Below are 936,250 nucleotides of genomic sequence, written 5' to 3'. Positions count from 1 at the left end.
AGTCAGAGACAATGATGACCAAGACCATCCGATGTCAGCTGTGGAGAGACTGACAATAGCTTGGGAAGAGGGAGGAAGGGGCCTGACAGACCTCATCAAGCAACAGAAAACAGTAATAGCTAACCTGAAGGATTACTTCCAGAAAAATGTAGCAGCATTCTACCAGGACATAAGGAATACAGACAAGCAGTATACCCCACTCAACCTAAGTGAGGTGTCCCCTCCTGCCAAGATGGCTAGACAGGCCAACAAGATACTCCATGGCAGACACTACAATGACCTCCATCAAGACCACATAAATAAAATTGCTTCCAATGCATGGCTCATGAGTAGGATGTTCTCCCCTGAGACTGAAGGATTCATGCTCACCATCCAAGATCAGAAATAAACACCAGAAACTACAGAAAATACACCGCCAAAGAGCCCGTGCATCAGATGACACATTCAACAATGCCACCTGACCTCAGAAATGATTCACACATCACTGCGGGATGCAAGGTGATCACTCAGACTGAGTACACTCTTAGACATGACCAGGTAGCCAGGATAATACGTCAGAAGCTACCGAGGAAATACCAGTTGATTACAGAAAGTGGGCCATTCTACAAGTACAAACCCCCAGGCAGTACTATAGACCCCAACCCACAAGCTGTACTGGGACTGTGCCATAATAACAGACAAGACAATCCCACACAACAGACCGGATATGGCCCTTGTTGACAAGAAGGAAAAGACTACCTGTCTGATTGACATAGCGGTGCCCAACACTGGCAACCTCCAAAAAGCCTGTGAGGAGAAAATTAGGAAGTACACAAACCTAAGACTGGAGATCAAAGAGATGTGGCATATGCAACGAGTAACGACCATCCCAATCATATATCAACTACTAGTATGGTGCCAAAAACCCTACATAACAGCCTAGCAGCATTATGTCTCCCAGAGAACACCTACAAGGAACTCCAGAAAGTTGCAATCCTGAACACCTGTAGGATAATCAGTTCCTCGACCAACAATAACAACCACCCTGTGTGTGCTTGGTAACAATACCCATCAAGGGATAGAACCCCCCCCTTACAATTAGGGAGAAATAATATAAGAGCAAAAATAACAATAATAATTGGAGCGCGATTGCCCAGTGGTTACGACACTAGACTACCAGCCTGATGGACCCGGGTTCAAGTATCACCTTGGCGGAAGTGAACGCGGCTCCATCATGCTGGGAGACTGGTATAATAATAGTAATAAATTAGAATAATAATAATAATAATAAAAATAAATAAATTAATAGTAATGAAAATTAATAAATAAATAAGCATCGTGAAAGTTGCTCCAAGGAACCTATCACCCTCAAGGTCGGAGTGATAGCTAAGGCAGATTGTGGCACCATCTGGCATCACTCCCGAGAACCACCACAGGATATAAGCCAAAGCTAAACAGGTCCACCTCCATAGATGGATGATGTCGCAGATAAATATTAATCATACTGCATCGAGTGTGGCGCATGATAAAGTCACTCACATTCAGGCCTCAGGCAGAGGGGTCGGTTCAAAAAATCAGACTCCTGAGGAAGACAGTGTAGCAAGTAGCGCCATCCCCCATATGGCTACCACAAGAGAAGGGAAAGACCATCCAGTCCCACCAACTGGAAGTGCTTCTTGTGCAAGTGACTATACCCAGGAAAGGAGAAAATGCCAATGCATGAAATGGAGCATCAAAATGAATTACGTACATCAATCATGGAAGCATACTACGAAATAATGAAGCTGGAGACTGATATGACAACTTATAAATAAATAAATTAATAAATAAATAAGCATCGTGAATAAATTAATAAATAAATAATAAATTAATAAATAAATAAGCATCGTGAATAAATTAATAAATAAATAAGCATACGATTCCCGGATATTCAGGTCACCGAACAGCGAATAGAGGACCAGAGAAGTACCTTCATCATCACGAAGAACCTGATAGCTCCTGCAATCTTGGAAAAAATCAAGCAGGATATGAGCAATCAACTAAAAAGGATAAAGAATATGGAACCAGAGGAGGAAGAACATACCACCAACGAACCAGAGGAGGAAGAGCAAGAGGAAATACAATCCACAGCAGCTGAAGTAGAAAATGACGAGGCAATGATATCCAGAATAGAGGATGACCAATTTTAGAAGGAGCTAACAGAATTTGAAGGAATGGATCCCACAAAGACTCACATGATACCGAAGCAGAGGCCGAATAAAACCTTGTGGAGAGAAACAGACCACCTCAATCGGCACATAATACCGCATTACCTCGACAGCAATGGTGCAACACTGGAGGCCATCCACACAGCCCTGTATTGTGCTGCGGTAGCAGCCACAAGGATTAAGAAGAGAAAAGCAAGAGACCAGCAGCAGAAGTACCAAAAACAGAAGGAACCATCAGCCTTGGAAAGAAGACTTCAGCAGAAGATAGAAGAATTAAGAGTCAGATAGTCCAACTGACCCGGTACCAATGGGGCAATAGGAGTAAGAAATTAATTGGAAAAGTGAAGAGCATCCTCAAGAGAGATAGCATCCACAGTAAACATGAGACAAAAAATCAGAGAATAGAAGAGTACTTGGACACAGCTGAGCCCCCTGAACAGAACTAGAACACAAGAAAACCAAGGATGTACAAGAAATGAGAGGGTGGGAGATTCATGAAGAAGTAAAACAGACAATCAAGAACTCTCACAACTGGCGAACTCCAGGAATAGATAATGTCCGCAACTACTGGTACAAGAAGCTCACTTGCACACAGAAACAAGCACCTGGCAGAGCAGTTCACCTGAATGATAAGGCACCCAGAGACAATCCTGAAGTTTCTCACTGAAGCCTAAAGATGAAGATACAAGAAACCTGGCGAAATATAGGACAGTCGCCTGCCTCCCAACAATGTACAAGATCCTGACCAGCTGCATAACCAGGAAGATATCAGACCACTTGGAGAGCCAGAACATAATGGCCGAACAGCAGAAAGGATGCAAGGAGCAATTAACCATAGATGCCGCGGTTATGGAGCAAGCCTACAAGAAGCGCCGCAACACATACACAGCCTACATCGATTACCACAAGGCATTTGACTCCGTTTGTCATAGCTGGCTAATAGAGGCGCTGAACATCTACAAAGTCACTCCGATAGTGACAAACTTCCTAGGAGAAACGATGGAAAAATGGAGTACCATCATTAAGGTCGAAAACATCACAACCACACCAATCCCCATCAGTAGAGGAATCTTTCAGGGAGATGGTCTGAGCCTATTGTGGTTCTGTCTAACACTTAACCCGCTATCCACCATGCTCAAGAGTAGCAAGTATGGATATAACCTCAAAGAAGGAAGGAAGAACCTGTACACTCTCACCCACCTGATATTCATAAATGACATCAAGCTCTACGCTGGAACCAAGAAGCACCTTCAGCAACTACTCCAAATGACCGAAGAATTTAGCAATGATATTAGGATGGCATTTGGTCTAGACAAATGCAAGACCCACAGATTGCACCAGGGAAAGTTAGTCAACTGAAACTACCAGCTGCAGACTGGTAAAGAGATCGAAGCCATTCCAGAGGGAAAGGCCTACAAATACTTGTGGATGATGCAGGCTCAGCAGTTACAGTACAAGGAAATTAAGGCCTGCCTGACCAAAAAATACCATCAGAGACTCAGAAGCCTGCTGAAAGCAAAGCTGAACGGAGAAAGCACAGTTAAAGCCATAAACACCTATGCAGTCCCAGTGCTAACATACTCCTTTGGGGTCATAGATAGGACTAACACCGAGCTGGAGGATATCATGGGAAAGACAAGGACGATGATGACCAAGAGCCACCAACACCACCCGAAATCTGCTGTGGAGATACTGACAATTGCCCGGAATTTGAGGAGGAAGGGGCCTGATAGACCTCATTGAGCAACAGAAGACAGCGATAGTTAACCTGAAGGATTACTTTCAGAAACACACAGCAGCACTCCAGCAGGCCATAAGGAACATAGACAAGCATTATACCCCACTCAACCTAAGCAAGGAGTCACCCCAATGAGGAGGCACAAAGGAAGCTAGAAAGATGGGCAGAGAAGACACTCCATAGTAGATACTACAGTGATCTCCATCAAGATCACATAGATAAAATCCTACTCATGAGCCAATGCATGGCTCATGAGTGGGACGCTCTTCCCTGAGACTGAAGGATTCATTCTCGCCATGCAAGACCAGGCAATCAACACCAGGAACTATAGAAAATACGTAGCCATGGAGCCCAGAGTGTTCGGTGACACATTTTGATGATGCCACCTGGCCTCAGAAATGATCCAACACATCACCGCAGGATACAAGGTGATCACCCAGACTGAGTACACTCATAGACGTAGCCAGGACGATACATCATAAACTAGAAAGGAAATACCAGTTGATCGAAGAAAGTGTACCGTACTAAGTACGAACCCAAGGCAGTACTAGAGACCCCAACCTACAAGCTGTACTGGGATCGCGCCATAATAACGGATAGGACAATCCCACACAACAGACCGGACATAACCCTTGTGAATAAGAAGGAAAAGGTTACTTATCTGATTGACACAGTGGTACCCAACACTGGTAACCTGCAGAAAACCCATCGGGAAAAAATTCATCGTGTCAACCACAGGTATGGTGCCAAAGACTCTACATAACAGCCTAGCAGCAATAGGTTTCCCAGCGAACACCTACAAGGAACTCCAGAAAGTCGCAATCCTGAACACCTCTGGGATAGTCAGAGAGTTCCTCGACCAACAGTAACACCAGACATAACAAAAACTACCCTGTGTACTTGGTAGCAATACCCATCACGAGGTGGAACCCTCAATCAGGGAGAAATAATATAAGAACAATAATAATAATAATATTATTATTATATAACTATGGCCTCCACACAGTATACGGCTGAGTGGAGGCCATCCACATAGCTGTATTACTAACAGCCACTAGAATTAATGGAACAGAAACGGACCAGCAGCAGAAGAACGAAAAAAAGAAGGAATTGCCAGCATGAAAAAAAGAATTAAGAGAGGCAAGATAGGCCAATTGACCCCATACCAATGGGTAATAGGAGTAAGAAATTGATTGGAAAAGTGAAGAACATCCTCAACAAACGAAACCAAAACAAAAATTACTTAAAAACTTAAACCAAAAAAAATTAGTGAATAGGACAATACTTGGACACACACACTGAAGCAGAATCTCCTTGCACTCAGCAAGAGACTATGCCAATACAAAGAGCGCTCCCAGAGGAAAATAAACAACCGAATGTTCAATGAGGAACAAAGAGTTTTCTACAGGAGTCTCAGAGAAGATGAAAACAGACCACCCAAGCTGAAGACGATCGAGCAGTTCTGGGGCAGCATATGGAGCAGTGAAGTAAGACATAACAGCCAAGCCCCCTAGATAGAACTAGAACAGAAGAAAACCAAGGACATATAAGAGACGAGAGAGTGGGAGTTTTGGGAGGAAGTAAAACAGTTGAACAAGAACTCCCACAACACTTGCACAAGAAGCTCACAGAGCAGATCACTAAAATGATAAGGCACCTAGAGACAATCTCGAATTTCTCACTCAAGGAATCACATATCTGAAACCTAAAGACCAAGGTAAAAGAAACCCAGCGAAATACAGGCCAATCACCTGTCTCCCAAAGATACAAGATTCTGAGCAGCTGCATAACTAAGAAGATGCCAGAAAATAAGAAAGAGTGCTCTAGTCGCAGAAGAGAACAGTCGGCAGATTTTTGGCTGCTGTAAAGGGATAAGTATTTTTAATTTTTACCATATTCTTTGTTAATTAATGTACTACATTGTGTTTTACAGAGATATTAAATAGGTTTAATAGCATTCATTAGCTTCTTATTTTGAATTTAACTAGCGATTTTTGGAAGTTATGACTCCCGGTGTTGGCACCAATATTGTTGAACTAGCCACCATATTGTAGTCAATATGAAATAGCGTAACTTATATATATCTCGAACTGATAGCTTAGAGTATAAAGTAAAACTAGATGGCGTAATACGAAGCACTCAATTAGGAATCTCTTAGCTTGTTATAGTATTATCAGTTAATCAAAAATATTAATTTTATTAAATTTCAATGTTAATTAAATTGTATTTAAATGGAAATCATGACCTAGACTAGAGCTGTGAAACAAAGATCACAGACTAGCGAGAGTGCTGTGACTCAGGGGAGAAACTAAGGGGCGATTCTCTCACAGTCTCAAAATATGTGCAAAGTGTTTGCTGAACTTACTAAAACAGGACATGATCTAACCAAGAAGGACGTCTTTGTTTGTGCTGGATGCCTAGAGTGTCATGAAATTAGGCGCCAATTCAGCATTCTGATGGGCATCTATGAGAGCTTGAGGTGTAGGGTAAATGCCCTTGAAAAAATTAATATTAGGGGCCCATCAAGCTCTTAGCTGCCCAGCTCAACGGCAGAGCTGACTCCTGTGCATCAGGCACCACAGTGGCAATCTCCAAGGCAGAAAGCACTGCTCGCAAAGGAACTAGTTATTATTGGTGACTCTATTGTCAGGGAGACGGGGAATATAGTATGCAAGAAAGATAGGTCGAACAGGATCAGGGCATGTCTGCCAGGGGCAAAAGTTGATGACGTTGTAGAGATATCATCTTTTAAGGGCACAAAAGGTGATACACATTGGAACTAATGACATTAAGAGTAAGAGATCTGCAGATTTACTCAATAAGTACAGGTCAATGCTGAAATAAAGTCGCGAGTTAGGGTTGAATGTGAAAGAGTCTGCAATTCTGCTCAGACACGATAGGAGGGAGTATATGATGAGGGCCTTGTTGATCAGTTCGGCCCTGGAGAGATTGTGCAAGGCTCAAAGGGTAGAATTTTTTTCAGCCTGGTCTGTGCTTGTTGACAGGAGAGACTGCTTCTACAGGGATGGGGTACACTTAAAATAGAAAGCGTGCAAGAATATTTGCTGATGCTATCGAGGCAGTGTTAGGTGGGTCAGAAAACTTCTAGCTTGGGGGTATACAGACTAAAAGGTTAATTAACAGTGGCAGCAGGCAAAGGCAAAATTATTCTTCCACTGCTTATATTACAATAAGCAGTAGCCCGGAAAGCAAGGCAATGAAGATTTCCAGGACTGCTGGGAGTCATAGTGGGACAAATAAATACATTGGCTGTGTTAGGTTAACTAACAGTAGAAAAAGTTGCATGTACACCAATGCTAGGAGTATAATTAATAAATTTGATTAACTTGAAGTACTAGTCAAGACGTCAAAGGCAGAGAATGTTGGGATATCAGAGACGTGGTGTCACACAGACATAAGCAGTGCAGAATTTGAATTTGGGGAGTACAATGTGTACAGAAATTATAGACAGGACATGAAGAGAGGAGGGGTTATGCTGTTAGTTAAGAAACAGATAAAATCTAAGGAAGTGTATCCAATTGATGTTGGTGAACAATGCAATGTTGAGGCTGTTTGGTGTGACATAAGCACTGGGAAAGGAAAAATGAGAGTAGATGTGTGTTATAGGCCTAATGAATCTGATGAGAATAATGAGAAATTGTGCAGAGAAATAGTGGGCAAGTAAATCAGAATGTCTTATAATGGGGGATTTTAACTTTCCAGATATTGACTGAAACTTATGGTTTGGTCACTCACACACTAGCAAGACTTGTGGATTTATTGGATGACTGTTTTCTATAGCAACATGTTCGAGAGGCAACTAGAGGGAGTCATACTCTTGATCTGGTTATCAGCAGTGATTATTCATGCATTAAGAATTTGCAGATAAAAGAACCATTGTGTGACAGTGTTCACAATGTACTGATGTGGGAATTACTTAAAGATGTAACTACCATCAAGGTGAAAGGGAATGGCTTTTGTAAAGGTGACTACAGGGGTCTCAGACAGTTTTTAAATTCTGTACAGTGGGATCAACTGATGATGCTACCAACTTTGAATTCTATATGGGAAGCCTTCAGGGACTTAATTTTGGAGGCTACTAGGCTTTTCATTCCAACTAAGAAATACTGTTTAAGGTTTAGGCCTAAATGGATGTCAGATGAACCAATGAGGCTTGTGGCAGAAAAGAAAAATGCATGGGATGCATATAAAGTATCAGGTGACACAGAAGCCTGTGGTAAATATAAACTAGTCTGTAATCAACTCACAAAGGAGGTTAGGCAGGCAAAGGCAGATTACGAGAAATCCTTGGCAAAGGATGCAAAAAAAAACAGCAAAGAGTTCTTATGTAAACTCTAGAAGGAAAGGGATGAATCGGATTGGACCACTTAACATAAATGGTTTGACTATTAATGATCATGCTCAGGTAGCTGATAAACTGAATGAGTATTTTGCATCAACATACACACATGAGGAGTTATTCAATGAGGGGAGTGCCAGAAGTTTATCAAAATCTAACAGGGAGCTAAGTGATTTTATAACAACTGAGAGCAAAGTGGAGGAGAAATTGTTCAAGATAAACATAAGAAAGGCACATGGCATGGATGGAATCTATCCAGTTATATTAAAAGAGGCAGCAAAGGAAGTAACCAAACCCTAAGCCATAATTTTGAGAGCTTCCTTGGACTCAGGGAGGTCACCATGGACTGGAAGTGTGCAAATGTATCACCAAATTCACAAAGGGGGTTCAAAAGGCGACACAGGTAACTATAGACCTGTTAGTTTAACTTGTGTTCCATGGAAAAGAATGGAATCACTGATTAAAGAAGATTGCAGGATCATCTAGACAAGTTCGCAGTAATAGTTAAGATGCAGTATGGGTTTGTTAAAGGGAGGTCTTGTCTGACCAATTTTATTGGATACTATGATGTAGTCACAAAGGAACTGAATGCCTAAAATAATTTTGATATCATATACTTGGATTTCAGGAAAGCTTTTGATACTGTTGCACATGGAAGACTGCTGTACAAATTGGAGAGGTATGGCATTAAGGGTAAGTTGCTACAATGGATAAAGGGATGGATGAGTGGGAGATGACAGAGAGAGTGGTAATCAATGGACAGTTTTCTTCATGGACAAATGTTATTAGTGGAATTCCCCATGGTTCGGTGTGGGCTCATTGTTGTTTTGTATATTTATCAATGATATTGATGACGGTATATCAGGTTTAATGTCCAAGTTCACAGATGATATAAAGGTTGGCAGGGTTGTTAACGACAGTAAAGACAGTATGCTTCTCCAACTGGATCTAGATAAGTTGGGGAAATGGGCTGAAAAGTGGCAACTGATGTTTAACATTGACAAATGCAAAGCACTACATATGGGTAGCAATAACCGAAGAAAAACGGACCAACTGTGTGGTACTACACTGAAGGAAGTGGAAAGTGAAAAGACTTGGAGGTAATTGTGCAGTCAAATATGAAATTCGATGAGCAGTGCAGATGATCTGCCAGGGCAGGTAATGGAGTCTTGTCAATGATATATAGGAATTTTGCTAACAGGGACAGGGAGGTGATTATCCCGTTCAATGCAATGGTCAGGCCACACCCTGAGTACTGTGTACAGGTCTGGAGGCCTCATTTTAGGAAGGATGTAGAGTTGCTAGAACAGGTTCAAAGAAGGGCAACAAGATTGGTGAGGGGAACAAAGTGGTGCTCTTACCAAGAAAGGCTTAAGTTCTGCAAATTGCAGCACCTAGAGAGTAGGCATCTGCGAGGTGATATGATTGAGGTGTATAAAGCCTTGAATGGGTTGAGCAAGTTGAATGCTGATGGGATCCTTCCTCATGCTCAGATTAAGAACCTGAGGGGGGGTACAGATTCAAATTGAAGAAACACAGTTGTAGAATAGATGTGTGGAACTTTGCCTTTAGCCAGTGGGTAGTTGATTGGTGGAACAGACCTCCATCTTTTATTGTGGAAGTTGATAGCCTAAATAAATTTAAGATGAAAGGGACAGGCATTTGGAACAAATGGGAGGGTTTTTTTTTTTGGCTGATGCTGCATAAGCTTGCTTTCTTGTATCGTATGCCTCTACTAGTGCTAATGCTAATACAGGCCCATGACCTGTATCCCAACAGTGTACAAGATCCTGACCAGCTGCATACTAAGAAGATGCCAGAACATAATGGCAGAATAGCAGAAAGGATGCAAGGGGCAATTAACCATAGATGCTACAGTTATAGAGCAAGCCTACAAGAAGTGCAGCAACCTGTACATGGCCTACGTTGATTACCGCAAGGTCTTTGATTCCATGCCTCATAGCTGGTTAATAGAGACACTGAATATCTATAAAGTCAATTCGACAGTGACAAACTTCCAAGAAGCAACGAAGACGAAATGGAGTACCACCATTAAAGCCGATAACATCAAAACCAGACCGATCGCCATCAGGAGAGGAATCTTTCACAGAAATGCCCTGAGCCCACTGTGGTTCTGTCTAGCACTCAACCTGCTATCCACCATGCTCAACCCTCAGCAAATATAGATATAACCTCTAAGAAGGCAGGGAAAAATCTGTACATCCTCACCCACCTGATGCACATGGATGACGTAAAGTTCTAAGCAGCAACTCCAGATCACAGAAGAATTCAGCAATGATATCAGGATGGAATTTTTTGTCTAGACAAATGCAAGACCCAATGATTGCATCAGGGGAAATATTCAGCTGAAGACTGGTAAAGAGATCGAAGCCATGACAGAGGGAGAGACCTACAAATATCTGGGAATAATGCAGGCTTAGCAGTTACAGCACAAGGAAATCAAGGTTTGCCTGAGTGAAAAATCAGAGACTCAGAAGCCTGCTGAAAGCAAAGCTGAATGGAGGGAACACAGATAAAGCTATACCTATGCAGTCCCAGTGGTATCATACTCCTTCGGAATCATAGATTGGACTAATGGCAAGATGGAGGATATTAGCAACTAAAATATGGAGCACTAGCTCCATACTTTAGTTGCTATGCACTGCTGCTCCTGCCCACTTGGTTACGGAGGCACCTCAGGATAGTTAAATATCATTCACAATTGAATCATTGGTTTTTTGAAGTTGAAAGGCAGCAAGAGCAAGGATCCTCTTCAATGGACAAGTAGCCCTCTTAAATCTTGCAAAACACTGAAAAGGCTCTGAATGCACATGGCTTCTTTCTCCTAAATCTGTTTTTAAGATTTTGTGTGTTTCTGTTGCACTTTCCCCTATTTTGAAACAAAATTTGATGCAAATTTGCTAATCAGTAAAATCACTCATTTAAAAAAAAATAAAAAATGTTCTTGTTTATACTCTGGCACGACCACCAGGTCAGTGGAGTTTACAATAAATCATTGATACAAATGTTAATCGTATTTAGCAGTCATGGGCCTGAACCCCGCTCCACTCATTCTTTTGACCAGTCTGCTACATCAGGCCTAAAAATGTTCTTGTTTATACTTCGGCACGACCACCAGGTCAGTGGAGTTTACAATAAATCAATCAATACAAATGTTACTCGTATTTAGCACTCACGGGCTTAAACCCAGGTCCACTCAAAATGCATGTGCTACTGCACTTGCGCTCCTGACCACTCAGATACATACAGTGAAACCCATAAAAATGTCAAAGGTACCTCCAGGAAATGGTTTGAAAGAATCTCTTTGGGAAGATTTTTTTTTTTTTTTGGGGTCCACCTATTGACTTTGAATTTTAGTCTCCCTAATTCTGTTCCTGGGTCTACAGGCCTCATTTCAGAGGAAAATCTACTTGCTTGAAAGGTTACTAAGAAGGATAACAAGATTTGCTAATGGATGCAAAGGGATACTCAGCTCCACAAATATGCTTAGTTTCCAAAATTTGCAGCTCTGTATGCTGAAAATTATGGAAGCTAAGCAGATATTTGGAGATCTCATTGAGGCCATAGAAAGGTTAAACAAAATTTATAGAGTTGCACATATCAAGCTTCAAGCTGTCTGGCTTTCTAAAAGTAATCCTTCAGATTTCAGTTATCTGGCTTTCCAAGTTAATACAATATAAAATAAACAAATTCAAGTGAACAAGTGTTTATGGCAGCTTTATAAGAATTCTCTAATTAGGTTCATTCTAAGTGCATTTATTATAAAATTTGTCCTCATCCAATTTCATTTGGAATACACACCAACTACCAATTCATGGTTGCACATACACAGTTTTTTCTTATTTCTGTGGGAACCATGGAAACTGCTACACTTGACATTGTTACATGTCAAGTGGATCAACAAGTTAGGTTTACAGTGGTGGTTCATTTAACTGTTACGTATAAAGTGTTTTATTATTTATTATGCATCCACAATTAAAATGCAAAAAAAAAAAAAAATTACATCATATAATGGTGGGAAAAAGAATTCTCTTCCATAAGCAAGAATAGTGAAAGTCAACATTATACATATTGTTTATTCTGTGATACTGAAATATCAAATAAAGAAAACGGTGACATTATCAAACACACTATAATTAAAAATTATAGTGTGTTTGAAAATGTAAAAAAAAAAAAAAGTATCAAGTTCACATGATACAGATTATTATTTTAGCATTGGCATTAGCATTAGTAAAGGCATATGATGCAAGAAAGCAAGTTTACAGCATCAGCCAAAAAAAAATAAAAAACTTCCCATTTTACCCACACGTTCACTCCAAAAGTTTTCCCAGTTCTTCCTTAAATTTATTTAAGTTATGAACTTCCACAACGACAGATGGAAGATTGTGTATTTTTCTTTCCTCAACTTGAATTTATGCCCCCTCAGGTGGGTAATCAGGGCTCATATATGGTGAGTATGGGGTTGGCACACCCAGGTCCTGAGCTGGATATCATCCTTCCTCTCTTTCTTGGTGATTCCTTTCTACTTATCTCTCTCTCTCTCTCTCTCTCTCTCTCTTAGGGTAACTCGGGGAATTTTTTTTGGCTTGTGCAGCATAAGCCCCAGGCTTCCTTGTGCCATATGGCTAATAATAATAATATGGAAGGATGAAAGAAAACGCCAACGCATGAAGTGGAGCATCAAAATGAATATGTACATCATGCAAGTATACTACGAAATAACGAAGCAGGAGACTGATATGACAGCTTACACGGTGAGATTACATACCAAGTGGCTGGAACCATTCCCGGATATTCAAGTCACCGAACAGCGAATAGCAGACCAGAGAAGGACCATCGTCACGAAGAACCTGATAGCTCCTGCAATCTTGGAAAAAATCAAGCAGGACATGAGCGATCAACTACAAAGGTTAAAGAATATGGAACCAGAGGAGGAAGAACACACCACCACCGAACCAGAGAAGAGAGAGCAAGAAGAAATACAACCCCCGGCAGCTGAAGTGGAACAAGAAGAGGTCATGATATCCAGAATAGAGGACGAGTGGAAGAAGGCCCCAACCGAATTCGAAGGAATGGACCCCACAAAGACTCGCATGATACCGAAGCAGAGGCCAAATAGAACCTTGTGAAGAGTTACAGACCACCTGAATTGGCACATAATACTGCATTACCTCGACAGCAATGGTGCAACACTGGATGCCATCCACACAGCCGTGTATTGTGCTGCAGTAGCAGCCACGAGAATTAATGGGAGAGAAGCGAGAGACCAGCAGCAGAAGAACCAAAAACAGAAGGAACCATTAGCCTGGGAAAAGAAGACTTCAGTAGAAGATAGAAGGATTAAGAGTCAAGATAGGCCAATTGACCCAGTAATTAATTAGAAAAGTGAAGAGCATCTTCAAGAGTGAGACAGCATCCACAGCAAACACGAGAGAAAAAAATCAGATAATAGGAGAGTACTTGGACACATTGAAGCAGAACCTCCTTGCACTCAGCAAGATACTAAGCTGATAAAAAGAGAGCTCCCAGAGGAAAATAAACAATCGAATCTTCGATGAGGACCAAAGAGGCTTCTACACGAATCTTGGAAGACAGGAAAGAAGGGAATGGACCACCTGAGAAGAAGACGATGGAGGCTTTCTGGGGGAACATATGGAGCAGGGAAGTAAGACATAACAGCCGAGTGCCCTGGATAGAACTAGAACGCAAGAAAATCAAGGTCGCACAAGAAATGAGAGGGTGGGAGATTTGGGAAGAAGAAGTAAAACAGACGATCAAGAACTCTCACAACTAGTGAACTCCAGGAATAGATAACGTCCACAACTACTGGTACAAGAAGCTCACTTGCACACACAAGCACCTGGCAGAGCACTTCACCCGAATGATAAGGCACCCAGAGACAATCCCGTAGTTTCTCACTCAAGGAATCACATCTGAAGCCTAAAATGAAGATACAAGAAACCCGGCGAAATATAGGCCAATCACCTCCCAATAATGTACAAGATCCTGACCAGCTGCATAACCAGGGAGACATCAGCCCACTTGGAGAGCCAGAACATAATGGCCGAACAGAAGAAAGGATGCAGGCAGCTGATCAAAGGATGCAAGGAGCAATTAACCATAGATGCCGCTGTTATGGAGCAAGCCTACAAGAAGTGCCGCAATATGTACACAGCCTACATCGATTACCGCAAAGCCTTCAACTCAATGCCTCATAGCTGGCTAATAGAGGCGCTGAACATTTAAAAAGTCATTCCAATGGTGACAAACTTCCTAGGAGAAACAATGGCGAAATAGAGTACCACCGTTAAGGTCGAAAACATCACAACCACACCAATCCCCATCAGGAGAGGAATCTTTCAGGGAGATGGTCTGAGCCTATTGTGGTTCTGTCTAACACTTAACTCGCTATCCACCATGCTCAACAGTAGCAAGTATGGATATAATCTCAAGGAAGGAAGAATCTGTACACCCTCACCCACCGGATGTACATGGATGACATCAAGCTCTATGCAGGCTGAGAAGCACCTCCAGATCACTGATGAATTCAGGAATGATATTAGGATGGAATTTTGTCTAGACAAATGCAAGACCTACGGATTGCACCAGGGAAAATTAGTCAACCGAAACTACCAGCTGCAGACTGGTAAAGAGATCAAAGCCATGGCAGAGGGAGAGGCCAACAAATACTTGGGTACTTGGGGATGATGCAGGCTCAGCAGTTACAGGGAAATTAAGGCCTGCCTGACCAAAAAATACCATCAGAAGCTCAGAAACCTGCTGAAAGCAAAACTGAATGGAGGGAACAATTAAAGCCATAAACACCTATGCAGTCCCAGTGCTAACATACTCCTTCAGGGTCATAGATTGGACTAACACCGAGCTGGAAGATATCATAAGAAAGACAAGGACGATGATGACCAAGAGCCGCCAACACCACCTGAGATCTGCCATGGAGAGACTGACAATTACCTGGAAAGAAGGAGGAAGGGGCCTGATAGATGTCATTGAGCAACAGAAGACAGCGATAGTTAACCTGAAGGATTACTTTCAGAAACACATAGCAGCACTCCACCAGGCCATAAGGAAGATAGACAAGCGGTATACTCCACTCAACCTAAGCAAGGAGTGCCCCCAAACCATGAGGTACGAACAAAGCTAGAAAGATCGGTAAAGAAGACACTCCGTAGCAGACACTACAATGATCTCCATCAAGATCACATAGATAAAACTGCTTCCAATGCATGGCTCACGAGCAGGACGCTCTTCCCCGAGACTGAAAGATTCGTGCTTGCCATTCAAGACCAGGTAATCAACACCAGGAACTATAGAAAATACATTGCCAAAGAGCAGGGAGTGTCCGATTACACATGTCGACGATGTCACCTGGCCTCAGAAACGATCCAGCACATCACTGCGGGAGGCAAGGTGATCACCCAGACTGAGTACACTCATAGACACGACCAGTAGCCAGGATAATACATCAGAAGCTAACAAGGAAATACCAGTTGGTCGAAGAAAGTGCACCGTACTACAAGCATGAACCCCAGCAGTACTAGAGACTCCAACCCACAAGGTGTACTGGGACCGCACCATAATAACGGATAGGACAATCCCGCACAACAGACCGGACATAACCCTTGTGGACAAGAAGGAAAAGGCTACCTATCTGATTGACATAGCAGTACCGAACACTTGCAACCTGCAGAAAACCCATGGGGAAAAAAATCAGGAAGTACACAAACCTAAAGCAGGAGATCAAAGAGATGTGGGATATGCAACAGGTAACGACCATCACGATCATCGTGTCAACCACAGGTATTGTGCCAAAGATCCTACCTAACAGCCTAGCAGCAATAGGTTTCCCAGCGAATACCTACAAGGAACTCCAGAAAGTTGCAATCCTGTCCTGAACACATGTAGGATAGTTAGAGAGTTCCTTGACTAACAGTAACACCAGACATTACAACAACCACCCTGTGTACTTGGTAGCAATACCCGTCACGAGGTGGAACCCCCAATCAGGGAGAAATAATATAAGAGCAACAATAATGATAATAACACACCTCAATCAGATCACCTTGCAGGTGTCTAGTTCTACATATGCTCCAATTTGCAGAACTTAAGCCTTTCTTTGTAAGAGCAACACTTTGTTCCCCCTCATCAATCACCATTGCTCTTCTCTGTACCTCGTTCCAGCAGCTCTACATGATTCCTAAAATGAAGCCTCCAAACTTGTATGCAGTACTCAAGGTGTGGCCTGATCATTGCTTTATATAAAGGGATAATCACTCCTTATCCCTACTAGCAAAATTCCTGTATATCGTTCACAAGACTCCATGTACTTCTCTGGCTGCTTGTCTGCACTACTAAGAAAACTTAATATCTAACTGCACAATTACCCCCAGGTCATTTTAATTCTCCACTGCCCTTATGTAGTATCACACAGTTGGTATGTTACTCCTTATGCATTACTTTTATTTGTGAATGTTAAACTTCAGTTTCCACCTCTCAGCCCAACTTTTCTAGATCCTGTTGCAGTAGTGTACTGTCATTAAAAACCCTGCCATCCTTCATATCATCAGCCAAAATATAGTACCACACAGTTGTTACTTTACTCTGGGATAACTGCCCCCCTCCTCCCAATATGCAGTATCTTGCATTTGTCAATGTTAAACTTCAATTGCCATTTCTCAGACCATCTGCCTAATTTTTCTAAGTATTATTGTAGCAGAATACCTTCATCACTGTCATTAACCACCCTGCCAAATTTTTTACATCTGGAAACTTGGACCTTTAGCCTAATATACCCTAATCAGTATCATTAATAAATATAGAAAACAACAATGGGCCCAACACCAAACCCTGGGGAACTCTACTAATAACATTAGTCCATGAAGAAAAATGTCTATTGATTACCACTCTCTGTCTTCTCCCACTCAACCATCCCTTTATCCACTGTAGCAACTTGCCCTTAATGCCATACTGCTCCAATTTGTACAGTCGTCTTCCGTAGTATATAACAGAGCTATGGTGCTCAGTTTACCTCGATATGATACATAGAACACTTCCATATGATACTCTCCAGAAATTAAAGTGAATAAAAGATTAAAGCAAAATGATTACAGTAAAAAATCAATTGAACACAATTCAAAAATTAACTAAAATTTTAAAAAAAATTAATTAAAAATCAATTAAAGTTAAATGTAAATCTCTTATCCTTCTACAAATATTGATATCAACGTAGAGTGTATTGAGCACCATAGTTCTGTTATATACTATCAAATTCATATTTTAAATTCTTGACTGTTTTATTCACTTCCTTTCTCTCCAGGCTTAACCTATCAAGACACACAATTATGGGAGGAAGAAAAATCCTTTTTCAAATTTACGTTTAACTTTAATTGATTTTTAATTAATTTTTTAAATTGTCTTTTGAATTTTAGTTAATTTTTGAATTGTGTTCAATTGATTTTTTACTGTAATCATTTTGCGTTAATCTTTTTTTTATTCACTTTAATTTCTGGAGAGTGTCATATGGAAGTTTTCTACGTATCATATTGAGGTAAATTTCTCTTATCCTTCTACAGAGTAGTCTTCCATGTGCAACAGTATCAAAATCTTTCCTGAAATCCAAGTATATGGTATCAAAATTATTTCTTTGTGACCATATTATAATATCCAATCAAATTAGTCAGACAAGACTTTCCCCTAACAAACTCATGCTGTGTCTGAATTATTACTGCAGTCTTCTCTAGATGATCCTGCAATACTTCTTCAACCAGGGACTCCATTATCTTTCCCAGAACAGAAGTTAAAGTAACAGGTCTATAATTAATCGTGTCACCCTTTGTGAATTGGGGATACATTTGCACATCTCAGTCGATGGGGGTCTCCCGTGAGTCCAAGGTGCTCTCATAATTATGGCTAAGGGTTTGCTTGCTTCCTTTGCGGCCTACTTTAATGTAACTGGATAGATCCCATGTTTAACTTCGACAATTTCTCCTCCACTTTGCTCTCAGCTATTACAAAATTATTTAGCACCCTGTTAGAGTTCAATAAACTTCTGGTTCTCCAATATAAATTAGGTTTAACTTAATTCTTGAATTTTTCCAAATTATTAGAAAAATTCAAATATTGCACTTTTAATATAACTCTCAATTGTTTGGATGTGAAAGATGTGTCTTTACAAAAGAAATGATAAAAGCTAGATGATCAAATTTAAATTATAAGTTGTAAATTATTATTTTGAATAAAGTTTTATTTTAGTTCCATTATATTTTAGATTAGTATTTCTTATTATAACTTTTCTAATGAGAACTTTTTCTTTATGCCAATCTTTCCTTGTGGCTGTCTAGTATTTTTGTATGAATTCATCTAGCAAGCCTATCTGCAACAAGCAGCAGCATGTTTAGCAGGGCAGAGCATATCCACAGTGACTGACAAATCACAGTTATACTGCAAGATTCGTTCAAAACAAAGTAAAGGCAATGAAAAGTTGTTCTTTCCTTTCGAATTTTGCTCACTGAGAGTGAACTAGAACATTAATTCTTTGTTTTGAATAGTCATTATGACTTCATTAAAAAACAAAAACAGAATTTTGCACAGCTAAAAGGGAGAAATGGTATCTGAATAATGTGAACGTGAAGGAAAAAAAGGAAGTCTTTTAATAAATACCATTGACAGAAGAATTTCAGCGTTAACTGGAATATCAGGGCAAACAGCTTACTGAAATAAAAAGGCAAAAGGAGAAGAAGAAGACCGGCAGAATTACTTAACAAGTACAGGTCACTTTTGAAAAAAAGCTGTGAATTAGGTTTGAATTTGAAGGGTGTGTGCAATTCTGCCCAGACATGATAGGAGGGAGTATATGACGAGAGCCTTGTCTATCAATTCGGCCCTGGAAAGATTGTGCAAGGTTCAAGGGGGTAGAATTTTTTTCAGCCTGGACTGTACTTGTTAACAGAAGAGACTGCTTCTACAGGGATGGGATACACTTAAATAGAAAGGGTGCAAGAATATTTGCTGATGCTATCGAGGCGGTGTTAGGTGGGTCGGAAAACTGCTAGCTTGTGGGGAGACAAAGAATACAGATTAACAGTAGCCACTGGCAGAGGTAGTAGTAGTAGTAGTAGTGCCATGTGATGCAAGAAAGCAAGTGTATGAGCTTATGCAGCATCAGCCAAAAAAAAAAAAAAAAAAAATCACACCATTCCCTTCAAATGCCTGTCCAGTTCCTCCTTAAATTTATTCAACCTATCAACTTCCACAACGACAGATGGAAGTTTGTTCCAGCAATTAACCATCCGCTGGATAAAGGCAAATTTCCACACATCTATTCTACACTTGTCTTTTCTTAATTTGAATTTATGCCCCTTAGGTTAGTAATCTGAACAATTGGAAGGACACCATCAGAATTCAGCGTGCTCAACCCATTCAAGGCCTTATATACCTCAGATCACCACGCAGGTGCCTAGTCTCCAGCCACTACAATTTGCAGAACTTAAGCCTCTCCTGGTAAGAGGATCCCTTCATTCCCCTCACCAATCTTGTTGCCCTTCTCTGTACACGCTCAAGTAAATCTACATCCTTCCTAAAATGAGGCCCCCAGACTGTACACAGTACTCAAGGCGTGGCCTGACCATTGCCTTATACAGAGGGATAGTCACCTCCTTTTCCCTGCTAGCAAAATCCCTATATATCATTGACAAAACCCCATGACCTGCCCTGGCAGCCTGTCTGCATGGCTCAGAAAACTTCATATCTGACTGCACAATTACTCCCAGGTCTTTTTCATTTTCTACCACCTTAGGTGAAAGTGATTCTTGCACTGCTTCTATCGGAATGAGCAGCAGCGTGGAAAACAAGATGCAGGATATTTCAGAAACTGCTGGGAGTCATTACGGTACAAGTAAACACATGGGTTGTGTTAGGGTAGCTAAGAATAGAAACAGGTGCATGTATACTTGCGTGTACACCAATGCTCTAAAAGTTTAGTAAATAAATTTGATGAATTTGAGGTATTGCTTAAAACATCAAAGGCAGATATTGTTGGGATATCAGAGATGTGGTGTCACACAGATATAAGGAATGCAGAACTGGAATTTGGGTAGTACAACGTCTACAGAAAGGATAGGAAGGGAGGAGGGGTTATGCTATTAGTTAAGAAACACATAAAATCCAAGGAAGTGAAGCCAGTCGACATCACTGGACAGTGCAGTGTCGAGTCAGTTTGGTGTGACATAAGCATTGGGAGATCAAAATTGAGAGTAGGAGTGTGCTATAGGCCTAATGACTCTGAGGAGTATAATAAGAAACTGTACAGGGAAATAGAGTGGGCCAGTAAATCAGAGTGTCTTATAATGGAAGATTTTAATTTCCCAGATATTGACTGGAATTTGGGGGCTGGTCACTCGCACACTAGCAAGGCTTTTGTGGATTTATTGGATGATTGTTTTTTACATCATGTTCGGGAGGCAACTAGAGGGAGTAATACTCTTGATTTGATTATCAGTAGTGATTCTTCATGCATTAAGAATCTGCAGATAAATGAACCACTAGGTGGCAGTGATCATAGTGTGCTGAAGTGGGATTTACTCAAAGAGGTAATTACCATTAGGGGTAGAACGAAGGGTTATTGCTTTCATAAAGGCGACTACGATGGACTGAGACAGTATTTAAATTCTATACAGTGGGACCAACTGATGATGTTACCAACAGCAAATTCAAAATGGGAAGCATTCAAAGAACTTATCTTGGAAGCTACTAGGCTTTACATACCAACTAAGAAATATTGTTCAAGGTTTAGGCCTAAATGGATGTCAGATGAACTAATGAGACATATGGCAGAGAAGAAAAATGCATGGGATACATACAAATTAACACGTGACACAGAAGCCTATGATAGATACAAGTTGATCTGTAACCAAGTTACAAAGGAGGTTAGGCAGGCGAAAGCAGATTACGAGAAATCTTTGGCAAGGGATGCAAAGAAAAACAGCAAAGAGTTCTTTACTTATGTAAACTCTAGAAGGAAGGGGATGAATCAGATTGGTCCCCTTGATATTGATGGGCCAACTGTTGATGATCCTGCTCAGGTAGCTAACAAACTAAATCAATATTTTGCATTGACATTCACACATGAGGAGTTATTCAGCGAGGGGAATGCCAGAAGTGTATTCAACTCTGGCAGTAAGCTAGAGAATCTTGTAATAACTGAGAGTAAAGTGGAGGAGAAATTGTTGAAAATAAACACTAGAAAGGCACGTGGAGTGAATGGAATCTATTCATTTATATTAACGGAGGCAGCAAAGGAATTAAGCAAACCCTTAGCCATAATTATGAGAGCGTCCTTGGACCCAGGGGAGGTACCTACAGACTGGAGATGTGCAAATGTAACCCCAATTCACAAAGGAGGATCAAAGGCTGACACAAGTAATTATAGACCTGTGAGTTTAACTTCTGTTCCAGGAAAATTAATGGAGGCACTGGTTAAAGAAGCACTGCAGGATCATCTAGACAAGACTTCAGTTATAGCTCGGACACAGCATGGTTTTGTTAAGGGGAAGTCTTGCCTGACCAATTTGATTGGATACTATGATGCAGTCACAAAAGAACTGGATGCAGGGAATAACTTTGATATTATATACTTGGATCGTAGAAAGGCTTTTGATACTGTTGCACATGGAAGACTGCTGCACAAATTGGAGCAGTATGGCATTGGAGGCAAATTGCTGCTATGGATAAAGAGGTGGTTGAGAGGGAGAAGAGAGAGAGTGGTAATCAATGGACACTGCTCATCGTGGACTAATGTTATTAGTGGAGTCCCTCAGGGTTCAGTGTTGGGTCCATTATTGTTTTCTGTATTTATAAATGATATTGATGATGGTATATCAAGCTTAATATCCAAGTTTGCAGACGATACGAAGGTTGGCAGGGTTGTCAAGGACACTACTGATACTATGCTGCTGCACCAGGATCTGGAAAGGTTGAGCAGATGGGCTGAGAAGTGGCGAATGAAGTTTAGTATTGACAAATGTAAAGTACTACAAATGGAAAACAGCAACCCCAGAGCAACATATCAACTCTGTGGTACTACACTGACAGTGGTAGACATCGAAAGGGACCTGGGCTTGGTTGTGCAGGCAGATATGAAGTTCTCTGAGCAGTGCAGAGGGCTGCAAGAGTAGCTCATGGTGTATTGTCAATGTTATATAGGAATTTTTCTAGCAGGGATAAGGAGGTGATTATTCCCTTGTATAAGGCAATGGTCAGACCACACCTAGAGTACTGTATACAGGTCTGGAGTCCTCATTTCAAGAAGGATGTAGAGCTGCTGGAATTAGTACAGAGAAGGGCAACAAGATTAGTGAATGGAACAAAGGGGTGCTCTTATGAAGAAAGGCTTAAGTTTTGCAAATTACAGTGTCTGGAGACTAGGCACCAGCGAGGTGATCTGATAGAGGTGTATAAAGCCTTGAATGGTTGGAGAATGCTCAATGCTGATGGGATTCTTCCTCTTGCTCAGAATAATCACCTGAGAGGGCATAAATTCAAATTGAGGAAAGATAGATGTAGGATAGACGTGTGGAAATTTGCCTTTAGCCAGCGGGTGATTGGTTGGTGGAACAGACTTCCATCCCTTGTCGTAGAAGTTGATAGCCTAAATAAGTTTAAGGCTCAGCTGGACTGGTATTTCGAATGAACAGAGGGGTGAAGTGGAAGTGGTTTTTTTTTTGGCTGATGCTGCATAAGCTTGCTTTCTTGCATCATATGCCTCTACTAATGCTAAGAAGTTAAAGGCAATTTGTTGAAATCACCAAATAAACATTTCCATCTGCATTCCAAAAGTTCATATTAATGATTACAACAGATGTATAATACGAAGAGTCTTCAATGAGTTTTATGCTGTAAAAAGCAAAGTTTCTATGATAAAGAAAATTCTCAGCAAATGAAAAGAAGATATAAGACGTGAATGTCGAAAAACTGTATGGGGAATAATGAAACATTTAGGATTTCAATAGAAGGAATGCACAACACATAGAAACCTTTTGAAAAAACAGTCATCTGTTATTTCAACTGCCATATCTGATATTTAATGGCCATAAAACATTTTAAAGAAGAAGGACATCAAAAGAATGTCACCACCTCCCCAGTGATGAGCTGCCAAAATCTTAATAACCAATTAAGATTTTGGCACCCTATAAAAAGTTCTGATTTAAGTGATATAACACAGTATTTTTTGTTTCTTTCTCATAAGAAGTGGCAATGCATTAGAATCGTACTTAGCAATAATAATATAAAAAAATATATTTTTACATGTTTCTTACAATATAAAAAAAATTTATATTTTTTTATATTGTAACAACCAGTTTGCATGAATCAGTGTGAACCGACTGACTCCAGCTCATCACTGCACATACCTAATAGTACGTATGACCTCCTCTAGCCACTAGTACCACCACATAGTGAGGTACAAATTCTATAAGGCCTCTGAAAATTTGCGGGAGGTATGTTGTACCATATCAGGACTGCACCCACAGTTCTGTAATAATCCAAACACCAGATCTGTAGATCCACATAGTCCCAGAGATGTTTTATGCCATTCATATCCGGAAAATTTGTTGGCCAATATAACACCTGGAAGTCACTTTGGTGTTCAATGAATCGCTGTTGAACATCACCGGTAACATGACAGGGCACATAATTCTGCTGGAACACACCTGTGCCATCCAGCAAGACAGTCACTGCAAAGGGGTGTACCTGTTCAGCCACAGTAGGTAGGTAGTTTTTTCACATTCAGAGTGTGATCCTGGAATATGAGGGCTCCAAGAGATTCCCAAGAAAACAGCCCTCATACCAAAACACTAGATGCCTCCATAGCCAGGTGTAGTAGTGTGTAGCACACGCTTCTTGATTAGACCGAGGTTCGAGCCCGTGATCACCAAATACGGAGGATGCAGAAAGGTCAGGGAATGACCACCACATATCCCTGGAACAATATGGCCTTAGTTGCTAATGCTCCTAAAAACCAAATAACAAACAACAACAACCAAAACACTGCCGCCACCTGCCTGTTCCTGTTGTACCAGGCCATCGGGGTTATTCCTCTCTGCCAGGGATGGGCTGCCCTGAGGGTGCTGGGGGCACTGCACCCATAGACCAATGTTCAAGGGGTGCCTGAAAACCTGAAACTTACACACGTGTATGAAGAAAATTTTAAAAACATCTTACTGAGCTTTTGTTGATGTGTGCATAATGCTTGTCTACTATAAAATTTACGATATAAATTAACCTTCAATACTCGCGTGAGGTCCAGGTGGACTCCACCTGTTTTTTTACATGGCTGTACTTGCTTGGTCAAAAAATTTCCAGAAACACTGTTCACAGTACTTTTCTAGGAAATTGTGCAGGATTTTTTTAGCATTGTCTATGAAATTTATTTTCTTTTTTCAGCATTGACATATCGTTGGAGTGTCTTAAAATCTCAACTTCCAACAATAAATTTGAATTTATTGTTTAATAAATTTCACTATTAATAAACTGTGAAATTAATAATTTTACAATAAATTATGAAACACAATGAGAATGTAGAATTGGTGCCAAAAAAGTCCTTCAATTCAATCTTGATAAAATATATGATGCTCTATACAATATCTATACAGATATTTCCTGTGATAATGATTCTAGAAATGTAGTTAAATCGTTAATAACAAAAATCAGATCTAGATCGTATGTATAGCTTAGCTTAAATTTTACATAGCTTAAAATCAACTTTTACTTAGCTTAAATACCTTAGCTTAAAATCAAGAGTCAAAAATCAGATCTTATATATTTATTTGTTCTCTTGTAATATGGTATTATATATTAACACAAATCAATGTTGTTAGCAAATGGATGCAAAATTTCAACATGTCAGTACCAACAATCATAAAAATATTACATGAATTAAGTGAGTATTTTAAAGAATCTAGAACAGATGATGGTTTTCAAAATATGTTAAATGAAGCAACATCTACTGCTAATGAAATAGACTGCGAAACTCGTAGATTTACTAGTCTCAATTATACAACCACGAAAAAGAAAAGAATGTTTCTTTATGAAAGTAATTATGAAACTATAAATTCGCCTGGAGCTTCATGCAAAATAAATTTTTATTGTCCTACTAGATTTTACAAATAGAAGAAAGATTCAAACAATTGAAGGTAATAATAATAATAGTTTGAATTTTTTATTGTACCTTTATTCGTTTCCATCGCTAAATAAAGAAACCAAAATTAAACATTGTGTGGACTTACAAACTAGTTTGTTGGATCCTTCTTTAAAGATTGTTTCCAGTTTCAATATTTCTGAAATTGTCAATGATTTTTCAATAAGAAAATCAAGAAGAATAAATATTACTTAGTTATTTACTATGATATTGTATTCTTCTTTGTTATATGATTTATATGTATAAACATAATACTTTTGTATGTATAACCTTTACTTCATTGTTTCTTTTCTAATTAATTTTTAATTTATACTAGTTGTGATTAAGTAAATTTTGTTGTCAATAATTATAATTTTATTACTTTGTTATTAATTATCATTATATGAATAAAATTACAACAAAATATATAAATATTTTTGAGGGGGGGGTGCCAAATTGCGATTGGCACCTGAGAACCACATCTCCTAGGAATGCCCCTGCTCTCTGCAGTTATGACAATACCCTCCACACAGCATAGCAGGAAACATGATCCATCAGAAAAGCGCCGACCGACCTAGCCGAATGGGTAAAGTGCCTGCCTGGCAACCCAAAGGTCGCGAGTTCGAATCCCACCTCGGGCTTGGATCAGAGTACTGCAAAAATCTTGGGAGGTGCATTATGGCCACAGAAGCCGATGCACCAACAACTAACAAAAAAAAAAATCAGAAAAGGTAACATTTTTCCAGTCGTCAGTGGTCCAGAAAGGCATACAGTATATTGAACAACAGCTTTTTATTGTTAAAAGGATAGAAAATTTTGCTGTAGCAGTTAGAAATAAGTAAAAAGGAATCCTCACTTGATGAAGTAGCAGCAAGTGGGGATGAAACTCATTTACAGGCAGCAAGAAATTTTGATTAAGTTAGCTTTAAAAATAACTTAAAAGGTATTATGTCAGTAGGAAAAGGTAAGTATTTTGCAATTAATGGTATATAAAATATGTATTTTATTGATTTTGATTTCTTTTAATAAAATAATTGGAATTGATTAATTTTCAAGATAACATGTTTTCCTGAAAGAAATTAATATTTGTATTTTTATATTTTACTAAATGTTTTGTGTTGTTTTGAAATTATAAAAAAATGTATCTTTTTTTTTTTTTGTTTGTTTATTATTTCAAATGGCACATATTAAAATTTACAGGCAGGCACACAAAAAACTTAGGATGGGCCAACAACAATAAAAACAGAACTCATTCCGTGCTTTTGTAGTTCGCTCCCTACATTGAACATTTGGACTTGCTTTGTGGCAACGTTTGTTGCATGCAGTTTAAGCCAAGCATGATGCCACATGGTAAAAGTAAATGACATGAATGTCAAAATCAGAAGTCGCGGAATATTTTCTATGCAACCGGTTTTTTTTTAGGTCACCTGGCAACCCTAAAAGCACTTTATCACCTAGCCGTGTAGAAAGAGGGATGTTATAAATACTTGGAAGAAGCAGATAAAATATGAAACGGGAAAATTTTTATTTTCTTACATTTATCAAAATATTTTTATTATTTTGACGGAAGATTCTACATAAGTTTTGTTTCTTTGCATTGGTCTACTGATGCTGAATAGCCTTCGCTATAAACACTATTATTACTGTGATGGCAAATTTTTGATCGCAAGGGAAGACACGAAGTTTTGAGGGAAAACATTTAAAAGATATTGCATTAGTGTGGTACCTGCAGTCCAGCGTTCAAACGCATTGATTTTAATCGAGATACGTGAAACCGTAAAATTAAATGCATAATTGTTTTCCGTATCGGGTTAAGTTTAAGTATCCGTATTTGAACTTTGTATTTCAGTGTGAACTCTATTTCAAATTATGGGCAGAGGCGTTTTCCTCGGAAATGGGTCACATGATTTACAAATTTCAATAACTGCTTTTGTACATAGTCCGCATTCATAGCTACGAAAATGCTGCAGCATACCTGCAAGCCACTAATGCTGCTGACAGTCTATGAAACACAACGCTACTCAAAATTTTGCATTATCTCACGCAGAAAAAACAAGTTTTCGAAGAAATTTAAGTAATAGAATTATTTTACCACCAAAATTAATTTCTGAAAATCCCCCACTGGTGCATCATAGAATTAATTTTATTTGATTATTATTGATTTTGTTTAGCTCGCTGTACCCCTAAAATACATGTTTAATCTAAGCTCTCAAATAAATAATATAAACTTGGCTATCCCTACTAAACCACTTTCGATTAATTGTTATTTATTTTTTCCTTCTTTCGCTTTATCGTTGTAGAAGCGATAATGTAGCACTACTATATTATTTCAGTTTGGACAATCCGCGTCCATGTCTTGAACTGATGATTAACATCGAATTTAAAAATATATATATATGTTTAAATCAGTTAGAAAATGCATTTCAGTAAGTGTTTGCAAATGCATAAATTATTAACTAACGTAGCCGCAAGCAACCTAGATAGAGTTGAAGTTTATTTAACAAATAAGTTTGCCACTATTAAATGATGGACAAGCCGTACATGAAGGGTCAGAAATACTGTGGCTAGTTGCCTTGTATGCAGTATTGATTAGAAATGAACATGTGATACTAGTGCAGAACAATTGCCCCACCTAGCGATTGGAGAATATTGCGAATAAATTCTTTCCGAATTACAAATCGTTGCGCACTCTTGGAATTCCTTCGTTATTTATGCCTTTGGTCCCGTTGACTTTTTATAAGTCTTTTTGAGCTTTTTATAAAAGCTTAATAGTTGGGAACTTTCAATGGCTTTGCCGCGATGTTTCTTCGATATGACTGCTGATGGCGAGCCTGTTGGCCGCATTGTGTTTGAGGTAGGTATTCTGCAGGTAATTTTTTATTCTTTTTATAATAACTAGACTTACCCCCAAATATATGTGTTTCGTGAAACTTTTTCGCTAATATATACAGTAAATTTATGCATTTCCATAACAGACCGCACAACATGACAGAAATCAGTTATAATTTCAAGTAATGCTTTTTCTATTTGAATTAACAATTCTCATTACACATTCGCTTTTTAATTAAGAATAGGACAGTGATTTTCGTGATATTTATTATTGTGCACATAAACCTGGACTGTCCATGCTACAATCGCTTAGTAGCAGGGACAGTTCCAGGATTTTCTGTATGTGTGTGGGTGGGTGGGGGGGGGCAAGCTAAAGCAGTGTTCCAGGAAATCATTAAACTTTAATCATCATACAGCATTATTTTGACCATAAGGAGACTTTAGCCCCTACCTGGGAAACAAAAAACAACACCATGAGAGAAAGAATGATGAATTATTGGCTACCTGCCCTTTGGTGTGGGGTCCAGACTAAAAATTGGTAAACTTGACTATCAAGCAGCTGGCCAGGAGGAAGTTTGATACAGAGTAAAGGCCTTGGAGGAGGGTTGTCCACAGTGGCAGATTTAGCACTTGAGAGACCCCAGGTCTCTCAAGTGCTAAATTTTCAATTCAATTTTGAGGCCCACCCTCTAAATATTTTCGGTACCACTACAGTGTGCATTCTATGCGCACATTTTTACTATAGCACGCGCTCTAGATTTGGTGTTGCGATTTTAATCATTTTGGTTGTGCAATTCTTTCATACATATTTTAACTGATGTTTAAATGAAAAAATGACACAACTACCATCCCTCCCAAATCTAACATTAATACATAAAATCTAGCATTAATGATAATATGTATTCTACTTCAGATTCACTTAATTCCAATAGATATTTCATATAATATGTGGGGATATTCGCATAAGAGTTTACTAACTTCTCATATTAAATTATAGTTTTATTCAGTAACGGTAATAAAGATGAGTGTAAAAATTTAAAACGAAACAATTTTATTATTTTTTTTTGTTTTGAGACCTGAGATTTGAGGCCCCCTCGATTTAAGAGGTGCCTGTGCAGAAATCCACCACTGGTTGTCCAGGCTACATGTAGTGTGATTTCTGTTGGGCGGGGGATACAGTTAGTGGAGGACATTTGTATGTATAGTTTTGTGGCTGTGGTATGAAAGGTGGGCTGGAGCAGAGTGTTGAGGATTTTTTGGGAGGGTAGCATTCATAGGCAATGGGGGAAAGAAGGGGCAATATTTCTAGTGTAAGATTGATTGTGGTATTTTAACAAATGTAGGGTAAGCCTATATGGCTATGCAGTTGATCAAAGGAGGGAGAGGGTGCTCAGGAGGGTAAGTAAAGTGAGGATGGTATTATGGTAGGCATTTGCATAGAGGAAAGGGGAGGTATTTGTGAGAGTTGCGGAGGCATAGATGCATAGTGGATATATTTTGGTATCAGGTGTACCTTTGAGAGAGAGTACTTAGGGTTATGTTGTGACTAGAGTTTGGTGGGGAAGTGATATTGGGAACCAGGTAGGCAGGTTTTGATCTCGTGGCAAAAATCAGGCCAGTCAAAAGTTGGGGGGGGGGAGTTTGGATATAGAGAAAAAGAAGAGGAAAAAGCAAGGGAGTTTCTGGCTGTGGCTGCATGTTGGCATGTGCTAGGCAGGAATGCTTGTTATTCATGGGTATTGCCGTAAGGCAATGGAGATGCACTCATGCCTAATAGTTAGTGTATTAGTTAACTATGAATAATTGCAGTTATTGGTATAGGTGTTCCAAGTTATGTGTAGCTAACCAGGCAGGATGACTGTGCCTTTGGTGGAGATCCAAATCCACCACATCTACTTGATGGGGGAGGGGGGAGAGAATCATGCCTTAGTTTCCTTTCTGACTATATATGAAATGTTGGCTGTGTATTGTCGGACAGCTTATTTCTTACTCAGTCTTGTGATTTTCAGGGAAATGGCTAGTCTATTGATTGTTCCCAACATGCAGAAGTAACAAAAACTTAAAACAAAATTTAATCTCTCCTCCCCAATCCTACACATAAAAAAAAAAAAAATGTGCTCCACAAACTGGATTGCAGTTTGCGGTCTACAAACTGGTGTGGTAAATATTACAAAGGGCAAATGCCCCAAATTAGGATAAAAGGATGCATCCAACATAAAAATTGTGTAAATATTCTATGCCCACAATTTGACTTGATAATTGGGCAAATCAACAGGTCCTTCAATTAGGAAACAAATGGTACCCCATTGCAACCGGAACAGAATGAAAGCTCACAGTCAGAGAAGAGAATGTGTCACATGATCGTCCTTGACAGTGCTCTTTAGAGCTTGTAGTAATGAGAGAACCAATTACCCCTAAACAGTTTACAGCAATTGAATCAGAAGGCATGATCTCCAACCTCCAGTCCTCTTTGTTCTGGGTCAGTATCATCCTTATTCCTTTGCACTTTATAGTCATTTTGTGTTGCAGTAAAATGGGAGCATTGGAATATGATTTTTGATGCTTAATTAATTAACTTTTAGTGATTTAAATTTTTAATCAGATCAAGAAGCCAAAATCTACCAGAACATATAGAATAGTTTAATGTAGTGCTTTCCAAACTGTTTTGATGCTGACAGACTATATACCTGCCAAAAAATAATCTACCACCCTAACCAGAATTTTGTAATAGGTGTTGGCTGTGTATTGTCGGACAGCTTATTTCTTACTCAGTCTTGTGATTTTACTGATTACTTCATTGAGTAATCAGGGAAATGGCTAGTCTATTGATTGTTCCCAACATGCAGAAGTAACAAAAACTTAAAACAAATATTTAATCTCTCCTCCCCAATCCTACACATAAAAAAAAAAGTGCTCCACAAACTGGATTGCAGTTTGCAGTCTACAAACTGGTGTGGTAAATATTACAAAGGGCAAATGCCCCAAATTAGGATAAAAGGATGCATCCCACTCTTTTTGTTTCTTATGTTTTTAAAGTTGATGGTAAATGCAGTTACACAACTTCCTTTGTTTTGAGTCAGAAAAGAAATGTTAATAAGAAATGTTGAATGCTTCCCAACAGAAATGTTGGGAAGCATTCAAAGAACTTATCTTGGAAGCTACTAGGCTTTACATACCAACTAAGAAATATTGTTCAAGGTTTAGGCCTAAATGGATCTCAGATGAACTAATGACACATATGACAGAGAAGAAAAATGCATGGGATACATATAAATTAACGTGACACAGAAGCCTACGATAGATACAAGTTGATCTGTAACCAAGTTACAAAGGAGGTTAGGCAGGCAAAGGCAGATTACGAGAAATCTTTGGCAAGGGATGCAAAAAAAACAGCAAAGAGTTCTTTGTTTATATAAAGGAACACCGAATTGGAGTTTTGACAACAAGTACATCCATGCTACAATTTTTATTGCTTCATCACTGACCTTTAGGCATATTCATAATAAGAGTGTATGAACTTGTGCTCAATAATAAAAGAAATAGATGGGCCAAAACAAAATTAATAACAACAAACCAGTTTTTAAAAGCCAGAAAAAAAATTCAAATTTTATGCCATTGTCAAAAGATAAAGAATATCATTGTAATCATAAATTATCAGCAACCTAAAGAAGTGACAACTTAATAAACCCAATCTGAAGATTTAAAAAGGATGGAGTAAACAGATTAATTCAGCAATAAAACATTGTTTAAAAAAATGCAATATACTCTATACAGTATATTGCATTGTCTATTGCAATACAGTATATTGCATGGTCCTTGAGGTTGTCACAGACATTCTCTCAGATATGCCAGACAAGCTGTTCTTGCTACCTGGGAGTCTAAAACGCTGATGGAACTGATATTCAGGTGACACTCAAGTCAAAGTGAACCCAATTTCGGCGAAGTCCGGACGGTCTATGACAGCCAAATCCTCTGCTTGCACCTTCATGATGGTGGGACTGTTAGTAATCCTGGGTATAACCTTCATGCACAAGTACATGGTCGGTGACCACCCAGGTGCGAACCAACGTAAGCAGGGGTCGAGGTGTGGCGCCCACACCACATGGAGGAAGGCCGCCCCTCTGTCACCAAGCAGTGCTAGGTGGTAGATGACTCTCATCAACCGGTGAAATACCACCACTTTGCTTATTGTGGAGGCTTGAAGTGGTGGAACCCATGTTTAGTCTCTAGAGCTAAGTTCCGGCCAACCCTTCCCTATCTCTTCCATCATGCAATATGATTGATGATTTTTGAGGTTATGATGAATGTCGTGGCGAGATCCAATATTCCTTACATTTCGAGGGTACAGCTCTAAAACGGTGTTCGCAGGCCGGCCGCTAATTAGTACACCGGACTGAACTTATTGGTAACTCTCTAGGAAGCTTCCGGATCAGCTAGTGTATAATCTTGCTACCTCTACTCTGCCAGATAGTGACTGGAGGAAGTCCGAGTAGTGTGTATGCGGGGAGCATTGTCGAGGCCACGTTATGTCAAGGATCTGGGTATATTCTTACCACATGTACGCCATATCCAAAAATTTCATTACTTCATACAGCATGTCCCACCCACTTTTTCTTACTATTGAATACACCATGAATTGTCAAAATAATAGTGCGAGCTTATCTGCGAAAAGATCTAAACCTCTCAAGGACTTCCTAATTCATTTCACAAATATACGTGGTCTCAATTCTAATCTCAACGATGTCCATTTCCACTTGCAGTCTTCCAAACCCCATGCACTTTTTCTGACTGAATCTCAGTTATCATTTGATTCAACTACTGCTCATCTCAGATGTCCAAATTATTTGCTGTATGATTCCTTTCGCCTCAAAGGTGGTACTTGTGCATATGTCCGTTCAGATATTCCCTGTCAGAGACTTGGCAATTTGGAATCTCCTCTCTTTGATCTTCTCTGGCTTAAAATCTCTCTACCTCATTGTGTCAAATTCATCTGTTGTCTCTACCGTTCTCCCAACTCCACTAATCACTTGGAACTCTTTGACTTCCTCTCTTTGCAACTTGACTTTCTCCAGTCCAACTTTCCTAACTGTGAGGTAATTTTCCTTGGTGATTTTAATGTTCACAACTCCAGCTGGCTTCCGTTTTCTAGTCACACCGACCCAGCTGGTCGAGATGCTGAGGCTTTTGCAATTACTAATGACCTAGCACAGATTGTTCATTTGCCTACAAGAATACCTGACAATCCTAATCATACAGCCAATACGCTTGATCTTTTTCTCACAAACAACCCTTCTAAGTACAAGGTTGAAGTGAGAGGTCCTTTAGGCACTTCAGATCACAACTTGGTGATTGTCTCTTCTCCAATTGAACCTTTATCTCATGCCTATTCCCAACCTCGTATTGTTTGGCATTACAAGAATGCAAAATGGGATGACCTGCGAGACTTCTTTTCTTCTTTTCCTTGGTCTGATTACTGTTTCAAAACTTCTGATGTCAACGATTGCTCAGATCATGTCAGTGAAATTATTCTTGCAGGAATGGAATCCTTTATCCCATACTCCACTTTAAAATCTCGTCCTTTATCTAAACCTTGGTTTTCCAATCAATGTGCAAAGGCTGTCCAAGAGAAGAATGTTGCATATCGTAATTGGCTTGTTTCTAATTCTTCAGTTTCATTTTCTGCCTACACCAAAGCTCGCAACAATTGTAAAGCAGTTATTAATCAGTCCAAACTAGAGTTTGAACAGGCTAAGAGTAGAAAACTTGCTTCTTGCCCTAATGGTAGCCGAGCATTCTGGTCTCTTGCCAAAGCTATTGGCCGCAACTTTTGTCCATCTCTGCTCCCACCTCTGCCCAAACCAGATGGTTCTGTTGTCACTTCAGCCAAGGATAAAGCTGACCTGCTAGCATCCCATTTTTCTTCCAACTCATGTATTAATGATCTCGGTAAAACACCTCCCACCATTCCCAACACACTCCATTCAATGCCTCCTGTGGTCTTCCGTCGAAAGGATATCAGAAGGATTTTGATGAATCTTGATGCTAAGAAAGCTCCAGGTCCTGATGGTATTTCTCCACTTGTTCTCAAAACCTGTGCTCCTGAACTTACTCCTATTCTTTGCCGCCTTTTTTCACTTTCCTATTCCAAAGGTGTTTTTCCTTCTGCTTGGAAATTTGCTCATATCCAGCCAGTTCCTAAAAAGGGTGACAAATCCCTCCCATCCAATTATCGTCCCATTGCAATTACTTCTACTCTTTCTAAAGTAATGGAGAAATCAATTAACCGCCAACTCTTAAACTACCTAGAAACCTTCCGTCTGATCAACGATCGCCAGTATGGATTCCATCAGTGTCGATCCACTGGTGATATTCTGGCTTATGTTACCCATTTATGGACTAATTCAATGGAAAGGTTCGGTGAAACACAAGTAGTTGCTCTTGACATCTCAAAGGCTTTTGATCGTGTTTGGCATAAAGGTCTTCTAAACAAGATTCCATCTTATGGTTTGCCAACTGTTTTTAGTAATTGGTTATCCAGTTTTCTCTCTGATCGCTCACTGAGGGTGATGGTAGATGGCTCTCTGTCTTCTAACTTCTCCACTAATGCCGGTGTCCCCCAAGGTTCAGTTCTTTCCCCCACTCTTTTCCTCTTGTATATATCAATGACCTTCTTCCATTGACTGGAAATCCTATCCATAGTTTTGCCGATGATAGCACATTGCATTCAACTTTCCATTTTGAGAAACCTTGTCCAGCTCAATCAGCTTCAAGTTCTCGAAAATCTGCTGCCAATTCCTTAAATGCCGATCTTCAGGTAATTCTCCAGTGGGGCAAAGACAACTTAGTTGATTTCAACCCTTCTAAAACTCAGTCCTCTTATATCTTGCAAAAAGGATTCTTCTGCTCCTATGCTTATCTTTAGTGACACTCCGATTTCTAGGCAAAATGATATATCTCTTTTGGGGATTACCCTGACTTCTAATCTCTCTCGGCACAAGCACATTACAAATATTGCTTCCTCTGCATCTAAAAAACTTGGTTTTCTCTTTCGCTCTCGGCGTTACTTTTCTCCCAAACAGCTGATCACTCTGTATAAATCGCAAATCCGCCCTGCCATGGAATATTGTTCCCACATCTGGGGTGGTGCACCCAAAATCTCTCTCAGGCTTCTTGATTCCATTCAGAAGAGGGCAGTTAGGTTAATTAATGATTCATCTCTAACAGAGTCTCTCCACTCGCTTTCTCATAGACGCACTGTTTCTGCTGCATGCCTCTTCTACAGATACTTACATGGGCCGTGTTCTTCTGAATTGGCTTCTATAATTCCCGCTCTCTCTTTCAAAACAGTCCGAACACGTGCCGCCACCAGCCAACATCCATTTACTGTCCAACTTCAAACCCACAGAACCAACTTTTCATCTTCCTCATTTATTCATTCAACTGCCGTTTTCTGGACCAATCTTCCTTCATACGTATTTCCTGAAAATTACACTCTACAGAAGTTCAAGTCCAATATCAACAAATATCTTCTTTCGTCTTCTCAACCTCCAATCCAAGCACGGTACTAAGTACTATAGGTTATAATACCTCTCGTGTTTGGGGTTCTTATAAAAAAAAAAAAAAAAAAAATACAGCAATCACAGAATGGATTTGTTAATGGAAGATCTTGTCTGACCAACCAAAAAGAAAAAAAAAAAATTTTTTTTTTTTTTTTTGAAATCATATTCTTAGGTGGCACTGTCCCTCATAAAATACTGCTGTACAAATTGGAGCAGTGTAACATTAACATTAGGGGAAAGTTAATGCTTAAGATAAAGGAAACGAGTAGCAGAAGATGGTATTAATAAGCATTACTATTCTTGGTCTAACTAATGTTATTAGTGAAGCCCATTGGGGTTCAGTGCTGGAGCTTCCTACTTAATGCATACGAGCTTGAATTTGTTAATGTTAACCTTCAGTTGCCATTCTCAGCTCATCTGCCTAATTTTTTTAGATCTTGTTACAGTAACTTACCTTGATCACTGTTATTAATCACTTGCCAACCTTTGTATCATCTATGAACTTAGACATTAAATTGATATACCTTGATCAATATCATTAATAAATAGAAAACAACAGTGGGCCCAGCACTGAACCCTGGAGGGAAAAAACACTAATAACAGTAGTCCACAAAGAGTATGTCCATTGATAATGACTCTTTCATCTCCCACTCAACATCCATAGTAGTAACTTGCCCTTAATGCTACACTGCTCCAATATACCTCATAGTCTTTAATGTGCAACAGTATCAATAGCTTTTCTGAAATACAAGTTTATGATATCAAATTATTTGTGCATCCAGTTGCTCTGTTGCTGAATCAGTGACCAATTGGATTGGTCACACAAGATTGCCCCTTAACAAATCCATGCTGTTATGACTGCAGTATAATTGCATTACTTCAGTGATGCCATTGTTTTCCCTTCAACAGAAGTTAACCTAACAGGTCTTTAATTACTCATATCACATTTTGAATCCCTTCATGAACTGAGGATACATTTACACATCTTCAGCCCATAGGAACTCTCCCTTAATCCAACGATGCTCTCATAATTATGGCTAAGAGTTTGCTTACCTCCTTTGCTGCTTCCCTTAATATAACTGCATAGATCCATTCCACACCAGGCTCCTTTTTTATGTTTAGTTTCAACAATTTCTCTTCTACTTTCCTCTCACTTACCACAACATCATTTAGCCCACTGTTAGAGTTTGATAAATTTCTGGCATCCTCTTCCCTAAAGAATTTCTCATGTGTGAATGTAGATGCAAAATACCTAATCAATTACTCAGCAACCTGAAAATGATCATCAACAGTTAAACCATCCACATTAAGTGGACCAATGTGATTCAATCTCCTTCCTTCTACTGTTAATATAAGTAAAGAAGTCTTTGCTACTTTTCTTTGCCAGAGACCTCGTAATATGCCTTAACTTGCCTGACCTCCTTTAATAAGTTTCTGTATCACTTGATAATTTGTATTCATACAATGCATTTTTCTTCTCTGCCACAAGTCTCATCAGTTTAGGTCTCTAAGCCTTGCACAGTACAGGTAATTCTCGACTTTACGAGTTAATTCATTCCTAGCGTGTGCTCGTAAAGTGAAAACTCGTAAAGCAGGAATTTATTTCCCATAGACATTAGGTTAAAAATAGGGGTTACGTTATCAACAATGAAATTAGTTAGCTAATTAGTTTGTTTAAACAATGATTAATTTATCGAAGAAATGAAAACGTAGTCTGTAAAATCAAACAAATTATAATAGAGAAATTATTTACGACTTACAAATGTTAAAGAATGTTTATTCTTCATCATCATCGACTAAATACACACTCCTTGATCACTTGTTATTGGCTCGGCACTTGTTGGTTTGTTGCACAAGGAGTCGTCTTCTTCAGAAATGTTTCAAGAGGCATTTGTTTCCAAGATAATCTTCTCTTTTAATTATAAATTTCATGATTGCATGCATAAGCATTTTTTAATGGCACACACATATTGCAACTAACACGATTCGCGTGGAGTAACAAGTTTACAAAGCTTAAAAAAAAAAAAGCAATGAAGAGAAGATTCTGAAAATTTGGTTTTTATACAATTGAAGATTTCAGGAAACACATTTCACCATAATAACGTAAAAAACCACACAATTCCAGCTATCGGTATTATTGCAAATGCAAGCAGATCGAGTTTACTACCCGTTTATAATTGCTTGCAGCAACAGAAAAGCCGAATAAACCGGAAAGTGCAAATATTTTATTGTTTTATGGTCGTGACCAGAAATGTGCTTTAGAAAAATATCACAAAGGCGTAATTGATTCTTATAATGGAACATATGATAACGATGAAAGTGTAGTGCATTTTAATAATTTGAATTGGTAACTAATACAATTTACAAACCATGCTCACGACCTTTTATATGGCCTTAAGGTCACTCTCATGACCTTAAAAATGACATTTTAAATAACTTAGTTATACGGTGAAAATTTGAACTTTCGAGATCTTGAAACGAATTACCAAAAAAAAAAATTATTGGGTTCACATTACAATATTTTCACAATACGATGCTGTCTCTGGAACTGATTAATATCGTAAAGTGGGGTACACTGTATTGTATAGCTACACACGTGGTTTGGAATGCGGTATTTATAAATGTTTAACATTCATTTTTTGCAATTAATGTTCATATTTTCAATTTTGTTGATACTTGGGGGGGAAAAACTCGTAAAGGGAGAACTGCCTGTATTTCTCCATTGCTAAGAAAAGACTAATAGTTTCTCTGATTACTTCCCTAAATGCTTCCCATTTAAAATATGCAAATTTATAGACTCTCTGAGACCACTGTAGTTTCCTGACAAAAGCAAAAGTCCTCTTTACTCTCAACAGTGCTTTGTCTTTAAGTAAATCCCACATCTGTATACCCTGTTCACTGCCACCTAGTGGGTCAATTACCTGCTGCATATTTCTAATGCTGGAAGAATTGCTGCTGACAATCAGGTCAAGAATATTGCTTCCTCTTGTTGCCTCTCTAACATGTTGCTGTAGAAAAGTCATCCAATAAATCCACAAAAGCTTTGTTGACAAACCCACAAGTTCCAGTCAATATCTGGAAGGTTAAAATCTGCCAGTATGAGACATTCTGATTTTATTAGCCCTCATTTTTCTGTCTAGTTGTTTGTTATACTCCTCATCTCATTAAGATTGTAATGCACTCCTACTTTCATTTTCCCACTGCTTATCTCACATCAAACTGACTCAACATTGCACTGGCCACCTTTGTCAACTGGATACACCGCCTTAGATTTAATATGCTTTTAACTAAGAGTATATCCCACATCATCTTCTTCTGTACTCCCCATATTCAAATTCTGCATCCCTTATATATGAGTCATGTCTTTACTACCCCCCCCCTCCCACAGTGTCTACATTTGATAACTTAATCAATACTTCAAATTCATAAAATTTACTTATATTCCTCCTAGCATTAGTATACCTGCACTCGTTCTTACTCTTAATTACTGTAACACAGCCCATGTATTTATCTGTTCCATGATGACCTACAGCAGGACCTGAAATCCCTAACTGCTTGCTTTCCAGGCTGCTGCATGTTGCAATAGAAGCCTTCCAAGAATCACTTTTATCTTTGCCTGCAGCTGTAGTTAATCTATTAGCATCCCTCCCCCCCTCAAATTAGCAACTTTCTAACCTCCCTAACACTGCCTTGACAGCATCAACAAATATCCTTGCACCCCATTCTATTTAAGTGTATTCTGTCCTTGTAAAAACACCCTCTCCCTTAACAAGCACAGACCACACTGAGCAAAAGTCTATTCTGTGAGCCTTGCACAGTTTCACCCTGGCCAAATTGATTAGCATTAGTAAAGGCATATGATGCAAGAAAGCAAGTTTATACAGCATCAGCCAAAAAAAAAAAAAAAAACCTTCTCATTTCACCCATCCACTCGCTTCAAATGTTTGTCTAGTTCTGCCTTGAATCTATTTAAGCTATCAACTTCTACGACAGATGGAAGTTTGTTCCAGCAATCAACCACCCACTGGCTAAAGGCAAACTTCCACACATCTATCCTGCAACTGTCTTTCTTTCCTCAATTGGTAATTATTCTGAGCAAGAAGAAGAATCCCATCAGCATTGAACATGCTCAAACCATTCAAGACCTTATACACTTCAATCAGATCACCTCGCAGCTTTACATCCTTCTTAAAATGAGGCCTCCGGACCTGTATACAGTACTCAAGGTGTGGCCTGACCATTGCCTTATACAAGGGGATAATCGCCTCCATATCCCTGCTAGAAAAATTCCAGTATATTATTGACAAGACACAGTGAGCTACTCTTGCAAACTGTCTGTGCTGCTCAGAAAATTTCATATCTGACTGCACAATTACCCCCAAGGCCTTTTCATTCTCTACCACTCTCAGTGTAGTATCACACAGTTGATACTTTACTCTGGGGTTACTGCTGCCCATATACAGCAGTTTGTCAATGTTAAACTTCAGTTACCACCTCTCAGCCCATCTGCTCAACTTTTCTATATCCTGTTGCAGTAGCATACTGTCATTAATGTCATTAACAACCCTGCTGACCTTCATATTGTCTGCAAACTTAGACATTAAGCCTGATATACCATTATCAGTATCATTAATAAATACAGAAAACAACAATGGACCCAACACTGAACCCTGGGGAACTCCACTAATAACATTAATCCATGAAGAGCAGTGTCCATTGATTACCACTCTGTCTTCTCCCACTCAACTATCCCTTTATCCATAGCAGCAATTTGCCTCCAGTGCCACACTGCTCCAGTTTGTGCAACAGTATCAAAAGTCTTTCTAAGATCCAAATATATGATATCAAAATTATTCTTTGCATCCAGTTCCTTTGTGACCACATCATAGTATCCAATCAAATTGGTCAGACAAGACTTCTCCTTAACAAACCCATGCTGTATCCGAGCTATGCCGACCGGGCTAGTAAGGTGGGTAAAGTGCCTGCCTGCTACAACCCAAAGTTTGCAGGTTCGAATCCTGCCTCGAGATTGGATCACAGGAAAATGCAAAAACTTTGGGAGGTGCATTATGGCCACAGAAGACGATGCGCCAACAACTAACAAAAAAAAAAATCTGAGCTATAACTGAAGTCTTGTCTAGATGATCCTGCAGTGCTTCTTTAACTAGTGCCTCCATTACTTTCCCTGGAACAGAAGGCAAACTAACAGGTCTGTAATTACTTTTGTTGCCCTTTGATCCTCCTTTGTGAATTGGGGTCACATTTGCACATCTTCAGTCCATGGGGGGAGGACTTGTAGGGAACAGGCATTCTGTATGTTATCAAACACTCAGTCTAAAACACTGATGGATCCAATACCTTTCTATTTCGGAAGATTTAGGAGAAATCTGGTTGGCCTGCCTCCCTAAAATCCACTCATGCACACCTTGATGGTAAGCCTTATTACGTCTCTTAGGTGGCAAATGAACATGTAGAGTAGTTCTCTTCAAGACGCCTGGTCAGCACAAAGAGGAAAAGACCAAACCCTCCAGCACATGACAGCACGACGAAACAAATGGCCCTCAGTCCCCAGCAGATTTCACTCCCACTCTCATGGCAGCGAGAGGATCAGAGTGGAAGCTGAGGGTGCTAAGAATCTCTGGGTACAACCAGGCTGCCATGTACGGAAACTGAACTTGGCCTGTTACAACGTAAGATCACTCATCAGTGAAGATAGGATATTAGAGCTGGAAAAGAAATTAGAAAAAAATGTGAATTGGAATATCATCGGTCTGGCTGAAACATCAAGAAGAAATGAATCGCATAAGTTTATCAAGTGGAAATCTGCTGTACACTAATGGAAACAGTGGAAGGAGCTAAGGTGGAAGTGGCTTTCTGGTCCATAAAGATATAAAACACAACATTTTGGAATTCAAAACTACATCACCAAGGGTGTCAAGACTACTACTCAGGATTTCTAAGAGGTACAAGATAAAGGTTATAATGATTTATGCACCAACGTCGAGCCATGTTGTTAAATAGGTTGAAGAAATATACACCGAAATTGAGTCTTCTAGATGAGCAGAAAATCCACTACACTATCATTATGGGGGACTTCAATGCTAAGGTTGGAAAGAAACAAAACAGCGCAGAAAGGGGAACTATAGGAGATTTTGGAATTGGTGAAAGACTTGTGGAATTTGCAGAATCTCGAGGAATGTCAGTAATGAACATTTTTTTTCAAGAAAAGGGTGAACAGAAAGTGGACATGGAAGAGCCCAAATGGATTAACAACTGATAAAATCTATGTCATCCTCACTAACAAAAGATGTATCGTGAATGATATTACTGTCCTGAATAAGGTAAATGTTGGAAGTGATCACAGAATGGTAAGATGCACACGATATAGATGTAAGAAAAGAACTTAGGAAAAAAACTGACTAGAGTAAATAATACAAAGGTCTTTGAGATAACAGAAGAGGAGAAAAAGCAGTATGTACTGAAACTTAAGAACAAGTTTGAGCTTCTGCAGAATGTTCAGGACCAAGATATCATGAGGAATATTACAACTTTCTGAAAATGATAACGCCCAAGAAACCTATAGGTAAAAAGAAATCCAAAGAAGAAAAAATTAGTCAAGAAACACTGTCATGATGAACTGAAGATGACAAATGAAGAGTAAGATAAATTATGATAAGGACAAAATCGAGTATACTGAGTTATGCAGAGCCATTAGAAAGAGACTCAGAAAGGACATAAGAAGATATAACACAAGAAAAGTAGAACAAGCATTAAAGGAAAACAAAGGATTTAAATCAGCAGCCATGAGCAGTAATACAGAAAAACAAATGATACTGAAACTGAAGAGTAGTGAGGGTGTACTTATAAATAACAGAGATGGCATAATTCAAATACCAGAACACTACTATAGAGAATTATACAAGGGACGAGGGAATGATGCCAGCAGTGGGAAAGATGGATCACAAATTACTAATGCATACGCCATATCCAATATCATTACTGATGAGATAGAGCAAGCGTTGAAGAAAATGAAGAATCAGAAAACCTGGAGGAAAGATGAAGTTACTGTAAAGTTGTTAAAATTGAACGAAAAGACATGACAAAGAAACTGGCAAGACGCTTCACAATTAGAAAAGGTGTGATGCCTAAGGAGTGGAATAATGCAATCAGAGTTTTGCTGCATAAGAAAGGAGATAAATCAGAAATTGGAAATTATAGACCAATTAGCTTGTTATCCCACATCTACAAGTTGTTCACAAGGGTCATTACTAACAGATTGGAAAGAATAATTGATGAGCATCAACGAAAAGAGCAAGCTGGCTTTAGGACACGATTCTCAACTATGGATCACCTTTATGTAATATCACAGCTAATGGAGAAAGCAAATGAATATAACACCATTATGCCTGGCATTTGTGGATTATGAAAAGGCATTTGACGCTATACGGCATAAACCAATGTTTTGGGCACTGGAAAGACAAGGTATAGATACCCCATATATTATGATTTTGAAGAAAATATATGAGAGTGCTACCTCCTTTATTAGACTAGACAAAGACAGTAGCAAATTTAAAATTGAGAGAGCAGTTCGATGAGGAGACAATATCTCCTAAGTTGTTTACTGCTGCCCTTGAGGAAGGTTTCAGAAGATTAGACTGGTCGCAGAAAGGAAGCAATGTGCATGGAGAGTACCTAAACCATCTACGATTTGCGGATGACATTGTGATCATAAGCCATGATTCCAAAATCTTAATCAGTTATGCAGAGTTACAAGGATTTTGGACTAAAGATGAATATGGCTAAAACAAAAGTAATGATGAACAAGTATACCACAGAAAGGGATATAATCAATGAACGAGCATTAATTGAAAAGATTGATTTGTATACTTATCTGGGACAAGTCATTAGCTGTAATAATGATAAATGGCTGGAAGTCAAGAGAAGAATAAATTTTGTATGGATAGCATTCAGGATATATAGTCATATACTGAGGAGCAATATCCCAATTTGTCTGAAACGTAAAATAATGAACCAATGTATACTCTCCACCATTACTTATGGGAGTGAAACTTGGGCATTCACTAAAAGAATGGAAGAGAAGGTGAAATTACACAGCGAAGAATGGAATGAATTATATTAGGAATCAGACAGTTAGATAAGAAGAGAAACCATGGATTAGGCACCAAACTCAAGTAAAGGATGTTATGAAAACTAAAGAACTAAAATGGTCTTGGGCAGGACACATAGCTTGAAGACATGATGACAGATGGACTAAGAAAATAACAGAATGGTGCCCAAGAGGAGCTAGAAGAAAACCTGGAAGATGACAACGGAGATGGACAGATGAAATTCACAAGTTCATGGATAGTGAAATGGATGGCCATTGCACAAAACAGAAAGAACTGGAAAGTTGCTGGAGAGGCCTTCATCCTGCAGTGGATTGAGAATGGCTTATGATGATGATGAATCCATGGGTATCTCCCCTGAGTCCAAGGAAGTTCTCATAATTATGGCTAAGTATTTGCTTACTTCCTTTGCTACCTCCTTTAATATAACTGGATAGATCCCATCCACCCCAGGTGACTTTCTTATGTTTATCTTCAACAATTTCTTCTCCACTTTTCTCTCAGTTATTACAGAATCATCTAGCTCACTGCCAGAGTTTAATACATCTCTGGCATTCCCTTCCCTGAATAACTCCTCATGTGTGAATTAGCATTAGCAGAGGCATATGATGCAAGAAAGCAAGCTTATTCAGCATCAGCCAAAAAAAAAAAAAAAAAAAACCCACTCCCATTTCACCCCTCCGTTCGTTCGAAATACCTGTCCAGCTGAGCTTTAAATTTGTTTAGGCTATCAACTTCAACAACAAGTGATGGAAGTCGGTTCCACCAACCAACCACCCGCTGGCCAAAGGCAAATTTCCGCACATCTATCCGACATCCGTCCTTCCTCAATTTGAATTTATGCCCTCTGAGGTGATTATTCTGAGAAAGATGAAGAATCCCATTGGCATTGAGCATGCTCAAACCATTCAAAGCCTTATACACCTCTATCAGATCACCTCGCCGGTGCCTAGTCTCCAGACTCTGTAATTTGCAAAACTTCAGCCTTTCTTCGTAAGAGCAACCCTTTGTTCCATTTACTAATCTTGTTGCCCTTCTCTGTACCCGTTCCAGCAGCTGTACATCCTTCTTGAAATGAGGCCTCCAGACCTGTATACGGTACTCAAGATGTGGCCTTACCATTGCCTTATACAAGGGAATAATCACCTCCTTATCCCTGCTAGAAAAATTCCTGTATATCATTGACAAGATACCATGAGCTACTCTTGCAGCTCGTCTGCACTGCTCAGAGAACTTCATATCTGCCTGCACAATTACCCCCAGGTCCTTTTCATTCTCCACCACTGTCAGTGTAGTACCGCAGAGTTGATACGTTGCTCTGGGGTTACTGTTTCCCATATGCAGCACTTTACATTTGTCGATGTTAAACCTCATTTGCCACCTCTCAGCCCATCTGTTCAACCTTTCCAGATCCTGTTGCAGCAGCATAGCGTCAGTATTGTCCTTAACGACCCCCTGCCAACCTTTGTATCATCTGCAAACTTGGACATTAAACTTGATATCCCATCATCAATATCATTCATAAACACCGAAAACAACAACGGACCCAACACTGAACCTTGAGGAACTCCACTAATAACATTAGTCCACGTTGAGCAGTGTCCATTGATTACCACTCTCTGTCTTCTGCCACTCAACTCCCCTTATCCATAGCAGCAATTTGCCTCCAATGCCACACTGCTCCAATTTGTGCAGCAGTCTACCATGTGCAACAGTATCAAAAGCCTTTCTAAGATCCAAATATATAATATCAAAGTTATTCCCTGCATCCAGTTCTTTTGTGACTACATCATAGTATCCAATCAAATTGGTCAGGCAAGACCTGCCCTTAACAAAACCATGCTGCGTCTGAGCTATAACTGAATTCTTGTCTAGATGATCCTGCAGTGTTTCTTTAACCAGTGCCTCCATTAATTTACCTGGAACAGAAGTTAAACTAACAGGTCTATAATTACTTGTGTCAGCCTTTGATCCTCCTTTGTGAATTGGGGTTACATTTGCACATCTCCAGTCTATGGGTACCTCCCCTGAGTCCAAAGAAGCTCTCATAATTATGGCTAGGGGTTTGCATACTTCCTTTGCTGCCTCCTTTAATATAACTGGATAGATCCCATCCACCCCAGGTGCCTTTTTTATGTTTATCCTCAACAATCTCTCCTCCACTTTCCTCTCAGTTATTACAAAATCATCCAGCTCACTGCCAATGTTTACTTTACCTACATCATTCTCCTTCATGAATAACTCCTCATGCGTGAATGTAGATGCAAAATACTCGTTTAGATTGTTAGCCACCTGAGCAGGATCCTCAACTGTTGAACCATCAATATCCAGTGGACCAATCTGATTCATCCCTTTCCTTTTCGAGTTCAAGTATGTAAAGAACTCTTTTCTGTTTTTCTTTGCATCCTTTGCCAAGGATTTTTCATAGTCTGCCTTTGCCTGCCTAATCTCCTTTGTGACTTGGTTACAGACCAACTTATATCTATCATAGGCTTCCATGTCACCCATTAATTTGTATGTATCCCATGCATTTTTCTTCTCTGCCACGTGTCTCATTAGTTCATCTGACAACCATTTAGGCCTAAACCTTGAACAATATTTCTTAGTTGGTATGTAAAGCCTGGTAGCCTCCAAGATTAGTTCCTTGAATGCTTCCCATTTTGAGTTTGCTGTTGGTAACATCATCAGTTGGTCCCACTGTATAGAATTTAAATACTGTCTCAGACCATCATAGTCGCCTTTACGAAAACAAAAACCCTTCCCTTTACCTCTGATGGTAGTTACCTCCTTGAGTAAATCCCACTTCAACACACTGTGATCACTGCCACCTAGTGGTTCATTTATCTACAGGTTCTTAATGCATGAAGAATCACTACTGATAATCAGATCAAGAGTATTGCTCCCTCTTGTTGCCTCACGAACATGCTGATGTAGAAAACAATCATGCAATAAATCCACAAAAGCCTTGCTAGTGTGCGAGTGACCAACCCACAAATTCCAGTCAATATCTGGGAAATTAAAGTCCCCCATTATAAGACTCTCTGATTTACTGGCCCACTCTATTTCCCTGTACAATATCTTATTATACTCATCAGAGTCATTAGGCCTATAGCACACTCCTACTCTCAATTTTGATTTCCCTATGCTTATGTCACACCAAACTGACTCGACGCTGCCCTGTCCATCGATGTCGACTGGCTTCACTTCCTTGGACTTTATGTGTTTCTTAATTAATAGCATAACCCCTCCTCCCCTCCTGTCCTGTCTATCCTTTCTATACACATTGTATTCCCCAAATTCCAGTTCCGCATTACTTATATCTGTGTGACACCACGTCTCTGATATCCCAACAATATCTGCCTTTGATGTTTTGAGCAATACCTCAAATTCATCAAATTTATTTACCAAACTCCTAGCATTGGTGTACACGCAGGTATACATGCACCTGTTTCTATTCTTAGCTACCCTAACACAACCCATGTGTTTACTTGTACCGCAATGACTACCAGCAGTCTCTGAAATATCCTGCATCTTGTTTTTCAGACTTCTGCTCATTTCAATAGAAGCAGTGCAAGAATCACTTCCACCTCTGCCACTGGCTACTGTTAATCTATTAGTCCTTGTATCCCCCCCAATTAGCAGTTTTCCGACCCACCTAACACTGCCTCGACAGCATCAGCAAAAATTCTTGCACCCTTTCTATTTAAGTGTATCCCATCCCTGTAGAAGCAATCTCTCCTGTTAACAAGTACAGTCCAGGCTGAAAAAAATTCTACCCCTTGAGCCTTGCACAATCCCTCCAGGGCCGAATTGATCGACAAGGCTCTCATCATATACTCCCTCCTATCGTGTCTGGGCAGAATTGCAGACACTTTCAAGTTCAACCCTAATTCACGGCTTTTTTTCAACAGTGACCTGTACTTGCTAAGTAATTCCGCCGGTCTCTTACTCTTAATATCATTAGTGCCAACGTGTACAACTATATCACCTTTTGTGCCCTTAAAAGATGATATCCTCTCTACAACGTCATCAACCTTTGCCCCTGGCAGACATACCCTGGTCCTATTCCACCTATCCTTTTTACAAAGGATGTTCCCCGTTTCCCTGACAATAGAGTCACCAACAACTACTAGTTCCTGTGGGACCAGCGCATTCTGCCTAGGGGGCTGCTTCTGTGTTGCCTGATGACCAAGTGCAAGCTCTGGCGTTGATGTGGGCAGCTGAGAGCTTGATGGGCCCCTCAATTTATTTCCTTCGAGGGCATCCACCCTGTCCTTCAAGCTCTCATAAAGGCCCATAACAACGCTGAGTTGTCGCCTGATTTCCTTACACTCCTTACATCGTGCACACACAAAGACATCCCCCTTGGCAGTATCATGTCCCGTACCTGACTGCTCCGCAAACATCAAGCAAACAGTGCATTTTAAAAGACTGTGATTCAGAGGGCAACTGCCCCCCTCAGTTCTCCCCTGAACCACAGCACTCCCATTAGCTTGAGCCTTTTGCTTTGCTGCTCTGGTCAGAGTCATGATTCCGATTTAATTCAATAAAATTCAAAACAAAAATTAAATCCTTAAGTTATATCCCAAAACAGTTATGTTATATATATATTTTTTTCGGTATCTAGTGTTTTCTACGAGTTCCCTTTATACAACTTCCGTATCACGTGTACCACTATAGTTATGTATTAATTATTTGTTAGATTAAGTCGTTTTATATATATATATATATATATATATATATATATATATATAGAGTTAAAAATACAATTTAATTGACAATAAAGTTTATCAAGATTAATAGATTTACTGATTAATTGACAATATTATATTAAGCACTATACGACACTAAGCTTATGCTATCGTGTAAAAATGGCGGGAATTCACGAACGGTATTTCTACGGACTCGTAAGTATTGATTAGCTTCCAAATCTCGCTATCTCAATTTAGAATAAACTATGGATCCTGACTAGGTCTATAATCTACTTATAGAAGATAATTTGATATAACAGTTGGTTAATAAATCGACTAAATTTGGTTAAAAAAAAATTTGGTTTGTGACACGTGGATTTGATACCGTTACCGATACTAAGTAATATCTACAAAATCTCTGTCTAAGTTAAACTTTAAACTAAGTATCGTAACTAGGAATATAAAGCTACTCTAGAAAATAAGTTAATATGACAATTTAAACTAATAAAGCAGAAAATAAATCAGGAAAAACTTCTCTGTTTGAAGAGCTTTAAGGAGCAATGGCCGCACAGGCTAACCTCGCACCCAGACTCCAATAATGTAGATGCAAAATACTTATTTAGTTTGTTAGCTCCCTGAGCAGGATCATCAACAGTTGAACCATAGATATCAAGTTGCCCAATCTCATTCATCCCCTTCCTTCTAGAGTTTACATAAGTAAAGAACTCTTTGCTGTTTTTCTTGGCATCATTTGCCAAAGATTTCTCGTAATCTGTTTTTGCCTGCCAAACCTCTTTGTGACTTTGTTACACAGACCAGCTTATATCTATCATAGGCTTCCGTATCACCTGCTGGCACCTCCATAGCCAGGTGGGCAGGAGCAGCAGTGTGTAGCACACGCTTCTTGATTAGACTGGGGTTCGAGCCCGTGACCACCAAATGTAGAGGATGCTGAAAGGTCAGGGAATGACCACCGCATATCTCCAGAGCAATATGGCCTTAGTTGCTAATGCTCCTAAAAAAAAAAAAAAAAAAAAAAAAAAACCAAATAAGTGTCACCTGTTAATATATATGTATCCCATGCTTTTTCTTCTCTGCCACATTTCTCATTAGTTCATCTGACATTCTTTTAGGCATAAACTTTGAACAATATTCCTTAGTTGGTATGAAAAGCCTAGTAGCCTCCAAGATTAATTCTTTGCATGCTTCCTATTTTGAATTTTCTGTTGGTAACATCATCAATTGGTCCCACCATATAAAATTTAAAAACTGTCTCAGACCACCTCTACAAAAGCAAAAACCCTTCCATTTATCCCTGATGGTAGTTACTCTTTGAGTAAGTCCTACTTCAGCACACTGTGATCACTGCCACTTAGTGGTTCCTTTATATGCAGATTCTTAATGCATGAAGAATCACTACTGATAATCAGATCATGAGTATTACTCCCTCTAGTTGTGTCCGGGACATGCTGCTGTAGAAAACAATTATCCAATAAATCCACAAAAGCTTCGCTAGTGTGTGAGTGACCAACTTTCAAATTCAGGTCAATATCTGGGAAATAAAAATCCCCCATTATAAGACACTCTGATTAACTGGCCCACTCTATTTCTCTGTACAGTTTGTTTATTATTCTCATCAGAGTCATTAGGCTTATAACACACTTCTCCTCTCAATTTTGCTTTCCCAGTGCTTATGTCACGGCGCCTCCGTAGCCAGGTGGGAAGGAGCAGCAGTGCGTAGCACACGCTTCTTGATTAGACCGGGGTTCGAGCCCGTCACCAACAAATACGGAGGATGCGGAAAGGTCAGGGAATGACCACCGCATATCCCCGGAGCAATATGGCCTTAGTTGCTAATGCTCCTAAAAACCAAAATAACTAACAAACAAACTAACAAATAACAAGCTTATGTCACACCAAACTGACTTGACACTGCTCCGTCCACCCATGTCAACTGGCTGTACTTCCTTGGATTCTGTGTTTCTTAACTAATAGCATAACCCCTCCTCCCTTCCTATCCTGTTTATCCTTTCTGTTCACATTGTACTCCCCAAATTCCATTTCTGCATTCCTTATATCTGTTCAATAATCCAAACAATATCTGCCTTTGATGTTTTGACCAACACCTCAAATTCATCAAATTTATTTACCGAACTCCTAGCACTGGTGTACACAAATATATACGCACCCATTCCTATTATTAGCTACACCAACACAGCCCATTATTTACTTGTTCTGCAATTACTCCCAGCAGTCTCTGAAATCCCCTGCTCCTTGTTTTTCCAGCTGCTGCTCATTCCCATAGAAGCAGTGCAAGAATCACTTTCACCTCTGCTAGTGGCTACTGTTAATCTATTAGTCTGAAGATCTCCCCAAGCTAGCAATTTTCCAACCCTACTAACGCTGCCTCGATAACATCAACAAATATTCTTGCACCTTTTCTATTTAAGTGTAAATAGAAGCACAGACCAGGTTGAGAAAAATTCTACCCCTTGAGCCTTCCACAATCTCTCCAGGGCCGAATTGATCAACAAGGCTCTCATCATATACTCCCTCATATCCTGTCTGGGCTTCTGCCCAGACACGATATGAGGGATACAGACACTTTCAAATTCAACCCTAACTTACAGCTTTTTTTGAATATTGACTTGTACTCGTTAAGTAATTCCGCTGGTCTCCTAGTCTTAATATCATTAGTGCCGATATGTACAACAATATCACCTTTTGTGCCCTTAAAAGATGATATCTGCTCTACAACGTCAACCTTTGCTCCTGGCAGACACTGCCAGCTCACCCTGGTCCTGTTCCACCTATCCTTTTTGCACAATATATTCCCCATTTCCCTCACAATAGTCACCGACAACAACTAGTACCTGTGGCACCAGCGCATTCTGCCTTGGGGGTTGCCACTGTGTTTCATGATGTTTAAGTGCAAGCTCTGGCATTGACGTGGGCAGCTGAGAGCCTGATGGGCCCCCCCAATTTAAATCCTTCAAGGGCATCTACCCTGTCCTTCAAGCTCTCATATAGGCCCATAACAACACTGTGTTGGTGCCTGATTTGCTCACACTCCTTATATCGTGCACACACAAAGTCATTCCCCTTGGCAATATTTGTCCCATTCCTGATTGTCCACAAACATCAAACAATCAGTACATTTCAACAGGCTGTAATTCAAAGCACAACCTCTCATCCCTCCCCCCCCAGTTCTCCTCTGATCCACAGCACTCCCATTAGCTTGAGCCTTTTGCTTTGCTGCTCTAGTCTGTGTCATGATTTGGATTCAACTAAAATTTCAATTTCAATACAAAAATATAACACTAAACTTATATCCCAATGCAGTTATAGCACTATATATATTTCAGTATTGAGTATTATCTCCAACTGAGTTATGTTATATGAATTTTGTATATGCTATCAAGTATATATATTCAATACATATATATATTAATTTATAAAAGTCATATGTATTTAGTATTATGTATACGTATTGATTGTATATTATGTATATGCATTGATTGTATATTATGTATATGTATTGATTGGCAAAACTCGCACTATGTATTTCTTCTTGTTGGGTCTCAGCAAAATGGCAGACACTTTCAATTTTTAATCCTAACTCATGACTTGTTCCCTATTGCGCTGTACTTGGTATTAGCATTACTAGAGGCATGGGATGCAAGAAAGCATGCTTATACAACATCAACCAAAAAAAAAAAATAAAATAAAAAATCTTCCCATTTCACCCATCCATTCAATCAAAAGTTTGTCTAGTTCTGCATTGAATTTAATTAAGCTGTAAACTTCCACAATGATAGATGGAAGTTTGTTGCAGCAATCAACCACCCTATGGATAAAGGCAAATTTTCGCACACCTATTCTACAACTGTCTTTCCTCAGTTTGAATTTTTGGCCACTCAGGTGCGTAATCTGAGAAAGAAGAAGAATCTCATTAGCTTGGAGCGTGCTCAAACCATTCAATGCCTTGTACACCTCAATCAGATCATCTCCCAGGCGCATAGTCTCCAGACACTGCAGTTTGCAGAACTTAAGCGTTTCTTCATAAGAGCAATCCTTTGTTCCGCTCGCGCCTCCATAGCCAGGTGGGAAGCAGCAGTGCATAGTACACGTTTCTTGATTAGACCGGAGTTCCAGCCCATCACCACCAAATACGGAGGATGCGGAAAGGTCAGGGAATGACCACCGCATATCCCGGAGCAATATGGCCTTAGTTGCTAATGCTCCTAATAACAACAACATATTTATGTATTAAATATGTATCATCGAGAACACTTGTTCCACTCACCAATCTTGTTGCCCTTCTTTGTACTTGTTCAAGCAGCTCTACATCCCTCCCAAAAAGGGGCCTCCAGACCTGTGTGCAGGATTCAAAGTGTGGCCTGACCATTGCTTTATACTAAAGGATAATCACTTCCTTATCCCTGCTAGCAAAATTCCTGTATATCGTTGACAAGACCCCCTGACCTGCTCTTGCAGCCTGCCTGCACTACTCAGAAAACTTCATATCTGACTGCACAATTTCCCCTAGGTTTTTTTTTTTTTTTTTTTCATTCTCCACTACCCTGAACATATTACACCCCCCCCCCCCCCCCCAGTTGATATGTTACTCTGGGATTACTGCTACCCATATGCAGTATTTGCATTTGTCAATGTTAAACTTCAATCACTACCTCTCAACCCATCTGCTCAACTTTTCTAGATCCTGTTGCAGTAGCATACTCTCATTAAAAACCCTGCCAACCTTTGTATTGTCTTCAAACTTGGACATTAAGCATAATATACCTTCATCAGTATCATTAATAAATACAAAAAAAAAAAAAAAAAAAACAATGGACCCAACACAAACCCCTGGGGAAATCCACTAATAACATTAATCCACAAAGAGCAGTGTCCATTGATTACCACTCTATCTTCTCCAACCCAACCAGCCCTTTATCCATAACAGCAACTTGCCCTAAATGTCATACTGTTCCAATTTGTACAGTAGTCCTTCCATATACAACGGTAGCAAAAGCTTTCCTAAAATCCAAGTGCTGTATATGATATCAAATTATTTTTTGCATCCAGTTCCTTTGTGACTGCATCATAGTATCCAATCAAATTGGTCAGGCAAGACTTCCCCTTAAGAAACTTATGCTGTGTCTGAACTTTAACTGCAGTCTTGTCCAGATGCTACTGCACTGCTTCTTTAAAGTGACTTCCATTATTTTCCCCGGAACAAAAGTTAAACCAACAGGTCTATAATTATTCATGTCACCCTTTTTGAATTGGAGATACATTTGCACATCTCTAGTGTGTAGCGACCTCCCCTAAGTCCAAGGTGCTCTCATAATCATGGCTAAGGGTTTGCTTACTTCCTTTGCTCCTTCCTTCAGCATAACTTGATAGATCCCATCCAACCCTGGATGGGATCTATCTTATGTTTAACTTCAACAATTTCTCCTCCACTTTTCTCTCAGTTGTTACAAAATCATTTAGCTCCCTGTTAGAATTTCATAAGCTTCTGGTCTCTACTCCCTACAGAATTCATGTCTGAATGTAAATGCAAAATACTCATTCAGTTTGTCAGTTACCTGAGCAGAATCATTGACAGTCAAACTATCGATATCAAGTAGACCAATCTGATTCATCCTCTTCTGGAGTTTACGTAAGTAAAGAACCCTTTGCTGTTTTTCTTTGCATCCTTTTTCAAAGATTTCTCATCTGCCTTAGCTCGCCTAACCTCCTTTGTGACTTGATTACAGACTAGCTTGTATCTACTGTAGGTTTCTGTGTCTCCAGATAATTTATATGCATCCCATGCATTTTTCTTCTCTGCCAAGAGTCTCATTAATCATGTGACATCCATTTAGGCTTAAACTTTGAACAGTATTTCTTAGTTGGTATAAAAAGCTTAGTAGCTTTCAAGGTTAATTTTTTCCTTGAATATTTCGTATTTAGAATTTTCTGTTGGTAACATCATCAGTTGGTCTCACTGTATAGAAAAATAAAAACTGTCTTGGAACACTGTACTCACTTTTACAAAAGCAAACCCCTTCCCTTTACCCCTGATGTTAGTTACATCTTTGAGTAAATCCCACATCAGTGCACTGTGACTTCTCAGATCTATTCTTAATATTATTGGTTTAAATGTGTAAAACAGTATCTCCCTTAATCTCCCTAGAACAGAGTTTCCCAAACTGGGGTCTGTGGACACCTGGGGGGGGGTTGACCAGTTCCAGGGGGTCTGCAAAATGGACCCTCTGGAACTGGTCAAATTATTTTTCTATGCATAGCAAATTGATGATAAATAAAGTTATTATTATATATTTATGTAAAAATAAGAATAAAGTTGTTTTAAACAAAACTTTGCATTTTCTTTTCAGAAAACCCAGTGTATGCACACACCCACACACACATACATACAGAGAAACATGCATTTATATATATATAGGGGTCAGCAAACTTTTCTGATTTCTGAAGGGATCTGTGAACTTTTTTTGATTTTTGAAAGTGTCTGTAGATCTCAGTTTGGGAACCACCGCACTAGAACATAATCTTCTTTTGCCTCTGGCAGATACACACCTTAGTTTTATTCCATTTATCCTTTTTGTACAATATATTTTCACTATCTTCTGTGAGAGCAGCACTTTTTGCCTTGGCAATTACTGCTGTGTTGTCTGATGCATTAGTGTAAGCTCTGTCATTGAATTTGGCAGATGAGAGCTTGATGGTCCCCCATTTCAATTCCTTTGAAAGAAGGCATGTTGCATTACCAGGGGACCTACCCACCCACCAATGATGAAGCCATCTAGCTTCGAAACAATCGTCTGGCTGGTGGTATCCACTGAAAATAAATAACAGTAGTCTTCTCTACCAGAGAAGCATTATTTATTCGAAGTAGTGCTAATAACAGCTATCTCATTGTGAAGGCAACCACAATATGAGATACAATTAAAACAATGCTTTTACACTACATACGTAGTTCAAATTTATGGGTAAACTATGGTGTATCTACGCCAATACTATATATTATAATTTTCAGGAAATACATGAGGGTAGATTATTCGAGAAAACAGAATTGAAGGGATAAATGATTACTAGGTGAGCCCAGGGACTTACATCTAGTGAGTATGGGCTTGGCACATCCAGGGTCCTGAGCTGGATATCATCTTTCTTGATGATATAATGGGTAACTCAGGAATTTTTTTTTGGCTGGTGCAGCATAAGCCTCAGGCTTCCTTGCACCATATGGCTAATAATAATGATTCTCATTAACTAGTACAGTACTAACACTTTGCTTATTGGAGACTTGAAGTGGTGAAACTGTGTTTAGTCTCCAGGGCAACCCTCCCCCTCATCTCTTCCATCAGAAGAGATGGGGGGAGGGTTATACAATCAATGTCTTTTGAGGTTATGATGGGCATCATGGAAAGATCCAGTCTTCCTTACATTTCGAAGCTACAGCTCTAAAATGATGTTCGCAAGCCAGCTGCTACATAGTCCACCAGATTGAACCTATTGGCAACTGTGTAGGAGGCATCCAGATTGGCTAGTGTGCTGATCCAGATGCCTCTTATAATCTCGCTGCCTCTACTCTGCCAGACAGTGACTGAAAGGAGTCCAAGTAGTGTCTATGCAGAGGGCACTGACAAGGCCACATTATGTCAAAGAGCTGGTTATGTTCTTGCAGTATGTGTGCCATATCCAAAATTTATTTTTTCATACATGCCCTCCCCACTTTTTCCTACTATTGAATACATTGTGAATAGTCAAATTAATCAAACAAACTTATCTTCAAAAAGAACTAAATCTCCCAAAAACTTTCTCATTCATTACACAAATATATGTGATTTCAGTTCCAATCTCAATGCTGTCCATTTTTAGTCTGATAAGCTCCACTTATTTTTCTGAGTCCAAATATCAGTTTATTCAACCACTGCATGTCTCAGTTGCCTTAATTATTCACTGTACCATTCCTTTCACTTCAAAGGTGGTACTTGTGCACATTTTAATTTAGAATCTCCTTTTTTTGATCTTCTCTGGCTTAAAATATCTCTACCCCATTCTGTCAAATTCATCTGTTGCCTCTACCGTTCTCCCAACTGCACTTATCATTTGGAACCCTCTGACTTCCTTTCTTTGAAACTTTACTTTCTCCATTACAACATTCCTAAAAATGAGGTAATTTTTCTTGATGTTCACAACTCCAGCTGACTTCTGTTCTTTAGTCACATTGACCCAGCTAGTTTGTGCTGAAGTTTTTGCATTTACTAATGACCTTCATACAGGTTGTTCATTTACTTACAAAAATACCAGACAGTTTTAACTACACAGCCAACACTTGAACTTTTTCTCACAAACACCCTTTACAAGTATGTGATAAAGGTGAGTAGTCCTCTAGGCACTACACATCTCAACTTGGTGATGGTCTCTTCTCCAATGGAGTCTTACTTTTGTGGCCATTCTTAACCTTGTGTTGTTTGGCATTACAAAAATTCAAAATGGAATGATCAGTGATATTTCTATTCTCCTTTTCTTTGGTTGGATTGCTATTTTAAATCTGATGTCAATGTTTGCTCAGATTGTATCAGTGAAATTCTTCCCTACAAGAATGGGGATTTCATCTTTATTCTTGTAGGGATGAAATGCTTTATTCCACACTCCACCTTAAAACCTTGTCCTTCATCTAAACCTAGGTTTTCCAATAAATGCACTAAGGCTTTTCAAGATAACAACGTTGCATATTGCGGTTAGTTTGCATCCAAATCTCCAGGGTGATTTTCTGCCTACACCAAGGCCCACAAGAATTGTGAAGCAGTTATTAATCAGTCAAAACTACATTTTGAACAGGCCAAAAGTTAAACTTGCTTCTTGCCCAAATGGTAGACGAGCATTCTAGTCTCTTGCCAAAACTGTTGCTGCAACCTTTGCCCATCTCCACTCCCCCTCCTTGTTAAAACCTGATGGTTCTATTGTCACCTCAGCTAAAAATAAAGCCAACCTGCTAGCATTCTACTTTTTTTTTTTTTTTCAATTCTTGCATTGGTGATCATGGTAAACCACCTTCTGCCATTCCCACTACATTCTATTCAATGCCTCCTGCGGTCTTCCATCAAAAGGAAGTCAGAATAATCTTGAACAGTTTTGATGCAAAGAAACTCCAGGTACTGATAGCATTTTTTTTTTTTTTTGAACTTTTTCTTAAAACCTTTGCTCCTGTTCTTTGTTGCCTTTTTACACTTTCCTATTCCACATTGTGCTTACTCACTCTAATTACTCCTTCCAATCTAATGGAGAAATCCTTTAAACTCCCAACTCCTGAACTATCTTGAAACCTTTCATCTGATCAATGATTGCCAGTATGGATTCCGTAAGTTTTGATCCACTGGTGATATACTGGCTTATGTTACCCATATACTGACAAATTCAATGGAAAGTAAAAACTGACAAATTCAATGGAAAGTAAAAAAGTGAAACTGAAGCAGTTGCTCTTGACAATTCGAAGGCTTCCGTCTTATGGCTTGCCAACGGGTTTTTTTTTTTTTTTTCATAAACGAGTGTCCAGTTTTCTCTCTCTCTCTCTCTCTCTCTCTCTCTCTCTCTCTCTCACCACTCATTACAGGTGATGGTAGATGGCTGCCTGTCTTGTAACTTCTCCACTAATGCGAGTGTTCACCAATGTTCAGCACTTTCTTCCACTCTTTTCCTCTGGTGTATTAATGACATTCTTCTGTTGATTGGAAGTACTATCCATAGTTTTGCTGATGATAGTGCATTGCATTCCACCTTCCAATTTGAGAAACTTTTCCTGCACTAATAGCTTAAACTTCTCAAATATACACTAACCTTTCCTTAAATGCTGATCTCCAGGTAATTCTCCATTGGGGCAAAGATAACTTAATTTCAATCCTGTCTTATATATCACAAAAATAGTCTCCTGTTTATCTTTGGTGGCACTTGGGTCTCTAGACAAGATCACACATCTCTGTTACGGATTACTGTCTTCTAATCTCTCTTGGTGGAAACACATAAATTTTGTTTCCTTTGCATCTAAAAAAAACTATTTTCTTTTTCACCATTACTTTTCTTCTAAACAGTACTCACTCTGTACAAATCTCATATCCATGGAATATTGTTACCACATTTGGGGGCCCCCGTAACCTCTCTCAGGCTTCTAGACTCCATTCAAAAAAGGCAGTTAGGTTAATTAATGATCTTTTACAAAGTCTCTCCACTCTCTTTCTCGTACACTTTCTTCTTCTATTGTATGCATTTCCTTTAAATACTTCCACAGACACTCTCTCTTCTGAACTGGCTTCTGTAATCTTCCCCCCTCCAAACCAGTCTGAACACATGCCGCAACCAGTCCTCATCCTTTTACTGTCAGGTTTCAAACTCAGAGCCAACTTTTCTTCTTCCTCATTTATCCCTTCAACTTCCAATTTCTGTAACAATCTCCCATCATATGTATTTCCTGAAAATTACAATCTACAGAAATTCAAGTCTAATGTTGATTATTATCTTATTTCATCTTATCTTTCAACTCACACATGGCACTAGGTACAGTACGTTATAATACTTTGTTTGGGGTTTTAAACGAGAAAAGTTGGTTTTGTGGGTATGAAGTTGAACAGCAAATGGATTCTGACTGGTTATGGCATGTATTTACTGGTTTGGAAGAGAGGGAGAATTATAGATACCATTTTAGAGGAACAGTGCCCATGGAAATATCAATAGAAAAGATATGTCAGAAACACAACTATGAGTCTCTAAAACAAAACTAAAACAGAAATGCAACTAAAAGTCTCTCCCACTTTCTGTCTCATTGACAGAGAGTGGGCATGACTTTATAAGAGATATGTCATTCATTAACCTGATTGCTCTCTCCTGATTGGAGTCTAGAAGCCTGGAGAAGTTTTGAGTGCATCATCCTAGATGTGGGAACAATATTCCATTGTAGGGCAAATATTAAAATTTTCCAGAATGAGTAGTTGTTTAGAAGAAAACAAGAATTGTTTTTTTAAAAAGGATAGTGTTGGATGTGTGGTTATTATTATCTGGTATTGTGACAGATAAATGGGTATGTGCTAGGCCAGGGATCACCAACCGCATACCTGCCGGCACCAAGGTGCCCATTGAAGAGTTTTCATGTGCCTGCATGAAAAATCAGACTTGATATTGCACACCGAAGTACGATGGTTAAGTAGAGGGAAGATTCTGGAAAGATTTTGCGAGTTACTTCCCGAAGATTCAAGTATTTCTCAAATCCAGAAATGAGGAATATCATCTGAAAGATATGTATCTGAAACTGTATTATATCTTGAGCTTCAGGGAAAAGATAGGAATATTGCTGAAATTATTAGTTTAATCAGTGCATTCAAAGGTAAACTAAACTTGTGGGAATCTGACATAAGAAAATGTCATTATTACACTTCCCTTATTTGAAAAAGTTTATTATCAAAACTGCCACTGAAAAGAGTTTTAATATTCAGCCTTTTGTGGAATGCCTTGAAGAGCTAAAGCAAAAATTCAGATGGCGTTTCCAGGATTTCAAGATAATTGAACCAGTTGTGAAATATGTTCTTACTCCCTTCAATAATTTAGATATTTCTGAGCTTTCAGTATTAATTGGAAACTTATTTAAAACAGACATTGCAGAAACTGAACTAGAAATTGTTAACCTTCAAATTGACATTGTTTTATAATCTTATAAAAAAGATAATGATTTTTTGAATCAGGTGGACAAGAATAAGTATCCTTAGTTAAAAAAATGTAATGCTAATGGTGACCTTTTTGCTTTGGTTCAACATACCTCTGTAAGTCATTATTTTCTAACAAAGATCATAAAGTCAAAGAATAGATCAAGACTTACAGTGCACATCTAATTGATTGTTTGCAAGCTGGGTGTTCATCTTATACTCCAGATTTTCGTTCAATAACTGAACGAAAATCTGGAGTATAAGAAATGCAATCACAAGTTTCATATTAATTTTAATTAAATTTTATTTTATTATTTAAAAAAGTAAAACCATAAAATAGTATTATACATGACATAGTATGTAATGTACATGTTAATTTTCTAGTTTATATCATTCAGTGTAAAACCCTTAATAAATACATTATTCTTTGGTGCCCGCAACCATTTAATTAATATCAAAAGTAGCCCGCCACCATGAAAATTTTGGCGACCCCTGTACTAGGCCATTAGTAATTGCAAAAGCCTCGGCATCTCGTCTAGCTGAGTCCTTGTGACTAGAAAATTGAAGCCAGCTGGAGTTGTGAACATTAAAATAACCAAGGAAAATTAACTCATTGTTAGGAAAGTTGTAATGGAGAACATAGACTTTGAGAGAAAAGTAGTTAAGTCAAAGAGTTCAAAGTGATTTATTTTTGGATTAATCATTTCAAATTAATTGTGAATTTGTATTAGTTCATGATTAGTACTAGAGGTTGGAGAACACCATCAGGAAAATATGAGAGAATGGGGTAGAAATCTCTTAATTAAGAAGCATATAAAAGCTAAGGCGGTGCATCCAGTTGACATGGGTAAACAGTGCAATACTGAGTGAGTTTGGTGTCACATAAGCACTGGGAAAGCAAAAATGAGAATGAGTGCATTATAGACCTGTAATGCATTTTTGATTTTTTAGGACAAGCTTCTATCTTGTGATTTGAAAGTGGGTATCTCTGAATAAATTCAAGGAAGAACTGGATAAACTATTAAAGGGGATGGACAGGTCATGTGTGAAGTGTTTATTTATTATTATTATTTTTTTTATTTTGCTGATGCTTTCTAAGTTTCCTTTCAACAAATATTCTAGTTTTGAAAATGCTTTATTGAATTATTACATTATCCCTTTTAAAAATATGAATTAGTTGAATAATACGGTAGAACCAGGATAAGAAATTCCCACATAAGAAGCTTTCCCCCTGTACTAGGTTTAGTTTCTTAAGTCCCAATTTCAACTCAATACAGGGTGTTTCAAAAGCAATGGTCAATAATTTAAAGGTGAACTGTACAGACTACAATATGCAAAAAAAGTCTAGTAAACATGGGTCCTTAAGTGAATTGTTTTTGAGATATTGCACATATCTATTTGGGATCCACCACTGATTTGTTTGTTTAGGTTAGGTTATGCTCATTCTCTCTGTTTCCCCCTCTCTCAATGCTCTGAGATGTAGCAGGCATACTAGTACTTGTTAAAGGATAGTCAACATGGAAAGAGGTTACAGCAACAAAGAGTATGCGGACATGCACAGGAGAGACTGCTTCTACAGGGATGGGATACACTTAATAGAAAGGGTGCAAGAATGTTTGCTGATGCTATCGAAGCAGTGTAAGGTGGGTCGGAAAACTGCTAGATTGGGGGGGATACAAGGACTAATAGATTAACAGTAGCCACTGGCAGAGGTGAAAGTGATTCTTGCACTGCTTCTATTGGAATGAGCCACAGCCTGAAAAATAAGATGCAGGATATTTCAGAGACTGCTGGGAATCATTGGGCTACAAATAAACACATAGGTTGTGTTAGGGTAGCTAAGAAAAAGAACAGGTGCATGTATACTTGTGTGTACACCAATGCTAGGAGTTTAGTAAATAAATTTGATGAATTTGAGGTATTGCTCAAAACATCAAAGGCAGATATTGTGGCGATTTCAGAGACGTGGTGTCACAAAGATATAAGGAATGCAGAACTGGAATTTGGGGAGTACAATGTCTACAGAAAGGATAGACAGGATAGGAAGGGAGGAGGGGTTATGCTATTAGTTAAGAAATACATAAAATCCAAGGAAATGTAGCCAGTCGACATTGCTAGACAGTGCAGTGTCGAGTCAGTTTGGTGTGACATAAGCATTGGGAGATCAAAATTGAGAGTAGGAGTGTGCTATAGGCCTAATGACTCTGATGAGTATAATAAGAAACTGTACGGGGAAATAGAGTGGGCCAGTAAATCAGAGAGTCTTACAATGGAGGATTTTAATTTCCCAGATATTGACTGGAATTTGGGGGCTGGTCACTCACACACTAGCAAGGCTTTTGTGGATTTATTGGATGACTGTTTTCTACATCAGCATGTTCGGGAGGCAACTGGAGGGAGTAATACTCTTGATTTGATTATCAGTAGTGATTCTTCATGCATTAAGAATCTGCAGGTAAATGAACCACTAGGTGGCAGTGATCACAGTGTGCTAAAGTGGGATTTACTCAAAGAGGTAACTACCATTAGGGGTAAAGGGAAGGGTTATTGCTTTCGTAAAGGCGACTACGATAGACTGAGACAGTATTTAAATTCTATACAGTGGGACCAACTGATGATGTTACCAACAGCAAATTCAAAATGGGAAGCATTCAAAGAACTTATCTTGGAAGCTACTAGGCTTTACATACCAACTAAGAAATATTGTTCAGGGTTTAGGCCTAAGTGGATGTCAGATGAACTAATGAGACATATGGCAGAGAAGAAAAATGCATGGGATACATACAAATTAACACATGACACAGAAGCCTATGATAGATACAAATTGATCTGTAACCAAGTTACAAAGGAGGTTAGGCAGGTGAAGGCAGATTACGAGAAATCTTTGGCAAGGGATGCAAAGAAAAACAGCAAAGAGTTCTTTACTTATGTAAACTCTAGAAGGAAGGGGATGAATCAGATTGGTCCACTTGATATCAATGGGTCAACTGTTGGTGATCCTGCTCAGGTAGCTAACAAACTGAATGAATATTTTGCATCGACATTCACACATGAGGAGTTATTCAGCGAGGGGAATGCCAGAGGTGTATTCAACTCTGGCAGTAAGCTAGAGAATCTTGTAATAACTGAGAGTAAAGTGGAGGACAAATTGTTCGAGATAAATACAAGAAAGGCACCTGGGGTGGATGGGATCTATCCAGTTATATTAAAGGAGGCAGCAAAGGAAGTAAGCAAACCCTTAGCCATAATTATGAGATCTTCCTTGGACTCAGGGGAAGTACCCATGGACTGGAGATGTGCAAATGTGACCCCAATTCACAAAGGAGGATCAAAGGGCGACACAAGTAATTAGACCTGTTAGTTTAACTTCTGTTCCTGGAAAATTAATGGAAGCACCGGTTAAAGAAGCACTGCAGGATCATCTAGACAAAAACTTCAGTTATAGCTCAGACACAGCATGGTTTTGTTAAGGGGAAGTCTTGCCTGACCAATTTGATTGGATACTATGATGCAGTCACAAAAGAACTGGATGCAGGGAATAACTTTGATATTATATACTTGGATCTTAGAAAGGCTTTTGATACTGTTGCACATGGAAGACTGCTGCACAAATTGGAGCAGTATGGCATTGGAGGCAAATTGCTGCTATGGATAAAGGGGTGGTTGAGGGGGAGAAGACAGAGAGTGGTAATCAATGGACACTGCTCATCGTGGACTAATGTTATTAGTGGAGTCCCTCAGGGTTCAGTAATGGGTCCATTATTGTTTTCTGTATTTATAAATGAAATTAATGATGGTATATCAAGCTTAATGTCCAAGTTTGCAGACGATACGAAGGTTGGCAGGGTTGTCAAGGACACTACTGACACTATGCTACTGTAACAGGATCTGGAAAGGTTGAGCAAATTCGCTGAGAGGTGGCAAATGAAGTTTAACATTGACAAAAGTAAAGTACTACGTATGGGGAAACAGCAACCCCAGAGCAACGTATCAACTCTGTGGTATTACACTGACAGTGGTAGAGAATGAAAGGGACCTGGGAGTGGTTGTGCAGGCAGATATGAAGTTTTCTGAGCAGTGCAGACGGGCTGCAAGAGTAGCTCATGGTGTATTGTCGATGATATATAGGAATTTTTCTAGCAGGGATAAGGAGGTGATTATTCCCTTGTATAAGGCAATGGTCAGGCCACACCTAGAGTACTGTATACAGGTCTGGAGGCCTCATTTCAAGAAGGATGTAGAGATGCTGGAACGAGTACAGAGAAGGGCAACAAGATTAGTGAATGGAACAAAGGGGGTGCTCTTACGGAGAAAGGCTTAAGTTTTGCAAATTACAGTGTCTGGGATCTAGGCACCAGCGAGGTGATCTGATAGAGGTGTATAAAACCTTGAATGGTTTGAGCATGCTCAATGCTGATGGGATTCTTCCTCTTGCTCAGAATAATCACCTGAGAGGGCATAAATTCAAATTGAGAAAAGACAGGTGTAGGATAGACGTGAGGAAATTTGCCTTTAGCCAGTAGGTGGTTGGTTGGTGGAATAGACTTCCATCCCTTGTTGTGGAAGTTGATAGCCTAAATAAGTTTAAGGCTCAGCTGGACAGGTATTTCGAACGAACAGAGGGGTGAAGTCGAAGTGGTTATTTTTTATTTATTTATTTATTTATTATTATTATTATTTTATTTTATTTTTTTGGCTGATGCTGCATAAGCTTACTTTCTTGCATCAAATGCCTCTACTAATGCTAATGCACTTCATGTATGATAAAGCCAATGGCAGTGTACTCGAGGCTGCACGTTTGTACCAAGAAGCACTTCCCCACTGAAGGCAGCCCAACAGGTGGACATTCATCAGGGTACATCAATGCCTTAGAGAACGTAGGCACTTTGTACATGGAGTACCTGATGTTGAAGAAAGGGTGTTAGAAAGAACGTCCTGTAACATGTAACATCTGTAAAATCCTGTGATGTTGAAACCAAAAATTAAAATTGTATTATGTTATGCTTAATAAAACCACCCTTAGTAAAGGATTCACAGCTTTTTGCTAAACTAGTGCTTCCATAGTCAGTGGTGGATCTTAACAGAAAATGTGCATTATCTTGAAAACAGTTCATTTGTGGCTTGATGTTCACTGGGATTTTTTGCTTATTTTAGTTTGTATTTTTCACCTTTAAATTATTGACCATCATTTTTGAAACTCCCTGTATATTGTAATGTATTATTTTCTCAGGTAAAAAGCTTTCCCACATAAAAAGTTTGTGATAAAGAATAACAGTGTATTATTATAATGACATTTTCCCATGTAATACATTTTCTAAATTTAGAAATTCTTTATTTTTGTACTAAAAAAATATTAAACAATATAAACATTTTTGTAATCAAACAAGTTAGTGCATAGCATCACTTTATCTTGTAGTAATAGTAGTAAGTGAAATGGCATAATTTTTTACATCTCATATTGTGAATGCCTTTACAGGTTACCCCAATATTGCACTACCTCCAATAAGCAACAGTTTTCCTCTAGAGAAGAGTAATGTTACTTATTCTCAGTGGATACCACCCCTGGGTGGCAGTATCCACTGTTGAGGGTAGTTCAATATCAGGCCAACTCATTGTTACCGATATTCACAATATGATATACTGTATACCAAAAATGCCATTTAACCTACTTCAGTGATTTACTATGAACTAAATGATGTTATGTACTAACTTGTTCTATTAGTGAATTCTCCGTTGTCAGAGGCTTTCAGTGCTTAAAACCTTTTTAGTATAAACATTTTGATATATTGGATGTGACATATTGCAATTGTTTTTATCGATATCCATAATTGGATAAGTTGACCATGTTAAGTTCTGATGGTTGTGAACAGCTCTGAATTACTTAGTGGATTTTTGCTCTGTCTTATTGTAATTGTGACTCTTAAGGTATGTTGAAACTCCAAAGGATTTTTCCAACTTGATAATGAGTTTAATGAACAGAATGTTAAGCAATTAAAAATCCTCAGTTTAAAAAATGTTTCCCATAGGTATAGTAAAATATTTATAAAGTCTGAAATAGGTACTTAAAAATGATCTTTATCTTGTGTGTGTTTTAATTTGTGTAGTTAATATTTCATACCCTTAAGGTCATTTTCCCGTCTAAGAAGTTTTTCCTTGTAAGAAGTTCTAAACCTCCACTCCCTTGGAAAACTTCTTATCCTGGTTCTGCTGTATATATCTTTATATGGCAGAAAAAGAAATTGCAACAAAAATAACTTCAGTTTAGATTGTTAACTAAAGTTTTGACAATTTCATTTAACTTTAGATTAAAACATTTCATGACTGAAAAAATTAGATATACTGTATCTCATTTTTTCAGTCATGAAATCTGTTCCTTTAGAGAATAACATTTAGAGTTTATCATTCATACTGAGGGGTTTGTTGCACCATGCCTTTGTTTTAAGGCAAGCCACCCTTTGGCAAGATATAGACTGCAAATCATAAAACAAAACTCACTGTTCAGGTTATAGCTGCTAGATTGGCATGTAAACTAATTGTAGTGCAGTTACCACAGAAACTTGGCCTGGATTTGTTAAACCTTATACTGCACATAAAGTTATAGTTTGTGGCATGATCTAATATGTTTAGTAGAGCTAAACATATTAGTGAACTGCCAAAAAACAATGAAATGAACTAGAACATTTTTTATATTTAGTAGCTTTATAATTGTTTTAATATAAAATTTCTCCCCCACCTGCAACTTGGATTTTGAACATGTATCCCCTTCAGTCTTCCCTATATCATCATCATCAGCCATTTTCAATCCACTGCAGGATGGAGGCCTCTTCAGCAACTTTCCAGTTCCTTCTGTTTTGAGCACTGGCCATCCATTTACTACCCAAAAACTCATGAATTTCATCTATCCATCTCCGCCTTTGTCTTCCAGGTTTTCTTCTAGCTCCTCTTGGGTACCATTCTGTTATTTTCTTAGTCCATCTGTCATCATGTCTTTGAGCTATGTGTCCTGCCCAAGACCATTTTAGTTCTTTAGTTTTGATAAGAATGTCCTTTACTTCAGTTTGCTGCCTAATCCATGTGTTTCTCTTCTTATCTAACAGTCTAATTCCCAATATAATTTGTTCCATTCTTCGCTGTGTAGTTCTCAGCTTCTCTTCCATTCTTTTGGTGAGTGCCCAGTTTTCACTTCCATAAGTCATGGTGGGGAGTATACATTGGTTCATTATTTTACATTTCAGACAAACTGGGATATTGCTCTTCAGTATGTGACTATATTTCCTGAATGCTATCCGTGCAAAATTTATTTTTCTCTTGACTTCCAGCCATTTATCATTATTACAGTTAATAACTTGTCCCAGATAAGTATATGACTCCACCTTTTCAATTATTGCTCCTTCAATCATTATTTCCCTTTCTGTAGCATACTTGTTCATCATTACTTTTGTTTTAGCCATATTCATCTTTAGTCCAAAATCCTTACTAACTGTGCATAACTGATTAAGATTTTCCTCTAATTCTTTGGGATCGTGGCTTATGACCACAATGTCATCTGCAAATTGTAAATGGCTTAGGTACTCTCCGTTCACATTGACTCCTTTCTGTAACCAGTCTAATCTTCTGAAAGCTTCCTTAAGGGCAGCAGTAAACAGCTTCGGAGATATTGTGTCTCCTTGTCGAACTCCTTTCTCGATTTTAAATTTGCTACTGTCTTTGTCTAGTCTAATAAAGGAGGAAGCACTCTCATATATTTTCTTCAAAATCATAATATATGGGGTATCTATGCCTTGTCTTTCCAGTGGCCGAAACATTACCTTATGCTGTATGGAGTCAAATGCCTTTTCATAATCCACAAATGCCAGGCATAATGATGTTTTATATTCATTTGCTTTCTCCATTAGCTGTGATATTACGTGAAGGTGATCCATAGCTTCCCTATATACTGTTTATTAATATTCTCTAATATGTACAAGGCACAATCAAAAAGTTCAGGGACTGACTTTATATTGAAACTGCATCATGTTGGCAAGTTTCAATTTGTCTCATTATGTTCAGCGACTTATCTCTTCATAAATCATCCATTTATCTGCAGTCTGAATTAGCACATATAGGTGCTTCATGATTTTTGTTGAATTTTAAAATGTGTGATTTTTTACCAAGCATTGAATTTGCATTGTTTCAAATCAAAGAAAAGTGCAACAGAGATTCAAAATGTTGAAAAAGCTTTCAAAGAATCTTTTTCATTCAAAGACTTTTCAGTGGTTCACACAAGGTTCCTGATTTGTTCACAGTCATTTGTGATCTGATCAGGAGTGAATGACATCTCAATTTTAACACGGTATGGGAATGCAATGGTTTTCAGCGAAGTTTGCCTTGCATCACTGATCACGGAGAATGACAAGTTCTCACATCAGGATCTTCATCAACATACTACTTGCCGACCCACACTTAGTTTCTTCTATTGTTACTGGCAAAGTGTGTGGTCTATGGCTATGACTTAGGAACAAAGGCACAAGCTTCTCAGTGGAAAGCTCCATCTTCTCCAAGGTACAAAAAAGCAAGGCAATCTCAATCAAATGTGAATCGTGTTTTTTTTTACTCACAGTGCATTATTCATTATGAATTTGTTCTGCATAGTCAAACAGTGAACTAGCAATGCTACTAAACAGCAGTTGTATGATGCTTTCAGCAAAAATGGCCAAGAAAGTGAGCTTCAAGAAATCAGCACTTGCATAAAGATGATCTCTCTATACAGTCAACTCTTTCCATTCAAGAATTTCTCGTGAAACTCTTTCCACTGCTATGGTCTCACATTTGCCATAATTAGCAGATTTAGCTCCATATGATTTTCCTAAGCTTAAACCTCCCTTACCCTATCCTTGAAAGGTCACAGATTGGCAATGACAGGAAGTTTATTCAGAATGTCATGGTGGAACTGTTAGCATTTCCAAAAGAAGGCTATAGGAGGCTTGAAGTGGTGGAACCTATGTTTAGTCTCTAGAGCTAAGTTCTGGTCAACCCTTCCCTATCTCTTCCATTATGCATTATGATTAATGACTTTTGAGGTTATGATGAACATCATGGCGAGATCCAACATTCCTTACATTTCGAGGGTACAGCTCTAAAATGGTGTTCGCAGGCCGGCCGCTAGTTAGTACACCGGACTGAACCTATTGGTAACTCTCTAGGAGGCTTCCGGATCAGCTAGCGTATAATCTTGCTACCTCTACTCTACTCTGCCAGATAGTGACTGGAGGGAGTCCGAGTAGTGTGTATGCGGGGAGCATTGTCGAGGCCACGTTATGTCAAGGATCTGGGTATATTCTTACCATGTGTGTATGCCGTATCCAAATATTTCATTACTTCATACAGCATGTTCCGCCCACTTTTTCACCCTCATGTGACTTACATCTGCATGAATGGAATAAATCTACTTTGCATAGAGAAAACATCTCACAACTATACCATGCAGTAGTGGACCAGTTTCCCAGCTTTTCCATAGTACATACTGATGGATCAAAGAATGATGTCCACGTTGGAATCGCCGCAGTTTTTCCAAACATCACATTAGCTTATCAGTTATCACCTGAGTTCGGTATATTTTCCGCCGAACTAATAGCAATTCAGGTTGCACTGAATCATATTGAGTCCTCTGATATTAACAACAGTATAATTTTCACAGATTCTTTAAGTGCACTTCAAGCACTAAAAAGCACCATGAACATCACCCACCCAGTCGTGAAAAGAATAGTCAGCTCTTTACATAGCTTATCAGAACTTGGAAAAAACATACATTTCTGCTGGGTCCCAGGACATATGGGAATTCCTGGAAATGAACTAGCGGACAATGCTGCCAAATCAGCTCACCTACCACCCGAGAAAAAGTGGAAAGTGCCTCATCAAGACTATCGACCAATAATCCAGGAAAAATGCATGTGCCAATGGCAGTTATCATGGGAAAATCAACCTAATAATAAACTTCGAAGTATAAAGCCAAACCTTGAGCGATGGCCTTCCAGCTTTAGTTCAATCCGACATCAAGAGGTAATATTGGCCCGTCTGCGAATAGGTCACACAAATATCACTCATGGTTATCTTTTAAGAGAAGAAATACCCCCTCAATGTCATTACTGTAATACAGTGCTCTCAGTGAAACACATTCTGGTTGAATGCACAAAATATACAAGAGAACGCCACATTCTTTGCACTTCAGCCACAACAAAAGATCCTACACTTACCTCACTTTTAAACAATGAAACAAATGTCTCAAGAATATATAACTTTCTCAAGGTGATTAAAGTATATCACCTCCTTTAGTTAGTTAAAAAAAAAATTACTTTCTGCTTTCTTTTTTCCATTTTCTGTAATTGAGAAGAAATGGCATGCATAATTATCATATGTATGGCGCACAATGCTCATAGTTGCCGATGCGCCCAATAAATCCCGAAACAAACAAGCAGCCCACTTTTTCTTACTATTGAATACACCATGAATTGTCAAACTAATAGAGCAAGCTTATCTGCAAAAAGATCTAAACCTCCCAAACACTTCCTAATTCATTTCACAAATATACGTTGTCTCAATTCTAATCTCAACGATGTCCATTTCCACTTGCAGTCTGCCAAACCCCATGTACTTTTTCTGACAGAATCTCAGTTATCGGTTGATTCAACTACTGCTCATCTCAGATGCCAAAATTATTCACTGTATGATTCCTTTCGCCTCAAAGGTGGTATTTGTGCATATGTCCCTTCTCATATATTCCCTGTCAGAGACTGGGCAATTAGGAATCTCCTCTCTTTGATATTCTCTGGCTTAAAATCTCTCTACCTCATTGTGTCAAATTCATCCGTTGTCTCTACCATTCTCCCAACTCCACTAATCACTTGGAGCACTTTGACTTCCTCACTTTGCAACTTGACTTTCTCCAGTCCAACTTTCCCAACAGTGAGGTAATTTTCCTTGGTGATTTTAATGTTCACAACTCCAGCTGGCTTCCGTTTTCTAGTCACACCGACCCAGCTGGTCGAGATGCTGAGGCTTTTGCAATTACTAATGATCTTGCACAGTTGTTCATTTACCTACAAGAATACCGGAAAATCCTAATCATACAGCCAATACACTTGATCTTTTTCTCACAAACAACCCTTCTAAGTACACGGTCGAAGGGAGAGGTCCTTTAGGCACTTCATATCACAACCTGGTGATTGTCTCTTCTCCAATGGAACCTTTATCTCATGGCTATTCCCAACCTCGTGTTGTTTGGCATTACAAGAATGCAAAATGGGATGACCTACGAGACTTCTTTTCTTCTTTTTCTTGGTCAGATTACTGTTTCAGAACTTCTGATGTCAACGTTTGCTCAAATCGGGTCAGTGAAATTATTCTTGCAGGAATGGAATCCTTTATCCCACACTCCACTTTAAAATCTCGTCCTTTATCTAAACCTTGGTTTTCCAATAAATGTGCTAAGGCTGTTCAAGAGAAGAATGTTGCATATCGTAATTGGCATGTTTATAATTCTTCAGTTTCATTTTCTGCCTACACCAAAGCTCGCAACAATTGGAAAGCAGTTATTAATCAGTCCTGAACAGGCTAAGAGTAGAAAACTTGCTTCTTGCCCTAATGGTAGCCGAGCATTCTGGTCTCTTGCCAAAGCTATTGCCCGCAACTTTTGCCCATCTCTGCTCCCACCTCTGTCCAAACCAGATGGTTCTGTTGTCACTTCAGCCAAGGATAAAGCTGACCTGCTAGCATCCCATTTTTCTTCCAGCTCATGTATTAATGATCTTGGTAAAACACCTCCCACCATTCCCAACACGCTCCATTCAATGCCTCCTGTGGTCTTCCGTCAAAAGGATATCAAAAGGATTTTGATGAATCTTGATGCTAAGAAAGCTCCAAGTCCCGATGGTGTTTCTCCACTTGTTCTCAAAACCTGTGCTCCTGAACTTACTCCTATTCTTTGCCGCTTTTTTTCACTTTCTTATTCCAAAGGTGTTTTTCTTTCTGCTTGGAAATTTGCTCATATCCAGCCAGTTCTTAAAAAGGGTGACAAATCTCTCCCATCCAATTATCATCCCATTGCAATTACTTCTACTCTTTCTAAAGTAATGGAGAAATCAATTAACCGCCAACTCTTAAACTACCTAGAAACCTTCTGTCTGATCAACGATCACCAGTATGAATTCCGTCAGTGTCGATCCACTGGTGATATTCTGGCTTATGTTACCCATTTATGGACTAATTCAATGGAAAGGTTTGGTGAAACACAAGTAGTTGCTCTTGACATCTCAAAGGCTTTTGATCGTGTTTGGCATAAAGGTCTTCTAAACAAGCTTCCGTCTTATGGTTTGCCAACTGTTTTTAGTAATTGGTTATCCAGTTTTCTCTCTGATCGCTCACTGAGGGTGATGGCAGATGGCTCTCTGTCTTCTAACTTCTCCACTAATGCCGATGTCCCCCAAGGTTCAGTTCTTTCTCCCATTCTTTTCTTCTTGTATAGTAATGACCTTCTTCCATTGACTGGAAATCCTATCCATAGTTTTGCCGATGATAGCACATTGCATTCCACTATCCATTTTGAGAAACCTTGTCCTGCTCAATCAGCTTCAACTTCTCGAAAATCTGTTACCAATTCCTTAAATGCCGATCTTCAGGTAATTCTCCAGTGGGGCAAAGACAACTTAGTTGATTTCAACCCTTCTAAAACTCAGTCTTGTCTTATATCTCGCAAAAAGGATTCTTCTGCTCCTATGCTTATCTTTAGTGACACTCCGATTTCTAGGCAAAAGGATATATCTCTTTTGGGGATTACCCTGACTTCTAATCTCTCTTGGCACAAGCACATTACAAATACTGCTTCCTCTGCATCTAAAAAACTTGGTTTTCTCTTTCGCTCTCGGCATTACTTTTCTTCCAAACAGCCGCTCACTCTGTATAAATTGCAAATCTGCTCTGCCATGGAATATTGTTCCCACATCTGGGGTAGTGCCCCCAAAACCTCTCTCGGGCTTCTTGATTCCATTCAGAAGAGGGCAGTTAGGTTAATTAATGATTCGTCTTTAACAAAGTCTCTCCACTCGCTGTCTCATAGATGTACTGTTTCTGCTGCATGCCTCTTCTACAGATACTTCCATGGGCACTGTTCTTCTGACTTGGCTTCTATAATTCCTGCTCTCTCTTTCAAAACAGTCCGAACACTTGCCGCCACGAGCCAACATCCATTTACTGTCCAACTTCAAACTCGCAGAACCAACTTTTCATCTTTCTCATTTATTCATTCAACTGCCGTTTTCTGGAACAACCTTCCTTCATACGTATTTCCTGAAATTACAGTCTACAGAAGTTAAAGTCCAATGTCAACAAAAATATCTTCTTTCGTCTTCTCAACCTCCAACCCAAGCATGGTACTAAGTACTATAGGTTCTAATACCTCTCCTGTTTGGGGTGTACATAAAAAAAAAAGTGTTTCCAAAAGTTACAGGCACGTTGGAATTTGTGTATACAGTATCGAGACTACGTTGAAGACAACCCATCAGAATAACCAGTAAGCTTCATTTTCCAAATATTATTTCAGTCCCTGAACTTTGATCACACCTCATATGTTATGAGCGTTTTTAACATTTTAGTCTTTTTGATTTGTCTACACGTAAAACGTTTTTGTATGGACACAATTAGAATTTCATTATTTTGTCATTTTATCTTTTATACTGTAATCTACTCTTAATTTGACATATTTTTAATGTGAAAACATTTTTATATTTCAGCTTCGTGCAGACATGGTGCCAAGAACTGCAGGTATGTTCTAAGTAATACTTGTGATACTTGTTAAATTTTATGCTGATTTTTTTTTTTTTTAATCGTACATGATGATATGCTTTACATAGACTGTTTTTTAGTGCTCAAACTTGTTCTTTCTATGCTAAGCAGTTTACCAGCTACCTTAAAATTTGAATAACTTTATACGCTCGCTATACAGATTTATTTCCAAGGGCTGTTCAATAAGGAATTATCATAAATTTTCATGAGAGAAGATTGTTGATAACAGCAACTGGCAGAGATGTTAAGAATATCAGTAGGAAGCACACACAGTATTCTCCATGTCATTTGCATATGACATGTGTTTGTGCATTGCTGGGTTCCAAGACTACTCACACCTGAGCAACAGCAACTCTTGTGGGAAAAAAGGTCTTCTGGAAAGGCTGCTGCACAGTAAACTGTGTGACTAGAAAACTGAAACTAGATAGAGTTGTGAACATTAATATCACCAACAAAAATTACCTCACTGTTAAGAAAGTTGGAATGGAGAAAGTCAAGCTTCAAAGAGGAAGTCAGAGTTCCAAATAATTAGTGGAATTGGGAAGGCTGCTGCACAGTTTACTATGCAGCAGCCTTTCCAGAAGACGTGTTTTAGTATGCACCTCCTCCAATTGACCACTAACTGTTGATAGTGCCATGTTGATCCTGAACAAATTTTTTGAAACTTGGAATGCACATATACTGGAGTTGAAAACGTGGTAGTGCACTCATTGGAGGAATGAATAGGAAATTCAGCAGATGCATAAAAAATAAAAATTCTTTCCTTTAAGCACTATGCATTAAAATACTTGTCTTTAAGCACTATGCATTAACTTGCTTTTTTTTAAAGCTTTTTTTTTTTTTTTTTAAATCAGTTTAAAGTGCCAAGCCCTACTTTCTTTTTCTGAAAGAATCACAATGATTCGACCACTACTCATCTGTTTTAATAATTATTCGCTATATCATTCCTTTTGCTTCAAAAGTGGTACTTGTGCACATGTTCGCTCTGATGTTTTCCATCAGAGACTTTGTAATTTGGAATCTCCTCTTTTCAACCTTCTCTGACTAAAAAAAAAATAATCTTTCTATCCCATCTCACAAATCTGTTACCTCTGTGATCTCCCAATTCCACTAATTATTTGGAACTCTTTGACGTCCTCTCTTTGAAGCTTGACTTTCTCCATTCCAACTTTCTTAAGTGAGGTAATTTTTCTTGATGATATTAATGTTCACAACTATATCTAGTTTCAGTTTTCTAGTCACACAGATCCAGCTATCTTCAGTTTTCTAGTCATGTGGATCCAGATAGTTGAAATTAGCATTAGTAGAGCCATTTGATGCAAGAAAGCAAGCTTATGCAGCATCAGCCAAAAAAAAAAAAATAATAAATAAATAAAAGATAACCACTTCCACTTCACCCCTCTGTTCGTTCGAAATACCTGTCCAGCTGAGCCTTAAACTTATTTAGGCTATCAACTTCCACGACAAGGGATGGAAGTCTATTCCACCAACCAACCACACGCTGGCTAAAGGCAAATTTCCTCACTTCTATCCTACATCTGTCCTTTCTCAATTTGAATTTATGCCCTCTCAGGTGATTATTCTGAGCAAGAGGAAGAATCCCATCAGCATTGAGCATGCTCAAACCATTCAAGGCTTTATACACCTCTCTCAGATCACCTCGCCGGTGCCTAGTCTCCAGACACTGTAATTTGTTCCGTTCACTAATCTTGTACTCGTTCCAGCATCTCTACATCCTTCTTGAAATGAGGCCTCCAGACTTGTATACAGTACTCTAGGTGTGGTCTGACCATTGCCTTATACAAGGGAATAATCACCTCCTTATCCCTGCTAGAAAAATTCCTATATATCATCGACAATACACCATGAGCTACCCTTGCAGCCCATCTGCACTGCTCAGAAAACTTCATATCTGCCTGCACAACCACCCCCAGGTCCCTTTCATTCTCTACCACTGTCAGTGTAGTACCACAGAGTTGATACGTTGATCTGGGGTTTCTGTTTCCCATATGTAGCACTTTACATTTGTCATTGTTAAACTTCATTTGCCACCTCTCAGCCCATCTGCTCAACCTTTCCAGATCCTGTTGCAGTAGCATAGTGTCAGTAGTGTCCTAGACAACCCTGCCAACCTTCGTATCGTCTGCAAACTTGGACATTAAGCTTGATATACCATCATCAATATCATTTATAAATACAGAAAACAATAATGGACCCAATACTGAACCCTGAGGGACTCCACTAATAACATTAGTCCACGATGAGCAGTGTCCATTGATTACCACTCTCTGTCTTCTCCCCCTCAACCACCCCTTTATCCATAGCAGCAATTTGCCTCCAGTGCCACACTGCTACAATTTGTGCAGCAGCCTTCCATGTGCAACAGTATCAAAAGCCTTTCTAAGATCCAAGTATATAATATCAAAGTTATTCCCTGCATCCAGTTCTTTTGTGACTGCATCATAGTATCCAATCAAATTGGTCAGGCAAGACTTCCCCTTAACAAAATCATGCTGTGTCTGAGCTATAACTGAAGTCTTGTCTAGATGATCCTGCAGTGCTTCTTTAACCAGTGCCTCCATTAATTTTCCAGGAACAGAAGTTAAACTAACAGGTCTATAATTACTTGTGTCGCCCTTTGATCCTCCTTTGTGAATTGGGGTCACATTTGCACATCTCTAGTCCATGGGTACTTCCCCTGAGTCCAAGGAAGCTCTCATAATTATGGCTAAGGGTTTGCTTACTTCCTTTGCTGCCCGGAGCAATATGTCCTTAGTTGCTAATGCTCCTAAAAACCAAAATAACAACATCCTTTGCTGCCTCCTTTAATATAACTGGATAGATCCGATCCACCCCAGGTGCCTTTCTTGTATTTATCTTCAACAATTTCTCCTCCACTTTACTCTCAGTTATTACAAGATTCTCTAGCTTACTGCCAGAGTTGAATACACCTCTGGCATTCCCCTCGCTGAATAACTCCTCATGTGTGAATGTCGATGCAAAATATTCATTCAGTTTGTTAGCTACCTGAGCAGGATCATCAACAGTTGACCCATTGATATCAAGTGGACCAATCTGATTCATCCCCTTCCTTCTAGAGTTTACATAAGTAAAGAACTCTTTGCTGTTTTTCTTTGCATCCCTTGCCAAAGATTTCTCGTAATCTGCCTTCGCCTGCCTAACCTCCTTTGTAACTTGGTTACAGATCAACTTGTATCTATCATAGGCTTCTGTCACGTGTTAATTTGTATGTATCCCATGCATTTTTCTTCTCTGCCATATGTCTCATTAGTTCATCTTGACATCCACTTAGGCCTAATCCTTGAACAATATTTCTTAGTTGGTATGTAAAGCCTAGTAGCTTCCAAGATAAGTTCTTTGAATGCTTCCCATTTTGAATTTGCTGTTGGTAACATCATCAGTTGGTCCCACTGTATAGAATTTAAATACTGTCTCAGTCCATCGTAGTTGCCTTTACGAAAGCAATAACCCTTCCCTTTACCCCTAATGGTAGTTACCTCTTTGAGTAAATCCCACTTAAGCACAACTGTGATCACTGCCACCTAGTGGTTCATTTACCTGCAGATTCTTAATGCATGAAGAATCACTACTGATAATCAAATCAAGAGTATTACTCCCTCTAGTTGAGCCGATCAGGCTAGCCGAGTGGGTAAAGTACCTGCCCGGCAACCCAAAGGTCACGGGTTCGATTCCCGCCTCGGGCTTGGATCAAAGTACTGCAAAAACCTTGGGAGGGGCAATATGGCCACAGAAGCCAATTCGCCAACAACTACCAAATCAAAAAAAAAAAATCAAAAACCCTGTAGTTGCCTCCCGAACATCTGATGTAGAATGATATCTACATCACTTGATATCTAGTTGCCTCCCGAAATGCTGAAGCTTTTGCAATTACTAATGACCTCACATAGATTGTTCATTTACTAACAGAATACTAGACAATCCTAGCCACATAGCCAACACCTCTTGATCTTTTCCTCATGAACAACCCTGCCAAGTACATGGTCAAGGTGAGTGGTCTTCTAGGCACCTCAGATCACAACTTGCTGATGATCTATTTTCTAATGGAGTATTTCTCTTGTAGCCATTCTCAGCCTTGTGTACTTTGACATTACATGAATGCAGATTGGGATGATCTGCAAGATTTAGATTCTACTTTTCCTTGGTTGGATTACTGTTTTAAATCTTCTGATATTAATGTTTTCTCACATTGTGTAGTGAAGTTATTATTGTAGGGATGAAATCCTTTATTCCCCACTCCACCTTAAAAACAAACTATCTTTATCTAAACTTTGGTTTAGATAAATGTGCTTAAGCTGTTCAAGATAAGAATGTTGCATATTGCAATACAACATAGCTCACAATAATTGCAAACAGTTAATCATCAGTCCAAACTAGATTCTAGGCAAGAAGTAGAAAACATGCTCTTTATCCAAATGGTAGCCAAGCATCTGGTCTTTTTCAAAACTATTAGCTGCAACTTCCCATCTCTACTGCATCTGTTAAAACTTGATGGTTCTATTGCTGCGACAGCTGAAAATAAAACCAATCTGCTAGCATCCTTCCTTTCTTCTAACTCCTGTATTGATGATCTTGGTAAACCACCTCCTACTATTCTGAGTACACTCCATTCAATGTCTAATGTGATCTTCTGTCAAAAGGATATCAGAAGAATTTCAAACAATCTTGATGTCAAAGCGCTACATTGGGATGGTATTTTTCCACATGTTATCAAAACGTAGCTTATTCTTGTTCTGTGTCACCTCTTTACATTTTTTTATTCCACTGCTATTTTTCCTTCTGCTTGGAAATTTGCTTGTATCCAGCCAGTTCCTAAAAACGGTTACAAATTGCTTCCATCCAATTATTGTCCCATGGCATTTACTTCTACTCTTTCTAAAGTAATGGAGAAAATTATTAACTTCCAACTCTTTACTATCTTGAAACCTTCCATCTGATCAATAATTGCCAATATGGATTCTGTCAGTGTCGATCCACTGATGATATACTGGCTTATAATATATATCTATGGACAAATTCAGTGGAACGTTTGGTGAAACTCAAGCAGTTGCTCTTGACATATGAAAGGATTTTGATCATGTTTGGCATAAAGGTCTTCTAAACGAGCTTCCATCTTTTGGTTTGCCAACTGTTTTTGTAATTGGGATTGCAGTTTTCTCTCCAACCAATCACTGCGGGTGATGGTAGATGCCTCTATCTTCTAAATTCTTCACTAATGCAGGTGAATGGGAAAAAGGACTAAGGTTTAGTCCTTTTTCCCATTCTTTTCCTCTTGTATATTAATGACCTTCTTCCATTGACTGGAAATCCTATCCATAGTTTTGCTGACGATAGCACATTGCATTCCACCTTTCAGTTTGAGAAGCCTTTCTCTGCATAAACAGCTTCAACTTATTATTTATTTATTCAATTGTGATTGCTAGTTACAATCGCCCCTTGTGCAGCATGCAACTAGAGGGAATAAAGATTTTAAGAGGAGATAAAAAAAAATTACAACTCAGAGAATAAATTTACAAAAAATTGAGTTTAAAAATACAAATGGTCCTTTGTGCTGAGTGTCTCAAAAAGGAGTATTCACAACATGTAAAGCTTACTAAACTTTGTGCACGAACTGCTTGATGCCAGCATAACACTGAGAAGCAGGTGCCTCAGTAGCCAGGTGGGAAGGAGCAGCAGTGCATAGCACACGCTTCTTGATTAGACCGGGGTTCGAGCCCATCACCACCAAATACGGAGGATGCGGAAGTCAAGGAATGACCACCGCATATCCCGGAGCAATATGGCCTTAGTTGCTAATGCTCCAAAATAACAACAACAACAACTGAGAAGCAAAAAGATTGTGTTGCTATGCCAGGGTTTCCCAGACTGTTCCATGAAAAATCATAATTAATAATTAAAAAATATATAATAAAATAAATAAATTTTGCATATCTCTAGCGTACAGTATTTTTGTATCGTTATAATTTTGAACATAATTTTTTTTGGTTATTAATATACTGGGATAGACTAATTTATCAAATAGACTGTGGAACACTTTATTTTGGTGGGCTTTTGCATAGAGAAGTATGCATAGAGGTAATGACATCTACGAAAAAGCAGCAATGTAGTGATCTAATATGCTATTCGTATGCGATTTAGCCTGGAGTACAAGGTTGAAGGAGGGGGGAAGCGAACTGATATCATAACTAAATTCACTTCCTTGCATACATTTTTTTTTATAATTATCAGTATTTCGAAATATTATTATTAAAATAAATGACCATGGATTTATGGATGAAAACGAACACAATATTATCGCACTTCAAAGTGAGGATGAACAATCGCAGCCTTTTGTTCCCCAAAAATCTGAAGTGAAAAAACAGGAACCAACTAATAAAAGACCAAAATGAAAATATGATGATAGTTATTTGTATTTTGGCTTTACATGTGTTGGGAATAAAGATGGTCCTGATGCATAGTGCGTCGTATGTAATAAAATATTAGCAAACAGTTCTTTGGTTCCCACTAAATTTGTGTTTCGTAAGTGTTCTGTAATTATATTATGAGATGAAAAGTGTTCTGTGACTAAAAAAGTTTGAGAAATGCTGTGCCAGGCAGTCAACCACAAAACAACATCAGAAACCACGGCAGAGATTTTAAAGAGAACTGCACATTGGGACTGACTTTAACGGCAGGCAGGCTTGCCAACTCAATTTTTACTTGTACCGCATGCAAGAGACTATGGGTTCTAGTTAGCACTATTGTGACTCAGTTGTTTGTTGGAAGATAGTTGTTCTGTAGGTCTTACTAGAGCATAATATTTCACAGTTTACTTGAAACTGGTTCAGGATTTCCATTGTATTAAGCAGGAACATCCTGTTAAAGCTTTTCAAGGAGATTAGGTTCTTAAGGATTAAAAATCTGCAGATGAAAGAACCACTTCATGGCACTGATCTCACACCAAATACTTGTGATCACGGCGGCACTGATCACAAGTATTTGATGTGAGATTTACTTAAACATGTAACTACTATCAAGGGAAGGGAAGAGCTTTTGCTTTCATAAAGGTGACTACGGTGGTCTCAGGTAGTTTATAAATTCTATAGAGTGGGACTAACTAATGTTATCAACAGCAAATTCTCAATGGGAAGCATTCAGCAAAATAGTCATAGAAGCAACTAGGCTTTTTGTATCAACTAAGAAATACTCATCAAGGATTAGACCCTAAATTTATGTTAGATGGACAAAAAAAAAAAAGAAAAGAAAAGAAAAAATACATGTGATGCACACAAATTATCAGGGGATACAAATAACTTCAGCAGGTGTAAACTAGTTTACAGTTAAGTTACTGGGGGAGGGGAGTTAGGCAAGCTAAGACATTACAAAAACTATGGTAAAGAAAGTAGTCAAGACATATGAATGGTATAACTTTTGATCCTACTCAAGTTGCACAAACTGAATAAATAATTTACATCTGGCAATTTATATGCAAGGAAAAGTATTACTAATATAAAAAACTAAAGGACTCAAGCTATCTAAAACAGTATTTCAATTTTAGTAAAGCAGCAAAGAACCTTTCTGTTAAGCATTACAGTAGAATTGATGTTAACTTATATGAAGATAAACTGTTAACTTTATGAAGGCGGTTTCTTTGAACATTACCTTTTGCTAGGTTTAAATTTCTCAAAGAAGCAAGTTAAGTAAAGAGCCAGCAGCCTAGAGAGAAATTTGCTGGAGATTTCAAGAGCTGCTGGGAGTCATCATGGAACAAGCAAATACATGGGCTGTGTTAGGGTAATTAAGAGTAAGAACAAGTGCATGTATACTTGCATGTACACTAATGCTAGAAGTATAGTAAATAAAATTGATGAATTTGAAGTGCTGATCAAGACATCAAAGGCAGATATTGTTGGGATATCAGACACATGGTGTCACACAGATATAAGCAGTGCAAAATTGGAATTTGGGGATTAAAATGTGTACAGAAAGGACAGACAGGGTAGGAAGGGAGTAGGGGTTATGCTGTTAGTTAAGAAAACACATAAAATCTAAAGAAGTGCATCTAGTTGACATGGGTGGACAGTGCAATGTTGAGTCTGTTTGGTGTGACATAAACACTGGGAAAGGGAAAATAGGAGTGGGAGTATGTTATAGACCTAATGATGTTGATGAGTACAATGAACAGTTGTACAGAGAAATAGAATGGGCCAACAAATCAGAATGTCTTGTAATGGGGGATTTTAACTTTCCAGATATTGATGGAAACTTATGGGTTGGTCACTTGCATGCTAGCAAGACTTTTGCGGGTTTATTGGAGGATTGTTTTCTACAGCAACATGTTTGAGGGGCAACCAGAGGGAGTAATACCCTTGATCTGATTATCAGCAGTGATGACGCGTGCATTAGGAATTTGCAGATAAAGGAACTACTAGGTGACAGTGATCACAGTGTACTGATGTGGGATTTACTTGACGATGTAACTACGATTAAAGGTAAAGGGAAGGGTTTTCGTTTTCATAAAGGTGACTATAGAGGTCTTGGACAGTTTCTAAATTCTGTAGAGTGGGATCAACTGATGATGTTACCAATGGTGAATTCTAAATGGGAAGCCTTCAGGAACTTAATCTTGGATGCTACTAGGCTTTTCATACCAACTAAAAAATACTGTTCAAGGTTCAGGCCTAAATGGATGTCGGATGAATTAATCAGGCTCTTGACAGAGAAGAAAAATGCATGGGATGCATATAAATTATCAGGCAACACAGAAGCCTATGACAAATATAAGCTAGTCTGTAATCAAGTCAAAAAGGGGTTAGACAGGTGAAGGCAGATTACGAGAAATCTTTTGCAAAGGTTGCAAAGAAAAACAGCAGAGAGTTCTTTACTTATGTAAACTTTAGAAGGAAGGGGATGAATCAGATTGGTCCACTTAACATAGATGGTTCGACTATTGATGATCCTGCTCAAGTAGCTGATAAACTGAATGAGTATTTTGCATCTACATTCACACATGAGGAGTTATTCAAGGAGGGGAATGCCAGATGTTTTTCAAACTCTAACAGGGAGCTAAGTGATTTTGTGATAACTGAGAGCAAAGTGGAGAAGTTGTTGAAGTTAAACATAAAAAGGGCACTTGGGGCAGATGGAACCTATCCAGTTATAATGAAGGAGGCAGCAAAGGAAGTAAGCAAACCCTTAGCCATAATTACGAGAACATAATTCTGGATGCAAAAAATAATTTTGATATCATATATTTGGATTTCAGGAAACCTTTTGACACTGTTGCACATGAAAGACTATTGTACAAATTGGAGAAGACTGGTATTAAGGGTAAGTTGCTACAATGGATAAAAGGATGGTTAAGTGGGAGAAGACAGAGAGTGGTAATCAATGGGTGATGCGCTTCGTGGACTAATGTTATTAGTGGAGTCCCACAGGGTTCAGTGTTGGGTCCACTGTTGTTTTGTATATTTATCAATGATATTGATGAAGGTATATCAGGCTTAACGTCGAAGTTTGCAGATGATACAAAGGTTGGCAGGGTTGTTAATGACAGTAATGGCAGTGAGCTACTGCAACAGGATCTAATGGGCAGATGGGCTAAGAAGTGACAACTGAAGTTTAACCTTGACAAATGCAAAGTACTGCATATGGGTAGAAGTAACCCCAGAGAAATGTACCAACTGTGTGGTGGTACTACACTTAAGGTGGTAGAAAATGAAAAAGACCTGGGAGTAATTGTTCAGGCAGATATGAAGTTTTCTGAGCAATGCAGACAGGCTGCCAGGGCAGGTCATGGGATTTTGTCAATGATATATAGGAATTTTGCTAGCAGGGAAAAGGTGATTATCCCTCTGTATAAGGCAATGGTCAGGTAACGCCTTGAGTACTGCGTACAGGTCTAGAGGCCTCATTTTAGGAAGGATGTAGATTTACTTGAGCATGTACAGAGAAGGGCAACAAGATTGGTAAGGGGAATGAAGGGATCCTCTTACCAAGAGAGGCTTAAGTTCTGCAAATTGCATTGGTTGGAGACTAGGCACCTGCGCGGTGATCTGATTGAGGTGTATAAGGCCTTGAATGGGTTGAGCGAGCACGCTGAATTCTGATCCTTCCACTTGTTCAGATTACGAACCTAAGGGGGCATAAATTCAAATTAAGAAAACACAGATGTAGAATAGATGTGCGGAAATTTGCCTTTAGCCAGCGGGTGGTTAATTGTTGGAACAAACTTCCATCTGTCGTTGTGGAAGTTGATAGGTTGAATAAATTTAAGGAGGAACTGGACATGCATTTGGACGGAATGGTGTGATTGTTTTTTTGGCTGATGCTGCATAAGCTCATACACATGCTTTCTTGCATCACATGCCACTACTACTACATCCTTAGAGTCAGGGGAGGTCCCCATGCACTGGAGATGTGCAAATGTATCCCAATTCACAAAGGGGGTTCAAAAGGTGATACAAATAATTATAGACCTGTTAGTTTAACTTCTGTTTCGGGGAAAATAATGGAGTCACTGGTTAAAGAGGTGATACAGGATCACCTAGACAAGACAGCAATAATAGTTCAGACACAGCATGGGTTTGTTAAGGGGAAGTCTTGTCTGACCAATTTCATTGGATAGTATGATGTAGTCACAAAGGAACTGGATGCTAAATATAATTTCGATATCATATACTTGGATTTCAGGAAAACTTGTGATACTGTTGCACATGGAAGACTGCTGTACAAATTGGAGCGGTATGGCATTAAGGGATGTTTGAGTGGAAGATGGCAGAGAGTGGTAATAAACGAACACTGCTCTATGTGGACTAATGTTATTAGCAGAGTTCCCCAGGGTTCAATGCTGGGCCCATTGTTGTTTTGTGTATTTATCAGTGATATGTAAATGACAGTTCGTTATTAGACAGTATACTACTGCAACAGGATCTAGAAAAGTTAGGCAGATGGGCTGAGAAGTGGCAACTGAAGTTTAACATTTACAAGTGCAAAGTCCTGCATATGGTTATCAGTAACCCAAGAGAAACATACCAATTCTGTGGTACTACATTCAAGGAGGTGGAGAATGAAAAAGACTTGGGGGGTAACTGTGCAGTCAGATATGAAGTTCTCTGAACAGTGCAGACGGGCTGCCAGAGCAAGTCATGGAGTTTTGTCAGTGTTATATGGGAGAGACAAGGAGGTAATTGTTCTTTTGTATAAGACAATGGTCAGGCCACACCATGAGTACAGGTCTGGAGGCCTCATTTTAGGAAAGATGTAGAATTGCTAGAACGAATAGAGAGAAGGGCAACAAGATCAGCGAGAAGAATGAAGGTATCCTCTTACAAAGAAAGGTTTAAGTTCTCCAAGTTGTAGATTGAGGTGCATAAGGCCTTGAATGGTTTGAACAGGCTCAATGCTGATGGGATACTTCCACTTGCTCAAACTAAGATCCTGAGCAAGCATAGATTCAAATTGAGGAAAGACAGTTGTAGAATAAATGTGCGGAAGTTTTTTCTTTAGCCAGCGGGTAGTTGATTGCTGGAACAGACTTCCATCTGTTTTTGTGGAAGTTGATAGCTTAAATAAATTTAAGGCTGAACTAGACAAACATTTGGAATGACTGGATGGGTGAAGTGGTAAGTTATTTGGATTTTTTTTGGTTGATGCTGTATGAGTTTGCTTTCTTGCATCATATGCCTCAACTAATGATAATGCTAAAATAGCAGAAATACATAGACTGGTAAGTAGCAAAGTTAATCGCAAATACTGTACTGTGAGTGAACAGTGTATCTTAATTTACAGCACTGGTTACAGCTATTAATCATGCTTGTAGTCACTGTATTTGAGGAGTATGTTATCTTGAGGCTTCCTAGAATATAGTATTTTCAGAAAGAATTAACTATGGAATAACTGTACTTGATATTATGAATGGAAAATGCAGCAGTCTGGAAAACAAGGTGTTAGGGATTTAATGCCTTGCTCAGGGTATTTGTGGAACAAGTGAATACACGGGCTGTGTAAGGGTAACTAAGAGTAAGAACATGTGCATGTACACTAATGCCAGGAGCCTTGTAAATAAACTGTTATGATTTTGAAGTACTGATTAAGTCATCAAATGCAGACACTGTAGGAACAGCAGAAAACTTAGACATAGTGATGTTGAATTTGAATATGGGGAGTACAGTGTATACAGCAAGGACAAACAAGGCAGGGGGAATGGAGGGGGTTATGCTCTTAGTTAAGAAGCATATTAAAGCCAAGGCAGTGCATCCAGTTGATATGGGTGACAAGTGCAATGTTGAGTCAGTTTGGTGCAATATAAGCACTAGAAAAGCAAAAATTAGAGTAGGAGTGTGTTGTTGGCCTAATGACTGTGATGAGTACAAAGAACAAACAAGACTTTTACTGGTGCACTTTAAGCTGTTTCAACCCAAACTGAGGTATCAATTCCACCCAATACATCCATTACTATTCCCCTGTACAGGGCAGTAGTGCGCCAGTAAAAGTCTTATAATGGGACTTTAACTTTCCAAATGTTGACTGGAATTTGTGGCTTTGTCACTCACACACTAGCAAGACTCTTAGATTTCTTGGATGACTGTTTTCTGCAGAAGCATAAATAGAGCTCTAGGCAACAAGAGCAAGCAATACTGTTGATCTTGTTATCAGCAGTGATTCTTCATGCATTAAGAATCTGCAGGTAAAAGACCCACTGGGTGGCAACAATCACAGTGTAACAATATGAAATTTAATTAAAGATAACTACTATCAAGGGTAAATACTAGCCTTTTCATAGCAACAAAGAAATATTGTTCAAGACTCTGTTGGGGGGGGGGGGGGAATTGAATTGCTATAAGATCACGGCAACAGATTGTGGGGGGGAGTGAATTGTTAGAATATTCTATAATTGTTATAAAGGCTGTCATTAAGAGGTGTTTGCATGATTAAATTTTCTCCTTAATCAGTAAACTTCCCCCCAACATAGTTATGGCTTAATCTGTGTGTCTGGTGGCTTTGTTTAGGACCAGATTTCGTATATCCTAATACATAATAGATGAAATGAATAATCTATTTCCTCTACTATGCATGCGATTTGAATCTGTTTCTTGCGTTGTGTAACTAAGAAAGAATTTAATTAATAATTTAATTAATTATATATATATATATATATATATATACATATATATTTCCTTCCTAGCGCAATATTTTTAATTGAACTTAATCAACCCCAGGTGAATACTGATGTGATCTGAAGTCAGCAACGAGGCAGTATTTGTAACAAAACAATCATTTAATAGAATATATATAAAACACATTACAAAAAGAAAATACACATATATATATATAACTCATTCACACTTTTATAACATTTCATCCTCTTATTAAAGATTAGGAAATTATTATCATTTGATTTAAACCGTTTTAGATTATACCATGATTCCTTATAATTATATTTCTCTTACAAGAGCCATACCATTAATACAACAATTTATACGATCCATAAACATATATATATATTTATATTTCTATTGACCTTTGTTGAATATCAACTGGGTACCATCGTCTTTTCTCCCCTTTCTCTTCTGTTTAATATTTAAGACCTTTAGTATTTGTGAACGTTTCAACATTTAAAACATTTATTATTTTAAGTACATACATTAGGATATCAGATCTTTATGTTAACCAGTTAATATTCATGGTACCTAACTGTTGTACCGCGGCATGTATATATTTCATGAGTAACATATATAAAACATAGAAAGAAATCAATTTAGAAAGGAATCATCTTTTAAAAGCTGCGTCACCGTAATATTCCATTTAAACTATCTCTCGTTCTCACACATACATGATGAAACATTTTAGCTTACCGTTTTTCTGTATCTTCCCTCTTTCGATTGAGATTTCCTCCTTCTCAGGATGTTTCCCTCTGCTTGATTCTGCCGCTGGAAAATTGCTTGACTTTTCAACGATGACTTTCACGCACAATTCTGCTAGGTAAGGTTTACACGACAGACAAAAGAGTCGCGACGGTTTGAATCTTCTAAGATGAACTATTTTCTAATTCTTCTCACTAATACTATACTATCTGTTTCTCTTTCACGCACTTCTTCTCTCACCCGCTCTATTTTCTCTCCTTTGATTTTATATTGAGGGTCACATCCTTTGGGTATCTTTCCATCGCTCTCATTGGATGGTCTAATTCCAAGGCCAGAATTTTAGGTAATCTCAGTTGCTATGTCATGGTCAAAGCATCTGTTGACTCTTCTTCTAGACCACTTAAACAAGCAGCCAACCTAAGCACGTCATGGCTACTTACGCTGGTGTTACTTTTCTGACCATTTTTGGACAAGCGAGATGTTATTCAATATCACCATCATTCGGAAAGAACTCAAGGTATTTTGTTGTTTATGCTGGGAGGAACTGTCCTTCCCCTGTTATAGCATCTTCCCATCGTTGTAGAATGCTCATGTGTTTATAGGAGAAGACACTTTTCCCTTGACATCTTGACCCTCCAACGGAAGTTTATACAGCCGAAACTGTACTGTATATACTTTTTCCAAAGCAAGGTTACGAGTGGGCTGGGCCTTTAGAGGATGTTTAATATTCTATTTCTAATTTCGAATAATGTTTACTTGACTTTACTGATTTCCGTCCTTGCTGATGGTATTACAATTTCTATGAATTTCAACACAATTCAAATATACATCAGCAACCAGGGAAATCAGACTTAATAATTACTTCATCCTTCACCGAATATTTAATTTATTCGAAAGAGAAAGGTGGGATTCATACCGCTCGTAACAACTCAGAGAAGAAAAGTGCATGAGATGCATATAAATTAGTCTAATCAAGCCACAAAAGAGGTTAGGCAAGCTAAGGCAGATTATGAGAAGTTTCTGGAAAAAATGCAAAGAAAAGCAGCAAGACTTCTATGCTTATATTAACAGTAGAAGGAAGGGACTGAATGATGCTGGGCTGCTTGATGTCAATGGGTTAACTGTTGATGATCCTGTTCAGGTTGCTGAAAAATTATATTTTGCATCTACATCACTCATGAGGAATTCTTTAGGGAAGAGGATGCCAGAAATTTATCAAACTTCAATGGGCAGTTAAATGACCCATAACTAAAAGGAAAGTTGAAGAATTGTTGAAGCTAAACATGAAAAAGGCACCTAAGTAACTTATCAACTGTGTAGTACTACACTCAGGGCAATAGAAAATGAAAAAGATCTGGGGATAGATATAAAATTCCCTGAGCAGTGCAGTCATTTTTCCAGAACAGCTCACAGGGTTTTATCAATGATATACAGCTTTGCTAGCAGGGATAAGGAAGTGATATCCCTTTGTACAAGGCCATGGTGTCCAGAGGCCTCACTTTAGGAAGAATGTAGATCACTGGAATGGGTGCACAGAAGGGCAACCAAATTGGTGAAAGAGTGCTCTTAGCTAGAAAGGCTTCAGTTCTGCAAATTGCAGCTTATGGAGACTAGGCATCTGTGGGGTGATCTGACTGAGGTGTTTAAGGCTTTGAATGGATTGAGTAAGCTGAATGTGAATGACATTCTTCCTCTTGCTGGGACTCCACACATGAGGGAGCATAAACTTAAGTTTAGGAAGGATGATTGCAGGATATGTGTGTGGAAGTTTGTCTTCAGACAACTGGTGGTTGATTGTTGGAATATGCTTCCATCTGTTATTGTAGAAGTGGATGGTTTGAATAAATTCAAGGAAGAACTAGACAAATTCTTGGAGGTTATTAATGGGAGAAGTTTTTTGTTTATTTTTTGGCTGATGCTATATAAGCTGGCTTTCTTGTTATCATTTGCCCCTACTACTACTAATAGAGACAATTAAACAATTGGCCACTTTCAAGAAGTCTCTGTTTCTTGTTATTTGACCTGCAGAGTGGATCAGAATAAGAGCCAGAGCTTCTAAGTTAATTAAAGGGAATATCATTCTAATTTTAAAAGTAATATTAATATGACTAAATTAGTGAAATGATTAGGTTACTCTTCTGGTGGATGGAGGAGAGGGGGAAATAAGGGTTGACAAAGGAGTTAATAAAGTTAGAATGCTGTCTGAATTAAGTTAAAATACTAGTAATTATGCAGTGTCTACCTGTTGTTGTAGAAGGTGGATAGCTTGAACAAATTCAAGGAACAGCTAGACAAATGATTGGAAGGGATGGATAGGTGAAATTAAAGTGGGTTTTTTTTTTTTTTTTTGCTGATGCTACATAAGCTTGCTTTTTTTTTTTTTTTTTTTTTTTTGCATCATTTGCCAATACTAATACTTGGAAAGTAAATGGCAGTTTACAGTGCTGGACAGAACCATTAATTACATCATTAGAACAGTGCAATAATTGTGAAGATAATGTAGTTAATGAAAATCAGAAATGCATGTAGGCTTACTTGTTGGAGCGGCTCCTGGATTGAAGTGGCTTGAACTACCAGAATTTGAGAAAATTTTTTAACTTCATGGAAACTTGCATCTTTTCAAGATTTGTGATTTCCATCAAATTCTTCCAAGCTTGTCCAATAATTTCAAAACAATTAAAATTATTAAATCTGCTCCAAAAATCTTCCACTTTAATTTCATTGGTTGTGCTTTCATAGTTGTATTTTCATAGTTTTGGAAATTAATTTCCTAAACGTGAGGTGTAATAATATGCCTTCAAAACATGTAACCCCCTGGTCCATTGGTTGCATCACGGATGTCATATGTGGCAGTAAAAACATTACCTTAACATTAGGACACAAGCTGACAGAGTCGTGGGCATGAGCAGCAGCAGCATTGTCTAAAATAAGAAGAATCTTGATATCCAGATTTTCATGTTCACAGTATTATATTTCCTTACTTCAGGTACAAAAAACTCACTAAAGCAGACATGAAAGTTTTGTTATCTAAGCTTTATGCTGATTTCCATATTATTTTAGGTTTCTTCTTCAAAGTTCTAAGATTTTCATTCCATAAACTATGTATGGTGTGGAGACAGCACCAAGAATGTCAGTTCAGCCCTGCCATGTATAATTTGTGATGCTACAAAATTCTGTAAAACAGGCCAAATGTGAATTGTGTGTGTGTCCTGTTATGTTGTTTTGCTTCTTAGCCACCAGGAAAGCCACTTCCCAGTGCCTGTCCATGGCATGAGGAGCTGTGTCATCTCTTAACTCATACAGCCCATAGACAGGCCAAAATCCTGCACCCACTGGAGGAAGTGCTATACCAGTGGGTGACAACTCCTGTGAACTAAAAAAGACCATTTTTTTTATCACCATCTGCATTGCCATTAACAAGCAGAGTGAGCTGATTTCTTAAATCAGGTACAGCTTTTCTTTCTTTTATAGGTGCATTCTTTGATGGCATTTGTTTCCAGTATAGCCTAGTTTCATCAACACTGAAAATTTGTTTTGGGCTGTATCCACCTCCCTCAATATATTTTTTTAATTCAGTAGGATATCATTCAATTGATTTTACATATGCACTAGGAGCTTCCCCCTTGAATCTTAGGGTGTGAAGGATTGTCACATCCTTATTTTTAGGATGTGAAGATTCAAGGGCAAGCTACTGTAAGCCATTTTTGAAACCATGCCACCTTTGTGTTCTTAATTTTGTACCCCCCCATACCCACCTCCAATTCCTTCCAAATATATTTTTGTAAGATCAAAGCTTTCTCTTGGATGAGGGTCAAGCTTAAGGGTATATGTTGCTGATAAGGATCCTCTATCCATATTTTTAATAGTATTTCCATGATCTCTGTTACGTCATTCCTACATGTCAGTTTAGCATCAAGTGTCTTCCCATTGTTATAGTCCTGTTTTCTAATCCTTCTGCACTCTTAAGTATAGTATGAATGGTTATTTGTGGTATGTTGAGTATGCGATGTCAATTGCTTCTTTAACAATTTTTTTACAGTGAGTAAAAAAAAATTAAAAACTTTTAATTTCATATCAAATCCATAGATAAAACAGTGCTTTTCTACTATCATTTTGCTTTGAACTCATGATTATAAAAAAATTCACAAAAAAAAAAAAAAAATTATTATTATTATTAAATAATAACCACCAGAAAACAGTGGATACACTCAGCATTGCTGCCACTTAGTGAGAGACTAATAATGGCAGGAGACAGCTGGCATGCAACAAGCCACTGATCAATTGCATGAAAATGAATGCACCAGAAAAATCTGTTCAACAGAAATTAATCATGCTTCACAACTGCAAGGATTCAAATAATGAGAATGGTGGCATCAAGGCATTTGCCAAGATCTTAATAGAGAAAGCACAAGTGGAAAGCTGAACATGCCAGGGTGGAAGTTGTTGCCTTGTTGATTGGGCAGCAGCATTGTTACCTAATCACCAAGCCACTTTTTCAGTTTCCCATCATGTCTCAAAAACTGATGTCCACATGGGTTTGTTGGACAGGGATTTCAATTTAAAAGCATACTGCAAGGACAACTGCTTATGTTGAAGCAAGAGAGGTGGTTCATTTGCTTCATTGTAAAGGCTTTGGACAGGATATTTGCAAAGTTCTCCAGTGGCATTCCAGATGGTCTGGTGGTGGACTGTATTGAACCACCAAAGTACACTATCTCTAGCAGAAGAATATATCCGAGAACCACAATTGACTTAGAGCAGACAAGAGCTTGGTAGAGACAAAGAAGGCTACAGTAATCTACATCTCACAAAGTTGATGAAAAGGAGTGTAGAATATTAAGTCCCTTAGCACACCTTGCCCTTAGATGATGAATATGTTGCAGAAAAGTTAGCTTCTTGTCAAAAATAAGGCTTAGGAATTTAACTTCTGCCACCACTGGAATGATGTTTGCTTTGCTCAAACCTTAATTATGAGTCAGTTTGAATATTCCATTTGTGAGACAGAAGTGTACACAGATGATCTTCTGTGATGAAAGTCTGAACACATTAGCCAGTAATGCAAGATGATCAACGGTATTTTGCAGTTGCTTTTCAGTGACTCTCATTGTATGAATGGCAATATGGTGATATCACTGTAGAGAGCATTGTTTATAGTTGTTGGAAGTTGTTCTGTGATAGTTTATTTTAATAGCAAAAAGCATGACACCTAGAATGGATCCTTATGGAACTCCTTGTTGGCAAAACACTCAAGAGATTGAGGCTCCTATATGAGCTTGAAACTGCCAATTAAGTAAAGTTTTTAATAAAAACAGGAAGGTGACCCCTAAGACCAAAGTTATGGAGGTCTTGTAATATGTCATATCTAATGAATAAATCTTTATTCTCATCACAGCAAGTTGCCAGGAGTTTACAAAGTAAATGGATGCTACAAAGAAAAAAAATGTTACCTGTAAAAAATAGTATATAAGGTAAACAAAAACATACACAATAAAATATCCTGTAATGACAGAAAGGTACAATATAATGAATTTACATGCAGGGAAAGACTTCATGGTCCTCTGAAGGATTCCATACACAGCTGGAGGTGCTGAAGCCAGATGCATAGCAGTAAGTATTGAATGGCTCAATCCACACAGTTATGATGATGAGTCAGCTGGGGAGCTTGCAATGAGAAGCACATGACATCTATAAGCTGTTTTGGTGGCAAGTCGATGGAGGTCAGCATAGAGACCTTGGATTCTGTCAGGCATCTGATTTGGTAGGAAATTATCTGATAAGGCAAGCCTGTTGCACAGCTAAAGTTGGTGATGATCTTAGACGTCAGGAGGGTGAATGTACATCTCTTACTTTTCTGTTTTAGGACTGAGAACTCTGGAGAGAATGATGTTAGTGAAGAAATTTTTGAAAATGTTTTCCTTAGAGTATATGCAGCTGCAGTGGGATCTGCAATTCTTAATCCATTGTGCTCTAGTATCACAGAAGGACATGATGGATATTTTTCCTTCATTTTCCAGATCTTATCCCAAACTGCTTTTGAGCTTGCAGCCTGGGTGATGGAGTAGGTAGAGTGAATCCAAGATTTCTTTTGGCTTTTATGCTGGATGTAACACACTTTGGCACATGCACATTTAAAGGATATTAAATTTTTTGTGTATATTGTCTGAATATCCCCCCCCCACACCTTGTTTCGAGCTTTCCTTGCTGTTGTGCACTCAGAGTTCCACCAAGGTTTGAGAAATAGTGAAATCATGTAGTTGTTTTTGGAATTGCAACTGTTGCTGTATAGACAATAGCTGCTGTAATGTACACCACTGCATCATCAACGGGCTCCTTGCTAACTTATGATGTCAAAGTGTGCTGGCTGTTCAAAAAATGTTACAGTTAATCTTATTAAACTTTCATCAACACTCCCATAGTAATTTTCTTCAACTCCCCATGTAAACAAAGCAGGGTGTGTGTGTGTGTGAGAGAGAGAGAGAGAGAGAGAGAGAGAGAGAGAGAGAGAGAGAGAGAGAGAGAGAGAAGACTGAGAGATCAATGGCATTAAATATATGGATCGGCATGTGAAAAGTGTTTTTCCCAAATTTCATTAGGAGAACTCATTATTTTCGAGCATGCACTCTTATTTCCCAGCCCTTATATTAGTATCTGCACTACCCCACAGGGTGTTATGTCCATTAAGATCTCCTGAGCAGAAAGTTGTGCAGTGATATTATCAAGGTCTGTCTGGGAGATGCGATGCCTTGTGGTAAATATACTGAACAAATCATGACAACAAACCCTACAAAGAAGTAAATGGCAGTCACCTCTACGGTGATGATAGTGATTACCTGGAAAGGAGTATGGTTCCACTAAGATGGTGATGCCATCATGAGCAGGTCCATATCCCATTCTGTCTTTGAGTGTCATGTTAATATTACATAAGATAAGATCCTCATCTGCCTTATCTAAGTCTCCTGCAAACAAAGTCACACTGACTCATGCCTATGGAGGAAGACCTTGACGCCATCAACATTCTGTTGGAATCCATAGCAATTCCATTGTTTGAGGAAAACGGCAATTCCATTTTATGAATTTGGCCACCATTTTGATGTTTACAAATTGTACCCTTTTGGGCAAAGAGCAAAACACATCATCATCATCAGCCATTTTCAATCCACTGCAGGATGAAGGCCTCTCCAGGAACTTGCCAGTTCCTTCTGTTTTGAGCACTGGCCATCCATTTACTACCCAAAAACTCATGAATTTCATCTATCCATCTCCACCTTTTCTTCCAAGTTTTCTTCTAGCTCCTCTTGGGTACCATTCTGTTATTTTCTTAGTCCATCTGTCATCATGTCTTCGAGATATGTGTCCTGCCCGAGACCATTTTAGTTCTTTAGTTTTGATAAGAATGTCCTCTACTTGAGTTTGCTGCCTAATCCATGTGTTTCTCTTCTTATCTAACAGTCTGATTCCCAATATAATTCGTTCCATTCTTCGCTGTGTAGTTCTCAGCTTCTCTTCCATTCTATTGGTGAGTGCCCAATTTTCACTTCCATAAGTCATGGTGGGGAGTATACATTGATTCATTATTTTACGTTTCAGACAAACTGAGATATTGCTCTTCAGTATGTGACTATATTTCCTGAATGCTATCCATCCAAAATTTATTCTTCTCTTGACTTCCAGCCATTTATCATTATTACAGTTAATAACTTGTCCCAGATAAGTATATGACTCCATCTTTTCAATTAATGCTCCTTCAATCATTATTTCCCTTTCTGTAGCATACTTGTTCATCATTACTTTTGTTTTAGCCATATTCATCTTTAGTCCAAAATCCTTACTAACTGTGCATAACTGATTAAGATTTTCCTCTAATTCTTTGGGATCGTGGCTTATAACCACAATGTCATCTGCAAATCATAAATGGTTTAGGTACTCTCCGTTCACATTGACTCCTTTCTGCAACCAGTCTAATCTTCTGAAAGCTTCCTCAAGGGCAGCAGTAAACAGCTTCGGAGATATTGTGTCTCCTTGTCGAACTCCTTTCTCGATTTTAAATTTGCTACTGTCTTTGTCTAGTCTAATAAAGGAGGTAGCACTCTCGTATATTTTCTTCAAAATCATAATATATGGGGTATCTATGCCTTGTCTTTCCAGTGCCCGAAACATTGCCTTATGCTGTATGGAGTCAAATGCCTTTTTATAATCCACAAATGCCAGGCATAATGGTGTTTTATATTCATTTGCTTTCTCCATTAGCTGTGATATTACGTGAAGGTGATCCATAGTTGAGAATCCTGTCCTAAAGCCAGCTTGCTCTTTCGGTTGATTCTCATCAAGTATTCTTTCTAATCTGTTAGTAATGACCCTTGTGAACAACTTGTAGATGTGGGATAACAAGCTAATTGGTCTATAATTTCCAATTTCTGATTTATCTCCTTTCTTATGCAGCAAAACTATGATTGCATTATTCCACTGCTTAGGTGTCACACCTTTTCTAATGCACTTTGTGAAGAGCCTTGCCAGTTTTTGTTTTATGTCTCTTCCTCTCAATTTTAACAACTCTACAGTAACTTCATCTTCCTCCGGGGCTTTCCGATTCTTCATTTTCTTCAATGCATGTTCTACCTCATCAGGAAGAATATCGGGCATGTCGTATGTGTTGCTACTTTGCAATCCATCTTCCCCACTGCTGGTATCATTCCCTCGCTCCTTGTATAATTCTCTATAGTAGTCTTCTGCTATTTGAATTATGCCTTATCTGCTGTTTATAAGTACACCATCGCTACAGTTTCAGTATCATTTGTCTTTCTGTATTACTGCTCATGGCTGCTGATTTAAATCCTTTGTTTTCCCTTAATGCTTGTTCTACTTTTCTTGTGTTACATCTTATTTCCTCTCTGTCTCTCTTTCTAATGGCTTTGCATAACTCAGTATACTGAATTTTCTCCCTGTCAGTGTTTTTCTTGCTCTTCATTTGTCGTCTTCAGTTCATCAAGACAAGTGTTTCTTGACTAATTTTTTCTTCTTTGGATTTCTGTTTCCCTATAGGTTTCTTGGGCTTTATCAATTTAAAAAAGTTGTAATATTCCTCGTCGATATCTTGGTCCTGAGCAGTCTGCAGAAGCTCAAACTTGTTCTTAAGTTCCAGTACATACTGCTTTTTCTCCTCCCCTGTTATCTCAAAGACCTTTGTATTATTTACTCACGTCAGTTTTTTCCTTTCCTTTCCTACATCTATATCAAGTGTACATCTTACCATTCTGTGATCACTTCCAACATTTACCTTATTCAGGACGGTAACATCATTCACAATATATCTTCTGTTAGTGAGGATGAAGTCGATTTCATTAGTTGTTAATCCATTTGGACTCTTCCATGTCCACTTTCTGTTCGCCCTTTTCTTGAAAAAAGTATTCATTACTGACAGTCCTTGAGATTCTGCAAATTCCACAAGTCTTTCATCTCTTTTATTTCTTTCACCAATTCCAAAATTTCCTATAGTTCCTCTTTCTGCACTGTTTTGCCTTTTTCCAACCTTAGCATTGAAGTCCCCCATAATAATAGTGTAGTGGGTTTTCTGCTCATCTAGAAGACTCAATTTCGGTGTACATTTCTTCAACCTCTTCATCATCATGGCTCGATGTTGGTGCATAAATCATAATCTTTAGCTTGTACCTCTTAGAAATCTTGAGTATTAGTCTTGAGACCCTTGGTGATGTACTTTTGAATTCCAAAATGTTGTTTTTAAAATCTTTATGGACCAGAAACCCAACTTCACCTTCACTCCTTTCACTGTTTCCATTGGTGTACAGCAGATTTCCACTTGATAAACTTATAAGTGATTCATTTCTTCTTCTTGTTTCAGCCAAACCGATGATATTCCAATTCACATTTTCTAATTCCTTTTCCAGCTCTAATATTCTGTCTTCACCGATGAGTGATCGTACGTTATAACAGGCCAAGTTCAGTTTCTGTGCATGGCAGCCTGGTCGTACCCAGAGATTCTTAGCACCCTCTGCTTCCACTCTGATCCTCTCGCTGCCGTAAGAGGGAGAGTGAAAGCTGCTGGTGACTGAGGGCCATTTGTATTGTTGTGCTCTCATATGCTGGAGGATTTGGTCTTTTCCTCTTCACGCTGACCCGGCATCTTGAAGAGAACTACTCTACACGTTCGTTGCCACCTAAGTGACATAACGGGGCTTACCATCGAGAAGGTGTGCATGAGTGGATTTTAGGGAGGCAGGCCAACCGGACTTCTCCTAAATCTTCTGTAATAGAGAGATATTGGATCCATCAGTGTTTTAGGCTGAGTGTCTGATAACACACAGGATACCTGTTCCCCTCTAAGCCCCGAGCAAAACACAGCAAAGTACAATTCCACAGAAATATTCTCTAACTGTTGACTGTTGAAGCTGCAGCAAAGACTTGTGCTTTTGGGCTTTGTGGATCTGTCAGATGGTGTACAAAGTGCTAATGACTTGCTCTCCTCAGCCTTGGATTTATCTTTTTTTTTAGGAAGTATGGACACTGTCCTGTGTCCATTTTCCCTCTGAAAAGAGTTCCAAGACCAAATTGTCTGGTAATTTTACCTCAATATATGTGTGTTCTTGAGTTACAAAGACTACTTCAGATTTTTTTCTAACACTTGTTACTGGTGGAGCATTTAGACGGTACATAATAGAAGTGGCAGCTGCTTGGTCCTTTTGTGCTGGTTTTTGCAAGCTTAGTAACTAGTGTGTGATGAGAGTAAATGACTTTTTGGTAGGACAGCTATTTCAGTTTGAGTTTTTATGGAAAATCCCCCTGCTACCATTATGAGCATATAATTGTTTAGTGGTATTTAGAGGTTTCACCACTTTTTTTGCCTCCTGGTATGATGTGTTTAGCTCTGCCTTAAGTCTTTCTATTTCCTTCTTTTCCTCCTGCCTCTGGCATGTTCAAGAATGTGCAGCGCAATCGCCTTGGCAGTTAATACAAGTAGGTTTCGAGGCTCAACATACTGTAATTTTGTGGTCCTTTGCACCACATTGAACATATATATGCAAAGGCACCACAACAGCCCATTTGTAAATCTCTATATTTCTGACACTTAAAACAGTATGGTAGGTTAGGTATGTATGGCACTTGCAGTACAAGTACCCAGCTGTAATTTAATTCAGAGATGTCAGTGAGTTGAATGTAAGGATGATATTTCTTGTAAGAAGGTTCCGATTCCTACACATGAATATTCATTTAGCAGCTGTCACTCAAGAAGAGCCCATTCAGAGGTCATGCTATGGAAATAATTTATGGGATTTTAGTGAATGACACTGCCCCACTGTCGATCACTAACCCCTTATAAGGAGGCGGCTTTGGAGGAGCTGTTCTGAGTTTGGAGGAACAGTTCATGGAAAACACACCAGGTTCCTATTATGGTAGTCTGTGGGGATTGGATCCCAATGATGTCAAGCTGTAGAACCAGCAAATCACTGGGAAGTGTCTCCTCAATGTACAGGTGGCCATGCCAATTGGCAGGTATTTTGTATAACACTACATTATGTTCGTGTGATAAATATCTCAGTGCAGACATTTCACTAATGTGAATAAGAAGGTACCCTTCAATTATGTGTGCCGACCGGGCTAGCCGGGTGGGTAAAGCGCCTGCCTAGCAACCCAAAGGTCGCGGGTTCGAATCCCGCCTCGGGCTTGGATCAAAGTACTACAAAAACCTTGGGAGGTGCACTATGGCCACAGAAGCCGATGCGCCAATAACTACCAAAAAAAAAAAATTCAATTATGTGTAGAACAGCTTAGATGGGTCTGAGAAGATCCCAGATAATAACTGGCTACAACAGCCAGGAAAAAACAGGACTCCCAAGTTCCCCTCCCTGAGAATTTTGTCTCTGGTATTCCTCATATTTCAGAAACCATCTCATACCAGCTGCAGACTTAATGTATGTCTGTATTGTACCAGTATCCTTTGATCTTTCTCCACATTGTGTATGACATGAAGACTTTGATTGGTACAATTTTCCTCCATGCTTGTGTCCACCAGCTCACTGGATAGTTCAGAAACTGTTTCACTGTGTCTTTGTTATACCACATGATTTTTATAGTGTTACATAAATGTTTAACGATATTTTTCTCACTGGCGAGGTATGGATTTTAGTATAAAAAAACATTTATGTTGCACTTTACTCTTATGGATTATCTTCATGTGTATGTCAGTTATTAGTTATACAAAGGGTACTAGGAAAGTTTTGCAATATGACGCAACAATGAATCACAGGAAGCTGCTTGTTGCTGCATGTTGAGACATGTTCATACGTGCATAGTAGCCGCCGCGCCAAGTCGATGGGCTCAGTTATTCATTAGTAGTGAGAGTGTAAAGTGCTTGCGATGGCATCGTGGTCACGAAATGAGATAAGGACAGTTTTGCGGTAAAATTTCGTGCGTGGTTTAACCATAGACCAGTGCTTAGAAGAAATGACTCTTGCACTAGATGATGATTGTCCACATCGTACAACGATATTCAGGTGGTATAGAGAATTCCAAAGGGGAAATTTCACTCTGGAGGATTCTGAGAGGCCGGGAAGGCCACGAACGTCAGTTACGGAGGAAAACGTTACTGCTGTGAGAAAAATGCTTGACGAAAACAGGCGAGTGACCTACCAACAGATAGAGGATACTTTGGGTCTAAATGCACCAGCAATTCGTTTGATTCTGCAAGATCATTTGCACGTGAAGAAACTTTGTTCTCTCTGGGTGCCGCATCAACTGACTGAAGAGCAGATGACACGACGTGTGACTTGGTGCCGGAAGATGTTAAAAAAGTTTGATAAGGGACAACCTCAATATGTGAACAACATCATGACAGGTGACGAGACTTTGGCTGTACTATTACGATCTGCCGACCAAGGCTCAAAACAAAGTTTGGGTCTCTTTGATGATGACGACACGCCCGTAATTTTCAGAAAATCCCGATCTGTAAAGAAGAATTTTGGACACTCAGAAGACAGTCACAGCTAAGTGGTATACTGAACAATGCCTGCCTAAAGTCATTGGATTTATGAAGAACCTGCGGCCAAAGTCAAGAATTGACACCTGGTACCTCCATCACGATAATGCTCCAGCTCACCGCGCCAAAGCCTGCACCGAATATTTGACCACGACAGGACTGAAACTTCTCGAGCACCCTCCCTACAGTCCAGACCTTGCTCCCTGCGACTTTGCACTGTTCCCGCATGTGAAAATGAAGCTAAAAGGGAGGCGGTTTTCCAGTGATGAGGACCTTCTACGGGCTTGGGACAACGAGTGTGCTTTACTCCCTAGTGAAACTTGGCAGAACTGGTTTAAAGATTGGTTTCGGAGGATGGAGAGGTGTATTGAATGTAGAGGAAATTACTTTGAAAAAATTAAATAAACAAATCTGTATTGCAAAACTTTCCTAGTACCCTTTGTATTATGTGAACTTGTCTTATATTACAGATGAATAAAATTGTTTCCTCCACACATAGCTACAGAGCACCTTATTTCTCATCTAGAAATTTTCTTTATAATGCTTTTTTAAATCATATGTTAGACATTTAAGTGTTTTCTAGGATGGAGACTATAGGCCATGGTTGGTTTGTAATCGTTCATGGGAGCTAAGTCTGCGTACTTCCCCACTCCCGGACACCTGAAAAAGAGATTGAGGAAAGTCGTGCATAGTAAAACAGATATTGCAGCCTATCGACAAATGGAAAACGCACTGTGTCTATATAACATTGTCAGTTGTGGGTGTACAACTCATGAAACATTAAATTTATTAAAGTTTATCCTAATGCTGAATTAAGAAACTGTTAATCCATTCATCAATTAACAATATCAGTTCTAACAGAGAACTAAGATTTGCACTTATTTTTACACTACTAATAATTGAATTTCAACTGCAGACAATAATATATCAACTAAATATCAATTGGTAATCAAGAATAAGAAATGTACCTGAGTTACTTGTGGAAGTTAAATGAAGTATATCATGTAACTGTGTGAAAATTACTTTATTTTCAGAAAACTTTAGAGCATTATGTACTGGTGAAAAAGGTTTTGGCTATCAAGGCAGTACATTCCACAGAGTAATTCCAAATTTTATGTGCCAGGGAGGAGATTTTACAAATCACAATGGTACAGGAGGAAAGTCTATTTATGGAAGCAAATTTGAAGATGAAAACTTCACTCTGAGACACACAGGACCAGGTCTGTAATAGTGTAAACTTTTGTTAATGAAATTTAAGATATAGAGGCTGCTTTAATATGAGTTTAATATTGTCTTTCTTTGAATATGTGGGTAATGATAGCATTAAAATATTAATATGAGATAATTTCTCATTCATAACAAAACTTTGGATTTCTTGTGAATGTGCAAATGTTATTTGCATATACAGATTGGTGGTCCATAAGTAAGGAAAAATGTTTGATTGTAAATAACAATTATTTTAAATATATATATATATATAAAAATTAGAATAATAAAGCAGTTAAGAAAAATAGTAAAAAAAATTTATATATATACATATATATAATACGAAAATTAAGAAAATAAATATAACGCTATCATTAGAGGCAGCAAAATGCACATTCCTCCACATGATGCCCAATGTATAACTGTTGAGCGAAAATAATAAATTAAACATAACGATTAGTAAACAAGGAGGGAGAAGAATAGGTAACAAGACTAAAAATTGTAGCAGAAAATCTCCAAATAATTTAGAAAATCCAACTAAAAATAATAAATCAATTTTAAAATTTAGAGCCAATTATATAAGAATTTAACGGCGCCCCCCCTCGTAAGGTGCCAGTTCCAAATTACTTGAAATATCACAAATAGAGAGAATAAACTAACTACAATAAAATAAAACCAAAATAACAAAAATAGACTGACCATTATGCCCCATATTTAACAGAGGACCACAAGACCAATAATGGTCAGGGAATCACTGCATTTCAATCGTTAGACAAATCGTCGCAAAGGCAAATCGATCAAAGGATCAGTCCGCCATCCGATCCCCTGATCGAACCGCCAATGCAGAGGATTTGGATAACGGTGGTCTTTATGCAGCAAAAAATAAAAATATAGAACAGACAGACTAGCACTCTAGAGCAAAGCCACACCACTGACACAATATAAGCTTAACCAGCTTATATAGACGAATAAATAAAATAATATAGATGGCCGTATGGGCACAGCATTAGACATCAAACCCACTACTACAATTTGATTTACATAAATTAGAATAATGAAGCAGTTAAGAAAAATAGTTAAAAAAAAAAAAAAAATATATATATATATATATATATATATATATATATATATATAATGTGAAAATTAAGAAAATAAAGTAAATAAATATAAAGCTATCATTAGAGGCAGCAAAATGCACATTCCTCCACATGATGCCCATGTATAACTGATATTAAATCAAAAGTAATGCCAGTAGCGTGGCAAAACTGTTGAGCGAAAATAATAAATTAAACATAACGATTAATAAACAGGGAGGGAGAAGAATAGCTGCACTCCCCCTCGTAAGGTGCCAGTTCCAAATTAGGCTGACAGGGCTAGCCGGGTGGGTAAAGTGCTTGCCTGGCAACCCAAGGTCGCGGGTTCGATTCCCGCCTTGGGCTTAAATCAAAGTACTGCAAAAACCTTGGGAGGTGCATTATGGCCACAGAAGCCTTATGCGCCAACAACTTAAAAAAAAAAAAAAAAAAAAGTTCCAAATTATGTGAAATATCACATTAACGATTAATAAACAGATAAACAGTGAGGGAGAAGAATAGCGGTCCTCTCCCCTCCCCTCATAAGGTGCCAGTTCCAAATTATGTGAAATATCACAAATAGAGAAACTAAACTACCTACAATAAAATAAAACCAAAATAACAAAAATAGACTGAGCATTATGCCCCATATCAACAGAAGACCACAAGGCCAATAATGGTCAGGGAATCACTGCAATAACAAACGAATAAATAAAATTATATAGATGGCGGTATGGGCTGTGCCCATACCGCCATCTATATTATTTTATTTATTCGTTTGTTATTTTGGTTTTATTTTATTGTAGTTAGTTTAGTCTCTCTATTTGTGATATTTCACGTAATTTCAAACTGGTACCTTATGAGGGGGACACTGTTAAATTCTTATATAATTGGCTCTAAATTTTAAAATTGATTTATTATTTTTAGTTGGATTTTCTAAATTATTTGGAGATTTTCTGCTACAATTTTTAGTCTTTTTACCTATTCTTCTCCCTCCCTGTTTACTAATCGTTATGTTTAATTTATTATTTTTGCTCAACAGTTTTGCCATGCTACTGGCATTAGTTTTGATTTAATATCAGCTATATATTGGGCTTCATGTGGAGGAATGTGCATTTTGCTGCCTCTAATAATAGCTTTATATTTATTTTCTTAATTTTCTATTATATATATATATATATACAGTGAAACTTCTCCTAACGGACATCTCTCTACAACGGACATTTTCAAATTCCCCAACTCACCTCCATTGGTTTTAACGTGTTTTCAGCTTCTGTCTAGCGGACATTCTCTGTAACGGACGCGGACAGGCAATCTGCACTGTTTCGTTTAGATTAGCACTTAATTTGATCTCCCCATAACGGACAGTGGGCGAGCTCACAGCCCTTTTTCTAGGAACGTTTCTTCCACGTATTGCCTCAATCGTGTGTTTATTTTCTATTTCCGATTCTCTGAATTTTATCAAGGTTTATGTCGCGGTTCTAAACCCTTTTTCAAGAATTTTAAGGCACGTGCAAAACTTCTGATGAATTCGGTGTGTGCAGGGGGGGGGGTGAATATGGTCGGCCTTTCGTCTTTTCAGTTTCAGTGTTCAGTTTTGTTCGGTGTCGTGTGAAGTGCACAATGTCTTCTCGTAAACATTTAACTTTAAAAGATAAAGTCGAACTCATTAATGCGTATGATCGGCAAAAAAATAGTGTTCGCACTCTCGCTGCAAAATTCAAAATCGGGAAGACGCAGGTAAGCGACATCCTAAAGAAAAAAAAATGAACTGCTCAAACAATTTTGGCAACGCGGAAATGATCAGGTTCAAAAATCATTCCCGAAAACTGTTGGACTTCAGATTGACAATGTTACGTATGAGTGGTTTTGTCGCGCATGTGCTAAAAAAATTCCCATTAATGGGCCTATTATTAGGAAAAAGGCTTTGGAGGTTGCGAAATCTATGGGAGTAAATGAGTTCGAAGCTTCTGTGGGATGGATAGACAAGTTCAAAACTCGGCATAAAATTTCTTGGAAAACCGTAAGTGGTGAAGGTGGATCTGTTGATACTGGGGTTGTAACAGAGTGGACCGTCAAATTGGAAGAGTTATGTCGTGATTTTGAAGCTAAGGATATTTACAACTGTGACGATATCATAGGGTTGTTTTTTAAAGCTCTTCCTGAAAAAACAATGAGTCTAAAAAACGAAAAGTGCCAGGGCGGAAAAATTTCTAAGGAACGCTTGACTGTACTATTGTGTACAAATATGCTGAGAGACTTTGAGCAACCTCTTGTTATAGGAAAACCACAAAATCCTCGTTGTTTCAAGGGCATAAAGTTGAATCTTTTGAATGTTGACTGGAAGTCTAATAAAAAAGCGTGGATGACACGAGATATCATGAGCGAATGGATAAGTCACTTTAACCAAAACATGATTCATCAAAACAGAAAAATTATTCTTTTCATGGATAATGCTGCATCTTACCCGCACATTGAATTGTCCAACATTCAAATCGTTTTTCTGCCACCAAACACATCTGCAGAGTGTCAGCCCTTGGATCAAGGGATAATAAAAAATTTTAAACTTCACTACAGAAAACGTGTTTTAAGACATCTCATTGCAAACATGAACGATGTAACATGTGCGAGTGACCTTGCAAAGAAAATCAGCATCCTAGATGCGATTCAATGGATTTCCTCTTCAGTAAACACAATTAGAAAACAAACTGTCGTGAACTGTTTTGTAGTCTGGCTTCTCAAACGCAAAAATTGAAGTTGTGAACAGCAATGTGGAGCACCAAGAAGAACAAGAATTTCAACATCTATTGATAATGTACGATACTTCAGCTACAAGTGACCCTGCCTACAAAGATATAGACTTGAACCTCACTACTTAAGATGGTGCTCTAGATATCATCGATATTTTTCAAGAAGTTCCTCATGAGGATGAAGAAATGGAAGGAGGTCATTCTGTCGAAGAACATATTAACGACCAACCACCGATGAAAACAGAAGAAGCGCTCATACAAATCAATCGTTTAAAAATGTTTTTCGCCGCTGAAGAAGATACTGAAGGACTTTCGATGGTTTCTTCACTCCAAACAAATGTTGAAAACAAAATTATCAGCCGGAAGAAGGTGCAGAAGAAAATAAGTGATTACTGTGTATGTATTTTTCTTAAGATAAAGTCATAATATGCATAGCACAATTGTATGTATATTATTTACAAAAATATTGTGCAAAATCTGTATATAATTTAATTTAATTTTACATTAAACGTTTAACGATTTTTCTTTATCTCTTGTGTATGTAATTGTATATTATTTACAAAAATATTGTTCAAAATCTGTATATATTTTAATTTAATTTTACAGTAAACGTTTAATGATTTTTCTTTCTTTCTTTTTTTTTTTCTCCCTCAGACTTCTTGTTAGCGGACACTTCTCTCTAACGGACACATTTTCGTTCCCCATGGCTGTCCGTTAAAGGGAAGTTTCAATGTATATATATTTTTTACCATTTTTCTTAACTGCTTCATTATTCTAATTTATATAAATCAAATGGTAGGAGTGGGTTTGATGTGCTAATGCTGCACCCATACAGCCATCTATATTTTATTTATTGGTCTAATAAGCTGGTTAATAAGTTTACATTGTGTCAGTGGTGTGGCTCTGCTCTGGAGTGCTAGTCTGTCTGGTCTATATTTTTATTTTTCGCTCCGTAAGGACCACCATTATTCAAATCCTCTGCATTGGCGGTTCGATCGGGGATCAGATGGCAGACTGATCCTTAGATTGATTTGCCTTTGCAGTGATTTGTCTAACGATTGAAATGCAGTGATGATTCCCTGACCATTATTGGACTTATGGTCCTCCGTTGATATGAGGCATAATGGTCAGTCTATTTTTGTTATTTTGGTTTTATTTTATTGTAGTTAGTTTATTCTCTCTATTTGTGATATTTCACATAATTTTGAACTGGCACCTTACGAGGGGGCGGGGGTACGGTTAAATTCTTAGATAATTGGCTCTAAATTTTAAAATTGATTTATTATTTTTAATTGGATTTTCTAAATTATTTGGAGATTTTCTGCTACAATTTTTAGTCTTGTTACATATTCTTCTCCCTCTCTGTTTATTAATTGTTATGTTTAATTTATTATTTTCGCTCAACATTTTTGCCATGCTACTTGCAGCATTAGTTCTGATTTAATATCAGTTATATATATACAGGGCCCGTTCTGTTAGGTGTACAGTGTGTGCGTGCGTGCATGCATGCATGCACGCAAGCGGCCAAATCCTTAGGGCGGCCGATAGTGCACTTTAAAGAATAAAATATAAAATATAATTTAATATAGTGGTCGGCGATGAAATAGCGAACGTGCCATTGTTAATAAATAATATTGTATTCTCTAAATTATGTTTAATTTTCATTGTGAATGAAAATTAAACATAAAAATAATAAACGCTACCGTAAAATTAAGAAGTCATACCAACATTCACAATGGGAACATAAAAATGACCGTAAACATATTTGGTAACCATGGAAACACAACATGCTCTTCTTTCATACTTCAAAAAATTGATGTTTGCAAGATGACGGATGATATAGCTGTGCAGTTTATGGTTATAAATAATGCCAAAGCATACATGTTAGGTGTTTTGCATCAGAAAACGTAGAAGTGCAAGCACAGGCAATGGTGGGTTCATCAGTTGAACCAGAGAAGGATTCAGCAATGGGACTTCCATAACCTCTACGATTGTTTCTTGTTTTAAACCACATAAACAAAAGCATAAAAGCTTGGAGTTTGCAAACTTTCATGTTAACGTCTTATGATTAAGTTGAAGTTACACTTACGTAATTTATTGTGAATGGTTTCATTAAATAACCTAAGTACAAGTTTTTATGTTATGTTTAATTTTCATTGTGAATGGGCCTTTATTCCCATACCGTTAATCTTAAAGCGATACTTAAATCATTGTTTTAATTGTTGATGGAACCGAAAGAAAATTTAAATGAAGAGAGAAATGCGCATGAACGTTATTAATTTAAATATTCACCCAACAATCATTTCTCTTGTCGGCCGTTTTCAACATTTTCACAGCAAAAAATTTGTTACTACCGAGTGAGCAGTGAGGTGAGAAGTATGTGGATGGACAACGGGTGCATAAATCATAAATGTAATCTAAGAAACTGTCGTTGGAGATTAGAGCTTTGCTGATAAAGAATAAACATAACAGGTACGCATTTTCATTTTGTGCTTATTTGTTTTAATTTAGTGTAAGTAAACCTTCAATACCCGCACAGAAAGGTTTAAGTCAGGTTTGGGTCATTATAAAGTTTTTATACATTCGAAAAGAGAAAAAATAGTTTGTGCCCTGTAAGCAAAGAATTATTGTTATTATAGGTTCAGATATGTCAGATAGGAAAACAAAACGTCAGTCTACTGCTTTTTATCGCAAGCAGAAGAATGAAAGTGATAAGGAAAAGAAAAAATTACAAGGATCCATGCTGAAATTCGTAAAGATGGACGAGGGTGACCCGACAGCATCAACGTCAGTCGCTTCGGAATTCATTTCAGACAGTAAGGACGAAATGGAAAGTGAAAAATCAAACGACAAGTTTGAAGTTCGGTTGAAATTGTGCCAAGAAATATCAGTGCCTGAATCAAGCTGTGGTGAGGATAATTTAAAAAATAATAATTGTGTTGAATTGACGGCCAAATATGATATAGGGGATTTTTATTGATATTTTAGCTGGCCACCAATTATTATTAATCAGTTATTAGAACTCATAATTCAGAAGGGACCTGTAATACCTTAAAAAAATATATGAAATTTCCTAAAGATAACAATGAAAGATCATTTTCTGCATCACAATATATGAGACTTTCACCTAACGGTGAAAAAGTTCAAAGAACTTGGTTATCTATTCTACAAAATTGAGTAGTGTGTTTTGCTTTTGTTGCAAGTTGTTTGCTTTAAAGCAAAACAAAAATTCAGAGGTTTTCAAATTGGCGACATTTAGCTACTCATTTATCACGGCATGAAACAAGCGTTAGAACATATGCAAAATTGTAAAAAGTGGTATGAATTAAAAACACCTTGACAACAATTGTACAATTGACAAAGAACAACAACGGCACTTTGAATCTGAAAAAATACTATGGCGAGCCATTATTGAAAGAATCATTGCAATTGTCCAGTTTTTTGCAGGGCAGTGTTTATCATTCAGAGGTAAAAATGATAAATTTTATGAAACAAATAATGGAAATTTTTTAAAGATTATAGAAATGTTGGCAAAATTTGACCCCATTATCTCACAGCATGTCAATAACATAACACAATCTCAACCTGCAGAAATGGATTAAGGTCGGTTGAGGCCCCGGGCGCAGAAGAAAATATTGGGTCCCTTAAAAAAAGAGAGAGAGACAGGGAAAATAAAAATACATGTTAACCATTTTTTAAAATAAATAAAAAATATTATGTACTATTAATGTTTTATTTCCAATAAAATTTGAATATAATATATGTATTATATTCGCGTCTTTTTTTTAATTTGTCTTTTTTCAGCCCCTGATAAATGTCGTTTCATTTTTCTAGCTACCATTGGTAGCCTACCAATGAAAAGAAAAATATAAAATTTAATAGTCTGAATGATTAGAATACTAGAGAAGAGATTTTTCGTTATAGTGCAATAAATTAATGATTAATTAAAATTCAAAAATTATTCACAAACTACGAAAATCCAGGCGCTGATGTAACAACAGGAATTAATTTTATCTTAATATAATTTCAACAACAATATACGATATACACGTATTTGCGTATATCATAAGTCTGCACTGCAGGAGAACCTTTGTAAGTACAAAGTAGCAAATACGATTCTGTTGCTCCGATGAGCGGTAGCGCACAGCCGCGCAGGGCCTATACAGCATGTAGTATGTGTATAGTATGCAGCATAGTGATGAAATAAAGAAAATAAGCGAATATAAACATACTATCAGGTTTTACCGCCGATTGTAAACTTGTATGTAATTAAAATTGCACATGTGAAACCAAATTTGGTGTCATTAGAAAAAAGTGTAAAGTTGGGGTTTTGAGGGCCCTTCAGTGGTCGGGGCCCCAGGGCACGTGCCCGCCGTTAAATCCGCCTCTGTCAACCTGCTAAAAGTCATATACCTCATTACTTAGGCCATGCTTTTCAAAATGAAATCATATCTGTTTCAGCAAGTGGCATAAAATTAAAAAATCAAGGAATTTGTAAAGAAAGCAAAATATTTTTCGATAATTCTCGACTGCCAGATGCCAGTCACACTTGAACAGATAGCATTTGTAGTAACAATTGTAAATATTGACACTTCTGATGTTGCAGTTTGAGAATTATTTCTTGGGTTTTATCCAGTATCAGACACTACAGGGGAAGGTTTATGTAATTATCGTTTAAGTTGAACTCTTAATAGATTATGAATTAGATATTCAAGATATACGTGGACAAGGGAATAATAACGGGGCAAATATGCATGGTAAGTATAGCGGCTTGCAGAACAAAATTAGAAATATAAATCCTAGTGCCTTTTTTGTACCTTGTGCATCTCATTCATTGAATTTAGTTGTAAATGATGCTGCCAAAGTAACATTTGAAACAATTCATTTTTTTAACATTGTTCAAGAATTGTACATGTTTTTTCTGCATCCCCTTACAGATGAGATATACTAAATCATAATATCACTAGATTAACATTGAAATCTGTAAGTGATACAAGATGGGAGAGTAGAATAAAAGCAGTGCGACCTCTCAGATTGCAATTAAGTGAAGTCTTAAAGTTTAAATGACATAATAGATAATAATTTGGCGCCTCCGTAGCCAAGTGGGAAGGAGCAGCAGTGCGTAGCACACGCTTCTTGATTAGACCAGGGTTAGAGTCCATCACCACCAAATACGGAGGATGCGGAACGGTCAGGGAATGACCACCGCATATTTCAGAGCAATATGGCCTTAGTTGCTAATGCTCCTAAAAACCAAAAAAAACAGCTTCATCAGTCCACAACTGGTAGGACTGATGTTGCAAATACCAGTCTTCTATATAGGTTATCCTTGTGTAACATTGTGGGCTGATAAACTTTGTATTTAAGTTCCTTTATGATTCTATTTAAGTTTTTTTTAATTATTTTTAAGTTGTGCAAAAAAAAATGTTTTCAGCATTTTTTTCACTGTCTTCTCTTAACTACCAGGTTTTTAGACCATGCATTGTTCTCACTTCAGACTGCTTCAAAATTTGCTTTATGATCTTTATTGTGGCGGCTTATGTACAGAAAAACTCTTGAACTGACATGCAACCTCTTCAGCATTTCATATTTTGAATGCCACTATTGTACTTTTCCTATGTTCAAATTATTCGGAAACTATGAGAAGGGGGAAAAAAAAAAAAAAAAAAGATTATATGAAAACTATATTTACATCAGTAGCTATCCAAAATGGGAATTGCAGGCAACTGACATAAACATTCAGCATAAAAGCCTGAATTTTGTATATATAAAATACACAGACATACATAAACAACTTTGTGGTTGATTAAGTCATCTTTATTTTATTTTAAAATTTGATAGTATGAACCAGAGCTATAATCGTTTTAATATAAAAAATCGTTTTGCAATTTTTTTCGTTAAATTAATTTTTGACTTCATTTTTAATTGTGTTCATTTGATTTTTAAATATTGTTAATTATTTCTTACTGTAATGCAACATTTTCGATTTTTTAATTGTTTTCGTTTTAATTTCTGGAGAGTATCATAAGGAAGTGTTCTACGTATCATATCGACGTAAACTTCTTTTATTCTTTTACAAATATTTATTTTAAAATATAATTGTTGCAAAAAAGATCGTGATTGGATAATTTAAGATAACCACTGCTACACACAATAAAAATTAAGATGGTAGAGGCAAGAAGAAATGTTTAGAGTAAAAATTTTTGATGCTTAAAGTCAACTGCTCAAATTATATTGAGAAATGTGGTGGCTTATTTCATAAAAGAAAGAGAAAAAAATACGGAGCACCTCTACTAAACATCACATCTGTTTATGAAAGAGCAGCACAGCTGCAAGGAATTTCTCGTGCAAGCACTGTAAAATTTGCAGCAACTGAACAATAGCCATCAATGCCAGGGCAAAAGATAAGCAAGTGTTACTGGAATGGATGATTTCAGTAAAGATTGTTTACAATATTTGATTTTTAACAAAAATGCTAATAATCATAATACACCCATGAGCCAAAACATTATGACCAGCGAGTCGTTATGCAAACCGAAGCAACTGCAGGTGAACTACGGCGCAGGTCGGGACACGGTATAAAAAACACCTGATACTGAGCTCCATTAATCAGTGTTACTCTTATTCTTCAGATGGTAAAGGCAGCAGACTTAAGAGAGTCTGACAAAGGCCAAATTGTAATGGCCAGACGACTGGGTCAGAGCATATCTGAAACTGTACAACTGGTGGGGTGCTCACAGTCAGCAGTGGTTAGTATACCTACTGAAAGTGATCCAAGGAGGGAAAACCCACAAACCGCCAACAAGGTGTTGGACGACCACGGCTCATCGATGCTCGAGGTGAGCAAAGGCTCTCCCGGATGGTACTTGGCGACTAGCTGGTAATTGGAATGCCGGTGACAGGAGTAATGTGTCATAACACAGTACATCAAACCCTGCTTAAATTAGGGCTGCGTAGCTGCTCCGACTGCTCATGCTAACCATGGTTCACCGGCAACAGCACCTACAATGGGCACGTGAGCATTGAAACTGGACCTTGACCAATTGGAAGGTCATCTGGTCCAATAAATCATGTTTCCTGTTGCACCATGTGGGCGGTGGTGTCATGCTTTGGGCGATGTTCTGCTGGGATACCCTGAGTCCAGTCATCCATGTGCCGGGCACTCTTGATGTCTACTACCTACCTAAACATCATTGCTGACCAGGTACACCCTTTCCTGGCAACGGTCTTCCCCTCTGGGGGTGCAGTCTTTCAGCAGGATAATGCGCCATGCCACACCGTCCGGATTGTTCGAGACTGGTTCGCGGAACATGACGAAGACTTCCAGGTATTGCCCTGGCTTCCAAATTCCCCAGATATCAATCACTCCCATCGAGCATCTGTGGTTTGTGTTGGAACAGCAACTCCAATCTGTGGCATCTCAACCACGGACCTTACAGGAGTTAAAGGATCTGCTGGTTACGTGTTGGTACCAGATACCACAAGACATTTAGAAATCTTGTAGCATCCATGCCTCACCGGGTATGAGCTGTTTTGGTTGCATATGGAGGACCAACATCATATTAGATAGGTGGTCATAATGTTTTGGCTCATTGGTGTATATCATTAGACAAATTTATTGCAATTCATTAAAAAAAAGAGATTGAATTTTTTTTGGTTGTCAGGTGTTACACCTGACATTACACCATGTTACAAAAGATTTTGGATTTGGGTGACAGAAGCACGATAATCATAAAGTTTTAACTGAATGTGCAGATATAGCGGTTGCCAGGAGAAGATATCTGCAATAAATGAAACATGTTTCATCACAAAAATCCTCATCCAGTTATTTGCTTAGATAAAATATGGATATTTATGCATACAAAACCAAGGAAGGGTTGGAAAGATGAATCCAAGTGCTGTCTCAAAAGGTGCAATTAGCAGTGTTGAGGTATGGTTTGTTTTTCTGCATTGCTGGTAATGAAAATGATTTGATGCCAGGTGCAGGTCTGCTATTTCATTCAAAAACAAAAATGGGTTGTCATGATTCAATGAATGAGAATTTTCAGCAGTTGGTTACAAACTAGTTATTGCTCAGAAGCCTAAATCATCTTCTTTGACAATGCACCCTATCATTTGCAGCAAAGAAACAGGGTTCTAACAAATGCTTGGATAAAGTACAATATTGAATTATGGTTGCAACAAAATAACATTTCTTATCCCACTGGACGCATTGAAAACAGAAGTGTTGTCTCACGCGTGAAAATAAATGTGCAACAAAACTTTATGGTATCAATGTTCTTTTAGAAGAGCATCACCATATAGTTTTAAGGTTAGTGCCATACCACTGTGGCCTCAATCCTATTGAATGCTGGGCTCAGGCAAAATCATTATGAAAAAAAAAATAGATGAATGGAGTTGGCAGTGAATCAAACATAAGTGCTGTATGCCAAGAAGCATTAAATCATGTCACACCATACACATCAAGATGAGCTTGATGTGTATGGCATGCAAGCAATTTTGAAAATAATTATTGGAATGGTGAAAGCACTTATTTTCTATAAGTGGCACTGAAAATGAAACTGACAATGAATGTGGCAATCAAAATTTTAATAGCAATTTTTAACTAAATTCTGTAAAAACAAATGCATTTTAAATACTCTTTTTCTCTTTTCAAAATAGACACCTACAAATTATTCGAAAAACAATTTCAGGGTCAACAAATTTTGGTGAGGAATAACCATTTGCCTATAAATAACTTGTAAACTAGTCATTCATAGCAAACATTACTCATAATGGCTGCCCATCCTCATATTGTATATTCTCCTTTGCATATTGTATGCAAACGATTTTGAAAATAATTATTGGAAGGGTGAAAGCACTTATTTTCTATAAGTGGCAGTGAAAAATGTTCAGGTTACCTGAACAATGTACAGGGTGGTCATAAAATACAAGGTGTGGCAATAAAGTTCCTGGACTGGTGTAATAAAAAGAACACAAAGTGAAGGCAATCAAAAATGCCTTTATTTTTAATCAGAGTAATCATCACAACCTGATTGAATGCAATTATTACACCACTATTAAAGTTTCTGTAAAGAGTCGAACAAGTGTGAAGATATGGACTTCTGGAGCTGCTGCAAATGGATGTTTTCTTTGAAACTTTATAGTATTTTTGATTAGTTTACGTATTAATTTGTGTTTTACAAATAGATTAAATAGGCTTAGTGGCATTTGTTAGCTTAATTTTTAAATTTAGCTACTGTTTTTGTAAGTTACGACTCACTACTTATACCGCTATCGTATCAGTGTTTTGGCAGGAATATCTTAGCATAACTAGTAGTGCAGAAGAATAGTAGTGTTTTAATTGTAATAAATAAGTATTTTGAAGGTTTTAATCACTTTCTGGTCATATATCTTTTATATTTAGCTGAGAATACAACTAATTTAACATCAGTATAGTATAACTTGATAGTGTATATAACTTGATAGCTCTTGATAGCTAAGTATAACTTAAAACTATACTGCGGAATACATATTACTGCATTAGCTTAGTATAGTATTGTATAGTCAAGTATAGCAAATTAATCAATTAAATTTATTAACTTTATTAATTTTCATTGTAAATTAATTACATTGTATTTAAATGGCAGTCAGCCCCAGACTAGAGCAGCAAAGCAACATGCACAAAGTAGTGGGAGTGCTGTGTCTCGTGGGAGAACTGGAGGGGGCAATTCTCCAACACATCAAAGCCTAAAAAAGTGAAGCTTTGAAATGCTTGTGGAACTTTCTGGAACAGGACATGATCTAGCCAAAGAGGATGTCTTTGTGTGTGCTAGGAACACAGTGTCAAGAAATTAGGCGCCAACTCAGCATTCTGATTGGCATCTATGAGAGTTTGAAGTAGGGTAGATGCTCTTGAAGTAATTGAAATGGGTGGCTCATAAAACTGTCAGCTGCCCAACTCGACACCAGAGTTCACTCATGTGCATCAGGAAACACAGTGGCAACATTCAGGGCAGAATGCGCTGGTTCCACAGGAGCTGGTTATTGTCAGGGAGACAGGGAATATATTGTGCAAAAATGGTAGATGGAATAGGACTGGGGTATGTCTGTCAGGGGCAAAAGTTGATGACATTGTAGAGCAGATATCTTTTAAGGGCACAAAGGGTGATATTGTTGTATACGTTGGCACTAATGACATTAAGAGTAGATCTGCAGACTTAACAAGTACAGGTCAATGTTGAAAAAGTCACAAGTTAGAGTTAAATTTGAAAGTGTCTGCATTCTGCCCAGACACTATAGGAGAGAGTATGTGATGAGATCCTTAGTCAATCAATTCGGCCCTGGAGAGATTGTGCAAGGTTCATGGAGCAGAATTTTTCTCAGTGTGGAGAAAGAAGTGCATCCAGTTGACATGGGTGGACACTGCAGTGTTGAGTCAGTTAGGTGTGACATAAGCACTGGGAAAAACCAATTTGAGAGTAGGAGTGTGCTATAGGACTAATGAGTGATGAGCACAACAAACAACTGCACAGAGAAAGAGTGGGCCAGTAAATCAGATATAATGGGTAAATCAGTTTTATAATGGGAGATATAGACTGGAACTTGAGGGTTGGTCACTCATACACTAGCAAGACTTGTGGATTTATTGGATGATTGTTTTCTACAGCAGCAGCATGTTCAAGAGGCAACCAGAGGGAGTAACAGTTTGATCTAATTATCTGCAGTGATTCTTCATGCATTAAGAATCTGCAGATAAAGGAACCACTAGGTGGCAGTGACCACAGTGTACTGATGTGGGATTTACTTAAAGACGTAACTACCTAAGGAGTAAAGAGAAGGGTTTTTGCTTTCGTAAAGGTGACTACAGGGGTCTCAGAGATTTTTAATGTGTAAACATCTTTGGCGGCACATACTAAATTTTGGACAGTAGTAAAATCAATTTGTCACAACTTTGCGATGCGGAAATGACCTCATTTCCATTTCATAACAAAGAAACACAGAGTCGGGAGAGGAGAGCGCCCAAAGGATAGTGGGAGGTGATCTTGCAGATCACTTCAAAATTTCAGACGATAGTAAAATCAGTTTGTCACGACTTTTTTGACGCGTAAATGATGTCATTTCCATTTCATTAAAAAAAATGGAGTTGGGAGAGGAGATCGTGCAAAGGATAATGGGAGGTGATCTTGGATGTGCTCAGAGCTGGCATAAACCAGTTTGGGTGCAGAAAAACATTTATGATTCAGGGCATACCACTTAGGTGGCTTTGGGCTAACCATTGCCACCTGTGGCAGAAACATTTTGGTAACCAGAGAAATGGATATCTTGAAAAATTTAAAGTAAAGCAATTAAAGCAAAGGATCATGGGAGGTGATCTTGGATGTGCTCAGAGCTGGCATAAACTAGTTTGGGTGCAGAAAAACATTTATGATTTGTGGCATACCACTTAGGTGGCTTTGGGCTAACCATTGCCACCTGTGACAGAAACCTTTTGGTAACCGGAGAAACAGATATCTTGCAAAATTTAAAGTAAAGTTAAGCATTTAAAGCAAAGGATCATGGGAGGTGATCTTGGATGTGTTCAGAGCTGGCATGAACCAGCTGGCTGTGGAAAAAATGTGGGAAAGGCAAAAAGAATGGAGTCGGGAGAGCAGATCGTGAAAGAACCATGGGAGATGAGCTGGCATAAACCAGCTGGCTGCGGAAAAACGTTTATGATTCGGGGCATACCACTTAGGTGGCTTTGGGCTAACCATTTCCACCTGTTGCAGAAACCTTTTGGTAACCAGAGAAATGGATATCTTCAGGGCAGTGACCTTGGATGTGCTTCAGCCTTACCAGTTGAAGCACATGTAATGTAGGCATTACTACCCGTCTGTATTACTGAAGCGGTTGTATATTTCCATCGAGGCGAATCAAACATTTTTTTTTGCAGCAAACGGCTGAGCCATACCAAGAATATTTGAATCAGTTTGTGATTGGAAGATAACAGACTCCAAATTACATGTATGAGTAGAATCTTTTGCTTGTCATTGGCCATTCTCATTAAGTTGCGGAAGTCCTCGTTGGTCAACAGGTTTTTGTGTTTCTTTGCAATTGCACTGAGTCAGTTAAGCGTGGCAAACTTTAGATCCTCTTTCATATTGCTGTTTGGATGATTGTAAAAATTTCAAAAGGTGTTTTTCACAGTCACGTTACAAGACTATGCAGGTCATTACCACATGCTTCATCATGGTCAACATCATCGTTGTCTTGACATGTCGTCATACATATTTCAGTTGTTTTGCGAATGTCCAAGTCTGATTCTATTGCCCCCCAGGGGCTCACACCTGGTGAGTATGGGCTTGGCACACCCAGGGTCCTGAGCTGGATATAATCATTCTTCTCTTTCTTGGTGATTCCGCCTCTCTCTCTCGGGGTAATTCTTAATTTTTTTTTTTTTTTTCCCGCTGGTGCAGCATAAGCCTCAGACTTCCTTGCACCATATGGCTAATAATAATAATTTATGATCTAGTATGAGCTCTTCATTGTCATCGTAAATCTTGACATATTTCATCTCTATCAGTATCTCTGTTTCCTCATTGCAAAATGGAATATATACTCGTTGTACTCGTTGAGATCCTGAGCCAAGTTAGGAATTTTGATAGCGTATTATGCATGGTTGTTTCTTGCAAATCTCGTAGTGATGCATGTGTAATTAGGCTATTGGCCTAACCTCTTCCAAACAGTTATCACTAACATTGATTCAGTAGAGTAAGTAGCAGGCGCGAGCATAAATTACATCATTCATGATTTCGTTTCTAGCTGTTTGAAATTTAGTAGGTGTTGTCAAAGATGGTTACGCATAAAACATCTTAAATGCGTACAGCGTACACACAATTTTTTAAAATTCTGTTACAGTGGGACCAACTGATGTTACCAAGAGCAAATTCTAAATGAGAAGCATGCAAGGAATTAATCTTGGAAGCTACTAAGCTTTTCATACCAACCCTGGGGGCCCACATCTGGTGAGTATGGGCTTGGCACACCCAGGGTCCTGAGCTGGATATAATCATTCTTCTCTTTCTTGGTGATTCCGCCCCTCTCTCTCGGGGTAATTCTTAATTTTTTTTTTTTTTTTTCCCCGCTGGTGCAGCATAAGCCTCAGACTTCCTTGCACCATATGGCTAATAATAATAATTTATGATCTAGTATGAGCTCTTCATTGTCATCGTAAATCTTGACATATTTCATCTCTATCAGTATCTCTGTTTCCTCATTGCAAAATGGAATATATACTCGTTGTACTCGTTGAGATCCTGAGCCAAGTTAGGAATTTTGATAGCGTATTATGCATGGTTGTTTCTTGCAAATCTCGTAGTGATGCATGTGTAATTAGGCTATTGGCCTAACCTCTTCCAAACAGTTATCACTAACATTGATTCAGTAGAGTAAGTAGCAGGCGCGAGCATAAATTACATCATTCATGATTTCGTTTCTAGCTGTTTGAAATTTAGTAGGTGTTGTCAAAGATGGTTACGCATAAAACATCTTAAATGCGTACAGCGTACACACAATTTTTTAAAATTCTGTTACAGTGGGACCAACTGATGTTACCAAGAGCAAATTCTAAATGAGAAGCATGCAAGGAATTAATCTTGGAAGCTACTAAGCTTTTCATACCAACCCTGGGGGCCCACATCTGGTGAGTATGGGCTTGGCACACCCAGGGTCCTGAGCTGGATATCATCATTCTTCTCTTTCTTGGTGATTCCCTTTTGACTCTCTCTCTCTCTCTCTCTCTCTCTCTCTCTCTCTCTCTCTCTCTCTCTCTCTCTCTCTCTCTCTCTCTCTCTCTCTGGGTAACTTGGTAATTTTTTTTTTTTTTTTGGCTGGTGCTGCATAAGCCTCAGGCTTCCTTGCACCATATAGCTAATAATAATAATAAAACTAAGAAATACTGTTCAAGGTTTAGGCCTAAATGGATGTCAGATGAACTAATGAGACTCTTGGCAGAGAAGAAAAATGCATGGGACGCATATAAATTACCAGGAGACACAAATGTCTATGATAGATTTAAGATAGTCTGTAATCAAGTCACAAAGGAGGTTAGGCAAGCAAAGGCAGATTACAAGAAATCTTTGGCAAAGGATGCAAAGGTTGGTTGGTCCACTTGACATCGACGGTTCAATTTTTGATGAACCTGCTAAGGTAGCTGACAAACTGAATGAGTATTCTGCATCTACATTTAAACGTGGAGTCCAGAAGCTTATCAAACTCTGGCAGCAAGCTAAATGATTTTGTAATAACTAGGGTTCGGATTTTTGTGACCTTAAAAATGTCAAAACATGATGAAAATATGTCATTAAATTTAACCAAATATGACTAAATAATTTACCTTTACATACCATATAAATGATATTTACTTTTTTTATTCTTTTAAAGTTGTACGACTTGTTATTCAAATTTCTAACAAGTAATATAATGAAAATATCACAATTTGCAAGTTTGTTTTTTTTTTTTTGAAATATAAACATTAAAATTTTTTTTAAACGTACAAAAACCAAAATGTATAGGCTAAGGTACTAGGCTACTAACACTTAAGTTGCTAAGTACTTTCCATTGCATTGCGATACCTGTATCCACTCAAAATGTTTTGGAGTTAATCTCTTATCATCTGCTAATATTCGCTTGTTAGCAGAGAAGGACCTCTCAACATCACAAGATGTGATCGGGGCAAAATTAAACGCCTTAATGACATCGGGAGCTAGAGGAAGTCCTTCAACGGCCGTATCCTCTAAAACTTGGGAAATTTTGCATATGCGAAAAGCATACCACAGGAACCTTGTGAGGTACAGAAATGATGAAGGAAACAACACCGATACAACAACGGAAACAAAACGGTACAGAGCGACTTTATTCAAAAATGCCAACATAGCACTTTCTGCCATGATATAGATGCATCACTGCAAAAGGTGAATCTAGCAACAGTTGCATGATTAGTTTTATCCAGAACCTTTGATGCAAGGAGATACGATTTAGATGGTTCATCTTAATCAAGCTTTCCAACAATAAAATTAGCTATATTCTTCACAATCCGTGGTTTCATCAACTGAACCCCACACACAGCTGCTTCCAATATCTTCGCAAATATTGTTTAGACACTGCAAGTAATAAGTAAATAAATAAATTAATTAATTAAAATATAGCCTACACAGCATTCAGTCTTTTGGATTTTATTAAATAATAAATTATTTAATAAAATCAATGAGAGCATACCGATTTATAGCAGTCCTCAAGGTAATTTTTCCATAACGTTGATTCATCAGGAATTTTTTGGGAGCAGTATTTTTCCAAGAAGCTATTAAAGACCAGATTGTTCACTTTGTTCCAAGGAATGTTTGTGGTAACCATTGCTTGGCATAAATCGGCAAAGAATGGATCTGGTGTTTTTTGGTTTTCTGCAGTAAGCAGCTGCTGTGTAGTACGCATCCCTGAAATTCTCCATCTCCTTACGTTCACTTCATGCAAAGCAGTAACGTTATGCTGTTGTAATTGTTATGCTGATAGTTTTGCGCACGGAACCTTAAAAATGTATTTATATATTTATTTAAGATTATTTATAAAAATTATTATTATTTTCCGATTTATATGAAAAAACTAAATATGCATGAGCATTAAATTTGGAATGTTCATATATCGAAAAATAAAAATAATATTTTTATTTTTATAATCAATCATAAAAATAAAAATTATGATAGATCTATTACCAGGTAATTAATTAATTTACTTAAATAAACTAAATGCAACAAGGCATAATATTTAAGAGTTTAAGATTTTATATAATATTGGTGTAGATACACCATAGATAACTCTTAAAGAACAATTACAATAGTAGTGTGAAAGGCATCATTTCATCTGTATCTCATATTATGCTCTTCCTTCAAAACGAGTTGCCTATGTATTGCACCGCCTCGAATAAGTAATGCTTCACTAATAGAAAAGACTGTTGTTACTTGTCTTACCACCACCCACTGATGAAAAGCCAACTAGCTTTGAAATGGTGCCCTCTGGGTGATGGTACTCACTGAGAATAAGTAACAGTAGTCTTCTCTATTAGTGAAGCATTACTTATTCAAGGTAGTGCAATACATGGGCAACTCGTTGTGAAGTAAGAGCAAAATATGAGATACAGACAAAATGATGCCTTTCACGCTACTATCGTAGTTGTTTTTTCAGAGTTATGTGTATCTACACCGATATTATATATATTAATTAATTTCTGTACCTCTTTATTGCATGCGTTGCAATATATTATTTTTCCATCCGTTTGGTATGTATCTTTAGACTCTTCTACAAAAGAAATCCATTTTCTAAAAAGCTCGATTTTGGCTTCATTTCACCAACAACTGAAGTTTCTACTGTATAAAATAAGTTTATAATTATTATTATTAGCCATATAGTGCAAGGAAGCCTGAGGCTTTCGAGTTACCCTGAGAGAGAGAAGTAGAAGGGAATCACCAAGAAAGAGAAGAATGGTGATATCCAGCTCAGGACCCTGGGTATGCCAAGCCCATACTCACCAATTTGAACTTAATCTGAATGAATAATTCATTGAACTCAGTATAAGGCGAAATTACTGTAAAGTTTTAAATTATAGCTAAAATTACACTACGGTGTCGTTGTGAGTGACTAAAGAGCCAATCAAAATAACTTTGGGATTTAGCGCTCATGCCTGCCCATGCTGGAATGTGAAACGATTAAATGTAAATTCCCACGTTTTTTTAGAAATATATTTTAAATCAATATGATAAATAATTTGTCGACTATCGTAAGACGAAAAATATATTTTTGAAATTATGACCTAATGTGTAAAATATTATGAAATATTAAATTATAAACACGCTTCTTTACGTTCCTCAGACCATGTAACGTGGACACACTAAGTTTCATGCCTTTATGTAAACGAAAAATGATAATACATAAAAATCCGAACTCTAGTAATAACCAAGAAAAAGTGGAGGAGAAATTTTTGAAATTGAACATAAGAAAGACACCTGGGGTGGATGGGATCTATCCAGTTATATTAAAGGAAGTAAACAAACCCTTAGTCATAATTACAAAACTTCCATGGACTGGAGATGTGCGAATGTGTCTCCAACTCACAAAGAGTGACACAAGTAATTATAGACCTGTTAGTTTAACTTTTCCAGGGAAAATAATGGAGTCACTAATTAAAGAAGCAATGCAGGATCTTCTAGACAAGACTACAGTTATAGTTCAGACACAGCGTGAGTTTGTTTAGGAGAAGTCTTGTCTGACAAATTTGATTGGATATTATGATGTGGTCACAAAAGAACTGGATGAAAAAAATAATTTTGATATATACTTGGATTTTAGGAAAGCTTTTGATACTGTTGCACATGGAAGACTACTGTATAAATTGGAGCAGTATGGCATTATTAAGGGCAAGTTGCTACAATGGATAAAAGGATGGGTGAGTGGGGGAAGACAGAGTGGTAATCAATGGACACTGTTCTTTGTGGACTAATGTTATTAATGGAATCCCCCAGGGCTTGGTGTTGGGCTCATTGTTATTTTCTGTATTTATTAATGATATTAATGAAGGTATATCAAGGTTAATGTCTAAGTTTGCAGATGACAGGAAGGTTGACAGGGTTGTAAATGATAGTACACTACTGCAACAGGATCTGGTAAAGTTGGGCAGACAGGTGGAAACTGAAATTTAACATTGACAAATATAAAGTACTGCATATGGGTAGCAGTAACTCCAGAGTAACATACCAACTCAGTGATACTACACTTAGGGTTGGGGAGAATGAAAAGGACCTGGGGATAATTGTGCAGTGTAGACAGGCTGCAAGAGTAACTCATTGTGTCTTGTCAGTGATACACAGGAATTTTGATAAGAAGGTGATTGTCCCCTTGTATAAGGCAATGGTTAGCCCACAACTTCAGTATTGCATACAGGTCTGGAGGCCTCATTTTAGGAAGGATGTAGAGCTGTTGGAAGAAGTACAAAGAAGGGCAACGAGATTGGAATAAAGGGTTGCTGTTACCAAGAAAGGCCTAAGTTCTGCAAATTACAGTGCCTGGAGACTAGGCACCTTGGAAGTGATCTGATTGAGGTGTATAAGGCCTTGAGTGGTGTGAGCAAACTCAGTGCTAATGGGATTCTTCCTCTTGCTCAGATTACTCACCTGAGGGGACATAAATTCAAATTGAGAAAGACAATTGCTTAATAGATGTGTGGAAATTTTCCTTTAGCCAGATGGTGGTTGATAGTTGGAACAAACTTCTATCTGATGTAGTGGAAGTCAACAACTTAAATAAATTCAAGGCAGTACTAGACAAACCTTTGGAGTGAATGGATGGGTGAAATGGGAAGGGTTTTTTTGGCTGATACTGTCTTGCTTGCTTTCTTGCATCATATGCCTCTACTAATGCTAAAGGAGTCTAAAGAGAATGTTCAGTTTCATGGTTACGATTTTCTTTGTCCTCAACATCTTGAAATCTCCTCTTAGGGCAGTTTTCACCTTGGGAAAGAAGTCTGCTGGTGTTAAATGGGAGATTAGGTTGGATGGTGATCTGTACAAAGCCCTGTTTCATCAGAAATGTCTTCACAGCAAGTGCAGAATGAGCAGGGTCTTTGTCATGCAACAAGAACCAGCTGCCTTTCTCTCAAAATTACTGCCTCACCCAAGAAATGTGTTTCAATAGTCTTTGAAGCACCTGTATGTAGAATGCAACACTGACATTTTTTCCCTTCAGGTACAAATTCCTTGTGAATTGCACCCTGTTTGCCCAAAAACATGCTTAGATTGTCTTGAACATGGACATCTGTAAACAAAACATTTTGGGCCTTGATAATGATTTTGAAGTGTACTGTATGCTCTAATGCTTCCTCTCTTGGTCATACTGAAACACCTAATACTCATCTCCAGTGACAATACAGTCGAGGAAATTAGGGTTGTCTGGACAAGTCTAGATCCGGGGATTCTCAACGTAGGCTAAAATTGGTTTTTGGGGGCAAAAAAAAAAATCATGGGTATTACAATGGTTAGTGGTCCTCAAGTTATTATTATTAGTTATATGGTGCAAGGAAGCCTGAGGCTTATGCTGCACCAGCCAAAAAAAAAAAAAAAAATATTCCCCAAGTTACCCTGAGAGAGAGAGAGAGAGAGAGAGAGAGAGAGAGAGAGAGAGAGAGAGAGAGAGAGAGAGAGAGAGAGAGAAAAGTAGAAGGGAATCACCAAGAAAGAGAAGAATAATGATATCCAGCTCAGGACCCTGGGTGTGCCAAGCCCATACTCACCAGATGTGAGCCCCCGGGATTATTCTACCCTACCTGACGACATCTTATTCCTTAATAATTAATTTGTCTCATTGGGTTTTCTTTTCCCCTGAGACAACTGATTTTTAACATATAGATATATTCTATTAGGAATGAGTGAGAAATTTTGATAAAAGGAAGGTGGTAGGAGTGTTTTCTATATTTATTAATGATGAATGTATATCAGGCTTAATGTCTAAGTTTTCAGATGATACAAAGGTCGGTAGGGTGGTTAATGACAGAATTGAGGTGACAGTAATCAGGGCGAGCTGCTACAACAAAAAATTAGGCAGATGGGCTCAGAAATGTCAGTTGAAGTTTAACAATGAAAAATACAAGGTACTGCATTATGGGTAGCAGTAAATGCAGATTAACATACCAATTATGTATACTCAAGGTAGTGGAAAATGAAAAAGACCTGGGAGTAATTGTGTAGTCGGGCAGTCAGAGCAATGCAGATTGGCTTCCAGGACAGTTCATGGAGTTTTGTCTATGATATATAGGAACTTTGCCAGCAGGGATAAGGAAGTGATTATCCCATTATATAAGGCAATGCTTAGGCCAGATCTTGAGTACTGCATACAGGTCTGGTGGCCTCTGTTTTGGAAGGCAACAAGATTGGTGAAGGGAACGAAAGGGTGGTCTTACCAAGGTAAGTGTCAGTTCTGCAAATGATATGATTGAGGTGTTTAAGGCTTTGGATGGGTTGAGCAAGCGCAATGGTGATGGCATTCTTCCTCTTGCTCAGACTATACATAAGGGGACATAAATTCAAATTGAGAAAGGATGATTATAGGATAGATGTGTGAGGGTTGCCTTCAGCCAGCAGGTGGATGATTGTTGGAACCAAGTTTCATCTGTTGTTGGGGAAGTGGGAAGTTTGAAAAAAATTCAAGGAAGAACTAGATAAATTATTGGGATTGACAGGTAATGTGGGAGTGTTTTTTTTTTTTTTTTTCTGGTGCTATATATGCTTTGCACTCTTGCATCACTACTACTGTTAAGTACTATAGGTTCTAATACCTTTTGGGTTTTCATTAAAGGGGGGGGGGGGAGAACAGAACCTCACTTAATCCTGTGTCAGTCTTGGACGGTCAATTTGATCCTGATAATATAGATCATGGATTTTTCACAATTGTAGTAGCAGTAATGGCAAATGATGCAAGAAAGCAAGCTTATATAGCCAAAAAAAATCAGCCAAAAAAAAAAAAAAAAAAAGTACCATGTATTTGCCTTGTTTTTCCTTAAATTTGTTTATTCAACCCATTCACTTCACACAACAGATGGACGCATGTTCCAAAAATTGTGTTGAGAAATAATATAAAATATAGGTGGCATCAAAGAAAGTAAAAATTGGAATTAATTTTTACTGATTTTTTTTTTCAAATTTTCTGCTGACTTCTGATGGGTTAAAAAAAGAGGGGGGCAATTAATGATACCAATACCAGATGGATTATGGATAGCTCTATTAGTGTTGTATGATATACAGCAATACCCCAAATAGCACTGATAATTGGTACTGAAACTATTCCGTGTTAAACTGTGCTGATTGAGGTATAATTATAATGGGTTTTAAGTGATGTGTACCAGAGAAACAGTCTACAAACAAATTATAATTAATCTATAAACAATTTGAACTGATAGCCAATTAAAAGGATTTGAAATTTAAAAAAATATTGCAAAAATTTTATTAATGAAAAGGTAACATCATGAGAGATGTGAAAAAAAGCTTTAAAAAAGCGGTTGTTTATTTAGGTATTTCAATAATGAAGTCTGGTGAAGCCATCTCTTCTTTTTCTCGGCATACAAGTCTTTGTAACATCAAATCCCATGTTGTAAAATTTGCCGTATCTTGATGCTACATTCAACATTCGGATCTCCATTCTTAATCGCCTCACAGGCCATGTCAACCCCCCAAAAAGCTTTCTCCAGTTCTGTTGAAAATTGTTTGGGTGGCACTTCAGAATTGTTTTCCTCTTCTGCATATGCAGTTTGCTCATCAGTTTCAAGGAAAGTTGCATCACGTGAGTCAATGCAGTCACGTACATTGGCAGCATCCAAAGTTTCAAATCCAAAGTCTTTTCCAACCTTCACAATGTCTTCGGAAATTATCTGAACTTGCGATTCAAAACCAGTGAAATCGTTTACCAAATGGGGAAAAACATGCTGCCAAACAGAATGCATGTTGTTGGCAGTGATTTCTAGCCAAGATGCAGATAAATTTTCGATCATATTTAAAGGGGTAAAAAATAAATTTTGAAATGAAAAGTTTGAAAAAACTATCATGTCGTCTCGTCAGGATTGAATTAAGAATACCGAACACTGTTGCATGTTGCAGTACAGACTGCAACATGCAACAGACGGCTTTAATTAATTGCAGTCTGTACTGCAATTAAGTTTAAATCGAAAATTTACTGTACATATTAAAACTCATTCAATAGCCTAGACGGGTACTATACACATATGCTGCGTTGTCGTAGCTGGGTACTATACAGGTACAATGTCGTATGTATTGTACCTGTATAGTACCTGTCTAGGCTATTGAATGCCCCTCGACGTGGGCACCTGTACGTGGTGAGGGGACCTCCCAGTGATGCTGCTGGTTTACCAGATTAGCATCACTGGGATCTAACGCCCATACCTTGGTTTCAGGGGTACATCTTTGGAATCCGGCGTGTGCAGCCGTGCGCCGCGACCCGTGGAAGCGGAAAGGGGGATCCTGGTGGTTGAGGGGCCCAGCCTTAATACACCACTTTGGCCCCTGCTTCGACAAGACGGGCGGTCCCGGACCGGCTCGACTGGGATCAATCGGCGGGTGGTTTTATACTGCTAGGGTCAACTGCGTTCCAATAAGTCTCCCTCCCTTTGGTCCTGGGACGGGATAAAGACTTATTGGTAACGTGGGTATGGTGTTCTAAGCGAACTCGGCGTCCCATTCGTGTACGCAGTACCTGCTAGTTCACGAGTGGGCGCCCCCTCGTAGGGCTCCGTGGTGGGTGAGGTACTTAGGCATCAGACATTTTTTCTTTACTCCTATGAGTAATTTAAATTCTTCTTCTGGGGCCCCAACAAGGCCCCTACCTAATCGATCGTCGGAAGAAAGTGAGAGCAATTCTGCTAAAAGAGCCAGAACTGAGGAGAAAACACCATCTGTGACACCGCTTTTCCTCATTCTCCATTCCACCGGAGAGCAGTCAATAGGGAAAATGTCACCTTTCTTTATCCAGAAAGGATTAGAAGGGATGGCAGGTTCACCCAAATCCGTAAAACGGCTGCGTTCTGGAGATATTCTTATTGAAGCATCGAATATAAATCAAGCAGAAAAAATTTTGAAAGCCACATCTATAGGGGGAATACCCATTATTGTAACCCCTCACAAAACTTTGAACTCTTCACGAGGTGTCATATCAGAGTGGGATCTCCTTCATGTTTCTGAAGAAGAGATCTGCTCTGAATTAAAAGAACAAGGAGTAACAGCTGTCAAGCGAATATCCATGCGTAAGGATGGGAATCTTGTCCCTACCCGAGTTCTCATCCTAACATTCAACACCCCAAGGCCTCCAAGTTCCATCAAGGCAGGGTACTTAAACTGCCCAGTGAGGATTTATGTTCCAAACCCACTGAGGTGTTTTAAATGTCAAAAGTACGGCCACTCACAAACAGCTTGTCGTGGTAACCCTGCCTGTGCTCGATGTGGTGCTAAAGATCACGAGAGCAAGGAATGTATAGCTCCTAAGCCTAACTGTATTAACTGCCAAGGAGAGCACCCTGCATACTCTCGAGCATGCCAGCGGTGGAAGGACGAAAAGGAGATACAAAAGTTAAAAACGGAGCTTAACATCTCCTACCCAGAGGCTAGAAAACGCATACAACCAATAAATAGCGGGAAGCCTTCATATGCTCAGAAGGTTTCTGCGAAGTGCACTATCGGTACACAAACAGATATGACTATACCACCAAGAGAGTCATTCACGCCGATTGCCCGCTATTTATTGAGTTCACAAAAGCCCACCACAAAAACACAATCAGCTGCTACTCCAATATCCGTACCTCCTAGTGCCCCACCACTAACAAAACCAAGTGGTAAAAAAGAGCAACCAAAATTAACAGAATCAATGGATGTAGAGGACAAGGAGGTACCGGACGATTCAGTCTTGCAACTCTTCGTGGAGGAAGAAATGGACACCGGACAGCGTCCATTCTTCCCCAAAAAAGATAAAGCCAAGACTGATAAAAGTAAGCCCTCAGCACCTCGGAAGCCGCCTGATGGACCCACCAAGCCAAAATAATGGCTAAATTCCTACAATGGAATTGTCGTGGATTCCGGCGAAATACAGATGACATCAAGGCCCTCCTGCAAAAGCACGAGCCAGTTTGCTTTTGCTTGCAGGAGACTTATCTAAAGGCAAATGATGATCCCACCATGCATAACATCACAATCTTTCGTAAGGATAGAACTGCGGATGGTCCTGCTCATGGAGGAGTGGCTATCCTTGTGAATAATCAGACTCCAGTTCAGCCCTTGCTAATTACAACCAGCATAGAGGCTGTTGCAATTCGCCTTACAGTGGGATTTCTATTAACGGTCTGCTCTATTTATTTGCCACCTGGGACTGATATCTCCCAGGAAGACCTTGATGATCTTCTAACGCAGTTGCCTCCCCCTTTCTTACTTCTCGGGGATTTTAATGGACACAATACCCTGTGGGGTAGTGCTAACATCAACGGAAGGGGACGAGTCATAGAGCGTATGCTCAATGACAATGACCTTTCCCTTCTAAATACTGGAACAAACACCTTCTTCCACATGCCTACCCGTACTTTTTCTGCCATTGATCTCTCTATCTGCTCCCCTTCTCTACTCCCTTCACTCACTTGGGAAGTGGAGGAGAATCCATACGGAAGTGATCACTTCCCTGTGATAACCTTGTTACACAGTGGGAGACCATGTCTTCCCTTCAGGTTACCACGGTGGAAGATTGATCAGGCTGACTGGACTGCCTTCCAACATCAGGCAAATTTTGATCGTAGCACAGTCAGTCAGGAGCCTATCAATGATGCAGTTAAGTACATCACAGAAAATATTGTCCAAGCAGCTGCGAATGCTGTTCCAAAAACATCTGCCCGGTTTCCACCATTTCCCAAACCATGGTGGAATTCACAATGCACAGCAGCCAAAAAGGCTCAAAACAAAGCGTGGGGGATATTCCGTCGATATCCTACCACGACCAACCTTATAGCCTTTAAACGTGCACGAGCCAAAGCACGCTACATCCGTCGTCAGAGTCAAAAGGAATCGTGGATCCGTTTTACATCATCTATTAACCAGTCTACCAACTCTAAGGTAGTCTGGGAAAAAATCCGGAAAATGAAGGGTAAATACACAGCACACCCCTCATCGGTCCTTGAATATAATGGATGTACTATTGCAGACTCTACTGCAATAGCCAATGCTCTTGGGGAAACATTTTCTAAGATCTCTGCAACGTCATCTTACTCCCCAGAGTTTCTGGTCTTAAAGTGCAAGACTGAAAATCAGGCCCTTAAATTCACATCGAAGGGTTCCCACCCATATAATGGGCCATTTACTATCCACGAGCTAAAAACAGCACTTGCCCATACAAAGGCTACCGCTGTTGGACCAGACAACATCCATTATGAAATGATCAAACATCTTTCACCAGAATCCATGGACTGTTTGCTTTTCATGTATAACAGAATCTTCCTTGAAGAGCACTTTCCGGATACCTGGCACAAGGCAACTATACTTGCTTTTGCTAAGCCGGGAAAGGATCCTAAATGTCCAAAAAACTATCGTCCTATTGCTCTGACCAGCTGTCTGTGCAAAATATTGGAGAGAATGGTCAATGCTCGTCTCTTATGGTATTTAGAATCGAACGACCTTCTCTCCCTCTTTCAGTGCGGCTTCCGAAGAAACAGGTCCACACTGGACCACTTAATTAGACTGGAAACATCAATCCGTGATGCTTTCCTAAAAAGAGAACACTTGGTGTCCATCTTCTTTGACATGGAAAAAGCGTACGACACAACTTGGAGATTTGGTATTTTAAAAGACCTTTACAATCTCGGTCTGAGAGGCCACCTTCCCATTTTTATTAAAAACTTTTTATCCTGCCGTTATTTCCAAGTTCGTGTAGGATCCTCCCTTTCACGGCCTTTTTACCAAGAGGAGGGGGTACCGCAAGGATCTGTCTTAAGTGTTACGCTTTTTGCCATTAAAATAAATTCTATTTCTGAACAACTTCCTCCAACTATAAACAGTGCACTCTATGTCGATGACTTCAGCATATTCTCTCAATCATGCAATATGAGGGTTATTGAGAGACAACTGCAACAAGCTATTGACTGCGTTAACACCTGGGCCACGGCCAATGGATTCAGGTTCTCACCGGAGAAGACCGTTTGCGTCCATTTTTGTCGCAAACGTAACCTCCACCCTGAGCCTGAATTACGACTTGGACAAAGCACCATTCCAGTTGTATCAGAGGCGAAATTCCTGGGACTCATTTTTGACAAAAAGTTGACATTTGTTCAACACATTCGTCAGCTACGTACGAAGTGTACGAGAGGGCTTAACATCCTCCGCTCTCTCTCTTCTACCTCTTGGGGTGCAGACCGATGCACTCTTCTACGTCTGTACCGTGCACTTGTACGTTCAAAATTGGACTATGGGTCTCAGGTATATGCATCTGCCAGAAATAGCGCTGTTCGTTGGCTTGACCCCGTCCATCATCAAGCGCATTGCTACTGGTGCTTTTAGAACTTCGCCTGTCCAAAGTCTGTACGCCGAAGCAAATGAACCATCTTTGTCGCTTCGGCGAATGCAGTTGTCTCTGCAATATGCCTTCAAGCTGAAGTCCCTGCCGGACCGCCCCACGTGGACATCCGTTTTCGAGCCACGATGGGAAAATCTTTATAACACACGACGCAATGCCAATCGGCCATTCGGCATTCGTGTTCAAGAGCTACTCAATGAGCTTAACATCTCGGTAGACAAGGTTGCTCGATCATCACAGGATCCCCTTCCACCCTGGCATGCACAAACACCAGCATGTGACTTCTCGCTCAAACTTGCGACGAAGTCTAATACTCCGCCCTCTGTCTACTTTCAGCTCTATTCACAACACCGTGCAGAACATTCTGACTTCTTGCCAGTTTACACAGACGGCTCGAAGTCGGAATCATATGTAGGATCTGCTGCTGTTTTTCCAGATAAAACCATATCAGAGCAGATACCTGTTAACTGCAGCATTTACACTGCAGAGCTGCATGCCATAGAGTTAGCTCTAGATCACATAAGAAAACACCGTTACCAACGGTGTATTATATATGCCGATTCAATGAGTGCACTACAGGCTTTATCAGCGATGTCACACACCAATCATCCAACCCTGTCCCGAATTCAGCAGATAATATACAGCCTCGATGCAAGCGGATTCGATATCCGCTTCTGCTGGATCCCCAGTCACATCGGGATTAGAGGAAATGATTTGGCTGACACTGCAGCCAAATCGACAGCCCTGACGGATAATCTTGACCTGTTAGTCCCCTATACAGACTACAGGCAAGTGATCCGTAGTAACCTGCAATCTCAGTGGCAAGATTCGTGGCATCGACTGATTACTACAAACAAACTATGTCGAATTAAGCCTGTGATCCATCCTTGGCGGTCCAGCTTTCGCAGGGATCGCAAAGAGGAAGTTGTTCTTGCTCGGCTCCGCATAGGACACTGTTATTTGACACACTCCTTTTTGCTGAGGGCTGATGACCCTCCTATGTGTGAGCAATGCGACACCGTTTTAACCGTCGAACACATTTTATGTGATTGTTCTAGTTTTATAAATGCTCGTTTTACTGCTTTTACCCATCTGACTGATCCGTATACACTCAGTCAGATTTTAAATGACAACGACAATGTGTCAGCAGTTTTTAAATTTTTAAAGTCGATCAATTTGTATACAGTCATATGAAATAAACAATTTGCTTTTGTCATTGTACTGATTTTATGACTGTATGCACCTTAAGACGAAGTAGCTTTTTACAAGTTACCAGTCTTACCTTTTTATATTTTAACTTTTTCCTGGCGCACTATAACCCTGCTGTTTTTGCACCACAAAAAATCAAAATCAAATCAAATCAAATCAAATCTAGGCTATTGAATGAGTTTTAATATGTACAGTAAATTTGACTTAAACTTAATTGAAAACTGTGTTATAGTGAAACCCATGCTGTTTTAAGCCGTGCTAAGCGAGGTATTGCTGTACAGTGCTTTGATTTAAGCATCATAAACACTTTGTGCCATCTAAGCAATCGTAATAGTTTTCTTCTGGACAGTTGTTTCTTAGAGTATAATTATAACTTCATGATTTATGTGCAAAATATGAGATATTGTAGTATTTATTGATTCAAGTGATAATATCTGTATAGAGTAAAAAAATTATTTGGTAGATGCAAATCAAATATTGCTAGGTTTTAAAAATTTATTAAATTATTTACTTTTTCTAAAATTTTCATTAAATAATTTAACAAATACTACATTTAATTTATTATTTAATCAGTACAATGAAGTGTATAAATTATTATATTTAAATTAGTTTACATATATACTTCGTCAACAATAGGCTTTCTTTTTTTCTGAATTTGTATAAATATATTTAGGTACTTTGTCAATGGCCAATGCAGGACCAAACACAAATGGCTCTCAGTTCTTTATCACAACTGTGAAAACAAGCTGGTGAGTTTTAACATATATTTCTAATATAAATTTTTAAATGGACAATCCATTGTTTTTAACTTAGTAGGATCCTTCTGTCTCCCTGTCATAGTGATGGCAGAGGTTTTTTTTTGCTGAATTTCTGCTTATTTTCATTAATGGACTGGCAGGTGAGTTATGATAGTCTATGTTGCAGAATTAATGCTATTATCTATTATTTTCAGTCATTTCGTAGTAACTGTGCAGTGCAAAGCTAATTAGTGTCTTTCAGTAAAATGTCAAAGAAATACGAGGGGTGATCACTTAATTCACGGACTGGAGCAAGATTTTATCTTAATTGTCATCTGAATCTTCTGTGGATTTCTCCTCCTTGAAATACTCTCCCTTGAACTTTACACACTTTCGTCTTCGTTGTACCCACTCATTAAATCCTTTTTGCAAGTCATTTTTTGAAGGACTGTGAAGTGCTTCCATTGTGGCTCTGCAAGCTTTGTTGTCAGACATGAAACATTTGCCTTTCAGAGCTTTCTTCAGACGTAGAAACAGAAAGAAATCACACAAGGCTAAGTCCGGTGAATAAGGGGAATATGGCAGAACCTTGGAACCTATTGGCAGTGATCACTAGCTGCTCAATATTAGCCGTATGGGGGCCTGGCATTGTCTTGATGGAGAAAACACTCCACACTAGAAAGTTCTTGACGTTTCTCATGAATGGTGCAGCAAAGTTTGATTCAGAGAACCTCAAAGTATACTTCCTTATTCATAGTTCCACGAGGCACAAAATGTGTAAAAAGAATGCCTTTTATGTCAAAAAACATAAGCTGAACGAGAAGCTCGAAATTTCTTAGGTCTTGGTGAATCAAAATGCATCTACTCACTCAACTCTTGTTTTGTGTCTGGATTATAGTGAAAAATTTATGTTTCATCACAACTCGCTATTCAATTCAACAAGTTTTGACCCTGTTTCAAACCAATCAAGCATTTCTTTGCACAAGTCTAATCTTTACTGTTTTCGTTCTGGAGTCAAATTGTGTGGAATACAGCAGTCACAGATGATTCGCAACATTTTCAGGTGATCTTTCATAATATTGTCAGCACTATCATATGACATGGACTTCTAATAGCCAATTCATGAAGTATAATTTGCCTGTCTTCATCCAAGATTTGCAATTTGCTCAGGAGTTGTTGAGGAAGGCTGACCAGGTCTTGGGTCATCTGCAACAGACTCGTGGGCTTCACTGAATCACTTGTGCCATTTAAATATGGCCGTCGTCCTACCAAGACTCTCAGTACCATATGCTTCATTCATCTGACTGTTTCTGACACATTTAAGCCCCATCTCGCACCCAGGGTCCTGAGCTGGATATCATCATTCTTCTCTTTCTTGGTGATTCCATTTTATTTCTCTCTCTCTCTCTCTCTCTCTCTCTCTCTCTCTCTCTCTCTCTCTCTCTCTCTCTCTCTCTCTCTCTCTCTCTCTCTTGTTGTCTGGTACAGCATAAGCCTCAGGCTTCCTTGTACTATATGGCTGATAATAATAATAACGAATCACCTATTGCTGTTCAATCTGTATGTCCGACATGATGTTTGCTTCAAAACAATCGTCAGTTTCATATGGCTAAAAAAAAACTCTTCACTCAACACTAACTCAACAATACTGGCATGCACACACAGTCTGCTCAGTAACAATCAGGAGGAGCCCCTCTAGCAGCAATTAAGGAAAGTTCACGCCATAAACAATGTAAAATTTTAAGATATACACAAGATTTCCAGTGTTATTCAGAAATTTTTCCCAATAGTGAAATAGCAAAAAAAAAAAAAAAAAACCAGTTCAGAAGAACAAAAACATTAGGCATTTTTTGTGAAATTACACAGATAAGGGAAGAAGAGGTAGTGATGGCTCTGAAAATGGACTATTTCAATTGCTAGAGATGGCAGTAAACGAAGTGATTCCAGGCTATGTCCCATTGTGGTGATTTTTTATAATAAAAAAAAAAAAAGAGAGAGTGAAGAATTGACAACAAATTACAAATGGAAAAAACAAATGGAAAGCAACATGCTCTCAGTGGCCAGAATTGGAAAGTGACTCCACAAGGTACATCTGACACCTTCTTCTGAACAAGATGAAAGCATGTGGGGTTCCTTCAAAAAACTGTCTAAACCTGTTGAGCCTAAAAACTGGAGTTGCAAGGGCACATATTAAAGGAGCAGATTGAGCACTTGGTGGGAATATACTGTTTTTGACATCTTATTAATTTGCATGCTGAAATGGGAACTGCATGCATTCTTGAAAGTGGATGAATACTTGGTAGAAAATTTTTTTACTGTCTAGAAAGAAGGGCTAAAAGGAAAGACAAATTGAAAAAATTGCACTGATGCCTGCCATTGATAAGAAAAAAAAAAAAAAAATTGAAGCATGTCTACATGTTGGCTGTCTTTGAGTTACCATTGAAAAGTACAAGCAACCAGTATGAGTAGCATGACTCGTTTAAATTCAGTTCATGATTCAAAATCTTTGAAAGAAGACAAATTGTTGAACTCAAGAACACTTGTAAATTGCAAACTTCTACTAAAAGCAGTCATAAGCATGTCAAACAAGCTAATAATTCTATGTAGGTTAAACTCACTTGTGCAGAGAGTCTGTTCATATTCCTCTCTTCTGGTTTGAATAAAGCAGTTTGCTTGTTTCTGTTATGCCAAACTTAGCTCTGCAATACAATTTACTTCACATCCACGTACTGAGATCATTTTCCCTAGATAGTTTGTGAATTTCTGTGAAAATTCACTTTACTAACAGTTTTCAAGTCTTCCACTTCTATTTTGAAAATTGATCACCATAGCTGACTAAATCAGAAGGATGATTCTGACATTCATAAGCATTTCTCTATTGCCAAGGTTGTGGAGAATCTAAAACAAGAGGAGTTGAAAAATGTTCTTATAAATGCCAAAGTATCACAAATTTCATTGATTGGCAATGCATCATTTAAAATTTTGAAATTTTTTGTAGGCAAATTTCCAGTACTTCTTGATACTATTAGAGATAAATAAATAGATGTTTTTCAACATCAGGTCTGTCAGCTTCAGTGTGAGAACTTCCCAGACTATTATGAAAGAATTAATGAGGAATGGAACTGACAAAGAGTGCAGGTTAGAAAAACAAAACTGGGTTTAGATCTCTTTTTGGTGAAGCTGTGAAAATGCTACAAGGCCATTGTTACGAACAAAACTTTCATTCAACATTTCTGAAGAAACCAGTCTACAACACTTTTCTGAAGCATTTAATTTGATGCCTAATAGAATATCTAAGCAGAAATCCACAGACAGAAAAATGTTTAAAAGCGTGGTGTACTTGTGTGAACAAGTGCCTCTGTAGCCAGGTGGGCAGGAGCAGCAGTGCGTAGCACACGCTTCTTGATTAGACCGGGGTTCGAGCCTGTGACCACCAAATACGGAGGATGCAGAAAGGTCAGGGAATGACCACCGTATATCCCTGGAGCAATATGGCCTTAGTTGCTAATGCTCCTAAAAACCAAATAAAAAAAAAAAAAAAACTTGTGTGAACAATCTTATGGCTATGTTTTAATATAAATGTTTTCCCAGTAAAATTTAATTTCTACAGCAGTGACCTCTAAAAAAAAACTCTTGCTTTTTTTGCAAAAAAAAAAAATGTTTTCTTCCTGCTTAACCTGATCTGTAGTTTTTTGATAGCAGCTTATCACCATGTTGACTGAAACCGAACCAAAGATTAATATTGCATTCGTGAGCATAATATATTCACATTGTATATTTTTCCTTCTGCTGTAAATTTTATAAAATTTTGATTATGTAGAATAAGATTTATAATTGGGAAATTAATCTGTGGAATTTTTTTAAAGGCATCATACTGTCAAATTGGCTTCAGCTGCCTAGTGTTATAAGCATTCATAGCAACTTTGAATTGATTTGCTGTTATGTGGTTTATTTTAAGGAGAAAAACAATTGGCAGCTCGGTGGTACTCGCTCACTGTGAGAGAATGAACTGGGCAGATTTAGTAAATGACCTTGCACCATATCCTCTTTACTAGAGCTTTAAAAAATTACATATATTACATAATACAGGCTAGTCTCGATTAATTCGTCCCGCGAGCACATCGCCCAAAACGGAAACGCGTTAATCAAATATAATAGTCAATAGGAAAAATTATAATTGGTCCTTGACCTTCTGGAATGTCTATAAAGAATTTTTTAAAAATACCTTTTTAAATAATTTTTTAACTGTATACAATGTAAAATATAATGAAAATGTTTATTGCATAAAACAGCGGTTCCCAAACTGTGCGCCGCGGAATATTTTAAATGTTTGAGTGAAACACAGCAATACTCGACATCTGTCGGACACTGCATGAACTACTAGCTGGAGGTAGTTCACAGTTTCAACATTTCTTAAGTTGTTTGGACCTAACTACTAAACGGAACTGTTAGGTATTTCTTTTGGTCTGGGTATGCCGTGAAAAAATTACTGAGACACTAAGGGTGCTGTAATCCAAGAAAGTTTGAGAACCTCTGACATAAAATACACAATGAAGAAATTTGGTTTTTTTTTGTTTTTTCTTTTAGGAGCATTAGCAACTAAGGCCATATTGCTCTGGGGATATGCGGTGGTCATTCCCTGACCTTTCCGCATCCTCCATATTTGGTGGCTCACGGGGTCGAACCCTGGTCTAATCAAGAAGCATATGCTACGCACTGCTGCTCCTGCCTACAGAGGCGCCTAATGAAGAAATGACCATTGCGGAAATATTTGAACAGCCTTGACTTTCTCTTTTCATCAATCAATTTCCGATAGCCGACAACTATCTTCTCTGGGCCCTGGCGAAATAAATATCGCAGAGAACCTCAAACCTTTTGTTTGGGGTTCTCTGCGATACGAAAGATTTCACCAAGTTCTTTTACCGTTATCTCCTTCGCGGTAACATTTTCATCTGGCTCATTTAAAAATTTGAATTTTTAAATGCAAGTCTGCATTGACTTTATTAGCGGGAGACAAACGAATAACACGTCTTCTTCCGATGGTTGATGGAACACGCCGAGGCAGGCAGCAGGCAAATGTTTGTTTATTGCCCGTCCGACGCGCGGTAAGCTTAATGCACAGTTCAAATATTTTTCAACTATCGCATAAAAAAAAAAAAGATCGCGCTAACTGGAAATTTGTAAAGTGAAAAGTGGTATAATTTTTTCAAATAGCGGTAACTGAAACACACGTTAATCGAACTCGCGTTATGCGAGGCCTGGCTGTATATGTAATTACATAAATTATTTTTGTTTCATGTTGTTATGGTTGGTTTTCACCACCAATTTATAGTGACATTTCACATAATTTGGACTTGGTACTACGAAGAGAGTGCCACTCAATTTGGATTAAGTCAAATCAAATTTTACTCAGTTTGAATTTTTCTAAATTATTTTAGAAGTGCATTCCTTCTGCAGCACCCTTTATTTAAAAATAAATTTATTTTTGCCACTTTCTGTATGCCACTTGGTGCTTGCCATACAACTGGCATATTCTTTCTTTATATTCAGATTTTATATATATAAACAATTATTTGATATTATGAGATTACACGAGAATGTGTAATAATAATAATCATAATAAATGGAATATTGTTCCCATATCTGGGGCAGTGTCCCCATAACCTCAGGCTTCTTGACCCCCATTCAAAAGAGGGCAGTTAGTTAATTAATGACTCATCTCTTACAAAGTCTCTCTCTCTCTCTCTCTCTCTCTCTCTCTCTCTCTCTCTCTCTCTCTGTGTCTCATAGATGTACAATTCTGCTGCACGTCTTTTCTATAAATACTTCTAATTCTTCTGAATTAACTTTTGTAATTCCCCCTCAATCTTCCAAACCAGTCTGAATACATGCCACAACCAGTCAGCATCCTTTTACTGTCCAACTTCAAACTCACACAACTTTTCTTCTTCCTCATTTATTTCTTCAACTTTTGTTTTCTGGATCTCCCTTCACACTTTTCCTGAAAATTACAATCTACAGAAATGCAAGTCTAATATCAACAAGTATCTTTTGTCTTTTCAACCTGGCACCTCCGTAGCCAGGTGGACAGGAGCAGCAGTGCGTAGCACACTCTTTTTGATTAGACCGGGGTTCAAGCCCATGACCACCAAATACAGAGGATGTGGAAAGGTCAGGGAATGACCACTGCATATCCCCCCAGAGCAATATGGCCTTAGTTGCTAATGCTCCTAAAAACCAAAAAAAAAAATCTTCTCAACCTTCAAACCATGCACAGTACTAAGTACTATAGGGTCTGATACCTTTTGTTTTTGGGGTTTTCATAAAAAAACAAATTCATATTAAAATTGGCCATAGCTTTCTCTTTAGTTTTTGCTTTTTTTTGATTATTAGGGTTTGGTGGATTTATAGGTTTCAGTACATTGTGGAACCAGTGCACCTGCTTCAATGTAAGGAATTTGGTTAGAAATTGCCAGCAAACCTGCTTGGATATTTTTAGCATTTCATTATTACTATATTATGTTAGAATAAAATGTATCAGTACTTCATACTCAGAGCAGCCATAGCCAAGATGAGTGTCCATATGTATTTTATATATTGCTCTGACTAATATGGAATGATAGTGCATTTTTTAAAATTTATTTATTTATTGTGGAATGCAGTCCAAACCAAACTATGGCAACCCTGCAGTGTATAATGTCTAGTTATCGTATAGATAAAGGCCAATCAGTGTAGTGGTGTTCATGTATCATACTGTAATGTCATGATATATTGTTCATGTCGTGTTACTGGCCACTTAGCCTAGCTGGCAGACAGCAAGCTGCCACCAACTAGTTACCATCCCTGGCACATAGAGCCAGGCCAGGGACTACCATCTAGCAAACACATAAGAGGTACTCGATCAGCATCACTGCATTCAACCATTAAGGTCATGAAGTCCATCAGTCATGCCAAGTAGTTAGAAATGAAGAAATGCTAACTCTGCTATTGAAGTGCCTATTCCACAGGAGTTGTAATGGTCATGAACAACAGTCTCTGTTACCTGCAAAGTGCCCATCCAGGTGGCAGTAGTTCTCCAGTTCATATATGCCAACCGGGCTAGCCGAGTGGGTAAAGTACCTGCCTGGCAACCCAAAGGTCGCGGGTTCGATTCCCGCCTCGGGCTTGGATCAAAGTACTGCAAAAACCTTGGGAGGTGCAATATGGCCACAGAAGCCGATGCGCCAACAACTACCAAATCAAAAAAAAAAAAAAAAAAAAAAAACAGTTCATATATCACTTAACAGTTAGAACTCCATATAAGATTCTCACAGAGATCCCTCCAAAAGATTGATAAGATCAGAGAGCTATCAAGAAGTTCCACTGAAGATGTAATTCTCAGTGAGATGAGTCACTATTGCTTGCAGAAAAAAAACTAGAATGGTCCTGGTTCCCATGAAAAAGAAGAGAAAGTACTAATCATAAGAAAGTAAGAATTGAGACCCATGAGCCAAAGCAGTATGATCTTCAATATGCATAATGCAACACTCACTAGTTCATATATAGAACCTAGCTCTTAGAACTCCATACAAGTTTCTCACAAAGAACCATCCAAAGTTATATTTATTTGGGCCATTAACATCACTAGTAGCGAGCCATCCTGAATGTAAATAGCGACCTGAGATGAACCATCCAGTATGAAATCATCTCTGCAAGTACACACAGTTTGCAGGTCAAAAACCTCATTTAGAAGTCAAATTAAAGTGAATCAATCACATAGCCCTTACATGCAGGCAATCCTTATAGACTGCTGTAGATAAATGTAGCATATTCATAGGAAGTAGAAACAAATTATATGGCCTTCCTAGAGATGAACATTTACCTCAAAGTTAAAGCAGAATCCATGTTATGAAAAGAAAGTTCATGCCGTCACAAACAGATTATTATCTATAATTAAAAACTCGTCATTTTCAAAGTATGGTGATTACCTTATGGTAGTGCAATGAAAAGACAGAAAGAGAAAAGAAATTTAATAAAATTATACAAAAATATCAAGAAGTTATCACAGTATAAACTAGTCATGATAAGATAAGACAGTATTTCTGTGGTTTATGATATTTTTATTTTATTTTTTCTCATTATATATGTGTATATATACACCAATGGGCCAAAACATTATGACCACCTACCTAATATGATGTTGGTCCTCCGCGTGCAGCCAAAACAGCTCTTACCCAGCGATGCATAGACGCTACAAGATTTCTAAATGTGTCTTGTGGTATCTGGTAGCAACGCGTAACCAGCAGATCCTTTAACTCCTGTAAGGTCCATGGTTGAGATGCCACAGATCGGAGTTGCTGTTCCAACACAACCACAGATGCTCGATGGGATTGATGTCTGGGAAATTTGGAGCCAAGAAAATACCTGGAAGTCGTCTTCATATTCTGTAAACCAGTCTCGAACAATCCGGACGGTGTCGCATGGCACATTATCCTGCTGAAAGACAGCACTGCCAGAGGGGAAGACCGTTGCCATGAAAGGGGTGTACCTAGTCAGCAATGATGTTTAGGTAGGTGGTAGACATCAGAGTGCTCGGCACATGGATGACTGGACTCAGGGTATACCAGCAGAACATCACCCAAAGCATGACACCGCCGCCACTGGCTTGTTTTCGTCCCATGGTGCATTCAGGTGCCATCACTTCCCCAAGTGAACGATGCACATGTACCCGGCCATCCACATGGTGCAACAGGAAACGTGATTCATCGGACCAGATGACCTTCTTCCAATTGGTCAAGGTCCAGTTTCGATGCTCGCGTGCCCATTGTAGGTGCTGTCACTTGTGAACTGTGGTTAGCATGGGCACTCGGAACGGCCTGTGGCTAAGCAGCCCCATTTTCAGCAGGGTTCGATGTACTGTGTTGTGACACATTACTCCCATCACCCGCATTCCAGTTACCGGCAGGTTGTGCCACAGTCAACCTTCTGTTGCCACGTACCATCCCGGAGAGACTTTGCTCACCTCGAGCATCGATGAGCCGTGGTTGTCCAACACCTCACTGGACGTTCGTGGGTTTTCCCTCCTCAGACCACTTTCGATAGGTACTAACCACGGCTGACTGTGAACACCCCACCAGCTGTGCCGTTTTGGATATGCTCTGACCCAGTCGTCTGGCCATTACAATTTGGCCTTTGTCAGACTCGCTTAAGTCCGCTGCCTTTCACATCTGAAGAACAAGAGTAACACTGATTAATGGAGCTCAGTATCAGGTGTTTTTTATACTGTATCTCGACCCTGCTCACATGCCGTATCACCTGCAGTTGCTTCGATTTTTATAATGACTCGAAGATCATAATGTTTTGGCTCATTTATGTATATATACAGTGGTACCTTGGATTACGAGTAACTTGGTATGCGAGTGTTTTGCAAGACGAGCAAAAATTTTTAATAAATTTTAACTTGATAAACGAGCGAGGTCTTGCAATACGAGTACAGTCAGTCCTCGTATAACACGTGTTTACACTACACGAATTCGATCATACACGATTTATAAATAGGGGAACGATATCTTATATAACACGAACCGAATTTGCTTATGCACGAAGCGCCTTTGTGTTTACAAGAAATGGCAGTCGAACGCAGAATCACCCCAACCGAACGCAACCCGATAGGAATGAAGAGAAGATTTTGAAAATGTATTTATGGTTTTTTATATCAGTGAAGGGGAAACACATTTCACCATAATAACGTAAAAACCAACACAATTCCAGCTATCGGTATAATCGCAAATGCAATTAGATCGAGTTTACTACCAGTTTATAACAGATTGCACTCGCAAGAAACTAGAAATTGTTTTTATTGTTTTATGGTAGTAACCCCTAGAAATGTGCTTTAGTAAAATGTGAGGTGTTAATAGAGTTGTCTCTGCCTTTACGGTGTTGTTTATTCAGTTGCTACACGCGCAGCTTTGTTTATGTGTATCAAGCGTGCCTCCTCGTTTTGTAATTGTGCTTTATTCCCTAAAAATGAGTAAAATAATTAAAAGGTGTGAAAAGGAAGCATCCTGGCGAAGACACTGCAGATTCAGAGAGAAAAAAAAAAACAATATCGATAAACAGAGGCGGACTGGGTCAAAAATTCTTACCCGGGAAAATTTATAGTGGCCTCATACTACGGTTTATGGCCAAAATCACACCGGCCTCCAGCCCACCGGGCTACACGCGTGCAGCTTTGTTTATGTGTATCAAGCGTGCCTCGTCGTTTTGTAATAGTGCGAGCGATGAATCTGATTTCCGTGAAATCCTGAAAAGGAGGCAAAAGCAAGTGTCATTGGAAAGATTCCTTGTTAAAGTCGCACAAAAAGAAAAAATCAACAGATAGCAGTGATTCCGTTAGAGACAGTGAAAGTCGTCCTACCCAATAATTAATAAATTCGATTGCTTTATGTATATTAAATTTAAATATTAAAAATATAAAAAGGTATGTATTTTGTATTAATCATTTTACAGTATATGAATATTTTTGAGTTTTGGAACAAATCATCTGGGTTTCCATTATTTCTTATGGGGAAATTTGCTTTGATATACGAGTGCTTTGGATTACGAGCACGTTTCCGGAACGAATTATGCTCGCAAACCAAGGTACCACTGTATATATATATATAAGTACACACAGGGTGTCCATAAATTGACCACATTACAAATTATTATATACCAGGAACTACAAGAAATATTAGCAAACAGTTTTTTTTTTTTTTTTCAGTAGAAAGGAAATCAAAAAGTTAATAAGTTTCCACATGGGCACCATGTAGGATATCTAAATAGTTTACAATTTTGCATCAAGTGTTTTCTATCATTTCAGGTGTTAAGGAAGCAATTTCATCCATATTTGCATATGATATGCCCAATCCTTCACATTGAAAAAAAAAAATTCTAGTGGGGTTATATCCAGGGAATTGGACCTCCCATCGGCCTGGAATATGCTCACTGAGAAATTGTCACACAGTTGAAACCCAATGAGGAGGAATGCCATCTTGTTGAAACAATGTTCAGTTGATGTTCTGCTATCTGCAGAATCGCAAAATGCTCTAGCATGTCCAAATAATTGTTACTATTAACTCAGTAACTGATGGTCACTTCCAACATTAAAATGGTTCAAGACTGGGCAGTTAGTGAATATCGTTTTAATGTTTGTCAGTATGAAGTCAATTTCAGTAGCATTAGCAAAGGCACACTACGCAAGAAAGCAAGGCGCCTCCGTAGCCGGGTGGGCAGGAGCAGCAGTGCATAGCACACGCTTCTTGATTAGACCGGAGTTCGAGCCCGTCACCACCAAATACGGAGGATGCGGAAAGGTCAGGGAATGACCACCGCATATCCCGGAGCAATATGGCCTTAATTGCTAATGCTCCTAAAAACAAAATAACAAACAAACAAACAAGCAAGAAAGCAAGTTTATATAGCATCAGCTAAAAAAAAAAAAAAAACCCCTTATTTCACCCATCCACTCACTCCAAATGTTTGTCAGTTCTGCTTGAATCTATTTAAGCTATCAACTTCTACGACAGATGGAAGTTTGTTCCGGCAATCAACCACCTGCTGGCTCAAGGCACAGTTCTGCACATCTATCCTACAACCGTCTTTCCTCGATTTGAATTTATGCCCTCTTAGGTGATCATTCTGAACAAGAGGAAGAATCCCATCAGCATTGAGCATGCTCAAACCATTCAATGCTTTATACACTTCAATCAGATCACGTCACAGGTGCCTAATCTGCAGATACTGTAATTTGAAAAATTTAAGCCTTTCTTCCTAACAGCAACCCTTTGTTCCATTCACTAATCTTGTTGCTCTTCTCTGTACTCGTTCCAAGAGCTCTACATCCTTCTTAAAATGAGTCTTCCAGACCTGCACACAATACTCAAGGTGTGGCCTGACCATTGCCTTATACAAGGGGATAATCACCTCCTTATCCCTGCTAGAAAAATTCCTGAATATCATTGACAAGACACCATGAGCTACTCTTGCAGACTGCCTGCACTGCTCAGAAAACTTCATATCTGCCTACACAATTAGCCCCAGGTCCTTTTAATTCTCTACCACTGTCAGTATAGTACCACAGAGTTGATACGTTACTCTGGGGTTACTGCTTCCCATATATAGTACTTTACATTTGTCAGTGTTAAACTTCATTTGCCACCTCTCAGCCCATCTGCTCAACTTTTCTAGATCCTGTTACAGCAGCGTACTGTCATTAGTCATTAACAATCCTGCCAACCTTCTTCGTATCCATAGCAGCAATTTGCCTCCAATGCCATACTGCTCCAATTTGTGCAGCAGTCTTCCATGTGCAACAGTATCAAAGTAATATTGATATATCAAAGTAATATATCAATATTACTTCCTTTGCCACCTCCTTTAATATAACTGGATAGATTCCATCCACCCCAGGTGCCTTTCTTATGTTTATCTTCAACAATTTCTCCTCCACTCTACTCTCAGTTATTATAAGAATATCTAGCTTACTGCCAGAGTTTAATACACCTCTGGAATTCCCCTCCCTGAATAACTCCTCATGTGTGAATGCAGATGCAAAATATTCATTTAGTTTGTTAGCTACCTGAACAGGATCATCAACAGTTGAACCATCGATATCAAGTGGACCAATTTAATTCATCCCCTTCCTTCTAGAACAGGCCCGGGTAAAACTATGGCCGCATGCGGACCGCCGCACATTTTTGTGCGGCCCGCGAGCTTTAATTGTATTTTCGAAAAAAGTTTACTTATTTTATGCCTTTTTGAAAAATAAATTTGTATATGTAATACATTATAGAATTTGTCGACTTGTAAATTGTTTTATCATCTCTGTATTGTTCAAATTGAGATAGAATTTGAAATTGTGCGTGAACCAAAGCGAGCCAACGGGCACTTTTATAATTTGTGATTATAACGGTATAATATGCGATTATAAACTAGCCGTGCGAAACTTATTCAGGGAGGGGAATGCCAGAGGTGTATTAAACTAAGTGGTAACAAACAACCGGTGATGACGAAACGGCTTTACTGCGGTGGTTGAGTAATAGGATAGGACTGCTGACCGGCCCGCAGTTCCAATCTGTTTCCTCTGACAGTCATCCCTCAGTTTTTTTGCGTTAGCATCTTGGTGCCAGTAGCAATAAAAATAATATTTATGCCCTTTTAAAAATGAATAAAAAATGAAAAATTCAACAAGAGCATCATGTCTTCAATGAAGAGTGGAACGCAAAATACTAACATAAATAACAAGACTGTTTGTCTCATCTGCCAGGAGAGTGTCTCAGTGTTGAAAGAGTACAATATTAAAAGACATTTCACTCTTAAACATTCCGAATATGGTGCCAATTTAACTCTGGAAACGAGAAAGAAAACTGCTGATGGATTGATTCAAAATTTATCTAGACAAAAAATGTGTTTACGTGGCTAACTAAGGAACAAGAAGCTACTGTACAGGCAAGTTTTGTTATTTCTCATATAATTGTAAAAAGCAACAAGCCTTTTTCTGATGGAGACTATATTAAAGAATGTATGACTGAAGCTTGCGGAATTATATGTCCTGACATTAAACACAAATTTGAGAATATAAGTTTATCTTGGCGAACCGTAGTAAGAAGAATTGAATGTATCGATACAAATTTGAATGAGCAATTATTATCAGTATTAGAATCCATAACATGGTACTCGATAGCTCTCGACAAAAGTAACAACCAAAAGAATACTGCACAGTTATTAATTTTCATACATGGATGTACCTCTAATTTTTCTTCTCTTCAAATTATTGAAGAGCTTCTTTCAATGGAATCTCTTAAAGACCAAACAATGGGAGCTGATATAGTTGAAAAATGTTTAACAAGAAGATATAATTTACAATGGAACAAAATGGTAAGCGTAACAACTGACAGAGCACCAAGTTTGACAAGTAAAAATGTTGGAGCGTTAAAGAAAATTCAGGATAAAATTTGCGAAAATTATCCTGATTATAATTTAATTACAATTCATTGTATTATGCATCAACAAGTATTATGTAAAAATGTGTTAAAAGTTGAACATGTCACATCTTTTATATTAAACTAGTAAATTTATTATGATCGAGGTGACCTGAAACAAAGACAATTCATTAATTTTCTTCACGATATTCAATCCGAGTACACAGATATTCCTTATCATAGCCAAATTCGATGGCTTAGCTTAGGAAAAGTTCTTCAGCGAGTATGGGATCTTAAAGATTACATCGTTCTATTTTTAAAGCTGAAAAATATTATGGACTTTCCCAAATTAACTGATAATAACTGGATTTGTGATTTTGCATTTACCCTGGACATTGTGACGCAATTAAATACTTTCAAAAAGTGTTACAAGGGAAAAATTTATACGCACATAATATGGTAAAAAGTTTGAATGGATTTCAATTAAAACTCCAGTTGTTCCTTCGACATTTATTGATTAACAACATAAGCCACTTTCCAACCATGAAGTTGATGAAGATTCCAGAAAATAAATTTGAAAAATATTGTGAGATTATCAACGCTTTGAATGACGACTTTTCGTGAAGATTTGGCAACTTCCGAAAAATTAAGACAAGTTTGGCAATAGCGCACGACCCATTTTCAATAGAAATTGATAGTGCACCGAGTGAATTACAGCTTCAGATTATAGATCTGCAGTGTGATACTGATTTAAGGGAATTGCACCGTCGTGAAGAAATCTGTAAATTTTACAGTACTCTTAATTCGGACAAATTCGACAAATTTGACGAACTTATAAAGATTTTGCCCGAAAAATGTTGGTTATTTTTGGATCAACCTACATATGTGAACAAACATTTTCCATCATGAATCTAAATAAAAATTCTTTATGATCAAGCATCACTGATGAACATTTACAAGCAGTTTTAAGAATCTCAACTAAAAAATTAACGCCCGAAATTTAAAAAAAATGTTGAAGATGTAAAACAGTTCCATTCCTCTCATTAAATTCTAGGTTGTTAGAGAATCATTTTTTTATGGTATATTTCTTCTCCATGATAACAAATAATATATATCTAAAAATAGTATTTTATGTGCGGCCCGCCTTCTTATTGAATTCTTAATGTGGCCCTTCAGCCAAAAAGTTTGCCCAGGTCTGTTCTAGAGTTTACATAAGTAAAAAACTCTTTGCTGTTTTTCTTTGCATCCTTTGCTAAAGATTTCTCGTAATCTGCCTGCGTTCTTTGTGACTTGGTTACAGACCAGCTTATATCTATCATGGGCTTCTGTGTCACCTGTTATTTTATATGTATCCCATGCATTTCTCTTTACCCTTAATGGTAGTTACCTCTTTGAGTAAATCCCACTTAAGCACACTGTGATCACTGCTACCTAGTGGTTCCTTTATCTGCAGATTCTTAATGCATGAAGAATCACTACTGATAATCAGATCAAGAGTATTACTTCCTCTATTTCCAAGAGGGCTCTTCTACGTCAGTTTTCATTGTCTCTTTTCCTTGAAGAATGAGTTCGGGATGAACAAATTTGTTCTTCTGCATATTCAATTATAGACTGCCTCTATCATCTCTTTTTCCAGTTCCATATAGGCCGACAGATCTTTCCCCATTTTGGATCTTACCAATTCCGCATTATAATTTTAGTAATGGGAGATTATTCCATATTAGTTAGCACTATATATATATATAAAACAAGATCTATTAAGATAACAGATAACTGATATTAAAAGAAATTTTGTTTGTTTTTCTTTCATACCTGGTCCTTGAGATTGTCATAGACATTCTCACAGATATGCCAGACAAGCTGTACTTGTTACCTGGGAGTCTAAAATGCTGATGGAACTGATATTCGGGTGACACTCAAGTCAAGTGGACGCAATTTCGGCGAAGTCCGGACGTTCTGTGACAGCCAGATCCTCTGCTTGCACCTTCACGATGGTGGGACTATTAATAATCCTGGGTATAACCTCCATGCCCAAGTACTTGGTGGGTGACCACCCAGGTGAGAACCAATGTAAGCAGAGGTCGAGGTGTGGCGCCCACACCACATGGAGGAACGCCACCCCTTTATGTTACCAGGCAGTACTAGGTGGTATATGATTCTCATAAACCGGTGAAATACCACTTTGCTTATTGGAGGCTTGAAGTGGTGGAACCCATGTTTAGTCTCTAGAGCTAAGTTCCGGTCAACCCTTTCCTATCTCTTCCATCATGCAGTATGATTGATGACTTTTGAGGTTATGATGAACGTCGTGGCGAGATCCAATATTCCTTACATTTCGAGGGTACAGCTCTAAAATGGTGTTCGCAGGCCGGCCGCTAGTTAGTACACCGGACCGAACCTATTGGTAACTCTGTAGGAGGCTTCCGGATCAGCTAGTGTATAATCTTGCTACCTCTACTCTGCCAGATAGTGACTGGAGGGAGTCCGAGTAGTGTGTATGCGGGAAGCATTGTTGAGGCCACGTAATGTCAAGGATCTGGGTATATTCTTACCATGTGTATGCCATATCCAAAAATTTCATTACTTCATACAGCATGTCCCACCCACTTTTTCTTACTGTTGAATACACCACGAATTGTCAAACTAATAGAGCAAGCTTATCTGTGAAAAGATCTAAACCTCCCAAGTACTTCCTAATTCATTTCACAAATATACGTGGTCTCAATTCTAATCTCAAAGATGTCCATTTCCACTTGCAGTCTGCCAAACCCCATGTACTTTTTCTGACAGAATCTCAGTTATCGGTTGATTCAACTACTGCTCATCTCAGATGCCCAAATTATTCGCTCTGTATGATTCCTTTCGCCTCAAAGGTGGTATTTGTGCATATGTCCGTTCTGATATTCCCTGTCAGAGACTTGGCAATTTGGAATCTCCTCTCTTTGATCTTCTCTGGCTTAAAATCTCTCTACCTCATTGTGTCAAATTCATCTGTTGTCTCTACCGTTCTCCCAACTCCACTAATCACTTGGAGCTCTTTGACTTTCTCCAGTCCAACTTTCCTAACAGTGAGGTAATTTTCCTTGTGATTTTAATGTTCACAACTCCAGCTGGCTTCCGTTTTCTAGTCACACCGACCCAGCAGGTCGAGATGCTGAGACTTTTGCAATTACTAATGACCTATCGCAGATTATTCATTTACCTACAAGAATACCGGACAATCCTAATCATACAGCCAATATGCTTGATCTTTTTCTCACAAACAACCCTTCTAAGTACACGGCTGAAGTGGGAGGTCCTTTAGGCACTTCAGATCACAACTTGGTGATTTACTCTTCTCCAATGGAACCTTTATCTCATGGCTATTCCCAACCTTGTGTTGTTTGGCATTACAAGAATGCAAAATGGGATGACCTGCGAGACTTCTTTTCCTTGGTCAGATTACAGTTTCAAAACTTCTGATGTCAACATTTGCTCAGATCATGTCAGTGAAATTATTCTTGCAGTAATGGAATCCTTTATCCCACACTCCACTTTAAAATCTCGTCCTTTATCTAAACCTTGGTTTTCCAATAAATGTGCTAAGGCTGTTCAAGAGAAGAACGTTGCATATCGTAATTGGCTTGTTTCTAATTCTTCAGTTTCATTTTCTGCTTACACTGAAGCCCACAACAATTGTAAAGCAGTTATTAATCAGTCCAAACTAGAGTTTGAACAGGCTAACAATAGAAAACTTGCTTCGTGCCCTAATGGTAGCCGAGCATTCTGGTCTCTTGCCAAAGCTATTGGCCGCAACTTTTGCCCATCCCTGCTCCCACCTCTGTCCAACCAGATGGTTCTGTTGTCACTTCAGCCAAGGATAAAGCTGACCTGCTATCATCCCATTTTTCTTCCAGCTCATGCATTAATAATCTTGGTAAAAACACCTTCCACCATTCCCAACACGCTGCATTCAATGCCTCCTGTGGTCTTCCGTCAAAAGGATATCAAAAGGATTTTGATGAATCTTGATGTTAAGAAAGTCCAGGTCCTGATGGTATTTCTCCACTTGGTCTCAAAATCTGTGCTCCTGAACTTACTCCTGTTCTTTGCTGCCTTTTTTCACTTTCTTATTCCAAAGGTGTTTTTCCTTTTGCTTGGAAATTTGCTCATATCCAGCCAGTTCCTAAAAAGGGTGACAAATCACTCCCATCCAATTATCGTCCCATTGCAATTACTTCTACTCTTTCTAAAGTAATGGAGAAATCAATTAACAGCCAACTCTTAAACTACCTTGACACCTTCCGTCTGATCAACGATCGCCAGTATGGATTCCATCAGTGTCGATCCACTGGTGATATTCTGGCTTATGTTACCCATTTATGGACGAATTCAATGGAAAGGTTCGGTGAAACACACGTAATTGCTCTTGACATCTCAAAGGCTTTTGATCGTGTTTGGCATAAAGGTCTTCTAAACAAGCTTCCATCTTATTGTTTGCCAACTGTTTTTAGTAATTGGTTATCTAGTTTTCTCTCTGATCGCTCACTGAGGGTGATGGTAGATGGCTCTCTGTCTTCTAACTTCTCCACTAATGCCGGTGTCCCCCAAGGTTCAGTTCTTTCCTCCACTCTTTTCCTCTTGTATATCAATGACCTTCTTTCATTGACTGGAAATCCTATCCATAGTTTTGCCGATGATAGCACGTTGCATTCCACTTTCCATTTTTAGAAACCTTGTCTTGCTCAATCAGCTTCAACTTTTCTAAAATCTGCTACGAATTCCTTAAATGCCGATCTTCAGGTAATTCTCCAGTGGGGCAAAGACAACTTAGTTGATTTCAACCCTTCTAAAACTCAGTCTTGTCTTATATCTCGCAAAAAGGATTCTTCTGCTCCTATGCTTATCTTTAGTGACTCCGATTTCTAGGCAAAATGATATATCTCTTTTTGGGATTACCTTGACTTCTAATCTCTCTTGGCACAAGCACATTACAAATATTGCTTCCTCTGCATCTAAAAAACTTGGTTTTCTCTTTCGCTTTCGGCATTACTTTTCTTCCAAACAGCTTCTCACTCTGTATAAATCGCAAATCCGCCCTGCCATGGAATGTTGTTCCCACATCTGGGGTGGTGCCCCCAAAACCTCTCTCAGGCTTCTTGATTCCATTCAGAAGAGGGCATTTAGGTTAATTAATGATTCATCTCTAACAGTGTCTCTCCACTTGCTTTCTCATAGACGTACTGTTTCTGCTGCATGCCTCTTCTACAGATACTTCCATGGGCACTGTTCTTCTGAATTGGCTTCTGTAATTCCCACTCTCTCTTTCAAAACAGTCTGAACAAGTGCGGCCACCAGCCAACATCCATTTACTGTCCAACTTCAAACCCACAGAACCAACTTTTCATCTTCCTCATTTATTCATTCAACTGCTGTTTTCTGGAACAACCTTCCTTCATACATATTTCCTGAAAATTACAATTTACAGAAGTTCAAGTCCAATGTCAACAAATATCTTCTTTCGTCTTCTCATCCTCCGACCCAAGCACGGTACTAGTACTATAGGTTCTAATACCTCTCGTGTTTGGGATTCACATAAAAAAAAAAAAAATACTAAATAACTAACTTTAGCCATCGGGTGGTTGGTTGGTGGAACAAACTTCCAACCTTTGTTGTGGAAGTTGATAGCCTAAATAAATTTAAGGCTGAGCTGGACAGGTACTTGGAACGAATGGAGGGGTGTAATGGGAGCGTGTTTTTTTTTTTTTTTTTTTGGCTGATGCTGCCAAAAGCATGTTTTCATGCATCATATGCCTCTACTAATGCTACTAACTTAGGGTGAATTTCTAATCAATAACTGGGTCTGATAAGCTTGGAGAGGAATTAAATCCTCCAGTGACTAAAAGAGCATAAAAATTATTATTATTATTTTTATTTTTTATTTTTTTGTTGACGTTATTTGGTTTACATCTTCATTTAAAAATTGATTTTATGCTAGTGTCCTTGCAATTCTTTTAGTATTACTTACAGATAGTTTCTTTTTTAGAAATTAGTTTCAGTGAAAAATTGTACACTAAAATAAGATTTCATTGCTCTCTGTCTCCTCATGAGCAGCCATAACTAACATTTGGCAAAAGCAATAACAGGGACTTTTTTTGCTATCAGAAGAAGCCTGTTTAGTTACATATAAGATGATTGGTTGAAGAGTTGCCTTCACATGGCATTTTTTTAAACACAGAGACCTGGCCTTTGCCAATCAATTTGGAGAGGTCTGGGTTCAAATCCTGTCAATGCCTGGAGAAATTTCTAAAGTTCCCTTCAGTTGGGGCTGCATTTAAAAAAATAATAACGTTCTCTTATTTAATGCTCAGATATTTTTAACAGCTTCAGTTCCAGAACATTTTGATCCTACCTTGAATATGGTGGAAATTCAGGTTCAGAAAAATCCTTATTTAAGTGTAAAAATGCAAAAATGTATACTGAACCACTGTCATTCCCATTTAATCAAAAACAAACAAAATACTGATGTGGGCATTTTAATAAAAATTTCTTGTAATGACTTGACTCTTGGATCCTCATAATCGTAATCTAGATTGCAATCAAAGGTTAGCAAACCATTTACCTCAAAGGAAAGAAATTTTGATGATAGATTTGTTAATTTCATAAGGGCAGTTATTAAAAAAAAAAAAAAACAGCTGTTATTAAACTTTAACCAAAACAGGACTTAAAGGCAGTTCAAGATGTCCAAACAAGTATGAATGCATGGGTGAGGTTATTTTTAAATTAATGTACAATATTTCATTAATAGCAAGTGACTTTTTTCCCTTTAAGGATTGGCTATTTTTTATATTTATCCTGTGGTCTATCATGTATACTGTAATGGCGCAATAAAACCATTCATCCTGTATTTAAATTTTTTTTTATTTATTTTATTTTTTTATTTGTAGGCTGGATGGAAAACATGTTGTATTTGGTGAAGTTGTTGAAGGTTTAGATGTTGTTACAGAAATAGAAAAACTTGGAACCCAGAATGGGAAAACAACCAAGAAGATCATTGTTGCTAATTGTGGCCAACTTTGAAGCTTATGGATTTAAAAAGAAAACACTATTTATTATTATTTATTTTTATTTTTTTTTGTTGAAGTATTTGGTTTACATCTTTATTTAAAAATTGATTTTATGCTAGTATCCTTGCAATTCTTTTAGTATTACTTACAGATATTTTCTTTTTTAGAAATTAGTTTCAGTGAAAAATTGTACTCTAAAATAAGATTTCAGAGCTCTCCTCATGAGCAGCCATAATTAACATTTGGCAAAAGCAATAACAGGGACTTTTTTTTGCTATCAGAAGAAGCCTGTTTAGTTACACATAACCTGATTGTTGAAGAGTGGTCATACTTCACATGGCACTTTTTTAAACACAGTAACCTAACTAAAGCTTGCCTTACATTAAAAGTTAAGTTACTTTAAATAATTATACAATTTGAGGACAAGGTGGGGTAACCAGGCCTAATGAAAAGTTCAGTGAAGCGGAGGGAGAGAAAGAGAATACCTGCTTATACAACCCTAGAGTTTCTCTGGTAATATGTATTTTATGTTCATGCTGAAAATGGGAAATATGATGTGAATGATTTGTTGTCTCTTCAGTCAGAATAGTGGCAGTGGACAATTAGACTGCTCCTGATAGCATAGGAGTCCCTTACTGTACATCTGGCCAATTTTCCTTATCAACTGTATACTATATATATATTTGCAGTTTGTAAAAAGTTATGTAAATCTTAGCAAATTTAAGAAGAAATAACGTAAAATATTTATGTACTTATTTATGGTCTTGTGATTTCAGATTATTAAATTGTTTTATTATAACATATACATTTTTAAAAGTATTTTGAAATAGAACTTTTGGCACATAACAGTTCTTCAAAGCAACAATTTAAGATTATGCCAGAATTATTGGTGTTTTTTCAAACAAACTAGTTCGGGCAGCATTTTATAACAGTCATAAGAAATTACTCTTTACCTTACTTCCTAAATGTATAGAAAAAATAATTATTCAGTAACAATCTTGGTAACAGGCAAATAGGTTGTTTCAGTGATGTGCACATTTACTTTTAAAGATATAATTTTAATAAGTGATTCACAATTAGAGCTTCTGGTTAATTCAATCTGTATAAGAGAGAGAGATGTCTGTATGAAAAAAAAAATTTTCTTAATCCAACTAATATGCCAACATGGTCATTTCTGCTAACTTTGAATTGAACAAGCTTTCCTTGTGATGTAATAATAGAACATTCAACTCATATACACTAACTTAAACCTCTAGTGAGTGCATAAAAAAAAAAAAAAAAATCCAAAGAAGGGTACACTGTGTAGTTTACTTTTATCCACTAAAAAAAAAGTTAGTGGTGTACTTTGTACACCACTAACTTTTTTTTAGTGGATAAAAGGGAAGAAATAATTGAAAATAATGCACTTTATTCTGATACTACATTGGATAATATATAAGAAAAAATATTTAAAAAAAGAATTCCCAATATGAAGCAAGCAAAATCAATGAGTCAAAACTTAAAGCCATACAGAAAATCAATATAGGAGCAGACAAATGTACACATTTTTACAAAATCTGGAATTAAAAATTTTTTTGCATCTATACTTCTCTACTTAATGCAGGTTGAAAGTGAATGCTATACTTTAGGAATACGAAAATTTGCCTTGACATAAATTTAAACATCTACAGGTGGTTCCTGACTTTACGAGTTAATTCGTTCCTAGTCCGCGTTCGTAAAGCGGGAATTTATTTCCTATAGACATAATGTTAAAAATAGGGGTTACGTTATCAACAATGAAATTAGTTAGCTAATTAGTTTGTTTAAACAATGATTGATTTATCCAAAGAAATGAAAACGTAGCCTGTAAAATCAAGCAAATTATAATAATAGAGAAATTATTTGATTTACAAATGTTAAACAATGTTTATTCTTCACCATCATCATCATCGACTAAATGCACACTAGTTGATCACTCATTATTCGCTCGGCACTCATTGGTTTGTTGCACAAGGAGGCATTTATTTCCAAGGTAATAAATGCCTCCTTCTCTTTTCTTTTTAAATTTCAGTAGCATGCATAAGCATTTTTTAACGCAGTGCATAAATTGCAACTAGCATGATTTGCATGGAGTAACAAGTTTATGAAGCTTAAAAAAAAAAAGGAATGAAGAAAAGATTCTGAAATTTATTTGTTTTTTATTTATACAATTGAAAATTTCAGTAAAGAGAAAACACATTTCACCATAATAACATAAAAAAACCGCACAATTTCAGCTATCGGTATTTTCACAAATGCAATAACATCAAGTTTACTACCCATTTATAATTGATTGCACTAACAGAAAAGCCCAAGAAACCGGAAAGTGCAAATTGTTTTTATTGTTTTAGGGTCGTGACCTCCAGAAATGTGCTTCAGAAAAATATCACAAAGCCATTCAAAATTGGTTCTTATAACAGAACATATGATAACGATGAAAATGTAGTGCATTTTAATAATTTGAACTGGTAACTAATACAATTCTATAATAATTAATGATAAACACCAGCCAAGAAATTAAACTGAAAATTTACTATACAATGAAATAATATACAATGAAATGTGATGCAAATAAAAATAAAAACACTGATTAAATTATAGTTACAATATAATTTAAAATTTAAAATATAGTTAAAAGCAATAAAATTAATTAAAATAAACTAGGTTAAAAGCGATAAAACAATGAAACCTGGAGCTTTCGGAGAACTGCCGTCTCCTCCTTCAACAGCATACTACTAGTGCTAAGACACATCCTTAAGTAGCTGGTCCATGGCACTCATGCACGTGATCATCAGACACACGATCTACATTCTCCATGTGCGTATCGGAAGTGGCTCGGGAGCGTGTCAAACAGACACGGTCATCCCTTCTGAGGACAACTGCCTCAAACAGGGGGTGTAAACGGATCCCCCTGTCCCTATTAATAGTATTGTGACTGGATGAACCGATTCGCAAGCTCTCGAGCCACTTGCGTTCCCAAAATCCATGGGCGCGGTCAGTAATGACCGCGTCTTCAGGGGAGATCCGATGCTGCTTTTCCCAGAAATGCTCTGCCACAGCAGACCTCGCATAGTTAGCAGTCTTGATAGCGGTCATGTGTTCCCCCATACGGTCCTTTAAACGTCGCCCCGTTTCCCCCACATAACACTCCTCACAATCCGGGCACTTAATCTCGTAGACCACATTGCTAGTATGGTCCTGGGCTACGGGATCTTTAACTTCGGATATCACTGTGTGCAACCTCCGACCCGGAAGTTGCACACAGCGAGTCTGGCACTCCCGCAATGCCCGTACAATACGTTCTGAAAGGCCCGGATAGTAAGGAATGTATGCAGTAGCCACTGGGGCAGGCCACTCCCTACGATTTTCCACTCCCATTGCAGAGATAGCTATGGGAGTGGAAAAAGCCATCAACAGGTTACCTGTTACCCAAGCTGATGAGATATGGGTTAGGGTTGCGGCTATTTTGAGTCAGACCAGGACAGCACATTCTAATCTCAGTCATAAACATGAAAGAGCATTAAGACAACTCAGAAAAGATGAGGATATCATGTTACCTGCCGACAAAGGCAGATCCACAGTGGTACTGAATAAGGATGATTATTGTGCAAAAGCTCTGGATCTTTTACAGGACAGCAACATATATAAAGTTACCCATCGAAATCCGTTAGCTGGTTTGGAGAGACAAATCAACAACATTATACAGGGATGGCATAAGGCTGGTAAAATAACCAAAGAAGTTTATTGGTCTGTTCATGCCTCAGGTTGTCGATTACCTCGGTTTTATGGCCTCCCAAAGACGCACAAGGTGGGCATTCCGTTGAGACCTATAGTATCATTTGTGGGTAGTCCCACTTATGCTTTATCTGGATTTTTAGCTGGAGTCATCTCTCCTATAGTGGGACGCTCCAGTTTAGCAATCAGGAACAGCAAGGAATTTGTGAACTTTATAAGAAGCCAATCTATAGGTGAAGACGAACTCATGATTTCGTTTGATGTGGTATTCTTGTTCACATGTATCCCCATTGAACATGGGGTGCATTGTGTAAGATCGGCTTTGGAACGGGATGATTGCTTTAGTGCTAGATCTTTACTAAGCATTGATGATATTAGCCGACCGGGCTAGCCGAGTGGGTAAAGTACCTACCCGGCAACCCAAAGGTCGCGGGTTCGATTCCCGCCTCGGGCTTGAATCAAAGTACTGCAAAAACCTTGGGAGGTGCAATATGGCCACAGAAGCCGATGCGCCAACAACTATCAAAAAAAAAAAAAAAATTGATGATATTTGTAAAGGTGTTGAATTTTGCCTCGCAAGCACTACCATGGTGTTTCAAAATGTTATGTATAAGCAGGTCCATGGCACGGCCATGGGTTCCCCCATCAGTGCCATTGTGGCCAATTTGGCAATGGAGGAACTGGAAACTAGGGTTTTTCATCAGTTGAATTTCCCCATGCACGAGTGGAGGAGATATGTGGACGATACCTTCACTATTTTAAAAAAGGGAAAGGAAGATGAGGTGCTCAATTTGCTCAACAGCTTTTCCACATTTATACAGTTTACCTCGGAGGTGGAAGAAGCTGGGTCCCTCCCGTTTCTGGATGTCTTGGTGAGCAGAGATGGATCTAGATTAAAAACAACGATCTATAGAAAGCCTATGTGCCATGGCCAATTTGTTCATTATAGCTCAGCACAGGCTTGTCATCATAAGAACAGTGTAGCCAGGGCATTGTTGAATAGGGTGGGGACCCACTGTAGTACCCCTGAAGAAAAGGAAATAGAAATCTGCAAAGTCACGGCAGACCTCAGGAAATGTGGATACCCCCAGAGGGTCTTGGACAAATATATTCATAGGGTTGAGTCCAATCGTAGAGAGTGGCCTGCCCCTGTGGCTACTGCATACATTCCTTACTATCCGGGCCTTTCAGAACGTATTGTACGGGCATTGCGCGAGTGCCAGACTCGCTGTGTGCAACTTCCGGGTCGGAGGTTGCACACAGTGATATCCGAAGTTAAAGATCCCGTAGCCCAGGACCATACTAGCAATGTGGTCTACGAGATTAAGTGCCCGGATTGTGAGGAGTGTTATGTGGGGGAAACGGGGCGACGTTTAAAGGACCGTCTGGGGGAACACACGACCGCTATCAAGACTGCTAACTATGCGAGGTCTGCTGTGGCAGAGCATTTCTGGGAAAAGCAGCATCGGATCTCCCCTGAAGACGCGGTCATTACTGACCGCGCCCATGGATTTTGGGAACGCAAGTGGCTCGAGAGCTTGCGAATCGGTTCATCCAGTCACAATACTATTAATAGGGACAGGGGGATCCGTTTACACCCCCTGTTTTAGGCAGTTGTCCTCAGAAGGGATGACCGTTTCTGTTTGACATGCTCCCGAGCCACTTCCATTTCCGATACGCACATGGAGAATGTAGATCGTGTGTCTGATGATCACGTGCATGAGTGCCATGGACTGGCTACTTAAGGATGTGTCTTAGCACTAGTAGTATGCTGTTGAAGAAGGAGACGGCAGTTCTCCGAAAGCTCCAGGTTTCATTGTTTTATCGCTTTTAACCTAGTTTATTTTAATTAATTTTATTGCTTTTAACTATATTTTAAATTTTAAATTATATTGTAACTATAATTTAATCAGTGTTTTTATTTTTATTTGCATCACATTTCATTGTATATTATTTCATTGTATAGTAAATTTTCAGTTTAATTTCTTGGCTGGTGTTTATCATTAATTATTATAGTATGGAAATTCCCAGCCCCATAGGCCTGTTTAAAGATAACTAATACAATTTACACTATAAAAACAACCTTTTAGAGCGTTATAGCGAAAATTTCAATTTTCGAGGCAGTGGAACTAATTTACAAAAAAACAATGTGTTATTGGGTTCACATTACGATAGTTTCACGATACGATGGTGTCTCTGGAATGGATTAATATCGTAAAGCGGGGTACAACACTGTATTATATAGCTACATGCGTGGTTTGAAATGCAATATTTATGAATGTTTAACATTCATATTTTCAATTTTGTTGATACTTGATACTTGGAAAAGAAAAAAAAAAAAAAAATCGTAAAACAAGAACTACTTGTATTTAGAATTAGTGTTTCTGATTTTGGTTTACAAACTGCTCTGTGCATGCACACCAGAGGGATTAAGATTGCTTTCTCTGGATTTCCTTTGAAGTCATATTTAAAAAGTTTGTTATTAGTAATCTGCTTAATGCAAACGTGCACACCAAAAAAAAAAATCGTCAATTGTGAGTAGGCTGTTGATTTTGCATGGCCCTTTATATATCTGGATAACAGCAAAAAATGGTTTAAACTTGCATTTTTTTAATTAAAACTAGTCTTTATTTTGACATGATATTGAACACAAGAATTAAAAAAAAAAAAAAAACATTTAGGAACAGCAGTCCTCTTAACTAATTACCTAACTTCTAACAGGGGTGTTACAAAACAAAAAAACAAAATTTTAAGTGAATAATAAAGGATGCCACACTCCACAAATGAGTAGAGTGACATCCTTCTGCAGGCTATATTTCATGCAACAACACAAGCATATGTGTGTTTGTTTTTTTCCACTCTAATGACCCTGCTTCTCCAATTCTAAAATAATCAGTGATGCAGATAGAAAGACAGCACCATAGCAAAGGAATACTAATGTTCACACTGACATGATTCTAGCAGATATTTAATTTTGAAATTTATTTTTTATTATTTTTTTTATTGCACTAGTACAAGGGCATTCAACCTACAACCCATGGGACTGGATGTGGCCTGTAGCCATGTAAGCAGCCACAGATGTTATAGGTGCCATTGTGAGTTAAGAACTGGTGTACCACAAATTATACTTTTACACTGACTTTCAAAAATATCTGTTTTTAGTATATTCAGTTTTTCTATATTATGTACTTATGGTTTATGTTCAGTGCCTTCCTCAATATTTAACAATATTATTATAACTATATAATAAGAATATTATTAGTGTTATGTAATAATAGTTCGATTTTCATATTTAATTGATAAATTAGAAAAAATTAAAGATGAAAAATGCTAAAAACCATGGTCTTCGGCATTTTATCTGTTTCGGTCCCTAGCCAAAAAAGGTTGGATGTCCTTACATTAAGACAGTTAGCATACTTGCTGCATGATTAATAGATTGTCAATACATCAAAAGAAATTCCTTTGAATTCAAAGTTGTAGATGTTCATTAACATGCATCATTAGCAAAGGACTGTGAATGTATTTCAGCTTGTTTACATGTACTTCTATACTATATTCATTGTAATATTTAAATAGCATTGTTACTGTGTTTTTTCTCTGACCTTTTCCTTCTGTTTCTAAAGTGTAAAATAATAATAATAATGAACTATTGGTTTTATTCCTATTTAAAAAAAAAAAAATCCTTTAAGCAGAGTTTCATTTCTAACCCATTTAGCAACTTCTAACTGGAATAACTGTTAAAATTAAAACTGAATTACAAAACAGCTAGAACATTTCTTACACCTATTTAGTAGTAATGTCATAAATGTGATTAATTATTAGTGAATTTTTTATTCTCTATAAATGTGAAAATACTGAATTATAAATAACTATTCTGTTATAGTTAGGCCTTGCTTTGATTATGAAAACTTCTTCAATGTAAAATGCATGTTGAATTCTATTTAACTTGCTGTACTGCTGATTAATACATGTATGACATTCTTCCCTTTGTAGTTAATTTAGAATAAACTAAATTAATGAATATAAATCTAAAAGCAATGTTATGATTAACTTAAATCATGTTCAGTGCCTCCTTTGTTTTAATAGTTAATATACTCTGAACTCTCAAAAGTAATTGGACACTGCTTTCAATGAAATGAAAGATTATTCAGAAAATTAGTTTAAAATGCAAAGGCTGAAGGAAATTTATGAATGCAGAGTGAGAATTGTGGAAATGACAACACTGCACTGGATTGGATTTGCATAATTTAGATATGTAATTAGTATTAGCAATGGCCACATGGTGCAAGGAAGCCTATGGTTTATGCTACACCAGCATAAAAATAAATAAATAATAAAATAAAATAATAATAATAAGAGAATTTATTCCAGTTACTTAACTCACTGGCTAAAATAAAACTTCCTGCAATTCGGTCTAAACATCCCCCCCCCATAACTCGAAATTATGGACCCTTATTCTAGAATTATTTATAACCGTGAATTTTGTCCTTATTCATTTTGCGTAAGCCTCTCAGAGCCTTAAACACCTCAAGTTTCCTCTAAGGTGCCTAGTTTCCAAGCTCTGCAACCCACATATTCAAAGTCTTTCCTCATATGGTTGCTCTTTTGCCAATCTCACCAGGCAAGTTACCCGTCTTTGGACCCTTTGAAGAAGCACAATGTCTTTCTTTAGGCGTGGTCTAACAATAGCCTTATATAATGGGATTATGACGTCCTTATCTCTACTCACAATTGTGCGATAAATCATCAACAGGACAATTTCCTTGCAACCAGTCTACAGTGCTCAGAAAACTTCATGTCTAACCTTATCGTAATACCAAAGTCCCTTTCCTCCACTACTGGCTTTAGTTCAACTCCGCCAAGTGTATAAGTTATTTTGGGGATTACTGTTCCCCAGGTGCTGCAATACCTTACACTTTGCTGGATTAAAACATAGCTGCCATTCCTGAAGTCTATCTAGGTCACTCTGCAGAAGTTCTGCTTGGCAGTGATCATTAACCACTCTACCAATCTTTTCATAATCTGCAAATTTAGACATGACGCCCTCTATCCCTTCATCGATGTCATTTATGAAAATCAAAAACAACAGTGGTCCTAATTCTAATCCTTGGGGAACCCCACTTCTTACATCAACCCAATCTGAGGAATAACCATTTATCACAACCTTCTCCCTCCTGCCCTGAAGCCATTCAGCTATCCATCTAAGAATTTTCCCTGTGATACCAACCTGTTCCAAATTATAAAGTAACCGCTCATGTGGGACTGAGTCAAATGCTTTGCTGAAATCCAAATAAACAATGTCAAAATTATTTCCTAAGTCCAGCTCTTGAGTGACCATGTCAAAATAGTTAACCAGATTAGTTAAACATGATTTTCGCTTTACAAAACCATGCTGAGTATCCTGAATTCCATTTCTATCTAAATGAACCTGAATTCCACCCTTGATCATTGTCTCCATGATTTTCCCTACTACTGAAGTTAGACTAACCAGCCAGTAATTTCCCAATTCACTCTTAGAACCGTCCTTATGTATTGGAGATACATTGGCACTTTTCCAGTCCAACTAAATCACTCCCGAGTCCAGTGATGCTCTCATAATTAGCCTCAATGGTTCAATGCATGCACTTGCCGCCTCCTTTAATATTATAGAATACATGCCATCAACCCCAGGAGCCTTACCGGCTTGTAGGCTCGAAAGTTTTTTCATTAAATAAACATGCGAAATTTCAACATCATTAATTACATTTTTTTTTTCAACTTCACTCCCATAATTTCTCACTGACATAAAGGGTTTTGCTTCTGTAAATATCGATGCACATTAACTGTTGAGTTCATCTCCAACTTCAGCTTGGGTATCTAATACTATCCCACATCCCTTACATAAGGGTCCAATCTGGTTTGTCATCTTCTTTGCATTTATATATGTGAAGAACTCCTTATCCTCACTCTTTGCTAGTGATTTCTCATAATCTGCCATTGCCAGCCTAACCTTTCCTGTGGCACTATTACAGACCAATTTGTAGCTGTAATAGGCTTCAGTACTTTTTATTGCTCTAACTTTTCCATGCTGTCTTTTTCTGCTCAAGTAATCTAGTAACTTCATTATTCATCTAACTTGGAATCCTCTTCATGGAGTATTTTTTTTTAATGGTATATAAGCATTCAAGGTTTCTGTGATTAATGTTTTAAAGGTATATCATAATTCAATTGTATTCACTCTGTGAAATATCTATCCAGTTAATAGAGGCCATGTAGCATCTTAAGCTATCGTAATTTTCCTTTCCTGAAATTATAACCCATTCCTTTGCCTTTAACTACTGCTAACTCTCTCTCTTCATCATCCACCATAGAACTCAGTGATCACGTCCCGTACTGTCAGCCCTATTATGTCATCTGATTCATGGGTAATGATGAGGTCTAGAGTATTCTTTTCCCTGATACATTGATACAAATAGCAGTCATCTAGTTGATTTAAAAATTTTGTTCCCATGTCGAGTTTCCTTCCCATTTGCTCCAATCAATTAGAGGCAAATTAAAATCACCCATAATAAGACGTTCACACTTACTTGCCTATCTATTTTCATGTAGAGGCTCTCATCATAATCTTCACAATCACTTGGCCTGTAGATTACTTCCATTCTCATTATACCTTTGCTTCCAACAATCACACACCATACAGATTCTATACTAGTGTGTGAAACGTCTGAATCTGAGAAAGCTTTCATCGCACTCAGGCTGCTTTTGATAAGAAGCATGACCCCATCACCCCTTCTATCTTCTCTATCCTTTCTAAATACATTATACATACTGTACTGAAACTCATCATCCCCTATCTCCAGGTGGTACCACATTTCTGTAAGCCCTATTATGGCGTTACTTGTCCTAACCAGCAGTTCAAATTCACTCATTTTATTGATTACACTTCTGACATTACTGTATAAACAATTAAGACTTAGTGTCCTTGTATAGTTAACTACCCTGACACACCCCTTAAAGTTATTTAAGCTAGCTTCCCTGGCATTAGCTACCCGCTCATTTGAAACGTTTCTGCTCTCAGAATATCTTGCCAATATGTTTTGTTGCAGTAACAAACAAGAACTCTTGAGGTATGTGCAAGTGTTACTTTGACCAATATTATCAGATAAATGCATATCTATATTACCCCCCCCCAAACTACCAGTTCCCCTGAACCTTTAATTGTATCCTCCATAATACTGGCAAAAACTCTTGCACCACCTTTGTTTAGGTGTATCCCGTCTCTACAAAACAGATTCCTTCTACCTACAAGGGTGGGCCAAGCTAATAGAAATTTCCCCTCAAAAGCCTTGCAGTTAAAGATAATAACCAAAAACATAATTACCTTACATGGCTCCTTCTGAGGTAAACATATCAGTACATAACAAAAATTAAATTACCATTTAGGCCTACTATATTTTTGAATACAGTCAGGAATACAATGGACTCACATCAAGTGGAGAGATTCACGGAGCATAGTACCTTAGGAATTTTCCAGGGTTTTCTATTTGTTGATGCTTACCTCAGAAGGAAAAGCCACGTAGCTCCAAAACAAGATAGTTTTATGTATTTTAGTAAATTGAGCAGTGCAGTGTTTGTCATTGCAAAAAAAATAATAATAATAATTTGACCTTAGTGACAGTGATTCTTTTAAGGATACTTTCAATTATTTTAAGATAGTAGGCAGCTGATATTCTCCTCCACTGCTACAAGGCAGTCATGAACCCCACACAGTCAGCCAGGAGCATGCTGGCTTTACATTAATTTGGTTCCCTAACTCAATTCAGAGTGTTCCACGGGATTAAAGTTAAGACTCTGGATCTGCCAGGCACTGCCATTCTCAAACCAAATAGCTATGAACTTGGTTTTGTAACTAACCACACTATCATGCAGTTTCATGTCCATCAAAATGACATAACCTGGGTAAAAAGTGACTATTCTAAATGTTAATGTAGTATATGGCAATGAGGATTCTAGGCATTGGCTAACAGGCAAAGCCAAAACACAAAAAAGTCTAGTCTACATTGTGACACCTCTTTTTCAAAACTTCACTGTTGGATGATAGCAAAGTACCACTCTTCAAATCCACACCCAACAAAATCAACAATCTGGCCTGAACTGTATAGCACAACTCTTCACTCTGTTAAGTCCTCTCATTGCAGAATCCAAAAAATTTGGGCAGCACATCACTGGAACGTTGGGCTTGTGAGCTAAAGCATTACAATGGCAACAAAGTCTTCCCTGTGGATAATGAAAATGTAGCTGTTCCTAATTTCCTGGAAATAATTATGACCTTGTTATTTTCAGACAGTTGTTAGGATTACATAACTGTTTGGTTTAGGGATCTATCTTTCTTTCTTTCTTTTTTTTTTTTTTTTTTTGCCCCACACAGCTGATGTGGAACAAAATAATAGTAAATAACTGATATGGCTTGCAAAAAAAGGTGATTTATTGTTTTAATAATGGCACAATATGCCATTGTTAATACAATGTTTTTATTTCAAAAACAGTTAGAGCCCTTCAGTATAATCTCCCTATTTGTCAATTATTGCTTTTCAACCACATGGAAGGTTTTGAATGTTGGTTAATAAGTCATTTTGATTGTGCTGTTGGATCCATCAGGTCACAGGTTCTGAAAGGTTCATGAGAGACTAAACCTAAATTTGCTGACCGGGCTAGCCGGGTGGGTAAAATGACTGCCTGGCAACACAAAGGTTGCTGGTTCGAATCCCACCTCGGGCTTGGATTAAAGTACTGCAAAAACCTTGGGAGATGCATTATGGCCACAGAAACAGATGTGCCAACAGCTACCCAAAAAAAAAAAAAAAAACCTAAATTCAACAGAGTAGTTCTTTTTTTTAACTTCTTTCTAGAGTTTATATACATAAAGACTTTACATATATAACCTCTAGAAGAAAAGGCATGAATCAGATTGGTCCACTTGATATCGATGGTTTGACTGTTGATAATCTTGCTCAGATAGCTGACAAACAGAATGAGTATTTTGCATCTACATTCAAACATGAGAAATTCTGTAGAGAAGTGGAAAACATAAGCTTATTAAACTCTAATAGGGAGCTAAATGATTTTATAATAACTGAGCGCAAACTGGAGGAGAAAATTGTAGAAGTTCAACATAAGAAAAGCACCTGGGATGGATGGGAACTATCCAGTTATATTAAAGGAGTCAGCAAAGGAAATAAGCAAACCATTAGTCATAATCATGTGAGAGCTTCATTGGACTCAGGGGAAGTCCCTACAGACTGCAAATATGTAAATCTATCTCCAATTCACAAAGGGAGATCAAACGGTGACATGAATAATTACAGACCTCTTAGTTTAACTTCTGTGCTAGGGAAAATAATGGTGTCACTGGTTAAAAAAAGCACTGCAGCATCATCTAGCCAAGACTGCGGTAATAATTCAGACAGCATGGATTTGTTAAGGGAAAGCCTTGTCTGACCAATTTCATTGGATACTATGATGTGCTCACAAAGAAATTGGATGCAAAAAATAATTTTGATATCATATACTTGGATTTCAGGAAAACTTTTGATACTGTTGCACATGGAAGACTACTGTACAAATTGGAGCAGTATGGCATTGAGGGCAAGTTACAGCTATGGATAAAGAGATCGTTGAGTGGGAGAAGACAGAGTGGTAATCAGTGGACACTGCTCTTAGTGGAGGCCCCCAGGGTTTGGTGTTGGGCCAATCATTGTTTTGTATATTTATCAGTGATACTAATGAAGATATATCAGGCCTAATGTTGAAGTTTGCAAATGATACAAAGGTTAGCAAGGTTGTTAATGACATTTGAAGTGAATGAATGGGCAAAATAGTTATTTACAAAAGATGTGTAAATGCTACCATTTTTAAAGATATATATATGAAGAATGTTGACAACTAATTTTCCTGTTTAACCTTACGTCTTTATATACAGTTTCTCTCAATTTCGTGGATCTCTATTTTCAGACAGCATGGATTTGTTAAGATTTTCCGGACAAAATTCTGGATAATCGAAATTCCACTATACCACCATTTTCTGGAGACTGACATCAGCCAGTTAGCGTGCACAGCGGCAGTATTGTTTTTGTTGTGCCTGACCATGACCGTGAGAACAGTGCACTTTGTATCAACATTTATCCATTGTTAATATTATTTCAAATCATTTTTGTGACCAGAAATGGCTTCAAAACAAACAAGTGTTAAAAGAAAGAATGTACATTGAAGTGTCGGTCAAAAGCTTGAGCTGATTAAGAAGTTTGAGAGCAGTGTTTCCATGGCCAGTGTTTATGAGCAGTATGGAGTCAAAAAGGAAACTGTTTCTGATAATTGCAAAGTCTAAGGAAAGCTCCAAAGATTTGCATTAATATTATATTGAAAGTATGGGTTCTGTGAGTGACAGAAAGCACATGATAGTAAGCAAAGATAAAGATCTTGAAGAAGCTGTTTACAAATGTTATTTGCAGGAGCAATCATTAGGAGTGAATGTTACTTGTGTTATCTTATGCATTGCAGCTGAGAAAGTGGCTAAACATATGGCCATTAACAATTTCAAAGCTGGTGCTGTGGCATTTTAGAAATTGCCATGGCATGTGTAACAGGAAAGAAACTGGGTCTGCTGCAGCACATTCAGTTGAGCCTTTCAGACTCTGCCTGAATAAATTGATGAAGGAGGGCCTGCTCTTATTATTATTAGCCATATTGCACAAGGAAGCCTGAGGCTTATGCTGCACCATCCAAAAAAAAAATTTTCTAAATTACCCCGAGAGAGAGAGAGAGAAAGAAAGAAAGGGAATCGCCAAGAAAAAGAAGAATGATGATATCCAGCTCAGGACCCTGGGTGTGCCAAGCCCATACTCACCAAATGTGAGCCCCTGGGTTTATTCCAGGCATATAATAGAAACTAGACTGGGTCAGGAGCAGCAGTGTGTAGCACATGCTTCTTGATTAGACCGGGGTTCAAGCCCATGACCACCAAATATGGAGGTTGCAGAAAGGTCAGGGAATGACCATTGCATATCCCTGGAACAATATAGCCTTAGTTGTTAATGCTCCTAAAAACCAAATAAAAACAACAACCCTATAACCACAGGGGCTCACATCTGGTGAGTATGGGCTTGGAACACCCAGGGTCCTGAGCTGGATATCATCATTCTTCTCTTTTTTGGTGATTCCCTCCTACTTCTCTCTCTCAGGGTACTCTTTTTTTTTTTTTTTTTTGGCTGGTGCAGCATAAGCCTTAGGCTTCCTTGCACCATATGGCTAATAATAATTTTAAAAAAAAACGTAACTAGCTGGCTAGAGGAAAGTGACATAGATCCACTAGACGAGATTGTTGATGAAGTGAGAGCAGGGGACATTGAGGGGGTGTCCAGTAATGAAGAAGAGGAAGAAATTATTAACAAATCAAAAAGGACAGCAGTATGAGAGGCACTTGATCTTTTCATTCAGTATGTCAGCCTCTCAGACAACAGTGAAATCCAGTCCCACTACCACCATTTACGTATGTTAAAAGAGGCTATCTAAGGGAGCAGTACAAGGGAGGTAAACAGATGAAGCTGGGCACATTCTTCAAACCTGTTGCTGCTCCTGCCCCATCTTTGTCCCAGCTTGCCTCATCATTATCCCAGGCCACTTCAGTGGAGCTCCCTAGCCTCACTGACACACAATAAATTATTCTGAGTCCCACTATACAATCATGCCACAACAAACTCAGTTCTATATTCATCAAGGTAAGAAAATTGTTTTTTTTTTGTTACATTATTTATTTATTCTAGTATATTTATTTTTACATATTGTACTACTTACATTGATTATAATTAATGTATGTGCATTGTGTCTACACTACCTATTATATTAATCATGTTTACTATGGGTATTACACAGTTAAATGTTTTGTTAAATATTCATTTGGACTCCCAGGGTTTTTTGGACAACCCTTCCCCCATTAGTCCATTAAATCGAGGGTCATCTGTACTTGGACTACAATTAAGTCCAGCTACTATGCCCAGCCAACACCAAATTCCTATGTGATCTTATTTTTATAATTTAAAATTAATTTGAATGCAATTTTATACTAAAGTTAAAACATATTAATAAATGAATATTATACTTAGTGCCAAGTTGGGAGTCACCTAGATCTTGTAGGTGTCCTCTGATATTTGCCGCCATTTTACCATCAAAGTAACAACCAGTTCATGAAAAACAGCCCAGATTATCATGCTGTCTCCACCAACCTTCATTGTCGGACAATACAGTCCGGCAAGTAGCTTTCATTGGGCATTCGTCAGACTGGTAGACAATGTACTATATCTCATTTCTCCAAAGCACAGCTTGGCGAACCTTACACCAAGCTAAATGGCATTTGAATGTTGGCAAATGTTGACCAGGTTTATTAGGAGCTACAGTGGCAAGATGGTTAAAAACAAGCTAAGTCATAAACATTTCAAGCATGTTCGATTTCTTAAATAAATTGAATTTTTTCTTTTTTCTATTAGTAGAAGGAAAAGTAATTACCTTGTTACCAATTATTAACTAATAATATATAAAAGTAACTTTCATTTCACTGCACATACTTGACGACCTAATATTCACTCACAATGCCTGAAGTACAACGTATAATACGCTCTGTGATGAAACTAATTAAACAAATAGTAACTTTACCTAGTAATGTTGACATGATTTTGTTTCTGCTGTGATTTAAATATAATATGCAAATGCAGCCAAAACTCCTTATAATAACCCCTCAGAGAAACAAGAAAAAAGATGGTCGTAACATCTACAGTTCCTAAGATCAGTTGAAGAATATAGAAATAACTGTACATATAATTTAATTCTACTAATACAATATGATATAATCTAATTCCACATTCAACATTAAATAAAAAGGAATACTGTACATTTTGCATGGATTGTAATGTATACAGGGTGGGTGGGTGGGTGCGAAGTCACTCCTTATTTTTAAATTGTTATATCCAGTAAAGTAATGCATGTATTGGAATTAACTGTACGTTGTTTTATTGTGTCTTGTATGCCATTACTTATGCTGTTTTAATTGTTTCATTGATGACTGGTAGTGTAGTGGACTGCAAGAGATCCAGTAGGCCTTCGACGTCAAGGTGTCTGAGCAAAATGTGAATCAACTGAGATTTTCGATTGAAGCCCTTTGAAATCCACACGGCAGGCCTCAAGAGAGAGTTGTTGAACGCATCATGTTGTTCTCCATAAAGACTTACAATATCAACCATGGAAAACACATTATGTGCAGCAATTGTTCCCAGAAGATTAGGACAGGCATGCTGAATTTTGTGAAATGATGCTCGAATGGGAGGAAGATTTTCCGGACCTGTTCAAAAATATTCTTTGGAGACACAAGGCTGTGTTTCATGTGGGGGGTGCTTTAATCAACATAACAGTCATTACGCCGACCGGGCTAGCCGAGTGGGTAAAGTACCTGCCCGGCAACCTAAAGGTCGCGGGTTCGATTCCCGTCTCAGGCTTGGATCAAAGTACTGCAAAAACCTTGGGAGGTGCAATATGGCCACAGAAGCTGATGCGCCAACAACTACCAAATCAAAAAAAAAATAAAATAAAAAAATAACAGTCATTACTGGGCAGATAAAGATCCCCATGAGATGGTTTAAAGAATGCAAAATAAGCCAAAAGTGACAGTATAGTGCAGTATAACTTCTTGTATCATTGGACCATATCTGATACGAGAAACCATGAATGGTGAACGATACTTAGAAATGTTCCAAAATTTTGTAGCCTATAATTTCTGCATGGGGAAAACGCTCAAGAGTTGATATTTATGCAAGACTGTGCTCCCTGCATTTTGCCTTGACTGTTAGGGAGTGGCTCAATGAGCATTTTCCAGGATGCTGGATAGGCCACTGGCGACCCACAGAATGGCCAGCACGAAGTCCAGACCCAACCCCATGTGATTACTTTTTATGGGAATGGGCCAAGGAAGAAGTATATAAGAGTAAACCTAAGAATATTGATGAACTTGAAAACAAGATCCGTCAGGTCATCTCCGGTGTTGTTTTCCAATTCTTAAGTTATTACCAAATAAAATTTTATCTGGTAGCAACTTAAAAAAGAAAAGACAAGTTTCATCAACATTGAAAACATTGAAAAAAAAAAAAATTTTTTGAATGATTCTGCTTCCAATTCCTTCGTAGTTTCAGTGTCAACAGCTTCTTGAAAATACAGCTACCAAACTGTGCTTTCACTATATTGCTCATTCATTTTCTCCACAGCAACAAACAGTATCCAGGGCTTCAGTTATAGTACGGTATATGGATTGCCTATGTGATATTTAAGAAGAAAAAAACAAGAAATAATTGGATTTCTATTTGTCTGATTTTAATGAAATCAAGATGACCTAACAAATCCTTCTAAATAGCTAAATCAAAAATATATACTGTACATGTATATATAAAATTCCATTAAGTGCTTCAGCTACTATATATGATATTTGGATAGTATTAGTATTAGTAACGGCCGCATGGTGCAAGAAAGCCTATGGCTTATGCTGCACTAGCCAAAAAAAAAAAAAAAAATCCGAATAAAACAATGATAAAAAAAAAAAAAAAAAAAATAGCCTAACATTTTGCCGATCTCACCAGGTAACTCACCTGGCAAGATCAGCAAATGGGCATCCATATGAGGAAAGACTTCGAATATGGAAGTTTCACAGCTTGGAAACTAGGCACCTTAAAGGAGACTTTGTTCAGGTGTTTAAGGCTCTGAGATGCAAAAGTAAAATGAATAAGGTTGAAATTTTGACACTTATAAATGATTCTAGAACTAGGGGCCATAAATTCAAGTTATGGGGAGGGGGGTTGCGGCTGACAGTTTGGGGAAATTCCAAAGTCAGCTGGATAGTTACCTATGGGAGGAGGGAAATTCGTAGGTTGACTATTTCCTTTTATTATTATTTTACTTTTTTTTTTTTTTTTTAGCTAGAGTAGCATAAGCCTTGGGCTTCCTTGCACCATATGGCCATTTCTAATACTATTGAAATGTATGAAAGAAAAAATATATACACTGGACTCCCGCTAGTCCGAACTAATTGGGACCGAGCCCTGTTCGGATTAGCCGAATAACGTACCCCAGATTTTAAAATGAATAAGGAGTGAGTGACGTTGATAGCTTGAAGTAATGCTTCAGGAAATCCCAAGCTACCTTTAATGATGATCATTAAATCAGCGAAGCCGAGAGCGCTTTTAAAAATATGAACATTAACAATCTTCCAGTTCATTACAAATGTCAAAAAAAAAAGCTTGGATGAACGGACTTTTCATTGAGTTTTTTTTTTTTTTTTTTTTTTTATGAGCCCCCCAAACACGAGAGGTATTAGAACCTATAGTACTTAGTACCGTGCTTGGGTTGGAGGTTGAGAAGACAGGTGGTTTCATAATCAATTTGTCTCAGCAGTGAAATGTTTCAGCAATGAAAATGATTTGTCACCTCGCGCCATTCTCCTCATAGACAATGCTCCATCCCACCCAGACGTTTCCGAGTTTACATCAGAGGATATAAAGGCAGCTTTCTTACCGCCTAATGTAACACCGTTATTACAGCCCATGGACCAGGGGGTGTTGCAGTCTATCAAGCTTGCATACAGAAAGAAATATCTGAGCTCTTTGATAGAAGATAACACCAATTCACTTTCTTTACATGAGAAAATGAAACAAGTGAACTTAAAAGATGTTGTATATTGGGTTGCTGAGCTGTGGGAGAGTGTAACCGGTGGCAAAACATAGCATCTAATCGATTTTCATCGTTACGTCAAAAGAAATTAACAGAGTTTGTTACTTCTGAAAAATGGCTTTTGTTCCTGTTTTGGTGTATAAGTATTGATCTGTAGTTTTAATAGGCCATGTCAAACACTGATTTATTAATTTTGTATTAGTACAGTACTACAATAAAATACAATTTTTTGTGGAATTCTAAATGTCTTTGTACCATTAATACCATTTCCTCTCCGCTGACCGAAACGTGTTCGGATTAGGCGGACGTTCGGATTACCGGGGTTCGGATTAGCGGGAGTGCACTGTATATAAAATAAAAACTGCGAGATTTCCATTTGCCCAATTTTAATAAAATTAGGCTGGTTTGGCAAATCTTTTGAATTGATCCAAATACAATATTTCATGAAAATCCATACAATAGCTGTCTATTACAAGGTGACAAACATGGGAAGACAACTAATAAAATGTATTTTATTAATATTTCTTATACACGGCCAGACGATGCTGCATTAACAATTCTTAGTTGCATTAACTTTGAACTATTTTGCATGCAAACTAACACATTATCCAGGAATGTACATTTAAACTGTTCATGGATGTTTTGGTGTTTCTTAAAACTTGCTTCTCCAGCTGTGTATTACACGATGAACGATTTGATGGTGTCAACGATTCTGTGAGTCGGTTTTGCTTTGCTTTTCGTTTATGATTGGACTTCAAGGACTCATCATTTTTATTTGCAGTATAGTATCAACTTCCATTACTCCTTCCAAATTCACTTATAACATTTCTGCGGAGATATAAGGCTCTGAAGACGTAGATGGACCTCTGAGTTTTGTTCAACCCCATCGCACGCTGTAATTTCTTCTGCTGTTGAACCAGCTCCCCTCTCTCCTTTGTACTCAATGGAGGTGGTTGCACTGCACGTATACGTGCTCTATACAATGCTCACTTTGTCTTCAACATGAATTATAATTTTTTTCCATCAATTTTTTATTAAATATGGTGGAGAATGAAAAAAAAAATAGCACGATGCGCTCAGTAGGGGTACTGGTCGCTTGTGCATGGTACAGATTTGTACAATGGTGGTGAGGGATGAATCATTTCGTGTTGCATTTTCTTGGCAATTTTTGTCAATCCACAGATGCATTGCATGGCATAACAAAATGCCATTCGCTATACGATATGTAGTAAGTGCCAGTCGTGATCAGGTTTTTACAAATTGAATTTTAATTCTATTAACGGTGATTCTAATAAGTGAAAATAGAAGGAATACAATCCACAGGCTATCTTTGCTTTTATAGATTTACATTTTGCTGCCTTACCAATTAACAAAATTATATTATGATACGTGGAAATTGGAAGAATATTTTCTACAAGTTAAAAAAAAGAAAACAAAAGGCAATGACACCGGGTTTTCCCAGGTGGTCACCCTCCCAATTACTAACCAGGCCTAATGCTGCTTAACTTTGCATGATCATATGAAAATCAAGGCTACTAGGCTAATTGCCCTGATTCTCATGTAGCCTAGAACTACTAGGTTAAATGCCTACTTATTGGCATTGTTATAATTACATAATTTTATACACTATCTGTTTAACTAATTTACAGTCTTTGAGCTTCGGCGTAGGCTCAGTATCAGTGAACTTTGACATTTTTCTTCCTAGGATCCTTTCACGTATGTCTAATCAGCTGGCATCAGTTTTGTATGGTTTTTCTGCAGTTTTGGCTCTGTTGATGAGCGACTTCATGTGGATGTTGAGTAAACCAAGGCCTCCGGCCTCGACATATTGTGGATCGGTTCATAGAATGATCCCCATATAAATGTGGAACATTCTCTGTGGATTTTATCAGCCACATGCCCGTTGTACAGGATGTGACTGACAACATAACAGTTTAGAGAGGAGATATTGGTTGCAGAGTCGAGATTTTCCTCTTAGGGCCAGTCTTCCCTTCCACATCGATATTTTTTGCGTATATCATTTCCCATTGAGGCTGTGGAGATTTAGAAGGGGTCGGACGCTCACCCTTACGAAAGAACATTAATGGATGATTGGACGGTGGCTTTTTTCTTTTCTTCGTAGCAAGGAAGCATATCATTCACCCCTCTGTTAACTTTTAAGAATCGTTTGCTGCCAGGATCCATCTCAAACCTCTCCTTTGCCGATGCAATTTCACGAAATGCCATTGCCATCTCTCTGGTGATGAAGCGTCTCAACTCATTTGGTTCATCTTGAGCGTCATTAGTATTTTCTTCTTTCACTATTGCTGCCTGCAAGTCAATAACTTCTTTGTTAGATAATTCCTTCTCTTCCTCTATTAATTCCATGTCTTTGGCATCAACCTCCAATTGAAGTAACCCTGCACCTTTACAATCTTATCTGTAACCTCTTCATATGATTCGTCTTTTTCAAACCCTTTTACATGCCAGGGGCATATTTTCTTCCATGCGCCATTAAAATAATTTTTAGTAATTTCTGCCCAGGCCTTATTAATGTTTAAGATGGCATGGTAAATATTGTAAGATTTCCAAAAGTCTCTTAACGTAAAATTTTTCTCTCAGTCTCTACTGCAGACAATGCCTGAGTAAATGTGTGTAAATAGTATGCTTTAAATATGATATAACACTTTGATCCATAGGTTCAATGAGTGAAGTCGTGTTTGGCGGTAAAAATATGACTCTCGTTCGAAATGAAATCATCTAGATGCATAGGATGTCCAGGAGCATTATCTAAAAGAAGCGAAATCTTGAAAGGAACATCGCCTTTACAATATTTTTCAACCTCGGGAATGAAGCAGCATTTAAACCAATCCTCAAAGAGAGATATTGTTATCCATGCTCTCTGGTTCGATCGGAAATGCATGGGTAGAGTGGCTTTATTGATGACCTTAAATGCACGAGGATTTCCAGAATGGTACACATGCAGTGGTTTTAATCTGTAATCTTCTGCTGCATTAGCCGCAAGCAAGACCACCACCCTGCCCTATCTTTTGACACCTTGAAATCTGGCATTGTATTTTCCTCTTTGGCAATGTATGTTCCATCCGGCATTTTTTTCCAATACAGAGCAGTCTCGTCAACGTTAAAAATTTGCTGTATTAAATAGCTGCCTTCATCAATAACTTTTTCCAACACATCACAAAATTTCTCTGCAGCTGCAGAATCGGCACTGGCGACTTCACCGCATACTTTAAAATTGAAACCAGCGCGGTGCTTGAACCTATTAAACCACCCGTTGCTTGCCGCAAATTGGCGCAAATGTTTGAGTTTCTTGGTCGATCTCCTCGTGTTCGAGAAAATTCATATCGCCTACAGCGATTATGGTGCTTTTAACCTGAAGACAACCAACTTCCCAATACCTACTCACCTGAGGACTGCGTAAATAAAATAACTAAGATTATAAGGAGAGCCTCTGATGTATTGATTCCCTGAAGGAAGCCATATCGATATGCTGTCCCTTGGTGGAATGCAGATCTCCATGACCTGAGGAAAAGAGTCCGCCTTGCCTGGAAGACATCCCAGCACGCCTGCACTCATCACCCTCCTCGAGAAGTTGAAGCTGCATGAGAGGCCTACAGAGTGGTGTGCAATAACTAATCTCAGGAAATACGAAAGAGCAAGAAAGCATCATGGCAGGCTTTGGTGACCACCACCGGAAACAGTGACCCTTGGGGAATTGTCTTCCATATTGTAACAAACAAATTATCCAGAGGAGAAGTCGAATGCAACCCTCAAACCCGATGGGACCTCCACCTACTCCTGGATGGACTTACTGAACTGGACTCTATCTACTCAACTGTCGACACGCAACTATATCCAGAACAACAGATCATAGCCACCAATGCAACCTATACTCCAGGAACAGATGAACTACCTTTCACAACCATAGAATTGAACATGTCCTTGGCCAAGATAAAAGAAGGGAAGATTCCTGGATGTGATATCTTGGAGGTAGATGTTATCAAGAAATTTGCTGACCACTACCCCACCACCCTGCTAAGTCTTTTCAATAGATGTCCAGCCAATGGAACCTTCCCTGCTTCTTCGAAAATAGCCATACTCAAACTTATCCTCAAAAATCCGGAAAAACCACCACAGCTTCCTGTGTCTTATAAACCAATAGCAAACTACTCTGTCCTAGCAAAACTCCAGGAAAGGCTCCTACTCTATCGACTTGCCAACTGATATACCGAGCAGCAACTCGTATCCACACCAATTTGGCTTCAAAATTGGATGTAGCACTGAAGACGCCATCCACAGACTAATTACTCACGCCACACAAACGGAAAAGACCACAGAGATTCCAGAAATTACCGTCCTATTTCTCTAACCAGTTATCTGGGGAAAAAAATTTAAAATATAATTAACGCTAAACTGACATGGTTTCTAGAAACAGAAAACATTTCAAGTCCAAACCAGCATGGTTTCTGGAGAAGAAGATCTACGCTTGATCTCATTATCAAAGCAGAAACAAATATCCAGAACGCTTTCCTCAGAAATGAGCATCTAGTCATGATATGCATTGACATCGAGAAAGCCTTTGACGCAACTTGGCGATATGGGATTCTGCAAGACTTGCATAAATCTGGACTTCAGAGTCATCTGCCGAAGTTCATTAAGAACTTTCTATGAAACAGATCATTTCAGGTCCGATTCCATTCTTCATTGTCTCGAACATATGTAAAAGAAGAGGGAGTTCTCCAAGGTTGTGTTGAGCGCCACACTCTGCCATTAGGTTTGATGCCATAACCAAGTGTAAACCTAATACAGTTGACGCATACCTATATGCTGACGATCTTGCCATCTCATGTCATTCTCAAGATATGTGACTAATTGAAAGACAACTATAAGGCACCATTAACAAAATAGTCTCTTGGGCCAAAAACAATGGACATCGACTTTCTAATCCAAAAACAACTGCCGTACACTTTTGTCGCAAACGTTCTTTACATCTTGATCCAGACCTTCAGTTAGATTCTCATTGTATTACTTTCCAGCATAGTATTAGATTCCTTGGTGTAATACTTGATAAAAAATTAAACTTCCTGGAACATAAATAAAACATATTCGTACAAGTTGTCTTAGAAAACTAAATTTCAGAGTAATTTCTTCGATGGCATGGGGTACAGATCGTTATGTGTCGCTACATTTATGCCTCTCGCTGATTAGATCCCAGTTAGACTATGGGTCTCCTGCATATGACTCGGCCAGACCAAGTGCACACAAATGGCTAGATACCGTACATCATAGTGCACTACGAGTGGCACTTGGGGCCTTTCGCACATCACCAATTTTAAGTCTCTATGCGGAAGCCTATATAAAAATGCTTTCATTTTTACCTCTTGGCCTGCCTTTGAGAGGCAGTTTCCGCTCCGAGTCACCCTGTATTTTTGCCACTACTGTATTTAAAGACTAATAACCACTCCTTGCAGAAAGCTATTTTTATCCGCACAAACATGTGCCCCTTTGACGCCACGCTCAGAAAAGCAGCAATCGAGTCACTGTGCCACCGTTGTGAGTTCAGCTGGTTCACAGCAAGAGATCGTCACTCGATCGGGTCTCACAAACTTCATGGATATAAATTTAATGAAAACGCTGGGAAAGTCTGGGATTCTCGGCAGAGAAATCAGAGTAAGGCTAGTTAAGAAACCTACTTTTGGGGGTGATAGCTACGGGGTGATTGTTGTCTGGAAATTGGTAGGGATGAACACACTTTAGATCTAATGATTACCGATAGACATTCTGGAGATGCTACCCCCTGTAGATTCGAAGTTCCTCTTTCTCCTCCATTCCAATTGTGTCAGGTTTTGAGGACAATAGACCCTGGAATTTTCTTTTCCCCACAAAATTCGCCTTTTGACCAATGCGAGGATTCTAAACTTAAAATGGAGGATATATATTTGGAGTGGGGGAGAAGGAAGAGGCAGAGAGAGAGAGAGAGAGAGAGAGGGGGTTGTTCGTTGCGGTTGCTGATACTAGAGGGTCGTGGGTAAAAACGGAGAAAAACAAGAGGAAAGAGACGCATAGAAACCGTTCCCGATGGACTTCTACTGCAAGTCTTAAACCCAAGAACTACCTAAGAGTTTTCCTTGGTAAGTTAGCCACGTGTTTGTGATAGCGAATTGATTGGAACTATCCGACAATTAGACCCCTCCCTCTACATTGTTGTCATTTACTTACATCTCTCCTCCTAGATATACATGCTGATAAGTGTCCATTTTACTGTGCTTAGACTCTAGAATGTATTACCAATACTACTCACCATTAAACATAGTACTATAAGTTATTGTCAAACTTACGTGTCAACTTTACACAGGTATCTAAATACTCGGACGGAGGGAAGCCTGTCGGTTCCTCCGAGTACAAGCAATAGCTGTCCACCAAAGACCTCACGAAGAACATAAACCACCCAATAGCATATATGTAACATGAACACTGTAATCGATAGCCATATGGTAGAAGAATAGTGAATTCATCCCTTTTTTTTATTATTGAAGTGATCAATCCGAATTACCCTGTAAAATATATACAATAAACTTTGTTTTGTTTGTTCATTCTTGCTTCATGACCATTCTCTTGCTATACACCACCCATAGCACAAATGACAGAGAAAGAACCATAATTTGCAGCGCTTTGGAGTCTAACCATCTAGGACGAGTCCAGAGTGAAAATCATAATGCGATCTTGTTGTTGCGAATCTATTCACTACATCCCTGAATGGGACTTGAGAACACGAGATTTTGTCCTTAAACTAAACCACTAGCCGATCATATAAAACCCAGGTTTCCTGGAATACCAATATTGGTGTTTAAACTTGCCCAGAGACCTTATTGTACACATTGGGGGTTCAGTAAGTGTATGAGTTGATTATCTTGGTCGTTACACGAATGAAGGTTGTCCAGCAAGCACACTACAACGGGTAAGCCTGTGGAACACCTATGAACCGGCGCACATCTTCGACAAGTTCTGCTACTAAATTACGCAGCCAAAATCAGCAGTCTCCCACACAATCCCATGTGGCAATATCTCTTTACGCCTAAATGGAGTGACCTCTATGAAAGTAAATCATCTGGCATTAGGCTTCAAACTCTTATCACAAGCTGGGACCTGAATTTTACTAACATACTTCAGGATACTAGCATCGAAACCCAGCCAGGGCAAACACCCTCGATACATATTGATAGACACTTTCAGCAATGGGAAAAGAATAACCTTACAGATTCCAACATTAGACAAATTCGTATGACCCACTCCTCTGAGTTTAGAATTTCCATTCAAATATATACAGATGGATTCAAGACTGGTAGTAAAGTTGGTGCTGCTGTAGTATTACCAAATGTCACCATCTCCAGGCAGCTCCCGTCAGAATGCAGTACTTATACCTCAGAATTATATGGTATTGTTCTAGCCCTAGAGAATATAAAAGAAGACTCGTTTACCAAATCCATCATATATGTACAGACTCGTAAGTACTGTTAATGCTCTACAGTGTACATTCTTCCCTAGTCATCCTCTGGTACAGAAAATTTGGGCACAGTTACTAGAACTTCGTGGAAATGGACAGCTAGTAATATTTTGTTGGATCCCTGGACATGTGAGAATTCCAGGAAATGAGAAGGCAGATTTAGTTGCTAAATGTGATACCACCTAATTTCAGGACTCCTTATGTTGACCATAAATCCATTATCAAACAGACATATAAAGAACAGTGGACACGCATGGGGCAAGATCGAGCAAATAATAAACTTCTTGAAATCAAGAGAAAACCCAAACAGTGGCAATCGAGTCTGAGTCGAAACAGAAAGGAAGAAACCATCCTAGCCAGATTATGCATTGGTCATACATTCCTCACTCATAAACAAACTAACTAACAAACGATGATCCTTCACAATGCAGTAACTGCTTATGCTCATTAACAGTATAACATATCATCATAGAATGTCCGCTATATCTGAAAGAACGGGAAACTGCTTTCTTCTCTCATTTTCATAACTGCAACCAGTTATCATTACAATGTGTGTTCTAGGAGATCGCGAGGACGTGGATGACATTTTTCTCTTTTTAAAATTGATAAATAAATATCACAATATATGAACCATATCACTTGTAAGACAAACGAAGAAGATATTACACAATAATTAGTGCATTATAGCCTAAGTCCTGATGCACCAACAAATCTAACAACAACAACACACAACAACACACAAACGGAAGCAAAATACTCCTTGGCTATTATGGTTGACTTTGCTGGTCCTTCGATCGACTGAGGTGGCCCAGTGTCATTCGAAGACAGGTAGGGCATCTCCAGCAACCTCTACAACAGTTTAAAATCATACCTTGAAGACAGAAGAGTGCAGATTGTCACTAAATTTCAAACAGTCACAAGAAGTGTCTTCTGGGATTGTCCTCAAGGCTCTGTTCTGGGACCATTTCTATGGTCCTTTGTCTTGGATGAGTTCCTGGGAATGGACTTTAGTGGGGTTGTTCCCTTAGCCTACGCTGACGATCTTCTTGTCATTCAGTCCGACACTAGAGCTGCCTTGGAGGTTAAGGCCAACATGAATTTGGGACGCATCTAGAGTGCGTCCCAAATTCATGCCACTAGTAGTAGTGGCATATGATGCAAGAAAGAAAGTGTATGAGCTTATGCAGCATCAGCCAAAAAAAAAAAAAAAAATTACACCATTCCCTCCAAATGCCTGTCCAGTTCCTCCTTAAATTTATTTAACCAATTAACTTCCACAACAACAGATGGAAGTTTGTTCCAGCAATTAACCACCCGCTGGCTAAGGGCAAATTTCTGCATGTCTATTCTACATCTGTCTTTTCTTAATTTGAATTTATGCCCCCTTAGGTTCGTAATCTGAACAAGTGGAAGGATCCCATCAGAATTCAGCGTACTCAACCCATTCAAGGCCTTATACACCTCAATCAGATCAATGCGCAAGCGCCTAGTCTCCAGCCACTGCAATTTGCAGATCTTAAGCCTCTCTTGATAAGAGGATCCCTTTCATTCCCCTCACCAATCTTGTTGCCCTTCTCTATACACGCTCAAGCAAATCTACATCCATCCTAAAATGAAGCCTCCAGACCTGCACGCAGTACTCAAGGCGTGGCCTGACCATTGCCTTATACAGAGGGACAATCACCTCCTTTTCCCTGCTAGCAAAATTCCTGTATATCATTAACAACACCCCATGACCTGCCCTGGCAGCCTGTCTGCATTGCTCAGGAAGCTTTATATCTGACTGCACAATTACTCCGAGGTCTTTTTCATTTTTTTAGTGCAGTACTACACAGTTGGTACGTTTTTCTCTGGGGTTACTTCTACCCATATTCAGTACTTTGCATTTGTCAAGGTTAAACTTCAGTTGCCACTTCTTACCCCATATGCCCAAATTTTCTAGATCCTGTTGCAGTAGCACACTGCCATTAACAACCCTGCCAACCTTTGTATTATCTGCAAACTTCGATACTAAGCTTGATATACCTTCATCAATATCATTGATACATATACAAAACAGTATATATATCCTGTTTTACATATACCGAACCCAACACCGAACACTGTGGGACTCCACTAATAACATTAGTCCACGAAGAGCAGCACCCATTGATTACCACCCTCTGTCTTCTCCCATTCAACCATCCTTTTATTCATTGTTGCAACTTACCCTTAATACCATTCTGCCCCAATTTGTACAATAGTTTTCTATGCGCAACAGTGTCAAAAGCTTTCCTGAAATCCAAATATATGATATAAAAATTATTTTGTGCATCCAATTCCTTTGTAACCACATCATAATATCCTATCAAATTTGTCAGACAAGACTTTCCCTTAACAAACCCATGCTGTCTGAATTATTGCTGAAGTCTTGTCGAGATGATCCTGCAATGTATCTTTAACTAGTGACTCCATTTTTTTCCCATAACAGAAGTTAAACTAACTGGTCTGTAATTACTCGTGTCGCCCTTCGATCCCCCTTTGAGAATTGGGGATACATTTGAACATCTCCAGTCCGTGGGGATTTCCCCTGAGTCCAAGGATGCTCTCATAATTATGGCTAAGGGTTTGACTAGTTGCTTTGCCACCTCCTTTAATATAACTGGATAGATCCCATCCATTCCAGGTACCTTTCTTATGTTTTACTTCAACAATTTCTCCTCCACTTTGCTCTCAGTTATTACAAAATCATTAAGCACCCTGCTGCAATTTGATAACCTTCTGCCATTTTCAAACCTTAATATCTCCTCATGTGTGAATGTAGATGCAAAATACTCATTCAGTTTGTTTGCTATCTGAGCAGGATCAACAGTAGAACCATCGATATCAAGTGGGCCAATCAGATTCACCCCCTTCCTTTTAGAATTTTTAACTTTTAACTTTTTTTTAACTCCCTGAATTCAGGAGCAAGATCTACTAAATTACGGAGATAAATATATTGCGTTCACTCGATTTGCTCAGGCTGTCTTTACCACAAGGTGCGCCAAGCTCAACGCTACTAGGACAGTCCAGAATACTCCCCACCAACCCCCTTCGGGGATAGGATAATTGTAAATCTGTGCTGCAGAAACAATACTGTAAATCCTTTATGGGTACGATTCATGCTGGCAATTTAGGGTACGAGATCACTGCTAGCACTCAACTGGGTGCTAGATCAATACACAGGGGCTTATGCAACTCTTAATCCCCTTCCCTACCCCGCCTAAATCCATGGTGGAATGTTTTCACTATTAGTCCAACGTTCTTTCACCCCACAACCTTCAACTCTCTTCAACAATTTTTTTTTGTGGCCTCTGTCAGGAAGCTCAAAAGACCCTGGCAGAGGCCAGCCGAGTATGGGCAACTAGCTCACCTCCCAATGGTGGTGGCGGGCAACGTAGGATCCCATTAGGGGCCTTGCAGCCAAGAAGCCAGAGAAACTACAGAACCCAACGCAATACTATACACATACCATACACATTTCTGGCATTTACTGAGTCCTGTATACTTCACAAGAGTACAGATGGTGCAGTTATGGGAGACCATAGGTGACGCCTTACCCTAAACACTATGCCACACCTTTAAGTATATATACTATTTAAGATTACTTGGCATAACTAACCTGTCATGTTACCACAACATTTTGCTTACAGTCAGACAGAGAAACAAACAAAAAACAGACAAACAGAATTAAAAACGTCTCATAAAAGTTTCAATTTCAGGCACATCAATATCTCACTTTGCGTGCCTTGTTCTTTGCAAATTTTGTCACCCATTCAACCAGATCAAGTGCGGATGCCTGGGCATGTTCAATTGATATTTTTGCCAAGCGAACTAGTCTCTTTTAGGACATTGTAATTGTAGAGCGTATGTAAGTTTTTATAAGTTTGAGCTTTAAGAAACTACATTCACTACTTGCCACTGAAAGTGTGAGCAGAATACCTAGAGCAACAGAAACATTAGGCAAATTATCCAGAAGTTTTTGTTGTAGTATGAAGAGAAGTATTTCTTGTGGTGGCATAGATTTTGGAAGTCTTCAAACTACTGCTATAAGTTCGCAACACAGATCTTCAGCATCAATATCTTTATTTCCATTATGCATTAATGATTTTTTCCAAATTCTTGCAGTCCTTAAGTACATCTTCAGTAGATTTTTTTCTTTATACTGTATATACCATACCTGAAGCCAAATAGGGAACTATATTGTTATAGCTGTTGGAATCTCTTCAATTGATTGTATGGTGATGTCTAAAACGGCATAGTAGAAACCTACTTTGAATTCTGCTTTGGATCTTGTGGTGCCTCTTCTTGAGCCTCATACTCAAACTGCCGTTTCTTTTTCCTGTTTCTAACTTGTTCTGCCTCAACGTTTGGTAGTATCTCTAGTTCCTTTGCAATGTCAGTAGCATCTGTCAAAACTTGTTGAAAACCCTCATCACACCTGCAGTCCACAGGGTAATTCTTAGTCACTTGCAATTGTCTTACAGCTGAATTTAAATCATCTTCCTTATTTTGTAGTGGCTTGCTTGTAAGTAGTTTGCTTGACTTCAAAAAAGGATGTTGTACCATGTAACAAGGATACCACAAACTTGAACTTACTAATGTGCACCAGCAATGGCTTTAGCTTCAATTCGCGAAGTATTTCCAGATGAAACTGTTAGGCTTGTATCATCAAAGATCTCTATTAAAGCATCATATATATTACCAAGATCATATCTCAGTGGCTTTTCCTCCCATTATTCAACCGAGTACTAATTCCCATAAATTGTACCTCATTACCCTTCCTTAAAATGGTACATACTGTATATCCTCTGTATAAAATATATAAATCTAGGGGTAAAGCTACTGCTATTACTTGCAGGGCATATGTATATAGTTATACTATAGTTATTCCTAAAAGCATGGCACGCTGAAATGAATATCATTTGTTCTTAATGTTAATTGTGTTTATACTCTTATACCAAGTTCACGCTCCATACGAAACAATAGGTAGGAATACAGCTTTATAATACAAACTTAGAATTTTCTTTTTCAGACCCCACTCTGATCTAGTCATTCTTATAATAGTTGCACTGAATGATTATTAAACCTAGATATTTTAAACTTTTGACATACTCTATTTGTTTTCCATATATTTTTATAGTAGGGGACGATCGTAATTAAAGGAATTCCTGAAAAACATAATTTTAGTCTTCCTTACAGATACAGTCAATTTATTTTCTGATGTCCATTAAAGTAAATCCTCCAACATTACGTTTGCTCTGTCTTCCAACATCACTCTAGAAATGCCCGCTATACAAATGGACAGATCGTCCACATATGCGACCAAAGTTGCGACATATGCAGTGTTCAAAGCTGCGAGAGAGGCATTGATCTAAAACTAGGTTCCAGCAAATAGGGCCTAATATTCAACCGAATACTCTGTCAGCAAATTCTAAAAATTCCAGATTCATAGCTACGATGTGCTTTTAACAGCCGCCTTCCTATCTGAAAAGTAGCATAAAACTTTATACAGTTGTTTACAATTCATTTTGACAAAACAATTGAGGACATTTCCCCACCATAATATATCAAAGGCACCCTTTAAGTCTATGAACGCTACCAACACATGTTTTGAAGGAGGGGTATTACAGAAAGTTATCAGGTTTTCTATTGCATCCTCTGCTGAATTACCAGCCCAAAATTCGAATTGATTAGTTTCACCCATATTGCTGTTAGCTATTAAATGTTTAATTCTTCCGGATAATAATCTCTCATATATTTTTTCAAGCTTCGCTAATAAAGATATTGGTCTATAAGCCTTAGACTCTCGAAGGTTTTCCAGGTTTAGCAATTAGTTTTAAAATTGCATACTTCCAAATGTTAGGAAATGTGCATTCAATTAAACATTTATTATACATATTTAATAACATGTAGTGGTACTTTTTGTACATTTAACTAGTGCCTTATTCTCAATAATGTCCCATCCAGGACACCTCTTATCATTTAATGTATCTATTACTGATTTTAATTCTAACACATTAAAAAGATCAGTTTCTACTAACTGGTCATAACTACAATTCTCTTCTCTAATCTTAATTTGTTGTTCAGACTCCTCATCTGTAAGATCAGTTTTCTATATGCCAGTAATGGCAAACAAGTCGATCGCGGCTTTAATTTCGGTCGTTTCAAAAAATAGATTAGTCAAAATCTAAATATTATTATTATACGCCCCCACTGCATATGCTTATTACAAATCCGTTGAACCACGTGACGACTCTTGTCGCCGCGCAGCCGCCAGGCTTGTCTAGTGAAAATTCACGCAATTACGTTGTGGAGAGCATAGTGTATGTGTCGAATTCTTATTTAGCTTACTTAATATTAATAACTGGACAGCGCTTATACCTTAATTTAATACCCTTTGATTTAAAATGAATACTACGAAAAAGAGTAAACCGTATCATTTTCAAGAGGGGGAACTAGAAATTATTTTTTTGTAATGATAAAAGAAACATGTTTGATTTGCAATGCTTCCGTGGCTATACCCAAAAAAGGAAATTTAGAAAGGCATTTCAACGCACTCCATGGTAAATACCAATCGGATTTTCGGCCTAATGGTGACCTTAGAAAAAATAAATTAAAAGAACTTAAATCCAAATTATTCGCACTACAAAATTTCTTCGTGACACCTAACTTACAATCAACAGCAGTAACTATAGCAAAACTGGAGCAGCATTTAAAGTGAGTCATCATCTCTCAAAAAAATGCAAACCATTTTCTGATGGTCAATTCATCAAAAAAATTGTTTTTTTGATAAAAAAAAATAACAGATTCTCTTTTTGAAAATTTTAAGAACAAAAATGAAATAAAAGTGCTCTTCAAGATCTGCAATTATCTTGAAATACTATCATGCGACGCATCGAAAAAATTGGTAAAAATGTGAGCGAATAATTGCGTGCTCATATTGCTAATTGTGTGTTCTCTTCTTTACAACTGGATGAATCTACAGACGTCAATGATATAGCTCAATTGCTCGTTTTTGATGATTTTTCCACTATAGAAAGAAAGCTCGTACCAATAACAACAGATGGAGCTAAAGCAATGACAGGGCATCTTAACGGATTCATCGCATTGTGCCAAAAGGATGATGAATTCCCAGATTTTTTGAGTTACCACAGTACCATCCACTAACAAGTGTTAGCCAGAAAAAGATTAAATACTAAAAGTGTTATGGACATAGCTTTCAAAATCGTGAATTCCATCAGAGGACAATCTCTTCAAAGGAGACTTTTCAAATTGCATCTCGATGAAAATGAATAAGATATGATATTACACACACACATGTGAGGTGGCTGAGTCGGAGTACGTTTCTACAAAGATTTCTAAATTTGCTGAATGAAATTAAAAAATTTGTTAATCAAAGGGGAAATGATTATCAGTAGCTATAAGATACGGAGTGGTTGTGTGATCTGGCATTTTTCGCAGATTTTACCAGTAAATTAAGTGGTGACATGATTATTAGTAGTATTTCTGCATATAAATATAAATTTTCGGCAATGGTTAAAGATCTCAAAGAAGAAAAAAATTCGATCATTTTGCAAATATGAAAGATCATTTGCAAAAATATCCTGTTTTTGAATTTTAATAGTGAGAAATATGTTTCTGAAATTGAGAAAGTTGTGGATGATTTTGAAACAATTGAAAACATTTTTCAATATATTTCTTATCCATTAAGATTCTTAGCAAAGCTTTATCTTAGTACTCACCTCCTTAGTACTCAGAGGTGAGTACTAAGATAATAAGATTTGCTAAGAATCTTAATAGATAATCAACAGTACTTCAAGCTTTCAGCTGTAAAATTAGTCATTTCTTATCCATTTAATGTCGACTTAGATACGAAACAAATTGCGAAAAAATTGGAGAATTTAATAAATATATAGCAATTTATTAAATATACCGGTCATTTTACATATTCTCCAGCGCTTGCTGGTGTTTAGTGCAACTTACAACAAACATCAGCATTTAGTTAGTGCAGCGTTGTTGGGCTGAACAAGAACAACCACTGAGTCTGCATTCTTACCGTTTACTGCAACGTTATACTTATAAAGTTAAACGTATTTAGTTTATGTCCATAGGTAAGTTTTCTTTGAAAAACAATTAGAAATGAACATGTAATGAATATTTTTGTAGTTTGCCAAAGTGTAACGGTTATGGATACCATTGAAAGAATGAAAGAAAGTTTTACTGCAAATTTAACGAAAGTAATAGAAACAAAATGCAGTAACAAAGGTTTTATAAGGAAAGAAAAATATATACAGCTGATAAATGACATTTTTGCACTAAAATTGAAAACCACAGGGAAAACTCCAGCAGATTACCAAAGACTCAAGCGCTATGATATAATTAAAGTAGGTGATTGTAATAAATTGATTTACCCTGTTCAAGAAAATAACCAAAGCATAAAATATTATGTCTGCACTGAGGAAATTTTTGATACAATACATAATATTCATATAGCTATTGGCCATGGGGGAAGAAATCGGATGATGAACGAAATTCAAAAAAAGTATAAAAATATAACCGCTGAGTCTGTAATGGTATATTTAAACTTATGTGAGCCTTGTCAGAAGATAAGTAAAGTTCCTAAAAAAGGCTTAGTGGTTAAGCCAATGGTGTTTAACGAAATGAATAGTAGGTGTCAGGCAGACCTGATTGACATGCAAAGTCAGCAAGACAAGGGATACAAATTTATTCTTGTATATCAAGACCACCTAATAAAATTTGTACAATTGCGTCCCTTAAAAAACAAACGTGCTGAAGAAGTTGCTTATGTACTGTAGATTTTAGTGTTTTGCACCAACCTTACGTAAAAATAAAAACACAAAAGAAAACTGGACTTTTGATAACTGTGTTTATAATAAATTATAATAACCTGTATTTACAATAAATTTAACTTTACGATAAACTATACATATAAAATATTAAAATCTGCTACATTAAGAACAATAAAATGCATTAAAATATACTAAGTTAAAAGCGATAAAAAACCATAGCTTTCAAAGGCTCCATCCAGCCTTCTTCTTCAGCGGTATTTTCTTATTCTGCAGTACATCTTTAAATATCAGCAGGTTCATGGTACTCATCACGTGTTTCATTCTCACGCGTTCCGTTCTCTTGCGTTGTGGAACCGGAAGTGGCTCGAGCGGGAGTCATACGGAACCGTTCATCCCTTCTGAGGATAGTGGCCTCAAAGAGGGGATGAATCCGCGTACCTCTATCTCTATTAATGTTGATTGTAGAACAGATCCGCAAACTCTCGAGCCACTTACGGTCCCAGAACTTATGCGCCCGATCGGTGATGATAGCATCGATGATAGCAACCTTTCTGGTTTCCTAGCCAAATTATTATCTCCATTAGTGGAACTTTCTGAAGTAAAGTATTAAAGATAGTAAAGATTTTGTGCATTTTATTAGAAGCCAACGCATAGAAGAGAATGAAATCATGATATCTTTCGACGTGAAATCGCTATTTACATGTATTCCGATTGACCATGGGGTGTGGTGTGCACACATGGCATTACGGAGGGACACCACCCTAAATACTAGAACACAACTAGAGCTAGAGGATATTGGGAAAGGAATAGAGTTATGCCTCTCAAGCACCACTATGGTGTTTGACAATACTATGTATAAGCAGGTTAATGGTACAGCCATGGGCTCCCCCATTAGCGCAATTGTAGCTAATTTAGCTATGGAGGAGCTCGAGGCCAGAATATTTAATGGTAGTGTTCTCCCTATGCGCCCCTGGAAAAGGTACGTAGATGATATGTTTTCTATCATTCGGAAGGGGAGTGAAGATCAGGTGTTGAACGTCTTAAATGGCTTCTCCCCATTCATACAATTTACATCGGAGGCAGAAGAAGGAGGAGTTTTGCCGTTCCTAGATGTGTTGGTCTGTAGGGAAGACCGACAGCTAAAGACTAAGGTATACAGGAAATCCATGTGTAAAGGACAGTATTCGCACTACAGTTCAGCTCAGACCAACCATCATAGGAACAGTGTGATAAGAACATTAGTTGATAGAGCAAAATCACATTGCAGTACCTCCGATGATAGGAAGTTAGAGTATGAACGGGTCACGACGGATCTTGCAAAATGTGGTTACCCCCAGAGGATTATAGATAAATATGTTAAAGGAAATCAGAGGAGAGGCGAGTCTTTTACACCGACATCCACTGCATACATTCCCTATTATCCGGGTCTGACTGATCATATAGCTAGAATACTAAGAAAGTACCAGACACGTTGTGTGCAGCTTCCGGGGAGGAGGCTGCACACAATCGTGTCTCAGGTTAAGGACCCCATTCAAAAAGAGAACACAAGTGGGGTCGTATATAGCATTAGATGCCCGGATTGTGGGGAATGTTATGTAGGGGAAACAAAACGCCGTCTCAAAGATCGTCTGGGGGAACACACTAAGGCAATAAGAAATGCGGAGTATGGCAAATCCGCCGTGGCCGAACATTTTTGGGAGAAGCAGCACCAGATCTCCCCGGACGATGCTATCATCACCGATCGGGCGCATAAGTTCTGGGACCGTAAGTGGCTCGAGAGTTTGCGGATCTGTTCTACAATCAACATTAATAGAGATAGAGGTACGCGGATTCATCCCCTCTTTGAGGCCACTATCCTCAGAAGGGATGAACGGTTCCGTATGACTCCCGCTCGAGCCACTTCCGGTTCCACAACGCAAGAGAACGGAACGCGTGAGAATGAAACACGTGATGAGTACCATGAACCTGCTGATATTTAAAGATGTACTGCAGAATAAGAAAATACCGCTGAAGAAGAAGGCTGGAGCCTTTGAAAGCTATGGTTTTTTATCGCTTTTAACTTAGTATATTTTAATGCATTTTATTGTTCTTAATGTAGCAGATTTTAATATTTTATATGTATAGTTTATCGTAAAGTTAAATTTATTGTAAATACAGGTTATTATAATTTATTATAAACACAGTTATCAAAAGTCCAGTTTTCTTTTGTGTTTTTATTTTTACGTAAGGTTGGTGCAAAACACTAAAATCTACAGTATGAATATACCCAACCTCAGAGGCCTATTTGAAGAGTTGCTTATGTTTTATTGGATATATTTACTTTTTTGGAGCTCCTTCTATCCTTCAAAGCGATAACAGTCGCGAATAAAGTTATCGAAGAATTATGTTCTTCTTGGGAAGAACTCAAAATCGTACATGGTAAACCTCGGCACAGCCAGAGTCAAGGTTCTGTCGAACGTGCAAACCAGGACATAGAGAATATATTGAGTACGTGGCTAGAAACTAATGAAACACGCAACTGGAGTGAAGGATTACGATTTGTTCAATTAATGAAAAATAGAGCATATCACCAAGGAATTAAATGCAGTCCCTATGAAGCTATGTTTGGTTCTCCCATTAAAATTGGCCTCAAAACCTCATGGCTTCCCAAAGAAGTTGTTAATTTAAAAGAAGAGGAAGAACTAGAAAACATAATGAAGCAATTTAAAAATGATCATATGATAGAGAAGGAATCAAATATTTATGATTCTGGAGATATTGCAGGAGACATAGGCATAAAGAGTATTGAAATTGAAAATGACAATATAATGGAGAACGTTGAAGAGAATATGGAGAAAGTTGAGGAGAATAAGGAGAATATTAAAGAGAATAACAAGGACTTGGATAATATTGTTGCGAATAGGAAAGCACAAATATATAGAAAACGTAAAATAGTAAAAGAAAATCTTAAAATACAAGCTAAAAAAATGATAAACGTGTCTAACAAAAAGTTTCCTACTGGAAAAGTAGGTGATACGGTACGTATACGAATTCCTGATGTTGACAGAGCCAGAAGCGACCCAAGAAATTGCTTGCAGTTATTATGGATATTGATAATAGTGGACTATATAAATTGGGTACAAAGAAAGGGAAATTGGCCAACGTTTAGACCAGAAATGAGTTTTCTATATGCCAGGAAAAATTTATAAGTGTCGAAGTTCCAGACTCAGAATTATCTTTGCGGGAGTGTGTTAAGAAGTTTTCCATATTTGATGGTCAAGGTTACAAAAAATGTAATTGTAAAGGAAAATGCAACAGTAATAAATGTAGTTGTAGAAATAGTAACAAACTGTGCAATTCAAAATGTCATCAATAGTTTATCTTGTAATAATAAATAACATTAAACTTTGATTTTTTTTTTTTTTGTATTCTGTTGGCATCTAATTTCAATTAATCAATATTACCAGTAAGCATTGGAGATTATTCATAATATCCGGTATGTTTGATAAATTAAGCATATTCTCCAATATTATTGGGAATTATACATAATAGCCGGTTTTTTTTTTTTTTTTTTTTTGGTAGTTGTTGGTGCATCGGCTTCTATGGCCATAATGCACCTCTCAAGGGTTTTTTTTTTTTTTTTTTTTGCATTACTTTGATCCAAGCCCGAGGCGGGAATCGAACCCGCGAACTTTGGGTTGCCAGGCAGGCAGGCAGGCACTTTACCCACCCGGATGCAGGTCGGCTTGCCCGTAAAATATTGTAGGCTAATATTATCTATTCTAATATTCTACCCATATTATCCACCACTCCGTAGCCGAGTGGTCAGGAGCGGAATTGCACTCGCTCTTTGAGTAGACCGGGGTTCAAACCCCTGACAGCCAAATACGGTCGATCTACCAATCCGCACTAGACCAGCGTGGCAGATATGGTCCATTTCCCTCAATATGAATCGCTGAGGAGGCTTCCATCCTGCAGTGGGTTGATAATGGCTTTATCAACTTTGCAAACTTTGCTTTGCAAAGGTAAAGGTTAACCTTTTCCTTTTTATGTACCACATACTAGATTTAGCATTTGCATCTAGTGCAATTATAACTTTAGATGCTCCTATTACATTCATACCTACTTCTATATAATTCACTGCATCTTCAAAAGGAGAAGAATATATTTAAATCAAATGAAATCTGCCCTGCAGAAATCATCACACAAGTACTGTTTCGTGAACTTAATCCATTCATCTCTGCAACATCTGGGTTTAAAATTGCTATAGAAGATTTAGGCTGATTGTTAGTAATATGTGTTCAAAAAAAATTATGATATTAGGGTCCCCTGTAAATGATTACATCTACCCATATATTTATTTCGTCTGTAAATTGCTTGTGTTCTCTGGTCGATTTGCCTGTTTGCTAGACGAAAAAAACCCCAGTTTCTGGGGGGGAGAAAACCTTCTATCTACGCCAGAGACCGACTAACTCACCCACAGAGAGTAAAACGAATAAAAAAAAAAACCAAAAAAAAAAAAACCTATTATATTAAGCCGCCGAATATTTAAATTCATCTGCCGTGTTGTATGTCTTATCTGTTAATTGCGTGTGTTCTATGGTCTATTTGTCTGTTTTGATGGATGAAAAACCCCAGTTTCTGGGGAAGAAACCTTGCTATCTACGCCTGAGACCGACTAACTCAGCCACGGAGTGAAGAAAGCCCACTAAAGTTCCTCGCGTCATCGACGGGATTCGAACCCAGGCCTTTTCCACCCGGTGTGGGGAGGACGGTAACGATACCACTGTGCTACACACGCAGACAGTAATATGTATTAGTCTAGTCTTAACTGGACGTTTGCCAAAAGTGTGTGGAGATGTGTTTTCGTAAAGGGCGGCTCCTGGAACGGCAGTTCAACTCCGCCTCGCATCTCTGTGAAGAACAGTGACACTGCTAAAAGGCCAGATATGTGGTTAATGTAAGTTTGTGTGTATTATATGCATGTTCTGTTGTGTTGTTCTGGCCACTTGACTACTCAGCAGCATCAATCACCTGGAGAGATGATTCTGGGTACTCGTCCCCACCAGTACCAATAGAGCTCATACCATCTCAATTCAAGAGTCTGACCCACCTGATGTTGCCAAAAGATGGGCCAGATTTCTCTAGGAGTCCACTCCAGAGGAGGGTAAAAAGTTACTGTGGTGTTAAAAAAAATTATACTTTATATTCATAGATCATATAACATTAACATCCTTTTCGACAGACAACGCCTTAAGCAAAATAGACTTAATACAAATAAAACAGATGGCTTAAGTTATACTGCACCATATAAATATCCTAAGCTTGTAAAATACAATGTTCTATATCAGCGTTTCTTAACCGGTGGTAGTGGTACGCGTACCACTGGTGGTATATGAAAAAATATTTGGTGGCACGTGAATAACGGACGATTGAATTTTTTAAATTTATGAAAAATAAAACGTTAAGAATTTCTCCCTTTAAAGGTAAATAATTACATGTTTTACCTATCCTTTTTCAGTCTAACAGGAGTTCACAAATCATGCGTTGATTTTCAAATCTTTTGTTTGTTTAACCTCCGAGCGGATATACACTGAGTGATCACTGAATTATGACCACCCCTACGAAAACTGAATGCAACCCGCTAACCACATGAGGTACGAGAGTGCGCAGTTAGTCGACTAAGGTGTCGGTGGTTCAATAGGCAGTAAAATTTCGAGCGTAATGGGTAAAAGGAAGGATTTATCGGACTTTGATAAAGGACAGATTGTGCGTGCTCGACGAGCTGGTGCCTCGATTTCCCAAACGGCTCAACTGGTGGGGTGTTCGAGAGCCGCCGTATTTAAAGTGTACCAGGACTACCGCAAAATGGTCAAACAACGACCCGATGGTAAAACTGCAAAGGTCAGCGAAAGGTGAGCGGCGAGTCCGACGACTCATACAGGCGAACAAGCGCAGTACTGTTCAAGAGTTGACTACCCAATACAACGTGGGCCAAGCGGGAACAATATCTGGCATGACCATGCGTCGCACGCTGCACGTATGAGCTATGCCAACAGACGACCCTTATGGCATTCTCTCCTAACCAAGGTTCATCGGCGTAAAAGACTCGTCTGGTCCAAAGAGCATGCAAGTTGAACGTTAGAAGACTGGAAGAAGGTGTGCTGGTCGGATGAGTCACGTTATTTACTCCACACCGTGGATGGTTGTGTACGGATTTGGCGTCAACAACAGGAGGCTCTTGATCCATCATGCATGGTATCAAAAGTTCAGGCCGGTTGAGGCAGTTGTATGTGGACAACGTATCACTGGTCTCCGCTATCGTCAATTGCTTGCTGACTGTGTATACCCCGCTATGTTACACGTTTTCCCGAATGGCGATGGTGTCTTCCAAGATAACAATGCGCCGAGCCATCGGGCACTTGTTGTGCAGGAATGGTTTGAGGAACACAGTTCTGACTTCCAACATATCGATTTGCCTCCAAATTCCATAGCGCACTTGTGGGACACTATGGAAAGGCATATCAAACCGCATTACAAACAGCTTGGTTGGCCATTCCTCCCGAACGCTTGCGACATCTTGTTGAATCAATGCACGTCGGATAGCTGCTGTACTGAGGGCAAAAGGAGGACCTACGAAGTATTAGGTAGGTGATCGTAAATCGGTGATCACTCAGTGTATATCTCTCGGAAAGCTTAAAATCGCGACCAAGTCTTATCTCGCGTTGTTTTCTATTCCTTCCTGGAAAACTCTTACACGGCAGTGTTGCTGTCAGTACGCATTGTTGCTTTAGTAAGTTACTGTGCATCGTTGAGGATTTGTAAAACTGCAAATGAAATACTGTATTTAAAAAATTGGACAATTTTATGACGGAACACAATATTCTTTGGAGGAACTGCATTGGCGTGATGGAGCGCGGGCTTTAACAGGAAAGCATAGCGGTATTGTAGCTACAATAAAGAAAGTCGCTATTGAAGCTAAGTTCACTCACTGCAGTATTCACTGTGAAGCCTTGGTCGCAAAAGCAATACCAGAAGAACTGAAAACTGTTTTAGATCAGTCGGTTAAGAGTGTCAATTTTATTAAATCCCGTGCACTAAATTTGCGAATGTTCAAAATTTTATGCCAAGAGATGGGGAGTGACCATGAAAAACTACACTGGTGTGCAAAACTTAAGGACAACAACACTATTTCTAAAAGTTACAACCACAAAATCTTTATTTAAGATACGCTTTACTGATGAGAGTAGATTCAGTCTCAGCAGCGATTCTAGGCGTCAGCTAATCTGGCGACAAGTTGGCACACGGTATCACCCCGCAAACATCGCTGAAAGGGATCGATATGGCGGTCGAGGTGTTCTCGTCTGGGGAGGCGTTATCTTGGATAGATGTACACAACTGCAGATACTGGAAGGCGGTACTGTAACCGGTGCACGCTACTGTACTGAGGAAATCCTTCCACATGTGCGTGGAAGGATTTCCTCAGTACAGTAGGGGCCATTGTAGGGGCCATTGTACAGTAGGGGCCCTCAGTACAGTAGGGGCCATTGGCCCCGAGTTCGTGTTTATGGATGATAACGCCACATCCCACCCTATTCTACATAGCTCTCAATGAATTCCAGGGAAGGCGTTCTACTCACCCGAGTCACACGTTACCAATTCCAGGACAATCAAACTGACAACACTAACTCCTCTTACTTGTCTTCGCACCTGAATACCCTTGGGTTGGTCGGGTGTTGCTATGGGATTCCACCATGGCGCTCTCCTTTGCAGACCTCCCTTATTCTGCAATTGTCTTCCTTTCCCTGCCAATGGGTGGGCTTCCAATGCCAGGTGTGTGGTGATTCCCACTTCTCCCCTCCTTTTTGCTCCGCCAGAGGATGCCTTCTTTCCTCATTCTCATTCCCACTTTGATTCCACTCCTCGTACTACTTCCCCACTCAATCTCACTTTTTTTTTTTTTTTTTTTTTGTTAGGCTACCTCTGATGGAGAGCAGCCAGAGTACTGTGGACAGCCTGACTCTCCTGCCAGTGTTGGTGGCGGGCAGCCCGGCGTCCCACTAGGGGGCCCTGCGGCGAAGAAGCCAGAACATAACAACAGAACCAAACATAACACTTTTCACATACAACACTTTTTCTGCTGTGGGGCAACGTTGGGCCTCAGTACGGTCCAGCGGCTAAATGATCAGATGAACAACGGTCCATACATTTTTGAATCTGGCATTTCCAGCAAACTGGCACACCCATCACAATGCATGCAACGCGGAGATGGGGGGGGGGGACCCCTAGTGCCGCTTGACACTAAACACACTTTACACTTTTTCTGGCTTTTACAGAGGTTCTGTATACACCACAGGAGTGCTATAGCGCAGATGTGGGGAACCGCCTGTGGCGCCTTACCCAAACACTGTGCCACGACGTTAGTAACAAAGTAAATGTAACAATAAAAAAAAAACTTGAGTTAATCATCAAAGATTTGGATAAAAAGGTCTCGAGTTTCCTACCAACTTTAGAAAATTTTCTTAGAGAAAATAATTTAACATTGAGACATTAATTAGATTGTTTTCAGCTAATACATAATTTCAAATTGCATTTCCAAGAAGATTATGAAAAAGAAAACTGGATTAGGAATCCATTTTCTTCAGGTTAAGTACCAGAATATCTTTCTTCTGAAGTAAAAGAGCAACTTTTAGAAATTTCTTGTGACAGAAATTTAATGGATGGTTTCAAAAGCAACACTTTAATCAACTTTTGGATTAAGCATAAAAAAACATTTTAAAAAATTTCAGAAAGGGCAATAAAATTTAATGCCATTTTGTTCGACATATTTATGTGAAACAGGATTTTCTTTTATGCTGTATTTAAAAAATAAATATAGAACAAGATTCACTTTAGAGCCAAATTTACGTTTGAAATTAAGTAAAATAGAACCAGATATAAAAACTAATTACTGTCATACAAGCTTAAGTGTCACATTAAGTCATTTATTTTTATTAAATATTTGTTCAAGTTGTCCCGATTTATAACTAATTCTTCTTCTAATTCCTCTCATATAACTCAATCATTAAACTAATTCTTCTTCTTGTAAAAACATCAGATGCAACCTGCTGAAGAGCAACATCAGAATTCTTGTCTCCCACCAACAAAGTTTCATGCCCATGAGATAATGTAGACATTGTCAAAAGAAGAACATCTCTAATGTCACTATATAGCAGACAATCAAATAAAACGCGGCTCCAATTTTCATTTTCTGTGCATTGACAAGCTTCCGCTCTAGAAAGACGAAAACTGCATCCATGCCCGGTTAAAAGGAAGGATGTATATAAGTCCAAAGAGAACCAAACAGGTTTCTGCTTTACGCAAAAGGTAAAAGTTGGAAAGTCCTAGTAACAGATCTTCAACTGTTACTAGGACTTTCCAACTACAGATCCGACATATGGCGTGTCCCAGCGGGTCTGCCACTGATTTATTATTTCATTCCACAAATGATTACGTTCTTCCTTAACATCCTAGTGAATATTCAGAACCAAACCAATAAATTCAGTTGATATTTGGTTTTTTAAACTATAACAAAGGACTCTATAAGCTACATTAAGGTCCAAAGGCAATAACACCTTCAAGAACTTGCAGTGTAGAAGATGAAACAATACGACAAAATCTTATCATATATTTTACGTTGCACAGTAGTCAACTTCAAACTAAATTTAACAGTTCCAACCCTGTGAAACCATACACCTACAGCAAAAATGGCCATAGAAAGGAATACAGCATTATAAGATTCTCGTGGTACGTCAAGAAAGACCCCAGTCTCAACGAGAAATTTTCAAAATAGTACCAGTGAATCATCTGATCTTTGTTGTTACATTATTTAAATGAGAAACAAAATTAAGCTTTGAGTCTATTATAATTCCAAATAATTTATTTCAGAGACAAGTGGAATCCTGTTATTATTAATCTTCACTAAAGGGAGTCATAGAGGGTTAATGAAGGCGGCTCAACATAGCAAATTTTTAAAGTTAACGAGACTGCTCTGTATTGGAAAAAAATGCCGGATCGAACATACATTGCCAAAGTGCCAAAGAGGAAAATACAATGCCAGGATCGCCATGCTCTTGCTTGTGTACCATTCTGGAAATCCTCGTGCATTTAAGGGCATCAATAAAGCCACCCTACCCGTGCATTTCCAATCGAACCAGAGAGCATGGATAACAATATCTCTCTTTGAGGATTAGTTTAAATTCTGCTTCTTTCCCGAGGTTGAAAACTATTGTAAACACAACGACGTTCCTTTCAAGATTTCGCTTCTATTAGATAATGCTCCTCGACATCCTACGCATCTAGATGATTTCAATTCGAACGTGAGAGTCATATTTCTAACCGCCAAACACGACTTCACTCATCCAACCTATGGATCAGGGTGTTATTTCGAATTTAAAAGCATACTATTTACGCACAATATTTGCTCAGGCATTGTCTGCAGTAGACGATGAGAAACATTTTACGTTAAGAGACTTTTGGAAATCTTACAATATTTACCACGCCATCTTAAACATTAATAAGGCCTGGGTGGAAATTACTAAAAGTTGTTTAAATGCCGCATGGAAGAAAATATGCCCCCGGCACGTAAAAGACTTCGAAGGATTTTAAAAAGACGAATCATATGAAGAGGTTACAGATAAGATTGTAAAGGTTGCAGAGCTACTTCAGTTGGAGATTGATGCCAAACACGTGGAGGATAGAGGAAGAAGAGAAAGAATTATCTAACAAAGAAGTTATTGACTTGCAGGCAGCAATAGTGAAAGAAGAAAATGCTGACGAAGCTCAAAATGAACCAAATGATGAGCCGAGACGCTTCATCACCAGAGAGATGGCAATGGCATTTCGTGAAACTGCATCGGCAATGGCGAGGTTTGAGAAGATGGATCCTGAGAGCGAACGATTCTTAAAAGTTAACAGAGGGGTTGCTACAAAGAAATCTACGATGAAAAGAAAAAAGCCACTATCCAGTCATTCATTAATATATTCTTTCGTAAGGTTGAGCGGCCGACCCCTTTTAAATCTCCACAGCCCCCAACCTCCGCAGCGGCGTACTTATCAGCTGAAGACGTCGATTCGGGCAACGATGCTCGAGACGTAAAACTTACTGACGTTATGCCTGTCTCCTCTCTTTTTTTGTAATTTTATAATTTTTAATTTTTTTTAAATTTCACGCTTTTGTAATTTTTCCTGCACATGAGATAAAAATAAATGAATAAATACAATAAATCATTCTATTTACATATTCGTCGAACATTTCTTTTTTGATTCAATCAATTCAGCTAGCACAGTTGCGAGTGCTGCAAAAAGCATGGGGGGAAATTCCGACTTACGTACCGTTCCGTGGAACGCAATCCTTACGTAAGTCGGGGAATTCCTATACTGAAATAGCCCATGAACAAGTGGTATAGTTGCTAAGAGCGTCCAGGTGATCGTAACCGTTCCCTAGAAATCAACAAAGAGAGCTAACGTGTACTTTGATGTTGACCTCTCAATGCTGCGAAGCAATTCAAAAGTGCGTCCTCACAGGGCTTTCCTGCACAAAAACCATATTGATTAGAAGACACCATATTTTTCGACTGAAAAAGTTCAGTAACACACAGGGTCCTTAGACGCTCTAGCAACTTCCCAAGATTTGGCAAAATTGCGATAGACCTATAAGATCTAGGATTTAATTTCGGTTTATCTGGTTTTTAATTAGTTTTAAAGGTGTAACTTTCTACATATCAGGAAAGAGACCTTCTCGGAGACATTTATTAAAAAGCAAAAGCAGAACTTGTGGACGCAATTTTAATAATCGCAAAATAAATATATTTTCAACCAGGCCTATCCCTGGACATTTCTTAACATTAATCTTTTAAGCAACAAGAATTTTAAGGCAAATTCTTCTATCTGGAAACTGGTAGTATTAAGTGAGAATTTGCAACTCGCATATTTGAATGTACAATAGAATCAGCAGTTCGATTATCCACCGGGAATAGTCTGTCAAGGTAGCATTAACTGTATTCATCCAATGAATCAATAGTCTCCAGAATATCTTACTTCACAGTTCCGTATACATCTAAAGAGAATCTTATTACGAGCTATCTTATAAATAATACCCGAAGGATTATCATTACCTGCACTGTTAACAAACTCCTTCCATGTTTCCCGCTTACGTGTGGCAATAGCCTTGACGTAACGTGAAAAAATAAGGTTCTAAATAAGGGGCCCCAAGACGGAGCCTTGAGGACATCCTCTCACAACCTGTTTTCGTAGCTCAAAGTGCTTGGACTTTACTAGCACATGTCCATTCGAAAAGTAACTGTTGAAAAGCATATATACACTGTGCTGCCACATTATTAGGTACACATACCTAGTAGCGTGTTGAGCCTCCTTTAGCCTTCAAAACAGCCTGAATCTGTCTAGGCACGGATTGAACAAGATACTGAAAACGTTGTGCAGGAATGGAGTACTATGCAGACATGAGTTTGTCACGCAGTTCCTTGAGATTCGACGGAGGTGTAGGCCTGCAGCGAACAGACCTTTCCAGCTTATCCCAAAGATGTTCAATAGGATTGAGATCTGTGGACTGAGCGAGCCACTGCAGCAAAGAAAAGTCTGTCTTGTTCCTGGAACCATTCCATAGTGATTCGAGCTTTATGCACCGGCTCATTATCCTACGGGAGGAAACCATCTGACTGAGGATAAACTGTCAACATGAACGGATGTACTTGGTCAGCAACGATGTGGCATTCAGACGTGAATCTATGGGTATCAATGGACCCAACGTGTGCCAAGAAAACATTCCCCACACCGTAACACTGCCCCCACAACCTTGCACAGTAGTTGTCAAACATGACGGGTCCATGGATTCATGTTGTTCTCTCCAAATTCTGAGCCTTCCATCAACATGATGCACCAGTAACTTCGACTCGTCAGACCAAGCAACTGTTTTCCAATCCTTGCTAGTCCAGTGCTGGTGTTGCTGTGCCCACAGGCGGCATGCTCTCTTGTTGTTCGTTGATAACAAAGGTACGCGATGTGGCCGTCGGCTGTTGTAGCCCATTCGCGACAAAGTGCGACTTGTAGTCTGTTGCGATATTATGTTCTGCGTACCAGAGTTGTATTCTGACGTGATGTGCGACATTGTGGCCCGTCTGTTTGCTTGCACAATTCTAGCCATCTTCGTCCGACCTCTCTCATCAACAGGCGATTTCTTCCACAGGAGTGCCGCTGAGAGTATGTTTTCTGTTCGTTGCACCATTCTCGATACACTCTTGAAACTGCGGTGTGTGAAAAGTTCAGAACTTCCGTTTCAGAGATACTTTGTCCATCACATCTTGCACCTACTGCCGTGCCACGTTCGAAGTCCGTTAGATCACTTCTTTTCCCAATTCTTGCTACGATTTGTACGCTTAACTGATACTAGAAATGTTTTTCTGCTGCATTTATATCCACAACTGTGGTCGTGTGACTTGCAACGTTGTAGGACAAACCATTTGTGTGCACAGCAGGGGTGTACCTAATAAAGTGGCAGCACAGTGTAATTCCTTGGAACAATCAGCATTTCGCTGAGCCATCGCTGCCTCCCACAAAACTAGTATCAAATGCCCCTTAGAAATCAACGTAGATTGCTAACTCATAATTGGATGTAGAATTCTCAATATGCGTTTGAAACGCCAATAAACAATCTTCACATGATTTCCCAGGAGTCAACCCATATTGCTGAGGCGATATCATATCCTGCTGCACTAGCAGGTCGGATATACAATGCCATTAATCTTTCAAGGATTTTATAAAGGTTTGCCAAAAGAGCGATCGGACAATATGATTTAGGTTCAGATAGTGGCTTCCCAGGTTTTCTAACTCCAATAACGCAATCTTCCACTGCGTTGGAAACAGCCCTTCTGATAGACATTTGTTATACAATAATAAGAATATATTAGGTAACGACTTGTATAACCTTTTTATAAATCTATTCTCAACTAATTCAATTCCAGGACATTTTGTGAAACTGAGCTTCTTCGAAACTCCTCTAAATTCATCCATAGTAAGCTCCGCAGTATGTTCTCGATCTACATAGAACCGATTATCTCTACGTATACCAGCTTGATAATTAATATTTTCCTAAGGATCGTCAATTGGAAATGGCTTACTCAAAATTATCTCAACGGACTCCTTCCAACCGATACTCTCACTGATATCCGTGGTTACAGTATTAAACACTCCTTATACCTGAATTTGCCACGTGGTAGTTTATAAAGTAAACCCCACAGGTTAGAATTTCCCGATTCTTTCACAAAAAGCCGCCAAGTCACCCGTTTTTGATCAACTATCGAATATCCTACTATTCTACTAAAATTAAAATTACAGTTGCTCAGAGCAACTGTAATTTTAATTTTAATTTTAGTAGAATGAATCCGGAGCGCATAGGCCTCTTAATCATATCCTACTATTCTACTATAAATGTTTTTTTAAGGACAAATAGCCCTCGTGCAACCTTGTAACCGCGGAGGTGGGGGGGGCACCAATGTCTATGGCGTTGATATTGTCTTCTAACCCTGTTTACTGTTCGCCTTAATAGGGTTCACTCTGAAGTCCACCAAGGACAGGATTTCGATCTAACAACTTTCTTCCTACCAGACTTGTACGCTGCTCTTATACTTGAATCCTGTTAAACATAGCAAGAGAGTCAGCCGAATACTCTATTAACTGACGTTGCCTTATCAAGAGAAGTCCTTATGAATTGATGCATCGAACACAGACCAATCAATTGTCTTCAATGAGAACCAAACCAACTCTGGCACTCTACGGAAGGAGGCATTTCTACGGAATTTTAGGGAATCACTTTTAATTCTCAAGCTGATCCCAAAACTGAACGAACCCGATGCTGGAATTTATTACTCAACATTTGGCAGAACAGATGAAATTCTACAGAAAAAGGAGCCATTACAAAAAAATTCGTTCCTGACGTAACTACACTACTTTCATCATCCAACAGAAAATAGTTTTCACCCTCACTGTTAACCTCCTACATACTAACTGGACATGATTCGTTTAACGCAAAACTTTGCCAATTTAGACTTTCTAATACTGCCTCCTGTCGATGTGGGCTACCGGAAGACTCTTCTCACGTCCGTTTTGAATGGTCTATTTTACAAGGGCCTAAGATCGGCTCTTAAGGCAAAAGTGTCAAAATTGTCTCCTGGATATAAGGAGCTACTCATATCTATCAATAATTTCCTTGCAATGTTACTTTTAATAGTAGGAAGACTTTCTACCTCAATGTCAATGCAAGCAATCAAATTGAAAATACAACCTGTTGCTTCGTCTATCGTCCTGGTGACGTTATGTACAAAACTTTGCTAGTTTTTCAAGAACACGCGAAGAAAGTTTTAACAGATGTTGAATTTTTCTGGCTAATCCTTTATTAAGACTCTCCGAAACTCAATCCTTCATTTGCACACTAATACCGTCATCAACCAGTGACTTCTGATACCACTCCAGAACATCTAGAACTTGTTTTGTTTTTGGATAGCTATACTTATGCTCTTTGACCGAAGACTTTTTCGCTTTTTGGACAGCATTGGATTAAGACATGGTCGAGCAGTATCATGTCATACTATACTTTTTTTCTTTTTTTTTTATTTATGCTATTTTCTTCTTTATTTCTTCGTCTTCTGCTGTCCTGTCTCTTCGGCGAAAAGGAAAGGTATTTACAAGACTTTCCAGGTGATCGCCTTCCTAGTGACAAAATGACCAGAAACAACACACACGGCACAACATAACACTTACACACATTTCTGGCTTTTTACAGAGTACCAAGTGTACCAAGGCCGAGTTGAACCGACGTTGAAGTGCCATCCTACATAAGATACTATACATGTAAAAAATTATCAAATTTTTGATAATTTGATAATTTTAGCCCGTCGCAGTGACACTTTGGCGAAGGGAGCCGAGGAAAAGGTTGTTGTAATTACTTCGATATTAATCTTTACTTCTTTTTTGAAATGGTTTTGTAAAAATATTCGCCACGGATATTCTACTTGATTGATAATTTACGTGAATCACGATCTGTGATCTAAAATTACGATGTTTGTGCAATGTTTTTTTCCACTCGAAGGGGAAAATAAAAGCTATATTTTAAGAGTACTATGTACAAAAAGTTGCAATATATCTATGCAATTATAGATCCAAAATGCGAAACATTCCAAGATCCGGCAAGTAGGTCTCTATTATCACCATTACCGTGTGTGCGTGTGCGTGCGCGCGCGCGCGCGCTTAGAAAGCATAACAGCTTGTTTTTTCATTAATTTCGTGTACATGAGCCATCAGGAAACAACTGGTAAAGTTGATAAACTTGAAGGGTTTTAATCACTAACCAATGGCATGATGACAAGTAGGAAACTCTGTCGGCTGGTGATATTAATCATTTGAATAACGTGGGAAGAAATACTACTGTTATATTAAACGAGACATTAGTGAAGTAGAGTGTGGGATTGAAAAATATGCTGGCAATGTTGAAATAATTAAATGTGCACAGTCGTATAAATACAGATTTTATTTGTACTAATTAGTATTTATGTACATTAGTAATCAAATAAAATACAGATTTTATTTGATTACTAATTAGTATTTATGTACATCCTTCCCTCTGTAATTAAAAGTATGTACTATTTCTAATTAAAGATAATACCTAGTAAAACAGATAATTTAACACATCAGTAAATATTTCAAACAAATTTTTGCCAACTAAATTGAATCAAATGCATATAGTGTAATTGCTTATCTATCAATTATCCATGACACCAGGAATCCATCCTATGCTTCTTTCCGGATTAAGATTAAAAGTATCTAAACACATCTATCTCGCCCGCAGGTCTCCTGGTAATGCCATCGTTCGGCGACCACAATGAGCAACCAGCGGTACATGCGATCTCGAGATCAGAGGTGTGCAGTGTGCCTCTCTCTGCGTAGCTAGGCAGCAAACCAGACTGTCCCTTTCAACCTGATGAAAGAAGAAGTCTGCGCGCGTAGCACAGTGGTATCGTCACCGTCCTCCCAACACCGGGTGAAAAGGCCCGGGTTCGAAACCCGTCGATGACGCGAGGAACTTTAATGGACTTTTTTCACTCCGTGGGCATACTCTGGTAACGATTTTGAGGTTGTTCTGGGCTGCTATCTAGTCGGTGGAATCCAGTTGTTAGTATGCACAGTTTATCCCACCCGTTGCAGAGCAATGTATTACTAATTTTCTGCCTGGCTCCTGACCTCTATCAAGTGCAACCAGAGAGTGATTATTTTCGGGGACTTCAACCTGCACTGCCTGCTGCATCGAAGCTCCCTGATCAGTTAATTTCGGATCTGTCGAATCTCAACATCCATTGCATCTCTCTCTCTCTCTCTCTCTCTCTTGAAGAAGCCAGGTTACAGGGAACTTTTCCAGCCATAGCAGTGTTGCAGCGGTAATCAGTTCTAATTCGGCCTTTCCCTCCAATCAAAGGCCAATTGAAGCTTCTCTTATCCTCTTGGCATAGGAATGCTATAACCAACAGAACCAATCCAAACCAACTGAAAAGATCAGGAAGGCTGTCTATGATCCAAAATACTTAAAAATTGAAACGACAATGGATCTCTTTAGGCTCTACCCCCTGGCGAACTCTCAGTGAAATCGATATAGAGGAAGCTGCGTTTTGGCTTTAGAGATGGTTGTCTTTCATTGCTAGAGCAGCCATGTCAAGGGTATGCGCCATCTGCTCACATTCTGCCATACTGGTCCAGCATTCTAAGGCACCAATTTAAGGAAAAACAACGACTATATGCTCAATTCATGAGATTACCCTCAAAAAGATCATACTCAGCGTACTCAATAGCCAGGAGCACCTTCCAGAAATCCAAGAAGCAGGCTTTCAACTCTTTCATTGAGAAGGGGGTAGCCTGTGGCCACCGATCCTGGTCGGCCGATCACATCCGGTCAACAGAATCGTTAGATCTAGCCAAATGGTGTGATCATGTAACCCGGTTTTTAAAAACAGACGGTGGCGCTGCAGTCTTCCCCTGGAACAGTGCCCACTTATTAACTAATTTCGTGACGCTTGATGAAGAGGAGCTAATCAAGACCATAAACGCCTTGTCCGATAAGAAAACGATGGGAAGTGACTCTATTCCCACCTTTTGCCTTAAAGTCGCCTCCTATTTCATCAGCGATCAGCTGACGAAGTTGTAAAATAATTTTACGACAGGGAGTCGTCCCAGTTCCAAAGGTGCAAAATCCGACAACTGCTGACTACAGGCCTATTTTAATCTCCTCCCCTTTTCCCAAATGCCTAGAGAAGTGCATTACACACTCACAAAGATCAACAATAACATGCATACAGGCTCTGAATTTGAAAACCCTTCAAGCCTGGGAGCAAGGCTTGTCCTTCATGCTGTTTTTCTGGATCTAAAAGCGGCCTTTGACACAGTGCAAATTAAGCCTCTTATGTACCTCCTGAAGAACTACTGCAGTTTCACAGGTAATGCCTCGAAGCTCTTCAAAAATCTACTAACCAAGAGGTTCCTTACCTTCTAGCAAGGGAATAACTGCATCACAAAATAGGTGGAAGTCGGTATACCCCCAAGGCGGATCATTGTCAGCACTGCTATTTTCAGCGATATTTATTCCGCTGATGAATGAGATACCTACGTTTATGGCCTATGCCGACGATATTGTATGTCACCTCTTAAGCCCTGCGATCAACCCCGCAAATGTTTTTTATTTTTTATTTTTTTATAGGTCCTAGCCAGTGAAATCTCAGGAAACTAGGTGGCAGGACCTGCCAGAGTAAACTACAACTACTGGGTACCTAGGCTGCCTCCACGGGGCGAAGTGTGGGCAACGTCGCCCTCAGGGGTCTGCGGCTAAATGGCCAGAAGAACAACGGTACAGGACATCACACACCTCAATATCCATATACTTTTAAATCTCTGGCCTTTACAGTGAACTGTATCACACTACAATGTAAACTACGCGGAGATGGGGGAAACCCCTGGTGCCGTTCGACCCTAAACACACTTTACCTCCAGACCAGGCAAAGGAATTATCGAAGTCTGTTATCCTGAACAAATATCTGTTCTCTTTCTGTGGATATGTCGCCTATTTTGGGCCTAAACTTAACCCTGAAAAATCTAAATATATCACCTTCTCACCTAGAGCACAAGCAGACCTCAATCCAGCAGCCACTCTGCAGCTCTCCATTGCTGGACATGTTCTCGTCGCCACTCATTCCGTAAAATTCTTAGGGACGATAAAATTCTAATGGACGAAAAGCTCGATGTATAAGTAACAAATCCAGCAACTGCGTTCAAGGGCATTACGGGTTTTCTTTGGTATGAAACTCTATCTCTGTAGAGCGCACAAGGAAACAGTCAGAAAATTTCTCCTCTACTACTTTAGTTCTATCATCAGTTATGGTATTGAAGCTTGGCCTGCTGCTCCCATGTCCAGTCTGAAGACGCTCTGGGGTCTAGATTCTGGGTCCTAAACTGAACGAACAATTGGGCTCGCCTAACCTATACTAGCCGAGTGGGCAGGAGCGGGAGTGCAGTAGCACACGCTCTTTGAGTAGACCGCGGTTCAAGCCCCTGACTGCTGAATACGGTCTATCTGCCAACCCGCACTGGACCAGCGTGGCAGATTATGGTCAGTTTCCCTCAGCATGAATTCTTGAGGAGGCTTCCATCCTGCAGTGGGGTGATAATGGCTGCACTTTACTTTTACTTTTTACCTACACAACATCAAAATCACAGCTCTGCATAAATGTCAGATACACCCCAGCCCAGCACTTGGTATATGCGAGGAAGCTCACAATGGCACTTACTCTGTGCTACGCTGTTTTCGACTTCATCAATATCTGGGAAATCGTAGGCTGGAAAATCCCGAGTACAGCCTTCAGAAACCCTCCAGTACTCTCTGTTCTAATCTAGAGAAGCTCTCGACCTTCAAGCGGCACTTTCCGAATAGCATCATCGGCACGCTGAACTCCGCCAACATTGATTTGGATCTGTGGTCAAGAGATTCGGCCTAAGAGGATAAAAGCGCAAATCCATATTCCCGTGCCATCAACATTCCTGCAATTGTCAGCGGAACTAGTAATAACTCCCAATGAAAGATTTTCAGATTGTCTCAATGTGTTGTATCATGTTATTTAATAACTATATAATACAATATAAGCCCTGTATAATCGCTATTTCAGAAGAACCAGCTCAAATTGTAAATTAGCTTTAATTCAAATCTGATTATGTTAGTTTTATGTTGGTGAAAAAGAGCTATTAGCTCTTTCTATGTATTTGCTATGTGCCCACGTAGCTTTGCATGTACTTAATGTAAAATGTTAGTTAATTATTAGATTCCTCTGGTTGCCTCTATCGGGAATCATGTCCCTGTACATTATTAATAAAGAATTTTATTATTATTATTACGCCTAATTGAAAAATCGCCATACATCAGCTAATACAAATTGTGAGCTGACGTTCGCGATGCCTCTTGTTTGTTTGTTTGTTTGTTTGTTACAGTAATATTATTATCAGAATGGCAAATGATGCAAGAAAGCAAGCTTATAAAGCATCAGCCAAAAAAAAAAAAATAATAAATAATAAAAAATACACACTTCGCTCATCCATACCCTTGAAGAATTTGTCTAGCTCTTCCTTGAATTTATTCAAACCACCGAATTCCACAGCAGATGGGAGTTTGTTCAAACAACCAACCATCCACTAGCTGAAGGCAAACTTCCGCATATCTATCCTGCAACCATCCTACCTCAACTGGAATTTATGCCTCCCTTCTATGCGGTCTCAGCAAGAAGAAGAAGAAGAATGCCATTAACAATGCAACATCATCAATCCATTCAAGGCCTTAAACACCTCAATCAGATTCCCCGCAGATGTCTGGGCTCCAGCCGCTGAAATTTGCAGAACCGAAGCCTTTCTGGGCAAGGGCACCCTTTTGTTCCCGTCACAAATCCAGTTGCCCTTATGTGCACCTATTCTAGCAGATCTACATCCTTCCTAAAGTGAGACCTCCAGACCTATATACAGCACTCAAGTTGCCGAGTTGTTTGTTGGAGTAGGATTTATTGACGCAACAAGTTGCCGAGTAACCATGGCATTATACAAAGGGATAATTACATCTTTATCCCTGCTAGCAAAGTTTCTGTACAGCACCGACAAAACTCCAAGACCTGTCCTAGCAGCCTCTCTGCACCGTTCAGAGCAGACTGTCTGCCTGTCTGCACCGCTTTTTCCTTTTCCCACTACACTGAATGTATTACCACACAGTTGGTATGTTAACCTACGATTACCGTTACCCATAAGCAGTAGCTTGATTTATCAATGTTAAATTTCAACTGACATTTCTCAGCCCATCGATCCTGATTACTAATAACCACCCTGCCAACATTTGTGTCAACTTAGTCATTAAGCTGATGTACGTTCATTAATATCAATAATTATTGAAAGCAGCAATGGGCACAACAATGAACCCTGGGGGACCTCCACTAACAACATCAGTCCACGAAGAGCAGCACCCATTGGTAACCACTCTTTGTCTCTTCTCCGACTCAACAATCCCTTTACCCATAGCAGTAACATGCCTTTAATACCACACTGCTCAAGTTTGTATAGCAGTGGTTCATGTATAACAGTATCAAAAGCCTTCATGAAATCCAAGTATATGATATCGAAATTATATTTTGCATCCAGTTCCTTGGTCACTGCATCATAGTATTCAATCGGATTGATCAGACAATACCGCCCCTTAAAAAATTCATGCTGTGACTGTAATATAATTGCATTCCTGTATGACTGATATTATTGGATATATATATACGATTGGATTCCTGTTGATGGTCCTACATTATTTCTTTAACTAGTAACTCCAATGTTTTCCCTGGAACAGAGACGTCAAGTATTACTCATATCACTTTTTGATCTTCCTTTGTAAACTGGTGATACAATCCCACATCTCCCGTCCATAATGACCTCCCCTGAACCCAAGTATTTTCTCCTAATTATGGCTAAAGGTTTGCTGAGCTCCTTTGCTGCCTCCCTTAATATAACTGAATAGGTTCCATCCACCCCATGCGCTTTTTTATGTTTAGCTTCAATAATTTCTCTTCCAATTTTCCTCAGTTACGAGTATCACAAAATTATTTGGCTCCCTGTTAGAGGTTGATAAACTTCTGACATTCCACCCCCTAAAGAATTTCTCATGTGTGAACGTAGATGCAAAATACCTATGAAGTTTCTCAGCAACCTGAGCAGGAAAATAAACAGTTAAACCATCCACATCAAATGGACCAATGTGATTCAACCCCCTTCCTTCTACTGTTAATATAAGGAAAGAAGTCTTTGCTGCTTTTCTTTGCCAGATAATTCTTATTATCCGCCTTAGCTTGCCTAAGTGATTACAAACTAGTTTATATCTACCATAGGCTTCTGTATCACCTAATAATTTGTATTCGTCCCATGCATTTTTTTTTCTTTGCCACAAATCTCATCAATTCATCTAAATCCATTTAGGTCTAACCCTTGAATAGTACTTCCAGGTTGGTATGAAAAACCTAGTAGCTACGATGATTACTTACCTGAATGCTTTCCATTTAGAATTTGCTGTTGGCTGATAACATCATCAGTTGGTCCCACTACATGGAATTTAAAAACTGTCTGAAACCACAATAGTCACCCTTACAAATGCAAAAGCCCTTCCCTTTACTGTTGAAATTAATTATGTCTTTAATTTAATTTCACATCAGTACACTGTGATCACTGCTACCCAGTGAGTCTTTTACCTGCAGATTCTTAGTGCATGAAGAATCACTGCTGATAACCAGATCTACCGCTTGCTCTTGCAGCCTCTCTAACATGCTGCTGTAGAAAACAGTCATGCAAGAAATCTACAAAGGTATTGCTAATGTGTGAATTACCAACCCAAAAATTCCGGTCAACATCTGGAAAGTAATATTCCCCCATGAAAAGACATTCTGATTTACTGGTTCACTCTATTTCTCTGTATAGCTGTTTGTTATACACTTCACATATGTCATTAGGCCTATAACACATTCCTACTCCAAGTTTTTTTTTTTTTTTCCTCAGTGCTTATATCACACCAAACTGACTCAACGTTACACTGGTGGTCACCCATGTCGACTGAATGACCTTAGATTTATATACTTCTTAACTAAGATCATAACGCCTACACCCCTCCTATCCTTCCTGTATACACTGTACTCTCCATATTCAAATTCAGCATTGCCTGTATCTAAAAGTAACACCATGGCTCCGTTATTCCTACAATGTCTGCATTTGATGACTTAATCAGTATCAAATTCATCAAATTTATTTTCCTACCCTATGAGCCTTGCACATTCTCTTCAGGGCCGATTTGATTGCCACGGCTCTTAACATGTATTCCCTCCTATCGTGTCTGGGTAGAATTGCAGACATTTTGTAATTCAATCTTAACTGGCGACTTTTTCCCTGTACCTTTTAAGTAAGTCCTCCCTCGGATCTCATACTATTAATATAATTAGTGCCAATGTGTACAACAATATCACGTTTTGTCCCTGGCAGACATACCCTTATGTTATTCCACCTATCATTCTTTCCCGTTTCCCTGACAATAGAGTCACTGACAATAACTACCTCCTGTGGAATCAGCGCATTCTGCCTTGGGGATTGCTGCTGTGTTGCGTGATGAACAAGTGTTAGTTCTGGCGTTGAGTTTGGCAGCTGAGAGCTTGTTGGGCGCCCCATTTTAATTCTTTTGAGGGCAATCAACCTAATCTTCAAACTCTCATAAACGTCCATCATAACGCTGAGTTGGTGTCTAATTTCTTCACACTCACTGCACCAAACACATCCCCCTTCGCTGCATCATGTCCTGTTTCACTTCAATTATATTGATCCACTCTAGAATCGATATAATTGATTAATTGACAATGCTACATTATGATAATGGATTCCTAAATGCGATAATAATATATTACGCTATCAAGTTTATGTTATACCTTATGCTTTCAAGTTCATGTTATACGTTACACTATGCCGTTCGGAGAGTTTTAAATTAGTGATATCCTTATTAAAAGTAAAATTTCTTAGCTAAAAATATGCTAAATTCGGTGATTAGAATCCCCTACAATTCCAATGCACTATTAGTTACTTGCTACGGTACTCGCACCATTGGTACTTCAGCGATTTAGGCCATATTGTGCCTTATGTTTTATACAGGAAATTGCGTGTGTTCTGTGGTCGATTTGCCTGTTTTCTGGAAGAAAAAACATTCTATACTTGCTTGAGACCGACTAACTCAGCCACGTTGTGAAAAAGGCCCATAAAAATTCCATCCGTCATCGACGGGATTTGAACTCGGGCCCTTTAATGCCTCAACTGTTACTGACTTGAAACACTGATTATTAACACTTATTCTATCGATATTAACGGCCTCCGTAGCCGAGTGGTCAGGAGCGGGAGTGCAGTAGCACACGCTCTTTGAGCGTGTGCTACTGACTGCTGAATACGGTCGATTTGCCAACCCGCACTGGACCAGCGTGGCAGATTATGATCCATTTCCCTCAGCATGAATTGAATTGTTGAGGAGGCTTCCATCCTGCAGTGAGTTGATAATGGCTGCACTTTACTTTTTTTTTTTACTATCGATATTTTTTATAGAGAAATTAAATATTCACTGAACTTTTTTTTTTTTTTTTTTTGAGAATTCTGTATTATACGCCATATACCCGTATATCTAATATTTTTGCGTGTGTTCTTCCACGCTGGTCCAATGCGGGTTGGCAGATCGATTTGAATAAAGCAGGATATAGTATTCAGTCATTATTGAAGGCCGCTTTTCAATTTTAATGTAATTTTATTTTATTTCTTTTTCCTTTTTATTCTTTTATTTCTATTTATTTCATAAATAAATAAAATTTTATACGAAAAAGAACCAGCTATTTTAACCCTTGTTTTCCGGGGATGTCCTTTCATTCCAGATCAATATTATAAACCACTCATATCCTTCTTAATCTTTTATAGATTTTGAAGTAATTTGAATATTTAAACAATGAAGGACTACTGAATATACGTCATATTATACCACTGAATGTATCCTACACACCTTTTATGCTTGACTGTGGCTCTTTTTTTATTTCAGTTGTTTGTTTCATATAAATTTTATGCTTGGATCCAAAAATTTCAAAATTTGGATTCATCCGTCCATGGTATGCTTTTCCACTGTTGGTGGCCCAACGTTGGTGGCCCAAGCCAACCGTTTCTTTCGATTTTCCGGTTTTAATAAGGGTTTTCAGACCACTACACAACCATGAAAACCTGCCTGTTTAAGACGAAGATACTGGAGTTTCTTTATTCCTATTTGAACTCATCTCGAATTGCAGGTGCAGTAAGTCGTCGACTGCGTTTAGAAATCAGTGTTATGATCTTCTCTTGTGCATCCGTTTTATGCGCAGTAGACCTGATCGTGGTTTGTACTTTAAACTGCCAATCTGCTTGAATCGTCAAATGGTAGCTTGTACACCTTTAAATAAAACGCTTCGTTTTTTGCCAATATTTCTCATGGAATAACTTTCTTTTACAACAAGACAGAATTATAATAGCACCCAGTTCCTTATTTCTTGCCATGTTTTTTTTTTTTTTTTTTCTGTTTATACTCCGGCACCACAACTAAGTCAGTAGAGTTTACAATAAATCGTCAATAAAAATATTTATCATATTTAGTAGTCACGGGCTTGAACCCCCGTCCACTCAAGGAACGCGTGCCATGCACTCTCGTTCCTGACCACTCGGCTACCTCAGGCCTCACAAAGCCAACAAAACTTACATCAAATACGCTTTCTGAATTATGGGTGTTCTATTTTATAAGTTACAGCTCTTATTACTCTTCAATTTATACTATTGCAAATCACTCTAGAATCATTGACAGTCTTCTATAATATTATTACATATTCCCAGTCTCTAGAATATTCTACAATCATCTACAATGTTCAGGAATCTTCCACAATGTTTTACCACATTCAAGAGTCTTCTATACCTTTCTGAAATGTTCTTGAATATTCTAGAAATGTCTTAAATATTATTTAAGTTTTTTCATTTTTATATATAATTGAAAAAATTTCAATAAAAATTGGTTAACAAGTTGGTCCTATTTTAACAAAAAATTAAAATTAAGAAAAATGAAACGTGATTCATTTTCAGAATCACGGGAATATGCATAAAGCAGTTAAAACGATTTTGTAATTACACTGATGAGAACAAACCAATTTTTTTTTTAAAATTAATAAATTGATTTGAATTTTAATTGATTTTAAAGTGATTTTAATAAATTGACTAATTAATAAATTGATAAATTTGTCCATAGCTTCTTCTTATTGTAGAAATATGTGCTAGAAAGGTTTAAAATTACTCCATTTAAGCAGTTCATGACAGCTCCAAACTATACTGACGACTTCTACGCATGGTGGTATATCTACGATCCATATAATTTTATGCTATCAACAAAATGATAGCCAGTGAAACCAATATGTTAACATACAGCCATTTTGGTCCAGTGGGTTGTGAATTTGCCTCAGAAATATTGGGCGCGGGTTCGAATGCTCCTCCGGTAAGCGTATTTGGATTGCCTTTTTCTTTAATGCGAGGTATAAAATAGTGCAATATGATTTCAGAAATCAAATGGCCTTAAAACAGAATGCATACTACTGCACTGTGAACTAGTACTTGTGAGTGTCTTGCATAATGAATGATTTTATACGTTGAAAATATAGAATAATGACATGTAGAACAGTGGATTTTATCAAAGGAACATACATAAATTTCCCACCTGCACTGCTTTTTTAAAGTCTGGCTAGCCTATTTTCCCTCTGCCATTTACGGTCGACAACCCTCGGAAAAATATTCACAAAGTTCATGATTTTGAAAATTCCGGATTTAAGGTTACATACATACATACATACATTTATGATAAAATAATAAAATAAAAAGTAATAGAAATATTTGGAATCATTACAAGAATAAAAAGATTTGGTACAATTGTGAATTTAAACATTAGATTTCAAAACAAAACAATGCAAGAATTTCAATATACAGAAGAATATAGGTTAATCTAGAAAAAAGGCTAGGTAGGTACAATTTTAATCAACATGAAAATGCTTCATAGATAGGTTCTATGAACAATAAAAAATTATTAAAAAACTGTATTAGTATTAGCAGTGGAAATGATGCAAGAAAGCAAGCTTATACAGCATCATCCAAAAAAAAAAAAAAAAAAGACACCCCCCCCATTTCACCTATTCATTCCCTCCAATAGTTTGTATAGTTCTTCCTTGAATTTATTTAAACTATCAACTTCCACAACAACGGATGGAAGTTTGTTCCAACAATCAACCAACCGTTGGCTAAGCGCAAACTTCCGCATATCTATTGTGCAACCGTACTTTCCTCAATTTGAAACTGTGCATCCTCGTATGTGGTCTGAGCAAGAGGAAGAATCCCATCAGCATTGATGCTTACTCAATCTATTCAAAGCCTTAAACATCTCAATCAGGTCACCTCTCAGGTGCCTAGTCTCCAGACGCTGCAATTTACAAAACTGAAGCCTTTCTTGGTAAGAGCACCAAGAAAACTTCAGCTCACCAATCGCGCTGCCCTTCTCTGTACTCATTCCAGCAGCTCCAGATCCTCCATAAAAAGGAGGCTCCCAAACCTGTATAAGCAGCATTCTCAAAGCTTTTATTACGAGTGCAGCGCTGGCCCAAGTACAAGTTTCAATATGATGCGGGTTAACCACCTGTTTAGAGCTGGCCATGTGTGTTCATGTGCCTATTCTCCTGTTGATGATTTGCGACAAGAAAAAGCCGATTCAGAATCAACAACAATATGCAAACTGTGGAAATGATTATCGACAAGGCTATAGTCGTTACAAGAAAATAGAGGATAAAACATAATGTTAAATACTCATGGCAACAGTGATTAATCAAGAGCTGAGGATATACGCTATTTGCTTGGAGAAAGTAAAAAAAAAATAATAATAAATAAAATAATAAATAAAAATACAAGATATGCAAGTATACTACGGTATATCTTCCATTACTGCCCTGATCAGCGACCATGATAGCTACACTTTTCTTTTTTTTCTTTTTTTTTTACCCTGCAGTCCAAAAAAATATTTTTTTGCAGTTCAAAACGATTTTATTTGAACACGCACAAAAAAAAAAAAATAAAATAAATAAAATAAGAGCAGTGTTTCGAACAATTCCTCAAAAATACTTTTAGATTATTCACGTTGTTTTAAAATTTCTTGGTCCGACTATGCATCAATTAATATGGATTTTAAACGATAACTATGGGACACAAATTTTTGAATTAATTTATATTAAAATTAAAATACAATTATAAGCTAATTTGTAAAAGTTGGAAAAACTTGTCAAAACAGTTTGTAATATCAAAGGTCGATATTGAAATACTTAAATATTCCTTTAATCTTTTATGATTTTTTTTAAGAATCAAGATTGTTTAAAAGAACGGATAACAATGTACATGTTAATTAGTCTGTACTTTCACATTTAGTTATTTTATTATTATTATTTTTTATTTATTTATTATTATGTTTTTTTGACCCTGAAATTTCTGATAGTAGTTGGCGTTTGCTTTATCAGGATTACGCAGTCCGCTTTACTGCTCCTGTTTGTGTACTTAAAAGATATGTACACACATACTGGTTCTGTCACGCATGCGTTTAACTACGGCAGGATGTCGCTACTGACATAAAAGGAGCACTTCTCGACAGACTACTTAGATTAACTTCATAGCGTAGAAGGAACCAGAAGAGTAAAATAGTCAGAGCAGGCGTGCAAATCTATTCCCCAAAATGGGGTGGAAAGAACTTTTTTTTATTTGGGGGATGTTTTTGAGTCCTCCTGAGATCGTTAACAGTCAGTCTGCCACTAGCAGACCCTGCTTTCAGTCTCAGTTTAGTGAGGAGTCAATATATAACTACACGGTTCCAGATCTATTAGAAACTAAGAACGTCAGTCTTTCTCGCTACCAAGGCAAGGTAGTCCTGATCGTGAATGTGGCCACCTACTGAGGGTTCACATGGCACTATCACCAACTGAATGCACTGCAAGATGCTTATGGGGAGTTTGTTATTCTAGGATTCCCTTGCAACCACTTCTCCATGGTAAGCTAACATTATATATACATTTTTTTTTTTTTTTTTAACTTTTGATTCTCCCCGAGTGGAACCATAATATTCGTACTATTATGAGAGTAAGTTCATCACGAAATGGGGTAAAAAAAATTCTAAATGATCATTAAAGATGCTTTCCAAAACTGGAATGTATTTTGCCAATTTAATTGAATTCAATTGCTTTCAAAAACGTCCATTATTTATTTATTTATTATTATTTTTTTATTTAACCAAAATTCAAAGTAAGAAATGTGCGTGTATTGCTTAATGGCGTATGCAAGTATACCGTTTATGCTACTAAAATGTCTACTGTAACTGAAAAATTCCCAGTGCCTTTCTAGAGTTTCATTCTGCCTTTAGCACTTTACAGGTAACTACCCATTTACAATACTAATAAAAAAAAAAAAAAATATATATATATATATATATATAACAGACTAAAATCCGGCTGTCTGAGAGGCGCCGAATTTTTGAGGTGTGCCTAGTGTCGAATAGTTTTGGAAAAGCATATTTAAAATGAATATCCAGCATTGACAACTGACTCTATTTACATCTGTAAGCGTTTATATTGCCCGAAAGGTAGTCGTTAAAATTTATTAACTATCTGTCTAATATCAACAAATAACAATAAAGCACAATTAAATATTATCAAATTATCAATGGATGTGCTTCAGAGAAAAAATATACTTTTTCAATGAAGAATAAGAAAAAAATAACTATTTTCTTCAGGAATAATTATTGTGCATTACATTTTGCTTTTAATAATGTACTGTGGTGAAACTAACTGAATTACTCAATTTTTCGCACGTAATTACAAAGAAATATCACTTTCTTCGTTATTACGTGCATTTCGTTTTTGTCGCAATTAACACTATAGTTGAAAGAAAAACAAGGCGCTCAAGGTCAATCATTAGGCATTCTCTACCGTAGTGCTGGTATGGTGTGGAAAGCCTAGTGAGTGACTCTGAGCCGCCCATTGTTTTTCTCCCTGCTTTATCGCACTTGATGATTTGTACTGGTTAGTTATAATGGCATAAAAAAAAATAAATAATTGGTTGTGGGGAATTAAGTCTACTGTTCGTGCGCGTCAGTAAGTCGCTATTTATGAAAGAAATTAACCTTTGGTTTAGTTAAGCATATATTTTTCCCAACTGTACACCACTGGATACTTTTAATCTCTCTTGCTCTCAGCTGTCCTAAAGTTACGTTAAAGTCATCTGGTCAAGCATAACACTAAAAATGAGAAATTCCAAGTTATAATACAGCTAAAGTTATGTGGCTTTAGAGAAATAAGATGTTTGTAGGCCTATCATGCCTTCACCTGATTTTCCCGCCAATAGGAGTTAAACTGCATTGATAATGAAACGGTCTTAATTTTCACAGCAGAACAAACTTGCCTTTATAAGGAGTGTCCTGGTATTGCACTACTTTCAAACAGCTGGCCACACCAAAAGTTAAATTGACATGTTTAAAAAATGAGGCTGCTATATGTTTAGGATTAACTGGTTCTTCGTCAGATAGCTGGTTTCTAGTGATAACACTCAGCCAATGGAGATAATTTTTTGCTATATTATAACTTTGAAAACTTCATTTCTTTTACTACATAGCCATTCAAATTGAAGAACTTCTTTACAATTGTTTTGTTCTACGTCTTTCCATATTGACAGACAGATCATCTATCTGATGACGTGTCAGCTGGTTCTGAAACACGCTGTCATAGCAGTCTCATCTTTTAAATAAATGGTCGATTAGCCTTTTAGCGACACATCTGTTTGAAAGTAGTGCAATTCGTTGCAAGGGCAGGATTATTATATTGTGAGAATTAATAGTCATACTTCTCACAATATTGCACTATTTATGCGAATAGCAAGATTTACAGAACAACAGCACTGCAAACATCTTATAAAAAAATATTCACCCTTTTTTTACATGAATTCTTAAACACAAATGCGATCTCGATACGAGTGCCTGATGCTTTCCTACTATTTCCAGATTTTAAAATGTTGATTTTTTTTGTAAAATGTACTGAATTTTACAGAGTTCACTATATATATATATATATATATATATATATATATATAGTAAACTGTAAAATTCAAGGAAAAAGCTTCAATCAATAAACAAAGAATGTTTCAAAAATACTAGGCCTAAAACTGGATGAAAAGCAACTTTACATAAACGGCCGCTGTAGCCGAGTGGGCAGACTTTAGTGGGTTTTTGTGTACATATACCTACTGACGAACTACAGTGCCAGTTCTTATATTCTCTCTCTCTCTCTGTCTTGTGAATTCCTCTGCGTGCATGGTAGACCCGGAGTTCATACTCTGGGTCGACCACCAAACATTTATTTTTTTAATTTTCTTATTAAAATATCTTTATAGGTAAAGAAAAAAAATCTAATACAGAAGTACCTAAAATTTACTGATTAAATAAAGCGAATATAATAAAGAATAATTAAAAGTAACTTAATCATTCAGGACCTACGAGAATATTTTTTGTCATTCAAATAGAGGGGAAAAGCTCAGAAAGGATCTGACTAATAATGATTGATTAAGTGGAGCCTGAGGTAAAATGGGCTCTTTTCCCATATTAGTCCGGTATGTTATTTCAAATCTGGACGGGTTTCGAGTTTTCGTGACAGTCACTTTTAATTTAATATTAGATAATACCGAGTCGTTTAAACATTGACTACGATTGATTAACCTGTAGTGTAATTTTAACCTCTATTTCCTAATGATCAGTAACAATTTCACTACATTAGCTATTTTCCCTCATTAGTAATGGTTAAACTCGACGTTATCGGTTTAATCTCATGGAAAAATTAAACATTGCAAGATTAATTATAATTATGCTTCTACGAATACTGACCAATATGCTGGTTGAAAAACCCATTATAAACAGGAGGAGAGGGGACCTGCTCCCACTGCGCGCCGAGGATGCACATTTTTCTTCTTTTTTTTATGAGAGGCGTTTTGTTTTTCAGAGGTACTTTCATAAGAACAACACGCCTTCGGTCTTTGATATTAAATATATATTAATTTATAAAAGTATGTACACTCATAGCTTAATTAGGCTTAATTATGTTAAATCTGTTTATTTGCGCTTGTTCTGGAAGATGGTGTGGGTGTAATTTGTAAAATATTTTAGAAGGAGGTCAAGGTATAAAATTTTAGAAACCTTCAATATAGGCTAATTGCAATCTCCATTGAAGAAGCATTTAAGAATTCTTCCAATCTCCGACGGGATTCGAACCTAGTGACAATGACAAACCCGGCATGCTGCCACTAAGGGTACATTATAGATGATATTACTACAAGAACTTTCAAAATGTAAACTTTGAAATTTACTTTGTTGTTGCCATTTCTTCTTTGGCTATAATGATGTGATGGCAACTGAACGCAGAGTCAAGGATAAGAGAAATATAATATTTTCCTTAAATGCAATTTCAAGGAAAATTAGCTATTGTTCTTCCTTCCAAAGAAATTTCGTCTCAGTTGAAATCGTAATTTCAAGGAAATTTTGACGTTCTTCTTAGGGCGTTTCACTCGGAGCTGCAATCCCCTAGAAAAAGTTCAGTTTTCGTATTTTTCCTTTTCCATCACTGTTTAATGTTCCTATTATACTTCTTTATTTTCTTTCCGATTTATCTGTTTGCTTTTCTTCTCTCTGGGAGTACTCATTTATCTTCCACGCCCTCTGTTCCATTTACATTGGAATCATACATCCAGTGATTCTCCCCCAAGTACTTCGGCATCATGTTTGTTGTAATACTTAAATGAATTACTTAATTTCGTGGATGGACATGCTCCTGATTACATTTAGTACGATTAAGAAATATGAAAATAAAGTGCAGGCCTGTAAAGGTGATCTATTGCGGCGGTTAGCTCAATCATTTCACACGAAAAGATGAAACACACATATGAGGGGGAATGGTTCTGTGTCATGTAGGAAAAATCCCTGTCTCATGAATTAAACATTCCCAATTTAACAAGTTGCAACATGGTGAAGAAATGGAGATCTAACTGATACTAAACCCAAAAAAGAGTGGAGGTTCTCCTTGGTTTTCACTCCACTTTAAAGGAGGATCGGAATAAATACCACTAGCTTTCTGCCAGAAATTAGTAGAACGTCTACACACTGAAAACAGTCGTTACGATTAAAGGTGACCAACGTGTAATTTAATTTCTTTGAATAAATATATGTTTTGATCATAACTACGTGTGCTATAACTTTTGGTACGGCAGTGTAAACAATAGGTTAAACATATTAAAATACAACTATATGAAACAGATACAATACGGTATATTCTAATAAAAAGTCACAGTGGTGCAGATTGCGAAAAACTAATATAATAATAAATTTTTAATAATTAAGAGATAAACGGCTGAGTCAAAAAGAAAATATAGCTGAAACAGCTGCACAACGGACATGAGTCTCATTTTACAAATTCATGTTCTCACACATACACCTAAAATAATATCAGAACAAATTTGATGTTACCACAAACATTCACCCTTACAAGTAGCAGCAGTATCAATTCACAAAAAAAAAAAAAAAAAAGCTGAGAGAGAGGCAGTAACGACAAGTTACTTCTGTGAACATGCATGTGTTCCAACAGTCGGCGTAACTACAGAGGAGTTATGTTGGTGGGATGGTAATTCCTTTTAATTTGAGGACGTTTCGCCGGTAATTTTGTTTTCAGCAAATTGAAAAAAAAAAAAAAAAAAATCTGAATCCATTTATTTTTGCTTCACTGCTGACAATTGTTCAAATGAGAGAAAACAGTTTTTTAGCGAGATTAGTCCCTTGTTGACGTGCCCTAAGAGAGTCGTTCTGGAATTCTCCACGCACAGATTTCCAAAAAATATTACGCTGCTGGAAACGACACCTGAGAGCATCTTGATAAAGGTTACAATCATTAATTTTTTTTTTTTTTTTTTTTCAAGCAACTGTTTGGCTTTGAGCAATTATTGCCTCCACACGCAATTTACCGACATTTTATATGGCACAATTTGACCTAAGTTGCTGATGTGCCTAAAACCCTACAACAACAACAACCAATCATGTTCCAGACCTACCCACCAGAAATCAAGGGACCAAATAGATAAGAGAAACGCGTGCGCATCGAAATATAAGTGATGAACAGTTGTCATAACAACTGGAAAGACGTAAACTTACTTGGTTTTGCATTAGCAACATACCCTTGTGTAGGAATGGACGGGTCGGTGATATTCGTGAAGGCTCCAAATCCGGAACAGTCGATATAACATTGTAGTTCGCACACGTGGCAATCAGCTTTTGAGTGTCTTCAAGGAAAAATAGGTCAGCGTAGAGGTCTCTCAAACTTTGAAAGTGAATGATTGTGGGGAGCAAGACATGCAGGTGCCAATATCTTGCCAACAGTTAATATTGTTAAGTGCATCTGTTCTGTGGTATCACGAATCTATCGTGACTGACTCAACAGCAGTCCAACAACCATCCAACGGTCACATGCGGCACAACCACGTGTGATCGACGCCCGTGGTAAGCGTTGGATCTTTTGTCTCGTAGCATAGCAGCAATGCAGCACGGTGGCCCAGCTAACCACCCAGTACGACATAGCAACAGCAAGACCAATATCCGTTTGTACTACTGAACTGGACATTAGCTCGTACATGCTATGGCAGTTGAGCGGCCACGGGTACCCATGCTCACACAAGAAACTGCATCTTGTATGGACACGTCAGCACCAATACTGGACCACCGACAAATGGAAATCTGTCGCCTGGTCTAATGAATCCCATTTCCAACTCTATCATGCTGATGGGCCTATCAGCATTTGGAAAAATGCAACCCAAGGCCATGGCACTTGGATGCATTGCTGGCGTTCGGTCAGACTGGAGGAGAATGGTGTTATGGTTTGGGGACTGTTTTTGTGGCATGCCCTGGGTCCACTGATCACCGTTATTCAAGGGCCCGACGGGGAAGCCTAGCTTTCTATCGTCGCCGACAAAGTACACCTGATGACAGTGTATCTAGAAAATTCTGGCATCTATCAACGAGATAACGCGCCATTACACAAAGCCTGGCAGATTGCTAACTAGCTTCAGAAACATGATAATGAATTATCCGTCCTCCCATGGCCGTCCAGCTCACCAGTTGTCAACCCAAATAAGCAAGTTTGGGTTCCTGGAAAAGGACTTTCGAGGCTACAACCATCTATTTGACAATGTGCGGGCATTACTGGACACATTGTGTGACATACGGATAGCACTACCACAGGACATTGTGCGACACCCTGTGGAGTCCATGCCAAGATGCAGACTATATTACAGGCAAAACGTGGCCCACATACCGGGTAAGTATCGCTAATGTAACGCAAGCTTAGTATAAATAATACAAGGAATCACGACATCGCACAACATTACAATTCCTGATGTTCATTTTATATCTTTGTTGAATATAAGAAGTCACGCCTCTGCTACCGATCACATCCCAAACAGAACTCTGACTTAGTAAAACCACCGATTGCCATTCTTCATTCCAGCTGGTTTGCACCACTGAGGTACATATGATGTGTTTTGGGAGAGGGGAATGACGAAATGCACAGGATAATTGCAATTTTGCTTTTTCGATCGTATACTAATGGTGTTCCTTGATACTGGTATTCTTAAGGTGAATGAACACCTTTTCTAATACTGTTTCAGAGAAGCAAATCTGTCAGCAGCAGTTAACCAATGAATCCGGCTCTCATTCTCTGATGTTTGTTCGTCTGCTTTGGAACACAGAAGTTGACACCAGCGCGTGTTCTGCTATCCGTTGGTAGCAACTACGCTATATATATCACCAACTATTATATTAGGCCACCCGAATATTTAAATTCATATGCCGTGCTGTGTGTGTCTTATGTCTGTTAATTACCTGATCACTCCAATAGTTCCATATTCTGCTTAGCCTGTTTGATATTGAGCCTTGGGCCCCGCACAGGGTAAGCTCTCGCCTATAATTAGAATGGTATCACACATCCTGCACATACCCTGGTGAAATATTGAAATCCGTTTTAATGATCAGCCAACCTGGTTGTTCTCCAGTCAACCACAAGACCTCATAACCTTGCTCCTCGATTTGTAACCAATTTAACAGTCTTCAAAATACCTGGACGGCGAATTCTTGAAAAGATTTGAAATCCGCCTACAAAAAAAAAAAAAAAAAAAAATGCCCAGTCCACTCTTACCGCTCTGTTTGTATATTGGCTGCCACATAACAGTTACAATGAAGGTGTAAACTCCTCCAGCTAGTGTTAGGTTGTATCGGAATATACAGTACTCATAAAAAGAAACTTTGTACTTAAATTATCAACAGGACTCGCACTTTAAGGATTATACTGATCCAACTGGGGGCATTGTCATATATAATAATTCAGTTGCATGTAGTAACAATATCGGACAAAGCATTTAAAAATTATTAACAAAAATATCTGGACATTAAGGACATCGAAATGTCTAGATATATAACTTATAAATTGCAGACCACGTATACATAAACAGAAATCATAATGGAATCTTTTCAGATAACAGGGTTGGGAGTTTATGAAGGAAGTGAAGCAAATCTACGAGACCTACACGCTCCGCTTGCTGATTTTAAAGCACTGTTGGAATTGTTTTGAACCTGACGTTTAGTTCTTTCAAAACCTATCAAATGTTTTTAAAAATGCAGGTTCTAAAACAGTTATTTGAACACCTTGTCCAGTTCTAAAAATCCCCTAAAAGCATTCCAGACAGCTTCTTAAAACTTGCTTTAGAAAGTCCCGAGTCCCATTAAAGATTGAATAGTTGCTTCAACGAGATAATATGCCATCGCATTCTTCGCTACTTGTACACAGTTTTTGTGGCCAAAAATGAATCGTGTGACTTCGTTACCTAATGGGGCAAAAGTGCACCATTAAGTAATGAAGCTGAAAAAACAAAAACAAAAACAAACAAAAAAAAAACCTGGACGGATACAGATTTGATTACGTGCAAACAAAGAGAATACGACAGATCAGTTCTCGCGATTTCGAAATCAGCATTTCCAGAAATGCTTCCAAGAGTAGGAAATTCGTTAGGCTAAGTGAGTTGGCTCAAAAGGACACTATTTCGAAAGGAATTATATTGTCCACTCCGCCCTTCCCATAAGTATTTCTTTTATGCTTATTTTCAAGTGCTCTTTGAACAGATCGTAAGTTTTTCTATAAATCTGTGTTGCATTATCGTTTTTCTGTCTGTTTCGGCAGTTACCCAAATCATGGCATAATTTAGGGCTGGAATTTAATTCACAATAAATAAATTATTCCAATACGGTCCGGTCCTTAAGGACAAAATTTAGTAAAGATATCCGGAAAATTTTATAAACGATCAAATAAAATCCAAAATAACCTTACAAAAACCTTAAAAGTCACTAACTGCACGCTCAAAGTCATAATTTTTTTATGGTCTCAAACAAGCACAAGTTCAATAGCACAGAAATTCCCAACAAAATAAAATACGGGGATTTTCCTTTTTTTTTTTTTTTTTTTTTTGCAAAACGACTAGTGGTCAACAGCGGGTATTCACAAAAAAGAATGGAAATATTGAAAAATTAGATCCAACATAATCACAGGATTTTCCCCGCACAAAAGCTCAAAAACACCGTGTTATGCGAGGTTTTTGCCGCATTTCTCTAACCGTGTTCAAGCGAAATCGTTTTGTATAAGTACCGTGTTGTACTAGGATTGCCGCAATTTATCAATCGTGTTAGAGCGAAACCGTGTTTTACGGGGGTTGCCTGTACATGATTGGTGACACTCAATTTGGCTTCCGCAACGGCTTTGGAACTAGAGGCACACTTTTCTGCACGCAACTGTTTCTACAGTGATGCAGGGACTCAGGACAAGACGTGTATATATGTTTCAATGATTTTCAAAAAGCTTTTGACCGTGTACAACATGACAGCCTCATCAATATGCTACAACAGATTGGACTTTGGGGTTTTGTCAATGATATACAGGAATTTTGCTAGCAGGGGAAAGGAGATGACTATCCCTTGATGGTAAAGACACACGTACATTCCGAATATATTTTCAGGGAAGCTATGGGAGCTGTGGAAAAAGGCATAAAAGTAAACGGCCACATAACATTCGTTATGCTGACGACACAGCATTAATAGCGGGCAACAACAAAGAAGTGCAAGAAATGTTAGGATGAGTAAATAAAGCTTGTGAAGATCAGGGCTTGTGTATCACCACACAAAAAACAAAATTAATGATCGTCAGTAAGACTGGTGTCGATGGGACAAATCTTGTTTTAAATGGCAAGAGTATTGAAAGAGTAAAAAGATTCAAATACCTTGGCTGCTGGCTAAATGAGAATTTAGACTATGACGAAGAAATTAAGGTCGGAATTGAGATCGCGAGATCCGGATCCATGAAATACAAATCACTGGTTTCGGAACACACCTTGCACTGGCAACACGCATGAAGTTTGTAAGGTGCTATGTGTGGCCACTACTTCTATATGGAGTTGAAACTTGGACATTCAGGGCTTCAGCGGTGAAGAGGATGGAGTCCTTCGAAATTGGGTGTATAGAAGAATGCCGAGGATCCCTTGGACGAAACAGATGACAAATGAACAAGTGTGACAAACTGTAAGACATAATCGGCAAATGATGAACATCGTGAAAAGACGGAAGGTAAAATACTTGGGACACATCATGAAAGGAAGTACGAGTTGTTGCAGGTGGTCCTGCAGGGAAGGATGGAGGGGAAGAGAGGAGTTGATCGACGAAAAACCTCGTGAATGGATAACATCAAGAGATGGGCAGGACTAGGATTCGAAGAACTTGTCAGACGGGCTGAAGACAGAAAAAAAGTGATCGCCGACCTCTGAACTCAGAGATGGCACTGAAAGAAGAACTCTTATCACCCATTTTTATTTTTTTTCGGTGAATCCTGAGTGTTTGACCAGTTATCGTTGAACTTTCTGATTCGATATGGACTTTTAATGCTTACGATATGGGAAAGTTGTTAATGTACACAAATGCCATTACCACTCATTTTTACGTAGTCCGAAAGATAAAAATCTGGCGATTGGATGTTCAGTCAATAACATGTGCTCTAAGGGAGTAATAATAATAATACTGTACATCCAGTGGATCAGTAACTATATTTTTAATAAGTTAAGATAATACAAGAAGCTTTCGGGATAACGAACCCCTTCACCACCAAGTGAAAATAAACGCATACAGAATACTAACAAAATATAGACGTTAGAGATAGAATAAAATAAATACTAAATGAGCTATGCGTGCTCAGATGACTTTGAGAGTGCGCACATGACCGCCAGATTGTGCAAACATTTATTCACTAGATCGGCGTTCATTGTTGGTGCACAGACGTGTATGGGATAGCTGCCAGCGTTTGCCAGTTTCAAAACTGTTGATTCAAAGATGGGATGTAGCCTTGTACCCTTGTAGAGATTTAAGTCTTTTGGACACCCTATCATAGAATCAACAGTTTTGAAACTCGACAAACGCTGGCAGCAATCAAATACACGTCTGTGCACCAACAATGAGCGCCGATCTAGTGAATGAATGTTTGCACAATCTCGCGGTCATGTTCGCATTCTCAAAGTCATCTCAGCACGCACAGCTCATTTAATATTTATTTTATTTTATCTCTAACGTCTATATTTTGTTAGTATTCTGTATGCCTTTATTTTCACTTGCTGATGAAGAGGTTCGTTATCCTGAAAGCTACTTGTATTATCTTAACATATTAAAAATCTAGTTACTGATCCACTGGATGTATAATATTATTATTATTACTCCTTTATATCACGGAATCCAGTACCATAGGCCCATTCTCCTTTAAACATGTGCTCTGCCCAGGAAAATGACACTCTGCCTTCTCTGTAAACAAAGCACTACTGGTTAGTGACTGAAAGCTTATAACAAAACACATCGGGGATAACCAGTACAGTACTGCTACTGAAGGTCATAATCAAAGTCTATCACGTTGTCACTGCTCACATCTGGTGAGTATGGGCTTGGCACACCCAGGTCCTGAGCTGGATATCATCATTCTTCTCTTTCTTGGTGATTCCGCTCTCTCTCTCTCTCTCTCTCTCTCTCTGTAACTTGGAAATTTTTTTTGGCTGGTGCAGCATAAGCCTCATGCTTCCTTGCACCATATGGCTAATAATAATAATAATAAATTAATACTTACAATTCGCATGAATTTTTGGTGCAAGGTCGAACACAAAAGAGCACTAATTACTGTACCAGCAAGGAAGGGAACAAACAATAAATGAGTTTATGAATTTATTCTTACATATTATTATTATTGCTCTTATATTATTTCTCCCTGATTGGGGTTTCTACCTCGTGACAGGTACACAGGGTGGTTGTTGTTATGTCTGGTGTTACTGTTGGTCGAGGAACTCTCTGACTATCCTACAGGTTCAGGATTGTGACTTTCTGGAGTTCCTTGTAGGTGGCCTGGGAGACCTATTGCTGCTAGGCTGTTATGTAGGGTCTTTGGCACCATACTTGTGGTTGACACGATGATCGGGATGGTGATAACTTGTTGCATATTGTTATTATATTAGCCATATGGTGCAAGGAAGCCTGAGGCTTTTGCTGCACCAGCCAAAAAAAATTCTGAGTTACCTCTTGAGAGAGAGAGAGAGAGAGAGAGAGAGAGAGAGAGAGAGAGAGAGAGAGAGAGAGAGAAGTAGAAAAGAATCGCCAAGAAAGAGAAGAATGATGTTGTTGTTGTTGTTTTGGTTTTTAGGAGCATTAGCAACTAAGGCCATATTGCTCCGGGATATGCGGTGGTCAGTCCCTGACCTTTCCGCATCCTCCGTATTTGGTGGTGACGGGCTCGAACCCCGGTCTAATCAAGAAGCGTGTGCTGCATACTGCTGCTCCTTCCCACCTGGCTACGGAGGCGCCAGAAGAATGATGATATCCAGCTCAGGACCCTGGGTGTGCCAAGCCCATACTCACCAGATGCGAGCCCCTGATTAGTATCGGAATGACTAAATGACGCAAGGAAGCGGAGTTTTTCTGCATAGGCCAAAAAATATATATATAAATAAATGAATAAAATAAAACAATCTATACTTTCACCATCTCCAAAAAATGTAATAATCAAAAAGACTGCACTCATACACTGATCAAGCGTACTTCATTTTACAATTCTGCCTTTGACAAAAATCTTTGTAAGCAACGAAACGTGCGTTAAGCAATTTGGATACTTTGATGGCGGAAGGCGTTACCCTGTGTGATTCAAAGTCACGAACGCTCATACATCTCTATAGTTTAAGGAAGTACCTAGTAATTACTGTATCCACATATACCACATGAACCGGTTTTCCACTGTGCACCTTTGTTTTTCCGAAGATTAAACTGAGAACGGCTCAGCAGATACAAATACATGCGTGTGTGGTGAGACAGACATGACAGAAGAGCCAGGAAATGAAAAATGAAATTAAAAGGAGATTTTTAGGTTTAAAGAATATTTATTCTCCATAACTTTTAAACTAATTTTAATTAAAATTATGAAGAAATGCATTTGGTTCCAATTTGACTAAGAAATGAAAGGCTTTTTTCTTTTTATACTTTTAGTTAATTATTATAATCACCTTAGGTAATTATTAATAAGCTAAAAATTATTATTAACAAGTTCTAGGAGAATAAATGTCATTTTGACTTACTGGTGTTCAAATTAAGTCGTAAAGAAGTTTAACTTCTTCACAGTTGTGAGTGGGCAAGGCCTACAGATGTCACCTTGAAATGGCATATTATTATCTCCATTTATGTAAAAGAGCAGTTAATAAAAGAATGGGCTACTTAAAAAAGCTCTCGTTTTTCCGAAAAAAAAAAACCAAAATGGCGCGCAATCATCGGTAAACTAAACAGCTACATATGACCTACATTGTTCGTTATATAACAGCAGAATTTAAGCAAGAAAAATTTATACAAACTGGATTTATATTTATGATGTCATTGAAATGTAGAACAAAGTTCTACATTTTAATGAATTGTATCTTTTATTAGCGTTGAGATGCTTATTCCATATTTTAAACTACTGAGTTTTCTCTCCGGTGGCATCTTTTTGTATTAGGGCGGAGCCACGCCACTGGTGTATTGTGTTAATTTCTTTTCGCATTTTCGCATGTATTGTTCCATTTGGTTTAATTAAAAATGTTTAGTCCTAACGATGTAACTTTTCCTAAGTCTATACGGAAAGGAGCTTTTGATATGCAGTAGTAAAACCACAAACTCTTGCCCCCCCACAGCAGATCCCTCCCCCCCGGAATGATTGCCTCCTGTGCTCTTCAGAGCACGGGGAGCAATCATACCAAACATAAAATTATACGAAATCGAATAATCAAAGTTGAATATTCTTTCGAGACTTGCTAAACGATACCAATATTTGTATATTTGCCATACACCATCGTCTGGCACCGTGCTTATTGAAATAGTGCATTCCCCCCCCCCCCCACAGGACCGTGCAAAGGTGGGGAGGTGAAGTAGAGATCCGGAGCACGCGGTTTTTCGACGTAGGGGAACCCTTTTAAGCAACAGTGAAATAACAATCCTGTTGAAAACTTCAAAATATACGAAAATGTTCCAGAATACTGGCTTTCCATGCAAAGATAGGAACTTCGAGGTCTGGGGTTCCGCATGGAATATTCAGACTTCCTTTTGAATAAAGTCTTCTTTTGGTAGAAAAAAGGCGCGCGCGCAGTGCAAGTTTGTAGTATGATAATGTAGATTTCACAAGAGTGGAAAGAAAATCCCAATGAAAGTAAAAGTTGAATGCCCCAAAAGTAAAATATGTAAAAAATTCTACACGAAAGCTTTAAACAATGAATTGCAAAACAGCGAAACCTACAAAATGGCATACCAAGTCCAATATAGTAGCTAAAAAGAAAAATGTCTATTAAGAAAAAGATAAATATTAAAAACGAAAGTAAAAAATTCCCATGTATATTTAGTTGATGCCAAAATTTCATAAAACATCCACGGGGTGCAGATTTATTACAGCATTTACTGGGTGTTCTTACGTATCCTCATGCAAGGATACGGTAAATGCCTTAAATCGAAACTAAGGCTAATTGCAGAAAATATTACGAATGCCAAGTTCATTAGCAATAACTGTAATAGAACAGATTAAAAACTACGAGGAAAAATATGTATAATATAAGGCGAGCTGCTTCAATTTAGATTACTGCAAGGCGGTTCTTTGTGCCGCGGACTACAGCTGTGTGATGTGGTTCCTGGTATTGTAGGCACAAGCTTTGGCAGCTGCTAGACAATCACTAATGATTCAAGAGTATTAGTACAAGAGGCCAGTTTGTTTATCCATAGTTAGCTCACATTTCATTACTGAGTGCTCTTTCAAGGCAGAGTATTCGAGGACAGGTGCTTCCCTGAGTGGTCTTTCAAGTCTCAATACTCGACGAGGATAGGTGCTTCAGGTTGTGCCTTTCATTACTGATAGGTCTTTTTAAGTCTATGTACTCGACGAGTCCATTGGAAATGTCAACGTCTAACTGAGCATATTTCAACGCTTATGAAGATGACGCACTTGCAACAGATCTGTGTTCATCTTCTGACTACAATTTACTGACAGGAATACTTCCATGGTCTGACTGCAATTTACTTTTTAGAATACTTCCAAGGTGTGGAATTCAGCTTTCCGATATATATTTAATTTATTAAGAAGACTTTTTTTTTCTCAGACTGGACATTACATTGAAATTGTATGCACTGATTGCAATTTCTCATTAGCTAGTTTTCGTCGCAGGGATTCCAAATTCATTTTATATGAACTGCAGCGCTTCAATGTCTTATAATTGTGCGGTTACATGAAACGCAGAATATCAATATCTTACAATGGAGCGGGAATTAGTGCTGTAAATCTGCAATTATCTGTACAGTGTTGTGATTAGTGGCAGGGATGTCAAGAAAGCTGGCTGAGACCGTCTAGTACAATACATAAATTAAAAAAAAAAAAAAAAAAAAAAACATTCGATTTCAAAAACCTTTTCACCAGCATATCGTATGATAACTTAAAATTCGCCCTAAATTGCTATTATGACCTGTGCGATAACAACCTAGGTCGTAGCAAAGGGATTTACAAAAGGACTAATTTCACTATGTATTAGTAATAACTATATTAAATTTGGAGATAACATCTATACACAATGCAGAGGAACAGCAATGGGTGCTAGTAGTTCGTGTAATCTGGAAAATTTGTAACTACATTAGAAATCTAGACCAGAGGATTGAAGTATTTCGATTTATAGACAAACCTACAATTACAATAAATATGAAGAACTTAATAACGGAATGTACCCTAGCGATCTGAAATTTGTACGTACCAATAGCAGTACGAGAGGAATATACCTCGATTTGGAAATAAGCCTAATTAACAGCATAATGCACACTAAATAAAGATCTAAATTATTCGACAAACGAGATGAATTCAGTTTTAGTACTAATAAGCCTTACAAACTGGAACTCTAATATTTCAAAAAAGGTGCATGCTAATGTAATAAGAACGCAAACATGTAGGAGAATAAGCGAAAGTAGCAACGACATAGACTTAATTAATGGCTTGATCTAAGTTTTTATGCTGCTTTGGTACCATATTTTGTTAAACCCCTAGCATTGTTGCTGTTATGGGTATTGCATCAGGCATCAATGTTAAACTATTCGCTGATTGCAATAAAGATATTCCAATATTGATCAAATTTGGAACTAACAAGCAGTTTACTTCTTTACGCTCATCACATAGGGCTCTATGTCTGACAGTACTTGAACATCAACTGCATTAGAAAATTGCTACCAACATTAATTAGAAAAAAATATATATATTCCGCATGAAATTTGCAAACAGTAAATTAATAAATAAATTAAATATAATACAGGAACTCCCCGACTTACGTATTACTCGACTTACGCAAATTCGACTTTACGTAGTTTGAGCGTGCAAACTTAAAAAAATCGTGGAAACGTATTTTGCATCCCGTAGGAATAAATGGAGGTATCGTGAAAATATCGTAATGTGAACCCAATAACACATTGTTGGTTTTTTTTTTTGTTTTTTTTTTTGTTTTTTTTTTTTTTTTTTTGATAATTCCTTCCAAGACCTTGGAAGTTGAAATTTTCGCTATATAACTAAGCTATTTATCTCTCTAAAATTTTGGTCATTTTTATAATGGAAATTGCACTACACTTTCATCGTTATCATATGTTCCGTTATAAGAATCAATTTTGAACGCCTTTTGTGATATTTTTCAAAAACACATTTCTGGAGATCAATACCATAAAATAATAGAAACAATTTGCACTTTCCGGTTTATTGGTCTTTTCTGTTAGTGTAATCAATTATAAACGGTTGTAGTAAATTCGATCTTATTGCATTTGCAATAATCCCGATAACTGGAATTCTTTGGGATTTTACGTTATTATGGTGAAATGTGTTCCCCCTTCACTGAAATCTTCAATCATATAAAAAACATAAATAAATTTTCAGAATCTTCTATTCATTCCTATTTACGTATTACAATGATGAAGGGAAACCGACCAACGAAAAGTGCAAGTGCTGGCAGTGCTAGGAAACGAAACAAAATTGATTTAGAAATGAAGATGATTAATTAAGAAGTACGAAGCATGACAAAGTTTGTCATCTATTGCACGGAATTAGGTCTCGCTGCTTCAACAGTGAATACTATTTTAAGGAACAGTGCGCGTATAAATGTTAAAGAATCAACATATTTCACACCGGGGCCAGTCTGCCCCAACAGTGATCACAAACCAGCGTTCAGGTGCCATATCGAAGATGGAAAAACTATTAATAAACTGGATGGAAAATCAGATTCAGAAGCGAGTGTCCCTGAGTTTTAATGATATTCAAGCAAAAGCAAGAAGTATTGGATAAGAACAGCGAACCCCATGCCAAGTTCGTGGCAAGCAATGGGTGGTTTAATACGTTCAAACATCGTGCTGGTTTCCAAGACATTAACGTCGCCAATGCCGATTCTGCAGCTGCAGAGAAATTTTGTGATGTGTTGGAAAAAACCTCTTCTAAATCTCCACAGCCCTCAACTTCTGCAGCGGCGTGCTTATCAGCTGGAGAGTTAATTCTGGCAACGATGCTCGAAAAGTAAAACTTGCTGATGTTATGCCTGTCTCCTCTCTCTTTTTATAATTTTGAAATTTTTGTAATTTTGTACACTTTTGTAATTTTTCCTGCACATGAGATAAAAAAAAAATGAATAATTCGTATTAGAAAAATTGTGAGATTTTTTTTTATTTTTTATTTTTTGGCTGATGCTACATAATCTTATACGCTTGCTTTCTTGCATCACATGTTTCTTTTTTGCTTCTATCAAATTCAGTGCGTATAGTTGCGAGTGCGGAATTTCCCTAAATGCTTATTTAAGGAAATTCCGACTTACGTAGCGTTCCGCGGAACGCAACCCTTACGTAAGTCGGGGAGTTGTTGTACATATCAAAAACTATAGCAGCTGCAGTAGATAACTTCCAATATTAATATCAGTTGATTTGCATGAGTTTAAAAGTAAAAATGTACATTTTTACAACAGTCCAAGCGGTCTGGCTATTGTGCCAGACCGCTTAGACTGTTACGCTGTGGAAAGGTTTTACCAGACCAGTTGGAATAATAGCATTGATTTTAAATGCATTTTAAGTTTTAGTTTTTCCATATATTAAATGCATCAATTATTTTGTACTTCACTTTGCATTTCGCTTACAAAATTGCAACATTAAGCTTGGATAAAATATACATTTGTGGTCTAATGTATACAGAAAGGACAAAATTCATAGGATACCTGGTTCCTGGGCAACGCGACGATGCTGTCACTGCTTGGCAAGTTGGCAAGTATATAAGGTACACTGCATCCACATAGACGGTAATTCCATGTTAGTGTGGTAGTGAGTTAAAAGACTTTGAAAGAGGGATGATAGTGGGTGCCCAACGCATGGATCACTGTCGCGGAGGTGATACAGGAATTGCACCATCCCCGTTCCACAGTATCAAGAGTATCGGGAATACGCCATTTCCAGAATAACATCTCATCGTGGACAGCGCTGTGCAGTGGAGCGCTGCTGTACTTTTTCGGTCGACAGTGTTGACTTGACCAGCATCTTGACTACTCTCCAGTATCGCTACCCTAAGGATTGTACAGGAAAGCACTGCAATTTGAACAACACGATCCAGAAGCCCAAATACATGAGGGCCACCATGTTTTTAGCACTGACTACAGATTCAAGGAAATTTGTGCGGGGAGAGTATAGTGATGTTTGTGTGCGCTGGGATGGGAGTCACTTGTTGTAATCTACTGGAACATTTAGATCAAAGTTAAAAAAGATATATAAAACTGCATTGTAAGTAGACCACGAAATTTTCGTTGTTATAATGTGTGTAAACGTTTTTGAAGGGCGCACCTGAATTAGAAATTTTCGACTTAGATTTCTCTTCTGAAATCATCTACAAATGTAGTATTTTTATTTTATTTTATTTATTTATTTTATTTTTTTTTTTTTTTTGTTTTCAGAATCATCAATCACTTCCGAAATCAAATATTGAACTGACTTGATCCAGTTGCTTAGAATTTACACCAAGATAATGAGCCGTCAGTATATTGTGCCTGGTAAACTGTGTGTATCCTATGGTCTGTTTGCTTGTTTTGCAGAATGAAAAAATAAATAAACAAAATAAAACGGTTTCCGGGAGAAAAAAAACACGCAACCCTCGCACAAGATCGACCAACGCGGTCATAAAAGCCGTTAAGGGTTACTCCCGACCGGACGAGACGTTGAACAGATACATGAGGTAGGCAGGGCCAGCTCAAAAGGTATACGTAGCCCCTAGACCACATTGACTGATGGCGCCCTTCCCCCTCCTGCCAATGCGAAGATTTTCATTTTTAGAATGATTAATTTTACATTTTATTTACTTATAAAAATGAAATTATACGCAATATAATTATGTGAATTATATTATTTAAATTAGTAATTTCAATATTTAAAAAAGGAAATAGAAATGATACAAATAATTATAGAGGGATTAGCATACTAAATACAGTATATAAAATGTGTAGCAAAATAATAAATAATAGAATTAAAATTATCTCTGATGAAATATTAATAGAAGAACAGGCAGGATTCAGAAAAGGAAGATCATGTACAGATAATATATTTATATTAAAACAAATAATAGAAAAACGAAAAGAGTTTAATTTAGAAAGCATTTAGCATTTATAGGTTATGAAAAAGCATCTGATCGAGTAAACAGACGAAAACTATGGGACATATTGAGTAATAAAGGATACCCAAAGCATCTTACAAAAATAATACAGAGTTCATATCAAGGAACAAAAATAGTAATAGATACAGGTAATAAATCAACAGAAGAAGTATAATAAATCAAAGAGTTAGACAAAGATGTAGCTTGTCACCAACGCTGTTTAACATATATATCGAGGATATGATATGTAAATGGCAAGAAGAAATTAATACAGGTATATATTTAAATACAAAGAATAGGATTAATACACTGTTATTTGCAGATGATCGAGTAATTATTCAAGATAGTGAAGATAATTTACAAAGAGCAGTATTTAAATTAAACCGAATACAGAACAATAGGTGGGTCGGAAAACTGCTAGCTTGAGGGGATTCACAGACTAAAAGGTTAAAAGTAACCGCAGGCAGAAGTGAAGGTGATTCTTGCACAACTTCTATTAGAATAAGTAGCGATCTGGAGCGAGGGGTGCTGGGGTTTCAGGGACTAATGGCAGTCATCGTGAAACAGGTGGGTATATGGGATGTGTCAGGGTAACTAGGAATAGGTGCATTTATGCTTGCATGTATACCAACGCCAGAAGTACAAAGGGTACTAGGAAAGTTTTGCAATACAGCTTTGTTTATATATTTTTTTCAAAGTAATTTCCTCTACATTCAATACACCTCTCCATCCTCCGAAATCAATCTTTAAACCAGTTCTGCCAAGTTTCACTAGGGAGTAAAGCACACTCGTTGTCCCAAGCCCGTAGAAGGTCCTCATCACTGGAAAACCGCCTCCCTTTTAGCTTCATTTTCACATGCGGGAACAGTGCAAAGTCGCAGGGAGCAAGGTCTAGACTGTAGGGAGGGTGCTCGAGAAGTTTCAGTCCTGTCGTGGTCAAATATTCGGTGCAGGCTTTGGTGCGGTGAGCTGGAGCATTTTCGTGATGGAGGTACCAGGTATCCATTCTTGACTTTGGCCGCAGGTTCTTCATAGATCCAATGACTTTAGGCAGGCATTGTTCAGTATACCACTTAGCTGTGACTGTCTTCTGCGTGTCCAAAACGACACGTTCCACAATTCCACTCAATTTGAAAAATACAGCTATCATTTTCTTCTTTACAGATCGGGATTTTCTGACAATTACGGGTGTGTCGTCATCATCAAAGACCCAAACTTTGTTTTGAGCCTTGGTCGGCAGATCGTAATAGTACAGCCAAGTCTCGTCACCTGTCACGATGTTGTTCACATACCGAGATTGTCCCTTATCAAACTTTTTTAACATCTCCCGGCACCAAGTCACACGTCGTGTCATCTGCTCTTCGGTCAGTTGATGCGGCACCCAGAGAGAACAAAGTTTCTTCACGTGCAAATGATCTTGCAGAATCGAACGAATTGCTGGTGCATTTAGGCCCAAAGTATCCTCTATCTGTTGGTAGGTCACTCGCCTGTTTTCGTCAAGCATTTTCCTCACAGCAGTAACGTTTTCCTCCGTAAGTGACGTTCATGGCCTTCCCGGCCTCTCAGAAATTACCCCAGAGTGAAATTTCCCCTTTGGAATTCTCTATACCACCTGAATATCGTTGTACGATGTGGACAATCATCATCTAGTGCAAGAGTCATTTCTTCTAAGCACTGGTCTATGGTTAAACCACGCACGAAATTATACCGCAAAACTGTCCTTATCTCATTTCGTGACCACGATGCCATCGCAAGCACTTTACACTCTCACTACTAATGAATAACTGAGCCCATCGACTTCGCGCGGCGGCTACTATGCACGTATGAACATGTCTCAACATGCAGCAACAAGCAGCTTCCTGTGATTCATTGTTGCGTCATATTGCAAAACTTTCCTAGTACCCTTTGTATAGTAAATAAATTTGATGAATTTGAAGTGTTGGTCAAGACATCAAAGGCGGATATTGTTGGGATATCAGACACGTGGTGTCACACTGATATTAGGAATGCACAATTGGAATTTGGGGAGTACAATGTGTACAGAAAGGATAGACAGGATAGGAAGGGAGGAGGTGTCATGCTGTTAATTAAGAAAAACATAAAATCAAAAGAAGTGCATCCAGTTGATATAGCTGAACAATGCACTGTTGAGTCAGTTTGGTGGGACATAAGCACTGCGAAAGAAAAATAAGAGTAGGAGTATGTTATAGGCCTAATGACTCGAATGAGTACAATGAACAATAGTACAGAGAAATAGAGCGGGCTAGTAAATCAGAATGTCTTATAATGGGGGATTTTAACTTCCCAGATATTGACTGGAACTTGTGGGTTGGTCACTCACACACTAGTAATACTTTTGCGGATTTATTGGATGATTGTTTTCTGCAGCAGCATGGTCGAGTGGCAACCAGAGAGGATAATACTCTTGATCTGGTTATCAGCAGTGGTCATTCGTGTATTAAGAATTTGCAGATAAAGGAACTACTAGGTGGCAGTGATCACAGTGTACTGATGTGGGATTTACTTAAAGATATAATTACCATCAGGGGTAAAGGAAAGGGTTTTTGCTTCCCTAAAGGTGAGTACAGTGGTCTCAGACAGTTTTTAAATTCTGTACAGTGCGATCAACTGACGATGTTACCAACAGTAAATTTTAAGTGGGAAGAATTCAAGGAATTAATCGTGGAAGATACTAAAAGTTTCATACCTATTAAGAAATATTGTTCAAGGTTTTGGCCTAAATGGTTATCAAATGAACTAATGAGACGTGACAGAGAAGAAAAATGCATGGGATGCATATAAATTATCAAGCGACTCAGAAGCCTATGGCAGATATAAGCTAGTCTGTAATCAGGTCACAAAGGAGGTTAGGCAGTCGAAAGCAGATTACGAGAAATCTTTGGCAAAGGATGCTAAGAAAAACAGCAAGGATTTCTTTACTTATATAAACTCTAAAAGGAAGGGGATGAATCTGATTGGTCCACTTGATATCGATGGTTCGACTTTTGATGATCCTGCTCAGATAGCAAACAAACTGAATGAGTATTTTGCATCTATATTCACACATGAGGAGTTATTAAGGTTTGAAAATGCCAGAAGGTTATCAAATTGTAGCAGGATGCTTAATGAGTTTGTAATAACTGAGATTAAAGTGGAGGAGAAATTGTTGAAGTTAAACATAAGAAAGGCACATGGGGCGGATGGGATCTTTCCAGTTATAAGATCTTTCCAGTCAGCAACTGGGCAAACCCTTAGCCATAATTATGAGAGCATCCTTGGACTCAGGGGAGGTCCCCACGGACTGGGGATGTGCAAATATATCCCCAATTCACAAAGGGGGAACGAAAGGTCACACGAGTAATTAACACAGACCAGTTAGTTTAACTTCTGTTCCGGGTAAAATAATTGAGTCACTGGTTAAAGATGCATTGCAAGATCATCTAGACAAGACTGCAGCAATAATTCAGAAACATGGGTTTGTTAAAGGAAAGTCTTGTCTGACAAATTTGATAGGATATTATGATGTGGTTACAAAGGAACTGGATGCAAAAAATAATTTTGATATCATATACTTGGATTTCAGGAAAGCTTTTGACACATGGAAGACTATTGTACAAATTGGAGCAGAATGGTATTAAGTGTAAGTTGCTACAATGGATAAAAGGATGGTTGAGTGGGAGAAGACAGAGGGTGGTAATCAATGGGTGCTGCTCTTCGTGGGGTCCCACGTGGGGTCTAATGTTATTAGTGGGGTCCCACAGGGTTCGGTGTTGTGTCCACTGTTGTTTTGTATATTTATCAATGATATTGATGAAGGTATATCAGGCTTAGTGTCGAAGTTTGCAGATGATACAAAGGTTCGCAGGGTTGTTAATGACAGTAATGGCAGTGTGCTACTGCAACAGGATCTAGAAAATTTGGGCAGATGGGCTAAGAAGTGGCAACTGAAGTTTAACCTTGACAAATGCAAAGTACTGTACTGAATATGGGTAGAAGTAATCCCAGAGAAACGTACCAACTGTGTGGTACTACACTTAAGGTGGTAGAAAATGAAAAAGACCTGGGAGTAATTGTGCAGTCAGATATGAAGTTTTCTAAGCAATGCAAACAGGCTGCCAGGGCAGGTCGTGGGGTTTTGTCAATGATATATAGGAGTTTTGCTAGCAGGGAAAAGGAGGTGACTGTCCCTCTGTATAAGGGAATGGTCAGACCACGCCTTGAGTACTGCGTACAGGTCTGGAGGCCTCATTTTAGAAAGGATGTAGATTTGCTTGAGCGTGTACAGAGAAGGGCACCAAGATTGGTGAGGGGAATGAAGGGATCCTTTTTTATCAAGAGAGGCTTAAGTTCTGCAAATTGCAGTGGCTGGAGACTAGACACCTGCGCGGTGATCTGATTGAGGTGTATAAGGCCTTTAATGGGTTGAGCACGCTGAATTCTGATGGGATCCTTCCACTTGTTCAGATTACGAACCTAAGGGGGCATAAATTCAAATTAAGAAAAGACAGATGTAGAATATATGTGCGGAAATTTGCCTTTAGCCAGCGGGTGGTTAATTGCTGGAACAAACTTACATCTGTCGTTGTGGAAGTTGATATGTTAAATAAATTTAAGGAGGAACTGAACAGGCATTTTGGAGGGAATGGTGTGATTTTTTTGATTTTTTTAAATTTTTGGCTGATGCTGCAAAGCTCATACACTTGCTTTCTTGCATCACATGCCACTACTACTACTAAAGTTAAAATATCAACGATGAAAACCAGAACAATGGCTTTTAAAGGGAAAAATACGGTGAGAACAAAAATAGTTATAGACATTAAAATATTAGAACAAGTAAAACATTTTAAATATCTAAGATGTGATATAACATATGATGTCGAAGAAGATATGAATCAGATATTGGCGAAATTTCAAAATATATGTGGAACAATAAACAGAACTCTGGCTAAGAAAACAAGGAAAGAAACAAAATTGAAATTTTACAAAGTAATGGCAATACCAACACTTCTTTATGGTTCTCAAACATGGATACCGAAACAAAGAGACTTTAATAGAATACAAGCTGCAGAAATGAAATTTTTAAGATATGTTAAAGGATGTACAAAATTAGATAAAATACCAAACGTAAATATTAGAAAGGAATTAAAGATTTACTCAATTAACGGAAAAATTATAGAATATAGATAAAGATGGAAAGAACATGTAGAAAGAATGGAAGATAATAGACTCCCTAAAGTAGCTTATACATATAGAGCAAAAGGAAAAAGAGACAGAGGAAGACCAAAGAAAAGATGGGCAGACCTCTTCGAGAACGGAACAGGCGGATCGCCTAATCCATGAAGGAAGATAAGATAAAAATTAGTAATTACAAATTATAATTATGTAAATTAGTAAATTATGAATTTAATATTGTTTGTTTTTAATCTGTTAACACATAAAATACACAATTTTTCTTGGGGGGTTTTGTTTTTGGCAGGAGAAGGGCGGCGTTGGCGCCCCTAGACCAGTGCCTACTCAGCCCTACCCTAAAGCCGGCCTTGGAGGTAGGATTATGTCCTCATATGCGAAAAGGAATTCAAACTTATGAATTCCTTCTAACATACTACATTAAATTATAATATACTGTAATGCTATTCAACATAACCCATAAGCAGACCCGGACCAAGGCATTTTCGCGCCACGGGTAGTAGTATATATAATCCTGTGGGCAGTAGTATTTATAATCCTGTCGACGGTGGAACGCAGACCTATCTCCACTTGTATCCGATTTCCGCGCCCTGGGCAGAAATATTTTTCGGTGCCCCTTTACTAAGGATATATATATATATATATATATATATATCTTATTACCATAACTAACATTTTAATGGTATTTTTATTTTTATATATGTTTATAATTTATGGCTTATGTCATGGCATAGATTGATTTTTTCCAGGTCACGTTGGGTACCCGCCATGGTTTATGGTTTACCTGATAAGCTAGTATATCATATTTTACCTTTAAAAAAACTCTTACCATTATTAACTTAACTCATATATATATATATATATATATATATATATATCCTTAGTAAAGGGGCACCGAAAAATATTTTAAAAAGAATGGCGCCCCGGGCAAGGGCCCCTGCTAGCTCGTACCTTAATCCCACACTGTCCATAAGAACACTGAAATCACGACTGAGAAACCAAAGTTCTGATTATAACTTCGGAATGAAATGAATGAATGAATGTAAAACTTCGGATGAAACTTTTTTTTTTTTTTTTGCATGCTTCTTTGAATCTTAATTGGGGAATAGGGACGAAAAAAAAAAGTGGAACAGAGAATAATTAGTTTATTCAGTGTACAGAAAGAAAACTCACTGAAAATTCGAATGAAATACTCATTTTCATTTAGCTTTTTCCCCCGGCTTCACTTAGAAAACGAACAACCCTAGTCTACTTACTGTAAACTTGCTGCATTAATCATCGTTCCTGCTTAACAAGTTTATGAGTACCACAGTGGTTACGTGTCTGGCATAGTAGTCAGCAAAGTACAGTTCTCCTACCCAAAGGAATATGAGGTGTTTCAAGCGGATTCGCTAAGAAAATGGATAGGTAGAGAGAGAAAAAAAAAAAAAAAGTCTGGTTCGTTCAACTCTGAACGACGCCTTGTGATCGCTGAGGACTAAATGACCACGTCATGAACCTGAAGATTCACATAGTACCGCCCACAATGTGAACTCGAAGTCACTCAATCGCTAACCTCTGCAAGAATTGCAGAGATTAGCGATAATAAGAATTATTGTACTGTATAAAGAATTTCTTATTTTTATCTCTTCAGGAATAGATAAAAATTTAAAAAAAAAAGTAAGGATATACTTACTGTACAGTGGGAGTGGTAAAAAAAGGACCGAGCACAGTTAGGATGAAAGAAGATGAAACAAAAAATTAATTTAACAGTTAAAAACGGAAATGCCAGCACATAGTGGACCCACATGTAAATAACGGAAAGCCTGGGTCATAATATTACCTGATGAATTATTTACAGTGAATACAGTAAACATTTTAATGCGAGTTAATTGTCTGCAGTGCCCAACAGCTTATATAAATAGGAGCTAGGAGCTCCTATTTATATAAGCAATATTACTGCAGAAAATAAAACATTATATACTGTATAAAGAATAAAAAATGCCGGTTTTTCCTATTCTAAGGAAATGAAATAAGATAATTAATACAATAATCTCTGCATGTAGTTGACGTCTGATTTAAGTGATGCAGTTCATCTGGTTCGTGTACTATTCACCTATTACTGTATTTGTTTGACTTCCGCTCAATGAAGCCCTGGCTGATGCACTGTATACGTTTGTTTATGTAAGCTACGTCATATGCTGCTGCCACCACAGCCTCTATTGCCTGGAAGTCAAGGAAGCCAGGAGTTCGAGAGTATCTGCCACTGCTCACCTCTGATTAGCATTTTATTGCTCATTCTCAGATGAAGTATTTATGGGAATAAATTTAGTACTGCAGTGCATTATCGACATAACGCGTCTGTTCATACCGCGGCTACGATCATGTCTCCCCAAACGAATTATGAAAAAAAGCAGTGCGTCAAAGAACTAGCAATTACATATTGGAAACCGGAAAAAGTGAATACTATATATACTCGTATCTACTGTACACCCTACTACCGTATTTCCAATGACGGGAATTAGCTAAAAATTGGCTAAAAATATACATGAAGTGAAAAGTGATTTATGGGAAAATCGTGTTGCTTCACATCGGCACTATGATAGACCGGGCAGTTTGGTTTTGATTTAGTTTTCTCAAAACACGATAAATTCTAGGACAGCAGAAATAAGTATACACGGCAAAATTAGTAAATCAGTAGGATTCAAGTAATGACCACCAAAATAAAAAAATTATATAGTTGAAGAAAAGCTAAAGATTATCGAAAGAGTTAAGAGTGGCGAAACAAAATTAAGTATATTTCGTGAGCGTGGAATTCCAGGAGGAATGATCCGCGGTTCGATGAAAGGGGAAGAAAAAATTGCGTTCATTCGTAGACTCCGTAGAAGATGAAATAGGCTTCCAAAGAAAGAAAACTAGACTTACACAAGTGGTTTCTACAAGAAGCGTAGTGAAGGAGTACCGATAAATGAGGTTACTTTAAAAACACAAGACGCTTAAATTTCATAAGCTACTTGGTAGGGATGATGATGATGACACATTTAAATTTTCTGAAGAGTGGTTTTGGAAATGGAAGGCTCGTCATCGGATATCCCAGATTAGTATAGTAAGTGAATCTGCATTTGGGGACATTACAGTATCAGGAGCGTTGGCTGAATTTCTGCGTAATGTGGTTCAAAATTGTGAATTCGTAGATGGACAGTTGTACAGCTGTGACGAAACAGCGCTGTGCTATAAACTTCCCCCAGACAAGTCACTGGCTATTAAGAAGGCACTCCAAAATGGGAGAATTACTGTGTAAAAAAAAAAAAAAAAAAGGTAAACTGCAGCCAGTATCAAATCCACTGCAGGATGGAAGCCTTCTCAAAGATTCATTTGACGGGAAAATGGACAATCTGTCACGTTGGTCCAGTGCGAGTATGTGCTACTGCACTTCCGCTCCTGACCAGTCGGCTACGGAGGCCACTCTATGCGGAAACAAGACTGGAAATCACAAGCTAAAGCCAATGTGCCTCGGTAAAAGCCGATGTTACCTGTTTTTTAAGCACGTCAACATGAAATCTTCACGTGTGATTTATAAAAATAGCTCCAACGCTGGATGACGAGTGATGTTTTTGCTTCACGGCTTGAAAGTGAGTTAGTACCATCGGTGAGACGCCACTGCTTTCCAAAAAACTTGAGGAAAAGGCTCTGTTACTGTTGGATCACTGCCCAGCTCACCTTTCGGCTGATGTCCTGAAATCGAAAGATGGCAAAATCAGTCACGTTTCTGCCAAGGAACACAATTGCACTAATTCAACCCCCCATGGATCAGGGTATTATTCGAACCTTCAACGCCTACAATCGTGGTGAGGTACTTGCTGGTGTTGTGAACTCAGAAATTCAAGTTCTAGAATTTCTAAAAACTAACACTGAAAGACGTTACATACAATATTGGATTAGCGTGGGGTTAAAATGTATTAGAAAAGACGATGCCAATAATAATAACCCTGAATTAGCAGCATTTTTAGAATAAGAAGCAAAGGCTGCTTGTAACGTGATTGGTGACAGTCTTGGAGCAAATGACATGGCTGCTTGGATTGAGGTGGATGTTGTCGCTACAGTTGCACATTACCTGAACGAGGACGAAGTCGCAGCCTATGTGAAAAGTGGGAAGACAATCGACAAACAGAAGGCCAGTGACACAGGGAGTGTTAGAAGATAATGTGAATGACTAGTATAAGGAAAAAGAACCAGAAATTAACAAAGTTCTTGAAAACATTAATGAGGTGATGGCGTGGTTAGAACGTCAGATTATAGTGAACATCTTCATTTATTTATTGCATCTAACCACTATTAAGAATTATATCACTGAAAAAACGCTGTCATCAGTGGCGGACTAAATTACATGACTATTTCAGAACGGATGCATAAAATATACCGGTAAGTCCATAACAGCAGCATTTGGTATTGTTTTTTTTTTTTTTTTTTTTTATGTGAACCCCAAACACGAGAGGTATTAGAACCTATAGTACTTGGTACCGTGCTTGGGTTGGAGGTTGAGAAGACGAAAGAAGATGTTTGTTGACATTGGACTTGAACTTCTGTAGATCGTAATTTTCAGGAAATATGTATGAAGGAAGGTTGTTCCAGAAAACGGCAGTTGAATGAATAAATGAGGAAGATGAAAAGTTGGTTCTGTGGGTTTGAAGTTCGACAGTAAATGGATGTTGGCTAGTGGCGGCACGTGTTCGGACTGTTTTGAAAGAGAGAGCGGGAATTATAGAAGCCAATTCAGAAGAACAGTGCCCATGGAAGTATCTGTAGAAGAGGCATGCAGCAGAAACAGTACGTCTATGAGAAAGCGAGCGGAGAGACTCTGTTAGAGATGAATCATTAATTAACCTAACTGCCCTCTTCTGAATGGAATCAAGAAGCCTGAGAGAGGTTTTGGGGCACCACCCCAGATGTGGGAACAATATTCCATGGCAGGGCGGATTTGCAATTTATACAGAGTGAGCAGCTGTCTGGAAGAAAAGTAACGCCGAGAGCGAAAGAGAAAACCAAGTTTTTTAGATGCAGAGGAAGCAATATTTGTAATGTGCTTGTGCCAAGAGAGATTAGAAGTCAGGGTAATCCCCAAAACAGATATATCATTTTGCCTAGAAATCGGAGTGTCACTAAAGATAAGCATAGGAGCAGAAGAATCCTTTTTGCGAGATATAAGACAAGACTGAGTTTTAGAAGGGTTGAAATCAACTAAATTGTCTTTGCCCCACTGGAGAATTACCTGAAGATCGGCATTTAAGGAATTGGTAGCAGATTTTCAAGAAGTTGAAGCTGATTGAGCAGGACAAGGTTTCTCAAAATGGAAAGTGGAATGTAATGTGCTATCATCGGCAAAACTATGGATAGGATTTCCAGTCAATGGAAGTAGGTCATTAATATATAAGAGGAAAAGAGTGGGGGAAAGAACTGAACCTTGGGGGACACTGGCATTAGTGGAGAAGTTAGAAGACAGAGAGCCATCTCCCATCACCCTCAGTGAGCGATCAGAGAGAAAACTGGATAACCAATTACTAAAAACAATTGGCAAACCATAAGATGGAAGCTTGTTTAGAAGACCTTTATGCCAAACACGATCAAAAGCCTTTGAGATGTCAAGAGCAACTACTTGTGTTTCACCGAACCTTTCCAATGAATTAGTCCATAAATGGGTAACATAAGCCAGAATATCACCAGTAGATCGACACTGACGGAATCCATACTGGCGATCGTTGACCAGGCGGAAGGTTCTAGGTAGTTTAAGAGTTGGCGGTTAATTGATTTCTCCATTACTTTTGAAAGAGTAGAAGTAATTGCAATGGGACGATAATTGGATGGGAGGGATGTCACCCTTTTTTAGTTTAGTACAATGTAAAGGGAATGATATAACCTTTAATACTTTGTCTTTTAGTCTGTATACTCATAAAACATCAGTAAATAAAGAATTTATTTTTTAATGTTTTCTCAGTATACCGACTAAAAAATAAAGTAAATAAAAAAAGTATTTATTTACTAAGTAAAGTGTATTTATGTAAAAAAAAACTGGGAAAAAATAGTAAAATTTGTTCGGCTATAACGTGCTTCGCTTATAATGCAGGGATTAAAGTTGTCGCCACACCCGCATTATATCGAGGTTGCATTGTATTTATTCCGATCACGTATTAATAATCATTAACCAAATACGTAATTTACACAAACATCTACAGATTGCATTCGGCGCTAATCTATACAAGTGTACAGAGTATTTCTGGTATATTGTATATGTGTTTGCATCTTTCGATTTGTTTATAATGGTGTTAATATTTTTAATATTTCTAATAACTAGAAAAGTAATATTTTGTGAATTGTGAATAAACTTTCTGCGTTTATAATTAAATTTTTTTTTTTAAAAAATAAAAGGAGAAAATGGTATTTATTGCACATTGTCACTGTTTAGTTTCAATAGCTTGATCAAAATTATAATCATACGTAATGCTTTATACTTATTGCAGAACATAACTGGGTCTTAAAATTCCAGTTATCTAATATTTAGTTCTACTAAAATTAAAATTCCAGTTATCTAATATTTAGTTCTATTAAAATTAAAATTCCAGTTATCTAATATTTAGTTCTATTAAAATTAAAATTACAGTTATCTAATGTTTAGTTCTTCCATTACAGCAAGAGCCTGGTGGAAATGGCACAGAAATTTTGAATGGTATTCGTCATGTCCGTCCAGGTAATGGTTTTGAGCCGAATTTTGATCTTTTCAAGAAGATCGACGTTAATGGTGAAAATGAGCATCCTCTTTACACCTACCTGAAAGTAAGTTATTATATATGTGTTTGCATTTATTTATAACGGGGTTAATATTTTTAATATTTCTAATAACTAGAAAAGTAATATTTTGTGAACTGTGAATAAACTTTCTGCATTTATAATTAAATTATTATTTTTTAAATAAAAGGAGAAAATCGTATTTATTGCACATTGTCACTTTAGTTTTCTCACTTTTCAGGCTAAAGAGAATTTCGGTAGATAAATATTCTGTACTCCTAAATACTCCAGGACGACAACATAAGGTCAGATTTCACATGATGCAGATAATACAAGGATAATCACCGTATTTAGATGAAAGCATTAGAAGAATCTTAAGAATCTTGTGTCTATTAGCAAATATAGAAACAACATTCTTAAGCAAAATAATACGGTAATTAGTACTTTCAAATATCAGAAATGTGCAGCAGAATTTGAAGTAAAAAAAAAAAAGAAAGAAGAAGGGAAAAAAGTGGTTCTTCTTTCTTCCGAAATAATTTTATTTGATTCATTACAACGAAATGATTCTTACATCACCGAGAAGTTCATCGTAAAGGGATTTTACTGTATTCGCGTGTACTAGTGATGAAACTTTGCTTGCTGCCTATAGTGGCGCTCAAAATGCCATGCCTGTTTCAATTGGAAATGTATTTTAAAATTTTGACTGAAAAGGTTAAATCCTCGTATTTGAAACTTTTGGAAAACCATTTCAGGGGAAAAGCCCCATGCAACGTTTATGTTATATAAGCATAAAACCATACAAAGTATTTTAAACAATTAAATATATTATTACAAACACATCACGATAATTTCAAATAATTTTAAAATAAAAATATAAACCTAATTTCAAAGTGCATTTACACTGAACAGTGATTTCACTAATTTAAAAAAAAAAATTATTGTTCAGTAATAGATAAGCATCCAACAGTCTTGAAATTTTGTGAATGACTTTGTAAGAAATGTAAGGAAGCAGCTCCTTACTTTAAATGGAATTAATTTAAAATTTATACATTAATTTTAAGCCCATAATAATAATTCTCTCTTCTAAAGTATTCACGATTTAGTTCATATAATTAATTATATTAATTAAATCTTCTATTGTACAATTTATAAAACTATCCCTTTAAAATGCTTCGACTAACTACTGGACATATCCGGATATTGTTTTTTTTTTTTTTTTTTTGCGCCGTAACACTGTTAAACGTACACCGCAAAGCAAATAGGTACATATGCTGTCAATGTGAAATTCAAATTTAACTGAAATAAAACAAATTAGTTAATGTACGCATTGCGTTACATTTCAGACGCGTTAGCAAATAGTAATAATTCATGATTTATAGCAAAAAAACAAAACAAAACTGTATTATGCATGAAACCGAGAAGTTCGTTTCCGCACATCCGTCATATTATCCAATTCTGAAATCAGCGCATGACAACAAACACAATATCCAGTGCTTCAGCTATGTATAGTACAGTATATGGACAGCCTATGTAATTCGGATATATATATATATATATATATATATATATATATATATATATATATATATATAAAGAGACAGAAAATAATTGTTGAATTTCTATTAATCCGATTGTAATGAAATGTGAGAAGTTCAACCACTCGGAGTCGAGTTATTACATATTCGAGGACGGACTGACATGAAGCCATTGTATTTACAACTCCACATGTTGTACTGATGTGGTATGCTATTATCCAACTGCGTGGTTTGTTTTCTCTGCCTTTTCACGATGTTATCTTGCGATTTCCTGCTCGACTGTCATCCTGTCAATGTCGTTCATCTCATGAATCTTACTGAGAAGCAAGCCCACGAATTAGTGGAACAAGAGTAGGATTCAGAAGAACTCGTCCGATGTCTTCCTGTAAAAGGTACTGTAAAGGCTCGCCCTGTGTCACGTCCCGACTCCGTACTTATTTCAATATCTACCATTGTGTCTTGTTGTCGGTCTCGACCCAGCTGCCTCAAACTGCATCCGTTCACGATGTGACGTTACAATCGACTGCAGCGACTTTCTTGAACCTATGCATGTTAAGTGAGAATATCAATAGCTTGAAACTCCTATTTTTTTCCATCTTCCATATCTGTTGCCTTACCGAAACTCGGCTGAGTAAGGATACTTAAGACATTAGTGGGGGAAAATGATGTAGGTTATAAATTCTATGCGAATAACAGAGCAGTTGAAAAAGAGGCTAGAGTGAAGTGAGCTGGAGTTATAACTCCATCCTCTATTTTTAAAGGATGGAGTTAAGAGTGCTTTGCTGTTTCAGTTGTTGTTGTTGTTGTTTGGATTTTAGGAGCATTAGCAACTAAGGCCATATTGCTAAGGGGATATGCGGTGGTTCTTCCCTGACCTTTCCGCATCTTCCGTATTTGGTGGTGACGGGCTCGAACACCGGTCTAATCAAGAAGCGTGTGCTACGCACTGCTGCTGCTGCTGCCCACCTGGCTACGGAAGCGCCTGCTGTTTCAGAATTTCTTTACAAATAATGATGCAAAAGAACATTTCTTTATGAATTTGACTCCTTCAACGTCTCAATTTAAAAATTAGCACTATTATTTTCGGTTATTTTAATCTTTCCCTGCCTTCCTATTATGATTTATATCCACATTTTCTTTAATATTTTAGCCCTCTTAATTTAGTCTTATTAACTTTAATGTCAGAGCGGAGAAGACTTGATATTGAAATCAAGAATAACGATCCCTCCCCCCGTAGAAAAACACTCTCTGAAATTGCGAATATTTCTGGTATCACTAGAACTGCTTAATCTTTTCCCTTGGCATATGCTCTTCTTGCTATCGCCACTTGGCATTTGCTCTACTTTCGAAATGGTTGGCCTGCATTGAAACATCCACTGCCACAAAGGTAACCCACATCATAATTTCGATGTGGATTACCTTTCTGGTAACCGAAATGCTAGTTGGACGAAGAACCTAGTACTCTATTTTATTATAAGCAGAAGTGCTTTAGAGCAAGACAAAAAGCTCCACTGACCATAACTGTAATCTGTGTACTCATGGCCGTGCAATTTTTATCTCTCTTAAAACAAAAAATTTCCAAATTCTTGGAGTTCCGAATTCTCTCCTATAAAAGATTTTTTGTCGACAATGCGCCATGCCATGTTGCCAGAATTGTCCATGGGTGGTTTGAGAAGCATGACGAAGACTTCAAACTACTCCCTTGGCCACCGAATTCCGCGGATCTTAACACAATTGAAAATCTATGGGTCCACCTCGATTGACACATCAGACAGATGGATCCTCCACCAAGGAACCTACAGGAACTCCGGGGTGCACTGCAGTCTGCATGATATCCGTAGCAACCTTCCGCGGACTTACTGAGTCCCTCCGACGGCGGCTGGCTGCGGTGCATGCTGCGAAAGGCGCATATTCTGGATACTAGGTAGGTGGTCATAATAATGTGACTGGACCCTGTATATTATAATTGTTAAAAAATGAAAAACTTCAGCTTAAATTTGACTGCGTGTATTAGGCTTTGCCAGACAGTTGAAAGCGCTAAAACATAAACGTCGTTCATGAATAAAATTTTTATGGCCAGTAAACATGTGCTTGATGCTTAAAATGGTTTCAGTGCTCACACATAGGAGGATCATCAGCCCTCAGCAGAAAATGTGTGTAAGATGGCTGTTTTCTATGCTGAGCTAGAACAACTTCCTCTTTACGATTTCTGCACAAAGAGGAAGACCTCATATAATTTATTTGCGGTCCGCTCATGCCATGAATGTTGCCACTGAGAAACCAGTTTATTTCGTATCATTTGCCTAGTCTGTATAAGGGTCTAACTGATGATTACTCAGGGTCATTGCTGATTTGGCCTCAATATTAACCCAAATCATTTCCCTGATCCCAATGTGGTTGGGGATCTAGCAGAAGCGAATATTAAATTCAGATTCAAAAAGGGTAATATAGGCTCTGCTGTACCCGGGACAGGACTATACGAGGATTATAACTCATCTAACTGAACTGCAATGAACTGAGAGACTCGGTATACACAATAAAATTTTGGTGGTGGGGTTTATGTATATGATCCAACCGGCCACCTCCATTGAGTGCACTTCAGCAGTAAATATGCCACTTAGGGAAAATCTGCTCAGAGATCGTTGTGTCTGGAAAGACAGCAGCAGATTCCACGGCGGGCAGTTCAGACTTCGAACCATCTATGTAGATTGTCAGAATGTTCATCTCGGTGCTTACAGCAGAGCTGCAGATAGACAGCAGATGAAGAGTCGACGTTCACCCAGATGTTAAGAGAAAGTTGCCTTGGTGATGCAGCAACTTTCTCTTCCGTGATATGTAAATTTCCGAGTAGCTCTTGGATACGATTACCAAATAAATGATTGGCAGTTTGACGTGCGTTATAAAGATTTTCCCAACATCACTCAAAAACGGAAGTCCACATATAGTGGTCTGCAAGGATTCCAAGATTAAAAGCAATATGAGTAAGGCGAAGAATACAGAAGTAGATGAAAGAATTAGACATCTACCAGGCGAAGAGGAGTATTTGTGTATATTGGGTAGTTCTTTAGGCGTCACTTCACAGAAAACAACCAAGCACGACTCCGCGTGGTGTCCCAGTGGAGATACAGCACTCCGTAAGAGAGTAGTAGAGTTTAAGAAGCATCAGCGACTATGGCCATATTGCTCCGTATATACTGTCTGTAAATGGCATGTTCTGTGGTCGATTTTCTGTTTGCTGGACTAAAAACCCGAGTTTCCTGGAGAAAAAACATGCTACCCTTGCCTGAGACATACTTAGACAAGTCGAGTGTCCAATAAACGTTTATAATGATGTGATGCTACTTTTCTGAAAGAACGGTGGTAAAGAGCAAGTATACTGAAGTAACTAAAATGTTGAAAGAGGTGCCCCACAAGGTTCAATATTGGGACCGTTGATGTGGACGTTTATATTGGATGAAATTTTTAATCAAGAATGGAATGAAATGGACATAGTAGCACACGTAGATGATGTTGTCTTGTTGATATATGAAGATTCTAGATTGGTAGTTGAAAGGCAAGCTGAAATGTCTTAATAAAAATTTCAGACGTGGGCTGACGGGTATAAATTATGCATATCGCCCACAAAGACGAAATGTTTGATGCTAAAAGGGAAGCTTAGTGGGAGAAGGAATCCCACTGTGGGGACGAGAAGGTCTACAGTGAGTTATGAAACTCAAGTAAGGCATTTAGGGATCATACTGGATGAGAAGTTGAGCTTCATGCCTCATATGAAAAATGTGAGGGATAAGGTGGTTGCGATATACACTGAGTGGACAGAAATCATGGGATACCTACTTAGTAATGGGTAGGCCCACCTTTCGGTCGGATAAGAGCAGTCACATGGCAAGGCATTGAGTCCACTAGTTCACGAAAGCGTTACACAGATATTTCCATCCATGCTTGCTGCACCGCTGTCCATAATTCCGTCGCATTCGTGGGTGGAGGATCTAAAGCTCGAACTGACCTTTCCACAGCATCCCAAATATGCTCCACAGGATTCATGTCCGATGAACGGGGAGGCCATTCCATGGTGGTAAAATCTGCGGAATGCTCTTCGAACCAAGTTCTAATCACCACGACTCTGTGGGAAGGTGCATTCTCCTGCTTGAAGAGTCCATTGTCCTGTGGGTGCATGATGACCATGGAGCAATGCAGGTGGTCTGTAAGAATGGACACGTAACTTGAACTGTTCGGAGATGCGTCTAGACGTAACAGAGGTCCCAACGTGTGCCAGTTGAACAAGCCCCAGGCCATTACCGACCGTCCACCTTCCTGAACAATTCCTTGTTGACACGACGGGTGCATAGATTCGTGCGGTTTCCGCCAGATAGCACCCTCTTGTCCGCTCGAAATAACTGGAAACGGGAATTATAGGACCAGGAGACCTGTCTCCAATCATCCACGGTCTAGTGCTGCTGTTCTTTCACCCAGTTGAGGCGTAGATGCCTGTGTCGTGGCATTAGCAATGTGACTGTGATGGGTCGGCGGCTCCCATAACCCATTGCAGCTAATGATCGCCTGATGGTCTTCGTGAAGTTGTTTATGGCACCTCCCTCATTGAATTCGGCGGTGATTTGTTGCCTGAAACAATGCGACACAGACGTCGACGGCCACGTTCATCCACCACCTTTCTCCGACCACCGCGCTGTTCACGATGAGATGTTATTCCGAAAATGGCGTATTCACGATACACTCTTGATACTGTTGAACGGAGATAGTGCAATTTCTGTACCACCTCTGCGATAGAGTGACCCATGCGTAGGGTACCCACTATTATCCCTCTTTCAAAGTCGGTTAACTCAAGACATTTATCCATACTGACATCGAATTACTGTCGGCGTAAATGCAGTGATGCAGTGTACCTATATACCTGCCAAGCGGTGGGTTCGGCTACTAGCGAGAGGGTTGACAACGTCGCGTTGCCCAGGAACCAGGTATCCCATGAATTCTGTGCTTTCAGTGTACATAAGTTTAATAAGGTTTGGATTTGTGAGAGTGGTTTCGTTGTGTAGATTATCCTAAAACAGTACTTACCAACATGTGGCTAAGGTTAAATCTCAAAAAAAAAAAAAAAAAAAAAAAGTATTAAGTTAGACTTAAGTTAAACTAGATTGGAATTACGTTAAGTTAAATTTAAATAAGTTAAAAAATGATGAATGAAACGCGGGACGATAGTATGAATAGTGCGGGGGCACAGATGAAGAGTAAAACGAGGCAAAAGTAGAAGTGTAAGATGGGAACGGAAAGGAGATTATAGTCGGTCCATAGGTACGTCTTCTTGGTGAGGTATCTCCAAATCATTGCTAGCGGTGTTGGTTATGCTCCTCTAGTTTTAAATTACTACGTTTGTTCTCTTTTATATGTGACCACGGCCAATCCATATCTCGGATTGGCCATGGTCCTCTTGGGTGGGAATAAAGTAAAGTCACATCAGGACCACTCGAGAACCAACTCACCTGCCCATCGTATAATACGTGCATTATTTCGCGCATGTATTTTCTGGTCGGTTTGCTTGTTTTGCTAGAAGAAAAACCTTGCTAAACATGTAAGAAACTCAGCCACGGAGTGAAAAAAAAAAAAAAAGGCCATAAATGTTCCTGACGTTATTGACGGGATTTGGACCCAAGGCCTTTTCCATGCGGTGTGGGAAGGACAGTGATTATAACCACTGTACTACTACAATGACTCTTGGGTAAGACTGGGGAACAAGGGGTTCTAGGGGTAGGTGGAAAAATATTTAATTAAGAGTAACGGCGTCAGAACGCCCTGTGTCGCCGCTTTGGCTGTATCCCGCTCGGGTCATATACATGTACTGCTGTAACCGATAAGTGCAGATTTTGATCTCAGTCCAGGTGGCCACCCGCCTTGAATACAGGGTATAAACTCTTCTCGACTGCTTTCAACTTATAAATACAGACTTCTGTTTGGGATATGTTGACTGGCATATCCTCCGACGAGTACTTGGCAGAAGTCGTCATTAAGTATGCCCCTAGGAGTGCAGTTTAAACTATTCATATATAGCTTATTTTTCTTACCAAGCAAAACAACAAAATATATAATATCAAACAATGGTGTTTCATTTTATTATTCGCTATTCTCCGTGTTGGCAAAACAGAAATTATGAAACCAGGCCTCGTTAGACGAAAATAGAATAAATGCTAGAAAAACGTTTCATACCAGGTCCTCTGCGTTGTAGAATACACTATGTAGGGAGATTCCTGAAAGCCACTCCAATTCCTCGGGTTCTTTGTCTTATATAAGTTGAGAAAGTAAGTTTACATACTTGCCACATACTGTATAAAATTTCACGCGCATATCTAAATTGAACTGTTTATCGAAATTTTTAATTTTTAGGTACTTGAAGAGTCCATTGTCCTGTAGGTATCGAGTATCTCATTATGCAAGAGAAATAACTAGATTCCTTTTCACTCTTCCCTCCCTTTCCTTTCATTCTTGTAACACACTACTGTACTAAATTAATTTTCTAATAAAATAAATTTTCGGCAGTGATTGTTAAATTACTTAGCTTGAAATATAAAGTGACAGAAAGTCGCAAAATTGAGTTTTTAAAGGGGTTGTACATTCTCGATAGCAACGCATCAAATTCGTATTAACTGACCTGAGCAATATACTTCAGATACATGCATTTAAGCATCGACCTAAAGGTTATCAGTAGTTTCCCGGAACTACATGGACTAGATATCAGCAGAACCCACTTCACCTAATTCAAGGAATGGAATAAACAAATAATCTTTTCATCGTATGAACTCTGAGTGTTTGCGCTATCACGAAAGTATTTCGCAGTAGCATGTGGAACTTGCTTTTTCTTAACACGGTTTAAAGGTCACAAAACTGAAATTTCACAGATTCATCCTTTGGTGTACAGGGTAATTACACGGAAAGTTCGGCATTTTGAAGTTGAATACCTCACTAATACACGAAATTTCGCAGGTTACTGAGAACATATCCATAATGATTCTATGGATACACATTTTGACAGTGGGAGAAGCATAATTATGCAAAATGGCATTGCTATTTCTCACATGATCTTCGCCTCCCAATTAGGGTATACATAAGATAACTACTCTTTCACGCCAGAAATAGCCCTGGCTTGTAACAGTGAATGGTGTGTACGGCGTGTGGCTTGTGTATACAATAAATAATTCTTTTTCTTCTGATATAAGGAAAGCGAAGACCTGAGTCATTGAAATTATTATACCCAGGGAAAGGGAAGCTGTCATCATTAAAGTACCAGTGCCCGTTGTTGTTATTTAAGAGCAGTAGCAACTAAGGCCATATTTCTCCGGGGATATGCGGTGGTCATTCGCTGACCTTTCCGCATCCTCCGTATTTGGTAGTCACGGGCTCGAACCCCGGTCTAATCAAGAAGTGTGTACTACGCACTGCTGCTCCTGCCCACCTGGCTACGGAGACGCCACCAGTGCCTGCACGAAGCCGTCACGTTCAAACCAAGCTCTACATCACGGCTTAACCGTTTTCTAATCTTGCTCATTCAAAAAGTGAAAATAAAAATCGCATGGTCGGAAAATTCATTTGTGAAAATGACTTTTTTAGGATATGACCCATTACCGCCATCAATAACAAAATTTTGCGATATGACTTCACCTGTGTAGCGTTTAAAATCTTTTTTGCTAACAGAGAGTCTAAAAATCATTATTTTTAAGTTTCGTTACTTCCTTTTTCCCCCCTCAGAGTAACTTAGTAATTTCTCGAAAATGAACTAAGTTTAGTTAAATTTTTTTTTTGTCTCCCCCTCCAAGGAACTTTCGGACAAAATCCTCATGATACGCGTTTCACATTAGTAAAGGCACATGATGCAAGAAAGCAAGCTTATATAGCATCAGCCAAAAAAAAAGAAAAAAAAACTAATTTCACCCATCAACTCGCTCCAAATGTTTGTCTAGTTCTGCCTTGAATCTGTTTAAGTTATCAACTTTTACGACATATGGAAGTTTGTGCCAGCAATCAACCACCCGCCGGCTAAAAGCAAACTTCCACACATCTATCCTACAACTGTCTTTTCTCAATCTGAATTTATGCCCTCTCGGGCGATTATTCTGAGCAAGAGGAAGAATCCCATCAGCAATGAGCATGCTCAAACCATTCAAGGCTTTATACACCTCAATCAGATCATCTCGCAGGTGCCTAGTCTCCAGGCGCTGTAATTTGCAAAACTTAAAATGGGGAATGGCATGCATTTCAAACAAGTAGCAATAGGTACTTGAAAAAAAAAAAATCTTTGTATGTGTCCACTAATTGTTTATTTTCAGAAAAATTAATTAAATAAATAAAGGAGAATATTAGATAGAAAATACAGAATCAAATTATTTGGAAGAAGTAGTGTCTAACCACACTGTCCTTGCTCTACTGAAAACTGCAATTAAAAATCAGTCTTTCCATGGACAAACCCATGGAAAGCATCTTATACAACTGAGTAATTCGGCCAGAGTGCGATGAATTTTATAAAACTCCTCTCGTTCCCAATTATTTCCACGTATACTTTGGGAAATAATTATTGTCCACTTCTGACCGGGCAGAAATCGAAGCTAGACCTTTACTACATCGTGTGGCCGAACACAGAAGTTCCTCCGCTATATTACTGGAGATGGTATTTTGATGAGCATCTGTACATAGATTTTCAGTATGGAATAAAACCGTTGTGATTTTTATGGATAATCATAGAATTTTGTATCTTGTGTACACTGAATCGTACATGTACTGAAATGTATTTTTTGTCTAAGTTGTCCTTAGGCAAAAACAATGTCGTCCCTACGAAAGGAAATAAAGCAAGATTTAATCTTTTGCATATTATATTTATTTATTTCATTTGTGTTTTATTTTAATTATCAGATATCGAACTGACCCAGAAAAATAAATGCTTGACAGGCATTCCAGAATTTTCCGTGGGTGCATACAACTGACAAAATGTCAAGAAATGGAGCACCAGGCCTATGCTGGCCGTTTATCAAAGCGGGATTCAAACCAGTTGCCTGGATGTGGAGAAAAGCAAATCGGCGAAAGGCATGGCTGTAAATCTTGGTGTTCTCCCGTCCCGCATCCGCGTGTGTTAATTATTATTATTATTTTATTTATTTATTTTTTTTTTTTTTTTGCCATCATTCTACTCATTAGGCAATTCTGAGTTACCCAACTACTTAGCGACGTCGTTATGTACAATATTTGTTGTATTATTTGTGCATGCTTGAATACTTCTGTGCACTAATTTTACGTTTTCTTTTCTCCCTTAGCGTTTTTGTCCACCAACAAGGGATTACTTTTCCGATTCCTCCAAACTATTTTATAGTCCAATGAAGACCAATGACATACGCTGGAACTTCGAGAAATTTCTCATTGACAGAACAGGAAAGCCGGTTCTACGTTACGACCCAGGTACGCAGCCCATGAATATTGCCCGTGATATCGAGTATCTCATTATGCAAGGGAAATAACTAGATTCCTTTTCACTCTTCTCCCCCTTTCCTTTCATTCTTGTAACACACTACTGTACTAAATTAATTTTCTAATAAAATAAATTTCTGGCAGAGATTGTTAAACATCCAGTTTACATTCTAAAAACGATACAGGTGGATTATCAGGTCTGTAATTGTCGAGCTATTACAGGAACTGTGGATATTGTGATTGGAATTTCTTCGATGTACTTATTGAATGCATTCTTACTCAGACGAAAGATTCCACTCTCTGGATCGCAAATGAAAGACAGGCCAGAAACTACCAGTAGTAGGTGGCTTGTCTGGAAATGCTACAACTTTTAGTTTGATGTTTAGTGCATTCCATCATTCTGGAATATAGCAAAAGATCTTTGACAGTGATTGAATCTAAACTGAATTAAGAATGCATCATATTAATTGGAATCAACCCAGGATATTCTTGTATTTTAATACTGATTTCTTGTAAAAATAAAATTTCTTCTTTAAGATGTTGTTATTTTTTTTTATTCCTTGTGAAATTATTCTTGTTTGAAGAAGAGTAAAAAAAAAAAAAAAAAAAAAAGAGAGAGAAACAAGAGTTTCAACTGCTGTTCAAGTTCAAATTTGAAATCCAAACACCTGGTTACTGACTTGGAAGCACATGAATGGATTAACAAGAGATCCCATTGTGCTTATCGATTATCCACTGTAAGTTCGAAATTGCGCAAGGAAAATACTGTAAAGTAAACTGTCAGCAGAAATTACTTCTTAATTCACTTAAAAATTTAGAGGACACATAACAGGTGGGTATATTAGCTAAAAGTAGGATATAAAAAGGTAGGTACACTCAATGACTGATAGAGGGAACAAAGTGGGGGAAAAAAATCTTAACCAGCCCTTTATTTCCCGCAAGTGAGTTGTCCCAATACATGTTGCAGGGAAAACGAGTGTAAGTGTTATGCACTCACACTGCTCTACCATTAATATCCGGACAATTACATATCTACAAATAACTTTTATATACAGGAAAACGAATAACGAGGCCTGAAACCTTTGTCCTTCATAACAGCCTCTAGTCTCCGTAGAATACTCCAGTCTTTTCTAAATGTCCTCCGACATTTTTCGCCATTCGGCCTTCAAAGCGGCAACCAGTTCACCTTTGTTTTTTGGACAGTCACTCCTCACACGCACCCGATGATCTAATTCATCCCAGAGGTTCCTACATGATTAGGTAACGGCTACGGGTTAGCCAGTTTAACCTATAGACGCTCATGACCTCAAAACACTGTCCAACGCGAGCTGTACGACATAGAGCGCTGTCGTGCTGATACAGGTATAGGGCATTCTCCGCGTGCTGACACAACGTACGTAATGCATTATTGTCCGGGACATCTAAATAGACCTCAACATTCATATTTTATCCATAACAACCAGTGGCCCCAAGCCAAACCACAGAACTCCAGGGCCGACCGGGCTAGCCGGGTGGGTAAAGTGCCTGCCTAGCAACCTAAAGGTCGCGGGTTCGAATCCCGCCTCGAGCTTGGATCAAAGTACTGCAAAAACCTTGGGAGGTGCATTATAGCCACAGAAGCTGATGCGCCAACAACTACCAAAAAAAAAAAAAAGAACTCCGGGCCATCACGCTGCCTCTGCCAAAGTTCACTGTCGGTACGATACAGTCCAGCAGGTGGACTATCTCCGGTCACGACTGTCAGAGTGGTAGACCACGTATAGTGACTGTGACTCGTCACTCCAAAGCACAGCTTTCCATTAGTCTACGATCCAAGAACGACAGTCCTTACACCAAGCTAGACAGCCTCTGGCATTAGTCAGATGATTAGTGGCTTGTGGGCGACTGCACGAAACTGGTAACCCATACCATGCAGCATCCTGTGCATTGTACTGGTGGCGGCATGTGTCCCAATCGTCTCACCATGTCACCTGTGTGTCTGCCGCACCAACGTCGACGCGTTCCGAGAGGACGATTCTTATAGTGCTTTCCAGTCACGTTTCGCTAGCTTCGGAGTTTTTCCGGGTATTTTGTGACGGTTTGAGCACCATTCCGCTTCCATTTGCAGCTTACATCACCAATTGTCAACACGGAGATCTTTCACTGCTATTGAAATATCATGTACAGACGGATTGCTTACACCATATTATCATTCTGCGCTGCAATTCTGTTAACTTCGTCGATCACAACATCTTCCATTCACAATTATAGTATTTGTATCCTCGAAGGCCTACGAGCACATTCATAGTTGTCTCACACGTGGTGCTTTGGTAGGACATGACCAGCTACCAACAGAGGGGTGTCTGGATATTAATGGTAGGACAGTATGTATATCGAGTGGCCAGTTTAATAGGTACACTGCCAGATATAATTGATCACTCCATCAGAGACAGTGTTATGTTTCATGCAAGCTTTATATGTTGTTATATAAAGCAGATGCCAAGGACTGTATTTGTGTCTGTATGTGTAGAACAGCGCGAGTTCAACGACCATGATCATAGTGGACAGTGGCCGCCACAAGTGCCGATGCAAGTATTATGGACACTGTTGTCTAGCTGTGATGTTGACATAAGGTCTATGCTATGGTATACTACTAATGGTCCAACAATCAGAAAATGCCCATGCAACCCAACAGCTTTACTGTGGCTGGTTTTTTTTGTTTGTCGTTTGGTTTTTAGGAGCATTTAGCAACTAAGGCCATATTTCTCCGGGGATATGCGGTGGTCATTCCCTGACCTTTCCGCATCCTCCGTATTTGGGGACACGGGCTCGAATCCCGTTCTAATCAAGAAGCGTGTGTTACGCACTGCTGCTCCAGCCCATCTGGCTACGGAGGTGCCACTGTGGCTGGAAAAAGTTTATTGTTGTGGGAGGGATAGTTGTTATTGTTATTTTGTTTTTTTAGGAGCATTAGCAACTAAGGCCATATTGCTCCGGGGTATACGGTGGTCATTCCCTGACCTTTCCGAATCCTCCGTATTTGGTGGTGACGGGCTCGAACCCCAGTCTAATCAAGAAGCGTGTGCTACGCACTGCTGCTCCTTCCCACCTGGCTACGGAGGCGCCTGGGAGGGATAGTGCAATGACCAAAATCGGACATTACAGTGATGCGCAATGAGTTAATTCAGAAAGAGCAATGAGTCAGACCCTGCACAGATGGCGTATGGAAGTACGCGACTTCACCACGTTCCACTCTTGTCAGCTAAAAACAAAGAGCTATGGATACAGGTGACACTAAATACTTGAGAGCAAAAAAAAAAATTGCCTCTGGGTCAAATCCTGGTTTCAGTTTCTCCATGCTGAGGGCAGACCCAGGTTATGGTGAAAACAGCATGAATCAATGAAACAATCATGACAGGCTGATGGTGAATCGGTGATGGTATGGGAACATTTTCGTACTACACGTTAGGTCGCCTAATGTCGAGGGAATCAATATCTTATGGATGCTACAGCCAATTTGAATATTGTTGCCAAAATGGTGCAATTCTTCACACTCATAGTTGATTCAAGTAATAATGGTTATCTACAGCAGGTTAATGCGCCAAATCACAAAGAAAAATCCTTCGGGATTGGTTCTAAGAGAGTGACATTGCCACATTTCAATGGCCTACTCAGTTACCGGACATCAACACGATTGAACGTCTATGGGAAGAAGCAGAAAAACTGTCCACAGTTAGAATCCGCAGCCATCTAATCTAAGGTAAAAATGGGATGCGATCGACTCTACATTGCCTAGCTAGCCTGGGGAATGCTTTCGGCAGCTGTTGAAGTCAATGTCCCGAATTTGAGATTGTTCTAAATGCTTTAGAGCAGCACTCTAATAATACACCTCGTTTAGGAGGTGTGGTATTAGATCAGTGTACCCAATAAACTGGTCACTCAATAGTCTTTTTATTTTGGGCGCTAATAATTTTTACACATTTTTACACGCTATTAGATATACAGTATGTTTATATCTGGAAACAGTTCTCTATTATTTCGTTCATTTTTACTGATTTTATTTGATCCTCTGTTGGGCCTACTGTAAACCGCATGCATGTTATCAATGGTGTTTTCTTTCATAAGTGTTTCTGGCCTTAACCATCTTCAATTATAAATTCAAATTACTATTTATTTCAATAATGTTTACATCAGAAACAGAGGCCTACATGTTGCCCTCTTTTCTCGAAATTTCTGTAGTTCACTGCTGACACTAAGGATGCGTTATAGAACAATAATACTTTTGTGTGAGCACAGTAGATTCGCTTGTTCCATACCACTTTTATACACACATGCAATCTTACAAAAAGTCTCAAAGTCCAAAAAATGATGAACTGCGTTGAAGTCGGATCTGTGCTGCATCGCAATGTTCCGATATTATTGTCGTCAAACTATACAAAGTCACAATCAACGTGGAGGATTGTCACATTGAAATGTGCAAGGGCCGCTTCTATAAAAATTACAATTTAAGGTTCACAAAATTTTGAAGGACGTCACTGTAGTACATAGCATTTAGTGTGACCAGTGGTCCTAGTTCACACTACGCCAAACGCCGCTACACTAACGACAGCTCCTCTTATAATCTTCACAACTGGATCAACACTCTCAAGCAGTAAGTTATCTAGTAATCCATCGAGAAATATGCCAATCAGACTGGAAGAACGCATAGCATGAATCATAATTCCACAGTACCGACTGTTAGAGATCTACAGTCCCGGATTCGTATGACTTGAAGCATACCAACCCACATTATGCATTTCTTTTATTATCAAAGGCTTGCGAATTGCAACTCTTCAGTGAAAATTCATGGCATAGCCTTCCACATGTTATGGATATACAAGTTATTCGCATTTTCCAACTCATAGCGAGATGAAGCGCATTATCTAAAGGTACATTACATCCAACGTTTTTTCGATATATGTAGACCTGTACTGTATAGCATCTTAATTAGGGCGGCACCTAATTCAGTTCAACCCCGCCTTGGTACACTGTAATGAATACAGAACTCTTAGGCCAGAAAATGTTTTGTGCAGTGGGTAGCTTACGGCCACTTTGCCACCAGGAAGGCGATCACTTGGAAAGCTTGCCAGTGGCGGACTACACCACGAGGAGGTGAGCCACAAATACGCACGTACCGTGGTTGACCTCGACTATCACGTACTGAATTGATCACAGCTAGTTTGGAATCATTCTAAATAAAATCTTGTATCCATAAGCCGGCACTAGAGCGAGTGTGGGCACACACATAGACTCATTCCCTTTCACTCAAAAGATAGAGCAGCACAGCAGTAAACGAAGAAAGAAGACAAAAAAATAGCAAAAAAGAAAAAAAGTGGAATACAATAGAGCAGCGGGTTCCACCCATGGAGGTCCGTAGACCAGTTCCAGAGGGCCAGCGAAACGACTCTCTAGAACTGGTCAAATTATTCGTTGTATTTATAGCAAATTGATGATTAATAAAGTTATTATATGTTTATGTAAAAATAAGAATAAAGCTGAGTTCTTTTAAACATAAAATTTGAATTTTCTGAAAAGAAAATTCACACTCACACAAACACACAGAAATATATATATATATATGGGATCCGCGAACTTTTTTTCATTTTTGAAGGGGTCCGTAGATCTCAGTAGTTTGGGAACAACTGCAATAGAGGATAGTGAACTGTGTGTGTGTGTGTGTGTGTGTGTGTCAAGCAGTTCTTGTGGTTCCCCACAAATCCGCGTTCAGTACTCTGTGATGTACAATGAGTGGACAGAAATCATGTGATACCTACCTACCTACCTACCTAATAACGGGTAGACCCACCTTACGCCTGGATAAGGTCAATCAAAAAGATCTAAACCTCCCAAACACTTCCTAATTAATTTCGCAAATATACATGGTCTCAATTCTAATCTCAACGATGTCCATTTCCACTTGCAGTCTGCCAAACCTCATGTACGTTTTCTGACAGAATCTCAGTTATCGGTTGATTCAACTACTGCTCATCTCAGTTGCCTAAATTATTCGCTGTATGATTCCTTTCACCTCAAGGTTGGTACTTGTGCATATGTCCGTTCCGCTATTCCCTGTCAGAGACTTGGTAATTTGGAATCTCCTCTTTTCGATCTTCTCTCGCTTAAAATCTCTCTACCTCATTGTGTCAAATTCAACTGTTGTCTCTACAATTCTACCAACTCCACTAATCACTTGGAGCTCTTTGACTTCTTCTCTTTGCAACTTAACTTTCTCCAGTCCAACTTTCATAATAGTGAGGTAATTTTCCTTGGTGATTTTAATGTTCACAACTCCAGTTGGCTTCCGCTTTCTACTCACACCAACCCAGCTGGTCGAGATGCTGAGGCTTTTGCAATTACTAACGACGTTACACAGATTGTTCATTTACATACAAGAATACCGGAAAATCCTAACCATACAGACAACAAGCTTGATCTTTTTCTCACAAACAACCCTTCTAAGTACACGGTCGAAGTGAGAGGTCCTTAAGACACTCAGATCACAACTTGGTGATTATCTCTTCTCCAATGGAGCCTTTATCTCGTGGCAACCAACCTCGTATTGTTTGGAATTACAAGAATGCAAAATTGGATGACTGCGCGATTTCTTTTCTTCTTTTCCTTGGTGGGAAACTTCTGATGTCAACGTTTGCTCAGATCGTGTCAGTGAAATTATTCTTGCAGGAATGGAATCCTTTATCACACACTCCACTTTAAAATCTCTTCCTTTATCTAAACTTTGGTTTTCCAATAAATGTGCTAAGGCTGTTCAAGAGAAGAATGTTGCATATCGTAATTGGCTTGTTTCTAATTCTTCAGCTTCATTTTCTGACTACACCAAAGCTCGCAACAATTGTAAAGCAATTATTAATCAGTCCACACGAGTTTGAACAGGCAAAGAGTAGAAAACTTGCTTCTTGCACTAATGGTAGCCGAGCATTCTGGTCTCTTGCCAAAGCTATTGGTCCCAACTTTTGCGCATCTCTGCTACCACCTCTGTTGTCACTTCAGCCAAGGATAAAGTTGACCTGCTAGCATCCCATTTTTTTTCAAACTCATGTATAGTAAAATCACCTCCTGGATCTTGGTAAAACACCTCCCACCATTCCCAACACGCTCCACTCAATGCCTCCTGTGGTCTTCCGTCAAAAGGATGTCATTAGGATTTTGACGAATCTTGATGCTAAGAAAGCTCGAGATCCCGATGGTATTTCTCCACTTATTCTCAAAACCTGTGCTCCTGAACTTACTCCTGTTCTTTGCCGCCTTTTTTTACTTTCTTATTCCAAAGGAGTTTTTCCTTCTGCTTGAAAATTTGCTCATATCCAGCCAGTTCCTAAAAGGAGCGACAAATCCATCCCATCCAATAATAGTCCCATTGCAATTACTTCTACTCTTTCTAAAGTAATGTAGAAATCAATTAACCGCCACCTCTTAAACTACCTAGAAACCTTCCGTCTGATCAATGATCGCCAGTAGGGATTCCGTCAGTGTCGATCCACTGGTGATATTCTGGCTTATGTTACCCATTTATGGACAAATTCAATGGAAAAGTTCGATGAAACACAAACAGTTGCTCTTGACATCTCAAAGGCTTTTGATCGTGTTTGGCATAAAGGTCTTCTCAACAAGTTTCCATCTTATAGTTTGCCAACTGTTTTTTGTAGTTGGTTATCCAGTTTTCTCTCTGACCGCTCACTGAGGGTGATGGTTCTCTGTCTTCTAACTTCTCCACTAATGACGGTGTCCTCCAAGGTTCAGTTCTTTCCCCCACTCTTTTCCTCTTGTATATTAATGACCTTCTTCCATTGACTGGAAATCCTATCCATAGTTTTTCCGATGATAGCACATTGCATTCCACTTTTCATTTTGAGAAACCTTGTCCTACTCAATGAGCTTCAACTTCTCGAAAAGCTGCTACCAATTCCTTAAATGCCGATGTCCAGGTAATTCTCCAGTGGGGCAGAGCCAACTTAGTTGATTTCAATCCTTCTAAAGCTCAGTCTGGTCTTATATCTCGCAAAAAGGATTCTTCTGCTCCTATGCTTATCTTTGGTGACACTCCGATTTCTAGGCAAAATGATATATCTCTTTTGAGGATTACCCTGACTTCTAATCTTTCTTGACACAAGCACATTACAAGGACTAATAGATTAATAGTAGCCACTGGCAGAGGTGAAAGTGATTCTTGCACTGCTTCTATTGGAATGAGTAGTAGCCTGGAAAACAAGATGCAGGGTATTTCAGAGACTGCTGGAAGTCATTGCGGTACAAGTAAACACATGGATTGTGTTAGGGTAGCTAAGAATAGGAACAGGTGCAGGTATACTTGCATGTACACCAATGCTATTAGTTTGGAAAATAAATTTGATGAATTTGAGGTATTGCTCAGAACATCAAAGGCAGATATTGTTGGGATATCAGAGACATGGTGTCACACAGATATAAGGAATGCAGAACTGGAATTTGGGAAGTATAATGTGTACAGGAAGGATAGACAAGATAGGAAGGGAGGAGGGGTTATACTATTAGTTAAGAAACACAGAAAATCCAAGTAAGTGAAGCCAGTCGACATCGCTGGACAGTGCAGTGTCGAGTCAGTTTGGTGTGATATAAGCATTGGGAGATCAAAATTGAGAGTACGAGAGTGTTATAGACCTAATGACTCTGATGAGTATAATAAGGAACTGTACGGGGAATTAGAGTGGGCCAGTAAATCAGAGAGTCTTATAATGGGGGATTTTAATTTCCCAGATATTGACTGGAATTTGTGGGTTGGTCACTCACAAACTAGCAACGCTTTTGTGGATTTATTGGATGATTGTTTTCTACATCAGCATGTTCCGGAGGCAACTAGAGGGAGTAATACTCTTGATTTGATTATCAGTAGTGATTCTTCATGCATTAAGAATCTGCAGATATAGGAACCACTAAGTGGCAGTAATCACAGTGTGCTGAAGTTGGATTTACTCAAAGAGGTAACTATCATCAGGGGTAAAGGGAAGGGTTTTGGCCTTCGTAAAGGTGATTACGGTGGTCTGAGACAGTATTTGAATTCTGTACGGTGGACCAACTGATGATGTTACCAACAGTAAATTCAAAATGGGAAGCATTCAAAGAATTTATCTTGGAAGCTACTAGACTCTACATACCAACTAGTCCATAGTTTTTCCGATGATAGCACATAAGAAATACTGTTCAAGGTTTAGGCCAAAATGAATGTCAGATGAACTAATGAGACATGTGTCAGAGAAGAAAAATGCATGGAATACATATAAATTAATTGGTGACATGGAAGCCTATGATAGATATAAGTTGGTCTGTAACCAAGTCACAAAGGAGATTAGGCAAAGGCAGATTATGCGAAATCCTTGGCAAAGGACGCAAAGAAAAACAGCAACGAGTTCTTTACTTATGTAAACTCTAGAAGGAAGGGGATGAATCAGATTGGTCCACTGTATATTGATGGTTCAACTGTTAATGATCTTGCTCAGGTGGCTAACAAACTAAATGAATATTTTGCGTCTACATTCACCCATGAGGAGTTGTTCAGGGCGTGGGGAGTGCCGCAGGTGAGTTAAACTGTGGCAGTGAGCTAGATGATTTTGTAATAACTGAGAGTAAAGTGGAGGAGAAATTGTTGAAGATAAACATAAAAAAGGCACCCGGGGTGGATGGGATCTATCCAGTTATATTAAAAGAGGCAGCAAAGGAAGTAAGCAAACCCTTAGCCATAATTATGAGAGCTTCTTTGGACTCAGGGGAGGTATCCATGGACTGGAGATGTGCAAATGTGATCCCCATTTCACAAAGGAGGATCAAAGGGCAACACAAGTAATTATAGACCAGATAGTTTAACTTCTGTCCCAGAAAAATTAATGGAGGCACTGGTTAAAGAAGCACTGCAGGATCATCTAGACAAGACTTCAGTTATAGCTCGGACACAGCATGGTTTTGTTAAGGGAAAGTCTTGTCTGACCAATTTGATTGGATACTATGATGTGGTCACATAGGAACTGGATGTAGGGAATAACTTTGATATCATATACAGTATTTGGATCTTAGAAAGTCTTTTGATACTGTTGCACATGGAAGACTGCCGAACAAATTGGAGCAGTGTGGCACTGGCGGCAAATTGCTGCTTTGGAAAAAGGGTGGTGAGTGGGAGAAGACAGAGAGTGGTAATCAATGGACACTGCTCATCGTGGAATAATGTTATTAGTGGAGTCCCTCGGGGTTCAGTATTGAGCCCATTGTTGTTTTCCGTATTTATAAATGATATTGATGATGGTATGTCAAGCTTAATGTCGAAGTTTGCAGACGATACGAAGGTTGGCAGGGTTGGACAGTACGCTGCTGCAACAGGATCTAGAAAAGTTGAGCAGGTGGGAAGCCGCAACCCCAGAGTGACATATCAACTTTGTGGTACTATGACAGTGGTAGAGAACGAATAGGACCTGGGGGTAATTGTGCAAGTAGATATGAAGTTTTCTGAGCAGTGCAGACGGTCTGCAAGAGTAGCTCATGGTGTCTTGTCAATGATATACAGAAATTTTTTCTAGCAGGGATAAGGAGGAGATTATCCCCTTATATAAGGCAATGGTCAGGCCACACCTTGAGTACTGTATACAGGTCTGGAGGCCTCATTTTAAGAAGGATATAGAGCTTTTGGAACGAGTACAGAAAAGGGAACAAAATTAGTGAATGGAACAAAGAGTTGCTCTTATGAAGAAAGGCTTAAATTTTGCAAATTACAGTGTCTAGAGACAAGCACCTGTGAGGTGATCTGATTGAGGTGTATAAAGCCTTGAATGGCTTGAGCATGCTCAATGCTGATGGAATTCTTCCTCTTGCTCAGAATAATCATTTGAGGGGGCATAAATTAAAATTGAGGAAAAGCAGATGTCGGATAGATGTGAGGAAGTTTGCGTTTAGCCAGCGGGTGATTGGTTGGTGGAACAGACTTCCATACAAAGGGTACTAGGAAAGTTTTGCAATATGACGCAACAATGAATCACAGGAAGCTGCTTGTTGCTGCATGTTGAGACATGTTCATACGTGCATAGTAGCCGCCGCGCCAAGTCGATGGGCTCAGTTATTCATTAGTAGTGAGAATGTAAAGTGCTTACGATGGCATCGTGGTCACGAAATGAGATAAGGACAGTTTTGCGGTATAATTTCGTGCGTGGTTTAACCATAGACCAGTGCTTAGAAGAAATGACTCTTGCACTAGATGATGATTGTCCACATCGTACAACGATATTCAGGTGGTATAGAGAATTCCAAAGGGGAAATTTCACTCTGGAGGATTCTGAGAGGCCGGGAAGGCCACGAACGTCAGTTACGGAGGAAAATGTTACTGCTGTGAGGAAAATGCTTGACGAAAACAGGCGAGTGACCTACCAACAGATAGAGGACACTTTGGGCCTAAATGCACCAGCAATTCGTTCGATTCTGCAAGATCATTTGCACGTGAAGAAACCTTGTTCTCTCTGGGTGCCGCATCAACTGACTGAAGAGCAGATGACACGACGTGTGACTTGGTGCCGGGAGATGTTAAAAAAGTTTGATAAGGGACAATCTCGGTATGTGAACAACATCGTGACAGGTGACGAGACTTGGCTGGCTGTACTATTACGATCTGCCGACCAAGGCTCAAAACAAAGTTTGGGTCTTTGATGATGACGACACACCCGTAATTGTCAGAAAATCCCGATCTGTAAAGAAGAAAATGATAGCTGTATTTTTCAAATCGAGTGGAATTGTGGAACGTGTCGTTTTGGACACGCAGAAGACAGTCACAGCTAAGTGGTATACTGAACAATGCCTGCCTAAAGTCATTGGATCTATGAAGAACCTGCGGCCAAAGTCAAGAATGGACACCTGGTACCTCCATCACGATAATGCTCCAGCTCACCGCACCAAAGCCTGCACCGAATATTTGACCACGACAGGACTTAAACTTCTCGAGCACCCTCCCTACAGTCTAGACCTTGCTCCCTGCGACTTTGCACTGTTCCCGCATGTGAAAATGAAGCTAAAAGGGAAGCGGTTTTCCAGTGACGAGGACCTTCTACGGGCTTGGGACAACGAGTGTGCTTTACTCCCTAGTGAAACTTGGCAGAACTGGTTTAAAGATTGGTTTCGGAGGATGGAGAGGTGTATTGAATGTAGAGGAAATTACTTTGAAAAAATTAAATAAACAAAGCTGTATTGCAAAACTTTCCTAGTACCCTTTGTACTTTGTCGTGGAAGTTGACAGCCTAAACAAATTTAAGGCTGAGCTGAACAAGCACTTGGAACGAACGGAGGGGTGATATGGGAGCGTGTTTTTTTTTTTTTTTTTTTTTGTTTTATTTGGCTGATGCTGCATAAGATTGCTTTCTTGCATCATATGCCTCTACTAATGCTAATGCTATTGCTTCCTCTGCATCTAAAAAACTTGGCTTTCTCTTTCGCTCTAGGCGTTACTTTTCTTCCAAACAGCTGTTCATTCTGTACAATCGGAAATCCGCCCTACTATGGAATATTGTTCCCACATCTGGGGTGGTGCCCACAAACCTCTCCCAAGCTTCTTGATTCTATTCAGAAGAGGGAGTTAAGTTAATTAATGATTCATCTCTAACAGTCTCTCTCTCTCTCCACTCGCTGTCTCATAGACGTACTGTTTCTGCTGCATGCCTCTTCTACAGATATTTCCATGGACACTGTTCTTCTGAATTGGCTTCTGTAATTCCCGCTCTCTCTTTCAAAACAGTCCGAACACGTGCCGCCGCCAGCCAACATCCATTTACTGTCCAACTTCAAACTCACAGAACCAACTTTTCATCTTCCTCGTTTATTCATTCAACTGCCGTTTTCTGGAACAACCTTCCTTCATACGTATTTCCTGAGAATTAGTCTACAGAAGTTCAAATCCAATGTCACCAAATATTTTCTTTCGTCTTCTCAACCTCCAACCCAAGCACGGTACTAGTACTATAGGTTCGAATACCTCTCGTGTTTGGGGTTCAAATAAAAAAAAATATCACGGCGAGGTATTGATTCCACTAGTTCACGAAAGCGTTCCACAGGTATTTCGATCCATGCTTGCTGCACCGCTATCCATAATTCCGAAGCATTTCTGGGTGGAGGATCTAAAGCTCGACCGGACCTTTTCACAGCATCCCAAAGATGCTCCATAGGGTTCGTGTTCGGTGAATGGGGAGGCCATTCCATGGTGAGGAAATCTGCGGAATGCTCTTCGAACCATGTTTAGTCACCACAGCTGTGTGGGGAGGCGCATTTTGTTGCCGAAAGAGTCCATTGCCCTGTGGGTGCACGATGACCATGAAGGAATGCAGATGGTCTGCAAGGATGGACGTAACCTAGACCGTTCAGAGATGCGTCTTAATGTACCAGAGGTCCCAACGTGTGCTAGTTGAACACGGCCCAGACTATTACGGACTGTCCACTTGCCTGAACAGTTCCTTGTTAATATGACGGGTGCATAGCTTCCTGCGGTTTCCGTCAGATACGCACCCTACCGTCAGCTCCAAAGAACTGGAAATGGACCAGTGTTTGCATACCGGTGTTTGTAGGTTTTCGATAGATGCTAAATTGGATTTTATTCGAGTCCCGAGTAAGCGTGAAATTTATAAAGTTTCATGACTTTGTATCCGTATTCTCCCTTTCCAATGTAAATTTCAGTCTAGAATGAATGTAAAATGTCTTGGATAGTACTACTATCAGTAATAACAAGAACATCGTCTAAATACCTCCCATAGTATGTGATACGAGGTCGAAAAGGTGTCAAATGTATATGCTCAATCGTTGAGAGATAGATCTCTGACATTAAGCCGCTCAGGCTCAAACCCATTGGTAATCCAAATATTTGTTTGTACACATTTTACATTCGTTTAATGATATTCATTCTAGACTCAAATTTACATTGGAAAGGGAGGATACGGATACAAAGTCATTAAACTTTATAAATTTCACGCTTACTCGGGACTCGAATAAAATCCAATTTAGCATCTATCGAAAACCTACAAACACCGGTATGGTTCTACATTATAATAGCTATCACCCGTTCACCAACAAAAGATCGATTATCTTTAATCAATTTCTAAATGCCTATAAATATTCAACGACGGAATCTGCTTTGGGCTCAGAAATACAAATATTAACTAGCTGGTTCTTAAACAGGGGTTATCCCCTTGCCACAATAAACCGAATTAGGGTACAGGCTAAGGATAGGATCCAAAATACTACACCAACCAACAATAGTAATATCAAAAAATACTTTATTTTTTGATATTACTTTTGATATTATTTTTTGTTGTGTTGAACAGTGGCACAAACAGCTTAATAGATTCTTTAAAGATACCGAATTTAAAATTGTGGCCAGGTCAATACGAAAATTACACACTATACTGAACAATCGCTCGGTTCTTTCCGCGTTCGCAACACAAATTAATGATCTGGTATACAAAACATTTCTTGCGGTGATTGCGACTCGTCTTACCAAGGTTCGACGCAGTTTTCTCTGAATATTCGTGTAAATCAGGGATGGCCATCCTGTGGCGCTTTGGAAGATTACAAGTGGCGCATTTCATCATAAAATTTCTCAAGTACCCAAAGCCCATATTGCCGATTCTTTGGTTCTATTTCCTTTCATTTCAAGTCCTTCCGCATATGGCTTAAGACACTCACCACCTTCTTTCCACTTACACGCACACAAACGTGTCAATTCCCTCAATTTAGCAAAAGAAATAAATTAAATAGTCTCCAAAAAAATGCATTTCTGAATTTTGACCGTAAGTGATCTATGGCTAGGAAAATATATCGAGCACCTAGTCGTCCATTCTTTTGTACGGCCGTTGCCTCCGGCGCCCGGCTATGCACAAGTGGGAAAATAAATGCAATACGTGACTTTTTCAGGGGACTGAGAATATACAAATAGATCCTTTGTCGGAAGTCTTTCAAGTTAAAAGGAAACAATGAAATAATAAATCTGAGGTATTTTCATCTACGAGAAATTTCCATCAATCGCATTTTGCCAACTCAAGAAATAGTAGGGGGAACTCCCCCCCCCCCGGCTGCGCCTGCTCATCAGTTCGTCAAAATTTTTCGACAGTTTACAATTGATATTCTGTGATACGACGTACATACTTGTGATCTATCTGTTCTTTTTCAACATTTAGACTTCTAGTGTTTTGTACTTTACTGTTTTGTTTTTTTTTTTCATTCCTTCTATCCACCACAGTGCAAAAGAAAAGCAGAAAGTGATATTAAACGTGAATTTAATGAACAGTGGGAAAATGAGTTGTTATTTATAGCAAGTTCATCAGGAAAACCGTTTTGCATTGTTTGTGAAAGTACTCTTTCACATAATAAAAGACATGATCTTAATAGACATTATAAATCACAGCATCAGACTAACAGAAGGAAAAATTAAGCTCGTTATTGGGTCTGAGCTACGAAAAGAATATGTGACTAAGAAAAAGGAAGAAATCAGAAGAAGACAAAATATATTTGCTAAAGTAAGTTGTGAAGACTTGGCGATGATAGAAGCGTCCTATGAAATTGTTTTAGTATTGGCGAAAAAAAAGAAACCTTTTTCTGACGGAGAAGAAATTGTTAAGCCTTGTCTCCAAATATTTGCACGCCATCTTGGTAATAAAGGTATTGAAAGGAAAACAGACGAAATTGCTATATCAAGGCAGACAGTTACGAGACGTATCGAGCAACTCTCTCAGGATGTATCTCAGCAACTGGAAGATTTTGTCCATTCTTGTACTTTCTTTTCTCTAGCTTTGGATGAATCAACGGACATATGTGGTGTAGCCCAGTTAAGCATTTTTATAAGAGGAATTGATGATAATTTTAAGGTCTTTGAAGAACTTGCCAGTCTGGAATCAGTGCATGGTAAAACAAGAGGATCAGCATTATTTGAAAAAGTAAAATCATGCCTAGAAAATCTGAAATTAGATTATAGTAAACTCATCAGTGTGTGTACTGACGGAGCGCCGTCAATGATAGGTAAAGCCAATGGCACTACAACTTTGCTTAAATTTTTTTTAAATCGTCCTGTACTAAAATATCACTGCATTATACACCAAGGGGCACTGTGTGGAAAAACTTTAAATATGCAGCATGTTATGTTACCGGTTGTGAAATTTGTGAATAAAATTAGAGCAAGAGCATTAAACAGACGAGAATTCAGAGAATATTGTGAGTTGTTAGATTTGGAATATGGTGAACTTGTCCTTCATTGTGAGGTACGCTGGCTTTCTGGAAGACAGGTTCTGAGTAGATTTTGGAAATTGAAAAATGCTGTTTATAATTTTTTAGAACAGGAAAATGAACTACCTGATGAAAGAACCTTATTATTAGATAACAACTGGCTATTTGATTTGGCATTTTTAGTTGATGTTACTAGTCATCTCAATGATCTAAATTCGAAACTACAAGGCATGAATAAATTATTTCCTACCTTAGTAAATAGCATCAATTCATTTAAAATTAAATTAAAACTGTTCATCTCTCAGTTAGAAAATCAGAATTTAAGTCAATTTCCACACTTGAAAGAGCAGAATGAATGTGCTGTGGATGATAGCAATTGGACCAAATATCTTGAAAAAAATCAAGTTATTGCGAGTGTCATTTGAAAGTTGTTTTCAAGATTTGGCTAAAGAAGAAAACTATATGCTCGCATTTATAAACCCATTTTTACTTAGTGAACAAAACATAATTGAGATGCCTAGTAATATACAAATGGAACTTATTGATTTGAAAACAAATTCATTATTAAAAATGAAATTTGATGAGCTTTTTTCAGATCAAAATGCTTCTGACATGATTAATTTCGCGTTCATTACCCTGTGAACATTTCCCAGAACTAAGAAAATTTGCAAAAAATTATATATGTCGTTTCGGAACGACATACAGATGTGAACAAGCATTTTCATGGATGAAAATGCTTGTTCACATCTGTATGTCACATCTGTATTGATCAAAAGCAAAACGAGGTCGCGAATGACTGATTCACATTTGAAGAATTCTCTGCTGCTCTCAGTAACAAATTTAACACCAAACACTGAAAGACTGGCGAAATCCAAACAGGCTCAAAAGTCTCATTAATGGTGAGTAATGTTTATGTGCTGTAATAGAAATTGCTTTACATACAATAATTAAATTATTTAAAAATGTTAATTATGCTCATAAACATACTTTTATTAAAAAGGTTATTAAGGATATGCCTCGACTCTTTCTAGCGAGCAGAGAGAACAAACGACTCCACATTCCAACCTGATCTCGCTCTCGGTGCTCCATCTCGCTCAGAGCTCTCTCTCTCTCTCTCTCTCTCTCTCTCTCTCTCTCTCTCTCTCTCTCTCTCTCTCTCATCACATCCAACAACTGTGGTACAGAGCTATCTTCACCAAACGAGACTTTCCGGCAGCTGTAGCACCATCAGCGAGTTCCACGACAGCGGTCGCCCTCTCGTCCAAGAGATCTTCTCTCACTATTGTAGATTGGTGCTCCAATAAACATGTCTTTTGAACTGGCGTACATTATTTAATTTAGTTGCGTGTTTGAGTTATTCTTTTTCCTCCCCTAAGCGAAGCAGATCCTACCCCTATCCCTATTTTCCAATCCCAACCATGAACGTAAGAAGGTAGAAAAGGTGCTTGAGTTGTATGGCGCATCTGAACTCGTATGTGAAAAAATTGGCGCATGGTATGTAAAAGGCTGGCCACCACTGGTGTAAATCAATATGAAGCCTCAGTTCGTGCTTCTCGTTCAGCAGCGTCAGAATTAGCCTTTCATGCCATTAACGAAAAACATACTTTTTTATATAACGAGGCCAAAATACTTAATGTTCGACGTAATTATACGCGACTATTAATTGCAGAAACTTCGAGAAACAGAATTCTCGTGTAATTTAATTTCTACAAAAATTGTAGAAATTAAATTACACGAGAATTCTGTTAATGTTCGGCGGCCATATTTGATCTCCGATGCGTGGACCTTGACGCGCATGCACGAAGACAAATAATCACCATTTAAATTTCAGGTTCAACCCTATTCGGTAATTTTCATTCCTGTGATCACGACATACGGTCGAAAAGCGTTTTGAATATTTTCGTTAGATTCTTTTTAATTTTTAATTGCGTTAAATTGGTTTTTAATTATTTATTTTTTACTCTAATGTAAGTTTTCGATTTTTTCGTTTTAATTTCTGGAGAGTATCATACGGAAGTGTCTACGTACTATATTGAGGTAAACTCCTCTTATTATTTTACAAATATTAATATCAACGTAGAACGTATTGAGTATTACAGCTCTGATTCACACTATATAATTTCATATCTTTATATTGTGCTCCATCAGTAGAATTTAATAATATATTGCATTTTTTAGATCATGTCGTGGTAGTTCTACGGTAAAAAAAAATATAATTATTACATGAGACGTTAATGCGAAACAAGTCTGTGGTATAGCGCAACAACGGATGTTCACTCCTAGAAGACTTTCTTGTTAGTCAGATTTATACAAAGATTTGTATAAAGCCAGATTTGTATGTATACGCATCACTAGAGAATCAAATATTTAAGTTACAAGCAGAGGGATATGAAGTAATGCGACGTCCCAGCAAATCCAGCAGGAATGAACCAGTAGCGATTATCGAGTTATAACTTTTAATGTGAAATATTTCGCACGAATAATACACACAGGAATATTAACGAATACATGCCTGACTTGATTAGATTTTCAATAAAATAATAGACAGGTCAAAGTTCGACAACTCTGTTACACATGATTTTCCTAGTTCTGTTTGGGAATCTTTGAAACAGTTTACTGCTGAAAATCTAGCTGATCAGCTTCAGCAATCTATAATGCGAGCTGCCTACAAATCTGCCAGAAAAAAAAGGATTTCGTCTAGATATTCAACTTGGTAGAGTGGCGAACTCAGTATAATGAGGAAGTTACTGTATCAGGCAAGACGAATACCAGAAGCAAAGGAGAAGATCTCCTGGTGATGATCAACAATATTACAGGGAATAGATAAATATGAAAAACAGATGTGCACTGTAGCTATTACAGGAAGGAAACGAAATATTTGGGCAGACTTCGTCAAGTCCTACGGGAGCAGTGACCACTGGGGTCTACTGTACAAGATCTCTCAAAATAAACTGAAAAAAAAAACAAGATCCACTTGGTACTGTAAGGACAGTGTCTGAGACTATAAGATACCATGACTGACACCGTAGACTCAATATAAAATAGATTGTTTCCGGGGGACAACACTGATAAACATGCTGCTTCCCACATTCAACAGAGTATTGACAACAGGGAATATATTTATGAAGATTCTTCTAATATCTTCACGATGGAAGAACTTCAGTTTTAAAGAAGGTTAATGTTGAAAAATGTTCAGGTATGGATATGTTGGAAAATGTATTCATCTTACGATTTTTCAAGATACTACCAAATATTCTTCTGTTAACGTACAATAAATTTTTGACTGAGGGGCAGTTTCCTAGAAGATGGAAGATATTCCTGGTCAAGTTGTCCTTAAGCCTCAGAAAGCTGCAATAGATCAGAAGGCCTATCGCACTTTGGAAGGCTCTTTCGAAACAATCTCGTCTAAACAATATGGATTTGTTCCTAGAAGGTCTAAAGATGCACTAGGGCACTTTGACTCACACACTGATAATTCTACCTTCAAATATGAAGTGGTTATATATATTGATTTCGAAGGAGCTTTCGACCCTTTATGGTAGGAGTCTGCTCTTCAATGGCTTAGACAAGCTAGATATCCACATGAACTTCATCAACTATATAGAAGCTATTTCTCAGAAAGGAAAATAGTTAGGTCTGAATACAACATTGCTACAAGATCTTTATCCAGAGGACGCCGCCAGGATTCTGTGTTTGGGCACCCTAATATGGAACATGGTGATCCATGGATGGATAGAAAGATCCTTTAAAAACTGCAAGCGAATGACATTACAATTGTAATAGGAGGAAGGTCGAGAGCTAATTTCGAAGGCAGAGCAAACTCAGTACTATCTGACCTTTATCAAAGGTCCGTGCTAAACAAGTTAAAGATTAACCCAGCTAAAACTAGGATGATGATATTTTAAACAAAATTAGATATCAACAGATCTCCTCAAATCAAAATTAATGTGATTCAGTTTTCAATGGCAGTGGACAAAAATATCTCGGAGTAATTATTGAGACTCTAGATTGCATTTTTATCCCCATTTAATATATACAGTATAAATGACAAAGTCAAGAAGTTTACAGGATCAATCATACGGATATCAAGAGCAGACTGTGGCTTATCTAAAAACTCTTCATTTATGCCAATAGTCACGTATGCGGCAGGAGTGTGGTTTCACCAGGAAGTAGTGACGAGAGGCCAAGCTAAATTATTAACAGCACAGCGATCTAAGTTACTAGCGATGAATCGCGTCTATGGAACTGTGTCGACTGTGGCGTTACAAGTGCTATCAGGGATTCCACCACTGGACCTATATGTTATTTACAGAGGACTTTCGAACAGAATTAAAAGACATATTCCAGCTACTATTCTAGGTACTGAACTTAATTTACACTCGAATTCAAAAAAGAGTGAGGTGTTACAACTTACTAGTTAACCACTGGCAAATGAGGTGGAACAGTTCCACGACAGGAAGTGTGGCTAAAAACTTTATATCGGACGTGACTTCCTTTATGGACATTGAGAAGCGAGCATGGTTCTCCATGTACATGGAGACATCTTTTTTAATAACAGGACATCGATCTTTAAATATGAAACTATTTCTGTTAACAAGTTCTGCATTTGTGGCAGGAAAGAAAACTGGAAGCCTATTTTATGACTGTGTAAGAAGTAAATCTTACAAATAAAATAGAAATATTGTATTTATTTTAGCTAGAATAAATCCAGGAAGGCGATGAAAAGGGGATATTAAGTTTTAAAGGTAGTAAGTATTAAGACTGAATATTTAGTTTGAATTTAATAAAGGTTAAAGTTGGAGAAACACTGGATTTGGGGATGGGAAAGTTATGAAGGTATGTGTTTAAATAGCAGCTAAATGGAAACAAGTAATTTCGAACAATATAAGAGAGCTAACAGGGACAGCAGCCAAGAATAGGGAGGGGGTGCCATTTGTGAACAGGCGAGAAAGGGTTGCTGAGGGCAAGAACAATAGGACCATGAAACTGGGTTATGAAGTGTCTCTTTTGATCTAAGCCACCGTTAGGAAGTAAACAGGAAATTAATGGACATCCAGTGTTCGCGTCAAAAGAAAACGGCATCAGGGCGGCTGATATTGTGAATATGAAACTGAGTGTTTTGGAGGTGACTGTACTGTCAAACATAAAAGGGCCATACTGCCGTGTGAAAAAAAATAATAAATAAAAAATAAGAAATTTCTAGAGAAGGATTGGTTTGTGCGCTAGGAAGACGCTGTGATACGATGTTTTAATAAATAAATAAATAAATTTTTCTGTTTATACTCCGGGACGACCAAACGGTCAGAGGAGTTTACAAGATACACAGAATACAAGAAACAGCACCGTATTCAGCAGTCACGGGCTTGAACCCCGGTCACTCAAGGCACGTGTACTTATGCACCCGCGCGCCTGACCACTAGACTACGGCGGAATGGAAAATTAAGTAGAGTATGAGTATTTGGTTGCGAGTCCTGGGGAAGCGTTCCAAACTTCGGAGAAGAAAAGTTTCGAAAGGAGAGTTAAGTGTGGTAGAGAGAGAGTTCTTGAAGATACGTAGGAGAGAGTGATTGTGGGTTTTTTTTTTTTTTAGTTCAGGGGACAGAGTTAGATAGGAGAGCTTAGTAATGTAGGCCCTTGTAAAGAGTCTGAAGGGAAACTCTCGAAGGAACTGCTCATGGGTTCTAGTTCCGACCGCAGAGAATGAGCCAAGTATGTACACCTGTGAATATATTGTCTACACAAGAAGGTGAGTCATGTCAAGAGTGCCCCCAGAAGTGAACGCATGCCTGTCAGCCTCGAAGGAAACAGAGTGCTCAAGAAATGGAAGAAAGACTGTCTGCCTGGACGCAAGGAAATTGGAAGTAGCGGCCATTTCTGAACGTAAGTCTGTTCCTGTTTTTTTTTTTTTTCTCGAATCCTGAACTCAAGGACTCATAATCTATCTCTGTAAGGAACTGAGTGATAGTCCTTTTAAAAAAGAACATTCCTGTTTTATTAGTCAAGTTAATTACTGAAGTTGAGAAAAATGGTAATAAATGTTATTGCTCATGGGTAACGAAAGGGTGGTACAGGGGTAAATAAAAAGAAAGTAATAGTATAACAGAATTAGTAAAGAAATTATATTTATATGGGTAGTACTGTAAGGATATGTTAACCTATACCATTGATTTAGGCCAGGTGTCAACACAAGATAACATATCAGCCGAGGTGTAAAGAGAAATAAATTTTATTAATAGAGAAACCTCATGAGTAAAGAGTGATGACCAAGGTAGTATCTAGAAAGTAACTAAGGTGGAATGAGTGATTAATAGTGAACATTACTGAGGTAAGAGGACATCAGTTGCAATACATTTCACGTGTTAAAGGTTAGAAAAAATATATAGGAAGAGTAATAAGAGTTGAAATGAGTTTTACTGATATAAGTGATAAAAATTGGTAATGAAGAGAATGATTGAGTAATCATTGATGATTCATATTAAGTAAGATACGACTGATACAAACTGATATTAATAATTTGTAAATTGAGAATAGTTGATGACGGAGAGATGGCATATTGTACTGTAGTATGGTTCAAATATATAGAAATTGGCATGCTTGTATGTAATTATTTGTTTTTTATGTAAATGCTGTATATAATGTTCATTAAGGTTGAGATTTTTATTGAAAAACGTGTCTTTAATGTTCTGCTAACACCTGCTTTACACACCCTAGAATCTAGAATTTTCTGTGAATTGCACTTAGATTTGCATTTTGTGGAGTGGGCTTGAGACTTCAGTAGAGTGGAAATCAAAACAGCAATAAAAACAAGTCAAAGAATAATTTATCCTTTTTTCCCCCACAACTGTAATCTATATGACGATTATAGGATGGTTTCTCGGAATTCTGTTAATTTATTGCAGCAAGGAAATGAAGGTTGCTTTTTGAAGGTTGCGACACTTTACAGCCTCTGCAAGACTTTGCTAAAAGGTGCTCAGAAGAAGTCTTGTACTATACATATTAGAGTACAAGATTGCCGGACTTTGTGCTCCGAGTACGGTTTTTATTTTTCTTTCTGCACCACGGTTTTTACCGTCAGAGGAATTTAATCCATCTTTTGGAATTACTTGGCGGATTAGAGTCTCGAATGGGCCAGTCCAGAGTTCACTTCTGGACTGGCCCATCTTCCCATAGTGCGTGCGGACGAGTACCTAAAGGCAGCCATCCTGGTGACTGCTGCTTCCAGGTGGCCGAGAGGCCAGAATTATACTCATATCTGGCTCGTTTTACAGTTTTTTTGTATCTTCACAAAATATACGAGACAAAATTTGAACGAATTTGAATTCCCGGTGCTACCCTTACATAAAACATCTACTTATTTCAGTTTCCATTAATTTTTAACCAAAATTTTCACTAAATTTAATTTTTTACCAAATTTTTTTACTAAATTGCATTTTCTACTATGCCTTGTCTGTACCATTATGGGCTTTAACATCAGAAATAGACACATTATTGCCGTTTCTGGTAGTTGGTACCTGAAGAAACACCAGGGTTGTAAGTTATACGGCAATATTCTCTCTCCTTGATACTTCCAATCTGTGTGTGTGTGAGTGCATATTTTTCCCCTATCTTCTATTTTTCTCTCTTCTATCTATAAACTACTTACACTCTTCTCTATTTTTTTCATCGTCCTTTCTTATTTATTACTTTCTCATTACCTTATTTTCCTTACATTTCTGGGGTTTAGTTTATGCTGCCTTAGATTGCTTTTGCCTACTTTCTTGCTTCCTTTTATTTTTATATATTTTTTTAGTTCTCTTTCCTCTTATATATTTTTTATATATAAAACATTCGTATATAAATTTCGTATATAAAATAGATTTATATATTTTATATATAAAATAGATTTGTATAGATTTATCGCTGAAACTTAAGTTCATCTGTCCATTTAAACAAAAAAATTATTGAAATAGTAGAAACTTTACAGTTCTAACTAACAGCAACAGTGGCTGCAAAATTTATTAAAATTCGAAAGAACATCTTAAGAAAAACGGAATAACTAAAATTAAACTAATAAACCGATAACAAAAACTTAATTTAAAATACAGCCATTTATATGTCCGGTATTTGCTCAATTTACCGGGCAGTAGACACAACGCCGGACTGTCCAGTTTAAAATGAGACACCCTCGCCGTTTACTGTAACAAAAGCTATTCCACCAGTGAGTTGTAAACTGAAACTTTTATGAAACTGAAACTCTTTATTCTGAAACTTTTCATTAACTTCAGTGGAAACTAAACTCCTCCATTACTTTTATATACTGAATTTTTAAAAAAATGTTCAATTAATTATAGTAAATTGATAACAAACGTAAAAAAAAAAAAAAAAAAGTGTTATTGCATATAATGGCGTTTTGGTGCATATTTTCATATACAGTATTTTGAGTATTTGTTTGCATGCATTTTTTCTTTTTTCTTTTTGCATATTATGCCTATGTCTATTGATAACGAAATGCTTCTTCGAAGCCACATTTCTTCAACCACTTATCACCAATCTCATTTATTCACACCAGGTAAATCCCAGCGTACAAGAAGCGCAAGTTCAGTCCGAATAACAGGTTGCAATCACAGGCTCAGTTACGGGTTGGAATGGAGTTATTATTATTATTAGCCATATGGTGCAAGGAAATCTGAGGCTTATGCTGCACCAGCCAAAAAAAATTTCTGAGTTACCCTGTGTGTGTGTGAGAGAGAGAGAGAGAGAGAGAGAAGTAGAAGGATATCACCAAGAAAGAGAAGAATGATAATATCCAGCTGAGTTAATGCGCAAGGAGTGCTGGGAAAAATTGCCTCGTTCCTAAAGTAAAGTACTGTATTACCAACTGAAGTACATTTTAAATACTCAGGAAAACACGTTAGAATAATACTGACGTAACTGTTCTTGTAGTATAGGAAAACATTAACAGTTCATTTTCGAAGCTTAATAAACAGCTTTAACGAGAAAAAAAAAAGTATCAGCAGTAATTAGTTACATAGCTGGGGAGATGCTACTCGTTACAATGAATTTTTAATAGGCCAAATGCTCGAGAAAAAAAAAGATAAAACTACTCAGACATTTTTGGGTAAAACTCCAGAACAGTGTGCACCCTCCAAAATGGCGGCGAGAAGAAGGGTGGGAAAGCGCCCACTCCCTGCGTTCCCCTTCTCCTTCACACGAATGTCACGTGACATATCGGTACGTCGGAGCTGAAAATTCACAAAAACGAATACAAAATAAAACGATTCCACATGCGCTAGCGATGAAATAGCTCTTTCTCAATCCCCAAAATGTCTAAATAAATACGTTTCAAAACAAAATATTCTAGGCTTCTGCCCCCAAAATCCCCACTTTTGCAACCCTCCATAACCAGACTATGCCACGTCCGTTTACAATGAAATTACTCTTTCTACACGCACAAAATTTCCAAAAAAAAAAAAAAAAAATGCTTTTTCGTGAAACTCCAGAATTTGATGACTTCCTCCTTACTTCGGCGATAAAATGGCTTCTCTTGCTTCAATCCGTCCCGAATTACAACCTCAACATAACCCAATCTAACTAACCAAAAAAAAAGAAGAAAGAAAAAAAAAAAAAAAAACACTTGTTTTGCTTGAATCTGCCAGGAATTTGGCACACAAACAAAGATCACGTCACGAGCCCTACCGGCAGCCATAGACCGATTTTTTGTTTGAATCCTTCCCGAATTCATTCGCGTAAAAACAACCCTTTTTTCACTAAAAACTAAACGAAACAACCTTTTTTCTCAAAAAACTAAACGCAGATAGCCAGAAAAATATAGCACCTAACCAGACAGTCCACACAAAGTCGACACCAAGAAAATGATAATTTCGCATTTACCGCTACAATCACGTACTTTAGGTGACACTCGCCTGTCAATCACCGCAGTCTTCCTCGCTTTCATCAATGTATCCGGAGGTGCAAACTATTCTGGAGTTCAGCCCCAGGTAGGGATTAAAACGGCTATTCCCCAAATCTTTACGCTCAAACTAACGTTTTTTTTTGTTGTTGTTGTTTTTTATTTTTGCTGCTGCATGTAATCATTAAAGTTTAATGATCCCCATACACAACACTGCTTTAGCTCTCTCCTCTTTTAGAAAATCCCGAATCCCCAGAAAACGGCTTTAACCCCTTCTTTTAGAAAATCCTGGGACCGCCAATGCAACAAAAAGTTTTATGACGTCATTGGCTGTTCTCGGAAAAACTTTTCGATAGGTCAATGCAGTGTTAAATCGTGACTAGGCCATCAATATCCAAAACATAATTTATCCGACGGAAGTTTGCCCTATGTCCATGTACAGTATTCGTAACTGTTACGTTTCTGGAAGACACTACAGACATTTTATTTCACATCAGGGTGAAGGTGTAACAATAACATGGGAACTCAATAAAATCTTGAAACCACGGGTTTTATTACAAACAAATAAGGACTATGAGGATGGAGCACCGAAGAAAAGGTGGGGATGTACTTCGTGTGGATATACTGTACTTCTAGGAGGAGTGGCGAGCCTATGGAAAAAAATCTGTACGCTGTATTCAAGCAGTGATTTGTTTGAAGTTGGAGTGGTGACACGTACTGATGAAATTGTGTGATTATTCAAGAAATGTCTTGAATATCGGCCTTTCGAGGGGCACGCGGGGGGGGGGTAGTTTTTTTAAAAAAGATTTAGCCAATTTTAGCACGCACCCTTTAAAAGATTCGCCACCCCTCTTCTAGGATATACCGTACTTCGATGCATCACAGCATCTAGCAACAGGCGCCTCCGTAGCCAGGTGGGCAGTAGCGGCAGTGCGTAGGCACACGCTTCTTGATTAGACCGGGGTTCGAGCCCGTGACCACCAAATACAGAGGATGCGGAAAGGTCAGGGAATGACCATCGCACATCCCCGGAGCAATATGGCCTTAGTTGCTAATGCTCCTAAAAACCAAATAAATAACAAACATCTGTAGTGTGCTGGCTACTTGGAAGCAATGATCACATGGACGACCACCCCCCAGGTACTCGTCCCTAGTAGCGGGAGGGCAAGCAACCCCTTACTATCTGCGCTCTCCTCCCTGTGGAACGAGTTTCCCATGGAGGAAAGAAAAACTTGTATAAAATGAAGAAAAGGAAGGAGAAAAGAGAAGGACTTTCCAGGCCCAGGGAAGCCCCAATCCAGGATGGATTGCTATAACAACATACAAAAAAAAAATAATAATAATAATAATAAAATAAATAAATAAATAAAATTTACAAATGTATTTGTGCACAATCAAAAAATAGCAGAGTTCGTAGTATTGTCTTCAATCGTGTCGTCAGCCACGTCCTGTATATCGCTTGTTCATCGTCGGCTTGTGTTCAGTGTACGTGGTTTGATCAGTTTATAGATAAAGATAAGTGAAAATTTTTGTAACAGATTTTTAATTAGTTTAAGCTGCATAATATTAAAAAAAAAATGCCTAAACGTAATCAATAAGAACTTCCAGAAAGAATGGAGTTTTATAAAAAAAAAAAAAAAAGGGAAGACACGAAAATGAGGCTGAATGCAGAATGTACTGAATGAATAACTTACGGTGGGAGATGTGATATCAAAGATCACGTTAATTCTAAAAAAACATGCAATCAAATTTCAAGCAATTTCACCATCATCATCCAAATAGGAAAACTTCTTGGTCAAAGAAAATTCAAATCAATATGACAAGGTAACTATTTATACCTTTTCATGTTCATTTAATATTTCGGGGGAAAATAATATCCCCCAAAGAAAAGTGCATTGCGTTCGGAGCTGACAAGACAAATGTTAATTTTAGAATAATCAACAGAAGAGGCGAATGCAACATGTTTTCTAGACTCAAAAATTTGGTTAATCCCAATATCAAAAGATGTCGGATGTCTAGCGCACATATTTCATAATTCTGCTCAATTGGGAGCAGGAAGACTAGCAGTTGATGTGGAATTGGTAGCTACCAAAATATTTTCTTACTTTCACACTTATACTGTTCGAACGGAACATTTAAAAAAATAATTGTGCTACCGTTAATATAGAGTATAAAAAATAACTTTTTATTTTCTGAAATTAAAATTATAGATTGAAATTATAGATTTTTATTCTACAGCTAAAAATTATTTAGAAAATTGGTCGAAACCCTTAAAACAATTCCAGTTCTTAAACTGGATACTAATGAAAAACATTCCAAAAGGAGGATATAACAAATTCTCTGGAATTATTTGAAAAAATTGAAATTAAGTTTGATGAAAATTAATTATGATCAGTTTGTAATTTTAAAAAAAATTGCCATAAACGAAATCGAAAATAATAAAGAATGGAATACACTGAGTTGTGTTGAAAAATGGACAAGGAATGGATACATTTTGAAAAATAAAAAAATCGAATTCCTTGAACAAAAAAAAAAAAAACGAGTTTATTAGATCATGTTCATATTTATTTGCAATTCAGGGACACAACGCCGGCTGCGAGTGAATATTTTCTTTTTTTTTTTAATGGAAATACAATGGACTGATGAGCGTAATAGGTTATAGATAAGTACAGTTAATGCAATTATTACCTGTGCTTTTAATTTGAGGGACTTAAACTGCACAGATTTTAAGAATAAAATTAAAAATAACAAACGTCTGCTAAGTGCCGTGAAGGGTTCCGCTAAATATATGAATAAAAAATAGTTTTCATATTTATTGCATAAATTTTGTTGTTCAAATTTAAAAATTGTATTCTGTTTTTGTTAATTCTACATTTTGAAAATTATAAAAAAAAAAAAGTCTTGGCCGTACTTTCTCCAGTTAACGGTACACCGTTGTAATTGGCTGTGAGAACGAGGGAAAGCAGTGATTGACAGGTTGTGACCCAGCCACTCAATGCGTCCCCCTCTTCGTTTCAGGAGGACGTCACGTGATCGACGTCGCTGCAGCGGTGAATACGAAATTTGTCGCGTATGGGTTCATTTGCATGCTCGTTTCTGGAGAGTTAAGAGTTAATATTCCATTGCGACTTGGCACGTGGTTGCCTATTTGATCCTGAATCGTTATCCTGTTCCATCCTGCAGGTAAACTGTTTGGTTGTTTTTTGTTGCCGTCACATTTTCTTATTTATTTTATTTTATTTTATTTATTATTATTATTTTTTCACCTTTGTTCAATCCCAACGGAGCGAGTGAGTGCGAGAATGTTGCATGGTTTGGAAAGGGACGGATGTAAGGCTGTGGTTGAATGGTGTAGGTTTTTTTTTTTTTTTTTTTTTTTTTTGATTTGGTAGTTGTTGGCGCATCAGCTTCTGTGGCCATATTGCACCTCCCAAGGTTTTTGCAGTACTTTGATCCAAGCCCGAGGCGGGAATCGAACCCGCGACCTTTGGGTTGCCGGGCAGGTACTTTACCCACTCGGCTAGCCCGGTCGGCGAATGGTGTAGGAGTGTGAATTTGATTGCTTCTGAGTATAAGTGTTTTCGGTGTGCATGTTTGATGAGATTGGCCGAGCGAAAGGACGTTACGGATGGATTTCAGTGGGTGTACAGGAAGAAAGGAGCCAATCATCATCAAGTAAAAGGTCTGTACGCAAGGGATCGTGGTTTTATGAAAGTAAATTAAGAATGGTTTGAGGTCCTTCTTCTCACCCATTATTGGGCGGAGAAGGTACCGTGTGAATATGTTTTGAGTGAGATGGGTGTGAGTCAAACCACGGTGAGTGACTGGCGCAGTTTTTGTAGAGAGGTGCGTGTGCAGCTGTGCTTGAAAGAAAGGAGTATGATAGGCGGCGAGGGTGTGGTGGTTGAAATTGGTGAGAGTAAGTTTGGAAAGAGGAAGTATAATAGAGGAAAAAGAGTGAATGGGCACTGGGTGTTTGGTGGGATTGAACTAGGCACATCACGGTGTTTTTTCAGGATCGTTGAAAGTAGGAGTAAAGAGCTCCTCCTTGACATCATTAAGACTTCCATTTTGCCCGGAACAACTATTGTTTCGGACTTCTGGAAGTCTTATGATTATCTGGAGGATGAAGGTTTCAAGCACATAGCAGTAAGCCACTCGCTTCATTTTACCGACCCTGAACCTGGAGCAAACACCAACAGCATCAAGGAAACGTGGAGTGCCATTAAGTCGTAACTGCCATCTAGAACAGTGGATGGTCAGTTCGGCTCGTATACCTCGGAAAATATATGTGGCGGCGTATGCACTCTGGCAGCGGAAACCGAACGATGGCTTTCCTGCAGGGGAATCGGGAGATATATAAGCCTACAGGCCAGGACTGATGAGGTGAGTTTTATTTGTATTTCTGTGTGTTTTCATATATCATCAACCTAGTATTCTGTTGGTTGAGTGTTGTCCGTTGTTTTCTTTAAAAAAAAAAAAATTCTATGTTGTCGTGCACACATTCTATGTGTGCAAAGAGCAATTTTATTGTTCATTTGCACGTGTTCATTGACTCGTTTTTTTTGCGAAAAAAGGTTATGTTTTCATGCGACTTTGGGAAGGATTCAAGCAAAAACCGGTTGTTGGACGAAAAAAAAAATTATAACAGGAGTCATGTTTTTCATCGACTTTCATTTGTGTTTAGAAAAATGGTTAAGTTTTTACGCGACTTCGGGAGGGATTCAAACAAAACCGGTCGTTGGACGAAAAAAAAATTATAATGGGAGTCATGTTTTTAATCGACTTTCATTTGTTTAGTGAAAAATGGTTATGTTTTCAGTTTACCTTTTTTACATGATTTCGGGAGGTATTCAGCAAAAACTGGTCGTTTGCTTCATGTCATGTTACTTTTTGTTTCTTGTTTTGAAAAAAAAAATACTGTTTTTGTGAATTTTCTTAATTTTAACTCTGACATGTTATGTTGCGTGACATTTTGTCTTCCCGGAATAAACTGCATTTATTTTAGTTGTTGCTACGAAAAAATTGCCGTTTTGCCTTAATTCCGTTGTTTTTCAGTTCCGACATACTGTTATGGCGCATGACATCTGCCACGTGCAATCATCGAGAAGAAGAAGTTACGAACCGTACGTCAATGCTTTCCCCCTCCTTTTCTCGGCGCCATTTAGTAAGAGTTACTGTTATCTGTACCCGTAGCCGAGTGGGCAGGAGCGAGAGTGCAGTAGCACGCGCTCTTTGAGTAGACCGGGGTTCAAGCCCCTGACTGCTGAATACGGTCGATCTGCCAACCCGCACTGGACCAGCGTGGCAGATTATGGTCCATTTCCCTCAGCGTGAATTGTTGAGGAGGCTTCCATCCTGCAGTGGGTTGATAATGACTGCACTTTACTTTACTTTACTTTACCAAAGTCTTTTTCGCTATACTCCAATATACGGTGCACCCGTACGTAATTGGCTGTAAAGAACGGGGGAAAGAAGTGCTCGACAGGTTGTGACTCCGCCCGCTGACTGTATCCCCCTCTTCGTTTCAGGCGGAAATTCACGTCACAGTACGTCACTGGAGCGCTGAATGTGAAATTCGTGCATGTACTGTACTTTCATTTAAATGCTGGTTTCTGTTCTGTTCGTTTGCTGGTGTGTTGTTTGTTATTTGGTTTTTAGGAGCATTAGAAACTAAGGTCATATTGCTCCGGGGATATGCGGTGTCATTCCCTGACCTTTCCGCATCCTCCGTATTTGGTGGTCACGGGCTCGAACCCCGGTCTAATGAAGAAGCGTGTGCTACGCACTACTGTTCCTCCCCACCTGGCTACGGAGACGCCTTGCTGGTGTGTAACTTTGATACTTGCCACGTGGTCCTGAGTTTCTGTGTCGTTATCCCGTTCTATCCTGCAGGTAAATTGTTTTTGGCTGCCGTGTGTTGCCGTCACATCTTCTTACTTTTTTATTTCTTAGGTTATTTTTGTGTTTTTTGTCTCTTTTTTTTTTCCTTTGTTCAGTCCCAATGGAGCGAGTGAGTGCGAGAATGTTGCATATTAACCTGGTATTGTGTAAAAAAAAATTCTATGTTGCTGTTTTGTGGTTATGCAAAGAGCAACTTTATTGTTCTTTGCACGTGTTAATTGACTTTCGTTTCTGTTTGGTAAAAAAAAGGTTAGATTTTTATGACTTCCGCAGGGATTCAAGCTAAAATTGGTCGTTGGACGAAAAACAATTAACAGGCGTCATGTTTTTAATCGGATTTCATTTGTGTTTAGAAAAATGGTTATGTTTTTACGCGACTTCGGGAAGAAGCGAAAACCGGTCGTTGGACGAAAAAAAAATTACAATGGGAGTCATGGCCTTACTCCAATATACGGTGCACCCTTGTAATTGGCTGTCAGAACGGAGGAAAGCAGTGATTGACAGGTTGTGAGCCCGCCCACTAAATGCATCCCCCTCTTCGTTTCACGCGGACGTCACGTGACACAACATCACTGGAGCGCTGAATGCGAAATTTGGTGCGTATTCTTTCCTTTGAATGCTGGTTTCTACTTTGTACGGTGCTCAGCTGGTACTAATTGCCTTGTGGTCTTGAGTTTTTTTTTTTTTTTTTTTTCCTTTGGATTCAAGTAAAACCAGTCGTTCGACGAAAAAAAAAATATATATATAAAAAGGGACTCACGTTTTTAATCGACTTTCATTTGTTTAAAGAAAAATGGTTATGTTTATAGGTTACCTTTTTACGAGACTTCGGGAGTTATTTGCCGAAAATTGGTCGTTTACTGAGTCTCATTATTTTTTTTCGTTTTGAAAAAGAAATTAGTGTGTTATTTTTAGGTATAATTATTTTGGTTGCTGCTCCGAAAAAATTGCTGTATTGCCGTTAATTTCGTTGTTTTTCAGCTCCGCCATACTGTTATGTCGCGTGACATTCGCCACGTGAAGTTGTCGAGAAGAAGAGGGGAAACGCAGTGAGTGGGCGGAGTTATGAACTGTACGTCACTGCTTTCCCCCTCTTCTTCTCGGCGTGATTTTCAAAAGGGCACCGTATTCTGTATTATTACCGTCTTTTTTTATTAAAAAAAAAAATTCCGCACATTTTTTTTTTTTTTCGGAGAGATCCCCTCACCCCGGATGACAACGCCATAAGGTAAGTGCTCCGGTTTTATGGCACCCTACCTATGAAGCAAAGTACGCAGGATTTTGGTTCCTGAATTCAAAATACATTACGGCAAACAGTCTGCATTTCAGATGGAAGGGACTAATCATCCTTAAAATCTTCCCTTAAATACTCCCCTATGTCTCATGTTACTATCCGATTAGAATAAAGCCAAGCTTCTAGTTTTATTTTTTTAAGAAGCTATTTTAAATATATTCCCAGGATCTCACATCTGGTGAGAATGGGCTTGGCACACCCAGGGTCCCGAGCTCGATATCATCATTCTTCTCTTTCTTGACGATTCCTTTCTACTTCTCCCTCTCTGGGTAACTCGGGAATTTTTTTTTTTTTTTTTTTTTTTTTTTTTGGCTTTTGCAGCATAAGCCTCAGGCTTCCTTGCACCATATAGCTAATAATAATAAAATCTCGATAAATTTTCATTCACACAGATATAGAAACAGTCTTCTAACACACTCAATGTTACTCAATGAAAAGTGAGAGAATTTGTTCCATTATTAATTGTCTGTTGACTCGTGTTGAGTTAAACTTTCCCATTTCAAACACATAAGTAGTTGGCGACTTTCTCAACTCAGCAAATGAGTACTCACTCATTTATTTAGGAAACCTCTGTCTAAAGAGGAGGGGATACCAAGTAATATTACAGAATATTGGTTATTCACAACATCTTGTTAAATAATTCTATGGATTTTCTTGTTCTTCGTTTTACAAGAATTTCCATAATACACGAAATATCAGGGAACACAATAACATCTTGCATCTTAGAAATACTTTTTTTCTTTTTGTTTCAAGATTTCGTTCATAATGAATAATTATATTGACCCATCTGAATGCAAGTTCTTAATAATTTTGATACCAGAAATCTAAAGAAATATATAAGACAATACCTTTTTCTATCCTGCAAGGTTGAACACTACGTAAATAGATATACAGTACTTTATACGATATCACAACATGGAGTTTCCGTGGCGGCAATTGCTAATGACCGATTTTCCATGTACCATATGATAAAATGCTACGAATAAAATTATCCAATTAGTATTGAGAGGACCGTGCCAGAATTCGAGACTGTCCGCGGGAAAACTGCATCCTGTAACGTGTCTACAAATGACTCTTTGCCAGAATAATTTATCCTTGGAATTGATTTTTTTATAAAGTTATTCCAGGAATTCAACAACGTAGCCGCCACATCTTATAGCTTACTGTAGTTGTAAAGAACAGATAAAAACACAAGCTGCGTTCACTAATGAAGTCTCAGCAAGTAACAAGGTTCTAAATACAATTAATGAAATGCAGGAAGCTTACAAATTAAGTACTGATTATGGAATACAATAAAGTGATTAGTGCTTATCATGGAATTTTGAAAATCAATACTAGAACGATATCTCATAACATCTCCATACTAAAATACTTATGTAAGCAATAACTATACAGTATTACCTTCCGTTGTATAGACTTAACAGACTATGATTGGATATTTAGCAATTTTAGGAGAAGTGTCATCAATACAGCCCTTCTGGTGAGAAATTTATGAACCATTCACTTCAGAAGGGCTATGAACATCACGATAACTGTACACAGTATCATAAAGACCACGATGTGTGCCCAAAAGTGCATATAAAATTTTTCATCATGAATGGATATAATAAATAAAGCCTTTTCGCTTTTTGAATTACCTTACTGAATTTTATTCAAAGATAATCAAATAATTTGCATTGATTAATATGTTGCATTTTTATACAAAGTATTTAGAACAACTACAGACCTATAAGGCTAACTCCATACCAGGGATAATAATGTAATCAATTATACGAGGTAATGCTAGATTATCTTGTTAGGAGTGCAGTTAAGGAGTGCAGTTTGCACTCCTAAAGGGAGTTCATACCTCATCAATGTGATTCGCTACTATGAGGTTGTCACAAAAGATCTAGATGCAAAGAATAATGCTGACATCAAATACCTAGATTTCAGCAAAGACATAGATACCGTATGGCATGTACGGTTGTTGTACAAACCGTCGCAACGGGGAGAAGTTTCTGCTATGGATAAAGGGATGTTTAAACGGTAAGAGACAAAAGGCGGTTCTAAATGGCCACTGCTCGTCATTGATTAATGTGATGAGTGGGTTTACAGGGGCAGTGCTGGATCCCTTACTGCAGTGGTGCCCAAACTACTGAGATCTACGGACCCCTCATAAATGAAAAAATGTTCACGGACCCCCCCCCCCTATATATATATATATATAATCAATTATACGAAGATTAATAATTAATGTAAACTCCTCTGACCTAGCAGTCGTGCCAAAGTATAAATAAGAGCATAAATGGAAGGTGATGCATTTATGTTCTTGTTTATAATTCGGCACGACTAATACAAAATGGCATGTTATTCTGGGAGTATCGCTACCGAAATGTAAGGTACTGCATTTCAGTAGCAATACTGTCAGAATAACATGCATTTGGTGGGGGGAGGGGAGGGATTACCAAGCTCAAGGTAAAAAAAAAAAAAAAAAAGCTCAAGGTAGTGGAGTAAGAAAAAGTTCTAGCAGTTATCGTACAACCCGATATGGAATTCCCTGAGCAAAACAAAGCTAATAGAACAGCTCGTGGTGAGATATCTGTTAATGATATACAGAAACCTTTCTGGGAGCTCAATATCATCAAGGAGTTGATCATCTCATTATATAAGACCGTGGTTAGACCACGTCTGGAAACCGCATTTTGAGAAAGATATCTGCTGGAAAGGGTGTAGAAATTGGGCAAAAAAAAAAACCTATTAAGAAAACACTGGGGTTCTACAAATTCTAGTTTCCAGAAACTAGCTATCTGCGTGGGGACAAAACGGAAGTGCATAAGACTTTAAAAGGGTTAATTACACTAAACGTTGATGACATCTTTACTCTTTCTCAGGTGACGCATACAAAACATAATAAATTTAAATTTTAAAAGGATGGTTTCAGAACAGATGTACGGAAATTCGCATTCAGCCAAAGAGCAATCAATTGTTGGAATAAACTTCCACCTAATGTTGTGCAAGTGGGAAATTTGTATAAATATTTAAGAAGTTTTGGACCAATTATTGGAAAAAATGGAGAAATAAAGTGGGGTTTTTTTAAGGTGGGGGGGGGGGGGGGCTGGTGCTATATAAGTTTTGCTCCTTGCATCATAATACAAATACTAATAACTATTACAGATATTAAGTTCATAATGAATAATAAAGTTGAAAACTAAGTTGATAATCATAAAGGCTTTCAAACCGCAAAAACACACAGGTGTATTAGAGGCGAAGGGTAGGACCACCATTTTGCCCGTAATACAGCTCGTACACGTCTTAGCAGCCCTCGTGAGTAGCACAGGTGGAAGAATCGTCGTCCTTCCTACACCGAATGGAAAAGATCTGAGCTCGAGTACCGTCGATGATGTAATTTTTATGGGCTTTTATCACAAGGTGGTAAAGTTAGACAGATCAGGCCCGAGGATAGCATGTTTTTTTTCTCTCTCCCGGAAACTCGAGTGTTTCGTCCAGCAAACAGAAATCGACCACATAACACATGCAATTTGCAAACAGTATACACGGAGAATTGTGGCCTTAGTTATTGTAGGATTATATTGATAATCCTACAATAACAAACAGAAGACGCACAATTTACAAATAGTATATCCGGAGCAACATGGCCTTAGTTGCTGATGCTTCTAAAAGCCTACTACTACGTCTTCGTGTGGACTTCAGAAGGTGTTGTACAGTATCCTGTGGTAGTGCTACCCTGCGTTGCACAATGTGTCCAGTAATGCCGTACATTGTTTGTACGGCATTACGATATTCGAGCATCGAATATCTTTTTACAGTAGTTTCCAAACATGCTCAGCTGGGCTGGGATCAGATTGAGCGGCCATGGGAGGGCGTAGAATTCATTGTCATGTTTCTGAAGCCAATTAGTAACCTACTGATCCTTATTGCAGGACTATCTGAAAGATGCCGGACTTGGTCTGGATACACTGCCATTATGGTCAGCCACAATAGAAAAGTAGGCGTTCCCACAGAGGGTTGTTTTCGTTGAGTGCGCAGGGCAGGGTACGCCAAGAAAACAGTCCCCAAACCATAACACCATCGATGACGCCTTTAGGGGATGATTATATCCGTCTGTTTGTACGAAGTACTCCATAAATTCTTCTTGATTTGTGTATTTAGAATCGCAGTATTAAGTTCTTATTAGCGTTACTAGACTACTCGACAAAATTAACAGAACAAAGTTTTTCATTTATAGTTTTTTGTGGACAGTGTCGCCAACGGTGAATATTTGATATAATAGGCATCCTGGAAAGCAAATTCCGAGTATCCAATAGAAATCGATCTACCAGCTTACAGAACCGCACGTTATGCAAATAATTCATGCCTATAAAAACACAGGTTGCGAACACATCACTTCATTCCCCGTTTTGGCTTGCTCAGTGGTATAGCCACGTCTCCAGTACTCAGGATGGCAACTCATCGTCGTTTAGATGATTCTTTGAAATGGTTTGCCGTTATAGTTGGAAGTGGCACGTTAGCTGAATATGACACGCAGTGTCGTCTTGGCACTATGAAAGCAGTTTCGGAAGACAGAAACCATTACAAGAAGAGCTGGGCAGGTCGCCCGAGGACTACGTCAATGAGAACAGACTGCTATCTGATGCAAACAGCAAGCCCTATGTGCTGTCATCAAATATCTCTTGGAATTGCTACAGTCACAGGTGAAAACATTTCCAACTGGACTGTGTTAAGAAGGCTCAATTCAAGTAGACTCTACTCAAGGAAGCCAGTGGTTTGTATCCCATTAGCCCCAAACCACAGCAGCGATCGTCGAAACTGGTGCCATGAATATGTGACTTGAAGTCCTGACAAATGGGGTACAGGTGATGAGTCCTGTTTTAGCCTATAAACAGATTCTAGACATTATTTCATCTGGAGGCAACGAGGAATGCGGTACCATCCCTTCAACATCAAAGAAATGGACACTTACTGTGGAGGCAGTGTTCTCATGCAGGGTGGAATAATAATCAGCAGCTGCACCCCTTTTCATGTTTTTGATAGGAATACTGTAACTGCGCAGATTTACCAAGAACAGATCCTGGAACCCTATTTTTCGCAGTGCGGTTGGCCCTCATTTTCTTTTCGTGAACGACAATGCCACTGCACATAGAGCTCAAGTGGTGGAGAAATATCTTGAAACTGAAGGTGGCCAGCATGATCAGTGGACTTAAATCCTATCGAACATGTGTGAGACGCCATCGGGCATTGCATTGCACGTTGACATACAATTCCTCAGTTACTTGGTGAGCTAAGGTCTGCACTGGGGGGAAAATTAGTATTTGTTGCCACAAAAAATATTATAGACACCCAAGCATGGTTCACTGCTGTCAGGCCTGTTTAGCCATTGGAGGGGATCATACACCGTATTGATGTCATGTGATCATATTTTCAAGCATCTTCTATCGACTTCTGTAATGTGTCTTTTTGGTAATTCTTATACAACCGCTTTAAATGTCCCTTATACCTGTCCGAAGTTTCTAGCTATTCCTGATTTCATCGTTATTCTATAGTACACCACCATACCAAATTTGTCGCATTTAATTGCAAGCTGCAAGAGTTGCACGTCATTTCTACGTGTTCTGTTAACTTTGTTGAGCGGTGTATATAGTACTGTTACCCCCCATAGTAATAACCTTACCTAATTGACCATAAGTGACATGTTACCATGCGATCTGAACGAGTGTAACTAATTGAGCATGGATTCCTCTGTACTGGATAGTTAGATGTGGCCTTTGAATGTATCAGTTGTGGATTGTGATGTCAAACTGAATTTTAAATTAGATCACAATAGACCGTCCACAAATATAAATTAATAATTTACAACTTCCTTTAATAACAGAAACAAAATACTTGGGATTAATATTGGATGGAAAATTAAATTTCAATGCCCATCTTTGTCCTCTGACAACTAAAGTCTAAAATTTCTCCAGAGTTCATATTATTCAACAGGACTGGGCCTTTCAAGGAAAACTCTAATTTTGTATTAGTCTGCAGTATTCATCTCTATTGTAACCTTCAGCCCAGTGCCTGGTTTCACAGGTTATAGATTAAAAAATTTTGAAATACATTAAATTCTATACAAAGAAGGATACTCTTCCATAGTGTGTGCCTGCCATACAGCTCATCAACTTCCCTTCAAGTTCTAGCAGGATCTATTCCACTAGATCATCATGTAGTGTACAGAGGGTTGTGTTATAGACCGAAAAAGGGCATTCCAACTGAATTCCTAAATATTAGAATCAATTTGACTAATAATAACAGCAAAGATGAGAAGAAAATAATCTTGAACGAACTTGTTAACAGATGGCAAACCTGATGGGACATGCAGCTGGTCAGGTTAGAAGAACCTCTTTCACAGAGGTTGCTTATCTAATGGATAAAGGAAGAAGAAAATGGTTCTCTGTGTCCATGCATACGTCATATTTCATCAATAGGCAATGATCAGTAAAAGATTAACTATATACATTTGTACTTCATCATACCAGCCTTTGTTCTTGCATACAACGTGAAGACAGGCAGCATGTTTTATTTGACTGTGATATTTATGAGGACTTGGTGAATTCTCTTAAAAAATTGCATTAGAGACTTTTACCCTGGGATGGAATATCACCTTGTGGAAAAAAAAAAGTTATTTCATCTTCTAGCCAGAACTTTGATTCTCTTGTTTTGGAAAGACGCCTATCTCTTGGATAAACACTTATTTTTATTTTATTATGCTGCTTGCAAAATTAACAGAATGCGTAGTAAACATGGCATAACTGGTGCAGCTTATGATGAAGCAGAACAAAATTTGGTATGATGGTGGTGGTGGTGGTGGTGTATCATAGAATAACGATGAAATGAGGAGATAGTGGTAGAGATTTCATTCTCTACCACTGACAGTGGTAGAGAATGAAAGGGACCTGGGGGTGGTGGTGCAGGCAGATATGAAGTTCTCTGAGCAGTGCAGACGAGCTGCAAGAGTAGCTCATGGTGTATTGTCAATGATATATAGGAATTTTTCTAGCAGGGATAAGGAGGTGATTATTCCCTTGTATAAGGCAATGGTCAGGCCACACCTAGAGTACTGTATACAGGCCTGGAGGCCTCATTTCAGGAAGGATGTAGAGCTGCTGGAACGAGTACAGAGAAGGGCAACTAGATTGGTGAATGGGACAAAGGGGTTCTCTTACGAAGAAAGGCTTAAGTTTTGCAAATTACAGTGTCTGGAAACTAGGCACCAGCAGGGTGATCTGATAGAGGTGTACAAAGCCTTGAATGGTTTGAGCATGCTCAATGCTGATGGGATTCTTCCTCTAGCTCAGAAAAATCACCTGAGAGGGCATAAATTCAAATTGAGGAAAGACAGATGTAGGATAGATGTGCGGAAATTTGCCTTTAGCCAGCGGGTGGTTGGTGGGTGGAACAGACTTCCATCCCTTGTCGTGGAAGTTGATAGCCTAAATAAGTTTAAGGCTCAGCTGGACAGGTATTTCGAACGAACAGAGGGGTGAAGTGGAAGTGGTTATTTTTATTTATTTATGTTACTTTTTTTTTTTTTTTTTTGTGGCTGATGCTGCATAAGCTTGCTTTCTTGCATCAAATGCCTCTACTAATGCTAATGCTAAAATGCTAATGCTAACTTCGGACAGGTATAAGGGACATTTAAAGCAGTTGTATAAGAATTACCAAAAAGACATGCATTACAGAAGTCAATAGAAGATGCTTGAAAATATGATCACATGATATCAGTATGGCATATAATCCCCTCCAACAGCTAAATAGGCCGGATAGTGATGAACCATGCTCAATATAAGGGTGCCTATAATATTTTGTGACAATAAATCCCAATTTTCCACCAGCACAGACCTTAGCTCACCAAGTGATCAAGGACTTTAATGTCAAGGTGCAATGTGACACCCAATGGCATCCCACACGTTCAATCGAATTAAATCTGTGATTATGCTGGCCATGGCAGTCATTGGATATCTTCAGTTTCAAGATATTCTTCCGCCACTTCCGTTCTATGTGCAGTGGCATTGTCCTGCATGAAAAGAAAATCTGGCCCAATCGCACCCCTAAAAAGTTGCACAGATGGTTCAATACCTGTCCTGTGTGCAGCTATGGTACCCCTATCAAAAACATGAAAAGAGGTGTGGTTGTTGATCATTATTCTGCCCCCATCATAAGTGCCCCTTTCTCTGATGTTGGAGAGATTGTATTGCATTTGTTGTCGTCTCCAAATGAAATAACATTTATAATCTGTTTATAGGCTAAAATGACTCATCAGAGAACACCTGTACCCCACTTGTCAGGTGTTCAACTCACATATTCATGACACCAGTTTTGACAAGCTCCGTGATGGTTTTGGGTTAATGGAATACAAACCACTGGCTTCTGCGAGTAGAGTCAACTTGAATCGAGCCTTCTTAAGACAGTCTGGTTGGAAACATTTTTCACCTGTGGCCACAGCAACCTCCAGAGAGTTGATGACAAGACATTGCAGGTTCCGTTTTGCTGTTAGAGCCAGATAGCAGTCTGTTCTGATTGGTGACCTTGGCCTGCTCTTCTAGTAATGGTTCCTATCTCCTGAAACTGCTTCCATAGTGCTGAGACGACACTGCATGGCACATTAAGCTATTGTGCCACCTTTGCCAGTGACTACCTGGCTTAAAGTCCTGCAATGGCTGCCATCTCAAAGAAACATCTAAGCAATGACTTGCTATTCTGAGTAATAGATATGTGGCTATCTCACTGAAAAACCAAAACATGGGAATGAAGTGATGTGGTTGCAACCAGTGATTTTATAGTCATGAATAATTTATATAATGTACATCCCTGTAAGGTGGTAGATTGATTTCTATTGAATCCTCAGATTTGTATGCCAGAATACCTGTTATATCAAATATTTTCTGCCTACAACACTGTTAACAATAAAATATTCATGAAAAACTTTTAGTTTCGTTAATTTCTAAAAAAAAAATTGCTCTAATAGATTTTGAGGTATAAAATTTAGTTAGCAAGTAGGGGCATGTAGTTACACTCCTGGTATATCCAAAGTCCTCACCTCTATTATTATATGCTATTTTTATTTGCTTTCTACTTGCTAACTATAAATTTTATACCTCAAAATATATTACAGAAATTGAGGTGCTATTGCTATCCTTACTCTTACCTCATTTTTGCCTTAATTCAGCATAAGCCTCTTCTTTTTCACTACTTAATAAGTTAATTATTTTTCACTGGTAAATAGTTTAAATTATTTCCTTTTCACAGGTAAATAGCATAGAAGAATTTTTACTTCTAACGCCACATGTAATTTAAAGTTCGTTTTTACTTTCAGTATTATTTGTTTCACTGATATCTGTCGGGCTAGCTATTATTTTGCCAGTTTCCTGGCAAATTTTAATATAATTTGGATAACTTTAGACCATTTGGACCTAGCTAAACTAGCAGATAACAAACAGAAACAGATAGCCTTTGCCAATTATTGATTGGATATATTGAATGGTGCTTGATCTTGTCAATGTACCATTCAGTTTATCCTAATATTGCCTCATCATCATCGTTTTATTTTATTTTACTTGCATTTATTTTATTATTAATTATTTGTTTATCTATAGAGAATAACACATTAAACTGACTCAGGCTATCTAAGTCTTTTGGCGTAATAGCTTACTGGGTATACTTTTATACTGAATAACTTTAAATCCTTATAATAAAATCTTATCTAGCAACTTCTTTAAAGGCTAAATTTGAGTGCTTTTATTATGCTTAATACACTTATTCAATTCATTTGGTCTTAGGGCTCTCTTGGAAAGCTTTTATTGTACTTTAAACACTTTTCAAATTCCTTATCTTAAATTCTCATCTTACATACTGTTGCAATTTTATATATATATATATATATATATATATATATATATATATATATATATATATATATATATATATATATATATATATAACTTTGAAATTAGTGGATTATGAAGAAAACAAAAAGAACCAACAAATAAAACAATATCAGCAAACATAAATGGCTGCTTTTGGATATCCAACAACATATTACCTTGAATATGATATTTATTAAAAGAAGGGAGGCAGGATGGAAAGGCATTGGAAAAAGTGAAAAAACAAGTAGTAAAACAAAGAAGGTTAAACCTAGATGAAGAAAAAAAACAAGGTGTGTGTATTATTATTATTATTATTATTATTATTATTAGCCATACGGTGCAAGGAAGCCTGAGGCTTATGCTGCACCAGCCAAAAAAAATTCCCAAGTTACCCTGAGAGAGAGAGAGGAATCACTAAGAAAGAGAAGAATGATGATATCTAGCTCCGAACCCTGGATGTGCCAAGCCCATACTCACCAGATGTGAGCAAGTCTAATAAAGTTTGTATAGATGGAGGTGAAAATTACACAAATTGCCAAGGACTAGTAGAAAAGAAGTAATGTAGATTTGAAAAAGACGAAAGAATGTTAATATCCTAAAAGTTATTATGAATTAAGAAAATTAATGGCTGAATTGCAAAGCCAATTTGGAGGTGAAGGAACTGAAAAGTAAAAATATTAATACCAAATAATTAAACAAAAAAAAAGTAAAATAAAATAAAAGGCGGTAGAGCAGTCATCAAATATGGGTGGGCAAATTTAGTTATAAGTCGAATACAGGGATGGCAAATATGCAAAATCTGATGTCAGCAGAAGTAAATATTGATACATGTATCAATATTTACTTGATATATTTGATAATACACAGTGGCTCACATCTGGTAAGTGTGGGCTTGGCACACCCAGGGTTCTGAGCTGGATATCATCATTCTTCTCTTTCTTGGTGATTACCTTTTACTTCTGACTCTTTCTCTTGAGGTAATTCAGAAATTTCTTTTTTTTTTTGGCTGGTGCAGCATAAGCCTCAGGCTTCCTTGCACCATATGGCTAATAATAATAATAAATGTTGATACATTTATCAATATTTACTTCTGCTGACATCAGATTTTGCATTTTTGCCATCCCTGTATTTGACTTATAACTAAATTTGCCCACCCATATCTGATGACAGCTCTATCACCTTTTATTTTATATTTACACATACTTAATATAACAGATACTCACCAGATGTGAGCCCCCAGGGGCTCACATCTCTTGTGAGTATCTGTTATATTAAATTAAATTTTATTTTTATCAGAAAAATTTTTCGGATATATATATATATATATATATATATATACACACACACACACACACACACAGTGAGAGTGTGAGAGTATTGAACATGGGGAATAACAGATTTAAAAAAATGGAAAACAGATTAGTCAATACGTAAAGAAAAGATGTATGCCCTAAACTATAAACAAAAGAGAAGCCTAAAAAAAGTACTAATAATAATAAAATATCAAATATTACTAAAATTATTACAGCTAATTATCATATAAAGATATATTGAATGGCATGTGAAGGGCTAGCACCATTCAATACATCCAAATAATAATAAGCAAGAGCTGTCTGTTTATAATTGCTACCTGCTGGTAATAGTAGGACCTAATAATATGCCAAAAGGCCTAAGTTAGAAAGATGTAATAAAAAAGTAATATTTTATCCAAATTTAGGAGCATACTAGAAAAATAACTCAACAGATAGCAGACTGAACAAATACAGGGTTGTTAAAATTAAAGTATCCCTATGTAGAATGCTCTGGAGTGGGTTCTAAGTTTCGTACCAAAGAGAAATTTGGACAACAGGTAAAATAAACAATGCGCTCACCATTTATTGGGAAAAAAAAATTAGTTACAAAATTTGTCACTATATGGTGCTGTTACTCTATGGCATGTAACTATCTTAGTTACGATTATGCAAATACATTACATTATTTGCATAATCGTAAGTTATTGCCACAACGGCACTACTCAGCTCTACTGTACTGTATGAAAGCAAAGCAGTCTCTTCAAAATCATACAGTAGATGTTTGCCTGCACTACAGCAGCAATGCCAACAACGTTGCAGGAAAAGGCACTATTAGTGAAGCTTTACTATCAGAACAGCAACAATGCAGCTGTGACTATCAGAGAATTCCAGCATCAGAAGTGCATAAGGCATGGCCCTATGACTGTTTGTGCTGTCCGCAAAATGATTGAAAAATTTGAAGCAACAGGACATGTTGTTCAACCAGATAGAGGTTGAAAACGAGTGACCTCCTGTTGCGTTGAAGATGCGGCTATGGCTCTCGTGCATTTATCAAGTCAATCTCCATGTGGTAGTGGAAGTGTGCCAGCTGTTTCTCGTGAAGTGGATATCACGTATTCCACTGTAAGGCTAGTAATGCATCAGGTGTTGCGGTACTATCCTTACAAGATGCACATGCTAAAGCATGGTGATGCAGATATTCGTTTCACATATGCACTTCAGTTTCTGGCGCGAATGACAGTGGATACCACTTGGCCATTGGAACATTGTTTGGAGTGATAAACCCCACTTCTGTTTAAATGGACAAGTGAATATGCACAACTGTCACATTTGGGAACAGAAAACCCTCGAGTAATCCAAGAGGTCCCATTGCATTCTCCAAAAGTGAAAGTATGGTGTGGATTTACGGCCACATTCATGATTGGGCCATATTTTTTTTGAATAGGTAACACTGACTGGACCCCACACCTGTTCCATCACTGGACAGCGATATTATGAAATGTTGGCAAATTTTGCAATACCAGAGCTGCAGCAACGCGGGTGCCTTCAGGATACCATATTCATGCAAGATGGTGTGCCACCCTACATCCACCGTTGTGTCCAAAGATTGTTAAGGCAACACTTTACAGACAAATGGGTCATCAGCTGTTGTTTCCAGACATCTTGGCCACCCCGATCATGGACCTCACCCCATGTGACTTCTGGTTGTGGGGTGTTTTGAAGAACCAGGTGTATCGGGAAGGATGTCAAACTCTTGCAAATCTGAAGGACAGCATTAGATGTCATGTGCTGGCTATTCCAGTTGACATGTTACATTCTGCTGTAGAAAATGCTGTTCTTCGAATGAAAACTGTTATTGACCAAAATGGAGGACACATTGAACAATTGGAGCGCTGTTCAAATGATTTGTATTTCCACAGCGCCATATAGTTACAAATTTTGTAACTATATTTTTTTTTTTCCCAATAAATGGCGAGCGCATTCTTTATTGTACCTGTTGTCCAAATTTCTCTTCAGTACGAGCCTTAGAACTTGCTCCAGAGCCCTCTACATAGGGATAGTTTAATTTTAACTATATAACTATAACTAATTAACTATATAAGTTTAATTTTAACTATAATTTTAATTATATATATACACAACTATATATACAAAATGAGAGGGGGGAGGACTAGCATGGGGTAAGAAATAAGCCAAGGCTAAAAAAGGTGAAGTGAAGGAAGAAATAGAAACAAAAAATATAGCGAATTCAACATTTTCAAATACATAAATAACAATATATATATTACTATACTGGCTATGGAAGATACATCTGTTTGATCTGGAAGTCACCCTTTTATATTAGGTTTTAAAACCTTATATTCATATGGACTCAACAATAAATTTAATGGCCAGTGTTTTGCTTATCATATTCAAATTCCATGCATATATTCTGTTTTTCACTTAGCAAAAAAAGATTGCTCCTATGCATTCTAGTGGTCTGCACTAAAGCAAACACTAACATCGAAATACTAGTGTTACCCAATTTAGCGAATTTCATGGGTTTATTAAAATCTTGAGATAATCTGATAATTAATGTACAAAATAAAATATACAAAACGTTCTGTCTGGCCACAAGCTTAGTATGTGATCACAGTGTACTCGTGGGATTTACTTAAAGATGTAACCACCATCAAAGGGAAGGGTTTTTGTTTTTGTAAAGGTGATGACTACAGTGGTCTCAGACAGTTTTTAAATTCAATACAGTGTGATCAACTGATGATGTTATCAATGGTGAATTCTAAATGGGAAGCTTTCAGGGACTTAATCTTGGAGGCTACTAGGCTTTTCATACCAATTAAGAACTACTGTTCAAGGTTCAGGCCTAAGTGGATGTCAGATGAATTAATGAGGCTCGTAGCAGAAAAGAAAAATGCATGGGATGCATATAAATTATCAGGTGACACAGAAGTATACAACAGATATAAGCTAGTCTGAAATCAAGTCACAAAGGAGGTTAGGAAGGTGAAGGCACATTATGAGAAATCTTTGGCAAAGGATGCAGGAGCTCACATCTGGTGAGTATGGGCTTGGCAAACCCAGGGTCCTGAGCTGGATATCATCATTCTTCTCTTCCTTGTTGATTCCCTTCTACTTTTCTCTCTCTCTCTCTCTCAGAGTAACACAGGAATTTTTTTTTTTTTTTGTTGGTGAAGCATAAGCCTCAGGCTTCGTTTGCACCATATGGCTAATAATAAGAAGAAAAACATCAAAGAGTTCTTTATTTATGTAAGCTCTAGAAGGAAGGGGATGAATCAGATCGGTCCACTTAACATAGATGGTTCGACTATTGATGATAATGCTCAAGTAGCTTATAAACTGAATAAGCATTTTGCATCTACATTCACAATGAGAAGTTATTCAAGGAGGGGAATGCCAGAAGTTTATCAAACTCTAACAGAGAGCTAAGTGATTTTGTAATAAATTGGAGGATAAATTGTTGAAGTAAAACTTAAAAAAGGCACCTGGAGTAGATAATCTATCCAGTTATAAAGAAGGAGGCCACGAGTGAAGTAAGCAAACCCTTTGCCATAATTATGAAAGAATCCTTAGAGTCAGGGGAGGTCCCCATGGACTGGGGATGTGCAAATATATCCCCAATTCACAAAGGGGGAGTTCAAAGGGTGACACAAATAATTATAGACCTGTTAGTTTACTTTCTGTTCGGGGAAAATAATGGAGTCACTGGTTAAGGAAGTGATACAGGATCACTGAGACAAGACAGCAGTAATAGTTCAGACACAGCATGGGTTTGTTAAGGGAAGTCTTGTCTGACCAATTTGACTGGATACTATGATGTAGTCACAAAAGAACTGAATGAAAATATAATTTTGATATCATATACTTGGATTTCAGGAAAGCTTTTGATACTGTTGCACATGGTAGACTGCTGTACAAATTGGAGCAGTATGGCATTAAGGGCAAGTTACTGCAATGGATAAAGGGATGGTTGAGTGGGAGACAGCAGAGAGTAGTAATAAATGGACACTGCTCTATGTGGACTAATGATATTAGTGGAGTCCCCCAGGTTCGGTGCTGGGGCCCATTGTTGTTTTGTGTGTTTATCAATGATATCGATGAAGGCATATCAGGCTTAATGTCCAAGTTTGCAGATGATACAAAGGTTGGCAGGGTTGTTAATGACACTAAAGACAGTATGTTACTGCAACAGGATCTAGAAAAGTTAGGCAGATGGGCTGAGAAGTGGCAACTGAATTTTAACATTGACAAATGCAAAGTACTCCATATGGGTAGCAGTAACCCAAGAGAAACATACCAATTGTGTGGTACTAAACTTAGGGTGGTGGAGAATGAAAAAGATCTGGGAGTAATTGTGAAGTCAGATATGAAGTCCTGTGAGCAGTGCAGATGGGCTTTCAGAGGAGGTCATGGAGTTTTGTCAATGATATATAGGAATTTTGCTGGCAGAGACAAGGAAGTGATTATCCCTAACTGTGTGGTACTAAATTCAGGGAGGTGGAGAATGAAAAAGACCTGGGGGGTAATTGTGAAGTTAGATATGAAGTCCTGTGAGCAGTGCAGATGGGCTTCCAGAGCAGGTTATGGAGTTTTGTCAATGATATATACGAATTTTGCTGGCAGAGACAAGGAGATGATTATCCCTTTGTATAAGGCAATGGTCAGGCCACACTTTGAGTACTGTATACAGGTCTGGAGGCCTCATTTTAGGAAGGATATAGAGTTGCTAGAACGAGTACAAAGAAGAGCAACAAGATTGGTGAGAGGAACAAAGGGATGCACTTATGAAGAAAGGCTTAAGTTCTGCAAGTTGCAGCATCTGGAGACTAGGCACCTGCGAGGTGATCTGATTGAGGTGTATAAGGCCTTGAATGGTTTGAGCAAGCTCAATGCTGATGGGATTCTTCCTCTTGTTCAGAATAATCACCTGAGAGGGTATAATTTCAAATTGAGGAAAGACAGTTGTAGGATAGATGTGTGGAAGTTTGCCTTTAGCCAGCGGGTAGTTGATTGCTGGAACAGACCCATCTGTTGTTGTGGAAGTTGATAGCTTAAATAAATTTAAGGCTGAACTAGACAAACATTTGGAGTGACTGGATGGGTGGATAGGAAGGGTTTTTTTTTTTTTTTTTGGCTGATGCTGTATAAGCTTACTTTCTTGCATCATATGTCTCAGCTAATGTTAAAAATTGATATAACCTTTCTAACATACACCTAAAGCTTGTTATATGACAGTAGCATTAGTACAGCGTATGACAGAATAAAGCAAGCTTATACAGCATATTCATATTAGGTAGCATTCTCAAAGATCTGTTGACTACCTGATATTTAAATTTTCAAAATATTGTTATTGATTATATTAATTTTGGACATATAATTAACATGTAAACTCTTCTATTAGCATATATATATATATATAAGATACTGATACATACAGCCCTTAAATTTTGATCTTAAAGTTTGAAATTATAAGCAGTAATTTGGTAGAAAGTGACTGCAAGGCTGAATGTTACTGTCATTTAGTCGAATTTCAACCATATGCTGATAACTTCCACAAGCACATTATTACATGTGATGGGTATTATTCAGCATACTGAACTGCAAGCAGTATTAGTATGGTTTTAAGTTTAGGCCTTGTTCTAAAATTAAGTTGAACGTTTTTAAAAAGCAGTTGTATGCATACTTTATTGCAATTTTGTCTAAAAATGGCTAGTAAATATTGCACCTCACTTGATGTGGATTTGCTTGTGCATGTGTGTGTGTGGGGGGGGGGAATGAGGGGGTCCTCTTGCGGGAAGGGCTGAGTTCTGCAGGTTGCAGCGGTTTGAGACTGGGCGCCTGCGGGGTGGTCTGATTGAGGTGTGTGGGGCCTTGAGTGGGTTGAGCGTGCTGAGTTTTGGTGGGATTCTTCTGCTTGTTCAGCGGATTGTGAACCTGGGGGGGCATGGGTTCAGATTGAGGAGGGATGGATGTGGAGTGGATATGTGGAGCTTTGCCTTTGGCCGGCGGGTGGTTGATTGCTGGAGCGGGCTTCCATCTGTCGTTGTGGGGGTTGATTGGTTGAATGGATTTAGGGAGGAGCTGGACAGGCATTTGGAGGGAATTGTTGTGTAAATTATTTTTTATTTTATTATTATTTTTTTTTTTGGCTGATGCTGCATGGGCTCGTGCACTTGCTTTCTTGCATCACATGCTGCTACTACTACACTTCCTTGGATTTTATGTACTTCTCATCTAAGAGCATACTGTCCCCCCTTCCTGTCTTTTCTTAACACATTGCCCTCTCCATGTTCAAATTCTGTATCATGTATCTGAGTGACATTGTCTCCAATATTCTAATAATACCTGCATTTAATGAATTGGCCAGTATTTCATCAAATTTATTTACCATACTTCTAGCATTAGTGAACACGCAAGTATACAGGAGCAGACAAAATAATGGAAACACTTGTGAAAAGGCTCCATATGTACATTAATATGGTGCTGCGCCACCCCTTGCTTTTAAAACATCCTGGAATAGATTCAAATAAATCTGTCAAGATGAATATTGGCCTATTCTTCCTGGAGGAATGTTTCAAGCTTTTATAGTGATGGTGGAGCAAATATTATCACGCTCTTCTCCAAATACACCCACAGTGGTTCAGTAATGTCTGGTGATTGTGAAGTCCGTGGGATATGCTTTGCCTCGGTTTCATTCTCCTCAAACCAAGATTGAACATATCTGGTTGTATACGAGTATGGGCTTGGCACACCCGGGTTCCTGAGCTGGATTTCATCATTCTTCCCTTTCTTGGTGATTCCTCTCTCTCTCTCTCTCTCTCTCTCTCAGGGTAATAAGGAATTTTTTTTTTTTTTTTTTTTTTTTTTTGGCCAGTGCAGCATAAGCCTCAGGCTTCCTTGCACCATATGGCTAATAATAATAATATAATCCACAGAAATAAGCATTTCTGTAGATTATAAAACAGGCAACAACCAGCTAAGGTATTTAACTTGAAAATAATTAGACAGAACTAAGTGATTTACAAGATAAATTTACTTTTACCATTATTTATAAAGCTTCTAATAATTTATATGTAAAAAATTTTACACATCTTGACTTTGTTAAATGTGCTAGATAGCAGATCAACCTATAAACAGGTATTAGCTACCACTATTACTAAAAAAATACTAGCACTACACAAAAAGTTAAATTTAAAAAACTATAATGCTAAATCCCCTTTTGTACATTGAATTCCCAAGTTCCATAAATCACTTATTGGTTTTATTTTCATTACTTTCTGTAGAAACAGTTATGCAAAAATACCACACAAGAAATTGGAGCCTTTACATTATAGTTCATAATTGAGTCATTACTTGACATTTTATTTGATAATTTAGGCTTTACCGTAATTATTTTTAATAACACGTTTGTGTTAATTTTGTGTTTTTTTTAGGAAATATGTATAGCTGCTGGAACTAGTACAGAGATGGGCAATGAGATTAATGAGTGGAACAAAGGGTTGCTGTTACCAAGAAAGGCTTAAGTTCTGTAAATTGCCGAGTTTGGAAATGAGGCACCTGCGAGGTGATCTGATTAAGGTGTGTAAGGCCTTGAATGGTTTGAGAAAGCTCAACACTGATGAGATTCTACCTCTTGCTCAGATTCTGCACTCGAGGGTTCATAAATTCAAATTGAGGAAAGACAGTTGTAGAATAGATGTGTAGAAATTTGCCTTTAGCTAGTGGGTGGTTGATCGCTGAACAAACTTCCATCTGTCGTTGTGGAAGTTGAGAGCTTAAATAAATTCAAGGTTGAACTAGACAAACTTTTGGAGTGAGGCCTAAATTGATGGCAGATAACATCCATTTAGGATGTCACTTCAGCACACTGTGATCACTGCTACTTAGTGGTTCCTTTATATGCAGATTCCTAATGCATGAAGAATCACTACCGATAATCAGATCAAGAGTATTACTCCCTCTAGTTGCCTCCCTAACATGCTGCTGTAGAAAACAATCATCCAAAAAAGCCTTGATAGTGTGTGCGACCAACCCACAAATTCCAGTCAATCTCTGGGAAGTTAAAATTCCTCATTATAAGACACTGATTTACTAGCTCACTCTATTTCTCCGCACAATTGCTTATTATCAGGGCGTGCGGTAGATTTTCTCAGTATGATGCAAGTCTTCGAAATGCCGCCCCTTAATGGTTCAAATTGTATTTTGATTTCGCTGCTTATGCTGCCCCCTTACAGTGCCGCCTCTCTGTATCATAGCACGGCACGGCCCTGCTTATTATACTCATCAGACTCATTAGGCACAGAACACACACACACCTACTCATTTTTCATTTCCCAATGCTTATGTCACACCAAACAGACTCAACATTGCACTGTCCACCGACATCCATTGGATGCACTTCCTTGGATTTTGTTTCTAAACTAACAGCATAATCCCCCTCCCTTCCATTTCTGTCTATCCTTTCTGTACAGATTGTACTCCTCAAATTCCAATTCTGTACTGCTTATGTGTTTGTGACACCGTATCTCTGATATCCCAACAATATCTGTCTTTGATGTCTTGACTAGCACTTCAAACTCATCAAATTTATTAACTATACTCCTAGCATTGGTGTATGTGCAAGTATACATGAACCTGTTTCTACTTTTAGTTACCCTAATATAGCCCATGTATTTACTTGTTCCACTATGAGTCCCAGCAGTCCTGGAAATCTCCATTGCCTTGCTTTCCGGGCTCTTGCTCAATTGCATTTCAATGGAAGCTGTGCAAGAATAACTTTCACCTCTGCCAGCGGCTACTGTTAATCTATTAGTCCGTGTATCCACCCAAGCCCACAGGTTTCCGACCCACCTAACTCTGCCTCAATAGCATAGCAAATGTCCTTGCACCCTTTTCTGTTTAAGTGTATCCCATCCCTGTAGAAGCAGTCCCTCCTATTAACAAGCACAGACCAGGCTGCGAAAAATTCTACCCCTTGAGCCTTGCACAATCTCTCCAGGGCCGAATTCATCGACAAGGCTCTCATTATATGCTCCCTCCTATCCTGTCTCTGCAGAATTGCAGACACTTTCAAATTCAACCCTAATTCCTGGCTTTTTTTCAAAAGTGACTTGTACTTGTTAAGTAATTCTGCCACTCTCCTACTCTTAATATCGTTAGTGCCAATGTGTACAACAATATCACCCTTTATGCCCTTAAAAGATGATATCTGCTCTACAATGTCATCAGCCTTTTCCCCTGGCAGACATACCCTGGTCCTGTTCCACCTATCCTTTTTGCCCAATATGTTTCCCCGTTTTCCTGTTCCACCTATCCTTTTTGCCCAATATGTTCCCCGTTTCCTTGTTCCACCTATCCTTTTTGGCCAATATGTTCCCTGTTTCCCTGACAACTAGTTCCTTTGGGACCAGTGAATTCTGCCTGGGAGATTGCTGCTGTGTTGCGTGATGTTCAAGTGCAAGCTCTGGCATTGATGTGAGCAGCTGAGAGCTTGATGGGTCCCTCAATTTAAATCCTTCGAGGGCATCCACCCTGTCCTTCAAGCTCTCATATAGGCCCATAACATCAACAGATATAGCAAGATAAGGGTTACCAGGTGAGTGCAGTTTTATTGATTTCATCATGCTTCTATTGAAATCTGACCATTTTAAGCTCCTACATTGTCCAATGGCATGGTGGGCGACCGCAACCATTTTTACAGCGTAGGGGATTTTTGTTTCCTTGCCAGGATAAGCAGAGGTGTATTACTAAAAACAAAATAGTGCCGGAACGCTCGTCGTAAAAAAAATAGTAACAGTACACACGTTCTCCAGAAGACTATATGATAATGCCGCATCGACTGCACAGTAATTGAATCAGACTTCAGATTAATGGTTCATAGAAAACTTTGATGAATTTGATATAAATTTGATGAATTTGAAGTATTGCTCAAAGCATCAAAGGCGGATATTGTTGGGACATCAGAGACGTGGTGTCACACAGATATTAGAAATACAGAATTGGAATTTGGGGAGTACAACGTCTACAGAAAGGATTGACAGGATAGGAAGGGTGGAGGGGTTATGCTATTAGTTAAGAAACACATAAAATCCAAGAAAGTGAAGCCAGTCGACATCGCTGGACAGTGCAGTGTCGAGTCAGTTTGGTGTGACATAAGCACTCAGAGCAGGAGTGTGCTATAAGCCTAATGACTCCGATGAGTATAATAAGAAACTGTACAGAGAAATAGTGGGCCAGTGCATCAGAGTCTTATAATGAGGGATTTTAATTTCCCAGATATTGACTGTAATTTGTGGGTTGGTCACTCACACACTAGCAAGGCTTTTGGGGATTTATTGGATGATTGTTTTCTACATCAGCATGTTCGGGAGGCAACTGGAGGGAGTAATACTCTTGATTTGATTATCAGTAGTGATTCTTCATGCATTAAGAATCTGCAGATAAAGGAACCACTAGGTGGCAGTGATCACAATGTGCTGAAGTGGGCTTACTCAAAGAGGTAACTACCATCAGGGGTAAAGGGAAGAGTCATTGCTTTCGTAAAGGCGACTACGATGGTCTGAGACAGTATTTAAATTCTATACAGTGGGACCAACTGAAGATGTTACCAACAGCAAATTCAAGATGGGAAGCATTCAAAGAACTCATCTTGGAAGCTACTAGGCTTTTTATACCAACTAAGAAATATTGTTCAAGGTTTAGGCCTAAATGTATGTCAGATGAACTAATGAGACATGTGGCAGAGAAGAAAAATGCATGGGATACATATAAATTAACACGTGCAACAGAAGCCTATGATAGATACAAGTTGATCTGTAACCAAGTTTCAAAGGAGGTTAGGCAGGCAAAGGCAAATTACGAGAAATCTTTGGCAAGGGATGCAAAGAAAAACAGCAAAGAGTTCTTTACTTATGTAAACTCTAGAAGGAAGGGGATGACTCAGATTGGTCCACTTGATATCGATGGGTCAACTGTTGATGATCCTGCTCAGGTAGCCAACAAACTAAATGAATATTTTGCATCGACATTGACACATGAGGAGTTATTCAGCGAGGGGAATGCCAGAGATGTATTCAACTCTGGCAGTAAGCTAAACAATCTTGTAATAACTGAGAGTAAAGTGGAGGAGAAATTGTTGAAGATAAAGACAAGAAAGGCACCTGTGGTGGATGGGATCTATCCAGTTATGTTAAAAGAGGCAGCAAAGGAAGTAAGCAAACCCTTAACCATAATTATGAGAGCTTCCTTGGAATCAGGGGAGGTACCCACAGACTGGAGATGTGCAAATGTGACCCCAATTCACAAAGGAGGATCAAAGGACGACACAAGTAATTATATACCTGTGAGTGTAACTTCTGTTCCAGGAAAATTAATGGAGGCACTGGTTAAAGAAGCACTGCAGGATCATCTAGATAAGACTTCATTTATAGCTCGGACGCAGCATGGTTTTGTTAAGGGGAAGTCTTGCCTGACCAATTTGATTGGATACTATGATGCAGTCACAAAAGAACTGAATGCAGAGAATAACTTTAATATTATATACTTGAATCTTAGAAGGGCTTTTGATACTGTTGCACATGGAAGACTGCTGCACAAATTGGAGCAGTGTGGCATTGGAGGCAAATTGCTGCTATAGATAAAGGGGTGGTTGAGGGGAAGAAGAGAGAGAGTGGTAATCAATGGACACTGCTCGTCATGGACTAATGTTATTAGTGGAGTCCCCCAGGCATTAGCATTAGCATTAGTAGAGGCATTTGATGCAAGAAAGCAAGCTTATGCAGCATCAGCCAAAAAAAAAAAAAAAAAAAAAAAACCCACTTCCACTTCACCCCTCTGTTTGTTCAAAATACCTGTCCAGCTGAGCCTTAAACTTATTTAGGCTATCAACCTCCACCACAAGGGATGGGAGTCTGTTCCACCAACCAACCACCCGCTGGCTAAAGGCAAATTTCCGCACGTCTATCCTACATCTGTCTTTCCTCAATTTGAATTTATGCCCTCTCAGGTGATTTTTCTGAGCTAGAGGAAGAATCCCATCAGCATTGAGCATGCTTAAACCATTCAAGGCTTTATACACCTCTATCAGATCACCTCGCTGGTGCCTAGTCTCCAGACACTGTAATTTGCAAAACTTAAGCCTTTCTTCGTAAGAGCACCCCTTTGTTCCATTCACTAATCTTGTTGCCCTTCTCTGTACTCGTTCCAGCAGCTCTACATCCTTCTTGAAATGAGGCCTCCAGACCTGTATACAGTACTCTAGGTGTGGCCTGACCATTGCCTTATACAATGGAATAATCACCTCCTTATCCCTGCTGGAAAAATTCCTGTATATCATTGACAATACTCCATGAGCTACTCTTGCAGCCCGTCTGCACTGCTCAGAGAACTTCATATCTGCCTGCACAACCACCCCCAAGTCCCTTTCATTCTCTACCACTGTCAGTGTAGTACCACAGAGTTGATACGTTGCTCTGGGGTTGCTGTTTCCCATGTGTAGTACTTTACATTTGTCAATGTTAAACTTCATTTGCCACCTCTCAGCCCATCTGCTCAACCTTTCCAGATCCTGTTGTAGCAGCATAGTGTCAGTAGTGTCCTTGACAACCCTGCCAACCTTTGTATCATCTGCAAACTTGGACATTAAGCTTGATATACCATCATAAATATCATTTATAAATACAGAAAACAATAATGGACCCAACACTGAGCCCTGAGGGACTAATAACATTAGTCCACGATGAGCAGTGTCCATTAATTACCACTCTCTGTCTTCTCCCCCTCAACCACCCCTTTATCCATAGCAGCAACTTGCCTCCAATGCCACACTGCTCCAATTTGTGTAGCAGTCTTCCATGTGCAACAGTATCAAAAGCCTTTCTAAGATCCAAGTATATAATATCAAAGTTATTCCCTGCATCCAGTTCTTTTGTGACTGCATCATAGTATCCAATCAAGTTGGTCAGGCAAGACTTCCCCTTAACAAAACCATGCTGTGTCTGAGCTATAACTGAAGTCTTGTCTAAATGATCCTGCAGTGCTTCTTTAACCAGTGCCTCCATTAATTTTCCTGGAACAGAAGTTAAGCTCACAGGTCTATAGTTACTTGTGTCAGCCTTTGATCCTCCTTTGTGAATTGGGGTCACATTTGCACATTTCCAGTCTATGGGTACCTCCCCTGAGTCCTCGGAAGCTCTCATAATTATGGCTAAGGGTTTGCTTACTTCCTTTGCTGCCTCCTTTAATATAACTGGATAGATCCCATCCACCCCGGGTGCCTTTCTTGTGTTTATCTTCAACAGTTTCTCCTCCACTTTACTCCCAGTTATTTCAAGATTCTGTAGCTTACTGCTAGAGTTGAATACACCTCTGGCATTCCCCTTGCTGAATAACTCCTCATGTGTGAATGTCGATGCAAAATATTCATTTAGTTTGTTAGCTACCTGAGCAGGATCATCAACAGTTGACCCATCAGTATCAAGTGGACCAATCTGATTCATCCCCTTCCTTCTAGAGTTTACATAAGTAAAGAACTCTTTGCTGTTTTTCTTTGCTTCCCTTGCCAAAGATTTCTCGTAATCTGCCTTCGCCTGCCTAACCTCCTTTGTAACTTGGTTGCATATCAACTTGTATCTATCATAGGCTTCTGTGTCATGTGTTAATTTGTAAGTATCCCATGCATTTTTCTTCTCTGCCATATGCCTCATTAGTTCATCTGACATCCATTTTGGCCTAAACCTTGAACAATATTTCTTAGTTGGTATGTAAAGCCTAGTAGCTTCCAAGATAAGTTCTTTGAATGCTTCCCATTTTGAATTTGCTGTTGGTAACATCATCAGTTGGTCCCACTGTATAGAATTTAAATACTGTCTCAGTCCATCGTAGTCGCCTTTACGGAAGCAATAACCCTTCCCTTTACCCCTGATGGTAGTTACCTCTTTGAGTAAATCCCACTTCAGCACACTGTGATCACTGCCACCTAGTGGTTCATTTATCTGCAGATTCTTAATGCATGAAGAATCACTGCTGATAATCAAATCAAGAGTATTACTCCCTCTTGTTGCCTCCCGAACATGCTGATGTAGAAAACAATCATCCAATAAATCCACAAAAGCCCTGCTAGTGTGTGAGTAACCAGCCCCCAAATTCCAGTCAATATCTGGGAAGTTAAAATCTCCCATTATAAGACTCTCTGATTTACTGGCCCACTCTATTTCCCTGTACAGTTCCTTATTATACTCATCAGAGTCATTAGGCCTATGGCACACTCCTACTCTCAATTTTGATCTCCCAATGCTTATGTCACACCAAACTGACTCAACACTGCACCGTCCAGCGATGTCGACTGGCTTCACTTCCTTGGTTTTTATGTGTTTCTTAACTAATAGCATAACCCCTCCTCCCCTCCTGTCCTGTCTATCCTTTCTGTAAACGTTGTACTCCCCAAATTGCAGTTCTGCATCCCTTATATCTGTGTGACACCACGTCTCTGATATCCCAACAATATCTGCCTTTGATGTTTTGAGCAATACTTCAAATTCATCAAATTTATTTACTAAACTCCTAGCATTGGTGTACACGCAAGTATACCTGCACCTGTTTCTATTCTTAGCTACGCTAACACAACCCATGTGTTTACTTGTACCGCAATGGCTCCCAGAAGTCTCTGAAATACCATTCATCTTGTTTTTCAGGCTTCTGCTCATTCTAATAGAAGCAGTGCAAGAATCTCTTTCACCTCTGCCAGTGGCTACTGTCAATCTATTGGTCTTTGTCTCCCCCCAAGCTAGCAGTTTTCCGACCCACCTAACACTGCCTCGATAGCATCAGCAAATATTCTTGCACCCTTTCTATTTAAGTGTATCCCATCCCTGTAGAAACAATCCCTCCAGGCTTCAGTGTTGGGTCCATTATTGTTTTCTGTATTTATAAATGATATTGATGATGGTATATCAAGCTTAATGTCCAAGTTTGCAGACGATACAAAGGTTGGCAGGGTTGTCAAGGACACTACTGACACTATGCTGCTGCAACAGGATCTGGAAAGGTTGAGCAGATGGGCTGAGAGGTGGCAAATGAAGTTTAACATTGACAAATGTAAAGTACTACATATGGGAATCAGCAACCCCAGAGCAATGTGTTAACTCTGTGGTACTACACTGACAGTGGTAGAGAATGAAAAGGACCTGGGGGTAATTGTGCAGGCAGATATGAAGTTCTCTGAGCAGTGCAGACGGGCTGCAAGAGTAGCTCATGGTGTCTTGTCAATGATATACAGGAATTTTTCTAGCAGGGATAAGAGGTGATTATTCCCCTGTATAAGGCAATGGTCAGGCCACACCTTGAGTACTGTATACATGTCTGGAGGCCTCATTTCAAAAAGGATGTAGAGCTGCTGGAACGATTACAGAGAAGGGCAACAAGTGAATGGGACAAAGGGGTTCTCTTACGAAGAAAGGCTTAAGTTTTGCAAATTACAGTGTCTGGAGACTAGGCACCAGCGAGGTGATCTGATAGAGGTGTATAAAGCTTTGAATGGTTTGAGCATGCTCAATGCTGATGGGATTCTTCCTCTTGCTCAGAATAATCACCTGAGAGGGCATAAATTCAAATTGAGGAAAGACAGATGTAGGATAGACGTGTGGAAATTTGCCTGTAGTCTGTGGGTAGTTTGTTGGTGGAACAGACTTCCATCCCTTGTCGTGGAAGTTGATAGTCTAAATAAATTTAAGACTCAGCTGGACAGGTATTTCGAACGAACGGAGGGGTGAAGTGGGTTTTTTTTTTTTTTTGTCTGATAGTGCATAAGCTTGCTTTCTTGCATCCAATGCTAATGCTAAAAACTAGTTCTAGCATTCAGCTCATGGCGAATCAAAATGCAGCGTTCGCATGCATCACAGTATATCTCATTCGTTGGATCTCTTTATCTAACACATTGTACTTTAGTAACAAACATTCAAGTTTCATTGCGAAATTTATATTTTTGTTTTTAAATAAATTTTTAAAGAAGTCTATTACTTTTAAAGAATAAATTTAATATATATTTTTAGTAGCAATGGGTAAAATAGATCTTTCTCCCTCCCCTTTGATTATGCCATCGTTTCATAATATTAGGTGTATAAATGTAATGATTTTCTATTATGACATTTAGAAAAATGTACCGAACGTCGTTCCGGCCCGAATACACCACTGGGGATAAGCATATGTGCTCATACTGTATCTTGGTTAAACAAGATGAAAATATTGAAATTAGTCTCTACAAAAGTAAGACTAAATGTTGCGATAAGGTATTTAATGAATTTTTTATATAATTAAACGATTTTATATACACTGCGCGATCGGCGGAATTTCTATCCTTCCCCGTATTGCGAGCGAACTTTGAAGAGATCTATTACTGCTAATGTTAATAATTTATTCATACAAAAACTACTTATGTGTATATATACATATATATATATTTTTTTTTTTTTTTTTTTCCTGGTATCTTTATTTTTTTATTTTTTCCAATCACAGATATTACACTTCCTTCTGTGGGTGGATTTTCTTGTCTATGCTGGCAAGTGATTCTCTTCTACTTCTGACTCTTGTTTTCTCTCTCTCAGGGTAATTCAGAAATTTTTTTTTTTTTTTTTGGCTGGTGCAGCATAAGCCTCAGGCTTCCTTGCATTATATAGCTAATAATAATTTATTATTATTATTATTATTATAGACTGAGACATGAGGTCAAGGAGATGTGGCATATGCAAGAAGTATCAACCATCCCGATCATCGTGTCAACCACCGGTATGGTGCCAAAGACTACATAGCAGCCTAGCAGCAATAGTTCTCCCAGAGAACACATACAAGGAACTCCAGAAAGCCGCAATCCTGAACACCTGTAGGATAGTCAGAGATTTCCTCGACCAACAGTAACACCAGACATTACAACCACCCTATGTAGCAGTACCCGTCATGGAGCGGAATCCCCCAATCAGGGAGAAATAATATAAGAGTAATAATAATAATGACAGGGATAAAACATAAGATTATTTTTCTTTATTTATTATTATTATTTTATTTTATTTATTATTATTATTTTATTTATTTATTTATTTATTTTTGTTATTTTGTTTTAATTTTAAAGCACAGGTTTGGATAATCTGTGTACAGGGGTTTGGCGTCCACTTGTTCGGATTTTCCTCTGATGGATCCTGTTAGATAGTGGGATACGGGGGCGAAGAGGCCTGACAATAACATTACAATACACTCACTAATATTCCACAAATACACACTACCTAACGGCCTCCGTAGCCGAGTGGGCAGGAACGGGAGTGCAGTAGCACGCGCTCTTTGAGTAGACCGGGGTTCAAGCCCCTGACTACTGAATACGTTCGATCTGCCAACCACGCACTGGACCAGCGTGGCAGATTATGGTCCATTTCCCTCAGCATGAATTGTTGAGGAGGCTTCCATCCTGCAGTGGGTTGATATTGGCTGCACTTTACTTTTTTTTTTTACACGTCAGGCCCCTTTTATATATTCGCTGTAGAGCAGCACTGACACTAGGTGGAGATAGATGTAGTCCAGGAGCCCCCATAGACAGAACATACATATACTGTATACATACAATACCTACATGTATTAAAAATACTGGAAAAACGACCTTTGATTCTGAAACAGAAACCCAGGATCTCTGCCCTGTTGCTGCTGTTTGCCTTAAAAGGACAAATAACGATGATTATAATTCTCAAAGTAATTAAGAGGATGAAGATAGTAGAGCTGCACCAACCCCAAAGAAAAACAAGAGGATCAAAACTAGATCCAGGGCAGAATTCCCACAGCCTATGGTAAAAAGACAGATTTTCGAGGCATCTGGCGCTGCTCTGGATAATGTTATTGCCATAAGGCTACAACTTGAAGGAAAAACTAATGGCTACTCAGTTTTACAGAATCACTGCTTTTGTCCGCATACATATTATGGAACCCTCAACCTACAGAGACCACCACAGATAAAATTTGATATTAGAACTATCAAACTGGTAAACCAGCTAAAATATCTTAGCATCATCTTGGACCCTAATCTGTCATTTCAACACCACTTGAAGCACATAAGAACAAAGATTAAGAATTACTCTGCCCTGGTTGCCAGAATCACAAGGCGGGATTGGGGGGCTCAACAAGCGCACCCTGTCACTCTATTATAAGACTACATTCCTACCTTACCTTACCAATAACTTACTCTTCTTCCGTTTGGTTCTGTAAAGCTGCAACCGCAGTAAACTAAAGAACATTGGACACAATCCAACTGTAGTATCGACAGTTGGACACAATCCAACTGTCGATACTACTCACCATTACCCGTGCCTGTCGAACAACCAGCACACACGCCCTCCAGGGCCCTTGCTGGAGCTTGACCTTTAGATAATCCGCTGCGGTATGGCATATTACATCGCCAAAGGATTGCCCTGCACCTTTTTGAATTTCACTATATACCCAACAGTGAATGAAAAGGCAGAGAAAACTAGACTCCAAAAGTATCTACAGCGGGCATGGCAGGATCGGTGGATTACATTAACCAAATGCGAAAACACAAGTTCTTGCCCAGTATTGACAGGGTGTATCCAAAGACCACAGCCTGGTACCATCCCGGACTATTCACAACTTAGCTAGTGACCAGCAACGGGGCATTCAACACAAAATTAACCAATTTTGGGATCATCGAGGACCCACACTGCACATGCGGGGAGGCAGAGACCTGGCACCACATTGTTTTACTGTATCCATTATGAGGACCTTCGCTGCCGGTTAATGACAACAATCACTTAGTTCACGAGGAATCTGGAATCACATCTCCTCTACTCACCAGAAGAGTACAAGGCTTTTTTTTTTTTTAGTATCCCAGAAGCTTTTTGCCCAATGCAGGATATTAATTGCCATCCACAGAGAACATTAGCATGGACCTTACTGATGCATGACATGGAATTGACTACATGAGTAAACTGATCGAAAATAAACAAACTACCTAGACAAACTGACCTAACTTAGATGACCAACAAAATAAATACGTCTAATGGGAGGCAGCTGAAAAATGACAACACCTGACTTGACAACACTGGACTTGAAACTGCAGAAAATAATAACACTTACTGGACAGCATACCCTAGGAACCCATTGTGAACCAACATGTACTACTATCAAATTACTAACTTGAAACAGTGAGAGTGAAATCAAACTGTTAACTGACGGGCACTGACATGGACCTTTTAAATGCATGCCATGGAACTGACTATATGTATGGCTATACTCTAAACTGACCAAAAACTGACAAACCATTTGGACGAACTGTCCTAACATAATTGCGCAAAAAATAATGCTTCCAGTGAAGAGACACAGGGACTTGAAACTCCTGGACCAATACCTGAGGGTATTGGATCAAACCCTTAGGACCCCACTGAGACTTGATATATACTACTACCAATTACTGACTTGAAACAGGGCAGTGTCGAGTCAGTTTGGTGTGACATAAGCATAGGTAAATCAAAATTGAGAGTAGGAGTGTGCTATAGGCATAATGACTCTGATGAGTATAATAAGATACTGTACAGGGAAATAGAATGGGCCAGTAAATCAGAGAGTCTTATAATGGGGGATTTTAATTTCCCAGATATTGACTGGAATTTGTGGGTTGGTCACTCACACACTAGCAAGGCTTTTGTGGATATATTGGATGATTGTTTTCTACACCAGCATGTTCGGGAGGCAACTAGAGGGAGTAATACTCTTGATCTGATTATCAGTAGTGATTCTTCATGCATTAGGAATCTGCAGATAAAGGAACCACTGGGTGGCAGTGATCACAGTGTGCTGAAGTGGGATTTACTCAAGGAGGTAACTACCATCAGAGGTAAAGGGAAGGGTTTTTGCTTTCGTAAAGACGACTATGATGGTCTGAGACAGTATTTAAATTCTATACAGTGGGACCAACTGATGATGTTACCAACAGCAAATTCAAAATGGGAAGCATTCAAGGAACTAATCTTGGAAGCTACTAGGCTTTACATACCAACCAAGAAATATTGTTCAAGGTTCAGGCCTAAATGGTTGTCAGATGAACTAATGAGACATATGGCAGAGAAGAAAAATGCATGGGATGCATACAAATTAATGGGTGACGTGGAAGCCTATGATAGATATAAGTTGGTCTGTAACCAAGTCACAAAGGAGATTAAACAGGCAAAGGCAGATTATGAGAAATCCTTGGCAAAGGATGCAAAGAAAAACAGAAAAGAGTTCTTTACCTATTTAAACTCAAGAAGGAAAGGGATGAATCAGATTGGTCCACTGGATGTTGATGGATCCAGCTGAGGATCCAGCTCAGGTGGCTAACAATCTAAACGAGTATTTTGCATCTACATTCACACATGAGGAGTTATTCAGGAAGGGGAATGTCGTAGGTGAAGTAAACATTGGCAGTGAGCTAGATTATTTTCTAATAACTGAGAGGAAAGTGGAGGAGAAATTGTTGAGGATAAACATAAAAAAGGCACCCGGGGTGGATGGGATCTATCCAGTTATATTAAAGGAGGCAGCAAACCCCTAGCCATAATTATGAGAGCTTCTTTGGACTCAGGGGAGGTACCTATGGACTGGAGATGTGCAAATGTAACCCCAATTCACAAAGGAGGATCAAAGGCTGACACAAGTAATTAATGACCTGTTAGTTTAACTTCGGTTCCAGGAAAATTAATGGAGGCACTGGTTAAAGAAGCACTGCAGGATCATTTAGACAAGACTTCAGTTATAGCTCAGACACAGCATGGTTTTGTTAAGGGGAAGTCTTGCCTGACCAACTTGATTGGATACTATGATGCAGTCACAAAAGAACTGGATGCAGGGAATAACTTTGATATTATATACTTGGATCTTAGAAAGGCTTTTGATACTGTTGCACATGGAAGACTGCTACACAAATTGGAGCAGTGTGGCATTGGAGGCAAGTTGCTGCTATGGATAAAGGGGTGGTTGAGGGGGAGAAGACAGAGAGTGGTAATTAATGGACACTGCTCATCGTGGACTAATGTTATTAGTCCCTCAGGGCTCAGTGTTGGGTCCATTATTGTTTTCTGTATTTATAAATGATATTGATGATGGTGTATCAGGCTTAATGTCCAAGTTTGCAGACTATACCAAGGTTGGCAGGGTTGTTAAGGATACTACTGATACTATGCTGCTGCAACAGGATCTGGAAAGGTTGAGCAGATGGGCTGAGAGGTGGCAAATGAAGTTTAATATTGACAAATGTAAAATACTACATGTGGGAAACAGTAACCCCGGATCAACGTATCAACTCTGTGGTACTACGCTGACAGTGGTAGAGAATGAAAAGGACCTGGGGGTTATTGTGCAGGCAGATATGAAGTTCTCTGAGCAGTGCAGACGAGCTGCAAGAGTAGCTCATGGTGTCTTGTCAATGATATACAGGAATGTTTCTAGCAGGGACAGGGATGTGATTATTCCCTTGTATAAGGCATTGGTCAGGCCACACCTTGAGTACTGTATACAGGTCTGGAGGCCTAATATCAAGAAGGATGTAGAGCTGCTGGAACGAGTACAGAGAAGGGCAACAAGATTAGTGAATGGAACAAAGGGTTGCTCTTACGAAGAAAGGCTTAAGTTTTGCAAATTACAGAGCCTGGAGACTAGGCATCGGCGAGGTGATCTGATAGAGGTGTATAAGGCTTTGAATGGTTTGAGCATGCTCAATGCCGATGGGATTCTTCCTCTTGCTGAGAATAATCACCTGAGAGGGCATAAATTCAAATTGAGGAAGGACGGATGTCGGATAGATGTGAGGAAATTTGCCTTTAGCCAGCGGGCAGTTGGTTTGTGGAATAGACTCCCATCGCTTGTTGTTGAAGTTGATAGCCTAAACAAATTTAAGGCTCAGTTGGACAGGTATTTTTTTTTTTTTTTTTTTTTTGGCTGATGCTGAATAAGCTTGCTTTCTTGCATCATATGCCTCTACTAATGCTAATGCTAAAAGAAACAATGAGAGTGAAATCAAGCTCTTCGCTAACGACTTTACCTCTGTTGACCAGGAGCGATCTTTCAAAACCGGATGTGTCGTAATTCGATTAGGAGCCAGTGCAGCCACTGGAGTTGCACCATGGTATCAATGGCCATTGTCTCGAGAGGTTAGGTCCAGTTTAATTGCTTCTAACTGTGACTTAGTCCTATTAGAAGCAATTAAACTGGACCTAACCTCTCGATACAATGGCCATTGATAAGGCAAGGAAGACCCAAGAAACACTCGGAGGAGGCAAAATAACGCTAAATGCCAGCCTCCTGAATGTACTTCTTGTCTGGGATAATGGATCCATTACCTGACAGTGACTGTTGACATTGGCGACCTGAACGGGGCGCTCTAGCCCAGTTCATTTTTAATCCCCATCCCTTGAGAAGGAGGGACGGTTTTCTGTAGTACCCTCCCACTCCCTGCTCCTTCTTTTCTCCTAGTGGGGCTTGTCTCTGCTGACCAGTTTGGGGTTCTCTTCCCTATCATCCCCATGTTTCTATCTGTTCCCCTTCCTTCAGACTCTACCCCCTACTCTAACTTGTCGCATTTTTTTTTACTTTATTTATTTATTCTTTTTATTTTTCATTATTTATTGATTTTTTAAAATTTTTATTTTTATTTTGAGGCCCTTGCCACTGAAATCTTCGGGAATTAGGTGGTAGGGCCTGACAGAATAATCCCTCAGAATACTTAAGTGATTCCTCTGCTGCCTGACGTACCTCCTCAGGGCTAAATGTGCACAACGGGAATCTCACTAGGGGTCCCAACGCTAAAATGGTCAGAAGAACAACATAACATGACACTATACAACGTTAAAATACATCACACTTTTTAAACCTCTGGCCTTCACAGAGTTCTGTGATACGCAAACAGAGTACACAACACGGAGATGGAGGAAACCCCTGGGGCCGTTAGGCATCGAACACTTTACACTTTTATGCTTTGAGAAATTCTTATACAAGCTTTATTAGGCAAAAGAAAATTGAATCCTGACTGATTCTGAAAACTCCTACGAAACAGCCTATGAATCCAAAGTCATACAGTCCCATTGCTTTGCTATTAGTACTGGGCAAAGTATTAGAAAGACTCCTAGAAGCACAATCATCTGAAGGCCAACCTTCAATTGAACAAAAAATTTGGCTTCAAGCCTTGTTCTTCAATTAAAGATGCCATTAAGCATATTTTATCTGTAGCAAGCACCACTCAGGAAAATTACTTGCTGGCCATATCCGTCGATTTTTCAGGTGCTTTTTTCGATGCGTTATAGTGGTCCAGCATATTAAGAACATTCCGACAGGTCGATATTCTACAGAATCGCTATGAAAGCCTAAAGACCTCAACAATAGACCGTTTCAGTTAGAACTAGGCACCAGAGTATTACTCGCTTAGTAAACCGTGGCCGACCCCAGAGTTCAGCCTTGAGACCATGTTTTTGGAACATAGTTCTGGATGAATTCCAGGGGAAGGACATTACCTGAACTGATCAGGTCGCCTTCGTAGATGACCTTGCCTTGCTTAATAAGGCCAACACCCGAGCAACTCTGAAAGAACAGGCAACCCCTGCTATAAATACCCTAAGGAATGGACCAAGACCCACAAACTACACATTTTGGTAATCTCTAATACTTAAACTAAAACCATACCGTTAAAAGGCACCTTAAGCATCGGGAGAAGACCACAAATCAAAATTGCAGCGAAAACCATAACTTACTGAAATACTTAGGGGTCATTGACCCAAAATTGACTTTCTACCCACATCTAATGCACATTGCGAAAAAAGTAAGGAATTGTGCTAGAATGATAGCAACAATTACGCTTGCAGACTGAGGGCTGAAAATGAAGACACTTGCACTTATTTATAAGACAATCTTCACTCCAGTCATCATCTATGGTGCTGGCACTTCGTTTAACTGGGTCAATTTGGCCAGAAATAAAGCTAAACTTGACTTCAAGTGGACCATCCTACTGACCATTACAAGGGCTAGTTGTACTGTCTGCATAACTGCTTTTCAGGTTCTGGCAGGCACACTGCCTCCAGACGTAGAAGTAATCAGAAGAGGCTTGAATTTATAGAATGAAGAAAAAAATCCCCACTGATATTTTGGGGATTACGCTTGATTTACAAACACACTGAATGAGAAAGGAAAAGGGAGATCATTGCCTTCATCAACTATGATAAACCAGATGGCTTGAATCAAAAAGGGATGTCACTAGGAGGTTCCTACCACAGCTGACCTCATTTAGTCCTAGACCCACCCAGTGTACACTTGGCTTATACAGTGCTTTTATAATCATGGGGCATGGCTCATTTAATGACAAGCTATGCTAATGAGGACTTACACAAAATCTCAGATATACCTGTGGTGCTAATCACATTCTTTGTTTGTCCCAGTTACTACAGCCACAGAAGCATAGTTACGACACAAATAGGACCACTTATACATGTTAGTGAGAACTTCCTCATTTCTGAGGAGCACAAATATATGGGTTTCTCTCACTTCTGCAAGCAGGTTTTTGAGACGAAGCAAAGAAACCAGTCGACGACAATACAAACCCTACTTGTGGCTTGACTTCACACCAGGGTAAAACCTAGATGCAGGGGCGGGCCGTCCCGAGAGTGAAAGAGGTGCACTGCACCCGGGCGCCAACGTTTATGGGGCGCCTGAAAACCTGAAACTTACATACACATATGAAAAAAATTTTAAAAGGAGACGCTAGATTTCAGTTGGCACCCGTCGCCACATACCCTCGGAACGCCCTTGCCTAGATGTCTTATTATATCCGGCTTAACTCGCTCTTCAACAAAATGTTATTAAACTGACCTCAGGACTCTGTTGCTGTATTTTCTGTTCTGTGTTATTGTAAATAGTTTAGTACAACTGACTGAGTGAATATAAGTCGAAATTGTGGTGTACATGTTCCTGTTTGCTTGTTATTCCACAGAATGAGAGCTTCTTTATTATTATTAGCCATATGGTGCAAGGAAGCTTGAGGCTTATGCTGCATCAGCCAAAAAAAATTCCCGAGTTACCCTGAGAGAGAGAGAGAAAGAGAAGAATGATGATATCCAGCTCAGTACCCTGAGTGTGCCAAGCCCATACTTACCGGATGTGAGCCCTTGGAGTCAGATGTACACTGCCGCCCAAAAGTTTGGAATCGCGTTTCATTTCATTTTTCTTAATGATCAAAGTTTTTATTAAAATAGGACAAATTTGTTTACCATTTTTTATTTAAAAATTTATTTTGTTATGGATAAATATCAAAATTCTTATATTTAAGAACTTTCTAGAATGTTCCAGACAGGTGCAGAAAAGTCTTGAAAGTGGTAAAGCATTTTAGATTGTTCTAGAAAGTGGTAGAGCATTTTAGATTGTTCTAGAAAGTGGGAGTATTGTTTCAATATTTCAGAAGGTTGTAGATGATTCTAGAGTGTTTTACAATAATATAAATTGAGAAGGAGCTATAACTTATAAAATCGAATACCCGTCATTCAGAAAGAGTGTTTGTTGTTGTTGTTGTAAGTTCTGTTTGTTTCTTGGTAAACATGGCAAGAAATAAGGCACTGAGTGTTGAAGAAAAAAGAAGTGCTATTATAACTCTATATAAAGAAAGTTATCTATAAAATGTATTGGCAAAAAACTTGCTGTTTCATTTAAAGGAGTGCAAACTACAGTAATTCTAAGGATCATCTTAAAGAAACTGTGGACAGTATGTGAAGCAAGTAAGAACAAAGGATTGTTTCTGAATGTGTGTAAAACTAAAATTATGGTGATTGGTTATAATCTCGGTTCCAGTAAAGCGAAGGTTAATGGGCAAGATATCGAAGTTGATGAATTTGATTACTTAGGGTCAAGAATAAATAAAAACAGTGACTGCTCAAACGATGTAAAGAGACGACAGGCAATTGCTAAAACGTTGGTCGCTGATCTGATAAAATTATGGAGAGATCATGATCTGCCCCTAAAGACGAAACCAAGAATCATTGATTCGTTAATTTTTCCACTTGCCTCTTATGGTTGTGAAGGATGGAATCTGAAAAGAGTTGACAGGAAGAAAATTGAGGCATTTGAAATGTGGTGTTACAGGAGAATACTGCGTATTTCTTACTTGGATCGAAGAAAAATTAATGAGTGGGTATTGAATAAAATTGGCAGGCCTAAACTCTTCTTCATAGCATCAACAAAAGAAAACTCAAGTTTTTTGGTCATATAGTGAGAAGGAAAAACTTTCTGTTGAAGAATATAATGGAATGAAAAACCGAGGGGAAGAGGTGCAGAGGAAGGCCTGCAACTAGGTGGAAGGATGGGATTAGTGAATTTCTGGGCGTGACACTTTGCGATGCTGCTCGTATAGCACACGATCGATGCAGTTGGGGGAATTTGTTGGTGGCCACAACAGCTCTTCAGGGAGCTAAGTGACTGGAAGAAGAAGAAACTGCGGTATATAAAGTATTCTAGCACATTTGCATTCAGACTGTAGGCCTCTTTATTAAAATTTATTTTCATTTTTATCAAAATTTTCATTTCTCCCTTTCCCAAAAAATGGCACTGTGTCGCTATTATTATTTATTTTGATTACAAAAGTGCAGTTTTTAATTAGACACATCCAATTGTTTCCCACTGGTTTTCCCGGTAGATGGCAGCACTTGTTTTTAAAAATCAACTTTAAAAGAGTTTGGTTATCTTAAGAGTTTAAAATATTTGGTTATATGTGTAAAAATTACGGTAGACTTCAGGTTGTTTTCATTCAACTTAAGAAAACATGTTTGTGTATCCGTAGTCTTAAAAAAAAAAGTTAAATTTATGTGCTTAAGCTGTGTAAAAAAAAAGTTATTTATTAAACTTAAGAAAAGATTAAGTTTGTGTTTATCTCTCATGCAGACCTGAGTTTGTTCAACTTAAGAAAATATTAATTTTGTGGTTATATTTACTTATTTAATTAAACTGATTGCCAATCCTGTGAAATGTGTAAAATAGACAAATTTCAAATGAAATTCCAACTTGTAATGAACATCTTTCAAAGATACAAAGTTCGTTTTTATCTGTAGTCTAGACTTGAGTTCGTTCAACTTCTTAAGAAAAGATTAATTTTGTAGTTATATTTCCTTACTTAATTAAACTGCTTGGTTATTCTGTGAAATGTAACGTTTAAAAACAAGACAAACTCACTCCAAATGAAATTCCAACTTTTAATGACTATTTCAAAGGTACAGTGATTATATTGAAACAATCGTTTATCCTGCGATCGTCATTCCACAAGGTTATGATATATTTCCAGTTTGTTCCCTTCTGTTCCCTTTAAAAGAAAATACAGTTGATAAAAAGTGTAGCCATAATTTTGTTAGTCTCTCTGGAAGTTTCTTGAAATTCATACACAACTAAGAAAAACTTTACTTGTTTCTTGAAATTCATACACAACTAAGAAAAACTTTACTTGTTTCTTGAAATTCATACACAACTAAGAAAAACTTTACTTGTTTCTTGGTAGTTTTTTGGATTCTCAGAATGGTAGACTTGTTTTTAAAGTGTGAGTGGGATTATTATTTTTTTGTTCATTCAGCTTAAGAAAAGATTGTCTGTAGTCCTAAGGTTTAGTTATTCTGTGTAAATTGTAAGGTTTACTTATTCTGTGTGAAAAAAATGAAGACAAACTCTTAACTTTGTCTGTTGCTGTCTTTTTTAAAAAAATCATCTGCTTAAGAGTTTATCTGTAGTCTTAAGAAAAGCTGTTTGGTCATTCTGTATTAAAAAATGATAAAACCCCAAATGAAATTCTAACCTTTAATGAACATTTCCAAAGGTACATATTGAAACAATCGTTTCTCCAAAATGTTATCAACATTGAGTCATAATTTCACTTATATTGAAATAGTTGACATTTCAAAGAGTAACTCTGACAGTTTTCCGCATGACACTAAAACATCAGAATTACCAGTGAAATTAAAAAACTGGAGGGTAGCGGACTGCATAGGAGTTTAAGTTCCGAAATCATTCCCATCGTTGCCTGTAAAATGTTATAAACATTAAACCGGTTCCTTCTGATTCAATTTGCATCTCGTCATCCCTTGGAACTTCATATTTACAGAATATTAAAAAATTTCACTTTTCCGTTCTGAAATATCAGTTCACATGGTTATGAATCATATTAAAAGTACAAAATAAAAGCCCTCATGGGTAGTACAATTGGTGGAATCGCTGTCTTCCACACACCAGGTAGAAAAGACCTGATTTCGAGTCCTGACGATGACAGTAGATTTTTAGGAACCTTTTTCACAACGTGGCTGAGTTAGTTGGCCTCAGGCGAGGGTAGCATGGTTTTTTCTCCCTTAAATTCCGGTTTTTCCTCCAGCAAACAGAAAATCGACCACAAAACACATGCAATTTATTTACAGACAGTATATACGGAGCTGTTATTTGGTTTTTAGGAGCCTTAGCAACTAAGGCCATATTTCTCCGCGGATATGCGGTGGTCATTCCCTGACCTTTCCGCCTCCTCCGTATTTGGTGGTCACGAGCTCGAACAACGTCTAATCAAGAAGCGTGTGCTACGCATTGCTGCTCCTGCCCACCTGGCTACAGAGGCGCCTGTATACGGAGCAATATGACCTTAGTCGCTGATGCTCCTAAAAACCTACTACAGTATAACAAAATAAAAGGCGATAAGTTTTGTTTAAGTTGCATTTAAAAAATGATTTGCAGGTAATAGGTAACCAAAAAGTACAAAATAACATTTTACTTGCGACTTTCTGAGAACTTATAGGAATTAAGGAAAGAATGATGAGTGCTAATTTCCCGTTCGAACTTCATATTTACAGAATATTAAAAAATATCACAAATGATGCTTTTTTTCCTTAAGAAATAATAGTTCACATAGTTATATGAATCCTGCTAAAGGTACAAAATAAAAGCCAACAAATTTTGTTTAAAATTACTTTAACAGGGGTTTTCGTCTGTACTTATAACAGACGTTTGGGGCTGCTTTATTTTACTTACCAAACGCACAAAATAAAACTCAATAAGTTCTGCTTAAAGTTACATTAAGAAAAAAAAAAAAAAAAGTTCAGAGAGAGAGAGAGAGAGAGAGAGAGAGAGAGCAAGAAAAGAAAAAAAAAAAAAGAGCGACAGATAGAGAAAGAGCGCACACAAAGGAAGAAAGAGATAATGAAAGAAGTGAAAGAAAATAGAACGAAGGCGGAAACAAAAAACAGTGAGGGAGAAGAGAAACATTTTAATTTTTTTAATTTCATTTTTATTAGCAAGCGGCCCCAGAAACTGGCAACTCCGCCAAATGCATATACAGGGTGATTCACTACCAGTGCGACAAACTTGCAGGAGGTGTAGGGGGCACAAAGACGAATCGGAATCACTTAGCATTGCAGGGTCCGAAATGCCTTCGTCATGCGGTAGAGGACGTTGAACGGTGAACAGCGATCCCGCTGGAAGTCAGCATTTGCGAACCGGTTCCCGAGGCAGTAGGATGAACGAGTATTCAAACGTTGAACTGGCCGACATGCATCTCGCGTATGGAGTTGCGGACTGTAACGGGCGCGCCGCTCTGCGCTTGTACCAGGAACGTTTCCCGCACAGGCGTGCTCCTCATCATACAATTTTCGCACGTGTGCACAGAAGGTTACGTGAGACTGGTTGTTTCACGAGAGGTACCATGAATCGAGAGCGAACGACGAGGACGCCAGACAATGAGGAGAATGTCCTACGTCTTGCAGAAGGCAATCCGAGTACGAGTACTAGGCCGCCGTAGCCTAGTGGTCAGGCGCGCGGGTGCATAAGTACACGTGCCTTGAGTGACTGGGGTTCAAGCCCGTGACTGCTGAATACGGTTCTGTTTCTTGTATTCTGTCTATATTGTGAACTCCTCTGACTGTTTGGTCGTCCCGGAGTATAAACAGAAAATTTATTTTATTTTATTTTACTCGAGCGATAGGCCAACGATTGGGTATTTCCCAATCCACTGTATGAAGGATACTGTCAACAAACCAAATAAGTTCATATCATCTGCAACGCGTCGAATCATTGGAGCCAGCGGATTATCCACTCCGGAGGACTTTTGCTATTTGGTTTCTTCAACAGAAACTGTTCGCAAATGCTGACTTCCAGCGGGATCGCTGTTCACGCGACCTCCCGGTCACGCGACCTCTACCGCATGACGAAGGCATTTCTGACCCTGCAATGCTATGTGATTCCGATTCGTCTTTGTACCCCCTACACCTCCTGCAAGTTTGTCGCACTGGTAGTGAATCACTCTGTATATTATATATAGATAATAATACATATTCATATGATATACAAAAAATATAAATCAGAAATATAAATTGTGGCACAAGGAACCACAGGGCAATCACATGGCACAATGAGCCATATGACCTAATTAACTACTAGGTCTATTGCACTATTTATTTCAGCATCTTTAACTGTTACACAGAATTCATGTCAATAGTCTATAAGCCTTCTCTGTTCTTTTTTTTAAGTTCAAGCAGCACTGATCTTCTCTGGAATAATTTATTGGAAAATTTTTGAAAAGCCTGGAAAAATCTGGCTTAATTAATTGAGCTTCATCGCCTTCAGTCAGGTGAGCAAGATAAAATTCACTTCTGAGATTGAAGTACTGAGGACAATAATATAAAATTAGTATCGGGAGTAGGTTTGAACCGAATGCTTCTCAGTACACGCGTTTGACTAGCCCATTGCTTGAGAGGAAAGTTAAAAAGCGGTTTATATTTTTCTGGCTTTGGTCTGTTTTCCTCTCAATGGATGGCAATAGTGGTAATTTCAGAATTTAATTATCAATTTATTTTTTGGTGCCTGAACTGGGTTTGCTATGATTAGTGAGCGGGCATCTTTCCTTGCGGCTGTGTGGGTTCCCCCGTTAGATGTAGCTTTTGAATGTATCGATTGTGACGTCATATTGAATTTTTGTGAATAATTTTAACGTTAATTTTGTGGGTGTTAATTGGGAAGGTGTATTTTGGGGATGCTTATGCTGTGGGGGGAGGGCCGCCGCCTTCCCCGCGTTGCAGACGCGGAACCTTGTATGCGGGATGAAAAACTTTTTTTTTTTTTTTTCCCTGAAAGATAAATTCCTTGCTGTTTCCATCTGTTGTTGATACCTGAAAATAAAATCTGTATTCTTAAAATTTTTTTCCTTCCAAAGTTCCATCTGTTCTTGAAAAGCTGAAAATTAAACCTGTGTGTGTGTGTGTGTGTGTGTGTGTGTGTGTGTGTGTGTGTGTGTGTGTGTGTGTGTGTGCGTGCGTGCTTGAAGCTTATGCGTTTAATCTGCAATGATTGTTTTATTACCCTCAAACCTCTGTATATACTTAATATGTAAAACCTATTTAAGATTTCAAATTAAGCTGTTGTTAAACACTTAAAAGGTAATTTTTCTCTCTAATGCTAAAGAATAACACACAATATTTGCAAAGAAAAAGAATAATGTTATTGGTTGGAAAAAAAAATTACAATGAGGGACGAATTGACACTTACTACAGGTGGGGCTGGACGGTACGGTCACATATGTGTGTTGCACTCAGTAATCATTAAAATTATGCCTAAGTTTATAAGGTGATTTTAGTATCGTTATCAGTAGTGTAGCTACCCTTTTTCGGGCCCGGAGGCAAAGAACATGTTCGGGCCCCTACTTAATTAATGAAAATTGCAAAAAGAGGAGACAGCCAAAGACGCCGCGCCGCTAAAGGTTCTGGGCCCGGAGACAATTGCCTTGCCTGCCTATATGGTAGCTACGCCACTGATCATTATACTCCTCAAGTGACTCTGAAGAAGAAGACACCAACTTCAAGGGGACAAAGCAGAGCCGGCCCGAGGGGGGAGTGCGAACGGTGCGAGCGCACAAGGCCCCGCGCCGCTGACTGATTTTGCAAAATAAAAATGGTTTCATTTTTTTTTTGTTTTAATACTGTCGCAAAATCTAGCGACATCGCCATAAAATGGCCATATTTTTAATAGACATAAGAAATAAAATGTCAATAATCATGTTATTAAAATTATCTGAAAACTCGCAAAGAATTCTCCACAGAACACGAAAAAATATTTTTTCTTTCAAATTATTTAAAATATCTCTCCTTACAAGTCGCTCAGACATACGATTATATGTTGCCAGCGTTTTCATAGTTATCTTACTCTAAAGGCTATATATACCACCGACTAGGCTATTCATTTTAAGCCTCTTTAGTAGGCTACTCATTAACTACGCTTCTTTAGTAGGCCATTTACTCATTTGATCCTAATCTAGGCTACCGCAATATTATTGAGTCTCTTAGAGACCTTATAAACAATTAGGCTGATCGAAGTCTACAAATAAAAATAATAATTATATAATACTTTATTGGCGTTTCATTTGAAATTATTGAATAAATATTTCCCACAAATACAAATATATATATATATATATATATGACAGCTGATCGTACATCGTACGTTTTTATCGCGATTTGTGAGGTGTGAAAATAGATAACATATTCGTATCTATTTCGCAACATGACTAGTAGAGACAGAGATACGGAAAGAAAGTATATGTGTGGCTCTGATAAATTGAAGACAAAAAAAAAAAAAGGAGAGAAGAAATTACCGAAAAACAGAGGAACTCCCTTGCAAAATTTTTAAAAACCGAAAATGTGCAACAAAACGAAGAAACGCATAATTCACAGTTACTGGAAGATCAAACTCGCGGAAATGAAATTACGCCGCGAGACATCCACGAAAACGATCCTGATCATCATAAAGCCAGATCTCGTCTGTGGGGGGGGGGGTTTAAATGTTGTTGTATTTGTATATATTTTATATTATTTATATTAATTTAGATTTATTCCCCTATTTAAACAACTCCCCTTTATAATATCTCCCCACTTGCGCATCTGACTATTCAACTTCACAGAAGACTTCAGGTTTTGGGGGGGGGGAAACTTCTAGATGTATATTATTCCCTTCGGATGGGCTTGTGTCCAGTACAACAAATAATTACACAACTGTTATACAAAAAAACAAGTTTATTATGCATATTTACAGTTAAATCATAACAAATCTCATTGAGAATAGAATTTCACTGTTTCAACACCAAGGTACTTACAACATATCCAGTCTCTTCCTATCTAACAGGCTCCTTTACAGACTTGACCCCTTTTTTTTTTTATCTCACCTTTCTCATTATGCATACACAGGTTAAATAGTTACACTCTTTATATGCTCACCTTATTTCTGCTCCTATTACAACACAATCAAATCATACCTCATAGGTGTCAATAATATTTTTTTTATCATTAAAGTTAAATATATCATTGATCATATTACTTTTATGTATCATCATAACTACCAATTTATTCTTTAATTCCCTATTCCTCTTTCTCATATATTTCTTTAACCATTGTCAGTTACAGAACTTGATCACCAAAATACAATGTCACATTCAAACACACCTTTAAGGGTTGGCAATATACATAAATTTTATTTCCACACATTTAAGGGTTGGCAATATACATAAATTTTATCTCCACACATTTAATATTTCTATTTTTACTACAATTCCTTCCGTTCACTTTCTCATCTACATTACTATCCTCCTTATTCCAAATTACTGCCTAAACCAACCATAATTGCCTTAGAGTAGAATTTACTCCTATTTGGTTCACCCATCTAATCTTATCTTTATCATTAAAATCCCCAATATCGTATTACAGTCCTTTCACTAGTATTTAACTTACAGTATTTTCAAAATAACTTTCTCTTATCATTGAATTCCCCAAATATCGCACTACAGTCCTTTCTCTAGCAGTTAACTTACAGTATTCTCAAATTAACTTTCACTTACTTAATTTCTATGGTCAGGTGTCTTCATAAGGGCCTTCTATCCTATCCTTATCCAGAGCTGCTATCTTCTGCTATCCAGGGCTATATCTTACAGCTTCCAGGGCATTATCATACGTCATTCACAATTGCTACTCCGCTTTCAGGATCGGCTACTTTTCCTGTCAGGACGGCTACCTTTGCCTCTCAAGACTATATCAGGATATTATCGCCTTCCTCGGTGGACTGGGTGTTCTAAGGGAATCTTCTTCTCTCATTCTCACTGTTTGCAGAACTTCCTTTTACTACCCCTTTTCAGTTCATCTCCTAATTTCTCACTCACTACATTACTGATAACCCCACTTCGACTTTTTTCGTCGGCTATTTCTTCATCATCTTTCAAGCAACTCTACCCGACTCACCCTTTCACTAGCACCGCTCAAAAAAAAAATTCTCCCCTCTCCTTCTCTTCCTTTTTTCACTCTCCTTCCCTTGTGTCCGTATCCATCCACAATTTGCTCCGGGGTTTGCCACGCCTCTTCAAAAGTGTTTTCCACCAATCTCCCTTTCTTTTTCTCATTTTTCTCTTTTCATTTGTTGGAAGGCCTAGTTCAGCCTGTCCCGTAGTAGCACGTGATTCTCTATACCCCTTTCTTTACAACCTGTTGACATCCGTTGTGTCTTTTGATGTCGGCCGAATACTTCAAAACAACTCTTTCTGTCTCATAACAGCTTGTCTCTATTGCACTAAAAAAAACCACAAATTGTGACACTGGAGACCATCGCGTCTATTTTTAGAAACTAGTGTGTGTTGTTCAGAATACGTTTCCGGTGTGTGACCCCTCATAAACCTTAAGTTGTTTTTGTAGCACCGGACCCCCTGCTGGGTTTGTCATAGTATTCTCCATCAGTTCCCAGTTTTAACGGAAGTAAAGCTAATGGCCCTGTTTTCGTTCCTACTACCTTTTAATTTTTTATACCTCCTTCCAGAATAATTCTTATTTCTGAAACTGCAGATATTACCCTTTTATCCTAATAATGGCAAGAATCAAAGGAAAACTAACTTTCAAAGTCTTAATAAAAAAATATTTTATTTTTGTAAGATTTTCAAATCTTACACGTCCTAATGAAGAGGAAAGCGATGATAAGAAAACTGTAGACCGGTAATAGGCCGCCGTAGCCTAGTGGTCAGGCTCGCGAGTGCATAAGTACACGTGCCTTGAGTGACCGGGGTTCAAGCCCGTGACTGCTGAATACGGTGCTGTTTCTTGTATTCTGTCTATCTTGTTAACTCCTCTGACTGTTTGGTTGTCCCGGAGTATAAACAGAAAATTTATTTAATCATGAAGCAGAGGGAAACGTACAGACGGAGGATTTTTTGTCAGCGTCGAACAAAGAACAAGATGAATTATTCCGAGGACCGCAGCTTCAAGAGAATCAACAGAGCGACGAAGACGAAAATGTCGATATCAATGATCCTGGTACTTGGCCCGAAATTATAACTAATAAATTTAGAATGGCTATGATACAAAATGGCGTGACACAAGTAAAAAACTACAATTTTCCGAAAGATAAAAATAACAGAAGTTTTTCTGAAAATTATTATTTAAGAAAATCAACGAATGGGGAACGTCAAGAACGAAGGTGGTTACTCTACTCAATGTACAAAGATGCAACATTGTGTTATGCGTGTAAGTTATTCTCTTCAAATACCACTTCTCTGTGTTTAACTAGACTTAACGATTAGGTACATTTAAGTTCGCGATTACAAAGTCATGAAAGATCAGAATATCATTTACAAGCTATGTACAAATTGTTACAACTTGAAAAGAATTTGAAACTTGGAAACACTATTGACAAAAAACATGAAAAAATAATTAAAAACGAAACACAGCGTTTAAAATGTGTTTGTGAACTAATAGTGGCTGCAATTTTATATTTATCAGAGCATAATTTGACGTTCAGGGGCAGTAGCGATGCTTTATATAAACCCACAACGGTAATTTCTTAGGTCTCATAGAATTACTTACAAGATTTGACCCAATCATGAAACAACATTTGGATCGGTACGTAGAATCAGCATCGCGTTCCTATTTACTCATAGCATACAAGATGAACTGATTTCTGCTTTGACTAAAAAAGTTAGAAAGGAAATAATAAATACAGTTCGGAAAGCTAAGTATTTCACAATTTTATTAGATTACACTCCAGACGTAAGCCATTAAGAACAATTATCTGTTATTTTAAGATATATTAATGTAGATAACTGAAAGTGATGTGAGTATACAAGAACGATTTATTTGTTTTGAAACAGTAAAAGACTCGACAGGAAAAGGGTTATCAGCCAAAATTGAAAGCATATTAGAAAAGGAGGAATTAGATTTAGGGAACTGTCGAGGACAGGGGTACGATAACGGAGCTCATATGAGAGGTTTATATAAAGGCGTGCAAGCACTTTGGAATTCCTGCAAAAGAATTCCCAAGCACAGTATATGCCCAGCGGAAGTCATAATTTGAATTTAGTTCTTGGAGACATTTCAAAATCATCTCTTGCATCATTCATTTTTACAAAGCATATATAATATTTTTGCAAGTTCTGTGATACGCTGGGATATATTAAAAGAGCATGTCAAACATCTTACTCCAAAACCACTGTCAGAAACGAGGTGGGAATGTCGCCTCGAAAGCGTGAAATTGTGAGATACCAAGTACCACAATTTTCTCTAGTTTGAAATACCTTTATGAACATAACAGTGACATGAAAACGAAATCCAATGAATCGAAAATAAACTTACTTCATTTGAATTTTTATTAAGTTTGGTCATTTGGTATGACATACTGAATGAAGTAAATATTGTGAGCAAGATATTTCAAAATTCAAATATAGATATCGGTACTGCAAATTCACATTTAAAAGGCCTTTTAAATTTTTTTGAACAGTATCGTGAATCGGGATTCAAATCATCTTTAATAACTGCAAAGGAAATAGCTGAAGAATTACAAGTGACATCTGAATTTAAGAATCAAAGAACTGGACGAAAAACAAAACAATTTTGTTATGAAGGAACCGATCAGCCTATTTCATCAGGCGAAGAATATTTCAGAATTCAATATTTTCTAGTCATAATCGATAGTGCGATTATTTCTTTTAAGAAAAGATTCGAAATTTATCACGAACATGAGACATCATATGGTTTTTTATATAATTCGGATAATATTCAAAAACTGACTGAAAACGATCTTCTTAAATGTTGCAAAGACTTAAATGCGACCTTGCAAGACAATATTGATTGCATTGATTTATTTAATGAAATCAAAATTTGTCGTCGAGTTTTGCCTTCCAGGATCACAATATTACAAATATTACAATATTTACTAAAAAATAATTTATTTGAATTGTATCCAAATTTTGTTACTGTTCTGAAAATTATATTAACCTTACCAATTACTACAGTCAACAAATTGAAAATATCCCCCAGTAAAACCAGTTTTATGACTTTTAAGAACCATTTTAGCCAAAACAGACCGCCCAGAATCCGACTAAATAATACCCAAATACTATATGTATCCCAAAATAAGTATTTGGGAATCACCTTAGATGATAAACTCAGTTTTCTGCCTCATGTGTCAAAACCCAGGGGCAAAATCCGTTTTTTCACAGCCTCCGTTATCAGAGTCTCAAGGAAAGAGTGAGGATTATCAAAGAAAACCTCGAACCTTTATTATAAAACCATATTTTTGCCTATTATATCATACGTAGCAAGTGTTTGGTACCAAAAAGTATCAAAGGTAAAAGTGAAACAGAAACTTATTTCCACACAAAGATCAGTTCTTTTGACGATCAATAATATTCCAAGGACTGTTTCAAACAACGCACTCCAAATACTTGGCGGTACGATTCTTGTAGATTTATATATTGCTTTTCGTGGTTTTTTTTTAGGTATCAACCTAAAAAAAGGACAGTCTAAGACAATGCTTGGAATTACGACTGATCCAGCGAGCGACTTTAAAAGGGAGAAGAAAAGGCTTTGGAAGGAATTTACTGTTGTCTAGCAAAAAAGATGGGATGAGAGCGAATTTGGGCTTGTAACAAGAAAGTATATTGCGCAAGTGGAATTCTCAACAACCGCTGTAACTATTTCGTGGTTTAGACCTTCTATGACAACTTCTTATCTGCTAACAGGGCATGGGTAAATCCGGGCTAAGTTATTTGAGTGTGGCCTGGAGCCTGATCCGTACTGCACATGTGGGGAATATGAAACGTGGATTCATGTACTTCTGAACTGTTCATTGTACTCTCAACTCAGAACGGATTTAATGTCTGCGGTTCCAAACTTATTAGGGAACAATGTAAATATCTGAGTTGAAGACCATAATAACTTTGCTGCTCTGCAAACCTTCTCAAGATCAGTTTTCATATTGAGGACTCAGCTAAAAACTTCAGCTTCTTCTGGGAATTGACTTCACGAATGACCAAAAGACAAAAGGTTTAAGTGTAAACAGAAGATTTAAGTTAATTGTTAATGTGTTGACTTATATGGATTGCTATGTGTTGATTTATGTTAATTAATCTTGCATTGATTTTGGCCAATTGTTATTGACAAGATTTATGTCAATTGTTATTGTAAAGATGTATGTTATATATTGTTTTTTTGGTTCTCAGTAATTCAGAGACTCTGAGCATATTTAAAAAAAAAGTATTGCATATATCTGTTTAATATAATAATTAGTAGGTGTAAGTGAGGATAATTTGTGGAAGTTCTCCACTAGCAAGTCATTTGTTGACACCCACTGGTATTGCACTACATCCGGTGGGTGCGGGACTTGTGCATTCGGCACAAATACATAACGCAAACCCGGGCCTAGAGAAGGGCCCGGGTTTGCGTTATATAGTCTTATATTGGCGGTGGCAAAATACCTCGCACATGTTTTTAGGCTAGATTTGTTGAGGTTCTACGCCAAAACAGATGAAATAGGTGGAGATGCGCTGGAGACAGCCCATCTCCACCTAGGGGCCACCCTTGACTCTGGGATACACGAAGTGCACCAGGAAGTATAATATAATGTCTTATATATGTGTAACGAGAATGTTAATGTATATAAAATTGTATATATATCTTTTTGTAAATATTGTATATATATATATATATATGTGTGTAATAATTGTGTGTACAAATAAATGAAAATGAATGAATTGTGAAGGGTACATTGTATACATCCTTTTGTACACAATAAAGATTTATTTATTTATATTATTTTTAGGCCACCCGAATAATCATCTGCCGTGCTGTGTATCTTATTTCTGTTAATTCGTGTGTTCTATGTCGATTTGTCTGTTTTGCTGGACGAAAAACCTCAGTTTCTGGGGGAGAAAACCTTGCTATCTACGCCTGAGACCGACTAACTCAGCCACGGAGGGAAAAAAGCCCATTAAAGTTCCTCGCGTCATCGAGGGGATTCGAACTCGGGGATTTCCACCCTGTGTGGGGAGGACGGTGACGATACCACTATGCTACCCGCGCAAACGAGGAATTGACATATATATATATATATATATATATTTTTTTTTTTTTTTTTTTTTTTTACAACTGTAAATTATTTTGTTTCGTTCTCACTTCTCTGTAACACCTCCATCAGTGTCGGGTCTAAGAAGGCTCCAGCGCCACTAATATTAAGTACCACCAGCACCCCTACGAGTCTTCTTCGTATGTTTCCTTTATCTGGAAAAGAACAAGAAGATGGTAGACAATTACAATGACCCTCGCATTGTAGGTAGTTTCAGTGGTGTTAACTCATTGCAAAAACATACACAGTTACCCAGTCGTATCGTGAAAGAGTACTTGGCAAAACAGTAGAATTATGTGCGACACAGACCGCAAAGACTTAATTTTCCCAGGAACAAGATAGTTGTTCCAGGGCTTCACTATACATTTCATTGTAATTTAGCAGACGTTTCCGATCTGTCTAAAGAGAACGGAGGTATATCCTATCTTCTCATTTGTATCTACGCCTTTCAAAGATACGTTTGAGCGAGAACACTTAAAAATAAAACTTCACAACAAATGGTTAAGGAATTCAAATCATTTTCAAAGAAGAAACGTCTTTCAATCTCAACACAGACCAAGGAAAGAAGTTTACAAATAAAGAGGTGAAGGCTTTATTTAAGTCTCTTAACATTAATTTCTATACGACTAGATCGGAAAAAAAACGGCAGCAATAGCAGGGCGGTTCATCAGAACCCTGAAAGAAAAAATATTCAAATGGATAACTTATTCTAAAAGTAAGAGATATGTTCATGTGCTTGCTGACATTGTCGATACTTATAATCGAACAACGCATTGCACCATCAGGATAGCTCCTGCAGACGTCACATTGTTTAATGAAGAAGACGTTTATCGGGAATTGTATTTGAAAAATACCAAAGAGCAGATTCCTACATTTAAAGTCGGCGATCGTGTCATGCTTAGCAGTGGTTCTCATCTCTTTCGCAAAGAATTCTGGGGTAACTGGAGTCTGAAGTGTTCACAGTTTACTAAGTTTTGAAACTAAGACAACCCATTGTGTACAGAGTGAAAGATCGAGCTGGTGAAACGATCGAAGGAACATTCTACGAGTAGCAGTTGCTAAAGGTTTAATCTCAAAGACGAGCTGCCTAACAGACGTTTTCCTCATCGAAAAGGTACTTAAGGAGAGAAAAAGACGCGGTCAACATCAACTGTTGGTTAAGTGATTCGGATATCCTACCTCCTATAGCTCCTGGGTTAGTGCCAAAGATGTTCTTCTTAACCTTGCCAAGTAAAAAAAAAAATATATTTTTTCTGTTTATACTCCGGCACGACAACCAAGTCAGTAGAGTTTACAATAAATCGTTAATACAAATATTTATCGTATTTAGTAGTCACGGGCTGAAACCTCGGTCCACTCAAGGAACGCGTGCTATGCACTCTTGCTTCTGACCACTGGGCTACGTTAGGCCCAACTCTTGCATGGACCTATATCCAGAGAATACCCAGTCAAATTTTACGGTTGTTTTGCCCAACGCAGTTACGCTCACAGGCAAGTGGGAAGTAGCACTAGCAGAAATCCTCGTTCCTAATTCTTGGAATAATATTTCCGAAGGCTGGGCGGAGTTTACAATTTTCCAGAAAAGTTTATCATCTCGACGAACAGAATTTTACGTTTTGGAACCAGAGTACGAAAATTCATCCAAACTGGTTGAACATATGTGTGGTCTGAACAACTTTCAACAACATAGAGTTGAAAGTTGGTCAGACCGAGTCAAGAGAGAGAGAGATTTACGCTCCACGTCAAGAATGGAAGCGAACTGGTGTTTCCCTACCGAACGGCCGAAGTTTTGGTTTTGGTCAGAAATCAAAACCGAGGAACGGGATCGATACCAAGCATAGAACTTTCAAAAGTGTACATGTTGGAAAATGGATACCCAAAGTTAAAATTGTGCTTTCCCCGAAACCAGCAAAAGGAGAATAGCATTCAAAGGACCGTCGAGTGGCGCGGGTGTAAAATTCCCAAAGGTAATTACAGCAGTGTTTCCGAAATCCTGCAGGTTATGATGAAAATTGTTCTCGAAATTAAAGCAAGTGTAAATACCCATAGTTTTGTGTCTCTCAAAATCGAGAGCGGTGTATATCTTCGCTTTCCTAAATCAGGTCTAGGGGAGCTGTTAGGCTTTGACAGCACAGGCTGCGACTTACAAGGAACTGTGAGATCTAAGTTCCCAGTCGATATAAATAGAGGCGTCAACTCATACTTCGTTTACAGCAACGTGATCGTAGACCAGTGTAGGCAATACTAAGGTGCCCCTTTTATGAGTTGTACCTTTCGAAAACAGAGGCGAAGTCACTCATCTAGATTTGCTGTTTTAAACCTTCCACTCCATATCTATTCAAATACGCACAGACAGCGGTCAGCTTTTCCCATTCAGAGTCTGCGTGGGTAGCACAGTGGTATTGTCACCGTCCTCCCCACACCGGGTGGAAAAGGCCCGGGTTCGAATCCCGTCGATGACGGGAGGAACTTTAGTGGGCTTTTTTCACTCAGTGGCTGAGTTAGTCGGTCTCAGGCGTAGATAGCAAGGTTTTCCCCTCAGAAACTGAGGTTTTTTCGTCTAGCAAAACAGGCAAATCGACCAGAGAACACACGCAATTTACAGACGCGAATACAGGTTAATGTAATCATTTATGGGTTACCCTAATATAGTAATTTGATTTTTTTTTTTTTTTTTTTTTGCCCATTCAGAGGAGGGAAACTCTAATTAAGCTGCATTTCCGACCGCAATGAATGCCTACGTTCAATACTACAGTGTACAGGCAGGTGGAAGTCCGAATTCGCCGGGCCCCTGATTCAGAGAGGTTAAGGACTAAGCAGCCTTTTCCGTTCAGCCTATACATTTCTTTCCCCACTTTTTCAAACCAACCTGGCTGGTGCCTCCGTAGCCAGGTGGGAAGGAGCAGCAGTGCGTAGCACACGCTTCTTCATTAGCCCGGGGTTCGAGCCCGTCACCACCAAATACGGAGGATGCAGAAAGGTCAGGGAATGACCACCGCATATCCCGTAGCAATATGCCTTAGTTGCTAATGCTCCTAAAAACCAAATAACAACAACAACAACAACAAACCAGCCGCTAGATTCATAGGCCGCCAGATGTTGTCGGCCGGGCGTGATGTGGTCGACGATGTTATTTCTGCAGTGCCCGTGAAGTGATCATTTATAAATCGGGCATCCGAAGTGGGAACAGCCATTAAGCAAAAAAGTCCGCAACCAGAAAGGAGGTAGATGGCGGAAATACCAAAATATTTTTCAATGATGTCTGAATTGGATCTGTTCGCCCAACCCGCAACTAATCTGTGTGTCGAATGTTCTTGCTACGTGATGTTCCTACCCATTGCTTCTGTGGACACGACAGGGCCGATTGAATTTTTCATTCCGAGAATGTCGGAAGAATATTTTCTTCCGTCTTTAGTACGTTGGCATTCGAGGTGAGCGGACGCGCTTAGACAGGGCTCCTCAGTTAAGTGGTTTACTTTTGGATAGTGCTTTTAAATATTTGATTTATTTAAATATTGTTGGATTATTTTGTTATAGGTTTTCCTGTAACTGTTTGATTTTAATAATATTATAGATATAATTTTTTAAAGTTACTTTCATTGATATTTATTTAATTTTATAATGGTTGTTACGAGATCTGCCTTAAACACGTCACAGGGTATCGTGAGTCACACGGAAATAGCAGATGGCGATTTACGGGTGAGTCATGATTTAATCCGTTGTGGAACCTGTGGAATGTTTTCCAAGGTCGACCTGGTGACTAATCCTACCTCACCTGGGGATTCTTTTCTTTGTGATCGATGTAAGGAGTGCACCGATCTTAAATTACAATTTGGTGCACTGATGGAACAATTTGAGTCCCTGAAAAAACGAGTGCTTGCCCTCGAAAATAATGCTTCTGGGAGCTCGTCAGGGACTCAAAACTCCAGCAATCTACCAAGTGATGCACACCCGATTCGAGCCTCAAAACAGAAAAACCAAGTGCAAACTACCCTGGTTAGAAAGGACATTGTTTTATTAGGAGACTCCATTGTCAGGGAAACGGGGAATATTTTTTGTAATAAAGATAGGTGGAGCAGAACCAGGGTATGTCTGCCGGGAGCAACTATTGATGATGTCATCAACAGACTGTCAGATTTTAAAGGGGGTAAAGAAAATATTATTATTCATGTGGGGACAAACGATATTAAACGTACACGATCTGACGATTTGTTGGAAAAATACAGGACCATGCTGAGGAAATGTCGCGAGCTAGGCCATAATGTCTATGTGTCTGCAATTCTGCCCAGACACGATAGGAGGGATTATATGTTAAGAGCCTTGCGGATTAACTCAAGACTTGAAGGAATCTGCAAGGCTTTAGGGGGTAAATTTCTATCAGCATGGCCCACACTTGTAGGTAGAAGGAATTTGTTTTGTAGAGACGGGATACACTTAAACAAAGGTGGTGCAAACGTTTTTGCCAGTATTATTGAGGATACCTTAAAGGCTCAGGGAAACTGCTAGTTAGGGGGGATGTGGGTAATACTGACACGCGTTTATCTGATAATATTGGTCAATGTAACTCTTGCACATACCTTAAGAGTTCTTATCTGTTACCCCAACTGGACGTATTATCTAGATGTTCTGGGGGCAAAGACGTTTCACGTGAGCAGGTAGCTAATATCAGGGAAGAGAGCCTAAAAAACTTCAAGGGTTGTGTTAGGGTTGTTAAATATACAAGAACAGTAAATCTTAATTGTTTATACAGTAACGTTAGAAGTCTCGTCAATAAAATGAGCGAATTCGAACTGCTGGTTAAAACAAGTAACGCGGACATAATAGGGCTTACGGAGACGTGGTGCCACCCGGAAATTGGGGATGATGAGTTTCAGTACGGCTTGTATAATGTATTTAGGAAGGATAGAATAGATAGAAGGGGTGGTGGGGTAATGCTTCTTATCAGAAGCAGCCTGAGTGCGACGATAGCTTTCCCAGATTCAGACATTTCACATGCTAGTATAGAGTCTGTATGGTGTGAGATAGTTGGAAACAAAGGTACAATGCGAGTAGGCGTAATCTACAGACCAGGTGATTGTGAAGACTATGACAAAAGCCTCTACATGCAAATGGAATGGGCAAGTAAGCGTCAATGCCTTATTATGGGTGATTTCAATTTGCCTCTAATTGATTGGAGTAAATGGGAAGGAAACTCGACATGGGGAACAAAATTTTTAAATCAACTAGATGACTGTTATTTGTATCAACATGTCAGGGAAAGTACTGGAGAAAAGAATATCCTAGACCTCATCATCACACATGAATCAGATGACATAACAGGGCTGACAGTAGAGGAACCAGTAGCAGGAAGTGATCACGGAGTTCTACGGTGGATGATGACGAGAGAGTTAGCAGAAGTAAAAGGCAAAGGAATGGGTTTTAATTTCAGAAAAGGAAATTACGATGCCTTAAGGTACTACATGGCCTCTATTAACTGGGTAGATATCGCGCAGAGAATGAATACAATTGAACTGTGGTACGCTTTTAAAACATTAATCACAGATGCCTTGAATGCATATATACCATTAAAAAAATACTCCACGAGAAGGGTTCCAAGTTGGATGAATAGTGAAGTTGCCACATTACTTGAGCAGAAAAAGGTGGCATGGAAACGTTACAGAGCAATAAAAAGTACTGAAGCCTATAACAGCTACAAGGTGATGTGTAATAGAGCCACAGAAAAGGTTCGACAGGTAAAGGCAGTTTATGAGAAATCACTAGCAAACAGAGCAAAGAGGGGGGGATAAAGAATTCTTCACATATATAAATGCCAAGAAGAGCAGGACAAACCAGATCGGACCTTTACGTAAGGGAAAGGGGATAGTAATAAATACACCAGCTGCCGTTGCAGATGAACTCAACAGTTATTTTGCATCGATATTTACAAATGAAAAGCCTTTTGTGGCAATGGGAAATTGTGGGAGCGAAGTTAAAAAATATGTAATTAATGATATTGAAATTTCGCAAGATTATTTAATGAAAAAACTTTCAAGCCTACAGACTAGTAAGGCTCCTGGAGTTGATGGAATATACCCTATAATCTTGAGAGAGGCGGCAAGCGAGTGCATTGAACCACTGAGGCTGGTTATGCGAGCATCACTAGACTCTGGGGAGATTCCCTTGGATTGGAAAAGTGCAAATGTATCTCCCATACATAAGGGTGGCTCTAAAAGTGAAGTGGGAAATTATCGACCTGTCAGTCTGACTTCAGTAGTAGGGAAACTCATGGAGGCATTGATCAAGGGTGGAATTCAGGATCATTTGGATCGAATTGAAATTCTCAAGGATACTCAGCATGGTTTTGTAAAGGGAAAATCATGTTTAACAAATCTGGTTCGCTATTTCGAAAGGGTCACTCACGAGCTGGATTTAGGGAATAATTTCGACATTGTTTATTTAGATTTCAGCAAAGCTTTTGACTCAGTCCCACATGAGCGGTTGCTTTATAAGCTGGAACAGGTTGGAATCACTGGGAAAATCCTTAGATGGATAGAAGGATGGCTTCAGGGCAGGAGGCAGAGGGTTGTAATAAATGGCTATTCCTCAGATTGGGTTGATGTAAGAAGTGGGGTTCCCCAAGGATCAGTATTAGGACCACTGTTGTTTTTAATTTTCATAAACGACATTGATGAAGGGATAGAGGGCGTGATGTCTAAATTTGCAGATGATGTTAAAATTGGTAGAGTAGTTAATGATCACTGTCAAGCTGAGCTTCTTCAGAGAGACCTAGATAGACTTCAAGAACGGTCAGAAAAATGGCAGCTGTGCTTTAATCCAACAAAGTGTAAGGTATTACACCTGGGAAACAGTAATCCCAAAATAACTTATTCACTTGGTGGAGTTCAACTAAACCCAGTACTGGAGGAAAGGGACTTGGGTGTTACGATACGGTCAGACATGAAATTCTCTGAGCATTGTAAACAGGTTGCAAGGAAGGCCCATGGTGTCCTATCGATGATCTATCGAACTTTTGCAAGTAGAGATAGGGACGTGATAATCCCATTATATAAGGCCTATGTTAGACCACACTTGGAATACTGTGTTCAAGTATGGAGACCGCACCTAAAGTAAGACATCGAGCTTCTTGAAAGGGTGCAAAGAAGGGTAACTCGCCTGGTGAGATCGGCAAAAGGGCGTCCTTATGAAGAAAGACTTCGAATATGTGGGTTGCAGAGTTTGGAAACTAGACACCTTAGAGGAGATTTGATTGAGGTGTTTAAGGCTCTGAGAGGCATCAGTAAAATGAATGAGGACAAAATTTTCAAGATTATAAATGATGCTAGAACTAGGGGACATAAATTCAAGTTACGCGGGGAAATGTTTAGATTGGACTGCAGGAAGTTTTATTTTAGCCAGCGAGTTATAAATTACTGGAATAAGTTGCCTTCATGGGTGGTAGAGGCCGACAGTTTGGGGAAATTCAAAGGTCATCTGGATAGTACTTTCGGGTAAGGGAAGCGCATAGGATGATAGGATTAATTTCCTTTTTATTTTATTTTTAATTTCATTTTATTATTTTTATTTATTTATTAATCATTATTATTTATTTATTTATTTAATTTTTGTTTTTATCATTGTTTTGTTCGGATTTTTTTTTTTTTGGCTGGTGCAGCATAAGCCATAGGCTTTCTTGCACCATACGGCCGTTACTAATACTAATACTAATATCTAGACCTGGGAAAAACTTATTTAAGTTCAGCTTACACAGGCGCCTCAAAGTTCAGCTTACACAGGCCTACGGTAAAGACGTGCAAGAGAATGTGGGTGTTGTTAATAATTTCTTCCACTCTGTGTTTAGCCACGTCGATCTTTTTGTGCAAGATAAGCTTGTCAACTCTGCTTCAGATACGTACGCGTATAGAGCCTATTTAGAAACGCTCCTGAACTTTGACAGTGGTGCTAAAAACTCTCAACTTAGTGCAGAGCTGTTTGTTAAACACAATGTTTGCGACGTGGGAGCGATGTTTTCCCGAGTTGATAGCGCCAACGAATGAAGTATTTTTCAAAGTCAAAAACTGTCGAACTTTTGGGTCGTCTGAGACTAGAGTTGGGATATCTAGTTAGCTGACCTCTGTAAACATAAGGTTCCTGAACACAGACAATGTCAATCCTTTCATATTCACAAACAAAATCTTGGTTCATCTGCTACAGGCCTTGCACGCTGCGCATTAATTTGTAGAACATTAAATGTTCGCCGTATATATTATTTCTATGGGTAAGAGTGCTATTCCTCATTACCGTAAAGCGCAGAATACGTTCTTTCCTTAGTAATTTTCAGTGCAAATATGTATTTAGGATACTTCTTATCTCTAACCGAATGAGCAGCAGACCTATTTTTCGCACTACAGTTGGAACAACGATGAGGTTTATTTTTATTTTTACAAAATTTAAGATTATGACCCGTCACACCACAATGACTGCAAACCGGCGTATCACTTCTACATGTCTTAGAAGTGTGCTGGTACCTTGGACAAATGGTAACCAAATGAAATTCCTTAAACCTGTAGGACATCAATCCAATAAAGATCGAGTTTGTTTATCAAGAAACTTTTTACCTATACAGGATATTTCCAAAATCCAGTTAATTCCATTTTTTTTTTTTTTTTTTTTTTTCCAATTAGAAAAACCTATTTTCACCTCATCACTGATGTCATCTCTGCATAGACTCATATGTATTAGGTTTCTTTCATATAACTCATTAAGTAGATATTCTTTATTTATGTCCTTAATTACATCATATAATATTATTTTTAAACCATGTTTCTTAGGCTTAGTAATATTCAATCTCAATTTCTTTATGAGGTAATTTGTCCTATTATCCTCAAACTTCTGTTAGACTCTGTCTCAAGCGCAATACCCTTGTCAAGTAGTCTTCGCATTCTCCTAATTCGTACCCTTTTAAGCGAATTTTCCATGATTTTAGAGACCGCTTTTTCTACATCCATGCTAGACTTAAGTTTAGAATCATGCTCAGGTCTCATCAGAAGTACACTATTTGAACAAACATTATTTCTAAGCCCAAAACTTATTCTGTTTCGCATGGCTGTCATAATTAGTTATGACAGCCATGCAGCCTTCCTATTTTCCTTAACACCATTTTTAACAACCTCACTGTATAGCTTACCAGTACACCTAAAACCTGTAATTATTGCAATGTGTTCAGTTAGTCTATTTCAGAAACATCTATTTCTTTCTTTCAAACATTCATTATCTATTCCCAATTTCAAGGCCAAACTTTCCAGATAACCCCATCTAGCCAATACTGTACTGAGAGATAGCATCATTACTGATCCCGTGTTCTTTAGCAAATAAAAATTCCTCTAACTTTCTTTTTATACATGTCATGACAACATTGATTGATTCATTATGGAAATCGTTAAGCGCTTGTTTCTGCTTATTTTGGTTATTTAGTCTATCTGTATCAAACAACTGTGAATCTATTAAATCTGGTTCATAATCCAGTTCGTTTCCACTAAATCTTGCGACGGATATCCAGAAGCGCGTGTAGCATACTCATGTTTGTCGGCGCCAATGTTGACAGAATTATTAAAATTGTCAATATCCTCAACCTGATTCGTATATTTACTTACAATGTTTAAGTCCATTTCGATATTCCTGTTCACTTGTCTCATTTCTTCATCATTATCCTTAATACCTCTACTTCATTTCATACATTAGTCAGATTTTTCTTATGTTTATTATTCCTCCTTTCTCTCCTTCTCAAAACAGGAGATTTACTCTTAACTCAAGTAGGAGCGCCCACAGAACTCTCTCCTTCATCACGATAAACACGTTTACCACTTCTTGTCATAATATAATGCTCAGGAGTTCTGCTTCTTGAGGAGGCAGAGCTGTCGACATCCAAGTCACATTCCTGCCAAAAACAACCATAGCCCAATCAATATTGCATTGTTCGACAGAAGGAGGGTCATGACGCTTAATACTGTCAAATTTGGACTTTTTAAAATATCCTATGGGAACCCATACTATCAGAATTTGAAAACCTGTCACTGTCTTCCACATGTTCGTTAAAAAACCTATTCACTGTATTTACCTATCATTACTTACTAAAGACTCGATCTTGGGGAGCTCTTGAATTTTAACAGTGGATTTCCTATTTGTTTTGTTACACTCCCCTGACATGTTACTCTCCCCTGACATTTGTTAGCACTCATTTTATTCATTTATGGTTATTCATCAAAATTCAGTGATAATACGCAGTGCCAATACAAATTCAAAAATCACTTCTTTTAAGCTTTTAAGTTTAATTATATTTCCTCATATTCAAACCTTGACACAGAACAGTAAGGCCGTTTTCATTAATTAAAATTCCCCAGTCTCTAAGCATCAGGATTTTAAATTATAGCCAAATAAAATAATTAGTATTTTAGCATTAGCATTAGTTGAGGCATATGATGCAAGAAAGCAAGCTTATACAGCATCAGCCAAAAAAAAAAAAAAAAAAATACCCAGATGGAAATCTGTTCCAGCGATCAACTAGCCGTTGGCTAAAGGCAAACCTCTGCACATCTATTCTGCAACTGTCTTTCCTCAGTTTGAATCTATGCTAGGCTCCTCAGGTTCTTACTCTGAGTATGTGGAAGTATCCAATCAGCATTGAGCCTGCTCAAACCATTCATGGCCTTATACACCTCAATCAGATCACCTCGCAGGTGCCTGGTCTCCGGAAATTGTAATTTGCAAAACTTAAGCCTCTCTTCGTGAGAGCAACCCTATGTTCCATTATTTAATCTTGTTGCCCTTCTCTGTACATGTTCCAGCAACTCTACATCCTTCTTAAAATGAGGCCTCCAGACCTGTATACAGTACTCAAGATGTTCCTGACCATTGCCTTATACAAAGGGATAATCACCCCCTTGTCTCTGCTAGCAAAATTCCTATATATCATTGACAAAACTCCATGACCTGCTCTGGCACCCCGTCTGCACTGCTCACAGAACTTTATATCTGACTTCATAATTACCCCTAGGTCTTTTTCATTCTCCACCTCCCTGAGTGTAGTACCACAGAGTTGATACGTTTCTCTCGGGTAACTGCTACCCATATGGATACTTTGAATTTGTCAACGTTAAACTTCAATTGCGAATTCTCAGCCCATCTGCCTAACTTTTCTAGATAAATAAATTTAGATTTTCTCTTTATACTCCGGGACAACCAAACGGTCAGAGGAGTTCACAAGGTACATAGAATATAAGAAACAGCACTGTATTTAGCAGTCAGGGCTTGAACCCCAGTCAATCAAGGCACGTGTACTTATGCACCAGCGCACTTGACCACTCGGCTACGGCGGTCGTTTCTGTTGCAGTAGCATACTGTCTTTACTGTCATTAACAGCCCTGCCGACCTTTGTATCATATGCAAACTTGGACATTAAGCCTGATATACCTTCATCGACATCATTGATAAATACACAAAACAACAATGGGCCAGGCACTGAACCCTGGAGGATTCCGCTAATAACATTAGGCCACATAGAGCAGTGTCCGTTCATTACGACTCTCTGCCAGCTCCCACTCAAGCATCCCTTTATCCATTGCAGTAACTTGCCCTTAATGCCATAACGCTCCAATTTGTACAGCAGTCTTCCATGTGAAACAGTATCAAAAGCTTTCCTGAAATCCAAGTACAAGATATTAAAATTATTTTTAACATCCAGTTCCTTTGTGACCACATCGTAGTATCCAATCAAATTGGTCAGACAAGACTTCCCCTTAACAAATCCATGCTGTGTCTGAAATATTGCTGCTGTCTTGTCTAGGTGATCCTGTATCGCCTCTTTAACCAGTGACTCCATTATTTTCCCCAGAACAGAAGTTAATCTAACAGATCTATAATTATTTGTGTCACCTTTTGAATCCCCTTTGTGAATTGGGCATACATTTGCAACAACTCCGGTCCATGTGGACGTCCCCTGACTCTATGGATGCTCTCATAATTTTGGCTTGCGAACTTCCCTTGCTGCCTCCTTTATTATAACTGGATAGATTCCATCTGCCCCAGGTGTCTTTTTTATGATTAACTTCAACAATTTCTCCTCCACTTTACTCTCAGTTATCACAAAATCACTTATCTGCCTGTTAGAGTTTGAAAATATTCTGCATTCCCCTCCTTGACTAACTCATGTGCGAATGTAGATGCAAATATTCATTTAGTTTGTTAGCTACCCGAGCAGAATCATCAACAGTCGAACCATCTATGTTAAGTGGACCAATCTGATTCATCCCCTTCATTCTATAGTTTACATAAGTAAAGAACTTTGTTTTTTTTTCTTTGCATCCTTTGCCAAAGATTTCTCGTAATCTGCCTTCACTTTCCTAACCTCCTTTGCGACTTGATTTAGGACTAGCTTATATCTGTCGTAGGCTTCTGTGTCGCCTGATAATTTATATGCATCCCATGAATTTTTCTTCTCTGCCAGAAGCCGCATTAATTTATCCGACATCCATTTAGGCCTGAACCTTGAACAGTATTTCTTAGTTGGTATGAAGAGCCAAGTAGCCTTCAAGATTAAGTCCCTGAAGGCTTCCCATTTATGGACTTCCCAATTAGAATTCACCGTTGGTGTCATCGTCAGTTGATCCCATTTTATACAATTTAGAAACTATCAGTACACTGTGATCATTGCCACCTAGTGGTTCCTTTATCTGCAAATTCCTAATGCATGCGTCATCACTGCTGTTAATCAGATCAATGGTATTACTCCCTCTGGTTGCCCCTCGAACATGCTGCTGTAGAAAAGAATCCTCCAATAAATCCACAAAAGTCTTGCTAGCATGCGAGTGACCAACTCTCAAGTTCCAGTCAATATCTCGAAAATTAAAATCCCCCATTACTAGACAAACTGATTTCCTATCCCATTCTATTTCTCTGCACAACTCTTCATTGTACATATCAGCCTCATTAGGTCTATAACATACTCGTACTCTCATTCTCCCTTTCCCAGTGTTCATGTCACACCAAACTGACTCAACGTTGCACTCTCCGTCCATGTCAACTGGATGCATTTCCTTAAAATGTATTTTTTCGTCGAGGGTTAGAGAAGTCGGCCAGACTTGCTTTCTTTTGTCGTGAGCATGTCATTTGTAGTACTTATGATAGCCGTATGCCTTTTACCGATAACAATGGTGGTGCACCATATAGTTATATAGAAACAATTTCTTCAATCGTCGATTAACATCAACATTAGTACCATGTCATACACAGCTTGAATTTTCTCTGTGCTCATCTTTTACTTATGAATTGGAAAAGAGCAATGTTACTTGACTACTATTATTATTGTTGCTGTTATATTATTTCTCCCTGATTGGGGGAAACAACTCCGTGAGGGGTACTGCTACCAAGTACACAGGGTGGTTGTAATGTCTGGTGTTACTGTTGGTCGAGGAACTCTCTGACTATCCTACAGGTGTTCAGGACTGCGACTTTCTGGAGTTCCATGTAGGTGTTCTCTGTGAGACCTATTGCTGCTAGGCTGCTATGTAAGGTCTTTGGCACCATACCGGTGGTTGACACGACGATCAGGTTAGTCGTTACTTCTTGTATATGCCACATCTCCTCCTTGACCTCATGTCTCAGGTTCGTGTACTTCCTAATTTTTTCCTCATGGGTTTTCTGGACATTGCTAGTGTTGGCACCGCTATGGCAATCAGGTAGGTAGTCTTTTCCATCTTGTCCACAAGGGTTATGTTTGGTCTGTTGTGCGGGATGGTCTTATCTATTATTACAGCGCGGTCCCAGTACAGCTTGTGGGTTGGGTTTCTAGTACTGCCTTTCGTACTTGTATTATAAACAAATAAATAAATAAATCTTTATTTGTCCTACCAAAATTAATATATAGGTGTACATTGGTAAGAGACAAATTCCCTTCACGGCAGAAAATGCCAGGGGATTACCATAAAATGTGAATAAAAGAATGTTTAAAATATACAAGAAAGGTTAAATATACACGAAAAGATGAAATATAAACTGCATTACTCCTCACTGCATTTCTGTCTAGAGTCCTGGCAATTGTAAAACAAAATTTCATCTTAACATCACATCCACTGAATCAACTTTTGCGAGATATACATTATTCAATTGCGTACACACAGTTCTTCACAGAAATTCACACAACTACTTATAATTAACAGTAGCCTCAGCGAACCACACTGCGGTTTGTTTCCTATATTTCGAATCTTCTATGAGCCTTAGTAGGTCAATTCCGATATGTGTTAGGAACTGAATTGATTCTAACGCACTGGCGGGTATAAAGCTGTAGGCCATCTTCAGTTTGTTGGTCTTCGTTCTCAAGGATTTTGTACCTCTTAATGTAGATGGCGGGATTTGCCACTCACAAAGCTGCCAGAAGCATGGTGATGATATCATGACAGTCATCATTTGGATTGTAGTTATTAATCGTTTCCAGGCAATGATGTCTGGTAAACGCTGCAGTTTAAGCTGCTCAGAGAGCTGCGTGGTTCTTAACTGTGGAGGGAGATGGTGTTTATGGTTTTCCCACTTCAGCAGCCAGAATTGACTCGCATATATTCTCCTAATGTGGGTAGGGGTGGCTGACGCCCACAATTCTGCGCCATACAAAATGGCCGAATAAACTGTGGTTCTTAAATATCGTGCGGTTGTTGTAGTCTGTTTCACGTGCAAGAGGTGCTGTTTTGTTGCCCAACGTAAGTAGTTAATTTTCTTTACAATCAGGTCAATATGAGACTTGAAGGTAAGTTTAGTATCAAAAGTTACTCCGAGATCTCTATGCGTCTCAACAACTGAGATAGGTTTGCCATTAAGTTTCGGATGTACGAGCGTAGGCAATTTTTTGAGCGAGTACACCACGATTACAGTCTTCTGTGGATTTAGGGCCAAGCTAAATTTGTCTAAGTACACGAATAAGTTCAGAAGCTTATAATTAATCTGGTCACACAATGCCCTATTGGTCACGGACGGTTGGATGGGTGTTAGGATCTCAATATCGTCTGCATAAGTGCATACATCATCCGTACCTTTTGCAGAACGGGATCATAATGGCGGTAAAGAGGAGTCTAGATAAGACTCCACCCTGTGGAACTCCTGCATGGAGTTGGCGTTGGAGGATCTGACTATCTGTGCGGTAAAAAATAGACCGACAAGTAAGTAGGGCCTGTAAGAACTTCAGCAAATTTCCTTTTATTTGGAAGGCATGTTGGAGCAGATGAAGTAAGTCATGTACATCCAGACTATCGAAGACTGCTTTTATATCGGCATAAATTATTGCAATTTCCTTTCTGGCTTGAAAAGCATTTAGTATCTCGGCTTGAACAGTGAGGAGGTTAGTAATAGTAGATCTTGCAGTTATTGAATAATAAATTTGTTGAGGCTGCCCAGCCAGTATCTGATTCGACAACTTTGACAATAGAGTTTCTCCAGTACTTTTAACAGGGTAGATGCAGTAGATATGGGCCTATAGTGCTCCACAAGGTTAGGCTTTGTAATTTTCGACATTGGAATTACAGCATACTTATTCCAGTTCTCAGAGAAAACTCGGCAAGCAAGAATAGAGCTATAAATTGCTTGGAGTGGTTCAATTAGGTAAGGGCTGAGACACTTTACCATGAAGTGGGGGACTCCATCAACTCCAGCTTTGTTAGTTGGCCTGAGGGAGTTAATACTCTGTATTAGTGCTTCTTTAGTGATAAGAACAGACTCCATCTCATTGTCAACTAATTGATCCCATTCAAACTCCCTGACTTGAGACTCATGATATATGCTGGGGGAACTGCTGATGTGGTCCATCCACGCTTCTTTGTCAAGCCCCTGATTTGTGTCACTTTTATATGTGCAACGAGGTAGCTTTCCTCTGTCAAGTGTGTCTTTCATGTAGTGGCTGATTGCTCTAGATTTTTCCCTATTAAATATTGCTCTGGCCCTCGAGTAGTTAATTCTATTTTGTGTGTAATTAGACAGTTTCTGTGCAGAGTTTGCTTTAGTTTAAACAATGCAGTTAGGCTAGCGTTCCACCAGGTTTTCGATTTTGATGATATCCTTACTACTTTGGAAGCCGCAAATTCTGTAATAGAGTTGATCCAACTGGTTAAGAGAGTTGTTGCAAATAAGGCATCACATTTGAGTAGACATTCCTACGGGATACAGCTGGCAGCAAATAAGCATTTATTTGGGTTCAGAAAGGCTGGCGAATTGACAAGCTGGCACTTAATTTTTTGTTGTTTGTTATTTGGTTTTTAAGAGCATTAGCAACTAAGGCCATATTGCTCCAGGATATGCGGTGGTCATTCCCTGACCTTTCCGCATCCTCCGTATTTGGTGGTGACGGGCTCGAACCCCGGTTTTTATCAAGAAGCGTGTGCTACGCACTGCTGCTCACTTAATTTTTTCTTTGGCATTGAAGTCCACATACCATAGCATTATGAGCATTACAATTGGGCTATGATCGGATAGAAAGAACATTTCAGGGGGTACATCAATTATAAATTTACCAGAAGACAGAATTAGGTCGAGTCTATTTTCACCTCTTGTAGGTTGGTCATTGATAAGAGAGATGGAGCATGGCTGTAGTTTATTTAACATGGTGTCCAGCCGGTTATTGAGCTGTGGTGGAAGGTTGAAATCTCCACATACTATATGGGTGGCTGATACATGTAATTTGTTGAGAAGCTAGTCTACTACATTATTTATCCTTTCTAGACTAGGGACAGGTGGAATGTAAACGACTGCTATATCTAAGAGTGCTGAGTGGACTTTTAAAGTGACAAGTAATGCCTCATAAAGCTCTGAATCCGCGTAGGCGACTGAGATTATTTGAAGTGCTATGTCACGTACAAAGAGGGCTACTCCTCCACCCCTCGCTACAGATCTGGATTTGAATTAGGCTTTGTATCCAGCAGCGTCAGCAGCGACTATAGACTCTTGATGTGGCTGGAGCCAGGTCTCGGTGAGACAGATAACATCAGCAGACCATGACAAGAGCATTTGTTCTAATGTGTCCAACTTGTTTCGTAAGCTCCTAACATTATGATACAAAAATCTTCCCTATGGATAATGTATCTGTATCCTAGTAGGTCTTCTACCGGGTATAGTCTAACTTTGTACCATGCGTCGGGTAGTGACTATTGTAGAAATTCGATTGACATCAGACTGGTGATCCGGTAGAGGTTCATTATCCTGTGTAACTGACGTGGTGCGTATATTCTTCAATGGCCTGGTTTCCTTCTTTTGGCGTCATAATTGTGAGTTTGTGGTTGGCTTACTGGGATATACATAGCGAGGTAGTTTTAATCTCTGCTGACCGTTCTGATAAAAAGGCCTGATAAGAGCTCCCACTGGCCAGAAGGAAGTGGCGGCAACATTATTAATATCTTTTTCATCACACTTAATTTTGAAGGACGCATATGTGGCTGCCCTCTTCAGTAGGGTGACTCTTACAGTTATATTCATGAGTCGTAGACATTCAGACACAATTTGGTCTGGAGTAGTCTGAGGGGCGACTCGGGAAACAAAGATGGCTTTAGATTGTTGGATGGGTCTTGTGATCATGGGTTTTATTCGAGAGGAGAATGATGCACCTGACAAGTTACCGCAGTTGTTATTGGTAGGGTATTGTGTACCAGCTGCCAAGATGGAGTTGTTTCGGCTGTACCCGGTACGACTATATGAGTAGGAGGGGACGGGAGGTCTTTGAACAACTTTTCTATTGAAGAAAATTTCATTTCTGTTCCCATATGATTTGTTATTCAGTCTATTCGGCATAAGGCTACTGAGACAGTGTATAGCATTTTGGATTGGTGGGCAATCCGGAAGACTGGTTCATGAAGTATTAGCTTCTTGATATGGCCATACAGTAACGTCTTCATTAAGACAATTTGCCACTGGATTATTTGTTGTGGATCTCTCGATGCATTTTCCCATATAAGTTAATGTGGCACCCACAGTAAAAGTCGAAGTAGTTGGACATTTTGTTGGGCCTACAGAGGTAGTAGTAGTGGCATGTGATGCAAGAAAGCAAGTGTATGAGCTTATGCAGCATCAGCCAAAAAAAAAAAAAAAATCACACCATTCCCTCCAAATGCCTGTCCAGTTCCTCCTTAAATTTATTCAACCTATCAACTTCCACAACGAAAGATGGAAGTTGGTTCCAGCAATTAACCACCCGCTGGCTAAAGGCAAATTTCCGCACATCTATTCTACATCTGTCTTTTCTTAATTTGAATTTATGCCCCCTTAGGTTCGCAGTAAATTTCGCACAAGCCACACTCGATAGTTTTTTTTTAGGCTTAGGTGAGAAAGGCCGGAGGATCTCTGACAAATTAGGCATTTGCATTTGGAGCATTTTATATATTCTCCTTTGTTTTTATGAAGAATTGCTTTTTCGCATAATTTGCAGATATCAGTGATTGCAGGAAAAGGTGCTCCTTCCATGATATAGAAAAATGAATGAAAGGGTAAACTTGCTCCAATTCAGAACTTTACGGACGTATCGTATTCTCAGCAATACGGGAAATAATGAACCCACTAAGTCTAACTGTCAACAATGCGTGTGTGACTACATCAAAATGTAAGCGTTAGCAGAATGCTAAGTCTAAAGGGATTATGTAGATGACAAGAGAGTACAGACAAGATAACCCTCGTAATAACAAAAATTTCTCATTCACGTAATCGTTATGCGAAGTTCTTTGAACTGGTACACTTTTCCGGTGAAAGAAAACACTTTAAAAACATTAAAATAACTCAACATTCAGGAGCTGCAGAACACGTGGCTACACTGAATGACGGCCATTAAGTAGTCGTTATAGTACACTGTCTGCGCGATGGCACAGTGGTATCGTCACCGTCCTCCCCACATGGGGTGGAAGAAGCCCGGGTTCGAATCCCGTCGATGGCGCGAGGAAATTTTTGGTCTTTTTTCACTCCGTGGCTGAGTGAAAAAAGACCATAAGAATATATGGCAAGGTTCCCCCCCCCCCACCAGAAACTGGGGTTTTTCGTCCAGGAAAACAGAAAAATCCACCATAGAACATACACAATTAAGAGACATAAGGCACAGCACGGCAGATGAATTTAATTATTCCGGTGGCCTAAAAATAATAGTTTGGTTTTTTTAGTATGGTACACTTTCTTTGGTCAACTTGTATTTACTTGCTAGCTTCTGATGTATTATCCTGTCTACGAGCTCAGTCTGGTTGATCACCTTGCACCCCCCCCCTCCCTGTGATGTGTTGGATCGTTTCTGAGGCCAGGTGGCATCGTCGACACGTATCGTCTGACATTCCGGGCTCCTTTGAGATGTATTTTATATAGTTTTTGATGTTAATTGCCTGGTGTTGGATGGCCAGCATGAATCCTTCAGTCTCGGGGAAGAGCGTCACGCTTGTGCCCCATGCATTGGAAGCAACGTGATCTTGATGGGTGTCATTGTAGTGTCTGCCGTGGAGTGTCTTCTTTGCCCATTTTTGTAGCTTCGTTTCTTGTACCGTTTGGGCGGGAGGGGGTTCCTCGCTTAGGTTGAGTCGGGTATATGACTTATCTATTTTCCTTATGGCCTGGTGGAGTGGTGCTGTGTTGTTCTCGAAGTAATCCTTCAGATTAACTATCGCTGTTTTCTATTGCTCTATCAGGTCTATCAGGCCCCTTCCTCCCTCCCTCCCTCCCTCTTTCCGAGCTGTTGTTAGTCTCTCCACTGCTGACTTCAGGTGGTGTTGGCGGCTCTTGGTCATCATTGTCCTTGACTTTCCCATGATATCCTCTAGCTCAGTGTTAATCCAATCTATGACCCCAAAGGAGTATGTTAGTACTGGAGCTGCATAGGTATTTATGGCTTTAACTGTGTTCCCTTCATTCAATTTTGCTTTCAGCAGAGTCTCTGATAATATTTTTCGGTTAGGCCCTTCTTGATTTCCCTGTGCTATAACTGGTGTTTTTCCTGCATTATCATTAGGTATTTGTGGCCCTCTTCTTCTCTCACAGCTTCGATCCCTTTACCAGTCAACAGCTGGTAGTTTCGGCTGACTAATTTTTCCTGGTGCAGTGTGTGGGTCTTGCATTTGTCTAGACTAAATTCCATCTTGATGTCCTTGCTGAAGTTTTCAGTAATCCCGAGTTTTTGCTGGAGTTGATTCTCGGTTGCCGCGTAGAGCTTGATGTTATCCCTGTAAATAGGTGGGTGAGGGCGTACAGGTTCTTTTTTCGTTCTTTGAGGTTATATCCATACTTGCTTGAAGTTATATCCATACTTGCTTGAGTTATATCCATACCCGCTATCCACCATGCTGTTAAGCATGGTGGATAGTGGGTTGAGTGCTAGACAGAACCACAGTGGGCTCAGAGCATCTCCCTGAAAGATTCCTCTTCTGATAGGGATTGGTCTGGTTGTGATGTTCTCGACCTTAATGGTGGTGTTCCATTTCGCTATTGTTGCTGCTAGGATGTTTGTCACTATCGGATTGACCTTGTAGATCTACACGGTCTCTATTAGCCAGCTATGAAGTACGGAGTCGAAGGCCTTGCGGTAATCGATGTAGGTCGTGTATAGGTTGCGGTGCTTCTTGTAGGCTTGCTCCATAACTGCAGCATCTATGGTTAACTTCTCCTTGCATCCTTTGCTCCTCCGCTGGCATCCTTTCTGCTGTTTGGCCATCATGTTCTGACTCTCTAAGTGGTCTGATATCTTCTTGGTTATGCAGCTGGTCAGAATCTTGTACATCGTTGGGAGGCAGGTGATTGGCCTGTATTTCGCCGGGTTTCTTGTATCTTCGTCTTTAGGCTTCAGATTTGTGACTCCTTCAGTGAGAAATTTCGGGATTGTGTCTGGGTGCCTTATCATTCAAGTGAACTGCTCTGCTAGCTGCTTGTGTGACCTTCTTATACCAGTAGTTGTGAATGTTATCAATTTCTGGTGTTCGCCAGTTGTGGGTGTTCCTGAACGACTGTTTTACTTCTTCTCGAATCTCCCATTCTCTCATCTCTTGTACGTCCTTGGTTTTCTTCTGTTTATACTTCTATCCTGGGGGCTCTGCTGTTATATCTTACTTCACTGCTCCAGATATTTCCCTAGAACTCCTCGATTGTCTTCTTCTCGGGTGGTCCGTTTCTTGCTTTCTCATTTTCTCCCAGTTTCCTGTAGAAGGGTCTCGGGGCCTCATTGAAGATTCGGTTGTTTAGTTTCCTCTAGGAGCTCTCTTTTGTAAGTTGAATTTCCTCATACACAGCGTGAGTTTCTTCTGTGCTCATCCGTTACTTATGAATTAGGAAAAAAGCAATGTTAGTTGATTATTATTATTATAATTATTATTGCTATTATGTTCTTTCTCCCTGATCGGGAGTTCCACGTCGCGACGAGTATTGCTACCAAGTACACGGGGTCGTTGATGTTATTTATTATTATTATTCTCTCATATTGTGAAGTTATACTTTATAACTGGGTTGTTACTATTGCAACACCAGGGTACCTGCCCGCCCACCGAAGAGAAGCCAACAAGCTTTGAAACGGTGCCGTCTGGGTGGTCGTATCCGCTGAGAATAAATAACAATAGTCTTCTCCACTGGTGAAGTGTTATTTATCTGATGTAGTACAATACCATGGCAACTCGTTGTGAAAGCAGTCACAATATGAGATATAACCAAAACGATGCCAGTTTAATTAATTAATTAATTAAACTACTTTGGTAGATAGCTATGTTAAAAGGATGCATTTGCACTAACCTACATATTATTATTCCAAGGTAAGGTGAACCATTGACGCTATTCAAAATCATGCAAACTGCCCAGAAGTCGGTGAACGATTTCTTAGCTAGCTAATCCACTTATGTGAGACATTAACCTCAAAGAACTAATTTTCAAGGAACCAAATTATAGTTTCAGGGATTTAATCATACATTCCAGTGCGATTTCTTAAGACATGTCTAGGTAAGACCGATTAAAAGTAAAATAATTCAAATCTGTGTTCAAAGAAGAAACTTCTTTCTGTACTAACCAAGGGAAAAATTTACTTATGCTCCTCTCTCTAAGCTTTATTGTTTTCTCTTCACATTAATTTGTGTTCAACGAGATCTGAAAATAAAGTTGCAATAGTAGAATGCTCCATTGGTACACTGAGAGAAATGATTTTTAAGTGGATTTCTTATTCTCAAAGTCGGAAATACACTGACATACTTACCAATTTTCTTCTGTACTTATAACAGACGTTTGGATCTGATTTTTTTTTCCCCCATCAAATGCACCAAATAAAACTCAACAAGTCTGCTTAAAGTTGCCCTTAAAAAAAATAAAAATATATATCAAGTTACTTACATGTCCGCCAATTCATGCCCTAACCACCTACTAAATTGTAGGGCTTGAACATAACTGCACCTGAGCTTTTACTACATACAGTATTTCAAAAGGATTTTTATTTAATAATAATAAAACTTTTATTTGTTATAAAATTTGTCTCACATTTTCTAAACCATTTTTAAAACAAAGATTGCTTTATCTTCCAATTGACAAAATTATGGAGAGGGTTAAACTCGTCTCTTCCCCCCAGTTATGCCACTGGTATCGATTGACTGCGGATAATTTCGAGCCAATCCAAGCTGTAAGTGTCGATATGTCCGCCTTAATATCGAGAAGTGATAAGTGACGGCGCAGTTTTCATACCGAGGTTCACTGGAAACAAGTACTTGATTTCGCAAGAGCTTAAAATAGCAAACGGGTTATGGTATCTATGTACTTATACATAGATCGAAATAGAAATGGTGCAGTTTATGACACCGCTTATCTTGTCTAGACAGAGGTAGCTTTTCATATAATATGCACTCCAAGTCAGTTTTAGTTTCTGGGTATGAGATCTTTACTGCAGTAAATTTAAATAATGATTAAACTCTTTATTGCATACAGTATTAAGGTAATCCATCTGAAACATATGTGCAGGGGAGGATTTAGGCATGGTCTTTATGGGCTGCAGCCCAGGACCCCGTTCAATCAAAGGGCCCCTTCGCGGTCAAAAAAATAAATAAAAACAATTTAAATTAAAAATTTAAGAAAAAAGAAATTATACAAAATGTTTTCGTACCTAGATAAAGTTTAAATCGTTGGTTTGCAACACTATTGGATTTGAATAAAATATCAATGTTTTAAATGACAGTAAATATGGCTCTGTCTTCTACCGCCTCTGTCGTTAAAATCAAAATATACTTTGTCATTTGTCAATTATGCAAATAATGTGGCTGCGTTGGAATGGGAGACTCCCATTGGGAGTGCAAGTCTAGCCCCTCTAAAGCGTGTTAGTATTAGTATTAGTATTAGCAATGGCCACATGGTGCAAGGAAGCCTATGGCTTATGCAGCACCAGCCAAAAATAAAAAATAAAATAAAAATAATTATAAAAAAATAATAATAATAAATAAATAAATAAATAACCATAATAAAATAACAATAAATAAATAACCATAATAAAATAACAAAAAATAAATAAAATAAAATAAGAAAAAAATTTAAAAAATAATAATAATTAATAAATAAGAGAAAAGGAAATGGATAACCTAAGCGTTTCTGCCCTCCTGTAGGTAATTATCCTGCTGACCTGTGAATTTCCCCAAACTGTAAGTAGGTAACTTATTCCAGTAATTTATAACTCCCTGGCTAACATAAGACTTCCTGCAACACAGTCTAAACATCTCCCCCCCCCCCCCGTAACTTGAAATTATGGCCCTTAGTTCTAGAATCATTTATAACCGTGAAAATTTTATCCTCATTGATTTTGCTTATGCCTCTCAGAGCCTTAAACACCTCAATCAAGTCTCCTCTAAGGTGCATAGTTTCCAAGCTCTGCAACCCACATATTTAGTCTCTTCATATGGACGCCCTTTTGTCGATCTCACCAGACGAGTTACCCTTCTCAGGACGCTTTCAAGAAGAACAATGTCTTTCTTTAAGTGCAGTCTCCATACCTGAACACAGTATTCCAAGTGTAGTCTAACAATAGCCTTATACAATGGGATTATGATGTCCTTATCTCTACTAGCAATTGTTCGATCATCATCGATAGAACCGGGAAAGCAACCTGTCTACAATGCTCAGAGAATTTAAAGTCTGACCATATCATAACACCCAAGTCCCTTTCCTCCACTATTGGCTTTAGTTCAACTCTGCCAAGTGTATAAGTTATTTTGGGATTACTGTTCCCCAGATGCAATACCTTACACTTTGCTGGATTAAAGCATAGCTGCCATTTTTCTGATCATCCCTGAAGTCTATCTGGGTCATTCTGAAGAAGCTCTGCTTCGTGGCAATCATTAACTACTCTACCAATCTCTACAACATCTGCAAATTTAGACATCAAGCCCTCTATCCCTTCATCGATATCATTTACGAAAATCAAAAACAACAGTGGTACAAGGATCAGATCAACAGTCTGATCTTTGGACTGATGCTACATAAGCTCATATTTTTGGGGTGATGCTACATAAGCTCATACGCTTGCTTTCTTGCATCACATGCCTCTATTACTATTTTTATTGACTTTCTCAAAGAAATAGAGGAACAGTCAAATAGAAGTACAGTCAGTCCTTGTATAACACGTGTTTACACTACACTAATTCGATCATACACGATTTATAAATAGTGGAACGATATCGTATATAACACGAACCGAATTCGCTCATGCACGATTCGCCTTTGAGTTTGCAAAAAATGGCAGTAGGACGCGGAATCACCCCAACTGAACACAACACGATAAGAATGAAGAGAAGATTCTGAAAATGTATTTATGTTTTTTATATCAGTGAAGGGGAAACACATTTTACCATAATAACGTATAATTCCAGCTATCAATATTATCGCAAATGCAATTAGATTGAGTTTACTACCAGTTTATAACAGATTCCACTAACAAGGAATGCAACTGGAAATTGTTTTTATTGTTTTATGGTAGTAACCCCCAGAAATGTGCTTTAGTAAAATGTGAGCTAGTGAGGTGTTAATAGAGTTGTCTCTGCCTTTACAGTGTTGTTTATTCAGCTGCTACACGTGCACAGCTTTGTTTATGTGTATCAAGCATGCCTCCTCATTTTCTAATTGTGCTTAATCCCTAAAAATTAGTAAAATACTTAAAAGGTGTGAAAAGGAAGCGTCCTGGTGAAGACACTACAGATTCAGAGAGAAAAAGAAAAGCAATACCAATAAACAGAGGCAGACTGGGCCAAAAATTCTTACCTGGGAAAATTTGTAGTGGCCTCACACTAGTGCTTATGGCCAAAATCACACCGGCTCTCAGCCCACCAGGGTTTCCCTGATAAGGCTTATGACCAGTCCGCCTCTGTCTATAGAGAGAAATATATGAAATTGTGAAACACTAAGCGAAATGAAAGACCATGTGATATTGCACATGCTACAGGCCTAAATGAGGCAATGCCGAGAATTACAAAGAATGCAGAGGAAATAAAAACTTTCATAGCAGGAACAACTCAAAGTGTAATTAAAATTCATTAGATTAAGACACATTGGAAGAGATGGAACAGCTGTCATCTGTTTGGATGGAAAATCAAACAAAAAACAAGTTTGCTTACGATAGAAGCAAAAGCATTAGCAATATTTTATTACGTAATAAAATAAGTAATTTATTACGATTATTTATTGCGTTTGGTAATGTTTTGGTTACAAAAATGTGTGTTCAATCTTGGGTGGTCAGCACCTAACCTTATTTTTCCCATAGGGCCTGTTGTTTATATTGCACAATTTTGCATTGCATGAGAGTTTCTAGGAACACAACTATCGTGCTATACAAGGGCTGACTGTATTTTATATTGTTTAGTTTTCGTGTTTCCTTTTGCCTACTTACAGTACTTATCAGTACTTTTTCAGTACTTATCTCCCCTCTGCATCAATAAACAGCACTGAACAAGTGCATTCTTATTTCAATGTTTATTATTATCAATCACTTATACTGTTATCAATTAAGCCATAGCCTGAAGTGATCACAACAAGCAGTGTTAGGTGGGTCAGAAAATTGCTAGTAGCTGCTGGCAGAGGTGAAATTGATTCTTACACTGCTTCTATTAGAATGAGCAGCAACCTGGTAAACAAGGTGCGGGAGATTTCAGAGACTGCTGGGAGCCGTTGCTGAACAAGTAAATACATGGGCTGTGTTTGGGAAGCTAAAAATAAGAACAGGTGTATGTATACTTGCATGAACACCAATGCTAGGCATTTAGTAAATAAATTTGAAGAATTTGAGGTGTTAGGATCAAAGGATATAGGATATCAGAGATGTGGCGTCACACAGAATTCATTGATATTGTGGGACACCAGAATATCAATGAAGAAATGGAATTTGGAGAGTAGAACGTATACAGAAAGGATAGACAAGAGAGGAAGGGAGGAGGGGCTATGCTATTAGTTAAGAAACACAAAATCTAAGGAAGTGCGTACAGTTTACATGGGTGGTCAGTGGAACGTTGAGTCGGTTTGGTATGACATAAGCACTGGGATAGCAAAACTGAGAGTATGAGTGCGTTATAGGCTTAATGACTCTGATGAGTAAAATGAACAACTGTACAGAGAGATGAGATTGTCTTATCATGGGGGATTTTAATTTCCCAGATATTGACTGGAACTTGTGGTTTGGGCACATGCACACTAGCAAGGCTTTTGTGGATTTATTGAATGGTTGTTTTCTACAGCAGCATGTTCAGGAGGCAACCAGATGGAGTAATACTCTTGATCTTATTATCAATAGATTATTCATTCATGAGATACAATTAAAACGATGCCTTTACATTATATATGAAGTTAAAATATATGGGTAAACTATGGTGTATCTACACCGATATTATATAGTTAATTACCTAAACCCATAAGAAATTATGCCTTGTGCATTTCATCTTCTAATACATTATTATTACCTACACCATTTGGCATCTCTCCTATTGTGGAAATAACTTCGCAACTGTGATGGCATGTTGCATTACCAGGTACCTGCCCACCCAATGATGATGATGAAGCCCGCTAGCTTTGAAACGATCGTCTGGGTGGTGGTATCCACTGAAAATAAATAACAGTAGTCTTCTCTACTAGAGAAGCATTATTTATTTGAAGTAGTGCAATACCAGCTATCTCGTTGTGAAGGCACCCATAATATGAGATACAATTAAAATGATGCCTTAAGACTACATATGTAGTTCAAATTTATGGGTAAACTATGGTGTATCTACACCGATTTTATATAGTAGATTATTCATGCCTTAAGAATCTGCAGATAAAGGAACCACTAGGTGGCAGTGATCACAGTGTGCTGATGTGGGATTTTATTATTATTATTATTATTATTACTACTAGGCATATAGTACAAGAAAGCCTTACAAAAAAAATTTCTGCGTTACCCTGAGAGAGAGAAAGAGCTAGAAGTAGAAGGGAATCACCAAGAAAGAGAAGAATGATGATATCCAGCTCTTTTTTTTTACTCAAAGAGGTAACTACCATTAAAATGTTTTTGTTTTCGTAAAGGTAAATATGGTGGTCTGAGACAGTTTTTAAATTCTATACAGTGGGACCAGCTGATGATTAGCATTTCCATTAGCAAAGGTACATGATACAAGAGAGCAAGCTTATATAGCATCAGCCAAAAAAAAAAAAAAAAACACACCTTATTTCACCCATCCACTCGCTCCAAATGTTTGTCAAGTTCTGCCCTGAATCTACTTAAGCTATCAACCTCCACAACGACAGATGGCAGTTTGTTCATGCAATAAACCACCCGCCGGCTAAAGCCAAACCTCCGCACATCCATCCCACAACCGCCCCTCCCCAATTCCAATTTATGCCCCCTCAGATGACCACTCTGAGCAAGAGGAAGAATTCCCTCAGCATTGAGAATGCTCAAACAATTCAAGGCCCCATACACCTCAATCAGATCGCCCCACAGGTGCCCAGTCCCCAGACACTGCAACTTGCAAAACTTAAGCCCCTCCCCGCAAAAGCAACCCCTTGTCCACTCACTAATCTTGCTGACCCTCCCCGCACACGTTCCAACAGCTTACTGTAACTCTCACGGTTTGACATTTGAAGTTATGTATAGTACAGTATAGTTGAATATTAAATAGTCATTCATTCGGTGAAGTGTACTGTTCAGGTGCTTCGTTTCTTCACTGGTAAGTATCGGCAAAGTTTACTAAATACTAAAGAAATATGTTAAATCACTTTCCGGAAATCTTTTGTCGGCACGTAAATTCAATCGTTTTCTACATTTCCTCGAAATGAGCCATAATAAAAATAACTGGACACCGTTTATTTGAAGTAAGCGGTAGGCACTAATAAGCAGCGTAAGCTATAAGCTTGCCTACTTGACAATGACAATGTAAGATCCTACAAATTTAAAATAAAAATAATTGTTTTGCTAGAAGTAATGTTAAAGTTTGAAGAACGCTAGATTTAGTGATGGGATAGTTTAAGCGTGAGAATTGAGAATAGTAGCAAAGTGGTAAACAAGTAATTCAAATAATATGAGAGTGCAAACAGGAACAGCAGGACTAAGTAAAGGGGTGCCATTTGAGAACGGGCGTGAAGGGGTTGCTTAAGGAAGAACAATAAGACGTGAAACGGAATTATGCGAGGCGCCTCCTTTGATCTATGACACTGTTGGAGCCAAAACAGGAAATGAGTGGACGTCCAGTGTTCGCTTCAAATTAAAAACGGTGTCGGGCTGACTGATTTTTGGGTGTTGGGACACTTTTAGAGAGAAAGGTGTGAAACGAAAATGAGTGTTTTTGGAGGTTGCCGGTGGACATGAAAGGGTCATACTGCCTGTGAGAAAAAATAAGACAGTTCGAGAAATGGGTTGGTCTGCACGCTAGGGAGACAACTTGGGAGAATTGTGTTGGCAAATGGAAAGGAACGTAAATTTAAACAGAGGGAAAGGATTGGTTGGGGGAGGCGTGCCAAACTTGAGGGGAAGAGTGAAGTGCGGGGAAAGAAAATTTGAGAGAAAAGAGCATGCTGTATCTGACTTCTGTATGGTGTGGTCAAAGGGGAGAAAGAAGGTCATGAGTGCAGGTTGAAGTGGAGGTAGGTGAGTTTGGTAATGTAGGCCCTTGTAAAGAGAATGAGCCAGGTATGTACACCTGTGAATATATCGTCTACAGAAGAAGGTGCATCATGTCACGAGTACCCGAGAAGTGAAAGTAAGCCTGTCAGGTTCGAAAGAAAACCGGAGTGCCCCCAGCAGTCTCGAAGGAAAACCGGAGTGCCCAAGGATCTGAAGTAAGCCTATCTGCCTCGAAGGAAAACCGGAGAGCCCAAGAAACTGATCAGCCGCGTGGGAAACCAGAACGCGAGGACATTGGAAGTAGTGGCGAAGTCGGAAAGTAAGTCTGTTCCTTGTTTCTATATTGAATCCTGACCTCAAGGACTCATAACCTAGCTCTGTAAGCCATTGAGTGATAGTCCTTGTAAAAGAAAGGAACATTCCTGCTGTTAATGATAATGAAATAATGTAAGGGTGGTTCAGGAGTAGCAAAATCAAAGTAATAATGTAAAGAAATTATATTTATAAGGGTAGTACTGTAAGGATAGGTTAACCTATGTCATTAAATTAGGCCAAGTGCCAAACAAGGTAACATATCAGATGAGGTGCAAAGAGAAATAAATTTTATTAATAGATAAACCTCATGAGTAAAGAGGGATGACTAAGGTGATAACTAGGGTGGCTAGGGTATTAATTCAGGCAGAATGGGTGATCTATAAGGAATATTATTGAGATAAGAGGGTACCAGATAATACGTTTTATGTGTGAGAGGCTAAAACAAAGATTCAAAAGGAGTAACAAGAGCTGAAGTAAATATTATTGATGTAAGAGAAAGAAAGAAAAAAAAAATGGTAAGGTAAGAGAATGATTGAGTAATCATTCTGGAGTCAATTTTATGTAAAATACAACTGATACAAACTGATGTTAATAATTCTCATATTGAGAATAACTGAGAAGAGGAGAGAGAGAGAGAGAGAGAGAGAGAGAGAGAGAGAGAGAGAGAGAGAGACAAGACAGTGTAGTGTATTGTAGCATGGTTTACATATGTATATGAAATTAGGAAGCTTGTATGTAATTATTTGTTTCTTTTATGTAAATGCTGTATTTATGTAAATGTTGTATGCTCATTAACAGAATTGTGTGTGTGTCCTGATATGAAGGGTGGCTCCTAGACATAAGTCCATCTCCACATATTACTCCTGTGATAGCTCAGAACCTCTGCAAAACAGGCCTGCAAAATAGAGTGTTATGTCAGGCCATTTCGCCACCAGGGACTAACCAACACTTAGATCAACCATTCTCTGTGTGTGTGCTGTAATGCACGATTGTGGTTCCCGCCCTGCCCCAAAAAATAAAATTAAAATTACAGCTAATGCCATCTATCAAGAGATAAACAAACCTTTTTATTTCCCCCCAAATCAGAACACGCCTCCGTCTCCGCAAAATCGGTTCATATTGTTTGGATCCATCCCCACGAATTTCGTTCAAATCGTCCTCCATTACTACTCGCATGGTCCCAAGTCTCTAAAGCCTGACTCTGGCACTCATTTACCATACAGTATTTTTACCATACAGTTGTTTTGTATATTTATCAATGATATTGATGAAGGTATATCAGGCTTAATGTCGAAGTTTTCAGATGATACAAAGGTTGGCAGGGTTGTTAATGACAGTAATGGCAGTGTGCTACTGCAACAGGATCTAGATAATTTGGGCAGATGGGCTAAGAAGTGGCAACTGAAGTTTAACCTTGACAAATGCAAAGTACTGCATATGGGTAGAAGTAACCCCAGAGAAACGTACCAACTGTGTGGTACTACACTTAAGGTGGTAGAAAATGAAAAAGACCTGGGAGTAATTGTGCAGGCAGATATGAAGTTTTCTGAGCAATGCAGACAGGCTGCCAGGGCAGGTCATGGGGTTTTGTCAATGATATATAGGAATTTTGCTAGCAGGGAAAAGGAGGTGATTATCCCTCTGTATAAGGCAATGGTCAGGCCACGCCTTGAGTACTGCGTACAGGTCTGGAAGCCTCATTTTAGGAAGGATGTAGATTTACTTGAGCGTGTACAGAGAAGGGCAACAAGATTGGTGAGGGGAATGAAGGGATCCTCTTACCAAGAGAGGCTTAAGTTCTGCAAATTGCAATGGCTGGGAACTAGGCACCTGCACGGTGATCTGATTGAGGTATATAAGGCCTTGCATGGGTTGAGCACGTTGAATTCTGATGGGATCCTTCCACTTGTTCAGATTACGAACCTAAGGGGGCATAAATTCAAATTAAGAAAAGACAGATGTAGAATAGATGTGCGGAAATATGCCTTTAGCCAGCGGGTGGTTAATTGCTGGAACAAACTTCCATCTGTTGTTGTGGAAGTTGATAGGTTGAATAAATTTAAGGAGGAACTGGACAGGCATTTGGAGAGAATGGTGTGATTTTTTTTTTTTTTTTTTGTTGGCTGATGCTGCATAAGCTCATACATTTGCTTTCTTGCATCACATGCCACTACTACTACTACTACTACTACTACCTGCAATCTCCTATGGAGTTGGCATATGGTCACATGGCACAGCCATAGTAAGAAACAGGGCAAAAGTAAACTGTATTCAAAGAACAATTCCATTAACAATAACCAGAGCATGTTGTACAGTGAGTATCCCAGCTTTTCAAGTTTTGGCCAGCATTCTACCACTACATCTGGAATTAGCATAGAAACGGCTATATTATATTATAGACTGAAAAAAAAAAAGGGATCCCAATGAAATTCATAGGAATTACCCCAAATTTTGCCAATGACATCAAGGCAGAAAGAAAACAAATTGCATTCCAATTACATCAAATATGGCAAACCGAATGGGAGCAAGAAACAAAAGGTGCTGTCACCAGAAGGTTTCTTGCCTCAGGTGGCTATGGTAATCCCTAAGCCACCTAAGTGGTATGCTCCAGGGCTGTTTACAACATATTTATTGACTGGTCAAGGAGATGTGGCATATGCAAGAAGTAACGACCATCCCGATCGTCGTGTCAACCACCGTTATTGTGTCAAAGACCTTACATAGCAGCCTAGCAACAATAGGTCTTCCCGAGAACACCTACAAGGAACACCTGTAGGACAGTCAGAGAGTTCCTCGACTAACAGTAACACCAGTCATTACAACCACCCTATGTACTTGGTAGCGGTATCCGCCAAGGGGTGGAATCCCCCAATCAGGGAGAAATAATATGAGCAACAAACATAATAATAATACAATACAATTTATTTTTATCAAGAGAATTTGTTTACAATAAATGAACTTGTTAAGAAAAGAAGTAAATTTATTGACAACAGGTTGTTATTCTTCATTTACAACAGTTTTTGCATACAAATTTTTTATCTAACAGAAAAGATAATGAAATCACAACACATGGTACATTCCACACTGCAAACAGAGATAGAATTTATCTGCATAGCAATTCTAATCCACTGTATCATTGAGTATCAAAAATTTTCTTATTAAGAATTTTAATTTGGAGCTAGAATAACTTCTCCTGAGTCTGAAATCTACACTAGCCAACAAGTTTTTTATTATATTCATTGTATGCCTATCTCCAAATGTATTTTGTACCCTACTGCGAGGCAAAACAATTGCTTTTGGGTTCCTTAAATTATGTGAGACATTTCTTTGCAGATTGACTCTTAAAAAATAGTGTTAAGATTTTTCAAGATTAAATTTAACTTCAGATTTTGAACTGGATAAAGTATTTTATCCAGGCCCGGCCCGAACAAAAGCGGAACCCGGTGCAAAGTTGGCTTGCGGGGCCTTAATACAAATTCGTACAACAAAATAATTTATTGCATTTTGATATTTATTACATTGCGCAAATTGGTTTAGTAAGGATTACATGAAAATGATAAATAATTAAATTATTTTAATAAAATTAACATTTCAATCACAAAAAAATCATTAATAAATCAAATAAGAAAAATAATTGCTTCATGCGACTTAATCGAATAAGGTCACAATATGCGACTTTTGTTTCATTTTCTTACATGTTTTATAGCAAATTCGTTGATAATATCATCATAATTTAGTTTTTTGGCTATTTCGGATTCGATAGATAAAATGGCTAAGGAGGTAAATCGTTCTTGACTAATGCTAGATCGCAAGTAATTTTTTATTATTTTCAATCTTGAGAAAGATCTTTCTGCAGATGCGACGGTAATTGGTAAGGTTAATATAATTTTCAGAACAGTAACAAAATTTGGATACAATTCAAATAAATTATTTTTCAGTAAATATTGTAATATTGTGATCCTGGAAGGCAACATTCGACGACAAATTTTGATTTCATTAAATAAATCAATATCGTCTTGCAAGGTCGCATTAAAGTCTTTGCAACATTTAAGAAGTTCGTTTTCAGTCAGTTTTTGAATATTATCCGAATTATATAAAAAAACCATATGATGTCTCATGTTCGTGATAAATTTCGAATCTTTTCTTAAAAGAAATAATTGCACTATCGATTATGACTAGAAAATATTGAATTCTTAAATATTCTTCGCCTGATGAAATAGGCTGATCGGTTCCTTCATAACAAAATTGTTTTGTTTTTCGTCCAGTTCTTTGATTCTTAAATTCAGATGTCACTTGTAATTCTTCAGCTATTTCCTTTGCAGTTATTAAAGAAGATTTGAATCCCGATTCACGATACTGTTCAAAAAAATTTAAAAGGCCTTTAAATGTGATTTTTAAATGTGATTTTGGCGTACCGATATCTATATTTGAATTTTGAAATATCTTGCTCAAAATATTTACTTCATTCAGTATTTTATTAAGTTTGGTTATTTGGTCATACCAAATGACCAAACTTAATAAAAATTCAAATGAAGTTTATTTTCGATTCATTGGATTTCGTTTTCGTGTCACTTGTATGTTCATAAAGGTATTTCAAAGCTAGAGAAAATTGTGGTACTGTACTTTTTATTTCACACTTTCGAGGCGACATTCCCACCTCGTTTCTGACAGTGGTTTTGGAGTAAGATGTTTGACATGCTCTTTTATATATTCCAGCATATCACAGAACTTGCAAAAATATTATACAGGGTGATTCACTACCAGTGCGACAAACTTGCAGGAGGTGTAGGGGGCACAAAGACGAATCGGAATCACATAGCATTGCAGGGTCCGAAATGCCTTCGTCATGTGGTAGAGGATGTTGAATGGGAAGTCGCATGAACAGCGATCCTGCTGAAAGTCAGCATTTGCGAACCAATTCCCAAGGCAGTAGGATGGATGAGTATTCAAACGTTGAACTGGCCGACATGCACCTCGCGTATGGAGCTGCGGACTGTAACAGGCGTGCCGCTCTGCGCTTGTACCAGCGTTTCCCACACAGGCATGCTCCTCATCATACGATTTTCGCACGTGTGCACAGGTTACGTGAGACTGGTTGTTTCACGAGGTACCATGAATCGAGAGCGAACGACGAGGACGCCAGACAATGAGAATGTCCTACATCTTGCAGAAGGCAATTCGAGTACAAGTACTCGAGCGATAGGCCAACGATTAGGTATTTCCCAATCCACTGTATGGAGGATACTGTCAACAAACCTAATGAGTTCATACCATCTGCAACGCATCCAATCATTGGAGCCTGCAGAATATCCACTCTGGAGGACTTTTGCTATTTGGTTTTTTCAACAGAAACGGTTCGCAAATGCTAACTTCCAGCGGGATCACTGTTCACGCGACCTCCCATTCAATGTCCTCTACCGCATGACGAAGGCATTTTGGACCCTGCAATGCTGTGATTCCGATTCGTCTGTGCCCCCTACACCTCCTGCAAGTTTGTCGCACTGGTAGTGAATCACCCTGTATATGCTTTGTAAAATCCCAAAAAATGAATTTGCAAGAGAAGATAATTTTGAAATGTCTCCAAGAACTAAATTCAAATTATGACTTCCGCAGGGCATATACTGTGCTTTGGTATTCTTTTGCAGGATAAGTGCTTTGGTCAAACCAGTATTATTAACTGAAAATTTGTCGACTTTTTGAATAATTTCGAATTCACTCGATCTCCCAAAGGTAGAAAGCGAAAAAGGGCCGAGAAAACCTAGTCGGTGGTATATATATATATATATATATATATAGTCTTTAGAGTATGATAACTATGCAAACGCTGGCAACATATAATCGTACGTCTGAGCGACTTGTAAGGAGAGATATTTTAAATATATTTGAATGAAAATATATTTTTCCATGTTCTTTGGAGAATTCTTGGCGGGCTTTCAGATAATGTTAATAACATGATTACTGACATTTTAGTTCTTGTGTATATTAAAAATATGACCATTTCATGGCGATGTTGCTAGATTTTGCGACAGTATTAAAACAACAAAAAAACGAAACCATTTTTATTTTGGAAAATCAGTCAGCGGCGCAGGGCCTTCAGAAACGCGGGACCTTGTGCGCTTGCACCCCCCTCGGGCCAGCTCTGATTTTATATTTCAACAAAAATTGTCTTCTCTTATTCATGTCATTTCAAAAGTTTGTCCCCATTATAAGTCTCAAAATCCTGTTAATTAAGTTGTTTATTATCTTTATTTCAGTTATATTTGCTAGTGCCCATACATTTACTAAATAATTGAGTTGGGAGTCCACTAATGCATAATATAAGGTAACTTTAGTTCTAAGATTTAATTTATTCTTAATGTAATAAAAAAAGTACACATAAAATCTCATTTTTTTTTGTACAAATTTGTTATATGCATTGCCCAACTTAGACTGTAGTCAATCCATAACCCATGGTAACAATGATTTGAAACTTCTTCCACAGTAAGACATTTGCAATTCTGGAAATTCTGATCATGTAGGCATTCATGTTTATATAATTTAATAGAGAGATGAATGTCCAAGTTTTGATGAGCAGGTCTAATTACAAAATATTTTGTTTTTTTCAAAGCTGAGTGCTAATTTATTATCATGCAACCAAGTTTGTAAATGTATTACATATACAAACTTGGCTATAAATCTTTAGCCATTTTTGTTAGGTTCTTTCCAATTGTATATAAGATTATATCATCTGCATAAATTTTTATAAAGGAGTTCTTTATTACTTTGAATATGTCATTTATACAGATGTTGAACATGATTAGCCCTGCATGAGTGCCCTGGGGTACTCCTCTCTTTACATTACATGATTTTCCCTTTGTATTTTATACTTTAACTGTTATTTTTCTTTTGGTTAAATAACATGCTAAGAGTTGATTGATTCTTCCCCTTATACCATATTTCAGTAATTTTTGTTGTAATATTGGGATATCAATTAAGTCATATGCTTTGGTCAAATCTATAAATAAAATCATTATGAAGTTATTGTTGTTTAAATGTAAGTTAAAAGAGTCTACTAAATTCCCTAATAATGTCTGTGTGCTCTTGCCCTTCTGATATGAGAATACAGTTCTTTAACAGTCCATATTGATGTAAATATTTGCTTATATGGGAAAAAATATAATTTTCTATTATCTTATTTATAACTGACTGTATTGTTATTGGTCTATAATTGCAAAAGTCATCTGGTGATCCCTTTTTATATATAGGAATTACCTTAAATGAAAAGTAAATTTGTAGAATAGCTTCCAGACTCTAACATCCATGCTATATGCTCCACCAAGAGAACAGAGAACTGTTCTTTATTTCTCTTTACTTCGGTTACTGTAATACAGTCCAGTCCATAAGATTTCTTGTTCTTTAACTGTTCTATAATCTTAAGAATCTCAGTATGTTGTGTTAAGACTACACAAGAGTTCACTATCTGAGGAAGACTATCTTGTTGATTAAAAGAGTTTTGACAATAACGAATATAATATCTATTGAGATCTAATACAGCTTTGGCAAACCTATTTGCAGCCTCATATTATTTGTTTGTACCAGAAATCTGTTCTAATAGTGTTTTAATTTGATTTCCCCCTGATAATTTCTTCGCTGTACTTAACAGGTTATTTATAATGTTCCATTTATCCTTTTGAGTTATTTGCTTATCCATAAAAAGTTGATTGTAATAAGTGTTTTTTTTTTCTAATCATACCTGTCAATTTATTTCTGAGCGTTTTATAATTGTGATAATGTTCTATCTTTGATGGACAATTTCTATACTGCCTGAAGTATTTATCCCTTTGTACCATTAATTCTTCTATTTTGTTAGTCATCCAAGGTTACTTAAGCTTAATCCTGCTACTCCTAGAATTTATGTTGCAAGCTGAGTGATTTACTTTTCTCTCTCTATAAAACCTAGAATTGTTTATCATTTGTATTATCTTATTTGAAAAGACATTTACATTTGTTGTGTAAGGTACTTGCTCTTGTATTAACATATTATCTATGTTCTGTTTCAGTTTACCTGTTGATAAATAATTTTTCTTCATAACATTTGTTAATTTTATATCTTCACATGGATGTTGTTTTGAGTACATATCCACTATTAGTATACATGTTCTGTGATCTGAAAATTGATTTAGTAATATGTAAGAATTAGTATACTTTAACTTTATATTTGTTATGAGGTGATTAAAGCAAGAGCTTACTGTTCTATCTCCCTCTATCCTTTATTGCCTAGTTATTCCAAATAAGGTATGTTCAAATCCATAATTGTTTAAGATGGCAGAGTATCTGAGTAACACATTATCAGTTTCATCGATTAGTAAATTAATATTAAAATCTCCTACTAGTATGGTCTTATCAGCCTGTATGTCATCCCATAGCATAATTATGTTATCTAATTCAATCAGGAAACTGTTTATAGAATTTGATGGTGGCCTATGAAAAGCACAAATCATGAATGTGTTTTCTGGATCTTCTCCTAATAATTTGACACAGCAGTTTTCACAAGACTGAGTTAAGTGGTAAACCTGTACTGCCTTAAAGCATATTCTATAGTATATTATTATTCCTCCACCCCCTTCTCAAATCTCTTAACATATAGACCTTGTCATAACCTTGTATGTTATAATTAAAAATTTCATCACTTTTTATGTTAACCTCTGTGAAAACTATACATGAAATATATTCTTTCATTGCATTTATATATTGCAAGAAATTAAACCAATTTTTTCATAATGACCTGATATTCAGAGCTACCAGAAAGAACTGATTTTTATCAATTATAAGAGCTTGAATATTCGGATTATTTAAAAAGTGTAAAGGTGAATTAAAAATCTGTGATTCCTCAAAAATCATACCTGATGTCTTAATTTTACCTTAGGTCTAGATTTCAAGAAATTTCAATTATACACAATAAAAGAGCCTATTTTATATACTGCAGATCTTTTGAACTCAAAATTCTTATGGCTCCTGATGATTTATTCTTCTTCACATAAATCCTTCCATGTTTTAACCATAAAAATTTGTAACTGTGAGTTTTTACTTTTTTTTTTTTTTTCCCCAAAACAACTGCTTGAGGTGAGTTGTTAAGTGGTCATTTATGTAGATTGGAATATTGGAGGTTAGGCTGGTGAAGGCAGATTATGAGAAATCTTTGGCAAAGGATGCTAAGAAAAACAGCAAGGATTTCTTTACATATATAAACTCTAAAAGGAAGGGGATGAATCTGATTGGTCCACTTGATATTGATGGTTTGACTGTTGATGATCCTGCTCAGATAGCAAACAAACTGAATGAGAATTTTGCATCTACATTCACACGAGGAGTTATTAAGGTTTGAAAATGACAGAAGGTTATCAAATTGTAACAGGGTGCTTAATGATTTTGTAATAACTGAGACAAAAGTGGAGGAGAAATTGGTGAAGTTACACATAAGAAAGGCACCTGGGGTCGATGGAATCTATCCAGTTATATTAAAGGAGGAAAACCCTTAGTCATAATTATGACAGCATCCTTGGACTCAGGGGAGGTCCCCACAGACTGGAGATGTGCAAATGTGTCCCCAATTCACAAAGGGGGATCGAAGGGTGACACGAGTAATTACAGACCAGTTAGTTTAACTTCTGTTCGGGGAAAAATAATGGAGTCACTGGTTAAAGATGCATTGCAGGATCATCTAGACAAGACTGAAGCAATAATTCAGACACAGCATGGGTTTGTTAAGTGAAAGTCTTGTCTGACAAATTTGATTGGTTATTATGATGTGGTTACAAAGGAACTGGATGCAAAAAATAATTTTGATATCATATACTTGGATTTCAGGAAAGCTTTTGACACTGTTGCGCATGGAAGACTACTGTACAAATTGGAGCAGAATGGTATTAAGGCTAAGTTGCTACAATGGATAAAAGGATGGTTGAGTGGGAGAAGAGAGAGGGTGGTAATCAATGGGTGCTGCTCTTTGTGGACTAATGTTATTAGTGGAGTCCCACAGGGTTCGGTGTTGGGTCCACTGTTGTTTTGTATATTTATCAATGATATTGATGTAGGTATATCAGGCTTAGTATCGAAGTTTGCAGATGATACAAAGGTTGGCAGGGTTGTTAATGACAGTAATGGCAGTGTGTTACTGTAGCAGGATCTAGAAAATTTGGGCAGATGAGCTGAGAAGTGTCAACTGAAGTTTAACATTGAAAAATTCAAAGTACTGCCTATGGGTAGAAGTAACCCCAGAGTTATATACCAACTGTGTGGTACTACACTTAAGGTGGTAGAAAATGAAAAAGACAGGAGTAATTGTTCAGTCAGATATGAAGTTTTCTGAGCAATGCAGACAGGCTGCCAGGGCAGGTCATGGGGTGTTTTCAATGATATACAGGAATTTTGCTAGCAGGGAAAAGGAGGTGATTGTCCCTCCCTCTGTGTAAGGCAATGGTCAGGCCACGCCCTGAGTACTGCGTGCAGGTCTGGAGGCCTCATTTTAGGAAGGATGTAGATTTGCTTGAGCGTGTACAGAGAAGGGCAACAAGATTGGTGAGGGGAATGAAGGGATCCTTTTACCAGGAGAGGCTTAAGTTCTGCAAATTGCAGCAGCTGGGGGACTAGGCACCTGCGAGATGATCTGATTGAGGTGTATAAGGCCTCGAATGGGTTGAGCACTCTGAATTCTGATGGAATTCTTCCACTTGTTCGGATTACGAACCTAAGAGGGCATAAATTGAAAAAGGACAGATGTACGGAAATTTGCCTTTAGCCAGTGGGTTGTTAATTGCTGGAACAAACTTCCATCTGTCATTGTGGAAGTTGATAGGTTAAATAAATTTAAGGAGGAACTGGACAAACATTTAGAGGGATTGTTTTGTAATTTTTTTTTAGCTGATGCTGCATAAGCTCATACACTTGCTTTCTTGCATCACATGCCACTATTACTACTATTGCTATTGTTCTGATAGACATCATTTGCTGTCAGTGGGATCTTCTTTACCACATGATTTAAAAATTTCACAATTAGTGTAGACTTGTCATTCATTTTTTTTCTTATTGTTTGGTATATAATAGTGTACTACTACTTCTTTTTGTGCTGTAGCTTCAATGCAAGCCCTAGCTACTGTATAACAAGCTTTAGATCTTGGCCTGCTAATCCAGTTAATCTTACTAGTTCTACCTTATTGGCTAACAACTGTTGTTCTTTTGAGTCAATCCTTAAGTTAAGTAAGTGGAATTTTCCTCATTTTGCTTGAATGAAGCTTCCAGATCCACAATTCTTTTGCTCATTGCAGTGTTGGAGTCCTGCAGTTTACTTATGATTTTTTTCATTTTGTCAAAGGAGATAATATTAATATTAATAATAATAATAATACAATTTTATTTATCAAGAGAATTTATTTTTATTAATAATACAATTTATTAATAAATTAATACAAATAAATTAATACAATTTATTTTTATTAATAATAATGAGGTGGAACTCCGAATGAGGGAGTAATAATAATAACAGTAAGCTCCCTTTCTTACATAACTTCTAATACTACAACTAATATTGTTTAGCAAAGGTGGCAGAAAATATAACAATTATATCTAAAAAAAGTTAGTAACGAATTGGATTACGAAGTTATTATGATGACACGTCGTCATTTATTATTACACTACGGTGATTATTTTGCATATTTCATTAAATAATATTTTTTGACAAACCTCCGGCCTATTTGTATCTGCTGCCAATCTGTATTGTAAAACTCGTGACCGAAAGCTAATAAAGGGAGGTTATTATTGATTTATTAGCGAGAAGTTTGAAATACGGTGCCACGAGACGGCGTCACTGGCTTTGCTGTCTTGATTTGTTTTAAGTTAGTGCGACCGAACGTGCGCGTGTTATTTCTGAATGTTACCAGTGAATGATTAAAAATTAGTGATATAATTTTAGAGCGAAGACGTATTCGCGTGTTTTTTCTGTGGGTCTAACCAAGCTCGTTATTAGTATACAAACCTAAGCGTGGGCAGTTCTGATATTTTGATCTCAAAAGATACAAAACGAAATTCCGAAGAAACAGAATTAACAAATATAGCATAATGTTATATGTTAGGACGTTGGTGAGAGACATCCATTTGTTATTGGCACGCCGTGCTGCATCAATTGATGAAGTTACAGCATGGGTCACCCATTGGAACTGTGAAAGGATATTTGCCGTTACAGAATCAACACATAGGACCTGTGCAACAAGTGTTGTGCAAGAATCTTTTTTAAATGGAAATTCTTCTGTATATGTTGAAGAGATGTATAAAGCATGGCAGAAAGATCCAGATAGTGTTCATAGGGTAAGCATGAGAGCCATTGAAATGAATTAACCGTTTATTGTTTTACGTAGAGCTGCTCATAGTGGCGAAATCACTCCTTGCCACAGAGATCCATGGGTAAGCACTATAAAATAAATTTCAATCTAGTCCTCCCAGAGGGATTCACCTAAGGCACTACACGTGTTCTTCAGCAACTATGTCAAACCCAAAGTCTGAGCCTCATCCCTACCCTCCGCACAGCGGCGGCAGATTTTGCGGTTTCGCCACTATGTAAAACAATAAACGGACGGATTCAAGCAGTTAGTGATTAGTAAATGATTCTGCATATATGTGTATTTGTCGTGGGTGGCATCCAACTATGTATTCTGTAGGCATACTAATCCCTTAATGTTAGCCTTGGCCAGATGTAATAAATATGTATGTGTTAGTGTGTGGAAATGTAACGTCAGGCCACTCTGCCGCCAGACAACATCCCCTATATGGGCAAATGCTGCCTGGCGCCCTTCCGTGGCAAGAGGAGCCGAGCCTGCATCAAGTAAACTGTCTGTACCACAGAGTAGTAACATACAGAATGGACACTCCCATAGATGACAATGGCAATTCCGGTTACATGTTAAAACGCATAGACAATGGAGGCCCCACTTTCAGAGCAGAGGAACAGGCCGGATCATTGCGAAGAAGTTCGCAATGTTCCTGTAGCATTTTCTAAAGTTTTGGAATTGCGTTGGACAATATATCGATTCGCTGATTACTAGTATGAAATTTTCATAATTAATTGTCATTCCAATATGAAAAAAAAAAAAAAAAAAAAACACTAATTACAGCGGAAGAATAGCGAAATATAACATAAGTAAAGGTTTCGGCAAATATATATGTCTAGGGTTACCATCTTATGCACTCATGAAAAGAGGACATTTACATGTTTTGGGGCAAATAAGAGGACAAAAAGTTCATCTTGGATTAAAAAAAAAAGAGGACAAATATATTATGTAAATAATAAAATAAAGACAATGTAAACCACATTTACTGATGTTTAGGATTCATCATCATCAGCCATTTTCCAGTTCCTTCTGTTTTGAGCACTGGCCATCCATTTACTACCCACAAACTCATGAATTTCATCTATCCATCTCCGCCTTTGTCTTCCAGGTTTTCTTCTAGCTCCTCTTGGATACCATTCTGTTATTTTCTTAGTCCATCTGTCATCATGTCTTCGAGCTATGTGTCCTGCCCAGGCCCATTTTAGTTCTTTAGTTTTGATAAGAATGTCCTTTACTTGAGTTTGTTGCCTAATCCATGTGTTTCTCTTCTTATCTAACAGTCTGATTCCCAATATGATTCGTTCCATTCTTTGCTGTGTAGTTCTCAGCTTCTCTTCCATTCTTTTGGTGAGTGCCCAAGTTTCACTTCCATAAGTCATGGTGGGGAGTATACATTGGTTCATTATTTTACGTTTCAGACAAACTGGGATATTGCTCTTCAGTATGTGACTATATTTCCTGAATGCTATCCATCCAAAATTTATTCTTCTCTTGACTTCCAGCCATTTATCATTATTACAACTAATAACTTGTCCCAGATAAGTATATGACTCCACCTTTTCAATTACTGCTCCTTCAATCTTTATTTCCCTTTCTGTGGCATACTTGTTCATCATTACTTTTGTTTTAGCCATATTCATCTTTAGTCCAAAATCCTTACTAGCTGTGCATAACTGATTAAGATTTTCCTCTAATTCGTTGGGATCGTGGCTAATGACCACAATGTCATCTGCAAATCGTAAATGGTTTAGGTACTCTCCGTTCACATTGACTCCTTTCTGCGACCAGTCTAATCTTCTGAAAGCTTCCTCAAGGGCAGCAGTAAACAGCTTCGGAGATATTGTGTCTCCTTGTCGAACTCCTTTCTCAATTTTAAATTTCCTACTGTCTTTATCTAGTCTAATAAAGGAGGTAGCACTCTCATATATTTTCTTCAAAATCATAATATATGGGGTATCAATGCCTTGTCTTTCCAGTGCCTGAAACATTGCCTTATGCTGTATGGAGTCAAATGCCTTTTCATAATCCACAAATGCCAGGCATAATGGTGTTTTATATTCATTTGCTTTCTCCATTAGCTGTGATATTACATGAAGGTGATCCATAGTTGAGAATCCTGTCCTAAAGCCAGCTTGCTCTTTCGGTTGATTCTCATCAAGTATTCTGTCTAATCTGTTAGTAATGACCCTTGTGAACAACTTGTAGATGTGGGATAGCAAGCTAATTGGTCTATAATTTCCAATTTCTGATTTATCTCCTTTCTTATGCAGCAAAACTATGATTGCATTATTCCACTGCTTAGGTGTCACACCTTTTCTAATGCACTTTGTGAAGAGCCTTGCCAGTTTTTGTGTTATGTCTCTTCCTCCCAATTTTAACAACTCTACAGTAACTTCATCTTCCCCCGGGGCTTTCTGATTCTTCATTTTCTTCAATGCATGTTCTACCTCATCAGGAAGAATATTGGGTATGTCGTATGTGTTGCTACTTTGCAATCCATCTTCCCCACTGCTGGCATCATTCCCCTGCTCCTTGTATAATTCTCTATAGTAGTCTTCTGCTATTTGAATTATGCCTTCTCTGCTGTTTATAAGTACACCCTCGCTATTCTTCAGTTTCAGTATCATTTGTCTTTCTGTATTACTGCTCATGGCTGCTGATTTAATTCCTTTGTTTTCCCTTAATGCTTGTTCTACTTTTCTTGCGTTAAATCTTCTTATGTCCTCTCTGAGTCTCTTTCTAATGGCTTTGCATAACTCAGTATACTCAATTTTCTCCCTGTCAGTGTTTTTCTTGCTTTTCATTTGTCGTCTTCGGTTCATCATGACAAGTGTTTCTTGACTAATTTTTTCTTCTTTGGATTTCTTTTTCCCTATAGGTTTCTTGGGCTTTATCACTTTCAAAAAGTTGTAATATTCCTCGTCGATATCTTGGTCCTCAGCAGTCTGCAGAAGCTCATACTTGTTCTTAAGTTCCAGTACATACTGCTTTTTCTCCTCTTCTGTTATCTCAAGACCTTTGTATTATTTACTCGGGTCAGTTTTTTCCTTTCCTTTCCTACATCTATATCAAGTGTACATCTTACCATTCTGTGATCACTTCCAACATTTACCTTATTCAGGACAGTAACATCATTCACAATATATCTTCTGTTAGTGAGGATGAAGTCGATTTCATTAGTAGTTAATCCATTTGGACTCTTCCATGTCCACTTTCTGTTCACCCTTTTCTTGAAAAAAGTGTTCATTACTGACAATCCTTGAGATTCTGCAAATTCCACAAGTCTTTCACCTCTTTCATTTCTTTCACCAATTCCAAAATTTCCTATTGTTCTCCTTTCTGCGCTGTTTTGTCTTTTTCCAACCTTAGCATTGAAGTCTCCCATAATAATAGTGTAGTGGGTTTTCTGCTCATCTAGAAGACTCTCCATTTCTGTATACATTTCTTCAACCTCTTCATCATCATGGCTCGATGTTGGTGCATAAATCATTATAATCTTTAGCTTGTATCTCTTAGAAATCTTGAGTATTAGTCTTGACACTCTTGGTGATGTACTTTTGAATTCCAAAATGTTGTTTTTAAAATCTTTATGGACCAGAAACCCAACTCCACCTTCACTTCTTTCACTGTTTCCATTGGTGTACAGCAGATTTCCACTTGGTAAACTTATAAGTGATTCATTTCTTCTTCTTGTTTCAGCCAAACCGATGATATTCCAATTCACATTTTCCAATTCCTTTTCCAGCTCTAATATCCTGTCTTCACCGATGAGTGTTCTTACGTTATAAGAATTAGGATTATGTTTAGGATTAGTACATTCATATTTGTCTTGAGAAATTATTTCTTTCAATAGCTCTGGATTGCCTCTCAAATATGTGTAAAAATAAACGCATGACATATGTTTGAAATTGTACTGCAAAAACAAAATACCTTTTACAGAATTGACATTTAACCTAGTCCTTTCTTTTGTTCACTGACTTTGCATTAGAGAGAATTCTCTCTCTACATTTGCATTGTGAGGAGGAATTGCAAAGAAAAAGTGGGCAATTTTCAACAATTCTGAATGGAATTCAATATTTTTTGAATTACTAAAATATTTGGCCCACTTTTCATGTATAAGCATGTTTTTAAAGTCTTTATTATTCATTTGACCCTCAAAAAATTTCTTCAAATTGTTAAATTAGTCAAAACACTTAACATCATCAATTGTTACCCCTTTGTCAATCAAGTAGGAAATAGAACATTCTACATCGTTCCAGCTTGGTACTGCATGCATTTTCATCCACATAAAACAGGAAATGGATTCCATATGGTGAAGCCACTTATCTAAATATTCCATGCAATTTCTATACAGATTTTTTGTATCACTAGAAAAGTTTTCACGTTCAAGTACAAGTCCTTCATCATGTTTTTTGTATAGCATTTCCTTTACTCTTAATGGCATGAAGTTGTGATCCATACGTTTCGAGATAATTTCTTTCACTGAGACTAAGACATCTAGCACTTCTGCAGCTGAGTTACTTTCCCTTTCAATTCATTGTTATTATTATTATTGTTAGTATTAGCTACATGGTGCAAGAAAGCCTAAGGCTTATGCTGCACCAGCCAAAAAAAAAAAAAAAAAAAATTCCCGAGTTACCCAGAGAGAGAGAGGGAGGGAGGGAAAGAGAGGTAGAAGGGAATCACCAAGAAAGAGAAGAATGATGGTATCCAGCTGAGGACCCTGAGTGTGCCAAGCCCATACTCACCAGATGTGAGCCCCTGGGGTGCATGGAATACACTCATAAGTGATTGCATGAACCAAAGATGAATCTCACTAAATCCATTTTCAAAGAACCTTTTAATCACAATGGGAGGTTTTTCTTGGGACAGAAAATAAGCCTGTAAAGCTGGAAACATATCTAGAAGCCTTGTGATGCTTGGAAATAATGAAAGCCATCTTGTCTTGCTGTGAGAAAGGAGCTGTCTATATTCAGTCTGAACAAACTCACAGTATTCCTTAAGCTCTTCAGTCCGGACTGTATAATTATGAAAATACTGGCAAATCAAATATTAAAAACAAGGTTCTCTACATCAACTTCCCAAAGTTCTGTGGCATTCTGAAGACAATTGTTCAAAATATGTGCAGGACAGCCCACTCCAATCAAAGTCTTGTTATGCAACAATTTCTTTAATTTTGCAAAGACATTATTCCCTTCTTTATTTCGTCTCAGTCCTCCAAACATTGTATTGCAATTGTCCCCAGTGAATGCAATACATTTTTTTCAAGAGTTTTTTTTTAACATACGTAGAAATGGTATCTGCAGTCTCGTTAGGCATCTTCTGTAATTCAATTAATTTTGTTTGTAACCCTCCTTCATTTACATCAAAATACTGAATAATTAATGGGAAGATTTTTTTCAGAACCATGATTAAGTACTTCCATCAGTTGTGACCCCACAGTATGCAATTTTATTTTCTTTTAAAGTTTTTACAGTAACATTAAGAAAAGATTTGCAAGTACAAAGTTTACAATGGCTTCTGTCTTGGTTCTAGTGCAGGAAAATCTTTTTGCTATCTCAGAATCAAAAAATACATTTTTTAACATGACAGTTGTGCAATCCATTGATTTGTAACTACTATGATGTTTAACAGTGTGAAAAGCAAAGGTACCCTCTACAGCAGCCAGATCATATTCTATTTTACCAACAGCTTTGACAAAAAAATCTGTACCCTTTCCCAAAGAGGCCTCACCTTGAACTGCTTTTTGTGCTTCTCAGTTTCAATGTGATGCTTCAAATCACCAACTCCTTTATTGGCTACTGAAACATATGTCCCCATTCTGCAAACTTTACATTCAGCTTCCCATTCCTCTCGGCCAGATACAAAACATGGAAATTTGTTTTTCATCTCTGCTGTAAACATGCACTTCCTTTTAGGCATTTTAGGAGAAGTATAGTCTTTATAATATTAATTTTTATAATTGAAATAATAATAAATATTTTTTATTGTAAGTAGTGAAGCATAAATTTTATCAGGGCTAGGTTATGTTTTTATATTCACAACTAAACTAACCTAATTGCAGAAAAGTACCTACAGGTATAAAAATGGATAATAAATATTTTTTGTAATTAAAGTGAAAAACAGTATTTTAAAAAACGGTAAACTTTGGTATTAAATAAACTAGTGTCTGCCTCTTGATTGGATCGTTGATAAGTACCGGTATACCAAATTTAGTCGACAGTTATCACTCGTTATCTACTCTCTAAACCAAAATATTGTATTGCTAGACTATATAAAATTTATATGTGCGTAAATTCTGAAGCAGGCATGGGTTGGTAAAAATCTCAATGCACTAAACTGAGTGTTGTCGGAGTCTTCCGCCTAATTGTCAACACAGAAATTTGAATTGAAGAATCGTCTCCTATTCTGAAAAAGTAACTCAGTAGTTTTCGTTGTAGTATAACGTAACTCATTAGTTTTCATCGAGCTTGCATAAAAAAATGTATAATATAAAAATCCGGACATTTAGACAAATTTATAAAAATCTACCTGGACAAAAATTTTAGACAAAAAATCTGGACAAATCCCGTTAAAAGAGGACGGATGGTAACCCCACTCATGTGTGAATGCAGATGCAAAATACTCATTTAGTTCGGCGGCTATCTGAGAATGATCATCCACAGTCAAACTATTGATATCAAGTGGACTTTTAGAGTTTATTTAAGTAAAGAAGTCTTTGCTGTTTTTCTTTGCATCCTTCGCCAAAGGTTTTTCATAATCTGCCTTCGCTTGTCTAATCTCCTTTGTGATTTGATTACAGACTAGCTTGTGTCTACCATAGGCTTCTGTGCTGCCTGACAATTTATGTGGCTCCCATGCACTTTTCTTATCTTTCACGAGTCTCATTAGTTCATCTGACATTCATTCGGGCTTAAACCTAGAGCAGTATTTTTTAGTTGGAACAAAAAGCTAGTAGCCTCCAAAATTCCATCTTTGAATGCTTTCCATTTAGAATTTGCTGTTGGTAACATCATCAGTTGGTTCCACTGTATAGAACCTAAAAATTCTCTGACTACTGTAGTTGCCTTTACCCCTGATGGTAGTTACATTTTTAAGTAAATCCCACATCAGTACACTGTGATCATTGCCACCTAGTGGTTCCTTTATCTGTAAATTCTTAATGTATAAAATAATCACTGCTGATAATCGGATCAATTGTTTTACTCCCTCTTGTTGCCTCTCTAACATGCTGTTGCTGTAGAAAACAATCATCCAATAAATACACAAAAGCCTTGTTAGTGTGTGAGTGACAAACACACAAGTTTCAGTCTATATCTGAGAAGTTAAAATCCCTCATTATAAGAGACTCTGATTTACTGGCCCAGTTTCACTGTTACACTGTTTCTCTGTATAATTGTTCATTGTACCAATCAGAGTTATTAGGCCTATAACAAACTCCTACCTTCATTTTTGCTTTCCTAGTGCTTATTTCACACCAAACTGACTGAACATTGCTCTGTCCATCTATGTCAACTGGATGCAGTTACTTAGGTTTTATGGGTTTAACTAACAGCATCATCCCCTCCTTCCTTCCTATCCTTTCTGTACACATTGTACTCCCCAAATTACAATTCTGCATCCCTTATATCTGAGTGGCATCATGTCTCTGATATCTCAACAATATCTACCTTGGATGTCTTAACCAGCACTTCAAATTTATTTTCTATACCCCTAGCATTGGTGTACATTCAAGTATACATGCACTTAGTTACTCTAACATAGCCCATGTATTTACTTGTTTCATTACTCCCAGCAGTTCCCGAAATCCCCAGCCACTGGCTTTCTGGGCTGCTGCTCATTCCAATAGAGGTAGTGCGAGAATCATTTCCTCCTCTGCCTGCAGCCACTATTAATCTATTAGTCTGTGAATCCCCCCAAGCTGGCAGTTTTCCGACCCACTTGACATTGCCTCAATAGCATCAGCAAATATTAATGTACCCTTTCTATTTAAGTGTATTCCTTCCCTGTAGAAGCAGTCTCTCCCGTTAACAAGCACAGACCATGCTGGAAAAAATTCTATCCCATGAGCCCTACACAATCTCTCTAAGGTCGAATTGATTGACAAGGCTCTCATCATATACTCTCTCCTATCCTGTCTGGGCTCGATTGCAGACACCTTCAAATTTATCCCTAACTCGCGACTTTTTTTTCTACATTGACCTGTACTTGTTTAGTAAATCTGCAGATCTCCTACACTTAACGTCATTCACGCCTACAATATCCTTTTGCCTTTAAAAGATGATATCTGCTATACATCATTAACTTTTGCCCCTGGCAGGCGTACCTTGGTTCTATTCCACCAATATTTTTGCACAATGTATTTCCTGTTTCCCTGACAATTGAGTCACAACAATAACTAGCTCCTGTGTGACCAGTGCATTCTGCTGCGAAGGATGCTGCTGTGTTGCCCTGTGCATAAGACTGAGCTCTGACGTTGAGTTGGCCAGCTGAGAACTTGATGGGTTCCCCATTTTAATTCCTTCAAGGGCATCCACCTGACTTTTCAAGTTCTCATAGAAACCCATCAGAATGCTGAGTTGGCGCCTAATTTATTTACATTTTCTGCACCTAGGACACACACACACACACAGACATCCTCCATGGCTAGACCATCTCCTGTTCGAGAGAGATCCACAAACATGTCACATTTTGTACATTTTTTTTAGACTGTGATGCATTGGAGAATCGTCCCTTTCGGTTCTCCTGCGAACCACAGCACTTTTGCTACTTTACGCAAGTTGCTTTGTTGCTCTAGTCTGGGGCATGATTTCCATTTAAGTACAATTTAATTAACAATAAAAATTAAAAGGATTTATATATTTTCATTGATTAATTGCCAATACTATACTAAGATAACAGATTCCTACTACAGTGCTATGTATTATATCTAGTTTTAGCTTGTGCTTTACGCTATCAAGTTTGAGATATACATAATGCTTTTCCATATCGATACTGCACAAAGGCGGCAAGTTTTACCGATACTAAGTAATATCCCACAAAATCTCTATCTAAGTTCAAAATAAACAAAGTATCATAACTAGGAATATAAATCTACTTCTAGAAAATAAATTAATATGCCAATTTAGTCAATAAAATGGTAAAAATTTAAGAAAAACTTTTCTTTATTAGCTGGAGTTGTAAAAAATTTGCTCGCACTGAGCTAATCTCGTTCTCATTATCTTCTACAACTTCAGCTGGGGTATCTAATACTATCCCGCATCCATTACGTAAGGGTTCGATCTAGTTTGGCCTTCTCTTCTTTGCATTTATGTACGTGAGGAATTCCTTATTCCCCCTCTTTGCTCTCTCTTCTAGCAATTTCTCATAATCTGCTTTTGACAGCCTAACCTTTTCTGTGGCACTATTATAAATCAATTTGTAGCTGTTATAGGCTTCAAAGTTATAGAACAGTAAAAAGTATTGAAAAATTTTTTTCAGTACTTTTTACTGTTCTATAACTTTAACATGCTATCTTTTTCTGCTCAAGTAATCTGGCAACTTCCTTATTCATCCAACTTGGAATCCTCCTCGTGGAGTATTTTTTTAATGGTTTATCAGCATTCAAGGTTTCTGTAATTAATGTTTTAAAGGTATACCATAATTCAATTGTATTTGCTCTCTGTGAGATATCTACACAGTTAATATAGGCCATGTAACATCTTTAGCCGTTGTAATTTCCTTTCCTGAAATTATAACCCATTCCTTTGCCTTTAACTACTGCTCTCTCTCTCTCTCTCTCTCTCTCTCTCTCTCTCTCTCTCTCTCTCTCTCTCTCTCTCTCTCTCTCCATCATCCACCATAGAACTCCGTGATCACTTTCTGCTACTGGTTCCTGAGTGATGATGAGGTTTAGAGTATTCTTTTCCCTGACACGTCGATACAAATAGTAATCATCTAGTTGATTTAAAATTTTTTTCCCCCAGGTGTAATTTCCTTTCCATTTGCTCCAATCAATTAGAGGCAAATTAAAATCACCCATAATAAGACTCTTACTTGCCCATTCCATTTGCATTTAGAGGCTCTCATCATAATCTTCACAATCACCTGGCCTGTAGATTACTCCCAATCTCATTATACCTTTGCTTCCAACTATTTCACACCATACAGATTTTATACTAGTATGCAAAACGTCTGAATCCGGGAAAGCTTTTGTCATGCTCAGGCTGCTTTTGATAAGAAGCATGCCTCCCCCACCACCCCTTCTATTCTATCTTCCCTATTCTTCCTAAATACATTATACATACTGTACTGAAACTCATCATCTCCCATCTCCAGGTGGCACCAGGTTTCCGTAAGCCCTATTATGTCAACATTGCTTGTTTTCACCAGCAGTTCGAATTCACTCATTTTATTGATGACATGTCTGACAATACTGTATAAACAATTAAGACTTGGTGTCATTGTACAGTTAACTACCCTAACACACCCCATAAAGTTATTCAAGCTCGCTGCCCTGGCATTAGCTGCCCATTCATTTGAAACGTTTCTGCCCTCAGAACATCTTACTAATATGTTCTGTTGCGGTAACAGACAAGAACTCTTGAGGTATGTGCAAGTATTACTTTGACCAATATTATCAGATAAACTTCTTCTGTCCTCGCCTTCTTCCCACGTTCATATGGGGTCGGCATGCTCTTTCCATTCATTGTCCCAATGTTCCTATTCTAACACATTTCAACTCCTTCTTCATCTCTAGCTGAACTGACTTCTTTAACTGGACCTGTCCTTTGTTCGGTAGCCCTGACACATCTACTTTCCATCAATCACCTTTTGTTTTGCATAGTTTTTACGACCGGATGCCATTCCTGATACCAACCCTCACCATTTATCCGGGCTAGGGATTTAAGCTGTCTATCTGCCAAGCCTTACACAGCTATATAGAAGTGGTAGCTCTTATACAGTGGTGATGTCGCAATTTAATAATTTTACACAATTTATGCCATATTTCTAATCCCACTGAACAAGCAGGTGGCACTGCTGTAGTTCTTTTATCTCATGAAAATGGCTGACTCGGTAGAATGACTGTGACCTTGAAAATAACAGTAATAAATAACTCAGCAACACGTGAGTATTTTTACATACAATTTGGTATCCTGAAAACTTCTACTGCAAAGCTATCAGGTAGCACAACTATTCCACTAATAATTACCAGTGATTATAGTTCTGATTATAGTTCCTTAAAAATTTAATGACCTTGAAATTTTCTGTTTTCCTATATCCAAGAATAGTAATGATAGCCATTTTAAAAAAAAAGTTCAGTATTATCAGATAAATGCATATCTATATTACCCTTGACCCCCCCCCCCCCCCCCAAACTAGCAGTTTCCCTGAACCTTTAGGGTTCAGGGAAATAGATTCCTTCTACCTACAAGTGCAGGCCAAGCTGATAGAAATTTACACCCAAAAACCTTGCAGAGTCCTTCAAGTCTTGAGTTTATCCACAAGGCTTTCAGCATATATCGTACCTGGGCAGAATTGCAGACACATAGACATCATGACCTAATTCGTGGCATTTCTTCAGCATGGTCCTATATTTGTCTAACAAATTGCCAGGTCGTGTATGCTTAATGTCATTAGTCCCCACATGAATAATAATATTCTCTTTACCTGCCTTAAAATCTGAATATACCAACCTGTATCTAGTATTCCAGATGTGCAATAACCATATACCTTATACAATGAGTAATCACCTCTTTTACCTGATGACAAAATTTCTTTATAGCATTGACAGAACCCAATGAGCTGACCTAGCAGCTTGCCTGCACTGCTCAGAGAACTTCATGTTGGATTGCACAAATGCTCTCTGGCCTTGTTCATTCTCCTTTTACCTTTAATTTGGTACCACTCAAATGGTATGTTATTCTGGGATTGTTGCTGCCCAATTGAAGTACTTTGCATTTATCAATGTCAGACCTCAGTTCCATTTTTAAGCTCACCTACCTAATTTATCTAGTTCTGGTCAGCGTAACATACTCTGATTGCTAACATTACCACCTATTGTTCATCCTTTTTACTGAACCACAGAGACCACAGAGTTTACATAACATTAGTCCGTGAAGAGCAGCTGCCATTAATAAACACTCTTGTCTCCCGCCATTCAACCATCCCTTTATCCCTGACAATAATTTGCTCTAGTGCTTCACCGCCCCAATTTGTATAGCTGCCATTTATATCTTAGCATTAGTTGAGGCATATGATTCAAAAAAGCAAGGTTATACAGCATCAACCAAAAAAAAAAAAAAAAAACCCTTTTCACCCATCCGGTCACTTGCCCATTCAGCCTTAGCAGTATCAAAAAATTACTGAAATTGAAGCATACAATGTCAAAATTAATTTTTGCATTTATTTGGTTTGGGATTACCTAATCAGATGAACTAATCAGTAACTAATGAGATTGGTCAGACAAAAAAGATCTCTTTAACAAATACACGCTATGATTAACTCCATTCCTGTCAAGATAATTCTGCAATTCTTCTTTAGCCACTGACTCTTATTTACCTTGGAAAACATGTCAAGTTTACAGGTCTCTAAACATCTGTTAAAAAAGGAGATCAAAGGATGAAGGCCCTTTGATCTGTTAAATAGGAGAATGAGTTCCTTTGTGTATAGGAAAACGTTTGCAGACATCTTTGAATCCAAGGATGCTTTCATAATTATGATTACAGGTTTTTCTTAACTTTTGCTGCTTCTTTTAGTTTAATTGGATATCTTCTATTACCCCACATGTCTTTGAATCCAAGGATGCTTTCATAATTATGATTACAGTTTTTCTTAACTTTTGCTGCTTCTTTTAGTTTAATTGGATATCTTCTATTACCCCACATGTCTTATTTACTTTAAGCTTAATCAATTTCTCTTCCAGCTTCTTTTCAGTCATCTTAAAATCATTTAAATCTCAGTTTGAATTTGGTCTACTTCTGGTATCCCCATCTCCCTAATTTCAACAGAAAATTAGTTAAATTGATGCAGCACTTTTCAAGAACTCATTTACCACATAAATCGAGAAATGTCTTTTTTTTGACAGTACTGTATTCAGGCTGCAATTAAAATAGAAGAGGCCTGTGGCACTGGGTTCCATAACTAAGAAATAAATTCAGTAAATTCCATGAAGGGGGATAGGGAGTTGAGGCATTGTAGTAACTGTGCTTCTGAACCTCGAGGGATGATGGTGAAGATGTTGCCGACATACTGGCACCAGAGGGAGACCGATACTGGTGGGTTAAGGAATATGCGATCCTCCAATTGCTCCATCGCAATGTTAGCAGCGACGCAGCTGACAGGACACCCATAGCCATTCCATGTATTTGTCTGTAGAGAGAGACACCAAACGTGATGACACTGCCAGAGTAGCACAATTCAACAGCAGTACAGATATCTTCTGTAGATAGAGATGTTCTGTCCGGTAAGCTGGTGTCATTCTCCAAAAGTTGCCTGGCACATACAAAGACCTGTTGAACAGGTATGGAAGTAAATAAAGAGATGACGTCAAAGGATGCTGTTACCTTGCCTTCGGGAACTGTGAGATGCTTGATGAGGTGTAGGAATTCCTCACTGTTTGAGATTGACTTGTATTTCCTACTAGGGGTGTTAGCAAATGGGCAACTTGTTTTGACAGTTCATATGTTGGAGAACATCTCTATCTACACAAGATATCTGTACCATCCTTGATTTGTGCTTGTCCGGCAGTGTTGTAAAGTTTGGTGACTCTACAGACAAATACACGGAATGGTGGTCAGTTCGCAAACTACAGGTCAGTGCATGCCACCTGTACAGCGCTGCGTGCACACTACTCTCTCGATCTTGGAGCCATTCCAGCTCCATGGAAGCCAGGTGCATCAAAGTTTCTAAGGCAAGAGCTGACCTCACCAACAATGGCTACCTTGGACAGATGTGCTCTACAAGCCCAAGAGCATGCCTCACATCTGAGACCTGCCTTCCCCCCCCCATAGCAACGGGACAACATCTATTGCTTATATCTCATATTTTCCAGGTGCTTAGGATTGCATTTTTAAGATCTTACGCGGGTACCGTATAAAGTGCCTGCAACTTCACAGTAGTGGTTTGCGATCTCTTATTTCGAGGGTGAAAATACCTGTCACCCCTCTTTTACATACTATATACCAGATCACATTCCACGATTGTGGTAGCTGCTATGTTGGGGAAAGCTCTGGGAGGCTCCAGGACTGCCTCAGGGAAAATGATAGGGTTCACCAAGGCAACTCTTTACATTCTGCAGTTGCAGTGCATTTTTGGTTGATGCAACATGACCTCAATCCCAGTTGCGACAGCGAGGTGGTTGATCAATCCCGTCACTATTATCACCTTGTGTAGTTGGAGTGACTATACATATCTATTTGACACAGCATTTTAAACTGCAATAGAGGTGTATGACTACACCCAATTTTGGAGTCTGTAGTGTTCCATGACAAAGCTGGCAGTCAGCCCATATATGCACCCCGTATCAACAACAGGCACCTATTGTTGTTGGTACAGGGTGCGTATCTTGTTAATTAAATTATACTTAATGGAATCATGACCCAGACTAGAGCAGCAAAGCAGCGTTCACAGAATAGCCAGTGTGCTGTGGCTCATCGGAGAACCGAAGGGGGGGTGATTCCCCAACGCATCACAATCTAAAATAATGCGTGAAATGTTTGCAGACCTGTCTAGAACAGGACATGATCTAGCCAAGGAGGATGTCTTTGTGTGCGCTAGGTGCACAGACTGAAAAAATTAGGCACAAACTCAGCGTTCTGATGGGTGTCTATGAGAGTTTGAGGGGTAGGGGTAAATGCCCTCGAAGATATTAACATGAGGGGGGGCCCATCAAGCTCTCAGCTGCCCAACTCAATGCCAGAGCTCACTCCTGTGCATCAGGCAACACAGAGGCAAACTCCAAGGCAGAATGCTGCGGTCCCACAGGAACTAGTTATTGTTGGTGACTCTGTTCTCAGGGAAATGGAGAATATATTGTGCAAAAAAGAATAGGTGGAATAGGACCAGGGTATGTCTGCCAGGGGCAAAAGTTGATAACGTTGTAGAGCAGATCAGATATCATCTTTTAAGGGCACAAAAGGTGATATTGTTTTACACTTTGGCACTAATGACCTTAAGAGTAAGAGGTCTGCAGATTTACTTAACAAGTACAGGTCTGTGCTGGAAGAAAGTCATGAGTTACGGTTAAATTTGAAAGTATCTGCAATTCTGCCCAGACACAATAGGAGAGAGTATATGATGAGAGCCTTGTCAAACAATTTGGCCTTGGGGAGATTGTGCAAAGCTCATGGAGTAAAATTTTTTTCAGCGTGGTCTGTGCTTGCTAACAGGAGAGACTGTTTCTACAGGGATGGGATACACTTAAATAGAAAGGGTGCATTAATATTTGCTGATGCTATCGAGGCAGTGTTAGATGGGTCGAAAAACTGCTTGATTGTGGGGGAGGATTCACAGACTAAAAGATTAACGGTAGCCACAGGCAGAGGCGAAAATGATTCTTGCACTGCTTCTATTGTAATGTGCAGCAGACTAGAGTTTAAGTTGCTGAAGACTTCAAGAACCGCTGGGAGTCATCATGGAACAAGTAGATACATGAGCTGTGTTAGGGTAACTAAGAGTAAGAACAAGTGCATACATACTTGCATGTACACTAATGCTAGAAGTATAGTAAATAAAATTGATGAATTTGAAGGGCTGACGAAGACATCAAAGGCAGATATTGTTGGGTTTACAACGACATGGTGTCACATAGATATAAGCAGTGCAGAATTTTTGTGCACCGAAAGAACAGACAGGGTAGGAAGGGAGGAGGGTTATGCTGTTAGTTAAGAAACACATAATATCTAAGGAAGTGCATCCATTTGACATGGGTGGACAGTGCAATGTTGAGTCGTTTGGTGTGAGTAGAAGTCAGACTCTGGTGACCCTGATGAGTACAATGAACAGTTGTGGAGAGAAATAGAATGGGCCAGTAAATCAGAATGTCTTGTAATGGGGGATTTTAACTTTTCAGATGTTGTCTGGAACTTGTGGGTTGGTCACTTGCATGCCAGAAAAGCTTTTGTGGATTTATTGGAGGATTGCTTTCTACAGCAACATGTTCGAGGGGCAACCAGTGGAAGTAATACCCTTGATCTGATTATCAACAGTGATTATTCATGCATTAAGAATTTGCAGATAAACAAACCACTAGGTGACAGTGATCACAGTGTACTGATAAGGGATTTTCTTAATGATATAACTACCATCAAGGGTTAAGGGAAGGCTTTTTGTTTTCGTAAAGGTGACCACAGTGGTCTCAGACAGTTTTTAAATTCTATAGAGTGGGAACAACTGATGATATTACAAACTGTGAATTCTAAATGGAAAGCCTTCACGGACTTAATCTTGGAGGCTACTAGGCTTTTCATACCAACTAAGAAATAGTGTTCAAGGTTCAGGCCTAAATGGATGTCGAATGAATTAATGCAGCTCGCGGCAGAAAAGAAAAATGCATGGGATGCATACAAATTATCAGGCAACACAGAAGCCTATGGCAGATATAAGCTAGTAGTGTAATCAAGCCACAAAGGAAGTTAGGCAGGTGAAGGCAGATTACAAGAAATCTTTGACAACGGACACAAAGAAAAACATCAAAGAGTTCTTTACTTATGTAAACTCTAGGAGGAAGGGGATGAATCAGATTGGTCCACTTAACATAGATGGTTCAGCTATTGATGATCCTGCTCAAGTAGCTGATAAACTGAATGAGTAGTTCGCATCTACATTCACACACAGAGTTATTCATTCAAGGAGGGGAATGCCAGAAGTTTATCAAACTAACAGGGAGATAAGTGATTTTGTAATAACTGAGAGCAAAGTGGAGGAGAAATTGTTGAAGTTAAAAAATTGTGAAGATAAAAAAGGCACCTGGGGCAGATGGAATCTATCCAGTTATAATGGAGGCAGCAAAGGGAAGTAAGCAAACCCTTAGCCATAATTATTAGGCCATCCTTAGAGTCAGGGGAGGTCTCCATGCACTGGAGATGTGCAAATGCTTCCCCAATTCACAAAGGGGGTTCAAAGGATGACACAAATAATTATAGACCTGTTAGTTTAACTTCTGTTCCAGGGAAAATAATGGATCACCTAGACAAGACAGCAGTATTAGTTCAGACACAGCATGGGTTTGTTAAGGGGAAGTTTTGTCTGACCAATTTGACTGAATACTATGATGTGGTCACAAAGTACTGGATGCAAAAAATAATTGATATCATATACTTGGATTTCATGAAAGCTTTTCATACTGTTGCACATGGAAGACTGCTGTACAAATTGGAGAGGTATGGCATTAAGGGAAAGTTACTGCAGTGGATAAAGGGATGGTTGATTGGAAGACTACAGAGAGTGTTAATGAATGTACACTGCTCTACATGGACTAATGTTATTAGCGGAGTCCCCCAGGGTTTGGTGCTTGGCCCATTGTTGTTTCGTGTGTATATACCTGATATATAACATCATCAGTATCATTGATATTGATGATGGTATATATCAGGCTTAATGTCCAAGTTTGCAGATGTTACGAAGGTCTGCAGGGTTGTTAATGACACTAATCAGTATGCTGCTGCAATAGGATCTCAAATAAACTTCCAACTGTCATTTTAGAAGTTGGTTGCTTAAATAGATTCAAGGCAGAACTAGACAAACATTTGGATCAAGTGGATGGAAGAAATGAGAAGGTTGTGTTTGTGTGTGTGTTTTTTGGCTGATGCTATTGAAGTTTGCTTTCTTGCATCATGTGCCCTTGTTAATGCTAACACTCCATATGGGTAGCAGTAACCCAAGAGAAATGTACCAACTGTATGGTACTACCCTCAGGGAGGTGGAGAATCAAAAAGACCTGGGGATAATTGTGCAGTCAGATATGAAGTTCTCTGAACAGTGCACACGGGCTACCAGAGCAGGTCATGGAGTTTTGTTAATGATATATAGGAATTTTGCTAGCAGAGACAAGGAAGTGATTATCCCTTTGTATAAGGCAATGGTCAGGCTACACCTTGAGTACTGGATACAGGTCTGGAGGCCTCATTTTAGGAAGTATGTCGAGTTGCTAGCTTAGTTGCTTTCTTATGAAGAAAGGCTAAAGTTCTGCAAGTTGCAGCAGCTGGAGACTTGGCACCTGTGATGTGATCTGATCGAGTTGTATAAGGCCTTGAATGGTTTGATCAGGCTCAGTGCTGATGGGATACTTCCGCTTGCTCAGATTAAGAACCTTAGGGAGCATAGATTCAAATTGAGAGAAAGATAGTTGCAGAATAGATGTGTGGAAGTTTGCCGTTAGCCAGTGGGTAGTTGATTGCTGGAGCAGACTTTCATCTGTTGTTGTGGAAGTTGATAGCTTAAATAAATTTAAGGCTGAACTGGACAAACATTTGCTGTGACTGGATGGGTGAAATGGTAAGATTTTTTTTTTTGGCTGATGCTGTATAAGCTTTCTTCCTTGCATCATATGCCTCTGCTAATGCTATGTAATAAGTGATTCAGCATTTATGCATCTATGTGTGCACTCTTTCACTCAAGCACTTGCTGCTTATTCCATTCCTAATGTTTTTATGTTATTTTTATATAGATTGTATGTATAGCTTAGCTTAATTTTCAGCACTCAGAGGTGAGTGCTGAAAATTAAGCTAAGCTATACATACGATCTAGTTATTACATTACAGCACATAAGGACTCCTTAAAAAATCAAGAGTTATTTTTATATTTATATATTTGTGTGTATGTACTTCTACAGCTGATGAAGAGATTTGTCATCTCGAAAAGTACTGTCATTAAATATACTCAACTGCTGCTTTTACTGGACAAACTGAATTTATTTCTTAGACTGCAATTAATCAGAATGAGATTGCAAAATTAATGTTTGTTGCACATTTATTTTGTGTTGTGATATTTATATTCTCACATTCCCTCGACATTTGTAATTTCAGCCTTTTTTCAAGATATATTGTTTTGAAATAAGAGTTATTTTGATTATTGTATATTTTGGTTATAAGATTAATGTTAAGAATAACAACTGAGTTGCTTTACAGTCTTCTATTGTGGTTTCTATATCTTGCAGTTCTATATCATTATTTTTAGGATTATTTTTAATGCCATTTTGTAAGGGCAGTGTTATCCCACTACTGCTTAGTTTAATGATTCTGACTTGTAGCTCCATTTGAGCCTTCTTTCACAAATATATATTAATAATATTTTGAAATACTTTTATATCGACAGTCTTGGGATGCATTTTTTCGAAATGCATCTGGAGGTGCTAAACCAGGAGAAGCATACCAGCGTCCACCCTCCCTTGTTCCTCTCTCACATCAGCATATTTCATTCTACCAACCTGCTTACTTACCTTCACCTCTATACCCTCCAGGAGCTGTTGCAGTTGTTAGTCATATGCCAGACAGCACACATCCTCATGTTGCTGCTCGTGAAATCGAAGACCATCTCTCTGTACAAGCTGTGATTCGCTCATATCAGGTTAGCTTTCAGTAATATTTTTTTCTTCTTTAATGAGTACAATTATAATATCAGTTCAAACCAGACATTCCAAATCTAATGATATTTAGCTAAATATTATTAGATTAAATTTTGTGAAATGAAAAAATTTGTGACCAAATTTTGCTGAATGTAGTAACAAAGAGTTTCAGTAACCATAAAAAATAGTGAACTCACCGTATCACATACTAAATCCAGGGAAATTTTAACATGCATTAATGCTGATGTTGGAAAGAAAATACTTCTCTTCACTAAAAAAAAATTATTTTTTTTTTTATTTTTATTTTTTGGAGGACTTTGGTGAATTGATTGGGGTCCTTTTTTCAGATGAGAAATCCTTGATATGATTAGTTCTTTATCAACAGACTGGTTCATTACATTATCAGGTGATAAGAAATGCATTTTATTAAGTAATGTTATTATTGATGATATCTTTTTTTTATTTTACTACTTCTTTAAAAAGAAGTGAATTTATCTGTTCCTTCATCAGTTTAATTCATTAAATTCCTTCCTTAATTATATTGGCCGTTTCATCTTTTGGTTAATCCTGCTAACTTGAAAAATGCTTTCATTTTATGGTGTTTTTTTTTGGTTTTTTTTATGAAAATCCCAAACATGAAAGGTATCAAAACCTATAGTACTTAGTACCGTGCATGGGTTGAAAGAGAAGTATGGGGGGGGGGTGCGCGCCGGAAACTTTGCTCTAGAGAATAAACATGAGTTTCACCACTTCAAGCCTCCAATAAGCAAAGTGGTGGTATTGCACCGGTGTGGTGGTATACACAGCACTCACCATGTGAGTGCTGTGTATCCTCTATACTTGAGGTTGTAATAATTTTTGTTCCAATTATTTCCTCAGATTTGGTTAAATTCCTTGGGGGGGGATGCAAAATTATCTTTCATTTTGGTAGGTTCAATTCATTGTTATAGGTATCCTGGTTGCTCAAAACTGATTTTTTTAAATTGTAGATAAAAAAAAAACTTCTGAAATACTTATGTTTTACCTTACTTATTGCCTTACTTTACATTACTTATTACTTTTGCTATGTTGGTTATTGCCTCCCAGGCGCCTCTGTAGCCAGGTGGGAAGGAGCAGCAGTGCGTAGCACACGCTTCTTGATTAGACCGGGGTTCGAGCCCGTCACCACCAAATACGGAGGGTGCAGAAAGGTCAGGGAATGACCACCGCATATCCCGGAGCAATATGGCCTTAGTTGCTAATGCTCCTAAAAACCAAATAACAATATTGCCTCCCAAATTGGTAAATGACAGTGTTGCTTGCAAATAATATACGTTTCTTTGGTGGAATTATAAATTAATACTTTATTATTGCTAGCTAGTGCAAGGAAGCCTGAGGCTTATGCTGCACCAGCCAAAAAAAGGTTACAGAGAGAGAGAGAGTGAGAGTATCAGAGTCAATCAGAAGTAGAAGGGAATCACCAAGAAAGAGAAGAATGATGATATCCAGCTCAGGACCCTGGGTGTTAAGGCAGGTTGTGAGAAGTCTCTGGAAAATAACAGCAGCAAAGACTTATATGCTTATATTAACAGTAGAAGGAATGGGTAAAATCATGTTGTGGCACTTGATGTCAATGGATTAACTATTGAGGACCCTGCTAGTGGGCAAGTAAATCAGTAATTCCAGTAATCTATCCAATTATTGGATTTGTAGCATCTTGAAATGGTGCATGTGTGGAGATCTGATTGAGGTGCTTAATGCTTTGAATGAATTGAGTAAGCAAAATGTTGATGGCTTTCTTTCTTTTATTTGACTATACAGGGTGTCTCAAAAATATTGGTACAAACGTTTAGGGGAGGTAGGTAACATCTAAATGAATGTGAATCGCATAGGAACCCATTTCAGTCGGTGCTGTTCATCAGTTCATGAGAGGGAAAATTTCTGGTTTACTCATTCAAGCAGTAGTCGCCGCATGAAGAGCATGCATCGATATACGGACTGTGAGCTGGTAGACAGCACCTAGTGTATGGATTAGCAGAGGGCAATGGACGAGCCGCTCAATGAATTTATGGAGAATGCTTCCCAGACAGACATGTACCGGATCACCGTTTGTTTGCACGTGTGCATCAAAAATTTGTGTGATTATGGGTCATTTAGAGGTAGCAGGAGTAGTGCGGGCAGACCACGTTCGATGCGAACTCCTGCCATGGAAGAAAGTGTGTTGAATGCCGTCCAGAATAATCCTACTACCAGCACATGTGCCGTTGCCTCTGCCTTAGGAGTGTCTCATTGCAGTGTACAGCATGTCTGGCATGACGATTCCTTACACCCCCAAGATCATCTTGCACGTGTGGCTTTTGCGCAGCGGTTTCTCCAAGAAAGTGTTCGACTTGAATTTTCCAGCCCATGTTTTGTTCATGGATGAGGCTTATTGCACTCGGGAAGGCTTATTCAATCAGCACAATGCTCGTGTGGGCTCACGACAACCAACACGGTGTGCGCTCCCATGCGGCACAACATCGCTTCACAATAAATGTGTGGGCAGATATGGTCGGTGACTGCTTAGTCAGCCCATATCTGTTACCATCCCGCATGAACTCCGCTAAATATCGGATCTTTCTTGAACAAGTTCTACTAGGGTTACTTGACGATGTTCCAGCAAATGTGAGACGCAACATTTGGTTTCAACATGACGGGGTGCCTGCCCATTATGGAAGGTGTGTTTGTGACCATTTGAACAGGTGTTTTAGGCGTTGATGGATTGGCCGTGGTGGACCCGTTGTGTGGACCCCACGCTCACCTGATTTATTGAGTCTTGATTTCTTTCTGTTGGGAGACCCTCAAATCTATCGTGTATGAATTGCCTGTGGAAACGGAAATGGATCTTGTGACGAGACTCATCTGCGCTGCTGCTACTGTCAAAGAAACTCCAGGTGTGTTCGACTGTGTCCGCCAATCCATGCTGCATTGGTGTCACGCATGCATCGTGTCTCATGGTGGAACCTTCGAGTATCTGTTGTAACATCATGAAATGCATACATCTCGTACTCCATCGTTAATATTATGTCAAATAAATGTTTGCCACATTACTGTCTTGTGTCATTTCTGCTTCTTGTGCCTCTGCTACTACTTTCCTGTGACATTTCCTGTTGTGGGTTCCTATGCGATTCATATTCCTTTAGATATTACCTACCTCCCCTAAATGTTTGTACCAATATTTTTGAGACACCTTGTATATGCGAGATGCATAAATTCAAATTGAGATGGATGGTTGCAGAATAGGTGTGTGGAAGTTAGCAGGTGGTTGATTGTTGAACAAATTTCCATCCGTTGTTGTTGTGGATATAGGTGGTTTTAATAAATTTAAAGAACTTGACAAATTCTTGGAGAGTGTGGATACCTGAGGTTTTTTTTTGACTGATTCCTTATAAGCTTGCATAATTTGCCACTACCAATACTAATACTAACTGCTAGAGTGGATTAATGAATGTACAGATTATGAACTGAATAGAAGGATTGGGGTAGGAGAGAGACATTGGAGGATTTGAATATCCTGGATCTGAAAATTGAGTAGGGGGTCTGGACTACAGCTATGAGTTACAGAAAAGAGGAAAGAAAGTGAAGACAGGCTTGGTGAGGTCATTTGTCCTAGGTCCCTTGCTGGCTTTTGACACCTCTGGAACTTAATTGTGAAGTTGGAATAAAATTGTGTTAAAACTGACAATATTTTATGTAATTACCGTGGTTTTCCTACAGCCAAACAACACTGGAAAAAGGTTTTCAGTGACTTTCCCCCCCATTCATTCTAATGATGTCCATATAGACTGTTTGAACGGCCGTAGCTGATTCAAAATTATTATATCATATAAAATGTCATATATTTTATCATTTATATAATAATGTGCTGGTGTGCTTTGAGTTTAACTAAAAATTTAAAAGGACAGATTTGTAAGAAAAATAAAAAATTTACTCCTGTGTGCTATCACCTGTTTGTTGGGAGTTTGTGCTAGCCAGCTATAATAGAGAAGTTATTTTATGGAGATGGAATTAAGTCTTCTGTGCATGCTCCCAACATGAATCTGGGGAATTTCCACTGGATGACTCTTTGGTGGCACAGTTATGATCTGTGTGTAACCTCCTTCTAGCTGTCATTTTGCTTTCAACTTGCTTTCCTGTAATGCCTCAGCATTTCCAACCTCAAGAGACCAGCATTGGAAGAATATAGCAATTACAGGGAATTCTGTAGACACAGGCACTCATGATGGGAACATCCGAACTACACAGCCCAGTGATTCAGCCAGCTGTCTGAATGCAAATGCCATCTAGAAACTTATGCTTACTGGATAGTTCACTTGAGAGAAATAAATTCTCAGACAGTTTTGCTTGGTGATTTACAGAGATGTAATCAGTTGAGAGTATTTTCATATAATTACATGAAGTATTATAGTAGTATATTTTTTATTGCTACTTTTTTATGCTTAAGTAGCCACCCTAAAAGTAAAATGCAAAGTTTCATCAGAAGATGTGGAGAACGCTACAAGAGGGATTATATTCGGAGTCCTACAAATGATAAAAGCCAGCTTGATTTAAGCAGGAACATGCAACAGAAGAGGCACAAAGCTATCAAAAGTATATGGGCTGTTATTTAAGTTTTGTATTTTCTTCGTGTGAAGAGGATTGTTCTCTCTCTCTCTTTGTGTGTGGTGAAAAACTTTCCGTCAATGCCATGGTTCCTAGCAAATTGAAGAGAAATTAAAATCTTTGCAAATCTTGTAGATAAAGATTTGAGATATTTCAAAAGATTACTTGACCAACAAAAAAAGCAGGAAAACTATTCTGAGAAAAGAATACAAATTTCTGAAAAAGTTCAGATTGCTTCTTATCAAGTAGTAGAAATCATTGCAAAAGAAACTGCACACCGTCACAGAGTCCCTTATTTTGCCAACTTATCATTTTATTGTCAGAACATTGTTTGGTGCTGAAGCTAAAAAAAGAAATTGCCAAAATACCCCTATTGAATGACATTATTTGAAGAAGAAGAATAATCGAAATTTCTTCTAACATCGAGGAACAAGTACCTACAAGGCAAAAAAAATATATTTTTTAGCCTTGTAGGCTACTTAGAAATTATAACTTTCATTGAAGTCACATGGATGTCTGTAATAGTGGTGCTCTATCGTTGAAAAAGTATTGTTTCTTGTCTATGAATTAAAAGGTGAAATAAAAGTTTTCTTTCAATCAGAAGAAAAGAACAATTTTTACAAACAGAGCAAGAAGACAAAATCTTGATATGTTTTCATTAATAACTGAAATCTGTAAAAAAACTGAAACCTGTAAAAAGGATATCACTGCTCTCGTAACTGATCAATTAGAAGTAGTGGAAAACAACATTGAAAAATACTTTCCATTGCTAAATATAGAGAATTTCGACTGCATCAGGACCCTTTTATGTTCATCTCCTGTGGTTCACAGCAATTGAAGAAGAACAGTTACCATCAATTTCACGTGACTGACCTCGTAAAATGAAACAAATTGAATATATAGATGAGTTCTGGATTTAAATCAAAGATGAGTATCCTGAAATTTAAGAGAGAGAATCTTAGCATTACTTGAGGAATATGATACAAGAAAGGAAGCTTATACAGCATGAGCTAAAAAAAAAAAAAAACCGTTCCCATTTCATCCATCCGGTCAATCCAAATGTTTGTCTAGTATAGCCTTAAATTTATTTAAGATATCAACTTCCTCCACAACAACAGATGGAAGTCTGTTCCAGCAATCAACTACCCGCTGGCTAAAGGCAAATTGTTGCGCATCTATTCTGCAACTGTCTTTCTCAATTTGAATTTATGCCATCTCAGATTCGTAATCTGAGCAAATGGAAGAATTCTATCAGCATTGAGCCTGCTCAAACCATTCAGGGCCTTATACACTGCAATCATATGACCTTTATTTAGGCTATCAACTTCCACAACAAAAGATGGAAGTCTGTTCCACCAATCAACCACCCGCTGCTAAAGGCAAACTTCCGCACATCCATTCTACAACTGTCTCTTCTCAATTTGAATCTATGCCCCCTCAGGTTCTTAATCTCAGCAAGAGGAAGAATCCCATCAGCAGTCAGCTTGCTCAACCCATTCAAGGCCTTATACTTCAATCAGATCACCTTGCAGGTACCTATTCTCCAGGCACTGCAATTTGCAGAATTTAAACCTTCCTTGGTAAGAACACCCCTTTGTTTCCCTCACCAATCTTGTTGTCCTTCTTTGTACTTGTTCTAGCAACTCTAGATCCTTCCTAAAAGGAGGCCTCCAGACCAGTAAACAGTACTCTAGGTGTGGCCTGACCATTGCCTTGTACAACGGGATAATCACCTCCCTGGCCCTGCTACAAAATTCCTATATATCATTGACAAGACTCCATGACCTGCCCTGGCAGCCCATCTGCACCCTTCAGCAAACTTCATATTTGACTGCCCAATTACCCCTACGTTTTTTTTCACTTTCCACTTCCCTGATTGTAGTACCACACAGTTGGTATGTTGCACTTGAGTTATTGCTACCTATATGCTGTACTTTACATTTGTCATTGTTAAACTTTAGTTGCCACTTCTCAGCCCATTTGCCCAACTTATCTAGATCCAATTGGAGTAGCAAACTGTCTTTACTGTCGTTAACAACCCTGCCAACCTTTGTATCATCTGCAAACTTGTACATTAATCCTGATATACTTTAATTATTATCATTGATTAATACACAAAACAACAATGGCCCAGCACCGAACCCTGGAGAATTCCACTAATAACATTTATCTACGAAGAGCAGTGTCCATTGATTACCACTCTCTGTTGTCTCCCACTCAACCATCCCTTTATCCATTGTAGCGACTTACCCTTAATGCCATACCTCTCCAATTTGTACAGCAGTCTTCCATGTGAAACAGTATCAAAAGCTTTCCTGAAATTCTGGACTAATGTTATTAGTGGAGTCCCACAGGGTTCGGTGTTGGGTCCACTGTTTTGTTTATTTATCAAGGATATTGATGAAGGTATATCAGGCTTAGTGTCAAAGTTTGCAGGTGATACAAAGGTTGGCAGGGTTGTTAATGACAGTAATGGCAGTGTGCTACTGCAACGGGATCTAGAAAATTTGGGCAGATGGACTGAGAAGTGGCAACCGAAGTTTAACCTTCACAAATGCCAATTACTGCATATGGGAAGAAGTAACCCCAGAGAAACGTACCAACTGTGTGGTATTACACTAAGGTGGTAGAAAATGAAAAAGACCTGGGAGTAATTGTGCAGTCAGATATGACGTTTTCTGAGCAATGCAGACAGGGTACCAGGGCAGGTCATGGAGTTTTGTCAATGATATATATAGGAATTTTGCTAGCAGGGAAAAGGAGGTGATTATCCCTTTGTATAAGGCAATGGTCAGGCCATGCCTTGAGTACTGCGTACGGGTCTGGAGGCCTCACTTTAGGAAAGATGTAGATTTGCTTGAGCATGTACGGAGAAGGGCAACAAGATTGGTGAGGGGAATGAAGGGATCCTCTTACTAAGAGAGGCTGAAGTTCTGCAAATTGCAGTGGCTGGAGACAGGGCACCTGCACGGTGATCTGATGTATATGGTATATGGAAGTGTACATGGGTTGAGCACGCTGAATTCTGATGGGATTCTTCCACTTGTTCAGATTACGAACATAAGGAGGCATAAATTCAAATTAAGGAAAGACAGATGTAGAATAGATGTGCAGAAATTTGCCTTTAGCCAGCAGGTGGTTAATTGCTGGAACAAACTTCCATCTGTCATTGTGGAAGTTGATAGGTTAAATAAATTTAAGGAGGAACTGGACAAACATTTAGAGGAATTTGTTTTGTAAATTTTTTTTTTTTTTTTGGCTGATGCTGCATAAGCTCATACACTTGCTTTCTTGCATCACATGCCACTACTACTACTACTAATCCAAGTATATGATATGAAACTTGTTTTTAATATTCAGTTCCTTTGTGACCACATCATAGTATTCAATCAAATTGGTCAGAGAAGACCTCCCTTTAACAAACCCATGCTGTCTTAACTATTACTGCAGTCTTGTCTGGATGATCCTGCAATGCTTCTTTAACCAGTGACTCCATTATTTTTCCTGGAATGCAAGGTAACAGGTCTATAGTTACTTGTGTCACCTTGTGAACCCCCTTTGTGAATTGGTGATGCATTTGCACACCTCCAAATCCATGGGAACCTTCCCTGAGTCCAAGGAAGCTGTCATAATTATGGTTAAGGGTTTGCTTACTTCCTTTGTGGCCCCCTTTAATATAACTGTATAGATACCATCCACCCCACATGCCTTCCTTATGTTTAATTTCAACAATTTCTCCTCCACTTTGCTCTCAGTTATTACAAAATCACTTAGCTCCCTGTTAGAATTTGATAAACGTTTGTAATTCGCCTCATTGAATAACTCCTCATGTGTGAATGAAGATGCAAAATACCTATTCAGTTTATCAGCTATCTGAGTATGATCATCAATGGTCAACCCATTTATGTTAAATAGTCCAATCTGATTCATCCCTTTCCTTCTAGAGTTTACATAAATAAAGAACTCTTTGCTGTTTTTCTTTGCATACTTTGCCAAAGATTTCTCATAATCTACCTTCACATGTCTAATCTCCTTTGTGATTTGATTACAGACAAGCTTATATCTGCCATAGGCTTTTGTGTAACCTGATAATTTATATGCATCCCATACATTTTTCTTCCCTACCACGAGCCTCATTAATTCATCTGACATCCATTTAGACCTGAACTTTGAACAATACTTCTTAGTTGGTATGAAAAGCCTAGTAGCCTCCAAGATTAAGGCCCTGAAGGCTTCCCATTTAGAATTCAACCTTGGTAACATCATCAGTTGATCCCACTGTACAGAATTTAAAAACTGAAACCACTGTACAGAATTTAAAAACTGTCTGAGACCGCTCTAGTCACCTTTACAAAAACCCTTGCCTTTAGCCTTGATAGTAGTTACATGATGGTAGTTAGGATGATCCATGGGGTGATTTGGTAAGCAGAGTGAGTAATGCAGTGATACAATCCTTCCATTTTTTTTTTTTTTTTTTTTTTTTTACGTAAACCCCAAACACGAGAGGTATAGTACCTATAGTACTTAGTACCGTGCTTGGGTTGGAGGTTGAGAAGACGAAAGAAGATATTTGTTGACATTGGACTTGGACTTCTATAGACTATAATTTTCAGGAAATACATACAAAGGAAGGTTGTTCCAGAAAACGGCAGTTGAATGAATAAACGATGAAGATGAAAAGTTGGTTCTGTGAGTTTGGGTTTAGGATGATCCATGGGTGATTTGGTAAGCAGAGTGAGTAATGCAGTGATACGATCCTTCCATTTTTTTTTTTTTTATGTAAACCCCAAACACGAGAGGTATTAGAACCTATAGTACTTAGTACCGTGCTTGGGTTGGAGGTTGAGAAGACAAAAGCAGATATTTGTTGACATTGGACTTGGAATTCTGTAGACTGTAATTTTCAGGAAATACGTACGAAGGAAGGTTGTTGGAACAACCTTCCTTCGTACGTATTTCCTGAAAATTACAACTTTATTCATTCAACTGCCGTTCTCTGGAGAGAACGGCAGTTGAATGAATAAACGATGAAGATGAAAAATTGGTTCTGTGAGTTTGAAGTTAGACAGTAAATGGATGATGGCTTGTAGCGGCACGTGTTTCGACTGTTTTGAAAGAGAGAGCGGGAATTATAGAAGCCAATTCGGAAGAACAGTGCTCATAGATGTATCTGTAGAAGATGCATGCAGCAGAAACAGTACATCTATGAGACAGCGAGTGAAGAGACTCTGTTAGAGATGAATCATTAATTAACCTAACTGCCCTCTTCTGAATGGAATCAAGAAGCCTGAGAGAGGTTTTGGGGGCACCACCCCAGATGTGGGAACAATATTTCATGGCAGGGCGGATTTGCGATTTATACAGAGTGAGCAGCTGTTTGGAAGAAAAGTAACGCCGAGAGCGAAAGAGAAAACCAAGTTTTTTAGATGCAGAGGAAGCAATATTTGTAATGTGCTTGTGCCAAGAGAGATTAGAAGTCAGGGTAATCCCCAAAAGAGATATATCATTTTGCCTAGAAATCGGAGTGTCACTAAATATAAGCATAGGAGCAGAAGAATCCTTTTTGCAAGATATAAGACAAGACTGAGTTTTAGAAGGGTTGAAATCAACTAAGTTGTCTTTGCCCCACTGGAGAATTACCTGAAGACTCCATTTAAGGAATTGGTAGCAGATTTCCGAGAAGTTGAAGCTGATTGAGCAGGGCAAGGTTTCTGAAAATGGAAAGTGGAATGCAATGTGTTATCATCGGCAAAACTATGGATAGGATTTCCAGTCAATGGAAGAAGGTCATTAATATACAAGAGGAAAAGAGTGGAGGAAAGAACTGAACCTTGGGGGACACCAGAATTAGGGGAGAAGTTAGAAGACAGAGAGCCATCTACCATCACCCTCAGTGAGCTATCTCAGAAAAAACTGGATAACCAATTATAAAAAACAGTTGGCAAACCATAAGATAGAAGCTTGTTTAGAAGACCTTTATGCCAAACACGATTGAAAGTCTTTGAGATGTCAAGAGCAACTACTTGTGTTTCACCGAACCTTTCCATTGAATTAGTCCATAAATGGATAACATAAGCCAGAATATCACCAGTGGATCGACACTGACGGAATCCATACTGGCGATCGTTGATTAGACAGAAGGTTTCTAGGAGTTTAAGAGTTGGTGGTTAATTGATTTCTCCATTACTTTAGAAAGAGTAGAAGTAATTGCAATGGGACGATAATTGGATGGGAGGGATTTGTCATTCTTTTTAGGAATTGACTGGATATGAGCAAATTTCCAAGCAGAAGAAAAACACCTTTGGAATAAGAAAGTGAAAAAAGGTGGCAAAGAATAGGAGTAAGTTCAGGAGCACAGGTTTTGAGAACAAGTGAGAAATACCATCGGGACCTGGAACTTTCTTAGCATCAAGATTCGTCAAAATCCTTCTGACATCCTTTTGACGGAAGAGTACAGGAGGCATTGAATGGAGCGTGTTGGGAATGGTGGGAGGTGTTTTACCAAGATACACGAGTTGAAAATAAAATGGGATGCTAGCAGGTCAGCTTTATTCTTGACTGAAGTGACAACAGAACCATTTGGTTTAGACAGAGGTGGAAGCAGAGTTGGGTAAAAGTTGCGGCCAATAGCTTTGGCAAGAGACCGGAATGCTCGGCTACCATTAGGGCAAGAAGCAAATGTTCTTCTCCTAGCCTTTTCAAACTCTAGTTTGAACTGATTAATATCTGCTTTACAATTGTTGTGAGCTTTGGTGTAGGCAGAAAATGAAACTGAAGAATTAGAAACAAGCCAGTTACGATATGCAACATTCTTCTCTTGAAGAGCCGTAGCACATTTATTGGAAAACCAAGGTTTAGATAAAGGACGAGATTTCATAGTGGAGTGTGGGATAAAGGATTCCATTACTGCAAGAATAATTTCACTGACACGATCTGAGCAAACGTTCACATCAGAAGTTTTGAAACAGTAATCCGACCAAGGAAAAGAAGAAAAGAAATCTTGCAGGTCATCCCATTTTGCATTCTTGTAATGCCAAACAATACGAGGTTGAGAATAGCCATGAGATAAAGGCTCCATTGGAGAAGAGACAATCACTAAGTTGTGATCTGAAGGGCCTAAAGGACCTCTCACTTCGACCGTGTACTTAGAAGGGTTGTTTGTGAGAAAAAGATCAAGCGTGCTGGCTGTATGATTAGGATTGTCCGGTATTCTTGTAGGTAAGTGAACAATCTGTGCAAGGTCATTAGTAATTGCAAAAGCCTCAGCATCTCGACCAGCTGGGTCGGTGTGACTAGAAAACGGAAGCCAGCTGGAGTTGTGAACATTAAAATCACCAAAGAAAATTACCTCACTGTTAGGAAAGTTGGACTGGAAAAAGTCAAGTTGCAAAGAGAGGAAGTCAAAGAGCTCCAGTTGATTAGTGGAGTTGGGAGAACAGTAGAGACAACAGATGAATTTGACACAATGAAGTATACATTTTTTAAGCCAGAGAAGATCAAAGAGGAGGAGATTCCAAATTGCCAAGTCTCTGACAGGGAATATCAGAATGGACATATGCACAAGTACCACCTTTGAGGTGGAGAATGCGGAAAGTTCAGACCACTGCATATTCGCGGAGCAATATGACCTTAGTTGCTAATGCGCCTAAAAACCAAATAACAAACAACAACCTTTGAGGCAAAAGCATAAAGCAAATAATTTGGGCATCTGAGATGAGCAGTAGTTGAATCAACCAATAACTGAGATTCTGTCAGAAAAAGTACATGGGGTTTGGCAGACTGCAAGTGGAAATGGATATTATTGAGATTAGAATTGAGACCACGTATATTTGTGAAATGAATTAGGAAGTGTTTGGGGGGTTTAGACCTTTTTGCCGATAAGCTTGCTCTATTAGTTTGACAATTCATGCTGTATTCAATAGTAAGAAAAAGTGGGTGGGACAAGCTGTATGAAGTAACGAAATTGTTGGATATGGTGTACACATGGTAAGAATATACTCTGATCCTTGACAAAATGTGGCCTCGACAATGCTCCCTGCATACACACTAATCGGACTCCCTCCAGTCACTGTCTGGCAGAGTAGAGGTAGCAAGATTATACACTAACTGATCCGGAAGTCTCTTAGAGAGGTACCAATAGATTCGGTCCAGTGAACTAACTAGCGGCTGGCCTGCGAACACCGTTTTAGAGCTGTACCCTCGAAATGTAAGGAATATTGGATCTTGCCACGACGTTCATCATAACCTCAAAAGTCATCAATCGTACTGCATGATGGAAGAGATACGGAAGGGTTGACCAGAATTTAGCTCTAGAGACTAAACATGGGTTCCACCACTTGAAGCCTCCATTAAGCAAAGTGGTGGTATTGCACCGGTTGATGAGAGTCATCTATTACCTAGTACTGCCTGGTAACATAGAGGGGCGGCATTCCTCCATGTGGTGTGGACACCACACCTCGATCCTTGCTTACGTTGGTTCACAACTGGTTGGTTACCCGCCACTTACTTGTGCATGGTGGTTATACCCAGGATTACTAACAGTCCCACCATCGTGAAGGTGCAGGAGAGGATTTGGCTGTCACAGACCGTCCGGACTTCCCTGAAATTGGGTACACTTGACTTGAGTGTCACCCGAATATCAGTTCCATCAGCATTTTATACTCCCAAGTAGCAAGTACAGCTTGTCTGGCCTATCTGAGAGAATGTCTGTGACAACCTCAAGGACCAGTTTAATTTCAATTTGGATCAATGTACCTGTATGAGGTGACTTTCTCTGCAATGATTATTATTAAAACCACGTTTAGAAATAAACTTAACTTGTAAAGAGATCTTCGGGTAGCTGCGTCCCAAAATATGAAATCAAAATACACAACAATAATGAAAAATATTCATGCACATTGTTCCCACTAAAAAATGCTGTTGATTTCATTTATACCACTTTGTACTTTAATTTCAGTTTCTTTTTGTATTTTTGTATCGAATTAGATCGTGATATTTTCAAATGATGTGATTTTATATATGTGATTCTAGATATAATGCATACCGTTAAATTGTTTATGAATAAAACAAATAGTGTTACATTACATTTACTACACTTGTCACATTAATCATTTGATATCATTTTGTGCTTGAACTTCAATTTAATTTTATTTTGTATTTTTTTATTTGTGATCTTTTAAAATTATATGTGATTTTATAAATGTGATTTTAGATATAATGCCTTCCATGTAAATGATTTATAAATAAAAAAATATATTAAACTTATATGTTTAATTTTTTTATTCCGAGGTGCACGCTAGTCCTTTTAAGTAAAATAAGGATGTGTGACCAAAAAAGTTTGAAGACCATTGCTGTAACTACTTTCCTTGGAACTACTTTTCACAGGGAACAAGCTGGTGGAGGATGCTGAGGCTTTTGCAATTATTAATGATCTCACTCCCCAAGAGTTATTGTTTCCAGTAGTTCCCACCATATATAGAATTTCCGTTCATGGTTCCCACCCTGTATAGGAAAGGACTGACAGAATAGGAAGGGAAGATGGGTTATGCTGTTAGTTAGGAAATACACAAAATTTAAGGCAGTGCATCCAGTTGATATGGGTGGTCAGTGCGATGTTTAGTCAGTTTGGTGTGACTTAAGCACTCCAAAAGAAAAAATGACAGTAGATGTGTGTTATAGGCCTAAAGACTCTGATGAGAACAACAAACAACTGTACAGAGAAATAGAGTAGGCCAGTAAATCAGAATATCTTATAATGGGGGATTTTAACTTTCCAAATATGAACTTGTGTTTTGGTCACTCACACACGGACAAGACTTTTGTGGATTTAATGGATGACTGTTTTCTACAGCAGCATGTTTGAGAGGCAACCAGAGAGAGAGTACTCTTGATCTGATTATCAGTAGTGATTATTCATGCATTAAGAATCTGCAGAAAAAGGAAGCACTGCACTTAGCTTACTGGAGGTGACCACAAAGGAGTGAATCACCATAACTAGGGGTTGAGGTGGTGTGTCCACACCACACCTCAACCCCTAGTTCATAGATGACTCTCATCAACTGGTGTAATATCACTGGAAGCTTGAAATGGTGTAATCCATGTTTAGTCTTCAGAATAAAACTCTGCCAACCCTATCTCTTCCATCATACAGTATGATTGATGTGGTTTGAGGTTATGAGCGACCATGGTGAGATCCAGTATAACTTGCATTTTGAGGTATAGCTGTGAAACAGTTTTCGAAGGCTGGCCACTAGATCGCCCACTGGACCAAACTTCTTGGTAACTCTCTAGGAGACATCTGGATCAGCTAGTGTATAATCTCACTGCATCTACTCTGCAGCTATTTACAAAGGAGTCTAGTAGTGTATATGCAAGGGTTGTTTTTGAGGCCACATTGTCAAGTTGCTCTGTATATTACTGGTGTGTGTGTATGCCATATCCAAAAATTTCATTACTAAAATTCCATTACTTCTTACTTGTCTTTTGCCTTTTTTTCAACTGAATGCATCACGAATAGTCAAACCAATAGAACAAACTTATCTGTGAAAAAAGATCTAAACCTCGCAGAATTATGCCGTCTCAGTTACAATTTCAGTGATGTCTATTCCCACCTACAGTCTGCCAAGTCCACTTACTTTTACTAACAGAATCCAATTATTGGTTATCTCAACCACTATTCATCTCACTTGTTTTAATTATTTGCTCTGCAATTCCTTTGGCTTCAGAGGTGGTACTTGGGCTTAGATCTGCTCTGATATTCCCTGTTAAATTCCTAATCAAATTCCTAGTCGGCTGTTTTCCTAATTTGGAATCTTTTCTTTTTTGATCTTATTTGCCTTAAAACCTCACTCTCGACCCCATTTTGTCAGATACATCTTTTTGCATCTGTTTTCATCTCCCAACTTCACTAATCAGTTGGAACTCTGACTTTCTTTCCTTGAAACTACTTTTCACACGGAACAAGCTTGTCAGGATGCTGAGGCTTTTGCAATTATTAATGACCTCACACAGTTTCTTCATTTACCTACGAGAATACCAGACAATCTTGACCCCACAGGTGTACACACACACACACACACACACACACACACACACACACACACACACACACACACACACACACACACACACACACACAGTCTTCACATGAACAATCCTTCTAAGTAAGTATAGTCAGTTCTCGTATAACACAATAGTTGTGTTCCTAGAAACCCTCGTGCAAGCAAAATCGTGTAATATAAACAACAAGCCCTATGGGAAAAATAGGGTTAGGTGCCAACCACCCAAGATTGGACACATTTGTAACCAAAACAATAAACACAATAAATAATCGTAATAAAACACTTATACAGTTGAAAATTGTAAAATTAATAATTTAATCATTTAAATTTAGATTCTTACCTTAAAAAATAAATGAAGACAGCTTGAGGGAAAGGGTTGAAGCAGCAGAATTATGGGGAAATATGGCAGCAGGTCGTCATCATTATCAGAACTGGGAGGTGGAGGAGATGCTGATGAGGACTGGACGAAATGTGGTCACGCCAGAATTACAGGGCTGTGGCTCATTTTCTGTCGCTTTCTTGGGTGTTTTCATAAAAAAGACATCTAGTTTCTGATGTTTCACAATCTTCCTTCTTTCACAAAGCAGCTTCTTATATGGTTCCAAAGCAGATCGAATTGTATGAAATGCTCTTCTGCTTCTTTCTGCATAATAATCGTTATCTTCTAGCCATTCCATACTTTTCTCAAATGAATTTAAAACTAAAGATAACTCTGAAATAGAAAGCTGTTTTATGGTGGCGTTCAGGCATTCGACTTCGCCGTCTTCCTCATCTTCCACCTGTCCTCCAGCAACAAGTTGTTGCAGTTCTTCAGTTGAAAGTTCTTCTTCATGAGACTGAAGCAATTCTTCTAAATCTTCTTCCTCCAATTCCTCAAAGCCATCTTGCTTTGTGAGGGCAACACAATGTGCTTTTAATTTAGGAAGCTTGTTTACAGGATCAATGCCTTTAAAATTACGAATAAAATCTGGTAAAAGAGGCCGCCAAACACCACATAAGCATTCTTTTGTCACTTCATTCCAAGCCTCCACAATTATGTAAATTGCATTCTTTATGTTGAATAATTTCCAGAAGTCTTTAACTGTTGGTGCATTTTCACCCTATGTTTCTGCCATCAGCATCTTAAATGTGTGTCTTGTGTAATAGTACTTAAAAGCAGCAATTACTCTTGGTCTGGATAAGAGATGTTGTGTTTGGTGGCAAAAACAGGATTTTAATGTTTGGTGACAGTTCAGCAAGGGTTGGAGGGTGACTTGGTGCATTGTCCAAAATAATTAAAATCTCGAAATCCAAATTTTTCTTTTTGCAGTAGCTTCGAAACACATCTAGTTGAAGGTCAGTGAAGATCTGCCCTGTCATCTACCCTCTTCTGCTGTTCCTAAAGTAAACACCTAGGGTAGTCCTTACGTCCCTTTTAACGCTCGTTCCTAAAGTAAACACCTAGGGTAGTCCTTACGTCCCTTTTAACGCTCGTTCCTAAAGTAAACACCTAGGGTAGTCCTTACGTCCCTTTTAACGCTCGTGGATTGGCTGCATGATAAACAACAACAGGCTTTAGTTTCAAGTCGCCACTTGCATTTGCTCCTAACATAATGGTCAGTCTATCCTTAGCACCTTGAAACCTGGAGCTCATGCTTCCTCTCTTGAGATATATGTACATGATGGCATTTTTTTTCCAATACAGTCCAGTTTCATCAAAGTTGAAAATTTGGTCCAGTGTATAGCCCTCTTTCTCAGGTTTTTTAGCATTGGCGGAAATGCCTTTGCTGCTGCTTCATCTGCACTCGCAGCTTCACCTGATAATTTCACATTATGGAAAGTGTGAAGTTTCCTGAAATTATTGAACCAGCCACTACTGGCAGTAAAGGGAGGCACTTCTTGAGAGTTTGCAGCTTTATTTCTGAGGTCTTCAAATATTGCCAATGCCTTTGCTTTTATCGTAAGCAATCTTGTTCCTGATCTCTTCTTTGTTTGATCTTCTATCCAAACAGATAAAAGAAATTCCATCTCTTCCAATTCTTTGTGTCGTGATATAATTGATTTTGTTACACTTTGTGTTGTTTATGCTATGAAAGTTGCTTTTATTTTTTCTGCATTCTTTCTAATTGTTCTCAGCATTCCCTCATTTAGGCCTGTAGCATGCACAATATTGCATGTTCTTTCATTCTGCTCAAAGCTTTTCACAATTTCATATTTTTCTTCTATCGATATTGCTTTTCTTTTTTTCTCTGAAGTATTTTCACCAGAGTGCTTCCTTTTCACACTTTTTTCAAGTATTTTACTCATTTTTTTGAGAATAGAGCACAAGTATAAAAAGAACAAAAATGAGGAGGCAAGCTTGATATACATAAATGCACAGTGAACAAGTAGCAACTGAATAAACAATGCAGTAAAGGTGGAAACACACAATTCTCACATATTACATGCTTATGTTTTACTACAGCACATTTCTGGAGGTCACTACCAGAAAACAATTTGCAGTTTCCGATTTATTGGGGGTTCCTACTAGTGGAGTTTCTGTGGGTTTTACGTTATTATGTGAAATGTGTTTCTCCTTCCACAAACTCATAAAAACAAATAAATTTTGAGAATCTTCTCTTCATTCTACTGTGTTGTGTTCAGTTGGGGTGATTACGCCGTGTTCAACTACCATTTCTTGTAAATACAAAGGCGAATCGTGCATAAGCGAATTACGTTCGTGTTATATGCGACATCGTTCCCCTATTTATAAATCGTGTATGATCGAATTCATGTGGTGTAAACACGTGTTATACAAGAGCTGACTATACATGGTTAGAATGAGTGGTCCTTTATACCAGCAGTTCTCAAACTATACATTGTGACGCCCTGGGGAGGTACCATAATTTACCAGGGGCGTTGTGGATGATGTAATAGTTTATGTAAGATTTCCACGGTGGCAAATATTAAAAATGTATTAAGAATGATTTGACCTTGCATGAGTCTGAATTATTGTATTAACATATTAAAAATAAGAAATTGCACAGTTATAGAGGTTTTAATTTGAAGGAGGCATTGGGAAACTTTTACAGGTCAAGGGAGGCATAGTCGGTGTTCCTGCTAATATTTCTTATAGCTGCACGGTGCAGAAATGCACCTCAGTAAAAATTTTCAGACAAGATTAAATATGTACAATATTTTTACAAATTGTTTTAATTATTAGTAGGGATATACATAATAATAAAAAAAAATTTTAACAATAAATTTACACTTCATAGTAGTTATTTATTTTTCTTGGAATTTTTCTCTTCTGTTTTTTGTAGAAGTCCATACTTTGTAGACATCATCTACATTTATTGTTGCACCATTAGCTAAATGCAATTTGATTCTCATAAGGTCATTTAAATGATCTTCATGTATTCTATTTAGATTTTTTGTTTTAATTGAATTCATAGTGCTAAATCCTCACTCGCAGTCTGCACTTGATGCTTGAAATGTTCCCATAATATCATAGAGAATGGATCTGTTACAAAACTAAATTTGTAAGTACGAAATTTAAAGTGTCACTGAAAGTTTTAAATGTTCCAGTTTTAGTTTTTTCTGCAATTATAAATTTTAATTCTGAATATTCTTCTGATATTTTAGAAATAACATCACTTTAGTTATTTGTAATAAATCGTGAATATTTTTTTGCAAGGCGTATCACATTGTTTCCCAACATCAAAATTATTGCTTTCATTTGTGATAGAGCATTAATATCAAATACTTTCCAATCGTTTAATTCATTGTCAGGAAATCTGTTATCTAAGTGATCACATACACGTTTGATAAAGCAAATTATAGCTGCAGTGTCAACATCACTTTGAATTTTTGATAATACTTCTTTCACATTTTCACTCCAGAAAATATTTTTTCCAAGATATTGGCTTCTTAATTTGTTTATTTTAGCTTTAACATATTGATGTGCATCAATAATGTTTAAACAACTTTTTTGTAGATATTTGCAAAGTGATGTAAGCTCTCCTAATACATCGAGCGCAATTAATGCCACATGATATTGTGAATTGGTCAAAATTTGTAAACAGTATTTACTAATAGGATCATTACATTTGTTAACATGCTCATTGCAATATTCAATTAATATTTCATAATTTTTTACTAAAGCATCAATTGCAAAATGTCTGGATAACCATCGGACTTCATTTAATGGTCTAAAAGATACAACATCGTGTTCTGTAACCTGGGCTAGTTCTTCTAATTTTCCTTTTTTTATGCTAGACCTGCTAAACATTGTGTATACAGTTCTAAGCAACGCCTCTATATCTTGCATAATAGATACATTTCCATGTGTCGTCCAATCCTAAATCTTCTCCGTGTGCAACACAATGTTGTTCATATAGATGTAATATTTCCTTTTTGAGAATTGCTGCTATTTCATTTTACCTTCCAAGCATAACACTTGCTCCATCTAACGTGAACATTGCCTTCTTGAATATCAAGATTATATTTGTCGTAAAAAAATTATTTTTTCTCAAATGGACATACTGTCACAGTTTGTAAGCTTCCATTTGTGACAGTCATCATCATCGTCCTCAGCCATTTTCAATCCACTGCAGGATGAAGGCCTCTCCATCAACTTTCCAGTTCCTTCTGTTTTGAGCACTGGCCATCCATTTACTACCCACAAACTCATGAATTTCATCTATTCATCTCCGCGTCTTCCAGGTTTTCTTCTAGCTCCTCTTGGGTACCATTCTGTTATTTTCTTAGTCCATCTGTCATCATGTCTTCAAGCTATGTGTCCTGCCCAAGACCATTTTAGTTCTTTAGTTTTGATAAGAATGTCCTTTACTTGAGTTTGCTGCCTAATCCATGTGTTTCTCTTCTTATCTAACAGTCTGATTCCCAATATAATTTGTTCCATTCTTCGCTGTGTAGTTCTCAGCTTCTCTTCCATTCTTTTGGTGAGTGCCCAAGTTTCACTTCCAGAAGTCATGGTGGGGAGTATACATTGGTTCATTATTTTACATTTCAGACAAACTGGAATATTCCTCTTCAGTATGTGACTATATTTCCTGAATGCTATCCATCCAAAATTTATTCTTCTCTCAACTTCCAGCCATTTATCATTATTACAGCTAATAACTTGTCCCAGATAAGTATATGACTCCACCTTTTCAATTACTGCTCCTTCAATCATTATTTCCCTTTCTATGGCATACTTGTTATCATTACTTTTGTTTTAGCCATATTCATCTTTAGTCCAAAATCCTTACTAACTGTGCATAACTGATTAAGATTTTCCTCTAATTCTTTGGGATCGTGGCTTATGACCACAGTGTCATCTGCAAATTGTAAATGGTTTAGGTACTCTCCATTCACATTGACTCCTTTCTGTGACCAGTCTAATCTTCTGAAAGCTTCCTCAAGGGCAGCAGCAAACAGCTTTGGAGATATTGTGTCTCCTTGTTGAACTCCTTTCTCGATTTTAAATTTCCTACTGTCTTTGTCTAGTCTAATAAAGGAGGTAGCACTCTCATATATTTTCTTCAAAATCATGATATATGGGGTATCTGTGCCTTGTCTTTCCAGTGCCCAAAACATTGCCTTATGCTGTATGGAGTCAAATGCCTTTTCATAATCCACATATGCCAGGCATAATGGTGTTTTATATTAATTTGCTTGCTCCATTAGCTGAGATTTTACGTGAAGGTGATCCATAGTTGAGAATCCTGTCCTAAAGCCAGCTTGCCCTTTCGGTTGATTCTCATCAAGTATTCTTTCTAATCTGTTAGTAATGACCCTTGTGAACAACTTGTAGATGTGGGATAACAAGCTAATTGGTCTTATAATTTCCAATTTCTGATTTATCTTCTTCCTTAAGCAGCAAAACTATGATTGCATTATTCCACTGCTTAGGCATCACACCTTTTCTTATGCACTTCGTGAAGAGCCTTGCCAGTTTTTGTGTCGTGTCTCTTCCTCCCAATTTTAACAACTCTACAGTAACTTCATCTTCCCCTAGTGCTTTCTGATTCTTCATTTTCTTCAATGCATGTTCTACATCATCAGGAAGAATATTGGGTATGCCGTATGTGTTGCTACTTTGCAATCCACCTTCCCCACTGCTGGCATCATTCCCTCGCTCCTTGTATAATTCTCTATAGTAGTCTTCTGCTATTTGAATGATGCCTTCTCTGCTGTTTATAAGTACACCATCGCTATTCAGTTTCAGTATCATTTGTCTTTCTGTATTACTGCTCGTGGCTGCTGATTTAAATCCTTTGTTTTCCCTTAATGCTTGTTCTACTTTTCTTGTGTTATTATTATTATTAATATCCATATGATGCAAGGAAGCCTGAGGCTGATGCTGCACCAGGAAAAAAAAAAGTTCCCAAGTAACCCTGAGAGAGAGAGAGAGAGAGAGAGAGAGAGAGAGAGAGAGAGAGAGAGAGAGAGAGAGAGAGAGAGAGTCAAAAGTAGAAAGGAATCACCAAGAAAGAGAAGAATGATGATATATGCAGCTCAGGATCCTGGGTGTGCCAAGCCCATACTCACCAGATGTGAGCCCCCGGGGTTGTTAAATCTTCTTATGTCCTCTCTGAGTCTCTTTCTAATGGCTTTACATAACTCAGTATACTCAATTTTCTCCCTGTCAGTGTTTTTCTTGCTCTTCATTTGTTGTCTTCTGTTCATCATGACAAGTGTTTCTTGACTAATTTTTTCTTCTTTGGATTTCTTTTTTCCTATAGGTTTCTTGGGCTTTATCACTTTCAGAAAGTTGTAATATTCTTCGTCTATATTTTGGTCCTGTGCAGTCTGCAGAAGCTCAAACTTGTTCTTAAGTTCCAGTACATACTGCTTTTTCTCCTCTTCTGTTATCTCAAAGATCTTTGTATTATTTACTCGAGTCAGTTTTTTCCTTTCCTTTCCTACATCTATATCAAGTGTACATCTTACCATTCTGTGATCACTTCCAACATTTACCTTATTCAGGACGGTAACATCATTCACAGTATATCTTCTGTTAGTGAGGATGAAGTCGATTTCATTATTTGTTAATCCATTTGGACTCTTCCATGTCCACTTTCTGTTCACCCTTTTCTTGAAAAAAGTGTTCATTACTGACAGTCCTTGAGATTCTGCAAATTCCACAAGTCTTTCACCTCTTTTATTTCTTTCACCAATTCCAAAATTTCCTATAGTTCCTCTTTCTGCGCTGTTTTGCCTTTTTCCAACCTTAGCATTGAAGTCCCCCATAATAATAGTGTAGTGGGTTTTCTGCTCATCTAGAAGATTCTCAATTTCGGTGTACATTTCTTCAACCTCTTCATCATCATGGCTCGATGTTGGTGCATAAATCATTATAATCTTTAGCTTGTACCTCTTAGAAATCTTGATATTAATCTTTATTGTGACAGTATGTCGTTTTAAATAATCTAGTTTCCATTCTTCCAATTTTCTTCCTGTACTAAATTCCCCTGCAACTTTTGCTTCTGCACAAAAAAGTACACAAGACTACACCATTTTCTTGATTGTATTGAAAAATATGTCCTAGTTTTAATTTTGCTTTTTGTTTGATTATGGAATTTCAGCATCAGTTTGTTTTAAAAGCCAATCCTTTTTAAATGTTTTGCAACTGTTTTTTATTTACAGTACAGTCAGTCCTTGTATAGCACGACAGTTGTGTTCCTATAAACCCTTGTGCAATGCAAAATCGTGCAATATAAATAACAGGCCCCATGGGAAAAATAGGGTTAGGTGCCGACCACCCAAGATTGAACACACAGTTGTAACCAAAACATTACCAAACACAATAAATAATCATAATAAAATACGTTAGTATTTTATTATGATTATTTATTGTGATAAAAATATTGCTAATTCTTTTGCTTCTATCGTAAGTAAACTTGTTCTGGGTATAATGGATTTTATTACACTTTGAGTTGTTCCTGCTATGAAAGTTGTTTTTATTTTCTCTGCATTCTTTCTAATTCTCGGCATTGCCTCATTTAGGCCTGTAGCATGTGCAATATCCCATGTTCTTTCATTTTGCTCAAAGTGTTTCAGAATTTCATATTTTTTTCTCTATGGACAGAGGAGGACTGCCTATAAGCCTTATGGGCAGTCTTCTGGCCTCCAGTCCACCGGGGTTTCCCCGTTGGACTGGAGGCCGGTGTGATTTTGGCCATAAATGCTAGTATGAGGCCGCTACAAATTTTCCCCGATAAGAATTTTTGACCCAGTCCACCTCTGTCTATCCATATTGCTTTTCTTTTTCTTTCTGAATCTATAATGTCTTCATCAGGACGTTTTCTTTTCACACCTTTTAAGTATTTTACTCATTTTTAGGGAATAAAGCACAATTACAAAATGAGGAGGCACGCTTGATACACATAAACAAAGCTGGCATGTGTAGCAACTGAATAAACAACACTGTAAAGGCAGAGACACACTTAACACCTCACTAGCTCACATTTTACTAAAGCACGTTTCTGGAGGTCACTACCATAAAACAATAAAAACAATTTCCAGTTGCGTTTCTGCTAATGGAATCTGTTATAAACTGGTATTAAACTCGATCTAATTGCATTTGCGACAATGCCAATAGCTGGAATTGTGTCAGTTTTTACGTTATTATGGTGAAATGTGTTTTTGCTTCACTGATATAAAAAAACAAAAATACATTTTCCGAATTTTCTCTTCATTCCTATTTTTTTGCATTCAGTTGGGTTGATTCCGCATTGGACTGCCATTTCTTTAAACACAAAGGTGAATCGTGCATAAGCGAATTCAGTTCATGTTATATACGGTATTGTTCCCCTATTTATAAGTAGTGTATGATTGAATTTGTGCAGTGTAAACACGTATTATACGAAGACTGACTGTATTTGTCTTCAATTTTTCTTTTGGACATTTTTTATATGAAAAATTTTAAAATTTAAAGAATTTTATTAATTCTCTGTATTTTGTAAATGAAGTTATTATAAAATGTTAAGAAATCTCACAAATTTTTAATGCATTATTAAAATAGTTTATAAAAATTTAAAAAAAGTTTAATTTTTCATATTTTACCTTCTGTAATAAAATATTAAGTAATGCTAAACGTTTTTGGTTATACATAAAAAAAAAAAAAAAAAAAATCCGCATCAGTAAATCCGCCAAAATTTGCCTACATAATTTTACATATTAATTAGTAAAAATTAATACATAAAAACTCGACTTCGAAAATTTTCACGATCACAATGCATTCCTTATCCACCTACCCCCACACACATGCACATACTGTGTATATGTGTGGTTGAGTGGATGGAAAGTAAGAATGCTGACCTTCCCTATTATATGGTATTTATATTATTTTTATAACAATAAACGCACTTTACAAACATACAATATAAACTACAACCGCTACAGTCCTTTATATATTCGTAATGTAATAATTTTTTTCATATAAATAAAAATCAACACAACTTTTCACTATGCACTATGTTTTTGTAATAAAAGATGTGGGAACATGTCATGCAATATCGAATCTTATGACATGAGCTATCCCCCCTTCCTATACCCATTCTTCCACTAATACTCATGTCGCTATCTAGTATGTCGGCTGTGTGCATAGGAAGTAAAAGAACCTGTGCAACTTCATAGAAATCAGTGTGCGCAGCTTAGAGGGAACCGTAGGCATAGGCTCAGAAAGTTTGAGAACCGCTGCTCTGTTCATTTCAGATCACTACTTGGTGATGGCCTCTTCTTCAATGGAACCTTTCTCTCTCTTGGTTATTCTCAGCCTAATGTTTGACATTAAAAGAATGCGAAATGGTATGGTCTATAAGATTTCTGTTCTTCTTGCCCTTGGTTGGATTACTGTTATAAATATTTTGGTGTCAATGTTTGCTCCAGTTTATCAGAAATTATTCTTCTAGGATATCATCCTACAAGAATAATTTCTTGTAGTGTGTGTGTGTGCGTGTGAGAGAGAGAGAGAGAGAGAGAGAGAGAGAGAGAGAGAGAGAGAGAGAGAGAGAGCGAGCAAGCTGTATTTCTTATTATTCATATGTACGTATGTTCTGCAATTTACCTTTAGGGCAGAGGTTACCAAACTTTTTAGGTTCACAGTGCTTAGTGTCTCAGTAATTTTTTCACTGCACCCCAAGCCCAAAAGAAATACCTAACAGTTCTGTTTATTAAGTAGTTAGGTCCTAACAACTTAGTAGCCGTTCAAAAAAAATAATACACATAAATTGAAAGAAAAATAATATTTTTATTTTATTCTTAAATAACCACAATCACTTACTAACTTATTTTCCCTCAAATTTAAAATCTCCTGCAGCACCCCTGTGAGTTCCCTGTGGTGCCGTGGCCTTAGGGCTAAAAGGCCAAGGGGGTTTTACATAAGGTGAAGCCCATAGCTTTACCTTCTTTAATATCAAAAGTTTCCTAGTCCGTATTTTTTATGCTGCTGTATAGAAGGCTAGTATCTAGCTTATAGGATACCACATAATAATTAGAAACTTTCTGGGAACTTTGAAGCATAATTGAAGGCTATATGTAATATTTTCCTGGATAACTCTTTTGTGACTGTATAGTGGATTCATTAATTGTTACCCCTTTTAAGGAGTCTGGGTTTGAGATCCTTTGGAGATTGGAAGAATTCTTAGTGACCTCAAAAGTCAGTGTTATATTTAGCCACTCTTAGGTGTGGAGTAATGTTATTCATTACCTATTCCAGGTTTTTTGCCCTATACAACATAGAAATCAGCCTTTGAATATACATAATAAATGTATGTTCCATAGGCATGTTAATATGCATAATGCTTAATAAAACACATGAACTGGTGTACACTATAACTAAAGTAGTAATTGAAAATGGCCAATCTTTATCTATATAAACAGGTTTGTTAATTATAAGCAATTGAAATTTTTATTTTTAATTCATAAATACAATTTATTTTGATATATTAATTAAATTTTTGTGAGCAGGTACGAGGACACTTGATTTCTAGGCTTGATCCTCTGGGTATTACAGCTGCAAACATATATTCACCATTTTCAGAAGGGCATCCTAGCTCTCCAGAGGTTGTACTTCGTAGTTACAAATTAGGTAAGAGAGAAAAAAAATTGCCTAGTGGCATGTAGTTATGTAAATAATAAAAATTAATAATCCTCTTATCTGATATGATTGTTAAATAGCATAATGATTACCACATGTTTTAATCTGAATTAGAAAGGGACACTATTGCCTTAAACTTCAATTTTGAGTTTGGAATAAATGTATAGAGGTCTAGTATCTAGCTTATGCGATACCACATAATTTATTTATTTATTATTTTTTTTTAATGCAATAACTTGATATGGTTAATTGCAAAAAAAAAAAAAAAAAAAACCATCAAATTGCCAGTTAAAATCTGCTTGAAGGAAGCCAACTAAAAGCTCTATGTCGTTCACTAATAAATTAGAGCGGTTGAACTTTTACTTAGTTACTTATTGTATAATAGACAATTAGGACTAGTAGAATATACTATTTGGAGTTAACTAATATTTAAAACTTACCGAAATAATGCATTATGGTCAGTTTGTAATATAGATGCTTGCTTTTAAAGCCATGGTTGCAGTTGCTGCTATATGTAGAGGGTGTCCATAAAGTTCTCCTTGTGCACTTGAAAGTTAGGTCCTATATGAGTTAAAAACAATCTGTATAAGGCATTATTTAGAATAAATAAAGGAATTTTCTTTGTGGGTGTTATCCATCAAGAAATAAACTATTACATCACGCTAATACCACCTGGGTTAGTGACCTGTGCCATTAGCCCCCAATCCTTTGTTTAATCACTGTGTGTTGTAAACTTGTTTTTGAATAAATACTTTCCAGACTCTGAGACTGTTGACCTCCTGTATCAGAGTGATATGGAAGATGACCATCTGCTACAGTGTCATAATGATCTTTCCACCGTACCTCACAGTTATGAATGATAATTGCAGCTGCCAACAATTGGGTACATTCAGATGCCTTCCTCCACTAATGCCTCTGCTACTTCTAACCACCCAGAAATTAATGGAAATATGGTAATTAATTGCAGTGCTAACATTATGTCAAAGTGGCAAGCAGGACTGGAACAATCAGGTCATCCAGTCTTTTGCAACAGGTTTCACTGACTGACCCAGGGTAATTGTGCATACCATGAGAATAAAGAACACAAAGGGTGTAGATAACATGTCTGAAATAGCTCAAATTAAAGGTATGTATATGTAGGGGTGATTAGACAAAAATGGTACAAAAACATTCAACCCAATATTCAGGATAATTATGTAGACAGAAGTAATAGAAGATATCTAGCACAGAGATACTGCAAAGAATAGTTCATACATGGAACTGCTATGAAATTTACTTTGGAATTTGCTTTAAAATTTGTTCCTGGGAAAGCTGAGGTTTTCATTACACAGCTTTATCCACATAATAGTTTGGCATCAGTGATGGAGTTAGAGTGCGCATGCTAGTCAGAAAGATGAATACAAGGCATCGATCATATGCATTATTTCATGTTTCCTATGAATTCCATGACCTTCAGAAGATAGTATTAATAGTGGCAAATGATGCAAGAAAGTAAGCTTTTACAGCATCAGCCAAAAAAAAAAAAATCCATTTCACTTATTGATTCCTTCCAATAGTTTATCTAGTTCTTGAATTTATTTCAGCTATCAACTTCCACAACAAAAAACAGATGGAAGTTTGTTCCAGCAATCAACCACTTGCTGGCTAAAGGCAAATTTCTGCACATTTACTCTGCAACTGGCTGTTTTTCCTCAATTTGAATTTAGGCTCCCTTCATAATCTGAGCAAGAGAAACAACCCCATCGTCATTGAGCTTACTCAAACCATTCAAAGCCTTATACACCTCAATTAGATCAACCTATCAGGTGCCTAGTCTCCAGACATTGCAATTTGCAGAACTTAAACCTTTCTTGGTAAGAGCATCCCTTTGTTCTCCTCACCAATCTTGTTGCTCTTCTCTATATGTGTTCCACCAGCTGTACATCCTTCCTAAAATGAGACCTCCAGACCTGTATGCAGTACTCAAAAGTGTGCCATGACCATTGCCTTATACAAGGGGATCATAACCTCCTTTTACCTACTAGCAAAGTTCCTGTATGTCAGGGGTGGCCAACTTAATTTGTGATGTGATCTACTTTTTTCTTCAAAATGTGATGTGATCTACCACTCAAGAATTTCATTGCACATGGTTATAAAAGTTAATCAACACATATTGAAAAATGTTGTTTATAAATTTTAAAATTAAATACAATTCAGAATTCTTATTTTAAATTCATACGTATTTAAATTTTTAATTTATGTGAAGTTTGTGTCTTCATGTCATCTGTCAAGCTTTCGAAATTGGGGATATACTGTGATAAGGCCAATCATAAAAAATCTATATGCAAGTCCATAAGAGTAGAGCGATTCTTCATCTTTTTTTGTTTGTTTCAAATACGAAAAGGTCGGTTCACATAGATATGTGGCAGATTTTTTTTTTTTTTTTAACATTTGAAAATTTTTCTCAGCAAACATATTTCCAAAAGTCATTTTCTGATGATCTGGCTTTTAGGAAGATATCATTTCGGAATGTAAAATTTTATTTTCAAGTAATATTTTCTCCATATGAAAAATCTCAGCGTTTTTTTTTTTTTTTTTTTTTTCTCTCTCTCTGCAGTTTGTTTTGTATCTAAGTCGACATTAAATGGATGAGAAATACATTGCCCAATGTTTGCAATTATTTTAAAATCAATAAATCTGGTTTCAGTCATCCACAACTTTCTCAATTTCAGAAACATATTTCTCAATATTAAATTCAAAAACAGGATATTTTTGCAATTGATCTTGCATATTTGCAAAATGATCAATTTTTTTTTCCTTTGAGATCCTTAGCTATGCCAAAAATTGATATTTATATGCAGAAACACTACTGATCATGTCACCCACATTTTTAATTTTTCCTTGTAATTCCAAATTCTGATCACTTAATTTACTGGAAAAATCTGTTAAAAATGCCAGATCACAAACGCTCCATATCTTGTAGATGCTGATAATCATCTCCCCTGTGATCAACAGATTTTTTTATTTCATTCAGCAAATTTCGAAATATCTGTAGAAACTGACTCAGCCACCTCACATCTGTGTGTAATATCAGATCTGGTTCATTTTCATCGAGTTGCATTTTGAAAAGTCTCGTTTGAAGAGATTGTCCTCTGATGGAATTCATGATTTTGAAAGCTATGTCCATAACACTTTTAGTGTTTAACCTCTTGCTGGCTAACACATGTTGGTTGATGATACAGTGGTAACTAAAAAAATCTGGGAATTCATCATCCGTTTGGCACAATGCGATTAATCCATTAAGATGCCCCGTAATTGCTTTAGCTCCATCTTATTGATACAAGCTTAAATAGTGGTAATTTAATTTTTTCAATAAAATTTTTGAATACGTTAAGTATATCAAGATCTCTAGTCCATTCTTTTAACAACACCATACCTAGCAGTTCTTCTCTAGTGGCAGAATCATCGAAAACCATATGAATAAATACGAGCAGTTGAGCTTGTATAGCCATAGCAATTTTTAGTTTTTAAAGAGAATCTGTTATTTCTAAAAACTTTTCTTTGATGAATTGACCATTAGAAAATAGTTTGCATTTTTTTGCAAGACGACTGATTTCAAATAATGATGATACAGTTATTGCTTTAGATTTTAAATTAAGTGTCACGAAGAAATTTTGTTGTGCGAATAATCTGGATTTAAGTTCTTTTAATTTATTGTTTCTAAGGTCACTATTAGGCAGAAAATCCGATTGGTATTTGCCGTGGTGTGCATTGAATGAAGTGCCATTCTAAATTTCCTTTTTTTTTTAGTTATTGCCACGGAAGCATTGCAATTCAAGCAACATTTTTCTTTTATCATTACAAAAAAAGCACCTGTTTCTCACTCTTGATGAAAATAATATAAGCATTAGCATTAGTAGAGGCATTTGATGCAAGAAAGCAAGCTTATGCAGCATCAGCCAAAAAAAAAAAAAACCACTTCCACTTCACCCCTCTGTTCGTTCAAAATACCTGTCCAGCTGAGCCCTAAACTTATTTAGGCTATCAACTTCCACGACAAGGGATGGAAGTCTGTTCCACCAACCAACCACCCGCTGGCTAAAGGCAAATTTCCTCACGTCTATCCTACATCTGTCTTTCCTCAATTTGAATTTATGCCCTCTCAGGTGATTATTCTGAGCGAGAGGAAGAATCCTATCAGCATTAAGCATGCTCAAACCATTCAAGGCTTAATACACCTCAATCAGATCACCTCGCTGGTGCCTGGTCTCCAGACACTGTAATTTGCAAAACTTAAGCCTTTCTTCGTAAGAGCACCCCTTTGTTCCATTCACTAATCTTGTTGCCCTTCTCTGTACTCGTTCCAGCAGCTCTACATCCTCTACTTCTTGAAATGAGGCCTCCAAACCTGTATACAGTACTCTAGGTGTGGCCTGACCATTGCCTTATACAAGGGAATAATCACCTCCTTATCCCTGCTAGAAAAATTCCTATATATCATTGACAATACACCATGAGCTACTCTTGCAGCCCGTCTGCACTGCTCAGAGAACTTCATATCTGCCTGCACAACCACCCCCAAGTCCCTTTCATTCTCTACCACTGTCAGTGCAGTGCCACAGAGTTGATACGTTGCTCTGGGGTTGCTGTTTCCCATGTGTAGTACTTTACATTTGTCAATGTTAAACTTCATTTGCCACCTCTCAGCCTATCTGCTCAACCTTTCCAGATCCTGTTGCAGCAGCATAGTGTCAGTAGTGTCCTTGACAACCCTGCCTACCATTGTATCGTCTGCAAACTTCGACATTAAGCTTGATATACCATCATCAATATCATTTATGAATACAGAAAACAATAATGGCAACAACACTGAGCCCTGAGGGACTCCACTAATAACATTAGTCCACGACGAGCAGTGCCCATCGATTACCACCCTCTGTCTTCTCCCCCTCAGCCACCCCTTTATCCACAGCAGCAATTTGCCTCCAATGTCACACTGCTCCAATTTGTGCAGCACTCTTCCATGTGCAACAGTATCAAAAGCCTTTCTAAGATCCAAGTATATAATATCAAAGTTATTCCCTGCATCCAGTTCCTTTGTGACTGCATCATAGTATCCAATCAAATTGGTCAGGCAAGACTTCCCCTTAACAAAACCATGCTGTGTCCGAGCTATAACTGAAGTCTTGTCTAAATGATCCTGCAGTGCTTCTTTAACTAGTGCCTCCATTAATTTTCCTGGAACAGAAGTTAAACTCACAGGTCTATAATTACTTGTGTCAGCCTTTGATCCTCCTTTGTGAATTGGGGTCACATTTGCACATCTCCAGTCTGTGGGTACATCCCCTGAGTCCAAGGAAGCTCTCATAATTATGGCTAAGGGTTTGCTTACTTCCTCCGCTGCCTCCTTTAATATAACTGGATAGATCCCTTCCACCGGGTGCCTTTCTTGTGTTTATCTTCAACAATTTCTCCTCCACTTTACTCTCAGTTATTACAAGATTCTCTAGCTTACTGCTAGAGTTGAATACACCTCTGGCTTTCACCTTGCTAAATAACTCCTCATGTGTGAATGTCGATGCAAAATATTCATTTAGTTTGTTAGCTACCTGAGCAGGATCATCAACAGTTGACCCATCGATATTAAGAGGTCCAATCTGATTCATCCCCTTCCTTCTAGAGTTTACATAAGTAAAGAACTCTTTGCTGTTTTTCTTTGCATCCCTTGCCAAAGATTTCTCGTAATCTGCCTTCGCCTGCCTAACCTCCTTTGTAACTTGGTTACAAATCAACTTGTATCCATCATAGGCTTCTGTGTCATGTGTTAATTTGTATGTATTCCCATGCATGTTTCTTCTCTGCCATATGCCTCATCAGTTCATCTGACATCCATTTAGGCCTAAACCGTGAACAATATTTCTTGGTTGGTATGTAAAGCCTAGTAGCTTCCAAGATAAGTTCTTTGAATGCTTCCCATTTTGCATTTGCTGTTGGTAACATCATCAGTTGGTTCCACTGTATAGAATTTAAATACTGTCTCAGTCCATCGTAGTCGCCTTTACGAAAGCAATAACTCTTCCCTTTACCCCTAATGGTAGTTACCTCTTTGAGTAAATCCCACTTCAGCACACTGTGATCACTGCCACCTAGTGGTTCATTTATCTGCAGATTCTTAATGCATGAAGAATCACTGCTGATAATCAAATCAAGAGTATTCCTCCCTCTAGTTGCCTCCCGAACATGCTGATGTAGAAAACAATCATCCAATAAATCCACAAAAGCCTTGCTAGTGTGTGAGTGACCAGCCCCCAAATTCCAGTCAATATCTGGGAAATGAAAATCTCCCATTATAAGACTCTCTGATTTACTGGCCCACTCTATTTCCCTGTACAGCTTCTTATTATATTCATCAGAGTCATTAGGCCTATAGCACACTCCTACTCTCAATTTTGATCTTCCAATGCTTATGTCACACCAAACTGACTCGACACTGCACTGTCCAGCGATGTCCACTGGCTTCACTTCCTTGGATTTTATGTATTTCTTAACTAATAGCATAACCCTTCCTCCCTTCCTATCCAGTCTATCTTTTCTGTAGACGTTGTACTCCCCAAATTCCAGTTCTGCATTCCTTATATCTGTGTGACACCATGTCTCTGATATCCCAACAATATTTGCCTTTGATGTTTTGAGCAATACCTCAAATTCATCAAATTTATTTACTAAACTCCTAGCATTGGTGTAAACGCAAGTATACACGCACCTATTTCTATTCTTAGCTACCCTAACACAACCCATGTGTTTACTTGTACCGTAATGACTCCCAGCAGTCTCTGAAATATCCTGCATCTTGTTTTTCAGGCTTCTGCTCATTCCAATAGAAGCAGTGCAAGAATCTCTTTCACCTTGAAGAATTTCACCGTGCAAGAATCTCTTTCATCAGATTGGTCCACTTGATATCGATGGGTCAACTGTTGATGATCCTGCTCAGGTAGCTAACAAACTAAATGAATATTTTGCATCGACATTCACCCAGGAGGAGTTATTTAGCAAGGGGAAAGCCAGAGGTGTATTCAACTCTAGCAGTAAGCTAGAGAATCTTGTAATAACTGAGAGTAAAGTGGAGGAGAAATTGTTGAAGATAAACACAAGAAAGGCACCCGGGGTATATGGGATCTATCCAGTTATATTAAAGGAGGCAGCAGAGGAAGTAAGCAAAACCCTTAGCCATAATTATGAGAGCTTCCTTGGACTCAGGGGAGGTACCCACAGACTGGAGATGTGCAAATGTGACCCCAATTCACAAAGGAGGATCAAAGGCTGACACAAGTAATTATAGACCTGTGAGTTTAACTTCTGTTCCAGGAAAATTAATGGAGGCACTAGTTAAAGAAGCACTGCAGGATCATTTAGACAAGACTTCAGTTATAGCTCGGACACAGCATGGTTTTGTTAAGGGGAAGTCTTGCCTGACCAATTTGATTGGATACTATGATGTAGTCACAAAGGAACTGGATGCAGGGAATAACTTTGATATTATATAGAAAGGCTTTTGATACTGTTGCACATGGAAGACTGCTGCACAAATTGGAGCAGTGTGACATTGGAGGCAAATTGCTGCTGTGGATAAAGGGGTGGCTGAGGGGGAGAAGACAGAGAGTGGTAATCGATGGACACTGCTCGTCGTGGACTAATGTTATTAGTGGAATCCCTCAGGGCTCAGTGTTGGGTCCATTATTGTTTTCTGTATTAATAAATGATATTGATGATGGTATATCAAGCTTAATGTCGAAGTTTGCAGACGATACAAAGGTAGGCAGGGTTGTCAAGGACACTACTGACACTATGCTGCTGCAACAGGATCTGGAAAGGTTGAGCAGATGGGCTGAGAGGTGGCAAATGAAGTTTAACATTGACAAATGTAAAGTACTACACATGGGAAACAGCAACCCCAGAGCAACGTATCAACTCTGTGCTACTACACTGACAGTGGTAGAGAATGAAAGGGACCTGGGGGTGGTTGTGCAGGCAGATATGAAGTTCTCTGAGCAGTGCAGACGGGCTGCAAGAGTAGCTCATGGTGTATTGTCAATGATATATAGGAATTTTTCTAGCAGGGATAAGGAGGTGATTATTCCCTTGTATAAGGCAATGGTCAGGCCACACCTAGAGTACTGTATACAGGTCGGGAGGCCTCATTTCAAGAAGGATGTAGAGCTGCTGGAACGAGTACAGAGAAGGGCAACAAGATTAGTGAATGGAACAAAGGGGTGCTCTTACGAAGAAAGGCTTAAGTTTTGCAAATTACAGTGTCTGGAGACTAGGCACGAGCGAGGTGATCTGATAGAGGTGTATAAAGCATTGAATGGTTTGAGCATGCTCAATGCTGATGGGATTCTTCCTCTCGCTCAGAATAATCACCTGAGAGGGCATAAATTCAAATTGAGGAAAGACAGATGTAGGATAGACGTGCGGAAATTTGCCTTTAGCCAGCGAGTGGTTGGTTGGTGGAACAGACTTCCATCCCTTGTCGTGGAAGTTGATAGCCTAAATAAGTTTAAGGCTCAGCTGGACAGGTATTTTGAACGAACAGAGGGGTGAAGTGGAAGTGGTTTTTTTCTTTTTTTTTTTTTGGCTGATGCTGCATAAGCTTGCTTTCTTGCATCAAATGCCTCTACTAATGCTAATGCTAACCTCTGCCAGTGGCTACTGTTAATCTATTTGTCTTTGTCTCTCCCCAAGCTAGCAGTTTTCCGACCCACCTAACACTGCCTTGATAGCATCAGCAAATATTCTTGCACCCTTTCTATTTAAGTGTATCCCATCCCTGTAGAAGCAATCTCTCCTGTTAACAAGTACAGTCCAGGCTGAAAAAAATTCTACCCCTTGAGCCTTGCAGAATCTTTCCAGGGCCGAATTGATCGACAAGGCTCTCATCATATACTCCCTCCTATCGTGTCTGGGCAGAATTGCAGACACTTTCAAATTCAACCCTATTTCACGGCTTTTTTTCAACAGTGACCTGTACTTGTTAAGTAATTCCGCCGGTCTCCTACTCTTAATATCATTAGTGCTAACGTATACAACTATATCATCTTTTGTGCCCTTAAAAGATATCTGCTCTACAACGTCATCAACCTTTGCCCCTGGCAGACATACCCTGGTCCTGTTCCACCTATCCTTTTTACAAAGCATGTTCCCCGTTTCCCTGACAATAGAGTCACCAACAACTACTAGTTCCTTTGGGACCAGCGCATTCTGCCTTGGGGGTTGCCGCTGTGTTGCGCGATGACCAAGTGCAAGCTCTGGTGTTGATGTGGGCAGCTGAGAGCCTGATGGGCCCCTCAATTTAGTTCCTTCGAGGGCATCCACCCTGTCCTTCAAACTCTCATATAGGCCCATAAGAACGCTGAGTTGTTGCCTGATTTCGATACACTCCTTGCATCGCGCACACACAAAGACATCCCCCATGGCAATATCATGTCCCGTACCTGAATGCTCCACAAACATCATGCAAGCTGTGCATTTTAGAAGGCTGTGATTCAGAAGGCAACTGCCCCCCTCAGTTCTCCTCTGAGCCACAGCACTTCCATTAGCTTGAGCCTTTTGTTTTGCTGCTCCGGTCTGAGTCATGATTTGTTTTAATTTAAATAAAATTTCAATTTCAGTTTATAACCCTAACTTATCTCCCAACACAGTTATAACGGGATATAAAATTTTTTTAGTGTCAAGTATTAATTATCTCCGAGTTCCCTTTATATATCTTCCGTATCAGTTATGTATTAATTAATTATGTTACGTTTGTAATCTAAGTCGGTATATGTATTTAGTTAAAAGTACAATTTAAATGCCAACGAAGTTCAACAAGTTTAATAGATTTTTCCGATCACTTAAAATATTATAACCTATACTATACTAATGCTCTCTAGGTTCGATATATAACGATCGTATGACAAAGACAAGGGCGGGAAGTTACGAGCGGTAAATCTATGGACACTTAAGTATTAATTAACTTTCAAATCTCGCTGTCTCAATTCAGAATAAACTAATGATCCTTACTAGGTCTATAAGCTACTTACAAAAAATAATTTGATGTAAAAAATATTCAATAAGCGGCTAAATATGGCTAAAGAACTTCTCGTTCAGTGGAGTTGCGACTTGTAACACGTGGATACCCTTACCGATACTTTTATGCAATTGCAAGGCCGAGTAAAGAATAAATACACCAAATTAATCAGAAAATCACAAAATAATGCTATACTACTAAATTTAAATCAAAAGTTTTAGAAAAACAATAATTTCAAATCAATAAATAAGAAAAATCCACTTAGCGGCTTTGAACACGTATGGCTCCTACTGACATATTCTGTATTTGGCGGTAACAGTATGTTTTACTCTTTTTCGTAGTATTCATTTTAAAGTATTCATTTTAAATCAAAGGGTATTAAGTTAATGTATAGGTACTGGCCAGTTATCAATATTAAATAATCTAAATAAGAATTTGACACATACACTATGCTCTCCACAACGTGCGTGAATTTTCACTTGACAAGCCTATCTGTGCAGTGACAAGAGTAGTCACATAGTTCAACGAATTTGTAATAAGCATATGCAGTGGGGTGCATAATAATAATAACATTTAGATTTTAACTAATCTATTTTATATATATATTTAAAATTCGTAGTGATCGACCGAAATTAAAGCCGCAATCGACTGGTAGATTGCGATCCTCTTGTTGGGCACACCTGCTGTATGTCATCGACAAGACCCCATGAACTGCTCTGGCAGCTATCTGCACTACTCTGAAAACTTCATATCTGACTCATTAGTATGTTGCTCTGGCCTTACTGCTACCTATATGCAGTACTTTCCATTTGTCAATGTTAAACTTCAGTTGCCACCTCTCAGCCAGTCTGCCCAACTTTTCTAGATCCTGTTGTAGCAGCATACTGTCATTACTGTCATTAAAAACCCTGCCAACTTTTGTGTCATCTCCAAACTTGGACATTAAGCCTGATATACCTTCATCAATATCACTGATAAATACAGAAAAAAAAAAAAAAAACATTGGTCCCAGCACCATACCCTGGGGACTCCACTAATAACATTAGTCCACAAAGAGCAGTATCCATTAATTACCACTCTGTCTTCTCCCATTGAACCAGCCCTTTATCCATAGCAGCAACTTACCCTTTTTAGCATTAGCATTAGTAAAGGCAGATGATGCAAGAAAGCAAGCTTATATAGCATCAGCCAAAAGAAAACCTCATTTCACCCATCCACTCGCTCCAAATGTTCGTCTAGTTCTGCCTTGAATCTATTTAAGCTATCAACTTCTACGACAGGCCCCGAGTGCCAAGCGTTTCTAGTGATCAGGCGATATCTCTGCGATTATAAAGCGATTTCTAAAGTGATAGTGATACACGTTTATAGAGTTTAAAGAAAATTCTCTATTGTACATATATATATAGTTGCTGAAAAGTACCAGCACAAAGAATCCTAAGAAAGGAAAGACACCTTTCTTTTATTTATTTTCTAGTTTACTAACTACTAATCAACTTCCGCTTGGTCACTAGGTGGCACCGCTCCTGCCTCCCCGTGGCGGGGCCGGAAACCTGGGAGGAAAAGCTCTCACTCCCAGGGCTAAAAGGAGCAAACATGAATGATCCAAATATCACAACCACAGATCCCAAAGATCCGACTCCTTTGAGTCGGAAAAATGAGGATAATGAGACAAATGTTACCAAAAGACAAAAAAAGGAGATAACATCGCTTTATGCACCTACCTTTCTAGTCCTCCACTCAACATCAGAACAGCCATTGGGAAAACTGTCGCCATTTGTAATACAAAAATGCCTAGAAAGTGTAGCTGGAACACCAAAAAATGTCAAGAGACTGAAATCAGGCGACATCTTAGTCGAGACAGCCAGTACCAAACATGCAGAAAGACTGCTTCAGATGAGAACTTTTGGAGGGATCCCAGTAGCAGTCTTTCCCCATAACAGCCTAAATACATCAAAAGGAGTAATTTCTGAATGGGACCTTATTAGTGTCTCAGAAGAAGAAATTAAAAATGAGCTAGAAGATCAAGGCGTCATTGCGGTGAGAAGGATTAATGTTACTAGAGATGGTATACTTCCTCCAACTAGAAATTTGATACTGACCTTTAACACTCCCAAACCACCTACATCGGTAAAGGCCGGATATCTAAATTGTAACATTAGACCATACATTCCGAATCCTCTCCGCTGCTTTAAATGCCAAAAGTATGGTCATTCACAAATGACATGCCGTGGAGTTCCTATCTGTTGCAACTGTGGATCTCAAGATCATACCAATCAGAACTGTCCAGCCGAGCAACCAACGTGTCCAAATTGTAAGGGGGATCATTCCGCCTATTCTAAGAACTGCGAATTCTGGAAAAGAGAAAAGCAGATTCAACGATATAAAGTAGAACACTCCGTAACATACCAAGAAGCTAAGAGAACTGTACTCCCGACTATTTTAAACAGACCTTCCTATGCACAGGTCATAAAGAAATGGCGTACAATAGAGACGCAAACAGATTTCACGATTCCCCCAAAGAAGTCTATTTCAGACTGGGCACGAGGTCTACTTATCACATCCCAGCCAAAACAAAAAGAGAAAGTCACAAACACACCACTATCTGTACCTCCGAATGCAAAACACACAAAAACAAAAGCCACAGAAAAACGTAATGTCATAAGCCAGAAGCCAACAGAACAAATGGATACAGAATTGACCAATCAAGCAGAGGAATCAGTACTAGAGATTTTTGCGGAAGAAGAGATGGATACCGGCAAACCATATTTTCCAAAGGAAAAACATAAACTTGAAAAGCTTAAAGCAACAGCTAAGAAACAGTCTGACACTTTCTCGAAAACCAAATAATGGGGATTATAATCCAATGGAACTGCAGAGGTTTCCGCACTAATATACATGATATATATGATCTGATTGCACAGCATACCCCACTGTGTCTTTGCCTGCAAGAAACATATCTCAGACCTCAAGACTCTCCCACAGTAAAGAACTATATCACATACCGTAAAGACAGAGTAACAGGTGGCACGACCCATGGTGGTGTGGCAATTTTGGTAAAATCACACATTCCTTCCCAAGTTCTTCCACTAAACACAACCCTTGAGGCGGTTGCAGTACGCATAGCCATTAAATCTCTCATAACCATTATAACAATTTACGTTCCCCCAAACCAAGAATTACAACAACAAGACTTGGAAGATATATTAACTCAGTTACCTCCACCCTTCTGTATACTGGGAGACCTCAATGGACACAGTCCTATGTGGGGAAACACAGCCGTAGACCGGAGAGGAAAACAGATCGAAAAATGGATAGAACAGAATGACTTAACCCTGTTGAATGATGGCACACATACATACACGCATCTTCCATCGGGAAACAGCACAGCTATTGACCTATCATTATGCTCTCCAACATTATTTCCAATACTTGATTGGTCTGTACACAGAGATCCTCTCAGCAGCGATCACTATCCAATAATCATTTCCATGATATCAGGAACCACATGTCAGTCATGTAGAAATCCCAAATGGAAAGTAAATGAAGCGGATTGGGAACAGTATAAATCCATTGTAAAATTAGATGCAGATATTATCAAACAAAAGCGTTTAGATGCAGCAGTACAATATGTAACAAATAAACTAATCCAAGCTGCTGAGCAGACTATTCCAAAAACATCACCACACCTTCCAAGACATCCAAAACCATGGTGGAATGAAGAATGTTCACATGCTAAAAGAGAGAGAAATAAAACCTGGAATAATTTCCGAAGATGTCCCACTACAGAGAACCTAGTATTATTCAAAAAGGCACGAGCGTGAGCCAGGTATGTTAGAAGAGCCAGTAGCAAAGCATCCTGGATAAAATTTGCATCCACTTTAACAAGTCCCACACCATCTCAAACTGTCTGGAATAAAATCAGAAAAATGAATGGCAGATACCAGATTAATCCACCCCCAATCCTAAACTGGAATGGACAAATCACCGCACAGCCTTCAGAAATAGCCAATGCACTGGGTGAAACCTTTGCCAAAACATCAGCAACCACATCATATACTCCTAATTTTCAAACATACAAGGCAAGAATAGAAAAACACAAACTGAATTTTTCCACAAGAATTGACGAACAGTACAACCTTCCGTTAACTTTCCATAAATTAAAAACAGCTCTGTCGCAGACAAAGCAAAGCGCTGTAGGACCAGACCAAATTCACTACATGATGATAAAGGAACTTGACCACCAATCCCAAATGGCATTACTTGAACTGTTCAACAAAATCTTTCTAGAAAACCAGTTTCCACATAGTTGGCATCATGCAATAATTCTGGCCTTCCCAAAACCGGGAAAGGATCTTTCCAATCCACGCAACTACCGTCCAATTGCTTTAACAAGTTGCCTAGGCAAAGTTATGGAAAAAATCATCAACGCTCGTTTAATGTGGTATTTGAACAGTAATAATCTTCTCGACCCGGCACAGCATGGTTTCAGGAAAAATCGCTCAACACTAGACCTATTTATAAAACTAGAAAACAGTATATGGAATGCCTTCATCCGCAAGGAACATCACGTCATGATCTGCTTTGATATAGAAAAAGCTTACGATACGGCATGGCGTTATGGAATCCTACAAAACCTACACCTCCTTGGTTTACGTGGACATCTTCCTAAATATATCCAAAATTTCTTGCAACACAGGACATTCCAAGTTAGGCTGCAGACAATCCTTTCAAAGGTTTTCATCCAAGAAGAAGGAGTGCCTCAGGGGTCTGTGCTTAGCACTACCCTGTTCGCTATTAAAATAAATACAATAACCAAGCACATTCCAAGAATCGTTGACGCTGCTTTATACGTTGACGATTTCAGCATTTCCTATCACTCTCAGAATATGCGAAGTATAGAACGGCAGCTACAAGGAACAATAAACAAAATAAGCAAATGGGCTCAAACCAATGGCTTCCGGATTTCCACACAAAAAACTGCGTGTATACACTTCTGTAGAAAACGAAACCTACACCCTGATCCTGAATTGAAACTTGACGGACATATTATCCCAGTAGTACCAAGCATAAGATTCTTAGGACTTCTTTTGGATAAGAAACTAACATTCCTTGATCACATTAAACAACTCAGGCTTTCTTGCTTAAAGAAATTAAACATTCTCAAAGTTCTTTCCGCAACAACTTGGGGAGCAGATCGATATACACTTCTCAAACTTTATCGATCTATAGTTCGTGCCAAACTAGATTATGGAGCAGCTGTTTACGACTCGGCTAAACCAAGTGCTTTGAGATGGTTAGACCCCATACACCACAGTGCACTCCGTATAGCACTCGGCGCTTTTCGAACTTCACCTATACAAAGCCTTTATGCAGAAGCCCATGAACCTTCATTACAGCTTAGACGACAGAACTTGTTATTGCACTATGCCGTCAAGATAAAATCTATCAGTGATCATCCAAATAGAGACTTTCTGTTTTCATATAACTGGGAAAACATATACCAAGCCCATCCACGGATGAATCGACCTGCCAACATCCGTCTGAAAGATTTACTGCTAAGCCGAGAGCTTGATTATGACAACATAGCTACTGCAATTGCACAGACCATTCCACCGTGGTGCATAGTTCAACCCATATATGATATGTATTTTAAAACCTGGGGGAAAAACACTCTATCCAGAAAAAACTACCAGCAGTTATATGCAGCATACAAAGAACAATATCCAAATCACACTTTCATATATACAGATGGGTCTAAATCAGAGACTTGTGTAGGAGCTGCAATTCATTTTGAGGATCGTACCTTCATCCAACAACTCCCAAAAGAATGCAGTATTTTTACTGCTGAATTATAAGCCATTTCAATGGCTATAAACCACATCAAACATAAACAGATAGCAAACAGCATTATTTTCACGGACTCGCTTAGCTCTGTTACTGCCTTGCAGAACGCAAATACCAAAGGACTCCAATCCTACAACATATCCAATTTTCAGTATCAAAGGTATTACAAAGAAATCACAATATCAGGTTCTGCTGGATCCCAGGCCACACAGGAATAACTGGAAACGAAAGAGCAGACAAAGCAGCAAAAGAAGCTTCCACATCTGATTATGCCTTTCATACAATGCCATATACAGATTACAAATCCTTGATCCACCAAAGCAGTATAAAACAATGGCAAAAACACTGGCTAGATCAGACTAACAACAAACTTCGCCTAATAAAAGAAACACTTCGACCATGGTCTACTAGCTTCCGATCGAATAGACAGGAAGAAGTGATCCTCGCTCGATTGCGAATCGGGCATACACATATGACACACTGTTACCTACTCAGAGGTGAAGACCCCCCTCAATGCCAAAACTGTCAAGTTCCGCTGACTACACACCACTTCATGGTGAACTGTCCAAAATTTCATAGAGAACGTCAAAGAGCCTTTCAATCAATAATGAATAAACAAAACAATCTCATGCTTAAAACAATTTTAGATGACCGGCCAAATATAACCGAAGTTTTCTCCTTCCTCAAGTTAACTGGATACTTTCAAAACATATAAAATTAATAGTACACCTTTTATAGAGAAACTACACAATATATATAGCAAAGTCTTGGTTCTGCCATAAACCACAAGTGAAAAAATGCTGATATACGAAACTCTCCTACCTAGGCTAGGCGCATTATAGCCTAAGCTGCTCTTGCGCCAATAGCTTTCAAATAACAAACAAACAAACTTCTACGACAGATGGAAGTTTGTTCCAGCAATCAACCACCCGCTGGCTAAGGGCAAACTTCCACACATATATCGTACAACTGTCTTTCCTCAATTTGAATTTATGCCCTCTCAGGCGATTATTCTGAGCAAGAGGAAGAATCCCATCAGCTTTCAGATCACCTCGCAGGTGCCTGGTCTCCAGACATTGTAATTTGCAAAACTTAAGCCTTTTTTCGTAAGAGCAACCCTATGTTCCATTCATTAATCTTGTTGCCCTTCTGTACTTGTTCCAGCAACTCTACATCCTTCTTAAAATGAGGCCTCCAGACCTGTATACAGTACTCAAGGTGTGACCTGACCATTGCCTTATACATGGGGATAATCACCTCTTTATCCCTACTAGAAAAATTCCTGTATATCATTGACAAGACACCGTGAGCCAATCTTGCAGTCTATCTACACTGCTCAGAAAACTTCATATCTGCCTGCACAATTACCCCCAGGTCCTTTTCATTCTCTACCACCCTGAGTGTAGCACCATACAGTTGATACATTACTCTGGGGTTACTGCTTTCCATATGCAGTACTTTACATTTGTCAATGTTAAACTTCGTTTTCCACCTTCAGCCCATCTGCTCAACTTTTCTAGATCCTGTTGCAGTAGCATACTGTCATTAGTGTCATTAACAACCCTGAAGACCTTCGTTTCATCTGCAAACTTAGACATTAAGCCTGATATACCATCATCAGTATTATTAATAAATACAGAAAACATCAATGGACCCAACACTGAACCCTTGAGGACTATATTAATAACAATAGTCCACGAAGAGCAGTGTCCGTTGATTATCACTCTCTGTCTTCTCGCACTCAACCATCCCTTAATCCATAGCAGCAATTTGCCTCCAATGCCACACTGCTCCAATTTGTAACAGCATCAAAAGCCTTTCTAAGGTCCAGATATATGATATCAAAATTATTTATTGCATCCAATTTGTTTGTGACCACATCTTTGTATCCAATCAAATTGGTCAGACAAGACTTCCCCGGACATGCTGTGTCCGAGCTATAACTGAAGTCTTGTCTAGATGATACTGTAGTGCTTCTTTAACCAGTGCCTCCATTCATTTTCCTGGAACAGAAGTTAAACTAGCAGCTCTGTAATTACTTGTCGCCATTTTATCCTTCTTTGAATTAGCGTCACATTTGCACATCTCCACTCCAAATGTACATCCCCTGAGTCCAAAGAAGCTCCCATAATTATGGCTAAGTGTTTGCTTACTTCCTTTGCTGCTTCCTTTAATATAACTGGATAGATTCCAACCACCCCAGGTGCCTTTCTAATGTTTATCTTCAACAATTTCTCCTTCACTTTGCTCTCAATTAATACCAAATCATTTCACTCACTGCAAGAGTTTAATTCTCCTCTGTCATTCCTCTACCTGAATAACTCCTCATGTGCGAATGTAGATGCAAAATACATTTAGTTTTTTAGCAGGATCATAAACAGTTGAACCATTGATATCAAGTGGACCAATCTGATTTATTCCCTTCCTTCTAGACTTTACGTAACTAACATGTAGGTTAGTGGTGCAAAACCATCATTTTAACATAGCTATCTACCAAAGTAGTCAAATTAATTAATTAAATTGGCATCGTTTTGGTTATATCATGTTGTGAATACCTTCACAACGATTTGCCATGGTATTGTACTACCTCCAATAAATAAGACTTCACCAGTGGAGAAGACTACTTTTATTTATTCTCAGCAGATACAGATATAACCAAAACGATGCCAATTTAATTAATTAATTTAACTACTTTGGTAGGTGGCTATGTTAAAATGATGCTTTTGCATTAACCTACTTGTTAGTCATTTTACCTCCTAGCATGAGGCCTTTGCCCTTAAATATTTTTGCTGTTTTTCTTTTCATCCTTTGCCAAAGATTTCTCATAATCTGCCTTTGCCTACCTAATCTCCTTTGTGACTTTGTTACAGACTAGTTTATATCTGTCATAGGCTTCCATGTCACCTGTTAATTTATATGTATCCCATGCATTTTTCTTCTCTGCCACATGTGTCATTAGTTCACCTGGCATCCATTTAGGCCTAAACCTTGAACAATATTTCTTAGTTGGTATGAAAAGCCTAGTATCTTCCAAGCTTAATTCTTTGAATGCTTCCCATTTTGAATTTGCTGTTGGTAATGTCATCAGTTAGTCCCACCGTATAGAATTTAAATACTATCTCAGACCACTGTAGTCACCTTTTAGAAAGCAAAAACGTTTCTCTTTAGCTTTGGTAGTTACCTCTTTGAGTAATTCCCCCTTTAACAACACCATGTGATCACTGCAATCTATTGGTTCCTTTATCTGCAGATTCTTAATGCATGAAGAATCACTACTGATAATCAGATCAAGAGTATTATTACCTCTGGTTGCCTCCCGAATATGCTGCTGTAAAAACCAGTCATCCAATAAATCCACAATAGCCTTGTTAATGTGCGAGTGACCAATCTACAAATTCCTGTCAATATTTGGGAAATTAAAATCCCCAATTATAAGACACTCTGATTTACTAGCTCACTCTATTTCTCTGTACAATTGTTTATTATATTCATCAGAGTCATTTGGCTTATAACACACTCCTACTCTCAATTTTTTTTTCCAGTGCTTATGTCACACCAAATTGACTCGACATTGCACTGTCCACCTATATCGACTGGCTGTACTTCTTTGGATTTTATGTGTTTCTTAACTAATAGCATAATCCCAACTTGCCCTTAATGTCATACTGCTCACTTCTCAATGCACCTGCCCAACTTTTCTAGATCTTGTTGCAGTAGCATATTGTCATTGTTGTCATTAATAACCCTGCCATTCTTTGTATCATCTATCATCTGCAAGTTTGGACATTAAACCTGCTATACTTCAGTATCATTGATAAATATACAAAGCAACAATTGGCCCAACACTGATAGTAACTTGTAACTGTAGTAACTTGCTTAATACCATACTGCTCTAATTTTTATAGTCTTCCATGTACAATGGTATCAAAAGCTTTCCTGAAATCCAAGTGTATGATATCAAAATTTTTTGCATCCAATTCCTTTGTTACCACATTGTAGTATCCAATCAAATTGGTCAGGCAAGATTTCCCTTTAACAAACACAAAGAGCACTCCTTCATAGCTCTCACAAATCTTGTTGCCCTTCACTGTACCCGTTCCAGCAGCTCTATCCTTCCTAAAAATGCCCTTCAGACATGTATGCAGTACTTAAGATGTGGTCTGACCATTGCCTTATACAATAGGATAATCTCTTCCTTATCCTTGTTAGCAAAATTTCTGTATATTATTGACAAAACCCCTGTGAGCTGCCCTGGCAGTGTGCCTACACTGCTCAGAAAAGTTCATCTGACTGGACAATTACCCTCAGGTCTTTTTCATTTTCCACACCCTGAGTGTAGTACCACATAGTCGATATGTTACTCTGCGGTTACCACCACCTATATGCAGTGGTGAGCTCTGAATATTTTAACAATGGACTCGCAGTTTTGCCTACTTTTTGATGACTGCAGCGGATGACGTCACGGAAGTGACGTCATCCGCTGTAGGCTTCCGCCAGAGGTGCTTTTGATGTTCACACTACTAGTCTTTGCGGAGCACTCACTAGTAGTGTGATTACTTCAGGAAGTATGTCACAATCGTACTTCCTGAAGTAAGTATGATTGCAACAATACAAGTATTTGTCATATGACTGCAACAATCAGTACAAATATTTGTCAACAAATTATTTTTTTGTCTCGCATTTTCGTAACATTCCATTGTTAGTTTCCCCAACAGCTGCTTATGTCACTTCAACTACAAGATCGGCATTTCAATCGACGCTGTTTTCTAGACATTTATATACGTTGCAATTGCAACTATACATCTCTTGGTTTAGTTATCATAAATCCATTGTATCTTGTCTTCCAGAAATTATGAAAATTTGCGAATGATCAATAAAATACAATATTTACAATACAAAAGCTCTTTTATTTTGTAATCAATATACAAATCAAAATACCTAAAAGAAACGCGAAGGATTCACATAAAACCATCTACCACTTTTTTATTTGTCTCTCTCTGTTTTTTTTTTTTAACAACTAGGGAAATGGATACATTTTTTTTCATTATAAAATTTTAATACTGCGAATAAAAAAATAACACAAAATATTTCCCATATCACAAATAACAAAAACTATCACAAAACATTCTACAATATAAAAACAAATATTAACATAAAAAACACTCTTCTAGAAAAGGTACACAAAAATCACAGATTACATGAAAAAAATAATTATACAAATATTCAAGAAAAATTTATTCTGAAAATTGCCATATGCAATTTACTTCTTTATATTTGTTGTCCATCTGCTTTGCTCAGTAGCTGAGAGATGATTTGACGTAACAATCCAGACCAAATTGAAGCAATGGTTTTCCATTTAGATGTATGGTCATCATAATCTGCAACGTATTCGATTGTCACAATATTATTCATTTATGCTGAAATCTCGCTCAGCTTCAGCTACTAATCGCAGTGGTTTCAAAGATATTTCTGACTTTCTTAATTGAAGAGGAAATTTCACTCGATTTTAAAGATAAACTGTCTTCGACAAAATCTCTAAAATCATTAAATTTTTATTTCATATTTTATCAGAAAACTTAAATTTCTTATTCATTTTTCATTGTATTCCCACGGAGACGAAAGTTCTTTCATATTCCATGATTCTAGGTAGCATATGTTTAAAATTTCTTTCAATTCCTCATCGTCAATAGTATCATTATTTTCTTTATTTAATTTAAAATTACTCTGTTGCATTAATAACTTATCCTTAATAACCTGTCACGAGGTAATTTTTTAAATGTGTTCTTACTTTTGATTCCTTCAAATTTTTCAACTTCAACATGCCCTCAATTTTAGCTTCATTCCTTCAGAATTTTTTAAATTAGCGATAGCATTGATAGTTAAAATAATTAATTTATCTGCTTTTACTATAGTGATTCTGCGACTTTGTAAAGCTGCTGAAAGGTAAGAGAGCTCCTGCAGGATGTCGATCATTAGTGCTAAATCGTTAAGAAATTCCAGATTGAAAAGTTGGTTTAATAATCCAGAATATTTAACTTTCTGATTCAAAGTGTTTGCAAAACCTCCAATCCTCACTTGCCGTATGCAAGCTATAAGCTTCCCATTGTGGCCCGAACGACTCCCGGAAAAACATGTTCCATTTTCGTGTTATTATTATAATTAGATTAATTAAGTAAAACTCTAGATCAGTGATTGACAAGTGCCATTCACTGCTCCCCCCCCCCCTCACTGTCCTCCTATGTTGATATGCCTAGGGTGTTTCCCCCCACTTTACTATGTTTTTAAATCGGAAACTCCTATACCGATTTTAACATAACTGGATAGGGGGGAAAACACCCTATCTCAGCTAAGACCCCCACCTCGACGACAAATCAACCAGAAAGTAAACACCTTCACAATAATCGTCTTCACCGAATCATAAAATGCGACCATAAAATCAATCCGTTCCACAAGACACACTGCACGGAAACAAGTGTTACCCAAATAATAGAGTTTGTCTTTAAGTATTATTATTAAGATTATTTAAAGTATATTAAAATTATTATAATACTTAAATGTTTGATTATAATTTGTATGATTTTTTGCAAATTTTAATTTGTGTTTTTGATATAATTAAATTGTGATTGAAATGTGGTGTTTGTGAAATAATTGTATTCCGTCATGATTTTAGCATTAAAAAATAAATATTTCCTTTTGTTTTCTCATATTGCCTTCTACAAGCTGCCTATCATGGCCCGAACACGTGACCCTTATACGATCCTTAATTCGCGCTGGTCTTTTGGAGATTGGTGATATAATGGATACAGTTTTATTTTATTATTATTATTTTTTTAATTATGCCTGTATGCCATTATATTTTGGAACATTTTCTTCACAGTGAAAGCCTTGAAGGGTTTCCAAATCGTCCAACATTTCATCTTTGGAAAGTTTACCTCAAAGTTGCCTCATTCCTCCTCCACCCCTCGACGTCATTACTGTCACTAGTTCTGAAACTGCAAAATATCGGAATCACTCGGATATCAGCTATTGTGACCATGTAAACATAGACAGGAGCAAGTTACTGAAACGCCTGGATCGCTCACTTCTACGAAAAACGTATGATTTCTTGTCAGGGTAAAGGGGAAGCCACAATACAGGTTGACCAGTGGATATTAACCGTGTTGGGAATCTTCTTAATCCTTTGACTGGCTATGGAAAGCATATTGATTAGCGCGACTTCTCGGAACGAGGTTCCATGGTTTTACGGCCACCAGTAACGTTGTGGAACGGTAATCCCTTTTACCCTGAATTCGCGCTTTCTAATTACCTAAAGGCCAGCGGTGTTGTACAAAGTTGTCTCTCGTAATACGTCTTCGGAAATTATTTTAAATGTTTCCATAAAAACTAAGGAAAATTAAAAAAAAAAATGAAGTTCGTTAAACAGGGGTTCGACGTAATTAACTCAAAAATGAAGCAATTTAAAAATATATAACTAGTCAATTGGGCGATTAAAATGCTGGGGATGGGTTCCCCCTGTCCTCATCATAGTTCTGGCTCTGGATACTCAATAGTTAAATTCAGGATTTCATTTGTAAAATAAATAATCGTTTCAACAATGGGCTCGCAAATTTTCAAAAAAAAATAACAATGGGCTCTCACGTGCCCACTATAGCTCACCACTGCCTATATGCAGCAATTTGCATTTGTTAAGTGTAAACTTCAGTTGCCATTTCTCAGCCCATCTTCCTAATTTTTGTAGATTGTGTTGCAGTACCTTGATAATGATCATGATCCTGCCTACCCTTGTACCATCTGCAAACTTGGACATTAAGTCTGATATGCTTTCATAAATATCATTAATCAATATAGAAAACAACACAGGGCCAAGCACCATACCCTGGGGGCTCCACTAATAACTTTAGTCCATGAAGAGCAGTGTCCATTGATATTCACTGTCTTCTACTCTGCATCTTTTTATCCATAGCATTAATTTGCTCTTAATGCCACTTCTCTGATTTGTACAGCAGTCTTATGTGCAACAGTATTAAGTTTTTTTGAAATCCAAGTATATTATATATAAAATTATTTTTGCATCGAGTACCTTTGCGACTGTATAGTAGTATGCAATCAAATTGTTCAGACAAGACGTTTCCTTAACTAACCCATGCTGTGTCCGAACTATATGTGCAGTCTTGTCTAGATGATCCTGCAATGCTTCTTTAACTAGTGACTCCGTAATTTTCCCTGGAACAGAAGTTAAACTAATAGGTCCGTAATTACTCATATCACCCTTTGATCCGTGTTTGTGAATTAGGGAAACATTTGCATATCTCCAGTCTGTGGGGACTTCTCTGAATCCAAATATACTTTTATAATTATGGCTAACGGTTTTTCTTCGTTAGCCAAAATTCTGTGTGAATTTAGTTGCTGAATAGTTATTCACTTTGTTAGCAACCTGAGCAGGATCATCAACAGTGAATCATTGGTATCAAGTGGACCATTGTGATTCATCCCCTTCCTTCTTATTGTTTACCTAAATAAAGGAGTCTTTGTAAAAGATTTCTCATCTGCCTTGTATTGCCTAACCTCCTTTGTGACTTGATTCCAGACTAGTTTGTATGTACCATAGGTTTCTATATTATCTGAATTTATGTGCATCCCAGGCATTCTTCATCTGTGCCACATGTCTCATTAGTTCATCTGACATCCATTTTAGTGTTTGAATGGTAATTCTTAGATGGTATGATCTATACATATTTTCCTGAATGCTTCCCATTTAGAATTTTTTGTTGGTAACATCATTAGTTGCTCCCACTGCACAGAATTTAAAAACTGTGAAACCACTGTAGTCTCCTTTATGAATGCAAAAACCTTTCTCTTTACCCTTGATTATTGTTACTTCTTTAAGTTAATCCCACATCAGTACACGGTGATCATTGCCACCTTATGATTCTTTTATTTGCATCTTCTTAATACATAAGGAATCACTGCTGATAACCAGATCAAGAGTCATCCAATTAATCCACAAAAGTATTTCTAATGTGTGAATAATCAACCAACAAGTCCCAGTCAATTTCAGGTAAGATAAAATCCCCCATTACAGGACAATCTGATTTACTGGCCTGCTCTTTCTCTGTACCGTTCGTTGTACTCATCAGAGACATTAGGCTTATAACACACTACTACTAATCTCATTGTTGAAATCCTAGGTACAGATGTTTCTCATCTATTTCCTGCCAGATCACACCCCTGATATTAGGATGGAGTTCCACATGTGGATAATATGTGACCAAAAATGGCAGTGGCTGATGTTGATACCTTTTCTACACATCTGGATTAGCACAAGAGTGCACTAATCCTAAACAAACAAATCAGTTGTTGGACCTAAATCCCTTATCGAGGTTTTTCTATTACCTTAGACATGCCATTTCCGTTGAATTTTTAGGCATAACTATTAATATTCACTGTGATCCTAAAACTGAAAAACTCGTTGCTGGAACCACCTAATTCAACTCTGGCAAGCTTGGTGGTCTCCTTCCATAGGTATGATCACAAGAAAGTTTATTCCATCTGAGTTCTTTGCCTTACAAAAGTCTGTTCTAAAATGGTTCAGTCCAAGCCTCTCCACTCTTTTTCTTCTAACCAGCCATGGTTCCCTTAATGCTAAACTTGCTATGCTTAACCTGTCTGACTCTTCCCTCTGTAACTGTGGCAGCCCAGAAAACTGGCAGCATGTTCTTTTCACTTGTCCATATTACTTGGATCTTTGTCAGCCTCTGTCTGCTGTCTGTCAACCATTTTTCTCCCCGCAATGAGCCATCTCTCTTGGACTCCAAAGAAAAATTTAATCTTCTGCAAGATTTTGCACATAAAGCCTTCACCAGACTTGGAAAATTCATCAGTAGTGCTTCAGTTCTGGGAACTACTGCTATTTCAGCTCTACCTCCAGTCCAGGCCATCACCTGCATTGTCGCTATTTTTTGATATCACCACCAAGTACTATCTTCACCATCACTTTCTGCTTGGACAGTGCTAATCTTACTTGTATGACTCTGAATGATACCACTGTGTTTTCCTGCTGCCCTCCTGAAAAAGCAAAAGTGTTCTGAAAATGGGAAAAAAAACAGGGGCCAACTAAGACCATATCAGTTTCAAGGAGAGTCAATTTTCTTAAAATTTGTGTCAGCAGGTGGACTCATCTGCTGACACAGGTTATCCTGTGTGGAATCTTTATCTCTTCACTCTTTCCCCCTTTAATTCATGTCTTTTCCTTTTTTCCATATGTCAAGTGTTTACTTTTTAATTTTTATTCTTCCTCCTTTTATGATATTCTTTACCCTGTTGTGTTTCTCATTGCTGGCACCACTGTGCTGGTGTAGGATTTTTATTTCATTTTATTTTATTTATTTACTTATTTACTTATTTTTATCTTTATTTTTTTGTAGTTTGCTATCAATTCCTTATTTCTATTATTTTTATTTTATTTTTCTTAATTTTATTTTTATCATTTTATTACTTTACTATTTTATTTTATTTTATTTGCTTATATTTTGAATGGTTTGGATAATTAGTACATGATACTTGAGGTTTGCTGCAGTTCGTGCACAGTTGAAGCCTGCCTCCTCATGGCGTAGATGGGCATCAGGATGTACCCTCTGGTGCTTGTTGCTTCCTGATAGCAAAAGTGGCCAGAAACAACTAAACAACATAGCAAACACACATGGTACAGACATAACATTAACACATTTCTGGCCTTTCTGCAGAATATCATCACACTGTACCATGGTGGAGTTGAACTAGCATTTGGGAGCCGCCTTACACAAGATCCTATACATATCTACATGTCTACTTTATTATAACTCCCCAGGGCTAGAAACAATAAACCTAATTTTGCTTTTTCTTCTGACTCTACTCCAATTGCCTTTAAATGTTCCATGAAGTCCAAAGGTACCCAAACAATGCTGTGACCTTGAGGAAAATTTTATCCAAATTTATGAATGTCAGAGATTCTCAGCCTTCTAGTATCCTATAATTGGGAAGACTCGGTCAGCAGCAAGGTATGATGATGGGTATTGGCAAGATACCTGAAACATTACTCAATGTATATTAGTTTAGGTAACGCCTAAATAAAATATATTAAAAACTCTACGTGCTATGAGAGTGGTAATTTAAATATATTATAATTTAAAAGGAGATTCTAAATTAGCAAGTCTTTGACAGGGAATATCAGAGAGACATAAATATCACCTTTGAAGTAAAATAAATTGTAGAGCAAATAATTAGGGCAACTGATATGTGCAGTTTCTGAAGAAAGTGATAATTGGGATTCTGTGAGAAAAAGTAAGTGTCACTTGGCATATTTTAGGTGGAAATGTACATCATTGAGATTGGACCTGATATTTTATATCACAGATATACATAAAAAAAAAAAAAAAACTGCAGCCATTATCAACCTGCAGGATGGAAGCCTCCTCAACAATTCACGTTGAGGGAAATGGACCATAATCTGCCATGCTGGTCCAGTGCGGATTGATTGACCATATTTAGCAGTCAGGGGCTTGAACACCCTGTGTACTCAAGGAGCGTGTGCTACTACTACACTCTCGCTCCTGACCACTCGGCTGCGGCAGCCTATGTTTGTGAAAATTCACATTCCTCATTCATTTCACATATATTTGTGAAATGAATGAGGAAGTTCTTGGGAGCTTTAGATCTTTTTTTCAATTAAGTTTTTTCTGATAATTTGACTATTCATAATGCATTCAGTAGAAACCCAATGGTATTGAGATGTGGGATTCGACTGGCCAGTGCCTATGCTTGAAGTTTTCCTTGTGCTCCTATGACCACCTCTTTCACACATTTGGCATGGTAAATGGATGCATTATAGTGTTGAAAGTATCTGTGTTCATGGTGAACATAAAACAGTTTCACCTGATCTATAGTGATACCTAAGGTATATTAGGTATTTGCATTGTTTTCTAGTGGGATCAGGGAAACAGACCATTATCTCTTGCATCCACATAGCCAGGTGGGCAGGAGCAGTAGTGCATAGCACACGCTTCTTGATTAGACCGGGGTTCGAGCCCGTACCCACCACATATGGAGGATGCGGTAGGTCAGGGAATGACCACCGCATATTCCCAGCCCAGATAAAGTGTTGAAAGTTTCTGAAGTAAGTGATAATTGGGATTCTGTGAGAAAAAGTAAGTGTCACTTGGCATATTTTAGGTGGAAATGTACATCATTGAGATTGGACCTGATATTTTATATCACAGATATACATTAAAAAAAAAAAAAAAAAAAACTGCAGCCATTATGGGTGAGGGTTGGCATCAGGAAGGGCATCCGGCTGTAAAAATTGCATGCCAAAACAATGAAAAAACGCTGACCCCATATAATAATGGGAAAAAGGCGAGGATAAACATCTCTTGCATCCACATGCTCTGTCAGTATATGACATGATAGTTTCTGTGCCCCATTCAGGTGTCCTCCTTATGTCCATTGTTCCATTGGATTAGGATTCACTGGCCACATGACTTGCTTCAGCATTCTTTCATTGTTCTTTTGCTGTCACCTGCATAGCAGTATTTTCTGATTGGTGTTCTGAGATCAGTGGTTTTCCTTAAGATCTACTCACTTATTGGATTCTTTGTACAATTCTTTGCATGGTATGGATACTTATGGCAGTGATTACATTTGATAATACACTTCAGTTGTTGAGCAATTCACTCTTTTGCCTTACATTGTCTCTGATGTTTTCTGGCATTTTTTTCCATTTGTTAGAGACTAATGACACTGGTCTTTGAACATTCAAAGTGTAGCCACAATTGTACCTCTGACAATTGTACTCCTTTATAGAAATCTGAGATGCTGTCCAGTCTGTTTCGTGCGAACTGATTTGGGCATTAGTTCATATGGATTTGTAGTGATTTTCTCTGTGCACATACACATCCCGCCCGTCCACCAAGTTGATCCCTTTGATTTATCTATTTTTGTGTTGGTATTTTTTTGTGTATAGCCCAAACCCCTATGGTCCTAATGAAGTGGCCTAGTACTGTAGTTAAATAAAGTTAAATACTCAGTTATAAATTAAATGTTGAAAAAAAAAGTTTTTTCTAAAAACAAGTTTTCTTGTTTTTAGAAAACAAAAGAAATGCCAGAAAAAAAGTTTTTCTAACAACAACTTTTCTAAAAACAGTTTTTCTAAAAGCTGTTTTTAGAAAAACAGCTTTTTCTAAAGCCATTTTTCTAAAATGGCTTTAGAAAAAGCTGTTTCAGCTATTTACATTTTCATGTTAAGTGAGGAATTCCTATATTTGTAATTTAGCACTCTAGATATGTATACTCATTTCTTTATTTTTTTGTTGGCATGCCTGCTATTAGAAGAAAAAGACATGGATCGACTTTTCAAACTTCCAACAACAACTTATATAGGAGGAACTGAAACTGTGTTAACACTACGTGAAATACTTCAAAGGCTGGAGGTAACTTATCAGTGTTCTTTTGTAATTTTTCTCTTTCATATTCCTATGAAACGCTGTATAATTTTAGAATAGTTTCAATTTAGAAGCAAAAACAGCAAATCTCCTTTCAGCAGTTAAAGTTTTTTGCTAATGATTTTGCTATTGAATTTTAAGAATGTCTTTACAGAATTCATTATTAGTAAAATAATAAGAGGAGTATACCTCAATATAGTGCGTAGAACACTTCCGTATGATACCCTCCAGAAATTAAAACGGAAAAAACGAAAAAATCGACAACTTACCGGTACATTAGAGTAAAATATAAATAATTAAATAATCAATTTAACACAATTCAAATCAATTTAAACAATTAAAAATCAAATTAACGCAATTAAAAGAATCTAACGAAAATATTCAAAAACGATTTTCCTTCCTGAAGCTGACAACGCTTTTCGACCGTATGTCGTGATCACAGGAATGAAAATTACCGAATCAGGTTAAACCTGATACTTAAATAGAGATTATTTGTCTTCGCGCATGTGCGTAAAGGTCCACGCATTGGAGATCAAATATGGCCGTCGGACATTAACAGAATTCTCGTGTAATTTAATTTCAACAGTTTCTGCAATTAATAGTCGCGTATAATTACGTTGAACGTTAAGTATTTTGGCCTCGTTAAATAAAAAAGTATGTTTTTCGTTATTAAGGGCATGAAAGGCTAATTCTGACGCTGCTGAACGAGAAGCACGAACAGAGGCTTCATGTTGATTTACACGAATATTAAGAGAAAATCGGGTCGAACCTTGATAAGACGAGTCGCAATCACCACAAGAAATGTTGTATACCAGATCATTAATTTGTGTTGCGAACGCTGAAAGAACCGAGCGATTGTTCAGTATAGTGTGTAACTTCCGTATTGGCCTAGCTACAATTTTAGATTCGGTATCTTTAAAGAATCTGTTAAGCTGTTTGTGCCACTGTTCAACATATGGGACAGAAATAAAGTATTTTTTGATATTACTATTGTTGATTGGTGTAGTATTTTGTATCTTATCCTTAGCTTGTACCCTATGGAAGTCTGTTCCACCAACCAACCACCCGCTGGCTAAAGGCAAATTTCCGCACGTCTATCCTACATCTGTCTTTCCTCAATTTGAATTTATGCCCTCTCAGGTGATTATTCTGAGCTAGAGGAAGAATCCCATCAGCATTGAGCATGCTTAAACCATTCAAGGCTTTATACACCTCTATCAGATCACCTCGCTGGTGCCTAGTCTCCAGACACTGTAATTTGCAAAACTTAAGCCGTTCTTCGTAAGAGCACCCCTTTGTTCCATTCACTAATCTTGTTGCCCTTCTCTGTACTCGTTCCAGCAGCTCTACATCCTTCTTGAAATGAGGCCTCCAGACCTGTATACAGTACTCTAGGTGTGGCCTGACCATCGCCTTATACAATGGAATAATCACCTCCTTATCCCTGCTGGAAAAATTCCTGAATATCATTGACAATACTCCATGAGCTACTCTTGCAGCCCGTCTGCACTGCTCAGAGAACTTCATATCTGCCTGCACAACCACCCCCAAGTCCCTTTCATTCTCTACCACTGTCAGTGTTGTACCACAGAGTTGATACGTTGCTCTGGGGTTGCTGTTTCCCACGTGTAGTACTTTACATTTGTCAATGTTAAACTTCATTTGCCACCTCTCAGCCCATCTGCTCAACCTTTCCAGATCCTGTTGCAGCAGCATAGTGTCAGTAGTGTCCTTGACAACCCTGCCAACCTTTGTATCGTCTGCAAACTTGGACATTAATCCCGATATACCATCATCAATATCATTTATAAATACAGAAAACAATAATGGACCCAACACTGAGTCCTGAGGGACTCCACTAATAACGTCAGTCCACGATGAGCAGTGTCCATTGATTACCACTCTCTGTCTTCTCCCCCTCAACCACCCCTTTATCCATAGCAGTAATTTGCCTCCAATGTCACACTGCTCCAATTTGTGTAGCAGTCTTCCATGTGCAACAGTATCAAAAGCCTTTCTAAGATCCAAGTATATAATATCAAAGTTATTCCCTGCATCCAGTTCTTTTGTGACTGCATCATAGTATCCAATCAAGTTGGTCAGGCAAGACTTCCCCTTAACAAAACCATGCTGTGTCTGAGCTATAACTGAAGTCTTGTCTAAATGATCCTGCAGTGCTTCTTTAACCAGTGCCTCCATTAATTTTCCTGGAACAGAAGTTAAGCTCACAGGTCTATAATTACTTGTGTCAGCCTTTGATCCTCCTTTGTGAATTGGGGTCACATTTGCACATTTCCAGTCTATGGGTACCTCCCCTGAGTCCAAGGAAGCTCTTATAATTATGGCTAAGGGTTTGCTTACTTCCTTTGCTGCCTCCTTTAATATAACTGGATAGATCCCATCCACCCCGGGTGCCTTTCTTGTGTTTATCTTCAACAGTTTCTCCTCCACTTTACTCCCAGTTATTTCAAGATTCTGTAACTTACTGCTAGAGTTGAATACACCTCTGGCATTCCCCTCGCTGAATAACTCCTCATGTGTGAATGTCGATGCAAAATATTCATTTAGTTTGTTAGCTACCTGAGCAGGATCATCAACACTTGACCATCAATATCAAGAGGACCAATCTGATTCATCCCTCTCCTTCCAGAGTTTACATAAGTAAAGAACTCTTTGCTGTTTTTCTTTGCATCCCTTGCCAAGGATTTCTCGTAATCTGCCTTCGCCTGCCTAACCTCCTTTGTAACTTGGTTGCATATCAACTTGTATCTATCATAGGCTTCTGTGTCATGTGTTAATTTGTAAGTATCCCATGCATTTTTCTTCTCTGCCATATGCCTCATTAGTTCATCTGACATCCATTTTGGCCTAAACCTTGAACAATATTTCTTAGTTGGTATGTAAAGCCTAGTAGCTTCCAAGATAAGTTCTTTGAATGCTTCCCATTTTGAATTTGCTGTTGGTAACATCATCAGTTGGTCCCACTGTATAGAATTTAAATACTGTCTCAGTCCATCGTAGTCGCCTTTACGGAAGCAATAACCCTTCCCTTTACCCCTAATGGTAGTTACCTCTTTGAGTAAATCCCACTTCAGCACACTGTGATCACTGCCACCTAGTGGTTCATTTATCTGCAGATTCTTAATGCATGAAGAATCACTGCTGATAATCAAATCAAGAGTATTACTCCCTCTAGTTGCCTCCCGAACATGCTGATGTAGAAAACAATCATCCAATAAATCCACAAAAGCCCTGCTAGTGTGTGAGTATCCAGCCCCCAAATTCCAGTCAATATCTGGGAAATTAAAATCTCCCATTATAAGACACTCTGATTTACTGGCCCATTCTGTTTCCCTGTACAGTTCCTTATTATACTCATCAGAGTCATTAGGCCTATAGCACACTCCTACTCTCAATTTTGATCTCCCAATGTTTATGTCACACCAAACTGACTCCACACTGCACTGTCTAGCGATGTCGACTGGCTTCACTTCCTTGGTTTTTATGTGTTTCTTAACTAATAGCATAACACCTCCCCCCTTCCTATCCTGTCTATCCTTTCTGTAGACGTTGTACTCACCAAATTGCAGTTCCGCATCCCTTATATCTGTGTGACACCACGTCTCTGATATCCCAACAATATCTGCCTTCGATGTTTTGAGCAATACCTCAAATTCATCAAATTTATTTACTAAACTCCTAGCATTGGTGTACACGCAAGTATACCTGCACCTGTTTCTATTCTTAACTACCCTAACACAACCCATGTGATTACTTGTACCACAATGGCTCCCAGCAGTCTCTGAAATACCATGCATCTTGTTTTTCAGGCTTCTGCTCATTCTAATAGAAGCAGTGCAAGAATCTCTTTCACCTCTGCCAGTGGCTACTGTCAATCTATTGGTCTTTGTCTCCCCCCAAGCTAGCAGTTTTCCGACCCACCTAACACTGCCTCGATAGCATCAGCAAATATTCTTGCACCCTTTCTATTTAAGTGTATCCCATCCCTGTAGAAGCAGTCTCTCCTGTTAACAAGTACAGTCCAGGCTGAAAAAAAATTCTACCCCCTGAGCCTTGCACAATCTTTCCAGGGCCGAATTGATCGACAAGGCTCTCATCATATACTCCCTCCTATCGTGTCTGGGCAGAATTGCAGACACTTTCAAATTCAACCCTAATTCTCGGCTTTTGTTCAACAGTGACCTGTACTTGTTAAGTAATTCTGCCGGTCTCCTACTCTTAATATTATTAGTGCCAACGTGTACAACTATATCACCTTTTGTGCCCTTAAAAGATGATATTCGCTCTACAACGTCATCAACCTTTGCCCCTGGCAGACATACCCTGGTCCTGTTCCACCTATCTTTTTTACAAAGCATGTTCCCCGTTTCCCTGACAATAGAGTCACCAACAACTACTAGTTCCTTCGGGACCAGCGCATTCTGCCTTGGGGGTTGTCTCTGTGTCACGCGATGCCCAAGTGCAAGCTCTGGCGTTGATATGGGCAGCTGAGAGCTTGATGGGCCCCTCAATTTAGTTTCTTCGAGGGCATCCACCCTGTCCTTCAAGCTCTCATATAGGCCCAAAAGAACGCCGAGTTGTTGCCTGATATCGATACACTCCTTGCATCGCACACACACAAAGACAGCCCCCTTGGCAGTATCATGTCCCGTACCCGATTGCTCTGCAAACATCAAGCAAACTGTGCATTTTATAAGGCTGTGAGTCAGAGGACAACTGCCCCCCTCAGTTCTGCTCTGAGCCACAGCACTTCCATTAGCTTGAGCCTTTTGCTTTGCTGCTCTGGTCTGAGTCATGATTCTATTAATTTATTAATTAATTATGTTATTTTATTAATTATATTACGTTTGTAATCTAAGTCGTTATATGTATTTATTTAAACGTACAATTTAACTGCTAACGAAGTTCAACTAACGCTATCTAGTACGGTATATAACCTACGGTATATCTAGTACGGTATCACAATGGCGGGAAAGTTAATAACGGTAGTGGTAGTTACGAACACGTGGAAACCCTTACCGATACTTTTACAAGGCCGAGTAAAGAATAAATACACCAAATTAATCAAAAAATCACAAAATAATGTTATACTACTAAATTTAAATCAAAAGTTTTAGAAAAATAATAATTTCAAATCAATAAATAAGAAAAATCCACTTAGCGGCTTGGAACACGACCGTCACTAGTAGCCTCGTCAGCAGAAGGGTTTCATAATGTAATATGTATGTGTGGCTAAAAATGAAAATGCCGAGTTCCTGTAGGAAACAATAGCCCGAATAGGAAACCCAGTCTTGTGTAATTTTACCTGACCAAAAAGTGCAGAAATATTGTATGTTCTGGACTTCAATTCCTTTAACTGAACCATAGTAATGTAGTCGTTTTTTCTATATGTGGTTAACGTTTTATTGTATTGATTGACCAAATTGGTAAACAATGCCGAGTCTACTTCACGATAAGTGGAGGTATCTGACACAACTGAATCTAATTTATTAATATAATCATGTTTATCTAGTATTACCACCGTATCTCCTTTATCTGCCCTCTGTATAATAATGTCCTTATTTCCCCGAAGTTCTCATAAAGCTGAACTGTCATGTGTATTCAATTTAGGAAGTCGCGTTTCTTTTATGTTATTCACTACTCGGTTAACTTGTTGAATAAATACATCTTTTTGTGGAACATTACGAAGTCCAAATTCAATATCAATTACGCATTGTTTTTTTAGGCAGTTTTCGAGGTGGTAAATTATAATTTAATCCTTTGGATAAAAGCGAAATCTGGTCCTGCGATAGTGTACACGAGGAAAGATTTGTAACCTGTTGATATGTCGGTTTGTTGGATACTGGGTGAGGGGGTGTTCGTGAACTAGCTGACATATTCTGAGGTAGCACGTTGTGTGTCTGTGGGGGGGGGATGTCACCCAACTCGTATGAACTTTCCTATTCGACGTATTGTTTCCTACAGGAACTCGGCATTTTCATCCTTAGCCACACATATATATTACATTATAAAACCCTTTAGACAGGTAATACAATTTGGGATTAAGAACTACGATACATTATTTAATAAGCTTAAAGACTGTAGACTCGGCGACAATGACAATTTATTCTCACTAGATGTTACCTCATTATATACGAATGTAAACGTTGAATACACATTAGATATTATTTGGGATATGTTAAATAAAAACTCGACACCGATTAATTATACGAAGCTACCTATTAAGGAAATTTTTCACTTAATTAAACTGTTAGTTGAGGCTAACTACATCACCTTTCGAGACAAGGTGTACAAACAAATTTTTGGATTACCAATGGGTTTGAGCCTGAGTGGCTTAATGTCAGAGATCTATCTCTCAACGATTGAACAGATACATTTGACACCTTTTCGAACCCGTATCACATACTATGGGAGGTATTTAGACGATGTTCTAGTTATTACCAATAGTAATACTATCCAAGACATTTTACATTCGTTTAATAATATTCATTCTAGACTCAAATTTACATTGGAAAGGGAGGATACAGATACAAAGTCATTAAACTTTCTAAATTTCACACTTACCCGGGATTTGAATAAAATACAATTTAGCATCTATCGAAAACCTACAAACACCGGTATGCTTCTACATTATAATAGCTATCACCCATTCACCTACAAAAAATCGATTATCTTTAATCAATTTCTTAATGCCTACAAATATTCAACGACGGAATCTGCTTTGGACTCAGAAATACAAATATTAACTAGCAGATTCTTAAACAGGGGTTATTCCATGACCACAATAAACCAAATTAGGGTACAAGCTAAGGATAAGATACAAAATACTACACCAATCAACAATAGTAATATCAAAAAATACTTTATTTCTGTCCCATATGTTGAACAGTGGCACAAACAGCTTAACAGATTCTTTAAGGATACCGAATCTAAAATTGTAGCTAGGCCAATACGGAAGTTACACACTATACTGAACAATCGCTCAGTTCTTTCAGCGTTCGCAACACAAATTAATGATCTGGTATACAACATTTCTTGTGGTGATTGCGACTCGTCTTATCAAGGTTCGACCCGATTTTCTCTTAATATTCGTGTAAATCAACATGAAGCCTCTGTTCGTGCTTCTCGTTCAGCAGCGTCAGAATTAGCCTTTCATGCCATTAACGAAAAACATACTTTTTTATTTAACGAGGCCAAAATACTTAACGTTCAACGTAATTATACGCGACTATTAATTGCAGAAACCGTTGAAATTAAATTACACGAGAATTCTGTTAATGTCCGGCGGCCATATTTGATCTCCAATGCGTGGACCTTTACGCGCATGCGCGAAGACAAATAATCTCTATTTAAGTATCAGGTTTAACCTAATTTTCATTCCTGTGATCACGACATACGGTCGAAAAGCGTTGTCAGCTTCAGGAAGGAAAATCGTTTTTGAATATTTTCGTTAGATTCTTTTAATTGCGTTAATTTGATTTTTAATTGTTTTAAATTGATTTGAATTGTGTTAAATTGATTATTTAATTATTTATATTTACTCTAATGTACCAGTAAGTTGTCGGTTTTTCCCGTTTTAATTTCTGGAGGGTATCATACGGAAGTGTTCTACGCACTATATTGAGGTATACTCCTCTTATTATTTTACTAATATTATTATCAACGTAGAACATATTGAGTAGTACAGCTCTGATTCATACCATACAATTCATTATGTTTAACTGTTAAGAGGAACTGTTGTATGTTGTTCGCTGCAAAAAAAAAAAAAAAAAAATATATATATATATATATATATATATACAGGTTGACCATCACTAATCTGGTTCCACGGCTAATCCGGACATAATTTTCGCAAAGATAATTTAAAATTTCTCAGGTCGGCGCACTGACCTGCCACTACTGTTTTGGTGGCATTGGTTGCAGCATCAGCTGTTGGCACAAACTCATCGGCTCGAAAACACTGGCAAGCCATTCCCACTTGTTTTGCTGCATTTATTATTATAACCTGCTCACATTTAGCCCCAGCCATGATTCCAATGCATAAAGGAAATGCCTCTCGTGGTGGAAAGCGCAAACACCGTACGTTGTCTGTAATAGATAAAGTTGAACTTCTGAAAAAACTTGACAGTGGTGTGTCTGTGAGAAGTTTAACTCTGCTTAATTGTAAATTCCAGCAATTTCTCTCAGTTCCTCTTATTTTAGTAATTTTATTTTAGCCATTCTATTTTAGATTTTTTTTTTTGTTTACAACACACTTGTACAAACTTGCAAAAAAACACAACACAATATGATGGATAATACAATGCCCTAACGAACTTGTTTTCACAAAATCTCTAACAATACTGACAAACTTATTGTGATGTTTGAGTTTATTTTATCATAATTAGTTTTGTTGTAGCGCTCGCCGTGCGTGCAATAAACTAATCACAAATGACCTTCATATGTATGCCGTAAAAGCGTCACACGTACGTGGCCGACACAGCTTCTAACCAACATATGTGGCCACATTGGCCACATATATGCAACATAAAAGAATACTTTTTTTTTATACATATTTTAAGCAAAAAAACGACAACACTGACATTACAATATTTTAGAATTACTATTCAAATTATTTGCAAAATATTTTTTGTCCCCTGGGGAATGTTTTTCTTAAACTAGCTTGGCAGTCAATGTGTTAAAGGTAGGAGGACATGGTTAGCTGTTGGTTAAACTGTATGTGCTAAAATAACGACTAGTGATATGGCAAACTCACTAATCCAGCACCCCACAGGTCTCAAAGCTTCTGGAAAAGTGATGTTCGACCTGTGTGTGTGTGTGTGTGTGTGTGTGTGTGTGTGTGTGTGTGTGTGTGTGTAGAATTATACCTATATTTGAATAGCGTTTAAAATAGTTGGAAACAGAATCTTTCATAATAAAATAAAATAGTACAGCATACATCAGAGGCAGCAAAAAGCATATTTCTCTACATGATGCTTGAAATATAACCATATAATTTATTTATATGGTTATATTTCAAGTGAAATAAGATAAGAGTTATTTTAACTCTTATTCTTATTTATACGGTTTTATATATATATATATATATATATATATATATATACAAAGGGTACTAGGAAAGTTTTGCAATATGACGCAACAATGAATCACAGGAAGCTGCTTGTTGCTGCATGTTGAGACATGTTCATACGTGCATAGTAGCCGCCGCGCCAAGTCGATGGGCTCAATTATTCATTAGTAGTGAGAGTGTAAAGTGCTTGCGATGGCATCATGGTCACGAAATGAGATAAGGACAGTTTTACGGTATAATTTCGTGCGTGGTTTAACCATAGACCAGTGCTTAGAAGAAATGACTCTTGCACTAGATGATGATTGTCCACATCGTACGATATTCAGGTGTTATAGAGAATTCCAAAGGGGAAATTTCACTCTGGAGGATTCTGAGAGGCCGGGAAGGCCACGAACGTCAGTTACGGAGGAAAACGTTACTGCTGTGAGGAAAATGCTTGACGAAAACAGGCGAGTGACCTACCAACAGATAGAGGATACTTTGGGCCTAAATGCACCAGCAATTTGTTCGATTCTGCAAGATCATTTGCACGTGAAGAAACTTTGTTCTCTCTGGGTGCCGCATCAACTGACTGAAGAGCAGATGACACGACGTGTGACTTGGTGCCCGGAGATGTTAAAAAAGTTTGATAAGGGACAATCTCGGTATGTGAACAACATCGTGACAGGTGACGAGACTTGGCTGTACTATTACGATCTGCCGACCAAGGCTCAAAACAAAGTTTGGGTCTTTGATGATGACGACACACCCGTAATTGTCAGAAAATCCCGATCTGTAAAGAAGAAAATGATAGCTGTATTTTTAAAATTGAGTGGAATTGTGGAACGTGTCGTTTTGGACACGCAGAAGACAGTCACAGCTAAGTGGTATACTGAACAATGCCTGCCTAAAGTCATTGGATCTATGAAGAACCTGCAGCCAAAGTCAAGAATGAACACCTGGTACCTCCATCACGATAATGCTCCAGCTCACCGCGCCAAAGCCTGCACCGAATATTTGACCATGACAGGACTGAAACTTCTTGAGCACCCTCCCTACAGTTCAGACCTTGCTTCCTGCGACTTTGCACTGTTCCCACATGTGAAAATAAAGCTAAAAGGGAGGCGGTTTTCCATTGATGAGGACCTTCTACGGGCTTGGGACAACGAGTGTGCTTTACTCCCTAGTGAAACTTGGCAGAACTGGTTTAAAGATTGGTTTCGGAGGATGGAGAGGTGTATTGAATGTAGAGGAAATTACTTTGAAAAAATTAAATAAACAAAGCTGTATTGCAAAACTTTCCTAGTACCCTTTGTGTATATATATATATATATATATATATATAAAAGAAATAAATATGTAAATTCCTCTGATATCAGCTGACCAATTACATTGTTGCTAGCTAATGGTGAATTTGTTTACCTTAAAAGTTTTGTCTATTGCTTTGATAGATTTAAATCACATACTAGGCCATTAACCTCACTTTTTTCCCGTGAGGTGTGGTTCTTTGCTGTCATGCATCATTGTAATTTACCAGATTGGTCAGGCGTATCCTTATTTTATTAAGATAGAGATAAACTTCTTGTTTAGGTGTATGCTGTTGAGAATGCCCAGATAACTTCTGGTTGAATGTAACTTTAGTCGGACAGTTTACGTGAAGCGGTTTTGGTGGGGACTGAATCGTTATTCTCTTTCAAAGCTGTCTGCACTATTTGTGACAATTTCTATGAAACTCCCTCTTTGTATGATTATTATTTCATTTTTTGATTATTGCTGCAGGGATTTCTTGTGGCATTGTTGTTGAATGTTGTGCATCCTGAATATAACACCAATGGTCACTTCTACTTCCTGTGGGTTTATTCCATATTCAATTACATTAAAATGTATGTTTTTTGCTATCTCCACTGTTATCTATAGTGCTGTCAAAATGGGTTTTGGGATCACTTTTCTGTTTTGTTTTTGGTCTTTTTCATCACTTATTTTCCTAAAATGCATTAACAAATAACATTTGTAATATTTCACTAGTCAATGGCATAGTGCAGAACCAGTTGTTAGGGATTGCATTGTGATTAGTTCCTTCTACAGAGCAAACAAGCTGGTTTGCCACATCAATATGTATTTAAAAAGGAAAGTCTGGCTTTTGTCTTCCTATATACATCTTCATATACATCTACTAACTCATTACATTGAATAACATAATATATTGAGTTCATATTTTTCCAGTTACTTGGAATATATTGGGTAAAGAAGGTTGACTACTAAATGTAGCTTTGAGGATAAACGGGCCTGTTGTACTTGAATCCATAGTGATATGACGTATGTATCCATAGTGATATGACGTAATGATAATGTATGTATCCAGTAAAAATATCTTTAAATATAAATAAATACTTTGGAGCTTTCAAGGCTGAATGTGCCTCTTTACCAACAAATAGAATGGAAACTTTAGAGATAAAAATTATTTTAATGGACACAGAGTTGTGCGTGCAGTGAGGCGTGCAAGGGCACAAGGTAGGCCATTCAACCATTAAACTGGTGTTCATTGTTGCTGCATGGATGTACGTAGTTTTTCCACCAGCGCTTATCTAGACTTAAAACAGTTGCCTCTAAGATGGGGTGTAGTCTCATGCCTTTGCAGCGGTTCATGACTCTTGAATTACACAATATATTAAGTGACTCTAACCAGAGGCGGTGGCAAAAGTGTCGGGACTGGTCAATTACTTCGTAGTCCCACTTGGGATTGAGGTCGTGGTGGGTCAACCAGAAGTGTTCTGCAATTGCAGACTGTTCGGTCTCAGTAAGGTGAATCGATCTGTCGTGTTCTGCGAGGCGGTCTTGAAGACGTCTCAAGGTCTATCCTATGTAGCAGCTGTCACAATCTTTGCAGGCTATGCGGTATACTACACCGCTGCATAAGAGAGGGGTGACCGGAGTCTTTATGTTGGAAACTAGAGAATGTAAGATTCTACCAGGCAGCTGCATGCATTTTATGTGGTATTCTCAGAGGATTTTTGAGATCTGGCCCAACATACCTGGATAGTAGGGAATGTAGGCAGTAGGCACATTGTCCTGAGTTGATGGCAGTCTCAGGTGGACCGTGAGCTCCTGTTGCTTGTAATAAGCACGTGTCCAATACGTGGGTTGGGTAGCAGCCACGATTGATCAAGTCTGTCCTCACTCCTGAAATCTCGTTGTGCCTAGCTTCATCTGTGCTGGAGTGGCTTGAAGCCCTGGAGAATAGAGTGCAGGCAGTGCAGTTAATCCAGTTCACTCTAGACTTAGAAGTAGATGGAGCTCTCCCATTCTTGGATGTCCTGGTAAAACGCATGGGCCCACATCTAAAAACCTCAGTATACCCTAAGCTAATGTGGTGCGAACAGTTCACAGATCCGGAAAGTTAAAATCCCCCATTATAAGACATTCTGATTTACTAGCCCACTCTATTTCTCTGTACAATTGTTCGTTGTACTCCTTTGAATCATTAAGCCTATAACACTCCTACTCTTATTTTTGCTTTCCCAGGGCATCTGTCACACCAAACCGACTCAACAGTGCACTGTTCATCTATGTCAACTGGATGCACTTCCTTTGATTTTGTTTTTCTTAATTACCAGCAGAACCCCTCCTCCCTTGCTATCCTGTCTATCCTTTTTGTACACATTGTACTCCCCAAATTCCAATTCTGCATTTCTAATATCTGTGTGACACCATGTCTCTGTTATCTGAACAATATCCGCCTTTTATGTCTTGACCAAAACTTCGAATTCATCAAATTTATTTACTATACTTTTAGCATTGGTATACATGCAAGTATACATGCACCTATTCTTACTTACCCTAACACATCCCATATACCCACCTGTTTTACGACTGCCATCACTCCCTGGAACCCCCAGCACCCCTCGCTCCAGGCCACTGCTTATTCCAATACAAGTAGTGCAAGAATCACCTTCACCTCTGCCTGCGACTACTTTTAACTTTTTAGTCTGTGAATCTCCCAATCTAGCAGTTTTCCGACCCACCTAAAACTGCCTCAATAGCATCAGCAAATATTCTTGCATCCTTTCTATTTAAGTGTATCCCATCCCTGTAGAAGCAGTCTTTCCTGTTAGCAAGTACAGGTCGTGCTGAAAAAAATTTTACCCCTTGAGCCTTGCACAATCTCTCCAAGGGCCAAATTGATAGACAAGGCTCTCATCATATACTCCCTCCTATCGTGTCTGGGCAGAATTGCAGACGCTTTCAAATTTAACCCTGACGTGCTACTTTTTTCCAGCATTGACCTGTACTTGTTAAGTAAATCTGCAGATCTCTTACTCTTAAGGTCATTAGTGCCAACATGCACAACAATACCACAAATTTAAACAGATACACCAACCGTTTAAAACTGATTTAATAATAAAATAAAATGATACAAAAGACTGTAAAATAATATTTACAAAAATTGATTATTTACAAAAAACTAGTTTAAGACAAAAATAAAATAAAATGAAATAAGTAAATACGTTAAAATGCATTAAAATATAAATTTAAAAGCGATAAAAACACTATTGAAGCTTTCGGAGGTGTCTGCCTCCTTCCTCAGCAATAATGAAACTTAACCTCCCGGGCCGGAGATTGCACACAGTAGCGTCCCAGGTCAAAGACTTCATTGCTAGGGATTCTAGTAGGGGTCGTATATAGTGTTGGACAGAGTCAATCCCACTCAGGAAAGGGGTCAGCAAGTCCACCTAGTGGTGGGTCCCTGGAGGAGTTGATATCCTACCCTCTAAGGGTTAGCAAGTGGTTCTCTGGTAGGGAGCCTACTAGGCTGAGGCCTGTTTCCCACTCAGCATGACTGTGAAAGATTGTGTAATCCCAACCGAATATGGGGTTAGCTGTCATGGTCTGGAGTGTCTTCCGAGTCATAGTCATTGTCAGTGGGTTCCACTTTTCGGGAATTCTGTGGTGGAACCCACAGGCTGGTCATGTCTGGTCAGGATCCTAGTTCGGGTGAGCCATCAGATGTCATCGCCGTTTGAATACACGTTCTGTGAACTCATTGAATGCTGCAAAGGTTTCCTTTGTTTGCATAAGTAGAGGTGCCTGTTCCAGTGCATATGCTTCCGTGAGAGTTTTAAGAGGCATTCTCAGGTCTTGGTAAATCGTCCAGGTGAAGGTAATGTGGTGGGCCGTCTCTGGCATTCCACAGGTGCAGACAGGATTTTGTACCAGGCCCAATGCATGAAGTTTTGAGTTAAGGCTTCCATGTCCAGTTAGTAGAAAAGTCATGTGTAATCTTGGTATGAGCCATTTGTTGAGGTGCTCCTGCACTGTTGGCATGTAATCATGGGTGGTTCTTCCAAGTGGGTTGGCGGCCCAGGAATTCTGCCAGATGGATATCAGTTCACATCTAATTCTTTTCTTCTCTTCTTGGATGGTGTTGATCGGGTCCAGTACTATGTTGCTGCTGCTTCATGGGAGGTTCCGTCTCTTATGGTATATTAGATGATGGTATGTCACCTCGAGATGAAGAGGTAACTTGCCTGATAGGACTCCAGCACAGGAGTAGAAACTGTTCTGCAGGCCCTAGAGGTCACCAGGAGGATGGTGCGAAGTCTTTGGTCTGTCTCTCATTTTACTATGGTGTAGTTGGCTTTATGGCCCAGGCACCATCCCAATAGGTGGCTACTGGGAGAAAAATACATTCATAGTAGAGCTTTAAGGTTTGACCCTCAGACCCAGTTCTTCCTGGTGACCCTCAGGAACTCGCCAGCATATTTTTTTGATCTTCTCCTTGATGTAGTTTGTGTGTTCTCTGAAGGATAGCTTCTCATCCAGCAGGGCTCCAAGATATTTGTAGGTAGGGTCAAGCATTATTTGTTGGTCCCGATACTTAATCTGGGGTACCTGGTTGGGTTTAGGTGAGTTTTGAGGAGCATTGTTGAGTTTTAGCAGCTGAGACCGTAAGTTTGTGGTTTTCACACCACTATGAGATATCTAGAATGTTGTTGACTGCTTCTTCCATTTGTTATCTCGAATCCCTGAAACATAAATATAGCATTATAACTGTGTTGGGATACAAGTTTAGGGTTTTAATTTTGTACTGAAATTGAAATTTTATTGAAATTAAATCGAAATCATGACTCAGAGCAGCAAAGCAAAAGGCTCAAGCTAATGGGAGTGCTGTGGTTCAGGGGAGAACTGAGGGGGCAGTTGCCCTCTGAATCACAGCCTTTTAAAATGCACTATTTCCTTGATGTTTGTGGAGCAGTCAGGTACGGGACATGTTACTGCCATGGGGGGATGTCTTTGTATGTGCGGGATGCAAGGAGTGAAAGGAAATCAGGCGACAACTCAGCGTTGTTATGGGCCTATATGAGAGCTTGAAGGACAGGGTGGATGCCCTCGAAGGATTAAAAGTGAGGGGCCCATCAAGCTCTCAGCTGCCCACACAAATGCCAGAGCTTGCACTTGGGCATCACGCAACACAGCAGCAACCCCCCAAGGCAGAATGCGCTGGTCCCAAAGGAACTAGTAGTTGTTGGTAACTCTATTGTCAGGGAAACGGGAAACATGCTTTGTAAAAAGGATAGGTGGAACAGGACCAGGGTATATCTGCCAGGGGCAAAGGTTGATGACGTTGTAGAGCGGATATCATCTTTTAAGGGCACAAAAGGTGATATAGTTGTATACGTTAGCAATAATGATATTAAGAGTAGGAGACCGGCGGAATTACTTAACAAGCACAGGTCACTGTTGAAAAAAAGCTGTAAATTAGGGTTGAATTTGAAAGTGTGTGCAATTCTGCCCAGACACGATAGGAGGGAGTATATGATGAGAGCCTTGTCGATCAATTCGGCCCTGGAAAGATTGTGCAAGGCTCAAGGGGTAGAATGTTTTTCAGCCTGGTCTGTACTTGTTAACAGGAGAGGCTGCTTCTACAGGGATGGGATACACTTAAATAGAAAGGGTGCAAGAATGTTTGCTGATGCTATCGAGGCAGTGCTAGGTGGGTTGGAAAACTGCTAGATTGGGGGGATACAAGGATTAACAATAGCCACTGGCAGAGGTGAAAGTGATTCTTGCACTGCTTCTATTGGAATGAGCAGCAACTTGGAAAATAAAATGCAGAATATTTCAGAGACTGCTGGGAGTCATTGGGGTACAAGAAAACACATTGGTTGTGTTAGGGTAGCTAATAAAAAGAACAGGTGCATGTATACTTGCGTGTACACCAATGCTAGAAGTATAGTAAATAAATTTGATGAATTTCAGGTATTGCTCAAAGCATCAAAGGCGGATATTGTTGGGATATCAGAGACGTGGTGTCACACAGATATAAGTAATGCAGAACTGGAATTTGGGGAGTACAACCTCTACAGAAAGGATAGACAGGATAGGAAGGGAGGAGGGGTTATGCTATTAGTTAAGAAACACATAAAATCCATGGAAGTGAAGTCAGTCGACATCGCTGGACAGTGCAGTGTCGAGTCAGTTTGGTGTGACATAAGCATTGGGAGATCAAAATTGAGAGTAGGAGTGTGCTATAGGCCTAATGACTCTGATGAGTATGGTAAGAAACTGTACAGGGAAATAGTGGTCCAGTAAATCAGAGAGTCTTATAATGGGGATTTTAATTTCCCAGATATTGACTGGAATTTGTGGCTTGGTCACTCACACACTAGCAAGGCTTTTGTGGATTTATTGGATGATTGTTTTCTACATCAGCATGTTCGGGAGGCAACTAGAGGGAGGAATACTCTTGATTTGATTATCAGCAGTGATTCTTCATGCATTAAGAATCTGCAGATAAATGAACCACTAGGTGGCAGTGATCACAGTGTGCTGAAGTGGGATTTACTCAAAGAGGTAACTACCATTAGGGGTAAAGGGAAGGGTTATTGCTTTCGTAAAGGCGACTACAATGGACTGAGACAGTATTTAAATTCTATACAGTGGAACCAACTGATGATGTTACCAACAGCAAATGCAAAATGGGAAGCATTCAAAGAACTTATCTTGGAAGCTACTAGGCTTTACATACCAACCAAGAAATATTGTTCAAGGTTTAGGCCTAAATGGATGTCAGATGAACTGATGAGGCATATGTCAGAGAAGAAACGTGCATGGGATACATACAAATTAACACATGACACAGAAGCCTATGATGGATACAAGTTGATTTGTAACCAAGTTACAAAGGAGGTTAGGCAGGCGAAGGCAGATTACGAGAAATCTTTGGCAAGGGATGCAAAGAAAAACAGCAAAGAGTTCTTTACTTATGTAAACTCTAGAAGGAAGGGGATGAATCAGATTGGACCTCTTAATATTGATGGGTCAACTGTTGATGATCCTGCTCAGGTAGCTAACAAACTAAATGAATATTTTGCATCGACATTCACACATGAGGAGTTATTTAGCAAGGGGAAAGCCAGAGGTGTATTCAACTCTAGCAGTAAGCTAGAGAATCTTATAATAACTGAGAGTAAAGTGGAGGAGAAATTGTTGAAGATAAACACAAGAAAGGCACCCGGTGGATGGGATCTATCCAGTTATATTAAAAGAGGCAGCAGAGGAAGTAAGCAATCTGTTAGCCATAATTATGAGAGCTTCCTTGGACTCAGGGGAGGTACCCACAGACTGGAGATGTGCAAATGTAACCCCAATTCCCAAAGGAGGATCAAAGGCTGACAAAGTAATTATAGACCTGTGAGTTTAACTTCTGTTCCAGGAAAATTAATGGAAGCACTGGTTAAAGAAGCACTGCAGGATCATCTTGACAAGAATTCAGTTATAGCTCAGACACAGCATGGTTTTGTTAAGGGAAGGTCTTGCCTGACCAATTTGATTGGATACTATGATATAGTCACAAAAGAATTGGATGCAGGTAATAACTTTGATATTATATATTTGGATCTTAAAAAGGCTTTTGATACTGTTGCACATGGAAGACTGCTGCACAAATTGGAGCAGTGTGGCATTGGTGGCAAATTGTTGCTATGGATAAAGGGATGGTTGAGTGGCAGAAGACAGAGAGTGGTAATTAATGGACAGTGCTCGTCGTGGACTAATGTTATTAGTGGAGTCCCTCAGGGTTCAGTGTTGGGTCCATTGTTGTTTTCTGTATTTATAAATAATATTGATGATGGTATGTCAAGCTTAATGTACAAGTTTGCAGCCGATACAAAGGTTGGCAGGGTTGTTAGGGACGCTACTGACGCTATGATGCTGCAACAGGATCTGGAAAGGTTGAGCAGATATGCTGAGAGGTGGCAAATGAAGTTTAACATTGACAAATGTAAAGTACTGCATATGGGAAACAGCAACCCCAGAGCAACATATCAGCTCTGTGGAAAGAATGAAAGTGGTAGAGGATGAAAAGGACCTGGGGGTAATTGTGAAGGCAGATATGCAGTTCTCTGAGCAGTGCAGACGGGCTGTAAGAATAGCTCATGGTGTCTTATCAACGATATACATGAATTTTTCTAGCAGGAATAGGGAAGTGATTATTCCCTTGTATAAGGCGATGGTCAGGCTGTGCCTTGAGTACTGTATACAGGTCTGGAGGCCTCATTTCAAGAAGGATGTAGAGCTGCTGGAATGAGTACTGAGAAGGGCAACAAGTTTAGTGAATGGAACGAAGGGTTGCTCTTATGAAGAAAGGCTTAAGTTTTGCAAATTACAGTGTCTGGAGACTAGGCACCGGCGAGGTGATCTGATAGTGATCTGATCTGATGGGATACTGCCTTTTGCTCAGAATAATCACCTGAGAGGGCATAAATTCAAATTGAGGAAAGACAGATGTAGGATGGATGTGCGGAAATTTGCCTTTAGTCAGCGGGTAGTTGGTTGGTGGAATAGACCTCCATCCCTTGTTGTTAAAGTTGATAGCCTAAATAAATTTAAGGCTCAGCTGGACAGGTATTTCTAATGAACGGGAGGGGTGAAGTGGAAGGTTTTTTTTTTTTTTTTTTTTTTGGCTGATGCTGCATAAGCTTGCTTTCTTGCATCATATGCCTCTATTAATGCTAATCCCCATGCAGGACCATAGCCAGATCATCAGCATATGCTATTGTCGTGATATTGGGATGGTGTTTTGATATCCAGATGTCTAACACCATGTTCCATGTGAGGAGGCCTAGGATGGATCCTTGCGGGAAACCCCTAGTTCAGTGGTTCTTAACCTTTTCTCTCTACGTACCCCTTGTAAAATTTAACATAGTTGCATATCCCCATTATAAAATATCTTTGTTTACTTATTTGTACAATATTTTAGTAACCTTAAATATTTAACTACCATAAATAATGTATACAAATAAAATAAATAAAAAAGAAAATAGAAAAAATAAAACCAGAAGTTTAATGTGAGCATTGTTGCTGTTTGTACATTGGTCTTATGTATAGTTTAGCTTAATTTTCAGCACTCACCTCATAGTAATCCTCTTAGCTGGTGGAGAGTTTTACCACATACATAGTGGTTATAGGATCCTAATAACTTACAGGGATTATGGGTTTAAAAACTAAGTTATGGGCTATAAAAATTTTCTTAAGAAAGGAAAGTGCACCTTCCATTCTATGGTTGCCTAATTAAATTAAATGAAATGAAGAAAAATAGAAGCTAATAGCCGTGCACGAGCGACTTTCGAAATCGTCCTCAGTTAGCTATATTGAGGGGGGGAAGAGCGCGCTTGTGTTATATACGGGTTGGGTTTCCTGAAATGCATTTCAGTGCACGCGGAAACTTAATACATGCTAAATTCCAAATCGGGGAGAAATTGGCGGGAATCTTTTTGTTTAACACGTTGAGTGATGTATGGTGCTTAAACCATTCGATGATGAAGGCTTCGTTTTCAAAGATTTTGTAGCTGAAATTTAATTTGACTAGTGTGATGGCTGAATCGATGAGTGGGTTATGATTATAAGATTGGACGTGTTGTGTTAGTTCTGTACTTGTTGAATTAGATTTTAAGATATTAAAGTGGTAGTAGGGCACGCGTGTTGGAAATTTTTGATGTCCCGAATTTTGCTGTTGTACTGCCTATGTAACATGCTTGGCAATGTGATTGGTATTTGATCAAATATATAATGTTGTTATGATCTTGTGTTTCGTACTCATGTGTTGTCTTGTATGAATTGAATTTGGAACTTAAGTTGTTATAAGATGTGAATATTAATTTGATATCTGTATTCTTAAAAATCTGTTGAAATCTTCTAGCGTATTGTTGATGATATGGGAGCACGATAAGGGGTTTATGTATCTTATTCTTATTCACGTGGTTAATGATTTTGCTTGGGTTATTTGTGTTATCATGAACTTTGCTGATGGTTTCTTTTATTAGTTGTAATGGGTATTTTCTGTCGATGAATTTTTGCTGAGGTATTGTAATTCTACAGATAGGTCTGTTTGTGTGTGGCTATATTTTACAGCGTTGTATATCTGGTTGTATAGAGGGTGGTGTGAGTGGTAAGGTAAGAATTTACCTGTATGTGTGTTTTTTCTGTATATTTTGGTGCCTAAAGATGTACTTATTTTGTATATAGTGAAGTTTAGAAAATTAATTTTATTATCGGTTTCTACTTCGAGGGTAAATTTGAGTCTTTCATGTGTTGTATTAAACGTGTTCAGTAAAGTATCGATGGTGGTTCTGTTACCTATTAAGAGGACGTCATCTGCATACCTCATGTATAGTTTAATTCCTGGGGGAAAGGGATGGAGTATTTTTTCTTCAATAGAAGTGAGGTAGAATCATGATTGCGAAGGTGACACCATCGCAATCATGGACAAAAACACATATAAAGAAAATGTTACACATCCTGTCATATTCAACAACATACAGAGCTTGCAACACGTCTAACATTAACAAACTTAAAAATAAACTTGATGGGATCCTAAGAAGACTCAGAGCCAACAAACAAATTAATTTACATACCCTCCAGGAAATAGGCATACGCAGCAACATTCTCCCACACATTTTTGGAATAGTCAAACTCCATAAACAAGATTATCCTTTAAGACCCATCGTTTCATATAAACAGTCTGCCTATGCTAACCTATCCATAATCCTCGTTAAAATTATTTCACCTTTAATGAGATTTTCTCGGTTCAGGGTCTACAATACTAAACAAGCACATGAACGTATAACTTCCATGACCATATCTGAAAACGATATTCTCGCGTCCTTCGACGTCGTCTCCCTATACACAAACGTGCTCATCGAATCCATGCTACTGGCCCTTAAAGAACTATTAATTAAAGACGACACATTGACAAAACGTACCGGCTTAAACATTAATGACATTTTAGAACTCACATCACTTGACGCCAAACAATTTCAATTCCAAAATAACATCTATGAAAAATTTTCGGCCTTCCCATGGGCCTCGGTATCTCTGCCCCTTTATCCAAGATCTACCTCGCTTCTATTGAAGAAAAAATACTCCATCCCTTTCCCCCAGGAATTAAACTATACATGAGGTATGCAGATGACGTCCTCTTAATAGGTAACAGAACCACCATCGATACTTTACTGAACACGTTTAATACAACACATGAAAGACTCAAATTTACCCTTGAAGTAGAAACCGATAATAAAATTAATTTTCTAAACTTCACTATATACAAAATAAGTACATCTTTAGGCACCAAAATATACAGAAAAAACACACATACAGGTAAATTCTTACCTTACCACTCACACCACCCTCTATACAACCAGATATACAACGCTGTAAAATATAGCCACACACAAACAGACCTATCTGTAGAATTACAATACCTCAGAAAAAAATTCATCGACAGAAAATACCCATTACAACTAATAAAAGAAACCATCACCAAAGTTCATGATAATACTAATAACTCAAGCAAAATCATTAACCACGTGAATAAGATACATAAACCCCTTATCGTGCTCCCATATCATCAACAATACGCTAGAAGACTTCAACAGATTTTTAAGAATACAGATATCAAATTAATATTCACATCTTATAACAAATTATGTTCCAAATTCAATTCATACAAGACAACACATGAGTACGAAACACAAGATCATAACAACATTATATATTTGATCAAATACCTATCAGATTGCCAAGCATGTTACATAGGCAGTACAACAGCAAAATTCGGGACATCAAAAATTTCCAACACGCGTGCATACTACCACTTTAATAGCTTCAAATCTAATTCAATAAGTACAGAACTAACACAAGACGTCCAATCTTATAATCATAACCCACTCATCGATTCAGCCATCACACTAGTCAAATTAAATTCCAGCTACAAAATCCTTGAAAACGAAGCCCTCGTCATCGAATGGTTTAAGCGCGATACATCACTCAATGTGTTAAACAAAAAGATTCCCGCCAATTTCTCCCCCATTTGGAATTTAGCACGCATTAAGTTTCCACATGCACCGAAATGCATTTCGGGAAATCCAACTCGTATATAACACAAGTACGCTCCCCCCCCACTATAGCTAACTGAGGACGATTTCGAAAGTCGCTCATTAGGCACCCGTAGAATGGAAGGTGCACTTTCCTTTCTTAAGAAAATTTTTATAGCCCATAACTTAGTTTTTAAACCCATAATCCCAGTAAGTTATTAGGATCCTATAACCACTATGTATGTGGTAAAACTCTCCACCAGCTAAGCGGATTATTATGAGGTGAGTGCTGAAAATTAAGCTAAGCTATACACACGATCTAGTTATTACATTACAGCACATAAGGTCTCCTTAAAAATCAAAAGTGTTTGTACATTGTTAAAACAATGGACTGGGAAACCGTCTTCGATAAAGAAACACGCATATCATGTTTTCCACAAGAAGCCTATTTTGTTTCTTCGTTTTTAATGAAAAAAGTGTCGAAAATCCTGCTTCGCACATATAAGTTGTCACAGTTGGAATTAAAAGATTCATGGCTCTTCTTACCAATGCAGGATAGGCTTCTTTTAAGGAAGACCAAAATTCTTCTAAACATGTAGAATTAAATTTTTGTTTTAGCAATTCTTTTGATATTAAATCAATAAGGTCATCTTTAATTGATTCCTTATCCTTAAATTCCTTATCATCAATGTTAATAATAAAAGGATTACAGATCCATGTTGCCAATGTTAATTCATCAGAACAAAAATAATTATCAAAAGAACTTTGAAGCTTGTCCATATGTACAATAATATCTGTCTGCACAGAAATGGGCACGATCATGGCACTGTTTGATCCTTTTTTTTTTTTAAAGCTGATTCTAATTTGGAAAATTTGCATAGTTGGATGACTCCAGTCTTCTTTTCTAAAGTGGTAACTTTCATAATAACGCTTTTAATATTTCAGAGGCATCGGTGATAGTAATCACAGTTCCTTGAATTGAAAGATTAATTTCATTCATGTGGCCAAAATTATCTGCTAAATAAGCCAAACTAATTTCAGATTCTTGTTTTTCAAATTGCTGGGCAAGAAAACTTTCTTTTTGTTTTAAAAATTATAGAACTTCTACACGAAGTTCGAATAAGTGTTTTAATACTTGCCCTTTGGAAAGCCAGCGTATGTCATGCTCCCATTTCTTGACATAATTTTTAAAAAAATAGGTGATTTAAAGCATAGGATCTGATAAAGTTGATGGCTTTTGCTAGTTTTTAAGACTTGATTGAATTTAGGTGGCAGTCTTGGATGCTAAAGCATGTCGATGTAACATACAGTGAGTTACGACAGTTTGTGGAATTTCTTTTTTTTTTACTAAACCAGCAAATCCAGAAGTATTTCCAAGAATTGCCGCTGCTCCATCTGTACAAATAGTGCCAAGTTTTAATTTCCAGTCAAAATGTTGTTTTCCAAAAAACATTTTCAACATATTAAATACGTCAGTACCTTTCCTAGTTTCTTGGAGAGGTTTGCAAAATAAAAATTCTTCTTTGATGATATTCATATGTTGGTAACGAATGAAAGCTAGAAGCTGACTACATTGAGAAATGTCTGTAATTTCATAAAGTCAAATACTGAAAGGGTATGCTGTCGCCCTTAATTCCTCCATTATCTGGTTTAAAATATTATCAGACATGTCTTTAATCCCGGATGATTTAACATCATTCGAAAGAGATAATGCTTCAAGTTTCTTTCTTTCATTTAAACCACATATGAGTTCAGCTATTTCCAAAGCACAGGGTTTTACTAAGGTTTCAGTGATTGTGTGTGTGTGGCTTTTTTTTTTTTTTTTTTTTTTTTTTTTTTGTTGGCACCTCCGTAGCCAGGTGGGAAGGAGCAGCAGTGCGTAGCACATGCTTCTTGATGATTAGACCGGGGTTCGAGCCGGTCACCATTAAATACGGAGAATGTGGAAAGGTCAGGGAATGACCACCGCATATCCCGGAGCAATATGGCCTTAGTTGCTAATGCTCCTAAATAACAAACAAACAACATTTTTTTTTTTTGTTTACAAATGCGATATGCAACTTAGTAAGATGCTTCAAGACATGGTTTCTGTGAAGGAGTGAATCCAAATTTTTGTAATATACCTGATTTTCCAAACCTACCTTTCTTGATGCAAATTGCTCTGGATTGACTGATACTTATTCTCGATGTACTGAAGTGAGACGTTTTAATTTGGAAGGTTTCGTAGATCCATTCCCCAAAATTTTACTGCACAAGAAACATTGTGGTTTGTGTGTCCCATCATGCTCAGTAGTAAAAGTAAAACTAAAGCATACATATGACTCATTATATTTTCTTTTCTTTGACATTTGAGGGTCGGTTCTGGAAGTAATGAGAAACAAAAATGACTTATAATTTTATCAAAACCAGCTAACAGTTAACTTCGCTAATAGTTTGGTTTTATGTACATCTACTCCAGTTAGCTGCTAACTGGAGTAGACGTACATAAAACTGAAAAAAGAAAAAAATTTATTTAAAATGACAAGAAATACTATTTTCAATATTACATATTAATGTCAAAGAAAAATACAAATAAGATAATAAAAATTCAAATTAAGAACATTTTATTACTTTTTTTCGTCAAAATTGTTAACCCTGTTATGCAGCTCAAAAGTTAAACTACTGCAAATGAATAACTGAAACAGGGGTATGGCAGTCTATTGTTTTTTCGTGTTGCCAAGCTATTGTAAGAGGAGAAGGAGGAAAGCGCTATTGTTGGAACTGACAAAAGTAACTCAGTTATCGGCTCCTCTGATAAACAGAGTTATTGTTTCTTGGAAAATCACGCACCGGCCTATGGTGGACAGGATAGGCGGAAATTAAAACATTAAATTTTAAAGCTCTCAACAATTATTTGTTGTTAAAACATAAGTAAAATAATTTAAATACATTTCATATCGTTAAATACATATACTGATATTTGTAAGGGATGAATTTTTTTTTTGTTTATTACAAGAAATATTGTATTTTCCATACGTTTACATATCAAGACCTGCATACCCTTGAAAGGCTTTCACGTACCCCAGGTTAAGAACCACTGCCCTAGTCGAAGGTCTGGTAACTTCCTTGATGGGTGTTTTGACCACAAGGTGGCAGTCATCCACGTAGCTGGACACTAAGCGATACATTGTTGCAGACACCGTGGCCTCTTGGAATCTCTCTAGGATGCTTTGCCACCAAAGGGTGTCAAAGGCCCCTTTAAAATCCACAAAGCATATTTCTGTCCAGGGCATATTTCCTCTGGCTAACATCACAGCCCGAATGGGATCTTCTGTGGATTTTCCTTTTGTGAAGCCATATTGTTTTTCAGAGTGGAGGCCCTTTGAATGATAGAGTGCGAGAAATCTTCTGACTGATCTTTTCCATACTTTACCTATAATGGGTAAAAGGGGCAATTGGTCTATATGAATTGGGTTGGTTGGGCAGCTTTTCGGGATTTTTGATAATTATCTTGAGAAGGGCCTTTTCCGTTGGGCTGATAAGACTATATCCCTGATGCAAGCATTCAGCAAGTTTACTATGACCTCTGGTCTCGGTGCTCATATTCTTTTTATGACTTCAGCTTTGAGCATGTCAAGGCCATGGCATTTTCCAGAGTTGGTGGACCAGATGGCCTCCCCGATTTCAACTTTAGTAATAGGTTCCTCATACAGTATGCCTGCATGGCAAGGTGATCAAGCCTAAGGTTGGTCTGGAAAGTGTTCTCTTGTGTGGGGGTGTCTTGATGGACTTTAGCATCAAGGATGGCTTCTACTGATTCAGCCCAAGTTGTTGGCTCTGTCTGGTTTGGAAGCCTGCTGGAGTAGTATATATCTCCTGGAATAACCTTTTCCATCATGAGTTTGTAGATCAGACAATATGGGTCTTCATTTCTGATTTGTTCTACAAGTCTTTCCCATGATTTGCATTTCTCATGGTAGATGGCTATATGAAATATTCTTCTAGCCTCTTTGTATGCTTCCTGTAGTCTTTTCATGTCTCCGGCTGGTCTTCTATATCTCCTGGCTCATTGAAATTGTCTTCTGGCTGTTCTCGTTGCATTCCTGAGGTTGGTGAGTTGGGTGGTCAGTCCACCACGGTATGCAGTGTGCTCTCCTCTTACATCGAGGCATTGCAGGCCAATATTGCCATGTGGTGGCAAGCAGTGGTTTGGGGCCCCGAGTGCCAAGCGAGTGATCATAGCGATATTTCCAAAGTGATTTGAAAGCGTCTTTTCTCTAAGCGACAGATTGTAGAGATTGTTAAAACCCTTTCTTTATAAAGTTATTTAATTTTGGCTTTTTCTAAATAAAGAAGTAAGCTTCGTATCAAGGAAGGAAAGACACCTTTCTTTTATATATATAACCAATTTCTCTAACACACTAACCACTAATCTGTTATCGCTTGGTCACTGGTGGCACTGCTCCTGCCTCCACGTGGCGGGGCTGGTAATCTGACTATAATTCAGTACTCAGAGCGAAAAGGAGCAATTATGGATCCATTAATATCACCGACTGTAGATCCTACGTGCTCGCATGAACTTTAGTCATCTCAAGCAAAAAGAATCAAAAAAGATGATTCTTCACATGACCTACCTGCTTTTTTAATTTTACACTCGTTATCAACAAAACCTCTTAGTAGCTTATCGCCATTTCTTGTGCAGAAAAGCATAGAGGCTGTAGCAGGTACTCCCAAAATTGTCAAATGCCTTCGCTCAGGAGATCTTCTTATAGAAACTTCCAATCGCAGTCATTCTAGACAACTCCTGAAGCAAATGACCTTCAGAGGCCTTCCCATTTCGGTAACCCCGCACAGAACTTTAAACATCTCAAAGGGAGTCATTTCGGAATGGGACCTCCTTAATGTTTCCGAGGAAGAAATTGCTGAAGAACTTAAGGCACAACGTGTTGTCGGTGCTAAGAGAATTATGACCAAAAAAGATGGTGTCCTTACACCCACAAGAAATGCTATCCTTACCTTCAGCAGTCCGAATCTCCCAGAATCAGTAAAAGCTGGCTACCTTTCCTGTAAGATCCGACCATATATACCAAATCCACTTAGATGCTTTAAATGCCAGAAGTATGGTCATTCTCAAACAGCATGCCAAGGTAAGACAATCTGTCCCCTGTGTGGCTCATCAGACCACTCCCAAACTGAATGTACAGCAGCAATGCCAAAGTGTCCCAATTGCCAGGGTACTCACCCCGCATATTCTAGAACTTGCGAATTATGGAAAATGGGAAAGAAAATAATGAAGTACAAGGTAGAGAAAAATGTATCATACCAAGAGGCACGTAAACAGATATTAAATGTGATGCCTGCCAAAACATATTCCAATGCAGTCAAAAACGCTAAAGAATTTTCAACACAGACTTATATTAATTATCTCTTACTTAATGGGCTAGATCCATCCTTGTGGATGGTGAGACAAAGACAAAGAGGCCATCAAATTTTACTAATACAAAGCCATCCAAGCCACAACAAAAATTATCCACACACACAAATACTAACCACACCCTCCTAAATTATCTCTTACTCAATGGGCTAGATCCATCCTTGTGGATGGTGAGACAAAGAGTCAATCAAATTTTACTAATACAAAGCCATCCAAGCCACAACAAGACGTTCCCAACTCAGGCACGTTATTAAAGGAGAAAGATGCTCATCGTACACAATATAAACCAACTGAACGAACTATGGAAATCGATGAGGTTAGATAATAAAGGTGCTGTTCTCCTGCTTCATGCTGATGATGAGATGGATATTACTCGCCCAGTCTTTTCAAAATGAGAGAAATATAAACAGGATTGAGGGAAAAACAAACTATCAGACCAATCCACCTAACCTAAACCCAAGCAATGCAGAAAATTATTCAATGGAATTGTAGAGGACTAAGAAGCAATCTTGATGAATTAAAATACTTAATGCACCAGCATGATCCTGCATGTATTTGTCTACAGGAAACTTATCATCAAATTATACCCCATACTTCTCATGGTATACGCTATATAGACGTGACAGATGTTCTGAGTCTCCGGCAAGAGGTGGAGTAGCAATATTAGTTCGTAGTAATGTACCATCGAAACCTGTTCAGCTTTCCACTAATCTAGAAGCAGTAGCCGTTCGTATTGTTCTTGGAATTAATCTCACTCTTATCTCCATTTATATTCCACCAAACGTTTCATGTTCCATTGCAGAACTTGACAATTTACTCAATCAACTGCCCCAACCTGTGTGCTTTCTAGGTGATCTAAATGCTCATCATCCTTTGTGGGGTTCCCCGAACATAGATCGTAGAGGGAGGATGATCGAAACTGTACTTGATAACCATCCCTTAATTCTACTGAATACCGGGGTGCATACTTATATCCACTTGCTTACAGGTTTAAGCTCTGCTCTGGATCTGTCCATATGTTCCTCGTCCATTTATCCTAGCTTTGATTGGACAGTATTAACTGACCTTCACAACAGTGATCACTTTCCTATAATTTGCAAAATACAGACGGATACAAACTATACATCTAACCAAAGAATTACGTGGAATTTTCACCAAGCTAACTGGGAGAAGTTTTCGAAAACAGTGCAGTTTGATAACCATTTGATTCTTACTGCATCTATTAATAATGTCACTAGACATATAGTAAAAGAACTACTTGGAGTTGCTGCCAACACAATGCCGAAAGTAAACCTTACGAAACAAAGATATAATAGTTGGTGGACAAGGGATTGCTTTCTTGCCAAAAGAAAACAAAACAAAGCTTGGAACATTTTTCGCCAAAATACTACAATGGAGAACTTTATAAACGGCTGAAAGCTGAAGCACGCCAAATTCGTAGAAAAGCTAAACAGGATGCGTGGATTCGATTCAGTTCTACCATCTGCAGAAACACAGACCCCTGAATAATTTGGAGAAAGATCCGTGTCCTCAGTGGAAAGTGTCAACAAACCAAAGCCCCAATCCTGTCTTCCATTCACTGTGAATGAACTCAATGAAGCTCTCCAGAATTCTAGAAATAGTTCTGCTGGACCAGATGGCACTTTCTACATAATGCTTCGCCACCTAAACTCAAAATCTATACTACTGAAATTTTATAATAGAATCTTTGAGGAGAATGTTTACCCTGATACATGGCATCAGTCAGTTGTGGTAGCCATAGCGAAACCCGGGAAAGATGCTGCCTCCCCCAATAGTTATCGTTCTATATCTTTGACCAGCTGTTTAGGAAAGATAATAGAAAAGATGGTTCACAAGAGACTTGCTTGGATTATTGAAGATCGAGATGCTATAACACGCCATCAATTTGGTTTCTGCCGTAACAGGTGTACAACTGATGTCCACATCAAGGTTGAAGCTCACATTCGAAATGCTTTTCTTAAAAAACAGCACATGGTAACGATAACTTTCGATATTACCAAAGCATTCGATACAACTTGGGGATATGGAATCCTCCAAGACTTATACAAACTTGAACTGAGAGGTAACCTGCCTAGATTCATTCAGAATTTTCTTCACCTCAGGACCTTTCAAGTAAGATTCCAGAATGAGCTGTCCAAAATTCACATGCAAGAAGGAGTACCTCAAGGATCGATTTTAAGTGCCACACTCTTTGTGTTACGTACCAATAGCATTATAAGAGATATCCCAGCCATGGTAGAAGTTTATATGTATGTAGACGATCTTGCTATTTTCTGTCAATCATCGAACATGGCTACCATTGAAAGACAACCACAGATAGCATTAAACAAAATTGAAATTGGACAGAAAGCAACGGCTATCAATTAACCGAGGGGAAAACAGCAGTAATACACATCTGTAAATTATGATCGCTTCATCCGGAACCTGTATTAAAACTGAAAGGCAGAGAAATACCAATGACAGATGCCATAAGATTGGGTCTGAATTTAGATGCCAAATTAAATTTTTGTAAACATGTAACCTATCTATGAACTATGTGCCTCTAGAAACTAAACATCCTTTGTGCAGTATCCTCAACATCTTGGGGTGCTGACAGACAGTCATTGCTGAATTTATATTGTGCTTTAATCTGGTCACGATTAGACTATGGAGCTTATAGTATATGCATCAGCTAAAAACAGCATCTTACGGTCTATGAACACCATTCAACATAGTGCCCTTCGATCAGCACTAGGCGCCTACAGAGTTTATATATAGAAGCACACGACCCTCCACTTTATCTTAGAAGACAACGCCTACTCTGTCAATACGCTGCCAAAATAAGAAGCTTTCCATCTCACCCATGTTGGGTATACCTCAACCAACCTTTATGGCCAACACTTTATGAATCCAAGCCTAATGAACCCAGACCTGCTGGGATTCGTCTTCAAGAAGTAATACAAAAGTGGAAACTCGATCTCAATAAAATTGTGGAAAGTGCAAATATGCCTTTACCTCCATGGAATAGACATTATATAAACATTGATCTTTACTTCGCTCAGTGGCCAAAAAATACCATTTTTTTTGGTATTTTTTTTGCTATACTTCGCAACACACTGGGAAACTCATAATCTATACAGATGGCTCTAAGACCCAATCACATGTAGGTGCAGCAGCTGTGTTCCCTTTTCATGTAATTTCAAAATCCCTTCCAGTTGAGTGCAGCATTCTATCTGCAAAACTGTATACTATACAGCTTGCATTAAGTGAAATATGTCAACAGTCATCCCTCTGTCTTAATATATACCGATTCGCTCAGTGCTATCTCAGCCATATAGGATATACAACATTCTCACCAACCCCTTGTACAAGAAATTAGCTTTCTTATCTACCGATGTCAAAAAAAAAACCACTCTGAAATAACTCTTTGCTGGATTACAGGTCATTCTGGAATAGAAGGCAATGAAAAAGCAGACAATGCAGCTAAGTCAGCATCAGAACTATCAAACGAAACAATGATAGTACCACACACTGATTTCAGACCAATTATTATTAGAGCAAGTGAAGATGAATGGACTCAAATATGGGGAAATCAAACTAAGAATAAACTCCAAGAAATAAAACCAAATCCAGAAATATGGAAATCAACCATCAGAAAAAGTCGCAAAGAAGAAATAATGCTTGCGAGATTACGAATTGGCCACACTCACCTTACGCATTATCATCTACTAGCTAATGAGAATCACCCTCTCTGTTTTCAATGCCAAGTTCAGCTTAGTGTCAAACACATCCTATTAGCCCACTCTTTAGAAATTCCAGATTACTTTGCTTTCAAAGTCTATGTAATAACCAGAATCCACCTACCCTACAACAGATATTAGATAACTCCGCAAATCTAGAGGAACTGTTTAATTTCATTCGGAAAATCCGATTTGACAAACGAATCTGAAAATAGTTACCAAAAAAAAAAAAAAAAAACCCTGGAAAGACACATCTTGGCCTTGATGCCCTTGTGTCTTAAAACCCTTAATCATCAACAACAACAACAACAACAACAACAGCAGTGGTTTGGTCTTCTGCTGGAAGGCTTCCCATGCTTTCCAGATTGTCTGGTGTTGTAAAGTCTTTGATATATTTATCAAAGGTGTGCCAGTCTGCTTTCCTGGTGTTGAATCCACTAGCTTCGTATTGAGTCCGCTGTCTTGTTTTTTGTTTTAGGGCTGACTTTGAAGGTGATGGGGGTTATGATTGCTGGTTGTCCAGGAAGTGTGTAGTTGCCAATTATGTATGGAGTTGCGGAGTTTATCATTAGTGAGTGTTATGTCAATGTAAGAGCTGCCAAGAGGGATTGTGCAGGTGGGAGGGTGGCCGGAAATGTGAATGTACAGATCATTCGAAAGGATGGATATACAGTTGAAGCTCTGTATAACAACCCTACAGGGGAATGAGTGAAACGTTATATCAGAAGGATGTTATATTGATTGTTCATAAAATCAGCAACAAAACAAGTAAAAGTTTCAACATTTAATGTAATTCTACTAATACAATATAGCATAATCTTAAAAGAGGGTATCAAAAAGTTTTGATTATTCGTCTCAGGAAGAATAATATAATAGATCTAGAAAGGTGAAACTCCACAGGAACTTTAATCCTTTTCTATGTACTCTCCATGTATAGTAACCCATTTCTCCTGCCTATGAATCAGTTTAATTCCTTGATCATAGAAGTCTGCACTTTTTGTCTGAAACCATGATTCCACTTCATTGATGACTTCCTGAGACGAATCAAATCAGTGTCCGAGCAACAAGAAGTCTAACAGTGCTAGGTCAGGACAGAGTGGGTGCTGCAGTAGTTCAAAGCCGCACTGGGCAACAGCCTTGTGAGCTGGTGCATTGTCTGACAGAAGACAGATACCTTTGGTTAACATTCCACGCCTTTTCACCATCAAAGCATTGCGTAAATTTTTCTAAAGGTTTCTGTAGTATTCTCCAGTAAGTGTGGAACCATGAGGTAGGTAATCTGTCAGGATAACCCCTTTTCTGTCCCAAAACATGGACAACATCACCTTCTTCGTAGATGGAATGGTCTTTGCCTTTTTGAGAGACAGGGAGAAGGTGTGCTTCCACTGCTTTGACATGTCTTTAGTCTCAGGATCATACTGGTATACCGAGCATTCGTCATTTGTCACCAACCGATCAAAAAAAGTTCTTAACATCCAAATTACACAAATCCAGCAGTTGTTGAGAATATTGCTTCTGCAAAGGTGTCAACAATCTTGGAACCCATCGTGCAGAGACCTTAGACGTGTGCAGATGGTCATGTAAAATGCTGTGGGCAAACCCATAACTAATTCCCACTGCATTTGCGATGAAACGAATTGTCACACATCTGTCATTGAGCACCAGCTGCTCAACCTTTGCAACCGTTTCAGTGGCCTTCCTTCTCTTGGCTCGTCAAAGACACTTGTATGACTGCACTGGAACTCACATTTCCACTTTTTTACAGTGTCATAGGATGGACAACTCTGCTCATACACAGCTTTCATTTCTTTGTTAAATTCCTGAGCCCTGCAATTGGAGGAACTTGATCCCTGCTCAGTACTCGACGTTGTCAACCATAGTGTCCTTCCTCAGATTCCGGGCTCCACCTCTGGTGTATGATCACTTATGGGAATGAAATTTCACATGTTAGTTATTGAATATGTACACAACTTATATTAAAAACGACATCTTCCTACTGATGTTTTATCTAGGTCAGTTTACAAACTTTTTGATACACCCCTCTTATTTATAATATAGTATTAAACAAGAAAATTATGACTAAATTTTGCATTGATTGTAGGGTGCACTAAGATTATAATTAAATTGTAAATTTCACTACTTAGGTTACATACCTATCAAGACCTAACAAGAGAATTGTTTCATACTTAAAAATAGTCTGTCAAAACATGCCCAGTGGTAGGGCATGTCTTAAAACAGAATTATGAAGGTTCGTAATAGCAGTTATTTCACTTTTGCAGTTAGGCTGCACTTCAAAAAAAATCAATGTGCAAGTTCTGATTCTTGATGAGCATCTTTCACTGAAACTTCTTGTTTAACCACAGTAGGTTCCTCATTTTTATTACTACAAATTTCAGAAGATTCCATTACATCTGAAATGAGTTCCTCTTCATTTGTGCATATTCTGAAACATTCAATGTCCGCATCAATTATTGCTGATCTTTGAAGCTTAAATTTTCCTGTAAGTTTAGGTGACGCACATGCTCAAATATTTCTTCCCTATTATTAGACTGTTCTTCGCAATTAATAGAGGAAGAAGCATGTGAAACTTCACATGTTGCATCATTCAAGGTGGTAAATCCAGCATGTTTGAAGCAGTTGGCAATCACTTTTTCATTGACTTCATCCCATGCTGAAACACATAAATACATTGACTGCAGGATGTCAATTTCTCATTGAATTTTGCTTTCAAGACATAGCACAGTTTTGTTTATTAGCATTCTTTGGTAGTTTTTCTTAAAACACTGGCTTTCACCCTGATCAAATGCGATCCAGTGTTTTAAGACCTTCGCCTTTCGTGCTTGAATCCTACCTGGTGCAGCAGATTTCTCTAAACTTTCAATTTTTTTTTACAATCTTTCAGAATAGCGAATGGAGACTCTTAGGAATGACACACCATTTGGCAATAGCAGTCTTAGAATGCTATTGCCAATAGAATTAGAATGCATGCCATTATCTACAGCTTGCAAAATCATAATTTTATTTGCAATTGGCACACTGCAAGAAAAAAAACGTGGGGAAACCTTAACAAATGATTTCTCATGGTCAGCTGCAAGCTTGTCAATTATGTCAATATATTTGAAGCATTCTGTCATTTTTAAACGTGAATATTGTAATAAAAAAAGTAAAAATTCAGATTAAGAGGTAGAAATTTATGGTCATTATAGAGAAATCCTGTTTTTTTTCAGTGTCGTTATACTGAATGTAAAATGGTGTTAGGTTAATGAGAAATTGGCCGGGACCAACCACATAGGACAGTATGATACGTTGGAATGCTAAAAAGAGGGTCACTTGTATTTGATTTAATAATAAATTTTCAGATTACATTTGGTATTGGATGCTGTTTTGTTATAAAAATAGATTCCAATAGCAAATTGCTTCCAAACCAGTGTTGAGTCTGCAATGAACCGAAATGTAACTTTCCAAAAAAAAAAGTGTATGTATATATATATATATATATATATATATACAGTAAACCCCCGCGAATAGCGGGGGTTACGTTCCTGAGAAATGCCGCGAATACCGAAAACGCGAATACTGAGTTATGGCTCCCATAGTAATAAAGGGGTTCCGTTCCAAAGTATGAAATATATAAGAAAAACTAGTCTAAAATTTTGTCTATGTATTATATGTACCTTCATAATATGACTATATACATAGACAGTACATAGTGAAATGCAAGCATATGGCATCGAAATGAAAATAAGAAACAATTTAATATTAAATGTAATATTTATTAGAAATTTCAAACCAGCGTCTTTGCTGGCCCATCTTTGCTGGCTTTGGTGATAGCACTGGCTATCCCGCCAGTGCTATCACCAGTTTCACTAAAGCGTTGATAAGGAGTTTTGCGTTTTCACGAATGATGAGTGAATTTAACGGAATTTTATTTTGAGTTCGGTCTTCTATCTACAGATTTAAAGCTTTTCCCTTTTTTCTAATTTAACATCACGAGTTACAGAGCAAATTTTTGAAGCAATTAGTGCGTTTTCACGGACACTATGGTGGATTTTTTCTTCTGATTTCTTGATTGATTGTACCGTTGACTCACTGATTTTATAATGTTTTGCCACTGAGGAGACACTTTCACCATTAGAAATTTTATCTAATAACTCAATTTTATTCGCTAGTGTCATCACCTTCTTTGATATTTTCACATTTCTCTTGTTATTCGTAGTCATATTTTTGTAGGGGTTAGAAAGAACTTGTCCACAATAAAGTCACTTTCTTCCGTTAACACACTCGAAAAAGTCTGTTTTACACTGCAAAATGGTAGATTTATCACTTTTGTAAGCATATCAATTTATAAATTGAAAAATTTATTCAATTTATAAGCATATAAATTAAAAGCAAATGACGAAACCTTCCATAACAAGCACATAACACATATTGAACAAGGATTAGCGAGAAACGTTCACGCTCGCGATTTTGTCACCCCTCTCCCACTGAGCGCTGTTTTGACTGGGAAAGATAATTTTAGCCACGCCCATGTTTTTTTATGGCGTAAAATATTCACGGCGCTTTAAAATTCACATTTTTTAGGTTTCATTTTATATTAAATCGGCGATCGCGAATACGCGAAACCGTGAATACAGATACCGCGAATAGCGGGGATTTACTGTGTATATATATATATATATAATGTATTAATAATGAGGTTGTAGAGATGGAGAGGTTACAGCAATACTAAAGTGTTGAATCTGCAATAAATAAATAAAATACATTTTCTGTTTATACTCCAGGACAACCAAGGTCAGAGAAGTTCACAAAGTAGAGAGAATATAAGAAACAGCACCGTATTCATGGGCTTGAATCTGGGTCACTCAAGGCACGTGTACTTACGCACCCGCGCACCTGACCACAATTTGATATTGAATGTGCAATGAATTGAAATGTGACTTTCTGATGGACTAGGGGCCCTGCTAAATGTAGCAGAAAGAACCTAATGATCATAATGGAATGTGGAAACGTATAATGTGGTAAAGAGAGAGGGAAGACAAGATGATGAAATCAGAAGTCGAAACTATGGAAAAAATCCGTAGGTACCTGAAAAATATAAATAATACATTAAAAGAAGTCCGTAATTCTACAAATCCAATGATTTTAACGTCTTCAAGGGTCAGCCATCAAAACCAAAGGAAAGACAGCAAGAAGTAAGGCCTCTGTTTCTCACATGAAATATACATAGCACGTGGTTAAAACAGTGAAACCACGTTGAAATTTGAATTAGGAGTGCATGGAATTGAGGTCAAAAGTAGCAGTATGTAAGTGAAATGCTGACGTATATTTCATGGCTGACCCAAAGGGTCTGCATTTAACTCTTACATAACCTTTACTATTGACCTGGCTTCTGTACGCTCCTAATTCAAAGTTCAACATGGTTTCATTGTTTTAACCACGTGCTACATATACAGATAAGGCCCTGATTTACACCAGGGTTACGTTCCACCTCCTCACCGTCATTAGCTGAAGTGGCATAAATTGAGGGAGAATTATAATGTACTTAAATGAGATAGGTTCCTTCACTACGAAAATTGAACCATAAGAGTTTAATGTGTTTTTTATATTAAATATTTGTGGTTATTTTATAATTATGAGATAGAAATAATATTTCTAGATAAAATATGAATAATAAAATAAAAATTTAACTTATTACTTTGTTCTGTAGAGCCATCTTTGGAGTGTGTAGTAACACCACTGTCTGCCCCCTGTATTGATGTTCTTTGACAGTGGTGTAATGGGCCTAATGGAGTGTCAACCGGTTCTGCAGTTTATTTGATCTTAGAAAAGAACTGCAGCGATTATGCCCCCCCCCCTCTCTCTCTCTCCCAACATTGTAGCAGGGCTTCAGTATGTTAGTAACAGCTCTTTGGGAGGAAGAGCTGCGTTCCCTAGTCTGGGTCATTATCACGCACAATTTCACAGCCTGTTTGTACTCCAATATCTGAATGGTACACCAACATCGCTTTTGTGATGTTGGTGTACCATAAAGTTGCTTTAACTTAAAAGTGCCTGATGCATTACCACCCAGAAGTAATGTAAGCCGATCTTTTCCACCCTTATAATCATGAGCAGACCTCTCTTCACAGGAATCCTACCAGCCATCTTCTTCCAGTACAGTCCCTTTTCATCAACATTAAAGACCAATCTAGGTTGTAGAAGCCTTCATCCATTAACTTTTGGAATATGGGAGAATATTCCTCAGCACCTGCAGAGCCAGCACTAGCCGCCTCACCAGTAATTCTTACATTGTGAATTCTAGTCCAGTTTTTGAACCAGTAAAACCAGCCCCTACTAGCCTATTCAGATTGAAAATGATTCAGTCCCTTCCAGTTCCTCATTAATTTTATTGAACTAGCTCCTAGCCTTGTTGATAACCACTGCCTGTGTTACAGGAATGTTATTTTGATTCATATTGTCTATCCACAGCACTAATAACTTCTCTATTGTCTCACTCCTTGAATAAGTTCTAGAAATGTTTACATTAACAATTCCTGTATGTGACTGCTTTACTTGTTTGAGCAGCTCTACATCCTTCCTAAAATGAGGCCTCCAGATCTGTATACAGTACTCAAGGTGTGGCCTGACCATTGTCTTATACAAGGGGACAACCTCCCCCTTATCCCTGCAGGCAAGATTCCTGTAGATCTTTGCAGTCTTTTTGCATTGTTCAGAAAACTAACTATCTGACTGCACAATTACCTCTGGATCCTTTTCATTCTCCACTTCCCTGAGTGTAGTACCACACAATTGGTATGTTTCTCTTGAGATACTGCTACCCATGTGCAGTACTTTACGTTTGTCACTGTTAAACTCCAGTTGCCACCTCAGCCCATCTGATCAACTTTTCTAGATCCTGTTGAAGTATAGGCAACCCCCGTATAACATGGTACTTCTACAACATTGGGCCATTGTGTGAGCAGATTAATTATAAGCTTCTGAACTTATTCGTGTACTTAGACAAATTTGGCTTGGCCCTAAATCTGCAGAAGACTGTAATCATGGTGTACTCGCTCAAAAAATCGCCTATGCTCTTACACCCGAAACTTAATGGCAAACCTATCCCAGTTGTTGAGACGCATAGAGATCTGGGAGTAATATTTGATATGAAACTTACATTCAAGTCTCATATTGACCTGATTGTAAAGAAAATGAACTACTTAAGTTGGGCAACAAAACAGCACCTCTTGCACGTGAAACAGACTGCAACAACCGCACGATATTTAAGAACCACAGTGTATTCGGCCATTTTGTATGGCGCCGAATTGTGGGTGTCAGCCATCCCTACCCACATTAGGGGAATATATGCAAGTTAAGGACCACGCAGCTCTCTGAACAGCTTAAACTACAGCGTTTACCAGACATCATTGCCTGGAAACGATCAATAACAACAATCAAAATGATGACTGGCACTATATCATCACTATGCTTCTGGCAGCTTTGTGAGTGGCACATCCCGCAATCTGCATTAAGAGGCACAAAATCCTTGAGAATGAAGACCAACAGACTGAAGACGGCTGACAGGTTTATACCCGCCAGTGCGTTAGAATCAATTTAGTTCCTAACACATATCGGAATTGACCTACTAAGGCTCATAGAAGATCTGAAATATAGGAAACAAACTGCAGTGTGGCTCGCTGAGGCTGCTGTTGCCTAGTAGTTGTGTGAATTTCTGTCAAGAACTGTGTGTACGCAATTGAATAATGTATATCTTGCACAAGTTGATCAGTGGATGCGATGTTACGATGAACTTTTGTATTGCAATTGCCAGGACTCTAGACAGAAATGTAGTGAAGAGTAATGCAGTTTAAATGTCATCTTTTCGTGTATATTTAACCTTTCTTGTATATTTTAGACATTCTTTTATTCACATTTTATGGTAATCCCCCTGGTAATCTTATTTTATGGTAATCCCCTGGCATTTTCTGCCGTGAAGGGAATTTGTCACTTACCAATGTACACTTATATTTTAAATCTGGTTGGACAAATAAAGATTTATTTATTTATTTATTTAACATGGTTTCGCTCTAACACGATTAGTTGATCAGTGGATGCGATGTTAAGATGAACTTTTGTATTGCAATTGCCAGGACTCTAGACAGAAATGTAGTGAAGAGCAATGCAGTTTAAATGTCATCTTTTCGTGTATATTTAACCTTTCTTGTATATTTTAGACATTCTTTTATTCACATTTTATGGTAATCCCCTGGCATTTTCTGCCGTGAAGGGAATTTGTCACTTACCAATATACACTTATATTTTAAATCTGGTGGGACAAATAAAGATTTATTTATTTAACATGGTTTCGCTCTAACACGATTGATAAATTGTGGAAATCCTCGCACAACACGGTACTTATATAAAACAGTTTTGCTCTAACGTGGTTAGAGAATTTTGGTAAACCTCGCATAACAGGGTATTTTTGAGCTTTAGTGCAGGGAAAACCCTGCTATTATATTGGATGCAATTTTTCAACATTTCCAATCTTTTTGAATCCCCCTGTTCACTCGCTAGTCAAAAAAAAAAAAAAAAAAAAAAATTACTGAGAAATCCCTGAAATTGTGGAAAAATCTAGATATCAAAGTTTTATTACTATTGGATAGCACACCAGGCCATCCAAAAGATTTAAGTCATCCATACGTTGAAGTTATGCTCCTACTACCACCACAGTTGTACTAGGTTAATATAACTTCTTTCATTCAGCGTATTATATCAAGGTATTATATTCACCTTTAAAACTCGTTACATCTGAAAATCGTTACAATGGATTTTGCTAAAAATTGATTCCAAATCTATTGAAGTAATGGAGGCATGGAAACATTTCTCAGTTGTGGACTGTATCAGAATCATAGCTTTATTGCTCAAAGAAGTAAAACTGTCAACAGGCACATGTTGGAAAAATGTATGGCCAGAGTCAGTTCATTCAGGAAATATGGTCGGACCGGCAGAAAATGGAATCAGTGCGATTGTAGAACTTGCTATGGCGGTAGGAGGGGAAGGTTTTGATGATATGACTGCTGAAGCCCTCGTGGGTAGCACAGTTGACAGAATCGCATCCTCTGCACACCGGGTGAAAAAAAAACCTGAGTTCGAATCCCGTCAATGACATGAGGAATTTTTATGTGCCTTTTTCATGGCATGGCTGAGATAGTCAGCCCCAGGTGAGGGTAGCATGGTTTTTCGTCCATCAAATCAGAAAATCGACCTCAGGACACATGCAATTTATAGACAATATATGCAAAGTAACTTGGCCTTAGTTGCCGATGGGGGGGGAAAAAAAAGATATGATTACTGAAGACATTTAAGAATTAATGGTAGAAAAAGAGGCTGGCGAAGCAGATTTGGTAGAAATGGTATAGGAGGTAAAACCAAATCAATTCAAAGCATGATCGTGCAGATGAAAATTCTAAACTTTCAAATTTTAAAAGCATATGGGAAGGCATGAAGTTAGCCAAGCAATTAGAATCAAATTTTTTGAATGCAGATTCTTGAATGAAAGGAGCCCAAAGTTCAAAAGGGAGCTTCAAAAATGCTTAGTTCCATATGGTGAAATTCACAAAGATTTATTAAGCAAAAGCAAACAAACCCAGATTATTGATTTTTTAAAGAGAGTAGAAGATACACCTAGAATGGCGTATTTTTGTTAGTTTTTTTAACATTTTGTTAACGAAACATTGTATTTTTATTAGCTTTTTGAACGTAGCCCCACTTTTTTTCTTTGCATCCTTTGCCAAAGATTTCTTGGAATCTGCCTTCGCTTCTTTGTGAGTTGATTACAGACCAGCTTATAGCTACCGTAGGCCGCTGTGTCACCTGATAATTTATATGCATCCCATGCCTTTTTCTTCTCTGCTACAAGCCCCATTAGTACATCTGACCTCCATTTAGGCGTAAACCTTGAAAAATATTTCTCAGTTGGTATGAAAAGCCTAGTAGATTCCAAGATAACTTCCTTGAATGCTTCCCATTAAGAATTTGCTGTTGGTAACATCATCAGTTGATCCTACTGTATAGAATTTAAAAATGTCTGAAAACATTCTAGTTACCTCTACAAAAGCAAAGACCCTTCCTTTTACTCCTGATGGTAGTTACATCTTTGAATAAATCCCACATCCACACACTGTGATCACTGCCACCTAGTGGTCCCTTTATCTGCAGATTCTTAATGCATGAAGAATCAGCACTGATAATCAGATCAAGGGTTTTACTCCCTTTGGGTGCCTCTCAAACATGATGCTGCAGAAAATAGTCATCCAATAAATCCATAAAAGCCTTGCTAGTGTCCGGGTGATGAACCCACAAGTTCCAGTAAATATCTGGAAAGTTAAAAATCCCCCAATAGACAATCTGATTTACTGACCTACTCTATTTCTCTGTACAGCTGTTCGTTGTACTCATCAGAGTCATTAGGCCTATAACACACTCCTACTCTCAATTTTGCTTTCCCAATGCTTATGTCACACCAGACTGACTCAACATTGCAGTGTTCAACCATGTCATCTGGATGCCCTTACTTAGATTTTGTGTTTCTTAACTAACAGCATAACCCCCTCCTCCCTTCCTATCCTGTCCATCCTTTACTGTACACATTGTACTCCCCAAATTCCAGTTCTGCATTCCTTATATCCATGTGACACCACGTCTCTGATATCTCAACAATTCTTTTCTTTATGAAACACTAACAATTCAGCTACTTCTTGAACAGGATGCCCTTTTGACCTGCCAAATGCTGTCATTCCTTTTGCCACACACTAAAATCTTTCCTTCTATCATCATCTTGTAAGTTGGAAACCTTACATTCTTCAATCACAGTTCATATACTTGTACCTCTAAATAGAGAAACTGGGTTAACCTTATACTCTTACTTCAGTTCTGTAAGCAAATAAATGCTGAAGATTGCACATGTACATTTGCAATATACAGTTGGACCTCTACGTAACGTAATCAATCGTTCACTTGAAAAAATTTGTTAAACAGAAATTTCGTTATACAGAAATGTGACGTTTTCGACAAAGAAGAATATTGTAATTCAACATTCAGAAATATAATAAGTTGGGAAATAAATCAGAAATAAGTGGAAATGAAAAAAATTTTCTAACATTTTAAACAATTAATTTAATAATACATGCATATTAAGAAATGACTGTGTACATGATGGTGCACAATATATTAGTACACCTTTAAGAATTATTTCATAAATCATATGGTTATTTTTTGTTGTACATTGGGTTTCACTGTATATCGTTCATAAAAATGTTCACATTTGTTTAAACACTGAAATATATTTTCTGGCACGTTTTCTTCACATTGAATGCCCCAATGCAGAGTTTCAAATGCTGCTAACATTAATGTTTGTTAGGTTTAATATTGCCCTCATTTTCATCCAAATGATTGCTGATATTGTCACTAGTTCTTTGAATACTCTCCAAAATGTTGGAGTCACTCGGATATTCAGCTAATATGACATCATTATGAACTCCTAAAAATTCATCAAGAACAATTTATGCACTGATCAAACCTCCCTCTTGAAGTTCTTCCCAAGATTGCTCAATATTTTCTGTTAGTTCATCCCTCTGATTACTGTTAATTGGTGTTTTAGCAAATCCTGCTTTTGTGAAACAATTCTTAATCATTGTTTCCATCACATCTTGATTCCACACTTTTGCCAACTCTGATATGCTCATCCACAAATCTATAGGTTGATTGGTTTCTATTCTCAGTATAATTTTTTTTTTCAGTATATTCCTTCGGATAGTGCATTTTCAAACTTTTGAATATGCCTTGGTTCGTTGGTTGTGGTTTAGATGAGGTATTCGGAGGAAAGAAAACAAGCTTCACACCTGTAAGTTTTGAAATTACTGAGTGAAGATGGGCAGGGCAATTGTCGACAGTCAACGCAATTTTTCTGTTTTTTTTCGTCATCTTTATCGAAATTTAAAATCCACTGTTCCAAAATTTTACTTGTTAATTTCAAAACTTACAGGCGTGAAGCTTGTTTTCTTTCCTCCGAATACCTCGTCTAAACCACAACCAACAAACCAAGGCATATTTTAAAAAATTTGAAAATGCACTATCCGAAGGAACATACTGAAAAAAAATTAACTAAGCTTTTTTGTTGTATTTGTAGTCCAACTCTAATGACTTTATTCCTGTGAAACATCATGGTTGTTTACTTTTGCCCATTACTAAAAGCTTAAGTTTTTCATTACCAGCCATATTTACACCAACCAAGACTAATTCTCTCCTTACTATTTTACCACCTAAACATTTATCACCTTTAAAAGTCAGTGTCTTGTTCAGCAAACATTTGAAAAATAGACCTGTTTCATCAAAGTCGAGTATGTCTTTGGGCTTGAAGTCCATATTTTATTCAAATCGTTTCTTTCCAGTGGGTACAGCCTTCATCGATTACAACTCCACTTTCACCAGAAATAATTTTATCAAGTAAGCCATGATGAAAAATTTAAGTTTATCCAGCCAACCAGAACTGGTTTGGAATGTTTCATGCCTCAGAAAAGATGTGTACTCCATCATCATCATCATCAGCCTTTTTCAATCCACTGCAGGATGAAGGCCTCTCTAGCAGATTTCCAGTTCCTTCTGTTTTGTGCAATGGCCATCCATTTACTACCAATGAACTTGTGAATTTCATCTGTCCATCTGTGTTGTTGTCTTCCAGGTTTTCTTCTATTTCCTCTTGGGTTCCATTCTGTTATTTTTCTTAGTCCATCTGTCATGTCTTTGAGCTATGTGTCCTGCCCAAAACCATTTTAGTTCTTTAGTTTTGATAAGAATGTCCCTTACTTGAGTTTTCTGCCTAATCCATGAGTTTCCCTTCTTATCTAACAGTCTGATTTCTAATATAATTCATTCCATTCTTCGCCGAGTAGTTCTTAGCTTCTCTTCCATTCTTTTGGTGAGTACCCAAGTTTCACTTATCATAAGTCATGATGAGGAGTATACATTGGTTCATTATTTTACATTTCAGAAAAACTGAGATATTGCTCCTCAGTATGTGACTATATTTCCTGAATGTATTTTTCCAGCCATTTATCATTATTACAGCTAATGACTTGTCTCTGATAAGTATATGACTCCACATTTTCAATTACTGCTCCTTCAATCGTTACATCCCTTTCTGTGGCATACTTGTTCATCATTACTTTTGTTTTAGCCATATTTAACTTTAGTCCAAAATCCTTACTAACTCTGCATAACTGATTAAGATTTTCCTATAATTCTTTGGAATCGTGGCTTATGATCTCAACGTCATCTGCAAATTGTAAATGGTTTAGGTACTCTCCATTCACGATGACTCCATTCTGCAACCAGTCTAATCTTCTGAACGCTTCCTCAAGGGCAGCAGTAAACAACTTCGGAGATATTGTGTCTCCTTGTCAAACTCCTTTCTCAATTTTAAATTTGCTACTGTCTAGTCTAATGAAGGAAGTAGCATTCTCATATATTTTCTTCAAAATCATAATATATAGGGTATCTATGCCTTGTCTTTCCTGTGCCCGAAACATTGCCTTATGCTGCATGGTGTCAAATGCCTTTTCATAATCCACAAATGCCAGGCATAATGGTGTTTTATATTCATTTGCTTTCTCCATTAGCTGTGATATTACTTGAAGATGATCCATAGTTGAGAATCCTGTCCTAAGGCCAGCTTGCTCTTTTGGTTGATTCTCATCAAGTATTCTTTCTAATCTGTTAGTAATGACCCTTGTGAACAACTTGTAGATGTGGGATAACAAGCTAATTGGTCTTATAATTTCCAATTTCTGATTTATCTCCTTTCTTATGCAGAAAAACTATGATTGCATTATTCCACTCCTTAGGTGTCACACCTTTTCTAATGCATTTTGTGAAGAGTCTTGCCAGTTTCTGTGTCATGTCTCTTCCTCCCAATTTTAACAACTCTACGCTAACTTCATCTTCCCTTGGGACTTTCTGATTCTTCACTTTCTTCAATGAAGAAACATGTTCTACTTCATGAGGAAGGATGCCTCAGAAAAGATGTGTAGATTGGGTATGTCGTATGTTTTAGTAATTTGCTATCCTCTTCCCCACTGCTGGTGTCATTCCCTTGCTCCTTGTATAATTCTCTATAGTAGTCTTTGGATATTTGAATTATGCTTTCTCTGCTATTTATGAGTACACCATCACTGTTCAGTTTCAGTATCATTTGTCTTTCTGTATTCCTGCTCATGGATGCTGAGTTAATTCCTTTGTTTTCTCCTAATGCTTGTTCTGCTTTTCTTGTGTTAAATCATCTTATGTCTTCTCTGAGTCTTTCTAATGCTTTGCATAACTCAGTATGCTCAATTTTTATCCTTGTCATCTTGCTGTACATTTGTCATCTTTGGTTCATCATGACAAGTGTTTCTTGACTAATTTTTTCTTTGGATTTCTTTTTACCTATAGATTTCTTGGACTTCATCACTTTCAGAAAGTCGTAGTATTCCTCGTTGAAATCTTTCTCCTGAACAGTCTGCAGAAATTCAGATTTGTTCTTAAGTTCCAGTACATACTGCTTTTTCTCCTCTTATGTTATTTCAAAGATCTTCATATTATTTACTCGAGCCAGTTTTTTCCTTTCTTTTCTTACATCTGTATGAAGTGTGCATCTTATCATTCTGTGATCATGTCCAACATTTACCTTGTTCAGGATGGTAACATCATTCACGGTATATATTCTGTTACTGAGGATGAAGTTGATTTCATTAGTTATTAATCCATTTGGGTTCTTCCATGTCCACTTTCTGTTTTCCCTTTTCTTGTAAAAATAGTTCATTACTGACATTCCTCGAAATTCTTCTGCAAATTCCACAAGTTTTTCACCTCTTTCAGTTCTTTCACCAATTTAAAAATTTCCTGTAGTTCCCTTTTCTGTACTGTTTTGTCTCTTTCCAACCAAGCATACCACTACATAGTCTATCTTTTATTAATGGCCCTGATATCGGCATGTTTTGGTCTCAAATCAACTTCACCCACTTAAAAACTGCTTCATCTACTTATAATAATTAATACAATAATCATACAAACATAATTTTGCCCACTTTCGACTGGGTCCCTGTTTCCTCAAACAGTTTGAGAATTGAAACACTGTTTTTCAGAATGGTTGACATGCTACTGGTAGAGATATTAAATTAAAAAAATTTTTTTTTAATGCCCCATTCTACACAAATATGCCTTAATCTTTGCCAAAACGCCGACCAGGCTAGCCGGGTGGGTAAAGTGCCTGCCTGCCTGGCAACCCAAAGGTCACGGGTTCGAATCCCGCCTCGGGCTTGGATCACAGTACTGCAAAAACCTTGGGAGTTGCATTATGGCCACAGAAGCCGATGCAACTTGGGAGTAGCATTATGGCCACAGAAACCGAAACTGGCTAGCCGGGTGGGTAAAGTGCCTGCCTGGCAACCCAAAGGTCGCGGGCTTGGATCACAGTACTGCAAAAACCTTGGGAGTTGCATTATGGCCACAGAAGTCGATGCGCCAACAACTAACTAAAAAAAAAAAAAAAAAAAAAAATCTTTGCCAATGGCTGTGGATATGTGTATAACAGTTGATTAGCATGACTTCTCAGTACAGCAGAGGTTTTGACTGTATAAGTTTTACGGGCAACTTGTAAAAATTCTGCTTTTCAGTTGTATAGGTTTTACGGGCAACAATAAATTGTGGAATGTTTTATCTCTTAAAAACTAAAGGGATTAAATTTTAATCCTTTTAGCTATTAATTTGTGCTTTCTACAGCATCAGTTCTATTGCTTAAAGGCCAGAGGCATGAACAGTGTGTACTCAGGTTTCTTGAAATTTGTTTGTTTTATGGAAATTTTATTTGTTATACGGAAACTATCTTCAATGTCATGACCAAGGGAAAATCAAAAAAATTTCATCAAATAGAAAATATTGCTATATGGAAGTTCATTAAAGAGAGGTCCTTCTGTAATTATAATCTGTATTCTCTAATCAATTAAAGGAAATTAAAAATGTTATAATATTTATTTGACCTTCTATATTAAATAATTTTTACTTTTTTGTTTACTTTTTACTTTACTGTACAGGGGACCTCTGCTTAATGCTGATAATTCGTTCCGGAAAAACAGAGCGCTAAGTGAATCTGCGCTAAGCGACTGCCGCATTCCCATAAGATAACATTGTATTTGCGAGTTGCAGTCTGTTCCATAGGATATTTCCCAATCAGTAATAAACGGTAGCGAAAAGATGCACAAATTTCGGTCAAAATATTTAATATTCAAATATTTGTACATATAAAATATTCTTATATATTATAAATAAAGCATTACATACGTATATAATTATGTGGTGACTACTTACGTATCAAAATTAAACTTAAAATTTCAATTAAAATCATGAATTTAATTTTTTTTTTTTTTTTTTTTTATGAGAACCCCAAACACGAGAGGTATTATAACCTATAGTACTTAGTACCGTGCTTGGGTTGGAGGTTGAGAAGACGAAAGAAGATATTTGTTGATATTGGATTTGAACTTCTGTAGATTGTAATTTTCAGGAAATACGTATGAAGGAAGGTTGTTCCAGAAAACGGCAGTTGAATGAATAAATGAGGAAGATGAAAAGTTGGTTCTGTGGGTTTGAAGTTGGACAGTAAATGGATGTTGGCTGGTGGCGGCACGTGTTCGGACTGTTTTGAAAGAGAGAGCGGGAATTATAGAAGCCAATTCAGAAGAACAGTGCCCATGGAAGTATCTGTAGAAGAGGCATGCAGCAGAAACAGTGCGTCTATGAGAAAGCGAGTGGAGAGACTCTGTTAGAGATGAATCATTAATTAACCTAACTGCCCTCTTCTGAATGGAATCAAGAAGCCTGAGAGAGGTTTTGGGGGCACCACCCCAGATGTGGGAACAATATTCCATGGCAGGGCGGATTTGCGATTTATACAGAGTGAGCAGCTGTTTGGGAGAAAAGTAACGCCGAGAGCGAAAGAGAAAACCAAGTTTTTTAGATGCAGAGGAAGCAATATTTGTAATGTGCTTGTGCCAAGAGAGATTAGAAGTCAGGGTAATCCCCAAAAGAGATATATCATTTTGCCTAGAAATCGGAGCGCCACCAAAGATAAGCATAGGAGCAGAAGAATCCTTTTTCGAGATATAAGACAAGATTGAGTTTTAGAAGGGTTGAAATCAACTAAGTTGTTTTTGCCCCACTGGAGAATTACCTGAAGATCGGCATTTAAGGAATTGGCAGCAGATTTTCGAGAACTTGAAGCTGATTGAGCAGGACAAGGTTTCTCAAAATGGAAAGTTGAATGCAGTGTGCTATCATCGGCAAAACTATGGATAGGATTTCCAGTCAATGGAAGAAGGTCATTGATATACAAGAGGAAAAGAGTGGGGGAAAGAACTGAACCTTGGGGGACACCGGCATTAGTGGAGAAGTTAGAAGACAGAGAGCCATTTACCATCACCCTCAGTGAGCGATCAGAGAGAAAACTGGATAACCAATTACTAAAAACAGTTGGCAAACCATAAGATGGAAGCTTGTTTAGAAGACCTTTATGCCAAACACGATCAAAAGCCTTTGAGATGTCAAGAGCAACTACTTGTGTTTCACCGAACCTTTCCATTGAATTAGTCCATAAATGGGTAACACAAGCCAGAATATCACCAGTGGATCGACACTGACGGAATCCATACTGGCGATCGTTGATCAGACGGAAGGTTTCTAGGTAGTTTAAGAGTTGGCGGTTAATTGATTTCTCCATTACTTTAGAAAGAGTAGAAGTAATTGCAATGGGACGATAATTGGATGGGAGGGATTTGTCACCCTTTTTAGGAACTGGCTGGATGTGAGCAAATTTCCAAGCAGAAGGAAAAACACCTTTGGAATAAGAAAGTGAAAAAAGCCGGCAAAGAATAGGAGTAAGTTCAGGAGCACAGATTTTGAGAACAAGTGGAGAAATACCATCAGGATCTGGAGTTTTCTTAGCATCAAGATTCATCAAAATCCTTCTGATATCCTTTTGACGGAAGACCACAGGTGGCATTGAATGGAGCGTGTTGGGAATGGTGGGAGGTGTTTTACCAAGATCATTAATACATGAGCTTGAAGAAAAATGGGATGCTAGCAGGTCAGCTTTATCCTTGGCTGAAGTGACAACAGAACCATCTGGTTTGGACAGAGGTGGGAGCAGAGATGGGCAAAAGTTGCGGCCAATAGCTTTGGCAAGAGACCAGAATGCTCGGCTACCATAAGGGCAAGAAGCAAGTTTTATACTCTTAGCCTGTTCAAACTCTAGTTTGGACTGATTAATAACTGCTTTACAATTGTTGCGAGCTTTGGTGTAGGCAGAAAATGAAACTGAAGAATTAGAAACAAGCCAATTACGATATGCAATGTTCTTCTCTTGGACAGCCTTAGCACATTTATTGGAAAACCAATGTTTAGATAAAGGGCGAGATTTTAAAGTGGAGTGTGGGATAAAGGATTCCATTCCTGCAAGAATAATTTCACTGACACGATCTGAGCAAACGTTGACATCAGAAGTTTTGAAACAGTAATCAGACCAAGGAAAAGAAGAAAAGAAGTCTCGCAGGTCATCCCATTTTGCATTCTTGTAATGCCAAACAATACGAGGTTGGGAATAGGCATGAGATAAAGGTTCCATTGGAGAAGAGACAATCACCAAGTTGTGTGATCTGAAGTACCTAAAGGACCTCTCACTTCAACCTTGTACTTAGAAGGGTTGTTTGTGAGAAAAAGATCAAGCGTATTGGCTGTATGATTAGGATTGTCCGGTATTCTTTTAGGTAAATGAACAATCTGTGCTAGGTCATTAGTAATTGCAAAAGCCTCAGCACCTTGACCTGCTGGGTCGGTGTGACTAGAAAACGGAAGCCAGCTGGAGTTGTGAACGTTAAAATCACCAAGGAAAATTACCTCACTGTTAGGAAAGTTGGACTGGAGAAAGTCAAGTTGCAAAGAGAGGAAGTCAAAGAGCTCCAAGTGATTAGTGGAGTTGGGAGAACGGTAGAGACAACAGATGAATTTTACACAATGAGGTAGAGAGATTTTAAACCAGAGAAGATCAAAGAGAGGAGATTCCAAATTGCCAAGTCTCTGACAGGGGATATCAGAACGGACATATGCACAAGTACCACCTTTGAGGCGAAAGGAATCATACAGCAAATAATTTGGACATCTGAGATGAGCAGTAGTTGAATCAACTGATAACTGAGATTCAGTCAGAAAAAGTACATGGGGTTTGGAAGACTGCAAGTGGAAATGGACATCGTTGAGATTAGAATTGAGACCACGTATATTTGTGAAATGAATTAGGCAGTCCTTGGGAGGTTTAGATCTTTTCGCAGATAAGCTTGCTCTATTATTTTGACAATTCATGGTGTATTCAATAGTAAGAAAAAGTGGGTGGGACATGCTGTATGAAGTAATGAAATTTTTGGATATGGCATACATGTGGTAAGAATATACCCAGATCCTTGACATAACGTGGCCTCGACAATGCTCCCCGCATACACAGTACTCGGACTCCCTCCAGTCACTATCTGGCGGAGTAGAGGTAGCAAGATTATACACTAGCTGATCCGGAAGCTTCCTAGAGAGTTACCAATAGGTTCAGTCCGGTGTACTAACTAGCAGCCGGCCTGCGAACACCGTTTTAGAGCTGTACCCTCGAAATGTAAGGAATATTGGATCTCGCCACGACATTCATCATAACCTCAAAAATCATCAATCATACTGCATGATGGAAGAGATAGGGAAGGGTTGGCCGGAACTTAGCTCTAGAGACTAAACATGGGTTCCACCACTTCAAGCCTCCAATAAGCAAAGTGGTGGTATTCCACCAGTTGATGAGAGTCATCTACCACCTAGTACTACCTGGTAACATAGAGGGGCGGCGTTCCTCCATGTGGTGTAGGCGCCACACCTCGACCCCTACTTACATTGGTTCACACCTGGGTGGTCACCCACCATGTACTTGTGCATGAAGGTTATACCCAGGATTACTAACAGTCCCACCATCGTGAAGGTGCAAGCAGAGGATTTGGCTGTCATAGACCGTCCGAACTTCGCCGAAATTGGGTCCACTTTGACTTGAGTGTCACCCGAATATCAGTTCCATCAGCATTTTAGACTCCCAGGTAGCAAGAACAACTTGTCCGGCATATCTGAGAGAATGTCTGTGACAACCTCAAAGACCAAATAATTGATCTCAATTGATTTTAATTGATGAATTTAATCATGAAAATTGTGTCGATTTTGGGTTGAACTTTGGCCCTCTTCCAAATAAACTAAAAGGGATATTAATTTTAACCCCCCCCCCCCGCAGGGTTACCACCTAACAATAAAGTCAACCGATCCTTCGCCGCTTTGAAACCTGGCATGTTTTTTTCTTCTTTCAATATGATGAGGCGCCTCCGTAGCCAGGTGGGAAGGAGCAGCAGTGCGTAGCACACGCTTCTTGATTAGACCGGGGTTCGAGCCCGTCACCACCAAATACGGAGGATGCGGAAAGGTCACGAAATGACCACCGCATATCCCGGAGCAATATGGCCTTAGTTGCTAATGCTCCTAAAAACCAAAATAACAAAAATCTTTCAATATGAAACTTCTTTTAGGCATTCGTTTCCATAAAAGTCCTGCTTCATCTATGTTAAAAACTTGTTGAGAAGTATAACACATGATACCCCTCTTCAATAATTTTAACAAGTTCTTTTTTGAAAGTTTCGGCTCCTTGATCTGCACTTGCGGCTTCTCTCTGGATTTTAAATCTATTCAACCAGCCCTTACTAGTTTTAAATGGTTCCACATTTTTTTTTTTTTTTAGGTGAGTTTTCTTCAGATCATCATAAGATCATCATATTGGCTAATCTCTTTCTCTCTCTCTCTCTTTTTTTTTTTTTTTTTTTATAATATTTAACTTAATGAATTCTGCAGTGGATATTATCTTCAATAAAATTAGTTAGTCTTTCCATTTCAATCCTAATAGCCGGCCTAGCCCTAGTTGCTTGCAGTGGAACAGCTATCTTTCCTGCTGCTAAAATTAATTCTTTATTTTTTTATAAGTGTTCTTACAGTTAAACTTGCAAGTCCTAAATTATGCACACATCTGCTTGTTGTTGACCGGAATCGATTTGCTTCAAAACGTCTTAATTTAATTTTCAAATTCAGTCTTTTTCTTACATTTATAGTCTTTGTACTGCGCCCAGATGTTGTTGGTTTTTTCATTCTTATCGGGCTTTATTAACTCTTCGAAAATGTAACTGCACTGGTTGCATTAATTACGATACAAAGTTCGAGTAAACTGTCTATTACATACAATGTCTAATACTGTACTGAGTGATGACTAGACTTCGGATAAATGCATATAATGCAAATATTACAAACAATATACTTGATCATTTTTTAAAATGTTTATCTCAGAACTACGTAACAAGGTCACTGTACTGCAATTAAATTAGGTGCAAGAAAATTTCACTGAGCGTGGGAAACGTTTTAATGCTGTTTTGCTATTCATTTTCAAGCTATCGACTCCATCAAATGAAACGATTTCGTTAAATATGCCAAAAATGCAATCTGTAAAAGAGCGTTATAGTGATCTGTGACAGCGTTATAGTCAGATATGAGTTATAATATAAGAATAGCATTATAGCAAATCAGCGTAAAGCGAACCGTGTTATAATGGGGGCCTGCTGTATTTTACTTTTTATTTTGTGCCAATACAGATTTGGCCAAAAACTTTTTAAATGAACTAGATGATTATTATTTGTACTAGCATGTTAGAGAAAATACTAGGGGCGAGAATATTCTTGACCTCATCATTACTAATGAATCAGATGACATGCAAGTCTTAAAGTACAGGAAAATTTGTCAGGAAGTGATCACGCAATTATCAGTTGGATCAGTGGTTTCACAAACTACTGAGATCTACGGACCCTTTCAAAAATAAAAAAAGTTTACAGACCTCTTCAACAATGAAAAAAAGTTTGCAGACCCCATATATATATGCATATGTATGAACTCTGAGTTTTCTGAAAAGAAAATTCCAAGTTTTATGTTTAAAACAATTGAACTTTATTCTTATTTTTACATAAATATATAATAATAACCTTATTTATCATCAATTTGCTATACATAGAATGAATAATTTGACCAGTCCCAGAGGATCGTTTTGAGCACCCTGCGGAACTGGTCTATGGACCCCCAGGGGTCTGTGGACCCCAGTTTGGGAACCGCTGTGTTGGATGAAAAAGAAAGATGTTGCAGTAGTTAAAGGTAAAGGCATGAGTTATAACTACTTTGACAGTTCAGGGTACTATATGGCATCTGTGAACTGGGTAGATTGCCAAGGGATAGCGAATACGTTTGATGGATGGAATACTTTTTAAAGCAAAAATTACAGAAGCCATGAATGCATAAATACCTTTAAGAAAATATTGCAGGTGGAGTTTGCAGAAATGGATGAGTGCTGAGCTGGCTGGTCAAATAGAGCAGAAAAAGATAGCATGGGACAGTTACAACAGATACAGGTTGATCTGTAATATACCACAAATAAGGACAGGGAGGCTAAAGCTGCAAAAGACTCAGCATTGGCTAAGAGAGCAAAGAATGAGTGCACTGGGTGTGTGAAACTTAGAAACTAACTTAGTCTTAGATAATTCAGCTGATGTTGTGGATGAATTGAATAAGTACTTTCCATCTATGTTTACTGATGAAAGACCCTTCATGCTGAGAACAGGCCGTTCTAGTTAGGCTGAACCATACGAAATTAGTGATGTTCTAATTACAGATGATTGTTTATTAGAAAAACTTTTGAGCATAAAGGCAAGTAAGGCTCCCAGAGTTGATGGCATATACCCTGTAGTTTTGAGAAGAGGACGAGGCAGTGTATTGAACCTTTGAGGTAATTATGAGAGTAACTTTGAACTCGGGAGATTCCTTTGGATTGGAGAAGTGCCAACATATCGCCAATACATAAGAGCGAAGTTGGTAACTGCAGACCGTTTAGTGTGACTTCAATGATAGGAAAAATCTTAGAGGCAGTGATAAAGAATGCAATCCAGGAATATTTATATAGATATATCATTCTGAAGGACACACAACATGGCTTTCTTAAGGGTATATCATGCTTAACTAACTTAGTAAGCTATTTTTACACAGTTATTCATGAGCTGGATTTAGAGAACAATTTTGACATAATTTAGTTATATTTTAACAAAGCATTTGAGTCGGTCCCTCATGAGAGGTTACTGTATAAGTTTGAGCAGGTTGGAATTACTGGTAAGATTCTAAGATGGTTCGCTGGGTGGCTGCAAGGCAGAAGGCAGAGGGTTGTGATTAATAGATATTCTTCAGATTGGTGTAATGTCAGGAGTGGGATCCCTCAAGGATCAGTTCTTGAACCACTAATGTTTCTCATTTTCATAAATGACATCAATGAGGGATAGAAGTCATATGTCAAAATTTGCAGCTGACGTAAAGATTGGCATATTCGTTAATGATCAGTTCCAAGAAGTGTTCCTTTAGGATGACTTGAACAGACTTCAAAGCTAGTCAGAGAAACAGCAGCTGTGTTTTTAATGCTGCTAAATGTAAGGTCTAGCACTTAGGGAATAGCAACCTGCAAATAAATTATACACTTGGTGGGGTTTAATTTAAAACTGTGGAGGAGGAAAGGGATCTGGGAGTCACAATACGGGCAGATATGAATTTTTCCAGAGTGTAAACAGGTAGCCAAGAAAGCCCATGGTGTACTGTCAATGATTTATTGAACGTTATACTGTAGAGATAGGGAAGTCATAATCCCACTATATGAGGCAATTGTAAGACCACATTTGGAATACTGTGTTCAAGTATGGAGACCTCATCTGAAAAAAAGACATAGATCTTATTGAAAGTATCCAAAGACAGGCAACTGAAATGGTGAGATCAGCAGAAGGATGACCATATGAGGAAAGACTTTATGTGAGCTGCAGAGCTTGGCAACCAGGCACCTGAGAGGTGACCTGATTGAGGTTTACTAGGCTCTGAGGGATTAGTAAAATGAATGAAGGTGGAATTCTCACTGTTCTAAAGAATTACAGAACTAGAGGTCATAAATTCAAATTATTGAGTTTGAGGTTGATTGGAAGTTTTCTTTTAGCCTGTGAGTCATTGATTACTGGAATAAGTTGTCATTGCAGGTAGTTGAAGCTGACAGTTTGAATAAATTAAAGGTCAACTGTGGAGTTACCTCTGTGAGGAGGGAAGCATATAATTTGTGTTTTCTTATCTACTTCTTTTTTTTTTTTCTAGCATGGCTAAGAAGTGCTAGGAAGCCTGTGGCTTCCTAGCACTCTGTGGCAAATACTATTACAATGATCAGTTATATTTTTTCCTAATATAGACCACAAAGGAAACTAATTGATAATCAGTGGTTTACAGTAATATTTTATATGGAATTTAAAACTTTCTCTTATCTATGACTGCCAAAAGCTCATTGTGAAATTGGACATTGCAGTCACTTGCTGCTAATGACTGAAATAATTAGTGATATTTCTCTGATAACAAAAATCCTCAATCTGGCAATGACTATGTTTGAGGATATTTGTGCCTCACCTATACTCTCTTTTCTGACACATTGATACAAGGGTTATCAATTTGATTCAAAAAAGTTTCCCACAGAGGCAGATTTGCAGATCCATAGTTTTCTGTCAATAAGTGGTAATTTAAAATGATCCACAAGGCATTCCTATCTATTAAATATTCAGACCTGCATTCTTAAACATTTGGTATGTGTGAGATAATCTTTTCCACACATGCATGGTATGCTTTCCTGAAATTATTCTTAATCAGGATATGATCTTTCTGTATTCAGACAGCTTTTGATCAGAAGCATATGGAATCTGAAGGAATTTGAATGTGGAGAAGGGGAGGGATATGAAGTGATAATTTTAAATTGTGTGGTCTTGGCTGTGCTAGTCCTCCCCCACAGGCACATGTAATTTAATTGACTTCTTTTTGTTGTGACTATCAGTGGGACTTTTGCTAGACACACCCTGTTCTCCTTTCCAGTTTAGCAGTTTCCTAATTTTCTTATTTGGTTTAATCAAATTGGTTAGTGATTGGAGTTTTGCCGAAGGTCTTTTTCAGTTTTACCTGTAGGTGGCTGATCTGAAGCAGAGACATACTGTTCTACCTGTGGGATATACCTTCCCCCCCCTCCCATGTAGGATATGGATTCTTCAATCAAATATTTGTAGAGGATTTTTGTCTTCAGTGTGTCTGGAATGCTTAAAGACAATTTGCAAAATATAAACGTTGTTTCTGAATGTATGGCGACATGCAATGTGTTGTTTATTGCAAGAACACTGGATTGCAATTTTGAAGGGAATCCTGCTCAAACCAAGGGAGAATAGGCATATTTCTTTTATTTACTAGTTTATTTGGATAGCTACCAAAATTTTACAAATCATGCATGTTGAACTGTTTGATTACTTGTTCATAAAATTATTTTAAAGCTATATTCTTAATGTTTGGAATGTTGAATATTGCTGTGGTGCCCATCACATCCCCAAATGGGAGGAGGTAAAAAAACAAAAACAAACAGTAATCGTTAATATAGATATACTAACATGAGCTTTAACCATGACAAGAAAATTGTATTTATCAATAGTGTTACTCGAATTGGGAGACTTTGCCATAGTCTCTTTTGTGAGTTAGTCTAGTAATAGCACTATCCATTATTTCATTCTAGTTGTTGTGTATAAATATATAAAAGAAATGTGGTTACCTTTCAGTTTACATTATATATATTTTTTAAACAGGATGTGTATTGTCGAAATATTGGAGTTGAATATATGTTCATCAATAGTCTTGAGCAGTGTAACTGGATTAGACAAAAGTTCGAAACACCTGAGATTATGCAATTGTCAAAAGAACAGAAGCGCCTTCTCCTCGGCCGTTTGATTAGATCTACCAAGTAAGTGTCTTTTGCAGTTGTCAGGGATGAAAGCATTTTTTTTTTGTTTACATGCATATTTGTATGTGCCAATAAATTGAATCAAAAACTTTAATCTTTTTGAAGTCTGACTCATCGTGAAGATTAAATCTGTTGTATGCGTTGTTTGAAAAGCTGAGATGGTCATACTGGAGCACTGAGATGTTAAATGTTGGTAGCAGGGGTTAGCAGGTAGTTGGTAGCATGTTGTGTGGTGGGGGAGGGAATAATAAGTTAGTATTATTTGGGTTGCCATTAAACATGTTTGTGTAAAAGGTGAAGTACGTTTCAATATGGCAGATTAAGACATTTGTATGTTTTAAGGCAAAGGTGCAGATTTTTGATTGAATTTTAGGCAAAGAAAAGCCATAGTCATTACACAGAGTATTTTCAAAAATAGCCTGTTGCATGTGTTTGAAAATTCTGAAAGCTGCCATTTGTAAAGGAAAATTACATATTATTCTGGTGATTTGGATGCTGAATAAATAGGCAGTCTCTGAATTTTTCATACACCTCCAAAATACATTTTGTACAGTAGGACATAGCCTCATTGTGTATGTACAGTAACAGTAATCTTGTATTGTGGAGGCACTTTAGGAGGCACAAGGTAAAGTGCCTCCACAATATGAATTAAGAGTTGTTCAATACAAATAAATAAAAACTATTGCTCCAATTTGAAGTCTATGCCATTATGCACACTGGTGATTTTGATCCTCTTGGGATCTTATCAGTGGATGGGTAGATTTTTGATTAAATTTTGCAGAACCTCAAATTTTGGGCAGAAGCTTTATGCTATGAGATTGATGCACTAAGCCCCAAACCTAGTTTGTTCATTACATACAGAATGAGGCTATTCTCTGTATTTACAGTAATGTTTTATAGCTCTCATAGCATGAAGCTTTTGTCCTAAATTTACTTAAAATATACCTCTAACTGACTTGCGTATGGGTTGCATTCCGCGGAACTCTGCGTAAGTCGGAATTTCCCTAAATGCTTATGCAGCACTCGCAAATTTGATTGAAGCAAAAAAGAAATGCTCGATGAACACTGTATGACTTCCTTTCTTAATAGGCATGTCAATTGTAGGCGTACACTCCTTCTTCCATGAACTATTATATATAAATAATTAGTTACTTATTTATACACAATTATTTTCACCTACATTAATTTTATCTGGTAACTACAAGTTAACCTGGGGCCTCTGACTGCGTTAACAAAATTCCAGGCAATTTATTTATTTAGCTAGAAAATTTAGTGAGACAATTGACAATACACATGAAAAATTTAGCATGTTTAATTATAGAAACTGACTTAAATACATACAAAATTTATCACAAGAAAACTTTTCCATATTACAGATGTTCCCCCACTGGGATGGACAATTTCAGCAAGTCCGTTCTGTATCTCGTTCTAAATTGAATTATATATAGTTCTTTACGACATCCAATTTGATTATCCAGCTACCTCCTAGGCTAGTCAAATTTATCACAGTTAGGATTTCGGAATGCCTATCTCCTTTTTTTTTTTTGGATTATTTCCTTGACTAGGAATAATAATAATACGAAACAGTACTTAACAATAACTTTCATTTCTCAGAGTTTTTTGGACCAGCTCCTTGATCTTCCTGAACTCTCTTTAATAGCTTACACATCTGATTCCTTGTTATTATCCAAGAGTCTCTTCGACCAAACTCACTTTAATGTGGCCTATTCATAGTAAATGGCCCACTTACTATAAATTTATCTACTCTCATTGAACTACTAGTTACATATCTGCTCCTAACTCCCAACCACGACTTCTCTCAACTACTAACTTACTCGCTGCTTCCCAACTTGCTAACTCCAAAAAAACTCTGCTTACTTGCCACCGAACCAGTCCTTATATACCTGAACTTTACCTAAATTTCCCTGAATTTCGACCTGACCTCCCCCCAGTAACTCAAATGTACTTCTGAGAAATATGGTCTCGCCCTTAGATATTTTCCTAATGACTATTCCTTATCCCATTACGACTGTTCATTGTGTGTATAATTGTTGTTCACTGAAATTTTCTAATTATACAGAATGTTCCCATGTTAATTTCGCCCATATACTTTATTATTATTATCTTAATTTTAATTTATTTATTTATAAAATAAATATTTTATTTAAAAAAAATTTTTTTTTTAAATAAGCTTAAGCTTACAATCCCTCCTCTTTTTCTGTAGAAAATTCCTTCTAAGGAATTTTCTAGAATGTCTTCCTTTTCTCTCAGAGTCGCCACCTCTTCTGTTATGTTTGCATTGGAGCTCTCCTCAACCTTTTCATACTCAGCCCTACTTAGGTAATCGGCCACCACATTCTGTCTGCCAGGGATGTAGGTTACTTGTATGTCGTATTCTTGTATTTCCAAACTCCAACGGATCAATCTTGCATTTTTATCCTTTATCTGATCCAATATTCGGAGCGAATGATGGTCAGATAACACTCTCACCATCCTTCCATATATGAAGTATCTGAACTTCCCTTGAGCGAAAACTATTGCTAAGGCCTCCAGCTCGCACGTTGAGTAATTTTGCCCATACTTATTTAAGGATTGTCTGCAGTATCCGATACGTTTCCTTCCACCTTCTTCTACCTCCTGCTCAAGCACTCCTGCTATCCTGTTCAATGAGGCGTCACAAGTCAGTTAAAACACGTTGTTGGGGTCCGGGTGGATTAATATAGGCCGACTAGTTAGTAGTTCCTTTACTTTAGTAAATGCCTCCATGGCTTCTTCAGTCAAACAAAATTTCACCCCCTTTTTTGTCAGTACTGTTAGTGGTTTCAGAAGTTCGCTCTGTTAGGTATGTATCTTTTATAAAAGTTTACCATCCCTAAGACTCGTCTAACTTCCCTCACGTTTTTGGGAGGCTTTAATCTAGAGATCGTCTCTATGTTTCTGTTGCTTGGGCAGATACCTTCCCGTGAAATAGTATGTCCCTGTCCCAAGTATTCTACTTCGTCCACTAAGAATTTACATTTCGATCTCTTTAGTTTCAAATTCGCTTCCTCCATTTTCTGGAACACAATTTTTAGCAGTTTTAGGTGCCTTTCTCCAGATTTAGAGTAAATTAAGATATCGTCAAGGAAACAAATTACACCTTTACCCAGTAACTCTGACAGTATACTACTCATCATGCTCTGGAATGATGCTGCCAAATTTTTCGTCCTCCTGGGGCATTCTGGTCAGGTTAAACTTTCTGAATGGGGTGCTGAATGCAAATATTTCCCTTTGCTCCGGTTTTAGGGGAATTTGGTAATACCCTGCATTTAAATCTATTTTAGAAAATACCTTAGCCCCTTGGAGGCTGTTCATTATCTTCGCTATATGTGATAACGGAAAATCTACTCATCATGCTCTGGAATGATGCTGCCGAATTTTTTGTCCTCCTGGGGCATTCTGGTCAGGTTAAACTTTCCGAATGGGGTGCTGAATGCAAATATTTCCCTTTGGTCCGGTTTTAGGGGAATTTGGTAATATCCTGCATTTAAATCTATTTTAGAAAATACCTTAGCCCCTTTGGAGGCTGTTCATTATCTCCGCTATATGTGATAACGGAAAATCAGTTGGCCTAGTGATCTTATTTATTTTTCGGAGGTCTAACACTATTCTTACTCCACCTTCCGGTTTATTTACGACTAATACAGGACTATTCCAGTATGAGGTTGACCTCTCTATTATCCCATTAGCTTCCATGTCTTTCAGTTCCTGCCCTAGTCTTTCTAACTGCGCCTGTGGTATGCGGTATTGCCTGGTATAAATCGGGTGCTGTTGGGTGAGGTGCACTGTATGTTCCATTACCTTAGTCATGCCTACTTTTGCTGACTGGGCTAGCTGGGTGGGTAAAGTGCCTGCCTGGCAACCCAAAGGTTGCGGGTTCGATTCCTGCCTCGGGCTTGGATCAAAGTACTGCAAAAACCTTGGGAGGTGTATTATGGCCACAGAAGCCTATGCGCCAACAGCTACCAAAAAAAAAAAAAAAAAAAAAAAATTTTCCTACTTTTGTTTTCTCGGCAAAAATGTGGTTATACTGTTCCAATAACCCTTGTATTCCTTGCATAAGAGTTTTATTTTCTAGATTATTGCTACCCACTAATTTTATTCCTCCTTCTGTTAACCCTTCTTTTTGCCAGTCGTCTACCTGCATTTTTTTCCATACTGTGCTGTGCATCAATGCAGAAACCTGCTTTCCCGCCAAAAATCTAACCCTAGTATGGCGTCATATCTCTTCCCCTTTATCCCCTTGGATACCAAGAAATTGTGTAGTATGGGGGCTCCTCCCATTTCTAGTGTCCTCATTTCTAGTGACCTCATAATCGGACACTATTTCTGTTCCCTCTATTCCTTGTAAAATGTAGCTGCCACAGGGCTTTATTCCCGAAGTTTCCTTACTCTTAAATTTTATGAAATATTCCCAGGTTAAGACTGACTTTGTGGCCCGGTATCTATTAAATATTTTCCCTGCAAGTTGCCTATCTGTCCTCCCACGTATATTAGGTCTTCGTTTACCACTAGCTTGTCTAAGGTTACTAACTGAATTGCGTTTGAGAATTCAAAGCTTCCTGTACATGAAATAATGTTTGAAGAAGATTGGTGGTAGTAGATCTCCCAGGGATAATGCTGTGAAGGTGGCAATGTCTGTGATGAAAACAGTGCTTTGCTAATGCAGCCTTGTCTGAATTTTTTTGGATTCCTCTCATCCGGGCTTCCTGGGGGAGCCCTTTCTAGTTTGTTAATTTCATTCTTCTCTTCCCCCCTCGGAATGTTTTTGGAACATTCGCGTTTCTGTCTACGAGTGTTGTGGGCACCCCCTTGCCTATAGTTGGGCCCCTGTCACCATGGTCTCGCCATATCTACTCTCTCTTCCGGTTTTCCCCATCTGTTTCTAGGACAGAATCTGGCCCAATGGTTATGGCTATTGCATATATAACAACCCCTGTTACACCCCCCCTTTTCATTTTTCGTAGCGTGCTGCACCCTCACTTTTCCCCACTTACATCCCTTTTCAGCCGCTTGGGTTCTCCCCTGTTCCCTCTCACTAAATTGTTTTATTAGCCAGTCTATTTTTTTCTCCAGTTTATCTATCCGGGTTTCTTTTTCGGTGCTTTGTTCGTCCCCTTTTTGTGTTTCCCTTCCCCTCTTTTCATTCCCCATGCTTACATTTATCGTGTATGTTTCTCGTTTTGTGTCAATTCTAAAATTCAATTCTAGACCTTCTTCTTCTTCGGCATATAAAAATGCTTGCTCCAAGGTCTCTGGCTGTTTTCGCATAACTTCTTTTCTGAATTTGTCATTTAACCCTTTTATAAATTGCCCTGTTTATAGCTTTTTGAAAGCCCCTTCTTCCATGGCATCAATCTTGTGTTCATTCTAACGGCTTTTAACCTCTGCAGGAATTCAGCGACCGATTCCCCCTTGTCTGCGTATAACCCCCCCCCCCCCAGTTTACCTACTGCTGTGAGAAATGATTCTTTCTTTGCAAATAATTTTTTTATAATTCTACTAAAATCTGTTAGCGAATTTACCCTTTTATACAATGTTTCCTGTTGATATTTAATTAGTGCTGTGCCTTCCAATTTAAATTCCGCAAAGATTACAATCTCTTCGTCCCCTAAACCATTCGCTCTCTTTTTCTGGGCTAATTTATTCAAAAATATCTCCACATTCTCTTGTTTTTTCCATTTAAAATGCTCTTAAGTAGTTTCTACCCTTAAAGTTAAAATTTCGTCCCTCCCCATGGTATAGTGCTTGAGGCCCTTCTGCCATTTCACCTCCAGCGCTTGTGGACGGTTGGTCTAGTAGAGCTGGCCCTTCCTGGCCCCCTTTTTCGTTCCTTCTATTTCCCCGGGCATTGTGTTTTCCTTTACAATTTTTTTTTTTTTTTTTTTTTTTTCAATTCTAATTATTCTACACACTTTAAAATATTTTTCTGGCTTGCCAGCTGGTTCATAAGTCCAGCAACTATGGTAAAATTTCAATTTACAATTACTTTTACTATTAACAACTCTTTTTCTAACTGTTTTGCTTTTCACTTCTTTATCTCGATTTAAACGCTCTTATGTTAACTATATCCATTCAATAAATCAATACTAACCATAAACCTTATCATTTCAAAATTCATTACTAAAATTATACATAAAACCATTTCCAAATATACTAATTGACTTCTTTTATCATTGTCTCACTATTGTTTCTAGCTATCCTGGCTAGAAACTTCGCCAATTGTATGACTCCTTTCTTAATAGGCATGTCAATTGTAGGCGTACACTCCTTCTTCGATGAACTATTATATATAAATAATTAGTTACTTATTTATACACAATTTTTTTCACCTACATTAATTTTATCTGGTAACTACAAGTTATCCTGGGGCCTCTGATTGCGTTAACAAAATTCCAGGCAATTTATTTATTTAGCTAGAAAATTTAGTGAGACAATTGACAATACACATGAAAAATTTAGCATGTTTAATTATAGAAACTGACTTAAATACATACAAAATTTATCACAAGAAAACTTTTCCATATTACAGATGTTCCCCCACTGGGATGGACAATTTCAACAAGTCCGTTCTATATCTCATTCTAAATTGAATTATATATAGTTCTTTACGACATCCAATTTGATTATTCAGCTACCTCCTAGGCTAGTCAAATTTATCACAGTTAGGATTTCGGAATGCCTGTCTCCCTTTTTTTGGATTATTTCCTTGACTAGTAATAATAATAATACGAAACAGTACTTACAATAACTTTCATTTCTCCGAGTTTTTTGGACCAGCTCCTTGATCTTCCGGAACTTTCTTTAATAGCTTCCACATCTGATTCCTTGTTATTATCCAAGATTCTCCTCGACCAAACTCACTTTAATGTGGCCTATTCATACTAAACAGCCCACTTACTATAAATTTATCTACTCTCATTGAACTACTAGTTACATATATGCACCTAATTACAACTCCCAACAACGACTTCTCTTGGCTACTAACTTACTCGCTACTTCCCAACTTGCTAACTCCAAAAAAACTCTGCTTACTTGCCACCGAACCGGTCCTTATATATCTGAACTTTACCTAAATTTCCTCGAATTTCGTCCTGACCTCCCCCTCAGTAAGTCAAATGTTCACTGTACTTCTGAGAAATATGGTCTTGCCTTTAGATATTTTCCTAATGACTATTCCTTATCCCATTACAACTGTTCGTTGCGTGTATAATTGTTGTTCACTGAAAGTTTCTAATTATACAGAATGTTCCCATGTTAATTTCGCCCATATACTTTATTATTATTATCTTAATTTTAATTTATTTATAAAAAAAAAAAATATATATATATATATATATATATATATTTTTTTTTTTTTTTTTTTTTTAAATAAGCTTAAGCTTTACAACACATAAATAGAATTATTTATTCAATCTTTTTATCTCATGTGCAGAAAAAAATTACAAAAGTGTCCAAAATTATAAAATTACAAAAGAAGAGGAGACAGGCAAATGTCAGCAAGTTTTACGTACATTGTTGCCAGAATTAACTCTCTAGCTGATAAGCATGCCACTGTGGAAGTTGAGGGCTGTGGAGATTTAGAAGGGATTTTTTCCAACACATCACAAAATTTCTCTGCAGCTGCATAATTGGCCTTGGCGACTTCATCGCATACTTTAATGTTTTGGAAACCTGCGCAATGCTTGAACCTATTAAACCACCTATTGCTTGCCACGAACTTGGCATGGGGTTTGCCATACTTATCCTTAATATCTTCATAAATACTTCTTACTTTTGCTTGAATGGCCATTGGACACAGGGGCATTTGCTTCTGAATCTGATTTTCCATCCAAATACCTTTTCCATCTTCGATATAACACCTGAACACTGTTTTGTGATCACTGTTGGTCTTAAATGTGTTGATCATTTAACATGTTCTTTTATGCACACACTGTCCCTTAAAATAGTATTCAATGTTGAAGCAGCGAGACCTAATTCTGTGCAATATATGACAAACTTTGTCTTGCTTCGTGATTCTTAATTAATCATCTTCATTTGAAAGTCAATTTTGTTTTGTTTTGTTTTCTAGCATTGCCAGCACTTGCACTTTCCATTGGTCCCTTTCTCTTCATCATTATAATACGAAAATAGGAATGAAGCGAAGATCCTGGAAATTTATTTATGTTTTTTATATGATTGAAGATTTCAGTAAAGGGGAACTGTTTTCACCATAATACCGTAACATAAAAACTCACAGAATTCCAGTTATTGGTTATCGCAAATGCAATAAGATCGAGTTTACTGTCCATTTATAATAGATTGTGCTAATAGAAAAGCTCAATAAACTGGAAAGTGCAAATTGTTTTTATTGTAGTGACCACCAGAAATGTGTTTTAGAAAAACATCACAAAAGCATTCAAAATTGATTCTTATAACGGAACATATGATAATGATGAAAGTGGAATGTAATTTCCATTATAAAAATGACTTTTTAGAGAGATAAATATCTTAGTTATATTGCGAAAATTTCAACTTCCAAGGTCTTGAAACAAATTACCAAAAAAAACAAACAAACAATGTGTTATTGGGTTTACATTACGATATTTTCACGATACCTCCATTTATTCCTACGGGATTCGAAAATGTTTCCACGATTTTTTTAAGTTTGCATTAGGCGGCAAAAACTTACATAAAGTCGAATTTCAGTAAGTCGAGTATTACGTAAGCCGCGGAGTGGCTGCATCTGGTAAATTTTTACTGTATGTCTTCTAGTTTATATTAGCTAGTTTTGATGCATACCAGCAAATCCAAACTTGTAGAACTGAGTTTTTGTATAGAAGTAATAATTGTATTATGCCGACCGGGTAGGTAAAGTGCCTGCCTGGGAACCCAAAGGTCGCAGGGTCGAATCCTGCCTCGGGCTTGGCTATTACTATGGTGCCATACTCTCCGGTTGGTCCTCACAGCCACGATATACGAAGGAAGCAGGAAAAAACTGGTTCCTTTGTGTATTGCTCACATCATATGATTAAAAAAAAAAAAATTGTATTATTATTGTTAAATAAAAAACAATCTTTAAATACAGTTCAGTCTCCTAGATCTACAGTCTGTTTTTCAGCGCAATCTGTTTTACAACTCTTTTTGAGTAAATGGATGAGTCTAACAAACTGCACTTGTGAATTGAAAAACATTCAGTTCTTGAGCGTAAGTTTTGCATTACAGCTTCCCTTAAACCAGAACCTCCATTTGACTGTTGTTTGATCGTACTTATATTTATTTTATCAGTATATTTAGTTTATATTTTCCCTTAAATGCCACCCAAAAGAAAAGTAAGTAGTTGCAAACCCAGAAAAAGATTTCATTGTTAAAGAGACTTGATAGTGGAACTTGGGAAAAGCAGTTTTTGAATCTTTTAGCTTGGTTTATCAACACATCACTTCACATACAACTTCATATAATGTGAAGAATAGCAAAGTGAGGCTGCATAAATTTTTGCAGATAGTGTCAAAAAAAAAGACGTCCTACTTTTCTCTTGTTGTAGGATACACTATACAGTTCAGTAAATTGCAATTTATTGAATTGAATAATATTTTTGCATTATTTGCATATATGTATGTATAACTATAATAGAACCATCTAAAATCTGCAAATTATAAGATCCTGCAATGTCCAGGATCCCACAATTGCAAAATTTTAGAGATTTAAATATAGATGAAATAGTTTTAGAAATCTTAAAATTGTCTATATATATCTTAAGTGGGATGACAGACTCACCTTTGCTCAACACTTCGCCCATATGAAGACAAAAATATTCGCTGCTTTATGGGCTACTAGACAGGAACTGGTAGGAATTAGTGATCATCATCTAGCGACCAAGTACATTTTAAATGTGTGTCCTGCCAATTGCAATGTATGCCTCGCAAATCTGGTCATCAGCTCCAGATTCACATTATAAGTCCGTCCTTGGGATTGAGTACTGGTTCTTGCGATGGCTTAACAGAGTTGCTGGCCACCCTTTTACTATCTCAAGGGCCATTCTCTACTCAAACCTTAACATCGTACCCTGGATGCAGCGGACAATTAACAGGAACATACACACTCTCGCACAAATGCTCACAGGCAGAGTAGACGCTCCAGTCCTGGATAATATTCTAGTCAAACCGCGTGCCACTGCTAGACGTTGCGGGGAAGTAAATAATCCACTCCGTCCAGTCCTGAACAATCTTAGTAGCCTGCAAAGATTCTTCCCATCAAATACAGCGAAAATATTTAACTCACTACACATAGATGCTGAAAAACTGTGTGAGGATGCAACATACCGGAAAGAGATCTTCCAGAATTCGTACAAGTTTACCGAAATATGAATCGGCTGCAAAGTACCAAAGAATTGAGAGTAAAAGAGAAACTTTCTACTTTAAGAACAATAATAATTGTTGACTGGAAAAATACACCTGTAACAGTTATGTAAATAGGTAAGGTATATGTGGAATTATTAATGAATTGTAAATATATGAGCTGTATAATGTTTGTACACAATCATAAATGTGTAAATACTGTATGTATTAAACATAAAATGTGTACAAAATATTTTGGGACGAGACTACGTGTACAGTATATGTAACCAATTGCACGTAGTATCTCGTACTCTGATATGTACTTAGCACCCTCCTGGCACTTTGCCATCCCGGGGTGGTTCCCTATGGAAATAAACAGATAATAATAATAATAATAATATGCAAATTTTGAAAAAAAACAAGTTAGGTAATGTACACAGTACATTACATTTCAGGCACACTCAATTTTTTCCTTAAAAAGCATTCACCCCCCTAATTTTCTGTGATTAATAGAAGTGAAAAGTAAATATACAGGGGTGGAAAAAATAATGGAAACACCTTGTTAAGAGTTACAGGTATGCACTAATATGGTGTTGGTCCACCCTTTCTTTTAAAACAGCTTGTATTCTATGCAGAATTGATTCAAATAAATCTTGAACTAGGAGAAATATTGGACCATTCTTCGTGGTGGAATGTTTGAAACTCCTTGATTAATGAAGGTGGAAGAAAGGCGCTTCTCACTCCTCTCCAAATTGCCCACAGTGGTTCAGTAATATTTAAATCTGTGATTGTGCAGACCGTGGGAGATGCTTAAGACGGAAACACATTATCATTTCACGCGACTTCACATGTAAACATGTCAAACATAAAATGTGTGGGAGCTATATTTACTATTTAGTTTATTGGTTGGAGGACACACTGTTGTCATTGGCTATATTCACAAGATAACACATTGGCCTATAAGGCCAATTCATGTTTTTTTTTTTTTTTTTTTTTTCAGGAATTCACATTTTTCTGTTCGAACAGAAATTTTATAAGGCATGGTAGCGTGACAAGAGGAAATGCTAATAGAAAAAGTAAGATATATTTTACATATTTTTTGTCTATGGCTGCAATGCGGTTTGTGAAATTCCATAGTTCCTTGTATTTAGCTGCTGATTTTTTTCAGAGCTCTTTGCTTGGTTCTGGCATTGCAATGGGTCCTAACTTATGCCAAATGGCATCACACACACATCAATCACTATTTTTCAAACTGTACTGAAACCTAGGCTTCGAAAAGAGTTACCAGTTGCCAAAAACCTGAAAAGAAAAGACTTTGTCAATAAATTTTGTTTTATTGTAAAAATAGTACAGTGGACCCCCACTTTATGATGGACTCTCCATAACAAAATACTGTTCACTATACAGTATGTAGTAAGCGCCGGTGTGATTGAGTGTGCGAATTAAATTTTAATTCTATTAATGACAATTCTAATAAGGGAAAATAGGAGGAATATTCCACAGGCTATAAAAATAAAGATATAAAGCACAGATTTACACTTTATTACCTTACCAATTAAAAATTAAATGGTAATGTGAAAATCAGAAGAATATTTTCCACAGGTAAGCAAAATAAAAATAAATTTATGCTTACGTACATAGCTTAATTAATACAGCAATACATACATACATACTAACTAATTGATATTTATATTCACTGAATTTTTTTTTTTTTTTTTTTTTAATGTAAAATTTAAAATAGTAAAAAAGATAAGCAATCAATAATGATGAACACAGCATGCACAAACATTGTGTATCCATTGCTTCCTCTTTTCCTTAGCCCCAGTTTCCTCAAACAAAGATTATTATTATTATTAACTATAGCGTGCAAGGAAGCCTGAGGCTTATGCTGCACCAGCAAAAAAAAAAAAAAAAAAAAAAAAAAAAAACATTCCCGAGTTACCCTGAAAGAGAGAGAGAGAGAGAGAGAGAGAGAGAGAGAGAGAGAGAGAGAGAGAGAGAGAGAGAGAGAGAGAAGTAGAAAGGAATCACCAAGAACGAGAAGAATGATGATATCCAGCTCAGGACCCTAGGTGTGCCAAGCCCATACTCACCAGATGTGAGCCCCTGGGGGGGATTGGACATATGGCTCTGTGTAGTGGAGAATTATCACCTTGCAACATTGCATCATTTGTGGGAAACAATGTTTTGCACCACAGAATGAACCTCATCACTCAGAATATCAATGTAATCAGTGGCAATAATTTGCCCATTCATATGATGGGTGATATGGGTAACGATTGGACCTAAAGAATACCAAGATATTGCTACCCAAACCATCATTGATCCCCATCACGTTTGGCATTGGCTGTACAAGACAGTTGGGATGACAAGTTTTCTGTGGAAATCACCAAATATAAACTCTCCTTGATGTTGAAAAAGTGTGAATGTTGATTTGTCTGAAAATATGATGTTTCCAATTATTAAATATAGTAAAATCTCATTAATACAAACTCGGTTTATACAAAGTACTTGTTTATATGAAGCACACACACCCCAGCGAAAAGATTTTCTACCTAAATATACAGTAGTTCCCCCCTTATCTGTAGGGAATATGTTCCGAGACCCCCAGTGGATGCCTGAAACCACAGATAGTACCGAACCCTATATATACTATGTTTTTCCCTATACATACATACTTATCATAAAGTTTAATTTATAAATTAGACATGGTAAGAGATTAACAACAATAACTAATAATAAAATAGAATAATTATAACAATATACTGTAATAAAAGTTATGTGAATGTGGTCTCTCTTTTTTGGAAGAACAGTGTAATTGGAAGTTGTCTCTTTCTTTTTAACTCATTAAAGTGTTGCTGCAGAGATGGTAATCTTTTGGTGATCATACGGGTGACTTTAATGTTGCGTTCCATCTGAGGATCGTATTTTGCTCTTTAATGTCTGTGCAATTTGAAATACTTTGGCAAATTTCGGTAATGTCCACATTGCTGGTTCTGCTTCAGTTTTTTCTTCTTCACCTTCCTCTACCTCTGTAGATGACGCAACAAGTTCTTCCAATTCCAATTTGTTAACACTTCTCCGATGGCCTTCAATATGTTCTTCATCAAGCATGTGGGCAAATCCTTCTCCACCAACACTTCTCCATCGATTCCCTGGAAGCCTTTAAAATCATTCACGACTTCACTCCATAAGTCTTCCAGCAGGCATTTACAGTTTTTGGTTTTAATTCATCCATTGCAGCTTTGATGAATGTTATTGCATCAGCAGTAGTGAATGATTTCCATTGCTGCATTATGTCCAGATTATGGTCTGCATCAATTGCTGATCAAATGTGATCAAATACCAGGCGTGTGTATGTGGCCTTGATAAACTGAATGATGCCCTGGTCAAGGGGCTGAAGCAGTGAGGTTGTATTTGGAGGTAAAATACAACCTCGACATTTTCATTTTCATAGCAAACAGATTCAGGATGGCTAGGTGCTATTATTAATAGGACTTCAAATTCCAACCCTTCCTCTTCCAAGTATTTCATCACTTCTGGGATGAAGCATTGGTGGAACCATTCCATAAACAAGATGGCTGTCACCCACGCTTTCTGATTATGTTGCCAGAACACGGACAGATTGTTTTTGGGAGCACATGGATTCTTCGCTTTGTACGCTACGCCTGGATTTATCATATGCCCTGCAGTGTTGCCACATAGTACCAGAGTTAATCTGTCCTTCCATGTTTTATGCTCTGGTGCTTCCTTTGCACTTTTATGAATGTAGGTTCTATTGGGCATCTTCTTCCAGAAGAGCCCGGTTTCATCGCAATTGAAAACTTGCTTTGGATGGTATCCTTTCTTCTTAATCCATAAGTATCCTTTCTTCTTAATCAACTTCAACTCTGCCTGAAATGTGGCAGCAAATTCTTCATCGGCAGATGCAGCCTCGCCAGTAATTTTTATATTTTTCAGTCCAAGCCTATTCCTGAATCTGTGTAACCATCCCTTACTTGCAGTAAATGGTCTTGGTGTCACTCATTTCAGGAGGATCCCCTGTTGAAGTCTTCGAATAGGCTCACTGCTTTCTGGTGCAACACGTTGCCATCAATCGGAACATGTTTTCTGTTCATGTCTTCCACCCACAAATTTAATGCCTTTTCCATTTTAACTAAGCACTTATCACGCACTGTGGCCATAACCTTTTGCAGTTTGAGGTGCAACAGCAAAACTAGCACGAATTTCTTTTTCCTTCTTCACAATTTCACTAATAGAAGATTCGTTCTTACCATAGATCTTAGCAACCTCAGCATACGATTTTTTTCTTTCCTTATTAAGTTGAACTTTCACCTTTTCACTTAAAGGAAGCACTTTACGGCTTCTCTTTGGTATATCCGAATTGCCAGCATCACTACTCTTGCGCTTTGGAGTCATTATTAAGTAAAATAAGGGTTACTTGAACAGAAGCACTGCAATACTGCAACAGTCGATCTGATAACCGAGGTGGCTACTAAGTGACTAAAGAGTGGGTAGCTTATACAGCATTGATACACTGGACAAAGGGATGATTCATGTCTTGGATGGGATGGCGCGAGATTTCTTCACCCTATTCAGAGCAGCGCGTGATTTAAAACTTATGAATTGTATATTTCTGGAATTTTCCATTTAATATTTTTGGACCGCGGTTGACCGCTGGTAACTGAAACCATGGAAAACAAAACCACAAATGGGGGGGGGGAGGAGACAACTCTATTCGTTTATTACAAAATTCTGTTAATATGTATTGCAAAGTTCATTTTCACCCTGTGAGAAATAATTATTGTTATTTTGTATGTTTAATACAAACCTTGGCACAGTTGTCTGGCCAACCCCGTTCCTTGCTTTCTGAAGGATTGCACTGACTTGTTAGAATTTACTTTTGTGTAAACAAAACCAGTTTATGGTAGCTACAATGTAAGTGCACTCTGAAACACATCATTGTGAAGGCTGTTAAATTCACAAAAGAATAAAAACAGTTTTTCTAAGTTGTTTACATACACTTCCTTGCTCTCCACAAGATTAAGGTTAGTTGCAATTGTTACTCCAGTCCAAAGAGTCTTTTGTTACAGTATTATATATTTTTTGTGCCATTTTATATGAGCTGATGTCTCTTTTGGAACTTTTCTGACTTTTTTTGGAACTTGTCTTCAAATTAATTGAAAGTTTGTTTATATTAAATTGTCATTTACATTGTCATCTAGCAATGTTATGGCAACAAAATGTAAATGGACGGAATTAAGCCTGGAAACTGAAAATTATATAAGAGGCTGATAGGATGGAATGAAGCAAAACAGATATTCCAAAGGAATACAACATCCCTTTACTTACTTTATCTGCGATACTGAAAAACTGAAAAAAAAAAAAAAAACTTAGTGCATGACACTGGAGCAGCGATTAAAAAAAAAAAAAAAAAACAAAACAAAACAGGAAATGAATTCATGGTGTAACTCGAGAGGACCTTGAATCAAAATTTTTCGAGTGGTACCAACAAATACATGCATCTAATTTGCCAATATCACATCTAATTTTGCAAGAAAAGACATATTATCTAGCTCAGCAACATGGGATTAGCAACCAAATGCAGCAGTGGCTGGCTCCAAAGATTCAAAAACAATAATAACTTGGTTTTGCAAAATGTTTGCAGCGAGTCTGGATTAGTCGACAAAGAAAAGGCTACAGACTTCTTGAAAAATATGGGGCAAAGAATATTTTTAATCTTGACAAGACAAATTTATTTTATAATTTGCCATAAAACTAAACATTTGCTATTCTAGGAAAGTCTTGTCATGGTGGAAAATTAAGTAAATAAAGGCTCACCGTTCTGTAATGTTGCAATTTAGATGGCAGTACAAAACTATGCCCACTTTTCTGTGATAATGAGGCCAATAGAAGTGCTTGGCTTCAGTCAGAATTAATTTTTCAGTCTCGGTTATCAAAAGTGGACAGAAGAATGGCTTCAGAAAAAAAGGTACATTTTGATGATTCTAGATCATTATACAGCACATTCTGCTGACACATTTAAGTTGACAAATATACAGCTATTGTTTTTACTTCCATTACCACTCATTTTATGCAGCCACTGGATCAAGGCATTATTTATAACCTCAAGAGAGCATAAAGGACCTACCTGATAAGGTACTTGATCCACAATATAGGAGGGAACAATTTGCAGCCAAATTGAAATGTGTTGTATGCTATCCGTAATCTTGTTAGTGCATGTGACAGTATTGCAAAGTGTAATAATCACTGCTTCAGAGAGTGGCTTTGGAGAGATATCATCGAAAAACATGGTTCAGTAGATGATTGTGATAGCAACATTGAGAAATTGGAGAATTTGAAGGAGCATATGGATTTTGCTGGCAAATTTGAAGAAGGTGGATGATGAAGTTGCTATCACAGCAACGCTAGAAAAGCACAGCAACACCAGAAAAGCTGCTGAGCACCAAGAAAAACTATGATGTTTTTGGTACCAGCAAAAGTGAAGAAGCGCACACTGCCATCTAAAAAAGATGCCCAAAATGCATTGAGCATAATAGAGAAAGTGTTGGCCTGCAGTAATGTTGCTAAAGAAACAACTATTGCATTTGATAATGTCTGTGCTGCAGTTAAAAATGCATATAGGACAAAAACTGTGCAAACAACATTGGATTCTTTCTTTAAATTAGATTAATTTATTAAAAAGTTAATGGTTTGTTTGTCTCCTCTAGTACCGGCCTCCGTAGCTGAGTGGGCAGGAGCGGGAGTGCAGTAGCACACGCTCTTTGAGTAGACCGGGGTTCAAGCCCCTGACTGCTGAATACGGTCGATCTGCCAACCTGCACTGGACCAGTGTGGCAGATTATGGTCATTTCCCTCAGCATGAATTGTTAAGGAGGCTTCCATCCTGTAGTGGGTTGATAATGGCTGCACTTTACTTTTACTTTTTTTTTGTCTCCTCTTATATTAAGATTGTAATTCTTTTTACTGTGATACTAAAATATTGTATATATCAGTATACGATATTTTAGTATCAATATTTTCACTTTAAAAATGGCGAATTTAAACAAAGTAATCACTCGACTTGCGTTTTCTTTTTTTTCTTTTCTTTTTTTTTTTTCCTTTTTTTTTTTTGTCACTGCAATGTATGTAAATATCTGATTTCAATGTGCTGTTAGCTCGAATGTGCCGTTACGAATGTGTGTTTTACGACTTTTAATATTACCAACAGTGGTTTCCATTTTTGACACATAGTTTTCAGTGTTGTGTGCATCATGCTTTATATCATTTACTCTGTTCTTCCTATTCCATAAACCAATGCTATACTTGTAGCACTTTCACCTTTTCTTACACAATTGATTATTTCAATTTTTTGTGATAATCTCAACACAACTCGCTTACGTTTCTGTCATCTCAATTGGTTTAATAAATAAAAATTATTAAAATATGAAATAAGAGGTTAAAAGGACAACCATATACAGTGAGTTGTAAATAAAGACTGAGTGACACATGGCACCAATATCACATGCATTATGGCATAGTGGGATTAAGTGACGGTTAACAGAGACTGACAGTAAATAGGATGATGGACAATCGAAGTTCTACTGTATGTATGTATATATATATATATATATATATATGAGGTAGAAGTAATAAATCTATTGAAAAGTCAAAGATGAAGGCGTAAATTACACAAAATGCCAAAACTAATAGGAGGACAGCAGAAATTGGAGATATTGAAGGCATGAGAAAGAGAGAAAGAATGTGAATATTCTATATGAATTTGATAGTATAAAACAAAGCTACAATGTTCAATACATTCTGCATTGTATTTCGATATATATTTTTTTTTTTATGTAAACCCCAAACACGAGAGGTGTTAGAACCTATAGTACTTAGTACCCTGCTTGGGTTGGAGGTTGAGAAGACGAAAGAAGATATTTGTTGACATTGGACTTGAACTTCTGTAGACTGTAATTTTCAGGAAATATGTATGAAGGAAGGTTGTTCCAGAAAACGGCAGTTGAATGAATAAACGAAGAAGATGAAAAGTTGGTTCTGTGAGCTTGAAGTTGGACAGTAAATGGATGTTGGCTGGTGGCGGCACGTGTTCGGACTGTTTTGAAAGAGAGAGTGGGAATTATAGAATATCTAGAAACCCCTGTTTGATGGGAAATTTCATTCTGAAAATTTCTTTGCACCAGCAAGGAAATTTTCAGAATGACTTTTTAGGTTTTTTAGATATTCTTGTCAAAAAAGAGAAATGCACACATTATTATATTTTACAGTATGAATTATATTGATTATCAACTGTTTTCAATATTTTACCTATAATAGACTATCAACTGTTTTCATTATTTTAGCAATAATAGACTGTCCGATCACTTTCCTTCAGTATTTATTAACCACAAAGACAACACCTACTTGCACATTTTATTGCCAGAATTGGCAATAAACTATTGGGCAACTTTTACTGCTTTCTCAAGATACTGTACTTATTCACCTATTATTTTATGATAATTTAAACATAAACAAACAGAATTATCATTTTTGATGCCCTAACATTTCTCATATGTCATATCTTTAAAGTTTCAGAAGGTGCTAAGACTTTTACACACACACACACACACACACACACACACACCCCTAGCGGGTTGGTTGGGGTCACTACAAACCTGATGCTCCCAAGTAGTACCATAATTTTAAAAAGTAATAATGTATAAATAAGTTAAATATATAATTCATCTGTAATGCTACTAAATAATACTGACTCGAATCTGTAAAATGTCTTTATTATAATAAAAAAAATAAAACAAATACGTACTGATTGTATAACTATATGTTAAAATATTAAAACAAAATAAAATCAATGTTGTTTAATAAGAATAAAATAGAATAAAATATATAAAATTAAAAGCGATAAAAGTTGTTTTAAAATCACTAGAATCACTAATAGAGGAGCTTTCGGCAGCAGTGGCTGCCTTCATCAGCAGGTCTGCGACATGAACTATGGCGTCTGCGTACTGTTCACTTCTCGTGCATTGGAACCAGAAAATGAACGGGCCACTCTAAGCCGTTCGTCTCTTCTTAGGATAAGGGCTTGAAAGAGTGGATGAATGCGACAGCCCTTATATCTATTAAGACTGTCGCGCTCGAATGAACATATTCTTAAATTCTCCAGCCATTTCCGGTTCCAAAAGCCATGTGCATTATCCACGATCATGGCTTCTTTAGCAGCAATGCCATGCCCAGTTTCCCAGTCATGTTCCGCTACAGCTGAACCTCCATAATTCGCAGTCTTATTTAGTAGCATTACAGATGAATTACAGAGTTCCTGACTCCAGAGGCCTTTTCAATGAAGTTAAGTATATATATATATATATATATATATATATATATATATATATATAAATGGGTTTTCAATGTAACTCTTTAAAAGAAAAGTTTAAAGAGTCACATTGAAAAGAGATAAACAGTAAATGAAATGGTTTCGGTAAAAGCAAGATTAATAAATTAGGTACCTAATTTATTAATCTTGCCTAAAAGTGCAAAGCAGCATTAAAGGATGCAAGAATATATGTAATTTGTATTAATATTAAATTAAATTAATTATAAGGGTGAGGAAAGTAGAAAAAGAAGAGTAGTAGATTAGTGAAAGAATATTAATATTCTAGAAGTTATGATGAATTAAGTAAATTATGGGCTGAATTGACAAGCCAATATAAAGTGGGGGAACTGAAAGTAAAATTAGTACAACAAAATATTAATAAAATACAAATAAAAATGGTATAGCTGTAATCAGATATGGGAGGAAACAATTTTAGTAAATGGTTTAATATAGGTAACGCAAAAAATGCTCGATCTGATGTCAGCAGAAATAAATATTGATACATGATCATGTATTTCATCAGGGGACTACACCTGACCATGTATCAGGAACTGCATTTCTATACTTGTCCATAGCAGTAGCAGAAAAGTGAAAGGCCAAAAAGGAATGAAATGAAATTAGCAGTTTCCAATACAGTATGGACAAGGTAGTCCCAACACAGTGTAATTTATTTAGGTAAAAATAATTATTGAGTTGGAATAAAAATGGTTAATATAAGCATCGAGTTGGGATAAAAATGGTTAATATCAATATATTTAATATAAATGTGGAATTTAGTGTAGGATTTAATTTTGTATAGATAAGAAATCAGTGTATTTTAAAAATAAATTTGGAACAAGCAGATGGTATAAAGGCGAGGTTAAATTGAGGATGGAGAAGAGAAAAGGAGTATTTTAAATAAATAGAGACAAAAAATAGCAATAGAATTAGGATAGTAGGAACATTCGTTCCGAAAGTAGAAAAAGAAGTGTAGAAATTATATATATTTATTATGAAGAACGTGTATAGAAGATTTTGTTTAATCATATTGAATCTATGGTATACACCAGAAGTGAATTCTATGAAATGGATAAGGCGTGTAGTGATATATGGTAGGATAACCAGGTAAGAGACGAAAAAGGAACACTTGGTAAGAAATTAAAATAAGAAATGAAAAGGCAACCAGAAAGGTTATATTGCAGTGTCTTTGTCAGAGGCCATCCACTGAAATTATGAGAAAGACTGCAATGCTCTTGCTTCTGTTTCCAACATGTTCTGTATGCTACGGAGCTGTGTGCAGTATACACGTGTTAAGAAAGAAATTCGAAATTTTGCAGTAAGAATGAGGCCAGATAAAGTCTAATAAATGTAATACATACAGATCATGGATAACCTTACAGAAGCAAGTAAAAAGAATTGTTAAAACGAAGAAATGAAGTCTGAATAAGTACAAAAAAGGAACTTACCATTACTATATAAAGTTGGAACTGAACAAAAGAACGAGGTGGCGGCGTGCTGGTATATTTATGTATTGGCATGCTAGCAGTACCTAGCTTTAGAAAATGGTATGAGAGAAAAAAAAAAACATGGTGTCTGTAAGCTTGTTGGATGTATAAATTGAAATGAATGCTATTAAATACATCGTGCCCAAACTGCCCAGGATAGTTGAAAGATATATAATAGCTTGCAAAGTAGCAGTGAATAGCAGCTAAACTTTGTTAAGGTGAAAAATAGATTGGTTAAAGTAAGAAGGTAGTATCCCACATATTGCATTCGGTAAATTAATGGCTCACAGGACATAAAAAGTAGGGACAAGTAAAGCAGAAAGATGAATGAAGTAGAGGTAAGTAGTTGGACTCGGGTAGTTCGGGGTTGCAAACCCGTTCCTATAGATAGGACCCTGAACAAGGGTCTGGGAGTGAGTACATCATGTATTTAACGTCAGTTGTGTGAGTGAGAGAAATATGATAGATGGATAATGAAATGAAAATTAAAATTAATTTTAATTTTAATTAAATTAAATTGGTGTATATGGGTTTTATGCACTAAGTTTGTAAATAGTGTATATATAATACACTATGCCTCTTCTTACAGCTTAGAAAACTTGTACCCACCAATTGGCCTAAACACAGTGTATTAACTATGTATATAATTTAATTAAATTTAAATTTTAATTTTCATTTCATTATCCATCTATCATTTTTCTCTCACTCACACAACTGACGTTAAATACACGATGTACTCACTCCCAGACCTTCGTTCAGGGTCCTATCTATAGGAACGGGTTTGCAACCCCGAATTACCCGAGCCCAACTACTTACCTTTACTTCATTCATCTTTCTGCTTTACTTGTCCTTAGTTTATCGAACGCAATATGCAGGATACTACCTTCTTACTTTACCCAATCTATTTTTCACCTTAACAAAGTTTAGTTGCTATTCACTGCTACTTTGCAAGCTATTATATATCTCTCAATTATCCTGGGTAGTTTGGGCACCATGTATTTAATAGTGTTCATTTCAGTTTATACATCCAGCAAGCTTACAGACACCATGTTTTTTTTTTTTTTTTTTTCTTTTTTTTCCTTTTTTTTCTTTTTTTTCTCTAACACCATTTTCTAATGCTAGGTACCACTAGCGTACCCATACATAAATATACCAGCACGCCGCCACCTCGGTCTTTTGTTCAGTTGTAACTTTACATAGTAATGGTAAGTTCCTTTCTTTGTATCTATTCAGACTTCATTTCTTTATTTTTACAATTCTTTTTACTTATTTCTGTAAGGTCATCCATGATCTGTATTAGGCTTTATTTGGCCTCATTCTTACTGCAAAATTTCAAATTTCTTTCTTAACACATACCGCACACAGCTCTGTAGTATACAGAAGCAAGAGCATTGCCATCTTTTCTCATAATTTCGGTGGATGGCCTCTGACGAAGACACTGAAATTGTGAAAAGCACTGCAATGTAACCTTTCTGGTTGCCTTTTCATTTCTTATTTTAATTTCTTACCAACTATCTGTTCCTTTTTCGTCTCTTACCTGGTTATCCTACCATATATCACTACACGCCTTATCCATTTCGTAGAATTCACTTCTGGTGTATACCGTAGATTCAATATGATTAAACAAAATGTTCTTTACACTTCTTCATAATAAATATATGTATACAAGAACAGTTAAGAAGCAAAATAAGCAGGAAAAGGAAAATAACAAAAGTTATAGTATATCTAATGCTTCAAAATGCGCAAACAGAGATTTATATCCTTTTGCTTCCTCTACTGCAGTGTAGCAGTAGAGGAAGCAAAAGGATATAAATGTGTGGTTTGTAGAATAAAAAAGTGTCTGTGAAAATGGAAATGAAAAGTTCACAAGGTGCCAGAACTAAGAGAAGATTTAAGAGATAGTAGAAAGTGGAAGTGAAGTAGTGGTTAAACAGGTGAAAGAACTTGAAAAACCTATTGCAAAAATGAACTGGCACTGAGGGGGGGGGAAGGAATATATAAGGACACCTAAACCTATTTTTACGCGATAGATACGTTCCTAAAAATTACGCGTACAAAGAATTCGCGTAAAAAGAACTACTGACTCCATAGAAAAAGTGAAGATTGGTTCCAAACCTGAAATATAAGCAAAATAATGAAAAAAACAAATATTAAATTCATTAGGATCATAAGATTTTTATTTACATTTCATGGAGAACACATACATATAATGAATTTTAATAACCTTAAAAAAAAAAAGAAACGTATTCATTTCAGTTGTTTGCTAAGGATTCTATAAAAAAATTGTTATTCGCTATCAGTTTCTGACAATAAACGCGAAAGCTTTTGTTTTCGTGAGACTGTAATATCACTAGAACTACTAGATATGGTATTATCGTCATCGACTTCTGCCTCAACTTGTGGAATTCTTCTTGCCATGTCTTGAACAAAAGTACCACTGGTTGTTTCACTAGTTTTAGGCATGAATTCAGTTATTAATCGCTGTGTTGATGCTTTAGATAAGTCGTGATATTATTCTCTGTATGAAGATGTTAACAACTTAAGCTCACGTGAAAACTTCCCAGCATGTTCTTCATTTGGATCTTGTCGGGAAAAATAATTGCCTAAATTACTGGCCAGTTTAAGACCTTTAATTATATCAGCAGTAAAAGTAGGATTATCTTGATCATTATCATTAACTTCTTCGCTTTCAGGAGTCTCAGAAATGATCTCCACTATTTCGTATTCACTAAGAGGTTTATCAATTAACAATTCTTCGATATCTGCCGACGTAAGATCATCGAATCCTTCTCTGCCAAATTCACAAGCCAAACTTATTATATTGGGGAATTCTGCAGTATGATTGAAGGGAACAGGAGCATTCTCTTTAACACATGCGAGCCAAATAGCATTCCAGCTTGCATTCATAGTTTCTGGTCTCAATTCAGATAACGAAAATCGAACCTGATTAATACAATCCATAATTGACTTAATATGATAGCATAGTTTAATTTATTATGGTACTCACCTTTTTTTTTATAATCTGCAATTGATGTTTGAATAGGGTGGATGATAATTTTAATTTAAATTAGGAGTAAGTAAGTTGGAGTTTAAAAACAGAAGTTAAAATATGCGCAAGGAAGTAGAAGTGCACGTCTTTGTCCTTGATTGTCAATATTAAAGTCGAAAATAAATAGTTAATACTGGAGGCCAGTAGCCATAACAAGTGGCTTTTGTTATCCATGTCTTCAGTTGGCAATGATGGGTTGAGAGTGAACGCGTGTATTTAAGAAAGCTAAGTTCCCATGATGCTCCTGGTTACATGTGGAAATCTCGGGTGCATGAGATTCCAAGCCGGTGCAATGTTGTAAAGTAGTTTGGTATTTAATACTTGGAGATTGGAATGGCAGCAGAACCAATCTATGACTAGGGCTTCATATTGGAAGATTTTAAAACTGGATTTTAATTTGATAATGGGAATGGCTGAGTCTACTAAGGGGGTGTGATTGTGAGATTGAACATGTGATGCTAGTTCTGTGTTGGTTTGGCCTGTCCTAAAACTATTGTAGTGGTAGTACGCATGTGTGTTTGATGTTTTAATGACTTCTAATCTCTCTTGGCACAAGCACATTAAAAATATTGCTTCCTCTGCATCTAAAAAACTTGGTTTTCACTTTCGCTCTTGGCGTTACTTTTCTTCCAACCAGCTGTTCATTCTGTACAAATTGCAAATCCGCCCTACCATGGAATATTGTTCCCACATCTGGGGCGGTGCCCCCAAAACAAGAATTCAGTTATAGCTCAGACACAGCATGGATTTGTTAAGGGCAGGTCTTGTCTTACCAATTTGATTGGATACTATGATGTAGTCACAAAAGAACTGGATGCAGGGAATAACTTTGATATTATATATTTGGATCTTAGAAAGGCTTTTGATACTGTTGCGCATGGAAGACTGCTGCACAAATTGGAGAAGTGTGGCATTGGAGGCAAATTGCTGCTATGGATAAAGGGATGGTTGAGTGGCAGAAGACAGAGAGTAGTAATCAATGGACACTGCTCAACGTGGACTAATGTTATTAGTGGAGTTCCTCAGGGTTCAGTGTTGGGTCCATTGTTGTTTTCTGTATTTATAAATGATATTGATGATGGTGTATCAGGCTTAATGTCCAAGTTTGCAGACGATACAAAGGTTGGCAGGGTTGTTAAGGACACTACTGATACTATGCTGCTGCAACAGGATCTGGAAAGGTTGAGCAGATGGGCTGAGAGGTGGCAAATGAAGTTTAACATTGACAAATGTAAAGTACTACATATGGGAAACAGTAACCCCAGATCAACGTATCAACTCTGTGGTACTACGCTGACAGTGGTAGAGAATGAAAAGGACCTGGGGGTAATTGTGCAGGCAGATATGAAGTTCTCTGAGCAGTGCAGACGAGCTGCAAGAGTAGCTCATGGTGTCTTGTTAATGATATACAGGAATTTTTCTAGCAGGGACAGGGATGTGATTATTCCCTTGTATAAGGCATTGGTCAGGCCACACCTTGAGTACTGTATACAGGTCTGGAGGCCTCATTTCAAGAAGGATGTAGAGCTGCTGGAACGAGTACAGAGAAGGGCAACAAGATTAGTGAATGGAACAAAGGGTTGCTCTTACGAAGAAAGGCTTAAGTTTTGCAAATTACGGAGCCTGGAGACTAGGCATCGGCGAGGTGATCTGATAGAGGTGTATAAGGCTTTGAATGGCTTGAGCATGTTCAATGCCGATGGGATTCTTCCTCTTGCTCAGAATAATACCTGAGAGGGCATAAATTCAAATTGAGGAAGGACGGATGTCGGATAGATGTGCGGAAATTTGCCTTTAGCCAGCGGGCAGTTGGTTTGTGGAATAGACTTCCATCGCTTGTTGTTGAAGTTGATAGCCTAAACAAATTTAAGGCTCAGCTGGACAGGTATTTCGAACGAATGGAGGGGTGAAATGGGAGTAGTGGTTGTTTTTTTTTTTTTTTTTTTTTTGGCTGATGCTGAATAAGCTTGCTTTCTTGCATCATATGCCTCTACTAATGCTAATGCTAAAAACCTCGCTCAGGCTTCTAGATTCCATTCAGAAGAGGGCAGTTAGGTTAATTAATGACTCCACTCTGTCTCATAGATGTACTGTTTCTACTGCATGCCTTTTCTACAGATACTTCCATGAGCACTGTTTTTCTGAATTGGCTTCTATAATTCCAGATCTCCCTTTCAAAACAGTCTGAACACGTGCCGCCACCAGCCAACATCCATTTACTGTCAAACTTCAAACTCACAGAACCAACTTTTCATCTTCGTCGTTTATTCATTCAACTGCCGTTTTCTGGAACAACCTTCCTTCATATGTATTTCCTGAAAATTACAGTCTACCGAAGTTCAAGTCTAATGTCAACAAATATCTTATTTCATCTTCTTAACCTCCAACCCAAGCACAGTACTAAGTACTATAGCATTAGCATTAGCATTAGTAGAGGCATATGATGCAAGAAAGCAAGCTTATTCAGCATCAGCCAAAAAAAAAAAACACACACACACACCACTCCCATTTCACCCCTCCGTTCATTCGAAATACCTGTCCAGTTGAGCTTTAAATTTGTTTAGGCTATCAACTTCAACAACAAGTGATGGAAGTCGGTTCCACCAACCAACCACCCGCTGGCCAAAGGCAAATTTCCGCACATCTATCCGACATCCGTCCTTCCTCAATTTGAATTTATGCCCTCTGAGGTGATTATTCTGAGAAAGATGAAGAATCCCATTGGCATTGAGCATGCTCAAACCATTCAAAGCCTTATACACCTCTATCAGATCACCTCGCCGGTGCCTAGTCTCCAGACTCTGTAATTTGCAAAACTTAAGCCTTTCTTCGTAAGAGCAACCCTTTGTTCCATTTACTAATCTTGTTGCCCTTCTCTATACCCGTTCCAGCAGCTCTACATCCTTCTTGAAATGAGGCCTCCAGACCTGTATACAGTACTCAAGATGTGACCTAACCATTGCCTTATACAAGAGAATAATCACCTCCTTATCCCTGCTAGAAAAATTCCTGTATATCATTGACAAGACACCATGAGCTACTCTTGCAGCTCGTCTGCACTGCTCAGAGAACTTCATATCTGCCTGCACAATTACCCCCAGGTCCTTTTCATTCTCCACCACTGTCAGTGTAGTACCGCAGAGTTGATACATTGCTCTGGGGTTACTGTTACCCATATGTAGTACTTTACATTTGTCAATGTTAAACTTCATTTGCCACCTCTCAGCCCATCTGTTCAACCTTTCCAGATCCTGTTGCAGCAGCATAGCGTCAGTAGTGTCCTTAACGACCCTGCCAACCTTTGTATCATCTGCAAACTTAGACATTAAACTTGATATCCCATCATCAATATCATTCATAAACACCGAAAACAACAGTGGACCCAACACTGAACCTTGAGGAACTCCACTAATAACATTAGTCCACGTTGAGCAGTGTCCGTTGATTACCACTCTCTGTCTTCTGCCACTCAACCATCCCCTTATCCATAGCAGCAATTTGCCTCCAATGCCACACTGCTCCAATTTGTGCAGCAGTCTTCCATGTGCAACAGTATCAAAAGCCTTTCTAAGATCCAAATATATAATATCAAAGTTATTCCCTGCATCCAGTTCTTTTGTGACTACATCATAGTATCCAATCAAATTGGTCAGGCAAGACCTGCCCTTAACAAAACCATGCTGCATCTGAGCTATAACTGAATTCTTGTCTAGATGATCCTGCAGTGCTTCTTTAACCAGTGCCTCCATTAATTTACCTGGAACAGAAGTTAAACTAACAGGTCTATAATTACATGTGTCAGCCTTTGATCCTCCTTTGTGAATTGGGGTTACATTTGCACATCTCCAGTCTATGGGTACCTCCCCTGAGTCCAAAGAAGCTCTCATAATTATGGCTAGGGGTTTGCATACTTCCTTTGCTGCCTCCTTTAATATAACTGGATAGATCCCATCCACCCCAGGTGCCTTTTTTATGTTTATCCTCAACAATCTCTCCTCCACTTTCCTTTTAGTTATTACAAAATCATCCAGCTCACTGCCAATGTTTACTTTACCTACATCATTCTCCTTCCTGAATAACTCCTCATGCGTGAATGTAGATGCAAAATACTCGTTTAGATTGTTAGCCACCTGAGCAGGATCCTCAACTGTTGAACCATCAATATCCAGTGGACCAATCTGATTCATCCCTTTCCTTCTCGAGTTCAAGTATGTAAAGAACTCCTTTCTGTTTTTCTTTGCATCCTTTGCCAAGGATTTTTCGTAGTCTGCCTTTGCCTGCCTAATCTCCTTTGTGACTTGGTTACAGACCAACTTATATCTATCATAGGCTTCCATGTCACCCATTAATTTGTATGTATCCCATGCATTTTTCTTCTCTGCCACATGTCTCATTAGTCCATCTGACAACCATTTAGGCCTAAACCTTGAACAATATTTCTTAGTTGGTATGTAAAGCCTGGTAGCCACCAAGATTAGTTCCTTGAATGCTTCCCATTTTGAGTTTGCTGTTGGTAACATCATCAGTTGGTCCCACTGTATAGAATTTAAATACTGTCTCAGACCATCATAGTCGCCTTTACGAAAACAAAAACCCTTCCCTTTACCTCTGATGGTAGTTACCTCCTTGAGTAAATCCCACTTCAACACACTGTGATCACTGCCACCTAGTGGTTCATTTATCTGCAGGTTCTTAATGCATGAAGAATCACTACTGATAATCAGATCAAGAGTATTGCTCCCTCTTGTTGCCTCACGAACATGCTGATGTAGAAAACAATCATCCAATAAATCCACAAAAGCCTTGCTAGTGTGCGAGTGACCAACCCACAAATTCCAGTCAATATCTGGGAAATTAAAATCCCCCATTATAAGACTCTCTGATTTACTGGCCCACTCTATTTCCCTGTACAATATATTATTATACTCATCAGAGTCATTAGGCCTATAGCACACTCCTACTCTCAATTTTGATTTCCCTATGCTTATGTCACACCAAACTGACTCGACACTGCCCTGTCCATCGATGTCAACTGGCTTCACTTCCTTTGACTTTATGTGTTTCTTAATTAATAGCATAACCCCTCCTCCCCTCCTGTTCTGTCTATCCTTTCTATATACATTGTATTCCCCAAATTCCAGTTCCGCATTACTTATATCTGTGTGACACCACGTCTCTGATATCCCAACAATATCTGCCTTTGATGTTTTGAGCAATACCTCAAATTCATCAAATTTATTTACCAAACTCCTAGCATTGGTGTACACGCAGGTATACATGCACCTGTTTCTATTCTTAGCTACCCTAACACAACCCATGTGTTTACTTGTAACGCAATGACTACCAGCAGTCTCTGAAATATCCTGCATCTTGTTTTTCAGACTTCTGCTCATTTGAATAGAAGCAGTGCAAGAATCACTTCCACCTCTGCCAGTGGCTACTGTTAATCTATTAGTCCTTGTATCCCCCCCCAACTAGCAGTTTTCCGACCCACCTAACACTGCCTCGACAGCATCAGCAAAAATTCTTGCACCCTTTCTATTTAAGTGTATCCCATCCCTGTAGAAGCAATCTCTCCTGTTAACAAGTACAGTCCAGGCCGAAAAAAATTCTACCCCTTGAGCCTTGCACAATTCCTCCAGGGCCGAATTGATCGACAAGGCTCTCATCATATACTCCCTCCTATCGTGTCTGGGCAGAATTGCAGACACTTTCAAGTTCAACCCTAATTCACGGCTTTTTTTCAACAGTGACCTGTACTTGCTAAGTATTTCCGCCGGTCTCCTACTCTTAATATCATTAGTGCCAACGTGTACAACTATATCACCCTTTGTGCCCTTAAAAGATGATATCCGCTCTACAACGTCATCAACCTTTGCCCCTGGCAGACATACCCTGGTCCTATTCCACCTATCCTTTTTACAAAGTATGTTCCCCGTTTCCCTGACAATAGAGTCACCAATAACTACTAGTTCCTGTGGGACCAGCGCATTCTGCCTAGGGGGCTGCCCCTGTGTTGCCTGATGACCAAGTGCAAGCTCTGGCGTTGATGTGGGCAGCTGAGAGCTTGATGGGCCCCTCAATTTATTTCCTTCGAGTGCATCCACCCTGTCCTTCAAGGTCTCATAAAGGCCCATAACAACGCTGAGTTGTCGCCTGATTTCCTTGCACTCCTTACATCGTGCACACACAAAGACATCCCCCTTGGCAGTATCATGTCCCATACCCGACTGCTCCGCAAATATAGGTTCTAATACCTCTTGTGTTTGGGGTTTTAGTAAAAAAAAAAAAAAAATCGTACCTAAAAGTGCAAAGCAGCATTAAAGGATGCAAGAGTATATATAAGTTTGTATTAATATATTGAATAAAGTATGCATAAATGGATGTGAAAGTTACACAAGGTGCCAGTAACTAGAAGGGTGAGGAAAGTAGAAAAAGAAGTGAGTGTAGTAGATTTGTGAAAGGTGAAAGAATGTTAATATTCTAAAGGTTATGATGAATTAAGAAAATTAGGGGCTGAATTACCAAGCCAATAGAAAGTGTGAGAACTGTAAAGTAAAATTAGTACATCAAAATACTAATAAAATAAAAATAAAATGCACTTAAAATGAAAATAAAATGATAGTGTTATAACTGTCATCAGATATGGGGGAAAAACATTTAGAAAATGGTTGAATACAGGTAAGGCAAATATGCTTGATCCGATATGAGCTGATATAAATAAATATTGATAATCAGGTATTTCATCAGGGGACTGCAGCTGACCATGTATTAGCAACTGCATTTCTATACTTGTCCATAGTAGTAGAAGAAAAGTGAAAAGCCAAAAAAGAACAAAAATGAAATTAGTACATTCTAATACAGTTTGGACAAAGTAGTCCCAACGCAGTGTAATTTATTTTGGCAAAAAAAAGGATCAAGTTAGAATAATTATGTATAGATAAGATTTAAATGATTCAATAATTAAATTTGGAACAAGCACATGGTATAGGGTGAGGTATTAAATTGAAGATGGGGAAGGGAAAAGGGAGCATTTTAAATAAATACAGAAGAAAAATAGCTATAGATATAGGATAGTAAGAACGTTTCACTCGTGTACACTAATAGTTTTACGAACTGGAAGTACAGTAGAAATAGACAGCAGAAAGATAAAAAGTTATTAAATAACACTAAGCTTGCTGGGGTTGTGAAGCCCAACCTTATAGTAAGGGCTCTGGCATTTGTAAGCGTTAGTATAAAAGGGAGCTAATATTGTATTGAAATGAAAAATATGTGTGTCAAAACATGCCGAGAAATGAATCTGAAACGAAATCAAAAGAATAATAAGAAAGATAAAAGTGAACAATACCTGTTCAAGGAATACGTATTGGGAAAAAATACATACGTAGTAGAAAGAAAAGGTGGGAAGATGAAGCATGCATATTCAGTAGATTAGATGAATGCACAAAACTTCAATCACATTAGCGATATATCTACATGATAAAGCAAAATACATTAAACCTTATTCTAATTTATATGACTACATGATAAAGCAATTGATAGCAGCATAGCTATAAACTTAAATAAAGAAAACTTCACTAATCACACAGCCAACTTCCTTGACCTCAATTATTACTCTTATCAATACTTCACCTCCATATAATGTTGACATATATGATAAAAGAAATAAATTTATCTTTGATGTCATCTGCCTTACCAACTGGTATTCTACTAATTCCAACAAAATACATAAAAATATAATTTATACCCAAGCCATCAGATTAGCTAACATATGTAAACTACTGTTCACCAAAGCTCTACAACTCCTTCATAATAAGTTTGTCAACAATAATATTCCTATCTACTTTGTAAAATACTGTTTCAATATAGTTTCCCATTTTATTAGAAATAAATTCAGTTATAATTTACTATGAACTGGTCAGTTCTAAATGTATTTCTATAGTTGTAAAATTATCTGGTGGAATTCCACTACCTGATAAGTAATAGCTATATATGATTTCCAATGCAACTATTTTCTTCAGATTGATTATTTTGTCTCTTTACTCATTAAGTTTCTACTTGTGTTTTATATTTTGACATTTCTCACATATCCATTGGATTTGTTTTAATAATCATTCATGAAATTACTTATAATTAACTACCCATGTTTGGTCTTTGCTGACTTCTATTAATTTGTTCTTACATATGGTTTATATTATATGTAGAATTTGCATTTTTGGGTCTTGGATTTTTCAAGCATGTGTTAACATACTTTGAAAATCAATCTCCAGTTTTTCTACTAAATATATAGCATCCTTCAGATTTTAGTAACTTTGGTCTTTACCATGAAACTTTGTATATATCACTATATACTATCTCCTAACTACATCACTATTAGGTATAGAGACATTCAAAATTTTTGATTCCTTGGAATTACTTCTTGTTCTTCCCTCTTAAGATTGAACTGTTTCATGTCAGTAGACTTGTTTCCTGTTCTTTCATAATTGGATTCTTAACTACACCACCATTGGATATGTCAACTGGTACTTTTTCCTTGGATTCATTTACTATTCTTTCCACAGTGAATTCACACCTGATACTATCTGTGGATTCATCTAGTTTTATATACATGGAATTATTTCCTGTTCATTTATAATTGGATCCTTAACTACACCACCATTGGATCTTAAGTCACCATGTTACTATAATGCATTAGGGCTTATGCCTCAAGCTGCTAGAAAGTTAGACTATGTACAAATTAGTGCAAATACATCATGTTAGTACACGGCCAATTCTAGATTAGCAAATTATTTACAAAAGTGACATTGTTTAAGTCATATCTCATATTGTGAATACCTTCACAACGAGTTGCCATGACATTGCACTACTTCGAATAAGTAACGCTTCACCTAAAGGAGAAAATTATTGTTACTTATTCTCAGTGGATACCACCACCCAGACGGCACAGTTTCAGGGCTATATTTTGTATATGTGTGGGATAATAACCTGACTATCCACTTGTCCCTATTAGACTTAGAAAAGCAAAAAGGTAGAGGGAAAGTAATAGTAGGAGTGGAAGAGGTAAAGAAACGGTGTAGAAGAATGAAAGGGACAGTAACTCCTTCAACTCACACCACTCAAAAACTCAAACTCCTCGAATAGACAACGCTTCCCCAGTGGGGAAGACTGTTGTTACCTATTCTTGGAAACTCCGGACATCATCAGGCTCCCCCTTGTGCCGTTTCAGGGCTATTTGGCCCTTCTTCGGTGGGTGGGTAGGTAGGTACCCAAGTGATGCAATGATGGCAAAACAGTTATGAAGTATAACTCTACAATATGAGAGATGCCTGGTGGTGTATAAGATGAATTAAGACTATAATGCATTAGGGCTTATGCCTCAAGCTGCGAGAAAGTTAGCCTATGTACAAATTAGTGCATCATGTTAGTATACAACCAATTCTAGATTAGCAAATTATTTGCAAAAGTGGCATCGTGTAAGTCATATCTCATATTGTGAATACCTTTACGACGAGTTGCCATGACTTTGCACTACTTCGAATAACGTATAACGCTTCACTTAAAGGAGAAGACTATTGTTACTTATTCTCAGTGGATACCAGTGTTGTACGTAGTCTAACTTTCTAAAGTTGCACTAATTTGTTCATAGTCTTTCTCGCAGCTTGAGGCATAAACCCTAATGCATTATAGTCTTAATTCATCTTGTACACCATCAGGCATCTCTCATATTGTGGAGTTATACTTCTGTTTTGCCATCATTGCATCACTTGGGTACCTACCCACCCACCCACTGAAGAAGGTCCTGAAACGGTGCCGTCTGGGTGGTGGTGGTATCCACTGAGAATAAGTAACAATAGTCTTCTCCTTCAGGTGAAGCGTTACTTATTCGAAGTAGTGCAATGTCATGGCAACTCGTTGTGAAGGTATTCACAATATGAGATATGACTTAAACAATGTCACTTTTGTAAATAATTTGCTAATCTAGAACTGGCTGTGTACTAACATGATGCATTTGCACTAATTTGTACATAGTCACCATGTTACTTATATACCTGGAATTATATCACTTCATAATTGGATTCTTAACTATCTTTGTATATAATGTCAACTGATTCTTTTTCCTTGGATTCATTTACTATTATTTCCACAGTGAATTCACACGTTATTCTACCTGTGGATTCATCTAGTTTTATAAACATGGAACTATTTAAATAAATTTTCTGTTTATACTCCGGGACGACCAAACGGTCAGAGGAGTTCACAAGATAGACAGAATACAAGAAACAGCACCGTATTCAGTAGTCACGGGCTTGAACCCCGGTCACTCAAGGCACGTGTACTTATGCACCCGCGCGCCTGACCACTAGGCTACGGCTTCCTGTTCTTCCATACTATAGTTGTTTCCTTGGAATTGTTTCATATATATGGACTTATTTCCTGTTCTTTTATTTTGGATCCTTAAATACACCACCTTTGGATCTAAAGTCACCCAAAAGGCAAGGACGGTACCGGAGACACGAAGAAACAAGAGATCGAGAAGATCACATATAACTGGGACAGTCCCAACTACTTGGCTCAAGACTAGTGGCAATGTAGCACACGTCAACCAACAACCCGCTCGTAAAAGCCTATTCATCTCACGATTGGCTCCACACACACAACCTCTGAGCAAGTTAAAAAATGGCATGTGATAATTTGAATATATCCGTTGATGTATACCAACTACCCACAAAATGGCCTTCTTATTCATCTTTCAGACTAGACTGCAACAGTACCCAATACAAAATCCTGTGTCAGCCATCCACTTGGCCTTGAGGGCTCCTCATCAGGCCCTACTTTCAATCCCCCCCCCACCAGACTTCAGAGGCCCAGCCAATCAAGCCACGGTCACATTCAGGGTCTAGTCAACCCCACTAGCTGACTCACTACCGAAATCATGGATGGAAGCCAATTCACAATAATTCCTGTTAGGATATCTGAAAGAAACGTCCTCCAAAAAAGAAAGAAAAAGACCGCAGAGGAAGATCCCCAGACATAATAGCATCTCTATATTCTATCAGAATGCCTGTAGCATCCGTAACAAGCTTGAAACTGTAGAAGAGCTTCTGCTTTCGCACAAGTTTGATGTGCTCTGCATAACAGAAACCTGGCTTGGCCGAAATGAGGAGCATTTTGCATATGCAGTGTCGACTGGATATAACGTAATTCTCTGCTCCCGACAGGACAAAAGGGAGGTGGAGCGGGACTCTTCTACAAAACACCACACATACCTGTTACTAAGAATTATAAAAGCCAGTCCACTAAGTTCGAAGGGCTAATTGTGTCATGCGAATTTAAATCTGCTCGCATTGATTTTGCAGTTACATACACCCCTCCAGGACCCGATGCTGAAACCGTCGACGAGATAACTAATTGGCTCATTCATGGGCTCCGTCACTCAGCAAGGCATGTTATCTGTGGAGACTTTAACTTTTTCCCTCAACTTGTTCATCTTCAGTCCAGATTGCTAAATAACCTTCACCCATTAGGAATCCATCTGATTAATAATCTCCTGACCAGGGGTGACCACCTTCTTGATCTTGTGCTATCAAGAAGGTGGTCACCATCAAGCAATTGTGAACTTGATTCTACAACAGAAATAACTTTTCAATCTGATCGCATTCCAATTTTAATTAACTTATATTTTCCGACTCCAAATTACAACGTCTCGACTCAGGTCCACACCAAGATAATAATGAGCCCAAAATTACTCAACTAAATGTCTAGAAGCAGCCACTGCAATTCCTTGGAATGCACTTGAGCAATGTGATAATCAACTTGCCTTAGACCTTTTAACTCACTGGCTCATCACAATTTCTAATTATGCAGCCTCAAAGAAAATAAGGATCTCTGAACGTACGAGAGGATGATGGACTCCTGAACTGAGTAACAGTTTTAAGCTTAAACAGAAACTGTACAAACAGTGGAAAATGACAGGACTAGCTCCGGACCGAATTGCATACCCCAAAGGACGAGCAAGCTTCAACTGCCTCAAGTCTCAAGCCATAAAACATCACATTGAAACCACACTTCGTAAGGGCTGTCCATCATACCCACAGAAATACTGTGAACTCCCTCCACAGTTTGATCCTGAAATGTGGATGGACTTTATTGCATGAGTTCAGCAAAACCAACATGAGCCCAGTGATATTCCCATGTCTGATGATTGTGTACCCAGAGATTGAAACCATCGAATTAACAAGACAAGACCTTTTATCTGTGATTAATAAGTTGCCTGCAACTGGTACAGCAAGAATCGACAAAGTACCACAATTTATCATTAAATGTTTGAGCCCATATCTAAGTGATCCCCTCCTAATAATTTTTAATAGCATATTAAAAGGAGAATTTTTCCCTCCAATATGGAATTTATATTCTGTTAGGCCACTCACAAAAGTTTCCCAGGCACTTTAGACCCATCTCTCGTTCCTCGTGTCTATTGAAATTGCTTGAAAAAACAGTACTGAAAACACTTACCATGCACATTCTCCTTTACAATCACATATTTTGATCTACATGCTGCGTTCGATAGTGTTCACATCCCAGCCTTGCTCAAACTCCTTCGAAATTACTATCACATTACAGGGCCAGTATTGAAGTTTCTGACATCCCTTCTTCAGAATAGAATCATCCAAATGTACATAGGAAAGCAAAGATATACTAGACAAATACAAGCAGGTGTTCTACAAGGAGGAGTCCTGTCTGGAATTCTTTTCACAGCTATCATCTACTCGCTAATACACAATAGACCAGATATGATATCATATGCAGATGATTTAAAGATCTTCACAAAAATAAATTTGACCGATGAAGCAAAAAACGCCACAGTAACCATCAACAAGACCTTATCCGAAGTACAGCAGTACCTCACGAATTTTGATCTGCAAGTGAACCCTGAGAAATCTGCCATCATGGTATTCTCACTTAAACCCATACCAACCATAATTCAGCCTGCGATTGACGGAGTCCCGATCCCCTGCGTTGAAAAGCAAAGAGATCTGGGTGTAAAATCTTCGATAGAAAATTACGATTCCATCATCATATAGAAGAACTCTGTGCTAAATTCAACAAGAAACGGTGGGTTGCCAAGCAGCACTTGCTACACATTCATAACAGAAACCTGATAAAAATATATATATCAGGATGATGGTTTTCGGAGGTGTACTGTATGGAGTAGAGTTGTGGGGCTCAGCTGCAGACTCCACAATTAAACCATTAAAAGCCTCTGAATACTGGCTCCTGAAGTGGGCAACCTGGAAGTGTCATCTCCCACCACAGCAGCGCATAACACTGATGGCAAAGCGCTGAATTTAACCAGGTTTTCAGCATTAATGCACAAGAGAAGACTCATCTTCACTGTAAAAATGATTGCCGGGAGAGCCTCAGCACCCAACTTTTGGGACACTGTGTGCTGGCGGATTCCTCAACCAGCTGTCCGCTCAACTCGCAAGCTTCTTGCTCTTCCTTCGAGACTACATTTGAAAGATCGGTTCCTCCCTTATCAGAAGCTCCATCTGGTTCATTACCTAGATGCTGACTTATTTAAAATCATAGATGATAAAAAGTATAGACGGCTCAACCTAGATCTGCATGTGGTCTCCACAATTACCAACTGATCTCAGATCGTTATGGCTGGGCAAGAAACTCTCAGAAAACTGGACTCGAGGAAAATATCTTTTGTTATCACAATTTGTATTATTTTTGTTATTTTGTATTAGTTTTCCTTCCAAGTCAGTGTTATCTGCTATGAATAGTTTTTTTTTTATAAGCTGCCTATAATTAATCTTTATAATCCCGGCTAGGTTATCTCTGCAGCTTGTTAACCCCTGGCATGGTGCCGCGAAGGGGTATGGTAGGGTCGTGGTACCTGCATGTACTGGTGAACTTTACAATAAAGATCTTATTTATTTATTTATTCTTTTTCCTGAGATGTATTTTCTTGCAAAATCGGATTGTTTATAAATTGGACTATAGATTATAATTATTAATCTATTTATATCTCAAAACACTTGATGATTCTTGTTTTCTATACTCTGATATGTTTACAATCATTCCCTTATATGAGACTATTCAGCTTAATATAACGTAGCCTCATAATTTGGTCTAACGAGTATATGTTTTTTGGCCAACATATTGCACAACACTCTTAATTAACGGTAATGTGTTTATTTTTATAATTTTGTATGACTTTATCACGATAAAGTCATTATTCCCACCACATTTCTTTTTCCAGTTCTGATTTTAAATTATCTCCATACACTTGTATTCTAAATATGACAATAGAGGTCACTATTTTCCTACTGTTTTGCATTTCTTTGCAGCTTACTATTAAGTCCGCTACGCTGCTATAAATTGCTTTATCATGTAGATGTATTGCTAATGTGATTGAAGTTTGTGTGCATTCATCTACTCTACTGAATATGTACGCTTCATCTTCCCGCCTTTTTCCGTCTACTACGTATGTATTTTTTCCCACCAACTTATTTTCGCTACACATTTCTTGAAATACTAAAGGTATCTTTCACTTTCTTATTGTACTTTCGGTTTTGTTTTAGATTCGTTTCTCGGCATGTTTCTACACACATTTTTCATTTCAATACAAGCATTTGATATTAGCTCCCTTTTATACAAATGCTTACAAATGCCACAGCTGTTACCATAAGGTTAGGGCTTCACAACCCCAGCAAGCTTAGTGTTATTTAATAACTTTTTCTTTGCTTTTTATCTTTCTGCTGTCTATTTCTACTGTACTTCCTGCTCATAAAACTATTAGTGTACACGAGAATGATACGAACGTTCCTACTTCTATAGCTATTTTTCTTCTGTATTTATTTAAAATACTCCCTTTTCCCTTCCTCATCCTCAATTTAATACCTCACCCTATACCATGTGCTTGTTCCACATTTATTTATTGAATCCTTTAAATCTTATCTATACATAATTAAATCCTACACTACATATTTATATTAACCATATTTATTCTAACTTCATCCTTATTTTTACCTAAATAAATTACCCTGCATTGGGACTACTTTGTCCATACTGTATTAGAATGTGCTAATTTAATTTTAGTTGTTTTTTGACCTTTCACTTTTCTTCTACTACTATGGACAAGTATAGAAACAGTTGCTCGTACATGGTCAGGTGTAGTCCCCCTGATGAAATACCTGATCATGTATCAATATTTATTTATTTCAGCTGACATCGGATCAAGCATATTTGCCTTACCTATATTCAACCATTTTCTAAATGTTTCCACCCCCATATCTGATGACAGCTATAACACTATCATTTTAAGTGCATTTTATTTTATTAGTATTTTGATGTACTAATTTTACTTTACAGTTTTCAAACTTTCTATTGGCTTGGTAATTCAGCCCCTAATTTTCTTAATTCATCATAACCTTTAGAATATTAACATTCTTTCACCTTTCACAAATCTACTACACTCACTTCTTTTTCTACTTTCCTCACTCTTCTAGTTACTGGCACCTTGTGTAACTTTCACATCCATTTATGCATATTTGATTCAATATATTAATACAAACTTACAATATATATATATATATATATATATATATATATATATATATAAATAAAACTGCATGTTCATAAGTACTTCATACAGTTATTCCAAAAAAGTACTATTTTCATATCAGGTGTTTCCATTATTTTGTCCACCACCTGTAATTATCAATTAATTACTAAGATTAAGATTATAAATTTATAGAGTACTTTACTAATACTCTGTAGTTTTATGTTCTGAAAATTTAGTGGTTCAGTTTAATTGCAACTGTATACCTTTTAAGGCTCGCTCTCTCTCTCGCATCCCTTCACGAGCAACATCACATTCACGAGTCTTACATAACAATGCTTGCTAAACGTGTACAGACTATCTAAAACTAACAATACCACATTAAAACAATGTCTAATCTGAATTTTGTTTTTCGATACAAACTGTATTGAACCGTGAGAACCTCTGACATAAAATACACAAAGAAGAAATGACGAGGAAATATTTGAACAGTGTTGACTTTCTGTTTTCATCAATCAATTTCCGATAGCTGACAACAATCTTCTCTGGGCCCTGGCGAAATAAATATCGCAGAGAACCTCAAACCTTTTGTTTGAGGTTCTCTGTGATGTGCCTTCCTTATGTTTAATTTCAACAATTTCTCCTCCACTTTGCTCTCAGTTATTACAAAATCACTTAGCTCCCTGTTAGAGTTTGATAAACTTCTGGCCTTCCCCTCATTGAATAACTTTTCAATGGTTACCAAAAAAATTATCTTAAGCCCAAAATTGAAAAAGAAGAAAAGCAAAAAATATCAGAATATCAAAAGTATCCAAAACTCTTGAAATACCTGAAAAGTACCCATGTTGAATCTGCAGATAAATGAACCACTAGGTGGCAGTGATCACAGTGTGTTGAAGTGGGATTTACTCAAGGAGGTAACTATCATCAGAGGTAAAGGGAAGGGTTTTTGTTTTCGTAAAGGCGACTATGATGGTCTGAGACAGTATTTAAATTCTATACAGTGGGACCAACTGATGATGTTACCAACAGCAAACTCAAAATGGGAAGCATTCAAGGAACTAATCTTGGAGGCTACCAGGCTTTACATACCAACTAAGAAATATTGTTCAAGGTTTAGGCCTAAATGGTTGTCAGATGAACTAATGAGACAGGTGGCAAAGAAGAAAAATGCATGGGATACATACAAATTAATGGGTGACATGGAAGCCTATGATAGATATAAGTTGGTCTGTAACCAAGTCACAAAGGAGATTAGGCAGGCAAAGGCAGACTACGAAAAATCCTTGGCAAAGGATGCAAAGAAAAACAGAAAAGAGTTCTTTACATATTTAAACTCCAGAAGGAAAGGGATGAATCAGATTGGTCCACTGGATATTGATGGTTCAACAGTTGAGGATCCTGCTCAGGTGGCTAACAATCTAAACGAGTATTTTGCATCTACATTCACGCATGAGGAGTTATTCAGGAAGGAGAATGATGTAGGTAAAGTAAACATTGGCAGTGAGCTGGATGATTTTTTAATAACTGAGAAGAAAGTGGAGGAGAGATTGTTGAGGATAAACATAAAAAAGGCACCTGGGGTGGATGGGATCTATCCAGTTATATTAAAGGAGGCAGCAAAGGAAGTATGCAAACCCCTAGCCATAATTATGAGAGCTTCTTTGAACTCAGGGGAGGTACCCATAGACTGGAGATGTGCAAATGTAACCCCAATTCACAAAGGAGAATCAAAGGCTGACACAAGTAATTATAGACCTGTTAGTTTAACTTCTGTTCCAGGTAAATTAATGGAGGCACTGGTTAAAGAAGCACTGCAGGATCATCTAGACAAGAATTCAGTTATAGCTCAGACGCAGCATGGTTTTGTTAAGGGCAGGTCTTGCCTGACCAATTTGATTGGATACTATGATGTAGTCACAAAAGAACTGGATGCAGGGAATAACTTTGATATTATATATTTGGATCTTAGAAAGGCTTTTGATACTGTTGCACATGGAAGACTGCTGCACAAATTGGAGCAGTGTGGCATTGGAGGCAAATTGCTGCTATGGATAAGGGGATGGTTGAGTGGCAGAAGACAGAGAGTGGTAATCAATGGACACTGCTCAACGTGGACTAATGTTATTAGTGGAGTTCCTCAGGGTTCAGTGTTAGGTCCGTTGTTGTTTTCGGTGTTTATGAATGATATTGATGATGGGATATCAAGTTTAATGTCCAAGTTTGCAGATGATACAAAGGTTGGCAGGGTTGTTAAGGACACTACTGACGCTATGCTGCTGCTGCAACAGGATCTGGAAAGGTTGAACAGATGGGCTGAGAGGTGGCAAATGAAGTTTAACATTGACAAATGTAAAGTACTACATATGGGAAACAGTAACCCCAGAGCAACGTATCAACTCTGCGGTACTACACTGACAGTGCTGGAGAATGAAAAGGACCTGGGGGTAATTGTGCAGGCAGATATGAAGTTCTCTGAGCAGTGCAGACGAGCTGCAAGAGTAGCTCATGGTGTCTTGTCAATGATATACAGGAACTTTTCTAGCAGGGATAAGGAGGTGATTATTCCCTTGTATAAGGCAATGGTTAGGCCACATCTTGAGTACTGTATACAGGTCTGGAGGCCTCATTTCAAGAAGGATGTAGAGCTGCTGGAACGGGTACAGAGAAGGGCAACAAGATTAGGGAATGGAACAAAGGGGTGCTCTTACGAAGAAAGGCTTAAGTTTTGCAAATTACAGAGTCTGGAGACTAGGCACCGGCGAGGCTCAAACCATTCAAAGCCTGATAGAGGTGTATAAGGCTTTGAATGGTTTGAGCATGCTCAATGCCAATGGGATTCTTCATCTTGCTCAGAATAATCACCTCAGAGGGCATAAATTCAAATTGAGGAAGGACGGATGTCGGATAGATGTGCGGAAATTTGCCTTTGGCCAGCGGGTGGTTGGTTGGTGGAACCGACTTCCATCACTTGTTGTTGAAGTTGATAGCCTAAACAAATTTAAAGCTCAACTGGACAGGTATTTCGAACGAACGGAGGGGTGAAATGGGAGTGGTGTGTGTGTGTGTGTTTTTTTTTTTTTTGGGCTGATGCTGAATAAGCTTCCTTTCTTGCATCATATGCCTCTACTAATGCTAATGTTGAATCCTCTTCCATTGTGCTCGCTGAAAATGAAGAAAACATCGAGAATGAAATGCAAATAATGCATGCACAATCCATCGATCATGGGGATAAAAATGTTCAAGATATTTTTGAGGTTGAATTTAATAAGGAAATAAGTTGTGACAGTGATAAAAATGTACATGTTGTAAATATCAAAAATGGAATGTGCGATTTGGATTTTAACTTTAATAAAGGAGGCAGTCTTGAAATAGACATTTCCAAGTGATATGACGACATAAGCCTTTGGCCTTACAAATTATTACCTTCTGAATCCGACCATATTATAATGCTTGGCCCATATGCTGTGAGACATGATTTTAATTTCCTGAGATATTCTATTAATTGCAACTTCTCTGTTTCAATGTGCTATAAGAAAATTATCAATGGTGAAAAATATTTAAGAAGATGGTTTGTTTATTCTGAGAGCATAAATGCAGTGTTTTGCTTGTGCTGGACACTTTTTGATGGTTTGATAGAAGCAGTTTAGCAAAGATGGAATGAGCGATTGGAAATATCTGAACGAATACTTAAAATTGCACAAAAACTCCCCCATCACTTGAAATCTATAAAATGTGGCTTGAAACTGAGTTGCTGCTTAACAAAAATAAAACTATAGATGAAGATATGCAAATAGCTATGAAAGATGAAAGAAGTCATTGGAGAGGTGTGCTAGAAAGGTTAATAAGTATAACCTTATATTTTGCCCAAAACAATTTAGCTTTTTTATGGCTCTTCAGATTGTTTATTTATGCTGCATAACGGTAATTTTCTAGGCCTTGTTGAACTGCTAGGCAAATATGATTTGTTTATGAGCCAACATCTATGTCGAATAATATTTGCTCAAATCCATGTTCATTACTTCGGTAAAACAGTCAAAAATGAATTGATTGATATGCTTGGAGATTTTACTCTTAAAAATATACTTAAAAGCTAGTCAAGGAAAATATTTTAGTATAATTGTAGATTGTACTCCCGATGTTAGTCTTATTGAACAGCTTTCCATGACAATAAGATTTGTTGATATCGATGATGTTAAAATTAAAGAAAATTTTCTTGCTTACCAACCAATCATTTGGAAAGGGAATTGATGAATCTATAACACAAATTTTGGAAGATTTTCAAATGATTTTAACTAATTGCAGAGGTCAGGGGTGCGATAATGGTGCCAACATGAAAGGAAAAGATAAAGGAGTATAAGCGTGCATTTTTCATGCCATGCAGATGCTACTTGCTAAATTTAGTAATTGGGGACAGTGTCCCATGTTCAGTATTTTCGAAAAGGTTTTTTGGGGTTATTCAAAGAATTTGTGTTGTTTTCAGCTTCAGTTGTTAGATGGAAATTACTGAAAAAATATATTAAGCAGTTAACTCCTAAACCACTATGTGATACCAGGTGGGAATGTAAAATTAACTGTGTTAAGGCTGTAAAAAATGAAGTTTTAGGAGTGAGAGATGCCTTAATTGAGACAGCAGAAGTGCTTTCTATTGAACCAGTAGTTGTTTCTGAAGCAGAATCTCTAGTGGGAAAAGTCTAAGAGTTTAATTTTTTAGTAACACTGTATTTGGAATGAAATTTTATTTAAAGTTAATTTGATAAGCAAATTGATGCAGAGCTCGGAATTGGAGCTGAGCATACAGTTATGCTATTAGAAAACTGTACAGAATTTTTAAAGGAATATTGGGACTCAGGTTATATGACAGCATTGAAATCGGCAAAAGAATAGGCAATAAAACTAGGAGTATTCCTCGAGTGAAAGATATCCAGATTTTTTTGGGTGGGGGGGGTGATTTTTCTAGCAGCGAATTCTGAAAGGAAATTTCTACAAATGAAAAAAAGAAAAATATTTTCAAAATCATGTTTTTAATGTGATTGTAGATCATGCAATCATGTCACTATCAGAACGATTCATGAAAATAAAAGTATAATGATACTGGGGGATTTTTGTACAACAGCAACAAATGTAAACCATGACAATCTATTAAAAAGGTGTAATGCACTTGAAATTAAACTAAGTGAAAAAAAGTGAGTGTGGTGTAAATGGTGAAGATTTGTGTCAGGAAATTGAGACACTGATAAGGTACCTTATAAAGACTTAAGTATTTTGAAATTTATAAATAACAGTAAATTACAAAATACGTTGCCAAATTTATGGGTAGCATTGAGAGTTATGCTGCCAGTTCCACTAACTGTAGCAAGTGGGGAAAGGAGTTTTAGCAAATTAAAGCTAGTTAAAACATTTGCGATCATCAGTGTCGCAGGCGAGATTAAATTCATTAGCAATGCTATCAATTGAAAATGATTTGGCTGCAAATTTGGATTTTACCGATGTCATTAATAAATTTTCTGATATAAAATCAAGGAAAGGAATGCATTAAAGGAATTTCGTTTGGCACTCAATAAAAATATGTCGTTTGGTGTTAATAACAAAAAATTATTCCTACATTTTTGTTTTGTATTTTTAGATAGCTTTGATGTAACTTGTAATGTAATGTAAAATCTATATTTATTCTGTAAGCATCTACTATTAAGTATTGTATTGCCAAGTGTCAGTCTGTCTCCAAATCCTTCCACTTCCAGATGGGATACTGATTTTAAATTTGGTTTAAATATACGTGATGGGCTACAATCCTGTGTGCATCCCATTTCTTTCACATGAGTGGCTGAAATTAATTATAGAAATTATTATTATTATATAAATTAAAGGCAAGCGTAACTGCAACCCGCTGCTAGTATTTTGATAAATGTCCTTATAAAAAATTAATTCTTTTGTAAAATTTTTATTGTTGATATTAATATGACAATTAAAACATTATAAATATTCTGGTTGTCTTTTTAACTTTCCTCTAGCAAAAATAAAATTATTATCTCGATCAAAACACCTTAAATTTTTTGTTGTTTAGGCATTCCAATGTCCCCTTTCTGGAAGGGGGCACTGGAATGCCTCCCCGCCCGGGGTGCCAATATACCTCGGGGCATCCCTGACTGGACCTTGCCATGATACCTCAAAAGGTATTGACTCATGCTGCATTATTGAAGAGATTAGGATTGCTGAGCTTTCCTCTGGAAACTAAACAGTGATTTCAAGCCTCGAATAAGAATCGTGGGGACAGAAGTTCAGTATTTCTCTGTGCTTTGCGTATGCAAACACCTCACGTATTGGTTCACACCTGGGTAGCTTCAGTATATTAGGTGCATTGTTTCAGGATTTGCACATGGAGTGGGAGTATACACAAGGTTACCTACAATCCTACCATTGGGAAAATGCTAGTAGAGGTGGTTGCTGCAGAATTGGAATTCAGTACACTTTGACCTATAAAGGAACCTGAATGTAATTTCCATCAACATTTTAGACTCCTAGGCAGGAAACCCAAGCCTGCCATACCTATAAGAATGTCTGACTAGCTTCAGGGAACTACTGTTGCCCAGGCAGACCCACAAGATTTACATTGGTATGAGCTTGATATGTATGGGTTCGTCCTTTGGCGTGATACACAGTATTCATGGGAGGGGGTGATATCTAAATAGTTTTAATTATATGGTGTTTGTGTTTAAGTAGCAGCTCAGTATTCTGGGCATGGACTACCCAAACCCAAGAACTGTTGTTCAGTTCTTGGGTTTGGGTGGCCCAAGGCTGGACAACTGGCACTCAACAGTCTAGCACTCTCTCTGTTGAGTGTTTAATTGCGCTTTGGCGCTTCAGCTTTTAAAGATAGAACCAGGTCCGGCTCCACGTGTCAGGGATGGGCATCAGATTGCAGTTGAAGAGTTCAGCTGCTTTCTGATGGCAAAGTGACCTGACATAAACAACATACTACACTCACAAACATCTCTCTTATATTTACTTTTATTCTTTCCTATTCAAAATTTCTTGTTTATACACTTAACTTAGCTTAGATTATGAACTTCACTTAACTTAAATTTTTTTTTTTTTACTTCTCTTTTCAAAAATATGTTTTGTCTTCTTATTTCTTAGCTACCTTTTTATTTATCAGGTCCACTTTACAGATTTTCTGTTTTAAATGATTTAGGTGGAGATGGGCATTTGCCTGGGAACCACCCTGAACCAGTACACACACACACACACACACACACACACACACACACACACACACACACACACACACACACACCCTGTTAGTGCCAATGATAACATGTCTTAATTTTAAGAAAAGTTTTCAGATATTTTATTGCTGAAAAGAAATCCGAATTACATTTTTAATGAAATTTGAAAATTACTTAATTTGCTTTATCACATCAGAATTTTTTTTTCAAATAAAAAAAAAAAAAAAAAACATATTGGTGTAGGTGCTTCTGGTTTATTTTATTTTACAAATAAGTTATTTTTATATGAAAACACCATTAAAATATGTAAAGACACATGTATATAAAGGCTATGTCCTCCTATTAAGCATAGATAACCTCAAACTGGATTTCTTATACACTGGACTGGGTTAAACTTGTGCATTCAGGTAGCTAGTTTCAGTGGCTTTTCCTGTTGATAGATAAAATAGCAACCTCTTTATTGATCAAATATTGGCTTTTCCTCTTTATCCAAGAGTAGTTGGATTAAGAGGAAATAGTCCTTTGGTACCCTTTTTCCATTTCTTTTATATTCTAGTGGAATCTTTTCCCCCTGCTGTTCTCTTAAACTACCTTAATTTTTTGGGAAATAGTTGATGAATGTGCAAGAAGTGTACCTTAGCACTCATATTATAGCCTAGTTTTCTGAAGTTCTCCAGTATGTCACTCATGATCATCTCGTAATCTGGGTGTTTGTTTCCCCAAAAATTAAAGCCCTGCTGGTGGATGGTGGGTCATCATGAAACAGAGGGCTATGTTAGGGTAACTAAAAGTAAGAACATGTGCATGTATGCTAATGGTAGCAGCATATTAAATAAATTTGATGAATAAGAAGTACTGATTAAGTCATCAAATCTGACATTGTGGGGATATCAGAGATGTGGCGCACAAGAGATGCAGACTTCACTATGGGTATTCTGCATCCCTTACACTTCACTCAGAGGCATAAGGGATGCAAAATTTGAATATGGTTGTACCATGTGTACAGAAAGAATATAGTGTTACAGGTCTTGCAGCCTGGGGTTCCCCCTTAACTCCATGATAATTTTTTGTGATGCAATTCAGGCTCTATAAAGACCAGAAAAGTGTAGATTATAGGAGAGTCTGTGTAATGTGGTGCAATGTAGTGTTTCTTGTCTAGTGGCACCGGGGGTTCCACCTACAAACCCACGAGGTATGCTGTGTGATCTCTGGCATTTACAAACTCTGTAAATGCCAGAGATAGTGTAAGTGTTTGTGTTAGTTTGCATAGTGTAGTGTTGTTTATGTTGGTCTGTTGTTCCTCTGGCATTTAGCTGCCAGAGCCTTTAGTGGGACCCCACATTTTTGTTCACCACCTTGGGAAGGCTGCCAGGTACAGTAGGAGAAAGACTCCGGTGGGACAAACCCTAGACTGCACCTGATCTAGCCAGGGAGGGGAGCCTCAGGAGAGAGGTAAAAAATCACTCTAGAAGGGAAGATGTGAAATGGGGGTGGCAGTGAAGAGAGAGGGAGCAGAGCAAGATGGTTAGGGTGGATGATAGGAAGGCTGTCCACCAAGAAGTAGGAAGTTAAAGGAATAGAGGGACACTCCTTTGGGGAGGGCTGACAGGAAAGTAAAAGATTTGTGGTGGCAGGGCCCACCAGGCAAAAAAAGTGAGAAAGGGAGTATGGGTAAGTTGGGAATAAAGCTTAGGGCCAGAGTGTCCTATTATTATTATTAGCCATATGGTGCAAGGAAGCCTGAGGCTTATGCTGCACAAGGCAAAAAAAAATTTGAGTTACACTGAGAGAGAGAGAGAGAGAGAGAGAGAGAGAAGAATGATGATATCCAGCTCAGGACTCTGGGTGTGCCAAGCCCATACTCACCAGATGTGAGCCCCTGGGGTTATATTATGTTGGGGAAGAGCACACTAAAGATGGAGGTTCACTATGTATTATCCCACACTGGCCAGACCAGCTGTAGCCGGTGTCAGCATAACCCATAGATGATATAACCAACCAAAATTTGCTTGAAATGTATTTGTAAAATAATAAAAGAAGTTTACCTCAATATAGTATGTAGAACACTTCTGTATGATACTCTTCAGAAATTAAAACAAAAAAAATCAAAAAGCTTATATTAGAGTAACCAATAATTAAAAAATAATTAAAAATCAATTTAACGCAATTAAAAATAAGAAAATTAATTAAAAGAATTTAACGAAAAAATTACAAAACGATTTTCCTTCCTTAAGCTGACAACGCTTTTCGACTGTATGTCGTGATCACAGGAATGAAAATTACCGAATAGGGGTGAGAATGAAACTTAAATAGGGATTATTAGCCTTTGCGCATGCGTGTAAAAGCCCACGAATTGGAGATCAGATATAACTGACGAACATTAACCAAATTTTCGTGTAATTTAATTTCTACGGTTTCTACAATTAATAGTCGCGCATAATTACGTTGGACACTAAGTATTTTGGCTTCGTTAAATAAAAAAGTATGTTTTTCGTTAATGACTTGAAAGACTAATTCTGACGCTGCTGAATGAAAAGCACGAACTGAGGCCGCATGTTGATTAACACGAATATTCAAAGGAAAACACGTCGAACCTTGGTAAGACAAGTCGCAATCACTGCAAGAAATGTTGTATACCAGGTCATTAATTTGTGTTGTGAACGACTAAAGGACTGAGCGATTGTTCATTATAGTGCATAATTTCCGTATTGGCCTGCCCACAATTTTAAATTCGGTATCTTTAAAGAATCTGTTAAGCTGTTTGTGCCATATGTTCAACATGTTTTATTTGTATTATTTTACAAATATTGATATCAACATAGAATGTATTGAGCATTACAGCTCTGCTTCATACTAGCTTGAAATGTATGCAGACGATAAAATGGAATAAAGCAATGACTCAGGATGCCCTACTTTTTCCAGAGGAGAAAAATCAATGCTCGACCAATATAAACAACTCGATCACAAAAAAATTAGGCTGACTCATTTTCTGCTTACAAATAATGGAACATATCATGCAATGGAATTGCAGAGGTTTCACCGCAGTATTGATGATATCTGTGAATTAATTTTCCATTACAATCCTATTGCCATGTGTTTAAAAGAATGAATTTAACATCAAAAATTTCCGTTTCAATCAAAAATTATATCTTCAGACAAGATAGCCTTACATTAACGGCCCCCATGGAGGGGTATCCGTACTCGTGGAGTTCCCCCCGAGGCACATACTATTGCAAACACCATTGGAAGCTGTTGCCATGTGTATAGTAATTGTTATCGTTCTGACACTGGTCTCAATATATTACACAGGAAAATCAACTGATGAAGTTATCAAAAGCAAATTCTAAATGGACAGCATAGAAGGATGTTATTGTAGAAGTTTCTAGGCTTTTTATACCAACTGAGAGATATAGTTCAAGGCATAGTCCTAAATGGATGAGCCTTGTGGCATTGAAGAAAAATGCATAGGATGATATAAATTATCAGGTGATACAGATGCTTATTTTATACATAAACTTGTCTGCAATCAAATTCACAGACATAAGGCAAGCTGAGGCATTACGAGAAGTCTGGCAAAGAATGCAAAGAAAAGCAGCAAATACTTCTTTACATATGTAAACAGTTGAAGGAAAATTACAGTTGTTTGGTTTCAACTTAGGGTTACAGAATGTTTTATGATTAATTTGATAATGTCCAACATTGTTATGAGTCTTAATTGCAATATTGTATAATATATACTCTAAAATATACAGTATATAATTTACAATAATTAGAGCATTTTTACAAATACTATAATTAATTAATTAGATAATTGATTACTTAGAATTATCCAGCTCTAAGTTATCCAGCTAAACTATGAATTCTAATTAATTACTCATGATATTGGAATAATGTCAAATGTTATCAGATTATCCATAAAAGAATTATTGTGTAACCCCATCAGTAACTTCTACAACTTTAATTAATTAATTAGAATTTTGTAAAACTTTCTATAAATTTGTACCTCAATGTTCTAATCTCACAGGTGTGAACCAACGTAAGCAGTGGTCGAGGTGTAGCACCCACACCACATGAAGAAATACTACTCCTCTATGTTACCAGGCAATACTAGGTGGTAGATGACTCTCATCAACCGGTGCAATATCACCACTTTGCATATTGGAGGCTTGAAGTGGTGGAACCCATGTTTAGTCTCCAGAGCTAAGTTCCGGTCAACTCTTCCCCATCTCTTCTATCATGCAGTATGACTGATAACTTTTGAGGTTATGATGAACATCATGGCGAGGTCCAATCCTCCTTACATTTCTAAGGTACAGCTCTAAAACGGTGTTCGCAGGTCGGCTGCTAGTTAGTACACCGGACTGAACCTATTGGTACCTCTTTAGGAGGTTTCCGGATCAGCTAGTGTGTAATCTTGCTACCTCTACTCTGCCAGATAGTGACTGGAGGGAGTAAGAGTAGTGTGTATGTGGGAGGCATTGTCAAGGATCTGGGTATATTCTTACCATGTGTATGCCATATCCAAAACTTACATTACTTCATACAGCATGCCCCCCCCCTTCTTACTATTGAATACACCATGAATTGTCAAACAAATAGAGTAAGCTTATCTGCGAAAAAATCTAAACTTCCCAAACACTTCCTAGTTCATTTCACAAATGTACGTGGTCTCAATTCTAATCTCAACAATGTCCATTTCCACTTGCAGTCTGACAAACCCCATGTACTTTTTCTGACAGAATCTCAGTGATCACTTAATTCAACTACTGCTCATCTCAGTTGCTGAAATTATTCACCGTATGATTCCTTTTGCCTCAAAGGTGGTACTTGTGCATATGTCCGTTCCAATATTCCCTGTCAGAGAATTGGTAATTTGGAATCTCCTCTCTTTTAAGCCAGATCTTCTCTGGCTTAAAATCTCTCTACCTCACTCTGTTAAATTCATCTGTTGTGTCTACCGTTCTCCCAACTCCACTAATCACTTGGAGCTCTTCAACTTCCTCTCTTTGCAACTTGACTTTGTCCAGTCCAACTTTCCTAACAGTGAGGTAATTTTCCTTGGTGATTTTAATGTTCACAACTCCAGCTGGCTTCCGTTTTCTAGTCACACTGACCCAGCTGGTCGAGATGTTGAGGTTTTTGCAATTTCTAATGACCTTGCACAGATTGTTCATTTACCTACAAGAATACCGGACAATCCTAATCATATAGCCAACACGCTTGATCTTTTTCTCACAAACAACCCTTTTAAGTACACGGTCGAAGTGAGAGGTCCTTTAGGCACTTCAGATCACAACTTGGTGATTGTCTCTTCTCCAATGGAACCTTTATCTCATGGCTATTCCCAACCTCGTGTTGCTTGGCATTACAAGAATGCAAAATGGGATTACCTGCGAGATTTCTTTTCTTCTTTTCCTTGGTCGGATCACTTTTTCAAAGCTTCCGATGTGAACGTTTGCTCAAATCGTGTCAGTGAAATTATTCTTGTAGGAATGGAATCCTTTATTCCACACTCCACTGTAAAATCTCGTCCTTTATCTAAACCTTGGTTTTTCAATAAATGTGCTAAGGTTTGTTTATTTTGTTTATTTGGTTTTTTTTTAGGAGCATTAGCAACTAAGGCCATATTGCTCCGGGATATGCGGTGGTCATTCCCTGACCTTTCCGCATCCTCCGTATTTGGTGGTGACGGGCTCGAACCCCGGTCTAATCAAGAAGCATGTGCTACGCACTGCTGTCCTTTCCACCTGGCTACGGAGGCGCCTAATGTGCTAAGGCTCTTCAAGAGAAGAATGTTGCATATCGTAATTGGCTTGTTTCCAAATCTTCAGTTTCATTTTCTGCCTACAACAAAGCAGTCATTAATCAGTCCAAACTAGATATTGTACAGGCTAAGAGTAGAAAACTTGCTTCTTGCCCTAACGGTAGCCAAGCATTCTGGTCCCTTTCCAAAGCTATTGGCCGCAACTTTTGCCCACCTCTCTCAAAAACAGATGGTTCTCTTGTCACTTCAGACAAGGATAAAGCTGACCTACTAGGTTCCCATTTCTCTTCCAACTCATGTATTAATGATCTTGGTAAAACACCTCCCATCATTCCCTACACGCTCCATTCATTGCCTCCTGTGTTCTTCTGTCAAAAGGATGTGAGAACGAATTTTTGAATCTCGATGCTGAGAAAGCTCCAGGTCCTGATGGTATTTGTCCACTTGTTCTCAAAACCTGTGCTAATGAACTTACTCCTGTTCTTTGCTGCCTTTTTTCACTTTCTTATTCCAATGGTGTTTTTCCTTCTGCTTGGAAATTTGCCCATATCCAGCCAGTTCCTAAAAAGGGTGGCAAGTCCCTCCCATCCAATTATCGTCCCATTGCAATTACTTCTACTCTTTCTAAAGTAATGGAGAAATCAATTAACTGCAAACTCTTAAACTATCTAGAAACCTTACGTCTGATCAACGATCGCCAGTGTGGATTCCTTCAGTGTCGATCCACTGGTGATATTCTGGTTTATGTTACCCATTTATGGACAAATTCAATGGAAAAGTTTGGTGAAACCCAAACAGTTGCTCTTGATATCTCAAAGGCTTTCGATCGTGTTTGGCCTAAAAGTCTTCTAAACAAGCTTCCATCTTATGGTTTGCCAACTATGTTTTTGTAATTGGTTATCCAGTTCTCTCTCTCTCTGATCGCCCACTGATGGTAGATGTCTCTCTGTCTTCTAACTTGTCCACTAATGCCGGTGTCCCCCAAGGTTCAGTTCTTTCCCCCACTCTTTTCCTCTTGTATATTAATGGCCTTCTTCCATTGACTGGAAATCCTATCCATAGATTTGCCGATGATAGCACATTGCATTCTACTTTCCATTTTGAGAAACCTTGTCCTGCTTGCTGGCCGGGTGGGTAAAGTGCCTGCCTAGCAACCCAAAGGTCACGGGTTCGAATCCCGCCTCGGGCTTGGATCAAAGTAATGCAAAAAACCTTGGGAGATGCATTATGGCCACAGAAGCCGATGCGCCAACAACTAACTAACCTGTCCTGCTCAATCAGCTTCAACTTCTCGAAAATCTGCTACCAATTCCTTAAATGCCAATCTCCAGGTAATTCTCCAGTGTGGCAAAGACAACTTAGTTGATTGCAATCCTTCTAAAATTCAATCTTGTCTTATATCTCACAAAAAGGATTCTTCTGCTCCTATGCTTAACTTTGGTGACACTGCGATTTCTAAGCAAAATGATATATCTCTTTTGGGGATTACCCTGAATTCTAATCTCTCTTGGCACAAGCACATTACAAATATTGCTTCCTCTACATCTGAAAAACTTAGTTTTCTCTTTCGCTCTCGGTGTTACTTTTCTTCCAAACAGCTTTTCACTCTGTACAAATCGCTAATTCGCCCTACCATGGAATATTGTTCTCACATCTGGGGCGGTGCCCCGAAACCCCTCTCAGGCTTCTAGATTCCATTCAGAAGAGGTCAGTTAGGTTAATTAATGACTCCTCTCTAACAGAGTTTCTCCACTCTCTGTCTCACAGACGTACTGTTTCTGCTGCATGTCTTTTCTACAGATACTTCCATGGCCACTGTTCTTCTGAATTGATTTCTATAATTCCTGCTATATCTTTCAAAACAGTCTGAACACATGCCACCACCAGCCAACATCCATTTACTGCCCAACTTCAAGCTCACAGAACCAACTTTTCGTCTTCCTCGTGTATTCATTCAACTGCCGTTTTCTGGAACAACCTTCCTTCACATGTATTTCCTGAAAATTACAGTCTACAGAAGTTCAAGGCTAATATCAACAAATATCTTCTTTCATCTTCTCAACCTCCAACCCAAGCACGATCTAAGTACTACAGGTTCTAATACCTCTCATGTTTGGGGGTTTCATAAAAATGAAAAAAATACACCTGATAGAAAATCGGGTGAAATCCCATTTCTAAGGTACCTGTACTGGCTTGTGACTCATACCTGTTGACTGCCATGCCATGTTCATAAAGTTAGTTTTTTTTTTTTTTTTTGTCTTGACCAATTTTACACTGAATTTTATACAGAAATTTTACATCTGCCTAACTGCTTTATATTGCATGATATTAATAGTGATGTTTATGCATCTTCAGTAGGAGTTGTAAAGAGGCATATGCATTCAGTGTATATGCCTCTTTCCTGTTGAAAGATATACAAGTAGTTGACTGATCTTGAGCTTGTTCCTCATATACAATTGTTATTTTTGTTATTGAAATTTCTTCTCTCTGTGTGTTGGTGATTAGAACTTGGGTTTTGCTGTACAGAATCTTGTGGCCAAAGTCTCAAAACTAGTGTTGGATCAGATATGTCTGCTTTCCCTAAGCAAATATAGTTGTTGTTATTCTACTGAATTCAGGAATATTTGATTGGCTCTCTCTTATACCACAGATTTCACTAGTATACTGCTTTGATCCTCTGAAGTCTACCATCACCTACAGTGAGCACTTGGAGAGAGAAAACTGGATACCCAAATACAAAAAAATTTTGCAAGCATAATCTTATTTAGAAGACCTTTAGGCCAACCACGATCAAAAGTCTTTAAAGTCTCAAGAGCAACTGCCTGATTTTCACCAAGCTTTCGCACTGAATTTATCCATAGATGGTTAACATAAGCCAGTATATCGCCATTTTATTGACAGTGGAATTCATATTGGCAATCATTGATCTGATGGAAGGTTTCCGGACAGTTTAGAAATTAATAGATAATGGATTTCCCCATTATTTTAAAAAGAGTAGAAGTAAGTGCAATGGGTGATAATTGAATGGGTGGGATTTGTCATCTTGTTTAGGAACTAGCTGGATGTGAGCAAATTTCCAAGGAGAAGGAAAAACACCTTTAGAATATGAAAGAGAATAAAAGGCGACACAGAACAGGAGTAACTTAGGAGCACAGGTTTTGAGAACAAGTGGAGAAATAGCATCAAGACCATTCAAAATTCTTCTGACGTTCTTTTGATGGAACACTAAAGGGGACATTGAATGGAGTGTACTGGAAATGGTAGGAGGTGGAAAATTAATACAATATAATTGATTAATAGAAGAAAATTATGATGCTAGCAGGTTGGCTTATTGTTTAGCTGAGGTGGCAATAGAACTACCAGGTTTTAACAGAGGTGGAAGTAGAGATGGAAAAAATTTCAGCCATTAGCTTTGGCAAGAGAGCAAAAATTTTCTCTCTGACCACTCCTGCGGATGATGGTCGATGGCTCTCTGTCTTCTAGCTTCTTCACTATTGCTGATATTCCTCAAGGTTCAGTTCTTTCTCTTACTCTTCCTCCTGTATTTTAGCGACCTTCCATTGACTGGAAATCCTATCCATAGTTTCGCTGATGATAGCGCATTGCATTCCACCCTCCAGTTCGAGAAACCTTGCCCTGCGCAAACAGCTTCAACTTCTCGAATATCCACTACCAATTCCGTAAATACTGATCTCCAGGTAATTTTCCATTGGGAAAAGATAACTTAGTTGATTTAAATCCTTCTAAAACTCAGTTCTTTCTTATATCTTGCCAAAAGGATTCTTCTGCTCCTATGATAATCTTCGATGACACTCCGATTTCTACGCTAGATCATATATCTCTCTATTACCCTGACTGCTAATCTCTCTCTCTTGGCATAAGCATATTACAAATATTGCTTCCTCTGCATCTAGAAAACTGGGTTTTCTCTTTCTCTCTCTCTCTCTCTGTTACTTTTCTTTCAAACAGCTGATCAATCTGTACAAATTACAAATCTGCCCTACCATGGTATATTGTTCCTACATCTGGGGCAGTGCCCCCAAAACCTCTCTCAGGCTTTTAGATTCCATCCAAAAAAACGGCAGTTTGGTTAATTAATGACTCATCTCTAACAGAGTCTCTCCACTCAGTCTCATAGACATTGTTTCTTCTGCATGCCTTTTCTCTAGATACTTCCATGGGCACAATTCTTCTGAAATGGCTTAAATAATTCTCTCTCACTCTTCCAAAGCAGTCTGATCACATGCTGCAACTAGTCAATGGCCTTTTTCTGTCCAACTTTGAACTCACAGAACCAATTTTTCTTCTTACTTATTTATTCATTGAACTTCCATTTTCTGGAACAACCTTCCTTCATACGTTTTTCCTGAGAATTACAATCGACAGAGGTTTAAGTCTGATGTCAGCAAATATCTTCTTTCATTTTATCAACCTTCAGCCCATGCATGGTACTAAGTACTATAGCTCTTGTTTTGGGGGGTTTCATAAAAGGGGGGATTGAAAATATGAGATACACTGTGAATGTTCAAGTTCTGTTTTCCAGATATTTCCACTCCGACAAATTCAGCAAGACATTCAAATTTAGTGAAATCAAAATTTCTTAGAAATAAAAGTAGAAAAGTACATAGTTTATTGGTTAAAAAATAGGAATTACTTCTAAATATGCCTTTTGACAATGTTTTTTTAGATTGAACGATTTTTGGTATTACTGTATTTTATATACCTTTTAGATTTGAAGAATTTTTAGCAAAGAAGTGGTCTTCAGAAAAAAGATTCGGATTAGAAGGCTGTGAAGTTTTGATTCCTGCTATGAAGTCAATTATAGATAGATCAAGTGAACTCGGCATTGAAAGTATTGTAATGGGAATGCCACATCGGTAAGAATTAGTAGTATAATTTGGAATAAATTTGATGAAACTTAAAAGTTATTTACTTAGGCCAATTTACCTTGTCAATCACTAGTGCTCTTGCTTGTGTTCTTTATTATATTTTTGTTTTAAGTATTTGTTTAAATGTTTTTATATATTTTTGTTTTCATTTTAAGGGGTCGATTGAATGTTCTAGCTAATGTTTGTCGTAAGCCACTAGAGCAAATTTTTACACAGTTTAGTGGATTAGAACCTGCAGATGAAGTAAGATTTCAGTTATACTATATTAATTTCCAGTTATTTGTTTAAACTGCTAGGAATTGATAAAATTTTTATAAATACACAAATTAATTAATATTGCGTTATTACCTTATGCATTGATGTTATGATTTTTTCCTAGTAGTATATAGGAAGTATGTAAATAACCCGAAATGTGTACCATTAACTTGTGAACAAAAGCTTTTCAAAACAATTGCATTATAATGAAGCATCTCAGACAGGAAGAGTTTAAAGAAAAAGGGAAAAAAAAAAAAGCCTTTTTTTTTTATAATGTGATATACAGGTAGGACCCGTTTTAAGGCAGCATTAGGTTCCAGCAAAACAGGGTCGTAAAATAAAAAGTCATAAAACAAGACCAGATTATAATGTAATCGAATGATAATTTTCCCAAGTATGTACTAGTATTTCTGTTCTTTATAAATAATTAAATATTTTAACATTTAATGCACATGTTTTATTTATACTTATAGATAAAACAATTAACAAAATAAAATTTTAACTTACTTTGGTCCCGTGGAATATCACTTGAGTACGTATTAACTTCACTGATATTTTATATGACAATGGCGTAATGGGGCGACATTAATGGGAGGTTCCTGGTTGAGAGTCATCGGGTTCTGAGGGTTCTTTCCCTTCTTTGTCAAGAACTGTAGTATTGACGTCTGGCGGGACTTCCTACTTCTTTCTTCCAAGATGTTATAGTAGGGCTTCAACATCATGTTGACACCTCTTTGGATGCCAGGGCTATGTTCCCAATCAGGATGATTATCACAAAAGTTCATCAAATGCACTACGAATTTTGGCAAGAGCACTCTGAATATGTTTTGTTTTAATGTTCTGATCGACTCCAACTCTTCCACTCCATCTGGTTGTGTCAGCCTCATATTGTTGAAGTTGCACAGTCAGTTCCTCCAGTTACTCCCTCGAAAGTGGTTCACCATGACTCTCCAGCAACTGGTCAACATTATCTGGATCAACATCAATGCCAACATCTTTAGCCATGCGAGAAACATCTTTAGCCACTTCCGAAACAGGCTCAATCCTTACAAAATTAATCACTGCTTTGGGCCACAATTTATGCCAGACTCCATTCATGCAGGACTGGGACACTTCCTCCCAAGCAGAATCAGTGTTTGTAATGGCACTCAGAATGTTATAAGACTTCCAGTAGTCCCTCACAGTTATATCAGATTGCACAGCCTCAACCATCCCTTTGAAAGTCGTATACAAATAATACACCTTAAAGGTCGCAATTACACCCTGGTCCATCGGTTGCAAAAGTGAAGTTGTGTTGGAAGGCAAATACATAACCTCAACTTCCAAATGGTCATTGTGGATTTCTTGGAGGTTGGCTGGGTATCCTGGGGCATTGTTCAGCACCAACATGACTTTCGGAGGCAAGCCATTTGCTGCACAAAACTGACCGACCTCTGGACAAAAGTACGAGGTGTACCATTTGCTAAAATTTGTATGAGTCACCCACACTGTTTTGTTAGAGCAGCAAAACACAGGAAGTTGTGTCTTCACCATGCCCTTCACTACATGAGGAGTCTCTGAATGGTACACCAACATCGGTTTGAGTTTAAATGTTCCCGATGCATTGTCACCCAGAAGTAATGTCAATTGATCTTTTTCAACCTTGAAACCAGGGGAAGACCTCTCCTCACAGGCGATGTACATCCAACTTGGCAATTTTTTCCAATAAAGCCCCGTTTCGTCCACATTAAAAACTAAATCAGGGTGGTAGTTGCCTTTGTCTATTAAGCATTTAAATTCGGAAGGATACTCTTCCACCACTGCAATGTCAGCACTAGCAGCCTCACCAGACACTTTTACATTGTGAATTTTAGAATGGTTTTTAAACCGATGAAACCACCCTTTGCTTGCTGTAAATGTTTCAGTGCTACCAGACTCCTCACATATTTTGTCAAATAATGACTTTGCCTTGTCCAGAATTACTGCCTGTGTAACAGGAATGTTATTTTGGTTCATATCGTCAACCCACAACACTAACAATTTCTCCATTTTTTTTCCGTTGTCTCACTTCGTGAATAAGTTGTTCTGGAGGATGACACACTTATTATTCCTGTGTGTGTGTGTGTGTGTGTGTGTGTGTGTGTGCCCTTTATTTTATCAACATTGTTCATAATTGTTGATACAGTAGAAGGCACTAAACTCAACGCCTTACACACATCCGACCGAAGCTCGCCAGACTCCATGTGACGAATCGCATCCATTTTCTCCTTAATTGTTAGTGTTTTACACTTTTTTTTGGTCCCCCCGGCACAGGCACTGCCCCACGCTTAGTTACACAAAAATTATTAATTAGCTCATAGTTAAACAAAAATTATTATTATTATTATTTATGAGAAATAGCACTATAATAACACTGTGTAACCCATTAACAATTGAGGGAAAATCCACAACGAAACCAACATGGCACACTGAACGTAAACAACTCTTGGTGTCACTATCATTCCACCCACAATGCACCATGAAAAACAAAAGAAATGCCTAGTACGTGTTCGGACTCGCAGGCATTGCTATGATGTGTTACTGAGGTGAGATTTTTTTGTTATTTTCAATTTTTTTTAAGTAATATTTTTAAATGGTTGTTAATGTGAAAAGTCGTAAAATGGACCATCTTAAATTGGGACCTACCTGTAACACGTTTCTGAAATTACTTTGAATTTAAGAAGTGTGATAATTAACAATATAGTAAAATAATCCTTTCTTCAAAGTAATGTAGCATATCTGGAATGTTTTTTTTTGCAAGAAAAAGAAAAAACTTACACATGAGAAAACCAACTCCCTTTGTTCCAAGAATGGCAGAATTTCATAGTGACCATGGTAAAAACTGTAGTATTCATTTTTCTCTGTGTCACTAGATCAGTATAGTGGAAAATAAATCAAAAAAAATTAATTAATGATAAAAAAAAAGCTTTTAATTAAATTTGGACGTTCAGAAAAGCTTTTAATGATATGATAAATTATAATAAAATACAATGGCCCCATAACTTCAGAAATATGTGCTATTAGAAAGGGAAAGAAATACCTATTCCTGGATATGTTATGCCATTTGAAAGCTATTTGTAATATAATAAAATTATATTAATTTTAATATAATTAAAATATATGAATGTAATTCATATATTATTAATATAAGTAAAATACATTAATGCAATTAATATATTATTGATATTATTAATATATTGTTAATATAATTATTACTTTTAATGTAATTAAAATATTAATGTAATTAATGATGTTATGAAATTTATAATAATATGAAGATATAATACATAACTATAAAACTGAATGAACAGAACTTGGAAGTGAACTATTTTGTTTGTTTCTTGTCATTTTATGCATTGTGATGATTATTAGGCTAATCAAAATCTCATTTTGGTAAAGGTACTTGTGTTTCAATGCTACTGTGATTATTATAGTTAATACAAATAAAAAATATTGCAATGGATTGAATTTCTTCAAAGTTATAAACCATTTACTTTATTTTAATAAAGTACTTTTCATTTTCTGAAATGTAAGAAAAAGAGGTAAGGGGAGAAAATATGTTCTCTTTATACTTCCGGGCGCCTCCACTGCCGCTCCTGCCCAGAGGCAGGAGCGGCAGTGGAGGCGCCCGGAAGTATAAAGTAGCACACGCTTCTTGATTAGACCGGGGTTCGGGCCTATGACCACCAAATACGGAGGATGCGGAAAGGTCAGGGAATGACCACCGCATATCCCCAGAACAATATGGCCTTAGTTGCTAATGCTCCTAAAAACCAAATAACAACAACATCTTTATACTTCGGCATGACCATCCAGTCATAGGAGTTTACAGTTAATCATTTGACATTGAATACAATTGACAACTATATTTAGTAGTCACACGGACTTGGTCTACTCAAAATGTGTGCTTCTCGTTTTACCACATTAAGCTTATAGCAGCCATTCAGTTTCCAGCCTAACCACTTCTTGCCTTTTGGTGTCTAATCCATTATTATTTTCACTGATCTTGTGTTTTTCATTGAGTTATGTTCATTCCACTTAAGTCTTCTATTTTTTATCTAGTTTTTTATGGGATCAGTTTCATATCATCTCTTGTCAGAGTACTCCTAATTTTGTTGCTAAAACATGAAAGTTATTAATAGAATACTATGAATTTAGATTTAATAATCAATTATGAAGAATACTCTTTTATGGAATACAAGAGAGCCTTGCTTACTTGTAATTTGCTAATAGCAATTATGAACTGGGAAAAGTAATGTAGCATCTTGTTAGCTTGATAGATGTCTCTCTCGAACTTGGACTTGGGATAGGTAGTTTGACTTTGCAAGAGGTCCTTGAACTTGGATGGTTTTTGGAGATTTGTTGTAATTAATGAAATTATATCAATTATAGAACAATATTCATTGTTATGTAATTGTTGATTTAATTCATTACAATTTTGTAATGAATAATTATATCCTATTATCAACACAGTTGATAATCTTGAATTAAAATATAGTTATATTTTAATTCAAGAAATTAGAAAGTCTGATTAGAAAGTATATTTTCAGATCAGGATAAAACAAGATAATTGAATGAAGGTTTTGTTAACTTTACTTTAGGGATACATTTTAAATTATCGTTGATTCTTAGTTTTCTTCCACTTGAGGAGAACTGCAGCATCTAAGGTGGTAGTAGTTTTTGCTTTGTAATAAAGTGGAGTTTTGTCGGAGTTCTCATTCCATTTCTTGTGAGGTATGGCATCTGGTAAGTTTGAAAAGTGGGTTTGTTGCAGGTTGATTTCTTCAGCAGCAGTTGTTTCATGCTATGTAATGGGGAACAAAGAAGAAAGGCAGCATCTTTCACCTTATGAAATTTTTTTGCATGGTAAATGAAAAATAATGCAAAATTACTGTCCTGTTTTTTTCCTCAGAAAATTTAATGTCCACAACTATGCCTTTTACATTAATTAATCCTCAATCATTAATAAAATTACTATTATTTTTCCACAAAATTACTGACATTTTCTATGCACTTCCACCATCTCTGAGTCAGATGCTGTATTCCAGTCCTGTAAAAGTCATTACTCTTGCTCTGGAGGGCTTTGCGAACACTATGCTTGAGCTGGTCGGTTTCTGCAAAATGCCAGGAGTGCATCCTTAAGCAGGCCGAAGAGGTGATAGTCAGAAGGAGCAAGATCCAGTCTGTGAGAAGGGTGAGGAAGAACAGTGCACCCCAGTTTTGCTATGGCCCCCATCATTTCAGACTGGTGTGGGGTTGTGCTTTGTAATGGAGAAGAAGAACCTCGTTAAGGTTTTTATCCAGTTGAACTCTACAGATGTGAGCTTGCAACTTTTTCATCACTTCGACTTGTCTATCTGAGTTGCTTGTGGTGCTACACTCCAAGAACTTCACAAGCAAGACCCAACCTTTTTTGTCCCAAAACAGTTGCATGACTTTACCGACAGGAGGCTGCTTTTTGAACCTCTTCTGCGGCGAATTTTGATGGTTCCACTCCGTTGACTGTCTCTTTGTTTCGGGGTCCTAGTGATTGACCCAGGTTTCATCACCTGTGACTATGCATGAAAGAAAACCCTCTCCTTTACTGTTGTAGTGCTGGAGAAGTTCTGTACAAATGACATTCCAAGCTGCTTTGTGCTCATATGTCAGCATTTTTGGGACCCATTGAGCACAAGCCTTGTTGTGTAGTTTTTGTTCCTTTATGATGGTTATCACAGCAGGGGTCCATATACCTACTGCATTGTGCAATTCGCATGTTGTGATGTGGCGCTCTTCTTTGAGCATCACGTTGATCTGGCTCTTGTTGTCTGTGGTCACTGACGTTACTGTCTGGCCACTTCTGGGCTTGTCAACAATGTCACTTTCCCCAGGACATCTTGGGAGCACCTGGTGATCTAGACTGGGAATGCCAATCCTTGGGAGGGTGGTATATAAAGTTACCACCAATGAACTCCCCAGGGGCGAGGTTTTGACAACCACTCTCACAACACAAGGCGCAATAACTACTACCTGGGAGCAGTCAATTAATAATATACTCAATACCATTTTCCAGCCACCATTCTCTGACTTCACACCAATACAAGCCCAACTCAGGTGAGTTGGGCTTGTATTGGTGTGTTTTCCACAGAGGAAACTGAAGAGCCCTTCACCCTGAAGGAACTTCATTGATCAGTATTGAAACTCAAGGACAGGAATTGCCCAGGTCCTAACCTTCTTGAGCCTGAAATTGTCAGGTGGGTGGTAGACTACAATCCACACTTACCCCTCAACCTTTTCAACTGTCTGGCAAAAGGATCCTTTTTCACTTGATTGGAAGACAGCTAATCTCCACTTTCTCAAGAATCCAAATAAACTGCCACAATAGCCAACATCTTATAGACCAATTGCCCTCCTAACTGTTTTCAACAAACTCTTCAAGAAACTCATTATCTTCAGAATTGACATGTACTCCTCTGATCGTTTGGTCGTCCCAGTTTATAAACAGAAAATTTATTTATTATTATACAAATGCAAATCTACAAGCCAACAACCAGTATGGATTTTGTCCGGGGTGCTCGACAGTAGACGCACTAAATAACCTGATGACATTTGCTCAATCCTCACCTGAGTCAAACACCCTGACTTCACCAGGGTGTTTAACTCTCTTTGGTGGCCAAGCATCTTTGGCAGGCTCAGGCAAGCACAGATTCCACAAAATCTCTTCTCTTGCATTAAAAGTGCCTGCCAGTTCCCAGCTTGAAATTTCTGCTAACTGGGCACTCTGGCTCCTCCAGGAGTGGGCCACCCAGCACAACCTGACAGTTTTGGCAAAGAAAACCTCTGGCATCCTCCTGAAAGGACACGTAAGTCTGACCACACTACCTCCGATCAAGATCAATGCCAAAACCATCAAGCACTGCACCCAGCTTAAGCACCTTGGTGTAATCCTGGACTCAAAACCATCCTTCCTCCCACATCTATGGTATATCCAAAAGAAGATGGGATACACATAAATAGAAAGGGTGCAAGAATATTTGCTGATGCTATCGAGGCAGTGTTAGGTGGGTCGGAAAACTGCTAGCTTGGGGGGGGGAGACAAAGACCAATAGATTGACAGTAGCCACTGGCAGAGGTGAAAGAGATTCTTGCACTGCTTCTATTAGAATGAGCAGAAGCCTGAAAAACAAGATGCATGGTATTTCAGAGACTGCTGGGAGCCATTGCGGTACAAGTAAACACATGGGTTGTGTTAGGGTAGCTAAGGATAGAAACAGGTGCAGGTATACTTGTGTGTACACCAATGCTAGGAGTTTAGTAAATAAATTTGATGAATTTGAGGTATTGCTCAAAACATCAAAGGCAGATATTGTTGAGATATCAGAGACGTGGTGTCACACAGATATAAGGGATGCAGAACTGCAATTTGGGGAGTACAACGTCTACAGAAAGGATAGACAGGATAGGAAGGGGGGGAGGGGTTATGCTATTAGTTAAGAAACACATAAAAACCAAGGAAGTGAAGCCAGTCGACGTCGATGGACAGGGCAGTGTCGAGTCAGTTTGGTGTGACATAAGCATTGGGAGATCAAAATTGAGAGTAGGAGTGTGATTTTTTTTTTTTTTTTTTTTTTTTTGATTTGGTAGTTGTTGGCGCATCGGCTTCTGTGGCCATATTGCACCTCCCAAGGTTTTTTTTACAGTACTTTGATCCAAGCCTGAGGCGGGAATCGAACCCGCGACCTTTGGGTTGCCGGGCAGGTACTTTACCCACTCGGCTAGCCCGGTCGGCGAGTAGGAGTGTGCTATAGGCCTAATGACTCTGATGAGTATAATAAGGAACTGTACAGGGAAATAGAGTGGGCCAGTAAATCAGAGAGCCTTATAATGGGAGATTTTAATTTCCCAGATATTGACTGGAATTTGGGGGCTGGTTACTCACGCACTAGCAGGGCTTTTGTGGATTTATTGGATGATTGTTTTTCTACATCAGCATGTTCGGGAGGCAACTAGAGGGAGTAATACTCTTGATTTGATTATCAGCAGTGATTCTTCATGCATTAAGAATCTGCAGATAAATGAACCACTAGGTGGCAGTGATCACAGTGTGCTGAAGTGGGATTTACTCAAAGAGGTAACTACCATTAGGGGTAAAGGGAAGGGTTATTGCTTCCGTAAAGGCGACTACGATGGACTGAGTATTTAAATTCTATACAGTGGGACCAACTGATGATGTTACCAACAGCAAATAAATTCAAAATGGGAAGCATTCAAAGAACTTATCTTGGAAGCTACTAGGCTTTACATACCAACTAAGAAATATTGTTCAAGGTTTAGGCCAAAATGGATGTCAGATGAACTAATGAGGCATATGGCAGAGAAGAAAAATGCATGGGATACTTACAAATTAACACATGACACAGAAGCCTATGATAGATACAAGTTCATATGCAACCATGTTACAAAGGAGGTTAGGCAGGCGAAGGCAGATTACGAGAAATCCTTGGCAAGGGATGCAAAGAAAAACAGCAAAGAGTTCTTTACTTATGTAAACTCTAGAAGGAAGGGGATGAATCAGATTGGTCCACTTGATATTGATGGGTCAACTGTTGATGATCCTGCTCAGGTAGCTAACAAACTAAATGAATATTTTGCATCGACATTCACACATGAGGAGTTATTCAGCAAGGGGAATGCCAGAGGTGTATTCAACTCTAGCAGTAAGCTACAGAATCTTGTAATAACTGGGAGTAAAGTGGAGGAGAAACTGTTGAAGATAAACACAAGAAAGGCACCCGGGGTGGATGGGATCTATCCAGTTATATTAAAGGAGGCAGCAAAGGAAGTAAGCAAACCCTTAGCCATAATTATGAGAGCTTCCTTGGACTCAGGGGAGGTACCCATAGACTGGAAATGTGCAAATGTGACCCCAATTCACAAAGGAGGATCAAAGGCTGACACAAGTAATTATAGACCTGTGAGCTTAACTTCTGTTCCAGGAAAATTAATGGAGGCACTGGTTAAAGAAGCACTGCAGGATCATTTAGACAAGACTTCAGTTATAGCTCGGACTCAGCATGGTTTTGTTAAGGGGAAGTCTTGCCTGATCAACTTGATTGGATACTATGATGCAGTCACAAAAGAACTGGATGCAGAGAATAACTTTGATATTATATACTTGGATCTTAGAAAGGCTTTTGATACTGTTGCACATGGAAGACTGCTACACAAATTGGAGCAGTGTGACATTGGAGGCAAATTGCTGCTATGGATAAAGGGGTGGTTGAGGGGGAGAAGACAGAGAGTGGTAATCAATGGACACTGCTCATCGTGGACTAATGTTATTAGTGGAGTCCCTCAGGGCTCAGTGTTGGGTCCATTATTGTTTTCTGTATTTATAAATGATATTGATGATGGTATATCAAGCTTAATGTCCAAGTTTGCAGACGATACAAAGGTTGGCAGGATTGTCAAGGACACTACTGACACTATGCTGCTGCAACAGGATCTGGAAAGGTTGAGCAGATGGGCTGAGAGGTGGCAAATGAAGTTTAACATTGACAAATGTAAAGTACTACACATGGGAAACAGCAACCCCAGAGCAACGTATCAACTCTGTGGTACTACACTGACAGTGGTAGAGAATGAAAGGGACTTGGGGGTGGTTTGCAGGCAGATATGAAGTTCTCCGAGCAGTGCAGACGGGCTGCAAGAGTAGCTCATGGAGTATTGTCAGTGATATACAGGAATTTTTCCAGCAGGGATAAGGAGGTGATTATTCCATTGTATAAGGCAATGGTCAGGCCACACCTAGAGTACTGTATACAGGTCTGGAGGCCTCATTTCAAGAAGGATGTAGAGCTGCTGGAACGAGTACAGAGAAGGGCAACAAGATTAGTGAATGGAACAAAGGGGTGCTCTTACGAAGAAAGGCTTAAGTTTTGCAAATTACAGTGTCTGGAGACTAGGCACCAGCGAGGTGATCTGATAGAGGTGTATAAAGCCTTGAATGGTTTAAGCATGCTCAATGCTGATGGGATTCTTCCTCTAGCTCAGAAAAATCACCTGAGAGGGCATAAATTCAAATTGAGGAAAGACAGATGTAGGATAGACGTGCGGAAATTTGCCTTTAGCCAGCGGGTGGTTGGTTGGTGGAACAGACTTCCATCCCTTGTGGTGGAGGTTGATAGCCTAAATAAGTTTAAGGCTCAGCTGGACAGGTATTTTGAACGAACTGAGGGGTGAAGTGGAAGTGGTTTTTTTTTTGGCTGATGCTGCATAAGCTTGCTTTCTTGCATCAAATGCCTCTACTAATGCTAAAGATAAGAAATTACATAGCATCGGTCATCCACAGGAACTGGGGTTTAACTGACATATCCTAGTCCTTTTTTACAAAGCAGTGTTTTATTCCAGCCATCTCATATTCTGCGGGGTTAGGTCTGGTATCACTGGGCAACTATTGTCACAAATCAGAAGAAATTAGCCACCATTCAAAGGGCAATATTTCTTACTGTCATCATTTGAGCCTGCTGCATGGTGAGCACTCCTGCTCTTCAAATCATTCCCTCTAGACCTTGAAATAATTAGACATGGCATGATATATCATCTCTCCAAAGGAATCTCCACTACTACCATTGGATTCACCACCAACCCAGCAAGCAGTCACAAGACAGAGAAAAGGTGTCTTCTTGCTCACCTGCAGTTGGTCTGGCAGGACAGATGGACAACTTCCACTCAGGGAGCAATTACAAAGAAATTCATCCCTGAAGTAACATTCATGTTCCCAAAAGCCCCAAGATGGTTTTCTCTTGTCCTATACACAACGTACCTCCTTACAGGCCATTGGTCAATACAATTGACGTTCTTGGGCATCGCAGATGATCCATGCTGCCACTGTGGCACTGACAAATCTTGACACCACATAATGTATGACTGTCCTGATTATGAAGACGAGATCTAATTTGATCACAAAGATTAATTTGCCAGAGGACCAAGAACATATACTGGGTGGTTATAAAATAAGTTTCACTATTCAGGAGACCCTAGTGTCAGAACGGTTAGAGTTGGTGCTGTGAAAATCAGTGAGTTTGTCATTTAGGGTATGGGGAAGCGATTTGTAGAAGGGAAAAAAAAAAAATAGTTTGAATTTCCGAATGGTGCTGCACATGTGTAAAAGTTGTCATTTACTTCAAGACACGCTGCTTATGCAAATGACATCCTGTTAGATAAAAGCAGAAAGGTCAACACCACCATCAATAACCATTATGGCTCTTACAAAACAGGAATGTGCTCTTTTAGTAAGACTGTTCTACCAGAATAACAGTAACTCTAATGCAGCACTACGTGAATATTGGAAACTTAAAGGTTTGTGTAAAGGACCTTTTATACATTCCCATTTCAATGCCAATTTTAACCACAGCCATTCATGTATATATATATAGTTTTAGATATTAAAAGAGAGAGAGAGAGAGAGAGAGAGAGAGAGAGAGAGAGAGAAATTTATGTAAAATTAATGGCATTCATAAATAGTACGAATTCTGAAATCTCAAATGCAAGAAGTGTCATAAATTATTGATAAAAAATGCAAATGTGGAGAAATGTCACACCTTGATTATGTGAAGGCACTTTCATATTTCATATCACCATCATAATCAAAAGGAGTAAAAGCTAAAAAAAAAAAAATATATATATATATATAGGTAAATGAAGAAAAAATGAACAAATAATAATAGTAAAAATAACATGTAAAACAGAAAGATATCTAAAGAGAAAAAAACATATATAAAAATTGTAGAATAAAAAAAGAAAGAAAAAATTAAGAAGACAGCCAGAATCGCCTGCACTTGTTCTTTGAATAAGGCCAAATTGTTTGGAAAGTTTTATTAGCGGAATTTGTGATGACATGACATGTTGTTTGTTTAAGGATTAGGGTAATTTACTACTACTATTATTAGGGGAACTTGTTTCATGGTTAGGGGAGTTTACAGTCACCATCTGTATTTGGAGTATTGCCCATTTAGCTATAAAATTTGTGTTTCTAATCTGTATGCCCAGTGTACATTGTGATTTAGGTAGTGCAGTTACTATTTTTAATTATTTATTTTATTTATTATTTTTTTTTATGGAGGCCTTTAATCTAGGCAGAGCCAAAGCAAGGTCCTCCTTGGAGCTGAGGTCCCTACCTCTCTTGCCTTCTTCACTTAACAATTGGTTGTTAATCATAAACATTAAGCAATGTAATTAATATTATTTAGAATTTAATTTTACTGTACTATGTGACCAAGATCACCAGTTGGCAGCTCAGAGTCTGCATCTGGATGGCCAATGATGTTTTTACAAAGAAAAATGAATGCATATAAATATGAGTATTTCTGATAATTTAAAGTTTCAGAGCTTGAAAATTTCAACTTCTTCTACTCCACAACTGGTAAGTGCAATAAAGTACTGTATTTAAATGTTTTATGTTTTTCATTTCTTAGTACAGCACTTTTTCCTAACATCTAGAAACTGTGGCAACTACATGTAACAGATAGTTGAATTAGATTTAAAAGACAGGCATGTAGTCTTTACTGTATAGTCTACCTCGGGTGGCAAGCATTCCATGGCCAAGTGATTCAGTGCATTTTCAACTAAAGAGCATTTCAGGGAACAGATTCTATTTTTGTTTCAACAATTGTTATCGTTTTCTTGATTTGTATATCAGATTAGCTCTTTTGCACTACAAGAAGTAGGCCCAGAGAGGAAAGCCATCTTTCTGTTTGTTTTTCTAGAAGTTATAACAAATTAATTTAGCTGTTTGATTACCTTGTGACCCTGCTGCTGCCTCCCTGTAGCAGGGTCAGAAACCTGGATGGTAAAGCAAATCTCCAAGGCCAAAATAAGCAAAACATGGATTATGACAACTTTCCCCTAATTCAGACAGCAAATTCAGTGGATTTGCACCAACCCCATGATGATGCAACTAACCGAAAGAGACTGAAGATTGATACTTGACGAGTAGAACATCCAAAATTCCTGATCTTGCATTCCTTAAGGAACCAGGCCCATAGGTAATCTATCGCCATTTTTCATACTGAAATGTCTGGAAAATGTAGCAGGTTCCCTGAGAATGGGGCGATGTCTTAAATCTGGCAACTTACTGGTTGAGACCACCAGTTCCAAACACTGAGTCCCTTCTCAAACTCACAACATTTAGTGGAATTCCAGTTAAGGTGTCACCACATGCTACACTCAATACCTGTCATCCCAGAATGTGACCTAACGAATGACTCAAAGGGGGAAATTCCAAGAAATTGCAGGATCAGAAGGTCACACAAGTGAAGAAAATTATGCTGAAGAAAGATGGTGAAATTTTCCAACTCGCAGCATCATACTGACATTTAGTTCACCAAACTTGCCTTCATCATCGAAAGCTGGCTATTTGAACTGCCACATTCACCATTATATTCCAAACCCAATAAGATCTTATAAGTGTCAGAAATTTAACACTCTCAAACGGTCTGTTGAGGTGATGTGTATGCCGACACTGTGGATCAAAGGAGTATCTCCAAGCTGATTGTAAATTGTAGTTCTCACTTTACCTCAGTTGTAAAGGCAATCACCCAGCCTTCTTTAAAACACGTGATCGGTGGAAATATGAAAAAAAAATCTAGAAATACAAAATAGAAAAGAAAGTCTAATTTTTAGAAGCAAGAAAACAGTTACAACAGCACATGCACTACAAGAAGTAGGCCCAGTTGATACTGATACATCAATTCCACCAAGCATCTCTATTTCTGAATGGGCTTGATCTTTACTCTCTTCTGTACTGTAATTCTCAAAGCAACAGACTTCAAACAGAGCTAGTAAAACACCAATTACAATACCTCCTGTTGCCCATACAACTCTTGTAAGACCTGTTCAAACAGAGAACTCTGATTCTATTGGCAAAGAGCACAATGGCTCTTTCGTTATGGATACAAATGAAACTTGCAGTCAAGAAGAAACCAAAACCGTTCTGGACATCCATTCAGAAGATGAAATAGCTGCAAGACCTATTTTTCCAAAGAGAGAGAAAATGAAAATTGACCCCCTGAAATAGACTACCAAAAAGCAGACAGATACAGCATCTCTATTTAAATCTAAACAATAAAAAACATTGTCCAATGGAATTGCAGAGGCTTTCGCAGCAATATTGATGACATCCACAAGATAATTATAAATCATGAACTAATTGGAATCTGCTTACAGGAGACATATTTAACACCTCAGGTGTCTCCCTCGATAAAAAAAAATATACTCTCTTTCGGCAAGACAGACCTGTTACAAATAATGCTCACAGATGATGAGTAGCCATACTCATTTATTCATGAGTCCCTTACAGATGCATTCCTTTATAAACTGCTATTGAAGCTGTTGCCTCACAAATAGTGATTGCTTTAGTCTGACACTTGTTTCGATCTACCTGCTGCCCGGTCATCTTTGTATCCTTCATGAACTTGAAGATCTTATTCTGCAGTTGCCAACCCCTTTCTGTTTATTGGGCGACTTCAATGGACTTATCCATTGTGAGGTTCTCCCAATTCAGACGGACGAGGACACCTCATTAAAATGCTCATCAACAGACAAAATCTAACCATATTAAATATTGGCTTGCCAACTTGCATCCATTTTCCAAACAGGAACAACCTCTGCAATTGATCTATCTGCTCACCGATTCTCTTTCCTAGTATCAAGTGAACAGCTCTCGATGATCCGCTTGACAGCAACCACTACCTGTTAATCTCTAAAATTTAATCATCATACTCTATAACTTCAGATAACTGCATAAAATGGAAGTTTTCCAAGTCAGATTGGGCAAAGTAAATGTCTCATGTATTCTTTGACAATCAATCATCCAGTTTATACAGTTACTAACCATATTACAAAACAGATTCTAGCAGCTATGTCTGCTGCCATTACACAATCACAGTCAAGCCTCCAGAACCATTTTTTTTGGTGGAACAAAAAAAGAAAAAACCATGTGTGGAATCTATTCCGCAAACATCTTACCACCGCCAATCTTATAAACTACAAGAAATTTTGAGCCAATGCCCACTACATTAGGAAGAAAGCAAAAAGACTTTTGGGTTTGATTTGCAACTGCAATTAATAAAAATACTGATGTAAGAATAATATTGAGAAAAATAAAGCAATTAAGTGGGAAATTTCCCCCGTTATCCTCTTTACTTTTCATCTGGAATGAGTAGAAGCTATCTACTTCTGCAGAGATTGCCAATGCTGTAGAGACCATATTTTTACACTTGTCTGGCCGAACCACCTGATCCATTTCATTTCATTTCAAAAGATTAAAGCTTTAGCCGAAAAATCCCAACTGAATTTCAGAACCACATCCTCTTTACTGTATAATCAATCACTTTCTATGTTTGAACTTCAAGAGGCTATATGCACCACAAAGAACAGTGCTGCTGTCCCCGATGGAATATATTACATAATGCCAACACTTAGATAATAAATCATTATCCTCTCTGTTGACCTTTTTAGAATTGCATCTTTATTGAACATTCTTTCCTCAGTTCCTGGCACCACTCCTATGTACTGGCAATACCCAAACCAGGGAGATCACTCAATTCCTCAAAACTATAGAAAAGATTATTAGAAGATGAAATGCACAAGGCATAATTTCTTATGGGTTTAGGTAATTAACTATATAATATCGGTGTAGATACACCATAGTTTACCCATAAATTTGAACTACATATGTAGTGTGAAAGGCATCATTTTAATTGTTTCTCATATTGTTGGTGCCTTCACAATGAGATAGCTGGTATTGCACTACTTCAAATAAATAACGCTTCTCTAGTAGACTACTGTTGTTTATTTTCAGGGGATACCGCCACCCAAATGATCGTTTCAAAGCTTTTTGGCTTCATCATCAGTGAGTGGACAGGTACCCTGGTAATGCAACATGCCGTCACAGTTGCGAAGTTATTTCCACAATATGAGAGATGCCAAATGGTGTATAAATAATAATGTATTAGAAGATGAAATGCACAAGGCATAATTTCTTATGGGTTTAGGTAATTAATGGTGGTATCCCCTGAAAATAAATAACAGTAGTCTTTTCTACAAGAGAAGCGTTATTTATTTGAAGTAGTGCAATACTAGCTATCTCGTTGCGAAGGCACCCCCACAATATTAGATACAATTAAAACAATGCTTTTCACACTACATACATAGTTCAAATTTATTGGTAAACTATGGTGTATCTACACCAATATTATATAGTTACTTACTTAAACCCATAAGAAATCATGCCTTGTGCATTTCATCTTCTAATATATTATTATTTATACACCATTTGGCATCTCTCATATTGTGGAAATAACTTCGCAACTGTGATGGCATGTTGCATTACCAAGGTACCTGCCCACTTGATGATAAAGCCAAAAAGCTTTTAAATGATCGTCTGGGTGGTGGTATCCCCTGAAAATAAATAACAGTAGTCTTCTCTACTAGAGAAGAGTTATTAATTTGAAGTTTTTGGAGTTATTAATCAATAGGCACACAGCAGCTACTCCATTCAACATCGATCGGAGACATACCGATAACAATGACACCACACAGAACACTAAACTTATCAAGAGGTGTCATCTCTGAGTGATACCTCCTTGAGGTCACTGAGGAGGAAATCTGTACTGAACTAAAACCACAGGAAGTGTTAGTTGTGAAAAGAATTTCCATGCATAAGGATAGAAAGTTGGTACCAACTAGAAACATCATCGTTATGTTTAACTCTCCAACATGCCCTGATGAGATAAAAGCTGGATACATCAACTGTAATGTCAGGCCATATGTTCCAAACCCATTGCGATGTTTTAAATGCCAAAAATATGGCCATTCGCAGATGGTCTGCCATGGAGCGACTGCTTGGGGCGATGCCTCGTTGTGGTGCAAAAGACCATGAAAGCACTGCATGTACAGCCGCCAAGCCCACTTGAGTCAATTGTGGATGTGAGCACCCTGCTTACTCCATTGCATGCCAGCGGTCGGAAGAAGAGAAGAAGATACAAAGGCTCAAGGCACAGCTGAACATAACCTACTAGGAGGCAAGGAAAGCAGTCAAACCAATAAATAACAAAATGCCTACATATGTAGAGAAAGTTGCAGGGAAACCATTGCAAAATGACTCCTTTGGCGTCTGTCCCCAAAAAAAATGACACCAAAGGAGTCATTCACTCCTATTGCGCACTATTTATTAAGCTCTCAAAAACCTGTGAAAAAAATCTAGTCAGCTGCCACTCAAATGTTGAAAGCAAGGAGGTACCTGATGATTCAGTTCTGGAACTCTTTGCAGAAGAAGAAGAAATGGATACGGGTCAACACCCAGTTTTTCCAATGAGAGAAAAATCCAGGACTGAGAAAATAAACCCTCAGACCTTCGTAAGCCGCCAGATGGACCACCAAAATCTAAATAATGGCTATACTAAAATTTTTACAGTGGAATTGCTGTGGATTCTGTCTGAATTGTGATGACATCAAAGCCCTCCTCTGTAAGCATAAGCCAACATGTTTTGCTTACAGGAAACTTGAAATGAGGACTGTCACTTGTGTAGCTGCTCTATTATTCGTAAAGATAGAGCTGGGATTGGACCTGCCTGTGGAGGAGTTGCCATCCTTGTGGGCAACAATATCCCCCTTCTAAGCCGTACCGCTTATGTCCTCCTTAGAGGCTGTAGCAGTTCTTATTACAGTAGGGTTCCTCCTAACTGCTTGTTCCGTATATTTGTATTTGCCACCTGGGAATGACATCTCCCAGGATGCCTTTGATGATCTCAGTAAACAGTTGTCACCTCCTTTTTTATTATTATGGGATTTTAATGGATACAATACTCTGTGGGGTTGCCAGATGTCCTCTATTTCAAAGGACAATCCCTTATTTTAGCCAAACTGTCCTTGTCCTTTATTGAAACGAGAAAGGAGTGGCGGATTTCCGCACAGGCATATGCTTCGGACCCCACATATGCAGGGCTCTCCAAACCGACAAAAAATTATAATTTCATTTCAAAGCTTTAGCGCAAAGCTTTAACAGGGGATATGTTAAAAACCCCTTCAAATGCAAAATCCTCCACTGAGAAATGAATCATAAAGAGATAATCTTAACCTATTCTAGCTTCTCCGGCTCATGTATTTAGTTTCACGAACACCATGCAATTAACTTCTCGATGAAATTATATTTTTTTTTACAAAGCATAAAAACTTTCACTTGTGTGGCCATGATCTAATTTTCACGAAAATTGTGCGACTGATATATAATTTATAAAATAGGTATCAGAAAAATCACTTTTTATAATATGGAGGCTTTGTTCAAGGCTTTGTTTAAACTGTTTTTCCCATAACTTTACAAAGAAACATTTATCGATTTCATTTATATGATTATAGACACCTACATATTTCATGTTATATACAAACATATATTGAAAACATATATTTTATTTTTTAGCAATCAAAAATGGAATTACCCCCAAAAAAGAAGAAGAGGCTTTGTTCTTATAACAAAAATTTGGAGTAAGAATATGAATGGCTAGCTTCAACAAATGATCCTCATGAGGAGAGATTTCTCCTATGAAGAAATGTATTTAAAATTGGTTATGTGGGCATCTTAGCAGTTACTCAGCATAAAGACTCATAGGCTCAAAAAAAAAAATCGGCAAATTCTTCAAATCTTCTTGAAATCAAAACTTTTCCATTGAATTTTTCCATAAATGGGTAACATAAGCCAGAATATCACTAGTGAATCGACACTGACAGAATCCATCCTGGCAATCGTTGATCAGATGGAAGGTTTCTAGGTAGTTTAAGAGTTGGCAGTTAATTGGTTTCTCCATTAATTTAGAAAGAGTAGAAGTAATTGCAATGAAACAATAATTGGATGGGAAGCATTTGTCACCCTTTTTAGGAACTGGCTGGATATGAGCAAATTTCAAAGCAGAAGGAAAAACACCTTTGGAATAAGAAAGTGTAAAAAGGCGGCAAAGAACAGGAGTATGTTCAGGAGCACAGGTTTTGAGAACAAGTAGAGAAATACCATCAGGACCTGGAGCTTTATTACGATCGAGATTCATCAAAATCCTTCTGACATTCTTTTGACGGAAGACCATAGGAGGCATTGCATGGAGATGTTATCAGGTCAACTTTACCCTTGGCTGATCTGACAACAGAACCATCTGGTTTTGACAGAGGTGGTAGCAGAGATGGGCAAAAGTTGCAGCCAATAGCTTTGGCAAGAGACCAGAATGCTCGGCTACCATTAGGGCAAGAAGGAAGTTTTCTACTCTTAGCCTGTTCAAAATTTAGTTTGGACTGATTAATAACTACTTTACAATTGTTGCGAGCTTTGGTGTAAGCAGAAAATGAAACTGAAGTATTGGAAACAAGCCAATTACGATATGCAACATTCTTCTCTTGAACAGCCTTAGCACATTTATTGGAAAACAAAGGTTTAGAGAAAGGACGGGATTTTAAAGTGGAGTGTGGATTAAAGGATTCCATTTCTGCAAGAATAATTTCACTGATACGATCTGAGCAAACGTTGACATCAGATGTTTTGAAACAGTAATCCGACCAAGGAAAAGAAGAAAAGAAGTCTCGCAGGTCATCCCATTTTGCATTCTTGTAATGCCAAACAACACGAGGTTGGGAATAGCCATGAGATAAAAGTTCCATTGGAGAAGAGACAATCACCAAGTTGTGATCTGAAGTGCCTAAAGGACCTCTCATTTCGACCGTGTTCTTAGAAGGGTTGTTTGTGAGAAAATGATCAAGCTTATTGGCTGTATGATTAGGATTGTCCGGTATTCTTGTATATAAATGAACAATCTGTGCTAGGTCATTAGTAATTGCAAAAAGCCTCAGCATCTCGACCTGCTGGGTCGGTGTGACTAGAAAACGGAAGCCAGCTGGAGTTGTGAACATTAAAATCACCAAGGAAAATTACCTCACTGTTAGGAAAGTTGGACTGGAGAAAGGCAAGTTGCAAAGAGAGGAAGTCAAAGAGCTCCAAGTGATTATTGGAGTTTGGAGAACAGTAGAGACAACAGATGAATTTGCTAAGTGTGTGTGTGTGTGTGTGTGTGTGTGAGAGAGAGAGAGAGAGAGAGAGAGAGAGAGAGAGAGAGAGAGAGAGAGAGAGAGAGAGAGAGAGAGAGAGAGAGAGAGAGAGAGTTGTGTTCTATGGTGTTCTTCAGTGTGCCCCTAAATGTGTGTGTGTAAATATATATGAAGGTGTGCATTTGGGCTGAGTCCATGTAGAGTGTTTTGTTCAGATGGGTCTCCTCCTCCAATTAGACTGGAGTGGGGGAACCTACTACTTCTGCCTTGCTGTCATATCGAGTTTGCTGGTGCCATCTCTCCCCCCCCCCAAATCAAGTCTTATAATCTCCAACACTTTGCTTTTCAGACTGCTTTATTCCAATAGTAGTACTGCATGAATTACACCTCTGCTGGGGCTGTTGTTAATCAATTATTTTATTTGTAAAAGAACAAGAGAAGTTTACCTCTGTATAATTCGTAACTTCCGTATGATACTCTCCAGAAATTAAAACGAAAACAATTAAAAAATCAAAAATCTTACATCACAATAAGAAATAATTAAAAATCAATTGAACACAATTAAAAATCAATTTAATGTAATTAAAAGTTAAGTAAAAAATTAATTTGATGTTTTATTGTATTGATTGACCAAAGTTTTTCGTTAAATTGATTTTTAATTGTGTTCAATTGATTTTTTAATGATTTCCTACTGTAATGAAGATTTTCGATTTTTTAATTGTTTTCATTTTAACTGGAGAGTATCATACGGAAGTGTTCACAAATCATAGTGAGGTAAACTTCTCTTATTCTTTTAAAAATATTGATATCAACGTATAATGTATTGAGCATTATAGCTCTGGTTCATACTATCAGTTATTTTATGTATTCCCTCATGTCAACAGTTTTCAGACCACCTAACATTGCTTCAATAGCATCGGCAAATATTCTTGCACTGCTTTTGTTTAAGTGTATATCCTACCTCTAAAAAAGGCTCTATTAACAAGTATAGAGCATTCTGAGAAAAATTCTACCCTTCAAGCCTTGCACAGTCTCTTGATTGACAAAGCACTTTGTGCAGCATTGCAGATACTTTCATTCCTAACTGAACTTTTTTTTGCCCTTTATTTTTTGACCTAATTTTCAGATTTCCTACTCTTGATATCAGCTGCCTCCTGTGGGACCAGCACACTCTGCTGTTGAGGATCTTGTGTAAATATGCCATCAGTATTTAGTTTACTTAGCCTTTTTAAGCTTTATACACCTGAAGTAGATCACTGTGCACCTGCCTAGTAACAGAAATGCAGTATATAGCAGAATCCCAATCTTTCTTGGTAAGAATGACCTTTTATGCCCCGCAGCTAATCTTGTTATCTCTGCACACCATCAAATTGATCTATGTCCTTCCTTCCTAAAATGAGCTTTCTAAATCCATATGCAGTATTCCAAATATGGCTTAACCATTGCCTTATGCAGTAGAATAATCACCTCTTTCCTGCTGGTAAAATTCTTGTACATCTTTAACAGAACCCCATGAGCTATTCTAGCCACTTCATTGCACTGCAAAGAGAAGTTACCATTAATACCATATATGTTCATGCATTTGTCATATTGGTTAATTAAATTGCCATTGTCATGATAGTAGAAAAATGTCCTCTTGTAGTAGAATTTCCCTCACAAATGCCTTGTTACATGGGAAAAGACAGAGGTCAGAGGGTACTAATTCTCTGCTTCCACCATATTTGTCTGCCTGAATTGGTGCATTGTCCCATACTACATGTTAATAATCCCTGAGGTATGACTCTTTGTTACTGACCTTGCTTTTTTACTTACCCTCACACTGGCAAGTTTTCACTATTCAGAATTTAATTGTTTTGCATGTATGTCAGCAATATGTTTGAGTTTAAAATTTTTTCTCTACCTCTTTCTTATAATTTTATTACAATTCAATTCTTCTTTCATAAACTGAGTGCTGCTTGAAATTAAACAATTCATGCATTTTAAATTTTAGGGTTCTGGTGATGTAAAGTATCATTTGGGAATGTCACATGAACGCCTTAATCGCATGACTAACAAAAACATCAAACTTGCTGTAGTTGCTAACCCCTCTCATCTAGAAGGTAATATCAATAATGTATAAATGAATCAGTCATATTCTTTATGAGTAATTAGGTTTTATAATAAAAGTTTTAATTAACTGTTGTGTACATTATGTTGATTTTTATGTGCACAATTAGTGTTGCTGTGTGCACAATGCTGCTCTAAATTTATATTATAATATCAATTATGCTGTAGGTAGAATATTACTGCTAATTAAGAATGGTGCTGCTGATTTTCTTTTTGACTTTTTGTATAAATTAGTATTTCAAAATATTGACTTGCTCCAGCCATTGTTGTACTATATAATAGAGTTTGATATATGAACCAGAGCTTCAATGGTCAATATGTTCTACGTTGATATCAATATTTGTAAAATACAGAAGTGTTCTACTTATTATATTGAGGTAAACTTCTCTTATTATTTTACAAATATATAATAGAGTTTAATTCCAAAAAATGTTAGACTTTTTTGAATATAAGGTTTAAAGTTTTAGTTTAGCTCACTTGATTGTGTTTGTACTATGTTGAGGAAATGTTAAGTTTTACTTTTTCCTTCAAATTTATTATCATTGTTTTATATTCACACAGTTGTGGGATTTGTTGTTCAGGTATATAAGAAAGGTATTAAAATTCATGATCTTTGATTTTGAACAATTTTCTTTAGTGAAACAATTGCCTTTGGTAAGGGTTCTGCAACTGAAAAAGGCTAGTTATTATCCATTTTGGACGAAGATGAGAAGGTGCATGCCTCATCTTTTCCATGCTTATTTTATTAAACAGATGACTTCAATTGAGTAATTGCAGTTTAAAAAAAATGGTTGTAAGAAAAACAAATCAGTCTTTATACTTAAGAGAATTTAAATATAAAGAAGCAGAGCTCTCTACTTGTTGGTTGTATTAATAGTAGTAAATGATACAGGGAAGTAAGTTTTTAAAGCATCAGCCAGAAAATGATTATTCTTTTCTGGCTGATGCTTCCTCTATGCAATACTCAAGGTGTGGCCTGACCATTGCCTTATCCTTGCTTGCAAAATTTCTGTATATCACTAACAATACACCAGGAGCTTCTCTTGCAGCTGGGCGCCTCCGTAGCCAGGTGGGAAGGAGCAACAGTGCGTAGCACACGCTTCTTGATTAGACCGGGGTTCGAGCCCGTCACCACCAAATACGGAAAATGCGTAAAGGTCAGGGAATGACCACCGCATATTCCCGGAGCAATATGGCCTTAGTTGCTAATGCTCCTAAAAAAAAAAAAAAAAAAAAATCTCTTGCAGCTTGTCTGCACTGCTCAGAAAAACTTCATATCTGACTGCACAAATACTCCAGGTTTTTTTCATTTGCCACTACCCTGGTCCCCAGGTGCCAAGCGATTTTGTGATCAAGTGCCTTTGCCAGTAAATTTGCACCCTTTATTGGTAAAATAAAATCATTTTCCTTGTTTTCAGTGTTACCTTAATTAATTACTCAATTAATTGTAAAGAAAACACTCTACTAAATCAGAAGGAAAAGAAACCTTTCTTTCTTTCTTCTCTTAGGTTTTGATTTTAATACTAACTGACCACTGCTTGGTCACAAAGGTGGCACTGCTCCTGTCTCCACGTGCCGGGGGTCAGGAATCTGGAAGGGAAAATCTCTCCCTTTCAGGGCGAAATGGATCAAACAGAGAAATCCACTGGGTGCATAGATAACCTAGATTACCTAAAACCTAGAAATCCACTGGGTGCATAGATGAGACCTCTACAGGGTGAAAACAGTTGGAGACTGATTTTTTTTGCAGCTAAACATCAAAAGACTGATGTAGCCAGAATCCGAACTCCAACTGTCTTTATTATACATTCGACCCAAGAACAACCTATTGGCAAACTCTCGCCGTTTCTAGTGCAAAAATGCCTAGAAAGCATAATAGTACACCCAAGACAGTTCATTGGTTAAGATCGGGAGACTCACTGGTTGAAGTTGCCACTGCTCGACAATCTGAGCATCTACTGAAACTAAAAACTTTTGGTGGAATTTCTGCTACAGTTTCACCACACATTTCCCTGAACACTTCAAGAGGTGTCATCACCAAATGGGACCTCATGAATGTGTCAGATGAAGAGCTAAAACAGGAACTACAAGACCAAGGAGTTGTCAATGTCAGAAGAATAATGAGAAAGAAGGACGGTATACTTGTTCCTATTCGGAACATAATACTCACTTTTGATAACCCTAGATCATCACCAACAATGATCAAAGCAGGTTTTCTTAACTGCCATGTTATATCATACATTCCAAACTCCCCCCATGCCGAGTGGGTAAAGTACCTGCCCGGTAACCCAAAGGTCGCGGGTTCGATTCCCGCCTCGGGCTTGGATCAAAGTACTGCAAAAACCTTGGGAGGTGCAATATGGCCACTGAAGCCGATGCGCCAACAACAACTACCAAATCAAAAAAAAAAAAAAAATTCCAAACTCCCTACGCTGTTACAAGTGCCAGAAGTTTGGGCACTCACAGACAGTCTGCAGAGGCACAGCTGCCGGTGCTGCATGTGGATCCACTGAGCACACGATTACTGATTGCACAGCGACAACACCAAGTTGTCCCAACTGCAGAGAAGTCCAGCGAGTGTTTTCCAAGGAGTGTCCCCCCCCTGGAAATGGGAAAAAAAAATGTACATCGGTGGAAAATTTAATACATCACCTTCCAAGAGACCAAAAAGTCCTTTCCAGCCCAGAAGAATCCTCGATTTATGAAAACAAATCAAGGATTCTTCTAAATCCAGATAATGCTTACATTTCTGAAATTGTAGAGGATATCACAGCAATTTAAATGACATACAAGAACTCCTCACACAATATGATCCTATTGCCCTCTGCTTACAGGACTGCTAATAAACCAACCTATGCTCAAGTAACCCAAAAACAAATATCAATTGGAACCCAAACGGTGCTAACCATACCACCAAATGAATCGCTATCTGATTGGGCAAGGTCAGTATTGGCCACCAAACCAAACAGCAAGCAAAAAAAGTAAAGTTATAAATATGCTGATTACTGTACATCCAGATGCCACCCCACAGAAAAACACTGCAGCACCCACTTCTGATGTAAACCAAACAGACAGCATGGACTTAGAAGATAGCTCACAGCAAGATGAACAGGTATTAGAACTATTCACTAACGAGGATATGGACACGGGAAAACCCTTCTTTTCAAAGAACAGAAAAGGGAAACCTGAGCAAAACAAACCTTTAGCCCCTTGAAAACAAATAGAGGATTCTTCTGAACCCAGATAGTGCTTACATTTCTGCAGTGGAATTGTAGAGGATATTGCAGCAACTTAAATGACACACAAGATCTCCTCACACAATATGATCCTATCGCCCTCTGCCTACAGGAAACCAATCTAATGCCATATATAACTGTTGCTCTCCGGAACTACATAATTCTTTGGCAAGATTGTGTTGTAAACAACCTGAGTAATCTGGCACATGGAGGTGTAGCTTGGATAATCAACACTTAAATAACCTCCAAACCACTCCCATTAAAAAAAACAAACCTTGAGGCAGTTACAGTATGAGTCGGCATTAATTTTGACTTGACTATTATCTTGCTATACTTGCCCCCTAATCAAAATATAAGCAACACTGACCTAGAAGAACTAGTGATATAACTTCATCCTAGGGGACCGCAATAGTCATCATCCATTATGTCGAAATCAAAACGTGGACAAATTATAGAAAAATTACTCGACCAGCACAATTTGATTACTCTCAATAACGGTGCACACACTTATACACAATTTCCTACAGGATCTACTTGAGCTATTGATGTCTCTCTGTGCTCAGAATCCATATATCCTCTATTTAGATGGACTATTCATAGCAATCCACTAGGTAGTGACCATTACCCAGTGATATGCCGGATTGATACAAACATCACTCAATTTTCTAACCGAACTGTCAAATGGAACTTTAGCATTAGCATTAGTAGAGGCATATGATGCAAGAAAGCAAGCTTATGCAGCATCAGCCTAAATAAAAAAAAAAAAAAAAAAAACTCCCATTTCACCCCTCCGTTCGTTCGAAATACCTGTCCCGCTGAGCCTTAAATTTATTTAGGCTATCAACTTCCACAACAAGGGATGAAAGTCTGTTCCACTAACCAACTACCTGCTGGCTAAAGGCAAATTTCTGCACATCTATCCTACATCTGTCTTTCCTCAATTTGAATTTATGCCCTCTCAGGTGATTATTCTGAACAAGAGGAAGAACCCCATCAGCATTGAGCATGCGCAAACCATTCAAGGCTTTATACACCTCTATCAGATCACCTTACCGGTGCCTAGTCTCCAGACACTGTAATTTGCAAAACTTAAGCCTTTCTTTGTAAGAGCAACCCTTTGTTCCATTCACTAATCTTGTTGCCCGTCTCTGTACTCGTTCCAGCAGCTCTAAATCCTTCCTAAAACGAGGCCTCCAGACCTGTATACAGTACTCAAGGTGTGGCCTGACCATTGCCTTATACAAGGGAATAATCACCTCCTTATCTCTGCTAGAAAAATTCCTGTATATCATTGACAAGACACCATGAGCTACTCTTGCACTGCTCAGAAAACTTCATATCTACCTGCACAATTACCCCCAGGTCCTTTTCATTCCCTACCACTATCAGTGTAGTACCACAGAGTTGATACATTACTCTGGGGTTGCTGTTTCCTATATGTAGTACTTTACATTTGTCAATGTTAAACTTCATTTGCCACCTCTCAGCCCATCTGCTCAACCATGAGCTTGTATATATTATATTGTATTGCTAGTTGCTTGTATATATCCCATTTTACTTTGAAAAAGTAAAATGGGATATATATACAAGCAGCTAGCAATACTAGAAGAAAAGCAGGTACAGCAACGATCCATAAACTTGGCTACATAATATATATCTAACCAAATACTACAGGCAACAGACCAAGCGATTCCAAAGCAATCCAACAAAATATCAGCACGCTCAAAATTTTGGTGGAATGATGAATGCAGCGCGGTTAAAAAAGAAAAGAACAAAGCATGTCACATCTTCTTCAGGAAGTTTCCAACAACTGCAAATCTCATCCACTTTAAACATGCTCGGGCAAAAGCAAAATGTATTAGACAGACTAGCAAAAGAGAAGTGTGGGGAAGTTTTGCCTCCACAATTACAAGAACTACAAAAGCGAAAGTGATATGGTCCAAAATATGACTTTTGTACTCAAAACATCCATGCATCAACCTTCCCATACTCACTGTAAATGGTTGTGATGTTAGTTGTTGTTGTTGTTGTTTTGGTTTTTAGGAGCATTAGCAACTAAGGCCATATTGCTCCGGTGCGGTGGTCATTCCCTGACCTTTCCGCATCCTCCATATTTGGTGGTGACGGGCTCGAACCCCGGTCTAATCGCCTGTGATGTTAGAACTCCAGTTGAGATTGCAAATACACTGGGCAAATCTTTCATGAAAATCTCAGCCACGACATCTTACATGTTTCCTTTTCAGCTACATAAGGCACAGGCTGAGAAACATTCCATCAATTTTGAATCAGCAATTAGTGCTGTATACAGTCTCCCCTTCACAATGTCAGAATTGCACCACCCATCACCAAACTCAGTGCAGCAGGACCAGATGGAATACACTACATCATGATAGCACAACTTACTGAACCAGCCCTCAAGACATTGAACAGAATTTTCAAAGAGAATACCTTCCTGGACTAATGGCATAATGCTTATGTTTGGCATTTTCAAAACCAGTAAAAATCCTACAAATCCACAACATTATCGCACTTACCAGCTGTAAGAGCATGGTCCTGAAAAAAATGGTCAATGCCCGCCTAATCTGATTTCTAGTCCAAAACAACCTACATAATCCAGTACAATGCTGTTTCTGTGAAGGCAGATCCACTCTTAACTTACTGATCAGTGCAGAAATTAATATTCGTGATGCCTTTGTACAGAAAGAACACCATGTAATGGTTCTTTTTGATATAGAAAAAGCTTTTGACACAGCTTGGAGGTACGCCATAATGCGAAACTTATATGACCTAGGACTACGTGGACACCTGCCAGAGTTTATCTGAAACTTCCTCCATCATCTCTCTTTTCAAGTTAGATTCAACAACCAGTTATCTTCCAATTTTATCCGGGAAGAAGGGGTTCCACAAGGTTCAGTACTAAGTGCCATCCTATTTAACATAATAATGAACTCCATAATGCACAAACAATGTCCATTACCCTGTATGTTGATGACTTCAGTATCCCATGCCATTCGCTTAATATGCAAATGGTAGAAAGACAGTTGCAGGGTACCATCAACAAAATTGTGAAATGGTCCCAAAATAATGGTTTTCGCCTTGCCACAAAAGACTGTCGGGATATACTTCTGTAGGAAGTGTAACCTACATTCAAATTCAGGTCTTCACCTAGAAAATCAAATCATCCCAGTGGTTAGTAGTGTCCACTTTCTTGGTGTGGTTTCTTGACCAAAATCTTACCTTCTTAAGGAAGGTAAGATTTTGGTCAAGAAACCACACCAAGAAGCTAACATGATACAAACGCTACTGCATTTGTATCATACATTAATATGGTCACGCCTAGACTACGGCTCTGTAGTCTACAGCTCTGCTAGACCAAGTGCCTCACATTGGCTTGATACTGTACACCACAGTTCTCTTTGTCTCATGCTAGGGGTATTCCATACATTGGTGGTCCAAAGCTTATATGCTGAAGCAACTGAAACCTCTTTACATCTACGCAGACAAATGCTTGTTAAATTGTGCAGCAAAAGTCAAAGGGCAACTGGACAACCCTACTCGGAATGGATTTTCACCAAAATGGGAGAACCTTTACAGAGTCTACCCATCTAAAAACCCATCAACATTCCCTGCTCAGTGACTGACAAATTGATCTTAGCACGATAAAGCCTACTACTTCTTGTACAGTCACACCTTGGATGTATCACATACTGCTGTGCGACCTATCACTCATATCATTGGGGAAACACATCTTATCCCAACAGAACATACTGCAAATTCATGCCAGCATGCAGAGTACATGCCAATCTGCACAGGTGGATCTAGAAGTCACGCCCATGTTGGTGCAGCAGCAGTATTTCCCAACCTTATGATATTGAATGCAGTATCTACATTGCAGAACTCTATGCTATGCTATCTACATAGCATTAAATTTGACCTTCTCAACAAATATTTTGTTATCTACACAGACTCAGTTAGTGCTATCCAAGCTATACAGCAGAATAAAAATCATCATAACCCCTTACTCGTACACATTTAGAATACCATGACCAAGTTAAATAAAAACAAACAACAACTTCTCTTCTTTTGGATCCCTGGTCACATTGGAATTGCTGGAAATGAACGTGCTGACCTAGCTGCCAAAACTGCTACAGATCCTTAGCAGTTTTGTAGATCGCCCCTTTAGCATACCACTCTCCGATTTCAAGTTAATTATAAAGAAGCGATGTCTGGAGCAATGGCAACATATCTGGCAAAATCAAGTCGGTAACAAACTACTCCATAAAAAGAAAGATCTCAAACCTTGGAAGTCGAGTATACGTGAGGACAGACACAAAGAGGCTCACTGTCCAACATCTACTTATTGATTGCCCCAAATACAAAACTCTTTCAGAATTTCTCACTTCCTAGCAGATACGCCACATGTGACCAAAATTTTTTAGTTTCCTCAAACAGATAAAACTGTACAACACACTATAAACTTGAATAACATCTATATAGATAGTAACGAATGGGCCTGGAGTACTGGGGTCCATAGTTTAATATACACGTAAGTTAGTTATAAACCAGTTATACAAATAGATATATTTGTATAACTGGTTTATAACTAACTTACGTGTATATTAATCTATATAGATATAACTATGTAGTTAGGCGTTATGACCTTGCGCCGTAAAGCCTACAAAGAAACAGAAACAAACAAGCCACTACCATGAGAGTAGTACCACACAGTTGGTACATTTCTCTGGGGTTACTGCCACCCATATGCAGAACTTTGTGTTTGTCAATGTTAAACTTCAGTTGCTACCTGTCATCCCTTCTCCCCAGCTTTTCTGGATCCTGTTGCAGTATCATACTGTCATTACTGTCATTAACAATGTAACCTTTGTATCATCTGCAAACTTGGACATTAAGCCTGATATACCTTCATCAATTTACATCCAGACTCTGAACTGAGACTCAATGTTCATGTTAAACAAAGTGTGAAATTCTTAAGAATTGCTCTAATAAAAGTTTAACTTTCTGGGAAATATGACAACTATGAACCAAATGTATGGCAAAGTCAAACATTTTAAGAGTTTTATCCTTGGTTACTTTGGGTCCTGTCACAATCTTCTGAAACTGTAATGAACTCTCATTCAGTTAACATTAGATTATGATGCCCCTGTTTACGATTTGCAAGGAAAAGTGTACTCCTCAGGTTCGAAGTAATGCATCACTACATGGACACAGTATATCTATATTGCCATGGGTGAATTTCAAACATATCCAACCCATAGCTTATATGAGCATGTAAATCACCTCTAACCCATCACCGTAAACAATTAACAATGTATGTTATAAAATCCAATCCATGCCCAGTCATTCTACTTGGCCAGCAGTAACACAAATGTGGAGAAACATCTGCAGCATCTGCCCACAAGAAAATAAACTCCTTTATATCCAAATAGAAACTTTCAATAGATCTAAATCCAATCTTGTATAAAGTTGTTATTTCTCCAAAACACTGTTTCCCACCATGGAATATACCCTGAAATGTGATTTTTAATTTCAAAATTGGAGCAAAAAGTCTACTTCTTCCTTAGTCTCTCTCTCTCTCTCTCTATATATATATATATATTTAAATAATGGCTTAAAAGTTTAACATAAAATAAATAAATAAATATTAAGCTATTATTAGAGGCAGTAAAATGCACTTCCTCCACAAGAAGCTTGGGCGCCTCCGTAGCCAGGTGGGAAGGAGCAGCAGTGCCGTAGCACACGCTTCTTGATTAGACCGGGGTTCGAGCCCGTCACCACCAAATACGGAGGATGCGGAAAGGTCAGGGAATGACCACCGCATATCCCGGAGCAATATGGCCTTAGTTGCTAATGCTCCTAAAAAAAAAAAAAACGAAATAACCACAAGAAGCTCAGATATATCCGATAATTCAAAATAAAATAAAACATAAGCCAGTAGTATGGCAAAAACTGTAGAGTGAAAATTAACATAAAAATAACGTCTTATTACCTTTACTTCCCCCTCCCTGTTGGTTTATTTTATTTTACGTTATTTTTATGTTAATTTTCGCTCTACAGTTTTTGCCATACTACTGGCTTATGTTTTGTTTTATTTTGTTTTATTTTAAATTATCCAATATATATATATATATATATATATATATATATATCCGATAATTCAAAATAAAATAAATTTTATTTTATGTTATTTTTATGTTAATTTTCGCTCAACAGTTTTTGCATTATTACTGGCTTATGTTTTATTTTATTTTGAATTATCAGATATATCTGGGCATCATGTGGAGGATGTGCATTTTGCTGCCTCTAATGATAGCTTAATATTTATTATTATTATTTTTTTCTTATTTTATGTTATTACATCTTAAATTTTAAGCCATTATTTAAATATAACTCAGTGGTAGTAGTGGATTGATATGCTAAATAAGCAGTGCCTGTGTCACCATCTATTCTCCTTTTCTTTTTATATAAGCTGGCTAAGCTTACATTATGTCAGTGGTGTGGCTGTGCTCTAGAGTGCTGTCTGTTCTATAATTTATTTCTCACTGCATAAGGACCACCGCCATGCAAATCCTCTGCATTTGTGGATCGATCGGAAGAGGAATGGGTGGTTTGGTTCTTCGATCTTTTCGCCTTTGTGACGATTTGTATAGCGATTGAAATGCAGTGATTCCATGACTATTATTGGCCTCGTGGTCCTCTGTCAATATGGGGCATAATGGTCAGTCTATTATTTTGATATTTTATTTTTCTCTTAGTAGTTCTTTTAACCCCTTTTTGGTGATAGTTCACGTTTTTCGGAACTGGTACCTTACAAGGGGGGTACCGCTAAATTATAACATAATTGGCATTATTTTAAATTTTATATCGGTTCTATTAATTGGATTTAAAGTGCTAAATTATATAGGGGACTTTCGGCTACTGTTTATGTCTTATTACCTTTACTTCCCCTCCCTGTTGGTTTATTTTATTTTATTTTACGTTATTTTTATGTTAATTTTCGCTCTACAGTTTTTGCCATACTACTGGCTTATGTTTTATTTTGAATTATCGGATATATCTGGGCATCATGTGGAGGATGTGCATTTTGCTGCCTCTAATGATAGCTTAATATTTATTATTATTTTTTTTTCTTATTTTATGTTATTACATCTTAACTTTTAAGCCATTATTTAAATATATATATATATATATATATATATATATATAATTGATAATTCAAAATAAAACAACATAAAACATAAGCCAGTAGTATGGCAAAAAATGTAGAGCGAAAAATTAACATAAAATAACGTAAAAATAATATTTATTTATTTATTTTCTTATTTTATGTTAAACTTTTAAGCCATTATTTAAATATATATATATAATTATACATATATTTAAATAATGTTGAAATAGTTGGAAAACGGAATATTTCATAATAAAAAATAAAAAGGAGGGTACAGCATACATCAGAGGCAGCAAAAAGCATATTCCTCTACATGATGCTTGAAATATAACCATATAAATTAGAATAAGGATTAAAATAAAAATAAAATAAAATAATGCCAGCAGTACGGCAAGACAAGAGTGAAAATGCGAAATTAAACCTAAATTCAAATCATGCAGGGAGGGAAGAGAGGGGTAACAAGAGTAAAAATATTGCAGCAGAAACTCTAAATCAATTTAGAAAATCTAAATGTACGAATAATAATTCTTTGAAATTTAAAAGCCAATTAAAACTTTTCAAAAAACTTTGAAAAGTTTTTAAAAAAAAAAACTGCATGCTACAATATTCCATTAGAATGTAGCATACTATCTAATTAGAATGTAGCATATATGCATTGAATTTTGCCTTAATCACTTGCAGAAGAGACAGTATAGAAAATGTATGATGTGTACTGACTTTTTGATCATACTATAGCCACAGAACTATCATCATCCAGTTTTCAATCCATTCAACACACTGTGTTCCTTATCTAAAGACAATTTTGATATTAATCTTTTCTGGATTTCAGGTCATTCTGGAATTAATGGAAATGAAAAAAGCAGATATGCAGCAAAATCAGTATTGTCTACAACTGAAAACCTTTTAGTTCTGTATTTTGATTGTACTAAATCGTTTTAGAACTTTACCTTTCACATTGTCAGAATTTCCTGGCACAATTAAAATATGAATAAATCATCAAATTAAATTACAGGCATACCTCGAATAACGAATAGGATGCATTCCACGAAATTACTTCGTTAAGCGAAACTTCGTTTTCAGAGGTAAAAATACTATGGCCAGAATAGGGATACGTTCCTACGTAAAGAAAATGAAAAGCTTTTTTTTTTCGAACAAAGAAAAGTTTTATTAAATAAACAGTCAACTTACATACAAAGTGAAATCACATTTTAAAATAAGAGTCTAAAGTTGTTGTTTATGCTCTTTTTCTCTTTCATTTAACAATTGCCTATATGGAGTTATTGCATTTAACACTGATCGCTTAACAATAAAACTTCTTCCTAAATCAGGATCATTTTCACTAAAAAAATTTAAAACGTTTTCAATGTCATTTAAGCACCTTTTTAAATCTTTGGTTGTTAACACTTTTTCGGCAGGAACTTCTTTAACCTCGTCTTCATTATCTTTGTCTTCGTTGCTAACAAGGTTTTCTAAATCTTCCACTGAAAAACCATCATCTTCTGCATTCAATAAATTTCTAACATCCTCTTCATCGACATTTTCGAAACCTATTGATTGAGCCATCTGGATAACTTAATTTCTAATTTCTTAGATGTTATTTTCTTCTTCTAGTACAACTTCTGGCCATATTTTGCACCAAACTCCATTTAAGCATTTCTTAGTGATTTCTTTCCAAGAACTATCAATGTTTCCAATTGCGTTTTTAATGGTGTAGTTTTTCCAAAAAGTTTTAACTGTCATTTCCTCTTTATCCTCTAGTTCAGTTAAACTGCTTAATGTTCGACGCAGATAATAAGCTTTAAATGATGCTATTACTCCCTGATCCAATGGTTGAATCAGGGAAGTTGTGTTTGCTGGAAGAAACACAACTTTGACAGGAATGCATGTGTCCAACGTGTTAAGATCAGTAGGCTGTCCCGGAGCATTGTCTAACAACAAAAGAGCTTTTTCTTCAAAGTTGTTTTTTTTTGACAATACCGTTTTACTTCAGGACAAAAGTGGTTAACAAACCAATCAGTAAATAACTCCTTGGTAACTCACGCTTTTCTATTTGCTTTCCATATTACAGGTAAATTCATTTTTATGTTACTTTTTAACGCCCTCGGATTTTCTGAATGGTAAACTAATAACAATTTTAATTTATAATCGCCAGAGGCATTTGATCCAAAGAGTAACGTTAAACGGTCTTAGCTGCTTTGAACCTAGCAGCTGATTTTTCTTCAATAGAAATGAAGCTTTTTGTTGGTAGCCGTTTCCAGAACAAACCGCTTTCGTCAACATTGAACACCAAATTTGGAAAATTTTGACGTTCAATGATTTCCTTTAGTTTTTCTGGAAACTTATTTGCAGCTTCTCCTGTTAATTTTACACTATGAATCCTGGCCCGTTTTTTAAATTTCTCGAACCAACCACGAGAAGCCCCAAAAGTTTCCGTAATTTCTTCAGTTTGTTTAGATTTCAGGTGATTGAACTGGAATATATATTTTTTTATGTTAAATGGGGCTTGAAATTGCCGACTTTGTTATATCGAAGCTTCGTTATCAGAGGTAACGTTAACCGAGGTATGCCTGTATAGCTATCTGGTCTACATTAAAGTAAGGCAAAAAGTAGTATACCAGCTGAACTTTAAAGTGTTCTTATCCACTTCACACATTCATCATAAATATGACCTGCTGAATATCCTGTGTGATTTAGAAATTGCAATGCCCTCTCGTAAAATTCAACACATCCTAAGTGAATGCTGTACCTTCAACAGAGAACGATATACAAAACTGTCAATCAAGACAGTTTTGTTCACTTCTAGCGTATGAAGACTTTTCATGGATAAATTTCACTTTCCTGCAGAAAACAAACTACTGCTACACTCTTTAGTTTCACTGTCTATAAAGATATGTCAGTGTGGGGGGAATAGTTTTGCCATTCCAAAGTACCCTAAGCATTTAAGAATTCTGAGCCTGATGCATTATGGCATTAGTTATTGATGTTCCATAAAATATCAAAGTCAACCAACCAACCAGCACTACATTTTAATATAAGCAACTATTTATTTATTTTTTGTTTGAAAAGTAATTTATTTATAGAGTAGCATACAGACAACTAATTGGTGTTAATCATCCTATTTGAGAGAGCAGTGCCTCTGAAAGATTTTTCTTTTTATTCCAATTTTGACTGTTTTATAAAAGTAAGGATATAAGTCCTATTATTCAGAGAAATTATCTGCAGACAGGCTTTGAGCTCTTAACTCAGACTTGGATGATAGCATAGTGGATCTCTCTCTCTCTCTCTCTCTCTCTCTCTCTCTCTCTCTCTCTCTCTCTCTCTCTCTCTCTCTCTCTCATATACATACAAAAATAAAAAGTAGTATTGTTTTGTTTCCCCCCCCACCCCTTTTTTTTTTTTTTCATTTCTTTATAATATATAGCTGTTGATCCAGTAGTTCAAGGAAAGACTCGGGCTGAACAGTTCTATAGGGGAGATACCCAGGGCAAAAAGGTAGGTAAATTTTTTTTAATTCACTAAACTTTTTTTTTTTCCAATTCAAAAAGCATAAAAGATATTTGCTAAATGTAATCAAAAAATTCAAGGAGATTGACTTTGTAACTTGAAATTGCAGCTTCATGGCAAAATTGCACTTGTTGTAACATGTTTGGGAGCTCACCTAGCATAATTATTCATGGATCACCCATATATCTGTAGTCAGGTCTGAATTAACACATGTTGAATAGATGGTGTTTTATGTTTCGTCAAATTTTGTTTCAAATTAGGAATGGTGCCACAGAAACCCACAAAATGTTAAAAAACAGCATTCAAAGAGGATGCTATGTGTCATTCAAAGACTTTTTAGCGGTTTGTATTGTTAAAGGAGGACTGCTGGTCTGTAAGAGATTATCCTTGCTCTGGCTACCCTTCAACTTCAAAAACCAGTGATTCTATCACTTGTTCATGATCTGATCAGGAGTGCTCAATGTTTAACTATTTGTAAAGTTGCTAGTGCAATTGGTATTTTTTTTTTTTTTTTTTGGGGACTTTTTTTTTCACCTTGCCGTACTGTAGTTTAATACCAGATTTAGGACTACAATGTATCTCAGCCAAGTTCATGCCTCTCACCCTCACTGCCAATCACACGGAGTGCTGTGGGCTCTAATGTCAGCATCTTTATCAACTTGCTGCTGCTGATCGACAGCAGCAGTGTGGGCCTATGGCTATGACCCTGAAACAAAGCACAGTCCTGTCAATGGAAGGTTGGGTCTCATTAGAATTGCAATTGGAGTTCTAGCACATTATTGCTAATCTAATAAAACAATTGCTTTGGGCTACCACATTTGATGATATTTTTTGGCATTTTGCTTATCCTGGCTACTTTTCTTCCATTCCTTAATACTTGTAACTTTTGCTTATGGGGATTCCTTGAGGAAAAGGTGTATATCAAGGCAATATTCAGTTTTTGGTTGACCAGAAGGAATGATGCAAAAATTCCTAGCAGCGTGCATCAGATAACAGCTGACCTTGCTGTACTAACTTCCAGGAGCCCGTCACCACCAAATACGGAGGATGCGGAAAGGTCAGGGAATGACCACCACATATCCTGGAGCAATATGGCCTTAGTTGCTAATGCTCCTAAAAACCAAACAACAACAACTGCACTTCCAGTACAAATAGTTATCAAATTGAGCAGCACAAATAGTTATCAAATTGAGCAGTTTTATCTTTATAGCCTGTTCATACCTTCATTATATTTACCTTCATGATGTACTATAAGTTGACTGATTATATTGTTTCGTGTGTTGGCTCTGTGGTAGCATGAAGTGTCAAAAGTATCAGGGTGTCTCTTCTTTTTGAAACTTTTTTGTGTGTCTCAGTTCTGAATAGTCTGCTCCAAATTTGATCTCTGGATGGCTTGTTGTTTGCCAGCTGCAGGTGGCTAAAGTGACATATTTCAGTTAACCACCCTGTATTACTTTCTATCATGTGTTGATCTGTATCTTCTCACTGACGATTCAGTATTGGCTGAGTCGCAAAATCTTGAAAAATGTTGAAAAAAAGCTGTGTGTTAGGGTTAAATTTGAAAGTATCTCCAATTCTGCCGAGACACGATAGGAGGGAGTATACGATGAGAGCCTTGTCAATCAATTTGGCCTTGGAGAGATTGTGCAAGGCTCAAGGAGTAGAATTTTTCTCAGCCTAGTGTGTGCTTATTAACAGGAGAGACTGCTTCTACAGGGATGGGATACACTTTATTAGAAAGGGTGCAAGAATATTTGCTGATGCTATCAAGGCAGCGTTAGGTGGGTTGGAAAACTACTAGCTTGGGGGCATACATGGACTAATAGATTAAGAGTAGCCGCTGGCAGAGGTGAAAGTGATTTTTGCACTACTTCTATTGGAATGAACAGTAGGCTGGAAAACAAGGTATGGGGGATTTCAGAGACTGCTGGGAATCATTTTGGAACAAGTGTAACTGTGTAAGGGTAGCTAAGAATAAGAACAGGTGTATGTATACTTCCATGTACACCAAGGCTAGGAGTTTGGTAAATAAATTTGATGAATTTGAGGTGTTGGGCAAAATATCAAAGGCAGATATTGTTGGAATATCAGAGACATGGTGTCACACTGTCTCTGATATTTACCATCTGACTGAGCCTTATACACTCAGTCAGATTTTATCCGACAATGACAATGTGTCTGCTGTTTTTAGATTTTGAAAATCAATAAATGTTTATGCTCGTGTATAAAATTTATATTTTACTGTAATTTTTATTGATTTATTTTTTTATGCCTTTTATAGATTTTGACATAGTGACCTAACTAATTAGGTCACTGAACGTTTAAAATTTTTTATAAATGACCTGGTCTTGGCGCATTATAGCCTTGGAAGCTAATGCGCCAAAAAAATCAAAGTCTCTGATATTCCAACAGATGTAATTCCCAAATCCAATTCCAAATGTGGAATTGGATTTGGGAATTACAAGAGGAAAAGACAGGATAGGAAGAGAGGAGGGGTTATGCTTATCAGTTAAGAAACACATAAAATCTAAGGAACTGCAGCAAGTTGATGTGGGTGGTTAGTGCAGTGTAAAGTCAGTTTGGTGTGACGTAAGCACTGGGAAAGGGAAAATGAGAGTAGGAGTGTATTATAGGCCAAATGACTCTGATGAGTATAATGAACAACTGAACAGTGAAATAGAGTGGGCCAGTAAATCAGATTGTCTTATAGTGGGGGATTTTAGTTTCCCAGATATTGATTGGAACTTGTGGGTTGGTCACTTACACACTAGCATGACTTTTGTTGATTTATTGGATGATTGTTTTCTACAGCAGCATGTTTGGGAGGCAACTAGAGGGAGTAATACTCTTAATCTGAAAATCAGTAGTGATTCTTCATGCATTAAGAATCTGCAGATAAAGGAACCACTAGGTTCAGTGATCACAGTGTGCTGCTGTGGGATTTACTCAAAGAGGTAACTACCATTGGGGGTAAAGGGAAGGGTTTTTGCTTTCGTAAAGATGACTGCAGTGATCTCAGGCAGTTTTTAAATTCTATACAGTGGGACCAACTGATGATGTCACCAACAGCAAATTCTAAATGGGAAGCATTCAAAGAATTAATCTTGGAAGCTACTAGGCTTTTCATACCAACTAAGAAGTATTGTTCAAGGTTTAGGCCTAAATGGATGTCAGATGAACTAATGAGACATGTGGCAGAGAAGAAAAATGAATGGGATACATATAAATTAACATGTGACATGACACAGTAGCCTATGGTAGATATAAGCTGGTCTATAATCAAGTCATAAAAGAGTTTATGCAGGCAAAAGCATATTACGAAAACTCTTTTGCAAAGGATGCATAGAAAAACAGCAAAGATTTCTTTACTTATATAAACTATAGAAGGAAGGGGATGAATCAGACTGGTCCACTTGATATCGATGATTCGACCATTGATGATCCTGCTCAGATAGCTGACAAACTGAATGAGTATTTTGCATCTACATTCACACATGAAGAATTCTGTAGGGAAGTGGAGGACAAAAGCTTGTTAAACTCTAACAGGAAGCTTAATGATTTTGTAATAACTGAGAACACAGTGGATTCGAAATTGTCGAAGTTAAATATAAGAAAGTACCTGGGGTGGATGGGATCTATCCAGTTATATTAAAGGAGATGGCAAAGGAAGTAAGCAAACTCTTAACCATAATTATCAGGGCATCCTTGGACTTGGGAGGTTCCCATGAACTAGAGATATGCAAATGTATCCTCAGTTCACAAAGGGGGGGGAATCAAAGAATGACACGAGTAATTACAGACCAGTTAGTTTTACTTCTGTTCCTGGGAAAATAATGGCATCATTGGTTAAAGAAGCATTGCAAGTCATCTAGATGGCACTGCAGTTATAGTTCAGACACAGCATGGGTTTGTTGAGGAGAAATCTTGTCTGACCAATTTGATTGGATACTATAATGTGGTTACAAAGGAACTGGTGAAAAAATAATTTTGATATCATATACTTGGATTTCAGGAAAGTTTTTGATGCACATGGAAGACTGCTGTATAAATTGGAGCTGTATTGCATTAAGGGCAAGTTACTGTAATGGATAAAGGGATGGTTGAGTGGGAGACAGCAGAGAGTGGTAATAAATGGACACTGCTCTACCTGGACTAATGTTATTAGTGGTCCCCCAGGGTTCAGTGCTGGGCCCATTGTTGTTTTGTGTATTTATCAATGATATTGATGAAGGTATATATCAGGCTTAATGTTTGCAGATTATACAAAGGTTGGCAGGGTTGTTAATAAAGACAGTATGCTACTTCAACAGGATCTAGGAACATTTGGCAGATTGGGCTGAGAAGTGCCAACTGAAGTTTAACATTGACAAATGCAAAGTCCTGCATATGGTTAGCAGTAACCCAAGAGAAATGTATCAACTCTGTGGTACTATGCTCAGTATTGAATATTCAATACTAAATCCTTAAATGCTGATCTCCAGATAATTTTCCAGTGGAGCAAAAATTAATTAGTGGATTTCAATTCTTCTAAAACTCAATGCTGCTCTTATATCTTGCAAAAAGTATTCTTCTTCATCTATGCTTATCTTTGATGACACCCAGATTTCTAGACAAGATCACATATCTTTATTAGGAATTACCCTGACTTCTAATCTTTCTCATGACATAAGCACATCAAAAATATTGCTTCCTCTGCTTCAAAAAAACTGGGTTTTCTCTTTCACTCTAGGCATTAACTTTCTTTCAAAAAAAAAAAGCTACCCTACCATGGAATATTATTCCCACATCTGGGAATCCCAAAAACTTCTCTAATGCTTCTAGACTCCATTCAAAAGAGGGCAGTTAGGTTAATTAAGGGATGACCTTAATGACCCATCTCTAATAAAGTCCCTCCACTTTCTGTGTCGTAGAAATTCTGTTTCTGTTGCATGGCTTTTCTATGGATACTTCCGTGGGTACCCTTTTTCTGAATTGACTTCTGTAATTCTCTCCCTGCCCACCAACTAGTCTGCATCCTTTTTCTGTCCAACTTTAGACTCACAGAACCAACATTTTTTCCCCTTCCTCATTTGTTCCTTCTGCTTTCATTTTCTGGAAAAAATTTCCTTCACATGGTTTCCTGAAATTTACAATCTGCAGAAATTCAATCCTAATGTCAACACGTATCTTCCTAATGTTTAATCCATGCACCATAGGTTCTAATACCTTTTGTGCTTGGAGTTTTCATTAAAAAAAAAAAAAAAGAAAGAAAGAAATCCATTCTTTTCAGATGTAGAGAACATGACAGTATTGCACAAATAACTTTTTGAATAATCCAGGCATTAATGCAGTGTTAAAGGAAGTGAGTTAAATGGTGAAGATTAACATGCTTAGTTTCCTTGTTGAAGAAATATAACTTTTATTTACCTTTTGCAGTTTTCAATTAAGTTATTGTGAAAAATTATTTTAATTTTTTACTTTTATAACATTGTGGCTTAATAGTACTGAAATTCTTATTACATTGCTAGTTATTTTGGCTTTAATATAATAATGCCTTAATATAGATTTTTTTCAATTAATGTTTTTTTTTTTCACTTTTATTGTTGTAGGTAATGAGTATTCTCCTTCATGGTGATGCTGCATTTGCAGGACAAGGAGTGGTGTACGAAACATTTCATTTAAGTGACCTGCCTGATTATTCTACACATGGTACAATTCACATTGTAGTGAACAATCAGGTACATTTTGCTCTTGCATTAATCATTATTACAAAAAGTTTTTAGAAGTTATTTTTTGAGAAAACAAAATTTGAAGCAAGTAAAGTGGAATTGGAGAAAGGGCTGAACTTGTATAATTGTTTATTTTTCATAAATGATTTGATTAAAGAATATCAAAGCAAAATTAACAAACTGTATGTCTTTGTATTCATATAATAACATATGGTTCCTGTATTTTTTTTTTTTGAAAAAAAGTATTAATTACTTTTCTGTTATTTTAATGTAGTTTTGTAAGGGCATATTGAACACAGGTATAAGACTCATAATAAAGACACACTTCTGCATTTGAAGACTTTAATTTTGGAATAAATAAAAAAAAGAGCATTAATAATAATATAAACTGAGAACTTTGTTTAGTTTCAGCAAATCTCTGGTAGTTTTTTTGAGAGAGAAATTTGTACTCACAATTTATGGGCAGCTACATCCTTGATAAGAAAGAGTTGATGAAAAAATTCTTCTCAGTGTGAACTGAGGATTGAGAGATGCCTAGTGGTTGCATTTTCCTTATTAGGCGATTCTCTCACTCCTTGCTGCTCCCAAAATCATTTTGGACATTGGTGGCAGTGAGTTACCTGCATTTCTGTAGGCCAGTGTCATGCAAACATTTTTGAAGACGGATCCCTTTTTCCCAGCTTTTGCTGGCAGACCCCAAATTAAAATATTCTGTTTTATTGTTCTCAGTAATAAAACATGTGATTGACAGACAAAAATATTTCAAACCCACTTCATAGTTTGCCCTTCCATATTTAAAAGTAACAGTCAGCTTCATATGTGATGGCCTGTATCTTGCTATCAGCAGTGGCTGGGTGGAAAGGAGAAGCATCTTACTCTCAGAGTTTGTGATGCATGAACTTGTCTTTTTTCTTTTTTTTGTTTGTGTAGAGAAACCATGTATAAACATCACTTGAGGAATTAACCAATAATAAGGATAATGAAAATTTTAATTAAAAAATTTTCAGCTAAAGCAGTTGACCTGGCTCACAAAAATATTCCATCAAACTGATTTAAAATTAAATTAAAATCAAACAAGCTCTCTCTAAAATATGCTGTAAGAATTTTTATTCAAGAAACTTCACTGCTGAAGGTGAGTGTTGTCTTTTCTTTTCCTTATTATTCCTGTGATCAGTTAAGAAAACCGTAGTTTGTCCTGGAAATGTTTGATGTCTGGGTTCCACTGGAATTTAAACAAATTGATTATCTAGCAAAATATCATGTTCATGTTCATTGTGCTTTGATTTACATTTAAAACATTATTGTACAATCATTCATCTAATGAAGATATCATTAGATGAATAATTGTACAAAAATGTTTTAACAGACCTCAGAAGATATGCAGAGACTTAATGTAAAAGCCTTGTGGGTAACCTGTTTTCTTCAGCTATACATTGCATTTCCTTGGAGGAGTGGTTATTCAGAGCAAAGCTAAATGGCAATGTGACTTATCCACATTTAGGTTGGAATTTGATGTTGTAAAGTTTAAGTTGTTAGGTTGGAATTTGATGTTGTTTTCTGTGAACTTGTCACAATCTGTAATCTGTTATTACTCTCATCACTTAGTTTTCTAGGGAATGCCTTCTTCCATTCTCAACATCCCAAACTTCTCTCACTATTACCAACTCCTTTCACTTACTGCTTGGGAGGCCCCAGTTATCGTGGGACCCCAGTAAAGAGCCATTGATAGTTGACCCAGGCATGCCATCCTCATGGCTGGGGATGGGGTCGGGACATTAGACTAATAATAATTTTACTATTGAAATAATTCAAATTACGTGAAATTATTATTATTAAAGTTATTTCAATATAATTGAAATTACATGATGCATTGATATAGTTGAGATCAAAGTTGAGGATTTTAACAACTGAGCAGATGATGATGTTGATGTCATTGCTAACCCTCATAAACATTTTAAAAATGTGTAGAATATAAAAGAAGAGAAGATTTAAAAGACCTAAGAAATGTGTTGGAGATATATTAAATGTGTAGCATCTGATATATCTTCTGTAGCATGGTATATTATATTAGACTAATATATTAACTTTATATTAGTCTCAGCAGTGCCCCCAACCTATATGCATTTGCTTGGACTCTCTTCAGTCATAGAATAGAGGTAGCAATATTGTTATAATAATTTTTATGCTCTAGAATGATCATATGTACCAGAGGAGTTTATAACTAATTGTTTTGAAAACAGTATTAGCTTTAAACATATTTAGCAGTCACATGATTTTTAGAAAAGTTTTTAGCCAAATATAGATCTCAAAGGTTTTCATGAAAGACAATATTGACAATCTGTGCCATGACTCTTATGGGTTCTAAGAAAATTTTCAGGTTTTTAGCTATGTTCTTCTCCTTTACATGCTGCAGTCAGTGATTGGTTTGAGTCAAAATTTCTGAAATTTATTTGAGCGAGTGGACGAGTAATGGGTGTGGTGCACTCTTTTCTCCCCCTGGATTTTCCAGTCCTCTTCCACCAAATTTTTCTGTGGGCACTTGTGTTTGAGTTGATTACGAAAGCTAGTGGATTGTGCCAGAAAGTGTGTTGACTTGGGAGGGGGGCAGAATATGTTGGAAAATAAATGGGCTTTTTCACAAGTTTCCAGTTTCTTCTGTGAGAGGCTAAAAACTTTTGCATCTCTTACCATATACTGGTACCCACACAACATCATCCTAACTTTTAGCACACCAATCTTGCCAAATAGTGTAAAAGCAGGCCACTTAAATTATCAAATGTACCCATACATTCGAAATCCTATAAGATGCTAAAAATGCCAGAAATATGGGCATTTTCAATCCATTTGTCCCAACTATGGTTCCAAGGACCAGACACAAACAGACTAACTCCCAAACTGCAAAATATACAAACACCGTAAAGGCAACTATATAGCTTACTTCAAAGAATGTGGGCAATGAAAACAGATAAACTGAATACTGAAGTGCAAAAAAGGAACACAAAAACATGCAAAAAAGGACACAAAAACATGCAAAAAAGTAAGTGCCATATGTGAAACATACTTATGCTGTAGTAATGCAGAAATAGCAGTTTATAGGAACACACTGCCATATCAATTTCTCTGAATATTTCATTTGCTAACTGGGCCTGATCACTACTTACAACTTAGTAATCTTCCTACAATCTATTGCACTTGGTGTTTTCTAGGAAGACTACTACAACATGGGTGTCTTCTTAGCAATTGCTAAGGGCGAAGCAATGCACAATTTTAATCCTCCAGCCACCTACCTCTCCATTCTAGCCAACAAAAACAAAAGGATAGGAATCTAATATGAAAAAAAAAAAAAAAAAAAAAGCAACTCAGATGCCCATATGGATATTGGTGACAAACTAATTAAGAGGAAATATTTGAGAGCCATGCAGAAGATGACGTGGATATTGGACATCGTCCATTCTTCCCTAAAAAAGAAAAAAATTAAAACTGACAGAATTAAACTGAGTACTTTAAAGAAACAGACAGATTCACTTTATACTAAACAAAATAATGCATAATATAATTCAGTGGAACCGTAGAGGTTTTTATAACAGTACATTTACAATTTGATTAACTGTTATAAACTATCAGGCATTTGTCTACCAGAAAAAAACCTGCACTACAAGTAACATCCTCAGTTAAAAAGTACACCTTTTACCAGTGAGGCAGAAATAATCCAGTTACTGCCCACGGTGACATGGGCATCCTTGTAGATGCAACAATACTATCTGAACAAATCCCTTTGTGGACAGATTTAGAAGCAACTGCTGTGTGCATAGTTAATGGGATCAGCTTACCCTTGTATCACTGTATCTACCACAAAATCTTCCTTATACTACAAAAGACTTTGCAGATTTGCTTATATATAGCTGCTCACCACCCTCCATGGGGATTACATCAACTAGATAGATGCGGTTGAGTAATTGAATCTTTTCTAGATACTCACTTTATTAAATGCTGGCACTTGCATATACGTGTATTTGCTCAATGGATCAATGTCAGCTATTGATCTTTCCAATTCTGTAATTCTGTACCCCAGCATTGAATGGACAGTAATAAATGACCCACTTAACAGTGATCATTTTCTGATCATATGCAAGATTCAGGCAAGTACCATGCAAACAGAAATCCATCGGAAATGGAAGTTTTTTTTAAGGCAGACTTGATAAAATACAAATCCATTTCATTAGATGAAAAAAACTATTTAGACAAAATCCATTGACAGTGTTGCTGAGTAACACATCAATTACTAGCTGCAGCATATATTGCTATTCAGAAAACAACTGCTCATAGACATCTACTAACTCCTAGTGAAATGAAGTATGTAATACATTTTGAAAATAGAAGAACAAAGCATGGAATCTGTTTCACAGGTTTCTTTCCATCACCAGGCTGATAAATTATGAGAAATTCATAGCAACAGGCATGTAGTATCAGAAAGCAACTCAAACAACTCCTGGATTTAATTTGCCTCAATGATCACTAATGACTCTGACTCCAAATTAAAATGCTTAATAAATTTCCTCTAACATTTCCCCCAAGTTTTAACTATAATGGGAAGGAATTATCCTCATAGATATTGTAAATGCCCTTGGTTCTGTTGTCTCCCAAGTATCAGCATCAACTGTGTTACAGCCCATCTTTCCAAAAAATGCTGGCCCTAATGGGATGTTTTATTTAATGTTGCTGCACTCAGAAGACTAGACATTATAACTTATTCTGTACTTTTATAATTGAATATTGCTGGAGATATTTATCCTATTTCATGTTTCTGTTTAGTTGTGCTTTCATTTCCAAAGCTTCAGAAGTATCATATCCATTATTTGTATGGTATTTACTCATATCCACACAAATAACCAGCAGTCTCACTTACTAGCTGTCTTAATAAATCTCTAGATAAGTTGATTCATGCCTATGTGATATGGTATAAGGTGGTAGATGACTTTCATCAACCGGTGAAATACCACCACTTTGCTTATTGGAGGCTTAAAGTGGTGAAACCTATGTTTAGTCTCTAGAGCAAAGTTTCCGGCATCCCCCCCCCCCCCATACTTCTCCTTCAACCCATGCACGGTACTAAGTACTATAGGTTTTGATACCTTTCGTGTTTGGGGTTTTCATTAAAAAAAAAAAAAAAAAAAAAAAACAAATCTCATGGTCAGGACAGAATTGCACTTGCACAATACGTTCATAAGAAGGGAACCTTGGTAATGGTCTTGATATGCAGATAGCTTTTTTTACACTACCTGGAGGTACAGCATAATGCATGACTTCTTGAACTACAAGGAAATCTAACAGTGTTTATCCAAAAATTTTCTACTCAGTAGAACAATAAGGTTCACTATCAAAATTCTCTTTCACGGTACTTTGTCCATGAAGAAGTTGTACCACTGGGACTGTGCTCAGTGCCACTTTACTTTCAATAAAAATCAACTACATGATCAGCAGTATTTACTGACACACATACCTCTATGCAGATAATCTTATTATTTCATGCCAATATCAGAACATGCCCACTATAGAGTGACAACTTCAATTTGCATTGAATAAACTGCTTCAGTTGATGAATAATAATGACGACTGTCTGAACAAAAAGAACCCTTGCTATACATTTCTGTAGGAAGTCGAAAATGTATCATGATACTGAATTACATATAGGAGGGTGTGTTTAATTCTTGACTCTAAAATTGAGGATTTTAGAGCACCCATTTGTGTGCTCTAAAATCTTCAATTTTAGAGCACACAAAATGTATACTAATTATCTGTTTAAAGAAAATTAACGTACTCTGAGTAATCTTTTCTATGATGTGACATGCAGATCATGTCAGCCTTTTTCCTTTATGTTGATCTCTAATTACATCCTTTCTTGAATATTGTGCTCCTATATATGATTCTGCTAGGGAAAATGCAGCACGGTGGATCCATCTGATTCAACATAATGCACCCAGGATTGCTCACATGCTTATTAACAGGAGGGTGATGAGCAAAGCATATATACCTTCATCTCCACCCCCCCTCCTTCCTTTCACCATTATAGGGGCTTGCTGTATCCAGGGTTAATATGCATGGACATAAATTTGCATAGTTTGAGATGATCCCATATGCTACCACAAAAATACACAGCCCATTGTTTGCTGCTGTACTATTACATCAGCTGCAATAAATATTGCAATGAGGTTGTAAACTCTCCCGGCCTCACTCAGCCATAGATAGGAGAGTTCGCAACTTCATTGTAAATTTTATTTACTAGTATATAGCCTCAGCACTAGCCTGTGGTTTTTCCTAGTTACAGAAGCTTCCATATAGAAGCCAAAAGCTTCTGTTGTATTTTTTGTTTTATATTGAATTTATTTGCGATATATTTTTAATCTGCTTTTACATACAGTTATTATTTAAAATTGTATATTTTATGATCATAAACTGCCTTTCAAATTGGTTGATGGTTACAAGGATTTATATTTAAGTACAGTATTTATGTTGCTGAACTGGCTACCCCCTTAGTGTAATATGTGAAAGGATGCGTGTTTGAAGACACTTTGAATATGGTGGCACAGACCTTGGTGGCTGGGGGCCTCATTGGGATCTATGATCTATAAAGCTCTGAGATGGATAGCAAAATGAATGAAGGTGAAATTTCCATGTTATGCATTAAGAACCAGAATTAAAATTAAAGGAAAGGATTTAGACTGGATTGTAGGGATCTTTCTTTTAGCCAGCAAGTCATTAATTACTGGAATAAGTTAACTCTATGGGTAGTTGAGGCTGAATACATGCAGAAATTTGCAAGTCAGCAGCTACCTACCCAAAGAGAAAACACTTGGGTTGTATCATTTTTTTTTATTTATTTTATTATTATTATTTTTTTTTTTTTTATTTGGCCACTGAAGCAAAAGCCTGTAGCTGCCTTGCACGATATGACTAATACTAAATCACTTAGCTAAACTAACAAAACAAAACTAATATCCTATCAAAACTAAATTTTGATATGAGATTTTGTTGAATTCCATGCGCTCAGGAATCACTGGAGGTGAACAAACAAGTAAAGTAGCAGAATGAATCAAAATTAATTTACAGATAAAGGAACCACTAAGTGGCAGTGATCACAGTGTACTGATGTGGGATTTACTTAAAGATGTAACTACCTTTAATTAAAGGTGTTAAAGGGAAAGGTTTCTGCTTTCATAAAGGTGATTACAGTGGTCTCAGTGATATTTTTGGTTCTATACAGTGGGACCAACTCATGATGTTACCAACAACAAATTCTGAATGGGGAGCATTCAAGGAATAATTTTGGAAGCCACTGGGCTTTTCACTCCAACTAAGAAATATTGCTTTTGGTTTAGGCCCAAATGGATGTCAGATGAACTAATGAGACTCGTGGCAGAGAAGAAAAATGTATGGGATGTACATAAATTGTCAGGCGACACAGAAGCCTAGATTCATGCTAGTCTGTAATCAAGTCACAAAGGAGTTTAGGCAAGCAAAGGCAAATTTATGAAAAATCTTTAGCAAAGAATGCAAAGAAAAACAAAGACTTCTTTACTTATATAAACTCTAAGAGGAACGGGATGAATCAGATCGGTCCCCTTGATATCAATGGTTTGACTGTAGATGATCATTCTCAGATAGCTGCCGAACTAAATGAGTATTTTGCATCAACGTTCACACATGAGGAGTTAGCATTAGCAGAGGCATATGATGCGAGAAAGCAAGCTTATGCAGCATCAACCAAAAAAAAAAAAAAAAAAAACCCGCTCCCATTTCACCCCTCCATCCGATCCAAATACCTATCCAGTTCAGCCTTAAATTTATTTAGGCTATCAACTTCCACAACAAAAGATGGAAGTCTGTTCTGCCAATTGACTACCCACTGGCTAAAGGCAAACTTCCACACATCTATCCTACATCTGCCTTTCCTCAATTTGAATTTATGCCCTCTCAGGTGATTATTCTGAGCAAGATGAAGAATCCCATCAGTATGGAGCATGCCCAAACCATTCAACACAAGAGCAATCCTTTGTTCCATTCACTAATCTTGTTGCCCTTCTCTGTACCCGTTCCAACAGCTCTACATCCTTCTTAAAATGAGGCCTCCAGACCTGCATATAGTACTCAAGGTGTGGCCTGACCATTGCCTTATACAAGGGGATAATCACCTCCTTATCCCTGCTAGAAAAATTCCTATATCATTGACAAGACACCATGAGCTACTCTTGCAGATCATCTGCACTGCTCAGAAAACTTCATATCTGCCTGAACAATTACCCCCATGTCCTTTTTGTTCTCTACCACTGTCACTACAGTACCACAGAGTTGATACGTTACTCTGGGGTTACTGCTTCCGATATGTAGTACTTTACATTTGTCAATGTTAAACTTCATTTGCGACCTCTCAGCCAATATGCTCAACTTTTCTATATCCTGTTGCAGCAGTGTACTGTCATTAGTGTCCTTAATAACACTGTCAACCTTCATATCTTCTGCAAACTTGGACATTAAGCTTGATATACCATCATCAATATCATTTATAAATACAGAAAACAACAATGGACCAAACACTGAACCCTGAGGGACTCCACTAATAACATTAGTCCACGATGAGCAGTGTCCATTGATTACCACTCTCTGTCTTCTCCCACTCAACCATCCCTTTATCCATAGAAGAAATTTGCCTCCAGTGCCACACTGCTCCAATTTGTTCAGCAGTCTTCCATGTGCAACAGTATCAAAAGCCTTTCTAAGATCCAAATATACGATATCAAAGTTATTCCCTGCATGCAGTTCCTTTGTGACCACATCATAGTATCCATTCAAAGTGGTCAGGCAAGACTTTCCCTTAACAAAACCATGCTGTGTCCGAGCTATAACTGAAGTCTTGTCTAGATGATCCTGCAGTGCTTTTTTAACCAGTGCCTCCATTAATTTTCCTGGAACAGAAGTTAAACTAACAGGTCTATAATTACTTGTGTCACCCTTTGATCCTCCCTTGTGAATTGAAGTCATATTTGCACATCTCCAGTCCATGGGTACCTCCACTGAATCTAAAGAAGCTCTCCTAATTATGGCTAAGGGTTTGCTTACTTCCTTTGCTGCCTCCTCTAATATAACTGGATAGATCCCATCCACGCCGGGTACCTTTTTTATATTTATCTTCAACAATTTCTCCTCCACTTTCCTCTCAGTTATTACAAAATCGTCTATCTCACTGTCAGAGTTTAATTCACCTCTGGCATTCCCCTCCCTGAATATCTACTTATGTGGGAATGTAGATGTAAAATACTCATTTAGTTTTTTAGCCACCTGTGCGGGATCATCAACAGTTGAACCATCAATATCCAGTGGAGAAATCTGATTCATCTCTTTCCTTCTAGAGTTTACATTGGTAAAGAACTCTTTGTTGTTTTTCTTTGCATCCATTGCCAAAGGTTTCTCGTAATCTGCCTTTGCCTACCTAATCTCCTTTGTGACTTGGTTAGAGACCAGTTTATATCTCTTATAGGCTTCCATGCCACCCATTAGTTTATATGTATTCCATGCATTTTTCTTCTCTGCCATATGTCTCAGTTTATCTGACATCCATTTAGGCCTAAACAATATTTCTTAGTTGGTATGAAAAAGCCTAATGGCTTCCAAGATAAATTCTTGGAATGCTTCCCATTTTGAATTTGCTGTTGGTAACATCATCAGTTGGTTCCACTGTATAGAGTTTAAATACTGTCTCAGACCATCGTAGTTGCCTTTACGAAAGCCAAAACGCTTCCCTTTACTTCTGATGGTAGTTACTTCTTTGAGTAAATCACACTTGAGCACACCGTGATCACTGCCACCTAGTTGTTCCTTTATCTGCAGATTTTTAATGCATGAAGAATCACTACTGATAATCAGATCAAGAGTATTACTCCCTCTAGTTGCCTACCGAACGTGCTGATGTAGAAAACAATCATCCAATAAATCCACAAAAGCCTTGCCAGTGTGTGAGTGACCAACCCATAAATTCCAGTCGATATCTGGGAAATTAAAATCCTCCATTATAAGACTCTCTTATTTACTGGCTCATTCTATTTCCCTGTACAGTTTCTTATTGTACTCATCAGAGTCATTAGGCCTATAACACACTCCTACTCTCAATTTTGATCTCCCAAGGCTTATGTTACACCAAACTGACTCGACACTGCATTGTCCAGCTTCAGGTAATTTTCCAGTGGGGCAAAGATAACTTAGTTGATTTCAACCCTTCTAAAACTCAGTCTTGTCTTATATCTCGCAAAAAGGATTCTTCTGCTCCTGTGCTTATCTTTAGTGACACTCTGATTTCTAGGCAAAATGATATATCTCTTTTGGAATTACCCTGACTTCTAATCTCTCTTGGCACAAGCACATTACAAATATCACTTCTTCTGCATCTAAAAACCTTGGTTTTCTCTTTCGCTCTCGGTGTTACTTTTCTTCCAAACAGCTGCTCACTCTGTATAAATCGCAAATCCGCCCTGCTATGGAATATTGTTCCCACATCTGGGTTGGTGTCCCCAAAACCTCTCTCAGGCTGCTTGATTCCATTCAGAAGTGGGCAGTTAGGTTAATTAATGATTCATCTCTAACAGTCTCTCTCCACTCGCTGTCTCATAGACGTACTGTTTCTGCTACATGCCTCTTCTACAAATACTTCCATGGGCACTGTTCTTCTGAATTGGCTTCTATAATTCCTGCTCTCTCTTTCAAAACAGTCCGAACACGTGCTGCCAACATCCATTTACTGTCCAACTTCAAACTCAGAGAACCAACTTTTCATTTTCCTTGTTTATTCATTCAACTGCCATTTTCTGGAACAACTTTCCTTTATACGTATTTCCTGAAAATTATAGTCTACAGAAGTTCAAGTCCAATGTCAACAAATATCTTCTTTCGTCTTCTCAACCTCCAACTCAAGCACGGCACTAAGTACTATAGGTTCTAATACCTCTCGTGTTTGGGGTTTACATTAAAATATATATATATATATATATATATATATATATATATATATATATATATATATATATATATATCGATTGGCTTCACTTCCTTGGATTTTATGTGTTTTTTAACTAATAGCATAACTCCTCCTCACTTCCTATCCTGTCTATCCTTTCTGTACACATTGTACTTCCCAAATTCCGGTACTGCATTCCTTATTTCTGTGTGACACCACGTCTCTGATATCCCAACAATATCTGCCTTTGATGTTTTGAGCAATACCTCAAATTCATCAAATTTATTTACCAAACTGCTAGCATTGGTGTACACGCAAGTATACATGCACCTGTTCCTATTCTTAGCTACCCTAACCCAACCTATGTGTTTACTTGAACCGCAATGACTCCCAGCAGTCTCTGAAATACCCTGCATCTTGTTTTCCAGGATGCTGCTCATTCCAATGGAAGCAGTGCAAGAATCACTTTCACCTCTGCCTGCGGCTACTGTTAATCTATTAGTCCTTTTATCCCCCCCCGCATAAAAGCTAGCAGTTTTCCGACCTAATACTGCCTCGTCAGCATAAGCAAATATTCTTGCACCCTTTCTATTTTAGTGTATCCCATTCCTGTAGAATCAGTCTTCCCTGTTAATAAGTACAAACCAGGCTGAAAAAAAATTCTACCTCTTGAGTCTTGCACAATCTTTCTAGGGCTGAATTGATCGACAAGGCTCTCATCATATATTCCCTCTCATTGTGTCTGGGCAGAATTGCAGACACTTTCAGTTTCAAAAACGCTTTTTTGTCAACAGTGACCTGTATTTCTTAAGTAATTCCACTGGTCTCCTACTCTTAATATCATTAGTGCCAATGTGTACAATAATATCACCTTTTGTGCCCTTATTCAAGGAGGAGAGGGCCAGATGTTTATCAAACTCTAACAGGGAGTTAAATGATTTTGTAATAACTGATCACCTGTAGTGGAGTAGAAATTATTGAAGTTAAACATAAGAAAGGCACCTGAGGTAGATGGGATTCTATGCACTTCTATTAAAGGAGGTGGCAAAGGAAGTAACAAATGCTTAGCTAATTATGAGAGCATCCTTGGATTCGGAAGTTCCCACAGACTGGAGATGTGCAAATGTATCTCCAGTTCACAAAGGGGGATCAAAGGGTGGTACAAGTAATTACAGACCTGTTAATTTCATTTCTGTTCCAGAGAAAATAATGGAGTCACTGGTTAAGGAAGTGAAGTAGGATCATCTAGACAAGACTGCATTTATAGTTCAGACACAGCATGGGTTTGTTAAGAAGTCTTGTCTGACCAGTTTGATTGGATACTATGACACGGTCACAAAGGAACTGGATACAAAAAATAATTTTGATATCATATACTTGGATTTCAGGAAAGCTTTTGATACTGTTGTACATGGAAGATTGCTGTACAAATTGGAGCAGTATGGCATTAAAGACAAGTTGCTAATGGATAAAAGGATGGTTGCATGGGAGACGTGGTAATCAGTGGGACTGCTGTACGTGGACTAATGTTATTAGTGGTGTCCCTCAGTGTTTGTTGTTGGTCCTGTTGTTTTGTATATTTATCAGTGATATTGATGAAGGTATATCAAGCTTTATGGCAAAGTTTGCAGAGGATACAAAGGTTGGTAGGGTTGTTAATGACAGTATGCTGTTGCTGCTGCAACAGGATCTGAAAAAGTTGGGTATATGGGCTGAGAAGTGGCAGCTGAAGTTCAACATTGACAAATGCAAAGTACTGCATATGGGTAGCAGTAACCCCAGAGAAATCTACCGACTGGGTTGTGTTACACTCAGTGTACTGGAGAATGAAAGAGACCTGGACGTAATTGTGCAGTCAGATATGAAGTTTTTTGAGCAGGCGGACAGGCTGCCAGAGTAGGTCATTGGGTCTTGTCAATGATATACAGGTATTTTGCGAGAAGGGATAAAGAGCTGATTATCCCCTTGTATAAGGCAATGGTCAGGCCATACCTTGAGTACTGCATACAGATCTGGAAGCCTCATTTTAAGAAGACTGTAGAGTTGCTAGAATGAGTACAGAGAAGGGCACCTGGTGAAGGGAACAAAAGGGTGCTCTTATGAAGAAAGGCTTAAGTTCTGCAAATTGAAGCTCCTGGAGGCTAGGCACTTGCGAGGTGATCTGATTGAGGTGTATAAGGCCTTGAATGGATTGAACAGGCTCAATGCCGATGGGATTCTTCCTCTTGCTCAGATTATAAACCTGAGGGGGCATAGATTCAAACTGAGGAAAGACAGTTGTAGAATAGATGTGCGGAAGCTTGCCTTTAGCCAGTGGGTAGTTAATTGTTGAAACAAACTTCCATCTGCTGTTGCGGAAGTTGATAGCTTAAATAAATTCAAGGCAGAACTAGACAAACAATTGGAATGAATGGATCAGTGAAATGGGAAGGTGTTTTTTTTTTTTTGGCTGATGATGTATAAGCTTGCTTTCTTGTATCATGTGCCTCTACTAATGCTAACTGGGTGTAACAGGGGTGCTATTATGATTCAAGTGCCAATTTCCTGAAGCCCACTTCTCCTTCTAGGTGCCTCCGTAGCCAGGTGGGAAGGAGCAGCAGTGCGTAGCACACGCTTCTTGATTAGACCGGGGTTCGAGCCCGTCACCACCAAATACGGAGGATGCGGAAAGGTTAAGGAATGACCACCGCATATCCTGGAGCAATATGGCCTTAGTTGCTAATGCTCCTAAAAACCAAGAAACAACAACAACTTCTCCTTCTACTTTCTCTGAACAGCTATGTGTAATTTGCTAATGATGCATTCCAACAGTATAAAACAATGGTAAGAACAAGTCAGCAGTAAACTGTGGGTAGTTGAAAAACTCATTCCAAAAGTGGACCTCTAGCTTAAGATCAAATAGACAAGAAATTGTTCTTCATAGATGGTGCAATTGGGCTTTGTAATCTATTGTTATTTACTCAAAGCTGATTCTCCTCCTTGCCCCATGCCTTACCACATAAAATATCTTACATTTTACACCTACCGTTTGAAAAAGAATAACATACAGATCTCAGAATGCTTTGAATAGCTGTAAAACCTTGCATTCAATAAAATATGGTTATTGTTTAAATAACCAAAGCAGTATCATGGATGTCCTTTATGACCTCGAAGTGATTAACTATTACCAAATACAAGATACAAAGGTTCTTATTGGTACTAACTCTAGATTCAGTGGAGAAAACAAAAGCATACTGCCTGTATTATCTTCCTATTCAGAAGTTTGATGCATTGTAGTTTTAGAAGTTGTTCCCTCAATTGGAATACAAAACCAAATTGATAGTTATCATATAATTATAAAGCAGCAAAATATAGATAATATTGCCCATATCTACAGCCAACTATCAATGTCAGCTTTTTAAATAATGTGTACCTTGTCTATTTTTTAGTGAATGTAAAAAAATTATGCGAACAACCTTTTGCATGTTCATGTGGATAATCCTGTTTTGTCAAAATAAGACATTCCTTTACATCCTAGTGACACCACATAAGTCTAGTCCAATCGTATAGGCCTTTTATTTGTCTTGCTTGTTGATTGAGTTGTAGAGCACTGGTTTTACTGATAATACATCATATAATAATTCATTATTATTCTTTGATGTATCGCCTCAAAAGACTTATAATAATTATAGGTAATAAATTGGCATATTAATAACAAACTTTCTTCTAATAATTGTAAAATAGCATCTGAAAATTTTCTTTTCTGTTGTAGTTGTTAAAACTGGTTCTACATTTTTGTTTTTCTGTAGATTGGTTTTACAACTGACCCTCGTATGGCACGTTCATCTCCTTATTGCACTGATGTTGCCCGAGTAGTAAATGCACCAATCTTTCATGTCAATGCAGATGATCCAGAAGCAGTTGTCCATGTAAGTCTTGTGGCTGCAGAGTGGAGAGCAAAATTTGGCAAAGATGTTGTTATTGATCTGGTAAGAAATTGTGTTACTGCATTAACTTTACTGTGAATTTGTGTGCTATATTACTGTATCATGTATATATTACTATAATAATATAATAGTATATTACTGTGTATCTGCATATTACAGTAGTGATTTTTGTGACCCCCATGGCCTGACATGGTCTGGAGTCACATAAATCACGTCTGCAGTTCATCTGTTTTGTCCTGGACAGCTTAGGGTTACTTTCCCATGTAACATCATTAGTCAGGGAACTTCATTAGTCAGATCTTATTTAGCAACCATTGTATTCCACTATGTTTAACAGCTTACTTAATTTACTTATCAGTATTGGGAATAGGTGTTTTATGCCCCACATTCTCTTGTTGTAGCTTTGGTGTCCACAGTTTAAAACAACAGGTCTTTCCGAAGAACTTGCAGATGTATTGGTATAGCCTTACTTAAAATAAAACATGCAGTAAATAAAATAAACAGGCCACTCTATGCTAAAAATATACCAATAAACTTGGGAAACAAAAAAATAAATAAATAAAAAAACAAAATAACAGGGAGCTAAATCCAGTGAGTATGACAGCTGAAGGGACTATGTAGATAGCACTTCAAAAATTCTTAATTGGAAAGTGCTGGGTGTACAGGGGCACTATCATGATGCAAGTGCCAATTTTCTAAAGCCCCCTTCTCCTTCTATTTTCTCTCGGCGCCTCCGTAGCCAGATGGGAAGGAGCAGCAGTGCGTAGCGCACGCTTCTTGATGAGACCGGGGTTCGAGCCCATCACCACCAAATACGGAGGATGTGGAAAGGTCAGGGAATGACCACCGCATATCCCCGGAGCAATATGGCCTTAGTTGCTAATGCTCCTAAAAACCAAATAACAACCTACTTTCTCTGAACAGTTTTATGTAATTTCCTCAGAACTATTTTATAGAATTTTTGGTTCACTGTTTGACCATGTGGGACAATTCATAATGGACGGTGTCCTGTGAGTCAAAAAATACAATAAGCACGAGTTTAACATTTCATCGAGATTGTCTTGTTGTTTTAGCCCTTAGAGAAGATGAAGTCTTATATTGAGAACTGGTAAATTTGATACTGCTGGTTCGTGGCAAAGTACTTAACTGACATGGGCAAAGAACAGGATTTTAAAAAAAAAATTAATAATAATCCTTGGGTTACATTTGTAAGTGTTACTATTAGGGAAACTGCAAGTCTTTTGGGCTGTTTGCATAGTGCTATAGTTAAAGTGTTCCAAGAATGGATAGCAGAAGGCATCTGGCCAGTAGTAGCCCATCAATGTGGCCCATGCCACATTGATGTTCTGCCTTAAGTGAGCCAATTAACTCAAAATAGTAGACCAGCTGACCGTGCTCTTTAACCAGGGAATGAACGCGGTTTTTCCGAGACTGTGATATCACCAAAACCACAAAACTGCAAAAAGATAGTTTTGAGAAAAATGCATTTAAAAATTCTTTGACTTTAGAAAAATCAAGTTTTGAAGTTATTTAACTAAATGTTGTTTTATAAGTACCTTCCAAAGATGCTGTTTTTAATCCATTTTGGTATTTTAAGATTGCCATTATATAGGGGCTTAAAAAGCACTTTTGTGGTTTGGGCATTGTGAAGTTTGAAAGTTTGTCAGATTCAAAAAGAATTTAAAAAGGTGAAAAAAAAATTTTGAACACATTTTTGTTGGTCAGACATGAATAATTTTTTAATAAAACAAGGTTAGAATAACATATACATATAAATAAATGAAAATATTAATAACACAGGTTTAATTACAGTAACATACAAGTTGGTATAAATTAATTTTCAATATCTTATTCATATTCAGATTCTTCACTTAAATCTGGTGTTGGTAATATCCCTTATTTCTACTAATGCTTTTAATTTTAAATAGAATTTGTGATACTCCTTTGGTATTGTCAAATCTTGACGCAGTTTCATTAAATCTTTAAGTTTTGCTTGAGATAGGATCGCGAATGCAGTAACACATGCTCTTTGAGTGGACCGGAGTTCAAGTCCGTGACTGCTAAATACAATTAACATTTGTATTGAGGCGCCTCCGTAGCCAGGTGGGAAGGAGCAGCAGTGCATAGCACACGCTTCTTGATTAGACCGGGGTTCGAGCCCGTCACCACCAAATACGGAGGATGCGGAAAGGTCCGGGAATGACCACCGCATATCCCCGAGCAATATGGCCTTAGTTGCTAATGCTCCTAAAAAACCAAACAACAACAAACATTTGTATTGATTGAACTCCCCCCCCCCCCTATTATAGGCTTAGGGAAGGTTGCTCATTGCTGGATCTTCCTTTAGGTGTTTATAGGTTTACCGTTATAAATTCATCTTTGTAGTTTTTTTGTAAAACATTGTGACATGCCTGTACTACCGTTTTTTAATTCAAGGCAGCAGACTTTTCTCCAAGGAACAGTGCTTGTAAGTTGTTTGGCAAGAAAAGTAAAATCACAAAAGTCATCGGCGCCTCCGTAGCCAGGTGGGCAGGAGCAGCAGTGCATAGCACGCGCTTCTTAAGAAATGACCACCGCATATCCTCGGAGCAATATGGCCTTTGTAGCTAATGCTCCTAAAAACCAAATAACAACAACAACAACAAAAGTCATCACATTGCATGATATTTACATAGAATGGTGTAGATTTTAATCTTGCACCTCTAATTATTTGGGCCATCCCTTAGGGACATACACAGGTACATACTTGGCTTTTCTCTCACCTTTAGATTGCATTGAGTTACACTATTTCTGAATAGCCTGGCTCAAAAAGTGTCTCTAACAGTTTTTAAACTGGGGATAATTTTTAAAAGGCGCATGCACATTGAAGCCATAAGTGACGAGTCACTATTGTCGTTGGAGGGTTCATAATTTTTAACGTCTAAAACTTCAAAGTCATTCAATAGATCGCAATCTTTATCTTCCAAATCAGATTCCATTTGAAGTGGGGAACACGGTGTAAGAATTTTTGGCATTCTTGTTCTCATATTCCGAATTTTACTTTTGAAATCAAAAATGAGATGTTTCAAAGGATAACTAAACAGTAATACTGATTGGCAAACTGAGACAAACAAAACCATACATGTAACAGCATGCATGAACTAGCTCCCCCCCACCCTAATTTTCATTCCAAAAAACCCACAAGTGGTACTTTCGCAAATTGCTCTGTCAGTATTTACCATGCCAAACTGACGAAAGTGCCACATTCACGAATCTGCATGGTGAGAAGTGTTTTTTTTTTCTTCTCCTCATAGATAAGTGAAAATGCGTGTAACATTTCAACCACTTGGCCTTGAAATACGCATACAAGTCTTTGGCAGGTATAGTTGACCAAGAAACTACCTCAAGAATGCATTTAGGTAAAAAGTGCCAAATTTGCACATTCGTGGTTTTGACATGGTGCTGACGATATGATCCTATGAACCCTTCTCTGTACGAGTGCCTAGCCTGGTTAAGGTGCCTGTGCTTAAGGCCACTTAAGAGTAATGACATGTAAAGTTTGCACCTGAGCAGCATCATTGAACAATTGAGAAATGGAAAAAAATTGCCTTTTGTTATGAATCATATTTATGGCTATATGCCATGTGGATGGTAGATAAGAGGGTACGTATACAAACTGCAGAGAGATATCACTCCTATATCCTGGTCCAACAGGAAGAGAGGTGGTAGCGTGTTTTGGTATGTTTTCTTAGAAATCTTTTGGAGCCCTCATGCACCTAGACCACATTCTTTAGCCTAAAATCTACCTATCTCCATTGTGTCTGATCAGTTACACCCTTTCAAGATGACTCTTCCTGGATGGCACAGGTGTACTCCAGCAGGATAATCTGACTTGCTGTGGTGCTGTTATTGTTCAAGAGTAATTCACCAAACAAGAAAGTGGCTTCCAGGTGCTTTGGCCACATGGCTACTAAATAAAGTAGAATGTTCTTGTGAACTTCTTTGACCTTATGTGTTTGTCCCAGAGTATAAACAGAAAAAATTTATATTTATTATTTTATTTTTAAATTCCCATTGAACATTCACTCTGCATAGGGTGGTGTTTGTCTGGCTTAGACAAATTGCCCTTTTGAGTTGGACCACCAACATCCATCAGGCCATCCTTGGAACAACTCATAAATGATCGATATGATGTGACTGAAGGTTACTCTTTTTTTTTTTTCCCTTTTGTTTTTGTTTAAAAATTGCTATGATATTGTGTGATACTCTTACTTTATCTTGAACTACTTTTACCTTATATAGAGCAGAAAACTTTAAAATTTTTTGCTTATTTTTGTTAATGAATTTTCTGTCAGGTATGCTAATCTGCATTGTAGAAAGTGCAGCAAATGTGGAAAGATGTTGTCCCTTTTTCTCTATTATATATGGCATAACAAAGAAGAAGAAAGTTTTAGTTGTATGTGTTTATGTGAAGTTAATTAATAATGCTTCAGTAAGATGGCAAAGAAATATACTGTAAAAATTTCAAAAGATGTATACATAAGATTTTCCTTGCATTGCAGTATATGGAAAAGTAAACGAACATGCCTGTTGGCCATTATTGTGCAATTCTGACCTGCAAAAGCCAAAATTCTCTGAAATTCAGATCCAGAAATTGATGAAATCAAATCAAGTGGTACATAAATGGATGGAGTAGCTATAGTATTATGTCAGAAAAAGAACGAGTTTTTACCAAATTTGTGATTTTCTTTTCAATATCAGCCCATATCTGGGCTGATATTCAAAATAATTTCACTACAGTATTTTGACTTGATTTATCAAGTCAAAATAAAAAAAAATTAATATTTACAAAAAATATATTATTAATTTTTTTAAATTATTATTATTATTATTATTATTTTTTTGTAAATATTAAAAGCAAAAAATGTACTTCTTAAGACCCCCGGGCATGTTCAAGAAACAAGGTTAAAAAGGCCTTAGAATACGGCATTCATGATAAAGGTAAAATTACTGTTTACTCTGGAAAAAAACAGAAGCTTTCAACTCAAACTCTTCATCAGCTAAATATACATTAGTATGAAAACAAAGAATCCCAGTCATGGTCATGTGAGGCAAACAAAGCGTGGCATGAGTGCAAGCAACAATTACTGGTTGAACCTAGAAGTTTTTAGCTATGATTGCAAAGCACATACATGGGGTGCATGCCAAAGTTCATCATACTGGAGGATAGCCATCTCCATAATAGGATGAATATGTGCTCTTTTATTGCAGTTAAAAGCACCATGGCAACCTGATATGTGGAGTGATTCTAGCCACAATCGTTGGTGGTAATTTCATGAGTGGTCAATGACTTCAATGTCTCGGCGTAGGTGAAGTCATGCTGAGATGACCAATAATGCTCTGCGACCACCGAGTGCTCTGAAACAGCAGACTGAATTGCCCTCTCATGCTCTGAGATCCAGTCTCATAGTCTTCTGCTAGATTCTCCAATGTAACAACCACCACAGTCATGGCAGGAAATGCGATACACCGAGCTGCTCCGTAACAGGGAGGGGATTGGTGTTTTTACTCTCAAGAGGAGGGATCGCAGTTTTCTGCGAGGTAATTGTAAACATTTTACATTGTGGGTGTGGGATTTTAGAGAGGCGCTGGGATAAGCAAGGGTAATAGGGGATAAAGGTGGTCGAGATCATGTTATCATTGTGGGAGGCCCTAGGCTGTGCTGTGAGCTTATGGGTCTGCAGATCACATTTGTCTAGCCCACAAGTAGGTATTGACATTTGAACAGATCAGTCTTTACTCTCATAAACTCATCATGTCTTTCGTCCATAGAACTGGAATGGGTTCAGGCATGGGCAAAAAAGGGTTCGTGCAGGTATTGAGAAGCTAGCTGTGGACGTATGCCAATCTATAGTTGGGGAATTGGCCAGAACTCATTGGTTTACGGTAGATCGAGATTCTTAAATGTGTGCCCTCGTGCCAAACTAGAACATCTTGAAAGAAGGCATTGTCCGAGTCTAGTTCGATGGTGGGCTGGATAACGGGCAACAGAGAGTTTGAGGTGTTGTAGAAGTCAGTCAGTAAATGGTGACCTACTACTGTACTGCTTTAAGCATAAGGGTGCCAGCAGCGCCCATATGCTTAAGGCAGGTCACTTTTAGAGGATTACCATGTTAGACAAAACAATGTTCAAACCAACACAGACAAAGGCGCCTCCGTAGCCAGGTGGGCAGGAGCAGCAGTGCGTAGCACATGCTTTTTGATTAGACCGGGGTTCGAGCCCGTGAGCCACCAAATACGGAGGATGCGGAAAGGTCAGGGAATGACCACCGCATATCCCCGGAGCAATATGGCCTTAGTTGCTAATGCTCCTAAAAACCAAACAACAACAACACAGACAAAGATTTTAATATTTTTCAGGATTACTTCATTATTAAAATTTAAATTCAAAGTGTGAAAACATAAAAAATGGGGACTTTTGTCATGTTTTACTTTAACTAACGGGGTTTTGTCCTGGTGGGAGGGCCTCTGTAGCCAGGTGGGAAGGAGCAGCAGTGCGTTGCGCACACTTCTTGATTAGACCAGGGTTCGAGCCCCTCACCAAATACGGAGGATGCGGAAAGGTCAGGGAATGAGACTCGTAACAGAGAAGAAAAATGCATGGGATGCATATAAATTATCAAGCGACTCAGAAGCCTATGGCAGATATAAGCTAGTCTGTAATCAGGTCACAAAGGAGGTTAGGCAGGCGAAGGCAGATTACGAGAAATCTTTGGCAAAAGATGCTAAGAAAAACAGCAAGAATTTCTTTATTTATATAAACTCTAAAAGGAAGGGGATGAATCTGATTGGTCCACTTGACATCGATGGTTCGAGTGTTGATGATCCTGCTCAGATAGCAAACAAACTGAATGAGTATTTTGCATCTACATTCACACATGAGGAATTATTAAGGTTTGCAAATGGCAGAAGGTTATTAAATTGTAGCAGGGTGCTTAATGATTTTGTAATAACTGAGAGCAAAGTGGAGGAGAAATTGTTGAAGTTAAACATAAGAAAAGCACCTGATTGGATGGGATCTATCCAGTTATATTAAAGGAGGCGGCGAAGCAACTAAGCAAACCCTTAGCCATAATTATGAGCGCATCCTTGGACTCAGAGGAGTTTCCCACGGACTGGAGATGTGCAAATGTATCCCCAATTCACAAAGGGGGATCGAAGGGTGACACAAGTAATTACAGACCAGTTATTTTAACTTCTGTTCCAGGTAAAATAATGGAGTCACTGGTTAAAGATGCATTGCAGGATCATCTAGACAAGACTGCAGCAATAATTCAGACACAGCATGGGTTTGTTAAGGGAAAGTCTTGTCTGACAAATTTGATAGGATATTATGATGTGGTTACAAAGGAACTGGATGCAAAAAATAATTTTGATATCATATATTTGGATTTCAGGAAAGCTTTTGACACTGTTGCGCATGGAAGACTATTATACAAATTGGAGCAGAATGGTATTAAGGGTAAGTTGCTACAATGGATAAAAGGATGGTTGAGTGGGAGAAGACAGAGGGTGGTAATCAATGGGTGCTGCTCTTCGTTGACTTATGTTATTAGTGGAGTCCCACAGGGTTCGGTGTTAGATCCACTGTTGTTTTGTATATTTATCAATGATATTGATGAAGGTATATCAGGCTTAATATCGAAGTTTGCAGATGATACAAAGGTTGGCAGGGTTGTTAATGACAGTAATGGCAGTGTGCTACTGCAACAGGATCTAGATAATTTGCGCAGATGGGCTAAGAAGTGGCAACTGAAGTTTAACCTTGACAAATGCAAAGTACTGCATATGGGTAGAAGTAACCCCAGAGAAATGTACCAACTGTGTGGTACTACGCTTAAGGTGGTAGAAAATGAAAAAGACCTGGGAGTAATTGTGCAGTCAGATATGAAGTTTTCTGGGCAATGCAGACAGGCTGCCAGGGCAGGTCATGAGGTTTTGTCAATGATATATAGGAATTTTGCTAGCAGGGAGAAGGAGGTGATTGTCCCTCTGTATAAGGCAATGGTCAGGCCACGCTTTGAGTACTGCGTACAGTTCTGGAGGCCTCATTTTAGGAAGGATGTAGATTTACTTGAGTGTGTACAGAGAAGGGCAACAAGATTGGTGAGGGGGAATGAAGGATCCTCTTACCAAGAGAGGCTTAAGTTCTTCAAATTGCAGTGGCTGGAGACTAGGCACCTGCGCGGTGATCTGATTGAGGTGTTATAAGGCCTTGAATGGTTTGAGCACGCTGAATTCTGATGGGATCCTTCCACTTGTTCAGATTACGTACCTAAGGGGGCATAAATTCAAATTAAAAAAAGACAGATGTAGAATAGATGTACGGAAATTTGCCTTTAGTCAGCGGGTGGTTAATTACTGGAACAAACTTCCATCTTTCGTTGTGGAAGTTGATAGGTTGAATAAATTTAAGGAGGAACTGGACAGGCATTTGGAGGGAATGGTGTAATTTTTTTTTTTTTTTTTTTGGCTGATGCTGCATAAGCTCATACACTTGCTTTCTTGCATCACATGCCACTACTACTACTACTAATGACCACCGCATATCCCGGAGCAATATGGCTTTAGTTGCTAATGCTCCTAAAAACCAAACAACAAACAACAACCTGGTGGGGGGGTCCAGACACTCTCTAACAGGGTGCAGGTTAACGAGCACCTATTGTCTGAATTTGGAATACGTTTTGATTTGCTCACTGGCTACAGATACATAGAAGGTAGTTGACCAGCTTGACTTCTCGGTATAAAGTGGAAAGTGTGTTAGTTGTCTGAAGGCACCGGGGGTGTTCCCATTGTATTCTTTGTAAGTGATACAGAACTCTGTGGAGACCAGAGATTCGTGTGTGAAGAGTGGTTTATTGTGTATGTTATGTTCTGTTGTTTCGCTGACCATTTAGCCGTTGGGCCCACGCTTTGCCACGAGGAGGCAGGTCAGGCACCCAGTAGATTACATAAGTACTCTGGCAGGCCCCACCACCACCACCACCACCACCACCACCACCACCTATTTTAGGTTGAATTTTTAGACATTGATTAGAATTTGGTGGCCTTGTTAGGGGTGCACTCGGTTGATTTAGTTAGAGTGGGGAGGAGAGACTGGAGACTAGGCGGAAACAGGTGGAAGGATGGAGACCATAGAGTAGGCATCCCCACCAGAGGTCAGTGGGGATGAGCCCCCACCAGGCAAAGTATGGGGAGGCAGGGAGGGGAGGAGACAGAGACCTCTCTCCTCCCTTCCCTGCCTGGGGATTGGGTTTTAAAGGGATGGTTGTCAGGTCCATGTCTTGTTGAATCTGGTAGGAAGGTCAAACTGCCCATCCCACTCTGGGGGTGGGATATATTAGCTGGCAGTGGGGAACCCACCAGGCAAGGGGGTGGGAGAGATACACATTTACTTCATTCATAATCGCCCTTCTCACTCTACTTGTATTCTATTTTTATACTTTTTTTTTCTCATAGTTAATAATATCCCCCCCCATTAGGTTATATATATATATATATATACAAATTTTGTATATATATATATATATATATATATATATATATACATACAGGGTGATTCACTACCAGTGCGACAAACTTGCAGGAGGTGTAGGGGGAACAAAGACGAATCAGAATCACATAGCATTGCAGGGTCCGAAATGCCTTGGTCATGCGGTAGAGGACATTGAACGGGAGGTCGTGTGAACAGCGATCCTGCTGGAAGTCAGCATTTGCGAACTGGTTCCGCGAGGCAATAGGATGGACGAGTATTCAAATGTTGAACTGGCCGACATGCACCTCACGTATGGAGCTGCGGACTGTAACGAGCACGCCGCTCTGCGCTTGTACCAGGAACGTTTCCCGCACAGGCGTGCTCCTCTTCATACGATTTTCGCACGTGTGCACAGAAGGTTACGTGACATTGGTTGTTTCACGAGAGGCACCGTGAATCGAGAGCGAACGACGAGGATGCCAGACAATGAGGAGAATGTCCTACATCTTGCAGAAGGCAATCCGAGTAGGAGTACTCGAGCGATAGGCCAACGATTGGGTATTTCAAAATCCACTGTATGGAGGATACTGTCAACAAACCAAATGAGCTCATACCATCTACAATGCGTCCAATCATTGGAGCCTGCGGATTATCCACTCCGGAGAACTTTTGCTACTTGGTTTCTTCAGCAGAGTGCAGCAGACAGTGCATTTGCTGCGTCCATATTGTTCACGGATGAGGCAAGTTTCACAAGAGAGGGAACCTTCAATCAACATAATGCCCATTTGTGGGCTTTGGAGAACCCCCATGGTACGCGAACACGGGCAACTCAACGCCGTTTCTCTGTCAATGTTTGGGCCGGCATTGTTGGAGACTACCTCATTGGACTGTACCTTCTGCCCCCTCGTCTGGACGGTAGTAGGGCAACACGACCTCCCGTTCAACGTCCTCTTCCGCATGACGAAGGCATTTCGGACCCTGCAATGCTATGTGATTCCGATTTGTCTTTGTGCCCCCCTACATCTCCTGCAAGTTTGTCACACTGGTAGTGAATCACCCTGTATATAATTCCCCCCCCCAACTCATTCATCTATTAGCTGTGTTCTGCTGGGGATGTTACACACCAGGGGGGGATGCAGTGGTCTGTAATGTTAATTTAAATACTAACACTTAAAAATTAAGCTAAATAAGAAAGAATATAAAAGATTAAAACTAGGGTTGTGTACTTAACTGTAATATTTATGGTTTGTGTTCTTTTTCTCACACACTTACACTCTCATTCATTCTTCTCGCTTTTATTTCATTTGTTTGACTCTTGCTTTCTGCACTGCACTCTCTGGGCACCTCAACTCACTGTTATTCTTCAGTTGTGGTGCAGGCCTAGCCACAAGTTTTTGCAGGCCAGGGGAGAATGCAGTGATAGTGTTTGTGTTGTTAATAAATGTTTGTTTATTAACTTTGTATTCTTTTAGCAAATTACATTTGCTCTTCCACTCATCCCAATTCACCATACCGCTCATTCACTCTCTTTCTCTCATGCTCACTCCTTCTTTCACCAAAACTGGCATTTGTTCACTTTTCTCATAATTTTTAATTCACTTGTTTACTCAGTGACCAGCCTATTCATTCTGTCTTTCATTCTACATTAAATCCCCTTGCTATCAGCTTATTGATATTTTTCAGCTAATCTGCTTCCCTGGCTGCATATACATCCCCCCCTCACAACATGGTTACTTATTTGGTGTGGGGACCCAGGTTTCTACACATGGCAGGGTAGTCCTGGGGTGTACCCATGTCAATCCGGTTTTGTCATGTTGGGCCACAGAATATTGCTGTCTTGACAGTTATTAGGCCATAGTCTGGGCATGGTGGGTGATGTGAGCAATTTTAACTATTAATTTATTGTTCAATTGCTGGGGGCTGAATTGCCATTCTTCAGATAGTACTATACATTTCGAATATTTTCTGTGTGAAGGTTGTAAAGGCTTTATAATTTTTCCTCTTCTATAATGAATGGATGTTCTTCTCCCCTTGAAAGGGGCCAATCTGTGCTATTAGCTGTGTTCTGGGGATGTCATCAATTGTACATTCATATAGAATGTGTGCCCAGTCTTCACTCTTGCCACAGGTGCAATTTGGATTATCAGTCAGCCCTAAGGAGGTTAGTTTTGGCTTTAGGGAGCCGTGACCTGTCAATATGGGCATACCACTTAGGCGGCTTTGGGCTGACCATTGCTACCCATGGCAGAAACCTTTTGGAAACTAGACCTCTGGTTTTCTGCTCCCATTTTGTTTGCCATAGCTCATGGAACTTTGTGGCTGTTCTTTTCCTTTCAGCATTAAAGGTGTTGACTGTATCAAAGGCTATCCCCAGAAATTCTGTATGCCCTTTTTAAGTCTATAATACAAGCCTCTTTTGGCTACTTCCAGGTAAAATGGGAGAGTTCTGGCCGGCAACTGTAGTGCAGGTGTGCTGTGCAACATGCTCTGGTAATGGTGAGAAGTATTGCCCTTTGTATCGATTCTAATTTATTCCTGTTTCTTACTATGGCTGAGTGGGTTAACCATGCACCGGCTCCATAGGTGATAACAGGCAAGAATATTGCATGGTATTTGATTGCCAGGGTCTTTCTTTTGATCCCCTAGTCTGATCGACTGATCCTGGCAATCATACCTGCATAATTTCGTTTTTCGCCAATTAGGTTTGACTTGGTGCATTATGGCCGTAGCTGCCAATGCGCCATTAAAAACCAAACCAAAGCCAATTAGGTCAAATGGGAATAGAAAGTTAATTTTGAATCAAAGACCACACCAAGATATTTTAGTTCTGTTACCATTTTATAGTAGTTGTGTTAATTTCGATTTGTTTTTGGACCTTTTCTTATGTCCAAGTTGCCTTTTAGAAGTATTTGTTTGGTTTTTTTCAGGCGATATTGGCCCATAGTTGGTCCTAGATTGTATAAGTTTTACCATTTTTTTTATAAAGGGGCATTTATCATTCCTGATACTATGTGTATAGTCAGTCAGCTGTGCTGCCTTACACGTAGCACATTTTGGCAGTTCTTGTTATCGTGGCTAGTGACTGCGCAGTGGCCACAGATGGGAATTCTGACTGCAGTCTCTGGCAGCATGACCATATTTATGGCAGTTAAAGCACTTCTGTACAGGAAAGAATTCCCTGAATTTATGGCTGGTCCAGCCACTGTAGACTCTTTGTTGTCCTTGTAGGTTTTCCAAATTCTGGGCGACACTTCCACAGTGATATTGAATTGCCCATTTCTTTTGTTTTTTGTCCCTCTTTTTAGAAGAAATTCTTTGGAAAACCCATCCCGTTCCATTATATTGATAAAGTTTTTGTTGTAGAAATCCAACATAAGGTCTCTTTCCAGAGTTGTCTCAGGGATATGTCAAATATAATACCTCTGGGTTGGTTTCAATCTTTTTAACATCCTCTTTATTTGTTACTTCAATTAAAACTCCATTATCCTTTATTTTTTCTCATGTTATTCACTTTTATTTCTTTCAAATGAGGTTTTAATTTTGTAATGACGGTATCCCTGACTGCCTCGCTGGATTTGTATGTAGAGTCAGGCTTAGCCTTTATAATGATTTGTTTGTTTCTTTTGGTATTTGCTTAGTCTTATTGTTGGTTTGTTTAGTTTGTGATGTATCTGCTTTGGTGCCCTTGCTACTGGTGCGTACGTCATTGTATTCATTTCTTTATAATTATTCTTCTCTTCAATCACTGTTTCTACTTTTGCTTTCAATACCTTGTTTTCTTCATTAAGTTCAACCACTCGATGTTCCAAAACAGACTTGCAGTTCTCTATCCGCAATCTTATTGCAGATGTAATCCTATTTGTCTGTTTATAAAGAAACTCTTCTAGGAACAGTTTCATTTCTTTTATTGTCTTATGGGATCCTCTATTTGATTTATGAGCTAAATTTCCTCTCCTCATCTGTTTTTGTTACCTGTGGTTCTAAATTATCATTCTCCTTTTGATCTATATTTTCTACCTGGTTTTTGCCTTTTGTAGCCCTTTTTACACTAAGGTGGCAAGCTTCTAAGTCTTCGTTTGTAATTATTGTTTAGCACATCTATCCCACAATCAGGCAGGTCCTTCAAGTCAGTATCAAGATCGATATGTTTTGGTTCACTTAATTGTAATTAATGAGTAATAATGTAAAAATTGTAGTGCATATATTATCATTTTGGTGAAATTTGACCTGTTTTTAGTGCGTATAATCTAATGTCTCTTTATTAGGTTGGTTATCGTCGTAATGGTCACAATGAAATCGACGAGCCCATGTTCACCCAACCATTGATGTATACTAAAATTCGCAAGCAGGTTCCAGTGGTAGATCAGTATAGTAAAAAGCTGGTTGAAGAGGGAGTAGTTGGTGAAAAGGAAATTGAGGTATTAAATCCATTTCCATTATTTATATTGTTTTCATGAAAAATGTACACTTTATTAATTTAAAACATAAACCCTCATCTGTGCACAGAACATTCTGTTCTGTAATGTAGGATACGACTCTAATATTAATTTCCATAATCCTGAAATAAGATTTACAATTCAGTTTAACACCTACTACAATTGTACATCCCTTCACTATTCACAATAATTTCTTGATTTCAAATATTGTCATTCCTGAATAGTTTAAATCAAGAACAATCTACATATAATTATATACTGAAAAGATGGATACTGGAAGTCAAATTTTTGACATCTTGTGAAAAAATTTTTGTATTCTTTATTTAACCCATTTATACCCAGAAATAATGAATATATTTGGAAACACTTGAAACTTTAATATATTATGAATTACGATGTAAATAGATCAAAACTGGCATTTAAAATTAGTTTTTATGCTTATTTGTAAAATTAGAGCCCAAAATTTCTCACATGCGCAAATGCAACACTGGACATATACCATTGAACTGCTGTTTTGTGAACGCCACATTGAGTGTACTCCAGAATTTTACATTGCATTACTTAAGATGGAAATGGAATGAAAAATGAAAATGGACGTTTCATATTTTTACTGAACAAATAAATGTATAAACTAAAAACTGAACAAACACAATAATCTTAACCCTGATTTTTGTGATATGCAACAGAACATTTCAAATGCAAAGGAACATTACATTTCTTGCAAATATATATAGTTTGACTATGGCATTTCTTGCATCATAGCACCCCCCCCTTTTTTTTTTGTTTTGTTTACTTTCAACAATGTCATGACTCACTTTGTCATCTAGGGCTATTTTTCCACCCGGTTCATACTGATTCTTGTAGTCAACACGATTGCCTCTTTGATATTTTCCTTATTATAAATCAATGGCAAATACATAACTTAGAGGAGATGCAACAACCCATCCTTTATATCCCCATCATATTATGAGCTTTCCACAAATAAATTGCTTTGTGGGATGCCGTCCATAGTACGGAATCATTGACTCATCAATGGATACATTTGATGGTCCAAGAGCTGTGCCACAGGAGAGAAAATTTTTATTCAAAATGTCCATAAATGGTTGCACTTTGGCAAACCTGTCATCCTTCCATATTTTGGTATTATCCACAGCTTGGATAATACCAAAATATAGATTCATTATCTCTTTAAATTTGTTTCGATGAATCGAATTCGCTATCAGTTCATTGTGCGTGTGTCTAACTCAGTAGACTAACACAACCTGCATTGTGACACGCTGCAGTATCCAGAAAGTAGTAATATTGCAATGAAAATTTTCATCTTGTCTGTTATTTGGTTTTTAGGAGCATTAGCAACTAAGGCCATATTGCTCCAGAGATATGCGGTGGTCATGCCCTGACCTTTCCGCATCCTCCATATTTGGTGGTCACGGGCTCAAACCCCAGTCTAATCAAGAAGCATGTGCTATGCACTGCTGCTCCTGCCCACCTGGCTACGGAGGCACTTTCATCTTGTCAACTGACAACATAAATAGGTGGTTACCTGCTTGAACTGCATAATTCACTGTTTCGATTGTTAAATGATTTAGGCATCATTATTCAGGAAGAGTTCATGAGAAGCACATGGAACATCAGCAAGCGATGGTTTATATGAACATTATCCAAAATTATTCTCCTTTTGAAGAAGATACTCAATGCACCACTGCCACAGTTTCAACTTTGCAGCAATTGTAGCAACAGATTCTGGTAGTGTTAAAGCCATTTCACTAATTGACGCTTGAGAAATAATCTAATTTCTGGGCAGGTTTTCCAATTGAACATCATCTTCATCCCTCTGAATCTTTATAAGTGATGCCATCATTTTCTGGAGGTGAAATGTAAACATTTCTTTCTTTCTTAGTTTCAATGACTGGGTCCTGGTCTTTGTGTAGATGTAAATTGTTATCACTGTCTGACTCAGAGTTCCTTTCTAATTCTTCTAAAAGTTGATCCAATATCAACCCAATACAAAAAAAAGAAAAAAAAAAAAAGAAAGGGAATTACAGTTTAAAAGATATAAAATATAAATTTATTGATCACATCGTCTTATGGGAGAGAGTGGGAGAGAGAACATTTATGCAAAGGACAAATTACTTATGAAGACCTATATTTTCACTTTTTGCCCACTAAAAAAACCAAGGCTCAAAGTGAAAAATAAGCTTTCTGCATTATAATTGGGGCATTGCATAAAAGTTCCCTTCCCTGTGTGTGTGTGTGTGTGTGTGTGTGTGTGTGTGTGTGTGTGTGTGTGTGTGTGTGTGTGTGTGTGTGTGTGTGTGTGTGAGAGTGAGTGAGTGAGTGAGTGAATGGGTATTCTTATAATATATATATATATATGTATGTATAGGTAATCCTCGTATAACACAGTAGCTAGGTTCCTATAAAATCTCGTGTAATGTGAAACCATGTTATACGGGACTAGGAACCAGTATGAAAAGGGGGTTACATTCCAAAAGCTAACAAAAATACAAAATTTTTTTTTATAACTATCGGAAACTTATTTTTTATTAAAAATAGTAATAACTATACAAATGTCTTACAAATTATGATACACGTATGTCAAATAATTTATGTTCATTTAATTTTCTTCCTCTTCATTGCTACTAAGCACAATCAAACTAGAACGTTTTCTCTGTTGCAGAATATCTTCACCTTCTGAACTTTCTTCTGCAGCATCTGCATTTCGTGTATCTTCCACTATCTTTAAAAAAAATCAGTAATCTGGATTTGTTTGCTTTTGCTTGATAGAGCTTTGAAATTTTCATGGTATGGGGCTAAGCATTTTTGAAGCTCCCTTTTTGAACTTTGTGCTCCTTTCAGTCAAAGGATCTGCATTCAAAAAATAAGATTCTAATTGCTTGGCTAAGTGTATGCCTTCCTGTTTGCTTTTTAGTGTAAAATTTGGAACTTCAGAATTTTCATCTGCACTGTCATCCTCCGAATTGATTTGGTTTACCTCCAATGCAATTTACACCAAATCCGCTTTGCCAGCCTCTTTTTCTAACAGTAATTATTGAATGTATCCCCGATTCACAAAGGGGGATCGAAAGGTGAACCGAATAATTACAGACCAGTTAGTTTAACTTCTGTTCAAGGTAAAATAATGGAGTCACTGGTTAAAGATGCATTGTAGGATCATCTAGACAAGACTGCAGAAATTATTCAGACACAGCATGGGTTTGTTAAGGGAAAGTCTTGTCTGACAAATTTAATTGGATACTATGATGTGGTTGCAAAGGAGTTGGATGCAAAAAATAATATTGATATCATATACTTGGATTTCAGGAAAGCTTTTGACACTGTTGTGCATGGAAGACTACTGTACAAATTAGAGCAGAATGGTATTAAGGGTAATTTGCAACAATGCATAAAAGGATGGTTTAATGGGAGAAGACAGGGGCTCTTCGTGGACTAATGTTATTAGTGGAGTCCCACAGGGTTTGGTGTTGGGCCCACTGTTGTTTTGTATATTTATCAATGATACTGATGAGGGTATATCAGGCTTAGTGTCAAAGTTTGCAAATGATACAAAGGTTAGCAGGGTTGTTAATGACAGTAATGGCAGTGTTCTACTGCAGCAGGATCTAGAAAATTTGGGCAGATGGGCTGAGAAGTGGCAACTGAAGTTTAACATCGACAAATGCAAAGTACTGCATATGGATATAAAAGTAACCCCAGAGGAGCATACCAACTGTGTGGTACTACATTTAGGGTAGTAGAAAATGAAAAAGACCTGGGAGTAATTGTACAGTCAGATATGAAGTTTTCTGAGCAGTGCAGACAGGCTGCCAGAGCAGTTTGCAGAGCCTTATCAATGATATACAGGAATTTTGCTAGCAGGGATAAGGAAGTGATTATCCCTTTGTGTAAGGCAGTGGTCAGGCCACACCATTGAGTATTGCATACAGTTCTGGAGGCCACATTTTAGGAAGGTTGTATAGTTACTAGAACAAGTACAGAGAAGAGCAACAAGATTCGTGAGTAGAACGAAGGGATCCTCTTACCAAGAGAAGCTTAAGTCCTGCAAATTGCACCGGTTGGAGACTAGGCACCTGTGAGGGGATCTGATTGAGGTGTATAAGGCCGTGAATGGGTTGAGCACGCTGATTTCTGATGGGATTCTTCCACTTGCTCCGATTACGAACCTAAGGGGGCATAAATTAAAATTGAGGAAAGACAGTTGTAGAATAGATGTGTGGAAATTTGCCTTTAGCCAGCGAGTAGTTAATTGCTGGAGCAAACTTCCATCAGTTGTTGTGGAAGTTGATTGCTTAAATAAATTCAAGGAGGAACTGGACAAACTTTTAGAGGGAATGGTTGTGAATTTTTTTTTTTTTTTTTGGCTGTGCTACATAAGCTAATACGCTTGCTTTCTTGCATCACATGCATCTATTACTATGTCTCTTCAGTAATCATAACCTTCCCCTCCTACCGACTTAATAAGTTCTAGTATTGCACCGGTTTAACCATATTTCACAAATTAACTGACTCTGGCCATACATTTTTCCAAGATACATTTAATGCTGACGGTTTTACTTCTTTTGAGTGATAAAGCTATGATTTCGATACAGTCCACAACTGAAAAATGTTTCCATGTTTCCATCACTTCGGTAGATTCAGAATCAATTTTTTCCAAAATCCATTGTAACAATTTTCTGATGTAATGAGTTTTAAAGGTAGATATGTTGCCTTGATCTAATGGCTGAATTAAAGAAGTTGTATTAGATGGTAGGAACATTACTTCAACATTTGGATGACTTAAATCTTTTGGATTGCCTGGCATTATCCAATAGTAATAAAACTTTGAAATCTAGATTTTCTACTTTAAATAGGTTTCCACAGCTGGCACAAAACAATTTAGAAACCATTCTTTAAATAAGTCGGCAGTTAACCCAAATTATGCCTAAGTTCCTTAGGCATAATTTAAGGCTGGAATTTAATTCATAACAAAGAAATTATTCCAATACGGTTCTTAAAAATAAAGTTTAGTAATACATATCCAGAAAAATTTATAAACGATCAAATAAAAACCAAAATAACCTTGCAAAAACGTTAAAAGTCACGAATTGCATTCTTTGAAGTCACAATTTTCATAGTCTCAATCACAAGTTCAATAGTTTGGAAATCAAACTATTGAGTATAAGTATGCCATCGCGGGGGTTGAGGGCTGTGGAGATTTAGGAGGAGTCGGCCACATAACCTTACAAAAAGTTATGCGGCCTTTTTTGGTGGCTTTTTTCATTTCATTGTAGATTGCTTTGTACCAAGCAAGCATATCATTCACCTCTCTGTTAACTTTTAAGAATCGTTCACTGTCAGGATCCATCTTCTCAAACCTCACCATTGCCAATGCAATTTCACTAAATGCCATTGCCATCTGTCTGGTGATGAAGCATCTCAGCTCCTCATTTGGTTCTACTTGAGATTCGTTATCATTTTCTTCTTTCACTATCACTGTCTGCAAGTCAATAAGTTCTTTGTTAGATAATTCCTTCTCTTCTTCCTCTATTAACTCCTCCACATCTTTGGCATCAACCTCCAGCTGAAGTAGCTATGCAACCTTTACAATCTTTTCTGTAACCTCTTTTCTCTGAGCATTGCAGACGGGCTGCAAGAGTAGCCCCTGGAGTATTGTCAATGATATACAGGAATTTTTCCAGCAGGGATAAGGAGGTGATTATTCCATTGTATAAGGCAATGGTCAGGCCACACCTAGAGTACTGTATACAGGTCTGGAGGCCTCATTTCAAGAAGGATGTAGAGCTGCTGGAACGAGTACAGAGAAGGGCAACAAGATTAGTGAATGGAACAAAGGGGTGCTCTTACGAAGAAAGGCTTAAGTTTTGCAAATTACAGTGTCTGGAGACTAGGCACCAGCGAGGTGATCTGATAGAGGTGTATAAAGCCTTGAATGGTTTAAGCATGCTCAATGCTGATGGGATTCTTCCTCTAGCTCAGAAAAATCACCTGAGAGGGCATAAATTCAAATTGAGGAAAGACAGATGTAGGATAGACGTGCGGAAATTTGCCTTTAGCCAGTGGGTGGTTGGTTGGTGGAACAGACTTCCATCCCTTGTGGTGGAGGTTGATAGCCTAAATAAGTTTAAGGCTCAGCTGGACAGGTATTTTGAACGAACAGAGGGGTGAAGTGGAAGTGGGTTTTTTTTTTTTTTTATGGCTGATGCTGCATAAGCTTGCTTTCTTGCTTCAAATGCCTCTACTAATGCTAATGCTAACTTTTAGTAATTTCTGCTCAGACCTTATTGATGTTTAAGATGGCATAGTAAATATCGTAAGATTTCCAAAAGTCTCTTAACGTAAAATTTTTCTCGTCTACTGCAGACAATTCCTGAGCAAATGTTGTGAATAAATAGTTGCTTTTAAATTCGAAATAACACCCTGATCCCTAGGTTGGATGAGTGAAGTCGTGTTTGGCGGTAGAAATATGACTTTCATGTTTGAATTGAAATCATCTAGATGCGTAGGATATCCAGGAGCATTATTTAATTCAATGACATTCCTTTCAAAATCTTGAAAGGAATGTCATTGCCTTTACAATATTTTTCAACCTCGGGAATGAAGCAGCATTTAAACCAATCTTCAAAGAGATATATTGTTATCCATGCTCTCTGGTTCGATCGGAAATGCATGGGTAGGGTGGCTTTATTGATGGCCTTAAATGCAAGATGATTTCCAGAATGGTATACAAGCAGTGGTATTGATGTATAATCTCCCGCTGCATTAGCCCCAAGCAAGAGCATCACCTTATCTTTTGACGCCTTGAAACCTGGCATTGTATTTTCCTCTTTGGCAATGTATGTTCGATCCGGAAATTTTTTTTTTTTCCAATACAGAGCAGTCTCATCAACATTAAAAATTTGCTGCTTTGAATTCCCCCCCCCCCCCAAAAAAAAGTGTGTTTACATTACAATATTATTTTTACAATACCTCCACTTATTTCTACAGATGCAAAATACGTTTCCCTATTTTTTTCAGTTTGCACTGCCCATCAAAAACTTACGTAAAGTCGACTTTGCATAAGTCGAGTATTATGTAAGTCGGGGAGTTCCTGTATATGATATCAAAATTATTTTTTGCATCCAGTTCCTTTGCGATCACATTATAGTATTCAATCAAATTGGTCAGACAAGGCTTCCCTTTAACGAACCCATGCTGTCTGAACTGTTACTGCAGTCTTATCTAGGTAATCCTGCATCACTTCTTTAACCTCCATTATTTTCCCCAGAACAGAAGTTAAACTAACAAGTCTATAATTACTTGCATCACCATTTGAACCCCCTTTGTGAATTGATAATACATTTGAACATCTCCACTCCATGGGGACCTCTCCTGAATCTAATTATGGTCTCATAATTATGACTAAGGGTTTGCTTACTTCCCTTGCTGCCTTCGTCAAAATAACTGGATAGATTCCATCTGCCCCAGGTGCCTTTTTTATGTTTAACTTCAACAATTTTTTTCTCCACTTTGCTCTCTGTTATTACAAAATTATTTAGCTCCCTGTTAGAGTTTAGTAGACTTTTGTCCTCCCTTTCCTTACAGAATTCCTCATGTTTGAATGTAGATGCAAAATATTCGTTCAGTTTGTCAGCTATCTGAGCAGGATCGTGAAAAGTTGAACCACAAACATCAAGTGAACCAATCCAATTAATCCCCTTCCTTCTAGAGTTTACATAAGTAAAGAAGTATTTGTTGTTTTTCTTTGCATCCTTTTCCAAGAATTTCTCTTAATCAGCCTTTGCTTGTCTAACCTCCTTTGTGACTTGATTATAGAATAGCTTATATCTGCTATAGACTTCTGTGTTACCTGCTAATTTATATGCATCCCACGTATTTTCTTCTCTGCCACGAGCCTCACTAGTTCATCTGACATCCATTTAGGCCTAAATCTTGAACAATATTTCTTAGTTGAAATGAAAAGCCTAGTAGCCTCCATCATTAATTCCTTGAAGGCTTCCAATTTAGAATTCACTGTTTTTAACATCATCAGTTGAGACCACTGTAGTCACCTTTACGAAAACAAAAATCCTTCCCATTACCCTTGATGGTAGTTACATGGGTGCCTCCGTAGCCAGGTGGGCAGGAGTAGCAGTGCGTATCATACGCTTCTTGATTAGACCGGGGTTCAAGCCCGCGACCACCAAATACGGAGGATGCAGAAATGTCAGGGAATGACCAGCACATATCCCCGGAGCAATATGGCCTCAGTTGCTAATGCTCCTAAAAAAAAATCCAAATAAGAAATAACAAATGGTAGTTACATCTTTCAGTAAATCCCACATCAGAGACTGTGATCACTGTCACCTAGTGGTTCCTTTATAATGCAAATTCTTAATGCACGAGTCGTCACCACTGATAATGAGATCAAGAGTATTAGCCCCTCTGGTTGTCCATCGAACATGATGCTGTAGAAAACAATTCTCCATTAAATCTACATAAGTTTTGCTAGTGTGCGAGTGACCAAACCACAAGCGCTAGTGTGCGAATGCCAAACCACAAGCGCTAGTGTGCGAGTGACCAAACCACAAGTTTCAGTCAATATGTGGAAAGTAAAATCCACCATTACAAGACATTCTGGTTTACTGGCCCATTCTATTTCTCTGCACAATTGTTTTGTTGTACTCATCAGAGTCATTAAGCCTAGAATACACTCCTACTCTCATTTTCCATTTCCCAGTGTTTGTCATACCAAACTGACTCAACATTGCACTGTCCATGCATGTCAACTGGATGCACTTTGTTATATTTTGTGTTTCTTAACTAACACCTAACTAACCCCTCCTCCGGCGCCTCCGTAGCCAGGTGGGAAGGAGCAGCAGTGCGTAGCACACGCTTCTTGATTAGACCGGGGTTCGAGCCCGTCACCACTAAATACGAAGGATGCGGAAAGGTCAAGGAATGGCCACCGCATATCCCGGAGCAATATGGCCTTAGTTGCTAATGCTCCTAAAAACCAAATAACAAACAAACAAACAAACCCCTCCTCCCTTCCTACCCTGTCTATCCTTTCTGTACACATTGTACTTCCCAAATTCCAATTCTGCATTGCTTATATCTGTGTGACACCATGTCTCTGATATCCGAACAATATTTGCCTTTTATGCCTTGATTAGCACTTGAAATTCATCAAATTTATTTACTATACTTCTAGCATTAGTGTACACTGCCAGTATACATGTACCTGCTGTTACTCTTAGTTACCCTAACACAGTCCATGTATTTACTTGTTCCATGATGACTCCCAGCAGCTCTTGAAATCTCCAGCAACCTGCTCTCCAGGTTGCTGCCCATTAGAGTAGAGCGGTGCAAGAATCACTTTCACCTCTGCTTGCCGCTACTGTTAATCTTTTTGTCTGTGAATCCCATTGAACCAGCAGTTTTCCGACCCACCTAACACTGCCCTAATAGCATCAGTAAATATTCCTGAACCCTTTCTATTTAAGTGTATCCCATCCCTGTAGAAGCATTCTCTCCTGTTAGCAAATATATTTCCTATTGCTGCTCAAACTTGTTTTTAAGCAAGTTTTTCACCCCTCCCCCACTTAAGGTTTGGAACATGATGCTCAGCCATAGAAAGTGGCTGAGCATTACATTTACCGAATAGCACAGTCTGGAAAAGAATGAAAAGCACAGTTGTATGTATTAGAAAAATTTACAGTAGCACATTAAAATTAAATGGGACTGTTATTCAAAAAGCTATTGTTATTAAAAGAAATAATTTACACTTTCTAAGTATATTCCAGTTGATTTGTTACAGTTAGTGAGAAATTTCTCAGTTTGATTCACATCAGGAAATGTGCTATTATGGTAAGATCGGGAAAGTTTTAATACATTCATATATAAATTACAACACAGCAACAATAAATGGTGTGTGGGACTTCAGAGTAATTTCAGGGGTTTTAAAATTTTAAATAAGTGTTGCATTTTTATTTATGAGGTTTTACTGTAGTTTATTGTGAAGATAAAATTTGCAAGTAAATAATCTGTAAATCATCTGATTGCTGTCAAATCTGATACTAATCAGTTGTTATTTACATAACCAAAACTTAAGGATGAAGAAGAACGATATAAAGCTGTTCTTCAAGAAGCCTATATGAATGCAGAGAAAGAAAGCAAAATGTATAATAAAGACTGGTTAGATTCGCCATGGAGTGGTAAGAAACATGAAAATGATGATCACATTTATAAGTTTTGTCTTCTTGTCATTTATTTCTTGTGACAGTTTAATAGGTGTTATTGTGCTGGCCACATAAATTGTATCACTGTAAATTTTCGCCCAAAACAAGCATTGCAATTGAAAAAAAAAATAAAATAAATAAATAATAAATTTTATTTTAGACCTTTTTCTTTTACAAGTAACGACAGAAATAAACTGCAGGCCATATGAATGCCTTTTAATTGTGGCCAGTGTTTGAAATCAACATTGTTATTATATATATATATATATATATATATTTATATTAGTAATAAAAAGTTAATAATTATAACGACTGTAACTAATATTTATGGGTCAGTGCAGTTGCAGAGCAATCATGTGTATAAACTATAAACTGCAGGCCATATGAATGCCTTTTAATTGTGGCCAGTGTTTGAAATCAACATTGTTATTATTTTTACACTTACATATATACATATATATATATATATATATATATTTATATTAGTAATAAAAGGTTAATAATTATAACGACTGTAACTAATATTTATGGGTCAGTGCAGTTGCAGAGCAATCATGTGTATAAACCATAATGTGTATAAAATATTGAGGAAAATAATAGAAAAGGTAAATCAATTAAATAATACCATTCAGGGATTTAGGAAAACGCTAACTGGCTGGCCCCAGTTGAAGTCATCTGGATTGTGGGTAAAAAAACAATAATAATAATTTTTTTTTTTTTTTTTTAATCCTTAGCGTTTTCCTAAATCCCTGAATGGTATTATTTGATTGATTTACCTTTTCTATTATTTTCCTCAATATTTTATATATATATACCTACATATTATTTGTATTAAGATGCTTGTATAAACTACAATACACTTAATAGTAAACACAATTTATTTGTCTATAATTTTAAAACTTAATACTAAATTTGATTTATTTCTCTGTAATTAAAAACAACACTATTTAATAATTAACACAATTTCAATTAGTCTTTATGACTCTTAAAATTGATGTTTGTTTTAAAGATTTCACTTTGATATTTCTTAAGTTTCCCCTTAAAATACTCAACACGTCTCATTACTTTCTGCAGTTCCTTCAAAAAAATTGAATTGCACCTTGAGCTTGTGAGATTGTCAGCACTGATTTTGATCCACTTTTAATTGTCATCATATCCTCATCACAGTCATCGTCTTTACTATCATCATTTTTGTCTTTGTTGAGCAGTGTCACTCCCTGTAGGAGGAAGGAGGAAGAGGGGGAGAAGACAGAGAGTGGTAATCAATGGACACTGCTCGTCGTGGACTAATGTTATTAGTGAAGTCCCTCAGGGCTCAGTGTTGGGTCCATTATTGTTTTCTGTTTTCATAAATGATATTGATGATGGTATATCAAGCTTAATGTCGAAGTTTGCAGACGATACAAAGGTAGACAGGGTTGTCAAGGACACTATGCTGACACTATACTGACACTATGCTGCTGCAACAGGATCTGGAAAGGTTGAGCAGATGGGCTGAGAGGTGGAAAATGAAGTTTAACATTGACAAATGTAAAGTAGTACACATGGGAAACAGCAACCCCAGAGCAACGTATCAACTCTGTGGTACTACACTGACAGTGGTAGAGAATGAAAGGGACCTGGGGGTGGTTGTGCAGGCAGATATGAAGTTCTCTGAGCAGTGCAGATGGGCTGCAAGAGTAGCTCATGGTGTATTAGCATTAGTAGAGGCATATGATGCAAGAAAGGAAGCTTATTCAGCATCAGCCAAAAAAAAAAAACACACACACACACCACTCCCATTTCACCCCTCCGTTCATTCGAAATACCTGTCCAGTTGAGCTTTAAATTTGTTTAGGCTATCAACTTCAACAACAAGTGATGGAAGTCGGTTCCACCAACCAACCACCCGCTGGCCAAAGGCAAATTTCTATCCAACATCCGTCCTTCCTCAATTTGAATTTATGCCCTCTGAGGTGATTATTCTGAGCAAGATGAAGAATCTCATTGGCATTGAGCATGCTCAAACCATTCAAAGCCTTATACACCTCTATCAGATCACCTCGCCGGTGCCTAGTCTCCAGACTCTGTAATTTGCAAAACTTAAGCCTTTCTTCGTAAGAGCAACCCTTTGTTCCAGTCACTAATCTTGTTGCCCTTCTCTGTACCCGTTCCAGCAGCTCTACATCCTTCTTGAAATGAGGCCTCCAGACCTGTATACAGTACTCAAGATGTGGCCTAACCATTGCCTTATACAAGGGAATAATCACCTCCTTATCCCTGCTAGAAAAATTCCTGTATATCATTGACAAGACACCATGAGCTACTCTTGCAGCTCGTCTGCACTGCTCAGAGAATTTCATATCTGCCTGCACAATTACCCTCAGGTCCTTTTCATTCTCCACCAGTGCCAGTGTAGTACCGCAGAGTTGATACGTTGCTCTGGGGTTACTGTTCCCATATGTAGTACTTTACATTTGTCAATGTTAAACTTCATTTGCCACCTCTCAGCCCATCTGTTCAACCTTTCCAGATCCTGTTGCAGCAGCATAGCGTCAGTAGTGTCCTTAACAACCCTGCCAACCTTTGTATCATCTGCAAACTTGGACATTAAACTTGATATCCCATCATCAATATCATTCATAAACATTGAAAACAACAACGGACCCAACACTGAACCCTGAGGAACTCCACTAATAACATTAGTCCACGTTGAGCAGTGTCCATTGATTACCACTCTCTGTCTTCTGCCACTCAACCATCCCCTTATCCATAGCAGCAATTTGCCTCCAATGCCACACTGCTCCAATTTGTGCAGCAGTCTTCCATGTGCAACAGTATCAAAAGCCTTTCTAAGATCCAGATATATAATATCAAAGTTATTCCCTGCATCCAGTTCTTTTGTGACTACATCATAGTATCCAATCAAATTGGTCAAGCAAGACCTGCCCTTAACAAAACCATGCTGCGTCTGAGCTATAACTGAATTCTTGTCTAGATGATCCTGCAGTGCTTCTTTAACCAGTGCCTCCATTAATTTACCTGGAACAGAAGTTAAACTAACAGGTCTATAATTACTTGTGTCAGCCTTTGATCCTCCTTTGTGAATTGGGGTTACATTTGCACATCTCCAGTCTATGGGTACCTCCCCTGAGTCCAAAGAAGCTCTCATAATTATGGCTAGGGGTTTGCTTACTTCCTTTGCTGCCTCCTTTAATATAACTGGATAGATCCCATCCTCCCCAGGTGCCTTTTTTATGTTTATCCTCAACAATCTCTTCTCCACTTTCCTCTCAGTTATTACAAAATCATCCAGCTCACTGCCAATGTTTACTTTACCTACATCATTCTCCTTCCTGAATAACTCCTCATGCGTGAATGTAGATGCAAAATACTCGTTTAGATTGTTAGCCACCTGAGCAGGATCCTCAACTGTTGAACTATCAATATCCAGTGGACCAATCTGATTCATCCCTTTCCTTCTTGAGTTTAAATATGTAAAGAACTCTTTTCTGTTTTTCTTTGCATCCTTTGCCAAGGATTTTTTGTAGTCTGCCTTTGCCTGCCTAATCTCCTTTGTGACTTATTTACAGACCAACTTATATCTATCATAGGCTTCCATGTCACCCAATATTGTCAATGATATATAGGAATTTTTCTAGCAGGGATAAGGAGGTGATTATTCCCTTGTATAAGGCAATGGTCAGGCCACACCTAGAGTACTGTATACAGGTCTGGAGGCCTAATTTCAAAAAGAATGTAGAGCTGCTGGAACGAGTACAGAGAAGGGCAACAAGATTAGTGAATGGAACAAAGGGGTGCTCTTACGAAGAAAGGCTTAAGTTTTGCAAATTACAGTGTCTGGAGACTAGGCACCAGCGAGGTGATCTAATAGAGGTGTATAAAGCATTGAATGATTTGAGCATGCTCAATGCTGATGGGATTCTTCCTCTCGCTCAGAATAATCACCTGAGAGGGCATAAATTCAAATTGAGGAAAGACAGATGTAGGATAGACGTGCAGAAATTTGCCTTTAGCCAGCGAGTGGTTGGTTGGTGGAACAGACTTCCATCCCTTGTCGTGGAAGTTGATAGCCTAAATAAGTTTAAGGCTCAGCTGGACAGGTATTTTGAATGAACAGAGGGGTGAAGTGGAAATGGTTTTTTTTTTTTTTTTTTTTTTTTTTTGGCTGATGCTGCATAAGCTTGCTTTCTTGCATCAAATGCCTCTACTAATGCTAATGCTAAAGACCACTTGTTAATAAATTTCATTGACTTGTACAAATTCATTGATGTTATTTGTATTAAAACTACAACGTTGTTACATAGCAACCATTCAGATAATGGTAAGTTGTTTTCTTTTTTTCCATCTTCCTCATCTATAATTGAAGTTTCATTTGAATTTAATTTCGATTTCTTGAAGCAATTCAATAAGGTTGTCGTAGTAACGTTGTTCAACGCATCATTCAATAAATTTAGCATCCAATATCGATAATAGACTTAGTAAGTTTCTATTCTCTTTGACTGATCAGATGTAGAACTAGAAATATTTAAAAAAATCCTTTCAAACTCTTGATTACACCTATGTCCATTGGTTGTAAAATTGATGTCGCATTGGGAGGCAAAAACACTAGCTTAATGTTGGACAAATTTTTGAAGCTGGGGATGTGCAGGACAGTTATCAACTAACAATAGAATATTTTTTATTTTTGAATCGCTTCTTATTCCAATTATGTACGTATTCCCAAAAAATATCTGAAGTCATCCAAGCTTTCTTGTTTGCAGTGTAATCTACATGAAGTTTCCTTACGTTTTTGAAACACCGAGGTTTAATGATTTTCCAATAACAAACAGTTTTTTTTTTTATCAGTTCCTGTCATATTTGCGCATATGAGCACCATCAAGCGAGTCTTTCTTTTTTTCCACCAACACATTTTTCCCCTTTGAATTTAAATGTATTGTCAGGTGTCAAATTTTATAAAAAGTCCTGTTTCATCAGCATTGTTGTAGTAGTACAACATCAGCATTGGTAGAAGGAATTTGTTTTGTAGAGACGGGATACACTTAAACAAAGGTGGTGCAAAAGTTTTTGCCAGTATTATTGAGGATACCTTAAAGGCTCAGGGAAACTGCTAGTTAGGGGGGATGTGGGTAATACTGACACGCGTTTATCTGATAATATTGGTCAATGTAACTCTTGCACATACCTTAAGAGTTCTTATCTGTTACCCCAACTGGACGTATTATCTAGATATTCTGGGGGCAAAGACGTTTCACGTGAGCAGGTAGCTAATATCAGGGAAGAGAGCCTAAAAAACTTCAAGGGTTGTGTTAGGGTTGTTAAATATACAAGAACAGTAAATCTTAATTGTTTATACAGTAATGTTAGAAGTGTCGTCAATAAAATGAGCGAATTCGAACTGCTGGTTAAAACAAGTAACGCGGACATAATAGGGCTTACGGAGACGTGGTGCCACCCGGAAATTGGGGATGATGAGTTTCAGTACGGCTTGTATAATGTATTTAGGAAGGATAGAATAGATAGAAGGGGTGGTGGGGTAATGCTTCTTATCAGAAGCAGCCTGAGTGCGACGATAGCTTTCCCAGATTCAGACATTTCACATGCTAGTATAGAGTCTGTATGGTGTGAGATAGTTGGAAACAAAGGTACAATGCGAGTAGGCGTAATCTACAGACCAGGTGATTGTGAAGACTATGACAAAAGCCTCTACATGCAAATGGAATGGGCAAGTAAGCGTCAATGCCTTATTATGGGTGATTTCAATTTGCCTCTAATTGATTGGAGTAAATGGGAAGGAAACTCGACATGGGGAACAAAATTTTTAAATCAACTAGATGACTGTTATTTGTATCAACATGTCAGGGAAAGTACTGGAGAAAAGAATATCCTAGACCTCATCATCACACATGAATCAGATGACATAACAGGGCTGACAGTAGAGGAACCAGTAGCAGGAAGTGATCACGGAGTTCTACGGTGGATGATGACGAGAGAGTTAGCAGAAGTAAAAGGCAAAGGAATGGGTTTTAATTTCAGAAAAGGAAATTACGATGCCTTAAGGTACTACATGGCCTCTATTAACTGGGTAGATATCGCGCAGAGAATGAATACAATTGAACTGTGGTACGCTTTTAAAACATTAATCACAGATGCCTTGAATGCGTATATACCATTAAAAAAATACTCCACGAGAAGGGTTCCAAGTTGGATGAATAGTGAAGTTGCCACATTACTTGAGCAGAAAAAGGTGGCATGGAAACGTTACAGAGCAATAAAAAGTACTGAAGCCTATAACAGCTACAAGGTGATGTGTAATAGAGCCACAGAAAAGGTTCGACAGGCAAAGGCAGTTTATGAGAAATCACTGGCAAACAGAGCAAAGAGGGGGGATAAAGAATCCTTCACATATATAAATGCCAAGAAGAGCAGGACAAACCAGATCGGACCTTTACGTAAGGGAAAGGGGATAGTAATAAATACACCAGCTGCCGTTGCAGATGAACTCAACAGTTATTTTGCATCGATATTTACAAATGAAAAGCCTTTTGTGGCAATGGGAAATTGTGGGAGCGAAGTTAAAAAATATGTAATTAATGATATTGAAATTTCGCAAGATTATTTAATGAAAAAACTTTCAAGCCTACAGACTAGTAAGGCTCCTGAAGTTGATGGAATATACCCTATAATCTTGAGAGAGGCGGCAAGCGAGTGCATTGAACCACTGAGGCTGGTTATGCGAGCATCACTAGACTCTGGGGAGATTCCCTTGGATTGGAAAAGTGCAAATGTATCTCCCATACATAAGGGTGGCTCTAAAAGTGAAGTGGGAAATTATCGACCTGTCAGTCTGACTTCAGTAGTAGGGAAACTCATGGAGGCATTGATCAAGGGTGGAATTCAGGATCATTTGGATAGAATTGAAATTCTCAAGGATACTCAGCATGGTTTTGTAAAGGGAAAATCATGTTTAACAAATCTGGTTCGCTATTTCGAAAGGGTCACTCACGAGCTGGATTTAGGGAATAATTTCGACATTGTTTATTTAGATTTCAGCAAAGCTTTTGACTCAGTCCCACATGAGCGGTTGCTTTATAAGCTGGAACAGGTTGGAATCACTGGGAAAATCCTTAGATGGATAGAAGGATGGCTTCAGGGCAGGAGGCAGAGGGTTGTGATAAATGGCTATTCCTCAGATTGGGTTGATGTAAGAAGTGGGGTTCCCCAAGGATCAGTATTAGGACCACTGTTGTTTTTAATTTTCATAAACGACATTGATGAAGGGATAGAGGGCGTGATGTCTAAATTTGCAGATGATGTTAAAATTGGTAGAGTAGTTAATGATCACTGTCAAGCTGAGCTTCTTCAGAGAGACCTAGATAGACTTCAAGAATGGTCAGAAAAATGGCAGCTGTGCTTTAATCCAACAAAGTGTAAGGTATTACACCTGGGAAACAGTAATCCCAAAATAACTTATTCACTTGGTGGAGTTCAACTAAACCCAGTACTGGAGGAAAGGGACTTGGGTGTTACGATACTGTCAGACATGAAATTCTCTGAGCATTGTAAACAGGTTGCAAGGAAGGCCCATGGTGTCCTATCGATGATCTATCGAACTTTTGCAAGTAGAGATAGGGACGTGATAATCCCATTATATAAGGCCTATGTTAGACCACACTTGGAATACTGTGTTCAAGTATGGAGACCGCACCTAAAGAAAGACATCGAGCTTCTTGAAAGGGTGCAAAGAAGGGTAACTCGCCTGGTGAGATCGGCAAAAGGGCGTCCTTATGAAGAAAGACTTCGAATATGTGGGTTGCAGAGTTTGGAAACTAGACACCTTAGAGGAGATTTGATTGAGGTGTTTAAGGCTCTGAGAGGCATCAGTAAAATGAATGAGGACAAAATTTTCAAGATTATAAATGATGCTAGAACTAGGGGACATAAATTCAAGTTACGCGGGGAAATGTTTAGATTGGACTGCAGGAAGTTTTATTTTAGCCAGCGAGTTATAAATTACTGGAATAAGTTGCCTTCATGGGTGGTAGAGGCCGACAGTTTGGGGAAATTCAAAGGTCATCTGGATAGTACTTTCGGGTAAGGGAAGCGCATAGGATGATAGGATTAATTTCCTTTTTATTTAATTTTTAATTTCATTTTATTATTTTTTATTTATTTATTAATTATTATTATTTATTTATTTAATTTTTGTTTTTATCATTGTTTTGTTCGGATTTTTTTTTTTTTTTTGGCTGGTGCAGCATAAGCCATAGGCTTTCTTGCACCATACGGCCGTTACTAATACTAATACTAATACTAGTACAGTCAGTCCTCGTGTAATACACGTTTACACTACACAAATTTGATTTATAAATAAATATAGGAATGATATTGTATATAACATGAACCGAATTCGCTTATGCACGATTCCCCTTTGTGCTTACAAGAAATGGCAGTCGAATGCGTAATCACCCCAACCAAATGCAACACGATAAGATTCTGAAAATGTATTTGTTTTTTATATCAGTGAAGGGGAAACGCATTTCACCCTAATAGCGTAAAAACCCACACAATTCCAGCTATCAGTATTATTACAAATGCAATTAGATCAAGTTTACTACCAGTTTATAACAGATTCCACTAGCAGAAATGCAACTGGAAATTGTTTTTATTGTTTTATGGTAGTAACCCCCAGAAATGTGCTTTAATAAAATGTGAGCTAGTGAGGTGTTAATAGTGTGTCTCTGCGGTGTTGTTTATTCAGTTGATACACGCACGCAGCTTTGTTTATGTGTATCAAGCATGCCTCCTCATTTTGTAATTGTGCTTTATTCCCTAAAAATGAATAAAATACTTAAAAGGTGTGGAAAGGAAGCATCCTGGTGAAGGCAGTACAGATTCACAGAGAAAAAGAAAAGCAATATCGATAGACAGAGGCGGACTGGGTCAAAAATTCTTACCCCGGGAAAATTTGTAGCGGCCTCATACTAGTGTTTATGGCCAAAATCACACTTCTGGCCTCCAGCCCACCAGGGTTTCCCCGGTAAGGCATATGGCCAGTCCGCCTCTGTTAGAGGAAAAAAATATGAAATTGTGAAAAACTTTGAGTGAAATGAAAGAACATGTGATATTGCACATGGTACAGGCCTAAATGAGGCAATGCCGAGAATTAGAAAGAATGCAGAGAAAATAAAAACAACTTTCATAGCAGGAACAACTCAAAGTGTAATGAAATCCATTAGATCAAGACACACAGAATTTGAAGAAATGGAATGGCTGTCATCTCTTTGGATAGAAAATCAAACAAAGAACAAGTTTGCTTCCGATAGAAGAAAAAGTATTAGCAATACTTTATTACATAATAGTCGTAATAAAATACATTTTATTTTATTGTGTTTGGTAATGATTTGGTTACAAATGTGTGTTCAATCTTGGGTGGTCGGCACCTAACCCTATTTTTCCCATAGGGCCTGTTATTTATATTGCACGAGAGTTTCTAGGAACACAACTATCATGCTATATGGACTGACTGTACTACTAATAGAGGAATATGATGCAAAACAACAAGCGTATGAGCTTATGTAGGATCAGAAAAAAAAAACAAAAAACAATTTCACACAACCATTCCCTCTAAAAGCTTGTCCAGTTCCTCTTTGAATTTATTTAAGCTATCAATCTCCACAACCACAAATGGAATATTGTTCCAGCGATTAACAACCTGCTGGCTAAAGGCAAATTTCCTCACATCTATTCTACAACAGTCTTTCCTCAATTTGAATTTATGCCCCCTCAGTTTTCGTAATTTGAGTAAGAGGAAGAATCCCATCAGAATTCAGCATGTTCAACTCATTCAATACACCTTATACACCTTAATCAGATCACCTCGCAGGTGCCTAGTCTCTACCCCTGCAATTTGCAAAACTTAAGCCTTTCTTGGTAAGAGAGCCTCTTCGTTCCTTTCACCAATCTTGTTGCCCTTCTCTCTACATGCTCAAGCAACTCTACATCCTTCCTAAAATGAGGCTTGCAGTCTTGTATGCAGTACTCAAGGCTGACCATTGTCTTATACATAGGGACAACCACCTCCTTTTCCATGCTAGCCAAATTTCTGTATATCATTCACAATACCCCATGACCTGCTCTGGCAGCCTATCTCCATTGCTCAGAAAACTTCATATTTGACTGCACAATTTCTCCCAGGTTTTTTTCATTTTCTACCTCCCTAAGTGTAGTACTACACAGTTGGTACATTCCTCTGGGGTTACTTCTATGCATATGCCGTACTTTGCATTTGTCAGTGTTGAAACTTCAGTTGCCACTTCTCACCCCATCTGCCCAAATTTTCTAGATCCTGCTACAGTAGTACAACTGTTGTAGATGTATTCATCATTGAAATCTTTCCTGATTTCTGCCCAAACACAGTCAATCGATTCATTTGCCCTTATTGGATCTGCAGATCGAGATTCTCCACTAATTGCATAAACGATGTTATGTCTGTTTTTAAATCGATCCAGCCAACTGTTTTTACACACAAAATCGTCACATCCAAATTGTTTAGCAAATTTTTCTGCTTGAGCTTTCAAGAGCGGACTGTCTATTGAAATTCAATCACTTCTTTGTGTGGCAAACCATTGAAGCAATGCTTCATCATCAACATTTGTAACCTCGCACTTTCTATTTTTTTTTTCTTTTTTTTTCCGGTTATGTTCTTTTCTAGTGCCAATATGTAAACGTCTTTATTTTTCCACAATGTCGATACACTTGAAGAGAACAAAGAAAACTTTTTACATACTTCAACATTTTTTGCACCACATTTTAACTCACGAATAATTTCGACTTTTTTGCAAATCGAGAGACACTTTCTTTTGTTAGTAAACATGTTTCTGAAGGAAGGGTTTGTTTTTAACTGATTTTACTTTAAGATGAAAAAGTGATCTGCATACAAAGTTCTTAGAAGTCCCAAAATGCATGCAATGTTCTTAGAAGTTTCATTTTCAAAATTTTTAGAAGTCCTAAAATAAATTTATGGTTCAGTGAATACAAGACAATCTGTAAATAGGATAATGCAAGAAGCGGAATACCAATGCACTATTGTATAGCCCTGTCCCCAGAAGGACAAGGTCATAAACTGGCTGCTAATCTGATACCACATGATCATAAAGCTATGTCGTCATTTTTGTCTATTCAAAGAATTGAGTTTTTTCGATCAACTGAGCAATTAAGAATGCTTGCATAGTTACCAAAATTTGTTCGGCCTATCCGTGTTATAACAATGAGTGATTATATGGGAATACGCATAAATGAAAATCTTTATGGCTTTTTTGCTCGTTATAGCCGCGATCTCGTTATTTCTGTGTCGTTATAACCAAGTTCAACTGCGCGCACACACACACACACACACACACACACACACACACACACACACACACACACACACACAAGCATATAGTACAAGGAATCCACAGGCTTTTGATGAACAAATACCAGAAAATAAGAAAATACAAATCATTTGCTTCCCTCCTTGCATAGGTAACTGTTCAGTTGACCTTTGAATTTATTTAAATGTCAACTTCAACTACTTCCTGCAATCTGGTCTAAACCTCTTCCGCTCTAATTTGAATTTATGCCTCTGAGTTCCTGTATTCTCAATTCTACTTTCATTCATTTTACTAATCCCTCTCAGAGCTTTATATACCTCAATCAGATCCCTTCTGAGGAGCCTGATTGCCAAGCTCTGTAGCCCACATATTCGGAGTCTTTCCTCATGTGTCATCCTTTTCCGATCTCACCATGTAAGTTGCCCATCTTTGGACCCTTTCAAGAAGCCCGTTGTCTTTTTTCAGATGAGGTCTGCATACAGTGAGGTCTAAACACAGTGTTCCAAATGTGGTCCTACAATTGCCTTATACAGTGGGACTATGACCTCTGTATTTCTACAGGATAATATTCGATAAATTGTTGACAGGACACCATGGGCTTTCTTGGCTGCCTGTTTACGCTGCCCAGAAAACTTCATATCTGCCCATATTATAATTCCCAGATCCCTTTCTTCCTCTACTGCTTTTAATTCAACCCCACCAAGTGTATAATTTGTGGGTTGCCTTTTCCCAAGTTTGCATTTTGCTGCATTAAAACATAGCTGCCATTTTTCTGACCATTCTTGTGGCCTGTTCAAATCATCCTGAAGGAATGCTGCTTGCCACAGATCATTAACTACTCTACCAATTTTTATGTCTTCTGCAAATTTTGCATCAAGCCTTCTATCCCATCATCGATGTCGTTTATGAAAATCAGAAACAACAGTGTTCGAAGAGAGCCAATCCTTAGGGATCCTACTTATGACTTTAAACCAATCTGAAGAATATCCATTTATGACAACCCCCATGCCTTGCAGAGGGTTGTCCTTAACCATATTCCCGTCCGCTGGGGCACGTTCCAGCCCCAACTAGGTTCAGCAAGTTAATTCTATAATTTTTACTCTAATTACAGAGCTGAAACTCGCTATAATTGGAGCCAGAACTTTTCTTGAATTTTCCCACTTAAATTTTCAAAACCTTCTATTGAAATTCACGCAAATGACAGAAATGTGACATCAAGTATGCATTTTTTTTAGGCCTTTTCAATTAATTTTTTTACCCCGCCCTAACCAGCCTAGAGCTTATGAAACCTGACACTTGATTCGTTTCTTGGTGTAAAGTGCACGAATTTCTTTTTACAGAGAGTAGCAGTTCTGATAAACAACTCCGCCTGAATACTAGCGAAGCGTGGGAAGTATATATATATCACGTGACCCCGTCAACTGTACAGCTACATCGAGACAGGAAGGGAGAAGTGTAAATAAACAAAAGATGAACAGGAGCTACTGTTTTTGACATAAGAAGCAATAAAGCGATACAGTAGCAATAACAGTTTATGAAAGGTGAACAGATCGTATTTCCTATCTTCAACGTGTATTGCTTCTATGAACAGAAGATCAAGGAAATTCATCTGTTGGAAACGGGAAAAACTGGTGTAAAATTGATAACACTGCAATGCGCATTTGATAAAATAAAAAAAATTTGCTTTATTGTAATTGTTTTTAGTAAACAATATCGGAACAGCAGTTTCCTGGGTTTGATCTTCTAACCAAATTTCGAGAAAATATTTCTATTTATAGCGGCGTTATAAACTTCGAAAACTTGTGCATCAAAAGAAAGAAAAAAATAATCATCCGCTATGAATAACGTTCTTTCTTGAAATGTGTATTGTTCACATAACTGCAATATTTCTAACAGATTACGACTAACGGCTGCTCAAAAAGTATTGTTAGAAGATATTTGCTTGTTACGCTTTGATGTCATCGCAAAGGGAGAAATTCTGTTTTAGTTCAGAAGCCGAATAAATTCACTATCCACATTCATAAAGCTGTTCTGAGCTGCAATAAACAGATAAACTCCGCTGACAAATAGACTTACTCCCCATCACTTTTATTGTTTTACTGTGGTTTTTGGCAGATGAGTCAGTGACTGCTAAATGCAGTGCGGTTTCTTGTATTCTCTCTCTCTCTCTCTATTTCGGGATCTCTGACTGTGTGGTCATCACGGAATATAAACAGAAAATTTGTTTGTCGGAATGCTGCCCATCAATTATCAACTCTTTTACCAACCTTCTAATGTATGTTGTGTTCAAATAATCCACTTTGCAAAATTCGAAAGTGCTACATCAATTAGGAGCAAAAACGGTTTCCCCCAACATAATGAATCACTTTATAGGTATAATAATGATTTTACTGACTGGAAGAGAGTGTCCACAATAAAACAATTGTACAAGGTGAAAACATGCTGTCACTCAAAGGATAAGCAATACAGCGATGTTTGAAATTTATAATGCAGTTCACTAGCTAATATTTCTAGAGGAATTATTCTGAATTTTTTATCAAATGAGCACCAGACCAAAATTGGACTAATTAGTAATTCTGCATCCTAGGATGAACTAACTAATTAGAACTCCAGCATCTGTGATGAAACATCATGCACACCGATATCGTTTGCTTCAGCAATAATATAAAGAAACAAAGCAAAATATTGTAACAGAGCTATAATGCAAAATAGTGTTAGAAAGTAAAAATGAAAAATATTGTTCTCTAAAACAATTGCAGTTGAAGCTGACTTAGAGCTGCAATGCTGTTTTTTTATTATTATTATTATTTATTTTCTTTATTTATTTTGTGTTTTTATATGGGCGGCTCCTAGAACAAAAGTTCATCTCGGCCTCGTTGCTCTGTTCAGTTTTTACGCATTGTCAGTGTCTGTGTCGTGAAAAAAAAAAAAAAAAAAAAAAAAAAAAAAAATCATCCCGCTTAGGAATATCCCATGTTGGATGAAGACAGATGAAAAGGAAGGCAAGAGAGAGAGAAAAAAAAATTTTTCATCCCGCACGGGGGAAAGTGACAGGAAAGAAAAACTGTTTGTGAGCTTATGTGTGTTCTGTATTGTGATGTTGTATTTGGGCATTTTGGCTATCTGGAAGCAGTGATCACCTGGATGACTGCCTCCAGGTTCTCGTCCCTAGCAGGAGGGCAAGGTCTCCCCTACTATCTGCATGCACTCCTCCCTGGGAAACTAGTTCCCCAGGGAGGAAAGAAAAACTTGTATAAGATGAAGAGAGGGAAGGAGAAAAGAGAAGCACTATCCCGGCCCAGGGAAGCCCCAATCCAGGATGGATTGCTAGAACAACACAAGGAAAAAAATATAATAATAAAATAAATAAATAAAATAAATGAAAGTTAGCGCTCTGGACCTTTGACAATCTCTTGGCCTTCTCCCCACCAAAAGGGTATTTTTATTTCTCTCTCTCTCTCTCTCTCTCTCTCTCTCTCTCTCTCTTTGGGTCAGACTAGAAAGGGTGGACTCCCTCCCCTAAGGAGTTTCCCCCCCCCAAGAAATAAGGGAATTGGAAATTTCAGGGAAATGAACCCTGTTTTTCTTCATTCGGTGAACAGCTACTCTGTCAGTGCAAGCAAGCTGACTTTATTACAGTTGCAGCTGTAATAAAGTCAGAATGGAATTCAAGCATCGAAACACATGACATTTTATGGTGAATTTTTCGGACGTTGTGTGATAATGAAAATTCAATTTTTCTCTTGAAATTTTTTGATGATATCAAATGCATATCAAGGAAATATTGAAGTATTCAATAACAATTACAATTTCCCAATCCCTCACTAAGAGTAACGGATTGTTCTCACAATCTGTTACTAGCAGCGCATTTTTTTTTTCCTTTTTTTTTTTTCCCCGTTTGTACACCAGGTGCGATGCATGTGAAGTTCCTTCGACATAAGTTTTCGAAGTTTATAACGCAGCTATGAATAGAAATATTTTCTTGAAAGTTCGTAAGAAGATCAAATATACATCCATGAAACTGCTGTTCCGATTTAGTCCTCTAGAAACAATTATAATAAAGTGAACTTTTTTTTTTTTTTTTTATGAAATGCACATTGTGGTGATCAGTTTTATGACAGTTTTTATTTTCCTTCCTTTTCCAGTGTAGCTTCCAATAGATGAATTTCCTTGATTTTTTTGTTAGTAGATACAATACATACTGAAGAAAAGAAAGAAGATATTTTTGTTCTTCAAAACCAATTAGTTGCAATTCTTTTGTACAACAATTACGAAAAGCAGTAAAGCAACTGTTGTGAGAGAGCCATGCAAATTAGTGTTTGCAAGTAATGATGCTCAACTGTTTGTTTTCCACGAAAGTCGTTTACTTTTTTATTTTCTTCTTGGATCACCTTGGTAATGCTAATGACATAAGCTTGACCAGTCAATTATCTCTCAGCGTGTGTTGATTCATTTTAGCCAGAGGCACTGAGCTGAGCGCAAATTTTTGAACTAATGCTGTAATGCGTTTTATTTTCAAAGCTTGGATCTTGTTTTGCCGACATGAAAATATAATAAATTGAAATGTGATCGTACATTTTTGCTGTTTTAGAGTGAATTAATAGTTTTTGCTGAGCGCTAAAGGTAGGAAATCAAAGAATATACTTCTGTTTATGTATATTGAGAGTTTCAATTTTGTAAATTGAGTAGAAATTATGGAAATTATTAGTTTTCTCCCGGGGGGAGCAACTTTCAAGTTAGGGTTAAAAATTAGACAAAAACAGGGCGGAATTAGACCGGGTTAATACCTTGAAACCACCCAGCAACCCATCTTAGAATTTTTATAGTAATCCCAACATGTTCCACCTTATACAGTAATTTCTCATGGGGCACTGAGTCAAATGCCTTTCTAAAATCCAAATAAATTATTGAAATTGTTCCTTACATCCAGCTCATGAGTAATGGTGTCAAAATAGCATAATAAGTAGCTAGACATGATTTTATTTTAACAGAAGCCTTATGTATTTATTGAAACTAACCGATCTTAGTTATCAACTTCACTCTTAGAACCGCTTTTATGTATTGGTGAAACATTTGCACTTCTTCACTCTGAAGGAATCTCCCCTGAATCCATAGATGCCCTCATAATTAACTTCAATGGTTCAAACACTCTCTGGCGGCCTCCCTCAAAATTACTGTGTATATGCCATCAACTCCAGGAGCCTTACTTGCCTTTATGCTTGAAAGTTTTTCTAATGAAGAGTCATCTGTAATTTCGAAATCTCTTATTTCATATGACTCAGCCTCACTTGCATGACCTCTTCTCAGCATGAATGATTTCCTTCAGTAAAGACAGATGCAAAGTACCTGTTCAATTAATTCATTCACAACATCAGCTGATTTGTTTGACTTCCTCACACCCAGTGCACAAGGGTCTGATCTGCTTCACTTTTTTTTCTTCCTTGTATTCGCATACATGAAAAATTCCTTGTTCCCATTCTTTGTTCTCTTAGCCAGTGCTTTCTCATATGCAGCCTTGGCATCTCTAACCTTATTTGTGGTACTATTACAAATCAACTTGTAGCTGTTGTAGGCTTCAGTACTTTTCATCGCTCTTTAACTGTCCCATTCTATCTTTTTCTGCTATATTTGACCAGCCAGCTCTGCATTCATCCATTTTGGCATCCTTCTCGTGCAATATTTACTTAGTTGTATGTAAGTGTTCATGGCCTCTATGATTTTTGCTTTAAAGGTATTCCGTAATTAAAGTGTATTCGCCCTCACTCTGCAATTGATCCAATTAGTAGATGCCATATAGCACCTTAAACTGTCACAATTCTCTCTTGTGACAGTTCCTGAAATTAATACCCATGCCTTTACCTTTAACTACTGCAACATCTTTCTTCGTCTTCCAACTGATGACATGATCCCTACCTGCTAATTGTTCTTGTATTTTACGCCCTGTGATGTTATCTAATTCGTGATTAATGATGTCTCGCCCCCCCCCCCAGAATTGTCTCTAACATGCTGGTACAAATAATAATCATCTAGTTTATTTATAAAAATTTCCCCCCAAGGTGTTTCCCTCCCACTTATTCTAATCAATCTGAATCAGATTAAAGTCACCCATAATGAGAACGAGTGTAGCCTGTGCGAACGTACATTTTTGCCACTCCTGGAACAGAGAAGTTTTTTCTGATTTATTTTCTGTTTTATTAGCTTAAATTGGCATATTAACTTATTTTCTAGAGTAGCTTTATATTCCTATTTACGATACTTAGTTTAAAGTAACTTAAATAGAGATTTTGTAGGTATTACTTAGTATCGGAAAGGGTATCAAATCCACGTGTTTACCGATCGTAATTGCCGCCATTGTTACGCGATATTAGATAGCATAAGCTTAATATAGTATAGTATAGTACATAATATTGTCAATTAATCTTGCTAAACTTCATTGTAAATTAAATTGTACTTTTAACTATACATATAACGACTTGGGTTACGTAACATAAATAATTAGTAAAAAATAAATAATTAATACTTAACTTGATACGGAAGTTATATAAAGGGATTTCGTAGATAACACTCAATACTGAAACATAAATATAGCGTTATAACTATGTTGCGATATAAGTTTAGGGTTTTAATTTTGTACTGAAATTGAAATTTTATTGAAATTAAATCGAAATCATGACTCTGACCAGAGCAGCAAAGCAAAAGGCTCAAGCTAGTGGGAGTGCTGTGGCTCAGGGGAGAACTGGGGGGGGGCAGTTGCCCTCTGAATCACAGCCTATTAAAATGCACTATTTGCTTGATGTTTGTGGAGCAGTCAGGTACGGGACATGATACTGCCATGGGGGATGTCTTTGTGTGTGCGCGATGCAAGGAGTGTAAGGAAATCAGGCGACAACTCAGCATTGTAATGGGCCTATATGAGAGCTTGAAGGACAGGGTGGATGTCCTCGAAAGATTAAAAGTGAGGGCCCATCAAGCTCTCAGCTGCCCACACCATTGCCAGAGCTTGCACTTGGTCATCACGCAACTCAGCGGCAGCCCCCAAGGCAGAATGCGCTGGTCCCAAAGGAACTAGTAGTTGTTGGTGACTCTGTTGTCAAGGAAACGGGAAACATGCTTTTTAAAAAGGATAGGTGGAACAGGACCAGGATATGTCTGCCAGGGGCAAAGGTTGATGACGTTGAAGAACAGATATCATCTTTTAAGGGCACAAAAGGTGATATAGTTGTACACGTTGGCACTAGTGATATTAAGAGTAGGAGACCGGCGGAATTACTTAATAAGTACAGGTCACTGTTGAAAAAAAGCCGTGAATTAGGGTTGAATTTGAAAGTGTCTGCAATTCTGCCCAGACACGATAGGAGGGAGTATATGATGAGAGCCTTGTCGATCAATTCGGCCCTGGAAAGATTGTGCAAGGCTCAAGGGGTAGGATTTTTTTTTCAGCCTGGTCTGTACTTGTTAAGAGGAGAGACTGCTTCTACAGGGATGGGACACATTTTCTATTTAAGTGTATTTAAGAATGTTTGCTGATGCTATCGAGGCAGTGTTAGGTGGGTTGGAAAACTGCTAGATTGGGGGGATACAAGGATTAATAGATTAACAGTAGCCACTGGCAGAGTTGAAAGCGATTCTTGCACTACTTCTATTGGAATGAGCCGCAGCCTGGAAAATAAGATACAGGATATTTCAGAGACTCCTGAGAATCATTGGGGTACAAGTAAACACATGGGTTGTGTTAGGGTAGCTAAGAAAAAGAACAGGTGCATGTATATTTGCGTGTACACCAATGCTAGGAGTTTAGTAAAGAAATTTGATGAATTTGAGGTATTGTTCAAAACATCAAAGGCAGATATTGTGGGGATTTCAGAGAGTCTTATAATGGGGGATTTTAATTTCCCAGATATTGACTGAAATTTGGGGGCTGTTCACTCACACACTAGCAAGGCTTTTGTGGATTTATTGGATGATTGTTTTCTACATCAGCATGTTTGGGAGGCAACTAGAGGGAGTAATACTATTGATTTGATTATCAGTAGTGATTCGTCATCCATTAAGAATCTGCAGGTAAATGAACCACTAGGTGGCAGTGATCACAGTGTGCTGAAGTGGGATTTACTCAAAGAGGTAACTACCATTAGGGGTAAAGGGAAGGGTTATTGCTTTCGTAAAGGCGACTACGATGGTCTGAGACAGTATTTAAATTCTATATAGTGGGACCAACTGATGATGTTACCAACAACAAATTCAAAATGGGAAGATTTCAAAGAACTTATCTTGGATGCTACTAGGCTTTTACCAACTAAGAAATATTGTTCAAGGTTTAGGCCTAAGTGAATGTCAGATGAACTAATGAGACATATGGCAGAGAAGAAAAATGCATGGGTACATACAAATTAACACGTGACACAGAAGCCTATGATAGATACAAGTTGATTTGTAACCAAGTTACAAAGGAGGTTAGGCAGACGAAGGCAGATTACGAGAAATCTTTGGCAAAGGATGCAAAGAAAAACAGCAAAGAGTTCTTTACTTATGTAAACTCTAGAAGGAAGGGTATGAATCAGATTGGTCCACTTGATATCGATGGGTCAACTGTTGATGATCCTGCTCAGCTAGCTAACAAACTAAATGAATATTTTGCATCGACATTCACACATGAGGAGTTATTCAGTGAGGGGAATGCCAGAGGTGTATTCAACTCTGGCAGTAAGCTAGAGAATCTTGTAATAACTGAGAGTAAAGTGGAGGAGAAATTGTTGAAGAGAAATACAAGAAAGGCACCTGGGGTGAATGGGATCTATCCAGTTATATTAAAGGAGGTAGCAAAGGAAGTAAGCAAACCCTTAGCCATAATTAATTATGAGAGCTTCCTTGGACTCAGGGGAAGTACCCATGGACTGGAGATGTGCAAATGTGACCCCAATTCACAAAGGAGGATCAAAAGGTGACACAAGTAATTATAGACCTGTTAGTTTAACTTCTGTTCCCGGAAAATTAATGCAGGTACTGGTTAAAGAAGCACTGCAGAATCATCTAGACAAGACTTCAGTTATAGCTCAGACACAGCATGGTTTTGTTAAGTGGAAGTCTTGCCTGACCAATTTGATTGGATACTATGATGCAGTCACAAAAGAACTGGATGCAGGGAATAACTTTGATATTATATACTTGGATCTTAGAAAGGCTTTTGATACTGTTGCACATGGAAGACTGCTGCACAAATTGGAGCAGTGTGGCATTGGAGGCAAATTGCTGCTATGGATAAAGGGGTGGTTGAGGGGGAGAAGACAGAGAGTGGTAATCAATGGACACTGCTCATCGTGGACTAATGTTATTAGTGGAGTCCCTCAGGGTTCAGTATTGGGTCCATTATTGTTTTCTGTATTTATAAATGATATTGATGATGGTATATCAAGCTTAATGTCCAAGTTTGCAGACGATACGAAGGTTGGCAGGGTTGTCAAGGACACTACTGACACTATGCTACTGCAACAGAATCTGGAAAGGTTGAGCAGATGGGCTGAGAGGTGGTAAATGAAGTTTAACATTGACAAATGTAAAGTATTACATATGGGAAACAGCAACCCCAGAGCAACGTATCAACTCTGTTGTACTACACAGTGGTAGAGAATGAAAGGGACCTGGGGGTGGTTGTGCAGGCAGAAGTGAAGTTCTCTGAGCAGTGCAGACGGGCTGTAAGAGTAGCTCATGGTGTATTGTCGATGATATATAGGAATTTTTCTAGCAGGGATAAGGAGGTGATTATTCCCTTGTATAAGGCAATGGTCAGGCCACACCTAGAGTACTGTATACAGGTCTGGAGGCCTCATTTCAAGAAGGATGTAGGGATGCTGGAACGAGTACAGAGAAGGGCAACAAGATTGGTGAATGGAACAAAGGGGTGCTCTTACAAAGAAAGGCTTAAGTTTTGCAAATTACAGTGTCTGGAGACTAGGCACCAGCGAGGTGATATGATAGAGGTGTATAAAGCCTTGAATGGTTTGAGCATGCTCAATGCTGATGGGATTCTTCCCCTTGCTCAGAAAAATCACCTGAGAGGGCATAAATTCAAATTGAGGAAAGACAGATGTAGGATAGACGTGAGGAAATTAGCCTTTAGCTAGCGGGTGGTTGGTTGGTGGAACAGACTTCCATTCCTTGTCGTGGAAGTTGATAGCTTAAATAAGTTTAAGGCTCAGCTGGACAGGTATTTCGAACGAACAGAGGGGTGAAGTGGAAGTGGTTATTTTTTATTTATTTATTTTTATTTTATTTATTTTATTTTTTTGGCAGATGCTGCATAAGCATCATGCCTCTGCTAATGCCAATGCTAATAATAAGACAATCAATCTTGTTTGCCCATTCCATTTGCATATGAAAACTCTTATATTCTTCACAATCTTTTGGTCTGTAGATTACCACCACTCTCATTACACTTTTGCTTCCAATTAACTCATACTTCCACGAACTCTATGCTGGCAGATATAACTTTAGACTTAGCAAAAGCTCTTTTTTCACACAGGCTACTATTGATAAGAAGCATGACAACACCACCTATCCTGTCTTTCCTAAATACATTATACATACCATAGTAGAAACTTGTCATCCCAAATTTCTGGGTGCCACTTTATTTCTGTTAACCCAATTATATCAACATTAGTTTTCCTAACCCAGAGTTCAAATTCAGCCATTTTATTGACAACACTCCTGATATTACTGTAGACACAATTAAGACTATGTATTCTTCTATAGGTTACTATCCTGAATATCATACCCCACTGAAGTTATTTAGGCTCGTTTCCCTATCTTTCTCATCCCACTCATTTGAAACATTGCTACCCTCAGAACATCTTGCCAACATCTGTCAGCTTTTGAAATTTACTTCATAAGCTTGATAAGGTCTGTTTGATATGCCCCCTTTGCTGCCTGGCCTTTCTGAAGGTAATCCACTAGAAACACTCCATCAGTATCCTAAAAAACTGATATCGTCAACTCATCAGCAGAAGGAATTGATTTAGTTTTTTCTTCAAGATGGATAAGAGCTGTGTTTCTACTGTTTGGACTGTTTCTTTGTCTCTGGCTGAAAGTGGTGGGCCTATATCTCACCCATGGTTACAAATCTTGCAAGGAAATTGCAAAACCTGCTTGAAAACAGTGCAGACGTTCACTTGACTTGAAAATATTTGTGTATGTTGATTTGCTGTCAAGAACTATGGGATCCATCATAGTGACACCTCTTTCATGGTGAGAACATGTGTTATTATATGGCACCTGTGTTTAGATGAGATGGCCAAGACACTGGCAATCTACTGAACTGTCACTCATTGCCAGATCATGCACATTGTGAACTTTTGGAATGATTGATGTTGTGATTCTTCCACAATATGATCCATCTTCCAAGCTCTTGATCCCTTATTTAAATTCTGCTGCCCACTTCTTAACCATGGAATATGAAAGGGCGTCCTCTCCAATGTTTTAGCTATATATTGTGAATTGCCTTTGATGTTAGTCTCTCCAGAGCAGCAAAGCAAAAAAGTTAATGGGAGTTATGTGGCTCAGAGGAGAACAGAGGGGGGGGGGTAGTTGCCTTCTGAATCACAGCCTTTTAAAATGCACTGTTTGTTTGATGTTTGTGGACAACCAGGTATGGGACATGATATTGCCAAGGAGAATGTCCTTGTGTGCGTGTGATGTAAGGAGTGTGAGGAAATCAGCCGACAACTCAGCGTTGTTATGGGCCTATATGATGAAAGCTTGAAGGACAGGGTGGATGCCCTCAAAGGATGTAAATTGAGGCGCCCATCAAGCTGTCAGCTGCCCACATCAACACCAGAGCTTGCACTTGATCATCATGCAACACAGCGGCAACCCCCAAGACAGAATGTGCTGATCCCACAGGAATTAGTAGTTGTCGGTGACTCTAATGTCAGGGAAATGGGGAACATGGTATGTAAAAAGGATAGGTGGAACAGGACCAGGGTATGTCTGCCAGGGGCAAAGGTTGATGACATTGTAGAGCAGATATCTTTTAAGGGCATAAAAGGTGATTTTGTTGTACATATTGGCACTAATGATATTAAGAGTAGGAGTCTAGCAGAATTTCTTAACAAGTCCATGTCACTGTTGAAAGAAAGCAGTGAATTAGGGTTGAATTTGAAAGTGTCTGCAATTCTGCCCAGACACGATAGGAAGGAGTATATGATGGCGAGCCTTGTCGATCAATTCGGCCCTGAAAAGATTGTGCAAGGCTCAAGAGGTAGAATTTTTTTCAGCCTGGTCTGTACTTATTAACAGGAGAGACTGCTACTACAGGGATGGGATACACTTAAATAGAAAGGGTGCAAGAATATTTGCTGATGCTATCAAGGCAGTGTTAGGTGGGTTAGAAAACTGCTAGCTTGGGGGGGATACAAAGACTAATAAATTAACAGTAGCTGCTGGCAGAGATAAAAGTGATTCTTGCACTGCTTCTATTGGAATGAGCACCAGTCTGGAAAACAAGATGCAGTGTATTTCAGAGACTGCTGAGAGTCATTGCAATACAAGTAAACACATGGGTTGAGTTAGGGTAGCTAAGAATAGGAACAGGTGCATGTATACTTGCGTATACACCAACGCTAGGAGTTTGGTAAATAAATTTGATGAATTTGAGGTGTTAGTCAAAACAAGATATTGGTGGGATATCAGAGATGTGGTGTCACACAGATATAAGGAATGCAGAACTGGAATTTGGAGAGTACAGTGTGTACAGGAAGGATACATAGGATAGGAAGGGAAGAGGGGTTATGCTATTAAAACAAGGAAGTGCAATTTCGAGTCAGTTTGGTGTGACATAAGCACTGGGAGATCAAAATCGAGAGTAGAAGTGTGTTATAGGCCAAATGACTGTGAAGAGTATAATAAGAAACTGTACAGGGAAATAGAGTGGGCCAGTAAATCAGAGAGTCCTATAATGGGAGATTTTAATTTCCCGGATATTGTCTGGAATTGGTGGGTTGGTCACTCGCACACTAGCATGGGTTTTGTTGATTTATTGGATGATTGTTTTCTACAGCAGCATGTTTGGGAGACAACTAGAGGGAGTAATACTCTTGATCTGAAAATCAGTAGTGATTCTTAATGCATTAAGAATCTGCAGATAAAGGAACCACTAGGTGGCAATGATGACAGTGTGCTGAAGTGGGACTTACTCAAAGAGGTAACTGCCATCAGGGGTAAATGGAAGGGTTTTTGCTTTTGTAAAGGTGACTACTGTGGTCTGGGACATTATTTAAATTCTATACAGTGGGACCAACTGATGATGTTACCAACAATAAATTCAAAATGGGAGGCATTCAAAGGATTAATCTTGGAAGCTTCTAAGTTTTACATACCAACTAAGAAATATTGTTCAAGTTTTAGGCCTAAATAGATGTCAGATAAACTGAGACATGTGGCAGAGAAGAAAAATGCATGCGATACATATAAATTAATGGGTGACATGGAAGCCTATGATCGATATAAGCTGGTCTGTAACCAAGTCACAAAGGAGATTAGGCAGGCAAAGGCAGATTATGAGAAATCTTTGGCAAAGGATGCAAAGAAAAATAGCAAAGAGTTCTTTACCTATGTAAACTCTAGAAGGAAAGAGATGAATCAGATTGGTCCACTGGATATTGATGGTTCAACTGTTGAGGATCCTGCTCAGGTGGCTAGCAAACAAACTAAATGAGTATTTTGCATTGCATCTACATTCACACATGAGGAGTTATTCAGCGAGGGGAATGCCAGAGGTGAATTAAACTCTGACAGTGAGCTAGATGATTTTGTAATAACTGAGAGGAAAGTGCAGGAGAAATTGTTGAAGATAACATAAAAAGGGCACCCTGGGTGGATGGCATCTATCCAGTTATATTAAAGGAGGTAGCAAAGGAAGTAAGCAAACCCTTAGCCATAAGTATGAGAATTTCCTTGGACTCAGGGGAGGTGCCAATGGACTGGAGATGTGCAAATGTAACCAATTCACAAAGGAGGATCAAAGAGTGACACAAGTAATTATAGACCTGTTAGTTTAACTTGTGTTCCAGGGAAATTAATGGAGGCACTTGTTAAAGAAGCACTGCAGGATCATCTAGACAAGACTTCAGTTATAGCTCGGAACACAGCATGGTTTTATTAAGGGGAAAGTCTTGTCTGACCAATTTCATTGGATACTATGACGTGGTCACAAAGGAACTGGATGCAGGGAATAACTTTGATATCATATATTTGGATCTTAGAAAGGCTATTGATACTATTATTATTAGCGATATGGTGCAAGGAAGCCTGAGGCCAGAAATAATTTTTTTTGCTGCACCAGCCAAAAAAATTTCTGAGTTACCCTGAGAGAGAGAGAGAGAGAGAGAGAGAGAGAGAGAGAGAGAGAGAGAGAGAGAGACTGTTGCACAAATTGGAACAGTGTGGCATTGGAGGCAATTGCTGCTATGGATAAAGGGCTGGTTGAGTTGGGAGAAGACAGAAGGTGGTAATCAATGGACACTGCTCTTCGTGGACTAATGTTATTAGTGGAGCCCCCCCCCCCAGGGTCCATTGTTGTTTTCTGTATTTATTAATGATGGTATACCAGGCTTAATATCCAAGTTTTCAGGAAATACGAAAGTTGGCAGGGTTGTTAATGACGCTAATAATAATAATAATAATAAGATTCTTTATTAACATAAATTTTATACAATAATGATTCCGTACACAGAAATCCAGAGGAATCTTACAATTTGTTGTTTATACAAGTGATTTTGTTTTATATAAAAAAATATATATATATGTATATATAATAATAATAATAACTATATAATAATTAATAGATCAAAGCAAAGATGATAATCAGAATGTAAAATGAATGAAGTAGTAATTACAGCGAAAACGGACTACAAGTTGAGCAGAACATGAAATGACATCGGCTAGCCAAGATCGGCACTTACACAAATGTCCTTTACAAACAGCAAGATGGGCCAAGATGCCATCGCGATATGCCTTGTCTATAGTCCACAGGTCGATGTTGATGTTGAGCGAGTTGAGAGTGTCCAGAGTCACATTAGGGAAGTGTCTCCTGAAATTCTGTAATGACGGTACACTGCTGCAACAGGATCTAGAAAAGTTGGGCATATGGGCTGAGAGGTGGCAAATGAAGTTTAACATTGACAAATGTAAAGTGCTACGTATGGGAATCAGTAACCCCAGATTAACATATCAATTGTGTGGTACTACACTGACAGTAGTAGAGTGAAAAGGACCTGGGGGTAATTGTGCAGGCAAATATGAAGTTTTCTGAGCAGTGCAGACGAACTGCAAGGGTAGCTCATGGTATCTTGTCAATGATATACAGGAATTTTTCTAGCAGGGATAAGGAGGTGATTATCCCCTTGTATAAAGCAATGGTCAGACCACATCTTCAGTACTGTATACAGGTCTGGTGGCCTCATTTTAAGAAGGATGTAGAGCTGTTGGAACGAGTACAGAGAACAGCAGCAAGATTTAGTGAATGCAACAAAGCGTTGCTCTCACGAAGAAAGGCTTAAGTTTTGCAAATTATAGTGTTTGGAGAATAGGCACCTGCAAGGTGATTTGATTGATGTGTATAAAGCCTTGAATGGTTTGATCATGCTCAATGCTGATGGGATTCTTCTCTTGCTCAGAATAATCACCTGAGAGGGCATAAATTCAAATTGAGAAAGACAGTAGTAGGATACATGTGCGGAAGTTTGCCTTTAGCCAGCGGGTGGTTGATTGTGGAACAGACTTCCTTCTTTTGTTGTCAAAGTTGATAGCTTAAATAAATTTAAGGCTGAGGTGGACAGGTATTTGGAACGAACGGATGGGTTGAAGTGGGAGCTGTTTTTTTTTTTTTTTTTTTTTGCTGATGCTGCATAATCTTGCTTTCTGGCATCACATGCCCCTACTAATGCTAATGCTCTTCTGCCAAATATTAGATGACTAGATGGTGATTGATTTTTGAGCATATCTGCTGATTGACCTGAAGTGTGATTGTATCTATCCAATGATATTAAAGGCAGCAATAGAGGTAATCAAACCTTTAATGATGATTATAAGAAAATCACTGGATGCAGGAGGGAATCACTATAGAATGGGGGTGTGAAAATGTATTACCAATTCACAAAGGGGGTTCAAACGGATACATGAGTAATTACAGACATATCAGGTTGACTTCGTTCAAGGAAAAATAACAGTCACTGGTGAAAGAAATAATGCTAATGCAGGACCAGCTAGTCAGGAATGCAGTTATACTGCAGTCACAGCATGATTTTTAAGAGGCAATCCTGTCTGACCATTCTGATTGGATACTATGATAGAGTAACAAAGGCGCTGGGTGCAAAAAATAAGTTTAACATCATATACTTAGCCCCTTGAGTATATGAGCATCTGTACATGGGGCTGACCCTCTAGATTAGCATCACTGGATCCAATGCCCATATCTTGGTTCCACGGTGACATCATTTGGCATGTCAGGGTGAATCTGACATGTGCGGCCGTGCCTCGCGACACAGGGAAACTCAGAAAGGAGGATCCTGGTAGATAAGGGTCCCAGCCCTAGTACACCACTTTGGCCTCTGTTTCGACAAGGCAGAAGTCCCAGACTGGCTCATTTGGCAGGTGGTTCTTACTGATAGGATCAACTGCATTCAATGTCTCCCTCCCTTTGGTACTGGGACTGGGTCAAGACTAATTGGAAATGTGGGTATGATGCTCCTAAGTGAACTTGCCATCCGATTCGTATACTCACTACTTGCTAGTTCCCAAGTTGATGTCCCCTTATAGGACCCATGATGGGTGAGGTACTTAGGGCATCTGAAATTTCTATTTCACTCCTATGAATAATTTAAATCCTTCTCTTTTTTTCTGGAGCCCCAACAAGGCCCCTATCTAATCGAAATGACTACACTGAAAACACCTCTGTAAAAAGAGCCAAAATCAAGGACACGCCACCATCAGTGATGTCGCTCTTCCTCATTCTCCACAAAACATGCTGAAAAAATCCTGACATCTGCATCAATAGGGGGAATGCCTATCACCATAATCCCCTACAAAACTCTGAACTCTTCACAGGGTGTCTTATCAGAGTGGGAACTGCTTCTCATCTCTGAAGAAGAGATCTGCTCTAAATTGTGAGACCAAGGAGTAACAGCTGTCAAGAGAATATCGATGCAAACAGATGGGAATCGTGGCCCTATTCGAGTTTTCATTCTAACATTCAACATCCAACAGGGAAACTGCTTGTTGGGGAGAGGGGGTAGTTTAGATCCGTATTTACCTGATGATATGGATAAAAGTAATGCTTGCACTCACCTCATGAATTCTTGTTTGTTGCCACAACAGCCAATGTTGATAAAATGTTCTGAGGGTAGCAATGTTTCAAATGAGGGGGAAGATAAAGCTAGGATACAAACCTAAATAACTTCAATAGGTATGTCAGGGTAGTAAACTATACAAGATTACTTAGTCTCAACTGTTTCTACAGTAATATCAGGAGTGTTGTCAATAAAATGGATGAATTTGAACTCCTGGTTAGGACAACTAATGCTGATATAATAGGGCTAATTAGAAACGTGGGAAAATAGAATGGGTGGAGGGGTTGCTTCTTATCAATAGCAACATGTGTGTAAAAAGAGTTTTTTGCTGAGTCTACAGTTACATCTGCCAGCATACAGTCTGTGGTGTGAGTTAAGTTGGGAGCAAAGGAACAGTGACAGTGGGAGTAATCTACAGACCAAAAGTTTTGAAGAATATGACGAAAGTCTTTACATGCAGATGCTTGAAGCTTCTACCAAAAGGTCATCAGAATGCAGGCATTTTATGGATTTAAGTGATCCGCCAACCCTTCTAATCCTTTCTGGATGATTTTATCTTCTTGATTGACTGCTCTTGGTAGAATGGTAGTGGGAGAAGACAGAGTGGTTATGAATGGGTGCTGCACTTCTTGGACTAATGTTATCAGAGTCTACCAGTGTTCAGTGTTGAGCCTGTTGTTGTTTTCTATATCTATTAACGATATTGATTCAATCTTAATTTCTAAGTTTGCAGATGATTATGAAGGTTGGCAGGGTGGTTAATGACAGGAATGTTGGTATGCTACTGCAAGAGGATCTAGAAAATTTATGCAGATGGGCTGAGAAATGGCAATTGAAGTTTAACATTGACAAATGCAGAGTACTGCATATGGGTAGCAGTAATCCCAGATTAATATATAACTGTTTCTACACTCTATATACTGGGAAATGACAAAATTCATATCTGACTATACAATAATCCAAAGAATTTTTCTGGGGGTTGTTGTGCAGTCAGATATGAAGTGATCTCTGAGCAATGCAAATAGGCTGCCAGAACTTCTTGTAGCATTTTACCAATGATATATAGGAATTTTCCTGACAGGGTTGAGGAGGTGATTATCTTGTTGTATGAGCAGCAGTTAGGCTACATCTTTGTACTTCATACAGCTCTGGGATCTTCATTTAGCAAGTAAGTCTGTTGCCATGTGTTTAGGGAAGATCTAAAAGATTGATGAGGGGAGCAGAAGGGTGTTCTTACCAGTAAGGGCTTCAGTTTTGTAAATTACATCATCTAGAGACTAGGTACTTTAAAGTTGAGGTGTTTAAACCCCTGTTGTTGTTTGGTTTTTTAGGAGCATTAGCAACTAAGGTCATATTGCGCCAGGATATGCGGTGGTCATTCCCTGACCTTTCCGCATCCTCCGTATTTGGTGGTGATGGGCTCGAACCCCAGTCTAATCAAGAAGCATTTGCTACGCACTGCTGCTCCTTCCCACCTGGCTACGGAGGCGCCTTTAAACCCCTGAATGAATTGAATAAGCTCTGTGCTGATGGAATTCTGCCTTATTTCTCAGACTACACATACATGAGGAAGCTTATATTCAAATTGAGGAAGGATGGTTGCATGTCCTGTGAACAGAAGGGAGTGGTTGATTATTGGTGCAAACTACCAGCTGGTGTTGTTAGAGGTGGGTAGTTTGAATAAATTCAAGGAAGAACTAGATGAACTGTTAGTGGATGGAATGGGTTTTTTTTTTTTTTTTTTGCTGATACTGTAAACGTTTGCTTTCTTTTATCTTTTTCACTACTGATACTAAAGAGGAACTAAAAAAATAAATAAAAACAATAAATCAAACTTTTTTTTCAGGTTTCTTTGGAGAGCGGAGTCCTATGAAATGTGATCCAACTGGTGTATCTGAGGATATTTTGAAACACATTGGAACAGTTTTCAGCTCCTCCCCACCAGGTAACTTTAAGATCCATCCAGGCATAAAGCGCATTTTGAAGTCTCGAATGGAAATGATTAATAGTGGTGTTGTTGATTGGGCTTTAGCTGAAGCCATGGCATTTGGATCTCTCTTAAAAGAAGGTATTCATGTTAGACTTAGCGGTCAAGATGTGGAACGTGGTACTTTCAGGTATTTTATTATCATATAAATATTTTAATACAGAATATTGCAAGGTGTTTTGTGATTAAATTGGATTTTTTATTGCATATTATAAAAAATATATGCAAGGAATTATCCTTGCACATATACTTGAAACATTCCTAAGGAAGTTAAGAATATTGTTCATTTATTATTCAAAGTAAAATCAAAAGTTTCCAGTAAACAAAATTTCTTAAAATTAACTGAACAAGAAAATGTCGAGAATGCCTAGAATTGTTTAAACTAGGTAGTGTTGTAATTTTGGTTGCAGGTAAGTAAAAGTTTATTTATTGCTGATGATAAATCATTTCGTATCATATTTTTTTAGAATGTCACTGAACTAAGATCTATAAAATTATTTTTCATAAATAAATCAGTGCGAGAGGCTGTAGAAATGATTGTACAAGAATATATAGAGAAAACGTTTTATCAAAAGCAGTGGCATAACTAGTAAAAGTGTGCCCCAGTGAAAAGTTTAGTGTGACCTCCTTGAACATATTTGTTTTGGTAAAAATAAAAAGTTAACAATACAACAATAAACTTGTATTTAAAATCTCTGTCGATGCAATATAAAAACAAAAATAATATTAAATTCTAGAAATATAAAAATTAAAAATAAATTCTGAAAATTAAATGAAGTAATATATTGACTTATGTCATTTATAATGGTTTTCTTCTAGATTTGGCATTGGCAAAATCATTAATTAATTTAGAAACGTCCATTCTTTCAGCTTTTTGTGCTTCTATGCTAAGCAGTGCTAGCACTGATAGACATTGCCCTCTATGGTGTTTCTCAAATAATTAATTTTTAATTTTGAGAAAGAGCGTTCCGCAGTTGATATAGTAACATTCGTCTGACGACACAGTGCCTTCTTTTTTTCACGCAGAATTTCTTCGTAGCAAGTTAATTTTTTTATTCCTTGCTTTGTAGCTATAACGGGTTCTTTGTTGGAGTCTGTGTTCTAAAATTTTTAAGCCCTTTTCAATTGTCAAAAATAATATCAATAAGGAGCACATTTCCAAAAAACTAACACTCATATCATAGTATTTTACTATGGCTAGTTCTGCAAATTTGCGAATGGTTTTAATTTTTGCAATTTCACTTTTTAGTGACTTTATGCAAAGTAGTAATTGCATTGAAAATTATTCCAAAAAGTCACTTGAAAATTTCTTTTGCACCTTCTCTGCATTTTTTATAATGGAATTTTCATCCATTTGGATTAATTGAATTGGAGTAAGAAGTGCAAACAAGTTATAAAATGCATTTAGTCCTTGAAACCTTTTGTGCAGTCGCTAAGTCAATTACAGTAATACCCCGAAGTTACGCGATAGGTGGGTCCGACGAAAATCGCTTAAGTCGAATTCGTGTAAGTCGGGGTACAACTTTGCATATAAATACATATAAATTTTGTTTAATTGGGACCAAGGACTAACAAAAACACTAGTTTAGAAGAAAAATATTTAATAAAATTGCAGTTATTTATACATATTAATACAAAATATTTATTAAAAAAATAAATGAGTTACGAAAAAAAGTGATTTCAATGTCGATGGCTTCATAAAATCTAACAAATTCGTCTGACGACACAGTGCCTTCTTTTTTTCACACAGAATTTCTTCGTAGCAAGTTAATTTTTTTGTTCTTTGTTGGAGTCTGTGTTCTAAAATTTTTAAGCCCTTTTCAATTGAGCTGAGACCTTCTGTCAAACTTGCAATTGTCATGGGCTTTCCTGGTGGAACTGGGTCTGAAGTGTCGTATACTCAGTGATGTTTTGCTCATGCATCTCTATGAGCTCATTCATTGTCAGCTCATTCGTTGCAGCTCCTGACTATGTGAATCCAACAGCTCGTTGACATCATCACCATTGACTTCCAAATCTAATTGCCTGGCAAGATTAACAACTTCTTCTATAACATGAGCGACATGATCAGTTTCTGGCGTTGTTTTCGTCTCGTTTTTGAAAAAAAAATGAACAAAATTTCTTCCAGAGACCATTCAATGTTTTTTTTGTGAATTTCATCCCAATGATTCTTACAGCATCTAAAACATTGAATTGTTTCCAAAAGTCTTTAACAGATATCTCACTATTTTGTCTCATAGCTTCATTCAGACGTGCAAATGAACGCCTCGTGTAGTAAGCCTTGAATGTTTTGATGACTCTTCATTCTTCCAACTATCACTTGTAACACATTGTCTTCCTCTCTTTGAAACTTGACTTTCTGCAGTCCAACTCTCCTAACAATGAGGTAATTTTCTTTGGTGATTTTTAATGTTCACAACTCCAGCTCGCTTGCGTTTTCTAGCAACATTGAACCAGCTGGTTGAGATGCTGAAGCTTTTACAATTACTAATGACCTTGCACAGATTGTTCATTTATCTGAATACCAATAAATCCTAACCACGCAGCCAGTTTGTTTGATCTTTTTCTCACAAACAACCCTTCTAAGTAAACAGTCGAGGTAAGTGGTCTGGGGTGATCTGTGAGATTTCTTTCTTTCTTTCTTTTCCTTGGTTAGCCTACTTTCAAATTTTCTGATGTCAGTGCTTGCTCAGATCATGTCACTGAAATGATTCTAGTAGGGATGGAATCCTTTATTCCACACTCCACTTTAAAATCTTGTCCTGTATCTAATCCTTGGTTTTCCAATAAATGTGATAAGGCTGTTCAAGAGAAGAATGTTGCATATTGTAATTGGCTTGTTTCCAAATCTACAGGTTCATTTTCTGCCTACATCAAATTCCAAAACAATTGTAAAGCAGTTATTAATCAGCCCAAACTAGATTTCAAAGAGGTTAAGAGTAGAAAACTTACTTCTTGTCCAAATGGTAGCCAAGCATTCTGGTCTCTTGTCAGAGCTATTGGCTGCAACTTTTGCCCATTTCTCTTCCCACCTCTGTCAAAACCAGATGATTCTACTGCCACTTCAGCCCCATTCTCCTATATTTTTTGCAACCTTTAATAAATAATACATGGATTACCTTGATCTCTTTATTGGAAGGCTTCTTTTCCAACTCTCATAGTCCATCACGTAAAACAATTAAAATACAAAGATAAAATTGATAAAATTCATTTTAATGTGTTTCATACCGACAGTATGATAGCGATTTAATATTCCGAAATCACTGTTGAGACCCCAACCGGACTCCAAAAAATATCAACCGCACCGCACCGCAACTATCAGCATAGGAAAACGTTATGTCCAAATTACAAATTGATTTAAAACTAATATGAGATACGTGAAGACAGATTTCTTCCTCCTTAAGTTAGAGAAATACGTTTTGATGTCTCGTGTTCACAGGACGGAATGAAACTAAAAATTGCACCAATGCGTATGTATTTAAAAGGAAATTTTAGTTTTTCTCAGGCATGCATTTATAGGACCAATTAACTGATATCAAAAAAGGTCTGTGAATGTTAATCGAGTCTCTACAGAGTTTCCTTTCAAGAGTTTTGGCAATAAGTAACTTACTATAATTATGCTGGATATTAATTATTTTGGCTTCATTAAAGAGAAAAGAATATTCCTCATTCACAGCATGAAATGCCAACTCTGAAGCACTTGCTCTTGCCCCGCATACCAAAGCCTCATGTTGTTTTATGCAACCCCCCCCCCCCCCGAGTTGATCTGATATAAGCCGAGTCACAGTCTTTGCAAGAAATGCTGTAAACAAGATCATGTGTTTGTTGAAAGTAAGAATTAGCCAAATGTTTCTTTAATAATGTATGTAATTTATTAGTAGGGCTAGCTATCAGTTTCATATTCGTGCTATTACATGAATAATTCAGTTTTTGTACCAATTTTCAATATATGGGATTGTAATAAAATGCTTTTTTATCAATATTTGTTTTTTGATTGTTATTGGTTCTCTTTTCCTGGGCAATCAATTTAACTTTATTGATAGAGGTAATTGGATAACCTCTGTTGAGGAATCTCTTTGTTAGTTCCTCAATTTCTGACTGTAACATACCCTGTGTGGTTGAATATTTAAAAGCAGTTAAAAACTGATTGAGCATGACCGATTTTTTGTATATATATATGGATGATAACTATTGTAGTGCAATAACATGCCTATATTAGTGGGCTTCTTATAGATAATAAAATTTAGTTTTTCCCCTACCCTCTTTAATGTAAAATTAAGAAAATTGATAGATTTAGTTTCTTCCTTCTCGATTTCTAATGTGAATTTTAATCTAATAAGAATATTATTAAGGACTTGTAAAACAGAATTAATGGTAGTATGATTAGTTACGATGAGAACATCATATAAACATCTGCCGTAATATGAGATTTCCGGTATAAATGGATTTAAATATATATTCTCTATTTTATCTAGATATAATTGTGCGAGAGTCCACTAATGCTAAGACCCATTGGTAAGCCGAAAATCTGTCTGTATATTTTATTTTGGAATAAAATATAATTGGTGGTAACTAATAACTTGGTAAGTTCAAAAATCTTATCATTTGGGAGCCTGGTTTTATCAATATTGCTGTCATTAAGTAGGTCCCAAATAATATCTAGTGCGTATGGAACGTTTACATTAGTGTATAAAGATGTTACATCTAGAGAGTATAATTTGGTGTCTTTCTTAATTTTGTAGTCCTTTAATCTCATAAAAAGCAAAACATGATTTTTTATATTGTATTTTAAAATATCTCTAAATGGTTTTATAATAGAATAAACGAACTTAGCTAAAGATGCAAAGGTTGAATTTTTGTAAGAAACAATTGGGCGGATCGGATTACTTGGTTTATGTAACTTTACTTGGCCAAAAATGGTGGGAACATTGTAAGTACTGGCTTTAATCTGCTTGAGCTGTGACATTGTAATATGGTCATCCTTCCTACGTCACATTAAGGTCATGTTAAAAAAACAGCAGAATCAATCTCTTGGTATGTTGTTGTGTCCTATATTGATGGTATGTAATTTTTTGATATAATAATTTTTATTAAGTATAACCACTTATATCCCCCTTATCAGCCTTTTGTATAATAATATCCTGATTGTCCCTTAATTTGCGTAGTGCTTCAGATTCGTTTTTATTCAGTCACCAAGCTTAACTGTCAGTCCCTTTCTTTCTTTAATACGGATATAGTACAAAGCACCAACCAGCACAGAATCCAAAAGGACATTTTCTGCTGCTAATTAAATATGTACGAAAATTAGATTTAGTTTAAACGTTAACACTTGATTTTCTTAAGAGCTCACTTTATTTGAACAAGTAGTGTGGATGCTTATTTTTTTGTCCTTAAAATAACTGTATGTTTATTAATTTTTGCTAGAATATTTATTATTTGTAATAAAAGCTTGGTTTAAAATGTGAATTCAAGTAATTACTTGTTTTTTCCTTACTTTATTGCACCTAATTGTCATTAAAATTTATTGCAAAAAATGTTTTTTTTTTTTTTTTTTGGAATACCAGTATTAATTTTTCATAAATTAAAAATACCAACATACTGGTATTAAGATTTTTACTGGTATTGTGAGCCCTACTTCATGCAAACAACATTACGGATATTGGATGCCCCATCTTCTCAAAAAAAATAATGGAAAAATTGCTCCTCAAGAACCAAGGCAACAATAAGCTACTTGGTATAAAAAAAATATCTAAAGCCTTGAAGCTCTAACATATGGGAGAACCGACATGAAGAAGTTGTATTAGCCCAATTATGAATAGGCCACACCTGACACATCTTTATTTTATCTGCTTGCAGCCACTGATCCCTTGCACTGCACAAAGTACAACACTCAGCTAACTGTCCAACATCTACTTATTCATTGCCCTAAATACAGTACTGAATGAAAAGCTATGTTTACCTCGTATTCCACGATGAACACCTCTTTCAGCATTTCTGACCTCCTAGCAGATACGCCACATGTGACCAAAATTTTTGGTTTCCTCAAAGTTTCCTCAAACAGATAAAACTGTACAGTGCACTAAAAACTTGAATTATACCTATACAAATACAACTATGTATTTAACATCACCATAGTTAGGTGCATTATAGCCTTTGCTGCTCTTGCGTTGTAAAGCCTACAAACAAACAAACCAGAGCATGCCAGTGGTGGAAGGATTTTTTTTTTTTTATGTAAAACCCCAAACATGAGAGGTATTAGAACCTATAGTACTTAGTACCATGCTTGGGTTGGAGGTTGAGAAGACGAAAGAAGATATTTATTGACATTGGACTTGAACTTCTGTAGATTGTAATTTTCAGGAAATACATATGAAGGAAGGTTGTTCCAGAAAACGGCAGTTGAATGAATTAATAAAGAAGATGAAAAGTTGGTTCTGTGAGTTTGAAGTTGGACAGCAACTGGATGTTGGCTGGTGGCGGCACGTGTTCGGACTTTTTCGAAAGAGAGAGCGGGAATTATAGAAGCCAATTCAGAAGAACAGTGCCCATGGAAATATCTATAGAAGAGGCATGTAGCAGAAACAGTACGTCTATGAGATGGCAAGTGGAGAGACTCTGTTAGAGATGAATCATTAATTAACCTAACTGCCCTCTTCTGAATGGAATCAAGAAACCTGAGAGAGGTTTTGGGGGCACCACCCCAGATGTGGGAACAATATTCCATGGCAGGACGGATTTGCGATTTGTACAGAGTGAACAGCTGTTTGGAAGAAACGTAACGCTGAGAGCGAAAGAGAAAACCAAGTTTTTTAGATACAGAGGAAGCAATATTTGTAATGTGTTTGTGCCAAGAGAGATTAGAAGTCAGGGTATCTCCCCAAAAGAGAGATATCATTTTGCCTAGAAATCGGAGTGTCACCAAAGATAAGCATAGGAGCAGAAGAATCCTATTTGCAAGATATAAGACAAGCCTGAGTTTAGAAGGATTGAAATCAACTATGTAATCTTTGCCCCACTGGAAAATTACCCGGAGATTGGCATTTAAGGAATTGGTAGTGGATATTCGAGAAGTTGAAGCTAATTGAGCAGGGCAAGATTTCTCAAAATGGAAAGTGGAATGCAATGTGCTATCATCGGCAAAACAATGGGTAGGATTTCCAGTCAATAGAAGAAGGTCATTAATATACAAGACTGAACCTTGGTGCACACCAGCATTAGTGGAAAAGTTAGAAGACAGAGAGCCATCTACCATCACCCTGAGTGAGTGATCAGAGGGAAAACTAATAGCCAATTACAAAAAACAGTTGGCAAACCATAAGATGGAAGCTTGTTTAGAAGACCTTTATGCCAAACATGATCGAAAGCCTTTGAGATGTCAAGAGCAACTGCTTGAAGAGGGCAGTTAGGTTAATTAATTAATGAACTTTTCCATTTTAAGGAATTGGTGGCAGATTTTCGAAAAGTTGAAGCTGAATGAGCAGGGCAAGTTTTCTCAAAATGGAAAGTGGAATGCAATGTGCTGTCATCGGCAAAACTATGGATAGGGTTTCCAGTCAGTGGAAGAAGGTCATAAATATACAAGAGGAAAAGAGGTGGGGGGAAGAACTGAACCTTGGGGGACACCGGCATTAGTGGAGAAGTTAGAAGACAGAGAGCCATCTACCATCACCCTCAGTGAGCGATCAGAGAGAAAACTAGATAACCAATTACTAAAAACAGTTGGCAAACCATAAGATGGAAGCTTGTTTAGAAGACCTTTATGCCAAACACGATCGAAAGCCTTTGAGATGTCAAGAGCAACTACTTGAGTTTCACCGAACCTTTCCATTTAATTAGTCCATAAATGGATAACATAAGCCAGAATATCACCAGTGGATCGACACTGACAAAATCCATACTGGCAATCGTTGATCAGACAGAAGATTTCTAGGTAGTTTAAGAGTTGGCGGTTAATTGATTTCTCCATTACTTTAGAAAGAGTAGAAGTAATTGCAATGGGACGATAATTGGATGGGAGGGATTTGTCACCCTTTTTAGGAACTGCTGGGTATGAGCAAATTTCCAAGCAGAAGGAAAAACACCTTTGGAATAAGAAAGTGAAAAAAGGCTGCAAAGAATCAGAGTAAGTTCGGGAGCACGGGTTTTGAGAACAGGTGGAGAAATAACATCAGGACCTGGAGATTTCTTAGCATCGATATCCGTGAGAATCCTTCTGACATCCTTTGACGGAAGACCACAGGAGGCATGGAATGGAACATGTTGGGAATGGTGGGAGGTGTTTTACCAAGATCATTAATACATGAGTTGGAAGAAAAATGGGATGCTAGCAAGTCAGCTTTATCCTTGACTGAAGTGACAACAGAACCATCTGGTTTGGACAGAGGTGGGAGCAGAGATGGGCAAAAGTTGCGGCCAATAGTTTTGGCAAGAGACCAGAATGCTCGGCTACCATTAGGGCAAGAAGCAAGTTTTCTACTCTTAGCCTGTTCAAACTCTAGTTTGGACTGATTAATAACTGCTTTACAATTGTTGCGAACTTTGGTGTAGGCAGAAAATGAAACTGAAGAATTAGAAAGAAGCCAATTACAATATACAACATTCTTCTCTTGAACAGCCTTAGCACATTTATTGGAAAACCAAGGTTTAGATAAAGGATGAGATTTTAAAGTGGAGTGTGGGATAAAGGATTCCATTCCTGCAAGAATAATTTCACTGATACGATCTGAGCAAACGTTGACATCAGAAGTTTTGAAACAGTAATCCGACCAAGGAAAAGAAGAAAAGAAATCTCGCAGGTCATCCCATTTTGCATTCTTGTAATGCCAAACAACACAAGGTTGGGAATAGCCATGAGATAAAGGTTCCATCGGAGAAGAGTTAATCACCAAGTTGTGATCTGAAGTGCCTAAAGGACTTCTCACTTTGACCGTGTACTTAGAAGGGGTTGTTTGTGAGAAAAAGATCAAGCGTGTTGGCTGTATGATTAGGATTGTCCAGTATTCTTGTAGGTAAATGAACAATCTGTGCAAGGTCATTAGTAATTGCAAAAGCCTCAGCATCTCGACCGGCTGGGTTGGTGTGACTAGAAAATGGAAGCCAGCTGGAGTTGTGAGCGTTAAAATGAACAAGGAAAATTATCCTCACTGTTAGGAAAGTTGGACTGGAGAAAGACAAGTTGCAAAGAGAGGAAGTCAAAGAGCTCCAGATGATTAGTGGAGACAACAGATGAATCGGTGAAGACAACAGATGAATTTGACACAATGAGGTAGAGAGATTTTAAGCCAGAGAAGATCAAAGAGAGGAGATTCCAAATTGCCAAGTCTCTGACAGCGAATATCAGAATGGACATATGCACAAGTACCACCTTTGAGGTGAAAGGAATCATACAGCGAATAATGTCAGAAAAAGTCATGGGATTTGGCAGACTGCAAATGGAAATGGACATCGTTGAGATTAGAATTGAGACCACGTATATTTGTGACATGAATTAGGAAGTGCTTGGGAGGTTTGTCTTTTCGCGGATAAGCTTGCTCTATTAGTTTGACAATTCATGGTGTATTCAATAGTAAGAAAAAGTGGGTGGGACATGCTGTATGAAGTAATGAAATTTTTGGATATGGCATACACATGGTAAGAATATGCCCAGATCATTGACATAATGTGGCCTCGACAATGCTCCCCGCATACACACTACTCAGACTCCCTCCAGTCACCATCTGGCAGAGTAGAGGTAGCAAGATTATACACTAGCTGATCCAAAAGCCTCCTAGAGAGTTACCAATAGGTTTGGTCCATTGTACTAACTAGAGGCCGGCCTGCGAACACCGTTTTAGAGCTGTACCCTCGAAATGTAAGGAATAATTGGATCTCGCTGTGATGTTCATCATAACCTCAAAAGTCATCAATCATACTGCATGATGGAAGAGATAGGTAAGGGTTGACTGGAACTTAGCTCTAGAGACTAAACATGGGTTCCACCACTTCAAGCCCTCCAATAAGCAAAGTGGTGGTATTGCGCCATTTGATGAGCGTCATCTACCACCTAGTACTGCCTGGTAACATAGAGGGGCAGCATTCCTCCATGTGGTGTGGGTGCCACACCTCGACTCCTGCTTACTTTGGTTCACACCTGGGTGGTCACCCGCCATGTACTTGTGCATGGAGGTTATACCCAGGATTACTAACAGTCCCACCTTTGTGAAGGTTCAAGCAGAGGGGTTTGGCTGTCACAGACCGTCCGGACTTCGCCAAAATTGGGTCCACTTGACTTGAGTGTCAGCTGAATATCAGTTCCATCAGCATTTTAGACTCTCGCAGGTAGCAAGTACAGCTTGGCTGGCATATCTGAGAGAATTTCTGTGAAACCTCAAGGATGAAAAAAAATCCAAAAACTAAAAACAGAGCTGAATATCTCCTAACTGGAGGCTAGAAAATGCATCCAACCAATAAATAGTGGGAAGCCTTCATATGCTCAGAAGGTTTCTGCCAAATGCACTATCAGTACCTAAACTGAGATGACTATACCTCCGAGAGAGTCATTCACTCCGATTGCACACTATTTATTGAGTTCATAAAAGCCCATCCATAAAACACAGTCAGCTGCCACTCCTATATCTTTACCTCCTAGTGCTCCACCACCACTACCAAAACCAAGTGCTAAAAAAAAGCCAAAAAGATCGGAAGAGCCATCCATAATACTAGAAACAATGGATGTAGAGGATGAGGTACTGGACGAATCAGTCTTGGAACTCTTTGCGGAAAAAGAAATGGACACAGGAAAGCATCCATACTTCCCCAAAAAAGATAAATCCAAGACTGATAAAAGTAAGTCCTCAGCACCCTGGAAGCTGCCTAATGGACCCACCGAGCCAGAATAATAGCTAAATTCCTACAATGGAATTGTCGTTGATTCGACAAAATACTGATGACATCAAGGCTCTCCTGCAAAAGCACGAGCCAGTTTGATTTTGCTTTCAGGAGACTTACCTACAAATGATGACCCCCCCACCACCACCACCATGCATAACATCACAATTTTTCCTAAAGATAGAATTGCAGATGGTCCTGTTCATGGAGGAGTGGCTATCCTTGTGGGCAACCAGACCCCAGTTCAGCCCTTGCTACTTACAACCAGCTTAGAGGCTGTAGCAATTTGCCTTACAGTGGGATTTCTATTAACCAGCTGTTCTATTTATTTGCCACCTGGGACCGACATCTCCCAGAAAGACCTTGATGATCTTGTATTGCAGTTGTCTTCCCCTTTCTTACTTCTCGGTGATTTTAATGGACATAACACCCTGTGGGGTAGTGCTAGCATCAGTGGCTGGGGAAGAGTTATAGAGCATATGCTAAATGACAGTGACCTCTCCCTTGTAAATGTGGGAACAAACATTCTTCCGTATGCCTACCTGTACATTTTCTGCCATCGATCTTTCTATCTGCCCCCCCTTCTCTCGCTTGGGAAGTGGAGGAGAAACCATATGGAAGTGATCACTTCCCTGTGATAACTTGCTTACACAGTGGGAGACGATGTCTGCCTTTTAGGTTACCACGGTGGAAGTGGTAACCTAAAAGGCAGACTGGAATGCTTTTCAACATCCGGCATATTTTGAAATCACTGCAGTCAGTCAGGAGCCTATCATTGATGCAGTCACATGCATTGCAGAAAATATAGTCCATGCAGCTGCAATTGCAATCCCTAAAACATTTGTCTGGTTTCCACCTTTTCCAAACCCATGGTGGAATTTACAATGCACAGCAGCTAAAAATTGCAAAACAAAGCTTGAACAAAATTTGAACAAACTTGAACAAAATTTTATGGGGTCAGTGACCCCATAAAATAGAATTTTCAAGAATTTTTTTTTTTTTTTTTATTTATTTAGTATATAAATACAAGATATATGTATGTACATAAAAATAGAGCATCTCAAAAAAAAAAAAAAAAAAAAAATTTTTTTTTTTTTTTCTTCTTCAATTATCAAAAAAATCACAACCCAATAATACATTTTGGACTTTGGTATATATGATATGTCATTTATTACATATTTATCCTCCTAGCTTTAGCCGCCATACAATTCTTAATTAGATCTTTTATATCTAAAGTATCCATAATATTATTTTCTATTGATATTATTGATAAATCGGTAAGACGTTCTTTGGACATTGTTGATCGCAAATAATTTTTTATTAATTTTAGCTTTGAAAAACTCCTTTCCCCGGAAGCTATGGATACAGGTAACGTTAAATAAATATGCAATGCAATGGCAGTATTTGGAAACGTATCGGTTAATTTATTTTCATATATATATAGTTTAAAACAACGTGAGGAGACATATTTTTTTATAAAACATTGCGAAGTTTTTAATTCCTCAAACAAAGTCGTACTGTCAATATCCCGATCACCTAAATAACGAACAACATTCTGTTTTTGTAACGTTTGGATATGATGCAAATGTTCTGCCCTTATCGAATCAAATTTTAACAGTTTTCACTAATTTTAAAAAGTTACCATTATCATTATCAAATAGATTCTTTGAGGAACCTCTAAAAGCTATACACTGTTGACAAATATTGTATCATCTAGATTAACTGTTCTATAACAGATTGCCAGTATTTTTTTTCCAGCTTCCTATAATCTTTGTTGTGTTGAATCAATCGTACATTTATTACTTAACAACCTTTTAAGTTCACTATATTTTGAACTGTTTTTAATGTGCTTGGAACTTGTTTCATGTTTTTTTAATATATGACTCAAGTGTTTCCAATCATTACAACTGTATTCATTAGTAAGTTGCGTATTTTGATCACCAAATATTTTGCAATGATAACAAAAAACTGAATTTTGCGATTCTGAATAAACTAAATAATTTCTGGTAATTTTTTCTCCATTTGATAACATTCAATAATAATATGATTCGGAAAACTTGTGACCCAATTTGTCTTTAGGAAAATCCCTAGTAACTACTTGACGAGGACAATTTTCAACTAAACAATCTAATTTTTATGATTACATGTTTTGGCCAAGTACCTGGATCATTAACATTAAAATTTAAAGTAAAATTCGAAGTTTCGGGTTTCTCTAAATTGGAATCCAAGATTTCTTTAACTGCAACTTCTGGTGACATTATGGTGAGGCCAGTTTCATCTTCATTAGATATATCAGTTTCTTCAAACTTATCTTGTTGTTCTGTTCATTCTTGTGTTCTCCTTTGAAGTAGAGGTGCTTGAACTGCTTGCTTCGTCAACACTTTCCGTTCTTTGTTTCTTAACAGTTGCTGTTGGTGGTACTGAAGTCAGAAATTTGTTCAGTGATCCGGCTAATTTATGTTCGATCTGTTCTCGTTTTAATTGTCTTTTTCTGTTTTGAGCTCCAGACAAGTTCTTTGACATTTTTTCCAACATCTAGGGTTTAAATTGCATATTATCTAAGAAAAAATATTTTCTTTTTTAACAAAATACATAATTTTTGCAACAAAAAAAAAACAAATCTTTTTTTTTTTTGCAAAATATAGAATTTTACATGCTTATTTTACAGTGTTTATTCTATAAATTCCAGGAAGTAACTTGCACTTTGTTTCAACACGATATGACTTATTTTATTTATTTATATTTAAGAATAATAGGTATAATTGTGAAGAACCAACAAGTGAACAGTTGTAGGGTTAACTATTGAATGCCTTTCTTATACTTTAACACATGTTTAGATCTATCCCCGAACTAAAAATCATACAATACCAGCTTTATTGTCTTTGTCATTCTTCGGTATAACCCAAATATCGTTATCGAGTGCTAAGACATTTTTCTTAATAATCGAGCACTAAGACATTTTTCAACAATGTTGTGGGTTTGGCACCAGCTGCTCCGGTCTACGAAAATGTTGCTTACGGCTATATCAACATGATATAGCCATGTTGTGTAATTGAAATTTTGAATGTACACATTCAAAATTTGAAGGCATGGCATGTGGCATTATTCGCATTACTGAAAATAGTAAAAACAAAAGTCGTTTTTGAGAATGCGGAGTGCACAGATCACATATCGACATGCTGATATCGATGCACTGAACATGTTCAAACCTTGCTTTGATGCACCACTCATGAAGCGGTATGTCAAAGCAAAGTGACTAATCGGTTGTTGAGTTTACTGTTCAGTTTATATCGCCTTGCTGTTTATTTTAAGTTGTGCAATCTATGTAGTAAAGTTTTACTTCACGAATAAGAGCGTTGTATAAAAATTTACTATTATTTATCGTCTTGAAATGGCACCCCTCCTGATCAGGTGCCTTTGTGTGGGGCAACACGGGGCGGCCCTGCCTGTATATCATTGACAAGACACCATGAGCTACTCTTGCAGACTGTTTGCACTGCTCAGAAAACTTCATATCTGACTGCACAATTACCCCCAGGTCCTTTCATTCTCTGCAAGGGGCTACTCTCAGGGGTTACTGCTTCCCATATGCATACTTTACATTTGTCAGTGTTAAACTTGAGTTGCCACCTCTCAACCCATCTGCTCAACTTTTCTAGATCCTGTTGCAGTAGCATACTATCATTAATGTCATTAACAACCCTGCTAACCTTTATATCATCTGCAAACTTAGACATTAAGCATGATATACCATCATCAATATCATTAATAAATACAGAAAACAACAATGGACCCAACACTGAACCCTGGGGACTCCACGAAGAGCAGTGCCCATTGATTACCGCTCTGTCTTCTCCCACTCAACCATACCTTTATCCTTAGCAGCAATTTGCCTCCAATGCCACACTGCTCCAATTTGTGCAGCAGTCTTCCATGTGCAATAGTATCCTTACAATATTCAGTGGGGTTCCTTCTATGAGAGTAAGCCAATTGAAAATTAACCTGCTTCACTTACAAAGAGCTTGTTCAGAGTTCGAACGTTGATTTAATTGATATTTTTCAAGGCATAACTGTGTCTGTTCCACCTTGGACGTATGTTTCTGCCTCTCACGATATACATTTTTTCAAGTGGGGGAAGAATACTGTACCTCCATACAATATTAGACAGTTACATTCAGGTCACGCTACTCTGAACTTCCATGCCTGTAAAGTGTATACTGGTGGATCGAAAACTGACAGTATGCTGCAGCAGCTTTTTCTTCTTGTACTGTTACAACCACACTACCATTAGCATGCAGCATTTTCGCTGCTGAATTATATGCCAACATGCAGAATTATAAGCTAGCACTTAGTAAGATTATTGAGCTTTCCATCTCACTTGCCATAATTTATACCAACTCTCTCAATGCTCTCTCTCTGCCATAAGGTAGAATTTCTCATTCTTTCTTGAAATACATTCATTCCCAGCTATTCTGCAGCTTGTCCAGTCCAATTTAAAACTACAGTAAACCCTCATTAAACCAGACTAATAGGGGCTGAGAGGTGTTCGGATTATATGAAATATGCTTTGTAATGTCTAGTGTGTAATAAAGTTGTACATCTGGTTCAATTGATAACCCTCCTTTTGAATAAACTCATTCAGTTGTTTCCTGAAAGGCTCAACAGCTTCAAAATCAGCACTAAGAATTTCCCCACACATTTTCTTGTTGGAAATATTCAGTAGGAATTACAATATTCAGTGGGATTCCTTCTATGAGAGTAAGCCAATTGAAAATTGACCTGCTTCACTCACAATCAAAGAGCTTGTTCAGAGTTTAACACCTCTCAGCCCCTATTAGTCTGGTTTAATGAGGGTTTACTATAGTTTTAAATAGGACTGGACAAGCTGCAGAATAGCTGGGAATGAATGTATTTCAAGAAAGAATGAGAAATTCTACCTTATGGCAGAGAGAGAGAGAGAGAGCATTGAGTAAGCCCTCATTAATCTGGATCCCAATTACTGCGGTCCAGATTAATGAGGGTTTACTGTATTTAAAACATATTGGCCTATACAGGACCTTATAATTGAACAGCTGTAATGATATGGTCATGCAATCACTCAATCAGTTTTCCTGGATCTTTGACCATTCTGGCATTCTGGGAAATGAAAATGCTGACCTTGCTGCTAAACATCCCGAACCCACTTCTCACAACATCCCCAAGTTCCTTAGATCACTATAAGTCTATCCTTTGCAAAGCATGCTGTGATAAATTGTCACAGATCTGGAAAAGTAACAACAACAATAAACTTTATCAGATAAAACAATATGAAAAGATGTGGTTCTCTGGCTTCTGACAAAACAGATGAGAGGAAGTGGTATTGACAAGACTGAGAATTGGACACATACTCATCTTTTCCTGTTATTAGGAGAAAATGCAACCACAGTGCTCATCCTGTCACAGTCAGCTCATGGTCCGTCATTTTCTGTTTGACTGTCTCTTACATTCAGCCATCTGGTCAAACACTTTTCAATCAATCTCCACGTTGAACATCTCACATAATTTATCTCACATCTTAGAAAACAAAACAAATAAAGAACAACTTTTAATCTATTTAAAACATATTGGCCCATACAGAAGCTTATAATTGAACAACTGTAACGATATGGTCAATCAAATAAACTATGGACAGACACAATTTGGCCTAAGTAGCCCTTGAGTTGCTAAACCCAATGACAACAACAACTTCTAGACAGGATCTTGAAAAGTTGACAGATAGGCTGAGAGGTGGCAACTGAAATTTAACATTGACAAATGTAAAGTGATACTTATGGGTAGCAGGAACCCCAGAGTAATGTACCAACTAGTTGTACTACACTCAGGATAGTGGAAAATGAAAAGGACCTGTGGGTAATTGTGAAGTCAGATGTGAAGTTTTCTGAGCAATGCAGACGGTCTGCAAGAGTAGCTCATGGTGTCTTGTCAATGATACACAGGAATTTTTCTAGCAGGGATAAGGAGGTGATTGTCCCCTTGTATAAGGCAATGTTCAGGCCATACATTGAGTACTGCATACAGGTCTGGAGGCCTCATTTTAAGAAGGATGTCAAGCTGCTGGAACAAGTACAAAGAAGGCAACGCGATTGGTGAGTTGAACAAAGGGTTGCTGTTACCAAGAAAGGCTTAAGTTCTGCAAATTGCAGTATCTGGAGACTGGGCACCTGCCAGGTGATCTAATTGAGGTGTATATGATCTGGAATGGTTTGAGCAAGCTCAATACTGATGGGGGTTCTTCTTCTTGCTCAGATTACTCACCTGAGGGGAGTAATCAAATTCAAATTGAGGAAAGATAATTGTAGAATAGATGTGTGGAAATTTTCCTTTAGCCAACAGGTGGTTGATGGTTTTTTGAAAGGAACAAACTTCTATCTGTTGTAGTGGAGGTCAACATAAATAAGTTCAAGGCAGAACTAGACAAACATTTGGAGTGAATGGATTGGTGAAATGGGAAGAGTTTTTTTTTGACTGACGCTATGTAAGCTTGCTTTCTTGCATCATATGCGAATGATGCAAGATGATTTAAGAAATTGTTATTTATTATATTATTATTATTATGTTATTTTTGGCTTTGGCCCTTTTTAATTTGTTTTATAGGTTACCTGGCATCTAAATAATCAATATATAATGATATGTATAAATCATGCATGTCAGTGCTTGTGTTTTTGCACTCCTGTTGTTTGACATAAGTCAAAAGTTCTCAGACTGGTTCAGTAACATAAGATAGACTTGTTGCCTTGCTTATTGTTACAGGTCAGTATTGTCTTCCTCATGTAATTCCACCATTTAGAGTTAATACACAGGATCCACATGTGTTCTGCTACTTCTTGAACTCTTGTTTTTGGATTGTCTTCAGTGTTTCCTGCAATTTTGTTTGGATCCTATAAACTTTGTTAAATCGCTGTCCCTTGAACTGCAATTTCATCTTAGGCAACAAGAAATCACAAGTCCCAGCACACAGATAAACATATTTCTTTCTGCTCATGGCAGGGAGGATGAGCCAACAATGCACTGATCCTTCGCAGTGATTTATACGTTCAAACCTTTATTACAATGTACTAACATGTTCAGTATGATAGGCTTTGTATCCTATCTCCCCTCGGCATCTCTGTAGCCAGGTGGGCAGGAGCAGCAGTGCGTAGCACACGCTTCTTGATAGTAGCACATGCAAGATGATTTAAGAAATTGTTATTTATTATATTATTATTATTATGTTATTTTTGGCTTTGGCCCTTTTTAATTTGTTTTATAGGTTACCTGGCATCTAAATAAGGTTCAAGCCCGTGACCACTAAATACGGAGGATGCGGAAAGGTCAGAGAATGACCAACACATATCCCTGGAGCAATATGGCCTTAGTTGCTAATGCTCTTAAAAACCAAATAACAACAACCATCTCCCCTCAACGTGGAATGCAAACCTTCCAGTGATGCTACTGATTTTCCATATTGGCATCACCAATCCCCACAGCCTAGGTTCCATCCTACCATAGGAATGAGGCACATTTCCTGTGCTCTATAACCAGTGTGGAAACTTGGAAAGGGCAATCCTAGTGGTTGAGGGGGCCTAGCTTCAACATATCACTTTGGCCTCAGCTTTAACAAGATGGGGAGGTCCTGGGATTACCCAACTAGGTTCAATCAGCTGTTTGGTTTGCCCACAAGGGTCAACCATGTTGATGCCCCCCCATGGCCAAAGGGACAGGATTCAAGTTGGCGGCAGATGCAGGTATAGTGCATGGGTAATCATGGTCTATCACTCTCGAGCACATTTATTGCTTGAAGGCTAATGGATGCCCCTTTGGGCTCCAAGGTGGTTGGGGAGCCCAGGCACCGAACCAGAATTAAAATTCTTGTGAAGTCTGATAATCTAAATTCTTCCGGGGTCCTAGCATAGTCCCTATCAGAAAACTATAACCTTGAATCAGAATTCAGTCCTGCTAAGCCCCAGAACAGAATCAGCATTAGGTTCCTGATTATGCATTCCAACACTGAAAACCATATTGGAAAGATGGCTCCCATTTTTATACAGAAGTTTTTAGAAGGACTGTCAGGTTCTCCAAAGTCAGTTAAGAGAATTCATTCTGGAGATTTCTTAATTGAAACAAAAAAATTAAAAAGCAACTTCTCCAAACAACAGAAATATCTATTACTGTAAAACCACACAAATCATTTAAATTCATCATGAAGTGTCATATCTGAGTTGGACTAACTCTGTATCAGAGGAGGAACTCTGCACTGAGCTAAAATCCCAGGGAGTTACTGCAGCCAAAAGAATATTCATGCACAGGGATAAAAATCTTGATCCATCAAGAAACATCATCCTTACCTTTAACTCTCCATCACCAAACTATCACAGCCGGTTATAGGCACTGCAAAGTAAGGCCATACATACCAAATGCAGTCTGGTGTTTTAAATGCCAGAAATATAGAAATTTGCATTTGGCATACTGTAGAACTCGTCTATGCTTGATGTAGTGCTCAAGATCACCCACAAACCATACTGTGCCAACCATCAAGGAGAGCATCTTGTCTGAATGTGTGATGATGGATGAAACAAGGTAAATGAGTGAATGGGTGTTGTATACTGTTAGAAACCAGACTACTCCTAAATAAGTTTATAAAAAAAAAAAATAAATAAATAAAAGTGTGTGCTGTGTAATTGTTAGTATGATAGCTGTATACTTGAGAGGAATAAACGGTAGTGTGTGTTGTTCTAACAAGACTGCAGTGGGGTAACCTATATGGAATCTTCCCCCTCCGCATTGCTGATATTATGCCCTCTAATTTGTGGCATGATGTGGGATATGCTGACACCAGCTACAACTGGTTTGGTCAATGTGGGATTATTCACAACTGTCCGCAGTGCGTCATCCCCCCAGCATAGAGCACTATGCTTTTTTTCCAAATTACCCATTCTCCCTTACCCCACCTCCCACCTCAACCTTTGCCTTGTAGACCCTACCACCACAAATTTACTTTTCTTGCCAGACCCCCCCCCCCTCCGTGTGGAGGATGGACTTCTTCCACAGGGGTGCTTGATTTGGCACATATGGCCTTAGCTGCCAATGCACCATTAAAAACTAAATCAATCAACCACAGGGGTGCCCCTCTATTTCGTTAACTTCCTACATTTTGGTGGACAATCTTCCTATCATCCACCCCACTCTTCTTGCTCTGCTCCCTTCCCCATACTCTGTAATCCCTCCCTTTCACGTTTTTCCCCTCTAGAGGGTTTTTTTTTTTTTTTTGCTGAGGCTCTACCTGGCTGCCTCTCTGAGGCAGTGGACAGAAATGTATGGGCCCACGAACAACAGACCAGCATAACCCAACACTGCAATACATAAACTAATGCAAATACTTACACTATCTGTCACATTTACAGAGTTTGTATTGCATCACACAGCATACTTTGTGGTTTGTAGGGGAAACCCCCAGTGCTGATAGACAAGGAACACTACACACTTGAGAGCACCCAACATTCTTCCATGGAAAAATGTGGAAAAATGAAAGGAAATCCAGAAGTAAAAAGTGGATAGTTTAATATCATGCATCAAGAAGCAGAAGGTGAAGTCAGTATTCACTAAGAAACTTAATGTAAACTGAGAAAGTCATAAAAAACCACCTAGAGTTCCTTTGCACACTACTTTTTGAATTCTGAGAAGCGAGCACAAAAATCTGTCATCAGCTACTCCCATTTCAGTATCTTCTGCTGCTCAACCTCTTTAAAAACAAAAGCAAAGTGGTAAAGAAAATCCATCAAACTGCTACTGCTTGCAAGCCAAGAACAAAAGATGTAGAGTTTAAAGAAGCACCTGATGAGTCGATCCTGGAAATGTTTGATGATGAAGATATGGACATTGGCCTATGTCCATACTTCCCTGAGAAAGATATGGCAAAGCCAGAGAAAACAAAGGCACTACCCTCTTGAAAATCAAATGATGGATCCACCAAACTAAAATAATGGCAAAGTTCATTCAGTGGAATTGTTGTGAGCCTTTGCTAAAATTTTGATGATGATAATAATGATGAAGAAGAGGCTTTCCTATTCAAGCACAAACCGGTTTGCCTCTGTGTTCAAGAGATTTATTTAAAGATGATGGAAAACCCAACCCTCAAAAATTTTATGATCTTTTATAAAATAGGATAAAGATAGGATTGGAGACAGTGCTATGCACAGGGGAGTTCCCATCATTGGCAATCACACCCCCATTCAGCAAATTTTGTGCACTACTACACAAAGCGCAATTGCTTCATTCTCCTTACTGTCTGCTCCATTTATCTGCTATCTGGGACTGATATCTCCCAGTAATGCTTTGACAAACCTTTTTTGCAGTACCATTTTAATGGTCACACTACATTATGGGGTAGTGCTAATGGATGCAGTCAATTACTAGAGCACGTGCTAGACATTAATGACCTCTCTACTTCAGATTTTGGGACAAATACATACTTTCATCAACCCACCTATAGTTTTATTGCCATTGACTTTTCCATTTGCTCCTCTTGTTATTTACATGGGAGGTAAACCCTCTTTAATGGGATGAAACCTTCTTGGGAGTGGCCACTTCCCTGTGACCTCAGGGGCTCACATCTGGTGAGTATGGGCTTGGCAGCCCAGGGTCCTGAGCTGAATGTCATCATTCTTCTCTTTCTTGATTATTTCCTTCTACTTCTGTCTCTCTCTCTCTCTCTCTCTCTCTCTCTCTCTCTCTCTCTCTCTCTCTCTCTCTCTCTCTCTCTCTCTCTCTCTCACTCAGGGTAACTCAGAAATTTTTGACTCTAATGTCATACTTTGCTTTGCACTCACAATCAGGCAAATTTCAACCAATGATGCAGTAGCACACCAAAAGGCTTATGTCCAGACAGTGATGTACAGTTCTCTAAACCTTCATTTATTTTCATCATTCTCAAGACAGAGACCTCTGATTGTACAGCCATTAGGAGAGCACAAAAGAAAGCATGAAGCCATTTTGACATTAGACTCTGTGTTTTTTTAAGTTATTTTCTCACTATTGAAAATCTTATAGCATTTAAACATGTTTGTGCTCAAGCTTGCTGTGTTAGACATTATAGTCAGAATTACTCTTGGATTCACTTTGCATCATCTGTGGCGTCTCCGTAGCCAGGTGGGAAGGAGCAGCAGTGCGTAGTACACGCTTCTTGATTAGACCGTGGTTCGAGCCCGTCACCACCAAATACGGAGGATGCAGAAAGGTCAGGGAATGACCACCACGTATCCCGGAGCAATATGGCCTTAGTTGCTAATGCTCCTAAACACCAAATAACAAACAAACAAACAGCATCATCTGTAACCAAGTCAACCAGTTCTAAAGTCATCTGGGGAAAAAAATAATCAGAAAAATGAGCAGCAAATGTTCCTCTTACCCATCACCAATCCGCCACTATCATGGAAGTTCATCACAGACCCACCCAAAATTTCTGGTGCATGGGGGAAATGTTTGTACAAAGTTCAGGAAGAGCATCTTATACCTCAGTTTTTCCTGATTATCAAAGAAAGTTTAGAAAAGAAAAGGATTAGTTTTGCTTCAAAGATGCCAGGCATGTAATCACACTTTCGGGAAAAAAAAAACTAGAAGTGGGCCTTTCTCTTTCCAAGGCAAGTCCAGTTGAACCTGACAATGTAATATTCACTGAAATGATAAAACACCTTTCACCAGTAGATACTTTACTTCTCTTATTCAGTCATCTATTTCTTGAAGGAGAATCCTTGGATGCTTTAGACACCTCCATAGCCAGGTGGGCAGGAGCAGCCGTGCGTAGCACACGCTTCTTGATTAGACCGGGGTTCGAGCTCGTGACCACCAAATACGGAGGATGCGGAAAGGTCAGGGAATGACTACCACATATCGCTGGAGCAATATGGCCTTAGTTGCTAATGCTCCTAAAAACCATATAACAAACAAACAAACAAACCTTGGATGCTGGACATAAGCCAATTGTCTTGTTCTCTCCAAAGCCAGGAAAGTATCCACATATCCCAAGTAATTATCAACACATAACAGTGACTAAATAAATGGCTGTTTAAATAAAGTGCTAGGACATGTGGTTAATGCCTAGCTGTTATGGTATTCAGAAAAAAAATGAATTGCTGTCCAAAACAGTCAGGTTTTGGTTTTCTTTGACATCGAAAAAGCATATGATATGCCTGGAGATTTAGCATTTAGAAGATATTATCCATAAGTTTGGTCTGAGGGTAACCTCTATTTTTAGAAAGAACTTTTTATTAGATCAGACATTTCAAGTTCAGGTGAAGTCTTCCCTTTCTTGCCCTTCCCATCAAGAGGAAGGGAATTCCCAAGGATCCATTTTAAATATCGTACGCTTTGCTGTCAGAATGAACTCCATCATAGACCAGTTTCCACCATGGTTTCCAATGGACTTTATGTTTATGGCATTTCTTATGGTTAATCCATCTTAGTGAGTGGGCATTAATCAGTGGATTCAAATTTCAGAAAAAAAAAAAAAAAAACTACATGCGTTCACTTATAGTGAAAGCAGAACTTGCATCCTGATCCCGAACACTAGTTAAATTCTGTTATGATTTACACAAAATGCTAACCAGTTGCTATAAAAGTTGTATACTTGGTTCACAGTTTCATATGTTCTTTGCTTATGTTGAAGTTATTTTACCTAGTTTATGACATGATATATTAAGGATTCCTTATGTGCTGGTGCCTCCATAGCCAGGTGGGCAGGAGCAGCAGTGCGTAGCACACGCTTCTTGATTAGACCAGGGTTCGAGCCCGTGACCACCAAATACGGAGGATGCGGAAAGGTCGGGGAATGGCCACCGCATATCCCCGGAGCAATATGGCCTTAGCTGCTAATGCTCCTAAAAACCAAATAACAAACAAACCTTATGTGCTGTGATGTAACAAATTAAGCTATGCTATACTTATGATCTAGTTTACCTAGTTTAGTATTTTCTGAATGAAGAAAAGGTAAAAAAATTTTTGAACATTATACAATGCTTGCTGAATTTTAATTTTTCAGTTTGTGAAAAACAAAACTTCATCCTTATTGTGTATCTGCTGATAAAATTTTGTGTAAAAAGTGTTTTCCTATAAAATTTTACCCTGAAGAGTTATTATAATGGATCCACATCCTGAGATATCAGGACTGAAAAGGAACAGAGACAGTATTTTGAAACTGATAACATTGAATCAGCTCTTTATAATACAAGGTGTGGCTGTTAAAATAATGAGACTGCAGAACCACCTGTGAAACAAAGACAATAGTTGACCTTGAACCTTTCCCTAGTTGTCTGCCAAGTCACACTCCAGCATACTCATTCGCTTTGCATTGAGACAGGTTTTCGTTACTTTGTGTTTTTGCAGTTTGCTGGAAAAATGACAGACAAAGGCGCCTCCGTAGCCAGGTGGGAAGGAGCAGCAGTGCGTAGCACACGCTTCTTGATTAGACCGGCGTTCGAGCCCGTCACCACCAAATACGGAGGATGCGGAAAGGTCAGGGAATGACCACCGCATATCCCGGAGCAATATGGCCTTAGTTGCTAATGCTCCTAAATAACAAGCAAACAACAAACAACAAACATGACAGACAAAAGAATTGAACAAGGAATCAACCTCAAATTTTTAACCAAACTAAAGAAAACACAAACTGAAAGTTATGAGTTTTTATGTCGAGTTTATGGTAAAGATACTATTTCAAAAGCTCACGTGTTTTTGAATGCCATGAAAGATTTTTAGAAGGGAGAGAGAGAATGTGGGACAACCGTGCTGTCTGGTATCCATGAAAACTGACAAAAATGTGGACTGGGTAAGGACATTTATTAAAAGTGTGCTGAAGCGTGGTTGCATCAGAACTCAACATGGAAAAATTTTAACTGAAAATTTAGCCATGATCATGCTTGGATGCTCCAGACATTGCTCCAGCACACAATGTGCTCTCTATTCGTCAGTTTCTGGCCTAAGAACAAATCCCTGTGTGTGAACATGCACCCTACTTGCCAGACCTTGCCCATTGTGACTTTTGGTTTTCTTCCCTAAACTAAAAAGTGTACTTAAGGGAACCTATTTTTGGTACATTGAAGATATTCAGAAAGAAATGACCAAAGTGGTAAAAGGGATTACAGAAGATGATTTCCAGAAATTTTTCTCTGCTTGGAAGAAATGTATGGAACAGTGTGTGTACAAGCCCAATTTTGAAGGGGATAACTTATAAGGTACGATATATTTCATTATACAGTAAAACTCGGATAAGAAGTTTTCTAAGGGACTGGAGGTTTAGAACTTCTTACGCGGGAAAACTTCTTAGAAGGGAAAATGACCTAAGGGTATAAAATATTGACTACACAAATAAAAATGAAAAGATACACAGACATAAGTAAAATGTCATTTTTGAGTTCTATTTCAGAATTTTTAAGTATTTCACTCTGCCTGGGAGAAACATTTTTAAACCGAGGGTTTCTAATTACTTAACATTCGGTCCATTAAACTCCTTACCAAATACTCATTACCAAGTTGGAAGGATGAGTATTTAAAAGGTCATAATTACAATAATACATATCAACAATCCACTAAATAATTCAGAACCATCAGAACTTAATGGCAGATGCATCACTGTGTTTCACGTGGCCGATGCTATCCAATTATGGATATCGATGAAAACAATTGCAATATATGTCGCTTCCATTATATCAAAATGTTTATACTAAAAAAGGTTTTAGGGCTGAATGCCTCAGACTACGCAAAATTCACTAATCGAACAAGTAAGTGTCAAGCATCATTTTAGATCGTAGTAAATCACTGAAGTAAAAATAAAAAAAAGAAAATGGCATTGTTTTTGTGATATATCATATTGTGAATGCCTTCACAACGAATTGTCCTGATATTGAACTACCTCGAATAAGCAATGCTTCGGCAGTGGATTCTCGAATAGGCAACACTTTGTCCGTGGATTCTTGGTGGATACCACCACTCCCGGGTTGTGGTAGTCACCAAAAATAAGTAACATTAGTCTTCTCTGTTGGCGAAGCATTGCTTATTGAATGTAGTGCAATGTCAGGGCAACTCGTTGTGAAGGCATCACAATATGAGATACATGTATATGAAAAATTATTCCATTTCACCTACTTCGGTGATTTTCTATGAACTAAAATGATGCTTGGCACTAACTTTTAGCATTAGCATTAGTAGAGGCATTTGATGCAAGAAAGCAAGCTTATGCAGCATCAGCCAAAAAAAAAAAAAAAAAAACCCACTTCCACTTCACCCCTCGGTTCGTTCAAAATACCTGTCCAGCTGAGCCTTAAACTTATTTAGGCTATCAACCTCCACCACAAGGGATGGCAGTCTGTTCCACCAACCAACCACCCGCTGGCTAAAGGCAAATTTCCGCACATCTATCCTACATCTGTCTTTCCTCAATTTGAATTTATGCCCTCTCAGGTGATTTTTCTGAGCTAGAGGAAGAATCCCATCAGCATTGAGCATGCTTAAACCATTCAAGGCTTTATACACCTCTATCAGATCACCTCGCTGGTGCCTCGTCTCCAGACACTGTAATTTGCAAAACTTAAGCCTTTCTTCATAAGAGCACCCCTTTGTTCCATTCACTAATCTTGTTGCCCTTCTCTGTACTCGTTCCAGCAGCTCTACATCCTTCTTGAAATGAGGCCTCCAGACCTGTATACAGTACTCTAGGTGTGGCCTGACCATTGCCTTATACAATGGAATAATCACCTCCTTATCCCTGCTGGAAAAATTCCTGTATATCATTGACAATACTCCATGAGCTACTCTTGCAGCCCGTCTGCAGTGCTCAGAGAACTTCATATCTGCCTGCACAATCACCCCCAAGTCCCTTTCATTCTCTACCACTGTCAGTGTAGTACCACAGAGTTGATACGTTGCTCTGGGGTTGCTGTTTCCCATGTGTAGTACTTTACATTTGTCAATGTTAAACTTCATTTGCCACCTCTCAGCCCATCTGCTCAACCTTTCCAGATCCTGTTGCAGCAGCATAGTGTCAGTAGTGTCCTTGACAACCCTGCCAACCTTTGTATCATCTGCAAACTTGGACATTAAGCTTGATATACCATCATCAATATCATTTATAAATACAGAAAACAATAATGGACCCAACACTGAGCCCTGAGGGACTCCACTAATAACATTAGTCCACGATGAGCAGTGTCCATTGATTAATTTGTTTGATCTTGTTTGATTACGTTTGATAAAGTTTGTTTGGTAAACTTGTTTGATTACCAAAATGTTTATATTGTTTAATATTTTTTTAATATTAAAAATAAATAATTTGTGTATTTAAAAAATGTATTAAGTGGGAAAACATCATTATAATAGTACTCTGTGTATTCTTTATCACAAACTTTTTATGCGGGAAAACGCTTTACCCGGGAAACTTCTTATGTGGGAAAATAATACATTACAATATATAGAGTTGAAATTGGGTTTTAAGAAAAACCTAGTATTGGGGAAAATTTCTTATGCCGGAAATTCTTATCTGGGTTCTACTGTATTTATTTATTTCATCTGATACTGAGATAGAATTCTGTTCAAGTGATATGGGTTCTGAATCTTGTTCATATCCATCTGTTGATGTTAGAATGAATGCTGCAAACAACAGATGTGAGTGTTACTTGGAGAAATGATTTTTCACAGATGAAATCTCTTCTATTTACTAAAAAAATCATGCCTACTTGTTCCCCCCCCCCCAAGAGAATCCCCAATGAATCCCCCAGAGAATCCCCATACAAAAAGGGCCCTCACAAATATAAGCATCAGTAAACATGTTAATTTCTTATTAGAATTATTTTTTGCTGCATTATTATTATTTTATTTATTTTATTTTTTGTTTTAAAGAAACTGCATTTGTTCACTATTTAAAGCTTTGTTGTTCTAGCCATCGTCACCATGTTCTACACCATCAAACCATAGACAAGACTACTTATCGTCCTTTGTGTCATCTCTGGCCAGATCAAGCTGCCTATACTGTTTGTAATAGTTCTCTTTCAGAATATGCAGTTATGGGTAAGAGAAGCTTGTATTTATCATTTTCTCTTTAAATTTTTGATCTGTTTAACTTGAGCCTGTGACTGTGTTTAAATGTTTGTAATGTTATGTATATGTGCAGTCATATCTGTTTTTCATATTGCATATATCAGTATTCACATATGTATATAGGCAGGGCTTGATGAATACATCTACCACTTGATCTTGTTTGGAATCTTGCAGGTCAATTGACACACCATGGCTAAAGCTGCTAATGGATCATAAAACCACAAAAACAAAGAAACACAACAAATAGTATTTTGTAGTTCTGTATAATACTATGAAGTTGTTTATTTTATGTTTGCTATGGTCTATCTCTTGCAAGGATTAGCATGGCTGTGTTTCAATATTACACATGCAATATGTGTGTTTCATATTGCATATGTCAGCATTCATGTATACATATATATGCTTATATATATATACACAGGGTACCTCAAAAATATTGGTACAAACGTTTAGGGGATGTAGACAACATCTAAAGGAATGTGAATCGCATATGAACCCATAACCGGAAACATCACGGGAAAGTAGTAGCAGAAATGACACAAGACAGTAATTAGTGGCAAACATTTATTTGACATAATATTAACAATGGAGTACGAGATGGATGCATTTCATGATGTTACAGCACATGCTCGAAGGTTCCACCATGAGATGCGGACACAGTCCAACACACCTGGAGTTTCTCTGACAGTAGCAGCAGCGCAGAGGAGTCTTGCCACGAGATTCATTTCCGTCTCCACAGGTGATTCATACACCATAGATTTGAGGGCCCCCACAGAAAGAAACCAAGGCTCGATAAATCAGGTGAGCGTGGGGGCCAGGCAACAGGTCCACCACGGCCAATTCATCGACGCCCATAATGCCTGTTCAAATGGTCACGAACACACCTTCCATAATGGGCAGGCGCCCTGTCATGTTGAAACCAACATTTGGTTTCAACATGACAGAACTTGTAGAACCTGGTAAAACTTGTTCAAGAAAGATCTGATATTTAGTGGAGTTCATGCGGGATGGTAACAGGTATGGGCCGACTAAGCAGTCACCGACCATACCTACCCACACGTTTATTGCGAAATGATGTTGTGCCGCATGGGGGGCACACACCGTGTGGGTTGTCATGAGCCCACACATGAGCATTGTGCAGATTGAATAAGCCTTCCCCAATGAAATAAGCCTCATCCGTGCGTGACCAAAACATAGGCTGGAAAATTCAATTCTTGAACACTTTCTTGGAGAAACCACTGTGCAAAAGCCACACGTGCAGAATGATCTTGGGGAGCAGTAACTGAACCCTTTGGAGATGAAAGGGGTGTAAGGAATCATCGTACAGTGTGTCGTGCCAGAGGCAATGGCACGTGTGCTGGTAGTAGGATTATTCTGGATGGCATTCAACACACTTTTTTCCATGGCGGGAGTTTGCATCGAACGTCGTCTGCCCGCACTACTCCTGTTACCTCTAAATGACCCATAATCACACAAATTTTGATGCACACATGCAAACAAACGTGCGTGTGCATCAAAATTTGTGTGATTATGATGCACACGCGCAAACAAACAGTGGTCCAGTACATGTCTGCCTGGGAAGCATTCTCCATAAATTCGTCAAGCTGTTCATCCATTGCCCTCTGCTAATCCATACACTAGGTGCATGTCTGCCAGCTCACAGTTCGTATATCGATGCATGCTCTTCCTGCGGTGACTACAGCTTGAATTAGTAAACCAGAAATTCTCGCGAACTGATGAACAGTGCCGTGTACCGACTTACGGTGACGTTTCTGGTTATGGGTTCTTATGCGATTCACATTCCTTTAGATGTTACCTACCTCCCCTAAACATTTGTACCAATATTTTTGAGACACCCTGTGCGTGTGTGTGTGTGTATACGTACATATATATACACACAGTGCTTTTTTTTTTTTTGGGGTGGTACGCCGTCCGGCATCTTTATTAACAGTAACGTGTGACATTTGGATGCAGTGCACTTCAAAATTTGTAATATTCCGTAAATTATTTAACTGAATTTACATTTTTCACTGCCTATTGTTAAGATATTGCCTACATAAAACAGTATAACCATTTTCATAATTCTAAATTACTCAGTTTTGTTTAATGAAGTCCTTTTACAGCGAATTATTTTGAATTCCCCCGGGAAGTTACATTTAAAATACTTTCCATTGAGGGAAGAAAATTTTCATATAGCAAACGGATAGGAGAGAATTAACTGGTACCCACTGTTTGCATGTCTGGTCTTCAGGCCATTTAGGCAATTAGTGCTGCTGCACAAATTAAGAGAGCTAAAGCATTCTACAACTTAGTGGTACCTGGTAAAACCGTACATATATATACACTTGTCTTGCATACGGAGGAGTTGCACTAGTCAAGAGTGAGCAGATCAAGGTGTATTCCCAATGGGCTCTGGCCCACCTACTGCAGTGGTGTTCAACCTTTTTCCGTACAGGAGCCATATACAAAAAAATTCAAAGTTAGATTTCTTTAGTGTGTTACATTTTTCCATATCTTGTTGGATTTCGGGGATACCTAATTGTAAAAGTAAAATTGAAAATATTCGAAAATTTTATTAGGTACAATACACAATTACATTTACTGAACAAAACATTTAATGAGAAAATTTTTTTGATAATTAACAAAATTTAAAATGCTGTTTTAGTTCACTTTCCTCGCGGGCCACAGGTTGGACACCTTTGTGAATCAACTGTAAGCGCCCCCGTTCGAGAATTAGAAAAGTGATTTTCTTTTATCCCGACAAATAGTCATCTATTTTTTCGTGGAAGTGCATTATCCACATTTTTCCGTAAATTTTCCCTATCTCTGTTTACATGGTCACAGTACCTGAATATCCGAATGACACTGACATTTTGGACAGTTTCAAAAAAAAAAATAAAAATTCAAATTTAAGAACTAGTGACAATACTAATGATGAGAGACGGGAAACGAGGACAACGTAGGTATTAATCCTTCTAAACAAGAATTGTTGGCATTTGGTGAAAGTGAAATTAGAAAATTGTCAATTAGGTTACAGTTAAATGAAAGAGATGCAATTCATAGATTTCAGGGTTACCTAATTTATAAGAAGGTTTCGGAAGAATTGAAGAATTTGATGAATGCTCTGAGTATGATACCAATTTCATCGAGTGAATGTGAACAAGGATTTTCACAAATGAATCTGATCACCAACCCAACCAGCACTTCGTTGAGGACAAAAACAGTTTCTTCACTACTGTTTCTTAAAACTGTAGGCCCACCGCTGACCCGCTTCGATCCAGCAAAATATGTCGATTCATGGCTGCTTCGGAAATGTCATTCAGCAACCGACACACAAAGAGCAAGAAAAGAAGTCGGCATAGGACAGGGGTCAGCAACCTGCGGTTTGCGAGCCGCATGCAGCTTTTTTAACACGTAACTACGGTTCTTTAACTTTACAGCTCACATGAAGCATAATTTGAAATAGAGTTAGAGGATGCAAGACTAAAATGCCTTAAAACTGAAATTGAGGATTTAGAGAGGCAAAAGGCTGCCCTTGCAATTCTACACAAATGGATGGCGATAGATGAGTTTAAAATGCAGACCAAATTGTGTTTGATGTGTGGAGTAGCTTACCGGACCCATATGTAAATTTGAAAATATTTGCGTTTGGACTTCTCTCAGTTTTTGGTTAGACGTATTTCTGTGATCAAATATTTTTGAACATGAACTATATTAAAATTAAATCAAGAAACCATCGTTTGAACAATGCGAGCATGTTTAATTACGACATACTTGCATGATGTTGAGAGACCCGCTCAAGAAGTTCATCAACAAAAGTCACATTAATTTGTACCTAATTGGATGTTTGTTATGTTTTTCAGTATTAATAAATATTATTTCAAAATATGTATATTTTTTAATAAACACCTTCCCACTCTACACCCATTCTCAAAAAACTCTCGCCTTCCCCCCTCCTCCCAGCTTGAGCTGAGGTGCGGCTCTTCTGATTCTCTCCCCCCCCCCCTTTTTAATTAGATCAAAAATGGCTCTTCACTCAAAGGTTGCCGACCCCTGGCATAGGGTGTTGGATGAGAACTTAATAATAAAAATTTGGAATATTCTATAAAAACTTTATTATGAAATTATTTTTAATTATGTTATTTTTTACTTATTTTACTCACATTTTACTTATTTTTTTATAGACTTGAATAATAAATTTATGCTTAATAAACTGTGTTAATATACTTAATATGTTGTTCTCATTCTAAAAACATTACTACTAAAGTACCAATATCAGGAAAAAAAATTTTTTCGAGTTCTTTTCATATCCTTTTAATTTTCAATTTTTCCTGATAGTAAAGAATGAATACCGGCACCTATTTTTTTACAAAAAAAGCAGTGTGTGTGTGTGTGTGTGTGTGTGTGTGTGTGTGTGTGTGTGTGTGTGTGTGTGTGTGCGCGTGTGTGTGTGTATTGGCAGGGTTTGTTGAACAAACCACCATAGTCACCAAGAAATCTTGCTTGGACTATGGTGGTTAATAAACACTGATAATGCACCATAAAAACCTCAAAAACAAACAGAATTTTACTGTTCTGTATAGTGCTGTGAAGTATTTTACGGTTGCATATAGAATTGTGCTACTATAGTTCTGTATGGTGGAGCTCTTTGTTTTACAATCACTGTAGTTTATATTTCTTATTGAAAGCAACACAGCAAACTTTATCCTTTTCTAAATTATAAGGAAAATATATATATATATATATATATATATATATATATATATATATATATATATATATATACTATCATTGAATTATATTAAATAAAGTTAAATTATAATGAAATAAATAAATAAATCCTTAAGTGTTCATTATTGGCAGCGACGTGCAATTCCTCCATATGAAGCTGAAATACATCCAATTTTTTAAAATTAAATAAAATAAAACATAAGCCAGTAGTATGGTAAATATCTTTTGGTGATATTTCACGCATTTTGGAACTGGTACCTTTCAGGGGGGTACCGCTAAATTAATAAATAATTGGCATTATCCTAAATTTTGTATAGTTTTTGTTAATTGGATTTAAAGATCGAAATTATATAAGGGCTTCTGGGCTACTAATTATATCTATTCCTTTTTTCGTTCGATTGTTTATTTGGGTTATTTTATGTTAATTTTCGCTCTACAGTTTTTACCATACTACTGGCTTATGTTTTATTTTATTTAATTTTAAAAAATTGGATATATATATATATATATATATATATGAGTTATATATTTATATTAGTGATAAAAAAGAAAGTTAAAACGACAGTAACTATAACTAATATTTTTGGGTCAATGCAGTTGCAAGCAATCATGCAATACACCCATAATGTCTATAAAATATTAAGGATAATAGAAAATAATAGAAAAAGTAAATTAATTAAATAATAATACTATCAGGGACTTAAGAAAATGCAAAAAAAAAAAAAAAAATTTATCGCTTTTTACCGACAATCTAGATGACTTCAACTGGGGCCAACCATCCAGACTTAAGGCAAAAAACGACAAGAGGTTCTCTGTTTCTGTAATGATCAATATATGCTAAGTAATTTAAATCTAAACCAATATAGGCCAAATATAAATCAAATGTAAATAAAAAGTTAAGAAATTTTAGAAATATTAGAATCAAAAGTAAGAAATATAAGTAAAATATAAATGTAAGCATATATTAATCATTGTTGACCCGACAGAGAACATAATTTAATGATTAAAATAAGATTAAATATATAATACACACTACATATTTACCGTATCTAGGACATAATGTAATAGTCATCAAAATAATGTGGTGCCCCCTATGTGATGGATACGGTATTTAATTATTTATTTATATTTATTTTTACTGTATCCATCACATAGGGGGCACCACATATTATTTTGATGACTATTACATTATGTCCTAGATACGGTAAATATGTAGTGTGTATTATATATTTAATCTTATTTTAATCATTAAATTACGTTCTCTGTTGGGTCAACGATGATTAATATATGCTTACATTTATATTTTACTTATATTTCTTACTTTTGATTCTAATATTTCTAAAATTTCTTAACTTTTTATTTACATTTGGTTTATATTTGGTTTAGATTTAAATTACTTAGCATATATTGATCATTACAGAAACAGAGAACCTCTTGTTTTTTGTCTTCAGTCTGGGTGGTTGGCCCCAGTTGAAGTCATCTAGATTGTTGGTAAAAAGCAATATATATATATATTTTTTTGTGTTTTCTTAAGTCCCTGATAGTATTATTATTTGATTGATTTACTTTTTCTATTGTTTTCTATTATCCTTAATTCCGGTTAATCGGTGCAGCCACTTATTTGGGGCAAATTATGAAGAACAGAAACAAAACAAATATTTAGCCTGAATTTGTTCCGCTTATTTGGGCCAACTCACTGCTTAATTGGGGCAATGAAGGTCTTGATTGAACAATAAACTATATTTAGATGGCGCACACAAACATCTAAATATAGTTTATTGAACAATAAACTAATTTAGATGGTTCGTAACAAAGAGATCATGCGGGCAGAAGCCGAATCAGTTATTGCGAAGTCGTGCTGTACAGTGGTTGTTTTACGTTTGTTCTGTGTCATGGTAATCGGATTCTGAAGAAATTTTGCTTGCAGTTGTTTACGATCATACTAGGTACATATGTATACATCTTGTGGGTTAGAATAGATTAAAAACTGTACCAAACAGTGCACTGATTTTGGTTTCCCCCCTCCCCTTTTTTTTTCAGTACATTTAAGACTCCTGTCAAGATGCCACGTAAATTTTTGTCGCTTTCAGAAAAAATTGCTATTCTTGACAAGATAAAAAGTCAACTTCCTAACATCAGTCGTCAGCTAGCGGAGATAATAAAGGTTCCAAAATCTACAATTTCATGACTGCTACAGCAACAAGAAAAACTTAGAGAGGAGTGGACATTGCGCGTGGATTTAAAGAAAACATCCCGTAAGTGAAAGAGGGAAGGCAAAGATCCAGACGTTGATGATGCTTTGAATCAATGGTTTTCCACTATATCTAAATGAGGAGTGCATGTAAGTGACCCTATGCTAAAAACCAAGTCAGAAGAGTTGGCCAAAAAGCTAGGTCACGTAAATTTCAAAGCGATGGATGGTTGGTTGTCTTGATGGAAGTGTAGACATGAGATTAGTTACAAAAAAGTACATGGCGAGAAGGACGGTGATGATGCTACGAGTGCTGAGCAATGAAAATCTGAAAAACTTCCAGAGTTGCTTAAAATTTTTTAGTGGGGATGACATTTACAACGCTGTGAAATAGGTCTGTATTATCGTTCTACGCCAGATGGTTCCCTCAGCTATCAACACATAACACAACACTGTCCGGTTCAAAGAAACCAATGGATCGTGTAACAGTGTTGTGCTGCTCAAACATGTTAGGAAATGATACTCAAACTTTTGGTTATTGGTAAAAGTGCCAAACCTCGTTGTTTCAAGGGGCTTACAATAGGCAGTTTGCCAGTTTCGTATTATGCCAATAAGAAGGCGTGGATGACCACATATATTTTTACGCAACGGCTAATGAACTGGGACACGGAACTGCAATGGAAGTCCAGAAAAATTCTGTTGATATTGGACAACTGCACCGCACACTCTAATGTAGCTGGTTTAAAAAATATTGAGCTGGAATTTTTACCCCCTAACACCACATCCCTGATACAGCCTATGGACGCGGGAATTATAAAAAAATTTGAAGACCTATCATCTCGGAAAGCTGGTTAATCACATTCTTGAAGCAATTGAGGAAAATCTGCTGACATCATCTTTGAAATCAATAGAGGTTAGTGCACAAGTTTCAATGTTAAAAGCTGTACAATTTATCGGCGATAGCTGGCGAGGAATAAGCAGCAAAACAATTCGGAATTGTTTTGCTAAATGTGGTTTCACGACTAATTGTGATTCAGACGCAATAAGCTGTACAGAAAATGAAATGGCTTTGGAACTGCAACAGGTCCAAAATTGTGAAGAATTTTTAACGATTGATGATAACCTTCAATGCCACGATGAAAATGAAGATTATGAGGAAACGATTATTGAACAAATTGCGGCAAAACACTCAGAGACAACAAAAGACCAAGAAAATTATGACGATGATATACCTAAGCGAGTGACCAACCAGGATGCCAGGAAATGTATCACTGAATTGAGATGTTATTTCATGCAAGAAGCCAATGAAGGCAGTCCTTTATCAGCATTAGATACCTGCGCCGACTTTGTTCAATTGCAGTCCATAATGAGAATACGTCAGGGTACACTTCATAATTTTTTTCAAAGAAAGAACCCTTAAGTAATGTGTAACCTTTGTTTGACACGGACATTATTCTGTACTGTATCTTCATTTTACATATGTACAGTCAGTCCTCGTATAACACGTGTTACACTACATGAATTCGATTATACATGATTTATAAATAGGGGAACGATATCGTATATAACACGAACCGAATTTGCTTATGCACGCACGATTCGCCTTTGTGTTTACAGGAAATGGCAGTCGGACACATAATCACCCCAACTGAATGCAACACGATAGGAATGAAGAGAAGATTCTGAGAATGTATATGTTTTTTATATCAGTGAAGGGAAACACATTTCACCATAATAATGTAAGATTCCAGCTATTGGTATTATCGCAATTGCAATTAGATCGAGTTAACTACCAGTTTATAACAGATTCCACTAGCAGGAACACAACTGGAAATTGTTTTTATTGTTTTATGGTAGTAACGCCCAGAAATGTGCTTTAGCAGAATGTGAGCTAGTGAGGTGTTAATAGAGTTGTCTCTGCCTTTACGGTGTTGTTTATTCAGTTGCTAGACGTGCACAGCTTTGTTTATGTGTATCAAGCTTGCCTCCTCATTTTGTAATTGTGCTATATTCCCTAAAAATAGGTTAAATACTTAAAAGGTGTGAAAAGGAAGCATCCTGGTGAAGACACTACAGATGCAGAGAGAAAAAGAAAAGCAATATTGATAAACAGAGGCGGACTGGGTCAAAAATTCTTATCCGGGAAAATTTGTAACGGCCTCATACTAGCGTTTATGGCCAAAATCACACTGGCCTACGACCCACCGTGGTTTCCCTGGTAAGGCTTATGGGCACTCTGCCTCTGTCAATTGAGAAAAAATAAAATTGTGAAGCGCTTTGAGCGAAATGAAAGACCATGTGATATTGCACATACTACAGAACTACAGAGGTAACAACTTTATGAGGTAACGCCGAGAATTACAAAGAATGCAGAGAAAATAAAAACAACTTTCATAGCAGGAACAACTCAAAGTATAATTAAAATCCATTAGATTAGACACAAAGAATTGGAAGAGATGGAACGGCTGTCATCTGTTTGGATAGAAAATCAAACAAAAAAACAAGTTTGCTTGCAATAGAAGCAAAAGCATTAGCAATATTTTATTACGTAATAGTCATAATAAAATACTTATGTATTTTATTACGATAATTTTATTGTGTTTGGTAATGTTTTGGTTACAAATGTGTGTTCAATCTTGGGTGGGCGGCACCTAACCCTATTTTTCTCATAGGGCCTGTTGTTTATATTGCACGAGGGTTTCTAGGACCACAACTATCGTGCTATATGAGGACTGACTGTACATTATATGTACATACGTACATTTTGTTTGCTTTTAGCTTTAGTTATTTTTAAATAAATGTTTGTACCAATATAACTTAAATACAGTGTGCTTTCTTTAAATACCACATTCCTTTTATTTTATTCATGCCTTTTTGCCTCCATTAGAATATGCTTTTCAGCTCATTAAAATTTCGCTTAATTGAGGCAGCCGCTTAACACATTCGCTGCTGATCACGCACCAGCGCATGATGTCGCTGCAGTATTGAAGAGCCGATCACGCTCAGGTGCGGGATGTGGCATCATTACCCAGTAGCCAATCATGTGCAAGCGTGGGATTCATTAGACTTTTGTATAAAGTTGTCAACTTCAGTTGTCAACTTTGTATAAAGTTGTCAACTTTTGTATAAAGTTGTCAACTTTGTATTTGTTTCGGCGTCAAGTAAAGGGTGTAAACTATATGTAGTTGTATGTGGTGTTGAACATTTTGTTACGTGACGTGCAGAAAAGCCTTGTAATATGAGTTGTGCAGATGACAGTTTAGCAGGCCAGTCACGCCCAAAAAGAAGAAAAGTGCAATATAAAAAATCCCTTACAGATGAAGAAATTGCAAAAATGTTGGAGGATTTATCTGATGTATATCCCAGTGACATCAGTTACGACGATGACGAAGATTTTATCCCTCTAAAGAATGCTTCGGATTCGGAAAGTGTAGATGAAGAAGATATTGTGGAAGAGGCTACACTTCCACTGCAGGATTCCGGTAAGTTGGAAAACATCATGTGGGAAAATGACATAACATCGATGAAACAGTTTCGTTTCACAAAATCCAAGTCTTTGCTGCAACCTGTGCCAGGTGATAATCCTATAGATTACTTTCATCATTTATTGACCGACAATATCTTGGATGAAATAATTACACAAACAAATGTTTATGCTCGTGAAATACTTCTTCCCCGAGAAAATAAAGAACATTCTCGAATAAATGCATGGAAGGACACCACTAGAGTTGAAATGCTGGTATTTTTAGGATTAATTTTACATATGGGAACCATTCGCCTGAACCTCATACAAGATTATTGGAAAACAGATAAGCTGTTCGGATTACATGGGTTCGCAGATAACATGAGCAGGAATCGTTTCTTATTATTACTGCCGGCCTTGCATTTTGCAAAAAATCCAGAAAAGAAAGAGGTATGTCCATGGGATCTATATAAAATTCAAAAAATGGTGAATCTGTTCAATGCACAAATATCGGAAATATATTATCCAGGACGTGAGATTAGCTTAGATGAGTCTATGATATTGTGGCATGGAAGGCTTGTTTTTCAACAGTACATTCAAAACAAACTCCATAAGTACGGCATCAAGTTATATATGATCACAATGCCTACTGGCATGGTTATCAAATTTCAAGTATATACCGGTATGTTGGATGATTCTGGTGGAAAAGGACATGCACAAAAAGTTGTCATGAACTTACTTGACCGGATGTTAGATGTTGGGCATAGCATATTTATGGACAATTATTACAATAGCTATGAACTCGCTAAGTGTCTCGCTGACAGACAAACCCATTGTACTGGGACAATCAGAAGTAATAGGAAAACATTTCCGAAAGAGGTTCAAGAAAAAAAGCTGAAGAAAGGGGAAACTTTATCAAGGTGTGCCTGCGGTTTAATGATTGCTAAGTGGAAGGACAGAAGAGATGTCAGTTACATATCTACAGAATACCAAAATGATATGGTGGAAAAGCAGAACAAACGAGGCAAACTGAAATCAAAACCATTGCCTATAATTGAGTATAATAGGTTTATGTCAGGCATTGACAAGCAAGATCAAATGCTTGCCTATTATCCTTGCGAAAGGAAAACCATTAGGTGGCCTACAAAAATATTTATGCATATTTTGCAACTAATAATGATCAATGCACACCATATCTATAATAAATATGCACATAACAAGGTGCAACTTTATGACTTCCATTTATCAGTGATCAGATCTTTATTGAAACAGCCATCTGATCTCCCTCATACTGTGCATGATGTACCTGAACTGGAACATGTGCTCAAACCACGGGAAGAAAGAAAAGGTGGAAAGACATTGAGGAAGCAATGCAAACATTGCTATTCCGAAGGGAAACGTAAGGATACAATCTATATCTGCAGTGGTTGTGAAGGATCACCCGGCTATTGCTTAGATTGTGCGAACATTATACATAAGTAACATTCTTACACATAGTATTTGTAATCTGTATTGGTTCGGAATGAAATAAAACGTATTTCTTAATGTTACCATGTTTTTTGTTTTATTATTTACATACTATATTATTATGTTTTTGTGCCACGTGCCAGCGCGTGATGCGGCATTTAAAGCCAAATTTGACCTCCAGTGCCTATCAAGCGCTGGTGCGTGAATCTCAAAATCTTTTGGAAACTGCTTATACGACACTTGAATATTGATATGGTATACCTAACAATCCCTTATTACCAATTTTCAAGCTTTTTCGTTATGGAAACACAGTCGGCTTCTGGCTGGCAACAGTCTCCTCCTTCTGTGCCGCGCTATTGACGATTGCATGCTGACTCATGACCGGCAGCAAACGTGTTAATTGGGCCAAAGTGATCTGTCCCGATATGTCCCAATTAACCGGAATTGACTGTATATATATATATATATATATATATATATATTTCAAGGATATTCATTCCCGAAAACATCATACTGTTTATCTCAGTGATTTTCAACCTTTTTTTAATAACGGCACCCCTAAGTAATTTATTTTGTTTTGCGGCACCCCTTCTGCCTGTTAGATCTGATTTTTTTTTTTTCTCTCTCTCTCTCTCTCTCTCTCTCTGTGCATGTGATAAAAAATATATATGTTATATGATAGTTATTACAATAATATAATTATAAAAATTACATTTTTCATAATACAAATTATATATATACAGTATATAATTTTATTCTTTATATAGAGGTACCCAGTAAACATCAATTATAGATCACCACAGAATTAAAAAGATACTGTACACCTTTTTATAATGAAATAAACATAGTTATTTTAAAAAAATAATTTTAAGTAACTTAAACCCAAATTACATTAGCATTAGTAGAGGCACACACGATGTAAGAAAGCAAGCTTATGCAGCATCAGCCAAAAAAAAAAGCTCCGATTTCGCCCCTTCATTCGTTCCAAATACCTGTCCAGCTCAGCCTTAAATTTATTTAGGCTATCAACTTCCACAACAAAAGATGGAAGTCTGTTCCACCAATCAATTACCCGCTGGCTAAAGGCAAACTTTTGCACATCCTGCAACTGTCTTTTTTCAATTTGAATTTATGCCCTTTCAGGTGATTATTCTGAGCAAGAGGAAGAATCCCATCAGCATTGAGCATGCTCAAACCATTCAAGGCTTTATACACCTCAGTCAGATCACCTCACAGGTGCCTAGTCTCCAAACACTCAATATTTAGATTCTTATTTTCCGAATGTAAAATTTTTAAGGGTAAATATCAATTTGTCTTGTGTTCCCATTATTTTAGCCCTGTATGGTCTGACCCAAGATCGAATCCTATACTCCAGAGCAAGAGCTATATTCAACAGACTCAAGGCATCAGCATTAAAGAGATACACTGATGCTACCTTGTCTAAAGGAAAAGTGCCATACTCATCAAGACACAGTCGCATTAATTCAAATCTTGATCTAGATAACTGGATGGACTACATTTCAAGATTCAATACCAATTCCGCCTCTGCTGAAATTCCTCTCCAAAACTCCCAATTTGCTCCTACTGATGACCTTTCCATAATTTCCATCACAAGACAGCAACTGATATATGCTATTAACTCCCTGCGACCATCTAGTACCGCAGGCCGTGATAAGATACCTCATTTCATAATTAAATGCCTTAGCCCCTATATTCTAGATGCATTACTCTCAATCTACAACTCTATTCTTTCCACACGAGTTTTCCCTGCTCAGTGGAATGAATACTCTGTGAGGCCACTGCCTAAGGTCAAAGCACCAACAAGCCTAAAAGATTTCAGACCAATCTCAACTTCTTCCACCCTCCTCAAACTTCTAGAAAAGGCACTCCTTCCGGCATTAAACAAACAGTTGATGCCACAGAAGCCGAAACAGTTCCATTTCGCAGTTGAAAATAGATCCACCATAACAAACCTCATGGCCGCACAGACATCAATTCTTCAAGCCTTCGAAACTAAATCTGAATTAGCTATAGTATACGCTGACATTGAAGCTGCTTTTGACAGCCTAGACGTCACAGCCCTTCTCAGACTCCTGCAATTCTTCTTCAGGATTAATGGAGACCTACTAGCTTTCCTCACCGCCTTATTGAAGAATAGAAGTGTCCACCTCACTTTGAAGAAAACCCACTTTACAAGAAAAATTAATGCAGGAGTCCCTCAAGGTGGTGTCCTGTCTGGCCTTCTCTTCTCAGCGATTCTGATTCCTTTCATGAGTCATCGTGATGATGCTCTAATATATGCCGACGATATAAAGTTTCTTACCTTAATCCCACCATCTGCAAACCCAATGGAAATTACGTCTTCCATCACAGAGAACTTAACCACTCTTTCAACTTACTTGAAGATGTTTGGATTAAACCTTAACCCGTCAAAATCTGCAATAATGACTTACTCATTGAAACAGCAACCAACAATAATTCAACCTTCAGTTTTAGGTACTCTAATTCCAGTGGTTACCTGCCATAAAGATCTCGGGGTATATTTTGATCCGAAGCTGAAATTTAATGATCACACAGAATACCTCCGGAAGCGTTTTAACACCCTACGCTGGAAAGCGAAACAACACTTACTTCATTCCAACGATGCCGCAACCACTACCAGATATCTTCAAGCCACTGTTTATCCGGCTATTTTATATGCTGCTGAAATTTGGGCATCTGCGTCGCCTTCACTTCAAAAACTGGTGTTCTCGTGTGAATACTGGACCCTGAAATGGGCCACAAATAAGCATCGCCGACCCCCTCAATTGAGAACAACTGACATTGCTGAGCAGCTAAATGTACCCAGGATCCCGAGGTTAATTGACAGCAGGCGTTTAATGACTTCAGTAAAAATGTACACAGGAGTAATAAACGCCCCAAACATCTGGGATTTCTGTCAGTGGCACAATCCTACGCCATCCTTGAGGTCAGAGCCCACACTAATCCTCAAATACAACCGGTTGAAACTGTGTAGTCGGTTCCTACCTGCCCAGGCACTCCCCAAAATTCAGGCACTGCTCCATCTTGGAGTCGACCTTCAGAAATTAGCTACCGACTACAAATACCGTCACATGCTCCTCGAGTGGATTCCATCTGTGGAACTGGGATAATTTCCTCCATATGATGTTTAGTTTTTTCATTATTATAATTTACATGTTTGTAACTCATAATTTACATGTTTGTAACTCTTAATTTCCATGTAACGGTAATTTTTTCCTTTTTGCCAATTAATTTCATTTATAATTTCATTTATAATGTAAAACTCCTGGCCATGTCGCCGTGTTGAGTATTATTGTCTCTAGTACATGTCCTGTACTTATTAGCAATAAAGAATTTATTTATTTATTTATTTAATGTGATCCTGAAATGTGTAATAATTTTGTAATAAGTTTAGGAATTAGGTCAGGAACACCTACTAAACAAACTTCTTATTATCCTCATGATAAAAGAGTGGTTAATTTGAAAATTAATCCATGGATAATCACAATATAATGTCATTTCCAAATTATATTAGGTTTAAGTTTGCTTAGAAGTACACCAAAGATGATTTAGACTAAACTGAGGATGGGCTACTTCTTTCCCATTGAAAATAGAAGCTAGTTAATGTACACAGTGTGTTTTATTTTAGGTGCATTAGCAAGTAGAATAATTCATGATTTATTAAAAAAAAAAAAAAAAAATGTAATAGGAATATAAAAAGCAACAACTTTTATTATACAATCCAAAAACATTTTTTGGTTTTGAGCATCTGCTGTATTCCCGTTGAATTTTCCAATCAGCACATAACAAAAAAATATAATTTCAGTGCTTCAGCTGCAATATACAGTATATGGATAGCCTGTGTGATATGTATATATATAAAAAAAAAAAAGAAATAATTGCTGGATTTCTATTGATCCAAGTTTAGTGAAATTTGAGAGGACTCTTTAAATCATTCCAAATGAGCCAAATATAAAATTTCAGTGGAATCCATCCACTGAGAGTTGAGTTATTACATGTAGATAATAATTGTGAAATTAGTATTGGTCCAATTTTATTGATTATTCTATATGAGACATATAGAATAATCAATAAAAGTTGGGATATCAGAGACTTGTTGTCACACAGACATAAGCAGTTCAGAATTGGAATTTGGGGAGTAAAATGTGTAATGTGTACAGGAAGGGAGGAGGGGTTATGCTGCTAGTTAAGAAACACAAAATCTAAGGAAATGCATCCAATTGATGTTGGTGGACAATGCATTGCAGGATCATCTAGGCAAGACTGCAGTAATAATTCAGACACAGCATGGGTTTGTTAAGGGTAAGTGTTGTCTGACCTCTTTGATTGGATATTATGATGTGATCACAAAGGAACTGGATGCAAAAAATAATTTTGATATCATATACTTGGATTTCAGGAAAGCTTTTGAGGCTGTTGCACATGAAAGACTGCTGTACGGCAAGTTGCTGCTATGGATAAAGGGATGGTCCGAGTGGGAGAAGACAGAGAGTGGTAATCAGTGGACACAGTTCTTTGTGGACTAATGTTATTAGTAGAGTCCCCCAGGATTCTGTGTTGGGCAAATTGTTGTTTTGTGTCACTGATACAAAACAACAATGATAATGTTGTTTTTTGTATCAATGTTAATTCTGTATTGATTGTTAAGGTATGAGGGGGTATCAGAAAATTCATACCCTGACCTAAATAAAACATCAGTAGGAAGATGCCATATTTCATGTAAGTTGTCTACATATTCAATAACTAACATGTGAAATTTAATTTCTGTAGGTCAGGGGTCGGCAACCTTTTTGAATGAAGAGCCATTTTTGATCTAATTAAAAAAGAGAGAATCCGAAGAGCTGTACTTCAGCTCAAGCTTGGGGGGGGGGGGGGATTTTTAAGAATTGGAATAGTGTGAAGTTGTTTTATTAAAAAAAAATACGTATTTTGAAATATTATTTATTAATAATATTTCTAATTAATGTGACTTTTGCTGCTGAACTTCTTGAGCAAGTTTCTCAATGTCAAGGAAGTATGCTGTAATTTTCATCTTTAAACACACTGAGAGACTTGCATTGTTCAGACGGTTTCTTGACTATATTTTTAATATAGTTTATGTCTGAAAATATTTGCCCGCAGAAATTCGTCGAACCAAAAACTGAGAGAAGTCCAAATGCAGATATTTTCCAATTTTTATACTTGTCTGGTAAGCTACTCCATGCATCGAGCACAATTTGGTCTTGCTTTTTCAACTCATCTATTGCCGTCCATTTTTGTAAAATTGCAAGGGCAGCCTTTTACCTCTCCAAATCCTCAATTTCATTTTTAAGGCATTTTAGTCTTGCACTCTACATGTTCTTGATTTTTAAGTCCTCTAACTCCATTTCAAACTTTTCTTCATGTGGGCTAAAAGTTAGAGCCACAGGTTGCTGACCCCTGCTGTAGGTGATCATACACCAGAGGTGGAGCCCGGAAAATGAGGAAGGATGCTATGGTTGACAAATTGGAGTATCGAGCAGTGATCAAGTTCCTGCATTTGCAGTGCAAGAATGCTCAGGAAGTTGACGAAGAAATGAAAGATGTGTATAGGCAGAATTGTCCATCCTATGATACTGTAAAAAAGTGGCAACAGTACTTCCAGCACAGTCGTACAGGTGTCTTTGACGAGCCAAGAGAAGGAAGGCCATCAACGTCCACAGACAGTGAGAGGGTTGCAAAGGTTGAGCAGCTGGTGCTGAGTGACAGACATGTGACAATTCATTTCATTGCAAACTCAGTGGGAATAGCTATGGCTCTGCCCACAGTATTTTACATGACCATTTGCACTTCTAATGTCTCCGCACAATGGGTTCCAAAATTGCTGACGCCTTTTCAGAAGCTATGTCGAATGCAGTGTTTTCGCCAGCTGTTCGATTTGTGTAATGCAGATGTTGAGAACTTTTTTGATCGGTTGGTGATGAATGCTGGGTGTACCAGTATGATCCGTAGACTAAAGACATGTCAGAGCAGTGGGAGCACACATCCTCCCCACCTCCCAAAAAGGCAAAGACCACTCCATCTACAAAGAAGGTGATGTTGTCCATGTTTTGGGACAGAAAGAGGGTTATCCTGATAGATTACCTACCTCGTGGTTCCATGCTAACCACAGAATACTAATGAAATCTTGAAAAGGTTATGCGATGCTTTGATGGTGAAAAGGAATGTTAACCAGAGGTGTCAGTCTTCTGTCAGACAACACACTGGCTCACACAGCCGTTGCCACCACCACCACCAACTTTGTTGCCAGTGTGGCTTCAAACTACTATAGCATCTGCCCTATTCTCCTGACATTGCACAGTCACACTTCTTGTTTTAAGAAATGAAGAATTTCTTAATGATTAGAGGCTACTAGAGACGGTCGTTTTCAAAGCCGCTAAGTGGATTTTTCTTATTTATTGATTTGAAATTATTGTTTTTCTAAAACTTTTGATTTAAATTTAGTAGTATAACATTATTTTGTGATTTTCTGATTAATTTGGTGTATTTATTCTTTACTCGGCCTTGTAATTGCATAAAAGTATCGGTAAAGGTTTCCACGTGTTTCAACTCCGCTAACCGTTCGTAATTTTCCCGCCTTTGTGATACGATATACCGTACTAGATAGCGTTAGTTGAACTTCGTTAGCAGTTAAATTGTACGTTTAAATAAATACAACGACTTAGATTACAAACGTAATATAATTAATTTTATTTAACATAATTAATTATACATATAACCACTTAGGTTACGTAACATAAATAATTAGTAAAAACAAATAATTAATACATAACTTGATACGAAAGTTATATAAAGGGATTTCGCAGATAACACTCGTTACTGAAACGTAAATATTTCGTAGATAACACACGTTACTGAAACGTAAATATTCCGTAGATAACACTCGTTACTGAAACATAAATATAGCGTTATAACTGTGTTTGGATACAAGTTTAGGATTTAATTTTGTACAGAAATTGAAATTTTATTGAAAGTAAATCTAAATCATGACTCAAACCAGAGCAGCAAAGCAAAGGGCTCAAGCTAATGGGAATGCTGTGGCCCAGGGGAGAACTGAGGGGGGGCAGTTGTCCTCTGAATCACAGCCTTGTAAGATGCACTATTTGCTTGATGTTTGCGGAGCAGTCAAGTATGGGACATGATACTGCCATGGGGGATGTCTTTGTGTGTGTGCGATGCAAGGAGTGTAAGGAGATAAGGCGACAACTCAGCGTTGTTATGGGCCTATATGAGAGCTTGAAGGATAGGGTGGATGCCCTCGAAGGATTACAAGTGAGGGGCCCATCAAGCTCTCAGCTGCCCACACCAATGCCAGAGCTTGCACTTGGTCATCGCGGAACACAGCGGCAACCCCCAAGGCAGAATGCGCTGGTCCCAAAGGAACTAGTAGTTGTTGGTGACTCTATTGTCAGGGAAACGGGAAACATGCTTTGTAAAAAGGATAGGTGGAATAGGACCAGGGTATGTCTGCCAGGGGCAAAAGTTGATGACGTTGTAGAGCGGATATCATCTTTTAAGGGCACAAAAGGTGATATAGTTGTACACGTTGGCACTAATGACATTAAGAGTAGGAGACCGGCGGAATTACTTGACAAGTACAGGTCACTGATGAAAAAAAGCCGTGAATTAGGGTTGAAATTGAAAGTGTCTGCAATTCTGCCCAGACACGATAGGAGGGAGTATATGATGAGAACCCTGTCAATCAATTCGGCCCTGGAAAGATTGTGCAGGGCTCAAGGGGTAGAATTTTTTTCAGCCTGGTCTGTACTTGTTAACAGGAGAGACTGCTTCTACAGGGATGGGATACACTTAAATAGAAAGGGTGCAAGAATGTTTGCTGATGCTATCGAGGCAATGTTAGGTGGGTCGGAAAACTGCTAGATTGGGGGGATACAAGGACTAATAGATTAACAGTAGCCACTGGCAGAGGTGAAAGTGATTCTTGCACTGCTTCTATTGGAATGAGCCGCAGCCTGGAAAATAAGATGCAGGATATTTCAGAGACTGCTGGAAATCATTGGGGTACAAGTAAACACATGGGTTGTGTTAGGGTAGCTAAGAAAAAGAACAGGTGCATGTATACTTGTGTGTACACCAATGCTAGGAGTTTAGTAAATAAATTTGATGAATTTGAGGTATTGCTCAAAACATCAAAGGCAGATATTGTGGGGATTTCAGAGACGTGGTGTCACACAGATATAAGAAATGCAGAACTGGAATTTGGGGAGTACAATGTCTACAGAAAGGATAGACAGGATAGGAAGGGAGGAGGGGTTATGCTATTAGTTAAAAAACACATAAAATCCAAGGAAGTGAAGCCAGTCGACATCGCTGGACAGTGCAGTGTCGAGTCAGTTTGGTGTGACATAAGCATTGGGAGATCAAAATTGAGAGTAGGAGAGTGCTATAGGCCTAATGACTCTGATGAGTATAATAAGAAACTGTTCGGAGAAATAGAGTGGGCCAGTAAATCAGAGAGTCTTATAATGGGGGATTTTAATTTCCCAGATATTGACTGGAATTTGGGGGCTGGTCACTCACACAGTAGCAAGGCTTTTGTGGATTTATTGGATGATTGTTTTCTACATCAGCATGTTCGGGAGGCAACTAGAGGGAGTAATACTCTTGATTTGATTATCAGTAGTGATTCTTCATGCATTAAGAATCTGCAGATAAATGAACCACTTGGTGGCAGTGATCACAGTGTGCTGAAGTGGGAGTTACTCAAAGAGGTAACTACCATTAGGGGTAAAGGGAAGGGGTATTGCTTTCGTAAAGGCGACTACAATGGACTGAGACAGTATTTAAATTCTATACAGTGGGATCAACTGATGATATTGCCAACAGCAAATTCAAAATGGGAAGCATTCAAAGAACTTATCGTGGAAGCTACTAGGCTTTACATACCAACTAAGAAATATTGTTCAAGGTTTAGGCCTAAATGGTTGTCAGATGAACTAATGAGGCATATGGCAGAGAAGAAAAATGCATGGGATACATACAAATTAACACGTGACACGGACGCCTATGATAGATACAAGTTGATCTGTAACCAAGTTACAAAGGAGGTTAGGCAGGCGAAGGCAGATTACGAGAGATCCTTGGCAAGGGATGCGAAGAAAAACAGCAAAAAGTTCTTTACTTATGTAAACTCTAGAAGGAAGGGGATGAATCAGATTGGTCCACTTGAGATCGATGGGTCAACTGTTGATGACCCTGCTCGGGTAGCTAACAAACTAAATGAATATTTTGCATCGACATTCACACATGAGGAGTTATTCAGCGAGGGGAATGCCAGAGGTGTATTCAACTCTAGCAGTAAGCTAGAGAATCTTGTAATAACTGAGAGCAAAGTGGAGGAGAAATTGTTGAAGATAAACACAAGAAAGGCACCTGGGGTGGATGGGATCTATCCAGTTATATTAAAGGAGGCAGCAAAGGAGGTAAGCAAACCCTTAGCCATAATTATGAGAGCTTCCTTGGACTCAGGGGAGGTACCCATTGACTGGAGATGTGCAAATGTGACCCCAATTCACAAAGGGGGATCAAAGGCTGACACAAGTAATTATAGACCTGTGAGTTTAACTTCTGTTCCCGGAAAATTAATGGAGGCACTGGTGAAAGAAGCACTGCAGGATCATCTAGACAAGACTTCAGTTATAGCTAGGACACAGCATGGTTTTGTTAAGGGGAAGTCTTGCCTGACCAATTTGATTGGATACTATGATGCAGTCACAAAAGAACTGGATGCAGGGAATAACTTTGATATTATATACTTGGATCTTAGAAAGGCTTTTGATACTGTTGCACATGGAAGACTGCTGCACAAATTGGAGCAGTGTGGCATTGGAGGCAAGTTGCTGCTATGGATAAAGGGGTGGTTGAGGGGGAGAAGACAGAGAGTGGTAATCAATGGACACTGCTCATCGTGGACTAATGTTATTAGTGGAGTCCCTCAGGGTTCAGTATTGGGGCCTTTATTGTTTTCTGTATTTATAAATGATATTGATGATGGTATATCAGGCTTAATGTCCAAGTTTGCAGACGATACGAAGGTTGGCAGGGTTGTCAAGGACACTACTGACACTATGCTGCTGCAACAGGATTTGGAAAGGTTGAGCAGATGGGCTTCGAGGTGGCAAATGAAGTTTAACATTGACAAATGTAAAGTACTACATATGGGAAACAGCAACCCCAGAGCAACGTATCAACTCTGTGGTACTACACTGACAGTGGTAGAGAATGAAAGGGACCTGGGGGTGGTGGTGCAGGCAGATATGAAGTTCTCTGAGCAGTGCAGACGAGCTGCAAGGGTAGCTCATGGTGTATTGTCAATGATATATAGGAATTTTTCTAGCAGGGATAAGGAGGTGATTATTCCCTTGTATAAGGCAATGGTCAGGCCACACCTAGAGTACTGTATACAGGCCTGGAGGCCTCATTTCAGGAAGGATGTAGAGCTGCTGGAACGAGTACAGAGAAGGGCAACTAGATTGGTGAATGGGACAAAGGGGTTCTCTTACGAAGAAAGGCTTAAGTTTTGCAAATTACAGTGTCTGGAAACTAGGCACCAGCGGGGTGATCTGATAGAGGTGTACAAAGCCTTGAATGGTTTGAGCATGCTCAATGCTGATGGGATTCTTCCTCTAGCTCAGAAAAATCACCTGAGAGGGCATAAATTCAAATTGAGGAAAGACAGATGTAGGATAGATGTGCGGAAATTTGCCTTTAGCCAGCGGGTGGTTGGTGGGTGGAACAGACTTCCATCCCTTGTCGTGGAAGTTGATAGCCTAAATAAGTTTAAGGCTCAGCTGGACAGGTATTTCGAACGAACAGAGGGGTGAAGTGGAAGTGGTTATTTTTATTTATTTATGTTACTTTTTTTTTTTTTTTTTTTTTTTTTTTTGGCTGATGCTGCATAAGCTTGCTTTCTTGCATCAAATGCCTCTACTAATGCTAATGCTAAGAAACCATTGCTTGGATGCTGCTCTGCTCTGCTTTGATTTGATTCAGGAAGTCATCAATGAAGTAGAATCGTGGTTTCAGACAAAAAGTGCAGACTTCTATGATCAAGGCATTAAACAACTGATCCATAGATAGGAGAAATGTGTTACTATATATGGAGAGTACATAGATGGATTAAAATTCCTGTGAAGTTTAACCTTTCTAGGGCTATTATTTCTGTTTAAGGATAACAAACATTTTGATATCCCCTTATATATCAGACTTAATGTCCAAGTTTGCAGATGATACAAAGTTTGGCAGGGTTGTTAATGACAGTAATGACACTACACTACTGCAACAGGATATATAAAAGTTGAGTGGATGGGCTGAGAATTGGCAACCGAAGTTTTAAGAATGACAAATCCAAAGTACTATATATGGATAGCTGTAACCCAGAGTAGCAGAGTAACTCAGGATAGCAGAGAAAGAAAAAAACCTGCACAGTCAGATATGAAGTTTTCTGAACAGGCTGCCAGAGCAGTTCATGGAGCCTTATCAATGATATATAGGAATTTTGCTAGCAGGGATAAGGAAGTGATTATCCCTTTGTATAAGGCAGTAGTCAGGCCATATCTTGAGTACTGCATACAGGTCTGTAGGCCTCATTTTAGGAAGGTTGTAGAGTTACTAGAACAAGTACAGAGAAGATCAACAAGATTGGTGAGGGGAACAAAGGTGTGCCCGTTCTTATCAACAAAGGCTTATGTTCAGCAAATTCCAGTGTCTAAAGACTAGGAATCTGCGAGGTAATCTGATTGAGGTGTATAAGGCCTTGAATGGTTTCAGTGGGCTGTGTGCTGATGGGATTCTTTCTCTTGCCCACATTACAAACCTGAGAGGGCATAATTTCAGTTTGAAGACAGTTGTAGGATAGATGTGTGAAATTTTGGCTTTAGCCAGCAGGTTGATTGCTGGAAGAAAATTCCATCTGTCATTGTGGAAGTTGATAGCTTCAGTAAATTCAAGGGAGAACTGGGCAAACTTTTGGAATGAATGGATGGATGAAATGGGAAATATTTATATTTTTTTGTTGTTGTTGTTGGTGTATAAGCTTACTTTCTTGCATCATATGCCTCTACTAATGCTAATTCTAACCTGCCTAAAAATGCAATTAATTAGGTAAATTTAAATTTCACTAAATATTATGTAAAAAGTTCTGTATCACAAATAGCCTAAACTTAAAAATACACCTTACTAAAAATGTAATTGAATCAAAAAGACATACATCTAATTTCTCCATGCTGTTAAAGGCTTCCCCCAAGATAAGTATATGTAACATATACTTATCTTGTGGGAAGTTATATTTTAACGCGGATTATACAGGAAGACCATTATATTTTTTGCTGATCACATTACAAGTCAAGACTTTTGTTTGCATTTCATAGGGAACGTCCTAAATGTTTTTGCCATCATTTTTAAATTACTTTGTATAAAATATAAAAGTTTCTGTTAAACTTAAAGCCAGTGCTTTGGTTAATCATAATGGCTAATATTATTGAGCATTTATCTTTAAAGTAGTTAATTTACTTGCAGTGTCTGCATACATTCTTCCTTTTCCTAGGATTTGAATTGGGATTTTCTCTGACAAATCCAAATGCACTTGTAATGTGGGAAGCCCAGTTTGGAGACTTCATGAATTCTGCCCAATGCATAATAGATCAATTCATAAGCTGTGGTCAAGCAAAATGGGTACGGCAAAGTGGGATTGTTCTTCTCTTGCCTCATGGTATGGAGGGAATGGTGAGGAAATTAATATTAATAAATTTAGAATGAGTTTGATGTTTAAGTATTTCATTTTAAAAAAAATAATTTTTCCCTTTCTTCCAAGGAGAATTTATATCTAAATAACACTACAGAATAAATAAAAGAAATTGTTATTCTAATACTGGTTATTTGTTTGTATAGTTAACAAGTTTAATTAGATGATGTGGTATGTAGAAGTTGCTTGAACTCTTACTTTGTTAAACAAAATTTATATAAATAATAACTTTTCTTAGACCAGTTGTAGACATTCTTTAAGTAACTATAGCTAAGAACACCACTTGGAAGTTTGAAATGCTGATGGTACTGATACTCAGGTCTCATATGTGAGTCAGGTGTGGCAGGTTTTGGTACATCCTCTGCTTGCACTTTTACATTGATATGACTTTGTAGCTCTGGGTGTATATCCTCTATCTGAAAAATCCAAATATCATTAATTCCTAATATACTGAAGGTAGCCATCCAAGGGTGAACCAGTGTAAGCAGAAACAGCCAACCTTCTTTACATTTTGAGAAAACAGCTTAAAATGATTTCTGCAAGCTGGATACCAGATTGTTTGATGGACCTGTTGGTAATGTTTTATAAGGCATCCAGATCCCCCTTGTGAATTACCTTACTTCCTCTGGTTTGGCATTTGACTGAGTGAGTTCCAGCAGTGTGTACTTGGGAGAGTTCTGCAAGGCTGACAGTGAGAAAATGTGCTACCCATGCATCTGTCCATTTTCAGTTTAAATTTCTGTCCTTCTCTCTATCATCTGAGAAAGAGTAAGGTTGCTATCAACACATTTAGTTTGCTTAAAGAATTCAGTTAGGTCATGATACTTCTAGTTTCCAGAAGGAGCAAATTTAAGGACCCCAATCTTTTGAGGTATAAATTTCCTTTTGTCTCCAGTTTATCGTGTTCATCTTTCCTGCAAACAGATCTGTATCATTCTTATAATGAAGTTTTAAACTTATGTGTTGTATTCCACGTGCCACCGTACATAATTGGATAATCACCTCTCTGTCCCTGCTGGAAAAGTTCCTTTATACCACAGATAGAACTACATGAGTATATGAGTTCTTCTGGCAGCCTGGCTGCACTGCTCAGAGAACTTCATGTCAGACTGTATAATTATCTTTTTGTCTTTTATTTATCAACTACCATGAGTGTGATAATACCCAAATGATATGTTCATCTGCAGTTATTGCTACCTTCTCTGTTAATCATCAGTTGCCATTTTTCAGACCAGCTGCCTACTTTTTGTATTTCTTCTTGTGGAATACCTTGATTGATGTCACTAATCACTCTGACTAGCTTTGTATCATTAGAAGATTTAGGCTTCAAACTTGAAATACCTATAACAATATCGTTAATAAATAGTACAAACAGTAAGGGGGCAAAAAAGATTTTTATATTGGGGCCTTTGCTGTTTTCACCTTGTGATATTCAACTTACAATAGTCCGTGAATAACAGTGGCTGTTTGTAGTTACTCCTTGTCTCTATCACCATCCCGCTACTCTAAGTGTGGCATCGCCTCTAATGCCATATTGTTTCAATTTATAAAATGATCATTCATTTGATACTATTACTCTTGTAATAGTATCAAAGGCTTTACTAAAATCTAAATACATGATGTCAATATTCTTTGTAACTACTTCACAGAAGGTAATTAAAATGATCAGGAATGACTTCCCTTTAACAAAGCAATGCTGTGATTGCCTTATCAAATCCAAAAACATACATCTAATTATATTGGGGCCTTTACTGTTTCACATTGTGTTATTCTACTGACATATTCCACAAAGAAAGTATGTAATTATGCACTTGGCCCTTTGATCCACTCTTGAAATTAGGAGGGTCACTTGAGGTTCTGATCTGTAGAGATTTTTCCTGAATCTACAGATGCTCTCAGTATTAAGCTCTCAGTTTTGAATGAATGTTTGATGTCAATGAAAAATATTTATTTAATTTAGCATTAGCATATGATGCAAGAAAGCAAGCTTATGCAGCATCAGCCAAAAAAAAAAAAAAACTCCCAGGTGAACCCTCCGTTCGTTCCAAATACCTGGAAATACCATTCCAAATACACATCTATCTTACATCTGTCTTTCCTCGAATTGAATTTATGCGCTCTCAGGGCATAAATTCAATTCGACAAGAGGAAGCTCAAACCATTCAAGGCTTTATACACCTCTATCAGATCACCTCGCCGATGCCTAGTCTCCAGACACTGTAATTTGCAAAACTTAAGCCTTTCGTCGTAAGAGCAACCCTTTGATCCAGTCACTAATCTTGTTGCCCTTCTCTGTACTCGTTCCAGCAGCTCTACATCCTTTCTTGAAATGAGGCCTCCAGACCTGTATACAGTACTCAAGGTGTGGCCAGACCATTGCCTTATACAAGGGAATAATCACCTCCTTATCCCTGCTAGAAAAATTCCTGTATATCATTGACAAGACACCATGAGCTACTCTTGCAGCCCATCTTCACTGCTCAGAAGACTTCATATCTGCCTGCACAATTACCCCAGGTCCTTTTCATTCTCTGCCACTGTCAGTGTAGTACCAGAGAGTTGATACTTTACTCTGAAGTTACTGTTTCCCATATGTAGTACTTTACATTTGTCAATGTTAAACCTCATTTACCACCTCTCAGCCCATCTGCTCAACCTTTCCAGATCCTGTTGCAGCAGCATACTGTCAGTAGTGTCCTTAACAACCCTGCCAACATTTGTATCGTCTTCAAACTTCGACATTAAACCTGATATTCCATCATCAGTATAATTTATAAATACAGAAAACAACAATGGACCCAACACTGAACCCCGAGGGACTCCACTAGTAACATTAGTCCACGATGAGCAGTGTCCATTGATTATCACTCTCTGTCTTCTCCCCATCAACCATCCCTTTATTCATAGCAGCAATTTGCCTTCAATTTGTGCAGCAGTCTTCCATATGCAATAGTATCAAAAGCCTTTCTAAGATCCAAATATATAATATCAAAGTTATTCCCTGCATCCAATTCTTTTATGACTGCATCATAGTATCCAATTAAATTGGTCAGGCAAGACTTTCCCTTAACAAAACCATGCTGTGTCCGAGCTATAACTGAAGTCTTGTCTAGATGATCCTGCAGTGCTTCTTTAACCAGTGCCTTCATTAATTTTCCTGGAACAGGTCTATAATTACTTGTGTCAGCCTTTGATCCTCCTCTGTGAATTGGGATCACATTTGCACATCTCCAGTCTATGGGTACCTCCCCTGAGTCCAAAGAAGCTCTCATAATTATGGCTAAAGATTTGCTTACTTCCTTTGCTGCCTCCTTTAATATAACTGGATAGATCCCATCCACCCCGGATGCATTTTTTATGTTTATCTTCAACAATTTCTTCTCCACTTTCTTCTCAGTTATTACAAAATGCCAGAGTTTAATTCACCTCTGGCATTCCCCCTCCCTGAATATCTCCTCATGTGTGAATGTAGATGCAAAATACTCATTTAGTTTTTTAGCCACCTGTGCAGGATCATCAACAGTTGAACCATCAATATCTAGTGGACAAATCTGATTCATCTCTTTCGTTCTAGAGTTTACATAGGTAAAGAACTCTTTTTGTTGTTTTTCTTTGCATCCATTGCCAAAGATTTCTCATAATCTGCCTTTGCCAACCTAATCTCCTTTATGACTTGGTTACAGACCAGCTTATATCTATCATAGGCTACGATGCCACCCATTAGTTTATATGTATTCCATGCATTTTTCTTCTCTGCCATATGTCTCATTAGTTCATCTCACATCCATTTAGGCCTAAACCTTGAACAATATTTCTTAGTTGGTATGTTAAGTCTAGTAGCTTCCAAGATAAATTCTTTGAATGCTTCCCATTTGGAATTTGCTGTTGCTGAATAACATCATCAGTTGGTCCCACTGTATAGAATTTAAATACCGTTTCAGACCATCATAGTCGCCTTTACGAAAGCAAAAACCCTTCCCTTTACCCCTGATGGCAGTTACCTCTTTGAGTAAATCCCACTTGAGCACACTGTGATCATTGCCACCTAGTGGTTCCTTTATCTGCAGATTTTTAATGCATGAATAATCACTACTGATAATCAGATCAAGAGTATTACTCCCTCTAGTTGCCTCCCGAACATGCGGATGTAGAAAACAATCATCCAATAAATCCACAAAAGCCTTCCTAGTGTGACCCACAAATTCCAATCAATATCTGGGAAATTAAAATCTTCCATTATAAGATGCTCTGATTTACTGGCCCACTCTATTTCCCTGTACAGTTTCTTATTATACTCATCAGAGTCATTAGGCCTATAGCACACTCCTACTTTCAATTTTGATCTCCCAATGCTTATGTCACACCAAACTGACTCGACACTGCACTGTCCAGTGATGTCGACTGGCTTCACTTCCTTGGATTTTATATGTTACTTAACTAATAGCATAATCCCTCTCCTCCCTTTCTATTCTGTCTATCCTTTCTGTACACATTGTACTCCCCAAATTCCAGTTCTGCATTCCTTATATCTGTGTGACACCGCGTCTCTGATATCCCACAATATCTGCCTTTGATGTTTTGAGCAATACCTCAAATTCATCAAATTTATTTACCAAACTCCTAGCATTGGTGTACATTCAAGTATACATGCACCTGTTCCTATTTTTAGCTACCCTAACACAACCCATATGTTTACTTGTACCGCAATGACTTCCTGCAGTCTCTGAAATACCCTGCATCTTGTTTTCCAGGCTGCTGCTCATTCCAATAGAGAAACAGTGCAAGAATCACTTTCACCTCTGCCAGTGGTATTAGTCCTTGTATCCCCCCCAAGCTAGCACTTTTCCGACCCACCTAACACTGCCTCGATAGCATCAGCTAACATTCTTGCACCCTTTCTATTTAAGAGTATCCCATCCCTGTAGAAGCAGTCTCTCCTATTAATAAGTGCAGACCAGGCTGAAAAAAAATTCCACCCCTTGAGCCTTGCACAATCTTTCCAGGGCCGAATTGATCGGCAAGGCTCTCATCATATGCTCCCTCCTATCATGGCTGGGCAGAATTGCAGACACTCTCAATTTCAACCCTAATTCATGGCTTTTTTTTCAACAGTGACCCGTACTTGTTAAATAACTGCCGGTCTCCTACTCTTAATATCATTAGTGCCAACGTGTACAACTATATCACCTTTTGTGCCCTTAAAAGATGAAATCCGCTCTACAATGTCATCAACCTTTGCCCCTTGCAGACATACCCTGGTCCTGTTCCACCTATCCTTTTTACAAAGAATGTTCCCCATTTCCCTGCCAATAGAGTCACCAACAACTACTAGTTCCTTGGGGGTTGCCGCTGTGTTGTGTGATTACCAAGTGCACGCTCTGGCATTGATGTGGGCAGCTGAGAGCTTGATGGGCCCCTCAGTTTAGATCCTTCGAGGGCATCCACCCTGTCCTTCAAGCTCTCATGTAGGACCATAACAACGCTGAGTTGTCACATGATTTCCTTACATCGCGCACACACAAAAACATCCCCCATGGCAATATTATGTCTCGTACCCGATTGCTCCACAAACATCAAGCAAACAGTGCATTTTATAAGGCTGTGATTCAGAGGGCAACTGCTCCCCTCAGTTCTCCCCTGAGCCAAAGCACTCCCATTAGCTCGAGTCTTTTGTTTTGCTGCTCTAGTCTGAGTTATTTCAATTTAATTTCAATATAATCTCAATTTCAGTACAAAATTATAACCCTAAACTTGTATTCCAACACAGTTATAACACTATATATATCTATATATATTTTTCAGTATTGAGTATTATCTACAAGTTCCGTTTATATAACTTCCGTATCAAGTTATGTAATTAATTATGTTACGTTTGTAAAATCTAAGTCATTATATGTATTTAGTTAAAAAGTACAATTTAATTGACAATGAAGTTTAACAAGATTAATAGATTTTACTGATTAATTGACAATATTATATAACATACTGTACTATACTAAGCTAATGCTATCTATTTCGTGATATAACGTATCGTATAACAATGGCGGCAAGTTACAAATGGTAAATCTACGGGCACTTAAATATTAATTAACTTCCAAAATCTCGCTGTCTCAATTCAGAATAAACCAAGGATCTTGACTAGGTCTATAAGCTACTTATAGAAAATAATTTAATATAACAATTGGCAATAAAGCGGCTAAATATGGTTAAAAAACTTCTCGTTCAGCTGAGCTGCAAAACTTGTAACACATGGATTGGATACACTTACCGATACTAAGTAATAATCTACAAAATCTCTATCTAAGTTTAACTTTAAACTAAGTGTTGTAACTAGGAATATAAAGCTACTCTAGAAAATAAGTTAATATGCTAATTTAAGCTAATAAAACAGAAAAATCTTCTATTTCCAGGAGCAGTAAAAACTTTGCCTGCACAAGGAATAATTTGTTAGTAATGTGTGCACAATCATTGTTATTCTCTTAATATCTGTGATAAAAGTGAAGCAAAGAAAAAGATATGACAGTCTTTTTCTCTACACCCTTAGCCAAAGACTTCTCATCTACCTTGGTATACTACCTCTCTGAGCATTCACCTAATTATAGATTAATTTTTACGTTACTGTAGAATTTTGGTCCTTCTGACCAGTTATAATCATAAATGTCTAATTCCATTATAATTGCCTTTGCAAAATCAAAATCCTTTCCCTTAATAGTAGTTATTTCTTCAAATAAATCCCACATGAATACATGTGATCAGTGCTGCATAGGGGTGCCTTCACCACAAAATTCTTAATATATAATGAATTACTATTGAAAACCAAATAAAGAATATTGCTTTCTCTTGTAGCCCCTCTAACTTGATATAAAAAAGCGGACATCTAGCAAAGGTAGATAATGGGACAAAAGTAGATTACCATTGTAGAGCAGATATCTTTTAGGGGTGTGAAAGGTGGTATTGTTTTACACATTGGCACTAATGATATTAAGAATAGCAGACCTGAGGGCTTACTTAACAAGTACATTGTTGTGAAAGAGTGAGTTAGGATTAAATTTGAAACTGTCTGCAATTCTTCCCAGGCTGCCTTGAGAGACTGTGCAAAGCTTATGGGGTAGAATATTTCTCAGTGTGGTCTGTGCTTGTTAACAGGAGACTGTTTTTACAGGGATGGGATGCACTTAAATAGGAGGAGTGTAAGAATATTTCCTGATGCTATTGAGGAAATGTTTTGTGTGTTGGAAAACTACTAGTGTTCAGGAGGGGCGAAATACACAGACTAATAGAGTCTGTGCCTGGATACACAAACTAATATATTTCCAGCAGCCTGGAAAGCAAAGTGTCAGGGGATTTCAAGCACTGCTGTAGGTCACCATGGAAAATTAAATACAGTAAAAGTAATGGGTAACTAAGAGTAAGAATGGTTGCATGTATACTTGCATGTACAGTAATGCTAGGAGCATAGTAAATAAATTTTATGTATTTGAAGTACTGATTAAGTCATCAAGTGGCAAAATCATAGGTATATCGGAAATGTGGTGTCACTCAGACACAGTGGATGCAGAATTTGAATGTGTGGAGTGCAATGGGTACAGAAAAGGTAGCGGGGTGTGGGTATGCTTAACTTAACATTTAATATCCTTAACTTAACATTCTCTTAGTTAAGGATATTAAATCTAAGGTAGTGCATCCAGCTGACATGGATGACCAGTGCAGTGTACATGTTGAATCAGTTTAGTGTGACATAAAAGTACTGGGAAAACAAAATGAGAATAGGCCTTATTACTGTTGTGAGTTGGTCACTTGCACACTAGCAAGACTTCTGTGGATTTATTGGATGAGAAATTAACATGCTACTGTTTTCTACAGCAGCAGCAGCATGTTAGAAAGACAACCAGAGGAAGCAGTAGTCTTGATCTGATTATCAATAGCAAATTCATCATGCATTAAGAATCTGTAGGAAAAAGATGTTCTGGTTAGAGCAGTGTACTGATGTGGGATTTAATACTGCCAGAAAGAACTACTGTCAAGGATAAAGGGAAGGGAAGGGATGGGATCTATCCAGTTATATTAAAGGAGGCAGCAAAGTAAGCAAAGGTTTGAGAGCATCCTTGGACTCAGGGGAGGCCCCACGGATTGAAGATGTATCCCCAATTCACAAAGGAGGATCATAGAGGATCAAAAGAGAAATTTTGATAAACTGTATTCACAGAATTTGAATTCATGGAGTGAAATGCTTAAATAGCACTCCTAAAATAAACTTAGATTGCAAAATATTTATGGTATTAAAAAACAATGAATGCTTCTATTCAATAATATTATAATGAATACTGCATATTTGCTTTATAATTTCAATTATTTATTAAAAAATGCTATAAAAAATTAAGCTTACCTTTGCAAAATCAAAGTGTGGTTCATAATGTCCACAATTCCATAATTAACAACCTGCAACTCTTCTGTGGTGGAAGCAGTAAGACATGTCAGATCTTCAATTCTCTGACTAATCTTAGCCACAATATCATCATCCTCATTTTTTAACTATGCACTACAATTGCAAATAGAATATAAACAAAGTCTACAATTTGAATTCTGTTTTGTAAAAGAGAATGTCTATCAGTAAATTTATTTCATATGGAACAGTGATTATTCTTCCATATCAACTGTAGAAAAACAGTTGATCTGGAAGAATTAGTTTCAGCCAGTGCAGCAAAAGCCTCTGGTTTCCTTGAACTATATGGCTATTACCTTAACCACTTGACCACCCTGGCTGGGTAGCTGAGTGGTTAAGGTGCTGGACCCTGCCAAGGTGATGGTCTTATGGCAGTTAAAAGTTGATAGAAATTTGTTAAAAGTTGATAGAAATGTGTTAAAAGTTGACTACAGATATTACTATTAACATAATATGAAAAAACAGTTTGTTTATTGTTAAAATATAAGTATAAAAAAGTATAAAATATAAGTGTAAAAAGTATAAGTATTAAAATTGTGTAAATGAACATGATTATATAAATAAAAGTCAATAAGAGCATTTATATATGTATAACCCATACACAGAAAATGGTAGCTTTCAGAAAGTTTATTTCCAGTATCTTTGACTTCAGTTGAACTAAATTTACAAACTACACAGATTGTACTTCCTGGTACACTTTCCCAGGAAAGTGTACCAGGAAGGGAAACTAGATATAAAGCTTTATTCCCATTGTCCAATATTTTTTTTTCACTAGAATATTTTTTTCACTAGAAGTTCAAAACTTATAAAAGCAGGACCAAACCACTTATATTTTTATATTTCTCTAGTTTGTGATAAAACTGAATAGCACAATACTCAGTTTTGCCTATTTTACTATCACACAAAAAAACAGTTTTTACAAAATAACTGTGGCTGAATCCATGTTACTACAGGCAAGCCACTGAATGCAATTGATGCTCTGTATATCCAAAACCACGTAGTGAGGAAGAGTCTGCTAAATGACTAATACAATGTATCTACTTGACACTATTTTCTGCCAATCATTCAAAGAGATCAGGGTTTGCTTTCTGTGAGTGGCAGTTGGAGGAATTTCTGAAGTCCCCAAAACATAGGGGTTTTTCTATGTAAGTTGCTCCAGATTTTTCAGGTAGCACAACATGAAAATCAGCCTGTGACCACCCACACATAAGCTCCAGTACTGTTCAAATAATCATTTGAATCTTTGTGTGACTGGTGCTATCATACAAGTTTCAGAATTTTATAACTGTACCCTATATATAATTAATACAATCACCGGACTATACAATACTTACATAATTTAACCAAGTGGCAATTTGGTTTCCAGTTCCTAGACTTTTAAAAGCATTTGTTTCTTCTTTCTGCAATTACAAAATTACAATTTAAATTGATAATATGTAATTTCATTAAGATTATCATATGCATAATGGTTAATTATTTGAATATGATATATTTCCATGAGAATGTATTTTTATAATAACATTTGCGAACCACTTAATATATTTCTAAGAAGTTAATTTGGTTTCCTTACAAACATTTGCTGTTTTTGACTATATTATCTTTATAAAACTTCTGTTCTTTCAGCATCCATGTTATACTGTTTATCCCCACACTTTTCCTGGGATCTTGGGGGGGGGGGGGGCAGTACAATGGTATGATCTTTGCCTATTTACTGAAGTTAACTTTATTTTATTTTAGTATTATTTAATTGCCTAAACTATACAGAAACTTGTCTTATTTCTGTGAGCTGACAAATATCCTGATGGAATGGTCAAATTTGAAGCTGGACTCCCTCAGACACAGTGCAAAGTGTGTTAGTTGTCTGATGGCACCAGGGGTTTCCCCCCATCTCTGTGTTGTGTACTCTGTTTGTGTAGCACAGAACTCTGTGAAGGTCAGAGATTTAAAAAGTGTGTGGGGGGGGAGTGGAAGGATGTGTAGTGTTGTCCCTCAGACACAGTGGAATTCATGCCACATGTACAAACTGTAATTCAGATAAAAGGTGACTCTACTAGTAAAGGTTTCTAATTTTTTAGCAATTGGGTATATTTTCTGGACTTTTCAGAAAATAAAAGACATTTTAGACAAACAATAAATGATCTGAACTCTGAGTAATCTTCCATTCTCAAATTTAACAGCATCTAAACTTGTTTATGCCATATCTTTGCTCTCTTACAGCCAATTCTTAAATACACAGGTACTGAAGAATAGAAAACATTTTCAAGAGTGCGACCCTACATTCTTATATTTCTTTCTTTGTCATATAAGACAATCAATCAGAAGCATTAGTTTTTGCTTTGATCTTAAGTTACTTCATCCAACTTTCTCTCTGCCGACCGGGCTAGCTGGGTGGGTAAAATGCCTGTCTGGCAACCCAAAGGTTGCAGGTTCAATTCCCACCTCGGGCTTGGATCAAAGTACTGCAGAAACCTTGGGAGGTGCATTATGGCCACAGAAGCCTATGCGCCAACAACTACCAAAAAAAAAAAAAAAAACCTTTCTCTATGGAAGCTAGATTCTTCATATTTGATAAATTCCTCTAAAACCCTCTTCCAGTTGAAAACTACTGCACAAGAAAAAGGTTTCTAATTTTGCCGTAAAAGTCAAAATTAGAAACTTTAGTTTGCAAGCTCCTTTACAAATTTAGAGAAAGTTGGTTCCCCCCCCCCCCCCTTCTCCAATCATCTCATGTGGCTTGTTTACCAATTTTTGACAGTGTTTCAAGCCTTTCAGAAGATGGTTTTTTCCCACTCTAGATTGTCTTGTGTTTAATTTGAATCAGAACAAGGTAAGGATGAATGGGAGGAAGTAATCTTGTGAAGCCTGAAATTTTCTTTTCTATAAATGAATAAATTTATCCATGGTTTATGGATAATGAGACCATTTAAAACCAATACACCACAAAAAATAGTTCAGTATCTATGTAAAATTTCAGGTGTACTTAAATTACTGAAACCATGTGACAAAACAATGAAAACTCCAGCTGTGCAAAGGAAAAGTTCCCCACAGATCACCTCGCAGGTGCCTAGTCTCCAGACACTGTAATTTGCAAGATTTAAGCCTTTCTTCGTAAGAGCAACCCTTTGTTCCAACCTAACCAATACTAAATAATAACTTACAAAATCTCTATCGAAGTTAAAAATTAAACTAAGTATCGTAACTGGGAATATAAAGCTACTCTAGAAAATAAATTAATATGCCAATTTAAGTCAATAAAACAGCAATAGTTAATAAATAGTTGGCTCATTCATAGGCTCCGTCAGTCAGCAAGGCATGCTATCTGTGGAGACTAACTTGTTCATCTTCAGTCCAGATTGCTAAGATGCACACGCGCATACGAAAATGCATATGCACACATACAAAAATGAATATCCGCACGCAAAAATAGATGTGTACGTGAAAATAGACGTGCACGCACATACGAAAATGCACATGTGCACATACAAAAATGAATATACAAAAAATGCAATACACATTTTTGCATATGCGTATCTATTATATTGATATATTTGCGAAAATAGATATGCTCATGCGCATATTAATGATTCATCTCTAACAGAGTCTCTCCACTCGCTTTCTCATAGACGCACTGTTTCTGCTGCATGCCTCTTCTACAGATACTTCCATGGGCACTGTTCTTCTGAATTGGCTTCTATAATTCCCGCTCTCTCTTTCAAAACAGTCCGAACACGTGCCGCCACCAGCCAACATCCATTTACTGTCCAACTTCAAACCCACAGAACCAACTTTTCATCTTCCTCATTTATTCATTCAACTGCCGTTTTTAGAAGAGAGAGAGAGAGAGAGAGAGAGAGAGAGAGCCTTACTTAGATACTCAGGACGATCCATTACAACTGTATGGTGTCCTTTGTCAGGGGATAGAATGACGATGCAATTGTCGTTCCTGATAGAATTAAGGAAGGGCAGCATGTTGGCAATGGTTGAGATTAGGGGCAGTGGGGCAGACACGCTGAAGAATTGAAGCTGTCTTGAAGCGAATTTCATTCGCAGTATATTTGGAGAGACGGGTCAAAGATGCCTCTATCCCCATAGCAAATTGTGTGATTGGAGGTCTACATGGTAGAATAGCAAACTTCATACCAAAGGTGAGGAGTTTGGTCTGGTTGGTCATCAGATAAGTGCTTGCTGCTGAGGTTTAAGACAGTGAGAATTGTCTGCTGTGGGATCCTTGTGGGTGTTGAAAGTATGAACCTCTTGGATTAGGCCAACAAACTTATGCTGCTGGTACGAGTGGTAAATATCAGATTCGCAGATAGCCTGGGAACAAAGAGTGTGAATCGGGTTTGAAAAGGTTAATGGAGAAACCAAACCTCTGAGTTCCTGGATAAGTTTGGACTTGTCGGTGGCTCTCTGCAGCTGTAAGTGTAATAGCCAATCCATACTCCCAAGGTTCAAAGGCCAAAGTTGAAACAGGCATGCTTCATTTGGACATGGTTGAATGGTGCCTTATAATGGAAGTCTTTAGGTATAATGTAATGTGTGAAGCGGAGGTGTTGTTTGTTTAGAGCTATCAAGATGAAGGTTTTCTGCAGTTCCACTGTAACACTACGTATAAGGGCCATGACTCGAGCAAATGAAATTAAAGAGGCCTGTGGTACCGGGTTCGATATATGAGAAACAAATTCAGTGCAACTGGAAGAATAGTAACTGGGAACAGTAAATGTTTGTTATATTATTCAAAGGTTAATAAACCTTTGTTTTGAAAATTTTTTTCTGTTGAAAAATATTTTTGAAATTTATTTAGAAAATATATACTTTGTATAAATAAATGTTTGAGATGCAGTTGCAATCAAACTGCAATATATAGAAAATATTATCCACCAGGAATAACAATAAACCTTTTAGCTTTACAGTAATTTTAATGAATAAATTTTTTCATTATTAACCAAATTATTACTAGCAGTAATGCATTCCATTCAGTATTTCTAAGTATTAATCATAATAATCACTTTATTTAACCAGATGGTTTTACAAAACATACATTACATTTCTAACAACTATTATTAGTATTAAATTAATAATAAATTCTAATAAAGATGAAGCCAAATAGACCAAGAAACAGATTGACATTTAAGGTGCAATCATCTGGTAAATATCCAGCACCAAATTCAGATTATAGCTGCAATTTAAAAAAAAAAAAACAAGAATGATAAAGCCTGTCATATCTCCAGCACAAAAAAAACTGACAACTTAAAAAGAGAAAGTATGACTGAAATTTATGAATTTATACAGAAATGGCATTAATACTGTAAAAGTTTATTAGAGCATTGCACCAACTCCACCAGTTATGGGGCACCTTGAAGAATGAAACATAGCATAAAATCTTGAAAAAATAGTATCATACTTAGATTTATGACAACTAATAAACTTCACTATACCCAAGATATAGGCTCCCCCGACAATTTTTGAACCTAATCCCTTAACAGGAGGGTGGCCACCAGCTGCTCCTTATTTTGGTAGCCCTTGTTTAGTGTGCACCTCATACACCTGGTAAGAACATCCATGGTTACATGTCCAGAATCTCAACAAATAACGACCAATCAACTTCTGCATGCATTGATCTGCATGTGGCATGTATTGCACAAAAGATATATTCCAAGGGCAAAAAAACAGAAAAACTCAACCTCAAGTGGTGGAGGAATATCTTGAAACCGAAGATATCCAAAGACTGGCCAGCTCAATCAGCATACTAAATCCAGTTGAACGTGTGGGGTACCCATGGGCGTCACATTGCATTCTGACACCCAACTCTTTGGTCACTTGGTGAGCTAAGGTCTGCACTGGTGGAAGAATGGGATTTTTTGCCACAAAATCTTATAGACACCTTTATTTTTAGCATGGTTCACCATTGTCAGCCCTGTTTATCCATACTGATGACATGTGACCATATTTTCGAGCATCTTGTATCGACTTCTGTAATGTGACCTTTTTGATAATTCTTATAACTGCTATAAATGTTCATTTTTCTTATCCGAAGTTTCTTGCTGTCTGCTCATTTCATTATTATTCTATGATACGCCACCATACCAAAAATATTTCCTGCTGCATCACAAGCTACATAATGTTTTTTTGTATCCTGTTAATTTGCTCAAGTAGTGTAGTACCACATTAAAGCGAAAACTCATAAAGCGGGAATTTATTTCCCACAGAAAATGTTAAAAATGTTAGTAAAGAAATTAATTATTTATATCATACAGATGTTAAAGAATGTTTATTCTTCATCATCATCGACTAAATGCACACTTGTTAATGGTTCGTCGCTTGTTGATGGTTCTTTAACAGTCATTCAGGTTACATGTTTGCTTACGATCTCATATTTTGGTATTGTGATATCAAGCGTGATATTGCAATGTTGCAGATTTTTGATGTAAAGATCTTCAAGAAACTCTTCTTTTTGGATAAGGCCTCTGTGTAATAAATAATTAGGGCTGAGTCAAATTTTTTTTTGGGAGTGATGTGAAGATTCCTACATTCAACAAATCTGGTAACAGAGCAGTCTTTGTTGTATCAATCTCAGAATGAGTTTCTGTTATAAGTCTCATAACTTTTATTTTAATGTCCTTCAAAAATTTCATTTCATTGCCTTGGTCATTTCTGATTTAACATCTTGGCATGTAGCCGGATCACCTGCCTTTAAAATAATAATGTTCTATTCACCAGAGCCAATGCAGCAAACTTACATGTGACAAAAGTTGGAAAGTACCCCACTATCCACAAATTCAGGTCAAGGTTAATAATAAGTCAAGGTAGTAGAATCAAGAGCAGCAGGAAAAGAAACATGATTTTCTGTTTCTTCAGACTTTCAGTATGAAGCTTTACATTTTCTAAGGAGCAGAGTGTCTTTAAAGTATTCTTAAGTCCATACCAATACCAAGGAATATTTTTGCCATACACTTAGTCATACTATTAGAGTCTGTAAATAGATATTCCCAGATCTGCCTAGCTAGATCTGAAGACATCTTAGGTAAAAAATTCACAAAGGGCAGGACCTTTTTGATTGCTTTTCTTTCAGAAGTGGTGGGATCAGCATCTCATTAAGATGCTTTTTATGTTTGTTTGTTATTTTGGTTTTTAGGAGCATTAGCAACTAAGGTCATATTGCTCTGGGGATATGCGGTGGTCATTCCCTGACCTTACCACATTCTCCGTGTTTGGTGGGCACAGGCTCGAACCCCAGTCTAATCAAGAAGCGTGTGCTACGCACTGCTGCTCCTGCCTATTAAGATGCAGTTGATTGTCACATGAAAGTATCATTAGTGTGATAATCAGTACTTGTAGAACCATTAAGTTAGTGTTGGATAGCAGAAGGAAGTTATCAGTTGAAGTATCACCAGTAGAGTCTGAAGCAGTATCACAGACAGATGGAGAATGTGCAAACAAGACACGGGTGTCAGCACAGGTAACTCAATTTCAGAAGACCAAATGGTTGTGCTTTAGGAGAAGCAGAACTGTTGTCAGAAAAAACAACACAAGATGTAACATTATTATCAGAGCCAGAAGTTAAAAACTAAATTGTTATGGTGTGAGTTTATGAAACAACACTCATAGAACATAGTCACTGTGGGCACTATAAGATACTGTTACATTTAAACAAATTGCTGTCAGTAAAAAAAAATCCTAAATAATAATTTGAGAAAAAAAAATTTAAGCAACATTACATTTAATTAAACGAAATAGGCCAGATGATACTGTCTGCGGTTATTCTATTATTACACATTATTTTTACTGCTTGTTTGAATGGATTACATGATTTGTTGAACTGAAGAAAAAATTCATGCCTTTTGCCATACCTGTTATATGGAGGAGCAAAAAGACCACAATGGTGATTGTTACTTTTGTATTGTGAATATAACTGGATTCTTACAAAAAATAAGCACGACTGTTTATCCAGACCTGGATTCCGTGATTAGACCAATCATGATGACATTTGTATGGAACACACAAAGACATCCATGTTCCATTCCAGAAAGTCCAGTTTGGACTAGATCCTTTAGTAGACAAAATAAAATGTGATAAAGTTACAGTTGGCAGAGACCTTAAAAATTCACCCAATCCTGAGTACATATACAACAAAGAGCCAGTGGAGCTGAAAAATTTTACCCAAGATAAAAAAAAAAAAAAAAATGCCTATCTCATTGGAGATGTCTCTCCAAACACAAAGAATGTCAGTGTCCCACTGTTCAAAAAATAAACTTGTTTTTGACAACATTCTTTACGGTAAAATGGTCTGCCCTGCTGCTGGAGTCAATGAATTTTTTATGACTTGTCAAATTACATCTGAATGGTGCTTCTTCCTCATGGCAAAATTTGAATGCTGTTCCCTTAAATATTGAAACTTAAAGCCATCCATTACCCACTCTGTTCATCCAAGTTATCTCAACTTGGATGAACAAAGACTACTGAAAGTAATTCAATACAATACTCATCAGTAGAATATCTAAGGTGATCTCAGAGTCATTGGTATGTTAATAGACATGCAAGGAAGGTTCAAAAAATAGTTGTTTCCTATGCCTTTGGGGCAACCATTCTACAGCAGGACTGTTACATCAGAAATGACTGGCCTTGAAGAAGCACATATCCTAGTAGATAATGTGATTCTTTGAGGCTAGTCATAGAATATGAAAGTGTGCAGTATATTCCATTAGTGGATCCAGTGAAAATTTCCTTTCTACACCTCTATGTTAAACTTTTCCTAATCAAAGAATTGTTTTGAAGAAGAATTTTATTAAAGCAATGGGTAAGGAATTAATAAGAAAGAAAAAAAAAAAAGCCTTACAAAATTGTTACTTGTGCAATGTTTGTGGAACTTTCTGGAATGGGACATGGATGTCTTTGTGTGTTCCATACAAGGAGAGTAAAGAAATTAGTCACAACTCTATTCATTATCATTATTAGCCATATGGTGCGAGGAAGCCTGAGGCTTTTGCTGCACCAGGCAAAAAAAAAAAATTTTCTGAGTTACCCTGAGAGAGAGAGAGAGAGAGAGAGAGAGAGAGAGAGAGAGATGATATCCAGCTCAGGACCCTGGGTGTTCCAAGCCAGATGTGAGCCCCTTCCTGGTGACTCTCATCAGGGGCAAACACATTTTGCAGAAATACACCAGGATGTGTCTGCTAAGGTAGATGACAATGTACAGAATCTTCTACTTTCAGTATATTGATAGTGAGAGTAGGAGATCTGAGGAATTACTTGCCAGTGTTGGGAAGGGGTTGCAAGTTGGGATTGGGGGTCTGAAAGTGTATGCAATTTGGCATTGGAGAGACTTTGAGGGGCTCATGGGGTAAAATTCTTTGCAGCATGGTTTGTGCTTGTTAACAGGAGAGACTGTTTTTACAGAGATGGAATGCACTTGAGTGGACGGGGTGCAGCAGTTTTTGCTGATGCTATCGACGCTGTGTTGGGTGGATCGGGAAATCTGCTAGCTTTGGGGATGCACAGCAGGGTCTTTCTTCAGTGTTCAGTGAAGACCCTGCTGTGGGTCTTCACTGAACAGTCAGATACATGGGCTGTGTTGGGGTGGCTGAGAGTGAGAGGAGGAGGAGTGGAATTTGGTCGGTCTTTTAGTTTCAGTTTTCAGTTTTGTTCAGTGTCGTGTGAAGTGCACAGTGTCTTCTCGTAAACATTTAACTTTAAAAAGATAAAGTCGAACTCATTAATGCATATGATCGGCAAAAAAGTAGTGTTCGCAATCTCCCTGCAAAATTCAAAATCGGGAAGACACAGGTAAGCGACATCCTAAAGAAAAAAAATGAACTGCTCAGACAATTTTGGCAACACGGAAATGATCAGGTTAAAAAATCATTGGACTTCAAATTGACAATGTTACGTATGAGTGGTTTTGTCGCGCACGTGCTATAAAAATTCCCATTAATGGGCCTATTTTATTAGGGAAAAGGCTTTGGAGGTTGCGAAATCTATGGGAGTAAATGAGTTCAAAGCTTCTGTGGGATGGCTAGACAAGTTCAAAACTCGGCATAAAATTTCTTGGAAAACTGTAAGTGGTGAAGGTGGATCTGTTGATACTGGGGTTGTAACAGAGTGGACCATCAAATTGGAAGATTTATGTCGTGATTTTGAAGCTAAGGATATTTACAACTGTGACGAAACAGGGTTGTTTTTTAAAGCTCTTCCTGAAAAAACAATGAGGCTAAAAAACGAAAAGTGCCAGTGTGGAAAAATTTCTAAGGAACGCTTGACTGTACTATTGTGTACAAATATGCTGGGAGACTTTGAACAACCTCTTGTTATAGGAAAACCACAAAATCCTCGTTGTTTCAAGGGCATAAAGTTGAATCTTTTGAATGTTGACTGGAAGTCTAATAAAAAAGCGTGGATGACACGAGATATCATGAGCGAATGGATGTCACGTTAACCAAAACATGATTTGTCAAAACAGAAAAATTATTCTTTTCGTGGATAATGCTGTATCTCACCCGCACATTGAATTGTCGAACATTCAAATCGTTTTTCTGCCACCAAACACAACTGCAGAGTGTCAGCCCTTGGATCAAGGGATAATAAAAAATTTTAAACTTCACTACAGAAAATGTGTTTTAAGACATCTCATTGCAAACATGAACGATGTAACATGTGTGAGTGATCTTGCAAAGAAAATCAGCATCCTAGATGCGATTCAGCGGATTTCCTCTTCAGTAAACGCAATTAGAAAACAAACTGTCAAGAACTGTTTTGTAAAGTCTGTCTTCTCAAATGCAAAAATTGAAGTTGTGAATTGAAGATGTGGAGCACCAAGAAGAACAAAAACTTCAACATCTATTGATAATGTACGATACTTCAGCTACAAGTCTCAGGTGGTAGATGACTTTCATCAACCGGTGAAATACCACCACTTTGCTTATTGGTGGCTTGAAGTGGTGAAACCCATGTTTAGTCTCTAGAGCAAAGTTTCTGGTACCCCCTCCCCCCATACTTCTCCTTCAACCCATGCATGGTACTAAGTACTATAGGTTTTGATACCTTTCATGTTTGGGGGTTTCATAAAAAAAAAGTGACCCTGGCTACAAAGATATAGACTCGAACCTCACTACAGAAGATGGTGCTCTAGATATCAACGACATTATCATCGATATTGTTGAAGAAGTTCCTCATGAGGATGAAGAAATGGAAGGAGGTCATTCTGTCAAAGAACATATTAACGTCAAACCACCGATGAATATGGAAGAAGCGCTCATACAAATCAGTCGTCTAAAAATGTTTTTCACCACTGAAGAAGATACCGAAGGACTTTTGATGGTTTCTTCACTCCAAACAAATGTTGAAAACAAAATTATAAGCCGGAAGAATGTGCAGAAGAAAATAAGTGATTACTGTATGTATTTTTCTTGAGATAAAGTCATAATATGTATAGCACAATTCTATGTATATTATTTACAAAAATATTACAAAAAGAGACTGCTTCTACAGGGATGGGATACTCTTAAATAGAAAGGGTGCAAGAATATTTGCTGATTCTATCGAGGCAGTGTTAGATGGGTCAGAAAACTGCTAGGTTGGGGGGGGGGTACAAGGACTAATAGATTAACAGTAGCCACTGGCAGAGGTGAAAGTGATTTTTGCACTGCTTCTATTGGAATGAGCAGCAGCCTGGAAAACAAGATGCAGGGTATTTCAGAGACTGCTGGGAGTCATTGTGTTACAAGTAAACACATGGGTTGTGCTAGGGTAGCTAAGAATAGAAACAGGTGCATGTATACTTGCGTATACACCAATGCTAGGAGTTTGGTAAATAAATTTTATGAATTTGAGTTATTGCTCAAAACATCAAAGGTAGATTTTGTTGAGATATCAGAGATGTGGTGTCACACAGATATAAGGAATGCAGAACTGGAATTTGGGGAGTACAATGTGTACAGGAAGGATAACCTTTAAGCAGTCTCACCCCTCATTGCCCCACTGACTTATTTGTTATTCTCCGACAAGTAGGGAAGATGAAATCGGATTACATTTCTGGCTTTGCAGACTTGATAGCTGGGTCTTATTGACATTTTTTTTTTTTTTTTTTTTTTTATGTAAACCCCAAACATGAGAGGTATTGGAACCTATAGTACTTAGTACCTTGCTTGGGTTGACATTGGATTGACATTTGTTGACATTGGACTTGAACTTCTGTAGACTGTAAATTTCAGGAAATACGTATGAAGAAGGTTGTTCCAGAAAACGGCAGTTGAATGAATAAATGAGGAAGATGAAAAGTTGGTTCTGTGAGTTTGAAGTTGGATGTTGGCGGCACGTGTTCAGACTGTTTTGAAAGAAAGAGCGGGAATAATAGAAGCCAATTGAGAAGAACAGTGCCCGTGGAAGTATCTGTAGAAGTGGCATGCAGCAGAAACAGTACGTCTATGAGACAGCGAGTGGAGAGACTCTGTTAGAGATGAATCATTAATTAACTAACTGCCCTTTTCTGAATGGAATCAAGTAGCCTGAGAGAGGTTTTGGGGGCACCACACCAGATGTGGGAACAATATTCCATGGCAGGGCAGATTTGCAATTTATACAGAGAGCAGCTGTTTGGAAGAAAAGTAACGCCGAGAGCGAAAGAGAACACGAAGTTTTTTAGATGCCGAAGAAGCAATATTTGTAATGTGCTTGTGCCAAGAGAGATTAGAAATCAGGGTAATCCCCAATAGAGATATATCATTTTCCCTAGAAATCGGAGTGTAATTAGAGATAAGCTTAGGAGCAGAAGAATCCTTTTTGCGAGATTTAAGACAAGACTGAGTTTTAGAAGGGTTGAAATCAACTAAGTTGTCTTTGCCCCATTGGAGAATTACCTGAAGATCGGCATTTAAGGAATTGAAGCTGATTGAGCAAGACAAGGTTTCTCAAAATGGAAAGTGGAATGCAATGTGCTATCATCGGCAAAACTATGGATAGGATTTCCAGTCAATGGAAGAAGGTCATTAATATACAAGAGGAAAAGAGGGTGGGGGGGGAAGAACTGCAACTTGGGGGACACTGGCATTAGTGGAGAAGTTAGAAGACAGAGAGCTATCTACCATCACCCTCAGTGAGCGATCAGAGAGAAAACTGGATAACCAATTACTAAACACAGTTGGCAAACCATAAGATGGAAACTTGTTTAGAAGACCTTTATGCCAAACACGATCGAAAGCCTTTGAGATGTCAAGAGCAACTACTTGTGCTTCACCGAACCTTTCCATTGAATTAGTCCATAAATGGGTAACATAAGCCAGAATATCACCAGTGGATCGACACTGACGGAATCCATACTGATGGAAGATCAGTATGGAATCAGATGGAAGGTTTCTAGGTAGTTTCAGAGTTGGCGAGAGTATTTTAATTGATTTCTCCATTACTTTTGAAAGAATAAAGGTAATTGCAATGGGACGATAATTGGATGGGAGAGATTTGTCACCCTTTTAAGGAACTGGCTGGATATGAGAAAATTTCCAAGCAGAAGGAAAAACACCTTTGGATTAAGAAAGTGAAAAAAGGTGACAAAGAACAGGAGTAAGTTCAAGAGCACAGGTTTTGAGAACAAGTGGAGAAATACCATCGGGACCTGGAGCTTTCTTAGCATCGATATCCGTGAGAATCCTTCTGACATCCTTTTGACGGAAGACCACAGGAGGCATTGAAAGGAGCATGTTGGGAATGGTAGGAGGTGTTTTACCAAGATCATTAATACATGATTTGGAAGAAAAATGGGATGATAGTGGGTCAGCTTTATCCTTGGCTGAAGTGACAACAGAACCTTCTGGTTTGGACAGAGGTGGGAGCTGAGATGGGCAAAAGTTGCGGCCAATAGCTTTGGCAAGAGACCAGAATGTTCGGCTACCATTGGTGCAAGAAGCAAGTTTTCTACTCTTAGCTTGTTCAAACTCTAGTTTGGACTGATTAATAACTGCTTTACAATTGTTGCGAGCTTTGGTGTAGGCAGAAAATGAAACTGAAGAATTAAAAACAAGCCAATTACGATATGCAACATTCTTCTCTTGAACAGTCTTTATCTAAACCTTGGAAAACCAATGTTTAGATAAAGGACGAGATTTTAAAGTGGAGTGTAGGATAAAGGATTCCATTCTTGCAAGAAATTTCACTGACACGATCTGAGCAAACGTTGACATCAGAAGTTTTGAAACAGTAATCCGACCAAGGAAAAGAAGAAAAGAAGTCTCGCAGGTCATCCCATTTTGCATTCTTGTAATGCCAAACAACACGAAGTTGGGAATAGCCATGAGATAAAGGTTCCATTGGAGAAGAGACAATCACCAAGTTGTGATCTGAAGTGCCTAAAGAACCTCTCACTTCGACCATGTACTTAGAAGGGTTGTTTGTGAGAAAAAGAGCAAGTGTATTGGCTGTATGATTAGGATTGTCCGATATTCTTGTAGGTAAATGAACATCTGTGCATGGTAATTAGTAATTTCAAAAGCCTCAGCATCTTGACCAGCTCTGTCGGTGTGACTAGAAAACGGAAGCCAGCTGGAGTTGTGAATATTGATATCACCAAGGAAAATTACATCACTGTTAGGAAGGTTGGACTGCAGAAAGTCAAGCTACAAAGAGAGGAAGTCAAAGAGCTCAGAGTGATTAATGGAGTTGGGAGAATGGTAGAGACAACAGATGAATTTGAAACAATGAGGTAGAGAGATTTTAAGCTAGAGAAGATCAAAGAGAGGAGATTCCAAATTGCCAAGTCTCTGACAGGGAATATCAGAACAGACACATGCACGAGTACCACCTTTGAGGCGAAAGGAATCATACAGCGAATAATTTGGGCATCTGAGATGAGCAGTAGTTGAATCAACCGATAACTGAGATTCTGTCAGAAAAAGTATATGGGGTTTGGCAGACTGCAAGTGGAAATGGACGTAGTTGAGATTAGAATTGAGACCACGTATATTTGTGAAATGAATTAGGAAGTGCTTGGGAAGTTTAGATCTTTTCGCAGATAAGCTTGCTCTATTAGTTTGACAATTCATGGTGTATTCAATAGTAAGAAAAAGTGGGTGGGACATGCTGTATGAAGTAATGAAATTTTTGGATATGGCATACACATGGTAAGAATATACCCAGATCCTTGACATAACATGGCCTCGACAGTGCTCCCCGCATATACCCTACTCGGACTCCCTCCAGTCACTATCTGGCAGAGTAGAGGTAGCAAGATTATACACTAGCTGATCCGGAAGCCTCCTAGAGAGTTGCCAATAGGTTCGGTCCAGTGTACTAACTAGCGGCCGGCCTGCGAACGGCGTTTTAGAGCTGTACCCTCGAAATGTAAGAAATATTGAATCTTACCACAATGTTCATCATAGCCTCAAAAGTCATCAATCATACTGCATGATGGAAGAGATAGGGAAGGGTTGACTGGAACTTAGCTCTAGAGACTATACTTGTGTTCCACCACTTCAAGCATCCAATAAGCAAAGTGGTAGTATTTCACCAGTTGATGAGAGTCATCTACCACCTAGTACTGCCTGGTAACAGAGGGGCGGCATACCTTCATGTGGGGTGGGCGCCACACGTCGACCCCTTCTTACGTTGGTTCACATCTGGGTGGTCACCCACCATGTAGTTGTGCATGGAGGTTATACCCAGGATTACTACCAGTAATCATGGCGGTTACACCCAGGATTACTAACAGTCCCACCATTGTGAAGGTACAAGCAGAGGATTTGGCTGTCACTGACTGTCCGGACTTCGTCGAATTTGGGTTCACTTGACTTGAGTGTCTCCCGAATATCAGTTCCATCAGCATTTTAGACTCCCAGGTAGCAAGTACAGCTTGTCTGTCATATCTGAGAGAATGTCTGTGACAACCTCAAGGACCATTTCTCTATGTCATAGAGTTATAAGGGGAAATGTAATTACCATTCAGTTCTGAGGCAGATGTGATCATTCTATATTATTTAAATTTCGTTTTTCTGATTCTTACCTGGAATGTGTGTCACTTAATGCTTGTATTATGTAGTACAATGTTTAACCACTTAATAGCTGAATTTTTTTATTAAGAAAATGTTCCAACGGCTGTCCCACTTTTTTTTTTGTTTATTGGTTGTTTGTTTACTTTTTAAATTTTGTTTGGCTTATGATGTTGTCGTCTGTGTCTGTCTGTCTCCTCCCTAATATTACAGTTTATTCAAATTGAAACAAAATTGATTACATACAGCTTCTCTCCCCGTCAGGGTATTCAGGACCCTGATGGATTTTTGCTTCACCTGTATAACCCATTTGTTTACATCCTGATCCAAATTGGATTTGTTATACTGTGGGGGGAATGCACCTTGACATAGTGGTACACTCTTTGTCCCTACCCCCATGCAAAGTATTTTAATCCACCATTTTGAAATAAGATGGTCACCGCTCAACATCTGAGTCTGCATCACAATCCCAGTGAAATTACCATTCAACCATTAAAATGTTTCTTCTCTATTAAGTGCCACCACCTATAACCTAAGATTAAACAATTTTAAGATATGAAAGTAGTATTTAAGATTTACTTTAACAAATTTATTTGACATTAAATGTAGCTTTTAAATGTGTATAAAAAAATTACCATAATTAAGGAATTTCTGTGTTTCTGCTCTCTGGGAACAACACTCATTACAAGTTGTAAACTATTGCTCAAATTTCGGTGTTTTAATTTGCACATTTTGTGTGAAAGTTGAGGATTGCGTGTATATGTAATGTTATGTAGTCCAAAAATGAGCATGATTATAATAGCATTAATATTTTATAGGGCCCTGAACATTCAAGTGCTCGTCCAGAACGTTTTCTTCAGTTGTGCAGTGAAGAGCCATATGTTCTACCAGTGAGTAAATTTCAGTGGTTTAGATAAATACTTCACCAAACTAGCAATCTATATTTTCTAAAAACTGTAAATAATATTATTATTATTATGCTTTTTTTTTTTTTTAGAATTATTTCATGAATTCTTCTCTTAAAAGTAATTTACTTAATTTTTTTTATCCTGGTTGTAAATTGCCACCAGTTTGGAAAAGTTCACTTTTCCAAACTGTTTCTTTTCTTTTTTTTTTTTTTTTTTTTTTTTACCACCCCAAAATAACCTCCTCACTTGGTGTGATTCAGTTAAAAACAGAGCTAGAAAGGGAACTGTGTGGTTATAAGGGTAGATATGAAGTTCTGAACAATGTAAACAGGAAGTAAACAGGCCAAGAAAGTCCATGTTTTTTTGTTGATTTATCAAACAGTAGGCTGTAGAGATTTGGAGAGCATAATCCCTCTGTATAAGGCAATTGTAAACACACACTTGGAATACTGTTTCCAAATAATGAGACCTCATTTTAAAAAAAAAAAAAAGGCATTGAGCTTCTTGAATGGGTCCAAAGATGTGCAACCCATATAGCGAGATCAGGCAAAAGAATGAGCATATAAAGAAATGCTTACATTATGTGGGTTTTAAAGCTTTGGCGGCCAGACACCTTGGAGAGGACCAGATTGAGGTGTATAAAGCTCAGAGGGAATGCCAGAAATAAATGAAAACAATTTTCAGTGTTTTAATGGATTCCAAAACTAGGGGCAATTAATACAAATTAAGAAGGGGTTTAGACTGGATTGTAAGAAGTTTTCCTTTTAGCCAGCACATTGTTGATTACTACATGAAATTGCCTCCATAGGTTGAGTGTGACAGTTTGAAAAAATTCAGATTATTCAGTCTGAATTTATTTTTGAGTAGTTATCTGAATAGTTACCCACATGAGAAGTCTAATTTGTCTAGTTAATTATCTACTTATCTATATATATCTTTTATTTTTATATCTCCGTTTATATTTTTATTATGTTTGATTTATTTATGATTTTTATTTTATTATGGTTTAATTATTTTTTTTAAATTCTTTTTTATTTAATTTTTTTTTATCATTTATTGGCCAGTGCAACAATTTTTTATTTATTTATTTATTGGGCAGTGTCTGTGGCTTCCTTGTACTATAAGCTAATGCTAATATTTTTAAACAGGTGGCAGAAGGCAATTTTATTGGGACAAAAATTTTTCTTGAGGAATATTACATCATTTATTAATTTGAAGCCTAACATGGTTTACCCCTCCCAAAGAATTCTATTTATAAAAATTGATAATAATTATGCTATGCTCTTTCATCCCAATAAAATCATTTATTCAAAAATATGTTATAGTACATTCAGAATCTTCATTAAAAACTATTTATTTTAGGGAATTACTCTGCATTCAGATAATTTTTTTCATTGCCAACAGATATCAATAATTAATATTTAAGCATGCCTAAATTAAATAAGACAGCCCTTTCTCTCATTGTACATTGCTTTCACTCTGAGATGGAGTGATTGAGGATAAACATAACCGCGTGTCAGTTGTTTTAACAGAAGATAAATTATTGGAAGTTGAAGTACGTTTAAGATTTTGACAATCTCTGTTGAAGTTTCAAAAATAATGTGAACCGTTGTTGTGCAGAAATGTGCATTGAGCCAAAAAGTTGAAGTTGCATCCTTTCAAGAGTTCAGGTTGTGCAAAAGTATATAAAAAAATCTAGATAAAGGTAGAGCAGCATACTCGAACCAGTTTTCCCATTTCTTTTGAACAAAGATAAATCATCCACTTCATTCATGCTGTTGAACATGTTCTTTGTTTGATTGCATTTGCATCAAATACGCTAAAAACAGTGAATGCACATCTGTGACCTTCCACTTCCAGCACATTCTATAACAGTTTAAATTAAATGCATATTAGTATTTATTTTTTATTTCAAATTGGGTTGCATTTTAATTGGATCACCGTTGTAATAGATGGTACAGGAATTAATTGCTGAATCACTGCAATCACTTCTTGATCTGTTCAATAGACTCTAACTGGAAGATACATTCCCTAAACAATGGCATCATGCTACAGTCCTTGCCTTCCTTAAACCCAACAAATCCTATTTACTATTGATCTATCTATAGTAAATGGGATTTTTTGGGAAAAATGGGAAAATTTTCAATCTGCCGAATTGTGCAGAATGTAAATTCTGCATAATTCGGCATTCGACAAAACAGATCAACACTAGATTACTAGTGAGACTAGAGAATTCCATTTGTAATGCATTCCTTAGATCGGAACACCATGTAATGGTTTGCTTTGACATCAGTAAGGCCTATGACTCCACACGGAAGTATGGAATACTCCGCGAATTACATCGCCACAGACTTCAGGGGCACCTCCCAGTTTTTATATAGAACTTCCTAGACACACGAACATTCTAGGTTCGATTTAAAACTTTGCTGTCCCAACTATTTTTTCAAGAAGGAATTCCCCAGGGCTCTGTACTCGGTGCTACACTCTTTATAATTGCAATAAACACCGTTGCTGAACAACTTCCAAACACTATCGATAAGGCACTGTTTGTAGGTGACCTTGGTATTTCTTGTCATGCGAAAAACATGAATACTGTCGAGACAGTTACAAGGGGCAATAAATAAGATTAGTACATGGGCACAAACCAATAGGTTTCAACTTTGTCTTCAAAAAACGTGCATCCATTTTTGCTAACAACTTAAACTGCACGCACATCCAGAACTACAACTGAATGGACAACCAGTAGTAGTTCAGCCCAGCATACGATTCTTAGGAATCACCTTAGATCATAAACTTACCTTCCTGAAACATTAAAAGACTAAGAACATCCTGCCAACAAAAACTAAATATCATCTGGGTTCTCTCAGCAACAAAGTGGGGAGCTGATCGTCTTACTTCTAGAGCGTTAATATGATCAAAACTTGACTATTGAGCACCAGTGTATAGCTCAGCAAAGCCCACTGTCTTTGTTGGCTTGATTCTCTCCATCATAGTGCAATACGCACTGTTCTAGGAGCATTATATTATTCTATGCATATAAAATTAGATCTATGCGTGAACACCCAAATTTGGAATTACTTTTTACCCCCCAACACAGCAGGTTATACCATAACTGCCCTACTGCTAACCGACCATTAGGTATAAGAATAAGACAGCTTCTAGAAGAACTTAATCTGAGTTTTGATAATATCGCAAATATCCCTTCACTACTCCTTGCTCCGTGGAGTATTACTCCACCTTCATGTGATAAATACCTTCATAAATGGGATAAATCCGCTTTACATAAAGAAAATTTCTTGCAACTGTACCATGCAGTAGTGGAGCAGTTTCCAAACTTCGCTGTAGTTCATACAGATAGATCAAAGAATGACACCCACGTTGGAATCGCCGCAGTTTCTCCGAACATAACATTGGCCTACCAACTGCCACATGATTTCATTATATTTTCTGCCGAACTAATGGCAATTCAGGTTGCACTGAAGCATATAGATTCCTCCAATATTGAAAACAGTATAATTTTCTCCGATTCTCTAGGTACACTTCGCCCTGGAAAACACCATGAACATCACCCACCTAATTGTGAAAGAAAAAACTCTTTATATAAAAAAAAAAACCCGCTCCCATTTCACCCCTCCGTTCGTTCCAAATACCTGAGAAGCTCAGCCTTAAATTTATTTAGGCTATCAACTCCACAACAAAAGATGGAAGTCTGTTCCACCAATCAACTACCTGCTGGCTAAAGGCAAACTTCTGCACATCTATCCTACAACTGTCTCTCCTTAATTTGAATTTATGCCCTCTCAGATGATTATTCTGAGCAAGAGGAAGAATCCCATCAGCTTTGAGCATGCCCAAACCATTCAAGGCTTTATACACCTCAATCAGATCACCTCGCCTTCAGATAAAGTTCATCCTGTTCTAAACGAAATTAGAAGATTATTACTTCAGATAGAGGAACGCCACCAACTAGTCACCTTCTGCTGGATTCCGGCACATTCTGGAATATCTGGTAATGAACTGGCTGATAAAGCTGCAAAAAATCCAACTACCTTAGATTTAACCAATATTCTTGTACCAGCATCAGACTATGCACAAATCATTCATGTTGCATACCTATCACAATGGACAACAATCTGGGGCACTCTCAAACTAATAACAAGCTCTTGTAGTTCAAACAGGATCCCAAATTTTGGCGGGCAAGTGTCCGTACATCTAGACGAGAAGAAGTAGTCCTTTCAAGAGCAAGCACAGGTCATACACAACTGACCCACCTTCATTTACTAACAGGAGATGATCCACTACAGTGTCCACATTGTTCTATAAACCTGACTGTAAAACACATTCTCATTGAATGCCCATACTATTAACAAGACAGAAATTCAACCTTGCTATCGTTGGTTAACCTTCAGAAACCAATACATCTAGAGAATCTTATTGGTGACAATGCAAATTGGAGTTTTTAATCATTTCTGATCTCAGTCTTTTCTGAAGTTATGAAAACGTCTCATCTATTCCTACGATAAATGAATAGGCGCATTATAGCCAAAGCAGCTTATGTGCCAACAAACCCCCAAAACCATTCCAGGCTTTATACACCTCAATCAGATCACCTCGCAGGCGCCTAGTCTCCAGACACTGTAATCTGCAAAACTTAAACCTTTCTTCGTAAGTGCAACCCTTCGTTCCATTCACTAATCTTGTTGGCCTTCTCTGTACTTGTTCCAAGAGCTCTACATCCTTAAAATGAGGCCTCCAGACCTATATATGGTACTCAAGGGGTGACCTGACCATTGCCTTATACAAGGGGATAATCACCTCCTTATCCCTGCTAGAAAAATTCCTGTATATCATTAACAAGACACCATGAGCTACTCTTCCAGACTGTCTGCACTTCTCAGAAAACTTCATATCTGCCTGCACAATTACCCCCAGGTCCTTTTCGTTCTCTACCACTGTCAGTATAGTACCACAGAGTTGATACATTACTCTGGGGTTACTGCTTCCCATATGTAGTACTTTAAATATGTCAATGTTAAACTTCATATGCTACCTCTCAGCCCATCTGCTGAACTTTTCTAGATTCTGTTGTAGCAGCGTACTGTCATTAGTGTCGTTAACAATCCTGCCAACCTTTGTATCATCTGCAAACTTGACACTAAGCCTGATCTACCATCATCAATATAAATAAATAAATTTTCTGTTTATACTCTGGGACGACCAAAACGGTCAGAGGAGTTCACAAGATACACAGAATACAAGAAACAGCGCTGTATTCAGCAGTCACGGGCTTGAACCCCGGTCACTCAAGGCACATGTACTTATGCACCTGCGCACCTGACCACTAGGCTACGGCGGCATATCATTTATAAATACAGAAAACTACAATGGACCCAACACTGAACCCTGAGGGACTCCACTAATAACATTAGTCCACGAAGAGCAGTGTCCATTAATTACCACTCTCTGTCTTCTCCCACTCCACCAACCCTTTATCCATAGCAGCAGTCTTCCATGTGCAACAATATCAAAAGCCTTTCTAAGATCTAAATATATGATATCAAAGTTATTCCCTGCATCCAGTTCCTTTGTGACTACATCATAGTATCCAATCATATTGGTGAGACAAGACTTCTGCTTAACAAAACCGTGCTGTGTCTGAGCTATAACTGAAGTCTTGCCTAGATGATCTTGCAGTGCTTCTTTAACCAGTGCCTCCATTAATTTCCCTGGAACAGAAGTTAAACTTATAGGTTGCCCTTTGATCCTCCTTTGTGAATTGGGGTCATATTTGCACATCTCTAGTCCATGGGTACCTGCCCTGAGTTCAAGGAAGTGCTCATAATTATGGCTAAGGGTTTGCTTTCTTCCTTTGCTGCCTCCTTTAATATAACTGAATAGATGCCATCCATCCCGGGTGCCTTTTTTTATGTTATCTTCAACAATTTCTCCTCCACTTTCCTCTCAGTTATTATGAAATCATCAAGCTCACTGCCAAAGTTTAATTCACCGCTGGCATTCCCCTCCCTGAATAATTCCTCATGTGTGAATGTAGATGTAAAATACTCATTTAGTTTTTTAGCCACCTGTGCAGGATCATCAACAGTTGAACCATCAATATCAAGTGGACCAATCTGATTCATCCCTTTCCTTCTAAGGTTTACAAAGGTAGAGAACTCTTTGCTGTTTTTCTTTGCATCCTTTGCCAAAGAGTTCTCATAATCTCCTGCCAAATCTTCTTTGTGACTTGGTTACAGACCAGCTTATATCTATCATAGGCTTCCATGTCACCCATTAATTTATATGTATCCCATGCATTTTTCTTTTCTGCCGTATATCTCATTAGTTCATCTGACATCCATTTAGACCTAAACCTTGAACAGTATTTCTTAGTTGGTATGTAAAACCTAGTAGCTTCCAAGATTAATTCTTTGAATGCTTCCCATTTTGAATTTGCTGTTGGTAACATCATCAGTTGGTTCCACCATATAGAATTTAAATACTGTCTCAGACCTCCATAGTCGCCTTTACGAAAGCAAAAACCGTTCCCTTTACCCCTGATGGTAGTTACCTCTTTGAGTAAATCCCACTTGAGCACACTGTGATCACTGCCATCTAGTGGTTCCTTTATCTGCAGATTCTTAATGCATGAAGAATCACTACTGATAATCAGATTAAGAGTATTACTCCCTCTAGTTGCCTCCTGAACATGCTGATGTAGAAAACAGTCATCCAAGAAAAAGAAAATAAAGAAAAAAGAAACATGCCTTAAACAGCAAGATACCCCAAATATCAGGAACTATTCGGTGTACACACGGAGTTGCTATATTAGTAAATGACAGAATACCAACACAACATGTGCATATAAATAGCTGATTAATGGCAGTAGCAATTCATACGATAGCAAGGTCCCTATTAACCATATGTTCATTATACATTCCACCGGAGAAGATGTCACTTACCTAGATGCATTACTACAACTACTACCTTCCCCAAATTGTCTGATGGAGATGTCAATGGACACAAACCTTTGTGGGAATGCTCAGATTACAACTGCAAGATAATAACAACCTCTCACTTCTTAACAGGGGTAACGACACTCACTTCCACTTTCCAACTTGGACCACCATATGTACTCCTACACTTTACACAGCATTTAATTAGGAAGTATTCGAGGATCCTCTTGGTAGTGATCATTATCCAGTAATTTCCACACTGGTAAGTGAATATCCATATCAAACCAGCAGGACTCCTCGCTGGAAAATAGAAAAAGCTAACTGGCAAACATTGAGGAGGAAAGCAGGTTTCAACCACCAATATCATTGATCAGGTAATAGTAGTTGTTGCACTAGCGCATGCCACAGAGACTGCAGAAAATGCAGGCAAGCTAACAACAAGGCTCCTCCGTAGCCAGGTGGGAAGGAGCAGCAGTGCGTAGCACACACTTCTTGATTAGACTGAGGTTCGAGTCTGTCACCACCAAATATGGAGGATGCGGAAAGGTCAGGGAATGACCACCGCGTATCACTGAGCAATATGGCCTTAGCTGCTACTGCTCCTAAAAACCAAATAACAACAGCAAGCTAACAATCCCAAAAACTTCACGTTTCCCAAACCGTACAAAAACATGGTGGAACAGTGTTTGAACTAAAACAAAACAACAAAATAGGGCGTGGAACCAATTTCGCAGATACTTCACCCCACACACAATCTGATTCAGTACAAAAGAATGCGAACTGTAGCGCAATTCACTGCGAAGCAAAGTCGAAGTGCAACGTGGATTGGCACCTCCGTAGCCAGGTGGGCAGGAGCAGCGGTGCATAACACACGCATCTTGAGTAGACTGGGGGTTTGAAGCCGTGCCCACCAAATACGGAGGATGCAGAAAGACCAGGGAATGACCACCACATATCCCCGAAACAATATGCCCCTAGTTGCCAATGCTCCTAAAAAAACCAAAATAACAAATAGCAACATGGATCAAATTCACATCTACAATAAACAAAACAACTAATGCACATATAGTCTTGCTTTCTTGCATATGATGCAAGAAAGCAAGCTTATACAGCATCAGCCAAGGAAAAAAAAAAAAAAAAAAAAACAACCTTCCAATTTCACCCATCCTGCCACTCCAAATGTTTGTCTAGTTCAACTTTAAATTAATTATTTGAGCTAACAACTTCCACAACAAAAGATGGTAGTCTGTTCCAGCAATCAACTACCTGCTGGCTAAAGGCAAACTTCCGAATATCTATTCTACAACTGTCTTTCCTCAATTTGAATCTATGCCCCCTCGGTTCCTTACTCTGAGCAAGTGGAAGTATCCTGTCAGCATTGAGCCTGCTCAAACAATTCACGGCCTTATACACCTCAATCAGATCACCTCGCAGGGGCCTAGTTTCCAGAAGTTCCAACTTGCGGAACTTAAACCTTTCTTCAAAAGTGCACTCCTTTATTGCTCGGACCAATATTGTTGACCTTCCCTGTACTCGTTCTAGCAACTCTACAACCTTCCTAAAATGTGGCCTCCAGACATATAAGGTGTGGCCTGACTATTCTCATAAAAAGGGATAATCACCTCCTTGTCTCTGCTAGCAAAATTCCTATATATCATTAATGAAACTCCATGATCTGTTCTGACAGCCCATTTGCACTGCTCAGAGAACTTCGTATCTGACTGCACAATTAGCCCCCAGTGTTTTTCATTCTCCAACTCCCCTGAGTGTAGTAATACACAGTTGGTATGTTTCTCTTGGGTTGCTGCTACCCATATGAGTACTTTGCATTTGTCAGTATTAAACTTCAGTTGCTCTTCTCAGCCCATGTGCCTAACTTTTCTGGATGCCTGTTGCAGTAGCATACTGTCTTTAGTGTCATTAACAACCCTGCCAACCTTTGTATCATCAGCAAACTTGGACATTAAGCCTGATATACCTTCATCAATATCATTGATAAATACACAAAACAACAATGGTCCCAGCATCGAACCCTGTGGGATTCCACTAATAACATTAGGCTGCATAGAGCAGTGTCCATTTATTACCACTCTCTGCCGTCTCCCACACAGCCTTCCCTTTATCCATTGCAGCAACTTGCCCATAATTGCCATACCACTCCAATTTGTACAGCAGTCTTCTGTGTTCAACAGTATCAAAAGCTTTCCTGAAATCCAAGTATATGATATCAAAATTTTTTATTGCATCCAGTTCCTTTGTGAACACATCGTAGTATCCAATCAAATTGATCAGACAAGACTTCCCTTTAAGAAAACCATGCTGTGTCTGAACTATTACTGCAGTCTTGTCTAGGTGATCCTGTGTCACCTCTTTAACCAGTGACTCCATTATTTTCCCTGCAACAGAAGTTAAACTAACATTTCTATTTGTTACTTTTGTCACCTTTTGAACACCACTTCGTCAATTGGGGATACACTTGCACATCTCTCGTCCATGGGGACCTCCCCTGAATCTAAGGATGCCCTCATAATTATGGCTAAGGGTTTGATTACTTCCTTTGCTGCCTCCTTTAATATAACTGGATAGATTCCATCCACCCCAGGTGCCTTTCGTATATTTATCTTCAACAATTTCTCCTCCACTTAACTCTCAGTTATTACAAGATTATCTAGCTTACTGCCAGAGTTTAATACACCTCTGGCATTCCCTTCCCTGAATACATACACCTCTGGCATTCCCCTCCCTCATGTGTGAATGTAGACGGAAAATACTCATTCAGTTTTTGTCAGCTATCTGAGCAAGTTCATCAACAGTCAAACCACCAACATCAAGTGGGCCAATCTGATTCATCCCCTTCTATTGTTCACAAAAAATAAAGAACTCTTTGCTGTTTTTCTTTGCATCCTTTGCCTAAGGTTTCTCGTAATCTGCCTTTGCCTGCCTAACCTCCTTTGTGACTTGATCACAGACTAGCTTATATCTGCCGTAGGCTTCTGTGTTGCCTGATAATTTCAATGCATACTATGCATTTTTGTTCTCTGCTACGGTCCTCTTAATTCATCTGACATCCATTTAGGCCTAAACCTTGAACAGCATTTCTTAGTTGGTATGAAAAGCCTAGTAGCCTCCAAGATTAAGTCCCTGAAGGCTTCCTATTTAGAATTCACCATTGCTAATATTATCAGTTGATCCCACTGCATAGAATTTAAAAACTGTCTCAGACCACTGTAGTCACCTTTACGAAAGCAAAAACTCTTCCCTTTACCCTTGATGGTAGTTACATCTTTAACTTCGGCACACTGTGGTCACTGCTACCTAGTGGTTCCTTTTATCTGCAGATTCTTAATGCATGAAGAATCACTGCTAATAATCAGATCAAAAGTATTACTCCTTCTGGTTACCCCTCGAACATGTTGCTGTAGAAAATAATCCGACATAAATCCACAAAAGTCTTGGTAGCATGCGAGTGCAAGCATCCAGAAGTTGCAGTCAATATCTGGAAAGTTAAAATCCCCCATTATAAGACATTCTGATTTACTAGCGAACTCTATTTCTCTGTACAATTGTTCATTGTATTCATTCGAGTCATTAGGCCTATAACACACTGTTACTCTTATTTTTGCTTTCACAGTGCTTATGTCACACCAAACTGACTCAACAGTGCACTGTTCATCTATATCAACTGGATGCACTTCTTTTGATTTTATGTTTTTCTTAATTAACAGCATAACACGTCCTCCCTTCCTATCCTGTCTATCCTTTCTGTACACATTGTACTCCCCAAATTCCAATTATGCACTGCTTATATCTGTGTAACACCATGTCTCTGATATCTGAACAATATCTGCTTTGCTTTGATCAGCACTTCAAATTCATTAAATTTATTTACTATACTTCTAGCATTGGTGTACATTCAAGTATACATGCACCTGTTCTTACTCTTTGTTACCCTAACACAGCCCATATATTTACTTGTTCCATGATGATTAGCATTAGCATTAGTAGAGGCATTTGATGAAAGAAAGCAAGCTTATGCAGCATCAGCCAAAAAAAAAAAAATAAAATAAAATAAAATAAATAAATAAATAACCACTTCCACTTCACCCCTCTGTTCGTTCGAAATACCTGTCCAGCTGAGCCTTAAACTTATTTAGGATATCAACTTCCACGACAAGGGATGGAAGTCTATTCCACCAACCAACCACCCGCTGGCTAAAGGCAAATTTCCTCACATCTATCCTACATCTGTCTTTTCTCAATTTGAATTTATGCCCTCTCAGGTGATTATTCTAAGCAAGAGGAAAAATCCCATCAGCATTGAGCATGCTCAAACCATTCAAGGCTTTATACACCTCTATCAGATCACCTCGCTGGTGCCTAGTCCCCAGACACTGTAATTTGCAAAACTTAAGCCTTTCTTCATAAGAGCACCCCTTTGTTCCATTCACTAATCTTGTTGCCCTTCTCTGTACTCGTTCCAGCATCTTTACATCCTTCTTGAAATGAGGCCTCCAGACCTGTATACAGTACTCTAGGTGTGGCCTGACCATTGCCTTATACAAGGGAATAATCATCTCCTTATCCCTGCTAGAAAAATTCCTATATATCATCAACAATACACCATGAGCTACTCTTGCAGCCCGTCTGCACTGCTCAGAAAACTTCATATCTGCCTGCACAACCACCCCAAAGTCCCTTTCATTCTCTACCACTGTCAGTGTAATTCCACAGAGTTGATACGTTGCTCTAGGGTTGCTGTTTCCCATATGTAGTACTTTACATTTGTCAACGTTAAACTTCATTTGCCACCTCTCAGCCCATTTGCTCAACCTTTCCAGATCCTGTTGCAGTAGCATAGTGTCAGTAGTGTCCTTCACAACCCTGCCAACCTTCATATTGTCTGCAAACCTGGACATTAAGCTTGATATACCATCATCAATATCATTTATAAATAGAGAAAACAATAATGGACCCAATACTGAATCCTGAGGAACTCCACTAATAACATTAGTCCACGATGAGCAGTGTTCATTGATTACCACTCTCTGTCGTCTCCCCCTCAACCACCCCTTTATCCCTAGCAGCAATTTGGTGAGGGCTGATGACCCTCCTATGTGTGTGTCCTGTGGCACAATTTTAACGATCAGACACCTTTTAATTGACTGTCCAGATTTTAGCAGCACTCGTTCTACCGCTTTTAACCATCTGACAGAGCCGTATACACTCAGTCAGATTTTATCTTACAATGACAACGTGTCTGCTGTTTTTAGCTATTTTAAATCAATAAAAGTTTTTAATTGTATTTAAAATTTATGTTATTGTTACGTCTTTATTGGTTTATTTTTTATATCTTTGTTATTATACATCTGGACATGGTGGCCTAACTACTTTGGTCACTGAATGTTTTAATTTTTTACATATGACCGGTATTTGGTGCATTATAGCCTCAGTTGCTGATGCGCCAATAAAACTCAAACCAAACCAAACCAAGCAGCAATTTGCCTCCAATGCCACATTGCTCCAATTTGTGCAGCAGTCTTCCATGTGCAACAGTATCAAAAGCCTTTCTAAGATCCAAGTATATAATATCAAAGTTATGCCCTGCATCCAGTTCTTTTGTGACGGCATCATAGTATCCAATCAAATTGGTCAGGCAAGACTTCCCCTTAACAAAACCATGCTGTGTCCGAGCTATAACTGAAGTCTTGTCTAGATGATCCTGCAGTGCTTCTTTAACCAGTGCCTCCATTAATTTTCCTGCAACAGAAGTTAAACTAACAGGTCTATAATTACTTGTGTCAGCCTTTGATCCTCCTTTGTGAATTGGGTCACATTTGCACATCTCCAGTCCATGGGTACTTCCCCTGAGTCCAAGGAAGCTCTCATAATTATGGCTAAGGGTTTGCTTACTTCCTTTGCTGTCTCCTTTAATATAACTGGATAGATCCCATCCACCCCAGGTGCCTTTCTTGTATTTATCTTCAACAATTTCTCCTCCACTTTACTCTCAGTTATTACAAGATTCTCTAGCTTACTGCCAGAGTTGAATACACCTCTGGCATTACTCTCGCTGAATAACTCCTCATGTGTGAATGTTGATGCAAAATATTCATTCAGATTGTTAGCTACCTGAGCAGGATCATCAAGAGTTGACCCATCGATATCAAGTGGTCCAATCTGATTCATCCCCTTCCTTCTAAAGTTTACATAAGTAAAGAACTCTTTGCTGTTTTTCTTTGCATCCCTTGCCAAAGATTTCTCGTAATCTGCCTTCGCCTGCCTAACCTCCTTTGTAACTTGGTTACAGATCAACTTGTATCTATCATAGGCTTCTGTGTCATGTGTTAATTTGTATGTATCCCATGCATGTTTCTTCTCTGCCATATGTCTCATTAGTTCATGTGACATCCACTTAGGCCTAAACCTTGAACAATATTTCTTAGTTGGTATGTAAAGCCTAGTAGCATTCCAAGATAAGTTCTTTGAATGCTTCCCATTTTGAATTTGCTGTTGGTAACATCATCAGTTGGTCCCACTATATAGAATTTAAATACTGTCTCAGTCCATCGTAGTCGCCTTTACGAAAGCAATAACCCTTCCCTTTACCCCTAATGGTAGTTACCTCTTTGAGTAAATCCCACTTCAGCACACAGTGATCACTGCCACCTAGTGGTTCATTTACCTGCAGGTTCTTAATGCATGAAGAATCACTACTGATAATCAAATCAAGAGTATTACTCCCTCTAGTTGCCTCCCGAACATGCTGATGTAAAAAACAATCATCCAATAAATCCACAAAAGCCTTGCTAGTGTGGGAGTGACCAGCCCCCAAATTCCAGTCAATATCTGGGAAATTAAAATCCCCCATTATAAGACTCTCTGATTTACTGGCCCACTCTATTTCTCTGTATAGTTTCTTATTATACGCATCAGAGTCATTAGGCCTATAGCACACTCCTACTCTCAATTTTTATCTCCCAATGCTCATGTCACACCAAACTGACTCGACACTGCACTGTCCAGCAATGTCGACTGGCTTCACTCCCTTGGATTTTATGCATTTCTTAACTAATAGCATAACCCCTCCTCCCTTCCTATCCTGTCTATCCTTTCTGTAGACATTGTACTCCCCAAATTCCAGTTCTGCATTCCTTATATCTGTGTGACACCACGTCTCTGAAATCCCCACAATATCTGCCTTTGATGTTTTGAGCAATACCTCAAATTCATCAAATTTATTTACTAAACTCCTAGCATTGGTGTACACGCAAGTATACATGCACCTGTTCTTTTTCTTAGCTACCCTAACACAACCTATGTGTTTATTTGTACCCCAGTGATTCCCAGCAGTATCTGAAATATCCTGCATCTTATTTTCCAGGCTGCGGCTCATTCCAATAGAAGCAGTGCAAGAATCACTTTCACCTCTGCCAGTGGCTATTGTTAATCTATTAGTCCTTGTATCCCCCCAATCTAGCTGTTTTCTGACCCACCTAACACAGCCTCGATAGCATCAGCAAAAATTCTTGCACCCTTTCTATTTAAGTGTATCCCATCCCTGTAAAAGCAGTCTCTCCTGTTAACAAGTACAGACCAACCTGAAAAAAATTCTACCCCTTGAGCCTTGCACAATCTTTCCAGGGCCGAATTGATCGACAGGGCTCTCATCATATACTCCCTCCTATCGTGTCTGGGCAGAATTGCAGGCACTTTCAAATTCAACCCTAATTCACGGCTTTTTTTCAACAGTGACCTGTACTTGTTAAGTAATTCCGCCGGTCTCCTACTCTTAATATCATTAGTGCCAACATGTACAACTATATGACCTTTTATGCCCTTAAAAGATGATATCTGCTGTACAACATCATCAACCTTTGTTCCTGGCAGGCATATCCTGGTCCTGTTCCACCTATCCTTTTTACAAAGCATGTTTCCCGTTTCCCCGACAATAGAGTCACCAACAACTACTAGTTCCTTTGGGACCAGCGCATTCTGCCTTGGGGGTTGCCGCTGTGTTGCGTGATGACCAAGTGAAAGCTCCGGCATTGGTGTGGGCAGCTGAGATCTTGACGGGCCCCCTCACTTTTAATCCTTCGAGGGCATCCACCCTGTCCTTCAAGCTCTCATATAGGGCCATAACAATGCCGAGTTGTCGCCTGATTTCCTTACACTCCTATCATCGCGTGCACACAAAGACATCCCCCATGGCAGTATCATGTCCTGTACCCGACTGCTCCACAAACATCAAGCAAGTAGTGCATTTTAATAGGCTGTGATTCAGAGGGCAACTGCCCCCCTCAGTTCTCCCCTGAGCCACAGCACTCACATTAGCTTGAGCCTTTTGCTTTGCTGCTCTGGTCTGAGTCACGATTTCGACTTAATTTCAATAAAATTTCAATTTCAGTACAAAATTAAAACCCTAAACTTATATCCCAACACAGTTATAATTCTATATTTATGTTTCAGTATCGAGTTTTATCTACGAAATCCCTTTATATAACTTCCGTATGAAGTTAAGTATTAATTATTTATTTTTTACTAATTATTTATGTTACGTAACCCAGTCATTATATGTATAGTTAAAAGTACAATTTAATTGACAATGAAGTTCAACAAGATTAATTGACAATATTATGTACTATACTATACTATATTAAGCTTATGCTATCTATTTCGAGATATTTTGTATCGCGTAACAATGGCGACTATTTACGAATGGTAAACACGTGAATTTGATACCCTTTCCGATACTAAGTAATACCTACAAAATCTCTATCTAAGTTACTTTAATCTAAGTATCGTAAATAGGAATATAAAGCTACTCTAGAAAATAAGTTAATATGCCAATTTAAGCTAATAAAACAGAAAATAAATCAGAAAAACTTCTGTGTTCCAGGAGTGGCAAAAATGTACGTCCGTACAGGCTACTGAGGTCCAAGATTCCCAGCAGCTCTTGAATTCCCCAACAACTTGCTTCTAGGCTGCTTCTAATTACTATAGAAGCAGTGCAAGAATCACCCCCCCCCCACACACACACACACAAGCTAGCAGCTTTCCGACACCCCCTAATATGCCTCTATAGCATCAGCAAATATCCTTGCACCCTTTCTATTTAAGTGTATCCCATCCCTGTAGAAGCAGTCTCTCCTGTTAACAAGCACGCTGAAAAAAATTCTGCCTTGTTGAGCCTTGCACAATCTCTCCAAGGCCCAATTGATTGACAAGGCTCTGATCATACTTCCTCCTATCATGTCTGGGCAGAATTGCAGACACTTTCAAATTTAAACCTAATTCTCGACTTTTTTTCAGCATTGACCTTTACTTGTTAAGGAAATCTGCAGATCTCTTACTCTTAAGGTCATTAGTGCCAACCTGTACAGTATCACCTTTTGTGCCCTTAAAAGATGATACCAGCCCTACAACATCAACTTTTGCCCCTAGCAGACATATCCTGGTCCTGTTCCACCTATCCTTTTTGCATAATATATTTCCTCTCTTCCTAACAATAGAGTCACCAACAATAACTACTTCCTATGGAACCAGCTCTGATTAGGCAAGGCTTTTGCAAAAGTATCAGCGAAAAGCAGAAAAGCGTAAGATTGAATTTAAATCCAAAGTTAATGAGCCCTATAATCAACCATTCACAATAAATGAAGTTTTGTCCATAGCCAGGCCAGGTTCAGTATGCCCAGATGACATTCATTATGACACGATCAATCACTTTAACAAGACTGAATTTAAAAATTTATTGAAACTGTGTAACAGAATATTCCAAGAAAGTGTATTTCCAAACACATGGTGCCATGCAGTTGTACTAGCCTTTCCCTAAATGTGACAAAGACCTAACATGCAACTATCTACCAATAGTCCTAACCAGTTGTTTAGGGAAATTACTAGAAAAATGATAAATAAGAGATTGATATGGTATTTAGAGGAAAATAGCATCTATGCAAACACGCAGCTTGGTTTTAGAAGTTACAGGCCTACACTAGACCACCTAGTTAGGGTAGAAGCCAGCATCGGAAATGCATTTATCAGATCACAACATATGGTTACAGAATTTTTCGACATTGAAAAAAAGCTTACAATGTCACTTGGAGATATAGGATCCTAAGAGATAGGCATCATGTTGGACTCAGAGGCAATCTTCCTCTTTTTTTTTATCCAGAACCTTCCAAGTCAAAATACAAACTTCTTTCTCCAAAATCTACCAACAAGAAGAAGGCGTCCCACAGGGCTCAGTCTTGAGTGCCAATTTGTTTGCCATAAAGATTAATTCAATCACAAATCAACTCCCTCCTTCAGTTTCACTTGCACTTTATGTCAGTGATTTTAGTATCTCTAGTAAGTCACAGAACATGAGAACTATCGAGAGGCAGTTGCAATGCACAATGAACAATATAAGTAAGTGGGCACTAGATAATGGTTTCAGACTGCCAACGCAAAAAACAATGTGTACGTTTTTGTCGCAAAATAAGTCTCCTTCCTGACCCTAAATTAAAACTAGAAGGCCAGAATATACCAACACAGCCAAAAGCAAAATTTCTTGGACTAATCTTAGAAAAGAAATTCACATTCATGGAGCACATCAGGGAGCTATGCAAAAGCTGTACAAAACACCTGAACATACTTAAAATCCTTTAATCCACATCATAGGGAGCAGACAGGTATTCCTTACTAAACCTATACAAAGCACTAATAATATTAAAGTTGGACTGTGGAGCCCCAGTGTATGATTCAGCACGGCCAACAGCTCCGAAATGGCTGCACCCAGTTCATCATAATGCACTGCATATAGCTGGTGCCTATCGTACCTCTCCCATGTATAATTTCTATGCTGAAGCCAACAAACCACCTTTAATTTTTAGGCGACAACAACTGGTGATGGATTATACATTTAAAATAAAACCTATGCACAGACGCTTTACTTGGGAGACCCTCTTTGATCCACATTATAGAAATATCTACCATAATCGCCAACAAGCAAATTGACCCCTGGGAATCAGAATACAAGACTTTTTAGCAGTATGTAACCTTAATATAGACAGTGTAGCACACCTGCCAGTTCACACTCCTCCACCATGGGATTCGCGTATCCCAATATGCGACTTCTCCTTTCAGAAATGGAATAAAAAAAGCAATACCCACCTGCAATAATCTTCTAACAGTTACGCACAGTGCACAGATGATTCAAAAACAGACACTTTAGTGGGAGCAGCAGCTGTATTCCCAGATATTACTTTAATGCAGCAGCTAGTAAAAGAGTAGTGTATATTGTGTATAATTCTACAGTAGAAATATACACAATAAAAATAGCCTTAACTCATGTTCAAGATAAGCATTACACGACAAGTGTAATATATAGAGATTCTTTGAGTTCCTTGCACCCATACAAAACATAGGTACACCCAATCCTTTGGCACATATGACAAATACTAACTGACTGCACTAGAAATTAACAGGATACATTTTTCTGCTGGATTTCAGGACATACAGGGATTGCTGGAAATGAAGCAGCAGTCAGCAAAAGAAGCCATACTACAAATTGAAGAAGCTATATCAGTGCCGTATTCCTATATGTTGTTGTTATTTGGTTTTTAGGAACATTAACAACTAAGGCCATATTGCTCCGGGGATATGCGGTGGTCATTCCCTGACCTTTCCACATCCTCCAGTATTTGGTGGTCACGGGCTCGAACCCCAGTCTAATCAAGAAGCGTGTGCTACGCACTGCTGCTCCGGCCCACCTGGCTATGGAGGCGCCCGTATTCCTATAACAAGCCTGCGATAAGATGTACTTGCCAGTTGCAATGGCACAAAACTTGGAATCAGCAAACTACAAATAGAGCCGAATATTGAAAACTGGATTTCTAGCATACAAAGGTCGAGAAAATAAGAAATAGCACTGGCCAGACTAAGAATCAGGCATACCCATATTACACACTCTTTCTTGTTGTGAGCAGAAGAATCACCATAATGCCAGACTTGTAACACTATCCAATCAGTTCGACAAATATTAATAGACTGTCCTACATACGCAAATGAATGCAAACATGCCTTCAAAGATATTTGTTGGACACATCACACCATTCCTATATGTTTTTGTTATTTGGTTTTTAGGAGCATTAAAAACTAAGGCCATATTGCTCCGGGGATATGCGGTGGTCATTCCCTGACCTTTCCACATCCTCCAGTATTTGGTGGTCACGGGCTCGAACCCCAGTCTAATCAAGAAGTGTGTGCTACGCACTGCTGCTCCCACCCACCTGTGCTCCGGGAACGAGGCTAGCCTGTGCGGACGAAGCTCTTGGATGCTCTTGGAACAGAGAAGTTTTTCCTGATTTATTAGCTTAAATTGGCATATCAACTTATTTTCTAGAGTAGCTTTATATTCCTAGTTACGATACTTAGTTTAAAGTTTAACTTAGACAGAGATTTTGTAGGTATTACATAGTATCGGTAACGGTATCAAATCCACGTGTTACAAATTGCAGCTCAGTTGAACGAGAGGTTTTTTTTTAACCAAATTTAGTCGATTTATTAACCAATTGTTATATCAAATTATCTTCTATAAGTAGATTATAGACCTAGTCAGGATCCTTAGTTTATTCTAAATTGAGATAGCGAGATTTGGAAGCTAATCAATACTTACGAGTCCGTTCGTGAATTTTTACACGATAGCATAAGCTTAGTGTAGTATAGTGCATAATATAATATTGTCAATTAATCAGTAATTCTATTAATCTTGATAAACTTTATTGTCAATTAAATTGTACTTTTAACTCTATATATATATATATATATAACGACTTAACCGTAACAAATAATTAATACATAACTATAGTGGTACACGTGATACGGAAGTTGTATAAAGGGAACTCGTAGAAAACACTCGATACCGAAAAATAAATATAGCGTTATAACTGTTTGGGATATAACTTAAGGATTTAATTTTGTTCTGAAATTGAAATTTTATTGAATTAAATCGGAATCATGACTCAGACCAGAGCAGCAAAGGAAAAGGCTCAAGCTAATGGGAGTGCTGTGGCTCAGGGGGGAACTGAGGGGGGCAGTTGCCCTCTGAATCACAGTCTTTTAAAATGCACTGTTTGCTTGATGTTTGCGGAGCAGTCGGGTACGGGACATGATACTGCCAAGGGGGATGTCTTTGTGTGTGTACGATGTAAGGAGTGCAAGGAAATCAGGCGACAGCTCAGCGTTGTTATGGGCCTTTATGAGAGCTTGAAGGACAGGGTGGATGCCCTCGAAGGAAATAAATTGAGGGGCCCATCAGGCTCTCAGCTGCCCACAACAACGCCAGAGCTTGCACTTGGTCATCATGCAACACAGAGGCAGCCCCCTAGGCAGAATGCGCTGGTCCCACAGGAACTAGTAGTTGTTGGTGACTCTATTGTCAGGGAAACGGGGAACATGCTTTGTAAAAAGGATAGGTGGAATAGGACCAGGGTATGTCTGCCAGGGGCAAAGGTTGATGATGTTGTAGAGCGGATATCATCTTTTAAGGGCACAAAAGGTGATATAGTTGTACACGTTGGCACTAATGATATTAAGAGTAGGAGACCGGCGGAATTACTTAGCAAGTACAGGTCACTGTTGAAAAAAATCCGCGAATTAGGGTTGAATTTGAAAGTGTCTGCAATACTGCCCAGACACCGATAGGAGGGAGTATATGATGAGAGCCTTGTCGATCAATTCTGCCCTGGAGGGATTGTGCAAGGCTCAAGGGGTAGAATTTTTTTCAGCCTGGTCTGTACTTGTTAACAGGAGAGACTGCTTCTACAGGGATGGGATACGCTTATATAGAAAGGGTGCAAGAATTTTTGCTGATGCTGTCGAGGCAGTGTTAGGTGGGTCGGAAAACTGCTAGTTGGGGGGGGGATACAAGGACTAATAGATTAACAGTAGCCACTGGCAGAGGTGGAAGTGATTCTTGCACTGCTTCTATTGAAATGAGCAGAAACCTGAAAAACAAGATGCAAGATATTTCAGATACTGCTGGGAGTCATTGCGGTACAAGTAAACACATGGGTTGTGTTAGGGTAGCTAAGAATAGAAACGGGTGCATGCATACTTGCGTGTACACCAATGCTAAGAGTTTGGTAAATAAATTTGATGAATTTGAGGTATTGCTCAAAACATCAAAGGCAGATATTGTTGGGATATCAGAGACGTGGTGTCACACAGATATAAGGAATGCGGAACTGGAATTTGGGGAATACAATGTGTATAGAAAGGATAGACAGGACAGGAGGGGAGGAGGGGTTATGCTATTAGTAAAGAAACACATAAAATCCAAGGAAGTGAAGCCAGTCGACATCGATGGACAGGGCAGTGTCGAGTCAGTTTGGTGTGACATAAGCATAGGGAAATCAAAATTGAGAGTAGGAGTGTGCTATAGGCCTAATGACTCTGATGAGTATAATAAGATATTGTACAGGGAAATGGAGTGGGCCAGTAAATCAGAGAGTTTTATAATGGGGGATTTTAATTTCCCAGATATTGACTGGAATTTGTGGTTTGGTCACTCACACACTAGCCAGGCTTTTGTGGATTTATTGGATGATTGTTTTCTACATCAGCATGTTCGTGAGGCAACAAGAGGGAGCAATACTCTTGATCTGATTATCAGTAGTGATTCTTCATGCATTAAGAATCTGCAGATAAATGAACCACTAGGTGGCAGTGATCACAGTGTGTTGAAGTGGGATTTACTCAAGGAGTAACTACCATCAGAGGTAAAGGGAAGGGTTTTTGTTTTCGTAAAGGCGACTATGATGGTCTGAGACAGTATTTAAATTCTATACAGTGGGACCAACTGATGATGTTACCAACAGCAAACTCAAAATGGGAAGTATTCAAGGAACTAATCTTGGAAGCTACCAGGCTTTACATACCAACTAAGAAATATTGTTCAAGGTTTAGGCCTAAATGGTTGTCAGATGAACTAATGAGACATGTGGCAGAGAGGAAAAATGCATGGAATACATACAAATTAATGGGCGACATGGAAGCCTATGATAGATATAAGTTGGTCTGTAACCAAGTCACAAAGGAGATTAGGCAGGCAAAGGCAGACTACGAAAAATCTTTGACAAAGGATGCAAAGAAAAACAGAAAAGAGTTCTTTACCTATTTAAACTAAAGAAGGAAAGGGATGAATCAGATTGGTCCACTGGATATTGATGGTTCAACAGTTGAGGATCCTGCTCAGGTGGCTAACAATCTAAACGAGTAATATGCATCTACATTCACGCATGAGGAGTTATTCAGGAAGGAGAATGACGTAGGTAAAGTAGACATTGGCAGTGAGCTAGATGATTTTGTAATAACTGAGAGGAAAGTGGAGGAGAGATTGTTGAGGATAAACATAAAAAAGGCGCCTGGGGTGGATGGGATCTATCCAGTTATATTAAAGGAGGCAGCAAAGGAAGTAAGCAAACCCCTAGCCATAATTATGAGAGCTTCTTTGGACTCAGGGGAGGTACCCATAGACTGGAGATGTGCAAATGTAACCCCAATTCACAAAGGAGGATCAAAGGCTGACACAAGTAATTATAGACCTGTTAGTTTAACTTCTGTTCCAGGAAAATTAATGGAGGCACTGGTTAAAGAAGCACTGCAGGATCATCTAGACAAGAATTCAGTTATAGCTCAGACTCAGCATGGTTTTGTTAAGGGCAGGTCTTGCCTGACCAATTTGATTGGATACAATGATGTAGTCACAAAAGAACTGGATGCAGGGAATAACTTTGATATTATATATTTGGATCTTAGAAAGGCTTTTGATACTGTTGCACATGGAAGACTGCTGCACAAATTGGAGCAGTGTGGCATTGGAGGCAAATTGCTGCTATGGATAAGGGGATGGTTGAGTGGCAGAAGACAGAGAGTGGTAATCAATGGACACTGCTCAACGTGGACTAATGTTATTAGTGGAGTTCCTCAGGGTTCAGTGTTGGGTCCGTTGTTTATGAATGATATTGATGATGGTAGTATATCAAGTTTAATGTCCAAGTTTGCAGATGATACAAAGGTTTGCAGGGTTGTGAAGGACACTACTGAAACTATGCTGCTGCAACAGGATCTGGAAAGGTTGAGCAGATGGGCTGAGAGGTGACAAATGAAGTTTAACATTGACAAATGTAAAGTACTACATATGGGAAACAGTAACCCCAGAGCAATGTATCAACTCTGCGGTACTACACTGACAGTGGTGGAGAATGAAAAGGACCTGGGGGTAATTGTGCAGGCAGATATGAAGTTCTCTGAGCAGTGCAGACGAGCTGCAAGAGTAGCCCATGGTGTCTTGTCAATGATATACAGGAATTTTTCTAGCAGGGATAAGGAGGTGATTATTCCCTTGTATAAGGCAATGGTTAGGCCACATCTTGAGTACTGTATACAGGTCTGGAAGCCTCATTTCAAGAAGGATGTAGAGCTGCTGGAATGGGTACAGAGAAGGGCAACAAGATTAGTGAATGGAACAAAGGGTTGCTCTTACGAAGAAAGGCTTAAGTTTTGCAAATTACAGAGTCTGGAGACTAGGCACCGGCGAGGTGATCTGATAGAGGTGTATAAGGCTTTGAATGGTTTGAGCATGCTCAATGCCAATGGGATTTTTCCTCTTGCTCAGAATAATCACCTCAGAGGGCATAAATTCAAATTGAGGAAGGACAGATGTCCTTCCTCAATTTGAATTTATGCCCTCTGAGGTGATGTGCGGAAATTGGCCTTTGGCCAGCGGGTGGTTGGTTGGTGGAACCGACTTCCATCATTTGTTGTTGAAGTTGATAGCCTAAACAAATTTAAGGCTCAACTGGACAGGTATTTCGAACGAATGGAGGGGTGAAAAGGGAGTGGTGTGTTTTGTTTGTTTTTTTTTTTTTTTTTTTTTTTTTTTGGCTGATTCTGAATAAGCTTGCTTTCTTGCATCATATGCCTCTACTAATGCTAATTACCCTAATGGACCTCTTGAATGATAGAGATGATTTTACAGATGTTTTCAACTTCTTTAAAGTTATTAATTTATACCATCTCCTCTAAGGAAGTAAACATAAGCAACAGATTAACTCAATGAAGTACGAATCAGTTAAAAGGAACAATTTAAATCCAAAGTAAACACCTCTGAAACACATCACACCATATGAACACACATTATGACCCATGTAGTCCATGTGCCACTAAACTTTGATACAAACAAACAAGCTTTCACCTCTGCCAGTGGCTACTGTTAATCTATTAGTCTGTGTATCCCCCCCCCCGCAAGCTAGCAGTTTTCTGACCCACCTAACACTGCCTTGATAGCATCAGCAAATGTTCTTGCACCCTTTCTGTTTAAGTGTATCCCATCCCTGTAGGAGCACTCTCTCCTGCTAACAATCACAGACCATGCTAAGATAAATTCTATACCATGAGCCTTGCACAATCTCTCTATGGGGGCAAATTGGTTGACTAGGCTCTCATCATATACTCCATGCTATCATGTCTTGGCAGAATTGCAGAAACTTTCAAATTCAACCCGAACTCGTGGCTTTTTTTTCAACATTGACCTATACTTGTTAAGTAATTATGCAGTTCTACTCAATGTCATTAGTGCCAACATGTACAAAAATATAACATTTTGTGCCCTTAAAAGATGATATCTGCTGCTCTTCAATGTCATCAACTTTTGCCCCTGTCAGACATGCTATGGCCCTGTTCCACTTATCCTTTTTTGCACAATATACGCTGGTGTTCAAAGAAAGTACATCACCCCTTAAAATTGTAATTATCATCTGAATAACGTAAGTATAAGTACATAAGTTCAGATAAGATTACACACGTAGGTGATGATGTAATATTGCATCAGCTGTTACTTTCAGCTATATAAGCATGCTCTGCAAGAGTTGCAGTCATTCCTTGTGTCAGGATGGTGTGCAGTTGATGTCACAGAGAAAGAGTGCTGTTGTTGCTTTACGTGAGGAAGGGTGTTCTTCCCGTCATATTGCTTATAGAGTATCTTGTAATCAGTCGACAGTGAGCAGATTTCTTTCCAAACTCTCCATCCTGGTTCTGCTAATAGGAAAAAAGGAACCGGCACAAACGAGTCTATGCCAAAGGACCACATTTTGAAGTGATTAGGCCTTAAAAACCATAAAGCTTCTTCGTCTGAGCTGAAAAGAGAATAGGAAGAACATACAGGAATGGTAGCAAGTGCCGTAACAGTCAGAAGACTCTTCTTCAAAAATGGACTTATAGCCCATTGTCCTAAGAAGATGCCCCTTCTCACACAAAAAATGAAAAAGTCCCAATTAATTTGGTGTAAGGAGCATATCAAAAGGACCCCTGAGCAGTGGAAGTCAGTTATTTTCTCGGATGAGAAGAAATTCGGCCTGCATGGCTCTGATGGGAGACAAACAATTCACCTTAGACATGGTGAAGAATACCATCCAGACTGTACGGTGTCTACAGTGAAATTCCCTACCAACCAAATGATATGGGGGTGCATTTCATCACGGAGTAGGTCACCTGCAGTTTATAAATGTCCTTTATAAAACGACTCTGCTCCTTGTAATCGGGTGAAAAGTGTAGGCACTTCTGTAGTTACTTTAGCTTCATTTCTGCATTAGAGGTTCGACAGTAATGTGTTTACATTTGTTACAGGAGAAAAAATGGAAATGGTTGGAAAAACCGTCCATTACAACTCTTAGCTGGCCAGGAAACAGCCCGGACCTGAATCCTATAGAGAACTGTTGGCATCATGTGGAATCTGCAATTGCCAGAAAGAAACCAAAGACCCTTCGGGAACTTCAGGAAGCCATAATTCATGTTTGGAACCACAAACTATCTTCAGAAATTGATTTTGTCAGTGCCTCGATGGTGTGCTGCTGTCATCAGAGCCAAACCCTGTTCAACTAAATATTAGTTTGCACCTGGTGAACTTTTCATTTTGTTTTCTATTTAAAATGTAACTGAAGGAATTTGAGGGCTTCTGTTAACATTTCAGCCATAATTGTCATGTTTATCAAAACTGTTGCATAAAGGTTGCAAATGCTAATTTTGGAATATTTTGAGAGCACCTGTCAAATATTACTTAGCTTTGCCTTAACTATTAATAAATATCTTTTGTTTATATTTCTGTTTGTGATGCTAGTCATTAATTTAATATATCATCGTGAAAAAGGGTTAGAAATATGAAATTCCTAGGTGATGCACTTTCTTTGAACACCAGTGTATTCCTTGTTTCCCTGACAGTAGAGCGAGCCATCGAGAACAACTAGTTCCTGTGGGATCAGTGCGAGCTCTGGTGTTGATCTGGGCAGCCTGATACCTTGAAGCCCCCCCCATTTAAATTCTGCGAGGGGATCCACCCTGTTTTTCAAATTCTCATAAATGCTCATAACAACACTGATTTGGTGCCTAACTTCCTACATTGTCACACACAAAGTCAACCCCCCTTGGCAATATCACATCCCTTTCCTAATAGCTTTATAAACATCAGACATGCAGTACATTTCAAAAGGCTCTGATTCAGAGGACAACCAACTCCCTCAGTTCTCCCCTGAGCCACAGCACTCTCACTAACTTGAGCCTTTTGCTTTGCTGCTCTGGTCTGAGGCATGATTTCAATTCAATTTCAGTACAATTAAAAATATTATTCTAAACTTATATCCTAATGCAGTAATAACACTATATATATATATTTAGTGTTGCTGTAAATATGTATATAGTTATCCCCCTCAGACATACACAGTCATTATGCCTTAGAAAAGCTGTACTAGCTCTGGTTCAGGGGATAGAATTTCCTATATATTTTGATTAACACATTTTCATTTAACATTCTTCTTGTATTTAATCATACTAACACTTCTTGTACTTGCATAAACACATCATTTCATTCATATAAGTCCTTCCGCCATCAGAGGCAACCCCCCCCCCAACTAACTCAAATATACATCCAAAAACCCTCTCAAGGCTATCAGAACATTTGCATTGACACAGAGTATATTGCCTACAGCAATTTCACCATCACGCCATAGTCAATGAAAAGCATGGCTGCGCACTATCATTTAATCAGCACACATAAAACAACCAGAAGGAGGGAATTGATCTCTTTTTCAGTCTGACCACCACAGTACAAGAAGGAAGTAAGAACCTATTTTCATTTAATCTGATACATACCCATTGGGCTTTGTGTCGCCTATCCCAGTTTGCTGATTATGACACTATTTTTACAAAATTTAAATTTAACACATATTATCTTTTCTCATTTAATTTCTATTAATTTCTATACAATCACCTAAAAATTAAAATCGGGCAAAACTGGAATGGGGACAATATAAACGGATATATATATCATTATCGAGCTTTATCTTCTTCTGAGTTACCGTTGAATGATTCCGTATCTCCTATCAAGTTGTGCCATTTTATTATAATTATGCACAATTATAATATAAATAAATTCATTTGGAACATAGTATTCCTCATAAATAAATTTTGTTGTTGCTTTAGTTTTTATGAGTGATGAAGATACGTTCTGAACTTCAGTAAATATACATTGTTCTTTTCTTTTAGGAAATAGATGAGGATTTTGCTATTAGACAGTTGCATGATATCAATATGCAAGTGGTATATTGTAGTACACCTGCAAATTATTTCCATGTGCTTCGCCGACAAATCTTACTGCCATTCCGAAAATCAGTAAGTATCTCAGTCAAATTCTAACTTTAATGGAATACTATATTTCTAAAATTCTTAAGTCTTTCACTTGTAAAATTTTATCATTCTGAGCCGACAGCATGACTGATATTTCATTACTGAAAGTAATGAAATATCTTTCATTACTTTCAGTAATGAAAGTAATGAAATAAATCTTTCATTACTTTTCTGCATAGGCGACTTTTTTTTGCATAGGCGACGTTCTTTAGGTAGCCCTACAAGAAAAAAGTCTAATGGTGTCAGGTCAGGACTTCTTGGTGGCCAAGGCATACTTCCACCTCTTCCGATCCAATGATCGGCAAACCTGTCATTTAGGGCATTCTGTACATTGCGATTTAAATGAGGTGGTGCGCCATCTTGCTGAAAAATCACAGAAACTCCTTTCTATGTCTTCAACTTGAGGGAAACAAAAAGCTGAAGATATTCAAATAAATGTTGCCAGTGATTGTCCTTTCAGCAAACATAAATGAGCCTAACAAGTGATCATGCATTAGTCCACACCACACGTTTATTTTAGGAGTATCATGTACATACTGGTGAACTTCATTTGGTTGCTGTGATCCCCAAATTCTACGATTGTGACCATTAACATACCGATTTATGTGGAAGGTTGCTTCATCACTAAACATAATGCGTTTTAATAAACTGTCATCGTTGTCAATCTCATTTAACATGGCACTATCAAATTCAGTACATCTAGGACGGTCTCTAGGTTTGATTTTGTGTTTGAGTTGAATCTTGTATGCATGCAGTCTCAGTCGTTTATTAAGCACATTCTGAATGGTAGTCTTTGGAATACCAAGCTCCAGGTCAGCGATGGATTTCTTTGGACTATGTAAGCAAGACTGTCTCAAGCACTTCACATTCTCTTCAGGCGTTGGTGGTAGGCCTGGAGATTTCTTAATGTCTACACTGCTAGTTTCCTTAAACTGATTAAACCAATGTATTATAGTCTTGTCTGTTGGCGCATCTTCTCTGTAAGTATGTCAGTATTGACGTTGCTGTGTTATGACAGATTTAACAGCATACCACAACGCACACTGTGCTTTCTATTCCACGGTTACTGAGGTGGTGTGCATATTAGTCATTCTGCGCACACTCATGGTGCAGCCAAGGTCATTGTTGAGGTGTCAAATAAAACTTAGTGAGTTACCACACTGTTTGCAGCTATGATCACAGCAATCAATCAAATATTTTTGAAGATAATTAAAAGGGAAATCGCAGACACCTTTTTTAATGACCTTGTATATATCATTTGGCTGATTCAACTCAGTTGCCATCTTTACAGAAAAGTGAATATTATCAGAGATTACTGTGCTATATGATGACTTGACTAAGTTGTCATTCAGCATAGCACCAATAGCAAATGAGAGAAATTAAACTAATCTCTGATTTGGGTCATTGAATTTCCAAGAAAGATAAGCTGCCCACATAAAATGACAATTAACTTAATGTAAATGAACAAATCTATGTAACGAACCAATACTAATGAAATTATTGAGGTAGTAATTTGGTGTGTGTGTTAGTCTAGATCAGGGATTGGCTATTGAATAACATTATTGTTGGTAGCACTGTAGGTTTAATATAGGTAGTGGTAGTAATAATGGCAAATGATGCATGAAAGCAAGCTTATATAGCATCAACCTAAAAAAAAAAAAAAAAAAAAAACCCTGCACAGTTCACTCATTCGTACCCTCCAAAGATTTGTCTAGTTCTTCCTCGAATTTATTCAACCTAGCCACTTCCACAGCAACAGACAAAAGACTGTTCCAACCGTCAACTATCCGCAGGCTGAAGCCAAACTTCCACACATCTATCCTACAACCATCAATCCTCAACTTTAATTTATGCAGTCTCGTGTGTGGTCTCAGCAAGTGGAAGAATGTCATTAACATTTAGCTTACTCAATCCATTCAAGGCCTTAAACATCTCAGTGAGATCATTCCCCAGGTGCCTAGTCTTGGGACACTACAATTTGCAGAACTGCAGCTTTTCTTGGGTATTAGCACCCTTTTGCTTCCTCCACCAGTCTGGTTGCCTTCTCTGCACCTGTTCCAGCAGATCTACGTCTTTCCTAAAGTTTTTTGTGAATGTAGATGCAAAATATTTTAATTTGTCAGCAACCTGAACAGGATCACCAATAGTTTATGCCAGCATTTCTCAAACTGTGTTCCGTGAGATGTGAACAAATGTTCTGTGAAAAATCGTAATTAATAATTAAAAAAATAAAATAAATAAATTTTGCATATATATATATATATATATATATATATATATATATACAGGGTGTTTCAGTTAAACGTTTCAGAACTTCTAAGAGGGGTAGGGTACATCCTGACAACTCGAAATCATATAGCAATGTGGGGTCGGAAATGCTTTCCTGAAGCGGTGTTGTACACAGAAGCACCATAAAGAAAAGAGACCGTAAGTGAGAAATCGTTTTAATAATACATGAAAAGAAGCAAAAGGTACATGGATTAAAGTAAGTGTTCGAAGTTTCTTCCACGGGCTACAATGCACGCCTCACATCTCCGACGCATGGACATCCGAACATCTGGAATACTCCAGGCAGCGTGTCCAGACACAGCAACCGGAGGATTATGCACCTCGTATTGCTTTCGCACAGTGGTACCTTGGAAAATGTGCTACAAATCCCCTTTTTCCTGCTGAAGTGTTGTTTTCCGATGAGGCATCCTTCACAAGGGAAGGAATTTTCAACACGCATAACGACCATATCTGGGCGGTCGAGAACCCGCATGCAATACGACGTCGTGCAGCACAGATTCGATTTTCGGTCAATGTATGGGCTGGTATTATGGGAGATCACGTCATCGGACCTTACCTGTTACCGTGTCGTCTAACCGGACCTATCTACTTGATCTTTCTGCAGCAAGTATTGCCACAACTTTTGAGAGATGAACAGATTTCTGCATCGACGCAACACACAATGTGTTTCCAACACGATGAAGCCCCTGCCCATTATAGCGGAGATGTTCGTAACTACCTGGATGTCACATTTGGTCAACAGTGGATCGGACGTGGTGGTCCCGTGCGTTGGCCTGCTCGGTCACCCGACCTATCATGTCTTGATTTTTATTTCTAGGGTCATGAAATCGCTAGTTTATGACACCCCTGTTGACAATGCTGAGGAGCTGGTTGCAAGAATCGCAGTAGCTGCCGAAGAAATTCGAAATTCGCCTGGAGTATTCCAGAATGTTCGGATGTCCATGCGTCGGAGATGTGAGGCGTGCATTGTAGCCCGTGGAAGAAACTTCGAACACTTACTTTAATCCATGTACCTTTTGCTTCTTTTCATGTATTATTAAAACGATTTCTCACTTACGGTCTCTTTTCTTTTTATGGTGCTTCTGTGTACAACACCGCTTCAGGAAAGCATTTCCGACCCCACATTGCTATATGATTTGGAGTTGTCAGGATGTACCCTACCCCTCTTAGAAGTTCTGAAACGTTTAACTGAAACACCCTGTATATATAAAATATTAAATATATAAATAAATAAAATTATTTTTAGCGTACACCACTTAATATCATTATAACAATTTTTTTTTTTTTTTTCGGTTATTAATATACTGGCGTAGACCGCAGAACACTTTATTTTGGCGGGCTTTGCATAGAGAAATATGCGGAGGGGTAATGTCACCTACGAAAAGGTAGCAATAGTGATCTAGTATGGCAAGTATGCCATTCTTATGCGATTTACCCTGGAGTACACTTGTTGAAGGAGAGGAGGAAGTGAAGCAATATTATAACTAAACTCATTTCCTTGTATAAATTTTTTTTTTCATAATTATTAATATTTCGAAATATTATTATTAAAATAAATGACCATGGATTTGTGGTTTAAAAAAGGAACTTTAAAACGAGAAGCAAAGTACTTCTAGTAGTGCAACTGTGGTCGATGAAAACAAACACAATATTGTCACACTTCAAAGTGAGGATGAAAAATCCAGCATATTGTTCCCCAGAAATCCAAAGTGAAAAGAACCAACTAATGAAAGACCAAAACAAAAGTATGATGACAGTTATTTGAATTTCGGCTTTACATGTGTTGGAAATAAGAGGCTCCCGATGCACAGTGTGCCATATGTAATAAAATGTTAGCAATAGTTCTTTGGCTCTCGCTAAACTTGTGTTTCGTAAGTGAATATATTGTGAGATGAAAAGTGTTCTGTGGATACATTGTGAGATCAAAAGTGTTCCGTGACTAAAAAAAGTTTGGGAAACACTGGTTTATGCCATTCATATCAAGTGGGCCAATGTTGTCCATTCCTTTTCTTCTAGTGTTAAAATAAATGAAGCCTTTGCTGCTTTTCTCTGCATTCTTAGATTAAAAACTTCTCAAAATCTGCCTTAGCTTGAATAACCTCCTTAGGTCCTTGAGGCTGTCATAGACAAGTGATCGGGTGACATTCAAATCAAGTGGACCTAATTTCAGTGAAGTCCGGTAGTCCTGTGACAGCCAAATCCTTGCTTGCACCATCACAATGGCAGAAATTCTAGTTATAACCCTGGATATAACTTCCATGTGCAAGTGTTGAAATACGGCACCTAGCCTACTGGAGGTGACCACCCAGGTGGAAACCAATATAAGCAGGGCTAGAGGTGTGGCGCCCACACCACATGGAGGCCCCGAGTGCCAAGCGAGTGATCTAGCGATTTACAAAGCGAATTTGAAAGCGTTTTTCTAAAGAGAAGTTGATAAAGAGATTTCCAAAGGCTTTACTTTCAAAGTTATTTATTTCCTGGCTCTTTGTAAATAAAGAAGGAAGCCTCCTACAAGAAAGGAAAGACACCTTTCTTTTGTATATATAACTACTTTTCTAACACACTAACCACTAACCTTTTATCGCTTGGTCACTGGTGGCACCGCTCCTGCCTCCACGTGGCGGGGCCGGTAACCTGGGGGATAAATCAACCCTCGGGGCTAAAAGGAGCAGTAATGGAAACGAATGAATTTCCACGTCTAGAGCCCAAGAGTGCTCAATATGACAATCGTGAACCCGACCATGACTTCTCTACCTCGAAGAGAATGAAAAAAGATGCAGGCAGACAGGAATCACCAGCCTTCCTGATTATCCATTCTCTGTCGGCACAGCCTGTTAGCAAGCTCTCCCCTTTCATCATCCAACGATGCCTTGAACATGCAGCATCATCTCCAAAAATGGTGAAACGTCTCCAATCCGGGGACTTGTTAATAGAGACTTCTCTCCCAAGACACTCTGAACAACTACTGAAACTCACCACTTTAAGCGGAATTCCAATAAAGTCACTCCACATAACACCCTGAATTCATCCAAAGGAGTGATTACTGAGTGGGATCTACTGAACGTGTCTGAAGAAGAAATAGTACAAGAACTAAAGTCACAAAATGTAACTCAAGCAAAAAGAATCATGATACGAAAAGATGGTACCTTAGTCCCAACACGTAACATAATTCTAACTTTCAATACACCGAATCTACCAGCATCAGTCAAAGCAGGTTACTTAAATTGCCGTGTTCGACCCTTTATCCCAAATTCCCTAAGATGCTACAAGTGCCAGAAATTTGGTCACTCCCAGACAGCATGCCGTGGCGTTTCAACATGTCCAAACTGTGGCTCCACAACTCATACCCAGTTAGAATGCAAAGCACAAACTCCACAGTGTCCTAATTGCAGGGGAAGCCATCCAGCATACTCTAAAGAATGTGATCTCTGGAAGATAGGCAAAAAAATTCAAAAATATAAGACTGAAAATAAAGTCTCCTATCAAGAAGCTAGGAAACAAATTAAACTAATCATGCCAAATAGCTCTTATGCCTCGATTATCCACTCTCACCAATCAGTAGCATGTCAGACGGAAGTGTCACTCTCTCCAGATAAATCGATTGCAGACTGGGCTCAATCAGTTCTATCGACCCAGCCTACATCAAAGCCAAACACAGTTGACCAAAGTATGAATACACCTATCACAGTTCCAACCCAAATCATAACCCAAGGTAAAGTAACAGAAAAACCTCAAAAATCAGATCCTGTCGAGGTTAATCAACCACCCTCAGCAAGGATGGATACTGACGATACGACTACCCAAGACCTTCTTGAATTACATGCAGATGATGAAATGGAAGATAGCAATAATTCAACACGCCCCAATTTCCCCAGAAAAGAAAAACCTAAGCTGGATCGTCACAAACAACCCACTTATAAAAAGCAGTCAGATTCATCTCCCTCTTTCAAATCCAAATAATGGAACAGATCATCCAATGGAACTGTAGAGGCCTTCGCAGCAACATCGATGATATCCATGAATTAATTCACCAATACCGACCTCTCGCAATGTGCTTGCAGGAAACGAATTTGACACCTCAGATCTCAATCAAAATCAAAAATTATACCTTGTTTAGACAAGACAGAGCTGGCACTAACAGTGCTCACGGAGGAGTAGCAATACTCGTGGATTCAAGCATCCCCTCCAGATGCATCCATTTACAAACCTCCTTAGAGGCTGTTGCCACTCGCGTTGTAAATGGTATTACACTGACACTGGTTTCAATCTATCTTCCACCAAATCATCAATATATCATTCAAGAAATCGAAGATCTTGTCCTGCAGTTACCATCTCCCTTTTGTATCCTAGGAGACTTTAATGCCCACCATCCAATATGGGGTTCACCTATATCAGACAAACGAGGGAAGCTTATTGAAATGTTGATAGACAGGCAAAATTTAACTTTACTAAATACTGGCACTCCCACATATATCCATCTCCCTACAGGTTCAACTTCTACAATAGACCTTACCATTTGTTCCCCAATCCTCTTTCCAAGTATAGAGTGGGTAACTCTAAGCGATCCTTATAGCAGTGATCACTATCCCATAATCTGCAAAATTCAAACATCCTGTTCCTTCCCAACAGAAAATCCAATGAAATGGAAATTTTCAAGAGCTGTCTGACTGGACAAAATACAGAACGCACATATCATTTGACAACTACATTATTCAGTCCTGTTCCATCGACAGTGTTACTGAGCACATCACAAATCAAATTCTGTCAGCCGCATCCGCTACCATTCATCAATATCAAGAAAGAAATAGACGAAAAACAAATTACTGGTGGAATGAAGACTGTAATCATGCGAAAAAAGAGAAAAACAAAGCGTGGAACCTTTTCCGCAAACACCCAACCACCTTCAATCTTATTAGTTATAAACGTCTTAGAGCAAAAGCTCGTTACATCAGACATAAAGCGAAAAAAGAAAACTGGATTAAATTCGCCTCGTCAGTGAATAAAAATACTGATATTAGATTAATCTGGAGAAAAATAAAATGTTTAAACAGTAAATTCCCTCCTTTATCCACCCCACTACTGAACTGGAATGGACAGGAGCTTTCTACCCCTACAGAAACATCAAATGCACTGGGAACCACATTTTCTCAGTTGTCCTCTTCTATCGCCTATGACCAAACATTTCAAAAACTTAAAACAATTGCAGAGAAATCCAGACTAAATTTCACTGACAATTCCGCTTTACCTTATAACAAACCATTTACCATGCTTGAGCTGCAACAATCCCTTAACAACTCAAGAAACAGTGCTGCTGGCCCAGATGGGATATACTATGTAATGTTGCGAAATTTGGATCAGAGATCACTCTCATTACTGCTCATATTTTTCAATCGCATTTTTTCCGAACATACCTTCCCAAGTTCCTGGAGTCATTCTTATGTACTAGCAATTGCAAAGCCCGGTAAAGATCATTCCGTTCCGCAAAATTACAGACCAATATCCCTTACCAGCTGTCTAAGCAAAACCCTAGAGAAAATGTTACATCGCCGTCTCACTTGGTTCCTGGAGTCCCAAAACTTGATTAACAACAACCAATTTGGATTCCGGAAAAATCGATCTTCATTGGATCTCATGATCAAAACCGAGACAAACATTAGAAATGCTTTCGTCAAGAAGGAACATCTCGTAATGGTCTGTCTTGATGTTGAGAAAGCCTTTGACACTACTTGGCGATTCGGCCTCTTAAAAGATCTGCATTCTCTTGGCCTGAGAGGTAATTTATCATACTTTATAAAAAATTTTCTACATCAGAGATCCTTTCAAGTTTGTTACCGGGGAACCCTCTCTAAGATCTTTACCCAAGAAGAAGGAATTCCACAAGGGTCGGTTCTCAGTGCCACTTTGTTTGCAATGAGAATGAACCACATAATTGAACTCATTCCGAAAACTGTAGATTCCTACCTCTTTGCAGATGACCTCTCAATATCCTGTCATTCTCAAAATATGCATTATATTGAACGCCAGCTACAAATATCAATTAATCGCATCGTGACATGGATGACACAAAAATGGTTATAGACTGTCCAGCCAGAAATCTGCTGCCATACACTTCTGTAACAGACACAATATTCATCCTGAGCCCGAGCTCCACTTGAATAACCAACCTCTTCCCATAGCTAATTGTATTCGCTTACTAGGATTATTTTTCGACAGCAAGTTAAACTTCCAAAAACACGTTGAATATCTCCGGACAAACTGTCAAAAGAAACTGAACATACTCAGAGTTTTATCAGCGACAACATGGGGAGCAGATCGTACCACCCTGCTTCACCTATACAGAGTCATAATTAGATCACGCCTGGACTACGGGGTGCCTGTTTTTGATTCTGCTAGGGAGAGTTTTTTATCTCGGCTCAACCCTATTCAACATTCAGCTCTTAGATCAGCATTAGGTGCGTTCAGAACATCTCCAGTGCAAAGTTTATATATCGAAGCCCATGAACCTCCTCTAAATATCAGGAGAAAGATGTTGCTGTTAAACTATGCAATCAAGATCCAAAGCCAGGTAACCTATCCTAATTGGTCAATACTTCATGATCCGCTGTATATGACCCTGTATAGAAACAAACCACAGACAGTTTGGCCTGCTGGTATTAGGCTAAAACATCTAACAGAAGATTGGGATATACGTTTCGATAAAATCTTGCAAGATCCTATAGATCCTGACCCTCCATGGTCTGCCATCACGCCATGTTGTGACAAGTACTTCCACCAGTGGGATAAACACTCTCTATCAGACTTTACCATCCAACAGCTGCACACTGAGCATGTTCAACATTATCCTGACTTCGCTAAAATATATACAGATGGGTCGAAATCCGAGAGTGGATCGGGTGCAGCAGTGGTACTCCCTGATAAAATAGTTTCTCAATCTCTTCCGACAGAGTGTAGTAGCTACACAACTGAATTATTTGCCATAAAGCTTGCATTAGAAAATGTCTTCCATATGTCAATTCAAAAGAGCATAATTTACACAGACTTGCAAGGTTCCGTATTAGCATTGCAAAACAATTCCCCACCTACTCATCCGATATTAAAACTCATCAAAACACAGTTGATACGTCTTAGAGAGCATCAGCAAAAGGTTATCTTCTGCTGGATCCCAGGCCATACCGGAATACCAGGGAATGAAATTGCAGATGATGCTGCCAAAAATCCATCCAGCCCAGCCCCAACGAATTCGTTAGTACCCGTCACAGATTATAAAATGAATATACAAAGAATATGTAAAGATCAATGGACTCTTCAGTGGCAAACACAATTCCAAAATAAACTATTCCAAATAAAACCCTTACCAAAATTATGGGCTTCTACCTCTATAGCAAACAGACAAGAAGAAGTAATTCTAGCCAGAGCCAGAATCGGTCATACTCATTTAACCCATCTGTTTCTTTTGTCAGGAAATGATCCTCCCCAGTGTAATCATTGTCATACACCACTCACAATCAAACACATACTTCTGGACTGTACTCTATATAATAATGCTCGACTAATGTCTTTCAATTCTCTGTCAAATTTAAAGGAACCTTTGTCACTTCGCCATATCATAGGTGAAAATTCAAATCTTGCAGAATTCTTCTCCTTTCTAAAACGAATAAGATTGTATAACCGTATTTAACTGCTTATAAATCAACAAACACAGACTGTATGCATCACTTCCATAAGTGCAATATGGCCTAAGTAGCCATTGCACTTTAAACCCCAACAACGACAACACCACATGGAGTTATGCCATCCCGCTGTGTTACTGGGCAATACTAGGTGGTAGATGACCCTCATGAACCAGTGCAATACCACGTTGCTTATTGTAGGCTTTAAGTTGACTTTATGATGAACATCTTTACAAGAACCAACCTTCCTTACATTTTGATGTACAGCTCTAACACAGTGTTTGCAAGCCGGCTGCTAGATAGTCCACCAGACCAAACCTTTGGTAACTCTCTAGTAGCCTTCTGGATCAGCCAGTATATAATCTGCTGCCTCTACTCTGCCAAATAGTAATTGGAGGGAGTTAAATTGTTGAGGCCATGTTATGTAAAGGAACTGGGTATATTCTTCTCATGTGGTACCACATCCAAAAATTTCATTACTTCATACAACATATCCTCCCCTTCTTTTCTTACTATTGAATACATCATGAATAACTAATAGAGCAAACTTATCTGCCAAAAGTTCTAAACCTCCCAAACATTTCCTCATTCATTTCACAAATATACATCGCCTCAGTTCCAGTGTCAATGATATCTGTTTCCGCTTACAGTCTGTCAAACCCTGCATGCTTTTTTCTGGTAGAATCCCAGTTATCAATTGATTCAACCACTGCTCATCTCAGTTGTTCTAATTATTCACTGCATAATTCCTTTCACTTCAAAGGTGGTGGTATTTATGCATATGTCAGCTCTGATATTCCCTATTAGATACTTAGTCATTTTGCATCTCCTCTTTTCGATCTTCTCTGACTTAAAGTCTCTGTGCCACATTCTTTCAAATTAATGTGTTTGCCTTTGTCATTCTCCCAACTCCACTAATCACTTGGAACTCTTTGAAACTTGACTTTCTCCAGTCCAACTTTTTTACACTGGGATAATTATCCTTGGTGATTTCAATGTTCACAACTCCAGCTGGCTTCCATTTTCTAGTCACATGGACCCAGCTGGTCAAAAAGCAAGACTTTTGCAATTGTTAATGATCTCACACAGATTGTTCATTTAGCTACCAGAATACCAGACAATCCTAACCACATAATCAACAATGCTTGATCTTTTTCTCACGAACAACCCTTGTAAGTACACTGTTTAGGTGAGTGATACTCTAGGCAGCTCAGATCACAACTTTGTGATGGTCTCTTCACCAATGGAATCTTTCTCTTGTGGCTGTTCTCAACCTCACTTGTTTCGATTACAAGAATACAAAATGGGATGATCTGTGAGATTTATTTTCTTCTTTTCCTTGATCTGATTACTTTCAAATCTCTGATATCAATATTTGCTCAGACTGTGTCAGTGAACTTATTCTTGTAGGGATGGAATCCTTTATTCCACACTCCACCTTAAAATCTCATCCTTTATCTAAACTTTGGTTTTCCAATAAATGTGCTAAGGCTGTCCAAGATAAGAATGTTGCATATTGCAATTGGCTTGTATCGAAATCTCCATATTCATTTACTGCCTACACCACAGCTCACAACAATTGTGAAGCAGTTATTAATCAGTCAAAACTAGATTTTGAGCAGGCTAAGAGTAGAAAACTTATTTCTTGTCCAAATGGTAGTTGAGCATTCTGGTCTCTTACCAAAGTTATTAGTCGTAACTTTCCTATCCCTATTTCCACCTCTGTAAAAACTGGATGGTTGTATTGCCACTTGAGCTAAAGATAAAGCTGACCTGCTAGCATCCTACTTTTCTTGTAAACCATGTATTGACGATCTTGTTAAACCACCTCCTACCATTTCCACTATGCTCCAGTAAATGCCTCATGTGGTTTTCTGTCAAAAGGATGTCAGAAAAATTTTGAACAGTCTTAATGCCAAGAAAGTGCCAGGTCTGATGGTATTTCTCCACTTCTAAAACCTGTGCTCCTGGGATTACTAATGATCTTTTTTCACTTTCTTATTCCACGTGTGTTTTCCCTTCTGCTTGGAAAATTTACTTATATCCAGTCAGTTCCTTAAAAGGTTGACAAATGCCTCCCATCCAGTTATTGCCCTATTGCAATTACTTCTACTCTCTTTTTAAAGTAATGGAGAAATCTATTAACCACCAACTGTTAAACTATCTAGAAACATTCCATCTAATAAATGATCACCGGTATGGATTCCATCACTGTCGATCCACTCGTGATATACTTGCTTATGTTACCCATCTGTGGATAAATTTAATGAAAAAGTTTGTGAAACTCAAGCAATTGCTCTTGACATGTCAAAGCCTTTTAATTGCCTTTGGCATAAAGGTCTTTAAAATAAGCTTCCATGTTATAGCTTGTCAACCTGTTTTTTGTAATTGGATATCCACTTTTCTCCCTGGCCGCTCATGACAGGTAACTCTAGATGGCATTCTGTTTTCTAACTTTTCCACTAATGCAGGCGTTCCCCAAGGTTCAGTTTTTTTTTTTCTCTCACCCATTTCCTCTTGTATATTAATGACCTTCTTCCATTGACTGCAAAATCCTATCCATAGTTTTGCTGATGATAGCACATTGCACTCCAACTTCAGTTTTAGAAACTTTGCCCTGCTCAAACAGCTTAAACTTTCTCGAATATCCACTACCAGTTCCTTAAATGCTGATCTCCAGGTAATTCTCCAGTGGGACAAAGATGACTCATTTGATTTCAATCCTTCTAAAACTCAGTGCTGTTTTATGTCTCACAAAAAGGATTCTTCTGCTCCTATACTTATCTTCAATGATACTCAAATTTCTAGACAAGATAGATTGCAATTAGTGGTAAATCTCTGTATATATATAACACTTTGAGCAGTTGTTGTAGAGATGTAGCAGTACTTGCGTTGTTTTCCATCCTTACAGTCCAGTTTGTTTATAATAAAATGCATGGTTTGAAGATAATATCTTCATGTTATAGTTACTCATGCACCAACAAAACAAAATGCCTACAGTCATTTTGAACCATACCATTTATGAATATTGTACAACAATATATTGATCAGATATGCTCATTATATAGTAGGTATTAATATCCTAACCCCAGTTAATGTACTGGCCGAGAAGAGGGAGTAACAAAAGTTTCATGCTTTATGACTTCAATATAAGCACTTCATCCAAAAATGCCCCAGAGTATTTTTGCATTATTCTTTTTCTAGCATTCAGCTTGTGAGGTTTTTACATGCCATTTGTACTGTACACTCCGTATGTAAATTCACTTTATTGACATGGGGAGTGGGGGGGGGATACTCCACTGCAAAAATTTTAGAGGTTTATAAGTAATCTAAAGAATAGCAGAATATTGGTACAACTCAAATAATTTAAATATTAAAACAAAATTACAATGGACCAGTCAGCAGAGTCTATATGTATTCAAAATTCAGAATTACAGAAAACTCAAGACTCTACAGGAGGGCATGTCTGGGTAGAAGGTATATTGGCACCTAGGAGATTATGTTCCAACTGCACCATGGGGTGAGGAGACAAAGGTGTTAGGAGTGCTGGGTCTTGAGATGGTGGGTTGTGCTGGTTGAATGATGCAAAACACTTCACTAGTAATGTTTAGTGTAGTGGCAGCAGGATATGGGTTTATTAAACACCAAGAGGAGCTGCCTCTTTATTATATCAGGAAGCATTTCACTTTTTTGAGACTACTGTTGGAGAATGGTTCTGTGCAGGTTTGGTTGTTATTCCTCGAGATTCTATTTACAGGGTGGGTGGCGAGATCAGATCAGTTTGACTTGGTCTTTGTCAAACTTGCAAGTTTTGTCCACTTGCTGTTAAATGTGACTGATCTATTTGTGTGTCACAGTCAACTTGGCCATTTGTTACATTTTAATTTTTTTTTTTTTTTTTTTTTTTTTCATTTTTATTAGCAAGCAGCCCCTAGCCAGAAACTGGCAACTCCACTATGCTATATACGTATATCTATTTATACACCTTCATATGATATACAGAAATATAAATCAAAAATATAAATTGAGGCACAATGAACTACAGAACAAGCACATGGCACAATGAGCATATGAAATAAATAAGACCAAAGCTGGTAAAGGAGCCACTGATCTTACGAAGTCAATGTGAGATGCTAGTCTATAAGCCTTCTACTCTTCTTTCCTCAAGTTCAAGCAGCACTAATCTTCACTGTACAATTTCTTGGAAAATTTTGGAAAGCCTGAAAATCTTCCTCGGTATTAATTAATTGAGCCTTATCGCCTTCAGTCAGGTGTGCAAGATTTGGACTAGCAAATAAAAATTCATTTCTGAGATCCAAGTACTCAGGATATCATCATTCTTCTCTTTCTTGGTGATTCCTTTCTATTTCTCTCACTCAGGGTAACTCGGGAATTTTTTTTTTTTTTTTTTTAGCTGGTGCAGCATAAGCCTCAGGCTTTCTTGCACCCTATAGCTAATAATAATAATGACATTAATATAAAACATGACTCCATGTCTCCAGAGCAGTGACACTGCAACCTTTCTGAAGCAACCAACTGATTCAGCTTTGCTAAAAATGAGCCATGACCAGTTAATAAAAACATAGTTTGTAGATTAGGCACAAACCATTTTTCTGATGGAACATCAACAACTGAGGGAAAGAACCTATGAGCTATTTCACCTTATTTGAGTTAGCCCATCAATGATTCCAAAGAGTCATTAAGATAGCTAAGATCGCTTGGCCTCATTTTTAGGATCATTAGCCAAATCCAACTCAAGATCACGAATAATAAAAGGAGTTCCATGCTGAATGTTGAAAGTCATTACTCTGTAAATCAGAAAAGGGTCAATTGGCATTTTCCTTATAACAATCTGTAGTGCATCAGTGGAGACAGTTCTACAAACTAGAGCCATCTTCAAGAGCATCATCCTCTGAATGGAATACAGTTTTTATATATTTTTTTAAAATTAACACAATCTATCCAAGCTGAGATACCATAAGAAACAATAGAAAGGAAAAGGAAAACACAGCCATAAAAAAGAGATAGTGCCCTACCCTAACACTCCAATCCTTGCTATGATGTTAACAAATTTTGCAACCTTTTCAGATGGAAAATTGATATGAGTGTCAAATCTAAAACTTCTTTCAACAAAGACTCCAAGATATTTAATTTTCTTAACGGGCTTTATACTTTCACAACCAATCAGCACATGAGGTTCTCTACGAACACATAGATTCAGCAATAATATTTTTGTTTTTGACCTGGATATTGTTAATTTATGAAAGTCACACCACGCATTCAGATCTTTTATTATTTCATTAGATCATTGTTCAATTTGTAGCCCTGAAGAGCCTTCAAGTAATGTTACCAGGTCATCTGCATTTGCAATCATATGAACATGGCTATATTCCTTCTGTAACCAATCCTCTAATACCAATTTCCACATTAGTGGCCCAAAAACAGATTCCTGCGGACATCCTTGAATAACAGATCTAGTTAAGGAATTCCAACTAGACTTAACTGTAAAAGATCTTTCCTGGAAATAGTTTTACTAGGCAACGCATCAGTAACACACTGTCCCAGGAGATGTAATCAAAAGCTCCTTCAAAATCAATGAAAATGCCAAGAACGTATTTTGCATTCGAATCTCTAACCAATTTAACCAAAGCTTTTAAAGCATCCTCTGTATCACGACCAGGAATAAAGCCATAATGCTTATTTGAGAATCCTAAATTTTCTTGCATATATTGCAATATTTGCTGTGAAAGCATCCATTCATAGATCTTGCCCAAACCTGGAAGAAGTGCACTTGGACAATAAGAAGAGGGCTCAGTTTTAGGTTTTCCATCTGACTTCAAAATGATCTTAAGTAGAGCATCCTTCCAAGGCAAGGGAAAAATTCCTTCAAGCAGGCATTTATTGAAAACAAGAAGATGCTCAGGAAACAGTTTGAAGAAATGTTTAATAACTTTCCCTTCAATGAGGTACCTGCCAGGACACCTGTTATTACAAATTTTGTTAACAGCTGAATTAAGATCTTCCATTGAAAATGGTTCCTCTTGAATCTCGCTAACACAACCACAATCTAACCGATCAGTAGTACTCTCAGAATGCTCCACCTCATCCATATTGATGAAGAGATCCATTGCCAAGGTGATCAATTATAATATTAATACTGCCGAGCCAATCTACAGTTTCAGAGTCTCTACAATGTATAGAACTTATCACATTTCCAGATAGCCTTAATTTGTGTAAACACAACTTACAACAATACCCCATGAATCTTCATTACCGTTTGCGCTAAGTTTTTCCATGCATCAAATTTCCTTTTAGCTATTAAACGGGTATATTTTCTTTTGATCAGTTGATACTCAGTTTTCAACCTAGCAGAAGATTCTTTATTATCCCACAATTTCTGATGTTGGAACTTCTTATGTGCCCTTGTTGACCTCCTCCCTAGATCAGTAAAATCAGAGAATCACCATTGCACCGGAGCACATTTGCTTGCTTTAATTTCATTGATTCCCTCTGCGCCTCCATAGCCAGGTGGGCAGGAGCAGCAGTGCATAGCACACGCTTCTTGATTAGACTGGGGTTCAAGCCCATGACCACCAAATACGGAGGATGCGGAAAGGTCAGGGAATGACCACCGCATATCCCTGGAGCAATATGGCCTTAGTTGCTAATGCTCCTAAAAACCAAATAACAAACAAAACATTGACTCCCTCGAGGCATCAAATAACTTTTGTTGTAATAGTTGAACCAGATCAAATGCATTAATCCTATCCAAATCACCTAACGACATTTCACCAAAAAATTCTAAACAAATCTGTCAAACTTACCCTGGTCGGCGTGCTCAATCGCAAATCTTCGAAGTTGTAACAAATGTGGCTCAATAAATCTACTTCTAGTACAGCCTAAGTTGAAAATAATTGTTCTGTGATCGCTATTAATCCAATCTGGTTTAACTTGCCAATTAGATATGAAATTGAAGGCCGTACTATTGGCTAATGTTACATCTATGTTAGACTTATCATTAATAGTCCAAGATGTAGATTCATTACCAGGCTTATTAATGATCTCAAGTTTAAATGAGGATATCATCTCTTCAAATAACCTGTCTCTGGCATCTGTAAATCTAGAATGCCATAAAAGATTTTTAGCATTTGAATCCAGACAGATAATCACTTTTCTGCCTTTCAGTCTGAATAACGCATGTTCCAAATAGCTAAGAGAGCAATGAAGGTCCACATCAGGCTAACAGTACATAGATATAATGAAAAATTGTCCCTAACTAGCTTCAATACCAACACAGACTGCATGCGATGTACATAAGGAATCAATTCTGGTCACAACCAGATCAGAGCTGAAAACTAGTATAGCAGCCCTTAGTTTGTCACACTTCTTTGAGACAATTCTAATAGAGTTGGGATATCCACTTAGCTGACCCCTATAAACATAGGGTTCCTGAACACAAATGATGTCAATACTTTCATATTCACAAGCTAATCTTGGTTCATCTGCTACAGATCTTGCACGCTGTGTGTTTGCCATACATATTATTTCTATGGGTTAGAGTGCTATTGCTCATTTGTAAAGCGCAGAATACATTATTTTCTTAGTAACTTCAAGTGCAAATATGTATTCGGGACACTTCTTATCTCTAACTGAATGAGCAGCAGATCTATTTTTCACACTACAATTTGAACAATGCTGAGGTTTGTTTTTATTTTTACAGAATTTAAAATTATGACCCATCACACCACAATGACTGCAAACTGGCCTGTCACTTTTACATGTCTTAGAAGTGTACCTGTGCCTCTGACAATTATAATAAAAATGGTAACCAAATGAAATTCCTTAAACCTGTAGGACGTCAATCCAATAAAGATTCGTGTTTTTTTGTCAAGGAACTTTTTAACTCTACAGGATATTTCCAAGATCCGGTTAATTCCGTTTTTGTTTTTGTTTCCATTAGAGAAACGTATTTTCACCTCATCACTGACGCCATCTCTGCATTAGGTTTCTTTCATATAACTCATTAAATAGATCTTCTTTATTTATGTCCTTGATTACATCATACAATATTATTTTTAAACTAGGTTTCTTAGTCTTTGTGTATTCAATCTCAATTTCTGTATGAGGTCATTTGTCCTAAGCTTTCCAGAACCGAAAGCCTTTTGAGTGAGAGAAGACAGGGTGGTAAATAATCAATGGACACTGCTCTTTGTGGTGTAATGTTATTATTAGTCGTGTTCTCCAGTGCTCCGCATTGAGCACATTGTTGTTTTCTGTATTTATCAATAATACTGATGAAGGTATATCAGGCTTAACGTCCAAATTTGCAAATGATACTAAGGTTGGCTGGGTTATTGATGACACTAGTGACATTATGCTACTACAACATGATCTAGAAAAGTTGAGCAGATGGGCTGAGAGGTGGCAACTGAAATTTAACATTGACAAATGTAAAGTACTGCATATGGGAAGCAGTAACCCCAGAGTAACGTGTGAACTGGGTGGTATTACACTCAGAATAGTGGAGAATGAAAAAGACGTTAGGATAATTGTGTAGTCAGATATGAAGTTTTCTGAGCAGTGCAGACAGTCTACATGAGTAGCTCATGGTGTCTTGTCAATGATATACAGGAATTTTTCTAGCAGGATTAAGGAGGTGATTATCCCCTTGTATAAGGCAATGATCAGGCCACACCTTGAGTACTGTGTACAGGTCTGGGAGCCTCATTTTAGGAAGGATGTAGAGCTGCTGGAACGAGTACAGAGAAGGGCAAGAAGATTAGTGAATGGGACGAAGGTTGCTCTTAGGAAGAAAGGCTTAAGTTTTGCAAATTACAGTGTCTGGAGACTAGGCACTGCAAAGTGATCTGATTGATGTGTATAATGCCTTGAATGGTTTGATCAAGCTCATTGCTGATAGAATTCTTCCTCTTGCCCAGATTATGAAACTGAGGGGGCATTGTTTCAAATTGAGGAAAGACAGCTGTAGAATAGATGTGCAGAAATTAGCCTTTAGCCAGCGGGCAGTTGATTGCTGGAAGGAACCTCCATCTGAACTTCCATCTGTAGTTGTAGAAGTTGACAGCTTAAATAAATTCAATGCAGAACTAGACAAACATTTGGTGTTAATGGATGGGTGAAATGGTAACAGTTTTTTTTTTTTTTTTTTAGTATGACTGATGCTATATAAGTTTGCTTTCTTGCATCATATGCCTCTGCTAGTATATGTTCATCTTGTAATATTCATATATTGGGCAAGTTAATATATTCATTCAAATTCTTTTCTTTTGGTAATATTAGTAGATAATGTTTATCAATAAAAGCTTCTTTAAAACATGCATGTGGCTGAATTTGGCAAAATAGTGTTCTCAGGCCATTGAATGAGTGCTAATTAGAACTTACTCTTTACCTTCATTTAAACAGATAAAGTTTGTGTACTTAAAATAGTAACACTAAGTGATTATCAAAAACATTTCTTGTTTTTTATCACTTGTGTAAGAAATAATCCGGTAACTGAGCTTGCACTAGCTTATTGCCAGCAGGATTGAGCAAGCTGAATGCTAAGGACATTCTTTCTCTTGCTCACACAACACACATTAAGGGGTGTAAATTCATATTGATATATGATGGTTGCAGGATAAATGTGCAGAAGTTTGTGTTTAGCCAGCAGGTGGTCAATTATTGGAATCAACTTCCATCTGTTGCTGTGGAGGTAAGTAGCTTCAAGGAAAAACTAGGCAAACTATTGAAGGGAAATGGAGAGGTGATGTGGGAAGGTTTTTCTTTTCTTTTTTTTTCTTTTTTTGCCAATCCTTTATAAGTTTGCTTTCTAGTATCATTTGTTAATACTAATATTGTATTAAAACAATTTTTTTGTTTCAGTTGATAATTTTAACTCCCAAATCCTTACTACGCCATCTTGATGCAAAATCTTCATTTCAAGAAATGACAGAAGGTAAGAATCTCTATTTGCACAATTGATTTGCAAAAATAAAAATAAATAGCATCAAATAACAGTTAGGATAACTTAAAGCTAGTGAAGCAATTTATGTATACTGATATGATGTCCAAACATATAAGGAATGAAACCAAACTGGTTGCTATGGTCTTAAGTGTACCACTGAAGAAATGAGGTAGTTAAAGAAACTGTTCAATAATACAAATATTGTGGGTTATTTTATAAAGACTCTCCTTTCCTCAGTTTTGAAAGGAATTTACGACAGCACTACCAGAAGTCGTATTTCTGTGCTGAAACTACCACATTTGTTTTTTTGATGGCTGTGTGCTTTCAAAAAGCTGAAAAATTTATTAACAAAAAATAAATGAAATAAATGCAAGCCAAACATAAATTCCTTAAAAATATATGAAGTCTGAATTTCATTCATTCAGAGTCTCCCATTTTGTCATGAGCAGAAGCCACAAGATGTCTGAGTGTAAGGACAGCATTTCAGTAAGCACTGAACCCTGGCTTCAGTTTGTGGCTGGCTCTAGGCTAGGCACAAATTCTTATGATAGTCTCAACTGCTAAGAAACTTCTAGGAAGTCAAAGGTTTACAAGAATATTTGCTATTGAGGCAGTGTTAGGTGGGTTGGAAAACTGCTAGCTTGGGGAGGGGGGTTACACAAACTAACAGATTAACAATAGCTGCAGGAAGAGGTTTAAGTGATTCTTGCACTACTTTTATTGGAATGTTCAGCAACCTGGAAAGCAAGATGTCAGGGCTTTCAGTCATGGTGGTACAAGTAAATACATGGGTTGTGTTAGGATAACTAAGAGTAAGAAAAGGTGCATCCATACTTGCTAGGAGCCTAGTAAATAAAGAGTGAGAACAGGTGCACGTACACCAGTGCTAGGATCCTAGTAAATAAATTTGATGAATTTGAAGTGCTGGTCAAGTCATCAAATGCAGACACTGACATTGTGACAATATCAGAGACATGGTGTCACTCAATATAAGAAATTCAAAATTTAAATTTGGGGTACACAATATGCACAGAAAGGACAAGAGTGTAGAGCACAGTTGTCATCAACCTGGTCCCTACTGCCCACTAGTGGGCGATTCAAGCTTTCTGATGGGTAGTGTGGGCTTTTGTCCATTGTTACAAATTTTGTTCTTCCTCCCTATATCGAATACATTGCTAACAACTTCGCGAGTTTAACTTTTTAAAATATGCTTTTGCAATTTACTTTTGAATTCGACCTGTAAACTTTGAATATAGATAATAATTCACCGGACACTTCTCAAAGTATACTCAGGGACGAGGGGCTAAATTGAATTATCGCAGCACCGGTGGGCAGTAAGGAAATTTTACCATCAACAAAGATACAAAAGTGGGCGGTAGGAATTAAAAGGTTGACAACCCCTGGTGTAGTGTGTGTTTAATGTCAAACATCACCAGAGGTTTCCCCATCTCCGCATAGTATACATTCTAGATGTGAAACAGAACACAGAAGTTTTAAAGGTGTGTGGATCTAATATATGGATAGTGTCATGTACCATTGTTCCTCTGGTCATTTGACTGCTGGGGCCCCCAATGGGACCCGACATTGTCCACACTTCGCCCCTTGGAGGTAGATCAGGTACACCAGTATCATAATTATTTAGTCTGGCAGGTCCTGCCACCTAATTTCCTGAGATTTCAGTGGTCAGGACCTAAAAAAAGACCGCTATAGATAGAAATTATTTGTGGGCAGCATCTAGCTTGTTGGGCGTAAGTTGGATGCCACTGGTGTAGGCAGTAGAAGCCAGAAAACTTCATTGTGACTCCATACAAATTGAATTATTAAGGGCAGCCTTATTTTATTCAGTGAAACAGTTCACAATGGACAGTCCATTTTTTGTGACCTCATATGGGCTTGAACCTGCACCTTTTGTATTTGTAGCTGTGTATGCTAACCACTGGGCCAGAGCTGGTCCTGTGGCCAAAATACATAGCTATATCTGAATAAATCAGAATTAGGTGAAGCGTTACTTATTCGAAGTAGTGCAATATCATGGCAACTCGTTGTGAAGGTATTCACAATATGAGATATAACTTAAAACGATGCTGTTTTACTAATATTCTGATTTATTCAGATATTGCTATGTATTCATGATGCATTTGCATTATATTTATACATCGTCTAGATTCCTCCATAGCTTGAGGCTTATGCCCTAAACACTTTAGAGCAAAATAAGAATTCGACACATACACTATACTCTCTGCAACATAACTACAGAATTTTCACTAGACCACAGAGTAGTACTCTGTGCACTAGACAAGCCTAGCTGCTGCGCGGCGACAAAAGTAGTCACGTGGTTCAACGGATTTGTAATAAGCGTATGCAATGGGGTGCATAATAATAATAACATTTAAATTTTGACTAATCTGTTTTTTATATATGTTTAAAGTTCGTCATGATCAACCGAAATTAAAGCCGCAATCGACTTGTTGGCCACCCCTGATATATATTAATTATAACTGCTAACTAAAAGTTAATTCAAATTACTGAATAAGTAAACTATAATTTTTTTTTAAATTTTTTACTGATGACTCACTAATGCCATTACATTTTGCAATTCTTCAATACCTATTCATTTTATATTTAAGTTTACTGTTAAATTTAATCTGTTTCATTAGCTTTCCCCCCAAAGGAGCCCAATCATTGCAACATAAAATAAAGTCCAGCCAATCATGCACTAACATAAATCAGCTGGCAGCCTAATTAGACAGTGTGCTTTACCTGCGAATAATTTATTTGAATATAAGAAAATAGATACAATTTTCATTCACATGAACATTGCCCCACACTCATCAGAGGTCTTGAGTGGACCAATGGGCGATTTTAACTTTTGAAATAATGACTTCAACTTGTGGTTTGGTCACTCAAACACTATTGAGGATGTACTACCTTAGATTTTTTGTGGATTTATTGGATGACAGTTTTCTACTCTTAATCTGATTACCAGCACTGATTATTCATGCGTTAAGAATCTGTTATGTCTACCGGCATAGAATATGTGGTGTGAGTTAGTCGGAACACAAAGGAACAATGAGAGTGGGAGTTTGGAATTTGAGTAGTACAATGTGTATAGAAAGAAATGGAAGGGAGCAAAGGGTAATGCAGTTAGTTAAGAAACATAAAATTTAAGGAAGTGGTATGGGCTAGCATGGGTGGACAATGCAACGTTGAGTCAGTTTGGTGTGACATAAGTACTGGGAAAGCAAAATTGAGAGGAGTGTGTTGTAGGTAAAATGACTCTGATGTATACAATGAACAATCGTACAGAGAAATAGGGTGGGCCAGTAAATCAGACTGTCTTATAATAGGGGATATTACCTTCCCACAAAAGCCTTGTTAGTGTAACTTGCGCACTAGCAAGGCTTTTGTGGATTTATTGGATGATTGTTTTCTAAAGCAGCATGTTTGAGAGGCAACCAGAGGAAGTAATACTCTTGATCTGATAATCAGCAGTGATTATTCATGCATTAAGAATTTGAAGATAAAGGAACCACTGGGTGACAGTGATCACAATGTACTGATGTGGGATTTACTTAACGATGTACCTGCCATCAAGGCTAAAGGGAATGGCTTTTTCTTTCGATAAGGTGACTACAGCGGTCTCAGACAGTTTTTAAATTCTATACAGTGGGATCAACTCATGATGTTAAACACTGCAAATTCTAAATAGGAAGCATTCAACAAAGTAAGCTTGGAAGCTAATAGGCTTTTTGTCCCAGCTAAAAAATGCTGTTCAAGGCTTAAGTCTAAATGAATAGCAAATGAACTAATGAGACTCGTAGCAGAGAATACAAATGCATGAGATGTATATAAATTATCAGGTGACACAGAAGACTATGGTAGATATAAGCTTGTCTCTAATCAAGTCACAAAAGAGGTTAGGCAAGCAAATGAAGATTACGAGAAATCTGTGGCAGAGGATGCTAAGAAAAACAATAAAGACTTCTTTACTTATCTAAACTCTAGAAGAAAGGGGATGAATCAGATTGGTCCATTTAATATCAACGATTCGATTGTTGATGAACCTGCTGAGGTAGCTGACAAATTGAATGAGTATTTTGCAATTACACTCACACAAAGAATGTCTGTAGGGAAGGGAATGCAAGAAGCTTATCAAGAAGCCCATCAAAATCTAGCAGGGAGCTAAATGATATAATAACTAAGAGCAGAAGTGGAGAAGAAATTCAACACAAAAAAGGCACCCGGGGTGGATGGGATCCATCGAGTTATATTAAAGGAGGCAGCAGAGGAAGTAAGAAAACCCATAACCATAATTGTGAAAGCTTCCTTGGACTCATGGGACGTCCCCATGGACTGGAGATGTGCAAATGTGTCCCCAATTCACAAAGGAAGATCAAAGGATGACACAAGTAATTAGAGACCTGTTTGTTTAAATAGGAAAAATAATGGAGTCACAGGTTAAAGAAGCACTGCAGGAACATCTAGACAAGACTGCAGTTATAGTTCAGACATAGCATGGATTTGTTAAGGGGAAGTCTTGTCTGACAAATTTGGATACTATGATGTGGTCCCAAAGGAACTGGAGGCAAAAAGTAATTTTGATATTACGTAGAGTTTAGGAAAGCTTTTGATACTGTTGCCCATGGAAGATTACGGTACAAATAGGAGCAGTACAGCATTAAGGGTAAGTTGCAACAATGGATAAAAGGATGTTTAAGTGGGAGAAGAGAGAGTAATCAATGGACACTGCTCTTCGTGGATTAATGTTATTAGTAGAGACCCCCCAGAGTTGGGCCCATTATTATTTTGTATATTTATCAATGATATTGATGAAGATATATCTGAGTTAATATCCAAGTGTGCAAATGATACAAAGGTTGTCAGGGTTGTTAACAGTAAAGACAGTATGCTACTCCAACTGGATCTAGATAAGTTGGGCAAATGGGATGAGAAGTGGCAACTGAAGTTTCACATTGATAAATGCAAAGTACTGCATATGGGTACCAGTAACCCCAGAGTAACATACCAACTGTGTGGTACTACACTCAGGTTAGTAGAGAATGAAAAAGGACTTGGGGGTAATTGTGCAGTCAGATATGAAATGTTTTTGGGCAGTGCAGACAGGCTGCGAGAGTAGCTCATGGTATCTTGTCAATGATAAACAGAAATTTTGCAAGCAGGGATTAGGAGGTGATTGTCCCCTTGTCAGGCCACACCTTGAGTACTGCATACAGGTCTGGAGGCCTCAGCTTTTGGAATGAGTACAAAGAAGGGCACAAGTTTGGTGAGTGGAACAAATTGTTGCTCTTACCAAGAAAGACTTTATTTCTGTATGTTGCAGCATCTGGAGACTAGGCACCCACAAGGTTTTTTTTTTTTTTTTTTTTTATGTAAACCCCAAACACGAGAGGTGTTAGAACCTATAGTGCCATGCTTGGGTTGGAGGTTGAGAAGACGAAAGAAGATATTTGTTGACATTGGACTTGAACTTCTGTAGACTGTAATTTTCAGGAAATACGTATGAAGGAAGGTTGTTCCAGAAAACGGCAGTTGAATGAATAAACAAGGAAGATGAAAAGTTGGTTCTGTGAGTTTGAAGTTGGACAGTAAATGGATGTTGGCTAGTGGTGGCACGTGTTCGGACTGTTTTGAAAGAGAGAGCGGGAATTATAGAAGCCAATTCAGAAGAACAGTGCCCATGGAAGTATCTGTAGAAGAGGCATGCACCAGAAACAGTACGTCTATGAGACAGCGAGTACAGAGACGCTGTTAGAGATGAGTTTTAACAGATGAGTTCTAACTGCCCTCTTCTGAATGAAATCAAGAAGCCTGAGAGAGGTTTTGGGGGCACCACCCCAGATGTGGGAACAATATTCCATGGCAGGGCGGATTTGCGATTTATACAGAGTGAGCAACTGTTAGAAGAAAAGTAACCCCGAGAGCAAAAGAGAAAACCAAGTTTTTTAGATGCCGAAGAAGCAATATTTGTGTTGTGCTTGTGCCAAGAGAGATTAGAAGTCAGGGTAATCCCCAAAAGAGATATATCATTTTGCCTAGAAATTGAAGTGTCACTAAAGATAAGCATAGGAGCAGAACAATCCTTTTTGCAAGATATAAGACAAGACTGAGTTTTAGAAGGGTTGAAATCAACTAAGTTGTCTTTGCCCCACTGGAGAATTACCTGAAGATCAGCATTTAAGGAATTGGTAGCAGATTTTCCAGAAGTTGAAGCTGATTGAGCAGGACAAGGTTTCTCAAAATGGAAAGTGGAATGCAATGTGCTGTCATCGGCAAAACTATGGATAGGGTTTCCAGTCAGTGGAAGAAGGTCATAAATATACAAGAGGAAAAGAGGTGGGGGGAAGAACTGAACCTTGGGGGACATCGGCATTAATGGAGAAGTTAGAAGACAGAGAGCCATCACCCTCAGTGAGCGATCAGAGAGAAAACTGGATAACCAATTACTAAAACAGTTGGCAAACCATAAGATGGAAGCTTGTTTAGAAGACCTGTATGCCAAACACGATCAAAAGGATGTCAAGAGCAAGTACTTGTGTTTCACCGAACCTTTCCATTGAATTAGTCCATAAATGGGTAACATAAGCCAGAATATCACCAGTGGATCGACACTGATGGAATCCATACTGGCGATGGTTGATCAGATGGAAGGTTTCTAGGTAATTTAAAATTTGGGAGTTAATTGATTTTTCCATTACTTTAGAAAGAGTAGAAGTAATTGCAATGGGACGATAATTGGATGGGAGGGATTTGTCACCCTTTTTTGGAACTGGCTGGATATGAGCAAATTTCCAAGCAGAAGGAAAAACACCTTTGGAATAAGAAAGTGAAGAAAGGCGGCAAAGAATAGGAGTAAGTTCAGGAGCACAAGTTTTGAGAACAAGTGGAGAAATACCATTGGGACCTGGAGCTTTCTTAGCATCAAGATTCGTCAAAATCCTTCTGACATTCTTTTGACGGAAGACCACAGGAGGCATTGAATGGAGCATGTTGGGAATAGTGGGAGGTGTTTTACCAAGATCGTTAATGCATGAGTTGAAAGAAAAATGGGATGCTAGCAGGTCAGCTTTATCCTTGGCTGAAGTGACAACAGAACCATCTAGTTTGGAAAGAGGTGGGAGCAGAGATGGGCAAAAGTTGCGGCCAATAGCTTTGGCAAGAGACCAGAATGCCCGGCTACCATTAGGGCAAGAAGCAAGTTTTCTACTCTTAGCCTGTTCAAACTCTAGTTTGGACTGGTTGATAACTGCTTTACAATTGTTGCGAGCTTTGGTGTAGACAGAAAATGAAACTGAAGAATTAGAAACAAGCCAATTACGATATGCAACATTCTTCTATTGAACAGCCTTAGCACATTTATTGGAAAACAATGGTTTAGATAAAGGGCGAGATTTTAAAGCGTAGTGTGGGATAAAGGATTCCATTTGTGCATGAATAATTTCACTGACACGATCTGAGCAAACATTGACATCGGAAGTTTTGAAACAGTAATCCGACCAAGGAAAAGAAGAAAAGAAGTTTCGCAGGTCATCCCATTTTGCATTCTTGTAATGCCAAACAACACGAGGTTGGGAATAGCCATGAGATAAAGGTTTCATTGGAGAAGAGACAATCACCAAGTTGTGATCTGAAGTGCTTAAAGGACCTCTCACTTCAACCGTGTACTTAGAAGGGTTGTTTGTGAGAAAAAGATCAAGCGTATTGGCTATATGATTAGGATTGTCCGGTATTCTTGTAGGTAAATGAACAATCTGTGCAAGATCATTAGTAATTGCAAAAGCCTCAGCATCTCGACCAGCGCTGGGTCGGTGTGACTAGAAAACGGAAGCCAGCTGTAGTTGTGAACATTAAAATCACCAAGAAAAATTACCTCACTGTTAGGAAAGTTGGGCTGGAGAAAGTCAAGCTGCAAAGAGAGGAAGTCAAAGAGCTCCAAGTGATTAGTGGAGTTTGGAGAACAGTAGAGACAACAGATGAATTTGACACAATGAGGTAGAGAGATTTTAAGCCAGAGAAGATCAAAGAGAGGAGATTCCAAATTGCCAATCTCTGACAGGGAATATCAGAATGGACATATGCACAAGTACCACCTTTGAGGCGAAAAGAATCATACAGCGAATAATTTGGGCATCTGAGATGAGCAGTAGTTGAATCAAACGATAACTGAGATTTTCTCAGAAAAAGTACATGGGGTTTGGCAGACTGCAAGTGGAAATGGACATAGTTGAGATTAGAATTGAGTCCACATATATTTGTGAAATGGATTAGGAAGTGCTTGGGAAGTATAGATCTTTTCGCAGATAAGCTTGCTCTATTAGTTTGACAATTCACGGTGTATTCAATAGTAAGAAAAAGTGGGTGGGACATGCTGTATGAAGTAATGAAAATTTTGGATATGGCGTACACATAGTAAGAATATACCCAGATCCTTGACATAACGTGGCCTCGACAATGCTCACCGCATACACACTACTCGGACTCCCTCCAGTCACTATCTGGCAGAGTAGAGGTAGCAAGATTATGCACTAGGTGATCCGGAAGCCTCCTAGAGAGTTACCAATAGGTTCGGTCCGGTGTACTAAGTAGCGGCTGACCTGCGAACACCGTTTTAGAGCTGTACCCTCGAAATGTAAGGAATATTCGATCTCACCACGATGTTCATCATAACCTCAAAAGTCAATAATCATACTGCATGATGGAAGAGATGGGGAACAGTTGACCGGACCTTAGCTCTAGGAACTAAACATGGTGATCAAATTGAGGTGTATAATGCCTTGAATGGTTTGAGCAAGCTCAATGCTGATGGGATTGTTTCTCTTGCTCAGATTACTCAACTGAGGGAACATAAATTCAAATTGAGGAAAGACAATTGTAGAATAGATGTGCAGAAATTTGCCATTAGCCAGCCGGTAGTTGATTGCTTGCATTCAACTACCCGCTGGCTAAAGGCAGTTTTCTGCACATCTATTCTACAACTATTTTTCCTCAATTTGAAATTGTTCCCCCTCAAAGTTGTTAGACTGAGCAAGAGGAAGAATCCCATCTGCATTCAGTTTGCTTAACCCATTCAAGGCCATATACACCTTAATCAGATCACCTTGCAGGTGCCTACTCTCCAGGCACTGCAATTTGCAGAATTTTAGCCTTTCTTGGTAAGAGCAGCCCGTTGTTCCCCTCACCAATCTTATTGTCCTTCTTTATACTAGTTCTAGCAACTCTACATCCTTTCTAAAATGAGGCCTCCAGACCTGTACACAGTACTGTAGCTGTGACCTGTCCATTGCCTTATATAACGGGATAATCATCGCCTTGTCACTGCTAGCAAAATTCCTATATATCATTGACAAGACTCCATGACCTGCCTGGCTGCCCGTCTGCACTGCCTGCTCAGCAAACTTCATATTTGACTGCACGACTACTCCCCAGGTCTTTTTTCCTTTCCACTTCTCTGAGAGTAGTACCACCCAGTTGGTACATTTCTCTTCGGTTACTGCTACCCATATGTAGTACTTTGCATTTGTCAAGGTTAAACTTCAGTTGCCACTTCTCAGCCGATTTTCCCAACTTAACTAGATCCAGTTGGAGTAGCATACTGTCTTTACTGTCGTTAACAACCCTACCAACCTTTGTATCATCTGCAAACTTGGACATTTAATCTGATATACCTTTATCAATATCAATAATAAATATAAAAAACAACAAGGGCTTCTCCTAGCAGTATCAAAAGCTTTCCTGAAATCCAAGTACACCTAATTCTGTTTTTGCACGAACTTTTTTTACACGAATTTGGTTTAACACGAATTCAAAATAAATATTTCATTCTCTTTTTACGCGAGTCATTTTGATTTAACACGATTTCTATAAATTTTTTTTTGCCTAAATTTTAAGAAAAATTTTTTTATTTGTGGCATATTAGTATCATTTCTATATTACATGCACCAATAGATTGGATAACAGCTAGTGTATGCGTTTTGAAATGCGTGCTTTTGCTTACCAATGTGTACGTCTAGGTATCTATGAATCATCAACGTTTTTATTGGATTCGGTGCACATCTACGGTATTCGTGCATTGTATCTTCGGCAGACATGTAGTAGTAAGCTCTATTTCAAAGTGAAAGAATCTTTAGTGAAATTTGTGCACATATAAATTTATTAATTTTGCCGATAGTCAATAAATTGTAAGTTTACAAAATTTTCATACCTGTTTTTTATTAATTATAACTGAGATATGTTTCGGAAGCCCTTATATAATGTCGAATAATTCGCCTATTACCAAAATGAAAAGGAAAGCGGTTTCTTTGGAACTTAAAATTCAAATTTTAGATCGTCTTGCAACTGGACAAGGGGCTACGTTTCATGACATTTCATGAAAGCATTTTGGTGTACATGAAGCTACCGTAAGAACTATTAAGAAAAATGAAGCTGCAATTAAGAAGTCGGTATGTTCTGGAACAAAAGTAAGTGTTAATTCATCATCATATACAAGAGATATTGTCAAGGAAAAAATGGAAAAGGCCCTGGTAATATGGATAGAAGATCAGTCACAAAAAAGAGTACCAGTAGATGGAAATGCCATCAAGCAAACAGCACTAAGAATTTACAGACAGATTAAAGAAAAGGAGCCAAGCACTTCATCTCAGTTAAACAGAAAGTATGAATTTTCTGCGAGTACAGGTTGGATGACAGGGTTTCTTAAAAGGAATGCTCTTCATAATATAAAAATTAAAGATGAAACTGCATCTGCAGATGAATCGGCTGCTAAAGTATTCCCGCAGGAACTTGCAAAAATTATTGAAGATGGAGGATACACTCCTGATCAAGTGTGGAATGCAGATGAAACTGGTTTCTTCTGGAAACGAATGCCGAACAGAACGTATGTAGCCAAATCGCAGAAAACTGCTGGTGGTTTTAAGGTAGCTAAGGATCGTGTGACCTTATTATTTTCCTCCAACGCTTCAGGAGATCGTATGTTGAAACCACTGCTGGTAAATCGAGCCCTAAACCCACGTTCAATGAAAGGTGTAGATATCAATAAACTGCCTGTTCACTGGATGGCAAACAAGAAGGCCTGGGTGACCACTACTATTTTTACAGAATGGTTCAACAAATGTTTCGTCCCAGAAGTCAGACGTTATATGAATTTGAAAGGTCTCGAATTTAAAGTTCTTCTGATTCTTGACAATGCACCCGGCCATCCTGTCTTGGAACACCCAAACGTACAAATTTTATTTCTGCCACCTAATACTACATCTTTGATACAACCGCTAGACCAAGGTATAATTGCGACAATTAAAACATACTACGTAAAACGAACATTCCAACACATTTTGGACAAACTGAATGATGAAACACTAAGTCATTGATGTGTGGAAGAAATTCTCAATTATGGATTGTATCAATCAAGTTGGATTAGCGTTAACTGAATTAAAACCAGCAACTTTAAATGCGTGTTGGAAAGCGGTTTGGCCACAATGTGTAAAAAGCAAAGATCCCATCATCCCTAATACGACCGAATTTCCCAACATCATTACAATGGCACACAAAATTGGTGGAGAAGGATTCGATGATCTATCGTTTGAAGATATTGATGAATTGTTAACCGACAAAGCCCTAAGCGAAGATGAAATATTAGAGGTTGTCCTTGGGACTCCTTATCCCACAGAACGTAGTGATAATTAAGAAAATGATCCTGTTCTAAATGCATATTTAATAAAAGAAGGTCTGGAACTGGCCAGAAAATTAGGTAATCATTTTGTCAAACATGACCCTAATGAGGAACGCGCTGGGAAGTTTCAACGTGAACTGAAGTTGTTGACAGCCTCTTACTACAGAGAATTATATAACGGCCTAACCAAAACACGAACACAACGATTAATAACTGAATTCGTTCGTAAAACCGGTGAAACATCAGCACCAGAGGAGACTCGTGCTGATTTTGCTGAAGAGATCACAGAAAGAATTTCATTAATAGAGGAAGAAGACGATGTCCACAACATTTCTAGTGATGGCAGTGATATTCCAGTCGTACGCAAACGTATGCGCCGTTTATTATCAGAAAGTGAAAATGAATAAAATCTTGTTATGTGTAAAACAGATTTTTTTTGTTCATGAAGAATTTTTTTTCATTTCATATGCATACAAATTTATTTTAGTACATTTTAATTACATATTATTACATGTGTATTTTGTTGAAATAAATTAATAAGCTTAAAACGAATATTTTATGTGTTTTTTTTTAATTATTTTTACTGATTTTTTTAGATTCGGAACCAATCTTCTTTTCTTCCATAAATACAATGTCTTTTTTTACACGAATTTTTTTTACACGTATTTTTCAGGAACATATCTATCGTGTAAAAACAGAATTAGGTGTATATGATATCAAAATGTTTTTGGCAATCAGTTCCTTTGTGACCACATCATAGTATCGAATCAAATTGTTCAGACAAGACCTCCCTTTAACCAACCCATGCTATGTCTTAAATTATTACTGCAGTTTTGCCTAGATAATCCTGGAATGCTGCTTTAACCAATGATTCCATTATTTTTTCCGGAACACAAGTTAAATTTACAGGTCTGTTGTTACTTGTGTCACCTTTTAAACCCCCCTTTGTGAATTGGTGATACATTTGCACCCTTCCAGTCCACGGGGACCTCCCCCGAGTCCAAAGAAGCTCTCATAATTATGGCTAAGGGTTTACTTACTTCCTTTGCTGCCTCCTTCAGTATAACTGGATAGACCCCTCCATCCCAGGTGCCTTCCTTATGTTTAACTTTAACAATATCTTTGCTCTCAGTTATTAAAAAATCACTTAGCTCCTTGTTAGCGTTTCATAAACTTCTGACACTCCCCTTATTGAATAACTCCTCTTTGTGCGAATTTTGATGCAAAACACTCATTCAGTTTATCAGCTACCTGAGCATGATCATCAATAGTCAACCCATCTATGTTAAGTGGTCCAATCTGATTCATCCCTTTCCTTCTAGAGTGAACATAAGCAAAGAACTCTTTGCTGTTTTTCCTTGCATCCTTTGCCAAAGATTTCTCGTAATCTGCCTCCGCCTGTCTATACCTGCCATAGGCTTCTGTGTTACCTGATACTTTATATGCATCCCATACATTCTTCTCTGCCATGAGCCTCATTAATTCATCTGACATCCATTTAGGCCTAAATCTTGAACAATATTTCTTAGTTGGAATGAAGAGCCTAGTAGCCTCCAAAATTAAGTACCTGAAGGCTTCCCATTTAGAATTCAACATTGGTAACATCATCAGTTGATCCCACTGTAAAGAATTTAAAAACTGCCTGTGACCTCTGTAGTCACCTTTACGAAAGCAAAAACCTTTCCCTTTAGCCTTGATGGTAGTTACATCATTAAGTAATTCCCACATGAGTACATTATGATCACTGTCACCCAGTGGTTCCTTTACCTGCAAATTCTTAATGTATGAATAATCAATGCTGATAAGCACATCAAGAGTATTACTCCCTCTGCCTATCGAACATGTTTCTATAGAAAACAGTCATTAAGTTTTCTTAATGACTGTAAATCATTAAGAAATATCTGGAAAGTTAAAATCCCCCATTATAAGACATTCTGATTTACTGGCCCACTATTTCTCTGCACAATTGCTCATTATACTCATCAGATTCTTTAAGCTTATAACACATACTTACTCTCATTTTTCCTTTCCCAGTGCTTATTTCACACCAAACAGACTGAACACTGCATTGTTCACCAACATCAATTGGATGCACTTCCTTAGATTTTATGTTTCTTAACTAACAGCATAACCCCTCCTCCCTTCCTGTCCTGTCTATCGTTCCTGTACATATTGTACTCCCCAAATTCCAATTCTGCACTGCTTATATCTGTGTGACCCCCACTTCTCTGATGTCCCAACAATATCTGCCTTTGATGTCTTCACTAGTACTGCAAGCTCATCAAATTTATTAACTACACTCCTAGCATTGGTATACATGCACCTGTTTCTACTCTTAGTTACCCTAACAGAGTCCATGTATTTATTTTTTTCACTGTGACTCCCAACAGTCCTGGAAATCTCCATTGCCTTGCTTTCCATGCTACTGCTCATTCTAATAGAAGCAGTGCAAGAATCACTTTTGCCTCCGCCTGCAGCCACTGTTATCCTTTTTGTCTGTGCATCCCTCTCCCCAGCTAGCAGTTTTCCGATCCACCTAACACTGCCTTGATAACATCAAAAAATATTCTTGCACCCTTTCTATTTAAGTGTACCCATCCCTGTAGAAGCAGTCTCTCCTGTCAACAAGCACAGACCAGGCTGAAAAAAATTCTTCCTCTTGAGCCTTGCACAGTCTCTCCAGGGCCGAATTGATCGATAAGGCTCTCATCATATACTCCCTCGTATTGTATCTGGGCAGAATTGAAGACACTTTCACATTCAACCCTAACTTGTGACTTTTTTTCAACATTGACCTATACTTGTTGAGTAAATCTGCAAATCTCTTACTCTTAATGTCATTAGTTCCAATGTGTACCACAATATCACCTTTTATACCCTTAAACGATGATACCTGCCCTACAACGTCATCAACTTTTTGCCCTGTCAGACATACCCTGGTTCTGTTCCACCTATCCTTCTTGCATAGTATATTCCCCATCTCCCTTAAAATAGTCACCAACAATAACTAGTTCCTGTGGGGGACCAGCGAATTCTGCCTTGGAGATTGCCTCTGTGTTGCCTGATGCACAGGAGTGAACTCTGCCATTGAACTGGGCAACAGAGCTTGATGGGCCCTCATATTAATTTCTTCAAGGGCATTTATGCTACACCTCGAGCTCTCATAGACACCCGTCAGAACGCTGAGTTAGTGCCTAATTTCTTGATACTATTCATCCAGCACACGCAGACATCCTCCTTGATCATGTCCTATTTTAGAAAGTTTAGCAAACATTTCACATTTCGCATAATTTTTGAGACTGTGATGCATAGGAGAATCTCCCTCATTGTTTCTCCCCCGAGTCACAGCACTCTCGCTACTCTGTGATCTTTGCTTCGCAGCTCTAGTTTTGGTCATGATTTCTGTTTAAATACAGTTTAATTAAGAATGAAATTTAATAAGATTAATAAATATATTTGATTAATTGATAATACTATACTAAGCTAACAGATTCCTAATACAGTTCTTCGTATTATGTTATCTAGTTATACGTTATACCTTACGCTATCAGTTCGAGATATATATATACATTACGCTATTTCTTATCAATTAAAATATGGTGGCTCATTCAACAATATTGGCGCCAACACGGGGAGTCGTAACTTCCAAAAATCACTAGGTTAAATTCAAAATAAGAAGCTAACAAATGCTACTAAACCTATTTAATATCTTTGAAAAACACAATATAGTATGTTTTCATTAACGAAGAATATGGTAAAACTATCAAAAATATTTATCCATAAAGCAGCCAAAAATCCACCAACTGTTCTCTTCCACGACCAAAGTGCCCTTTTTATTTACAATACTCCTAGCATTATATCCGCAATAAGGCCTCTAAGGTTGGGATTATTCATACCACAAATTTAAACAGATACACCAACCGTTTAAAACTGATTTAATAATAAAATAAAATGATACAAAAGACTGTAAAATAATATTTACAAAAATTAATTATTTACAAAAAATTAGTTTGACAGAAATAAAATAAAATAAGTAAATACGTTAAAATGCATTAAAATATAAATTTAAAAGCGATAAAAACACTATTGAAGCTTTTGGAGGTGTCTGCCTCCTTCCTCAACAATAATGAAACTTAAGCGACACATCCTTAAATACCAGGTTCACGGCACACATTGGATGACCAGGCACATACTCGGTATTCCTTTCACGTGTGTCAGAACCGGAAGTGGCCTGGGGGCCACGGAAAACTAAAACGTTTATCTCTGGCAAAAATCACCGCCTCAAAAAGGGGGTGAAGTCGTACTCCCCTATCTCTATTCATGCTATTGTTGCCAGAGGATCCAATCCACAGACTTTCCAGCCACTTGCAGTCCCAGAATCTATGTGCCCGGTCAAGGATGACTGCGTTGTGGGGGGAGACCTGGTGTTGTTTTTCCCAATAGTGCTCAGCAATGGCGGATTTATTGAGCTCTGCGATCCGTATTGCTCTTGAATGTTTCCCCCAGACGGCCCTTAAGACGCCATCCTGTCTCCCCCACGTAACATTCCCCACAATCCAGGCATGTGATCTCATATATGACCCCACTACTAGAATCCCTAGTAATGGGGGTCTTTGACCTGGGACACTACTGTGTGCAACCTCCGGCCCGGGAGCTGCACACAGTGTGTCTGAAAGTCGCGAAGCATCCTCGCAATGCGATCTGACAGGCGCGGATAGTAGGGAACATACACTGTGGTAAGCGGTACAGGCGGAACTACCCGATTGGGCTCTTCCTCTCTATTGTATTTATCAATAACCCTCTGGGGGTAACCGCACCTCATAAGATCCATCGTAATTTGCCTAATTTCCTTCTCCCCCCTCCTCAGAGGTGCTGCAATGTGTCCTCGCCCTACCCAAAAGTGCTCTGGCCACACTATTTTTATATTGGGCAATTTGTGCCGACCTATAATGTGTATACTGGCCCCTACACATTGGTTTCCTATAAACCTTGGTTCTAAGTCTGGGGCCTTCCCTATACACCATCATATCCAGAAATGGGGAGGTGCCATCTGTTTCTATCTCCAAGGTAAATTTTATAAAGAGGTAAAAACCATTGAGAAACGAGATCACATCTTCCTCTCTCCCCTTCTTTACAATATTGAACGTGTCATCAACATATCGTTTCCACTTACGCATAGGGAACTCCAATCTCGCAAAAATCCTATTCTCTAATTTCTCCATAGCCAGATTTGCGACAGTGGCGCTGATTGGAGAACCCATGGCTGTGCTGTGAACCTGTTTATACATCACTCCATGTAAAACCAAGGTTGTACTAGAAAGACATAATTCAATAGCACAACATACATCATCTATGTTTAGGTGGGATCTAGCACTTAAGGTATCATCTTTCTGTAAAGCCAATTTCACACATACTACCCCATGTGCTATGGGGATACACGCGAATAATGATACCACGTCCAATGACATCATCTCATCCTCCCCTATATCTTGAACTCCTTACAAAGTTCACAAATTCCACACTATTTCCAATGACCAACGTGGACCGACCCACAACAGGAGAAATCAACTGCGCCAGATATTTAGATAGAGCATACGTAGGGCTACCAATGAAGGAAACTATGGGCCGTAATGGAACATTCTCCTTGTGCGTCTTGGGCAACCCATAAAATCTGGGCAGCCGACACCCTGTTGCATGCATGAACCAATACTGGTCCTTTGAAATCTTTTCCATTTTTAGCCAGGAAAGTAACATCTTATTTACACGCTGTTCTAATCTATCCAAGGAGTTTCTATGGATAATCTTGTAAGTACGACTATCACCTAATAAGTCTAACACTTCCTTGTGGTAATCTTCCTTGCTTAATACCCCTGTTGATCTGCCTTTGTCTGCTGGTAGGATTATAATGTCTTCATCCCGTTTAAGTTCTTCTAGCGCTTTCTTCTGTTTCTGTAAGATTTGGAGCAACCATTTTTGCCTGGCCCAGTATGGAAACAGCTTTAACACGAATTTGATTGGCAATATGTTCAGGTAATTTGCTAATTGCCCTCTCAATGCCCATGGATGTTTCAGTAATTGGAAGTTTGGGGAGCAGCAATGCAAACTTAGGTCCAAGAGCCAAAAGTCCCTCTTGTTCTTGGGTTAAAGGTTTGCCACTTAAGTTCTGAATGAAGTTGGAATGATTACTACCCCTAAATATAGTGGACTGCTCCTCTAATAATGTGTTGAACTTCCTAATATGTCTCTGTTTATATGAATAGGCAATCCTATTCACCCTCTCCAGAACTAACATCTTAACACCCTTCAGGTGCAGGGGGGGGAAACAATCTACTACTAATATCACCTAATGCTACTTCAATCAATCTCCTACTATGTCTCAAATCATCATGAAGCTAATGAATCCATTTATTCAAAACCTTCTTTTGATACCATGTGAGAATCCTGAACAGATGGGCATCCTTAAATGGTGCCTTGATCCTAAATCCATGTGGAATAAGATTATAATCCCTGCAATGGTAGGCAAACCTTAAGTGCTGTTGCTGTTTAGACTCACCTATGCTGTATCTTTGGAACCATCGGATGTGCCGCAAAACTGTATGGCCATAAACATTAACTATATCTGCAATAAGGCCTCTAAGGTTGGTATTATTCATACCACAAATTTAAACAGATACACCAACTGTTTAAAACTGATTTAATAACAAAATAAAATGATACAAAAGACTGTAAAATAATATCTACAAAAATTAATTATTTACAAAAAAACTAGTTTAAGACAAAAATAAAATAAAATAAGTAACTACGTTAAAATGCATTAAAATATAAATTTAAAAGCGATAAAAACAATATTGAAGCTTTTGGTGGTGTCTGCCTCCTTCCTCAGCAATAATGAAACTTAAGCGACACATCCTTAAATACCAGGTTCACGGCACACGTGGATGACCAGGTGCATACTCGGTATTCCTTTCACATGTACCCAAAGCCGGAAGTGGCCTAGGGGGCATGGAAAACTAAAATGTTTATCTCTGGCAAAAACTGCTGCCTCAGATCACATTGCGAGGATACTTCGCGACTTTCAGACACACTGTATGCAGTTCCCGGGCTGGAGGTTGCACACAGTAGTGTCCCAGGTCAAAGACCCCATTACTAGGGATTCTAGTAGTGGGGTCGTATATGAGATCACGTGTCCAGATTGTGGGGAATGTTACGTGGGGAAGACAGGACGGTGTCTTAAGGACCGTCTGGAGAAATATTCAAGAGCGATACGGACCGCAGAGCTCAATAAATGCGCCATTGCCTAGCACTATTGGGAAAAACAACACCAGGTCTCCCCCGACAACACTGTCATCCTTGACTGGGCGCATAGATTCTGGGACCGCAAGTGGCTGGAAAGTCTGTGGATTGGATCCTCTGGCAACAATAGCATGAATAGAGATAGGGGAGTGCTTTTCTTATGTTTAACTTCAAAATTTCTCCTCCACTTTGTTCTCAGTTATTACAAAATTATTAAGTATACTGCTACAATTTGATAACCTTCTGCCATTTTCAAACCTTAATAATTCCTCATGTGTGAATGTAAATGCAAATACTCATTCAGTTTGTTTGCTATCTGAGCAGGATCATCAACAGTCGAACCATCAATGTCAAGTGGACCAATCAGATTCATCCCCTTCCTTTTAGAGTTTATATAAGTAAAGAAATCCTTGCTGTTTTTCTTAGCATCTTTTGCCAAGGATTTCTTGTAATCTGCCTTCGCTTGCCTAACCTCCTTTGTGACCTGATTATAGACTAGCTTATATCTGCCATTTATTACTTGTTTGAACAAGTAATAAATTCTAGCTATATTAAGTATAAAGGTTACCTTAAAATTTTAGATGATTTTTCAGAGCTTAAAAACTTAAATTCTGGAATAATGGCATAATGTATTTACAAAACTATCGATTAATATTTTTGTCACATTACTACTACAATTAATTTTATGCAATAATCTTCTATATCGGCTGGGTCAGTTATGGCATGACAAAATTAAATGATGCACACTGTAAAACAGTAATAACTATTAGATATGGGCAGTCTGACTAGTGTCTATATGCTGTCCTGATGATATTTGGAACATAAAGTTTTATGCATAGTAGTTAATCTACTTTATTTCTGTAGTGTGCTTTCAAATATAAGGAAGTATGTCAGCTTTTTTTATAGCGATATTATACTAGATTTGATATCTGTACCTGAACTACATATATGTTTTTGAGGCATTGTGTTAACTAAATTGAAACTTTGAATTATAAAATTTAATACTATCAGCACATTAAAACCATTCTTTTTAGGAACTACATTTCAACGCATTATTCCTGAAAGTGGACAAGCCACTCAGAATCCTGAGAAGGTTAAAAAACTTGTTTTCTGCTCTGGAAAACTTTATTATGAGCTTACTAAAGAAAGAAAGGCTCGAAATTTAGACTCAGAAATTGCAATTACCAGAATTGAGCAGGTATGGCTGATTATTTTTTTAAGTTGAATTTTTTGTTAATACACTGGGATGACTTCAGTCATCCAAACAAATTGAAGACCTGGCAGATATATTTGTTTGTAATGAGTTGTTTTTCAATATCAGGTGGCAAACCCAGATGAAAATATTTTTATTCTTTCAAGAGACCACTAATCTAACCGATTTTAAAAACTGCACCCTAATTCATGTTGGCAGATTCCTCTGTTATGATATAACCTATTTAAAATGTGGTGAGTTTTTGTTCATATTAGGATTTCTGTTTCTTGCCTATGCTATAAAACTTTGCTTTGAATAGTGCACTTGATATCAATGGTTCAACTGTTGATTCTCCTGCCCAGTTAGCTGACAAACTGAATGAATATTTGCATCTACATTCACACATGAGAAATTCTGTAGGGAAGTTGAAGCCATAAACTTATCAAACTCCAACAGGGAGCTAAATGATTTTGTAATAAATGAGAGCAAGGTGGAGGAGAAATAGTTGAAGTTAAACATAAGGAAGGCACTGGAGTAGATGGGATCTACCCACTTATATTAAAGGAGGCAGAGCTTCCTTGGACTCGGGTGAGGTCCCCATAGACTGGAGATGTGCAAATGTATCCCCAATTCACAATGGAGGGATCTAAGGATGACACAAGTAATTACAGACCTGTTAGTTTAACTTCTGTTCTGTGGAAAATAATGGAGTCGCTGATCAAGGAAGCATTGTAGGATACCTAGACAAGACTGCAGTAATAGTTCAGACACAGCATGGGTTTGTTAAGGGGAAGCCTTGTCTGACAAATTTTATTGGATACTATGATGTGGTCACAAAGGAACTGGATGCAAAAAATAATTTTGATATCATATATTTGGATTTCAGGAAAGCTTTTGATACTGTTGCACATGGAAGAGTACTATACAGATTGGTGCATATAGCATTAAGGGCAAGTTGTGGTCAATGGGTACTGCTTTACATGGACTAATGTTATTAGTGGTGTCCTCCAGGGTTTGGTGTTGGGCCATTGTTGTTTTCTGTATTTATTAATGATAATGAAGGTTTGTTAATGACAGTATGCTACTGCAGCAGGATCTAGAAAAATTGAGCAGATGGGCTGAAAGGTAGCAACTGAAGTTTGACATTGACAAATGTAAAGTACTGCATATGGGTAGCAACAACCCCACAGTAACATATCAACTGTTTGGTACTACTACACCCAGGATAGTGGAGAATGAAAAAGAATTGGGGGTAATTGTGCAGTAACGAATTTTCAGATTTGAAATTTTCTGAGCAGAGCAGACAGGCTGTCAGAGCAACTAATGGGATCTTGTTAGTGATATACAGGAATTTTGCAAGCAGGGATGAGGAGGTGATTATCCCTTTGTATAAGGCAATGGCCAGGCCATACCTTGAGTACTGCATCCAGGTCTGGAGGTCTCATTACATACTGATGGCTTCAAATCACATTCAGCCTTTGGAGCAGCTGCAGTGTTTCCCACTACAATCATTTCTGCTGACCTTCCACCTGAGTATAGCAGCTTCTCTTCAGAACTTCATGCAATAAAATTAGCCTTAGAAAACCTGAATCTGTACCCTTTAAAATACATAGTATACACGGACTCTCTGAGCTCAATTACAGCAATACAAAACTTTTCTTACAAGGTTCATCCTATGTTAAATCAAATCAGAAGCCTCTTATTAAAAATTGAGGCACATCATCAACCAGTGACCTTTTGCAGGATCCCAGCCCATTCGGGGATAAAGGGGAATGAACTTGCTGACAAAACTGCCAAAAATCCGTCAACTTATGATTTAATCTTCGCTCCTATTCCAATCTCTGATTATAATCATATCATAGAAACGACATCTCTTGCACAGTGGAAAGAGCTATGGCACACCCAAACCAATAACAAACTTTATCAGTTGAAACAGGATCCCACAACTTTGGCGTTCTAGCATCAAAACAGTACAAAGAGAAAAAGTAATGCTTGCACAAGCACGGATAGGACATACATACCTGACTCACCTTCATCTACTCACAGGAGAGGAACCTCCTCAATGTCCACACTGTTCCTCACATTTAACAGTCAAACATATTCTCACTGACTGCCCACACTGTCATCAGGACAGAACATCCATCCTCCTTTCCCTAACAAAACTTCGAGAACCGATGGCATTAAAACATATTATTAGTGATGATGAAAACATCAGTGAATTTTTCTCTTTTTTGAAAAAAAATTGGAATCTATCATAAATTTTAAAAGATCTCTCTAGTAAATTCCTATGAATGGGCACACTGTAGCCTCAGCAGCTCGTATGCCATTAAACCCCCATAACACACACACACACACACACACACACACACACACACACACACACACACAGTAAAAGAAGGGTAACAAGATTTGTGAGGGGAACAAAGGGTTGCTCTTACCAAGAAAGGCTTAAGTTCTGCACATTGCAGCGTCTGGAGACTAGGCACCTGAAGATAATCGGATTGAGGTGTATAAGGCTTTGAATGTCTTGAGCAAGTCAGTGCTGATGAGATTCTTCCTCTTGCTCAGATTACACTCCTTAGGGAGCATAAATTCAGATTGAGAAAAGACAGTAGTAGAATAGATGGTTGATTCCTGTAGTAGAATGCTATAGGTTAATTCCTGGAACACTTCCATCTGTCACTGTGGAAGTTGATAGCTGAAATAAATTCAAGTAGGAACTGGACAGTTTTGGAATAAATGGATGAATGAAATATAATTTTTTTTTTTTTTTTTTAGCTGATGTATAAGCCTGCTTTCTTGAATTATATGCCTATGCTAATACTATTTAGCAGTGTTTATTGATGATTCAGCCATCTTCAGTATTGGTACTGAAGTAAACCTATGCAGTAAACTAGAAAACTTTATAATGGTGCTTAGTGAGCCTCTTAAGTCAATAACTATGCCATTGACACAACAGCTGTTGTATTCCTGATGAGGTTATGTTTTTAAAAATACTGACATTTTCTGGGCATAATTTTAGCTGTCAGTAAAACATTTTTGAAGGAATTGGTCATTTTTGAAATTTGAATGCATTTTAAATAAATTTGCCAAAACATTAATGGCTTATAGTGCTGAGTCAATTGATTAATAGAATAGAACATATTTCGTTGTTTGTTAAGGGATGCCTTAAATTTGTGCAGTTTATCATCTCTACGTACCCCTAAACAAGTGAACCTTTCCTTGTGAGCTCCATAATGCTACCTAATGTTGTGCTCTTTAGAAACACACCCCTTGACATGGCCACAAATGTGGTGGGTTATCTTACAAGGTTCATCCTATGTTAAATCAAATCAGAAGCCTCTTATTAAAAATTGAGGCACATCATCAATCAGTGACCTTTTGCAGGATCCCAGCCCATTCGGATTTATTAGCATAACTGGGATCTGCCCATGCCTGTGAACATGCCCATGCCTTGTTTCCAGGGTTACATCACTGGAATCCAGCATGGAATTCAATAACAGAGGACTTACTACAAACTGTATCTGCTACTATGTATGTCACTGACTTCAGTATTTCCTGCCATTCCCCCACTATGCAATGGTAGAAAGACAGTTGCAAGTGATCAACAAAGTTTGTTAAATGGTCTCAAAATAGTGGTTGTCACCTTCCTGCAGTCTCACTCCAAAAGACTTTTGGGGTGAGACTGTAGGAGGAGTAATTTACATCCAAACTCAGAAGTTTGACTAGAAGATCAAATCATCCCAGTGGTTTCTTAGTGTCCGCTTTCTTCGTGTAGTATTTGATCAAAAACTTACTTTCCTTGAACATATTAAAGCAGTCCGAATTAATTGTCTTACAAAGCTAAACATTTTAAGAGTGCTCTCTTAACAGTTGGCTCCCCATGTTGTGCTCTCTGGCACAACATGGGGAGCCAACCGTTAAACACTATTGCATTTGTACAATATACTAAGGCTTTGCAGTCTATAGCTCTGCTAGACCAAGCATTTTTCATTGGCTTGACCCTGTACACCACAGAAGCAAATGAAACTTCCTTGCATCTACAGACAAATGCTGTTGTTAAAGACAAATGCTGTTGTTGCTATGCAGCAAAACTCAAAGGGCAACTAAACTTGGAATGGTCTCTTCTCTCCCAAATGGGAAAACCTTACTCATCTAAAAATTCATCAAGGGAATACACCTTCCTTCATTACTCACTGACTGGCAACATGAATTTGGTAATTTGGTAAAATAACAGCCTACTGCCTCTCATTCAGTCCCACCTTGGACATATCATATTCTGCTGTGCAATTTTCATTCACAGCTTGGGGTGAGCACACTTTATCCCAACAGAACATACTGCAATTCGTGCCACATTAAGAAAGCGGTATGTACAGTACACACCAATCTTCACAGATGGATCTAAAGCTGACAGTTGTGTTGATGCAGCAGCAGCATTATTTCCCAACACTATCATAGCCAAGAAATTCCCTATTGAATGTAGCAGCTATACAGCAGAATACAAAGAATGATAACCCCTTACTTATACAGATTTGGAATATCATGACTAAGTTAAATAAGAACAAACAACAAGTTCTCTTTTGTTGGATCCATGGACACATCGGAATTGCTGGAAATGAACTTGCCAACCTAGCAGCTAAATCTGCTACAGACCATATAGACCAATCCTTTGGTACACTGGTCTCAGACTAAAAGTTCATTATACAGAAGAAGTCTTAACAATGGCACCATATCTGGCAAAATCAAGTTGTTACTACTTCAGAGTAGCAAGCTACTACTCTGAAGAAAGAAAGAAAGAAAGATATCAGACTGTGGAAATCCAGTATACGTGAGAAAAAACACAAAGAAGTTGTACTAGCCCAACTAAGGATAGGACACACGCACCCACCCCTAACACATCTTTATTTGCTTACGGCCTAAGCAAATCTATCACAGTGCACAAGCTGCAACACCCAACTTACTGTACTCATAGATAGCCTCAAATACAGTAGTAGCTGACAATTGTGTTTGCCTCATTCTCCGCATGGGCAGGTGACAAACAAGCTGTATCAGATAAAGCCTGTAATCCAACACTGGCAGTCTAGTCTGCTCAAAACCCAAAGAGAGGAAGTTGTTTTAACACACAGTCATCTTACACATGCATTTCTGCTGGGGGCAGATGACTCTCCTATGTGTGAAAATTGTGACATCCTTTTAACTATGCATCATATTTTACCGCTTATAGTCATCTGGCTGAGGCTTATACACTTAACCAGATATTCTCTGACAATGAACATATGTCTGCTGTTTTTAGCTTTCTAAAATCAGTAAACCTTTTTACTCGTATCTAAAAATTTACATTGTTATTGTTACTTCTTTATTGATATATATGTGCAAATGTTACCCCAATCCACAAAGGAGGATCAAAGGGAGACACAGGTAATTACACACCTGTTAGTTTAACTTCTGTTCCAGGAAAATTAACAGAGGCACTGGTTAAAGAAGCATTGCAGGATCATCTAGACAAGGACTTCAGTTATAGCTTGGATGGAGCATGAGTTTTAGCATTAGCATTAGTAGAGGCATTTGATGCAAGAAAGCAAGCTTATGCAGCATCAGCCAAAAAAAAAACAAAAAAAAAAAACCACTTCCACTTCCCCCTCTGTTCGTTCAAAATACCTGTCCAGCTGAGCCTTAAACTTATTTAGGCTATCAACTTCCACGACAAGAGATGGAAGTCTGTTCCACCAACCAACCACCCGCTGGCTAAAGGCAAATTTCCGCACGTCTATCCTACATCTGTCTTTCCTCAATTTGAATTTATGCCCTCTCAGGTGATTTTTCTGAGCTAGAGGAAGAATCCCATCAGCATTGAGCATGCTTAAACCATTCAAGGCTTTATACACCTCTATCAGATCACCTCGCTGGTGCCTAGTCTCCAGACACTGTAATTTGCAAAACTTAAGCCTTTCTTCGTAAGAGCACCCCTTTGTTCCATTCACTAATCTTGTTGCCCTTCTCTGTACTCTTTCCAGCAGCTCTACATCCTTCTTGAAATGAGGTCTCCAGACCTGTATACAGTACTCTAGGTGTGGCTTGACCATCGCCTTATACAATGGAATAATCACCTCCTTATCCCTGCTGGAAAAATTCCTGTATATCATTGACAATACTCCATGAGCTACTCTTGCAGCCCGTCTGCACTGCTCAGAGAACTTCATATCTGCCTGCACAACCACCCCCAAGTCCCTTTCATTCTCTACCACTGTCAGTGTAGTACCACAGAGTTGATACGTTGCTCTGGGGTTGCTGTTTCCCATGTGTAGTACTTTACATTTATCAATGTTAAACTTCATTTGCCACCTCTCAGCCCATCTGCTCAACCTTTCCAGATCCTGTTGCAGCAGCATAGTGTCAGTAGTGTCCTTGACAACCCTGCCAACCTTTGTATCGTCTGCAAACTTGGACATTAAGCCCGATATACCATCATCAATATCATTTATAAATACAGAAAACAATAATGGACCCAACACTGGGTCCATTATTGTTTTTTAAGGGTAACTCTTGTCTCGCCAATTTAATTGGATACTATGATATGGTTACAAAGGAACTGGATGCAAAGAGTAATTTTGATATCATATATTTAAATCTTATAAAGGCTTTTGATACTGTTGCACATGGAAGACTGCTGCAAAATTGGAGCAGTGTGGCATTGGAGGCAAATTACTGCTATGGATAAAGGGATAGTTGAGTGGGAGAAGACAGAGAATTCCCTCAGGGTACAGTGTTACGTCCATTGTCGTTTTCTGTATTTATTAATGATGGTATATCAGGTTTAATGTCCAAGTTTGCAGACAATATGAAAGTCAGCAGGGTTGTTAACGAAACTAATAACAGTAGGCTGCTGCAACAGGATCTAGAAATGTTGAGCAGGTGGCAACTGAAGTTTAACATTTACAAATGTAAAGTCCTGCATATGGGAAGCAGTAACCCCAGAGTAATGTATCAACTGTGTGGTACTACACTGACAGTAGTAGAGAGTGAAAAGGACCTGGGGGTAATTATGCAGGCAAATATGAAGTTCTCTGAGCAGTGCAAACGTAAGGGTAGCTCATGGTGTCTTGTCAATGATATACAGGAATTTTTCTAGCAGGGATAAGGAGGTGATTATCCCCTTGTATAAGGCAATGGTCAGGCCACATCTTCAGTACTGTATACAGGTCTGGAGGCCTCATTTTAAGAAGGATGTAGAGCTGTTGGAACGAGTACAGAGAACAGCAGCAAGATTTAGTGAATGGAACAAAGGGTTGCTGTTACGAATAAAGGCTTAAGTTTTGCAAATTATAGTGTTTGGAGAATAGGCACCTGCAAGGTGATCTGATTGATGTGTATAAAGCCTTGAATGGTTTGAGCATGCCCAGTGCTGATGGGATTCTTTCTCTTTCTCAGAATAATCATCTGAGAGGGCATAAATTCAAATTGAGGAAAAACAGTTGTAGGATAGATGTGCGGAAGTTTGCCTTTAGCCAGCAGATTGCTGGAACAAACTTCCATCTGTCATTGTAGAAGTTGAAAGCTTAAATAGATTCAAGGCAGAACTAGACAAACATTTGGAGCGAGTGGATGGGTGAAATGAGAAGGAAGGGCATGTGTTTTTTTTTTTTTTTTTTGCTGATGCTATATAAGCTTGCTTTCTTGTATCATGTGCCTTTGCTAATGCTAATATGTCTTATACATTTTATACCTGTTTTATTATATACATACCCATATGTATATACACCGATGAGCAAAACATTATGATGTGAGTCATTATGCAAATCGAAGCAACTGCAGGTGAAGTATGGCGTGGGTCGGGACATGGTATAAATAACACCTGATACTGAGCTCTGTTATTTAGTGATACTCTTGTTCTTCAGATGGGAAAGGCAACGGACCTAAGCAAGTTTGAAAAAGGCCAAATTGTAATGGCCAGACCACTGGGTCAGAGCATATCTGAAAGGGTGCCTCTGTAGCCAGGTGGGCAGGAGCAGCAGTGCGTAGCACACGCTTCTTGATTAGACCGGGATTCGAGCCCATGACCACCAAATACGGAGGATCTGGAAAGTTCAGGAAATGACCACCTCATATCCCCAGAGCAATATGGTCTTAGTTGCTAATGCTCCTAAAAACCAAATAACAACAACAGCCTACTGAAAGTGAGCCAAGGAAGGAAAACCCACGATCTGCTAGCTAGGTGTTGGACAACCACAGCTCATCAATGCTCGAGGTGAGCAAAGGCTCTCCCTTATGGTATGTGGAACAAAAGGGCGAATGTGGCGCAACTATCCAGTAATTGTAATACTGGTGATGGGAGTAATGTGCCACAACACACAGTACATTGAACCCTGCTGAAAATGGGGCTGCATAGCCGCAGGCCGCTCAGAGTGCCCATGTTAACCACGGTTCACCAGCAACAGCACCTACAATGGGCACACGAACATCGAAACTGGACCTTGAGTGAATGGAGGAAGGGCGTCTGGTCCGATGAATCATGTTTCCTGTTGCACCATGTGGTTGGCCGGGCAGTGCTTTGGGCAATTGGGCAATGTTCTGCTGAGATACCCTGGGTCCAGTCATCCATGTGCCAGGCACTCTGACGTCTACCACTTACCGAAACATCACTGCTGACCAGATTCACCCTTTTGTGGCAACGGTCTTCCCCTCTGCTGGTGCTGTCTTTCAGCAGAATAATGCGCCATACCACACTGCCCGGATTATTCGAGACTGGTTCATGGAACTGAGGAAGACTTTCAGGTATTGCCCTGGTCTCCAAATTCCCCAGTCATCAATCCCATCAAACATCTGTGGTTTGTGTTGGAACAGCAACTCCGATCTGCGGCATCTCAACCACGGACCTTACAGGAGTTAAAGGATCTGCTGGTTACATGTTAGTACCAGATACCACAAGACACATTTAGAAATCTTGTAGCATCCATGCCTCGCCAGGTATGAGCTGTTTTGGCTGAACGTGGAGGACCAACATCATATTAGGTAGGTGGTCATAATGTTTTGGCTCATCAGTATATATCTTGGCTTTGTGATCTAATCCATTGGTTTGCTAAAAGTTTCACTTTTTTATGACCTGATTTTTCCACATTTTAGTCTTAGTTGCTAATGCGCCAAAAAAACCCAAACAAACAAACACACTTCATTCTCCACCATGAACACCTCTCTCTCTCTCTCGGTATTTCTCACCTCCTAGCAGATACACAACATATAGAATAATATTTACATTTCCTCAAATGTATGCAACTTTACAATGCAGTGTAAACTTTAACCACATCCATACAGATAAAATTATGTATTTAACTTTATCAGATTTAGGTGCATTATGGCCCTTTGCTGTTCTTGTGCCATAAAGCTTCTAAACAAATGATCAAACCCCCCCCCCTCCACCCTGGCATGCTGAAATACCAGCATGTAACTTCTCCCTTTAAGACCTGGGTTTCATATTCCATCTTCCATCTACCTTCAGCTCAATTCTGAACACTAAACTGAACATTCACTTCTTGCCAGTTTACAATGACAACTCAAAGTCAGTTTGGTTCAATGGTTCTTTGAGTCCATTATGAGCTTTATCAGCAGTGAGGTATGCTACTCATCCAAACCCTGTCTCCAGTTCAACAGGTGGTATGCACCCATCTATGAAGATGGATTTGATATCTGCTTCTACTGGATTCCCAGCTATATCAGCATTATTGGAAATGATTTGGCTGATACCGCAGCCAAAACAGCAGCCCTGAAGGGTAATGTTGGCTTCTCAGTCCCCCTTACAGACTACAAGCAAACAGTCTGTAATAAGACATATTCGCAGTGGCAAGATTCATGACATGGGTAGGTAATAAACTAGATCAGATCAAGCCTGTAATCAAACTGTGACAGTGTGGTCTGCACAGGGATTGTAAAGATGAAGTTATTCTTGCTCAGCTCTGCATAGGAGACAGTCATCTCGCACATTTCTTTCTGCTGAGAGCTGATAACCTTGTATGTGAGCAGTGTGGCATTGTTTTATCTATTAAGCATATTTTAACCAAATGTTCCAATTTTAGAAATGCAGTTTTACTTCTTTAATCATCTCACTGAGCCTTAAACACTCAGTCAGATTTTCCCTGACAATGACCCTGAGTGAGCAGTTTTTAATTTTTTACAAACTGTTAAACTTTATAAATTGATGAAATAAGCCAATTTATTTTTACTTTAGTACTGTCTTTTATTTCATTCTACACAATTTTTTTGACAAAGTAACCTATTTAAAATGTTACCAAAATCTTTTTTTCTTTTTGAAACTGTCTTTTTCCTAGGACATTAAAACCTGTTTTGTTTTAATGCTCCATAATAAAGTTACAGTGTATTTTTGCAAATCAACACACTATATTGTTTTTTTTACTTGCATACAGAAGTAACCCCCCCCCTTCCTTGAAATACAGTAGAGCATCAGTTTTCCGGATAATTTTTCTGGTAAGATTAAATAAATTTAATCTTGCCTTACTATTAAATTAAATAATTAAGATTAATTAAATAAAATAATTATAAAGTAATCTCGGAAAACAGAAACATCCATCCAGGCATTTTTATTATTTTTATACAAAACAGGTAAATTAGAAAGATTTTTAAATGCTCTCAGTTTTTTTGATTTGCTGATAATGAGCACAGACAAGCTGTGCATCCCAGTGACATTTACACACACAGCAATTGTAATTCTCTATTTTCTCATCTTAAAACTTGGTGCAGGCATTTCTCTTTTAGTGGCTAGTGTTTAATGGTAAAGCTCTCCATGGTAAATCTGTCTCGTCAACATTATAAACGTTTTCTTTCTCGTAATTTGCTATAACTGAATAAAACTTACTTCTCAAAGGACACCGCTGCCGATTCGTCTGCAGAAAGTTTCTCACCTTGAATATGTAGTTCACATATACCGTGTCTCAGTTTAAAGTTTTTCAGCCAACCTGTGCTTTCCTTAAAATCTTCATTACCTCTTAATTTTCGATTAAAATCCAATGCTTTTCCACGCAACATTGGGCCAGACACTGGTTCACCTAAACTTCGCTTCTGAAGAAAACAAAAAAATAAAATTCACTCTCTAAATGGCATTTTCAGGTTTTAACATTGTCTTTTTCTTGCTAGATCGTCCTTCACTATCCATAATCGACACAAATTCTGTTATGGCATTGGAATTTTTTTTGATGTCGTAAATTTTTGAAGTCCCCGCATTAAACTCTTGGGAAAGATTTCCTAAATTTTCACCTTTTCTAATTCTATTAATAATTTCCAATTTTTGTTGCAATGTTAAAACTATGCATTTTCTTTTCGTTCACATTTTTCCATAAAAAATTGAGAAAAATAATAAATCGACAGTTTCGGGCTGATATTATTCTTACTGAATTTGGGAGCTAAACTAATCTGAAATCCAAGAAAACCCAGTGTCTCTGCGATATTTTTCTAAAGCACATTTTCTGAAGGTCACAACCCTAAAACAATTTGCTGTTTTCGGATTATCGGCCTTTTTGTTTGTATAATCTGTTATAAACAGGTAGTAAACTCAATCTTTTGCATATTAGAATCAAAATTCAATTTGCAAACATGATCACTATAACCGGCGCTTACTGTATTAATAAAAAAAGAAGAAAGATCAGCCTTTCAAATTATTCCAGATTTCTTCTGCACATGAAAAATCTTACATTTTTTCCTAGTGGCTGTTGGCTTTGATCATGCTATGTTAAGGTTTAAAACACTTGAACAACCATTTGTGAAGACTTAACAATAAGACCATGCTCCTATGTTACCAATCAAGACTGTTCCTAGGCCAGGAGTGGCCAACTTGATTTGTGATGTGATCTACTTATTTCCTTCAAAATGTGCTACCATCTCAAAAATTTCATTGCACAAGGTGCACAAATCGAGGGATGACTGTATATTTAAAATTCGTAATGATCGACCAAAACCTGTCCTAGGCTATACATGCTTGTGTGTAAACTTAAAAGTGCATTATTATTAATGTTAATTTTGCCATCCTTGTGGCTTGCCACCTGTGTTAGTAGTAGTAGTAGTAGTGACATGTGATGCAAGAAAGCAAGTGTATGAGCTTATGCAGCATCAGCCAAAAAAAAAAAAAAAATTACAAAACAATCCCCTCTAAATGTTTGTCCAGCTCCTCCTTAAATTTATTTAACCTATCAACTTCCACAATGCCAGATGAAAGTTTGTTCCAGCAATTAACCACCGGCTGGCTAAAGGCAAATTTCCGCACATCTATTCTTCATCTGTCCTTCCTCAATTTCAATTTATGCCCTCTTCGTAATCTGAACAAGTGGAAGAATCCCATCAGAATTCAGCATACTGAACCCATTCAAGGCCTTATATCCCTCAATCAGATCACCTTGCAGGTGCCTAGTCTCCAGCTGCTGCAACTGGTCTGTAATTACTCGTGTCACCCTTCGATCTCCCTTTGTGAATTGGGGATACATTTGCACATCTCCAGTCCATGGGGACCTCGCCTGAGGATACTCTCATAATTATGGTTAAGGGTTTGCTTACTTCCTTTGCCGCCTCCTTTAATTTAACTGGATAGATCCCATCCATCCCATGTGCCTTTCTTTAATATAACCGGATAGATCCCATCCATCCCAGGTGCCTTTCAAAGTGGAGGAGAAACTTCAACAGTTTCTCCTCCACTTTGTTCTCAGTTATTACAAAATCATTAAGCGCCCTGTTACAATTTGATAACCTTGTGGCATTTTCAAACCTTAATAACTCCTCATGTGTGAATGTAGATGCAAAATATTCATTCAGTTTGTTTGCTATCTACACATTTTAAACACATACCATGAACACAAACTCTCTTTATGAGTATACTTAAAATTGCCTATATCAAATGGGGAGCTGATTTCCATACACTCTTTCACCTATATCAAGCTTTGATCAGATCTCATTTAGATTACAGTACCACAGTTTATGACTGTTAGCACGCATGATATGTAGACAAATATAGAATCTTATGTAAGGTAGCTCCTGAATGCCAGTTTAACTCTACCAGTGTTGCATTATGATGATACAGAAGTCTGTAAAATGCCCAGAAGTGTGTCACATTATGTGTATGCAATGCTAGTGTTTTTGTGTTGCTGTTTAGTTTTATTTGGCCACTTTGCTACCAGGAAATTGATCACCTGCTGCCTAGTACCCATCAAAAGTACCCGGCAGAGGTGAAAGAGATTCTTGCACTGCTTCTATTGGAATGAGCAGAAGCCTGAAAAACAAGATGCAGGATATTTCAAAGACTGCTGGGAGTCATTGCGGTACAAGTAAACACGTGGGTTGTGTCAGGGTAGCTAAGAATAGAAATGGGTGCATGTATACTTGCATGTACACCAATGCTAGGAGTTTAGTAAATAAACTTGATGAATTTGAGGTATTGCTCAAAACATCAAAGGCAGATATTGTTGGGATATCAGAGACGTGGTGTCACACAGATATAAGGAATGCAGAACTGGAATTTGGGGAGTACAACGTCTACAGAAAGGATAGACTGGATAGGAAGGGAGGAGGGGGTTATGCTATTAGTTAGGAAATACATAAAATCCAAGGAAGTGAAGCCAGTGGACATCGCTGGACAGTGCAGTGTCGAGTCAGTTTGGTGTGACATAAGCATTGGGAGATCAAAATTGAGAGTAGGAGGGTGCTATAGGCCTAATGACTCTGATGAGTAAGAAACTGTACAGGGAAATAGAGTGGGCCAGTAAATCAGAGAGTCTTATAATGGGAGATTTTAATTTCCCAGATATTGACTGGAATTTGGGGGCTGGTCACTCACACACTAGCAAGGCTTTTGTGGATTTATTGGATGATTGTTTTCTGCATCAGCATGTTCGGGAGGCAACTAGAGGGAGGAATACTCTTGATTTGATTATCAGCAGTGATTCTTCATGCATTAAGAATCTACAGATAAATGAACTACTAGGTGGCAGTGATCACGTGCTGAAGTGGGATTTACTCAAAGAGGTAACTACCATAAGGGGTAAAGGGAAGGGTTATTGCTTTCGTAAAGGCGACTACGATGGACTGAGACAGTATTTAAATTCTATACAGTGGGACCAACTGATGATGTTACCAACAGCAAATGCAAAATGGGAAGCATTCAAAGAACTTATCTTGGAAGCTACTAGGCTTTACATACCAACTAAGAAATATTGTTCAAGGTTTAGGCCTAAATGGATGTTAGATGAACTGATGAGACATATGGCAGAGAAGAAACATGCATGGGATACATACAAATTAACACATGACACAGAAGCCTATGATAGATACAAGTTGATCTGTAACCAAGTTACAAAGGAGGTTAGGCAGGCGAAGGCAGATTACGAGAAATTTTTGGCAAGGGATGCAAAGAAAAACAGCAAAGAGTTCTTTACTTATGTAAACTCTAGAAGGAAGGGGATGAATCAGATTGGTCCACTTGATATCGATGGGTCAACTGTTGATGATCCTGCTCAGGTAGCTAACAAACTAAATGAATATTTTGCATCGACATTCACACATGAGGAGTTATTTAGCGAGGGAAAAGCCAGAGGTGTATTCAACTCTAGCAGTAAGCTAGAGAATCTTGTAATAACTGAGAGTAAAGTGGAGGAGGAATTGTTGAAGATAAACACAAGAAAGGCACCCGGGGTGGATGGGATCTATCCAGTTATATTAAAGGAGGCAGCAGAGGAAGTAAGGAAACCCTTAGCCATAATTATGAGGGCTTCCTTGGACTCAGGGGAGGTACCCACAGACTGGAGATATGCAAATGTGATCCCAATTCACAAAGGAGGATCAAAGGCTGACACAAGTAATTATAGACCTGTGAGTTTAACTTCTGTTCCAGGAAAATTAATGGAGGCACTAGTTAAAGAAGCACTGCAGGATCATTTAGACAAGGCTTCAGTTATAGCTCGGACACAGCATGGTTTTGTTAAGGGGAAGTCTTGCCTGACCAATTTGATTGGATACTATGATGCAGTCACAAAGGAACTGGATGCAGGGAATAACTTTGATATTATATACTTGGATCTTAGAAAGGCTTTTGATACTGTTGCACATGGAAGACTGCTGCACAAATTGGAGCAGTGTGACATTGGAGGCAAATTGCTGCTGTGGATAAAGGGGTGGCTGAGGGGGAGAAGACAGAGAGTGGTAATCAATGGACACTGCTCGTCGTGGACAAATGTTATTTGTGGAGTCCCTCAGGGCTCAGTGTTGGGTCCATTATTGTTTTCTGTATTCATAAATGATATTGATGATGGTATATCAAGCTTAATGTCGAAGTTTGCAGACGATACAAAGGTAGGCAGGGTTGTCAAGGACACTACTGACACTATGCTGCTGCAACAGGATCTGGAAAGGTTGAGCAGATGGGCTGAGAGGTGGCAAATGAAGTTTAACATTGACAAATGTAAAGTACTACAAATGGGAAACAGCAACCCCAGAGCAACGTATCAACTCTGTGGTACTACACTGACAGTGGTAGAGAATGAAAGGGACCTGGGGGTGGTTGTACAGGCAGATATGAAGTTCTCTGAGCAGTGCAGACGGGTGCAAGAGTAGCTCATGGTGTATTGTCAATGATATATAGGAATTTTTCTAGCAGGGATAAGGAGGTGATTATTCCCTTGTATAAGGCAATGGTCACGCCACACCTAGAGTACTGTATACAGGTCTGGAGGCCTCATTTCAAGAGGGATGTAGAGCTGCTGGAACGAGTACAGAGAAGGGCAACAAGATTTGTGAATGGAACAAAGGGGTGCTCTTACGAAGAAAGGCTTAAGTTTTGCAAATTACAGTGTCTGGAGACTAGGCACCAGCGAGGTGATCTGATAGAGGTGTATAAAGCGTTGAATGGTTTGAGCATGCTCAGTGCTGATGGGATTCTTCCTCTCACTCAGAATAATCACCTGAGAGGGCATAAATTCAAATTGAGGAAAGACAGATGTAGGATAGACATGCGGAAATTTGCCTTTAGCCAGCGAGTGGTTGGTTGGTGGAACAGACTTCCATCTCTTGTCGTGGAAGTTGATAGCCTAAATAAGTTTAAGGCTCAGCTGGACAGGTATTTTGAACGAACAGAGGGGTGAAGTGGAAGTTTTTTTTTTTGGCTGATGCTGCATAAGCTTGCTTTCTTGCATCAAATGCCTCTGCTAATGCTAAAAACAAGATACTGTACAATTTAAAATGAAATAACTTAGATAGTGTGGGCAGAAATTTCTTTGTAACAGAGCCATTTTCAGTGGAAGACCAGCAAAGTTGCCATTGAGACAGAAAATAATTCCAGCACCTAAATTTTTCAGATTTGGGATCAGTGTGCACATTAATGGTGAAATCGTGAAAAGTAGCAATGGTCCCTTGGCAAATAATGTAAATTATGCTTTTGTAAATCAGTAGTAGTAAATCATGTACCTAACAAACTAAATGAGTATTTTGTATCAACATTTACATATTAGGAGGTATTCAGGGAGGGGGAAATGCTATAGGTGTATTAAATTCTGGCAGTGATCGAAATGATTTTGTAATAACTGAGAGCAAAGTTGAGCAGAAATTGTTGAAAATAAACTTAAGAACGGCACCTGGGGTGGATGGGTTCTATCCAGTTATATTAAAGGAGGCAGCAAAGGAAGTAAGCAACCCTTAGCCATAATTATGAAAGCTTCCTTGGACTCAGATGAGGTACCCATGTGACCCCAATTCACAAAGTAAGATCAAAGGGTAACACAAGTAATTACAGACCTGTTAGTTTCACTTCTGTTCGAGGGAAATTAATGGCAGTACTGGTTAAAGAAGAACTGCAGGACCATCTACACAATACTTCAGTTATAGTTTGGACACAGCATGAGTTTGTTAAGGGGAAGCCTTGTCTGATCAACTTGAATGGATACTATGATGTGGTCACAAAGGAACTGAATGCAAAGAATAAATTTGATATCATATACTTGGATCTTTGGAAGGCTTTTGATACTGTTGCACATGGAAGTCTGCTACAAATTGAAGCAGTGTGGCATTAAGGGCAAGTTGCTGCTGTGGATAAAGGGAGGGTTGAGTGGGAGTAGACAGAGAGTGGTAATCAATGGACACTGCTCATCGTGGACTAATGTTATTAGTGGAGTCCCACAGGGTCCAGTTTTGGGCCCATTGTTGTTTTCTGTATTTATTAATGATATTGATGATGGCATATCAGGCTTAATGTCTAAGTTTGCAGACAATACGAAGGTCGGCAGGGTTGTTAATGTCAGTACACTGCTGCAACAGGATCTAGAAAAGTTGAGCAAATAGGCTGAGAGATGGCAACTGAAGTTTAACATTGACAAATGTAAAGTACTGCATATGGGAAGCAGTAACCCCAGAGTAATAATATCAACTGTGTGGTACTACACTGACAGTAGTAGAGAACGAAAAGGACCTGGGGTAATTGTGCAGTCAGATATGAAGTTTTCTGATCAGTGCAGATGGCCTGCAAGAGTAGTTCATTGTATCTTGTCAGTGATATATTGCAGGGTTTCCAAAAATGTGGTCTGCGGCCCAGTACTGGTCTATAAAAAGAAAATACTGGTCCGCGAATAACTTATAGTTTTGAAATAAAACTATAAGAAAATTTTCTGAAAAAATGAAAATGTAATAAAATACCAAAATTCCCAATTATATTACAAATAAATTTAATGCTTTTATAATTTATTAAATTTATATCTATGATGCCTCCAGACAACTCTGCTCTTAGCAAAAAAAATCGATGGCTGATGCACTCATCAATTTTATTATGCAATGTAATTAGCATGCATGCGTGCATCTTGCATCTGAGGTGAGGACTGCTGGTGCCACAGAGTAGTAAGATAGGTTACTACTCTGTGGCCTGTGCCATCTCTAACTTACGAACTACATGCAGTCATCAACAGTCAGTGAGAGTATGTGCCTATTGGTGTGTCTTATTCCTTTTCTTCGCTATCGCCTGTGAAGTGATAAATTTAATGCATAGTATTACACATTTTTTTTAAATAAATATATATAAACATCCTGTCATTTTTAATCTTGACAAGTGGCTAAAGAAATGTCCACCTAATAAGTCAAGTGATGTGCAGCCTAGTACGAGTAGAGATAGAAATAATATTAATAAACCCCCTGGTAATGGGCAGACTGACAACATGGAAAAGGAATACAAAACCTCTTGGACAAGGCAGTATTATGAAGATTATTTAAAATTTGGATTTATCTGCAATAACCACATTCTATTATGCATTATTTGTTTTGAAATTTTGTCAAATGAATGCATGAAACGGCACATAGATTATGGAAATCCAGAATACTCAAATAAGCCAAAAGAATTTTTAATTAATAAGAAAAATGAATATATTTCATCTAAAAAAATGTTTTGTAAAGACAGTTTCCATGAAATGTTGCAATGAAGATTTGGTTATAGCTTCATATGAAGTTGCAAAACTAATATCCGAGACAGGAAACCCTCGTACTATTGGTGAAAAGTTAATACTTCCTGCACTAAGAGTAATTACTTCGCACCTTTATAAAAAGAAAGAAAATCAGCTGCATTTACTCTCCTTATCGAATAATACATTGAAGCGTACAGTTGTGGAAATGGCGAATAATATTGAAGAAACTCTCATAAAGTGCATTCAAAGCTGTCAATTTTTTCTCTTTACAAATGGATGAAAGTACAGACATAGCAGATAATGCCAATTTAATGTGCTTTCTAAGGTATGATTTTAAGGACACCGTGAAGATTTTTTGTTTTGAGAACCCCTACCAACAAGAACAACAGCTGAAAAACCATTTAAATGAATCAATAATTATATAACTCAAAGCAGAATCAAATGGAACAAATGCATCTGATTGTTGCAATGTTGCATGGGCAATGGCAGGTTCCCGTACAGGACTTTTTCCGAGGGTCTGAGAGGTGACTCCAGATTGTGAATGGGTGCAACGTAGTATTCACAGAGAAGCATTAGCTGTAAAAAAAAAAAAAAAAAAAAAGATTTTGGTTTTGAATACAGCTATTCAAGTAATAGAAGAATATTAGAAGAATGTGTCAAATTTTTTAACTGTATAAAAGCCTGTTCCTTGCATTCCAGAATCTTTACTGCTTTATGCAAAGAATTAGGAAGTATTTATGAACATTTTCTGTTACACAGTGAAATTCGATGGTTATCAAGAGGGAATGTATTGAAATGACTAATCGAAATGAAGAATGAGTACTTATTGTTTTTGAAGCAACATCCTCCAGCAAAGGATGCAATATTCAAATTTAAAGACAGGTTTAATGATTTTAATTTGTTAATTAAGGTGGACCAATTAAGGACACATTAATTAACCAATTAAAATCGCACCTTTATAAAAAGAAAGACTTTGACTTATTACACAGTGAAATTGAATTTCACTGTGTAAGTCAAATTAAACTTATTTGACATATGTGAAGGTGTCCTGCTTATGTGAAATCAAACTTTCCAGAATATTTTCCTCCTATTGACAGCAGTAAAATGTGGATTCGAAACCCATTTACTTTTAATGTGGAACATGTGGAAGAATTTTGTCTTGATTAACAAGAAATCGATTCTGTTGTTGAACTGTCATGTGACACAGCATTAAAAGACTGCTTCAATCAGGTCTCATTGATAAATTTTTGACTAAGTTGCCATGAAGATTATATAGAAAAAGCACTGAAATTTCTTCTGCCATTTGTAACCACTTACAAGTGTGAAACCAGATTCTCAACATTAGTATTTTTTTTTTTTTTTTTTTTTAAATAAATGCCAGAACAGATTGAACGTTGAGCCAGATTTGAGAATCAATTTGCATCTTTTCCCCCAATTTAAAATTACAGCAATACCCCACACAGCACTGATAATTGGTACTAAAACTTTTCCATGTTATGTGAGACCATGCTGATTGAGGTATAATTATAATGGGCTTTAATTTTTTTTTTTTTTTTATGAAAATCCCAAACACGAGCGGTATTACAACCTATGGTACTTAGTACCATGCTTGAGCTGGAGTTTAAGAAGATGAAAGAAGATATTTGTTGACATTAGACTTGAACTTCTGTAGACTAATTTTCAGGAAATACGTATGAAGGAAGGTTGTTCCAGAAAATGCCAGTTGAATGAATAAACGAGGAAGATGAAAAGTTGGTTCTGTGAGTTTGAAGTTGGACAGTAAATGGATGTTGGCTGGTGGCAGCACATGTTCGGACTGTTTTCAAAGAGAGAACAGAAATTATAGAAGCCAATTCAGAAGAACAGTGCCCATGAAAATATCTGTAGAAAAGGCATGCAGCAGAAACAGTATGTCTATGAGACAGCAAGTGCAGAGTTAGAGACGAATCATTAATTAACTTAACTGCCCTCTTCTGAATGGAATCTAGAAGCCTGAGAGAGGTATTGGGTGCACCACTCCAGATGTGGGAACAATGTTCCATGGTTGGGCGTATTTATGATTTGTACAGAGTGAACAGCTGTTTGGAAGAAAAGTAACGCTGAGAGTGAAAGAGAAAAACCAAGATTTTTAGATGCAGAGGAAGCAATATTTGTAATGTGCTTGTGCCAAGAGAGATTAGAAGTCAGGGTAATCCCCAAAAGAGATATATCATTTTGCGTAGAAATCGGAGAATCACCAAAGATAAGCATAGGAGCAGAAGAATCCTTTTTGTGAGATATAAGACAAGACTGAGTTTCAGAAGGATTGAAATCAACTAAGTTGTCTTTGCCCCACTGGAGAATTACGTGGAGATCAGCATTTAAGGAATTGGTAGCTGATATTCGAGAAGTTGAAGCTGATTGAGCAGGGCAAGGTTTCTCAAAATGAAAAGTGGAATGTAATGTGCTATCATTGGAAAAGCTATGGATAGGATTTCCAATCGATGGAAGAAAGTCATTAATATACAAGAGGAAAAGAGTGGGGGAAAGAACTGAACCTTGGGGGACACCAGCATTAGTGGAGAAATTAGAAGACAGAGAGCCATCACCTATCACTCTCAGTGAACGATCAGAGAGAAAACTGAATAACCAATTACAAAGAACAGTTGGTAAACCATAAGATGGAAGCTTGTTTAGAAGACCTCTATGCCAAACATGATTGAAAGCCTTTGAGATGTCAAGAGCAACTGCTTGTGTTTCACCAAACTTTTCCCTTCAATTTCTCCATAAATGACATAAACCAGAATATCACCAGTGGATCGACACTGACGAAATCCATACTGGCGATCATTGATCCAATGGAAGGTTTCTAGGTAGTTTGAGTTGGCGGTTAAATGATGTCTCCATTACCATTAATTGAATGCATACCAGAGAAACAGTCTGTAAAAAAATTATAATAAAATCTATAAACAATTTGCACTTGATAGCCAATTAAAAGGATTTGAAATAAAAAAATATTGCAAAAATTTTTTTTAATGAAATGGTAACATCATGAGAGACGAGAAAAAAAGCTTTAAAAAAAGGCAGATGTTTATTTAGGTATTTCAATAATGAAGTCTGGTGAAGTTGTCTTTTCTTTTTCTTGGTGTTCAAGTCTTTGTAGCATCGAATCCCATCTTGTAAAAAAATGCCGTATCTTGATGTTATGTTCAACCTTCGGATCTCCATTCATAATCACCTTGCAGGCCATGTCAAACCACCGAAAAACTTTCTCCAATTTTCTGTTGAAAATACTTTTGGTACCACTTCAGAATTGTTTTCCTATTGTTCATATGCAGTTTGCTCATCAATTTCAAGGATAGTTGCACCATCTAAGTCACTTGCATGCGACTCAAGGCAGTCACATACATTGACAGTGTCCAAAGTTTCGAATCCCAAGTCTTTTCTGGCCTTCGGCAGTTGTCTGAACTTACGATTCAAAATCAGCGAAATCATTTACCAAATGGGCAAAACATGCTGCCAAAAGAATGCACGTTGTTGGCAGTGATTTCTAGCCAAGATGCAGATATATTTTTGATCCTATTTAAAGGGGTAAAAAATGTGAAATGAAAAGTTTGAAAAGCTGTCACGTCATCTCAAAAACAAGATGAAATTAAGAATACTGAACACTGTTGCACGTTGCAGCTGACTGCCCGAGGGGGAGCTATTGTCACATGTGCATGCGAGACAATAGAGTTGGCACCACAGCATATTGTACCATACCTAGGCTATGACAATGCAGCATATATATAGAGTACGTGTCTAGGCTATTGAATGAGTTTTAATATGTACGGTAAATTTGACTTAAACTTAATTGAAAACCATGTTATAGTAAAACCCGTGCTGTTTGAAGCCGATGGGGAAACAGCATCACCCTACTCATTAAATAAATATTTATTTTCCCATAAAGAGATTCATAAATATGTCAATTTTATGTAAACTTTTGATAAAAAACAAAGAAATTAATTACCTATAATTTATTTATATTTACTGGTGTTAATGAATACCTAATTGCATTATTTCTGAACCTACAAGTATAATTATTGAAAATACATTAATTTATAGCTATAGGTGGGCTGTGAAAAAAAAAGAAATCTGCAAACACCATTCCACACTTGAAAAAGTTTGTGAAATCCTGTTATACAGGAATTTTTCTAGCAGGGTTTAGGAGGCGATTCTCCCTTTGTATAAGGCAATGATCAGGCCACACCTTGAGTACTGTGTACAAGTCTGGGAGCCTCATTTTAGGAAGGATGTAGAGCTGCTGAAATGAGTACAGAGAAGGGCAACAAGATTAGTGAATGAAACAAAGGGTTACTCTTACGAAGGAAGGCTTAAGTTTTGCAAATTACAGTGTTTAGAGACAAGGCACCTGCAAGTTGATCTGATTGAGGTGTATTAATGTCTTGAATGGTTAGATCAAGTTCATTTCTGATAGGATTCTTCCTCTTGCTCAGATTAATCCCCTGAGGGGATATAAATTCAAATGAGGAAAGACAGTTGTAGAACCCCAGGGGCTCACATCTGGTGAGTATGGGCTTGGCACACCCATGGTCCTGAGCTGGATGTCATCATTCTTCTCTTTCTTGGTGATTTCCTTATCTCTCTCTCTCTCTCTCTCTCTCTCTCTCTCTCTCTCTCTCTCTCTCTCTCTCTCTCTCTCTCTCTCGCTCCCTCTCTCTCTCTCTCTCTGGGTGCCTCCGTAGCCAGGTGGGCAGGAGCAGCAGTGCGTAGCACACGCTTCTTGATTAGACCGGGGTTCGTGCCCATGACCACCAAATACGGAGAGTGCGGAAAGTTCAGGGAATGACCACCGCATATCCCCGGAGCAATATGGCCTTAGTTGCTAATGTTCCTAAAAACCAAATAACAACAACTCTCTCTCTCTCTCTCTCTCTCTCTCTCTCTCTCTCTCTCTCTCTCTCTCTCTCTCTCTCTCTCTCTCTCTCTCTCTCTCTGTGGGTAACTCAGAATTTTGTTTTCTTTTTTTATTTGGCTGGCGCAGCAATAGCCTCAGGCTTCCTTGCGCCATATGGCTAATTACAATAATAATAATAATGTGCAGAAATTTTCCTTTAGCCAGAATGTGATTGATTGCTGGAACAAACTGCCATCTGTTGCTGTTGAAGTTGACAGCTTGAATAAATTCAAGGCAGAACTAGACAAACATTTGGAGTGAATGGATGGGTAAAATGGGAATGTTTTTTTTTTTTTTTTTTGGCTGATGCTGTATAAGCTTGCTTTCTTGCATCATATGCCTCTACTAATGGTAATATATGATATCTTTAATTATATAATTATAAAGCAATCTATTTCACCATTTAAACATTATTGAAATACTGTGGACATATTTGGTGAGGAGAGTGAGAAGCAGATTCCCTCCACCTTAATCACTCAAGGAGCTTGAAACTTTCCTCCATGAAGCAATCTTATCTTATATTCCCCTTAAGACAGCTCAAGATTTACTTAAATTCTACATAGAATACAAGCTGTTTTAAAAGAAAAGGGTATCCCAACACCGTATTAACGCATGTGATGTTGGGCTACCCTTTGCTTTCGTATTTTATCAAAAGTGTTTCCATTATTTTGTTCACTTCCCTGTACTTGTTATGCAGTATAATAATTTGAGCTTGTAAGATTTCATGTAATAGCTGCTAAAAATAATTTTATTTCTTGTAAATTCTTTTGTTTGCTGTTATTTCAGTTATGTCCTTTTCCATTTGATCTTGTAATGGCAGAGATAAATAAGTATCCAAATGCTCGTATGGTTTGGTCTCAGGAGGAACACAAAAACCAGGGCTACTGGGCTTATGTTCAGCCTCATATAGAAACGGTTACTAATCATAAAAGGCACATTAGGTATGTAAAATTGTTGTTTCCCCCCCCCCCCCCATTAGTGAATATGGCTATAATTGTTCAATTTTAGTTAGCTTAAAAAAAAAAAACTTTTCTGTGTGTTTCCATTTCTGTTGCATTGCATATTACAGTCAATGGATGATACACCCTTCAATTGGAAAGCAATAAAGTTAATAAAATTTAAATTTATTAAAAACTAATATAATTATTTATTTATTTATTTTCAAATAAAATAAATTACACATTTTCAGGTCTCCTTGCTAACTATTTTTGCCAATAAAATCTAGAAAATGAGCCAGAACGCCACTCTCCCTGTCAGTAAATTAGTGAAGGCCACCATCCTTGTTAATCATAATACAAAGGTCCTTGTTGCCAAATGAATCTTTGTGCGAATTATAAAGCAATCTATTTCAAAACAACAGGTTCTATTTAGTTTTTAAAGTTTTTCTTACATTTATTCTAAATAAGTAGATATTTCTTTATGAACGGTAAACAATTCCCAGAAAGGAAAAACACCTTTCTCTTTTTTCCCGTCTTTAACAAGCAGAATAATCTTGCCACTTAGTTACCCCAGCTGCACTGTGCTTATCTCCCCTGGCAAGGCCGGAAACCTGGGTGGGAAAGCTAACTCCCAGGGCCAAAAGGAGCAGAGAATGGATACAATTGACTATCCACCATGACCTCTCTCATTCAAGGTGATTAAAAAGAATACAAATGAAAAGCACTGCCAGCATTCCTGATTGTACACTCATTGTCAGAACCTGCGAGTAAGCTGTCTCCTTTCATTATGCAAAGGGGTCGTCTTGAAAATGCAGTAGGATCACCAAAAATGGTCAGTCGATTGCAATCAGATATACTAATGGATATCCCACTATCTAGACAATCTAAGTTGACATTAAAAATGACTTCCATAAGTGGAATCCTAATTAATCACCCCACATGCCATGTTTAACTCCTCAAAAGGAGTTATACCTGAATGGGACCTGCTATATATATCAGAGGACAAAATAGTCAAAGAACTGCTTGTTGTTGTTATTTGGTTTTTAGGAGCATTAGCAAATAAGGCCATATTGCTCCAGGAATATGCGGTGGTCATTCCCTGACCTTTCCGCATCCTCCGTATTTGGTGGTGACGGGCTCGAACCCCAGTCTAATCAACAAGCATGTGCTACGCACTGCAGATCCTGCCCACCTGGCTACGGAGGCGCCCCAAAGAACTGCATGACCAGAAAGTAACACAAGCCAGAAATTTAAGATTCGTAAGGATGAAAATCTAGTTCCAACACATGATATCATATTAACTTTTAATACTCCAGATCTGCCAATTTCAGTAAAGCCAGTTTACTTAAACTGTCGTGTATGACCATACATTCCAAATCATATGAGATGTTATAAATGTCAAAAACTTGGATATTCACAAACCACATACCCAAACAGCATCACCACCACTCTTCCATAACTTGCATGTACACTAATGTTAGGAGTGTAGTAAATAAATTTGATGAATTTAAGGTGCTGGTCAAAACATCAAAGGCAGATATTGTTGGGATATCAGTCGAGACGTCATGTCACAGATATAAAGAATACAGAATTGGAATTTGGGGAGTACAAATTCCAATTCTGCATTCAGGTTAAGAAACACACAAAATCTAAGGAAATGCATCCAGTTGACATAGATGGGCAGTGCAGTTTTGAGTCAGTTTGGTGTGACGCTGGGAATGTTAAGTTTGGAAAGAGATAAAACAGTGCAGAAAAGGGAACTATAGGAAATTTTGGAATTGGTGAAAGAGGTGAAAGACTTGTGGAATTGGCATCTCGAAGTATGTCAGTAATGAACACTTTTTTTCAAGAAAAGGGTGAAGAGAAAAAAACATGGAAGAGCCCAAATGGATTAACAATTAATTAAATCGACTTCATCACGTGAATGATGTTACTGTCCTGAACAAGGTAAATGTTCGAAGTGAACACAGAATAGTAAGATGCACACTTGATATAGATGTAAGAAATTAAAGGAAAAAACTGACTCGAGTAAATAATACAAAGGTCTTTGAGATAATATAAGAGCAGAAAAAGCAGTATGTACTGGAACTTAAGAACAAGTTTGAGCTTCTACAGATGGCTCAGGACCAAGACATCGACGAGGAATATTACAACTTTCTGAAAGTGATAAAGCCAAAGAAACCTAGAGGTAAAAAGAAATCTAAAGAAGAAAAAATTTGTCAAGAAACACTTGTTATGATGAACCAAAGATGACAAATAAAGAGAAAGATAAACACTGACAAGGAGGAAATTGAGTATACTGAGTTATGCAAAGCCATTAGAAAGAGACCCAGAGAAGACATAAGAAGATTTAACACAAGAAAAGTAGAACAAGCATTAAGGGAAAACATAGGATTTAAATCAGCAGCCATGAGCAGAAAGACAAATGATACTGAAACTGAATAGCGATGGTGTACTTATAAATCGCAGAGAAGGCATAATTCAAATAGCAGAAGACTACTAGAGAGAATTATACAAGGAGCGAGGTAATGATGCCAGCAGTGGGGAAGATGGATTGCAAATTAGTAACACATACAACATACTTGATATCCTGCCTGATGAGGTAGAACATGCTTTGACGAAAATGAAGAATCAGAAAGCCCCGGGAAAAGATGAAGTTACTAGAGAGTTGTTAAAATTGGGAGAAAGAGAAATGACACAAAAACTGACAAGACTCTTCACAGAATGCATTAGAAAAGGTGTGATGCCTAAGGAGTGGAATAATGCAATCATAATTTTACTGCATAAGAAAGGAGATAAATCAGAGATTGGAAATTATAGACCAATTAGCTTGTTATCCCACATCTACAAGTTGTTCACAAGGGCCATTACTAACAGATTAGAAAGAATACTTGATGAGAATCAAACGAAAGAACAAGCTGGCTTTAGGACAGGATTCTTGACTATAGATCACATTCACGTAATATCACAGCTAATGGAGAAAGCAAATGAATATAAAACACCATTATGCCTGGCATTTGTGGATTATGAAAAGGCATTTGACTCTATACAGCATAAGGCAACGTTTCGGGCACTGGAAAGACAAGGCATACATACCCCATATATTATGATTTTGAAGAAAATCTATGAGAATGCTACCTCCTTTATTAGACTAGACAAAGACAGTAGTAAATTTAAAATTGAGAAAGGAGTTCGACAAGGAGACACAATATCTCTAAAATTGTTTACTGCTGCCCTGGAGGAAGCTTTCAGAAGATTAGACTGGTCGCAGAAAGGAGTCAGTGTGAATGGAGAGTACGTAAACCATCTACGATTTGCAGATGATATTGTGATCATAAGACATGATCCCAAAGTATTAGAGGAAAATCTTAATCAGTTGCAGAGTTGTAAGGATTTCAGACTAAAGATGAATATGCTAAAACAAAAGTAATGATGAACAAGTATGCCACAGAAAGGGACATAATGATTAAAGGGGCAGTAATTGAAAAGGTGGAGTCATATACTTATCTGGGACAGGTTATTAGCTGTAATAATGATAAATGGCTGGAAGTCAAGAGAAGAATAAATTTTGGATGGATAGCATTCAGAAAATATAGTCACATGCTGAAGAGCAATATCCCAATTTGTCTGAAGCGCGAAATAATGAACCAATGTATACTCCCCACCATGACTTATGGAAGTGAAACTTGGGCACTCACCAAAAGAATGGAAGAGAAGCTGAGAACTACACAGCGAAGAATGTAAAGAATTATATTGGAAATTAGACTGTTAGATAATAAGAGAAACACATGGATTAGGCAGCAAACTCAAGTAAAGGACATTCTAAAACTAAAGAACTAAAATGGTCATGGGCAGGACACATAGCTCGAAGTCATAATGAGAGATGGACTAAGAAAATAACAGAATGGTACCCAAGAGGAGATAGAAGAAAACCTGGAAGACAACAACAGAGATGGACAGATGAAATTCATGGGTTTGTGGGTAGTAAATGGATGGCCATTGCACAAAACAGAAGGAACTGGAAGGTTGGCGCCTCCGTGGCCAGGTGGGCAGGAGCAGCAGTGCGTACTACACGCTTCTTGATTAGACTGGTGTTCAAGTCCATGACCACCAAATACGGAAGATGCAGAAAGGTCAGGGAATGACCACCACATATCCCCGGAGCAATATGGCCTTAGTTGCTAATGCTCCTAAAAACCAACAAACCACAACTGGAAGATTGCTGGAGAGGCCTTCATCCTGCAGTGGATTGAAAATGGCTGATGGTGATGATGATGAAGCACTGGGAAAGCAAAATTGAGAGTAGGAGTGTGCTATAGGCCTAATGACTTTGAGGAGTATAATGAACAGCTGTCAAAGAAATAGAATGAGGCAGTAAATCAGATTGTCTTATAATGGGGGATTTTAATTTTCCCGATATTGACTGGAACTTGTGGGCTGGTCATTCGCACACTAGCAAGGCTTTTGTGGATTTATTGGATGATTATTTTCTGCATCAGCATATTCGAGATGCAACTAGAGGGAGTAATACTCTTGATCCGATTATCAGCAGTGATTATTCATGCATTAAGAATCTTCAGATACATACACACATCTCCAGTCAATACCATCAACTGGAGATGTGCATATGTGACCCCAATTCACAAAGGAGGATCAAAGGGTGACACAAGTAATTAAAGACCTGTTTGTTTAACTTCTCTTCTGGGAAAATTAATGGAGGCACTGGTTAAAGAAGCATTGCAGGATCATCTAGACAACATTTCGGTTAAAGTTCGGACACAGCATAGGTTTGTTAAGGGAAAGTCTTGTCTGACCAATTTAATTGGATACTATGATGTGGTCACAAAGTAACTGGATGTAAAAAATAATTTTGATATCATATACAATCAGTCCTCATATAGCACAATAATTGTGTTCCTAGAAACCCTCGTGCAATGCAAAATCGTGCAGTATAAATAAAAGGCCCTATGGAAAAAAAATAGGGTTAGGTGCTGAACACTCAATATTGAACACATATTTGTAACCAAAACATTACCAAACACAATAAATAATTGCAATAAAATAGTTACATATGTTATTACGACTGTTACGTTATAAATTATTGATAATGCTTTTGCTTCTATCGTAAGCAAACTTGTTCTTTGTTTGATCTTCAATCCAAACAGATGACAGCCATTCCAATTCTTTGTGTCTTGATCTAATGGATTATGTTACACTTTGATTTGTTCCTGCTATGAAAGTTGTTTTTATTTTCTCTGCATTCTTTCTAATTCTTGGCGTTGCCTCAATTAGGCCAGTAGCATGTGCAATATCACATGGTCTTTCATTTCGCTCAAAGTGTTTCACAATTTCATATTTTTTCTCTATCGACAGAGGCGGACTGGCTATAAGTCTTAATTGTGAAACCCCAGTGGGCCGGAGGCCAGAAGATGATGGAGGCTGGTGTGATTTTGGCCATAAACGCTAGTATGAGGCCGCCGCTACAAATTTTCCCGGGTAAGAATTTTTGACCCAATCCGCCTCTGTCTATCGATATTGCTTTTCTTTTTCTCTCTGAATCTGTAGTGGATTCACCAGGATGCTTCCATTTCACATCTTTTAAGTATTTTACTCATTTTTAGGAAATAAAGCACAATTACAAAATGAGGAGGCACGCTTAATACACATAAACAAAGCTGCGCACATATAGCAACTGAATAAACAAACTGTAAAGGCAGAGACACACCATTAACACCTTACTAGCTCGCACTTTACTAAAGCACATTTCTGGGGGTTACTGCCATAAAACAATAAAAACAATTTCCAGTTGCATTTCTGTTAGTGGAATCTGTTAAAACAGGTAGTAAACTCAATCTAATTGCATTTGCGATAATACCGATAGCTGGAATTGTGTGGATTTTTACTTTATTATGGTGAAATGTGTTTCCCCCTTCACTGATATAAAAAACATAAATACATTTTCAGAATCTTCTCTTCGTGTTGCAAAGAGAAGATTCTGAAAATGTATGTGTTGCGTTTGGTTGGGGTGATTCCGCATTCAACTGCCATTTCTTGTATACACAAAGGCAAATCGTGCATAAGCTAATTTGATTCATATTATATACGATATCGTTCCCCTATTTATAAATCATGTATGATGGAATTCATGTAGTATAAACACGTGTTATACAAGGACTGACTGTAATTGGATCTTAGGAAAGCTTTTGATACTGTTGCACATGGAAGATTACTGTACAAATTGGAGCATTATGGCATTAAGGGAAAAATGCTGCTATGGATAGAGGAATGGTTGAGTGAGAGAAGACAGTGGATACTGCTCTTTGTGGACTAATGTTATTAGTGGAATCCCTGGGGCTCAGTGTTGGGTCCATTGTTGTTTTCTGTATTTATTAACGGTATTGATGAAGGTAAGTCAGGCTTAATATCCTGAAAAAGACCTCTGAGGTTGGGAAAATTCATATTTTACATTAAATCAGCTCACACACCAACCATAAGAATAAGTATTTACTGTAACTAAAATATTTACATATTAAAATAAAATAAATATTTACAAAAACTGCTATTATATTAAATTAAATTATATTCATGTAAAAAACATTAAAACTGTGATAAAAGCCTTGAGATAAAATACACAAAAATAAACCGAATTAAGAGCGATAAAAATCTCTGGAGCTTTCAGAAGCATCGGCTTCCTTCCTCAGCAGTAACAAAACTTCCTGCAGCACGTCCATATATAACAGGCTCACGGTACTTATACACGTGGTGCAGTCGGCGCATGGTCTGAACTGGAAGCGGAAATAGCTCGGGAACATGTTAAGCAAAACCGTTCATCCGCACTTATGATAGTTTCAAACAGAGGATGCATACGCATACCTCTGTCCCTATTCATAATATTGTGGTCGGATGAACAGATTCGTAGGCTCTCGAGCCATTTACGGTTCCAGAACCCATGTGCTCGATCCACGATAACCGCATCCTCTGGGGAAATTTGATGCTACTTCTCCCAAAAATGTTTGGCCACAGCAGACTTATTGTAATCAGCGGTTTTTATAGCATTTGCATGCTCCCCCAGACGATCCTTGAGCCGTCGTTTTGTCTCGCCCGCATAACATTCCCCACAATCCGGGCATTTTATCCTGTATACTACTCCACTACTCAGGTCCTTTGCTATTGGGTCTTTTACCTGAGACAACACTGTGTGCAACCTCCGCCCGGGAAGCTGCACACAGCGTGTTTTATAACCCCGCAAAACTCTAGCGAGATGCTCAGTAACGCCCGGATAGTAAGGAATGTATGCGGTAGCCACGGGAACAAACGGTTCCTGACGGTTAGACTCTATTCCTCTACTAAATCTGTCTATGAACCTCTGGGGGTATCCGCATTTTCTAAGGTCTGCTGTGACTCGTCGAATTTCACATTCTTTGTCCTCAGAGGTGGTGCAGTGTGACCCTGCTCTATCTAGTAGAGCTTTCACTACACTATTCTTATGCTGCCCAGCTTGTGCTGAACTATAATGGGTGTACTGGCCTCTGCATATAGGTTTTTTAAACACAGAAGTTTTGAGCCTAGGGCCTAAAATGAGAGCATGATTTCTTTTGATGTGGTGTCACTATTCACATGGCGCCTCCGTAGCCAGGTGGGAAGGAGCAGCAGTGTGTAGCACACTCTTCTTGATTAGACTGGGGTTCGAGCCCGTCACCACTAAATACGGAGGATGCGGAAAGGTCAGGGAATGACCACCGCATATCCCGGAGCAATATGGCCTTAGTTGCTAATGCTCCTAAAAACCAAATAACAAACAAACAAACTATTCACATGCATTCCAATTAAACATGGAATATATTGTGTTAGAAAATCTTTGAGTAATGATGTCTCTTTGGGTTATAGATCGCTTTTAAATGTAGAGGATATTTGTTCTGGTGTGGAACTTTGTCTGGCCAGCACCACTATGGCGTACCAAGGTGTTATGTACAAACAGGTTCACGGTACAGCCATGGGATCTCCTATTAGCGCCATCGTGGCCAATCTGGCCATGGAGGAGTTAGAGGACAGGATTTTTATTGGATGTCAGTTTCCCATAAAGAAATGGAAAAGGTATGTTGATGATACCTTCACCGTGGTCCAGAAGGGGAGAGAGGATGATGCACTCCATTGGCTTAATAGCTTCTCCAAATTTATACAATTTACCTCAGAGGTGGAGACAGGAGGTACCCTTCCTTTCTTGGATGTACTGGTCTCTAGGATAGGTTGGGTTGACTATTGATGATCATGCTCAGGTAGCTGATAAACTGAATGAGTATTTTGCATGTACATGCACACATGAGGAGTTATTCAATGAGGGGAGTGCCAGAAGTTTTAGCATTAGCATTAGTAGAGGCATTTGATGCAAGAAAGCAAGCTTATGCAGCATCAGCAAAAAAAAAAAAAAAAGTAACATAAATAAATAAAAATAACCACTTCCACTTCACCCCTCTGTTCGTTCGAAATACCTGTCCAGCTGAGCCTTAAACTTATTTAGGCTATCAACTTTCACGACAAGGGATGGAAGTCTGTTCCACCCACCAACCACCCGCTGGCTAAAGGCAAATTTCCGCACATCTATCCTACATCTATCTTTCCTCAATTTGAATTTATGCCCTCTCAGGTGATTTTTCTGAGCTAGAGGAAGAATCCCATCAGCATTGAGCATGCTCAAACCATTCAAGGCTTTGTACACCTCTATCAGATCACCCCGCTGGTGCCTAGTTTCCAGACACTGTAATTTGCAAAACTTAAGCCTTTCTTCGTAAGAGCACCCCTTTGTCCCATTCACCAATCTAGTTGCCCTTCTCTGTACTCGTTCCAGCAGCTCTACATCCTTCCTGAAATGAGGCCTCCAGGCCTGTATACAGTACTCTAGGTGTGGCCTGACCATTGCCTTATACAAGGGAATAATCACCTCCTTATCCCTGCTAGAAAAATTCCTATATATCATTGACAATACACCATGAGCTACTCTTGCAGCTCGTCTGCACTGCTCAGAGAACTTCATATCTGCCTGCACCACCACCCCCAGGTCCCTTTCATTCTCTACCACTGTCAGTGTAGTACCACAGAGTTGATACGTTGCTCTGGGGTTGCTGTTTCCCATATGTAGTACTTTACATTTGTCAATGTTAAACTTCATTTGCCACCTCGAAGCCCATCTGCTCAACCTTTCCAAATCCTGTTGCAGCAGCATAGTGTCAGTAGTGTCCTTGACAACCCTGCCAACCTTCGTATCGTCTGCAAACTTGGACATTAAGCCTGATATACCATCATCAATATCATTTATATATACAGAAAACAATAAAGGCCCCAATACTGAACCCTGAGGGACTCCAATACTGAACCCTGAGGGAGTCCACGATGAGCAGTGTCCATTGATTACCACTCTCTGTCTTCTCCCCCTCAACCACCCCTTTATCCATAGCAGCAACTTGCCTCCAATGCCACACTGCTCCAATTTGTGCAGCAGTCTTCCATGTGCAACAGTATCAAAAGCCTTTCTAAGATCCAAGTATATAATATCAAAGTTATTCCCTGCATCCAGTTCTTTTGTGACTGCATCATAGTATCCAATCGAATTGGTCAGGCAAGACTTCCCCTTAACAAAACCATGCTGTGTCCTAGCTATAACTGAAGTCTTGTCTAAATGATCCTGCAGTGCTTCTTTAACCAGTGCCTCCATTAATTTTCCGGGAACAGAAGTTAAACTCACAGGTCTATAATTATTTGTGTCAGCCTTTGATCCCCCTTTGTGAATTGGGGTCACATTTGCACATCTCCAGTCAATGGGTACCTCCCCTGAGTCCAAGGAAGCTCTCATAATTATGGCTAAGGGTTTGCTTACCTCCTTTGCTGCCTCCTTTAATATAACTGGATAGATCCCATCCACCCCAGGTGCCTTTCTTGTGTTTATCTTCAACAATTTCTCCTCCACTTTGCTCTCAGTTATTACAAGATTCTCTAGCTTACTGCTAGAGTTGAATACACCTCTGGCATTCCCCTCGCTGAATAACTCCTCATGTGTGAATGTCGATGCAAAATATTCATTTAGTTTGTTAGCAACCCGAGCAGGGTCATCAACAGTTGACCCATCGATCTCAAGTGGACCAATCTGATTCATCCCCTTCCTTCTAGAGTTTACATAAGTAAAGAACTCTTTGCTGTTTTTCTTCGCATCCCTTGCCAAGGATCTCTCGTAATCTGCCTTCGCCTGCCTAACCTCCTTTGTAACTTGGTTACAGATCAACTTGTATCTATCATAGGCGTCCGTGTCACGTGTTAATTTGTATGTATCCCATGCATTTTTCTTCTCTGCCATATGCCTCATTAGTTCATCTGACAACCATTTAGGCCTAAACCTTGAACAATATTTCTTAGTTGGTATGTAAAGCCTAGTAGCTTCCACGATAAGTTCTTTGAATGCTTCCCATTTTGAATTTGCTGTTGGCAATATCATCAGTTGATCCCACTGTATAGAATTTAAATACTGTCTCAGTCCATTGTAGTCGCCTTTACGAAAGCAATACCCCTTCCCTTTACCCCTAATGGTAGTTACCTCTTTGAGTAAATCCCACTTCAGCACACTGTGATCACTGCCACCAAGTGGTTCATTTATCTGCAGATTCTTAATGCATGAAGAATCACTACTGATAATCAAATCAAGAGTATTACTCCCTCTAGTTACCTCCCGAACATGCTGATGTAGAAAACAATCATCCAATAAATCCACAAAAGCCTTGTTACTGTGTGAGTGACCAGCCCCCAAATTCCAGTCAATATCTGGGAAATTAAAATCCCCCATTATAAGACTCTCTGATTTACTGGCCCACTCTATTTCTCCGAACAGTTTCTTATTATACTCATCAGAGTCATTAGGCCTATAGCACACTCCTACTCTCAATTTTGATCTCCCAATGCTTATGTCACACCAAACTGACTTGACACTGCACTGTCCAGCGATGTCGACTGGCTTCACTTCCTTGGAATTTATGTGTTTTTTAACTAATAGCATAACCCCTCCTCCCTTCCTATCCTGTCTATCCTTTCTGTAGACATTGTACTCCCCAAATTCCAGTTCTGCATTTCTTATATCTGTGTGACACCACGTCTCTGAAATCCCCACAATATCTGCCTTTGATGTTTTGAGCAATACCTCAAATTCATCAAATTTATTTACTAAACTCCTAGCATTGGTGTACACACAAGTATACATGCACCTGTTCTTTTTCTTAGCTACCCTAACACAACCCATGTGTTTACTTGTACCCCAATGGTTCCCAGCAGTCTCTGAAATATCCTGCATCTTATTTTCCAGGCTGCGGCTCATTCCAATAGAAGCAGTGCAAGAATCACTTTCACCTCTGCCAGTGGCTACTGTTAATCTATTAGTCCTTGTATCCCCCCAATCTAGCAGTTTTCCGACCCACCTAACATTGCCTCGATAGCATCAGCAAACATTCTTGCACCCTTTCTATTTAAGTGTATCCCATCCCTGTAGAAGCAGTCTCTCCTGTTAACAAGTACAGACCAGGCTGAAAAAAATTCTACCCCTTGAGCCCTGCACAATCTTTCCAGGGCCGAATTGATTGACAGGGCTCTCATCATATACTCCCTCCTATCGTGTCTGGGCAGAATTGCAGACACTTTCAATTTCAACCCTAATTCACGGCTTTTTTTCATCAGTGACCTGTACTTGTCAAGTAATTCCGCCGGTCTCCTACTCTTAATGTCATTAGTGCCAACGTGTACAACTATATCACCTTTTGTGCCCTTAAAAGATGATATCCGCTCTACAACGTCATCAACTTTTGCCCCTGGCAGACATACCCTGGTCCTATTCCACCTATCCTTTTTACAAAGCATGTTTCCCGTTTCCCTGACAATAGAGTCACCAACAACTACTAGTTCCTTTGGGACCAGCGCATTCTGCCTTGGGGGTTGCCGCTGTGTTCCGCGATGACCAAGTGCAAGCTCTGGCATTGGTGTGGGCAGCTGAGAGCTTGATGGGCCCCTCACTTGTAATCCTTCGAGGGCATCCACCCTATCCTTCAAGCTCTCATATAGGCCCATAACAACGCTGAGTTGTCGCCTTATCTCTTTACACTCCTTGCATCGCACACACACAAAGACATCCCCCGTGGCAGTATCATGTCCCATACTTGACTGCTCCGCAAACATCAAGCAAATAGTGCATCTTACAAGGCTGTGATTCAGAGGACAACTGCCCCCCTCAGTTCTCCCCTGGGCCACAGCATTCCCATTAGCTTGAGCCCTTTGCTTTGCTGCTCTGGTTTGAGTCATGATTTAGATTTACTTTCAATAAAATTTCAATTTCTGTACAAAATTAAATCCTAAACTTGTATCCAAACACAGTTATAACGCTATATTTATGTTTCAGTAACGAGTGTTATCTACGAAATCCCTTTATATAACTTTCGTATCAAGTTATGTATTAATTATTTGTTTTTACTAATTATTTATGTTACGTAACCTAAGTGGTTATATGTATAATTAATTATGTTAAATATAATTAATTATATTACGTTTGTAATCTAAGTCGTTATATGTATTTATTTAAACGTACAATTTAACTGCTAACGAAGTTCAACTAACGCTATCTAGTATCTAGTTTATCTAGTATCTAGCTATCTAGTTTATCGAATGATAACAGGGAGCTAAGTGATTTTGTAATAACTGAGAGCAAAGTGGAAGAGAAATTGTTGAAGATAAGGAAGGCACCTGGGGTGGACGGGATCTATCCAGTTATATTAAAGGAGGCAGCAAAGGAAGTAAAATTACCCTTAGCCATAATTATGAGAGCTTCTTTGAACTCAGGGGAGGTCCCCATGAACTAGAGGTGTGCAAATGTATCACCAATTCAGAAAGGAGGTTCAAAAGGTGAGTAACTACAGACCTGTTAGTTAAACTTGTGTTCCGGGGAAAATAATGGAATCACTGGTTAAAGAAGCATTGCAGGATCATCTAGACAAGCAGTAATAGTTAAGGCACAGTCAAAGGGAGGTCTTGTCTGACCAATTTGATTGGTTACTATGATGTGGTCACAAAGGAACTGAATGCCAAAAATAATTTTGATGTTATATACTTGGATTTTAGGGAAGCTTTTGATACTGTTGCACACGGAAAACTGCTGTACAAATTGGAGAGGTATGGCATCAAGGGTAAGCTGCTACAATGGATAATGGGATGGTTGAGTGGGAGACAACGGAGAGTGGTAATCAATGGACACTGCTTTTCGTGGACAAATGTCATTAGTGGAGTTCCCCAGGGTTCAGTGTGGGCCCATTGTTGTTCTGCATATTTATCAATAATATAGATGAAGGTATATCAGGTTTAATGTCCAAGTTTGCAGATGGTACAAAGTTTGGCAAGGTTGTTAACAATAGTAGTGACAGTATGCTACTCCAACTGGATCTAGATAAGTTGTGCAAATGGGCTGAGAAGTGGCAACTGGAGTTTAACGTTGAGAAATGCAAAGTGCTGCATATGGGTAGCAATAACCAAAGAGAAACTTACCAACTGTGTGATACTACACTCAGGGAAGTGGAAAGTGAAAAAGACCTTGGGGTAATTGTGCTGCCAAATATGAAGGTTGCTGAGCAGTGCAGGTGGGCTGCCAGGGCAAGTCATGGAGTCTTGTCAATGATATATAGGAATTTTGCTGGCAGCGACTGGGAGGTGATAATCCCTTTATACAAGGCAATGGTCAGGCAACACCTAGAGTACTGTGTACACGTCTGGAGGCCTCGTTTTAGGAAGGATGTAGAGTTCCTAGAACAAGTACAAAGAAGGGCAACAAGAAGGGTGAGGGGAATAAAGGGGTGCTCTTACCAAGAAAGACTTAAGTTCTGAAAATTGCACCACCTAGAGAGTAGGCACTTGCGAGGTGATCTGATTGAGGTGTATAAGGCCTTGAATGGGTTGAGCAAGCTGAATGCTGACAGGATTCTTTGTCTTGCTCAGACTAAGAACCTGAGGGGGCACAGTTTCAAATTGAGGAAAGATAGTTGTAGAATAGATGTGAGGAAATTTGCCTTTAACCAGTGGATAGTTGATTGGTTGAACAGGCTTCCATCTTTTGTTGTGGAAGCTAATAGCTTAAATAAATTTAAGGCTGAGCTGGACAGGCATTTAGAACGAATGGAGGGATGAAATGGGAGAGTTTTTTTTTTTTTTTTTCTCTCTCTCTCTTCTTTTGGCTGATGCTGCATAAACTTGCTTTCTTGCATTGTATGCTTCTACTAATACTATTGCTAATGCTAATGACACAAACAAATAAACTTATCAGATGAAACAGCCGCCACAACTATTGCAATCTAGTTACAGAACAAATTGGCAGAAACTAATAGTTTTAGCAAAAGCATGTATTGGGCATACACATCTCACTCACCTGCATCTTCTGACAGATGAGACTCCTCCTCAATGCATGCATTGCAATACCCAGCTTACGGTGAAACACATCCTTGTTGACTGCAGAAAATCTCTAATGGACTTACAGGAGCCATTAATGTTAAAACATTTAATAGGAAACTATGCAAATCTTACTGACATTTTCAATCTTTAATGTCATTAAAGATATCTCAGTTGAAGTTTGATGATGCTCACTGAAACACCTTTGAACATCTGGCACAGTTTGACATCACAGGAGTCAGCCAGAACTCCATCAGTAATGTAGTTAGTGCATTACAGAAGTTATTGTCCACACAGCAGTTGAAATTCAGAAAATATACAGTGGTACCTCGGGTCACGAACAAATCGGCCCACGAACAGATTTTGAGTTGACCCACGAACAATGCCTCGGCGCACGAATGCACAAACATGGCTTTGACACCATGTTTTCGGCTTGCGAACAGCATCAGTTGTACTCAGGTTTGCACGCTGTGAACATTGTTTGTCGTTGTGTTGTTCTTGATACAATTTTTTTTTTTTTTTTTATTTTTGCTTTTTGCATTAAATTAACCCTCATTATGGCTCCCAAGAAAGTGAAAAGTGTTAGTGACAGTTGTGTAAAGAAACCTAAGTGTATTACAGTAGAAACGAAGGAGGAAATAATAACTAAACATGAGAATGGTGTTTGTGTTTCTGATCTCGCCAAGGAGTACAACAAGGCTAAATCTATGATCTGTACTATCTTAAAGAACAAAGATGTGCTAAAGACGGCTGATGTGGCTAAAGGAGTGACTATGTTAACAAAGCAAAGGTCTCAAGTGTTAGAAGAAGTAGAAAAATTATTGTTAGTTTGGATTAATGAAAAGCAGCTTGCTGGAGATAGTGTTAGCGAGGCCCTAATATGCGAGAAGGCTTTACTTTTGCACGGTGATTTAGTGGCGAAAACGCTGAATACAATTGATGCTAGAGTTGACGAATTGAAAGCAAGTAGAGGCTGGTTCGAAAAGTTTTGTCAATGAACTGGAATTCATAGTGTTGTTAGGCTTGGAGAGGCAGCTAGTTCGGACAAAAAAGCAGCAGATGCTTATGTGGAGGAATTTGCAAACTTTATATCAGCTCTGAAGGTTACGTACCGCATCAAGTTTTTAATTGCGATGAAACGGAACTTTTTTGGGAAAAAAATGCCAAGAAGGACCTACATAACCCAAGAGGAAATGTCACTGCCTGGCCACAAACCAATGAAGGACAGGCTTACACTTTTATTGTGCACTAATGCAAGTGGGGATTGTAAGATTAAGCCTCTTTTAGTTTACCACTCTGAAAATGCACACATTTTTAAACACAAAATGCTAAAGGGTAAACTTCCGGTATTGTGGAGAGCGAATAGCAAGGCTTGGGTAACAAGATTACTTTTTATGGAGTAGTTGACCGAAGTTTTTATGCCAACTGTCAAGAAATACCTTGAGGAAAATAATTTGCCCCTTAAGTGTCTGCTGGTTATGGACAATGCTCCTGCCCATCCTCCAAGTATGGAAGAAGACCTTGGTGTTGAATACGACTTCATAAAAGTCAGATTTCTGCATCCCAACACCACTCCTCTCATCCAACCCATGGACCAGCAACTAATTTTCAACTTCAAGAAGTTATATACAAAGGCTCTTTTTTCCAGGTGTTTCCAGATGACCAACGACACGGATTTGACCCTGCGTGATTTTTGGAAGGATCACTTCATATCCTCCACTGCATAAACCTCATTGACAAGGCATGGAACAGTGTCTCTAACCACACATTTCAATCTGTCTGGAGGAGATGAAGTCTCTATCAGGTTGTGTGCCTGATAGAGACTTCGAGGAGACAGATGTAACTCTAACAAACGAGATTGCAACCATTGGCAAGGGTTTGGCCTTGGAGGTCAGTGAGGAGGATGTGGTGGAGCTGGTGGAGGACCACAGACAAGAACTCAACACAGAAGAATTTGTTGAGTTGCAATGTGCACAGATGAAAGTTATGCAGGAGGAGGAAGAGGTGGTACATGTTTCAAGTGCTGAGATCAAAGAAATTTGTAGCAAGTGGAGTGAAGTGCAGGATTTCATTGAGAAGCATCACCCTAACAAAACTGTGACCCGCAGAGCAGTGGACATTTTAAATGACAGTGTGATGTCCCATTTTCAGAAAATTATCCAACAAAGAAAAAGACAAATGTCTCTGGATCGTTATCTTGTAAAAACACCAGCCACTGAGCCAGTAATTGAACCACTTCCCAGGATACAAACAAGAGAAAAAACACCAGAAATTCCCAATGTTATTACGGAATGGGACTCTCCTTCGAAGGAGTAGTCTTCCTTTACCATCTACCTGTGCCAGCAACTATCAACCACAAAGGTAAAATTATACTGTATATTTGAAATTATATATTTTTGCCACACATATAAATCCATAAAAAAAGTCAAAAAACAGTATGTTTCTGGGGTGGGCGAACGGATTAATTGGATTTGCATTAATTTCAATGGGAAAAGTTGTTTCGGTTCGCAAACAGAGTCAAAGAACGAATTAAGTTCGTAACCAAAGGTACCACTGTACATAGTTTCCAACATTACTCAAAGCATTGAAATCAGAATGCACAGCAGCAATAAAATCCCAAAACAAATCATGGAGGATATTCCACCAATACACCACAGAAAATTAATATCCTTTAAATGTGCATGTGCCAGGGTAAATGAGGAAAGACTGAATATACAGACTAACAGAGCTTGATAGCTACACACCTTAGAAGGCAAATCTCATTGAGGTCGTCTGTAAGGCTCTGATAGGAGACAGTAAATAGAAGAAAGATGAAATTTTCATGGTTAAATTTTTTTCAGAAAGTTTTCTTTTAGCCAATAAGTTATAAATTTCTAGAATAAGTTGCTTCCATGTAATTAAAATTGGGAAAAATTCCAGGTGAGCTGGATCAGCACCCACGTGATATGTGGAAATACCTAAAGGGTCTTTATTTTATTATTATTATATATATATATATATATTATTTTTATTTTTTTTTTTGTTCCTGTGGCAATAGCTTACGATTCCTTGGCCATATGGATAATACCATGCAGTTACCAAATTTATTGTAAGTGTAGCAGCAGAACAGTGTCTACAGTCCATGTAGTTTTTAATCTTCCCTTGTATTTCTTTGTGTAATCTGCTAACCTTCAAACAGGCATGAAAGGCAAAAAGCAGTAATAGAATAAAGGCTATAACAACTTAAAATTCTACACTTTGAAATGATATCCATCATTTGGACAGGCATTTGTCAAGGGGTAGTCTGCAGTGACCAAGGAACTGGTTGCAAAAAATAATTTTGACATATACTTTGTTTTTATATTTTGTGCCATTAAGGGCAAATTACTGCTATGGATAAAGGGATGGTTAAGTGGAAGAAGACAGAGTGGTTATCAATGGGCACTGCTCTTTGTAGGCTAATGTTATTAGTGGGGTTCCCCAGGGTTCAGTGTTTTATCCATTGTTGGTTTCAATATTTATCAATGATATTGATGAAAGTACATCAGACTTAATGTTTAATAATGTCTAAGTTGGCAGGGAGGTTAACAACAGTCATCAGGGTTGAGCTACTGCAACAAGATCTGGGAAAATTGGCTTAATGGGCTGAGAAAATGGCAGTTGAAGTTTAACCTGGAGAAATGCAAAGTAGCAGTAACCCCAGTGGTTTGTTTGCTATTTGGTTTTTAGGAGCATTAGCAACTAAGGCCATATTGCTCCAGGATATGGCATCTCTATAGCCAGGTGGGAAGGAGCAGCAGCAGTGCGTAGCACACGTTTCTTGATTAGACCGGGGTTCAAGCCCGTCACCACCAAATACGGAGGATGCGGAAAGGTCAGGGAATGACCACCGCATATTCCCGGAGCAATATGGCCTTAGTTGTTAATGCTCCTAAAAACCAAATAACAAACAACAAACAAACAGCTTCGGGATATGCGGCGGTCATTCCCTGACCTTTCCGCATCCTCCGTATTTTTTGATGGTGACGGGCTCGAACCCCGGTCTAATCAAGAAGCGTGTGCTATGCACTGCTGCTTCTTCCCACCTGGCTACGGAGATGCCTAATCCCAGTGGTTAGCTGTGAATATTTTAATAATGGGCTTGCAGTTTTTCAGACTTTCTACCAAGTAAATTTGATTGGTCACATAAGTGACGTTCCCACGCTCGCACTACTAGTAGCATGATTAGAGCATGTAATGCATTTTTCATGACTGAACGGTATGGAGTGGATTCAGGGGGGGGTTCCATTCCTGGTGGATTCAGGGAGGGGTAGACAGATGGGGTTTGTTACTCCCTTAACCTTGTGTATAAGTGTATGTGTATAATATTCCTAAGTGTATCTAAAAAAAAATAAAAAAATTGTAAAAATCTGGTCGTCATGCCTCTCCTTACAATGATATATAATATGATAGTGTCTGGAGTTCTAACTTTTTTTGAATAGTATGACATCACAATCATATTTTCTGAAGTTACTACTGCAGTAAGTATGATTGCAACAATATAAGTATTCGTCATGTGACTGCTTTAGGGGCACCTAACAATGGAATGTAATGAAAATGCAAGACAATATGAGTATTTATCATATAACTGTAACAATACAAATATTTGTCAACAATTTCTTTTTTTTTGTCTTGCATTTTCGTTACATTCCATTGTTAGGTGCCCCTAACAGCTGCATATGTCACTTCAACTACAAGATTGATACTTCAACCGATACTGTTTGAAAACTGCATCGGTTGATAAGTATCGTTTGAAAACTGTATCGGATGAAAACTACTGTTTGATAAGAAAAACAATTAAAAAACCTCTTATTTCGTAATCAATATATACATCAAAACACCTAAAAGGATGTTTCACATAAACCATCTACCGCGTGTGATCGGCACAGCGCAACTTTTTTATTTGTCTCTCTTTTTTTTTAACAACTAGGGAAATATAATGGATGCATTTTTTTCATGATAAAATTATAATATTACAAATAGAAAATAACATGAAATATTTCCCATATCACAAATAATATAAAAACACAATATAAAAACAAATATTACATAAAAAACAAACTATTCTAGAAAAGGTACACAAAAATCACAGATTACATGAAAAAAAAAATTATTACACAAATATTCAAGAAAAATTTATTCCAAAAATTGCCATATACAATTTACTTCTTTACTAATATTTGTTGTTGATCTTCTGCTTTGCTCAATAGCTGAGCGAGGATTACAGAGGAATGATTTGACAAACTGGATAAAATTGAAGCAATGGTTTTCCATTTAGATCATAATAATCTGCAACATGTTTAATTGTCAACATTATTCTTTCATTTATTCAGTCATTCACACAACATTATTCATTACGCTGAAAGCTCACTCAGCTCCAGCACTGCTAATCCGAATAGTTTCAAAGATATTTCTGGCTTTCTTAATTGAAAAGGGAATTTCACTCTATTTTAAAGATAAACTGTCTTTGACAAAATCTCTAAAATCATTAATTTTTATTTCATATTTTATCAGAAAACTTAAATTTCTTATTCAGTTTTCACCATCTTGCCACCGAGAATATGCTTCCACGGGTAGCATATGCTTAAAATTTCTTTGATTTCCTTGTTGTCAATGGTATCATTATTTTCATTATTTAATTTAAAATCACTCTGTTGCATTAATAACTTATCCTTTAAGGATAAAACAATGCATTTAATAACTTGTCATGAGGTAATTTTTTAAGTGTGTTCTTACTTTCAAATTTGATTCTTTCCAATTCTTTCTACTTGAACAAGCTCTCAATTTTAGGGACATAATTTCCTTCAAAATTTTTCAAATTAGCAATAGCATTTATAGTTCGAATAATTAATTTATCTACTTTTACCATGGTGATTCTTAAAGCTTCTGAAAAGTAAGAGAGAGAGCTCCTGCAGATGTCGATCATTAGTGCTAAATGGTTAAGAAATTCCAGATTTAAAAGTTGATTTATAATCCGGAATATTTAACTTCTAATTCAAAATGTTTGCACAAAGTGGGATAATTCCTCCAACCCTCAATTGCCATCTGCAAGCTACATGTTGCTCATCGTGGCTTTGGTGTTTTTTTTTTTTTTTTTTTTAGGAGCATTAGCAACTAAGGTCATATTGCTCCGGCGATATGCGGTGGTCATTCCCTGACCTTTCCGCATCCTCCATACAGTCAGTCCTCGTATAACACGTGTTTACACTACACGAATTCAATCATACACTATTTATAAATAGGGGAACAATATCTTATATAACACGAACCGAATTCACTTATGCACAATTCGCCTTTATGTTTACAAGAAATGGCAGTCGAACGCAACACAATAGGAATGAAGAGAAGATTCTGAAAATGTATTTATGTTTTTTATATCAGTGAAGGGGAAACACATTTCACCATAATAACGTAAAAACCAACACAATTCCAGCTATCGGTATAATCGCAAATGTAATTAGATCGAGTTTACTACCAGTTAGTAACAGATTCCACTAGCAGAAACGCAACTGGAAATTGTTTTTATTGTTTTATGGTAGTAACCCCTAGAAATGTGCTTTAGTAAAATGTGAGGTGTTAATCTCTGCCTTTACAGTGTTGTTTTTTCAGTTGCTACACGCGCGCAGCTTTGTTTATGTGTATCAAACTTGCCTCCTCTTTTTGTAATTGTGCTTTATTCCCTAAAAATGGGTAAAATACTTAAAAGGTGTGAAAAGGAAGCGTCCTGGTGAAGACACAACCGATATTTATAGTTTTGACATCCAGTTCTTTAGCAATCATCCTTAATTCGTGCTGGTTCGGTGATATAATGCATACAGTTTTTTTTTTTTTTTTTTAATTATTGCCTGTATGCTATTATATTTTGGAACATTTTCTGCACAATGAAAGGCTTGAAGAAGTTTCAAAATCTGCCAACATTTCATCTTCTTAAAGTTCATATAATATCTTAGTTGCCTCAATTCCCCTCCCCCCACGTTGCTACTATCACTAGTTCTTTGAATATTGTGCAAAATGTCAGAATCACGTGAATATTCAGCTACTGTGACCATGTAAACATAGACAAGAGAAATTTACTGAAATGCATGGATCACTCACTTCTCCGAGAAACATATGGCTGTTTGTCAGAGTAAAGGGGAACCACAACACACACAGGCTGACCAGAGGCTATTGTCCATGTTGGGAATCTTCTTAATCCTCTGACTAGCTATGGAAAGCATATTGACGAGCACAACTTCTCAGTATGTGACTACATAGGTTTTACGGACATCACTAACATTATGAAACAGTAATCTCTTTCACCTTTAATTCGCACTTTCTAATTACCTAAATTGCCTAAAGACCAGAGGCGAGAACAATGCATACAAAATTGTCTCTCGTAATCCGTTTTATGGAAACTATTTTAAATGTAATTACCAAGGGGAATTCAAAATCATTTGCTATAAAGAAGTTGGTTAAACAAAGGTCCGACTGAAATTAAATCAAAAATAAGCCATTTTAAAATACATAACTGATTGAATGCTGGGGATGGTGCCCCACTCATCCCACCGTAATTTTGGCTCTGGATACTCAATAATTACATTCAGGATTTCATTTATAAAAAAAAAAAAAATGATAGTCTCAACAATGGGCTCTCACGAGCCCACTATAGCTCACCACTGAGTAACCCCAGGGTAACATCAACTGTGTGGTACTATATTCAGGGTAGTGGAGAATCAAAAATACCTGGGGGGTAATTGTGCACTGTCTTGCCACCAATGAAATTATTTGAATAGTGTAGAAATGCTTCGAGGACAGGTCATTGGGTTGTGTCAATGATATACAGAAATTTTGCTAGCAGGGATAAGGAGGTGGTTATCCTTTTGTATAAGGCCATGGTTAGGCCACATTTTGAGTAGTGTATACGGGTCTGGAGGCATCACTTTAGGAAGATGTAGAACTGCTGGAATGGATGCAGAGAAGACAACCTGATTGTTCAAGAGAACAAAAGGGTGCTCTTATCTAGAAAGGCTTCAGTTCTGCAAAATGCAGTGTCTTGAGACCAAGTAGCTACGAGGAGATCTGATTGAGGTGTTTAAAGCCTTGAATGGATTGAGTAAGCTGAATGTTAATGGTATTCTTCCACTTGCTGAGACTGCACATGTGAGGGGGCATAAATTCAAATTGAGGGAGTATGGTTGCAGGATAGATATGCAGAAGTTTTCCTTCAGCCAGCGGGTGGTTGATTATTGGAACAGGTTTCCATCTGTTGTTATGGAAGTGAATGGGTTGAATAAATTAAAAGAAAAACTAGACAAATTCTTGGAGTGTACGAATGGGTTAACTGGTTTTTTTTTTTTTTTTTTTGGCCGATGCTATATAAAGCTTGCTTTCTTGCATTATTTTCCATTACTGCTACTACTATTTTAGCAGTATAATGGATATAATTATGAAAAATGTGTATATTTTTCTTTTAATTCTAATAGTGTAACAGAAAAAATGCCAACAATAATTGCACTTTGTGGGTACATGTATATCTTTTCAGAATGAAAAAGCAGATCAGAATAAAGTGCTCCTCTTGAAAAAAAAGTTACATGAGCAAATGCATTATACTTTTTACACCAACAGCAAGAGAAAGATTTATTTATTTATTTTTTTTTTTTACATTGCTTCAACTTCTAATATAATGGTTAAAAGCCAGAGTTATACTGACGGAATGGTAAATTATCAGGTGGTCGTCACTCTAAGATATTTTAAGCTTTAATTTCTTTTTTTTTTGTGTGTGTGTGTGTGTGTGTGTGTGCGCATGTATAAATATAACCAACTTACCAAATTGATAGTTAAAGGGTAAACAAGTTAATATGAATTCAATCAAAACTCAGTAAGCAGTATAATTGATTCCCTAAAATACAATCAAATAGCATGGATCATTAGTCTTCAACAGCCTTGCAAAGTTCATTTGAGTTACTGATTACAAAAATATATTGCACTTACCGCAAATTCATCATAATAGTTCAAGTTGTTATTTATTTATTTTATTATTTTTTTATTACCAGGTGACATAACTTCCTCCTAATTGTTAATGGTAACGACTCATATGGGTAATTTCAAATAAATGATTTAGCACATTTAGTACATCATTTGATATGATTTATTTGTAAAATGTATTTTACTGTGATGAAACATACAAAATTACATTTTATATTAACATACAAAACTACTTTTTATATTGTTCTTAGTTGAAACCTAATTATAATTTTATATTAAAAGATATTGTGGCAGAGCCGTATCACCTTCTACAGCCACTGGTAGTAAACAAGTTTTCAAGAAAGAACAAGAAAAGGTTGTAGATGATACCCTTGCACTCTAAGTAGAGAAAATCTTAGAATAAGATTAGCTTTATTTCTTATACTGATTAGTTTCTAACCAATCTTTAGAGAGAGGATAATTTCATTGATAATTATTAACGTTCATCTTAATGTATTATTTGATTGTGTTCCTATTCTATAGCCAGACATATTTGCAGCTTTAGTTATATTTTTGTTGTAATTTTTTTTATAAAATGAGTTAACTTGTAAAAATCTAACCATGCCTCTCTAATCTGTAACCATTTCAGTTTATTTATCTATTTAAATAGATGAATAAACTGTAGGATATTAGGTTCATTTGTAAACCTTTTTCTTGATTGGAAAGTTTGTGGAGCCAAGTATATCTATTAAAATGGACTTTAGAATTGACATACAAGTTTGTGCAATAACATCATGTTAGTACGCAGCAAACTCTAAAATAGCTGAAATTGGCATCGTTTTAGGTGTATCTCATATTGTGAATACCTTCACAAGGAGTTGCCATGATATTGCACTACCTCGAATAAGTAACGCTTCACCAATGGGGAAGACTATTGTTACTTATTCTCAGTGGATACCACCACCACCACCCAGACAGCACTGTTTCAAGACTATTTGGCCTATCTTCGGTGAGTGGGTAAGTACCCTGGTGATGCAATGATGGCAATTCAGTTATGAAGTATAACCATAATATGAGAGATGCCTGATAGTGTAAAATGAATCAGACTAAAATTTTTTAGTCTGATTCAGGCATCTCTCATATTGTGGAGTTATACTTCATAACTGAATTGCCATCATTGCTTCACCAGGGTACTTATCCACTCACCGAAGATAGGTCATATAGCCTTGAAACGGTGCCATCTGGGTGGTGATATCCACTGAGAATAAGTTACAATAGTCTTCCCCATTGGTGAACCATTAGTTATTCATAGTAGTGCAATATCATGGCAACTCGTTGTGAAGGTATTCACAATATGAGATACACCTAAAATGATGCCGTTTTCAGCTATTTTAGAGTTTGCTGCATACTAACTTGATGCTATTGCACAAACTTGTACTTTATTAAACTTTCACCCATCCTGAGGCTTAAAGCCCTAAAAGCACTTTAGAATTGAGTAATGTTATGAAATAAAAGTATTATTTTATTTAATGTAACACACTGTAAATAACTTTATTTTGATATTTATATATATGTAAAGAATAATTATGCACATAGATATTTTATTTGATAAACAGTTTCATGGATATGATACCAAGCTGAAGATTTAACCAGAGAATGTAATTTGTTATCAATTGCTTGTAAGAAAAAACAAAGATTTTATGTAATTTTTGATATATAGATTTTATTTTTCTGTCCACCAATAGGAAAAAATTCTTTGTATTTCTTACAGAAATATATTAAGATATTTATTGTAAATAAATGGATAATAAACAGAAAAGCTTCCTTTTATTCAAAGAAATTGATGTTTGTGCTATTATTATTAATTTCTAGTAATAAAAATAAAGTGGCTAACTGTATCATAAGAAATAGTATCAAATATCAATATCTGTCAAGGTCAAAAAATAACTTTTTTTTTTTTTTTTTTTGTATATTAGCAAGTCAAACATATTTAGCATCTTATTGAATAATGCAGTACACAGTTGGGTTGGTTACATCAAATACAATGAAGTTAATTATTAAGTGAGCTGATTGTGCTGATTACTATCAGCACATCTACCATGTCTAGTACTTAGTAGTGCATGAGCAAGCAAACACAAACTATCCCACATTGATACTTTATTATGTTCTCACATTTTGCCAAAAATTCTAATAAAATATGCTAGTTTTATTTATCAATATAATGTTAATTGCCTTGATAAATTAACAAAATTAATTTTAACTTCATGTATTTAGTTTATAAAAGTAATTCTATGTGAAAAATGGAACAGAACAGTGTCCCCATGTTGGAAAAAATAGAATACCAAAAATCAGTACCAGCTGCAAGTGATTTCACTAGTAATGCCAAAATAAATAGAAAAAAAAGTTAGGATATTCTAGAATATTTAACTCATCATGATCTGCATAATTATTAAATTTCAAGTTTACCATCACATACGATAACAATTTAGTTGGTTTTTTTATTTTGATAATAAATTACTTATAGTGAATGAGCAAACTCATTTTTCTCATCTTGCTTACTACAGACAGCAAGCAAGATGAAAAACTTAAACCAGTTTACTTTGGCATAATCAAAAAAATCATTTTTGGTAGTAACACTTGGCCATTTCAATTCTTCAGTGTGCACATGAATGGGTGATTTGCTATGTGTAATGCCCTGATTGGTTGTTATAATTGTCATCTTCCTGTGTCAGGAGGGAAAGACTTTGCATTCAAATCCCATCAATGATGCAAGAAATTTCTGACTTTTTTCACAAGGCTGAAATAGTTTCTCATGTGAAGGTTGCATGCTATTTTCTCCCCTAGACACTCAGATTATTTGACCAGCCAAAAAAGAATGCAGAAGATTAGGGGGCACTTCACTTTGTTATGTTGACTTACCAATGTGAATACATTCGATATCGTTCCTCAATGCCCCACTTGTATGAGGTGAGGAACTTCCCAGTAATGCTGCTAGGCCTCCAGACTAGCATCGCTGGGACCCATTGACTGGGTTAACATCGTAGCAATCTTCCGTGGTTGAATGGGCCCAGCTTCAACACTCCTTGCTTTGACAAGGCGGGGCTCCTTGGATAGCTTGCACAGAATCAGTCAGCTAGTGAGATGGCTTGGTCAACCATGTCAATGTCATGCTCTTATTTTATTGTGATTTTACTGTTATGGGCTAAAGACCATGTTCAGGCTGGAATATGGTGGTTTGGTAACTCTAGTGTTCTAGTGCATTTTTTTCTGGCTGGGTGGTAGCCATCTATTTGGGCTATATGATAGGTGGGAGTATATCGATCAATTCGGCCCTGGAGAGATTGTGCAAGGCTCATAGGGTAGAATTTTTCTCGGCGTGGTCTACGCTTGTTAACAGTTTCCACAGGGATGGAACACATTTAAATAGAAAGGGTGCAAGAATATTTGCTGATGCTTTCGACGCAGTGTTATGTGAGTCGGAAAACTGCTAGTTTGGGGGGGGAGTTCACAGACTAATAGATTAACAGTAGCCACAGGCAGGGTGAAAGTAATTCTTGCATTGCTTCTAATCGTATGGGCATCAGCCTGGAAAGCGAGGTACTAGGGATTTCACAGACTGCTGGGAGTCATCATGGAACAAATAAATACAGGGGTTGTGTTAAGGTAACTAAAAGTAAGAACAGGTGCATGTATACTTGCATGTGCACCAATTCTAGGAGTACAGTAAACAAATTTGATGAATTATAGAAGTTCTGATCAAGGCATCAAAGGTAGATATTGTTGGGATATCAGTGACGTGATGTCACACAGATATAAACAGTGCAAAATTTGTATTTGGGGGGTGCAATGTGTACAGAAAGGATAGAAGGGAGGAGGGGTTATACTGTTAGTTAAGAAACACACACAAAATCTGAGGAAGTGCATCCAGTTGACATGGATAGACAGTGCAGTGTTGAGTCAGTTTGGTGTGACGTAAGCACTGGGAAAACCAAGTTGAGAGTAGAAGTGCGTTATAGGCACAATGACTCTGATGACTAAAACAAATAACTGTACAGAGAAATAGTGAACCAGTAATTCAAACTGTCATATAATGGGGGATTTTAACTCCCCAGATATAGACTGGAACTTATGGGTTGGTCACTCACACACTAGTAAGACTTTCGTTGATTTATTGGATGACTGTTTTCTACAGCAGCATATTCCAGAGGGATTAATACTTCTTGATCTGATTATCAGCAGTGATTCTTCATGCATTAAGAATCTGCAGATAAAGAAACCAGTAAGTGTCAGTGATCACAGGGTACTGATGTGGGATTTACTTAAAGATGTAATTACCATCAGAGATAAAGGGAAGGGTTTTTGCTTTTGTAAAGGTGACTACAGTGCTGTCAGACAGTTCTTAAATTCTATACAATGGGATCAACTGATGATGTTAAGAACAGGGAATTCTAAATGGGAAGCCTTTGAGGAATTAGATGGCAGATATAAGCTAGTGTTTAATCATCAAGTCACGTCGGAGGTTAGGCAAGCGAAGGCTGTTTATGAGAAATCCTTGGCAAAAGATGCAAAGAAAAACAACAAAGACTTCTTTACATATGTAAATTCTAGAAGGAAGGGGATGAATAAGATTGGTCCACTTGACATTAGCAGTTTGATTGTTGATGAACCTGCTAAGATAGCTGACAAACTGAATGAGTATTTTGCATCTACATTCACACATGAGGATGTCTGTAGAGAAGTGGAGGCCAGAAGCTTATCAAACTCTAGCAGAGAGCTAAATGATGTAATAATTGAGAACAAAGTGGAGAAGGAATTGAACAAAAAAAATTGCCTGGGGTGAATGTGATTTATCCAGTTATATTAAAGGAGGCAGCAAAGGAAGTGAGCAAACCCTTAACCATAATTTTGAAAGTTTCCTTGGACTCATGGGAGGTCCCCAGGGACTGGAGATGTGCAAATGTGTCCCCGATTCACAAAGGGAATCAAAGAGTGACATGAGTAATTACAGAAATATTAGTTTAACTTATGTTCCAGCAAAAATTATGGAGTCACAGATTAAAAAAGACATGCAGGATCATCTAGACAAGACAGTAGTTTCATACACAGCATGGGTTTGTTAAGGAGACATCTTGTCTGGCAAATTTGATTGGATACTATGATGTGGTCACAAAGGAATCGAATGCAAAAAAATAATTTTTATATTATATACCTGTATTTTTTGATACTGTTGCATGTGGAAGACTACTGTACAAATTGGAGTCGTATGGCATTATGGACAATTGCTACAGTGAAGAAAAGGATGGTTGAGTGGGAGAAGAGAGAGAGAGAGAGAGAGAGAGAGGTAATCAGTAGACACTGCTCTTCATGGACTAATGTTATTAGTGGAGTCCTCCTGGTTTTGATGTTAGGCCCAATGTTGTTTTCTGTATTTATTAATGATATCAGATTTCTGTATTTCTTAATAATACAAAATCCTCAAAGCCCCCCCCCCTGAGAATTTTTTCAGGATAAGTTTTATTTTCGCTGTCAGTGGGGCATGCCCATCTGATGCTTAGCATTAGCATTAGTTGAGGCATGTAATGCAAAAAAGCAGCATCAGTCAAAAAGTAAATAAAATAAACCTTTGAATTTCACCCATCCAGTCACTCCAAATGTTTATCTAGTTCAGCCTTAAATTTATTTAAGCTATAAACTTCCATAACAACAGATGGAAGGCTGTTTCAGCAATCAACTACCAGCTGGCTAAAGGCAAACTTCCACACATCTATTCTACAACTGTCTTTCCTCAATTGGAATCTATGTGCCCTTCGGTTCTTAATCTGAGCAAGCAGAAGAATCCCATGAGCATTGAGCCTGCCCAAACCATTCAAGGCCTTATACACCTCAATCAAATCACCTCACAGATGTCTAGTCTCCAAACCCTGTAATTTGCAGAGCTTGACCCTTTCTTCATAAGAAAACCCCTTTGTTCCCCTCACCAGTCTTGTTGCCCTTCTCTATACTTGTTCTAGCAACTCCACATCCTTCCTAAAATGAGGCCTCCAGACCTGTATGCAGTATTCAAGGTGTGTTACAAATGGATAATCACCTCCTTATCCCTGTAACCAAAATTCTTATATATCTTGACAAGATTCTGTGACCTGCTCTGGCAGCCTGTCTGCACTGCTCAGAGAACTTCATATCTGATTGCACAATTACCCCCACATCTTTTTCATTCTCCACTTTCCTGAATGTAGTACTGCACAGTTGGTACATTTCTGTAGGAGTACTGCTACATAAGGCTAGAGTGGTGCTGTGTGTAGCGGCTGTCTCAAAATGTGCTCTCAAGTGTGATACTACACTGAGTGGTAGAGAATGAAGAGGATCTGGGGGTAATTGTGCAGGCAGATATGAAGTTTTCTGAGCAGTGCAGACAGTCTGCAAGAGTAGCTCATGGTGTCTTGTCAATGATATACAGGAATTTTTCTAGCAGGGATAAAAGAGGTGATTATCCCCTTTTATAAGGCAATGGTCAGGCCACACCTTGAATACTGTATACAGGTCTGTAGGCTTCATTTTAAGAAGGATGTAGAGCTTTTGGAACAAGTAAGTACAGAGAAGGGCAACAGGATTAGTGAATGGAACAAATGGTTGCTCTTACGAAGAAAAGCTTCTTAAGTTTTCAGATTACAGTGTTTGGAGACTAGGCACCTGCGAGGTGATCTGATTGAGGTGTATAAAGCCTTGAATGGTTTGAGCATGCTCAATGCTAATGGGATTCTTCCTCTTGCTCAGAATAATCACCTGAGAGGGCATAAATTCAAATTGAGGAAAGACAGTTGTATGATAGATGTGCGGAATTTTGCCTTTAGTCAGCAGATGGAACAGACTCCCATCTTTTGTTGTGGAAGTTGATAGCCTAAATAAATTTAAGGCTGAGCTGGACAGGTATTTGGAACGAACGGAGAGGTGAAATTGGAGTTTTTTTTTTTTTTTTGGCTGATGCTGCATAAAGCTTGCTTTCTTGCATCATATGCCTCTGCTAATGCTCATAGGATAGGAAGGGAGGAGGACATAAGCATTGGGATATAAAAATTGAGAGTAAGAGTGTGTTATAGGCCTAATTATTCTGATGAGTATAATAAGAAACCGTACAGGGAAATAGAGTGAGCCAGTAAATCAGAGAGTCTTATAATGGGAAATTTTAATTTCCCAGATATTGACTGGAATTTGTGGGTTGGTCACACACACACTAGCAAGGCTTTTGTGGATTTATTGGATGATTGTTTTCTACATCAGCATGTTCGGGAAGCAACTAGAGGGTGTAATACATCTGATCTGATTATCAGCAGTGATTCTTCATGCATTAAGAATCTGCAGATAAAGGAACCACTAGGTGGCCGTGATCACGCTGTGCTGAAGTGGGATTTACTCAGAGGTAACTACCATCAGGGGTAAAGGGAAGGGTTTTTGCTTTCGTAAAGGCGACTACGGTAGTGTGAGACAGTGTTTAACTTCTATACAGTGGGAACAACTGATGATGTTACCAACAGCAAATTCAAAATGGGAAGCATTCAAAGAATTTATCTTGGAAGCTACTAGACTTTACATACCAACTAAGAAATATTGTTCAAGGTTTAGGCTTAAATGAATGTCAGATGAACTAATGAGACATGGCAGAGAAGAAAAATGCATGGAATACATATAAAGTAATGGGTGACATGGAAGCCTATGATAGATATAAGCTGGTCTGTAACAAAGTCACAAAGGAGATTATGCAGGCAAAGGCAGATTGTGAGAAATCTTTGGCAAAGGAGGCAAAGAAAAACAGCAAAGAGTTCTTTACCTTTGTAAACTCTAGAAGGAAAGGGATGAATCAGATTGATCCACTGGATATTGATGGTTCAACTGTCTGTTGATGATCCTGCTCAGGTGACTAAACTAAATGAGTATTTTGCATACATTCACACATTAGGAGTTAATCAGGGAGGGGAATGTCAGAGGTGAATTAAACTCAGGCAGTGAACTAGATGATTTTGTAATAACTGAAAGAAAAGTGGAGGAGCAATTGTTGACGATAAACATAAAAAAGGCACCCGGGGTTGGATGGGATCTATCCAGTTATATTAAAGGAGGCAGCAAAGGAAGTAAGCAGTCCGTTAGCCATAATTATGAGAGATTCTTTGGACTAATGGGAGGTACCCATGGACTGGAGATGTGAAAATGTGACCCCAATTCACAAAGGAGGATCAAAGGGCGACACAAACAATTATAGACCTGTTAGTTTAACTTCTGTTCCAGAAATATTAATGGAGGCACTGGTTAAAGAAGCACTGCAGGATCATCTATACAAAACTTTGGTTATAGCTCGGACACAGCATGGTTTTATTAAGGGAAAGTTTTGCCTGACCAATTTGATTGGATACTATGATTTGGTCACAAAGAAACTGGTGCAGGGAATAACTTTGATATCATATATTTGGATCTTAGAAAGGCTTTTGATACTGTTGCACATGGAAGACTGCTGAACAAATTGGAGCAGTGTGGCATTGGAGGCAAATTGCTGCTATGGATAAGGGGATAGTTGAGTGGGAGAAGACAGAGAGTGGTAATCTATGGACACTGCTCATCGTGGACTAATGTTATTATTGGAGTCCCTCAGGGTTCAGTGTTGGGTCCATTGTTGTTTTCTGTATTTATAAATGATATTGATGATGGTATATCAAGCTTAATGTCCAAGTTTGCAGACAGTACGAAGGTTGGCAGGGTTAAGGGCACTAATGACAGTACGCTGCTGCAAGGATCTAGAAAAGTTGAGCAGATGGGCTGAGAGGTGGCAAATCAAGTTTAACATTGACAAATTTAAAGTACTGCATATGGGAAGCAGTAACCCCAGAGTAACGTATCAACTCTGTGGTACTATACTGACAGTGGTAGAGAATGAAAAGGGCTTGGGGGTAATTGTGCAGGCAGATATGAAGTTTTCTGCATAGTGCAGACGGTCTGCAAGAGTAGCTCATGGTGTCTTGTCAATGATATAGAGGAATTTTTCTAGCAGGGATAAGGAGGTGATTATCCCCTTGTATAAGGCAATGGTCAGGCCACACCTAGAGTACTGTATACAGGTCCGGAGGTGTCATTTCAAGAAGGATATAGAGCTGTTGGAATGAGTACAGAGAAGGGCAGCAAGATTAGTTTATGGAACAGTAGGTTGCTCTTACAAAGAAAGGCATAAGTTTTGCAAATTACAGTGTCTGGAGACTAGGCACCTGCGAGGTGATCTGATTGAGGTGTATAAAGCCTTGAATGGTTTGAGTATGCTCAATGCTGATGGGATTCTTCCTCTTGCTCAGAATAATCGTCTGAGAGGGCATAAATTCAAATTGAGGAAAAACAGATGTGTGGAAGTTTGCCTTTAGCCTGCAGGTAATTGGTTGGTGGAACAGACTTCCATCATTTGTTGTGGAAGTTGATAGCATAAATAAATTTAAGGCTGAACTGGACAGGTATTTGGAATGAATGGAGGTGTGAAATGGGAGCATTTTTTTTTTTTTTTTTTTTTGGCTGATGCTGCATAAGCTTGCTTTCTTGCATCACATGCCTCTACTAATGCTAATTATGTTAAACTTTGGTGGTTTAAGCATAAAAAACTGGAAATACCTATTATCAAGGAGTGGTAAAGACGATTCATTAGACACATATGTACATTATATCTGTGTGGTAAATATTTAGGCTCTAAGGTTAAAATAACAGTTTAACGGTTAGTGAGTTCGAAGAATGCAGAAGTCAGTTTGTGATTTTGATATAATTAAACTGTGATTACTGTCAGTAATGTGGTGTTTGTGAAATAATTGTATACTCTCATTATTTTAGCGTGAAATAAATATTTCCTTTTGTTTTCTCATATTGTCTTATTACAGTGAAAGATATTATGGATAGTGAAGGAGGATCAAGCAGGAAAAAAGACTATGTCAAAACATGAAAATGCTGCTTTGGAGATTGCACTTTATTTGTGGTTTCTTCAGAAAATTATCCAAATCCGTTTAAACAGTTTATCTTTCCCTTTGTTAGACTTAATAATTTCCATATTAAATGGAATAAAATTAAAATGGTTGGAGTAACACAACATAAAAGTCCCCTTCTTCGGTTGTGAACTTTATTACAAAAGTGTAGAATGTCATTTGCTCAGCTATGGTGGTCATGCTAGGTGAAAACCACATGATACAGGTGGAGGCAACAAATAGCTGTTGGAAGTAGAGGCTTATTATAATTAGAAAATAGGATATTTTTACCTGTTACCGTTAATGCCATATGAAAGGAGTAAATTTGAAATTCAGGAACGAATATTTAAAACGTGTGAAATGTATTCATTGGGAGTTGAGACTGCAAATCAGCATGAAAATATGTTTATAGTAAGGAAACGTTGCATGCTTTATAGTTTCGGAGAAAATTACCGTAAAATATATTCGACATAATTAAATGGAAATATTGGACATTAATTAGACATCGAAGAAGGAAGAAGAGGAATAGTAGACACCACAGTAGAAGCACTTGGAATTAAACAACAACACCTGCGACAAGAGGATTACAGCGTCTGGATTTAATTTATTATAACACGCAAGATACAATAGACAATTCCTTACAATTTTCCTCCAACCACTGTGCGCCTTCAATTTCTGATTCAAAATATGAACTTGCTATAGACTTTGAAGGTGCGTTCGATTCAGTATGGCAGGAGGCAGCTCTTTCTCAACTGTGTCGTGCTGAGTGTTCTAAGCAGTTATACAGTCTGTTTAGGAGTTATTTTTCAGTGATATGTGACTAAGGTCTAAACATTTTCACCTTCAAAGACTGATTACGCAAGGTTCCCCTCAGGCCTCTGTATTAGGTCCTTCCGTTTGGAATCTGGTGCTATAGAACTGGCTGGTTCGACCACAAGTAAAAAGTCATGTGATAGCTTTTGCTGATGATGTCGCATTAATTGTGGCAGGTCGATCATGACAGAATTTGGAGCAAAATGCAAACCGTGTAATAAATGATATTAATACATAGGCACAAGGATTTAAGCTTACCATTAGCCCCCAAAAGACCAAAATGATGCTTTTTAAAACAAAACTTGATTTGGGACGACCGCTGCAAATAAAATTAAATGGGAGACAGTTGACTGTGGTTTTTGAAACTAAATACTTGGGGCTCATTATTGATCACAAGTTGTCTTATTATGCGCATATAACACATCTACATAACAAGAACAGGAAATTTGCCGGTAATATAAGAGTATCAGGAGCAGATTGGGGTGTGTCGTCGAATAAAACTTGATTTCTCTATTATAAGGTGGTGTTGTTTCTGCCTATGGTTACATATGCAGCAGGAGTTTGGTCTCACAGAGTGGCTCTTGTTAAATTTCAGGCTAAATTAAACTCACTGCAAAGAACTATGCTTCTCAGTATATTAAGGGCATGTATAACTGTAGCTACGCCTGCACTTCAAGTGATGGCTGGGGCAGTCCCCTTGCACTGTCCCAGCAGTTCATGGCTTATCGAGGGCTGTGCTATGGCATTAAGAAGAAAATACCTACTAGACTTGGCATAGAAGTTGATATAAATTCTGACATTAAGAGGGAGAACAGAAGATGTTCAAATGAGATTGTTAACTTGTGGCAAACAAGATGGGACACTGTATCTTCTGGTCGAGCGACAAAGAAATTTATTCTGGATGTTACCTTTTTAAGTGACAACAGTTCGAAGCTGGTTTACACCAAGTTTACAAACATCATTTTTAATAACATGTCACGGCTCGATGAAAGTGAAGTTATTTCAGTTGGGACTTTCAGATACAGATCTCTGTTTTTGTGGCGAGGTTGAAAGTTGGTCCCATATATTATATGTATGTACAATTTATGATATTGTTAGGGAAATAATCAGAGCAATCATTGCTGAGAATGAGAAGTCAGGAAAAGATATTCTTATCTAATAGTAGTATTTCAATTATTCCAAGATTTTGCAAAGGGAGCCTTTGAATTGAGGAAATGCCTATTAAACTGTTTAACCAGAATAGTGTTTTGGAAAGATTGTGTCCAGAATGCTCAGGAGACTAATGGTGGTGGTAATGAGGAGGATTTTTATTTATTATTTTTTTTATTTATTTTATTTTATTATTAATATATTTTTAATATATATTTCATTTTTTATATATATTTTTTTTAAACTGGGCCCCCAGAAGTGTGTTTTTTTTTCTCTCTCTCTCATAACCTGAGACCTTGTGTCCCATCTACTAGAACTGGCCCACCTTCCCGTGGTGTAGATGAGTATCTAGAAGCAGCCTTTCTGGTGATAGCTGCTTCTAGGTAGCTAAGTGGTCAGCATAACACAACATGCATTAACTACACAAACATTACATTATTACACGCTGGCCTGTTTTGCAGAGTCTGTTCAACTTAACGAGGTGGATTTGAACAGATGTTCTGGGAGCCACTCTACCTATACACACGTCACCGTGCGCTTTCAATGAAGTTGCTCTTCGAAAACAGACTGCCGATCAGAACTGCGGCACACCTCAGGGTAATGAATCGAATTTGATATTTTCCACAAAATATTAAATGCGAGGTCATCTTGCAATGCTTAACGCAATACAACTTTCAAAGTCTATATAAGATGTCCACTGAAGAAGCCATAGACGAGATTTCGCGGTTACTCTTGCATATTGCCCATCTAGGAGCAGCGAAAATATTAAAGATCTCCGACAGAGCGAACACCTGGTTCATTCCACAAGTTAAAAGTTATGTTTAAAAAGAAGCAAAAGCTCTACCGAAAGTGGAAAATAACTGGGCACCCGACTGATCGGACTATGTACAAATGCGAAAGGGCAAAGTTCATTCGACTGAAAAGACAAGCATACTTTGAGGTTATGAAGGAAAAACTAAAAAAAAAAAACGAAACAGAATAGTAAGCAAGAAAAATAACAAAAAAGAAATGACGGACCAGCTTTTTAGAGAGTGGACAGAAGTCGCATTCGGAAAGCCTTTGAATTAAAAGCAGAAAAATTGTGAGGAAAATATCCGCGAGATGCAGAATATTATTAAAAACTGATGGATACCACTGACACTAACCAAATTAGAGCTAGAAACATATTACGTGAAATTAATATCACCAGGGAAAACTTAAAACGAAGCTATTAACTCGCTCCCCAATAAAGCAACGATCGGGCCGGACCAGTTGCCTCTATTCGTGGTAAAATATGTAGTGCTTACACAATCGACCTGCTCCACGACCTCTTCCAACGTATACTAAGTGTGGGGGTTATCCCGAAAAAATGGAAGAGATATTACGTAAAACCAGTTCCAAAAATAAACAATCCTAAAACCAGTAAAGGTTTCAGGCCCATCGCAATCGGATGCTCTGCAAAAAATATTTGAAAAAGCAATCCTGAACAGTCAATCAGCACTGCTTTGGGGACAGGAAAGAATACTTGCATTCTGTGCTTCCTCGAAGGTCGACTATTACAAATTTAATGGAGACAACTATGGATACAGCTAGCATTAAATAATAAATAACAGTTGGACATCATTTTCCTGATGTAGCATCGGTATAATCGCAAAAGCAATAAGAATAAGTTTACTACCCGTTTATAATTAGATGCACTAACAGAAAAGCCCAATAAACAGGAAAGTGCAAATTGTTTTTATTGTTTTATGGTGGTGACCAGAAATGTGTTTTAGAAAATTCACAAAAGCGTTCAAAATTTATTCTTATAGCGGAACATATGATAACGATGAAAAGGTAGTGCAATTTCCATTATAAAAATGAACTTTTAGATAGATAAAAGGTCCTTGAGGTTGTCACAGACATTCTCTCATATCCAGACAAGCTGTGGAACGCTGATGGAAATGATATTCGGGTGACATTCAAGTCAAGTGAACCTATTTTCGGTGAAGACTGGACGAACTGTGACAGCCAAATCCTCTGCTTGCACTTTCACAATGGGTAAAAGGTGCATGGAGGTTATACCCAGGTAAACCTGGGTATAACCTCCATGCACAAGCACATTGTGGGTGACTACCCAGGTGTGAACCAACGTAAGCAGGGGTTGAGATCTGGAGCCCACATCACATGGAGGAATGCCACCCCGCTGTGTTACCAGGCAATACTAGGTGGTGGATAACTTTCATCAACCGATGCAATACCACAAATTTGCTTCTTGGAGGCTTGAAGTGGTGGACCCCATGATTAGACTCCAGAGCTAAGTTCCAGTCAGCCCTTCCCCCATCTCTTCCATCATTCAGTATGACTAATTACTTTTGAGTTTATCATGAACATGGCACGATCCAATCTTCCTTACATTTTGAGGGTGCAGCTCTAAAACGGTGTTTGCAGGCCGGTCGCTAATTAGTACACCGGACCAAACCTATTGGTAGCAAGATTATACACTAGCTGATCTGGAAGCCTCCTTTAGGTGGCTACGAGATCAGCTAGTGTATAATCTTGCTACCTCTACTCTGCCAGATAAGGACTGGAGGGAGTCCGAGTTGTGTGTATGAGGGGGGGCATTGTCGAGGTCACGTTATGTCAAGGATCTGGGAAGATTCTTACCATATGTACGCCATATCCAAAAAATTTGATTACTTCATACAGCATGCCCCCCCCCCCACACACACACACAACACATTTTTTCTTACTATTAATTAAACCAAGAATTTTCGAACTAATAGAGTAGTCTTATCTGTCAAAAGATCTAAATCTCCCAAGGACTTCCTAGTTCATTTCACAAATATACGTGGCCTCAATTCTAATCTGAACGATGCCCATTTCCACTTGCAGTCTCCCAAACCCCATGTACTTTTTCTGACAGACTCTCAGTTATAGGTTGATTCAACTACTGCTCATCTCAGTTGCCCAAATTATTCGCTGTATGATTCTTTTCGCCTCAAACCTGGTACTTGTGCATATGTCTCTTCTGACATTCCCTGTCAGAGACTTGGTAATTTGGAATCTCCTCTTTTCGACGTCTCTACCGTTCTCTCAACTCCACTAATTACTTAAAGCTCCCTGACTTCCTCTCTTTGCAGCGACTTACTCCAGTCCAACTTTTCTAACAGTGAGGTAATTTTCCTTGGTGATTTTAATATCCACAACTCCAGCTGACTTCCGTTTTCTAGTCACAACGACCCAGCTGGTCGAGATGCAGAGGCTTTTGCAATTGACAAGAATATTGGGCAATCCTAACCGTACAGCCAACACGCGATCTTTTTCTCACAAACAACACCTCTAAGTACACAGTTGAAGTGAATGGTCCTTAAGGCACTTCAGATCACAACCTGGTGATTGTCTCTTCTCCAATGGAGCCTTTATCTCATAGCTATTCCCAACCTCGTATTCTATGGCATTACAAGAATGCAAAATGGGATGACCTGAGAGATTTCTTTTCCTTGGTCGTATTACTGTTTCAAAACTTCTGATGTAAACGTTTGCTCAGATCGTGTCAGCGAAATTATTCTTGTAGGAATGGAATCGTCTATTCCACACTCCACTTTAAAATCTCGTCCTTTATCTAAATCGTAGTTTTCCAATAAATGTGCTAAGGCTGTTCAAGAGAAGAATGTTGCATATCGTAATTGGCTTGTTTCCAATTCTTCAGTTTCATTTTCTGTGTACACCAAAGCTCGCAACAATTGCAAAGCAGTTATTAATCAGTCCAAACTAGAGTTTGAACAGGCTAAGAGTAGAAAACTTGCTTCTTGCCCTAATGGTAGCCAAGCATTCTGTTCTCTTGCCAACTCTTGTGGCTGCAACTTTTCCCATCTCTGCTCCCACCTCTGCCAAAACCAGATGGTTCTGTTGTCACTTCAGCCAAGGATAAAGCAGACCTGCTAGCATCCCATTTTTCTTCCAACTCATGTATGAATGATCTTGGTAAAACACCTCCCACCATTCCCAACACACTCCATTCAATGCCTCCTATGGTCTTCCATCAGAAGGATTTTGAGGAATCTTGATGCTAAGAATGGTCCAGGTCCCGATGGTGTTTCTCCACTTGTTCTCCTGAACTTATTCCTTTCATTGCTGCCTTTTTTCACTATCTTATTGCAAAGGTGTTTTTCCTTCTTCTTGGAAATTTGCTCTTATCCAGCCAGTTCCTAAAAAGGGTGACAAATCCCTCCCATCCAATTATCGTTCCATTATAATTATTTCTACTCTTTCTAAAGTAATGGAGAAATCAATTAACCGCCAATTCTGAAACTATCTAGAAACCCTGATCAATGATCGCCTTTATGGATTCTGTCAGTGTCGATGCTCTGGTAATATTCTGGTTTATGTTACCCATTTATGGACAAATTCAATGGAAACGTTCGGTGAAACACAAGCAGTGGCTCTAGACATCTCAAAGGCTTTCCATCGTGTTTGGCATAAAGGTCTTCTGAACAAGCTTCCATCTTATGGTTTGCCAATTGTTTTTTATAATTGGTTATCCTGATCGCTCACTGAGGGTCATGGTAGATGGCTCTATGTCTTCTAACTTCTCCACTATTGCTGGTGTTCCCCAATGTTCATTTCTTTCCCCCACTCTTTTAATCTTGTATATTAATGACCTTCCATTGACTGGAAATCCTGTCCATAGTTTTGCTGATGATAGCACATTGCATTCCACTTTCCATTTTGAGAAACATTGCCCTGCTCAATCAGCTTCAACTTCTGAAATATCTGCTACCAATTCCTTAAATGCCGATCTCCAATTAATTCTCTCGCGGGGAAAAGACAACTTAGTTGATTCTGATCCTTCTAAAACTCAGTCTTGTCTTATATCTCTCGCAAAAACGATTCTTCTGCTCCTAGGCTTATCTTTTGTGACATTCTGATTTCTAGGAAAAATTATATATCTCTTTTGGGGTTTACCCTGACTTCTAATTTCTCTCTCTTGGCACAAATACATTAGAAATATTGCTTCCTCTGCATATAAAAAACTTGGTTTACTTTTTCGCTCTCGGCGTTACTTTTCTTCCAATCATCTGTTCACTCTGTACAAATCGCAAATCCGCTCTAGCATGGAATATTATTCCCACAACTGGGGGAGGTGCCCCCAAAACCTCTCTCAGGCTTCTTGATTCCATTCAGAAGAGAGCAGTCAGGTAAATTATTGACTCAACTCTAACAGTCTCTCCACTTGATGTTTCATAGACGAACTGTTTCTGCTGCATGCCTTTTCTGCAGATACTTCCATGGGCACTGTTCTTCTGAATTGGCTTCTATAATTCCTGCTCTCTCTCTTTCAAAACAGTCCGAACACGTTCCGCCACCAGCCAACATCCATTTACTGTCTAACTTCAAACTCACAGAACCAACTTTTCATCTTCCTCGTTTATTCATTCAACTGGCGTTTTCTGCAACAACCTTCTTTCATACGTATTTCCTGAAAATTACAGTCTACAGAACTTCAAGTCTAATGTCAACAAATATCTTTTTTCGTCTTCTCAGCCTCCGACCCATGCACAGTACCAAGTACTATAGGTTATAATACCTCTCGTGTTTGGGGTTTTCATAAAAAAAAAAAGAAAGAAAGAAAAAAAAAAGAAGATAAATAGCTTAGTAATATAGCGAAATTTTCAACTTCCAAGGTCTTCGAACAAATTACCAAAAAAAACGAATGTGTTATTTATTCGAGCCAATGGGAGAAGTCCTCGAGGCAATTACGTCACTACAAATGCAATTAATTATTGACAACTGCCTCCATAATGTTCACCACCTCATGCATATGCATCATTTGATGTTCTATTGTAACGTTTTTTGTATATCAATGAATATTGTATATTTGTAAAATATTTTAATATTTTATATATACTGTATTTCAGTTAAATATTTAGTCCTGCTCTTTCGGATGGAAAAATATTCCTCATGCATTATAGAAACGGAATCAAAAAACCCTTTTCCTAAGTGACCTATATAAATGCAAGTAAATAATTACATAGTGATATTTATTCGAATTTGAGAATGCCGCGCACTACAAATCACAGGTAAATGATTCCATAGTTCATTTCCTGATTAGATATCGAACATGCCCCAGGGGCTCACATCTGGTGAGTATGGGCCTGGCACACCCAGGGTCCTAAGCTGGATATCATCATTCTTCTCTTTCTTGGTGATTCCCTTCTATTTCTCTCTCTGTCTCTGTCTGGGGTAACTGAAATTTTTTGTGGCTTTGGCTAGTGCAGAAAAAGCCTCAGGCTTCCTTGCACCATAAGGCTAATAATAATAATAATAATAATAGTGACGTGATTTTTGCCTGGCGGCATCGGGGCTCTCCACCAACTCCGAATTTTTACTGTGTACAATAAGTAAGGCTAGGCAAAAATCACCATGTCTGTGTGTTTTGTGAAGTAGAAGAAGAAAATCTTTATTGTACAGTAAAGATACATATACAATAATGTGCCCGCCACAGCCAGGAGGCCAGGGGCTTGACAATGATATGGGGTAATATAAAAATATGTACAGTATAAAAGATAACATAACAATTAAAAACGTAGCATTAGCCATTCAATAGATATGAGTATGTACACAGTTGTGAGGCAGACAGTACACCAAGGTATGTACACGTTCATATGTACAAAGCACATATTTAAGCATATTCACACAAGTCAGAATATTTCACAGTGCCAAATTGATGTTCGGTATTGCATTTTCTTGTGAGACAGTTCGTCGATTTGCCTGCGACGTGCCGTTCTCCGCCTCATAGCAGATAGCAGGTGGAGGTATCGGTATGAGTGGACATCAGGGGCCAAACAAAAGGGGAACAAGTTTGGCCAACGAGCGCCTGTAATTGCGATCAGAAGCGAATTTCTGGAGGTCAACTCCGATCATTAGCAGGGCTTGTACTGTAGGAAGTACTTGTCCAGGTAGGAATCTGCTCAAACTTTCCAGATCCTGTTGCAGCAGCATAGTGTCAGTAGTGTCCTTGACAACCCTGCCAACCTTTGTATCGTCTTCAAACTTGGACATTAAGCTTGATATACCATCATCAATATTTATAAATACAGAAAACAATAATGGACCCAACACTGAGCCCTGAGGGACTCCACTAATAACATTAGTCCACGATGAGCAGTGTCCATTGATTACCACTATCTGTCTTCTCCCCCTCAACCACCCCTTTATCCATAGCAGCAATTTGCCTCCAATGTCACACTGCTCCAATTTGTGTAGCAGTCTTCCATGTGCAACAGTATCAAAAGCCTTTCTAAGATCCAAGTATATAATATCAAAGCTATTCCCTGCATCCAGTTCTTTTGTGACTGCATCACAGTATCCAATCAAATTGGTCAGGCAAGACTTCCCCTTAACAAAACCATGCTGTGTCCGAGCTATAACTGAAGTCTTGTCTAAATGATCCTGCAGTGCTTCTTTAACCAGTGCCTCCATTAATTTTCCTGGAACGGACGTTAAGCTCACAGGTCTATAATTACTTGTGTCAGCCTTTGATCCTCCTTTGTGAATTCGGGTCACATTTGCACATTTCCAGTCTATGGGTACCTCCCCTGAGTCCAAGGAAGCTCTCATAATTATGGCTAAGGGTTTGCTTACTTCCTTTGCTGCCTCCTTTAATATAACTGGATAGATCCCATCCACTCCGGGTTCCTTTCCTGTATTTATCTTCAACAGTTTCTCCTCCACTTTACTCCCAGTTATTTCAAGATTCTGTAGCTTACTGCTAGAGTTGAATACACCGCTGGCATTCCCCTCCCTGAATAACTCCTCATATGTGAATGTCGATGCAAAATATTCATTTAGTTTGTTTGCTACCTGAGCAGGATCATCAACAGTTGACCCATCAATATCAAGTGGACCAATCTGATTCATCCCCTTCCTTCTAGCGTTTACATAAGTAAAGAACTCTTTGCTGTTTTTCTTTGCATCCCTTGCCAAGGATTTCTCGTAATCTGCCTAACCTCCTTTGTAACTTGGTTGCATATCAACTTGTATCTATCATAGGATTCTGTGTCATGTGTTAATTTGTAAGTATCCCATGCATTTTTCTTCTCTGCCATATGCCTCATTAGTTCATCTGACATCCATTTTGGCCTAAACCTTGAACAATATTTCTTAGTTGGTATGTAAAGCCTAGTAGCTTCCAAGATAAGTTCTTTGAATACTTCCCATTTTGAATTTACTGTTGGTAACATCATCAGTTGGTCCCACTGTATAGAATTTAAATACTGTCTCAGTCCATCGTAGTCGCCTTTACGGAAGCGAGCTAATAGAGCAAGCTTATCTGCGAAAAGATCTAAACCTCCCAAGCACTTCCTAATTCATTTCACAAATATACGTGGTCTCAATTTTAAACTCAACGATGTCCATTTCCACTTGCGGTCTGCCAAACCCCATGTACTTTTTCTGACAGAATCTCAGTTATCGGTTGAATCAACTACTGCTCATTTCAGATGCCCAAATTATTCGCTGTATGATTCCTTTCGGTGCATATGTCCGTTCTGATATTCCCTGTCAGAGACTTGGCAATTTGGAATCTCCTCTCTTTGATCTTCTCTGGCTTAAAATCTCTCTACATCATTGTGTCAAATTCATCTGTTGTTTCTACCGCTCTCCCAACTCCACTAATCACTTGCAGCTCTTTGACTTCCTCTCTTTGCAACTTAACCTTCTCCAGTCCAACTTTCCTAACAGTGAGGTAATTTTCCTTGGCGATTTTAATGTTCACAACTCCAGCTGGCTTCCGTTTTCTAGTCACACCGCCCCAGCTGGTCGAGATGCTGAGGATTTTGCAATTACTAATGACCTTGCATAGATTGTTCATTTACCTACAAGAATACCAGACAATCCTAATCATACAGCCAATACGCTTGATCTTTTTCTCACAAACCCTTCTAAGTACACGATCGAAGTGAGAGGTCGTTTAGGCACTTCAGATCACAACTTGGTGATTGTCTCTTCTCCAATGGAACCTTTATCTCATGGCTATTCCCAACCTCATATTGTTTGGCATTACAAGAATGCAAAATAGGATGACCTGCGAGACTTCTTTTCTTATTTTCCTTGGTCGGATTACTGTTTCAAAAATTCTGATGTCAACGTTTGCTCAGATCGTGTCAGTGAAATTATTCTTGCAGGAATGGAATCCTTTATCCCACACTCCACTTTAAAATCTTATCCTTTAAATAAACCTTGGTTTTCCAATAAATGTGCTAAGGCTGTTCAAGAGAAAAATGTTGCATATCGTAATTGCCTTGTTTCTAATTCTCCAGTTTCATTTTCTGCCTACACCAACGCTCGCAACAATTGTAAAGCAGTTATTAATCAGTCCAAACTAGTTTGAACAGGCTAAGGGTAGAAAACTTGCTTCTTGCCCTAATGGTAGCCGAACATTCTGCTCTCTCGCCAAAGCTATTGGCTGCAACTTTTGCCCAACTTTGCCAGTCATTAACTGGGTAGATATCACGCAACAAATGAATACAATTGAACTGTGGTACGCTTTTAAAACATTAATCACAGATGCCTTGAATGCGTATATACCATTAAAAAAATACTCCACGAGAAGGGTTCCAAGTTGGATGAATAGTGAAGTTGCCGCATTACTTGAGCAGAAAAAGGTGGCATGGAAAGGTTACAGAGCAATAAAAAGTACTGAAGCCTATAACAGCTACAAGATGATGTGTAATAGAGCCACAGAAAAGGTTCGACAGGCAACGGCAGTTTATGAGAAATCACTGGCAAACAGAGCAAAGAGGGGGGATAAAGAATTCTTCACATATATAAATGCCAAGAAGAGCAGGACAAACCAGATCGGACCTTTACGTAAGGTAAAGGGGATAGTAATAAATACACCAGCTGCCGTTGCAGATGAACTCAACAGTTATTTTGCATCGATATTTACAAATGAAAAACGTTTTGTGGCAATGGGAAATTGTGGGAGCGAAGTTAAAAAATATGTAATTAATGATATTGAAATTTCGCAAGATTATTTAATGAAAAAACTTTCGAGCCTGCACACCAGTAAGGCTCCTGGAGTTGATGGAATATACCCTATAATCTTAAGAGAGGTGGAAGCGAGTGCATTGAACCATTGAGGCTAATTATGCGAGCATCACTAGACTCTGGGGAGATTCCCTTGGATTGAAAAAGTGCAAATGTATCTCCCATACATAAGGGTGGCTCTAAAAGTGAAGTTGGAAATTATCGACCTGTCAGTCTGACTTCAGTAGTAGGGAAAATCATGGAGGCAATGATCAAGGGTGGAATTCAGGATCATTTGGATCGAATTGAAATTCTCAAGGATACTCAGTGGTTTTGTAAAGGGAAAATCATGTTTAACAAATCTGGTTCGCTATTTCGAAAGGGTCACTCACGAGCTGGATTTAGGGAATAATTTCGACATTGTTTATTTAGATTTCAGCAAAGCTTTTGACTCAGTCCCACATGAGCGGTTGCTTTATAAGCTGGAACAGGTTGAATCACTGGGAAAATCCTTAGATGGATAGAAGGGTGGCTTCAGGGCAGGAGGCAAAGGGTTGTGATAAATGGCTATTCCTCAGATTGGGTTGATGTAAGAAGTGGGGTTCCCCAAGGATCAGTATTAGGACCACTGTTGTTTTTAATTTTCATAAACGACATTGATGAAGGCATAGAGGGCGTGATGTCTAAATTTGCAGATGATGTTAAAATTGGTAGAGGGGTTAATGATCACTGTCAAGCTGAGCTTCTGCAGAGAGACCTAGATAGACTTCAAGAATGGTCATTAAAATGGCAGCTGTGCTTTAATCCAACAAAGTGTAAGGTATTACACCTGGGAAACAGTAATCCCAAAAAAACTTATTCACTTGGTGGAGTTCAACTAAACCCAGTACTGGAGGAACGGGACTTGGGTGTTACGATACGGTCAGACATGAAATTCTCTGAGCATTGTAAACAGGTTGCAAGGAAGGCCCATGGTGTCCTATCGATGATCTATCGAGCTTTTGCAAGTAGAGATAGGGGCGTGATAATCCCATTGTATAAGGCTTATGTTGGGCCACACTTGGAATGCTGGGTTCAAGTATGGAGACCGCGCCTAAAGAAAGACATCGAGCTTCTTGAAAGGGTGCAAAGAGGGGTAACTCGCCTGGTGAGATCGGCAAAAGGGCGTCCTTATGAAGAAAGACTTCGAATATGTGGGTTGCAGAGTTTGGAAACTAGACACCTTAGAGGAGATTTGATTGAGGTGTTTAAGGCTCTGAGAGGCATCAGTAAAATGAATGAGGACAAAATTTTCAAGATTATAAATGATGCTAGAACTAGGGGACATAAATTCAAGTTACTGGGGGAAATGTTTAGATTGGACTGCAGGCAGTTTTATTTTAGCCAGTGAGTTATAAATTACTGGAATAAGTTGCCTTCATGGGTGGTAGAGGCCGACAGTTTGGGGAAATTCAAAGGTCATCTGGATAGTACTTTCGGGTAAGGGAAGCGCATAGGATGATAGGTTTAATTTCTTTTTTATTTATTTTTTTATTTTATTTTTTTTTTATTTATTAATTATTATTATTTAGTTATTTATTTTATTTATTTATTTTTTTTTTTGTTTTTATCATTGTTTTGTTCGGATTTTGTTTTTTTTTTTTTTTTTTTTTTTTTTGGCCGGTGCAGCATGTCATAGGCTTTCTTGCACCATGCGGCCGTTACTAATACTAATACTAAGCCATAATACCTGTTTGGAACCACGAACTATCAGTTGATTATCTTCAGAAATTGATCTTGTCAATGCCTCGGCAGTGTGCTGCTGTTATCAGGACCAGTGGCAGTTCAACCAAATATTAGTTTGCACCTGGTGAACCTTTTCATTTTGTTTTCCTTTTAAAATGATACACTGGAGCAAACTGAGGGCTTCTGATAACATTTCAGCCATGATTGTCGTGTTTACCAAAACTGTTATATTAAAGCATATAACGATTTGACACGTGCTCTCAAATATTCCAAAATTCTCATTTTGGAATATTCGAGAGCACGTGTCAAATATTACTTAGCTTTGCCTTAACTATAAAACAAAATATCTTTTGTTTATATTTCTATTTGAGAAGCTAGTCATTAATGTAACATACGCCGACCGGGCTAGTTGGGTAGGTAAACTGCCTGCCTGGCAACCCAAAGATTACAATGTCTGGAGACTAGGCACCAGCGAGGTGCTCTGATAGAGGTATATAAAGCCTTGAATGGTTTAAGCATGCTCAATGCTGATGGGATTCTTCTTCTTGCTCAGAATAATCACCTGAGAGGGCATAAATTCAAATTGAGGAAGGACAGATGTAGGATAGATGTGACGAAATTTGTCTTTAGCCAGTGGGTGGTTGGTTGGTGGAACAGACTTCCATCCCTTGTCGTGGAAGTTGATAGCCTAAATAAGTTTAAGGCTCAGCTGGACAGGTATTTCGAACGAACAGAGGGGTGAAGTGGAAGTGGCTATTTTTTATTTATTATTTATTATTTTTTTTTTTGGCTGATGCTGCATAAGCTTGCTTTCTTGCATCAAATGCCTCTACTAAGGCTAATGCTAAAGGTCGCGGGTTCGATTCACGCCTCGGGCTGAATATCACGATGGTGCCGAACCAACCGGTTGGTTGGATATCCAGGCCACGATACACGAAGCAAGCAAGAAAAAACTGGTTCCTTCGTGTATTGATCACATCATACGAAATAAATAAAATAAATGTAACATACCATCGCAAAAAAGGGTTGATCACTTTGTTTGAACACCAGTGTACATATACATACACAGAGAAACATATATATACAGGGTGTTTCAGTTAAACGTTTCAGAACTTCTAAGAGGGGTAGGGTACATCCTGACAACTCGAAATCATATAACAATGTGGGGTTGGAAATGCTTTCCTGAAGCGGTATTGTACACAGAAGCACCATAAAGAAAAGAGACCGTAAGTGAGAAATCGTTTTAATAATACATGAAAAGAAGCAAAAGGTACATGGATTAAAGTAAGTGTTCGAAGTTTCTTCCACGGGCTACAATGCACGCCTCACATCTCCGACGCATGGACATCCGAACATTCTGGAATACTCCAGGCGAATTTCGAATTTCTTGAACAAGAACGCCAAGTTAGTAGGATGGATGATTACACGAGCGCAGAGTTAGCCGATATGCATTTGGAGTACGGGGCTGCAAATTGTAGTGGGCCAGCCGCACAGCGTTTGTACGCGGAACGATATCCGACGAGGCGTATTCCTAGTCATAATTTCTTTGCAAGACTGCACCAGAGGTTAGCTGAGAGAGGTTCATTTGAAAGAGCTGACAGGGACAGGGTAAGAACAGCACGGACTCCAGCCGTCGAACAGAATGTGCTGCAGCATGTACAGGGAATCCAAGAACGAGTACACGAAGTCTAGCAAACGCAGTCGGGGTTTCCCATTGCAGCGTCTGGAGGATTCTCCGAGAACAAGACATGCATCCGTTTCACGTGCAGCGTGTCCAGACACAGCAACCGGAGGATTATGCACCTCGTATTGCTTTCGCACAGTGGTACCTTGGAAAATGTGCTACAAATCCCCTTTTTCCTGCTGAAGTGTTGTTTTCCGATGAGGCATCCTTCACAAGGGAAGGAATTTTCAACACGCATAACGACCATATCTGGGCGGTCGAGAACCCGCATGCAATACGACGTCGTGCAGCACAGATTCGATTTTCGGTCAATGTATGGGCCGGTATTATGGGAGATCACCTCATCGGACCTTACCTGTTACCGTGTCGTCTAACCGGACCTATCTACTTGATCTTTCTGCAGCAAGTATTTCCACAACCTTTGAGAGATGAACAGATTTCTGCATCGACGCAACAGACAATGTGGTTCCAACACGATGGAGCCCCTGCCCATTATAGCGGAGATGTTCGTAACTACCTGGATGTCACATTTGGTCAACAGTGGATCGGACGTGGTGGTCCCGTGCGTTGGCCTGCTCGGTCACCCGACCTATCATGTCTTGATTTTTATTTCTGTGGTCATATGAAATCGCTAGTTTATGACACCCCTGTTGACAATGCTGATGAGCTGGTTGCAAGAATCGCAGTAGCTGCCGAAGAAATTCGAAATTCGCCTGGAGTATTCCAGAATGTTCGGATGTCCATACGTCGGAGATGTGAGGCGTGCATTGTAGCCCGTGGAAGAAACTTCGAACACTTACTTTAATCCATGTACCTTTTGGTTCTTTTCATGTATTATTAAAACGATTTCTCACTTACGGTCTCTTTTCTTTATGGTGCTTCTGTGTACAACACCGCTTCAGGAAAGCATTTCCGACCCCACATTGCTATATGATTTCGAGTTGTCAGGATGTACCCTACCCCTCTTAGAAGTTCTGAAACGTTTAACTGAAACACCCTGTATATAAGGAGACTTCATAGATTTATTCAAAATGTGGGACACGGATCCTATAAATATTAGTAAAATACATAACACACTTTTCAGTATTAAACTTAGTGTACTCAAAGCACTAAATAGAAAAACCAATGATTACGTCTTTGTATCTTCTCATCTTATGCACATCATATCAGACATTGTCAAATTCAGATTTCATATTTTGAATGTTAGCAAGCAGCCGGAAAACTCTGTCCTCATCTTATACTTTCAAAATAAATTAATGGATGATTTAGATATACATAAAACTATTAATTTACGTAATGACTTGCTGCCTATTAATAACTTACATATTAATATCAGATTTAGATATTCTAGACCATTTGGTCTTAAAGCGTGTAACTATAAAACAATAGCTACAAACCTTCAAAATATTAGCATCGGACAGGATACATGTGTTTGCCACAAACCTTCATTTCATAGATACGTGGATCCTAACCATAATCACATTATAACCGGCAATTTAGATATAATCCCATATCCCGAACTTAGAGATATTTTATCACTGGGTTTTAAATTTCGACCTAATTTACCTATTAATAAATCTAACTTTAAAAAATTGTTATATCTAGATTTACTTAAATACTACATAAGATCAGCATACAACCATAATATACCGGTTGAAGCATACCACATGTGGTTATTTACAATGCTTAATATCATATCTAGCTAATATAATCAATTGAAATTCATACAGGATAATCTATATAATACCAAATTAATAAATAGGCAGCTCAAAGATATACATGAACATTTTATAATTACTCCCGTTGACAAAGCTGCTTGTAATTATGCAATCATATGTAAATCATATTATATAGAAATTTTAAAAAATGAACTACAGTCTAGCCATACATATAAACAGATAACATCTTCCTCTAATATAATAATCAAAAAATTAATTGCATTGCATAAAAAAATTAAAGTTAAAGTATAATAACCTAAAATATCCATTTATATATGGCATACCCAAATTTCATAAAACACCGATTGCTTTTAGATTCATAACATCATGTAGAGACAGTTATGCTAAATTTCCCGGAAACACGTTAGAAAAGTTACTTAAAATTATATTAAATAACTTAAATAAAACTATTATAATAAATAATAACTTACCTATTATAAATGCTCTAAAAAATAACAATATTCATCAAATACAAACATTTGACTTTAATAGTCTATTTACGAGCATTAATCTTGATAACTTAAAAGTCGTCCTCCAGAAACTATATTTAGAAAATAAAAATGCCATAAAGGTTGATTTAACCTATTGGGATTCTCTAATAAAATTATGCATCTTTAATAATTATGTATATGACGGAACATCGTTATACCTACAAGTGACTGGCACCCCTATGGGAAGTCCAGCATCAAGCATAATCGCAAACCTTTATCTATATTATACAGAAAGAGAATTCCAAGATAACCTACTTATATATAGATACGTAGATGATATATGTTTTTTTAATTGTCCACATTTTGTCCAGGATTACAGTAAATTATATCCAGTAGAACTTGTATTGGAAAAAACTAATAGTTCCGATACTATAGCAAATTATCTGTATCTTCATATAGAAATATTCCATAATAATAATATAGACGAAAACATATATAATAAAAGAAATGCATTTAATTTTAACGTAGTCAGCCTTACAAATTGGAAATCTAATATATCAAAATCAGTGCATGCTAATATAATTTTATCGCAATGTCTAAGGATTGCTTATATCTGCAATAGTAATAAAAATTGTTCAGCGGGCTTAACAGCGTTGTACGGCAGGTTGATCAATAATAATTTCCCTATCGCTTACTTGAAATATCATTTCAGGAAAGCGATAAACATAATTAATTTCAAAAATTTGTTTTCTGAACCTATTGTTTTAATATAATTTTCAATATAATCGTTATATTTAGTGCCATGTATATATGTAAATAGGATACACTTTGCATTCTTGGTGTCTTACGGCGTAGAAAACTTGTACCCACCGGCTTGCAAATTAGAGTGTATCATTTTTTTTTTTTTTTTTTTTTAAATATATAGTTAATATATAGTTAAATTCATTTAAATTTACTTATGTTCACGCTGAGATAACATGCAAATTCAGCTCAGGGTCCTACTATAGGAACGGGTTTGCGATCCCGGGCATACCCGAGCCACAACTTATATCTTGTAATGTCTTTAAACTGTCCTACACTCTTTATTTTTATTTCTCCGAAATTATCAGGGCAATCCGAGGACGTAGGAGAAACTATTTCTTATCTCTACTACTGTTTTTCGCCTTTGTGGAGTTCAGGTTCTATTATTCCTACTCCTTTAGTTTTTCTTCTTACTATCTGCATGTTTCTCTATGCGTTAATTTAATTATTTATTTTTACGGTATCCATCACATAGGGGGCACCACATATTATTTTGACGACTATTACATTATGTCCTAGATACGGTCAATATGTAGTATGTATTATATATTTAATCTTATTTTAATCATTAAATTACGTTCTCTGTCGGGTCAACGATGATTAATATATGCTTACTTTTATATTTTACTTATATTTCTTACCTTTGATTCTAATATTTCTAAATTTTCTTAACTTTTATTATCTTTCGATTTATTTATATTCGATTTACATTCGGCCTATACTGGTTTATATTTGGTTTAGATTTAAATTACTTAGCATAGAAACAGAGAACCTCTTGTCGTTTTTTGCCTTCATTCTGGGTGGTTGGCCCCAGTTGAAGTCATCTAGATTGTCGGTAAAAAGCGATAATAATTTTTTTTTTTTTTTTTTTTTTGCGTTTTCTTAGGTCCCTTATGGTATTATTATTGGATTGATTTGCTTATTCTAATGGTTCTTTATATTACCCTTAATATTATAGACATTATGGGTGTATTGCATGATTGCTTGCAACTGCATTGACTCATAAATATTATTTACATATTAGTTACAATTATTGTCGTTTTAACTTTCTCTCTTTACTTTTTTATCAATAATTATATATATATATATATATATATATATATATATATATATATATATATATATATATATATATATATTAAACATAAAATAAAACATAAGCCAGTAGTATGGCAAAAACTGCAGAGCGAAAATTAACATAAAAATAACCCAAATAAACAATCGAACGAAAAGAAAGAATAGATATAAATAGTAGCCCAAAAACCCTTGTATAATTTCGAACTTTAAATCCAATTAACAAAAACTATACAAAATTTAGGATAATGCCAATTATTTATTAATTTATTTTATTTAATTTAAAATATTGGATGTATTTCAGCTTCATATGGAGGAAATGCATGTCGCTGCCTCTAATGAATGCTTAATTATTTATTTATTTATTTATTTATTTATTCATTTGATTATAATTTAACTTTATTTAATATAATTCAATGATAGTATATATTTCGGCTTCATATGGAGGAATTGCAAGTTGCTGCCTCTAATGAATGCTTAATTATTTATTTTATTATAATTTAACTTTCGTCAACATTTAATATAATTCAATAGTAATGGGTCGATATTCTAGGTGGTAGATGACTCTCATCAACCGGTGAAATACCACCACTTTGCTTATTGGAGGCTTGAAGTGGTGGAACCCATGTTTAGTCTCTAGAGCTAAGTTCCGGTCAACCCTTCCCTATCTTTTCCATCATGCAGTATGATTGATGACTTTTGAGGTTATGATGAACGTCGTGGCGAGATCCAATGTTCCTTAGATTTCGAGGGTACAGCTCTAAAACGGTGTTCGCAGGCCGGCCGCTAGTTAGTACACCGGACCGAACATATTGGTAACTCTCTAGGAGGCTTCCGGATCAGCTAGTGTATAATCTTGCTACCTCTACTCTGCCAGATAGTGACTGGAGGGAGTCCGAGTAGTGTGTATGCGAGGAGCATTGTCGAGGCCACGTTATGTCAAGGATCTGGGTATATTCTTACCACATGTACACCATATCCAAAAATTTCATTGCTTCATACAGCCTGTCCCGCCCACTTTTTCTTAATATTGAATACGCTATGAATTGTCAAACTAATAGAACAAGCTTATCTGCGAAAAGATCTAAACCTCCCAAGGACTTCCTAATTCATTTCACAAATATACGTGGTCTCAATTCTAATCTCAACGATGTCATTTCCACTTGCAGTCTGCCAAACCACATGTACTTTTTCTGACAGAATCTCAGTTATCGGTTGATAAAACTACTGCTCATCTCGGATGCCCAAATTATTCGCTGTATGATTCCTTTCGCCTCAAAGGTGGTACTTGTGCATATGTCCGTTCTGATATTCCCTGTCAGAGACTTGGCAATTTGGAATCTCCTCTCTTTGACCTTCTCTGGCTTAAAATCTCTCTACCTCATTGTGTCAAATTCATCTGTTGTCTCTACCGTTCTCCCAACTCCACTAATCACTTGGAGCTCTTTGACTTCCTCTCGTTGCAACTTGACTTTCTTCAGTCCAACTTTCCTAACAGTGAGGTAATTTTCCTTGGTGATTTTAATGTTCACAACTCCAGCTGGCTTCCGTTTTCTAGTCACACCGACCCAGCAGGTCGAGATGCTGAGGCTTTTGCAATTACTAATGACCTAGCACAGATTGTTCATTTACCTACAAGAATACCGGACAATCCGAATCATACAGCCAATACGCTTGATCTTTTTCTCACAAACAACCCTTCTAAGTACACGGTCGAAGTGAGAGGTCCTTTAGGCACTTCAGATCACAACTTGGTGATTGTCTCTTCTCCAATGGAACCTTTATCTCATGGCTATTCCCAACCTCGTGTTGTTTGGCATTACAAGAATGCAAAATGGGATGACCTGCTAGACTTCTTTTCTTCTTTTCCTTGGTCGGATTACTGTTTCAAAACTCCTGATGTCAACGTTTGCTCAGATCGTGTCAGTGAAATTATTCTTGCCGGAATGGAATCCTTTATCCCACACTCCACTTTAAAATCTCGTCCTTTATCTAAACCTTGGTTTTCCAATAAATGTGCTAAGGCTGTTCAAGAGAAGAATGTTGCATATCGTAATTGGCTTGTTTCTAATTCTTCAGTTTCATTTTCTGCCTACACCAAAGCTCGCAACAATTGTAAAGCAGTTATTAATCAGTCCAAACTAGAGTTTGAACAGGCTAAGAGTAGAAAACTTGCTTCTTGCCCTAATGGTATCCGAGCATTCTGGTCTCTTGCCAAAGCTATTGGCCGCAACTTTTGCCCATCTCTGCTTCCACCTTTGTCCAAACCAGATGGTTCTGTTGTCACTTCAGCCAAGGATAAAGCTGACCTGCTAGCATCCCATTTTTTTTCCAGCTCATGTATTAATGAACTTGGTAAAACACCTCTCACCATTCCCAACACGGTCCATTCAATGCCTCCTGTGGTCTTCCGTCAAAAGGATGTCAGAAGGATTTTGATGAATCTTGATGCTAAAAAGCTCTAGGTCCTGATGGTATTTCTCCACTTGTTCTCAAAATCAGTGCTCCTGAACTTACTCCTATTCTTTGCCGCCTTTTTTCACTTTCTTATTCCAAAGGTGTTTTTCCTTCTGCTTGGAAATTTGCTCATATCCAGCCAGTTCCTAAAAAGGGTTACAAATCCCTCCCATCCAATTATCGTCCCATTGCAATTACTTCTACTCTTTCTAAAGTAATGGAGAAATCAATTAACCGCCAACTCTTAAACTACCTAGAAACCTTCCGTCTGATCAACGATCACCAGTATGGATTCCGTCAGTGTCGATCCACTGGTGATATTCTGGCTTATGTTACCCATTTATGGACTACTTCAATGGAAAGGTTCGGTGAAACACAAGTAGTTGCTCTTGACATCTCAAAGGCTTTTGATCGTGTTTGGCATAAAGGTCTTCTAAACAAGCTTCCATCTTATGGTTTGCCAACTGTTTTTAGTAATTGGTTATCCAGTTTTCTCTCTGATCGCTCACTGAGGGTGATGGTAGATAGCTCTCTGTCTTCTAACTTCTCCACTAATGCCGGTGTCCCCCAAGGTTCAGTTCTTTCCCCCACTCTTTTCCTCTTGTATATCAATGACCTTCTTCCATTGACTGGAAATCCCATCCATAGTTTTGCCGATGATAGCAAATTGCATTCAACTTTCCGTTTTGAGAAATCTTGTCCTTCTCAATCAGCTTCAATTTCTCGAAAATCTTCTACCAATTCCTTAAATGCCGATCTTCAGGTAATTCTCCAGTGGGGCAAAGAAAACTTAGTTGATTTCAACCCTTCTAAAACTCAGTCTTGTCTTATATCTCGCAAAAAGGATTCTTCTGCTCCTATGCTTATCTTTAGTGACACTCCAATTTCTAGGCAAAAGGATATATCTCTTTTGGGGATTACCCTGACTTCTAATCTCTCTTGGCACAAGCACATTACAAATATTGCTTCCTCTGCATCTAAAAAACTTGGTTTTCTCTTTCGCTCTCGGCGTTACTTTTCTTCCAAACAGCTGCTTACTCTGTATAAATCGCAAATCCGCCCTGCCATGGAATATTGTTCCCACATTTGGGGTGGTGCCCCCAAAACCTCCCTCAGGCTTCTTGATTCCATTCAGAAGAGGACAGTTAGGTTAATTAATGACTCATCTCTAACAGAGTCTCTCCACTCGCTTTCTCATAGACGTACTGTTTCTGCTGCATGCCTCTTCTACAGAACAGATACTTCCATGGGCACTGTTCTTCTGAATTGGCTTCTATAATTCCTGCTCTCTCTTTCAAAACAGTCCGAACACGTGCCGCCACCAGCCAACATCCATTTACTGTCCAACTTCAAACCCACAGAACCAACTTTTCATCTTCCACATTTATTCATTCAACTGCCGTTTTCTGGAACAACCTTCCTTCATACGTATTTCCTGAAAATTACAATCTACAGAAGTTCAAGTCCAATGTCAACAAATATCTTCTTTCGTCTTCTCAACCTCCAACCCAAGCACGGTACTAAGTACTATAGGTTCTAATACCTCTCGTGCTTGGGGTTCACATAAAAAAAAAAAAAAAAAAAAATTTAGCAACGCCTGTGCCGCCATCTATTTTCCTTTTTCTTCTATATAAGCTGATTCAGCTTACAGTATGTCAGTGGTGTGGCTTTGCTCTAGAGTGCTGTCTGTTCTATATGTTATTTTTTGCTGCATAAGGACCACCGCCGTGCAAATCCTCTGCATTGGTGGATCGATCGGAGGAGGGAGAGTGAATTGGTACTTCGATCTTTTCACCATGGCGACGATTTGTATAGCGATTGAAATGCAGCGATTCCATGACCATTATTGGCCTCGTGGTCCTCTGTCGATATGGGACATGATGGTCAGTCTATTTTATTTTAATTTTGTTATCGTTTGGTAGTTCCTTTAACCCTCTTTTGGTGATATTTCACGTCTTTCGGAACTGGTACCTCTCGGGGGGGGGGGGGTTACCGCTAAATTAATAAATAATTGGCATTATCCTAAATTTTTATATAGTTTTTATTAATTGAATTTAAAGTTCGAAATTATACAAGGGTTTCTGGGCTACTATTTATATCTATTCTTTCTTTTCGTTCGATTGTTTATTTGGGTTATTTTTCGCTCTACAGTTTTTGCCATACTACTGGCATATGTTTTATTTTATTTTATTTAAAATATTGGATATATATATACACGAATAAGCTAATAAAAAACAGAGCGGCTAAAAAAGAATGAAAAAATAATAATATATTGTGCTAGTTTATGGATCCGGATCACTGCTAGTAATAGCAGAAATACTAATTAGAGAAGCGGCAGCTATATTTTAATGCACCAAAATGCAAGGTCTTATTCGAGTGTGAGTAAGGGCCGGCAGCCAAAACCAAAGGAAATAGAGCAAGAAATAAGGCTTATGTTTCTGTTCTGATATATATAGGTATATACAGCTAGGTATATGACCACCCCTATGAAAAATGAATGCGACCCGTTGACCACGTGAGGTTCGAGAGGGCGGAGTTAGTCGACCTACATAGCATTGATAAGATGTCACAGGTTCAGTAGGTAGTAAAATTCCAAGCGTGATGGGTAAAAAGGATTTATCGGACTTTGATAAAGGACAGATTGCGGGTGCTCGACGTGCTGGTGCCTCAATTTCCTAAATGGCTGAACAGGTGGTGTTCAAGAGCCGCCGTAGTTAAAGTGTACCAGGACTGGCGTCAAAATGGTCAAACAACGACCCGACGGCAAAACTGCAAAGGTTGATGTTAGAGGCGAGCGCCGGGTCCAACGACTCATACAGGCGCAGCACTTTTCAAAAGTTGACTACCCAATACAATACGAGCCAACCAGGAACAATATTTGGCATGACAATGCGTCGCACGCTCGCACGTATGGGCTACACTAGCAGACGATCCCAATGGAATCCTCTCCTAATCAAGATTTATCGGCGTAAAAGACTCGCCTGGTACAAAGAGAATGCAAGTTGGATGTTAGAAGACTGGAAGAAGGCGTGCTGGTCGGATGAGTCACGTTATTTACTCCACACCGTGGGTGGTCATTTACAGATTTGGCGCCAACAACATGAGGCTCTTCACCCATCATGCATGTTATCAAAAGTTCAGGCCGGTGGAGGCGGTTGTATGGTGTGGGGCATGTTTCACTGGCAGGAACTTGGACCCCTGGTGCATGTGGTATAACGTATCAGTGGTCTCCCCTATCGTCAACTGCTTGCTGACTGTGTACACCCCGCTATGTTACATTTTTTTCCGAATGGCGATGTGGTTTTCCAAGATGACAATGCTCTGAGCCATCGGGCACTTGTGCTGGAATGGTTTGAAGAACACAGTTCTGACATCCAGTATATCGATTGGCCTCCGAACTCCAACGATATCAATCCCATAGAGCACTTGTGGGACACTATGGAAAGGCATATCAGGCGTCTGGATACATCAGTCACCTCCATACCTGCATTGCAGACCGCATTACACACACGTACTTCCCGAACGCTTCCGACATTTTGTTGAATTAATGCCTCGTCGAATAGCTGCTGTACTGAGGGGAAAAAGGAGGACCTACGAAGCATTGGGTAGGTGGTCATAATTTAGTGATCACTCGGTGTATATACGTAGCTGTCTGCTATGTATATATCAACAGAAACAGAGGCCTTACTTCTTGCTGTATTTCCTTTGGCTGTATTTGCCGAATTTCATTTTTAGCTGCTGGCCCTTGATGACATAGTTAAAATCTTAGGATCTATAGCATTACCATTTGTACATTTTCGTTTAATTTTATGTAATCGGCTATTATTTTTCAGGCACTTTGAGGCGCCTCCGTAGCCAGGTGGGAAGGAGCAGCAGTGCTTCTTGATTCGACCGGGGTTCGAGCCCGTCACCACCATCTACGGAGGATGTGGAAAGGTCAGGGAATGAACACCGCATATCCCGGAGCAATATGGCCTTTGTTGCTAATGCTCCTAAAAACCAAATAACTAACTAACTCAGGCACTTTAATTTTTGCATTATGACTACACGTCAACACCCCTACCCATGCACTTATCTAATGTATTTGTCTATAGATTAGATAAGTGCAGGGTGGCCATAATTAAAGTATCCCTATTCAGAGCTCTCTGTAGTAATAAGTGGAATGCCACCAAAATTAGTAAGTAAACTATTCAAGGCATAGGGAGAAGAATCCCGCGAAAAAAAAAAGTTCCAAAATCTGCCGATAGGAGATAATATGGCGATGTACAAGAGAAAAGAGATGACAAAGTACCAACAAATAAATAACTAAGACAAAGCTTATTATTATTAAAAATATTATTATTAGCCATATAGTGCAATGAAGCCTGAGGCTTATGCTGCATCAGCCAAAAAAAAAAAAAAAAAAAAAATTTCTGAATTACTCCGAGAGAAAACAAGAATTAGAAGTAAAAGGGAATCACCAAGAAAGAGAAGAATGGTGATATCCAGCTCAGGACCGTGGGTGTGCCTAGCCCATACTCACCAGATGAGAGCCCCTGGAGTTAAATTTTTTACAAATTTTATTTGTGCTCTTTACAAAAAAAACAAAGAAACTGAATTGCACTAAAGTAAATTAAACACCTAAGAGAGCAGGAATTTTGCATAAATCTGAAGTAATTTAATTTTCCCAGTAGCATCATCATCATAATCAGCCATTTTCAATCCACTGCAGGATGAAGGCCTCTCCAGCAACTTTCCAGTTCCTTCTGTTTTGAGCACTGGCCATCCATTTACTACTCAAAAACTCATGAATTTCGTCTATCCATCTCCGCCTTTGTCTTCCAGGTTTTCTTCTAGCTCCTCTTGGGTACCATTCTGTTATTTTCTTAGTCCATCTGTCATCATGTCTTCGAGCTATGTGTCCTACCCAAGACCATTTTAGTTCTTTAGTTTTGATAAGAATGTCCTTCACTTGAGTTTGCTGCCTAATCCATGTGTTTCTCTTCTTATCTAACAGTCTGATTCCCAATATAATTCGTTCCATTCTTCGCTGTGTAGTTCTTAGCTTCTCTTCCATTCTTTTGGTGAGTGCCCAAGTTTCACTTCCATAAGTCATGGTGGGCAGTATACATTGATTCATTATTTTACGTTTCAGACAAACTGGGATATTGCTCTTCAGTATGTGACTATATTTCCTGAATGCTATCCATCCAAAATTTATTCTTCTCTTGACTTCCAGCCATTTATCATTATTACAGCTAATTACTTGTCCCAGATAAGTATATGACTCCACCTTTTCAATTACTGCTCCTTGAATCATTATTTCCCTTTCCGTGGCATACTTGTTCATCATTACTTTTGTTTTAGCCATATTCATCTTTAGTCCAAAATCCTTACTAACTGTGCATAACTGATTAATATTTTCCTCTAATTTTTTGGGATCGTGCCTTATGACCACAATGTCATCTGCAAATCGTAAATGGTTTAGGTACTCTCCGTTCACATTGACTCCTTTCTGCGACCAGTCTAATCTTCTGAAAGCTTCCTCAAGGGCAGCAGTAAACAGCTTCGGCGATATTGTATCTCCTTGTCGAACTCCTTTCTCTATTTTAAATTTGCTACTGTCTTTGTCTAGTCTAATAAAGGATGTAGCACTCTCATATATTTTCTTCAAAATCATAATATATGGAGTATCTATGCCTTGTCTTTCCAGTGCCCGAAACATTGCCTTATGCTGTATGGAGTCAAATGCCTTTTCATAATCCACAAATGCCAGGCATAATGGTGTTTTATATTCATTTGCTTTCTCCATTAGCTGTGATATTACGTGAAGGTGATCCATAGTTGAGAATCCTGTCCTAAAGCCAGCTTGCTCTTTCGGTTGATTCTCATCAAGTATTCTTTCTAATCTGTTAGTAATGACCCTTGTGAACAACTTGTAGATATGGGATAACAAGCTAATTGGTCTATAATTTCCAATTTCTGATTTATCTCCTTTCTTATGCAGCAAAACTATGATTGCATTATTCCACTGCTTAGGCATCACACCTTTCTAATGCACTTTGTGAAGAGCCTTGCCAGTTTTTGTGTTATGTCTCTTCCTCCCAATTTTAACAACTCTACAGTAACTTCATCTTTCCCCGGGGCTTTCCGATTCTTCATTTTCTTCAATGCATGTTCTACCTCATCAGGAAGAATATCGGGCATGTCGTATGTGTTGCTACTTTGCAATCCATGTTCCCACTGCTGGTATCATTCCCTTGCTCCTTGTATAATTCTCTATAGTAGTCTTCTGCTATTTGAATTATGCCTTCTCTGCTGTTTATAAGTACACCATCGCTATTCTTCACTTTCAGTATCATTTGTCTTTCTGTATTACTGCTCATGGCTGCTGATTTAAATACTTTCTTTTCTCTTAATACTTGTTCTACTTTTCTTGTGTTAAATCTTCTTATGTCCTCTCTGAGTCTCTTTCTAATGGCTTTGCATAACTCAGTATACTCAATTTTCTCCCTGTCAGTGTTTTTCTTGCTCTTCATTTGTCGTCTTTGGTTCATCATGACAAGTGTTTCTTGACTAATTTTTTCTTCTTTGGAATTTCTGTTTCCCTATAGGTTTCTTTGGCTTTATCACTTTCAGAAAGTTGTAATATTCCTCGTCGATATCTTGGTCCTGAGCAGTCTGCAGAAGCTCAAACTTGTTCTTAAGTTCCAGTACATACTGCTTTTTCTCCTCTTCTGTTATTTCAAAGACCTTTGTATTATTTACTCGCGTCAGTTTTTTCCTTTCCTTTCCTACATCTATATCAAGTGTACATCTTACCATTCTGTGATCACTTCCAACATTTACCTTATTCAGGACGGTAACATCATTCACAATATATCTTCTGTTAGTGAGGATGAAGTCGATTCCATTAGTTGTTAATCCATTTGGACTCTTCCATTTCCACTTTCTGTTCACCCTTTTCTTGAAAAAAGTGTTCATTACTGACAGTCCTTGAGATTCTGCAAATTCCACAAGTCTTTCACCTCTTTTATTTCTTTCACCAATTCCAAAATTTCCTATAGTTCCTCTTTCTGCGCTGTTTTGCCTTTTTCCAACCTTAGCATTGAAGTCCCCCATAATAATAGTGTAGTGGGTTTTCTGCTCATCTAGAAGACTCTCAATTTCAGTGTACATTTCTTCAACCTCTTCATCATCATGGCTCGATGTTGGTGCATAAATCATTATAATCTTTAGCTTGTACCTCTTAGAAATCTTGAATATTTGTCTTGACACCCTTGGTGATGTACTTTTGAATTCCAAAATGTTGTTTTTAAAATCTTTATGGACCAGAAACCCAACTCCGCCTTCACTCCTTTCACTGTTTCCATTGGCGTACAGCAGATTTCCACTTGATAAACTTATAAGTGATTCATTTCTTCTTGTTTCAGCCAAACCGATGATATTCCAATTCACATTTTCTAATTCCTTTTCCAGCTCTAATATCGTGTCTTCACCGATGAGTGATCTTACGTTATAACAGGCCAAGTTCAGTTTCCGTGCATGGCAGCCTGGTCGTACCCAGAGATTCTTAGCACCCTCTGCTTCCACTCTGATCTTCTCGCTGCTGTAAGAGGGAGAGTGAAAGCTGCTGGGGACTGAGGGCCATTTGCTTTGTTGTGCTGTCATATGCTGGAGGGTTTGGTCTTTTCCTCTTCACGCTGACCAGGCGTCTTGAAGAGAACCACTCTACACCTTCGTTGCCACCTAAGGGCTTACCATCGAGGTGTGAATGAGTGGATTTTAATAATGATCGTGATAATGTCTTTCCCTTCGTTTGATATTAAATTTGCCAAAACAGGTGAAATCGGATTTTTTTATATTGTTTTGTCATTAATAACAATTCTGAGACTCTTTGTATGGTTTTTCCCTCATAAACCAATTGATTTTGTTTTTGGGGCGGAGATCATTTCATATTTTTTACCTGATTTATTTAGTTCATTAACTGCTATCTGTAGTCATCTTCTGATTTTTCAATTATAACTTGATCTTCAGAAAGCATATAATATAGTTTGAATTGTTCACCTGTATTCCGTTGTTAACCGTTTGTTTCCGTTCTTTAATAATTTTATTGCTCTTTCTATACATTAAAATAATTTCCTCCTAATCATATTTATTCAGCCAATGGGAGAAGAGTAATGCGGGTTACATGATAATACGTAACAAATACAAAAATACGTAACAGAAGCTTGTTTTACTGTGGTATTGGGCCGCCGTAGCCTAGTGGTGAGGTGCGCGGGCGCATAAGTACACGTGCCTTGAGTGACCGGGGTTCAAGCCCGTGACTGTTGAATATGTTTCTTGTATTCTGTCTATCTTGTGAACTTCTCCGGTCGTCCCGGAGTATAAACAGAAAATTTATTTTTATTTAAAACAAGCTTCTCTTTAAGCGTAGTCACGTGTTATGTTTAATGTAAAACGACTATTCGGTACCATTCTTGATTTCCATATAACGTATTTATTTAAATAAACTAAATGCAACAAGGCATAATATTTTAAGATTCTAAAAGGGGGGGGGGGGCTTCGCCTCTGCTCGCTTCTTTTGATGAAGTAAAATAAAATATTTACAGAAGCTTTCACACTGTGTGTGTCTCTTCCTCTGCGATGAATACATAAATACGTTACATATGGAAATCAAGTTGGTACCGAATGTCATGTTAGATAAACATAGCACGTAACCACGCTTAAACAGAAGCTTGTTTTACCAAAGTAAAAAAAAAGCTTCTGTTACGTATTACCACGTAACCCGCATCTCTCTTCTCCCATTAGCTGAATAAATATCACTAGGAAGAAAATTATTTTAATGTATAGAAAGATATCTACGAGAGGTTTCCGAAAAGTAAGGTAACACATATTTTTTTTTTTTTCATCGGGCGGGTAGGCAGTCCGCCGAGCAAGAGAGAAGACAACATTTCTCGCATCAAGGGCATCGTTCTTGAAAACAGGCGAGTGAAACTGCGTTAAATTGGACAAATAGTGAAAGAGAGTAAGCCTACTGTTCACGAAATTGTTCACGATGTCCTTGCCTTTCGAAGGTGTGCTGCCGCTTGGTGCCCCGACAATTGTCAGAGGAGGGCAAAGCAAAACGTCTGGAGAACCTGTTGCGATACAGCGGCGAAGGAGAGGATTTTCTCGCTCGCATAATCACAACAGACGAAACGTGGGTTCATCACTTTACCCTGGAGAGCAAACAAGAGTCCATGACCTGGAAACATCCACAATCTCCTGTGCACAAAAAATTCGAAACTGTTCCCAGAAAAGTCATGGCCACAGTGTTCTGGGATCGTCAAGGCGTTCTGTTGGCGGATTTCTTGCCGAAGGAAGGAACAATCAATGCAACAACTTTACAGCAATAATACAACTGGAATAATAAATTTACTTACATCTTCAGCCTTTCTATCACAAGTTAGAAAAACAAAGATGGTATGAGTAAATTTTTTCGTGTCTAAGAAACTTATAAAGGTAGAATCAAGGCACTTGAAAATGTCAAAGCACAGAATGGCACATGATGCTTGACAAGATCGGCGGAACTTTCTTTCTCTGCATTAAAGCAAATGAAAATCTCTGTAATTGGCTGAATTTTATTGTTTCGTTTCCCACGTTTTCCCAGTTTCTCCTTCAAGTAACTTTGCAACAAATTTTCCCACCACAAACGAAAACAGAACAGGTACATATAAAAGCATTATAAAATGTATTATTCGTGGCCAGCGACAAAGTCCAGGGCATGTTGGCTGTATAGAAACAAAGAAATAGACAAGGGTAGACTGTTGTTGTGAAAATGACAAATGAAACTCAAACCATATATTTAACGAAACTTCATGCTTTGGAGTAACTGAAGTAGATGCTTTACTCTGCCTGGTCATTGCTTATTCTGCTCACTGAACACTGCGGGATAAATGCTAATTACAGGGCGGTTCACTCCCAATGCATTGGACAGGGCCGCGAGTTCTAAGGTATAGTGTCCAAATGATTTTTCCTGAGCAATATATAGTGTGATTTTCCCAGTGATTATGTTCTGATTTATTTCTAGTTCCTTTCGTACACTCAGTTCTTTGAAAGTGGTTCTGTACTTAACAGACTTTGAACAAGAACCTGGAAAGGAAAATCACCTTTCTTTTCTTAGTATATTTATAAATCTGTTCACTAACAAACTAACATCTCCAGTCACTTTGTCACTAGGTGGCACCACTCCTGCCTCCACCTGGGTGATCTGGTAACCTGGGGTTGAAGGTATACTCCAGGGCAAAAAAGGAGCAATGATGGATATAAATGACTATCCACCTACAGGGCCTTCAAGCTCAAGGCCAGAGACACATGACCTGACAATGACCTGAACCAACCCAAAAGGCTTCGAAGGGGAAACACAGTGCCATGACTTGCCAATTTTTTTGGAAATACACTCCCTATACACCCAGCCTGTGGGAAAGTTCTCACCATTTCTAATTCAAAGATATCTGGAATCCTTCGCCAGATTACCAAAAATGGTAAAACGACTGCAATCGGCAGACCCCTGATCGAAACAGCTTCCTCAAAACATTCTGAATGGCTGCTAAAAACAAAGATATTTGGAGTGCTACCAGTATCTGTCACTCCCCCCCCCCACAACACCTTAAATTCATTTAAAGGTATTATTATTATTATTGTTGTTGCTCTTATATTATTTCTCCCTGATTGCTGGATTCCACTACGTGACGGGTACTGCTACCAAGTACACAGGAGGTTGTAATGTCTGGTGTTACTGCCGGTCGAAGAAATCTCTGACTGTCCTACAAGTGTTCACCATTGCGACTTTCTGGAGTTCCTTGTAGGTGTTCTATGGGAGACCTATTGCTGCTAGACTGCTATGTAGAGTCTTTGGTACCATACCAGTGGTTGACACGATGATTGGGATGGTTGCGATACTTCTTCCATATGCTACATCTCCTTGATCTCATGTCTCAGGTTCGTGTACTTCCTAATTTTTTCCTCATGGGTTTTCTGGACATTGCTAGTGTTGGGCACCACTATGTCAATCAGGTTGGTAGGCTTTTCCATCTTGTCCACAAAGGTAGACAAGGTGGAAAAGGCTACCTACCTGATTGGAAGCAATGTTATCGATGTGATCTTGATGGAGGTCATTGTAGTGTCTTCCATGGAGTGTCTTCTTTGCCCATCTTTCTAACTTCGTTTCTTGTACCGTCTGGGCGGGAGGGGTTTCCTCGCTTAGGTTGAATGGGGTATACCACTTATCTATCTTCCTTATGGCCGGTTTGTTATGCGGGATGGTCTTATCCGTTATTATGGCGCGGTCCCAGCACAGCTTGTGGATTCGGGTCTCTAGTACTGCTTTCGGTTCATACTTGTAGTATGGTACACTTTCTTTGGTCAACTGGTATTTCCACGCTAGCTTCCGATGTATTATCCTGGCTACCTGGTTGTGTCTATGAGTGTACTCAGTCTGGGCGATCACCTTGCACCCCACGGTGAAGTGTTGGATCGTTTCTGAGGCCAGGTGGCATCGTCGACATGTGTCATCTGACATTCCGGGCTCCTTTGCGATGTATTTTCTATAGTTTCTGGTGTTGATTACCTGGTCTTGGATGGCCAGCATGAATCCTTCAGTCTCAGGGAAGAGCGTCCCGCTTGTGAGCCATGCATTGGAAGCAATATTATCGATGTGATCTTGATGGAGGTCATTGTAGTGTCTGGCATGATGGGTCTTCTTTACCCATCTTTCTAATTTCGTTTCTTGTATCGTCTGGGCGGGAGGGGGTTCCTCGCTTAGGTTGAGTGGGGTATACCACTTATATATCTTCCTTGTTGAGTAGTGCTGTGTTGTTCTCGAACTAATCCTTCAGGTTAATCATCGCGATTTTCTGTTGCTCTATCAGGTCGCTTCTTCCCTCTTTCTGAGATATTGTTACTCTCCACTGCTGACTTCGGGTGGTGTTGGCGGCTCTTGGTCATCATTCTCCTTGTCTTTCGCATGATATCTTCTAGTCAGTTAGTCCAATCTATGACCCCGAATGTGTACGTTAATACTGGAGCTGCATAGGTGTTTATGGCTTTAACTGTGTTCCCTCCGTTCAATTTTGGTTTCAGTAGGCTTCTGGGTCTCTGATGATATTTTTCGGTTAGGTACTTCTTGATTTCCTTGTGTTCTAACTGCTCAGCCTGAATCATCCCTAAGTATTTGTAGGTCTCTCCTGTCATAACTTCGATCTCTTTACCATTCGGCAGCTGATAGTTTCGGCCAACTAATTTTCCCTGGTGCAGTGTGTGGGGCTTGCATTTTTCTAGACCAAATTCCATCCTGATGTCCTTGCTGAATTCTTCGGTGATCCGGACTAGTTACTCGAGTTGCTTCTCGGTTGCCGGGTAGAGCTTGATGTCACCCATGTACATCAGGTGGGTGAGGGTATACAGGTTCTTTCTTCCTTCTTTGAGGTTATATCCATCCTTTCTGTGGTTGAGCCTGGTGAACAGCGGGTTGAGTGCTAGACAGAACCATAGTGGGCCCAGAGCATCTCCCTGGAAGATTCCTCTTCTAGTGTGGATCGGCCTGGTTGAGATGTTCTCGACCTTAATGGTGGTACTCTATTTTGCCATTGTTGCTCCAAGGAAGTATGTCACTACCGGATTGACCTTGTAGCTCTTCAGGGTCTCTATTAGCCAGCTATGAGGTACGAAGTCGAAGGCCTTGCGGTAATTGATGTAGGCCGTGTATAAGTTGCGGTGCTTCTTGAAGGCTTGCTGCGTAACTGCCACATCTATGGTCAATTGCTCCTTGCATCCTTTGCTCCTCCGCTTGCATCCTTTCTGCTGTTCGGCCACTATGTTCTGACTCTCTAAGTGGTCTGATATCTTCTTAGTTATGCAGCTGGTCAGAATTGTACATCGTTGGGAGGCATGTGATTGGCCTGTATTTCGCCGGGTTTCTTGTATCTTCATCTTTAGGCTTTGGATAGGTGACTCCTTCAGTGAGAAATTTCGGGATTGTCTCCGGGTGCCTTATCATTCGAGTGAACTGCTCTGCTAAGTGCTTGTGTTTGCATTTGCAGGTGAGCTTCTTGTACCAATAGTTGTGGATGTTATCAATTCCCGGGGTTCGCCAGTTGTGGGTGTTCCTGATCGACTGTTTTACTTGTTCTTCTCTAATCTCCCACTCTCTCGTATGTCCTTCGTTTTCTTCCGTTCTACTTCTATCCAGGGTGCCTTGCTGTTACTTACTTCACTGCTCCAGATATTTCCTCAGAACTCTTCGATCGTCTTCTTCTCTTCCTGCTTTCTCATCTTCACCCAGTTTCCTGAAGAAGTGTCTTTGGTCCTCATCAAACATTCGGTTGTTTATTTTCCTTTGGGAGCTCTCTTTGTATCTGCGTAGTCTCTTGCTGAGTGCGAGGAGGTTCTGCTTCAGTGTTTCCAAGTATTCTCCTATTCTCTGATTTCTGGTCTCATGTTTGCTGTGGGCACTGTCTCTCTTGAGGATGCTGTTCACCTTTCCAATCAATTTCTTACTTCTATTACCCTGTTGGTATTGGGTCAACTGACCTATCGTGACTCTTAATTCCTCTATCTTCTGCTGAAGTCTTCTTTCCCAAATTAGCGGTTACTTCTGTTTTCGGTTCTTCTGCTGCTGTTCTGTCGTTTCTTTTCCATCAATCGTAGTGGCTGCTATGGCAGCACAGTATACGGCTGTGTGGATAGCCTCCAGCGTTGCACCATTGTTGTTAAGGTAATGTGGCATTATTTGCCGATTGAGGTGATCTGTTACTCTCCACAGGAATTTATTTGGCCTGTGCTTAGGTATCACGTGGGTTCTTGTGGGGGTTCATTCCTTCGAATTGTGTTAGAGCCTTCTTCCACTCGTCTTCTATTCTGGATATCATGACTTCGTCTCTTTCCACTTCAGCTACTCTGGGTTGTATTTCTTCTTGCTGTTCCTCGTCCGGTTCCATGATATGCTGTTCCTCGTCCGGTTCCATGATATGCTGTTCCTCCTTTGGTTCCATATTGACCATATTCTTTGTGCTGACATCCTGCTTGATTTTTTCCAAGATGGCAGGAGCTATTAGGTTCTTCGTGACGATGTTCCTTCTCTGGTCTGCTAATCGTTGTACGGTGACCTGAATATTCGGGTATCGTTCTAACCACTCGGTATGTAGTCGCGATCTGTATATTGTCATATCGGTCTCTAGCCTGGTTATTTCATAGTATGCTCGCATGATGTATGTATTCATTTCAATGCTACACTTCATGTGTTGGCGTTTTCTTCCTTCTTGAGTGGTCCTTAGCGCAGTTGCGCAGGAAACACTTCCAGTTGGTGAGGCTGGATAGTCTTGCCCTTATTATTATTATTATTAGCTACATGGTGCAAGGAAGACTGAGGCTTATGCTACACCAGCCAAAAAAAAAAAAAAATTTCGATTTACCCTTAGAGAGAGAGAGAGAGAGAGAGAGAGAGAGAGAGAGAGAGAGAGAGAGAGAGAGAGAGAGAGTCAAAAGTGGAAGGGAATCACCAAGAAAGAGAAGAATGAAAATGATGATAACCGGCTCAGGACCCTAGGTGTGCCAAGCCCATACTCACCAGTGTGAGCCCCTGAGTTATCACAGAGTGGAACCTACTTGCAGTCTCTGGGGAAGAATTAATTCAGAAACTTAGCAGTCAAAATGTGATCAGTGCCAAACGAATAATGACAAAATAAGATGGAAATTTTATTCCTAAAAGATCCATCAGCTTAAGGTTTAGCACTCCAGAATTGCCATCCACAGTAAGAGCTGACTATTTAAATTGCCGAATGCGCTGCCCTTACATCCTAAACCCGATTCTTTGTTTTAAATGCCAGAAATATGGGCAACCTCAACAGGTATGCAGAGGGGATGCCATCTGTCCAATTTGTGGATCAAAAGACCATATACAGGCAAACTCAACTCCCATTTTCCCCAACTGCAAAGGACCTTGCAGTTAGAGGCGGATTTAACGGCGGGCGCACCGGGCGCGCGCCCTGGGCCCCGACTTCTGAAGGGCCCACTCAAAACCCCAACAAATTAGTTGAATATATTAGTTCAAAACTTTGTGATTATTATTATGCTATTATTAATTATATTATATTCAAATTTTATTGGAAATAAAACATTAATAGTACATAATATTTTTTGTTTATTTAAAAATGGTTAACATGTATTTTTATTTTCCCTGTCTCTCTCTCTCTCTCTTTTTTTAAGGGGCAAATATTTTCTTCTGCGCCCGGGGCCTCAACCGACCTTAATCCGCTCCTGCTTGCAGTTGCTTTTTCCAAATCATGTGAAATTTGGAAAACTGAAAAAAATCCAAAAATCTAAAATTGAACATAAAGTCACATATCCTGAGGCATGCAGATAGATTATGTTGACATGCCTGGTCGATCCTACGCGTATCACACCGGGAGCTATTCGTCAACTGCAGTTCAAACAGATGTGTTAATTCCGCCCAGCACTTCTCTTGCTAACTGGGTTAAAGCAACCCTATCAACATCCGGAAAAGACACTCCTAAAACTGAAACCAGTGAAGAGAGTAACACTCCATCAGTATTCCAACAGTTAGTCCAACGGTCTCGAATAACAGAAAAAATTAAAACTACTAGACTATGAAAACCGAAGTGCCCACTAACTGTATGGAAGTAGATGATCGCCAAATCTATGAGGAACCCGTCCTGGAACTTCATGCCAACGACACAATGGATATTGGAAGCCCCATGTTTCCAAAAAAAAAAAAAAAAAAAAAGACCAGAAAAATTCTCCCTACAAAAAAAAAAAAAAAGAAAAAAAGTCAGATGAATCTTCCTGAACTAAACCGAAATAATGCAAAACATCATACAATAGAACTGCAGAGGACTAAGAAGCCATTCAGATGACTTGAAGGAATTACTCACCCATCTAATTCCAATTTATTCCTATGCCTACAGGAAACATTCCAGTCACCGCAGGTCTCGTCAAAATTTTGAAATTACGTCATGTACATATACATGTAAGAGATAAAAATCAGAATCTCTTCCACTTGGAGGAGTAGCTATTTTTATTAATTCTAATATTCCATCCAGGCCCATCCAGTTATAAACCTTCCTAGAAGCTGTGGCAGCTGGTATTGAACTTGGTACTTCAGTTTCAATTTCCTTACACAACTCCAAACACCAATTTCCCTTTTCGGTGATTTTAATGGGGATCGTTGTGGGGATCCACTATAATTGACGCAAGAGACACAACAGCCTGGTAATTAGTGTACTAACGTATAGAAGTTAACTATCCGTTAACTACTATACATTAACTCTCGGTTTTGCGCAAAACTGTATTGCCACTTTCGGCTTTTAAGACTCAGTGCGATTTTTCAAGGTATTTATAAGGAAAAAAGTGCGGCTTATAAGCCAACAAATACGGTAAATTTTACTTACCTCCATACGGAGCACAATCATCAAAGAAAAACATATTAATATTACTAAAAAACTTTATAGCGATATGTACTGCGTTAGGCAGCTATACAACGGGTGCCGAACGAAAGTAATTAATTTTCATACGTATATACTCCAACTTATCTCTAGCCCATACCTAAGTCTTAAGCATGCGAGTCATCAGCAGGTTTAAGCATGCTCAATGCTGATGGGATTCTTCCTCTAGCTCAGAAAAATCACCTGAGAGGGCATAAATTCAAATTGAGGAAAGACAGATGTAGGATAGACGTGAGGAAATTTGCCTTTAGCCAGCGGGTGGTTGGTTGGTGGAACAGACTTCCATCCCTTGTGGTGGAGGTTGATAGCCTAAATAAGTTTAAGGCTCAGCTGGACAGGTATTTGGAACGAACAGAGGGGTGAAGTGGAAGTGTTTTTTTTTTGTTTTTTTTTTTTGTTTTTGGCTGATGCTGCATAAGCTTGCTTTCTTGCATCAAATGCCTCTACTAATGCTAATGCTAAAAAGTCTGTGCGGTAGCACAGACTTTTTAGCATTAGCATTCACGGGAAAAACCCGTGTTCGATGACCTGAGGAACTTTAATGGTCTTTTTTTCACTCCGTGACTGAGTTAGTCGGTCTCAGGCGTAGATAGCAAAGTTTTTTCTCCTATAAACAAGGGGTTTTTCGTCCAGCCAAAGAGGCAAGCCGACGAGAGAGCACACGAAATTTACAAACACAGATATAGCTTTATGTAAGAAATTACAGGTGACCGTAATATAATAATTTGAAAAAAAAAAAAATTTGGCCCATAAGTAAGGTGAGGTGTACTTGTATGAAAATTAATTACTTTTTATTTTTCAAGGGATGAGTAAAATCTGGCCTTGAGATAATTAGCCCTAGATAATGGCAAAAATTTCCACACCTTTATAAATTATACTGGGTATAACCTCCATGCACAAGTACATGGTAGGTGACCACCCAGGTGTGGATCAACGTAAGCAGGTGTCGAGGTGTGGCGCCCACACCACATGGAGTAATGCCGCCCCTCTATGTTACCAGGCAGTACTAGGTGGTAGATGACACTCATCAACCGGTGCAATACCATCACTTTGCTTATTGGAGGCTTGATGTGGTGGAACCCATGTTTAGTCTCTAGAGCTAAGTTCCTGTCAACCCTTCCCTATCTCTTCCATCATGCAGTATGATTGATGACTTTTGAGGTTGTAATGAACATCGTGGCGAGATCCAATATTCCTTAGATTTCGAGTGTGCAGCTCTAAAACGGTGTTCGCAGGCCGGCCGCTAGTTAGTACACCGGACCGAACCTATTGGTAACTCTCTAGGAGACTTACGGATCAGCTAGTATATAATCTTGCTAACTCTACTCTGCCAGATAGTAACTGGAGGGAGGAGTCCGAGTAGTGTGTATGTGGGGAGCATTGTCGAGGCCACGTATTGTCAAGGATCTGGGTGTATTCTTATCATGTGACGCCATATACAAAAATTTCATTACTTCATACAGCATGTCCCACCCACTTTTTCTTACTATTGAACACACCATGAATTGTCAAACTAATACAGCAAGCTTCTCTGCGAAAAGATCTAAACCTACCAAGCACTTCCTAATTCATTTCACAAATATACGTGGTCTCAATTCTAATCTCAATGATATCCATTTCCATTTGCAGTCTGCCAAACCCCATGTACTTTTTCTGACAGAATCTCAGTTGTCGGTTGATTCAACTACTGCTCATCTCAGATGCTCAAATTATTCGCTGTATGATTCCTTTCACCTCAAATGTGGTACTTGTGCATATGTCCGTTCTGATATTCCCTGTCAGAGACTTGGCAATTTGGAATCTTCTCTCTTTGATCTTCTCTGGCTTAAAATCTCTCTACTTCATTGTGTCAAATTCATCTGTTGTCTCTACCGTTCTCTCAACTCCACTAATCACTTGGAGTTCTTTGACTGCCTCTCTTTGGAACTTGACTTTCTCCAGTCCAACTTTCCTAACAGTGAGGTAATTTTCCTTGGTGATTTTAATGTTCACAACTCCAGCTGGCTTCCATTTTCTAGTCACACCGACCCAGCTAGTTGAGATGACCTTGCACAGATTGTTCATTTATCTACAAGAATACCGGACAATCCTAATCATACAGCCAATACGCTTGATCTTTTTCTCACAAACAACCCTTCTAAGTACATGGTCGAAGTGAGAGGTCCTTTAAGCACTTCAGATCACAACTTGGTGATTGTCTCTTCTCCAATGGAACCTTTATCTCATGGCTATTCCCAACCTCGTGTTGTTTGGCATTACAAGAATGAAAAATGGGATGACCTGTGAGACTTCTTTTTCTTCTTTTGCTTGGTCGGATTACTGTTTCAAAACTTCGGATGTCAATGTTTGCTCAAGATCGTGTCATTGAAATTATAATTGAAGGAATGGAATCCTTTATCCTACACTCCACTTTAAAATATCGTCTTTTATCTAAACCTCGGTTTTCCAATAAATCTGCTAAAGCTGTTCAAGAGAAGAATGTTTCATATCGTAATTGGCTTGTTTCTAATTCTTCAGTTTCATTTTCTGCGTACACCAAAGCTCGCACCAATTGTAAAGCAGTTATTAATCAGTCCAAACTAGAATTTGAACAGGCTAAGAGTAGAAAACTTGCTTCTTGCCCCAGTGGTAGCCGAGCATTCTGGTCTCTTGCCAAAACTATTGGCAGCAACTTTTGCCCATCTCTGCTCCCACCTCTGTCCAAACCAGACTGTTCTGTTGTCACTTCAGCCAAGGATAAAGCTGACCTGCTAGCATCCCATTTTTTATTCCAACTCATGTATTAATGTTCTTGGTAAAACACCTCCCAACATTCCCAACACAGTCCATTCAATGCCTCCTCCTGTGGTCTTCTGTCAAAAGGATGTCAGAAGGATTTTGAGGAATCTTCATGCTAAGAAAGCTCCAGGTCCCGATGATGTTTCTCCACTTGTTCTCAAAACCTGTGCTCCTGAACTTACTCCTATTCTTTGCCGCCTTTTTTCACTTTCTTATTCCAAAGGTGTTTTTCCTTCTGCTTGGAAATTTGCTCATATCCAGCCAGTTCCTAAAAAGGGTGACAAATGCCTCCCATCCAATTATCGTCCCATTGCTATTACGTCTACTCTTTATAAAGTAATGGAGAAATCAATTAACCGCCAACTCTTAAATTATCTAGAAACCTTCTGTCTGATCAACGATCGCCAGTATGGATTCCGTCAGTGTCGATCCACTGGTGATATTCTGGCTTATGTTACCCATTTATGGACTAATTCAATGGAAAGGTTCGGTGAAACACAAGTAGTTGCTCTTGACATCTCAAAGACTTTCGATCATGGTTGGCATAAAGGTCTTCTAAACAAGCTTCCATCTTATGGTTTGCCAACTGTTTTTAGTAATTGGTTATCTAGTTTTTTCTCTGATCGCTCACTGAGGGTGATGGTAGATGGCTCTCTGTCTTCTAACTTCTCCACTAATGCCAGTGTAACCCATGGTTCAGTTTTCCCCCCACTCTTTTCCTCTTGTATA

The 936,250-nt window shown here is 38.2% G+C and overlaps 3 protein-coding genes across 4 annotated transcripts; all 3 read left to right on the top strand.

The window, feature by feature from the left end:
- Positions 1-28,004: 28,004 nt before the first annotated feature.
- Positions 28,005-155,959, top strand: LOC150088201 (peptidyl-prolyl cis-trans isomerase-like). Its single transcript, XM_090369381.1, has 5 exons — positions 28,005-28,347; positions 74,164-74,194; positions 102,121-102,306; positions 134,107-134,182; positions 155,037-155,959. The coding sequence occupies exons 1-5, from the start codon at positions 28,279-28,281 to the stop codon at positions 155,167-155,169; spliced, it is 495 nt and encodes a 164-aa protein (XP_090225507.1). The 5' UTR covers positions 28,005-28,278; the 3' UTR covers positions 155,170-155,959.
- Positions 155,960-219,811: 63,852 nt separating this feature from the next.
- Positions 219,812-262,973, top strand: LOC150088200 (glutathione peroxidase-like). Its single transcript, XM_090370617.1, has 3 exons — positions 219,812-220,209; positions 251,348-251,491; positions 262,287-262,973. Exons 1-3 carry the CDS (start codon positions 219,898-219,900, stop codon positions 262,485-262,487), a joined length of 657 nt encoding a protein of 218 aa, XP_090226743.1. The 5' UTR covers positions 219,812-219,897; the 3' UTR covers positions 262,488-262,973.
- A 124,692-nt stretch (positions 262,974-387,665) lies between these two features.
- LOC150088199 (2-oxoglutarate dehydrogenase complex component E1-like) lies at positions 387,666-885,011 on the top strand. 2 transcript variants are annotated; one of them, XM_090370615.1, is made up of 22 exons: positions 387,666-388,117; positions 407,431-407,682; positions 434,299-434,419; positions 463,680-463,780; positions 521,236-521,390; positions 578,958-579,104; positions 579,272-579,359; positions 601,444-601,552; positions 615,403-615,473; positions 621,074-621,202; positions 635,984-636,163; positions 649,901-650,053; positions 660,183-660,285; positions 690,870-691,140; positions 718,819-718,946; positions 743,454-743,632; positions 768,881-768,952; positions 796,498-796,623; positions 816,480-816,552; positions 836,572-836,735; positions 860,874-861,028; positions 884,744-885,011. In XM_090370615.1, exons 1-22 carry the CDS (start codon positions 387,872-387,874, stop codon positions 884,841-884,843), a joined length of 3,123 nt encoding a protein of 1,040 aa, XP_090226741.1. In that variant the 5' UTR covers positions 387,666-387,871; the 3' UTR covers positions 884,844-885,011. The 2 variants fall into 2 exon arrangements, with proteins under 2 accessions (XP_090226741.1, XP_090226742.1); XM_090370616.1 differs by lacking the exons at positions 836,572-836,735; positions 884,744-885,011 and having other exon boundaries at positions 860,874-861,012.
- Positions 885,012-936,250: the final 51,239 nt, after the last annotated feature.

Source organism: Mastigoproctus giganteus, chromosome 3, assembly GCF_048544385.1.
Source record: "Mastigoproctus giganteus isolate SK-2022 chromosome 3, ASM4854438v1, whole genome shotgun sequence".
Classification (NCBI taxonomy): Eukaryota; Metazoa; Arthropoda; class Arachnida; order Uropygi; family Thelyphonidae; genus Mastigoproctus; species Mastigoproctus giganteus.
This window is presented reverse-complemented; position numbering and strand designations above follow the sequence as displayed.

Coding starts and splice junctions, on each gene's coding strand:
- LOC150088199 (XM_090370615.1), top strand. CDS start 387,872: ATGTTATATGTTAGGACGTTGGTGAGAGACATCCATTTGTTATTGGCA. Junction 388,118..407,430: donor ATCCAGATAGTGTTCATAGG/GTAAGCATGAGA, acceptor TTATATCGACAG/TCTTGGGATGCATTTTTTCG. Junction 615,474..621,073: donor GAGATACCCAGGGCAAAAAG/GTAGGTAAATTT, acceptor TTATTGTTGTAG/GTAATGAGTATTCTCCTTCA.
- LOC150088201 (XM_090369381.1), top strand. CDS start 28,279: ATGGCTTTGCCGCGATGTTTCTTCGATATGACTGCTGATGGCGAGCCT. Junction 74,195..102,120: donor CATGGTGCCAAGAACTGCAG/GTATGTTCTAAG, acceptor CTTTATTTTCAG/AAAACTTTAGAGCATTATGT. Junction 134,183..155,036: donor ACAACTGTGAAAACAAGCTG/GTGAGTTTTAAC, acceptor TTTTATTTGTAG/GCTGGATGGAAAACATGTTG.